Here is a 1,153,433-nt window from a genome sequence, read left to right as displayed (position 1 = left end):
CACTGTTCTCCTTTGGACAGAAATAAAAGGCACTTCCAAAGACCCAGGGAGCAGGAGGCAAGGAAAGCTGCAAAAGAAAATTACAATTTCCAACCTTGCTCCAAAAATTGCTTCAAAGTTCTTCCGTTGCCTATGTGGGCATGTGTAATCAGTGGCGGTGGAACAATTTTTAAGGTGGGGGTGCTGAGTTATGCCCCCCTTACACCTGTTTGGTGCTCTTACAATTGTTGCCAACTCTCCTGGACCAGAACAAGTGGGTGCCATTCACAGTAACAGCATCCCATCTGAACAGTCTGGGAGTGTTGGCAACCTTAGGTCTTCGCTGTCCACAGAGCAGCCGCAGCTGGGGTAACTATTAAGTCCTGGGCTGAGGTCAGGCGCAGAGCCCCCTGGTGGCACCTGCTCACACTCATCAGCCACTGCAGTGCAAAGTCAGTGCTGTTCAGAAATGGGATGGGGCAGGACCCTGCTGACCGAGACCTGGAATGCAGCAGGGGCCATGATGATGGACCAGCAGAGGGAGAAGACAGCTCTGTGTGCTGCAGCTCTACCAGATTTACACACCAACCTACATCACTGGCCACTGACCTCCTGCCCACACACACTCACCAACAGTGGGCCATGGCTAGCAAGCAGGGAGCTGGCCAGCAGCAAGACCCGCCAGTACTGTTGCAAGGGAGACAGAAAATAAGGGACAATTTGTCCACTGCTCAGAAAAAGCCAGGACACCTACAGGAAAGCTTAAATATGGGATTATCTCTTTAAAACAGGCCAGCCGGTAACTTATGGCTATAGTTACACTATGAGCCAGGGGTGTGATTTCTGGTTTGCATTCGCTTTTGCAAACTATGTTGTCAACAGGACATTGGGAGAGGGATGTTACCAGGATAACTACACCAGTAAAACAACAGAGAGGTAGCCTCATTAGGTTGTATTCTAACAAAACAGAACAGCAGAAATGTAGCACTTTAAAGACTAACAAAATAATTTATTTGGTGATGAGCTTTTGTAGGACAGACCCACTTCTTCAGATCAATAGCATTTCCAGTACAGACTCACATCTATATAGTAGAGAGCCCCCCAAAAAAATTTGCAATAAAAACTGACAAATCAATACATAGGACTGAAGAAGGTGGTTTGTGAGGGGGAGGGGAGTTAAGTGTCCTGCTTGAGCTGGGAAACATCAAGGATCCAGTAATTACAACATTATTTGATTGAAAATACACTTGAGGATAAGTATTAGAGGAATCATGAAAAACATCTGTGCGCATGTGTTCCCCGTGCCCTGGAACCCTCTGCTGCACTAGATATTGTGTGTCAAGAGGCAGGGGCTGGAGTAACTAGACATATGAAATGGTAAAAAAGAGAACGCAAAGGAGGAAAGCAGGTGGGGGTGCAGCGGGGGATGGGAAAGGACACAGCTGCCTGTGGAATTCTAATGAGGCGCTTCTTTGTGCTCTGGGTCAGCTGGGAGAACACGACCCATGTAAAGCTCCTTTACACCAGGCATAACCCTTTTATATCGGTAGTTCCTGAGCTGTTGGTTGCATGTATGACTTTGGGCTGGCCTCTGCCACACGCAGCGGCTCGACTCTGGGTCTAATAAGGGGTCTCAGAGGTCTGTGCTCGTCTGCAGCTTCACAAAACACAAGCAGTTCTGTAGCACCTTAAAGACTCACCATGTTTTAAATTAGGTTATGAGTTTTTGTTGGTAAGATCCACTTACTCAGCTAATCTTGTTAGTTTTTAAGGTGCTACCGGACTGTTTGTCCTAATAAATGGCTATTGATTTATACTATTGGCTATATATTGATTCTGAACAAACTATAATTGCCTCCTCTAGCCACTGGAGGTCAGTGTCTTTCCATCGAAATGGAGCTCCATCTGTCTGTTGTGTTTGCAGCTAAGGCTACTCCTCTCAGGCCAGGGCTCCTATTTCCTAGTAATGGAATTTTTTAAGGCTGCAACCTCTATGCAGTGAAGACTGCAGTCCTTAGAGATGGGCTCTGCTGCAGAGCAGGGACTGCAATGGGATGGATTCCAGCTGCAAACTTTTTCCTTCACACCTGTACTTGCAGCCTGGACTCCTCTCAGCAGTGTCATTCAACGTCACTCAGTACTCGCATGAGTAAGAGCTACAGAACTGAGCCCCACGTGGGTCGTATTCTTCCGGCTCACGCAGAGTGCAGAGAATCTCCTCATTAGAATTCTACAGGCTGCTGTGTCCTCCCCCATCCCCCCACTGCACCCCCACATGCTTTCCTCCTTTGACTCCTCTTTTTTACCATTTCAGATGTCTAGTTACTCCAACCCCTGCCTCTTGACACACAATATCTAGTGCAGCAGAGGGTTCCAGGGCACAAGGAACACGTACACAGATGTTTTTCATCATTCCTCTAATACTTATCCTCAAGCATATTTTCAGTCAAATAATGTTGTAATTACTGGATCTTTGATGTTTCCCAGCTCCAATCTAATTAATCCTGCTTGGCTCGTTTGCTAGGATTAGTTCCTGAGAAGCTGCCTGCTTAGGTGGCTACATAAGTTGCATACAACAGCTATTCTCTGCTGCTCCACTTCCAGAAACACACTGTGATATTACTGTTGTTTACTTGCTGAGCCCCAAAAGTGTGCTAAAAAACACATAACAGCAAGATCTGGGCCCCAAATGGTTTGCAGTTTAAAAGATACAGAACGTAAAGTAGAGGCAAAATAGCAGGTGGGGAACGAGGAACAGCAACCCAAGCGCAACCAACACAGTTACTCAGCAAGGCCAAGTAAGTGTGAATTATTTTAACTTACTACCAGACTCCACCATTACTGTTACAGAACTCATGCTTCATTCCAAGACAGCACTTTTCATCTGAAAATATCAGGTCACTGGGGATTTACAAATAGGGAAGCGGAGGCACAAATCACTGACATAATTTGCACAATCGCAATCGGTGGGTTAGCAGGAGACACTGAAACAGAAACCAGATCTCAGGCCAGTGCACCATCCACCGTACCATAGAATCATAGAACACTAGAACTGGAAGGGATCTCAGGAGGTCATTGAGTCCAGCTCCCTGCCATCTTGGCAGGACTACGCACTACCTGGACCATCCCTGATAGGTGTCTATCTAAGCTGCTCTTAATTATCTCCAGGGACAGAGATTCCACAACCACCCTAGGCAATTTATTTCAGTGGTTAACCACCCTGACAAGAAATTTTCCGACTATCCAACTTAAGCCTCCCTTGCTGAGTTTAAGCCCATTGCTTCTTCTCCTACCATCAGAGGCCAAGGAGAACAATTTTTCTCCTTCCTCCTTGTAACTCTCTGTAGGGAGTTGTAAATTGCTATCATGTCCCCTCTAAGTCTTCTCTTTTTAAAATTAAACAAGCCCAGTTCTTTCAGTCTTCCCTCATAGCTCATGTTCCCTAGACCTTTAATCATTGTTTTTGCTCTTCTCTGGACCTTCTCCAGTTTTTCCACATCTTTCTTGAAAGGTGGTGTCCAGAACTGGACATAATGTGCCAGTTGAGGCCTAATCAGTGCTGAGTAGAGCGGAAGAATGACTTCTTATGTCTTGCTCATGACACTACTATTAACATATCCCAGAATCATGATTTGCTTTTTGGGGTTTTTTTTGGCAACATCATCACACTGTTGACTCATACTTGGCTTTTCAAAGATGATAGATAATGGCTCAGCTACCTCCTCTATCAGCTCCTTGAGTATTCCAGGATGCATTTCGTCAGGCCCTGGTGACATGCAGACATCTAATTTTACTAAATAATTTTTAACTCCTTTTTTATCTTCTAAACATACCCACTTTCCACGAGCATTCACTACGTTAGTCATTCCTTCATCAGACGTCTTGGTGAAGCTTGAAACAAAGAAGTCATTAAGCACCACTGCCATTTCCAAGTTTCCTTATATTGTTTCTCGCTCCTCAATGAGCAGTGGGCCTACCCTGTCCTTGGTCTTCCTCTTGCTTTTAATATATTTATGGAATGTCGTCTTCTTGTCCTTTATGTCTCGAGCCAGTTTGGCCTTTCTAATCTTGCCCCTGCATACCTCTATTGTTTGTTTATATTCATCCTTTGTAATTTGTCCTAGTTTCCACTTTTTATATGGCCATTCCTTAGAATCACAAACTCTATGATTTCATGGCCACTTTCTCCCAGGCTGCTTTCCACTTCCAAATTCTCAACCAGTTCGTCCCTATTTTTAAAAAAGAATCTGTAAAACAGCTTCTCCCCCAGTAGCTTTTTCAGCCTTCAAAAATAAAAAAATTGTCTTCGATGCAGTCCAAACGTTTGCTTTTTTGACTGCTATAGTACATTGAGGGGATGTTTTCAGAAAACTATCCATGATGATGCCAAGATCTCCCCCTTGAGTGTTTATAATTAAATTAGTCCCCCTCATTTTGTATGTATAGTTGGGATTATCTTTTTCCAATATGCACTACTTTGCATTTATCAGCCACGTCTACACGTGCCGGCTACTTTGAAGTTGACATCGACGTAAGGTGGCGAGACGTCGAAGTCACTATCCTCATGAGGAGATGGGAATAGCGCCCTACTTCGACGTTGAACGTTGAAGTAGGGCATGTGTAGCCAATGCGCGTCCCACAACATCGAAATAGCGGGGTCTGCCATGGCGGCCATCAGCTGAGGGGTTGAGAGACGCTCTCTCCAGCCCCTGAGCTCGATGGTCGCCGTGTGCAGCGGCCCCTTAAAGGTCCCCGCCCCCTGCCTTCCTGTGCAGGAAGCTGAGAGCACGTACAGGCGGAAGCACAGCCATGCGGCCAGCCTGCACGCCCCTCTGCAGCCACAGTCCACCACCCCTGCAGCGATGGCCACCCACCAGCCCCCCAAGCAACCCCAGGGCACCCCCCCCAAGGGGAGCCAGGGCTCCCAGGCTGGCAGCCAGCTGGGGAAGAGGCAGTGGGGCCCCTCCTGGATGGAGGCCAAGCTCCGGGACCTGCTGGGGCTCTGGAGCGAGGAGGAGGTGCTCCAGGTAATGGGGAGCAAGAGGCAGAACGCGGATGAGTTTGCTCGGCTGGCCGAGGGCCTGGCTGCCCGGGGTCATCCTGCCCGCACTCCTGACCACATCAGGAGTAAGGTTAAGGAGCTGCGGCAGGGTTACACCCGGGCCCGGGATGCGGCCAGCCGATCTGGGGCCGCCCCTGTCACTTGCCCCTTTTACAGGGAGCTCAGGGAAATCCTGGGCCCCCGGCACACCTCCTCCCCGCTGGCCACTCTTGACAACTCGGCCGCCGAGCCCCAGCAGGCCCCAGAGGTGGAGTCCACCCCAGAGGCAAGCCCTGCACCCCAGGGGCCCCCCCAGGAGCCCACCCCTGGGACACCAGAGGAGGGGTGGGGGGGATCCTCCTCCAGCGATGGGGGACTCTGGATCGCCATCCCGTCCTGGAGCTCCAGCAGGGCGTCTGCCCACAGGGTGTCCCCCGACCATGGGAGCGGACCGTCAGGTATGTACCCCCCTGGTGCACACCCCCGGGGTTGAGGGGCGGGGGCAACAGACATGACCAGGGCCCTCCACATGCCCAGATGACCATGGCCCCAAGGACAGCAGTGGCATGTCCCTCAGAAGAGTGCATCAGCCCCTGCCCCCCGAGCAGGACAGTGCCATGCCCCATCCCTGGGGATGGGGGGAGCAGAACCTAGGGTCCCACGGGGGGAGGGAGGGGGACACCCATCAGCAGAAGCAGCATCTCCCGGGGACAGGGATGGGGAACCAGCAGCAGAGGGGTGGGGGGACAAGGGCCACAACTCGGGGCCCACGCTAACGGCCGTGTCCACTCTTCTTCCCCCCCCGTGTTTCGCAGCTGCAGCATCGGAGGGACCGGAGAGCGCCAGTGAGGTGTCAGTGGTCCCGGAGAGACCACTGGGGCCATCACTCCAGGCCAGGCCCTCGGCAGAGCACCGACCAGCCCCAGGGCGGGGACGACAGCAGACCCAGCACCACCCCTGGATGGTGACGGACCCCCAGCTGCTGGCGATCCTCCGGCGGCAACTGGAGGTCTCAGAGCAGCGCCTGCGGGTGGAGGAGCGGCGCCTCCATCTGCAGGAGCGGGCACTGGCCTGGTGCCGGGAGGCATGGGGGGCCTTTATGCTCACATTTGAGTGCATCGCAGACTACCTGGCCCCCCATGCCATGCCGGCCACCGCTCTGCCTGCCCTGCCTGCTCCACCCGCTGCCGCACTGCCATCCGCCACCGAGGTGACTTCTGCCGAGGGGGACCTGGGGCCTGCTGACACCCGCCGGCCATATCTGCCGGTCCACCCGGCCCCCAGCCAGCCCCGGCCAGGGCTGAGGCAGAGGCGTGGGTCGCGGCTGCCCACCCCCAGCGCTGGACATTAGGGGGTGCGGGGCCCAGGATGTGGCCCCCCTCTCCCCCTTTGTACATATCCCCTTTTACTTGTGTTGTATATAGTTTGTATTAGACCCCTGTTATTTTAGGATACCTGCCCCCCCATGTCAATAGTTCTCCCCTTCCTTGTGTTCTACTGTTTTTTGGTTATCATATAATATATAATATTTATATTTGTTGTAATAATATAATAATACGAATTCACCGTTTTGTGGTTTCACAAACAACAGGTCTATTTTTATTTGCAAGAAAAGTAGGGGGGGTGTGCTCTGTGGTGTAGGCGTAGGGGCAGAGAATGTTGTGGAGAATGCAGGGGGTGCAGTGGGGGTCTGCCAGCGTTCACCCTGCGGCCTCGTCGAAATGGGCCCGCAGGGCTTCCCGGACCCGGATCCCCTTGGGGTCCACCTGGCGACTGGGGGCAGCGGGTGGCTGCACATCAGCCCTGCCAGCCTCCACAGCCCAGCCCTGAAAGAATGCCTCCCCCTTGCTCTCCACCAGCTTGTGGAGGGCGCTGCACGCGCCCACAATCTGGGGGATGTTGGTGGGGCCCACATCAAGGCAGGTGAGGAGACACCTCCAGAGCCCTTTGAGGCAGCCAAATGTGCGCTCAACCACTTGGCGCACGTGGTTCAGGCTCATGTTGAAGCGCTCCTGGCTGGCTGACAGATGGCTCGTGTAAGGTTGCATGAGCCAGGGCCGGAGGGGGTACGCCACGTCTGCGACAACGCAGAGGGGCATCATGGTGTCCCCCACAGGGATCTCCCGCTGGGGGATGTAGGTCCCCACCTCCAGCCAGCGGCACAGGCCCGAATTTCTGAACACCCGGGCGTCATGGGTGCTGCCAGGCCAGCCAACATATATGTCCAGGAAGCGGCCCCAGCTGTCCACCAAGGCCTGGAGGACCACTGAATGGTAGCCCTTCCTGTTCAAGAAGCGTCCTCCACTGTGCTCTGGGGCACGAATGGGGATATGGGTCCCATCCAGAGCCCTGAAGCAATTTGGGAAGCCCAGAGTGGCAAACCCCACAATGGCAGCATCTGGGTCCCCAAGCCACACGAGCCTGTGGAGGAGCAGGGCGTTGATGGAGCGGACGACCTGCAGGGGAAGGACATGGGAGAGTACCAATGAGGGGTGTGCAGGGTGTGTCTGGCCCTCCCCTCCCCTCCCCTACCTCCCCTGCCAGGGCTCCCCTCCACCCCCAGGGCTGCCTCCCCCTCCCCGTGGGTCCTCTTACCTCCATGAGGACAGCCCCAACGGTGGCCTTGCCGACGCCAAACTGCTGGCCACGGATCGGTAGCTGTCTGGAGTGGCCAGCTTCCAGACAGCGATGCCAACCCATTTCTCCACGCTGAGGGCACGCCACATGGCAGTGTCCTGGTGCCTCAGTGCCAGGGTGAGCCACTGGCAGAGCTCCAGAAATGTCTGCCGGCTCATATGAAAGTTCTGGAGCCAGCAGTCGTCGTCCCACTCTCCGAGCACCAGCCGCTCCCACCAGTCGGTGCTCGTGGGGTAGCTCCACAGCCGGCGGTGTGTGCGGTGGGGGGGGGGGGCTGCAGGGTCTGGAGCTGCTTCCTCCTCCCCTGGGGGCAGCTCATCTTTTGTGACTAGAAGGTGATCAGCTGCCTCCTGCATGGCATTGAGCAGGGTGAGCACTGCTCCTGCAGGGGCGGCTGGGTGAACCTCTGGCTGCTGCTGCTGCTGCTGCTGCTGGGGGTCCATAACTGCTTCGCCGAGGTGTGGGTGCCTATGGCTCTGCAGACCGCGTGCTGTGCAGGCTGAGTGTGTCTGGGAGGAGCCCTTTAAGGGAGCGGCTTGCTGTTGCCCCGGAAGTGCTAGTCCACCCTGTGACCCTGTCTGCAGCTGTTCCTGGCACCCTTATTTCAATGTGTGCTACTTTGGTGTGTAGACGCTCCCCTGCAGTGCCTACTTCGATGTGGTGCTGCCCAATGTCGACGTTGAACGTCGACGGCACCAGCCCTGGAAGACGTGTAGACGTTATTCATCGAAATAGCTTATTTCGATGTCACTACATAAGCCATTTCGATGTAGCATACACGTGTAGACGTGGCCATCAACATTAATATTCATTTGCCATTTTGTTGCCTAATCACCTAGTTTTGTGAGATCCTTTTGAAGCTCTTCACAGTCTGCTTTGATCATAATTGTCCTCAGCAGTCTAGTACCATCTGCAAATTTTGCCACCTCACTGTTTACACCTTTCTCCAGATCATTGATAAATAGCTTGAATAGGATTGGTCCCACTATGGAACCTTCGGGGACACCGCTAGTTACCCCTCTCCATTCTGAAAACATCATTTATGCCTACCCTTTGTTTCCTGTCTTTTAACCAGTTCTCAGTCCATAAGAGGGCCTTCCCTCTTATCCCACGACAACTTATTTTACTTAACAGCCTTTGGTGAAGGACCTTGTCAAAGGCTTTCTAGAAAACTAGGTACACTATGTCAAATAGAACCCTTTTGTCCACTTGCTTACAAACCCTCTCAAAGAACTCTAGCGGATGGAGAAACCATGTTGACTTTTCCCCAACAAATTATGTTCATCCTTGTGTATGACCATTTTATTCTTTACTACAATACCCCCAAGCCTATTGGTGAGGCTTGAACTCTCTCCTGGGAGGCAGGAAACAGAGCTTTTCTGCCCTACCAGGTGGCTTTGCATGGGACTTACAGAGGTTTGCTTTTTTCATTAAAATAAACCTGCAATCATGGTGGAAAAGCTTTACCAAATAAGAGGTCCTTGCAGCATATTTTTATGCAACCAGATTTAAGATTAGTCCAGTCTCATTAGGTAGCTCATAGGACATACAATACTGAGTTAGATCCAAGGTCTATCTAGTCCAATAGCCTGTCTGCAACAGCAGCCAGCACTAGATGCTTCAGAGAATAATCCAAGTAGATAGCTCTAGCATAATCTGTCCCATGCATTAGGTCTGATCCTGGTCTGTAATAGAACATGAGGTTTAATATTCCTTCTACAATATTCGTTACCATGATTATGAAAAGCGGTCTATTCTTTGTATCCATATGCATGTCCAATACCTTTCTGAATCTTGTTAAGTTCTGCTCAATAACTTCATGTGGCAGGGAATTCCACTGTTTAATAACTCATAGCACTGTTGCCTGGTATACCTGGCCAAAAGGGAACCAGCCTAAAGGAATGACTGTCTACTCATTTCTGCCACTGGGGTGTGTCTTAGCTCCACCCTTTAAAGGAGATAAAACTAACTAAAATGTGGATGCTAAACAAACAGGGTATTTAACAGTTCAGCCAGGTGACTGAAAAGTAAACCAAGGAATACAAAACACAGAAATAACAAGGACACCCACAATTAAAGGTAAATAACAAAGGGAATGGAATACTGACCACATCTCAGGTGAATTCCCCCCACGGAAGGGACCCAGCTAAGACATGGAGGATTAAGAAACCATTACCACGCCCTGCAGCTGAGGACCCTAACAGCGATGAGGTAGTTCCATATCCTGTCTGCAGACAGCACGGGCAGGTAAGGAATGGGGAGATGGCGTTAGCTCCCCAGACAGGGACTGGTTTGCTCTCCCTCCCTGTGTTGCCATGAGTGGGTGTTTGTCCTCAGGAAGGAGGAACGGCATACTCCTTGTCTGCAGGTGTGCTCACCCTCCTGCAACCAGATCTTACCCGTGGGGCTGGTGTGCTCCTCTGAGAAGCTCCAAAACTCTGCTCCTCCGGAGGGCAGCCCCTTGCAATTTGTATGGCTGCCCTTAAATAGCTGTTACTCAGAACTCAGGTCATGCACCTGTCTCGTTTCCCATCAAAAGGGCAGGGAAATGCCCTCAGGAGAGGGCAGCCAGCTTGGATTCTAGGTTGTTGTTTGGACTTCCAAGATGGCATGCCCATATTGTCAAACCCTGGACTTAATTCTTCCCCTATCCTCAGGGTGAAACAATCCTTTTGCCAGTTTTTAATTCCCCACCTTTTAATGTTATCGATTGTGCCTTTATTCCTGTGTTTTCAGACAGGGAGGTGTTCCTGATCTACCTTCTCGAGAACATTTTTTTAAAAACGTTACTTTTACCACACTGCGTGCAGTGGGCAGAGAAGCCCAAGGCATCGATCTCATGATCTCTCCAAGTCATTTGTGGAGCCTTTTCTCTTCAGCTAAATGAATGTCAAAAGGTGAGAGAGGGGTGGAGAATCATAACAGAGCACAGGTACCAGCTTCCTCCTTGCCCCAGTGATGCTCAGCCCCCACTACTTCCCAGGCTCTGCCCCCATTCCTCCCTTCCCTCAGTCCCCCAACCCTGCCTCACCTTTTCCTGCCCAGTTCTACCACAGAGTGGGAGGGAGGGGGAGAGGCTGGCTGGTGGGGCCACCAGCAGGTGGGAGACACTGGGAAGGAAAGAGGAACTGGCTTCTAGCGGGTGCTAAGCATCCAGGTCCTGTGTATCACAATATAATAAAAAATAGGGTTGAACAAAATTTTAAATTTACACTAGTAAATACACTGAATTTTAATTTACACTAGTGCAACCCCATTGCCTTCACTAAGAGGGTGGCTTGTCCATATAGGTATTTTGACTACCAATAGCTTGGATGAAATTTTATTTGAAGAGTTCAGGAGAGGAAACTGAGACAGGTTGCCTGTAATGTGACCCTCGGCCATGAGGGGGCACATGGGAAGTGGTTGGCCAGAAGTCAACTTCACATCTATAAATTCTCCTCTCCAATGTCCACAATTTTTAATGCAGCCAAATTCTCTATGATATCGCGCACAAGAAGTTCCTTTTTGTCCAACATTGTTCCAGTTCTGAAGCCAAAAGAAGAGAAGTCTTTACTCTAAGTTGTTTGGGAGGTTTGGCCTGGCCGTCGTGCACTGCAGCATGACACAACCACAGCGAGCAGAAAGATCCAGTCTCCCATTCTCGGTGGCCGGGGGTCCAGCGTTCCAAGATGACTTTCTAAACTTGCTCTATTTTCTTAGCCTCCAGCACTAACCAATTCGTGTAGTTGGCAGTAACTTCAGTGTCTTGCCAAACAGAGGGCTCTGGGGTTAGTTTGCCTCACAGCTTCCCAATACATGCCGTCTTCTCTTTTACGTGGTAAAGTCTTTGAGGCAGTGAATATCATCTTTTTGTTCTGTATAAATAACCTGACAAATAAACAACAGCTGGAGCAGGACAAATAGCTCTCTCAGAAGATGAGGGGAAGGAGGCCAGAGTAAGGTTGGGAACTGCAGCAACAGGCATGAAACTCACCCTTTGGAGCTTTGGAAAAGAGCTTTCCTTTTTGAATTCAGAATTTCCCCCCTCTGTTCCTTAAATGACACACATTCACAGACGCCCACATGCTGGCTGGTTTTCCATGAGAGACTCTACCCAGATTACTCCTCTCTCCTCTTTAAAATTTATGACTTTAAAAAAATCAATGAGGTATTTCTTTTTAATGTCATCTTTAAGACCGCATGTCCCACCGGGGTAGGAAGGCCAGCAATTACCGCCAATGCTATCTGCCCTCTCATACATCACAGCTGATTGATGAGGGAAATAACAGCTGAAAGACGCAGATGGGTGCAGAGGGAGGGGAAAAAAATCATTAAGTACTGAAGCAAATCAAGCAGACAGAATAAAAAGGGGAAGGTGATCTTCAGGAATCAAACTTACCAAATTAAGGTTATCACTTAAAGGGCAGCGTTTTTCAGTGCATAATAAAATTTACTTAAAATTAAAAGGGAATGTACAAATATTCTGTTCATTGAGATTCTCCCTGGTCTTAGCATAGAATGAAACCTGGTATTTTTCTTATTCCCTGCCTCAGTCCTTTAGTCTCTGCCTAATATATTTTCCTCTCTCACACTTATTTACTAAGCCAACTATAGCCTACATAGCTCCTTTCATCAAATTGCTTGGCAAAGCTGGATAAGCGTTACTCTACCAATCTTCCAGATGAGGTAAGGGAAGCACTGAGCAGCTAAATGACTTGTCTAAAGCCACTGAATGAGTCAGAAGCAAAAAAAAAACAACAAAAACCCTATAGCCTGTTATATTGCGTCTCTGCTCATTCCAATACTGCACAGGTACCTGATTCTTCACTGTGTCCTATCTGCATCTGAAGCTCCTCAGGGCGAGAGATATTAGCCTATTTTTCTGCAAAGCACCAAGTCTGGTGTTGTATGAATAATTAATATGAATTCCAGAAGCGTAGGACAGAATTTGGAGAGACTAGAAGCACAAAGGAGATAACGTCCTTTGTTTCAAAAGCACACTGCCATGGAAGAAAAAATCAGTTTCTGAGACAGACTATTCAAGTAAACTGAAAAATGGAGAGTGACCAGCTGGCAAATGGATGGGCTGGAATAAAACTCAAACAGGAGTCTTTGAAGGGAATATGTACAGGCAAGAAATGCTATCACTCAAAATGGATTTGAAAAAGAAAGAAAAATCAGTACTAAGAATTTTCCTTACACAATCCAGTTAGAATAGATACGAAACAATTAGACTAATATAAAAAAAGAGTAAAAAATAAAAAGACAAGTGAGAACAGGAGATTTCAGCAACCGGATGAACCGGGCACTTACTGTGTCGACACTGACAAAGGACAAGAATTGATTCTATCAGTTCTCTTGGAAAATAAAGCTAAAAGATCCAAAGAGATCACCTGCTCCTCAGATAATGATGAAGTTCACAGTCTGGTTCATATTTGCTACCATAAGGGTGATGTATTCCCATACTCATTCCCCTGCACTGTCCATTTAGCACTAAAGCTGGCGAGAGTCTCTTCTTGGGTTTGATTGTTACCAAGCACTTTGTCACACCAGGCACTTGTTATCTCAGTAACCTGCCCAAGATCTCAGAAGTGATGGTTGTCCTCAGCTTCCAGTTTCAATTTTCCAGGTTACTTTTTGTTGGACCTCTGACTCCAGATCCAAGTACAGAAGTATCCCAACCCACACCGAATCAGGTAAGTATTTCTGCATTAACTAAACCAGAGAACTGATCTTTTCCGTATGGAACCAGAATCCTGTAAAGCTACTTGTTTACTAAACAAAAAATTCCAATACAATAGCAGCATGTGAGAATTCCCTGCATGTGTTTAGCATCACAATTGTGAGTATTAACAGGCATACACATTTCTCCACTTTTCTCCTATTATCACACAACTCCTGGGTTTTCCTCAATAAAGACAATAGAAATCCTTCACCTCCCATCCCAGGCAAGGTGAGAAAACATTTTAAATGTCTCTGGATGACCCTAGAGAGGCAAAGTGAGTGAGTCAGTAACGTCTGCTGGTCAGAGACAAGCTTGCATGTTTATACAGAGCTCTTCTTCAGGTGGCTGACCCTAGCATTGATTAATAATTTGTTTTAACATGATGCATGCTTTCATACCCTTAATCCATTCTGACACTGAGGGAAATTTCCTACATCCACCCATTTGTTATGCATGTTCTGCTCGTGCCAATACTTGTCCCATACATTTCTTTGATGCCTGTTTTGCAGGACTTCTCAATGATTGAGACTGCACACATCTGAATTAAATGAAATCCAAGAAACCTGTCTGGATCTGGATTTTCTTTTCTCCTGGTATTTTCTCTGGTGCCTCTCAAATTCTCTGGTGGTTCATTGTACAGGCGATGTTACTGCTTTCATGGCGAGGTACAGCCTCATTTTCTCAACAGGACACAAAATTGGTTACCTGAAATAGCTTCTTTTTGGGGAAATCTCTTTTTCAGAGACCAGCATAAGGGACCCTTCATGAGCAAATCTGTTCTTGACAACAGAAAAATCAGGACATCACACATCTTCACAGCACAATGCCACGGTGATGGGAGAGCTCTTGAAAAGCCATAGACTCTGCCTGAGGCTGTATTGAATTTCCCCTGGAGCTCTTGTGCGTTGTAGAATCCTCCCCCATTTTGAGGGATGGCTTGGGGCGGAGGGATTTTTAATATTATGGTGCTAATGGAGCCGCACTGGTAAAAGAGCTGGAGAGAGAAGCAGCCAGAGGTGAAAGTAAAGTCGTGCGCCCAGGCACACTGCTCTGGTAAGGAGGATTCAGCTGGTACTGGGGTGCTCTGCTGCAGGAGTAGCAGCAGCTCATGGGGTCCGTGGCAGAATCCCCAGCAAGCAGAGCCCACGTCCAGGACTCTGGTAGGTGGGGCATTTGGCAGCACAGTACCAGCCAGCCCCAGGAATCAGGCGGTTGGTGGTGTCCATGTTCCCAGTCCTGAGCTTCTCCCGATCCCCCCTTGCCCTGAGTCACTCCACCATCCTACACCTCCTAACTTTCCCCACACCCACCTGAACCCCCTGCTCCTCATCCCACTTACACTTCTGGCAGGTACTATCAGATCACAACGCCCTCCCCACCAACCCTTCCCAAGCCTCCCCTGCCCCCAGGAAGGTTGTACCTGCAAGAAATGGACATTGCTTTCACCCCTGGAAGCAGTGCAGCCCTGAGCAAAGCAGCGCTAGAGGGGGCCTCCTGGCCAACAACCCAGTGCTTTGGCCACACCCCTGAGACCCAAAGAAAAAGAAAATAATAGCTCAGGTTTTTCAGCCTGGTGTAATTAGTAACTCAGAGAGACTACACAAATAGAACTATTGGAGCACAACAAAAAAAGCAGTAAAGTAGCACTTTAAAGACTAACAGAGTAATTTATTAGGTGAGCTTTCGTGGGACAGACCCACTTCTTCAGATCATAGCCATTCCAGAACAGACTCAATATTTTAAGGCACAGAGAACCCAAAATAGTAATCAAGGTTGACAAATCAGAAAAAAAAATATTTTTTTAATTTTTTTTTCTGATTTGTCAACCTTGATTACTATTTTGGGTTCTAGATGCCTTAAATATTGAGTCTGTTCTGGTATGGTTATGGTCTGAAGAAGTGGGTCTGTTCCACAAAAGCTCATCACCTAATAAATTATTTTGTTAGTCTTTAAAGTGCTACTTGACTTTTTTGTTTTGATAGTATATAGACTAGCACAGCTTTCTCTCTGTTATTATTGGAGCAAAGTGCACCGGAACTCAAACAGCACACCAGGGTTTAAGGATATACACAAACCATGCTGGAAGGTGGCCTGAGGTAACGAGACATGGGACGGACCACTCTTGGTACATTCAACAAATCCAAGACAAATTGCCAGGACTGATTTCAGATGTAGCAATCTGTCCTCACTCTTCCCTCAATTTTTTCTCTCTACCCTTCTCCACTTCCCATCTTCCTTAATTCATTACCATGTTTCAGCTCTGTCCCCCTGCCTCACTTTGGGGGCTGTTCTTCTGCCCCAGACAACACTTCTCCTCCTCAGGTGGTCAGATTCTGTTTCTTCATTCATCCAATTCAGAGGAGACCTGCTGGCATCATTGGATGCTGGTTAAGACAGACATGTCAGCATATTCATGTTGAATTAGAGCCCCAAGTGTTCAAAAAATTAGAGGCTGACACTGAAAATGGAGGAAACAACATGGTACATGGATACGGGTATTCGAACTAATCAGCCATTCTAACTCCAAACCACAGCTGGCTTACAGTACATATTTCTGTAGGTGCTGAGAGGCCACCAGCCTGAATGCTACCCAAAGGCTGGTTTATTAGGTTAAGTTTGCATTTAGAATAGGTGTTTGTGTCCTAAATTATGTGAATTCAGTGTAAAAGGAGCCTGGAGAGGGTTAACCGAATAAAAGTAGAACCAGAGCCAGGCGCCAGAAGGTCAGGAATTGTCAGGGGAGCAGAACGGAGCAGAATTAATTTTTCCAACCCATTAAAGGACCTTGTCTACACAACATAAATAACCCTCTTTGGCACAGTTGGGGCACAATCAACTTCTCAGAAGCTGTTTTGAGATGGCATCTTCTTTCCAGAAAAAATAAAAAAAGCCTCATTACGATATCCAGGAAACTAGAGTTTATCCCAGGGCTTGGAGCACTGCCATGCTGCACAACCTTGCTTTTGCTAATGCAGCTAGGCATGCAGGGTTCAAGCTCTGGGAAGCTGATTCTGGCTGCCATTAACAGACGCACCCTTCCCTACAGAATAGGTTTTGCAGCTGGTAATTTCATCCTCTTTGCACAAATGTTGGCTGCAGGAAGATTTAAATATTAAGGAATCTTTTGCTGATAGAAAGGGCTCTGAAAAGAGCTGACAGAATGATTTGAGGATTTGCCTGGCAGTGGGAGACTCCAGTATGTCATTGATTTAATTTGCCCATCAGCAAGTTAAGAGCTGACACAAACAGACTGCAAGTACCTACCTGGGGAAGATTTCTGGTGATAGACTGGCCCGTAATCTCACAGAAAAGGTCACAGCAAGATGCAGTGCTTGAAGGCCGAAGCTAGACAAAAAATCAGATTATAATTCAGAAGCAACATTTTAACAGTGAAGGTAATTAAAGCATTGACTGGCTATGCCAGAATAATGACAGGAGGCTTTGGATATGGGTCAATAAGGCTGGAATTTTACTCCTGAACATCTGGAAGGAGTACCCTACAAATGGTACTGTACATTGCAGGTAATTCTATAATCATTTACACATATCCAGGGTAAGGCTCCTGCCAGTTTTCCCCCTTTACCCATCCTGGTCCCCAGCCAACCTGGGCTAAAATGGGGGTGGGGGAGATTGGCACCCTGCTGTACCAGTCAGAGAAGCCCTGAACCAGCAATTAGTTTGACTGGCTAACCACGACATCAAGCCAGCTTCTCAGACATCTATTAATGCCCTTTTTAATATTGGTCAAAAACGTGTCCCTTCCCTTATTTGACATCCTCTCTGAATAATCTACATGCAGATGAGAAATACCCAGCCCTGCCATGCCACCTATGAAATACCCAGCCCTGCCATGCCACCTGTGAATTTGGCCACTTCCCTATTCCTGTGTCTCCTACCTTTGTCAGCCTGAGGGAGCTTCACAGCTCCTTGCCACACCCTGACCTGTAGCATGTCTGACCAAATTTTTACTCCAGGCAAAAGTGCCAGAATCTGTTCCATCTCTCTCTTTGCTCTGATCATTAATTTCTCCCTTTTACAGGTTCCCAAACCAACCCCCCCCAACCCCAAATTCAAGCCATAATCATATCTGGTACCTGCTCATAGGCCACCACAGTGTCCAGAAGGAGCATCCACTGGTCCTGCAACATGCCCCTCCTCTTATGCCAGCTGAGGACTGCTTCACGACTAAGGGCCAGCTGCAGAACTCCAGACAAAGTGGAAGCCTGCCCATGTGCCCAGTAATACTGCACCTCCCTATCTCTACACTGTCTGCCCAGCCTGTCTGCCAGCATCTGTAATGCAAACTAACACTCGCTCACCACTGTAGTACTCCCGTGTGAGCGGTGCGCTCCAGAATGCCAACACCCGACTGCCTGACCCGCCCTCAGCCTCAGACCCAGCTGGGCCGCACCGGTTGCTCCACAGTCCGGAATAAGCAGGAAAGCAAATTCACATGCTGAAAGCCTCAGCCTCACCCGTCTCAGACTTCAGGTGGTAACAACCTGGTATGGTGTGTGGGGATCCACAGGGACCCATCCCTCTCTGGCCTTAATTGCCATGTATGACCTCACACAGCCCCCACAGGACAGTCCAGTAGACTAGTGGATTCACCCTGGCCTCCGATTGGGTTGGACCAGCTAAAAGTTAATGTCACGGTTACCTCCCCCAGAGTCTCTCTCAATTCCAAAGCCCATCCAGAAGAGTCCCTGCGGGACCCAGGTACTAGCTTCTCATCCTAGAAGTTCCAAAAAGCACTTCGAGAAACACTGCCCTGACCAAGGCCACTCTTGTTACAGTGACATACAAGTGCAGCGATCCAGACCACACCAGTCTATATACATTACTGGGATGTGTCTCCCTGCCCCCACCGTCATCCCAGGACTGGTGCTTAGAGACCAGCTAGCTAGAAACATGGCACTAAAACCCTGCAACATTCCCATATTATATGCTTGTCTGATTATAGCCATACATCCAAACCCTGCTGGGCTTCTCTCTGGATAAGGCTCCACTATAACATCTGCATAGTTCAGGAAGGTGGCTTCTCAGTTTTCCCATGTACTAGCCTCTCTGGCATCTCATTGCTCAGCTGACTCTACCCCAGCTTCCTCTCCCAGGGAAGAAATACTGTTCCATGAATTCACATTACCCATTAGCTGGTGAGTTGTAGCATGCTGATAAATCACACTCTCCTCTCATCCAGGGCTCCTGCCCCCAAATAAGGGGTCTGGCCTGTCTCCCAGATTTGACCCCATGTTGGATTTCTACTTCCAGACCCCAATGCCCCTGCAAGCTTCCAGCTACTGCAACAGCCGTGTAACGCCAATAGCTGTTCCAGGTATGGGTACCCCAGACTTCCCCGACACAGCCCTTGGGCACCAAGATCTCTCCACAGTCCATACGCTAGTTCTGCTGCTGTATCTAGTTCAATGTCTCCTCCTCTCCAGGAGGAGGGAAGGGTAAGTGACTGTCTTTCCCTACTCCACTTCAGTGCCCTGAGAGGCAAAGAGAGCACGTTTCCCCAAATCCCACCCATGGACTTCCCTACAAACCCAGATTGAAGCACTGGCTGAAAGGGACTTACTTTCATCTCCTTTCCCTCCATCTGGCACTGGTCACACTCACCCCACCCACCACGTTACCCTCCTTTTCTTCAACCTGTTTGCTTAAACGCTCCGACTGTGGGCCAACCACTACAATTTGTAAGCCATGTGGTGTGGAAACTTTTGGAAATAACTGGTTACCCTAAAAGTTGGGCAGTTTTGATTGGACATATTCCTGAAGGTTTCATCACATGGCAATCTAATTGCTGGAGATGCCAGGACATTTCTGGAGGGCTTGCAACCCTACCCAAGCTGCTTGAATCGATTTTATGTTGGTCCCTCCTCAAACCAAATGCAGCTTGGTCACCACTAGGAGACAAAGAAAGCAGTCCTGTAGCACTTAAAGGCTAACAATATTATTTACTAGGTGATAAGCTTTCATGGGACAGACCCACTTCTTCAGATCAAACCTCTAGGAAAGTGTGTTTCCCCAGGAGACAGGCTACTTCCCAGTGGGTGGGAATCCATTTGGAAGAGCAACAAACCACCCCAGGATCTGCCAGCCACAGTCCTGGGTTCAACCCCTTGTCTGAGTGTCCAGGATCCCGTCCTGTATCTCCCATGGCCCCTTAAGTCCTACTCCAAGCAGCCTGTGCTGAGTTTGCTGTTCCGACTCTTGTCTGCTCTCCTATGGCTGGCTGGAAGATGGAACGTCTCCTGCTCCTGTTCTGACTGACCTGCTACAGCTGCCACAGAAGGGCAAAGTTTCCTGTGCTGCTGGTCCTACTGCTCCACCAGGTGCTTGTAAAAGAGGGTTTTTCTTGCACAAGCTTGTCCTTAACCAGCTGTCCATCTGTCCCCACCCCTTTTCCAGTCATCTGCAGGGGGATGGGTCAGTGTACCCTATCTGCTCTGAAGTGGCCACTGCCAGTCACACTGGCTCTCTAGCCCTGAAAAGGACCACATACACCTCTATAAGCCAGACGGCCACCACCACTCAACATGTGGTGAGGCCACTGGATCAAGTCACCTCAGAATGTACTAGATTCTCCATTACTTGAAGTCTTTAAAACAAGACCGGGTATCTTTCTGAAAAGATGTGGTATAACTCAGACATTATGGGCTTGATGTACAACTTACTGGGTGAAGTTGTAGCAGTCTGCAGTTATGGAGAAAGTCAAAATAGATTATCATAATTCCTTAAAAGCCACATGAATCTATATTCTAAGCTGTAAGTTTAAATTTGGGCTATTGGAAGTTTGTTACATTTAACCATGCACAATGAACTCTGATAGGAAGTATTAATTTCCTACATAACAAAAATTTGGCTGACCTGTCCCAGAAGAGAATGTTTTGGTACATTAACTTACTTACCTTTCTATACATTACTTCTATGAAATATTTTGAAATTTCACTAAGAAGCATGACTTGTTTTTATGCTGCAATTTATCCAATAATGCATAATATATTTCTAAGATATGTATGTATTCAATAGCTCTACAAATGTGTCCAAATGTTTTAGCATCCACAAATCATTACATAAGGCAATGCAATATGGAAGGTATTTTCTCACGTGCAGCTTGAAGTCCAGATGCAGCTTGGTAGCAGGTGGCTCAAGGAAAGCACTATAAAGAAGGGATGGTCAAATTCAAACTCCCATTATTTGAAAGCAACGTTTTAATTCGTAGTGCAGCATATGGCTGCAAATCTACCTTTTTTTTTTAAAAAAACACAGCTCTCGCCCCATCTAGAAGCCCATCACACTACATTTACACTGCACCCTAAGCTCAAAATAAAATACGTAATTTGTGCTATGCAAATTGCGTATCCTATTTAGAGATTGGCTATTTCAGTATTTGGTGCGGTTCACACAGTGCCAAATATCGAAACACAGTGCTATTTTAAGGCATCCCTTACTCCTCTTGCAACAAGGGATGCCAAAATATTATGCTCGGTTTTTTAAAAAATGTTTCAAAATAATGGATGAATTTCATAGACGTGGAGTAGCTATTTCAGGCTACGTCAGTATCTCAAAATTGCTCTGCCATGCAGACATTGCCTCAGTGTGTCAGCATCACCAAAGTCAAGTTGCAGCATAAGCAGCCTTGTTGGGGTTGCAGCGGAGGGCATGACCAAGCTACATCCCACTTCTGCTGCACATGGGAAGGGCAGGTGTTGAATTATGTCATTTCAATAGAGGCAGGTCAAACCACAACCACTGCTTGAGATGCTGAGCCACCTGAAAGGTTCTTCAGTTCTGAAGGAAGCCCAAACCTTCACTGTCAAGATGGGAAGTGAGGCAGAAGTGCCACAAAGGTGACACTGGGTGGTGAGTAAACCAACAACTCACTCCTGCTTGAATCATAGCAGCAGAAGAAACAATTGCCCAAGAATCCCAACATGCTACCCCTCCCCCCGAAAAGCTAGGAGAAGCAGCTATCACAACAAGGCTATGTCGACACTAGCACCCCCCTTTCAAAAGGGGCATACTAATTGAGACACTTTAGGATATGCTAATGAAGTGCTGCAATGAATATGCAGCACCTCATTAGCATAATGGCAGCTGTGGCACTTCGAAAGTGCCACTTTCGATTGCACGTGGCTTGTCTACACGGGGTCCTTTTCGAAAGGACTCTGCACACTTTAAATTTCCCTTATCCCTATAACCAAATAGGAATTTTGAAGTGTGCAGGGTCCTTTCGAAGAGGACCCCATATAGACAATCCATGCACAACTGAAAGTGGCACTTCCAAAGTGCCACGGCCATGATTATGCTAATGATATGCTGTATGTTCATTGCACCACCTCATTAACATATCCCAAAGTTGTCTCACTAGCATTCCCCTTTCAAAAGGAGGGTGCTGGTGTAGACACGGCCCAAAAATCTGGTTTCAAAGGAGGAAAGGCAGCTAACTCTAAACCAACCCCTCCCAACCAGCAAGCCTGACTCCCAACAGCAGTGTCTTCTGGGCTGCAGAAGCAGCTTGTAGAACACTGTATCAATCACTCCCCTCACCCATATGATTAAAATTACAAGTCAAAACAATTCAGCACACTGACTACACCGTGTGTGGGAATGTAGAGAAGTAGCAGCAGCAGGAGTGGGGTTTGCATACAGAGTGCGAGAGCAATGCCCGCCCCTCGAGGTGGTGTGGGGGGCAGCCCACTCAACGCAGCCCTGCATCCCTCCATGCTGTGGTGGAGTGCAGCCAGCAGGCTCCTCTGCTCTCCCACCCAGCATGAGCTAGTCTCTATTGTCCAGGATATTCTAATATCTGCAAACTTCCCAGTCCTGTGGACACTGGCTATCAGAATTTACAGTAGTTCAAAATTACCAGGTTATCATTTAGATAGGGTGACCATCCGTCCTGTATTGGGCAGGACTCTCCCGCATCTGGGACACCAAAAAGGCGACCCAACTTATGTTTTAAAAGGGACTAACTGTCCTGTATTTGGGCCATCCCCCCTCACTTCCCTGAGCCTCAGGAAATCACGGGGAGCATGGGCAGCTGCAGTTTCCCCGAGGTTTTGGGGAAGGGCCGGCGGCTGCTGCCACCTTCCCACCTCCCCGGGGCTTGGAGGAGCTGTCCCTTCCTCTCATATCTCCCCATCCCATATTTGGGACAGGGAGATACAGTCACCCTACATTTAGACTTCTTAGCAAACAAAAAAATTAATCAAACTAAAAACATATTAGCAGCAAAATTCATTCAATGTGATCTAAGGAAAGAAACACAAAGGCGCAAAAGTGATACTTTATTCATATTTGTTATTTTTATATAACCCAGAGTAAGATATACAAACAGATAAAAATGACCTAAGACCAAGTTAGTTTACACCACTGAATTCAATTTAAATTTGTATTGATAAAATACTGAACAGAGATGACAAAATACTGCAAGTTTAAAAAAAACAGATTGGCTATTATGGCTGAAAAATTCCAGTTATCTTTAATTGACCAGAAATTATCACTTGTTCCATATCCATTGTTTAAAACTAACTGATGCATATTACAAAATTGCCATGGTTCTGTGTTCATAAAATATATTTTTGTCATATCAAATTTCATTACATTGGAAAGAATTGTGATGTCAGAATATTTAACCTCAACACCGTATCAAAAGAATATTGAAAGCAGCTCTCCCACCCATATAGTGACATTGGATAATACTGCAAATCAGTTGCACTTTTATCCATTTTATTTGCTCACCCGCACAGTCATTTTGGTGTGTTTTGCAAATCCATTGCACTCTTACGACCAACACTAAAAACGCCTGAAGTGTTAAGAAGGAACCCCCGTACCAGAATTTAGCCCTGAATTTTAAGGCAAAAATAATCCTAAACCATGTTGAATGCCCTCCGTTCCCACTGACTAATGGGAAGTGTGATTGCTCACCTTTGTTCAGCATCTTTACTGGCCCTTAATGGGCAGTAAAACACAAACATGAAGGCAAAGGCATTTTTGTCACTCTACTAAAAATTCAAGTGAAATCAGAAACTCACAGGCAGATTGAATAGCAATAAAGTAGTCTGTAATTTAGTATGGGAATATTGTGATGAGCAGAATATTACTTTCTTTGGACAAAATAAGAAGCGCTATGTGCGGGCATGGATGAACCGGTGCGGAAGTTCAGAATAGATGATAAAGGTGACATGCTTGTTTTTCCCTACCTGCTTAAGAACAGAAGGGTCCTGCAGAACAAAAGAGCTTTACTAAATATTTGACCTGGAATTATACAGATCTCTTCCATTACAAAGATTAAAATTGTAACCTGGTGAGTGAAAAAAAAAAAAACAAAAACAAAAACAACCCTTCCCCGCTCTCACAAACACACCATAAAAAGCTTTATCTGACAAGGAAGCAGTCTGAGGTGCAAAGAAAAAATATGCAAGTTTCAATACCATACTGAAAAAAGTATGAATTAGTTTAAAGGGAATGTATAGAGAGCAAAAACTGACTGTATTGCAGCCTTCTTTTCTGGTAGAAACTGAAAATATACACAGTATGATAACTAAACACCAATTAAGCCATTTTAATAGTCAGTGTTATATAAATGGGATATACTGAGCTAGAAATATATTCAAAAACCAAGGGACTTGAATGACCATGGTATAAGAAACTGAAATGACATTACATGACTACACACATACCATGTAAGCAAAAGCCTATCTATACATAATTATATCTACAGGAATAAAAAACTAAATTTAGTACTTGTGAAACATACCAGTTGTTAGCACTGAACTGAAGTTGTTTCATTCATCCAGAGACATAATATTAACAGTAGCAGAGTAAACTTCCCAGTCTGTACTGACAAGTGGCTCCACCCAGGTATTCACTCCTGAGTGTAACAGGGCATTTCTGATTTCAATTACAGCCAATCCATGTCCTGAGACTGGTAAAATTCTATAATATGAACATGTGTCTAATATATACTGAATTGAGACCACCTTATTATTTTATTATCAAACCAGCCAGCAAGTTCCAGTGACTGACCGAGTCATCCAGTCCTTGCTCAGAAATGACTAGTGAATCCTGTGAGTTCACTCTTCAAACTTACATTTCAGTTGTGGTTTTTCAATGGCCAGAATGTGTAAAGGACTTTAAAATAATAAGCAACTAAATCAATAAATTACTTAAAATTGCTGTAGTAAGATGATTTATAGCTGGTCTGTTATATTTGAAGGTTGAATGATTGATTTCTGAAAAAATGCTAAAAGATAACACTTAAGAAACTGAAGACATCGCCGAGCAACGCATCACTGACTCTCCTCATAATCCTACAGGACTAACAGCCAGAAAGTTTCACGAGTACCTAGTTTGCAAAATTATAAAGGATTAAGATGTAAAGCAAAAATATCCTCTATAAGTTCATGGTCAAGAAAGTAACACAAAATGCTGGTATCGTAACAGTGCAACAACTGCAGTCTACTTTGCGTGCAGCACAAGATTTGCTACATTTAGTGGCACTTATGTATTATGCAGTAAATACTGAAAATAAGACTGAATTTTTAGATCTGCACCAGCATAATCACATTATTATTACAATAGTTGCTAAGCTACACCATTCTGAACACCACCAATTCATTTTTAATACTTAGATTGCTAGTTTTAATACACTTCAACACTCTGCCTTCTGTCCTGCTAATGGTGTGGTTATTGGAGCAAAACATTTCATGAATTCCAAGCCTCAGTCTGACCAATCGTTTTCATCAAATTCCGAATCATCATCAGAATCACTATACTCCACAGCTATGCGCCTTGAAAGAATAGTTGCCACATCATTTCCAACAGGTTCTCGCTTTGCTTCTTGTTCACGTTGCTCTTGTACCTTCTTCAGCTGAATTCCTACAGACAGGTAGATAATTATGTTCAAAAACAGTTCTTTGCATCTAAAACTACACTTCCCCCTTGCAACCACAGTATGGTATGACCTGTCTTAAGGAAGCCATTTGATAACGAATTTGCTAAAAAAAACCAAAGATTGGAAAAAAAGCATCAATAAAGATGACCAAATAAACTGAAATATCTTGCTTTTATAACTGAATTAACATAGATTTTACAAAAAGCAGATAAAACATCTCTGAAAATGTTATGGGAACAGTTTACAGCTTATGATATCCTTCTTCTGTCATTTATTAAAGCTTTTGAGGAAAATCAAGGGTGCTCGTTTAAACATATTACGGTTTCCCGAAAGTTGCTGGTTGAAAGAAAGCTATGGACTAACTGGTAATCCAGTTTAAAAATCACATGCTGTAGATTCACTGGTTAAACTACAAATAACAACAGAAACAATTCAGTTCCCTGAAAACAAAAAGTGCTTTCTTGAAAGGGAGCCGACTTTCCAAAGCTTGCTTTGGTACGATGGTTCACAGGATAGGGTGGGGGTTGCAGCTGAGGGACCAGTTAACATGGTCACTTACAGAGCTTTCTGCCAGCCCCCAGAGACTGCTGCCCCACCAAAAACATAGCAAAGACCAAGCTCCCCAGGGGCCATCCAGACTCCCTGGCTTGTGTTGCCTATGAGGGGCCATCCAGCTCCTGAAAGGCTCCTGTTAGCATGGTGCAGACACCAGTACCAGACTTCCCCCGGGTGACAGCCAGCCCCTGAAAATCTTTGTTGCAGGGGCAGGGGAGGGAGACATCCCCCCACCCCGGTGAGAGCCACCCCCAGAAATCTTTGACACCTTTGGAGCCTTCACCAAACAGAGCCAGGACATGGTGCTGTCTGGAAGCATGGTCTGCAATGCACTGCAGGTACATGCTTTTATTGGGTTAGGGGCTAGCCATGTGATGTGGTTGGGTGGGGGAATGACCCCCGACTGCATGGCACCTGTGGGCTTGGGGGCTGCCCCTGTACAAATGTGAATGGCAGAAAAGAAGCTTCTCGGCCTCTCATATAAACACAGACTAGCTGCTGCATGGCTTGGTGGGCCAGGGCCTCATGCCAGTGCTGAACAAAATCTCAGCCTGTTCTGGTATATCCTGTGCAAGAAAGCAGCCATCACCCTGTACTGGAGCTATTTTTTCATGGCTAGATGCGAGCGCCGCACAAGAAATGAAGTCAAAATGGGCCCAGGTGCCCACTTCAATTTCCTTGGCTTCCTGGTGTGAATTCAAATTGACAGGCTTCCTGTTACCTACTTCCTATGCAGCTGGGGAGCAGTGGAGATGGAAACAGCCACAGTGGACAACCATGGGGCATTGCAGAACACATACGGGACACCTCTGGAGGCCAATAAAGTCGATTTAAATAAATGCCATTACCACACTAGCATTAATCCAACCTTTTAAATTCAAACTTGGCACTACACTGACTCACATGGTCAGTGTAATAATATCAGCTTTAGTGCTCTCTAAAATTGACCTAATGGTGTTCTCAGTGCAGACAGTGACATTGTAAAATTGAACTGACTACCTTAAAAATCGACTTTATCATGTAGCGTAGACATCGCTTCAGTAAATTAGAAAGACAAAATCGTGGCCTGTTGGTAACAGCAGCCATGAACACAAATCATAGTAGACACTGTAGTCTGATGGTGTAAAAGGAATAGGTCTGAAACTCTGTGTTCACTTACCCATTCGAATAGCAGCAAGAAGATCACTTCGAGCATCGCTGACCGGAGGCTGTGTGGGCTCATGTCGTTTTGCTTCAGGAACTGAAAAAGCATGCATCGGGGAGGACGTGAGAGACGAACCCGCAGCAGGAGGACCTGGTGGGGGAGGAGGTGGGCCAGGGGGAGGGGAAGCTGTGACAACAAGCCCAGAAGGAGGAGGCGGAGCCGCAGCAGCGGCAGCAGCAGCATAGGTAGGTCCGGTCACTAGGCCAGAATGGGAAGGCGCCACAGGAAGCTGAAGAGGACTAACAAAAGCAGTTTGGGCTGAAGGAATCATAGGGGGAAGGGGCGTGAGGGGAGGTCCAGTAGGGTTATAATAATCCACCATCTGAGCCGGGAGCATCCTAATATAAGAAAAGAACAAATATAACCTTAAAAAACTGAAATTTGTCAGTAAGAACAGTTCTTTCCTGAAATGAAGTAGTTACACTTAGCCTGGACACAGTGGTCACCCTTTAAAAAATACATGTATTTTGCCTCAGATACCATTAACTGACCCTTTGTGTCTTTTCCCAGCAAATTCCTTAGCTTTTCTTACATGGAATACTGCAAATACTGAAGGGCAACATTATAACGTTATCCAAGACAGCTGAAATTTTTAACAGCAAGCACTATATAGGGCTTTTCATACTCCAAGTTTTACAAACACTTTATGAATCTACCTTCGTTCTCAATAACCCTGTGAGGTAGAAATGGAAATATTTGTTTCTAAAGAAATCATTTTAACCTCTTGCATATGTGATGTGCGAAATAACACCATTATTATATGCATCTATTTCTATTCTTTTCTTACAGTTTTGAATATTCTTCAATGCTCTACTCTGTAGCTAGTATAAGAAGGTCGGCCGTGTTAGTCTGTATTCACAAAAACTATAAGTCCCATGGCACCTGATAGACTAATAGATTTTTTGAAGCATAAGCTTCCGTGGGCAAAGACCCACTTTGTCATATGCATCTGCCAGTTTATGAGGTGACACAGGTCTTTTCACTGTTCTTCCTGTACCTAGTGTTCCTCATACACAAGAAAATCTTGCAAATATCCATTTGATTGGCAATGCATTGATGGCTTTTCCCATTTTACAGCCATATTAAGGTAGCCATATTAAATATTGTTCAGTATTTCAAATTTTGACATTTCTCTCCCCAACCATTCACGGTTAAATATGCTTTGCAAATTAGGAAATTTCCTTTTATGTATCTCACTGAAGTGTTAAACTGGGTTGGTTATATTTGTACAATTTTCAACATGTAAACTGTCTCCCAAGTACTCTATTATGGTGATGAAAAATGCACATTGTGTTGGTTTTTCAAAGAACCCACCAATAAATCAGAAGGTTTACCCATAGTCTGATGGTACCAAAGGTACAGAGCTGTGTGTGCCATCTGAGACCTGGGGCGGAGGTGGAGGAGGTTGCTGAGGTCTGTTTAAGATCACATGACGCACCGTGATAGAAGATGGTCTATATTCATGCTCAAGGCCCTGGTTTACACCCATATACTGTGGTCCATCTCCTGTTCCATATGAAGATATCACTGGCTGCTGGTGAAGGGAATGATTCGGAGTAGCAGGATAAGAATAATCGGTAACATCGGATGCATGGGATCTAAAATTAAACAGGATGGGGTGGAATAGAGCACATGAGCATAGCAGCAAGCGGTCTCAAATGCTAAGCATTAAGGGTAATGACTGCATTGAGAATAACTTTTCTTGTGATGAGATTCCCTGTTTTCTTACCAAGTATTTGTCAGACTATGGAAACTACAACAGCAGCAATAAATTAAGGCAACAGCCAATCCCTATTCAGATTCATGTAACTGCAAAATGAATTACTCTGACACACCAGAGTACACAGCAACTTAATCTGCAGGGTCTGCATCATTTCAATACTTTGGCATATTAAATCTGACAGAATACTGTAGAATAAATCAAACTGAATACAAAAGCAAAGCCAATATAGTTTTTTTTTTCTCCCAGTTGCAAGACACAATTAATAACGGTGGGTAACCAGCTAGGTATTAACAATGAAAGCAAAAAGAGAAAGCAAGAATAGAAGCAGTCAGTTATATAGAAAACCATGTCTTAAAGCAGAGAGCTAATGTCAAAAGCTTAATATTTAAACTCCTTCTTGCTTTCTTTGTGTAAGTAGTTTGGCTGGAAAGGCTGAGAGATATTGAAAAATGCAAATATTAGTTGAGCAGAGAGTTCATAAAGATGCAAAATCTATGCTGCTTTGTCAAATAAGCCCAAGAGAGGGAGCAAAAGGATCCCATAACTGCACAAAGCTGTACTGCATTAGTAATGGTCATACAGCCTGTCACTTGGTTAAAACAGTCAGTAAAGTGATGCAGGTTGTCTCAGACTGGAAACAAGGCAAGCACCAAAAAGCCGGGGTTTGAAGTAAAATAAAATGACACACCCTTTGGGCATTTTGTCCTTTTTCATGCTTCCTGCCTGCTCCAGTTTCTTTGCGTCACTCATGAACTCAATGCCCATTTTCCTTCTTTCCCACTCTTCTTTTCTTGTTCTTACTTTTCTCACATTTATCTGCTGGTTTCTATTTGGATTCAGCTTGTGTCTCTCTCTCTGAAGTACAACAGGTATAACATAAACGAATTGTAATAGACAAAGTCTAGTAACTTGGATTTCAAACTTTATGGCTTTGATCGGGACAACATATTAACAAAAGCTTTTTAATTGCCGAAGCTCTGTAATAAACTATAAGATAGAATGAATATAACCACATCGCTGCAGTTTGTCAAAATCTACAAAGCTAAAAAGATCCATATTTCATGAGTTAGTTTATTTTATAGACGGTCTGTTAATAGCATTTCTATTTGCACTATTCACCATAAGAGTTTTGTGAGAACTGGACTCACTTCTCCTCTTACTTTTATAGCTTCAGCCCAACATTTGCAAGGCAGATGAAGGTTAAAAGGGTGCATTATACTACTTAAATATCTTATTCACCCTACCACAGTCCTTGAACTACCTCTCAGTGGAAGTGCAGATTCCTGCAATGCAGTACCATTGTAGCCATGTCAGTTCCAGGATACTAGAGAGTCAAGGTGGGTGAAGTAATATCTAGTATTGGGATAGCTTCTGTTGGTGAGAGCGCCAAGCTTTACACAAGATGAAACAGACACCATGGCTGTGTCTACACTAGCAAAAAACTTTGAAATTGCCATGCAAATGGCCATTTCGAAGTTTACTAATGAAGCGCTGAAATACATATTCAGCGCCTCATTAGCATGCGGGCGGCCACGGCACTTCGAAATTGATGCAGCTCGCCACTGCATGGCTCGCCCAGATGGGGCTCATTTTCAAAAGGACCCCGGCTACTTCAAAGTCCCCTTATTCCTATGAGTAGATAGGAATAAGGGGACTTCGAAGTAGCCGGGGTCCCTTCAAAAAGGAACCCCATCTGGACGAGCCACGCGGCGGTGAGCCGCGTCAATTTCAAACTGCAGCGGCTGTCCGCATGCTAGTGAGGCGCTGAATATGTATTTCAGCACTTCATTATAAAGTTCAAAATGGCCACTTGAATGGCCATTTCGAAGTTTTTGGCTGGTGTAGACGTAGCCCATATGCGCTAATGACTTATGTTAAGCTCTCTGTTTGGTCTTGTACTTAGCTATGATTCTCTTACTACTTACACCCCAGACCTAAAGAGGAACTCTGGCTACATCTATGCTATGAGATAAATTCAAATTTAAGGCAGTTAGCTCAATATTACCACATGACTGTCTTCACTATAAATACCATTAGCTCAAAGGGAGCACAAATACCGATACTACAATATCGTCATTACCTGATGGGGATAGCATCAAGCTTGAATTCAAAAGTTTGATTAAAGGCCAGAGTGCAAGTGCCACATCTTAAAATCAAATTTATTAGCCTCCAGAGGCGTCCCATATGTAACCTACAATCCCCCCCAGTGCTCCGCTGTGGCCGCTGCTCTCCAGGGCTGTGTCTACACGTGCCCCAAACTTCGAAATGGCCATGCAAATGGCCATTTCGAAGTTTACTAATGAAGCGCTGAAATGCATATTCAGCGCTTCATTAGCATGCGGGCGGCAGCGGTGCTTCGAAATTGACGAGCCTTGCCGCCGCGCGGCGCGTCCAGACGGGGCTCCTTTTCGAAAGGGCCCCGCCTACTTCGAAGTCCCCTTATTCCCATGAGCTCATGGGAATGAGGGGACTTTGAAGAAGGTGGCGTCCTTTCGAAAAGGAGCCCCGTCTGGACGCGCCGCGCGGCGGCAAGGCTCGTCAATTTCGAAGCGCCGCTGCCGCCCGCATGCTAATGAAGCGCTGAATATGCATTTCAGCGCTTCATTAGTAAACTTCGAAATGGCCATTTGCATGGCCATTTCGAAGTTTGGGGCACGTGTAGACACAGCCCAGGTGCACAGGAAATGGTTACAGGAACGCCATGAATTTCAAATTGGGACAAGGAAGCCTGTGGCTGTGGGCTCACATTTGCATGAGAGCCTGAGAAATGTCTTTCTTCCTTTGCTATTAGTGCTGTGAGCACACCTACCTATTACAAAGAGCCCCTGCACTGAGTTAATGGTTCTGTCCCTACACTTATTTTTTTCCTCCACTGCCTGGCATCAGCCACTGCCCCATGGCACCACACGGCAGCAAGGCTGTTGTGGGGGTTGTGCTTGCCTAAGAGGTTGAAAAACTTCTCAACAGTTTACATTTGTTTGTGCTCGAACCCCCCTACCTACCCCCACAGGTGGGGTCTTTCCTGTGCTCAGCCATATCAAGTGGGTAGTCCCTGACCCAATAAAAGGATGTGCCTGCCTTTTGGTGCTGACCATGCAGTCTCCCCCAGCAACTACAATATTCTGGGGCTTGCTGCCACTGCGGGTGGGGGTGGGGGTGGGGGAGAGTCTCCCTGGCAGCTAAAATAGTTGCGGGGGGGACTACTTCAACATTTCAACTGGCTCTGCAGCTGCAGACCACAGCCCCACCCCCCCACCAAAAATATTTTCGGTAGCTTGCTGCCCATTGCAGACACCTGCTGGTTTGATATTTCTGTTACAAAATCTTTTTCCTAACATTTCCTATCTGCCTTCATGCTTTGACCACCCAAAACACTGGGGGGGAGGGCCAGCTGAGACTCCTGTTTTAATTATAATTCAGAGTATGCGATTTCACTGCCATCCCCCATGTTGGCAATGTCTGTGTAGTGAAAAGGGAAGACAAAGACCTTTTCTCATAGTCTTTTCTATCCTCTTTGTTCTAACTTTGAGAATACAGTCAGGGTCCCTGTATTATTTTCAGGGATCAGATGCAATCACGGAAGGGGGGGACACTCAGCGTATGGCCAGTTGAGAATTCAGCTCCAGAAGAAAGAGATTTCTGTAAACTTTTTTGCCATCTTTGTGGACGCCCCTACTTTTCCTTCCCTCCAATGGGAAAAATGGATGTTTGCTTACCACAGGAGGGGAATGAGCAAAATGCAGTGTGGGAAGATGTCAAAGACCAACAAGCAAGTGCAGAATGCTATGGGGATGAGGGAACTGCGGAATAAGTTCCTACAGAGCACTACTGCCAACAGTCGACTTTTGCCAATTGCGTTTGGCAGCAATAAGTCAACTTTGTAAGGAGCATGTGGGGAGGTGAGGATAGTCAAAATCAAACTTATAAATTCCAGAATTACAAAATTTATTTTAGTAGATTTGAATTTCTCTCGTAGTGTAGATACAGCTTCAGTGTAGCTTCAAAACCTGTCTCTCTAACAAATAGAAGCTGGTCCAATTGAAAGATATTAACTCACTCGCTTTATCTCTAGACTTAGTAATATAGTCAGGTATTTGTGTCATGCAAAATTCATTGTTCACATTACTAAACACATTTTAAAATTTGTAGTAAGAAGAAGAGTATAATGTCATAATAAACATGACACTACTACTACTACTACTCCTCCTCCTCCTCCCACACCAAAATACTCCAGCTCCTAGTAGAGGGACTTTACAGTTCCTTCATAAGGAAAGCTACATAGTACAACTATTTCTCTGAGGTTGCTTTCTCCACATTATAAAAGTCTGCACACAAAGCAAAATGAACACGTTTTAACATTACATGGAAATAAAGGGCAAAAAGAAAGTAAATTAAGCATGATGCGATTAAAACAAGGTCCCTGGAACCAGGATGATAGACTAGATACAAAGTTGGGATGTGTGAAGGAAGAAAGCTCAGAGATGCAAAAAACCTACATTTTGAAGTTGAATCGAGAGAGTGTTGCTTCCATTCCATCAGTTCAATCAGACCTGGATTAACCAATGTGCACTTTATAAATATGCACAGTGTCCCTATCTCTGTGCACAGGGTCCCCCATTTCAGCCTCAACCCTAACCACTATGGGATGTGAAAAGAGACACAAACATAACTGCCAGTGCCAAAAAAGAATGGAGTGGGGCAGGGTAGAGCAAGGAGAGGACACTACCTGCATGCTGTGATGGCAGCCATAGGCCAGAGGGGGAGCTGGATCAGCCCCATGGGACAGGAGATGAAGCAGGGTGACCGAGACAAACCTCCCTGTCCCAGGGCTTCCCACACAGGAAGGTGGGGCGCCCACACCATTGTCATAGTACAGAAGGCACCAAGTTATTTTATATGGCACTAAATTTAAGCAAGATTCAGATCAACATTTTGAAAATGCAAACTTAAAAAAAAACTTGTAATAAAAAGAAAAATTAGTTAGCAGGACACATTTTTGGCACTAGAAATTACAGTAAACTAAAGAAAATGCCCATTAAAACATACACAAGTAGCGAGAAAGTATGAACACAAACTCTTGAAATTTAACACTGATAGCAGGAGAACAAAACAACAAAAACTCTGGCTGGTTTCCAAGAAGTCAACTTCATCTGGCAGAAGACTACGGCACACACAGACATTCATTACTGAAGAAACAAAGTTCTGAGCAGACTTCCCATCATTAATCACAACTATCCAGTGAAAACATCAATCCACTCCTGCTCAGCTGTTGCCCAATAGCCACAGCAAGTCAACATCCTAACCACTTACTGGAACTGTCAAATAGTTTGGTGTTTCACTAGATTCCAATTATTTTCTGTGTTTCTTCCTCCTAAGAATTAAATACACATAGAACAAATATTTAGGGAAAAAATTTCTACCTAGACCCACTTGATGTACAGACTCAGATGTCTCGCTCTTCCTTCGCATACAGATCTTTTGCTGAGCTCCAAGGGAGTTTCACACACATCGAGGGAGAAGAATACTGAAGATGAGCTCTGTTGTGTGAATCTGACAGGAGATTTTTGTTCAAAGTGGTTTGTTTTAAGCAATAAAATGCATGTGGTTTTGCCACTTGATTGCAAAAAAAAAAGCAGAATGACAAAGAATTGTTCCCAAATTATAGTATGCCACTAAAGGCAAAATTAAATACATACAAATTACTTAAAATATCTTTCACTTGCGCAGAAAAACAACTGAAAATCTCAGAGAGGACTAGATTCTGAGATTAAGTCATCTTGTACAGAAAAGCAACATGTACTGTCAGTACCTATAAAACATATCAATGTCAAAATGAAGGAAGACACACTGGAATTAACAAAACACACAACTTTCTTCGGTTATACCTGTTCAAAATACAAAAATAAAATATGTAGCAAACACTATCACACAATTTCAATACAATGAATAAAGTTCTGACAACAAAAATATATAGAATAGATGCACAGAAATTTGAAGTACTTAGTGTATATTTCTTAATTTTCACAAGCATTTTGAGAACAAGTTTAACAATGTTTTATTTTTAAACTAACTGCTACATTCTAAATCTAAGGCTACTCAGAATCGCCGAACATAGAACTGTGATATAGCAAAGGGCTTGTTGAAAACAGACCTAGTATCTGGGGACAGGGATCCCTCGGAAGATGCTCCATGGTACACACTTTGAGACAACCTGTTGTCAGGTCTAAGCTCTTTGTCATATGCCATCATATTCCACTCTTGGCGCCTGTTCCTGGCTTTTCTAACCTTTTTCACCTCACGGGTTGTGCCATCTATACGCTTTTGCTCCTAATGTGCAAAGGAGAGAAAGCAAGCATGCAAAAGAGAAAAGGGAAAGGAAAAGAGCAGGTTAAAATGCAGTTAGCGTTAGAAATAAGACTAGAACAACAGATAAAGCCAAGTCTACACAAAATTCCTCCGCAGTAACAATGACAACGAGAAGCGTTAAATACCTCCTTATTCTATAGACCTCACAGAAGGGGAAATTACTCACCTTGTGCAGTAATGATGGTTCTTCGAGATGTGTCCCCCCATGGGTGCTCCAGTTTGGGTGCTGGTGCACCCTTGCACCGGTGTTCGGAGTTTCTTCTATAGCCAGGGTTTCCTGTGCTGCCCATGCTCAGCAGCGCCTCCTTGTGCTATCTAGTGCACGCATGACATGGGCCCCTCCGTTCATCCTGTACCATAGCATACAGAGCAGGATACTCCAAAGCAGGGGAAGGAGGAAGGGAAGTGGAACACCCACGGGGACAGACACCTGAAAGAACCATCATAACTACACAAGCTTTCCTTCTTAGAATAGTATCTCCATGGGTGGGCCACTCTGGGTGACTATAAAGCAGTAGCTGCACTTTAGAGGTGGGTTTGGAGCCTAGCAATGATTACAGTCGACGGAACTGCTTGACCCACTTGAACGGAAGAAGCAATGGAAGATGAGCATGTGTAATGCTGTGCAAACATGTTGCTGGAAGACCATGTCACCACCTTGCAAATGTCTGTAAGGAGTATGTTCTTGAGAAAGATGACGGTGGAAGACACACCCCAGGTAGAATGGGCAGTGACAACACCTGGAAGCTCCCTTTGGTTAAATGTACAGTAAGTGTGGATACAGGTGGAGATCCACCTGGACAGCTGTTGAAATGAAACTGGCAGGCCCTTGGATCGCTCCACAAAGGATAGGGAGAGCCTAGGAGACTTGTGCTAAGGTTTTGTGTGACGGATGTAGTGTGACTGATGTAGAAGGACAACACCTGCATGCACAGGGTCAGAGGGAGGCTTGGGAAAAAAACAGGTAAATGGATATTGATGTGGATGTTGATGTGAAATGGAGAGGGAACCTTAAGGAGGAACTTAGGGTGAGAGCAAAGAGTGACCATCCTTGGTAAACACTGTATAAGGAGGTTCAGCCATGACAGCGGCAAGCTCCCCAACCCTCCTGGCTGATGTGGTGGCAACTAAAAACAAGACCTTCATCGACAGATGGAGCCAGGAAAATGTTGCCTGGGTTCAAAGGGTGGCATCAGGAGGGGTTGAGCACATGGTTAAGGTCCCAGATAGGGACCAGAGGACATTCTGATGGGAAGGTATTTTGCAGACTCATCAGAAAATGTTTGGTGATGAGATGGGTAGGGAGGGAGATTCTATCCACCGCTCGGTGGAATGCCACCAATACCGCAGCATGCACCCGGACAGTACTGAGGGCTAGGACTGATTCAAGCAGGTGCAGCAGGTATTCGAAAAGGACAGGAAGAGGCACAGTGTGAGGAGGCATAGGATGATTAGTGCCCAACCATTGAGAGAATCGCATCCACTTGTAGAGGTAGGATTTACATGTGGACTCCCAGCCGCTGTTGATGAGAACCCTTTCTACCTTCTCAAAGCATGTGATTTCAGCATTCTGGAACCACGAAGGAGCCATGCGTGGGGAGACAGCCTGAATGGACTGGGATGAAGGGTGCAGCTGAAGTCCTGAGACAGAAGGTTGTGGCAAGGAGGAAAGGGATACAGTCTCGTCACAGACAGCCAGTTCATATAAGGATACCAACTTTGTCTCGGCCACACCTGGGCTATCAGGTTGAGGCGAGCCCAATCCAGCCTGACCTTGACCAGAAGCCTGTGAATCAAGAGAAGAGGAGAAAAGTTGGAGAGAACTGGCATATCCCATTTAATGGAGATGGTGCCCCCGAGGGAGTCCCTCCCCAGACCCACTCTGGAGAAATACTGGTGACATTTTCTGTTCACTTGGGTTGTGAACAGGTCTATGCACGGTTGGCCCCAAAGCTGGAACACGTGATTGAGGGCCACTTTGTCAATTTCCCACTCCTAGTGATCATTGAACACTCACTGAGGGAGTCCACGGTCACGTTCAGTACCCCGGGGAGATATGTGGTCACCAGAGGGATGTGATGCTGAAGGTACCAAGTCCACATTTTTATGGCCTTTGCACACAGGGATGGGGACCAAACCCCACCCTGATGGTTGACAGAATACATGCAGATGGTGTTGTCCGTGAGGATGTTGACCAACCTGTGCAGGCTTAGCAGAGTGCTCTGAGTTCCAGAAGGTTTACATGGAGCATTTGCTCAGCGAAGAAACATTTGCCATGGACCATACAAGAATCCAGATGGAGTCCCCATCCCATAAGGGAGGTATCCATTGTCAGGGTAATAGACAGAGGTGGTTGGTGGAATGGCACCCTGGTTAGAACATTGTCCAGACATGTCCACCACTGAAGGGAGGCGAGAACGCGCAGCAGTATGGCCACAGGTTTGGACAACAGGTCCCTGGCCAGGGCATAGCATGTGACTGAAGACACCACATGTGAAGTCTGTCCAGTTTGACCAGTGGGAGACAGTTGCACCACCAAGATGAGATTGTGCAGGGCCTAGAATCTTTGAAGGGGGAGAGTGGCCCTAGCAGTGGTAATGTTTATGTGAGCCCCAATGAATTCTAGGGACAGCATGGGTTGAAGTGTGGACTACTGGCTCCAGGACCCACTTTTCCAAGGTACTGGTGGCCCAGTGGTAGAAAAAAAGGGTGAAGGTGGTGGTGGAATGGATGGCACCCATACCGCGTGATGGCAGGAGCAGAAAGATCTCTCAGGCTCCCGACCACATGCTCAAAACTGATGCTTAGGTTCTTGCGGGTGGGATGCTGCCAGCTATTCATCTGACCGCCAGTGATGTCTTCTCCACTGGGCTCCACGCCATTGGCGAGGTTTGAGGCATTGTGGTTGCTGCTGGAACTACTCCAGTGGGCTCTGATAGGGAGAGTACCAGGCCTGCTTGAACTGGGGGGGTGGGTGAGTGTACATCCCCAGCATAGTTCAAGAATCCTCCATAGAGCAAAAGACCTCATCCGTCTTCTCTATGAACAGAAACATGTTGTCGAAGGAAAGGTCCTCCACCGTCTGCTGCAGATCCCTGGGGACCCCTGAGGGCTGGAGCCATGACATGCACCCCATGACCACAGTGGAGGCCGTGACCCTAAATACCATATCCTCCACATTCGTTACGCACTGGAGTGCCGTGCAGGCAATGATGTGCCCTTCATAGATTACGTTCACAAGGGCTGGGAGTTGCTGTTCAGGCAAGGCGAGAACCAACTCCTGCAGTTTGGAGTAGTTCACATGGTCTTAATCAGCCAGCAAGGCCACACTATTCATCGCCCACAGGAGCAATGTGCTGGAAGAATAACCTTTGTATCCTGTGAAGTCCCACTTCCTACTCGTTATCTTGAGGAGCGAAATGAAAGGATGTGGTTTTATCGAAGACAGCATCCACCACTAACAAATTTGGCTGTGGATAGGTAAACAGAAACTCTGCATCCTTAGAGGCCACAAAGTATTGTTTGTTGGCTCTCGTTAGTGGAAGGAATGGATGCTGACGTCTGCCCAGCGATGCTGATAGGGTCCATAATGGTCTCACCCACGGGCATCACAATTCTGGAGGAAAAGAGTGGAGAAGTCTGTACTGTTTAACTGGCACCTCCTGCAGGTCATTTTCCTAGGCCTGAACCACATGCCAAAATAACTCCTTGGAAGGTAGAGAGTCGTCTGCAGGGGAAGGCAAAAATCAAAAGCACTGCGTCACCTGGTGAAAACAAAGAGTGGTGAAGTGGAGATTTATCCTCACCCTCTGAAAGGGAATCCTCAGCCCCAGAGTGCTACGATGGTGGATATGTCATCAATGTGGTGCACTGTGGTGACACAGGGTGGTCCCTGGACACCGTGGGACAGGGCTGGCAGAGCATGGGAGCAGGGCAACTGTGCCTTCCAAGGTAACCATTGAGGAAGTGGTTCTTGAGGGTATGGTAGTAGTGTGCAAACCACACAGTGTGGGGTGGCTGCGGATAAGCCACAGTAGGCAGTATGGTTTTCCCAATTAGAGTACATGAGGGTGGAGTGCTGTGAGGAGAAGACACTCCTGCAGTCAGAACTGTCACCTCTCTGTGTAGGTGGTTTGGCCCCCGAGCCACACGAAAAGCCCAAGCGGATAACAAACACGAGGATGTGGGCAGCGCCAGGAACATTTGGTGCTGCAAGCTGGGTGGTGCTGGGGCCAGTGCCATGAGTGTTCTTTGTGGTGATTCTTCATGACGCCGCTTAGATGCCGTGTTGCACTCCAGTGCTGGGGGCTTTGGTGAAGTGGTATCTCGGTGCCATTTCAGTCCTTTTTCCAGTGCCTTGCAAGAGTGGGGCAGTGCTGGGGTACAAAACCTGGTGCCTCATGCGATCAGTGCAGAGACTTGGAATGGTGCCACTTGAGCTCCAGGTCCGTCACCAAAGGTAGGTTCTTGGTTTTTGAAGACCTCTTATGCCCAGGGGTAGAGGCAGCCAATGCCAGTGATGCTGATGGGATCAGAGCCACCGAATGTTGGCAACTTGGTGTGAGTGCACCCACTTGAGTACTGCCAGCTGTGACGGTGTCAGGGATATTGCAGCAGTCTTTTCAACTGGCATGGCCCATGAGGACAGTGCTGGGGGCCAGGAACGTACCAGAGAAGGGCCCGTCTTTGTGGATGAGGTGCCGACCAAGGCAGAGGAACACACAGAGTTCCTACCCTTGGTCTTGGTGACAGTTTCTTGGCAGAGGGTTGCTCCAGGGCCAGTGGGTGGAGGGACTTTTCATGCAGGTAAGTCTTGAGCCTGTTGCCTCAGTCCCCCCTAGCCCTCACTGTGAGCCTGGAGCAATGGGTGCAGGACCGGGTTTGGTGGCCCTCTCCCAAACACCTTATGCAGGAGGCATGACTGTCAGAGGCCAGCACAGCTTCTCTGCATGTTGCACATTGCTTAAAGCCTGAGAAGCCCAGCACAGTTGTGATGCAGAAAACAATTTCTCAACTTTAACAATTTTTTTTTAAGTTAGAATGTCTAAAAGGATAAATAACTTGGACAAGGATAGAAGAACACTAAACTAACCCTTTTTGTCTTTCAGAGAAAGTAAAGCTCTGTCTGCAGCCAAGGAAAGTAAAGAAGGAACTGAGGGGATACGCCGGATCAGATAGCATGAGGAAGCACTGCTGCACATGCATGGCGCAGAAACCATGGCTATAGAAGAATCTCTGAGTGCCAGAGCAAGGACACACTGACACCCAGAGTGGAGCACCCACGGGGACACTACTTGAAGAAGAAGGTAATGTTATTCATCACACTATTACTGTGTCTGACTTACTTTTATAGAAAATTGTAATGTATGTCTAACCATCTTCTCCTATTTCCCATCTCCCAGTAAGCAGAGTAACTGTCACTATTAAGACACTTCTAATCCTTCTTCAAAATACATGGTAATGACATGTTCAGACAACTGTGATATATGTCTGAGGATACTTCTTAAACTTATAAACAACATATGTGTAAAACGTGTGTGGAATGAATTGCATACAAACACCAATTGTTTTGCATGCATAAAAGCACCTAGAATTTGAAAGAAATATGGAAAACTGATGACTCATCCCAGATGGTATCACATGCCAAGATTTGAGCTCTCTTTTTGTAACTTGATTGTCCTTTCATGTCTGAATACTACATAAGAAAAAGAACTAAATCCTTCCTGCTCTGTCCTCACTCTCATTTCACATATCTCATAGGAAATGACTCACAATCATATCTGCAACATGGCAGTATTCAGTTCAGTAAGCTATTTTATCAGGACATATCAGTCTGTTGCATATACTTCAGATTTTGGTCTCAAATTGCAAGTACTTTCAGTGAATTCTCTCTCCCCCTCTTCCAGGTATATAATTTAGTGCTTTCACAAAAATTCACAACCCCAAAGGTTGCTATTCTGCCCAATCAAGTTTTAAAATCTTAGAATTTGTTTTGAGAAAACAAATTTATTAAAGGAGTCCACTTTAGGTTGTACAGTTGTTCCAGATTATTTAAGATATGTACATTTATTGAATGAGCACTGGAAGCTACCCCTAGGGCTTGTCACACGTTTTGCGAGTAGGGGCACTTTGAAGTTGCGCAGATACTTCAAGGTGCCCGCAGCTACATGGCTTACTGGTGCTTCAAAGTTTGCAACTTCGAAGTTCCCGTGGCAAGAATTAAACTAATGAGGTACTGCATATGCAGTGTAGCACCTCATTGCTATTCTCCACTTGGGCTTGCTTATGTGCTCCCTTCAAAGGTGAGTGCTAGTGTAGACAGGCCCTTATATAACATTTACCCCAAACTCTTTTTGCTTTACTGGTTCACTTCAAAACTAGAAATTTCTCCAAAACATTTGATTTCTTTCAAAAGGATTGGGAAGGTTTGTTACAAAACAGAAATACATTTGCATACAGGATAGTTTTATTTCTGTCCTATACTAATCATGACATTTCTCTTTCTTAGCATACAAATGCTGGACAAATAATTTCATTGCAGCTCTGATGATAGGTATGTGAGATGATGAATGCAGAACTCTACTTTCAAAGAAAAAACTGTGATCGCAGTGGTGTCTATCTTTAAATAACATGCAGAGTTCTGCAAAGATATATTTGTATGTGCATCTGAGCCAGAATTAAGGTTGCCGTCCCTCTAGGATTGGCCTGGAGTCTCCCAGAAGTGTCACCATCACCTGGTGACTCCTGAAAGCAATCCTGGAGATTTTAATAGGATATTTTAAGAAAAAGACATTACACATAATGAGGGATGGGGAAAAAACCTCCTGGAATAGCATTAATCAGAGTTGCCAGCTCTATTCAGGATCCACAGAAATGGCCCATGTATATAAAGTAGATTTCTGTGCATTTGCACGGCTCTAAATATGTAGCAGAAACCACATGAACAAGTAGGTTGTATATATTAAAGACAGGGAAGGGGTGTCATCTAACTTTCTGTAAATGAATACTTAAATATGGCAAATATATTAGAGATCTTAGGGAAATAATTAACTTCAGCATAATATTTACATTAAAAAGGTTAGCAAAAATTATGTAAAAAAGCATCCGCAATGAAATCATGGGCATAAGGAAATAAATTCAGCAGGTATCTGCAGTACTGTGAAAAAATTTAAGAAATAACCCATAATGTATCAATTTGACTTCATCAATTTAGAGCATTATATATCAGGGATCACTGACTGACTTTTCTACAATTGTACAAAATAACTGCTTATAGTCTTAAAATTAGTTAAAATGTACATTATTCAATAAGGAGAAATATAGAGTAAAAACTGAAAAGCAGTGGGGAATGATAGCATAACTATTTCATAAAAAAAACTGTTAGTCACCACTATAATGCTCCCCAAAATTCTCGTAATTCAAATTTTTGACTGTAGGATTAAAAGCTGTAAAGCAAAACTTCAATTTCAAGTACACTAAAGTACACAGTGTACAAAATGTAACAGTCTCCTGGTCTGCCCTTATAGCAGTTTTTAAATGAATGGAGGATTTTAAAAAAATTACACTTTTGTTTAGAGAGACCATTATTTGCAAAAGCCATCACATTAAGTTTTCATATATGTCTCCAAGAGTTTCCTAACCATGCAAAAATATGGTAAGCAAAATATAAAAGACATCAAGAACATCCTACAGCTAATATCTCAATTGTTTAAGGTAACTGCCTCACAGATACTCTGAAAACCTTTTCTTGTGTGTTATGATCACCATTTATTCCTCACTGAGGGTGCATCTACACGTGGAACTAACGCGTTGCCTAAAGAGGTGGTGGATTCTCCATCCCTTGAGGTTTTTAAGTCCCGGCTGGACAAGGTCCTGGATGGGATGACTTAGTAGGGGTTGATCCTGCTTGAAGCAGGGGGCTGGACTAGATGGCCTCCTGAGGTCCCTTCCAGCCCTATGATTCTGTAGCCAGCAGAGTCTACACACATTTTCCGTTACTTAGAACTTAACTTCAAAGTTGGGTTCCCTACTTCAAAGTCCTTACTCCATTCTCAGGAATGGAGCAGCACCCTACTTCAAAGAACAACTTTGAAGTTATTTTTGTAGTGTAGACACAGCCTGAGTGCAATGGAGATTGAGATAAAGAATCTCACATGATCAGAGCCTAAATTAGCAGTCCATTCAGAAGTCTGGTTTTTAGCAGCCATCCAAACACACAGTTGTCATTTAGAAGACCTTCACAGATGATATTTTGGTAAGACACAAATCAGTTGCAGAAGCAGAATTTCAGCTATAAAAATGTAAACAAGTTAAAACTGATCCCCTTCCAAATGGTGGTTATTGCCACTTGGCTAAATACACTTAATACATTTAAAAAGTCGCCATTCTGAATCAGTTTAGTATTCTCATGCAGTTTATAAAAATCACAAGTACTATGTTAACAGTATGATTTGTGATAGAGACCTTAATATTCCCAAACTTCACTTTATTCAACATACATTATTTATGATAAAAATATATATTTAATCTGAATTTCAATTTTAATTTTGTATACACAGTCTACTTTTGATCAACAAGTTAAAGACGACAGCATTCTTAAAGTGCACTGAGAGAGATGGATAATTTGTCCTAAAAATGGGTAAAATACCGGGATCTGAAAGGAAATCATACAAGGATATAAGTAACAAACTTAAGAAATAGAATTTTTCAATTAACACAACATCATCTTGTCATCTTTTTTCCAACAACATTCTAAGGATCTAGGACAGGGTGGGCAAAGTATAGCTTGCCGGCCCAGCATGTCTATTCAGCCTGCCCAGCTGATCAATGTCCTGGCTATACAGTATGCATGCTCTGTCCTACAGCCAAGCCACTCAGGATCCTATTGCCAACCATTCAGGAGGTGCACTATGGTCAGCATGTCCCCCTGCCCCTGCACCCCACCTCCATAGAGCAGGAGACAGCAAGACAGACACAGAGCAGAGGTGCTGCTGTCTGAAGTGTGCATGGCAAGTAACTGAGATGCGAGCCTGTCGTAAGAGGTAGTGCACTCTGTCTAAGATTTCTGCAGCAGCCAGCTCCCTCTTTCCTCCAGACACACACCCATTTCTGCAGAGCAGGGGAGGGGAGAGGCTGGGGGGAGAGAACAAAGCAGGAGAGCTTTCCCTGTCTTAAAAGGGACATTGCATGGCATTTCAGACACTTACTCAGAAGAAGCCAACACACATGCACCCCCATACAGTCTGTCACATACCTAGTCTCTGTGTAGGGCAACCACATCTCCCTGTCCCAAATACAGGACAGGGAGACATTGGGGGGGGGGCAGGGGAGGGGCGGCTCCACCAAGCCCTGGGTAGCCAGGAAGGAGGCGGCAGCTGCCAGTACTCCACAGGAGCCCTGCGGAAGCAGCAACCACTGCGTGGCCCCCCCACCCCCAGGGAAGCTGCAGCCACCAACGCTCCTAAAGCCCTGGGAAAGCAGCAGCAGCAGCAGCAGCAACCACCACCACCCCTCCCCACCAGCCCCAGGGAAGCTGCAGCCACCGAGAGCCCACAGGAAGCCACAGCTGAGAGTTTCTGGAGAACTTCCACCAGCAGCTGTGCCCAGGAAAAGGTCAGCCAGGGGATGGCTCAAATATGGGACAATTAGTACCTTTTAAAAAATAAGTCCAGATGCCTTTTTGACATCCCAAATACGGGACTGTCCCAGACAATATAGGACAGATGGTCACCCTTGCTCTGTGTCGCACACCAAGTCTTTGCCACGCTTCCTCCATACCATACACGAAGTCACTGCCACTCAGTGTCACGCACAACTCTTCCAGTCTCTGTACCACCCTCAGTGTCCCCAAGTGTCACTCACACTTACACACTCTTTCTCTAGCTCCAAACCCTGTCCTTTCCGCCCAAGCCCTCCTCCTCGCCCACCCACTTTCCAGTGGCCTAGAGCTGGTTTGTGATGACTTACAATAATGCACGGAGTGGTGCCTTTAAAAATTATTGCCCACCATATTAAATCTTGGATTTAAAATGCATGTCTTCACACAGGCATCAGGAGAGCTATTGGAAAGCCATTTTTGTCAATCATCTGCCCTATTTCTCTCAGCAGTTTCTCATACAGGCTTTTTAAGTTTACTGTTTTACTCTTACCAGGAGTATGCCAGATCAAACCTTTGGTATTGTGGCTCTACTAAGAGTTAAAAATCTGTACACACAGGCACAAAATAAAATATAATGAATAAGTTAGGTGATCTAAAATGTGTCCCAGAAATGTGTGTTGTGAGAACTCTAATGTTTATAGAAGACTCTCTGTAGAATGAGTCAAAATTTTCCAAATGAAAGTTTTTTTCCCCCAAAGAATGACAGCCTTTAAATAAATATATGGAGATACACATCTCATAGAACTGAAAGGGACCTTGAGTCCAGTCCCCTGCCCTCTTGGCAGGACCAAGCACTGTCCCTGACACATTTTGTTTTCTTAAATCTATTTGCCCTAGACCCCTAAATGGCCTTTCAAGGATTGAACTCACAACCTTGGGTTGAGCAAGCAAATGCTCTAACCCCTGAGCTATCCCTCCCCACTGACACCAAAACATGACTCATTTGTGGAAAAAAAAAGTTTTAAATTATTTGTGACAAAACTGGAAAATGAAAAACTTCCTTATTTCTTCAGTAGGTAGATTTTCCTGCTCTTCTCTTTTTAAAAAGGAGAAATGAAAAAAGGAACAAAAGTAGAATACTAAACAAAAAGTGAAAATCAAAAGAGACGCAATACATAATTTCCTATAAAAACGTTAAGGAAAAAGGAGTTCCTTTGTAACAAGGAATGAAAATTTCTTCTAAGTTTGTCTGAAGCATTTTTTCATTTTTCAGTAAGCTCTAATTCTCTCTACTTGCCAAGCATTTTTTTTAAATCAGCAAGACATCCCCTTTCCCCCAAACATACACACCAAAGTACCTTCAAAAATGGTATTTGTACAACTATGTAACATGCTTCTTCACTTCAGATGATGTGGACCTTCCACAAATTCATGTAGCTTTCTTCTGTCATCATGGCACTTTTAATGAACTTGAACAGCACCTTTCACACAGAACTATCTGGGTCTAGACAGCTGCAATGAAGACCTGGGTTCTCTCCCATTGAATGGCAGAATTTCCTCCTGACTTTTACAACAATTCCTTGTGGCTAACAGTTTTCTGGTGACTTAGCCTACTGACCAACCCATCCAGTTCCATCTATTTTTATTCTTGGTAGTGATGCATTCTACCTCCCTTCTGATGGCACGATTAATTGTAAGCTTTCTGAGCCAAAAGCACAGAAATTCCACTTCAACTTAGAACACTCATGAGAATCCTATGGGATCAGAAGGAGTTAATTTCACTTTATGAATCTGGAAGAGTGAGGTTTCACTAGGGTGATGCTTCATTTTGATTTAGAGTAAAGTGGCATATGTGCATTCTAACTTTTAACATGCACCCCTTCAAATCAGAAGTTTCATGGTCCTTGCTTGGAACTCTCTTCTTCCAGAATCCTTTAGACCAGTTGGGGCCCTTTCCTGATATCCAGGTGGGCATCAAACTGGATAAAACACAGGCAGCTGCTGCTTCATCTATGTTTTCCTCTCTCTCAGGACTGCATGAAGAAACTGATGGTCCTTTCAGAGCTTTCTCAAACCAAATCAGCAGCAAAGCATCAACATAAATAAGCATCTACTCAACTCTTCATCCCATGCATGCTAAAAACAGATACTTTAAAAACTATATACATGTACATCCTCATGACAGATGACACACATGCCTCTGACCACTGCCAACTACCTGAACACACTAGTAAAAATTTGGAAGATCCTCCTTTATGAAGATCTTTAATTTTTTTGGCTTTGAGAGGCAGCAAGGATTGTAATTTCTAAACCACATCCACTCTAGTAACATAGAGAAAGCCGTGCTAGTCTATATACCATCAAAACAAAAAAAGCAGTCAAGTAGTTGTTGATCCCCAGGAAATATCTATACCACCTTACTCAGTAAGGCTGGGCCTACACTTGCCCCCAACTTCGAAGGGGGCATGGTAATCAGGGTGATGGGAATTAGTAATGAAGTGCTGCAGTGAATATGCAGCACTTCAAAGTTGCCGCGGGGGAGAATAAGCCTAATGAAGTGCTGCATGTTCACCACAGCACTTTGTTAGTAATCTCCCATCACCCTGATTACCATGCCCCCTTCCAAGTTGAGGGCAAGTGTAGACAAGGCCTAAGTCTGTCAATAGAAGGAGAAAGAGTCAGAATTAATGAATATAAAGGAACAACAGGGCAATTATCTGAAATTTGTGGTTTCCTGTGAGCATGGGGTAGCCGAGTAAAGAACCCCTAATAATTAATACAAAGACAAAAATGTAATGAAACATTAAAATTCAAATTTAATTTCTACCAATGCATATACCATCCCCACTGAGGCACAGCTGGCTGATTTCCTGTACACTGAAAGGCAAAGAATAGTAAAAATTTAAAGAAAATTATAGCTGTGCTTCATTCCATTTCCAAATTCCTTAGAATAAAAAGCATATACTGTAATCAAAATTCTAATGCTAAACCTACAATTTCAGTTATATTCAAGCAGCAAAGACTTTAGACAAACATAAGGTGAGTACAACTTAGCTAGGTCTGCCCGGACAAGAGCACATGCATAAATTCTGTACATATATTCTACAAATATTTATTATACTCTTGTTTACCTTTTGTCTCCTCTTCTCCTTTCGTTTGTCTTCCGTATCTTGTAACATTTTTTCTTTCCAAAGATCAAAAAAATAGGAAGGATCAGTATAGAACTTCAAACCATCTTTCTTATCATCTCTGTAAACACAACAGAAGAAAAGTTTAGCACACATATTATTTAAAATTCAAGTGGCTCAGCTTTTGGGCTTGCTGGTTTACACTTAGTCTCTTTCCATCATTAAATTGTAGTAAGCCAACTAAAACACACTGCATGCACCTAATTTTCATTCAATGTCTATGATCTCCAGAATAAGGTCATCTGTATAAATGAGCTACACTAAAATATATCTAACAGAATTAGAAGTCTGAATCACGATTTGAGGACTTCAGTAACTCAGATGGAACCAGGGAATGAAGTCCTGCTTACTACTAATTATTATAATTGCTTAAAAAAAAAGTCAAGTAATGAAAACAAAGAGCAGTAGCATCCAAAAGTCAAAATAAAATGGCATTTACTTATGTTCTTCCTTTACAATATTTATATACTCCGTGACAACCTCAATTTCCTGGCAACAACTTGGCTCATAAGTACATTATTCTAAAATGCAATGACTTGAACCAGAAGGTAGGAATGGAGTGGAATCACTCATCACACCCATATGGTAGCTTACAATTGTTTTACAGCATGAAAATCCAGTTGTCCATTTAGTACAAGCCAGAAAATACACCATACTGTACACCCACTAAAGTTACCCATCTCACTTTTCAGGTTATCTTATCTTTCAGATGTTAATTTTTTTTGAGACATTTCAGTGCAACATGAATTTAAAGTAGTTTTCAAATTAATGTAGTTAATAGGGAAAATAACCTTTTGCCATTTTTTCACATTGAGGGATACCAATTTACTGTAACATACTGTTCAACTGTAAAGCTGCTCCCTAGGAAACAGCAGTGCCCATTATGTTACTGCAATAATCCATGGAATTTCACTAGGGCTAGATCTATATTACCCCTCCCTTTAGGAAGGGGCATGTAAGTACAGCCAATAGGAAATGCTTTCAAAAGCACCCTTCTTCCTAATTTTTTGAAGGAACCCCATCTACACTGCCAGTTTGCACCTCAAAAGCAGCACTTTTGACATGGCAAACGGACGCCATTGTACAAATGAGACCCAAAATATGCAAATGAGCACCTCATTTGCATTTTTGATCAGCCTCATTTACATGTCCCTTTCAAAAGGGAGGAGTAGTGTAGACACAGCCTAGGAGTGTGGTGAAGCTCTAGAATGGGTTACCTAGGGAGATGGCAGCTGCTCTCTATCAAGGTATTTATGCCACATATATAGTTGAGTCATCTCGCACGGCAATAACCTGCAACACTGCATTGCACATGGATAAATTAAGATAGAGATTAAGCAACTTACATAAAACTAGTAAGAGTGAGGTTTAGAAACTGGGTGTGCCCTGTTCATGGAGAACCAAATTGTTACATTATATCCAATACTTCATTTTCTATTTTCATAGAAAACTGACCTATTAAACTAATATCATTAATTTTTCAAATATTAACACCTAGAAATTAATAAACTGTTACAATTCAATGTGACAGGGCCTTGAATTTTTTACTAGCAGGGCCCACCCCTTTGTGGTGGCTACAGCTGAATTACTCATCTGCACAAGAGCTGCTGGTGGCCCTGGGCAGGGAGTCCCAGTGGCCAGGGGCACAGAGCTGTTGCCAGCCCTGGGCAGGAAGCAATCTCTAGCCACAGGTGGAGAGCCCTGCTGGCCAAGAGTGCAGAATTGCTGCAGACCCTGGGCAGGGTACCACCACCAACTGGGGGAGGGGGCAGCAAAAACATTGTGGGAGATAAGTGCCCGACCTCCTTCACCCAGCCTGCTCCTGTCCCCTTGTACTGCCCAGACTGCCTAACTATTCTCCTACATCCCCTCCTGCCCACACCTCCCCTCACCCACCCTGCTCCTGCCCATACCTCCACACTCAGCCTGTTCCTACATCCTTCCTCCCACCCAGATCTCTCACCTCCAACCCCCACTCACTGCTGCCCCTTACCTCCCACACAAATCCCCAAACCCCAGCCCACTCCTGCACCCTCCCTCCCATATACACCACCCACCCTTAGCCCACTCCTGCACCCTCCCTCACACCCAGACCTCAAAACACCCACCCCCAGCTTGCTCTTGCACCCTCCCCCCTGGCCAGAATGCACACATCCATCCCCAGCCCAGGGGGAAAAGGGAGAAAAACCAACCTGCAGCAGATTCTGCAGGGCTCCATGAGAGGGGCTCAGTCCCCAGCCTCACACTGTGAATGGACTCCAGCCAGGGAGGTTCCAACCCCAGCCCCGTGATGGGGGCTTGTGCTGCAGTCTGCTGTGGTAGGGCTCTGACCTCAGCCCTGTGCTGCAGACAGGTCTTGAGGGTGGGGGAATCTAGCCCCAGCCCCAGCCCCACACTACAGCTCCCACCCTAGCTCCACACTGCAGTGGAGAGGCCGGGGCACTCCGGCCCCAACCCCCTGGCATGGAGGGAGTCCCAGGGACTCACAACCCAGCCTTGTTCTGCAGCTCCTGCCCCAGCCCTATGGGCTTGTGCTGCAGGGGCCACCATGGTAGGGCTCCAGCCCCAGCCTGAGCTGCAGAGGCGGGCTCTAGATGGGCTCCAGCCTCAGACCCACGCTGCCACTGGGACTTTTACAGCGGGGGCTCTGGCCACATGCCATTAAACAATGGGACTGACGGCTCTCCTTTGAAAATAGTATGTACAGATTCCGTTTGTTAACTTTGTATCATCTTGCAATTTTCAAAGTGTGACTCAAACCACTACCTCATAAAACGTGAGGGTACACCTGGAAACATCTGTACTTTAGTTACCTAGCCATGCTCCTCTATACTACTCCAAATATGTCTAGAATTAAAAGAGCTGAATAGCACAGTAACAGAACTTAGGAACTGAAAATATCCATACCTATAGGGTGTAAGAATATTCAATGGAGGTGGTTTGTCACTCTGATTGTAGATGTCAGCCACTGGATTAGGAATACTGTTCTTTGAAACCACTTGCTGGTCCTGTACTGTTGAACTTTTGAATGCTTTTTTCATGTTGATATCCTGTAATGATACTATTAGAAAGGAAAAAAAAATATTTAGCTGTGGATATTTTCTAATTACTAATGACCAAAAAATCAGATTTCGTTTTTACAACAACATTAAAGAGTTATTTCTTTGAAAGCACTTCAACCAACTATGCTGTAATTATACGTAGTGGAATACTATAGTAATATTTATATATTATACATTTATAATTCCTGGCAATGTATCATGAGAACACTTACCATACAGAATCGGACCAAAGATCAGTGTAGTACTATCTCCAATAGTGTCTGTCACCAGGTGCCTCAAAAGGACCCCACATTTGATATCAACCTGATCTCTAACAGTTAGAGACTGACTTGTCCTTGTGAATAAGACTGATGTTCCCGATCCACATGCTCTGTATCATTTAACATTCTTCAGTCATGTCTCTCCTTATTTGACTCTGTTAAAGTGAATAACCCCAGTCTTTTCACATTCTCCATATGAGTATTTTGCCATGCCCTTGACCATTCCAGGTGTCCTTCACCATGTCATTTTATAATGGGGAGACCAGTAGTGAACACAATATCGTAGATAAGGCTGCACTACTGATGTATATTAAGACGTTATTCATATTGCTCACCAAACCATTCTTCAAGCAACAGGACCAGAGTTCAACCACTAGCAGATTTTTATTCACTAGATGTGTCTATATTTTGAGTTGGGGATGTAATTTCCAGCTCAGAGAGATGTAGGGTACATTTATACTGCAAAAAGACCCAAGGAAGCAAATCTGAGAGACCAGGTAAACCAATTTGGGCTCATGTGACAGCTCTTTCAATCTCTGTGTTGACATCTGGGCTCAGGCTGGTACCAAGGCTCTGGACACCCACCTCTGTTATCAGGCTTCAAGCCTGAACAACTACACTGCAAATTTTAGCCCCATAGTGCAAGACGTGAGAGCAGCTTTTCCAAATCGTACAGTCTTGAGTTATTACATCCTACCTTAAGAGTAAACATTTTCAAGCACATAGGTGATTCAAGAGTCTACGCCCCACTGAAAGTCAACAGGCCTTAGGAGCTTTTGAAAATATTAACCTCAGCATTTAGCTATTTGCATTCACTGTGATGTTTCCAGCAATGACATTAGGATGAAGTACTACATAATCCTCCTAAAAACTTATTTTCACTAACACTACTCTGATTGGGAATCAAATGGTGTTTTAAAATTGTGTCTGACTGATAACTGATCTTCCTGGAGTGAATTTCTGGCAGTCATAAATATAGATTGACCTCTGGCATCAATGCTCTTTACTGCAAAATTCCAATTCTCAGAGCCAACGAATCAATGAAATTGCCTATTTAAATTAGAACACCAACATAGGTTGTATGAGATTTATTAATTGGAAAGGACATTAGCAATGTAGGAGTAACTAGGTAAAGTACTTTTGAGTGGAGTGTCCTGTGACCTCATATCGAGGCAGTCACAAACATTAAAACAAAACTGGTTCTAAATGTCTACCACTTCAGAAGCTAACCAGAAACTACCCACAATGGAATAACTGGGCTGATTTTTTAAAAAAAAAAAATACAACTATTTAAGTGAATTTAGTGTTCCTGAAATGAACCAGATTGAAAGACCTGAAAACAGAGGTATTCGAATTTATCAAAGAAAGGTCAACATGGACTTAAGCTGTGCTATTTTATTCACATTTTGCTATAGCAATGACTGCTGCCTCAAACCTAAGATGCAGGACCACTTGAAGACAGCTCAGTCTCTAAGATGACTTAGTTACTGACCTCTCTTGTGAAATGGCCAAAAAGTGTAAATATCAATTCTGGTATTTTACAAAATAGGTCTAGCAAACAGACTGCAATAAGCAACTCTCTCTACATACAGTAGGCAAAACAGCCATCCCATAAAAAAACTTCGAGTCACAGACTTCATACCTTTACAATTTCTTAAGCCATTTAAAAGTTTGTAAAATTATTTGCTAATTTTAGAGAACCTTAATTTTCAGGGAGATATCAATAGGGCATTCATATTACATTGCCATGCTCTTCCAGTAAAAGGAACATGCTCAGCAGCTGCTTAAAACTCTCATGCAGTCTGCCATTAAAACTAAGCAGATCCATTAACCATTCAGAAGCAGAGCTAATCAGAATTTAGACGAGATAAGGTATGTGGCCTGAATGAGGATTTGGCAATTTGCCCTGCCTGCTTGATTGGTTCCAACTGACTAGATTCAGTGCTGCCATTAGAGGCTAGCAATCAGGGTGATCGGTTAGTACCAAATTAACACAACTGGGAAGAGAGGGTCAAACTCTTGTTTTATTTTGATTGACTGTTAGGAAACAAAACACCGGGACTTGGCCCTGACTAAGCTGCCTCAGACACGGTCTGCCTGAGCAACACCCTCACCGAAGAGTTGCAAAAGCTTGATTTACATTTCACTCTGTATTCTTCTGGAAAAAATCCAATTGCAAGATCGAGATCCTGTCACATGTTAAGAAACTGTACAATTCCCCAAAGCAAGCACTTGATTGCAGTTGCATATTCTCAGACACAAGTGCCTTTAACTTGAAAGTATCCTTTGTACCAGAATGCTGTGCCTAGCATACAAGTGAAACGTATATTCTAAAATAGCCCTAATTGTTTTAATCATTAAATTCATCAAGTTCTTTAAAGATCCCCATTTTTGTACACACACAGTTGACATTCTGCTTCTAGGTAAGTGTGGCATCAAATGATATAGAATCTTTAAACAAAATGATTTAAAAAATAAATCATTTCCAACTTAGGAAATAGAACTTGCAAGCATGCTTGAACATTTCAGCTTTTTTTTTTTTTTTTTAAGGACATAGGACTATCTTTTTTAAATTATTTAATGCACTTTGTGCTTTCAAATAGAGTTGGGCCCTTATATAAGTTATGAATGTATATTATTAATATGGTCATTCATTTTGTAATTATATACATAAACAAGTGATGCTGTAACTAGTGTTGATCCAAGAAAGTCCAGTCTCTGATGACTGGAACTTTGTGATACATTATTTAGTTGATAATACATAAACCTCCACTTTCTTCAGTGAAAGAATGTGATAACAGCATAGACATAGTCAGTCATACTAGAGACACATTTTTAATGACTGTCTGGCCTAACTTGCAACACCCCCTCCCTTAAATTTTTTTACTTGTTTTATTAGTTAGAAAATTTTCACCAATGACCAGATAAAATGGCTACTGATTTATTAAGATGACATAGGTAAGAGCTATGCCTCGTGTCACAAAGCCCTCAAAAACTAACATTTTAAATCAAATATGAAGAGTTAAGAGGTTCAAAACCAAAGTCCTCCTAATACACATGATGAACTATCAGCTAGAAAAAGCACTGATTGTTGTGTAATTAATTACTGTGACCTTGTCAACATCACTTCTGGTTCAGCGCTTTTATGCAATTACCTACCCTCTTCCACTGTAGAATCCAGCTGGGTAACTTTGACAGCAAGGCGATCAATTCTGTCTTGAAGAGAATTTGCTCTGATGTAGAAGTTGTTGGCCTCATTAAACAACTCGCCAAATATATCTTCAGCATGTTTGCCTGTAGAGAAAAATAAAGTTATACACTAAAGACTTACAAAATACAGTAAACAATGCTTCAATGGCATGATATTACAGTTAAGCAATTGTAAGAGAATTACAGTAACCTGATGTACTACACACCTGAGCAATACAGTATTACAAACAGTTAAATACAGTGCAATTGGTTACACAGATCAAAAATAAACTCAAGCCATCTCCTTACATAGTTGAGCCACTAACAAAAACATGCAAGCCACTTCTGAACCTAAAGTTCCAATAGTAGCCAATGCTAGTGCTATTTTTTAGAATATTTCAAAGCCAATCCTGGAAATAGTAGTGAGACACAGTAAATCAGATGTAATTTAGTATATTTATTAATCATCTGAACAAGGAGTGAGCAGCAAGAAATGGCAGAATTATGTTAAAGTTTTAAGTGGTGCCTGACAGCCAGGCTTAAATGTACACATGGTTAATTGAGGACATTCCAAAAATGCCCTTCAGTGATGTGTATTGACTGCTGGGTTGTTCAGCAAAATCCTTTTGGCTGCTTTGAAACCTATTGCTGGGGAGTGAAAACTGTAATTGTGGGGGAGCCACCCTTTTACTTGGAAAAGACAGTGTATTAATTTTTCAGTGACAAGTAATGCTCACAGATTACGAGTGAGGAAAAATTTATAATATTCTGATTTTATTTGCTCACTTTTCTGAGTGGGGGAGATTTACAGCAGTAGAACTGCCACTAAACTAAGCGTTATGTCAAACTCTGTTGATATGATGAGCTAGATCCTGAGGCACACCCAAGCTCTGCTTACTACACCTAGTAGGGAAAGAGACATGGCCCACCTCTCTTTCTCTCTTGCTCTCTCTTACTCTCTCACACACACACACACGAGTGTCTTGGAAATAGCTATATATGGACAAGAGAAACAAACTTTCATAATTGCTCCTATTCATCTTAGAGTTTCAAAATTAAATTTCCATTAAAATTAATTATCTCATCATATCTTTCGATTCAAAAGCCAGCACTGAATCTGTTCATATTTACAAGATTATCTCTACAACCAGAAAACATAGGGAAAATATGTTAGAAGTCTGCATTTTGCAGATGCTGTTTGAGTAAGAGAAACTGCACCACTGCTCCTCCCCAGGCTTTACATTGGCTTTCACAGATCCCCTCTGATGTCTTGGCTAAGTCCAAAGCTAAAGTTTACAAAGTGCTTTAAAAGAGGAAAAACATTATATGATAAGTATCAGTTTGTCACTTAAAAGAGACTGAAGACAGTAGTAAACATCTTTAAGTGAACATATTATTTTTAACATTAAAAACATTTTCAACTGCTCTTAGTGCTCTAAAAATGACTCCTTAATGGAACACTAACTGTCTGTTGACAACAACAATCTGGTAAAACAAATTTCTAGAACAGTGTTTTTACAAGCAGAGGTGATTTGTTAATCCTCCTCCCTATCCCAAGTGGATAAACAAACATAAAATCCTCTCCACTTCACTTTTTAGTTACTGTGATATCAGGCACCAAAAAGCAGATCCTCCCTGTACTACCAAGTATCATCTCCATACTACTCTATATTAGATGCTTCTTGACAAAGTAGATTGCAAACTAAAAGTTAAGACTTTTGAAAAGATCACTACTATTTTTCATCAGATAATATATATCATATTTCTCTGCAACAAAATAATTTACGGGACATCTGTCTAAAGTTTTTATGAAACTGAAGTTCCTCTCTGGTAACAATCTTTGCAAAAATCAGTTGCAATTTTTAATTCCCTACAAAACCCAGTATTAACATATGCAGAAGTTATTTTCTGTAAGTAATGAAAATTATCAGTGATGATTACAAAAGAGAAACAAATCAGTGATACTGAGGAGCAAAACCCTATCTTACTAATGAAAATATCTGAGACCGAAAAAATAGCATCTCTTTCTTATGCCTGAAACCACTAACATGCTACTAGTATGTACGGTGACTTCAAAATAAGAGTGTTTCAATGCATTAATCTAACCACCCCACTTATGTAACTATGAAATCCTATATTAAGGATAGATAGTAAGCAATGGAGGGGGACGAGCAGCAAAAGAAATTCTGAAATATATATCTTTTTTAAAAAAATGATAAAGAAAAATAAATGTTGAAGAACTAGCAATTTAGCTTAGTACTTCCAATGCATCAAAGAATTGATAAACCAAATTCATCTTATGAAGTAACTAATGCATAGGGTAGCAAAAGCCTTTTTATAGTTACATTTCAGACAGTGCCCTCTTTGTAAAAAGAGACATGCCGCTCCCTGCCCCACTCCTCTCAGCCAACCCCATGGCTGGGGCAGCAGAGGTGCCAGCACTGAGTACCAGAGTGTGCTAGCAGAAACAAAAGCTCTTATTTCAGATATAAACAGCAGTGGACAGCAACTATTTTCCTTTATGTGTACAAATGTGGATATAATCAAAGAATAAATTAATCTACTTCCTGCAATGTATCTGGCATATGCAGCAGAAAAAAAATTATTATTGATATATTTAGGTTAATGCATTGAAACACTCTTATTCTGAAGTCACCGTACATACTAGTAGCATATTAGTGGTTTCAGGCATAAGAAAGAGATGCTATTTTTTCAGTCTCATATTTTCATTAGTAAGACAGGGTTTTGCTCCTCAGCAAATATATCAACATGCCTTATCAGCTTTGTTGTACAAGCAAGTGAAAAAAATTCCGTAAACAACCCCCATGACTTCTTGATTGTATCTTTCAGCACTAACTAAACTGTTTGCTCCACAGAAACATTTGCCAACTACACAGAAAGGCCATGAACATGAATTTAGCTAAAAGTTCTCTTCTGACATAGCCAAAACTACTGAGAGGCTGCCAAGACACCAATAAGGATGTAAAGGAAAATTTCTACTCTCAGCTAGAAACCATTTAATCAGAGACCCCTAAAGAAGGTAAGATCATTCTCCTGGGAAATTTCAGTGCACATGTTGGAGGAGACTCAGACCTGTGGAAAGGAACAACCAGGAAAGAAGCATTTGGCAAAAGTAACTCAAATGGAATTCTGCTCTTTAAGTTTGCTGAACATGAACTTATCACAAATAACCTTTTCTCACAAAAGGACAAGCTCAAAACATCTTGGAGACATCTGCAGTCAAAGCACTGGACTATGTCATAGTTTGTGCCTGAGATCACAGTGATGTACAGTAATTCCTTGAAATGCACAATTTCGAGTTGCACTAAACTCACATTAATGAGAGTTTACCACAACTCAAAATCCCGCTCCCCCTGGCCCAACCCACACAGCCCCAGTTCAATCCCCCCATGCAGCCCCGGTTCCACCTCCACCCTGGTTCAAACATTCCACAGCCCTGGTTCAAACACCCCCACACAGCTCCACTCAACTCCACCCTCCTGCCCCCCCCCGCAGCCGTAACCCACCCCAGACTTAACCCCTTGGCCCCCCTCCCACAGCCCCAACCCAGGGCCAGGCCTAACCCCGTCACCTGCTCCTCAACCCCAGGACTTATCTTTCAAAACGAGCTCCACATGCTCCTGCTGCTTCCCCAGCTGCAGAACATGCGTTCTGCAAAAGGAAAAAAGCCTCCCCCCGACCTACATGATATTTGAGTTACATGAGGGTACATGGGAACACAATCCTCACATAACTCAAGGGACTACTGGACTTCTTACAAGAGCAATGACAAGTGCCAATTATTGCTGGATTGAAAATATTGCCCCCAAATGCAGGTGACAAAAGAAGCAGGTTAGTAGCAAGCTAAAGGTTAAAGATCTAAAGGACCCCATTAAGTATGACCAGCTCCTAGCAGTTTTGGAAGAAAAGCTTCTTTCAGACTTTCCTGAAGAAACTGAGGAACACTGGAGCCACCATAAAGCAGTAATCGTTAATGCCTCTGAGGAAATGATAGACTACCAAACCAGAAAACATCAGGACTGGTTTGACAAGAATGATGCTCAGATCGAGCAACTCGATGAGAAGAGAATGGCATTTTCAGCTTGGCAGAATGACATAAATTGTAATACAGAGAAACCGATGCCATGTTGATGGTGGAAGTTCAACATAAAACCAGAAAACTCAACAATAAATGGTGGACTGAGAAAGCACAAACAACTCCAACATCTCTTGCACATCCATAACATGATTTTTTCAGTGCCGTGAAAGGCCATTTATGGGATGGCTTGTTATGGCATGAATCCCCTTTGCTCTAAGGATGGAACCACACTTTTGAAGGACAATGAAAACATCGAAAACACATTAAGATCTTTTTAACTGTAACTCTGTGATTGCAGATAAAGTTCTTAAACTAATCCCACAACAGCCTCCTATACATGAGCTTGGAGGGCCTCTCAATTTGCATGAGGTACACAATGCCATTAAGCAGCTGAAGAACAACAAGGGAGCAGGTCCAAATGGGATTCCCCACTGAAATAGTTAAAGATGGTGGACCAGAGCTAATTCAGCAGCTTTACCTGCTCATCCTTAAAATCTGGATGAAGGAGGAAATTCCCAGTGAAAAGAAGAATACCCTGAGTGTCATGCTGTGCAAGAAAGGGGATAAAGGCAACTGTGGAAGCTATCATGGTATCCTTCTCCTTGACACAACAGGCAAAGTTGTGGCACAGATCCTTGCAACTCATTGCCTTTGTCAGAAGAAATTTTACCAGATTAGTTTTCAATCATGTCACAGAACTGTGGATATGATCTTCACAGCACAGCAGCTGCAAGAGAAGTGTCAGGAGCAAAACCAACCACTGTACATGGTTTTCATTGATCTTACCAAAGCTTTTGACTCAGTGAACCGCTGTGCCCTCTGGATTGTACTTTTGCAGATGGGATGCCCTGATAAATATATGGGTGTAAGAAATGTATCAGAGGAGTAGTTGTGTTAGTCTGTATCTACAAAAACAACAAAAAGTCCTGTGGTACTTTATAGACTAATAGATTTATTGGAGTATAAGCTTTCCTGGGCAAAGTGTCCTAAAGTTGCTTCACAGCAACATGAAAGTTACGGTTCTGAGTAGCACTGGCCCCCAGAGTGAATCTTTCAAGCAAAAATGGAAGTCAAATAAGGCTGCATCATCACCCCAACCATGTTTGCAGTTTTTATTGGCATCATTCTTTACCTAATTGCCAGAAAGCTTCCAGCTGGCATTGAAATCTTTTTAAAATGAAAGGAAAGCTGAGCTTAGCAGGCTGAAAGCTAAGAGTAAGACCTCTACCATATCTATTGTGGAACTTCAGTATCCTGACAATAAGTGTTTGCCTATTCTGAGAAAGATCTTCAAACTATCTTGAACATGTTTGCTGATGCTTACACATGTCTTGATCTCACACTCTCAATAAATATCAAAAAGACCAAAGTGCTCCATCAGCCCTGTGCAAATGAGATATCACACCCTCCAGCTATTGAAATCAATGGAGAAGTAATGGAGAATGCCAACCATATTCTGTACGTTGGAAGTGGTGGCACTGAAGCCACTGCAGGCCCTACAGCAAGGTGGGAGAAGGGCCCACCTCCGAAGAGCCCAGCTCCACAGCCAGAGCAGAGCTGCTGCGGCTTTACAAAGGGGCACAGAGCTCTGGCTGCAGCTGCCAATGCTTAAAAGTAGCAGTGGTGGCAGATGAAACTCTGGATCCCTTTGAAACTCCAGCTCCAGGGGCCAACACCCACCTGCTCTCCCCCAACCCCAGTTGGCAAGCCTACTTCAAAGTAATCTCTCATCCAAGATACATATTGATGCAGAAATCCAACACTGTCTCAGCTATGCCAGTGTAGCCTTTGCTTGCTTACAGTACAGGGTTTTTGAAAAATCACAACATTCAAATGGACACCAATCTTCTTGTTTATCAAGCCATTATTCTTCCAACATTGTTGTTTGGGTCTGAAACCTGGACAACCTACAGACATCACATGAAAGTCCTTGAGAGGCATCACCAACACTGCCTCCACAAGATCTTGAAGATCAAAGGGGAAGATGGTTACACCTACATTAGCATTCTGGAAGAGGGAAAGATCACTAATATCAAGGCAATGATCATCCATCAGCAACTATGCTGAACTGATTATGTTGTCCAAATGCCAGGCCATCGCCTCCGAAAACAGCTGAAAGAAGAGTACTGTACTGTAGCAGGACAATGGAAGTATTATAAGGACTTGCTGAAGGGTAACTTAAAGTGCAATATTGACATTGACACTTGGAGACACTCACCCAGGATTGTTCAAAATGGAGAGAAGTACTACATGATGGCTCCCTGAATTCTAAACTTGCCTACTGGCTGTGGAGGACACGAGGTGCAGGCGGAAGAGAATGGCTTTTAGTCACAATCAAAAGCCTCTGGCAGTACTTGGAAACAATCAGTCCTCACTGTAATGGAATTTGTGGTACAAGGACTGGCCTTTTCAGTCTCCTGAGAACCCACAGCTCCCATGCAAAATGATCGTACTCAGAAACAAATGATTGCCTTTAATCAATCATGCCAACCTGAGGATATAACATGGGCACATCCACTGCCTCCCTCACTGTTTCTTCACACCACTGTCTATATAAACCTAGTGTTGAACATGTGATTGTTGTGAAATGTGCCTGGGTACAACACATCTCAAAGAACATTCTTTTCTCATATGATTGCATTCATATACTTTCCACTATAGGTGACATCAACAGTTCCCTTATGATTATACGAAAAGAGACTACTACTGACTGGCCAAAGCTGGCATAGTCTCATGAGGCTTGAGTGAGGGCATCTCTGGGGGAAAAAGTATGTTCAGATATACATGTTACTTAGCAGATATTCATGATAGGAATCTTACTCAAAAAGCTGATGGACTGAGCTCTGGTAGAGTGAGCTGCCATCCCTAGCAGAAGACAGACTTCAGCAAGGTTGCAGCATAGCCAGAATTGCAGTGTGAAACAGGCTGAGCTATTACAGGTTATGAAGATCTGAAGGACAATGTGCAGTCCAGGTAGAATGCCAAAACTCCAAATATTTAAGGTGTGCAATTTAAGGTGTGCAATTTTTCTTCATCATGGGAAGACGGGATGGTGGGAGCTGGAAGATGCATGATCTTAATAAGGTAGGAACTTCTGACAAACTTAAGTATAGACTTTATTCTTACAGAAGATAGTGAAAGGAGGGTCCACTATGAGAGCCTGACAACTGGAAAGTCTCCTTGAAAAAGTGATTGCAATTAAATATGCTGTCTGTCTTCAGACACAATAGTGGCAGAAAATTGGCACTTTGTCAGAAAAGGGGGAACACATTAATCTAGACAGGACTAGATTTAAATCCCATGGAAGTATCAATAGCTGATGTGGGAAAGTAGACATTTACTTGGCCCTTTAGAAATCTGGAAAGCAGAGGGCGGTTATACTGCTGAGACAGATGCCAAATGAATTCACTGAACTGAAAAGCCAGAAGACTACAAATTCCACAGGCATATGAACCCTTCTGCATATGCTGAAGGGATTTAACCCACAGGTGGCCAACATGTGGCCTGCGAGCCAGAATCCAGCCCGTGAAGCCAGCAGCACACCCTTTTGAAAGCCAACTGTTGGACGAGTGGTCGGCAACCTATGGCTCTTTAAGGAGATATCTGCAACTTCAGATGCTGCCACTGCTGACTCCTCCTACAGCTCCCTGCACTGGCATGCTGAAATAATGGAACTCAATTTAATTGGTTTAAACAGCCTGCAATTGGGATCCTGCAGCTAAATCAACTAAATTGAATTACGTTATTTCAGCATGGCAGGGCACGGAGCCACCCATGCTGTATCTGGGGGAAGGGATAGGAGGACTGGAGGAGCTGAGCAGCTTTGCTGAGGAGGCAGCAGCAGCGGGGCGAAGGTGCAGTGGGGGGGCGGCAGCAGCACTGCGTGGAGCTCCTGTGCAACATGGAGGGGGGTGGTTTGGGGCTGAGAGGGGTTAAGCCTGGAGGTGGGGGAGCAGTTCGAAATACTTGTTACTTTTTTTACAATATGAAGTATTAATTAAACAATGATGCTTGAAAAATGTGCATGTGTAGAACATTAGGTCCACGCATGTTATTGCAAAAAGTGACTCGTTTGATGTTTCATGCAGTTAAGCCTGGGGGCTGGGGAGCAGTTTGGGGCTGACAGGGATTAAGCCTGGGGGTGGGTTTGGAGCTCAAAGAGGTTAAACCTGGGGGTAGGAGGGCAGGAGTTGGAGACTATTTATTTGTGTTTGACCCACAAAACATATGAAAAAATTGCCATGTGGCCCCTGATCAGAAAAAGGCTGGCCAACCCTGCTCTGACCAAGAGACTGAAGTATTCTTTCAAATACACAGTCTTTTAAAGAACGTCTTCTGCTGATGTGAGAAATGCTTCTCAATTTTTACGTTTTCTTTTGCAATACACATTGAACCTCTCCCGTCTGGCACCAGACAAGGGAATTTGCTGGATGACGTGAGGTCAATATTTTCTAGCACATTACTAACACTTCCACTGCTGACTGGGCTCTTAGAAGACATTTAGGAGTAAATTACAGCTAAATAACTGCACAGAATTCTGAGAGCCAGGATTTGTGGCTGTAAACAAACTTTATGATACTATGGGAAACTGGGCCACACCTAGGATAAAATCTGTTAGTTTATAAGGTTTGATGTTTTTACTGTGAATTAGGACTACTGGCAAATCTGTCTTTTCTCTGACTCGACTTTTTGGGGTGGGAGGGTTTGAATTTATAATGAATACTAAATTAAGATGGCATGTACTGCTTTGTTGTGCTTATCTCAAGGAGCATAAAAATGATACTACAATATTTAAGTAGCTAAGGTTATTCTACACTAGGCAAAGTAAGTCGATTATAGATGCACAATTCTGGCTACGGCAATTGCATAGCTAGAATTGACATATCTACACATAATTAGCCATCCCTACTAAAGAAGGCTGACAAAAAAATTTAGTCTATAGCTAAGGTAAATGCTATAATTATCTGAACTTCTAAAATACACAAAAATTGAAGTGCTTTTTTTCTTTCTTCAAATCCTACACTTCCTAGGAAGTCTCTTAACTAAAGGCACCCTAACTTTACTTAGTTTGGATCCCACTGTATGAATGACAGTCTCTGATGTGTGTGTTTATTTCCCATTAGTATAACTTGTCATGTGCACATAAAGAAAAATGAATTCTGTAGAAAACACTACTTCCTTAAAACAAACTGAACCAGCTTCCGATGGCCATCTAATGCCAAGACGCTGAACAGTGTACTGAACTGACCAAGAGACTAGGAGCCAGGAATTTGTGATGCATGTTCTAACCTTGGCTTCTACATTGATTTATGTAATTTGGGTCAAGTTCACTTAGTCACCCAGCAGCACACTTCCTACCTCAAACATTTTGCTTGCACAGACCTTTAAAGATGAAAGCAGAAGTATTATCATACATTTTGCAAATCACAAAGTCAAACTGTATTTTGTCCATTAAAAACAAGCCAACTTTAAGCCTTTGTGCTACTCAATTTCTCATTGATAAATAACAGATAGACACTACAGAGACTTACTTAGACTGCTTAGTTGCCGTATAATAGCAGCAAGGGTACTGTTGGTTACACATTCCAGTTCACTAGTAATTCCCTCAGGTAGAGCTCCTCGACAGAGGTGCCTAGGTTCAATGTTCCTCTTTACTAAAGGCATGGCTCACGATCTGCAATTTACAAAAAAAGAAGTGTTATAGTTCAAGCAAAATGCAAACTTAGGATGTACACTGGACATTTACCTAATACACATTTATTTCTTCCTTCAGACTGCCCTCATGTGTTCTAGGGTCTGCTCAGAAAAAATAAGGATGACGAGCCTCAGTCCAGCAGAGTTTAAAGTCCAATTGGACTTAACGGATAAATTAAGAGCTGAGATCCTACAGGAATGCACTGTGGGAAAAGCCATATGTTGCAGAAATAAGATTGCTCAGTTAAGATCTGATTGAGTCATACAGCTGTTGGTTGTGCAGGTGTTATTGGATTTAATATTCTGTAACTGTGAATATATTTTTTGTGTAGGTGATGTTGCAAAATGTTTTTAGAAATTATCTGAATACGGTAATCTGGAAAAAGGGGTAAGCTGTGAGGTGGCAAAGTCCGCAGAGGATACTAAACTGCTCAAGATAGTTAAGATCAAAGCAGACTGTGAAGACCTTTGAAAGGATCTCATAATACTTAGTGATTGGGCAACAAAATGGCAAATGAAATTTAATGTGGATAAATGTAAAGTAATGCACATTGGAAAAACTAACCCCAACCATACATACAGCATGATGGGGGCTAATTTAGCTATAACTCATCAGGACCTTGGAGTCATTGTGGATAGTTCTCTGAAAACATCCATGCAGTGTGCAGTGGAAGTCCAAAAAGCAAAGAGGATGTTAGGAATCATTGAAAAAGGGATAGAGAATAAGACGGAGAATATCTTATTGCCCTCATATAAAATCATGATACACCCGCATCTTGAATTCTTCGTACAGATGTGGTCTCATCATCTTAAAAAAAGATATTTTGGCATTACAAAAGCTTCAAAAAGGGCAACTAAAGTGATGAGGGGTTTGGAAAGGGTCCCATATGAACGGAAATTAAAGAGACTAGGATTTTTGAGCTTACAAAAGAGGTAACTAAGGGGGGATATGATAGAGGTATATAACATTATGAGTGTGTGGAGAAAGTGAACAAAGGAAAAATTATTTACTTGTTCTCATAATATCAAAACTAGAAGACACCAAATGAAATTAATGAGCAGCAAGTTTAAGACAAATAAAAGGAAGTTCTTCTTCACAAAGTGTACAGTCAACCTGTGGAACTCCTTACCAGCGGAGACTGTGAAGGCCAGGACTATAACAGGTTTCAAAAAAGAATAGATAAATTAATGGAGGTTGGGTCCATTAATGGCTATTAGCCAGGATGAGTAAGGAATGGTGTCCCTAGCCAGTCTGTCAGATGCTGGAGACAGCAGGAGAGATTGCTTGATGGCTACCTGTTCAGTTCTCTCCCTTTATGGCACCTGGCACTGGCCACCGTCGGAAGACAGGATACTGGTCTGGATGGACCTTTGGTCTGACCCAGTATGGCAGTTCTTTTGTTATTATGTACTTGACCAAATAGCTTTTGGAAGATAGAAAAATTTAAGCATAAAAAGCAGTATGTAAATTGCAGAGACATTTGCTGGCAAAAACAAAATGGACATCAAGCCAGGTGATCCTGAAGGAGCAGAGGATGGAGAAAGGCAAACAAGGGGCAAAACAGTGCAGACTGACGGGAATATGAAAGGAAGCAATAAAATGACAACTGCATAATATTGCTCCACAAAAAAGTTAAAGACAAGAAGTCTGAACTTTGACCTGCAAATTTCAATGTGGATACAGCAAAGAGAATCAAAAGGTGGAAGAAGTTATTTTATATTAGAAAATAAAGTCTTCATAAATTCAGTCAAAGCAACTGACAGGCAAGAAAAAAAATGATTTTCAGATGAACATTCAGAAATGAACCAAGGGAGTGAGATAAAATTAGCATAAAGAAGATCAGAGAGAGGAAGAAGTTGCAATAGCCGAAGTAAATAAAGTTCAGAGTGCGAACCAATGATTTTGCCACAGAGATGGAAAGCTCATGAATCTTTTTAAAAAGTCCAATGACTACAGCCATGAATTAGTCAAGAATAAATACCTCTATGTTTAGATTTGTAGGATTATAGCTAATTTGAGGAAGGCATATTTTTGTACAGAAATCATGTCTCTGCCTTTGTTTTCCTAAGTGACAGAACTTGGAGGCAAATACTGAAATCTTCAATTTTGGTGCATTGGAACAGTAATGAACTGACCGTTAACCTTTAATTTACTCTTGTGGAAATTCTATGCCACCACACAATGAAAAAGTTACAGGGAAGGGGAGGTTACGTGCCTGTAACTAAAGGTTCTTCGGGATACGTGGGCTCTCTGTATTCCACAGAGGATGATGCACATGCATTGTGTGCCCAGAACTTTTTGAAGTAATAACGTGCATCAGTCCACACATGTGCCTTTGTACCACTTTATGGTTTCACTCAAGGCGATAAAAAGTGGGGTGGGCCAGATCAACTGTGGCTTCAGTTTTCTCTGCCACAAATCTACCAGACATTCAGCAGAGGGGAAAGAAGGCAGAATTGGGATATAGAAAGAGACCACATTTCTCAAAAACACCTACAGTTACAGGTAAGTAACCTTCCCTCCTTTGAAGGAAGGTCCCTATTGTATACCACTGAGGGTGATTAACAATTAGTACTTAGATAGGAGAAGAGTTCTAGGACAATGACAGCACCGTAGCAGAGACCACTGCACCAAATGAGGAATGCCTTGCAAAGACTTGTACCAAGGCCTAGTGAGAAGAAAAGGTGCATAACAACTCCAAGTTCTTATATCCATCCATAAGAGCAACTTATGGAGCACAGCTGTAGCTGATGCTTGTACTCTCACAGAATGCACTTGTATCCTACCTGGTGGGTATTGGCTCAACAACTAATAGTACAACCTACCGCACCCTGATACCCCTTTTCAGAATCTCTGTATGGTGATGGCCTGTCACAGAATTCTGTCCACTCAGGTAACAAGTAGTTTTAGACTCATGGAATGACCTCATCCTTTGTAAGTAAAAGACCAGAACCCTGTGTACATCAGGGGAGTGATGCCATCATTCCACCTTTCAGGTATGGGGTTTGGGAAAGGAAATGGGCAGATGTATAGGTCAGTTAAGGAGGAAGCGGTAAATGTTTTTTGGTAGAATTTGGGAGACAAGCTGTTTGAGACTTTGTTCTTATAGAAGATGATGAAAAATGAGGTTTTGGCATCATGGCCCCCAGTTCACCACCCTTTATTGCAGAGCTAACAGTGACAAGGAAAACCACCTTCACGGAGTAAACAGAAAGGAAGCAAGAGGCCAGCGGTTCAAAGGGTGAATTCATCAATGTCAAAATTACTAGACTGAGGTCCCACAGAGGCATGACAGGATGGACTGAAGGATATTTGCACACAAGGCTCTTCCATTCAAGGGGTGAGTGGAAAAAATTACTCCCTTCCACACAGGAGGCTAGAAATCACCGAGAGTTCCTATGTGTGCCTTGATAGAGCTGAGAGCATCTTTGTAGACAGAAAGTCTAGGAGCTTAGGGATGCCCATAGGCTTAAGGCAAGACCTTTCTGCTAGGCCCAGGAAGTGAAATGTGTCCATCTGGTTTGGTAGGATCACCTTGTGGAGTCCTTCCTGCAAATCAAGAGACTATCTTGCACTGCTGATGACCATTCCCATGCTAGTGGGCGTGTCCACCCAAAATCCAAGCCTGCAGGAAGAATCCACAGCTCAGGAAGCCTCTTGTGTTGTGTGCGCTATTCTGGGAGTGCCAAAGTGGGAACAGAAGATGCTTCAACAGGCAGAAGAACAGGTGCCTAACTGGGGAATACAATAGGGACAATCACTCAAAAAAGAATTTATGTCCAACACAGAATTCTATTTTTCTGCTGTATAATTTGTTATTTCCACCAAAGTGCTTCTTTTTAGTGGAAATCACAAATTTCAGCCCTGCACCTTGAGGACCCAGGTACCTGCACCAAGCAGAGCTGACAGCAGGAGCCCCAGCTAAGCAACATATCCTGATTTTTTTTTTTTTTTTTTTAAATCAGTATTGTTACAGACACACTCACTGATCGGTATTCTGAAATAAGTTACCAAACTCATTAAAAACAGTTTAATTATATTGTTTTGACAAGTAAAATATGCAGAATTTCACAGAATTTTTAATATTTGGTCCACAATTTCATTTTGGCTCAAAAGTCTCCTATGAATATATTAAAATTATATCGCTAAAACATAAAAAAAAACAGTATTTTTGCTTTTGAGACAAAAGTATACAATACTTTTCGTAACTGTGAAAGAAATTTTAGAATTCACACAGGATAAGCCAAAAAGAAAACATATTTTAAAGCAGTCCATTGGGTGTGAATGGGTAAACACACGTTATTCAAGAGGTTTTCAAAACAGGATCTTAACACATTATTTAAAAGCCACATAAATTTGAATAAAAAAGTAAGGACTAAGATATTAGAATTCAATACAAGATCCATATGAAGATTTTTGGTTTCTATTTGATGTATTTTGTGCTCCTCAGGGACTGGATTATTAGTTTTAAAGCACTATTTAACATTTAAGTTTATTCAGTTTAAAGAATTTAGCCTAACAAAATACTTCTGGAAGTTTAGACTTGCTAAAGTGTATAAAACACACATACATATCTCACAGAGCTGAAAGGGACTTTGAGAAGTCACCGGAGTCTAGTCCCCTGAACACACAGCAGGACCGATCACCATCCCCTCACAGATTTTTTTTTTTTTAAATCTAACCTGCCCTTTCAAGGATTGAACTCACAACCAATGCTCGAACTCCTTGCAGGGCTGACACACATCCCTCCCCACCAGCACACTTTGTACGGGTTACAGCATATTTGTGGAAGACAGGAAACTGCTTATGAGAAATTTAGCTGTGTAAGAAAGGCATAAACTGAAGTTAGAAGTAGTAAATTACTGGGCCATCATTGGTATGACTGGCCATAGTTCTCAGCCAATGGAAGCTGCAGTGGTGGTGCTTGAAGGGAGCATCGGCATGGAGCTCTCTGGCTGTCCCTTCACATAGGAGCTGGAGGAGGAGTCATGATGCCTCCAGAAGCTGCAGGGACCAAGGCAAGCCCACAACCCCACCCCTCAGCAGGAGCTCAAGGGCTGGACTAAAATGGCTGACAGATAAGATGCGGCTGGCTTTTCTCATGCTTGATTAATGCACAGTCCACAAAAACATTTCCTTAGACTCAATCGTGATTTGTAATTTAGCTTCTTCTACTTCAGAGTGAGTGTAATTTGTGTTCTCTATATAACTGTACAGTTTTTAGTTCTTTCAAGTCAGCTTTTCTAAATGTTCTGCAGCTCAGTGAGGATGATACATTAGTTCTAGCTATAAGTTATGATTTCAGGTGTATTTTCTTTACAGCTTATTTAATATTTACGTAATTATACTAAACTCATATCTGGCAACCCCAGTCCTTGGATGGCTGCTGGATATTCAAATATTCCGACTGAGAGAGAGCAGCTGTGGAGAGGCACAGGCAGTGGTCACTGGTCCCCGCATAAGAAAATTCAGCTTTTCCGACCTGCCCTGTGCCAGCTCCCACAAAACAGATGCCCCGTTACCTCGCTGGTGGGGATAGCAAGAACTGCTTGCGGGGCTTGCACATGGCTGTGTGGCATGGGAAGCCGCTTGCAGGGTTTGCAAATGGCGGCACAGTGTGGGGAGCTGTTTGCAGGGCTGCAGACACAGGGCGAGAGAGCAGAGGGGCCGACCGGCTGCACACATACATAGCATGGAGGGAGACAGGGTGGGTGCTGAGTAGGCCAGCCCCCAAAGGGTACATTCAGACTTTCCCAGCACAGTGCCGGCCAGGGTGCCCACACAGAGGTCACTGGTGGTGGCAGGACATTGCTATGGATCTTTTGGGGCCAACCCAGCACACGATCTCATCATGGTCACCCTGACAGACCTGGGCTATGACAAGGACACCTTCTCTGACACCACCAGCGTGAACTCACTGAATGAAAACATTGTGGAGATCCCAGCTGAGGGTGGCCTCTTTTTACCAGGGCTGCAGCTGGGCCAGGCAGAGGCGCTGGCACAGTCGGGCAGGTGCGAGGAGCTCCTGACTGATTTCCTGCAGCCACCCTGCTGCCTGGACACCATGGACCTGTGAGTGCCCCAGCTGGCACTGGGAAGAGCAGTCATGGCGCAACAGGACGCGCCTGGCAGGTCTGAGTGGAGAGCTCTCTCATGACTCTAACGGCCATATATCTCTCCCAATAAACTCAGCTTGGCGGGGGGGGGGGGCGGGGCTTGCGCAGCACTCCGGGACCGGCTGTGGTGAAAGCCACATCATGGCTCAGGGTCTGCCAGAGTTATGCCCGTTATCTGAGAGTTCTAGTTGTTCAAATACTGGATAAACAAATGTTTATTGTAGTTTCAATTGGAAGTTAAAATCCAGTATGGATGCTCAACATTAATCATTAAAATATGCACTATATTAAAAGCGCATTGTAATTTGTTTTATTTCTTTACACAGAGTTCTCATACACTGAAGATATTTTTCGTAAGCACTGAGAGAGAGAGATCAGAATACAGAAAAAGGTACAGACTTGAATGAATAATTTCCTCAAAAATTATGCGGCTTCATATCTGATTGAATCAAATAGATGCATACAATAGGGAGGCATGCAGACGAGAATTTTAAAATCATTTACAGGCTTTTATTAAAGTCAATACATAAGCATCAATGCTTATATCACACTTCATTCGGCTCTGATTAATAATCAGGACAGTTTTTAAAGGAACAATTTTCTGCTTGATCTGGCATCCATTCATAAAAACAGAGATTTTTGTCAAGTCTCATACTTTACTAATTATCATAGAACCAGCTAGCCCTACAAACTTTAGCATGCATCTAGTAATGTATCTATTCCTCTCCGTTTTATTCACTACTATGCATGTTCTAACAAATGTAACATGTAATCTTTTGTGAATATATAACCTATCATTTTCTTAGCACTACCCTGAATCCCACAATTTGAAGCCAAGTAAACAAGTTAGAGGAATCTAAGGAGCTCATGGCAACAAAGTGACTAAAATCTTTCAGTAGATGCTGGCAGCGTATAGGATCAGAAGACTGATTATGTCTCTACTAGGGCACAACTCAAACTGAGAAATAACATTCCTAGGTGCAGATTTTTTCATATTAGGTATTATTTCTATTTTATTATACAAAAATTCTCCTAATATAGTAATCATCTGCTATCTAAACTTAGCTACACTGTAAACATTTAATTATATAGAACATGAGTGATTAAATACAAATCAGTTATTTGTATTACACCGTTTATGAGTAAACAAAATTTTGCTTATAAAAATCCAAAGTGTTAAAGAAAAATTATTAAAATAAGAAAGCACAGAAGTAAGATTTAAGGGAGAAGGATAGATACCAGAGGGAAAGAAAGTGGGTGAAAAGAGTAAATTTAGGAGGGGCCATGCATTTAACAGGATATGCTTGTAAACTTGGCCATCACAGAAAAAAAAGTATACCACAATAAACACTCAATGTGCTGATAGTTTTCACAAAACAGAAATAGTGTTTCAAATGATCTTTTGACTAATTACATTCTCTAAAAAATGCTAAGTCCTTCTATAAATATCCTTTTAGCACAGAACCATGCTCATTCACAAAAGGAACAAGGGGAGGGGAGGTAAAGGCTCAAAAAGATGTAATTTTCAATAGCTCTATCATATTGGATGATCAGATGCTGCAAGATTGTATGGAAACTGAAGTTGGTTAATATTTTTACTATTTTATTGAAGCAAATCCTGAAATGAGACTAATATACTGGTGATTATTCCACTGTGATTACTGTTAGGGTTCATTAGAGAGGACAAGATACTGCAGGAGTTCTCAAACTTTACTCACCACAACCTCCTTCCAACACCACACATCACTACCGGACCTCAGGAGGAGGAACTGAAAACTGTGCCCCAATGCTCTGGGTTGAGGGTGGGGGAGAATTGAAGACTCCAATTTTGGCTTCAGCCACGGGTGGTGGGTTTTAGGCTGTGGACCTAGGAATTCAGCAAGTTGAACGTGAGCCCTAACAAACTCATTAAAATGGGGTTGTAATCCACTTTGAATTCCCGACTCACAGCTTGAGAACCACTAAGATACTGTATTTTCAAGAGAAATGAAAATGTATGGAGGCACTTTGTAAAAATAACTTTAGAAGTTACTTAAAAACAGGTTTCTTGGCCTGCGTTACTGCAGGAGGTCTGGGAAGACAACTATACAGGGTCCTTTCTCGCCTTTAAAAAACTATGAACGTCCATGTATTATCTTCATTTTTCCCTCTACATTGCTATTTCTGCTGTTGCCAGTTTACTCTGTGGCCCCAGAGAGTTGTTTTGCTAACACAAGTGAAATTGTGCAAAATGAAGCATACTGCATTCTGGCATAGAACGAAGCAAACTGCTTTGCCTGTTAATTACAATTTTTTAGCAAAAATTTTGGGACAAAAAAGGGAGGAGGATACTTTACTACAAATCAGACATTTTCCAGAAACAAACAGGAACATAGAGCAAGGCAAATAACAGATTTGTTTATAATTTTTTTTCAGATAACTAACAAGTTTGCCAAAGTATGGCCACCAGTTACATCAGCACTGACTTACATATCACACATTCTGCATGAACTTGGACTACAAATGACAAAGATGCAGGATACACAGAGTTCTGATAAAACAGGAAGGAGAGAAAGATTATTCAAGGTTCTCATTATATTGGCCTATTGGCTGTGTTCCATGAAAGCACGTTTATCACTAAAGACAAGATTAGTTGCACTGAAATCAACAGGTCTACTCACATGCTTGAAGTCTAGACTGTGCCCGAGTACACTGCTAGAACAGGGTCAAAATGCAGAGTGCTTTTCCAGCTTCAGCCCTTACAATTCAAACCTTAGTTCTCAGCACACTTAACAATGGTGCCCTACAATGACGACATCAGCAAGAGAGCAGTAAAAAAAAAAATCTTAATTATTTCTTGACATACCATTTAAAGGGTACTCTCAGAAACAGGGATTATTTTAAAGGAGTCTATTTTTTAAAAAATGCTACAGTCCCCCTTTAATGTAGCTTTAAAATGTGTACTGCAACTTATCTTAAATTACAATTCATTCACCAGATATTTTTTGTAGAAACAGAACAAGAGGTAACCGATCATTTTTACCCCAATGCTTTTCCAGCTGTTAAAGCACTGTGTTATTTCAACTCAGTTCAGAGCATTTCTTTACAGTGAGGTGGATAACTGCAAACTACAAGGCATAGTTACTGCATGCAAAAAGACTGCAATGGTGCCACAGCAAGTCAGACTTAAAATTCATCCATAAAGCAGATGCATCAGGCATGAACTATTCCAAACAAAAACGCTGAAGCTTCCAATTCTAAATATTTTGCAGGCCTTCGAACAACTGGAAAGAACTCAAATCTAACAGCTGTTACTAAACCAACATCCTGGTCTCTCCCACTGCTTCTAAGAATGACAATATATTTTACTTTAGACAACAAACAAATACAGCTGGAGTTTCAGGATTCTAGGACAGATATTGTTCTCATTAAAAATCAGATTTTTTTTCCATACATTCACAGATATAGGGAAAAAAAACTATTCAATTATCCAATTCATTTCTCCGCAAATGGACTGTTTCCTATGATACTTTATTTAGGCTATGTCCACACTACAGAGTTTACAGTGGCACTGCAGCTGCACCATTTTAAGATCTGTGTATTTGCCCTGTACTGAGATGAGAGCTGTCCCAGTGAACTAATTAAATCACTTCCAAAAAAGCTGCAACAGCTATATTACCAAGAAAAGATCTTCTATCGACAGTGCTGTTCACATCAGCTTTATGTCACTGTAGGTTACATCATGCAGGGGCATGCTTTCTTTCTCATGCCAGAGCAACATAAGTCCAAACAGCCTCTGTTTTTGGCAAGACCATTTTTAAAAAAAAAAAAAATCAAGAAGCAAGAGACTTTTCAAAATCCCTTGAGAAACAGTTACAAACAGCTGAACAAAATTTCTTGGAGCCTGTATTTTCCTTTGTTTCATCACTATTGAGTATTATACAGAGCTTTTCATCCCCTAGATCTCAAAGCATCTTACCCTAAAGAGTATGTCAAAATCCTCATTTTATGGCAAAAGAAATAAGACTGTATAGATTAAGTGACCTCTAAAAGCTTACACCATACTTCACTGGCAAAGCCAAGAAAATAATATAGGTCTCCTTACTTCTACTTCCATAACCTACCCACTAGTTCAGTATTTCCTCTAGTGATGCCTCTTCATCTTTGCTGTTTACGCCTTTTAGATAAATAGAGACCATTACGCAGGCACAGATTCCATAGGAAGCACCCAAGGGAAAAAAAAAGAGTGGGTGCTCAGCGCCAAACTGCACACCATGAATCAGTGCCTCCAGCTCCCACCAATACCTCCAGCCCACCCACCAGCAGCCTCCTTGATCAGGTCTTCTCCCTCCCTCCCTCCCTCCCTCCCTCCCTCTCCATGCCTCAGGCCCACCTGCGATCAACTATTTAGCAGTATGAAGGAGGGAGAGAGAAAGGAGGAAGACTGAGGGCAGGACACACAAAGAGGAAGGTCCAGAATCAGGCAGAGGCCTATGGAAAGGATGGAATGGAAACAAAAGCAGAGGTCAAGCCCGCTCCCCAAGCAGATAAGAAGTTGGAGTCTCTGGACAGTCACGTCTTTCCCATATCCATTCTTTGTCATCACTTAGCCAAGAGTCCTCAAATCAAGTCCTCTGATAATTCTTTTCCGTTTCTTGAATTGCATCCAATTCGTTAGCATGGGGTGGGGGGACCAGTCAGAATACAAATCAAGACCCCATCAATTTCTGTCCCTTTCATTCAATCTCCTTCTTTCCAAACCTAGTAAATCCTCTTTCCCCACACACTTCCTTGGTGTCCTTGTCCCACCTCTTCCCATGCTCTTCGCCTGCCAGCTCCTCTGTTGGAATTCCACCCACCTCAGTTTGGTTCTCATTTTCATACCACCAATCCTTACCCCAATATCCTTCCTTCTTGAACTTTTGAAAGGAACTGCCTACTCCTCTTCACCTTCTGAGAGCCAGAATCTCCACTTTCCACAGCAGGCTAGAGGAAGAAGGCATCTCTTCTCTAATCCTCCTCCTACTCCTGTGCAGGCAAACTAACTTCATCCATGCTGCTTAGCAGCAGCATCAGTCTTCCTCTTTTCTGTTCTGAGACGTCATGAGTAAGCCATGGACTTTCAGCCGTTTTATAAATGTGTTCTTAAGAGTCTAGAGAAGTCACGTATTCCCAACGTATATGCAAACTGTTGCAAAAAAAGCAAATATCATACTGAGACATATTCGTACAAGTGTTGGGAGCAAGACATCAGAAGTAATTTTTCTGCTCTACTCTGTCCTGATAAGACTTCTACTGGAATACTGTGTCCAGTTCTGGGCACTACATTTCAGGAAAGATGTGGATGAACTGGAAAAAATCCAAAGAAGAAGAAGAACAAAAAATGACTAAGGTCTGGAAAACATGAACTATTAGAGAAGGTTGAAAAAATTGGGACAATTTAATGTGAAGCAGAGCAGACAGAGGAAACATGAGGTAGGAAAAAAAATACCTCTGACCCAAAGGGCTGCCCTTCAAAGTGCAATTCATCTTGAACAGTGTCCCAGTTCATCCCTCTGGAACTCTACAACTTGTCCATCCTGAAGTGGAAGTGGTTTTCCTGCCACCTAACCTGATTTCCCTCACCCAGCCTTTCCACCAGGTTATGATTGCTACTTTTAGAGTCTATTACACCAGGCACAGGAAGGTGCAGGAAGGTGATGAAACGCCTGATATCAGACTGTGCTGGAAGGACTACAGCATTGCTCACTGCATCACTAACATCAAGGAGTCAACTGATGAAATAAAAACAACATCCATGCTTGGAGAAAGTTGTGGAAGGAAGCTGTCAACAATATGAGTGACACCCCACCTGTCCACGTAAAGATTACAAAGACTGTCAGAATGGCCCATGATGTGAGAGGAAGGGTTTTGAGCATATGCAGGAATTGGAGGCTGAAGAACTGATTGAGTCACAGTCCAACAAATTGACTGATGAGGACCTAGGAGCACTCATGACTAATATTAGCAAGGATGAAAAGGAAAGGGACAATGAAACAGCACATCCTGCCCCACCCATCTTGAGCCCTCACCAACTCTCTGCACTAAATCTGCAGAATTTAATCACACATAAGAGTTTAGATTAGCGCAAAGAAAGGGGAAGACAGACTAGTGAAAGCCAAGAAATCATACGGAGAGGAGATCTGATACAGGTAGGCTCCATTCACAAATTCTTTTGTATATATCCAGTAATTAAAAATAAAATTTACACCAATTAAATAAAATGACAATAATTAAGGACAATATAACAAGTATAAACAAGCCCCATAAACACCCTCAGAAGTGAATTATACACCTGACAGTGAACATGCTTAGTGCTTATTAGCAATCCAACTGAATCACTGAATACTGATGTGGGGGTGGGGGGAGGCAAACTGGATTTTTAAACAGAAATAGAAGGATACTCATGTATATCTTGCAGCAGGAACAGAAAGCTACAACAGAAGGATATGAAGTTGCAGGGGGAAAAATAAAACCAGGCTTCTTTAGAGATTTTTTTTTTTTAATATATAAAACAAATCAAAAGAAGTGCACAAAATATATAAAACGTTCCAGCCTGAAGTTGGGTGAAGTGGATCTCTTGTCAATTTCCCTTGCTTTCTCTAACTTGTCTGCCACAAACCTTCCTCCTTTCCAGTATCTGAAGCTCTGATTTCAAACACATGCAGCTCAACAGCTTAGTATATTTTAATGATCCCTATCTCAAAATCCAAAGAAAATATAAATGTAAGGCAAGCCAGGCATGGGTGAAGTACAACTGAAAGCAACATATGAACCAATGTGATGACAGTAAAACAAAAAAAGATTTATATGCCGCACTTTCCATTTTTTTAGTAACTGCATATACATTAACTCTCATTATGAGAGAAATAAGCCATTATAAACTCCAGAAAAAACTCAGATTTCGTAACTCAGTTGGGACTTTAGGAAAAGAGGTTTTTTCAGGGCTTGAAGGCTGAAAAGCTTTTCTCCATGAAACTAGATTTTGTGTCAATAGTTCTCCACTGAGCTAGCAGGACAGAATGTTCCAGAAAAACTTAGAAACAGACATACAGCAATACCTAATAATCACTTACTAATGAGAGGCTTGAGAAACTTTCTCCAGATAGAGTCATCAAATTTTTAGCTTAAGTTGCTGCAGATGCCAGAGATTGTCAAGGAGAACACTGGAGAAAGAAAAAAAAAAACAGGAAAAATATTAAGATCAACTTTCATTTTAACATTTAAAAATATCTAATTGTAACTTTTTTTGTAAACTTACATTTTTTAAAAAAAACACACTCAGAATCTGTTATTGTTTAAGAATAGTTTAACGCAGGAAAGAGCAGAGCTTTAAATTAGTGGAGCATCTGTGAATAGTGTGCTAGTTTACAGCTGACCCTGAAATTCTGCTCTGCTACAGTCAGTGCAAAATAAGCATGTCAACAGCATGGGGGAAGGCACAAATACGGGTGTTTTAGTTCCAATTGGCATTTCAGCCAATCAGTTGGACAGATGGAGTTACGGAAGAGATCGCATGCTGCTGTGAGCAACGGCTCTACATGGAGGGAGCATTTAAAAGATGCTGAAAGAACTACACTTTCACCTCTTTTCTCTACGCAAAGTGCATGCTGTTCCTCACCCACTGAACTACTCAGGAAAGATGCCAGCTATAGACTTCATTCTCCTCTAACCAGCAGCAATGCACCATGAAGAGCACGAGTGTATCAGTGAGGGAGAAGTCCATCTTGTCTGTTCTTGGTTATTTGGCCAGTATAAACCAACAAGCTATAAATAAATAAATAAATAAAGCCAAGCTTCCTTAGGGAAGGGCGTAGCAGCTTGGTAGACTGCTTATGTCAGCAAAGTTATAGTTATGATTGTCCATTCAGCCACTATATATTCTAGGTAACTTAAATGGCACCAGTTACCAGAGTACACAAGCATCTACACAAACAATTTCTTCTCAATACTTGGTGAAAGGAAAGCATTATCCTCATTTTACAAATGGGGAAAATGACAGATTAATTCAGTAATGACCACAGAGGAAGCCTGAAACAGAAACAGGAACTGAAGCTATGTCTCTCAAGTCTTGGCCCTAAGTACCTATGAGAAACACAACTAAATTGCTGCCTTAAAACCCATGCCACAGCAAGCTATGATTCACTACAAGTAGGCTCAAGTCTCTCTAGTGTGAAGAATTCCCAGGCAATCTACTGGTACCACTTAAGAATACTTAAAACTACATTTAATGCGTCCTCCTAGAACCTCAAAACACAGCCACCAGCTTCCTGACTAATACATATATTTGAAAGAGGTAAGGGTATGATTGTGCCAGGAATGTGGGATGTGCCTGGAATGGGACTGCTTCTCATAAAAGCACACAGAAAAGAGTCAGATTCAACAAGCAAGTGAAAGGGGTGCCTCTACCCCACCCCTGCATCTGGGACTGCCCCAAGCTTCCCACCCCATAAGTGCACTTCAGGGATGGTAGGGGAGGGCTGAGGCTCTCCCTTGTTCACTCCTGTGCAATTCGTGCACAGTTTGAAGCACTCCCCACTCTGGCAGAGGAGCACAGTGGGCAGACGAACCTGGATCTTCCCCATTCAGGGCACACACACCCCTCCCTCAGCTTTGCCTGTTGGAACTGCAGCAGCAGTTGGAGACATGCTTCTCACCTGACCCCAAACTGCTGCAGTGAGAAGGGGCTGGGATAGTCAACTCTTCTGATGTAACCTGCACACTTAAACCCCTTATACCCAGCCTCACCCCAGAGCAATGATTTAAATGATGCACAAACATTTTCATTTTATGTAAAAAATAAAAGGAGTTAAAGGCATCAGCAATGCCAGGTAGATCTTCTAGATTAATTAAAAAGCAATTCTTCTCTCTACCATCCTCCCCAAGCCTTCCACGCTGCAGGTGCTCCTCTGGAGGCTTAGGAATTCTCTGAACTATTTTCAGGAGTAGTAGCTGTAAAAGTGGCCCGGAAGAGCTCTTTTGATCTTCCTACACAGAGTAATTAATTTGGAGGGAAGACTAAAGGCATTACATGGGAATTAGAGGAAACTAGTCCCCCCCACTCAGCCAGCCTCTTAAAACAAACCAAAAACTTCCAATTTATTGTATACCAATGCATTTCAAAAGGTAAAATAACTAAGGTGGAACCAGAGATTAAATTTCTTAAATGTAGGGATGAAAAAATTAACCTTCATAGGGAGCCAAACTGGGTGAGACCTGAAGAAGAGCTCTATGTACACGCAAAAGCTTGCCCCTCTCGTCTGCTTTGTATTTGTAACTCCCCTGAGACCGATACAGCTACAACACTGCATACAACCTTCATAGGGAGAATAAAAACCATATTTGGAAAGAGGATGAATCCCACCAAAACCTCACAAATTCATACACATGCATTATGCATTAGTTCATACTCATGGAAGAAGAGGCAAGCTTCCAGGTCTAACCCACCCTTGGAACGTGGTGGGAAGTGGAGCTAACAAAAGCACAATCCAGAGTGGTGATCCTCTCAAAGTCTAGGCCCCCCCATTCAGCAAAATTTTAAACCCACTAGAAATCCCAGCCAAAGGCCCAAAAAAAACCCTACAAAAGTTCCATGAAACAAAAAATAAATTTCTTAAGCATATTATTACCTCATATAAACACACATTGTGCTTTGAGGTTGCATGATGTGTTACGTCTTTTGCAACAAATTTTTAAGTAGCAGTAGTATATAAATAGGTCAGGATGACTACACATTTGCTACTCTTTTCCATTTTATTTTCATTATCAGAAAAATGGCAAATACACCTTACTGTGAATTCTTCAAACACTACCTTTAAAAATTTGGCTTTAATAGGTCTCTTTTTAGTCACAGAATCAAATTAAGTAGAAAAACATTTCTTCATACCTGGATTCCTACAGCAACCATCAAGCCAATTCAACCAACAATCTTGCATGAAACATCAATGTTGATTCCATTAGTTTATATCTGGAAAAAATATATCCATGGCTAGGCATGTCAATCATTTCTATATAGTCCTCATGCTTGCTACACATTCAAGTCTTTAAATTTCAGTTTTCTTTGACACCTCTGGGGCATGAAAGAAACATCCAAGTGGAGGTAATGCTACAAAGCTGATGGGAGGCCTGGAACAGGGACTTAATTGAAATTTAGGCACTATTATTATTTATGACAACAGCATCCAATATTCAGTTGTTCTTCAACAGACTAAAACTAATTCAATTGCACACTTTGCCATGAAAAATCCATATTCTAAACTTTGAGATGACTATAAATCTGCTTACTTGATACTTAAGACAATGTTTACATTTCACATAATAGTGGTTTTAATTATTTCAATACATGTTACCTATTACTGGTTTAAATTGCAAACAGATTAAATTGGAGACATTCGTGTACTGATGTTAGTAAGCACCCACATAAAAGGGGCAGAACAACCTTCCCATTTACTACCGTTAGAAGGAGAGACCACCCATAAATTCCAAACACTTAAAATGAGTTACAGTTTTATTCAAAACTTTGAGATGTCCTACCTGCATTCCAAACGTTTCTCGAATATAGCAAACTAAGTCCCCACTAACATTTAAGAACTCTGCTCACTTCTTTCCAATATCTAGTGAGTTAACAGTCCTCCTTTCTGATCTGACTCCACATATTTCCCTTCCCTCCTAGTCTTTTCTCTATAAATTTTCTTACTGTATTCAAGAGCCAAAATGGCTGTAAGAACCTTGCTCTTTTCTTTTAATGAAAAAAGCAGATTAAGTCTGTAACTAGTATCAAAAAGTCTTTACACACACACACACACACACACACACACCCATCAATATCTACACTGTGTGCTCAGTTTGTTCAGATATGTGTTCTGTAGAATGACAAATTCAAAATCCAAAAAAACATTGAGATGAGATATTTGATTTTGAGTATTGGCAGGTGGAGGGAAGAGGAGGGAACAGGGAAAAGAGTGTTTGAATGAGTTCTTATTAAACAAACATAGTGCCTGCTATCCACCTGTTAAACCAGTGTTTCCCAAATGGTGTTCTGCAGAACCCTAGGATTCTGTGAAGTGAAAATAAGGGTTCCATGAGAAAATGCCATTACAATAGCTGACTCCTCTGTGGCTCCCTGCTCTGCCACCGCTGAAACAGTATAACTAAATTTAATTGGTTTAACAGCCAGCAGGGCAGTGGGAGAGGTCTGCCCATTAAACCAATTAAATTTAGTTCCAGTATTCCAGCAGCAGCAGGGAAGGGAGACACAGACAGCCCCCCACACAGCCCTCCAGTGGGCATGGGTCAGCTCATCCCCGCCAACGGAACAGTTCCACGCCCATCTTTCATCCTCCACGCACACGTGGCCTCCCAGTGTAGGCTCCCCAGCCAGTGCCATGGATGGGTTATAGTCCCAGGGGCCAGTCTGCAGCTGAGGCAGGTTAATCCTGGAGATGAGGGGAGTGGATATAGAGCTGAGAGGGATTAGGCCTGCGGATGAGGGGGGAGATGAGGGTCGGGGGCAGAGCCTGGGAATGGGGTTTGACAAAATTCTTTTGAGTTTAAACGGGTTCCTTGGTCAAATAAAATTGGGAAACTCTGCAGGAAACTATCCACAGGCTTCAGATTAAGCAACTACCTGGAAATGGTCTCAACTCAACATAAGCTCATCCCTCTGAGTTACAAACACTATTAGTAATAACAATACCTATTTAAGATCGCATGACAACTTTACTATTCAGACAAAGACTGCAGTTCGAACCAGCTAAATAGCAACTTTTGGATGAATACACCAAACAACAAAGTACTCAGGAAAAAAAAGGGGGCAGGTGGGAAATTCTGGCTTAAAACAGAAGTAGTCAGGTGGCTGGTACTGTGAATATTTTTACAATATATGTTTTAACTTCATACTTCTTTTAGTGCCTGCAATTTTAAAAGGGAACAGGAATACTAATCATTTGGATGTTACAAGCATTTTAATATCAGAAACTCAGCCAACAAAAGTACTTTTCGACTAATGTTATCTGAATTCGTCTTTTCCAGAACGATCCGTATTCTTTTATTGTATTCTTTTTCCCCAGACCAGCTCCACACCGCAAGGATGGGGAACCTACAGTCTGCAGGCCGGATCCAGTCCCTAACTTGCCTTGATCTAATCTGAGAGGTTTGGGGCTACCCCCTCTCCACCCTCCACCAGCACACCAACCCCACAGAAAGTCCATGAGTGCTGGTGCCCCCCGCATGGCTTCAGCGCAAGCACTAACTACCTGCTGTTGGGGGAAGCAACAGGGAGCCAGCAGTAAAGACCCTGCCTGGCTGGGGTGGGGCAAAGGAGCAGGAGGGAAGCTCTATACACTGCCATTTGCACTCCCCTGTGGCTGGCAGGGAACGGTAATGCAGGAAAACGTTTACCTGCACATTCCACTCCCTTCATAGTGATTTCATACACGATAGTTTTGCACAGAACTTGTCAATGAAAAAGCCATTCCATCAACATGAATGCATGGACAGTTGGATCTTTAGAAAACCAACTGTAAATTAATTCTGATACTGTGGTAACAATGAATGTGACAATTCTGCCCAAAAGAAAAACCAAAAAACTAGAGTAGCACCACAAGTCCTAGAATGTCTGCACAGTACATCAACACTACTATATTCAAAATATTTGGTCACAAATACTTTTGCATAAGATCACAGAACAGAACATACTTCATGTCAACCTGCTTCTCTAAAATTTGTTCACTTTTCCTTCCTGTTAAATATTCTGCCTAGAAAAACCTCTTAAAGGCTATGTCTACACTAGCACAAATCTTTGAAATGGCCATTTCGAAGATTACTAATGAGGTGCTGAAACGCATATTTATCACCTCATTAGCATGCTGCCAGCCGTGACTCTTCAAAATTGCCCCTTTTCACTGCCGCGTGGCTCGTCCAGACAGAGGTCCTTTTCGAAAGGACCCCAACAACTTCTGGTGATGGGAATAAGGGGATTTCAAAGTTGGCTCGAAAGGACCCCTGTCTGGACAAGCCGCACGGCAGCGAAAAGCGTCAATTTTGAAGAGCCACAGCCAGCAGCATGCTAATGAGGCGATGAATATGCATTTCAGAGCCTCATTAGTAATCTTCGAAACAGCTATTTGCATAGTCATTTCAAAGATTTGTGCTAGCGTAGACATGGCCAAAACGTTACAATTCCTTTTTAATAACTAAAAATTCTATTGCAAAAGCTACCACCAGTACCAATATTTTGCATTTTTGGCAGCTTAGAAAGATCATCAAGAGATCTTGGTTGGAAATGGGATATTTAGTCAGGCACCAGGCAGTTTGACCTCAAATTCACATATGTTCTAAGACTTGAAACGCCTGGCTCCCTTCCAGTTCCCCTACGGCCAAGAGCTCTGCAAATCCTACTTCACACTCCAGCTACTTTGGAGAGAGTCTCTCTCATAGGTGTCATCCTACTCTGATTCCTAGACCCTTCCACAACATCTGGCCTCCAGTGCCCCTCCACAGAGCTTCTGTTGGTCCTTGGTCACTTCTGAGTCAGACACATTTCTCCAACCCATGAGTCTCTGTTCTGGGTACATAACAAGGTACCTCCCTGTCCTGACTTGATGCTGTCCCTCTCTAGGGATGGTGTCCCTGGCATCAGTTTGCCAGAAGCTGTGAACGGATCACTTGATTACCTGCTTTCTTCTTTCCCTCTGGGGGATCTGACATTGGCCACTATCAAAAAACAGAATACTGGGCTACATGGACCTTTGGTCTGATGCAGCATACCGTTCTTAACTGTCTGCAGCTCTCTACACTTCAGGGGTGTCACCTACCTGATGGGTTTTACCACCTAAAAGCAGTAACTACTTAATTCCTGGCACTATAACCAAGCTAGTGAACCACACCTTCTGAATAAGAAGGGACCATATTCTCAACAGAGTATGGCTACCCTTAAAGGAAACAGACCAGTTTGTTATAGTGTACCACTTCCGACAAGTTCGTGTGCCCATTTAATTATCCCCCTACACTAGAGCTTACTCCCCTCTGAAGCCTGGAACAAAACCCAATATCTGAGTGTCACCCATTCCTTTTCCACCAAAAAGCAGTTATGAAACCTTCTAGCAAAAATAGGAGAGGGGGTTGGGACTAATACATAGATGACAACCTATTACTCTTACTAGTTACTCCATCAAACAGCAGAGGTCTGATAAGGTAGAGCAAAAGATTCAAACTCACCAACGAGCAATTAGGGTGTCAAGGAGGTTTCACATGGAATTTAGGTTTTGTTTTAAAATTTCTCCCATAAAATCTAGAAAATTCTATTTAAAATACTCAAAAGAAAATTAAGCTTGAAAAGTCACACGCTCTAAAGTTTGGCTCTGCCAGAATTAAGGTTGAACATGCTATAAATAACTAAAATAAATATATGGAGATATACCTCTCTCACTGAGCTGGAAGGGACCTTCAGGGGTCATCAAATCCAATTCCCTGCACTCACAGCAGGACCTACCACCATCCCTTAATTTGACCCCACGCACAATCTAGTACAGTCAAATTATACAATCATGTCTTATTTTTCCACTATTTTTGGAATATATATTCAATACACATCAATATCCAATTTCACAGAGACAGGGATTTTATTTGCATGATCAGGAGTTTAGATAACTGAGATGGCAGGAGGCATTTAACTATTCGGAAGTGTAGTGGCCTCTCCAGTAAAGGGAAAGATTTCTCCTCCCACCAGGCCTTGCACAGGGAGCCCTCTCCAGCTCTGCTGCTATGCCTCCACTCACTCCCATGCCAGAAGGGCTGCAGAGACCTCTTTGAATTGCCACAGAGCAGTGACACCTGATCCCTTCTGGTACAAGGGGAGGCTGCAGTCCTGGAAGATAGGACAGACCAGAGTCCAGACCTGGAGTCTCTGCACAGCCCCATCTGGACCTCAGTATCCCACCACGTACTTTGAACCATGCTGGGAAACAAGGAAGGGATTCCAATAATGAGATAACCTGGTTAATAGGGATTCAGATAAATGGAGTATTGCAAAACATAAAATGGAAATTAGAGCTATTAGCCAAACACATTCAAAATGAATACATTTTTTCTATCACTACCAAGAAGTCTGCCAAATGGAGAGGTAGAGAAAGTAGGAAAATGGGGATCTTGTAAAGAAAGGTAGAGTGAAAGAAGGAAGGGCAAAGAAAGTAACAAAAGCAGAGTGGAGCAGTTAAGTTTGCTATATTCATTAAACAAAGTTAATTAAGGAAGACATTTTCAGATACAGTACTCAAGTTTAACATTTACTCCTTGGAACTGCGTGGGTATGGTCTGAGAAAACAGTGTCCAGCATGTGGTGGTCATGTTTTTACGTAAAATCCAGACCAGTGGGCAGCTGTATAGGATGCTTTAAGATGCCTGCAGTGGTGGCTCTTTGATCTGGATGCTCCCAGCCATCACACAAGAATGCACTGTGCATATGATAAACAGCACCAGGTTCTGTAATTCTGACTTCAGCAACCTGCTTATTACACTACAACATACACACTCTGGTCTCCACTAGCCTTGGTTAGTACTAGTCAAGTGACTTCAACACACTCCAAAATCCCACCCCCCCAAAACAATCTGCCCTAAAGCATCCAGCTCTCTTCTGGACCACTCACACAAGTAACAAAAGGAAGCCCTGTGGCACCTTATAGACTAACAGATAATTTGGAGCATAAGCTTTTGAGGGCAAAGACCCACTTCATCAGATGCAAAAAAATACACTTGCTTCTTTAAAGTTATAAACACCCAACAATACATTAACAAGAGTTAATTACATCTGTTCAGACAACACTCCTCCTCCTCCATGGGCTGAGCACCCATTGGTGTCTGAACCCATTAGTAACCCATTAGTTACTTTCTTTCTCTCACGGATTTCCTTCCTTCTTTCCTCGTCCAGTGCGGAGTGCCTTAGTTTCTGTAGACTAGCTCCACACCAATCTACCCATTCTCTGAGAGGTCTGCCTTTCCTATTTAAACCATCCATTATGCCGAACACCAGGGTCTTGATTTTTCGTTTGTTATTCATTCTGCAAATATGCCCAAATAGCTGTAACTTGCGTTGTATAACCTTCTGCAATAGGTTCTCTTTTGGCTGCATCTTCCTACATAGTTCCTCGCAGGTGACCTTCTGAAACCCTCCTATTCTCAGGATCTTTCCATAACAACTTCTCTTGAACACCAATACTCTTCTCTTTGAATCTTTCATTATCACCCAAGTCTCACATCTGTACAACATGTTGCTGAATACACACATTTTCAAAAAAATGCTCAGCTTCATTTCTAAGCTAATCACTTTGCTTTTCCAGACCTTATCCATCGCTTTCAAACTTGCTCTTGCTTTTGCTATTCTAGTCGCTATTTCCTTTTTACAGTCTAGATCTTACGTCACGTTGTTCCCCAGATACGTGAACGTCTCTACATTCTCTAGCTCAATCCCATATACACTGATCTTCCTTCCTATTTCCTTATCTTCAAATACCATTGTTTTTAATCGATGTTCACAATCGGTCTGTACTGCTTCCCCTTCTCGTTTAGCACCTGCACCATTTTCACTACCTTCTCCTCACCTTCTTTAATGATAACTATATCATCTGCAGATCTCAAGTTAAGTCTCACCCTGTGCACAGATATCCCTTCTACCTCTCCCTTGATCTTGTCCATCGCTCTCTCTAGATGCATGAAGATACCCAGTGATATCGGACCTCCTTGTCTCATACCTCTATTTGTACCTCAACTTTCCAACTCTCTGCATGTTCTCATTGCTGCCTCTGCATTGACATAGGCATCCTTCAATAACTGTATCAGTCTGCTATCCACTCCATATGACTAACACAGCCCAAGTCACTTTCAGATCTATAATGTCAAAAGCCTTATGAAAAATAAACAAAGCACGTGCAGCTGTTCTTGTTCTTTTATCGAGCTTTCTCCGCTATCAATCCTAACGCCAATATCTGTTGTATGGTACTTCCATCTTTCCTGAACCACACTTGCTCGTCTGCTAAATGTTCTTCTATCAGTCAGTATCATCATCAGCACCTTGCCTAGGAGGCTCATTACAGCAAATGTAGTTTTTGCACTACAATGCACTTCCTTTTTTGTGCACTGTCACTAGCATGGATCTTGTCCATCCTTTAGGTGCCCTCCCTTCTTTCCAGCCTATATTACACAGACTGGGTACTTTCTGAATCATGCTTTCTCCACCATATTTAATCATCTCTCCCACGATCTTATTATTTCCAGGGTTCTTGTTTAGTTGTTTCACTGCTCTTTCTGCTTCCTTCAATGTATCTGTCTCACTTTCAATGCTCAGTGGAGATATATCTTTCAGTTCTTCGATCAGTCTCTCTGAGACACTGTTTTGTATAGATGGGTGCAATATCTTGTCCATCACTGCACAATCTTCTCCTTGTTCACGAGCACCTCTTCATTCCCGTCTTTGATTGCCATCTGGTTCAGCTGCAACTTCCTATTAATATTGCTAATCATTGTACACACCTCCCTGGATTTACATTCACCATAATACCTCTCACTGTCTTCACACTGCTCCTCTAACCATTTTGCCTTACACTTTGTCTGCTTTCCTTAGCTCATTGCACTTCACCCTCTATTGCTGTTCCACCCTCTCAGAAATATCCCTTCTGATCTTCAGCACTCTCCTCTCTTGGACCAACTTCAGTGCTTCCTGCATAATCCACTTCTTATTGATCTACTCTTCTTCCGGAACAGTCTGCTCAATTGCCTCCTCTATCACTGTGGCTACCCCTTCAACTCTCTTATTGAGGTCTGTCTCTGTGGCTGTATTCCTAATCTTCTCTTCCAGTGCTGTTCTGTACACATTCCCTACTTCTTCCTTGCCTAGCCTCATCACGTCTCTTCTTTTCTTAAACTGTGTCTTATGCTTTCTCTTGAGTTTTATCTTGATGGTTGCGATCACTAGACTGTGGTCCAAGTCTATAGCTGCTCCTTGGAAAGTCTGGCACTGCTGTACTGATGTTACCCACCCTCTTACCAAGATTATATCTATCATGTTCTTGGACTTCCCGTTGTTCGATCGCCATGTCCACTTCCTACAGTCCTTCTGTTGGCCTCTCGTGTTGCAGATCACCATCTCATGCACCATAGCAAACTCTCGTACTTTCCCACCTCATTCGTTTGTTCCTCCATATCCAAACCTTCTCATGACTCGCTCCCAACCTTCATTATCTAGTCTGACCTTCGCATTCCAATCTCTTTCGATGATCAACACACCTCTCTTCAGTATCTCCTCCAGCATCTTTGTCAAGTCTTTATAGAACAAGTCAATCTCTTCCTCTGTACTATCCGACAAGTGTGCATACACCTGAATGACTGAGATGTTGAACCCTTTTGCTTCAAATCTCACTACCATCATTTTTGCATTCACCAGTCTGTATACTAACACTGCTCCTCTAGCTCTTTTGCTAAGAAGGAATCAGACTCCTGCCTCATGCTTTGTTTCATTCCCTGACCAAATGACTTTGCAACCGCACATCTCTCCCAATGCCATCCAACCCATCTCTGCCAGTCCAAGTGTATCACATTGGTATCTCTCCATCTCCTTCCAAAGCAGCTCTAATTACCAGCCACCCATAGTGTTCAGACATTCCACATTCCTACTGACAGTATATGCGTTAGGTGTAATTTTCTTTTGGTAGCCAACTTATCAACCCAAACCCAATTACTGGATTGGTGTCACAGACCTTGGTTATCTGGACGACGTCCAAGCCAGCACCTTTTATCATTTAGTCATACTGGCATCAAATTTCGTTTGTATTGTTGGTTCATGGTTAGTGCATTGTCACTCATCTGACCAAACCTCCTCCTTCATCCAGGCTTGGGACTGGCATGGAAACCCTACAAGCTTCATGGTGGAGTTTCAGACAAAACTGAGTTGGTTTATATCAAAATAAAAAAAAAATTATCAACAGGACATACATGAAGTGATGTCAAGCACAAGAAATATATGAATGTTACAAGCAAATAAGTGAAAGCACACTGAAAAGTCAAACAGTATCTAGCAAGGGACAGGCTTCTGAGATGTTTCATTCACCAATTATTCTTGGTCCAGCATGACTGTCTCTCAGTCAGCACCTTTCCACAGAAATTCGAGGTACTGGTTTCGCCATCTTGTCTTAGGTGAAAGATAACTCAAATTCACTGCCCCCCTTTATAATCCAGAAAATAAATTTTTGGAAAGCATATATTTGAACGTGCATTGACACTGCTTCAAGAACCCAGAAGCTTCTTAAGGATGCTGTTTCCATCCCCCACTGATAGCTGAGTCATTACTTCCTTCCCTTATTATCTTGAAGGCTGTGTTATCTTTTAGTAAAGATAGCTTCATTCTTTCTATCTGAGAACAATCCTTGTTAGAAAAGCAAATACCAGCTTTTCTGATCCTGAAAGGTGGATTCCCTCAGCCCTTTGTGAACACTAATGGTTCTGATTACCACATATGTAAACTGCAATTCCACCAACACTAGTTGCCTTGCTTCATTTGTACTCAAGACTTTGTCAGATACTTTTCTGCCATTTTCAAATACCAACTTAAAAGAGATATCAGAGGACGTCTCTGACTCCACATGCACCACTGCCATATTTCACAGATATTACTGACCAGTGCAGTATCAGTTTTCAGATGATACCTCACAAGGCACAGTTCGTATAAATATCCTACTCACTGCTGCATTGATATGAATACAGGGGTGCTTAGACTCATACCAGATGTGGGGAACTTTTTTCAGGTCAGGGACCACTGACCTGTAGACAAATCAGTCTGAAGCCACAGAAGTAAGATGCCCAAAGGGAGGAAGGGGTACACTCACACCTCACTGATGTAGTACCCTACTATGGGTTCTGGGCACTGGGGGGGTCTGAGTGGGAGGAAGGGTGGCCGATCTGGGCAGGAGGTAGTTGTAGGTATAGGTGAGAAGAAGGGTGCAGGAGGATTTGGGGGATGGTGTCTGGAAGGGAGAGATTAAGGTATGGGCAAGGGGAAATCAGGATGGGAGAGTGTGGGGGCAGGAAGGCAGTGGGGAGTCAGCATCTGAAGGGTCCTGTGGCACCTTATAGACTAACAGAAAAGTTTTGAGCATGAGCTTTCGTGAGCACAGACGACTCACTTCATTAGATGCAGCATCTGATGAAGTGAGTCTGTGCTCACGAAAGCTCATGCTCAAAACTTTTCTGTTAGTCTATAAGGTGCCACAGGACCCTTCGTTGCTGTTACAGATCCAGACTAACATGGCTACCCCTCCGATACGTGACATCTGAAGGGGGCACTGGAGCTGTCTGGTGGCACAGTGTCTGGGCAACAGGGGTGCAGCTCACCTTTGCAGCACCCCAAAGGCACGTGGCTCTGTGTCCCCTCCCTCCCACTCCTAGGAACTTCCTCCTGCTGCTCTGATTGGCTGGAATTCTAGCCAATCAGAGCAGCAGTAGAAAGTCTCTGTGCAGGCTGCTGAGGCAACTGCTGCTTCCCCTCCCTGCTCCCAACTGGGAAAACAGCAGCGAAGCAAAGAGCCACTTCTTGCACCCCAGCCAAGCCCACAGTCTGCTTGCCCGATCTGGCCTGTAAGGTTCAGGGTTCCCCTTCACGGCATCCAGCCGTGAGGCTCAGGGCTCAAAACTCTCAATTCCATCACTGGCTGGATGCTATGGAGGGGAGCCCTGAGCCTCAGAGTCCAGATCCAGACAAGCCGCAGTTCAGAACTGGATCGTAGGTTGAGGGTTCCCCACTCTGGGGCTAAACCATTGCAAGTTGGTGAGAACCTTCCTTCCCAGACTGGATATTGGTTACAATATTTTCTATCTCCATGTCATATTCTTAGAACGTGATGCTGCAGCACAGTAGCTTAGAGTTACAATCCATTTGGCTTTGTGTAGCCGGACTAGTAAAGAATGATCAATTAGTACCATGAATTTCTTGTTTAAAAGACAGGGCTGTAACTACTTGACTGCGCTCACACTGGGGCATAAACAATTACTCTGTCATGTAAAAGGAATGTTATCAGTGGGGTCGGTTTCTTGCTTAAGAAAGCAATAGTGTGTTTTGTTACTTTACCCTGACAGATTAGGCACTGTTTTGATGCCATGTCTGACCTGAAAGTTCAAATACCATGGCAAAATCTGTGCTGGCCAGAATTCACTTTCAGAGAAGATTTTCTTTACCTTATCAAAACCCTCTTTGCAGGCAACTGTCCATGCAACTTTGTTTCACTTTGTCTTTTTACACAAAATCTGTGACTGTAGCTACCTCACTGAAACCATACTCAAATCAGTGGTAGTAATTAACCACACTTATGAAAGGCAGAAGCTACTTGTTGGTTTCAGTCCATTTCAGTGGCTTATGAAAAAATGACCACCCACTATTCAAAGACCCAAATATATATTTTCTGCTCCTATTTTACACTTGGAGGCTTTTAAAGTCAGCCATGTCTCTGAATTAGGACAATACAGTTCCAAAGTGTTCCCTGTGATCAGATGAAGAGATTTTAAACAGCACTATTCTCAACCATGCAAGTTTGCAAAGTCTCATAATCCCTTTAACACTTGATTGACCAGACTCTGAAAAGGGGCTCCTGCATTAATGAACTCCAATGGTAGCATTTCGAATTCATAAAGTCCACTATAAGTAATGAAAGCAGATTTCTGTGCTTCAAAATGCAAAGGAATCTGCCAATATCCTTATACAAAGTCAAATGTGCCACGATATCTTGCTTTGTTTAAAATATCAAGCAAGGAACATGAATACCAGGCATTGGATAAACATTCGGAACAGTGAATGAATTCAGTCTTCAAACAGTGACCATAAAAATCATACAGTTTTGTCTTTCTTGGGGATGAGCACAACGGGTGATGTCAAAGAGCTGTATCAGATTCTTTAACCACCACAAATTCAGCATGCTCTGTATAGCTATACAGATTTATTTTTACATCATGTCAATGGTATAAGCATCTTTGCTGGATGCAGGCTGAGGACTTCGGGTGTCAATTTTATGGCTGATCATGCATCTTCCTGGCCTGCTACAGAAAACTTATTTGTGGCTCTTCAGTATATCAAGTATCTCAGCCCTTTCTGTGTGTGTTTATTTACTGCATAACTCAGCGCCTTCAAGTCATCTTGCCATTCAGACATCAAATCAATGAAGTTGGAAGCTCAGTTTCCTCTTCAACACAACAAATTATGTCTACTATTGCTTTTCTGCTGTGATAAACTATAAGCCTGTTTATGAGACGTGGGCAGCACTACTGAGGTCTTTTGACAAATACACATTCAGTCACCTCCTTCATCACTTCAAAAGGTCACTCCCACAATTTTTGTATGTTTTGTATTTTTTCCACCAGGAAAAGCACTAACACAAATCCTCCAATTCAGAAGAGCATTAAAAAGGCATGACATAATCAACATGCTTGTGCAAGACAAACCATTCCTGAGATTAATCTGAACCACTTTCATTCAGTCATTTAATTCTCACCTGAATTCTTACTGTGCACATATTTGGTTACAGGCTCACCCTCTGTCTCAGGCGTTCCCTTCCAAGGAGTCTGATGAGATGTAAGAGTGCCCTCACTTTTTGTCTGTAGAAGATGAAATGGGCAAACCCTACTGATTCTTGAGGCACTTCCCTATACACAAATAGGATAACACTTCATCCTAATCTTGGCCCCACATCTTTTCTCTGCTGACCCAGCTGTCTCTGGGGAATGGGGACAGCCTTTTGCCATTTCATCCTACACAACTGCCATAACTCATTGATAACTGGAACATGAAAACCAACCAAAGGCAAAAGGAAGATGACTTCACACCTTACACCTGCAATACAGCCAGTATGGGGCAATATGGTAACTGGGCTGAGATTCACACAGGATATTAAAAAAAAAAAAAAAGTCACAAATGAAGTTCCCCGAAGGTTGGCTCTCTCACCAAAGAGACTGGTTTGATAAAAGATAAGATATTACTATAGACACATAGTGGTGAGGTATTTTCTTTTATGATTCTGAATTTCTTACCTTTTAATTTTTTCCATGTCCCTTCTCAATCTCCTTTCTAAGGAAAGAAGTCATTCTTTCCAATATCTCTTCGTACAAATATTTCCATGTTCATGGTCACGTCACTCCTCTCCAAACACCCTCTAGTATGGTAATTTTTTTTTTAAATATGAAGTGACCACTACCACACACAGGGAACAAGATAAGGCTGCACATCATTTTAAAGACAGGATCGTTAGCCATTCTATTCTTCACGCAACTTATTTAGTCCCCTCTTCTCTACTGCAGCAGCAAGCGGGCCAGAGGTTTTCTAGTGGCTTGCCTACAGTGATGCCAAGATCTCCTCCTTGAGCTGATACAGTTAATTTAGAACCCATGTAAAGGGTATAAGTAGTTCAGATTCCCGCCCCCCCCCAATACATTGTTTTACAGTAAAAGATTTAAAACTTCAAGTGGTCAACTGTGCTCGGTGTTTCCTTGTTGTAAATGCTTTACAGCCATTTAAGACAAGATTCCTACCACAGATCTTACAATCTAAATTAAAACTAATAAAGACAAAAACATCTGTAGGGAAGAAATATTGCATTGCAAACGTGACTGAACTGCATTTCACACTGAAAATACATCCTTGCAACTAACAAGATGTTATTTGTGCTCCTGTTTAGAAATTAAGTGATATATTGCAATATGCGTAGGATTAAAGGGAAACAGAGTCACATGACTGAAGGGGAAAATCCAGCCAGAAGCAGTGGGAGCTTCTTGAAGGACAAGCAGCTTACTTGTAGTACTAGATGAGAGATGCTGCCAATGTTGAGGCAGCAGGATGAAAGGAACAACAGAATAGCAAACAGAGAAGGCAATGAAGAGACCAAGGAAGCATAAGTAGCTAGCAAAGCACAGTACAAACACCCCTTTGTGCATTAAGCAGTAAGAATAATCACTGTAGTTCTTGGGTTGGAATCTACACTGATGTTGCAAAGGTGCACATACGCAAAACTGATTTTTTTCCAGCATTGCTGGTCAGGGCCATGCATGCACCCTCCTTGTGCTCTCATAGCCATTATATATTTTAGAGTCCGTCTGTTGTTTGTTCAAGAACTCCTACTACATGGCTAGAACTAAGACCACCAAATTCAGCGTACAGCTTCCTCTTAAAACTTAAGACAAGTTAAGAGCTTGGTTGTGCCTGGAAAAATGGGATGAGACTTGAATGGGATTACTTCTCACAAAATATTACAGATAAGAGACAGAGGGCAGGTGAAAGGGGCTACCTGCCCTCCACCTTGCTCCAGGGCTGCCCCTGCTCTGAGCCTCCCACCCTCTCAGGTGCCTTTAAGGGTGGGGAGTGGGGCTGAAGCTCCTCCCCCACCCCAACCCAAACAATTCATACAGGAACACTGCTGCCTGTTCCCCTTTGGTTAGGGAGCAAGTGGAAAGTTCACAGTTTGCTGCGTTCCTCGCTCTGACTGGAGAGTGTCGGGGACAGACAAACCTGCACCTGCCCCAATCTCCAGGCCCTGCACCCCTCTCCAATGGAGGCCATACCAGCAAAATAGAACAGTGTTTAGATCAGAGAGAGATGACCAAGAATCACAAGAAAATGGATGTCATTCTGTTAATAAATCAGTCTGGTTTCTGTAAGACTGTTCTGTGTGATAAAACGAAGCTCCAGGAAACCAACCTAGACTTAAGAGAACTTGTATTTTGAGGGAAGCTTCAAGAAACAAAGTCCTGCTTCTGAAGTATTTTTGGAATTAGATCACACAGTATTTAGATCTAAAATATAAATTAAAATCATACATAGGTAGAGGATTTAAAGCATTTTTAAGCAAAAAGGAAAAAATGGACTGCACTACCTTAGTTGTTTCTGTATCAAGCATAAAAATAACAGAAAGTTCTTTGAACAGAACAGCTAACCACCTTATGAAGAAAATATTTATGTCATTATAACAGTCCCTCCTGAAACAGGTAGTCTGTATTAATGCTGAATAGTTTTATGGCACAGTAATATGCCATTTTTTAACACTCAGGTCAATGCCAGAAATCAACTTATAGTGCTCTACTGCAAAGAGACACTTAAATATTGCACTCATTGATCAATTACCAGAAGCCACATCTACACTACACAGTTACTTTGGCATAAAGCAATCACTCAGGGATGTGAAATCACCCCTTGAGCAACGAAATTATACTGACCTTACACCACTGTGTAGACTGCATCATGTTGGCAGGAGAGCTTCTCCTGACAGAGGTAGAATGAGCTGACAGGATAACGACCTCCTTTCCTTCCCTTATTCCCTAGGTCAGCTTGAAGTCTCTTCAAAGTATCATCATCATCAATAACCATGGGCAACGCGCCTATTTGGGTCTGATGCCTCTCTCACTATTTCCTTCCGTCTTTCCCTATCCAGTGCAGAGTGGTTTAGTTTCTGTAGACTAGCTCTGCACCAATCTACTACATCATCTATCCGCTCTCTGTGGGGTCTGCCTCTCCTATTCGAACAGTCCCTTATGCCAAATACCAGGGTCTTGATTTTTCATTCATCGCTCATTCTGCAAATACGCCCAAATTGTTGTAGCTTCTTTTTTATAACCTTCTGCAGCAGGTTCTCTTTAGGCTTTATCTTTCTATATAATTCTTCATTGGCGACTTTCTGCATCCATCCTATTCTCAGAATCTTTCTATAATCGACTCCCTTGAAACACCAATATTCTTCTTTTCGAATCTTTCGTTATCACCCATGTCTCGCATCCGTACAACATGCTGCTGAATACACACATTTTCAACATGCTCAGCTTCATTCTTAAGCTAAATGCTTTGCTTTTCCATCGCCTCCAAACTCGCTTTGCTTCCGCTATTCTAGTCGCTGTTTCCCTCTTAGAGCCTAGATCATATGTTATGTTGCTCCGCAGATATGTGAATTTCTCTACATTTTCTAGTTCAATACCATCGACACTGATCTTCCTTCCTACTTCCTTATCTCCAAATACCATTGTTTTTGTATTATCAATGTTCATAATCAGTCCGTACCACTTCCCTTTTTCATTTAACACTTGCACCGTTTTCGCTAGCTTCTCCTCATGTTCCTCAATGATAACTATATCATCCGCGAACCTCAAGTTAATTCCTTGCCTGTGCAAAGATATCCCCTATACCTCTGCCTTGATCTTGTCCATCGCTTTCTCCAGATGTGCAATGAAGATACTTGGCAATATTGGATTTTGGATATTGGCATTGTCTCATTCCTCCACTTGTTTTAAGCCAACTTCCCAACTCCCTGCATTGTCTAACCGCTGCCTCTGCATTGTCACCGATATCCCTCAACAACCATATCACTCTGCTATCCATTCTGTACAACTCCAATACCAGCCAAGTCACTTTCTGATCTATACTGTCAAATGCCTTTTGAAAAAAAAAAAAAAAAACAAAGCAACTGTATACATTCTTGTTCTTTCATCGAGCTTTTCCCCACTATCAGTCTTAGTGCTAGTATCTGCTGTATGGTACTTCTATCTTTTCTGAACCCTGCTAGCTCGTCTGCTATATATTCTTCTATCTGCGATCTTAGTCTCTCAGTCAGTATCATCATCAGCACCTTGCCTAGATGACTCATTAGGGCAATTGTTCTGTCGTTCTTGCACTCCAGTGTACTTCCTTTCTTGGGTGTTGTCACTAGCACAGACCTCGTCCATTCCTTAGGCGCCTTCCCTTCTTTCCATGCTATATTACATAGCTGGTGTATGTCCTTAATCATGCTTTCTCCACTGTATTTGATCATCTTTTCCATGACCTTATTTCCAGGGCTCCTGTTGTTCTTTAGTCATTTTCTACTGCTTTTTCTACTACCTCCTTTGAAATATCAGTCTTGCTCTCAATGCTTGGTGGAGATCTCTCTTTCAGTTCTTCAGTCAGTCCCTTCAAGACACTGGGGTCCAACTATGCTTTATATAGATTGGTGCAATATCTCATCCATCGCCGCACAATCTTCTCCCTTTTCATGAGCACTTCTTCATTCTTATATTTGATCGCCATCTGCTTCGGTTGCCACTTCCTATTAATATTCTTAACTGTCTTATACACCTCCCTGGTCTTACATTCACCGTAATATCTCTCTATAGATTCACATTGCTCCTCTAACCATTCCTCCTTTTCCTTTCTGGCTGCTTTCCTTACCTCATTGCATTTCAGCCTATATTGCTGTTCTGCCATCTCAGAAACATCTCTTCTGATCTTCAACGCTCTCTTCTCTTGAGCGAACTTCAGCGCCTCCTGGGTAATCCACTTCTTATTGATCTTTTCTTCTTCTGGAACATTGTGCTCAATTGCCTCTTCTATAGTGATGGCTATTCCTGCAACTTTCTTATCTAGGTCTTTCTCTGTGGCAATATTCTTAATCTTCTCTTTGAGCACTGCTCTGTATGTATCCCGTTTCTTCCTCACATAGCCTCGCCACGTCTCTTCTTTTCTTAAACTGTCTTACGTTTTCTTCTGAGTTTTATCTTGACATTTGCGATCACTAGACTGTGGTCTGAGTCTATATCCGCTCCTTAGAAAGTTCGTCCCTGCTATACCGATGTTATCCATCTTCTTCTTATCAAAATCATATCTATCATGTTCTTGGACTTCCTGTCATTTGATCACCATGTGCACCTTCTACAGTCCTTTTGCTGGAATCTCGTTTTGCAAATCACCATCTCATGCTCTGTAGCAAACTAATAGTTTCTCACTTCTTTCATTCCTTTCCCCATATCCAAACCTTCCCATGACTCTCTCCCAACTTTCATTATCTGTTCCAATCTCCTCCAATGATCAACACAACTTTCTTCGGTATCTCCTCCACCGTCTTTGTCAAGTATTTATAGAATGGCCCAATCTCTTCCTCCGTACTGTCCAATGTGGGTGCATACATCTGAATTAAGGAGATGTTGAAGGATTTTGCTTCGAATCTCGCTACCATCATTCTTGCACTCAACCGTTTGTATCCTAATAATGTTCTTCTAGGAATTCAACTCCAGCTTCATATTTCGTTTAGTTTCCTGACCAAATGACTTCACAACCGCATCTTTCTCCTGATACCGTCCAATGCATCTCTGCCAGTCCAAGCATATTGCATCGGTATTTCTCCTTCTCCTTCCGAAACACCTCTAATTTTCCAGTTGCCCACAGTGTTCGCACTTTCCATGTTCCAATGGACAGGTGTAGCCAGACAGAATCCCCCTGCTTTATTCCATCTTGCCTCGCTTAGGTGCCTCAGAGCACAAAGGACAAAGAAGAAAACAGCACAGTCTTAGAATGCTTGAAAGCACAGATGGGCTTATCTCAAGCACAGTCTTTGATGCTTCAAGAACACAGGATGTGCTGCCCCAGTCATGACCCTGGAAAATGGAAGAACACAGATAAGAGGGCTAACAAGCCAGCTGATGACCACAGGACCTTAAATTGCCCTTGGCTGGTACTGCTAATTGATACACCTACACAGTTCTCCCAGGAGGGGAATCTTGCACCCCTACAAAAAGAATGTCCTGCCTTAATGATTTAGTTACCTTTATCTTACAAGTGTTAATTAAGTTGCAACTCCCTTGTAAGAACTGGCATCACAAAGGTCAACCAGCATAATTGGCATCTAACAGATAAGGAAGAGTGTGCGTGACCCAAAGGGTATAAAGATGGGCCCAGCAGCCCACTCTAACGGAGCTCCAATTACCTGTACCTGCCGGTCAGGTAAGGTCTTTGCCTCATGAGGTCCCTCCTTGCACCACTTCTTCCTGAGGGACTGAGTGGCAGACACTGGCTATGCCAGAGTCAAAGGACACGGGTGAGAATTATACCTGTAATGTACTTTGTGCACATTTAATAGTAAGAGCTCTGTAAACTGAGGCGCTTTGTCCTCAAATGTGTAACTTTCATTTGTAATCTAATTGGTATACCATATGTATCATCCTACCAGTAGTTAAGACAGAGCAATAACCTTGTAACCACTAAGATTCTTATTTCTGCCTTTTAATAAATAGTAACCATTTAAGCTTTCAGCCTGACTCCTTCCAGTTACTGTAACTCGGCCGAACACAGAACAGAGAACCTTAGCCATTTGGCTATATCAGCCTGGCCAGTGGTAAGGTGCAGTAAAAGCTGAGCGCTGAGTCATGTCACCTCCATGGGTCAGACTCCTAGGGCACCAGTCAGCCTCCCTGGCTGCCCTCTGCGAAGGGACAGTCTGTCCTAGCAATTAAAGACTCAGGTGAAATAAGCTCTCTACATCAACATTTGGGGCACCCGTCAGCCACACTGGCTGCCGGCTGAGAAGGGACTGCCTGTCCTAGCAGTTAATGACTTGGGTGACTCTCTGGGGCATCAGTCAGCCATTCTGGCTGCCCGCTGCAAAGGGACTGTCAGTCCTAGCAGTCAAAGACTTGGATGTAATTAGGCGCACAGACCACTCATCACCCAGCCATCAGCTAACAACAGGATGTGTGTTAGTTGTAATTTTCCTTCAGTAGCCAACTTATCCACCCAACCCTGATTGCTCAATTGGTATTGCGGACCTTGTTTATCTGGGCTACACCTGAGCCAAAATCTTTTATCATTTAATTGTACTGGCATCAGATTTCATTTGTATTGTTTGACGGTCAATGCATCGACACACATCTGACCAACCCTCCTCCTTCATCCAGACTTGGGACTGGCATGGAGCTCATAGAGGACTCATGGCAGAGTTTCTTCAAAGTACTAGAGCTGTAATGCACACCTGTCCTGAGCCTCTATTTAAAGCAAGATAGATTTAGTATAATGTCAAGGGCAGTGCTTGGCAACGTGTTAATTAGGAAAAAGATGAAAGAAGTCTAAGGCTCTTGATAAATGTGTAACTTAAATTTATCCTTCTGGCATATGCAGTTATGAGATATATCTTCAAGATAAGCCAATTAGCTATGAAGCCCAAATTCACCTCGATTTCTCAATATTTCTTCATATTACTATTTTAGCAGGATCAGCTGATAAATCCTGATTTTTTACTTCTTCAAGATAAGCCAGTTAAACTAAAGCCGTTTTTCATGGATCTCGGAAATCATAATATAAAATAAAGAGAGTTTAACAATTTATGTAGATGAAGCAAGACACACAAATTCAGAAGTCAAGCACAAAAAGTCCGTTTTTCTTTCACAAAAAGGCTCAGGTGGTATAAGCTCAAAAGTATGGGCTGTCACAAAGAAATATTTCCACAAAAAAAATAAATATTCTGTTTGAGTCGCGAAACCCAAATAGTATTGTACTAATTAATGAGAACAAAAATGAGAAGTCTAAACAGAATGTAACTGGTTATTTGGATAATCATATGTCAATCTCCAGCATCTGCTGTTACAATGACTTCAGTCTCACTCCTATTAGTTTTTTTCCCCCCTCCAATTGGCATGTAAATTTCCCTATTAGCGTCTATGCATTGAACGCTGTCACCATCACCCAGAGGTAGCCTTGTTAGTAGGTATATTCACAAAACAAAAAAAGCAGTCCTGTAACACTGAAACACTAATAAAATAATTTATTAGGTGATGACCTTTCATGGGACAGACTCATTTCTTCAGATCTGCAAAATTCTGTCACCATCACAGTTAAAGCCATCACCCGCTCTCTCAAATTCACATGGCTGACTGACAACATCTGAAGTTCATACAAAATATAAAGGGCAAAGCACCAATATCAAAATAAGGCTTCATCATGATGTTACCTGCCATCCCAGCTTGTCCTATTTTAGCAGGAGTAATTTTACTATAAAGTTTTCATCATCTTGTTTTTGCTACTTCAGTCAGCTTCCTTATTATATTACCAGTATTTTAACTGCTCAAAAGACCCATCCTATAGCAACTAAGTACTTCTAAATATAGCATTTAGCAAAGACGAAAAGAGAGGCAAGAACTGCCTCGTGCCCCACCTCCAGCTACCAACATCTGACCCTTTTGTGATAAGGTCTGTGGCTCCAGAATCAGTCCATTAGCCATCAATGGGCTCACAAATAGAAGGGTAACATGAAGATGTCCTACTCATTATCAAGTGACCGCAAAGAGATTTTTTAAGTGCTCAAAATACCTATCTTACAGCAAGAAACTAAACACTTCTAAATGTAGCATTTTACAATTTAATTTTCCAGACAATGACTACATAGGATTTCAATTTAAAAACATTTAGTCTGCTGGCAGAGTCTAATGTTTCTCAAGAAAAAAATCTTTACTTCCTTACTATACTGCAGGTAAGTTTTTACAGATCTTGGTTCCCACCATACCTCAACCACAGTCTCCTCGTTTCTCCAGGCGTGTATGTGCTATAACGCCCCCCTCAGAACCTCCTGGCTTCTGTGATAGAGCTATGTCTAGGGACAATTTCACTACAGGAAGATTGATGATGCAACAGTCAATCTTCTGCAGTCTGATTTAGGGCATCTGCTAAATCAAACTCGGACGATGCCCCCATCAATGTCAGTACTCCTACTCCTCACGAGGAGTAAGGGAAGTTGACCAGAGCATTTGGAGAGTCGGAGAAAGTTCAAATTAAGGTATGTCTACTCCAGCTATGTAATCGATGTAGCTAGAGCTGCATATCTTAATTCAACCCTCTTCTTTAGTGTAGGCCTGGCCTAGATTATTCTGACCCTCCCTCTGCTTTCAGACTGCAGCAAAAAGTTGTTAGCTACCTTCTCACTCAGCCTCCATTTTCAAGTCCTTTTCCTAATGCCTGCTTCCTTGTAATTCAGCCAAACAGACAGAAAGTAAAATAGAGTCTTTTTCAGGTTCAGTTCTACTCTTCGGCTTTTGAAAAGCATGACTGAACACTGACATACACTGACTAGTTTTCACTTTGCTGTTCTCAGGGGAAGCTGAGGCTCTGAAGCTACATACAGATTGACAATGACAGGAATTCATCAGTTCCAAATGTGAACTGAGTAACATTTTCTTTGCAAGAGGAGGAAATAGCGGGTTTTTTGTTGGGGGCTGTGCTTCCATTAAACAAAAGCTCTCACCCGTAAAAGCATATTGATCTCTCTGAACAATGAGATTATATACTTGTTTAAGGGATTTGAAATAGCAATCCTTTGACACCTTTGATGAAGAACAGGAAAAAAAACTGGATAGGCTCAACTCTCAGGGTTTGTCTACATAACTGAATCCTTGTAGCTGGCCCAGGTCAGCTGACTCCAGCATGCAGGCTCAAACTCAAGGTCTGTAAAACTGCTCTATTAGGCATCTGGGCTCAGGCTGAAGCCCAAGCTATAGAACCCAGCAGGAAAAAAGATCTTAGAACCTGGGTTCCAGCCCATGCCCAAATGTCTACACAACAATTTTTAGCCCTCAAGCCTGAGCACAAGTCTATTGACCTATTCCAGCTACACGTCTTTTATTCCCGTGTGAAATATCCTCAGAAAAGGAAACTTCAGGGCTTGCAGTGGGGAAAAAAAAAAAAAAAAAATTTAAATAAGCACATTTGAAACAACAATAGAAAAAAGAACAAAACACACAAACAAACATGAAAGCCCAAAAGTCAATTTTAAAGGACTTTGAACTAGGATTATGTTAGAATATAATCCATATAAATATGGCAAATATTTGGGTATCCTAACAGGGGCACAAGATATTAAATTATGTCATTTTAGCTTTACAATGACCAAATTATTTGAATTTCTACAGCACGGGTTTGTGGGGGCACAAGCACATACTGTTGCAACTGGAGTACTGCAATACAGGTGATGAATCTGAAGTTAACCTGTGATTCAGAATGGTCTAGTATGGGGAAAAACAAGCTTCAAATCATATTTTAAGACAATTGGGAATTCTGACAAGAAATGCTGAGGCATTTTTATCATTTGAAAAGCCTAAGCTACTTTGTACACCATTCATAGGCCAAGTTGGGCGTGTGTGTGTGTGTGTGTGTCACAGCAAATTTGACACAGTAAAAATGTGAACATGTAAAGCCCTGCTAAACTCAAAAAATATGTGCTTCAGCAGAATATATTCTATTTTTCAGTTGACATGACCTTTCCATTTAATATTGCTGTGCAGCTCTTGTATGTCAAGCATGCAGAAGTGGTATACAGAAGATTCACATTTATCTTTAAGACCTAAAGGGACCATTATGTCAGGGATCAGAGAGGTAGCCGTGTTAGTCTGTATCTCAAAAAAAAAACAAACCACACAACAAGAAGTCCTGTGGCACCTTATAGACTAACAGATATTTTGGAGCATAAGCTTTCGTGGACAAAGACCTGCTTCATCAGATGTGTGGGGGGGGGGTCCTCAGTAAAGGGGAAGGCCAGAGCTGACAAGGTCTAGGGGTGTCCAAGGGTGGCCAACCTTTTTTCACTGGGGCTCACCTGGCAATTTTTTTTTAAATGTTCCAGAGACTGAACACAATACACTGTTTGGGACAGTATTCTGTTTGAAATCAAAATATAATCACATCCTGATTGCTAGCTTTTAGGAAGCCACTAATTGGATAACAGCATTCAGCTCATCCTCCTTAAGGCATCAACCAGGTTGAAGTTCCACATGATAAATACAAATTTACTTTTTTGCATTACAGACTGATACTGAAGGAGCCATTTGTCCAGCTGTCCATTCTGATTTTAATGGCCTATGAGAGATCCTACTACCACCTGCTGTTCGCTTCGTCAGTTAGAATACTGATACATAAGATCCTGTGCTTCCTAGTTATTGATAGCTCTAATAGATGGTAGAATAGTGGGTAGCGGTCATTTGTTTGAAACCCATTAGCAACTCTATATTTGCTAAGTAAGATGGGATTTTTAAGAAGCATGGGTATTCACCCATCAGATTTCAGTAACACCAGCTACGTCAACTATTTTTCCTCCACATAAGAGCATGTCAAGTTCCTTCCATTTTTTAATTAAGGCTTTTGTGGTAGACTCATTTTAATCATGATGTTCCAAAATAAGAGATATGAAGGATGCAATATAAAGAAAGTGACAGTGGAAACTAGCAGCTCTAGATTACTCTTACTTCAGCTTTCTGTATTGTACATTCAGTGCAAGATTCTAAACCTAGTTAGCTAATTAAACAAGCCATAAGGATGAGCTATTTTTTCTAGCAATATGCAACACAGCAGACAGCTTAGAAATTTATTTGTCAAACCACACACACTTATACTAAAAGGCACAGAGACTCTTGAAGAATGATGCATTGCAGTGAATTATTTAAAGGTACTAATAAGTTGATCCACTCAGCCATATCCATATCTGTATCCACATCATTCTCTGAGAACAAGCAGTTTTCCTTATGATGTTTCATTCTTGCAACTAGACCGTACACCTCCTCTTATACTTGACATGTTTTTCTTATTTACTCAGGGAATTAATTTCTTCAAAATATTCCCACATAGGTTCTCTCTTATGCCCAGAAGCCATGACAGTTTTTCTGTGGCGAAAGTGTGGGGGAATATAGGAAGGTGTACATGTGCTGCACAATGTCCTCCCTTTCTTTCCATTCCACTCTACAGTTCTTTTCATGCTGCTTCTGCCCTTTCCTACATAGCCTTTGTCTTCAAGCTAATGTCTTAACTATCTCCTCTGCTGTACTTAGCCAAGGTCCACCACCATAAAGCACAGAACAAAAACAATCCTTTCCAGTTTCTCTCTCTCTTTGCACATGTTACTTTTCAGTCTGTTGAGAAACAGAAGTTGAAAGCCCAAAACTTTCAAGAAGCAAGGGCATGTAGAAGTTCTGGCCAGAGTACAGCCATTAATTCATTTTCATGAGACTGTAACTGTATGTGTAGCATATTTCTGATGATTTAACTATAACTTACTTTAAAAGAGAAATATAGTATTTTATTGATTTATTTGTTAAAATTAAAAAACATGTTTATTTTTCTACAAAATCATTGATTTTTATCCACCGTGCAAGCTTTCTGCCTCACTGGAATACCATTTTAGTATCAGCATGTTGGGCATCTCATATAAATTCCTCAAATTTGATACACTGCAGTAGCTATCATTTTCAGTTCTCCAGATAATTTTCAATGCATTTGACAATATCCATATTCAATTCAAACTGACTTCATTTTCCTGGATTTTTGAGTCATTACCCAATGCTTTACTAATGCACTTTATTCATCTATTGATTTAATAGACAAGAAAAATATTAACTGATCAACCAAAGCTACATTAACAATACCCAGTAATTCAGATTACAGGGTGCATGAATAATAGTGCACACCGAAGTGCCAACCTGTTTTTCCACTGGGTAAACTTGTCTTCAAAAACAGGACTATGTAACAAATGGGAACCTTTTAGTTTATGCCCTCATCATCCATACAGGGGAGCTACAATGCAGCACTTTGATGCACGCTGCTGTAGACACTGCCACTGCCTGAAGTGTGGGACAATGTAAACTAACCCTAAATTTACAGTGTACTTCAAAAGAAAAAAAAAAGTTTTTAATGCAGCATCACAATTTTGATAATCAGTTAGACAAGACAGACTTCATTTACAGACTCAAATTAAGTTTATCTTTGACAATTACCACAGGGTGATTGTTCTCTGGTCAGGCAGACAACTTCTGCCAGATACAGACCAGCATTTAGGAAAGTAGAAGGTAACGACTCTGCCATTTGAACCTAGACAACCAGCCATGATGACAGCATCAGGCTTAAGCTTCCAAAACATTTAACACTTGATTCTGCTGAAAACACAATTATGCTAGATGTTTTGAAAACACACCACTTTTTCCCCTTTTACAAGTATGTGGTTATACCATACAATATGCTTATTTTCAAAACAACAACTGTTAACAAGGAAGAAAGCTCTTTCTGAGGTTCTTGCCAAAAAACAGCATGCTATGATTTTACAGAATATGACAGCAGGCAGCTTACTAAAATCAAGAGTAATTGGGAGGATGATAGCTGCATCTGGCATAATGTTTTAGACTCCCTTTCCCTCATTTTTTAGATTCACACTGAACATCTTTTGGGATCAGCTGAGGGAGGACTGGGGAATGCATTTCATGCTGCTCACCAGTAAGCATTTCCTGCAGATGACAAATATCCACATGGTATCAAAAAGTCTAGAGGAAGTCACATAAAACAGAACGGTATCATGACGACTTTTTGCACAGCATGGGGGCCACAGGAAAGAAAGAAAGAATTAGGTTGAAAAGTGAAATAAATAAGAGTTCTGGAAACTGATATGGTTGAAGGATATCAATGACAATGCAGAGGCAGCAGTGAGTTGTGGAGAGTTGGGGAGTTGGTTTAGAATGAGTAGAGGTACGAGACACGGAGATCCAATATCACTGACTATCTCCAACACACGTCTAGAGAGAATGATCGACAAGACCAAGGAAGAGGTAGAAGGGATATCTGTGCACGGGATAAAAATTAAGAACTTGAGGTTTGTGGATGATATAGTTATCATTGAGGAAGATGAGGCGAAGCTAGCTAAAACAGTGCAAGTGCTAAAATGAGGAAGGGAAGCGGTACAGACTGATTATGAACATTGATAAAACAAAAACAATGGCATTTGGAGATAAGGAAATAGGAAGGAAGATCAGTGTAGATGAGATTGAACTAGAGAATGCAGAGAAGTTCATGTATCTGAGGAGCAAGATAACATATGATCTAGACTGTAAGAAGGAACTAGTGACTAAAAACACACACACACACACACACACACACACACACACACAAACACGAATAGTAACAGAGAGGGAGCCGTGCTAGTCTATACACTATCAAAACAAAAAGCAGTCAAGTAGCACTTTAAAGACTAGCAAAATAAACACATGAAGATACACATCTCATAGAGCTAGAAGTGACTTCTGGAGGTCATTGAGCCAGTCCCCTGCCCTCTTGGCAGGACCAAGCACCATCTCTGAATTTTTTTTTAAATCTATTTGCCCCAGACCCTTAAAGTGCCTGCTCAGGAACTGAACTCACAACCCTGGGTTTAGCAGGCCATTGCCCAAATCACTGAACTAACCCTCCCCTAAAAGCAAAGAGCACGTTTGAAGGCAATGGATAAGATCTGGAAAAGCAAAGTGATTAACTTAGGAATGAAGAGGAGAGTCTTGAAAACGTGTATTCAGCAAAATGTTGTATGAGTGAGAGACATGGGTGATAATGAAAGATTCAAAGAATATTGGCGTTCGAGAGGAGTTGTTATAGAAAGATCCTGAGAATATGAGTGATGCAGAAGGTCATCGATATGGAATTATACACGAAGATAAAGCTGAAAAAGAACCTCCTGCAGAAGGTTATACAATGTAAGTAAAAATTATTCTGTTAATTTGCAGAATTAACAACAAACAAAAACTCACGACCCTGATATATAGCATATTGGATGGTTTAAATAGGAGAGGCAGACCCCCACAGAGAATGGGTAGATGATATAGTAGTATAGCTGGTCAGCCATCAATGGACTCACAAATAGGATGGCGACATGAAGACATCCTACTCATTGAGTGACTGCCAAAAGAGAAATAGAGACTTTGTAATACAATCACAGACTACTATGACTGGAAGGGAACTCCACAGGCCATCGAGTCCAGCCCCCTGCCCCAAGGGCAGGACCAAGTACTGTCTAAACCATCCCTGATAGACATCTAACCTGTTATTAAATATCTCCAGCGATGGAGATTCCACAACCTCCCTTGGCAATTTATTCCACTGTTTGACCATCCTGACAATTAGGAACTTTTTCCTAATGTCCAACCTAAACCTCCCTTGAATAATAAAAGACAAACTAAATGGTTAATCTGAAGCTTCTCTGCATGAGCAGTGATACCATGAAACTTTATATTAGCCCAAATATGGATTTTTAGATAAGGTTTCTCTGTGCCATACAAGAAAACAGAATTCTATACCCATTATCCTATCAGCCACAAATCCCCTAAAGATTACAGGTCTTGATTTGGCAAGATTATTGAGAAGAAAGGTCAGACTACTGAGGAAGGACAACATGGCTCCATGAGCGTAGACTTGTCCAGGAGACAAAGACCCTAAGTTCACTTGATGAAGTTGTCAAGATAGTAATAACATTTTATTCTAAAATAATTCTGATTTTTATGGGTACTATTACAACATACAAAAGGTGTTAGATAAATTTTAAAAAATGAAAACCCTGCCCCCCCAAGATTTTTACAGTACTATCTCAGATGCAATACACCAAGAATAATACTGGATTCCCTAACAAACCATCAATTACGCTGCCAAATACGAAGTTTGGTTTTGTGCTATTTCTTGGCATACCTCTGATGGATGGGTGCTCCTGCACTTAGCTGCTTGTTTATGGTTTCCCAAGCTTTATTCCACATATGTGCAATGATGGAGCAGAACAGGATGACTGCTTCCTCACACACGTTTCTGTAATGTGTATGATGGGGTGAAAAAAATGCACGAGTGTGGGGGACTTCAATTTGACTGACAGATGCTAGATGTCTCAGCATACCAGTGCTAGAAGATCCTTGGAATTTCCATCCCACCAATTAACTGCAGCCGGGACCAGTCCACACAAGAGATCTACTTCCTGGACACTAAAGTACAAATAAGTGATGGGTCACATTAACACCACCCTATACCAGAAACCCATGGACCACTAGGCTTACCTACATGCCTCCAGCTTCCATCCAGGGAATACCATACAATCCGTTGTATACAGCTAAGCACTAAGGTACAACCACATTGTCTCTGTCTGAGGGATTAGAGCAAAACACCTACAAGACCTTTACCAAGCTTTCCTAAAACTACAATATCCTCCTGAGGAAACGAGGAAATAGATTGACAGAGCCAGATGCGTACCTAGAAGCCACCTGCTACAAGACAGGCCTGACAAGGAAGATACCAGAACACCAATAGCCATCACCTACAGCCTCCCAACTAAAACCTCTCCAGTGCATTAGTGATCTACAACTCATCCCGGACATTGATCCCTCGTTCTCACAGACCTTGGGAGGCAGGCCAGTCCTTGCTTACAGACAGCCCACCAACCTGAAACAAAATTCTCACCAGCAACTATGCACCACATAACTCAGGAACCAATCCCTGCAACAAACCTCGGTGAGAACTTTGCTCACTTATCTACACCACCAACACCATCACAGGACCTAATCACATCAACCACACCATCAGGGGCTCAGATACCTGCGTATCTACTAATAAAATATACACCATCGTGTGCCAGCAGTGTCCCTCTGTCATATACATTGGCCAAACTGGACAGTCTTTACGTAAAAGAATAATGGACACAAATCAGATGTCAGGAATGGTAACATACAAAGACCTCAAGGAGAACACTTCAATTTCCCTGGACGCTCTATACCAAATTTAAAAGTAGCCATCGTGCAACAAAAATACTTCAAAAATAAACTCCAAGGAGAAACTGCAGAGCTACCATGCATTTGCAAATTTGACACCATCAATTTAGGTCTGAACAGAGACTGGGTGTGGCTGGCCAAGTACAAAAGCAGTTTCTCCTCTTGATGTTCACACCGCTACATCCTCCTTGACTGAACTGACTTCATCAACTCTGGCCTTCCTCTTGATTGGTACTCCCTTCTTTTCATTAGCATGTATAATTAGACCTGCCTCTGGAATCTCCATTCCAATATATCTGACGAAGTAGGTCTTTGCCCACAAAGCTTATGCACCAAAAATTCTGTTAGTCTATAAGGCGCCAGAGGGTTTCTCACTGTTTTTGCAGATACAGACTAATGCAGCTACCCCTCTGATACTTAAAAATTTTATGTAAGCTAATGATAAAAAATGTACTTAGTATACAAGTAGAGAAAAAGTTTGCTGCATCTGGGGATCATACTTGGATTATCTACAAACAGTTTTGTTGAAGAGTCATATAATACAATAATATATAATCAGCAATATTTAGATGTGCAAGTTCATTAATACCGTTTGGATCTTAGCAATCAAGTACCTGAATATATCACTAATAGAAATTCTCAGGGAGAGTTGTTGGTGTAAAGCAAACATATTAAAGAGTGAAGACTCTCTCAGTAAATCAAAATTTCAGGGTGGGCTGTCCACTGGAAAATACAGTCTACCAGGGAAGTATGTGAATTTCTTTCCTGACTGTGCCTCTCATCAGTGGCTACTGCTGATCCCTTCTGATACTGTCCATATTCAGTAATGTGTTCTATGTAGATGCCCCTTGACCACCTTACTGCATCTGAAAGCATAAGTTGCCCCATCAGCCTAGCATTGTGTTGACTGATTCCATAGTCTCTCAGCACTTGCTCATTGTTAGGGTCCCATGTGCCCAAGGCTCTGAAGATCAGCACATTTCTCCAGCTCACAAGATGAGGTGCTATGGAAAGCTGGGCTCCTGTTCTCAAAGGGCATTGTAACATCCACCATGATGATTTTCTTCCTGTCCTCATTAGTGAAGTCAAGTTCTGGACACAATTGTCTATCTGTTCCAGGGATGGCAGGGTACACAGGTTGTGAAATGGCTTCCCTACAGGTGATCCTATATGGTGTTATGTTGCAGCTGATGAGCTCTGGAGTGGAGCATGCAGCTACACAGAACTTGGGGCAGTGTTTCATTGGCACAGTCACACTTCCTGCTTTGCTTGTCCCAATTCCTGTGATGGACAGCTTTGTTCAGTAGAACACAGTTGAGCCAGGCCTGGTGGGCGAACCTCCAGTCTGCAGATCAGGTGAAGCTGACCTGAGGTAGGAAGTGGTTGCTGGCATCCCACTTGCAGTTCAGCTCAAAGGCCTTGCTCTAGTCTAACTTCTGTTTCAGCTTTTCAACACAGTGGCAGCAGATAGGATCCTTCATGGTCCTCTCCACCTCGATTCTGGCTGTCAGAGATGATGATGATCATGCACTGTGTTCTTCAATTGTGGCACTAGGCCCACCAACTCCTGGCATTCCCTCACACCATATCCAGCAGCAATCAATATACTTTGTTAGGAATCATGTTGCATTGCCAGCACTAGTCCAGAGCAAAGCAAATTTGCCCCTTTCTACCAAATTCATCTTCCAGGAAGCTGCTCAGGTAAGTGGCAACAACTTGATTGGAGGGAATCCTGGAAATCCCCTTCCTGACAGCATCCCATATGGCAGACTCCGTGACTGTCCTCACTGTGATCGGGTACATGAGAAGGCAGTGGGTGTGTGTGAGACCACTGCAAAAGTCACCTGTTTGAGGGATGCTGGCATGACTGTGCCTGTGATAGATGTACACTAGGTCTTTGCTCCCTAGAGGGCCAGCAAACACCTTCAACAGCTGTCTGACTGCACTGTCCACCTTATTGAGGGGTACCTTCACCACAGAAGATGCCTTCAAGACAAACAAAATATGGGGGATCAAGGTGGTGTTCAGGATGTTGATCTTCTGCCAGAGTGCCAGCTAGGAGGAGTCGACACCATCCACATCTAAGACAATCTCTGATGGTGTCTTTTGGTGTCTAGCAGAGGCAGAAACCTGTGGATGTGCTGAGATGATGGTACACCTGCCTATCACAAAGAAAAACTATGGATACACCCTGGATCTACAACTGCATCACTTGGGTCAAGTCACTGATGCAGTCTACATACAGGGATGCACATCTCCTAGCACTAAAACAGAGATCCAGTTGGTAGCCTGGCTGATGACATCAAGTACTTGTTGGAGGTTCTCCGGGTTATCCATGATCTGAACCAGATCATGTGCACAGGTCAGGATGTTCACTTTGTTGCCATGGAGGTTGACACTGCCTAGACCGCTGGAGGTAGATAAGCAGCTCCATGGCTAATTTGAAAATTATGGGGTTGAGTGGACAGACTCGCTCCCTGATGCTCCAAAGAACTTGCCCAAACAAGGTGAAGTTGATTAATGGTAGCTGATTTGCTCACCTTGATAATAATTTTTCTGATTTGTCAACCTTGATTACTATTTTTGGTTCTCTGTTCCTTAAATATTGAGTCTGTTCCAGTATGGCTATGATCTGAAGAAGTGGGTCTGTCCCACAAAAGCTCATTACCTAATAAATTATTTTGTTAGTCTTTAAAGTGCTACTGGACTGCTTTTTTACCCTTGAGACAAAAGTTGCAACTTTTGTGTTGTTCTGACATCAAACATTTTTTTTAAAAAAATCCTTTATTTTTTAAGTCTTGTGTAGCAAATTTGTGTTACTATTTTACGGGCACATATGGACCAGGTGCTGGCTCATGAGTGCAACAGTCCAAAACCTCAAAAGGAAGGAAGAGGACATATGTGGGCACTCTGGCAGAAGATTCAGGCTTCTGAAAGATGTGCTGGAGCAGGAATGGCAATCCCAGGCTGAAGGTGAGTGAATGCTGCTGGAGACTGGAAGATGGTACAGTACAGTGCGTAAAACTTTAGTGTGCAACAGTAGGACTGTCAGCAAAAACGTGGTGTGTGCTAGCAGCCTGAATGCACACTGGGCATCATGGCCAGCAACTACTAAAATAGGCGTCAACAAGCCACAGCATGCAAACTGATATACAGCAGAATGCAGGGGGAGCTCCACCTCTCTTCCCCCCATGCAGTATTGGAGGGGGCAATACAGCGAAGACAAGTCATGCATCTCAATAAAAATCCAAACCATCCAGTCTCCTGTTCCTGATGGAGAGGAGCAGGACAAGAAACCTTGACTGATGCAGACAAGATATAAAAGCCAGCCTGCTCTAGCAAAGTGACTTATATCCTGATGAGAAAGAAGTGATCGGGGTGGGGGTGCAGAGAAGGGGGAGGGGGGGAAATCACTCCAGGTGGACCCAAGCAACATTTAGATCCTCCAGAAAATTCTGCTGCTCTACTCAAAAGAATAGAAACCTCGGCTGTGTTCCCAAAGGATTAAAGCAAGGGTGAAGAATCAAGTAAGTGATTCTATAGTTTACATTGGCTGGGTCTACACTTGCCCCCATCTTCAAAGAGGGCATGGTAATCAGGGCAATGGCAGATTACTAATGAAGTGCCACAGTGAATATGCAGCATTTCATTAGGCTAATTCACCCCCACGGCGACTTCAAAGTGTCAAACTTCAAAGCGCCAAACTTCAAAGCGCTGGCACACATGTAGGAGAAAGAGACATCGAAGTAGCTGTGGGGGAGAATTAGCCTAATGAAGTGCTGCATATTCACTGCAGCACTTCATTAGTAGTCACCCATCACCCTGATTAGCATGCCCCCTTCAAAGTTGGGGGCAAGTGCACACAAGCCCATTAAGACACTAACCTTCTTCAGATCCTCACTTCAGGAGGTAATGTCATGAAGAGAAACTTTAAGCTACTATCCAGTTAAATGGAAGTTCAATTTATGTTCATATACAAAACAACTAAACTAAATGCAAATGTCATTCTTCAGGCAACCTTTAGGAATTTTGTTGCACACTTGCACTGTGAAGAAATGCACATAAGTGATACTAAAACATTGTTAAGTATTAATAGAAGTTATGAGAGTTGGCGTAACACAAACTACTTTTCTTTTTAAATCAGCTATATGCCTCCAGAGTATAAACTCAGAACAGATGTCAATGATATGTACAGATGCAAAAAGTATGATCTTTCCCAACTACCAGCATTTGTTTCAGATGATGCATCATATTTAACAAGTTACGAAATCCCCAAATATCTGCAGTGAATATTAATCTAGAAGCTATTAAAAAACCTCTGTATGCTGCCCAATTCCAAAATAAAAACTAAGCTGATACTTAGCCAATTTCACCTAAAGTTCACGCAGAAGTATCAACATTTTGTTGACGTTCTTTCAGATAATTCTATGCAGAACTAAGATCCACACAAACACAAAAAGGCCGTGTCTACGCTAGCCCCAAACTTTACTAATTTTACTAATTAGTTTACTAATGAAGCGGTGAAATGCATATTCAGCCCTTCATTAGCATGCGGGCGGCCGCCGCGCTTCAAAATTGACACGGCTTACCCCAACTGAGCTCCTTTTCAAAAGGACCCCGCCTACTTCAAAGTCCCCTTATTCCCATCTGCTCAGGTAGCTGGTCACTTGGCTGCAGAGAAGCACAGTTCAAACTGTTGACCAAGGCAGATGATTGAAAATTGTGGGCCACTTCCTGGAGGCCAGAATCAGTGACAAAACATCCTGAGGAGTATATACTGCATGTTTGTCAACAACACAGCAGGAAAAAGAAAAATCCCTCATGGAGCTGGAAGATTTTGTGAATGAAAACGGCCATTTTTCTCAACAAATATGACATTGCACTTTTGTCACCAAAAACCAATTTTCCCCTCAACAAAATTTGCCAGTGTAAACAACGTCTTAGTCTCTTTCACCAATGTGTCTTTTTGTTTGGGGTAACAAAGGAAAAAACTGACACTAGCAACAACAAAGGAAATGTTCCTTTCTTATTCTCTTAGGCTGCTTCTACATCAGAGGCATTGTAATGAGGCAGTTCAAAGCAGGCTAATGAGGTGTTAGCATGCATATTAAGAATCTCATTAGCATAATGGCAGCTGTGCATATTTCAAAGTGCAGACTTTGAAGTGCAGATTGACAATGAAGATGGGGGCAGCTTCGAAATAAGTGCCCACTTCGACACTCCCTTACTCCTACAAAACTAGAGCAGAGTAAGGGAATGTCAAAGTGGGGCACTAATTTTGAAGCTGCCCCCATCCACACTGTCAGTCTGCAATTTGAAGTCTGCACTTTGAAATTCGCATGACCACCATTATGCTAACTGATGCTGAATATGCACATTAACGCCTCATTACAATACCACCTCCGCTGGGAGAGAAAGTGTAGAAGCAGCCCTTGAAATCAAATACCAATTTTTCTGTTAAAAAAGCTACAGGCTCCAACCTCTGAAATCCAGTACTCTCTCCTCCAGCAATATCCATGGTTCAGCAGGACCACAGATGCTCTAGGATGAGAGTGCATGACTGAGGCTTGGCAGGTGGGGTGGAGGGAAGCAGGAGACTGTTTCAGACAATATTTTCATTATTTTTTCCTCCAGCAATATCCATGGTTCAGCAGGACCACAGATGCTCTAGGATGAGAGTGCATGACTGAGGCTTGGCAGGTGGGGTGGAGGGAAGCAGAAGACTGTTTCAGACAATATTTTCATTATTTTTTCCAAGCATCCACTCAGTTTTCTAAGGTTTTCTAAGGTTAATAAATTGAAGGATGGCTAAAACACAGAACTAAGGGCTGTACATTAATTGGTCCAACACCCTGCTGATGCAAACTAAATGTTTCCTAGTGTGCTTTAGTTTACTACATTAAAAGGCAATAGGGATCCTTTGATGTGCATCAGCAGGATCTACTGAAGAAGTTAATGTGCAACATGGTGTGATTTTTCAAGCAGGCTCCCATTGCTACACCGTGCAGATAAGTGTAGATAAGCCCTAAGACTCAGTGCTAGGAATTGAACACAGATCACTGTCACTGCCCTGCGTGATGACAGGCACACTCTATGCCTCAGTTCGCTCTCTGTAAAATGGTGATAATATTCCATTTCTACCATTTTTTGTTCCTCTAACCCATTTAGATTTTAAAATCTTTGGGGGCAGGGCTGTCTCTTGCTCTGTGTTTGTCCACTTCCTCACATAATATGGCCTTCTATGTACCATGACAATACATTTAACAATAAACCAAAGCAAGTTGTCTGGAAAATGCACATTCATATATTGATCTTTCTGTACATACTACATGTATCCTGATCCCTAAATTTAAGACTACTACTATGCCAGAAATACCAGATAAAACAACAAATCCCAGATTTCTTGCTTCTCATGAAGGATATTCTGCTGGCATCGAGGTCAACAGAGAGCAAAATCCTTCATAGCAAAGCATGCTAAAGACCCAAAATGTATGATAGGCATAGGCGGTGTAACTCACCACTTAATAATAACTATCTTCACCTCGTGCACAGTAGTGGTGCTAGCATTTTCAACAACTTGAATGTCATCAAATTGTGAAATGGATTAATGTGGTCTGTTAAACAAGGAACAGTGCTATTTCTAGTAACACTGTAGTAACAGACACCAAAAGACACACGCCCACAAGAACACAGTACTGGCCAGTAGAGCGCAAAACCACTTTGTGTCCACCCCTTCTCACAAGCTGGAAAGGGAAATTTGGGATAATGTGGGAAGATTCAGAAGTAACACAGGCACTTCACTGCATACAGTGTTCTTTTTTAAAAAAGTATCAGAAAGGTAGCCATGTTAGTCTGTATCTTCAAAACAACAAGTACGTGTCACCTTATAGACTAACAGATATTTTGGAGCATAAGCCTTCCTGGGCAAAGACCCGCTTCGTCAGCCTACGAGAGCTTATGCTCCAAAATATCTGTTAGTCTATAAGGTGTCACAGGACTTCTTGTCCTTTTTTAAAAAGAAATCCCTATCAATAGCTCTAGGAATCAAGACACTATCATACACCCACTACCTTAAATTAGAACAAGATCAGCCTCTCAGAACAGAAGTCCCAAACTTAAAAGGGAAGATTTTCAAAGACAATAACAGTTAGGCACAGGTCACTGACTGTATTATTTAATATATGAACAATGCCTGTATATAACATGTGTGTATATTAGTTAAGACAAGGCTGAGCAAGAGAGCTTTGAGCATCAGATGCAGGAGGATTTCATTCTGCACTTCTGGAGCACATCACAGGAACACAGACACAAGCTGGATAAAAGTCACTGATTTAAAAAAAAAAAAATCAGATATTTTGAATGTAAATTGGATTTTTAAATCAACAAAATACTAAAATTTCTCATTTAAAACAAGTCACAATTAAGTCTAATCATAAATATGCTACACTGACACTTCCAGTCTCTTAAAAATGAATTAGCCACTCTAGACTGTCTGGCTTAACTACTAGCTCTCGCATCTTAAAAACTTTGAGCTTTCAATTTCTGTTTTTCAGCAGACTAAAAAGTAAAATGTGCACAGACAGACATTAGCTGGATAGTTTGTTTTTTGTTCTGGGCTTATGTGGTGGTGGACTGTGTCCAGCATGACCAAGGGGTTAGTTAAGACATTGTTGAAAGACAGAGAAACATATGCGAAAGGATGGAGGCAGCATAGAAAGGAACAGTGGAGCATGCTAAACTTTGTTCAGCACATGCGCGCACGCACCCCTTCCTATATTCCCCCTACACTTTGGCCACAGAAAAACTGTCATGGCTTCTGGACATAAGAGAAAACCTATCTGGAAATATTTTCAAGAAACTTGTTACCTGGGTAAAAAAGAGAAAATGTTTTAATGCAAGCCCTGCAAGAAGAGTATGCAGGACCTAGGTGTAAGAATTAAACATTGCAAGGAAAACTGCTTATTGCTAGAAAATTATGTAGATAACATGACTGAGTGGATCAACTTGAATAATTGCCTTTAGAGTGTATAATTCTTCAAGACTCTCATTATGCCTCTTACTATAAGTGTGATTTGACAAGTAAATTCCAAAACTGTTTCCTGTGTTGGAAGTTGCTAGAAAAAGCAGTTTAGCTTAGCTAAACTAATCCTTATGGCTTGTTTAATTAGTTAATTAGGTTTAGAATGTAAGCACTCAAGCAAACACCATAGAAGGCTGCAGTAAGAGACATTTAAAGTTGCCAGGGTCATTTTCTGCACTTGTTTTCTCAAAAAACAGAAGTGGGCACTTATTTCAATGTGGCTTACTCCAAAATTAAGTGCACTCTAAGCACAGTCAGCCTTAGCTTTTTTGGTAACTTGATTTAAATCAATCCACCCTGTGAACAGAAAAGTCTATCGTTAGAGTAGAAAATCCTACTGTGCCTCAGAAGCAGATTTGCTGACAGCAGCCCTTATCCACAGTGTTTTATGCATGTGCTTAAGAGCCTGCGGAATCACAAAATTGTTTAAAAAAAAAAAAAGGAATCAATGTAATAATAGGAAACCAACCTTGTGCAACACACGCACAAAAAAGTAATCAAAAGGCTATATTTTTCACTGCAGAACTTAAACACACAGCACTTCTACTCAGGAATCTTACAGCTATGTTGAACAGTATTTTAGTTAAATAGCATCCCCATTTCACAGATTAGGAAATGGAGACTCAGAAGATATGTCTATATTACAGAGGGATCAAGCTGCCAGATGCAGGTAAGGAAACTTTAATGAACAGGGCTTGAGATTCCAGGCTAAAAATAGCACTGTGGATATTGTGGCTCCAGTGGCAGCTTGGGCTCTCCAGCTCACCCACCCCAGAAGCCTACAATGTGGTGGCTAGTCCAACAGTAGGTCTATAGGCCACTGTAGCACACCTAGCTCTACTGACAGGACAGTGCTCTCTCATCAGCACAATAACCACACCTCTTTAAGACACAAACTACATTGGCAGGAGAGTATGTCCACAGGAGCTTAGCCACCAACTTAGGGATGGTGTGGACAGCAATTCAGTGTGCCTTGCATCACTAGGAGGCATCTCTTTCTCACAGAGGGGCAAGGTAAAATAGCTTTAACATCCACACTGCTAGTTTCAGAAACATTCAACTTAAAAAAACAAAATACATCTTCTGTGTAAGTCGTTAACTACTTTTGTTACAAGTAACAACAACAACAACAACTACTACTACTGTGGGGGGGAAAAAACAAAGGAAAAGTATTCCTCTTTTTTTAAGTTTATTTTGTGCGTTTAACAACACTGAGTTCACTGTTCACTATTCTCCAGTGTGGTCTATTCATCTCCCCCTTTTTAACAGATCTTTCACACAAGAAAGGAAAAGTATTCTGTTAAAGGGAAATGCAACTGCAAAACCGCAAAAGCTGACAGAAGGAATATTTTAAAAAAATTAAAATTAAAAAAAAAAAAACTGGCAGATTTCAAGACCTCAGTGCGCCTTTAATGGACAAATCAGATTCCTGTTAAGTATTGCTAGTAAGTTCAAAGGGACCTTAGTCACTAAGCCAAAGACGTAGAGGCTGGTGAGAGGGGGAAATCAGAACCCAAACTCATCATTTGTACTGAACCGCTAACCCACACTTCCTCCTGCCCAAAAAGAAACATTTCTGAACAGCTGCTCCGACAAAGCCACAGGTTACTTTGGAGAAGTCTCGAGACGTTCCTAAAGTGCCCCTCTGATGCGACTAGAGGCGGCGAATGCTATTTTAAGACTCAGCAATAAGGAGCGTGACTGGAGGCAGCGGGAAATGGGCAGCAACCCGGGGTGGGGGTGGGAGGGCAGACTCACGAGCCACGGCCGCAGCGAGGGCAGCCGGCGGGGCTGCGGGCTCCCTCCGCCCAACAGCAGCTGGGGAGGGGCTCGGCCCTTCGCTGCTCAGCGCGCGTCAACGGCCGGGATGGGGTCGCGGGGGCGGTGACACTATTAACCCCCCGCCACACACACACACACACACACACACACACACACACACTTCCCCGCGGGAGGCAGCGGCGGCCGAGGTGGCCACAGGGACGCCGGAACCGGGGCAGAGGAGAAACGTTTGGCCGGGGTCCCCTTCGCCCCAGCCGGAGCTCGGGATCCAGCCCCGCTCTCCCCACATCCCCGCTCCTCAGCGGCCGGGTCCCAGCAGCACAGGACTGGGCGGCGGAGGCGAGACCGCGCCCGGGGGCCGCATCCCGGCGCGCGTCCGGCTGGGCGACTGAGGGGATTAGCGACCGGGGAGGGGGCTGGGAGCGACCCCCGCCCGCCGTTGAGTTCCCCTCTGCGGCAGCTGGTCGCTCACTGAGGGCGGGCGGGGGCGCTCAGGACCACCCGCCGCGAAGGATGCACGTTCTAGGTCACCACCCCCCTTACCTCGCGCCGGGCCCCATTCCGCCTCGCGCCGGCGCTTCCACCCGCCTCCCTCGGCAGTCGCCGCGCGGACGACTTCTCTCGACGGCCCCCGCGTCCGAGACCCCCACCGATGACCCCGCCCCAAGCCACGCCCACTCACCCACAAGCCCAGAAGGCGGGGCAAGGTCCGCCAATGGGGACTCACGATTCGCTCGCTCATTAAATGATTGGCGTTGAAGATTGCCAATGGGAAAGCCGGAGGATGCGGCGGGCGAGCTGTCACTCAACCGGCCCCAGCGGGGAACTCTGAGAGAGGGATGTGTCTGGGGAGCGGACCCTGCGGGAAGGGGACGGAAGCAAACTCCTTTCCCCTCCCCTCTCCGTGGAGCCCAGCACAATCCCTCCTTCTCCTACCCACAGTTACCATAGCGCCCTCACTAGAGCACGCCGCAGCAGTCGCCGCTCCCCCAGTTGCCGGAGTCACCAGACACAGTTACCCCCGGCCCCCAGCTGCCAGAGCTGCTCCCAAACACAAAGTTACGAGCCCCCGACTCAGGTAACCAGAGACATTTGCCCACCTCACCCCACCACCAGTTGCTGGGGTGCCACTATACACACATAATAATAAATGGAGATATATATCTCATAGGGCTGGAGCAGACCTTGGGAGGTTATCAAGTCCCATCCCCTGGCACCAAGCACCATCCCTTTTTTTTTTATCTACTTGCCCCAGATCCCTAAATGGCTCTCAAGGACTGAGCTCACAACCTTGGCTTTAGCAGGCTAATGCTCAAGCCACTGAGCTGTCCCTCCCCTTCCACATACCACTGTAAGGGACAACCCCACCTAGTTTCAGGGATGCCCAGTTACCAGGGGCCCTGCCTCCTTTGCCAGGGGCCACCTGCAGTCACTGCCACACACAGTTCCTGTAGGGGCCCTTGCAACCAGTGTTCCGAGTGTTTGGGCTTTCACCCAGCTGATTATCCGAGCACCCACAGCCATCAACATGTGTTTGTATTGGTGGTGCACCTCTGACTATATGCCTTCATGCACATAAAATGTATTCTGCCCATGGACGGAAAAAAATAGAGGGACGTTTGCAAACTACCTCTATCCTTTAAATATCACAAGTTACTTGCATTCTGCTACATCCTGCTTCCCACGCACGCACACACCCGCCATATCTATAGCTCTATCACAATCCCTTCTACAGTTCACCCTTTACCAGCCCTCTCCCCTGGCCACCAGCCACCTCTCCATTTCCAGGGTCTCTCCCACAAACCCTGTCCTGGAATCCCCCATCCCAGTTATCACCTTCCTCCCACCCACATTACCAGAGTTCCACATACAGATAACCCTCCCCGCAATTCCCTTTCACAATCACTGGGAGTGCACATTATGGAACAGTTGGAGGAGAGGAATAGGACCCTGCAGCCCTTGCTCTGCCAGCAGGTTGCATTGTGAGAGCTGCAGCTGCTAGCACAGTATGAACAATGTGCCCTTTCCTTCTTCGCTGGGGTTTGTCCTTTGTAGTTTGTCCTGTAACTGGCCCTTTTGTTTCCCTGTGTAAAGGCCTTTATAAAAAAATTGTGTCAGACTCTATCATGTGAGTAAGATTTTGGAGAGGGGGAAAAACAACTGCAAAATGAACTTCAGTGGCTCAGGCACTTTATTAAATAATCACTACTGAAAATAGAGGATTAATGAAAGCCACCTTAAGTAAATGGATACCCAGTATGTTCAGACAACTACAAGTTTAATCCAAGCTGAACCCTCAGCTGTACCAGTTAGTGCCCACCAGCTCCCCATTCAGTTATACATACTTCACACCATAGGGGAACAGAGTTCAAAAGTGGGGTTTTGGAGCGCATCATTCTCCAACACAGAATAAAACATGCACATGTATGTGAGAAGCAGGCATCAGAAGGGCTGGACCTCATATAAACTGCAAAGTCCTAGAGTCTTCCATATTTGTTGCTATGCAAGTGCTTCGATTAATTTTGGAAGGACTACAGCACTTGGATATTAAGGTTCTACTTCAGCGATGGGCAACCTAGGCTAGTGAGTAGGCCTCTGGAGTGGCCCTCCTTCCTCTTAGCGGGTCTCCCAGGATAGGGTAGTTTTGCTAACTGTACTTGTATACCTAACATTTGCAGGGTGTGATTACTGAACCATAGCAGTGCTTTGATTGGCTGCAGAGGGAGTGCACAGTTCTAACAGTCTATGCATGCAATCAGCACACACCTCACTTCCTGGTATCATTCCTTTATACGCAAGTCACCTTAGTAACACCAGTAGGAGAAAAAAAATACATGGATGGAAATCAGCAGAATCTGGCAACCTTATGCACGGGCAACAGCAAACAAAATTCCTCACAGGCTGTATACGGAACCCTAATGGGCCACATGCAGCCTGCGGGCCACAGGTTGCCCTCCACTGTTCTACTCAATGTAAAGACAGTAGAATCCAGCCCGAAGTTATCGAAGTTGAACCTAGGGTCAGAAATGTTGAAAGTACCAATAGTCTTAGGAACCCACAATTGGGAACCATGAGCTAACTCTCCAAGGTTATGGGTCAAAAAACGATAAGCAGTAGTGCTTTTTACATATTTCAGTACAGATGAGGGCAGCTTCATAATCCCTGGAGAAAAACAGACAGAAGACTAGGGGTCATTAAGCAACATCACTTATATGGGGGAAGAAGGAGTGGCCTCATTCTAAATATCAGCATCCAATGGGGCACCATTTTTTAGAGAGAATGGTCTCAGAAGGTTTTGAGAAGAAATCTTTTGTTCCAAAGGTGATTATTTCCCATAACACATATTCAGCAAAAGAGAAAATTATTCAGAGACAGCATCACAAGACAGCTGGAAAATTCCTTGGTACTGTTAAAACACTAGTACATTAGCAATTGGTTCGGTAATATTTTTATAGTGGCACTGAGATTTTAGGGTTTAGGAAAAATTAACTTTAAATGGACCTATAACTATGATTGATCTATTTCTGCTACAGCAATAGAGACTGTGAGCATTCTCCATGAAACAAAAAATTAGTATGCATTTGTTCCATCCACCTTCCAGTTTCCTGAATTTCTTCTCAGCTCACATTTTTTAATGTTCATACTTTAGGGACATTGTTGCACCAAAACTTGTTTTTTACAATAATTTCTAAAGGTTTTGTAAAAATGGAAACCAGAAGCTGTTTTAACATTGCTATTTTGATCTGGTCTTAGAATTTGCTAATAATGCAAGCTGCGAAGCTACCTATACTTACTCTGTCCTACATTTATTTAACTTAACATTAAGGGACAAAAAAAATGTATAAATTATTTGCAGTGTATCAGACAGTTCTAGTTACAGGTATAGTTACTCCCATTGGCTTTCAGGGGCGCAAGATCAGGCCTCAATTGGAACTGAAAATGCAGGAATATTAGATGTTTGCAGAAGCATGCATAGGAAGCTGTTTGTACTGTAACTGACTCAGGTCAGCATTATGAGGCCCTCACTTTCTTGTACCATGTATTTCACACACAAATATAAGATTAAATAACATTTCTGAAATCTATTTGCTGCTATAGTTTACAAAGGTGGCATAAAACAGTTTTATAGACAATAGTTTTCAGTATCTTGGAAATATAATGTTGCTGACTAATGTTAAAATAAACATAAATGATACACTCCCCTGATAATCATTACAATGCCTGCATTTATTAAAAGAATGTTGGTATGTCTCGGAAGAGTTCAAAGTTGAATCAGCATTTGAAATACATTGTTTTTTTCTTCAGCTGCACCCTGTGAAAAGGCCTCTTATGTCTTGACTGAGGTAATTGATTTAGTACAACTACAGGATCCTTGCAATGCACAATAATAGACATTACTGCACTGGGAATTACTAACTATGCATAGAGGGATTTAGTTTTCAGGGCTGTTTGTCCTTAGCTTTCATAATATAATATAATATAATATAATATAATATAAAGAAAGAAAGGCCAAATTTTTTGAGATCACTAACTGTTCTGTAATTTTATTTGCAAATTTTCTTATTTGCTTCTCCATGTTAATGCACTCAAATTAGTGGAATGTGGAGAAATTATCAAATTCTATTAAGATGAAATTCAGATAGATCTTAATAGAAAAATATAAATGTATGCCATTTAATCTCATTTGTAACTGGTCCTGTGGAAAAAAAAAAGCAGAAAAGTAAGAACAAAAGGTAAGACCAACAATTTTTCAAGTAACTTGCTTTCATCAACTGCACAAGGTCTGTAATTACACCAGTAATGAGTTAGGTCCATTAAGTTTAAAGTCAAACGAAGTATTTACCATTTAAAGCTCTTACCTTATTTCTCTCGTGTGGCTCCTGGGGTCTCTATCAGTGTTCTGTTCAGGGTATCATAAGAAGTGGGAACCAGTGGTCTGTAGCAGGAACAAACACAGGGCTACAAAAACTATTAAGAACCTATCTGTTGAGCAGCCTCCCTTTCAAAAACTAAGCATGCAAAATCACCCAGCCAACTTCATAATCAGTTAGGAGCTCTTCAAGAACAAAAATAAATCCTGTGAAATACAGGAATCACCAAAGCATGAAACACATAGTCCAATTAGTCCCAGTACACATCTCGGATAGCAGAGAGTACCAGATGCTAGAGAGGAAGGTACAAGAAATCCCAGAGGATAAGTGTGGAGTGACTTACTTAAAAAAGCCTCTCCCTAACATCCATCCATTATTGGTTGGTTTATGCCCTGAAGAATGAGGTTTATATAACATATTTTAAATAGTTTTCCTGTCATTTTTCTACAGTTTGAACCTCTCATGGTGAGAAAAAGCCCTCTTTTGCATAGTAAGAAATTTTGTGGGAGGGCTTCGTTGACATTTTCTCCCAATACTCATCATGAAAACAAAGCAGGATCCAAAATGATCAGGAAGTATGATGGAAGCATGCACCGATTGGCAATCTCCAAGGTGCATAAAAATTAGATGAAAAAGAAAAAAGAATTGTCCATCCCCTACTAAAGCAAGGGGATAGTGTGTATATTGTATTTTCTAGTATTCTCTCCAGTCTAGTTCTCAACGTCCAGGATTCATGTCCCATGTCTTCCCTACCACTGCCTGATAAATCACACTGACTAGATCTTTAACCTATATTTTTCTTTTCTTGGTTTCATCCTATTAGTCCTAGTTACATCTCCTGTAACACAGCTGCCGCATCATTTGCCTTTTTAGTGCGTGAAGTTCTGCATATTCAGTACTTTTAATCTTTCCTTGTAAATCAATCCTCTAGTCCAATGATCACACTTGTACTTCTCTGAACACCAGTCACTTTGTCAATATATCTGTAGCAAAGTGCAAGAGGCTTTCAACAGCACAAATGGCAGATGCCTGCCTCTTATTGACTTGCAATGTGTCTTTAAAAATCTCCCCAGTTGAGCCTATAGAAGAGAAGAGGACATCCTTGGTGGGTGAAGAAAATACTAGTCATGGGAAGGATAACCCCCACCAAGCCAGTCTGTTACAGAAAGTGCACATTAATGGGGAACAACTGTTGGTATTAAGTACATAAAATTAGCCATACTGAGTCAGACCAAAGGTCCATCTAGCCCAGCATTCTGTCTTCTGACAGAGGCTAATACCAGGTGCCCCACAGGGAATGAACAGAACAGATAATTGTCGATGATCCATCCCATCTCCCATTCCCAGCCTCTGACAAACAGAGGCTAGGGACACCATTCCTACACATCCTGCCTAACAGGTGTTGATGGAACCTAGACTCCATGAATTTATCTAGCCCTTTTTTAACTTATATTCTTGACCTTCACAATGTCCTCTAGCAATGAGTTCTTCATGTTGATTGTATGTCGTATGAAGAAGTACTTTTTTTTGTACTAAACCTGCTACCTATTCACTTCATTTGGTGACCCCTAGTTCTTATGTTATGGGAAGGAGTAAATAATTCTTTTTTATTCACTTTCTCCACACCAGTAATGATTTTATAGACCTCTAGCACATCCCCCTTAGTTATCTCTTTTCCAAATTGAAAAATTCCGTTTCATTAATCTTTCCTCATATGGCCACCATGCCATAGCCCTAATCTTCTTGTTGTTCTTTTCTGTATATGTATTTTAGATGAGGTGACCACATCTGCACACAATATTCAAGATGTGGGCATACTATGGATTTATATGAGTCAATAAGATATTCTCTGTCTTATTCGCTCTTTCTTAATGATTCCCAACCTCCTGAGCATATGTTTTCTGAGAACTATCCACAATGACTCCAAGATCTCTCTTTTGAGTGGTAACAGCCAACAGCTAGTGGGATTATGTTTTCCAATATGCATTGCTTTCCATTTATCAACACTGAGTTTGATAAGATAAGAATGTAGGTCATTCAAGGGATAAAAAAGAAGATTGAGGCTGAGAACTGTACTTAGAACTACTGAAGGAAAAAGCTTGTCTAACTAGAAAACTAAGACAGATTTTGTAGCCTAGCTTAGCCACAATGCTTGTGTGAGGTTTTGGGCCAGAAAACACACTCTTTGGTTTAGGATCAAATAGTCAATCAAAAGATGATACTCCACTGTCATGGTGTCTTGCCCCAGGCCAGAACCTTAATGGTCTGTTTTAGTAGGTATGGAACTAATGAAGGAAAGCAAGTCTCAGAGATGCTGTTTCTCTGTTCACTCTCCAGGTAGCAGTTTCCAAGTGACACATATGCACAGTTATGTCCAAGTTTTCACAAGCTTCCACTGATTTTATAACATGCTGAAACCCATTACTGAAGATGCTAATCAAGTAGTTATGGCATTAAGTTGCTAGTCTTATGGGACAGCAGCCCCGCATCCTTTTTCATCAGAGAGCAGGAGAAAGTGGAAGAAACTGCAGTGGCTGCAAAAGCTGCAGGGGCGTAGAAACACAGCAGTTAAGAATTCCCTCAAGGGCCTGGTGTCAGATATTACAATTCACAATCTTGAAGTGTCATAGTAGGGTTCACACTCTTTGGAGTTTTAACTGCAGTCTGGGAAATAGGATTTGATTGAAAGAAAGGAGGTAACAATGGAGAGGGTACTGGGTACATTGAAGGCACTGAGATTTTTTTCTTTTATAAAAAATGTTATAGAGGGTGTAATTTAAAAAGTGCATAATGCAGAATAAAAATACATTAATAAGAATAAAAGTGAAAATACATAAAAATACAAGCAAAGGGAGGAAAAATTAAACAAAATATATCTCTTTTCCAGAAAACGTATCCACAGGCATAATTTTACTCACTAGAGAAGCTACGTGATTAATTTTAGCAACTGTAAGATTTAATTATTAGCATCTGTGGAATGACTCATATAAGTAAAGATATAGAATCAGAGGAATGAAGGAGTGGAAGGGATCTCAAGAGGTCATCTTTTAGTCCAATAATTCTCAATCTATTAACCATCGTGGGCCTAATCTGTAGCTCTCTCTGGTATGTGGACCATATTCACTCAATATATATATATATACACACTACCTCTCTGGCTTGGAGTATGTCATACAGGCAGCAGCATGTTGGTTAAGAATCATAGAATCATAGAACCAGAAGGGACCCCAGGAGGTCATCTAGTCCAGCCCCCCGCTTCAAGCAGGATCAACCCCAATTAAGTCATCCCAGCCAGGATATGGTCAAGCCAGGACTCAAAAACCTCTAGGGAAGGAGAATCCACCACCTCTCTAGGCAACGTATTCCAGTGCTACACACCCTCCTGGTGAAGGAGTTTTTCCTAATGTCCAGCCTACTCCTCTCCTTCTGTAACTTCAGACCATTGCTCCTTGTTCTGCCATCTGTCACCACTGAGAACAGTTTCCCTCCCTCTTCTTTAGAGCACCCTTTCAGGAAGTTGAAGACTGCTATTAAATCAGCCCTCAGTCTTCCCTTCTGTAAACTAAATAGGCCTAAATCCCTCAGCCTCTGCTCAGAGGTCTTGTGCTCCAGCCCATGAATCATTTTTGTTGCTCCCTGCTGAACCTGCTCCAGCACATCCACATCATTTTTATACTGGGGGGCCCAAAACTGGACACAATATTCCAGATGTGGCCTCACCAGTGCAGAATAGAGGGGAACAACAACTTCTCTAGAAATGCTCCTCCAAATGCATCCTAATATGCTGTTAGCCTTCTTGGCTACAAGGGCACACTGGTCACTCATATCTAGCCTTTCATCCACCATAACCCCTAGGTCCCTTTACTCCATACTGCTGCTTAGCCTGTCAGTCCCAAGCCTATAACAACATGCTTGGGATTCTTCCGTCCCAAGTGCAGGACTCTACGCTTCTCCTTGTTGAACTGAATCAGATTTCTTTTGGCCCAATTCTCCAATTTATCCAGGTCACTCTGGATCCTATCTCTACCCCACAACGTATCTGTCTCTCCCCCTCGCTCAGTATCATCTGCAAACTTGCTGAGGGTGCAATCCAGTCCCTCATCCAGGTCATTAATAAAGATGTTGAACAACACTGGCCCCAGAACGGAGCCTTGGGGCACTCTGCTTGAAACCCACTGCCATCCAGATATTGAGCCATTGACCACTACCCGTTGGGCCCGACCGTCATGCCAACTTTCAGACCACTGTTCCAGTCCATCTCTCCTTGCTGTGGCAACATCAAGTATATTAATGATCCTTGACAAACATCTGTCTGAATTGTTCATAAAAACCTCCAATGATGGGGATTCCACAACCTCCCTTGGAAACCTATTCCAGCACATAACTCTCTTTATGCTGTAGTTAGAAAGTTTCAAGATAAACAAAATAAGGTTCTTAACAGTGTTTTTCTTGAACTCTAACCTAAATCTTCTTTGCCGTTATTTCTTACCCTATATTCTGCAGACACAGAGACACTGGAACACTCCCCTCATATAATAGCCATGTTATGTCTCTTTTCAGTACTATTTATACACACTCATTTTTTTTCTTTTTCCTCTTACTCTTAAGTCTGTTTTTTAAAATCTTTTATCATTTTTGGTGCTCTCCTCTGGAGTGTGTTCAGTTTGTCTGCATGTTTCTTAATGTGAGATAGCCAAAACTGGATGCAATACTCCAGCTGAGGCCACGTCAGTGCTGCGTAGAGCAGGCCAATTACCTCATGTGCTTTACATCCCAGAATAATATTAGCATTGTTTGCAACTGCATCACATTGCTGTCTTATATTCAATTTGCAATCTACTACAACCTCACAGATGCTTTCCAGTAGCGTCCAAGCCAGTTATTCCCCATTTTGTAGTTATGCGTTTGATTTTTAATTCCCAAAGTTAAGAACCTTGCACTAGTCTTTCATGAATTTCATATTGTTGTTGATTTCAGACCTATTACCCCATTTTTCAAGATAATTTTGAATTCAAATCCTACAAAGTGTGCATAACCCCACCCAGCTTGGTAATATCCACAAATTTTGTAAGCATACTCTTCATTATCCAGGTCATTACAGAAAGCATTTAACAGTACCAAACCCCAGACCAGGCCCAATAGCAGTTTACTGGGTCTGCTCTCCCAGAGGGACAACAAAGTGTTGATAGCTACAAGTAGTGTCATTCAGGCCATTGAACTTCCACCTTATGGTGATTTCATCTAAGCCACATTTTCCTAGTTTGCTTCTGACATGCCTAAGCATTTACAGGACTATGATTTAAGATTGTAACTTTTTCAGGGCTGGCATAAGGCCTATCCATGGCTGTGGCCACACTTGGCCAAAACTTCGATATGGCCATGCTAATCGGAGGATACTGATGAGGCACTGAAATGAATATTCAGTGCCTCATTAGCAAGCTGCTGGCCACAGCACTTGGAAAGTTCCGCATTTCACTGACGCACGGCTCAGCTACATGGGGGACCTTTTCGAAAGGACCCCGCAGGTTTCAAAATCCCCTTATTCCTATCAGCTGATGGTCCTTTTGAAATTTTGGCCAAGTATGGCCACAGCCTGTTTGTACAAGATCCGCCATAACAGGGTCTGATCCTAATAGGCTCCCTTGATGCTTTCACCATATAAACTAACAATAATATAAATGCTAGATGAGAAGAGGTTTCTATAAAACATAAGATGAAAATTAACCATATGGTCAGTAGATATGCTTGTATTATTAATTTTTATATTCAATTTATTCAATTTTATACTGTCACATAAACTACGGCACATGCCTCTATGGCAGCATACAACTATTTGGTAGCATTGTTAGAGGCGTGTTGGAGGGTTTGACAAGGGGAAGGTGAAAGTGGGATTTTGGTACATAGGAGGCAGTTAAGATTTTTGGCACTCAGAAGGCAGTTGAGGTTTTGGACATTAAGCTGCGGGTACATTTATTCTTTCCCTCCTCCACATGACCAGGGCTGAATGTTACATTTTACAGGGAGACTTCAACCCCCGGACCATGTGTACACTAGCCCCCTTCTTTGAAGGGGACATGGAAATGAAACAGACCAGGGAATATCAATGAGGCACTACCATTTGTATGCATCACCTCATTAACATAATTGTGGTTGCACGAATTTTGAAGCTGCTAACTTCAAAGTACTGACAGGCAATCTAGATGCAGCCACTTCAAAATACGCACCCAACTTTGAAATTCCCTTACTCCCAATTTGTTTTGACATGTCCCCAGTGTCACACCCCAGCCCACCACCACCGTCGCCCAGTATCCACCAGTAATGTATGAGTACATTCATTCAAAATTTCAGTTAAAAATATCAGCAGTGCAACAGTTCACACTGATATTTTATAAGTTTGTAATAGGCCACAGACACCCAAATAGCCTGCTGCATTTCCCCTCTGAGCCAGCTCCACGCACATGGCTAAACTGGCTGAGTAATGCAGAGTTGAATTTAGGGCATAATTACTAGTGAAGGTTCATATTTTAGAAATTATAGTAATCACTTTTTGACCACAGTCACACCAGATTTTACTTTTTAAAAATAAACAGAAAATAATTCACATCTTTATGATAGTATAAAAATATTTTAAATACTCCTCAACTGGAAGGAACATCTTATTGAGAAAAGGAAGAATCCTTCCTCTTTTCTTTCTCTCTCTTGGCAGTCACTCAATGAGTAGACATCTTCATGTCGCCCTCCAATTCATGAGTCCATTGATGGCTGATCAGCCCGATTCTGGTGCTTCAGATCTTAGCACAGAAGAGGCAGGGGTTGGTAGCTGTTGGAGGGGAGCAGGCAGTTTTTGACATTCTTTTCTTCTTCTCCTGCACTGCACTGGGACTTCTTAAATTGTGCCACCCCCTCATGGATTACTGTTCTCCACTGGGGACCGTCTAGGCAAGGTTCTCCCAAATGTCTACACAGATGCTGCACTCTTTCATGTGTGCCTTCAGCATGTCCCAATATCACTTCTACTGGTTCCCAATGCTCCTCTGTCCTTCCTCCGGTTCGGAAAACAGAATCTACTTTGGGAGGCACTGATCAGCCATCCAAACCAAGTGACCAGTCCAACGAAGCTGTTGATGAATGATAATGGCTTCAATGCTCATCATGTTTGACTCTTCCAGGATGCTAGTGTTCATGCACCTATCCTCCCAAGAGATATTTAGGAAGAATAATCATCATATGGCAAGCTTGTTTGAAAAAGTGTAAAATTTAATTTATAATCATTGTGAAATTAAATTAACATTAAATTATAATTAATATGTCATTCCACACATGAATGGAAAAGATTAGAGGGAAGGAATATTGTCCCTCACCAACATTCCTGCATTGCTTCTCACTGTAAAATTAGCAAAGAGTGAGATGAAATTCACAGTTCATAGATTAAGAATACTTGTGGGAGGGGAGTGGAAATAGAAGTTTTTCACCTCTAAATATAGACATACATTTAAGTTGTAAAACCAGAATCTCTTTTTGTAATGCAGTTCGAGATTTTTGTTTTTAAATTTATTATGTTTTACACAAAAGCATTTAAGCATGCCAGTAATCCTATTGATGTTAGCAGGGATACTAGCCTAAGGCCAATTAAGCCAGGTCCTTGTCAGGAAGCACTGACCCTGCAAACTTAGGGGCTAAACAATGTGCTCTACCACATGAGCTAAAGTCCCACTGGTTTGCTTAGCTAAGGCTGTAAAGCAGACTTCACTCTCCCAAGTCAGTGGTCTCAGTGCCTCTGGGGTTATATACTTCCCTCAGCTGAGAACATAAGAACATAAGAATGGCCATACTGGGTCAGACCAAAGGTCCATCCAGCCCAGTATCCCGTCTGCCGACAGTGGCCAATGCCAGGTGCCCCAGAGAAGGAGAACAGAAGACAATGATCAAGTGATTTATCTCCTGCCATCCATCTCCTGCCCCTGTACTGAAGGCTAGGGCACCATACTTTACCCCTGGCTAATAGCCATTTATGGACCTAACCTGCAAAAATTTATCGAGCTGTTTTTTAAACCCTAATAGAGTCCTGGCCTTCACAGCCTCCTCCGGCAAGGAGTTCCACAGGTTGACTGTGCGCTGTGTGAAGAAAAATTTCCTTTTATTAGTTTTGAACCTACTACCCATCAATTTCATTTGGTGTCCCCTAGTTCTTGTATTATGGGAAAAGGTAAATAATTTTTCTGTATTCACTTTCATGATTTTATATACCTCTATCATATTGCCCTTCAATCGCCTCTTTTCCAGACTGAAAAGTCCCAGTCTCTCTAGCCTCTCCCCATATGGGACCTGTTCCAAACCCCTAATCATCTTAGTCGCCCTTTTCTGAACCTTTTCTAATGCCAATATATCTTTTTTGAGGTGAAGAGACCACATCTGCACTCAGTACTCAAGATGTGGGCGTACCATAGTTTTATATAGGGGAAGTATGATATCTTTTGTCTTATTATCTATCCCTTTTTTAATAATTCCTAACATCCTATTTGCTTTACTAACTGTCACTGCACACTGCGTGGATGTCTTCAGAGAACTATCCACTATAACTCCAAGATCCCTTTCCTGATCTGTCGTAGCTAAATTTGACCCCATCATGTAGTACGTGTAATTTGGGTTATTTTTTCCAATGTGCATTACCTTACACTTACCCCCATTAAATTTCATTTGCCATTTTGCTGCCCAATCACTCAGTTTGCTGAGATCTTTTTGTAGTTCTTCACAATCCCTTTTGGTTTTGACTGTCCTGAACAACTTGGTGTCATCTGCAAACTTTGCCACCTCACTGCTTACCTCATTTTCTAGATCATTGATGAACAAGTTGAACAGGATCGGTCCCAGGACTGACCCCTGGGGAACACTACTAGTTACCCCCCTCCATTGTGAAAATTTACCATTTATTCCAACCCTTTGTTTTCTGTCTTTTAACCAATTCCTGATCCATGAAAGGATCTTTCCTCCTATCCCATGACAGCCTAATTTACATAAAAGCCTTTGGTGTGGGACCGTGTCAAAGGCTTTCTGGAAATCTAGGTATATTATGTCCACTGGGTGCCCCTTGTCCGCATGTTTATTAACCCCTTCAAAGAATTCTAATAGATTAGTTAGACACGACTTCCCTCTGCAGAAACCATGCTGACTTTTGCCCAACAATTCGTGCTCTTCTACGTGCCTTGCAATTTTATTCTTTACTATTGTTTCTACTAATTTGCCTGGTACTGATGTTAGACTTATCGGTCTATAATTGCCAGGGTCTCCTCTAGAGCCTTTTTTCAATATTGGCGTTATATTGGCCGTCTTCCAGTCATTGGGTACCGAAGCGGATTTAAAGGATAGATTACAAACCACTGTTAATAGCTCCGCAATTTCACATTTCAGTTCTTTCAGAACCCTTGGGTGAATACCGTCTGGTCCTGGAGACTTGTTACTATTCAGCTTATCAAGCATGTCCTGAGGTTTTGATACCTTCCAGCTGCTCATCCCAGACAAGCCCCCACTTCTAAGGTCAACAGACCCAGGTTGTTGGCAGGAGAGAATGAACCCGCAAGCTTAGGGGCTAAAGCCATGTTCTATGGCACAAGCTAAAAGCCAGCTGCCTCTCAGCTGAGGCTGTAGAAGAGCAAAGGCTTCACTCTCCTTAATCTTCACTCTCCCTTGCCAGCCGTCTCAGTGACTCTGGCGTTACACCAGAGTGCAGGAAGTTAAGGTGTGTTCTGCTACATTGAATCAGAGTGTTTGGCACCTTGCAGGAATGAGCCCTGAATTAAATGAACATTTATGGCAGTGGTCCCCAAGCTGTGGAATATGCCCCATACAGGAACATTCAGGAGGGTGCGGCAGACAGCTCCGGTAGTGGGCAGGGAGGGAGTTGCACCCAGACTCACTCTGCATCAGCTCCACTTCAGCCCCAACTGAGCTTTACCCCCAGCCCCCGGCTCCTGGCCCCACTTGTTGGCAGCTCCAGCCCTACTCCTGACTGCGCCTTTGACTTACCCCTTGACTCTTGGCTCTGACTGTGCCCCCACTCCTGCCCTCAGCCACAGCTCTTCTCCCAGCCCAGCATGGGTTCTGGCTCCAGTTCTTGGCTGCAGCCCCTCTGGGGACTGCCAACAGATTCCCGAACAGCTGCGGGTAAGGCTGTATTCATCATTTTCAAATTCCTAGCTGCTCAAGTGAATCCAACAAGTGTGCATACCAAATGGACTATGTAAGAAGGGCTGTGCTCACATATCCAGGAATTATGTGTAATACCAAACACCATTGCAAAACTTGGAGAGGAGGTTGGTTGAGGAGGGGAACTGCTTCTGTGGAACCTCCTTTCACTCCTTGATCCATTCACACATCTCTGGGTGGCAACCTCTGTCTCTTTCATCTCCTTCAGGGACCTGTTGGTGCTGTCCGGGGCTCCCTACTCAGCATCTCCTTCTGGCTCCCTCATTTTGATCTTATGACTTCCACACCTGGCCCTATTCTCCTTTTTGGTTGCCCCCTGTAACTATTTGGGTTCCTGAGACCAGTGGATCCCCACCCTACCTCCTGCAGTGGGGGGGATCTTATTGCTGTGGTTGTGCCTGCCCACTTCTCAGTTCCCAACAGGCCCATTGCAAACCTTGCAAGAGCCTTTCAGACCTGCTGAAACATTGAGCCTATGTTGTATAGAAAAGGTTGTTTCTCCTCATTCCATTTCCATTATGGAAAAAAAGGTACAAATTCAATAAAGGAATGATTTAAACAAAGGTTAGGTAGCCGCAGATTAATAGCTGTAGGAAGACTTGTCATTTAGCTAATAAAATAATCATCAAAGTCAGGAAAGGAGTGAATGGACTGAGAGGTGTACCAAGACAGAGCAAAAAGTTGTAACAAGGGGGAAAAAAAAGAGAGAGAGAGAACCTACTAGAGGACCTGCAGAAAGGGAGACTGGAAATTTCTGTCAGAGAGAAAGAGACAGAAACAGAAAGACAGAGTAAGAGAGGGAAAAGAACTGGAATCTGAGCTAGATGATTTCCCTGCCATACATCAAACTGATTTGTGGGATTCAAGAAATGAGGCAATTCAATACAGGCTTTCTACTTTTATGATTTTGGTTTTGTTTTGGTTTCTCCTTTCAACTGATGACTCATGAGAAACAAACAAAATATTCTGTTTAGAAACAACTGTCATTACATCACATTTATGTATGTATTTATTTGTTTGTTTTAAAGCATTTTAAAAACAGACAAAAGATGATCTGTTGTAACTTCATCATCATCATCATAAATAACTGTGGGCTCAGAGCCCGTTGGTGTCTGATGCCTCTCACACTATTTTTCTTCCATCTTTCCCTGTCCAGTGTGGAGTGGCTTAGTTTCTGTAGACTAGCTTTGCACGAATCTGCTGTATCATCTACTCATTCTCTGTGGGGTCTGCCTCTCCTATTCTAACGGTCCATTATGCCGAATACCAAGGTCTTGATTTTTTGTTCATCGTTCATTCTGCAAATATGCCCAAATAGTTGTAGCTTCCATTTTATAACCTTCTGCACCAGGTTCTCTTTTGGCTGTATCTTCCTATATAATTTCTCATTGGTGACCTTCTGCATCCATCCTATTCTCAGAATCTTTCTAGAACTCCTTTTGAACACCAATATTCTTCTCTTCAAATCTTTCGTTATCACCCATGTCTCACATCTGTACAACATGCTGCTGAATACACGTTTTCAAGACGCTCAGCTTCATTCTTAAGCTAATTGCTTTGCTTTTCCAGATCTTATCCATCGCCTTCAAACTCGCTCTTGCTTTTGCTCTTCTAGTCGCTATTTCCTTCTTACTGTCTAGATCGTATGTTGTGTTGCTCCGCAGATATGTGAACCTCTCTACATTTTCTAGTTCAATACCATTGACGCCAATCTTCCTTCCTATTTCCTTATCTCCAAATACCATTGTTTTTGTTTTATCCATGTTCATAATCAGTCCGTACCACTTCCCCTCTTCATTTAACACCCACACTGTTTTCGCTAGCTTCTCCCCATCTTCCTCACTGATAACTATATCATCGGCAAACCTCAAGTTGTTAATTCTTTTCCTGTGCACAGATATCCCTTCTACCTCTTCCTTGATCTTGTCCATTGCTCTCTCCAGATGTGCGATGAAGATACTTGGTGATATTGGATCTCCTTGTCTCATACCTCTACTTGTTTTAAAACAACTTCCCAACTCCCTGCATTTTCTCACCAATGCCTCCACATTGTCACTGATATCCTTCAACAACTGCATCAGTCTGCTATCTACTCCGTATGACTCCAACACCACCGAAGTCACTTTCTGATCTATACCGTCAAATGCTTTTTGAAAATAGGCAAATCAAGCATATACGTTCTTGTTCTTTTGTCGAGTTTTTTTCCGCTATCAGTCTTAATGCCAATATCTGCTGTATGGTACTTCTGTCTTTTCTGAACCCTGCTTGCTCATCTGCTATATGTTCTTCTATCTGTGATCTTAGTCTCTCAGTCAGTATCATCATCAGCACTTGGCCTAGATGACTCGTTAGGACAATCATTCTGTAGTTCTTGCACTCCAATGGACTTCCTTTCTTGCGTATTGTCACTAGCACAGATCTTGTCCATTCCTTAGGTGCCTTCCCTTCTTTCCATGCTATATTACATAGTCGGTGTATTTCCTCAATCATGCTTTCTCCGCCATATTTGATCATCTTTCCCGTGATCTTATCATTTCCAGGGCTCTTATTGTTCTTTCATCATTTCACTGCTTTTTCTACTTCCTCCTTTGAAATATCAGCCTCGCTCTCAATGCTCAGTGGAGATATCTCTTTCAGTTCTTCAATCAGTCCCTCCAAGACACTCGGATCCAACTGTGCTTTGTATAGATCAGTGCAATATCTCGTCCATCACTGCACAATCTTCTCCCTTTTCATGAGCACTTCTTCATTTTTATCTTTGATCGCAATCTGCTTCTGTTGCCATTTCCTGTTAATATTCTTAATTGTCTTATACACCTCCCTGGTCTTACATTCGCCATAATATCTCTCTATATCTTCACATTGTTCCTCTAACAATTTCTCCTTATTCTTTCTGGATGCTTTCCTTACCTCATTGCATTTCAGCCTATATTGCTGTTCTGCCATCTCAGAAACATCTCTTCTGATCTTCAATGCTCTCTTCTCTTGAACCAACTTCAGTGTCTCCTGGGTAATCCACTTCTCATTGATCTTTTCTTCTTCTGGAATAGTCTGGTCAATTGCCTCTTCTATAGTGATGGCTATCCCGGCAACTCTCTTACCAATGTCTTTCTCTGTGGTGATATTCTTGAACGTTGCTCTGTATGTATTCCCTGTTTCTTGCTCACATAGCCTCACCATGTCTCTTCTTTTCTTAAACTGCGTCTTACATTTTCTTTTGAGTTTTATCTCGATGTTTGCAATCACTAGACTGTGATCTGAGTCTATATCCGCTCCTTGGAAAGTTCGGCTCTGCTGTACTGATGTTATCCATCTTCTTATCAAAATCATGGTTATCATATTCTTGGACTTCCCATCATTCGATTGCCATGTCCACTTCCTACAGTCGTTTTGTTGGAATCTTGTGTTGTAGATCACCAAGTTTCTCACCTCGGTCTTTTCTTTCTCTGTATCTTAACCGTCCCATGACTCTCTCCCAACTTTCATTATCTGTTCCAACCTTTGCATTCCAATCTCCTCTAATGATCAACACATCTTTCTTCGGTATCTCCTCCATCGTCTTTGTCAAGTATTTATAGAATAGCCCAATCACCTCCTCTGTACTGTCCAACGTGGGTGCATACACCTGAATGACTGAGATGTTGAACAGTTTTGCTTTGAATCTCGCTACCATCATTCCTGCACTCACTGGTTTGTATCCTAATAATGCTCTTCTAGCTGTTTTGCTAAGAAGGAGTCCAACTCCTGCTTCATGCTTTGTTTCGTTTCCTGACCAAATGACTTTGTAACCGCATATCTCTCCTGATGCCGTCCAACGCATCTCTGCCAGTCCAAGTATATTGCATCAGTATCTCTCCATCTCCTTGTGAAGCAGTTCTAATCTTCCAGTTGCCCAGAGTGTTAAGACATTCCATGTTCCAGTGCATAGCGTATGTGTTAGTTGCAAATTTCTTTTGGAAGCCAACTTATTGACCCAACCCTGATCACTCAATTGGTATCGCAGACCTTGTTTATCTGGGCAAAATCCGAGCCAGCATCTTTTATCATTTAGTTGTATTGGAATGAGATTTCATTTGTATTGTTGTTTGACAGACAGCTCATTGACACACATCAGACCAACCCTCCTCCTTCATCCAGGGTTGGGACTGGCATCGAGCTCATAGAGGCTTCATGGCAGAATTTGTTGTAACTTGGCTGCTTTTTTCTGTGTAGGTGAATCCAAATGTCTAAATTTTTAATTATAGGTCTCAATTAAATATTTATGCTCAACCAAATCTAGGTTTATTTTATTTTATTCATAACTTCTGCTTCAGTTTCTCCCCTTTTGGTATTTGATTCCATAAAGTCATTTTATAAAATAGTTCTGCCTGATTTCCTTGTTTACTTCTCATTGATCATCAATTATTTTTAGGATAGGGACCTGTCTTCTGAATAGCCTCCAGGACCCTGTTACTTTAAATATAGTAAAATAATAATATCTCTTTTTCTCTTTTGAATAGTTTACTGTGGTATTTGGATTTAAGTAACTGTTCTTATTTTGTTTCCAGTGTACTGGACCTTTAAATTTCTAGGAGACTGCTGGAAGGAGCAGCTGTGTTGCCTTCTGTTTGGTAGCAACCTATCACAGAAGAGACAAACACTGCTTTTTCTAATGGAGACTATGTTTGTCCCTTCTAGTTTTGTTGTTTCTCTCTTCTAAAACAAAAGTGATTTAGATCAAAAGGCATGGCTGTCATTTGTACGGAAAAGATAACACTAATATTGACATTTCTATCAACTTATTGGTCCTTACATATTGCACTACCAATATCATTAAGAGTAGCCAAAGTTTAAAAAAATCCAGTCTTAGATTTCCATGAGATTTCACATTAGCCATCAAGGCATGTTTATACAACAACATCCTTCTAGTAGGCACACAGAGTGTTTTCATCATCTTTCTCGTGGTTCAATAAATACATCTTGGAGCAGCCACAGACTCTCTAATTAATTCACAGTAGGGTGATGGTCATGAGGAAAGCGAAAGGTCAAAACTTTGCCTGTGCCTTTAAAATATTAGTGAAGGAACATCCATGTCTCTCCCAAATGTCACCACAAGCAAAAGGTACAAAATGGTCCTCTCTCAATGAGTCTCATGCTCCCCACTGATTAGTTTTTGTGGCTACTTTAAAGATTTAAAAAATGTAACCTTAAAATTAAAGAGAAGTAGTGTTTCAGTGTTTGTCATCTCTGTTGGGGACAAATAGGTATAGAGACAGAATACCTCAGAGAAAGTGACATAGGCACTGTAAATTTGTAGTGTCATTTTCTTATGAGGACACTGATTTAATTAATCTCATTTGATTCTTAGCACGACTAAAACAGGAAAATCCAGCTTGAAAAACATTTGCTGCACCATCGTTAGACTAGTAATTCAAGGTAAAGGATATAAAGTGACACAGACTATTAATCCAGCTTCTTTTTAAGGGAATTAAAACTCTCTCCATGACCAAAGTAAGAAAAGGGCTGTGCAAACGTCAAATGACAGAAGCTTGGTGACCTGTGAAGAATTGAAGAAGACACAGCACTAAGGTCAGTTAATTAAAGGATGCAGAGACTAGCTCAAGGAATTTTTTATAGCTGATTCTTTTATTATGGTTCTGTGTAATCCTTTATTAAACAGCCAATCATTCATTTCTTTGTTAACCTTTAGTCAGCACCCTGGACAGTTCAGGCCTCTACTATATACTGCAGTCCAAACTGAGATACAATTGGCAGCAGAAAACAGCCTTCTGATTTTGTTACATGTTTACATACTCATATGCATTAGCAGACAGCATGCACAACATGATATTGTTATGACAGGAACCCAGAGATGTTTAAGGAAAATGCAGCTGTTCTATTATTTACTTGCCTCACTTGTCGTATCACTTAGCATTATGGCTGGTGATATGAAAGATTGTTCCTGATGTTTCACCCTAATCTGAGACTCTTTGGTAACTAGTTAAAATAGTTAAAGGAGATTGAGACAGAGCAAATGTCTGGTGGGTTCAATTCACTCCCTGAGTTGCATTGTCAAAAGCTGGTGCAAGACAGGCCGCAGCCCTCCAACTGAGAGAAGTTCTTCAGGAGCATGGACACAGCTGGGTTGGGCTGAGCTGGGAGTCCCAGAGCCAGGCAGAGCTATCCTGCTGATGGGTAAGGTGACACTAGAAGAAGGTGGTACCATCTGGGCCAAGCAGCCCTGAATTAACCATCACTGACATGCAGCCTTACTGTGGAGGTCCTGTGAAACCATGGTCCGGCAGGGTCACAACCCTCCCTTATGGATGAATTCCCCATGTTACACAGGCTTGGAAACTACGTGCAAGGGGTGTCTCTCTCCCTGGGTGCTTATGTTTGGATGAAGACAGAGATACAGGATGGCACCATGGGATGTTTTCAGACCACAGTGGGAAGAGCAGAGTCACTATGCTGCAGTCAGCCTTTCCTAGATGTTCATCTGCATCACTGTCTGTTTTAAATACAGAGAAGCGTCTTTCTTTCCTTAAGTTCCCTCATCCCCATAGCTTTTAAACAAATAGAAATAATAATCCTTTGTTAACATGTATGCAAATCAATACTAAAAAGTAGTGACTCCCTAGAAGTTCTGCTGTTGGATTATTCATTTTCTTTTACGTCAATGCCTCCTCACACGCCCTGTACAGCACTTCTTTTATTTTCATGTATTCAGTTAGGACCCTTCTATTTGCACTAAGGACATATACAGGGAAAGCAATTACATGCCTTGCCAAATAAAACAGTGAACAAGGAAAACTTCTCCATCCAATTGATCCATCAATACTATGAATAAACCATCCCCTTAAAACCATGAGCATTTTGCTAAACCTCCCTTCTCACAAGCCTGGGGAAACAGCTAGGTCCTGTAGTGTGCTATGAAAGGCAGCAGACTTTATGGTTTGTATCTTTATTTACTGCATAAGATTTACAGACAGGGCCCCATTATATTTGCTGCAGCTGTCGTGCCATTTGAAAAGGGCATTGTGGAATGTTTTTTATCAGCTAGATATTTTGGAAGTTGGCAATTTTAAGGCAGCTATGATGACAGGCACCAGAATGAAACCAAATAATGCACACTTAGCCAAGCTCTCTGAAAAGAAAGCACATACCAACCAATTTGATGCATAAATTAAGGCTAACTCAGGGGGTCTAGTCATACAGACTCCTCTCCTCCTACCACTCAACTAATCAAAACCTCATTATCACTATACTGAGAGGTTCATCTCATATTCGTATCACCAGAAAGCTAAAAGCCAAATCCTGTTCTAAATTACACTGATGTAAATCCAGAGCAATTCTATTAATATCAATGGAGCTACTCTGGATTTATGAAAGCAGATTACGGCCTAGTGACATTACTGTTCTGTGATTTACATGTGAAGATAAAGCAGACTTGAACCACAAGTAACCCACCCTGATATTTCTGTACATGAGAAAGAAAATCAGTCTGTTTAAAATGGTGGAAATCAAGAAGAAAATATTGACTCATGTTAAACGATAATTGAGCATATGACTGTGACATCCTATTACTTAAATTTGCAAGAGCCACTGTCGGGGCCAGACAAACACAAGAGACAGCATTCAGGGACTACCAGACATGAAGATATCATTCAATTGTTTGCTATAGTTTTCACTCTGAACATTATTACCCTCTAAATCAGCCCAATGCCCTCACTTAGTTTCTTTGTTTCAAGTTCATTACACCTGTCTGGCATGCTCCTTTCTGCCTTCTCCTTGCTCCCTTCTTTTCTATGCCCTCTTTCTCTTCCTTTGTCTTTCAGTTCAGAAGTCCCCACCTAATTAAACTCCATCCAAAGAATCTAAAAAGAAAAAAAACTCAGTCTCCTCCCACACCCCATACACACCCATGGAACTGATAACCATAACATTGTTCACAGTGCTTGTACAATATAGTCCTTTCTCTAACCCTTTGTGTCTCGTCTACACAGAGTGTAAGGTCTTTGGAACAGAAACTGTCTACTGCTTTTTTTACACAGTACAATCTCAGTTGGCCCCAACATGCTATAAATACTATTCTTAATTCCTCTGTTTTTAAATTAAACTGGGATTGTATTAAAGATCTAAGTAGATGGGCTGTGCGATATAGTACTTATCATATGAATCATCATTTCACTGTTACATTTTACTCCTGACATTCAATTATATTCATCTGTTGTCTCATTTACCTACTGTTACTTCGCATAAACATCCTGTTTTCAGCCTGCTGATCTATTTACCTTCTTAATTGTACTTTGATTATAAATTCTTTGTGCAAAAGCTTTTCATTACATGCATGGACAATGGGGATCTGATCCCAGGCTGGGACCACTAGATAATACTGCAAGACAAGTAATAATGGATTTGCACCAGTTTGCTCCATACCCTATTAACTCCATCACTACACTAACTTCTAGCTATGTGGCAGTTCTCATGCTACCATTTAAAGTGACTTGAAAGGGACAAACCTTTACAATGCTGCTGTCCACTGATAGAAGTGCTGTCTTGTGGGCAAGACATGGAACTGGTAATTAATAACTCCATGGCAAATTTCTCCTTAGTAGAGGTATAAAGTCACTGATCCTAAATATTTGGGTAAATACATCCTGCCATCGTAAATTCCTCCTGAAATTTCAATGAGCTATAGTATTTTTCACTTCCAGTCCAAAGATGTGCCACTTTCCTGTGCTCATTTAAACAACAAATACATTCCTTTTCAGAGGTGACTGAATTTTAACTAGGTACATAAATGGCATTACACAATTTTGGAATACAGAAAACAGTGGGTTCCATTTTGGTATCTTAGAAAAGAGAAGGATCATTGATAGGCTGCTGTGTTGAGATCCTTGGCAGCAAAGCAACAATTAAAATAAACTATATGTTACCTGCTCCAGACAAATGGAATCTAAGTAAAGTAATAGCCAGGATTATACTCTGAGACCTCTTTCTACCTGGCTTCCTAAGAATTCAGTTTGACTCCAGAGTTGGTCTCTCACATATCCAGTGTTCTGCTGAGGTGATCAGAAACAATTGTACCCTGTGTCCATGGCCTACATCATAAATACATATAGTTACACATTCTACTACATTTATTATATACTGCATTACACATTTTGAGACTGACTTGATTACTTTGTAGGAATCAATCCCTGTAGAGCATGCTTTGTACGTGTACTGTCCATGTTTGACCTAGTCTTTACAGCATCTTTACACACTTGATGTATCTTGTCTGTTGTTTGCTTTTTTTTGTAAGTGGTTTCCTGGGTTTCTTCCTCTTACCTTAGCCAGTTCTTAACTAGCTGCCACTTCACTCACTGACCCATCTACCTGTCCTTACTTAGCACAAACATCCTATTTTCAGCCTGCTGATCTATTTACCTCCTTAATCCTGGCTTCCAAGAAATGAGGCCTCCTCAAGTTTAATTATCATGTCCATCATCTATGGTAGTCAGTAAAGTTTATAAAGCACTTTCAGCTCCACTACATGTATTTGTAGTACTTTTTATACAACACTTTTCTTACCCTGAAGAAAATACATTAATGACATTTAGCAACTGTATTCTTCTGGCAGCCTCTCTGTGGGGAATGGCTGTAGGGAGTGAAATGTAGGTGGCCTGGCATAGTAATGAAAGCTGAACTCAGGTCTAGTGCAGAGAGCAGGCTTCCAGGTTGGGGAATGAAGCCAAATGTCAGCAACAGAGTCAAATACCAGTTCCTGGAGTCAGGAATCAGGTCAAAGTCAGAGCCAGCAATCAAAGCACGGAGACAGAGACAAGAGTCAAACCAGAGCCCACGTCAGATGTCTGAGGCCAGAGCCAGGATGGGTTACTGAGGATTAGAAGTGAGGTGTAAGGGCAGGTAGCAAGGCAAGGATCAAACATGGAGCAGGAGTAAAGGCTGGAGTAAGTCAGGAACTGAGTTGGATGCAGGCACAAGCAGATCCAATAAAGCCACCACAGGAAATCATCTTGTTGCATTTACAAATTTCCTGTTTTTCCTCCTGGCTTAAGTAGCATATTTAGACTAATCAGTGAAGATGGGCAATGCTCCTGACAGAGCTCCCATGAGTGGCGTGTTGGCTTGGCATACAGCCCCAGTAGCTTCTCAGCCCACAAGGTATCCGAAGTTGCTAGGGGGAAGCCTGGACCTGGTAGCTGTGTGGTGCCCAAGTCTGAGTTCAAAACCTGGAACCCCTCAATATCTGCATTGTAATGTACCCCTGGGTGAGAGGGATTTGAGCGAGCTGAGCCATATTAAGGAACCCTGGGTTGAGCATCTACACTGTATTTAACACCTATGTTAAGACTTTTCTAATTCATGCTCAGACTTAGGACTCTGAGGTCACATGGCAATGCACAGCCCCAAGTGAAAATAACCATAACCCAGGGTCCTTAGTGCCCCCACCCCAGCATGTGGCCACTCTAGCCATACAGTCGTCATGCACTGTGGGAAAATTTCACTGCCCTCCTGGCATATTACAGGACATTTGAGCTGCCCAGAAGCAGAGCCTGCTGAGCAGTCTTTGGTCAGTGCACTCTGACAGCCAGCGACATGGAACTGGCTACTGACAGATTTCTCTCACAGGCATTCATGGATATGTCTGTTTCATGAAAGGCACCTGATGGACTTCCTGATGGGGAGGAGGAGGAGAACCCTCACATTACTGATTGATGCTGGCAGATGATACTGGGTATAACTAACATAGCTGTTGATGCTCCCTATGTAGATTGCTGTTTCTAGCACAGGGCCACAAGCACACCCTGGTAGGTCCCATCATCATGCAGACCTGAGATGGTCGACTGTGGGTCCAGAACTTGCACAGGGAGAAAAACCACATTTCTGGAGCTGTGTGAGCAGTTTGACCCTACCCTCATCTGAGGACTCCCTTGCCAGTCCAGCAGTGGGCTGCGCTAACCACCATGAAAATGGCTACCCCAGACTGCAGCAGGTCCATCGCTAACCGGTTTGGTATTGACAAGCCAACTGCGGGCAAAGAGGGGACTGAGGTGACTGACATAATCAGGCACATGGTTTACCCCAAGGTAACTGGCTTGCAAGAGATTCCAACAATAATTTGCAACCTTGGGGCTTCCTAACTTTCCTGGGACTATTGATGACACTCATGTCCCCTAGTTAGCCCTCCGCAAAAAGTACAAGTATATGCACTGGAAAGGACACTACTCCATTGTTAGCTAGGCACTAGTGGACTACAGAGGCAGATCTATGAAAGTCAACATAGGCTATACAGGAAAAATTAATGATGCCAGAGATTTTTTTTTCCATTTGGAAGTCTACATTCATGGACAGGCTGGGATGCTATTCCCACCCAATGACATTGGTATAAATGATGTTACAGTCCCCCCAACACCCTCACCCCCATTATTATAAGGACTCCCTTTTGCCTTAGCTTAGGAATCTATATCCTGACTTCAGAAGCCCTGGCAAAAAAAGGTTTAATTACCCTCACCACAGGTTACCTGGTGGTTACATGTGCTTTTGGAAGATTAAAATCATGGTGATGACATCTACAAACCTATATGGATACTAATATAATCAACACTATCTATATTACTGTGGCTATGTCTAGACAAGAGGGTTTTGTCAGCAAAGCGGCCATTTTGTCAACAAAACCGTAGGGTGTCCAGATTCCCAAGGCATTCTGTTGACAGTAAGTTGACAGAATGCAGCACTTCTATGGACAGCTCTGCCCTGCTCCCCACAAGACATAACACCTCTTTTGACAGACAGCTGTCCTCATAAAGCCAGTCTGGACGTTCCGGGGGCCTTCCGTTCGAATGACAGGGCTTCCAGGACACCAGGCAGCTCTGTCTGCTGCCATCTGCTTGGCAGTTCGGCCATGATCTGTCAACAGAAGTTTTGTTGGAAGATATCTTGTGCTCTTCATAATTTGGAGGCCAGAGGTGAGCCATTTCCCTCAGAATGGACCTTTGGCAGTGAAGGGATGCTGGAATGGCTAGTCTCACCCAGAAAGTGCAGCTAATGTTATGGGAGCTGGTTGTACCTGGACAACAAAAGTCAGACAAGCTTTGTGTGCACGCATGGAGTTGCCTGGTTCAATGGTAGAGAGGGAATAGCACCTATACAAATGTGCTGGGAGGGAGGGAAGACTGGTTCATTAATTTTCAGGGGGCCAGGCTTGGCATTGATGTAGACTTGACTGATACGCAATGTAAGCCCGCATGACATAATGAATAATGAATTTGTTTGGCAGGAGTGACTGTATGGATTTAATTTACTGAAATGTGAATTGCTGGACCAAGCTAACAAGAGGAATACTATTTGCTTAGTAATGCTTCATGGCTCCTGAATGTATTTTCAGCTTTATCATCTCAAATCATAATCGTATGATGTGATGCAGTGATAGCAATAAACTTTCTTGAAAATATAACATACTTCATTCGTAAACAGGTCTTTAAACTCACACAGCCTTGGGCAGGCCAGTTGCCATTCATACACCAAATTCCTCTCTCTTATATACACACATGAAGGAAATGGTTAATACCCTATAAAATTCACCTACCACTGCATGTCCTCTGACCCCACATTCTCCTTTCCATTTTTTACGTGTTTTTCCCCCCTTACTTAGTGGTGGGGATGGAAGGTGGAAGTTTCCACCAGACAGAGAAGGAAGACTGCACAATGCTAAAGCTGCTCTGCCCAGCTGCTCACTGCTCCTGGATTTGCAGGGTTCCCCAACATGGAATTGTTCAAGCTACTGCTGGGCTAAGGTTACTTTGCTGGTGCATTATGTTGTGCTGTGGGGGAGGCGGCAGGAGCCAGTGTCATTGCAGTCATTAAGGCAGAAGTTTCTCTGTGTAGCTAGTGCAGGCTCCTGGAAGGGTTTTTCCCCTTCTGGATCAGTGGGTAGCCACACCACCCCACTGCCCCAGGTACCCCAAAACCCCCCTAGTTAACAGTTCTGGGATTCCCACCTTGCCTCAGGTGGGTGACAGGGGACAGTGCAAAGCCCCTGCCTTACTTCAGGAGGGTGCTGAGGAAATGAGCTCAGGGTGACAGCAAGCCAACAGTCTCAACAAGCCCAGCCCTAGCTCAGGGCAGGTGATAAACATGCCGTCTCAGGCTCTAGCTCAGGATGGGGTCGCCAACATACAAGTCACCCAGTTCTAGAGGCGTGAAAGCCCTGGTGCAGGGCAGGACAACAACACAAACAGTGGCAGACAGCCCGGGCTCTAGCTCAGGGTGGATGGCAAACATGCAGTCTTAGGCGGCTTAGGCTCTAGCTCAGGATGGGGTCTCCAACTTACAAGTCACCCAGTTCCAGAGGTGCCCAAGCCCTGGTGCCGGGCAGGGCAACATCACAAACAGCGGCAGACAGCCCAGGCCTGAGCTCAGGGCAGGGTAGCAGACAAACAGTTCCCAGATGGCCCAGGCCCTAGCACAGGGTGTGGCAGCAATTAGTTCATAGTCAGCCCAGGCCCTGGTGCAGGGCAGGGCAGCAAAACAGTCTTAGAATGCCCAGGCCTTAGCGCAGGGCAGGGCAACAAACAGCCAAAAGGAGCCCAAGCCCTGGAGCAAGGTGGGGCAGGCCCAAGCCCTGGTGCAGGGAACGGCACTGAACGTGAACAGTTCACAGACTGCCCAGGCCCTAGCTCAGGCCAGGGCAGCACATAAACAGTTGCAGATTGTGTCCTCCCTCAGAAGAGTCCTGGCCCTAGCTCAGGGCAGGGCAGGGCAGCCAACCCAGTTCACAGTCCAAGGAAGGGCACAGACACCTCACCTGAGCTGGCCGGAGGGGAAACTGGCACCTGGCAGGTGCGGGGGAGGGGATGCAGGCCCACCCACTCCACCGCATCCCAGCCCATAGGCCCTGGTCACAGCTGCACAGTCTGCTGTGCAGGTCAGTGGGGAATCCAGACGGCAACATGCCGACCTGAGGGCCTTTAATGGTCCTCTTACCCCCTGAGCCACTCCTGGTCTCCCCCTGGCACATAACCATGTCCAGCATACTTCTCAGGGCTCACAGGGTTCCAGGTGTGGCTGGGGTCCAGGTGGCCCAATCCCAGCCTGCACAGCCTGTCAGTTCCACTGCCTCAGGCTGGTTCAGGGTGCCGGATGAGGCCAGTAGTCAGGGTCTAGCTGCTCTTCTTTGTCAAGCAGGTTCTGCTGGGGCCCACACAGTGTCAGGACCAGCAGGGGCCCAGGTGGCCCAAGCCAGGGCTCAGCCTCCCAGGCAGGGAGCCCAGAACCATCCTCTGGCTCCTCTGGAGGCTCAGCTCTGACTGAGTCCTCACCCTGGGCTTTTATAGCCCTGGCCCCGTCCCACCCCCAACTTCCAGTCAGGTGACTGGGAGGGTCCAGACTCACTACAAAATGGCTCCCAGAAGGGTTCCTCCCCTTCTGAGTAATGGTTCTATTTGCAGGGCTCTGTCCTCCTTCCTTAGCCAGCATTTCTGGTCCAGGAATTGCTGTACAAGTACCTGCTTTCTCACTGAAATACTCCCCTCCAGATGGGCAGCCTGACTCAACCTTTCTCCTGCCTGTCAGCCTGCCATTGTTCAAGTCTTTTGCCCTTCTTGTTCCTGAGTTCTTCGCAGAAATGCTTCCTTCTAAAAGGATCCTGAGCATACACTGGGCCAGGGATGGAGTCTGTGAAGAACATCAGATGAGGTCCCTGAAATATGACAGGAAATGGAGGGTTATTGTTTAAAGTAGCTCTGTGGGGCTTTGTCTACATGATGACTGCTATTGCAGGATACAAATGTATCCTGAAACAGCAACACCGCAGCTTTTCCCCACACTTGAAATAGTGCTGCTGTTTCAAGGGCAGTATTCCCGTTTCAGAACACCTCATTGTATGAGGAGTAAAGGAACTTTCGGAATAGCCACTTATTTTGAACTTCGGTTCCATTTGGATGGCACCAAGTTCAGGATAAGGAATTTCAAAATGATTTACAAAGCACAAATTGCGTAAATTATTTAAAAAACAACTTGCTGTGTAGACAAGGCCTGGAGGAGCACTGAATTAATAACCATGGAACATCAAGGACATAAAATGAAACATTTCTAAAGTGAACCTACAAATATAGTAATGGGGATATGCCGGTCCTCTGGCTACAGCCTTGTTACTCATGGTTACAGAAGTGCAGTGACAACTGTAAATTTAAAATTACAAACTTTATTCTGCTTCATAAAAATGTCAAAATCAATTGCCATGTCCCACGAGTGTATAGCACTCTCCCTGTAATAGGCTTTTTCTGTCAGGTCAGGCCTTTCATTTTTGGAAGACATAACTGTTTTTGTGGTGCCCTATTGGCAGAGGGGATTTGTTCCAAGCTGCTGGAGGGAAGCCTGTAGTGTATGCTGCTGACGTATTCAAACATATCACAATTGAACAGCACATTTGCGTGAGTGAAGTGCAAGAGCCAGCTACCCAGGAGACCTGGAAAATAAGCCTATTCCTGTAATGTGATTACCTATCTCGGGTTCCTGTTTCAGGAAAAGCTTGCAGTTATGGGTAACTAGGATGGGTCAGAATCCATGAGGGAATTAGCATGATGCTGGGTTAGCTCACACATGACTTACCCTGTGACTGCTGCATGCAAACATACTGAAATCTGCAGCTTCTCTCCACCCTGTGGCCAGCACAGTTCTGGGAAATAACTTGACGCCACCCTGTATTTTGGAGAAAAGATTTTGTGACTCACGCACTACGTGGACTACCTCTAACAGAAATTGACTAGATGTGGAAATAGAATACTGCCTCCCAAACACACTCACCGCATTTCACTGTTTACAGATGGCATCACAGACTCAGAAGGAGAGATTTACGGATTAGCAAATCTCATACTACAGAAAGGAACACAAGAATGGCCCTCGTAAACCTCTATATCTTACCAGTTAAAATAACCATTATAGCTGCTTGTGAATGTTTGAATTTCCAAGTCACCGTACAGTGTGAGAGGTGTGGGTGAATGGATACCTAAGCATTGTCATGCAATTTGTCACTAGTGTCCAAAGGCTGGTAGCTGGGGCTTATCATTTCTGCATTGTTTCTTATAGCAGAAATCCCTCCTATGACTGTAATAACAACATTTTAATGTGAGCCATACACTTACCAGACTCTGGGCCAGCTTCTGTCTCTACCGGGTTCTCTGGAGATTCAGCAGCAGGCTGTTCCTCAGCCAGGCAGGGGGATCAAACAATCCCTCCAAGCATGGACCCAGAATACATTGTTGATTCTTCTGCCTGGCTGCTCTGGGAAGGTTTCATTTGAAAAGAGTCACTTCCTGCTCCTCACAGGGAGCCTGCAGCTAGCTTCCATCTGTCCCTTTGCTGTATTCAGGGGCCAACACAACACCATCTCAGCTGACCAGGTCATCATGAAGCACAGCTGGCTTGGAGCTGGGCACAGAGCTCAGAACCTGGTCAAAGTCATCATAAAATTGGCAAGTCATTAGTGAGTTGCCTGATGTGCAGTTCTTGTTCCTGATTACCTGTTGGGGAAATCTGTAGGGCTGGTAGCTTTCTAGATACCTGCTCATAAGTGTGGCAATTCCTGGTGCTTTGTTGAAGTCCACAGTTTCACTGGCCTTGCACCAGAGGTTCACCAAACACTAGCTGTGCTCCCATGACCAGGAAGCAGCTTGCTTTGCAAAGGGCTTGAATGGTTTACTTTGCATTGCAAACCCAGGAGGCTTGGTGATAGCGTGCTTGCAAATTGGTGATCAGAAGACAAGGAGTTCCTGACGACCTTAGCTGTTGCCGTTCATCAAGGACAGGCTGACTTCCATTTTCAAAACACTAGATTGCAGATTGTTAGGAAGAAGAGGAACTAAGGTAGTCCCCCATGGATTTGAGGGACATTTCTGGATAGCTCCTGGGACCCAAGAGAAGGGGAGTTGTGTCTACACTGCAAAGCAATGGGGCTAGTACCCCAGGGTCCTGTCTTGTCTCAGCTTGGATCCTCAAATGCTGGATAGGCACAATTGCATTGTAGATGCATTGAGAGTTAACCTGAACCCTGGATCAAGCATGGGCTTATGTTACAGTGTATGCTTACCCTGAAACACAAATTGGAGAAGCATTGCCTTCGAAATTATATTTCTCCTATCAAATTATCAAAGCAACCAAAAAAAAAAAGCAAAGGGGATTAAAACCACAATATCTCTTGCTGAACAACTGCTTCAGAATAGTCTGTTCTTAGCAGAAGATTCATCAGCTCTGCTTTGTCTGGATGGTTTTGAATATAAGCAATTTATCAAGTAGATGGTATATATATTGTTTCTCTTGGCATACTTAACTGTCAGCAGCTTGAATTTTATTACAAATATATTAATTTGTTTACAGAAAGTTAATGATATAGGGTTATATAATCTTGCATTCCATCACAACACATTAAGGGAGTTTTACATTAGTAGTATAAGCAGCATTCCTTAGTAGAGAGCCAGGATTTTACATTAAAGCTTTCAAAGTTCTATGTTCAATGAAAAGGCATATTGGAACATCGCATGTTGTTACTGACTTACATTGTAGGCCATGGCTCTTCATTGTCCATTACTCCTCAATAGCCCTGCACTCCTTTAACCAGTGATCCCCAGACTCTGGGGTGCTCCACCTAGGAAGGTGTAGAGGAACATGAGTGGGCACAGTGGGGCTTGTGCTAGCTCTCAGGAAGGGTGGCAGGGAATGCCTCCTCCCCTAGTCTGGCTCTGCCTATGAGAAGCAGCCCCAGCTCCATTTCCAGCCTCCAGCCACAGCTCCTAGCTCCTGCTCCCAGCTGAGGCTTGGCCCCCATTCCTGGTTCCAGCCAGCTTGGCCCTCAGCTGTGCTTCTGGTTTTCTCCGAGCTGCAGTTTGTCCCCTGGCCCATGCCCCTGTCTTGGTCCCCAGCCACAGACCCCACATCCTGACCTGGATTCCCACTCCTGGCCTAGGCATGACTCCACTCCCAGCCAGGAGAAGTGTGAAGTGGGGAGAGTCCATTACTGGGCAAAGGGGGAGATGTAAGAGGAAAAGTTTGAGGATCACTATTTCAAACAAAATACAGAAAGGGGACAAATATTACACCATTTAAATCAGTCATAACTTTGATTTGTGTGTAAGGCCCAATGTTATCAGTTGTGTGGCTATTTTTGAAAGCTCTTGTGGTATAGAAGCAAACTAGAGCTAAGTAAACACATACTAGAATCGGCAGCGTTGCTTGGAAACAGGCAGCTTGGGAATGCAAACTCATATTAGCTTAAAGCAGACCTAAACTTTAACAGCATTTATGCAATTCAGGTGCAAACTCTGCTTCTCAAATTAAATTATATTGTAAATATATAATGATTGCAGAAGTTGCCTCGGAGGTGTGTATATAAATGCACAACAATGAATAATGACATACTAAACTATTATAGATTTATTTGGCATTTACGCTGATTCTCCAACCCTGGAACATTGGCCTCAAATTACACACAAGAAAGAAAGGACCAGAGAACTCATAGGACTGGTAAGGGAATATCAAAGCTCAAAATCTCTGATCTGGCCAAGCTGTGTTTGCACAAGACCAGAGGTGGAAACATAGTTTGCTCTAAGGCACAGTTATTTTCCCACTTATTCAGGGGTCAGCTCAGCCCTCAGCATATCAGAGCAGAGCCACTTTAATTTATATCCACCTGCCTATGGCTTAAGGTATTACTCTGGCACAATAAATTGTTAAGTTTAGATACAGCCTGGTCTCACACTCTGTCCCAAGGTACCTGCAGAACACTTGTGTAAGACATGCTACATAGGCCCTAAGGTGTCGGCAGAGCAATCGTCGTATGGCTGATTAAGCCAGATTTCCTGCAGCTTTCCTTTTTAAGTGTAAGGATCCTGCTTAGAAACTTTCATGTGCAGGACTCGGGAAACACATAAGTGCCCATTTAAAGCCATCTTTTTTTTCAAGATACCGTGTAAATGTAAGCTTGAGCCCCATTTGCTTTAATGGGGTGTAAATGAACTTTAAGATAAGCACCTACTTTTTTATGATTAATGTTTCATTAATTTTGACAAAGAAACAAATGATTTACAGCTTTCATACATTATCCTTGCATTTTTTGTTTAAAAAAAAAAAAGGAGCTGGTGCTCCTCTCCTCAGCCAATCTTGCTGCTGGGGCTGCCAAGGTGGCAGTACTCAATACCAGCAAGTAATGGCTTAAAAAAAAAGCACTGTACATTACCAGATATCACATGTCACAGGAAGAAGCAGAGAGGTCTGATGGAATGGAAGTCTGGCCCAAGTTCATTATTTTCGCTGTCTCAGCCTTCTTTATAAAAACATGACAAGTCATGAGGTCCAAACTCTTCCAAACTCGTGGTATTGCTCTCAACATCAATAGGCTATTCTGTTTTTCACTGCTAACTCAGACAGGTCTAGCCTGTGCTAGCCTGATCATAAACTTACTCCTCTATTTTCATAAAATCATGTGCTTGGTAATCACTGCAGCCCTCAAAATCAAATTCTTTGTACTAGAGTTAAGCCCCACCTAAACTATGTTTGTAAGTGCCATCAGGAGAGAGAGAACGGGGAAGTGAGTTTGGTGTAAAACAGAGCAGCCACTCGATTCACTGTAGGTCAATGGTTTCTAAACTTATTTCATCGAACTCCCATTTTTTGTGTCTATAGCAATTTACACTGTTCCTACCCCCATCCCAAGTACATGTACCACTACCTGGCTCTGAAGGCAGAGCAGTGGCTGCTGGCCAGGTGCTCAACTCTGAAGGTGGTCCCTCACCTGCAGCAGCACGAAGCAAAGGTGGCAGTTTTCAAAAGTGATATTTGTCAGTATCACGGTTCACAGCAGCATTTGTGTCCTGTTGCCACCCTTACCTCTGAGAGGCTGCTGACGGCTGAGCCCTGCCACCCTGGGCCTAGCACCAGGAGCTCGGCTGCCTCTGGGTGAGGGGATGGGGGGCAGGAAGAAAGCCTGACCCTGGGCAGCAGGAATCCAGCTGTCAGTCCTGAGGAGGTGGTGCTCTATCTGTTCCCTTTACCCCGACCTCCTGGGTATGCACAGCCCTTCTGCTCAAGTCTAAGGGTACAACTACACTTACTGGGAGACCAACCCCATTAGGGTCAGTCTTCCAGGATTTGATTTCGCACACCTAGTGGAGACATGCAAAATCAAACTATCGCGGTCAACAATCGACCCCTGGACTCCTCAGTCTTGCAACAAGTTTCTCCCATTGACCTCCCTCAGTGAGGACGGCCAGGTAAATCGATCATAGATAAGTCAATTACACCTACGTAATTGCCATATCTAGAACTGCATATCTACGGTTGATTTCAAGGTCTAGTATAGACCTGATCTCTGTCACTCAGGGCAAACAGCCAGAACTCTTAATTTAAAATAAACCCCATACAGCTGATGGGTCCTTCAGTGTATTGCACTACCTTCCTGGAGAAGGATGCCCCATAGTTTGAGAATCTCTGCTGCAAGCTATTTAAAAAAAAATCTTCTTCTTGCAGATTTTGGTACAGATGTTCTTCCTCACCAGCCTTGTCATGAAACTGAGTTGGAAATTTTAAAACAAATATCTACGCCCTGGGTAACATAAGTGCTGGAACTACGGTCTCAAGGGAAGGTGCCACGCCCTGGGGTTTCCATCATTTACAGCAGGGATGGGCAGTCAGACAGAGGCAGTTCACTAGAGTAAGTTCCTTCTAGGCCACCACAACTTTATCTACCTGCCTCTCTACAGCCTTGGATGTTTGCAGCCCCTGTTGGCCACGGATCACCATTCCTGGCCAATGGGAGCTGCGAGAAGTGGCGTGGACTGGGACACCGCTGTCCACTGCTCCATTTGGCTGGGAATGATGATCCATGGCCAATGGCAGCAGCAAGCCTCCTTATCTGCAGAGGTGTGGGTAGTTACAGCAGTGGCAGCCTGTTGGGGGCTAATCCTGGTGAACCGTGTCTCGCCCGTGGCCAGGTAATTGCCTTCCTCTGACATACAGCCAGAAAATCTGTCTGCTTAGTTTCTTTGACGTGAAGAGGGCAGATGTACCTCTGGCAAGCTGATGATTTCGAGGAAGGGAAACAGAATTGCCCACAGGACTCCAAATCACAACAGACTAGCTGATAATGAAATAAAGGGTTCCAACAAAAACCTCAGGGACTCCAGGTCAGACCTGCGCTTCTGCTGAACGCTGAAAATGGTAGCAAAGGAGAAGAGGAAAATCTGCTTGAAATACATCATTTAACAACTCATTGGGCCTTAACACTGGGAGGCAGTGAATGTTACACTCAGATTTGAGACAGGCAAATCTGGGGTCTAGTGTGTCATTTTTGGGGAAATCACTTGAGAGAGCCTGTTGCACTGATTAAAATGTATTGATTTACAACCTACCATTTCTTGTGGCTCAGTTGTCTTGCTTGGTCTCTCTTTTGCTTGGTGGCGGTTAAACTGGTCATATCTGGTGTCCTGGCTAAAAGAACAAGGTACATTTACTGAAAATGTGGAAGGTAACAAAGACATTAAAACCCTGGTGGAACAAGTGCAAGGCTCAGTCTCCAGCATTCAGCACTGCCAGACATGAGAGGTAGGCTTGGTCTCTGTTTCTTCAGATGGGGGAGCTAGCAGCACTGTCAGTCTCGGTGGGGTGAGTGAACCTTGCGTCCATCTGAAGTGAGCGCTGTGACTGACATGAGAGCTGTGCTGATGGGATCAACGGTGTGTCCCATCCAGTCCTTGACCCTGGGTGATGGAATTAATGGGGGGCCTTGAGAGAGTGGGGAGTTCTCTGTTGAGGACCAATAAGTACTGATGAGGAAAGGTAATTAGGCAGCTGAGCTGACAGGAATAATTTGGCTCTGTTTGGAGCTTGCTTGGAAAACTTTCAAAGGCTTTTAAAGCAATTCTTCTGAATCGTCCATCTGGCTGCGAGAATCCCTTTGGAACTCAGCTCCCACTTGCACTTTTATAAATATTAATTGCTTTGCTAATGGGAGTATTGACATCACGAAAGGCGCTGGCTTGACATCTCTGGTGAATGAAGTTTCTTTTTGGAACAGATGGGCCCCAGGCAGCCACAGTACCACTGGCTCCCCCTCACTGCCCTGCCTGGCTGCTCAGAGCCGGCTTGAGTGAACACAGCAAGGGATGAAAGGGGGCCCAAAACTGATGAAATACTTCAGGTGTGGCCTCACCAGTGCGAAATGGAGAGGAACAACAACTTCTCTAGATCTGCTTGAAATGCTCCTCCTAATGCACCCCAATATACCATTAGCCTTCTTGGCTACAAGGTCATACTGTTGACTCATATCCAGCCTTTCATCCACCGTAATCCCTAGATCCCTTTCTGCTGTACTGCTGCTTAGCCAGTCGGTCCCCATTCTAGAACAATGCTTGGGATTGTTCCACACCCAAGTGCAGGACTCTACACTTCTCCTTGTTGAACTGCATCAGATTTCTTTTGGCCCAGTCCTCCAATTTATCCAGGTCACTCTGGCATCTCTCTCTACCCTCCAACATATCTACCTCTTCCCCTAGCTTGCTGTCATCTGCAAACTTGCTGAGGATGAAATCCAGTCCCTCATCCAGGTCATTAATAAAGATGTTGAAAAACACCAGCCCCAGAACCAAGCCTTGGGGCACTCCGCTTGAAACTGACTGCCATCCAGATATTGAGCCACTGACCACTACCTGTTGGGCCCGACCATCAAACCAGCTTTCTATCCATCTTATAGTCCATGTATGCAATCCATACTCCTTAACTTATGGGCAAGAATGTTGTGGGAGATGGTATCAAAAGCTTAGCTGAAGTCAAGGTATATCACATCCACTGACTTCCTTCCCCATGTCCACAGAGCCCGTCACCTCAGAGAAGCTAATCAGATTAGTCAGGCACAACTTGCCCTTGGTAAATCCATGTTGACTACTTTGGATCACTGCCTCCATCTTCCAAGTGCTCCATTATTTTCCCAGGTTCTGAGGTAAGGCTGATAGGTGAGTAGCCACAATTTGATGGGAAAAGCTCTTTGTCAGTACTGCCTTGTTACATTGTTTAAAACATCTCTTTAGTGGTATCCACAATACTTTAAATATCACTGGTGTATTTCACAAGTATATGAATGGCCAGGCTGATACCTACTTTCGTCTGACATCTTTCAGTACAATATTTGTGGGTAAATATCATGAACCATAGTGTGGTAAGTGTAATTAGTTTGTCAGACCAGTTAGGAGTTGCTGACACAAAGGAGCAAACCCTTTTCCATCTGGCAGCAGTGGCCCCTGGGATACAATCAGTCTTTCAGATCCTAATTCAAGAAACACTCCTATTTAGGAGACCGTTTAGGTATGAACTTACCTGTCACTCCAGCCAGTGCTGTGCGAGATGGAAGAGAAAATCCCTTGAACTCCAGAGCCAACTGCTAATATCCACTTCCAGCAAGAATCCAGAGCCCTGACCAGACCCTTCCATTAAGGAGGAGGTACCCCATAATCTCTGAAATGTCAGCAGGCTAAGATTTGTCAGCTGGGAGCTTTACTCCCAAAGTAGCTGAAAACAAAGGAAAATGGAGGCATCCCATCCCACTCAGCAAAATGACTACTACAGAGAGCGCTGTGTCCATGACAGCCCTGCTGGAGAAAACTGCCACAGATACAGCTGGTATAAGGGCCAGAATACAACTGCCTGTTATCTCATTAACTCCTCTTGGGAAGCACTTTCATATGCTCGCCATACGGGAGAATATCATCAGTGGAATATCACATACGAGGGCTCTCTGCCCTGGGGCAGAGAAGACTTATTGGCTGCATCTACACTACACTGCAATTTCGAAGGGACCTCTTTTGAAATGCGCTTTTCGAACGAACAGCCACACACACAAAGCCATGATCCCTGATTTTGAAAGAGGAGCCCAGCAGTCCAAAAGGGAGCGTCTACACAGCTAAGGCCGCTATTTCGAAATAACAGGCCAGCAAATGCTGCAGACGGGGTCGCATGGCTGATGAGCCCTCCCAGGGCCTGCAGCCAGCCACTCCCTTAAAGGGCCCCTCCCAACCCTTGCACCCTGCACATGGTCTGGGCAGCAGACCCTGTGCCGGGATCTGAGCTCTAGCAGGGACACCACGCCTCCCCAGCCGCTCCCAGAGAGGGAGCTCATCCGGGCCGTGGCCAGCCTGCTGGCTGTGCTGCTTGCTGCACTCCTCCAGCAGCACAGGAGTGCAAGCAGCACAGGAGTGCCAATCACATGGGCACCCTCCTGCACTCCCCACCCCTCACTGCTTCCACACCACACACCCTCCCGCACCTCCCACCCCTCACCACTCCCCCAACACACATGACACGGGAATAGGGGCTGAACGTTTACTAAAGAAAACTCAACTGTATCAAAAATAAATGTTAGATTAGAAACTTCAAAATGTGTGCCGTCAACTATAGACAAGAGGGATCCAGGGGGTGACATTGGGGCGAGGGTCCAAACTTGGGGGAGGGCACTGGGGTGGGGGTCCCCCCCAGTCATCCACTGAGGTGGAGGGCCAGGAGCCGCGGTGGTCATGGTTGCCTCTATTGCCCCAGGGCCAGGGCCCCCTGCAGGGCTGGGACAGGGCCAAGACTATGGGGAGGTAGAGGCAAGGGGGAAGTGGGTGTTGCGGCCTCAGCCTCACCGGGATGTGCAGGGGAGATGGGGGCGGGGAGCCACAGGGGCTGGTGCTGGGGTCCTGCACTGGCCACCAGCCACCACACCAATTCCAGCCAGTCGGCTGGGGAGAGGTCCAGCGGGATCAAGGCAGCACCAGGGGGAGCGCTGGAGGGGTGGGGCTGTGGAATGGGTTGGCGAGGGAGGAGGAGGTTGGTTGAGATGGGTGGCCACAGCCTGCATGAGGGTTTCCAGGCAATTGGCCACGCGCACCCACAACTCCTGGTCTGTCGCCAGCCAGTCCCCGAGCACGGCTGTCAGGTCCAGCATGTTGGCCCAGTTCGCTGCTGCCTTCTCTTCCCCTCATCGGTGACGGCATCCGGCCCAGCAGCACTTCTGCACTGCCTCAGGATGGGGTGGGGTGCCGACCTCCTGTCCCTTAGCTGCTGGGGACAGCAGACCTGTGGAGACAGAAGCAGACAGGGGCCCATTAGCCCTGTGTCCTGACCATGGGGCCCAGGCCCTCCTTTCCAATGGCTTCCACCCTGTGCCCCGACTCCCTGATGGCATGGGGAGCCCCATGGGATATCAAATGTGCATGGGGTCCCACATGGTGGGGCTTGCCCTGGGGTCGAACACCCACCCCTTCCCTTCCCAGCCATGCAGAACATGGGGCTGGGGACGGGGGGGCGGAGGGCACTGAGTGTCATGCAGGTGAGTGGCTGCCTGCCAGCTGTGGTAGGGATGGGCCCCCCCTCCAGCCCCCGAGGCATCCTGAACATCCAATAGCTACCTGCTGCTCCCTCCAGGAGGCTGGAGATGCCCATCTGGAGGAGTCCTGGTTGGATGATCTGGAGGGGATTGCAATGCTGAAGGTCCCATTGCTGGAACCCTCATCATTGCTGCAGGCCTCTTGGTTCTGGTCCCTCAGGTGGGGGCTGGTGGCACCCGAGGATCCCAGCTCCTTCTCCACCTCCATGGCCACCTCAGTGTCCATCCCAGTGCCGGGGGGAGTGGGGGGGCAGCCGTGTCCAAGATGTGCTCAGGGCGTGGCACCTGCTTGGGCCCTAGGAGGCAGTCCAGCTCTTCACAGTGTGGGCACTGGGTGGGAGGTGCCCCCGAGCAGCTGGTGGCATCTCCGCTCCTGCAATGCACTTGTCTCAACTCTTTCACTTTGGACCGCACCTGATTCCCAGTGCAGCTGGGGTGCCCCTGGCACTGAGGCCCCTGGAGAGCCAGTGGAATGCATCTGCATTACAGTGACACACCCCTATCTGGAGGAGGACCCCCTCTTCCCCCCAGAGGCTAAGGAGGTCCTTGAGCTCCTCCTCAGACTAGGAGGGGCCTCTTCTGGCTCTGCACTGGCTTGGCTCCTGGGACCCCTGGGGAGCACAGGGCTCTTGGCTACCTGGAACGGTGAGGGTGGCGATCTCTGCCCTGTTGTCAGAGGGAGGCCATGCAGCTGAGAGCTCATGCTCTCCCTGGTGCTAGCACGTTCTCAGCTGCCTGCCACAGTTGCTGGGTGCAGATATCCTTAAATGTAGGCAGCAGTGACCACAGAGGGCCACCTGGGGTGACTAGAGCATCCTTACGCTCCAGTGGACTGCCGCCATGGCGGACCCACTATTTCGAAAGAGCAGAATGCACAGCATCTATACATGTCCTATTTCAAAGTTACAGTTTGGGGATCCAGGTTCCCATGGAGAAAAGAACGTAAGAGCTGGTTTTGCTTCCTAGACTTCATGTTACTGTTGAAATATTTTAATTTTTTATTTATGAATAAAATCTGTTTCAATGTTGGCTTAGTGATGAAACCCTTTGTGGAAGAAATGAATTAAATAGGAATTTGAACAAAGAGAGGACAGTCAATGGGCTCACAAGATAAAACCCACGCACGCATTCAACGTATGTGTGCCTACAGCTATAGGGCATGCATTCAACTTGCTTTTCCCATCTTTCTTGCTGCCCAGTAATTTACAGTTACACATTCAAACAGTAAACAATTCACAGCTGCAGAAAGGAAGTTGCAATCTATAATTTACTGTCAAGCATGCTTCTGAGGTCATTTGTAATTTGTGATAATGGTATTGTTACTCTGATTCCTTTCTTGTGCATCACCCTTTATTTAACACAATGCTCTACAAAGCTTTCCGTGTTTAGCAGCATTAGCCCCTCAAGCAAGAGACTACGATAAGAATAGTCAAAATGTTATTACTGTAGCTATTTTTTAAATCCCCAGATGCAGTGAATTCAAGGAACGAGTGGGTAAAGCCCAAAAAGATCATCTTTGCCTATATTAGGCCAAAAATAAAATACAAGGCTTCTAATGCAATCTATTAATAAAGAACATCACACAGTTGCTTAGTTTAGTCATTTGCTAGTTCAGTTGATTAGCAGTGATGGATATTTGCTGGGTACTATCTTTCAAATAAGCATGGGGAATGTTTGGGGGGGAGGGGTGACTGGTTAGCTCAAAAGAGACACCAGCAATTCACTGCCTTGGAACGGAACGTACTGTTCCTTTCCAGGTTTTACAGCACTGTGCAGATAACACCATGGGAAGAGAATTTGGATTACATGAGTGGTTTTGGCACAGAGCCGTTTAACACCTCAACTGCCAAGGTATAATCCATGTCACTACTAAATGAACCTGGACAATGTATCAGAGAGGTAGCCGTGTTAGTCTGTATCTTCGAGAACAGCAAGAAGTACTGTGGCACCTGATAGACTAACAGACCCAGTCTTTGCCCAAAATGCTCCCAAACATCTATCAGGTGCCACAGGACTCCTTTTTGTTCTGGACAATGTAGTCCCTCTTGTCACTGACCACATCAGATAAGGCATTAGCTCACTACAGGTTGAACCTCTCTGGTCTTGCACCCTCGGGACCTGACCGGTGCTGAACGAGAGAATTTGCCAGACCGTAGGAGGTCACTATTGTCTAGCACATTACCAGCACTTCCATTACTTACTGGGTTCTTAGAAGACATTTGGAGTACATTACAGCACTGAACGCTGAGTGGCCAGGCTATTGGCTACAAACAAACTTTATGGGACCATGGGAAACTACCCATGGTAAGTAGTCACCTGGGTAACTAAAAGCAGGCCAGATTAAGGATGTTGCTGAACAAGAGAGTTCCAGATTAGAGAGGCTCAATCTGTATTAACTAAAAATTCCTTCCTTATTGCTCTGTCGAGAACCTCACCTTTGCATACCCCCACAAGAGAGAGGATTGACCTGAACTGTGTCACAAACCTCTAGTGGAACAGCGTTTAAAGCAGGGTGCTCTGCTGCTCTGCTGCTTGTGTAGGACCAGAGGCTGAAGAGTGCACCTGTTTAATTACAGAGCTGGACAAATCCAGGGAAGATTTGGATTTGCTAGAGAGATCCAAGGCTCATTTGAATTGTGACTTGGGAAAAGGATCCCACACAATTTCCCAGCAGTGAGTTCTGTTACAAGAATTATTTTGAATTGCCAAGATCCCACTGGGAAAGAAGGAGCATGAAGTTATAATACGGTGCTACGAGATGCAGACCTCGGACCATTGCTCAGGATCTGTAAGACTCCACCTGACTCTTTGATTGCTCCTGGTACTTCAGGGTTGGTACCCACCTGCTAGCACATGATCTGGCATGTTACATAAATTGATTAAAACAACGAGGATTCCTGTGGCACCATATTTGGGCACGAGCTTTCTTAAATTGCTTGAGACCTTATTCCTGTTCCTCCAATCTTGCTCTGCTTCCACTTCAGCTTGTTTCCTCTTGGCCCCTCTTTCCTCTTCAGTAATAATTTTCAGACCCCTCAGAAACTCCTTATTGTACCATAGAAACACCCTAACATTTCGTTGCTGAAGAGCCAGGCCTTATGGCTTAGAAACACTCTTCACCATGGTGCTGATTCCCAAATGCCTTGCACCTTGTGCTGGTATTCTCGCCTGTGAAAATAGCATTCCTCACTCTGTTCTGTGTCTATGAACTGCAACGTCTTTTTCCACAGAGGGGCTCCTATTCTGGAAGAAACATCCAGTGCTTTCAGATATGAATCTGCTGACAGGATGGGGAATGAATCTCTCTACCAGTAACTTGTGGGAATTTTCTTTCAGTCCCTCCATGGGGATTGCTCAGGTGTGTGCTATGGCGTACGCTAAGTTGTTGACATATTTTTAGATGACGAGGCTGAGTTGAAGTGGAGAGCACCACTGTCTGGGCTGCTGGGCCAAATGCTCTTCAGTTTCCTGCAGGTGTTCAGCCACACTCCCCTGCCAGACCACAGATGTTGCCAGATCAGAGAATTCGGATTTCATACGTTCAACCTGTATCTCCTGATGAGCAGACTGTTGTCATGGTAAATCCTTTATGATGAACAGGAACTATGAACATGAATGAAGTAACAAAACATCCTACTACTCTATGTAGCTGCAATTTGAAATTGTCCAGTTCTGGGCTTCTTTTTTGCTTCCCCCAGCAGGAAGTGTGCCACAGGAAACCAAAGATTTCATCTACAGAGTACAGGAAGTGTGGCATCTCTATGCTTCCTGCAGGATTTACTCTACAACACATCTTCCCTTTTTTAGATCCCTTTCTAAATTTCCAGACTGAACTAAATGACTATTACATTAAACTAACAAACAATTAGAAATACAATAACTGACTTAATAATCCTTCAGGTCGCTTAAACACAATCCAAGTATGTCATGATCAGTCTCTTAAGGCAATCGTCTCAATCAAATGTACTGCAAACCCTCTCCAGGAAAGTCTTTGTAAGAGATTGATCAGTTTCATGGTCAATAACAGGGCTGTTGTATAGGTGTTGATCACAAAGGCCCAAAGATATTTAAAGGTGTTTAAAAGCTCATTCACGCTCCAACACAAATTAGTGATAGGTGGGCTCTGACAAAAGGCCTTGGTTTTGCTCAGTTACTTGGCAAATACCCAAAAGCATTCATTCAAATTAAAAGTTTATTAATTAAACACAAGAAACAATAAGAAATTAAAACAGGAATTTATACTGAAATTGTGCCTGAGTGATCATGAAAAACAAATGCAGTCGAAACCTTAAAAACCTTTCTCCATTTATAAGCAAAATATCAAAGTGTCTTATTTACCGAACAACCTTCAACAAGACAGACCACTGCACACGACAGGACACGTGAAGAATCCACCAGAAAAGGGTGCAACACCTGGAAAAGCAAATTTCCGGTGCAACCAGGAGGAGGAGGAGGCAGCCTTGCCAGTGACGATTATGCTCCATGACATTGGTCTGATATCTTCCAGAGAGAGAGCCAGGCTGGCCTTAATGTTATTAAAGGAAATTTGTGTTTACTCATGAATGCTGCAAGTTATCATATTATAACTTCCAGCCCTCAGTCCATCAGTGGGGCCATCTAACTGCCAATACAGAGGCATGTAAGGCTTTTACATGGTTCCCTTCTTTTCTTATATTACTTTCTGCCCTCATCCTTTCCTTCCCTTCTACCACTTTAACACCAGTTTTGGTCTACCACAATTTTGTTCCACATCTTCTGTTTTTACCGAGCATAATATCAACAGGTCTTGGATTATATCAGTGTGGCCTTTTTGGTTTATTCTAATCAAACTTTGTCTAGTTCTTTTTATGCTTTTTTACAGCATTCAACAATGTAAATAACTTGACATATTTTTCTTAGTTATTAGAATCATAGAACACTAGAACTGGAAAAGACCATGAGAGGTGATCGAGTCCAATCACCTACCCTCATGGCAGAACTAAGTACTATCTAGACCATCCCCGATAGATGTTTATCTAACCTGCTTTTAAATATCTCCATTGATGGAGATTCCACAACCTCCAATTTATTTCATAAAAGCAATTTATTTCAATGTTTAATCACCCTGACAGGAACTTTTTCCTAATGTCCAACTTAAATCTCTCTTGCTGCAGTTTAAGTCCATTACTTCTTGTCCTATCCTCAGAGGTAAAGAAGAATTTTTCTCCCTCCTTCTTCTAACCCTCTTTTAGTTACTATCATGTCCCCTCTCAGGCTTCTCTTGTCTAAACTAAACAAGCCCAATTCTTTCAGTCTTTCCTCATAGCTCTCACTCTCTAGTCCTTTAAGCATCCCAGAATCATGTTTGGTTTTTTTTGCAGCTGTGTCACACTGTTGATTTATATGGTCCACTGTGACCCCTAGATCCCTTTCTGCAGTACTCCTTGATAGACAGTCACTTCCCATTCTGTATGTGTGAATTGTGTGTATTGTCACATCTTATGAACTTTCACATACTTTTTACATTTGACCTCACAAGATGGGTACACTTTATGGGTCTAACAGTTACAACAGATCACAAATCATGAGTTGTTTTCAGCTGGTGCATCTGCTTTCACTTCACTTGTCTCAACCAAGTTGTCAGGTATCTTGAGCAAATGCTTATGCTTCCCTTGTAAGATCTTGTGTTCATCTGTGATCACTGAGTATGAGCTGGGATTAGGGATCTCAACCTTTTTCTTTCTGAGGCCCCTACAACATGCTATAAAAAACTCCACAGCCCATTTGAGCCACAATCACTGGTTTTCTGCATATAAAGGCCCAGGCTGGTATTAAGGGGAGAAATCTGGACAATTACCTAGGGACTCATGTCACAGGATCCCCACATAACTATGTTGCTCAAGATTCACCTCCAGGTGGCTTTTAATCTTTAGCAGTTTCTGTTTTCCGATCCATCCCATGTGCCTGGAGATACAGCAGATGACTCTTACGTTCATATGAATATTTCCAGATCATGTGGCTGTCAAGCTGTCTGCAGTGGCTCAAGAGCATGAGCATCATTCTCAGGGCAGACTATGAAAAAGTAGGGCACCAACCCCATATTGATTTACATTTCAAATTTAAATCACCAGCCAAGTAGGAACTCCCCAGGCACTGTTAACAGCCTAAGCATGAACTCAGAGCCAGTCCCCTCAGATATGCTGGTCTGTCTTACCATCTAGGCAAGCTTATCTTTGTGACAGATGGTCCCCTACTCCAAAAATCACATCAATATTCAGGTTACTCTCAGTCCTAAATGACCAGTCACTTACCTCAGGTAAATTGTACTTTCAATCTTTTGCCAGCAATGCTTGCAGCAAATCCTGTAATAAATGATGTAGAGATTCATTAACAAAGAAAAAGAAATGAGTTCTTTCAAAGGTTAAAGTGGGTAAACATACACACACAAATGAGTTATAGCCTTAGGTTCCAAAAAGTGGAAGAAGTGTCTGTAATAAATGAGCTCTATTTCTACCCCACAACACACGCTCAGGATCTTTTGCCCATGCTTAATCTTTGCCCCCCAGAGTCCAAATGCCATAAGGACAGTTTCTTCCTGTTAGGAATTTTTATTCCATTCCCCCAGAGTTCATGATGATGGGATGAATTCACATGCACACCTCCTCTGACTATGGTTCAAGTCAGCAGGGCCTGAGGCTATTCATCCCAAGATGCTGATAGGAATTAGAGGAAAATATCTTGGAGCCACTGGCAATAATATTTGCAAATGCATGAATGACAAGAGAGGTCCTGGAAGACTGGAGAAGAGCTAGTATAGAGTCCATCTTTACAAAAGGGGGAAAAGGTGAAGCTGGAAAGACCTTGATACGTGGGAAGCTACTAGAGCTCTAAAATATTCAGTTTACAAACCCCTAAAGAGCAGAGTTTGCCAAGTGGCAGGGGGGCAGGACCTCTGGAGGGGGGCATGAACTTTCATAAGGGGCGTACAGCACAATTGACCTTTGGGTGTCAGGCTCATGCATCTCATTAATACGTTGAAATCTGTTACTGTTTCTATGTCTGTGTATTCACATTTACATACCTATTAATAAAATTTTTACATTCCACATACTTCTTTTCTAACAAGTGATGAAAGAGGTTTTTTTTCATATGAACATAACCAAAATTTCCATTAGTTTGGATTACACCAGACAGACTGGGGTGGACCCTGCTAATGGCAGGGACGAAAAGTGGAGCCCAATGTAAACAGTTTGCTCACCCTACCCTAGAGGATGGAGGAATGATCACTAGTGGCCAGCATGCATTTACAAAAATAAATTATCCCAAACCAGCTTGAATTAGTACTTCGGCAAGGTAACTGGTTTAGTGGATGGGGCAATGTGACGGACATCATCTGGATGAAGCGGTGTGCAGAGCTTGGAGCTTTCACCGTCCACACGGATCTGCCAAAATCCTGCTGATGCATCTGATTTGCTGAAAAAACTGGCTCCTCCCATCTCACACAATAGTTCCTTCTTGTGGGCAAGTGAAAATGTTCTCTTTATAAGCATTTGTTCATCTCCGGAAGGGCCATGCACAGCTCTAGTCCTTCTCTTTTTCCCCTACAATCACTATGTGACCCCAGTCTGATGGTTCATCTATATTCTGAATGATACCACTTGCTGCCCTGGTAGTAGTAGTAGCATCCTTCAGTCTATGTAGACTATGGAGCGTGCCCTTCGTAGTTCTGTTTGGCATCCTCATTTGCAGCGTCGGCTGTGACTGTGAAGACCCACGCGACAGTGACAGTCCTTGCTGCATCTGTTGCATGTGTAATGGGTGTCTAGCAGGTCCTTGCTGTGCTTTCTGTGGGCTCGCTTCTCCTTTGCTAACTGTCTGATCCTCAACTCACCCTTCTGAAGGCCCTTGTATAGTTTCTGCCTCCATCTGCTGTGATTGTCTGCCAGCTCCTCCCCACTCTCTGGCTTGATGTCTACTTCCCTGAGGTCTCTCTTGCAAACATCTTTGTAGCGGGGCGTCTGGGAGGTCTTTTGCCAGAGGCTAGCTCGCCATACAGGATGTCTTTTGGGATCCTTCCATCATTCATCCTGTGGATGTGGCCAAGCCAGCAGAGCCGATGCTGCCTGAGGAGGGTGTGCATAGTTGGGATTCCAGTTTGCTCAAGGACGGTAGTGTTGGACACTCTGTCCTTCCACGATATATTCCAAGGATGCCCCTGAGGTAGCGCAAGTGGAAGACGTTCAGCCTCTTTTCCTGGCGGGCGTACAGGGTCCAAGTCTCGCTGCCGTAAAGGAGGGCGCTGAGGATGCAGGCTCTGTAGACTTGCATTTTGGTGTGAGTGTACAGCTTGTTGTTATTCCACACTCTCTTGCTGAGTCTGGACAGAGTTGTGGCTGCTTTACCGATCCTCCTATTTAGCTCAGTCTCAAAGGAAAGGGTGTCAGTAATGGTGGACCCAAGGTAAACGAACTCGTGAACAACCTCTAACGTATAGTTGTCAATCTGATTGATGGAGAATCAGCAACGTCCTGAGCAAGTACATTTGTCTTTTTTAGGCTGATGGAGAGCCCAAAGTCCTTGCATGCTTTGGAGAACCGATCCAGCAGCTTCTGAAGCTGGTCTTCTGTGTGTGACATGACAGCAGCGTCTTCTGCGAACAGCATGTCTCTGATGAGGACTTCCCACACCTTAGATTTAGCTTTCAGCCTTGCAAGATTAAACAGTTTCCCATCAGATCTTGTGTGCAAAAAGATGCCCTCTGTTGAAGATCCAAAGGCATGTTTAAGGAGGAGTACAAAGAAGATCCCGAAAATGTCGGAGCAAGGACACATCCTTGTTTGACGTCGCTCCTGATGCTGAAAGCATCCAATAACATGCAGCAGCGTGTGGCCAGGTGCAGAGAGGCCAGGAGAAGGGGGACCTGGGGGCAACGAGAACTGATAGGGGGTAGTGTGGTGCAGTCGGGAGCCTCTTCAGTTCCTCGTCGATGACAGCAGTCTTTCGGGTGTCGCTGATGTCCTGAAGATCTTCAGTCAGACCTGACAGCATGGTCCGCAGATTCCAGCAAGCAAGCTTAAAACTTTGATGGTTTCCTTTTCTTGTTGATTTTCTTATTGGTTTGCCTGGTGCTCAAATTTCAGTCACTTGTCAGGTTTGGGAACCTTAAGCCTCACACACCCAGTGAGGCAGGTGAACTGTGGTGGGACAGTACCCTATTGGCTGGGGGCTGCCCAGCTTGAGGCGGGCGGTGACTGTCCAGTGAGATGCGACGATCTCTCCCACCGTCGGAGGCAACCCCTGGTGCTCGTTCTCTACGCCAATCGAGCAAGAGTTTATAACCGGTATCTGTTACCTCCCGTGTTGGTTCAACGCTGTTAAGTGATGCTGGAGTACCTCTCCAGGCACGAGCTTGGGCGATTATTGGGACCCTGGGCTGCCCAGATGCCAGTGTTCCCCTCTCGGCTTTACTGATATAGTCCAAAGGAGAGGATAACCTCTACGTCTGGTACCAGCTCAGCTGCAGGAGTTGCCGGGTCAATGCCAGAAGTTGGCAGAGAACCGCCTTAGGGCTCCCCTCCGGATTTGCTGTCAGGGTTTACTCCCTTAGCCTTGCTCCTTTCCAGGATAACCCACAAGGCAGTGGGGCATGGAGAACGTGGGTACAGTCCTACTACCTCTTGCACCTCCCTGGTGCCACATGTCCCCAAAGCTCCCCGTGACGACCTCCTCGCCTCCCCAGGACCCTCCTCCCCACCCCTCTGCCTCTCATCGGCTACCATCACCCCCAGATCCTCCCTCCCTGTCCCCTTTTCCCCCATCCACTCCCATGTCTCCCAACTGTACCACACTGCCCCCATCAGTTCTCATTGCCCCCAGGTCCCCCTTCCCCTGGCCTCTCCGCACCTGGCCACACGCTGCTGCAGCCCCACGTCCTCCAGGAAGGTGCCGATCTTGCAGCCCAGCCGCACCCTGGGTCCCAGCCAAAGCTACCAACTCTTCATCTGGCTACGGCTGTCCCTGGAGCCCCACAGATCTGGTGCGGCACGTGCATGCAGAGAGCGCAGGACTGGGCCTGGAAGCCATGCAATCTGAGCCAGCACACCGCAAGCAGCCTCCGTGGGTGCTGCCATCCTCACAGCCATACCAGACACCCCCATACCACTTGCCCACCACTGACATCCCTCGATCTCGCCTCCCCAGCCATGCTGCAGCGGGTCCCTCAGCTCCAGCCAGCAGCTGGGGATGATGCTGCCCCTTACACCTGAAGAAGTAACTAGCTCCCTCTCAAAACTCCCTCCTGTTAGCAACCACCCTGGTTGCAAGCTCCCTGGTCGCTTGCCATCAGGGCTTTAGAACTCTGGCCTACCTGAGAGAGCCCCTCCCTCTGACTACCACTCAGCCAATCAGCACGCAGCCTGAGCACATGGCCAGCCTGAGCACATGGCCTTTCAAACAAACAAACAAACAGACAGCTCAGCACTCCAAACACCAAATAAACAGACAAACCGAGGCCCAGAACCCCCGAACCCAGGCACCCACACACTCCAGCGAGCCACTTACCCAAAGTGGCTGCATACCAGTGCTGTCCTGGTATGCAGTACTTTTTCAATCCTTTTTCTTCAGGTTTGTGGAATTTGTTCCATATACCATGGAGTCTGAATCCGCCCTTAACCGTATCTCATATGTTCCTGGAAGTCACCCATTTCCTGCCTTTCCATCTTCTTATGATGCTATAAATAATGCATATTTCTAGTTCTATGATTTCTTTCTGTCTCTGTACTCTGTTAATGAGAGCAAGCACCTAACAAGTATAGGCCCAGAACTCCTTGCCTGTGTATTACCACAAATTCTTGTGTTATTTTCCCTTTGTATTAGTGTCAATCATTGGAACTGTTCCTCCATTATTGTTTTTCAAGGGCACTTTTGATTCTCCCGCATCCATATGCACCTTCCTGTTACATTGGCTTGCCATTTGTACACATATTAGCCAATCTTTAGATTTTCTGCCTCCTTTATTACTTTGCAAAGCCTCCTCCATTACTGTGCTCAATTACTGTTCTTTCTCTTCTTTCGAAAAATCCTTTTCTGCACTTCATAGATTCTCTTTCCTGCTTTCTCTGCATATTTTAGCATTGTGGTTGGGTTTATTACAGTTTCCCATTTATGGCCTGAATGCTGGGGATTTCTTATGCTCAGTCTGTTTGTTGTAGGGGAGGCATTATTTCCTGCTTTGCATGTTTCTCTCCTTAGTCAATTTAATTTTTGTGACCTTTTCCTTTGCAAGTTTACCCATGGAACTCAGCATCACATGCTCTGTGACTTTCTATAGCGGGGGTGCGCAAAGTGGGGGGGCAGGCGCCCTCGGGGGCATGAAATATCATAAGGAGGGTGCAGCATGATCAGCTCCTCAGGGGACAATGATCCTCAGCCACTTTCATTTTTTTCTGCAAATCTGTCCTCTCTTCCCCCACTACCATCCCAATCTCAAGGGATATTTCTGCATACAGCTAGGGATTCTGTGCTTACCACTGCTAAATGCAGAACAATTTTTCATTCACCCTTCCAGTTATTTGCTCCTGTGGCTTTTATACACAATTGAAATGGCTGTTTGAAACTTTTCTAGGTATATGTGGCATTTCCTCTGATTCCCAGAGCAGGTGAGGGAGTTTTGTGCAGTTGCACAAGCTCTGGAGCAGCCACCAAGGTGTAACCTGGTTCATTGAGTCTGCCAGCATGCTTTGCCTCTTTTGAAAAACTGTAATCATTTTAGTTAGTCAAGTTATATAGCCTAACCAATGTTAGGGGAATGAATCTTATATATAGGCAGACAAAGATTATTGCTTTTGTATGTGCCTTTGCTAATATGGCATTCCAGAACTCAGCTGACAAACTAAACCATGTGTAAACCATGAAACCTAGTGTGCATAGATGTCTTATTTTGTAAACACAGGGGCTACGTCTACACGTGAAGCCTACATTGAAATAGCTTATTTCGATGTAGCAACATCGAAATAGGCTATTTAGATGAATAACGTCTACACGTCCTCCAGGGCTGGCAATGTCAATGTTCAACTTCGACGTTGCGCGGCACCACATCGAAATAGGCGCTGCGAGGGAACGTCTACACACCAAAGTAGCACACATCGAAATAAGGGTGCCAGGCACAGCTGCAGACAGGGTCACAGGGCGGACTCAACAGCAAGCCACTCCCTTAAAGGGCCCCTCCCAGACACAGTTGCACTATACAACACAAGATACACAGAGCCTACAACTGGTTGCAGACCCTGTGCCTGCAGCATGGATCCCCAGCTGCCGCAGCAGCAGCCAAAAGCCCTGGGCTAAGGGCTGCTGCCCACGGTGACCATAGAGCCCCGCAGGGGCTGGAGAGAGAGCATCTCTCAACCCCCCAGCTGATGGCCGCCATGGAGGACCCGGCAATTTCAACGTTGTGGGACGCGGATCATCTACACGGTCCCTACTTCGACGTTGAACGTCGAAGTAGGGCGCTATTCCGATCCCCTCATGAGGTTAGCGACTTCGACGTCTCGCCGCCTAATGTCGAAGTTAACTTCGAAATAGCGCCCGACGCGTGTAGCCGCGACGGGCGCTATTTCGAAGTTAGTGCCGCTACTTCGAAGTAGCGTGCACGTGTAGACACAGCTAGGGTGTGTAAATAGCAGGGAGATGAGGGAGATGTCAACTTCAGATGCCCCCCAAGACACACTAACTAGCAACCTCCAAGGTCATGAAAACAGATCAGTAAAATTAAAAAACAACTGGAAGAAGCCAGTGTCATTAACAGCAGAAAATAGATGATATACATAGAAAAATAAAAGCAAATTTTAGTAGGGAAGCAAAAACGTATCAACTTATGTTAGCGATTGTCATCTATGCATAAAAAGAGTTTAGACTAGAGAAGTACATGGAAGAGGTTATTTGGTAACAGAATATAAAAAGGTAGGTTAATGAGAACAGGAAAATGTAGGAAACACAACGAAAGGTCATAGCAGAGACCAGAGATTTGAAAAAAAAGTTGTGCTGTTTCCAAAAAACTTAACTTGATCCATTACTTTTCTTGTCTTATCTGTATCTGAATGTATATGCAAATCATAGGCGATGATTGCATTGTCTGAATGTACAAAGCAAAGACCCCATTAAGCTGTTTAAACCCAAATTGGAGTGAATCTTGTTTGACTCCCAACACTCTCCACTATGAGAACTACATAGTACCTTACTGAAAAACAGACAGGTGAAAGGATAAACCTTTCACTGCAAACAGGAATTATGGACAGCAATAAGGTAGCAAAACATCCTGCTGCTCTAAGCAGCTGCAGCCTCTCACTGCTTTGCTATGAGCTTCCTCATTTTTGCCTCAGGAGATCAACAACAGTATCTGTCTTGTGGGCATATTGGAGCAGAAGTTAAATGAGTCAACAGTGTGACACGGTTGCAAAAAAGAAAACATTGTGCTGGGATGTATTAACAGGAATGTTGTAAGCAAGATGTGACTAATTCTTCCATTCTGTTAGGCACTAATTAGGCCTAAACTGCAGTACCGTGTCCAGTTCTGGGCACACATTTCAGGAAACATATGGACAAATTGGAGAAGGTCCAGAGAAGAGCAACAAAAATGATTAAAGGTGTAGAAAATATAACCTATTACGGAAGATTGAAAGAACTGGTTTTGTTTGGCCACAGAAAAGACCAAGAGGGGACATGATAACAACTTTAAAGTACCTAAGAGGTTGTTACAAGGAAGAGAGAGAAAAAATCGTTCTCTTTAAACTCTGATGATCAGACAAGAAGCAATGAGCTTAAATTTCAGCAAGCGAGGGTTGGGTTGGACATTAGGAAAAACTTCCTAACTGTCAGGGTGGTTAAGCACTAGAATAAATTGCTTAGGGAGATTGTGGAAAGTCTATTATTAGCGATTGTTAAGAGCAGATTAGACATACACCTGACAGAGATGGTCTAGATCAGTGTTTCTCAATCAAAGGTACATGTACCCTTAAGGGTACACCAAGGTCTTACATAGGGAACATCAACTTGTCTAGATATTTGACTAGTTTTACAACACACTACATAAAAACACTAGTAAAATCGGTACAAACTAAAAGTTCATTCAGACAATGACTTGTTTCTACTGCTTCATATGCCCATACAAGATTTCTATTCCAATTCATTTATTTAATAATAAAATGGTAGAAATTCAGCAAGCTTTCAGTAGTAGTCTTCTGTGCTATTTTTACATGTTTTTTGTAAATATGTACTTTTTCAATGAGGTGTAACTTGGTGGTATGCAAAGCAAATCTGACTCCTGAAAAGGGTACAGTAATCTGGAAAGGTCAAATGGCACTTGTTTCAAGACCTCAGATTCCCTTAGGACCATGTTTCTCAACTGGTGGCATGTGGACCCTTTCGAGTACGTGAGAGAAGTCTGGGGGATACTTCATTAAAAAAAACGGTTGATCTAGATTGTGCTTGGTCCTGCCATGAGAGCACAGAACTGGATTCGATGACCTCTCAAGTTACCTTCCAGTTCTAGTATTCTATGATCCGTTGCATATAGGCAGTATGGCATCTCTACACTTCCTGCAGGACTTGCTCTAGAATACAGGTGATACCTCCATACTTTGCACAAGGAAAAGGAGTACTCCTCTTGCAAGTGTGGAGTTACTCTGTCTAGTGTCCTAGATGGTCTCGAGTTCCATTATCACCAAAGCTGGAGAGCTGTTGGAACAATAGCAGTATTAGAGACCCTCTATCATCACAGCATTTTTCACAGATCACTGGTGTTTCAGGCTGTGCAGTCACAAGATGACTCAGCACAGAGATTGTCTTCAGTGCTGAGATGGTTGGTACCAAAAGTCCACCACAAAAGTCAGTAATGGTGTCATCATCACTGAATGTGTTATCACTACCAAGAGGTCAGAACCAGGTGACGTGTTCTGAGTTCAGTCTCCCAAATGGTAACACATATGTTCTGTGACCAGACTTTGCCAAAGGTGACCCAATCTGGGCTGTGAACTGCCTTTTCACTGAGTAGCCTGAGGAAAGTTCTTCCTCATTTTACGAGGCTTTGGGAAGGATGAATCAGGCGAGTTTTTTGCTGGGGAAATTATGTTCTTTACTATCCTTCCTGATGCAAGACTGAAAGACTTAGCTATTTGGCTGGTCATTGGCACTGAAGGGTTCGTCTATGACTTCAGTGATAGAGGGGAGAGTACAAGTATAAAATTTGCAGATAACTCCCAGCTGGGATGGGTTGCAAATATTTTGTAGGACAGGATTAGAAGTAAAATATACTTAACTAATTGGAGAGTTGGTCAGAAATTAATAAGATGAAGTTCAATAAAGATAAATGCAAAGCATTGAATTCAGGAAGGAAATGTCAAATGCACAACAAAAATGGTGATTAACTGGCAAGAACTGGTGAAGAGAATTTGGGGATTACAGTGGCTCGCAAAATGAAATATGAGTTGTGAATGTGAGGCAGTTGCTTAAAAAAGCTGATGTTATTCTAGGGTATATTGAGAGGAGTTTTGTATGTAAGAGATTGTAGGCTCCTGTCCATTCTACTCAGTACTGGTCAGGCCTCAGATGAAGTACTGTATCAATATTCAGAGAGGTAGGCCTGTTAGTCTGTATCTTCAGAAACAACAAGAAGTCCTGTGGCACCTTATAGACTAACAGATATTTTGGAGGCATCTGATGAAGTGGGTCTTTGCCCACAAAGCTTATGCTCCAAAATATCTGTTAGTCTACAAAGTGCCACAGGACTTCTTGTTGTTTCTGTATCAATATTGTGTACCATACCTGTCCAAAGATGCAGGAAAACTGGAAAGCACAATAAAAATGATGAAAAAAAGATTTAGAAAACCTGATTCATGAGGAAAGGTTACAAAAAATCTGGACATGTTTAAGTCTTGAGAAAAGTCTGAGGGAAGAAATCTGATCACAGTCTTTAAATACATTAAGAGCATTTGTAAGATGCACTGATCAATTTTTCTCTGGGTCCACTGAAGGTGAAACAAGAACTAATGGGCTTAATTTGCAGCAAAGGAGAGTTAGGACACATCTATACTTACTGGGAGGTCAGCAATGCGGTAATCAATCCCTTGAAGACATATTTAGCAGTTCTAGTGAAGACCAGCTACGGCAACCACCGATTACACTATCATTGACTCCAGAAGTCCACTGGAGTGAGAAGCAAAAGGAAAATCAATGGAAGAGTTTCTCTTATTGACTGGCCACAATGGAAGTCCCGCAGCAAATGAACCTAAGGTAGATCAACTCCAACTATGGGATTCATGTAGCTGAAGTTGCATACCTAAGGTCGATATTGCCTCATAGTGTAGACCTGAGCTAAGATTAGATATTAGGAAAACCTTTCTATGATAGGTAAGCTCTGGAATAGATTTCGAAGAGACACTGCCCAAACACCTCTCAGAGATGGCCTAGGTTTACTTGGTCTTGCCTAAGTGCAGGAGCTGAAATTGATGACTTCTCATGGTCCCCTGCAGTTCTGTATTTCTATGATTCTTTGAAGAATGAGTTCACAGTTGAGCCACAGTCCACAGAAGCACTAGCTGAGAAAACTTAGACAGGCCTGGAAGTCCCTTTCTGATCTGGTTCTGAGGACACTCTCAGAAGGCTCCAGAAGAAAAAGGTTGGGCTGGGCCTCTCTCACCTTCTCAGTCCTCTTAGGGACAATGGAAGACATGGACCATATAGCAGGGATGTGCCCACTCCAAGTCAAAATAGCATCTTGTGTGCCCCTCAGTGAGTGGATTAAACGCACTGCAAGAGTGGCCAGTTTTGAACCCTGGGGAATCCATTTCATCCATAATAGCTAATTCCTGGCACCAAGGAAGTCCCTAATCCTCTTTTTTAAAAGTCAACAGGTACAAAAAAAGAGTGAAAACTACCCTAACTTTATTGTCCAAATGTGTGATTCCATCTCACTGCCGTGATTAGAAAGACAGAACTGAGGACCGTCTGGCCTGCTCCAACCTTTACTGCCTTTGGTCCCAGCCTAGGGCCCTGGCAGTAGTGGCAGTCAGCAACGATCCTCTTGAAACACGCTGACTGGTTCCGCAGTACACTTACCAGCAAACAGTCTAAGTCCCCTGGGCTTCTCCCATGGTGATGCTCCATGGTTCCCCCAGGCCTCTGGGTCCTAGGCAGGGTTCCCTGTAAGCTGAATGCTTGGGAGGCTGCTCAGGATTCAATGCTGCCCAGCTGATTACCAGAATACCCACAGTCACCCACAACAGGCAGCCTGTGTTTCTATTGTGTATTCTATACACAGATGCCTCAGTGCACATAAAATGAATTCCACACATGGATGAGAAAATTAGAAGGAACATTGATCCTACAGCAACACAGCTCCTGCTTGTATGGTTTCTTCCCTAACAGGCAGCCCGGAATCCATCTGGAACTCTGTATGCTGGTATGAGAGAGGTAGCTGTGTTAGTCTGTATCTTCGACGACAACAAGAAGTCCTGTGGCACCTTGTAGACAAACAGGTATTTTGGAGCATAAGCATTTTGGGTCTTTGCTCACGAAAGCTTATGCTCCAAAATACCTGTTTGTCTACAAGGTGCCACAGGACTTCTTGTTGTTCTCTATATGCTGGGGCTCTGTAGACGGAGCCAGTAACACAGTGATGGGCAACTGTGAATGGTGAGAGGGAGACATGAATGGCCCTCCTTCACCTCAGTAGGCCAGAGCAGTTCAAGGCCCACTGGGGTTCCCCCTGCAGTCCTGAGCCACCCTCTCATCCCACCATTTCCCATGTGCCACTCACACACCAGAATGCGGGAACCCTGCCTTTCCCGGCTCATCCCCTCCCTCCCAGCACTTTTGGAGTGCACGAGCTGCCTAAATTGTGCTCCATCCCTGCTCCTCTCCCACCTGCCCAGAGCTGAAACAGCTGCACACAGCTCATTTTGGCTCCAAAAGTAGGTTGCAGGGAAGGGGAGAAGCAAAGAAGTGCAGCGTCCTAGTGTGCAACAGTTGCATGAGGGAGGGACAGTCAGGGGGGTCTTGTAGGCTGCAGGTGGAGCTCCAGTGGGGGAAGGACAGCCAGGGGATCTGCAGGCGGAGCCCCAGTGAGGGGGAGGGGGGAGAACAGCCAGGGGATGCGCAGGCTGCAGGTGGAGACCCCAATGAGCTGCAGGTGGCCTGTGGGCCGCAGTTTGTCCACCACTGCAGCCGCAGCTCCACGGAGGGAGCCGGGAGCCTGGAGCCTGCATCCCTCCCCCTTGAGCAGCCTGCCAACGCTGAGTTCCTCGGCTTCCTTTAATCCTCTGCCTCCAGGCTGCGCATGCCCAGCAGAGCAGGAGAAGCCAGGAGTCCTAAGCCTGCACAGCACAGTTAACTCTTTCAGGACTGGTGCAGGGTGGGTACATTCCGCCACACAGAGCCATCACAAAAAGCTGGGGGGCCCGCTGAAAAGTGGGAAGCTGCGTAAAATGCAGTGAACAGCAAAAGTCAGCGCGGGAGGAATGCTGTGGCGATTGTGTCATGGCTTTTATCATCTCACTCAACAAAAATCTCAAGCAGGTTTTATATGCAGCTACATGAATTTCTATATATGTAGGTATGTGTTTGTTCCTCATCGCTGTAACAGCTGCGCCCTTCAGAAGAGCTTCCAGTTTTCTGTACATTTTAGCACTTTGGTGCTGTAGAAATACAGGGACCTTGCTGCAGAATACAGCTGCCACCAGCTTCAAAATACAGCTGTGCAGGTGAGTATGCTCATAACGATTGCCAGACAAATCTATGGCAGCACGCCCATTCTTTCAGGGGTCTTGTGAGCACAATGACCCAAACAGAATGAAGTGGTGCATGCAAGGTTTCTAAGAAAACTGAAAAAAATATAAGCTCCTATCAAGCACATGAGCTACATGTGCAACTCCAGTTGATTTCAGAGAAAGGTATATGGGCAGAATGAGATCATGACATGCCCCTATACATTTTTCCTGTGCAATATGATTCCCATAAATGCTGCTTCATCCATTGCCCAGGAAACAGCAAAAATCAGCTGGATTGGGAGCAGTGTTCACTCTATTTTTTTTCCACCTGTGGGTAGAATAAATTTTGTTATGTGCACCAAGGCATGTGCCGACATGCACCACCAATATAAATACGTGCTTCCCACTGTGGGTGGCTGTAGGCAATCTGCTAATCAGCAAGGTGACACCTTAATCTCTTCTAGGCAGCCACCCAAGCACTCAGTTTACAGGGAACACTGAGCTGAAGCAAGATATGATCCACAAGTGGCATAAACTGAACTGTGAATTAGGAAATCAAGAGTAGAGTGTAAGAAATAGACTATGCAGTCTCCTGTACTAGCTGAATGTCAGACCAGCCAGAGAAAAGCCATGGAGAGATGAGATGGGAAAGTGGTCCCCTTGACACAAAAGCTACTTATGTCAGTTTATTATTAATGTTTATTTCAGAACTTGATCCAAGAACAACTGAAGTCAACGAAGGTCTTTCTATTGACTATGTAGTAATGAGAATTGGTCCTGTCCCTTATTAAGCACAGTCTGGCACCATACAGCACAGTAATAAGGTTGTGCTCAGCCCAGTTAGTCTGGGAAAGCAATGCACATGCACACACAATTGTTTTTCCTCTAAATAGAGGCACCCCGTGCTTCAAGTGAATGATAATTTAAAACACTCATTATTTAAAAGCTTGATTTTCCTATGATGTTTTTCAATATTTTAAGGTCATAGTTATTTTCTCTGAAGGTTTATGCCTCAAGGAAAGATGTCACTGTATTTGTTATACTGTGAAATGTATTAGGAAGTACACAACTGGAACAGATCAGTAGCACTTTAAAGACTAGCAAAATAGTTTATTAGGTGAGCTTCCGAAGCTCACCTAATAAACTATTTTGCTAGTCTTTAAAGTGCTACTTGACTGCTTTTTGTTTTGATAGTGTATAGACTAGCACAGCTTCCTCTCTGTTACTATTCAACTGGAACAGATGTTTTTCTGTCTGATCTTTCTCACTCCTGGTCATTTGAGAGTTATCATACAGTTATTGTAAAACAAATTCAGTGGTTTTATGGCCCAGAAATTGAGAAAATCCTAACATTTAGGCCAGGTCTATACTACACACTTAGGCTGCATCTATACTAGAGATCCTGCGAAAGAAGCCCTTCTGGAATATCTCTTCTGAAAGAACTTCTTTCAAAAGAGTGCATCCACACACAAAAACGTGGATTAAAAGAGTGATCTGCTCTTTCAAAAGAGAGTGTCCACACAGCTCCTGCTCTTTTGAAAGAACTTGCTAATGTAGATGCAGCCTTACTGTGGAATAGAGAACGTTTGCAGCTCCGAGGCCAGGGAGCAGGACATATCAACAAAAGCACCATCAAGTCTTGTGGCAAGGGCCCACTTTTTGCGCCCCCCCCCCCCGCCCCAGGGAAAAAGGTCCTTTCACAAAGTACCTACACTATCCAGCAGAGCAGATACTACATCACTTAAAGGTGTGAAAAATCCATACCCCCATATAACAGAGTTATATTTTCCCTAACCCCTCTTGTACAGAGTGCTTAGTCAGCGGGAGGGCTTTTTCCCTTGAAAAGCCTCTCATTGAGGTAGAGTTATTAAGACAATGGGAAAGCTCTCTCCCAGGGGGTTAGCATATCTTTGCCAGAAATGTCCTGAGCCTAAAGAACATTCACAGAACATTTCATAGAACTCTTTGTGCTCTGGGTGATCATCTTGGGAACAGATATCTAAAATTTACTTACATACAGGATTAACTGTATTATTAGTTGTCATCATTTGCTTTTTCTTCCCCCCCCCCGGCTTTTTTTTAAGTGTCCTGAAAAGATCTCACTAGCTTCCACCAATGTATAACCAGTTTCTGCTAGCTGTAACACCCATCTGTTCTTTGTTAATTACATGTAGATTTCCAGACAAGGAATGAACAACCTTAAATGAACTTGGAAGACAGTAAAATAAATGTAAACAAGAATAATCAGGGGTGCTTATACAGATCTAGAACATGCTGTGCTTAAGCTTTTTATCTTGGATTGGCCTCGTTTTTGTCCAGGTATAATAAATTCCCTGGCCAACACATTCATAGTCCAAATGAGTGTAAATTCCCCTGATTGATTCATGTACAGAACAATTCTGAGAACTCCCATCTCTGAGGAAAAGAGATCTCAGGGAAGAGATCAGCTCTTAATTTTCTGAAGCTCTAGCAGTACATAACGCCATGCCTGTAGTTTCGTTACCTACCTTCTTAAGTTTTTCTTCTATGTCCTTATATTTCTCGCAACAGTCTCACTCCGACAATTCTGGAAACGAGGACTGAGAAGGATGTTCAGCTGCTCATTCTAACTGGCTCCCTGTTCTGCTCCTTCAAATTTCTTTCTCCAGTCCTCTTGCTGCGATGCTTCTGCCCTTCTTACTCCTTTGTATTGCACCAGAAAACCTCACATTCCCTTAAGCTTCAGTCACAAACTGTCCAACAGACCAGAGAATGAAGAACTAAAACCCACAGAACTATCAGTTAACACAAAAGCAGTTACGTACCTGCACCCTAACTGCTGTTCCTCAAGACATAGGTGCAGATATGTATCCACTCGGGTGCATCCACACAGCACGCCATAGACAAGAACTTTAATTAGCAGCGTCTAGATGTGTCTCCCCAACTTATTGTGGAGATATCAGTAATTTTAAGAACATAAGAACAGCCATACTGGGTCAGACCAAAGGTCCATCCAGCCCAGCAGCCTGTCTGCCGACAGTGGCCAGAGCCAGGTGCCCCAGAGGGGGTGGACCAAAGACATTGATCAAGCGATTTATTTCCTGCCATCCATCTCCAGCCTCTGGCAATCAGAGGCCAGTGACACCAGTCCTACCCTTGGCTAATAGCCTTTTATGGACCTAACCTCCATGAATTTATCTAGCTCTTTCTTAAATTCTGTTATAGTCCTAGCCTTCACAGTCTCCTCTGGCAGGGAGCTCCACAGGTTAACTATGCGCTGAGTAAAGAAGAGCTTTCTTTTATTAATTTTAAACCTGCTACCCATTAATTTCATTTGGTGTCCTCTAGTTCTAGTATTATGGGCTCAAGTAAATAACTTCTCCTTATTCACCTTCTCCACACCTGTCATAATTTTCAATACCTCTATCATGTCCCCCCTCAGTCTCCTCTTTTCAAAACTGAAAAGTCCCAATCTTTTTAGCCTCTCCTCATATGGGACCTGTTCCAAGCCCCTCATCATTTTAGTTGCCCTTTTCTGAACCTTTTCCAGTGCCAGGATATCTTTTTTTAGGTGAGGATACCACATCTGTACAAAGTACTCAAGATGTGGGTGTACCATAGATTTATATATGGGCGGTATGATACTCCTTGTCTTGTTTTCTATCCCTTTTTTAATAATACTTAACATCCTGTTTGCCTTTTCGACTGCCTCTGCACACTGTGTGGATGTTCTCAAGGAACTATCCACGATAACTCCAAGATCTCTTTCCTGATTAGTTTTAGCTAAATTAGCCCCCATCATATCGTTAAGGATGGTCGGGGTTATTTTTTCCAATGTGCATTTCCTTACGCTTATCCACATTAAATTTCATTTGCCATTTTGTTGCCCAGTCACTCAGTTTGATGAGATCTTTTTGAAGTTCTTCACAGTCTGCCTTTGCCTTGACTATCCTGAACAGTTTAGTGTCATCTGCAAACTTTGCCACCTCCCTGCTCACCCCCTTCTCCAGATCATTTATGAATAAATTGAACAGGATTGGTCCTAGGCCTGACCCTTGGGGGACACCACTAGTTACCCCTCTCTATTCGGAAAATTTGCCATTTATGCCGACCCTTTGTTTCCTGTCTTTTAACCAGTTCTCAGTCCATGAAAGGACCTTCTCTCTCATCCCATGACAACTGAATTTACATAAGACCCTTTGATGAGGTACCTTGTCAAAAGGTTTCTGGAAATCTAAGCACACTATACCCACTGGAACTCCCCTGTCTATATGTTTGTTAACCCCTTCAAAGAACTCCAACAGGTTAGTAAGACATGAATTCCCTCTGCAGAAACCATGTTAACTTTTGCCCATCAAATTATGTTCTTCTACGTGCCTGACAATTTTATTCTTTGCTATTGTTTCAACTAATTTGCCCAGGACCGCCATTAGATTTACCGGTCTGTAATTGCCAGGGTCACCTCTAAAGGCCTTTTTAAATATTGGTGTCACATTAGGTATCTTCCAGTCATTAGGTACAGAAGCTGATCCAAAGGACAGGTTACAAACTAGTGTTAATAGTTGTGCAATTTCCCATTTGAGTTCTTTCAGAACCCTTGGATGAATGCCATCCAGTCCCAGTGATTTGTTAACATCAAGTTTATCTATTTATTCCGAAGCCTCCTCTAATGACACTTCAATCTGGGACAGTTCCTCAGTTTCATTTCCCTCAAAAAAAGGTGCAGGTTTGCGAATCTCCCCAACATCCTCAGCCGTGAAGATTGAGCAAAGAAATCACTTAGTCTCTCTGCAATGGCTTTATCATCCTTGATTACTCCTTTTGTATTTGTATCATGTAGGGGACCCACTGGGTTTTTAGCAGGCTTCCTGCTTCTAATGTATTTAAAAAACATTTTGTTATTACTTTCTGAGCGTCTGGCTAGCTGTTCCTCAAAATCTTTTTTTGGCTTTCCTTATTACAGTTTTACACTTAATTTGGTAGTGTTTATGTTCCCTTCTATTTACCGCACTAGGATTAGCCTTCCACTTTTTGAAGGATGCCTTTTCTGCCCTCACTGCTTGTTTTACATGGGTGTTAACCCCTGATGGCTCTTTTTTCGGTCTCTTATTGTGTTTTTTTAATTTTTTAATTTAATTAAAATTTAATTTTAATTTTTAAATATACATTTAAGTTGAGCCTCTATTATAGTGTCTTTGAGAAGCTTCCATGCAGCTTGCAGGGTTTTTGTTCTAGTCACTCTGGCTTTTAATTTCTGTTTAACTAACCTCATCATTGTTGCATAATTCCCGTTTTTGAAATTAAATGCCAGAGTGTTGGACAGCTGAGGTGTTCTTCCCACCACAAGAATATTAAATGTTATTACCTTACGATCATTGTTCCCAAGCGGTCCTGTAATAGTGACCTCATGGACCAGATCCTGTGCTCCACTCAGTACTAAATCGAGAATTGCCTCTCCCCTTGTGGGTTCCCATAGTCTTGGTCAGTGATGGATGGGCCAAGGGACAACCCTTGCATACATTGATCTGATCTGTCCAACGCTGTTAATACCCCAGGATTACTGGTGGCACTAGATTTGTGAACAACTGACAATTCGGAAGAACAAACTAACTGAAACCAGCCTTGAAGAGGATAAAGGCATAATCTTTTATGCTGAACTACCTAAGTGCATGTGGCCATATGACCTAGCAACTTCAGGTACACAAGGGACTGCAGATGCAGCAGGGACAGATGGGAAGGACAGACATAGGCAATGAATTCTTTGAAATCACTTGTCTGACAAAAAAACGCAGTCAAATTCAGAGTCTACTAAGGATCCAATGAACTCATCTTTTGCTTTGGAATTAATATTGACTTTCCTTTATTCACAATCAGTCTGAGATAATTGAACATGTACCATGAACTGAATATGACAGAGGACTTTTTCTTCAGATTTGCTCTTTAGTAACAAATTATTCAGCTAAGGAAAGAGAGGAATTCCCTTCTTCCTGAAAATAGGCTATGTGACAATGCTCACATTTTTTTATGGAAATAGGTTCTTGAACATTGTCAAGGCTGATCCCCACTCTGACACGCCAAGAAAGGAAGAGACCTTAAAATACCTAGCCTCTATAGGCTTCTGCTTAAAAGCTTTGAGAACAGTGCAAGGGCTAAACGAAGAGGGAAAGCAGTATGGACTGATTATGAATATGGATAAAACAAAAACAATGGCATCTGGCGATAAGGAAATAGGAAGGAAGATCAGTGTTGATGGGATTGAACTAAAGAACATAGAGAAGTTCCATTATCTCAGAAGCAACATAACATACGATCTAGACTGTAAGAAGGAAATAGCAACTAGAAGAGCAAAAGCAAGAGCAAGTTAGAAGGTGATGGATAAGATCTGGAAAAACCAAGCGATTAGCTTAGGAACAAAGCTGAGCGTCTTGAAAACCCGTGTATTCAGCAGCACGTTGTATGGACGTGAGACGTGGGTGACAACGAAAGAGAAGAGAAGGATATTGGCATTTGAGAGTAATTGTTATAGAAAGACCCTGAGAACAGGATGGAAGCAGAAGATCATCAATGAGGAATTATATAGGAAGAAACAGCTGAAAGAGAACCTACTGCAGAAAGTTATACAACAGAAGTTACAGGTATTCAGGCATATCTGCAGAACGAACAATGAATGAAAATCCAAGACCCTGGGATTCGACATAATGGATGGTTCAAAGAGGAGAGGCAGACCCCACAGAGAATGGGTAGGTTGGTGCAGAACTAGTCTAACAGAAACTAAGCCACTCCGCACTAGACAGGGAAAGATGGAAGGAAATAGTGAGGGCAGCATCCGACACTCCTGGTTGTTAATGATGATAGTCACAGATTCCCTGACCCTGGGAGTCAGCTGCCACCACCTAAGTGAGAAAACCCCTCTTTAAAACCCAGGAAGACACACTTGCGATGGCTCCCTGTGGGGTAACCCCAACCTCTTAACCCTCCCTTAGGAGAGCTTGAAAACAAAGAGGAAGAAATCAAGCTGCAATCTGATAGCTGATCTTTTAGTCTTAGGCATGCATATATACAGACCCTTCTCTCGGACACAGAAATCAGATCATTGCCTTAAAAAAAGTGATTTATTAACAAAACAAAAGATTTATATAATAAAGCATATTGGTTGCTAGATGTTACTAAGCAACTAAAAAAATGGTAGGTTAAAGCACAGAGAATTACTTCAGTTTAAAGGTTACAGGGATTCAGTTTAAAAGTTACAGGTTACAGGGGGTACATCAGCCAGGCTAACAAGTCCCACACTAAACTCAAAAATAACCTGATCACATCTAACTAAACATTTCCTTTCTGCTTACACATCTGTATGCTCTGATCTCCTTGTGGCCTGGATATTATGGAATTCCTTAATCTTGTGCAGGATTAAACATCTTTGTGTCTCTCTCCTCCAGCCACACGAAACAAGACCCTCTCAGCAAGCAACTGCTTCAATTAAAAAATCTCAATCTCTCTTCCCATTGGCTTACCTCGCTGATTGAACCCTTTACAGGCATTCATTCATGAGAACTATGAATATGAATAACTCAAATATGCTTTATGTAAAATGAGACAATCTTTCAATAATTTGTAATCCCCTGAATGTGTATGGTTTATTTTTGTGTATGTATCTTTTTTATGTGAAGTTAGAAATATGAAGTGGCAACTTGATTATTAAGCTAGGTCTTCCAGTGAAAGGTATTAGCGGTATTTATGGATCTCAATGGCTTGGTGTTCAAAGCAATGCTCTGTGAATAGTCTTTTTTTTTTCTTTCCAGTAAGCCTGGACTGTGTTTGGTCCAAGAAAGACATCTAAACATGCCACCTGGTGCTGGAGTCTATCTTGAATTTTGGACTTTTCCACTGGAGATGGGAGAATGGACCAAAGACTTCCCACCCTGGGGAAATTCTATTTAAGGAATGGGAAACAGTGATTGTCTTCAGCTGGCTTCACAAACAGCTCCCTACCTCAGGAGAAGACAAAGAATCATAGAATCTTACAATACTAGAACTGGAAGGAGCTTAAAGAGGTCATCAAGCCCAGTTTTCTGCCCTCAAGACAGGACGAGGCACCACCTAGACCATCTCTGACAGGTGTTTGTGTAACCTGCTCTTAAAATTTATCTCCAATGATGGAGATTCCAAAACCTCCCTAGGCAATTCATTCCAGTGCTTTACCACCCTGACAGAAAGTTTTTTCCTAATGTACAACCTAAACCTCCCTTCTACAATTTAAGCCCATTTCTTCTTGTTCTATCGTCATCTGATAAAGAGTATATTTTCATCTCTCCTCCTTGTAACAACCTTTTAAGTACTTGAAAACAGCTATCATGTCCTCTCTCAGTCTTCTCTTTTAAAAACTAAACAAGCCCAGAAGCCCAGTTCCTTCAGTCTTCCTTCATAGCTTATGTTCTCTAGACCTTTACTCATTTTTGTTGCTCTTCTCTGGACCCCCTCCAATTTCTCCACATCTTGCCCACTAGACTCCTGTTAATGCATCCCAGAATCACATCTCCTTTTTTTTTTGCAATAGAATCACACTGTTGACTCATATTTAGCTTGTGGTCCACTATGACCCCTAAATTCTTTCTGCAGTATTCCTTGCTAGACAGTCACTTCCCATTCTGTATGTGTGAATCTGATTGTTCCTTCCTAGGTGGAGTACTTTGCATTTGTCCTTATTAAACGTCATCCTATTTACCTCAGACCTTTTCTCCAGTTTGTCCAGATTGTTCTGAATTGTGACCCTGTCCTCCAAAACTGTTGCAATCCCTCCCAGCTTGGTATCATCTGCAAGCTTACTAAGAGTACTCTCTATGTCAATATCTAAATTGTCGATGAAGATATTGTCCCAAAACAGATTCCTGTGGACCCCCAATTTTTATGCCCTTCCAGTGTGACTGTGAACCATTGATAACTACTCTCTGGGAATGGTTGTTCAAACAGTCATGTACCCACCTTATAATAGCCCCATATAGATTGTATTTCCCTTGTTTATAAGAAGGTCAAGTAAGGCTGTATCAAATGCTTTACTAAAGTCTTGGTGTTTCACAGCTACCACTTCCCCCTTCTCCACAAGGCTTGTTATCCTATCAAAAAAAGCTAACCGGTTGGTTTGATATGATTTGTTCTTTACAAAGCCATGCTGACATATCACCTTATTATTTTCCAGATAAAAGAACCTGGAAAGAAAATAACTCTAAGAGGGGAAAAGCTTAAGCTGTTAGATCCAGGTCATTAAAATGATCAGCTGTGGCCTGAAGATCTTTACCTGAATTAAGGACTAAGAATTAAGGATTCTAAGGGCTTTCTCTGTGTAAAACTTTTATACACAGTAAGATGGATTTATTTGGGGTCTTGGTCTCTTTGGAGATGTGCTCCTCCATGCTGTCAAGTCCCTGCGACTGAGCTGTCCCTGAGCTGAACTGCTTTTAGTGTCTGTGTTATTCTGTCATGGGCTGTTACCTCAACTCTGTACCTTTGCTGGGTGAGACGAGAGCTTCTGGCCCATGAGGACATTATGGTGGAGTGCGCCAGAGGACAGGTAGATGGGCTCAGTGGTATGATTAGCACACTGGATGACCATTTTAAGGAGATCTCTGCGATCCAGCTCCTCACAGGCTGCAACAACCATCTTCCATTTGGTAAACATGTGAGTATGATGGCAAGCCAGAAGGGAAGAACTGAGTATGGATAAAGTGTATCTGTCACTATGAATCTCGGACACTTTCTGCGACTTGCAAAAATAGCCACATGCAAGTAGGCAGCTGAAAACTGAGGGCAGCTAACATTTCATTGTGCTTTAATGCAGGGAGAGCTGAAGATAAATTACCATATGGAATTTCATGTATTTGATGTATTTGTTGAAAGCACAGAAGTCAAACAGGTCTCACCCCTCCCTTTGTCTTGGGTATCAGAAAATAACATGAGCAGAATCCGTGGCCCTGAAGCTGAAGGGAAACCTTGGCTATGGCTCCCAATTCCCAGAGAGACTGAATCTGCTGAAAAAGCTTTCAGGCTGATTGACCGGAATCAAGGGTGGGCTAACTCCAGAAGCCAACCGAAAAACAAGAAGCTACAAGCCACTGTAAATGTCCTGGAAGCCAAAAACAAAACAACCAGACAAACAAAAAAACTGGCAAACATGAAATCAAGAGCCAAATCAGCTTAAACCAAGTTGAAGTTCTGCCTATTTTTGGCTGAACTGGCATCCCTGGTTGGGACCACTTGGAGCACCACCCCAGAACAGGACCCCTGAATCAGCGGAGACTTTGGAACACAAAGGCAAAGTGAAACAATTGTTCCACAGTGCCAGTGGGATTTAAAAGTGTTGTCAGAGATGAACTCAATAGTCATATGGCAGATGGTTCCAGAATCAATAGTACTGTGACACTTTAACTTGACTTCTTCTGAAGCATGGGTGAATGGCCTTGCTCCATCCTGGGCACCCAAAGAAACAACAATCAATGTCCTACATGCCTCCTAGAAACAGAAGAAGAGTCTCTCTGAGCTGTGGAATGTCTTTGGCTGGTCTTCAAATTACCTTTCTTGGAGGACCAGAGGAAGTAAAACAGTCTCCTCTTTTCCATGGAGAAGAGTTTGAGCCCAATGGTCCATCAAAAGCCTGCATCAGTTCCAAGGACTGGAAGGCTGGGCAATCTGAAACAGCCTGAGGGCCAAAGCTGGCCTTGTGGCTTATTCTGTGGGGCATTCTGTGCAATGGGTGTCATCTTCTTCAAGGAGTGGCAAATGGAGCACAGGTCTTTAATATGCCTCTCTTTTACTCATAAGAAGCACCGAGCATGGGGGTTGTTATTCAGAACAGCTACTTCACATGAAGGCCGGTGTTTAAAATGGGGAGGGCATGGTAACAGGTAGGTACTAAGATGGATACCAGGGTACTACTAATTAAATGAACTATTTACCAGAACTCAGCCATGAGGCAAAACCTGCACAGGAAGGTCTGACTCAGGCTGGAGTCAGGGGCAGAAGGAAATGACAGCCAGTGGGACAGTGCCATTGGAGGAGCTGTGAGGGTACAAGCGCTACTAAGATCTGGATGAGAACTGCTATGCAAAGTTCTCTGGCTCTATTAGGCCCAGAGCACCAATGCCAGAGGGGACTATACCTCAGCCGCCACTCAAAGATGGGCTTGTGTTAACACAGAGAACTATCTTAATTGGGGACCAAAGGTCAGAGCTTCTCTAAACAGAAGAACAACCGCCTTGCTGGTCACAACACTTTGTGCTACCCAGTGTTGCTTACTAAGAAGACAGCTTCCAGAGTTCTCACAGGAAATCTGTGCAGTCTTATTGATGACAATTTTGTTGCTTCATGGAGCCCAGAGAGTGTGAGAGAACTTCACAGCTCATTTCTATTTGTTGTTTCTATGCTTACAAACACGCATTTGTAGCCTTCACCTAAATAAGGATTTAGTAGGATCCAGTCACTTCAGGTGGTCATGTAGACCAGGGCAAAGCAGACATCTCTACTACTGAATCAGAAGTGTAGCATTTCACACCCACTGTGCTGTAGGATGAATGACTTTAGAAGGTGCAGGTGAATGGAGCCCAGGCTGCCTAACTTTAGTCTTCTATGTTTAAAATTTCCTGGCACCAGAACGGTGTAGGCCTCTGGAGGAAAACCATGATGGGTGGGAGGGCTGGTGTGGAACACGTCTCACCACTGCAGCAGGTCTGGGCATGCAGGAGGTCACACTGCAACAGCCACTGGAATCCAGCATGCTAGAAACACAATGGAGGCGGCATGAAATGGAGCAGTGTCATCCAGCCGGGGGAAGGCCAAAATTCATTCATATTCACTACTTACCCATTTCTGGCAGGTTGTGCTGGATCTTCTGCTAGCCTAGGTCTGGTTGTTATCTAAAAGCAAAGGATGAGACAAGGGAGGAGCTGTTTGAAAACTGGATTTTACCAGACGAAAGGAAGCCCTTTACACTCTTCTAGCTCATGGGGATTTGGGTCCAAATTATTTGCAGTCCCTTTCCCTTAGAACACACAGAGCCTTTTTCCGGGTTTATCAGCCTTCCCAGTGTTGTGTGCAATAAATATCTCCACCTTCCTCCTGACACACATGCAGTTCCAGCTCTGGCCTCTGAGATTCAGGAAGGGAGAAGTGTTTAATTCCCTGAAGCCAATCAGGGTATACACAGTCCCGCTTGTTCTAGTTCCCAGCTTTTTAGCAGTCTCCTCAGCTCCCCGTCCTCTTTAGCATTCCTCTTACAGTTCTCATGCTCTCGGTCAGGCTGTGTCTTTGTAGTGGTCTCAAACAGAGGGAGGGAAGGGAACATGTGGGCACAAAAACAGGTCCTTGAAGAACAGAACTGGCCTGTAATACAGGAGGACTTAAACAGGTTACAATCCCTTGTCTTTACGCAGTAGTTCTTGGCTTCCTGTCTGCCCTGTGGTACTTCTCAAAGGGACCACTTCGTGTGCCTTTCTGGCAGGGCCATCCCAAGGGGAGGCAGGGCCCAGGGCAACCCCCCCTCCAGCACCCCCAAGTGTGGGGTCCCCGGGCATTCCACACAATGCCACAGGCCCTGCCCTGCCCCCACTCTCATCCCCTGCCGAGGATTACCTGGGGCAAGTGGCAGAGCAGAAGCTGCAGCTGATTGCCTCCTTCCCAGCCTCTCTCTCCCCACTGCACTCAGCACGTGGAGCTCAGCTGTGGCCTCCCAACCAGCTAGCCCTGCTTCTTGGTGGGAGGCTGGGAGCGGAGGCCTACGCTGCAGAGAAGCAGGCCTCAGCGGGCTAGGAGGGCATGGCTGACCACCATGTGGTGAGGGGAGAGGGAAGCTGGGGAGGAGGCAATCTGCTGCAGCTTCTGCACCACCGCCTGCCCTAGGTATTCCTGACCTTCCCATCTGTAGCATGAGGTGTGGCAGCTGCTGCAGGTCCCCTGAAAGCGTGGGGCCTGGCATGGCAGCCCCACTTCACCTTGTGGATGGGACGATTCTGCTGTCCGGCCCATTGGTGTCCCAGTGCTCATTCTGAATCCCTTCAGCACCATGAAAGTCAGGGACTTGTGAGACCTGTGTGAAAGGGGACCTGCCCATATACAGTTCTTACCTATCTGGTGATCAGAAGAAGGGCTTTCAAAAACTGGGGGGGGGTCCTTTCGGAAGGGCCCGTCTCCACGGGCAGCACGCGATTCGAAAAGCCGCACTTTTGAGTCGCTGTGGCCGCCGTTATGCTAATGAGGTGCTGCATATTCATTGCAGCGCCTCATTAGCATCTTTTGAACCCGCTCATTAACATGTCCTTTTCGAAAGGAAGGGGGACGTGTAGACACAGGGCTAGGGGTTACTTTTCACCCATCTCACATGGAAGTGGCTCAAGCCCCCACCCAGTAGCCTGAGAAATTCACACACCCCTGGGTGCCTCGGAGAGGCAATGCTTCCCCACTCACCAGCACAGAGTCTGCGTGTAGAAAAGAAACTTTTAATGAAAGACGCAAAAAGTTCTATGGCAAAAGCTGGGGAAAATACCACGCCCAGAGTTCCTAACCCATCAGATGGGGAGTGGGGCTAATTAGCCAGATATGGAAGGACCTGGCTGGAAAAGGGTAGCCACAGTCTTTGTTGACTTGTTTCCCCAGACATGTTTTGTCCCTCAAGTTCATGCTGACTGAAGCAATATTAGTACACATGGTTCCTCCTCTCTGATGTGCTCCCACACCCTGCAGGTGAGTTCTGGGGGAAATGAGCAACAAGGAAGCCTTGGTCACTGGGGTTTCTCTATACTAATTGTTTGTGGATGCGTAATGTACATTAGCGCTCTGGTGGGATCAGCTCCTACAGCACCAAGTTTTTCTAAGGTCTGCCGAGTCCTGTGGTGGTAAGCAGGTTTGCCATCCCCTACACATCGTCAGCACAAGATTTTATGTGTCTTCTAAACACAACTCTCACAACCAGAAATATTTCACTCTGTCGACAAGAGGGGTAATAGCTACCTCTATCCTGGCTGATCATCACACTGCTAAACTCTGTCCCCAGACCACTTACATTTAATCCCTGCTACGGAGCTCCAGGTGCAGAGCGTAGTCTCAGGGAACATACTTACTTAACAAAAGATTGCCCTGGTAAGATCTGACCTTCTGGGGTTCGATTTAACACGCCTAGTGGGGATGTGCTAAATCAAACCATCAGGGCTCAACAGTTGACCCTGGTACGCCTCATTCTCGCAAGAAGGGCGGTTGACGGGAGAGTTTCTTTTGCTGACTTCCCTCTGTGAGGATGGCCTGATAAATTGACCTTAGATACATTGATTCCAGCTATGCAGTTGTTGTAGTTGGAACTGCATCTCTACAATTGACTTTCAGGCTGAGAGTACACATGGCCTTAGTAATGTCATGGTACTGCCTAGGGCAGGGATTGGCAACCAAAATAGCAAAAAGAGCCATTTTTGCAATTTACTTAAAAATCACTAATTCAAGAGCCGCAATGCATGTGAATATGAGACAGTCCTTAATAAATAATGTCAGCATCTGATGAAGCGGGTCTTTGCCCACAAAAGCTTATGCTCCAAAATATCTGTTAGCCTATAAGGTACCACAAGACTTCTTGTTGTTCTTGAAGCTACAGACTAACATGGCTACCTCTCTGACACTTGAAACCATATGATGTGTAACCCCTATTTTAAGAACAGTGCACACACAGTGATTTGTAACAAGATACATTTTTACTATAGGACAGTCACAAACTTCTTACATATTCTATTTCCTCACACTTTAGGTGTGTCTTTGTACCTCTGTCTTCCTGACTTTCACTCCCAAACCTTCTCTCTCTCTGGAGGACACTAGGGGGAGTTATCCAATGTTTCAGGCTCACATATTGTTTGCAGTTTAGATAGGAGTTGTTCATTGCTGGGCCTTTTAGATGTTCACCGTTTATCGAAAATAATCAAGAGGATTTTTTTTTTTTAATTCGCCATTACAGTGTTGGGAGCCACAAAGAAGTCCTTAAAGTACGGCATGTGGCTCCAGAGCCACAGTTTACAGACCACTGGCCTAGATAGAGACAGCAACATTTATATTTCTCTGTACTGACATCTGGTGTCTGCTGATGGAACAACAGGTTAGCAAAATGAATCCTAGATGTTTAGGACTGGAAGAGACCCCTGGAGGATTTCTAGTCTCCTGAGCAGAAGGCAGGACTAAAAACTGTCCAGGCCAGTGATATTTGGATGGCAACTAGCAAGCCCTAAGTGCCTCCTTAATGCAGCTCTTGCAGCTCTTTGCAGAATGATATTAAAACGCCATGTGAATGAATTATTAACCAACCACGGTGCTTTTACTATGTTGCATTTCCATAGCTTGTTTATGAAGCTGGCAAAATAACCTTAGGGAGCCAGAGAGCCAGACTAAGCAACTTCTCTAGCTCCTGAGACTTGCTACTAACAGGACTGGCCAGGCTTTAGAGCCCAATGAACCCACATGTTACTGCTGGATTTAGAGACTAGTAAACCTTCTGTTGCTGGCGGAACATACCACTGCAAAGTGCCAGAACTTTGTGCTGAGGATGACTTTTTGAAGACACGCTGAGCCTGAAATCGTGCTGCTTCAACACTGGCCAACATTGGTCTTCTCCCTTTAGGTTATGCCTTCATCAATTTTTATGAGCTTGATAAAATGGCCATAAAATGAAGACTATGGGAAAAGGAAAGAAAAACACAACGCACACAAACGATTGGGCTGCTGCTTGGGCTAGGTACACGCATGCACATACATCATCCTGGGCTGCTCACATTTACTCACCTTCCACATGGCCTACATCCCTAGGGTGGTCTAGAGCACATGGTGGTCTATGTTCAGCTTATGAATGAGCTGATCCTAAGGTGCATTTTCTGCCATGTTCATTATAGTGTCAATTTTTACAGAGACTCCAGAGGCAGCCCGCGCAGTTACAGCCTGTTAAGCTTACCTTCAATAACAGGCAAAGTGATTGAAACTGTAGTAAAGAAAAAAATGACCAGATACACAGCTGAGCACAATATATTGGGGAAGAGTCAACACTGATTTTGTAAAGGGAAACACCTTGCGCATCTATTGCAGTTCAGCAAAGAGGGCGATGAGCACATGGGTACAGCTGATCCAATTAAAAGAGAAAGTCCTTGACAAGGTCTCACACCGAAAGTTCTTATTTTCATGAAAGTTACAGCCTATGACCTGTCCATGACTTATACTATAGGTACACCTGACCGGGGGCACTGCTCTGTGGGGTGGGAGGAGACGGTGAGGAGGAAAGGCTGCTGGGATGGGGAGAATTTAGGGAACTGCTGCTTGCTGGCGGGTACAGCCACCAAGCCAATTCCCACGGGTCACCAGGCCCACTGCTCAGGCAGTCCCTCGTGCCAGCTGTAAGACTCAGTGTCTATGAACAGGTTCGTACACTATTTGGTAATAATGGTAAATGGCTGGTTATTATGTTGGTTCCAATGTTTCTGGGTCAGATCCTGCTCTATCCCCACCCAGGGCCAATCAGGGTGAGGGGGCCAAAGGGGTTGGGGCAGAAGGGCCATTTGGCCTTGGCCTCAAGCTCAAAGGGACCCTCCAGTTTAGACCCCTGCTAATTTTTGGCATTTGATAAGTATCATAATTTATTTTTATGTATCTCCCTAACTAACCAAAATGTGACACTCTCTCTCTGCTTAGAGCTGCAAATTTAAGCAAATAAGAAATGCAACTTGGTAAGAGATATTTTTTAATTAACTAGTATAGACTTTGTCATATTAAAGAGTTTTAAATGTTCATAAATTCTGATGGCACAAGATTAGACTGTGATGAAGCTGTGCACTCAGATCAGCTGATTATATAAACAAACCACTACTACTGGGTAGTGCTGGCTCCAGTGTGTGTTGAAAGGTAGCAAATAGTTATGTTTTAGCACCTTTACTGTGGCTAGAAGCTTTCTAAAGCTGGAAGTGGCCTGGGCCTTTCTGTACCTCTGAGAGGATTTGCCCCAGTCCCCCTGTCCCAGGAGCACAGAAGGGAGTTAACACCTGTTCCTGGCCTGGCTAGCATAGGTGGTATGCTGGGGGTGTTTAAAAAGGATCATGGCTGCAGAGGGCTATTACAGTCAGGACAAATTAGATTAGCCCTTGGGCTGTTCTAACTTGTTCTGGAGGCCCTGGCAGACACCCAACATTGGGCCTTTCAAGAGAAGCCTGGGGAATCCTCATCTTGCTGCCCCCAACAAAGCTCTGTACATTACAGATTGTAAATTCCACGTTACCGTAGCTTCTGGTTTGATGCCCAGAATGCTAACGGGACTGCAGCAGGCCACTGTGTTACCAGTTCGAGCCTGTCAAAAATCATGAGCCAAGCCCTCAAAAAATTGTGAGATTTTAACAACATAATAAGTGTCAAGTCTTTCTTTCCTCAGCTTTCGAGCCCTGAGAGTCCACCACTCATCTTCAGTCTTGTCTCTGCAGCCAGAAGGGCTCCAACCTTTCTTTCTGGGGGAAAAAAAAAAAAAAAAAAGCAAGCTGAGATTCTCCCATAACCTCCTAGCCCCAGGAGCTGGACTTTCAAGACAGAACACAAGGGGTGCGTCTGCACGAGCGTTCCTCTTTCAAAAGAGGAAGTGTAGCAAGTGTAGACGCACCCAAAGTAGCCCAAAACCTGTGAGAAAATTACAAGAGTTGGCAACACTGAGCGACAGATCCTCCCTTTTGAAGGCTGAGTAGGCTCAGGAGCTGGAACAGTGGCCAGCCTCCTTCCCTTGAGCATACAGGCAAAAACCATAGAGAAAAGACTCAACTGAATTTCCACTGCAGTTCTGAGTACAGTGTTTTTACTGAACATCCCCATTCAGCACATTGAGGCAATAAGAGTCTGTGTTTTACAAATTCTGTGAGTACATGCAGATTATTGGGTACTCATATTCACACAACGCCTTGCTGCCAGTACCTTTAACTGCCTTATGTGTTTTCTTAGCTCAGCAGAAGTAGAATGCCAATTCTAATCCACTCTGCATCCTATCAGTGCTGATGCTGTGTGCTGGCCTGCAACAAGTAGTCCTGGATAAGTGGATCAAATGAAGAGCAGTTCAGGGGATTTGGTTGTTGTGAAGTATCATGTGCACCAACAAAAGAAGCCTATGTGGTGAAATTACAACTCACATTTGAACTGCTATGCTTTCCTTCAGATACATTGCATTAAATTTGTAACATCTTATTCTAAACTTGCCCTGGGAGATCGCTTTCTTCGTTTGGTTACTGTGTAACTGTAGCTAATTACAACAGTTCTACATCAATATGCAGATATGTTGAATGACTAAAGTCAGATATGATGTATAGCGTTCCCATGACCTGGACCTAAAATTCTTCATTGCCATTGATTTTTAAGTGAGATTTTAAGAAATTTTAGACAGTCAGAGTGGAAAATATGAGTTGGTACATATATCTGCAGCCTCTACAGATGTGGGTCTTTAGGTGCTTCTACAACACAAGTAATAAATAACTCTAATGAAAACCATTGTGTGCATTACTGACCACTCAAGTCAGTTCTGTTCAGAGTTCCCAAATGAGCTCTTACAACCACTTCATTTCCCCAAGTGAAATACTACCACCACAAAAATAGTAAGCTTTCATAAATATTAGTGTTTCAACTACTTACTCTTCTGTATTAAAATCAGAGTCATCGTCCTAAAACTTCCATTAGAAAAAGATAAAGAATGTTGAAACACACATTTTAAAACAAAAAAGCAGTCCAGTAGCACTTTAAAGACTATCAAAATAATGTATTAGGTGATGAGCTTTTGTGGGACAGACCCACTTCTTCAGACCATAGCCATACCAGAACAGACTCAATATTTAGTAGTAGTAGTAGTAGTAGGCATCCTTCAGTCTGCGTAGACTATGGATCGCGCCCTTTAAAGTTTCAGTTGAGGACTTCATTTACAGTGTTAAGGCACAGAGAACCAAAAATAGTAATCAAGGTTGACAAATCAGAAAAATACTATCAAGGTGAGCAAATCAAAGAGTAGAGGGGCAGAAGGAGGGGGTCAAGAATTAGATTAAGCCAAGTATGCAAAAGAGCCCCTATAATGACCTAAAAAATTCCCATCCTGGTTCAAACCACATGTTAATGTGTTGAATTTGAATATAAAAGGAGTTCAGCAGCCTCTCTTTCCAAAGTGTTGTGAAAATTCCTCTTCAGTAAGATGCAAAGTTTCAGGTCATTAACAGAATGGCCCACTCCATTAAAGTGGTGGCTGACTGGTTTGTGAATCAGGAGTGTTTTTATGTCTGGTTTATGCCCATTAATTCTTTGTCTAAGACAGTTTGAAGTCTGTCCAATATACAAAGCATGTGGGCATTGTTGTCACATGATGGCGTATATGATGTTAGTTGAGGAACATGAGAATGTGCCCATGATTCTGTGACTAACCTGGTTAGGTCCAGTGATGGTATCTCCAGAATAGATATTGCGGACAAAGTTGGCAACGGGCTTTGTTGCACGGAAAAGCTCCAGGACTGGTGTTCCTGCGGTATTGACTGTGGTCATAGGTGAGAATCCTCATAAGGTTGTGAGGTTGTCTGTAGGAGATAACAGGGCTGTCACCTAGGGCCTTCTGGTGCATGGCATCCTGATTAGGGATAGGTTGTAGGTCTTTAAGAATGCATTGCAGTGGTTTGAGTTGGGGGCTGTAGGTGATGACCAGTGGTGTTCTGTTCTTGACTTTTTTGGGCCTATCTTGGAGTAGCTGGTCTCTGGGTATTCATCTGGCCCTGTCGATTTGTGTTTTTATTTCTCCTGGTGGGTAATTCAGGTTTATGAATATTTGGTAAAGATCTTGTAGTTTTCGGTCTCTGTCGGTAGGATCAAGTACCTAAGGACTTGACTGTAAACAATGGATCTAGTTGTGTATGCAGGATGGAAGCTAGAAGCGTGTAGGTAAGTATAGCTATCAACTTATGCCTCAACTACTCCAAGCGAGAGATACATTTCCTGGACACTACCGTACAAATCAAGGATGGCGTGATTGGTACCACACTCTACCGGAAACCCACTGATAGCTGCTAGACTGCTTTTTTGCTTTGATAGTATATAGACTAGCACAGGTTTCTTTCTGTACTTATTTTAGTAACAGAGAGGGAGCCGTGCTAGTCTATATACTATCAAAACAAAAAGCAGTCAAATAGCACTTTAAAGACTAGCAAAATAATTTATTAGGTGAGCTTTTGTGGGACAGACCCACTTCTTCAGACCATAGCCATACTTGATTACTGTTTTTGGTTCTCTGTGCCTTAAATATTGAGTCTGTTCTGGTATGGCTATGGTCTGAAGAAGTGGGTCCGTCCCATGAAAGCTCATCACCTAATAAATTATTTTGCTAGTCTTTAAAGTGCTACTTGACTGCTTTTTGTTTTGATAGTACTTATTTCAGACTGTCTTACCATTCGCCCTCTAGTGGTTTCATAAGAAATTGCAGATGACTTGATAGATTTACCTTTGCAAAAAAGTTAACAGGACAATGGCATCCTTCTCTTGTATGTGAAATATCTGAGCACATAGACAAATTTGCTATGAAAAACGCAGTGGAGAAAAAATAAGATATTACTTTTCAAACTTGGAGTTCCTCATCTGTAAAGAAACCAATATACCTCTTCCGCCCCCTTTCCCTCTTAATGGGCAAGAAAGAATGTTGACAACTTTCTTGTTATGGGTCTATGTTGCAAAATCCAGATCCAAACTATCTCAAGTTGTGGGCCGTTTCAATTCTGGGGGTTGTTTCTGCAGTTCTTCATGTTCTTGCAAGCATTTTTATGTAACACATTTATTATCATACTAGTATTAATAATTGCTCTTGTAGCGCCAGAGGTTGCACTTTGCAAATGGAATTGAACATAATCCCTGCTTCAAGGAGTTTATAATCCCATTTGGAAAGATACAAAACAAAATTAAAGAAAGTGGTGTGATAGCTGAGCTGAGCCAAAAAAGATCAGCAATGGAAAGACACACGACAAACTGTTGATTGAGGAGGGATAAGGGAAACAATGCCCACAACATTCATGCACATTTGAAAGTGAATTTCAGGTTAAGAGTGGCAAAGATTGTTGTATGTTCCTTTCCAAAGACAAGTGAATTAATGATTAAATGTGGATTTTTGAATGTAACAATCCAACAGTAACTAGACAAAGGGTTCTAAGCATCAGAGGCGTGACATCTGGGAAAGCCCTTCCAGGGGCACAGTGGGGACAAAGAACCTAACTGGCTTGAAGGCCGAGTAGATGAAGTTTATGGAGGGTGTGGTATTATGTCTGCCTACTATGGCCAATGGCCCATTTGAGACTACTAGTGGGAAATACCTCCAGCAGTCAGCAATGGGACAAGGGCTCTGTGATTAATGAGATTTTTTGAGGGAATGTTTACAACCGGTTAATAGCCAAATTATATAGGGTAAGAAAGAAAATACCTAATTTATCCAGCACAGAGGTGGGTTGCAGCAGTAATAAGCACTGAACGTGGTTGAGAATTGTACATTGTAACCCTCCTTGCCCCAGGTACAAGTGGTGGGAAGATTACATTTGTCAATAAGTAGCCCCTGGGCAAATATCCATAAGGAAGATTCTTTGTCTGTCACCATAAGTAAATATCTTAACTGCAGGAATTTGCCCCTCTTGGGGATAAGTCTTAAGAGTTTAAAATAAAAATTAGCTCAGCCCAGTTTAACTCAGTCCATCAGGTCTAGTAGCCAATGCTCTCCTGACACAGTCCGTCCTCGTCTCCAGTCATGTCCCTCGGTGGGTGTCTCTTGTCCCTCAGTCTGGTTCTAATCAGGCCCCAATACCTCATTGTCCTCAGTCATGTCCCTCATTGGTTGTCCCACATCCTTCTGTCCAGCTATAGTCTATTGAAGTCCTGGGGATGGCCTCCTCTGTCACCTGAGAAGGAAACTAGGCCCCAGGGGAAGAGTGGTTGAAGCCCTGACCGTATCCCTCCTCAGTGAACATCCAAGTAAAAGTTTCATAAAAGCAGAGTCTAATAGTCTGTCAGAGAAAGCAATGGAGGTGCTCCCTGACCCTGTCCCTCTTTGGTCATCTGGCTTTATCATGGTTGCAGTCAGTCACTGTCCTGGTGGTGGTCTCCTCTGTTACTTGAGAGGGAAGCAAGGCCTCAGAGCCGGGACGGGGAAGGGGTTGAGTCCCCAGCCTTGAGCCTCCTCAGTGAGAGTCCAAGTGATGCTTTAGAAAAGCAGAGTCTGTCAGGGAGGTCACTGGTAGCGGTCGCTGAACATGTCTTTTGGTGGTTATCTGTCTTCAGTCATAGTCACAGTTGGTAGCTGTCCCTACAGAGCATTCTTTCCCAGGTATCTGTCTGGCAAGGCTTGCAGCTTGCCCGTATGCTTTCCTCTGCAGTGCAACACATGGATCACTTGCAGGTTTAAACTGAGGTAGGGTGTGGACTCACTGTAAGTTAATGTCTTAGATCATGATCTGAGGACTTCCATAATCAGACACAGGCTGTGGTCTAGAAACAGATGGGTAAGGTTCCGTGGCATGCAGGAGATCAGACTACATGAAATGACAATGGTCCCTTTTGGCCTTAAAGTCTCTGTGGTGCTTACAGAAGACTATGGGTTAAATATCTGAGGGCAAAATTTGAAGCTTAGAACTCCCGGGTTGTTAATTAGTTATATAAGTCACATGGCATCATTTCTGATCACTAATTGGATGACACATGTACAGAGGGGCTGACAACCTTGCAGGACCCCTGGGCAAAGTGGGCAGGGGCAGATCCATGTTCCCAGGAAGGGCGTGGCTTCAGGCCGAAGGGGCGGGGCTCAGGGTAGCCAGCTCCCAGCACTGCCCTGAGCATTCGGTGCTGTGCCCCCACCCCTGGCCACCCTCACAGCCATCTGGAGCTCTCCAGCTGTGACTTAAAGAGCACAGGGCTCCAGCCACCACTACTGCTGCAGTGGTGCTGGCGGTTGGTGTCTCAGGCCCTGTAGAATCACTGAGCCCCAGAGCAATTACCCTCTTTGCCCCTCCACCTCTCATCGGCTGGTCTGCACATGTAGTTAAGAACACAGAAAAACCTGCAACATTTCCATTGACTGTACAGTTTCAAATTCAGAGATTTTTAAGGCCTGAGTGGACGCTTATTATAATCTAATCGGATGGCTCTCAAACTTTCCAAATTATTGTACCCCTTTGGGGAGTCTGATTTCTCTGATGCACCCCCATGATTCACATCACTTAAAAATTACTTACTTACAAAATCAAACATTAAAAATAGAAAAGTGTCACAGCACACAATTCCTGGACCATTGGTGACGTTTTCATTTTACTCTATAATTGCATACAATTAAAATAGTGCATTTGCAGTTCAGGGTATAGTAAATAGTGCAGTATAAACAAGCCATTATCTGAATGATATTTTAGTTTTCACTGACTTCACTCGTGCTTTTTAGGTAGCCTGTTGTAAAACAAGGTAAATAATGAGATGGGATGATGCATCACCTAGGAGCACTCTGTTTACTCGCAGGGTACACATACTCCAGCTAAGAATAACTGATCTACCCTGGCCTCCTGTCTAACCAAGCCATAACATTTCACCAATAATTCCAGTACCGAAGCCAATAACTTTCAGCTACAGTGCAACAAATATTATTTACTGAAAATACTCACAAATAATAAATAGGAAAATCATTCCCAGCTATGGCAGCAAAATTTGCCAGGGGAAATAATGGTGAAATACATTGGGTAAAAAATTCTGTCTCAAATTATTAGCTTAGCTCTAACATAAAGGAGAGAAAGAGAGGATGCTTAACTGCAGGTGAAGGGTGCTATTTCTCGTGAAGGAAGGCACAAAGCAGAGAGCAGGGCCATGACCTTGGGTACCTTAAAACAGGACTGGACAAAGCACAGGGCATGATGGGAGCAACCCAGGAAATGAGTACTGACACAAGGCAAGGCCATGTTATGTAAAGTCTAAGGACAGGTCTATATTACAGTGGAAAGGTGAATTAAGGTATGTAATTCTAGCTATGTTAATTACATAGCTAGCGTCGATGTACCTTAATTCGGGCTTCGGCACCATCTCCTCTCAGGGAGGTCAACAGAGGTGTGTGCTCCCATTGATTTCCCTTAGTGGAGGGGCAGGTATAGTGGCACCGATGCAGGCACCAGGTGAGTTCGATTTAGTGCTTCCTTACAAGACGTGCTAAGTTGAACGCCATAAGATTGACCACAGCAGGGTTAACGTTCCCTGTAGTGAAGATGTACCCTAAGAGTGATATCCCACCCATGCTGAAGTCAATGGGCGTTTTATCAGTGGGGCTAAAATTGCACTTCGAGAGATGAAAATAAGGCACTTGAAACTGGAAGGTGAACCATAGCCAGGAGGCCAGGAGAGGCAGAGCAGAGACGAGGGGGAAGCGCTCCAGATTGTGCAGAAGAAGTGGGGGAGGGAGCTGATGTAATTAGCTAGAGCACTTTGAACCAATGGGCAAAGGGAGAGCAGGGAAGCTGGAGTAGAGGACGTTTATAGCAGTCAAGGCAGTAGAGGGGGACAGCACTAAAATGCTAAATTATGCTACCAAGTGAGTTGGTGGAGTTACTCCACATGCACACCAGTGTAACAGAGCAAATTCTGACCTCTGATTCCCATGGCAACCCTCTCTCACCCGCATTGTTCAGCTACACACGAGGGCCTAAGCCCCACAGCGTATTCAGTAATAACACCACATTCACACTGGGGAAACCGTAACTATTTAATCATGCTTCAGTAACAGTTTTATTACCCTTAATATTTATTGACAAGGGTTACTTTGCTCAGAGCTGAAGAGGGACTTGCCCTTTTCCTCACATTATTCATATTGCAGCGCGCTCAGTTTTGCGACTTCACAGGGTGCCTCAACACTGGTCAAGTCATCAGCACTCACATTCTGTCTTAAGCAGAAAAATGTATTCTGCACTGTGCCAAGCACCCGACCCTTTGTTCTGGGGGGAAATGTTGCTGCTATAAGTGTAAAATGTGCCCTGGTACGACAGCGATGGACATTTCAGTATCTAAAGAGACACCTGAAGAGGAATTTTCACACTACTTTGGAAAGAGAGGCTGCAGAACACACTTTTATATTCAAATTTGACACATTAACACGCGGTTTGAACCAGGATGCGAATTTTTTAGGTCATTATAGGGGCTCTTTTGCATACTTGGCTTAATCTAATGCTTGACCCCCCACCCCTACACACACCTTCTGCCCCTCTACTCTCTGATTTGCTCAACTTGATAATGTTTTTCTCAATTATCAACCTTGATTACTATTTTTGGTTCTCTGTGCCTTAAATACTGAGTCTGTTCTGGTATGGCTATGATCTGAAGAAGTGGGTCTGTCCCACAAAAGCTCATCACCTAATACATTGTTGTGTTAGTCTTTAAAATGTTACTGGACTGTTGTTGTTTTTTTGTTTTGTTTTATTGTGTATAGACTAGCACAGCTTGCTTTCTGTTACTACACAGAACTGAAGAGTGGGCAGGAGATATCAGCCCTGCAGTATTTCAACAGTTCATTTGCTGAGCTGTGCATTCCATAAAGCAATTCTTTGCTTCACTGTGGGATGGTGGAGCACATCTCAAGCACAGGCTCTGGATCGTTTGATTGCAGCCCATGCAATTCTTCTGCCTTAGACTAGAGCGCGTGTTTTCCAAGTCCCTGGGTGACTATAGTGATCACAGCTGCTGTTGGGCATGATTCGATTTCCCAGAATGTCAGTGGGAAGATGTCACTGAGAGTCAGATCAGGCCTTCTGAGAAGAAAAAACAAAGGACTATTTAAGGGAGGAGAGGGAAGGTAGTGACTCAACAGTGAAGGGTTAGATGGACACCCAATTGTCCCTGGTTTGAAAGGATGAGCAACCTTGGGAGCTTCACAGTGATTTTGGGTCCTCCCATGTGCTGCAGCAAACTGACCCAAACTAATCCAACTAAACTCTCCTATTTCTAGACTAAATCCTGGAGCCAGCCCTGTTCCAAAGCCTATTGAAGCCAGAAGGGGGGCTATGAAATGGTTTCTGTGTGCTTTGGATCAAGTCACTAGCAAACAGATCCATGCTATTTAAGCAGGAACTGTACCACCTGTGACCTGGAAAGCCCTGGCTGGCTGCGCTCTCCTGGCATGGAGCTAGTCCAAGGCTCACTCACTCATGTCTGAGGGATCTCCACGCCCTGATGAACCTGCTGGGGAGGAGGGAAGGGGCGGCAGGCTAGAAGTGTAGCAGCCTTTGCACTGCACTTTCAGGAAGTACCTCTACAGTCTTATTTCAACAGGCCCTGCTGCTGCACCTTTATTAATAGTCCTCTATCTTCTAATTGTAGTAGCCAGAGGCACTGAGACCTCATCTGGGGTGAGTGAAGTCTCTGCTTTACAGCCTCAGCTGAGAGCCAGCTGGTCTTTAACTCATGGTAGAGTGCAGGGCTTTAGACCCTATGCTCCTAGGTTCTATCCCTGGTGCCAGCAACCCAGGTTTGTCAACATTACATAATGAACAGACTTCAGCCTGGATCTGAAATACATTCTTAATGCTCATCCCACAGGGGACTGCTAATTTCCCTCATCCAATGGCACCATGATAAGCCATACAGGGTTTAAATTGGTGCAGTTCCCTGAGGCTCAATGGCACTGTCACCTAATAAAGGTCTGTACCAGACCTAGCACAGGGTTCTTCAAGACCCCCATCTCAAGGGCGAGGGTCTCCAGGCACTACCACAATGCAAATGTCAAGTAATAATATTTCAGCTTATACTGGCTGAAGACCTGAGCCCAATGCCTTTCCCCTGCATGTAAATCCACATTTTAACAAAGGAAATATGACAGAACTCTGCAAGCCATAGCCCAGAGGGCTGTGGTCACCCTATGGTAAGCTGCTATGTTTTGGACAAAGGGTGTCAAAAATGGAAGGATTTGCTTTGGTGTGTTTCATACATAAAGTAAAGAACTTCAGACATAAAGACATTTGGGGCCTGGGTTTGGAACACATTAAAAGCTGCAGTTGTGTGCCTAATTTATTGCAGCAGTTACTGGAATTTTGCAATCAAATCAGGTAACTGCAACGGCAACTGGCCAGTTGAATGTTTGCTGTAATTATAAATTTGCATGCACTGCTGATTGTGCAAAGTAGACAGGCGGTCTGCAAGTGCAATTTATGCCTCATGTATTTCCAAGTCAGGCATAGGGAAAAGCCACTCGATCTATCATGCCTAGTCATTCTGGCTGCTCTCAAACTAATCTTCCTGTTTGATTATTATGCTAGAATACTTTTCAGGAACAGACCCAAAGTGGAAGTTCACAACAACAGTGCTGCAGGCTTGAGAGAGAATAGCTCAGTGGTTCGAACATAGGTCTTGTAAACCCAGGCCTATGAACTCAGTCCTTGAGGGGACAGGTTGGACTTTAAAAAAAAGAAGAAAAAACAGTTGTCAGGGATGGTGATAATTCCTGCTCTGAGCGCAGAGGTCTGGACTCAGTGACCTCTTGAGGTCCCTTCCAGTTCTATGATAAGATGAAGCTCAAAGACAGCACTAATGTTTTTACTGGGAAATAATGCAGGGCATGGGGGGTATTAAATAAAAGAAATCTCACCATCCTTTCATGAAAATAAATCTGGGCATCTAACAAAGCTAGTCATATTCTATTTTAATGCCTGCCTATCACCCTCTGCAGGAAGAGGTTCTCTCCGACATTCCCATTCACTCAACATTGCCTCATTTTTAGCTTCTCTCCTCCAGTTTTTAGTCTTTCACTGGCAAAAATAGCTCATCTTTACTGAATAGTGTTAAAGGCAGCTCCTGGGATTACTGTGTTACAAGCACGATCTAACCAAAATGAGATAAATCACTAACACATTAGCCTCCCTCTGTTAAAGACAGTTCATCCTCAGGCATTTTTCCTTCTGTCAGATTCTCTGTATCGAGTGTTTGGCTAGCCAAGATGCCTTCTTACAGCTAGAAAACACTGCACAGCAGTGCAGCAACTGTTTCTGGAGTGCAATTGTCTAAAATATTTATTAGTCATGAGATTCTCTATGTGAGTTTTCTAAGTTAAAAGCCAAGACAGATTTTCAGATACATTTTTGCGTAGCAGCTTCTCTTCCACGCACTGCAATGTTACATAGCCAACTCGTACTGTGAATGGCGCTACAACACGTCATGACACTAGGGGTCCTTCTCTCATGCAAAAAATGCTTTTTATGTTTACTGATGGGAGCCAACATAACTGTCAGGGGAAAACAAACTGAAGTTTTAGTTGCTTCCAAGTTGTACAGGAAACTTCACATGGCTAATTGGCGTAGCTTAATTTCTCTTTGTTTGGACTTTTTGGAGCAGCAGCGGCTTGGGAACAAGGGAACCTGCATCTTTATGTCTCATGATATCAGGTGAGCACCTTACATCACAACTAAATCCTAATACAGATCCAACCTTTCTAGTGCGGTGCTCTCTGCTCCAGCAACATCCATAATCCAGTATGATTTTAGTGAGCTGGATGTCCATTTATCATGGGTGTGACCAAGTTTCCCATGTTCCCTTAAAGTTTGTTTACAACCACCCGTCCTGGCTCTCAGTGTCCTGTGCTGTTATTTAGCTGTAATTTACCCCTAAATGTCTTCTCAGAGCCTGGTAAGCAGTGGAAGTGTTGGTAATGTGCTAGACAATATTGACCTCCCTTGATTCAGCAAATTCTGTGGAATGGCACCAGTCAGCTCCCCAGAGAGCTGCACTGGAGAGGTTCAAGCTGTAGTGAGGTGCATAAGAATGACCTTTACTGACTGTATCAGTACAGCATATGCACAGTGGTGCTGGAACTACTTTTGGGTGGGGGAGCTGCACCCCCCTACCCTTTAGACCTGTTGAGATCGGGTTGCCAACTCCCCCAGAACAGACAGCCTGGGCTCCTTTGCTACAAATGGCCTCCAGTCCATCCAGTCCTGGAGAACGGGCAACTCCACCACCTTATGCCGAGGCCACAGCTGGAGATCCCTGGACCAGGAGGGGGACCCCAGGACTGGTGGGGCCAGAGGGCTGTAAAGCCCAAGGTAGAGCCAACGGGCAGCAGGACCTGAAAGCTAGCAGAGCCCGTGAGCCACTGGGTGACTGGCAGGCAGCAGGACCCCTGAGGTGGCCAAGTTTGCAGGGCTGGTAGGACCCCCGGGTGTAGGGGTCTACTGGATGCAGGAGCCCAGGTCTGGAAGAGCCAGGTGCAAGGCTAGCCCACAGGTGCAAGGAAGCCAGGTGCAAAAACTGGGAATGCTGCAGCATCCTCCTCACTTCTTCTGCCTGCACCGCTGCACATGCAGGCTGCCCGCCCGCCCGCAAGTCCTGTCCCTGCACACACTGAGCTCCACGGGGCAGTCTCGCCGCTTCTAGAGCTGCCCCAAAGCCTTGCTTAAGACTCAGCAGGGAACAGCCCAGGACATCACATTGAACATGTGGTGTTTGGCTTCAGCTGCCAGTTCTGGGGGACATGGGACTCTACAGGAGGCCATCATAGGCAACCATGTAAGGCATGTGGGGTGAAGTGTCTCCCCAGTAGATAGTTGCATGTGCTGCCAGGGTGGGATTCTCTCCTTCTGCTGTCTGCTCTCTGGTCCACTCAGCCCCGGCTCCTGGCAGCCAGGAGAAGGTTGGCAGTGGCAGAGGTAGGACCAACTGCTTCTCACACCAGCTGCTGCAGGTCACTGCTTGAGTCACTGCAGCAGCTGCCTGAGAGGCACCCTGGGTGGAATGGGGGCCCACCATGCCTAGCACTAGCTGTCTGGGACGCTGGCTGAGCAAGCCAGACATGTGCCAGAGGTAGAAGGGGCTCCGATGTGCTTTGTCCCTCTGTTTGGTATGTATAACTGGAATTTTTTCCCCAATGCGTATTACTTTGCCTTATCAGTGCTAAATTCTATCTGCCAGTTTGTTGCCCAGTTTTGTAACACCCCTTTGTGACTCTTTGCAACCAGCTTTTGACTGAACTATCTCGAATAATTTTGTATAGTCTCCAAACTTTGCCATCATGCTGTTTACCACATTTTCCAGATAATGTATGGATATGGTGAACAGCAATGGTCCTAGTGCAGATCCTTAGGGGACCCCCTGCTATTTACCTCTCTCGATTCTGAAATTTGACCATTTACTCCTCCCTTTTGTTTCTGCCTTTTAACCAGTTACTTAACCAGGGGAGTTCCCTCCTTTGCTTAACAGCCCATGGTGAAGGGCCCAGTTAAAAATCTCCTGACATTCCATGTACATTAAAGCCACTGGGTCACCCTTACCCACTTGTTCGTTCTCCCCCTCAAACAATTCAAGTAGACTGGTGTGACGTGATTTCCCTTTATAAAAAATGTGTTGACTCTTGCCCAGCATATCATGTTCTTCTGTGTGTTTGAATTTTATTTACTATAGGCTTCAACCAATTTGCCTGGCACTGAGTTAAAAACTTACTGGTCTGTAATTGCCAGGATCGCCTCTGCAGCTTTTTTTTAAAGTAATTGTTGTTACATTAGCTATCCACCAGTCATCTGGTAGGGAGAATGATTTAAGCAATAGGTTCCATTCCACAGTTAGTAGTTCTTCACTTTCATATTAGAGTTCTTTCTGAACTCTTGGGTGAATGCCAAGTGACTTCCGATTATCAGTTTGTCCCAAAGCTTCCTCTATTGACAGCTTAATCTGAAGTAGTTCCTCAAATGTGTCACCTAAAAAGAGTGGCTCAACCGTTCCCTCACATCCTCTGCAATGTAAGTGCAAACAGATGCAAAGAATTCAGTAGCCCGCACATAGAATGGCAATGCTTCTACCTCTAATGTACATTAAAAATTGCTCATAGTTGGTGTGTCTTTTGTCAAGTGCTCCTCTCTATTTTCATCAGTAGGATGTGACTGATCCAGTAGTTGGCGCAAGGATAGCAGATCATCATTGATGAGCCTTCAATTTGAGGATGATCTCTACCACAGATTTAGATGTGGGTCAAGGTGATTTAGGAACCCAGTCCTGGAACTTCACCACCACCTGCTGTGGTACAGACATTTTGTGGCAGGTCAGCTGCCTGCTGTAGGAAAGTTCTGTCTTTTTCCTTCCTTTTCTCTTTTGTCAGCTTTGAGGGCAAAATTCTTCTCCTTGAAGCTGGCCACTGCCTGATGGAAAACACAGCATAACTGGGGGTCAGTTGGTAGCTTGCTCCTCCCAGCTTTTGACAGTCACACCCATCTTCTTAAGATCTTCTCCAGCATGTCTTTGTAGTGTTTCCTCTGACCACCACAGGATCTCTGACCAGGGGTGAGCTGAAAGTACAGGATTTGTTGGACATGAGAGTCTGGCATCCACATACAATGTCGATCCTAGATACACACCAGGGCTGAAGGCTGAAGATGGTACAAGCAAAACAAAAATAATAGTGAGAAAGAGAGGGAAGAGAAATGAAAAGCAAGAGGTGACCATTAAAGTTCATGGATTATTCTCATAGTATTTATTGTTTCTTTATGTTGGTAACCTCTGAGGACACACGCAGACTCACAAACGTCTTACAACAGAAGTAGGCATACAGACAAATCAACTTAAAATAGAAATTTCCAGACACAAAAGCAGCTCCCCCTATTCACTCCAGCACAGCCTGAGGTGACTAGATAACATGCAATGTGCCTGGATGGCTGTATATTCCAGCCAAGCTGGAGCAGCTGGGGATGCAAATCCCAGAGTCTAGGGTTGTCTTACCCCCATTCTATCCGCCATGCCATTAAGGATGCCCTGTATTCAGTCCTCTACTGTTCAAACCATGGACCAATTAGCCAGAGTATCCCAGACAAACTCAACTGCCTGCTTCTTTCATCGAGAGAGGGTCTCTAAGATAGATGGGACCCAAACTACAAAAGGCTTCATTGAATGAAACACGCAACTTCAATTGCACTTAGGACCCTAGTAGCCCACCCAGGCACAATGCATTGGAAGCATGTGGAACACCACTGAGCAAGCAGGTCACTGGGTTCTGCATGGAATGATCTTTACAGGTAACCTGGACTACAGCACAGTACAGTGCAAAAGTAACAAAGGCATTAATAATGGTGGTAAGACGTCAATGAGCCTCATTAGCTTGAGGTGGGTGTTGCCTCCTAGTAGGGAAGAAAGAGTACACACAGTGTACTATGCATAGCTCCCTAAATCTAGCAGCATCACTTCAGTATGTGTTCAGGTGTCACTTAATACTGCTCTGAGCTACCCTGCACAAGTGTTGCCATGATAGAAGAGCAACAGATAAGAAAATTTAGGTGGCTTCCAGGACTCAAGGAGGGGGCGCTCCAAGCCACCTGAGCTCCCATCCATTAGTCACTTTTCTTTCCATCTTTTGCAGTATTCCTGTCTTACCCATGGACAAGGGGACAGCTTCTCTGCTGGGTTCAGTGGGATCCTGGCCCACTGGACACCAACAATGGAACGTAAGCTGCTAGAAATACCTGTTTCACATACTTCCAGACTTCAAACATAGGCTCAAAGTATCATAAAGGGACTCCTCTAACCACATGAAATGGAGTCACAACAGCAGCAGATCTGGTTCAAGACCATTTACAGTCCAGTGGTTTGTTTTTCTCCTTCTCTAGTTTCCGCTCCATTATTTCTCGGAACTCCTAACACAATTTTATCCCTACCATTTTCATCAGCTAGTTCAGCAATACCTGTTCACACATCAATGATTCCCTGACCATTTTTACTATAGTATCATTTTGCTCAAGAGTCTTTTTTTTATTTTGTTTATATGTTGGTAGCTTAATTCCAAAGAGCGTTTGATTCTGAATCACTGATATTATAAGCTCACCATAGTTGCATGACCGAGCTGTAAACCTAAGATCTGTCAGGTAAAGGCCTAATTGCTCTCCCTATGTGATTAACATGAGTCTCTTGTATGTGTTATTCTTTAAGGTAGAAAAAATGCACCAAACTTCTGTAAAAATCCATCAGTTTTGTGCATTTTTGTTGTCCTCTGATCATCATGTAACTGATGGTAAGTATCACTGTCCTGTGACCCTGACCCTGCAATGGTAAGAGAAGCAGTGCTAGCATAGCAGGAATTATCAGAGAGAGGAACTGAATATGTGCTCTTTCCTTACCATCCATCTTTTCCCACCACTGGCAGTGATACTAGGAGCTAACTGGGACTTACCTCTTTTTATCTTAAGGACTGCAACCTGAGCCCAGGTGCTGTCAAAAATATAAACACACTATTCCAGAAAGGGAGAAAACAACAGGTTAAGCAAAGAAAGAGTGCGAATGCTTTATCTTTACAATGGGAAGGAGATTCTTTTAGGGTAGCTTTTTACAGTATTATGACACATTGTTACTGGCACCTTTTCTGCCTAGGAACATCATCAGTAGATAGAATACGGATTTTCAAATGTGTTTTCAGAATACATGTTCTTGTTTTGTTTTGAAGAATGAACTTATGCTTCACAAACTATTAGGGTCATGTACTGAGCTCACACCAAATGGATATTATAGAGGGCATAAAGGCCAGACACAGTTCTGTGATCTATGGGCAAAGCTGTACCCCCATAAGGCATAAATAAACAATGGCATTAAGTCTAGCCAGTGGTTTGGAGTATATTCCACCATGTAATCTTCAAAGTGAATCCGATCAAGTGCCCGGGAACCCCCTTTCATTTCACTCTACTCTACACTTGTAGTGGTGTGCGCTTCGAAATCCCTTGGGCAAAAGCACAATAACCCCTGAGAGCCTAGAGGGTTGAGAACGTCTTCTCCATTCAGAAACTATTCGGAATGCACTATCAAAACAAAAAGCAGTCAAGCAGCACTTTAAAGACTAGCAAAATGGTTTATTAGGTGAGCTTTCGTGGGACAGATCCACTTCTTCAGACAGTGGGTCTGTCCCATGAAAGCTCACCTCATAAACCATTTTGCTAGTCTTTAAAGTGCTACTTGATTGCTTTTTGTTTTGATAGTGTATAGACTAGCACGGCTTCCTCTTTGTTACTATTCAGAATGCAGTGAGACAGACAGTTGTGTCCTATACCAGGCATACGTGCTACATACGCCTGGTTCCTTCTCTCATCTCAACTTACATCTGCTGCAGCTGCCCACCCTCCCGAGCGCTCTGCATCTTTTATTCTCTCCCTGTCCAGATTTTCAAAGAAGGATGGAAGAGGCTCCTTTGCAAATAGGTTTGTGTGATACTTCATTCATGCAGTGTTAGAAACTCTGCCAGTGCTACAGAAGCAGCCATGAGGCCACTACGCCGACTCACCTGGTTGGTGGATTAATAGCTCTTAATTTTAGGTGGTTTTCTTCTTCCTGTTAGCTGAGCTGATTGACAATTTGTATGCTGCTGTGTGAACTGGAAAAGCGCACGATTGTCAATTACAGCATCATCGCTCAAGCAGAATCACTGATGTGGCAGAGGCTTGCTGAGATGTGACGAAGAAAAGCAGTTGCTCATCAGCCACCAGGCTCTGACTGTAGAATGGCTTTATTCAGGGACACATGCTGCAGTTCAAGAAAAGAAATTCTGAAGTCCACAGTCCACGCCCTGAGGTTTTCAAACACACACATATCTAGTAAATGTTTATGACCAGGCTGGAATGATAAATGATGCAAAGGAGAGCCTGGCGGTGAAATCCTAACAGAAGACAAGTGGCTTTAGATCTTTTGTTTGTTCCATTTTGTTTAATCAGTTTCTATTGTGTTTACTAGATTAACCCTTTGTATATCGTGTTACATGGTTACAGTGTGCTCTTTCCTGCTACTCAGCCTTTCGCCACTCTAGCTTGCAGTGTACTTGTTCATGGGTGGCTGGTATATATCACACAAGCTGTACTGAATCAAGGTGTCCTTCTGTATAACTTGGCTTAATATTAAGACACACGTTTCCTTCATCTCTAAACTAGCCTCCTGTAGGTGTCCACCATCTGGCCCAGCTGTAAAGTGGCAGTGTTGCTGAGATGGTTCTAACACCTGGCTGAAAAGAAGTGTTTTCCCTCAAGAAACTGACTTAGAATTGCACCCTGTGATTCCCATGAGTAATTGTGGCTGTTTGATCCCATGTAAATTTGCTCAGTTTCAAGTGTCAGTTTACAAAACAAGACAGACAGCCCTGCAAACACACCTGAGGCTCTGAGAATCAATCTGGATTGTTTCCTTCTCACACACAATTACAGTCCTACCAGAAATGCACAATCCATTTTGGCCAATTTCACAGTCAGAGGATTTTAAAAAAAATATAAATTTCACGATTTCAGATATTTGTAATTGTAGGGTCCTTTCCCAAAAAGGAGTGGTGGGGAGCCATAAGATTACAGGACATAGAGGATGTTATAGTGCTGATGCCTTTACTTCTGCACAGTTGCTGGTGATGTTGATGCCTCAGAACTGGGCAGCAGCTGGAAAGCCAAAGCTGCTGGCCAGGAGCCCAGCTCTGAAAGTGGAGCTGCTGCCTGCAGCAGCACAGGAGGGACGGCGTGATATGATATGGGCACTCTTACATCTGCACTGGTATCTGCACAGCCGGGCCTTCATTCAGCAGCTGCCACTTTCCAGCTGCCCAGGTGGCTGGCATCGTATGAAACTGACACCCTTCCTCCCACACTACTGCTGGGAGGGCACTGCCTTCAGAGTCAGGCACCCAACCAGCTGCTGTAGTCTCCAGCCTCTCAACTGTGAGGGCAGCACAGAAGTAAGGGTGACAATATTGCACCACCACTACTTAGCCATTGTACTCTACATGGAGCATAGGTCATCTACAAGTCTCCTCCATGTCACTCGGTCTTGGGACAAAACTTCTAGCTGGCTCCAGGAGCACCTCAGTTAATGGACCATGAGATAGGACAATATTACAGCTCACCTAAAATAACCTCGTGATTGCCCAGCAACTCTCTTTTGGGACAGGACCCCCAGTTTGAGGAATGGTGGGCTCCCCCATGCAATCTGTACAGTACAGGGTAAGAGCACGCAAAAGACCAGTTTTCACACTCTGACACATTTTTCATGGCTGGAAATTCGGTATTGATAATCAACAAGAAATAAAGCTCTTGCAGGCCCACTCTCCTCAATTACCTACCACAGAGTGGGCAACCACCAGGGTTGTCCGTGGGGCCCACAAGACATTTTGTTTACTGTTGCCGACGCACAGCATTGACAGAGTCTACTGGTTTCTTTCCACATCATTTTTTTTCTACCAGTATTATGAAGTGAGGTGCATGCTGATTGCACATGATATTGAGTGGGAGAGCCATGTGCTTCCTCTGCATCCAATCAGAGAACAGCTACAGGGGGTGACTTCGACGTGAACTCTGATCTCCTGAAGGATAGGTTGTTGCTTTGGCACTAGACTAGTAAGTTATGTTGATTTTCATTTCCCAAATGATGAGAGAGAGCGAGCGTGTGTGTGTGTGTCTTTGGAGTCCACTCCTTCTTCTTATCACAGATTAGTTTCTCCATGTCCTTCATGCCGACAGGTTCTTTAAAAAGGGGCATGCTAGCTGCTCCTTGCCATGTGCCCTACATTCAGGCACAGCACAATCTCTACGATTTTGTCACCTTCCATAGGGTATGTATCCACTCTCCCTCAAGGTCACAGTGCAAACAACATATTTAAACTGGTGATCAGTGCTATAAGCTTATGGCCCATTTTCAGCATGACTTTAAAGCAGGAACAATTTCTAGAATAACATGACTAACCTAAAAGAAACCTCCATTAAGCCAGCTCTTAGGAATAAGCTCAAACTGGCCTAGATAATGGTCTGCTGCAAGGTAAACAGCGTTGAAATATTATGTCTAGTGCCAAAGCTCTATATTAGAAGGAAAAGGTATTTTGTGGGCATGCAATTTATTAAACTTATCTTCCAAATCAACACAATTTCTCTCAAACTGCATTCATAATATTGCTTGTGTTCTAGCCAGCATGTTTAAAACTATTTTCCTAAAATACATAACACATACCTAGCTGAAAAAGAAAGAGACAAGACTGATCCATTTACAGCTATTTATCGGGTTAGCTGCCTGAGGTATGTATAGAACATCTGGAAAATAATCTTGAAAAGGAAAAGGACACAAGTTCTTTCGGGATGGAAATGTGTCAAGGCAACTTATATGGCAAAACGCTGGTCCTAGGAAGCATGCATTACTCCACTGACTTCTGGGGTGTTACAAAGAGGTGAATTTGGATAGGAGCTTATGCTTCTTCACCACCTAAAATAAGGCTCAGTCTCTGGCAGAACCAGCTCCGAGAAGTGGGATAAGGAGCTGGCCATGTTATATTTGTATCTGGAACCAGAGCCTGCTGTTCAGCCATCCTTAACTGTAGTCCTCCCGCCAAATAAACCTTTCCGCTGTACAAGTCTAGGAGTTTGGCCTGTCTGTTTTTAGGGGATGGGCCTTGAAACCTCTGTCCTCCCCCTATGATTTGCCACATCGACAGCAAGGGAGTCAGGGGCAGGGTGGATGAACAAGTGCTCATTGCCCTGGGCAGGAACAAAGTCCCGACGCTCATTCCTTGGCCATGGGTAGGGCGGGGGGCTGGGGTCTGCCACGCTGTCTTTGCCATACCAGCAATTGTTTTAATAATTGGCAGTACTACTCTTGTGGGCCCCAATGCCGAGAAGATAACTGTCACCGGGTCTGTTTCAGCCCTGACTTCCTCAGCTTGTATGCCCAGGCCTTGGGCTACCCTGCACAGCAACTGCTGATATGACCTACCGTCCTCCATGACTGGGGATGCCGAGGACCCAGCCAAGGCCTTGTCTGGAGAGGACGAGGATGATGCACCTGCCCCTTCCATGCCTACAAGCAAGAGTGGTGAGCCTAAACCCTATTTAAGGTTCCGAGCACTGGAACCTGCGGCGCCATGCTTGACGCCAGCAGTAGAACGCCTGAGAATATGGCAGACTGCGTTAGGGGCATGTCAGGGTAGCTCAACACATGGGAGGGCACTGGGCCCGCCGACGCCGTTACCGACAGTGCTGTATGTGCTGGTGCCTGCACAGCAGTTGCCAGAGTTGGGTTGGTGCCATCTGTAATTGTGCCAACATTGGTGCCAAGCCCACCGAAGGGGCGTCCGACACAGCCAGCCCCCGTGACTGTTCTGGTGGAGGTGCCCTCAGTGATGCTGACAGCACTGCCCGCAGCACCAGGGCAGTGCCAGGCACCCTATGCAAGAGTCCCCTGGCCTGCCCCTGCATCTCACGGACTGCCTACGGGGTCCAAAAAGGCCACTGAGGTGCACCTTGCGAGGTTGCCTGCTAACCCTCATCCAGAGAGTGATGGCTCCGGTGCCTGCATCCACTGCAGTGCAACGTCTTCGTACTCCCACTTCTAGACGAACTGGAGTAATATGAGTCGGACTCAGATGCTGATTCTGATGCCAATTATCTGGGCCCGGCCATGGGACCCGGGGCTTGCGCAGACTCCTGTTGACCTTGCATAAGAACATAAGAATGGCCATACTGGGTCAGACCAAAGGTCCATCCAGCCCAGCATCCCATCTGCCGACGGTGGCCAATGCCAGGTGCCCCAGAGAAGGAGAACAGAAGACAATGATCAAGTGATTTATCTCCTGCCATCCATCTCCTGCCCTTGTTCTGAAGGCTAGGGCACCATACTTTATCCCTGGCTAATAGCCATTTATGGACCTAACCTGCAAAAATTTATCAAGCTCTTTTTTAAACCCTAATAGAGTCCTGGCCTTCACAGCCTCCTCGGGCAAGGAGTTGCACCGCATGGTAGGGCATGCTAAATGAGGTCATTGTACGTGGTCTGCCTTGTGGAAGCTGATCGGGTGCCAGGACCAGCCACAGTGTCATAAAAGATGATGCTTGCCCAGTGCTCTACTTTGGAACTAGTGTCTGTGATGGTCCCTCTGGTGTAGATGAGGACTCCTGGTGGGGTGTTGGCCCCAGCACCATGATCTATAACAGGGCCTGCACCTCACTGAATGCCTCCGGCATTGAGGGCAGCCTCAGAGAGCATACACTCCTGCCTTGTGCCAGCGTCGATGCCTACACTTCATGACCCAACTCATGGTGCGATCTGGCAGACGCCTTGGAGGCATCCCTTTACCCTCTCTGGGGACTGGTTCCTTATATGCCTCTTATTCTTGCGAGGCACCCAGGACTGACTTCTGTGTCATCTTGCAGTGCTAGGTGCCGATGACTGGTTCTGATGCCAGGAGCTTTCTGATGGCAGCAATAGTACTGCACTGAGGATGCACTGCTCTGAGCTCCTGCAGAGGAAATGTCCAGGCACGAGGCTGCTTCCATTAGTTGGATTTTTAAACGTTGTGCTCTTTTACAGTCCTTATGGATGGAGCAATGTTCATGAAGGTGTGCCTCACCAAGGCAACTTAAACAAGTCCTGTGCGGGTTATTCTTGGGAATTCATTTGCCACGTTTTGAACAGGTCTTGAAATCTGGAGAGCCAGGCATCCCCTGCTGCCGAAGGGCCAAGAGGGGTTAAAGTCCTGCCCCGGCTCTCTGACAACTAAGTGATAACTATTTACAGATGATAAAGACTATCTAAACTATTTACAACTATTTACACTCACAATTACTAACTAATTTAGAGGTAATGGCTGCCAGCCAAACTAAGAGAGAAGAGTAGAGAGAGAGCTCCAGCAACCAACAGCACGGCAAAGAGGAACTGAGCGGGGGATCGGTCGGGCGGTGCATACATTGGTTGCCATGCAGGCGCCACTCCAGGGGGCACCGCACTGACCCGATGGCTACTGGCTAGGGTAAAAAGCTTCCAGCAACTGTGCATGTGCCAGCGCACACCCAACTTGGAATGCACATGAGCAATCACTCGAATAAGAACCTTGCTGATCGTATTTGACGTTCACCTGCTTAAGCATCCAAGAACTTTATTAGACCCTTTGGCGACAGCTCTGCACTGAGACCTTAGCCTTCACAACCTCAAATCCTTACAGAACCACTGCTTTCTGAGACCAAGACCCCTCATCCCTTAAGTACACCTTCTTTCTTTATTCCAGCTGTGTACACTTAAACTGAGACATTAAAACGTGGTAAGTGATCTAGTTTTTTTTTTTTGTTTTTTTTTTTTTTAATACCATTCACCTGTTTTTGTGTTATCTGAAAACGTTTTCTTTCAGGTCATTGATAAAATGTTAATAGCATAAGGCCAAGGAGAAATACCCAAGAAATTATATCTTTTTAATAAGTCCCAGTTTACACTTACATTTTGAGATCTATCAGTTAACTAACTTTCAATCCATTTGATGTGTACCAAGTTGTTGATATATCGTTTTAGATTTTTCAATCAAAATGTCATTTAGTGCCAAGTCAAACACCTTCTTGCCTATCAACATTATTACCTTCATCAACCAAACTTTTAATTTAGTTTGACAGGATTTATTCCACTAAATTTATGGTGACTGGCATAAATTACATCACCTTCTTTTAATTTTAAGCCCCATATTAACCACCCCATTATCTTCTTTAGGATCAAAGTCAGACTGTCATACCTATAATTACCTGGTTCATTCAGTTTAACATTTTAAAATACTGGCACAATGTTAACTTTTTCCAATCTTCTGGAATTCCCCTAGTGCTCCAAGATTTATAGAAAAATGACATTAACATGAACACAAATATTTGGAAAGCGTCCATTTTCTCATTTACTGGTATACTTTATTCCAATTTAATATTTGGTCCACAGCTCACCTTACCTATAATTTATACCAGTGGTGTCCAAAAGCAAGACACTGGGTCGCCACATGCCATGCCCTGCCAGCCAGGCGCCATCTCCCCTCTGCCACCAAGTGCCCTATCCCCCCTCCCACCAGAGCCAAGCACCCTACCTCTTGCCCCTGGTGATTCACTGGTGCTGGGCAGCTGGAGCTGCCCAGCCCCAAGCCACGCAACCCTGAGAGCTGTGCGCCATGGCGTCCAAGCCAGCTGCTGCATTGTGCCCGCACTCCCAAGCCACCACTGCCATGTGGCACCCAAGGAGCCACTGCACCAGCCTGCCAAACCGCATTCACCACAATACACATCCCCTGTTCACTACATGCAGCAAATGGGGAGTGTATTGGGCACCACAGGCTTAAACTTCTCATCCCTACCACAAGGCATCTCAAAAAACACATTTTCATGTAATGTAATGGCATCATCACATTGTAATACTGAACACTTTCACATATAGAAAAAAATGTATACGTAGTTGGGGATGCTGGCCCCATGAGGTAGCATTGTGGGATTAGATACCAGCATGATAAAAGCTTTAGAAAACCTGTTACGTGGTTTTATAAATGCTAGTATGGCTAGATTCTGTATCTTAGGACCAGGTTCATCATCTATAAAATTTAATTAATATTTTGTAAGTCTGTACAGCATAGCTGATTATCTTTTAACATCGTGCAGATAATCAGAAAGAGGGTAACTGCAGTTATTGTGACACTTAAATAGATGACACAGCAGTTAGGCTAACCCTTTCTACTTGCAATAATTCAACCAATTTTTGAATTAAGAAACTGATCTATTCATACAGTGCCTGTGGGGATGCTTGGAATTAAAAAGTGTTTCATATCTGTTGATAAAAAGGAATACAAGCAAAGTTCATATGCAGACTTATGAAAAATAAATTTATTACATAACACCTTTTTAACAATGTTCAGTTTTTTATTCAGAATACTTGCGTCATTCATGTAAAATAGTTTGATACAGTACATTGTTATGTTAAAGTTTTTCCTCAAATTCTAAGGCTCTCCTAACACCTTATCCTTTTCTTTAACAGGGCATCCCTAATAACGTGCGAACATATTTTAAAAATAATTAGCTGAACAAAATTTAAAATCCACTACACCAATCCACCTCTCAGAAATCATGACGAAATATCTGAATGGATGCCACACCTTTTTTAGGAAATATCATTCATGCTTTTTTAATCGCAAAGCATGCTCACAACTCAGCAACACTAATAGGAAAAATAAAACACTGTCTATGACAATCATTTGAGTTTGTCTGCTGAACCAAACATGTTTATATCAATGACAACATACTTATTTTACTATCAAATAGCAGCTTTAATACCAGTCAAGTCATAGATTTAAAAACAAAACCAAACTTATACGCTAGAAATCAATCTTTGGGAGGCTTGTAATCTGCTGGAAAAATGCAAACATTTCCACTTTCTTAAAAAATCTTATTGTAGCAATTTTGTTGGTCATAAAACATTGATCAATGTGGAAAATGAATCAACCCACAAAAGTCACTAAAAATAAATGTATATCAAAATTATCCCAATTAGAGTCATGGTTATTTTGGTTTTTGTGGGTTTTTTTTTTTTGCCATGTTAACATATACTGTATGCTTCAAGTACCAGTTAAAGGATTTTATTTACTATTGGTCAGATAATGTTGTTACAACAAGAGAATTCACCACATACAATAAAAAAATGCTTGCCCCTAGCACATTTCACAGCTTCAACTGCTACAGACCGTCACGGAAAAAATGCATTGGTCAGTCTGAACCATGTCAAGTAAACTATGGAAGTAGCATATCCACAACACAAACTGTGCTAGCACTTTCTTTTCAAGTCTAACCCCAAAACAGGTATAATTTGGGAGCCACTACTCCATTCTGCGAAAAGTGGTAGAACTTGGCTATCAGACATTTTGAAGGTGTGGTAGTACAGTACATTCTTGTGGCCCAAGCCAGGCTCCAGGCAGACAGCTGCATAACCAGTCCTACAGCATTAGCAACAGTGCATTGATATTATTCAGGTGCAGCTCAGTACCGGTGTGTCTGATGGGAGTACTGTGGAGGCTGCTGGGAGGTAGTTGAATATCCCATGCTGCTCTGTGGCTGTGATGTGCTTGGTCCAGGGTTGGGGTATGCAGCATGGGGATTGGAACGCTGGAAATAATGGAGAAGAGAATTGATCCTACAGTAGATGCACAAATAATACACATTGATTTCCCCCACCCCTTCTTTTTATTTCAGACCTGTGTGCCGTCTGTGGCAATAATTAACACATACTACAGCTCAGTAGCTCAATAACTCGTATTTACAATGTTCTTATTCTGATTATAGTAGTCAAGGATATGAACACCAGGAATATTTGATTGAGTGTTACAAGCAATGTTGATTGCCCATCCCAAACTGTTCCTTCTGAATTCACATCTGTCACATCACCAACATCTATGTAACTATTAAGACACCTTATGCTTACCACCGTGGTATATCAGCATGTGAAAAAAGATAAAATTTACAGCCAAAAATATCCTAGGAAACCTCCACTGCTTTCTTCTGCATCCAAGAACACACATTTGGCAGCTTTGTTTGTATTTAATATCAATGATAATACAAGACAGTTTACCTGGGACACCTTTGCATATAGGATTCATTTTGGGCTACTGAAGCACTCATTATGAGATAGGTGTTTTCTAGCCAGTCAGTTCCTGACACAAACAGCTCACGAACAAGCCAAAATCCTACACCTGTTTAACTTGCCTAGGACCAAATAAATGTGGAACACAAAAATAAGACTATTGTTTAATTGTTACAGATGTAAAACGCTGTCACTGATGGGATTTATATCTGTAGCTTAAACACAAACTTTTCATAAATTTTCCTTTAGATCTGAAGTAAAGTTAGATTCAATAAATGTGTTGAGATCGTTACATACTGGGGAAATAAAAATGCCCATTATAAAACAAGGTAGGTAGATACTCTGCACGCATGAATTTAAGGAATTGAATCATTCCTTAAATTGCATGGTGGAGAAGGGAAAATAAATAGTTATAATAGTACTTCCCCCAGCAGGAATAAATTAGCATTGCTATAAGTCATAGCTCACATGATGCCTGAGCTGTTTTGACATTTATCTTCACTCTTGAGGGAGAGACTACTCACTTAAACAGAAGTGACAGATCAGCCATCATATGATCCAGTTCTGTATAATAAATAAAGAGTTTGTTTAACAGTGGAAAAATCTCTGGATGTACTTTTTGGCAAAATGTGTATCAACTATGCAGGAAATGGAAATAAGCTTCAAAGTTAATATTAACAATTAATGCTTTAGTTGTTCCCTCTCTCAAACTTTTATACATAAATGAAATGCACAGGCCCCACCTCCTGACTACTGAAAAATGTTGTTTTTTAATATGACCAATTGCAAGATGACTCAGTGCATTCATATTGCACAGATCAACAATGTCTTGTAAAAACAAAAGTAAAAATCCCAAACAACCCATCCCGCTCTACTTCCAAACAACACTAACCCTCTCAACGGAAGAAAAAAGCTTGTTAGATCCTCAGGGTAGCAGGACCACTCAATTCATATCAGTGTTGTCACATTAAATGTGCAAGCTGACACTTCTGAAACCAAGGGACACAGAAGTCTATATACCTGTAAAAATTCTTATCTAATTGCATTTATGCATATCAGAAAAAGTTGGCACGGGGGAGAACTGATAGGCCAGAAGGATTAAACAAAGGATTTAGCTACTGAGGGAATGTCTTGGTAAACCTCCTCAGAGGATGATTATTTCCATGGAAGGGCTCAAGTCTAACAGTACAAGAGAACCAAGGGACAGGTGTTTCGTCAAAACAATGGAGTATTTTAACATTTTCTCCTGCCTCCATGGGTTGAAGAATCTTAGGGGGAGATTCAGAGAGATGACATGTAATTGCTTTGGCCTCAGTGCTGTCAATCACATGTGGGTTCTGTCCATCTGCCTTATTAACTCTATATAAACTCAAGAGTGCAGTATCATCCCTGCCTTAAAAGTTTGGGGAAAAGAGACTGGATTTCTGAAAGTCAAATATAAAGCTTTCCAAAGGCACAGCACAAAGGCGAGCCATAAGGAGCCAAAGCACTTCCAAGAGTTGCTGAGACAGCGAAGGGGCAAGTTACCACGAAGGGGCAAGTTCCCTCAGCTGCTGTAGTATGTGACAGTATGTGAATAGTGTAAGCACACAGCCTACATCGGTTTTCCTTGGTGATGTCAGGAGAGATCAGCAGTTCTGCTGCACCTACCTTCTTCAGAGACTGGCAGAAAGGATGCCAAAACAATCTCTGGACTGCAACTGACTTAGCTGCCTGCAGGTTTAAGGAGGATCAACCCTTGTGTTGGAAAGTATTTTGAGAATGCACACTTCACCGAGGGTGAGAATATCTTAGTTACATTCTGAGGCAGCCCTTGCTGACAAGTCATTAAGATTGGATAGAGGTTTGTTTAGAACTGATTATTCACAGTGCTCTAAAATGCCCACGTACAGTAAACCTTCGACACGCATGGCTCCAAGCTGTGCATAACTCACTTTAGCATGAGTTAAGTACAACTTGACACTGCTCTGCAGCCCTTTTTCCCTGCCACACAGCTGTCAGGTTGACAGTCGCACGGCTGGGAAAAGGGGCTTTTAGGCTGACAGCCACACTGCCGGGGGAAGGCAAGGAGAAGCAGCCAGGAAACTGACTGGCCCTGTTCGGCTGGTCGGTTTCCTGGGTCTGTAAGCAGAGGGGAGCTGGGAACCAAGTGGCAGCCTGGATTCCATCTCCCTGCGACTTGCACGAATATTTGAGTTATGCTGGAGTTACAGAAACACTCCCCTCACATAACTCGAGGGTTTACTGTCTAGTGAAATGGACCTGAAAACTTTGATACACTAACTGACATCCTGGAGTTGAGTCCGTAAAGATAATTTGGCCATGGAACCCATGACCTGCCTTTATGTTCCTATGCCTTTGGGTGTGCAGAGCCAAGGTCAAAACTACTATATCACTGGGTTACTTGAGAGCATCAAGTCAACAATCCCAAGAATCATTTAAAAAAAATATTTCAAATGTACTGTACTTTCATTCTTGTTTTCTGAAGTAGAAAGGGGGGATATGGCAAGCTTCTAACTACGTCCTAACTTCTCTCTCTCCTCAAGTGTTTTTCTGAGTTCCACAATATGAACATGTTTTAATCCCTCAATTCGAAAAAACCCATCATTGACTACACTGGCCTCTCCAGCTAACCACCCATCTCCCTTTCCTTGTCTACCATCACTGTCTGGAGTTTCTCCCCACCTACTTCAATACATTTTCGGTCTCTTGCAATCCTCGTCATCCCCTACTTCTCTATTCACTCCTTCAGCATGTCTCTTGGAAAATCCTCTACTTCTTCCCTCTAACCTTCTGTAGTTGTTCCACGAATCCAAAAGGTTCTCTCCTTAGCTCCCTTCCTTTCTTCTTCTGGGAAATTTCATCCACAAACAAAGCCAACTGCCACCTCTGTGCTGGTGATTAAGATCTACTTCTCTACATCAGAGAGATCTACTTTTGTCCAAATTAAAAATTTCTCTTGGACTTCAGCTCAGTTCAACATTGCCAAATAACCGAGCTCTTAATCTTCTACCTCAAGCGATTCTAGATATAGGATAAATCACTCTAATCCAGAACTTATCATGGGTGAGGCTAAGTGTCCTCTGGTCCCAAGAAGTTTGTTTATAACCACTAGTCCTAGCTATCAGTGTTCTGTGCTGTTATGTAGCTTTAATTTACCCCTAAATGTCTCTGGGAAGCAGTGGAAGTGTTGATAACTTGCTAGAAAATGTCAGCCTCCTGTCACCTGGCAAATTCTCCTATCCAACACCAGTCAGGTCCCAAAGGTTCAACCTGTCCCTTGCTTCCCAATCACTGTGCACAATGTCACCATCCATCCTCTGACTTGGACCCACAATCATCTTTGACTATGACTTCTCCATGTCATCAACTATGTCTAAATCTAACCAACTTTCTCTGGACAGCTTTGCTACAGTTTGGCCTTTTTAAATCCACCTACACAGCTAAAACTCATGGTCCAGACACTTGTCTCAACTACTGCAATGTCCTTTTCACTAAAACACAATTTTGCCCAACTCATATCCATTCAAAATGTTGCTTCAAGGGTCATTTTCCTAGTCTGTCACTTTGACCACTGCATATCCCACCCCCTTTTCATCCATACAATGGCTCCTCTCGACAGCTCATCCCCATCCTACTTCCCTGTTCACAACTGAGATATCAACTCCTGCCCCCGGCCCACTTTTCAAATATCCAAACAAGCACTTGCATGCTTTCTCCCATGCTGCCCCACATTATCCTCCTTCAAAGTCTTCTTGAAACTGTGTTTCCAGCTTGACAAGAGTTAGGCCACTGGTGTCCTGAGACCACCCCCTATCATGTTGACCCATACTGTCTCATTATTTTATTACACTCCCTGATCTGTCTCTAGTGGTCTGTTGTCTTTTGTTTCATACTTCAATTACAGGCCCTCTGGACCACGGAACATCTTTCTGTTCTGTGTTTGCACCATTGTTACCACAATGGGGTCCTGCTCAGAGGCTATAACTCATAAGTATTAAGGTAATGCTAACAGATAATAATACTAATAATAATCACTGCATGGTATTCATTTGCCACTCCTAGCTTGACTCATCTCACAGACTGAAATTGCAGGACTGAAAAAAATTTCTAATTTTTCAACTGAGCACATTTGATCTGAAAGTAGCTGGCATAAAGTAAATGGAACCCTGCCATGCCATTATACTGAATCATTTTTAGAGCAGTACTGCACTGTAAGTAGTTTCTTCCAAGTTACTTAGTTAGCTTTTCTATATTGTAATATATGCAAAATCAAAAATGAGATACCTGATAGTCTGAGGTCATAATAAGTCCACCTGAGGTAGTGGTAGGAGGAACAACTCTCACTTTTTTCAATGGGGGTCCCTGTGTATGACTGTTGTCCTGGTTCCCTGGATGACCAGTTCCATTAGTATGGTTATTGCCCTGTTGCTGCTGCTGGTTCTTCTCAATTGGTTAAAAACAAAGGAAGATTTCAACTCAAAAGCAGTACAAGAGCAGCAAATGTGAAGTACTGTGCTCACGCTTAATGAGACAAGACAACAATGCGTATTAATACTTACTTTGTCTCCTTTATCATCGGGTTCTTCTTCCGTTAAAAATTCTCGTTTTGGATAGGGGATCTGACAACCTGCAAAAACACTGCAAAAACAAGTTAGCAGTCATGGTATATATGCCTATATGAATCAAAGAGCTCATTCATAAATCAAGAATAAGTATTTTGTCCATCTAGTTTCACATTTCCTCAGCCACAGCCTAATAAATCTCACTGTCAAGAAGTTTAAACCTTCTTCACGTCTTTCACTTAATGTAACAATTCATATGTATTTGTTTTAAGCTTTTGGTCATTTCTCTTATACTTCTCCAATGTGTCAGTATTTCTGGGTAATATAGCAACCGGACTGAAGTTGGAGACATGGAAGACTCCTGTTAGATAGCAGAATCAATTTCCCTAGAGGTGCACAATATAGTTCCTGTCACACAGTTACACAGAAATTCATAAAATGTTACAATTGTGGCTGGACGGTTAAAAACTCCATTACCGGATAAAAAATATTAACTGCAACAAGACCTGGAAGCTTTTGGAGTTATGAGGTCTCTCACCTTAGATTCATGGACATGCATAAATGAATTTGCTACTAGTATCCCATACTAAGACTTCGCCACATGTACAGTACTCATAAGGGTATACCTTTATTTCTAATGAGCCTCTGCACCTGTGAACACAGTGTTCATTTTGTATCACAACACTTCCATTTTAAGGTTGACAGAAAAGAATATTGACCTAAAACCAGTTTCTGCAAAACCAAACCACTCTCAAGACAGCACTAGAATACAAAGGCAGGTCAGGAGGCATCATAAATATTTCAACTAAGCTGTGCTTAATTAATTTCATTTTAATTAGCAGTTACAAATACACATAGCACATTTTATAAATTCTTCCCTTAATAATGACAAAAAGAATGCTATGCAGCATGTACTACTGGTCTTTCTAAAACAAGGCCACTTAAGTATTCTTTGGCTATCTGAAGGTACCCTATTATAGACCATTCACCCTTTTCATCTGTAAGCTTTCTTGTGTTTAGAAATCTCCCTGTGCAGTTGAAAAGAAAAAGCGTCTCTGGAAAATGGATTTAAGCTGTGAAGTATGAAAGAACAGAACAGTACTGTTTTCCCCCCCATCTCCCGAATTTACAACAAAAGATAGGATGGAAAAATGTAAACTAATTAGGAAATGTCATCTGGCATTCTAGTACAGAGAACTGAACCTGCAGGCACTTAGCAGTTGTCCACAAAGATCTGTAGCATGCATAATCAACCTGTCAGTGAATAACAGGATTATGACTAAGAGGATCAAAGTTTCATAAAGCAAGCAATTAATAGGAATGCTACTTAATTTTAAAAACCTCAAATAGCATTTCAGTTATTATGGCTTTTTCTTTGCTCGTCAGACAGTTACAATTTAATTCATTATTCAGACACAAAGGCATATATTTATAGTAAGCAGTAAACAACGAACATACTTAAAAAAATGAACATGCTAATGGATTAATAAAGTTACCACTTACTCAGAGGTGGGAAGTGGATCTTCTAAGAAATAAGGATCCTGCATAGCCTGTTCTGAGGTAATTCTCTTTATTGGATCCATCGTAAGCAACTTCTGAAGCTAGAGAGGAGTTTAGAAAAAGATCAGTAATAGGAAAACTAACGAAAATCTTCTTCCCACACTATCTGACAAAACAAACTGCCACTCATACAATCTAATGTTATACTTCTATCTAATCCCAATCACTAATGGAAAATAGGGACCGCATATTTCCCCCTAGTTTTAAATAGTAATTGAATTTGTTATTGAATAGCCACTTGTTTCTATCTATAAGACTTAAAATCTCATTCAAATAATTAACATTGCCATAAATGCTCCACCAAAATTCTCAAAATTTCCCCAGCCCAATTAATCATATATACTATTTTTACAGTGTCCATCCGTCTGTCCAAGCAAGGTTCTACTACGCTCCCCCCAACCCCTCCCCTCACTATGTTGGCCTCAGCTGCTCCGTGGCCAGCACAGAGCTTGGCCCAGCTCCATGATGTAGCCCCCCCTGCACTGTGGTGGCCCCTCTCTCACCTAGCGCAGGGCCCTGCCCCACCTACCAACAAAGCCCTCACCCTCCCAGAGCCAGTGGAGGGCCCAGCCAGCGCCCCCCAACGGAGCCCCCCCCCGGCACCTTGCCAGCCCCAGCCCCTTCCCTGGCCAGTGTGGGCCCCAGCCCAGCCCCCTCAGTGGAGACCTCACATGCTGTGCCAGCCCCAGCCCCTTCCCTGGCCAGCATGGGGCCCCATCCAGCCCACAATGGAGCTCCTCCTCTGGAAAGTGCAGGGCCTGGCCCACGCACTTGGGATGTGTATTATAATAAGTTTCTGTCTAGAACTTTCTTCCAGCCCAACTTCCAATTGCAAGCAGAGCTGCAACAGGCCCTCTAGTGTACTATACTTTTGCTGGTCGGCCCTTTCTTTGTGAAGAAGATTTTAATATTAATTCAAGTTCATTAACTGGGTTTTTATATCATATTGACAAGCACATTTACTTGGTGGGAATTAGCTCTCAAGTATTTCATTTCATTTGATTTACATACAACCAGTTTTTTGTGACAGTACTTACTGGTACTGAGTACCAGCACCTTGGCAGCCCTGGCTGCAGGAACCCCAGTGGGGGTGAGGTAGAAGGGAAGCCAGCTGAGTACCAGCCCCTCTTTTACTTTTTTCCCCTCTTTTACAAAGAAAAGAAAAACAAACACTGCATACAACCTCTGTGCTGACCAAGGCTTCCCAGTCACTACAGAGCTATTGACACTGATGGTATTTTAAAAACGTAACAAAGTTTTACCCTTAAAGGGCAGTTTCAACGAGTGGACCACGCAGTACTGAATACTCACCACAAAATGTGGCAATCACTTAATGTATGTCTAGAAGGCACAGGAAAGTTTAATGGGCCAAGTAATGCACATCATACTGTGATCCAATGTGTGTGTATTAATATGAGAATAGTAATCTTACTTTATTCTATATAGTATTCAAAAAAGGGTGTTGAGTATTTCCCTGCATTTTTTACAAGATGTGAGGGTGCAATGGAGTGATTTTGGATGGCAGGTGGGAACAGGAAGTGGAGAGACTTTCTGAGCAGTATAGTTGGAGAGCAACGAAGGGTCCTGTGGCACCTTACAGACTAACAGAAAAGTTCTGAGCATGAGGTTTCGTGAGCACAGACTCACTTCATCAGATGCTGATCTTGATAGTCTATAAGGTGCCACAGGACCCTTCGTTGCTGTTACAGATCCAGACTAACACGGCTACCTCTCCGATACTTGACTACAGTTGGAGAGGGGTCCCCCCTCAGTAAGCCCAAAGAAGTCAAGAAAAACAGTATCAGGGGAACTGTGCTCTACTCTCTTGTCAAGTAACAGTCATGGTAATGAATGTATTGGAACCAAGGGGATGAGTGTTAGTAGAGAATTAAAAAAGACCTTCACAGCTAAGTCTCCAGTGCATGAATTTTGAACATGCTAGGGACAGGGATGTTAAATGCCAAGTAGGTGGATGGAAGTTCCTAGCCCTTTCAGGAATTGAGTCAAAAAAGAAAAAAAATAATTTAAATGACCCAATGCAGTTATGTCACAACATAATATGGAGATACACATCTCAGAGAGCTGGAAGGGACCTTGGGGGTGGGGGGTCATTGAGTCAAGTCCAGTCCCCTGCCCTCTTGGTAGGATCAAGCACCATGCCCTACCTTTTCCTTATTTGCCCCAGATCCCTAAATAGCCCCTCAAGAACCAAGCTCACAACTCTGGGTTTAGCAGGCCATTGCCCAAACCACTGAGCTATCCCTCCCCTACAAAATTATACAGAACATAATATTTGCTGGCAGAGCTCTCCATTTGCAGCAATTTCATTCTGGCTGCTGGTTGAACTTTCTTCAATAGCAGTGTGTCCACATGGAGTTTTTTGTGCAGTTTCCAAAACTGCTGGTTCATGCCCTGACAAATCTCCTTCTTGTTGGACCCCATGGGAAATGTGGAATCCAGGTAGCTTTTGATGGGATTTTGGGTGACTGACATGCTGTGTTGGATATTTGCTGTTTGGTCTTTTGTGGAAAACTAATCAGGCACATAATTCTTGGGTTTAGTGGTGACATTCCTTGCAAAAATCATCAAGATCCTCAAGATATGGGCAGGTATTGGGAGCATTCCAGAGGTCCCTTGACCTTAGATACTTTTAACAGAGCTCCTTCATTTTGACTAGGAATTGGGACAGTTCCAGGAGTGCCCCCTCTCCTTTATTTGCTCTGATAGCATCTTGTAGATGTCTATATTCCAGTGACTCTTCTATAAATGACACTGAAGATGCAGCTCTTCCAAAGACAGCAACTAACTCCAGAACTTCTGAAATGGTCCATAGAGAATCACGGGGGAGGAGGATTATGGATGCTATAAAGGATATGGATACTCTGGTGTGTAAAATAATGACTATTGGATACTGGTACAGGAAAGGGATACTCCTGTCTGTCTGCCACTCCTTAAACAGTGAGGTAACATCCAGTCAAGATGATACCGGAAAAGCAGAGGGCACAGAGACAAGCTCGTCCAACTATAAAGCAGTGTAGTATGGGACAGTAGTTGGACAACTGCCAAAAAGCTAGGACTGCATCCAAACATTAAAGCAAACAAACCAAATGCAAAATAGAATTTCTTCTCTTCCAAGGACTACTAATTGCAACCTAAGGCTATGTATACACAGCAGCCCTATCTCAAAATAAGCTGAATATTCCAGAATAGCAATTCTGGAATAGGGCTGCTGCACGCAAAATGTATTGCAAAATAGCTAAGTGCTATTTTGAAATACATAGTCTACACACATGCTGCTTATTTTGAAATAGCACCTGTTTCAGAATAACTACTATGAAATAACTGGATCACAAACTGGCAGGAGAAAATGAAAAATAGAGCAGCAATTCAGAGATGAATGACTGTGCAATTATCATGCCAAGAAAGAGAAACTGTCGTTTTTGCTCTGCTCCTACAGTGCAGAAGTATCTGTTAGAAAGAGACTTTCCATCAAAAAACAAGAGCAAAAACCATTTAACCCTGGGAGACAGGAAGCAGAGTTGCTGGGTTCACTGTCTTATAACCATACACCCACAAGAGAAACTCAGAGAAAGAAGAAAAGAGAAACAGAATCCTCTGAGAATTTATCCCCTTTATGAAAATTTGAAAAAAAGTTTTGCTGGGATCATTTTAGAACCCAGATACACACTAGTGCCGAGAAGAAATTACTCACTTTCAGCAGTAACAAAGGCTTCTTGAGATGTGCCTCCCTATTGGTGAGCCATTGTAGGTGTACTTGGCTCCCGGCACTGCTGTTCCGAGACCTTTGGTAGCAGTGTGTTAGGTGTACACATGGGCTGTCTCTCCTCCTACTTCACAAGGTTAGTCAGTGAATGAAGGTTAAGCTCCCTTAGTTCCTTCTCTACCACAGAGCCATTGAGAAAAGCTCTGAAGTTGAGGGGAGGAAGGGGGGCTCTGAAGCACCCACATGCACACAATCTCAAAGAAACATTTTTACTGCACAAGATGAGTAACTGAATGTAGTGACCCAATAGGAGCTCCACTGCAGGTGGCTCCCACGGTGTACCTTCTGGAAGGCTGGGGCTTTGCAGTCAGGTCAGGTACAGACTCGTGGTATGGAGCCACACAGGGCATTGGGACATTCCTGAAGAAGAGAATGCACGAGGAGATCAACCTTGTGAAGTGTGTACCAATAATATGTACAGGCGTCATATTGAAAAGTTGGGTACATCTTCTCATACACGGTCTAATACAATTCGAGACCCCCTCAGAAGATCTTTGGGGTGATTCTGCTGAGCCCTTGGATCCTTCCACAATAAAGATGAAATCGTGAAGGAGTGTCTGAAGACCTTCATCCTGTAAAGGTAGAGGACTAGGGCTCTTCTGAAACCCAGGATATGTAATAAAGCCTTTCTATTGGCTCAGTGAGGCTTGGGATCGAATATTAGAAAACTGATTAACTGGTTCATGTGAAACATGGGGTTTATCTTACAAATAAGCTTTGGACATGCGCTGAATGTCAGAATGATGTGGGTCGGGGGGAGGGGAAGGCTGTGACATTGGAGCTGCTAATTTCTCCTATTCTTCTGGCCAAAGTAATCACAACCATGTGTCCCAAGAGTTGTAGGCAGTGTCTGGCTGATATTTGCAGACTTGTCTGAACGGTCTCTGAGTTTAGCCAGAAAGAAGAATCTGTTTTGAGGCAGGAGAGCTCTGGCGTCTAAAGAGTCAAAGGCCAGAGGCTACGAATTCCAGGTGCTGTGCTGGACCAAGGGATGATTTTTGGGCATTGATCTGTAGGTCCAGTTCTATAAACAGTTTTGGTGACTTGGTAAGCCTTTGAGAGGCTAAACTCTGAGGAAGCAATAAGCCAGATAAGGGTAGGTCATCACGACCCCCTGTAAGTGCGTGGCCAGCACTGAGAACACCTTGGAAACTATACTCATGCTGCTGATGGCTGGAAGGGGAGCACCCTGTCCTGGTAGAGGCCTTTTCTGAGAATGAATCAAAGTAATCAGCTGTGAATTGGTAAGGCTGACATATAAAAGTAGAAATCCTATCGGTCAAAGTCCAAAAACCAATCTTCCCCTTCCAATGCTAGAATGATAACTGTAGCCATGACCACCTTGAATTTTTCAGCTCTGACAAGTTTACAGCTGGTATCGTCCATCACCTGAACAAACAGTGAAATACTGTTGGGTCTAATTCCCGCTTATGATCATGAGGGAACCTGCAACTGAAAGTGTCTGCTATCCAGTTCTGGGTGCATGGGAGGCAGACTACAGATAGGGTGCTGTCACAACAGATACACCAATTCCATTGTCTCACAGCTTACATGCAGAGGAAGGGTGACCAAGCTGCTCCTTGTTTATGTAGAACAAACATGCAGCTTATATCACCTGTTATGACTCGTGTGATCCTTTGATCAGAAGGAGGAAGCAAGTGCAGGCATTACTGACTGCTCTTAGTTCAAAGAGGTTAATGTGAAGGGACACACCTCTGGTGGACATCATTTGCCTCAGGTCAAAAGGCTGTTTAGATGTGCACTCCACCTTCTGAACAATGTGTCAGTGGTGAGAAACAACAGAAGGGGTTTTTGCAAATGTTGCCTGGGTCTTTCTAACATTTGAGGGAAATTTTGACCCTTGAAGGCAGTGAAAGGGGTTTGTCTAGTCTGTCCCTGTTTGTTTTGTAAACTAAGCTGAAGCACACATGAAGACACCCCATGTGAAGCCTAGTGTGTGGTACTAGGAAAATTTCTTTGCCAATCTGCTTTAAGACATTTATATTACAGGTTGCAACCATATATGGACCTTACCTATGCTTTAGCTCATCACCATTTATGTAGGTGAAAGCTCCCAAACATATATGTACCAACTTTGCTGTCTGGGAGAAATGTCCCAGACACATGCATGCTAACTTTGCTTTAGCTCCACGTGCAAGTGACCCACAGACCTCATCCTGTATTACATCAAAACTATTTTATTATAAACCTATTATACGAAAAAAAATCAAAAATCATAAGAAAATAAGAAATTCACAAGATATATAGGTAAGCAAGCAGGCCAGCCCTATAAACTGTGTGCCTCTTCTCTGATGGATAGTAACAGAGAGGGAGATGTGCTAGTCTATATACTACCAAAACAAAAAGCAGTCAAGTAGCACTTAACCCTGTCACACAGGCACAGATGTAGATAGTCAGGTATTTGTTGGGCCAGTTTCAATGACATCTTCCATCTCAGGCTGGAGGAATGGTATCAAAGATGACACTTAACACATGGTTTAAATCGTGATGGGAACTTTCTGAGTCACTATAGGGGCTTGTCTGCATACTTGGCTCAATCTAATTCTTGACCTTTCCCCCCACCCCTCCACTCTCTGATTTGCTCACCTTGATTATCTTTTTCTGATTTGTCCTCCTTGCTTACTGTTTTTGGTTCTCTGTGCCTTAAATATTGAGTCTGTTCTGGTCTGGCTATGGTCTGAAGAAGTGGGTCTGTCCCACGAAAGCTCACCTAATAAACCATTTTGCTAGTCTTTAAAGTGCTACTTGACTGCTTTTTGTTTTGATAGTGTATAGACTAGCACAGCTTCCTCTTTATTACTCTGGACCCTGGTTATGTTTCTTGAATGGGTAGCATGGATTTATATACAGGCAATAGAACAGTTTGTCTTATTCTCAATCCCTTTTTGATGATTCCTAACAGTCTGTTTTCTTTTTTGACTGCTGCTGCACATTGAGTGGATGCTTTTAAGAGAACTACCCACAATGACTCCCAGATCTCTCTTCTTAAATAGCTATAGTCCCCATCATTTTGTATGTTGGGCTTATTCTTTCCAATCTGCATTACTTTGCATATATCAACATCTGTAGTGTAGATGTAGCCAGAGAGAAGAGGGTCTTGGAGAGTACTAGGGAGTTTGTTTAACAAAGGAGTGCATAATAAAGATGAATTTGAGTACATCTGGGAGGTAAACACGGCAGAGAGCAGAGGATTTTCATGGATCCCACAGTTTGATTTCATGGGTTTGCTGCCAACTCTATCGGGGAATAAATAGACTGCGTCTGCTAGTGTTGTGCTACGTTTCTCTCAACCCGATTAAATAATTTCCATTTACCTTTTGGAAGAGAAATTAAATTGAATGCACTTTGCTACCCAAAGAATTAGATTCCCTCACCACAAAGGTAGCAGAGGCACTGAGGGAAAGCCACTAGTGATGTCCAAGCCCATATGAAACAATAGGCAAAACAATTCCCTTTAAATTTCAAAAGAGTAAAATTAACATGAGCAAAAAAACAAAACCAAGATTCTTACTGGAATTAACCATAAATCTCACTGAACTCCTTTACAATCCACACTCCCTCAAAACATGAGATTGCAAAGAAGAGTATGGGTTGAACCTCTCTAATCTGGCAAACTCTATAATCCAGCATGATTTTAGTTAGCCAGCCAGCCAGCCACTTATCATGGGTGTGGCCAAGTTTCCTGTAGTCCCATAAAGTATGTTTACAGCCACCAGTCCTGGCTGTCAGTGTCCTGTGCTGTTATTTAACTGTAATTTACCTCTAAATGTCTTCTAAGAGCCCAGTAAGCAGTGGAAGTGTTGGTAAATGTGCTAGAAAATACTGATCCGCCCCTGTTGTCCAGTAAATTCTCTTGTCAGATACTGGTCTGGTCCCGAGGGTGTAGGGCAAGGAGAGAGGTTCAACCTGCAGTGGGTAAGGGGCTGAGATAGGTGGGATAAACCCCCGGCTTATAGAATGTGAGAACAGATGGAGGCTTCTCATTGGAACTAGCTGTTATTTTGAAACTAGATAGCAGGATTCACCCTCTTGTGATCAATCTGTACGAGTCTGACTGCAGAGGAAAGAGGGCTTGCCCCCAGAGCAAGCAGCAGGGGAGTAACCCCACTGTGAACCGCAAAAGATCAAGGTCAGTGGAAGGGGTACCAAAGATAGTTCTCTCTGAAAGGGAACCTCAGCTTAATGCAAACTGAAGAAGAACAAATGTGGAAGCCAGCAGCATTGCCTCTAGTTTTTAACATCCAAGTGCAGAATAAATTGTGTACCAATATGGAGGTGGGTCTGAGGAATTAGAAGAGTGGGAAAATGTTCAGAACTGAGCAGAGGATTGGAGTGTGGGAGGGTGAGCTCTGGGGTGGGGCCAGGGATAAAAAGTTTGGGTTGCAGGCTGCCCTGGGGAGAGAGGTCTCTCCCCATCCCTCTATCATGGCAGCAGCTCAAAGCCAGGGGAAGGGAGCCTTTCCCTGGATGTGGCTACTCGGTGAGTTTAGGGAGGGAGGTCCTCTTCCCAGTTGCAGCAGCTCCAGTGGGGCTGGGCTTGGGGGTGCCTTTCCCCAGCCATGCTAGATTGGGCTGGACTAGGGAAGGGATGCCTTTCCACAGCTGCAGAAGCTTGTGCTGGTTTGGCTTGCGCTGGACTAGGCCAGGCAGGGGTGCCTGTCCTTGGCCATGGAACTTCCAAGGATCTGGGCTGGGGCAGAGGTGCCTTTCCCTAGTCGCAGCCAATTTTGTGGGTTTCGGCTGGGGTCCTCTCCTCTGCCCTTCCCTTCCCACCACCCCCTCCCCACACAGGCCTCGACAGCCTGCTGTGTAGCCACACATCTTATAAACAATTCCACAAGAAGTCCAACTTCAAGAGAAAAAAATTTGCAATTTCTATGAACATCTTCATAGTCAATTACCCCGCACCCCGGACAGGGTTTGTCTCAAAAGCTCTAGTGGAATTAATATGTCTGATGTTGGATCTGATTTAAACTTTTCTTTTGGGGGTGGAAATCCCAAACACACACACAGTTAAAGTATCCAAAAAATTGCTGCTATCCACGTAGTGATACCATGGGGGTTGGAGGGATGAGGAAGGGGAGGAGTAGAGGGAAAGGACATTTTTATTCACATCCTATCGATGATTACTTTGTGACTGACTGTCCCCACTGAGCAGCAAACACAATTTCCAAACATTCAAGATTTGGAAAACAAAGATGTTTTCAGGTCAATTTGACCAGCGCATTCACACCTCTTTAATGAAGCTAATTTGCTTTGAACCAATGTGACCCCTTTCTCTTATTGTGGGTGGTACCAAAAAAAGCTTATCATCAAGAGCAGCATTACATGGCAAGCTGACCTATATTTTGTAGCAGACCCCTGGAGCAGGCTGGAAAGGCAGCAGCCTCAGATATATTAAGTAATAGAGGATACTGAATTAAATATGAAAATAATAGAATGACACAGTATTCCAAGTGATATTTAATTTTATATTAAATTTATGTTACACTGCTGCCTATATTTTTTAATCTTAATTTTCAGTGTGTTCCAAAATTGTGTATTGCAAATGCCTAACTACACTACAGAGCCTCTCAGGAAGAAACAAAGATTTTGGGAATTAGGCAGAGAAAAGTAGGGATTTTGGTCTCCATTTTGGCAAGAAATGAAAAGCAGCCTGGGGCTACTTCTGCACTCACCCCTCCTGTCGGAGGTGGCATGGTAATGAGGCAATTCAAAGCAGGCTAAGGAGGCATTAATGTGCACAGTCAGCACCTCATTAGCAAAATAGCAGCCGCGCGAATTTCAAAGTGCAGACTTCAAATTGCACATTGACAGTGAAGATGGGGGCAGCTTTGAAATAAGCTCCCATTCAACATTCCCTTACTCTGATCTAGTTTTGTGGATTTAGATCTTATTTCAAAGCTATCACCATCTTGCTGTCAATCTGCAATTCGAAGTCTACACTTCAAAATTCAGGCAGCTGTCATTATGCTAATGTGGCACTGAATATGCACCTTAGCACCTCAGTAGCCTACTTTGAACTGTCTCATTACCGTGCCACCTCCGACAGGAGGGGGCAAGTGTAGAAGCAGCCTGGGTTTATGAGACAAGAACATTAACTACTTCTGAAGTCGGAAGTAGGGCCCTACCAGATTCATAGCCCTGAAAAAAACAGTATCATGGACTGTGAATCTGCTCTTTTGTGTAATTTTAGCCACTCTTGCACAGATTTCATGGGGGGAGACAAATGTTTTCAAACTGGAGGTCCTGACCCAAAGGATCCAAGGGGGTGTTGTAGGATTTTAAGAGAGTCACAGTACTGCCACCCTTACTTCTCTGCTGCCTTCAGAACTGGATGACCAGGGAATGGCAGCTGCTGGCCAAAGGCTCAGCTCTGCAGGCAACAGTGTAGAAACGTGGCAATACCATATCATGCTATCCTTATTTGTGTTACTACTGGTGGTGGCACTGTCTTCAAAGCTGTGCTCCCTGCCAGCAGCCACTACTCTCCATCTGTCCAGCTCTGAAGGCGCTACCACTGCCAGCAGCAGTGTAGACGAGTAGCAGTACAACAACACGCCAGCAATAACTGTTCAACTTCCCCACAGCATACACACTTCTTTTTGGGTCAGAACCCCTACAATTACATCACTGTAAAGTTTGTGATTTGTGCTATTTAAATCTGGAAACTTGTAATTTTTATAATCCTATGATGGTGAAATTGACCACAACGGAAATGAATTTGATAGGGCCCTAGTGACCAGTGAAGAAAAAGTTACCAATATTGCCACAAATTTGAATTTTTCTATTAGATTTACTGATCTCTGAGAACTTGATATTTTGTAGGATTATGATAAAATGGTGTGTGGGGTGGGGTGGGATTTAGTAACTTTCTTTTAGTTACTCTTAAGAAGCAAGTGTGTGCTACTTTTACCTTTTTTATTGTTGTTTAGGCACTAGCAGTAAATTTAACCAACCATAGTGTGAAACACAGTAAAATCGCAGGCAAAAGGCAGAAAACATGGAAACAGTCCTGTAACACCTTAAAGATTAACAGTATTACTAGATGATAAGCTTTCGAGGGAAAGACCCACTTCTTCACATCTGGAGAATTACTGAGTGGCTGTGAATTTAGTCCCAATAAGAAAGGGGTGAGGGGTGGTGGAAGGAAAGAAAAAAACCTGAAGAATCAGGTAAATAGAGGGGTGTGGGGTGGTGGCGGGGGAGAGAGAGAGACAGAGAGAGAACCTCTGCAAGTCTCTCAAGTGGTACATCTGCCATTATTGTGAATATCAAAGCTGGGAAAATTGCCCTTGTAATACATAAGATAACAGATCTTTGTTCAGTCCACAACAATAGGTATCAAACTTGAAAATGAATTCCAATTCAGATGTCTCCCTTTGTAATCTGGTGTTAAAATCTCTTTGTTGTGTAACAGACCATTAAGTCATCAATACTGTGTCCTGCCAAGTTAAAACGCTCACCTACCCGTTTCTGTGTATTCAGATTCCTAATGTCTGACTCGTGTCCATTCATTCTTTGGCATACTGATTGTCCAGTTTATCTAATGTACATGGCAGTGGGGCACTGTTGGCACTTTAGTGGAAGTGCAAGATATGAGCCCATGATCATGTGACTGACTTGGTAAGGTCCAGTCATGGTGTCTCTAGTGTAAATATGTGGTCAGAGCAGGCAACAGGATTTGTTGCAAGCAAAGGTTCCAGGTTTAATACTTTTGTGGTATGGCATGTGCTTGCTAGTGAGAATTTTCTTGAGGTTGAGTGGCTGTCTGTAGGAAAGAACAAGCCCGTCACCTACGGCCTTAGAGAGTGAAGCATGTTCCAGTATAAGTTGTAGATTGTTAGTAATGTGCTGGAGGGGTTTAAATTGAGGGCTATAGCTGATGACAAGTGGTATTCTGTTATTAATCTTCCTGGGCCTATCTAGAAGTAGCTGGCTTCTGGGTATTCATCTGGCCCTGTCAATCTGTTTCTTTACTTCTCCTGGTGGGTAATTAAGTTTTATAAATGCCTGGAAGACATCAAGTTTTTTGTCTCTGTCAGTAGGATTGGAGCAGATGTGGTTGTATTTTAGGGATTGACTATAAATGATGGATCGTGTGATGTGTCCTGGATGGAAGCTGGAGGTATGTAGGTAAGAACAGAGGTCAGAGGGTTTCCAGTATAGAGTGGTATTGATTTGACCATCAGTGATTTGTACTGTGGTGTCCAGGAAATGGATCTTTCATGTGGTATGGTCAAAGCTGAGATTGATGGAGGGGTGCAAGTTGAAATCCCTGTGGAATTCTTCAAAAGTCCCTTTATGATGGGTCATAGAGGTAATAGGGGACAGGAGATGAGGAAACAATGTTCTAAGGAAGCCATAAAAATGTTATCTAACTGTGGGGCCATGCGGGTGACCACTGCAGTGCCACTGATCTGGAGGTATAAATTGTCCCAAAATCTGAAATTGTTGTGGGTGAGGATAAAGTTACATAGGTCAGCCACCACTGGGACCAAATTCACAGAGACACTCAGTTATGCTCCAGATCTGAAAAAGTGGGTCTTTCCCACAAAAGCCCGTCACCTGATGATAAAATATTGTTAGTCTTTAGTTTGCAACAAGACTGCTTTCTTTGTTTTGTGAAGATTCAAACTAACACAGCTATCTCTCTGAGGCAAAAGGCAGTATATCTGTTCAAAAGAAAAAGGTATTCAGAATTATCAGAAGTATCTGAGACCTCCAAATTTTACAAATTGTACTTTACCCACTTCATACCACAATACTCAGAGACAAATACAAAAGCAATGCTGGATTGTCTCTCACCATTTAAAACTTCATGTCCAACAGCACTTGTCAAAGGTACGTATTATTGCTGTATAGTATCACTTATTGGTATTATGTCCAGAAAAATTAGATTTTTTTAAAATAAAAATACTGGTTGAACCTCTCTCATCCAGCACTCTCAGGACCTGACTGGTGCTGGATGAGAGAAGTTGCTGGACCACGGGATGTCAACTGTGTCTAGCACAGGGACTTGCAACCAAAATAGCGAGAAGAGCCATTTTTCAAATTCAATTAAAAAAAAATATGTCAAGAGCTGGAATGCATGTGAATAGGAGACACTCCTCAATAAACAACATTAAACCATACTTTTTGTAACCCCTGTTTTAAGAATGGCACATACTATGATTTGTGCCAGTTAGAAAGTTTAAGGTCAAGTTACTTTCATGCCTTGATTGGAGAGCAAATGAGGACAAGAAAACTGCTTTGCTTGGGCATAGGCTCTAAAGCAAGAAGCAGCAAATGTTTGCATCACACACACACACGCACGCGCGCACACACACAGGCTCTACCCCCTTTGGCCCACAAACCTGCCCCCCCCCCGTCTTCAGGCTTTACCCACCTCAGCCCCCCAAATCTGCCCCCCTAACTCCAAAGATTTACCTTGTGCATCCCACTTCCCCCTGCCCCTATTCCCAGGCTTAACCCCCTCAACCCAAACCCGATTTACCTTGTGCATCCCACTTCCCCCTGCCCCTATTCCCAGGCTTAACCCCCTCAACCCAAACCCACTCTCCCCAACCCCAGGTTTAACCCCTCAGCCCCAATACCCTCATCCCCATAATTAACCCGCTTCAGCTGCTCAGTGGGCTACATGGCTCCAGCGGGGGCAGACTCGGCCACCCCTTCCCACAGCTCTCCTGTGGGCTAGGTGCTTCCCCCACCTGCAACACAGGTGGCTCCCTGCTCTGCTGCTGCTGAAATATTGGAATTAATATAATTGGCTTAACGGTCGGATCCCTCCTGCAGCCCTGGCAGCTGTTAAACCAGTTACATTTAGCTCCATTATCAACCACGGTGGGACAGGCAGCCGAAGGAGAAGTCAATGGTGGCAGCGCCCGGAGGTGCAACTGACTCCTGAAAGAGCTGCATGTGGCTCCAGAGCCACAGGCTGCCAACCCCTGGTCTACCACATTACCAACACTTCTACCTCTTACTGGGCTCTTAGACATCTAGGGGTAAATTAGAGCTAAATAACAGTGTAAAACTCAGAGCCAGGACTGGGGTTTGTAAACAAACTTTCGAGGACCAAAGGAAATCTGGCCACACTGATGACAAGTGGTCGTTCAGCTAACTAAAATCATACAGATGTTACTGGACCACAAAGTTCCAGATCAGAGAGGTTCAACCTGTGTAAAGTATTTTATTTACGTGCAATGCCAAATATGTATTTTATTTAACTAATGCATAGTTTCACAGCAGAACACTGTGTAAACCACCTATGAATACAAGAATCACCTTCTGTGAAGCTCTGCTCTCATTCTTGATGTGGTAACAATTGAGAATTTTATTATGACAAAGTGGGAAATGACTGGCTGTTTTGATTATGTACAAAGATTCCCTCGTGTTTTGCATAATGCTACTGACTATATATGCGTTGTGTACAAATGTCTGCGCTCTTCAAGGCACCTAGAGGTATGTTTGACTCATTTCTTCAAAAGTGGGTTTCCAGTTCATTGAGACTAAGACACAATAGTGAATTTCTTGTTCTCTGTAATAGTGCAGACCAGTCCTCTTGGAACTGTGAATAGTTACCCAGTATTATGCCAAGATATTCTCCTCCAGAATGTAGGATTATTTCACAGATAATTATGCATAATGACAGAGGTCTCAATGAAGTAGTTCTTTGCACTCTTATTAGATGTTTAATTTGCATAGCTCTGTATTTTAAATAACTAAATGTACTACAATTATGAACCTTTCTACTCAGATTGGCTACTATAATTCATCTGCTGCAATTAACTCCTGTTTATTTTCATACCATTTATCTATAATTAAAACACTGACTTGGATTCATTCAGCCTTTCGCTGAAGCATATAAATTCTGAAGTTTACATGAAAATAAAGAAATATTTAAGAGCAAAGAAAGCGGGGCTGTGAAACTGCCAAAAGCATGTGTTGGTTTAAAAACAAAAAAGATGTAAAAATGCCTGATTTTTCCATCAGTTGTAATACAATTCAATGGGAGTGGTGAGATTCTCAAGCCCCTCAACACATTATCTTTCCCCTCTTGTCCACCACTACTCTTCCTCTTTCCTCTCAGTTTAGGTAGCCTCTTCTTCCCACACAGATATCTTTACATTGGAAAAGATGCTGGAATTCTCCTAGTCAAACTGATAGACTTGTTTTCTTTAAACCTGCTTACAGAGGTCAGCAGTACTGTATATCTAGATTTTTAAATTTGCATAATTACTTTTTTAAAATAGGCAACGTGTCAACAATTTTACAATAAATCAGAGTGCAAGCACAACACAACAAATCTGTTCCCAATTCAGTAAGTTCTCATATTGCTTAAATAACTTACATCTTTTAAAAATGCAAAAGCCTTAGGAAGCAAGCCTCTTAAAATTTATAAACTAAACTTTCAAATTTCAATATATTTCCCAGAATACATATTTGATATGTTGAAGAAAATGTTCAGATAAATATGCATTCTCTAGAAATCATGACTTCTGTACTTATCAAAAATATATTTTAATTTGCTTTTTTAAAAATACACAAATGTAAAAGCAGTAAGATAAATTAAAAACAGAGATACATAACAAAAATAAAACCACAAATTTGCCATGATTATTAAAAACAGAAAACCTGTGCTGTATTGTATTCAAGTGCTAATTCAGTTTAATTCTTCACAGAATCATTTGATTTGTCAGGAGCAGCAAATGAGAAGTACTCTGCAGTGTTTCCAGTTTGGAGCACTACGAATAAATTCAGTTAAAGAGCACTTGACAGCAGCCCAGCCCCAATTTGACCTCTACTGACATATGTGACTATTCAACTGATAGTACTACCAGAAGCTTACCAAGTGGAATGCCTTACTATCTGGTTTAACCTTATGTTTTTCCATATATTTGATAAGGCTGCAGTTGGTATACCTGGAAAAAAAAAGTATGGTATATATCAGTATGCATACTGGGCACTTATGAAATATGCTGACAGACAGCCCTGGAGACAAAAGCTCCATTTTGGTTCACTGAACAGTTAAGGCACAAGCACCAGCTGTGAATGCTTCCTTAAAGGCCTTGTTGATACTAGAGAAATGTCCTCCCAGGATGCCTGAAAAACACACAAAGTGACCACATATACAAGTGTTCTGAATAATTTGTGTGTGTTCCAAGTACCATTTGGATTAGACTTCTTGCCAGCAAAATTAATCACAATTTTATCAGTCTGTACTGTTTTAATGCCAGCATGCATGGAGCTAAAATACTTTGTCAGGTACTGTCCTAACCATACATACACTGGTTGCCTTTCAGTCTTCCTAAATGCAGTGCTTTTAGGATAGGTGTCCAGAAGGCAATGCAACTGCTATTGTTTAAAACACAGAATCATTGTGTCAGTCTATGGTACTGAAGTCACAAGGATGAACTGCAACAGGTCACAACACAACTCTGCCTCGTTTGCATGGATGCATTAGGCCATTTTTAAATATTTATTTCTATCTGCATGTTCAAGTAGGAAAAGTTCAGTTCTCTACTGCAGCAAATGCCAAACTACTTTGTGAAAGCAAGCAGTCCTGCAGCACTTTAACTACTAACAATTTCATGTATTATGTAACGTGCTTTCGTGGGTAAGAGGTCTCACCCACAAAAGCTCATTACCACATAAAATTGTTGGTCTTTAAGGTGCTACAAAACAACTTCAAAACAAACAAGCAAGCAAGCAAGCAAACAAGCAAACAAACAAAGCAGCATGCTAACAAGGCTACCCCTCTGAAACTACTTGGTGAAAGTGACTAACTGAGTTCTACGAGACCCCATTTCCTTCACCCTCTCTTTAGCTTTGCCCCATCTACTGAGGGCTTGTCTTCACTACTGGCTAAATCAGCACTGCTGTTATAGAGCGATTCACTTAGCTCATCTAGGGAAGACTCAGTAAGCTGAGTGCTCTCCCATCAACTTTAGTACATCACCCTCATGGCAGGTGGAAAATGTTTTAGAGGGTGTGTCTCCCCTCAACACGGCATGGTGCAGACACCACTAAGACTATCAAACCTACTTTTGCTACATTTATGCAACTTAGTGTGGCTTTGATCAATTTATCTCATTAATGCAGACTAAGCCTGAGACTGCCAATTATGCTAACAGTTTGTGTGGAAATAGCCCGGCCATCATGTCTTTTCACGTATTTATCACAAAGGAACAATTTTCCATTACCATAGATTTGGTATAAACCTAGAGTGTTAACACCTAAGAAAGGCTGTGATTAGCAGCCTCAAGAATCACTCCTCTCACATACATCCATTTCACATCTGCCACTTTGCTTCTCTTTTTGCTATACAGCACTTTTTGAATAACTAGTATCTGGCTTCTTAAATTTTCTACACTTGAACAGCTACAGTTGTAGCAATGAGTTTTAAGCATCCTAGTATTTAAGACATTTCATATACATAATTAGATACCTCAACTAAGTCACAAAAATTTCATATTTATCTGTTGCAAGATGACTATAAAATGGTGCCTACTAAAGCACAGTATTTTTAGGATAATTATAATTAAGATAAAATAGACAACTAATCTCTCAAAAAAGTTCATCAAAACTTTAACTTACGTGTTTCTTCTGAAATCTTTCATTAATGTTGAATGTTCAGGCATCTTTTTTATGTCCTCCCAATCTTTATCTGCAAGATCAACATGCATTAGTACCTTCTCATATACTTTTCTTATAAAAGAAGAAAAGACATGATTCAAAATCTCCTTCTAAACTTACTTTTCCCTTCCAACATACCTAACCTGGCTTTGTCCTAGTCTCTACATTCCTTGAATGCACTCAATATCTCTTCACAGTGGACAAACTGTCCACAGTTGTAGCAATGTGCCAATCAACTCCTCAATTTAAAAACCCGAAATATCAACCCAAGTTCAATAATTGCTGAACTACACAGATTTTATATGCAACTAATATGTCAGCAGGAACTGCTCATGTTCCAATTTGCTTTTTTCCTGATTAAGTCTAAGTATTTAAGACTTTTTGGTGCCTGTATTGAGCACCAGCACCTCTGCAGCCCCAGGTATAAGCTTGCCTGAGGGAAGGGAGTGGGGAGCTGGCTGAGTATCAGTTCTTTTTTGAGAGAAAAAAAAAACAGCACTGTTTAAAGGGGATACTAACTTTAAGGTAATTGAAAAAGTAGTAATACAAGGAGTAAGCTGTGATAGTGTATAGACTATCAAAACAAAAAGCAGTCAAGTAGCACTTTAAAGACTTGCAAGATAGTTTATTAGGTGAGTTCTCGTGGGACAGACCCACTTCTTCAGACCATAGCCAGACCAGAACAGACTCAATATTTAAGACACGGAGAACCAAAAACAGTAAGCAAGGAGGACAAATCAGAAAAAGGTAATCAAGGCGAGCAAATCAGAGAGTGGAGGGGTGGGGGGGAAGGTCAAGAATTAGATTGAGCCAAGTATGCAGACGAGCCCCTATAGTGACTCAGAAAGTTCCCATCACGATTTAAACCATGTGTTAATGTACCGAATTTGAATTTAAGCTGACTTTTATATTCAAATTCGGCACATTAACACATGGTTTAAATCGTGATGGGAACTTTCTGAGTCACTGTAGGGGCTCGTCTGCATACTTGGCTCAATCTAATTCATGACCTTCCCCCCCACCCCTCCACTCTCTGATTTGCTCGCCTTGATTACCTTTTTCTGATTTGCCCTCCTTGCTTACTGTTTTTGGTTCTCCGTGACTTAAATATTGAGTCTGTTCTGGTCTGGCTATGGTCTGAAGAAGTGGGTCTGTCCCACGAGAACTCACCTAATAAACTATCTTGCTAGTCTTTAAAGTGCTACTTGACTGCTTTTTGCTTTGGTATTAATACAATATTTTGATTACTGTTCTTTCATTTTTTAATGAGTTCAAATCAGGATGACAATTTGACTCAAAAGGAAATCGTGGAGCTACAGTGACAAGACATCTTGAGTCAGGCTCAGCCCACACTCACTCAATTTGCTCACTCAAATGGATAATGAGGCACAAAGATGCTGTGAATCACTTGTCCAAGGTAGCTGTTCTAGGCAGAGCGGAGTGGAAAATACTGCAAGTCAAACCCACTAGGACCAACCACAATCATCACATCAAAAAATCCAAAAGGAGACTAGTGTAGTTATTTTCTCCACTCAGTCTTCTCCGTTCTGTCTGAAGTTCTTAACCGCTTATCGGTTCTGCATCATCCATTTGTCAAGTGGGTGCCTAGGATGGCAATACCCACAATTTGCAATAGCCATTAGAGCCGCACTCACCCAACAAATATTCAAGTTTTAGCTAAGTATGTATCAGACACATGCCGTAATGAAAGGGTATATATTAGTAAAGATTAAGGTAAGTCAAGCACAGACTATGGATAAAGAATCTATTCTTCAAATTATTTATATGTACAAGCAAAAATCATAAAAAGCATATAACCAAAAAAATTATTTTAATGTGACCCTGAAGTCTGTGATTTGTTTCATTTTGTAAGTAATTTTCAAGCACGTATTGAATCCCATAGCTACAAGTTGAAGAGAGAGAAGAATGGATTGCTTAAAAGAAATAGGCTTTAAAGAAATTTTTTGAAGGCGAAAAGAGAAGGCACACTAGGTAGATGGGGAAAGGGAAAAATGTTACAGAGTTGGGAATCGCATGACAGAAGGTATGAAGACAAGAATGGGATGTGGAAATTAAGTGTTCAGAAAAAAAGAAGAGAGACTGATGGTGTCAGGGTTGCCAATCCACAGAAATTTCATTTACAGACAGACAAATTTTTTTTAACAGACATAATTTCATACTATATTAAAACAACAAATGGCCCAAAGTGAAAAGTAATCATTGTCATTCATACATCACAAGAACAATACGCTGCTTAACTCAGTTTCATTTAGTCAGTCATGTTGCCAATATGCTGATGCTAACTTGGCAGGATAACTAGGTGATAACATCATGTGGATCACGTTATGTCACCTCAAACATTAAGCTAGGTAAACAACTAAAACCTTCAATTTCCACTGGTGAGCAGTAAAATGGCTGAAGCAGCACAGAAGAAATTTGATTTCTATAGAATAATTGCTTTTTTTGAAATTTTTTTGCACTTTTATGAAATTTAGACTCTTTTGTTAAACTGACTTTATGGACACATCCAATTTCAGCTAAGTTTTAGTGACTGCCCGTAAATTTACTGATTGTTGGAAACCCTAGATGGCAAACATGAAGGTGGGAAAGAGTTTGAACTTATGATGAGAGGCAGAAGGCCAATGAGATTGCAACAAGATGGTAAAAGAATAAGATTATTAGTTGAACGGATTCTGCATGATGTAGAGAATACAGGCAATGAAGAGAGATATATCAAATATGAAAATAGGGTCTTTGTCATTTTGGCAACACACCAGCAGCGGCATAAACACCAGAAGAAATCCCACTAACCCAGCTGGTGTTCAGGAACATCTAAACAAGATACTATCAAAGGCTGAGTGGAGGGCATAGAAAGAGTGTTTGGAATTTGGAATTTGATTTGGGTCTGGGCTAAGTAAAACACTTTTCCCCCAAATCATGACACAGTAGTATATTTTCTTCTATAACAGAACACAATGAAAATGCAAAATACTTTGGTTTGCAATAATTCAGCATTTGCAAAAGATATACCAGTGGACCCAATACTTTTTGCCAACATCTGTCAGTCTTCTGAAAAGTTTAAAGTATGTAACAAACATTGAATGGACATTCAGAAATAATGTTAATGTTTTTATTTCTCTGTAAGAAAATTCAATACTTTTAAATATGATAAATATTTAATATACATAAAGATGTTGCAAAGTCAGTTCTAGTAGCAGTAGCAGCACTGTGCTTAGACCCACTCATTCTTGCAAGTCATGAAACAAAGATCATATTTCAACAGCTTTTTGCTCTGATCAGCTGCAACCTTCATATGCAAAGACAGCCACAATTTCAAATACACATATCTTGGTTTGAACAGCAGAGATTTAAAACAATACGTACCTGCAGGAAATCCCATGACATTGAATATTCTGTCCAGCTGGTCATGGTGATAAGGATTACTAGTTTTGATGTCCTCTTGTCGACAATGAAATATTGGCTCTGATGTTAGCAGCTCTGCAAATATACACCCTATCGCCCAAATATCTTTGTAACAAAGGAGAAAAAGAAAAAACAGTCAAATGGATTTTTCCAAAAGAAAACAGATTATTGTCGGGCAAAAGCATAATTCTTAAATAACTTTCATATTCTAAGAAACAAGTCTCCTAAATGTCAAGTATTCAAGTGGAACTAGAATTTTTTTTTTATAAGACTGCAACACTTTCAAATTTTACCTTCTGGTCCCTATGATTTATACACAGCACAGTTAGTAATTAATTTTGTAAAATGCACAATAATTTTACATAGTGAGACCTTACAAAGCATGCAATAACTTAAAAGTTTGCAACTATTACTCACTGGGACTACAGATAGGAGCCTACTGGAGAACTGTCTTTAAATCTGAACTAAATAAACAAATCAAATTTTGATTTTATCACTCTTCATTTTGGCCACTCTATGTTATTTTCCCTTTCCCTGCCCTTGAACTTTCTCATGTCTCAAAGCTTCAGAGATCCCTAGGTAGTACTGGATAGTAAAAAACACCCAAAAAGTTATGCACTCAAACAAATTTTTATAAGGAAAAATTCTCTGGGTTTCTTCTTCACTTTCAAAATTTAATCTCTCAAACTTAAAAGAAAATCGTAAAAACAAGGAACAATTTCTAACCATTGTAAGAATGGTGTGTCACAATATGCCTTTCAAAGGCATTAAATTAAGAGCGTGAGTGTATGCATGCATGCATGCATGCATTATGCACTGTTTATATACATTTAAGAAACTTTCCAAAAATAAAGTACTGTTTAGGAAAAAAGTTTTAATCTTTGTGATGTGCTTTACTCTGTAAATTTAATTGATGTATTGCATTTACTGGAGCACATTTTCTATAGTGTGCATATATAAAAAAAAATCTAACTAAAGTAAACTTTCATATCCAGCAGCCCCAAGACAAGAAGTTGATGGATATTCAAATATTCTGCATAATAGAGAAGTATAACCTAGCAATTCATAACACTAAAGAAAAAAACAATATTAGATATTAAGAAACAAACAAAAAAGGGGGCAGAGTTTGCTGTTTACCAACAATAGTATTGCAAACTAAACTTATACTGTATTTGCTGTAATTATTTGTATTTACTTTCACTTTACTGTACTTACAGAAAATGCAACTAAAATTTACTTAAGGTTAAAATGCCAGTTATTTGAGAGTTCCAGATAATAAAATGACAGATATGAAAGAGTTTACTGTAATGCTCCATCGCGTTAAGCAATGTCTTGAATGAGCAATAAAAGGCATGAACAAGAATGGAACCAAATTACATACACAGCGTTGACATTTCACAAAAAGTTATCTACACTGGAAAAAAAAGAACTAAAAGCCCATGAGTTTTTCTGCAACTCCATCTGCTTGCTGTAGGCAGAAAAGAAATACCATAAGTTGCTGTAGGAGGAAGAAACAATAGGTTGACAAGGAAGAGTTGAGGAAGAGAGGTCGATCAGTAAATTAATGTATTCACCAGCGAGAATATTTTTGGTAAAAAAGGTGACTAATAGCGAGTGGAATTTTTTTAAATTGTTCAACTTAATGCCTGAAAAATCATTGAAATTTTCTATTGTAATTACACAATAGTGAGGCATAACAGAATGATTTACTGGAGCAATATTTTATGCACAAGTGTCATTAAAGTATCACAACCCTGCAATAAAACACCCCTGCCTAGCCTGGCACATGGGGCTTGGGCTGCAGTGTTACAAAATTGCACTGTATATGTTTTTCGGCTGAGACTGGACCCCCACAAGTGGGGAGGGTCAGGCTGGACCAGCAATGGGTAATTTATCACAATATAGGACAATATACATGTGCTGCACAGAATGATTAAAATGCATTAGCAAAAGAAGAGATGGTTACTCATCATGTGCAGTAACTATGGTTCTTTGAAATGTGTCCTCCGATAGGTGGTCCACTCTAGGTGCCGCCCTTGCATCCCACCTGCCTCAGACTGAACATTTTAGGTAGCAGTGTCTATCTGGCCATTCACGCTTTCCCTGAAGTCTTATCCCTGCACAAAACTATGTAAAGAACTCTGAAGCAGAGGAAGGCAAGTAGCAGAGCATCCATAGGGGTTACACCCCAAAGAAGCAGTTATTGCACCAAGTGAGTATTCTCCTCCTCTTCTTTGAGTAGTGTCCCTTTATGTACTCCACTCTAGGTGACTAAAGAGCAATACTGTTTATGGAGGAGTAAGCACTGAGTTAAAGACTGATGATAGAACAGTAGAACAAAATATGGGATGACAAAACAGGAATATGTAATTGCATGGGATTCAGCAAATGAATGAACCTTCAAGACACAGTTCTACATATTTATGAGACTGGAAACATGGTTAAGAAAGCTTGCAGAGAGCAATTCAAGGAATGAAATACTACTCTAGAAGCAAGTTGAGGATCATGTAATGCCACAAGTCTGCTGAACATCAATGTTCTGGTAAAATAAATGTAAAAAAAATTATATGTTAAGTCATACAATGTAGCATTGCTGCAACATTCTCCAAGTTTAAGAAAAGTAGGCCCCAACCAGTTTCTCAGGAACAAAGGACAGACCAACACCCAGTTCACTGTTAAAGGGCTATCACTTGCTTAAGCAGCCATTTTCCAGCAGAGGGAAACAAAAAATTTACATTGAAATAGTAGGCTTAAATGGTATTAAATAGGCTTAAATGGTATGTCCACAACAAGTTGAGTGTCACGATGATTCAGTAAGGATTAAATAATAAAAAGGGAACACTTGATTTCATTCATACTCCCATGTCTCTGCTTATGATTGCATTTAATACCTGAAGGACAAATGACGTAAGTCTGAAAGACGACTCAGCCTATGAAATTTACTGCAGTGTACGCTGAGGAAAACCTCCGCTTTGAATGTTGTTTGTTTAAAGCTAGCTATTGTGTTTCATCTTTTATTTCCGTTTGTAAGCAATCCAGACTTTCAAGCACCATCATCTGTAATCACTTATATTGTATCTTTCTGTTATTAATAAATATATCATTGTTTTATCATAACCAGTGTATTTGGATTAAAATATGTGGAAACCACATGTGGGATACCAAGATCAGAGCATGCTATTTTCCTTCAATGAAATGGACTTTAAGAGCTTGCACTGTTCAGCAGTGTGCTGGGAAGTACAAAATGCACATTTCTGGGGGAAGAGTGTAACTAGAAAGACTGAAGTTTATTTCATGAGTGGCTAGCTATCAGCACTCAATACTCAATCTTATGTGCTAGAGGCTATGCATGATCAAAAGTGGATGTTCTTACTGCAAAAAGTGTACGAAGCAACCCAGGCTGAAGCACTGAGAGGTGGCTTGTCTGTACTTACCAGGAGATTTACCCGTTCAGGGTCAATCTTTTGGAGTTCAATTTCATGCGTCTGGTAAAGATGTGCAAAATTGATCTTTCTAGGGTCGCAGTTGACCCCCAGTACTCCTCCACTCAAAGAGTAAGAGAGGTCGACAGGAGAAACACTCCTATCAAACTCCCTCAGTAAAGGCAGACCTAACAGTCAACTGCAGATGTGTCAATTCTAACTATGCAATAGCCGTTGCTAGACCTGCACATCTGCGGTTGACTGTAAGGTCTAGTGTAGACCAAGCCAAGGACACAGCTATTCAGCAGTCCAGACTGTACCAGTGCAAACTGTACCCTGAAGAATGCTCACAATTCTGACAGAAATGAGAAAAGTGGTCACCAAAGCAAAGGAGACAGGCAGATTGTTGCAGCTGATTATGTGGGTGGGGAACTAAGGACTTCAAAACAAATTTTGATGGGCTCGTTGAAGTTGTTGAAATCTGAAAAATAGCTGGTCTCCTTTTCTGGAAATTCTCTCCCCTATACTAGGGTATATAATGTTTCTGGGAGACAGGAAGCTGGGTGGGACAAGATCTCTTTGCTATCTGGGTCTTCTTGAACTTCATTTTTATGCATTGGTGTAAATTTCCAAAGAATGCAAAGTGGCGCTCGAGTCCTTTCAGGCAGTGCTTCTCACCCAGGGTTACGTGTACCCATGGGGATACACTGAGTTGTTCCAGAGGGGTAAATCAACTCATCTAGATATTTGCCTAGTTTTACAACTGGCTACCTAAAACACTCGTAAAGTCAGTACAATCAAACTGTTCATTCAGACAATGACAAAGGGTTGTTTCTACTGCTTCATATGCCTTACACTGAAATGTTAAGTATAATATTCTATTGCAATTCATTTATTTCATGAGTCAGCAAGTTTTCAGTAGTAGTCTTATGTGATATTTTTGCATGTTTTTGCAAGTAACTAGTTTTTGTGTGAGGTGTAACTTGGTGGTATACAAAACAAAATAAATCTGACTCCTGAAAGGGTAGAGTAATCTGGAAAGGTTGAATGACACTTGTTTCAAAGCCTCAGATTATCTTAGGACCATGTTTCTCAGCCAGTGGTATATGTACCTCCAGGGGTAGGCAAGAGAAGTCTAGGGGTACCTTTTCAAACAAAAAAGTGCTTAACAAAAATGGGGTTGAGAAATATTGTTTTAAAGTTCATAAGTTTTTTTTTTTTTTTCCAAACAACTAACAACCTTCAAACCAAGAGGAATCTAACACCATGAACTTAGAACAAGCAGCTGTCAGCAGCATCCAGAGATATTCCTGCAAGCAATTGGTCCTCTGCAGCGATCACCTGGAATTACTACTTCTGCTCTGTTGAAACATGCTCAATAAAGGCACTCAGTTATGAATACTTTGCCTGCCTGTACTTCTCTACGATGGCTTCATAACTAGTAATCCTAAACTGTAAGGTAGCCAATGAATATGACATAGGGACAAATAAAGACCCTATAGAGACTCAATGGCTGGGTCTACACAGGCACTCTGTCAACAGAGTAAGCCTTCTGTCAACAAATGTCATAGAGCATCCACATGGTTGAAGCACTCTGTCAAGATTTCTGTCAAGAAAACCTTGCCCTTTTGCTGGCAGTGTTATGCCTCTCCCCAAGCAGGCATAACAACTCTCGATGGTATTCTGTCCATAAAACTGCTATGTAAACGCGTGGGGCTCCTTCTGTTGACAGAATAAGTCCTCCAGGGCACCAGCCAGCCAGCGCCAAAAGGCACCCTTCCCTCCTGCCACAACTCTATTGCTCCTGCCTCTGGCTGCTCTTAAAGGGGCCAGCAGCCCCAGGCAGGAAGCTGGGGGTGTGGCAACAGGCTTGCTGTACGTGGCTGCACACACGCCCTAGGAGCCACACTGAGTGAGCTGACAACATGTCCCAGGCAGCTGGAGACAGTGCTGGGCCCTCCCGCAGCTCAGGGGAGGGATCCCAGGGCTCTGGAAGGGGCAGCAGGAGGCAGGCTCCAGCTTGGTCCAGCCTCAAAATAAAGGACTTGCTGGACCTCTGGTCTTGAAGAGGTGGTGGTCCTGGACCCCACTGCCAAACACAGGAATCCTCCAAGATATGTGCGAGTGGCCAAAGCCCTGGCAGAGTGCAGCAACCCTGCCCGCACCCTTGAGCAGGTGCGGGCAAAGGTGAAAGCTCCGCCAGGGCTACACGTGGGCACAGGATGTGCGCCAGCTGTTGGGGGGCAGGACCTGTCACCTGCCCCTATTACAGGGCATTGGACCACCTCTTACCTCCCTGTAGTCCCAGCCTGACTCAGCCCCGTGGTGGCAGGCAACCACAGGATACAAGGGGCTCACGCAGCTACCATGGGTCATGGCCCACAACCCCTGCCCCTGAGTGATCACCCTCCCCACTTTGGATGCCTCGCCCCCAGTTCAGGTGATCCCCTCCCCATTTGCAAATCAGGAGGGCTGTTTGTTAAAAGTTATATTTTTGCTCTTAAACTATATTTTTGGGATTAAAGGTTTCCCTTTCTCATACCCTTGTATTCCTCCTGGGGGGGTTGCTGGTGGGAAGATTCAGTGGGAGAAAGGTGTGCCAGGACGGTGACCCCCACGTGAGGTGGCCTGGAAACGATCACAGGATGCCACGGGCAAACACCTCCCGCATGGCCTCCCAAACACGCACACCTGCTGGTTGTGGGCTGCCCTGGGCTGCTCTTAATGGCCCCTTTCCTCAGGCACCCACCCCTGGAGGTACTCCTCCCCTGTCCCCTCCCCCAGGTTGTGCAGTCCACAACATGTGGCCACGACCACAGGGACGGCCTCATCCCCCATATCTAGATGCACGAGGAGGCACCAGAACCTCCCCTTCAGCTGGTCGAAGGCAAGCTCTACAGGGTTTCTCGCCTGGGTGAGGCGGGCATTGAACGCCTCTTGTGTGGTGTCAAGGTGACCCATGTAGGGCCTCATGAGCCATGGGAGGAGTGGATATGCAGCATCCCCCATGATGCAGAGGGGCATCCATGGACCTCCCACGGCCAGCTCCCAGTGAGGGATGCAGGCGCCCTCCTCCATTCTGCAGAACAGGCGGGAGTTCTGCAGCACCTGCACATCATGCTTCCGGCCCAACCATCCAATGTATATGTCCAGGAACTGGCCTTGGTGGTCCACTAGGGCCTGCATGACCACCGAGTGGTACCCATTGCGGTTGATGAAGCTGCCTGCGCTGTGTTCCGGGGCCCAGATGGTGATGTGTGTGCTATTCAACGCCACAAAACAACTGGGGAAGCCCAGGTGGTGGAAGCCGGCCACAAGAGTGTCCACATCATGGATCCAGCTGAGCCTCCATAGCAGGGTCTCATTGATGGCATGCACCAGGCAGAGGCGACAGGACACAACCGTGAATCACTAAGGGCTACGGCACACCTAGGACTCCAGGAAATCTATGGCCTCCTCTCCTCCCTTCCCCATCCCCCACTCCCTGCCCTCCCTGCCCCCAACCCCCTCCCCCACCCTTATACCCTCTGTCTCCCATCCCAACCCTTTTCCCCTGCCCCCCACCCCGCCCACTGCTCCCTGCTTCCCCTCTCCCCCCACACAGCCCAAGGCTGCCATACCTGCATCAGGACAGCTCCGACAGTGGACTTCCCGACCCCAAAATTGATGTCCCACAGAGCTGTAGCTGTCAGGTGTCACCAGCTTCCATACTACTATGGCCACCCTCTTCTTGAGGATGAGGGCGGGCCGCATGTTTGTGTCCTGTCTTCGCAGGATGGGGCGAGCATCTGGCACAGCTCGAGGAAGGTGGCCTTACATATCTGGACATTCCGAACCCAGTGGCAGTCATCCCATTGCCCCATCACTAGATGGTCCCACCAATCACTGCTAGTGGGATACTGCCACACTTGTCAGGGCCCCCGACGGGGGGGGGAGGGGCTGCTGGGGTACCGGGGCCATAGGGACGTGGTCTGTAGGGTCCTCCTTGGGATCATCCTCCCAGATCTTGTGGAAGACCCCCATGAGGACCAGGGGCAGTGGGGGCAGCAGCTACCCTAATCCCAGGCAGTGGGGGGAGGCTGCCCTGCCATGGTGCCACGTGTCACCGTCGGGCTCTGTGGGATCCGGCTGTAGTCCCTGTAAGCGCTTAGCTGCATCTAGCAGGGCTCTGCCACTCTCACCTTGTGCAGGGACTGTGGCAGGGCAGGAGCCCTTTAAGGACACATGGAGCCAGTCAACCTGGAAGGGCTTGCCCTCCATGCATGCCACACTTCTGGGGTTAATGGGCTCCCTCTGTCAACAGATCTGGCTGCCGTATAGATGCTTTCTGTCGACAGAGCAGGAGCCTGTTTAACGTGTGGCTGTTCTCTGTCCACAGATGTTTTGCTGAAGTAATACTGCCGACAGTACCATCTGTTGGCAAACGGTGCCTGTGTAGACATAGCCTATAGTATTAAGTATTGTACTATAGTTCTGCCTGCCACATTCACTTGCAGCAAGAATCAAAAGGGAGTTCGGTTAGAAAATAATTCAGGGTCCTCAGAGGAAATATATTTTTGGTCTGCTCTCTTATAAGAGGTGGTATTGTGGCTGGGGATATGTCATCTTTCCAGAACAGGAAAGGTGACAATAGGATCCCTTTTCACACTCCTGACAGTATGCTGAAAGGTTCTGTCAAGACACCATTGTGAACAACTTGGCATGTTGAGGGTTTGTATGCTGAACGGATCAGGTTAACAATTTTGGATGGGATGCCACAGTGTTGCAGCAGTTTCCACAAAGAATCCCTCAATGCTGCCAAAGGCTCTTTCAAAGTCCATGACAATCATGTACAGGGGGGAGTTCCACTCAAGAGGCTCTGAGAGTTGCTATTTGGTCAGTACAAGATCTCTCACTTTGGATGGTATCCTGTTCTCCCCTGTCAATTTCTGTCTTCATTCTCTCCAAGAGAATCCTATTGAACACTTTTCCCAGAATAGATAGTTATGTGGTGCCCCTCCCATTCTTGCATTCCTTCAGGGTGCCTTTCTTTGGAAGCTTGGGAAGGTAGCCATATTTCCAAGTCTTGTGAGATCTCCTCAGTGTCCCAAATTTTTCCGAACAGATTACATATGTTGACTGATGTCTCACTACCTGCCTTGATTGCTTCTGTGGGAATGCTGTCTGGACCAGGTGCTTTTTCGCTCTTCATATGGGTAATGGCTTTTCTGATTTCTTCTTTTGTAGGTCAGCTGCTGTTAATTTGCAGAGGTGTATTTGCAAGTGGGAACTCCACAGGCTCCATGTAGCTCTTCAAAGTATTCCTTGCATCTACTGAGCTGCTTGCTTGGGTTTGTTAGCACATACCCCTCTTTTTCCTGTACTGGCTCATCCACTGTATGCTCTGACCCAGCTAGCTTCTATGCAACGTCATACAGCTCTTGCAAGTTTCTCCATCCTGCACCTTGCTCTGCTTTTGCCAAGTTTTCCACAAAGTTCTTCTTGTCCCATTTTACAGACTTTTTAATTTCTCTGTTGGCTTCTGAATACAGTCTCTGACCTTCCACCTTGGCTGCTCTTGTTTAGCTGTTGCTATTGCAGCTTTTCTGTCCTTTCGTTCCTTCACTTTTTGCAGAGTTTCTGCTGTGATCCATTCTTTATGAAGTCTCATCCTCTTTCCCAATGTTTTATCACAGGTCTCCTTCCAGGCTATCTTGGGGTGTGCCCAAATTTGTTTCATGGAAACATTTCAGGATGAGTTTTGTCAAAAGTGCAAACCTGTTGGACAGCTCTACTTGGAGACTGGCTTGTATCTATATCCTTCAGCTGTTCCATGTTGAATCTCAATCCCATCTTGGTTGCTTTTGTGTTGTACCACTTGAATTTGAACTTGAGCTTTACCGTGACCAAATGGCGGTCTGAACCTACAATGACGGGACGAGGAATTAACAAGGGAAAGACGAGACAATAAGGATCAACCAGTCCAACAACACCACCATCATACTGAGAGGGGATGACCTGGAAGGATGAAGTGGAAAAGACTGGCAGATGACCTATGCTCCACCTAGAGTACAAAGGTTTAAGTCAAAGTAAGTCATATCCCATCTTGTTTTTGCTGTGTCTAGTCTAGCAAGGCTTCATTATCAATGCAGACAAATGATTAAGAGTGCAGAATGTCACGTAATTTATGCCACAACTCCTTAACTTCCCTCAATTAAATCTCAAGGACTCCACTATTCTTTTAGTGAAGTCCTGCAGTGATTTAAAATCACTGGTGCGGACACTGGAGGAAGCATGGCAACTACATCTGGGGATGAGGAAAGGAAGTTATTGACTTGTCAGAGAGCGCTGTATAAAGCATGGTGTCATACATTGGAGGGGTAGCCGTGTTAGTCTGGATCTGTAATAGCAACGAAGGGTCCTGAAGTGAGTCTGTGCTCACGAAAGCTCATGCTCAAAACTTTTCTGTTAGTCTATAAGGTGCCACAGGACCCTTCGTTGCTATGTATAAAGCATGGTTTCCCAAACTGGGGGGCATGAAGAAATTCCAGAGGGGCGCTAGGCAACCCAGCCCAAGAAAGAGCCAGCTCTTGCTTCCAGCTCTCAGCCCCTGCCATTTCACATGGGCGACCCAGCACAGCCACTATAAAAAGCAGGCAGACTGTGAAGGCCCACGTGGAGCAAGCTGCCTCCTGCAAAGGTGAGTGAGTGTGGGTTGTCAGTGGGAGGAGGAGGAGGCGGTGTTTAGATGAGGGCCTTTCAGTGCCTGCCTTTGGGGGGAGGGGAGAGGCTCAGGCTGGCAGCTGACAGGTGGCTGGCCCACAGTAGAAATAAAAGAGGTGGGGGGGGTGAAGGTTTCTCAAAAATCAAAAGGGGGACATGATGCCGAAAATTTTGGGAACCACTGGTGTAGAGGAATCCCTTGGTTAGAGTCAAAAGCTGGTCAGATCAAACTATCATGAAGCGACGTAGTTTAAATTCAGGTTCTTTCTGGCCCTTGATTTTAACTTCAGAAAGAAATTACCCTTTTTGGGAGCATGTGAAAACTCAAGGCACTGAACTCACTAGGAATGTCTGTCACTGAAGTACCCTCTAGGCATGAAAGGCAGAATTTAAACCAGGGAAAACCAGGCATAACCTCCCAGGGTTTAGGTTCCACAGAGAGGGGAAAACAGAAAAAGAGGTAAAGAAACAACAGTTCTCATCATTAAAGTAGAATTCTTTTTAAAAAAAGACAAATAAAAATCTGCAAAATTACTATGGTTAACACACTCAGAAATCTCTAAAAAACTAAATTACACTAAATTCTTTAATATCCGGCATTCTATCATCTGCAACTCTCAAATAACCAGCATTTTAATCTTAAGTAAATTTTAGTTACTTTTCCCATAAGTGCAGTATAGTTAAAATAAATACAAATAAATACGTTTGTTTACAGTGTACAACACTACTGATGTTGGTAAATAAAGTACTCTTCATACATTTGTTCATTTCTTAATACCTAATCTTGTTTTTAGTGTTATGCTTTGCTAGGTTATACCTCTCTATTATCCAGAATATTTGAATATCCTGCAACTTCCTGGTCACAGGGCTGCTGGATATGAAAGAGTTTACTGTAATAAGAACGAGAGAAAAATACAGTTGAGGTAAGCTCTCTCAGATACTGCTGAGACTCCATCGCAGGCAGAAGCAGCTGAGAAAGTCTTGAAGACTGTTTGCCCGTCCACTCTATATAGCCTCACTGCAGGACACCAGGCTGCAGGGGACACATCCTTGAACCTAACTGACATTATTACGTAAAATTTGAGACACATGGTGTGTAAATGCACTGCAAGTGGAACACCCACAGGGACACAACTTGAAGTTCTTTTCAAGAAGGCTACAATAACTCTGCCTAGCAAGACAAGTAGTCAAAACCAGCATGCAATGGAGAATTCCACCGTCTCCCCACACCTTTTCTTTTCTTCTGTACCTCTATCACTCTCAAAAACCTAATTAAAGCTCTAAGAAAATTTCATACTGCTGTCAAGTCTGGCCCATGATAAGTTTGTACAACCACCACAGACAGTTCCCACTCTCTTGTTCGGCACTTTTCACAGACTGACAGCAAGCGCTTACTGTGAGAACAGATTCAGCAGTGCCATGCTGGAGCTGTTTAAAGCAGATCAATACCAGTAGAAGGCACTTCCCCAGTCATTTAGGTGCTTCTTTCAGATAGCCTTAAAGAAAGGAAGAACCTATTTTTCTTCTGTTAAAAACTTATCTTGAATTAAAAATTCAGGGTGGCAACCCTCCCACGGAACAGTACAGGGGTAGGGAACCTGCAGCCTGCAGTCCAAATGTGGCCTGCTGCTTGCCTTGATCTGGCCAGTGAGGCTTAAGGCTCAGGACTCATGCTCTGTCCCAGACAGGCTCAGCTCCCTGGTACTGGGGAGATCCGAGCCCCATGAGCCCAATCAACATAAGCTGTGGGCTGGATCTGACCCACAGACTCTATCTACCACAGGGAGGAAGCACCTTTGTGTGCTGCAGGGAAGTGCTTCCTATAGGTATCACCTTTGTTGCTCCCATTGGCTGGGAACTGTGGCCAATGGGAGTGGTGGGGCCTGTACCTGGAAAGAGCACTTTCTTGCAGTGCACAGTGCCATGTGGCCCCACCTGTGCCCATTCCCACCAAGCTGTGCCAGGTATGCACCCCAATCCCCTGCTCCTTCCCACCTCTATCCCATCCTGCTCCTGCACCCTTCCTCCTGCTCATACCCGACGTCCCCATCCCAACCCATTCCTGACCCTTCCCTCCCTCCCAGATTCTGCATCCTGTCAACACACTCCTGCACACTCCACTCTGCTCAGATCCTGCGTACTCACCCGAGCCCAGTCCCACAGGCAGACTCCATGTGCTCACTCCCACAGCGTGCCTCCTACCTAGAAACCTCACTCCTATCTACAAGCCTGTTCCCTGGCAGCCCCCTCCCACACTCCAAACCCCTCAATTTTGGCTCGACCCCAAACCCCAGCACCCCCCCCCCCCAAAAAAATGTACCAGGCCCAGGTCACCAGAAATTAATCCAGCCTGGGGGATATGTAACCTCTCCAATGTCACCCCACACGCACCCACCATACAGCTGGAGCTTGAAGGGAGTGTCTGTCTTTTTTTTTTTTCTCTCACTTGCGTATGGCCTCCTGACTCATTTTTTCTGTGGGTCAGTGGCCACCCAAACCAAAAACAATTCCCCAACTCCTGGAATAGCAGTTTAATCTCATTTTTTTAAAAAAGCAGCAGTTTCTTTGGGGGAAAAGAAAACAAAGTAGTAAATGAAAAGGTGTGTCAGACACATCAAATCTTGACAGTTGCAGCGTAGTTTCAGTGCAGCTCAAACCTTCTCCACTCTATACATTTCACAATTTTCAATTTTGGTTTGTGCGCTCAATAAACTCTAAGCAGTAAAAACCCAATGTGATGCAGCTAAAGTACTCTGCTCCCTCCTACTATTTTCTGGATTTTTACAATTTTGAGGTGGTGTGGCAATATTTCATTGTATTTCAAGTAGAAATATGCTTTTTGAAAATTCTAAACGATAAGAACCTATAATAAAATTATACATAGAAACCTTAGAAAATTTACTATGTTACTACTCAAGAAACAGTTATAAGAATAGTATTTAAATTAAATAAAATGCCAGTGATTAATGTTCCCTCAAATAATTCAAAGGTGTACTATTCTGCCTCTGTTGTACCCTCCCATGTTTATCCTTACATGTCAAAGTTTCAGTAATTCAGGTATCGTTTGCCTAAGTAACACATTAATAAACTGATATTTAATTTTACTTACCAATAGCTTTGGTATAATGCCTTGCTCCAAGAAGTAATTCTGGAGCTCGATACCAGAATGTTACAACTACTGGATCCAAGTCTGCTAAAGGCTTCAGAGGTGAATTAAATAATCTGGCAAAGCCCATATCAGCTGCAAAATTAAAAAAAAAAAAAAAAAGAAAAAAGAAAAAAAGAAATGAACTTTCTTAAAAAGTGAAGAAAACTTCACATTGATCAAATGAAATATTTGAGCTCATTTGTTAGATCTACCAAAACTGTGCTAAAAGGCAAACATACTATAGTAAATATGAATCTGATAATCTAACTTAACCATTTCCTATAGTAATGTTGAAATTATTCAGCAGCATCACCTTTAAAGTATTTCATTATAAATCATTGCTAAAGCAAGCCTTTTAGAATCAAGAATTTACCACTGTTCTGAAAAAAGCATGCCAACTCATGTAGCTCTCAGAACATTGGGTAAGTCCCTATTGGCCAGCACAGGGATCAGTTTTCTGCCTGGTGGAATATTCCTTTATCACAGGGCTGTTCATTCAGGAGACATTAAAGGGGAAAAAAGTGGGTGAAATAGTAATTCTGCAAAGGTTAGAATGGTTTATAATACATACAATATGACAAAAACTACCTATGCAAAGCTGACTGCAGCTGAAGCACAGTTTCCTTCATGACCCAAACAAGAAGTGACTCCAACCATGAGGGTATCTTCTTCCTCCTTTCACTTTAAATTGGTCACAAAGTATCACCGGTACCAAGATGAAACCATTTAAGGTATGCTTTTAAAATTGCTTTCATTTTGGAAAAATTTCCCTTTACTAATAACACGTTCAGAAAAAATCTTCTGTCTAAACTGCTTGTTTTGATTTGTAATCTATAGCTTCCCATAGAGCTGTCTGAACTCACCAGAATTTAGATGGTACAGAACAAGATGGACAGAGGATAGAGATTGTGAGTGTTCCCACTAACCCTGGTTATTGAAGTCCCAAACACTAAATAATTTGGTATCATGGTGTGGGAGCCTATATATACTGAGTAGGACCAGGAAAGAGCATGGGGTCTACGACTCTTTTGAGAGTGAAGGGGTTAAACACATTCCACATGTAATAACTCAGTTATTGAGTAAAACTTGCAGAGTAAATACTCGCATCTAATTTTGCTCCACAATCTAAAGTAACTGTTTGCCTCTATGTATATCCCTACTTAAAAATTTATTGCATTTAAGAAACATTTTACAGTTTTCTACATTAAAAATCAAGATAATTCAAGGTATGAAGAATTCATAGATATCTTTAAAATGTGGGGACATACCCAGTAAAAAGTGGACTCAAAATAGCACAAAAAAAACTATAAAGCTTATTTTATGTTAAATATACCAGTTATGTGTTTTTTAAAAATGTATTAATACTGGAAGAGTGGAAGCCTTTAGTAGGGTGATTCTTTTCTTACTGTTGCAAAATCATGTTAAAATTACAAGTTTTTCAAACGGATAACATGCTTAGAAATAAAGGCTTTTCTATTGTTGGGACTGGATGGCTCAGAGGACTGGTGGTCGGATGCAGAATCTTTAACCTGTCCATCAGCAACATCTGACCAAATTTAGTAGCAATCTAAAGTTATTACCAAATGACTTAGCACATAACTACCACTTGTGAAATAAGTTGGTGGTCTGTGAGAAAATACTAATGGATAATAGTCTACATCACAAAAGCCACCACCGCAGCTGACACTGCATGTGTATGGAGACTGACCTCTCATTCTTGGCAGCGCATGCTCCACAAAGAATAAGGTAATGGGATAAAATGTTCACTTCTGCTGTCCATGCTGTACCTGTTTTGTAGATAGAAGACCTTGGTCTCTATCACTAATCTCTCTCTGGTGGGTGCTAAATTTTTAAAGGATGGCATTTGCTGAAGTGCTCAGAATTGACCTAATTCTACTCCTACTGAAGTCATTTCCCAAAGCTCTCAATAGCAGCAGAGTTAGGCCAGTGTCAAGCATGTCAGGAAAATCCCACCCTTGTTTAGCAAATTAGTGATTAACAGTTGGTGCTTCAGATTAACAAAACCACCACAAAATACAGAGCGATACTGAGGAAGAATCATTTCATTAAAGAAAAGGTCAGAGGGAAGTGAAAAACAAACCTTTAAAAAAAATCTGTCAAAATGGAGTGCCTGCCTATATTAGTATAACAGTATAGGCTGTGCATTAGAAGGCTGATGCTGTAACAATGCTGTACTAGTGCATGCTATGGTATGGCTCACTACTGTTAGACTATGGTTAGATTATTTTAGTTACTTTTTAAAACAGACTTTATTTAATTATTTGGAGATTCTGCAAAATGAAGGATAAAAGGGGAAAAGCTTCAGTTTCTTTCCCTCCCACCCTACTTTCCCCTCACCATTGTGAAGATATTTAGTGTTAGTTCTTAATAAACTGTCTCTCTCAAACAATTTTTCTGGACTTTTTAAGACTGTTAGCTTCCTGTGTTTTTCAGGAACCTGGCTATCCTTTCATGGGCAGTTTGTAATCCAACAGCCACTCTCGCTTTTATTATAAAATTTAATATTTGCAATAGTAAACAGTTTCCTGTTTAGTTTTTAAAATACGGAGCAAGTTACTGTCTTGGCACTTCGGTGGTAAAAGGAGGTAATTTAAAATCTCACTTATTCTCCTTCACTTTTCCAAGCTGCCTGTTATCTTTTTCCCATATGAATCCCCCTCCCAGCACAAACCCATATAACATAACAGCATAGGGATTTTTCTCTCTCTTTCATTGATAAGGCTGTAGCTGTGCACTCTTAGGAACTGGTGCGAAGATCTGATAACAAAGAGCCAGTCACTCAAAATGGCTTTTGGTAAAGTATCTAGCATATACTATTATTTTAAGTAACTATCTTAAGTGATTCAACTGCACCTTTAGAACATTCTAACTTAAATGCTACACTGGGACTTATCAAAGATATAACATACCAATTTTTACTCTTCCTCGCTCAGGACCTTCACCCATAACTAAAATATTAGCAGGTTTCTGTGGAAAAAAAATAAATATACAATACATATACCAAGATAATCCTAAACAACATTTGTCTCTGAAACAATAAATTAGCTTTGTTTCACCAGTTTTAAATCAAATGCAGCATGATAAAATCATAGGTCTTTACTTTGTGATAAAGCTGTGTAAGTATCCAAAACACAGGCTTTCCTTTGCTACCTCTGCCCCTTAGGTTTTCCCTCGCAGTGTCTTTTCCCCAGGGCTTTTTAAACTATGTCCCTCAGACTAAGTGTCATTGTGATGTCTTTCTTCCACCTGCAACAGCAAACATAAGCTTTCAAGAGTTCCAACATTGCCCTATGAACTGGTCAGCTCATCAGGATACGCATCTATTAGGTCACTGCCTCTTCTCCATCTCACTTAAAAAACACAACAGGAGTAAGGGGTTCTCTCTGCAACATAAGTTTTGCCAAGAGTTATTATGTACATCTTCAGACAGACATTTTACATGAACATGAAAAATCTCAAGATACAGGTTTAATACCAGTCACTATACAAAAATATACACTACAAAAAAAGCTACATAACCCATCATCTAAGTTTACTATCCCAGTTTGATATATCACACCAATTCAGCCAGCTTTAAAGACTTAAAATAAAAGCATATCCTTAAAACTATTGTCTAAAGGCTTCTCCCACTGATGTAGTGGTTATCAAATATTAAGAAGTAAGACTCTACACTAAGAAAGTGAGTTACAACTTTATGCTAGAAAATGGTAGAATCATTTGTAAACTTGGGCAAACTGAGTTTACCCATTTCTAAACTCGGAAATAAGTTTAGGTTAGTTTACCCACTTTTTTTTTAAAATAAACACAGCTGATAACATACTTAGAGGATACCTATACTGAGCACTTCTTATGGTGGCCTGTTGTGTACATACCCCACACACAGTCTGTGCATGAGTATAAGCAGCAGCTTAGATAGGAGGTACTACTAAGGTGAGTAAAGATGCTCCTGAACCCAGTGGCTATGAACCATATATGCCCAAACAACACTATCCGATCTCGATTGCTATTTTTAGCAGGCAGAGATTCCAGCAGTGGCAAGGCAAAGGAGAAGCCTCTGGCACTCCGAACCCTTTCCTGCCCAAGAAAGCTGACAGAGCCTTTCCCTGCTGCAGGGAAATACTCCATAAATGGGGAGAAAGCTGCAGCAGCTCTACACTGCTAAGCCCATTCCACAACCTCTCACTTACGTGAATAACTACACACTGCACTGCGAAGACTGACTGTTACTCACCATGGTGTGTAGTTAGACATAACTCTACATGCTGCCAGTAGTGGTGTGGAGCTAAATTACTCAAGGAAATCTGTGTTACTGTGCACTTGCAGAATTCATGTTCCCTGCCAATGTTTATCTGCAGAGCTGGACAAACTGCAGTTACATCTTTTGCCTACCAGCAGCTATTGTGGCACGGGGGCACAGGCATCCTGCACAGAAGCCGCATTCCTCACAGCGGGGCCAGATAAAGGCAGCTTAGGATGAACAAAGCAAGGTACAGGAGGCTGCTGAGGGGTCACACACGGGTGTGCAGGCTCAGGAGCTAGTGGGGTGACAACACTGGGCGCAGGGCTGAATAGAAGGGTGGGCTGCTGGGCCACATAGCAACAGGGGCAGGTGTGTGTGTGACTGAATGAGAGAGACGAGGCTCCCAAACTCCCATATAATCCCCCACTCTAAGAACCTGCTCCACACATCTCCCACTTTCTTCCATCCATAACCACCAGCTCTCCAGGTTCACACCGAATCTCCCTCCAAATAATTGTTTGCCTCTCTCTCAGCTCTTCCATTACCCCTGACTCCCCATGCCTTATGCTGCTTCTGAAAAGTATGGGAAGGGTTTCAATATATTGTAGTTTAACTATTACTAGGGCTAATAATCGCCATCAATACAAACAATTAACTCAAAACAAATCAACTTAATTTTTTAAGAAAATCATGCTTAAATCGCAATTTTACCACACTGTTAAAGAACAGAAAGCCAGTTTAAATTACAAATATTTTGATGCTTTCTATATTTTCAAACATACTGATTTCAATTACAAAACAAACTGTACAGTGCCCAGTTTATATTACAAACGTTTGCACTGTAAAGAGAACATAAGAAACGGTATTTTTCAATTCATCTGATACAAATACTGTACTGTTAGTGGGTTTTTTTTGGTTACATAACTGCACTCAAACACAAAACTTTAGCCCCTACCAATCCACTCATTCCTACTTCTCATTCAGCCAATCACTAGGCAAACAGGTTTGTTTACATTTACTGGAGATATTGCAAAGGAGAAACAGGCAGCATTATCACCTGAAAGTGAAAGCAGGTGTTCACAAAGTACATCTGTAGTTGGCATGGCAAATTATTTACGTGCCAGACTTGATAAATATTCATATCCCTGCACGTTCCAACCAGCACTCCAGAGGACATGCTTCTATGCTGATGATGGATTTTGTCTCCTGTTTCCTGCCATAATTTTGTCTGGTGTTCATATGAACAATGTGTTTTATAAATTAGTCTCTTGCAATCAGATATGCATAGATTCCTTGAATGCTAACACTTGTGTGTGAATCAAAGCTGCATTAAAATTAAAAACAGTTGACTTAAGAAAACACCAGAAAAATTAGACTTAATGAAGTCCCTAAACGGTTTGTGATTTTCTATAAGCACTTATACTGCAATAGCTAGCCAAACAGTGGTGCATTTAAGTTACAGCTCGTTTTGATTTTCCTGGTTTGAGACACTGCAAAGATTAGTTATTTTGCTATATCTCCCCCACACCCTTACCTATGCCCATAAGGAAATCTAAACGCATGTAAGAACTGACGTAATTGCTCCCGATAGCTCACAAACACACATTAAGGCAAGTTTTAAAATTTTTATTTTTGAGAATATTGTAGCCATCTGGCTATTGTGTCAAACATTTGACTTTTTTAAAAAAAAAAAAGAAATTGTAATAAATTAGGACATATAAAATAAGGCACATTAAAAACATAAGGGCTACGTCTACACGTGCACCCAACTTCGAAATAGCTTATTTCGATGTTGCGACATCGAAATAGTCTATTTCGATGAATAACGTCTACACGTCCTCCAGGGCTGGCAACGTCGATGTTCAACTTCGACGTTGCTCAGCCCAACATCGAAATAGGCACAGCGAAGGAACGTCTACACGCCAAAGTAGCACACATCGAAATAAGGGAGCCAGGCACAGCTGCACACAGGGTCACGGGGCGGACTCAACAGCAAGTCGCTCCCTTAAAGGGCCCCTCCCAGACACACTTTCATTAAACAGTGCAAGATACACAGAGCCAACAACTAGTTGCAGACCCTGTATATGCAGCACGGACCCCCAGCTGCAGCAGCAGCAGCCAGAAGCCCTGGGCTAAGGGCTGCTGCCCACGGTGACCACAGAGCCCCGCAAGGGCTGGAGAGAGAGTATCTCTCAACCCCCCAGCTGATGGCCGCCATGGAGGACCCCGCTATTTCGATGTTGCGGGACGCGGATCGTCTACACGTCCCTACTTCGATGTTGAACGTCGAAGTAGGGCGCTATTCCCATCCGCTCATGGGGTTAGCGACTTCGACGTCTCGCCGCCTAACGTCGATTTCAACTTCGAAATAGCGCCCAACACGTGTAGACATGACGGGCGCTATTTCGAAGTTATTGCCGCTACTTCGAAGTAGCGTGCACGTGTAGACGCAGCCAAGTACTGCAAGGTAATTTATTTGCAGGACTAATAATTATGTCCTGTGAAAGGCTCCATCAAGGCTTATTAGTATAATTGCATACTACACAGTAGTAGGCATCCTTCAGTCTGCATAGACTATGGATCGCGCCCTTTAAAGTTTCAATTGAGGACTTCATTTGCAGAGTCTATTGTGACTATAAAGACCCACACGAGTGACAGTCCTTGCTGCATCTCTTGCAGATGTAGTGGGTGTCTGGCAAGTCCTTATTGTGCTTTCTGTGTGCTCGCTTCTCCTCTGCTAGCTGTCTGATCTTCAACTTGCCCTTCTGAAGGCCCTTGTGTAACCCCTGCCTCCATCTGCTGCGGTCGTCTGCTAGTTCTTCCCAGTTGTCCAGCTCGATGTCTACCTCTCTGAGGTCTCTCTTGCAGACATCTTTGTAACGCAACTGGGGGCGTCCGGGAGGTCTTTTGCCAGAGGCTAGCTCACCATACAGGATATCTTTTGGAATCCTTCCATCGTTCATCCTGTGGACATGGCCAAGCCAGCGGAGTCGACGTTGCCTGAGGAGGGTGTGCATGGTTGGGATTCCAGCTTGCTCGAGGATGGCAGTGTTGGTAACTCTGTCCTTCCATGATATTCCAAGGATGCGCCTGAGGCAGCGCAAGTGGAAGACGTTCAGCCTCTTTTCCTGGCGGGCATACAGGGTCCAAGTCTCGCTGCCATAAAGGAGGGTGCTGAGGATGCAGGCTCTGTAGACTTGCATTTTGGTGTGAGTGTACAGCTTGTTGTTATTCCACACTCTCTTGCTGAGTCTGGACAGAGTTGTGGCCGCTTTTCCGATCCTCCTATTTAGCTCAGTGTCCAACGACAGGGTGTCAGTGATGGTGGACCTGAGGTAAACGAACTCGTGGACTACCTCTAACGTATAGTTGTCAATGCTGATTGATGGGGATTCAGCAACATCCTGACCGAGTACATTCGTCTTCTTTAGGCTGATGGTAAGCCCAAAGTCCGTGCACACTTTGGAGAACTGATCCAGCAGTTTTTGAAGCTGGTCTTCTGTGTGAGACACTACAGCAGCATGCATACAAAGTATGAGCCTACTGTAGCAATGAGTGAGGGGGTAGTAAGGACAGAGTGCAGATCAGGCAATTCACAACTTATCTGAAAGTTCCAGGAGGGCATGGGAAAAAGCAGTTAAGTGTGGGGTTCCAGTGACCTGGGATGTGAGAGGGGCGTAGGGAAGGGGGTTGCACAGAGGATGCAGGTGGAAACCCAGTAGGCTGTAGGCTGGTGCAGCCCACTGAAGTGAAAGAGGGCCATTGAGTGCAGCACACCCACTCTTCATGGTTGCCCATCCCTGAGCTTTCATATGCAGAAGGCTACTTTACTGGAGCTGTGTGCCAAGTTCACCCCAGCCATGCAGTGCACAGACACCAAGGCAACAGCTGCTTTTACAGTGGAGAAAAGGTGTAAATCACTGTCTGTAAGCTTGCAACCTAAATTATTCTCAGTTGGTGGACGGTCTGCTTGTCTGTTTATGGTAAGGGCCCTCCAATCAATCAAAACAAACCCACAAGACTGAATTCCAAGGATTAAGACCTCTGGGTCTTCATCTTCCACATTTACATTTGACCATACCTCCAGAATTTTAAAGAGTAACCAATCACAACTGAATGGTTAGCATTGAGTTCAATTTTCCATCAAAGTTAGAATTTGGCCACTTTGTTATGTATAAAGAATACAGCATCTACCCTTCCCACAGTGTTAACACTTCATGGAGTAAATGACTTCCTCCTTCCTCCACCCACACACAAACAATCACAGGTAAAGTATGTTATTTAAACAAAAACTGGCATCAAAGCTGAAACTTTGGTACAACAGGCAGTTTAATGTAATTTTTCGATGGTCAATTTTTCAATTTAACGATTAATTTTTTCAACAGTTCTTCACAAATGGAAGTTTCTCCTTGAGCAGGAGGTAATGACAGGCCTTCAGTGAAACGTGTAAGAAATGATCCTTTTTCAAAATGACTACCAGCTTTTATTATTCTTTGGAGAACTCATATCACACACTGCTTTCAGTAAAGATGGCCACTGCCTCCATTCAATAGCTGATCGTAATGTTCATCTTTGCCACCTGGCACACAAGGAAAATCTTCAAGGCAGTTTTGTTTTTCCCCTATTGGGAACAATGTGAAGTAGTTACTATCCTTCAGCCTGGTGCTTCAGTTCTAGTGAGAACAATGAGAGATGGACACTTTCATAAAGGACAGTTCTTTGTGGAGTTCTTTGAAGGAGAAGATTTTGTGAGCTATCTTGTGCTGAAACCAAAAATTTCAGTTAGGAAGAAGAGCAAAATGCCATCAATCCTAAATATTTATTTTCATAAACTCCCCACTGCACTTGGCCTACTGAACAGAGGGAAAGAAGAGGAGAACCTGTTCATAGACACGGGCAAAAGGGAGTGTGAAAGACTGACAAGATGAACTGTTTGTTGGCATGTGTAAGGTGATGTGGAGGAGGGGAAAGTTAGTGGATGTGTACACAAGGGAAAATAAATATGAATATTTTAATTATTCACAAACATTACATATCCAGGAAAATACACAACTACAGTTACATTTTAAAAGAAAACCACACACATCAGGTATGAAAATGTGCAATTAAGATACCCAAAAGAATTTCAGCTATGCCTTGAGTTCAGAAAAAAAGAAAATGAATGTCTCTCAAAATAAGTTTGATTTAAAAAAATCAGTTTGAGCCCACCAGCATTAACATGTGATCACAAATATATGGATATTGCATAACATGTCTCACATAGCTGATATAAGGTTGGTTTGGGTGGCATAACCGAGAATTCCCATGGGGGCACATTAAATTAAATTTAAAGGTTTTTTCCTCATAAGGAAGATACTTCATATTTATATACATACACATTTAAAAAATTACATGGCTCAAACTTTTATTTTTATTCTTATTTTTTATGTTAGAAGATAGGGAATGACATCTCTTATTTACTAATTTATGATTATTTTAGTAACCACATGCCAAACTGTATTCGAATGGAAATTGGAATTCAATTAATGTACAAAATCTTTTAAAAATGGTTTAAATAAAACTACCTTAAATATGCTGAATATATCAAATTTTCTTTACAAAATGGCCGTTTCTACATGCTAATAAACAGTCCGAAATATGCTAATGAGGCACGGATGCAAATTCCCCATGCCTCATTAGCATAAGGTCACATGATTTAGAGTCCAGAAGACATTTTTCCGGGCTCCAACATGCCGACTGGAAGCGTGGCTCCCTGCCTGTCTTCCGGAAGGAAGTCCTTTTTCCAGAGGCCCCTTCTTCCCAAAACTTTTCAGGAAGAAGGGGCCTCTGGAAGGACTTCCTTCTGGAAGACACCCCCCCGCACCCAGGAGCCGCGCTTCTAGATGGGGTTTTGAAGCCCAGAAGAACGTCTTCCAGACTCCAAATCATGTGACCTTATGCTAATGAGTTACAGGGAATTTGCATCAGTGCCTCATTAGCATATTTTGGGCCGTTTGTTAGCATGTAACAGGATGTAGAAACAGCCAATATATTTTGCATTTAACGATAATGAAACAAATGAAGCATCTCTGATTTGTGACTTGAACTGATTGTTTCTGATTACAGTAACCTTAAGCTCCCTTTCCTTTTTTATTAAAGTGATAGAAAGACACAATGCTTGCAAGAGGGAAAATACTGCCTCATAGGAAACAATTGGTGGTGCTTAGTTTTTCCAGTTTACTGAATAGGAGCCTAAGCTTGTTCTGCTTTATCCCCTCGATACTGAACATGGCCCTTGTTGCTGCTGACTCCGCCTAGCAAGCAGGTTATACACAGAGATGTTCAAAGTCAAATACAAACGATTTAGTATCCCAAAAAGTATTCTCCCAACCTCAAAAGATACAAGGTGAAGTCAGTCACAATAGGAGAAGATCATAACATAACTGAAGACAGTTGGTAGTTTTTCAACTAGATATTAAGGACACAAGAACAAACTCTTTCACTGAGAAGGAGAGATGGGAATTTCAGCAAGAGACCACCCTGGGTTAACCAGATCTTGTTCACGGAATCTTGAATGATCTAACCAACAGAAAGCAGTCTTACAAAAAGTAGAATATGAGGTCAAGTTACAAAGGATGAATGCAAAAAACCAAAAAGTATACAGGGGCAAAGTTAGAAACGCCAAAACACAAAATGAGCTCAAGTTACCTGGAGACAAAACCTCCTATAAAAATTAGAAGTAAGACAAAGACCATGAACAGGGTAACCCATCACTCAATGAAGAGGGAATAACAGAAAATGTGTAAAAGGCAGAAATGCATAATCATTTCTGTTTTAGTTTTCACCAAGAAGATTGCTGGTGATTGGATGCCTAAGATAGTGAATACCAGTGCAAATGAAATACTTAGGAAGCTAAAAGAGGAAAAGAAAAAGTTAAAATTACCTAGACAAGTTAGATGTTTCCCAGTCACCAGGACCTGATGAAAAGCATCCTAGAATACCCAAGATGACTGTAAACTGGGAAGGGTAGCAAGTTCTTTGGAGGAAAGGCTTACATTTCAAAATCATCTGGACAAACTGGAGAAACAGTGAGAAGTAAACAGGATGAAATTCAATAAGGAGAAATGCGAAGTACTCTACTTATAAAGTAACAGTCAGTGGCACACATATAAAATGGGGTAATAGTGGAGAACAAGCTATAAGTCAGTGGGCCACCATTGCAAAAAAGCAGACATCATCCTGGAATGTATTAACAGAAGTGTTGTATACAAGTAGTAATTCTTCCACTCTATTATTCACTCATTAGGCCTTCACTGGAGTACACAGTCAAGGAATATATGGGCATACTGGAGAGGCTCAAGAGAAAAGTAAGGAAAATGATTAAAGGTGTAAAAAAACATGACCAATGAGAGAAGACTGAAAGAACTGGGTTTGTTTAGTTTAGAAAAGTAAAGACAGAGGGGACATGATAACTCTCAAGTACCCAGAAAGCTGTCACAAGGAGGGAGAAAAAGTATTCTCCTTAACCTCTGATGGTAGACCAGGAAGCAATGGGCTTAACTTGCAGCAAAGGGGGTTTAAGCTGCACATAAAGGAAAACATCCAGTTATGATGGTTAACCACTGAAATAAACTGCCTAGGGAATTTCGTGAATCTCCCTCACTGTAGATTTTTAAGAGCAAGTTAGACAAATACCTGTCAGAGATGGTCTACATCAGTGTTTCTTAAACTATGCTCTGTGAACAACTCACAGATGTGCCATGAGCGTCTGACACTTTTCTGATATACACTGATGGTATATATTTTCTGTTATTAAAACCAAACACAATGTTATGTCTCCATTGCTATGATACCTGATTAAATTACTTCATTTTGTTTTGTTGTAGATGTTGCTGTTTTCTTGGCCTGACAACCTTTTTTTTTAAATTTTATAGGCATTCCACATAAAGATTATTGTTTGGTGTTCTATGGTCTCAAAAAGTTTAAGGAATGCTGTCTAGATCAGTGGTTCCCAAACTTTTCACTAGTGTGGACCCTCAATCACCCCCCCACCCCCAAACCACCTGTAGACCCCATCAAAGCCAATTCTAGCCATCACGTACATTTCATTAAATGAAAAAGGAAACTACAACATATATTTTCGGATTACAATTAACGCTACTGGAAAATAATTTAAAAATAATTGATTGTACCGTTGCAATTTATTTAAAACTTATTTTCTATGATCATTTTTATTTTATTTTATTTTTTGCATGGGCCCCCTGCAATACCCTCACAGACCCCAGAGGTGGGGAACCACTGGTCCAGATGCTACTTGGTGCGGCCATAAGTGCAGGGGACTAAACTTGATGACCTCAAAGTTCCTTCCAGTTCTGTAATTCTAACACACACTGATACATTTTTAGATCCAAAGACCCTTCACGTAAATATACATAAAATATATGGCCATGTCTACACTAGCCTAAAACTTCGAAATGGCCATGCAAATGGCTTGCCGCCTCATGGCTCATCCGGATGGGGCTCCTTTTCGAAAGGACTCCGGCAACTTCGAAATCCCCCTATTCCTAACAGCAGACAGGAATAAGAGGATTTTAAAGTTGCCAGGGTCCTTTCGAAAAGGAGCCCCGTCTGGATGAGCCGCACAGCAGCAAGTTGTGTCAATTTCGAAGTGCCACGGCTGCCAGCATTCTAATGAGGTGCTGAATATGTACTTCAGCACTTTATTAGTAAACTTCGAAATGGCCTTCTGCATGGCCACTTCGAAGTTTTGGGCTAGTGTAGACGTAGCCTAGATGTTTAAGACAGCCGGCCTCCAAACTATAGAGTCTATATGCATAGCTGTCCTACCACCTTCAAAAAGGTATCATAGGTTAAAGTGCATTGAAGAATAAGAATGTTCACTCTGAAACTTCATATTATACACACCCACCCACCCCCATCTATATCACCGATTTGTGGCCTGCCCTAAATATTTCAGCAAAAATATAGACTTTGCGAAATGTAGACTTATTATCCAAATCCTTTTGAGTAGGTCATTTTAAAATAACATAGTTTTGGATATATTTAATACCACCCCCCCCACCCCCAAAAAAAGGGATTTCAGCAAGAAAAAAAAGTATTGGCATCAAGCGATCATTCTGCAAATACCTCAATTTCCAAGAATGCTAGCCCAAGTTTTATTTTTTTTTTAAATCCCGTTGATAACCAGATACTAGTACTTTTCTGAATCAAGTTTCTCCTAACACACCACTGAAGATTTACCACATTACTTTCTAGGAACAATCTAATATTTGTCCCAAAATTATCCAGGCAATGTTCATAACTACATAACTGCCCAAATTCTACCTTTCCCATCTTTCTTATATACTCCCTTTAAAATGTGTGTATCAGAAGAACACGCCTTCATTGTAAGTTAGGGAAGAAATGTAATATCTGGAAAACCATGTTTGACCAGCTGGGCTCCAACACGTCTATAATCATATTAATATAGAAACTCTTAACTACAGAAGCTATTCAGTTTAATTTGTGCCATGATCCATATTTAAAATACCCTAAAATAGTGACCTTGCACTAAAGAGCAACACCATCCCAGCTTAAATATGATCTGCAAAAAATTTTTTTACTACAGCTTGTCTCGATTATTAATAAAAGTTCTAAAAGGCGCTTTTTTTAATCTTAGAAATGTTAGGAATGTAAAGCTGGTCTATTTGGAGTTTCTTTTGGAAGATCTTCAGAAGGTCCAAGACATTTGTGATCTTGTAGCACCTTCTATGAAGAGCAAAAATATGGAAACTATTTTAATAAAGGCTTCCTGTACCCAAAACAATAGCTCACTGAATTCAAATAGGCAGTATAAAGAAAGATTTTAAACAATGACTTTAAAAAGTTTCATTCAACTTTCCTTCTGTGATGTTACCATATCAATTATTCTCCAGTTATTACTGTAAAATCTTTCAGCCTATACAGGATCTGAATCTCTAATAGGGAAAAAAAAATCAGCAGAGTTTTAAAACATCTGAAGAAGTGGGTCTGTCCCACCAAAGTTCATCACCTAATAAATTATTTTGTTAGTCTTTAAAGTGCTACATGACTGCTTTTTTGTTCTGTTCCATTTTGTATTTAAGAGGTGTCTCTAGGTACCGCTGAGAGGATCAAACCAGGGCAAACTCCTTAAAATGGGGCTACTTACAGCTCAAGACTGGGGGGACCTCCACTACGGGCACACCAAACCAGTCACAAAGAGAACTTCTGTTGTCACTCTGGCCAGCAAGAAGACACACAAGCAATTACTTCAGACATTCCAGCTTCCCTTGTGCCACAACCAGTATTCCTCTTTACAGAGATCAGAAATTATGAAAACCAATCTCACCAAATCCACACAAGTTCTTCAAGTCTCAAAAGGACCAGACACATCCCCAGGGCAATGCATACCTCAAGATCTTACCCAAAAGAGCACACTTTGTTCTGGTCTGGCTATGGTCTGAAGAAGTGGGTCTGTCCCACGAAAGCTCACCTAATAAACCATTTTGCTAGTCTTTAAAGTGCGACTTGACTGCTTTTTGTTTTGATAGTGTATAGACTAGCACGGCTTCCTCTCTGTTACTAAAAGAGCACACTGTATCAGTCCTTTAGAATCTAAAATCTAAAGGTTTATTCATAAAAATTAAAAATAGTGAGTAAAATTGATGAAACATTCAAATTACACAGATCAAAGTTCTTGATGCAAGCTTGCAGCAGATGGAAGAGGCTGCTATCTTAAAAGTCTCTGGAGTACATCCTTTGCTTGGAAGGGTTAGCATCCTTCCTAGTTCAGCTAATAGGGCTCCTGAAGAGATAAACTAGATTGAAGACTTCCCCTTTATACCCTTGCCCATGTGGAAGGAAATCGGTGTTCTTCTCTGTAGGGGAGCATGTCCGAATTGGAGATTGTCACATGAGCAGGTTACCTGTCCACATTCTCTTTTGGGTATTCTGCCATTGCCAGTCTTCTGGGCTACATGCCCATAGCCAAATTTCTCAGATGTGGACTAGAATTAAGTACAGCTTTAGCTGGCTAGGAATCCTTTCACAGTAGGTTGGCATGTCTGCTATTGTGGTCTCCCAGAGACCACAATTTCAACTACAAGCACAGAGCCAATACTTACAACTTCACATATATAAATGATACAAACATATAAGCAGTATGAACAGATTAATTGATTCACCAGCTTTCATTAGACACCTAACTTGGTCCACTTGGCATACAATTTGGTGCAAACCTAGGACTGTGGTTGTAATAATGTTCTCATGTTCATTTAAAATCCAATAACATCACACACACTTTCTGGCTTTTTATCAAAGCCCCAAAAGTACAGGGCAAATTTGTTTCTTTTGCAGGTCATCTTTTAATATATCACTTGAGGTAATCAAAATTTCTGTAAAAGTTTGTTCTTTTAAAGATCAGCCTTTAACAGAAAACAAAATGTTTAGTTATCATTTGCACAGTTACTTCAGATAGGTTTCACTGTAGAGTGGTAAAAGTTAAAATGTTTTAAAGCTAAACCAGGCAAGCGACTTTAAGAATAAAGACAAAATACCATGGAAGCATACTTTAAGTTCCTGACTAGAAGACAACAGAGACTACCACCAGGAAAATAAAGCAAAACAAGGCTCCTTTGCAGCAGCATGTTTCTTAGACATATAAAAAGATTACACAGATGCAGCACAAATCGCCAGGAGAAAATACTCAACTGGATTGTTTCTTCTCTATTTCTTATTCTGCCAGCACTACAGTAAGTACATACAGAGGTGCTTGTCGCAAGGTGAAAATATTGTGCATTATATAAATCTCATTTTGAGAAGATAATTAATAATAAAGCAATACACAAAACACACTTCACTCAAAGCAGACCAAATGAGATTTGCAAGCCTCACATATAGTGGCACGAAAATGCAAGATCTAGCTACTTCATTTCACCTTCCACTCACAATAAACTGATCTCCCCAAAGTGACCTCCTAAATTTTTCGAAAGATTCTTGTCTTTCACTTTATAAGCCCATGAAAATTAGATTTACTTGGTTGCTGACAGCTTAGAAGCCTTCCCTCCTTATGCTTGTTACACAGTAATGAATGAACAGGAAGCTTGATTTTCTGACAGGCTACACTCTTGCTAAGTGAATTTGTAATGCTCTTTTGTCATCTAGATTGCACTGCTCTCATTCTTGCAGGGTTCAGGCAGAAACAGTAAAGCTATGTCTTGCAGTTTATCAAATAAATGTCTTTGAGAATGAAGGAACATTTGTCCTGAGGGCCGACATGTCAATGTAAAACAAGATACTAGGGCTTGCCAGACACTGTTCCTAGTTCAGAACCTCTTCAAGGATGTAACTCTTTTGCAACAACCCAGATTTATGGGAAAGAAATAGTAATGATGTCTGAGAAGTTAAGGGGTAAACTACTGATAGACTCAGGTTAAAAACTGGAAGTCAATTTATCATAGTAATGCTGATATTTCTGTTGCTTTCAGCAATTTCTTTAAAAGCTGATAAGTGCTCTGATTTGTTCTCCCCTAAAGCACTGGATAAAGCTAGAACCTGAAGCAAGTCTGAGTTGGAACAAAAGAGTCCATCCCGCTGAGACGTCAGTATAGAGATTATTCTAAGAAAGAGACTCAATTTACTTTACCCTCTGCAGCACTGCTTAAACTTGACACAGTTCAGGAGTGAGCTCTGTTGATTCAATCTTTCCTGCATGAGTCCTCCTCTTTTTCCTAACATCACCTATGCATGAAGGTCAACCAATTTTTAAACAGCATTGTATTATATAAAATTGTATTCATTGACCTGCTTCCATTTCTTTCCTAGAGCTGCAAAGTCCTTTATTCACTGCTTGTGGCCAAACAACCCTACTTGGTAGGCATGCTTGCCTCACTGAGTCAATGTGATACTGCGAATTTTTAGCCTGCTGTTCCCCATAGCCATCTATTTACTCCTTAAACCTGTGCTCTCCCCGCACCCCAATCCCTCACACTTACACTAAAATCTTTTATTTGGGTAGAGGGAGTATATCTTTAAAGTGATCAAATGTAAACCTTTAATCAAGATTTGTAACCATGGCCAACAAGACAATTTTTTCAAATATTTGTGTTCCTCTCGTTAGCTAACTAAGAACATAAGACAAGGTATAACAGGTCAGACCAATGGTACATCTAAACCCATTGTCCTATCTTCTGACAGTGGCCAGTATCAGATGCTTCAGAGCCAACAAACAGAACAGGACAATTCTGAGTGATCCACTCCCCGCACTACTCAGTCCCAATGGACAGCATTTGAAGATTTAGTGACACTTTTAAAAGATTAAATTAATCATTGTATCATTAGAAGGTTATGAAATAAAATCCCCCCTATAAAGTGCAACTATGTCTAGAGAAGTATATCAGGTCAATAATTTTAAATTTATCTTTTCACAGAGCTTGAGCCTGTTTACATTGAAATCACAACTAGAAGACACTACTACCCAGTATTATAGCTAATTAAATCGATTTACAAGGATGCTCAACAATCCTAATCCAATGTAGGTACAAAAATGTCAAAACGTAACATTTCAGGAACTAGGACTAGCCCATTTTCTATATTTGTAAACTCAGATGTATTTTCGTTCAGCTATACTGTAGTAATGGAAGTGCCCCATCTCCAACGGTGGGAAAAATACAGAGATGAGTAGTCAAAGAAAGACACGTTACAGACAGCTGGACAAAAACGTTGAGAGTTTAACTGCTCTGATGCCTGCTCTAAATACACTTGGTTTCCTAAATGGGATAAACCAGGGATTGTTTCCATATGCAGTTGGTAAGAACTCTGAACTCGAGCACTGCACTCATTGCTGTGAGCTAACATCTGCAGTTAAGTAAGGCAAGGCTGAGGGACAGTTAAATCGGAGATCTCAAAGGAACCCCTGACACTGCAAGAAGTAAAATTGATTTGGTAGGGGAATTCTTTTCTACTTACCCCACTTCATTTAATTGCCCTACTTCATAATCCAAAAGTAATTTATCTCACTTTATGATCACTTAGCTTCCTTGACAGTCTCTTGGGAAGCCCTTTCTTGAAGAATAGTCCTATGTGGAACAGAGAGGCAAAGAAGTTGTTTGTCTATCATCTTGGGCTGGATTACTAGTTTCTGAGAGACTCCTCTTAAAGTGATTGCTTCTTGGAAGAGAGGTTAAATTGTCAATTAACTTTCTCGGCCACTTAGCCTGTTCACATGCATCTAGCTGAAATCACCCATTATATATAAAAATGTTACCTCTGATATTTTTAAGCATTGCTTATCTGAAGCCTTGCAGTACTGAAATACAGTAGAGCCTTTATTTTTAAAGACAAAACTTACAATCAATGAGTTACAGAAACAATTTTTCCTGAGGAGGAGAAAAATTAAAAAAAAAAAAATCAAATAAGGAAGGGGTGTTCAATGAACAAGCTAACATACAACTGACATTATGATGAATTTAATGTATTGGAAATTGTTTTGTAGTGGTGTGAAGGACAAGAAGAAAGTGACGCAGTGAATCAAACTGCAAATTATAAACCACATCTCATGTAACTGAAGTTTGATTTTATTAACTCAATTCCCCATTTGTTTATAAAATAAGAGTTCTAATATAGTATGTTTATTAATTAAGGAGACTTTGTATTGACAAGCCCCCTCCCATACACCTTTGCTTCTATTTACATTACAGAGATCAATGACCTAGATCAAGGGTGTCCAATCCACAGCTTGTGGGCTGGAGCCTTGTTACCTGGCCTGCAGATGTGGCACCAGTGCCATTTTTAAAGGGCTCTTTAAGAAGCCATTTGCAGCTCCTGCCTCTGCTGCCTCCCATACAGCACGGCAGGGGCAGAGAGAAGTGGCAGGGGGTATGTGCGCAGAAACCTCATGTGGGTTTTGAGCAATAAAATGCTCAGAGCTGCGGGAGCACTGTACACCACACTGCACACACGTTCCACCCCAGCTCTTGGAGGGAGAAGTGTGTGGCAGCAGCGACAGTGGCAGCCGTGGCTCCAGTCGCTGCCATTGGATTATAACGGGGGTGGGGGGGCCTTGCTCTGGAGGAGGGGAGGGAGGGAATGGGTTAAAGCCAGGGGACTAGAGGTGCCTGGCTCTGGGGGGAGGGGTGGGGATTGTATTGGATTAATGTGGAGAGGTGGCAATTTTGTGTGTTTGAAAATTGTGGATACTGGAGGTACTTACTTTTTTTTTTTTTTTTTTTAAAGGGGTACTTTATAAAAAAAAGGTTGAGAAACATTGGTGCAGAACTAAATTTAATTGGTTTGACAGACAGCTGGAGGGATCTGGCCATTAAACCAATTAAATTCAGTCCTTTTCTTTCAGCACAACAGGCACTGGGAGCTGCCCTTGCCATGATGATCATGGGGGGAGTAAGAAGGCTGGGGGGAGCCATGCAGCTGTGGTGAAAAGGAGATGGCCCAGCGAAGGCACAGTGGGGGCAGCAGCATGTGGAGCTTATGAATAAGTTAATCCTGGGTTTGGTGAGGCAGTTGGGGGCTGCAAGGGGTTTAAGTCTGAGGATGGGTAGGGGGCAGGTGATTTGGGGCTATTTTGTGTTTGGATCCCATAACATGTAAAAAATTATCGTGTGGCCCCTGATGAAAAAAAGTTGGACACCCTGACCTAGATATTATTCTGTACCGGTAACACTATTACTCGACCTAACCACATCAGCCACACCGCAAGGGGCTCGAACACCTACACATCCACCTATGTGATATGTGCAGTCATGTGCCAGCAATGCCCCTTTGCCATGTACATTGGATACACTGGACCATCTCTGCACCGAAGGATGAATGGACATATATCTGGCATCAGGAATTGGAACACAAACCCATATGGAAATAATTTAACTTCCCTGGACATTCAATAATGGATTTGAAAGAAAAGAGATATCTCCACTAAGCATCAAGAGTAAGACCGATATTTGGAAGGAGGAAGTAGAAAAAGCAGTGAAACGAAACAAAAGCCCTGGAAATAAGATCATAGGAGAGAGAATTAAATACGGTGGAGAAACTATGATGCAGGAAATCCATAGACTATGTAATATACCATGGAAAGAAGGGAAGGCACCTAAGGAACGGACAAGATCTGTGCTAATGGCAATTACACAAGAAAGGAAGTGCACTGGAGCATGAGAACCACAGAATGATTGTCCTAACGATAATGATACTGATGGAGAGACTAAGATCACAGACAGAAGAACATCTGGCAGACAAGCAAGCTGGATTCAGGAAAGACAGAAGTACTATACAGCAGATACTGGCACTATGATAGCGGAGAAAGCTTGAAGAAAGAACAAGAACATCTATATTTGCTTTGTCGATTTTCAGAAGGCATTTGACAGTATAGATCAGAAAGTGACTTGAGCACTGTTGGAGTCATATGGAGTAGATAACAGAGTGATACAGTTGTTGAAGGATATCAATGACAACACAGATGCAGCGATGAGAACTTGGAGAATTGGGAAGCGGTTTAGAATGAGTAGAGGTACGAGACACGAAGATCCAATATTGCTGAGTATCTTCATCACACATCTAGAGAGTACGATGGACGAGATCAAGGAAGCAGAAGAGGTATCTGTGCATGGGATAAGAATTAACAACTTGAGGTTCGTAGATGATATAGTTATCATTGAGGAAGATGAAGAGAAGCTAGCAAAAACAGTGCAGATGCTAAACGAGGAAGGGAAACAGTACAGACTGATTATGAACATTAATAAAACAAGAACAATGATATGTGAAGATAAGGAAATAGGACGGAAGAGCAGTGTAGATGGGATTGAACTAGAGAATGTAGAGAAATTCACATATCTGGGGAGCAATATAAAGTATGATCTAGAAGGAAATAGCAACTAGAATAGCAAAAGCAAGAGCAAGTTTGAAGGCGATGAATAAGATCTGGAAAAACAAAGCGATTAGCTTAGAACTGAAGCTGAGCCTCTTGAAAAAGTATGTATTCAGCAGCATGTTGTACGGATTTGAGACATGGATGATAATGGAAGATTCGAAGAGAATATCAGCATTCGAGAGGAGTTGTTATAGAAAGATCCTGAAAACAGGATGAACGCAGAAGGTCACCAATGAGAAATTATATAGGAAGATACAGCCGAAAGAGAACCTACCGCAGAAGGTTATACAACACATGTTACAGCTCTTCAGGCATATTTGCAGAATGAATGATGGACCAAAAAAAAAAAAAAAAAAAGTCAAGATCCTGGTATTCAGCATAATGGACAGTTCAAATAGGAGAGGCGGACCCCCACAGAAAATGGGCAGATGATATAGTAGATTGTAGACCAGCGCTGCACCAGAAACTAAGCCACTCCACACTGAAAAGGGAAAGATGGAAAGAAACAGTGAGACAGGCTTCAAACACCAATGGGCACTGAGCTCATGGTTGTTGTTGATGATTCTCCAAAAGAATTTTATCACAAAATATTACAGAGGGAGACATCTGAACTGGAATTCATTTGCAAATCTAACATTTAAATTAGGCCTTAGCAGATATTTTAACTTTCTTATGCACTACAAGAGCAATTTTTCCCATCTTTGATACATACCCTACTTAATTTGCTTCATCTACTGGTCCTACTAGTGACAGAAAACCCTTTTTTCCCCTCCTTCCTCCCCAGCTGCACTCTACCCGAACATAAAACCTAGATTCTAACTAAAAACAACAAGAAGTCCTGTGGCACCTTATAAGACTAACAGATATTTTGGAGCGTATACTTCTGTGGGCAAAAACCCGCTTCACCCATTGCATCTGACAAAGTGGGTCTTTGCCTACAAAAGCTTATGCTCCAAAATATGTTAGTCTCTAAGGTGCCAAAAGACTTCTTGTTTTTGCAGCTACAGACTAGCATGACTACCCCTCTGATAGACTCTGTCTATTCCAGCATTTCTCAAACTGTGTCATGATTCCAAAACATGTTATTTTATTCTCTTCTGGACTGTCTCCAAATTGTCCAGATCTTAAAGTGTGGCATCAAAAACTGGACACAGTACTCCAGCTGTGACTTCATTAATTTCATGTAATACGGGCCAATATCCTCGTGTCTTACCTATAATTCTCCTGTTGTTATACCTCAGATTATTTTTTTCCATAACTATTTTTTTCACACTATTGGCTCATATGCCATTTATGAAAAATTATAACTCCCGTTTTGTTTTCTGCACTACTACTGCTTATCCTTCCTAACCATTGTACGTTGCACTTTTATGAATTTTGTATTATTTCAGACAAACGCTCCAATTTATCCAGGTTGTTTTAATCCTGTCCTCCAAAGCGCTAGCAACTCTTTCTGGCTTGTCCATATCCACAAATTTTACACTCTCCACTCTACTGTCCCACTCACTAATGACAATGCTGAATACTAGACCCAGAACTGAGCCCTGTACCACTGGCTGTATATATGAGCAGGTGAATCACAATTTTAGCTTGTGCAATAGAGGCAGCTTGTGATGAAGAGGTCGACCTGGGGAATTCACCACGTCTGAAACAGCATTGCAGCAACTTGTGGCTGGAGAGCTCACTCCTGTTGAGACCAGAACTGCCAGCTGTTGCTTGTCAAGAGATTCCCACTTCCTGGGAGGTGGCAGGCCTCCAGATTAATGTGGTTCTGGACGCTTAAGTCCCAGAGGTGGGTGGCGTCCAGACAGAGCGTTCCAATTTGATGGTCCACATAGGACATTGTGACTGTGCTGTCCATGAAGACCCAGACCACTTTGCCCACCAGATCAGGGAGAAAGAACTCACATGCCCTATGAACTGCCCATAGCTCTGACATTTTTGTGGAGAGGTGCCTCCATCACAGACCAGGTTCCTTGGGGTCCAGAGATCACCTATATAGGCGCTCCATCCAAAGTCTGAAGCATCCTTTACTAGCGCAACAAAGTAGGGAGGAGCCTGGAATAGCACTCCCACCAGAACATTCTTGCCACTAGTCTACCAAACAAGGAAGTTGAGGATTGAAGCCAGAATGGTGACAACGCTGTTGAAGAAGTGTCTGGGTAGTGCATGCAATGATGCCACCCAATGCTGAAGGGGTGCATCTGGAGTCTGACGTACTGGACCACATATGTGGATGCTGGCACATGCCCAAACAGCTGAAGGCATACTCTGGTCTGCAGTTTTGGAGTGCCATGCAGGGCTGAAGGAGTGCAAATGTTGGGGAATATCCATAAAGTAAGTATCTGGCAGTCTGAAAGATGTGTTGTCCTTGGGTACATCATTAAAAGGGGCACTTGGACGTAGCTCTGGAGTGGGCAGAGCCCAGCTGGAAGGAAGACTGAGGCTTCCTGTAACCTTTAAATTTGTCCTGCCGTGTGTCCTGATGGGATTGGGAGGAGTGCTGTGGTTTGAACTTCTTACATGCTGATTCTGGGACATAAAACCTGAGGATATGGAGGGTAGCATGGGAGTCTTTTAAGCTGTGCAGGTTAGTGTCTTTCTGCTTTACAAACAGGGCTGCACCATTGAAGGGGCAGCCCTGTATAGATTGTTGTGCCTTGGTGAAGAGCCCAGATAGTAGCAGCAAGGGCGCACTCTATGTGGATGCCACCAATGCCACAGTACAGGCTACAGCATCCACTGCCTCTGAAGCAGCTTGATGTGCTGTCCTAGCACCTTCCTCTGTCAGGATCCAAAATTTTCTTCAGGTCCTCCAGGAGAAAAAGCTTGAATATTGTTATAGCCTATCACGTGTTCACATCATAGCACCATATGGTGATCTGCCACACCAAGCTGAAGGCTACTGGATGAATACATTTTATGCAAGAATAAGTCAATTCTTTTTGAGTCTATTTTTCAGGGATGCCCTGGGCTGACCCTGCTTTTCACAGTGGTTGACTGCTGCCACCACCAGGGAACTAAGGGCAGGGTACTTGTACTTGAGCTCGACGTGCTTGGAGATACTGGTGGGTGGGGGCAGGGGGGAGAAGAAAGGGGCTTTGCCACAGGACACTGGCTATTTTGGCTACTCTGTTGTGAAAGGGTAAAGCTGCCCTGGTTGCGGCTGCCTACCCAAGTACCCCAAGGACTGTATCCTCAGCAGTGTTCCCTGTAAGCTGAGTGCTTGGGCAGCTGCTCAGGAGAGATTCCGGTGTTGCCCAGCTGATTAGCAGAGTGTTCACAGGCACCCACAGTGGGCAGCATGTGCTTCTATTGGTGGTAAACATCTGCACATGCTTTCGTGCACATAAAATTTATTCCCATGCATGGATGGAAGATGTTCAAAGGAACACTGATGCTCAGGTTCCTCCAGTTCCTCCGCCTGGAAATTCAGGTTGGGGGCCATTCTCTTAAGGAAGTCCTGGTGAGACTCTGCATCACCCTGGGGCACGACTGGAGAGGACACCACGATGACTTCAAGTGAGGAGGCGGCAGTGGCAGCAGTACCCTGTACCGGCAGTACCCCTTCATGATCCAGCAAGGCAGAAAGCTGTGCCTCTAACTCCTGTTCCACCTGTAGGATGGCAGCCTTTAAGACAGCTGGTGCTGGAGGGTGTTGAGTAGAGGACAACAATGGTGCCATCAACAAGCGAACTACTGAGTGTGGTACCTGGGACAACACAGGGAAACTCTCACAGGTTTCAAGGATACCACTGGGATAGCCAGACCTGTGGCCACTGAGAAGTCTAGGAACCCATCTGAGGTACTGACGGCACTGGGTGAGGTGCTTGAGCAGGAGGCACTGAGGCCTCATCCAAGGCCAGGCTGAAGGAGCATATGATGCCACAAGTCCAGGAAAGTGGACTGGTGTCTGTGACTACTGGCCAAGGAAGAGGACGCCTGGGACGTGGAAGAGCATTGTGAATGAATTACTGTGCCTTTGAAAACACCAACATGCAGTACAGACATTAGTGTCCTGCCAACCGGTGCCACTCTTGAACCTACTGTGAATTGGCTGAAGAGTGGTGCCCTGACCCCTGGGCTCCTCACAAACACATTCCAAGGAATCTGGAGTTGGAGAGTGATACCAGAATAGGGAGCAGTGCAAGGGTGCCAGCGACCTATCCCATGAATGATGTTCAGGCCATGGTGAGTACTGGCCCCAAGTATACTATCCGTATCGGGGAGTGTGACACTCTTGAGATCTGCACCTAAGTCCCAGACAGCCTCCTCTAAAGTCCTGGATTTTTCAGAGGACCAAATCAAGCTGCGGACTCCATGCTTACAACACGGAGCTAAGACCTTAGATGTCCCTCCCAAAAGGGGAGGGAAGTCTCCAGGGAGGCTGAGAAAGTGCCATGGCAGGCTTCCCCTTATGGTGCAGTCCTGTGACTACAGGTATGTGTGGCACCAGCTTTAACATGATATTCTGGGCCACCTGCAAGGCCTCCAGCATTGCTGGCACCCAGAGCTGTTCAATGCTACACAGAGGGAGCAGGAGACAGAGTATTGCTCTGAAGGCACCTGAGAGGTCAACTAGACTGCAACCAAAGGGTCAGAGGTGGCTGGCATTTTGGACTTATCCTTCTTAGGCCTGAGAGATCTGCCCTGGCCTTACATGTTCCTGGAGAACTGTCCTGGGAGACCAACAGCCCTTGCAGATGGCTGCACACAGACACACTGGTGATCAGTGAAGAGTCCAACTGGTCCCATACTGGAGCCAAGGAAGATTCTATTAGGAGAGCCTTGGGGTGAATGTCCCTCTCCTTTTCGGTGCAAGGTTTACAAAGATTTGCAAATGTGGCATTTATCACAAATGTGTGCATCTCCTAAGCACTGTAATCAGTCACACTGGCATTTGCTAACTGGTATGGGCCAACTGGAATTACAACACAACTTTAACACTGGGGACCAGGATGTGCCTCAACCCGAGGCATACAGTTCAACTAACTTGTAGCAGTGAAGTAACAATGAAAGCTATTTATTGGGGGAAAACAAAGTGCAATGAACTGCAAAAAGGAGCAACAGCTAATGCTGAGGCGAGCAAATTCTAAGCACCACCACTGGCAGCAAAAAGGAACTGAGGGAGAAGAGAGGAGGTGGGTAGCACCTTGCATAGCATGATGTCTGTGCACCACTCCATGGAGAGCCTGAACTGGCTCCCCTTGCAGGCACTAAAGAGAAATTTCCAGCACCACTGCATAAGGCAAGCACACACACCTCCACTTTAAATGGACAAGAGCAAGCACTCCTCCTTTCAGAAGATAAAACTAAAAAGACCATTCCCTCATCTCTGTACATCCCACTCTCCCCCTCCTCCCTTGTACTGCAGAAGAAGAAGAAGAAGAAGAAAGAAGAGACAATGGGGTTATGGTAAAAACGGGAAAAAGAAGGGACAGCTGAAAAAATGCCCAGAAAACAGTAAACATAAAGATAAAGAAAAGGGGAGAGATGGAGAATGGAATGAAGAGAAAGTATTAACCTGGGTAAAGATAACAAAGAAAATTGAGAAAGACGAAATCACAAAAGTGTTTGCGACAGAATAATGATAGTCAAAAATAAAACTAGAAGTATTCAAAGAATTTGATAACACAGACACTTGAATTTGAGTTTGACGCTATACTCATCAGGTAATAATGATATTGTACTATCAATATTAGTGCTCCCTAATCAAGCTAATGGTATTTACAGTGAAGACAGTCACATGGTAATATCGAGACATGGTAACTGTCTTATACAATATGTCCCCAGCTTACACAGGTCCGGGTTACATGGGTCTATAGATACATGAGTACAATCAACTAGTTCAACTGCAGCTCAATAGATGGCATTACTAGTATGCTGACACACAGCTGACAGCATCGCTTTTGCCATTTTGATTTGTTATCCCATGGCTGCAAGTTGTGTCTCATTACTGTACTGCTCTAGGTAAACACACTAAAAGCCTCATCATGTCTGAAAAACATGAGTGGTGAAAACTTTCAGAGTTTTAGTAAGAGGTGGCACACTAACTATGGAAACTAAAGTAGAAATTGTGACATGATATGAAAAAGGTGAAAAGTCTGTCCATATTACACATGCTTATGAAATGAATGAGTTGATGATCAGAACCGTTATAAGAGATAAAGATCTAATTATGCAGAATGTAAAAAGTACTGTGCCAATGCAGTCCACAACTACTTCCAAGAAAAGAGGCATAGTAATAGAAGAAATGGAAAAATTACTGAGTGCTTGGATTGAAGACCAAGAAAAACGATGAATGCCAATAAGCCTTATGCTCATACAAGAGGAAGACCTGAAAGATAAACGTGGTGCATGTTGCTGGTGCTACGTTCAATGCAAGTAATCTATGGTTTAATAGGCTTAAGGCTCATGCTAAACTGCGTAACATCAAAGTGACTGGTGAGGCTGCCAGTGCAGACAGAGTAGCAGCCAGAAAGTTCCCTAAGGCTTTGGCAGAAATCATAGAAAATGATGATTACCTACCACAACAAATTTTTAATGCTGCCGAAACTGTAGAAAAAAATGCCAGATACAGTGCTTAGATAAATGCTTAGATAGCAAAAGAAAAAAAAACATTGCCAGGATTCAAGGTATCAAAGGAGAGGCTGACACGCTTACTTAGTGGAAATGCTGCCGGGGACTGCAAAATAAGACCCCTGTTGGTTTACCATAGTGAAAACCCTGGGGCCTCAAAAACATTGCAAAGGTATGAAAATCCAATCCAAAAAGGCATGGGTGACAAGTAATTTTCCACTGTTATGTGCACGAGGTCAAAAAATATTGCAAGAAAATAAGCTACCATTTAAGATCATGCTGTTGGTTGACAATGCCCCAGGTCACCCAGCAGCTCTGAGTGATTATCAAGAAAACATCAAGGTGATGTACTTGCCTCCAAACACATCTTCTCTGATACAACCTATGGCTCAAGGCATCATACAAACTTTTAAATAATACTACCTGCAAAGAACATTCAGACAGCCAGTGATGGCTACTGAAAGGGAAAATGAAATACCACTGAGGCAGTTCTAGAAAGAATATGGTATTTATAAAGCTGTTAAGAACATCGATGCTACCTAGCATGAAATTACAATATCTAACATGAATGCTGTTTAGAAAAGCTTGCCCCCAGTTTGTTCAGGACTTCAGGGGATTTGAAGAGCAAGATATAATTAACAACCTCATGGAAATGGGCAGAAAATTAGAATTAAATCTTGAGGAAAATGATTTCAATGAATTGTTACAATATCATGCAAAGGAGTAGCGCAATGAAGATTTAATGGAGCTCAAAGACCATAGGAAGAAATACGAAGTTTCAGAGGAAGAGCAGAAGGATGACCCACCAAAAAGATTTGTGACTAAGCAGATGGAAGAATGCTTTGATACGATCGAGAAAGGACTGGCTGGTTTAGAGGCTCAGGAACCAAACACCAAAAGATTCACGGAAGTGTCTAGAGCAGTGCATGATGCTATTGCATGCTATAAAGAGATTTATAAGAAAAAAAGCTACAGTACAAACAGTACTGGATAAGTACATGTACTTAAGAAAACAGAGAAAAGATCCAATGCCATCAGCATGTGCAGAATTTGAGCCACAAAATTACTGAATAGTAAAAATTAGTTTTCTTAACATTATTTTTACATATGTGTTGCACTGAATACATTTCCATTTCCTTAACATTTTGGTTTTATAAAGCCCTACTTTTTTAGCTCTGACTACCCATTGAAATGAACATGTATGTCAAAAATACATCCTATTCAAGCAATATTGGACTTACACGGTTTTTCAACTTACACAGTGACCTTTGGAATGAATTAACAGTGTAAGTTGGAGATTTGCTGTATTCAAATTTATCACATAGTGTAGATGCAGCCTGAGCTGGAGAAAAATATTTTCCAGAAAGACTTTTTTTCTTTTTCTTGAAAGCATAATTTACCTGGCACACTACTTTAGACTTAGAAAATAGATTTCATCTAGGAAAAGGTTGGCTGACCTATCAAGGATAGCTCTAAACTAGGTTCAATGGGAGCAGGTAACAAAAGCCCACATGCATATTGACCTGAGAGAAGACTCATAATCCGGGAAGAGCATGGGCTCTTAAAGTAGGAAAAAAGGTGAAAAAAAGTGAACAGAGAGAAATCAAATTTGTATTTTAGATGTCTGTATATTAATGCAAGAAATATGGGAGAAATCAGAAAAGGTGAAATTCTAGTTAAGAAATAACTATGACAAAGTCATCATCACTTGTTGGGATAATGTGTATGACTGAAATCTTGGTACTGAAGCTTCTCTTCCTTTGATGCTCATAATTATCTCAGGCAAGACACTTAACATCCCCTACCCTGACCACCCTCCTTGAGTCCTGTGTACTAGATTTGTCAGATTTTATTGCAAACTTTTTCGGACCTCTGTACTTATGTCAGTCTGTACTGGAAATGTGATAGATCTGATGAAGTGGGTCTGTCCCACAAAAGCTCATCACTGAATAAATTTTGTTAGTTTTTAAAGTGCTACATTTGTGCTGTTTTATTTCATTAAAATACAGACTAACACGGCTACCTCTTTTTTGGTATTGAAGGGTACAGTTTGCTGAGGAAAGTCAGGCAGAGAAACAAGAGAGACACTGTTGCTTATATAATTAAAAATGTGCACTTGGACTAAGGTTGAGATAGAAATGGAAGACAGACTTGCTGCAATATTCTGGATAAGGAGAAAAGGGTAAGAACTAGAGAAATGTCATGGTAGTGGTCTACTACAAACCACCTAACCAAGAGGAAGAGAGATGACTTTTTTTAAACATTAACAAAATTATGCAAAGCAAAGGATGCGGGAATTCAATTTCCAAAAAATCTCTTGCGAAGATGACACAGCAGAGTGCAGATTTATCCAACAAATTCTTGGACGACATTGGAGACAATTTTTAGTTCAGAAAGGAAAGAGGATATTCTAGACTTGGACAAATAGCAAGTAACTGGATTGGAGTTTCCAAACGGAAGGCATCTTAGGTGAGAAGAATCGTGAAATGATGTGTTTGTGACTCTAAGGAATGGTAGGAGGGACAAGAGCATAATAAATATGATGGAATTCAAGCATGCAGACTCTAGCAAACACAGGGAGTTAGTTGGGAGGTAAGATCCCTTTGGAAACTATTTTAAGGGGAAAAACACTTCAAAAGATCAGTTTTTGGAGACATTATTAAGGGCACATGAACAAAGTATCCCACTGTAGAAGGAAGTATGGCAAGAGATCAACCTGGCTTAAATAGGAGATGTGCAATTATCTGAAACAACAAATAAATAAATCAAATATAAAAGTTCTACAAAAAGAAGCAACTTGGGTCAACTTACAAAGGATGAATATAAAGACACAATTACACAGAGACAAAATTAGAAAGGCTAAGCCACAAAACCACCTAGAGACATAAAGGTAACAAGAAAACATTCTACAACTGTATTAGAAGCAAGAGGAAGACCAAAGAGAGTAGGCCTGTTACTGAATGATTGGGGGGCAGGGAGAGAACAGAAAATGTGGAAATGGCAGAAGTGCTAAATGACTTTTTTGTTTCCACTTTCACTGAAAAGGTTAGTAGGGACTGGATATTTAACGCTATTGTAACCCTTCTGCCAGAAGGGGTCAGCAGCAACTAGAGCCGGGTTCAATATCTACGAGTTCCTTCTCATACATCTCACACAGAACCAGCTTGAACCCCAGCCCAGTAGCCTGGGAAATTCACACGCCCCTGGGCGCCTTGGAGAGGCAATGCTTCCCCACTCACAAGCACAGAGTCTGAGTGTAGGAAAGAAACTTGAAATGAAAGAGGCAGAAAATTCATATGGCATTAGCTTGGGAAAATACCACACCTAGAGTTCCTAACCAATCAGCACATAACTGCCCCAGCTCAAAATGGATTGAGCAGTGTCTTTTGCCTCTCAGGCTCATTAGTTCAATACTGCAAACAGCCAATCCACACACCCAAACTTTCCTCCTATCCCCCCTTTCAAATGCCCTGCTTACAACTCGGTCCCGTCTGTGCAGGCCCTGACACATCACCCTGATGCATTCCCTCACTGAACCTGAGGCAATGCCACCTTTATGCTGATCTGGCATTCGGCTTGCTCCCACTTACTCTGCCAGCTGCCCCACTGCCTGTCGTGCCTGCCGACCATCTACTATACCTCCTACCAGTTGTCTGCTAGTCGCACCTGCCGTCCATCCACTGTTCCTCCTTCCGGCCGTGCGACAGTTGCGCCTGCCTTCCATCCACTGTTCCTCCTACCAGACGGCCGACAGTCACTCACTGCAGTCTTGTGGGTTTTGCTATAGGCAAAGCCCTGTGATTCCAGCTCTCAGTGATTTCAGCTCATAGTGGCATTCAGCTCTGGGCCTAGCCACAGTATCTCAGTATCCACCAAGGTAGATTCTCACTGAAAAACTGTAGACCCATCTTTAGGTCTGCCTTTGAACAGTGTGTGCACGTGCACGTACACAGGAGGGTGGAGGGACATTAGTCAAACCAGTCTTACAGCTGTATAGCCAAAAGACTTCCAGCCAGCTGGTTCAACCACTATGCCTCCCCGCTTTCACTCTCACAATGCTTTGAGGGAGGGAGCCCTCTGTAATCCATATCTTACACAATAGTGATAACTGCCCTGTACCCCCACAAAACTTCAAGCATTGTTGAGACTCCACAATTCTTACACTGGGTGACATCATAAATTGTGACTTTACAACATGTTGTTTAAAACAGACAAGACTTCCTCGTTTTGCCTGCTCCCATCAGGCTTTGTTTACAAGGTATTTTATATGCACACCTTTGTATTTTCATGCAAATGATCTCTGCAGGACACATTCCCCAACTCCTTCAGCAGTATTGAGCTCCCGCTGGCACATTCCTTACAACTTCCCTGCAGCCAAGAAGTTGTCATCCCAGCAAATCACACTTCTGACTACACCATCCATGTGAATTTCTTTCTAAGGGTCTGAGAAAGCCCACTATGGTTTCCATAAGTCTGTGCGCCAGGTGTATTATATCCCCCCCAACCACTCCAGGTGCCTCATAGGCTTATTTACAGGCTTTATAACTCTGTCTTGCCTATTGAGTGTGGGCATAACAGGGGCTGTGGGAGCCTCTTGTGAGGACAAGAGCAAGGGGGGCCCTTATGAGGATTCCCTTTGTAGTGGCATAGGCCCTTGTATCTCTTGCTCACACAAAGGGATGTCCTGGGCATCAGCGACACCATCAACTTGCATATCATCTCCATCCACTAATTGAGGTGTATCTACACATGCTTGGTTCTCCTCCAGACTGTCTGTAAATGGGACAAATTCTTCACCCAAGTCTAGTCTTGTTGTGGGAGGAGGGTTTCCAATCGGAGGGCCTAAACACCTCTGCCCTAGGATTTAGCACTGAAGATGTTGAACTTTCCCCATGTTCACTTGATAGGATCTGGTAGGATCTGGTTCCCATTCTAAGATGCTCCATGGGAGCCCCATCCTCTTCAGATTCACTTTCTAAGGTGCTGGGTATGGGTAGATTAGCCCCACAGTGCCCACTGCCTGTGTTGGGTAGTGGATGTGGCCTTGGACTCTCTTTTCGCCCTGGTCCCCTGTCATACTCCCCCTCAGAAAGGACACCAACCCATTCTCCCACAGGCAGTAAGAGATTTCTATGTACTGTCTTCATTGGCCCTGATCCATCCTCAGGTTTAATCCTGTAGACAGGCAGGTCCCTAAGTCTTTCCACCACCAGGTAGGGTGTTGCCTTCCACCTATTAGCAATCTTGTGTTTGCCAGCAACACCTAGATTTCGCAGCAGATCTCTATCTCCAGGCTGGAGCTCCCACATGGCTAGATGCGATTGCCACACTGGCCAGAAGGAAAATTAATTCAAATCCCCAGACTTTGTTTCCTACCTTCCTGCTCACCTGAAGAGCAGCAGTGGTGAAAGTGGCCAGAACGGACATATTCGGGGCATTGGGGGATACGTCTGGAGACCAAAAAAGAAAATAGACATAAAGTAACGCTGCTTCCACAAAACCATTAATTCGACCTTTTAAATTCTAAATTGGTGTTACACTGCATCGGAGTGGTGGGGTGAGAAAGTTGACCTTAGCTGCCCTTAAAATTGACCTAGTGGTATTTGCAGTGAACACGGTCACATTGTAAAATTTAGTTATGTGACTAAAAATTGACTTTATGCTCTAGTGTAGGCATAGCCTAAGTAGGAGTATTGCAGGAAGAGATCTGGGGTAATTGTGGATCACAAACTAAATGAGAGTCAATAGCGTAACACTGAAGGAAAAAAACATCCTCCTGCGATGTAAGCAAGACATAAGTAGTATTATTCTACTCTACTCTGCGTTGAGTAAACTTCTTCTGTGCTCACTCTGGGGCAGCACATTTCACAAATGATGTGGACAAACTGGAAAAAGTCCAGATAAGTGCTACATAAATATTTAAGTATCGGAGGGGTAGCCGTGTTAGTCTGGATCTATAACAGCAACGAAGGGTCCTGTGGCACCTTATAGACTAACAGAAAAGTTTTGAGCATGAGCTTTCGTGAGCACAGACTCACTTCATCAGATGCTCCTGATGAAGTGAGTCTGTGCTCACGAAAGCTCATGCTCAAAACTTTTCTGTTAGTCTATAAGGTGCCACAGGACCCTTTGTTGCTGTTATAAATATTTAAGTTCTAGAAAACATGACCTACCAGAACAGTTGAAAAAACTGGGTTTGTTTAGTCTGGAAAAGAGAAGACTGAGTGGGAACAGAACAGTTTTCAAGTCCACAAAAGATTGTTGCAAGAAGGAAGGAGAAAAATTGTTCTGCTTAACCTCTGAGTGTAAGGCAAGAGTAAAGGGCTTGAATTATAGCAAGCATCCTTAAGAACAGACAAAGGAAAAGCTCTCTTTCAGGAAAGTTAAGCACTGAAATAAATTACCTATGGTGGTTGCAAAATCTCCATCAGTGGAGATCTTTATGAGCAAGTTAGACAAATGCCTAATCAGGGATGGTCTAGACAACATTTAGTCCTGCCTTGAGTGCAAGAAACTGAACTAAATAAACTTTTGATGTTCCTTCCAGTTCCATGAGTCTAGCCTTGGAATTCTTTTCTGTAATTTCGCCCACCTCTCCTAAGTCGTTTTAAAATGAAGATAAAACACATCATGCTATTGTTGCACACTACTGTATACATTACACATATCTACAGTTGAGATAAAGCATTTTGAGTTACAGTAACAATGGAGAGTGTTAAAAGGGACATAGTAGCAACATTTTACTTGGTTAACATTACATTGTTGTGGAGTTAAAAGACTGGCATTTTAGTTCTTCACAATCAGATACCCTGGCAAAATTTATAGGTTAAATTTGGATTCAATTTTCTACTCCCAAGTTAAGTATGAACTTGTTACCCTGCTTTTATAGCTAGAACCACAGGTTCACCAAAGTCCTGTTTTGCAATTCCATTTTGCTCTATTATAATACTCTCTTATTAAAACACCAGAAACATTCATTCAAAAAAAGAAACCAAGCACGTATTTTACAGATGATTTCCACAAAATACAGACAATTTTCCAGTGACCTGGAGTAACTGAAGAAAATATTTCTAATATACACACCGTCATCACCTGAACTATAATTGAAGCACATTTTAAATTAAGTGATTTTTCTCTCATGGTGAATGTTTTGCTTGGCAACCCAGAAACAGAAAGCGTGTGTGAACATATACAACATGAACAGATGCAGTACAAGCTTCAGCTAGAGAGGAGAGGGTAAAACGGAGTCCAACAACAGCTTCTCCTACCCATAATATCCTTCCAGACCAAAATTGAGCTGGTCTTTCAACTATGGCAGCACTTGCACCCAGGTGAAAATTCCCCTACCCACATCAAGGGAGCTTGGGAGAAAACAGCAGAAAGGCACCAGAGACAGACAGACATTGGGAACGAACATTCTGAGCAGAGGCTATTTGGTCCTTTCGACAGCTTAACAACTTTCTACAATTTTAACTGGACTTTGTGCCCTGGGCTGATCAGCTGTTTGCTCCAACTATTCTGCTGTTGCTCCCACTCCCTCACAGTCTCCTCACCTCAGCTTCACTCCACACCGTCTCCTTTTACCCATTTCTCCCCAACACTGTTCCCATCAATTGCATTTCCTTCTCCTTTTTCTTTTCTATATCTTATGCCCTCTGAAATAAATACATACACCCATGCACAGAGGCAAACACACAAACTGGCAGAAAATATCATATTAAGGGCCATCATGTTGTTCACTCTGCTTGTGTTTTGTTCCTTCCCCACCTGGTCTCTGTACTGTTTATATGGATTGTAAGCTCCCCAGGCGAGCACAATAGGACCTAAGGCTCATGTTTTAGGCACTACTATGACATACACATTAAATAGCTTTCTAGCAAACAAACCTCAGCAGTTTCTGTAGGGACTGCTACTTGGGATGAAAGGACAGCTCTGTCTCCATGTCCATCCTTGGTCCTTTTGCTCAAACTACTAAAAGGCAGCTGCCACTTGCAATGGTGGCTTTTGCAATCTGAAAACCTGCATGAGGGACTGAGATCACCAACTCATTTCACATAGGTGATCAAATAGCCATGATTTTGGCAATAACTTTTGGCAACTGCCTACTCAGATCATCATCAAACCACCGAGCTAGATGTGAAAGGCCCTATCAAACTACCCATCTCCCGAGCCATCCAGTTCACAACATATGATTAATTTTGCTTTCTAATTATATATCAAGCTTTTTAAAGGTGTTCATACTTTTTTTGAAACTGTAGAAAGTCAAACAAACATTTAACTTCTTGAGAGGACAGTTCTCTTTACTTTGCCACTAACAAATACAATGAAAGATAAAGGAGCAGGCATAGAGTTTAAAAAAAATAGTATATTTTGTTTGAAATAAGATGCTTCTAAACAATTAGAAGAATTATGTTCTATGTATTCCTTGCTTTTGAACTTTACTCTTCTAACTCATAAAAACTCATGGAAAAATATTAATCACAAATTTTACAAAGAAATCTTTTCCCCTTAGCATTAAAGCTTCTTTTTCACGTTCATACAACTGGCAGAAAATAAGCAATATCAACACAGTACAATTATTTACTTTCATGAACAAAGTTTCCTTACATTTTCAGTTCTCTCAAAATTCAATTTTACATAAAGGATAAATTACACAGTACCATTGGCACTATTTTAAACATTTTTTAGACATGAGCATAGATGATAAAACAACCAAAAATAACTACATTTCAGGGAGGATAATGAGAGCTAGATGAAAAAACCATGAAAACTCACTGCAGTAGCTAATATGGGCTTTCATGCATTAAGTATAAATCAACACTAGTACTGCAGACATACACATGAGAAGATAAGACTAGCTCTCCTACAGAAGCTATATATGTTATATCTGTGCTTTACTAAAATTTCAGTGATTAAGAGCAAAATTGTCATTTATAGCATTGTGTTCAGCGGTAGTCTGAAAAGAATGTGCTATTAATAACCTCATTATATTTACTGGCTTTTAGAAGAAAGGAATAAAAGCTACAGATAATTGTGCAGTAAGGAAGGACAATTTAGGATTTAACTCAGAAGATGGAACAGTCAGATAGACCATCTATTATTATTCTATGCAAAAAGTAATGAGGTTATGTTCCAGAGTCAACTAAATATATAGTAAATGGAAAAAAGTGTTTATCAGGTTTAGAGGCTGTTTTTTGCTTGGCTTGTTAATAAATGCAGTCAAAGTTTTGCTTGTAATGCATTTGTGGTAAACAAAGGCCTTCAAAGAAATCTACAGAGCAATAACATTGGTAATATTTTAATAACCTCATATTTTATATGCAATGTATTACATATATTAGTATCTCATTTTTAACAGATTTGTTTGCATGTCCTTTTACTAAAAAAAAAGTTGCTCACAGTCAAATATTTATCCCCTAATTACATACACATGCAACTGATAATGACAAAATAAAAATCAGAATGCCAGAATAAAAATGCCTCATTTTTATAAGAATGAAACCCACCCAATGCTTGTCAAATAATAGCGGGCTTTACACACCACACAAATCAATTCATTAAGGTTTAGTGGCGGGGGGGGGGAGAGAGAGAACAGATACGTATTTATAGACATAGCACATAAAGGTCTATCTGCTAATGACTAATGGTAAAGACAACAATCTTTGCTCTCATATCTTCTAGCCTGGACTAATCCCCACTGCAAATCAACTTACCAAATCCCTGTGTAACACCCAGTTAGCATGCAGGTAGTGAATACCATCTAGGATCTGATATAATAGTGACTTCACCATTCCCCGAGGTAACTGAACTGGTTTCTTGTTTGCTTTAGAAGCTCTGTGAAACTTGATTATGTGCTGGAAAAGAAAATACCAACAGTAACAGGAAAAAATATAATGTTTTGATCTATAACATTTTACAAAAAGGAGACACCTCCTATGATTCTTTATACAGGCTTGCCATTTGCTCTTTTGCTCTTTATTGTTATACATTCTTAAAACGTTATGTAAATGTTAATTATTACAATAACAACAGCATCTAAAGTATTGAGATACATAGTTATTTTCTGATCGGAATACAGTAGTCCCAAGTTATACGAGGGTTGCACTCCCACTCACTCTGGCATAACTGAAACTTCACATAAATTGGGTGAGTGGCTTTCCTCCCCTCGCATAACGCACATTCTGCAGCCAGGGAAGCAGCAGAAGCACCTGGAGCTCCTTTTCAAAGGCAAGTCCTGGGACTGGGGGGCAGTTAGCGGGGCTAAGCCTGGTGGTGGGTTGGGGCTGTGGGCAGGGAGGTTAAGCCTGGGTGGAATAGGGCTGCAGGGAGGGCGGGTGGGGTGGAGTTAAGCCAGGGCCATGTGCATGGGGGGGCTGAACCAGAGCCACATGGGGATGGTGAGCCAGAGCCATGCAGGGGGTTTAACCTGGGGACAGGGGTGGTGAGCTGGGCTGGGGAGGGGGGGCGTGCACTGAACCAGGGCTGCACCAGGAACGGAGGGAGCAGGATTTTGAGTTGCGATTAACTCGCATTAATGTGAGTTAAATGGAACTCGGTATCATGCAATTCGAGGGTTTACTGTAATATGGAATTTAAATGATAGGCATTATCCCAAACAAGTTTTTTTTACATAAATTACCTCAGTATTTAAGTAAGATATTACCAGTCTAAAAATCAGTTTTAAAAACCATTTCTTCAATCTCCCATTGCAATTTATCCTCTTTAGATGCTATTTATTTCTTGCACTTCAGCCAAATAATAAAACCAGTCAATAGTCCGTATCACTTTCAGGTTCTCTTGCATTAGTGCAATAAAATATTTGAGCTTTAATCATTGTGAATACAAGTTCAACCTCTTTAGTTTGGCACCCTTGAGACCTGACTGGTGCTGAACAAGAGAATATGCCAATTGACAGAAGGTCAATATTGTCCAACAGCATTACCTACAATTCCACTGCTTACATGGCTCTTAGAATACATTTAGGGGTAAATTACAGCTAAATAACAGCACAGAACACTGACAGCTAGGATTGGTGGTTATAAACAGACTTTATGGGACCATGGGAAACTTGGGCACACCCATGACAGGTGATCATCTGGCTAACTAAAAATCATGCCAGATTACATATGTTGCCGGACAAGAGAGTTCTTGACTAGAGACATTCGACTTGTACTTGCATCAAACTTTTTCCCGCAGAATTTTAAAAGCTCTCTTTTATAATAGTTTGACTGGAAATACACATGCATACATATACAGTTATTTGCTTCCACCCTGCTGAAAAAGCAACCCCCAAAATTAATACTTGTTGGGAGAAACCATGAACATTGGTATGTTCACAATCTGTCCATCCGAAGTTAGCAATACTTTCGTAAGTCACAGGTAGACTGTGACTGAGTACATATCCAGAACCAGAACTTCAGACCACCAAGCCTCACAGTCTAGATTTTACCACTTCCAACAGGAGAGGCTGTGTCATGGAATTAGCTACCTCTTGAAGTATTTTCTCCTTTCTACTAGAATTTTAGGGTTAGAGATTACCTCTGTTACATATTTGTACACTGCCTCTCACACCCATGCCTGGCTCAACTCTAGACACTACCATAACATAGCCCAGACTTGTTGTTCAGGTACCATCATGAAGAAGATAAAACTGTGAGGGAATCCAGATTTTTATATAAAATGCAAGAGACCTAAAGCTGGGTGTTGCTCATGTGATGCCAGCATTTGGGTAAACATTTCCTAGATATATCTATCCAACACAATGCTCTAAGGCAGGGTTTCCCAAACTTTATATAGTTGGGACCTGGTTTTTTTCAGTACCTCTTTTTGCGGCCCAAAAATATAAACACATATTAAAAAAAAAAAAAAAGGAATAGATTTTCACTGTTTATTATTTATTCGTAATAAAATAGTACAGTGATAATTAGTATATAGTAAACCCTCATTTTACACATCTTCACATTGCACGAAACTCACATTAACGTGAGTTTCGCACAATGTGAAGCTACTGGGCTCCCAGCCTGCCTAGCAGCCAGGCAAGTTAGGAGCCCCTTCCCCTGCCTTCCCAGAGCAATGTTAGGCACTACTCTAGGAAGGTAGGGGAAAGACTTTTAGCTTGCCTAGCTGCCTGCCACTACAGGCAATCAGGCACGCTAAAACCCACTTCCCAGAGCAGTGCGGCTAAACTCCCTGCTGGCTCACCACCCCCAACTCTTCTGTCCCATGGCCCCAGCTCACCTCCCCCAATGAGGGGCCCCAGCCACACGACTAGGGCTCCCCTCCAATCCCTGTGCCCCAACACCCCCCCATGCCTGGTCCCAGCTCACCCACCCACACACCCCAGTTCAACCCCTCCCTGCACCCAGCTCACCCCCGCCCCCCCCCGACCCAGCTCACCCCAAATATGCAGGACTCTGGTTTCCTGCCCCAGACACTCCTGTCCTGGAGTCCCAAGGAAGCAGCGGCTGCAGGCACCCCCTGCCCTCCCAGGGCCCCATCTTATGCAAAATTTAAGGTACGTGAGGGTTGCGTAAAATGGAACCCTCGCGTACCTTGAGAAATTACAGTATTTTCAAAGGACCGGTATTTTTTACCCCACCGCAAGAACTGGTAGTGGGCTGCGAACCGCACTTTGGGGAACACTGCTCTAAGGGAATTCAAAACTTTATGAGCCATTTTTTAAAAACTCACCTTCCAAGCTACCCCATTCAGCCAGTGCACTTCACCCGTTAGTTTGAGATACAGTGGTTTATATCAGAGACTTTCCTTACAGCCCAAAGGATGACCAACATATTTCAACAAAAACTACAGCAAACTAAAATACTGAAGCTCTTCATAAAAATCATGATTAGAAAGATATGTACTATATCTGAATAAATGTTACAGTAATTTTCTTGACATTTCAGAATGTAGGCCTAAATCCTATTCCAGAGAAGAAAATATTACATAGCATTTGCTGCATTATTAAAGCATAAAACATCTTTCGCCACACAATTGTTTGTCAGTTGTAGTACACTTATATTATCAGTTTGTGTTCCAAAACTCAAGCAATTCACCTTACCCAGAGGTCATGTTCAGCATAGTCAAAGAGAAGCCACACTTTCCTGTCAGCATGAGACAGAAATACCTTTTGCAAAGAAATGACGTTTGGATGCTTGAGCTCTCGAAGCAGCTGCAAAACAAAGAAAATCCATTGTAAAATACCTGTGCCACCAGAGACAGGAACAGGAGCAGAACTCACCAAATAACGTATCTGTAATTTAAAACCCTACAAAAGAGCCTATTTAAACACACACACACCTTCAAGATCCAGGGTGAATTGATTCAAAATCAAGGTGATTTAAACCATTAATTTAAATCAAGATTTAAATCACCACTTCATTTTGGAGTAAGCCCCACTGAACTCACTGGCACTTCTGTTTTTTGAGAAAACTAGTACACCTATCCCTCAATTTATGAATGTAATTCATTCCATGAAAACTGTAAGGAGAAAATTCATAAATTGAAAATGAAATTCCCATTAATTTCAATGTAAAAAATTCTGACAGGATCCCCAATCTCCCCTCACCCCCCACCAAAAAAAAACAAAAAAAAAAAAAAAAAAACCACTCAATTTTTCCCATATGTTACAATACGATACAATCATAAAACTAAGAACAGCACTACTTTGTTGCTTTGTGATATTTATTACCACTAGTCAGTTCTTAGATAGTGGTCAAGGTGGCAGCATTGACACAAGTTCCAAGGGATCATCTGCGTCATCATCTCAAACAGCTCCATAGTGACTCAGCCTCCTTAATTGGGGCTTTATCTTGAGCTTTTAAGATAGATGGTTGAGGATCACCTGACAGTGATGAGGGTTCAGGAGGAGATGATGAGGTTGAGGGTTGGGGGAAAAAAATACAGTATAAGTTTGTACTGCAGCCCTCTTTTTCCTGTTGTACAACTCCTGATAGCATCGAACAGCTTCATGAATTTGTCGCTTGCATGCTGAACTCTGTTCTAAGTTTGGGTCGTTGTCATTGAGAATTTGTGTAACTGCCTCCAATGCAACGAAGAATTCTGAGAGTGTTTTAGAGTCTAGCATGTTTTGTGGTTCACCCAATTCTTCCTCCTCCTTTTCTGATAACTTTTCAGAATCCAGCTGAATTAATTCTTCATTAGTCAATTCTTCACCGGGTGACAACAACAGGTCTTCATCATCATCATCTGCGTCTACCTCATTGAATCCTGTTTGAGTTGCACAACAGAATCTGAACGTCTGACGGTTTTCAGGTATCTAAAAGGGTGTCATAAGGAGGAGGGTGAAAACTTGTTCTTCTTGGCCTCTGAGGATAGAACAAGAGGCACTGGACTTAAACTGCAGCAAGGGAGGTTTAGGCTGGACATTTGGAAAAAGTTCCTAACTGAGGGAGATATTTAAGAACAGGTTAGATAGATGTCTATCAGGGATGGTTTCGACAGTACTTGGTCCTGCCATTGGGGCAGGGGGCTGGACTCGATGGCCTCTCGAGGTCCCTTCCAGTCCTAGTATTCTATGATTCTATAGCCATCTTGACAGTGCAATTCTTCCACAACTGCTTAGCTGTTGGTTTGATATGATATAATATAACTGGAGATACAAATCTCCTAGAGCTGGAAGTGACCTTGGAAGGTCATCTAGTCCAGTCCCCTGCCCTCTTGACAGGACCAAGCACCATCCCTGATGTCTATTTGCCCCAATGCCTAAACAGCCTCCTCAAGGATTGAACTCACAACTCCAGGTTTAACAGGTCAATACTCAAACCACTGAGCTATTCCTCCCATGTGCACTACCTCATCACCAGTTGCAGACAGTAAGCTTTAAATGTAGCAATGACCCTTTGATCCATTGGCTTAAGGATGGAAGTGGTATTTGGGTGCAAAAAAAACAAAAAAAAACAAAAAAAACACAAAAAAACACAAACAAACACACATTTGAATGTTATTGGCGCAGTCTTCATCATTGATAGGGTGACCAGGAGCATTATCAAGGATCACCAGACATTTTATCTTTAGCACAACATTTAGAGATAAATGATGAAAGGTAGCTTATATAATCAGCAAAAACCTGCTTTGTCACCCATGCTTTTCAATTAGAATGCCAGAATGCAGGTAATGATAGTTTGTTTAAGCCTTTAAGTGCCCTTAGAGTTTCTGAATGGCAGACAAGGAGAGGATTCAATTTTACACCTCCTTCCAAATTTCTACCAAGTAGTAATGTCAGTCTATCTTTCAAAGCCTTGAAACCTGTTGCTTTTGTTTTTTCCTTTGAAATAGAGGGCTGAGAATGCACTCTCTTCCAGAAAAGCCCCATTTGGTCAACACCGAAGATTTGTTTTGGAGAATATGCACCTTCATCAATTATTGGTTGCAATACAGCTGGGAAAATGTTAGCTGCCTGAATATCAGCAGATGCTGCTTCTCCAATATCAATGCATTTTAATGAAACCATGACTTGCTTTGGATGTTATTTTGGTGGCCCCAGCTTGCCTGTCTCCCTCAGCTTTCTTCTTCAGCTCCTCAAACAAAGAAAGGGCTTTCTCCCGATGAGGAAGAAGCTCAAAAGCATGTTGTATTCATTATGGCAGTTGATCCAATGTATTAAAAGTCTCTCAAGTTTACCCATTATTGCATCCCTGGCCTGTGTTCTTCAATGCAACATTTAGCACCACAAACATAAGTTTTTACTATTTCTTTTACCTTTTCTTTCTGCTTGAAGATTGTACATGCTGTCGAGGCTGCCAAGTTCACTACCAAACGTGTCTTTTGATTGCTGGCCCTCTTCAATTCTTTTAATAACTTTAAGTTTGGTAGCCACGGATATTACTTTCCTTGGTTTCTTGGCCTTAGTGACAGCTCCTGAACAAACTTTTTCATGTCTACGACTCCCAAATATCAGACATCTGAAGATAAATATCACTCTCGGTCAAGACAACACAAACACAACAAAATGCATGAACCAACTGGGAAGAGCTGGGTCGCTGAGGGAAATGAGTCAGTTTCACACTGCATAACACTGTATTCCTCTGCGTTTGTTACTTATGAAGCGGATGCTTGGATGAAGGTTGATTCTTTGTAGGAAAAAAGTGTGTTTGTAAATTGAAAAAGAGCTATAAATTTATGTTGTACTGAAAATTCGTAAATCAAAAGTTTGGAAATTGAGGGATAGGTGTACAAAATGAGGTTCCATTGAAAAAGCTGAATTACGCTGAAGTAAAATAGGGAATAGACTTATGGCATCACCTTTATGGTCTGTTGCCATGATGTTCCAAAATAAGGGGCATTTATTATGCAATAAGAAAATGACACTCAGTGGCAACTGGCAAGTCAAGGTTTGTCTTACTGCAGTTTTCTGTATTGCATATATGACTGATAGATTCTGAACACAGTTAACTAATTAAACAACTAAGCTAAACTTCTTTTCTAGCACATCCAATACAGGAAACATCTTGGAAATTTACATGTCAAATCACTTATACTGAAAGGAATATGGAGAGTTTTGAAGGAGAATAATGCATTGCAAACCAAATTAAGTTACTAACCAGTTGATTCATTCAGCCATATCAACATTATTTTCTCCCACCTGTCAACTCACTGGCCAAGGATGGACAGGATCATGGAATTTGTTTCAACAGAGCTGATTAGCGATAACTGTACTTTGTTAAGCTTTTCTATTCCAAGTTACTACAAATTATTCACAAGGTACACACTGGCAAGCAAAGAAGTACAGCAGAAATGTACGTGACTTGATGAGAAGCATTTTGGCAATGTCCCTTTTCTGCTGCAGGGAGTTCCAGTCACGGAGCACTTCATATCAGGGCCATAGCAGACATTGCTCCAGCTGAGGGGAACAGCCAAGGCAACCCTGAGGCACAGAGTTCCTGGTGAAACTTGGCTAGGGGTGGGACCTCAGTGATTTTATCCCTTTGCTGTTTACTGTGTGTGCACATACTGGCTCAACACCTCTTTTACCGATCTCATGGGGCTGAAGTCAAGGCTGCCCTGGTTACTGATTTCTCTAGTTTCCCATGTCTAAACACAGGTGCGAGGGCTGATATGGCTATCTTGTGTTTATGTTTACAGGGTCCAAGGCTGTAACACAGGGATGGGAACTTGGTGGTGCCACCAGAATGGAAGTTTCCACACTTGCTCACTGAGGCCAGTAAGCTGCTCTTTAAAGCTTTTAGGCCTGCAGACAAGTCTGTTAGCATGTTACATGACACTAACAAGCAGTTGTCCTTATGATATTTCATTCCTGCAACTAGGCCCTTCATCATCATCTTGCACTGTTTATACTTGACATTTTCCCTTTTCATCCAGGGAACAAAGCTATGACGGTTTTCTCTGTAGCAAAAGCATGGGGGAATGCAGGAAGTTTTGTGAGCTAGATGTCTTCCCTTTTTCTTTTGAGTCCACTCTACTATTTCCTTCTATGCTATGCTATCTCCATCCTTTCTTATTGTCTCTCTGTCTTAAGATGATGTCTTAACTAACTCCTCTACCAGGCTTGGTCAAGGTCCACCACCACATTAGCGCAGAACAAAAATAATCCTACACAGCTTGTGTCTTTCTTTTCACATGTTACTTGAAAGTCTGCTGAGAAACCAAAGTTGAAAGCCCAGAACTTTCAAATAGTAGCAGATGGGCTGAACAAACTAGAGCTATTAATTCATTTTTATGAGCCTGTAAGTGTATATAGGGGGGTTGTGATGAGATATAATGGTAATTTATTTCTAAATGAGAAATTTAGTATTTTATTGATTTTAAAAAGTTAAAAGATCAGACTTAAAAATGGATTTTATCCAGCCTGTTGAGGCCTTGAATCCACATACATACACACAAAAAAAGTTTAATTTTTTTTTAATTTTTTTTCCTACTAAAAGACTTAGTTATGAACTTGAAATCAGATTGAAGCTGGGTCACTTGTCTCTAGTAAAATAGGGCCACCTAAATCTAAGTATAATTTTTTGAGCACTTACCTCAATTAAATAGTAACAGACAGGAAGTCGCGCTAGTCTATACACTATCAAAACAAAAAGCAGTCAAGTAGCACTTTAAAGACTAGCAAAATAGTTTATTAGGTGAGCTTTCGTGGGACAGACCCACTTCTTCAGACCATAGCCAGACCAGACCAGACTCAATATTAAGACACAGAGAACCAAAGGAGGACAAATCAGAAAAAGATAATCAAGGTGAGCAAATCAGAGAGTGGAGGGGTGCGGGGGGGGGAAGGTTAAGAATTAGATTGAGCCAAGTATGCAGACAAGCCCCTATAGTGACTCAGAAAGTTACCATCACGATTTAAACCATGTGTTAATGTGCTGAATTTGAATATAAAAGCCAGCTCGGCTGCTTCCCTTTCCAGAACGGTGCGATCATTCTTCTTCAGTAACACACATACCTTTAGGTCATTGACAGAATGCCCCATTCCATTAAAATGTTGACTAACTGGTTTGTGGATCTGGAGAGTTTTGATGTCTGTTTTGTGCCCAATAACCCTTCGTCTAAGGGAGTTAGAAGTCTGTCCAATATACAAAGCATCTGGGCATTGTTGGCACATGATGGCATATATGATGTAGAGGAGCATGAGAAAGTGCCCGTGATTCTGTGAGTAACCTGGTTAGGTCCAGTGATGGTATTCCCAGAGAAGACATGTGGACAAAGCTGGCAGCGGGCTTTGTTGCAGGGAAAGGTTCCAGGACTGGTGTTCCTGGGGTATAGACTGTGGCTGCTAGTGAGGATCCTCATGAGGTTGGGAGGTTGTCTGTAGCAGAGAACAGGCATGTCACCCAGGGCCTTCTGGAGTGTAGCATCCTGATTAAGGATAGATTGTAGGTCTTCAATAATTGGTTGCAGTGGTCTGAGCTGGGGGCTGTAGGTGATCAGCGGTGTTCTGTTCTTGGCTTTTTTGGGCCGATCTTGGAGTAGCTGGTCTCTGGGTATTTGTCTAGCCCTGTCGATTTGTTTTTTACTTCTCCTGGTGGATAATTCAAGTTTATGAATATTTGGTAAAGTTCTTGTAGTTTTTGGTCTCTGTCAGTTGGATCAGAGCAAATGCGATTGTACCTAAGAGCTTGACTGTAAACAATGGATCTAGTCACGTGTCCAGGGTTTAAAGGGGGCTTTCATGAGCTGCACCAGCATCAAATTCAGGTCCCATGGAGAGACTGTTTCCTGGACTTTTCAAGAACTGGACAGTCATGTTATGAGCAAAGACCTACTTGCCCCGGAATGGAGGGTGAAAGATTGATATGGAGGGCAAATGGACCTTAACTGATGTAAGGGACAAGCTCTGGAACTTCAGATGCATAAGGTAGTTCAGGACTGACTGCATTAAGGCCTGCTCAGGCCTAGCTCATCAAGGCCATGGCCCAATATGTGAATCACTTCCATCTGGCCAGGTAATTTGCCCTAGTGGAGGGCTTTCTACTGTCCAGTAGGACCTGTTGGATGCAGGCTAAACACTCCTGCTCTTCAGCGATTAACCATACAGTAACCCACGTGTAAGGTGCAACACTGCTAGCTTCAGGTGCATGAGCCCAGTGAGAATCTGTGACAGGCAATCCAGCTAAAGTGATAGCTACATTAGAGTCATCACAAACAGGTTCAATCAACATGCCAAACCAGTGCTGGCAAGGCCAAGATGAAGCTATCAAAATAACCTTGGGCTTCTCATGCTTGAGCTTCCTGAGGATTCAGTGCAGTAACAGCACCAGTGGGAAAGCGCACAACAAAGCCCTCTGTGACAAAGTCCCTTGTCAGCCTCTGTGGGTCCCTGCGCTTCCTGGCGGATCTGTGCTACCTCAGAGACTCACGGAGGGCCCCCTTTTGCCCAGGCCCTTCCAAAAGGCAGGGGTCTCCACTTAGCGAGCCATCCTCATCGTAGGCAGGACCAGTACAGGGAGAATAATACCAGTCCCCTTGCAGGCCCGCGCCTGCTCCAGTACAGTGATCCCTCAGGGGAAGGGTGGGGGGAGTCCAGACCCACTCTCTATCCTGGACTCCGGCCCAGGGTCCCTATGAGAACAAGAGGCAACTGGCAGGACCTTTACCCCTGCCCCAAAGTAGTAGCCTCATCCTGGGCCACTTCGCCCACCACATCCCCGTGGTACCTTTTCGCTGTGCTCCTGCTCCTGCTCTCGCTCTGCTCCTCTGGTGCACCTCCTAAAACCTCCCTCCCGCCCCGCTACCAGATGGGGAGCCTTTTATAGGGAACACAGGGCCTATCTGACCAATGAAGGTCTGGGCCTAGACAGGGAACAGAAATGCACTGGCCCACCACCCAGTATACTGTCCTTCTAGAAGGCTCCGGAAGCTTCCAGGTAAAGGTCTACCACCGGGTTTACCACACCCCCAAACATAGGAGCATGAAGGCATCTTACAAAGAGCCCTTGTTGATTCCCCAAAACAGAACAGGTGACATTTCCCATTCTGGTGAGTTATGCATCCACCTGGGGAGATCTCCACCTACCACCTCAAGATGGAATGACCATTCTTGGAGAGAAAAGGCGGCTCTGATGACGTCAATTGCTAATATATTCCTTATTCCAGGGAGATGTGCTGCCATGACATTAATGGTAAGGTGCACGCAAGTCCCAGAGCCGGACAGCTCACTTGCAGAAGGCTTTGAGAAACATGTCTGGGTCATGCCTGTTGGGAACGCAGAACGATGTCAGCCACACCATCAGTGGCCAGAGGTGGAATCGGGCATGCTGGAACTTGTAAGTACAGGTAGCTTTCTGGCCAGAAACCGTAGGAAAGTGGAGATGGTGGCGAGCAGGTGCTCCCTTACACAGGAGATCATGTCCAACGTGGCTTAGAAACGGGCCTCCAGAAGAAAGACTCTGGCCTATGTGGAGTCAATGACTACCCCAATAAATTCTATTAATTGCGCTGGTACAAGCACTTCTGTTTCATTATTGACAGGCCGAGGTCATGAGAGCTGGACCACACCAGATTGAGACTGTCCTGCACTTGATGATCCAATCATCAAGACAAGGACAGACCTGTCCCTCCCCAATGCCTCAGACAAAAGTGTCTACCAGGACTATACATACCCTAAATATTCTGGGGGAGGCAAGGAGCAGCCATAGGAAAGCCCCATGAACTGGAAATATCAGCATCGTGCAAGTTGAGAGCAGCATACCAGTCTCCTGGACCCAAGGAAGGGATAATGGAGGCCTATGAAACCATGCAAAACTTTATCTTCTTGAGGCAATTATTGACTCATGGCAGGTCCAGAAAAGGTCTTGGACCCCTTTTTGCTTTTTGGGATCAGGAAGTGGCAGGAGTAGAAATCTTTCATCCTCACTTCCTTGAGGACCTCCTTAAATGCTTCCTATCATTAAAGGTGGTCTATCTATTCAATGAGGAGCTGCTCACAAAAATGGTCCCTGAAAAATGGGGAAGGTGGTGTGAGGTTGAAGGAGGGTGACCAAAAAAGGAGGGTATAGTCCCACAACAATTACTAGCACCCAGTGGTACATGGCAACCCATGACAAGGCTGCATAGCAGGGATGGAAATTGACGGAAAAATGGGGTGGATCCAGAGAGCTGATTGGGACATTGCTCTCAAGCACACCCTCAAAATGAACACTTCTAGACCACATGGTGTTTTGTCAAGCCAGGCTATGCAGGTGAACAGAAAGAGGAAGGGAACTAACACCAATGTGCTTTCCCTTTGTATATCCCTGCCTAAGACAGCCAAAACCTTGACAGCAAGACAGCCAGAACATCTTCCTCAGCAACGGAGGTGTATGCAGCCACAGGGAATGAAGGGTGGCCCTCAGACCATGCAGCATCGCATACATTTGTTCTCCCAACTCCATCAAATGGAAGATCTAATATCAAGGACTCTGTGTCCTTGACTAGCCCTGTGACCAGTAGCTAAAATTGTGCCTCATGAGCACCAGTGAGGCAACCACCATTCACCAAATCAGATGATCCAAGGCCATCCGGGAGGAAACAATGAGCCACTGTGGCATCCTCCTTTAACAAGAGCCCTGATCTCTTGGGCCACCCTCCAGGGTATGGAATTCTTAAAATTTATGGACAAAGTCCCAAAAGTTACTGTTACAGGTTGAACCTCTCTGGCCCAGCAATATCTGTGCCAGGCATGGTCAGGGATGTTACTGGACCAGAGAGCCCCAACAGTTGGGAGCATGGGCCAGCTGGGAGTCCTGTGGCCTGGAACCCTTCCAGGGGCCAAGATCATAGCCAGTCTGGAGGCCAGGAGCTGGTCCAGTGGCTGAGGGCAGTGAACTTGTAAAACCTGTGTATTGTTTATGTTGCACAGGGAAGGGGAGTACCAGACTTTATAAGCAAGCATACTTCATTCAGGGGCACTTCCTTAAAAGCAACAGACATGACTCATGTTACTGTCTGGTTATTCATAAAGCTGTTTTTCAAAACCTCCCTGATTAGCAGTGCCTTTTGTTGTGCTCTCCTGATTGCCCTGGTGTGTTATTGCTCATAATTACCAGCAAGGTGATCTGCTTCAGCCCTCCAGCATGGCATAACATTTTCAACTTTGCTCTCACAAAAATTATGGTGCATACAGCAGGCTGCCATCCCACAGGGAATGTTGCCTTTGCTGAGGTCTAACTGAGTCAGGAGACTTCTGAACTTGGCTTTTAAATGGCCAAAGGCACATTCTACTACCATTCTGCACTTGTTCAACCTGTAGTTGAAATGTTCTTATTGTGTCCAGGCTGTTGATATATGGCTTTAAGAGCTGAGGGAGCAAGGGGTAAGCTAGTGCACCCAGGATCACTGTTGGCATTTCCACATCTCCAAAGGTGATTTTCTCGTCTGGGAGGAAAGTTCCATTCTGCAGCTTTCTGAATAGCCCAGACTTCTTTAAGATGTGTGCGTCGTGCACCTTTCCTAGCCACCCTATGTTCATGTCAGTGAAACCACTCTTGTGAGGCACCAACTCCTGCAACACCATGGAGAAGTATCCCTCACAGGTTATGTGCTTTGTGGTAAGGTGGTCTAGTGACAGAAGAGGCATGTGCATTCCATTTACTGCCCTGCTGCAGTTATGGAACCCCATCACCACAAAACTGCCCAGTATGCACTGCACATTTCCCAGAGACATTGTCTTTCAGAGCAGAAGGGTATTGATTGCCTTGACTACCAGGATCACAGCAGCCCCAATGTAGATTTGTCCACAACTAATTGATTGCCCAGTAGCAGTCTGGCACTGCAAGCTTCCACAGAGCTATTACCACACATTTGTGAACTGTCAGAGTAGGTCTCATTTCAGTATTTCAGTGCTCCAGGGCAGGGGAAAGCAATTTCACTAAAGTTCCATGACTGTGGCCTTACACATGCGGAAGTTTTGTAGCCATTGTTGATCACTCTATACCTGCAGAACAGCAGGTATACCACCAGCAGGTATACCACCAGCAGGTATACCACCAGCCAGCTTGTTTCATGGCACCAGAACCAGCACACCGCTATGTACAAAGCACTGAGTGAAGCTAGCATCTACCCTTTTCTCTCTTTAGTGTTTCACATTCATATATGTCTGTGTCTTCTGTGGAGTCTTCATAGTTCTGATAGCTGCTTAGGCTCTGCACATACCTTCAACACAATGAGGGAGGTGCTCAAAATACTTGCCACAACAGTTTGAAGCTGTATGGATTCCATGTGAGCCTTGCAATGGCATCTGCCCAGATATGAAAAAGTGTGAAAACATTCTTTGCCATTGTTTTCCAAAGGCAGGTGAAGGAGACAAGTGTACTACGGGATACTGAAGACAAACACCCATAACCACTTGCAGCATTGTTTTGTCCTATCAGATACTGGGACAGAAACCCTTAATGCAAGGGGCACAGCAAGAACTGTAGGATAGATATCCATGGTGCATTGCTGACAAAGTCAAAGCTGATCACCCTAATGGGAAACCAGCCATATAACACTTTGAAGTGCTACATAACTGCTTTTTTGTTTTGTGAAGATACACAGTAACATGGCTGACTCTTTAGTCACTCTAGCAGCGACACACTCCATTCAACTGCATGTGCCAATTTGGACATGCAACCTCAACTTTAACCAAACTAGATCCGAGAAAAATCAACATTAATATTGTAGCGTAGACTTACCCATTCAGTGACCAGCATTCTCTCTGGGTTAGTCTCAATACAAGAGCATAGACTGGAAGCATGGTACCAACAATCTGTGGCGATAAGCCAGTGACCTGGACTGATGCTGCGACCAGGGTCAGAGCAACAAAGAATTCTGCGTCAACTCTGGAGACCAGCAGCACTCACTCACCTTCTAGAAGGCTTCATGGCTGGCTCGCCCTCACAGGGAGCCTTTGTTTGGTTCACTGTTGCACACGGTGCCAGGTGTGGTAGAAGAGTCCTTTGCTTTCCTGAAGCCAGGCAAGCATTGACTCAGCCATCAGCAAGTCCCTTACTGCTCTCTGGAGTCATTGGTGGATCCCTTGTGGCCAGGACAGGGGAGCAGGGGGAGAAAGATGGACCCTTCGGGACACATTCCCCTTCCACCTCCGGCATGGATGGGCAGCCCCAATGCAGTCTTTACCCAAATGCCCCTGGGTTTGTCTTGCTTGGCACCTGATCCCACTTAAGCACTGTGAAGAGGACTGGTTCTGGATAGAGCCTGGAGCTCTGGGGGCACAATGCAGCAAGGCCAACACACTGGGTGTTGTCTCCAGGCAGACTGGCTCCGAGGCTGGGCAGAGAACAACCTCCATGAGGACGGTCTGCAAATGAAGAGCACGTTCTTTTTATGTCCTAGGATGAAAGTTCTTAAGGGGCGATGCTTTTCTTTGATGTGAGCGTCTTCCAAACACATCAGACACCTGCCATGCAGGTCACTCACAGGCACAGGCCATCAGGGTAAGGCTTAAAATCTGTCAACCAGGATGTGCCCTGCCTGTGGCAGAGTGTCTGCTGGGATCCTGACTAGCTACAGTACTTAACATTACCTACTAACCAACCTATAATGAACACAACTATTTACATGGGGAACATGAAGTTGAAAAAGAAAAAACGATGCGCAGTTGTGGGGCAAGGGAAAGAGGCTGTCCAATCAACTGCCACAGGTGGTAAGAAGGAAGTGAAAGGGCATAGGATCAGCAGCATGTGATGGTGATGCATACACAGTGCATGCCATAGGGGACACCACAGCCAACCCTAGACATACAGTTAAAGAAAAAGATTCTAACTACTCTGCACAACTGCAAAAACTCCTAGAAGGGTATCAACAGGCACAAGCACTCAGAGTCTGTTCTCCCTCTCTCTCTCTCTCTCTTTTTTTTTTTTTTTTTAAAAAGAAGAAAGTTCTAGCCCTAATGATGGCAGGGGCAAAGAGGGGATATAAAACATTAAATCTAAACACTCAAAAAGAAAACTTCTGCAAAATTGAGTTTTTAAAATAAAAATATTCTCATAATTGTTAGGTTTCTTTAAAAAAAAATCCCACTTGAAGTTAGAAACTTACTTTGACAAACAACAAACAGAATACGATCTTACCAATGCAAAGACTTACTCTTCACCAACCACAGGAGTAGATGAGACCTGGGAGAGGGGAACTACAGCCACCCCCTTATCCCCCAAAACATGTAGTGTTTGCATTACTAAAGGAATCAGAGTTTGAACAAAAAAAATCTTTATTAGAAAGTAGAAAAAGATTCAGTCCTGACACAAGACTATTAATTTAAAAAACATTTTTAAATACAATTAAATGTATTACTAACAAAGTTGTCACGCTCCTAAACAACTAGTTATTCATTAAGTTAAGTCTTTGGCAACAACTGTAAGTGAGTTATGTTCTTGTGTACATGTAAAAATCACATGCCAGTTGAGACATGATTGTCCCATGATGAACTTAAACCATGTTTTGAAAGTGCTGAAACTGTATTCACATGCAGCACTGGTTGCCAATACCATCAAAAGCATTTATCAGCTTCACCGCTTTGGAAAGCAGATGACAGTGTGGCTGAGCAAACATGTAAGATGACTGTTTCCAATAGATAAGCTGTATAACAAAGCTGATCCTACTTGAAATCAGAACCAAAACAACCAAAGCATGTCTTGCACCTACATTTTTCTTGTTTGTAGTTGAGTGTTTCAAGGATGAATAATTTTGTTGTCTCTGTTCAAAGAGGGGTTGAAGTTGGACTCTGTAAAGTCAGTTTTAAACCAAATGTTCTTGAAAAAAAAAAAAAGGTGTATTTTGATAGCTGAGGTTACCTATCCCCGTTTTTATTTCCTTCAGAACTTCTCTTCCTTGGAAGCTCAAGCATGTCAATTACCTTTAAACTCTTCTCCCAGAATAAGTGGTGGCTCTCATCCAATTAGATGGACTGAAGTTAACATCACTTTCCTAAGAAATTCACTTTGCTGCTGAAATGTCTGACCTTGTAGAGGCTGGACAGATTGTCTCCCATATTTCAGCTTGAAGTTGAGAGTCTGCTTAATACTTTTCTCCTCAGCACCCACCTCACTTCAGTGTACAAGGAAACCCTTATGAAATGTAACCCTTTTATCACAGGAATTCAATCCATTTTAACTTTTTTCAACTGCATATAAATGTCAGCCATTTTATTAATATACCTCAACATTTTATCAGGTGATAAAAGAATAGTTTTAAGCTTATTTGTCTCTTCAAGGCTGAGCATGCTTGTAACCATAGCCAATGCAGCAGGGATTCTGAGACAGTCTCAGTTATTGAATGTGCGTTACATGTTTGGGCAATTTGAAGTGTCAAAATATGGAACTTCAAGAACATTCTTACTGACATTATTTGTATTTGACAGGAGTGTTTGCTGGCTATTCAAAATGTTCAATTAAACAACTAACTGTGAATGTTTAATTTCCAAATGCCAAAATAATTTTGAAGATTCCTTGCTTTCAGCACTTTTCATTTTAACACATTTATTTTCAGTCATTGTAAAACCACACATTAAATAGCTGCAGTTGTATTTTCTGCACTTACTTTTCATTCCTCCATTCTGTGAAGAACTTGATAGAGCACTTTTCAAAAATAAATCCATTGCACAAAACGACCTCACTGAAAAGTGTGACTAGGCTATTTGCTAGCTATGAAGACCACCACAGTTTAGAAAGGAAGCAACAGAGAAGTCATATTGTTGAGTGAAGCCCACTACTAGTACTGACAGCATATTTAGGGAGGAAGAAAAGAAATCTGTTAACAGAAAGGAATGTAAGAACTGGAATTCCTCAATATAATTGCAGAGGTTTGAAATGTTAGCTTATTAATAATGGTGGGCCAGTATTATTCCAAACATTTTTTCCACTCAGCATGGGGTAGGTCACAATTTTTTTTTTTTTTTAAAAGTCCAAAGTGGATCACCAGCACAAAGGTTCAGAAACACCGTCGCATTTGATACCAAGCCCACCATAACAGCAACACCTTCATGGCATTGTCTGCAACTGTAGATTCTCAGATTTATATGCAGTAATATGTCTGATATGATTTCTTCCACTGACTTACTGGCAATATTGTGCAATCAGTGAACTCTTCATGAACTTTCACATTATCGTCCACATATTGCACAAAAAACAAACACTTGCTCGTTGCTGGAGAAATCTGTTTCCTCAAGCGTAATTCACTTCCAGAAATTCAAGAAATACCTCTCATGATTTTAAGAGCTATAATTACAATTGCTTCATTTTGAATATCTGAATTCATGAGTTGGTTTTCACACTTTCAACCACCCTTAAATATCAACATTAGATTCTGCCTGCAAACAAAGCAACTGAATAAAGTTGCAGTCAACCTAACCACAACAGGACATGTGGGTTTATTTCTGTACAGATGTCTTGCAAATAAAAGTCTTTGTCTGACAAGGTAATGTATACTATTTAGTATTTTTATTTGCATCTTCTTGCTTTCTTTTTTCCTTCTAAAACATTGGTGACATGCTAAGTTCTTTGTGATCTTTTGAAAAATACAATTGCTTTGTGGTAAACATGTGTAACTTAAATTTTTCATCTTTTTCATATTAAGAAAATCCAAACTGCATGAATGCTTCATTAGCCAAAAGCAGTTTGTCCCAAAAAAAACTATGCTTTTCTTGGCAATTACTTGATAACAAGTAGGATATCTTCATCACCTTCCTATTTGTGAGTCCATTGATGTCTGATCAGCTTGATTCTCAAGCCCCAAATTTTAACAGAGAAGGAGCAGGTGTTGGTAGCTGTTGGAGGGATTCAGGGCAGTTTTCCTGCTCTTTTCTTCTGTCTCTCCTTGTCTGCACTGTGGCAGAAACTCTCAAATCGCACCACTCCCTCACAGATTACAGTTCGCCACCGGGGACAGTCTTGGGCCAGGTTCTCCCAAGTGTCAACACCAATGCTGCACTTTTTCATGTGCCTTCAGCAAGTCCTTATATTATTTCCATTGAACCCCCCAGTGCTCCTCTATCCTTCCTTCCAACTCAGAAAACAGGATGTTTTGGGAGGCGCTGATTAGACATCCAAACCACATGCCCAGCCCAACAAAGTTGTTGATGAATGATAATGGCTTCAATGCGAGTCATGTTTGACCCTTCCAGGACATTAGTGTTCATGCGCCTATCCTTCCAAGAGATATTTTGGATTCTCTTGAAGCAGCATTGATGATAGTGTTCAAGTGCCTTCAAATGACACTTGTACGTTATCCAGGTTTCACATGCATACAGTAGCACTGGAACAACCACCACATGATATAGAAAGGTTACTCACCATAGTAACGGTGGTTCTTCGAGATGTGTCCCCGTGGGTGCTCCACATTAGGTGTGGGGCTCGCCCGGCGCCGCAGATCGGATCTTCCAAGCAGTTTTTGCCGGCGCGCACATGCGCCGGCGCGCGCCACTCCCTTGCACGCTCCTGGCCACGTGCGCGATCCGGTCCCTGCCAGTTCCTTGACCAACTGCCTCGGATGCTCCTGCAAAACACTAAACAGAGATCCGAAGCGGGGAGGATGGGCGGGTAGTGGAGCACCCACGGGGACACATCTTGAAGAACCACCGTTACTACGGTGAGTAACCTTTCTTTCTTCTTCGAGTGTCCCCGTGGGTGCTCCACATTAGGTGATTACCCAGCAGTAACCCAAGATAGCAGGTGGGTAATAGGATTATGTGCAGCTTGTCCCCGAGAGGACCGCTGTCGAGAAACGGGTATTCTCTTCGAATACCCTGTGAAGGGCGTAATGTTTGGCGAAGGTGTCGTAGGATGACCAGGTCGCCGCTCTGCAAATGTCTTTTAGCACAACACCCTTGAAAAAGGCTGTTGATGCCGCCACCACCCTAGTGGAATGAGCCCTGGGCGTGGCCAGTAAAGGAGTCTTTTTGAGTTTATAGCACATTTTTATGCAGGATACGATGTGCTTCGAGATTCTCTGTGAAGAGAGACCTTCTCCTTTTGATTTGGAAGCGAGAGAGACTAGGAATCTATCCGTTTTCCGGAAGGACTTGGTCCTGTCTATATAGAAGGCTAGCGCCCTCCTCACGTCCAGGAGGTGTAGGCGCGCCTCTTTGTTAGAGTTATGAGGCTTCGGACAAAACGAGGGTAAAACAATAGGTTCGTTAATGTGAAACTCAGAAGAAACTTTAGGAACAAAGGCTGGATGCAGCCGTATGCTTACTGCCTCCTTGGAAAAAAACAGTGCAGGGAGGCATTGCCATAACTGCCACAAGCTCGCTCACCCTGCGAGCTGACGTGATTGCGAGAAGAAAGGTCGTCTTTATCGTAAGGAGGCGGAGGGAAACCGTGGCCAAAGGCTCGAACGGTGGTCCCGTTAGCGCATTAAGCACCAGGTCCAAGTTCCACGAAGGTGGAAGCGGTTTCCGAGGGGGGTATAGGTTTACCAACCCTTTGAGGAACCTGGTAACCATGGGATGGGCGAACACTGTGCGCCCTTCCTCTTCGTGTCTGAACGCCGAAATGGCGGCAAGGTGGACCTTTAATGAGGATAGTGAGAGTCCTTCTCTTGAGGTCCAGTAAATACTCTAATATTACAGGTATAGGCACCGAAAGGGGGGCTAGCTGTTTGGAAGAACACCATGCCGTGAAGCGAGTCCATTTCTGCTTGTAAGTCTTCCTGGTGGAAGTCCTCCTGCTACTTTCTAGGACTTGTTGCACTTCCTCCGTACATGTGCTCTCTAGGGAGCTGAGCCACGGATTAACCACGCTTGTAGTCGCAGGCCTTGGGGGTGCGGGTGCACTATGGACCCCTGGGCTTGCGTGAGCAGATCCGGTGCCACCGGAAGGGGCATCGGTGGATGGTCTGACATACGCAGGAGTAGGGGGAACCATTGCTGTCGATCCCACGTTGGAACTATCAGGATCATTCGGGCTCCTTCCCTCCTGGCTTTCTGCAGGACTTTGTGGATCAGCACTGTGGGAGGAAAAGCGTAAAGCAGGGGGCCCCTCCAAGAGATCACAAATGCGTCCCCCAGGGACCCCCGTCCCAGTCCTGCCCTGGAGCAGAATCGTGGGCACTTCTTGTTGTGTTGCAGGGCAAACAGGTCTATCTGGGGAAAACCCCATGCGTGAAAAATCAGTCGTAGCAGATCGGGACAGATCTGCCACTCGTGCGTGAGTGCGAAACGCCTGCTCAGCTGGTCTGCCTTCACATTGTGAGCGCCTGGTAAGTACGAGGCTTTCAAGATTATATTGTTAGCGATGCACCAGTTCCATAACCAGACTGCTTCCGCACATAAGGCATAGGACCGAGCTCCTCCTTGCCGATTTATATAAAACATGGTGGAGGTATTGTCTGTACTGATCCCAACTACTTTGCCTTGTATATGGTCTCGAAAGTGTCTGCAGGCGTTGAACACTGCTCTGAGCTCCAGTATATTTATGTGCAGTGACTGCTCCGTGGAGGACCACAGCCCTTGCGTCACCTCTTCGCTCATGTGTGCTCCCCACCCTATGAGGGAGGCATCTGTAGTAAGAAAAACTGATATTTGTGGTTGGTGGAAGGGTACCCCTGTAAGCAAGTTCTTGGGGTTTACCCACCATTGCAGGGATTTGCGCACCTCTGTTGTGGGCGACACCACCCTGTGAACGGTGTGTGCTGCCGGTTTGTATACGCTCGCCAGCCAGTGTTGCATGCTGCGCACGTGTAACCTGGCGTTCTGTACTACGAACGTCGCCGCTGCCATGTGGCCCAGCAGCTGTAAGCACGTCAGAACCGGCACCGTAGGGCTGAAGGTGATGACTTGCATGAGGGAGCCGATGGCCCGAAAGCGTGTCTCTGGTAGATACACTCTCGCTGTAATAGAATTTATGCGTGCCCCTATGAACTCTATGTCCTGTAAGGGGGTCTATCTTTGATTTTGCCAGATTGATAACCAGGCCGAGCGAAGAGAACGTGCCTGCTGTGACACGTATCATGCGTAGTACCTCCTCCTTCGAGGCCCCTTTGAGTAGGCAGTCGTCCAGATATGGGAATATAAATACCCCCTGTCTGTGCAGGTAGGCTGACACCAATGCCAAGGTCTTGGTGAAGACTCTGGGGGCCGAGGAGAGGCCAAACGGTAGGACTTTGTATTGAAAATGTTCTTTGCCTACCATGAACCGGAGGAATCGTCGGTGAGCCGGATGGATAGTTATGTGAAAATACGCGTCTTGTAAGTCGAGGGCTGCGAACCAATCTCCATCGTCTAGTGCCATAAGGATGGAGGCGATTGTGATCATCCGAAAGCGTTGCTTGCGCAGGTACCGGTTGAGGCCTCGAAGATCTAAGATGGGCCTCCAGCCTCCTGTCTTTTTCTCCGTGAGGAAGTACCTCGAGTAGAACCCTTTCCCTTGCAGTTCTTCGGCACTCTTTCCACTGCCCCTATGAGCATGAGATGGTCTACCTCCTGCTTGAGCCTCGCTACGTGGGAGGCCTCCTGGAGGTGGGGCCTGGGTGGAAGTCGTGGCGGTGGGAGCGACTGGAAGGGGATGGCGTACCCCGTGGCTATGATCTCCAGCCCCCATTTGTCTGTGGTGATCCTTTGCCACTGGTCGTAGAATGGTCGGAGGCGATGGTGGAATAACAGCTTCGGATGACCTTGTGCGATGGTAGTGATGGCGCAGCCCTGGATCTGTGTGTCAAACTTGTGGCCTTTGGCCCTGCCCTGAGGACGCACGGCTCTGTTGGGAACGTCGCCTGGGAGTTGTGTACTGCTGGTGCTGTTGATGTCGCCCTTGCTCGTAACCCCTGTGGTACTGGGGGCGCTGTTGCTGGTACTGGTACCATCTTTGTTGAGGGTAGTACTTTTTCTTTCTGTATGGAGAGGTGTAAATCCCCAGGGTCCTAAGGGTGGCTCTTGAATCTTTACTAGAATGAAGGACCAAGTCAGTTGATTCAGCAAACAGCTTCTGCAAGTCGAAGGGAAGATCGACGATCTTTGCCTGCAGATCCCTTGGTATACCTGAAGTCTGGAGCCAGGACTCCCTTCGCATCACCACTGCCGTAGCTGTGGAGCATGCTGCTGTGCCCGCAACATCCAGGGCGATCTGAACTCCCGTCCTCGAGGCCGCGTAGCCTTCTTGCACAACGGCCTTGAGCACCAGTTTCTTGTCCTCTGGAAGCGAGTCCATGAGGGAGGTTAGCCTAGTGTAGTTGTCGAAATTGTGGTTTGCTAGATGCGCTGCGTAATTTGCCATTCGCAACAGTAGTGTGGAGGAGGAGTAGACCTTTCTGCCGAACAGCTCTAGCTTCTTGGCATCTTTGTCTGTTCCCCCGACTTGAATTGAGATGTCTTTGATCTTTGTTGCGACGACTCTACCACCAAGGAATTTGGTTGTGGGTGGCTGAACAGGAACTCCATGCCCTTCGCCAGCACGAAGTATTTCTTGTCCGCTCTCTTGTGGACAGGCAGGATAGTCGCAGAGGTCTGCCATATCATAGTGGCAGACTCCAAGATTGCTTCGTCAAGCGGTATTGCTATTTTGGAGGAGGCCGGAGGTCTCAGATTTTTGAGGAGCTTATGGTGTTTTTCTTGCACCTCTGCTGTCTGGATGCCTTGCGTGAAGGCCACCCTTTTAAACAGCTCTTGAAACTGTTTGAGGTCGTCCGGAGGATGGACGTCCCTCGGGGCCATAGCCTCGTCCGGGGAGGAGAGCGAGGAACCACTAGGATACGCCTCTCTGGACCCTTCCGGTTCCTGTTGGGGATGGTACATCTGCTCGCTGGAAGCTGGCAAGGGAAAATCTCGGGGTTCCATAACCAGTTCCCCCTGAGATACTTGAGTCTCTGTCCCTGTTCGCGATTGCCCTTGGGGATACGGGACTGTCTGTGGGGATCTTTCCCTGGTAGACTGCCGGTGGTGTCTATGCCCCGCGTGATAGGGACGACCATGGCAGCATGGGCACTGTTCTTGGGAAGGTGACCTGGACCACTCCCTTCGCGCATAACCCCTGCGTCTGGGGGAGCGAGATCAGCAAGAGACCTGAGACACTGGAGAGAGCGATTTGTGATAGTACTCCAGCGGCTCAAACCCCAAGAAGGGTGAAGGTGGTCCCAGCCAGGGCGAGGCTGGTTGTAAAAATGGAGACGGGGGCTCCGGGTAGGCTAGGGGGGACCCCTGCCTTCTAGTTGGAGTCTGCAGCATGAGCGGAGGGCTGAGAGAAAACAACTCTGCAGCCCTGTCTGGAGAGGGGCTGCGGTGCCTTGTTTTCTGTGCAGCCTTCCCCCTCCCTTGAGGGGGTGGCTCCACCCCCTGACGTGCAGGGGATCTCGGCCCCGTCCGCGCCGCGCTCGGCATGCTCATGGGCGGTGCCGCATGGGCGGTGTCCTCCGGTGCCTGCAGGCTGCATGCCTGCACGCTCTGCACCGCCGGTTCCCCAGGGGTCGGTGCCGCTGCTTGCGGTGCCGCCGGTACCGGCCCTTGTTTAGCCGCCGCCCTGCCTGTGGTGCAGGGTGGCTGTTTGATCATCGGAGGCTGAGCCACCTCCACGTGGCTCTCCGTGCCACCACCGATCAGCTGTTGCTGCGGCTGGGGGCTGTGCGCTCCTCCCATCCCGCTCGCTGTTGCTGCCGACAGAGATCGAGTTGGGGAGACTTTCCTCCGTTTTTGTGCTGATGGGGTGAGGGAGGCAGCTTTCCTTTTATGGGCCCCAGAGGGTCCCTCCTACTGCGGCCGCTCCGGCACGTCTGGCTGGAGGGCCTTGTCAAACAGCAGCATTTTATAAGAACATAAGAACATAAGAATGGCCATACTGGGTCAGACCAAAGGTCCATCAAGCCCAGCATCCCATCTGCCGACGGTGGCCAATGCAGGTGCCCCAGAGAAGGAGAACAGAAGACAAGTGATTTATCTCCTGCCATCCATCTCCTGCCCTTGTTATGAAGGCTAGGGCACCATACTTTATCCCTGGCTAATAGCTATTTATGGACCTGACCTGCAAAAATTTATCAAGCTCTTTTTTAAACCCTAATAGAGTCCTGGCCTTCACAGCCTCCTCGGGCAAGGAGTTCCACAGGTTGACTGTGCGCTGTGTGAAGAAAAATTTCCTTTTATTAGTTTTGAACCTACTACCCATCAATTTCATTTGGTGTCCCCTAGTTCTTGTATTATGGGAAAAGGTAAATAATTTTTCTATATTCTATTTTCAGCTGCATTTCCCTGTCCTTCCTTGCTCTGGCTGTTAATTTTGCACAGAAGGAGCATTTCTGCGTGACATGGGACTCCCCAAGGCACCTTATACAGTGACTGTGCCAATCAGACGCTGGCATTGCCTCTCGGCAAGACTCACATTTCTTGAATCCTGAACAGGACATTGTTGGTGAGTCTTTTAGTTGTTAATGGGGTACTTAGCACCTTCTCTGTGCTGTTTTCCCCCTCTCCGATAGCCTGCCGCGGCAGGAGGGCTAATGGCCCTAGGCTCCCGGCCTCCGGTGCTCCGCTTGTTACTAGGACTGGACTGAATGCCGTCCCGCTTGTTGTTTCTTGTTTTTTGTTGTTTTTTTTTTTTGTTTTTTTGAAAATAACTGGCTAACTTAACAATAGCCTAAGAACTTGAAAACTTTTAAAGAAAACAACTAAAAACCATTGAATACGCTAACTTGGCCGTAGCCTAGTCGGATTCCGTCTGCAGCCGACGGCGGTTAAGAGGAACTGGCGGGGACCGGATCGTGCACGTGGCCAGGAGCGTGCAAGGGAGTGGCGCGCGCCGGCGCATGCGCGGTCCAGCAGAAACTGCTTGGAAGATCCGATCTGCGGCGCCGGGCGAGCCCGACACCTAATGTGGAGCACCCACGGGGACACTCGAAGAAGAAACAAGCAGCTTTGTCTTGAGATAGATGTCCCAGTTCTCAAAGACACCGTCTCAAGCGGGTGAAAGCAGAACTCACGTGGCTCAGACAATGCAGAATTTCTGCATCAATGTCAACTTTAGTGGAAAGCTGACTTCCAAAGTATGGGAAGTGTTCCACATTTTCCAACAGTTCTTCACTAATGTCAACAGAAGGTACCTAAGACTGTCCCGTCGGTGAGGACTGGTGGGGCTCCTGGGTCTTTTTGATGTTCAGTGTGAGGCTGAGGTTCTCATATGCTTCAACAAAGGCACTTAAGATGGTCTGAAGGACTGACAGAAAGAGTAGCAAACATCCAGTCATCCATGTGGTGGAGCTCCATGGTGGAGGTCTTGCCTTTAGCCCTCAGTCTCCTCAGACTGAAAAGCGTCTTGTTCATTCTATAGCAATGTTCACTCCACCCTCGACGCTTGACATCAAGGAGGTGAAGGGTCATGGGAATGAACATGCTGAACAGTGATGAGGCAATGCTATAGCACCATACAAACAGAATGTACACTGTCACTAGCTTCAGCATACAGCCACTGGAAATCATTAAAACTTGATAAGTGGAATAAACAGGTGGATTCCATAAAGATACATATAGGAAAAGACTTAAGTAATGGTTAATGAGGTGTCTCAGAAATGCTAACATGGTCAGGCAACTGACATTTAGTTCCCCTTGCACGTAATGGCAGAGGCAGCCCCATACTACAACCAGAAGAAGTTCATTCACTTGGCAGAAGTGTAGTTTCCACCTTTTTGAAGGAGCTATGATTTAAGTAATTTTATTTTAGCAGTACACCTGAATATATACTCTTTTGTGTACTTCAGTCACTATTCAGTTAAAAAAAAAAATACAGTTCCTGTAGCAAACCCTGGAAACATTTAGTTGACTTCTTGGTTTTACAAAGTCACTTAGTTCTTTGTAGAGTACTACTGTGGCAGGATGAAGGAAGGTAACATCTGATTGTTGATTACACTAGAAAATTGTTTTTATGAACTGCTTATGTATCCCACTTGGGTTCCTACTTCATCCAGAGACTCCAACGAGGAAAGATTAAAAACCACACTGCATCTGAAGTCAAGCATGTTCTTTTCTCCCTCCAACTCTAGTCCCCACCAATAAAAAATGTCATTGATGCCCATCCCTGTTTTGTGGTCCTTAAACATGACTGCTGTCACCAAATGTATGCTTGGTCACAAAGTGAAAATGAGCCAAATACTGCAGGTTTCTAAAAATATAGCTGTTTGAATCAACTCATTGTTATGAGGTAGGAGGAACCACCTATCCAGCTGCCTCCCAGGAACAACTGTAATGTAACTGGAGTGCTCTGAGCAGCACTGTGGCAGCTCCCCATACATGCAGAAGAAAATGAAGTAGTATATCTCCATTGCTTTTCTCTCCAAAAGTTTAAGGAAGACAGAAGGGAAAGCAGCACAGGAGCTTAGCTGGTTCTGCCTCAGCCTGAAAGACTATCTAACAAAGGACATCTCCCCTCCACCCAGGGCAGCTCAATAGAATGGAAAATGAGAAGCTAACCAGTTATGGCTCCCTGATTTCTTGTTCCAGCTCCTATACAGACAGAGCTGTCTTGCACACAGGTACTACGTGTAGTCCCTGAGGAACCACGCAGCACTGGAGATGACCAGCATTCAGCATGTTCCCAGCCACTTCCATCCTCATCCCATGTGAAGCTATGGGGAGGGATGCACAGGAGCTAGATACATCATCTCTTACTTGGATACTCCTGCTATATATATATGGTTTCTGCACCCCAAGTGCTGCTCAGGTGACTAAGGGAGCACAACAGGACAAAGAACAACTCTAAAGCAATACTTCTCAAGCTTTGTCATAGTGAGCCTCCCTAAGCTATGAAAAAGAAAATACTGCCCCATCTCAGTTCACTGAAACCCTGAAAAAAAAATCCTATATATTGCAAAAAAAATTGGAAATTTGATCAATTATAGATCAGAATGTTTCAGAAGTAATAATTTTAAGTGCAAAACTGTGCAAATGGAAGCAGATAAAATTTCAAAACATTTTAGAACCATGCTACCAAACGATATATTGATTCAAAATAACCATCTGTCTTATCCTATCAGTGGGATGGGTGTATTTATCACCTCATTGCACAAACTAGTAGAGTTTGGAGATGTAGCATAGAAAGGAAGAGATGTAAGCCATCTTCAACAGCAAGCTGGGGGCAATACTTGGTTTTGATTGTGGTTAGTGCTGAGAAGGCTGACTCATAGGTAGGTGGATGAAAAAGTAAAGACTTTAGAACCTGGTATGGGATAACCAAAAGTCTACAACTGGCATTTTTAAAAATTTGTGCTGAAGTTCCCTGTTGCTTGACAGGTCCATAAAAACTTTCCTCCTCATCTGAAGCCAGCATATTTGTGGAGTTCTTCTAAAAACCGAATGGGTTTCTGATCCACTGATTAGTTTTCTTGGCCCTCTTCAGGAAAGTATTCATAAAACTGCTCCTGCAGTCCCAATAAATGCTGAACAAGTATGTCCTAGATACCATCAACTGCACTGTTGCAAAACCTCCTCTAGTGTTGAAAACAGAGAAAGAGATCCCTGCTGCAGATGTGAAGACCACAATTCAACTGTTTTTAGTGAATGCTATCCAGTCATTAGCAATGAAAACATTTGCACTGCCTCCCTGAAGTGACCCATTTGGAGAATGCAGTCACCTACAGGGTTTTTTGTTTGTTTGTTTGTTTTTGTCTTGTTTTGTTTGTTTGTTTTTTTGTGGCAGTACGCACCAGTAAATGCATACCAACACCTCCTCAGTACCCTAGCCGGCTACCAGCTGTGGGGCTGCCACAGCACCCACCAACCCACAACAGTGTGGCAGGCAGGCAGCTGCCCTCAGGCAGGGACCAGGAAGCCCCACAGATCCCACAGCAATACGGGCACCGGGCTGCTGCTGTGGGATGGGACCTGGATACCCTGTGCCCTGTGGCAGAGTGGGGCTGGCAGCCAGAACCACTGTTTGCCCTGCGGCAGCAGGAGCTGGACCCCTCGCCGCTCCTCCAGCAGCCTCAGACATGGGAACCTGGGTGTGGGGGTGAGAAAAGGCGAGGAAAAAAGCACTGGTTACAAACATCTGCTGGATATGACAAGGATATTACCTGAGAGTCACTGAAATGCGGTATAAGTGGAGAGCTATCAGTAAGAAAAATACACACTTGCTCACATGGCTCATGTAGTGTTTTCAGCACCTTGCTCCAGAACAGTGAACTTCTGCATGTCATAACTGCATGAAGACTGCCCCCCTCTCTTCACATAAAGCAAAAAAATGATCAGACTCAAGAGGAAGTGTAAGACACCACTTAAGAAGAGTCACAGCAACGCTAGGCAAGGAAGAAATATGGAATGCATACAGAGCAGCACAGATCAGGAATGGAGGCACAGAGGAAAAGCTAGATAAGAGAGAGTTGAAGGGATAGCCACGGCAATTGAAGAGGCAATTGAGCACACGGTTCCAGAAGATCAATAAGTGGATTACACAGGAGACACTAAAGTTGGTCCTAAAAAATAGAGCACTGAAGACCAGACAGGATGTTTCTGAGGGTGGAACAGCAATATAAGAGTGAAATGCAATGAGGCAAGAAAGCAGCCAGAACGGATAAAGAAAAATGATTAGAGGAGCAGTGTGAAGACACAGAGGTATTACGGTGAGTTTAAGAGTAGGGAGGTGTATAGGATTATTAGGCATATTAACAGGAAGCAGCAGCCAAAGCAGATGGCGATCTAGGACAAGGAGCTCATGAACAAGAAGGTTATGCAGCAATGGATTTTTTTTGCACTGATCTGTACAAAGCACAGCTGAACCCAAGAGTTAAAAAGCGCTGATCGAAAAACTGCAATATCTTCGCCGAGCATCAAGAGTGAGACTGATATTTCAAAGAAGGAAGTAGAAAGAGCAGCGAAACTAAAGAACAAGAGCCCTGGAAAGAAGATCACAGGAGATCAAATACAGCAGAAGAAGTATGATTCAGAAAATACACCAACTATGTAATACAGTTTGAAAAAAAGGGAAGGCACACCAGGAATGGACAAGAACCATGCTAATGACAATACACAAAAAAGAAAGCACATTGGAGTGCAAGAAAAACAGCATGATTGCCCTAATGGATCATCTAGGCAAGGCGCTGAAAATGATACAGAGAGACTGAGACTTAGACGGTGTTGAAGTCATACGGAGTGGATAGTAGACTGATAGGTTGTTGAAAGACATGACAATGAAGAAGCAGCACCAAGAACATGCGGAGAGTTGGGAAGGTGGTTTAGAGTGAGTAGAGGTAAGAGACAAGGAGATCCAGTATAGCCGAGTATCATCACACACCAAAGAGAGCGATGGACAAGACCAAGGAAGAGACAGATGGGCTATCAGTGCACGGGAAGAGAACAAACAACTTGAGGTTCGCGGATGATGTAATCATCTAGGAAGATGAAGAGAAGCTCGCAAGAACAGTGCAGGTGCTGAACAAGGAAAGAAAGCGGTGCAGACCGATTATGAACATTGATAAAACAAAAACAATGGCATTCAGAGTTAAGGAAATAGGAAGATCAGTGTAGACAGGATTGAACTAGAGAACATACAGAAGTTCACATATATGGGGAGCAACATTAACACAAGATCTAGACTGTAAGAAGGAAATAAACTAGAATAGCAAAAACGAGCAAATTTCAAGGTGGTGGATAAGATCTGGAAAAGCAAAGCAATTAGCTTAGGAATGAAGCTGAGCATCTTGAAAATGCATGTATTCAGCAACATGTTGTATGGATGTGAGATATCAGTGATAACGAAAGATTCAGAGAGAAGGACATTGGCGTTTGAGAGGAGTTACAGAAAGATCCTGAGAACACGATGGACGCAAGGTCTCCAACGAGGAATTATATGGGAAGATACACCCAAAAGAGAACCTACTGCAGAAGGTTATACAATGGACATTACAGCCATTTGGGCATATCTGCAGAAGGAATGAGAAACGAAAAGTCAGGACCCCAGTATTTGGCATAATGGACAGTTCAAATTGGAGAGGCAGACCCCAAAAAGAAATGGTAGCTGACATAGTAGATTGGTGTGGAGCTAGTCTACAGAAACTAAGCCACTTCACACTGGGCAGAGAAAGACAGAAGGAAATAGTAAGGAAGGCATGAGATAACAATAGGCATTGAGCCCATGGTTGCTGTTGATGATGATTATAAAGTTTATAATTTTTACTGTTACTAAAAGACCATTGCTCCTCTGGCATCTTTGTGGTAGCCAATGCCTGTCTATGGAGCTTGCTATGATTCCAGGCTGCTGTAGGACCAACATCCTATATATCTTTCTCACAATCCCATTGACATTCAAGTCCTGTGTTTTGGACAAAATTATTCAGTAGTTTAAGCAGCCCCTCACCTGTTGCTTGTGTTGAAAGTGGCTGGCAAAACAGAAATTCCTCTTTTAATTCTGGTGCTGTAGCAAAACAAACACACGCCAGTACCTGTGAAGCATTTGTTATAAATTGGTATTTAGTTATGTGAATTTAATATGGGCTCTGATAAACACTTTAGAAGCTGCTCTTTCATGCTGTATTGCAGAGATGGACACAGATATGAAACTTTCATTAGAAAGTGGAATCACATCTATCTGTACCGCTGCTTCCTCTCCTTTCTAGCTGAAAGTAGTTTCTCCCACAAGCTGTGCAGTTTACCAGATTTGGCAATGTATTAAAGAAAGTAAGAAACCTCTGTATCCTTCATGTTAACAATGCAGTGCTGAATATTTCCATGTTTGTTGTCCTGTTAACTGCATTTCCGCTAAAAAAACTGCATAGGGCTTAAAGCAGTTATTTCAAGATGTTGGCGTAGTCTGTGGGCCCACATACTGTCATCACACACAACATATTGAGGACTTATAAATGTTCTCTTATAAAAATATTGGTTCCTTGTAGCATGCTGCTGATAATGTCAATTTGGGGGGCGGGGCAGGAACCTCATGCAATGGAAGTCTGACATGCCATAGTCGCTAAGTGAACCTTGTTGGAACTAGTCAAGAGCCTCGCAGAGCCCAGCAAGGCTGCTTCTTGCGCTGTAGAGAACAACGGGTTGTGGGTCCAGCAATCGGCCTGGGCACTCACTATCAGAATGGGGCAGGATGGGCTTTCAGCTCAGTCTCCTACCCTCAGAGAAAGATAAACCATAGCTCTGGCTCTCAGCCCAGGGTCTTGCTGTCACAGCAGGGTGGGCAATGGCTCTGCCTCTCAGCTTTGGGAGGCTGGGGCTCAAGCTGTCCCCCTTTATCCTCTAATTCAGGGTTTGCAAGCCTTTCTGCATGAGCCTCAGCTGCCCAAGGTTGACAGCCAGACTTTTTACCCCACCACCCAGCATGCACTTCTGTACAGGTTCTCTGGGTTGCAATCTGTGTTCCCTCTCTTACATTGTCACCCTGTGGCAAGCCGCAAACTTCTCCAGGTACTGCATTTACACAGCCATCCACAAGCAGTTCCTGTTCTTATCAGTGTAATACCTGGTACGCTCTCTCTGCGAGAACTGCATACTATGTGGATTTTTGAAAGTGGAAACTAATGTAGGAGCTTGCTCCAGCTGCTTCATGCATCAGCATGTTATTGCAGTTCATCCAGCTGAGTTACATACTTCTCTTAGCCACTTATGAACCAACCACAGGCATTCCAGCCAGTTCCTCAGCTCCTCAGAATAGACCTGGAATCAGCACCCTTTCCAAGCCACAGTGCCAAAATTTGACTTTTTGAACTCTGTGGTCCAAGTACTGCTGATACTTTTTAAAGTCGCTAATATTCTTACTCACAACAGTTTCATTAATAAACAAGGATGCAGAGCTTTACCATTTAGGTGATGGTTGGTAGCTTTAGCTGCTCTTGGCACCCCTGCTGGTGTTGCTGTACCCTGGCCTGACCTCAGGACTGTACTGTACTGTCCTGTCCTGCCCTGGTCAGAAGCCTGCCCAGTGTAAGTTTATTACCCAGTTTGCTGCTCCTGTGATGTGGAGAGGACATGCATCAGCTTTTATGCACGAAGCAGATTTCTCAACCACTCCAACCAAAACACTTTTTAAAGTAAAATATTTATCAGATTTTAAGCGATTGTATAAGTAACAAGCCTACAGATCAAAGTTTGTTACTTACACAAACCTGCGGTCTTAGTTCTATAATCTGGACAGAATTTAAATCAAGCAGTACCGCACCCTGCAGGCTGCTGCTGCTTAAACAAAGCCTACCATTAAAACAGGCTGGGCGCGGGGGGTGGGGAGGTTAAGCAGCAGTAGCCTCCAGAGCCACAAATGATGTCAACAGCAGGAGAGCGCCCCAGAAGAGGAAGCTAGCAGCTGCCCATACACTGCGTGAGGGGGCGGGGCGACAAGCCTCCCCTGCCAGAGCCATGATGGGGAAGAGGAGGAGGAAGAGGCTGGGCAGCTGGCGGCCAGCAGAGGGAGGGTGAGAGGGCTCTGCCTCCCAGTCATGAGGTAGCTGCTGTACAATGTAAAGGGCTGCTCAAACCTCCACCATGCTCAAACCAGCGCAAGTGGGGCTGACTGTGTGGCTTGCCATGGTTGTGTCAAGCCCAGGGTGTGCACCCGCCACTGACGTTCCTCTCACCTCAGGGCACTGCAGGGTGTCTGCCCCCTCACCCTGGGCTTTCAGCTTCTCCCACCTGAAAATCAGTTGCTCCCCTTTGAACAGCAATTAAAGCAAACACCCAGGTAGCAGGGGCAGCAGTGGGAGAGGCGGTCATCTCAGGCAGCTAAATCCTGGGGATAGGAGGGTGTAAGCCTGGTGTGGGGTGGTGTTTGTGGGTGATGGGATTAAGCCTGGGGATGGCGGGGCGGGTAAAGCTTGGAGATGGGGCAACAACTTTCTTAAAAGAGGGGTGATAAAAAGTGCAGTTTGACATTATTGTTTAAGGACTGTCTCATTTATGTGCATTGTGGTTCTTGAAGTATTGATCTTGTAAACGAATTTAAGAACAAACAGCTCTTCTCGCTATTTTGGTTGCAGATCCCTGATATCATTCTTTAATATACAAGTTGGGATTCTCCTTTGCAGCTTGGGACCACCTTCCCCATTCAAAATCCTGGGCCTCCAGATGTGCTTCCACGTGTCAAGTTAGGAGTAGGAGGAAAGAAATGGGGCCAAGCCATGTCATGCCCCCTCTAAAAAGGGAGGAAGCATTGTATTTTATTTAAAGGCTCAGCTATGCTGGGTTTTTCTGTTTGTTTTTTTGGTGAGGAAAACTTTTTCTGGGGGGAAAACCCCTTTGCAAATCTTATTATTCTAGATTAACCAGGCATTTAACTCAATAGTACACAACCAAAATAACTGACTTTTACTGGCCCCTCCCCCACCACCCTTCAATTTGGAAACTGACTCCAGCTACATCACTGACATACATTCGAATTTAAGTGAGCTCGATATTAAAACGTCACTGTCAATACCATTTGTTCGAATTAGGGAGCACTAATATAGATATGTCATCTATACTGGCTGGGCGTAGTGTCAATTTCTAATTTCAAATTTCAAATAAAGGCCAGTGTGGAAGCACCATATTTCCAAATCAAATTTATTAACCTCCAGAAGTGTCCTGTACGTATCCCACAAAGCTATGTGGTTGACCATGAGGTACAGCTCCTGTTCTCCAGGTGCGCAGGAAGGAGGTCACAGTAAGACTGAGAATTTGAATTCATGAGCACCCACTCCTTGAAATATAAACGGCTCCCATAACGAAAGTTTTCTTTTACCCATCATAACGCACTGCATCGGTAGCCATCTCTTCAATCATGAGCACTCAGGGTAGTGACCTTCCCAGCGCAAGAGACCTCGAGCATGAACTCTTCAGGAGATTCTGGATCTTCTTGCAATTTGGGGAGATGAATCAGTGGTGAGCAGATTTCGGGTGTCCAAGAGAATCGTGAATATATATGATGAAATCTTGCAGTTGACAACCACCAGAAGTTACTCCCAGGACTCTACACAGTGCTGGGTTAAGGTGAAAAGTCCAGCAGGCCTATCACAGAATCCGGGAAGCCAGACAGCACTCCAGGTCATCTCCACAGATTATGCTGCAATTATGAACAGCTGCACATGCTTCTTGGGTGGTGGTGGGGGGAGATGACCCACCACACAGCTCAGTATTCATTACAACACTTGTGGAGGCCCCAGTCTGAAGTCCGAGGTGACCTGAATGCAACTGGAGGGCCAGGAGGAAGAAGCCACTGGAGAGAAGTATAGGAGCAACCAGCAGAGGCCTAAGGAAGTTCCTTCTAACATTCTGGATCTCTCTGCCCTAGAGCTGGAACTGGTCCTTCTCACCCCATCCCACGCCAGTCCCCGACCCCTGGGGACCAAGCTGTTCTGTTGAGTATTTCTGTCTGAATGCTAAAAGTGGGTTGTGGGTGAATATAAGCATAGGCATGGATACAGGTTTTCTATGCATCTGTGCCCCTCAGTACAGCATGTTAATATATCTGGGGATGGAGCACTTATCCTTGTTGGAGAGTTCCTCAAAGGCCTCATCCAGGAACCCTGATTTAGTGAGGCTTCCACAATAGGACACCTTGCCATGCCAGGCAACCAGATCACGATGGCACCACACAGCATTTTGGCAAATTTTCCAAGCTTGTGGTCACATAGGATGACCAGCTCTGCTTTCTTGATATCTGTGAGTTTTAGGAAGGTGATGTCTTTTTTTGGCAACCTGAAGCAGCATGGGAATTTGGATTGCAATTTTTTTTTTTTTTTGCAATGATTCCTGCCCTTTTGTATTTCCCTGGAGTGCACTGCCACACTAGGTGGCTGGCATGAGGTCTGTCTTCCCACCTCTGCATAGGTGGCAGGCTCTCCGGGCCTTCTCCCCTCCCACTTCCCTTCCCCCCTGCATTTTTTTTTTCAAATTTACAGGGATCCCTCCGAACCCAGCCATCCATACCCCACCCTTCCCTCTCAACATGCAGCTGCCAGGCTCTGAGGACCCTACTACTGCAAGCCACCATGTGCAGCACACGTGGGTTTGCCCTCCCTTACACGGCCTTTCCTCCCTGATGAGGGTTGCTCTGCTGACTGCCAAGGAATGTTTTTACCCAGACCCAGCAGATGGCTGGGACACCCCACCCCCAGCTTTTTTTTTCCCTCCCCCAATTTACAGGGTTCCCTACACACCTAGCAGTCTATGCACCTGGAATCAAATCCTTCCCCACAATTCCCCCTCACTACACAGCTGACAGGCTTTGTGGTCCTCACTACTTGCAAAGGATTGCTCCAGAAACAGGCTGAAAAAAGTTTTTCCCCTGCTCCTGGACAAAAGACGACTTAGCCTTCTTCACTGCTCCTCCCTCCCCCCATAAAGTGGACAATAACTCATCATGTGCACAACGAATTGTTCTGGATAAATGAATGCCTTGAACACCATTCTTAAGCCTTAAGCAGCCTTGTACAAAAACTTCCCCAAAAGCAGAGACAGAGGCCCATTCATTCCATGGGTAAAAGGGCTTAGTGTGAATTGTAGCTCGATTGTGACCCTCACTTTCCAGCAGTCATTCCCAGCATGGGATTCAGGCTGAGGAAGCATAAAAGGTGCAAGCCCTTCTGATCCTATAGCACATGCAGTGGTTTGAAGCAGAGAACAGTGACATGAAAAGGGAGGCAGCACAGTGGCATCACAGTATAGTAGCGTGGTGGCAGAGTATGCTTGACTTCCAGAGGCAGCAAGCCGCAAAGCAGATGGAAAACATGGCAAAGCTCATAACAGCAGTGATCGACCAAATGGTGGTCCTGTGCTCCATGCTGGAGCTGCAGAGGGCCTCCCAACGCAGCAGCTGGGAGTGCCCTGAAGATAGGTCACCCATCCTCCATCATCATGGTCCCCAACTGTGGGGAGGGAGGGAAGGAGGGAAAGGACAGCCTGCTTCTACAGCCTCAAGGGCCACTGCAAAAGGCTATTCCAACAACTTCGACCATACTTTTCCCTGCTGCTTAAACCTCTCTTCCACCCCAAATAAACTCCTTCTTTTGAGCTTGTTGTGATTTTTTGACATGTACAAGTGGTAGGGTGCACAAATCATTGCTGGGAACAGGGTGGGAGTGCTGGGGGCTGATAGCTCTGCTGCCATGCCAAGGTCCACAGAGGATTTGCAGCAGAGGCACGTGGGTGGGGATGAAGAGAGCCAAGAGCACAGTTGCCGCCCCCCCCCTTTTTTTTTTTTTTTAAAAAAAGGGAAATAACCCTCCCTCCACATCCATTATTCTGCCTGCAACTTAACCCTCTCCCACCAAGTAAAAGCACTCATGTAAGACATGGTTTGATGAACTGGTTTGCATTTGGTAGGGAGTACAAGTGAGTTTAGCGAGTGGGAGTTGGTTATTATGACAGCAGAGAAATACATAGTCATCATATGCATGGCAGATCATTTATGAAGCTATTTTTAAGGCATCCCTGGTTGCTGCTGACTACACAAGGTTATTGGTGAAAGGCATGGCTCACTCACAGCTGTCTACATGGCCAATGGCCTCAGCCTCGATATTCCAGGCATTCAGGAAATTCTCCCACCTGGATTCACACGTTATTCAAAATAATGCATGCCGTAATCATGGTGGGGATATTAGTTTCATAAAGGTCCAAACAGGTCAATAGGCATCTGAACCTCACTTTTAAACAGCCTAAAGAGCATTTAACTGCCATTCTGCAACTTGCTGACTCTTTGACCGAAGTTTTCTTAGAGGTGGTCCAGGGCTCCTGTGTAGGGTTTCATAAGACAAGGGAACAGAAGACAAGCAGGGTCAACAAATATTACAATAGACATCTCCATGTTCCTCTCTGGGAAACAATTCCCATCCATGAGCCTTCCGTACAGCCCAGAATTTCAGAAGATGCGTGCATCATGAACCTTTCCCAACCATCCCACACTGACACTGGTGAAATGATCTTTGTGATCTACCAATGCCTGAAATACCAAGGAGAGGCACCCCTTTCTGTTTATATACTCAGAGGCTAGGTGGGCTGGGGCCATGATGGGGATTTGAGAGCCATCTATTGCCCCACCAAAGTTAGGAAACCCCTGGTCATCAAAGCCATCCACTATGGCTTGTACATCTCCCAGAGTCACAGTCTTCCTGAAGAGACACCAACAGATTGCATGGGCCATCTGCATCACCACAGATCCCACTGTAGATCTGCCCACACCAAATTGACTTGCCACTGACCAGTAACTGTTAGGCATTGCAAATATCCATAGAGCGATTGCCACTCACTTCTGAACTGTTAAAGCCAGCCTCATTCTTGTGTTGCTGCACTTCAGGGCAGACACCAGCACATCACAAAGTTCCATAAAAGTGGACTTGCAGATGTAAAACTTCTGCAGCCACTGCTTCTCATCCCAGGACTCCAAAATGATATGGCCCCACCAGCATGTGCTGCTTGCACGAGTCCAAAACTGCTGCTCCACTGTCAGCAATGCATTCAGCACAGCCAGCAATTGTGAATTCTTGGACAATAGAAAGATTTCCTCTTCAAAACCTTCATCATCATCATACTAGTCAACCACCATCTCACTTTGCAATCTACACAAAAATTGCTGGACTGTCCATGAAGTTGCTGTAACGGTGTGCAATGACTTGAAGCATTTGAGGTTCCATGATTGTGCTAGCACTGTCTCCTGTTTTTTTTCATGTGGTTACTGGGTGCTCTGAATTCTGGAACAGTACTTTGCATTCTGGGATAGTGAAATCAAACACCCTCAAGCAACCAGGACTAAGGCACTGTGGGACAGGTACCCACAATGCATTGCTCACACAGCTGAACTAGGATAAAGCAATGGGGACACAAACCTCAAAATGGAGAAGTAGAGGGTCAAATTTCCAGGAAGTCTGTGGACACAATGTTGATATTATGAATTCAAATTTAAGAAATTAAATTTATTAAAAGTTAAAGTTCTCATAGCGTAGACATAGCCTCAGTGTGTATTAAGCAGAGGTAATTATGGCTTAATTGGCCTCCAGGAAGACATCACATCATCACTGCTCTTATTTCCAAGTTGAGCTGTTTAGTGTGAATGCTCCACTTCAAAATGCTCTTGCAGTGTGATCAAAAATGATGTTTCAATATTAGAACTTTGAAATAAGTTATTCTGAAAAACCCTGCAGTTAGAGGAGTGGGAAGGTCAGGAGTTTTGGACTGATTTCCTATGTGATGTTAGCTGAGACACTTCACTTCTCTGTACCTCCGTTTCCCTATATGTATCTTACCCATCTTGCAGGACTGAGGAAAGGTTCAGTTTACATATCTATAATACATTGAGGCCTCAGAAGTTCTATGTAAATGCAAAATTAGAAATGATGTGCATGAAATCTTATGTAAACCAACAACTTTTTTTATGCTGCTTCTCTCTATCATGAAGTTATTTCATCAGTGAAAAATAAATGAAAAAGAAAAAGCAAGGTGGTATACATCACTAGATAATTTTAAACGATGTTCTACTAGAAGATCAATATAGCACAGGTTGAACCTCTCTCATCCGGCACCCTTAGGACCTGACCAGCGCTCAATGAGAGAATTTGCTGGACCACAGAGTTTAGTAGTGGTGTCTAGCAAATTACCAACACTTCTCCTGCTTACTGGGCTTTTAGAAGACTTTTAGGGGTAAATTAGAGCTAAACAATTGCACAGAACAGTGAGAACCAGGACTGGTGGCTGTAAACAAACTTTATGGAACAGTGGGAAACTTGGCCACACTCATAATAAGTGGTCATCTAGCTAACTAAAATCATGGCGAAGTACGGATCTTGCCAGGAGAGAGTTCCAGACTAGAGAGGTTCACCCTGCACAATATTTAGCCAAAATCATGTAAGAGGTACACATCACAATGTTTAGCATGTTGGATAAGCATAGGTGTGGCCATCAGGAAGAGGGGAAAGGAGAAAGGGAAAGGAAAAGAGAAAAATATTGCAATAATATAAATTTACTAGGGTCAGTATTTCAATTAACAATTTAACAGAATTCAGTTTTACATTAGTACTGAAACTGTTCTACCAAAATAAATGGGGAAGTTGGTGTGACTGAACAAGTCTGTTTTTGATCAAAATACTCAAATTCATTAAGTCCCATCCTTGAACCAAAAGCTCTATTACAGCGAGGACAGATGTTTCCAGGTATGGAAAGAGTCTGCTGACCATGACTGAAAGCCAGATCCGTCAACTACATGAAAAAACTTGCCCAGATCCAGACAGACATCATCTTTCTCTCCAAATGCAAGAAAATGGACATTGTACCCAAGGCACTGACAGTGAAAAACCCATTACAATCAACGTACTACACCGACTACAGCGAGCATCTATGCCACACGCTCTCTAAGAAATTGAGGAACCATTTGATCAAAATCCTTTACAATAAACAAAAGATGATTAAAAATGAACTCAACTTGAAATTCTCATCAACAAATCAGGCATCCACGCAAGACCCCACAGAATGAGACTTTACTTATACTAGACGACAAAAAAAAAAAAAAAAAAAAAAAAAAAAAAATCTATAAAACACACTTCCACTTTCTACAAAAGAAAAAAAGACAATAAATTTTCTAAGTTACTTCATACCTCAGGACACTACAACAACCATAGCTCAGCTAAACAATGTTGTTAACATTTCCAGCTACCAACTCAGCCCAGCAGAAGTCTCTCTCTTATGCCAGGGTCTTACTTTCTGCCCCACTTCCTCCGTGAACTTAACTCAATTCTGTGGTGACCCTAAAGCCGTCTTTCACCGCCTCCATCTAAAAGAACTCTTCCAACACACCTATGAACAACAGTCTGACTCTCTCAACCCCCCGCAACCAACACCAAAAGAAGAACTCTATGTGGGCTTCCTCTGACGGTCATAGTGAAAGTCTGGATTTCTACGTACAAAGCTTCCACAACCATGCTCAGACTGACATTATATGCAAACAATACTAAATGTGAGACAATCTCAACTATGCTGAATGCTATGCCGTCCAGAGTCTCAAAAATGACCCAGACATTATAATCAAACCAGCTGACAAAGGGGGTGCTGTTGTCATTATGAATGAGTCAAACTATGAACAGGAGGCAGCCAGACAACTCTCCAACACCAGTTTCACAAACCTCTCTCCTCTGATCCCACTTTGGAATTCCAGAAGAAATTACAATAGCTACTTAAGGAACTCCCTGCTGCTACTCGGAACCTTATTCACTCAGACACACCATCTGAGCCCCAACCTGGATTATTCTATTTACTTCCCAAAATCCACAAACCTGGAAACCCCAGACACCCTATCATTTTGGGTAATGGCACCCTTACCACCAGACTATCCAGTTATGTGGACTCCCTCCTCAAACCCTAAGCCACCAACACTCCCAGCTATCTCCGAGACACCACTGACTTCCTGAGTAAATTACAAAACATCGGAAAAGTTCCTGACAACACTATCCTTGCTACTATGGGTGCAGAGGCTCTGTACATTAATATTCCACACAAAGATGGATTACAAGTAATCAGGAATACTATCCCTGCTGTCACCACAGCCTATCTGGTATCCGACCTCTGTAACTTTGTTCTCACCCATAATTATTTCCAGTCTGGGGACAAATTTATACCTCCAAATCAGTGGCACTGCAATGGTCACCCGCATGGCCCCACAATATGCTAATATATTTATGGCTGACCTGGAACAACGATTCCTCAGCTCTTGTTCCCTGTACCCCTCCTTTACTTAGAATACATTTAATGACATCTTTATGATTTGGACCCATGGTATAGAGACTCTAGAAGAATTCCACAAAGACTAACAATCTGAACCCCACCATCAACTTATGCCTCAACTACTCCACGTGACAGATACCCTTCCTGGACACTACAGTACAAATCAAGGATGGCCTGATCGGTACCACACTCTACCGGAAACCCACCGATCGCTATACTTACCTACACGCTTCTAGCTTCCATCCTGCACACACAACTAGATCCATTGCTTACAGTCAAGCCCTTAGGCACAATCGCATTTGCTCTGATCCTACTGACAGAGACCAAAAACTACAAGATCTCTACCAAATATTCATAAACCTGAATTACCCACCAGAAGAAATAAAAACACAAATCGACAGGGCCAGACGAATACCCAGAGACCAGCTACTCCAAGATAGGCCCAAAAAAAGTCAAGAACAGAACACCACTGGTCATTACCTTCAGCCCCCAACTTAAACCACTGCAACGCTTTATTAAAGACCTACAACCTATCCTTAATCATGATGCCACACTCCAGAAGGCCCTAGGTGACAGCCCTGTTATCTCCTATAGACGACCTCCCAACCTTATGAGAATTCTCACCAACAACCACAGTCTATATTGCAAGAACACCAGTCCTGGTACTTTTCCTTGCAACAAGGCCCGTTGGCGACTTTGTCCACATATCTATTCTGGAGATACCATCACTGGACCTAACCAGGTTATTCACAGAATCATGGGCACATTCTCATGTTCCTCAACTAACATCATATATGCCATCGTGTGCCAACAATACCCACATGCTTTGTATATCAAACTGTCTTAGACAGAGAATTAATGGGCACAAAACTGACATAAGAACACTCCTGATTCACATACCTGTCAGCCAGCACTTTAATGGAGTGGGCCATTGTGTTAATGACCTCAAAGTCTGTGTTCTACTGAAAAGGAATTTTCACTACACTTTGGAAAGAGGCTGCTGAACTCTTATATTCAAATTCAACACATTAACACATAGTTTGAACCAACATGACAGTTTTCTAGCTCATTATAGAGGACCTTTTACATACTTAGCTTTACCTAATTCTTGACACACACACACACACACACACACACACACACATTCTGCCCCTCTGCTCTCTGATTTGCTCACCTTGATGATAACTTTTCTGATTTGTCAGCCTTGATTACTACTTTTGCTTCTCTGTGCCTTAAATATTGAGTCTGTTCTGGTATGGCTATGATCTGAAGAAGTGGGTCCGTCCCATGAAAGCTCATCACCTAATAAATTATTTTGCTAGTCTTTAAGGTGCTACTGGACTGCTTTTTTGTTTCTCTTTCCTCCTGAGCCTCTTCCCCTCCTCAGGTTGTTTCCCAAAACTGGAAGATGCCTGTCCAGGACTTCTTTAAAAGTCAGGAGACTGGTGCACAACAGTCACCATACTGTCCATGACAGAGAGCTTGAAACCAATGACATGGACACCATGACTAGAAATCATATATCAGCTGCATTCTCCTTCTCCTTCTTCACAGCTGCTTTAACATTACATAACCGTTCTGCCTCCTTTGTGCAGGTATCCTCTGTCTGCTTTGCAACTGAGGACTTCTTAGATCACACTTGGTTCAGTACCTTGTCCTTGACCATTCTGCAGTGGGTGACACTAATGGAGTACATGACTCCAGGCAGTAGCACTGTCATGGTCATAGAAAAACACAAGTATTTCCACCAACACAAGGTGTTTTTGTAGAGTTATCAAAACAGAGATGTTTGGTCCACAAATAATTAAGATATATTTCAAAATGTATTCTTTCCAGCTACCCAGATGGATGAAATACAGGAGTTTCAATTGCTGAGGAAAAGATGAGATTTTGAAATGCAAATTTATTATACATGTAAGTCAAGCTTCCCTACCTCCTTTGACTACTCCAGCACTTAAATGCATGTCATGAAACATTATACTCTTGAAGATCTTTTTAATTAACAAAACTGACATTTATTAATTTTGCATTAAGAATTCATTACATGATTATATCAAATGGTTTTATTAATTAGATGCACAGATGGCAGTTTACAATGTACCGTGACTGATTGGTGTAAGGCTGCTAGCATGAGTTTTCTTTGTATATACACATCTAAAACAGATACAAACAATATAAATGGACAAGACAGAGAGGAATCATAGATCCCACTCTTATCTAATATGTATTACAGCCCTTCTTTCATTCTATCACTCTTCTCTCTCCACTCCAATGTCAAATAATGCAATTTTTAATTACTCTTGCTTTTAAAACAAATAGGTTGATCCTCCCTGGTTCAGCACCTGACCGGTCCGAAAAAAGGGAATTTGCTGGGCCAAGGGAAGCCACACTTCTGGGATCTTTGGCCACAAGGGACCAGCTCTGCTCCTGGCCGCCCAACTCCCTGGGCTGCGCTGGAGCACCTCGGCTCCCAGCCACCAGCCATCTCCCAGACACGGATATCACCAGACCAGAGAATCCAGAAGAGAGAGAGGTACAACCTGTAACGCAGTTTTCAGAACAAGCCACAATACTATTTAAAAAAAATATACTACAATAACATAACATTTCAGGGTTGCAAGGTCAAGGGCTCCAAAGCTCAGAAATGCCAGATTTAAAGGCAGGAAGGCAGTAGTTTTGATCACATGTATTAGCACAGTCTTTAATTATATGGGCATGTAGTGTATTTCCCCTTCATGACCACATTCCAAATCAATACAAACAATGGTTGACACTGCAGGGATGAATCAGGGTTGTATATTAAAGGAAACTTGTCTACAGGACCCCGGCCACACTTGCTGCAAATCTTGGAAGTTATGTAGTCAACGAGAGATTGGACTGTCGGAAAGAATTCCTTACGGCAGCTAATTGCAATTCTCCATGTTAGCTCTCCCAGAACAGGTTTTTTTTCTCTTCTTTTGTTTTTTTCTTTAAGTAATCCCTCCCCCACCTCCATAAGTCAAACAAAAGCTCCATACTGTGGAACCAGATGACTGGGAACCTTTAGATCCACAGCTGGATAACGAACCAAAACATCAGTGCACTAAATGGAACAGATTGCCCTAAGCCAGAGAGCATGTGGGAGGGCAAAGGGAGAGCAGAAAGGAGCTCTGAAAGCAGCAGGAAGTGGTCTTCCTGGGTGTTTAGATAGCAGTGGCAACAATATGCCAGCAGCTAACAATCTTCTAATTCACTTGTCACTTGATTTAAATAGTTAGGGCTTGTCTGCCACATTATTATGCTGTACGTTTCTCAACTCAGGGGTCTGAGAAAACCACATACACTAAGCACAGCAAGTTACAGCACTGTACAGCATGACTTTAAAGGGGTTTCCAGCGCTGTTAGCTACTCCCCTTGTAGAGGTGGTTTACCTTGGGTGCTGGGAGAGCTCTCTATAGCCATTTCTACACAGGCAAGATCTTCCGGAAGAATGGTGCCTTCTTCTGGAATATCTGAGGAGCATCTACACATGCAAGACACTCTTTTGGATTTCTTCCGGAAGAAGGCATGCGTAGACATTCCCGGACTGCTTCTTCCGAAAGAAGCAGTCCTCCATGGCAGCAGCCTGCTGGAGAGCAGGGCTACTCTAGACACCCCCAGCGAGCCTCTATGGTCCCCAGGTCCTTGCAGCCTTTAAAAGTGCAAGCACCCGGAGACCCTGTGGCAGGAAGCAGAGCATGTGAGACAGACAGCACGTGCAGGGCTGCCTGCCACGCTCCCCCGAGGCCCCGCAGTGCCAGCCCCATCCAGGCCAGAGGACCATGCAGCCCACCAACTAGGCCCACACCAGCCCCCGCTGTGCGGTGGCCACAGGTGCACCGGACCCGACACAGCCGCCACAAGGAGGAGGTCGCAGCCCACACAGTGACCCTCTGCCAGCAGAACACCCTTGCCAAAAGACAGCTGGTCCTCGACGAGGCCGAGCTTCAGTGGAGGCAGGACACATGGGGGGAGGTGGTGGGGATGCTCTGCACTGTGTGCGGGGCCTTAGCGGGCCAGCCCCCAGCACCTCCAACTGCCCCCTGCAGTCCCCCCCCGCCGCCGTGCCCCCTGAGGCCCCGCTACTGCCCCCCCAGCTGCTCCTGTGTCCCCGGCCCATGACCCTGAGGCCCTGGCCGCCCTACTGCCCCTGGGCCTGCCCGATGCTGCACTGAGGGACCTCACAGCAGGATCCCGTGGAGGGTCATCCGAGCCACAACCCGCCCCTTCCGGCCTCTCCGCTGAGGCTGGGCCAGGTGCTTCCAGCCCCATCAGCGCCCTGCAGGAGACTGTGCACCTGGGGTGGGGTGCCCACAGGCACTGGGGCTCACGGCCTTCTACCCTGTCCCTTGATTAGGGTCCCCCACCATTCCTGCCCCAGTCCCCGTCCAGGTTTAAGTGCCCCTGCCTCCTTACCCCCATGTATATAGTTCACTCCCTTTCAGGTTGTGGCTGTTATTTTTATTATTCACCATTTACATTGCTCACAGTTGTTGAAGGTTGAGGGTTACATATATGTTAGCATTCAGCACCCCTCCTCCGGTGTCCCTGATTACTGTGAGGGAGGGTGGGGTGTTGGGGGGTGTGAGCATGGGGTGTGTGTAGGGGGGGCCTGTTGGGAGCAGTGTGGGGGTTAGTAGTCCCCTTGGCTGAATGCCTCCCGAAGCACCTCCTGGATCTGGAGCCCGTCACAGTCCAGCCGCCAGTCGGGGCCGCAGTGGGCTGCTGGTAGCAGGGGGCCAACTCCATCATCCAGCCCTGGGGCAGGGTCCCCTCACGTGCCTCGACGAGGGTGTGGAGCGCACAGCAGGTGGCCACAACCTGTAGGACATTCTCCACCCCCACACCGAGGCGCGTGAGGAGACACCTAAACCGTGTCTTCAGATGGCTGAAAGCACACTCGACGGGATACCAGGCCCATGTGAGCCGGGCGTTAAACAGCTCCTGGGACGATGTGGGGTGGCCCATGAATGGGCAAATCAAACAGGGCTGGAGTGGGTAGGCCGGGTTGTCCACGAGGCAAAAAGGCATCATGATGTCCCCAACAGCTTGCTGCAGCCGGGGCACAAACGTCCCAGCCTCCATCCTGCGGAACAGGACAGAATTCCACAGGATCCGTGTGTCATGTGCCCTGCCCGGCCTGCCAACATAAATGCCCGTGAACTTCCCACAGGCGTCCACCACCACCTAGAGCACGATGGAGTGGTACCCCTTGCGGTTGACGTATTGGCCACGACTGTGGTCTGGGCCCCTGATGGGGATATGTGTCCCGTCAATTGCACTGAAGCACTGGGGGGAACCCGAGCACGGTGAAGCCCTCAACAACTGTGTCCAGGTCCCCAGTGCTCACCAGTTGCTGCACCAGCACATGGTTGATGGTCCTCATGACCTACAGGGGAATGGGCGCACTCGTGTGCATATACAGAGGGGTCCCTGCCCCCTCCCCTTCCACCCCCTCCCTCCTTACCAGGCCTCCCCTGTTAAGGGACCTCTGCAGCAGCTGCCATGTGGTATCCCTTCTGGGCTAGGCCTGCCCACCCCCCAGGCCCTGCCCCCTCAGGATTGGCACCTGGGGTCCCCCAAGCCCACCAGCCCCTTCCCTCCCACCGGTGGGAAAGGGTCTGGGGCAGGGCTTATCTGGAGGATAACGGCCCTGACGGAGGATGTGCCCACCCCAAACTGCTGCCCAATGGATCGGCAGCTGTCCGGGGCGGCCAATTTCCATATGGCAATGGCCATGCACTTCTCCAGGGAGAGTGCTGGCCTCATTCAGGTATCCTGGCATTGTGGCATAGGGGTGAGCCAGCTGCAGATCTCGAGGAAGGTCTCTTCATCCACAGGTTCTGCAGCCAGTGGTCATTGTCCCACTCCCCTGTGATGACCCTGTCCCACCAGTCTGTGCTGGTGGCGTGGGTCCAGATGCACTGGACCGGTCGGAGGGGGCCCAGCACCCATGGGCCTGGGCCTCTGTCTCCACAAGAGGCTGAGGAGAGTTGTCAGGAGGATTGCTATTGTGCGGGTGAAGGCAAGCCCGCTGTCCTGTGGCTGCTGAGGGTCCATGCCTCCTGGTTGGCGGGCGCTGGACAGGGATCTGGGTCTGGCTTACTGTGCACAGACGTGGCTGGCCTCTGCAGCATTTGCAGGGAAGGGCTGTTTGGGTGGGGACCTTTAAGGGGCCACAAGGCCAGCGGCCTCGGAAGGGCTCCCTGGCTGTGCGACCCCATCCGTGCTGTTTCCTGCCCTGTTGTTCCAGAAGAGTGCCATTGCATGTATAGATGCGCTCTTCCAGAAGAAGGGGTGGCTCTTTTGAGGTCCTATTTGATGTGCAGATGCACTCTTACGGAAGAAGATCTTCCCGAAGATCATCTTCCGGAAAAGGTGCCATGTGTAGAAACGGCCCATCAGTGCTGCTGCCCTGACCACACTATCATTAAAGCACTGCCATAGCTTCACTTTACAACTCAAGCATAGACAAAGGGCTTGTGCTTGAGCTTGCTGTTATCCTCTGTGACAGAATCACTAGAAGGATGAGAAACTGTGCCAGTACATTTCATAACTATTTGCTGACATCGCAGAAACACAGCGACTGATAACTGAGATTCAAAGCCAAGTACTGTAAGGAAGAGGCCTAGGCCTTTCAACCTACTTACTCACAGCCTGCCTCCCTATGCCCCATCCATTTAGCTCTTGTTGCCTACCTCTTCTCCTTCTCCTGACCCATTGTCTCCAGCAATCCATTCACCCTCCTGCCCGCTCCTGTTCCTAACCCCCTTTGCTTCTTCCTTAATTCCTGGATTCAGTCTTTCATCTCTCAGTTCCAAACACCTGGCACTATTGCAGCCCCTTGTGTCCCAGAGCAGAAATTGCTGGAAAAATCCTGTTCAATATCTGCAGCCCCAAGAGACAGCAGTCTCAATACGCATGCAATCTTCAGAGAATTCGTTAGTCAAACACACCTCTACAGAGCATGTGCACATTGATATTTTCAGAGGCTCATAACTCACCTAAACTCAACCAAGTTTTCATAGGTACAGCACAGGGAATATTCCTAAAGCAAGGGTGACTCCCCCCACCAAATTTGAAGATCTCATTCCAAATTAGGGAGGCCCTATATCTTCCGTGCCCCCCACCCTCCCCCCCCAATAAAAAAGTTATGAGCATTAGTTAGCACTGGCAAAAAGTTACCTTTACCAACTCTTTTATTCTCCAAAACAATTTCAACCTGAGGCAGACACCCAATAGGAGACATTCCAGTCCAAATGGCTAGAGTTTGGCAAAGTTACAAGCAACTGACAGCCTTAGACTAGGCATATAAAAGTCACTAGAAAACACAAGCCAAGACTTTGAGACTTAACTAAAGTACATATCTAATCTTACTTTATTATGAAAGAAATGGATAGTAATTAATAAAATTACCAAAAAAAAAAAAATCAAAGCATCACCTCACGTTTTTCACTCATCAATTGTCATAAAAAAATCTAAGCATAAATTTCAGGAAGGTGTTTCTAGTAGAATGTTAATTATCTGCATCCACAAACAGAATATTTCTGTAGCATTAAGAAATCATTTGTAAACTAAGAATTCAAAGGATCCACACAAACATGATACATTAAAAGATCCATGAGTTTGCATTTTAAGAAGTGGCAACTCATTTTTAATCCAAGGGAAAAAATAATGTTCATTTAAGAACATTACAGAATCACCAAAATTTTAAAGTTTAAATAATTAAAGGCCTTAGTCACCAAGTGGATTTGGTGAACTGGCAAACCTAAAAATTAATAATTTATGTTACATACAAATAGTAAAATATAAAGGATGTATACTCTGTCTTAACTTCTATGTCAATTAAAATGTATGTCTCAGATTAGTCAGAAAACAGAATAAATATCATCTCTAAAAAGAACTATTCCACAGAACATCAACTAATCACAGGTATTAATTACTTGGAAGCCTGTTTTGAGTTCTTGCTTTACATTATCTTACTTCTAATGGTACAAGCTCTTTGAATGGGAAAGCAAATAAATAATAAACCAACATTAAACCATTTTACTGAAACATACTATAATGAACAGTGTTGAAAATATAAAGTTTAGATAGCCACTATCTTAATGAAGAAAAAAATAACTTATTTCCAGTACAAATCAATATGCATTCATAGTATGGATTATTATGACCTATTATGCTTACATATGTAATAAAATATAATTTAGGAATTGTAACGTTGTTCAACAAAAAAAACCTCATTCTTCAAAAAGGGTTGGTCTAAACAGCAGTTATTTCGAAAGAAGAGCTATTATTGTGAAATACTTAACATGACACAACCGCTAGTTCAAAAGATATTCAAAATATGGTAGACTTATTTCAAAATTGGTAAACCTCATTTCAAACGAATAGGGCCTTTTTCAATATAGCTATTTTGAAATAGATGTTCTTAAGATGGGGAAGAGCTCCTATTGTGAAATAAGCTATAGTATGTCTAATGACTATTTTGAAATATGTTGTCTAAACACACAGAGCCTATTTCGAAATAGCTAAGTGCTATTTCAAAATGCCCTTTTGTGTGAGTCAGAATTATTTCGAAATAAGCTATTTCAGAATGGCTATTCCAGAGTACATTTTGGAATAAGGCTGCTTTGTAGACATATCCAGAGAGAAGTAGGTTTTTAAAAAAAACCTAAATTTCAATACGTAGATAATTGATTACTACTAAAAACATTAACATAAGATGCATTCACCTCAAAAAATACTTTACTAAAAGTTCACTGATAATAAAGATGGTTACTTACTGCTATTTCTCTGCATGCAGACATAGAAATTCCAGTACCTTCTATTTGTTTTAAAGCGTAATCTTTATCATCTTTCCTGTGGGGAAAAAAATATGGTTTTGAAAACACTGCTTTGTGCATTCAGAACAAGTTTACGCACTATTTGGATAAACAATTTCTAGTCAGTTTACGATGAGCAACAGTCATGCAAGTGTCCTTCCCCCAATCAAATCAGGCAAGCTGAATGGGAGTCACTCTTGGGCATACGTTTGCCATGCTTGGAAGAAGTCTTAAAGCCTGGGGAGCCAGGCACTCCCTGGCACCGAGGGGCCCGAAAGACCTGCCTCGGCTATTAGTTAAGATGAAAAGGTTGACTAAACACTAAAACCATTTACAATTATTTAAGAACTATTTATGCTACAAACAGGCTACTAGCTAATAAGTTGAGAAGAGAAAATCAAGAGCTTCAATGACTAGCAGGATGGCAAGAAGGAACTGAGCAGGGGTAGGGGGGTGGTCAGGTGGTGCACATATCGGTTGCCATATTGGCGCCACTCCAGGGGATGCTGCATCAACCCTATGGCTACTAGCTAAGGCAAAAAGCTTCCAGTGACTGTGTACGCACCAATACACACCCAACTTGGAATGCACATGAGCAGTCACTCAAAGAACCACCACAATTACAAGTCGTCAATATATTAGACCTATTTTAAGGTAGTATTCAATACAACTTCAAGGATACACAATTTTATATTTATCACATATTAGAAGTTAGTATTTCAATGAAGAAGTCTTGGGTACAATTTTTTAGATTACAAAATTACAAAGTACATTAGCTTACACAAATAAAATGCATTACTCAGGAACCCTCACAGCACAGATTTTGAACGATCATGAATACTTTATCTCAAGAGGTAGTCCCTGGAAAAGTCAGCAGTATCCTCAAGGAATCCATTTTGAAGCACTTAGAAGAGAAGAAAGTGAACAGGAATAATCATCCTGGATTCACCAAGGGCAAGTCATGCCTGTCCAAGCTGATTGCCTTCTATCAGGAGGCAACCGACTGTGGATACGTGGAAGGCAGTGCACGTGGCTGATACCCTTGACTTAAGCAAAGCTTCTGATAGGGTCTCCCACAGTATTCCTGACAGCAACTTGAAGGTTGGATTGGATAAAGGGACTATAAGGCGCATAGAAAGCTAACTAGATCAGTGTTTTTCCACCCAGGGTTTTACAACAGGCTACCATAAATGCTAGTAAAATTTAAACGTTTATTCAGACAGTGACTTGTTTCTACGGCTTCATATGCCTTACACCAGGGTGTACAAAGCCAGGTGGAGGGTGTGCAAAATTTCAAAAGGGGCGGGGATGCAGCACAATCGGCTCCCCCTACCCACCCCCGTGCTTCCCCGCAGACTGTCAGCTCAGCTGCCCTGTCCAGCGCTGCCTGCCTCCCGGCCTCTGCAGTCTCTGCTGTCAGCAGAGGGCCAGGTTCATTTCAGATCCCCTCCCACCCCGCACAGGGATCTGAAGCCTCCTTGGGCCATGCAGACTTATGCTGCCATCTCACCTGCCCCCTAAGATTCCACCATCCCCTGGGAATGCTGGAATAATTTCCCATCTCCCAGCCTGAGCAAGCTGGGAGGCATCTGTGGCAGACGCAGCTGGAGTGGGGGGTAAGAGATGTGTGCTTTTACCAAGACAGCTCCTTTGTTCAGCTTCCCAAGAGAGCTCAGGCTTTTTTTTCTTTAAAGTGCAATTATGTTCATCTTTTGTTTTGTTCTACTTCGTCTGAGTGTGCTGGAGAAGGGCGCAGGAGGAGCGGGCTCTTTAAACAGCAGGGAGCTGTTGATTTTTTTATTTGTCATCCCCCTCCTTCCCCTCCCAAACCAGAGTGTGGGTGGGACAGGCTCTTGAAACAGTGAGACGGAGAGTGCATGAGAGAGTGAGTGTATATAAAGCACTCCCCAAATCATTGAAGAGTTTTTATATAAACATAAAGCACTCTCCCCCATTGAAAATTTGAAATGTTACTCTTTTTATGTATGTATATTTGCATCTATATGCTGATTAATAAAGTTTTAACATGCAACATATTTTCTGACATGCTGAAAGACTTCCCCCCACCACCCATATGAACACGGACTGAAATTTACACTGGTTTTGATTTTATTAGACAGACTAGGGGGACCAGCTATTTGCAGAGACGAAAAGTGGGTCCTGATGTAAAAAGTTTGCTCACCCCTGCCTTACACTGAAATGTAAGTACACTATTTCTGTTTCAATTTGTTTATTTGATGATAAGATGGTAGAAAGTCAACACATTTTCTGTAGTAAGTCTTCTGCTATAATTTTGCAAGTTTTTGTAAGTAGTTTTAAGCGAGGCATAACTTGGTGGTATGCAAAACAACTCTGACTCTGAAAAGGGTACATTAGTTCGGAAAGGTTGAATGGCATGTGCTTCAAGACCTCCGATTTCCTTGGACCATGTTTCTCAGCTGGTGGTTCACATATCCTGATGGGTACCTTTTGGTTTGGTTTGGTTTGGTTTTTAAAGGGGTACTTTATAAAGAAAAGGTTGAGAAATATTGGACTAGATCATTGGGCTCAATGGGTAGTGATCAACTGCTTCATCTCTGGCTGGTGGTCGATATCAAGTGGAGCGCCAAGTGTCAGCTCTAGGGCTGGTATTGTTCAAACACCTTTACTAATGACCTGAACAAGGGAGTAGACTGCACCCTCATGAAGTTCACTGATGACATTAAGCTAGGGGGAGAGGCAGAAATGCTGGAGAGTTGGGACACAGTCCAGAGTGACGTAGACAAATTGGACAATTGGGCCAAAAGAAACCTGATGAGGTTCGACAAGGACAAAAGATTTAAGTAGGCATAAGAGGAAAAGCCTGCTCAGTGACTATAACATGCCATGGAACCGATGGTAAGAGAATATCGTACTGAGGGCAGGATTTGACTAATATGCGACAAAGAGGTCCTGTGGTCATGAATTCAATTAAGAAATATTAAACTGCTACCCACTCTTTGAGCATTATGAATGCCATTCATTGAATGAGGTTAGAATTCTAAAGTAGGGTATGATCATGTAATTCAAGACTATCTTTATGCATATGCACAAGGATAGTAAGTTAACATTACCCAAGCTACCTTAATTTGCATAGTACACAATTTGATACCCCAAATTTGTAAATATTTTCTTATAAATGTAGTTTTTTATTCTTGTCTAAATATAAGAAATAATCATGGTCCTCTCCGGCTGCCACCATGTATTTCGGTATGTGTCTTCAAACTTTGATGTATGTTTTAAAGTACTAAGACAGATCCACAAAAAAGGAGTTTACCTCCATCTTCCAATGTCATCACACTTATTCTATAACCTCCTCCTCCTCCCCACCTTCACTTTTCGGACGTCTTTCCTTGGTCCCCAAAAAAAGTCTAAACTAGATTGTAAAATTCAAATACAGGTCCATACCTGACAAGAAAAGAGAGGACAACCATGTGAAAAATTACCAAGATTAGGTTAAGAACTGCACCCAACAGTGTTTTATTAATGGTAAGTTTTTAACCACGATGTATGAACCTTGCTGAAATATAGGCTTAAGTAGCTTATATATGAGCTTGCCCAGAGTTTGAGCAATCTGAAACAAAGTAAGAACAGCCTTTAGAGAGAGAGGAAAAGTATCAACCCTTTAAAAATACAAGCCTGTAGGAATAAAGCAGAAAAGCAATCTTTTATGGAAACAGTGCTATATAATAGATAAACAGTTGAAGTAATCTGAAATTAGTTTATAATTCACTTTTACAGCCAAGTACTGTATAAAAGAAACAGCACAACTGATTGCTTGGCAACTCATCTGTGGGTTCCTGGCTGGCCCACAAATGCTGTCAACCACATTTTCCCCTTGTAGTAATAGGGCTCTGAGATAGGTCAATTTTGCATAGCCAGGCAAGAAAGGGAAGGCAATTCTTTGCCACATCAATCTTCTACCCAGTAACAGAACTATCAATGGAGGTAATTTGTGGTCTAATTTTCATTGACTCTCACCTATATCTTTGTAATCTATAGATCACAAAATAAGCCATGTCGTCTTAAAGATTTCATAGGATTTGTATCTTCAACACAATTTAAGAAATGTTCTCGCTGGTAAGGAGAAATTGATAGCTCTGATAGGAATAATAGAAGTGCCCTTATCTTACTCTTGGGAGTATTCCGTATTTACAATGGTCATAATGGTATGAATTAAATAAGCTAGTCCTTTTTTCAAAATGTTTTTCCTCCTGTTTATTTTTACTTGCAATGAAACTACTACCATTACAGAGCAAGCAAGTCTACTTGCATAACCACTGTAACTAAATCAAACTCTAATTTTGCTCTCTTTATATCTTGATTCATTAAGGAATAAATCATAAAGCAACAATGGCAAATTTTAGATGGACTTATACATGACAATACTGCACAAATGTGTTTTGAAAATCAAAATTGATGAGATTCTAAATCAAACAGAAAATTGTGACTGGTGAAGCAGTTAAAGGAAATATCCTACGTGATTGAGAGCGCAACCATTTTTAATGTATTATGTATACGTTTCACTAAAGAGCATGAGCTATATTTATGAACTTTAGGTATGTATGAACTTACTCTTCAGCCTTTTCCAGTGTATTAACTACTTATTGCTGTTAGATAGGTAGCCCAAGAAAATAATTGAAGTTACTATTCACTTACCTATTTAAAAGCCTACAAAGCTGAAAGTCGTACATGCAGGTAATTTAAAACTGTGATTTCTACTAGTCCCCAAGGTGTTTTCACCTACACCCACATGTTCTTCTTATAGGGACGATCCTGCCTTATCATGTAGTGCAGAGTACCTACTTAGGATGGTGCTTTAGTATACCCCCACAATCTATTGTGATCAACACATCGGCAACAGGGTTCTAAGTACCTCTGGGAACCATTTAGAATTTTGTAGGATCTAGCCTTTGGCACATAAGCGTCCTTTGACTGGACTGGTTTTCTGTGTGTATGTGCAATGTCTAGCATATGAACTTCCATTCTTGACTAGGACCCTGTATTACCAGGTGACCTTTGTTCAAATTATGTGATCAATGTCAAATGAAGTAAAGTTATAAAACAGCAAGAGACACAAATATTAAGTTACAGTAAAAAATTCCCTTGGAATTTTAAATTTGTCACATTCTAAGGACAGCTCCTTGAAACAGAACCATGTGGTTTCAACTACTTACCTGAGAGAATTCTCTTATCTTAAACCCATCATAGGGAGTTTATTCTTTTCCCTCTGTCAGAAGTGTCTGCACTATAGTAACTCTAATGACGTGTTAAATTATCTAAGATGCTCTCTCCCCTAAAGAATATATAGATTGATAATTTGTGTTTAATAATTAATTGATAATAAATTTGATAAAGATAAACATTCCAATATACTCACTCTGTACATATACTATATATAAAAATTCTACTCTAGACACACCATTAACAATATTAGAATGAAAGCATTCTAAAGACCAAATACAATTATTAATGACAACATAGTTCAGTCTGAGCTGTATTAAGTTAAAATTTTCAATACATAGCTTCATTGTCAGCTGTTACTTGCATTTTATTCAACCCATTAAAATGAATCTCCGCTATAAGCTGTTTTATCTTTGTATTATTAACTCAGACTAGTACAATACTTCTCTTCCTACAAAAAAAAAAATATATATAAATCAATAGCAGTCACTTGTTATAAAAATGGCATATTAACACCAAGTACTACCTATAAATTAGCAATTATTATGAGGGATTTCAATTTTCAGATACTCTGGGAAAACAGATAAGGGAAAACCAACAACCAGGGGTGGGAAACTAAAGCCCATGGACCAGAGCACATGCAGAGCCCCAGCACTCCAAGTTGAACATGAGTAAGGTGTCTCTTCTTCTCGGTTAGGATCCCAGTCAGTGCAGTTTTTTGTTTTGGTTTTGCTTGCAGGGTATCAGTGAGGGGGTTGTTTGTTTGTTTTTGTGTTGTCTTCAATACAATGAGGGAGAAAATAATACAGAATTAAACTACAGCATACTTAGTGGTTTTCCCCAAAATAATGTATTTAAATAGAGCACCTACATTGCATTTTTGAGCACGTACGCTTAATGGTGAACAACCGGGGCAGGGGGAAGCATAAGGAAAGTGGCTGCAGATTTGGAAAAAAAATTTCCATAAATCAAACTGGAACCTGAAGTCAATTTTTGACTTCTATTTTTGTCATTACTATCCACAAGCCAGGACCAATAAATTTCATTATCTTTAAAACTAACCAAAACAGACTAGTCAGGCTTTTCAAAGTCTTAGCTTAGCATGCCATATGTGTAGACCAGGCACCTAAAGCAGACAACAGCACTTAAAGAGTACGAGGACTTATGCACAGAGAAATCCTTCCTGACTGAACAGCAAGTCTACAAAAACTTCCCCAGAGGGGAAGTCAGATCTTATGAATGCTATTATCTATAGGTTCTTCTGTCATGGACATCACTAATATCTATCTCACCACCAATCCAGTAGTGCATTAAGCAATATGACTAAGTGTCAGTGTTTGTTCACTCAATTTCTCTCCAAGGAGGAGAAATGTATGCAGTGAACTGTTTTGTTGGAGAGGAGGGGAATCTGGGGGAAACACACACAGGTGTATGTTTACATTAGAGAAGGCAACGTCAAAGAAACATGCCTCACATTTACAGTGGACGAATAAACTGCAAGTCAGCCTGAATGAAGATACACATTCCATTTTCAACTTTAAAATTAATTAACAAACAAAAAAAGATCCCTGAAGGACCCCCAAGAAATATTCCTGTCTTACGACTGACTAACAACTACATTTTGAGAGGCTGGGTAATTAAGCATTTAACATGTGCTGTGATGATTATGTGTACTGCTCACCTTTAAATACTAAGTCACGCAATACTAAATCAAGCATCTTAGAGAAGTCTGAATATGTTACCTTTATCTACCAATCTTGTGATCTCATGTACATGATGAAGTTCACTTCATAAAACCTATTTTTCCTGAAACCATGTTGTGTGTTATATTGCATTTTTTTTTTTTTTAAACCAGCCTCTCATTTTGCCTAGAATAGACATCAGGCTATCCACCATAAATTAGCTTTTGTCACAGATCTGGTGGGCCTCCAGCCAGAGATGCCAAACCAGATTGCTTAGCTACTGGATCCCTGGGTAGGGTCACCAGGTTTTAGGATCACAAAAAGAGGACACCACTGGAGAGAGAGGAGAGATGTCTGGAGCATGCCCAAGGGGGTTGTGTATGTACCAGAAAAGATACCTCAGGGCTCATTCTTGAGGTGGGATGCCAGTATTGCTCCCTGTCATGGTGTAAGAAGAGGTAGTGCAGACCAGCAAGACAGAGACAGTCATCCATCATCACCTAACTTGAGGGATTTTCTCCTCCTCCTCAGTGCAGGGAGCTAGGACCTGGGTGGGTGGAATCCAATCAGATGCCAGGAAAGGGCAGGGACCAACTGGGAGACAGGCCATTTAGGGATCTGAGCTTCAACATCTGCCCTGCAAAAAACCATTGACATTGCCTCTTATTTAAAAAATCCGCCCAGATTAAAAACTAGGCAATATCTGGGAAGACCTGATGTACGTAAAACTCTATTCCTCAGTGCTTTAAGGCCCCTGAAGCCAAGGAAGGAACTGTGTTGACTGAACCAGGGATCAAAGTTTGTTGCCACACAGCCAGAGATTTAGGTCAGCCCCTGGGGCCACTGCCTGCTGCTGCGTGGCCACAGCCCAGAACTGCCTGGCCAGAGCCAGGAGTCACCACCCACCACAGTATAGCTGGAGTCAGCACTTGCTGCTATTCAGCCACAGGTAAGCACCCGGCAGTAGCTTCTGCCACTCTTCTTCAAGTTTGAGAAAATAAGACTGTCTAAAGAGTTTACAGCTGCACCATTATAAGAGCTCATGTTGTCACTATGCAGATGGGCAAGAGAGCTCTCCTACTGATACAATTAAACCACCCTAAAGATCTGCTGAGACTGAAGGACAACAACCAGGATACTCCTGGAGTCAGCTAGAAGTTTTGTCCTGACCCAGAGTGAAGTGGAGGAGACTTGTAGATGACCTATGCTCCACTTGGAGTACAAGGGTTTAAGTTAAGTAAGTCAATGAGTAGCAGCATCTCTCCTGTCCTCACTGGTGTGTGTTAGGTTGTTAGGTTAGTGTAACTCATGTTGCTCAGAGACAGATTTTTTTCCCCCTACATTTCCGAGCAGCACAGGCTATGTCTACAGCAAAACTTAAGGCTTTGTCTACATTGCCAATTGAGCAATAAAACTTGTCATTAACAGGTGCTTAACTACTCTTCAGCCCAACCCTGGGGTTATGCCATAGCAACAAACAGCCTTTACCCTAAAGACTTTTAGAGCCATGTTACTAAAAATTCAAGGCATTTGCATAGCTAGACTTGATGTATCAGAATCAACTTACTTGTCTTGCGAAAAACTGAGCCTATAGTTTCATATCAATGTCCCTTACTCCACGACTGTCACCCCAGATTCCCTGAGAAGATGCCATGAGAGCACTACATAGAAGCAACCTGCTGGAAACCGATTCTAAAAATTCCCAGGGATTGCAGGGAGGTAGGGTGCATACCGATTACCTGGCTGCAGTGGAAATATGTTTGCAGATTTTGCATCTATTGTTCTGTCAGAATATGCAGATTTTGCATCTATTGTTCTGTCTGCTGCTTTAAGTCGGTTTCTTTGTCTGTGGACAGCTCATTTCTGATGATGAGCTTGGAGAGGTAGGGGATTGTCTGGAGTCCAGATGAGGGGGTTCAGGAAAAATTTTTCAGGATGAGGTCCCACTGAGTTTGGGTTGTAGTAATTTGAAGCTATCCCATATATACAGCCGTACAAGGTCATGGTCCACTTTGGTCAATTCCACAATCATAAGATTTGTTTAAAATCTTAAAATTTCATTATTTCAGCAATTTACAACACCATGAAATTTCAGATTTAATTATGTATCCTGACCCAAAAAGGAGAGTGGGAGTTTCAAGGTTACTATGGTGTTACTGGTAGCGGCACTGGCTAGAGAGCTCAGCAGCTGGAAAGTGGCAACCACTGGCCAGGAGCCCTGCTCTGAAGGCAGAGCCATAATTAGCATCAATGAAGAAGGAAGGATAGTGTAGCATGGTATTGCCACCCTTACCTCTGTGCTGGTACTTGCAGGGTGCTGCCTTAAGAGCTGGGTGCTATATGAAGAAAGATTAAAAAGCCTGGTATTTTTCATCTTAGAAAAAAATGAGACTAAGTGGGGATATGATAGAGGTATATCAAATCATGACTGGTATGGAGAAAGGGAATAAAGGAAGTTATTCACTTGTTTCCATAACAAAAGAATTAGGGGTCACCAAATGAAATCAGTGGGTAGCAGGCTTAAAACTAACCAAAGGAAGTTTTTTCTTCACATAGTGCACAGTAGGCCTATGGAACCCTCTGCCAGGGGAGGCTGTGAAGCCCAAGACTTGAACAGGGTTAAAAAAACCACTAGATAAATTGATGGAAGTTATCAATGGACATTAGCCAGGGCAGGCAAAAATGGTGTCCCTAGCCTCTGTTTGTCAGAGGTTGGAAATGGTGACAGGAGAGGGATCAATTTGGTGATTACCTGTTCTGTTCACTTCCTATAGAGCATCTGGAACTAACCTCTGTCAGAAGATAGGATAATAGGATAGATGGACCTTTGGTCTAACCCACTGTGGCCATGATTATGTGCCTAGCCAGTAGCAGCTACTCTCCAGGTACCCAGCAGCAAATGGTGGCAATACTCTGACCTTCCCGTCCCCCCTAAGAAAAACCTTGTGACACACCCCCCCCCAAACACCCCAAACTGTTTTTTTGGGTTAGGATCCACCATTAATGCTTGTTTCCCCTGTGAAATCTGTACAGTATAGGGTAAAAGCATGTTTCAGATTTCACAGGAGGAAGACCAGATTTCATAATCTGCGATGTGTTTTGTCACTGCTGTAAAATTGGAAGGGTTCTAATCATGAATGTTTTATTGAGAAAACTGTTTCCAAAAACAGACACAAAATCAGCATGTTTAAATAGCTGTTACCCACCTTTCCTTGCTTTATGGTTTGTTTCTGCCTCTGCTCACTCCCAGAAACACAGGATACATATGAATGTTGTTTTCCTAATGCAGGGGAGTAAAAACTGAAATATATGCATTGTAACAAAATACAAATTTTAAAATGTGAATTGGGCTTACATAAGGACTGGGGAGTAACTTATTATTTTAATTGCTTATGTGCCAAATGAAATATTCTTTACTGAACTAAAATCCTTAGAACAGCTGTCTTTTAAATAATCGATATTTTAGTTAGTTCATTTCTTCCTTAGCAGCAGTTTACTACAAGAGCAGCAGCAATTTGGATTTTACATTACATACAAAAAAGATGTATTAAAAGAATAAGATTGCAAAATCAAGTACTCAAGAGTAGAAATGCCAAAATTAGGGTTGCCTGGGCAACTTTAATTCAGCCCCCTTGTGCACCTGCGTTATGATTCAGTCTTATTACCGCCTGACACTCCCCGTCCCCAAAAAGGCTAGAGAGAGTGCACAGTGAGTAAGCATTTTTCAATATTTTGTTTTAGCTTCAATGTTCAAAGAGCGACCCCCCCCATGCCTTCATCTGCATATACTATCAAACTATGTTCTGAAGACGGAATTATTTAATTTCTGTGGCTTTTCTATGTGCATCACTATAGCACCTAAAAGTGCTTCACAAGCATGAACATTCAGCAACAGTTAATCCAGAAGTAGAAGAAAACATTGAAAGTAGTAAAAATACTTGTTTTTAATCACTTAGTATTATCTGACTAGTTGTTTTCCTTCAGTATTGGTGCAATTTTATTCTATCACTTAACATGTGCCAGTGGAAAAATTATCCTTCTATAGTTCACTACTGAAGGGAAGACCTAGTTCATGGGAGGTATAAAAATCTATGGTCCTCACTGATGCATGAGCAAATATAAAATTAGTATCTGTCACCAATTATGTACACTCATCAAAAACAATGTAAACGGCTATAAAGAGGCAGTCTAATGCAAACATCTTCAGTATTCATGTAACTTGCGGCTTGTCCTCACCTTCCCTTACCTATACGTGAAAATTTCTTCTGTTTACATTCTTCACTAACATAGCCATATCCTCCGAAATCGGTTGATTCAGACCTTCCATGCATCTTTCTGTACAGAAAAATGAACTTGTTCTTGCCTTACCATCTCCTATACTTTGCTGCAAATCTAGTTTTCAGAATTTCCTGTATATATTAGTGTTGTCATCTGTAGAAGTCTTAATTCATAACTCCATTTTCTGTGGTCCTTACCATTGCAACTTCCTCTTCCAAAGCTTCCAAATTGCAACGGTCTACATTCTAGTATGTACAGAATGCCACTGTTCACTCTCATGAGCACAAAAAGTGCTAGGTCTGCACATTCTCTTATTAATCACAGGCAGTCTTCAGTATTATACAGAACTCAAATATAGGGGTTTACAGATCAAGAGTGAGACTGAAGGTAGGATTCAGAGGAACTCTAGAGTGCAAAGAGAACAAAACAAACTATCATCAACTCAAACATTTCTCACAGGCACAGCAGAAGCAGAAAGTGTTAACAAACTGAGGAAAAAAAGGTAGTTTAGTGAATTGGGACAAAAGGCTGTATCATCTACGGGGCAGATGGAAAGAGGCAGGGAGACTGGAATGCAAGGCTCAAATGTGAGTTAGCTCAAAAAAAAAAAAAAAAGCCACAGCAGAATAATTTGATACAGTTCAGATATATGCTGGAGCCAAGCTTTACGTGCTGTCAAAGAATGAATAAGAAGTTTAAACATGCTGCTGAGAGTCAGTTATTCAAAAGACAGAGCAGAAGTGGGTTGGAAAGATATGATCATCAGCAATAGTCACAATCTACAATGGAACACAGCTTATTGAACAGGCTCACTGGTGAGTTAAAACAAGAAAAACACTGATGCAGTAGGTTCTGAATAACTTTAAACTATAATCTGTTATACTAAGTTGTTTATAAATGGAATTAATTTTAGTATCAGTTTACTTTAAACCAAAATTATGCACACAAAACAGCTTTACAACTAAATTGCAATATATGTATTGAAACTAAAAGCCAAAAATGACAGCTCAAAAGTCCAAAATTAAGATGGCAACATTACATCTTTTAGTAAACTTGATAGATACAACTGCAAAGTGGTGAGGGGAAGCAGCAGCCCTAAAGAGGTCATTAAATCCTTGGAAGAAAAATAAATGGAACACATTAAGCCGAAAGAAAATTGGAACAAATTGCTTTACTAATTTTAAAAAAGTTTTAACTGGAAAAAACAAGCAAGCAAGCAAACAAGCCAACCAAGCATGTCAGACACAGATCTCCTGTTTAGTAAGACAACTGTGTAGTCAAACACTGTACAAAAAGTAAAGTTTCCTGCTTTGGACCTTTTATAATCCAAGGCCCCAAATTTGGCTAAATCTGATCTGTCCAAGCAAAAATGTGTACCTGTAGAGCACCACTGAAGGGAGAGGTGCATTTATATGGATCAGTTTAAGATACAACTTTAAAAAAACAAAATTAACAGGGAAAGAGAGGTAGCCTGAAAAACCACCATGTGCGTTCTGGAAAATGGACTGCAAATTAGTAAAACAACAAAAGAGGAAGATCACCATGCTCTTGACTAACCTAAATGATATGGTAGACTGTTAGGAATTCCAGAGATACCCTTTTTTTATATATGTCACTCTCTCTCCCCGCCCCCCATTTTGGTGGTAACAGCAGCAATTTAAATTCAAGGTTTAGAAGTTCAAAGTAGTGAAAAATTTCAGCTACAGCTACATAGAGCTCTGCAAATCCACAGAGATCCACATCTCTCTCTCTCTCTATCTGTAAATGCAGATACCCTCAGCTCATTTTCACAGATACAGATGGGGCTACAAATTTTATATTTAGAACTCGGCAAAATTTGCTGATCTCCATGACTCATTTTTGCGGCTGCACGTGTGGGGTGCAGCTCACAAGGATCTGAATCAAGTGCATCAACTAAAGAAAAGGATTTTAGTATCATCAGAGACTGCTCAATTAAGAGCTCTGCTCATGCTGCAAGGAGTGGTCCATTTTGGTCCTTCCCCCAAACACATAATGTTAGGATGCATAAGGAATAGTATGGATAACAGACAATATGCCATTTGCAACAATGTGGCCTCATCTGAAATATACTGAGTACTGTTGCCTCCCCATCCCACATTCAAAGGATATTACAGAACTGCAGCTGAGTGCAGAGACAAGAGTGAAATAAGGACATAGGGAAAAGATTCACATGAAGAGTGACTGAAAAGACTAACTGTTCACTTTAGAAAACAAATAAGAAAGCATGTAATAAAAAGTACATAAAATAAAAAGTGGTATAGAAACTGTAAATTGGAAGCTCCTATTCCCCTACCCCATAATGGGAAAACAAGATGACATTCAGTGAAATTTGACATTGAGGCTGCATCTACACTAGCAAGTTCTTTTGAAAGTTTTTTTTCTTTTTCAAAAGAAGGGGGCTCTTTCAAAAGATCCCACAGTGTCTCTACACACCATGCAAAGTGCTCTTTCAAAAGTAAATCAAAAGAATGCAATGCTCCTTTTGAAAGCACTCTGCAACTCCTTTTTCAGAAAGGATGTCTTCTTTTGAAAGCTTCCTTTGAAAGAAAATGTGTAGACGCTCCATAGGACCCTTACTCCAAAAGAGCATTCCTCCTGGCACCTGATGTTTCAATGCCTGGCTGGTTCTTTCAGAAGAGTGGGGATTGTGTGGAAGCTCTCTTTCAAAAGAGCGGATCACGCTTTCAGAAGTTCTTTCAGAAGAGATCTTCTAGAAGGGCTTCTTTTGAATGATCTCTGCAGTGTAGATGTAGCCTCAGGATGTAGAAGGAAGTATTTTTTAGACCAAGAAACTAACAAGATTCAAAATGGCACTGGAAACAATATTTAGAAGTAGAATTAATAGTAAATTACTGGAGAAAAAAAACCTTCATGGCTTATGCCAGTATCAGAGAGCAAGACCATGTGCAGGATAGAGCCTCTCATCTACCTGCTGTGGGATTCTTATCCCTCCCTCTGAAGTAGTCTGTTGCCAGCCATTGTCAGAGACAAGATACTCAACTAGAGGGACATCACTCTGAATCAATATGGTGACACGTTCCACATGGATGTAGAGATTCAGCTACAGATAGATTCTAACTCATGTACTGCTAAAATAACACTTCATTCTAATATAAACAGAAATATTAAATGCATACTGCACATTTGAAAATCCTAACAAGTTAACACATCAGGCTAATAATACCTGACAGCTTTCTTATAGAACATGGAGATGCTACTGCAATTGAGTATCCAAGTTCGCTCCATCACCTGAACGCTACTCAGCGGAAAGCCAACGGAGTATCTTCTTTCTAGTGAAAATGTTGCACTTAATGACCTAATGTAAGTAAAATTCAGAAATAAATGTATTTGAGGGTTTTTTTTGCCTATACTTATATTTTAGATTTTCTGTCTGTCTGTCCTTGCTATGTTTGTTCTTAAACTCCTCTTACACCATACAAGCTATGACCACTAGGTTTGGTATACAGCTTCTTCTCACCTTAACTTAAACCAAGGTTGGAGTTTGATTGTGTCTGGAAAGTGGAAAATGCCTGAAATCCTAGAATTTAATTTCCCAGAACATGGAAAGCAAGGGGACAGAAGGGCACAATAGTGAGAGTGGCTACTGGGGGCATCTGCAACACCAAGAGAAGCCACAGTAGGGTGGGGGCTCTGCCATCTTGCCTGCCACAAAGACCTGGTAACAAGTGTCAGGGGGATAGCTGAGTTAGTCTGTATCTTCAAAAACAAGTAGTAGGCCTGTGGCACCTTTATAAACTAACAGATGTAGTGGAGCCTAAGCTTTTATGGGCAAAGACACACTTCATCTGTTGCATCTGACAAAGTGGGTCTTTGCCCACGAAAGCTTATACTCCGCTACGTCTGTTAGTTTATAAAGGTGCCACAGGACTACTACTAGTTTTTGAAGATGCAGACTAACTCAGCTACCCCTCTAATACTTGTCACCCTACAAGGTACTGTATTTAGCTGTGCTGAGTGGAAGTCCAACAACCTCATGAAAAAAAATGCCAAAGGATGGACATCACACCTAAAGGACGGAAGCTGAAAAACCCACTGAAAAATCAACACGCTACATCATTATGGTGAGATTGTGTGCAATACACTCTAAGAAACTGAGGAACCACCTGATCAGCATCCTGTACAGCAAACAGGAAAACCATCAAAAAAAAGACCTGGTAAGTAGCTCTCTTGCTCCAGTCCCAGAACTTGCCTCCTCCCACCCTATTGAGAGCCTGCAGGCTGCCAAGGGGGGTGCTACAGACCAGAGGCAGGCCCCAGACAGCCTGCAGAGGGGGTATGCTGCAGGCCGGGGGCAGTTCCTGGAACTTGTCCCTACCCAGACAGCCTGCAGACCTTGGGGGCAGCTGGAGTGGGCACAGCCCCCCAGATCGTGGTCCCCACTTAGACAGCCTTCAAACTGCGCGAGGCCATTGGAGGGGTGCAGCCACCCAGAGCTTGCTCCTGCCAAACAGCCTGCAGGCCACAAGGGGCAGCTGGAGGGGGCAGCCCCTGGAGCGTGGACTCTCCCCAAACAGCCTGCAGGGTGCACAGATGATGCTGGAGGGCAGGACCACCCCCTGGAGCCTAGCTCTTCATCTACACAGCTTGAAGGACAAAGAATGGCAGTGGAGGTGGTAGAGGCAGCCCCAGAGCCCGACTCCCCACCCAGGCAGCCTCCAGGCCCCAGGGGAACAGTTGGAGGGGAGGCTGCCCCCAGAGCCTGCCCACCCCCGAAAGCCTGCAGGCTGCTCTCAGAGCCTTGTCCCCACTTCAACAGCCTATAGACAGATGTGGTATACCTAGACTTTAGTAAAGCATTTGATATGGTCTCTCATGATATTCTTATAAAAAAACTAGGCAAATACAATTGAGATGAGGCTACTATAAGGTGGGTGCATAACTGGCTGGATAACCATGCTCAGAAAGTAGCTCTTAATGGTTCTCAATCCTGCTGGAAAAGTATAACAAGTGGGGTTCCGCAGGGGTCTGTGTTAGGACCGGTTCTGTTCAATATCTTCATTAACAATTTAGATATTGGCATAGAAAGTACGCTTATTAAGTTTGTGGATGATACCAAGCTAGGAGGGGTTGCAACTGCTTTGGAGGATACGGTCATAATTCAAAATGATCTGGATAAATTGGAGAAATGGTCTGAGGTCAACAGGATGAAGTTTAATAAGGACAAATGCAAAGTGCTTCACTTGGGAAGGAACAATCAGTTTCACACAAACAGAATGGGGAGAGACTGTCTAGGAATGACTGTCTAGGGGTTATAGTGGACCACAAGCTAAATATGAGTCAACAGTGTGATGCTGTTGCAAAAAAAGCAAACATGATTCTGGGATGCAGTAACAGGTGTGTTGTGAACAAGACAAGAGAAGTCATTCTTCTGCTCTACTCTGCGCGGGTTCGGCCTCAGCTGGAGTAGTGTGTCCAGTTCTGGGCACCGCATTTCAAGAAAGATGTGGAGAAATTAGAGAGGATCCAGAAAAGAGTGACAAGAATGATTAAAGGTCTAGAGAATGTGACCTATGAAGAAAGGCTCAAAGAACTGGACTTGTTTAGTCTGGAAAAGAGAAGATTGAGGCTCCCCTCAATCCCATGATAGCAGTTTTCAGGTATCTAAAAGGGTGTCATAAGAAGGAGGGAGAAAACTTGTTCTTCTTGGCCTCTGAGGATAAAACAAGAGGCAATGAGCTTAAACTGCAGCAAGGGAGGTTTAGGTTGGACATTAGGAAAAAGTTCCTAACTGTCAGGGTGGTCAAACAGTGGAATAAATTGCCAAGGGAGATTGTGGAATCTCCATCACTGGAGATATTTAAGAACAGGTTAGATAGATGTCTATCAGGGATAGTTTAGACCAGGCGTGTCTAACCTGCGGACCGCGGGCCGCATGCAGCCCTGGACAGCTAGTAATGCGGCCCCACAAGATCGTAAATTTTTAACATTATTATGTGATTTATATACATTAACTATATTATATATTTTGTACACAGCCTAAGACTATCTTCACTCAATGCAGCCCAGGCAAGCCAAAAGGTTGGACACCCATGGTTTAGACAGTACTTCGTCCTACCATTGAGGCAGGGGGCTGGACTCGATGGCCTCTCGAGGTCCCTTCCAGTCCTAGTGTTCTATGATTCTACGAGGTGGGGGGAGGGTAGACCCCAGAGCCTGGTCCCTCCCCAGACAGCCTTTAGGCCACAGGGGGCAGTGGAGGTAGGTTGCAGTCCCCGAACCTTGGCCAGCCCTTTAAGTGCACCAAACAGGCTGCAGGATGGAGGAGGCTGCGGATAGCCCTCAAAGCACTGCCGCCGCCCCCGCCCCCACTGACTAGTGCAGAATTGGAGGGGTGGCAGCTGGAGGCTGGGGTCAGCCTGCAGAGCACTGGCCCACTCCCAACAGGTTGCAGGATGGAGCTGCCACTACCCCCAGCATAGACCCTCTGGAGAATCTGCAAGCCCTGGGGGCAGAAGCAGGCTGCCCCTCACAGGCTGCAAGCCAGAGGTGGGTAGCTGGAAGCCAGGGCCAGCCCACAGAGCCCCAGCCCCCACCCAACAAGCACAGAGGCCTTGATCCCTCCCTTCCAGGAGGATTAACTGGACAGGGATCACAGTTCCAGGGCCCTAAGTAGGAGACATTGGCCTGGAAACGCTGCCCTGGCCCCCTGGGAGAAGCTGCCACCATAGCCTGAGACCCCTGCCTTGAGTCTCTCCAGCAACCCTCTGCCCTCTCTCCTCACCCCTGTAGCCTCAATCTAGCCTTCATTTTTTTGAAAAATGCTATCATTGACAAAAAAGCGTGTACATTTTTTCATTTATTTTCAAAAATGTACTGCAGTTAGAGCGCTGAGCAATGCCAGGTACATCTGCTAATTACAAAATTAAACTTTGGATTAATGGTCAATAAAACTAAACAAAGAAGAGTAGTAATGTACTACTGGTGGTTGATTAAGTATTGCAATGAGTTAAGAGACTTGGCTTGAGATTTTCAAAGCGTATTAGGAGGAATGAACCACACACCCTGAAGATGTCATGACTAAATTCCTTATACAGGTTGGACGTCTCTTCTGGCAACACCATTAGTCCAGCATCATTATCCACTTAAGGATGTGGCCAAGTTTCCTGTAGTCCCATACAGTTTGATTACAGCCACCAGTCCAGGCTCTCAGTGTACTGTGCTGTTTAGTTCTAATTTACCCTTAAATGTCAGGATGTATGGGGTGTCCAGGGAGGCGTAGTACCTCTGGTATGGGGACTTGCTGTCTCTCTTCGGGGCAGTTCATGCACCTTTGGTTCCCACCTGGCACCCAGCTCTCACCTGTGGCTCCAGGAAGCTAGAGCATGCAGTGGCATGGCCATCCACTGCAGCCTAGGAAGTCCCAGCCGTGACGACTTTTTGTACCACTGGAGCCAGGCTTCTGAGGTCGAGAGAGTGGAACTGCCCCTGTGCAATGGCTTTTCCACTTTAAAACAAACATTGTCTCTTTTTGATTTGCTTCTCTTTGCTTTGCACCCTTAAATGTCTTCTAAAAGCCCAGCAAGCAGCAGAAGTGTTGGTAATGGTGTTAGACAACACTGACCTCCTACAGTATGGCAAATTCTCTCTTTCAGCGCCGGTCAGGTCCCAAGAGTGTCGAATGAGAAAGGTTCAACCTGTACTACTTTGGACGTCTCAGCCATATTTCTCAAATTTGGCTGGAAAGAGGTCAATATTATGAGTATGCATTCCATTGCTGCATGTCCTGGTAACTAGTACTGCAATGTAAGAATAAATCCTGTCCTATTGTTTTCTCCTCATATAAATGCAAGAATTGTGCCTGTTACTAAGAAGGATGAATAGAGTAAGATGGTCCAATAAGAAGCCTAGACTAATAATGACAGAAAACGTGTCCATTCCAATCCATATTGCTTTAAGGGTGGAAAGAGAAGAGGAGGGAGAGTGATAAAAGCTGGTTATTTTAATTCAAATTTCTAGGTGTGCTGTTTTGCTAATCTAATTGTGTTTTAGATATGTGGTGCTATTGTTTTATGTTCTCTTAGTACACGTCTATAGATCACATTTTCCTGACAGACATTTTTGTTCTTAAAGTGTATGAGCTAATAAATCAACATCAGTGAAGGCATTCAAACTCGAGTCTGTCACTCTCCACGTTAAATATGTAGGACTAGAAGATTTATCCAGCATTACTTCAGTCCTTCACGGCTAGGGTGCAGGGAGAAGATGCAGAGGTCAGGGCAGGGGGCTGGGAGGTGGCAGACGGGTCAGGGGTGGGAGTGGGCATGCAGGAGTCGGGGGTGGGGGGGTGGCAGTGGCCGCTTCATGAGATTAGCCTTGGGAGGCGGGGGCCATGCTTCCCAGTCTCCTGGCATTGTTCCCTGGGGCTGGCCCAGGACAGAAGGGGGTGTGCTTGCTTGCTGTCCCACTGTGGTCAGTCTGGAATATAGCTGCCTTGATACCAGACACTTCTTTCCATTTGAAGAGACATGGTCGTATTCCAGGCACATCCCATTGTCCTGGCACAACCAAACTCTGACCTTGCTTTAAGTTATGACAAAAGGAAGCTGCATACCAAATTTGATGATCCTAACTCTTACTGTTTAAGAGGAGATTCTTGATCAGACAGACACACAAAGACACATAACACAAAAACTCTGTCAAATATATGGTAGATCAGACGTGTCCAACCCGCAGCCCTGGACAGCTAGTAATGCAGCCCCACAAGATCGTAAACTTTTAACATTATTATGTGATTTATATACATTAACTATATTATATATTTTATATGCGGCCCAAGACAATTCCTCTTCACTCAGTGCGGCCCAGGCAAGCCAAAAGTTTGGACACCCATGCAGTAGATCATCCAAGCTATTTAAGGCTGTGGCAATGTCCATAAGCAACAGAGTGAACTGAGGAGAAGGTGATATACTTAATGCTGAATTACCCTGTCTTTTATCAATTGAAATTAGATCTTTTAGATTACATTATGATTTTTATATTAAATATAGTTTGTTAAGACTTTTGAGAATTCATTTTCAATTAAAATGCCACAGAATGAAATACTCAACAGTTCCCATTCCAGTTGCAAGTGCTACATTTTTGAACTGATAAGGCAGGTACCAGCTTAAAAGTCTGAATAACAAATCAAAGCAGCATAAAAATCTGAAGACCCTAATTGGTAACTGTTACAAAATTGGCTTATTTCCATAAGGAAATGCAGAATCATCTACACTGTAGGAAAAAATATTACTCAGACTGCAATCAAATTTACCTCAAAGCAGACGAGGCACTGTAGCGAGGTGCTGTGGCCTCCCCCTGACTCAGAGGCAGAGGAGGCCGGTCAGAGATCCCGGTGGGCAGGCCCAGAGCCAGAACACCTGTGCCCCGCCTCTCAGAGGGCAGCGCCCAGAGCCAGAAGGGCCTGGGGCAGGGCTCGAGGACCATTAAAGGCCGGGCCTCCAAGCAGGGCGGAGGGCCCTCACCAGCCTCCTGGGCACCAGGAGCAGGGGACCTGCCGCCGACAAGGGTTGCCCCCCAGCTGCCCAGACCAGCCTTGGCAGCCACAGATACACCTGCCGTTGGGCTACTACCCCAACTTCCCGGATCTACTGGGGCCCTCACGCCAGTGGAGGGCTCCCTCCACTGAAGCCCTACCAGGACCAGAGAGACTGCCCAGGCCTAGTTACCCCAGGGTTCCCAAAGAACAAGGTCCCGGAGTCCTGCCTAACGCCCATCGCACTGAGGCCTCTGACTGTCTGGAGCCTTTGGTCCTGCCACCGGTGGACTATCCAAACAGAGATGTCCAACTGGTTGGTGCCACCGAGGGCGGTCTACCCGGACGAAACCTACCAGCCTGGACTGGCAGACCAAGATGACTGGGACCCCGTGCCGATGGAGGTCAAGGTAGGAAGATGCCCAGGGAATGCTCCCCCTGAGTCCATGGTGGTGTGTTGCGGTCTGGATCCCCACTGCCAAGCTCAGGTGTGAGCGATCCGTTGGGCCCCGGGCCAAGTCACAGTGGAGTGGGAGGGCCTGCAACCCCCTAGCCTCTCTGAAGCCACCCCCGCTTAGGGAATAGCAATGTGTCTGCTGCCCCACCTTTAATTGAGAGCTGGGGTCCCCAAAACTTGTTTGTTTGCCTGATGCTCCACCCTGAATGAGGGGCTGGGCTTCCAATCTGTCTGTTTGACTGCTGCCCCACCCTGAGCCAAGGGCTGGGCTTCCGCACCATTTGTGTGACTGCTGCCCCGCCCTGAACTGAGGGCTGGGGTCCCCAAACCGTTGACTTACCTGCAGCCCTGCCCTGAACCAAGGGCCAGACTTCCAAACTGTGTGTATGACTGCTGCCCTGCCCTGAACTGAGGGCTGGGATTCCAGACTGTCTGTTTGACTCCTGCCCCACCCTGAACTGCCAGCTGGGCTCCCCAGCTGCTCGCTTGTCTCCAGCTGGCCCTTAAGGGGAACAAAGCCCCAGGGTCAGCCAGACACAGAGGTGTGAGCTGTGTTGGCCCGGGCCATCCAGAGGGGGCACTGCCATGGGCCAAGGTCGCCACAGGAACACAGAAAATGTACTTTGGAAACAGTTTACTAACCCCAAACCCCATAACAATTGGAAACATGGAATGTGAAAGCAGATAATCAATGAATGTAGACAGCAAACACATTCGTTCCTGTAGCCAGACAAAATCTCCCCACTACAGACCAGCTTTTGCCTCCCCTCTAAGGTGCTTCAGAGCACACAGGGCACTGAACAGCAGTTAAACAGCACAGTCTTTGATGCCTTCCTAAAGGGGCCCAGATGTGCTGGCTCATCATGACCCTGAGAAACAGAAAACACAGATAGAGGGCTAGCAGGCTAACCGTTAATGAAGGGCCTCAGAGAACTGCCGTTGGCTGGCATTAATGGAGTGATGCACCCACACAGCTATCCCAGAAGAGAAATCTCCGCCCTTGTAAAAGAATGTCCTGTACTCCCAAATTCTTTACCGCCTGTCTTACAAGTGCAAATTAAAGAAAGAATTGCCCTTGTAAAAACTGGCGTCACAAAAGACAGACCAGTACGATCTGGCACCATAGATAAGAAAAAGAATATGTGACCCAGGGGGGTATAAAGATAGGCCCAGCAGCACTCTGACTCTGAGTGCATTCCCACCAACTACCTGCTGGTCGGGTCAGGTGATTGCCTCCCGAGGTCCGCAACTGGGGACGCCCAACCTCGTATTCGTCTTTCCGCAGAACTGAGTGACTGAACCTGGCTTGGCTACGCTGGTATCGAGAGACGCAAGGAGGGTAAGATGTACCCACATTAAGGTCTCCTTTTGGTGTACACAGTTAAAGAATTAGAGCTCTATAGATAGATGTTGTTGTATTAAGATGTCGTTGTATTGGATTGTAACGTAACCTGTTAACACCTGTACTCTGCTAGCATATAAGAAATAGACAATAGCCTTTTGTAACCACACGCTTATAACTGTAGCTTAATAAACTTGTAACTAGTTAAGATCTAAGCCTGACTGCTGTTGCTCTTTGTCACTGCAACAGAGCTGGCACAATCAAAAGAACTTTAACCGTTTGGTTTCCACAGCCTGGCCATAGGTGAGAGTGCTAGGAGCCCAGCGCTCTAGCAGTTAAAGACTCAGATGGTAACAAGGGCACAGTTGGTACCTCACCACACATTACCTGGCCACCGGCTAACAGTTCCTCAGGCAGGAAAACAAAATACCTGGATCACAACAGTGTGCTTGCTTATAAATCACTGCAATCTTTTATAGTGATACTTAAAAATAAAAAACTACCCATAGCAAATATGTTTAAAGCAGTGTCTCTTGAGGCATCTACTTCCCCTAATGTCTAAACATTAAAAATATAATCCTCAAGAGCCAGAAAAGAGCAGTTTGTGAAGTCCCATTTTAAAAAAAAAGATCAGAAAGAGTTAAGGTTGGAAATATGCAAGGCCAGCATGATAAAATGTTGACAGGATGTTGGGAGTGACACTCACAAGCAGATACAACTTAACTGCTTACTTACAAAGACTTAGAAAGCCCTCAAGCTATACCTACAATTTATGCACAGTTAGCCTAAGCATAGTGAAAAAATGTAATTCTAACCATATACTCAAAATTATGGGGTCTAAATTATCTGTTATCACTTGAGAAAGATCTTTGAGTCATTGTGGATAGTCCTCGGAAAACATCTGTTCAATGTACAAGAGCAATCTATCAAAGAAAAGCTAACAGTACTAGGAACCATTAGGAAAGGTTTCATACCATGAACATCGTATACAATTCTGGCTGCCCCATCTCAGAAAAAAGAGATATGTGAATCTGAAGTAGTACAGACAAAGGCAACATGTGATTAGCAGTACAGAGCAACTTTTATATGAAAAAAGATTAAAATGATGGGAATTATTCAACTTGGAAATGAGACGAGTTAAGGGGGTATGATAAGAGACCTATAAATTATAGTGTGGAGAAAGTGAACAAGGAAGTATTATGTGAAGTAGTAAATATTGAAAGGACCAGGCATCATCCAATAAATTAACAGACAGCAAAGTTCAAACTACAATAGACCCTTCAAGAGTAACCAACATGTTGGGGCTGGAGATTGTTCATAAATCCAAACGAAGTGTTATGGTTATTTCAGAAGTTTACAGCTGAACATTGACTTAATACAGCTTTGAAACTTCACTATGCAGAAGAAAAATGCTGCTTTTAGCCATCTTAATTTTAATAAGACAAGCATGGAAACGGTTTCCTCCCCCCTTCCCCGCACCCTGCAACTTTCCCCTTTAGTAATTTATGTTTGATGCAGAATTTTATTGGACAGTATTTGTTTTTGTCTCTGCTGCACAACCAAATGAGGTGTGGGTTTCTGCAATCAGGTTGTAACCCTAGTGGTTGCAAATCTGAGGTTCTATTGTAATGTAAGGAAGAACTTCTTCACACAATCAACCCGTAGAACTTGTTGCAGGGAATGCTGTAAAGGCCAAAAACGTAACCATGTTCAAAAAAGAATCAGTTCGTGGCAGATACCTCTACCAAAGTTTATTAACAAAGATGGCCAGGGACACAACCTCATGCTCTAGGTATCCCTAAACCTCTAAGTGTCCAAAGTTAGGACTGGACAACATATGGATTGCTTGATAAGTTGTTCTGTTCACTTAATTTCCTCTAATGCAACTGGCACCAACCACTATTAGAAGACAAGATACTGGGCTAGATGGACTACTAGTCTTACCCAGTATGGCACTTCTAATGTTACAATGTACTTATTTTACTATTATGCTGTCACCCACCCAGTAAATCTAGTTGAATTAAAATTCTAAGCTCTGTGAGGCAGAGACATTATGTCCATACTTCATTTATCACAATGGTGCTCCAAAATCTGTTGCGGTCCTCAAAGCTCTACTTTAAAATGCTATAGTACGGCTTTTTAAATCGGTGATAAATCTTTGAAGTGAATTACAGTAAATGTTTCCTTAGACATAATTAAATACATACATACAAATGGAGAGCAGTAAGTAGATTAGATGTGCTCATTCCAAAAACAATTCTTAGGCTTTTTTGGACCTTCACCCCTTTGAGGTGAAATAGTAAAATAGGTTGGCCATAGTGACACTTTGAGAGCTGTCAAGCACACAGCTATCCAACGACAAGCACTATGAGCTAAAAGAACTGCATAAATATAAGAAGCTAGTACAAGGAGTGGAAATGTGACAGGTTGGATTAAGCACAGAAGAGGCCAGAAGGAGGACACAACAGCAAGCACAATTTGTGGGTTATTGTAAAAGAAAATGCCTATAGGCTCTAGTTTCTTTAAAATCAAATTCATCTGAAGTTTCCAGAAGCATATGGGAGGAAGTTTTCATACTTTTAAAACTGTGTAAGCTTACATTCTCACCAAAATATGCCCTTTTGGTTACAGGCAGAGAAGACTAAGATCACAATATGATGCTGCAGCAGACCAAAAGGACAAATGAGATAGTCTAAACTGCCTCCACTGTGAACAAATGAATATATACCTGAGTTAGACAAGGCCAGTAGAGCCCAGCAATTCCACAGACATCCACTTTATAACCATCAATGTGGATGTGCATATCTGCAGCTCATTTTTGCAGACACAGATGTGGATACAAATTTTGTATCTGTGCAGGGCTCTATAGAAAAGTACCAGGAAATTAAGGCCAAGCTGACCCTAAGTATTAGGAAGCATGGAACTACAGAACTTTAAGATAAGAAGGAGCTTCAAGGCTGGGCTATAGAAGATTTTCAGCATTTCCCCACACCAGGACCCTTCAACGCATTTTACACTATGAGGAGAGAAAAAAAAAAAAAAAAAAAAAAAAAAAAAAAAAAAAAGATGGACCTGACCCTCAGCACATATCTGCCACACTCCTGTGGCTCACAAATCCCAGGCTGAGCACTCACAGCATAAGGCAAATCAGCTGCTGGAGATGTAGGACAGAGAAAACATTGGCAAGGAGTAGACGTGGAGGGCGCTCCCCCAAAATCTTTTACTACTCAAGGCAGAGCAGGCATTAAAACCTCATTCTCCATTACATGTGATCAAAGCAGCGGGTACCAGTCTCACCTGCCAGTGATGCAGACCATGAAAGAATTTCTTCATAGCTCTTTGTGGAGTAGCAACACTAACTTTGGCTTTGCCCCTTCATATGTACACATTACTGTGATGGGTTGCAGTCACAGAAGATCCCTTGAGATCCCACTCTGACACCTACCTTCTTGCTCCCTAGGACTCCCCACCACCTTGTCCTTCTGAGCTAGATCCTGAGCCAGTAAAGGCACACAGCTGGGGCTACTCCCTCCCCTGCAGAGCAATGCGGCCATTGATTAACCAAGGCTCTGAGAAGGTGGAGTTCTAGGGCACAGCACCGAGGAAAATCAATCCAGAAGGGATTAACCCCAAATAAATCCATCTTTCTCTGTGCAAAAGATTGGCACAGGGTGGGCTCATTAGATAATCCTCCTTTATCAATGAAAGGGAAATATGCACAGTGGTAGCCATCCCCAGGCAGTAGCAATTTACACGGGGCTTGATGATATATCAAAGAGCTTTTATTAAGCAAAACTGTAGGATTTAAGTGATAAGGAAACAGGCAGATTGAAGGGAGTTACCAAATTTAACAGGAAAAAAGTGCACAGCTAATTCTACTCCACTAAGAAATTACTTATAAATTCTTACCCTAAACAGCTGCCTTCATATCAGGTGACAGCATTGAGTCAGCAAGATCCTATTTTATCCTATTCTGAACTGTAAAGAACTTCTGCTTCTCCACAGGGTGTTTCAGGCAATTTTCAAGGCAGGCTAAAGACAATAATGGAGGAACTTCAGAGCCCTTTTTTACACACTTGCCCCTGTGGAGCAAATTTCACTGGATTTTGTTTGTGTGTGTTTGTAAAAGTATACTTAAAGATGGAGATTGTCACATGGAGTGAGATCACTGTCCCTGTCCTTTCTACGCAATTAGCCACGGCCTATTTGCTGGTCTGACTATAGGCAGCAAAGTTCTTTAGACATGGATTGGCACCCATTATTAGTTAAGCACAAGCCATACTCTCACAAAAGGGTATCCACACCTCCTGTTGAGGTTTTCACAAAGACAAATATGCAGACAATACTTGTAACTTCAACTAGAAAAATGATACACACACAAAAATAGTATTTATACATCCACCAGTTTATTCCATCGAAAACAATAGGTTACAAGGAGGCATGGACCAAAGTATTTCTGAGTTATTTATATTCATAACCCATTTTCCATAAAGCATAGGGAGGGGTCCCATCACAATTACAACAACCCAATTTTTTTAAACCAGGATTTCAGTCACAGAGCAGAAGCTGAATAGTAAATGAGGCTGAGTTGCCTAGTAAACAGATTTGTCCTACCTCATTTGCTATAATATATGGGGCACCAGGATTAAGCTAACATATGCTGAAACAGAAAAAGGGGTATTGTGCTTAAAGCACTGGACTGGTCCCAAGACAGCTAGGCTCCATTCCTCACCCTGCAGCAGAATTACTCTGCAAAACTGGGCAAGTTATTTAACATCTGTGCCTCAACTTTACATCTCTAAAATAAGATAGATAAGAGGAGAATAAGTTAACATAACTGAGATGTTCATGTTTACTGGTAAGCACCACAGAAAAATTTATGCAATTTTAATTTGTACTTAGTGCAGAGGTTGGAAACCAAACTAAATGAAGAATGTGCCCACACCCTGAACAGAAAAAAATTAAAAATATTGCTGCATTTACTGAGCATCAACTGCCTTGCACACTGACTGAGACAGGAGTCCTGCAGAAAAATAGTACCTGATCACGAAACTAAAGATTAAAACTTTTCAGAAGTGAATAGCAATTATAAGTGCCAGCTTTTGGCCTTCCAATTTGAGACATCTAATAGGGGCTCAGTTTTCAAAAAGAGTGCCAAATAAGCACTTCTGAACAAAGTGAGACCCTTTTAAGAGGTCTCTTATTGGACAGTTAGAAGCTTGATAACATGCGCCACACTCAGCATCTGTAGCCTGGGGAAACGTGCATTGAACTTCAAGTCAAAAAGTGCATGAATTCTAATCCCAGTTTGGACTTAACTTTCGTGCCTTTCAAAACCCTGATTAACAAAGGGCCCAATGCTCCTACCAAATGGAAGGCAACTACAGATCATTCATGTACTCTGCAGATAAAGTCAATAGATGCAGAAGATTACTGCAGGCAGAGATGAGATTAGAACCAAGATCTATCATATCTCAGATGCAAGTTGCACACGCTTTGCCTTAAAAAAAAAAAACTTGGTCTGCATTATGCAGTTGTCTAACTCATGCAGAAAGAACTGGAAGTGCTAATAAATAAAACTATGACATTGTTGGCATCACAGAAACTTGGTGGAATAATACACGATTGGAATGTTGGTATGGAAGGGTACAGCTTGCGCAGGAAGGATAGACAGGGAAAAAAAGGGAGATGGTGTTGCCTTCTATATTAAAAGTGTAAACACGTGGACTGAGGTGGAGATGGACATAAGAAACGGATGTGTTGACAGCCTCTGGATTAAGCTAAAAGGGGCAAAAACAAGGGTGATGTCCTGCTAGGAGTCTACTACAGGCTACCTACCCAGATGGAAGAGATGGATGAGGCTTTTTATAAACAACTAACAAAATCATCCACGGTCCCCAATTTGGTGGTGATGGGAGACTTCAACTATCCAGATATATGTTGGGAAACGAATACAGCAACACACAGACTATCTAGTAAGTTCTTGGACTGCATTGGAGACAACTTTTATTTCAGAAGGTTGAGAAACCTACGGGGGGAAGCTGTCCTATATTTGATTTTAAACAAATAGGAAGGAACTGATTGAGAATCTGAAAGTGGAAGGCAGCTTGGGTGAAAGTGATCATGAAATCATAGAGTTCACAATTTTAAGGAAGGGTAAAAGGGAGAACAGCAAAAGAGACAATGGACTTCAGGAAGGCGGATTTTGAGAGCTGGTAGGTAAGGTCCCACGGGAAGCAAGACTTAGGGGAAAAACAACGGAGGGGAGTTGGCAGTTTTTCAAAGGGACATTATTAAGGGCCCAAAAGCAAGCTATTCCCCTGCATAGGAAAGATAGAAAATATGGCAAGAGACTGCCTTGGCTTAAGAAATCTTAAGTGAGCTCAAAATAAAAAAGGAATCATATAAAAAAATGGAAACTAGGACAAATTACGAAAGGTGAATATAGGCAACCACCACAAAGGAATGCAGGGCAAGATTAGAAAGGCAAAGGCACAAAATTAGCTCAAATTAGCTATGGGCATAAATGGAAACAAGACAGCTTTTTATAAAATACATTAAAAGCAAGAGGAAGATCAAGGATAGGGTAGGCCCATTGCTCGATGAGGAGGGAGAAACGGTAATGGGAAACTTGGAAATGGCGGAGATGCTTATTGACTTCTTTGTTTCAGTCTTCACTGAGAAGCCTGAAGAAGGAATGCCTAATATAGTGAATGCTAGTGAGAAAGGGGTAGGTTTAGAAGATAAAATAAAAAAAGAACAAGTTAAAAATCATTTAGGAAAATTAGATGTCTGCAAGTCACCAGGGCCTGATGAAATGCATCCTAGAATACTCAAGGAGCTGCTGGAGGAGGTATTTGAGCCATTAGCTATCATCTTTGGAAAATCATGGGAGACAGGAGAGATTCCAGAAGACTGGAAAAAGGCATACATAGCGCTGATCTACAAAAAGGGGAATAAGAACCTGCAGGAAACTACAGACCCATCAGTTTAACTTCTGTGCCAGGAAAGATAATGGAACAAGTAATTAAGGAAATCATCTGCAAACACCTGGAAGGTGGTAAGCTGATAGGGAACAGCCAGCATGGATTTGCAAAGAACAAATCATGTCAAACCAATCTGATAGCTTTCTTTCATAGGATAATGAGCCTTGTGGGTAAGGGAGAAGCGGTGGATGTGGTATACTTAGATTTTAGGAAGGCATTTGATACAGTCTCGCATGATATTCTTTTCAATAAACTAGGCAAATACAACTTAGATGGGTCTACAATAAGGTGGGTGCAAAACTAGCTGGATAACCACACTCAGAGAAGTTCTTAATGGTTCTCAATCCTGGTGGACAGGTATAACAAGTGGGGTTCCGCAGAGGTCTGTATTGGGACCGGTTCTGTTCAATATTTTCATCAGCGATTTAGATATTGGCATAGACAGTCTGCTTATTAAGTTTGCACATGATAGCATTATCGGGTGCTTTCAGAATCAGGAGCGGCGTCAAACAAGGATGCGTGCTTGCTCCGACATTGTTTGGGATCTTCTTCGCACTCCTCCTGAAGCATGCCTTTGGATCTTCAACAGAGGGCATCTTGCTGCACACAAGATCTGATGGGGAAACTGTTTAACCTTGCAAGGCTGAAAGCTAAGTCTAAGGTGCGAGAAGTCCTCAGAGACATGCTGTTCGCAGACGATGCTGCTGTAGTGTCTCACACAGAAGACCAGCTTCAAAAACTGCTGGATCGGTTCTCCAAAGCATGCAAGGACTTTGGGCTTACCATCAGCCTAAAGACGACGAACGTACTCGGTCAGGATGTTGCTGAATCCCCATCAATCAGCATTGACAACTATACGTTAGAGGTCGTCCACGAGTTCGTTTACCTCGGGTCCACCATCACTGACACCCTGTCGTTGGACACTGAGCTAAATAGGAGGATCGGAAAAGCGGCCACAACTCTGTCCAGACTCAGCAAGAGAGTGTGGAATAACAACAAGCTGTACACTCACACCAAAATGCAAGTCTACAGAGCCTGCATCCTCAGCACCTTCCTTTATGGCAGCGAGACTTGGACCCTGTATGCCCACCAGGAAAAGAGGCTGAACGTCTTCCACTTGCGCTGCCTCAGGCGTATCCTTGGAATATCATGGAAGGACAGAGTGACCAACACAGCCGTCCTCGAGCAAGCTGGAATCCCAACCATGCACACCCTCCTCAGGCAGCGTCGGCTCCGCTGGCTTGGCCACATCCACAGGATGAACGATGGAAGGATTCCAAAAGATATCCTGTATAGTGAGCTAGCCTCTGGCAAAAGACCTCCCGGACGCCCCCAGTTGCGTTACAAAGATGTCTGCAAGAGAGACCTCAGAGAGGTAGACATCGAGCTGGACAACTGGGAAGAACTAGCAGACGACCGCAGCAGATGGAGGCACGGGTTACACAAGGGCCTTCAGAAGGGCGAGTTGAAGATCAGACAGCTAGCAGAGGAGAAGCGAGCGCACAGAAAGCACAATAAGGACTTGCCAGACACCCACTACATCTGCAAGAGATGCAGCAAGGACTCTCACTCTCATGTGGGTCTTTATAGTCACAATAGACGCTGTAAATGAAGTCCTCAATTGAAACTTTAAAGGGCGCGATCCATAGTCTATGCAGACCGAAGGATGCCTACTACTACTAGATGATACCAAGCTAGGAGGGGTTGCAACTGCTTTGGATGATCGGGTCATAATTCAAAATGATCTGGACAAATTGGAGAAATGGTCTGAAGTAAACAGGATGAAGTTTAATAAAGACAAATGCAAAGTGCTTCACTTAGGAAGGAACAATCAGTTTCACACATACAGAATGGGAAGCGACTGTCTAGGAAGGAGTATGGTAGAAAGGGATCTAGGGGTTATAGTGGACCACAAGCTAAATATGAGTCAACAGCGTGAGGCTGTGGCAAAAAAAAAAAGCAAACATGATTCTGAGATGCATTAACAGGTGTGCTGTGAGCAAGACACGAGAAGTCATTCTTCCACTCTACTCAGTTGGAGTATTGTGTCCAGTTCTGGGCACCGCATTTCAAGAAAGATGTGGAGAAATTGGAAAGGGTCCAGAAAAGAGTGAACAAGAGTGATCAAAGGTCTAGAGAACATGACCTGTGAAGAAAGGCTCAAAGAATTGGGCTTGTTTAGTTTGGGGAAAAAAGGAAGATTAAGGGGGGAAATGATAGGGGTTTTCAAGTATCTAAAAGGGTGTTATAAGGAGGAGGGAGAAAACTTGTTCTTCTTGGCCTCTGAGGTAGAGCAAGAAGCAATGGGCTTAAACTACAGCAAGGGAGGTTTAGGTTGGACATTAGGAAAAAGTTCCTAACTGTCAGGGTGGTCAAACACTGGAATAAATCGCCTAGGGAGGTTGCTGAATTTCCATCTCTAGAGATCTTTAAGAACAGATTAGATAAATGTCTATCAGGGATGGTCTAGACAGTACTTGGTCCTGCCATGAGGGCAGGGGGCTGGACTCGATGCCCTCTCAAGGTGCCTTCCAGTCCTAGCATTCTACGATAACAGAGTGGGTCTTTGCACTTATCTAGTGCTAGGTTGCTGAGGTCTTTTAATCTGTTATATTAATATGGATTGCCCCTTACCTTAGAAAGATTTGGCTACATACAGTTCTGTAACTCCTGTACCCTACTCTTTCCACAGTGAGGAACAGAATTCAGGAATTCTGGAGTTAATTCACAAACAGTTGTGTAACTTAATGATAGTGTCTCCCCCTTCATAGGCAGTAACACCATGCCTCTTCAATCAATTACTTCAACTGCTGAAGTGGTAGAACTCCATGCAGTGCAGCTCAAAGGTGAGAGTTCAAACCAGATGATCCATGTTGGGGATTAAAATATTTGCAGGTTAGTATGAGAACCCTAGAGCAACTGTTGAAATACTGAATCCATTTTAGGTCCTAAATTGTGATGATTTGAGGTATATTTGGATATTATGGTAATAGGTTTAATTATTGTATTTTTACTGTTATTTGATAAATGCGACCTGTCCCTTTAAAATATAATGGAGCACATTATACATTTTATTTCCAAGAGACACCAGAATGTGAAGAAAGCATTGCTTGTAAACACAAAGAACAGACCTTGGCTATGTAAACTCTCAAGGTTAGTACTTGAAAAAGAATATTATTTTCCACAAAAGAAGATTCACTGCCAGTGCAATATTAGCATTTTAGGAAACCAAATAGCTCAGAGCATTCTTAAAAAGCTTCCGTGTTTTTTTGCCTCTAGGTCTCCTGTATGGATGCAGCCTAACTCAGTATAGATTAAAAACTGTTTCCATCTAATAAATGTTTGGTGGTCACTAAAAGGAATGAGTTGGATGGGTGTGAGATCCCACTTTCCTATAACAAATCCATCAGTATGCTTTGTCTTAATGGGCAGACTCAGAAGAGAGGCAAAGAGCTTCATAGGCCATGGAGAAAGAACAAGCCCTGTTAACACCTGGATCAAAATTGTTGCCTGCTGGCACTGCATTGTGTGGGAAGCTTGCTCCTTTGTTGCCCTGTAGATTACTCCTAGGAGAATTCTGCATGACTGCACATGTGCACAACTCATGTCTCCCACAAATGCCTTGACATCACTGCAAGCCTGGAGGCCTGACCTCCCCTGGTCCAGCAAATTTCCTCATTCAGGACCACACAGGACACAAGGGTACAACCTGCACTTCAAGTTGTAATACAATAAAAATGAGTATACAATATCATTTAAATAGTCAACAGAACACAAGAATTCCAGATACACTGGTACAAAATTATAGTCTGTAACACACTGAAGAAACAATAAGTTTCCTGACTTCAGTGCTCTCAAATTATTAAAAAAAAAAAAATGGAGGTACACGTCTAGATCTGGAAAGTACTTGAAAAAGTCATCTAGTCCAGTCGCCTGCCCTCTTGGCAGGACCAAGCACCATCTCTGACATCTATTTTCCTTATTGGCCTCCTCAAGGATTGAAGTCACAACCCTGGATTCAGCAAGCCAATCCTCAATCCACTGTACTATCCTTCCCCCTTATAGCGTAAGAACTTTTCTTCAAACATGTTAACTAATAAGTGTGTGATAGGCTGGTCAGACTACAATTAAGACAAACCTGAAGTAGGAAGGCAATTGAGTCTTTCCACAGGAAATCTGAGATGTTAACTGGACAACAAGAACATAAGAACATAAGAATGGCCATACTGGGTCAGACCAAAGGTCCATCCAGCCCAGCATCCCATCTGCCGACGGTGGCCAATGCCAGGTGCCCCAGAGAAGGAGAACAGAAGACAATGATCAAGTGATTTATCTCCTGCCATCCATCTCTTCCCCTGTTCTGAAGGCTAGGGGCACCATACTTTATCCCTGGCTAATAGCCATTTATGGACCTAACCTGCAAAAATTTATCAAGCTCTTTTTTAAACCCTAATAGAGTCCTGGCCTTCACAGCCTCCTCGGGCAAGGAGTTCCACAGGTTGACTGTGCGCTGTGTGAAGAAAAATTTCCTTATATTAGTTTTGAACCTACTACCCATCAATTTCATTTGGTGTCCCCTAGTTCTTGTATTATGGGAAAAGGTAAATAATTTTTCTATATTCACTTTCTCCACACCATTCATGATTTTATATACCTCTATCATATCGCCCCTCAATCGCCTCTTTTCCAAACTGAAAAGTCCCAGTCTCTCTAGCCTCTCCCCATATGGGACCCATTCCAAGCCCCTAATCAACTGCATGATTTTAACAGGTAAACAAGAGGCATTGCACAGGATGAGCGGGTTGGTTTTTAAACCACTCTTTCCCTGCACAGGAAGTTACTAATGCACTCAAGATTAATGTTTCTTAAATAGAAAATATGAAACATCCTGGATAATATCAGCAGACTAGCTGTCCACACTTGTTCACCTAGTGAGAAACAAGGAGTGTATTATCAGCTCTGTCAGAAAAAGGAAACATGAATTCAATGAGCAACTGAAAAAAAGCTGGTTCTTGGCCCAGTCTCTGGCTGAGCATCTTACAAGAGATGCAAGTTTCTTTCAAATTTAAGAAAGACATCTCAAAAAACTCTGATCTGAAGATCAAAGTGTTCTTATGGAAAGACTACTCTTCCAATATGACTGAGATTTTAGATAAAAGATCAGTAAAAAAAAAATAATCTTTAATTTAAGAATTAAAGAATAACACATTCCCAGCTCAAACTACAAGTTTTTATTTCAAGTGGTCATCTCTTTAAATACCAGTAAACTGGTAATATGACTGATCAGAATAAAGTCTTAAACAAAACAAAGAAAACCAAGAGCAAGTTAAATTGTCAATTGAACCAAAATAAATTTAAGGCAAAGGACAAGAAATTCAAGTCCTTCCTAAATCAAGGTACTTTCAGGGCATTAAGACTGACATGCTAAAACAATTTAATTTTCTGCTTATTAGGTTGCAAGAGCTATACTAACCTGGAATATTTTCCTTCAACCCAAATAAATTACTGTTCCTCTCTGGCCAGAAAGAAAACACTGATACCTACAGCCCATGAGAAACAGGACAAACCAGTGAGCGTGTATGATACTTATCCCTTGTTGACAAATTCCAAGTAGAAACTGGAGTTTATTAGCCCTGGATTAGCAGCTGTAATTCCATGCATCAAGGACAACCACTTGCTCAGCTTTGATTCTCTTTTAGAGACAGGAAGGGGAAGGGAAAAAAAAAAAAAAAAACCACCCTCTGTGACAGAACGTACAAACCCCTTCCAACAGGAAAGAAAGTGTTAAGGTGCAACTGGTACCACACATTGCCCTCTGGCACATGAAAGAGGCATGCCAATCTTGAAGACTTAAAATGGGAGCTGCTCAGTGCAGAAGACCCAGCCAGGAAGGTGGACAGACCTCTTATCTCCTGCTCTCAAAAAGGAGCATAGCAGAGAATCAAAGTAGCTGGGCTTGGATGCAGCATTCCCCAGTTCCCACCAAACTGAGAATGAGTTTCCTGGGCAGAGAAGTAGTTGCATTTTAGGCAGCAAGAGGGATCTGACCAGACAGACCTTAACTGCCACAAAGGTCCTTGGGCTGGAAACCCAAGGAGAGGGAGGAACTGGACCCACCTTCATCCTCACCAGACGGACTAGTCAGAAGATCTCAAAGCCAAGGGCCAGCAGAATTATTGGGCCTGGAGCAGGACCATCAATCTGGGCCTGACACTATTTGTGAAAACAATGGTTTGCCATGAAATAAGTCTGAAACCTGGCGAGAGAGCTATGTTGTGTAGCAAAAAGGGGAACACTATCAGGCCTGGGCAGCAGATGAGAGAAACAAAGCATGAAATGCTGCCGCTAGCTACAAGGCAGTACATCAGTTGGTGAGACACTTTGCCACATAGTACCAACACAGTACATGTGAACAAGACACCTACCAGAGACAAACTGTTTCCTTCTACATTTCGGAGGAAAAATGCTGTACACTAGTCTGTCAGGACAACCCTACCAGATGCAGGGCATCCTGACCTCAGTCCACTCAAGGACTTATGCATATGCTTAAGCTCCACTGAAGCAATAGCACGGAAGCACATGCAACACCCGGGATGTAAAGAAACCCTTGATATCATACAAGCTCATTTTAAAGATCAGTTTTTAGATATCTGGTGAAACACTCAGAGGGTAAGCCAATTCTCAAGCTGACAGTTTTCTGCCGTTAGTATTATGGACCAGTCATGTAAATCAGAGGTAAAAAGCATCTCCTAGTTCATCACTGACTACATAGGTTGCGATGCTAGGAATGTTGAGCTGAAGTTCTGGAATAGTACAAAACATACCACATGTCTTCCTTGTAGCTGAATCAAGCTTATCAAGAGACAAGATGAGTGAGGTAATCTTTTACTGTCCCAGTTTATGGTGGTGAGACAGAAGCTTTTGAGCTTATGCACTGAACTTCTTCAGGTATCTTTTCACCCTCTGTATAAAAAAACAAGTAGTCCTCTAGCACCTTAAAGATTGACCAAGTTATTTATTAGGCAATACTACCTAAAATAAATTGGTTAGCCTTTAAGGTGCTACAGGACTGCTTGGGGGTTTCTGGTGAAGCTACAGACTAACACAGCTACCCCTCTGTATATATCATCTTAACTACCCATTGGCCAAAAGAGCTAGGCAATTTGAGTTCTGCTCCTGATTGACCAAGAGATGTTTCTGTTGATCAATATAAAATCTCAACATACATAGGAAGCATCTTAATGACGGATTGTTATGCTTGACCCTACTGGTTTTTGTAGTACATTACCAAAACAGATTCAGATAAACTTTTTAAACTGAAGTTAACATGAAAGTGAAGAATACAATCTGTAAAGAACACTTGTACATTTTATTTCAGTACAGTAGGGTCAACATTTGCGAGGGTTCCATGTTAAGAACCCTCACGAATGTTAAATTTCACGAGCACAGTACTGTATAGCAGCCACTCCTGCCTAGAGCCTGGCTGCCGGCTGTCCCTACGCAGGGCCCCCGGGGAAGCAGCAGCTGCTGGCACTTCCTGCCTGGGGCCCCAGGGGAAGGGGCAGCTGTCAGCACTCTCTGTCCCAGAGCATGGGTAAGCAGTGGCTGCTGGCACTCCATGCCCCAGAGCCCCGGGGAAATAGCCACTCGCAAATTCTTAAATTCGTGCACCTCAGGTTCGTGAACGTTGACACCCTACTGTATTAAAACCAATTTTTATGCAGTCCCTCAACTGTCAAATGTTTTTTTTTCCTCCCTGAATAGTGCCTAACAATTTACTGGACAGGTTAGGAAAGGGACAGCTGGAAGTCTTACCACACATATATGGCACAGTTTGATTTTTAGGACTCAGAAATATATGGAAGAAAATCTGAAGTTATGGGATAAGCATATTTGCTGAATGTTTCTGATAAAATGATTACACATGAAGCAGTCAGCAATGACATTTCAAATATCATAAGGCTCCACAATTAACTACTTGAGATTTTAAAAACACTGGGATAATGTCCTCAAAGTTATTGCTTCAAGTTTTATACAGACACAAATGGCTAATTTTAAATTTGGATTACCTTTACTAATGATTATTACAACAACATCCAATCAAGGAGAGACTCCCGTTGTGCCAGACACTATATTACTCAGAACAATTCCTGTGCCAAAAGGGCATGCAATCTAAAAAGACAAACATAAGCAACCAGTCCATTATTGTACAATTTCTGCATGCTTACCACCCTAATATCTACCCCCTCCTCCAGTCTGCTCTGACCCTCTATCAATCCACTTCATCTCTGATTCCTCTGCTCTACGCAACGTCCCCTGTAACTGCCCTGTTCATCCTACTGTAGATTTTTTAAAAGCCTGCTAGAATTATCCAAAGGCATGTGCCTGACCAGTCATCAACAGCAAGTCAGGGAACTTCCCTGCTGCTCCTAAGAACATGGGACCCACATGTTCTCTCCTCTCCTCCTCAAAAGGAATACAAAAGGTGTATTTGTGGGGATGAGTGCATGAAGTACATGCCAATATAAACAACAGTATACATTTGACCCTCCCCGTGGCATTGTCAGAACACTTAGCCCAGGGGTAAGCAATATTTTTGATCGGGCGGGGAACCACTCCAAAAATTTGAAAAGCGGTCAAGGACTACACTCTTTCAGTGGAGAAGGTGCAAGGTCTGGGATAGAGGTTGGGTGCAGAAGGGAGTTTGGTGTAAGGGACTGGGGTGCCAGAGGCAGGCTGTAGCTGGGAGATGCTTGCCTGGACACCTCCCAGCCAGCAGGTTCTTCAGCCAGGCTCCCAGCTGCTTAAAAAAGCCAGGTGCAGGGGGAACAGTTCACATACAGTGATTTGTAATGCAGTACACATTTACTGCAGGACTTTCAGAAGTTTTATACCTATCTCATAGAACTGGAAGGGACCTTCAGAGGTCATCAAATCCAGTCACCTACACTCACAGTGGGACCTATCATCACCCCTGACAGTTTTTTTTTTAAATCTATTTGCCCCAGATCCCTAAATCGCCCTCTTGAAGACTGAACTTACAAGCCAGGGTTAATCAAGCCAATGCTCAAATCACTTTTACACATATTCTATTTCCTTACAATTTACATGTGTGTGTTTATACCACTATCTTCTTGGTTTTCACTCCTGAACCTATTTTATTATATTAATTTTAGTTCAAGTTTAATTAAAGTTTTCTTTTTCAAAATGCGTGTTGCCCTTCACAGAAGGAATGCTGCAAGCTTCCTATTCAAAATCAAGACTTTATTAGCAACACGATCAAAAGACAGCCATAGTATCATATCCCATAATGCAGAGCACATATTAAAGGGGAAATTATCCAACATTTCGAAATCACGTATCATTTACTCTTTAGATATGAGTTGTTCATTGTTGGGCTTTTAGACATTCATCGATTCACAAATAATCAGGAGGTTTTTTTTGTTTTGTTTTTTTTTGCACTTCGTAATTATAGCATTGGGAGCCACAAAAACATCCACATTTGCAGACCCCTATACGAGATGAAGGGGAAACAAGAGGGAATGGATTACCTTGGAAACCGGCCAAAGGGAGCTTCAAGATTGCGCTGGAAGTGGAGGGCAACGTATGAAGCCTCTCCCCCGTCCCCCAGGCTTGTTAAGTTCACAACAGCACAAAAGTGGGGTCAGTGACTGGCTGAGGCTCCAACAGGCTGTATTTTGCCTGCCCCAGACTTAGCCCTTTGAAGTTTGTCTAAGATTTTGAAAAAAAAAAAAAAAAAGTTAATTTTTAGATGCTCTTACATGAATTAACACTTCATAACATGGAGAAGTTTTGAGAGCAGTGAGACAGAAAACCAAACCCAGGATACATCAGTTATTTAAAAAAGTCAACTATTTTTACAATGCTGGAACAGTTGTGTGGTTCATATTACCAAAAAACCCAAGGAGGAAAACAATGGCTCTCTTCCCTTAGTTCAGAGACAAAAACGGAGATTATATTAGGTGCAGGTATGGAAGAGATGACTGAAAAATTTCAGCATACTGAAGATCTTTCAAAATGAGCAAGGGGGAGGGGATAGAAGTTTGAGCTGCAGACGGGAAAAAAAAAAAGCAGCAAGTGTTTGCTAACATCCCAGCTATTTAAAAAAATTGTTGTCTGAAGTGGCAATTCCACTTGCCTCATACAATAGGAAATACCACCTTGTTGAGAACATCCCCTTCACAATAATAATAATACTGAATTCTGGGTGATTTCTTCCAATGCTTCTTTTCTCCAATTAATGAGCTATTGCGAGGCATTGTAGTTCTAGATAACCTGATGCAATATTCCTAGAGATAACATTATAGTGAGGAAAAATCATAATCTTCCTGACTTTTGGCATGTCTGCTAGCATTGCAGACATACTGTAAACTCAAAATTAAGCTTCCTTCCTACATATCACAAATACGTCCTGTCAACCAAATTCTATTCTCACATTCCTTGCAACTCGTGTCTTCAAATTTTGCACTCAGTAATAGCTCCACAATTTCATTGTCTTGAATAAGTTTGGGCAGATTTAACTAGTTGTAACTGGACATTTATAAACTGTGATACATAAGAAGGAACAGAATATGGCTCAGTCTCACTGTAGATATAGCACAGCTAACCGCAGTAAAAAAAAAAAAAATCTCACTTTATTCACTAATGTAAGCAGATATGGCCAGATAACGAGTAGATGGATCCTCTGTGCACAGATGATGCCATTTTTTTCAAGAGTACAACCACACCTTAAGACAACTCCCAAACTTTCAAAAACTGACCGACTTTTACAACACCAACATGTTCTTCTTGTCTACAGCAGTCGGAATATTAGGAATTGAAGGGACATCAAGAGGTCATCAAGTCCAGTCCCCTCCTTTTAAGGCAGGAATAGGCACCATCTAGACCCACAGTGTCCAATATGCTTTCTGTTCACCACATGTGGCAACTGGACATCTCCTCGTAACGAAATGTGGCTCTAAGGAGCCACACACGGAGTGCCCTCCAGCCACTGTGTGCATGTGTCCCACCACTTGGTGGGACAAGCACGGTGGCAGCAGCTACAGCTCGCATCCTGGCTCCAGCTGCAGGGTGACTTGTGCGGCACAGCTCCAGGAAGTTGCCAGCAGTTTGCACTGGCAGGGGGGCCCGCCTGTGGTGACAGTTAAATTGCTTTTGGACACTACCGGTCTAGATCATTCCTGGCAGATGTTTAACTAAACTGCTCTTAAATATTTCCAGTGATGGAGATTCCCCAACCTCACTAGGCAATTTATGCTAGTGCTTAACAATGCAGACTGTTAGGAAGGTTTTCCTAATGTTCAACTTAAACCTGCCCAGAGCTCAGGTTGGAGCCTGAATGCAGCAATTTTTAGCCGTGCAACCCTAAATCAACTGAACCAGGCCAGACAGTTCTTTTATTCCTGCGTGGACATATCCAAAGTCTGGAGTCGCAAAATACTTATTTTTAAGCAAGTAACATGGCAAAGCTGAGGGTTTAATATTTTAAAAGCCAAGAGTAAAAATAGGAGGGAAAATTTATATAAAAACCTCAGGATTAAATGCCTTCCCCAAAAGGCAAACTAAGTGGACAGAATATAGTTAAGAATATCCAATGCTGTGGATCAGACCACTTAATACGTTGGCATAAAATGATTTTACCATATTTTTTCCAGTAGTTTATATTTAATGACTAGCCCATAATGGCATCACCACTCAAACTCCAACATTTCTCAAGGGGAGCCAACTCATAGCTGTAGTGTTTTATCCAGAGCCATTTAAAACTGCAAATTAAATTGACCAAGATGGTAATATTTGGTCATTTTATTAGTGGCTGTGTATATAAAGACAAATCAGTGAATGCAAATTAGATATCTATAATATATGAAAAGAAAAAAAGGACTTTAATTTCCAGACAAGTCTGTTAAAACTACCATAAGATATCATGTTCAAAACTGAGTTATATTGGCAGTATAGTGCAATATTGCATGTAATACTTGCAACATGTGAACTCTGCAGAAGATTAACTTCCTCCTTTGCCTCTGTATGCCAAATTTTAGCTGAGATGCTCTAGATTCAGTGGTGGAAAAATCTGTGGCCCACAGGTTGCATGCAACCCACTCAGTTTCCACTTGCAGCCATGTACCCCGTCTATCCTCTACCACTTGCCTTTCACGCATTGGGCCTTGCACTTCCCACTCCTCCCCTTCCCAGCACTTTCAGAGCACCACAGAACTGCCGATATGTGCTCTCTCCACTCCCCTACCTGGATCCAACTCTTGCATTTCCTATCGTTGTCTGCCGCACCATCTAGCATGGCTTTCTACATATTACTCTAAGAAATCTATTGGTATGGAGGAGGTACGCTATGATTAGAGCTGATACGTATATAGTTAACCTTGACTTGCTAAAGACTGGGACTGTTAGCTGCAGTGGCTTTCCCTATACCATGCTACTCCCCTGTCCCCATTACGGGAGAAATAGTCTCAGTGGTATTGACCCATGTCTCTACATTCCTCTGCGAGATATGAAGAGGTTTAATCTGTAGTATTCTGTTACTGGAACTACCCTCACTCTCTGCCTGCCCCACTAATATTTGGGCAGTATTCAGGAAATCCACTACCCCATCTTAGTCTGGCAAACCAGCTGCTCTCCCCAAGTAGAATTTGCATGCCAAACTGTTGCCATGTCTGGGAAAAATCTGAGGAGGATGGCAAGACCTTCAACAACCAACCCTCATGTAAGAACACCAAAGCCCCCTGCAAAGGGAAATGTAAGCACCACAGCTATGGCAATACTCCTGAAGTTCTCTGAAAAATGACTGTTGTCACACCGCCGCCCCCAACCTAATAATGATTTCAGTGCAGATAGAGTCCCCAACCCTCCTCATTATTCCTGTCTCCTCACAGCTCTACAAAGAAAGGGAGGCTCAGCCAGGGAATCCAGCCACCCTGCCTCTTGAAAGCCTGCTCCAAAACACTCTGCCCAATGGGAATACTCCCCACAAGATCACTGTGAAGGAATCATTAGATCCCTTCTATGCCAATGATTTCAACCCTGAGAAGCCTATGCCTCTCCTCACATCAATTTATATGGCCTTTCATCACTGTAGCATCTGAGCATTCCAGCACCTCTAGATGAATAGCAGTTGTGCTTCTGCTGCTTCTTATGACTCAAAAGCAACAGCAAAATGGAATTACAAAACTACAGCCAGCATCAGTAATATTATTCAGAGCCCTGTAGGCAGCAGTGAAACTAACATGATTAACTTTATTCTGATGCTCCTTTAAGCCAACAGTAGAGGCAAGAAAGGGAATTATTCAAGGACTGGTGAAATCCACGTTACAAAGCTAAACCTGAGAAATGTGTTTTACTTAAGTACATGAAAAAAAAAAAAAAAGGAGAATTGCTTCACTCTTGAGAAGAAGGAAGCAACTGAAGCAAAAAATACACCACAAGAAAAGCACATTAGGCTAACATGGTAGAATGAAGACAACTAAGAAAAGTGGAAAGAACACAGGGAAAAATTACTTTTCAAGTTTTAATTACTTTAGTGTGGTTATTATAAAGGTTCATTTTCAAGTGAGCAATTAACTTTTTGTAGAGCCACTATTTTAGAAAGTCAGAATTAGAGTGACCACAACACAAGTAATTGTAAAATTTTCCACAGGCATCCACCATATTTTAATAGAAAGATTATCTCATGACATCTGCCTTCTCATTTGCAATAATGTTACTTTGTAACCCACAACTGCTTACAAGGAAGGCAATCTAGTGTAGTTTACACTTTTTAATAATACTGTATTATGCAGCTAGAAACAAAAGCAACTAATACCACATGATCAGCCACGTGTGCAGACCTTCCTTGGCAATCACTTGATACTTAATAAGAGCTCTGCAGAGCAGGGTTTGGAAAATACTTATATATCACCAAACCTCCCCCCCCACCCCCACACACAACTTCTCACCCAGTTCAGGTTCTGATCACAATTTTCCCAATATTCTCTTTCAAAGCATCTAATGATGCCAAAGTATTCTATTTAACTCCTTGTTAGCAAATTTTTCCTTTAAGTTTAACCTGACATTGCAATGTACTTTTGAGGAGACCACTACTTGCTAAGCAACCGCTGTGAAGGAGCTCTCCATTTTTTACCCTCAATTAAATATTTTAGCTGTGATGTCCTCTAAAGGATTTTCCCTAAAATAACTGCACCACACATGTGACATGAATTAATCAACAAACTATTTGACAGAGGATAGAGTTAAGAAACCACAGAATAGACTAGAATTTTCTCTACCCTATGAAAAACTGTGTTCCATAGAACCTGGCGTTTTACGCCATGTGAATAATTGTTCCACAGAAAAAATTTCAATGCTAGGAATATTTTTCCTTTTAAAATATTAAGTATGCAATCATGAGTGTATCAAAAGTATTAAGGTATTTGAATAGTGTTTAGGATGTAGGTATATTGATGTTTATAACATTCATACTAGTATAGCTGATATGCGACTCACGCTGAAACAATCGATTCCGATGGTTTCGGTAAGACTCATGCTCAGAATCCTCATGTGATGCTGCATCTGACACAAGAATACAACTCTCCAGAATCATTCTTAATATTAAAGTGGATGTGTGATCAAAAGATGCAAAAAATCTTTTCCCATTTAAAAAAAACTGTCAAATGATACTTATTCTTATTTTCCAGTTTTCTGTAAAAATATCAAATTTAAAATATTTATAAAAACATTTTAAATTTTTTTAAAAATATTTTGCCATACCTAATTTGTTTTGCATTTCTTTTCCATAACAAATTCAAGCTTTTAGGAATGACAGTCCTTTTTTGAAAAATGTTGTCCTTTCTATTTTGGTAAAAAGAACAACACTAGCTATCATTCTTTCAGCTGTTATATTGATGTTTTGTTTTGGGTCTGTAATTTTTAATTTGTATATTTAATTATAGGGTTGCTAACCATCTCTCATCAGAAGGAGATTAGTTATTCATTCAGATGATTCTCTCGTTATTTTTTTGTCTGTTGTGAAATAGGACATCTAAAAAACCTAACTGTTTTAAATCAACTTTTGAGCACTACATGCGGCAAGTTTGTGGTATGAAACCCTTCACCTCCCCACTCCCAACCAGCACGTATGTGTTGTCAATATATTCCAAGACCAAAAGTGTTTATGTGGCTAAATTAGCTTGGGAAACACTGGCTTGAGGCATTAGGACTTTGGCTATACAGATGCAATTCCCAGCTCTGCCAGAAACTTGGACCCTGGATATCTCTACTGTCGGCTCTTCAATTCTCACTCTCACTCTGTAAAATAGAATCATACCCCTAGGGAGTGACGGATAAATTCATTAACGTTTGAAGTATTCAAGTAATATGAAAATCATTTGCTGAAGCCTTATAAAATATCTGACAGCTATTGATTGTCTCAAAGTAAATTAAGACCATTTTGTCCAATCAGCATCAGCACTTTTCCCCCCCCGAAGGGAGAAACTACTGCTAAAAATATTACCAGCAATAGTTCCTTTTCTGAGTACACACATGGTTCATGTACATTTCAAGAAAATTACAAAGCAAACACCTGCTGCTAGTCAAACATTAGAAGAATACAAGATTACACAATGTAACATGGTCTGGAAATTTCTTGACTGGGATTCGTACAAGTGAGGTCTCATCTTTTTCTATTAACAGCATTTAAAGTTATTCTTTGTATTAACAATGTCATATTACTCCTCACCCAAGGACTGGCACATTAGCTTAATTCATATTTAACTTTGAAAAAACACCTAACAAGTTACTGATTCTTCAATATTTTCATTAGACTGGATACTCACGACCCTGATTTACAGTGCCCATCACAGTCTAATGTGGTACTCTGATTCAAGAATTTGGAAGCTAACTTTGTTTTACAAAGTACTATAAATACGTACTGTGCTTTTGATGCTACCAAATAGAAGGATAAGTGATGGCAAATCCTGAAGCTTGTTGGAGTTGTAGCTAGTCTCCTACCTAATTTTTGTACATTTGATCTTTTCAGAAGATTTTCTCTAACTGGACAAGTACCTTTGCATTTTGTACTGCATTGTAATAACTGAGCAACAGTCAATCCCAGCAGATTTCCTGGAGTCTATCATTTTACCCATTTTGTTCTGAGTTTTAAGATTTTGCATCACCCCAGAATAGCACAGTTGTTCCAGAAGTTCATAAATCAAAATTCCATCTTTAATAATAGCTGATGCTTGATTCATTAGTTGTTCTGACAACTAGCACCAAAGGCTTAAACTAGGGGTCTAAAATCTGACGTAATTAGTCAACTGGTTAAATGTAAGGTTTAACCAGTTAACTGAGTAAAGGGGTGTGCCCCACTGACAGCACACTGAGGACCCCAGGCTGCTTCAGCCAAGCTGGAGCATCCCTGCTCACAGTGCTCCTGCAGTTGAGGGGCATTCCAGCATGGCCAGAGCAATCCCTGTCCAGTGTTTCAGCCTTGGAGCATCCCTGCCAGTGTGCTCCAGCCCAGCCAGAACAGCCTCACCCAAGGCAGGGGACCATTACAACCCAGCTGGGTTGGAGCAGCCTTCCCAGCCCCACCTAGGCTCCTTCCCACTCTCCTCCCCACCCCACCCAAGGGGCTGCCGGTGACAGGGACTGCTCTAGCCTGGCTGAAGCACACCTACCCACAGTGTGCCTGGGCTGGAGTGCTGCAGACAGGGCCATTCTGGCCACACAGGAGCACCCCCGACCTGCATTTGCCCCATGGTTCCCAACTCCCTGTCACTGGCAGGAGCCAGGAAACTGACCAGAGTAGCAGCAGCACCGGTCAGTTTCCTGGCTCCTACCAGTGGCAGGGGGTGCAGACCAGTGAGGCGGCATTCTACTCCCTGGCTTCACCCCGCTGGGGGAGCCAGACCAGCAAGGTGGGGCAGCTACTCCCCAGCTGGGGGGCAGACAGTGCAGCAGTCCAGGGGCTGGAGCTGGCAGGTGGAGCACTGCACTGCCTGGCTGGCTGGCTCCACTTGCTGATTCCAACTCATATTAATCCAAGTTACATGTAAACTGAAATCACACAAATCGGGGTTTTACTGTAATGCGTAAATCTGTGTCCCCTCTCTTCCCCTCCCTTCTCCCTCTACCCTCCTCCATTTCAATGTTCTGAACAATCCTGGGATTTCAGGAACTTCCCACTCTTCAGGCACAACCAAACCCTGGCTTTGGATTAAGTAAGAGAAAGCTGCATACTAAACTTTGTAGCTATAGCTTGCATTGTTTAAGAGGAGTTCTTGGAACAAACGTAACACAGGCAGACACTAAACTAGATAGGGATTGCATAAGGAATTCTACAGAGCATCAGGAAGAAGTTTTATACTGGATTTTATTGTAAGGAGTGACAGGAAACAATTGTTGATATTTGCCAAAGTTTGTTATGCCTAGATGAGATTCTCTTCAACTTTGAATTAAAAATCACTAAGATGACACCTAATACACACTGAAGTTATAGCGGCTGAAACTTTATAGCAAATACACCACAAAACCACTACTGCTATGCTGTTTATTAAAAAACCAAAAGACACAAGGTGACACTGTAAGTCGTAAATTAGAACAATGATTAAGAAAATGCTAGGCTGCTTAACTCCACTCACCATACATATAACTCTTCCCCAAAGAGACAGAGGAATAAAGAAAGCAGTTAATAAAAACCACAAGATTTTGCTGTACTTCAATATTGCCTTCAACAATAAAATCCACTGTTATACTTAAACAGGTAATTACTACACGTTGCCTAATGGCTATACTTCATATTTTTCTACTCTCACCCTAATCATAAACAAATTCTCTCTCTGTAAATTGACTATTTAGAAACACTGTCATTAACTGCCATATAAACATAATTGTGCCTTGGCACACAAAAAAGGCTTTCAGAAATGTTCAGGGTACATACATATACTATAAGGGCCTAAAAATTGAGGCAAAGGAGAGGAAAACAGTTGAATTCAAGTAGGCAGAATTCCTGCAGCAGAGTGGAGGCTAACCAGTTTATTGCACTGAATACAGAAAGTATGATGAGAGTTTCCATACAAGTTCATTTGGATTTAGTAGCTCTCGATACTGAGCCTGAATACAGGCTCTCAAAAGCAAAGTGCTTGAACTGCAGGGGCTAAGGCAGTGGTATCCAAACTTTTTATGCCCAAAATCTTTATCTGAATATACGAGCAACTCAAGATCTACCCTGTCCCTTCCCTGATATCCCGTCCCTTCCCAGAAGTCCTGCCACACTCACTCCTTCAGTCTCTTTCACTAGGATGGGGCATGGGTCCTGGTTCTGAGAGGGGATTCAGAGCTGGGGCAGAAGGTTAGGTTCTATGAAGGCATTCAGAGACCTTGGGATTGGTGTGTGGCAGCCTGCCAGCTGACATTTAACACTGCTGGCTCCTGGTCAGTAGCCCAGCAAGGCTAAGGCAGGCTCCCTGCTTGCCAAAATGCATTCCTGTAGCAACAGATACATGGCTCCATGTGCTGCCCCTCACTGCCAACACCACTCCCTCAGCAGCCATTGCTCCCTTCTCCCAGCCTATACTGCTGTGTGGGGTGATGCTTGTAAGCAGCAGCAGCAGCATGCCAAGATTCCTGTCTCTCCACTCCCCCACAACCCCAAACACAGCTACTTCCAAGAATGGGCTGCCAGCATGGGGGCAAGCAACAACTCTTAGCAGCAGGTTCATTCCACCACCTCATATCAAACAACTGGGAGACTCCTCAGAATCAACCAATGTCAATCAATCAATCATGACTGAGCAGTGGTGACCACTGAGCTAAGGGAAGATAGAGGGGTACATAGATGGAATTCTTGTTGTACCCCCATAAACAGTTATTCAGATGATCTAAAATTAAGCAGGTTCAGTTTCTCTTAGTACTTGTGTAAGAAACCTGAATGGAATTAAATGCTGGTGATTCGGTAAGTAATACTTTTCTGACTAACTCAGTCCTGAACAAAAGCCATCACGTTATGCATAAGGCAAAGCACAGCTAGAGTTGCTGTCTCTGGGATACAGCATGAAAACCAACATGCCTTCATAAAATAACTGGAGAGACCATGACAGTTTTCAGAGAGTAGAGAAGTTCAGCAGTTGGTTATGACACCAAAGTTATTAAAATTCTGCCTACCTAAATATAGTCTCTCGTAAATCAAACGACATTTTTAAACAATTGCTTTGCTATGGTTGTGAAGTATTTCTGCTTTAACTGATTCAGCCACCTCTGGGGTGAAATGTAAATAGACAGTGAGAGAGACTGGTGAAGCACGTCACAGCATTCCAGAAGAACAGTACCCTAAAATATAACGGATTATTTTTGCTACTATTAGACAGGTGTTAAAAAAAAAAATCCAGAGTTTTCAAACTTACAGAAACATATGCTGTTTTATTAAAAGTCAGTTAACAATTACTTAGTTTTCTTAGTTCCAGAAAATGTCCAGTTAAACATACTGAGAGTCTAATAATTGCACATTTATGTCTCTGAAATAATGTTCCTTTTATTAAGGAAATATAACAAACAGTCATGTTTTATATTTAAATTACATCCCTGACTCTCCTGAATCCCCAGATGAGAACTGGTATTTTTTAAACTACATATTCAAGAAGAATACTGAGCATACATTAGTGTGAATATTTATAATTGTACCATTTGGTAGATAACCAAATCTAGTCAACTAGCCACTTCAAAGGCTTAAGAAAAGAGAGAGAGAAGGGAGGAAAGAAAAAAAATAAGGCAGCAACAGAAGAAGCCAAGAAATGCATAATGCCGCATGTCAAATGTCTTGATATTTGTTTTCAGAGAACTCAGAATTTTAAAATGTATGCACATATGAACAACTATAAAAAATCCCTATTTTAAAAGGCAAAGATTGCATAATATTAGCTAGATTTTTTTAAAATAAAAAATGCATTTTATTGTGAGTCATATTTCAGGACAAACCTAATTAGAAAAATTATATTACAGCCAGCTGTAACTTCAGACAGTAATCCCTTAATTGTCATCACACAGACTGATGTTTCTGCTCAATATATTTTTTTAAAAATCTACCATAAGTAGGAGTTTAAAAATTGATACTATCACCGCACAGCTCTAATATGGTTAATGACCACAAAAAACTCCAAAATGTTAATTACTTTTCAACATCTGATGAGCTGTTGAGAATGTAGGCTTTTGAAACTATCGAGCACATCAACTTGAGAAATGGTTTTGAAAAACCACAAATTCAACATTGGAACATCTTTGCATTGACCTTTGTTAAATACTTTTCATCTGTATTTCCACTGCAGCTGTCAAGATTTTACATTGTTTGTGGATTTGAATGATTCCAAATGACGTTCATAGTAAAATTTTCATCATGTATTCATAAATTCTAATGCTTAAATTTATTCAAGTAAAGTTACTCACTTTAAAGCAACACTAAACAAGAGCACAGAGGATTAATGATGGAGTCCAATCCTCCTGACACTTATTTCCAAAAATCCAGGAAGACTACCTACAAAAATAATCCTCTCTTATGGCATTAATATGCAGGTGCATGACCAAACTTTTTATTAAAAAAAATAAGCTTATTAGCTGGTCCTTACCAGAAAACCAAACCGATACTGTAATTATGTGAAAGGTCATTATAAAAATATTTTAAAATTCTCTCTAAAATTGAATATTAAAGTATGAGCAGTTTCCCATATGTAGAGTTCTCTACTAAATAATATCAGAATTTACATGGAGGATGCAAGTAAATAAAACCAAGTCTAATAAAGTCTTCACCCATAACTGGCAAGAAAGATTTTCAGTTTATGCACTACAGAAAAGAAACACTGCCACTTTAAATGGTTAAGATATACTATACTAACGTGCACAGGAAAATTATGAGTAACTGACAAAGTTATCCCAAGGGGTTGGAGGGAGGAAAAGAGAAAAATCAGACATGAGAACTAAGATATAGTGAAAAACCCAAACATATCTAAAATTTAGAAAAACTGACAACTGAGCTCTGCATTTCCCTTATCTCCTGTTTCCCACGTGCCACTGCTGTGCTATTGAAAAAGCAATTTTTTTAATGGATTAATATATCTAAATGACAGTTTGCCTTATATATTCTGAACAATTTTTACAGATAGCTATATGTTCCTGTACCTCCATCTCCCAAAAACTGTACTATTAATTGGCCATAAAATGAGATTATCTCAAAAATCCTTTAAAACCCTTTGAGGACTAAGATTTCAGACACAGAAGCAGCCGGCAAGAACCCTCAAAATGGTGACTAGCAATAATAAATCAGTCAGAAACCCACCATGAAAATTAAATCCAACCCTGCAAAATAGATTGTGGAGGCTGAGGCTTTTTTAACATACAACCATTTACCCAGAAATAAAAAACATCAAAGTTATGGAATTTTTTCAACCCAAGAAAATTTTCCACTCAAAATCTGCTACTGCCAATATGAGGTACCAGCTTTAAGGCTAAGAGAAAGTGTATTTTCATCTGTGACTGTTCCTAACAATGATAGGTGGAGACAAACAGACTAAGGGATAAGGAAATGGTTAAGGCTAAACAAACAAACAAACAAACAAAAAGATATAGCCACAAAGGGACAGAGCAAGTGGAAATAATATAAATGGGTGCAAGGCAGAGAAGAGGTCATCGGGATAAAGGAGTCCCAGTGAAATATCAGCATAAGAAATAATATGAGGATAATGAGGCAGCATGGGATGGAGGCAACAGAAGGGGTATAGAGGAGAAAGATCTGATAGAGGCAGTGTATGGAAGGGAGATGGACTGGGCTCCAAAGAAGTGGGGACAGAAAGGCAGCACAGGGCTGGGATAAGACAGAAACAAGTGGGTCCAATGAAGCAGGACACAGATGCTGCAGAAGTGACTGGGGGGAGAGGGATGAATAAGGTAGACAGTATAGGGACGAGGTGACAGGGGACAACGAAGCAAAAGGGACGGGAAGAGGGCAGGCACGCGGGAGGTGGCAAGGGACAGTACAGCAGCTAAAAAGGGGCAGGGCACAGCCAGCGGGTGTAACGTAGCAGCACATCCGAGACGGCCAGAGCGCAGAACGGGGTCGCGGGGCCGGGGGGGGGGGAGGGGGAATACAGCAGCAGGGCGAGGCGCTGGCATACGGCAAAAGGCCGGGGTCAGCGGAGCAGCAGGGACAAGAGCAAGGAGCGGCCAACACCAACACTCACCCGTCTTTCCTCTTGGCTTTGTAGACGTGCCCGTAGGTGCCTCTCCCCACCTTGCAGCCCTCGTACTCGAACAGGTCCTCCACCCGCTCCCTCTCCCCGGTCAGCTTCACCTTGAAGTCATAGTCCATCTTCAGCGCCCGCCGCCGGCCCCCACCGTCTCCGGCTGCCTCACAGCCCGCCGCGCCTCCGGACACCGCAGGGACCAGGGAGGAGGAGGCCCCGCACCAGCGACACGGACCATCCAGGGGGAAGCCGACGGGCGTAAGGGCTACTCCCTTCTCTCTCTCTCTCTGACCCCGTCTCCGACCGCTCCCGCCCCGCCTCAGCCAAGCAACGGCACAACAGCCGGTATTTCACCCGGAATACGGCAGCCCCGCTTCACTGCACTGTTGAAAAAGCGTCGCAAGCTGCTCTCACAGCGACACCTCCTCAGCAGCAGCGACTAGCGCACCACGTGGAATCTAGCCGGCTGAGAGCACCCAGTCCAGCTCTCGGCCCAGCATGCATTGCGCCACCGGAGGGCGGAGGAAGGGGGTTGCCTGCTGGGAGTCGTAGTACAGATTTCGTTAAGTGCCCCGCTTTGCAGGCTGGGAGTTGTAGTCTGGAGCGGGGGGGTGAAGGTGATGTCTTTGGAGTGGAGAAGAGCCAGGAAAGAGCATGGAATGGTCCTATTGCGATAACCGAGGGAGTCGCCCGCCCACAAATAAAAGGTCCCCCTTAAGAGGGGGATCCATTAAAATAACACGGTTCCCATGAGCACTGAATGGTGCTGAGGACTTAGTTTGGAGAGAGATCGGGATGCAGGCTGGGGTCATGGTAGGGAGCTGTAGTTTGGACAGGGTTTGTGAAGAACCTGTAGTTTACATGAGGGCCACAGTGAAGTGTGAGTGTATGCCGCAGGCTGTAGGTTAGAATGGGTCCCGAGTCATGCTGGGGCACTGCAGGCAGGGGTCTATAGTTTAAAAGGTGTTCACAATCAGGTGGGTGTGCCAGGGGCATTCGTTTGGAAGACCGGTAGCAATGAGGTGCTACACGCATAAGGCTGTAGACTAAGGACCATGCACAAAGTCTTGAACGTGTAGGCAGTCTGCTGAAGTTTTGAGAATGAAATCATATGTGGAGTGAGGGAGTCATGTTACTAACATCATGTTAAATTTGATTTTGTGGTCAGCTTAGGCAGAACAGAGCCATGCTATTTAACATTATGATATCTTAGTTATACAGTTAACTCAGAGAAAGTCTGTATCTTTGAGAACATTAAGAAGTCCTGTGGCACCTTATAGACTAACAGATATTTTGGAGCAGTCTTTACTCACAAAAGCTTATGCTCCAAAATACCTGTTAGTCTATAAGGTGCCACAGCACTTCTTGATTTTCATGGTTAACTCAATGGTTCAAGTAGCACGTACTTCACATGAGGAGAGAAGATATCAAACATGGCAGTTCCTGTCTGTTTTAACTGTAAAGTCACACTTAATATCATTTTCATTCATAGACTTCATCAAGGTTGTATTCTAACACAACCTAATTTTTTAGTGAAGATAAGCCCTATGTGTAAATGTATGCATACATTTGGGCCATGGACTCTGGTTGCAACCATGAAAGGCAACTGTATACTTCAGTAAATCTGCATTTTCACCTGATGACGAGCCACTTCCTGATTCCTTTAATCATCCTGAATAGTAATTTACTTCACAAACAATCACATTACAGAGAGTAGAATTGTTTGTGGTTGCTATGTAAGTTTAGTAATGATATCAGAATCTGGCAAATTAACACTACCACCGGTCCAGCCACTCTTTTAGCATTTCTACTGATCATGCATGTAATAGTGCCCTTTCCATCCATTTCAATTTTAGTATAGTGGTTTACTTATAATGCATTTTCAAGTACATAACTTACGAGTTCAAAAATTAGATAATGCCAGCATCTACCCTTTTTTTAAAAAGTCGCCAATTCTTCAGAAATCCCACATTTTTTTAAGTTATCCAACAACAAAAATGGATTTCTGAACATTAAAGAGCTGTAAAAGGAGACAAAACTTAAGGCAGCTCTATACTTAAAAAGCTGCAGCAGCAATGGTGTAGCAGGTTAGAGAAGAATCTAATACCTCAACAGGAGACCTCCCATCAGCAGTTAGTCTGCTACCTCATGAAGTGGTAGCTATGTCCCAGAGAGAAGCTGACAAAGCACTATCTACACCAGGGATTAGGTCAAAACAAAACAGCAGAAAGGTAGCACTTTAAAGAGTAACAAAATGATTTATTTGGTAATGAGTCTTTAAAGTGCTATGTTTATGCTGTTTTCTTTTGTTAGAATACAGACTAAGATGGCTACCTCTCTGTTACTATTCAACATGCAAGGGATTAGGTCAGTATAACTATGTTGCTCATGGACAGTGTGCCCTGTAAAATGACTGCTTGAGCAGCCACACAAGAGAGATTCAGATACCTAGCTGGTTGGGAGAGCATCCAGTCACTCACAGCTGACAGCCTGTGTTTCTGCAGGTGATGTGCAGCTGTACATGCCTTGTTGCACATAAGAAAATTTATTCAGCACATGGATGGCAAAAATTAGAGGGAACACTGCTCAAAGGCGTGGAGTTTTCATACCCTGGAGTGATGTAATTCTACTGATTTATGTTTATAGTGTCAACCGGGGCCTAAAAATGCTTATTACAAAAGGGTATAAGCACACACAAATATAGACTCAAGAATAGAGTTCTGGGGGACTCTGCACTACATTCTATTTACACTAAAGCTGGGAAGGTTTCATGATTAGACAAACACCATCTCAGGAGTTAAAGGAAGTCTATTTTTTCTTTTAAATTTTAATCATTTTTGTAAGAATGTTTAGAAGATTGTCTTACATCTTTCCACTCATTTCTCTTGCAGGAAGAAATATTTGTATCCAAATTGCCCTGTGAACATCACTGTAATCTTTGTGCTCTTTGCTGTGATTTCCATTCAAGATGTTCATAGAGGTCACACACAATGCATCAATACAAAGTTTAGTGAACAGCACACTGGACTGGGACTCTGAACACCAGTGTTCTGTTTTTAGGTTTGGTGGATGGCCATGGACAAGTTCCTTCATCTCGCTGTGCTTCAGTTTCCTATCTGTAAAATGGAACTAATGATACCTGTGAAGAGTGAAGTTAGAAAGAACATCTTAATTTTTTTAAACAACAACAAAAAATAGTGCTGGTATTTCAGGATCACCTTTCAATTTTATTTCAGTACATATATTTCATTGAAAAGGCATTTTCCCCCCGTGGTTTATTTCAGAAATCTGTCAAGTGCAACAGAGTTCTAACAGTGACCAAAACAAAAATATCCACTAGTTTTTGGCCCCATTTTTAAAGAGAAAGCTGACTACTCCTTCACCTTCCACTCCTGCAACTCAATGCCTAACAGTGTTTTCCTGGGGATACTGCTCCTCTTGACTGATAAGTTGTGTTTTTTATAGTAGGATAAAAGTTTTTGTTCTTTTTAATTTTCTCTCTATCACTTGTTTCCTTATTTCTTTCCTCCATGTTGTCATTCATACATGATTCATACATGATTGCAGATGACACCAAGTTGTTCAGGACAGTCAAAACCAAAAGGGATTGTGAAGAACTACAAAAAGATCTCAGCAAACTGAGTGATTGGGCAGCAAAATGGCAAATGAAATTTAATGTGGGGAAGTGTAAGGTAATGCACATTGGAAAAAATAACCCAAATTACACGTACAACATGATGGGGTCAAATTTAGCTATGACAGATCAGGAAAGGGATCTTGGAGTTACAGTGGATAGTTCTCTGAAGACATCCACGCAGTGTGCAGCGGCAGTTAATAAAGCAAATAGGATGTTAGGAATTTTTTAAAAAGGGATAGATAATAAGACAAAAGATATCATACTTCCCCTATATAAAACTATGGTACGCCCACATCTTGAGTACTGTGTGCAGATGTGGTCTCCTCACCTCAAAAAAGACATATTGGCATTAGAAAAGGTTCAGAAAAGGGCGACTAAGATGATTTGGGGTTTGGAACGGGTCCCATATGGGGAGAGGCTAGAGAGACTGGGACTTTTCAGTTTGGAAAAGAGGCGACTGAGGGGCGATATGATAGAGGTATATAAAGTCATGAATGGTGTGGAGAAAGTGAATATAGAAAAATTATTTACTTTTTCCCATAATACAAGAACTAGGGGACACCAAATGAAATTGATGGGTAGTAGGTTCAAAACTAATATAAGGAAATTTTTCTTCACACAGCGCACAGTCAACCTGTGGAACTCCTTGCCGGAGGAGGCTGTGAAGGCCAGGTCTCTATTAGGGTTTAAAAAAGAGCTCGATAAATTTTTGCAGGTTAGGTCCATAAATGACTATTAGCCAGGGGTAAAGTATGGTGCCCTAGCCTTCAGTACAAGGGCAGGAGATGGATGGCAGGAGATAAATCACTTGATCATTGTCTTCTGTTCTTCTCTGGGGCACCTGACATTGGCCACTGTCGGCAGACGGGACACTGGGCTGGATGGACCTTTGGTCTGACCCAGTATGGCCATTCTTATGTTCTTATTCAGCAAAGCATCAAATGCCATGCTTAATTGTCTTGCTCAATTTAAGGCTTCAGACCTTTTCTTCTCCTGCTCCCATACTTTTCATTCTTCATATGCTCCTTGCCATGATCTTTTTTACTCCAGGCTTGTGCTGTGTTTTTCATCCCCATACTATTTTTGCAAACCTCTTCCTTTTACCTTGCTTGAAATAAAGCCATAGTTATCAATTAGAAATGACTAATCTTAGCACTGATCTTGGAATTAAGTACATCAGTGGAGAAAGGTATCAAAATGAACAATTTCTGTTTTGATATCAGGAAATCATGGGACTGTCATCATTAACAGCTTCTGAATGTAAGGAATTATATTCACAAGCAAAAGTCCAGAGACATAGAAGGGAGCCTGGCTGAGCTTTAGCAGCCTGCAGATGCTAATTGTCTGAGTGGGGCATTAATAAAGAGGGATCTGAATTGTAGTAGTAACAAATATGCAATGTTTGAAAGAAAGTGTGTGCTTAAGTATAGAGCAAAAAATCATTGGACAGTCAACCATGCCCCAACCTTTAGTTATATATGAGAATTATTTATTTGGTCTTTTGCAGCCTTTATAGAATGAGAAAAACAGAGAGAAGGAACACAGTAGCAGACTGCTAAACTAGACACTTTCATCTTATATGTTTGCACTGTTGGAAGATAAAGTCAGTACATACTGAAACAGGAAGCAACTGCAATGCCATATGACATAGGATAAGGGAGGTACACCCTGTAACGCTGCATTTAAAAAAAAAGGCATTGCTTCTCATAAACCTTAAAGCCAGGGATGGCACAGAAAGGTTTCCCCATCTATATAGCTCTTTGGCTTGTGGAATACTTATCATGCTAATTATCTGGGTGCAAAGCAAATGAAGTCAAATGGCAAGCCAGTGGTAGGGGTGGAATATACTGTACTCCACATTTTCCACTATGCCTAAACCACAGAGCATCTTTCTTATCACTTTGAGCAATTTAAAAAAATAGTTAAATAAATTAAACACATTAACAGCTCAGTGTATCCTCTGCTATATCCAGTGTCTCTTCATGTACTTCCTGCTCTCTCTTCTGGAGTGTTATGTTGACTTTGTTGGGATAAATATACTGTATAAGGACTAGATTTGGAGGATTTGTCAAGGTCCAGATTTCTGGGTCAAAGTCCAGACTTCAGAGGAAATTTTTAGAAGACATTTGGGTGTGTTTGAAAGCCTTGGGCAGTCTGGATTTGATCCATCGTCTGCCTACAAGTTTCCCTGGACTGGAATGTGAGCTCCTTACATTGACAGGCAGCTACTCATACAAGTAGTCCTACTGAGCTCAAGGGGGCTGCTCCCGTGAGCAAATCTGGCTATAAATGATTACAAAGTGCTGCACATACTCAACTCCTACTGACATCAGGTGAAGTTGAGCTCTGTACATAGATCAATTCACTCTATTTTTGTTTGTGTGAATGGAAAAAAGATATTGTATTTCATAGCAAACTATGTGTATATCTTTCTAAAAATACTAGAATCGAATAGTAATTACATGCAATTACTTCAGTGACCAGACAAAGCTTTAGGTCCACATCCTGCAAGCCCATATACACATGCTTCACTTTACAGGCAAGTTGGCCCACTGAAGTTGATGGGATTATTGATGGTCTTTATCTTAGCACTCTCGGAGGACATCACGACAGCATGCATACTATAAAGCTGCAGATCCATAAAACCATGGTTACGAATCCAGTGAATAGCAATGAAACATAATTACAGGTAAAAACTTGAAGGTATCCGATTGATTTTTTTTATCCTTGTTGTCATCATCAGCTGCTCCACAACAAGGGGTAGGACGAGACCAGAAGTTACGCTGCTCAAACCTGAAACCAGCAGCTGCCTCCATCAACACCAGCTTGGTGTCAGTGGCTTTCTTCGCAGAGATATACAATTAGGATTCTAAAGAAGGAATGCTGCTTTTTGTCTGTTGATCATGTAATCTCCAAAAGCCTTGGTGGCATGATTCAGTCACCAGCGACTGATAAACAGTATATACAGCCGAACCTACTCAAACTAGGGCATTGAGGAACACCTGGATCAAGGTCACAACACTGTGGGATTGCCATGATAAGTCACAAAAATCAGTTCTAAAGTGTGCCTATGGCTCCATGACAATGTTGCTATGAAAACTGGCAGTTTAATGAGAAATTTATTTGGAAAAAAAGCTAAAAATAAATATTAACTTCATATTACCACTCAAATACAACATGTCTAAGTTGGGGGTGGAGGGACATACTCAGGGGCTGGGGGAGTCACACTTTGGCAGGGGGAAGTCAAACGCAAGGGCTGGGAGGAGTCACACTGAGAGCCTGCGGGAGTCACACGCACATTGTGGGGGGCTGGGAGGGTCACCCTCAGAGGCTGGAGGGGCTGGGGATCACATTCAGGGGCTAGAGGATTCACACTCAGGGTGTGGGGGAGTTGGAGGACTGTGGGAGTCACTCAGAGCTGGGTGAGTCACACTTGAGTTGTGGGGGCTGGGAAGATCACACTCAGAGGCTGGAGGGGTGAGGGTCATGCTCGGGCTGGGTGGTCACACTCAGAGTCTGGAGAGTTGGGGGCCTGGGGAAGTCACACTCAGGCTGGGGGACTGGGGGAATCACACTCAAGGGCTTTGGGGTCACAATCAGGTATTGGGGGCTGGGGGGTCACACTCAGAGGCTGCAGGGGCTGGAGGGTCACACTCAGGTTGCAGAGAGTCACACTCGGGCTGGGTGGGTCATATTCAAGGGCTGGGGATCACACTCGGGGCTGGGAGGACTCACTCAGGGGCTGGTTGGACTGGGAGGGTCACACTCAGAGGTGGAGGGTTGGGGGTCATACTCAGAGGCTGGTGGGGCTGGCTGAGTCACACTCAGTGGTTCAGGGGCTGGCTTGAGTCAGACTCAGGGGCTGTGGGTAGAGACAAACAAAGAATGAAAATGACAAATCAGCTACATAGAACAGAAGCAGGGCAAAAGGTGGGAGAAGGGGCAAAATTACTTACTGCAAGAGTCTACTAAGTGGCTTGCCTGGGATAGCTACGAATATCAAAGCTCTTTGTAATGTGTAATTGTTTCTTTATTGATAGAGAGAGCTGCTGGATGTTGCAGCATTAAGGAGCTGCAAATATCTTCTTTTAAGATCACATGCAGCTCTGAGCTGCTGGTGACCTTAAACAAATCTAATGGTGACCCATGTTTGGGTCCTGTCCCATAGGTTGGGAATCCCTGATCTAGTTATTATAGCAACTCCATAATTAGTTGAGTTTTGCTGCCCTCTATAGACTTATTTTTTCAAGTGCAGTAGAACCCCTATTTTACAAACCAAGTGGCAACTGAGAAGTTCATAACATTGAACATATAAGAATTACAATAGGTATTATATACAGACAGCAGTGATTTTCAATGCACAGTTGGTACCCGAATGCGAAGAGGATGTCTGTTTTACATCACATTTTCATTAGGTGACTTTTTCCATAAAAATCAAGGTTCTACTGTAAAGTCCGGTATTGCAGAAAATATCAGGGAAGAGAGATGTACTAGAGACACAAAGTCAGTCACTGAAAAAGCTCAGGAAGAGCTTGGAATGAGCCTGAAAGTTCTTTCTCATTAAAAAAAACTGGCCCAATAAAGGCCACTACCTCATCTACTTTGTCTCTCTAGTAGCCTGGGACCAGCACAGCTACAACAATTCTATTAACTAAAACAATAAATGCATCTGCATACTGAAAGAGAATACAGTGAATAATTTCTGTACTGTTGAAGAGATCAGTGATTATGGTAACTGCACTACCTGTTTCAGTAACTTTTTCTTCTGTGCTTCAGTGAATGTTTTGCATAAGGAGAAGCATGATAGATAGTGGAACAGTTTAGGCTTCCGAGCTGTACCCTCCTAACAAGCCACTGCCAGCATAATTATAAAGCAGGGAGGGGAAAAAGAAAGAAGTGAGAAAAAAAAGACAGAAAAGAAAAAAGGTGGGGGGCAGTCACCAATTATTAAGAGGACCTTCCCTGCTTTATAATTACCCTCTTTGTTCCAGAATCTGATGAAGTGGGTCTTACACACTAAAGCTAATTACCGAATAAATAAAATTGTTAAGTCTTTAAGGTGCTATAGAACTTCCTGTTTTTTATGGGAAAGGGAGAGACAGCATAGCATGTCAGCTCCCCTAGCTTAGGAGCATGGTAATTCAGGAGAGGGCCTTCTACATAGCTAAGGAAAGGTAGCAGCACAGTTTCTCACTAATGGATTTGACTTACAGCCAGGATTTCAACTCCTGCCAGACTGTTTCATGTAACAATGCTAGAAGGTCTTCCTATCCTAAAAGCTGGGTAGAGCTGTTATCTGAGAGACCTGTCCTGCTCATGAGCCCTGCTTTCAGTCTTTGGCAGTATCTTACCTCATCCACCTGGTCTCCCTGGAACTGACAGCTCTAAAACACTTCATATATCCAATGGATTATAGCAGTTCTTTTATTCTGAGGGGAAGGGGAAGTAAATGGTACCTGAGGAGCCAGGGAGAGGCATGCCGAGTGTGCAACAAACGTTGTAGGAGCAGCGGGTGCTGTCCAGGGTGCTTTGCTCCCGTCCCCTTCTAGTTCCCTCATTTTGGACCCATGACAGCCACACCCGCCCGTTTTCTTTTTAGTTGTCCCCTGGAATCATTTTGGGTCCGTAAATGTTAGTGGGTACCCCCCTTGTTGGGGGGGATGTTGCAGCTGTGGGGGGGGCTTGCACCCATCCACATTCCCAGTCCCCAATAGGCCCAAATGTTGCCATCTCACCCAGATATTCATCAAGAACACACGAGGCTTCTACAGATCTGAAGAAGTGCGTCTGTGCCACGAAAGCTCATCACCTCATAAATTATAGTGTTAGGCTTTAAAGTGCTGCAGGACTGCTGGTTTGTTCTTGTGAAGACACAAACTAACAGGGCTGCCTCGCTGTGACCTGAGCTGAGGATGTCCAACGGGAAAGCCGTCGGATGATGAGATCTTTAAATAAGGAGCGGGTCAGGGGGGACGGGGAGCGCTCGCCACCCATGGGACTTGCCAATGCTGCAAAGAGCAGACCACTAAACCGAGCACGCGCCGCCGCGAGCCCCAGCGCTGTCTCGCGCTACAGGGCTGGCACTGGAGCCGCCGCCGGATTCGGGGGAGGGATCGGCCTGTGCGCATGCGCTCGGAGACCCTGTCTGAGCGCGGAACTCTTTGCTCGCCGCCTAGTGTGGCCACCCGGAGATGAATCGCCGCTACGCTTCCAGCGCTCGGAGCTGAGGACTCGTCTTCCTTCCGGCGTTGGCGGCGGCTGCTCGTAGGTGAGTGGCACAGCTCCACGCAGGGCCCCGCGACCCCTTCGGCTTTGGTTTTCTCGGTGCCCTCGGCACATAGGGCGGCCCAGCTTTGCTTGGTTCGCCCCGGCCGGCGAGGCCCTGGTGCAGCGCGAGTCTGCACTGGGGTCGGGGAGTGTAGATAGGGCCCACCTCGCTCTGCCGCGATTGGTGTCTGTTCGCGGCTCGGCCAGGTGATTGGCGAGGAGCTGTGTCAGTTACACACCCAGCGAGGGCTCTGCTAGCTGGAGTGTCCCCGAGGCTGAGGGCTGGACGGGTCAGTGGGCCCTGTCCCGAGCCTCTGGGTTGGCTTCGTTGGGGCTGGTGTGGGGTCGGGCTGGCGGGCCCAGCCCTCGGCGTTGCCTGACGTTTTCTGTCCGCCTGTGTTACCTGGAGGATACATCCATTGCTTTCTGGTTTTCTTCAGAGCCTGGCGACCTCGCCTTGTCCGGAGGGTGAAACGTGACAGCAATGGCGTGTGCCTCCGTCCGGCAGGAAAGCCGCCTCCTCTAAGCTCAGCCCTCGCCCTCCTTGCGGCAGCGTGGGAAGGCCCGTGAGAAAATGATCACTTATTTGAATCCCGCTTCCAAATTAATGGCATGAGGCCAGGAAGAGAAATAAGCTAGATAGTACTTTGATTAGCGATCGTGAGTTATCTAATAGAAGAAGAGGTTATTGTGAAAGTTCAGAATTAGAAATTTCTAGAATGAAAGCAGATTGGTATGTGTAATTTCTAGTTCACATCAGTGTGGGAAAATTGCAAATGAAGAGAAATTCGGAATTATTCCTGGATTTTTTTGCCAGTTTTGTTCTATTTAGTAGTTAATAAACCCCTAATTAGGGCTTGTCAACATGTAATCACTATGGCTGTACCAAAACAAAAAGCAATCAAGTAGCACTTTAAAGACTAGCAAAATAGTTTATTAGGTGAGCTTTCGTGGGACAGACCCACTTCTTCAGACCATAGCCAGACCAGACCAGACTCAATATTTAAGGCACAGACAACCAAAAACAGTAAGCAAGGAGAACAAATCAGAAAAAGATAATCAAGGTGAGCAAATCAGAGAGTGGAGGGGTGGGGGGGAGGTCAAGAATTAGACTGAGCCAAGTATGCAGACAAGTCCCTGTAGTGACTCAGAAAGTTCCCATCATGATTTAAACCATGTGTTAATGTGCCGAATTTGAATATAAAAGCCAGCTCGGCTGCTTCCCTTTCCAGAACGGTGTGATAATTCTTCTTCAGTACCACACATACCTTTAGGTCATTGACAGAATGCCCCATTCCATTAAAATGTTGACTAACTGGTTTGTGGATCTGGAATGTTTTGATGTCTGTTTTGTGCCCATTGACCCTTTGTCTAAGGGAGTTAGAAGTCTGTCCAATATACAAAGCATCTGAGCATTGTTAGCACATGATGGCGTATATGATGTTAGTAGAGGAGCATGAGAAAGTGCCCCTGATTCTGAGAGTAACCTGGTTAGGTCCAGTGATGGTATTTCCAGAGAAGATATGTGGACAAAGCTGGCAGTGGGCTTTGTTGCAGGGAAAGGTTCCAGGACTGGTATTCCTGGGGTATAGACTGTGGCTGTTAGTGAGGATCCTCATGAGGTTGGGAGGTTGTCTGTAGGAGAGAACAGGCGTGTCACCCAGGGCCTTCTGGAGTGTGACATCCTGATTAAGGATAGGTTGTAAGTCTTTAAATAATTGGTTGCAGTGGTCCGAGTTGGGGGCTGTCGGTGATGACCAGTGGTGTTCTGTTCCTGGCTTTTTTGGGCCGATCTTGGAGTAGCTGGTCTCTGGGTATTCGTCTGGCCCTGTCGATTTGTTTTTTTACTTCTCCTGGTGGGTAATTCAGGTTAATGAATATTTGGTAAAGTTCTTGTACTTTTTGGTCTCTGTCAGTTGGATCAGAGCAAATGCGATTGTACCTAAGAGCTTGACTGTAAACAATGGATCTAGTCACGTGTGCAGGATGGAAACTAGAAGGGTGTAGATAAGTGTAGCGATCAGTAGGTTTTCGGTACAGTGTGGTACTGATCAGGCCATCCTTGATTAGTACTGTAGTGTTCAGGAAATATATCTCTTGCATGTTGTAATCGAGGCATAAGTTGATGGTGGGGTGTAGAGTGTTAAAGTCTCTGTGGAATTCTTCTAGAGCCTCTGTACCATGGGTCCAAATCATAAAGATGTCATCAATGTATCTTAAGTAGAGGAGTGGTAATAGGGGATGAGAGCTGAGGAATCGCTGTTCCAGGTCAGACATAAATATATTAGCATATTGTGGGGCCATGTGGGTGCCCATAGCAGTTCCACTAATCTGGAGGTATAAATTGTCCCCAAAACGGAAATGATTGTGTGTGAGAACAAAGTTACAGAGGTCAGACACCAGATTGGCTTTGGTGGCATCAGGGATGGTATTCCTGATTGCTTGTAATCCGTCTTTATGTGGAATATTAGTGTACAGAGCCTCTACATCCATTGTGGCAAGGATGGCGTTATCAGGAACTTTTCCGATGTTTTGTAATTTCTTCAGGAAGTCGGTGGTATCTCGGATATAGCTGGGAGCATTGGTGGCATAGGGTTTGAGGAGGGAGTCCATGTAGCTGGATAGTCCTGTGGTAAGGGTGCCAATATCTGAAATGATAGGGCGTCCAGGGTTTCCATTTGAAAAGTTCCTGATAACGCCTTTGCTTCAGTGGTTCCATCCGGAACTTGTAGCCAAACAAGGGGCTGTGTGGAGAAAGGACGTGATTTACATGGTAGTAAATAAAAAGAGGAATAAAATGCAACATGGGTTTTCCATGACAGGTTTTTCCAGGTTACCCCGATATCTTTCATAAGATAACTAATATGTTTTAACCAAGTGAAATGCAGGAGATTAATCTAAATTTGAGTTAAGCATTTGATTGAGTCCAACACATGAAATAATTTGTTAAAATGTAGACTGTGGGGATTAGTTAATTGGGTAAAGAACTGACTGATGGTGTGACAGTGCCACTGACCTTTGATGAGCACCTCCATCAGGTGGGTGCAGACTGGCTCTCTGATTGCAGTGCGCTCTGTTGGCAGTTAACCCAGTTAGATGGGGCTTCAGGGCTCACCATTGCATCTTCTAAACAGTGCATGGTCTGCATGTCTGAATGCAGAAAGACGATCCATCAGAGCTAGTCACAGCACCATTGGTATGTCTTTAGCCTTGTCTCAGGGCTCAGTTTTTTTCGCCTTCTGGCTAGCATAAACTCTATCCCTGCTATCTTAGGTTATATTCGCACAGCAATGCTATTTTGGGATATGGAGGTATCCCGAAATTGCTACTTTGTGTCTTTGAAACACGCCTGTTATTTTGAAACCATTTTCAAAATATGGGCACACTGTTTCGGCATATCTGTACTTCTTGGTGCAGGAGGAGAAAGGGACACTTTGAAATAGTGCGTTATTTGCACATTTATCAGAGAGGTAGCTGTGTTTGTATCAACGAGAACAAGAAGAAGTCCTGTGGCACCTTTATAGGCTAACAGATAATTTGGAGCATAAGCTTTCGTGGGCAAAGACCCTCTTCATTTGATAAAGCGGGTCTCTGCCCACGAAAGCTTATGCTCCAAAATATCTGTTAGTCTATAAGGTGCCACAGGACTATTTGGACATATGGTGCTGTTCAGACGAGAGCATAGTCATGATTGTTAGTGTGACATAACTATGTATCCCATTTTTAGAGACTTGCAAGAAAACCAAAAAGCACTATCAGAAGTAAAGCTATTCCACAGCATGGCATTATTGGGGCTTAGGCAGCTGGAAGTGGTATGATGTAAAACTGCAGTCATTATTGGTCATTAAAAATCCAGTGAACAGTACTTTTTTCTGTAGTAATAACTCTAGCTTATTAGAATTCTGTGCTTGGTAATTAAATTTGATTTATCAGAATTTCCCAGGCTGTTTCACTTTACTCTTAAACCATTGCTGTGATTCACTTCATAGTGGCTCCTTTGCGGTGAAAAGAAGGAATGAATTGTTGTTTATTTCTTTTATATTTTTAAAGTATTCTTGTAAAGATGAGAATAAAACCTTGTTTGATTTATTTTTAAGAAATTGACATACCAACATATGTCTTTTTACCAAGATGGTAACTTTCATTATTGTTTTAAACAGCCATGAAGCAATATAATCTGAGAGGGGTACCTGGATTAGGCTGTACATTAATAAAACAAAACAAGCAGTAGTTCAATTAAATTGTTAATGTGGGGAGGGATTAGCTCAGTGGTTTGCGAATTGGCTTTCTAAATCCAGGGTTATGAGCTCAATGCTTGAGGGAGTCATTTAGGGTTTTAGGGCAAACAGATTTAAAAAGAAATGTTAGGGCTGGTGCTAAGTCCTGCTGAGAGGGCAGGAGACTGGACTCAGTGACCCCTGAAGGTCCCTTACAGTTCTGTGAGAGAGGTCTATCTCCATATTTTAACAAAAAAAAAGGGTGCTACAGGACTGCTTGTTTTGTTTTATGAATCAAGATATTAGTCCCGTAAACTCTTAGGCTATGGTTAAACTATGGTGATTGTGCGACAGAAGTCGTTGTCAGAAGAGCTTTCCTGACAAAACTATTGTTGACCGAGTACAGCCACACACAAAAGCCAATCAGAAGACCGCTCCACTCTGTTGACAGTGTGGATGGACTCTTGGACCGCTTGGTCTACAAAACAGGTACCCAGAAACACAGCAGACAGGACTGCCCATTATCCTAGATGCCCTGTCTATCGAGAGAGGGCCCTCCAGAGCATCCACGCAGCTTTTTTTGTCTACAGAATCTGTTGACAAAAGGTGCTTTTCTTCATCTGGTAGAAGCAGAAGGTTGTCAGCAGAACTCCTGACTGCTGTTGACAAAACGCATTTTGTGTGGATGTTCCACCAGTTTTGTCAACAAAACTATGGCACAACTTCCTAGTGTAGCCATAGCCTTAGTGAATTGACCTGACAAATAAGAACATGCAACCTAGTTCAGGTTAAGCTAATATTAATTAGTAAACTAGTTTAAATGAAGAATTTAACAACTGATAACTTGCTATATTTCACTGCACTGATCTTTGGTTTTGTTCAGAACAGCCTGGTTATCTCAGCATGGATCGGTCTAGGTCTCATTTGTGGGGAGGTGATGAGCAAGCCTCTCCCCGAGGACGCAGTCACAGTGAAGATGAGAGACAATGGCAGCAGGAGCGCCTTAGCAGAGAGGAGGCCTATTATCAATTCATTAATGAACTCCGTGACGAAGACTACAGGTTAATGAGAGACCACAACCTTCTTGGCACTCCTGGTAAGACATGGATGGTTACAGCAGATGACAGTACACTACAGCTTGAACCTCTCTAGCCTGACACCTTAGGGACCTGACCAGTGCCAAGCCAAAGAATTTGCTGAACCACAGGAGCTTAATATTGTCTAGCAGCATTACCAACACACTGCTTTTACTGGGCTTAGAAGACATTTGGGGTAAATTAGAGCAAATTACCAGCACAGAACACTCAGAGCCCAGGCTGGTGGCTGTAAACAGACTTCATGGGACTGCAGGTAAACTTGGCCACGCCCAGGATGAGTGGACAACTGGCTAACTAAAATCATACCAGACCATGGATGTTGCTGGACTAGAGAGGTTCAACCTATACTATAAATCTGGAGTAGCATTATGCCAGTGTAACTGAAAGTACAATTTGGTCTGTGTGGCAGGAATGACTGAAAATTAAGACTTTTTGTTTTCTTTTTAAGTTGATGAAATCACTATTAACAATTGGTGATTTTAAACGGGGATTAAAGCTTATGAAATAAATTCACCCTCACAGCTTAATACAGGGGTTGGCAATTAGCAACCTATTTGCTGTATGCAGTTTGCTAGGGTTAGCTGCCTGCAAGCCTCCAGATGCTTTGTTTCCTTGAGTGTGCATAGGCATGGCTGCTTACAGTTCCTGTTGGCTGTGTTTAGCCGTTCGTGGCCAATGGGAGTTGTAGGAAGTGGCTCACACCGGGGCACTGCTTCCCACAGCTTCCATTGGCTAAGAAAAGTGAACCATGGTTAAAGGGAGCTGCAATTTGCTGTATCCATAGACACCCAAGTAAGGAAAATATCTGGTAGCTTGCCAGTGGATAACCCTGGTGACCTGCATCTGGCCTGAAGACCACTTACTTCTCACCCTGTCTTAATGTTTAGATTTTTAATATGCATCCAAGTTATAATCTCTGGGAACACATGCAGTAATTTCAAATATATTTCTTAAAATACACCTTTCATGGAATAGACTTTGTTCATATCTGAATTCTTAGATCATATTGATGTGAATAGGTTGGCAGGTTATAATGACGTCAAGCTATCGCTTAGCTACATTTAACCTCTTTGATTCTGGTGCCTACTTTTATTCCGTTGTCTGTACTATGTCTTATTGTTTTACTTTAGTTCTGAAAATTGTCAGTAACAAAAGAAATATGAGAAACAGTTTTATTGTTATGCTTCTATAAAGTAATATGCAAATGTTTTTGAGACAATCAAAATAGCTTACTGAAAGGCTGAGAACATAATTACCTAAATATGTGAACTATTTCAGGAGAAATAACTGCAGAAGAGCTACAGCAACGTTTAGAGGGCGCTAAAGAGCATCTAGCATCCCAAACTAATGTCGAAAATAGGGAAGGTGAAGGAGAAACAGCTGGAGGTAAGCTTTCTTCATTTTCTTCTATACATAAAACATTGGGGTTTGTGGGGGTTTTTTTGTTTGATTTGTTAAAATATTGGCCTATTCAAGTAATGTTCACACTAAGTCTGTCTCTTCTTTGTTCTGCGTAGCACTTTTTCTCCAAGCAGCAAAATGAACAGAATATATATCCTAATAATATGAAAGTAAATTACAGTACTTCACAGTGACTGATTTAGATTTGCAGCAGATTACTCACTCTGAACCTTGCCTTGCAAAAAGCAGTATTTGTGCAGAAAAAACTTGTTTCTGCCTCCCAAAAATGAGGACAGATTAAGCTATTTTCTTATATATGTATAAGCTGGCAAAACAGCAAACATTAGGAAAGAAGTGATATCCATCTGAAAATACTAAGTTTAAAAAAAAACAATCTTTCACTTTAAAAACTAAATTCTAAGTTGAAATTAATATTCTTTCCTTAGAGAGATATTTCAGTAAAAAAAATAAAGACTCAGTTTAATTCTCAAATTGAAGGCCCAAAATTTGATTGGTGTCTTTTCTTCACCATCTCTTTTATTTTTTTGAAAAACCCATCTAATTCTGAGCATTTCCTTCTGAAATAAGATCTTTGTAACCTCCTGTCTTTGCATGAATCTGACTGGTCCAAAATCTAACTCTATGTGATTGGGGTCAAAGGGTTTTTATTTTTGGAAGTAGAGATACTTTTCTTTTGTAAATCCTGCCAAAACATAACATCCTTCTCTGTGAGTGAGGAGGAAGTCTGTACATATAAATGGGTGTAATAAAAGAGTTGGACAGGGAAACAGACTTAATTTTTCAGAGGCAAAGGAATAATTCTTAGTACTAGGTAAAAATGTGGCAGTGTAAGGTTGTAATATCCTGTACTTTTCCTCATTAACCATTGAGAGAACACTGAATGATAAGCCAGTTTTTCTTCATCATCATCATCATCATCATCATGAATAACCGTGGATTCAGTGCCCGTTGGTGTCTGATTCCTCTCTCGCTATTTCCTTCCATCTTTCCCTATCCAGTGCTGAGTGGCTTAGTTTCTGTAGACTGGCTCTGCACCAATCTACTGCATCATCTATCCATTTTCTGTGGGGTCTGCCTCTCCTATTCGAATAGTCCGTTATGCCGAATACTAGGGTCTTGATTTTTCATTCATCGCTCATTCTGCAAATATGTCCAAATAGTTGTAGCTTCTGTTTTATAACCTTCTGCAGCAGGTTCTCTTTCAGCTGTATCTTTCTATATAATTCCTCATCGGTGACTTTCTGCATCCATCTTATTCTCAGAATCTTTCTAGAACAACTCCTTTCAAATGCCAATATTCTTGTTTTCAAATCTTTCATTATCAACCATGTATCACATCTGTACAACATGCTGCTGAATACACACGTTTTCAAGATGCCCGGCTTCGCTCTTCGGCTAGTTGCTTTGCTTTTCCAGATCTTATCCATCACCTTCAAACTCGCTCTTGCTTTTGCTGTTGTAGTCACTATTTCCTTCTCACAGTCTAGATCATATGTTATGTTGCTTCCCAGATATGTGAATTTCTCTACATTTTCTAGTGCAATACCATCGACGCTGATCTTCCTTCCTATTTCCTTATCTCCAAATACCATTGTTTTTGTTTTATCGATGTTTGTAATCAGTCCATACCGCTTTCTGTCTTCGTTTAACACCCGCACCATTTTTGCTAGCTTCTCCTCATCTTCCTCAATGATAAGTATATCATCTGCGAACCTCAAGTTGTTAATTGTTTTCCTGTGCACAGATATCCCTTCTGCCTCTTCCTTGATCTTGTCCATCACTCTCTCCAGATGTGTGATGAAGATACTTGGTGATATTGGATCTCCTTGTCTCATATCTCTACTTGTTTTACACAAATTTCCCAAGTCCCTGCATGTTCTCACCACTGCCTCTGCATTACCATTGGTATCTTTCAACAACTGCATCAGTCTGCTATCCGCTCTGCATGACTCCAACACTGCCCAAGTCACTTTCTGATCTATACTGTCAAATGCCTTTTGAAAATCGACAAAGCAAGTGTTTGTTTTTGTTCTTTCATCAAGCTTTCTCTGCTATCAGTCTCAGTGCCAATCTCTGCTATATGGTACTTCTATCTTTTCCGAACCCTGCTTGCTCGTCTGCTATATGTTCTTCTATCTGCGATCTTAATCTCTCAGTCAGTCTCATCATCAGCACCAAACCTAGATGACTTGTTAGGGCAATCGTTCTGTAGTTCTTGCACTCTAATGTACTTCCTTTCTTGGGTATTGTCACTAGCACAGATCTTGTCCATTCCGTTGGCGTCTTCCCTTCTTTCCATGCTGTATTACATAGTTGGTGTATTTTCTGAATCATGTTTTCTCCGCCGTATTTGATCATCTCTCCCGTCATCTTATCATTTCCAGGACTCTTGTTGTTCTTTAGTCGTTTCACTGCTTTTTCTACTTCTTCCTTCGAAATATCGGTCTTGCTCTTGATGCTCGGAGGGACATATATCTTTCAATTCTTCAATCAGTCTCTCTGAGACACTCAGGTCCAACTGTGCTTTGTATAGATCAGTGCAATATCTCATCCATTGCTGCACAATCTTTTCCCTGTTATGAGCACTTCTTCGTTCTCATCTTTGATCGCCATGTGCTTTGGTTGCCATTTCCTATGAATATTCCTAATTGTCTTATACACCTCCCTGGTCTTATATGTGCCATACTACATTTGGATATCTTCACATTGCTCCTCTAACCATTTCTCCTTATCCTGTCTGGCTGCTTTCTTTACCTCATTGCATTTCACCCTATATTGCTGTTCTGCCACTTCAGAAACATCTGTTCTGATCTTCAACGCTCTTTTCTCTTGAACCAACTTCAGTGTCTCTTGGGTAATCCACTTCTTATTGATCTTTTCTTCTTCTGGAACAATCTGCTCAATTGCCTCTTTTATAGTGATGGCTATCCCTGCGGCTCTCTTATCTAGGTCTTTCTCTGTGGCAATATTCTTAATCTTCTCTTCGAGTGCTGCTCTGTATGCATTTCCTGTTGTTTCCTCATGTAGCCTCGCCACGTCTCTTCTTTCCTTAAAGTGTTTCTTACATTTTCTTTTGAATTTTATCTTGATGTCTGCGATCTCTAGACTGTGGTCTGAGTCTATATCCTCTCCTTGGAAAGTTTGGCCCTGCTGTACTGATGTTATCCATCTTCTTCTTATCAAAATCATATCTATCATGTTCTTGGACTTCCCGTCATTTTATCGCCATGTCCACTTCCTACAGTCCTTTTGTTGGAATGTCACGTTGCAAATCACCATCTCGTGCTCTGTAGCAAACTCTAGTAGTTTCTCACCTCGTTTGATTCTTCATATCCAAACTTTCCCATGACTCTCTCCCAACCTTCGTTAACTGTTCCAACCTTCACATTCCAATCTCTGATGATCAACACACCTTTCTTCAGTATCTTCTCCTCCGTCTTTGTCAAATCTTTATAGAATAGCCCAATCTCTTCCTCCATATTGTCCGACGTGGGTGCATTCACCTGAATGACTGAGATGTTGAACAGTTTTGCTTCTAATCGTGCAACCATCACACTTGCATTCACTGGTTTGTATCCTAATAATGCTCTTCTAGCTGTTTTGCTAAGAAGGAATCCAACTCCTGCTTCATGCTTTGTTTCGTTTCTGACCAAATGACTTCACAACCGCATATCTCTCCTGATCCCGTCCAGCGCATATCTGCCAGTCCAAGTATATCACATCGGTATCTCTCCATTACCTTCTGAAGCAGCTCTAATTTTCCAGTTGCCCACAGTGTTCGGACATTCCGTGTTCCAATGGATAGCATATGAGTTAGGTGTAATTTTCTTTCGGTAGCCAACTTATTGACCCAACCTCGATTGCTCGATTGGTATCGTGGACCTTGTTTATCCGGGCGACATCTGAGCCAGCATCTTTTAACATTTAGTTGTACTGGCATCAGATTTCATTCATATTGTTGTTCGATGGTCAGCACGTCGACACACATCTGACCAAACTTCCTCCTTCATCCAGGCTTGGGACTGGCATGGAACTCTCAGTGGCTTCATGTAGTGGATCAGTAGTGCTAGTATTTCTAGCGCTGTAGCAGCCAGGAGCCCCAGTTGTGTTAGGTAATGTAAAAATGTATAATAAACCAATATATAATATAGAAATAAGATAGGAGAATGGATGTATACAGACAAGCGAGGGAAGCATAAAGAAAAAATGCGTGATAGTCATCTCATTATATCAGCTGCCAACCTGCTATAAAGTAAAATAAATTCACATAATTAGAAAACAAATACTAGTGTTTTTTCTATCATTACAGCATATGAAATCTTTCTAAACTAAAAATAAGTTTCCTTATTCTATCCCTGCTCGTAGGAGAAACACCTCGATTGAGCCATTGCATGTATCTGATTGGGAAAGCAAAGTCCAAGATGTTGTAGGGCATTAGTCTTTCATGTGTGCTTTCCATATGCTTGGAGCCATACTAAATTAGACCATTAGTCCTTGTAATCCAGAGTTTTGGGTTATCGGCCACGTCTACATGGTCTGGTTGTCAGCTCTCCTGCTGGCGGAGCTATGCTAAGCAGGTTTCTGGAAATTGCAAATGGTGTCCTATTTGCATATTTAAGCGGGCTAATTAGCATAGTCATGTGAGATTTTGCTCTTGGCAGCGGGGTCTGCCAGCAGGGAAGAGGCCATGTAGATGTGCCTTTGCCGGCTAAACCTGCCTTCAGGCATAAGTTCAATATTAAATCGTTTAAAACTTACACTGTGTATGTATATATCCTGTTTGCCCAAAAAAAAAAAAAAACCTCTCTCCCCTTTCCCCCCTGTTTACATTAATTCTAATGGGGAAATTGGATTCACTTAAAGTATTTTTTTTTCAGGAACATAACTGGATCATTAAGAGAGAAGTTACTGTATATGGATCTCATTTAAATCACTAGACGTTGTTGAAAACCATTGCCTCTTCATCATCTGAATGGAATAAGAATGCATTTTGTGACGGGGTGTTTGGGCTGTCCAGGGAGGGGTAGCACCTCTGGTGTGGGGACCTGTTGTGTCTCTTTGGGGCAGTTCATGCACCTTTGGTCCCCAGCTGGCACCCAGCTCTCACCTGTGGTTCCAAGAAGCTGTAGCATGCAGCAGCCACACCCCGATAAACTGCTTTGACAGGCAGGCTAAACCAGGTGAGGGTAGCTGGCAGGTCTGAGAGAGGGAACTGCTTATCCCAGCATGCAAAGTCGGCCCCCGCGGACTGGGTGGATGAGATCAACAGCAAGATCCAACGACCAGGAAGGCGTTTCTGCAACGCTCTGTGGAGAGCGAAGAGCATGACAAGGCACCAAAGACGGCATAGCCGTCCACTGCAGCCGAGGAAGTCCCAGCTGTGACGACCTTTCGTACCACTGGAACCAGGCTTCTGAGGTTGAGAGAGTGGAACTGTCCCTGTGCAACGGTTTTCCAGTTTAAACATTCTCCTGCACAGGTTCTTTGCTCAAAGTCCTGCGGCGATGGCAGAGGGGCAAAGCGACAGGTGGAGGTGACCACTGGCAGTCATAGCTCCAAACCTGCACATCGGCGGCTTGTGGACTTTGGTCATTCGACTCTGACCCCAGGACAACAGAGGAGTTCAGCAGCATCCAAAGTGACTGAGCAGGCCTTTTTAGAAACAGCACTGCTCACCCTCAAAATGAGGGAGGGGACTAGAAATAGTGTCCCAAAAATTGCTTGTCCCAACCAAAATGGCCAGCATGCTGCAGCTGGCAGTTTTACCTTCACAGCGGTCAAAAAAACAGTGAAAAGAAAGATGATATTTGCAGCATGGAACGTTCGCACCCTCTTGGACAGGGAGAATGCGATGAGGCCTGAGAGAAGAACGGTCCTCATAGCAAGAGAACTGGCACGTTATAACATTGATATAGCTGCCCTGAGCTAGACCAGACTGGCAGAAGAAGGATCCATCTGTGAACCAAAAGGAGGTTACACCTTCTTCTGGAAAGCAGCCCAGAAAATGAAGATAGAATCCACAGAGTGGGACTAGCCATCAAGACATCACTTCTGCACCAGCTTTCTGACCTACCAACTTATATCAGTGAGCATCTGATCAAGCTCTGCTTCTCCCTCAGCACCTCTCGCCACGATAGTCATCAGCGCTTACGACCCCACACTGACTAGCAGAGACGAAGCAAAAGAAAGTTTCTATGAGGACCTTGACCATCTTGTGAAAGCACCTCCCCCTAGTGACAAGCTTCTCCTGTTGGGTGACTTCAACGCCAAGGTCAGCAAGGACTGTAGGACCTGGAAAGGGGTTTTGGGGCATCGTGGTGTTGGTAACATGAATGCCAATGTCTGCCTTCTGCTGAGCTTGTGTGCAGAAAACGACCTGACAATTACCAACACTCTCTTTTCAGGAAAGCCGATAAATACAAGACCACATGGTTGCACCCAAGATCAGAACAGTGGCACCTGATTGACTATGTCATCAGTCGCAGGCGGGACATTCAAGATGTAGTCAGATCAGTCCTTATGCTGCACATCACACCACAGCACCACAAGAAGCTCAAGGTTGTCAGGCCCTCCTTCAACATTGGGAAGCTGCAACATAGTAGTCATCGTGAGAAATTCACAGCCTGCCTTGACGAAGTGCTGACATCCTATGGACCTGTGAGTGGAGACCCAGCACAAAAGTGGGATCAGTTCAAAACCCTGGTGACAGTCAGCTAAGTCAACAGTAGGAGTGAAAAAGAGAGTTCACCAAGACTGGTTTGATGAAAATGATGAAGCCATCATGAAGATCCTAGTGGAAAAACAGAACGCATTTCTGCTAGGGCAAAACAATCAGTCCTCAGTCTCCAAATGTGGTTGTTTCAAACACCTTCAGAGCCAGGCACAAACAGCACTTCGCAAAATGCAAGATGAGTGGCGGGAGAGTAAAGCTGATGAAGTCCAGTAACTCCAAGATGTTCTTCAATGCTATCAAAGCTACATATGGACCTTCAAAGCCAAGTACTACACCTCTCCTGTCTGCTGATGGCATGACCCTTCTGAGGGAGAAGAACAGCATCAACAATAAGTGGAGAGAGCAGTTCAGCAGCCTTCTCAACAGACCCTCCATTATCAACCCTGTGGCCCTAGACCAGATCCTTCAAAAACCCCCAGTAGACATTCTTGGCCTGCCCCCTACAGTGAATGAGGTCAAAAAGGCAATCAGCCAGACCAGCTCTGGCAAACCCCCTGGGATGAACGGTATCCCTGTTGAAATTTTCAAACCAGCAGGACCCGTGTCACTTGAAGCCTTTCACAATATCTTGATCAGCATCTGGGAAGAAGACGACCTACCCAAAGACTTTAAGGACACCACAATCATCTCACTCTTCAAGAACAAGTGCAACAAAGCTGACTGTGGAAATTACTGGAGCGTCTCCCTTCTCTGTACTACTGGGAAGATCTTGGCTCGAGTCATCCTCAACTGTCTGATCTCCAGCATCTCAGAGGAGAACCTACCAGAGGCACAGTGTGGTTTTCATCCAGGCTGCAGCGCCATTGACATGATATTTGCACTTTTCCTGGATCTGACGAACAGCATAGAGCAGAACTTGGATGTGTATGCTGTCTTTGTAGACCTAACCAAGGCTTTTGACACCATCAGCAGAGAAGATCTGTGGATTATCCCATCAAAACTTGGCTGCCCGAAAAGATTCGTTAACCTCATACGCCTGTTCCATGATGTCACGACTGGCTTTGTTCTTTCCAATGACGAGTCTTCAGATCCGTTTGAGATATCTAATGGTGTGAAGCAAGGGGGCGTGCTGGACCCAGTATTATTCAACCTGTTTTTCACGTGCATCCTCAGCCATGCAGTTAGGGACCTGGACCACGGAGTCTACATAAAATACAGACTTGATGGGTCACTTTTCGACCTTTGTCGTCTGAATGCTAAAACCAAGACGCTTCAGAGGCTCATCTTTTGAAGCCCTGTTTGCTGACGACTGTGCACTTATGGCACACAAGGAATCTGATCTCCAGCTCATCATCAAGAAGTTTGCTGATGCCACTCACCTCTTTGGTTTGACCATCAGTCTAGGAAGGACCAAGGTACTGTTTCAACCTGCTCCAGGATCTGCTGCTCTTCCCGCTTCAATCTTTATTGAAGGAACAGAGTTAAAAACAGTAGAGGAGTTCAAGTACCTTGGCAGTGTGATAGCCTGTATGGCTGTGAAACGTGAACCTTGTACAGAAAACACAAAACTGTTGGAGCGCTTCCACACACACAGCCTGAGGTCAATATTGCACATTTAATGGCAGGACAGAGTTACGAACCTGGAACTCGTGAACAGAGCAGGAACCACGAGCATCGAAGCCATGATTCTGAAAGCCCATTGCTCATGTTGGTTTAAAACCAGATCAGCTAGAGCAGCATGCAAAAGACCGAACAGGCTGGCGTGCTCTCATACGCGTATGCCTCTTTGACACGCGTATGACAACTTTGAAAAACAGTGATACGTACGCCTCTTTGATGCTCGTGAGAGGAAGAAAGCAACAGCAGCAGCTGCAGCAACAGAGCCAGGGCAATTCCCTTGCCCCCACTGTGAACGCCCATGCTGTTCAAAGCTTGGACTCCTCAGCCACATGCGAGTCCACAACCATCATCGGACACAGCAGACTACCTACTACACTTCTGGTCTCCTTTAATTATCTTTTTTTCAGCTTGGGTGTTGGGCAGGGTCATTGGAATGATTGAAGGATTAGAAAGCATGCCCTTAAAATATCTTTCTCATTGCTAAACAAATTGAGCTAAGGGATGACTGGATTACAGCCTATAAGTAACTACACATGGAAAAGATATTTCATAATGGACTTCTCAGTCTAGTAGAGAAAGATATACAGGAAGCCAATGGTTGGAAGTTGAAGCTGCATAAATTGAAACTGGAAATAAGACGTACATTTTTAACGGTGAAGATAATTAGCCATTGCTACAGTTTACAAAGGGCTGTGGTATATTCTTAATCACTGGCAGTTTTTAAATACAATGGATTTTCTATAAAATATATGCTCTAAAATTAATTTGTGGCAATTCTATGGCTTTTGTTAAACATAATGGTCCCTTCTGACCTTTGAATCTCTTACACTGCATAGTAAAGGTAAAAGTTTTTCAGCAAAACAGCAACAGTATACCCATATACCTCACATAATATTGAAATAATGTATATCAGGAAGAAAGCTTACAGGCAATACATGGTTTAGAATACAAAATGGCGTGCAAAATGTGTAGGCTTTTAAGCATTATAAAAATAGAGTTCTTTGATTGTTTCTTACAGATTCAGAGGTTCGGAGGGAAAATTCCAATGGTGACTCTCTGCTAGAATGGCTGAACACATTTCGTCGCACGGGCAATGCTACTCGCAGTGGACAAAGTGGGAACCAAACCTGGAGAGCTGTGAGTCGGTCGAATCCAAATAGTGGCGAATTCCGGTTTAGTCTTGAAATCAACATAAATCATGAACAAAATAGTTTTGAAACTTCTGGTGATGACTATTTGGGCATATCACACTTGGATAGTAGCCCCATGGAAATTGACAATGAATATCAAAGAGCAGTTAGTCCAGTAGCCACACGAACTAGGAGCAGGACTTCAAGAGATTCTCTTGGTGAAACGTCTAACACTGCAAGGACCAGAACTTTGAGAAATTCTTTGGTACAAACCACTGAAGGAACCTCTTCCCCTGTCTTAGGAAGACTCAGAAGCAGAACTAGGGAGTCAACAGGCCTTTACAGAACAAGAAACACTGCACGTAATATTTCTTCAGACACCAGTGAAAGGCAAATGGAAAGGCAAGAAAGAGTTACATCCACTGGGCTACAGAGAGGTAGAGCTAGAGCTAATGTTCAGATGAGTACAAGCCAAAGACTAGGAATTCTAAGATTAAGATCTACTTTGAGTAGTCGAAGTCGTTCACCATTGCAAAGTCAAGGTGACTCTTCTAATTCTGAGGCACCTAGCGGGAGGCAAAGTAGGAGTTTACATCATCCCCCCAGAAGGTCTGCTAGGAGACATACTGCTCAAACTCCCTCTGAGCCAAATGAACAAGCAGTTGGCAGCACTCAGCTGCCACAGTTTTTTAATTCAGCCCCAACATTGGGCATAACATTGGAAGAGGATGAATCTAGTAGACCAACATTTGGAGTTAGAAGACATCCAACTATTACACTAGATCTTCAGGTGAGAAGAATTCGACCTGGGGAAAATAGAGATCGAGATAGTATTGCTAGCAGAACGCGGTCTAGAGTGGGAATGGCAGAAAACACAGTTACATTTGAAAGTGATAGTGGTGGATTTCGCCGTACAATTTCCCGATCAGAACGTGCAGGTATACGAACCTATGTTAGCACTATACGAATACCTCTTCGTAGGATTTCAGAAACTGGGCTTGGGGACCCTTCATCAGTTGCTCTTCGGTCAATTCTAAGGCAAATTATGACTGGTTTTGGAGAACTGAGCACCTTAATTGAGACTGAATCAAATTCAGAAATTCAGAGGGGCAGTCAGTATTTATCGGATATACAATCAGAGCTGAATAACTCTCGTGCAGCAAATGATAATAGTGAACTAAATGAGGCTTCCATTAGACATGGATATGTTGAAGAAGATGTCAGTGAAACAAGTGGACAGAATGATGTGACTCATCATTATAGCCCCAATAATGAAAATCAGGAGAACAGGCAGTCTCAAGAAGCAAACAACTTGGTTGAAAATGGAACACTGCCCATTCTTCGTCTTGCACATTTCTTCTTGCTAAATGAAGATGATGAGGATGAGCACTTGAGAGGTTTAACCAAAGAGCAGATTGACAATCTGTATACCCGTAACTATGGGGATGACAACACAGAAAATGAAATAAGTAAAGCATGTAGTGTTTGTATCAATGAATATGTAACAGGGAACAAGCTAAGGCAGTTACCATGCATGCATGAATTTCATATTCATTGTATTGATCGCTGGCTTTCTGAAAATTCCACTTGCCCCATTTGTCGGCAGCCTGTATTAGCAACTAATGCAGCAGACAATGGCTAAAGCTATTTATATTATTTAGTATTCAAAGATTTACTTCTTGCCCTATTTATGGTGAGCCAAATAGGGTGAATCATAATTTAGATAACGATAAATTTGTGGAGATTCTTATTAGACTTGTTTAAAAAAAATAGGTTGCCTAAATTTAATGTAAATATTATGAATCTCCTTCCAGAGCGCAAACTTAGTGGTGTATGTAGAACCTAATGATCTTCATAAAATTTATATTTTTTTAGGTAATGTTTTTATGCTAAGCACTTTGGTAAATATAGAAATGGAAAAGTTAATCAGTCCTGCTAAATGTATGTATGTTTTTAACAGTGGACTATATTTAGATTACACATTGTTTCACACAGGCCTGCTACTGCGTTGAGAAATTGGGGTCTAAATAGCCATTTGTTTGGTTTTGTTCTAAGAACAATTTCTTTTACAGAAGGATATCTTGCTGGACATGTTTGCTAAAGATATTTAAGTTACTTGAAACGCTCAGTGTAATATACAACATATATTTTTATATTGAAATATCCTTTATGAAAACCTGCAAGTTCAATTCTATGTAAGCTTCTTTATAGCACTTTTGCATGTGGTTTTACACAGTGCTTAATGTTGACACTTTCCTGTTTGAAAGTAGACTGGATTATGTGACATTTTGAAATGTACCTAATTCAGTGTAGTGTCTTTTGACAGTCCCTGTCTTTTCAGTAGACAGTAGTCCGATCAGTCAAAATGACAGTTCTGAGAATGCCTGTCTCATTTGAACATAAAAGATTATTGGAAAAAAAAAAACATTTAAGAAGCTTTTCTGCAACTTGAAATTATTTATTCATAGTTCATTTCTTTTTAAGGTTGTAAGATGCCAGGGTTTCTGGGCACAGCTAGAGAAATCAAACCAGAGTATTGTTGCTTAAAGCTGAGCTACTGATAGCCCCAGGGTGGGATTTCCTTCTCACTAAGGCAGATCCAATCACCACAGAAGTACCTCTGCTAGCCCCACTGGCCAGCCAGAAGCCACACAAACAAACCCACAGACTTCCCAGCTGCTGTACCAGCTGAGACGAACAACCCCAAACAAAGGTGAGCAGTTCTTAAATCTGTTTCACCAACAGATTCTTCCAGGCCCCAGAGGGTCCAGCCACAGTCCCTGGTCAATATACACTTGGATCTGACCCAAATCACCACATTCAACAATCCTTCAGATCTAAACAGCTAAAGGTTTATTAACTAAAAAAGAACAGGGTTAGAGAGAGAAATCATTAAAACAATACTTTACATACATCAGTTACAGCTACTGATGCAGGCCAGTGATGATATTTGCTGATTCTTGAAAAATCTCTGAAACGTCATCCCATAATGGGTATAATTCAAGGTTACATAATTTTAATTACTGGAGAATAGTAGATCCGGCCATGTAGAGTCAGCATGTTGGAACATGGTCCCTTGGAAACAGGCACTGGTACCAAGAGACAAAAGTCCAGGGCGGCTGCTGCTAGCCCACCTCATGGTTCTCTCTTGTCATCCAGGACCAAGCCCTTTCTCCTTCCCATCGGGCACTTGAGGATCAAAGTCACCTGACTTGTGTGAGCTGCTGTGGCAAAATGCCATTGGTCACTGGTTTGGCCAGCATGCCCCAGTCATTTACATGGGAGGTGGAAATGGATGTCTGGGCATCTTGATTTCAGTTGCTTTGCTCAGCCCAGGTCACCTGCCTAGTAAGCTGCATTCCATTGACAAGTCCCACATTTCTGGGATGTGGATTTGGCTGTTTGTGCACGTAGTTTCCATCCTATTGTTTTAGCCCAAAATCCTGTATGGAGCTGAGTTCACACCACCTATTGTGAATCTTAGCACTGAAGCAGTTTCTAACACAGCTATATAGCTGACATCTATAACTTTGTCTACCAACATGATGCAGATATATAAGTAGCATACATAAATTCAAGACATCCTCAGCTTTCATTAGTCTTGGAAACAAAAGTCTGGACTCTGCATATGAAGCAAGCAGGATGATCTTCCCCCGCCCCCCACAAAATAAATATATATTTGGGGACAGTATATGCACTGGGTGCATAAAATGGCTTCCATATCCAATATAAAAGTCCAGTCACGTGACAGACATTTTAATTTGAAGACAGAAAGAATATCGTGAACATCATACTTTACGTAGCAGGCATGATTTTTAAATCCTACTTGAAAATAGGGATGTGTTGTGTTTTTAATAGAAACAAAGTTTTACAGTGTTAGTCCTCTTAAAGTTAACTCTGATAAACAAATGGCAAGACAATTAAGAGTTTCCAGTAAATGGGAGTTATAAGATTGTGCTGGGAGTGGAGGGCAGCATGCGGAGACCTCCTTTTTCCCAAATGGTACTTGCCACACAGAAGCATACAGGCTGTGTCTATACTTTCATTTATTTCTGTTTTTAAAAAAATTAGGAAGAAGGGTTCTTTTGAAAATGGGGTTTATGTTCAAAAGAGCCCTGTCTACACTACTTTTTGTCTTTTGAAATAATCTCTTCTGAAAAGATTATGCAAATGAAGTGTGAGATATGTAAATTGGTGCCTTATTTGCATTTCTGATTTCCCTGATTTGCATTCCTCTCTCAAAAGCGGAATGCAAGTGTAGATGCAGGCACTTTGAGTGGCCTGTGGAGGGGCATGGAAGACAGGGAGCCTGCTCCAAGGTGCTGCTAGGCCACCAGACATTGACAGCCCAGAATATCACAGCAGGACAGATCTGAAGGTTTGACAGACCAGATCCAGCCCACCAGCCATATTTTGTCCACCCCTCCTAATACCTCTCCCCTGTACAATAAGAACTTTTGTTTGAGTTTAAAATTGAGAGCAACCTCACTAGCAAGTTAGGTGGTTTATTTGGAAAAGAGATCTGTCCTGGCAAAGCCTACAAGTGCTTTGCTGGTAATTCGGATGTTTCCAAGTTTAATTCATAACTAACCTTTTTTCGCTATATAAGAGAACAGAACAGACCATAGGGAGTTTTCCACAGCCGTCCTGTCAGCACAGGGCAGAGAGATATGTGATTTGGGGAATTCAGAGACCACAGCAGCATGCTGTACTGGTCACCCTCATAGTCCCATTGGTTTTGCCAGAAGCAATGTATGTCTGGGTGGAGTAGGAAGAGCAGGTTGGATGAAAATCAATGTTTTTTTTAACAAAAAATGGACTTTTGTTATTTAAATTGAATTTTTTTAAATAATAAAATACTAAATTTCTAATTTAAAAATAACAATTACTTAGGCTGGATGGACTAGAGCTATTCATTTTTATGAAGCTAACTTGCTTCCTCAAAGTTCTGGGATTTCTGTTTCTCAGCTGATTAAAAAGTAACGTGTTTAAGAAAGACACAAGCTGGATAGGGCTTAGTTCTGTGCTTACGTGGTGGTGGATTACTTGGCAGAGGAGTTAGTCAAGACATTGTTGTAAAGACAAAGGCATTCCCCCACTCTTTTGCTGCAAAAAATTGTCATAGCTTCTGGGCGTAACAGAGACTCTGCCTAGGAATATGTTGAAGAATATTCATTCCCTGGGTAAAAAAAGGAAAACATGTCAAGAGTAAGCAGTGCAAGAAGATGCAGGACTTTGTTGCAAGAATGAAACTGTCATAAGGAACATTTCCTCGTTTGGAGAAAATGATGTGGAGGAAGATGTGACTATGTCTGAATGGGTCAGCTGGTTAGTAACTTAAATAATTCATTTGCAATCCATCATTCTTCAAGATTCTTGCTATGCCTTTTAGTATGTGTAATTTGACAAGTAAATTCCCAAGCTGTTTGCTTTGTTGGATGTCGGATGTTGCTAGGGAAAAAAAAATAGAAATTTAGGTTAGTTAATCCTTATAGCTTGTTGAATTAGATTCCAAAGTTGATTATCGCTCAAGTATACAATACTGAAAGCTGCCGTAAGAGAAATCTAGAGTTGCCAATCGCGACAGAGTGTGATTTTTCTTACTTTCTGTTCCATAATATATGCCACCTTATTTTGGCAACAGACCATAGTGGTGATACCAAAAGTGTATTCCCTATTTTACTTCAGCATAACCCAGCTTTTGCAAGTTGTCAGAGGGTTCAATGTGGCTTACTCCCTGTTTTCTGTTATTTAAATCCATGATTTAAATCAATCCACTTGCAGGAGGAGGGCTGGCTACCTGTTCCTTGGGTCATGGTGACGCTAGCAGTCGGGTTAGCTGTTCACGTACTCTGTCTAGACTAGAGAGCTTTGTCAACAAAACCTGTGGAGCATCCACGTTACCAAGGCATTCTGTCAACAGTAAATCAAAAGAACTTAGTTTTGTCAACAGTGGTTTGTTGTTTGCCATGAGGAAGAATGCCTCTCAACAGACATCTTTCACAGAAAGCCAGCCTGAACGTTCCAGGGGGCCTTCTGTTGACAGAAAGGGCCTCTCGAGTGCTGTGCAAGTGCCTCATGGGATACCCGGTCCACGGCAATCAGAGCTCTATGGTCCCTGCCTCCAGCTATTAAAGCTGCAGAGAGCCTGGGAAACCCTGTAGCAGGAAGTTGAGAGCATGGAAGGAGCAGCAGCACCCCCCTGCCCTCGCAGCCCTCCATTCCCCACAACCTGCCCAGGTGGCTGAACAGGCACCCTGAGATCCTCCTAGTGGGCTCTTGCAGGACCAACCTGAGGGGTCCCAGGACCCACCCTGGAGGTCCAAAAGGCAGACCTCCTCCAGGTCCAGGCCCTCCTCGACCCCAAGGCGGAGCGGTGCAACGCACCTGTGTACAGCCAGCTGGCCACCACACTCGCTGATCGGGGTCGCTCCCCCCGCACTGTGAAGCATGTTAGGTGTGGGCCAAAGTAAAAGAACTTTGACAAGTCTAAATATGGGCCTGCAATGCCGCCCAAAGATCCAGGGCAGGGTCAGTGAACTGCCCCTACTACGGGGAGCTGGACAAGCTCCTGAAGGAGATGACACATTCCCTCTGATCACCCCCATCAACATGGCACAGAAGACCCCACCCTCCCTCCAACCAGAGCCTGAGGAGGAGGAGCTGCAGCCCAGGACCCAACCCCCACTGGAGTTGGAGGTGGACATGGGGTCTAAAGGCAGCAGCAGCACACTGGTGATTGCGCTGGAGTCAGTCCCCATGAGCCAGGCCACCTCCAGAGTGTCCTCAAAGCTGGGTGAGGGTCACTCCGGTAAGTACCCCAGAGACCAAAGGGGTGTGCTGCAAGAGTCGCTCAGGTGGGACCTGGCGCTGTGGTCCCAGCACGTGGAACCATGTGCCAGGTAGTGTGTTCCACCCAGATCCATCAGGCAGTCCCAGGATACAGGCATCAGCATGTTGCTAGCCTCACAGGAGGCTGGACAAGTTCCACTCCCCATGGGGGGACTCTGCTAGCACCTGCCCTGTGCTGGCCTGATCTCAGACACACAGAGCAGTGCAGCTACCAGCAAGTGGGTATGCCCACAGGCAAGAGTCAGCACCTGCTCCTGCAGACAGCGCTGTTAATCGCATGGGTGTGGGGGGGCCTTGGGGAAGGCCAAGTTTTTCCCAGGTCACCTGACAACCATGTGGGGACCCTTCTGTGGTTGGACACCCTCCTCGGCCGCTAGCCCATCAACACGGGGAGGGAGGCTCACAGTGCAAGCCACATATGGCTCTGCTCATGGGACAGCCCTGTCCCTTGGCCCAGGGGGTATTGGTTGGTGCTCATGGTGGGGGGCAGGGCCCTAGGGACTGTGTTGCATGCATGACTCATTGTCTCTCCTCCTTTGTCTTCCTTACAGCCAGACAAGCACTATCTGAGGGTCAGGCCCCCCCCCACCCCAGCAGTGGAGTGAGCCAACCCGAGACCAGCACCACAGTGAGCCATCCCTGAACCACCAGTTGGGTGCCTGCAGCGAGAGGGACCATCACCAGGTGCAGGAAGACCTCCAGAGGAACCATTACACTGCCCTCTAGAGGATGAAGAAGCTGATGGAGCAGCAGGTGCAGGAGGATAGGGAGTGGCAGTCGCAGGCCTGGGACCAAATAATTTCCTGTTTCCATGCCACCACCAGCCTCCACCAACGTGATATATATCATCCCGTGCCAACAGCGCCCCTCTGCCATGTATATTGGACAAACTGTGCAATCACTTCGCTAAAGAATGAATGGATATAAATCAGACATTAGGAATCTGAATACACATAAACCGAGCAGTGACCATTTCAGTGGAGTACTCCATAGCATTAAAGACCTGAAAAACTGCATCCTAAAACAGAGACTTTAACACCAGATTACAAAGGGAGACATCTGAACTGGAGTTTCTTCTCAAGTCCGACAATTTGCGCCTTGGTCTCAATAGAGATAGCCATTATCTTACACAATACAAGGACAGTTTCCCCACCTTTGCTATTTGTAGTAACCTCAGGCAAGTCACTTAACAAAAGAGACAGTTGCAGTAAGTAGCTTGTTTCCCCCACTTCATCCCTTCTCCTTCTATCTTAAGTAGCTGATTTGTCAGTTTTCGTTTCATTCTTTCTAGCTGTGAAATTCTTGTCTTGCCGGTTTACTTTCATCAGAATTTCCAGATCTGAAGAATTGGGTCTGTCCTGTGAAAGTCCATCACCTAATAAATTATTCTGTTAGTCTTTGGAGTGCTACATGACTGCTTTTTCATTCTCCTTTGCAGTATCTATCAGCCCATTTATGAGTAGGAGTTGAAAGTCCGAAAGGAGTGTTTCCCATTGGTGAATAGTGCAAAAAGAGATCTGATTTATTTTCAGAGGTTCTTGTGTTGCTAAATACAGTCATAGATGTATAGGACTGAAAGGGACCTCACTGGGCCATTGAATCCAGTCTCTGTCATTGAGACATGACTACGTCTAAGTTTTGTTAAGGTTATTTTTAGTAAAACGTCGTTGACAATCACAGGCAATAAACAAAAATTCACAGGAGCCTGTGACCTGTGTGACTATCACTAATAGTAATGAGAGGGAAGACCTAAGCTGGGAGGAAGGAATGGCAGCCTGAGCCTCACAGCCTCGGGAGAGGGCAACTACAGCACTGGCCCCAGCTGCACTTGCAGGCTGAGGATGCAAAGCCACAGGGCAAGGCGGGGGATCACAGCCACATGGTGTGGGAAGTGAATGAACAGCTCCACCCATGGCAGTGACTAAATTGTATCCTTAGGCATGACTAGGTATTAGGCTGGTGGTTCCCAAACTTTAACAATCCATGAACCCCTGCCAGGAAAATGTCAAATCTTATGAACTCCATCCTAAAAATGAATATTTCCAGGGATTTTTCTCCCTTACCTGAGCATAAATAATGGAGGTGATCTTGCAAATGTAAAATTTATTTGATGACACGCTTATTATACACTGTAATATTCTTTATCACCATAGTATTAATTTTATTATACAGTAAATTCTTGTTTATCTGGTTTTTGATCAACTGTAACTCTCAGCTAACCGGCACAACACCAGCAAACCCTGAGCCATGATGAGGCTCCTCCCTGCTTCCCCCCCCCCCCCCCCCCCAGATAGCCCAGGATACTGCGCGAGTGTCTCCCCCTACCCTCCCACCAGCCTAAGCAGGTTTAGTGTCAGGAACGTGGCCATTAGAGAGGCAGCAGGTAGCTCTCTGCTCACGGCTACCAGGCAACCCCTGCTGTGCTGTGGCTGCTCCTCCCAGCAACAGCTGGGGCACTCAGGTCCCTGGTGTCCAGGCAAGGACTTGGGGGCAGGGCAGCAGTCAAGGGCTTCTCGTGCCCCATGGTGATTTGCAAGCCCCATGCCCTGCAGCGATCGGTGGGCCATGAACCCCAGGGCAATCAGCAAGCCATGAGCCCCACACACCAGGGCAATCAGCAAGCCATGAGCCCCACACACCAGGGCAATCAGCAAGCCGTGAGCCACGAGCCCTGTGGCAATCGGTGAGCCCCAAGCCCCGAGGCAATTGGCGATCCATGTGATGAACTGCGAGCTGTGCATGGCAATCAGCAATCCACGATCCGCAAACCCCACACAGCAATCCATGATCTGCGAGCTCCACATGGTGATCCGCAATCCATGAGCCCCACACCATGCAGTGATCCACGAGATGTGCACCACACAGCACGCCATGAGCCCCATGCCAAGCGGCCATGTGCCAGCCCTGCAAGTGGCTCCCTGTGTCCAACAGGTAAACAGGGCAACAATTGAGAGGGAGCTGGCACTGGGGGCAGAGGAGCTGAACTTTCTTATGCGGGTGGCCCCCCGACCCCTGCCTGTGCCTCCCCAACCAGCTACTCTTGATTAACCCTGATATTTGCATATCCTGCAAACTCAAGATCTTGGGGTGGCTGGATATGAAAGAGTTTACTGCATTGTGAAAATGGCAACATTCATCTAAGATTTCACTTTTGTACTTTGTATCATTTTGATTAAGACTCTTGTAAGACAAGGCTGCTATGTTTCATCAAGGAGTATTAGGTGTAAAACAGCATGAAGGTATTTAAGAAGCCAACTCAAATAAGGTGTTCTTTCTACACAGCCTTTTGGGACTTGACCAGCCCAGGCAAACAATGTACAACTACAACAAAGTTGAAACTTGTTCTTCATAATAATTTTCAAAACAAAACTAACAGCCTATTTAATTTTAAAAACAGCAAAAAATATCCGCCTCCCTTTTCATATCTCGTAAGGACTCTTGAAGTTTAAATTGCCCCAGAGTGATGGCCTTGCTTGCTTTGATCTGAATAGCTCTTTGAATCAGGACCACTGGAGAAAGATGAAATCCGAGGTCTGGTTCAGCGTTGAGTCTGCTTCTGTATTTGGTTTTCAGATGTGCATATGAAGAAAATGTTTTCTTGTATAAGTATGATGTTGAAAATGGCAACAAAATTGTAGTATTTTTTTCTGCCAGAAGGGGGTACTCATTTCTAAGTCAGCCATAATTTGATTGTTGACAGATTTTTAAAACTTCTTTTCATTTTGTAATCACAGGAGATCTCAATCAATGTTTCCTTTTCCTCAGTGTTCAGTATCTGTTGAAAAAGTGGTTCAGTCGCAGAGATCCCCTTGAGGCTGTCAGTCATAAGCTCAAATGCCACTGAGCCCACCTACCAGCCCTCTGCGGTGTCCCAACACATGGTCCTGCTGAGACTGACCCTCAGGTCTCCTTCAGCAATGGACCCAATTGGTGTCACAGCCCACAGGAGACACTGAGATCATCTCAGCTCTGGGAAGGCTCAGTTAAAGGGACTTGACACCACATCCAGGTGCACAGCCCCAGTGGGATCAGTACCGTAAATAAATCCATCTCACTGCACTTAAAGTTTTATGCAGAACAAGGTCAGAAGTCATTTCACGCCTTTATCAATGAGAGATATGTACAGCTATCTTCTCCCTCTATACCAAGTAACAATTATAATGGGTTTATTAATAAACAAAAGTGATTTAAGTAAAAACATAAGGATTTAAGTGGTTGCAAGTAATAGGAGACAGATCCAGTAAGTTACCAAACAAAATATAGTAAAACATTCTAGCTGAGACTAATACTCAAAGAAACATGCAACTTCTTACCCTAAGAGTAGTTCTAATCATCTTACAAGCTAAGAACGCTCCTTACTTGGGCCTGATCCTTCTTAATGTTCAGTTTCAAGTGGTTGCAGCAGACATCTTGGTAAACATGGGTATTGTAGCTGCCCCAAGTGTTTGGTTTCCTGCCTAGATACAGATCTTGTCCAAGGTGGGAATTCTTTGAATGCAGTTCAAACTTCTTTACCATGGATTCAATTTGGTATCACACATTGAAAACTGTTAAATTGAGGCCTTCAACAGAGAAATTTAGCTTATTAATCCTTGAGATGATATCTAAGCGAGGCTCTGGAGCCAGATGTGATTTTCCATAGAGCTGGCGATGTTGAAAGGGTGGCTGCTTCAAAAAAATTAGGATTTCCATTCTCAGCTCAAGAAGCACCCAAGGGTTTTGTCCTGTGAGAGCCATTTAAGTTTTGTATGGGTCAACATATAATTGTGTACACTACCCATTTCTTCACAAAGCATGTGAAATATTCTGGAAGCTGTTAGCCTTGATTTTATTAAATTGACTATTTCTGCTGCATTGTCCAGCATTTCCTTTAGGCATTCATTTTTCCGCAAGGCTTTGTCTATGTATACTGCAGTGAGTCAAAGTGATGTTTGATGTAACCTTTTGTGTTTGAGCTACAAATCTGGAATATTTCCTTGTTGTTGATGTGACATACATTCTTTCAAGGGTAGGTAAAACAAGTCTTCTTCAACCATATCTTCATTCACATAACACACAAACAGTAGTAAAATAATTAGGGACATTAGTTGATTCAGGCAACTGTATAGCATGATAGGGGCTATTTTTCACTCTATACAACTGTGGTCTCTGCATGATATGTCACTAATTGTTCACAGCAAAGTATTATTGGACAAAGGTATTACGTCAATCCTTTTTGCAGCTTATTCTGAGCATGCAATGAACTACATCTTTTATACATGAATCAATCAAGCTATCTGCTATGGTACGGGCTTCTGGTGCTTTTGCTACTCAGTAACACTCTCAGTACAACTCTTCAAGTGCATTTTCATTATCAAAGCTTGCTTTGAATACAAAACTGGTAATATCAGTTTTCCACTCATCTAATTTTCACATGCAGAAATCAACAGTCAAATTTATTCAAGTTGACTTTTTAACACTAGATTTTATAAACTGGAAGTTGTGTCCGCACCTGCTCACAAAGTCAACTTTAGTGTGTCCTCCCTAAATTGCCTAAGTTCAACTGCAGCTGCAGTGCATTGTGGTCACTAATCCCACAGTTCCTGCAGCCCTTTTGCATTTTGGGTTTCTGTGACAATGTCTGAGGGGGGCAGAGGAAAGTCGTCACAAGTGATTCTGGGTTTCTAGTGTCATCATCCCAGATGACATTTCCGTCACTTCCCACTGAAAAAAACAGCCAAGGGAATTTTTTGCACTGCTTTTACGTTGCCTACCACATGCCATTGCAAGTATAACATGGGTCTGGAGATGCTTCAGGGTTTGGCACAGTGTATTGTGCTGACTTACCGCTCTACAATGCAGTATATTCTGAACTTAATGCCCCTGGAGAATCAGTGGATTGAGGCACGGGGCATCAGTCATGTCAAGATCAGGAGAGGAGGAACATGGAGTTGGCAGCAGCACTGGATGCATTGTACACTGCAGAATGCAGATTCTGGACCCACAAAACCAGCTCATACTGGTGGGACTACATTATTTTGCAGGTGTGGGATGATCAGCAGTGGCTGCAAAACTTCTGCATGTGTAAAGCCAAATTCTTGGAACTTTGTGAAGCGCTGTCTCCCACCCTGAAGAGCAGCAATACCAGAATGAGACTTGCTTCAACAGTTCAGAAGTGTGTGGCAATTGATCTTTGGAAGTTTGCATGCCAGACAGCTACTAGTCAGTGGCAAATCAATTTGGAGTGAGCAAATCTACAGTGGGGGCTGTTGTCATCCAGATAGCCAGTGATTGCTAAGCTCCTGCAAAAGATGACAACTCTGGGGAATGTGTAGGCCATAGTGGTTGGTTTTGCTGTGATGGTGTTCCCTAACTGCAGCAGGGCAATAAATGGAATGCACATCCCGCCCTGCCACAGAATACATAAACCACAAAGGGTACTTCTCCAGGGTGTTGTAGGAGTTGGTGGCTTACAAGGGTGGTTTCACTGACATCGATGTGGGGTGGTCAGGAATGGTGCTTGACATGCAAATCTTTAGGAATTCTGGTCTGTTTAGAAGGCTCTGGCGTGGTACTTTTTTCCCAGACCAGAAAATCAACATTGAGGGCATGGAAATGTCCATAGTGATTCTTGGTGACCCTGCTTACCCCTTGCTCCCTTGACTGATGAAACCATACAGAGGCACCCTGGACCCCAGTAAGGAGCTCTTTAACTACAGGCTGGACAGGTGCAGAATGGTGGTAGAATGTGCCTTTGGACATTTAAAAGCCAGATTCAGGTGCCTTCTGCCCCACGTAGACCTCAGTGAAGAAAATGTTACCCTTGTTATTGGGACCTGCTGTATTCTTCATAACATTTGTGAGGTGTATGGGGAGAATTTCATGCCAGCGTGGAGGGCAGAGGCAGCTCTCATAGCTAGTAATTATCAGTAACCAGAAACATGGGCAATGAGGAGAGAACAACAAGATGCATTGAAAATCAGGGATGTCGTGAAAACCAAGTTTTTGAATGAGCATGAAGGATCCCGCATCTCCTGCTGTTAATTAGCATCCCCCCTCACCCCAAACCCATGCTGTTTCCTTGCCCTTTATGAAACTGCCTCCAGCTGCATGACACCCCTCAACACATCAAAAGCATGGACCCCCCCAAAGCATATTAACTAATAGATGAAACTTTCTTCTTCCAACCTACAATGTTTTATTTAGGGGCCCTGATGACAGAGTGGTGGGTATAGGGAAAACAAAAGGCTAATAAACTCATCATTGCTGGAATGTTAGCCTTCTTATGGGGGTTGAATCCCAGAGAGTGGACTGCAGGGATCTCCATGACCTCCCCATTATTCTGGGGCCCTAACAAGGGGAGTGGGTATGAAGGAGTGGCATGGATTGGATGGTGGATGCAGAGCCCTCACCAGGGAGGGGATTGAATATGTGGAGGGAGGTCTGAAACTGGGGGACCTGGATTGGATAGGGGATACAGAGCCCTGAGCTCCAATTGTTCTTTTCCTGCCACTTCAAAATAATGTGCCATGAGCTCCTGATGGCTCTTCTTCCTCCTCTGTGTCTGAGGTAATCTCATTTCAGTGGTAGGGGGACCATGAGTCACCTGAGTCCTGTTTGCAAGGTTGATTCCTGCTTAAAAAATGTTGAAATATTACGGGCATTTTCAACAGCAACGTTTTTTATCTTTACTTGGAACAATGATCATACTGACAGGATGAATGGCTGGTTGTCTCTATGGAAGAACATATGGCCATGGCAAGGTCACTCTGTGGACTCTTAAGGCTCACAAATGTATGAATCCAAGCAGAAAGATTCAAGCTCTTCTACAGCTGACATTTACCTTGAACATAATGGTAAACTGTCTTTGGTTCATGGGGAAAAAAATGTGGAATCACCCTTTCTGCCATTTGGATGGGGCATGCCATTGAGTGGGAGGTTTTAAAGCAGGATCATTGACAGTCACTGCAAGGGTATATGTGAAACAAGGCAGACGCTGATTGCCTACCAGCCCAGGGCAGGAGGGGTTTTCCACATGTCCAGTTGATTTAAAAGCGGGCTGTGCCAGGAGTTAAAAAATCATTAAAAGTTACTGCAGGCATGCAAATGAAATGGCAGGGTCAGATCACTAAAGAAGTTACTGAGTCCAGTCCGCTGGGGGTAGAGGTTGGGTCTATCCTCAGAATAACATGCAGTTCAACACAAGAGTAGCATTTCTGAGGAGATGCTCCAGACTGACAATTAGCTTCTTTGATCTTTCGGTTTTCTGCCTGAGCTCCTTGATTTTAACATAGCACTGCTGAGCGTCGCTGCTGTACCCTCTCTGAATTGTGCCTTGTGATATCGTCGCACGAATTTCGGCATTTCTTTTGCTGTTTTGAGCTGCATGAGGACAGAGTCATACTCCCACCCAGTCATGAGGTCCTCGATCGCCTGATGGTGCCATGCTGGGACTCTGCAACCCTGTGAACTCATGGCTAGTAGGTGTGCTGCTGACCTCTGCTCACCACGTTGGCCAGAGAGGAAAGGAAATTAATTCAAAATTCTTGGGCTGATGACCACTGCTTCCTGTCACCTACTTCCTGCTCACCTGGACAGCAGTGGAGGTGAAGCAATGACCAGAAAGAACACATCAAGGGGCATTGTGGGATAGATTTGGAGGCTAATGAAATCAATTTTAATAACACTGCCATCTGCTCTTGCATAAGTCAACACTGAGAAATTGATTTTCGTCATCATTTCCAGTGACATTGGAAATATAAAAGTTGACCTTACGAGCCCCTTAAAATCAACCTGCTGAGCACTGTGGTGACAACTATGGGTTTATACAATCAACTTACGATCCTTAAATTCAATTTTATCCCCTAGTGTAGACCAGGCCTAAGTGGTGCCAAAGTAGAGAAGGTTTGAGGTTGGTGTTTGGTAGAACATCACTACAAATTATGCACTGTCATTTTGGATACTGTTGATCACGAATGCATGTAAAGACATATTTTATATAATTATCATCATGTTTTCCTTTCTTTATAAGCAGTTTTCCAGGACCATAATCGCCATTTGAGTTAGATGTTCCACACTTTGAACTTGCTGAAATACTAGCTGAAGTCAAACATTTATTTTCTTTACACTTTGTTTACTATCACTTGTCCATTATTGGATGTGCAACTGTTCAGATAAAAAAAAAAAGAAGCTGATAACACAAACAAACTAGTAAATGAGACGATTCATTGATATCTCACTGGAGCAAAACAGCATTCCACAAAGAACAACTGAATACTGTCTGAGGGATCTTACTGCAGCTACATTGGCTACAATGACCTTGGTTCCAGGTGGTTTGGGTGCTTGGGGGGGATGTAAGGCAGGGGACAAATTAGCCTTGATGGCGCCCACTACTTCTCTGCCCCTCTTACTTCTGTGTCTGCCACAGATAGTGTTTTAGCTCCTACCTGTGTACCTTGATCATATCTGCTGTCCCACCCACCACAGGGCATGAGCTTGGAGTATATCAAATACCACTCAATCACCTGTTTTATCCCATGCAAGGGGAAGTTTCGGGACCAGTCCCTGGGTTTGAACTTTTTTGGGCAGGGAGGCTTTTAAAAATGTATCTGGACATATGTAGGTATGTTACTGGTTTTAATAAATGTGAGTGATTTTAAAGATGTCATTTACAGATGATGCCGTCAGTTCTAAGCAAAATTACTCAGCTTTAACTTGTACAAATGCTTGGCTACTGTGGCCATATTGTGATCCAATGCAAGCTCCTATGGGCTCTTCCATAAACACTAAATTACGGAGATTGCTAGGGCCCTTGTGAGGTTGAGACCACATCACTTAATCCTTGCTCATACAAACAGGACCTGTGGATTCAAAGTTTGCAGCACTCAACAGTCCCCTTAGTGAGGACAGCCGGCTGGGAAGAGTAATGCTTGATGCCTGTATCCAGAGAAGTCTTTTTGGCAGTTGCAGAAGTTGAAGTAGTGTACATCTAGACTTAGAGCAGGGGACTGGACTCAGTAACTTCTTGAAGTCCTTTCCAGTATTCTATGATTACACGTGGCAAGGGGGTGTGTTCGTTTTGAAGAGAGCAGAAGAGGTCTTGCATTGGCAGCCAAAGGGATGCTAAGCTAGTCAAGGTGATTCTACATAACATCAGTATAATTTGTGGAGAATTAATATATTTCTTATGAGAAATCCTGTGTATAATCAGCTAAACCTGTAACTATTTATGTATTCCCCCACTCCAATTTTTATTTGGGTTGTGTGGATATGACTACGGTGATTCAGATCCAGTTCTCTAAAACCAAAACTCAGTTACCAAGGTTTTGCAAACCTGCATGCAGCCTGCTTAACCCATCTCACTGTAAAAGTTAAAGCATGGCGAAGGTCCTACACAGAAATTTAATGAGTAAGGCTAAACCCTGGATTCATGCAGGGGTCTGCAACTTGCAGCACTGAAATTGTATGGGGCTCTTTAAGGACTTCTTTTTGGCTCCTGAGACTGTAATTGCAAAGTTTAAAAAAAACCCAAAAACCTCCTTTATTTTCAATAAACAGTGAATGTCTAAAAACCCAGCAATGAACAACTCATATCTAAATAGCAAACGATATGTGATCTCAAAGCTTCCCCTAGCATTCTCCAGTGATAGAGAAGGTTCAGGAGTGAAAGTCAGGAAGACAGTAGTACAAACACACATGTGAAATGTGGGAAAGTAGAATACGTAAAAAGTTTGTGAACATCCTTCAGTAAACATGCATCACATTACTAATCATTGTGTGTGCACTGTTCTTAAAATAGGGGTTATAAAAATATGGTTTGATGTTATTTATTAAGGACCACCTTGCATTCACATCCATTGTGGCTCTTCAATTACTGAGTTTTTAACTGAGTGGGAAAACTGGTTCTTCTTGCTATTTTGGTTGCTGACCCCTGCTTGTTGGGGATACAGTAAGGCAGAACGTCAACTAAGATGGCTGCCAATGATCTATGGGCAGTTGTATATGCTGCTTATGTCAAGCTGGTATAAAATAAGACTGACAAAGCAGTAGTAAGACCTAGAAATATCAGAATTCCACTGTTGCTAAAATGCCTGAAGTACATAAATAAGTAAATGGGCAGCTAAATATAACCACTCTTCCCTGAAGACTTATTGCTTTCATACTGTATGAAAATTAATTCTGGGAGTCTTTGGCAGCTCCATCACCAGCCCAGAATCCTAGAAATATAGGTCAGGAAAGGGCCTTGGGAGCATATCTACTCTATCCCCTTTGATAAAAGTTGTTTTAAAAGGAATAATGCACATGTAAAAGCTGTTACTTGACTCGTGTTGTTATGAGTGGTTCTGATGTTAAGAAGCAGTGACTGTGTGTTTAACAAAATTTAGTTGACAACCTATCACCCCAGGACTTCATCTTGGGCTTTGTTCTCCCTTCCACTCTGCCCTACCCCCTGCCCAGAGTATTCAGCACCTATTAGAGAACTGGAGCCTTCCAGATTTTTGCATGTTTGGTGAGAGTCCTGTTTACTTCAGATTCCCACCAATGAATCTTTAGAAGGCTGCAGGCAATGTCAACTGGCTGCTGTCCACCCCAGAGGCAGTGGGAGTGCAGGTTCTCTTCTAGTCATTGCAGGGGAGTGTCCATCAGTGCCTGTCAGAGAAGGAAAGAAGACGACTCACTCCAATCCATTCGCTACCAGTTGATTACCAGCTACTTACCTGTGACCATCCATCATCGGGACTTTTCTCTGTCATGTCTGACATTGAGAGACTCCTCAGTTGTCCTTTTTAAGAGCTTGAAAGAGCCTATAAGTTGGAAGTCCTAAGCATCTAACCTTCTCAGCGACAGCCACAATCAGTCATCAGATCAGCTCTTTGTACTGGGATTTTCTTACCCATTTTTCACTTATTAAGGTATCTTAGCTGGGATCTGGGCATCACGCCACTATGACATGTTACTGTATCACTGTTTTTCTTAGGAATATTCATTGTTGTGTTTTTGCTTTCTTGACAAAATACTGACAAGCTCTGAGTTAGTCTATATACGGCAGTGGTGAAAACACTAGTGGCAGGTTTACATTAGTACACTCTTGGAGTTGCCTTGGTGCATTGCATTAGAATGAGATTTCTCTAAAGCAGCCAGTGTGGACATGACCTGAGGGTATTACTGACAACTATTGTTAAAATTCATGACTAAGGGAGCAAATTACTGAAAATCTGGAGAATGCAAGTATTGTACCAATTTTCAAACAGGGAAATCAAAGCAGTGCTGGCAGTTATATAATGAATCTACGTTCTGTTGGTAATAAGATGAAAGAACAAGTACTGAGAGAAATTTAATATCTGATATTAAAACAAAAGGCAATAACTTCCATATTTTTGAAACTTAATAAAGGTTATGAAATGTAATTATTTAGCTATCTTGTAGTTTTACACCCGTTTCTATCATCATAGTATCTGACCATCTAAAGAATATAAGAACAGCCAGACAGTGTCAGACAAGTAGTCCATTTAGCCCAATATGATGTCTTTCAACAATGCGCAGCGCCAGAATTTTCAAAAGGAGTGAACAAAGCAGCACAATTATCAAATGATTATCAGCCAATCCCTGATCCTCTAAGAACTTTTCTAATTTTTTTTAACCTAGTTATGTTTTTGGACTTTATAATATTCTCTAGCAGTGAGTTCTACACATTACCTACGTGTTGTGCAAAGGAATACTTTTTTTTAAAAAACTTGCTGCCTCTGAATTTCATTAGGTGAGTAACAGTTTCCTATTCACTTTCTCTGCACCACTCATGTTTTCTAAGATGAACTGTTCTAGTCTTTTAAATCTCTCTTTATGTGGAAGTTGTTCCATATCCCTAATCATTTTTATTCCATTTTATTGCTGTACTTTGTCCATTTCTAAGGTATCTTTTTCCATGAGCTGGAACAACCAGAACTGCCTGCAGTATTCCAGATGTGAGCATATGATGGATTGATGTAGTGGCATTGTGATATAGCTTCTACCTAGACAACTAACTCAAATTGGCTTATGTTAAGTGTTAACCATAAAGCACAATTGCATGGATTAAAAATAGGCTAAATATAGGGCATAAGTTCAGCCAGAACTATCCAGAGCAGGGCTCTGGTAAATATTTTCAAACCTGCAGATCAGCAGCCCTGAGCCCTGGTATGCCCCATGGGGCAGAGGCCCTGAGCCCAGGCTCTCCGACAGAAGGGGAAAGGAGGGCGCCAGCCTTTCAAAGGGGCTTGAAGCTCCTGTCACTATCGCTGCTACTGAAGCAGTAGCAGCCAAAGCCCTGGGCCTCTTTGAAATGCCATAGGAGTGCCACTCCGCCACTGCAGGCAGTTCTGAGACTGTGCAAGGGGGGAGGACCCAGCACCATACTCTGGGCAGTGCTAAGGGCCAACTATCCTCAGCCCCACCCCTTCTACCCAAGGCTCTTCCCTTTCCAGGGGTTCAGAACTGCCCCCCAACCTTGCCCTCACGCTGCCAGGCACTGTCAATCCCACTGCCTGAGCCCCACCGCTCCAGAAAATATTCTGTGAGAAATTAAGCTCTGCTAAATAATAAATGTTAATGATAAATTGCAATGTATTATCAAAATGGAGATGGCATCTGATAGCATGGCACAGGGATTGATATTAATATCAGCCTTAACACATTCATGAGTGTTCTGGAAGAAGGAGTAAACAGCATGTTCACTGAATTTTCAGAAATGTTACCTTAAGGAGCTGTGAGCACTATTCAGCATAAATATGTAACATAAAAGAGCCTAGAGCTTAGAAGTGTGGGCAGAAAATAATAAAATGAGATTCCATTTGGAAAATGCAAGCCAAATCATCTGAGGAAAACTAATCCATACTAACAAGTTCAAAGAGAGGGAGAAATTTGGAAAGCCATAATGCTGAAACAGACCTAGAAAACTAGATTTTCAGAGCACTAGGAAATATATAGAACAATCTTGCACTCTCAGTGAGGTGAGCTGGATGATCTATTCTTAAGTCTTTTCCATCCCCAATGTCTGTCACTGACTTTTTAAGTGATTTATTTAGCCTATATTTCTCTCTAATGGTTTCTTGATGTCTTGCGTAACCCAGAAATAGATTCCTGCTATTAGATGTTAAGGCACATAACCACAATTTGAAGAGAAATCTTACAGCTTCTTTCTGTTCCATGGCCTCTTTGCTCTTCTTGTTTCTAGCCATTAAGTTTTATCCCTGCTACTGTTCTAAGCCTCATCATGTTTTAATAGCAACATTCACTCCTTCGTGCTAGAAGTACACTGTGTTCCAAAAAGTACCTTTCTCTGGCACTGCCAAAGAGCTTCAAGTGAAATTGCATCAGTTTGTGTTTATGAAGGGAAGAAGAGGTTTAGGGGAAGGAAGGTTGCCACTCTGACAAAGAGGCCCTGTGTGAGGACATGCAGTGATCTGAAACCTCTGAGGGCCTCCAGGTGGAAGACAGGTGACTCCTAGGAAGGTAGGAATTCATTTAGACTGTTTACTGTTTTTAAAATACATTTTCTATGGCATACTTTTGTTCTGGCTAAGAAATACTGTGCTCTATGAAGGCCAGCTACTCACCACTTAACCTGGTCATTGCCCCTGAGAGAATAGGATTCCTGCTGGTGCATTGAAGTCAGACTTGATGGAGTGATCACAATAAATTTCAGGAGTCTGAAGTCTAAAACCCTAGTCTGGAGGGCCATAAACCTAGGTGGGTGTGCTCTTATACAGGTCCTAAAGCAGTCAGAGGTGCAGTTACCTCAGGAATTATGACAGCTACTTATCCTGGTTTTCAGAGCTCAGTTCTAGGCTCAAGGGTTGTTATTCACTAAAAGTGACCCAAAATATCTTTTGGACCAATATAATGGCATAATGTTGTGTTATGCTGTGACAAGGCTGTGTTGTATCACAACACAATGATATTGTATTGTAACATAACAATATTTGTGTTGTGCTTTCTGCTTTGACTTTACGTGTATGTATATCTGTGGCAGGGAGAGATTAGAAGTCCGGGGCTTGATCCTGCAAGATGCTGAGCACCTTCAAATGTGAAGCGATTCAGTGGGCTCACAGGACACTTAGTGCCTCAGAAAGACTCAGCATCATCTACGTAATTTCTGCCTTAAGTCATAACCTCCTATTTCCCTTCTATTATACAAACTATTCTTCGAGCATAGTGTCCTTGGAAAGGGCTATTCACCCACAGAGGTCTCAGAAATCTCTGGAGTGACTGTGATCCAAGAAATACTATTTCTTTCAGACATCTGCCATTTCAGGGAGGAAATGAAGTCACTGGCATTGATGAGATTAGGTTCTGCCCAGAGGACTTATAGGATGGGAACATGGGTCTTATTTCCTTCCTGACAGCACCATAAGAACACCAGAGCTGTCCTATTGGCTTCAGTAGATTTACATGAGTGCAGGTTAAATAAGAGTATTTGAAACCATTACATTGAAAACATAACACTTCATTTCCTTAGTAAATCTTTTCCTCATACACCATTCTATTGTTCAGGCTTCAGTTTGCGTTCCGAGCTATTATAAGTGAACTGACACAGAGGGAAATGCATTGCATGATGGCTACCTTGCTGTGATCTCTCCCTGCAACTACTGAAACTCCTTCAGGCTGGTCTAATTTACGAAGAATTGATGCTGGCTGTAGGACCAGGGGAGCAAAAATTAAAACCACTTTTCCATTAGTCTTTCAGGTCTTGCACTGAGAACAACTCAGGTTTGATTCAAATCTCAGTTGATTTGGTTTTAAAAGTGTAATTCCATGGACTTCACTGGACTTAGTCCTGATTTAGATGAGACCAGAATGAGTCTCACTGGCTGTGTCTACACTAGCTCCCAACTTCAAAGGGAGCGTGGTAAGTAGGGTGTCAGGTGGTATAAAGGGACTTCGAAGTAGCCTGGGCACTTGGAAGTACCCACAGGTTAGCTGCGGCTACATGCAAGCAGGCACTTTGAAGTTTAACACTTCGAAGTTGTCGCGAGGGGAGAATTAGGTTAATGAAGTACTGCCTATGCACCACACTACTTCATTAATAATCTCCCAACACCCTACTTACCATGCTTCCTTCAAAGTTGTGAGCTAGTGTAGACACAGCCACTGCATTCCAAATCAGTGTAAGTAACACTGTTTTTCCTTTCTGAGTAGCTTACACCACTACTTCCTTTTGCACTGGATTTACCCCATAATGGCAAGTAGTTGAAAGGCAAGTATGAAGCATGTATACCATTTAAATAACAACTCCAGATCAATTTTCTTCTACATCGTTATCAACCAGGAGATGAATGAGATTAATCTGGCCTGTTATTTTTAAGTATATAGAATCCTGGTTTTTACAACAAGCAGACAGTGTTTTTTTGTTAGTAGAGTGAGATACAAAGGGTACGTTTATTACTACTACAGGGTCTACAAACAGTCATTAATCCTCCTTTCCCCGTTCTAGCCTGCTCCCCTACTCAAGTAAGCCTTTGTCTATGACAATCCTCAGTATAATATTTCTCTCCTTATGCAACATTAGTTCTACGTTGCTAATCACCCCCCAAAACACACTTTACACAGTCATTTGAAATATTTTTAAATTTAATCCAGCTTTGTGCTAGGTTAATGGTAGCTCATCCTTTTAGCCCTAGGCATGGATGGTCAGGAAAGTGTACTGGGCTGCTATTATCAATGTGGTAGTCTTGCTCTTAGCCTGACAAGTGCTCCACAGATAAGACAGCATGGTTGCACTTAAAAGAAAAGAAAGAAAACAAACAAAAATCCCCCACAAAACCAGTTTTGCTTGTGAGTTCCTGTGTTAAGGCTGCATATAGAAGCACTCAACAGACAGCAAATGCAAGCACAGCATTTGAGCAAACAGCTTTAATTTGTATGTTTTTACTATGGTACCGTCTTTAATTGCAGGATTTAATTGCATGAACTGAGTAGCTGATATTGCTGACAAATAGCATTTTATGACATTGAATTATGTGGGGAAAGATGATTACAAGAACTGTATCCTAGTGCAAGGACTAACAGTGCTTGTTCAACCTTAACTTTTGTAATTCTGGATTTGTATCCCTCACTGCACTACTTTTCTTTTGTATTATGTTAAAGGTCAGTCCTGATGTCATTTCTGAGGCAAAAAGGGGCCACAGCATTGCTGGGCCCCTATGCAAAGCGGATGGGCACTTCTGTGCTCTCAGAAGGAGTGGACCTGTGGGCAGCCAGCCCTCAACATTCCCGAAGTGTCATGCTTGCCCTCCTCACTCGCCTCCCGACCCCAGCCCTGAGGGCTGCCTGGAGTGCACTGAGTGGTGATCCAGCAGCAATTTAAAGGGCTCAGAGCTCCCAGCCACCTGGCTAGGAGCCCTGGGTCCTTTTGGGTAATAAGTCCCCAGGGCAGTTTTTCCCTTTGCCCCCTACCCCTTTCAGTGGGCCTGCTCAGGCAAACCTTTCACACAATGTAAATGGGCTAAATCCGACCAGGTGTTAAGGACTTGCTTCTCCAGTTAAATCAGTGGGCCAAAGCTGACATCTCTAGTAATCTTGTAACCCCATTATCAAGCAAATGCTTCTGTTGAAGCTTATGGGAGATTGCCTGAGTGAAAACTGAGTAAGATTTTCAGGGTTTAACCGACTGGGTTCTCTTCCCCTCCCCATTTCTTTATAGAAGTGAACATTAAATAATTCAACCAGAAAATTGAAGTATTCTGTAAGCTATACGCAGATTTTAAAGCAAATACAACTGGCCATATCTTTCTTTTTCACTCCCTTGCCCTTAACCTTTGTACTCTTCCTGCTAGACAATTATTGTATCAAATCTCAAAGTCCTGATTCAGATTTACCTATGCTTTACTTAGAAAGTATTCAGTTCAGGGATGTGTAATCAAGTCTGCAGAGGATGCAGTCCTTTGTGGAGGATGCAGAGGGAGGGAGTACGCAGGTGTATACATTGTGGAACTATCCATGGTGCTGCAGCTTCTCTTGGTTTTCATACAAGACATGTAGATGCCATATCGACTGTGCTTCTGTTTTCTACCACATCTATGCTATGGGTACTATATAGTACCATAGCCCTGTAGTAGGTACAGACCACAGTGATGGAGGCAATTTTTCTGTTGGTGTAAGAACAAGACCTCCCTGAGTGACACTTGCTAAGTCAATGGAGGCACTATTCAATTGACCTGTCAGTTTCTCTACAGGGGTTAGGCTGGCATAGCTTTGTCACTCAGGGTTAAGAGTAGAATCACCACCATGTTGACCTGAATTCAAAGTGTAGACTGGATCTTCATACAGGTGGACTTTATGAGCAAACACATTCTTCCTGATATGCTTCATAAATGCATTAGCGTTTACTAACTGGGTGCTTGGTCCTGCCGTGAGTACCAGGAACCAGTTCTAGTGTTCTATGATTCTGTGGAACACATGTAGCCCACGGGATATGACACTGGACTGGGAGTTGGGACAGCTGGGTTCTATTTTTCCACCTTGTCATTGGCCCTCTGGGCAACCCACTTTCTTTGTGCCATCTCCTCCCCCAAAACACTAATAGGAGGCAGTTCAATAAACTGGGCTGGGCACAATATGGGGAAGTAAAGCCTATCGGTTGCATTAAAATATTGTATTAGGCTAATCTACCATATATTTCAGAGAGTTCGTCAGTGTGTGTTTGAGTCTGTCTGTTTGTTCAAGAGCTCTTAAATTGTAAGAGCTAGGACTGCCAAATTTAGTATACAGCTTCCTTTTACCATAACTTAAAGCAATATAAGAGTTTAGCTGTATCAGGAAAATGGGATGTGCCTAGAATGGGATTGCTTCTCATAAAACCCTATAGGAGAGAAACAGACTCATCGAACTGGTGAACGGGAGTGGCTGAGTGTGCACCCCTCATCTGCTACTTCCTCAGTCCCAATTCTCTCACCTCTCAGGCACCATTTAGGGTGGGGAAAGGGGCTGAAGCTTCCACCCTTCAATTCATACAGGAACATTGCTGGCTGTTTCTCTTCCTCAGGGAGTGAGTGGACAGAGCACAATTTACTGCATTCCTGACTCTGGCTGGGGAGTGCAGGGGCAGATGAATCTGGGCCTCCCCCTGCTGAGGGACATACACCCCTTCCCATGCCATGCACACTAGAACTGCAGCAGCCAAGGAAAGGTGCTTCTCACCTCGCCCCAAGCTGCAGCGATGAGGGGGGGCAGCAGTAGTCATCTTTACCTGGACCAGCCTGCATATTGAACCCCTGAGCCCTAGCCCCACACCAGTTGAACAATTTACAAGAAGAAAAACAAAACTTAAATGGATTAAGGACATGAGCAATGCCAGGTAAATCTTCAAGGCTATGTCTACACTAGAGTGCTATGTTGAAGAAGCGTCTTTTGAAGTAGAGACATCAAAAGATGCTACTTCGACACATAGCATCTACACATGCACTGGGGTTGGTGCCATCGATATGCAGCATCGAAATAGCAAAACAGCATGTCGAAAGGGGCCATCCCAGAAGCAGAGAGGGAATGTCCACACATGCAGACAGCCCCTTTCGAAATAAGGGGCCAGGATAAGCAGTGGAGGGGATCACAGGGTGGACAAGCCCTTCCGGCGTTGCAGCAAGCCATGCCTTTAAAGGGTCCCTCCCAAACACACTTGGCCTGCACAACACAAGGCCTGCAGAGTTGCCACAAGCTCCGCAGACACAGTGCCCACAGGAACGAACATGGAGCAGCAGCAGCAAGCCCGATATCCCACTGGCCACCACGGGCGGAGCAGATGCTCTGCTAGCCACAGCACAGGCTGCCGTCCAGCAGCTCCTGACAGGGCAGCCCCCACTAGGGGCAGAAGGGGATGAGCCCTTCTGCCCCACCACTGAGCCCTCCTGCCCCAACTGGGTGCCCCACCGGCTCTGGAACCACCCCATCAGTTCCAAGTGGTGGAAGCGACTTGTCATGGAGGAGAGGGACAATAACCATTGGCTCTGGAATTTCCAGATGTGGCGGCGGACCTTCTTGGAGCTCTGCCAGTGGCTGACCCCTGCCCTGAGACACCAGGACACCCGGATGCAGCATGCCCTCCCCGTCAAGAAAAGGGTTGCGATAGCTGTCTGGAAGCTGGCCACTCTGGAAGCACTCAGACAGCTACTGCTCTGTGGGACACCAATTCGGTGTGGGCAAGGCCACAGTTGGGACAGTCATCATGGAAGTAAGAAGGCCCAGGCATGCACCCACTTGGGGTTGGGGGTCCTGGGAAGGGGGCCAGAGGAGGGGGCCGGGGAAGCGGCCCGGGGTGGGCTGGGCACATTCCACATGCCCTCACAGGTGCCTATGTCCCCTCCCTGTAGATGGTCCGCTCCCTGAATGCCCTGCTCCTGCAGAGGGTCATCTGCACTAGCAACCTGGATGCATCCATTGCGGGCATCACCCAACTGGGATTCCCAAAATGCTTTGGGGCCCTCGATGGGACCCACATCCTCATATGCACCCCGGAACACAGGAGGGGATAGTACATCAACCAGTAGGGCTACCATTTGGTGGTCCTGCAGGCCATGGTGGACAGCCGGGGCCGGTTCCAGAACATATATGTGGGCTGGCCTGGCTACATTCACAGCGGGTGGGTCTTCTGCAACTCAGGACTGTGCCGCCAGTTGCATGGAGATGGAGGCGGGGACCAATCTCCCCCAGCGGGATCTCTCGCTGGGGTACACCCCCAAGCCCCTCTGCCTGGTGGCCAACACAGCATACCCTCTCCAGCCCTGGCTCATGTGGCCCTACACAGGCCACTTCACTGCCAGCCAGGAGCGCTTCAACGGACAGCTCAATCATGCCTGCCAAATGGTTGAGTGCAGCTTTGGCCACCGGAAGGGGCAGTGACCCAGCCTCCTCACCCACCTGGACGTGGGCATCCTTAACATCCCGCAGATCGTGAGCACCTGCTGCATGCTCCACAACATTGTGGAGAGTAAGAGGGAGGACTTCATACAGGGGTGAGCGGTCAAGGCTGGCACAGGCTACCCCCAGCCTGCTGCCACCCCTAGCTGCCAGGCCAACCAGGCAGGGGTCCACATCTGGGAGGCCTGGCAGTGCCCCTCTCCTGAGAGGCTGACAGGTGGGGCCATGGTAGGAGGGGCAGCAGGAGGGGAAGCAGGAGAGAGCAGCTGGGTCACCAGCTCCCAGTACGAGGCCACCAGGTCATGGAAGGTGGCCATGAAGTCCCGCATGCTGCCTGATGTCAGGCGGCCTCCCCACCTCAAATTGGAGGTGCTGCTCTAACGGTTCCACCTGGTGCTGGATGGAGGCGGTGATGTGGGGGTCCTTGGGCCCGTCCTGGTGCTAGTGGTTCTTCCTGGTGGCCACCATCTGACACCGCTGGGGGGCTGTCTGGGACTATGGACACAGTGAGAGTCTCCTGGCCCTGGGATGGTGCAGCTGCAGAAACAGGAGGGTAGGGAGAAAAAGGCTGGGAGTACCAACCCCTGCCCCGTGGCCCAGACCCCCATCTCCCCGTGGGTGTCGGGTCCCTGTCTCCCCTGTCTGTGGGTTCGGTCACCCTGTGGGTGAGCCCTTTGCGTGGTCTGCCCACCGGCCCTCCCCTGCAAGGGCTGGGTGTGGCATTGTCCTCAGGAACAGGCGCTGATGGACACTGGCAACCATGTTGCCATCCCGGGGCCATAGTCCAGCTGGGCCCAGGTGGGCTGGAGTCTGCCGGGGATGAGGAGTCCCCCAGTCGTATGTGGTGCCCCTGCCCAATGACCTGGGGGTATGTGCCCTGCAGGGTACATACCTGAGGGTCCACTGCTGAGGTCAGGGGATGCCCGTTGTGTGGGTGCCTGGCTGGAGGTGCAGGAGAGGAGGTCGATGACCAGCTCCCCCTCCTCACTGGACTGCTCCACTGCCTCGGTGCCCAGCTCCAGCTCTGGCCCTGGGGCTGCGGGGCTGGCCTCCAGTCCTGGCTCCTGCTCTGCGACCTGCTGGGGCTCCTCGACCATAGTGTTTGCCTCTATTACCAGGATGGCCCACAGCTCCTGGTAATAGAGGCAAACATTGGGGGCAGCCCCAAACTAGCTGGCCAAGTCCAGAGCCCAGACTTAACCCTGCCGCAACTCCTTTACCTTACTTCTGACATGGTCAGGAGTGCAGGCAGGGTGACCCAGGGAGGTCAGGCCCTCAGCCAGCCGGGCAGATGCAGCCGCATTCCGCCGCTTGCTCCCCATTATGCAGAGCTCCTTCTCCTCACCCCAGCACACCAGCAGGCCATGGAGCTTGGCGTTGGTCCAGGAGGGGCTCCACTTCTTCACCGCCCCGGGTGAACCCCTGCAATCCCTGGGTGTGCTCAGAGGGGGAGCCCTGGGGCTCCTGACCTGCCCAGGTGCTGGCCATGCCGCTCTCAGCTGTGCATGGGTCGTGCTGAGGTGTTCAGGGGCAGTGCCTGTTGAGGCTGCTGCTTGCATGTTCTCGGCTTTCTGCCACAGGGTTTCCTGGTCCATGCGGCTTTAAGAGCTGCTGGACGCACAGACCATATTGTCCCACAGGGGCTGGACATCATGTCTCCACATCCCAGCTGATTGCTGCCATGGCAGACCCCGCTATTTCAAAGTAGCAGGATGCAGAGTATCTACATGTGTCCTTTTTTGATGTTAGATGTCAAAGTAGCGCACTATTCCCATTTTCTCATTGTGATAGCGATTTTGACGTTTCCACGCCTAATGTCGATTTCAACGTTGAAATAGTGTGTGGCGTGTTTAGATACAACGCGCGCTACTTCAACATTGTATCTACTACTTCAACGTAGCAGGCTAGTGTAGATGCGGCTCTAGTGTTTTACAAAATACTTTGCAATGAGCAAGCTTATGTGAAACACCACATTTTAAATTCTCCCATGTGCATGCATTTTTAAATTAATGGTAACTAATGGTTTTACTCTTAACTTACACTGACCTGTAGTGCCAACAACTTAGCAGGTCTGCATAATTCTGAAAATATAGTGAAAAAGAGCTATTTGTACTAGTGTATATGGTTTCTCTGAATGTGTCTTCATTCTAAAATTAGTCACTCACTAGAATAAGTTTCAACTATGTGATCATATAAAAATATGGTATAGTGACACTTGCATTTCTAGTATTACTTGTTTTATAGTTGTTATTAAGCATGTAATATGTGATGGGCCTAACTTTCCTCCATCTTATTTTTTGTATAGTCCTCTATAACAATACCTGACCGATGAGAGGGGTTGTGTTTTACACCTGCTTGGCAATCTCTTTGTATTAGTGTCAATGACAGCAACACATACAAGGCAGTCTCACATTTGTATTTCTTGCATTTCAACAGAGGTCTAAAAAAATTATGGGAAATGGTAAAAAACCCCTCTTATATACCATATTTATTTAACAAAATAGAACTGTGCTTTGAAACTTATTTTACTTAAATTCTACACTTATTTACCCACCCCCCTTCCTTTTACTTCAGACAATTATTAGTTTAGTGCTACTCAGTCCTTACCCTTTTCAAGATCTCAAGTTTATATCTCATACTACTTATAAAACAAATTTTAAAACAAACCATTAACATGACTTATTTTGAAATAGGCTCTATTCCCTGGCCATGTCTACATATCCCCCTCCCTTTCAGACAGGACATTTAAATGACTTGGATCAGAACTAGTTAATGAGGCACTGACATGAATATTTAGTGCCTCATTAGCATAATGGTGGCCAGTCATGCTTCAAAATTGCTGCTTTCAAAACGCAAATTGGCTGTGTAGACTCAGGCGCTTCAAAATAAACCCCAGACTTCAAAATTCCTTTATTCCCAATTAGTTTTGGGAATAAGGGAATTTGGAAGTCTGGGGTTTATTTCAAAGTGCCCTCGTCCACATGGCCAGTTTGTGTTTTGAAAGCAGCACTTTTGAGTCATGAGTGGCCCCCATTATGCTAATGAGGTGCTGAATATTCATATCTGATATTCAGTTCTGATCTGTGTCATTTAAATGCCCCTTCTGAAAGGGAGGGGCATATGTAGACTTGGCTCCTGTTTTAACAGCCCCTACTTTGAAATAGCTATTTCAGATTGGGCACTATTCCTCATGGAATGAGGTTTACCTATTTTGAAATAAACAACCACTATTTTGAAATTATTTCAAACATTATTTCAAAATAGTGTTAGCTTTGTGTAGACACTAGTAAAATTATTTTAAAATAATGGCTGATATTTCAAAATAACTTTGCTGTGTTAACATACCCATGTATAGCTCTCTGCCAAAGCATTTGTAGCTAATGTGGTTTAAATTCATCCCCCATCTTTCTCCAAATTAACTTTCTTGTGTAGACAGGCCCAGATAGAGTCACCACCACAGTATCTAAGGCTGACTCTGACTACACTAGAAAAAATAGTACCTTTTATTCAACAGTGGTTTGGTTGCAATGTTCTTTTAAGTGCTAGAGTACAAAGGGGTCAGAGTTTTGGTGGGGTTTTTCATTGTGTCATGAAAATTTGCAGTTCAACTGTTGTACAGTAATGTATTGTTAAGCATTTTCTTGCTTTTTATTTGTTTGAATGTTCACAGTTATGGAAAATTACAGGTTTTAAGCATTTGTTGCTATTTTTGTCAATTTAAATGTTCATATTTGCAGGAAAGTTTTGGGTGTGGGGACAATTGTATCATGACAGATGCTGACATTCAAAAATTAAACTTTATAACTGGTGCAACACAAATTGCCAACATCTCACATCCAAACATACATAACAGGTATGATTAAATCAAACTAAGTGTTGAAAAAGCACTTTTCTATTCTTTTTTCTTTAAATTACAACTATTATCAGTGGAAATATTTTTTCATCAGTTTAGTGTATGTGGTGAACTCAGCTTTTACAGACAACAACGTAACCCTTCTAAGGCTAATTATATATGGCTACGGATGTTCTTTATTGCTCTGCACTTTATAATCTAGCCGTTAAAAATAATTTTTGCAAAGCATTTCTTTCTTACTGCTGACATCAATAAAAAGGAATGCCTAGTGAGCCATTCATTACATTGATTTAGCTTTTTTACACGAGCAGACGTATTTTGAGGTTATTACATTTAAAGTTAACTCTTTTTTCTCATCATATTGAATAGTGTAAGGGAATGAGAGGAGGGCCGGGCAGTGCAAGGGCTAAACAAGGCCTTTTTGCCCAGTTAGCCCCACCCCGTTTCACCTGCAGCCAATGCCAGGACTTGAGGGAGAATAAAAGGAGGGAACCTAACTCAGTTAGGGGCTGACCAGCAAAGAGGCAGGAGCTGGTTCTGTCATCTGTAAGACCTGAGCCAGAGCTGTCTTTGGGGTCGGCTGCAGAAGGATGCACACCTCCAAACCCTCCCCTGAGCACAAAGAGGGAGAACTAGAAGGAAAAGCCCGCCAGAGGAGGGGAGAGTGGACTCGTGGGTCCACGCCCCCAAACCAAAGGAACTGACTTTGGTAAGTGGCTGAAAGTCCTGCAACCTGGGCTCTCAGTGGGACCTAACCACTAGGCTACCCTGCTGGCCGGGAGGACCTGTCCGCCAACAGACAAGTGATATAATTGTTTGTCACTTTGTCTGGAGTGATACATGACCATGAACACTGGCCTCAGGACAGACTGTAAAAAGCTAGGCACACACTCCAAATACATGGGTATATGTTCAGTAATTAGATTTCATCAACTCAGTAGCTAATGTGAATTCCTAAATCACTATGACACTCTTATCATACAGTCACAGACACCCCTCTGGGCATTCCTGTCTATCTTTCCACCCAGGCAAGCTGAACTTAATGATATCTGGTTGCTTTACACCAAAGATCATAAAAGACTCAGGTTGCTTCCAGTCACAAGGGACTAGTCACTTACTCCAGGTTAATTTCTTCTTCACATCTTCCATCAAAGACAACAGTTGTAGTCAATCCTTTAGCAAACTAACTAAGGATGTACTAACTAGGAAAAAGAAACAAAAATTATTTTCAAGACAAAGCAAGCAAACATGTACACATGCGTTACCATCCAAAAAGAGATAGAATTGCATCAATCTGTCAGTAATGAATGGATCTCTGCTTCTCTTTTGTAAATCCAGCCCTGTGAGACTCCAAATGGCAGAAGATGTGAAAAATGTTCTTGTCTCCATCTTTATTTCCTTCTTCCAGAATTCAAGCAGATGGGAAAAGCATTTTTTTCATATAGCCTCTGTATGGCGGTGTCTATACTAGCATGTTCTTTTGAAATATTTTTTGAAAGGAGGGGCTGTTTCAAAAGATCCCATGGAACATTTACACACAAAACACATTCTTTCAAAAGTACATCCAAAAGAATGTGGTGTTCCTTTTGGAGTCCTTCTTCCTTTCCCGTTTCAGGAAGAGCATCACCTTTTGAAAGCTTCTCTTGAAAGAAACGCCTAGATGCTCCGCAGGCCCTTTTTTTGAAAGACCAGTCCTCATGGTGCCTGATTTTTCAATCCCTAGCCCGTTCTTTCCAAAGAGTGGCTGTTGCGTGGACACTTTCTTTTGAAAGAGCAGATCACTCTTTTGATCCGCTTTTTTGGTGTGTGGACAAACTCTTTCGAAAATTCTTTAGGAAGGACTTCTTTTGAAAGATTGCTGTAGTGTAGACATAGTGTAGGGGTGTGTGTGTGTGTGGGGCGGGGAGAGGCAATTAGCAAAGTCTTAGTATACTAAATTTTTAGTTTAGTTTAGTAGTGTCCCACTATGGCCCATTTAGTTTTGATAAGCCTTCTTAGTGGTTAGATGATCCTGTCTGTCTAGGTTCACACATTTGCCGTGTCTACACAAGCCCCAAACTTCGAAATGGCCACGCAAATGGCCATTTCGAAGTTTACTAATGAAGCGCTGAAATGCATATTCAGCACTTCATTAGCATGCGGGCGGCCACAGCACTTCGAAATTGACGCGCCTCGCCGCCACGCATCTCGTCCAGACGGGGCTCCTTTTCAAAAAGACCCCGCCTACTTCGAAGTCCCCTTATTCCCATGAGCTGATGGGAATAAGGGGACTTCGAAGTAGCTGGGGTCCTTTCGAAAAGGAGGCCCGTCTGGACGAGCCGCACAGCAGCAAGCCGCGTCAATTTCAAAATGCTGCGGCCACCCACATGTTAATGAGGTGCTGAATATGTATTTCAGTGCTTCATTAGTAAACTTCAAAACGGCCATTTGCATGGCCATTGCGAAGTTTTTGGCTGGTGGAGACATAGCCTATGTGTGTAACTAATAACTTCCACCTATTAACATTAACCTTGTCCCTAAGCATTGTCCCTATTTTCTTTAGGTTTCCCAGACATAGATTCCTATTTCACTGCTTTACCTTTCTTATACTCAATGGGTGTGTCTACACAAGCCCCCTCCTTTCAGAAGGGGCATGTTAATGAGAGAGTTCGGAAGATGCTAATGAGGCACTGCCATGAATATGTCATGAATATGCAGCACCTCATTAGCGTCTTCCAAACTCCCTCATTAACATGCCCCTTCTGAAAAAAGGGGCTCATTGTAGACACACACAATGGCTGTGTCTACACGTGCCCCAAACTTCGAAATGGCCATGCAAATGGCCATTTCGAAGTTTACTAATGAAGCGCTGAAATGCATATTCAGCGCTTCATTAGCATGCGGGCGGCAGCCGCGCTTCGAAATTGACGCTCCTTGCCGCCGCGCGGCGCGTCCAGACGGGACTCCTTCTCGAAAGGATGCTGCCTACTTCGAAGTCCCCTTATTCCCATGAGCTCATGGGAATAAGGGGACTTCGAAGTAGGCGGCATCCTTTCGAAAAGGAGCCCCGTCTGGACGCGCCGCGCGGCGGCAAGGAGCGTCAATTTCGAAGCGCGGCTGCCGCCCGCATGCTAATGAAGCGCTGAATATGCATTTCAGCGCTTCATTAGTAAACTTCGAAATGGTCATTTGCATGGCTATTTCGAAGTTTGGGGCACGTGTAGACAGCCAATGTGTTTTTTCACCATGTTTATTCCTCATTATTCAAAAATTACCTGAAATATTTTGGTTTGGCTGCTGATTTAAGTTTTCTATCTGCATGACTATGAATCCTTTAAACAAGTTCAGCTGATTTCAATTTGGAGAGGTTCTATGCAAAGCATTAAAAAGACACCTAAGTTTCCAAACCTTTGCCTCTTTTTATCTCTTTTTAGTTCCAATGTGATGTTTTAATTTTTTCCATTTCCACTACAACTCACATACTACCATAGTAGCATACCAGCATTATTGCAAGGTTCAAAACAAGATCAGATTCACAGCTACACTGTGTCTACACAGCAAAGTTATCTTGAAATAACAGCAGGATGCTGACACTATTTCAAAATAAAATTGAAATACCGGGTGTATTAGTTCGATTCCGGTATGCTTCATTCTACGAGAAATATCACATTTTGAAATAAGTGCTATTAAGACAGGGAATAGCTCTGTATCAAAATAAGTCATAATGGTGCCAATGGCACTATTTTGCAATAGCACTACATGTCCGGAAGTGCTATTTTTAGCTTAAGTGAATTGCCCATAGGCACATGGAACATCTGAAATACTTCAAGCAGCCCGCAATGTACCCTGAGATCTCTCTTTGAGAGTATTCTGCTATAATATTAGAAATGTGAATACAGTGTAAAAAGAAACTACTTTCTTAATGTTTTTCTAATACATAATTCATATAAGGGAGACATTATGACAGGTCTGAGAGATTATTATTGTCCTGGCTCACAATTCCATTATACACAATATATTTTAGCACACATCAGCAGAATGACATAGACATGATACTGTATAAGAGAGTGATACATTGTTTTTATTTTCAGATAACCTGCTACCTATTTTATCACATTAAAAAGCAATGCAATGTGTTAGAACTCCCCTTCCCTTGCCAACGTAGTTCCTAACTAATGAACACAGGAGTGAGTCTTCAGAATCACAACACTCTGTAACTCATCTGAAATCCACCCCAAGTAGAGACCTATACATTTAACTTTCCATCCAACCTGTCACTGGTGCTCTTTGCATGGGCCTGAATTTCAATCAGCATACATACACGGTCATATTTGTCTCACCTCACTTACGTCATGTATGTCTTTCTTAGAAGGGATGTGAATGTTGCTTTTCCTTTCTGACCATGACTCCTCATTGACATGAATAGTCCAATGTAGAGGTCAGAGTTTTGGAAGCATTTCAGCAATACTGCAGTTGTGCTTTTGTTGTACAATTCCATGGTTTTTTAAAAAAACAAAACAAACAAAAAAAACCAGCAATGCAGAAACTATTGCATTATCGTGCCATAATCTCACATCTTCCAATGCTACAGTGTGGGGTTTTTTTTGTTAGAATTAGTTCACAGACACTTACAGGATTCGAGTCATACACAACAGACTAAAAAGGAGAGTACTAAAGTTAGCAGTTAATGAAGCAGAAAGCAGTTATGAAATATCTCCTTACTTCACTTAGTCTTGAAGAGGCAAGATGAAAGAGCTGGTTCACAACAGAATCTCAGAATTATGAACATCTCCAGAATGAAGATTGGTCGTATCTCTGAAACGTTCATAACTCTGAACAAAATGTTATGGCCATTCTTTTTAAAGTTTACAACTTAACACTGTATTATGAAGAAGAAAAATTCTGCTTTTCATTTGTTTTTTAGTAGTTTATGTTTAACACAGCACTGTAAAACAGCATTTGTTTTTGTTTGTTTGTGCTTCTCTCCGATTGTGTACTTCCTGTTTTAAATTAAATATGTGTTTGTTTAGTTAGTTTGTAACTTTGATATTTGGAACTCTGATGTTCTACTATCTATGTTCCTCTATGGGTGCTAGCAAAAAATTGCTCACTATGTTCAGATTAGTTACTCACTTGTGCAGATTAGCTAGAGGCCCTGGGATTGCACAGATGTTATTGAGGGCATGTTTGAAGACAATGGAGCTGTGCAGGTGATTCTGAAGGTACAATTTGAGCTGCAGAACCTTTCATCTTGCAATGGTACAGAAAAAGGAAATAACCCAACTTTACTCTCTGATTCTGGAATCATTTTTCAAGGCTAGTACTTTTAATTGTAAAGGTGGGATATTTTTAATTGACACAAAATAAATATGAAACTCACTGGTGCATTTTTACTGAATTGCTTTTCAAAGTACAATTGCAGTGGAAAGATCACAGTTTAGGGACTGGGAATGACAGACAAAACTTGTCATAACCCTCCCAGCTCAAATCCTAAATGACCAAATTTTAAATCTATTTCCTAGCTCTCGAGTGGCCAATCTGAAATAGTTTTGTGTCCTCAATACAGTTTCTAGTGGACGTAGAAAAGCCTGCCTCAAAGGAGAATAACTGACACCATCTGCAGAATGCCAAAAGAAACGTCAATGAGAATAAACTGCCCTTTTATACCTTCAAAACAGTTCCTTCAGGTCAGGGCTGAGGCCACTGGAGGAGGCTATGTGGGGAATCTTGCAAGGCCACCGCTTTTTCTTTACTTGTTCTGAGGATAATCACATGACTTCACTCTCCTGAGAGCTCAGCCTGTCAATTCTCAGGAGTTTTAAATTCAGAAAGTACAAGAAAAGACTCACAGGCTATGAATTTATATCAGATGTATTAGACTAAGACTTAGTTTCCCAAGATGGATTAAACCTGTGAAGCCAGCAGCACACATTTCACTTATATAGCACTTTGCATTTGAGGAGCTCAGAGTGTGTTACAAACATTAATTAATTTACTTATTAGTCATAGCCTGTTCATGTGAATGTCTCCATAGTACAGAAAATGAGGAAAACAGAGCTTTACTGTTTTAGTTTTCCAGCCAATCCAGAAAGAACCCAAACTCTCCGTCCTTTAACCACTGAGTAACACCTTCTCCATTGTGGTACATCAGCTGCTTAAAGGACACAATGACATTTAATTCTTCAGGAATGCTCAGGTGCTCAAATGAATCCTAATGCTTATGCAGGACTTCCTCCCCTCAAACATCATCTCTTCTTACCTAAAACAATTGTTTATTTTTTTTCAAAGCCAGAATTGGCAGTGTATATGAACCTTGTAAAAGCTCACCTACTAGGCAAAACTGGTTCTGTGAGGTAAATAGGGTTTCTGGAACAATTTTTATACTAGGCATGCTGAAAGCCATTGAACCAAACAGTAAATCCCATATACAATGCAAACCATTTCAGCACCCTTCTCACCCTAGTTCTAGCACCTGTGGATAACAGCCATTCCTAGCTTATGTTGATCAAAGCTCATCATCATCAATAACTGTGGGCTCAGCGCCCATTGGTGTCTGATGCTTCTCTCACTATATCCTTCCATCTTTTCCTGTCCAGTGCAGAGTGGCTTAGTTTCTGTAGACTAGCTCCGCACCAATCTACTATATCATCTACCCATTCTCTGTGGGGTCTGCCTCTCCTATTCTAACCGTTCATTATGCCAAACACCAGGGTCTCGATTTTTCGTTCGTTGTTCATGCTGCAAATATGCCCAAATAGTTGTAGCTTCCATTTTATACCTTCTGCAGCAGGTTCTCTTTCAGCTGTATCTTTCCTCACTGTTGACCTTCTGCATCCATTCTATTCTCAGAATCTTTCTATAACAACTCCTTTCGAATGCCAATATTCTTCTTTTCGAATCTTTCATTATCACCCATGTCTCACATCCATACAACATACTGCTGAACACACAAGTTTTCAAGACGCTCAGCTTCATTCCTAAGCTAATAGCTTTGCTTTTCCAGATCTTGTCCATCTCCTTCAAACTTGCTCTTGCTTTCGCTATTCTAGTTGCTATTTCCTTCTTACAGTCTAGATCATATGTTATGTTGCTCCCCAGATATGTGAACTTCTCTACATTTTGTAGTTCAATACCATCTACACTGATCTTCCTTCCTATTTCCTTATCTCCGAATACCATTGTTTTTGTTTTATCAATGTTCATAATCAGTCCGTACTGCTTTCCTTTTTCGTTTAGCACCTGCACTGTTTTTGCTAGCTTCTCCTCATCTTCTTCAATGATAACTATATCATCCGCAAACCTCAAGTTGTTAATTCTTTTCCCGTGCACAGATATCCCTTCTACCTTTTCCTTGATCTTGTCCATCGCTCTCTCCAGGTGTGTGATGAAGATATTGGGCAATATTGGATCTTTTTGTCTCGCACCCTACTTGTTTTAAACCAACTTCCCAACTCCCCGTATGTTCTCACTACTGCCTCCGCATTGGCATTGATATCCTTCAACAACCATATCAGTCTGCTATCCACTCCGTATGACTCCAACACTGCCCAATTCACTTTCTGATCTATACTGTCAAAAGCCTTTTGAAAAACGACAAAGCAAGTATATACGTTCTTGTTCTTTTGTTGAGCTTTCTCTGCTATCAGTCTTAGTGCCAGTATCTGCTGCATGGTATGGCTATCTTTTCTGAACCCCGCTTGCTCATCTGCTATATGTTCTGTGTGCGATCTTAGTCTCTCCATCAGTATCATCATCAGCACCTTGCCTAGATGATTCGTTAGGGCAATCATTCTGTAGTTCTTGCACTCCAGTGTATGTCCTTTCTTGGGTATTGTCACTAGCACAGATCTTGTCCATTCCTTAGGTGCCTTCCCTTCTTTCCATGCTATATTACACAGTCGGTGTATTTCCTGAATCATGCTCTCTATGCTGTATTTGATCATCTGTCCCGTGATCTTATCATTTCCAGGGCTCTTGTTATTCTTTAGTCATTTCACTACTTTTTCTACTTCCTCCTTCGAAATATCGGTGTCACTCTTGATGCTCGGTGGACATATCTTTTCAGTTCTTCAGTCAGTCTCTCTCCCTGTTCATGGGCACTTCTTCATTCTCATCTTTGATCACCATCTGCTTTGGTTGCCAATTCCTATTAATATTACTAATTGTCTTATTTACTTCCCTGGTCTTACATTCTCCATAATATCTCTCTATATCTTCACATTGCTGCTCTAACCATTTCTCTTTATCTTTTCTGGCTGCTTTCCTTACCTAATTGCAATTCACCCTATATTGCTGTTCTGCCATCTCAGGAACATCTCTTCTGATCATCAATGCTCTCTGCTCTTGAACCAACTTCAGTGTCTCCTGGGTAATCCACTTCTTATTGACCTTTTCTTCTTCTGGAACTGTCTGCTCAATTGCCTCTTCTATAGTGATAGCTATCTCTGCGACTCTCTTATCTAGGTCTTTCTCTGTGGCGATATTCTTAATCTTCTCTTCGAGCACTGCTCTGTATGCATTTCCTGTTTCTTCCCCACATAGCCTTGCCAAGTCTCTTCTTTCCTTAAACTGTGTCTTACATTTTGTTTTGAGTTTTGTCTTGATGTTTGGAATCACTAGACTGTGGTCTGAGTCTATATCTGCTCCTTGGAAAGTTCGGCCCTGCTGTACTGATGTTATCCATCTTCTTTTTATCAAAATCATATCTATCATGTTCTTGTACTTCCCGTCATTCGATCACCATGTCCACTTCCTACAGTCCTCTTGTTGGAATCTCATGTTACAGATCACCAATTCATGCTCTGTAGCAAGCTCTAGTAGTTTTCTCACCTCATTCATTTATTTCTCCATATCCAAACCTTCCCATGACTCTCTCACAACCTTCGTTATCTGTTCCAACCTTCACATTCCAATCTCCTCCTATGATCAACACATCTTTCTTTGGTATCTCCTCCACTGTCTTTTTCAGGTCTTTATAGAATAGCCCAATTGCTTCCTCCAAACTGTTCGACATGGGTGCGTACACCTGAATGACTGAGATGTTGAACGGTGTTGCTTTGAATCTTGCTACCATCATTCTTGCACTCACCGGTTTGTATTCTAATAATGCTCTTCTAGCTGTTTTGCTAAGAAGTAATCTGACTCATGCTTCATGCTTTGTTTCATTTCCTGACCAAATGACTTCGTAGCAGCATATCTCTCCTGATGCCATCCAACCCATCTCTGCCAGTCCAAGTATATCACATCAGTATCTCTCCATCTCCTTCTGAACCAGCTCTAATTTTCCAGTTGCCCACAGTGTTCGGACATTGCGTGTTCCAATGAATAGCATATGTGTTAGTTGTAATTTTCTTTCGGCAGCCAACTTATTGACCCAACCCTGATCACTCAATTGGTATCGCAGACCTTGTTTATCTGGGCGACATCCGATCCGGCATCTTTTATCATTTAGTTGTACTGGCATCAGATTTAATTCGTATTGTTGTTTGATAGGCAGTACATCGACACACATCTGACCAACCCTCCTCCTTCATCCAGTCTTGGGACTGGCATGGAGTTCGTAGAGGCTTCATGGCGGGGTTGATCGAAGCTAGCATGTGCAAAAATTGGTGTGCCTCTGGTTTATTGATGTTTTTCATTTTTCTTCTGGCAATGACTATCTTAGGTACCTCTGCATCATTCCTGTAAACATTCACACAGAATACTAAAGAAACAAAACTGACTGTATAAGGTAAGTAGTGTTATGATTAATATTTTCTTAATGTTTTATTTACTCCTGCTTTACTTGGTAGTTAATCTATGTAAGAACTGCATATTTTTGGGTTAATTGTTTATAAACTGGAAGGAGGTGTGCAACTTGCTGCTGAAGAGGGTGGTCTAATGATCAAAACAGACTTAAGAGTCAGGAAATTGGGGCCTGGCTTTGCTACAGACTTTTATGTACAATCTGGGGGTCAATCGCTTGTGTTGGAATGATTCTCCACTGAATTGAAGCCTGTGCAAATTAAGTTGTAAGCTGATATGATATTACAGCCATAGTGCTTTGTTGAAGCACAAATGGCAACATGAGGCAGAAGACAGTAGAGAATCAGAGTCAGATTCCTGGGCACTATCTGTAAAACAGGGCAATAATATGTACCTCTCTCCCTGTGTTGCTGTGAAGCATTAGTTTCTTCTGCCATTGTGATGAGAGTAGTAGCTAGATATTGTTTACAAAGCACCCATTGCTTTGCGTGACAGAAGCTATACATTATTTTCATTAATAACCATAACATGGGTTGTAAAGATTTGGCTCCATATTCTGCCTTCGATTTTTCCACAAAGCGCCTGTTGCCTTTGGCAGGATGTATCCCTAGCTGCGGCCCTTAGTGCCTGACCTTGATGAACAGTATGGTGTGAGCTGTGATACGGCAGTGCTTATAGTTCGAAACATCACCCTTTAAAAAAAGACAATTGGCTTTGTTGCATTAGCCCAGTAAGTCATGCTCAGCAGGGGCAGAGGTGCACCCAGGCACTTGCTAGGATGATCTGACAGCCAAGAACAGGCCGCAGCCCCAGGGGGCTGATCTCTCTCTGATAGCGCCTTCAGGGAGGTGCCAGCCACAGTGTGCGTGGACAAGGGCCTTGCACCCAAGTTGGGACTGGTCTTGTCCCCCATCCCCACCCCAAGCAGGATCGGGGCCCGTTGCCAAATGGCTGCCACTGGGGCCTCCAGGCCGGACTAGCGCCCCTGCCCCCCCCCGCTCGCCCTAGGCAGAAAGCACCCCCCAGCCGCCATGCACTGGGCAGCTCTGGTCGCGTGCTCGCGCCCCTCCTCCCGCCCTCAATCCCCGGCCCGACTTCCCCTCGTCCCCCCCTCCCCTCGCCCGCAGCGGGGGCCACCGCAGGCGGGAGCGGCAGCGCGGCACGCGCCTCGCCCTGGCCACTGCCTTCGCCCGAGCCTGCGCGGGCGCGCGCGCGCGCCTGTGCCCCGCGCTGCGCCCGCCCGGCCGCCGGCAGCATGCGGAGCCGGGCCCGCCTGGGCGCTGAGGATGTCTCTGCGGAGGAAGCCAAGGATCCATTCCGCGGCCGGTAAGGGGGCGGGGGCAGGGTGGTAACCCCCCCTCCCCCGGCGCGCCCGCTGGGGCTCCGGCAGCAGCTGCCTTGCCACCCCCGTTTGGCCCACGGGCTTGGCCCCCCGTTGGCACACGGCTGCTGCTTGACGTTAGCTGCCAAGCGGCCGTGCAGCGGCTGCGAAAGGAGGGGCACAGAGCCGCCGCGGGGAGCCTGGCCGGGCGCAGCCAACCCCCTCCTGGCAGCCCGCCCCCGCAGCTGCTGCGGGCACTCGCGGGACAGGGCCAGGGACAGGGCCAGCCTTCCCGCCTCGCCTGCGGAGCGGCGGGGAGACGCAACCCCGCCCCCAGCGGGAGCTGCGGCTTGGCGCCGCGCATGGGAGGGCGTCCCCCGCCGGCTGCTTTTGTTTGGGCTGCGGCTGTGATGTTGCGCGCGGGACTCGGGCGAGGGCTGGCTGCAGAGCTCCGGGCGGGCCACCGTGCAGCAGGTTCGTGGGGGGCGGGGGAGGCTAGTCGTCTCCCCGCTGTCCTGCACGTGGTGTGAACACCCCGCCCACGCCCCCCCCCCCCCCGGAGATCGGCACCGCGGAAGGCACTTGCGCACCCGCGGCCGGAAGGTGTCAGTTGTTACATGCGAGCACAAAAGTCACATAAAGGACACAGGAACAGAAAGAGGGAGCCGTGGTAGTCTCTATACTACCAAGCAAAAAAGCAGTCTAGAGGCACTTCAAAGGCTAACAAAATAATTGATTAGGTGATGAGCTTTCGGGGGACAGGCTTATGTCTTCAGATCATAGCCATAGCCTGTAGTCTGTCCTGTTCTGATCTGAAGAAGTGGGTCTGTCCCATGAATGCTCATCACCTAATGAATTATTTTGTTAGTCTTTAAAGTGCTACTGGACTGCTTTTTTGTTTTGATGAAGGACACAGTGACACCAGTGCATCTAGACAGAGCCACGCACACCCACTGCAAGCATAGAATGATAGGTTTCTAGGGCTGGAAGGGACCTCAGGAGGTCATCTAGTTCAGCCCCCTGCGTAAAGCAGGATGAATCCCAAGTGAGACATCCCAGCCAGGACTATGTCAAACCGGGACTGAAAAACCTGTAGGGATGGAGATTCCACCACATCTCTAGGTAACACATTCCAGTGCTTCACCACCCTACTGGTGAAGTAGTTTTTTCTAATATCCAACCTACTCCTCTCCCTCTGGAACTTAAAACCATTGCTCCTTCTTCTGCCATCTGTCACTATTGAGAACAGTCTCTCTTCATCCTCTTTAGAGCCCCCTTTCAGAAAGTTGAAGGCTGCTATCAAATCGCCCGACAGTCTTCTCTTCTGCAAACTAAATAAGCCTAAATCTCTCAGCCTCTCCTTGTAGGTCATATGCTCCAGACCCTAATCGTTTTCATTGCCCTCTGCTGACCCCCTCCAATGCCACTACATCCGTTCTCTACTTGGGGGGAGGGGGCCCAGAACTGGACGCAATGCTCCAGATGAGGCTTCACCAGAGCTGAGCAGGGGGGGAATAATAACTTCTCTAGATCAGCTGGAAATGCTTCTCCTAATGCAACCCAATATGCCATTAGCCTTCTTGGCTGCAAGGGCACACTGTTGATTCATATCCAGCTTCTCATCCACTGTAATCCCCAGGTCCTTTTCTACTGCACTGCTACTTAGCCAGTCCGTCCCCAGCCTGTAACAGTGCTTGGGATTCTTCTGTCCCAAGTGCAGGACTCTGTACTTGTCCTTGTTGAACCTCATCAAATTTCTTTTGGCCCAATCCTCCAGTTTGTCTAGGTCACTCTGGACCCTATCCTTACCTTCTAATGTATCTACCTGCCCCCCTACCTTCGTGTCATCTGCAAATCTGCTGAGGGTGCAATCCATCCCCTCATCCAGGTCATTAATAAAGATATTGAGCAGTACTGGCCCTTTAACTGATTCTTGGAGTATTCCACTTGAAACCGACCGCCAACCAGACACTGAGCCATTGATCAGGACCTGTTGGGCCTGTCTGTCAAGCCAGTTTTCTATCCATGCACATGACCTTTGGTAACCTGAATTGTCTTTCTTCATCGTCACCATCATCATCTAATATAATAATAATAACCCCTGTGTGTGCTTTGAAGCCTGAGGTAAGTGGTGAGTGTGGAGAATTTGGGGCTTAAAGAAAGTGTGCTGTCCTCTAGTTATCACATAGGTCAGGACATGTTTATGTTCAGAAGGTGTCTATCTATATCTGGGTCTACACTACAGAGTTCTGTCAACAGAAGGGGCCTTCTGTTTGATGTAACTCAGGGAGAATCTACACACATAAAGTGTTCTGTCGACAGTCTCAACAGAACTCTGCATTTGTCTCAACAGTGTTATCCCTTGAAAATTTAAGGCATAACAGTATGTTGACTGAGTTCTGTCGACAGAAGTGCAGTGCAATGCAGACTTCTTTCGACAGAGAGGGCTTCCGGTTCCCCGGCCAGCCCTGACTGCAGGGCTTCTGCCCAGCCATTCTGTCAACAGAGGGCAGGGCAATCTGGCTGCTCTCTGTTGACAGAGAGGATTGATCTGTCCATCTGCTTTTTGTATAGATGCACTCTGTTGGCAGAGTTTCTATTGACAGACATCACGGTTGACAGATGCTTCTAGTGTAGATGTAGCCACAGTTTAGAAGGTGTCTATCAATGCCTCCTACTTTTTCGGCAGAGGACTTTCCTTATGTTCCTGTAAATTTGTTGTATTTCCTGGGGTCTGGAGGAGCTGCAGGGGCAGGGTGGGAAGTGGGGAGGAGTTAGAATTCTCTTTACTGGAGATAAACCTGCAAGCACATTAATAAGTGAACGTGCTTGCATTAAAACTCTGATTATTACCTGCAAATATTTAAATGTTCCATAAAGCAACAGCAGTTCCTGGAACTTCATTTGTGCCTTAGCCTAGAAATTCTCTTGTATGCAATGGAAGCTAACTTTGTTTCAGTATGTCATTTTTATATGACAGTAGAATTGACTAGGGGTGGACTGTAAAATTTCCTTAAATATCCATGTAGGTGAATTCCTTTAATCTGCTTTTTGAGAAAGTAGAGGAAACTAAAATAATTGGGGGTAAAATCCTAATTCCACATAATCCAACAAAAAGCTTCCCATTCTGATCACATATGCTAGTTTACTGTATTATATGTATTTAGTTGCCTCACTAGGTGTGATGTTATTAAAACAGTTTTTGATTATGGACATAACGTGCATTGACAAAACTCTTTATGTGGACGAGGTTTTTGATGCTGTTTAGAAAAGCTACATAAAGGTTGCTTGCCAAAGAGGTACAAAGCATTACTGTCCCAATTGTTTGGTGAATGAGTCAATGATTTTTTATTTAGAATGTTTATCTGGAAGATGACAGAAAACTTTGACTAGCCAGACGCATCTCTTTTTCACTAAATAGATTGGACAGATTGCCTGGGAATTGTTAGTTATGGTGAATGGAACCAGTTATACATTTTCATAGTCAGGAGCTCTCTGAGGTTACACACACTCAAGATCAACTAAAAATTATGTTGGTTTTGTGATGGCATTGCAAAAACTCAGGGATTCTTTCAGGAGTGATGTTGTGTGTGTGCGTATTATTTTAACTATATGGTCTGGCTCTGGTAATCCTGTTTTAATCCAGTCACACTTTCCTTAGGTTAAACATTTCAGATGTTTTCCCTTTTACTGTCCAGATTTGATAACCGAATATTTCCATCTTAAAAAATACTGATTTTTATTTGCCTATTGGTAAAAATCTAGATCTGTTTATTTTTAAGGGAATTTTATTTATTTTAAGGAGTTAACTTTTTACCTAGAATATTCCTATTTTCGTTCTTACAGACTGTAAAGTATTTTCACTTTTCTTGAGTGTTTCATTGACTTCTTGTTAGACATTGTGAATCAAAACCAGTAAACCCTTGAAATATGCACAACCAAGTTGCGCGTGTCTTGGGTTAATGTGACTGCCACCCCTGACAGGAGTGCGAGTCAGGTGGCTGCCCCTTGGTCAGTTTCCTGGCTCCAGCCAGTGGAGGGGAGCCAGGAACCAGGGCAGCCTGGGTTGGGGCTGCCCTCTGCTTGCAGAGCCAGGAAACTGACCAGGACAACAAACCTGGTCAGTTCCTGGCTCCGGAGGGGAGCTGGGAGCCAGGCTTCCCCTGGTTGCTAGCTCCCCTCCATTGGCTGGAGCCAGGAAACTGATCAAGGCTGCTGCCCTGGTCAGTTTGGTGGATCTGAACAGGGAGGGAAGCCAGGAGCCAGGCTGCTGCCTGGTTCCCAGCTTCCTGCTGCTTGTGGGACCGGGGAAACTGACTGCTCTAGGAGGGGCTCCTGCAAGCCCAGGGGAACTGGGAACCAGGCTGCAGTCTGGATCCTGTCTCCCCTTGACTTTCACGAAAATTTGAGTTACGCGGGGTTTTCAGGACTGCAACCCCCGCATTACTCAAGGGTTTACTGTACATGTACTTTGAATTAACAGAAGGAACCCATACTTCACTAATTTGAAACAACTTGATCTTGCTTCTTTACTGCTTTGCATTTTGTCTTGTCATTTGCACCTGTGCTAAGTTGGTATAAAGCACAACCAATATACTTTGTAGGAAGAGTAGCAGAGATGTAAAAAACTACACAGAGTGCTAGAAAGTGGAAAGTCAGGCCCCATGAGTGCATAACCCCTCCTGCTACTCAAGCGATTAGTCCTGTTCGCCAGGCATATGCATTTCTTCATCGATTTTTTTACTTTTTTACTTTGCATATCTAAACCTTAATTGCAGTGATGCTGTACCAGTTAGATCAGATTGATTAGATTTAAATTATTCTCTTTCTGGAGCCACAGACATCAAAAGATGTACCTCTTCCTTTCCTTCCTGGTTCCTGAAGTTCACTAAAAATATGCCATTGTCGATAATGCAATAGATGGTTGCAAAACGGTATTTTGGATTTTTATTTTTAGGTCAGGAAAAATGTAGATATCAAATGTTAACACCATTCATATGGATTACAAATATATATCCTGTTATCATCCACTGTGGTTTATCCCCACAATCTTCACTGGCTATGACTGAAGTTGGAATACACGCTGACAGAGAAGTAATCAGTATCTGTTCTCAACACTTTTATAACTGCACTTAAAATCTTGTCACTACAGGACAAACCCATCATATTTACTGAAAATACTTCCCCCCCCACCCCTAGATTTCTTTCTAAATTATTTTATTTGTTCATGTGAAGGTCTTTCATAATACAGCGAATCTCTCCAAAAAACCTACATGCGGAAAGTGATTGTATTTAAATTATAATTTCTTTTGAGTCAATAACTGTCTTTTTGTTCTGTGTTTGTGAAGTGTTTAGCACATTGGGGTTCTGGTCTATGACTAAGGCTCCTACACACTGCCATAATACAAATAATTAATCCAAATTATGCACAAAGTTCTGCTAAATGCACAAAGTAAAAGTCTGAAGTAGAGACACTTTGTTCCTCTAGTTGCTTTCATTTATTGTCATCTTACGGGTTGCTCGTAATTCTTGTAAGTAAAATATTTTCAAAGAGGAGTTTGATCCTTAGGTTGACATTGTCCCTTTTAGGAAATGACCTCACTAGTTCTTTTTATGGTGAAGATCAGCTTCAGAAATAAGCGCAATGAAGTCTAAGGGCTTGTCTTTACTAAGCAGATCGACCTGGTCAGGGAATTCCATTTTGTGAGTCTGGTGAAGACATGGCAAAATGAATCTAGGGTTGGCAGTCGACCCCTGTATTCCACACTGCTAGAGGTCAATGCGAGCGTATAGAGGCCAGGCCTTCACTAGGGAAGTGAGTTGATTCCGATACTTCCATTCTAGCTATGCAAATGCCATAGCTAGAACCATGTATCTGAAATTGACTTAATCCCTTGTATAGATTTAGCCTTAGGCTGGGTTACTGAAGAAGTAACAAGCTATCTACACTCAGTTTTATTCTTGTCAAATCCACATTATCTTGAAGGAGAGCAGCCACATGGATTGTGTCTATACTGCTCAATTAATCCTGGGTTTGAAGGTGCTTTAAGCCTCATCTCATTTATCTAGTGGGAGATGTTGGTGAGCCCCAAATTCCACTATAATGTGTACTGGAAACCATCTACTTCACAGTGAGGACATAGATGAAGTTACCTGAGTGCTGATAGTCCTCTCATGTCCTTCCCAAAATTCCCCCTGAGGAAAGGACAAGTTCCCTTGCAATCGATACAAGATTCTTGGAGTCATTTGGCACAAAGAACTGGGGGATTATACTCCTAGCTGCCCGAGATGCTCAGGGGCAAGTGCAGAAGTGGTGAGGATACAGTAGTGTGTGCTGGACTTTGCTGTGGGAGCGCTCACACCTGGGCTAGATGAACCTTGGTGCCAATCACTCAGTTAGCTCTGCCGCATAAACACGTCCAGTGTGAAATAACAATCTAGCACCGTGGTTCTCAACCAGTGTACAGAGGTCTTGCAGGGGAACTCCACCTTGTCTTCCTATTTCCCTAGTTCACAATGTGCCGCATAACAATCACTAGCCAGGTTGTCAAAAATGAAAATTTTTATGTAGACAAGTTTTTTATACTGTTCTATGTACTGTACACTGAAATGTAAGTAAAATATTTAATTGATTAAGTTTATAATTATATGGTAAAAATGAGGACATATGCAACTTTTCAGCAATAGTGTGCTGTGACCAGTGTTGCCTGTAAGCTTTGTGCTTGTGCGGATGCTTGGGAGAGATTCAAATGCTGCCCAGCTGGTTAGCAGAGTGTCTTCAGCTAGGTTGTTTTGTTTCTACTGGTGGTGCACATTCTCATGTGCTTCAGTGCTCGTAAAATGTATTCTTTATATGGATAGGAAATATTAGAGGGGAAATTGTCTGTAACACTTGCATTTTTATGTCTGATTTTGTAAGCAAGTAGTTTTTAGGTAAGGTAAAACTTGGGGCTCTTAAGGCCAGAGTAACTCTTCTGTGAGACAAGGGCTACTGGATTTTGTGAGGCCCCTCTATAATTTAAAACAAAACGATGGCCTGTGGGTGTATGGGGAGACAGGGCTTGTACCTTCCCCTAGGTTCTAAGGAAGGCCCAAAAATGAGGGATTCAGAGTGTGGGAGGGAGAGGGCTTCAGGCTGGGGCAGAAGATCACAGAATCACAGGGCTGGAAGGGACCTCAGGAGGTCATCTAGTCCGGCCCCCTGCTTCAAGTAGGATCAACCCCACTAAGTCATCCCAGACAGGACCTTGTCCAGCTGGGACTTAAAAACCTCAAGGGATGGAGAATCCACCACCTCTCTAGGCAACGCATTCCAATGCTTCACCACCCGCCTGGTGAAGTAGTTTTGCCTAATATCTAACCTACACCTTTCCGTCTTCAACTTCTGACCATTACTCCTTGTTCTGCCATCTGACACCACTGAGAACAGTTTCTCACCCTACCTTTTTAGAGCTCCCCTTCAGGAAGTTGAAGGCTGTTATTAAATCACCTCTAAGTCTTCTCTTCTGTAAACTAAACAGGTCCAAATCCCTCAGCCTATCTCATAGGTCTTGTGCTCTAGACCCTTAATCATTTTTATTGCCCTCCACTGAACCTGCTCCAGCAAATCCACATCCTTTTTATACTGGGGGGCCCAAAACTGGACACAATATTCCAGATGTGGCCTCACCAGTGCCAAATAAAGAGGAATAACTACTTCTCTAGATCTGCTTGAAATGCTCCTTCTAATGCACCTAGTATGCCGTTAGCTTTCTTGGGTACAAGGGCACACTGTTTACTCATATCCAGACTTTCATCCACCATAACCCCTAGGTCCCTTTCCATTGTACTGCTGCTGAGCCAGTCGGTCCCCAGCCTGTAACAACGTTTGGGATTCTTCTGCCCCAGGTGCAGAACTCTACACTTCTCCTTATTGAACCGCATCAGATTTCTTTTGACCCAGTCCTCCAATTTATCCAGGTCACTCTGGATTCTCTCTCTACCCTCCAAAGTATCTACCTTTCCCCCCTAGTTTTGTGTCATCCGCAAACTTGCTGAGGGTGCAATCCAGTCCCTCATCCAGGTCATTAATAAAGATGTTGAATAGGGTTGGAGATGTTGAAGATGGGCATATGGGAGGGGTGAGGGCTCCCACTTGGGGTGGGCATGGGCTTTGGTATGCAGAATGGGGTTCCAAGCTGTGGCCAAGTGGTTTGGTGTGTAAGAGATTGGGGTGTGGGGGAGGGTCTGGGAAGGAGTTAGGGTACAGGAGGGGGTTCAGGGCTGGGGCAGGCGGTTGGGGTGTGGGGCACTTACCTTGGACTGTACCTGTTTGATGGTGCAGCAGGGCTGAGGTAGGCTCCCTGCCTGCCCTGGCCCCATGCTACTGCTGGCATGTCCCTGGCTGCATCCCTGGGTGGGGGAGAGCAAGTGGCTCCGTATGCTGCCATCACCTGCAGATGCCTCCACTGCAGCTTCCATTGTCCGCAATTCACAGCCAGTTGGAGTTGTGGGGGTAGCGCCTGCAGGTGAGGGCAGTGTGCAGACAGAGCATTGTAACTTCCTTTGATCACCATAGGGGTTCTAGCCCAGCGGGGGTGAGCAGGGAGAGAGAAAGGTAGCACAAGGCTACTTCTCCCCACCCTCTCCAGTCAGGGCCAGGTACCCGATTAACGCAGGGCCTTTATGGGCTGCAGCCCAGAGTTCTGGGCTAAGTGTGGCCCTGCAAAAAGATCGAGACTGGAGATCTTTCTGTGGGGCTCCCCTTCCCCTAGGGCTCTGGGCTGCAGTCTCTAAAGCCCCTGTGTTAATCTGGCCCTGGGTATGCAAGACAGATCAGACTCCTGAAAGGGGCACAGTAGTCTAAAAAGGTTGAGAGCCACAGCTGTAGCAACCTGGAGTTGCTATGTTAGCAGCTGACAGATTTATACTCTCTTTAGCTGCTGCCACGGGCGAGGCCAGCCAGATTGAGTGAAGTGCACCAGCGTGCTTGAAGTAAGGATTTGTGTGTGGATGGGACTCGGGTTCTGACTGGAATTAGCTGCAACATATGTGAATTTTTACAAAAGGGGTCTTCAGGAGAATGAAAGGGAGCGTGAACTTCACTGCTATTCAAATGAATTTCATGCATGGACCGATCGCAGAAACAGGCCTTTACGGTGGTTAGTGTATTGAACTCCTGTCCCGGGGGTCTGGAACTGAAATAGTGAGAGGAGCCTTTTTTTTCCAATTCAGTTACAAAATCAATCCTTCAAGAGCCACAATGCACGTGAATTTGAGACAGTCCTTCATAAATAATGTCAACCTGTACTTTTTGTCAACTGTCTTTTAAGAACAGCCTGCACACAATGATATGTACGAGTTAGAAAGTTAAATTACCCCCATCTACAGGCTATACCCTCCTCAGCCCCCAAATCTGCCCTCCTACTAAGCTTTACCCATCATCCTGAAAACTGCCCCCACAACCCCAGGTTTACCCCTATGTGGCCGAACCCCCCCACCCCCATTCCCATGATGTACCTGTTGAGATGACTGCCGCTCCCGTTGCTTTCCCCCTACTGCCTGGGTGTTTATTCTAAGGGCTCTTTGAAGGGAAGTGACTGATTTCAGCTGCGAGAAGCTGAAAGCCCAGGGTGGGGGGCAGACACCCGGGGCTCACGGCAAGCCACGCAGTCCAGCTCTGCTTTTGCTGGTTTGAGCCTGGTAGGAGGTTTGAGCAGCCCTTTGAGTTGGACAGCAGCACCTGTGTGACTGGAAGGCAGAGCCCTCTTGCCCTCTGTCAGCTGGCAGCTGCCCGGCCTCCCCCTCTTCTGCAGCATGGCTCTGGCAGGGTAGGCTCGACTGCCCCTTCCCCCAGCTCCTCTTCCCTTCTGTGCAGCGTGTGGGTGGCTGTTGGCTTCCTCTTCCGGGGCTACCGCTGCTTAAACTAAAAAACTAAATCCAGTTTTAACTGCAGGCTTTGTTTAATCATCAGCAGCCTCTGGAGCTGCATGTGGAGTCAGCCACGGCAGCTCTTGGAGCCGCAAGTGGCGCCTTAAAGAGATGCATGTGGCTCCAGAGCCACAGGTTGCCATCCCCTGTCCTAACCAAAGGCAAAGGCATTGCTTCAATTTGTCACTCAACATCAATAGCCAGTTTTTGTGACTGCTGGGTCCAAATTCAGAGGAGTGAGTTTTCATTTGCATTGATGAGAGTGACCGGTACCCATCCAGAGAAGAATTTGTTGTATCCATCTTGCTTACCTATCTCAGTGGTAGGATGAGTAGAAATAATTAGGGACAACAGATAATTTGGCAAGGAGATTCTAGATAAATAAAGCTCCCACATGAAAGTTACACACATACACACGAGCACACATACACTAAAGGTGTCTGGTGGCAATTATATAAGAGTTATTGAACTCTCCTGCTTCTTTTTATCCATGTTTGACTAGCATATTAGTTAATGTGGTAAGCAGCTTGTTCAACCTACATCAAAGGCCTGATCCCTTTTCCATAAAGATCAATGAGAGTCTTGCCTGCTTTCAGCAATAACTGACAGTAAATTAATATATGTTGTTCAGGCTGTTGTAATGATGCACACTAGTGTATTTTCATAATATCACAAAGGATAACACAATGAAATTCTTTGTCATGAAATGTGTAGTCTTACACAACTGTAAACTTAAAGAAGAAGAAGGTTGGTGTTGTGATTAGGGCACAGTTCCAACGCACTCTTTTTGCATGATCAAGGGATAGTTTTTCTGTGAGTCAGTTTCCAGTCTATAAAATGGAGATGGTAGTACTTTCATACCTCACACGGGTATTGTGAGGCTAAGTACATTAAAGACTCTTGAGGCCCCTCAGACACTGTGTTGATGGGGGCTATATAAATACCATAGATTGAGAAGCAGATATAATTTCCACATGACTCTGAGTCGAATATTCAGACATCTTATATAGTCCTTCCTCTGTTTTGGCTTTATTAATAACTCAGAAACAGACAGATGTACTATAGCCCAAGTTTTTTCCTTAAGACTTGCTGTTCCTAGGACTTGTTTTCCATATAGCAACTCTCTGTCCCAGTTCCTTATGTCAGACTTGATAATGCAATGCCTGTGTACTTTGGTTAGAGCTAGTGAGGCTTACTTGCTGCTAGTATGATTTAGGAGATTATTTTAGTGGAAGATTCAGGCACCTGGCGGTAGGATGATTCCAAGGAGCCCTGCATCTCTGCATAAATACCTAATATGTCAACCATTTAAAACTACCAAATAACAATACTTTTTCTGTCACGGGAAAACATTGTCTTTCCTAGAGAAAGATCTTAGGAGAATAGAAAACTATAGTAAGGAAATTTTCATTGTAGAATTGTTCTAAGCTTCTTTAGTTGTAAGCTGGTTTAAAAGAAGTTGTATGTACCCTAGCTGTCAATGGAGTCAGGATTTGATTTGTAAAAAAACAAAAGTTTCAAAAAAAGATAGTGCCTAACTTTTTTGAATGTCCACCTTATGTTTGCTGAGCTCCTGCAACTGCCACTGGCTTCATCTGGAGTTTTGGGTATGTACTACTTCTGCAGATTGACATCAAAGTGTGTCAAGTTGAGCATCCAGCAACTGCAGCACTCAGGATTAGTAATCATGTCTGAAATTTAGCTTTTGCACAAGACCTCTGCACTGTTGTGAAAATTTGCTGAGACTCTATGGTCCACTGCATCACCAAAGCAGCTATTTTCAGTCCACTGAAGATGAGAATCCTTCTTCTGTGCATCTGAGAAGTTGAATAACTTAGCTATAATTTCACTCTCTGCAGCCTATGCAGGTTTGCACTCTTAGCCCCATCTCTTCCAAATGGCACTCTCCTGTTAACTTAACCTTCTAAATTACAATCATGTCTTAACTGCTTAGGACAGCTACATTGTCGCAGAAAATTGTACTTGATCTTTGTTTTCTCTTGTGTTATGTTGCATTGAGGCACATTTGAATTAATTTGTAATTATATGTAGTAATGCAGATGTTGGAATACCAATGACTGACAGTATCTGCAGAACTTCAGCTGTAGTGTCTTACCTCTGTGTATGAATGGTTAATAACTGTCCTCAACAGCAATTTAAATGTTGCTGATTAAGTTGAGTGATTGATTTAACAAACACATTGAGAAGTCAGTTGGGCACTTCTGTAGCAGCTATATTTTCCTTCTCCTGGGTTAGTCATTTATTAGATATGACCTGTGCTTTTGATCAACATACATAAAGTGTCTTTCTCTCAGTTTACAGCTGCTGAATAATCTATTTCTTACCTGTCTGAGTCTTTCAGATAAATTGCAGATGATAATTTATGTGAGAGCATGAGACTGCTAAAAGCTTTAAATCTGTTGTTCTCAGCTAGAGCTGGTTGAAACTTTTTGATTTATTGATGATTTTATTTTTCTGTGAGAAATTGCGGATGTCAAATGTTTTGCCATTTTCCCATAATATAAGAAAAATCTTTGAAAACATCAAAATGGTTAATTTTTTTTTTTGCTCTTTTGTATACAAAATCTAGTGTTTCTGATAAAGGCTTAGATAAAATTGTAAAAAAAATTTTCACAGAAAAAATGAGAAAATATGTTTCAGCATTGAGTACTTCAATGTAAAAACAAGTTGAACATTTTTCTTTTTTTGGTAAAACTATTTTTGGAGTTTTCAGCCAGTCCTGTTCTCAGCCTTCTACATTTTGTGCCCCTAATGTCACAACAGATAAGTATTTCAGGACATAGCCCTTTACTCAACCGTAAACAAAGGAAGGATCCTCCCTTTCCCCTAGACTTTGGAGAAAACCCCCGTGTACTGACCTCTCAGTTTGAGCACCTATTCTAATCAGCAAATGTTGCTCTAGCAAGATTTTTATGTATCATGTGGCCTGGGATTGTAACAACAGTTGAAAGATAAAGCTGATCCACTGCACATTTTACTGTTGAGGAATTTAAATTACAATATATTACTGTTAATTTCTGAGGGATGAAGGAAACGATACATTTAGGTGTATCTATTTAAAATTCAGTGTACATATGTATGCTACTTAGATGAGGCTTGTGGCTCCTAGGAAGGGTAGTATTGCCTTGAGCAGTAACAACAGCTACAGCAAGGAGAAATGAGAAAAAGAAAGTAGAGGTAAATAGTGTTTCCATATATCCCATATTGGACTGTTTGGGCAGTTATTGAAAACATTCTGGATGCCATCAAATTATGGTTTGTTCAACAGCAAAAAATGTGTAGATTGTTTTTATATTTCTGTTCTTTCCCACCCACAAGCAGGTCTCCCGTCCTTCACATTCTGTTTTCAACAGATTTTGATTTTTTTTTAAGTCTAGTTATAAGAGCATAAAAAACATTGGATCAGGATGTCACTGGGAAATAGAGATGAATTGGACCTTATCTCCCGTAGCAGAGGAGGATTTATGTGTGATGTTCAAGACACTGGGTCAGATGCTTGGCTGCTTGGCTGGTGCTAATTGATCATAGCACCATTGATTACAATGATCCTATGATGATTTACACTAGCTGAGGGTCTGGCCCAGGAGATCTGGCTCTTATTTACACTTTTGTAAATCAGGATTAAGTCCATTGAAGTCAGTGTAAAGATGGTGTAAGGGAGAGAAGAATAAGCCCTGCAACGCTATAGAGAAAATTGACCTGTTTTTGAGTTTCTAATCTATTGAATACAGATTGTTTGAATAATGGCCTTACTCATTCACTGCCCCTGAAATTGTAGCAGTATTCAGGTTTTATCTCCTGCTAACCCAGTGTTCATCCACGTATTCACCTAAAATCCCCCAGAGGTACATAAATCTTATATAGCATGTGTCTGACCCCCTAATGATTCAGGCCTGTATCTTATTTACAAAGATAATTTGAAACAAAAGCTTTAGGGGTATTATATTTGTGTGTTTGTGTTCAAAATCTCTACCCAGAATCAGTGCCACCTTGTGCTAACTTTAAAATTCAAGCAGTTTACTATTGTTTTTAGGAGGTGTAATAAAAAACAGACAGAATGCCAAACACAACGACCATCAGAACTCTGATGGGCAGAGGTGGGCCATATGCATGATTACAGAGGCAAAAGATCAGGTCTTAGCCCAAAAGATGTAAGAAGATGAAGATTGTTGTGTTGTGTAATTACAGGCCCTGACTGGCATATGTCTTATAGAAGTGCCACACATTTTCTTCTAGAAGATTATGGAGGGCAACTATAATTTAGTGTATCTGCAGAGCTGGTTCAGGATGTCAGAGAATCATTTATACGTCCTCACCAGGTGTATTTCATTCAGTCCAACAGCAAAGGGGGAGTCCTCCTCTTTTCTGTTTTTGATAATGTTAGCATGTGCAGAAGGAAGCATAATAAGTTGCTGTCTGGAATGCTTTCTTTGACACCCAAGGTTCCCCTCATCTCCACTGGGCCCTGGAGTTGTCATAGCATGTTGAGGGGGACCTCAGCTAGAAATAGGTTGCTGTGGCTAATGCACTCAATAGCCATGTTAGAGGAGAGTCTCGGTATATAGATCCGCTCTGCCCTGCATGGAAGTGATGGTTCCAGTTACTTCTCTGGCACCATATTGTCTCCCTGGCACTCTAAAGACCAACAAGAGGGATTTTAATTTCAGGGCCTGCACAGGGAGTGTGAGAGTCTGAGTAGTAACCATGCACTGTACCTTCCACTTGCCCTACAAAGGAAAAGTTACTGGATTATTCTCCTCATAGACATCTCAATGCTATCAATTGCCTGCACCTGCTCCAGGCAGGTTACATCACTTCTCTGCCTCAGTATTTCCTCTGTAATAAGCAAAAGACAATACATACTTACCTACTTCACAAGTGTGCTATTAAGATTAGTTAGTTAATGCCTGAGCAGTTCTGTGGACATGGAAAGCCCTTAAGCCTAATTTTTCTTTCTATGACACTGCTGTAACTCTGTTGACTTCAGTGCAATTACTTCCAATTTGTATCAGCATGCAGTGTGAGGTGACTCAGGCCCATTGTGGGTATTCTGGAGTGGTGAGGTGTTAGCCAGTGGCCGGGTAATGTGCGGTGAGGTATTCCCCTGGGTCCTAAACAGCTCAGTTTTTTACTGCTGGAGCAGGGAGCTCCTAGCGCTCTCACAAATGGCCAGGCTGTGGTAACCAAACGGTTAAAGTTCTTTTTATTGTGCCGGCTGCGTTGCAGTGGCAAAGAGTAACAGCAGTCAGGCTTAGATCTTAACTAGTTACAAGTTTATTTAGGCTACAGTTATAAGCGTGCGGTTACAAAAGGCTATTGTCTACTTCCTATATGCTAGCAAAGTACAAGTGTTAACAAGTTACGTTACAATCCAATACAAAGATATCTGGTACCATCTAACACAATGATATCTTGATACAACGACATCTAGTTACAGAGCTCTAATTCTTTAACTGTACGCACCAAAAAGGAGACCTTAGCATGGGTATATCTTACCCTCCTTGCGTCTCTCGATACCAGCGTAGCCAAGCCGGATCGGTCACTCAATTCCGCGGAAAGATGGATACGAGGTTGGGCGTCCCCAGTTGCGGACCTCGGGAGGCAATCACCTGACCCGACCAGCAGGTAGTTGGTGGAGAGGCACTCAGAGTTAGAGTTCTGCTGGGCCCACCTTTATACCCGCTTAGGTTGAGTATTCTCTTTCTTATCTATGGTGCCAGATCATACTGGTCTGTCTTTTGTGACGCCAGTTTTTACAAGGGCAATTCTTACCTAATTTGCACTTGTAAGACAGGAGATAAGCAATTTGGGAGCACAGGACATTCTTTTGCAGGGGCGGAGATTTCCTGTTCTGGGATGGCTGTGTGGGCATCAAATCCATCAATGCCAGCTGGGGTGATTTCCTGAGGTTCCCCCCCCACCTTGTTGACAGTTTGGCCTGTTAGCCTTTTATCTGTACTTTCTGTTTCTCAGGGTCACGATGAGCTAGCACATCTGGGCCTCAATGAGAGACATCAAAGACTGTGCTGTCAGCAGCTGTTTCCGTGCCCTGTGTGCTTGTGAGGCACCTCAGTGGGGGGCGGGGGGGGGCAGCAAGCAAGCTGGCTTGTAAGGGGGGAGACTTTTGTCTGGCTACATGAGGTGAGCAGAAGTGACCTTTCTTCTCATCCTCAAATTTGCTAATAAATTAACTGCAAGGAGACTTCATTAAGAAGATTTGTGATGCTTCAGCCATGAGCCTGTAGTCAAAAATAGAACTGGATTAGTGGGGTGGAACAGAATACGGGAGGTAAATAATCAGGAGTAAGGTCAAATGAGAGGAAGAGGGAAGAACTTGGAAAGGTCTAATGGCGGGGCGGGGGGAGGAAGAAGAAGATAGGTGAAGATGTAGATTGAAAGAGTTTGTTTATAGTCTACCTGTGGAATGGAAAATAGAATGATACAGAGGAAGCTACAAGTGGATCAAAGAGTAAAACGCCAATTAAGGGATCCAGAACCAAGCTCTGAAATATGGGAAATAATTATGGGATGCTAGGCTGGCTAAGAGAGATACAAAGAAATGATTGGGTGGGGGAAGGGTAGGAAGGGGGAGCATGAGAGCAAAATACAATACTATAAGTAACAAATGAGAATAAGAGAAAATAAATAAAAGATGAGTGACCTATTTAAGAGAACACAAGAATCTGTGGAGCCGAACATGTCATGTTTCAAGTGTTTGGCAAAAGATGCATCTAGAAAAATGGGGATAGATCCTCTGCTGATTTAAGTTGTCATAGCTCCTCTGAAGTTGAGAGGCCAGCTGTGGATCAGCGATCTGGCTTATAGCCTGAGAAGAGGCCTTACAAGTATTATTGTAAAAGGAGATGAGGGAAGCAGGATTGGTTCTGAGGCATCACTCTTGTAAACCTTCTCAGACTGTACTGCACTTCAGCTCTGTGTGCTGGAGACTTTGAATTTCAGTGAGGCATATTATTTTAACTTCTTTATAATATCTTCCGTCTAATGATCTCCAAACATTTTACAAACGTGAGTGCCCTAAGCCTCACAAGAGTCCATCAAACAGGCATACTTAACTCTATTTTAAAGAGGAAGAAAGTGAGGCACAAAAAATGAAGCGACTCGTAGAAGGTCACTCAGGGGGTCTGTGGCAGATCCAAGAATAAATACCAGACATTCTGACCTCTTTTGCAGTATCTTATCCACAAGAACATTTGTCTATCTGTGAATGGAGACTTCCTAGAAAGATAGGGTGACCATCTGTCCTGTATTGGGTGGGATGGTCCCGTATTTGGGATGCCAAAAAGGTGTCCCAACTTATTTTTTTAAAGGGACTCACTGTCCCGTGTTCGGGCTTTCCCCCCTCCTCGCTGACATGTTCCACCATCAGCTGTGCAGGTGGATCTGTTGGTGGGAGTCACTTCCCTGAGCCTCGGGGAAGCAGGGGGAGCGTGGGTGGCTGCTGCTTCTCCAGGGCTCTGGAGGAGGGCTGACGGCTTGCACTTCCCCAGGGCTTGGGGAGTGCTGGGGGGCTGCTGCATTTCCCTGGGTGCGCAGGGAGTGCTGGCATCTGCGGCTTCCCTGGGGCTCTGGGAGGAGAGCCGGCAGCTGCTGCTTGCCTTGGGCTCCTGGGGCACACCAGCAGCTGCCCCCTCCTTCCCAGCTCCCCGGGTCTTGGTGCAGCTAGGAGGAGCCTCCCTTCTGCCCCATATTTCAGTGTCCAGTATTTGGGACTGGGAGATATGGTCACCCTAGAGTTTAACTTCCTGTTAATAAAGAAAAATCTAGAAGTGGTGCACAACTGGGTTATCACGTTGTCTTTGTAAGTAAGATGGGAATGGAATATTTATGTAGAAAGGAGGTGGAAAGGAGTAATTTAAATTCTCTGGTTTTGTAGGAGATGGAGAATTGAGGGCTAGAATTGTGTGTGTATGTGAAGAGATAATGTGAGAACTGGGAAATATTTGTTTTGTTTTTTTTTTTTAAATATCCGGTACCCCATAGGCTATCCTGTGATATTACCTGTCTGAACTCGTTGCTGGATTGAATGGGGTTGTTAAAAGAAACCAGGTTGGAAAAGTAAAATAATGGCCTCAGTCAGGAGCATACACTCAAGCATGATGGGTATGTAGCTGTGAAGAGGGACTGCTCAGCCCTAGTCTGAAGGGTGGGTGTTTGCTAAGGCTGAGGGCTGCAAGATCAGAAGTCCACAACCTACAGATAAGGGTGGGTGAAGGTGGTCAGCATGCTGTGTCGATCTAGCATCCAGGCAGTCTGAGGGTCATAGTCTTCAGCAAGCAAGCTGTAGCTTAGTTCTCAGGGGTTCCAAGGCTAGGTCATGTTACCTACAATCTATGGTACGTCTACACTGCAAGCAAGCAAACAAAAAAACAATGCAGTAATAAGTCTCAGGACCTGGATCAACTGCTCAGACTGTTGGAGTTTGCACTAATTTGCTATAAATAGCAGTGCAGATATTTCCACAAGGGTAAGATCTTGGTCTTTGAGGCCTTTGTGCATTGCTGGGTTTCAGAGTCTAAGTAGAAAACTGTTTCTTTCCTACCACACCTAGCTTGAGCCCCATGAGCTAAGTCTGTTGACCTGGGTTCTGCTGCAGGTTTTGTTTTTTTGCGGGATGTGGGGCCCACGGGGAGCACCAAGTGAGATTAAGATAGTATGTGTTTAGCTCTCTTTGGTATTTTAAATCCATTTCTCGAAGTGTGGTGTATCTTTTGGCAAAATAACTCCCTCTTTGTGTTGAAGAAGCTGCTTCTTTGTCACTGGAATCTTACTGTCCACTGGCTCCTGGAGGGAAACTTGGTGCCAAACCTTGCTCAGTAATACTATTGGCAACAATGGGGGGCTGTAACAGACCCAGTCAGAAAGTGGTTGGGTGCTTGATCCCATACAGACAGAAGTGGGGACGCAGAGCAGCCACTTGAAATGGGTGCACTTGGGAGACTGGAAAAGGGTCTCAGTGGGGTAGCCCACCCCGTAACTGTGACCGTAGGAAGGTATCATACTGAGAATAATAATAATAAAAGATAAAACAAAGGCCAGTGCTGGACTTCCAAGAGCATAGACTAGAGTTATTACTACAGGAAATCTTCTCATAAGCAATTACCCAAGAGCCCGTGTAGAACTGGTTGCCTAATATTTAGCCTGTACTTAAAGGCTGAAAAAAAATTGTGTTATAGTTTTTAAAATGGTTGCTTAAAATGACTGCTAGATAGTATCTTTAATAGAAGTTTTAAATGTTGGTGGATTCCTGCAAGCGTGCTCATGAATAAGGAAAACAAACATGTCTGTAGCCATTGAGACAGAGATAAAACCTGCAAAGGCAAATAAAGACACCAATAAGAATATTCCTGTCTTTATTGAATGAAGGGGTCTCATTTGGCACAGATGCTTGCCTCAAATTATATCTTTTTATCAAGGGCTGTGTGTTGCTATCCTTTCAAGAGAAGCAATACACATTTTGTTTGGAAGTGTGGCTATATCCAGTGGAGATTAACTCAGCTCAGCCCTTCTCCTGCTCCCCCATGCCTGATCGTTGCTGAAAATTGGGAAGGTTAAACTTTGCAGTCCAGACCTGTCTCCGGTGTTCAAGACAAAAAGATTGAAAATAGAACCAGATAGTTATTTCTACAAAATGGGTGAGCAGGAGGTCCTATATTTGAATGAACACATATGATATAATGGGACCAGAGCGTATGGGGTAGAAAGGTTGGACACTGTAATTTCAAGAAATAATTTCCCATTGTTCTGTGCTTGCTTGGACTGACTCCTGGGGCAGCAATGAAGTAGAAAAGTGGCATTTCTTCTAATCCTTTGTACTCTGTGCAGTGGGAGACAATGTATTAAAGAATCATGTTGTACCAGAATGAACTAAGGTCACATCTTCATTACCTGGAAGATTGACCTGGTCAGGGTCGATCTTCCAGGGTTTGATTTTGTGTGCCTAGTGGGGAAACGTGAACTCAAACTATCAAGGGTCAACAGTTGACCCCTGTACTCCTCATTCTCATGAGGAGTAAGGGAGGTTGATGGGAGAGTTTCTCTGTCAACTTCCCTCAGTGAGGGTGGCCTGATAAGTCAATTGCAGATATGTCAATTCTAGCTATGCAATTACTATAGCTGGAATTGCATATCCATGATGGACGCTAAGGTCTAGTGTAGACCTGGCCTTTGACTGGCAGCAGCTCCACTGGAGGAGTGTTGCTATTATGAAGGGGGTGGTGGTAATATGATTAAACTCAGACTGAGAAAGTGTGGCTGTACTTAAAGCTCAGAGATGGCAACTGAAGTATTTAAGATGACAAAATTTTAAAACAGAACAGTAGACACCATCCACGTGTGAAAAGAAGAGAAACATTGCATTACTGCTCACACTAGAGCTACAGGACCAAATCCCTAGCTGGTTCAAGTCAGTATAGCTCCATTAACTTCAGTGAAGTTTTGCCAGTTTACACTTGTTGAAAATGTAGTTTGTAGCTTTCAAGACCAAAAAGAGCTAGTTAGGGGATGTTTTAGGTCATAGTCTCAAAATGTTGATACCTACAGTTTTGCTCTCTGCTAAGGTAATTTTAGTAGGGAGAGAGAGCGAGCGAGTGAGAGAGAGAGAGAGAAAACATGTTTTAAAGAAAAGCATATTCAAATGGTGGTGCGTAGTTTTATATCTAGACAGCAGCTCCAGAACAAGGAAAAGATAAAACAGGAAAATTTCACTTTTCTGTAGAGAATCATCATTAAATATTTGAGCCCAAAAACTGCACTCACAAAATTTTACATGCATTTGAATACAGACGTTTTGAGACCCTCCACAACCTGTCAATGGCCTCACAAAATACTGAAGCCAAAATAAGTGCCATCTCTGAGTTAGTGAATAATAGTCAGAATTTCATCATTTAGCTTAATGCTACTACCTGAATTACACTCAGGGGGATAGTGTGTGAATGATCCTCTCCAAGGTGCATGTTTGAGTGGGCAGTCATGTTTGAATGGTCAGTCATGTTTGAGTGGAAACCCAAATCACATATATTAAAAATATAGATCTGCATCACACAAACTTTGGGAAAATCTGGATCTTTATCTGAAATGAATACTTGGCCTCTATCTCGATATTGAATAAAACCATACCCCTGGATCTATGCACCTATAAACTTTGAGAAAGTTCAGACCCAGATCTGAATTGTGTAGCTTGTCCCCACTAGTGAAATCCCTGCTTTGGTAAAGAAGGTGTTGCACTTTTTTTACACACCTACAACATGTGATTGCAACAGACCCAGTTGCCAGATGAAGGGATGTCACCCCAGGAGTTTCCATTTTAAAAATAACAAGGAGTCCTATGGCACTTACTAACACACTCGTTATGGCGTACAACAAGAAGTCCTCTGGCACCTTATAAACTAACAGATATTTTAGAGCAGTTTACGCATATCTGATGAGTTCCAATAAGAACGAAACTGGTCTTGTGCTAACGTGGTTTCATCGGAACCTTATTCTAATAAATATATTCAACCCTGCTTGGCGTGTGCTTATAGTTCGCTCGCTTGTGAATGTAGCACATATGGCCAACAGTTGTAGGTCTAATTATCTGGGAGGGCAATTAATCCAACTGATCTATACAGGATCCTGTGCATGACATTGATGGTGCTGTTCTGGCAGGCCCAAACTTCCTATCTTAATTGGAGGCACATTTCTGCATGGTTGAAAATTTCCCAGGGGTTTGACTCTGGTGAACTTAATCATCACGTCAGAAATGTCTCCATGTATTCCTATGGAAAGACTTTGGTATCTGGAAGCTTCGTTATAGCTTAGCAAAATGCCCAGGTTATTTTTGTTTCTGTCCTCAAAGATCAATAAGAAAACACTTCTTAGTACTCAGTAGTACTTTTCCTGAAATTTACAACCTCACTTCCAGGTCTGTCCTCCCTGAGACTGGGATCTATAAAGCACTGTGATCAGATAAGATGAGATGACACCAGGCCTAGTGTTATCCATCAGCCTAGTTTCCTCGTTGACGACTGTAGTAAGGTGAGGGCCTGAAACATAAGCCTATATAAGCCTGTTGTAAGGCGTAAGGCCTATCTGACAATGGTCAACACTTTAAAAAGTAATATAAGCTGTGCCACTGCTCACTGACCTTGGCATTAACTGGGCTGGTAATATAAAACACGAAGGCTATGTCTACACTAGCACACTACATCGAAGTAGCCTATTTCGAAGTAAGAACATCGAAATAGGCTACTTGGACGCGTATCATCTACACATCCTCCAGGGTGGGTGCCGTCGATGTTCAAGATCGAAGTAGCGACGGGGAACATCGAAAGGAGCCACCCCGGAAGGAAATGCGGAGTGTCCACACACACAGGTGCTCACCGTCAAAATAAGGGGCCAGGAAAGCCCGCGGACGGGGTCACAGGCTGGACTAGCCCTTCCGGGTCAACAGCAAGCCGCTCCTTTAAAGGGCCCCTCCCAGACACACCCGGCCTGCACAGCACGAGGTCTGCAGAGCAGTAGCCACTCTCTCGCAGACCAAGTCACAGCAGATATGGACACCCAGCAGCAGCAGCAGCAGCAGCAGCGGCAGCAGGAAGAGGAGGCCCTCCAGGTAGTCATCCAGGGGGAAGCATCCTGCTAGGTGCCGCCCGGGAGGCCGCCCAGTGGTTCCTGCCAGATGAGCCCTCCCCGGGGGCAGACGGGGATGCTCCTGACCACTGGGCTCCCCTTTTCCTCCTCCGCCAGCTGCTCCCCCGCCTCTGGAGCTACCCCACCAGCTCCAAGTGGTGGGAGCAGCTCGTCATGCGGGAGTGGGATGATGACATGTGGCTGCGGAACTTCCGCATGCGCCAGCAGAACTTCCTCAAGCTCTGCCAGTGGCTCACCCTCACACTGAGGCACAACGACACCCGGATGTGGCGCGCCCTCCCCATCGAGAGGATGGTCGCAATAGCCGTCTGGAAGCTGGCCACTCCAGACAGCTATCGCTCCGTGGGACACCAGTTTGGAGTGGGAAAGGCCATGGTCGGGGCTGTCATCATGGAGGTAAGGAGGCCCAGGCGCACACCCACTGGGAGGTGCGGGGGGCCGGGTATGGGGCTGGGGAGGGAGGGGCTGGGTGTTGGGCTGGGGAGGGAGGGGCTGTGCGGGGGGGGTACCCGGGGAGGTGCCTGGGGGAAGGACCCTGGGGCACCCTGGACACCCTCATGGGCGCCTGTGTTCCCTCCCCACAGGTGCGCTTAATGCCATGCTGCTCCAGAGGGTCGTCCGACTCTGGGGCCTGGACACAGCCGTCACCGGATTCGCCGCCATGGGGTTCCCGAAATGCTTCGGCGCCCTGGAAGGGACCCACATCCCCATCTGTGCCCCGGACCAAGCGGAGGAAGATACATAAACTGCAGGGGCTACCACTTCGTGGTCCTGAAGGCCATGGTGGACAGTCAAGGCCGTTTCCAGGACGTGTACGTGGGCTGGCCCGGCTGCACGCACGACACCTGTGTTTTTAGGAACTCGGGCCTGTGCTGCCGGCTGGAGGCGGGGACCTACATCCCTCTGAGGGAGATCCCTCTGGGGGACACCACTGTGCCCCTCTGCCTTGTGGCGGATGCGGCCTACCCTTCCAGCCCTGGCTCATGCGCCTGTACACTGGCCACCTCAACGCCAGCCAGGAGCAGTTCAACGCCCGCCTGAACCACGCCCGCCAGGTGGTGGAGAGGACATTCGGCCGTCTGAAGGCCGCTGGCGGTGCCTCCTTGCCCAACTGGACATCAGCCTCCAGAACATCCCCCAGGTTGTGGGCGCATGCTGCACACTCCACAACATTGTCGAGAGCAAGGGGGAGGCTTTTGTCCAGGGGTGGGCGGTCTACGCTGGCACAGGCTTCCCCCAGCCGGCCACTGCACCCAGCCGCCAGGCCCACCATGAGGGGGTACAGGTCCGTAAGGCCCTGCGGGCCCACTTCGATCAGGGAGACCCCTGAGCACCTCCCTTGTCTTCCCCAGAAGACCCCCCATACACAGCTTGCACTGCCCGTACACCTCCCCCAACACCCGCACGTCACCCTCCCAACAAGCACACGCCTCCAGTTTTTTTGAAAATAAAACCTTTTTTTTTTTCCCTGAAAACTGCTAACTTGTTTTGTGCACAACAGAAACTGCAGCCAATATATAAAAAGGGGAACAACTATATACATGGGGGACAACTAAAAACATGGGGGCCTGGTGGACGACTTGGCCCATCAGTCTGGGGTGGGGGTAGAGGGGTGCGACCCCCAGCAGGTACGACTTGTGACCCCCCCCACATGTCCGCGGTCCCCAGCGTGGCCGGCTGGGGGCTGGGAAGACCGGCAAGTACAGCCGGGATGCCTCCACTGGCCTGTCTTCAGCCCCAGTGGGCTCTGTGGAGCTTGTGGGTGGGGCAGCAGGCGGCACGGCAGTGGGGGCCTTGGGTGGAGCAGTTGGGAGGGTGGCCCTGGGGACAGTGGGGATTGGGAGCTGGGCGATGGCCTCCCGGATCGACCCGGCTATGTCCCAGAACACCCCCATGAAGTCCTCTCATGCCGCCCAGCGCCGGGTGGACTCCTCCCGGTCAAAGCAGAGTCTCTCCTCCGCCACCTCCGTCTGCCACCGGAGAGCTCCCAGGAGCTGGGGGTCCACAGGGGTCATCCCCAGGGTCCGGCAGTGTCGGGACCATCCTGCTGGCCTTGTGGGTATTGCTGGGTGCTGGTGGTGGCTGACCTCCGACGGGCTGTCGGGGACGATGGAGGGTGCCTGGCTGCCTGGGGCGTTGGATGGTGCAGCTGCAGAGAGGGAGAGAGGAAGGGGAAGGCTGTTAGTACAGTGCCGTGGCCCGTTCCCCCTGCCCCCTCTTGGGTGCTGGGTCTCCGTTCCTGTCGGTGGGTGTGATGTCCCTGTTGGCTGCCCCCATAGCATTGTCCCCCCACCCCACGGGGTTAAGGCACAGTGCTGTCTATGGGTGTGGGTGCTGATGGGCGCTGATGGCTGTGCTGCCGTCCTGGGACTATGCTGTGGCTGGGCAGTCACGGGTTGGGGTCTGCTGGGGGTGTGTGAGGCTCCCGGTTGTGTCTGGTGCCCAGGGCCCATGGGTGTGTGCTCTGTGAGGTACATACCTGACTGTCCATTGCCGCGATCGGGGGAAGCCCGGTGGGCAGACGCCTGGCTGGTGCTCTGGGAGGGGAGGTTGATGAGGAGCCCCGCCCCCCCTTGCTGCTGGACCCCTCCTCCGCTGTCCCGAGGGGGGCTCCTTGGGTGGGCCCCAGGGTGCGGGGCTGGCCTCTGGGCCGGACTCTGGCTCTGAGGCCTGCTGGGGCTCGTCAGCCATGGTGTCAAGGGTGGCTGGGGGTGGCGGGGAGGAGGTATCCCGGGGGCCCAGGATGGCCCTGAGCTCCCTGTACTAGGGGCAAGCAGTGGGGGTGGCCCCAGACCTTCTGGCCAAGTCCTGGGCCCGGGCGTACCCCTGCCACAACTCCTTCACCTTACTCCGGACGTGATCCGGAGTGCAGGTAGGGTGACCCCGGGTGGCCAGGCCCTCGGCCAGTCGGGCGAACGCTTCTGCGTTCCACCGCTTGCTTCCCATGACGCGGAGCACCTCCTGTTCACCCCAGAGCCCCAGCAGGTCTCGGAGCTTGACCTCCGACCTGGAGGGGCCTTCTTCTTTTTGGCCCCCCGCTTGGCTGCCAAGGGTGCCTGGGTCCCCACAGGAGGGGAGCCCTGGGGGCACTTGGGGGGCTGGCTTGATGCCATGGGTGGTGGGTGGATTGGTTGGGACCTGTAGAGGGTGTGCATGGCTAGCACATGTGTGTGCTGCTGCCTGCATGCTTTCAGCTTCCTGCCACAGGAAATCCAGGTCCGTGGTGCTTTAAAGGCTGCTGTGCACGGGGACCATAAAGCCCCTCAGGGGCTGGACAGAGTGTCTCAACCCCTCAGCTGATGGCCGCCATGGAGGACCCCGCTATTTGGAAGTAGCAGGACGCGGATCATCTACACACACCCTACTTCGACACTGAACGTTGAAGTAGGGCACTATTCCCATCTTCGGATGGGAATAGTGATTTTGATGTCTCGCTGCCTAACATTGATTTCAGCATCGAAATAGCACACGGTGCGTGTAGACGCGATGGGTGCTATTTCGACGTTGTGCTGTCTACTTCGAAGTAGCTGGCTAGTGTAGATGCACTCTAATTGGGAATAGGCCCAGGTGCAGAACTGTAATTGGAACTAGGCACCAGCAGTATTTGGTACTGGTCAAAAGTCAAAAGCACATTTTGAAAGAATGGTAACAACAGCTCATTAACAAGGACCTTGGTACCCACACTCCCCACAGATACTGACCCACATTCAAGAAAAGGTCTAAAATGACAGCATGATGGACAGAGATGGGTAGTGTCTAAGTAATGTTAGAGGGTGACACCCTGATACATCAGGAGTGATGTGTAACCTGTTTGTACTTGTATATAAGGTGGTGTCTTGGTGGGGAATGTCTTTGGCTTACCTAGGGAGCAGTGCAGGGGGGAGGGGTCCTCCGACTAATTGAGTCAGTCCATTGCAGGGAGTACATAAGTACTCTGGTTTGGTAGAGTCTGCCGACAACTATTAGTGTACTTTGTCTGACAATAAATAGGGTCTGGCACCTTCAACTCTTACCTGATTCTGTGGTCTTTGAGGGCTCTCTCAGAGTCTGCTGTGTTTACTACTTGTGTGGGCCAGCATGACACACAAGATTGAGCACACATGCAGGCATCAAAAGGGTATCGATCACTGGCAAAGTAGGAGAACTGTCAGGACAGCACCACACTGCTGTGACTCCAAACTGACTATGACTCAGACCAGCTCAATGCAAGAGATTTGTCCCAGATGGGCTGTGAATGGTGGAGGGCTTATTGACCTGTTGTTTGAAACAGACTCTTCCCTCCTAGGCTACGTCTACACGTGAAGCCTACATCGAAGTAGCCTATTTCGATGTGGTGACATCGAAATAGGCTATTTCGATGAATAACGTCTACACGTCCTCCAGGGCTGGCAACGTCGATGTTCAACATCGACGTTGCGCAGCACCACATCGAAATAGGTGCAGCGAGGGAACGTCTACACGCCACAGTAGCACACATCGAAATAAGGGTGCCAGGCACAGCTGCAGACAGGGTCACAGGGCGGACTCAACAGCCAGCCGCTCCCTTAAAGGGCCCCTCCCAGACACACTTGCACTAAACAGCACAAGATCCACAGAGCCGACAACGAGTTGCAGACCCTGTGCACGCAGCATGAATCCCCCGCTGCAGCAGCAGCAGCCAGAAGCCCTGGGCTAAGGGCTGCTGCACACGGTGACCATAGAGCCCCGCACAGGCTGGAGAGGCAGCGTCTCTCAACCCCCCAGCTGATGGCTGCCATGGAGGACCCCATAATTTCGACGTTGCGGGACGCGGATCGTCTACACGGTCCCTACTTCGATGTTGAACGTCGAAGTAGGGCGCTATTCCGATCCCCTCATGAGGTTAGCGACTTCGACGTCTCGCTGCCTAACGTCGAAGTTAACTTCGAAATAGCACCCGACGCGTGTAGCCGCGACGGGCGCTATTTCGAAGTTAGTGCCGCTACTTCGAAGTAGCGTGCATGTGTAGACACAGCTCTAATGTCACATACATGGTTATATTAGTTATTTTTAAAACTGTTACAGAGAGGTAGCTATATTAGTCTGTTTCACCAAAAACAATGCAGAGTCCTGTGGCACCCTAAAGACTAACACATTTATTAAGGAACAAGCTTTCATGGGCTGCAGCTCACTAACAAAGTGAGGTACAGCCCAAGAACACGTATGCCATAATAAGTATCAGAGAGGTAGCCGTGTTAGTCTGTGTCTTCGAGAACTACAAGATGTCCCGTGGCACCTTATAGACTAACAGATATTTTGGAGCATAAGCTTTCGCGGGCAAAGACCCGCTTCTCCCACAAATGCTTATGCTCCAAAATATCTGTTAGTCTATAAGGTGCCACAGGACTTCTTGTTGTATGCCATAATATGCAATTGTGTAAATCACCAGCCAGGAAAGAAACATCAACTAGTGGGAAGTGGTAGCACTCAAGAGAAGTGATTATGTTGTGCCCGACAAGGAAAGCTCATCAATGCCAGATCGAACGTTAAAGTGGAACATTAAAAGGGACCAATGACTTTGTTCTTCACTCTTTCCCTCTTCCCATTAGGATGGGAGTTGCAAATGAATACTTTCTTGTTTACTAGAGTGAAACATTAAAAGAGACAAAAGACTTCGTTGTTTCCTCTCTTTCCATATCCTCACCTCTACTGAAGAAGAAGAGACTTGTGAATGAAGTCATCTCATCAGATGAGTTTGTAACTTGAAGCAGAAAGGGAGAAAGGGAATATACATATGTGATCAGATACCTGGATGGGCCGTAAACAGAATGCCACACTCAGGTCAGACTGCAAAAAATAGGGCAGACAGTCCCCAGATTTGTGATTTATTCTATGATTAGAGTCCCCTAGCCAGTAACCAAAGACCTTTTATAGCACCACACTGGTTAACAAGAAACCAAACATGGTTCCCCTTAGACAGCCCAGCCCTTGACTTATTATCAGGCAAACAAGTCTAATATAGTGATAGGTCACTGAAAACCCTGTTCACTATACTTAAAGTTGTACCAACCCCAAAGGGTCAGATACTTATCCTCAGGTCAATATATAATTCAGATTTTACCCAAATATCACACTGTCGGCCAACCATTAGTAAACTAACTAAAGATTTATTAAGAAAAGAATTATTAAATAGCTATGGAGTCATATATGAGTGATTTTCATTGTTGATATAAAGAGACCTACGTGGCTAAAAAAAATTGTATCTTCAGCTGATCCGCAGTTGGTTGTGTATATAAAGCAGGTACCTGCAGACTTGCAGGACTCTATTTATAGATCAGGATCATATCAATCAAGTAATATCTGCTGGCTTGTAAAAATTTGTTTGAAATTATCCCAACAGGTCAGAATCTAATGGTAGCTTAGATAGAAAATGGGTTAGAGTCGTTGCATGCATTTTCCAGGGTATTCCAAATAACCGTTTGGAAGATCTCAGTCCCACAGATTTAACTTTCCCTGTTTAAAGTTCAGCAGACTAGAGCGTCAGGATCAGACCAGGTGTCACTTTTATAGTGGAAGCGGGCTGTCAGGTTGTTTGAGCATGGAATATAACTGAGGATTCTTCTTTGTATATATCCCATCCCATCATTTGAAGTTAACCTTTTTATTTCCTATGCATACACAGGTATTCTAGTTCCACTAGAAGACAACAGCGTTGCATGATTGTGACAGAGATAGTTAAGATGAAGACAAGGTAGACAGAGAAGTAGCTGTGTTAGTCTGTATTCTAACAAAACAAACCAGCAGTCGTGTAGCACTATAAGACTAACAAAATAATTTATTGGGCGATGAGCTTTTGTGGGGCAGATCTGAAGAAGTGGATTATGAATTATTTTGTAGTCTTAAAGTGCTACATGACTGCTGGTTTGTTTTCTCTGATCTTAAGGTTAACTGAATACTGCTACATGCATAATGTACAGGCAATTAACGCATGAAAGAGAGTTAGCATCTGCAGGGTAATTTGGGTACATTGTTAAACTTCTAACAGGACGCAGGTAAACAGCCTCTAATACAAAACAAAAAAGCAGTCTTGTAGCACTTTAAAGTGCTACATGATTGCTTTTTTGTTTTGTGACGACACACATTAACATGGCTACCTCTCTAGGATGCTGAGCCTCTTTGATGCTTATCAATACAGTAGACCCTCGAGTTCTGTGAGGATTGCATTCTCACACACTCTTGCATAGCTCGAATTTCACATAAGTCATGGGGCAGCTTTTTTCCTTGGTAGAAAATGGGGCATGAGCCAGAGCCGCATACACTGGGGAGGTGAGCCGGAGCTGGATGCAGGTGGTGGTGAGCCTGAGCCAGAGCCACACGAGGTGGGGGTGAACTGGGGCCAGCGGGTTTGAACCGGGGCTGTGCAGGGCGGGGTTGAGCCAGGGCTTGGGGGAGTGGGATTTTGAGTTGTGCTTAACTTGCGTTAATGCAAGTTAAGTGAGACTCAAAATCGCGCATTTGGAGGGCTTACTGTACAAAGTGAATGAGTTCAGGGTGGCTAGCTTAATTAACATTTCTTTGATACCCGTATGTAAGTGGATTGTCACTTGATTACAACTGCAATGCTTCTTGTTAAATTGGTATGGGTTATACGTTGGTTACCTGCTTTGCCAGCACTGGGCTCTTAGAATATGTCTACGCTATCATGCTTTGTCACCAAAAACTGCCTTTTGCTGACAAAACAATGAGAGAGTTCACACTGCAATACAACATCTGTCAGGAAAATCACCGTTTTGGCAACAAACCTTTCAACCCTATAAGAGACTTTTCTCTTTTCTCTTCCTTTTGTTGTTGCCAAAGAGCCAGTGGAGACTCTGCTGTTTGATTTGTGGACAGAACTGGCTTCTTCCAGCATCCCACAATGGCTGCCCTGATGTTTTGCTCAGTGTTTTGATCTCTGTTGCCCTGCAGGCATACACTCCTCTCCTTTCAAAGCTGTGGGAGATATCTGACAGCTGAGTGACCTACTCCATTTGTGGAACAAAGAAAGAACAAATCATTGGACAGCTCCTTTTCTTCCCTGCACTAGGAACACAGTGGCAGGCAGACTGCTGCTGCGGCGGGAGTGGGCGGCGGGTGGGGTAAGGGAGGCAAAGACGGTTTACTGTGCTGCTTTGACATTTCTCATCATGGAGAGCTCACAGGGAAGGGAAGGGGAATATTAGGCATAAGCAAAAGATCCTCAGTGCTTAGCCTGGGTTAGCCCCAAAAGACATATAGAGCTTGCTTGTCATAGAAGCACCTATTACTTTTTGAAACTAAAGATTGGAATTTTATTGTGTATATATGTTTGCTTATCTGCTTTACCTTGTAAATAACTCTTGTTTCCTTTTAATAACTCTTGTTTCCTTTTCCTATACAGTAAATCTCAAGATAGTTTATTATGTGATTGGATACAAGCATTGTCTCATATTTCTAAAGTGCGATTGACATGGGCCTTACTGATCTTTTGGGACTGTGAGTAATCTGAATATTTCTGTGATTCATGGCGTAAGGGACCATCTGTCTCAAAAAGCAGGTGGTGGCAAGACAGATTGGAGACCTAGAAGAACTGCCTGGGACTCCATGGTTAGACTATTTTAGTGCCTGAAGCATTTACACTTTGTAATTGGCTCCAGAAATCTAAGGGTAAAATCCACTCAGTCCTCTTTCTTGTACAGCCAAGTGCTCAGATAACCAAGTTTGTTTACGTTTGCAGGAGACAGTGCTGTCTGGTTCATGTTTACAGTGTTGCCTGAAAGAGAAAACAGGTGCTTACTTGGCACTTTTAAAGATGGTGTTGCAAGGTACTTAGGTGCCAGGTATTCTGAGGATTTGTATGTCCCTTCATGCTTTGACCACCATTTCAGAGGACATGCGACCCTGTTAGGTAACAATCCAAAGCAGCGTAGACTATTTTCATCATCAGATACCACCAGCAGAAGGTTGATTTTTCTTCTTGTTGGTTGAGGTTTCCTGGTTTCCGCATCAGATTGTTGTGCTTTTAAGATTTCTGAAGCATGGTTCACACATTCTCTTTCTCAGATTTTGGAAGGTGCTTCTGATTTTTATACCTTGGGTTGACCATTGTAGCTATCTTTAGAAATTTTACAGTGGTACCTTCTTTGTGGTTTTTCAGATCTGCAGGGAAAGTCTTCTTATAATGAACAACATGCACTCAGTCTGAGGCTGCACTAAAAATATGGCAGAATCTGAGTAAAATAGCAGGAACTATACAATTCTCCTCCAAGGATTTTAGTCATAAATTTAGTTAATATTTTATTTTTTTAATGAGCATCATCACGATGGAAACATGGCTTCTGGAATGGTGGCCAAAGCATGAAGAGGCATGTGAATGTTTAGCATATCTGGCATGTAAATACCTTGCAATGCCAGCTACAAAAGTGCCATGTGAACATCTATTCTCACTTCCAGGTGATATTGTAAATAAGAAGCAGGCAGTATTATCTCCTGTAAATGTAAACAAATATATTTTTCTTAGATTTGTTAGTAAAAACATGGTTTTCCCTCCAAGATTACCAACTGAACTAGTGGCTGCTATAGTTTGACCTTGTAACAAATTCAATGTAGTAGATAAATAGTAAGGCAGCCCAGTTTAGTAGGTTAACAGCATAATCCAGGGATGCCAGATAATAAAATGTGCTGGATAGTAGAGCTGGGGCCAGCAGCCAGCCCCTCTCTATCCCCCGACCATTGGCTGGGCAGTGGGCATCTGGCCCTGTGGCAGCTGACCCTGGCCAGGACATTGGGACCCCCAGGTCCTGCAGCAGCTGGCTCTGACACCAGCCCCATGGCAGCCAGCCTCAGTCAGGACACCGGTCCGTGGCCAGCAGCCCCAGCTGGGCATGCTGGTTAACTAAATCTGCCAGTTATCTGAATGCTGGACAACTGGGCTTTTATTGTGTTCGTTTTTCTTGCTGCGTTCAATCTTTCTCCATGTCCTCCTCTTGTCTGTTCAAATGTTCATTACATTGTGAATATGCGTGATAATGTCAGGCCCTGACAGAGTAAGGTGAGGTAGAGCAGGTGTGCTCTGTAAATAATTAACTAGCAGGGCATGTGTGTTTCTCATATGCCTAACTGGTGGCAGATTGCTTCTGCAGCTTAACTGAAATGTTGAAGGATGCATACAATCAGATTCTTATTCCTCTCAGATGAGAATCTGGAGTTCAGTCAAATTACTCCATATTTACACTGCTCTGACTGATGTTAGGGTCTGGTCAGGAGTCTGTGGGAAAACTGACAATTCATAATCACTACAATGCAGCTGTGGCAAATTTAATAGTGTCTACGATTTTTGCCCAGTTCATCTAGTTGTCTGTGAATCTGTCATATTTTTTGTGGGCCTGATACTGTATTTCTTGCTTAGACAAAACTGCATTTGAAATTAGGGATGCATGTGTACACACGGACTCTCCACACTTGGGAAGTCATGGAGAATATGTGGTCAGGTCTTATGTTTGTGTGCATGTGTGTTTTTCAAGAGTTATAGTATTTGTGAACTTTAGTTTAGTATGAAGACTTCAAAAGAATAGAAACATTGCCACAAAGCATTGTTAGGCAAGAGAACTGTTGCAAATAGTTATTCTATTTGTGGGGTTGTTCAGCATTAGTAGACAGGCTAGGCTAAAATTTCTTTCTCGCTTACTGGCTAAAAGTCTCGAATTGGCTAGCTAGTAGCCTGTTCCTGTTGGCCCTTGGAGACCAGTTAAGTGCTGGTGCCACTGGGTGTGGGTGCTGTGTTATATATTGTTCATGAGACAGCAAACTCACGTGGCATGTCATTGATCCTGTGTAGATCTTACCTTAAATGTTCATTTTCTTTACAGATCTTTGTCTTTGAAATGAAATAATCAGCCAAATCCACTTGAAAACATTAGCTTTATACTATTGCTGTCACTGTTAGACTAAGGAAATACATCAGTAAAAGCAACAAATGCTGTAATGGCCACAGACCACTTAAAATAACCCAACCAGAGGGATCTTAACTTTATTAATATGTATGAGTTGTCTACATTGTGTCATCTGTCCTTCCCTTTTTGTGTCTCGTGGAGTAAAGAGAATTTATTTATTGGTAATTTTTCATCTTTGTGGAGACGTCCTCTTTTAAAAGACTAATGTATTGATGTAGATGAAAATGAAAAGGCTTTTCCACATTAAAATAATAAATTTGATCATTTTGGAAGATGAAGGAATTGATAACTGAACTGCACCCAGAATTCCTACTAATAGGCCCAGTTCTCCTTTTTATTTTACCCCCACAATGCCTATGAACTCACTAGAGTTGCAGTGATGCAGCTGAAGATGAATGTTGGCGCCTAAGGTTGGTGTCTATCTGGTCCAGAAAACTAGAGCACAAATATACCCAATATTGCTATTCCCAGACATTCAAAAATCATGAGTCAGAGCCCTAAAATGATACTGGTTAAAAATAATGACATTTAAAATTTGGGGCTTTATTTGCCTCCAGATTTTGAAGTATTTAGAGTTCTCATTTTTCTTGTTCTCAGTGAGGGGTCATATTTGGAGTTTTAAATAAAACACTAAATACCTTGAGAATCACAATAAAGTCATAACTGCTGATGATGTACTGCTGTGTTTGGGTCCAAATTCCACTCTCCCTTGTACCCATGTCACCCCCAGGCAACATAGGGCTAAAGACCAAGTGTCTCTTGGACATAAGTGAGGCCCCAGGTGTTCTGAATTGTGCAGATGGGAGCCAGGTCAGTTGGGGATGAGGACAAGATATTCAGATGCCTTATGCAATAGTGGTTGTGTCCTACCAGTAGCTGAAACTCACTGTTAAAAATACTATGAGCCTTATTTTGCATTTCTTCAACAGACAAAACTCCAGTTGCAGGCTGCTCTGAGTATGTGGTATTCAGAATCGGGCTGATATGACTGACATGTTGCCAAGTATAGTAACAGAGAGATACCAGTGCTAGTTTATATACTATGAAAACAAAAGTGCTATTGGACTGCTTTTTTGTTGCCAAGTATGATTTTGTTACCAAGGATTGTGGGCATGATTTCTCTCTTCCGTAAGACAGAGCTTTAAAAAACACAAATCAAAGCCTCAAACCAGTGTTTTTAATATCAAATTAATTGTTGTAATTTTTGCTTCAGATTTCTTAATTATTAATTGTTATTAGTATTTATATTACTGTGGCTCCCAGTCACAGACCTCAGTGTGTTAGGTGCTGTGTGGACACAGAACAAAAAGAGGGTCCCTGCCCAAAGAACTTGCGACCTAAGCATACAACAGGAGAAAAGAGAATGCATTTTTTATCCTTCAGTAGCATAGAATGACTGGGCTACTGAATTGCTTCCATGTGAATAATGTGATCTATGGGGGAAAGCTCTTCATACCACGAGCCACCTCTTTTGTTGTCTTCTATATGTGTTCTTTTCTCATTTCCTGTGACCTCTAATGTCCTTTAGCTGTGGTGCTAGCTTCGAAAGCAAACTACTTCTGTCTCCACTCACCCCACTCAGGTATTTTCTCTGGAGTGTAACTGAGGCTCTACATACTTTGGCAAAAGCTGTCTTTGAATTTTAAGTATTTACCATTTTGTTTATATTTTTTATTGTCTCTCTTAGCTCAGCTACTTCTACTAGCGAGCAGAAGAAAAACTGTAATACCATGAAAATGTGTGTATCCTCTACCTAACTTAAACTGAGATGTATTGACAATGTCATGGCACAGTCTGTTCTCTCAAGATTTCCAGGATATAAAGAGGATAAATTCACAACGTCAGATTGGCGTCAAGTCTGAATGACAGTGAGGCTGCTCACTTGCTTGAAGCTAATCGCCTGCTTAAGTGCCTGGCTGGATTGGGGCCAGAGGACTCACTGAGCTCTGAAAACGTGGAAAGTTGTTTAAAGTGAAGTTCACTTTACTTTCCTATAGCCTGAATGATTGAACTTTAGCTGGGTAAAGCGTGTGTGCGCATGCCTGTGGGCTGGGGGAGCACAGTCTATCGCCTAAGTAGGGCCAAAGTCATGGGGCTGCCATTAGACCCCTAACACCCAGGACCATAGACCCAAGGGGCTTGGCCAGGATTTTTGGGCAACCGGGTTTCGTTGGAGCCCATAAGCGATCTTTTGAAACACTTCCAAACACTACCCTCCATGCCAGCCTATGCAGGGGATGATGCAGAGCCCTCCTGCATGCTGGAGACGTAGTGTAGAGAATCGGTTGCACAGCCTCTGCCTGTAATAACACTGGCAGCTCCACCACATTCTCTGCGGACCTCTGCACCACAGTGAGTTCCGCACACACGATAAGCAGCAGATTACTTCTGATATGACTTTTACATTAAAAGGTGGCCAGAGAGTCAGAATTCAAGGTCAGAAGGACCACCAGGTCATCAAGTTGGAGTTGCTTCCTGTATATTACAGACCACTAAATACCACCTAGCCACCTCCACACCAAGCCCAGCATTCAGCATTAGATCCAAGTATATTACAGCCCCAAGGAGACTGTTGTGTGCCATAGACAGAGAATGGGAGGAATTGAGATACACCAGTGCCTGAGGCCCCTACACTGGCAGGGAACTGTTTGAGTGAGATGTTCTCAGAGAATCCTTGCAAGTGACCTGTGCCTCATGCCTGGAAGAAGGTGAAAAACTGCCTGCTCCCTGCTAGTCTGACCCAGGGAATAATTCCTTCCCATATAACGCAGTAGTAGTAATGTTATGAATCTCAAATGAGATGGTATGTTTCCCAGACCTGAAGAAACTTGTCTCCCATCAATAGAGGCTAAGTCATTAAAATATATTACTTCACTCACCTTGTGTCTCTAATATCCTGGGACCAGCATGACTACAGCAACACTGCATACAACAATGGTAGGTGCAGCCTAATTCCCATCACATCACAAACCCCTTCCCTGTTGTCACTGTTTTCATAGGTTGAACCTATCTAGTCTGTCACCATCTCATCTGGTAACATTCGTAATCCAGCATGATTTTAGTTAGCTGGACGATCACTTTTCAATAGATGTGGCCAAGTTTCCCATGGTCCCATAAAGTTTGGTTACACACCAGTCCTGGCTTTCAGTGTTCTGTGCTGTTATTTAGCTCTAATTTACCCCTAAATGTCTTCTAAAAGTCCAGTTGTCAGTAGAAGTGTTGCTAGACAATATTGCTCCTAGACAATATTGACCTCTGTAGTCTGGCAAATTCTCTTGTTCAGCACTGGTCAGGTCTTGAGGGTGTCAGACTAGAGAGGTTCAACCTGTAATAATTTGGCATAGAGGACAAGAACTGACAGAACCTGGAGACTGAGCGCATCTAGAGGGTTTCCTACCAGGTCAGGTTTCTATCTTTATTGTGGTTTGAGCCTTATTGGCGTGACAGTGAGGAAAAGCTTGCACATTTGCTAAACAGATTCTACCTGTTTTTACAAACAATGTATTTACCTCCCTTCTCTAAGGTTGCTTGTGAAGCAGCTTTCACAAGTACTTAAATGCACACACACAAGCTTTACAAATGACGTAGACCATTGTGCATGATATAGTCCCAATTTAATCTCCCTGGAGTTATTGTGAGGATATATTAGAAAGATATATTTATATTTATATTTATATTTATTTACATTAGAGAGAGTTATTAGAGGATATATTTGTGGAGCAAATATATTGATGAAAGTAAGGAGGTTTAGAGTTTAGACTGAATGCTTCCCTTAATCCATTCTCTTTTGCCGAGGTATTGTAGGCACCTCTGAGCATCAAATGGCCTCATATATATTTGTTGGATCTTCTAGGCACAATAGGACAGATAAAAGATATAATTTCTGCCAGTTCTGAGTTCCATTGCTTTTATTGGTTTGTGTTAAGGATGGCTGGTTGTTTGAAAAGCTTTTGAAACAGCACAGTGTTTTATGGAGGTGTGTGTGTGTGGGAATACAAAGATGTCCCCGGTTGAAATAAGTATGCCTTATCATATTATTCAAAACAATATCATGTATCCCCCATGTGGGGTATTTCACTATGGGCATTGCTAAACCCACTTGTCCTGGTCTTGCAATCCATCAACATCAAAGGGGCTGCTCATGTGAGTCAAGATTGCAGGGCTGAACTGATAAGAGTGTGCCCTATTATGTGGAACTATGATGATTAATTGGATACATTTGAAGCCATGCATCAGTTACCTGGTAAATCTGAATAAGACATTTTCAGGGAAGTTGGTGTTGACCTGATAGCTGTGACCTCAGTCAAACCACCACAGAAGAGTTACCATACCTCCCCAATCTTTGTGTATTTCACGTGCTTATTTTGAGGTTTATAGTTTTGCAGAGAGGTTGCACTTCTGCTGGAAAATCAGGTTTGTGATGGTGTGTGAGTAGGCATGTGTAATATTGTATGCAATATATTATATTATATATATTAGTATGTTATAACTATAACAACACTGAGCTCTTATATAGTAGATCCATGCTCTGCCCACTTCATTGAGGCAGTAGGAGAGAGCTGATGGTTAACAGCTGAAGGAGTGATCAGGTCACATCTGAAGAAAGAAGATGAGTACTGCAGAAGAGAGGGAGGGAGATTAAACAGTAAGAGACAAAAACAAAGAGGAGAGCAAAGGAGGAAATGTGAAGAGCGGAGATGTGGGGAGTCAGACAAACACCCAGTCTCCCTCAGCAGCCTGCACATCTCAAAGTTCAAACTTGGCACAGTTGTAACACATCTCCTTTCCGAATCTTCATTTATCTAGCCTGTTAAATGCTAGTAATTAAAGGTGTGAGTGTATAGAATGGTCTAAGATTTAGAGGTCTCACTACAGGACATAACTGAAAAAGAGAAGAAATTTCTACAGCCACATGTGTTGTTTCCAAATAGCTAAACTTAGTGCAAGTAGGGTTAAATTAGAAGGTTGTAGAAAAGTACCTGCAGCAAATTCATTTCGTGTTCAAGATTACATCACTATTTGACTGGCTAAGTTCTAAGGTACGTGGTTTCATTTCTGAGTGCCGTTTTCTAGGCTGAACATTATGGTCCTGGTAGTGAAGGAAATCAATTCTCTAAGATAGGGAGGTAAGTGTTTAACTTGTGCATTGTTTCCTTTTCAGTAATTCTTCACAAGCACAGGTCCTGCTAATGATGTTCAGGGCTAGATGGCTTGATATTGACTCAGAAGCAAAGTTTGCCACGAGTGTTACTGACTGAACCACCAACATCCTTTTGAGAAGCACCTGGCTGTTCTTGGAAGGTCTCAGTGCTAGCAGTGACACAGCGTAACTTGCAAGATTTTATAATAGTTGCTGTAACTGAAGTCTTTTGTAGAGAAGATGCTGAGGGAAAATGAGGAATGAAAGTGTGAATGAAGGTAAAGCCTCCCTTATAAAAGATTCAGTATGTTCTGCGGATCTAAGAAACATATACTAATAGGTTCAGCAGCTGCTAAATCCTCTGTTCAATGTCATATGGCTTTGATGCACAACAGTTAATTACACATAATCTTTCCATAGAGAATCTTTGGTTGTTTTTAATTTTTATCTTCAACAAATAATCAAAACACAATAATATATTCTTCTAATTTAAAGCACATCATCAAGTAGCGTCCCAGAGTCAGGCTTAGTGAACATTGATGTTTTCCAAGTTATTAATATCAGTGAACTTTCATTATAAGTTTTTTTTGAGCAGGATATAAACAAGATTGTCAGGGCTCTTAATCAGGGTCCCTCCTGTAGATTCCATGGTTGGAGAATTCGCAGTAAATTTAACCCTGAATGCAGGTTTGTGCTTCATATTGTAAATTTATTTTATAGTCATCATGATTATGAAGATAATCCTGAAAAAGTACATGTAAGGTTAACTGATGCGCTTTTGCCTTCCTGAAGCTTCAAACCGTGAGAAACAATGTCTGTGAGAGACGTGAGGGGTTGAATTCATTGAAACAAATTGTTCACTCTGAAACCTAAAGACGGCATGCTGTCTCCCAACTGTTCGTATTTTCATGGTTTATCCTTTTAGCAGACGTGTCATGCCAGTCTGTTTATCTCATAATCTCAAACTACATCCTACTTCCCAGTTTCAGAAGTTTCCACCTAGCTGCTAAAATCTCTATTTTCTTCCTGACAACTTCTATGATGCACTTAAGCATTGTCAATGAAAAAGTCTGTGCTATACTGAAAACATAAAACTTGAGGACAGCATAAACTAAACTGAATTAAAATAAGTAATACAAGTACTATGCTAACAGCTGTATAATTCAAGAAATTGGCAAGGTTTAAAAAATGTATCGAGCATGAATATGAATAACGAGTACCCAGAGTTACCATAATGACCATGCAAATTCCGGAAGGTACACTGTACCCCATATATCTAAGCTTATGCCAATCTCTGCTAAAGAGCAGGATGAGACCAATATTGGGAGGCAGAGTATCCCCACATCTGCTGTGAGATTTACACATCTTCCTCTCACACAGGACACTGGACTAGCTGGTTCTTGAGGCTAATTGTCCCTGGCGCTTCCTATGTTCCCATTATTTATTTTTATTTTTAATTAACTGAAAAAACCCCCCAATTGTTTAATTTTTTTTGGAAATTTACACAGTCTCCAGAATCTGTACCAGAGCCTGCAAAACTCTGGGACTGCTCCAGAACAGAGCCCCAGCTTGCGGTGTGCTATATAGCCTCATTCTTTGTACGCAACTCTTGCTTTAATAAACTAGACCAGTTGGCATGCGGCCCATCCGATCTGGTGATCGGAAGAAGGGCTTTCAAAAACTGGGGGTGTCCTTTTGGAAGGTCCCGTCTCCATGGGCGGCGCGTGATTCGAAAAGCCGCACTTTCGAATCGCTGTGGCCGCCGTTATGCTAATGAGGTGCTGCATATTCATTGCAGCACCTCATTAGCATATTTCGAACCTGCTCATTAACATGCCCCTTTCAAAAGGAAGGGGCATGTGTAGACCCAGCCAGAAGAAAAAAGGAAAAAATATTGATAAAGGAGGGGAAAATAGGGCAGGGGAACAAAAAGCAAGCCAACACAGAACTGTAAATATACGCAGGTAGAGCAGACATTAGCAGGCAGATACATTTTTTGAAACTGCATTGTGATCCTTGTATTTGTATTTGTTTCTCCATGCCACTGCAGTAAGATATTTATAAACAGATAAACTTTATCTGAGGGATGATTCTGCTTCCATTTTAGGAAATGGTAAAACTCTCATTTGACTTCAACGTGCAGTCGCTTTTCTTTTTCTTAGGGGCAGTTTTTAATTGATTTCAGTAACTGCACATAGTGTGGTACAGGTTGAACCTCTCTAGTCCCTCAGGACCTGACTGGAGCCACACAAGAGAATGTGCCAGTCCACAGGAAATCAATATTGTTGAGAAGTATTACCAGCACTCCCACTGCTTACTGGGCTCTTAGAAGACGTTTAGGGGTAAATTAAACATAAATAACAGAACAGAACACTGAGTGTCAGGACTGGTGGCTGTAAACAAACTTTGTGGGACCATGGGAAACTTGGCCATTCCCATGCTAAGGAACTACAAAGGGGAACAACAAATGGAACTACGAAGGGCATGATCCATAGTCTACGTAGACTGAAGGATGCTACTTCCTACTTCCCATGCTAAATGGCCATCCAGCTAACTAAAATTATGCGGGATTATGGATGTTTTGAGAAGAGAGAGTGCCAGACTGGAGAGGTTCAGCTTATATTCATTTCTTCTCTAGGTCTTGATTTAATTTAAGAAGGCCACAAACTCTATCCTATATAGGGCAGGATTATTCCAAGGGACTGGCAGGTTTGGAATAGAGTTCCTTGTTTCTGCATAATATAACAATGTAGACTTATGCAATAATAAATGAATTCAGTAAAAAAGACAACTGATTGAGAAGACAGCAAAGCGGATCGAAAGAGCAATCCACTCTGTCAATAGCATGTGACTGGGCTGTCCAGCTGCTCTATTGGCAAAATGACCAACTGGAAGCACAGCAGACAGGGTTGCGCAGTGTCCCAGAAGCCCCTTACAGAAGGGCCTCTGGAATGTCCAGACCAGCTTTTTGTTGACAGCTGTCTGTTCACAGAGGTGATTTTCCTCATGGTGACTGGGGTACAGCTGTCAACAAAAGTGCTGCATTTTGTTGACTTACTGTCAACAACACCCTGGGGAATGTGGACACTTTGCGGGTTGTGTCCACAAAATCCGCTGTTTTGTTGACACAACCCTCTAGTCTAGACAGAGCCTTAGGGCTAGATCCTTTGTCTGAAGACATACCCCTATTCAGAGCGGTGAGAGTATCCATACTAAACAGGATCAGGCCTTGTTAGCAATTGTTGAGAGATCTGCTAGAAAAGCCTAGGTGATGTTGTTTGATTCAGTAGGTTACATTTCCCCTAAGTCAGTTCAGGTATATTGTCTCTGGCTAAGTTTATACTCCAGAAATAAGTCGATTTCAGATATGCAGTTCTAGCTATGGCATTTATGTGGCTAGAATCGACATAATGGTATCAACTATTTCCCCAGTGAAGACCTAGCTTATATACTCTCACGTCGACCTCCGTTATTACACACAATAACGTGGAGTACAAGGAGAGATCAATTTTTCTGTGTCTTTAACAGACGTGCAAAACTGAACTCTGGAAGATCGATCCTGGCCCTGATGGGGTGGATCTTCCATTTAGTATAGGCAAACCCACTGTGTGGTGATGGGGGTACTATCTTGTTAGAGGTGCATGTGGTTGTTGGATGAGAGTTAAACCAAGATTCTGAACACCTGTAATTGTCAGAGATCCTTGTGCATTTTTGCAAGAAAACAGTGCTGGGATATTGGCCAGTTTCCAATCTGTGTAATTATTTTCTGTTTGCTTAAGCTCCATTTATGGTTTAATATGTATTTATTATTCCTTATCACTTCCTGACCTGAACTGTCAAGCAGTTTTGTGTATGCTGCAAAATAATTGCCACCTGATACCTCAAAAGGAACTACACTGTAAAGAAGTGGGATTCTTACTCTGAAATCAGCTAAAAAAAGACACAAGGAGAAGTGTTTTTGATACATAGTACATTACTTGCTTTTCATAAATGGAAACCAAACCAAGGGCATACAGTAACCCACAAAGAACTTTTATTGTGGCTAAGAATGATTTTAAAGGGACTGTTGTTAAGTGACAGGGTGATTTTGATTTTCTGAAAGCTGACTTTTTAATGATTTAATATTTAATGATTTTTCAACATGTTCTTTCAGATGAGTCAATAGACTTTTTTTAGCACCAACTTGCTTATTTATTGCTCCAAATTTTGAGTCAGGATGATTCTACCTCACCTTTAATGTCTGCAAGCTCTTGTTTTTCAGTTACTTCAAAACCTTCCAGAAAGCATGTCTGTCCATCACATCTAATGGTTTCAAAGTCATTTTGACTCTTGATAATTTTTATGTCTGTGGTGCATTTGTTTGTATATTGTAGGATTTTGGGGATTTTGTATAACCTGGATAAAAAGTAAATGTTTGGTTATTTTATTATTTTTAACAGTAATTATTATTGACTGGACAATGATCCTCAGCTTTCACAGACCTGGGTAGGCAGGCCAGTCCTAGCCCACTGACAACCTGCCAACCTGAAGCAAATTCTCACCAGCAACTATACACCACACCACAGCAACTCTAACTTAGGAACCTACCCATGCAACAAATCTCGGCACCAGCTCTGCCCACATATCTACACCAGCAGCACCATCACAGGACCTAACCAGGTCAGTCACATCATCACAAGTTCATTCAGCTGCACATCTACCAATGTAATATATGCCATCGTGTGCCAGCAATGCCCCTCTGCTATATACATTGGACAGACTGGACAGTCCCTACAGAAAAGAATAAATGCACACAAGTCGGATATCAGAAATGGCAATGTACAAAAGCCTGTAGGAGAGCACTTCAATCTCCCAGGACACACAGTAACAGATTTAAAAGTAGCTATCCTACAGCAAAAAAATTTTAAAACCAGACTCCAAAGAGAAACTGCTGAGCTGCATTTCATCTGCAAATTTGACACCCTCATCTCAGGATTAAACAAAGACTGTGAATGGCTAGCTAAATACAAAAGCAGTTTCTCCTCTCTTGGTGTTCACACCTCCAGATCAACTGCTGGTAGTAGGCCTCACCCTCCCTGACTGAGTTAACCTCATTATCTACAGCTTTGCTCTGGCCTGCCTATTTTTACCTGCCTCTGCAAATTTCCACTACCTGCATCTGAAGAAGTGGGTCTTTGCCCATGAAAGCTTATGCTCATACATTTCTGTTAGTCTATAAGGTGCCACAGGACCCCTCGTTACTTTAACATCATGTATCCATCTTCAGGGAGATCCTGCTGAACTACTTGGGTAATAAGCTAATTCACACGAGTACACTTGGCGGAATGTGGCCTTGTGATATTTGTTACAATGGATTTGTAAATTGCTAGATGCTTTGCAGATGAGAATGACACAGGTTCCCTCCCTGGAAGATTAAAAAGTAGATAGTTTAAACACTTTGGAAGGGGAATGGGAAGCGACAAAAGTAGGTACTTGGCTCTTTCAGGATGTTATTTCGTTAACCTAGTTATGGGGCAGATTTGGGCACAAGGACACAGCCCATAGTAAGGGCTGCCACATTTTCGTGTCATCCAGGAGCATCCCAGGAAAGGAGAGTGCCAGAGGACACCACAGTTTCCTCCCTGCTCCCATCTTGCTCCAGGATGATGATAATGATGCTGAGGGGAGAGATAACTCAGTGATTAGAGCATTGGCCTTATACACCCAGGGTTGTGAGCTCAATCCTTGAATGCACCTTTCAAGGGTCTAGGACAAGTTAGATTAAAAAAAAATCTGTCAGGGATTGTGACAGGTCCTGCTGTGAGTGCAGGGGAATAGACTCAGTGACCTCTTGAGATCCTTCCTAGCTGTATGAAATATGTAATTCCCTATTCATTTATACCAGCAGCAAGTTCATATACCACTTTTGTACACCGAATGGGCTGGCTGTACATTGGAAATAACAATAATAATTAAAAAAATGGTTCTACCTGCCTTTGACTGGAGGAGAATTGTGGATTATACCATACACTGCATTTATCCATGCAAGCTTAAACATAAGCTTCATGATTTTTGTTTCTTCTTATCCCCCGTTGTAGGGGACAGTCCAGGTCATGATCCAGCTCTGTGACTTTTACAGCCCCAGAAAACGTGTGATTCAGTATGATCTTTACCTGTCTTGGTGCACAGGAATGTAGTATTTTGTATAAGTAATTTCCATTCTGATGTGTGAGCTGTCGTATCCCAGTTCTGAAAAATTGCATGAAATCAACAATATAAGATACATTTTATCTGTCGGAGATGGAATTACCACATGTACAGAAGACCCCTGACTCATGAGAGTAAAATTGAGTAAAATTGATTAATGAGTAAAATTTCCAGTGTGACTCAGGGGAGCCAGGAAACTGACCAGCTGAGGGAAGATGGGGAGAAGCCTCAGCGATGCAGCTGTCTGTCCACCCTGCTTCCCCCTACTGGGAGAAGCCGGGGTGAAGACAGCCAAGGTGGTGTGGCTGTCTGTCCACCCTGTTTCCTCCAGCAGGGGGAGCCGGGCAGGTAGACAACTGCAGAGCAGCTTCAATTTGTGCTTAACTCATGTTAACGCAAGTTAAACGCAACTTGAAATGGTGCATTTCAGGGGTTTACTGTACTCCTGAATATTGTTCCCAACCCTTTTCAGACATATACTGCAAACTGAGTTCACAACATGACTGGATAGAAGAAGCTAATGATTAGTTAGGTGGAAGAATGAATGCCGATGGAAACTTAACTCTGCTAAATTTATCTCTTTAATTTCAGTGAGCTCTCCTGTAGTGCTAATCATATGGACAGTAGTGAGATGAATTCTTCCTTCTGCACTCAGATTTGCAGCCTTTGCCTCCTGGTTTTTGACCGTTTACACAGTTGTAAATGAGGACAGAATTTGTCCCTTAATTTATATTCCAGATTTAATTTGCTCCACTGTGCTTAACACACATAGTTTATGTATAAAACAAACCAGCAGTTATGTAGCACTTTAAAGACTAACAAAATAATTTATTAGGGATGAGCTTTTGTGGGACAGACCCACCTCTTCAGATCCGATCAGGTTATATATAATTCGGCATGGCAGAATTTGATTTTTATTTTTATCATCACTGAATAAGATTGATGTTTATTTTGAGCATTTTTAAATTTTATCTTAATTTTCACAGTTGTTGGAAATTAAGGGGAATTCAGTAGTACAGAGAGTGAGAAAATTATTTAATGATAGCAGACGCTAAGATTCAAAAAGTTAGAGCTTTTTAATAGTTAAAACATGAATTGTCAACATTGCATATCAAATTATATGTCAACATCCTTATCCAAGTAGTCTTGTCCTTATTTTGCCTGTCTGTAAATTTAAGTTAGTGGTGGTGGAGATACTTTTTTCAACAATATGTTTGTGTCTACACTAGCTCCCTACTTCAAAGGGAACATGGTAAGTAGGGTGTCGGGAGATTACTAATAAAGTGCTGTCGTGCATATGCAGCAATTCATTAAGCTAATTCTCCCCCACGGCAACTTCGAAGTGTTAAACTTCGCAGTGCCAGCTTGCGTGTAGCCACGACTAACCTGCTGGTACTTCAAAGTGCCTGGGAAACTTTTGAGGAGTAAAGGGACTTTGAAGCTGCCCAGGCACTTTGAAGTACTGGTGGGTTAGCCGCAGCTACATGAGAGCTGGCACTTCGAAGTTTAACACTTCTGAGTTGCTGTGGGGGGGAATTAGCTTAATGAAGTGCTGTATAGTCACCTCAGCACTTTATTAATAATCTCCCGACACCCTACTTACCATGCTCCCTTTGAAGTAGGGGGCCCAGGCAGACACAGCCTTTGTGTGTGTATGCTAAAATCGATATTTGATAGTTGATATTTACAGACATTTATCAACAAAATTGTAATCCTTCAAAGCCTAAATATAATGTAACATCCCATATCGTTTTCACAGTGCTATTCGCTTGTAACACTGTTCACAGAATGGAGTTTTAACAAATAATTTTTAGAATCCTCTGTAAATGTTAACACTTTCATAATACCAACTGCACACTATCAGAGAATAAATGAAAAGCATGACCAAAATTCCATTGATTTTAATGGTGCAAAATCAGGACCTATTCCTAGGTAATACTTTGCAGGTAGAAGTCTCCAGAAAGTAATGAATTAGCATCACTTCTTTCTAGAAAGAACTTTCAATCTGCTTAAATGTGGAAAAGAATTTGGTTGGTACAAGGATCCAAAAGGTGAGGCAAATCAAACACAATTGATACTTAATATATAAGTGAAAATCTTCGGTTTTGTATTTGGCTTCTAGATTCTGCAGTCAGATTAGATTAAAAAGTCTTAATATAATTTGGGATTCTTTCCTCTATCAAAAACACAGTTTTTCTAATCACATTTGCAGGCGTTTATGATGTAAATGATATAAAGAGAGAGAATGGTCTTAGTATATGCGAAAGGAAGATGTGGAGGTTAATCTGAGTCTAAGATGAGAAACCTTGGAGAACATCCAATATCTTAATTTATACTAATTTTCATAGACAGAAAAATAAACTTTCCTATATAATTCTGCCCATTCCAACAAAGTCTGTCATGCACCAAGCAGGGATTGAGCAGCATTTTCCGTGTAATGATTCGTCCTCTGTAGGAAGGGCTTCTGTATTGCCACCGTTGTGCTCAGGTGGACCCTCATCTTTCTTTTCACTTGCTCCTGTTCTGGTGGTGCCAAACCAGTGTGCAGCTGCTGAGGAGGAGGATAGAGACAGAGAGAGACAATGGAAGGAGGAAAGGGAGGTCATAGACAGTCACCTCAGGGTCGTAAGGGCAGGGAGATAGAGGGAACAGGCTGGCTGGGGGAGAAATGGGGTAATAGGTGCTCAGGGGCCAGCAGGCCCTAGCAGCAGAGGGTCCCTCTCAGCCCGTGTTCTAGATTTCAGCCTCTTTATCCCCCAGGTGCCCTCTCCCTTGAGCTCTTGTTCCCCGGGGATACTCTCCGGTGTGAGTTCGGGGTGATCTTTCCACAAAGAGAGAGGAACTTTGTGTGCACAGAAACCAGCTCTCCCATCCCCTTGAAATGTGCCACAGCCAAGCCATTAAAATTGCATATGCATTTGTATTCCAGGGTTGCCTTAACAAGTAATAGCATCATTTATTAATTAATTTCTATTGTGGTAGATTTTAGAGCTCTGAGCCAGGGATCAAGGTCAGTGTGCTGGGTATAGTACACAGAAACCATAAAAAAGTTTTTGCCCCAAAGAGTTTATCTCTGTAGCTGAGGTGAGGCAACAGGTCAAGAAAAATAAATTGGTGGGAGGTGGTGAAGAGGGAGGGTGACAAGTTGTCAGTGAACTGATTTTGGTGTAATAATCACCACACCAACTACCTGCACTGTGCCCAGAGTCTTGCTGGCGTCAGGGCAGAGGTGTGTTTGGAAGAGAGATTTAAAAGAGGGTGATATAGAAGGCTTGTGGGTTTTTACAGAGAATTCTGCACAGGTTTGGAGAGTGCTGAGGAGGTCCTAGAGAGAAAATAGGACAAGTCAGCGATGAAAGCTGGTATCACGGACAGAAAAGAAGTGAGGGTTGATGGTTCAATGATTGAGTAAGATTTTGTTTCGGCTATTTTTAGTAAAAGTCATGGACAGATCATGGACAATAAGCAAAAATTCATGGATCCCGATATATCCATGACTACTATTATAAATTCCCCTGACTGAATCTTAGCTACTCCTGAGTTACCCCTGCTCTGGGGAGCACTGGAGGTGCCCCTATTCTAGAGGAGCCTGAGATGCCCACTGATCCCTGCTCTGACTACTTCTAACTGCCCACAGGGCTGCTGCTCTGGCAGCCTCCAAGGTGGCTCCCAGTACTGCTGCTGCTCTGGGGGACCTCAGAGCCCCCCGCCCCACCCCACCAACTGCTACACTGGCCAGTCCCTGGTGCCAGCTGCACTGGCTGCTGTTTAGGAGGTCCCCTGGGCCAGCTACCCAGGGTTGTCCGAGCAACAGCCAGTGCAGCTGGCCATGGAGCCACTTGGGAGGCTGGCCATGGGGCTGCTTGTGTGGCTGCCTCCAGGGCCACTCCAGCTATTTGGTCATCCCTGGGGTCAGCCACAATAGGTGCTCCAGCAGTGGAAGTCAAGGAGGTCCGAGAAAGTCATGGAATCTGTGACTTCTGCAACCTCTGTGACAGACTCGCACCGTTATGCATGGTGTATTAGACTTGAATGATAGAATATTTCCCCCTTGCAATGGTGGGCTATGAGCCTATGTCGCTTTGATGAAAGCGGAACTTAAAGCTGAATGTATGAGCGCCACCAAGGGAAGGTGCTCAAGCTAGGAGTCTCCTGAGCCTTTGCAATTTAAACAGAAGGAGGTAATAGTTATGTGGCTTTATTTAAGACACATACTTCATTCTGGAACCTATAGCCCTGCCTTGGCCTGACAGACTTCAGCTTCGTTAACCTTCAGGGAATGTTGCAAGAGGTGTCTATTTTCTCGAGCTTCCCTTAATGAGGGAGTCGGAGAAGGGGGAGAATCTGTTAGATGGGGAGACATTTTGTGGATATTTATTCAAGCTAAGTTTCCCGTATAGCCAGAATTCTGAACAGCGGCTTGCATTTAGATACATGTTTTTATTACGTTGAAGTAAATATACTGAAGCTAAATCCTGGCTTCAGAGCTACATTCCATACATAAAACCTACGTTACTTGACTAAGATATTGACAGCAACCTCTTCACATAGGGCCTGATCCAAAAGTCCATTGAAGACTCTGACTTTTGTTGTCTTTGGAATAACATTTTAAATTAATAATTCACTGATATTTTACCTTCTCTGAAATTCATAGCTCTCCAGATACTCCTCCTGCATTTGGTGACTCTCCCCCAAATTGGCAGGTTTAGCAAAGAAAGTAAGTCCTTCCAGTGCTTCTCTATTTCTTAATTAGTTTTCAGCCCTCTCATATTATCCTTACCTTTTGAAGAGCCTTACAATATTCAGGCAACAATAAACTGTCGGCTGTGTGGGTATTTAAACACCTTTCTTTAGTTTCAGGGATCTGTAGCACAAACCAAAACATCTATTACATAGTAATATGCATGTTTGTCTTTCCCTGAGGGGATTTACGGGAGGTGAGAGCAAGCTAACTTGTGTTATACTGAGCTCATCATACAGTTTTATTTTTGTCTTTAATCCGCTATTCTCTTTAATTCCTTCATTATTTTGTGCATAGTATATGCTGTGTCTTTGTATTCACTGTATATGTTCAAATGCCGTGCACACAAGAAAGTACATTCATTAGGAATACACTGGCAGAGACAAGCAAGTCTAAGCGAAGTCCTGTCTTGAACATGACAGCTGTGTTTACAGTGCAATACATGGGGATTTTCTTTTATATTGCGTCAAGTGCACTTTCAGCATGATAAACGGAGTCTGTGGAGAAGAGAAAAATGATCACAACATAAGACCAAGCTCAGAGATCCTGCTTGGTGGTACTCGGACTCTGTATATCCTTTGGTTTCACCCATACTTATCATTAATGTGGTCTAAAAAATTCTTCTCACCCACTTGTCCTAGGGCAACTTTTTGTTTTTGGAAGGTTAAGTAAATCATTTTTTGTTTTCATTATTGTCATTATAATGGTAAAGAATGGGCTAGTACAATTTGTGTACGGGCTCAAAAGTGTTGTTATATTTTTGCAAGTGTGCAATAGTAAGTAAATATGGCAGGAAGCATAGGAAAACAAGGGATCAAGAGAACATATGGTATATACCTGGGAGAAAGATACTTTACTTTTCCATTCTAGACCTTGCTGTGTTATGTGTGGAGCAGGATCTACGTAATCTGCATATTTATATCTTCTTGAAGTTTCCTCTTTCAGGCAATTAGCTTCTTGGCAGCTTTTTACAAAATGGAACACAGCTCACAGTAATTATTCCTCAGGGGAACATGGCATAAGGGTAGCTACCAAAAGGAATCAAGGCCAGGGAAAGGCCAATGATTTCTCTAATAAATTCTTGGATGCTTTCCCAGAACTTCGGTACTCTAGGTAAGGAGCCATAGAAATTAACTACAATGCTGTGTTGGTCATAGTTGGCCAAATTCTGATATGTTCAGTAATTCCCTAGTAAGTTGCATAAAAATATTTTAAAGTATTTGTGTGACAAAAAATCATCAAGGTGGGATATCATGATATCCACCTCTGTGAGTTTTTAAGATATGACAGAGAGGTACTGGAGTCTAGAGAATTAGAGGAAGGGATCTGGGTATCTGGAGGATATAAGTCGTGTTCCAAGCTAGGCCACTGAACTGCTATAACTTTGGACAAGTCACTTACGTCTATCTGTGCCTCTGATCTGCAAAATGCAGGATCTGCAAAATGAGGATAAGAATATATGTCTGTGAGGAGTGTTGTAGGCTTAATTCATTAAGGTTTGTGAATCAAGTGGCTCAAAATTCCCAGATAAAATAATAAATATGCATTTATTGGTCATGTTAATCAAACAATACATCAACAATAAGCAGATGTTGGTGCACTATGCATCCTTGATTCTCAGTATCCCAGCGCATAATTCCTTGTGATTGCCCGGATAGACAGGATTTTGTTGTTATGCCATTTGTGCAATATGCCAAATTTGCAAAACTGCTTGAGAGTTGCAACTTAATTTTTTGCATGTCTAAGCCATCAGCAGACTTCTGGCACTGTTCAGTCTTAATAAGACAGTTGAGAGACATAAAGCAAGAGAAGGAGGAGTGACAATCAGCTTTTTTCAGGACTTTGGCCCAGATCATTTGGCCACTGTGTCTGTGTCAGTCAGTGCTAACTGCAATCAGTGCACACCACAGCTAATTTAAATTCATATTTGACCAATGGAATGGAGATGTACCAGGAAGCAATTCCATAGACTGTGTGGCATAACTGCTGAGTTACGGAACTTAGAAATAGGAAAAGAGAACTCCTCATCCTTTTGGGTCTGCAGAATAGGTTTGTCCTCTCCCTACGTGCTAGGGTTGCCAAATTTATTTTTTCAGAAAGCCAAACACTCTTGCTCCACCCCCTTTTCTGCTTTACCACAAGGCCCCTTTCTGATTCTTCTCAGAAGCCACATGTCCTGCTTACTCCACTCTCTTTCCTCCATTGCTCACTCTCCCCTGCTCCTGCTCACTCTTTTTCATTGGGCTAGGGCAGGAGGTTGAGGTGTGGGAATAGGTGAAGGCTCTGGCTGGGATATGGGCTCTGGGATAGGGCCGAGGAGGAGGGGTTTGGGGTGTAGGAGTGGGCTCAGGGCTGGTATAGTGAATTGGAGTGTGGGAGAGGGTTCAGGTTATGGTCTATGAGTGGGAGTTCTGGGGTGGTCCCGAAATGAGGGGTTCTGGGCGCAGGCAGTGGCTCCACGCTGGGGTGAGTGTTTTGGAATGCAGGAGGGGGTTCAAGTCTGGGGCAGAGAATTGGTGTGCAGGGAGGAGATATAGGAGGGGTCTCAGGCCTGGGGTTAGGGTTGGGGTGCAGAAGGGGGACTCAGGATATGGGCTCCGAGGAGCGCTCATCTCAGGTGGCTCTCCTCTGGTTCCTGCTTATAGGGTGGTCAGGTGGCTCCACACACATCACTGCCTCTGCAGTTCCCATTGGATGCACTCACAGCCAATGGGAACTGTGCAGCTGGCATTTGGAGGCAGTGCTTGGAGCACCTGGCACCACCAGCATCCATTCAGGAATTGTGAGGGACATGTCACCACTTCCAGAAGCCACGAGGAGCCAAACAGAGAACATGGCAGACGTACTACATCACAATTGGACTTTTAATGGCCTGGTCAATGGTGAAAATTGGTATATGAATATAAGTATAAATATGCAATATATGAAGAGGCTTTAGACAAAGTACCTCATGTAACATATCAATTTAAATGTTGCAGTCTGCTGAATGTTTATATCCTATTTTTGTGCATGTATCATTCTTGTATGTGAAGTTAGAAATATGAAGTGTGAATCAGTTTGAATTCTAAATATGTTAATGAGGGCTATTATTGATGCCCTGAACCTGAATGACACAGGGTCAAGTCATCAGCCTGTAAATCCTATTGTAAGCCCAAACTGTTTGTCCTAGAATGAGATGAGACCATGCCCCTGGTACTGGAGTCAACCCTGAACCTTAATATTTTTTCCTGGGGATAGAGAGTTCTGAACAAAAGGGGAAATGCAGTTTAAGCAGTGGGAAGCCATCAGTCCTTTTGTCTTTAGCTGGTCTTTGCAATTGCCTGGCTCTCCTTTGAAGCCTACAAAGTGAAGAAGTGGTAGACTCAGGCCCAGAGGCAATGGCCGAGGGAGGCACTGGGGACCAAGTGGCCCCCAGCCCAGGGGAAGGGTCAGAACAGTCTCTTCTCTCCCAGACCTTGCCCCTGCCCTGATCCCTCCCTGCCACACCCTTGCTCCACCTCACTCAACCTCTTCCCTACCAACTGAGGTAGCCCAGGCAACTAGTGAGGCTGGAGGGCCAGCTCTGGCAGCAGGGGTCCATGTCCTCTTTCCTCACCCGCAGCTGGGAGGGAAGAAGTGCAGCTCTCTCTCTGTGCTCTGCTGCTTCCTACCAGGATCGGTGTGGCTGGAGGGTAGCACAAGCTGGGGCTGCCTTGCTGCGTGTTCCCTGCTGTTGTGAGTGAGTGTGGAGGGGGAATGGGGGCCCCCACTCCTGCTGCCGGCACTGGCCCTCTGGCCTCGCTAGTCCCCCTCCTGGCTAATGGCCAGGCCCTCCTACTTTGAGGAGTGTATGTGACCACTTCTGCCTCCTTCATCCCCCTCCTCAGTGTTACCCTTGGGGCAGAGTAAAGATCACCTCTGACTCAAAAGCTTTAGACCTGAGATAAGAACAGTTGTTTAGGGTAAGAATTTGCATGGAACAAGTTTTTTAGTGTATTAGCACTAGCTAAGCATTTTCCGTTCATTTTAATTTGGAAACTTACTTTGATCTGATTGTTTTCATTTGCAACCTCTTCAATCCTGCTTTTAATAATTAATAAAAGCACTTCTCTATATTATCAGGCCCACTATAAATAAATGTTACCTGGGGGCAGCAAGCACTGGATGGATAATGATTCTGAGAATTTGAGAATTCCTCAGGTTTGCACTAGGATCTCTCTTGTGTGTGATGCAGCAGAAATGTTTCTTGGTGGTGGATGCAGGTGAATTAAGGCTAAATGGGAACTGGTGCAATTAAACCTCAGGTTTCTTCCCTCCCAGGTACACCTTTTGCCTTCCTCCCCCAACAGGGTGTTCCTCCACACTCCCTTCCCCTCAACTCATATTTTCACTCTCGGATCTTTGATCTTACTTTCATGTGAGACAACCCTACTCACTCCACCATAGCAGTCAACCAATCTGTTGTACTTATTACTTTACCTTTGACTACTGCTCCATCCAGTCTCCCTTTGACCACGAGGGCTGGATCTCAAAGATCCTGCATTAATCCTACCTGCTAAAGGGAAAACCTGCAATCTGGAGGTTTAGTTTGGATAAGCATCTGAACGTTCATATGCTTGTTGAAACACCCGGGAGCTACTTCCCTCTCCCTCCGTCTGTAACCTCAGGGTGTAGAAGGGAAGGTCAGGAAAAGCAAGTGGATGAGTTGGTGTAATTTCAAGCAGTTCACAACCACTAGTTGTTTTTCTTGGTATCCACACTTGGGTTATAGATTCCCCACCATTATCTTCCCACCAGAGCTTAGTTTGTAGTGAATGAGGTGCCTGGGCTCAAGCAATGAAGTGCCTGGGCTCAGACAAATGGTTTACATTCATAACTGAGGCAGCAGATGTAAAGGTGCTGGGGTCATGAATTGCCAAGTAGTTCCAGGTCACAGCCCTGACAAGCCTTAGCACAAATTAAGAACTGCTTCCTGTAAAACAGTCCTGCAATTAATCTCCAACACTGAATATACTGTTGAGGCCTAGCTGCATTGCAGTCACTTCGTTGGGCCTGGTGACCATGGATTCCAAAGAGAATCCTTTGGAGAGTATGTACTGATAGGAAGGACAGTCCAGTGGTTAGTGTGGTAACCTGGGAGACAGAAGATATGAGTGGGAGCCATTAATCTTCTAGAGACTTTCTATGTGATCTTGGGCAGTCGGGGCAAGTTTCTTAACTATTCTTTCAGTTCCTGGTCTATGAAATGGGTATAATATGCTCTAGTGAGTGTGTCAGAGGAATAAGCATATTGGAAAAATTGTGAAGTGTTCATCTGTAATAATGGGGCCCACAATGGAGTAGGCAGCTATCAAAGGTCTTGTGGAGGAAGGAAAGAGTGGAAAGAAGGATTGAGGGTAGGAGTTTCTCCCATCTATTGTGAACCCAGAAAAAAAGATTTGGTTCAGTTCAAATGATTGGTCAATATTTCATGCAGTGTTGGAGCCATGTTGGTCTTGGGCAATGAGTGAGACAAAGTAGGTGAGGTCTTTTATTGCACCAGTTTCTGTCTCTCTTACTAAGAGAAGTTTATCCAATAATGAATATTCTTCTTCGAGTGTCCCCGTGGGTGCTCCACAATAGGTGACGGGCTTGCCCGGCGCCGCAGATCGGATCTTCCAAGCAGTTTCTGCCGGACCACGCATGCGCCGGCGCGCGCCGCTCCCTTACGCGCTCCTGGCCATGTGCGCGATCCGGTCCCCGCCAGTTCCTCTTAACCGCCGTCGGCTGCAGACGGAATCCGACTAGGCTAAGGCCAAATAGCGTATTCAACGACTTTATCTGTTTTTCTTTCAAAGTTTTTCAGATACTTAGGCTACTACGAGTTAGCCGGTTGTTATTTTTGCAAAAAAAAAAAAAAAAAAAGAACAAACAACAACAAACAAACTACGAGCGGGACAGCTTCAGCCAATCCCAGTAACAAGCGCCGGAGGCCAGGAGCTACGGCCATCAGCCCTCCTGCTGAGGCAGGCCATCGGACGGGGAAAACAGCACAAAGAAGCTGCGTCTACACGTGCACGCTACTTCGAAGTAGCGGCACCAACTTCGACGTTAGGCGGCAAGACGTCGAAGTCGCTAACCTCATGAGGAGATAGGAATAGCGCCCTACTTCGACGTTCAACGTCAAAGTAGGGACCGTGTAGACAATCCGCGTCCCCCAACATCGAAATTGCTGGGTCCTCCATGGCGGCCATCAGCTGGGGGGTTGAGAGATGCTCTCTCTCCAGCCCCTGCGGGGCTCTATGGTCACCGTGGGCAGCAGCCCTTAGCCCAGGGCTTCTGGCTGCTTCTGCAGCAGCTGGGGATCTATGCTGCAGGCACAGGGTCTGCAACCAGTTGTCAGCTCTGTGGATCTTGTGTTGTTTAGTGCAACTGTGTCTGGGAGGGGCCCTTTAAGGGAGCGGCTTGCTGTTGAGTCCGCCCTGTGACCCTGTCTGCAGCTGTGCCTGGCATCCCTATTTCGATGTGTGCTACTTTGACGTGTAGACGTTCCCTCGCTGCGCCTATTTCGATGTTGGGCTGAGCAACGTCGAAGTTGAACATCGACGTTGCCGGCCCTGGAGGACGTGTAGACGTTATTCATCGAAATAGACTATTTCGATGTTGGCTGCACATGTAGACGTAGCCAGAAGGTGCTAAGTACCCACTTAACAAAACTCAAAGACTCACCAACAATGTCCTCTTCAGGCTTTAAAAAATGTGAGTCCTGCCGAGAGGCGATGCCAGTGTCCGATGGGCACAGTCTATGCATAAGGTACCTGGGGGAGTCCCATGTGGCACAAAAATGCGCCTTCTGTCCTAAACTAACAACCAGAGCACGGAGAGACAGGGAGATGCGCATTAAAATGCTGCTTCTTGATAAGGCCCTCCAGCCAGACGTGCCGGAGCGGCCGCAGCAGGAGGGACCCTCTGGGGCCCTTAAAAGGAAAGCTGCCTCCCTCACTCCATCAGCGCAGAAACGGAGGAAAGTCTCTCCAGCCCGATCCCTGCCGGCAGCAACAGTGAGCGGGACGGGAGGAGCACGCAGCCCCCAGCCGCAGCAACAGCTGATCGGCGGCGGCACGGAGAGCCACGTGGAAACGGCTCAGCCTCCGATGATCAGCCAGCCGCCCCGCACCGCAGGCAGGGCGGCGGCTAAACAAGCGCCGGTACCGGCGGCACCGCAGGCAGCGGCACCGACCCCGACGGAACCGGCGGTGCAGAGCGCGCAGGCACGTAGCCTGCAGGCGCAGAAGGACACTGCACGTGCGGCACCGCCTTCGAGCATGCCTAGCACGGTGCCGACGGGGCCGGGATCCCCCGTGCGTCAGGGGGCGGAGTCACCTCCTCCAGGGAGGGGGAAGGCTGCACACAAGAGGAGGCATTGCAGCCCCTCTCCGGACAGGGCTGTGGAGCTGCTTTCTCACAGCCCTCCGCTTACGTTGCAGACTCTAACCAGAAGGCAGGGGTCCCCCCTAGCCTACCCGGAGCCCCCTTCTCCATTTTTACAACCAGCCTCGCCATGGCTGGCACCACCTTCACCCTTCCTCGGGTTTGAACCACTGGACTATTATGCGAAGTCGCTCTCTCCAGTGTCTCGACGATCTCCCTCCCCCAGACGCAGAGGGTACACACCAAGGGAGTGGTCTAGGTCACCCTCCCAAGAACAGTGCCTATACTGCCATGGTCGCCCCTACCACGCGGGGCATACACACCATCGGCAATCTACTAGGGACAGATCCCCACAAACTATCTCGTACCCCCGAGGGCAATCGCGACCGGGGACAGAGACGCAAGCATCTCAAGGGGGACTGGTCATGGAACCCCGAGATTTTCCCTCGCAAACCTCTAGCGAGAGGGTGTACCATCACCAGCAGGAACGGGAAGGGTCCAGAGAGATGTACCCCAGCGGTTCCTCACTCTCTTCCCCGGACGAGGCTACGGCCCTGGGGGACGTCCATCCTACGGACGATCTCAAACAGTTTCAGGAGCTGTTTAAGAGGGTGGCCTTCACGCAAGGCATCCAGACAGCAGAGGTGCAAGAGAAACACCATAAGCTCCTCAAAAATTTGAGACCTCCGGCCTCTTCCAGAGTAGCAATACCGCTTGATGAAGCGATCTTAGAGTCTGCCACTACGATATGGCAGACCCCTGCAACTATTCCGCCTGTCCAAAAGAGAGCGGATAAGAAATACTTCGTGCCGGCGAAGGGCATGGAGTTCCTGTTTAGCCACCTACAGCCAAACTCCCTGGTGGTGGAGTCCTCGCAACAAAGATCAAAAACATCTCAATTTAAAACAGGGGGAACGGACAAAGATGCCAAGAAGCTAGAGCTGTTCGGCAGAAAGGTCTACTCCTCCTCCACTTTAACGTTGCGAATGGCAAATTACGCAGCGCACTTGGCGAACCATAATTTTGACAACTATTCCAGGTTAACTTCCCTCATGGACTCGCTTCCAGAGGACAAAAAGCCGGTCCTCAAGGCCATAGTGCAAGAAGGCTACGCGGCTGCGACGATGGGAGTTCAGATTGCTTTGGACGTTGCGGACACAGCAGCACGTTCCACAGCAACCGCAGTGGTGATGCGAAGGGAGTCCTGGCTCCAGACCTCGGGTATACCGAGGGATCTGCAGGCGAAGATAGTTGACCTTCCCTTCGACTCACAGAAGCTGTTTGCTGAATCAACTGACTCGGTCCTTCATTCCAGTAAAGATTCAAGAGCCACACTCAGGACCCTGGGGATTTACACCCCTCCATACACAAAGAAAAGGTACTACCCTCAGCAAAGGCGGTACCAGTACCAGCAACAGCGCCCCCAGTGTCACAGGGGTTACGAGCAAGGGCGCCATCAACAGCACCAGCAGTACAGAACTCCCAGGCGACGCTCACAACAGAGCCGTGCGTCCTCGGGGCGGGGCCAAAGGCCACAAGTTTGACATACAGATCCAGGGCTGCGCCATCACTACCATCGCACAAGGTCATCCGAAGCAGCTGTTTCACCATCGCCTCCGACCATTCTACGACCAGTGGCAAAGGATCACCACAGACAAATGGGTGCTGGAGATCATAGCCACGGGGTACGCCATCCCCTTCCAGTCGCTCCCACCGTCACGACCTCCACCCAAGCCCCACCTCCAGGAGGCCTCCCAGGTAGCGAGGCTCAGGCAGGAGGTGGACCATCTCATGCTCATAGGGGCGGTGGAAAGAGTGCCGGAGCAACTGCACGGGAAAGGGTTCTACTCCAGGTATTTCCTCACGGAGAAAAAGACAGGAGGCTGGAGGCCCATCTTAGACCTTCGCGGCCTCAACAGGTACCTGCGCAAGCAACGTTTTCGGATGACCACGATCGCCTCCATCCTTACCGCTCTGGACGATGGAGACTGGCTCGCAGCCCTCGATTTACAAGACGCGTACTTCCACATAACCATCCATCCGGCTCACCGGCGATTCCTCCGGTTCATGGTAGGCAACGAACACTTCCAATACAAGGTCCTACCGTTTGGCCTCTCCTCGGCCCCCAGAGTCTTCACCAAGACCTTGGCAGTGGTGTCAGCCTACCTGCACAGACAGGGGGTATTTATTTTCCCGTATCTGGACGACTGCCTGCTCAAAGGGGCCTCGAAAGGAGAGGTTCTGCGCATGATACGCGTCACAGCAAACACGTTCTCCTCACTTGGCCTGGTTATCAATCTGGCAAAATCACAAATAGACCCCACACAGGACATAGAGTTCATAGGGGCTCGCATAAACTCGGTTGCAGCGAGAGTATACCTACCAGAGGCTCGCTTTTGAGCCATCGGTTCCCTCGTGCAAGTCATCACCTTCAGCCCTACGGTGCCAGTCTTGGCGTGCCTGCAGCTGCTGGGCCACATGGCAGCGGCGACGTTTGTAGTGCAGAACGCCAGGTTATACATGCGCAGCATGCAGCACTGGCTGGCAAGTGTATACAAACCGGCAGTACACACCGTTCACAGGGTGGTGTCGCCCAGAGCCGGGGTGCGCAAATCCCTGCAATGGTGGGTAAACCCCAGGAACTTACTAACAGGGGTACCCTTCCACCAGCCGCAAATATCGGTTTTTCTCACTACAGATGCCTCCCTCATAGGGTGGGGAGCGCACATGGGCGAAGAGGTGACTCAAGGACTGTGGTCACCCACGGAACAGTCACTACACATCAACGTACTGGAGCTCAGAGCAGTGTTCAACACTTTCGAGACCACATACAAGGCAAAGTCGTCGGGATCAGTACAGACAATACCTCCACCATGTTTTATATAAACAGGCAAGGAGGAGCTCGATCCCGTGCCTTATGCGCGGAAGCAATCCGCTTATGGAACTGGTGCATCGCCCATGATATAATCTTGAAAGCCTCATACTTGCCGGGTGCGCACAACGTGAAGGCAGACCAGCTGAGCAGGCGTTTTGCGCTCACACACGAGTGGCAGATCCGTCCCGATCTGCTACGGTCGATTTTCCACGCATGGGGTTTTCCCCAAATCGATCTGTTTGCCACTCAGCACAACAAGCAGTGCCCACGATTCTGCTCCAGGGCAGGACTGGGATGGGGGTCCTTGGGGGACGCGTTCGCGATCCCGTGGGGGGGCCCCCTGCTTTATGCGTTTCCTCCCACAGTGCTGATCCACAAAGTTTTGCAAAAAGCCAGGAGGGAAAGAGCCCGGATGATCCTGGTAGTCCCAACGTGGGATCGCCAACAATGGTTCCCCCTACTCCTGCGCATGTCGGACCGTCCACCGATGCCTCTTTCGGTGGCGCCGGATCTGCTCATGCAAGCCCAGGGGTCCATAGTGCATCCGCACCCCCACAGCCTGCGACTGCAAACGTGGTTAATCCATGGCTCAGCTCCCTAGAGAGCACATGCACAGTGGCAGTACAACATGTCCTAGAAAGTAGCAGGAGGACTTCCACTAGGAAGACCTACAAACAAAAATGGACTCGCTTCACGGCTTGGTGTTCTACCAAGCAGCTGGCCCCCCTTTCGGTGCCTATACCTACAATTCTAGAGTATTTACTGGACCTCAAGAGAGGAGGACTCTCGCTATCCTCATTAAAGGTCCACCTTGCCGCCATCTCGGCGTTCAGACATGAGGAGGAAGGGCACACGGTGTTCGCCCACCCTATGGTTACCAGGTTCCTCAAAGGGTTGATAAACCTCTACCCCCCTCGGAAACCGATTCCACCTTCGTGGAACTTGGACCTGGTGCTTACCACACTGATGGGACCACCGTTCGAGCCCTTGGCCACGGTTCCCCTCCGCCTCCTTACAATTAAGACGATCTTTCTTCTCGCAATTACGTCAGCTCGTAGGGTGAGCGAGCTCGTGGCAGTCATGGCAACGCCACGCTGCACTGTGTTTTCCAAGGAGGCGGTAACCATACGGCTGCATCCAGCCTTTGTCCCCAAAGTTTCTTCCGAGTTTCACATCAACGAACCTATTGTTCTACCCTCATTTTATCGAAAATCTCATAACTCCAACGAAGAGGCGCGCCTACACCTCCTGGACGTGAGGAGGGCGCTAGCCTTCTACGTAGACAGGACCAAGTCCTTCCGGAAAACGGATAGACTCCTAGTCTCCCTCGCTCCCAAATCGAAAGGAGAGGGTCTCTCCTCGCAGAGAATCTCAAAGCACATTGTATCCTGCATAAAAATGTGCTACGAGCTCAGAAAGACTCCTTTATCGGCCACTCCCAGGGCTCATTCCACCAGGGCGGTGGCGGCATCAACAGCCTTTTTCAAGGGCGTTGCGTTAAAAGACATTTGCAGAGCGGCGACCTGGTCATCCTACGACACCTTCGCCAAACATTACGCCCTTCACAGGGTATTCCAAGAGGATACCCGTCTCTCTGCAGCGGTCCTCTCGGGGACAAGCTGCACATAATCCGATTACCCACCTCCTATCCTGGGTTACTGCTGGGTAGTCACCTATTGTGGAGCACCCACGGGGACACTCGAAGAAGAAAGAGAAGTTACTCACCGTAGTAACGGTGGTTCTTCGAGATGTGTCCCCGTGGGTGCTCCACTACCCGCCCATCCTCCCCGCTTCGGATCTCTGTTAGTGTTTTGCAGGGGCACCCGAGGCGGTTGGTCGAGGAACTGGCAGGGACCGGATCGCGCACATGGCCAGGAGCGCGCAAGGGAGCGGCGCGTGCCGGCGCATGCGCGGTCCGGCAGAAACTGCTTGGAAGATCCGATCTGCGGCGCCGGGCAAGCCCGTCACCTATTGTGGAGCACCCACGGGGACACATCTCGAAGAACCACCGTTACTACGGTGAGTAACTTCTCTTTACCTCACTCACCTTGTCTCAGCTAAATGTTTTGGCTTTTCATTTGGTTGGTTTGCTTATTCACTCTCAAGATCCCGAACATATACTCTGCAATGTAATATCAATTAAACTTGCTCAAAACTGAAATGAGGACAAAATGTAGTTAAAAAAGAATAAAAGTGTGCTTAAAATCTCTATCCACTCTAATGTTACCACCTTTGAAAGCAAAAACAAACAACACCTCTCCCATCCCCGATATACCTCCTTCCCACAAAGCAAGTTCTCAGCAGACCCAACCACAGGGCAACTCCACAGTTCTTCACCCCTTCAATAGCTACTTTTAGTATCTAGAGAAATAATACATATCAATAACACGTAAAGATGAGATAACATGTAAATAATGTAGCAATTTTCTGTAAAAGTGAAAACACTGCAACATCTTTAGCAGAATACAGAATTTTTTAACATTAGACATCCTGGTGTACTGTGATAATTGTGCAAATCTTTAGACCCAAGAAAAAAAAGTGCAGATTAAATGTTTTTCTGGCAATTGGCAGATCCTTTGAAAAACCATCCCAGGCTGGTCAAATACCAGTCAGGTGGTAACCCTGTGCCCACCCTCAACTAAACAAATCAGAACTCCTAAAATATACAATTACATCCCTCTTTTGGGACAACAATGCCTAGAGATTGTTAAATACGTTGAAATGCTGTTTGGATTTATTTTGGTTCAAGAATTACGCTGCTTTAAAATGCTTTGGAGGGGGTAGCAGAAACGGGAGTAAACGGTCCCGGCTGTTGTTTTACAAATTGAAATGCATCACTGTGTCTGTAATGTTTTTTTAAATCCGAAACCTATCAGAATGTTCCAGTCAGAGCTACAACCCTCTCTTCATGTACACACATACTCTATACACTTTCCTTCTGTAAATCAAACACAGAACCATTTGGAAGTGCAAATTATATATCTCACAGATTTACCATAGGGATCATTTTAATCAGCTTTGAGCCCTACTAATGCTGTAGAAATCTTTCAAGCACTGCTGCTGTTTTCATCTTCATGCTGCTAGTGCAAAAGGCACACTGAGCACCATGCCTCTGATATTTCACCGTTGGAAGCGATTCGTCTCGATAGGTAATTGTACAGTTGTCAGCTGCTTTTGTGTTATGCATATATTTTAAGTGTCGGTGAGCACAGAAATAGTAAATTCAATGTTTATGAGCACAACGTCAGTTGGTATTCAGTAAATCTTTAATCCGGCGCTAGCTAGAAGCCATAGGATTGTAGGCCTGAGCCTTTGCTAGGCACCAGAATACAGATAGTTTTAAATTTAGGTTTGTAAAATGATAGTGTTGGTTTTTGTTTTTCATTTTCTGGTTGAAATGTTAGCTTTCTAGAAAGAAAATCATAGCTTCTCATACCTTAGTTTGATAAATAGGAGAGCTATTAATGAATTCTAGAGGAATGGATACGTTGGTGTAAGAAAAACATAGCAGTTGTGTGTTGGAATACTAATAGAGAGGTTCTAGGAGCCAAGGATATTTTTAGCCTCAGCCAATATTAATAAAGAGAAACAAGGCACAGAAAGAAACATTATTGCTCATCTCTTTTAAAGATTAGTTCTTTCTGGCAGTTGTTCTGGGGAAAAGTCTGATAAGTATGTTTTCAAATATTTCTATTTATTCAGCCCCTTAGATCTATTCTGCACATGTTATTTGTTAATTTTACTTCCCTGGCTCATAAATGACAGGAATAACTAACTAGCTAACTGTGAGAGCCATTATTTGGAATGTGTTATGATTTAGAGCCAGATTCTGATACCTTCACTAACTAGAACAGCACCTTATTTGAAATTGGTGGAACCACTTGGAGTAAGGAAATGCTTTTTATGAATAAGAATCCTGGCTCTTAGTGATTTGAAGTATGGAATTTTGATGATACAAGAGGGATGGATTTATTTTAGGTCTGTTGATACAGTCAGCTCAAGTCATTAACACAAGTTAACTATATTAAAAATAGTCATGATTAATCACAAGTTTAATCCACACGTAAATAATAATATACCAATTTAAACTTACTATAAATATTTTGGATGTTTTTCTACGTTTTCATGTATATTGATTTGAATTACAAGACAAAATACAAAGTGTATGGTGCTCATTTTTATTATTAGTCAAACCATAAAGGGCCATAATATTGTTAAGCACCTCTGGCATGTAAATAGCTTGCAACCCTGACTACAACAGTGCCATGTGAATGACTGTTCTCACATTCAGCTGACATTTTAAATAAAAAGTGGGCAGCAGCATCTCCCATAAAAATATACAAACTAGTTTGTCTTAGTGATTGGCTGAACAAGAAGTAGGACTGAGTGGATTTGCAGGGTCAGTTTTTACCGTGTTTTGTTTTTGAGTGCAGTTCTTGAAAAAAATCTATATGTGTGAGTTGTTCTTTCATTCTAAAGCAGTTGCACTCTAGTACTTGTATAAGGTTAATTAATTTTTTTCTTTTCATGGTGCACATATTTATAATAATATAAAGGGAGCACTGTATGCATTGAACACTGTGCTGTAATTGAAATTCATATATTTGGAAATACAGAAAACATCCAAAATATTTCTAATAAACTTAAATTAGTATTTTGTTATTCATTGGACAAAACCCACAACTGTTTGTGACTATTTTTTAATTTGAAAGTAATAGTGATTATTTTAATAGTGTGAGAGCCCTAATTTATTTAAATGTTTTTGATCGAATAAAATTCTGAAATTATAGCTAGTAATGGGGACGGAGTAAAGGCTTTAAAACATGGAGTTTGAAAAGAATACAGTTACTGTTACAAATTGATGAGCATACTGAGAAAGGGTAGATGCCTGAAGTGTAAAATTTAGAGCACAATGATATCCTATGGATAAAACCCATTACTATCTGGGATAAAGTTTTTGTGAATAGGAGGGATACACAGCTTTCTCTTTATTGTGCTTTAGCAATATAATCTTCAGCTGTCACCTGTTTAGCAAGCACATAGGTGCTCTATGTACATGTATGAAGATACGGAGGATCAGATATCTTTCCTTGAATTTCGATTTCAGAGAAATATTGAATGTTTGCTATATGCAACTTTATTCTACTGTTTGCGTAACATTACTTAAGTGTCAAACCTAAGATTGGCAGGCCAAAGGAATTAAAAAGTACATGAACCACATAACAAGCAAAATAAATTTAATATAGTTTAAAAGACTTTGGATAACATGTATTTTAGACAAAGGAATCCGCTATGTGGATGGAAAGTGGGAATGAGTTAGGTGAGAAGCAAAGGCAAGAAAAGTACTTATTCCAAAGAATTGTTAATGCTGTAGAAACTTTAGTTTCTGGTAAGGTGGAAACATACAATAATAGCAATGTTGTAAGATGCAGTTGAGCTACACTATGGTTACGCCTACATTAGAGAGTTTTGTAGACAAAACTGGGGTTTTGTCAACAAAAGTCATGGAGCATCTACACACACACAGTACGTTTTGTCAACAGAAATTGTCAACAAAAAAAGCCATGTAGTTGCTCTGAGGGACTCTTTGTTTGAAAAAGCAAGTCCAAAAATCGACCTACTTGTATGTATAGATGCAATCTGTGGACAGCAGTTTTGTCCAACATCTCTTCGGACAGTAACTTCTGTAGACAGATGCTTCTAGTGCAGCCGTAGCCTATGGAGGCCGTGTCTACACTAGCCCCAAACTTAAAAATGGCCAGGTAAATGGCCATTTTGAAGTTTACTAATGAAGTGCTGAAATACATATTCAGCGACTCATTAGCATGTGGGCGGTCGCAGCACTTCAAAATTGATGTGGCTTGCCGCTGCGCGGCTCATTCCGACGGGGCTCCTTTTTGAAAGGACCCCGCCTACTTCGAAGTCCCCTTATTCCTATGCACAGATGGTAGGCGGGGTCCCTGCCTGGGAAAGACTCCTTCAAGGATGAACACTGGAAAGTCAGCCCAACCCTATGGAACAATGTTTTTATTTTTATTTTTGGCTTGTTTTCATTTTTGTTTTTTTCTGTGCCAGTATGGTTGGTGGATCTATAGCCTTTCACCCAAGACATGTAGCAAAAAGACAAATTGCATTTAAGAAGGTATTTTTCTGTGCAGAGAAGGCTGCACAGGGCCTCATGTAAGAAGGACTAGCTGGAGAGAGAGCTTGTAGGAGAGATTCTTTCTAACTTGTTATGCTGACAAACTTCAGACTCCTAGAAGGGATGATATCAGACTAAGGACTTTTATTTTGAAAAGGTCTGTACAATTCTTCTGTTGCTTTTTAAGAGTGAAGTGACTACAGTTAAGAAAGTCCATACTAAGCCTGTGTTCCTTGTTTTTTCTGCCAAGTTGCATTGGAAGAAGTTAAGCTGGAAGCCAGTTTGTCTACAGGTGGGTGGAACTCTGAGGGAGCAATGGTAGCAAATAGGGGGCTTGGGAGGTCAGAGATGCTGGTTTCGGGAAATAGGGCAGCTGAATGTAGAGTGCCATGTCCCACAGAAGAGCTCAAACAACAGGTCTGAATTTGGAGGCATTCCAAAGAAATGCAAAGTTAGAAACAGTGACTAGACCCAAATTCAGGTGACCTGGAACCATGGCTGACCCAGTGCTTGAGTCTATTTACAACAGACTGGTGTCCATGAGCGACTGGGTCATGTTGTAACTGAGTCAGTACGGATTATTAAACGTAGAGGTCCAGAATGTTACTTCTCAGAATCCAACAAACTGTATCTTTTACCCATGAACACTTATTCCCAAATAAATCTGTTTGTCTTTAAAGTGTCACAGGACTCCTCATTGTTTTTGCAGGCATAGACTAACACTGTTACCCCTCTGAGACTATTCAGAATGTTACTGCACTGTAAATTCGGCCATTCTAGCTATGGAGATTCTTATATAGTGCCTATGATTGTAATCTAAGTTGATCATTGCTGCACTGATTCTTTCTAGGTGATCAGAGCAGTTTCTGAACATTGCTGAAGCATAGGTTGTATTTCAGAACGCTGTGAATGGAACACAGAGGGGAAGATTCTGGGTACTAGTCAGTTGATGTTTAGATCAACTCTGAATACACTCTGTTACAAAAATGCTTTTGTTTACATTTTGTGCATCTCTCCAGTTTCTCATATATTCTAGTAAAGTAGCTACTTTCTAAATTCTGTCATCCCTTTGCTAAGCAGCAGTAGACTTCAGGGCCTTGCAGGTTGGTTCCTTGTTGGAGGAGAAATCAGTGAGACAGAATTTGGGTATTTTCATACTGTAACTTGTCTTTCATACTGTAACTTATTTATTCACAATAGTGCAGCATCTCCCCCTCACGGTGCTCATTAACCTGAGTGGGACAATATGTTCCAGAAGAGGTCAGTTAACTGTATTAATCCCTGGAGGGAAGCCAGGGATTGATAAAGGCAGAGAAGCCCAGGCGGGGGAGAAACTGGGTAGGAGTGTAAAAGCCAGCAAGCGAGAGCAAACAGAGGCTGCAGGGACGAGGTCTGAAGTCGACCCTTAGAAGGAAAGAAAGCTATCCAGGGGAAAGGGGGTGATCTGGGGGGGAAGTGAGCATTGGGGTCATGTTCTGGACCAGGGAATTAGATAAGTGGCTGAGAAGGGTAAAGTAGCCATGGGGTATGGAGGAAGCTCCAGTGGGAAGTCCTGAGATAAGCAAGGGAGTAGTGGTGAGGGGTTGGAAGGAGCCCCGGGAAACAGTAACAGGGAATGACTCTGAGTAGAACTGGATTGCTAGTCATAGATCTCTGGGCTGGAACTTGGAGCTGGGCCTGAGTTCCCCTCCCAGCACTGGGAAAGTGGTTCAGGACCTGGAACTGGAACAGAAAACTGCCTGAAATGGCATACTGACAGCTTGTCTGGTGGGATTTTGTTACTTTGGAAGAGAGGACTCTGTAGTGACCTATCTGGAGGGGAAGTCACAGGGAAGAGAGAGAAGACTCACAGCATGAGCAACTAATGGAAGGGGGCACCAGGTGGGGTGAAAGCTAATTCCCAAACCGAGTAATGAGGACATGCACCTGTGGGGGAAGGAAGTCTTTCACATACACCAGTCCCATCAGCTCATGGGAATAAGGGGACTTCGAAGTAGGCAGGGTCCTTTCGAAAAGGAGCCCCATCTGGACGAGACGCGCGCCGGCAATCCGCGTCAATTTCGAAGTGCCGCTGCCGCCCGCGTGCTAATGAAGTGCTGAATATGCATTTCAGTGCTTCATTAGTTAACTTCGAAATGGCCATTTGTGTGGTCATTTCGAAGTTTGGGGCACGTGTAGACACGGCCTGGGTGGGATAAAGACTCAATTAGCCCTTTGACCCAAATCTGATAAAGAGTTACGGGCAGGAAGTGCTGGGGGCAGGTATAAGAAAGGAGGTGGGAAGAGAGCTGTCTGAGCTCAGTTAAACATTGGCCTCAGGAAACGAGGGCCTGACGAGAGGGACAGAATCACAGAAGATATCGTAAATAGACTGTTGCACAGGCATTGGAGTGGTATTGATGGAGGGAATGCAAAATAAATGGCAATGTGAATGCACAACTAGCGTAGTCTTCACAGTTTTTAGGGAGGAAGAAGCCTGAAGTGAAAACTTGCCCTTTACTACCATTCTTTCTGAAGTCTCCACACCTGTGACCAGTTCCCAAAAAGCAACTCCACAGCAAGCACTGTAGTTCAGGGGACAGAGGCAGAAGGCAAATGTTCCTGATGTTTGCAACAGCTCTTCCACAAGGAAGGGGAATCCCAGAATGAAGAAGAGTACACCTTTACTTCACTGGCAGTGGACTGCTCATATTCTAAGGAACTTTAATGGTAAACAATACAGTTTGGTGACTCCCACCATAACAGTAGTAAGGGCCTGTTCAGGCCTCCAGTCAGAGAGTGTTCACTCCACATGGATCTCTCTGTCCCATGAGGAGTGAGAGGATCATTCTCTTCCGCTGTATCATCCTCCCAAGTCTAGGCCCCATAGAGAGCCGCCTGCAGAGTCAAGGCCATTGCTGGGGAGGAGGAAGACTTGGGGATGGTGCATATTGGCTTCTCTGCTCAAGTCGTAAATAAGTTCCAGTAAAGAGTCAGGCGAGACTCACCCACACTAGCAGGCCCTTTCGAAATAATTTTCAAAAGAAGGGGGCTTGTTTGAAACAGCTCGCAGAGCATCTGCATGCAAAAAGTGTCCTTTCAAAATCAATTTAGACAGAACGCGGCACTCCTTTTGGAAGCGATCTTCCCCTCTTGTTCCAAGAAGAATGCTTTCTTTTGAAGACACTTTCGAAAGAAAATGTGTGTCAACGCTCCACAGGCCACTCTTTTGAAAGAGCAGTCCTCCATGGCACCGGCCGTCTGGAACGTGGAGACGCCCCTGCCAGCACCATCAGGGCTCTATGGTCCCTGCATCCGGCTGTATTTAAAGCCACAAGGACCCAGAAACCCAGTGGCAGGAAACTGAGAGTGTGCTAGCAGCACCACAGGCATGAACCCACAGCAGCATGCCATCTCAGCCATCCACCATCCATCCAACATCTCCAGACACCCACGGCCAGCAGCCAGGAGTCCTGCATCCCTCAGAGGTCCCCCCACTGAGCCGGTGGAGGGCTCCCAGGAGCCCAGCCAGGGCATGAAGAAGAGGGCCACGTCCTGGTCCGAGCCAGAGCTGCGGGACCTCCTTGGTCTGTGGTGGGGACAAGGAGGTCCTGCTGCAGATCACTGGTGGGCACCAGAACGCCATGGCATCCGGCCACCTGTCTGCTGGTCTGACCACCCAGGAGCACCACCTGCACCCTGAACCAAGTGCAGTCCAAAGTTAAAGAACTGCCGCAAGCATACTGCAGGGCCAGAGGTGCAGCTGGACAGTTAGGGGCAGCACCCACTGGCCGCCCCCACTATGAGGACCTCCACCACCTTTTTGGGCCCAAGGACTCAGCTCCGCTGTTCCCCTGTGACAGTGCTGACACTGCGGGGCCCGAGCTGGAGGACCTGCCAGAACCCTTGGGCTGGACCACTGCCCAAGAGCCAGAGTCGACATCTGATGATGACGGATTGATGGATGGAATGCTGGTAATTGCCTTCCCATATGGGTCATCGAGCCTTGCAACTTCCACCAGGGCCTCCCTTCCTCGAGGTACCCTCAGGTAGGTATGCATCTGACACACTGTGGCATGGGGAGGAGTTGCCTGCCCCTGCCACAGCTGGCAGTGGCACATGGCTGCTGGCCCCTGTCCAGATGCCGCCCCCCCGGGCCATGGAGACGGCTGCGCATGGCACTCAGCACCTGCTCCTGTGGACAGCACCACAAGCTGCATGCCTGTGGAAGTGGTGGGGGCGGACTGCACCCAGTGCATGCCTCACCCATGTGGGGACCCCTTAGTGCCTGGGATCCCCCAAGGTTGCCCAGACATTGGATGGAATAGGGGTCAGCCACTGGGGCAGGGGGTCATTGCCCTCGATATCAGGTTACAGGACTGATGGATCATCTCTGTCCCCTTCTGTCTCCACAGCTCCACTGTCCAAGGGCTGGATGACCCCATCCAGGGGCAGGGGAGCCCTGCAGCAGCTGCTGAGGGGCTGGGGCACCCCCATCTCCGGTGCCTGTGCAGCTCCATGGCAGGGGGCAATGTCTCCACTGCTGTGAACTGGAGGCTGCCACCCACATGGCTGCCTGGTGGGAGCAGAATGCCATCCTGCAGGAGTGACTGGTGATGGAGCAGGAGGCCTGGGGTGAGGTGGTGGTTGCCCTTTGCACCCTTACCCAGGCTGTGACTTTCTGCCTGCCCCAGCCTCCTGCTCCATTGCAAGTCCTTTCTGCAGCCTCTCCCCTGGTCCCCTGCAGCTCCTCCCACCACCCCTGCTCTCGTTGCCCTGCTCCCACCCGACCTCCACCTAGCTGCAGTGGCTTGAGGACAGCCCCTCTCCACTTTTTCCCCCACACCCCTCACCAAGGCTGAGATCTCTGTACCCCTCCCATGTCCCTACCTCCCCATAGTCCCATCTCTGTACCAGCCCAGTGGGGACCCCAGACCTGGTGCAATAGGGGCCCCAGCAGCTGATGCAGCTCACAGCTTCTCACCCCCGCAGACAACTAAGGCCTCCCATCCCCACCCCAGGACCCCATAATGTACATAGCTCCCCCCAGTTCCCCTTGCACATAGTTCAATTTATGTTTTTTGTTGTGAAAAAATTCCAATATTCAGTTAAAGAGTTTATTTTTTTACCACCCCTGGCTACGTCTACACGTGAAGCCTACATCGAAGTAGCCTATTTCGATGTGGCGACATCGAAATAGGCTATTTCGATGAATAACGTCTACACGTCCTCCAGGGCTGGCAACGTCGATGTTCAACATCGACGTTGGGCAGCACCACATCGAAATAGGCGCTGCGAGGGAACGTCTACACGCCACAGTAGCACACATCGAAATAAGGGTGCCAGGCACAACTGCAGACAGGGTCACAGGGCGGACTCAACAGCCAGCCGCTCCCTTAAAGGGCCCCTCCCAGACACACTTGCACTAAACAGCACAAGATCCACAGAGCCGACAACGAGTTGCAGACCCTGTGCATGCAGCATGAATCCCCCGCTGCAGCAGCAGCAGCCAGAAGCCCTGGGCTAAAGGCTGCTGCACACGGTGACCATAGAGCCCCGCACGGGCTGGAGAGACAGCGTCTCTCAACCCCCCAGCTGATGGCTGCCATGGAGGACCCCACAATTTCGACGTTGCGGGACGCGGATCGTCTACACGGTCCCTACTTCGACGTTGAACATCGAAGTAGGGCACTATTCCGATCCCCTCATGAGGTTAGCGACTTCGACGTCTCGCCGCCTAACGTCGAAGTTAACTTCGAAATAGCGCCCGACGCGTGTAGCCGCGACGGGTGCTATTTCGAAGTTAGTGCCGCTACTTCGAAGTAGCGTGCACGTGTAGACACAGCCCCTGTGTCCCTTGTGAATGGTGGGGGAGCGGCGAGAGCTGTGGGTGCGGGAGGGGGTCATGGTGTGGGAGGTACCAGGGGAAGGGTTATTGGGGCCCCTGAGCAAAGGCCTCCTAGAGGGCCTCCCTGACCCGCACCCCATCCCGATATGCCTTGCGATACAGGGCATGGGCCAGCTTCTCATAGCCGTGGCTGGCCTTGACAGCCCACCATGCACAAAGAGCTCTTACTTCCTCTCCGTGACATTGTGGAGAGTGCAGCATGCCCCCATCACGGTGGACACATTGTAAAGGCCAATGTCCAGCCATATCAGGAGGCACCTAGAGCAGCCCTTCAGACATCTGAATGCACATTCCATGGGGTTGTGGGCATGGTTGAGTAAGACATGGGCATCATGGACTTGGCCTGACCAGCTCACACACATGTCCATAAAACATCCTTTCATACACATGAGGACCTGGAGAATAACAGAGTGGTATCCCTTCCTGTCAGTAAAAGGGCCTGTGCTGTGGTGGGTAGTGATGTGGGTTCTGTCAAGTGCACCAATACAGTTGGGAAACCCCAGCACGGTGAATCCTGTGACAGCAGGGTGAAGGTCCCTGATGCAGATGAGCTTCCGCAGGAGGACTGTGGTGATTACCATGATGACACTGCTTGTGAGTGTGTGGTGGGATGCTCCAGGGCCCCCACCCCCAATCCCCAAGCGTTCCCCTCCCCATCCCCTCTAGGGCCCCGTCTCAGGTCTCCAAGGGTCCCCCTTGTCTGGGAGCCCCCTCCCCCGCTAAGGTGGGTGTTTGACTTGAGCTTGCCTTAGTTCCATGAGGACAGCCATGACAGTCATCTTGCCCACCCTGAACTGATGCCCCATTACCAGTGGCTGTGGGGGGTGGCCAGCTTCCATATTTCGACAGTGACTCACTTCTCCAGGGAGAGCATGCGCTGCATGTGGGTGTCCTGGTGCTGCAGGGCAGGGGTGAGCCAGTGGCAGTGCTCCAGAAATGTCCGCTTGGTCATGTATAAGTTCTGGAGCTAGCGGTCGTCATCCCACTCACCCATCATAAGCTGATCCCACCGGCATCTGGTCCCTGCACTGGGTCTGCTCTGCTGTCTGTGGCTAGGCAGCTCTCAGCATGTACAGGGCAAAGGTGTTGAGGGGGGATCTTTAAAGGAGCGGCTGGCTGCAGCCCCCAGAAGGTCTTGTCAGCTGTGTGTCCCCACCCATGGCATTTCCTGTTGTGTTTTTCAAAAGAGCGGCCAGGGCTGTGTGGACACTCTCTTTCAAAAGAGCAGGCTGGTCTTTTGAAAGAGTGTCTCAAAAGCTTGATCCACTTTAGGGCTACGTCTACACTAGCACACTACATTGAAGTAGCCTATTTCACTGTAAGAACATCAAAATAGGCTACTTCGACGCGTATCATCTACACATCCTCCAGGGCTGGTGCCATCGATGTTCAACGTTGAAGTAGTGACAGAGAACGTCGAAAGGAGCTGCCCTGGAAGGAAATGCAGAGTGTCCACACACACAAGCGCTTCCCCTCGAAATAAGGGGCCAGCAGAGCCTCAAGCCGCTCCCTTAAAGGGCCCCTCCCAGACACACTTGGCCTGCACAGCACGAGATCCACAGAGCTGACAACTAATTGCAGACCCTGTGCACACAGCATGGACCCCCAGCTGCAGCAGCAGCAGCAGCAGCCAGAAGCCTTGGGCTAAGGGCTTCTGCACACGGTGACCATAGAGCCCCGCAGGGGCTGGACAGAGCGTCTCTCAACCCCTCAGCTGATGGCTACCATGGAGGACCCCGCTATTTCAACATAGCGGGACGCGGATTGTCTACACAGGCGCTATTCCCATCTTCGGATAGGAATAGCAATTTCAATGTCTCACCGTCTAACGTCGATTTCAACATCGAAATAGCTCACGGCACGTGTAGACGTGATGCGTACTATTTCAACGTTGTGCCAGCTACTTCGAAGTAGTCGGCTAGTGTAGACACACCCCAGGTGTGTGGATGCAGTCTTTCGAAAGGTGATGTTCCGAAAGATAGCTTCCAGGAGATCACCTTTCGAAAGAATGCTGTAGTGTAGACATAGCCTAAATGACTCATTCACAGCCCTTTCCATTTCAAGGGAACACTGTTGATCTCTGAGGCTGGGAAAGGGAAGGGGAAGAAAAAAGTCCCATAAATGGCTGTGTAGCTCCAAAGACCCCTTTACCTTTTGTTCAACCTACGTAATAGTAATAACAGTCATTGGAGTTAGTGACTACTAATCCCTACCTGGGTGACTGGTATCTAAACTTATGTCTCCCTGATCATCTCATATAACTGGGAACAGGAAATAGCATTGAATCAGTTTTCAGCCCCGATGTGTATTTTATTAATGGTGTCAATGATTACAGCCCCTATATTTTTTGAAACTCAGTCACTTGCCCTTGCTTTTACCCGCTTCTGCCGTCTTTAATGTTCTGAGAGGGTAATCATGGTACCAACAGTGATTACAAAAATGACATTCGGATCCTGTATTTGTTCTCAGAATTTCATAAAATATTTGTTCAGTTTATAAATGTTGCCAGTGCTGCAAAACTCAACCTGGGATCTGAAAACCAGACATGTTCTTTCTATTTTAGACTTCATTACCAGGAATAAAGTTTCCATAGTATAAGTTGAACCTCTCTCGCCTGGCACCCTCAGGACCTGACCTAGAGGAGAGTTTGTTGGACCACCAATATCGTCTAGCACGTTACTAACACTTTCAGTGCTTAGTGGGTTCTTAGAAGACATTTTGGGGCAAATTACAGCTAAATAACAGAACAGAACACTGAGAGCCTGGACTGGTGGCGGTAAACAAACTTTATGGGACCGTGGGAAACTTGGACACACCCATGAGAAGTGGTTGTCCAGCTAACTAAAACCATGCTGGATTATGGATATTGCCAGACGAGAGAGTTCTGGATTATAGAGGTTCAACCTGTACTAATTTGGTGGATAGTTGTAATGAAACATGAAGCAGAATAGAATCCATCTGGCTCTCCCATAATTTTATTGGCTCAGCAGTCTTAGTGGAAATAATTTGTTGTCATTATGTGAACAGATACAATAGGAGCTGAAGATAGATAGGGAACAGCTATTTTAAGAAAGTATACTGTTCCATTAGTCATCTCCTCGCTGCTGTATACAGAGGCATTGAAGGTATATCTACGCTGCAATTAAACACCCATGGAGCTGGTCCACGCCAGCTGCTTTGGGCTTGCATGGCTAAGGGGCTATTGAATTGCAATGTGAGTGTTTGGGTTCCAGCTTGAGTATGGGCTCTAGGACCCTGTGAGGTGGGAGAGTGAGATTAATGACATTTTTTGCTATCAGCAGGGGATTATCAATTGGGCGTGACAGAGGACAAGAAAGGCATGGCTGTATTGGTTTATTGCAGGATGACTATGAGTTGCCTGATACATGAGGTGAGGTATTTCCAGCAGACATAGGGAAGTGATAATACCATAATATAAAACACTCGTGAAACCTCATCTGGAATACTGTGTGTGGTCTCCCATGTTTAAGAAGGATGAATTCAAACTGAAACAAGTTCATGGTAGGGCTGCTTGGATGGTCAGAGGAATGGAAAACCTATCTTATGAGAGGAGACTCAAAAAGCTTGGTTAGTTCTGCATAATCAAAAGAAAGCTCAGGGGAGATACGATTGCTGTTCATAAATATATCAGAGGGATAAATCTTAGGGAGGGAGAGGAGTTATTTAAATCAAGACCTAGTAATGAGGCAAGAACAAATGGATATAAACTGGCCATCACCAATGTTAGCCTTCTGTAACCATCAGAGAAGTGAAGTTCTACAACAGCCTTCTAAGGGAACACCTTATATCTGTCTTTATTACAGACTTGGCAAAGGCACGGTGTATGTTTTTTCCCCCATGTGAATAGCCTTGCTGTAGTTGACGTGCCTTAGTGAGCTTCTGCGGCCTCTCCGCTGTGGGGGATCAATGGGAGAAACTTGTCTAGTTGATTCCCTCTACTCTCCGTGCTCCTACAGAGTACCAGAGTTGAGAGGAGCACAATCAGTGGTCGATTTAGCAGGCCCTTACTAGACCTGCTAAATCAACCCCTGGGAGATCAAGCGCTGCATTGTTGATTTCATGGTAAATGGGGACACGGTCTCAGAGGGCTTCTTCCATTTAAGGATGAGGCAGGTGATTCTGAGCAAGTCTGGGAAAATTTGTGTGTATAGACTCTGCAATTGAGGGCAGGCCACTATAGTTAGTTCCTTTTTGCTCTACCTGACTTAAACCTTAGCAAAGGAAAGGTATTAGACTTTTTCCTACACAGCTCATATGTTGTATTCCCAGTGTTCTGTATCATCTGTATGGGTAGTGCTGCAAGCACATACTAGGATGGGATGCAGAAATCAACTGCTTATACATTAATGTTTGCTTCTTGGAGCAACTAGTCCTGGAACCCACAAGGGGAGAGACAAATCTTGATTTAGTTCTAAATGGTGCATAGTATCTGGTCCAAGAGGTGTATATAACTGAACTGCTCTTTAATAGCAATCATAATATAATTAAATATAACATCCTTGTAAGGGAATTAGGTGGGGGAATGCAAAAAAAATCACTACAGCAGCACTGAACTTTAAAAAGGGCAACTATGCAAAAATGAGGGAGCTAATTAAATGGAACAGCCATAATGGTGAAATGCCTACAAACTGCACAGAGATTATTTTAAAACACTATAATAGACTCTCACGGTAATGTATGTTTGAAATAAATTTAAAACACACACACACACTCACACACACACACACACACACAGAGGACCAAAAAATGCCACCATGGATAGAGAGCAGAATAAAAGAAATTGTTATAAGAGAGTTCAAAGAAGAGCTAGATAAATTCATGGAGGTTAGGTCCATAAAAGGCTATTAGCCAGTGGGTAGTAATGGTGTACCTGGCCTCTGTTTGTCAGAGGCTGGAGATGGATGGCAGGAAAATAGTTGTTGATCATTGTCTTCGGTCCACCCCCTCTGGGGCACCTGACACTGGCCACTATCGGCAGACGGGGTGCTGGGCTAGATGGACCTTTGGTCTGACCCGGTAATGGTCATTGTTATGTTCTTATGTTAGAGACAAAAAAATCCTTTCAACAGTGTAAGTCAAATCCTAGAAAGGAGCATAAATTCTGGCAGATTAAAACTAAAAGTATAAGGTTGGCCAAGAAAGAATTTAAAGAGCAACTACAAAAACTAACCGCAAAAAAAAAAGGTACAAACAGTCAGCAGGACTGCTAGATAATCAAGGTGCTAAAGGAGTGCTGAAGGAAATCTAAGGGTTGCTGAGAAGCAAAACATATTGTTTGCATTGTTTTTCACTGCAGATGACATGAGGGAGATCCCCACACCTGAGCCACTCTTTTAGATGACAAAGCCAGGTAACTATCCGAGACTGAGGTACTAGAAGAGGAGATTTTGGAAAGGTCAATGAGAGGTGGGGGGCCTGCTCTACTGTCATTGCCGGCCACTTTTCTCATTTTGCTGTATTAGTGGCATCAAGAGGAGCGAGCTCAGAGATCAATTTACTGTACCTTCAGTGGCAGGATAAATCGACGCCTGGTGGATTGATCCACCCTAACTGTATAGCTAAGTGATTTTGGCACTCATCTTCAACATGGGAGTGTCACATTCAAGTTGCTTCTCCAAGGAATACTTAAATTGTTTATATAAAGTGGAAGAATTTCTGCAGGCAAGGTTGAAAGACAATATCCGATAACTTGTTAGGGTATTCTCCTGAATAATGGGAGACCTGGGTTCAGGTCCCTTTTATAAATTATAAAAGGAACTTGAATCTGGGCCTACTACATCTCTAACCACCAGGCTGGTGGCTATAATTGTGTGGGGTGGTGGTGGAGGGGCTGTTGACTACAAGTATATGTGAGTGTGTGTAACTTAAGATGCAGACATGTACATCCTGTAGTTTTGCTATAAATTAGGTTTGAGGTGTGATAGAACAAGTAAATTAATTTTTGACATACATATATTTGTGTTACCTCAAATTAATGCACAGGGATTCACAAGAATTCTTTCAGAAATACAGGTATAGTAGGAAATGTTTATGTAATTACAGATCCAAATGCTAAAACCAAGTTGCAAAATTGTAAACTTAAGCACAGGTCTATCTATGATTGCTGTTTGTGAAACACAGAGAATAATGTGAGTGGTGGTTCATTTTTATTCTGAATGTGATTTGAGCTTGAATTATAGCCTTTTTCATATTCATCAGCCCAACTTACCGACTCTCAGTATTCAACACTTACTTTCATGTTTTGTGAATAGTCCCACTGGCAGCACAACCAGTGATTAGGAGTACTAACATATCTAAGGAAAAGCGTGGGGAAGGTTTTGCAGGATGGAGACATAAATGGGTCATTACCAAAATCCATTAAAGCTAGTGAGCACCTTTGCATTGACTTATATGACCTTAGATCAGACTCATGATGATGTGATGGATCATGTGATGGATAGGGCAGACTCTACATCAGAAAATCAGGATGTCCAACAAAAAAAAATTCTCACTGTCACATCTGACAAAGAATCTTCTATCTGGAAAGGCTGGTTTGATTGATGGAGCTACGTAGGTGAAGATGACATTGTGACCTGTATCTTACCTGTAATTTTTCTAACTGTGTGTTTGGAAACCTTTTTCTTTTATGACAGCCAAACTTGTTCTTATTGAAGTCAGTGACCTTGCCCATCATAGTTAAACTGTTAGTAGATAAAATTCACCTTTTGGAGAACCAGGTTGAATTGACACAGCTGTAATCAGAGAAATGAAAAAAAAAATCAGCGCAGTATGGACTGAGTTAAATTTGTAAAATGGGAATAATTTCCAGCTGTGTGAAAATGCTCTCAGACTGTGTGCTTCAGGCACCATAAAGATGAAGAGTTACTATTTCAGTGGTAAAATGTGATATAAAATACTTGGTAAGTCAATAGCACTTCCCAACACACATAGCCAACATTAAACCTCATAATCTTCCTGCCAGAGAGATAGATGTGGTGCAGGGGTGAAAGTAACTTAAAATTTCTTACAGGTACTGTCTATTGCAACCCTGGTCTCTGCCAGCTCTTTAAATAGCTCCCTGCTGGCTTTTGCTGCAGCTCAGCCAACTTTTGCTTGAGCTGCACACCAGGGCCCATCCACTCACTTTCATCTCTGGTGTGGTGACATTTTTTTTAAGAAAGGTGGAACTGAGGTATCCAGGGGGTCAGCTGATTTCTAACCTCAGAGGAAATGGGTGTCAAGAAGGAAGAATGGCCCCTGGGTATTCTGACACTCACTCCTCTGCTCCACCCCCACTGACTTCCCTTTCCCTTGTGTGTGTTCTCCCAGGCTGCAGCCACACAGCAAAGTTATTCTGAAATAGCGGCCATGATTTTGAAATAACTTTGTGGGCATTTACACTACGCACCTGCTATTTTGAAATAAATTTGAAATAGCTGGTGCGTTATTTTGAATTTTGTAAACCACATGGCAGGGGGTATAATGCCTATTTTGAAATAGCTATTTCAAAATAGGCACTGTTACGACATGGAATAGCGCTATTTTAAAATAAGCCATAATGGCATCCAGTGGCACTAATTCAAAATAGTCACTGTGGCTACATCTACACTACAGTGATCTTTCGAAGGAAGCCCTTCTGGAAGATCTCTTCTGAAATAACTTCTTTGGAAGGAGTGCATCCACATACAAAAAAGCCTATCAAAAGAGGGATCTGCTGTTTAGAAAGAGAGCATCCACACAGCCCCTGCTCTTTTGAAAGAACAGCCAGGGATTGAAAAATCACGTGCCACGAAGCCTGCTTTTTTGGGAAAAAAAAAAGAAAAGAAAAGAAAAAAGGCCCACGGAGCATCTACACACATTTTCTTTCAAAAGAAGCTTTTGAAAGAAGGTGCTCTTCCTGAAATGGGAGTGGAAGAATGCTTTCAGACCTTCTTTCGATTTAATTTTGCAAGAGTGCTTTTTGTGTGGATATTTCCAAAAAGCCCTTTCTTTTGAAAAATATTTCCAAAACTTGCTAGTGTAGATGCATGCTGTGTGTCCAGACATGCTATTTCAAAATGCATTCTTGGGTGTAGCTGTGCTATTTTAAAGTAAGCTATTTTGGAATAGTTATGCTGGAATGGATTATTTCGAGATAACACTGATGTGTAGCTGTAGCCCCTGAACTTGTGAAGCTGAAGGGCTCCACAGGAAGCTTATGCTTGGGAAGCCCTGGCCTCCCTCTGGTGAAACACTGCTTCAGCCTCTCCCCAGCCCATAGCCTTTGGCGATCCCCCTTTTCACTGGTGCTCATGAGAGCTTTTTCCACGGGCGCTTGCATAATTCATCACCAGCCAGTGCTTTAGCTAAGCACCAGGAGGAAACTCCTAAAGGCGAGATGGCTTCAGCCTATTCTCTCTCCCCGCTTCTGCGTTTACAATCCGCAGGGTGGTTTGTTTTATAGCCCTTCCCGTTGCCAGGGACAATCCCAGCCCCTTTGTTCTCACTCACCCCTTAAAACAATCCCACCCACCCCGTCCCCGCCAGCTCTGCCTGTGCAGCGGCCGGGGCCTGTCGGAGGCTGGTGGCCTGCGGCTGACAGGTGGGTGGGTGTAGCCGGCTGCGAGGGCAGGGCGGGAGGGGTGGCTCCTTTTGTTGCTGTGACTTTGTTTATGAGTAGCGGCCGCGGCGAGAGCAGGGCCAGGTCTGTGCCTGGCTCGGGCTGGCCGCCGCCGGCCTCTCTGCACGCGCGACGGGCGAGGGCAGCGCCCGGGCTGCGGCTGCTGCCACCCGGCTTCTCCGGGGCCGCTCGCAAGAGCCGGCGGTAGCCGGAGACAGCGGCGGGCGCCGGCGCTGCAGGCAGGCAGGGAGAGGCGGATGCACCAGGGGCGGGGGTGCACCGCGCCGCGTCTCCCTGCCGCTGCCCTGAGCCTCTCCCGCTCCGCTCGCTGACGGGCGCTCTCCCCTGCTGTGCCTCGCAGGGCCCGTCTGTTCCCCCGCGGGCTACAAGAAGGCGGATGATGAGATGTCCGGGGCCGCGTCCTCAGCGGATCAGGCGGAGGCGGCAGCCCGCACCATTCACCTGAACCAGCCCCAGCAGAGCAAGTTCCACGACAACCGGGTCAGGTAAGAGCGCGCGGGGCCAGGGCCGCCCGCCTCCCCTTCCCCCCCCCGCCCACCCCGCGCAGCGCAGCGCAGCGCAGCGCAGCGCAGCCCAGCCCAGCCCAGCCCGCCCTGGGACGGCCACTGCCGCCGCCCCTGGGGAGGGGGCTCGCTGTGCAGAGTGGGGCCCCTGCGGCGCTCCCGCGGCTCGCAGCTGGTGAAGTTCTGCCTGCCGGACACTCCCGGCGCGCGGCCCCAGTGGGGCTGCAGCAGCCCGGCCCCAGCGGGGGGTCAGAGGACGGGGGGAGAGAGGTCAATCGCCGGTCATGGACAATGCCTTCACTTGGCGGCGCCAAAATGAAAGTCGGTTACAGGGTAAAGGCAGGTTCCTCTAGTCCTGCGTTCGTGAGAAGGAGCTTTGGGGGGCACAGGTGCGAGCTAATAGCAAGGGAGGTGACCTCAGAGTGATGGAAAGTCATGCAAGTTCAGGCTGCCAAGCATACCAGTGCATAAACTGCAGCAGGGGAGGTTTAGGTTGGACATTAGGAAAAAGTTCCTGAGTGTCGGGGCGGTCAAACAGTGGAATAAATTGCCAAGGGAGGTTGTGGAATCTCCATCGCTGGAGATATTTAAGAACAGGTTAGATAGATGTCTGTCAGGGATGGTTTAGATAGTACTTGGTCCTGCCATTGGGGCAGGGGGCTGGACTCGATGGCCTCTTGAGGTCCCTTCCAGTCCTAGTATTCTATGATTCTATGTCCATGGGTGTGTGAGACATAAGCCGCTATCCTTTAAAAATCCTGGCCAATGAATTACTATCTCTGAAGGAGAGCAACAGGAATTTGTTGCAGTAGTTGCTTACAACACTTTCCAAATTTTATTCAGTGGAAGAGATTAAGACCTATCAGGCTATTGAGTCTGGTAACCTAAATACTACATATTGTGTAATTAGTAGTGCAGGTGGGCATTAGGAGACATGGGCTAGGTTCAGAGTGGTTACTTGGGTGGGTAGCAAGAATGGTGCTGAATGTCAGATATAGAGGCTGAATGGTTTAAGGAAGCTTCTTGTCTAGTGGGTTTTCTGCTGTTTTAGTCTGGAGGTTTTGATCCAGGGTCAGACCTTAGTTTGTTATGCAGTAATTATTAATGCCTTTGTGAAGAAAAAGGAAGTTCAAAGCATACCTAGAGTGGCACTTTCTATTTCCTGTCTGACTATGTCTGTTATATGTGTTAGTCGTTTTGAGAACTTTGATGTTCTGAATGGGGCAGCACTATGTGTGTATTAGACTTATCCACAGCTTGGATAGTATAACATAATATACTGAGAGAATCTGACCTGGGTTAAACAGCTTGGTTAACACTTTACAGTGCTTGAAATCTCTCTTTTTGGAATATTTTTAATGGATGATTTTTCCTGCAAGCTTTCTGACAAACTTGCGTAGAATGTTGCAGATCTTTAGCTTTTCTGTTACTTTCTCCGCTTCACTCTTTCCTTCCAACTAAATGCCTGTTTGTGGGCTGAGCAAACTTGTTTTTATCACTCAAGAGCACTCATGCTTCTTTCTATCTCTGTTAGTCTATTGCAGGATGAAGGGCAGCAAATGAATATTGATCAAAGTATGCAGGTTTCTAGGAGGCAGATTCTGTTGTTGTAGGCTGTCTTAAACTGCATGCAAAAAGGAAATACTGTTGTGGGAGAGAGGGTTGGTTAAAATAAGAAAAGGTCAACTCCTGTACTTGTGGAACTGTTGCACACTCATAACTACTTTTTCAGAGCTATCCACTAAACAGGTTGGTTGGGCACAATAGTACCAGGGGCAGATTTTTATTTAGCAGTTCTTCTTTTTGTTTGCTTCAGAAATGGAGAGTTTCTGGGCAGTAGGAACACTCTCCCACTAAGCATAGGTCAAAATGCTGGCTTCACAGCTCACGCTCTCTTTCCATGAGGTGTCTGCCACACATTGACTGGAATTCTGTTGTGCTAACTTGAGCCACCTGGGTTTCACCTTTTCTCTGTCTTTATTACAGACTTGGCAAAGGCACGGTGTATGTTTTTTCCCCCATTTAAGAGATATCTGCGTCTGCTGTTCATTAATCCTCTGCAAACACACCAGGTGTAGGCACATTCCTTGTTGCCTTTTGGGTTTGAAACTTCCTCCTTCAGTTGAAAAAGGAATTTGGGGGTAAGCATAAGGAGAAAATATGCCTCAGATTGTGGCTGGTCCTTGTACACAATCACAGTGAAAAGAATGGGCAGAGCTAGCAGAATACACATCCACAGGAACCCATTGTACCATCCTGAGGCATGGTGCACAAACCGACTTCATGTGGTCACCTACGATCTCCCTTTGAGGAAGGGCTATTCTGTATTACACCACAGCCCAACTGGGACGCACAGAGCAGTGGTTTTCAACCGGTGGTCCATGGACCTCATGGGAGCAATGGCTAAGATTTCCAAAGAGGTCCACGCCTCCATTTGAATTTTTTAGTAATCTGCAAGTGAAAAGAAGATTGAAAACCACTGTCCTAGAACTGGGGTTCTCAGCCTTTTTCTTTCTGAGCCTCTCCACCCCACAACATGCTATAACAACTCCATGGCCCAGCTGTGTCACAAGAACTGTTTTTTCTGCACAAAAAAGCCAGAGCCAGCAGCAGGGAGTAGCAAGACAGGCAAATGTCCAGGATCCTTTGCCGCAAGGGGCACTGCAGATCTAAGTTTCTCAAGCTTCGGCTTCAGCCCCAGGTGGAGGAGCTCCCTTCCTTGTGCCAGGTATCAGCTTTCTGTTGTGGGCCCTAGTGAGTCTAACTCCGGCCATGCTTGGCAGACCCCCTGAAGCCTGCTCGCAGCCCCCAGTGTAGTTCTTGACCCCTGGTTGAGAGCTGCTGTGCTTGGGGAGTCTGTATCTTCAAAAACAACAGTGGCACCTTATAGACTAACAGATATTTTGGAGCATAAGCTTTCATGGGCAAAGACCCGCTTCTTCACTAAGGAGTAAGTGAAATCTTAGGAAGGAAGGACATGCTCCTCCGTCATTACAAAACTAAAATCAAGCCACTTCGGCCGTTTTAAATGATTTATTTCAGTATTTCACCGGGGCAAACCCATAGAGAAGAAACGTGGGAGGAGCAAAAGGAAGACGTGTGCTATGTATCCTCTTCCTCTGAAGTGAGAACGAAGAAACGTAATAAGCAGTTATGCTGAATTCCTAATTCTTCAGATAATGCATTTTTAATATGTTGCAATTATCAGTACTTCTTGCAGAGATTGGGTAACAATGCCACGATGCACCCGGGTGACTAAGTAACAGCTGATCAAAGCCATATTTATGGATCTGATTGCAAATTTTAGTACTAAATTCTGATTACAACAGTTACTATAACTGATACTGTCTTTGTTTAAATAGATACTTACAAACAATAGGCCTGATCCTGCAACCTGGACACAGTCCCGTGATTTTGCCAGTATCAGGATTGCAGGTTCAGCCTCTGCATGTAGGCAAATAAAAAGTTATAATCAATAAGGGCAGAATTCTTATCACAGATACATATGGTAGATCTTAAGTCCAATATTTTGCTCATTAGGTCTTTAAAAATCTCCTGTCAACATCTCTGAGAGCAGAATTTTGGGCTTACAGTCTTGGAACATGAATCTTGTGGGAATTTTTGGTATCCCACAGATGAGATTTTGTTTATACGCTGTGATTAACTCTCATCTTTTTAACAGAGAGACGTTAAACCATCCCAGAAAGGAAGATAATAGGCCAGAGGCCTTCAGTTTTACCTTAAAAATGTACTTTGCGAACAATGGCTTAAGCCACAAGGAGCCCTGTGAGGTAGGGAAGTGTTATTCCCATTATATACACGTATGCATTGCTGTCCAGAGAGGTGAAGTGACTTTCACACAGGAAGGTTGTGGCACAGACATAGCCGGAGATCTTGTTACAAGTTCTGTGCTTCAGTCATAAGGCCCTCCATGTATCTTAGGGCAGGGGTCAGCAACTGTTCTGAGGCAGAATGCCAAAATTTGACCTTTTGACCTCTATGTATGGTCCGTGTACTGGGAATACTTTTTAAAGTCATTAATAGTCCTACTTACAACAGCTTTATTAATAAATTAAGATGCAGAGTTTTACCATTTAGGTGGTGGTTGGTAGCATTTGCTGGTCTTCTGTTTATCCATGGACAGCGTGGCTTTGAGCAAACTCCCAGATGTATGGGAGGGGAGGAATGGGGCTGAGCTCCCACCTTGTATGCTGATGAAAATTGGCTTGCATGCCCTGTGCCAGGGGTTGCTGACCCCGTCTTAAGGTGTGTCTGCTCTTGACAGTACATAACCGCTACCGCAATTGCTGCAGCGAGTATCGGTTTAGCAAGTCTGGTGAAGACATTCTAAATTAAGGGGAGAACACTCTCCCATTGAGTCGTGTCCTCCACCTCTCTGAGAAGCGTAAGGGAAGTTAATGGAAAACATTCTTCAATTGACACAGCGCAGTCTAGGCACCACAGTAAGTCGATGTCACATCTCTGACTTCAGTTATGCAACTTCAGTTAGGTGAATAACATAAGAGCAGTTTACTGTGGTTAGGGAGGTTCTCAGGCTCTTGTGTACAGAGCACTTGCTGGTGATGGAAAGAGAGTAGGTTGGTCACAGGGTGCTGACTGCCACCCCATTTTTCTGCACTAAAAAAATATGTTAAATATTTGTAGTATATTTTTGCTATGTAAACAAGAGCTGGAATTGCTACTGTGGTGTTATGCGCTCACAAATGGGAGGAGGTCTGTGTGATTGTGAATACATGAGAAGATGATCACTATGACAATCTGTGTATTAAAAAGTCATCCCATACTCTCCAAGTGTTTGAAAATCTCGAGTCTGTAGCTTTCTGTATTTTCCATGTTACTTGTACCAATGCTGATCTACCAGAGAGCTCTGGAGGTGTAGTTGGAAATGTGATTTGAAAAGTCAATGCATGCAATACTCCGTGTACTGTTTATCAATGCACCTCTTAGAGTGAAATGCTGCATCAGTAAACAGCTCTTTGCTTATATATGTGACTTTGGTTTTGAGCTTTCAATAAAAGAATATTCTAGGTCTCTGTTAGAAACAGTACCCACTTGTATTGTTTTTGTACTGCTGAGAACAGAAGAAAGTCAAGCAAGTATATGAAAACAGAGCACTTACAGGAATTTAGAACAACATTACGTTTTGAAATATTTCTGTGCTGCTTTTTCTTAAAGAGACTCCTGGGTTCGTAAAGGCACCTGTGATCAAAATTTAATACACTACAAAAAGCTATGCAGAGGTCTTTAATCTATTTCAGAGTGGTTTAGAGATACAGACATTTCATAAGGGTTTTTGTTTATGTATTACTATTGTTAACAGAGCTTTGCAACATTTCACTCAAGTGGTGGAAGCATATAAGTGGTGGGGGAAAAGTCACTCATTATGAATGAATTACATCAATAATGAATGAGAACCTGGAAAAAGCTGTACTACCTCACCCTAGCTCTTCACACACTTCTTAAGTAAGAGATAGTACCTTGCGCAGGACTTTTGCATTAGAGTCAATTTAATCTGACAGGTACCCTTCAGTTCATCTCCACATTCTGTATGAAGATTAAAGGCAGAGAAGTGGGTGTATGAGAAGCCTTCCTTCTCATTATTGACTCCTGGATAGAAACAGGACAACACTCCCCATGCTGCTATCTGTAGCAGCACAATCCATCCCAAAATGGGCAAGGAGGAGTTGGAAACATGGTGTTAAATTTCTCTGCACCAGTGTGCAGAGGTGGCCAGCCAGGAATGCCAGGTAAAGCAGTGAGAACTACTCATGCGTGCCAAGAACTCTCTGCAGTGATGGGACTTCACACTTCTGCCTACCCAAGAAATTGCGTTAATCATCCATTCTGCTCCCATTGGATGTTTTAGGATGAAAGGTGCTAAAATAATGGATATTATTATTATTACAGTTTTAAAGTAAAATGAGTGAATGACTGAGTGTGATTGGGACATTTCTCACTCCTTTAATTGTTCATATTTTATATTTTTATGTATAATTTTTATATTTTTCTTAAAAATAGATGAAGAGAATAACTATATTCTTAAGCTGAGCACTTTAAGTAAAATTAATCTGACTTATTTATAGAAGCATCTGTATGTAGGGCATGCAGTCTCTTTGGCGATGTCTACACTAGAGTGATCTGCTGACAGAAGTAGATATCTTCTGACAAAACTTCTGTCGACAGATTGTGGCAAGCTTGCAAAACAGATCAAAATGAGTGATCCACTCTGTCGACAGAGAGCGGCCAGACTGCCCAGCCACTCTCTCGACAAAATGGCCGACTGGAAGCACAGCAGACAAGGCTGCCTAGTGTACCACAAGCCCTGTCTGTTGACAGAAGGTCTCCCAGAATGTCCAGATCGGCTTTCTAGAGATGTTTTGCCTTGGGGGGAGCAGCAGAATGCTGTTGGCAAACATGACACATTTTGTCAATTTACTGTCGACGGAACGCCTTGGGAATGCTCTACAGGTTTTGCAGACAAAATGCCAGTTTTGTTGACAAACTCTATAGTGTAGACATAGCTTTTATGACGTTTCCCTTTTTAGGATAAAAGCCGTTGTTTTATTGAGTGAGTTGAAAGAAAACTGCACTTAATTATTTACCTGATATTTATGTTGCATTGGTGACTAGGTCCCTCAACCAACTCAGGGATCGATACCGTACAAACACATTATCCGGAGAGTCCTGCTCTGAGGAAACATTTTTGTCAATACAGATCAAAGTACTCCTGATCTCTGAATCAATAGGATGTATGCTACCACCAGAGTCTAGTTTTGGCTGAAGTTGCTGAACTAGGTAAGAAAGTACCTGCAAAATCTAACCCGGAGGTAAGGGGTGAAGATAAACAGGCCAGGTAGGAAGAGATCTAGGTGAGTAACAGCAACAAAATGAAGTAAGTGGTACGTGGTGTTTGTTTATAGGGTCTCTGGGTTGGAGCTTGAAGTCGTGAGCAGACCTGGGTTTCTCCACCGACCACAGGTGGAGTGATGTAACCCCAATAAGGGTGAGAAGGCTAGTTGGACGCCTGAGTGAAGGGCTAAAATTCTCTATAGCTAAGTCTACACTGGAGAATTTTGTCGACAAAACCAAGGTTTTGTTGAAAAAAACTCACGGTTCATTCACACTAAAAATGTGTTCTGTCAGCGTACTGTTGACAGAAGTTGGCACTTTTGTCGACAGCCTTCTGCCTCCCCCCCCCCACATGAGGGAGAACGCCTTTCTCGATGGAATCTGTCCACAAAAAAGCCATGTGGATGCTTCGGAGGACCCTCTGTCGAGAGACAGAGCTTCCAGGTCACTGGGCAGCCCTCTCTGCTGTGCTTCTGGTTGGCCATTCTGTTAAGAAAGCGGCCAGTCAGTTTGGCTGCTGTCTGTTGACAGAGCATATTGACAGAGCATTCCACTTTGTTGTGTGGCCGCAATCTGTTGGCAGAAATTTTGTCGAGAAGGTAACTTCTGTCAACAGATCGTGGTAGTGTAGATGTAGCCTAAGAGTCAGGGTGACGGAAGATAGATGGGATCTTTTTTTTTTTTCTTTTAAACTTTTGTTATCCTGGAATAGCTTCCTATTGATTGTGTGACTTGGTCGGCAAGCCGAGGGGATGAAGACCCATCCAATGAGGTTAATAAGCTACAGAGGGTGCCAGGAGAGGGCAAAGGATGGAAGTATCTCATGTAGCAGGAGCGGGTGCTGAAAGAGGTGATTATACCAATGTTCTGTTATATCCCCACATCAAAAACAAGCTCCTAAATTCATATTTACAGGACAAAGTTCCGGTGTTTTTGTCTGTCAACTCTCATACACTATCTGGAACCCTTGTACTGGATATTTCTCAGCACACTGATGCAAAGAAGTGATTTGTGGATAGATTGTCAGGCTAACTTTGATTTTGATAGTGACAGAGAGAAAGCCGTGTTAGTCTGTATTCTATCAAAACAAAAAAGCAGTCATGTAGCACTTTAAAGACTAACAAAATAATTTATTACGTGATGAGCTTTCATGAAGTAGGTCTGTCCCACGAAAGCTCATCAGCTAATAAATTGTTTTATTAGTCTTTAAAGTGCTACATGACTGCTTTTTTGTTTTGATTTTGATACTTTTGTGTCACAGCTTTAAAATGCATAACAACTAGATGTTGATAGCTGTGTAAAGCTGATGCATATGTAGGCCTTTATGGCCCATTAAGCTCCTCAGCAATCCAGGCGGAGTTGGGGGATGTCATGGAAGGGAGTCAGGGCTTTGTGGTACAGGCACATTCTCACCCACTCAGGCATTTCAGAGTTCCCTGCATCCCACGTTTGTAGTGATGAGATTCTGCTAGTGGGGAAAGGGTATGCTGGTAGGCATCACCACTGCACAGTATGCTCCTTTCCAGCTCTGCTTGGTACGTATTGTATTCCATGTAGCAGTCAAACTTACATGGTATGCCCCACAAGCAAACAGAGATGGCTTATTCACGGAGTGGTGGTGAGGGAAGCACAGCTCCAGAAGTGTCTGGTCTTCTGTGGAAGAAGCAGTCGTTGAGGGGAAGTCAGCCAGATGAAGCTTCCTTTCTTTGTGGATTTCTCTGGTCCGTGGAATTGGAGACCATATCCAGTACCTCCTTTCTGGCCATTATTCCTGTTCTCTCCAGCCTTTCTTGAGGATTGAGTTAAAGGGGAAACTTTGGCTATGTCTACACTACAAAATAATATAAATTTGAAGTCAGTTAGCCCAATTTTTCCAAGTGCTTGTCCTCACTGTACATTCCATTAGCTTGATTTATGGAACACTGAAATCGAAATTGACATAATGTAGAAATCCTAATATCCCAGTAACCTGGTGGTTATAGCCTTTAGTTCGAATTTAAAATTCCAAATGAAGGGTAGTGAGTATGTGCCACGTCTTTAAATTGAGTTCATTAGCCACCAGACATGTCTCACATGTGCCCCACCATACCCCGCAGTTCTCTGCTCAGGCTTCTTACATCTCGGCTGCTCTCAGGTGCACAGGAATTAAGCAACAGGAAGACTGTTTCAATTCAGTGCCTGGAAGCCTGTGGCTGTAGGGTCTTGAGAGGCTGAAAATCTTCTTTCTTTTTGATGGCTAGTACTGCAGCTTTCGGTCTGTGGTTCTGTGTATACACCTGCTAGCTGCCTTTTTTTTTCTGCGCTGCTTGGTGCCAGCCACTGCCCCCCCGCATACCATGTATCAGCTAGGCTGTGGGTGGGGGTTGTGCTTATAGGATGAGAAGCTTCTTTTCACACACTTACATTTCATCCTGATTCTCACATCCCATCCCTTCCTCCCCACCCCAGAAGCACCACATGGTCTGGAACTTTCCCACACCCAGCCACATCTTGTGGCTTGACCCCAAACCAATAAAACGATGTGCTGCACAAGATGCCAGGCAGCTTGCACAGGGAGAGGGTCATGATTTTGGGGGGCTGGCTGTAGCCAGGGATCTTTTAGCCATCTGGCAGATGTCTCCCTTGGTGGTCAAGATTTTTGGGGGCTGGCTGTAGTTGGGGGTCTTTTAGCCACTTGGGGGATGTCTCCCTTGGCAGTGATGACTTTTGGTCAATAGAAGAAAATACTTGGTCACTAGAGTGTCTGTCCTCTCAGACCAAGCTTTTTTGCATGGGCTTTGTCCAGAGGCCAAAGGGGCTGGCTTTATTCAGGGGTCTTTTAGCCACCCCGAGCCTTAATTGGTTAGATGATTCATTAGAGTTTCAGTGTAGCAACCGTATCTACTTAAACATATTCTTCTTCTAAGGGTCTTCTTTGGCAGAAGGCCTAAATTGAGATTCAGATCCACACATAATCAAAGGGTCTCTGTGGGCCGTCATGATTTTCAGGGCTGTGAAACGTCTGCTCTCTTTTAGTCACTCTGAGCCATAACTGATGATTCATTAGAGTTTCAGTGTAGCAACTGTGTCTACTTAGGGTCCGCTTTTCCAGGAGGCCTAAATCCATATCCAGGGCCAAAATTAATCAAAGCCTAGGCACGCTGCTCATAGGGACAGGTGGTGGGTCTCCCTTGGCGGTCACAGTTTTCGGAGCTGTCGAACATCAGCTGTCTTTTAGTCTCCCTGAGCCGTTACTATTTCAATGATTCATTCGAGTTTCAGTGTAGCACCTGGGTCAACTTAAACATTTTTAAGGGTCTTTTTTGCCAGGAGGTCTAAATCCAAATCCAAGCCTGCAAAGATCCAGTACTTTTGCATCCCATGTTCAAAGACCTGTCGGTTGGGGCAGGTTTACTACCTCTTCACACCCCTCAATGATAAAAAGCACATCTCTTATAAAGGCAGGCGAAACCCCCATCTGGAAAAAGGGATGTTTGTTTAACACAGCAGGGGAAAGAGGGGAATGAAATGCGGGATGCTGTCGTCAGATACCCATATCTACCTGCGGGACCAGAATGCTATGGGGCTCAGGGAACTGTGGGATGGGTTCCCAAAATACATTGCTGCAGCACTCGATTTAAGTTACTTGTGTGTGGCAGCAATAAGTCGATTTTGTGGGGAGCACGTGGGAAGGTGAAGATGCTCAAAATCGAACGGATGAAACCCAGTGTTGAGAAATCGATTTTAATAAAATTGGTTTTAGCTTGTAGTGTAGCCGCAGCCTTTGAGTGAACCTTGTATCGTTTCTACAGGCCGGGTTCCTACTTGGTATCTTTTATCAGAGGAGGGTGGAATGCGGCCATCAGCCTTTAAATTTTCCACCTCTGGTCAGTGCAGTAATATTTTTAGTGAATTCATAGGATAGAAAGAAGTGGTAAGAGGATGATATTAGCCCCTGGAGTCACTAGGGGCTAGGTGATGGCATTTGATTGTGTATAATAAATGTAATATTTCTTACTGGGAGGGAGGACTTTCTGCCTTAGAAGCCAATGATTAAGGAGTACATACTGGTTTCATAGAAAGCTGTTTTTTCCACTAATGCATGGAAAAATTATTGGCCCCTCTTCAGAAGTGTGTAGTTAATTTTGACTCAGTCCTTACATAAGCCTATACTGGGGTCTGGAACCACAATAGCAAGAAGAGCCATTTTTTTTAATCAGTAAAAAAAACTCAGTAATTCAAGAGCTGCAACACATGTGAAGACAAGGTAGTCCTTAATAAATAACGTCAAACCGTACTTTCCATAACCCCTATTTTAAGAACAGTGGAAACGCAATGATTTGTAATACAGTACATGTTTACTGTAGGACAGTCCCCATCTATTGAAAATAATTAGGAGTTCTTTTTTCTTTTTACTTTGCAATTATAGCAGCGGGAGCCATAAAGAAGTCCTTAAAGAGGCACAGTTTGCAGACCCCTGGCCTGTACTCCTTTGCTGATGTGGGGCGTCATAACTGAGCAAATCCATCAGCATTTGGCCCATATATTTTGTATGTACAATAGAGTTACTTTTTTCTGAAGTTTCCCCTCCAGTGTATCTTAACTAGCTATGGCAACTATGGGAGCAGTGCACTAATGTTTTAAGCACCACAGGTCAGAATTTCAGATGGTTTCAATTGATACTTGGCTCAGAGCAGATCCACACAAAACAGGGGTTAAAATTCTGGCTGTGATGCCTTTTGTACACTTCTTCCTCCACTCTTTCTAGTGGAAGTGACCCAATGGAAATGTTGGGAAAAATTCCTAGTGTGGACAAATCAGAGTTCTGTGAACTGAAATGTGGCATTATTTGCGTGATGTAGAAGGAGCTTGGGGCTGTTTTGTTTAGCCAGCCTTTTCACTGAACTGTGACTGTCTTTATACATTGCTTTGTAGTAACTCTTTGATAGTGTTTTCTAAAAATGGCTGATAAAGAAAGTTTGTTTTCTTCTCATTAGAGTGTGCACACGCACAGGTCTAATAGTAGGAAATTTAACTTTAGACAAATCAGAAGTTTGTTTCTAATCACTTTAAAGTGAAGGGCTATGTCTACACTTGCATTCCTCTTTCAAAAGAGAAATGTAAATGAGGGAAATAAAAATGCAAATCAAGCTTTGATTTACATATCTCATGCTTCATTTGCATAATCTCTTTTCGGAAGAGATTCTTTTGAAAGGAAAAAGCAGTGCAGATGGGGTTCTTTCGAAAATAAACCCCATCTTTGAAAGAACCCTTATTCCTAATTTTTTTTAGCAAGTAAAGTATGAGATGTGTAAATCAGTGCCTCATTTGCAATTTTTTTATTTCCCTCATTTGCATTCCTCTTTTGAAGGAGGAATGCAAGTGTAGACGTAGCCTTGATGTTGTGCTATATGAGTTTATTGTTAAAGGTGGAAAGCTCCCTGTATTTGTTGTTAGCTATCTTGCATCAATTAATTCTGATTTGGCTCCCTTACCTTTATTATAATAAGGGTCTGACACACAGTAGCATTGGCAAAAAATTGATAGTTCATTTCTTGAACACAAGTGAGCCAGGGGGTATACGCATTAATTTCAATTACCGCTACCCTTCCTTTGTTGGACAGTTAGTATTTCCAAGTACTACAACAAATAATATTTTATTTTCTCATTCAAACTTTCCAGCTGGTTGTAGGGTTAGGTACATAGTCACTACTTCTGTTGGACACAAAAACATGTTTGTGTTACTGTGGCAATGGCATTTTGCTGTGAAACATTGCTAACAAGGGGCTGTGTTATAAACTATACCATTTTTCTGTGCAGTTTGTGTAGCTTTTCCTGGTTGTTTTGGTTTGTAAATCATTTTAGCTGTCAATAATTCATGACTGAAAATAGTAATCAACCACGTCTGTTTTTGTACAGGGTTTGTGTAAATAAAGAGAACAAATAGCAAGGACTCTCCGGTTGTTTGAATGGCAGGATGTTTAACCAAATTCTCATAATGTTCAAAGTAAGGAGTAGAAAATATTGTTTCTTTCTCAAAGACCCAATACCCATGATGTCTAATCATACAGTATTCTTCCCTATATATTCAGTACAAACTGTTTTTATTTTTTTTAGCTCTCTTCTTAGACACCATCACAAAAAGCTTTGAAATTATTTTCATGAGACAGACTTATTTATTTATGTAGTAATGTTAGAGTCTCTTAATTATATAATTTATTCCTAAATATGGGCAAAGGCTTGACATTCATATTTTGGTAAAACTCCCACTGAAGTCAGTAGGAATTTGCCTGAAGTAAAGACTGCAGGATTAGGCCCTCTAGAAAGAGCCTTTATTTGTTTAAAGGATTAATTTCCCTGGTAATGTGTGGATTATTTATAGGATTAGAATTTGCTTTCAGTGGATCATAGCCCATATAAGCACATTTGTGTATTTTAGCAACTCTCAGATAACATTTGACAGTAGGAAAAGTTGATTAAATCATAACAATAAAAAGATGCAAGAACACTGAATTAATTTCTAGTGTAGCTCCATTGCCATGGGCATAAACCAAGCATGAATCTGGCCTACAAACTTTACAATGTCCTATTTATGAAATTAACATGATGTGTATTTATTTGACAAATAATATACTTCAGTAAATATTAAAAGACAATAAGCAAATTAGGTAGTAATTGCTCTTCATTTTCACAATCCAACCAGATTTTGTGCAGCTTGTATTAATATTTAATAGTTGCATTACTTTTGCAACATGCAGGAAATGATTTGTTTGATCTTAATATTAGTTTATCACACTCTACTTGAAATTTCTTTATGAATTGCTGTACTTAAGTGGGATAAACATTAACTTTTGTATGCATATATTACTCTTACACCTGCCCATTTATCTACTTTAAAATGTTAATTGAAAGAAAGTGTTACGTCTCATTTAAGAAAATCTCTACATTAGAATTTGTCATATAAAATCTCAACATACACAGATGTTACCATCCTGAGTCAGATTCAGCCTGAGCGTATTTCTCTTCTCTTTTGCTGCTAACACATGAATTATGCAATCAATCTTTTCCTCCCTAAATGAACACAGAAATGAGTGCTTTGAGTGCTGTGAAAATGGCATGTTCCACTTCTGGGGGTAGTAGAAGGATTAGCTTTGGGATATTCTACAACTATATCTGCTAACTTATTAGAATTAGGAAAAAAAAAAAGCAGTCAAGTAGCACTTTATAGACTGAAGTGCTTATATGGTCTGAAGAAGTGGGGCTGTCCCACGAAAGCTCACCTAATAAATTATTTTGTTAGTTTTTAAAGTGCTACTTGACTGCTTTTTTGTTTTGATAGTATATAGATGAGCACGGCTTTCTCTCTGTTCTTATTAGCATTAGGTTAACTTCCCATGAAGCTCAATTTGTTCCTGTCAGCATGACGACTATTGTTAAAAGCAGAGTATGGGGAGTAGGAAGGGACAAGTGTTACAATTCAGTGATGAAATCAGCAGAGTTTTATTACCCACTTACTACAGGCTATCTGAGAAGAAGGGTGCTGGAACTTCAAAACATAAACCTACACAACTGATTTTACTATGGCATAGCCTATTTTTCTTTTTGACTCTTAAATATACAAAACAAGAAGTTGGAGGTTTAGACCTATAGCCATTTTTGAGTTTGAGTATTAATTTTATTTTCAAAGCATATGGGAAAGTGTGATATTTTGCTTATTTGAATAACACAGAGGTAGCAGCATTAATTTTACTAATTTTTTACTTTTAAAAATAAACTTAATGATTGATACAAAAATATTATGCTACGTGATACAAGCAGAGCCTTTTCTTTGCTGTAAGTTTCCAGAATGATATGGCTCTGGGTAATTTGAATTTGTTGATGTAAGCAAGCTCTTTGTAGGCAAAAAGAAGAGCTTAAAAAAAAGTACAAAATATCATCTTTGTCACTTATGTAAAAGGAGTTACACGAGTTAGCTAATGACAAATCCAAGTTTTGCCCCTCTGCATACCTGCCTTGTAAGCTGATGCAGGGGTGAGAGCTGTGGGTTGGGGCTGAGGAAAAGGGGCTCACAAGATAGGTGAGAGGGGGCTAAGGACTGGGGCAGAGAGGGTTGGTGGCTGGGGCCAGAATTCTGCTTGTGCTGTGAGCTCTGGGGTGGGGCCAGGGGTAAGGAGTTTGAGGTGCAGGCAGGCTGCCCTGGGACTGGAGCCAGAGGAGGACTCCCTCTCTATCAGCAGCAAGCTACAGTGGAACACATCCCATCTCATCAGCCAAGCCTGCTGAGTGGGAGGAGGTGGGTAAAAGAGGCTTGGGCAATTTAAAAGGGCCTGGGGACCCTGGCTGCTGCTGGGGTAGCTCTGCCTGCTGTGAGGAAAAGCCTCTCTTGAATCAAAGATGCTTTTCATATGCCCCATGCAGGCTGTGGAGTGGCTGAGGCAGTACAGTAGCACATACCTCTGCCTTGGCTGCCCTGGAACCTGCATGGGACCATGAGAATGATATGCACTGGGCCTTTCAAAAATGTCTTTGAATCAAAAATTGCTGTGTTTCACCAGAGCAGGTTGGGACTGTACAGAGTGGATATAGCTGCCCTGGGGCTGCACTGGATAGGACAGTGTGGGTGAGAGGAGCTTCTCTGGGCAGTGTGGCTTGTGACCCTGGCCAAGAGAGGGTGATGCGGAGCAGCAGCCAGCCACTACCCCAGGGGACACACATGGGGTCTGTGGGTGGGACCAAGAAAGAGGCCAGGCCCTGAACTTTGGTGGAGCCAGGAGTACAGAACCATGGGCTCATGTAACTTGCCGCCTAAGGCTGTCTACATATAAATAAATATGAATGTCCAACTGCAAAAAATCTTGTTCTGTGCAAAATAATTTGTAGAGCTGAAGAAATGTAATCCTGGGATGTAGAACATTCCTGTTAGTCACTAGGCATTATTGTTAAAGGGGCACCTTCAGATCCTTTTCCCAGCACTTTAATACTTCTTGCTGCTTAAATGTAAGACCTGCTTAAATGTCATTTGAGAGATGCCTGCTGTGCCTCCCCACTGAAACAGTACTTATCCCTCAGTAGCTTAAGTTGGTGCTCACTCTACTCTCTGAGAACCCAGTCTTGAGCTGTTGAAGTCCAATGGGAGTTTTGATTTTGAAATAAATAGCATACGTCTGTGAGCCACAGCCTCAGTTCTGTATACGTTTAAATGTGAATAGTCTCATTGCAGTCAGTAACTTTACATAAATGTATAGCTGTTGCAAACTCAGGTCTAGATAAGTATGATCTGACCAGGCCTGTATTATACAACAGAGGCTAATGACTCTGATAAGTCTGGTTTTTATCCTCAAAGTCCTAATCTGCCCCCCCCCAACCACTTTCCAAAGAAACCCAAACCAAACCAAACCAAAAAAACCAGTCCCCGTGAAATTGCACATTTCCCATCAAGTGACAGGATGCAGCATTGTGTTCCTTTAGTCTTGCATAGAACTCCCTTCTGTCTTTGTTGCCTGTGGCAATGGCCTGGGCCACCCTTTCATGAGAGTATATTTGGTTGCACTCAGAGTAATGTTTAATACTGACCTGTTAATTGAATCCAAGCAAGAATTCGGGGTGGGTGGGTGAAGGGGGGTTGTGGGGATGAGGTGAGAAATGTGAAGGGAATGCACAGGTGGGCATGAGGCAGTGGGGAGTAAGCACAACTGGGACTAGGAGACCTGGTGGCCTGAAGCTGTGGAATACAGGAATCTTGGGAGGAACAGGTACATGGAGTAGGAGAACAGGAAGGGGATGCGGTGGGGAAATACATAGAATTGGGGACTGTCTGGAATGATGAGTGTACAGCATGGTGCAAGTAGGGGGCAGGAGAACAAAGTGGACATGAAAAAGCAGAAGCTATTATCTATGTTAAAGTTAATTAAAAGCAGTTGGTTTTCAATATAGATAAAAGGCTCCCTTTCCGTTCTTCCCCACAACCCCAGTATCCCACACAGGTATAACTCCCCTCCATCACACACACCTCCTGTGGAGCTGCTGAAGGAGGATAGGCTTGTTTTGATTAGCCTCTGATGACTTGTCAGAGCAGAGCTCCCCTCCTAGGAGACTTATATGCCAACCCTATTTACAATTGTTCTATCCTTTTTGTAAAACACAAATCTTATGAAATGGGTTGTTAAGAGTTCCAGAGGTTTCCCATTGACTTTTAGTCCTACATCCTTTTCTCATTCCACCTGATTTACTCAGGTTGAACATCACTGGTCCAGCAAATACAAGACCTGACTGGTCCCGAGCAAGGGAATTTGCTAAACTAGGTGAGATCAGTTCTGGCCTGATTGCTTTCAACTGTTGGTCTCAGGGGTACCTGTACCTCCTTTCCCAGGGGTGCCAGAGCTCCGCTCCCTGTCTCTAGCTCTCTGCTGCTGGCCACCAGGGCACTGTGGCTCAACTTTCAGCTCTCAGGACACTGGACTCTGTTGCCCCATGTTGCCAGGCTCCGCTCTTCCCAGGCCCTGAAACACTCCTGTCCCTAGCCTGCCGGTTTTTCCCAGTGGGTGCTCCAGTCCCAAAGAATCCACTCGATCATGGATGATGGTGGAGCAGGGAAATCCAGATTAGGGAGAGTCAACGTGTACTACCCAGCTACCCTTAAATTTCCCCTTGAAGTCTGACAAATGAACAAATAATAAATTACTGATTAATAAAATCCCATTTCTTACTCAGGCTTCCAGTTCCCAAATACAAGAATACTGGTCACCTACACAATATAACTCCCAAAATACTGATTGCTAAATAATAGTCAGAGTTAAATAACCAAACTTGTGAGATTTGTTTGTACTGACACTTGATTATAACACAACAGTCAACACACTTTTACTAAGAGAATGTAAGAAGAAAAGACTTAGTTTGTTCTGGGACTATATTATTTTTTAAATCTTTACTACATCTTTATATACAGACAATATATAATAAGCTATATATAAAATCAGTGGTGTATGTTCAAAAGCACATTTCCATTGAAGGACCAATGAAAGGAGACAAATGGTGCAAGCTGGTTGGGGGTAAGTTGTGAAAGTTAGCATATTCTAGCAGGGAAGTAGCAGGGTCTTTTGTCTGCTCACTTCAAACTTGTTTGTGTTTGTTTTGCTTTTTAAAGGTGTACAAGTTTTGTTAAAATGCAGTGTTGTTTTTAGATGGATTTGATTGAAACACACCTTTAATCTTAGCTCTCTACCATTGTTTTGTTGGAGACTAATGATGTTTTATTATAATCCCTTAAATGAATAGCACCATGCTCTGGGTCAGGGGTTAGCAACCCCTTGCACGGGTGCCAGGAGTGACACGTGAGACGATTTTCAGACGTATGTGAGGTGGGAGCTCAGCTTCGCCCTTCCTCTCTCGTACAGCTGTGGAATGCTGCTTCAGGATATTTGGGAGGGCACTCTTCAAAGTGATCTTACTCCATCACTGAGCTACTTAAAAAAATGTGAATTTAGCACATGCTGCAGTTGAAATATTGTTCTTGTGTGTCCTTAGAACAAGTCACCTAATAATACGCTCTTTACAGAAGAAAACCTCCAATGATTTCCATGGGACTTTTTCTTGTGTGAAGGAGTATGGGATTGGGCTCATAGGACCAATCCCTGAAAATTACAATACAGAGTCCTAATACAAGATATTGCAGATCAATCCTATAGATTCTCCACTGTATTTTCTTCTAACATCTCGTCAGCTACAGGTTAATTCTCCAATGAGTTCAGTAGGTTAACACTGGGAATGAAACTTGCTCAGACAATAGATAAGCAAATTAGGAGGGCTGAGCTGTGAAGAAAAATGCAAAGAATGAGAGGATCAGCTGTTGAAAGACAGCGGTGAAGTTTCTGTTCAGAGCTAGTGCTGCTTAGGAGAATGATTGTGAAGGATGTGCTGGTTTTAAGCGGCTGATGTTTGGGAAAGCTGAAATAGATCCCATCCCAGGACCCCAGATAATATCAGAGCTGCCTAGACGCATCTTTTTCAACATTTCTTGGAAGGGGAAGACTCCCTGAATCTTGGTAATACTTTCACCACAATGTTTTGCAAATCTGCTTCCTACCTGTTCCAATGGCAAAATTGCTCATCTGGCATGTACCTAAATAAATAAATAAATAAATAAATAAGTAAATAAAACACCCACGTTGAAGGACTAACCTTGCCTTACTATATCATCCTAATTCAGTCCACATCCATCTCCTTTCCTGACCAGAAGTCAGTCTAAGTTGTGGCTTTCAAATTGGTCCTTATCACCATAATACCAACTGACAGATTTGATGTGGGTGCGTATGTTTCAAACAAAGATGGAGTCCTGGAGTGCTTCTTGCTGCAATGTTTTTGTCCTTGCTACCTTTGCAAATCTATCAAATGCAAAACAACATGACAGGTGTAAAGAAAATGCAAAATAACCATTGCCACAAATAGTGATTTGAGTAATGCACATAAATAATCTCAAAAAGGAAGCCTTTCTCTCTGTTCCATTTAAGGATAAAACAGTAATACTTACTACCCTACTAACTATAAATTCTGTTTGAATGATCGCCCCTGCCCCTTCTCCCGCAAGTAGCTTTGTGTGCTCTTTAAAGCTCTCACTGTATATAGAGTGGAAGCATCATTTAGTAAAGTACCTTTGGAATACAGAGCCAGCATTTTAGGTTCATCACTCTTGTTACTTTATCCTTGCTATCATTAGTAAAATAAGAACTCATTTTTCTAATGATTCTGCAACCTTCATATTTCTCCTTCCTTAAAAAAATAGTTTGAATTCTAAAGCAGCCAGTAGGAGCAGTGAGATCCTGGTAATAGGCTGGGCTGAGGCTTTGTGATAGAGTTTTCGTCCATAGTTCCAAGGGATGATATGGAAAGAGTTGAGGGGTGCTGTTTCTTGCATGGCCTCATTATTCTCTTTGACATTGGGTTATATGAGGGCCTGATCTGACTTGCCTAGGTTCCAAATCAGGGAGGCAGTGCAGATCAGTGGATAGGGTATTTAACAGGAACTCAGAAGACCTGCATTCTATTTCCCTCTCTGCCATGGAGCTATTGTGTGATGTTGGGCAAGTCACTTCATCTCTTTGTGCCTTTTCCCACTCCCATATCACTCCTATATTGTCTGTTTACACTGAACGCTTGTACGTCTACGCTACCTGGTAGATCGACCCAATCAGGGTCAATCTTCCAGGGTTAGATTTTGCGCGCTCAGTGGTGGGGACGTGCAAAATCAAACAATCAGGGCTCAACAGGCGACCCCAGTACTCCTCAGTCTCGCAAAGAGTAAGGGAGGCCAATGAGAGAGTTTTTCCCATTGACCTCTTTCAGTGAGGATGGTCAGATAAGTTGATCGTTGATTCTAGCTATGCAATTGCCGTAGCAGAAATTGCATATCTACAATCGACTTTAAGATCTAGTGTAGACCTGGCATCTAACACAGCCAGGACCTGATCTGTTAGACCTGGTAGATCTTATTTCAAAATATGGGCTGTTGTGTAGACTTAGACCACTTGAGCAGAGTGGGTCAGTCTGTAGGGCTGCCCAGGCCTTACACAGTCTTCAGTGAACAAAGAACTTCTCCCAAATTTTGCTTTCAGAACAGAACCCTTAACAAGAGAGGAGGCCAAGCATTAAACACACCAGTGCTTTTGGCTGTGTGCTATGGTACAGGAGCTGTTCTTCTGACACTGGACTTCGGAAAGAAGGGGTTTGAGCCTGGAAATTAAAAGCCAGATGTCAAAATTTTGCCCTAGAGGGAAGTCAACATAAATCAAATCTAGATTTTTGAATGATGGTACTGAGCAGTGCCACTTCTGCAGCCCGGTTCTGACTTAATTTATGGGCACAATGTATTACATTTAAAATATAAAACATAGTATGTTCAAATACAAGAATGGACCTGAAATATCAAATAGACAGCAGTGGGGTGAATGTTTATGACAAGAGGTCTTAAATCATGGCTCATCAGCATGGGCTAGGTATAAATACAAGTGTCCCTCTTTGGCTTTCATGTAATTTTCTCTCAGTGCAGCCTGTAGGGGACAAATTTAAAGAACATCCAGGCTGAGAGCTCCCAAATTATCCATATTTTAAATAAAACTCCTCCAGCCAGTGAGGGTGGAAGATGGATCCCAGAGGTCTGTCCCTTGTAAATATGATTGTTTCAATTTAAAGCAGGAGTGGCCGGCCTTTTGATCATTGGAGGCCACATGTTAATTTTTTACATGTTCTGGGGATGGAACACAAAATAGCCCCAAGCCCAACCCCCCCATCCCCAAACTTAATCCCTCTCATCCCCGAACCTGCCCTCTCGTCCCCAGGCTTCACCCTGCTCAGCCCCAAACCACTTCCCTACCACCAGGCTTAACCCCTCACAGTCCCAACCCAGGATTAACTTACCTCACCCAGGAGCTCTGTGTGATGCTGCCCCCAAGCACATTCACTGGGCCACTCTCTCCTTCTCTGCACAACTGTGTGTCTTCCCCAAGCCCCCCCTTTTCCCTTCTCCCACCTGCAGCGCAGGTAGCTCTCTGCTCTACTGCACTGAAATAATGGAACTCAGTTCAATTGATTTAATGGCTAGATCCCTCTTGCCGGCCATTAAAACAATTAAACTGACTTCTACTCTTTCAGCACAGCAGGGCACGGAGCTGGAGGAGAAATGAGTGGACCTTGTCAAGCCAGGACTTGAAAACCTTGAGGGATGGAGAGTCCATCACCTCTCTAGGCAATGCATTCCAGTGCTTCACCACCCTCCTGGTGAAGTAGTTTTTCCTAATATCCAACCTACATCTCTCCCTCTTCAACTTCAGACCATTCCTCCTTGTTCTGTCATCTGACTCCACTGAGAACAGTTTCTCACTCTCCTCTTTAGAAGTCCCTTCAGGAAGTTGAAGGCTGCTATTAAATCATTCATAAATCTTCTCTTCTGTAAACTAAACAAGCCCAAATCCCTGAGCCTGTCCTCATAGGTCTTGTGCTCCAGCCCCTTAATCATTTGTATTGCCCTCCACTGAACCTGCTCCAGCAAATCCACATCCTTTTTATAGTGGGGGGCCCAAAACTGGACACAATATTCCAGATGTGGCCTCACCAGTGCGGACTAGAGGGGAGTAACTACTTCTCTAGATCTGCTTGAAATGCGCCTCCTAATGCACCCTCGTATGCCGTTAGCCTTCTTGGCTACAAGGGCACACTGTTTACTCATATCCAACCTTTCCTCCACCATAACCCCTAGGTCCCTTTCCATTGTACTGCTGCTGAGCCTGTTGGTCCCCAGCCTATAACAATGCTTGGGATTCTTCTGCTCCAGGTGCAGGACTCTGTACACTTCTCCTTGTTGAACTGTATCAGATTTCTTTTGGCCCAGTCCTCCAATTTATCCAGGTCCCTCTGGATTCTCTCTTTACCCTCCAACATATCTACCTCTCCCCCTAGTTTTGTGTCATCCGCAAACTTTCTGAGGGTGCAATCCAGTCCCACGTCCAGGTCATTAACAATGATGTTGCACTACACTGGCCCCAGAACCGAGCCTTGCAGCACTCTGCTTGAAATCAACCGCCATCCAGATATTGAGCCATTGATCACTATCTGTTGGGCCTGATTGTCAAGCCAGCTTTCTATCCATCTTATAGTGCAAGGATCCAATCCATATTTCCTTAACTTATGGACAAGAATGTTGTGGGAGACTGTATCAAAAGCTTTTCTGAAGTCAAGGTATATCACATCCACTGACTTCCCCTTGTCCACAGAGCCTGTTACCACATCATAGAAGCTAATCAGGTTGATCAGGCAGGACTTGCCCCTGGTGAATCCATGTTGGCTACTTTTGATCACTTTTTTCTCTTCCAAGTGCTCCAAAATGGATTCCTTGAAGATCCTTTCCATTATTTTCCCAGGGACTGAGGTAAGGCGGACCAATCTATAGTTCCCTGGATTCTCCTTCCTTCCTTTTTGACAGATGGGCACTATGTTTGCCTTTTTCCAGTCACCCGGTATCTCCCCCAGTCTCCAAGAGTCTTCAAAGATAATGGCCCAAAGGTTCAGCAATGACCTCTGCCAATTCCCTTAGTACCCTTGGGTGCATTAAATCCAGACCCAAGGATTTGTATACATCTAGTTTTTCTAGATAGCTGAGAACTTGTTCCTTCTCCACAGATGGCTGCTCTCCACCTTCCCATACTGCATTGTCTAGGACCGTCATGTAGAAGTTGACTTTGTGAAAACTGAGGCAAACAAAGCATTGAGTACTTCAGCTTTTCCTACATTATCTGTCACTAGGTTACGTATCTGGCCCCACACCTTCTCTGATAACCCCTTTATTGTTAACATGCCTATAGAAACCCTTCTTGTTATTCTCCACATCCCTTGCCAGCTGCAGTTCCAATTGTGCTTTCGCTTTCCTGATTACTCCCCAGCATTCTCCACCTGTATGTTTATACTCCTCTTTAGTCAACTGTCCATGTTTCCATTTCTTGTACTCATCCTTTCTGAGTTTAAGCTGCCTCAGGATTTCCCTGTTAAGCCAAGCTGGTTGCCTACCATATTTGCATTTCTTACTATGTGGTGGGATGGTGTGTTCCTGTGCCTTCAGCAAGACTTCTTTAAAATACTGCGAGTTCTATTGAACTGTTTTCCCCTTCATCTTCGTTTCCCAAAGGATCCTGCCCATCAGTTCTCTCAGGGAGTTGAAGTTTGCTCTTTTGGAATCAGTCTGCTCTTTTGAAATCAGAATCCAGCCAGCTTTCAAAATGGTCCCGCTGCCAGCTCCACGGGCCAGATGAAAAGACTATGCGGGCTCGATTCTGGCTTGTGGATCACATGTTGGGCACCCCTGGTTTAAAGGAACAAATTCCATTTATCTCCAGATCCACCTGTCTGAAATGCAAAGTGCAGTCTCTATGTACCTGCATTATTGTTGGGAACCTTTGTGGACACTGAAGGATAATTCAGTTTAGCTTAGTTTTGTAATATCTTGGCACAGGATATTTGTTTTGTGAGAAGGGAATAGATTGTTGGAAATATAAAAATAGAAATTTGTTTAATTGTATAAAAATATACTGTGACTGGAAAATGAAGAATCATTCTTGCATGCAAAAACACAGCTTTTGATGCTGGCTAGTATCTGTATGAATATTATCATAATGATGACTTGTCAGTAGTGCTTAGGAGTAGTATGGAACTGAATGAATGAAAGTAATTTCTTCAAATTATACATTAGCTGCTTTTAGAAAATTGTAGTGCATTATTGTGGAGATAGTGGGCCAGGCTCTGTTTTCAGCTGCACTGAAGTATTGTTAGCCGGTGGCTGGGTAACGTGTGGTGAGGTACTCCCCTGGGTCCTAAGCAACCCAGTTTGTTTACTGTTAGAGCAGGCAGCTCCTAGCACTCTCACCCACGGCCAGGCTGTAGTAACCAAATGGTCAAAGTTCTTTTTGTTGTGCCGGCTGTGTTGCAGTGACAAAAGGGTTAACAAAATGGTTAGGCTTGGATCTTAACTAGTTACAAGTTTATTTAAGCTACAGTTATAAGCGTGCGGTTACAAAAGACTATTGTTTACTTCTTATATGCTAGCAAAGTACAGGTGTTAACAAGTTACGTTACAATCCAATACAAAGATATCTGTTACCATCTAACACAATGATATCTTGATACTAGTTACAGAGCTCTAATTCTTTAGCTGTGCACAAAAAAAGTCAGAGACCTAGCATGGGTGTATCTTACCCTCTCTGTGCCTCTCGATACCAGCGTAGCCAAGCTGGATCGGTCACTCAATTCCGTGGAAAGACGAATACAAGGTTGGGCGTCCCCAGTTGTGGACCTCGGGAGGCAATCACCTGATCCGACCAGCAGGAAGTTGGTGGAGATGCACTCAAAGTTAGAGTTCTGCTGGGCCCATCTTTTATACCCCTTTTGGGTTACGTATTCTCTTTCTTATCTATGGTGCCAGATCATACTGGTCTGTCTTTGTGACGCCAGTTTGTTACAAGGGCATTTCTTACTTAGTTTGCACTTGTAAGACAAGAGATAAGCAATTTAGGAGTACAGGACATTCTTTTGTGCGGGCGGGGCACGTCCCCTTCTGGGTGATTGTGTGTGTGCATCATATTGATCAATGCCAGCTGGGGTGATTTCTGAGGGTCCCCCCCCCCTTGTTGACAGTCTGGCCTGTTAGCCTTCCATCTGTACTTTCTGCTTCTCAGGGTCACGATAAGCTAGCATATCTGGGCCTCAATGAGGGCATCAAAGACTGTGCTGTCAGCAGCCATTTCCGTGCCCTGTGTGCTCCTCGGTGGCGGGGGGGGCGGCAACGAGCAAGCTGGCTTGTAAGGGGGAGACTTTGTCTGGCTACAAGTATATCTAAAGTAGTTTCATTATGATCGGTGGACTTTCTCCAGATTTTCAGTGGTATAATTCAGAGCATAATTGGTTGTAAAATATGTAGCAGATGTTAAGGAGGCAGATCTTTTCCAGTGGAATATTTGAACACCTCTCTGTTTGGCTGCCATTGACCACTTATCCACACTGTTGTTTATCTTATAGCAGGTGCTGACTTGATGCTAGTATTTTCCAAAATCGTCTTTGATTTTTTCCTTTTGAACTGCAGAGCTTAGATTTCAATCTGATTTACCTGCCATGTCACTTCATTGGAGACTGTGAGATTGCACAGGATGAAGTCAGAGTAGAGCTTAGCCCTTGCGTGTTTATCTGAAGTATTTAAACAACTTGTCTATGGCAAAACCTGAACCACAAAATTCCTGCCTACTTTCTTGTGCTTTAGTGATACAATTTCAGCAGGTTTTCCCAGCAGCTATGTAAAACGCGTAAGATTCAGAGAACATCATTGGTGGGGGGGTGGAAAAAGAAAAAAGGCTTTTTTAGTGTTCTGTCAAAATGTCATGGGCCCATGCGGGGGTGGGGGAAGGAGGAGGAAGCTCAGGTGTGGTGGAGTTTTGGGTCCTGCTGTGGTGTGTCTCCTAACGGTGGAGATTGGTGAAACAGTTTAATCCCTTTGGATTAAAAGCGCTGCACAGGTTGGTTCCTTTGGAAAACAGCTAGTTAAAAATAATTATTTTGTCCCAGGTACTGTGTTGACTCATGCAGATATTGTGTTCTTAGTCTTCAGGGGATGGCTTCAAGGGGCTTCATTATGAATGCTGCTTGACTAGTACAGCTGTGGGCAGGCTGTCCCAAAGAATACTAGCATGCCTGGAAATAGTGGAAACTGTGCTTTTAGTGAGAGCTGCTAGCAAGCAAACACACACAAACACACTCACGCACACTTGGATTTTGTGGGATAGAAGGTAGGTTTTTTTTTTTAATTGTTGGACGTCAAGTAATTTTACATTCAGATTAATAGAAATAGTCCAGAAAATCAAAAAATGGTTGGACAGCTCTTACTCCTTATTGCTCTTACTGTCAAATCAGGGAAAAACAAAATCAAAAGATGGAATTGTTGGTACAGGCTATTCATGATACTATTTCTGGTGATGTGACACCTACTATGTTAATAACAAGGATTCTTGTTCGAGTCCTGGCTCAGGTCCATTTCATGTAGGCATGCGCTGTCGGAAATTTTTCCCTTAGCAATACCCCTCAGGCCAGCAGGGGAGCCTCCTGGAGTGGTGCTAGTACATCAGCCAATATATACCCCTGCCAACCCCTTACCCCTCAGTTCCTTCTTACTGCCTGTGATGGTTGTTGGAATGTGCTCTTGCTCTTGTTAGTAAGCACCCTTTTGTAGTCACTCCTTCTTTGTTCCAGTCTCAATAGCTACAGTTATCAGTTCTTAAGTTGCTGTTAAGTACTTGTTGAGTTCTGTTAGGATAGTTTTAAGGACACACTGCAGTCCTTGACCTGCACACCCAACACTTGCAGCAGAGCATGCATGGTCCTCAGGGCTTCAAACCCTGTAAGAGCTGCCAGAAGCCTATGCCCTGTGGTGACCCGCGTTCTGCTTGCCGCAGGTGTTTGTGTGAGGCTCACTTGTCTGAGGCCTGCAAGATCTGTAAGGCTTTCAAACCTCAGATCAAGCAGGAAAGAGAGTCATACCTCAAAATCATCTTGTTGGAGGCGGCATTCTGACTGGCACTGGTGTCAGACCCAGGCCCGGCAATGCAATGTCTCGACTTACGCTGCCACAACAGAAATGGCAGTGGGAGGAATGTTAGGTGTTGCCTCTGGTCAATCCAGGACCAGAACCAGGGTCCGCCCAGTAAATCGTCAGGGCCATGCTAGGGGCTTTGAGGGTACGCTCAAGGACAGTCTGCCAGACTTGAGACACAAAAGGGACGGGGCCTCTTCCCTTTCCCCCGGGCCTGGGAATCTTATCACCTCAGACCATTGGGTCCTAGAAATGGGGGAGGCAGGTATGTTATCCCCTCTCTTTCCCTCTCCTCTTTCCATTCATCTACCCTGTCCCTCTTCAGGGACCCCTCTCATGAGATTCTCCTGCAGGAGGAGGTGCTTCAGTTCCTGGCCCTGGGAACAGTAGAGATGGCTCCCTGGGAAGTGGTAGGTATGGGTTTTTATTCTCGATATTTCCTGGTTCCCAAGGTGAAGGGTGGGTTCTATCCCATCTTGGACCTTGTAACTAAGACCCAAGCAGCTCCTCTTGGGTGTTGCACTTTGTGGTGATTACAGTAATGCCTCAGAAGCTTGCTGGGTCCCTTTACTCTGATTCCTATTTTCCCCGAGGCCCAGGTCACAGCTCACTGAGCCATTCTCATCACTGGCACAGTCAATAGTTGGGGAGACCCCTCTTGTATGTTGAGTCTCCTCCTGCCCTTTTGGAGCTGACCCCAGGGTGTGTGGGGCAGTCTTGGGGGGAAGCCAGTCCGCTCCCACTCTTTCCAGATTCTGACCCCAGGGCTCTATGTAGCCTCTGCTGGAGGGGCCGACTCCCTTTGTGCAGCAGCTTTCTTCCTGGGCCACTTTCCCAGATGCTTCCCAAGTACCTTCTCCAGGTAGCTGGAGCAAGCCATTCTTCTTGCAAACTCTCCTTCACAGACCTTTTCTCCTCCCTGGTCCATCCCCTTTCTCCTTTTCTGCTCCTCACCTGAGGGAGAACTTTTAAAAAGGTTCAGCAGGCCCTAATTGGCTGCAGGAGCTTAATTCACAGCAGGTGTTAGATTAGCCTGCAGCTGCAGGATGATTCCTGATGAGTCTCAGTCAAGCTGGAGGGTCCAGGTGTTCCCATACCTTGACAACTGGCTACTGCGGGAACGCTCTGCCAGCCAGGTACAGACACACATCACCCTTGTACTGGTACTCTTTCAGGAAGTGGGCTTCCTTCTGCATGTGCCCAAATTGACTCTGGTGTCTACCCCAGTAATAGAGTTTGTGGGCGCCACTCTGGATTCCATGGTGGCCAAGACCTCCCCTCCCTCCCCAGGTAATCAGGTCAGCAGTCCGCGACATGCGGACGTTCCTGATAACTCGGCAAGGGCCTGCATGCGCCTTTTGGCCCTAACGGCTGCGTGCATCTATGTAATTCAGCACGCCAGGTTCCACATGTACCCATTTCAGATGTGGCTGGTGCAGACTCACAAACCATGCTTTCATGCATGTGAGAGTGGTGATGCATCCCCCTCACTGCTGATGCTCTCAGCTCCCTGGACTGTTGGACCCAGGAGGAGGAGGTTTGTGCTGGGGCCCCGTTCTCCAGGCTGCTACCAATCCTCCAGCATCAGACATTTGGGGAGCCCAGCTAAGAGACATGCAGACGCAAAGTATGTGGTCAAGGGGCGATCTTTCCCTGCACATCAATGTCAGGGAGGTGAGAGCAGCCTGCCTCACCTGTACGGCATTTCTTCCCCAGGTCAGGGGCAAGTCGGTCCTCATTCTGTTTGACAACAAGTTGGCAGTTTCATACATCAACAGGCAGGGTGACAAATTGCTTTAGATTGTTTAAAATACTTGCAAATATGCCATTCGGAATGATTTGCTGTTTCACAAGGTGAGAGTATTTCCAATTGCACATGTTTTCCCTAGACACTTCTGTTTGAAGTTTTGGGAGTAACTATGCAATTCAACTAGGATATATGTAGAATTATTTGTACGGATTTACTTTGAAGTTTTTCTTGGGGGAGTGAAAAAGCCCATTTTAAATCTCGATTCATTCTTTGATAATGCAACCCTACACTCATTTTCATAAATCAGATCTTTTCCTGTTTGTGTTTTGAGACAAGGATTACATTTGTACCAAACTGGTATTTGATGGAAAGGGAGGTGTCCTGGCTTGTTTGTCTCTGTGGTGACCGAAAGTAGAAGACTCTTGGAATTGCTCTCCTTAGCTAGACTATTTTCTATATTTGAAAAAACAAAAATATGGATATATGTGAAATATTCTTCTCTAAGTACCATGTATATTAGAGTATTGATAAACATACCTGAGTCTTCAGTAAAAGTGCAAGGAAGCTTAATTACACAACATTAAAATTGTGCAATAATATAATTTTTTCTCCCTCAATTTACTGCTTAAAAACAAAGGGCTGAATTCTCTCCTGCATTCAAGGTGTGCTTCCTATAAGGGAAAGAGGAGGTCATCAGGGAGCCAGTTACAGCTAGCTCCCTTATTCAGCACCAGTCTGGCCACAACATTCCTTCTCTAGTTTATGCCACTGGATACCATTTTCCAGGGGAGTGTAGTAGAGCTCTGCTGAGATATAGAGAAAGGGTGACTGGTATGGGAGCCAGCTCAGTCTATGTCAAAAGAGAAATCCGTTCTCTAAGGATAAATCTTCCCTCATCATTTATGTGCAGAACCCAATCAGTCTGCATTACTTGAGCAGCACGAAGTGAATGCGTCGTACTGCAGGAACTTCCCTAACATATTTCCAGTGTTTTTTTTTGTGGCAGTACATGCTGATACCGAGTACCAGCTCTTCGGCAGCCCCAGTTGTGGGATCCTGTTCAGGGGGAGGGCGGGGAGGGGCAGGGAGCCATCTAAGTATGAGCTCCTCTTTTCTGTGTATGCTTGCTCTGCTCACCTGTCAGTGTCAGCTGTGTTTAGTGTTGTCATGGCTCACTACAAAACTGAACAGTATAATGTCTGAAGCTTTACAGATTTTTCTCCTGAAGGTGACATGGTTTCACTTGTATCGCAACATCTATTGTTACTTGCCATGCAATATACAGCTAGCAGAGAAAACTACACCAGTTATCTGAGAAATGAGATTTCTTCATAATCTGTAGGTATGACTACATGTATATCACCTTTTGTGTTATTGTTCCAGTGGTACAGTTATTTTAAGATGTTGCTAGACAAAATAATCAGCAAGGATAATTCCAAAATTTTTATATATATAGCTATATATTAGTAGCTTAGTGATCACAATGAATGGCTTTGATTTCAGCATACTAGGTCAGCTCTTAGCCAAGAAGTGACTCAGAGTATATAAAAAAAGCAAATTGTAAATTGTTGAGTACATTTTCCTAATTACAATAGCTGTTAATTCTGTAGAAAATGGCATTGTGAAATTTCCAGGTTATAATAATCCCTTATTATCCCTTATATAGTTCTTGGTTAAGATACTAATCAGTGTAGTTTTAATTGGACTTAACCACGTGCTTAAAGATAAGCACATGCTCAAGTGGTTTTATGAATTAGGTTGCTAGTGAAATACAAATGTTTAAGTGTTGGAGAAAACTTCCTATAGTGTTAGAGGTTGGATAGATATTTTAAATAGGTAAACTTATTTTTGTGACTGTACCATCAGATGATATTTGTTATAATGATAAGAGTTCCTGCCTTTCTGCCAGCCTTCAGTTTCCAGTATATGCTCCCTCAGAAGGGAGAACTGCATTTCCTTAATGTTTATCCACAACTTCCTGTATTTATTTTGAACAGTGAACGTCATTGCTACCTCATAACACCTTTTTTGTAGAGTGACTTTGCCATAATTTTTCAACAGTGTTTTGGGAGCAGGGGTTTTGCTTATAAGTAAAGTATTGTGCTTTAACCCCGAAGTTTTGTTTTGTTTTAATTTGAACCTACAGTACAGCCAAGTACAGCGTGGTGACATTTCTACCTCGATTCCTATATGAGCAGATCAGAAAAGCGGCTAATGCTTTCTTCCTCTTCATTGCCTTACTGCAGGTATGATTTTATCGTTTTACCTTAGATTCAAAGAAATTCCAGTGTAATTACAAAGAAACTAGAAGACAAAAATTCAAGAGTCTCAAATATAGTAGAATAACTGGTAAAGAAATCACCATTATCACAATGTGATACACAAAACTTTAAACAGAAGAAATTATAGCGTAGATGGAATTTTTAAAAGCTGTTTGCAAAGTAAATTCCAATTTTACAGGAAGTTTTGTTGCTAATTTCTCCATAAATCACTATTAAATTAACCAAGAAGACTAAATAAAAAAGTTTCCTTTTTGCATATATGTGCTTTTAAAGCCAAGTTGTCTTAGTTATAGGGGCCAGATAATCATGAGGTGCAATAAAGAAAATGGAGTATGTTAATTTATATCACCTGAATGACTTCAACTGTGCAAGCTCGAGAGGGAGAGAGAAATTTATAAGTAGTATAGTTGTCAAAATTCTGAGGTGGCCTATGATAGTTTTCCTTTGCAAAATAATGTTATCATTAAAAGGCTGGTATCTCAGGGCCTTTCAGAACTGTAAGTAGGTCCTATATAAACCTTTGAGAAGCTGAGAATCTCTACTTTCAGTGTTTATAAAATTTTCATTTCTAGTCCTGAATCTTAAAGATTTCAGTGATCCGGGGCTAACTATAGCTCTTCCTGTATACGCTATACTTTACTAACCTGGCCTTCGACATGCCGCGATAGATCCTCTGGAGTTCAATTTTGCTGCATCTGTGAAGACACAGCAAAACTGATCTCTGTAGGCTCAGCTGGCAACCCTGGTACTCCACACTATCATGTGAATTAAAGGATGTTGGCACGAGCCCAAAGAGCCTCAGTCTTCACTAAGGAACAAAGTCAGTCCTGATATGTTGATTATAGCTATGCTAATGATGTAGCTAGAACTGCGTATATGGGATTGACTTTGTTCCCTAGTGTAGACCAGGCCTCAGGTGGTGAGGAAGAAGGAAACATATCTCTGACACAATGTTTTTAATTGGTTTGAAAATGGCGTCTGTTTGAATCATCTCAAAGTTTATTATATCAGAATAAGACCTGGCATACATGGGGCAGTGTATAGGTGGGTCGATGAGGGTTTCATCCCTTATGCATGCTGCTGTAGTCCCATACATAAAACTCTAAACTTTACCTTGTAGGAAACACATACTTGCTGCAAAAAACACTTATTTTTTTAATTCCTTTACAGCAAATTCCAGATGTATCTCCAACAGGAAGATATACCACCTTGGTGCCATTGCTATTTATTCTAACTGTTGCTGGCATCAAAGAGATTATAGAAGACTATGTGAGTATAATTTATTTAATTTGGGAAACAGGAAGGCTTCATACCAGTGAATCACATACAGTTTTAGCAAATGCACCTCTAATAAGAGTGCCACAGTAATCATTCTTGGTGGATCCAGTGCTGAGATTTTTGCTTAGTTGTTACTCAGTCCTTAGACAGGAAGTAGCCCATTGGCTTTAAGAAGAGTTTTCCTGAGACAGGACCTGAGGAGCTGCTGCATTATCATTATTTAATAGTACTTTATTAAACATATTTATGTCTCAATGAGTGTTCTGTCTGAATTGAATGGATTTGGGCCGGTCTGTTGATGTAAAAGCTTATCTATAGTAGGAAATGCAGATGAATGTTGAACTGGGTAACTCAAATGCAGTATTAAAACGATTGGAGCTGCATCTGCTTGGATCAGCAGAGAATCTGCCCCCAATTCATCAATAAAATATAGGTTGTTTTATTGAGTGCCTATGTTTGAAATATTAAAATAACAAATTTTGAAAAGACTATACATATATTAACTGGAAATATGAGAAACATATTGTTCTGTACTTGTAAGAATAATTATACACACTAACTGGCCAAGAAAATGAATCTTTAATTGTAAATAGTAGCAAGCAAGATGGGGTATTTTCTCCTGAAGTAGTCATGAGTTCGAGTTTGGCATCCAGAACAGCAGCTTAGGTCTGGTCTTTAAAACCCACAATGCTAGAGCCTTAAAGTGGGACATTTTAATAATCAAAGAGATTAAAATGCCTGATTTGTTCAGCAGTAGTGTAAAACTTGGATAAATATCAGAAGGAAGATAGTGAGGGCCGTTGGCACATGACAGAGATTGCTATGGAACTTTCCAAAGTTTGGATAAACTTTGTTTCTTCTTCGAGTGGTCTCCGTGGGTGCTCCACAGTAGGTGTCGGGCTCGCCCCGGCGCCGCAGCTCGGAAATTCTTCAGCAGTCTCCGTCGGGTCGCGCATGCGCCAATGCGCGTTGGCTCTTCGTGCGCTTACGGTCACGTGTGCGATCCGGTCCCCGCCAGTTCCTTCTCAACCGCCAATGGCTGCAGATGGAATCCTCTCCGGCTCCAACGCCCGAGACAGATAAATCCTATTTTTTCTCATGTTAATAGTTATAATATTAATAGTTAGCAGTTATATAGTTCTTATAGTTTAGTTTACCTTGTTACAGTTCGTTTTAAAAGTAAAGACTGTTTTAAGGACTGCAGCGGCCGCCTCCGGGCAGGCCCGCTAGTTTTTGTCAAGCCTCCAAAGCCAACGGTTGCTATTGTTTAACGAATAGACTGTTAAGTGTGCTGTTAGCACCTAAGGACTCACAGAGTTAAACTTGAACAATGTCATCCCCCCGGCTTTAAGAAGTGTGAATCTTGCCGGGAGGCCATGCCTGCTTCGGATGGCCATAGCAGATGTATCCGGTGCCTCGGGGAGACACACGTTCCCCAGAAGTGCTCCCATTGTTCCAAGCTGACGAATAGGGCTAGGAAAGATAGAGAAATGAGGCTGAAAATGCTGCTCTTCGACAAAGCTCTTCAACCTGCCTCATCAGAGACGCTGCATACAGAGGGCTCTTCAGGATTGCACAAGAGGAAGGCTGCCTCTTTGACCTCCTCTGTGCAGAAGAAGAGAAGAGCTTCTCCTGCTCGATCCCTGCCCATTACCTCTGGGAGTGGGACGAGTGAAACGAAGGGCCCGTGCACGCTGGCTTCTTCTGCTGGTAAAGCCGCGGCGCGTGTACCCGCCCAAGGGCCTACAGTTACTAAGGAGACAGCGCCGAGAGCCGTGCAGGCACTGGACAGACTGGCACCGGCTACTGCGGCACCAAGTGAAGCACTCCCAGCGGAACCGGAAATGACGGCACCAGCAACGATGGCATCGGGAGCAGCGGAAACTAGCACGGCCCCTGCTATGGTACCAAGTCCACCGGCACTGATAAGACCACCTGAAAGAGCAAAAGCTAAAACAAAGACCAGGCACCGCAGCCCCTTCCCTGAGGTAATTGCGCTGCCTTTATCACCACGATCACCACCGGAGATTCGACGAGCAGCAACACCTTCAGCCTGCCACAGACGTCCATCTCCTTTTCTTCAGAGTCCATCTCATGGAGCTGCATGCTTCTCTCCATCATCTAGCAGAGACCCCTATGAGTATTCTCACAGAGGCTCCCCCCCTACGTCGGTGTCATCTCGATGGTCACGGCATTTTCTGCATCACCCTTACATCTTTGGGTCATGGTCCAGGTCCCCATCACCGGGCCCCTGTCCCTGTTGCTATGACCGCCACCATTATACAGGGCATCAGCATAGGAGGTCGGCATCTCACCATGGATCTCCGTCAACTCCTCCTCAACACCACAGTGCACAGCCTCCACCTGGGGGAACACCGCAAGTTTCCCAATCAGAGGCTGGATCAAAAGATTTTGAACCCCACCTCGAAGCTTCAAAAGGACAATCATATCAATACAGCCAGGATCCCAAGGAATTGGAGGAGAGATACCACAGTGATGCTTCCTCATCCTTGCCAGACGAAGCGGTGGTTCCTGGGGACATTTCTCTCCCAGATGACCTTAAACAATTCCAGGAGCTGTTCAAAAGGGTAGCTCAATCTCAAGACATTCAGGTGGCGGAAGTGCAGGAGAAGCACCACAAGCTCCTTAAAAATCTCAGGACCCCGTCCTCTTCTAAAATAGCTATACCATTGGACGATGCAATCATGGAGGCAGCCACTAATATATGGGAAACTCCTGCCTCCGCTCCTCCTACCAACAAAAGGGCTGACAAAAAGTACTTCGTTCCTGCTAAAGGTATGGAATTTTTGTTTAGTCATCCACAGCCAAATTCGCTAGTGGTCGAATCTTCTCATCATAGGTCCAAATCGTCCCAGTATAAATCTGGGGGACTGGACAAGGATATAAAGAAGCTGGATCTCCTGGGCAGGAAAGCCTACTCCTCATCTACCTTGTTGCTCCGCATGGCTAACTATGCTGCTCATTTGTCGAACCACAACTTCGACAACTACTCCAAACTTACTGCCCTCATGGACTTCCTCCCGGAGGATAAGAGGCCGATCCTTAAGGCCATTGTACAAGAAGGCTATGTGGCTTCTCGAGCGGGCGTCCAGATTGCATTGGATGTGGCGGACACAGCGGCCCGCACTGTAGCCACTGCGGTTGTAATGCGGAGGGAGTCATGGCTTCACACCTCCGGCATTCCCAAGGAGCTACAAATGAAAATCGCAGACCTTCCCTTTGACAAAATAAAATTATTTGCCGAATCAACCGACTCAGTCTTACACTCGAGCAAAGACTCCAGAGCGACACTTCGGACTTTGGGGATATACACGCCACCATACAGAAGGAAAAAGTTTTATCCTCAACAGTGCCGTTATGGTTACCAACTGCAACGTACCCATTTTCAACGGGGGTATGATCAGGGACGTCATCAACAACCACATTACAAGGGCCCTAGACGTCAACCTCAACAAGGCAATGCCTCCTCAGGGCAAAATACAAGACAGTAGGTTTGACGGGTATGTCGAGGGTCGCGAAACTAAGACCGTATCTCAGTGCCAATCTCAGTACATGTTCCATCACCGACTCAAGCCGTTCTACCCACAATGGAAAAGCATCACTTCGGACAAGTGGGTATTGGAGATTGTAAACACGGGGTACACGATCCCCTTCCAATCATTACCTCCACCAAATCCTCCCACTGCACCCCTTCTCAGAGACCCCTCTCACCTACCGGAATTAAGGCGGGAGGTGGACCACCTCCTATTCATAGGGGCGGTGGAGAGAGTACCAGAGCAATTTCAAGGCAAAGGTTTCTACTCCAGGTACTTCGTGACAGAGAAGAAGACAGGAGGGTGGAGGCCCATTTTGGATCTACGGGCACTCAACCAATATCTACGCAAACAGCACTTCAAGATGACTACAATGGCTTCAATAATCACGGCACTAGACGATGGAGATTGGTTTGCAGCCCTCGACTTACAGGATGCATATTTTCATATCGCAATTCATTCAGCACACAGGCGCTTCCTCCGGTTTATTGTCGGCACAGATCATTTTCAGTACAGAGTCCTTCCATTTGGCCTCTCTTCAGCGCCCAGAGTCTTCACCAAGACCTTAGCGGTTGTGTCAGCATACCTACACAGACAGAGTGTTTTCATCTTCCTGTACCTGGACGATTGCCTGCTAAAGGGAGCTTCCCAGGCAGAAGTATTACAGATGATACACATCACCACAAACACATTTACGTCACTGGGCCTCATCATCAACTTCTCAAAGTCAAAGACTGACCCCACACAAAATATAGAGTTTATAGGGGCTCAGATAGACTCTGTCATGTCAAGGGTATATTTACCTGATGCCCGTTTTCACGCCATCGAGTCTCTCGTACAGCTAATAACATACAGCCCCACTGTCTCAGTCCTAACGTGCTTACAACTACTGGGGCATATGGCGATCACCACGTTTGTGGTGCAAAACGCCAGGCTGCACATGCGAGGATTGCAGCATTGGTTGGCAACCGTATACAAACCATCAATCCATACCATTCACAAGATGGTGTCACTTACAACAAAGGCACGAAGGTCACTAACATGGTGGGTAGACCCCAAGAATCTACTAACGGGGTGCCCTTCTGCCAACCACAAATTACTGTGTTCATTACAACAGATGCCTCCCATACGGGGTGGGGGGCACACATGGACAACAAAACCACTCAAGGTTTATGGTCCCCCGCAGAGAAGACACTGCACATAAACATATTAGAGCTCAGAGCAGTGTTCAATGCGTGCAGGCATTTTCAGAATTATCTGCGCGGAAAAATAGTCAGCGTAAATACAGACAACACCACCACCATGTTTTATATAAACCGGCGGCGGGGCGGGGGGGGGGGCAGGTCTCGTATACTCTGTGTGGAGGCGGTCCGACTGTGGAACTGGTGCATTGCCAACAATATAACCATAAAGGCTTCATACTTACCGGGTGTCCACAGCGTCAAGGCGGACCAGCTCAGCAGACACTTTGCACCCACACACGAGTGGCAGATCCGTTCAGACCTGCTTCACCAAGTGTTCCGCAGATGGGGTTTTCCCCAGATCGACTTGTTCGCCACTCACGACAACAAGAAATGTCCCCGATACTGCTCCAGAGCGGGCATGGGACAGGGGTCTTCGGGGGACGCCTTCATGATCCCATGGAAGGGCCCTCTACTTTATGCGTTCCCTCCCATGACACTCATACACAAGGTCTTGGAGAAGGCCAAAAGGGAGAGAGCACGCATGATACTCATAGTCCCAACCTGGGACCGGCAACAATGGTTCCCACTGCTTCTACGCATGGCACAGCATCGGCCGTTTCCCCTACCAACAGTACCGGACATTCTCACACAGGCTCGGGGCTCAATACTGCACCCGCACCTGCAAAGACTCCGGCTACAAGCATGGTTAATCCAGGGCTCGGCACCCTAGAGACTACATGCTCAGAGGGAGTACAACAAGTCCTTGAATGTAGTCGGAGGACTTCCACCAGAAAGACTTATCAACACAAATGGTTGCATTTTTCCGATTGGTGCTCTTCCAGGCAGCTGACACCCCGGGACGCCACCATACCTATGATTCTGGACTATCTGCTACAACTCAAACAAAAGGGACTCTCTCTATCTTCTATAAAGGTTCATCTGGCGGCTATATCAGCGTTTCGACATGAAGAGGATGGATCAACCATATTTGCCCATCCTGTCGTCTCGCGCTTCCTAAATCTGTATCCCCCTCGGAAACCAATACCGCCGTCATGGAGTTTAGACTTAGTTTTACACACCGTCTCGGGACCGCCCTTTGAACCATTGGCTACGGTCCCCCTTTGACTACTCACCATTAAAACGACTTTCCTCCTGGCAATCACGTCAGCTTGCAGAGTGAGCGAGCTTGTGGCCATAATGTCCACACCACCCTGCACAATATTCTCAAAAGAGGCGGTGGTCTTACGTTTGCACCCAGCCTTCGTTCCAAAGGTCTCTTCAGATTTTCATATTAACGAACCAATAGTGTTGCCCTCGTTCTATCCTAAGCCTCACAACTTGAGCGAAGAGGCACGGTTGCACTTACTGGATGTAAGAAGGGCACTGGCCTTCTACATCGATAGAACTAAACTTTTCCGGAAAACGGACAGACTCCTGGTGTCCATTGCATCCAGGTCAAAAGAAGCGCTATCTTCGCAGAGGATTTCAAATCACATCATGTCATGCATAAGACTGTGTTACGAGCTTCGCAAGACTCCTCTGCCAGTTCCGCCAAGGGCCCACTCCACTAGGGCGATGGCGGCGTCAACGGCCTTCTTCAAAGGAATTGCGCTGAGAGATATCTGCAGAGCGGTGACGTGGTCTTCCTATGACACCTTCGCCAAGCACTACGCCATGCACAGGATGCTTGATGAGGATACACGCGTGTTGACAGCAGTCCTTTCACGGGCAAGCTGCTCATAAATCGGGTACCCACCTCCTTTTTCGGGGGGGGTTACTGCTGGGTAGTCACCTAGTGTGGAGCACCCACGGGGACCACTTGAAGAAGAAAGAGAAGTTACTCACCTATGTAGTAACGATGGTTCTTCGAGATGTGTCCCCGTGGGTGCTCCACTACCCACCCGTTCCTCCCCACTTCGGAGCTCTGTTTGTGTGTTTTTCAGAGACGTCCGGAGCGGTTGATCAGGAGCTGGCGGGGACCGGATCGCGCACGTGACCGTAAGCGCGCGAAGAGCCGACGTGCATCGGCGCATGAGTGACCCAACTGAGACTGCTGAAGAATTTCCGAGCTGCGGCGCCAGGGCGAGCCCGACACCTACTGTGGAGCACCCATGAGGACACATCTCGAAGAACCATCATTACTACACAGGTGAGTAACTTCTCTTTACACATCCAAATTTTGGTATTTTCTTTGAACAGAATCTTTGAATCTTTTGAAACTGATCCCTTAGTGGAATTTAGATTCTTCTGTGGGAAAACAACATGTTTTAGGAAAATAGCAACCAGGATCAGATTCAATATCTACAGTTTTCCTTTCCATTGATACAACACAGAACTGGTTGAATCTTCAGTAATTGGGGAAAACTATAGTCCGCCACAGAGTCCCTCTGAGAGGCAGTACTTCCCCCCTCGCAAGCACAGTCTGAATGTAGGTAAGAAACTTTTATTGAAAGGAAGGACGTAGCTTGGCATTAATTTGGGAAAACACAGCAAACAGGTGTCATGAACATAAATTTTGAATAAAAGTTCTACCCCCAAGTAGGGTGAGCAGTGTCCTTTTCCCGTCAGGTTTTTAAGTTCAGCAACCCAGAAGTCCTGTTCACACACTCAACCCTTGTCTGCATCCCACTCACAGTTGATATCCTGGTCAGTGCAGAGCTCAAGTTCATAGGTGTATTTGCATAGTTCACCTCCCATCCTGAGGGATAGGTAAATAGGCACTTCACTCGTGCCACTGCTTGGGCACTTGCTCAGTGTCTCTTTCTTGCTGGACACTTGATATATGCTTCTGTGGACCACCTGCTCTCCACTCTTGCCACTCATTCCTCAGCCAACTATCAGTCATGGTCTACTGCCACTTGCCTCTCTGCTCCCATTGCAGCACATCAGGCTTTTAGTAATTTTTAACTCTCTGCAGGCAGTGCATATACAGTGTCACATCTCAAGTGATTTCAGCTCTCTGCAATTTTTAGCTCTTACCAGGCAGGGCAGAAACCTAATCCTAACACATCTGATTTCAGCTCAGATTGATTATTTTAAAAATAATAAATAGTTTCCTCATGAAGCCTATTTAATTCATTCTTCATGAAGCGTGTGTCTGTTGAGGGAGGACCTTAGGAGGAGCCTCACTGCTGGCTGGGATACCCATCCTCACCCCTCTTAACTTTCATAGGGCTCTGGTGTTCAAGATGCTGGGGTAGTTGGGTCCTTTCAGCTGAGGGTGACCCCCTTATTCTTGCTTCTCCATGTTCCAGTAATGTGAACAGCATTGGTAATAGCATTTCACTACCCCTGAATTCAGTAGTGAAGTGATTTATAACCCAACAACAGCCAAAGTTGATTATTTTGAGCAATACTGCTGCCTACTGCATATCTAACCAGAGTGGTTGGGTGCATGCAAATACAAAGATGAAATCATTTCTAACTTCTTTCCTCTCACCCAGTAATGCACAACAAATTTCTCCCACCAGCATAATCTGTCCCAGGAATGATCGTCTCATATCTGAGAACCCACCTAGTGTAGACATAGCCTCCGTCTTTCCTTTTCCTAGTTTCATATTAGCAGCTCTTTATAGACTCAGAAGTAGCCCAAGTCTCCTTTAATTAGCTAGATTGCTCTCCTGCTGCAGTCCAGGGGGAGCTACACTCAATCTATCCACAGGAACACAAGGTGGTAAAAAGAATTCAAAGCCCAACTAAAGATATGCCTCTCATTCTTGTCACTTAATAGTTGCTCTCACTGCACACCTGTATATTCTTATACTAGTCAGGCTTAGACAAAACAATACCATGTTTTTAATTGAGATTAAAAGCTGCTGATTCAACTAGAAGTCCTGCAGCCAACTGAGCTAAATTAGGGAAAGTTTCCATTTCAGACACATGGTGAACAAGGAAGGGATATGGAAAAAAATTAAAAATGGAGGCAAGAGTATTTTCTCACATTATTTCTGAAAATAGTGTTCCCTAGCATTCTGATCCCTGCTCCCTATCTAGAAAGGAACCCTCATTTACTTTCTGAGTTAGGTATAAATGTACTCAGCACTCAAAGATTATAAGGTAACTTTCGGACAAATTTTGATGCCTGGCAAGTGTAGAGGAAATATTAACAAAGCAGGGGAGAAAAATTCCTGCTGACGTGAGCAAGAAAGTAGGGTTATTGTTGTCAAAAGTATCAGAGAGGTAGCCGTCTTAGTCTGTATCTTCGAGAACAACAAGAAGTCCTGTGGCACCTTATAGACTAACAGATATTTTGGAACATAAGCTATTGTGGGCAAAGACCAAAAGGTCTGTCTCCAGTTAGTCCTTGAATTAATTATGGCAGGTTTTTTTTCACTGTATGTTAAGAAGCTTTGACACAGAATCCGTGTAGGCAACACCCTCCAACTCCATCATATAGAATTATTCACTTGTTCTCATTACATTTTTGGAGGCAGCTTTTAAGTTGCTTTGTTATCTGTTGCTATTGAGCAAACTGCATGGCACATTTTCAACATAGTGAATACCGCCTTCTAATTTAGATGCAAAAAGTCATGTCTGTCTTCTGTAATTCTAAGCAAGAACACACGCACATATGATCTGACTTAATTTCCAAAAGAGAGGTCTCTGTCTTGTCCTTTACTCATCCTGATTTAGCTGTGTTCATTCAGCATGTGGGTTAGTAATATGGACGCTTCCTGAGTGCAATTAAATGTTTTTGTTTGTTTCGTGACAGAAACGGCATAAGGCAGACAGTACAGTAAACAAAAAGAAAACAGTAGGTAAGATCCTAATGTAGTTTCCTTTTTCTTTAGCTGAATGTTGTGCAGTAAGAATGGTCAGATGCAAATGTATTGTGAAGATTAATCGGTGTTTTAAAACTAATAACACATGATCTTCTGATTCTGTAAACTCTATAGAACTAGCGGAAAATGTACATGCATGACTTTGAATGCTAGATGATAATTAATCATTTTTAATTTTTTGTTTTATTATAAATGATAATGTGAAGAACTTGGCAGGTTGAGGGGTGTGGAGCTCTGGGACATATAGACTTCTGCTTCTCTTGAACCCGAAGGCACTAGTCTTATTGCATAACTGCATGGAGGCAGTGGTATTTGTTAATGCAAGCCTTACTGTTGCTATATCAGTTCACCCATAACTTACTTTAAAAAATGAAAAAAAAACATGAGCAGTGCTTTGTCTGCACTTAGTGTGACAGGGTTAGGGCCAGAGGGCTGCTACAGAAGGGGGGAAAGCAGCCCAAAAGGGAGAGAAAGGCCAGCTCCCTTGCCAGTGGGAAGTGGATTGCTGCAGGGGCAGTCAGGAGTAACTGGCAGGGAAATTGCCCAGGCAGATGAGGACCAGGTGGCTCCACTCAGAGGCCTGTAGGAGGCCGGTGCTGGGCCTTTGAAAAGTTGCCCCAGTTAGGCCATTTCTACACAGGCCACTTGCTTCGGAAGTGGCATGTTAATACACAGAGCAAAATATGCTAATAAGGTGTGGATGTAAATTCCCTGTGCCTCATTATCATAACGTCATGTGATTTGGAGTCTGGAAGACCATTCTTCCGGACTCCAAAGTGCTGTGTAGAAGCGCAGCCCTTGCGGGGCCTTCCGGCAGGATGTGCTTCTTCTGGAGGCCCCTTCTTCCCAAAAATGTTCGGGAATAAGGGGCCTCTGGAAGAAAGACTTCCTTCTGCAAGTCCCGTCCCCAGGGGCCATGCTTCTACATGACATTTTGGAGTCTGGAAGAACAGTTTTCCGGACTCCAAATCACGTGATGTTATGCTAATAAGGCATGGGGAATTTGCATCCGCGCCTCATTAGCTTATTTTGCTCTGTGTATTAGCATGCCATTTCCGAAGGAAGTGGCCTGTGTAGAAACGGCCTTTTAGAGGGTGGCTGGGAAGAGAGCACACCTAGGAACACTAGCTGTACTAGCTGGAGGCCAACTAGCTGGAGGCCAACTGGAAATGGGAGCCCAGATGAAGTAGCTGGGCTCCTACCCCAGAAAATAATTACAAGCCTGACTCCTGATGAAGAGCTGAGAAGAGGGTCCTTTGCCACATTGGAATATTTCAACTGGAAGCAAAATCACTGTGTTATAATTTTATTACTCTTAAAAAAAATAGCTTAGCTTCCAGAACAAAAATCACTTTGGAGACCAAAGACCTACAAGTTGAACCTCTCTAGTCTGGCACCCTTGGGACCTGACCAATGCCGAATGAGAGAATTGCTGGACCATGGGAGGTCAATATTGTCTAGCAGCATTACCAATACTTCCACTGCTTACTGGGCTCTTAAAAGACATTAGCTACGTCTACACTTGAAGCCTACATCAAAGTAGCCTATTTCGATGTGGAGACATCGAAATAGGCTATTTTGATGAATAACGTCTACACGTCCTCCAGGGCTGGCAACATCAATGTTCAACATCAACGTTGCGCAGCACCACATCGAAATAGGTGCAGCGAGTGAACGTCTACACGCCACAGTAGCACACATCGAAATAAGGGTGCCAGGCACAGCTGCAGACAAGGTCACAGGGCGGACTCAACAGCAAGCCGCTCCCTTAAAGGGCCCCTCCCAGACACAGTTGCACTAAACAACACAAGATACACAGAGCCGACAACTGGTTGCAGACCCTGTGCCTGCAGCATGGATCCCCAGCTGCCGCAGCAGCAGCCAGAAGCCCTGGGCTAAGGGCTGCTGCCCATGGTGACCATAGAGCCCCGCATGGGCTGGAGAGAGAGCATCTCTCAACCCCCCAGCTGATGGCCGCCATGGAGGACCCAGCAATTTCGACGTTGCGGGACGCAGATCGTCTACACGGTCCCTACTTCGATGTTGAACGTCGAAGTAGGGCGCTATTCCGATCCCCTCATGAGGTTAGCGACTTCGACGTCTCGCTGCCTAACGTCGAAGTTAACTTCGAAATAGCGCCCGACGCGTGTAGCCGCAACGGGCGCTATTTCGAAGTTAGTGCCGCTACTTCGAAGTAGCGTGCACGTGTAGACACAGCTCATGTCTCCTAATGCATTGCCTAAATGGCATCACTTATCTTTGTATATCCTGTATAGACAACATCCTCATTTTCTTTTTTCATACAGTCACAGCTCTTTCTAAAACACAAATATCCTAAGAATGTTTTAATGAGATAAAGAATCTGTGCAAAGAAACTTAGAAACAACAAATATGGTTTAATGTCTAAACAGGTGTCATCCTCTTTGACGCTTTTGTGACGATTCTCTTTCCCTAGGAATTTCTTTAATTAACGCAAACATTTTAGTAAGCAATCAGATCAGTTTTTAATAAGCATGCAAATGATCATTCTTCACTCATCATGGCTGTATCTACACTAGTCCCTTTTTTGAAGGGGGCATGGTAATCAGCCTGACCAGAGAATAGTAATAGGCTGTGTCTACACGTGCCCCAAACTTCGAAATGGCCATGCAAATGGCCATTTCGAAGTTTACTAATGAAGCGCTGAAATGCATATTCAGCGCTTCATCAGCATGCGGGCGGCAGCAGCGCTTCGAAATTGACGTGCCTTGCCGCCGCGCGGCGCATCCAGACGGGGCTCCTTTTCGAAAGCACGCCACCTACTTCGAAGTCCCCTTATTCCCGTGAGCTCATGGGAATAAGGGGACTTTGAAGTAGGCGGGGCCCTTTCGAAAAGGAGCCCCGTCTGGATGTGCCGTGCGGCGGCAACGCGTGTCAATTTTGAAGCGTCGCTGCCGCCCGCATGCTAATGAAGCGCTGAATATGCATTTCAGCGCTTCATTAGTAAACTTCGAAATGGCCATTTGCATGGCCATTTCAAAGTTTGGGGCACGTGTAGACACAGCCATAAAGAGTAAAGGCACTTCAGAGTAGCGCGGGCACTTTGAAATGCCCACAGCTACATGGCATGCTGGCACTTCAGAGTTTGACACTTCTAAGTTGCCATGGGGAGAATTAGCCTAATGAAGTACTGCGTAATCATCACAGCACTTTATTAGTATTCTCTGCTCAGGCTGATTACCACGCCTCTTTCAAAGAAGGGAGCTAGTGTAGACACAGCCCAGTTGTGTGAAGGTAATGGAAGTATCTCCTTACTTCAGTAAAGGTAAAGGGCAAGTATGCAAAAACCTAAAACTGTATACAGATGTAATAAGATTATTAGTAACCACTTTTGCATCTCTGTTCATGTCTTCCTCAACATAATAGAACCCTCATCTTTATTTTTAAGATCACAAAGGACACACATGAAGTTACGTACTAGTGGGCTGCAGATAATCTGTATCTTCAAGACTACCACAGGTCTTCAGTTTTGTAGGAACTTAATATCCTCACTGAGAATTTAGGAATGCCATAGCAAGAAAGCCTGAAGCTAAGTTACCTAGTCCTGTGGGGTTTAGCTTCAGCCCTGTGGAACTCAAAACTTTGCATAAATTAACTACCATCTCTGTAGGGATCTGCAGGAGTGGACTTTTAGCTGGTGTAACCTCCAATGACAAAAGTGACTTCTGGTTAACCGCGTTTTTCAGCTACATCAATTTAGGAAACTGAAGGTTGTGCTTTATTGAAGGTTGTAGGGTAGAAGTGACATGAATTTTTATATTTTAAAACCTGTGAACACAGTGTGTGTATTTTAGACTGACTTCTTCTCTCCCCACCTCCCACCCCTCTGTGGAGATTATATCTTGTTTTTTATCTTGGCTTCCTCGATTTGGCAATTGCATAGCTTGACTCGATGTATCTGCAGTCGACTGTAAGGTCTCTTCTCACTGAGGGAGGTTGATCGGAGTGCTTCTTCCATCAATCTCCCTTACTCCTCCACTGTTCCCTCACAGGCCACTTCCTTCAGAAGTGGCATGCTAATACAGGGAGCAAAAGGTGCTAATGAGGCATGGTTGCAAATTCCCCGTGCCTCATTAGCATCAAGTCATGTGATTTGGGGTCTGGAAGACCGTTCTTCCGGACTCCAAAACGCTGTGTAGAAGCGCGACCCTGGAGGGGGGGTGCTTCTGGAAGGAAGTCCTTCTTCTGGAGGCCCCTTCTTCCCGAAAATTTTTGGGAAGAAGGGGCCTCCGGAAGGAGGACTTCCTTCCGGAAGCCCCCTTGGGGCCATGCTTCTACACAGCGTTTTGGAGTCCAGAAGAACAGTCTTCTGGACTCCAAATCACGTGACATTATGCTAATGAGGCGCGGGGAATTTGCAGCCGTGCCTCATTAGCATCTTTTGTTCCCTGTATTAGCATGCCATTTCCGAAGGAAGTGGCCTGTGTAGAAACAGCCCTCATGAAAGAAGGAGTACAGGGGGTCGACTGCAGACCCCAGAGAGATCGATTTCCTGTGTCTTTACCAGACGCTTGAAATTGAACTCTGGGAGATCGACCCTGAATCTGTCTACTACTTGGTAAGTGTAGACATACCCCTAGATACATTCTCTGTGATGAGTGAAATCCAAAAGACAAAAGAACAAAATTCTAGATAAATAATTTGGTGTGATGAAATCATTTGTAACTTCTTTCCTTGTACCCAGTAATGCACAACAAATTCCTTCCACCAGCATAGTGTGTTTCAGGAACTATCATTGTCATATCTCAAATAGGAGATATGACTGCTATAGTTTACGGAAATGGAAATTGAATGAAAGTGGGCCATCTACTGCTCTGTGTAACATGTCTGCAACTTCCAGGAGTATTTTTGGTTGTGTAATGAACATCAGAATGTTGGGGGGATTTCATAGAAATAATATATTCTGAGGGCCAGATGGATTCTGCCCTGGGATGTGTGTGCCTGGCTCCGATTTATGCGTGCACTTGCACATACCTGAGGATGAAATTTGATCTCAGCTTCTGAAAAGTATTGAGGATTGTTTCCTTGCATATTAATTTGGACCCTGGCATATAGGCTTCTTGTACTTTAAGCTGTTCATCTTTCATATGTATTCTAATAATGAAAAATAAATGTTGATGATTTTCATTTCAGTTTTAAGAAGTGGAATGTGGCAGACGATTATGTGGAAAGAGGTAAAAAAGCCAATTTTTTAAATGTTTCAAGAAGATGTATTTGTGATGGAATGATTCCAGAATGGTACAGAGCCAACAACTCTGGAGTTTTACACTGTCTAACAAATCCTATGTGATGGAGGAATCATTGACTGATGTTTAGGGCAGCTTTTTATGACTGCTTTGCACTGTGGTAGCAACACAGAGCTCTCAGATGTGGGCCCTAGCCAAGATTGTGTCCCTTTTATCTGTTTTTTGAATTGCAGTTGTCCATTTTGTTACTTTTATAATAGCAATTGCATATTATAGATTTTACCATAAAGACCAGAATCCTGTGCTGTTTGCTCCTCTCTATCACATGGCTTACATTCCAATAAAAGTTGTTAGTTTCACTGTAGTGGCATGGCTATATTAAAATTGTTTTTAACAACTTTGTATGTTCCCAGCAGATCTATGGGAATTATTTCTTAGAAGTCATAGATCCAGATCTTCAAAGGTATTTAGGTTCCTTTGGTGCCTAAATATCTATGAAGGTCTCGGTCTTAGTGAAATAGTTGTTAAACTTTGGTAGTCTCTTCAGCCCAATCAATGAGAACTTTGCCTATAAAGAGTTTAGATTTTTTGAGGCCAGGTTCTACAAACTCTCAGTCACCAGGATAATCTGTCCAGGTATAATGAACCACTGTGAAGAAAGCCAGCACAAGGCTTAGGTATGGCCACAGAAATGTTGCTTAAACTCAATTTTTTGTTTTAGGATTTAAATTGGAGTTCAGTGCTGCATAAGCCTGGTCTGTCCTCTTTGCACAATTGTGAATTTAACCCCCGGTGAATGCTCCAATTGTATTTAATGAGATTTCAGGTCAGGCCTATGGCTCTTAGAGAATTTATTATAAATCTATACTTACCAGAAAGTCCAAAATAGCTCTTTGAGCTTCATTCTGATAAGTGATAAATAATGCACATCCTTAGTAACTTTTTGAGAAAGGCTTTGAAAACCACATCAGGAAATTAAACCCATACAATGCTATTTAAAAACAGTGAGGCTGTGATGGAAGCCAGCGAAACCCAGGAAATGTAAAACTGAGGTTGAGATGTGCCACTGCGTCTTACTGTGAATTAGAGAGGACATGTAAGGCTGAACAGGGTATGTTTTCACATAGTGTTACAGTGTTCACAGTATTTAAACAAAGATTCTTGAATGCAAGTATTTCTTTTTGAGTCATGAGGATTCCAGTTTATTCTTTCTTTTGTCATAATTCCTTTACAGTATTTAGCATGTTTTCCTTTGAAAATATTGGAACTGATTTTGTTAGAAGTTACTAGACTTGATCTTTCTGTCATTGAGGTCCACGGGAATGTTGCTAGTGACTTCAATGGGAGAAGGGTCAGGCTCGTCTTCTCCAGTGAACTTTACTGTTCTAATAAAGAAACATGCCATCTACTTTTGGAAACAGCTTGACAATTCCTGATGCTTTCTGACATTAGGATTATGTCTTGATATTCACTACCAATCCAGCAGTTTGTAATTTGTATGAACAACAAGAGATGGTGTGCAGGCCCCTAAATGCTTCCACTATGCTCCAGCATGAGAACTGTTAAGCACCTGCAACACCCATTGAAAATAATGGGAGTAATGCAGCATCTCTAGGAACAGGCCTTGGAACATCTAATCAAATGATGTGTGAGAAGTTTGTGTGGCTATATACTAGAGCACCTGCTGATGTTTAATCCTACATCTGTGTAAGCATCTAATGGGAGATGATAAGCAAAGAGTTCGAGTGAGAAGCAAATAGCAAGTTGCTGAGTAGTGAGAAAACATGGAACCAAGGAAGAAAAGGAACAAGAATAGGTCAGAGGAAGAGTAAAACAGAAGAGACATACAGATGAGGTAGAGACAAAAGAAAATATGAGAGAACTTACTTTTATCAGCTATCAAGAAGTGCCACTGCCTACAGACCACCTAGTTCAGCCAGTAGAAGGAGTGATATCTAAAGTAAGGAAAAATGGAGACGGGAAACTTACTTCTGAAGTTATGATTTGTATTTTTGTCTGTGATGGACACAGTTTCCCTACATTAAATGTGTGAAATGAGCCCTAATGTTGAACTGTAATCTTCTTAATGATATAAAGCCAGACTCAATTTAAAGCATCAACATAGATGTTCTTTGTGAGCTACGGAACACTTCCTCTCTTTGTGAAGGGAATAGTTAACAAATTAATAATCCACATGAACAATATGTGTTCATTTTCTCTTCTTCCCTGCTGCTGCACTTCTGCCCCTGTGTCAATAGGTGGCAGTAGGAGACATTGTGAAGGTCACCAATGGGCAGCATCTTCCAGCAGACATGATCATTGTATCTTCCAGGTCAGATATTCTGAATGGGTGTGACATGTTGCTTCTGCTGAACTGAGGTTTTAAGGAAATGACTTTTATCCTTAGGACATGTGTACCTAAAGATAACTGCCAGTCCCCTGTCTTCCTGGCAGTGTGAACTGGGTAGCAGTATTTCTGTAACAAAAAGATATATTTGCCTTATCAAGGAAATAAATGATTTTATTCAGTGCCACTCTCATTTCATTTAAGCTATGAATAACTTCTCAAGAGCAGCCAGGGAAGACTGTGTTCAAATTGATGGTGTTTGAAAGTGAGCTCACTGTTGCATGTTGGGAAATTGGCTCTGTCAGACTTGTAGGGAGAGGAGTTAGCATGACAAAAGCTGAGTACAGACAAATTGCTCAATGGTTTTCAAAAGGGCTGTCACTTCTAAAGAGTTTCCATTGCTTAATGAAAAGGTGCCTTTTTTTTCCTAACTTCAGTGTAACTTGACAAGCATGAGCTACCTATACAAAAGGCTTCAGGCTTCCTGCCTACTCAGTGAAGAGCCAGCACTTTAGTTTTATCATGAGAGAAATTCACTCAGGTCAAGGAGAGTGTAGAGCTTGTCAGCGTATGACAGAAGTACAGGGTCATGTCCTCACTGTGGTTTTTTTAACCTCAGGACTGATCCTATATGTTATGCATCCCAAGGTAAAAACACACTCCTTTTAGTGGTGAAGACAAATCTTCAGAGGATTTTGCAACTGAGTGATCTTCATGGTTTTAGTTTTGTTTCCTTTTATTCAATTCAAAAAAATCATCAGGTTCCCCTCACACTTAACACCTGCCCCCCACTGTTTGTGTCTTTTTCCACTGCAGAGTTAACTTGATTCATGTATGCTCAAGTTACTTCTTTTAAGTTAACCTAGCTTGGAAGAGAGCAGTCACGCTGCAGAATAACATTTGAGTTACTGTGTCCGCCATGTGTCACTGAAGTAGACTGTACTCTACAAACTTATCCATAACCTTGAGCAACATAATTACTTCAGCCTTATTCTTGGTGTAGACCAGGGAGCAGGAATCTATCTGAGGTGGAGTGTGAAATATGACCTTTTGATCTCCATGAACAGTCAGAGTGCCAGTGATACTTTTTAAAATCACTAGTAGTCCTACTTACAACAGCTTCATTAATAAGAGGCAGAGCTTTACCGTTTAGGTGGTGGTTCGTAGCATCAGCTGGTCAATTGTTAATCCACAGGTGGCATGGCTTTGAGCAAGCTTCTGGTTGCACGGGGGAGGAGATGTGGGGCTGAGCTCCCACCTCGCATGCTAATGAAAATCAGCTGTCAGGCCACTCTTGGCATTTGTGCCAGGGGTTGCTGACCCCTGGTGAGCACAGAGGAGGGCTTCTCTTGTCAGTGTAACACCATTTCCCATCTACATAAATTGGAGAAACTCTTCTGTTGGTAAAAGTAGCATCTTCTCTAAGTGCTGCAGTGCTGTAAGTATAGACAAGCCGTGGGACTTCTGGGTCTTTGCACTGTAGTTATGTGAACTTCTCTGTAAATTGTTTTAATGAATTATGGGAGAACTTGCCTGTTCTCTTGGGGTGTATGGGAGGAAAGTGTGAGGAAGACAATGGACTGTATCAGAACTTGTGGGGAACTAGCCTGCAGCCACACTATAAAGTGGTTTTGCTGGCAGCTGCCAGGGTTCCAGTCTCTGAAGTTTTAGCCCATACCCCCTGATCGGACAACCAACTTGTGTTTAAAAGCACCACCACACTTTGGTTAAGAACAAAACTTGAGTTATAATTTGAGTTAGCTCTACAGTGAGGACCAGCCTTAAGACTGAAGGTCTTCTCTTCACCACTCAGATATCAGAAAAGGGATCTTGTGGGTATTCTTCTCTGCAGTTAGCAATAGCCACAGGTCATTCTGATCTCCAGGCCTTGAAATTCCATCCTGGAAGGGAAACAGATGACTAACCTTCTGAGTTTTTTTTTTCTGAGCTATTGGCCTACATTTCCTGCCCTGCCTTTACTTCCTGTCTCATTCTTGTGTCAGCAGGAGAAGCAATATCTCTCTGGTGGAGATATACAGCAAATGGTAAAAATGAAGATCTGAAATTTCAGAAGTGCCTAGAGATTTGGGTTGCTGCAGTTTTAGGGTACCAGGTGAAATTCCATAAGGCATCCTGAGGGTGTCCAGTAAGTCTGGAAAATATTGTCCATTTAATCATGGTTTGTTAATACATAATTAATTCTGACATTGTAAAAGTTTAAAAACAAGATTTATTTAAATGAAAGCCCCAAATTATTATTGATTACAAATAGCCAGGTCGTTCTCAAATATAAGTGCAGGTGGGAAATACAACCACATACTAATCATAATGATAATTTCCGGTTCTGCAGGATACTCATTCCACCTTTGGATTTCTCCTCCAACATTTTATATTTAAACTTTCTCTCCCACTTATCTGCTTCATTGAGATTTAAATCTTAAGCTACATAGGCCAAATTATTCGCTCAGTATCACCCAAAGAACTCCACTGATGTCAATGAGGTTACACTGTTGTAATTGAGGGTAGAATTTGGCCCTCTGTACACAGTGTCATTTATGAATTACCTTGCTTTTAATACTGTCCTTTTGTTGTGCTTTTGCTTTTACCATGGTTGCTTTATGTACATAATGTTTCTTTGAGATGATGATACTAAGGAAAGAGCCCTCAGTTCACCAGAAAGCGTTGCATGCTCTGCAAGGATGGATAGCTTGAGCTGTGTATGGTATGTAGTGTGTTACGTGCTTCTGTGTGCATGTGCATAGGTACATTGTTTTGACTGTTAAAAATAAATTAAGGAGTCGTTCTCATTATTTTGCTTGTTCACATAAAGATGACATTCAAGGGATCTTACAGACAGAGGAAATTCTTAAGGCAGAAAAAAAGACCAAAAGCAATTGAAGATCATAAATCTAATTTACATTGGGTACAAAGACATTTTTAGGGATATAGACAAATGTGAAGATCTGTGTATAAAATCTTTCTTGGCTTCTGATACAAGTGCCGCTTCTGATCTATCATCTAGATTACACAACCAAAATATGGACCTTTGTGGTTTGTGTACAAGAATCTGTAGTATCCATTGGATTTGATCCATTAGTTTGACCAGATATGGGAATCTGGGAACCTTTGTGCCAGCTCCTATTGTCTGAAATTTGAAAGAATTTTTTTTTTCCCCTCTGGAGAACACATATATCTCTCTGTGTATGTTTATTTGTTTATAGCTGCATCTCACCCATACTTAGCTCTCTCCCGCCTTTGGACAAACTGTTTCAGCCAGGAAGATGAGTAATTTCTGTAATCAAGGTTGTTTGAGGATATGGAAGGGCACACACTCTCTTGACTCTAAATCCAGTTTCAGAAAGCTTCTCTGTGGCTCCAGCCACAGGATGTCTGCAGGGTAGTCGGTGCAAGTTTGGGGAGCACTAGAATCAGAGGAGTGGAACATTGATACTCTCTGCTGTCCTTACAGCCATGGCTTTTTGGTGAATTACATGAGCAGCCCATAGCCAGCTTTGGCTCTTTGGGGAAAATATACAAAGGTATGGAGGAAGCTGGCGCTTAACTGTCCTTAGTATCTTTGAAAATCATTTTGTAATGTTGCTATTTTTTTCAACATTCTCACCAAACAAAACTGAGAGAAAAATTCTAGAAGGAGAACTTATCAAACGTGAAATTGCTGTTTTATTAAATAATGTAAAGAACCTCTGTTTCAATTCTTTAATGTTTTCTGGAAGTGATGTGTATTTATGTAAAACCTCCTTGTTTTTGCTGGATAATATGTACACTGATTGAGATAGAGGTGGATTTTTTTTAAGAAATCGCTCAGGACCTTTTGTAGGTGATTTAATTTTCAAAAGGATTTTTTTAAAAGCAGCATGCAGTGTTATATTTCCTCAGAACTGAACTTTTTGCCATATAGCGTACTGAGAATAGTTATAGTTGGGTACTTTTAAAGCACAAGTAAGGGACAATGTCATCTTTATAAAATGGTTAATCATGAAAATTTTGTTGTGCTTTCTGCAGTGAACCTCAGGCAATGTGCTATATTGAAACATCTAATCTTGATGGGGAGACTAATCTTAAAATACGACAGGTAAAATCACATTTATTTTGCTAGTGTATAATTTTAACCAGGAGGGCTCGGAAGTCCCATTTAGCAGTTGGGAAAGGGATTTGGGGGTGAGGAGATCTGGATTTTAAATGCAGTGGTATAACTCTCTTGACTAGTTATTTACATTCACTCTGTCAGTTTCTGGATCTGTTGCGTGGAAGTAATACTTGCTGTACAGGTATGTTGAAAAGATAAATTAGAAGTATCCAGTGGATCTAAACATGAGAATGGACATCAGGAAGATTCTGGCTATCAAGCTTATGCCTAGTGTGGCCTTCAGCAAATACTTATCTTCTTCTTCGAGTGGTCCCCGTGAGTGCTACACAATAGGTGTCGGGCTCGCCTGGCGCCGCAGATCGGAATTCTTTTAGCAGTTTCTATTGGATCGCGCATGCGCCGACGCGTGCCGCTCCCTTGCGCGCCCCCGGCCATGTGCGCAATCCGGTCCCCACCAGTTCCTTCTCAACCGCCATCGGCTGCAGACGGAATCCGCTCTGGCTAAAGCCAGAGACAGATAAGATAGTTGTTTTTTACGTGTAGTTCATTTGTTTGTCACTATTATGCAAAAAAAAAAAGAAAGAGAAGAGCATATTAGATAGCAGAGAGAAGAGGAACGAAGGAGGGGCAGACAAGAAGGCTGTTAAGCCGTCTGCTGCCTGAAGGCCGTGAATGTTATTTTGGGTTAGAAAGCACTGATTAGTGGCTAAGTACCCTATTAACAGTAAAGACTCACTGCGATGGCTTCCTCAGGGTTCAAGAAGTGTGAGTCATGCCGCGAGGCTATGCCGGCCTCAGATGGGCATAGTGAATGCATTCGCTGCCTGGGAGAGTCTCATGTTACCCAGAAGTGTTCCCACTGCGCTAAGCTTACAGCCAGGGCCAGGAAGGACAGAGAAATGAGGCTCAAAATGATCTTGTTTGATAAGGCTCTCCAGCCTGAACCGCCGGAGAAGCCTCACACAGAAGGGCCCTCTGGGTCGCATAAAAGGAAGGCAGCCTCTTTGACCCCCTCTGTGCAGAAGAGGAGGAAACTCTCCCCAGCTCGATCCTTGCCAGCGGTCCCAGCGACCAGGACGAGCAGAACGCAGAGCCCCCAGCCGCGAGCTGATAAAAGCGGCAGCGCAGCAGCGCACGTGGCAGAGGCCGAGCCTCCGATTATACAACAGGCAGCATGGAAGGCACTGCGAGCGCCAGCACAGCAAGCGCCGGAATCGACGGCGCCGACAGCGCAGGGGCACCCGGCAAGGAGCCGACCGGCGCCGGAGGAAGCTACCCGCACGGCACCGCTGTTGACGGTGCCAAGTGCGGTGCTGACAACAGGGCCAAGATCCCCGGCACGGGAGGGAGCGGCGCCCAGCCCGCAGGGGAGGGGCAAGGCCAGAGCTAAAACCCGGCACCTTAGTCCATCCCCAGGCAGGGCTGCGCTGCCCTTATCACCCAGCCCCACTCCCGAGATACACATGCTGCACCGCCGGGCTGCAACTCCACCGGCTTATTTCAGGCCTCCCTCTCCGTTCCTCCAACCAATTTCACCATGGCTCAGGCCACCTTCACCATTTTTGGGCATGGATCCCCTTGAGTACTATCACAAACTAGCTTCACCACTGTCAGTGTCGTCGTGGAGATCCTGTTCTCCCAGACATCATGGGTACATTCCCCGATCGTGGTCCAGGTCTCCATCACCGGGCCCTTGCCCATGTTGCTATGGTCGTCCTCATCATGTTGAACACAGACACCGCAGGTCTAGATCCAGGGGCAGGTCCTCTCCTACCACTCGTCACTACTCCCGTGTACACTCTTGCTCTGGGACAGGAATGCAGTTGTCCCAGGGGGAATTAGGTCCAGAATCCCGAGACTTCTCTTCACAGCCCACCAGGGAGCAAGTATACCACCGAACTCGAGAGGCAGAGGATTTGGGGGAGGTTTACCCCAGCGGTTCCTCCTCATCCTCCCCAGATGAGGCCATGGTCCCCGGGGATGTCTCCCCTCCAGATGACCTTAAACAATTCCAGGAGCTGTTCAAAAGAGTAGCATTCACGCAGGACATTCAAATAGCAGAGGTGCAGGAGAAGCACCATAAACTCCTGAAAAATTTGAGACCCCTGGCTTCATCTAAAATCGCTATCCCACTGGACGAAGCCATTATGGAGTCAGCCACTAACATATGGCAGACTCCGGCCTCTATTCCGCCTACGAACAAGAGAGCGGATAAGAAGTACTTCGTCCCAGCCAAGGGCATGGAGTTCCTCTTTAGTCACCCACAACCCAATTCTTTGGTGGTTTAATCGTCCCAGCAGAGGTCGAAAACGTCTCAGTACAAATCAGGGGCGTCAGATAAAGATGCTAAGAAACTAGAGCTGTTCGGCAGGAAGGTCTGCTTCTCCTCTACCCTATTATTGTGAATGGCAAATTACGCGGCACATCTATCAAACCATAACTTTGACAATTACTCTAGACTCACTCATCTCATGGATTCACTCCCAGAGAACAAGAAGCCAGTGTTAAAGGCGATTGTCCAAGAAGGCTACGCGGCGTCGTGGACGGGAGTCCAGATTGCCCTGGACGTGGCGGACACAGCAGCACGTTCAACAGCAGCAGCAGTGGTAATGTGTAGGGAATCCTGGCTCCAGACGTCCGGTATCCCCAGAGACCTACAGGTGAAGATCGTGGATATTCCCTTTGATAAGCAAAAGCTGTTTGCGGACTCAACCGACTTGGTCCTCCACTCCAGCAAAGACTTGAGGGCCATACTTAAGACCTTGGGTATTTATACTCCCCCATACAAGAAAAAGAAGTTCTATCCTCAGCAAAGACGCTATGCTTACCAACCACAGCGCGCTCAATATCAGCGAGGCTAGGACCAAGGGCGCCATCAACAGCAGCAGCAATACAGGGTCCCCAGACGACGCTCTCAACAAAGCCGTACACCCTTGGGACAAGCCCAGAGACAGCAAGTTTGACGGTTATGTCGAGGGCTGCACTGTCAACACCATTGCTCAATGCCATTCTCATCTCATGTTCTATCATCGCCTCAAACCGTTCCACTCCCAATGGCAAAAGATCACCACAGACAAATGGGTGCTAGAAATTATAGCCACGGGTTTCACGATCCCCTTCCAGTCACTTCCACCGACGAAACCTCCCACCCGGCCTCATCTCAGGGACGCTGCCCACGAGGTGAGGCTGAAGGAGGAGGTAGATCACCTCATGTTCATAGGGGCGGTGGAAAGAGTGCTGGAACAATTCCAAGGGAAAGGTTTTTACTCATGCTACTTCCTAACAGAGAAGAAAACAGGAGGCTGGAGGCCGACTTTGGATCTATGGGGCCTCAACCGTTACTTGCGCAAGCAACGCTTTCGGATGATCACAGTTGCCTCCATACTTACGGCACTGGACGATGGAGACTGGTTTGCAGCCCTCGACTTACAAGACGCTTACTTTCATATAACAATCCACCCGGCACACAGACGCTTCCTCCGCTTCACAGTTGGCGGGGAACATTTCCAGTACAGGGTTCTTCCGTTCGGCCTATCCTCGGTACCCAGAGTCTTTACCAAAACCCTGGCAGTGGTATCAGCCTACCTGCATAGACAGGGGGTGTTTATTTTTCCATATCTGGACGACTGCCTACTGAAAGGGGCCTCAAAGGCAGAGGTCCTACGCATGATACGCGTCACTGCGAACACATTTACTTCCCTGGGCCTAGTTATCAACCTCGCAAAGTCAAAGACCGAACCCACGCAAGATATAGAGTTCATAGGGGCGCGCATAAACTCTATCGCAGCAAGAGTATACCTGCCCGACGCCCGATTCCGCACCATCAACTCCCTGGTGCAAGTCATGACGTGCAGCCCCACGGTGCCGGTCCTAACGTGCCTGCAACTGTTGGGGCACATGGCAGCAGCGACGTTTGTGGTACAGAATGCCAGGTTACACATGTGAAGCCTGCAGCATTGGCTGGCAAGTGTTTACAAACCGGCATCCCACACTGTCCACAGGGTAGTGTCGCCCACGACGGAAGTGCACAGATCCCTAGCGTGGTGGGGAAATCCCAAGAATCTGCTCGTGGGGGTGCCTTTCCACCAACCACAAATTTCTATTTTTCTTACTACCGACGCCTCCCACACAGGATGGGGAGCGCACATTGGCAGCAAGGTGATGCAAGTGCTATGGTCCCCTGCGGAACAGACACTGCACATAAACATACTGGAGCTCAGAGCGGTGTTCAATGCATGCAGACATTTTCGGAAATACCTACACGGCAAAGTAGTCGGGATCAATACCGACAATACCTCCACTATGTTCTACATCAATCGACAAGGAGGGGCACGATCCCGTGCGTTATGCGCGGAAGCAGTCCGATTGTGGAACTGGTGCATCGCCAACAACGTAACGTTGAAAGCCTCGTACTTGCCTGGCGCCCACAACGTGAAGGCAGATCAGCTGAACAGGCGCTTCACACTCACGCACGAATGGCAGATCCTCTCCGACCTGCTGTGGCACATATTTCGTGCATGGGGGTTTCCCCAAGTCGATTTGTTTGCCACCCAGTACAACAAGAAGTGTCCCCAGTACTGCTCCAGAGCAGGAATAGGGCAGGGGTCCCTGGGGGATGCATTCATGATTTCATGGAAGGGCCCTCTATTCTACGCGTTCCCCCCCACAACGCTTATCCACAAGGTTCTGCAGAAAGCCAGAAGGGAGAGAGCTCTCATGATACTCATAGTTCCAGCTTGGGACCGACAACAATGGTTTCCCTTGCTTCTGCGCATGCCGGATCGTCCACCACTCCCCCTATCGGTGGCACCAGACTTACTCAACACAGGCTCAGGGGTCCATAGTGCACCTGCACCCTCAGGGACTATGCCTACAAGCATGGTTAATCCATGGCTCAGCGCCTTAGAGAGCACATGTACGGAGGGAGTACGACAAGTCTTGGAGTGTAGCCGAAGGGCCTCCACCAGGAGGACTTACGAACAGAAATGGACACGCTTTACAGCCTGGTGTTTCGCCAGACAGTTAGCTCCCCTTGACGTTCCCATAACCATAATACTAGAATACCTATTGGACCTCAAACGAGACGGGCTTTCTCTATCCTCAATAAAGGTCCACCTCGCTGCTATATCAGCTTTTCGGCATATAGAGGAAGGGCCCACCGTATTTGCCCACCCTATTGTCCCAAGGTTCTTGAAGGGGCTGGTAAACCTGTACCCCCCTCAAAAACCGCTACTGCCGTCGTGGAGGTTGGACTTGGTGCTCAGCACGCTATCGGGACCACCCTTCGAACCCTTAGCCACGGTACCCCTCCGACTCCTTACTATGAAAACAGCCTTCTTTCTTGAGATTACGTCAGCCTGCAGGGTGAGCGAGCTCGCAGCAGTGATGGCAACGCCGCCCTGCACAGTATTCTCAAAGGAGGCGGTAACCTTACGGTTACACCCAGCCTTCGTTCCAAAAGTTTCCTCGGAGTTCCATCTTAACGAACCAATAGTTTTCCCCTCGTTTTACCCAAAGCCTCACAGCTCCAGCAAGGAGGCGCGCCTACATCTCCTAGATGTGAGAAGGGCGTTGGCCTTTTGCATAGACAGAACTAAGTCCTTCCGCAAAATGGACAGGCTTCTGGTGTCTCTCGCTCCCAGGTCTAAAGGGGAAGGCCTCTCTTCCCAGAGAATTTTGAAGCACATTGTATCCTGTATAAAAATGTGCTACGAGCTTCGAAAGACCCCTTTGCTGGCTCCACCTAGGGCTCACTCCACCAGGGCGGTGGCGACATCAACAGCCTTCTTCAAGGGAATTGGGTTAAAAGACATCTGTAGAGTGGCGACTTGATCATCCTACGACACCTTTGCCAAGCATTACGCCCTGCATCGGGTATTCGAAGAGGATACCCGTCTGTCGACAGCAGTCCTCTCGGGGGCAAGCTGCACATAAATCGATTACCCACCTCCTTACTTGGGTTACTGCTGGGTAGTCACCTATTGTGGAGCACCCACGGGGACCACTCGAAGAAGAAAGAGAAGTTACTCACCTGTAGTAGTAACGATGGTTCTTCGAGATGTGTCCCCGTGGGTGCTCCACCACCCGCCCATCCTCCCCGCTTCGGATCTCTGTCTGGTGTTTTTCAGGAGCATCCGAGGCGTTTGGTCAAGGAACTGGCGGGGACCGGATCGCGCACATGGCGGGGGGCGCGCAAGGGAGTGGCGCGCGTCGGTGCATGTGCGATCCAATAGAAACTGCTAGAAGAATTCTGATCTGCGGCGCCGGGTGAGCCCGACACCTATTGTGGAGCACCCACGGGGACACATCTCGAAGAACCATCGTTGCTACAGGTGAGTAACTTTTCTTTCTCTGCCTCACTTTCCCTTTCCCTAATACCAGGAGTGTTACTTCCATGGCTGCTGTCATTACATGCTAGTTAAGTGTTTTAAATATCTTCTCTCTTTCAGTCTGACACGACTTGCATTTGTTGTCCTTCAGGTCATGTTGCAGTGTATATGGGCCTGATTCTCACTTACACAGAGGCCACTTTCTACTGCTGTGGCAGCATAAATAGACATTTATGCAGAGTAACTTGTGCATATCCACTTCATGACTCCTTTACACAGCTAATATAAAGGTGAATCAGAGCCTGTATATTTAGCCTTGGCTTTTCTCTGTCTCCTCAGTCTTTGGGCTAGGAGCAGCATGGAGTTCAGACTTATAATTTTGTGTGAGTAAAAAGAATTAAGTGAGATTCTCATGCACATCCCACTTAAGGGGATCCCCGTAATCACAGAGCCAGAGGCCACACTTCTACCATCTTCCTGCCCATTCCCAGCATCCCATTCAGTGGTTATCAGCGCTGATGCAGAACCCTTGGAGTCCCCTTACATGCCTTCTCCCTAGCCCATGCAGCACAAATGCAGTGACTGTTCTGTGCCAGGGGCCTCAAACATGCTGTGCCCCTGGTAAACTTCACCTACAAGGGCAAATTTTATTTGATGCCAATATATCTGTGAAATATCAGAGCCTGTTTAGAGGTGAGAAAATAAATTTGTATTTTAAATGTTTGGGAAATGTAATGCCATCTGGGAATGGGAGTTAGAGGTTCTCCTGTAACTTACCCCATTGTCAAATGGGAGTAACTCCATTTAATCAATGGAGCTGCTCAACTGTAAAACTCATGTGGGAGGAGAATCAGGGCGCTGAGCACCTTAAGAGGCAAATGCATGTGATTGCAGCATACTCGTGCAGTGTCTAAGCAGAAACCTGTGTGCATCACTGCCAGATGCGTAACCAATCAAAGAAACCATTATGATTTTCTAAAGAAGCTATCAGAGGTACGTTGAGTGCTGGGTTTCAAGTGCAATAAGCCGTAACAAGTGCATTTGAAATGCAGTGACTGGATTATTACACACTGTGCTTGTGATCAGAGCTGGAATTTAGCTGCCCAAAGTAGAGATCCACTTTTGTTGACACTGCTCTCCCTTTTTAAGAGGTTCAAGGATCATTCTTAAACACCTGGGCTCTTTGTTAATCTGCCCTTCCCTATGGCAGGCATCTGCTTAAGAACTTACCTTTTCAGATCTTGGAATGCCATGGTTTCTATTAAAATCTGTCTTGAATAGCACAGGTGCAGCTGGATGTTCAGAAAGAGTTTTGTTAAAGTACTTCTCTTTTCCCAAGACATAGAGTTAACAGAAACAGATCTGAATTCTAAAATGCAATTGTAACTTACAATTCATATTTGAAAACATTTACATTTTCCTGCATTTTAATTTTGTTTGAGAAAATGTGATGTATCTAAAGGTCTCATACCAATGATAGTAGTCTGGGGCAGAATCCTCTGCAGATTTTATTTATTTGTGGGTCACTGCATTTGAAAAACCTGGACTCAATTCTTCAACTGCCTTTCAGTGTGGATTCTCACTTGAGCAAATAGGCTAGAAAATGGCTATCTGACAGTGATTTACACTCACTTTTCACTCCTTTCACTCAAGGGTAACTTATGACACTAGGGCTGTGTCTACACTAGAGAGTTTTGTCGACAGAAAGGGCTTTCTGTCGACATAACTCAGGGAGTGTCTACACACTTCAAGCGTTCTGTGGACAGAGTCCTGACAGAACTCTGCATTTGCCTCAACAGTATTATCCCTCAAAAATTTGAGGCATAACAATTGACAGAACTGAAGCATAGACACATTTATGTCAACAGAGAGGACTTCTGGTTGCCAGGCAGCCCTCTTTGCAGAGCTGCCATTCTGCTCCCTGGCACCAGAGGGCAGTGCAGTCTGGCAGTTCTCTGTCGACAGAGCAAGTTGTGTGTAGATGCAAACTGTGGACAGAGGTTCTATCAAGATTTCCCTGTCGACAGTAACTTCTGTGGACACGTGCTTTTAGTGTAGACATAGCCTAAGTGAAAACAGTGACGTATGGTCTCTAAATTTTGGAAAATTGTGTGTTAGGCTATTTTTAATGATACCTGTGATAAATCTTACACTGCCCTCCCAATAAATTCATACACTGGAATAAATTCTTTACTGTGTGAGTAGCCTGCACTAGTGCAGTAGGCTGGGGGAACTGCAGAGGAGCTGGGTGCAGTTCTCTGATCTTGGGGGGCAAGAGTGGACCAGTTTGGCATCCAGCATAGTTTGTCAGGATTGGATATTTTCATACAAGTGATGCTCTAGTAATTATGTTGGGGGTGGGGATTATTAATCTGTGGGGAGTGTGTAATCATCTGTGAGCAAGGACAGTGCATGATTGCATTGTCCCAGGAAAGAGAGTAAGACTTAACGTGTTCGTGTCAATAAGTTACATTATCCTGTGGGGGTTAGGAGGTGGGGTGAGGTCAGAACCAAAGTTTCTCTCATTCCTTGTTTCTTCTCCGTCCTTCCTCCCCATTGCACCATGTGTGGGAGCATAGCAGCTCCCTGAAGCCTGTTTTCCATCTCATCCTATGAATGATTGTAGAAGCAACCTTAGGCCACTTTAGTATTTTGAACAACCATGGAAGCTAGAGCAAAATCTGTTCCTTATTGAGTAAAGAATTTCTGTGGGGCATACAGAGCCCCGGAATCCCACAGACAGCAGTACTAAGTCACCATACTAAGCTATGCCTCTGTCTCTCATTGTTAGGAAACATTGTAAAACAACATGGAAAATTAAATGAAGAAGAAAGGTTGGTTTGACACACATCTCCTCTGTCTTGTTCTCTTGCAGGGGTTGACTCAAACGGCTAGTCTGCAGTCAAGAGAAGACTTGATGAAAGTGACGGGGAAGATAGAATGTGAAGGACCCAACCGTCACCTGTATGACTTTACTGGAAATTTGCGCTTAGATGGCCAAAGGTATCAACTTTACTGCAAAACTCCAATTGTCATCTGTTAAGAAATAGTGTATGTGTATGTGTGCTCCTTGCCCTCTTTGGCAGCTTAGAAAGAACATCAAGGTGTTCCTCTGGATGACCACTAACTGGTGCATGGGCTGGATCATCAGCTATTGTGAAGTGGCGTAGCTTTATTGACTTCAGTGGACAGCCTTTGCCTTCACTGATAGAGGCCTGTGGGTTCTGGAACTAGAAGACTAGTATTCTAGTCTAATATTTGCAAATGATGGTTGTTTATTATGGGAGAAAGGACAGCCTCTTCATATGCAACTACAGTTCCTTTCTAAGGGTGACTTAGAGCCCTCTTGTAACTCTTAAAAGAAATGCATGTGGCAAAGCGGGTCTTTGCCCAAAAAAGCTTATGCTTCAATATATCTGTTAGTCTATAAGGTGCCACAGGACTTCTCGTATTTTCTTAAAAGAAAAATTTTCATGTTTCAAATGCATAAATTAAAGTCTTATAATCCATAGAAATTAAAGTGCTCCAAAAAGAAGGGGAAAGTGTTGTGTGCTAGTTTTATAAGTAGGGAGCCTAAGGCCTGGTTTGCACTAGAAAATAAAATCAGTTTATTTACATCACTCAGAAGTGATGTAAAAATCCACACACTGAGCAACTTTGTTAAGGTGACCTAAGCCCCAGTTCAGAAAGCGGTATGTTGATTGAAGAATTCTCCCATTGATCTAGCTACCCCTGCTCTGCCACTGTAGCATGTCAATGAAAGACACACCCTCAGGTGCAGAGCAGTGAAGTGCCTTGCCCCAAGTAACATAGCAGGCTAACAGCAGAGTTGAGAACAGCAACTGATTGTCCCTGACAGTCCCTTGGATTCTGCTGCTTTCTGAAAATACTGGTAACATTGACTAAGTACTTTTTGAGATTAATAGTCTTTATAGCAGCTTATTTTTGGAAAGTTTGCCAGATGTCTAGTGCACTTTATGTCCCTTCATTTGCTCAGCAGAAATCACACTATCTGGGTTGTTACTTAGAGCAGTCTTGAGGCTTTTCTGTACCATGCTGGGTGCCATACTGACCCAAGGCTGCCCTGAAGTTCAGGGAACTGTATTCAGTCCCTTTCCAGCTCCCCAACCTTGGTGCATGGTGCAGAAACTGGCATGCAGCTGAGCAGAAAGCTCAATATGTTCATTTATGGGATGATCAGCCACAGATTTTTGCTGAATGTCCTTTACCATTTCCAAGTGCTCGGTTTTGTAAATTATGTGAAAGGCAAGTAGCTGTGAAAAGTGTGTTCATTTAACAAAAAATCACTTTCTTGAATAATTGATCTTCAGAATCTCCTGAAGTATTTGCACTTATTTTTTTCCTTTGTTTTCGGCATCCAGTCCAGTTCCTATTGGGCCTGACCAGATTTTGCTGAGAGGTGCACAGCTTAGAAACACCCAGTGGGTCCTGGGAATCGTTGTATACACAGGACACGACACAAAACTCATGCAGGTAAAATGAGTTGGAAATGGTATCTTGTTTGTGTTTCGAGGAAATTGGAATTCTCTAGTTTTGTGTTCTGCCTGTCCTTAGCAGTTGATTATGCAAAATAAAGCGTGTATTTTTGGAGTAGCACCCAGAAGTGATACTGGGACTCTGCCCTCCTGGGTACATTCTATTCACTTAGTACCTGCCGGGAAGAGCTTACAACATACATTTTAGACATGATTAGGGTTAAGATGTTGTTATGGATATTTTTGTAAAAGTTCCAGACAGGTCATGGTCCATAAGCAATAATTTATGGGAGACCAAGCCCCACCACCTGGGACGAAGTGGGGCTGGCAGCCTGAACCCCACTACCTGAGATCCACTCTGCTGCACAGGGCTGACGCCACAGTCGCACCCCCGGGGGCTGAAATTGTGAAGTTCACTAGAAATCATGGTTTAAAGTGCATTTTCCCCTTTAGGCTCTTCCCTGAGCAGAAGCCAGGGAATATTGCAATCCCTGCATTTTCTTGAGGGCAGTAACTGGGAGCTAGACCCTGGGCTAGAGGCTGCAACATGGCCTTGGTTTTTATCTGTCTTGGCCGCCAGAGTGGGCTGAAGAGGATGGAGGGAATATGCTGAGGCTGCAGAAGAAATTGAGCCTAGTATAGTACCTGTTTCTAATTCACAAAGCTTGTGTGTGTGTGTGTGTGTGTGTGTGTGTGTGTGTGTGTGTGTGTGTGTGTGTGTGTGTGTGTGTGTGTGTGTGTGTGTGTGTAAATAGTACCTCCACAGTGTTTTGGACACTACTCATAAACTTGGCATAAGTAAAATATTAACTGACTGGAGGGGGAATTGGAGAACAAAATATCTAAATTCAGTTTTAAGACTCTGGAAATTAACTGTGCACAAAAGATCGAAAGAAAACAGTCCCCACCTTCAAAACAAAAAGCAGTCAAGCAGCACTTTAAAGACTAGCAAAATGGTTTATTAGGTGAGCTTTCGTGGGACAGACCCACTTCTTCAGACCATAGCCAGACCAGACCAGACTCAATATTTAAGGCACAGAGAACCAAAAACAGTAAGCAAGGAGGAGATTTGTCCTCCTTGCTTACTGTTTTTGGTTCTCCGTGTCTTAAATATTGAGTCTGTTCTGGTCTGGATATGGTCTGAAGAAGTGGGTCTGTGCCACGAAAGCTCACCTAATAAACCATTTTGCTAGTCTTTAAAGTGCTGCTTGATTGCTTTTTGTTTTGATAGTGTATAGACTAGCACGGCTTCCTCTTTGTTACTAGTCCCCACCTTGTGTAGATACGATAACAGCATTTAGCAGTATTGCTGATGTCTTACTTAAGCCTTTTCTAAAAGCTGCTTCTGCTTTTTTTCAGAATTCGACTAAAGCACCTTTGAAGAGATCAAATGTGGACAAGGTGACGAACATGCAGATTCTGGTTTTGTTCTGCATCCTTCTGGTCATGGCCCTTGTTAGTTCTGTGGGTGCCTTACTGTGGAACAGAACACACGGTGAAGTTGTCTGGTATCTTGGCTCAAATGGTGAGAGTTCGATTGCAGGTCATGTTTTGTCTATGTGTTAAAACAGTGAGCACTTACAGAGTCTGAGGATTCTACAGAGCATGCTAGGCTATCTGTCTTTGCCAAATAAATAGATAACGGAGGCTCATAAATAAAAATCGCAGCCAGAAGTTAACTTTATATGACAGTGTAGTCTAGAAACAAATGACTGAGGTAACTATGGAGTCCAGCTTGCCTGTGAGTGTGTGGTTGAGGGATGCAAGGTCTTCCCCCACTCCCCACAATGTCAGAGACTGCTGCCAGGCAGCTGACCAAAAATAAAGGGGGATGGATGTGAGATAGTAAAATGGCAAATCAAATGCCAGGTGCCCCACCCAGCAGTACAAAATGCCACTCAAAGATGATGGAAAGGCTCTTTATTTCAGTTACAAAAAAATTGTTTGAAGCAGTGTAATTTTCTTAATTGGGCACAGGATATGTGGTATCAACCTCTTCTTTGTCTGTCAACCCTTTGGACTACATACTTCAGTCATATTTTCTTTGCACCAGATCCCAAGCTGATGTAAAATGTCGTAACTTCACTGACTTGAATTTAATGCTGGCTTATGTCAGCTGAGGATCTGTCTCTTTGTATTTTACTTAGACCATCTATACATTGGAGATGATGATCTCCTCTACATGGGCATCTGAAGGTTAATGTTCACACACTAAGGCTACGTCTACATGTGAAGCCTACATCGAAGTAGCTTATTTCGATGTAGCAACATCAAAATAGGCTATTTCGATGAATAACGTCTACACGTCCTCCAGGGCTGGCAACGTCGATGTTCAACTTCGACGTTGCGCAGCACCACATCGAAATAGGCGCTGCGAGGGAACGTCTACATGCCAAAGTAGCACACATCGAAATAAGGGTGCCAGGCACAGCTGCAGACAGGGTCACAGGGCGGACTCAACAGCAAGCCGCTCCCTTAAAGGGCCCCTCCCAGACACACTTGCACTAAACAACACAAGATCCACAGAGCCGACAACTGGTTGCAGACCCTGTGCCTGCAGCATGGATCCCCAGCTGCAGCAGCAGCAGCCAGAAGCCCTGGGCTAAGGGCTGCTGCCCACGGTGACCATAGAGCCCCGCAGGGGCTGGAGAGAGAGCGTCTCTCAACCCCTCAGCTGATGGCCACCATGGCAGACCCCGCTATTTCGAAGTTGTGGGACGCGCAATGACTACACGTTCCCTACTTCGACGTTGAACGTTGAAGTAGGGCGCTATCCCCATCTCCTGATGAGGATAGCGACTTCGACGTCTCACCGCCTAACGTCGAAGTTAACTTCGAAATAGCGCCCGACGCGTGTAGCCGTGACGGGCGCTATTTCGAAGTTAGTGCCGCTACTTCGAAGTAGCGTGCACTTGTAGACACGGCTTAAGACTTTGTATTTGTTGGACTTGGGTGTTCTAGCTTACAATAGACAGGAGTAATTTTGCTATTGTAGTGTGCGTGTTTTATTTGAGGTCTCCATTTTACTTTCTTTTTTGCTACCTGTATTTATTTATGAGGTTAAATAGTAAAACATTCTGTCTTGAAGTGTTTTGACAATATCCAAATCTTCGTAAGTCATTCTGTAGGAGAGAGATTTTTGGCATTTCAATTTATATTACAATCAGCTACAAAATTGTCAAATGTTGGCTATTGTGTTACTGACATTATCTTGGGATGCAGAGCTGGGTAAGTAAATGTCACTGAAATTGTGTAAATCTTTCCTGATAATGGTAGAATTGCTGGCAATGGCTGAGCCATGATCTGTTTCAGATGAATTGCAGTTATGGTAATCTTACTGAAAAAGATTCATTCTTTGAAAAGTGGAGTAACGTTGCTAAGACGCTATATAGATCTCATGACACATTCTTCATTGAACCAACTTTGACTTAATGTTATGGCAATCGTGTTCTTCCTTTTTTTCTTAAATAAAGTGTTGCAGAATTTATAAAAATATGAAATCCAAGGTATGTGAATGACTGGAGAAAGCAGTGATGAAAAGGAACAAGTGGAGCATGGTTTGTAATGTAGAGTACTCAAGAGTTTCAGGATCTGATCTCACAAATTGAGTGTAATTGAGAATAATGTGGCTGAAATCAATGCAGTATCTGGAAAAATAGGAGTAACTGAAATCAAGATATGGCCCACAAGACTTGTCTCACTTACAGAAGAGGATTTTCAAAGCAATCTCATGAGTTATATGCACAGAACCCTTCATTTTCTCTTATTGTTAGGAAAAAAACAATCCTTATACATGAGTTTTATTGACCTAACAAAATTGTTTGACTGAGTCAGTTGTAGCACCCTGTGGACCATCCTCTCAAAGATTGCCTGTCCCAAAAAATTCATTAGCATCTTGAGGCTGCTTCATGACAACACGGCTGCCACAGTATTGGGCAAAAACGGATCCCGAAGTGACCCCTTTTGGGTCAAAATGGGAGTCAAACAATGGTGTGTCATTGCCTCTTCATTGTTCTGCATGTTTATCACCATGACCCTTTACCTCCTTGATGGCAAGCTTCCAGATGTGTGAAGATTGTCTGTAGAACAAACGGGAAGCTTTTCAATCTCAGGAGACTAAAGACTAAAAGCAAGACGCCCATGGCCTTAGTCATGGAGCTCCAATACAAAGATGACAACATGGTTGCTGGTCTTTCTTCCACAGCCCTTCAGACCATCTTAAGTGCCTTCGCTGAATCATATGAGAATCTTGGCCTCACACCAAACATGAAAAAACCGAGGTGCTCCACCAACCCTCACTGATGGGACAATCTCGTGGACCTTCTATTGAACTCAGTGGAGAACTGCTGAAAAATATGGAGCATTTCCCATACCTTTGAAGTCGTCTTTCCACTACAGTCAACATTGATGCAGAAATCCAGCATCTTCTGAGCTGTGAAAGCTCTGCTTTCGCCCGCCTGAGACAAAGGGTCTTTGAAAACCCAGACATGTGCCAAGACAAAGCTCTTAGTATACCATGAAGCAGTTATTCTAGCGCTACTGTACACATGTGAAACCTGGACAACATACAAGCATCGTCTGAAGGCTCTTGAACAATATCGTCAATGCAGCCTCAGGAGGACAGGCGCACCAACACTAGTGTCCTGCAAGAGTTGAACATGACCAGCACTGAAACCATTATCATTTATCAACAAATTTGTCAGACTGTTCATGCAGTTCGGATGTCTGATGAGCTTATCCCAAAACAGATTTTGTTTTCCGAATTGGAAGAAGGACAGAGGAGTGTTGGGAGCCAGCAGAAGTGATACAAGAGTGTGCTGAAGGCACACATGAAAGAGTGCAGCATCGGTGTCTACACTTGGGAGAACCTTTCCCTGGACAGTCTCAGTGGAGAGAGGTAGTCCATGAGGGGGTGGCACAATTTGAGAGGTCCCTCCACAGTGCTGATGAGGGGAGGCAGAGTAGAAAAGAGTGGCAAAAACTGCCCTGTGGCCCTCCAACATCTACCAACACCTGCCCCTTCTGTGATAAGACCTGTGGCTCCAGAATCTGGCTAATAGCTATCAATGGACTAACAAGTAGAAGGGTGACATGAAGACAGAGTTTGACAAAAAACCAAGACTGGTTTGACAAAAATGACAAGACCATCGTGAAGATCTTAGAGGAAAAACAGAATGCATTTCCGCTATGGCAAAATGATCGGTATGAAAGGTGTATACATAAAGGCTATGTCTACACTAGACACATCTGTCAAGATGTTACTGTCAACAGGGTAATCTCGGCAGAACCGCTGTCAGCAGATTGCATCTACATATTCAAAAATGATGAGACCATCGTGAAGATCTTAAAGGAAAAACAGAATACATTTCTGTTATGGCAAAATGATCAGTCCTCAATCTCCAAACATGACTGTTTCCAGCACCTTCACTGTCAGGCACAGACTGCACTTTGGAAAATGCAAGATGAATAGTGGGAAAGAAAAGTTGATGAAGTCCAATACTACACTGACACCAAGAACCCCAAGATGTTATTCAGTGCTATCAAAGCCAAGTACTACACCTCTCCTGTCTGGAGATGGCATGAACCTCCTGAGGGAGAAGAGCAGCATCAACTACAGGTGGAGAGAGCACTTCAGCAACCTTCTCAACAGGCCCTCCATTGTCGACCCTGTGGCCCTAGACCAGATCCCTCAGGAACCCACAATAGACGGTGTTGACCTGCCCCCTGCAATGGATGAGGTCAAAAAGGCAAGAAGCCAGACCAACTCTGGCAAAGCCCCTGGAATGGACGGTATCCCTGCTGAAATTTTCAAGGCAGCAGGACCAGGGTCACTTGAAGCCTTTCACAACATTTTGACTAGTATCTGGGAGGAAGACGTGTCCAAAGACTTTAGGGATGCCACAATTGTCTCACTCTTCAAGAACAAGGACAACAAAGCTGACTGTGGCAATTAATGGGTATATCCCTTCTCTCTACTGCTGGGAAGATCTTGGCTTGAGTCATCCTCAACCATCTGATCACCAGCATCTCAGAGGAGAACCTGCCAGAAGCACAGTGTGGTTCCGCCCAGGCTGCAGCACCATTGACATGATCTTTGCTGTTCATCAGATCCAGAAAAAGTGCATAGAGTAGAACTTGGATCTATACGCGGTCTTTGTAGACCTGACCAAGGCATTTGATACCGTCAACAGAGAAGTCCTGTGAATTATCCTGTCAAAATTCGACTGCCCGAGAAGATTCGTTAACCTCATATGCCTGTTCCACAATGACATGACTGGCTTTGTTCTTTTGAATGGTGAGTCCTCATATCCATTTGTGATATCCCATGGTGTGAAGCAAGGTTGCATGCTGGCCCCAGTGTTATTCAACCTCTTTTTCACGTGCATCCCCAGCCACGCAGTTAGGGACCTGGACCATGGAGTCTACATGAAGTACAGGCTTGATGGGTCACTTTTTGACCTTCGTCATTTGAATGCTAAAACTAAAACGCTTGAGAGGCTCATCCTTGAAGCCCTTTTTGCTGATGACTGTGCGCTTGTGGCACACAAGGAATCTGCTTTCCTGCTTATCATCAACAAGTTTGCTGAAGCCACTCGCCTCTTTGGTTTGACCATCAGCCTAGGAAAGACCAATGTATTGTTTCAACCTGCTCCAGGATCTGCTGCTCTCCTGCTTCAATCTCTATTGGAGGAACAGAATTAAAAACAATAGATGGGTTCAAGTACCTTGGGCAGTGTGATAGCCAATGATGGCTCTCTTGACAAAGAATTCAGTGCCAGGATCTTCAAAGCCAACCTGGCACTAGGACGTCTGAGAGTATGAATGTTGAATAGTACAATATCCGACAGTCCACTGAATTGAAAGTGTACAAGGCTGTAGTCCTGACCAGTCTCGTGTATGGCTGGGAAACCTGGACCTTGTGCAGAAAACATGTGAAACTGCTGGAGCACTTCCACACACTCAGCCTGAGGTCAATACTACGTATTCGATGGCAGGACAGAGTCACAAACCTGGAAGTCCTTGACAAAGCAGGAGCCACAAGCGTTGGAACCATGATTCTCAAAGCCCAGCTTTGCTAGACAGTGCATGTCGTGGGAATGGAGGAATCAAGAATCCCTAAACACCTCTTCTATGGTGAACTCTGTCTCCCAGGGCAAAAGGAGTCAAGATGGGTCTCACAAGAGGTATAGAGGCTGTGTGAAGGCCAACATTGCTCATGTTGGATTAAAGCCAAGCAACTAGAGCAGCATGCAGAAGACCGAACAGGCTGGCATGCTCTCATAGAACACGCGTATGACAACTTCGAAGAGCAGCGATGCATACGCCTGATTGATATTCATGAAAGGAGGAAAGCAACAGAAGTAGTCGCTCTGACAGAGCCGGGACAATTCCCTTGCCCCTACTGTGAATGCCTATGCTGTTCACGGCTTGGACTCCTCAGCCACATGTGAGTGCACAACTGATAAGCCTGTGCAAGCTCAAGATGTTGTCGGACACGATGGACTACTGAGAAGATTCATATAAAAATACCTTTACAAGCTCTAGGCACCCTACCACATAATAAATACTACAGAAAATACTACTGGAAAAATCATTCAACAAGGAACTTAGCCAGTCAGCCACCACTTTCACCTCTTTTGCTCTGGGAAGACTACCCTCAACCCATCCCCAGATGCTCTCAAACAGGTGTTCTGCAGTGTGCCTGGAAGGCCACCAGATTCCAGCTATTTTTGATCAAGTAGGGAGAGCAAATTCAGGAGGCCTCACAGCAGATGCCCTGCTAATAACCTCCTCGTGTATGAATATTTCATTATAATATTGAGAGTATTTCAAACCAGCTCTGATATTTTATTCATGTAGTGAGTAACATCTGTCCTATATTTAGTTATTTTAGACAAAAAATTCATTTGTTCATCATTATTAAAACCAAATCTTACTGGGTGAGATTTTCTCTATTCTATTCTATTCTGTTCAGGTTCTCAGAACAGCTGTTCTGGGAGGGGAACGAGGATAAAGAAGTTTTGTGCACCATGACAGCTCCTGTGTCTGAGGCAGTCATAGTAGGCTTAGCTCTGATGCGCATTGCACCATTTTCACATTGTTTTGCAGAGAGTTAATTGGAGTTTCTCATGAATGTGAACTGGTGTAGGGGAGATCAGGATGAGGACCCCGGCATCCAAAAATGTACACTAACAGCATCCTCTACAACCTTCAGCAGAATGACACATGCTGGCAGGAGTAGAATGGGGCCAGGCCATGACCTTGATTTGGTTTAGTTTAGTCAGAAAGCTAGCATAACTTTCTGCACTGGAACCTTGTGTGCTTGCAAAGCAAGGGGCAAATTTTGCTTGGTTTTTTTTGATCCTGAATGTCACGTCAGAGCTGGTTTGAAATGTTCCCAACATTGTAATGAAATATTCATCTTTAAGGGAGTTACTTGCAGGTCATCTGCTGTGAGGCCTTCTGAATTGCTCTTCCTATTTGATCCAAAACAGCAATAATCTAGCCCCTTTCAATAAATAGAAAAGGTTTGCATTGTGGAGACAATATACCTGTTCATCTGTGTATGACATTGGTTTAAAATGGGAACAGTCCACAGTAATAGCAGTGTAAAAATGCATGGATGATTGAATACAAACATATGCCTTATTCTTGACCTTATTCTGTGCATTTTGGTCCACAGAAGAGCTCTCTGTCAATTTTGGATACAATTTGCTGACATTTATCATCTTGTACAACAACCTCATTCCCATCAGTCTGCTTGTGACTTTGGAAGTCGTCAAATTTACTCAGGCTCTTTTTATAAACTGGGTAAGTAGCAAGAACAAAATGTCAGTTAGTAAATTGTGCTTTTTAGTGTTGCATTGATGTAAAAACCTTGCAATTAAATTTGTCACTTTTTTCTCAGTATCTCTCTTTAGTTGCTGCTTTTTGCAGGATCAACTAATAATTCTGTGAATCTGTTCCATAATAGTTTATTAGTCCATGCTACCAGGTCTTGAAAACACCACATGCCCGTAGAAAACTTTCCTGCATAAGTGCCATCCATTTCTGCAGTTTCTAAGCTTCCATTAGAAAAAATAGTTTTTAGTGCTTTTGCTTCTTGGGAAAGTCTTTGGAACACCAAAAGAGTGTGAACAACTGTCATCATCCTGAGCTTTTGGCAAACCGATGTAGCGACTCTTCTGCAACTCCTAGGTTTCCTACCATTCAGGAAAGTGGAAAATGACCAGTCTCTTGTCATATTTTTTTCCATTATCCAATTCAGAATCCTAGAGGCTACTGTGAAAGTAAAACATAGACTCATAGAATCATAGGGCTGGAAGGGACCTCAGGAGGTCACCTAGTCCAGCCCCCTGCTTCAAGCAGGATCAACCCCCACTAAGTCATCCCAGCCAGGAACTTGTCAAGCCGGGACTTGAAAACTTTGGGGGATGGAGGATCCACCACCTCTCTAGGCAATGCATTCCAGTGCTTCACCACCCAACTGGTTAATTAGTTTTTCCTAATATCTAACCTACACCTCTCCCTCTTCAACTTCAGACCATTACTCCTTGTTCTGCCATCTGACTCCACTGAGAACAGTTCCTCACCCTCCTCTTTAGAGCTCCTCTTGAGGAAGTTGGAGGCTGCTATTAAATCACCCCTAAGTCTTCTCTTCTGTAAACTAAACAAGCCCAAATCCCTCAGCCTATCCTCATAGGTCTTTTGCTCCAGCCCCTTAATAATTTTTGTTGCCCTCCACTGACCCTTCTCCAGTATATCCACATCCTTTTTATAGTGGGGGGCCCAAAACCGGACACAATATTCCAGATGTGGCCTCACCAGTGCGGACTAGAGGGGAGTAACTACTTCTCTAGATCTGCTCGAAATGCTCCTCCTAATGCACCCTCGTATGCTGTTAGCCTTCTTGGCTACAAGGGCACACTGTTTACTCATATCCAGCCTTTCATTCACCATAACCCCTAGGTCCCTTTCTATCGTACTGCTGCGGAGCCAGTCAGTCCCCAGCCTATAACAATGCTTGGGATTCTTCCGCCCCAGGTGCAGGACTCTACACTTCTCCTTATTGAACCACATCTGATTTATTTTGGCCCAGTCCTCCAATTTATCCAGGTCCCTCTGGATTCTCTCTTTACCCTCCAACATATCTACCTCTCCCCCTAGTTTTGTGTCATCTGCAAACTTGCTGAGACTGTAATCAGGTCCCTCATCCAGGTCATTAATAAAGATGTTGAACATCACTGGCCCCAGAACCGAGCCTTGCGGCACTCTGTTTGAAACCTACCACCATCCAGATATTGAGCCATTGACCACTACCCCTTGGGCCCAACCATCAAGCCAGCTTTCTATCCATCTTATAGTCCAAGGATCCAATCCATATTTCCTTAACTTATGAAGAAAAATGTTGTGGGAGTCCATACCAAAAGCTTTGCTGAAGTCAAGTATATCGCATCCACTGACTTCCCCATGTCCACAGAGCCTGTTACCTCATCATAGAAGCTAATTAGATTGGTTAGGCAGGACTTGCCCCTGGTGAATCCATGTTGTCTACTTTTGATCACTCTTCCCTCTTCCAGATGCTCCAAAATGGATTCCTTGAGTATCCCCTCCATTATTTTCCCAGGGACTGAGGTAAGGCTGACTGGTCTATAGTTCCCAGGATTGTCCTTCTTTCCTTTTTTAAAGATGGGCACTATATTTGCCTTTTTCTAGTCATCCAGTATCTCCCCCAATCTCCAAGAGTCTTCAAAGATAATGGTCAAAGGTTCAGCAATGACCTCTGCCAATTCCCTCAGTACCCTTGGGTGCATTAAATCCAAACCCATGGATTTGTGTACATCTAGCTTTTCTAGATAGCTGAGAACTTGTTCCTTCCTTACAGATGGCTGCCCTCCACCTTCCCATGCTGCATTGTCTAGGACCGTCATGTGGGAGTTGACTTTGTCCACGAAGAGTGAGACAAAAAAAAGCATTTTGTACTTCAGCTTTTCCTACATCATCTGTTGCTTGGTTACCTCTCTCATCCAGTAACGGCTCCACACCTTCTCCGATAACCCATTTATTGTTAACATGCCTATAGAAACCCTTCTTGTTACTCTTCACATCCCTTGCCAGCTGCAGTTCCATTTGTGCTTCTGCTTTCCTGATCACTCCCCAGCATTCTCCAGCCATATGTTTATACTTCACTTTAGTCAACTGTCGATGTTTCCATTTCTTGTACTCATCCGTTTTGAATTTAAGCTGCCTAAGGATTTCCCTGTTAAGCCAAGCTGGTTGCCTACCATGTTTGCATTTCTTACTATGTGGTGGGATGGTGTGTTCCTGTGCCTTCAGCAAGACTTCTTTAAAATACTGCCAGTTCTCTTGAACTCTTTTCCCTTTCATCTTCATTTCCCAAGGGATCCTGCTTATCAGTTCTCTCAGGGAGTCAAAGTCTGCTCTTTTGAAATCAAGGGTCTGTATGTTACTGCTCACCCTTCTTCCTTTTGTCCGGATCCTGAAATCTATGATCTCATGGTTGCTGGATCCCAGGTTTCCACCCACGTCTATTTCTCCTGCTAGTTCTTCCCTGTTTGTGAGCACCAGGTCAAGTTGCACAGGGCCCCTGGTTGGTTCCTTCAGCACTTGTAGCAAGAAGTTATTCACAACATTCTCCAAAAGCTTCCTGGATTGTCTGTGCGCTGCTGTATTGGTCTCCCAACAAATGTCCAGATGATTAAAGTCTCTCATGAGAACCAGAGCCTGTGATTTGGAAGCTTCACTTAGCTGCCTGAAGAAAGCCTCATCTATCTCATCTCCCTGATCTGGCAGTCTATAGCAGACACGAACTACAACATCACCTCTGTTACTTCCACCTCTAAGCTTAACCCAAAGACACTCAACTGTATTTTCTCCCTCTTTATACTGGAGCTCTGAGCAATCATACTTCTCCCTCACATAGAGCACAACTCCTCCTCCTTTTCTCCCCTGTCTGTCCTTCTAAACAGTTTATACCCTTCCAGGACTGTTCCAGCTATGCGAATCATCCCACCCAATCTCCGTTATTCCAACCATCTCATACTACTTTGACTGTGCCAGGGCCTCTAATTCTTCCTGTTTGTTCCCTAGGCTTCTGGCATTAGTGTACAAGCATCTTAGAGAAGTGACTGATTGGCCCACTTTCTCCTCTTCACCCAGGAAGCCTGCTTGATTGTTCCCTCCTCCTTCCCCACTTACCTCAGGGCTTGTGTCACCTTCCCCCAATGAACCTAGTTTAAAACCCTCCTCACTAGGTTTGCAAGCCTGCCCGCAAAGATGTTCCTTCCTCTCTTCATTAGGTGGATCCCATCTCTTCCCAGCAATTCCTGTTCACGAAAGAGAATCCCATGGTCAAAGAAACCAACTCCTTCCCTACTACCCGATCTACACAGCCATGCGTTTACCTTTGTGATTCGACGATCCCTATGCAGACCCCTTCCTTCCACAGGGGGAAACATGGTCCTGTCACTTTCCCACTGCTGATGCTTGAGCTAGAATGCCAGTCGTGGGCAATGTTCCCTGTAAGCTCAGCACTTGGGCTCCCACCCAGCAGAGATTCAGGTGCTGCCCAGCAGACAGTCAGAATGCTCACAGCCACCTACAGCTGGCAGCATGTGTTTGTTGCTGTTCGTGGGGCACATCCATGTATGCTTTGGTGAACATGTTTTTGTTTTTTTTTTTGCCCATGGATGTTAAAATATAGAAGCAATGCTGTTTGCAGGTGGCTCATGTCACTAAATAATGACTTCTGTGCTCATGTAAGGAACTGAACTGGTAGTTTTCATTTGGGTTTCCATCCAGTACTTTTGTCCATAGGGATGATGGCTGTGATGTTCCTGGAGGGTGTAAGGTTAGGGAAAATGTATCTTGTGCATCTGCTTGGGTGTGTGCATGTGTCCAGCCTCGGGGCTTTAACATGGCTGTTGAAGGCACTTGAAAAAGATAACTCCAGGTGGAGTTACATATATTTTGTCTGTGAGATTTTTATGTACATGAAACTGAATCATTTTCAAGCTGAGTCATCTGGAAAATTACTTTGTGGTTTACTGGCACATGCAGTAGTTATTTTTGCAATGCATTCCGATTAAATGCAATGGTATAACAGAACTGTCTGTAATGTAGGTGAGCAGTTTTTCTGTTCAGATGTGAGGATTGGACTACAGTAGTTTCATGACTTTTAAGTATTTGTCTTCTGGGCAGAATTATTCATGCCTGTTAAAAGAATTTTCTCTGTGTTAGGGCTCCTAACACTTTTTTGCTCATGGGGCTGAACATGCAGCAAAGGAAATGCCAGTGGCTTTTTAAATGTGTCCTTTACAATCTGTCTAACACAAAAACATAATTAAGAGACAAGTAACAGAGTAAGCCGTGCTAGTCTATACACTATCAAAACAAAAGGCAGTCAAGTAGCACTGTAAAGACTAGCAAAATAGTTTATTAGGTGAGCTTTCGTGGGACAGACCCACGAAATGGTCTGAAGAAGTGGGTCTGTCCCATGAAAGCTCACCTAATACACTATTTTGCTAGTCTTTAAAGTGCTACTTGACTGCCTTTTGTTTTAATTAAGAGACAAACTGTTGTTCTCTAAAGGACCATATTCTGCTTTTCCTCTGCAGCAGCACTCCCGCTGATGTGACTGAAAGTCATGTGAGCAGCAAATTCAGTATGTTGTCTGAAGAGACTTACACTGTTGAATAAACTGTATATCATAGGTCTGTTTTCACTTTTCTTTCAGGACATAGATATGTATTATCAAGAAACCGATACGCCTGCAATGGCCAGAACTTCGAACCTTAATGAGGAGCTTGGGCAGGTGAGAGAACCTCATTGGGAATGTCATAATTGTCATATAACTTAAAAGAAACACATGAACAGGTACTATCAAAGACAACTATTTTCTAACAATATTTATGGGCTTTTCTCTGATCAGCCTCAATGTAGTCATCTTTCCCACCTGAGGGGCCAAATTCTGCTCTGGAAAATGTATGTTTGTCATATTCTGGGTTGCATTCCATCTTGCTGAGGGGTTGTGTCACCACCTGCCCTACAGCCTTGGGTCCCTCCCTGTTCTTTGCTGCTGTAACTCCCACCCAGGGTCCTTTAAAAGAGTGAAGCATCATGCAGGTCACATTCTAAGTATCTCTGTATAGCTGCAGCCGGATATCGACACTCCAGTCAAACTCTGGCTCACACTAGCCTTGATTACTGCTTGCAGGATGACTCAAAAACACGTTGTCCTGAATAGTTCCAAAAACATGTGTTCTACACTGGCCAACCCTTTCCTGGAAGCAGTAAAGTCATAAATGGTTACAAGAGAAAAAAAGTTAAAATGTTTTCTAACATCTAAAACTTAACAAGATATTCTTGGTTCTAAGTAAAATCTGTATTGTGTTTCCAGTAACATTGTTTGCTAACTTTTCATGCTACTATCCTCCCTCGAAGTCAAAAGGCTAGTGCTTTTGTCATCCTAGGAGAAAGAAAGAAAGAAAGAGATCTCACAAGATGATACGTAGGGTGTTTTTGGCCCTCGCTTTTATAGTTCAGTCATTTTTCAAAATACACTTTCCTGAGGGTTATCTCTAAAACACTCTTTCCCATTAGGAGGATGGAGACATGGAATCTGATGGTGAAAGAAAGTCCATGTTTTTGTTTGTTAACATGCAGAGTGATCTGTCCCTACCTGCGTTTGTTGAAAAGAAAGGCCATTTGACTGGTGGCTAACTTTGATGACACCTGGTTAGTGGTGTCCATTTGTTGTATATTTTTGATAAACGGGCTTACCCCTGCGCCATTAACTTGTCTCGTAAACCCATTTCCATCATCATTTTAACTTATGTTCATAACGTTACATATATTGTTGCTACTTGCATTTCACCATGAGATTGACCCATGAGTTATTGGTTTTCAAATGATACCTATCTGTCAAATCATATTTTGTACAATTATTACAGTAGCTTGAAGAGTTTTAATACAGAGATGCATTCAGTCATGGTGTTCTTCCCATTAATTTCTTTGGAGCTGCTTCAGAGTATTTGAATGCACAGCTTGGTCTAAAGTTTTGCCTGAGTTTTTATTAAGGTCCATTTTAGAAAATCATAAACTCACTCTGAGTCTGCCAGGCTAGCACATGTGCCCTCATTGTCCCACAGCCACAGAGGATTGCATGAAGTCTGTTGAGATATGGGATATTGAAGACTAGAAAGTGTGGTTAACATCTCTCAGTTTTGGAAAGGGAGTTGGGAGCGGGGCTGTTTCTTATCTCATTGACCTCTGCACAGATTATTTGCCAGCAATGAGAAATTCATAGATTTAATGCCAGGAGGAACAATTTTGTTTATATTAGTCCCATCTCCTGTGTAACACAGATTATAGAATTCCGCCCAATCATTTCTTCATTAAGCACCATAACTTGCAGGTGAGCAACAGCATATCTTTTTAGAAAAATGGTGATGCTTTCTCTCAGGTTAGTAGATGCAAGATTTTATCCCAGAATGTTCATACTAATTCAGGATTTTGGATCACTGAGTAAATTGCTCATTCAGTTCTAACTGTACCTTCCAACTCTCTGTACCACCAACTGCAAATATCGTACTCTTCATTTTGCACAAGGAAAATAGAAACACATTAGTGAATCTCTCTTAGTCCAATCCAGTTATTGCTGAACTGGATGAAGAGCAAGTCACTGTCAAGATTGGCTCATGGGCAGCCAAACCTAACAGTAGGAGCCAAAGTCCACAGTTATGAGGTAGGAGTCAAGAGTCAGTTGGGTTGGGATACTGGGAGTTCAGAATTAGAAGACAAACTGGTAATCAAACAAGAGACAGGTAAGGTCAAGATACGAGTGGGTCAAAGGTCGGTAACAAACTGGAAGTCAGAAACCACAAGTTAGATGCCACCAGTCAAGGCAGGTCAGAATGCTGGGGAAGGAAGCAAGGGAAGCATGAGCAAACAGGTGGAGCTGATATCAGGAAGCACAAGGCCATAGTATAATCAGGGCAGAGCCTGCTTGTTCAGATGGCTTCCTGGAGGAATGATGGAGACTCTTATTGGGGCTGAGGTTCAAGGATCTCAGATAAGTTGTTGCCAGTAACTGCCATTTGAAGAGCTGGCATATAGCTGCTTCCATGAACCTTGCTGGCTAAGCTTGAAATTCATGGAGCCATTAGCTTGCATTGTTATTGCATGCCCTTGGGCATGGACCATCTTGTTTATTCTCTGTTTGTACTGGAGCTAGCTGACTTGGATACTGGTCTATGGCTGGGACTCCTCAGTGCTACAGTAAAGCAAATAATTAGAGTAACCCTTCAGTTAATGGAAGGTGACCATCAGAAGGACCAGGTTTAGTTCCTAGGGTACTCTGTCAATAATGGAACCAAATTGTCTCGACCCTCACTCAGTAGCCTAAGACAATCTCACTCAACCTGCTGGGTGCCTGTAAAGGCAGTTCTCCTCTCACAATCACAAAGTCTGAGATAGAAACAGCTTGTTTAATAACAGTAGCCCAACGTGAATTTACACAGTGACAGATGCAGTATTCCTAAGCATAGGAAATGAAAAGACCATTAAACAAGACAATGCCCCCAGAGTCTGCTGAGCCAAGTCCTTTGCTTAGAGCTCTTTATCCGTACATTCCCACTTATAAAGTGTGCCTCTGCCTCATCCCTCCACTCCCAGCACAGGCTGATCTATACTAACCCAGAGTTCACAGGTACATCAGCACAGAGTCTCTTGCCACACAGGGGCAGGATCACCTGCCGGCTGCTTGCCCATTGCACTTTGTTGGCCACTCCTGCTGGCTGCTTGCCTCCCATCCTGCCGGCTACCCTCCTGACCACTTGCCCACTGTACTCTGCTGGCTGCCCCTTCTGGGTGCTTGGCCACTGCGCTCTGCTGGCCACCCTGCTGTGCTCTGCCAGCCTCCCCACTGTGCTCTGCTGGCTGTCCCAATGGCTGCTTGTTCACGGTGCTCCACTCCTGCTGGCTGCTGCTCTGCCGCTTTGTGGGCTTGGCTCTAGGCAAAACCCTGTGATTTTAGCTCTCTGTGGCTTGAGCTGCCAGTGATTTCAGCTCTCAGTGCTTTCAGCTCTGGGTCTAGCCCCAAGATACTCAGTATCCACCAGGCTGGATTCTCACAGAATAACTACAGACCCCAGCATTGGTCTGGACTTTAGTTCTATCTTTGAATAGTGGATGTCAAATATAGTCAAACCAGAGTTATGGCTGTATGACCAAAAGGCTCCCAGCCAGCTGGTCCAACCAGTATGCCCTCCCTACTCCTACACCACAGTGCTCTGCTGAGGGGGGAGCCCTGTGTGAGCCTCATCTTACACAGCAGTGGTGACTGGCCTCTCTTCCCACAATAATTTCAAGCATTGTTGATATTCCACATTTCCTACACTGCGTAATAGCTTAATTTGTGACTTTATAACAAGAAGTTGTTTATAATAGATGAAACACCGCTGCTTTTTTCCTGCCGTCCAGCAGTTCTTGCAAACGAAACAGTTATTTACATATACGCACCTTGAAGTCTTCCTATTAACATGTAAATGATCTGTAAAGAACACATTCCTCAAATTCCTTCAACTGGTGCTGCCACATTCCTTATATTAGCAACATCTCATCCTGTTCTAGTTAAAGAATAAAATATGTAGTTGATTTTTTGTAAAATTCTCAATAACAAATAGAATATTTTTCAGAGTTAAGGAACTTTCCAATCAATTTTCCCAAAATAGAATTCCAGCAAATGTGGAGATTATCAGCCAGAATTTTTTTGATAATATTCAAAAATGTTCATTGCTTTTAGATATATTAATTATGTACTTTTAAAATGCCAAATCTTTACAGTGAAAATTTGTAATGGACCTTTTTTTATAAAGCACCTTCCCAGTAGTGTCCTCAGCTTGTGCCTATAAGCATAATTTTTAACAGTTCCTGGCACCATTTTTACTTCTTAGAAGATGATTGGTCTTTCTCCCAGGCCAAGAACTTGAGCCATGGAAATTCAGATTTTAATCTGAAATCCTTTGTATCCTCAGGGCTTTCATATCTCTTAATTAAACATACAGTGTAATTAGACTAGCATATATCTAATTTGCATACATCTTACTGTATCAATCAATCATTGATTTTTATTATTGTTTGCCTGAGGTAAATAGATAATCTGTCTTGATTTATTTTGCATTTTTAGCTTAAAAACTGGATTGCAAATGTTCAGTCTAAAATGATTATCAGTGCTGAATACATTAGGAAATCTCAAAGCCATCTTATAGTCTGTCATAAGATTGAAACTGCCATAATGAGGACAGTTTCATTTTTAAGACCCATTTTAGACAACCTCTCTGACATGGAATTTTGAGTGCCGCAGCTTTTGGCTAACCATGACAGGACGTGAATTTAAGATACCAGTTTGCAGAAATGATGCATGTCTTTTGTCTGAATTTTTAAGCACTCATTAGCTGACTCAAATTGGACAGTTAACGGTTGAGGCGCTAAAGTCACTAGTCATGTTTGAACATGTAGGCCTTCATGTTTTGCTGATTGAAGAGGTTAATTTTTGAGTTGAGCATCTTCAAAAATAATGAGGTTATGTAAATTGGTTGTCAAATTGCTGTCATTGGGGACTTTTAAGAACAGGTTAGACAGACAGTCTAGGGATATTTATTTCTGTCTCACTGTGCTAGGATAGAGTAGCTGATTTGTGGTTCCTTCCAGCCCTCCACTTATGAATTTTTTTCTTTTTAGGGACAAGTTATAATTTGTTTAACTCAACAGCTTGACTTATCTACAGATGGGTCTTTTGTATGTACTAGGACTCCTTACAAATGTGCATATCTGATTTCTGGTTTTTAATGTTTACTAAGTTGTTCAAAGTCAAAGAGAGTTGCATAAAGTACAAGTTGTGACTGCCGACCATATAACTAGGGCCAATTAGATAATATTTGTAGAATAATTTTCGTGCTTTTAATGACAATTCTAGAATAGGCAAGAAATTTAAATTACATTTAAATTAAATTTGAATAAATGTTATTAATATGATTAATATATTTTCTTCATTAGCCCAAATCTGTTCTGGAGGCCCCTTTTGAAGCCTTATGAAGATAAGTATAAAATGATTGGTACATTAAATAAATACATTTTACATAAACCTAAGCAAATCCTAGTACAAAAACACTACTAAAATAGATTTAAGGCTGAGAACAGATCTTCCTTAAAACAAGGTTCATAGGAAAATTAAAATAAGGAATTCTTAAAAAAAATCTGGATTTTCTGCATATGAAAGAAAGTTGTTTGCCTTATTGAATGACTTAGAGAGGTAGCTATGTTATTGTATCTTCACAGAACAAACAAGGAGTCCTGTAGCACTTCAAACACTAACAATATAATGTATTGGGTGATGAGCTTTCATGGGAGAGACCCACTTCTTCAGATCTGGAAAATCCTGATAAATGTTAACGTAAATGAAGAGAATTTATCAGAAAGATAGAAATAAATGAAATAAAAACTGACAAATCAGCTATAGAGGACAGAAGGCTTGGGGGAGGGAAGAAGAAAAATAGTTTCTGCAAGTGTCTATTAAGTGGGCTGCCAAGGATCACTATGAATATCAAAAGTGGGGAAACTGTCTTTGTAATAGTAACAGAGAGGAAGCCGTGCTAGTCTATACACTATCAAAACAAAAAGCAGTCAAGCCAGACCCTTAAATATTGAGTCTGTTCTGGTCTGGCTATGGTCTGAAGAAGTGGGTCTGTCCCACGAAAGCTCACCTAATAAACTATTTTGCTAGTCTTTAAAGTGCTACTTGACTGCCTTTTGTCTTTGTAATGCGTAAGTTAATTGTTATCTTTGTTGAGTCCAAGGTGAGAAATATCATTTGGGAGAATGAACTCCAATTCAGATGTCTTCCTTTGTACTCTGGTGTTAGTCTCTAGCTACGTCTACACTACAGCGCTCTTTTAAAAGACAAGCTTCTGGAAGATGTCCCCCGAAAGATCGTCTTTCAAAAGAGCATGTCTACACACAAAAAGCAGATCAGGCTTCCAATTTGCTCTTTTGAAAGACTACTCCATGCTTTCAAAAGAGAGTATCCATACGGCTGCAGGTGCTCTCTCAAAAGAACAAAGCATCTACACCCTGAGTGCCCCAGCACCTCTGGACTAACCCCAGCAACTCCAGCTGGTGGGAACAGCTTGTGATGGGGGAGTGGGACGATGCCGAATGGTTTCAGAATTTCAGGATGAGCAAGTGGACCTTTCTGGAGCTCTGCTGCTGGCTTGCCCCCGCCCTCAGACCCCAGGACACCTGGATGCGGCCTACTCTCCCCTTCAAGAAGTGGCTTGCCATCTCTGTCTGGAAGCTGGCCAACCTGGACAGCTACCAATCTGTAGGGCATCATTTTGGGGTGGGCAAGACCACCATCGGGGCTGTCCTCATGGAGGTTAGGCATGCTTGGGTCACAAACCTGCCACAGCAAGTGAAGGGACTCCTGGGCAAGGGGGACCCTTGGCAGCAGTGGGCATGGGGGAGGGAGTATGGGGCAGGGCACACCCCCTCATGCCCTGACGAGAGCGAATGCCCTCCCTCCAGTACAGGTAATCTGAACATAAGAACATAAGAATGGCCATACTGGGTCAGACCAAAGGTCCATCCAGCCCAGCATCCCATCTGCCGACGGTGGCCAATGCCAGGTGCCCCAGAGAAGGGGAACAGAAGACAATGATCAAGTGATTTATCTCCTGCCATCCATCTCCTGCCCTTGTTCTGAAGGCTAGAGCACCATACTTTATCCCTGGCTAATAGCCATTTATGGACCTAACCTGCAAAAATTTATCAAGCTCTTTTTTAAACCCTAATAGAGTCCTGGCCTTCACAGCCTCCTCAGGCAAGGAGTTCCACAGGTTGACTGTGCGCTGTGTGAAGAAAAATTTCCTTTTATTAGTTTTGAACCTACTACCCATCAATTTCATTTGGTGTCCCCTAGTTCTTGTATTAAGGGAAAAGGTAAATTAATTTTTCTATATTCACTTTCTCCACACCATTCATGATTTTATATACCTCTATCATATCGCCCCTCAATCGCCTCTTTTCCAAACTGAAAAGTCCCAGTCTCTCTAGCCTCTCCCCATATGGGACCCGTTCCAAGCCCCTAATCATCTTAGTCGCCCTTTTCTGAACCTTTTCTAATGCCAATATATCTTTTTTGAGGTGAGGAGACCACATCTGCATGCAGTACTCAAGATGTGGGCGTACCATAGTTTTATATAGGGGAAGTATGATATCTTTTGTCTTATTATCTATCCCTTTTTTAATAATTCCTAACATCCTATTTGCCTTACTAACTGCCGCTGCACACTGCGTGGATGTCTTCAGAGAACTATCCACTATAACTCCAAGATCCCTTTCCTGATCTGTCGTAGCTAAATTTGACCCCATCATGTAGTACGTGTAATTTGGGTTATTTTTTCCTACATGCATTACCTTACACTTACCCACATTAAATTTCATTTGCCATTTTGCTGCCCAATCACTCAGTTTGCTGAGATCTTTTTGTAGTTCTTCACAATCTGTTTTGGTTTTGACTGTCCTGAACAACTTGGTGTCATCTGCAAACTTTGCCACCTCACTGCTTACCTCATTTTCTAGATCATTGATGAACAAGTTGAACAGGATCAGTCCCAGGACTGACCCCTGGGGAACACCACTAGTTACCCTCCTCCATTGTGAAAATTTACCATTTATTCCCACCCTTTGTTTTCTGTCTTTTAACCAATTCCCAATCCATGAAAGGATCTTTCCTCCTATCCCATGACCACCTAATTTACATAAAAGCCTTTGGTGTGGGACCGTGTCAAAGGCTTTCTGGAAATCTAGGTATATTATGTCCACTGGGTGCCCCTTGTCCGCATGTTTATTAACCCCTTCAAAGAATTCTAATAGATTAGTTAGACACGACTTCCCTCAGCAGAAACCATGCTGACTTTTGCCCAACAATTCGTGCTCTTCTACGTGCCTTGCAATTTTATTCTTTACTAGTGTTTCTACTAATTTGCCTGGTACTGATGTTAAACTTATTGGTCTATAATTGCCAGGGTCTCCTCTAGAGCCTTTTTTAAATATTGGCGTTATATTGGCCGTCTTCCAGTCATTTGGTACCAAAGTGGATTTAAAGGATAGGTTACAAACCACTGTTAATAACTCCACAATTTCACATTTGAGTTCTTTCAGAACCCTTGGGTGAATACCATCCGGTCCTGGAGACTTGTTACTATTCAGCTTATCAATTAACTCCAAAACCTCCTCTAATGTCACTTCAATCTGAGTGAGTTCCTCTGCACCATCAACGCCATGCTGCTCCACAGGGTCATCCACGTTGGGGATCTGGACATGGCTGTTGCAGGATCCACCGCATTCAGATTCCAGAATTGCTTCAGTGCCCTCGACAGGACCCATATCCCCATCTGTGCCCAAGAACACAGCGCCAGCTGCTATATAAACCACGGAGGCTGCCACTTGGTGGTGCTCCAGGCACTGCTGGACTCAAAAGGCTGTTTCATGGACATCTATCTGGGCTGGGTGGGCCAGACACATGACACTTATGTGTTCCGTAACTCCAGCCTGTGCTGGTGCATGGAGGTCATGGCGTACATTCCCCAGCAGGAGCTCCTGGTCAGAGATATCACCATGCCGCTCTGCATGGTGGCAGATGTTGACTGCCTTCTGCAGCCCCGGCTAATGCAGCCATATACTGGCCACTTGGATCCCATCCAGGAGCTTTTTAACACCTGTCTCAACCAGGCTTACAATGTAGTCGAGCGAGCGTTCGGGTGCCTGAACGGCTGGTTCAGGTGCCTCCTCATGCACCTGGAGGTTGCACTGCAGAACGTGCCCCAGGTTGTGTGCATCTGCTCCGCCCCCCACAAGATTGTGGAGGGAAAGGTCGAGGCATTCATACAGGGGTGCGCAGCCGAGTCTGGCCTCTGCTATGAACAGCCGGCTGCTGCTCCGAGTTGCCAGGTGCACTGGGATGGGGTCCAGATTAGGGAGGCCCTCTATGAGAGGTTTGCTCACGGGCCCCAGTATTCCCCCCCCAGAACCCGCCCCCTGCCATCCACCCTTCACTGTCCCCCCACTATGAGCACAGGAGACAGGGATGGTGGAAAAATAAACTGTTTAATGAAAACTATTAACTCTGTGATTGTTACAAACAGTGCACAGAATTATTTACAGTGGGGAATAGGGGTAAACTATATACATCAGGGAGCTGGGGAAGCGTGGCAGCTCAACCTGGTGATGGAACTCAAACTGGAGAGTGGAAGGGAAGGGCGACTCAACCTGGAGGGTCATTAGTCTAGGGCAGTGTGGACGGCCATGAGCTCCATTGGCTCCGGGATCCCTTCCCAACCCTGGTTCAGCATCCTCCGTGGGGCTGGGATGGGGCGAGAAGCAGAGGGAGTTAGGGCCATGGGAGGGCTTTGGCAGGGGCAGGGTCAGGCTCAGCAGTGAGGGCATTAGGGGATGCAGCAGCAGGGGGGGAATAGGTGGGCTAGGTGCTCCCACAGGACTGTAGCTATGTCCCTGAGGTTAACCTTGAGGTCCTCCCAGGCTACTCTCTGCCAGGCCTGGTCTGCCTCCTCTATGCGGAGGCACCACTTGGCCACCTCCCCTGGTGGTGGATGGTGTTGTTGCCCCCCCGACTGCTGCTGTGCCCATCTGCTGTGGGCCTGTCATGTTGCTGGTGGTGAGGAGTGACTGGGCCCTCTTCTCTGCTTCTTTTGGGCTGTCCAGGACAATGGGTGGGACGGGGCTCTCCTAGCCCTCTTGAGGCATGGATGCCAGGATAGAGAGGAAGAGATGGACTGAGGGCTGTGCCCCCCACCTCCCTCAAGGCACCAGCCCCCCCCCACCCCTACGGGCACCACCTCCCCGGCCATGGGGTATCGCAAGCACTGAGGGAGTCCCCACCCACTGTCCACAGGGGTGGGTGCTGAGTGTTGCCAGCAGCTGTTAAGACGTGCTGGGAGCCATGGTCATCTGGTTTGTGTCCGGCCTGGGTCTGCTGGGTGTGCGGGTGGCCCACTGGCAGCTGTGGTCCCCTGCCCTGCGACCTGGGGGTGTACCCTGCCGGGTACTTACCGGAGGGTCCCTCATTGATGTCCAGTGATGCCCTGCTGGCTGTCACCTGGCTTGACAATTGAGATGGCAGGTTGATAACCAGGTCCCTGTCACTGGAGCCCTTGGAAGATGTCTCCACCTCCGTGTACAGCAGGGTGGTGCTGCTTTGACATCCCGGCTCCTTCTCGGCCTCGGGGTGTGGCTCATCTGCTGCAGTGTCCAGGACTGCAGGTGGTGGCGAGATGTCCTGGGGCCCCAGGAGGCTCTGGAACTCCTGGTAGTAAGGGCAGGTTGTGGGACCTGACCCTGATCGGCTGGCTTCATACTAGGCCTGGTCATAGCCCTGCTGGAGCTACTTAATTTGCTCCACACTTGCCTCTGTGCGGGCAGGGCATCTCTGGGTGGCTGGTCTGCTCACAAGGTGGGTGAAGGCAGCCGTATTACGCTGCTTGACACCAATCCCCTGGAGGACCACCTCCTCTTTCCACAGGCTGAGGAAGTCCCTGAGCTCTGGCTTGGTCCAGGAGGATGCCCTTTTTTTGGTGGCTGCCTGAGCTCCTCCAAGCTCTGTGAGGGCTTGTTTTGTGTGTGTGTGTGTGGAGGGGGGGACCCTGAGGCTCCTGTGGCAGCTGGCTGCTGGCCATGGCGCTCTTCTGCAGTTGAGGGGGTGGCCGTGAGGGCATGCTGCAAGCAGCTCATGTCTTTGCTGTCAACATGCTCTCACCCTCCTGCCAGGGGGTTTCTGGGTCCATGCAGCTTTAAACATGCAGGCAGCTGGCTGCAGGGACCTGGCCGGTGCAGTGGAATGCTTCTCTTTCAAAAGAGCGGCCTGTGGAGCATCTACATACTAGGGTGACCATATTTCCCTATGTGAAATATGGGACATCTGGTCAAATTGCGTGGAGTTCAGTGAGTTCAGTGGAGAGGCATTAGAACCATGCAGAATAAACATTCCAAATACCATTAAGTTGACTGAGCACCTATTTAAACAATATACTGCATTATTATAACAAAAATAGGTAAAAATTCCAAATATAGACCTACAATTAAGTGGTTATGGCCTAATAGAAGTGCCTGCCTTGTCCTCCTCTTGCTCTCCTCCAGAGTGTGGGCTGGTAGTGAGAGAGAGAGAGAGAGAGAGAGTGTTGCAGGAGCCAGAGCAGGGCTGGGATATGTGGGGGAGGGCTGGGGTATGTAAGTGAGCTGCTGGTAATCAGGGCTGGGTGTGTGTGCAGGAGGGCAGGAGTCAAGGATAGGAGGCAGGAGAATGGGAGCAGGGAGGACCTCAGGGGCTGGGCTGTGGAACAGTGTAAGCCATTTGATTTTTTTGCAGCAGTATAAAAAGAGAATGAAACCTAGTAGTACAACTTTAACTGTCCCCCTCCCCACATCCCATTTAAATTTCACTGGAGTCAGTGGATTTACAACAGATAACTTGTGGTGCCTGTTTGTTCCCTTGCTGTTGTCTGTGGGCTCCCTACACCTTCCTGGCCTAGCTACTTCCCTCATTTCCCAGGACAGGACCAGATTAAGGTAAGGGCTGCAGTCTAATAGTTCAAATACCCCTTCCCAAACAAATGTTGCAGCTTGATGGAAATCACTTATCTGGAAATCCAACTCTAATTGAAAAGTCAAACAAACAGGATCTATGGTAAAGTTCTTCCAGTTTTTATTTTACCATGTATCAATTAGTAAAGTAACACAGGATATTTTTAAAAAAAAATTTTGGTCAGTTTTTTTTTTTTCAGATAGTTACAAAACTCCAAAAGAATTATGTTGTAAAAAGAATGTTTTCCCTTCTAAACCACTAACACCTATGCAAACCAAGGCAGCCAAACTCCCTACCCCCACCCTGTTCCTCCCATTACCCCACCTTTTCTCCCCTCCTCTTGAAGGGTGAGGGGCTGTGGCTCTGGCCTTTGAGGAGGGGCACAGGCAGAAAGAATGCAGCAGGGGGTTAACCTTCCCAAAGGAGTTTCCACCTGCCACACCTGCCTGAGCAATTTAAAGGGTTGGGGCTCCCAGACCCTTTTAAATTGCCTGGGGTCCTGGGCGTTTGCCCCCTTTGCCCTCCACCCATCAGTAGGCCAGGCTGAGCGCCCCCCCACACTCCAAACCCTTGGAGCCCCCTCCTGCTACACCCCAAGCCCTTCAGAGGCTGTACCTCAGAACAGGCACTTCTAGCTGGAGCACCCACAACCCTTCTCAGACCCCAGCCTTCTGGACCAGCCTGGCGCACCCCCTCGCATATTCTGAACACATTGTTTTTGTGGTCATCCCAGATCTGAGTGGGCCCCACAAAGTCTACTAGCCCTGGCCTCCAGAAGAATTAATCCAGCCCTATCAGCCTTTCTCCATGATTCACCTTCCCTTGTCCCTGTCTTTGAATCTGTGTTCCTTCCTGAGCCCTGTCCCCCATTCTTCCTGGGACTCCTCCAAACCCATAATCCCCCATCTAACCCGTAGCCTGGGTCAAGCTGCCCTTTGCTCCACAGACTTGCCTGTTTGATGCTGACTGTGGGCTACCAAGCTAATCCCCCAGAAGAGGGGCATTGCTGGCACAAGATGGCATATATAACTTTGGTGAAAGTGCAGGAATATGAACCCCTGATCATGTAACTGATGTGGTTAGGTCCAGTGATGGTGTCTCCGGTGTAAATATGTGCACAGAGTTGGCAACAGTGTTTGTTGCTTGGAAGAGTTCAAGGATTCGTATTCCTATGGTGTGGCTAGATTATTCGTCAGTTTTCGTTTCATTTTTTTTCATTCTGTTAAATTTGCTACATCTCACTTATCATTTATCAGGATTTTTCAGATCTGAAGAAGTGGGTCTATCCCATGAAAGCTCATCACTTAAACTGTATTTTTAGTATTTAAAGTGCAACAGGACTGCTTTTTTGCCTTGTTGAATGTGTGAGTCACAACAGCACAAGACTTTTTTTGTACGAAAGTATGATCCTTTCAGGCTATATCTGATACACGTGTAGATGCCCGGCTTGCAACTGGAAGATACGGATGTTAACATACATTTGGAGGGTGGGTAGAATAGAGTGGTATGTCCAGGTAGTACTGAAAAAGTGGAGGCGTGTCAGTGGAGACTTTCTTAGCCAGGTGGCAAACAAGACTGGGGCAAATATCAATCAGATATTTGAAAAATGATCAATAGAATATTGTGTTTTCTGACTCATAGGAGGAATGTGAAGAGTATTGGTCTTCAGCCATAAGCATGCATAGGACAGTTCACAGGACCTCGTGCAGATTTTTTTTTTGTTTAAATTAAACTTGGTTGTGGAACCTTAACTGAAAATTTGCAGACTCTTTTTAGCATTTTGCTCATTTAAACTTCTAGCTCTATATTTTCAGCAGGTGTAGATCAACATAGCGCCTCTGATTATAGTGAAGCTCTGACAATTTATACTCACTGGTTCTTACTTGCTTTTAGAGGGAACATATTACCAACATTAACTTTTATTTGAAATTTTTTTTTCTTGAGAATGTGCCTGTAACTTTTACAAAATAGAACTAATCATCTCTGACAAACTGTAATAAGTCTGCACTGGCTGATACCATTTTCTAAACATGCATACTTTCTTGTGATTTTTTTTCTTTCTGATTTTATGTATATTTTCCTTTGGTTTATCCTGTGTTGCAATGCAAGTTAATCCTATGAATTTCCTACAGTTCTTTCATTTGTATTCTAGGTAAAATACCTGTTTTCTGATAAAACGGGCACTCTAACATGCAATATTATGAACTTCAAGAAATGTAGTATTGCTGGAGTGACATACGGGTAGGTAAGATTTCTATAAACCCCATAGTTTAAATGTGCTCGTGGGTTTCTTTGAATAAGGTGTTCTCTTCTTCTTACCTAAATGATCAGAATGAAACAAATGTTTCTTAATGAGGTTTAGGCCTTTCACCACAGAGTTTTCCTTTGGGGAACCCAGTTTTGGGTAAATAACTTATTCAACTAAACTCACTGATTTCATCTGAACTAGGACTTAGCCCATAGTAACTGGTTCTTCATTCTTTTTTCCATTAAAACTCCACCAAAAAGGGTAACCACTTCTCATTTTTATGCTGTTTGTTTTATTTTTTTTAAAATGTAATACAAAATATCAGTTTGGTTTTCAGCTCCTGGAAATCTGTGCAGGAATGGCTATTCCCCAGTACGGAATCTTTTGCGGCCAAGTTTTTACAACATACATTATATGTCTTGTATTTTGATTCTCCTAAAAATTGATTATATGGTCTGCCAGTTTGTAAAGCTCTTGTGAAAGTGTATGAGTTGCCGGTCTGGCCATTTGCACATGTTGTCATGGTAATTGCTTGTAAAATTAGACCCACTGTTTATTGGTATATTTTTGGGACTTGTCACTAACCTTCTGATTTCTTAAAAATCTGCTCTTTAATATCAGTAGAAAGAAGGAAGTGTCCTCAGTGTTTAAAGTCCTATCCAAAATACCCTTTCAGGATACATTAGATGGTATTTTCATGTAAATATTTAGAAGGAGGGAGGGTAAATCAATGCTACATATTGCAGAATATTTTCAAGGATATTGGTGATCATACCTGATTTTTTTTAACCACTTATCATACTAGCCAATAATTATGTATTTTTCCTTCTTGTAGTCACTTTCCAGAGTTGGAAAGAGAACGTTCATCAGAAGACTTCAGGTAATTATCACTGATGGGAGATGGTTTGCAGTATACAGAAGAAGAGAGTCAGCATATAGCTAACACATGGTCTGAAGAAGTGGGTCTGTCCCACAAAAGCTCACCTAATAAACTATTGTGCTAGTATAGTATAGACTAGCACAGTTTCCTCTGTGTTACAAATGAAAGATTGGTGTTTGTTCAAATTTTAGAGCTGTTGTTTGTTCAAATTTTAGAACAGAAGAGCCCAAGGCAGACAGTCATCATAGGTTGTCTGTCCCGTGTGGGTGATTTCCACTTACAATTAGGGTACAGAGGTGGAACTTAGTTTTTATCTGAGTCCTTTAAACCAGTCAGTATAGTCCCAAAAGGGGGAAGGACTAACCTGGGCGTGAGTTGCATCAAACTGAGTATGACATGGTAACTCAGTGCTACTCCTACATGGCATATGAAGCCATGGCCACAATTCGGTTGAAGGTTCCTAATAGTACATCTACCTCCATAGGTGCAGGAGTAGTGAAGGAAAGAAGAAATAATTCCTGTTTAGGGCTGTGTCTGCACAGCAGCATTATTTGAAATAAGTTGTTGTGGAATAGATTTTCCAGAATAGCTTATTTTGAAATAATGCTGCTACACACAAAATGCTTTTGAAATAGTGCTCAGCTAGTTCGAAGTAAACAATCTACACACAATAGAGTCTATTTCAAAATAGCGCCATTGGATGCATAATAGTTTATTTTGAAATAGACTCTATTCCCAGTTAACAGAGACCATATTTCAAAGTAGGTACTATTCCTCATGGAATGAGGTTTACCTACTTTGAAATAAGCCAACCTTTCTTCCGAAATAGTGGTTGAATTGCGTAGATGCTAGCAAAATTACTTTGAAATAATGGCGTGTGGTGCTACTGTTGGTGAGGTGGATTTTCAGTCTCTGCTTCTCCATTTTGGGTATGTCTACGTGAGAGGTTTCTTCTGTCAAAACTGGACTTTTGTCATGAAAAACCATGGAGCATCTACACCCAAAATATACTTTGTTGACAGTCTGTCTACCAAACTTGGCATATCCACCGGCAGTGTTATACCTCTCCGAGTTCAGGTATAATGCCTTTCTCAATAGTTTGCTGTTCACAAAACAGCTGTGTAGACACTCTGGGGCCCTTTTGTTGACAGACAGGGCTTCCAGTTCATAGGGCAGCCCTGTTTGCAGCAATTTCGGTCAGCTGCTCTGTCGAGAGAGGTCCGGGCACTCTGGCTGCTCTCCGTCGACAGAGTAGATTGCATTTTCAATCTGCTTTTATGTGTAGACACAGTCTATGGACAGAAGTTTTCCTGGAGAATCCCTTCCCACAGTCACTTCTGTTGGCAGATGCTTCTCGTGTAGATGTACCCTTTCTGTTCTTTCTTCCATTTCTACCTCTCTACACTTTTTGTCATCATTATTCCCTCCATCTTGCTGGTCTTCTTGCTCACTTCCTATTTCTGTCCTTGTTTCTTTCCGCCTCCCTCATGATTTCTATTTCTGCCTTCCTCTTGTGTCTTTTCCCCTTTGCGCTGCAAGTTTTTTCCCCTCCGCCCCCTTTTTGCTCTTCTTTTCTCCGCTCCCCCTTGCAGCTGATCCCTTCCATCTCTCTGATATACCCACTGTTAGTACTAACCTAGTAGAAGAGGTTGGCCCTTGACAACTTTCTAAACACAGTTATCTGCAAGAGAGGATGGAATGCTACATCGTGACTCAGTACAGTGCTTTGCAGCCTCTGATCTCTACAGTACCTTGTAGGGTTCTTTACCAAAAGTGTGCTGGAAAATGCTATACTATCTCTGTATCATTCAACTGCAGAAGCAAGAGCCTACAGGGTACCTTGAAAAGTTTAGGATGGTGTTACAGTAATCCCTCAAAAGGCACTACTGCAAGTTGCACTTAACTGGCATTAACATGAGTTAAGCACAACTCAGAATCTACTCCCACCAGCCCTGGCTCAACCCCCCATAGCCCTTGTAACACCAACAGACCCAGGTTGCCGGCACCAGGGATAGAACCTGTGAGCATAGGGTCTAAAGCCCTGCACACTGCCATGTTAGCTAAAGGCCAGCTGGCTCTCAGCTGAGGCTGTAGAGCATAGAATTCACTCGCCCCAGATGAGGTCTCAATGCCTCTGGGTACTATACCCTGGTTAAACTACCCTGCACGTGGCTCTGGCTCACCCCTATCCCCACCCCGGCACGCAGCTCCGGCTGACACGCCCTCACTCCTGTGATGGTTCTGGCTCAACTCTCCCTTTCTGTGCGTGACACTGGCTCACCGCCCCTGGGTGCAGCTCCATCTCACCCCTCCCCCCCACGACGCGCCACATGGCCCCAGCTCCCCCTCCCCCCCATAGAGCCGCATGGCCCCGATTCAACTCCAACCCCCTGCAGCCCTAAGCCACCCCAGGCTTAACTCCCCTGCCCTCCGCTCATGGGCTCAACCCGCTGCCAGGCTTAACCCTCCCCAACTGCCAGCCCCCCATGCCAGGACTCACCTTTCAAAAGGAGCTCCAGGTGCTCCTTTTGCTTCCCCAGCTGCAGAATGTGTGTTCCGCCTGGGGGAAAAAGCCACCCCTCCAACTTATGCAAAATTCAAGTTATGTGAGGATGTGTGGGAATGCTACCCTCACATAACTTGAGGGACAAATGTATCGATATGAAAGATCCCTGAAGAGACAGTTTGTAGGAAATATTATGAGGAGTAGAGATTGACGGTACCGAAATGCGTCGTTCCTCTCTCTGGAAGTCAAAACTTTTAAATAGAACAGAGCAACCCAAAACAAAGGAACACAATCACCTTGAAATCTAGTCTGTTTCACCCCCAATCTAGTAATCTCACATAAATTTTAAAATAGTATTTGATATTACTCGGACCCTGGGTCTCCTACCAATTTCCGTGGTTTTACAGCCGTTTTAAAATTTTTGTAAGAACATTTTTCTTTCTTCTGTTGATGTGTGAAAGACCCCAAGGTAGGGAGCACTGACTATATAGGAGAAAGAGTGAAAATGTTGATAGACAAATTGTTGTAAAATTAACAAAATAAACTGAAATTAAAAAAGAGTATTTTGCCCTGGTTCTCCTTTTCCTTGACAGTAATATTACGTGCCACTTATAACAATAGTAAATAATATGTTTTTAGATAGAATTATGATTTTAATTGATTCTGTGCCTCTGTTTCCTGAGATGCTCTATGTTAATAATCAAAAGGAAAACATTTGCATCGCAGTGTCAAATGTAATTATCCCTTTTCTTGATCCACAGCCAGTTACCTCCTTCCACCAGTGAATCGTGTGAATTTGATGACCCAAGGCTGCTGCAGAATATTGAAAATGACCATGTAAGGCTAGTTCTCAAGTATTATTGAACTTAGGTGTCTCAAAAATATGCTAGATCTTTCTGTCTGTTCTCTGTGGGGTGGAAGGTCCACTGGCAGATTTGCTCACCTGTTATTACTGGGGCATTCTACAGAGAATAGAAACACTCAAGAAAGGAAGTGGGAGAGACAAGCAGTTGAATAGATCTGAGAAGGGAGAAGAAATGGAGAACTGAAGGGGAAGACAAAAAGGGAGGTGGGAGTGATCCTTCTGATGCTGAACTCTGTTATGTTTTATATCAGTATCAGCTAGTTTCTGTTAAGAGATGTAGTTCTATAACTTGGGGTGGTAGGACTGCTAATCACCTGAGAGAGAGATTTTACAGGTTCAGTAATGTTAGATTTTTCAGAGACAGTCCGTAGACTTTGTGCTATCAGAAACAATTTAATTCCATTGAAAGAAGTGTTGATGCTTGTTGTAAAGCTGATGGACACTGGTAGTCAGCTGGAGTGATTGAAGCTGGGACCTTAGGGGCTAAAGCAGAAGTGAGCAAGATTTGGCCTACAGGCTGGATCCTGCCCACCAGGCTGCTGGATCTGACCCATAGATGGCCCCACTGGGACCCTCAGGCACGGAACAGCAAGAAATTTCAGAGCAACCTCATCCTACTTTAAGTGGCTTCCTGATTCTTAAATGCTCCAGATGCTGAGGGAAGGGGAGGCTTCACATGCTGCCCCTGCCACTAGCAAAATCTTTCAGCGCCCTTTGGCCTCTGGCACCCTAGCTCCTCCCTTCCCCTAACTCCCTGCCCCAGGACACCACCCAAACCCTCTGCACACCCCCATCAAAACTGCCTTCCAGATCCTGCACCCTCTCCTACACCCTTTCCCCAGGCCAGAATCCTCTCATGCACCCATACACCCTCCCAGCCCCTGCCTCCCAAGCAGCTGCCCCAGAGCACAACCCCCTCCTTCACCTAAACACCCTCTTGGACACACCCTCATCTCCTACTCCGAGCTCCCTTCTGCACCCATCCTCTCTCCCGGACCCCATGCCTTCATAGAAAAGTGTGGCCCTTCCTTGACCACAGGATCCTAGAGTGGCCCCCTTCAAAAATTATTGCCCACCCATGGGCTAAAGTCATGTGCCTGTACCAAATGAACTGAAAACCAACTGACCCTTAGTTAAGGTTGTAAAGCAGATTTCAACCTCCCTTTCTCAGTGCCTCTGGCTTACACTTGTAATACTGGTCCTTGGTATTTGCAACATGGTACTTTCTGCAGAAGGTCTGACTAAATATTGCAATATCCCAGAGGCAGACTCTGAAATTAACATATATGGACCCTGTGTGAGAGGAAGTTTAATAACAAAATGTTCTTGAGCAAAGACTTTTTTTAAAGTGATTAGTGATTTTAGATGGCCCAGATTTGGGTGCTTTATTCTAGGGCCGTGCCTACACTAGCAAGTTCTTTTGGAAAATCAGGCTCCTTTTTAAAGGAACACATGGAGCAGCCACACACAAAATGCTCTCTTTCGATCCAAAGTCAAAAGAACATGGCTGTTCTTCTGGAAGCCCTCTTCCACTTCCAGATCAGGAAGAGAGCCTCCTTTCAAAAGCTTTTGTCAACAAAAAGCCCCTATAAACACTCCATGGGCCCTTTTTTCTAAAGAACAGTCCTCATGACACTGGATTTTTCTGTCCCTGCCCATTCTTTTGAAAGAGTTGTGGGCTGTGTGGATGCTCTCTGTTGAAAGAGTGGATTGGTCTTTTGATCCGCTTTTTTGTGTGTGGACACGCTCTTTTGAAAAAAAGATCTCCTGGAAGAGATCTTCTAGAAGAACTTCTTTCAAAAGTTTGCTGTAGTGTAGAGGCAGCCGAGGTGTTTTAAAGGGGGCTTGTTTAGCTGGGGCAGGAGCTCAACACTTTCTGAAATTTAAAATTCCTCCTGTTTGAGCACCAAAAAACTAAGATACCCAAATGAACTTTTGAAAGTATTGGTGGCTGCCTTTTCTTTAGTATCTCAAAGACTGCCACCAGTCTTAACTCAGAGTTTGGCTTCGTAAACTAATGGGTGCCAAGTTTAAAATAAAAAACGGTCAGATTAGCGTTAGTAATTATATAATTACTGGTTTTGAAGTGCTATCTGAGGAGGAATCTTTTTATTAAAAGGAGCTCTACGGAGACATTCGGCACAATTATATGCTTTCTCTTCTCTTTTACACCTTCTAATGCTTCAGAACTATAATTATAACATAATATGAATGCCTGAAGGCTTACTGAATTAATGATAGTCTGAGGCATAATGTACTGCTCAAGGTCATGGAGTCTGCAGATGTTTGATGATTTCAGTTTCCATCTATTCATCGAAGAGGTAGTTCAGTCATCAGAGTGTATTTTATTCTTTTACTTAACCCTGCACTGTAGTAAACTGCATCAAGAAGTTATTGTCACAGTCTATTGATTTTTACTTGTTAAATCAGTGGTTTTCAGCCTTCAATCTGCGGTCCCCTGGAAGTTTACAGACTGTGTTTAAGGGATCCACGAAAGATGGCTATGAAAATAAAACTTCAGACCCCAGAAAACCATTATTTTTTTTGTCAATTAAAAGTCCATGACCATCCCAAAACTACAGGGGGTCAACAACCCAGAATTGTTGTTACCATAGAAGCCTACATTTTAGTACCCTTTTTCACAGTGTATCAAATGCCATGCTGAGTACATGCAAAATTTATAGCTGAATTCTGTTCCATCCATTTTCATGAGAAGATTTCTATGGTAGGGGTCTGGTTGAACTTCCAAATTACTGGCTTCCAGGAGTTGTCCCACAATGCCCCACAGTGACAGTATAATGGACACAAGTGATCCTGGTGAGGACATGCACAGATGGTGAAGGAGCAGCTATATACCTGGGGGGAGGGATAGCTCCATGGCCTGCCAAAGCCAGGGTTGTGAGCTCAATCCTCAAAGAGGCCATTTAGGGATTGAGGCAAATAGATGCCAGGGGTGGTGCTTGGTCCTGCCATGAGAGCAAGGGACTGGACTAGATGACCTCCAATCATATACAAGCACACCTGCATAATTATGGCAGCAGCCATATGCCAGTAGAAGTTAGATCAACTTAATTTTGTAGTATAGATGTGGCATAGGTAAGGAATGAGTGTAAGTTAAGATCTAATGGCAGCTCAATGGTCTGTGATAAATGTATTGTTCAGTAGATGCCACAATTTACATTAATTGCCACCTTATTTGTAGTCCCTGGGAAAAGGCCAGTTCAAATGGAATGGGGAGACTGAATTACTTTCTCAGCCCCAGAAGCTAAGGATTGAGGAACACAGGCAGAACCTTCTAGGGAAGTTTGTACTGTATGCTTGTGCTGTATGTGTTTTGTACATACACTGAGGGCCTGGGTCTCTACAGCAATCTGAGACTGCTTTTCACAAACACTAAATATACACATATGCGTATTCACTAGCATAGCACATGATTTCCCAGAGATTTCCCTTCCCAGCCCAAGGTTGCAAGTGTCTCTTTGGCATTGTGACATTTCAAAAATTAAATGTATCTAGCGTGTATTTTAGGATAACGTTCTGCATCTTCTGGAGGTATTGTTGTTCACCTGCGTTTTCTTGAAACTTCTTAGCTATTTTGTTAACTCTAAATATTGACTGGACAAATTCAATTTTGACCGTCAGCCAAAGAGACATTATTCTGCAGAAAGTTTTCTGGGAGAAATAATTCTCTGTAACTTGGCATAGATGGAGAGACCCTCATAATCTCTTCATCAGGTTTTCGGGGAAGAGAGAATGCTAATATTTGCCTTTCACAGCTGCTTCCATTGGATGTTTTTTACCACAACTTCAATGAGATTTCACAGGCTGTATCCTTAGGAAGAAAGCTCTAAATTCTTATTAAAATGTAATTAGCTGTCTTTTGAAGGGCTTACAAAAATGTTTGCTGAGTATGTTAAACTGTTTATAAACCATGTACAATTGATTGATGGAACTTCAAAGTTGTGCAGGCACAGTAAATACGCATGTCAGTCAGCTGAAAACAAGCCCCCTTGCCCTGCTTCTGTTCTGCTTTATCACCGACATAAAAATACTGCATCATTTTCTATGCTTCTGGATTTTCATCTCAGTAAAATACTCATGTGTGGATATGCTGCTGTTTCGGGGAGTCTGTCGGAGGCCTCAGGGGGTTGTGGCACTTTTCAGGAAATAACTGCTTCAGCCCAAACTTTACCCACTCCTCAGCACACAAACAATAAGAAATTGTCATAACTTGGGAGAAAAGAAAAGAACACTTTTCAAAAATGCTGGTTTTCTGCACACCTGCTTCACTTCCATTGCATTAGTATGTGCAATTGAAAATGGATATTTGGTAATGGCTGGCAATTTGTTAAACAAAGAAGCCAACTTTTCCCATGTTTGTGGGATCTTCAGACCCTGATAGAGGACAATGAATTTTGTCTGGATGTTGAGAGAGGTAGATATGTTCTTTCTTTGTGCTTTGTGAATGCTGAACACCTTCAGCTCCTACTGTTTCAGGATTGCCCAGCATTTCACAGTACTGAGCTTCAGAGAGGTTCAGTGGACATGAGAAGTGGTGCTTGTTTTTCTCAAGTTGCATTTAGAACAGTGCTTTTCAACATGTGGCCTGTGGACCCCCCATGTGTCTGCAGGCTAAGATTTCCAAAGTGGTCTGCACCTCCATTTGAAATTTTTAGAGGTCTGCAAATGAATAGAAGCTTGAAAACCACTGGATTTAAAATTGTTGAGCAGTTATGAGACCCAAGCCCACCTGGGGATAATATAGATAATTATTTTGCTTGCTGTGCTGGTGGCAGAAATATTAACTTGTAGTGGGTAAAAAATACAAGTCACGTGACCCTGCAAAATGTTTAGTAAGTTTTTATGAACAAACTGACTAAAAATTAAATCAATCCCCTTCCTTTCTGGAAGTGTTACAAACCATGGAGCTGATCTAATATTAAATGTCACTTCCAAAAAGTAGAGATGCATTTTAAAGTCATTTTTCTGTTAATATTTTTTGTCATTGGTACTGTTTGCAGATTCTTGTGGATAGGAACAGTAGTGCTGCTTCTTGCTGTGTGGCACATAGGTGGAGATTTCCAAATCCATGACAATTAAAGTATGTACTTGTGATTGTGCATTTTACCCACTCCACTGGTGGAAAGGACCCAGTATTAATCAAGCATGTGCCCCCTCTAGTGGCCAGACCACATAATGAGGTTTCGTTAGTCTCCCTCTGTCTTCTGATTTAATGGACCCCGTCCTTTATCTCATGCAGTAAAGGTTTCTGGTTTTAGATCACAGGGTGCTGTGTTCAGTTCCCCACAAATAAAACGATCAAGATCTCCTCATACTTGCAAATTTGGATTTTTGTGAGCATGTTTCTACATGTTTTTAAAAATCCAGACTTGCATGTGTAATAAAAATAATATAAATTGAGCACTGTACACTTTCTATTCTGTGTTGTAATTAAAATCAATATATTTTAAAATATAGAAAAATATCCAAAATATGTAATACATTACAGCGTGATTAAAGCTGTAATTAATCATGATTAATTTTTAAAATCACAATTCATTTTTTGAGTTAATCAATGAGTTAACTACAGTTAATGGAAAACCATAACTAATAAAGCAGGATCAGAAAGCCTGTGATCAGCGTGATGTCCATCAAATGGAAAATCAGAATTATAACCACAGACATTAATGAACAGGATGATTGTTTTGCACGTAATGCTTATGTAATATTGTGAACATTCTCCGTCAGTGCTGGAACAATATAGCAAGAAAACAAATGACAGCTGTGTGAAACAGCTGAAGCATATAGAATTGGGAGACTGCTGTGTAATCATGTGTTAACTGTAAAAACATAAAGACTGCAACAAATTAAATTATTGGCTTCATAGAAGACAAATAGAGGAGGGGTAGCATTTAAAACCTATGAGGCAGGGGAAGGCAGGTTCAGAGGGAAAGAAACTGTGAAAGTGCATAATAGGCTAGGTAATATATATATTACATGGACATCAAAGGCCGACAGCAACAGATGCTGAAATGAGAATCTAGCAGGCTGTATGTTTTGTGTCAATGGGGATATGTTTCACCGTTTTCATTAGAAATAACACAGCAACTGCAAATAACCTTCCTGACAATAAAATTTCCATTTCTCATATTTCTTTTTGATGATATACCATCTGTTCATGTCCTTAAATGTACTCTCTGCTCTCCGGTGTAATAATAAGTAAAATGATTATTTGCTCAGGATGTGTCTAAATTCTGCTCAGGATGCATTTATGCACTCCTATAGGGTCTAACTATGAGAGCCAAATTCCCTTCTTAACTGTGTACGAAATATTATAATATTCTCATGATAAAAGAGTTATACAAAATAAACTAATCATAAATGTCCTAGGTATGCTGTTTTCTTTTTCTGAAACACCTGCTTCCCAACAATTTTGAATAGGTATAATTAGTAAAGACACATGTGGCTTTTAAAATAAAAGCCGAAAATGACTGAGAACTTAAAAGTTGGACAATAACAGGCTGAGGATTGAACCTGGCCATATTCTAAACAAAAAGTGCTCACAGCCATGCTTGCTTGTAGCTCTCTCTATCACTACGTGCTGCCGCAAAGCAGCCTAGGATTCACACGTTTGTGGCGTTATGTGCGCCTGGCTATATTTCCAAGTGAACGGATGTGTGGATTTGTGTGTGGACTGGGTTGTGCTGGGAGACTGCATGGAGTTGTGCTGGTGAGGAATGAATGATGCATGCTGCCATCAGGGGCTTTGTGTATTTGGGGTTGTTGTGTATACTGGGCTTAGTCCTGTGTGGGTGGTTTTGAAGAACTGTGGCAGCTGAGCCATGTGTGCCACCATCTGTGTACTCTCCCTCATACAACCAATGCAGTCCTTGCATGCAAATTATCTGTAGAGTCAGGATGGTAAGTGGGGGAGTTATCTATTTGTAAAGCACTTTGTTTATGAAATACACCCTATAATGACAAGGGTTATCATCTCAATTTGATGTCTTCAGTATTTAAAAAGGAAAGTTTGGAACAAAATTATAAAATATTTTTCATGTGCAAGAAATGTTGTGGTAGCAGGGATTATGCAAGGAGAAATGGTCCATTTTTATTTGAAAAGGATCTGCTTCTATGTCTGTAGCCTTTATATTTTTGCTTTCAAAATGATTATAGTATATACACAGTAGATTATTTGATATTTGTTGACTACATGAGTAAAGAGAACATGAAAGTCCTGCGTAACCAGAATTACACAGATTAAGGTGAAATTTTACAATATGATGTGGGATTGCCTTTGTGGGTTTTTTTTAATGCAATCCTTATGAAGGCATAGTATAGTATTAGTGTGCTTTGAGCAGATTTTTCAGTGACTTCTTTTACAATCCTACTGACTTCACTGGGATTGGTGGGCTGTGTGTCAGGGCAGAATGTGTTCAAACACATACTTAATAATCTCTACTATGCAGGGAGGTAGAGTGGGATTGTCAGTGTTGCTTATGTGACTTAGAAGTACATGTGCCATTGAAAATCAGTGAATGAGGGAGACTTTCAATAAGACCTAAAGCCATTTGAATGCTCTTGGCCGTGTCTACACATGCCCCAAACTTTGAAATGGCCACGCAAATGGCCATTTCGAAGTTTACTAATGAAGCACTGAAATGCATATTCAGCGCTTCATTAGCATGCGGGCGGCAGCGGCGCTTTGAAATTGACGCTGCTTGCGGCTGCGCGGCTCGTCCAGCTGGGGCTCCTTTTTGAAAGGACCCCGCCTACTTTGAAGTCCCCTTATGCCCATCAGCATTTCAGCGCTTCATTAGTAAACTTCAAAATGGCCATTTGTGTGGCCATTTCGAAGTTTGGGGCACGTGTAGACGTAGCCCTTGACAGTCTTACTCTTCATCATTCAACTCACTTCTGAGGTGCTTATCTCCAGTACTGGTATGGTGATGGACTAATAGGGCTTTCCACCTTGAAATCTGAATCTGTGACTGTGACTAACGCCAAAAAGATTTTCTCCTTAACCACGTGTGGTGGCCTGTGGAGGACTTAAGTTGGAATGACATATGCTGAGGTCTCATGGTGCCAGTAATAAAGCATCCTTGGAATACCTAAATGTTACAGTTTCCTACTGTAAAAAGTGTTGCAGCCAATTCTATATTAGACCTCTTCCTAACAGATTCAGAGAGACTAATCATGGAATTAAAAGTGAATGGTAGTCTAGCAACGTGTGATCATGACTTGATTGCATTTATACAGTGCAAGCAGAATAAAGTCCAGACCAGTATGAGTTTGCATGATTTATCTATAGACTGTGTGCTGCACACAGGATGTGAGTACATTTGCACTGGCCCTTGATAATTCCAATATGCTAACATGGCTAGAGGTGAGGGAGGTAATACACTGAGTTAGAGAGGTGGGTATTGCAGAGTTAAATAATCTGTGAGTTCTGTTTTAAAATCCAGAATGTGTCTGTGCATTTAATATCCATGCAACGAAAGTACTAGACTAACTTGGTAATGTTCTTCGTAGCCCACAGCTGCTCATATACAGGAGTTCCTTACTCTGCTGGCTGTGTGTCACACTGTTGTTCCTGAGAGAGATGGAAATACGATAATTTACCAGGCCTCCTCACCAGGTTTGTCCTTTTCTCCTTTTCTGGTGTTGGAGAGGGGAGTAAAATGCTTTATAAAAGATAGTTTTAAATTAGCAAACATGTTTAAAAACTGAATAAAATCTCCTTTCCTGTATCGCTAATAATGGGTGTTATGGGGCCTTCATGACAGCAGCTTGGGTAGGGGGCATGCTCTCTCCCCGAGCTCCCCTTTGTACGGAGATCGCTTACCCAGTGCTGCTGCTTTTTTTCCCCCCTCTGAGGTCTGATTGTAGTTCTGATTAGTTGCCAATAAAGCAAAGCTCCTTGTATTTACAGATGAAGGGGCATTAGTGAAAGGAGCGAAAAAGCTTGGCTATGTCTTCACAGGAAGAACTCCACATTCAGTTATCATTGATGCAGTAAGTAGTGCACGTGCCGAGTACAATAGTTTTCAAGGATATGTGCATGACGTGCCTCTGCTGTCTGGTTCTAAGGGCAGTGGTGGGTAGAGCCAAGGCAAGTTCTGCCTCCAATGCATAGCTTGAGTATTGTATCTGGGCTGTGTGATGCTGCTTCTGTGGGGCTTGGGTGGGGAATCCTCCCTCCCCTAGACAAGCTCTCTGAGGCCATAGCACCATGAGGCCTTTAACCTCTGCTGTGCTACAGAACTGTTTTCAGATCCACGAATCCCTCTCTTCTCTTCCCTCATCCCCACCAGTCGCTTCATTGGCTCCCCCGGCACTTGCTTCCAAGTGCAGTGGAATCAAACAGGTTTCACTGAAACTGTGGAGGGTTGTGCTTGTGCAGAGGAGGGTTTTTGGTAGTAACTTGATTTGCTCCTAAATGCAGCAGTTTTTACTGGACAACGTGTTTCTTTTGCATATTGTTCCTACACATCACAATCTAATACACAAAATAAAAGAAGGTGCTTTTTGGGGAGTCCTGATTATTAGGCCTCTTCAGGTTTGCTACCACAGTAAGAATCCTGTTTCTGCTGTGCAAATGCTTATCCAGGAAGTGCAATTTTTTATCCATTATGTTTGTGACCATATTTGAATCCTTTTCTTATGTCAGTGGTGTTTATTTAGCAGGTTTAAACTTTTAGGCCGTGTCTGCACTTGGCCAAAATTTCAAAAGGGCCATGTTAATGGCCAAATCGGAGAATGCTAAAGAGGCACTGAAATGAATATTCAGCTCCTCATTACCATGCAGCTGGCTGTGGCACTTCGAAAGAGCTGTGTTTGATCGCGTGCGGCTCGTCTACATGGGACCCTTTTTGAAAGGGCCCTGCAAACGTTGAAATCGAAGTGCCGTGGCTGGCACCATGCTAATGAGGCACTGAATATTCATTTCAGCACCTCATTGGTATTCTCTGATTTGGGCATTAACATGGCCCTTTCAAAATTTTGGCCAAGTGTAGACACGGCCTAGTCTTTTTTAAAAGCATACTTATATGCTTGCGAAGATTGGGAGCTAGATTTTCTTCTGTTATTATAGGTGCAGCCCCACTACATCAGTGACTGTAGGCTCGCAAAGCAGGAGTGGGCAAAATTTTTATGTTGGGTCCCACTTTTCATCCCTGCAATTAGCAGGGCCCCTCAGACCTATCTAATGTAATCCAAACTGATGGAAATGAGATGGATGAGTCTGAGACCCAGCAGATCATGCTGTGCCCCCCTTACAAAATTTCACACACACCCTCTTGAAGGGGCTTACCCCCCGCTTGCACACCACTGTCATAAGGTAAGAGAATAATTGAAAGTCACTGGAATTGTACTAGTGCAAATGAGGACTGAATTTGCAACTTCAGTTAGTATGAAATAGGAAACTACACCTTTTTAACCAGAAGAGGGAGCTAGCATCACATCACATTTCCAAACATATGACAGCATGGGTATTTGAAGATCATGATGGTTCTATACAGATATGCATTATCTTAATTTTCTGTACAATGTATTTTTCTGCAGCTGGGGAAAGAGGAATCGTTTGAAATTCTTAATGTGTTGGAATTTTCTAGGTAAGTTACTTCAGATACTGAATAAACTCAAGCATCAGATAAGTGAAAATGCACAAGTAACAATAACCATCAGATTCAATGGACTTTAAAGAAATTGTAGTTGATTGGCTAGTTAAATCTTGCTTTTTCTTTTAGATTTGCCATTCCCTTCAATGTGGAGTGAATGAGTTGTTCCTTCTTCCAAATGGGAGTTAGAGGTCTCATGGTCAGATGTGGAAGTGGGAGTCATTAGATATCGTCTCTGGTTCTAGCTCTGTCAGATACTTGCAGTTTGCCTGTGTGGGCAGATCACTTCACTTCTCTGGACCTAAATTTCCTCACCTGTGAATTGGGGATAATGAAGCTCATCTTGTCTTCATAGAATGCTTTGAGATTGTAAAATGAAAAGCATGGTATACTTGCAAAATGTAATTCATACTTTCTACACAAGTGGGTGGAATCTCCTGCTTGAGGGAAATGTCATGCCCTTGTTGGGAGCAGTCTGATCACCCAAGTTACAGTCTCCCTTCTGCTTCCCATCAGGAGAGACTTCAGGCCTAATTCTCATTTACACTAGGCTCCTTTGCACTATTCTGGCTGTGTAAGAGAACCTGAGCATGACGTGGACAGGCCCCGAGACTCTCACTCTGCTGAGGAGAAGGAGATGGTTCTCCTTCAGAGAAGAGAAGAGAAGGTAACAAGGAAGAGGGACTTTATGCCTGGCTTTGGGCTGTACCAGTCAGATGGGTCACTTACTCTGCCTGCCCACCCCTCCTCCCCACTGTTCAGTGGACTAAGGCCAGATTTGACTCTGTTCTTCCTTGGGTTTTCTCTGTTGTCTAATTCTGTGGCAAGCTGACCTGGTCTGCTGAAGAGGATGAGGATGGTGAAGGGGAAGGTTTGGCTAGGTTGTGTTTCCTTCTTCCTTGCCTTCTCTGAATGTTCCTCAGATGAGCCCTCATTGCCCATTCTCAGTCCTGTGGATGTCTGGACTTGCTTTGCAACCTCCATAAAAGGAGAGGAGTTGTCATCCTGGGCTTAGAACAGTTTCTATTCACAATTATTCCCTGTATCTTTTGACTACTGGTTTGTTTGTGTGTTGTTTCTTTTCTGGCCCTTTGTGGATTCTCTTTGGGCCAACACATAGAAGTCTCCCTTGTTATCCTGTCCTTCCCTCATCCATAGTAGCTTCTTACTCCAGCAAAGAGGATGAGGCTGTTTACTCAATTTCAGGTCAATGCCCTGGCCCATTAGATTGCTGCTGAGCTTTTAGACTCTCTTTTTAATAAAACAGTGTCTTACATATACGCTATGAGTAGGAGACTCAGCAGTGCAGAGTCTGTCAGGAGAAAGTTCAGTCCAAGAGACAAGGAAAACAAATACTTTCCCATGTACTTTATCTTATCAGACTTCCAGGAGTCCTGCTTCATTCCATAAGATGATTAAAGGTGGACACAAAAGGAAGCAAAGTTCTACAAAAACAATTTTTTTTAAATTAAGGTTGCAAAGTACTGTAAAGGCAGGACATGCCATGGCTCAGATTGCTCAAAAACTCTTTACTCTGTCCACTTGTGCCTGTGTATTTTGTACAGTAGCACCCTAATTATCTGACTGTCGATTATCCAACATTCTGTTTTATCTGACATGCTCTGCCAGCCCCAAAGCAACTGACCCTGCTCTGCCAGTCCCACAGCAACCAGCTCCATGGCAGCTGGCCCCATATTATCTGACATATCCTTTATCCGACCATCATTCGGTCCCATTTAGGTTGGATAATTGTGGTTCTTCTGTATATACCTTAATTCCGTCATTGTATTCTGTTTTTTCCAAAATATCCTCAGAATTTCAACCAAACTGAGGCTCTGAACTAAGATCTGTATCTCATTCACAGGACCCAGTTCTAGGCTGTGGTTTAAATAAACCCGTCTAACTTGTTTGATTTTAATGGGGCTTGAAAACTAAAATTCTGTTAGAGTAGTGGAGACTCTGACTTGGTACTGAAGCAATGTCTACAGTAGCATTCCTCTTTTGAAAGAGTTATGCAAATGAGGGAGAAAATGCAAATGAGATTCAGATTTACATATCTGGCACCTCATTTACATATTCTCCTTTCAAAAGAGCTTTTGAAAGAAGAAAAGCCGTGTAGACGTGGCTTTTTCGAAAATAAGCCCCGTTTTTGAAGGAACCCTTATCCTTTTTTTAAGGAATACAGGTTCTTTCGAAAACGGGGTTTATTTTTGAAAGAGCCACATCTACACTGCTTTTCTTTTTTTGAAAGAAGTTCTTTTGAAATGTGAATATGCAAATGAGTGCCAGATATGTAAATATGTGCCTCATTTGCATTTTTATTTCCTTCATTTGCATGCCTCTTTCGAAATAGGAATGCTAGTGTAAACGTAGCCTAAGTGTGTGTGGACCAGGGCAGAGTTAAAGTTTCAGGGAAAGAGTTAAGTTTGTACTTTGACATTTCTTAACTTACATATGGTTGGCTTTGAAACGCTAGTATCCTTTTTACACAGAGTGCTTTGTTTTGGCTGTAAGCAGAAAGCTAATTATTTACTAGGAAAGATTGCCTGAATCTTCAGTACACAGATTGCTACTGGAAAGAGGCACAAAACTCCATCTGGTGGGATATTCTGCCTAGCATTACAGAATATCAGATGAACCAACCTGTTTTTTGGAAACTGGGGGAAAAATTCACAAAATTTAATTTACTGGTAAGGCAAAAATAATGTTTTTAAGAGGATTGTGAAAATCCCCATTGTTCAACCCTTTGTATATTTTGAAGAATCCTGTATTCATTTGTTGCATAATTTCTCCTAAAGCAGGCAGTATGTTTGCAGTTTACAGTGTGTTGATAGTCTTCATTTTTTATTGGCATTGTGCCAGGGTTTATGAACTCAGCCCTCTTGCTTTATCTATGGGCATAGTTCCTAAGTTTCTTAATAAAATGCGTAATACTTAGAAGTGAAAAACACCCATTCAGTCATCTAACTGATACCCTGCCAGCACAGAATTTTTATCTTACAGTATAATTTTGAGTCTCCGTTTAAAAATTATTCAGGTATTCACCACCATGTCCTATCAGGCTCTTCTGCCATCTTATATCCCAAATGTCAGTTTCCTAACATTAGTTTTGTTCCTTATGAAAGATTCAGATGAGTGGTAGTTTAACAGTATAACACCTAATGCCTAATTTGTGTGTGTAGTTACATTATTTGCATGATCCAATATCTGTGTATGTAGGTTACCAACCGCAGGAATACCAGATTAGTCTAGGCAGTCACAGTAATTGCCTGTGTACGTTAGGTGTGCAAATTCATGTGTAGCCTTGGTGTGGATCTGTATGCCGTGAACTACTATAAATCAGGCCATTTATGTTCACATTCATTAAAGACCAATAGTATCGGAAGGCAAAAATACTGTCTAGTCCATTTCCCTGCATCTGTAAGATTGCTGTGCATTGTACAATTAGTAGTGCTTTGTATGACCTGGTTTTAAATGTGCCGTGTGTATAGAAGAAAAATTGTGGATCAGACTGTGCTTTCACTCCTAGAGCCATATATCTGATCGGAAAACAATTTTACAGGACTTTGTTTGTTTTCTCTTAGTAACAGAAAGAGAATGTCCGTAATAGTTCGAACTCCAACTGGGCAACTACGTCTATACTGCAAAGGGGCTGTAAGTAATCCATTACTACCAACAGAGAATGGTGGAAATGCTGTGAGTTGTTGCAGCAGCAGTCACATTGTTCGTAAAAGATTGAAGTTTTGTCTCTTTTAATGAATGTCTGTTAGCAGCATGTACCAGCGGCCAAATGTTTCAAGGGGCCTTATTCTGTTTCTGAGGGCAGGTCTATGCTAGACCTGAAAATCAATGTTAGATACTCAGTTCCAGCTATGACAATTATGTAGCTGGAGTCAGCGTCCTGAAGATCCATTTATCAGGTCATCCACGCAGAGGGAGGCTGACGTCCTTTACTCCTCACGAGACTGAGGAGTACCAGGGCAGACTGTAGAGCCCTGATGGTTTGATTTAGTGCATCCCCATTAGGCACGCTAAACTGAACCCTGGAAGATTGACCTGAATGAGTAGATCTTCTGCTAAGTATAGACGCACCCTCAGTGCCTGAACTGCAGTCCTGCCTGCATTGAAGTCAAAGAGAGTTTTGCCAATGACTTCACTGCAGGCAGGATTTCTCCCCTGAGATACAGGTACAGTCAGAAAGTTAGACATCCTAAACACTGTGCTCTGAATTTTCAAAAGTGGAGTTTGTTCCTAAGCATTTAGCTCTGTCTGTCTCTTGATCTTTCCGTTTCTCCCATCTCTTTATCTGCTGCTACTAGTTTGTCCCTGCTCGTAAATGCTGTGCTTCTACTTTCACCAACAGGAGGGCTAGGGGGCCAAAATTCAATACGTATAAAAAATTGAGAAGCATCAGCAAACTACAGCAAGGGTGTGGCTTTAAATTCAATGGCTGATGATGGAATGGGGCTCAGTTTTATCATGTGAAATTAATCTCTGTTTATTTTAACAGTGCTACTTCTGTGACTCTTTCCATTAAAGCTCTGATTTACCACTGTGTGCATGAGTGCACTTTTTAAAATCATTTGAAAAACAGGTCTGGATAGCTCTCTAGTATAGCTTCACGCATTTCAGTGAAGTTATGCCAGCATGAAAGTTGCATCAAGTGAATCAAGCCCACTGTAATTACATATTACTTCAGACTTCTAAAAGTCACACACACAAATCTGGACCCATGAGAAACGACCATGTCTGACCTCTGCATTTCCTGTCTCATTGTTGTTCTTACCATTTCAGCTATCACACTGCTGTGCTCTTTCTTCCTCTCACTGTCAGATTTGTGTTAGAGAACTAGCATTGGGAAAAAGAAAGAGAAGAAGCATTGTGAGTCTGATCTTGCTCCACTGATATTAGTGGAAGTTTTTCCATTGACTTCAGTGGAGACAGGGTAGGCCCTCTCGCAGCCACAAATGGGCCATAACAATTGCAAGATCTGGGGCAGCAGGAATGATGCTAAAAATCAGCTTGTTTTGTTTTAAGTAAAGTAGTTGCCATAACTTTTTAAAAGTATGTTTGTATTTATTAGGCAGAATCCTGAATATATTCTTCCCTTGGTATGATAAAATAATGAAGGTGGTATTATAAATTATATATTTATATACTGTGATATCAGAAGTTCATCTAGATATTAAAAAAAAAAGATGTTCCTGTTCTTTTATGTCTTTTACACCTTTGTTGGTTCCTGAATTTTTCAGGCAAGACTTTCTCCTTCCAGCTGCCCTCTCTTTCTCCACCCCCACTTTAATTGGTCACAGAAATACCCACAGGCAGTAATCGCCAGTGCTTCTAACATAATTTCCAGCAATGGAACTCAGCTTATGTTGCATATTGTTATGACTACATGTCTTAATTAGGCAAAAGTGGGAGTTTTACAGGAGTCAGAATTGCAAGATAAGATTTTAAAAATGGGTTTCTGCAGGAACTGTGTGTTTTATTGTTCAGGACTTGTCTGTTCTGGGAAAATGCAGTCTTAGTTTAATAATTCAAAAAGGAGCATTCTATTTTTGCTGTACTTTTTTCTATATTTAAATAACAATGTAACACATTTGGGGTAACAGAAGAAATATCTAAAGAACCATGAGTGTGTGCAAAACAATTACTGTATTCTACCCTTTTTTGCTGCTGTTTTAGAGTATATAAATGATGATAAAAGAACTGGCATTCCATCTTTGGTTTTCTGTGTAGAGCTAGATTAATTTAATGGGTAAACCAAAATTCATTGCTGTATATATTTCCATGTACAAGTATTTTCATGTCCTCTTTAGGCACCTTACATAAGCTAGCTCTAGTGAGGTTGAACACTTATGCGATTATAGACAAGTGAATTTACTCTTTGGTTTTGATAGGATAATGTTATTTTTGAGAGACTCTCAAAAGATTCCCAGTATATGGAGCAAACACTGTTGCATCTTGAATACTTTGCCACAGAAGGTAAGCAAAACAGCATGCAAGTATGAATCAAATTTTCAAATTATTAATATTATTTTATGTATTAATTTTTAAATGGCAACAAATTGTTCAGTACTGAACAAGATAAAGACACGGAATGTAATTTATAGGTGATGTGCAGTGTAAGTAAGATAAACTCATGGATGTGTAATAAGCCTATAAAAAGAAGTCTATCTGCTGATAGTGCATCAAGGGTGAAGCCGATTTCAGTGGGAGCAGTACTCAGTCTTGTCTAAGAATAGGGGAGATGGGGATTTGATTCTGATCTCATGTTTTCCAACTGCAAATCAGGAGTAACTTAAGCTGAACTCAGTGGAATTACAGCAGTGTAAAATCAGAAGATTTGAGAATTAGGCCCTAAGAGTCTAAGCTGGTACAAACTGAGAGAGGTGGGGAAACAACGTGCATTGCAACTTCATTTGTGTGTAGATTCGTGTCTGAATCTGGCTCACTGGTGCTACGCCTCGGAGTTTGCTTTCTAAAATAAAATACGCCAACTTGGTATTTCACTGGTGACAAATTCATAACACATTCATTCACAAGGAAGTGCGATAAGGGTTATTGGCTTTGGCCCTTTTTATACCTCTTACTGCAAAAGCTTGAATTGATGGATATTTCTTCCTACGTCTGAAGTTATTTGTCAGACTTTAAATATGTTTTTCTAGTTTGTTCTGTGAACTCCCCTAACCACAGTAATAAAGCCTTTCTGTTTTATATGGCACGTCTTCTTTTTGCTAGCTGACCAATGCCAGAATAAAAATCACTGCTTACACCCAGTCCATGCTACACAGTTAAGTTAACGTAAGCTTTCTTGCATAGACCTAGCTGCGGAAGAGTCTTCACTTCACTTTAGCTCCTGCTGACCTAAGTGCCTCTCTCTACCAGCGTTTCTTAAACTATGTTCTGCAGAACACTGATGTTCTGTAACCAACTTTCAGGTGTGCTGTGAGCATTTAGAAAAACACATCGATGATATATAGGCTCTGTTAGTAAAACCAGATGATACCTGATTAAATGATTTCATGTTGATTTTGCTGGATAAGGTGCTGTTTGTTTGGGGTTTTTTGTTTGTTTTTTTTGTTTGACCAAAAATTTAAGAAAGTGTTGGTAGGTGTTCCGCATAAAAAGATATTATTATTTGGTGTTCCGTGGTCTCCAGAAGTGTGAGAAACATTTCTCTATACCAATTTAGTAGCACCACCTCCCTAAGCAGAGGTGACTGATGTGGGAATTGTAGAGGGGGTGCACTGGCCATAAGCCCCTGCCCTACCCACTCCCTGTCCCTGCTCCATCTCTATCCTTCTGCGCCCCTGCACCTCCTTGCCCCTTCTTCTCCTCCTGCCCCTGTTCCATCCATGCCCCACCCTCTCCCAGCCTGTGCTTTGCCCCACCTGCTTCTTCCTGTGGAAGTGTCATTTCACTTCTGGCGGGTGTGGGGGAGCCCCACTCCTCCCCCAGAGCAGTGCACCATAGGAGTAGCACGAGTTAGGAAGCTTGCACTGCTTCAGGCCATTCCACTCCGAAGGAAGGGACCACCCCTACACACATTGGAAATGGCACAATGCTCACAGTAAATGCAGGGAGAGGAGTGTCGCTGGGGGTGGCTCCCTGTGCGCCCCCCCACACGTTGCCTATGTCCCTGAGTAGCACGGAGTCCTATATACTGTAATTGTCTATGTTTACGCTGACTGCTGGATTCCCAAAGCTGTGCCACAATGCCTCACACTGATGGTACAACTGGCACAAGAACTCTTGCTGATATTGTGCATCACTGACACAAAAAGCTACAGGATGAACCTTTCCAATCTGGTACCCTCAGGACCTGACCACTGCTGGATGAGAAATTTTGCTGGACTATGGGAGGTCAATACTGTGTAGCAGTATTATCAACACTTCGACTGCTTAGTGGTTTCTTAGAAGACATTTAGGAGTAAATTACAGTCAAATAACAACACAGAGCACTGAGAGCCAGGACTGGTGGCGGTAATGGGACTGTGGGAAACTTGGCCACACTCATAATTTAGTGGTTGTCCAAGTGGCTAAAATCATGCTGGATTATGGATGTTGCCAGACAAGAGAGTTCTGGATTAGAGAGGTTCAACTTGGGCCTGTGTGCATACACAAGCAATTTAACAACACTAGGGTGTATATGCCTGTGTAAGTTAGGTTGACTTATTTTATAGTGTAGACGTGGTGTCATATATGTAAATAAAATGTCTGGTTCATGTTTGGTGGGGCCTCTTCTCCATTTATTCACATAGCTGTGAGCAATATGCATCCATGAAGGCGGAGAATACATCCTCTTCTCTGAAAGGAAGTGTTGGGGTGAGCAATAATGTGGGATGAGTATTTGCTGTTGAAATATAATAATGATAATATATAACTTCATTGGCATTGTGTGCCTTACAGTAATTAATATTTACATTGATGGCTTTAAGCCTCAAATGGAAAATTAGATGAGACATACATGTCTCATAAAACTGGAAGGGAGACCTCCAGAGGTCATTGCATCTAGTCCCCTGCACTCACAGCAGGACCTATCACTATCCCTGGTAGTTTTCTCTTTTTTAAAACCTGTCCCAGGCACTTGAAAGACCCCCTCAAGGATTGAACTCACAACCCCCGGTTTAATAGGCCAATGCTCTAACCCAGTGTTTTCCAATTTTCTTTGGCCACAGAACCCGTCAAAATTCAAAAGAATTTTGTGGAACCCCCTTCCCAGACTCTGTTCCCCCTTGACCCCCAAGCCTACACCCCTGTGCCCAAGCTTGCTCTGCAAACTTACTCCCCCATCCCCAGACTTAAACCTTCTCAGCCCCAAATGCGCCCTCAGGACTAATCCATTCATGGCACTGGCTGGGGAGCCTACTTGGGTGCTCTTGTGCTCCCAGAGAAGGAAAGCTGGTATGGAGGTATTCCACTGGAAGGGGTGAGCCAAGCCATACCCACCAGAGGAGTGTGGTCACTTAGGTTGTGGGATGAGTGAAGTGCTCTCTGTGGCTCCCTGCCCTGCTGCTGCTGAAATAATGGAACTAAATCCAGTTGATTTAATGGCTGGATCCCTCTGCTGGCCCTTAAACCAATTAAATTTAGTTTTACTGTTTCAGCGGCGGCAGGGCAGGGAGCCAAAGAGAAGTCAGCTATTGTAATAGAATTTTTTCACATCCTTTATTTTCACTTCGCAGAACCCTGGGATCCTGCAGACCACCATTTGGGAAACACTGTTCTAAACACTAAGCTATCCCTCCTCCCTGTTGTTGCTCCTGTATTACTAAACTGCAATACTGAAATGTAGGGAGAGATTTGTGATTGTTAAGCCAGCTATTGATCTTGGTTACACTCGTGTAAATCCAGTGTAGTCAGTGGACATGGTTAGAGTTATGCCAGAGTGAATTAATTCATAATCTGCCCCATTTAGGTTATGTTAGTGGAAAAATTCAAATATTTCCAAACTGTACTGGGAAGCTGTCTTGCCTTTCTATGGGTTGACTCTGCTTTCTTTATGAATGCAAAACTATCATTGACTCCAGTGAGCCGGCTGGGTGTTTAGCATCATCTGGTTCATTCAGTGGAAGGATTTGAATGCTCTGATCCTCCCTGTCATTAGGTTAATGTGTGCAACCTCTTCATTTTGTTTGTTAGGTTTGAGGACTCTGTGCATCGCATATGCAGACCTGTCAGAAGATTCTTATCAAGAGTGGCTAAATGTTTATAATGAAGCCAGCACAATTCTGAAAGACAGAACTCAAAAATTGGAGGAGTGCTATGAGATCATTGAAAAGGTAAAAACTGCAGACATTTGTGCTGCTGAGGACAAAATTCGGCTTACCTTATTCATGTGAATAGTTCCATAGACTTCAAACCTGATTATTTTGCTAAATGTTTCACATGTTGAATTAATAAATAAATCTACTGGAATATATGTATATATTACATACACATTTGCTCTCTCTCGCTCTCACTCACTCCCTCTCACTTTTCTCCTTTTGTATCCACTCTAGTTTTCAGATTTATTTTTCTAATTCTCAATCCACAAGACAATTTGGTCTGTCACAGAATTTTTTCCTGTACATTATCTGTAAAGTTACAAATGACTAAGTTAAATGATTATAAATGTATGAAAAATCCCCTCTCTTTTGGCTAATGAATTACTAAAATGCTTTTATGGTTAATACTAGTAAATAGACTGTGGCTTTATTTGGCAAAGTTTGCTGCTTTTACTTCTGCAGTATTTTGTCTGCCAGATTTTCTGTAACATGTCCAAACCCTTTCCTGAAGTGGTCCTAAAATTTCAGAAAAATATGCACAGGTTTGTAGCACTAACTAGTTGTATAGACAGTCTGTTTCTTTCCAGGAATATGGTATATGTAAATACAGTACAGATATTTGAGAATAGTAGAGAGAACTGCTTTGATGGCACATCCCTCCCTACACTGTATTCTCCCTAGGCAAGGTTACCCTTAGACTGCATCCAGAATTCATCCACAGTTGACCTCCCTGTCTCACATTAATCAGTTGATTCACCTTCCAGTCTTTTACCGCAAGCTTCACTAACACAAAAGGGGGGGGGGCATATTGCATGCCTGGATGTCAGGAGAGGCCTGCCTTCTATCTTGACAGGACTAGGGTTTTCAGGAAGTCCCCTAGGCTTTTCCCCTCTGATGAAGAAAAATACATTGGCTCAGCAATATCAGCCCAAAGGCTTTACAAGTGGGTCTCAACTTACATCGGATAGTGTTACCAAGTTTTCAGTATGACTGTGTGCTCTGGATTGTTCATACAGGCTCTAGGTTGACTTCCTCATCTATCACCTTCATTAAGAATGTCCTTGTCTTAGAGATCTGTAGAGTGGAGACACGGGTATCAATCCACACTTTCACAGAACATTATGTAATCACCAGGGACTCCATCGCCAACACCATCTTTGACTCCACAGCAATGTGGTTTGTATTAGACCCTGCTCTGACCCCCAGCCCGCCAGAAGGAGCAATGGAGCAGCCATAGGGACACTACTCAAAGAAGTTACTCGCTTGTGCAATAATGCTAGTTCTTCAAGCTGTGTGTCCCTGTGGGTACTCCAAAACCTACCCTTTTCCCCTCTGCTTCAGAGTTTTTGTCAATGACTCTGTAGCAGATATGAAACTGAGGGGGATTTGCCCCCACACACTGACTAGCTTTGGGTGCAGCAAGAGGAGAAACAGAACATGTGTGAGCTTAACGGACACTGCTACCAAAGTTCTCTGATCAGCAGTGCAGATACACTTACATAGGAATGCACATCTCCAAGACCCATTGTTACATCAGTAGATGAGTATATTCTTTGTGTCTTGTCAAAATACTGCATTAGTGATGAGGCACAGCACACAGTCATTAATGACCTTTTCTGAGTGTGTTTCAAGCCTAAAGAAAAAACCCCCTCAAATTCTTGTGTTTGTTTTAGGATTTATTGCTCCTTGGAGCTACAGCCATTGAGGACCGCCTTCAAGCCGGAGTTCCAGAAACTATAGCAACACTTTTGAAAGCAGAAATCAAGATATGGATCCTGACAGGGGACAAACAAGAAACAGCCCTCAACATAGGTAGTATTCTTCATGTTGTATTTTGCTTTGAATTCACTTGAGACAGAACTGTGAAGATATGTAGCAAATCTGTGCTCTAAGGTAACTGGTAATAGTCATGATTAAGAAGCCATTGTAACCTCCATTGATGAAAAAAATGCTTTCGTTTTTAAGATACAATCTAGTTTGTATATTTGAAAGTGAAAATAGCATTCCAGCAGTTGGGTGAAGTCAGCTTGTAAGAAAATATTCTCGAAGTTAATAGCTTAGGACTGTATCATGATTTCTCACAGCAAAAATCTCTCCGTTCTGCATGCAGTTCTGTGCAAAGAGAGGAAGAACAGATTATCTGAATTGATATCCATGGAACTTATCTAAGGAGAATTTGGCCTATTAGGTTATAGTGATGTATCAGCGCCACAATACTAAATATCGAGATAAAAGATTCCGCCCAGAGATACGAAAAATAAATTACAGAGAGAAGCACCATAGAATGGAACTATGGGAAATATAGGTATACTTTAACTTGCTTACTTGAAGAAAGAGGCATCTGCTGTAGGAAAAAAGCCATAGTTACATACCCTAAACCCTCTTCTAAACCATTTTTCTAATGTACATAAGCCTGCTTGGATGACAGATTCATAGAACTGTACAGTTATTTCCCAGTCCCATATGAAACCATGGTACAAAATTGTGACCTGTCTTTTCTTGACAGTAGGAAAATCTGTGAACTTTGCTGTCGTCATGGGCACATGTTAGAAATTGCACCACCCAAGCCAGGTATTCCTCTGAATACCTCCATCTCAGCAAGGGCTAGGTCCTTTTTAGCATCTTCGGTAATGACTGTGTAATAAGCCTAGTGAGTAGCACACCTTGTGCCACCTCCTGGTGAAAAGGCCTTTCAGTCCAGTCCCTCTCTTATCAGAGGGAGAGTGAAGTGGACATGAGATTTATGTACCACTTACACAAGAGACAGTTGTTAGGGGTGCATGGATCTTCCCCCTCCACCAGGCTCTGACCCTGGGCCCTAACAGGGCAACAATGGTGTCACTCTAGAGTCTGCCCTGAGTTACTCTCCCTAGGTCACTGCCTACCATTTGCTTCTCTCCCCCACCTTCAAGTCCGCTATAAGGTAAAAAGAAAAGCTAACTAAACATGCATGATACCAGGCTCAGAGGGGTTGCAAATGTTTTGATAGGATTATAATTCAAAATGTTCTGGACAAATTGGAGAAATGGTTTAAGTAAATGGGATGAATTCATTGAGGGCAAATGCAAAGCACTCAGGAAGGAAGAATCAGTTGCAGACATACAAAGTGGAAAATGACTGTCCAGGAAATAGTAATGAAAAAGAGGATTTAAGGGTCAAAGTGGACTACAAGCTAAATAAGAGTCCACAGTGTAGCACGGTTTCAGAAAAAGCAAACATCATTCTGGGATGCATTAGCCAGAAGTATTGCAAGCAAGACACAAGAAGTAGTTCTTCCGCTCTACTGTGTGCTGATTAGCCTCAGCTGGAGTATTGTGTCCAGTTCTGGGTGCCGCATTTCAGGAAAGATGTGGACAAAATTAGAAGTCCAGAAAAAAGCAACAAAAATGATTAAAGATCTGGAAAACATGACCTATGAGGGAGGGTTGAAAGAATTTGGTTTGTTTAGTCTGGGGAAGAGAAGACTAAGAGGGGATGTGGTAACAGTTTTCAAATACCTAAAAAGTTGTTACAAGGAGGAGGGAGTAAAAAATGTTCTTAATCCTGATGATGGGACAAAAAGTTATGGGCTTAAACTGTAGCCAGGAAGGTGTAAGTTGGACATGAGGAAGGCACTTTCTAACTGTCATTGTGATTAACTATCATAATAAATTGCCTAGGGAGGTTGTGAAATCTCCATTATTGTCTTATCCCTCTCTTAAAAATCTCCAAACACCTGTAAGGGATGGCCTAGATGGTGCTTTGTTCTGCCATGAGCTCAGGGGACTTGACTTGATGGCCTGTTAAGGTTCCTTTCCATTCCCGACTCCCCAGCTGTGTGTTCCTCATTTTCTAGGTGCCTGGCTAGACATCCTGGGGTCTGATTTTTCAGAAGCACTGTGTAGGAGTCCTGGGACGCCCAGCCCTTGGCCTAGGGGCGGGGCGGCAATCAAAAAAGGGTTATAACACCGTTGCAATACAACCCAGGCCCAGCCCTCAGTTCAGGGCAGGGCAGCAGTTCACCAGTGTAATACAATACAGGCCCAGCCCTCAGTCCAGGGCGGGGCAGCAGCACACCGATCTGAGCACAGGCCCAGCCCTCAGTTCGGGGTGGGGCAGCATCACACCCATCTGAGCACAGGCCCAGCCCTCAGTTCGGGGCGGGGCAGCAGCCCAAGGGTTTGAGCACAGGCCCAGCCCTCAGTTTGGGGCGGGGCAGCAGCCCAAGGGTTTGAGCACAGGCCCAGCATGGGCTGGCCCTGTCAAGGGAGGGGGTAGGGGGTCGCAGGCCCTCCCACTCCACTGCGACCCGGCCCGGGGCCCTGGGGTCGCTCACTCATGACCATGGCGGTGGGGATCCAGGCCGCAACACACTGCCATGGGTTCGGGAGCATTGTTCCCCGGGCCACTTCCTACCTCTACCTCCACCGGCGGAAGGTCCCAGTCCATCTGGTCAGGGCGTCCCGCAGGGTCGGTCTCCTCCAACTCGTCCACCTTCAGGGGCTCCGGCCAGTTGCTCATGTCGATGTCATTGGGGTAGTCTGGCGGCGGTAGTGTGGTGGGCTCGAGGCGATCCTGGGCCTGAGAGCTGCAGCGGTTCACTGGGACTCTGGGGCAGGCTGCTCCTGGGACCTCAGAGTCGCTCACCCTCGCCGATCTGGCCGCGTCTGGGGCTTCCTCCAAGGCGGGGGGTCTCTTCCGGCGTGAGGGTCCTGGCAGGTCTGGGTAGTCCCCCTGGGGCATCTGGATCCGTGGTTGTTCAGGGCTGCTGGGGGCTTGCTCCTCTGGCAGGGCTGGGCAGCAACAGGCCCTCTGCCCTTGGCGCCAGGAAGCTCGTGCAGGAGCCTCCTCCCTGCCCAGAGGCCCAGGCTTTAATGGGTCCCGAGCCCTGCCCTTGGGCTTTCTAGCCCTGGGCCCTGCCCTCTGAGGGGCGAGCCTCTGGTGTTCTGGCTCCGGACCTGCCCACCAGGGCCTCTGCGCAGGCTCCTCTGCCTCTGAGTCAGCAGGAGGCCTGCTGTGGGTGTTCCTGCAGGGCTGTTGCTGCCGTGGGACCCCCATCCCATGGCCGGAAGGCGAGCTACCGGGGGCTGGCCGGCCTTGGCTGCCTGAAGCCCCCGCAGGGCTGCCTTCCCCGCCGCCCCCGCTTCTGGGGTCAGCCTCCCTCCTGCCTCGGGCAGGCAGGCTCTATCTTTCTCCCCCCCACCCCCACCCAGTTCTTTTAGGAGCTGCTGGGTGGGTGGAGGGTGGGGGACTCTTGCCCCCTGCCCTACAGCAGGGCCCCCCCCCTTTTTCCATCTTCTGGGGGAGAAACTGGTGGCCCCCCATTTGGGCCCACCTTCCATCTAGCAGCTGCTGCATCCTCACCACCTGGAGAAGGTAGGGGGCTTCCTCAAAGCGGCGGTTGGGCTCCCTCCACACAGCCTCCTGTGGAGTGGCTTGGGGAGGGGTGAGTTTGGGCAGGGCCCCTCTCCACTGGGGCTCCGGGGGGGGGGCTGCATAGCCAGGGGTGGGGTGTTAGGGCGTGGTCCCTGCCCCACCCCTGCAGCCACCCCCTCCCCTACTGCCCCTCCCACACCCAGCTGCCGCTGGGGCCCCCTCCACCTGGGCCCCTCCAATCAGCTGCCCCTTCCTTCTCCCCCTGTCATCTCGAGGCTCTGCAGCAGCTGCTACGGGCCCACCCCTCAGGCGCACGTGGGCAACCCCTCCCCCCATTAACCCCGCCATCCCCCCTAAGTTGGCTGTGCCTCCTCCTTCGCCCCCCCACATGCCCACGCCCCTTCCCCCCCTTTTTTTGTTTATTTAAGCGCCTGAGCCGAGCCCCCCACCCACCCACACAAACTTTGATTCCCTCCACATCCCAGTGCAGAAACAGGAGCCATCTTACCATCTTGTGCTGGGAGTTGTGGCCTTTTTTGTGTCTCCCTTTCCCTGACCTCACTCCCCTTGCTCTGCCCTTCCCCCATCTGACTGGGTCCTCAGCCCGGCCAGTGGGGGAGGCGCAGCCACGCCTCACTCCTTCCTTCCCTTCCACTCTCCTCCCCCTCCCCCGCTCTTTCTTAAAGGCCCCCACCCCCAACAAACTTCCCCCATCTTAAAAACCCACCACCATGACCCCCACACCCACTGGAGGGTCATCTGGTGACCCCTCCCTCCCTCTCCCCTCCACTGTCACCCCTCCTATCCCTGAAACGGCGGCCCACTTGTCCAGGGCTGCCCAGAATTCTACCACCATGTTGGCTGAGGGTGCGGGCGCAGGCTCCGGGGCTCCTACTGCCTCCGCCGCAGCGCCCCCTGGCGACCCAGCCCCAAACCCTCCCCCCCAAAAGGGCAGGAAGGGCCAGGGGAAAAGAAAGGGCAAGAGCCCCGCCCGGAAGGCCAAACCTCCCGTGGCGGGGACTCTCCCCCAGGCTGCCCAAACACCTAGTGCAGCCTCCCCTTCTTCCCTTCCCCCTGCTCCCTCCACCGCTCCTGGGGGCCCCTACCTCTCGGCCCCCAGGTTGTACGCCCAGGCGGCGGCCGGTGCCCCGCACCCTACTCCTTCCGCCCCTGCCGGGACTACCATCCCCAACGGTCGCGGCCCCTTCCCTGCGCTCACCAGGAGGCACGGAGTCCGCTGCCTCCTGGTGGCTGCCTCGCCCCACGTGGAGACCTACGTGCGGGCGTTGGCACGGGTGGTGGGGCCCGCGGCCGTGGTGGCGGCCTCCCGGATGTTCGGGAAGATCGTCTTCTTCCTGGCTTCGGAGGCCGCCACCCAGGAGGCGGTGGAGGGGCCTGGCGGTTGGGGGCGTGCACGTGCACCTGGAGCCGCTGGAAGACCTGGGCGTGCGGGTGGTTTTTTCATCTGTTCCACCCTTCCTTCCCAACTCCGCCCTTCTGCCCTTCCTCACCGCCCTGGGCCGGCCTTTGACGGTCCTGAGTCCCCTCCCCCTAGGCTGTAAAGACCCCGCCCTACGGCACGTGCTCTCCTTCCGCCGGCAGGCCCGGGTCCAACTGCCGCCGGTGGCAGCACAGGGCGGGGTGGCCCAGGAGGGGACTATACTGGTGCCCTATCAAGGGGCCCAGTACCGGGTCTTCTATACCCTGGGGGAGGCCCGGTGCTTTATATGCCGGGCGGCACGGCACGTCCAGAGGGATTGCCCCCTGGCCCGGCATGAAGGGGAGCCCGGGACCTCCTCCGACCCAGGGGGCGTCAGCCACGAGATCGGCGGCACCCCGACCGCGACAGGCCCTGGGACCGACCCTCCTCCTCTCGTCCCGGACAGATCCATCGCCGCTTGGGCGTCGGAGGATGCCCGGCCGCATGGTGCCGGGCAAGAAGAAGCAGGCGCTGGCGCCCGAGCGGGCACAAGAGCCGGGCCTGCGGAGGAGAGGGAGGCGGGGCCAGCGGCAGGACCAGAAGAGGGCCTGTCCCGGGGCGGGTCGTCCCTCCTCCTCTACTGCCCAGCCCGCCTCCTCGGAGGGCTGGGTGCTGGTGGGGGGGAAACGAAAGAAAAAAAGTGCGCGCACCCGGCACCCCACCCTGTCGGAGGACAGGGTGGAGGCACCGCGCAAAGCACTAAAAAGAACTGCCAGCCCAGACCCACCTGCCGAACCCCCGGCTACTGATCATCTGCCGGGGGCGACGGGGGCTGCCGCGGTGGCGCCTAAGAAAGGTAACATCCCCTCTGCCCCGGAGCCAGAGCCTGAGGAGGCTGAGAAGGCCTTTTCTGCGCCCGTGCCCTCCCCCGACACCCCTCCAGCCGCCACCCAGACTGCCGCTGCGGAGCATCCGGAGGAGGTGAGCCCCGGCCTCGCCCTCCTCTCGCAGGAGGTCGAGGCCCTAGGCCTCACCCCAGTGGCCCTGGACGTGGACAGCCTCCTACTGGAGGCCTGTGGGCCGTCCATCCACTCACCCCCACCCCCTTCACTCTCCCCCTCCCCATCTACCAGCGACCCCTCAATTACCACCTCCCTCTGCCTTGGGACGTCCTAGGAGGCGACCCCCCCCTTAATTAGGGATGACCTCCCCGCGGGAGTCGGCCAGCCCCTGGGCACCCTGGGGGAAGCAGAGTTTCCCATGTCCCCCGCCTTCGGCCCCGAAACTAAAGACCCTGACACCCACCCCCTCGACCAGTTGGCACCTCCTGCCGAGCATGTCGGCACCTCGCCCCTCCCCCCCTCCCCCGCCCCCCATCTGAGGAAGCCCCTCCTCCCGAGACACCTTCTGTCCATATCCCCGCCCCTGCTCCCATCTTAGCCCCATCACCTGCCATCATCCCCGTACCTTCTCCCAGCTAACGCCCCGCCCCAGAACTTGCAATCCTACCCCCTCCAGACCCTCCTCTCCTTCCACTCCCTCCTTTTCCTCCTCCCCCTCCCCCACTACCCCCTCTCCCTCCCCCTCATGAACCTTCCCTTCCCCTGATGAGTCTCATCCCCCCTGCCCCCACCCCCACCCCTCCTCCTCCTACCCCTCCCTTTGATCCCTGCCCACTCATACCTGCCCCCGAGACCGTAATCCCTCGGGAGGCCCCCCCTACATCGCCCTCTCCCAGCACTTCCGGGGCTGCTCTCCCTCTGCCGCCCTCATCCCCCCCAAAACCAGACCCCAGTCCCCACCCCAATCTTTTCTGTGGCCGTGGGGCCCAAAGGAACACAAGGCCGACGGGTACTGGAGACCCCGAGGCCTCGGCACCCCATGCGCTGGTGGGAGAGATGCGCCGGTTCTTGGAGGACATTCGTGGCTCCAAGAACAAGGTTGCTCTCGCCCTCCAGCGCTGGGGGGACTTTCATACCATCTTGGAATCCGTGAGGGCCCTTCTCAAGGAGGGCAAGGGGACCGGGAGGAGGGACGCCACAGCTTACCAACGGGCCCGCAGCTTCCGTGACGCCTTCGTCACCTTCGGGGTTGGTCACGGTTTGCTGCGCGGCCCCACGGGAACCGTCGGTACTCCCTCTGGCGAGGATCCTCCCCAGCCCTCCAAATGGCGCCGATCATCTTTGCCAGGGGCTGCGGGTCAGGTCTCCGTAGGTGCCAAGTGCTCTCCTTCCTTCGGGAGTGGGGGTACTCGGTCACCTTCCTACAGGAGACCTACACTACCCCAGCTGCCGAAGCTAAGTGGCGGCTGGAGTGGGGAGACGGGGTCCACTTTAGTCACCTCTCGGCCCACTGGGCCGGGGTGGCGACCCTGTTCTCCCCAGACCTGCAGCCCGAGGTGCTGGGGAGCGTCGAGGTTGTGCCCGGCCGCCTGCTGTATCTCCGGGTGCGGGTGGAGGGGCTGCCTCTCCATCTCGTCAATGTCTATGCCCTGACACTTGGCCCGGAGAGAACACCCTTCTTCTGGCAGGCAGCAGCCTTCCTCGACACCATCGATCCTCGCGAGTGCCTGGTCCTCGGCGGGGATTTCAACTGCACCCTCAAGGAGCGGGACCGCACGGGGACCGAGCATTGCCAGGCCTCTGCGGGCGTCCTCAGGGAGCTTCTCATCCATCGCTCCCTGGTGGACGTCTGGCGCAGCCACCACCCGGACGAGGACACTGGTTTTACCTACGTCCGAGTGGTGGGCCATAAATCCGTACACTCCCGGTTGGACCGCATTTACATCTCGCGGCACCATCTCTCCCGGGCCCACGCCTCCAGCGTGCGACCGGCCCCCTTCTCGGACCACCACCTGGTGGCCGTGAAGGCTTCCCTCTCGCTGGGGAAGCGGGGGTCGGCCTACTGGCACTTCAATAACAGCCTGCTGGAGGACGTGGGCTTCGTGGCATCCTTCCGGGAGTTCTGGCTGGCCTGGCGTGAGCAACGGCGTGCCTTTCCCTTGGCACAGCGGTGGTGGGATCTGGGAAAGGTGCGCGCGCGGCTCTTCTGCCGTGACTATACTCGGGGGGCCAGCCGGCGGCGGGATGCGCTGATAGGGCAGCTGGAACGGGAGGTTCTTGAGCTGGAGAGGCGTTTAGCCGCCAGCCCCAGAGATCCATCCCTCTGCAGCATGTACCAGGAGAAGAGGGACGAGCTCAGGGCCCTCGACGCCCTCCGGCCACAGGGGGCCTTGGTGAGGTCGCGAATCCAACTCCTCCGGGAGATGGACCGCGGCTCCCGCTTCTTCTACGCCCTGGAGAAAAAGAGGGGTGCCAAAAAACACATCCTCTGCCTCCTTGCGGAGGATGGCACCCCTCTTACGGATCCGGTGGAGATGCGTGAGAGGGCTCGCGCCTTCTACGCCACCCTTTTCTCCCCGGATCCGACCGACGCTGATGCCTGCAGGGTGCTCTGGGACCAACTGCCGTCGGTCAGCACGGGCGACCGGGACCGGCTAGAGCTCCCTCTCACTCTGGCCGAGCTCTCGGAAGCCCTCCGCCTCATGCCCACCAATAAATCCCCGGGCATGGACGGGCTGACCGTGGAGTTTTACCGCGTGTTTTGGGACGTCCTCGGCCCAGACCTGCTCAGTGTCTGGGCCGAGGCCTTGCAAAGCGGGGTCCTCCCCCTGTCATGCAGGCGTGCCGTCCTCACCCTGCTGCCCAAGAAGGGGGACCCCCGCGACCTCAGGAACTGGCGTCCCATCTCGCTCCTCAGCACGGACTACAAGATCATTGCTAAAGCCATCTCCCGTCGCTTGGGGTCCGTGCTGCAGGACGTGGTCCACCCCGACCAGACCTACACTGTCCCGGGCCGCACCATCCTCCATAATCTGTCCTTGGTCCGGGATCTCCTAGAGTTTGGGTGTAGGGATGGCCTGTCGTTCGCCCTCCTGTCCTTGGATCAGGAGAAGGCGTTCGACAGGGTGGACCACGGGTATCTCCTGGGCACCCTGCAGGCCTTCGGGTTCGGACCCCGCTTCGTCGGGTTTCTCCGGGTGCTGTACGCTGCCTCGGAGTGCATGGTCAAGCTCAACTGGACCCTGACCGCTCCGGTCAGCTTCGGACGGGGAGTACGACAAGGCTGCCCGCTCTCAGGACAGCTCTACGCCCTGGCCATCGAGCCCTTCCTCTGTCTCCTTCGTCGAAGGTTGATGGGGTTGGTGCTTCCAGAGGCAGGGCTGTGGCTGGTCCTGTCGGCGTATGCCGACGACGTGCTTCTCGTGGTTCAGGACCCGGGAGACCTGGCGCGTCTGGAGGCTTGCCAAGCCATCTACTCGGCAGCCTCATCCGCCCGGGTCAGCTGGGTCAAGAGCTCTGGCCTGGTGGTCGGGACTGGATGGCAGACTAGCCGCCTCCCGCCCGCGCTTCAGGCCATCCGGTGGAGCGCGGGTCCGCTGCTCTATCTAGGCGTCTTTCTATCCGCCACGCATCCCTCTCCGCCGGAAAACTGGCAGGGTTTAGAGGGCAGGGTCGCTGAGCGGTTGCGGAGGTGGGCAGGGCTGCTCCAGTGTCTCTCCCTATGGGGGAGAGCACTGGTGCTGAACCAACTAGTCCTGTCCATGCTCTGGTACCGCCTCAGCACCCTGGTCCCACCCCCAAAGTTCCTGGACCAGCTCCAGAAGTTAATCCTGGAGTTTTTCTGGCCAGGACTGCACTGGGTCTCTGCAGGGGTACTCCACCTACCCCCGGAGGAGGAGGGACAGGGCCTGACTTGCATGCGCACTCAGGTCCATGTCTTCCGCCTCCGGGCCCTGCAGGGACTCCTCAACACCAACACCAACAGTGCAGATAGTCCAGCATGGAGTACGCTGGCGCACGCTTTCCTCCGCCGTTACCGAGGGCTCCGATATGACCGGCAGCTCTTTTATTTATCCTGGAGAGACCGTCCGCAAGGCCTCTCGGAGCTGCCGGCCTTCTACCAGGACCTCCTCCGCACTTGGCGGCTGCTCGCAGCCTCCAGGTCCTTAGGGGCCACCACGGGGGAAGACCTCCTCACGGAGCCCCTGCTACACAACCCCCACCTTCGTGTGCAGGCGGCGGAGTCTCCCGAGGTGCGCCGGAGGTTGGTCCTAGGTGGAATCACCAGGGTCGGAGACCTCCTGGACTACGACCGGGGAGACTGGATGGAGGCCCCGTCGCTCGCCCAGCGCATGGGGCTCTCCAACCTACGCTCCCCCCGTCGCGTACTCAAGGAGGTGAAGGCCGCCCTGCCGCCCACTGCTCACGTCTACCTCGGCCGGGTCCTGCGAGAGGGTGCACCCTGCCCCCCTCTCACTCCTAGCCCTCCGGACCTCTCCGTGGGCCCCCGGCTTCGCGATCCTGCCCGCCCCGCAGCCTCCACCACCTCAGCCAGCTGTATACCTTGCAGCCGGTCCCCTTCCGAACCGCGCCTAGACATCTTCTGTACGCGCTCGTGCTTCACACGCTCCACTTCCCCACCCTCGTGTCCCGCCCCGACCACAAGTGGCGGGACCTCTTGCCGCCATCGGAGGGTGGGGAGCCCCGGTGGGCCAGCCTCTATTCCACCCTGGTCCCGCGGCCCGCCGGGTCATCAGCTGGAGAATCCTCCATGGAGCGGTGAGCATGGGCGTGTACCTGGCGCGGTTCACCCCCATCCCAGACACCTGCACCTTCTGCGGCATGAGGGAGAACCTGGCGCACATCTATGTTGAGTGCGCCAGGCTGCAGCCCCTCTTCCGGCTCCTCCAGAACCTCCTCTTGAGGTTCTGGCTGCACTTTTCCCCGCACCTCCTTATCTTGTCACACCCCATCCGCGGCCCCACAAAGTCGTGGGACCTCCTCGTCTGCCTCCTCCTGGCCATGGCCAAAATGGCCATCTACAAAACCAGGGAGAGGAGGCTGGCAGAGGGGGCGACCTGCGACTGTGAGGCCTACTTCTGTTCCTCCCTTCGCTCACGAATCCGAACAGAGTTCCTCTGGGCGGCATCCACCAACTCCCTGGATACCTTCGAGGAGCGGTGGGCGCTGTCCGGGGTCCTCTGCTCGGTATCCCCTTCCGGCTCCCTCGTTCTAAACCTTTGACCCTCACTCCCGTCCCTGTTTTTTCCTTTGTTGTCCCCCGTATTCGTTTGGTGACTGGGTGTTTTTTAGTGGGCCCCCCCTCACTGTGAGAGGGGCCTTTTAGCCATGGGCAGGCCATGCCTGCCCACCCCACCCCCCAGTAACACCAATATGAGCAGGAGGCCATACTGACTCACTACACACTGATTACCCAAAGCTGCAAATGAAAGACAGCAGAAGCTGTGCTCGTGAATATAATGTGTTATCTGATGCTACATACTCTGAAAAATCAGATCCTAGGTATCACACTCAAAATTAGTGGATACGTTTGATCTGAATCTCTCTGTGCCTCAGTTCCCCATCTGTAATAAATACCTCTTTGTCTCAGAGGTGTTCTGAAAATAAATTGAAACACACGTATATTACAATGATAAGCACTATAAAAAAATCCTGGGAATGCGGGGAATTAATTTTCTTTCAGAAGAGCAGGGTTTGAATAGTTTGTAGTACCTAGGTCAGGGTTGGGTCAGGCCCCTTGACCCACAGAAAAATCAGCTGGGGGCCGCATGTGAATGAGAAGGAAAAAAAAAAACCTCACAGACATGGTCCCCAACTGATAAGCAGAAAAAAAAGAGACACTCATCTCATACATGCAGTTCAGGACCAGGATTCCCCTCACACTTCAGCCTTGATGAGGGCATGCCAAGGCTGAGGGCTCCCACCAGGGCTGGATTAAATATTCTGGGGGCCCAGGGCTAGTAGATTTTATGGTCCCCACAAGGCTTGGGGCTGAAAGGGCTGGGCAGGAGATGGGTGCAAGAGAGGGCTGGGGGCTGGGCAGGCAGAGAGTGTGGGAGGGAATAGGGGTTGGAGGCATGTATCTGGAGTGACAGGGGTGGAGTTTCCTTGTGCGGGAGTTCCCTGCACAGTGTCACTTCCTCCTTCCACCAGGCAGCACCTGAGGGCCAGATGTGGCCAGTGGCATGTCCCGATCTGGCTTGCAAGTCTCGGGTTTCCCTCCCTCAGCAGTGGGGAGCTACCACTGGCTCTCCAGCCACACAGGGAATGCCAAACCTCCGTGCCCCCTGCCCGCATGGCTGGAGCCCCTGCGCTGGTTTGTCCTGCTGTGGGGGAGGGAATGGGAAGCTAGAGTTTCAGGAGCCAGATCAAAGAAAGCCACTGGCTGTATCCAGTCCACAGGCTGTAGGTTCCCTAGCCTTGAACTAAGGAATAGGGCCATATACTGAATAATGAAGCAGGACCCTAACAAGGGTGAGGTGATGGAGGCACTCACCCGAGGTGCCACAGCTCAGGAGTGCAGTTAGCCATCTGGGCAGCTCCGACCAACCTGCATGTGTCTCATGAAGACCCATTTGCGGCTCGTTACACTGCTCCTTCCGGCTGATTCCTGCTCTGCCGCCTCCCCACCCGGCCTTGCCTTGCCGCACTGCCTGAAATGAAACTCAGTTTAATTGGTTTAACGTCTGACAGTTAAACCAATTAAACTGAGTTCCATTTCAGGCAGTGCGGCAAGGTGGGAACTGACCGTGCTGCAGTGGGAGCTGTGCAGAGGAGGAGGAGGAGGAGGAGGCAGCAGCAGCGGCAATGGGAACGCACTGCAGGTGGGGTGTAGGGGCGAGGAGAGGTGGCTTGGGGGAATGTGGGGTTTTAGACAGGGGGTGGGTCTGGGGACATAGCACTGGAGTGCGGGGTCCACGGTAATCGGTAGTGGGCATGGGGCTTGGAGTCGGTTCCTGGTCTCCTTCCCTTTCGCCTTGGCCACACTGCCTGCTGGCTGCATGTCTCCATTGCGCTGGGAGGCAGGGGACAGGGTTAGCACTGGGGCAGCAAACAGAGCAGAGGTGCAATCAGGAGAGGAGCAACTCCTGGCACCCATCCTCCTGCTTCCTGCCATGCAGCCTGCCCTGGTACCTGCAGCTGTCCCCCCCACCCCCTCCATGTGTGACCCCCCTCACCCCCTGTGTCACCCCACCTCACAGCCCCGTGTGTGACCCCCCGCCCCATGTTACTCTACCCCATCCTATGTGTGTGACCCTCTGACCCCTCTGTTACTCCACACCATCCTCTGTGTATGACTCCCCAGCCTCCATGTGTGACCTCTTCAAACCTTTATTACTCCACTTCATCCTCCATGTGTGACTCCCCAGCACCCATGTGTGACCCCCTCCAGCCTCTGAGGGTGTGGGGTTTAACTGCAGGTGGGGAGGGGGCGGTTTGGGGATGAGTGCCCTTCCCCACCACAATTCAGATTAACTATAATCATAAAATAATAATTAACTATAACGCATGATAATTGTCTTATTATTTTATTATTAATGTATTTTCCCTTTTCCTATGAAATAATGACTGTGAATATAAAAACATGAGGGGGTACAAGTTTATATTCTTGCCTCAGGTGCAAAATTAGCTAGTTATGGCACTGCAATGAGAAGGAAAATGGTTGATCATTAAGTAAGCACTGTCCATCTTAAGGCAGGGGCTCTTGTGATAAACTGGGATTTAATTGGAGGGTGCTTGATAATGTATATGAACAATTAAGGCTGAAATAAGGTTGCTCAGAGAGCCTTCATTTTGGCATTTCTTATCATCTGAATGCTTTGCTTTGCAACCTTAATGCTTTTTTATTGTATAGTAACAGAGAGATAGTCATCTTAGTCTATATTCTTTTTTTAATTGTAGTTTTTCCTGGGTAGCGTATATAAAAATACTATATTGATTTCTACTGAGGAAAGGTTGCTATATAATATATCATCCAGTCCAGTGTATCTTATTTCCAGAATGATACAGACAAACTGGAGAGAGTTCAGAGGAGACCAAAAAATAAAAAAGATTAAGTGTCTGAAGGATTGACATATGAGAAAAGATTAAAGGAACTATGAGTTAAATCCTGGTCCCACTGAAGTCAGTGGGAATTTTGCCATTGACTTCAGTGGAGCCAGGGTTTCACCCTAAATCTCTGAATCTTGGCTAAGTCATGACTACGTGGGACATAACTGCCTACAAATTTTAAGAGTGTGGGCTCTAAGGAGGAGGAGAATTTTTCAGACTGATACAAAGGGGAACTACTTGAAGTAATGATATGAAATTAGAGAAGGAGGAATGTACAATAAATATCAAGAGAAACGTTCTGCAGCGAGACATATTAGATGCTGGAGTAAATACTTCTGATTGTCTCTGTTTGCATTGCAAATGTGGATTTTATTTTGAAAATATTTTAGGTGCACATTTAGAGGTAACTTTGAAAACATAGTCTATGAGTCTGAAACAAATGGAAATCCAGCTCTCCAGATCTTTAATTATTTTCTTGATAATGCTGATGAAAAATGCGTGTACCTCAACCCTGATCCTGATCTACCAGACAGCTTTGGGAAGCTCAGTGAAAGACAGCAGAATTGGAACCAAGTTTCCTATTTTGGATATCTGTCCCTAGCAGATATCTGCTGTTCTGTGGAACTTGTGCCCACATTTACTTGTTTTAGGGGACACTGCTTGTCTCCCATGCTTATGGATGTGCTGCCATGACATACAAGGCAAGCAAGTGCAAAAGTGCCAATCTACTTAATCCTAAAGTCCTTTAGCCCTTCTTATGAGACAGTGAGAAGCAAAGATTCAGTCTCTCTGGCCTTGTGAATATCATGTACGTATATACTATACAGCTACGGTTGCACCGATGAGTTTTGCTGACAAAACTCATGGAACATCAACACGCAAAATGTGTTGTATTGACAGTTTGTCGACAAGACTCAGCACTTTTGCCAGCAGCATTCTGCCTCTCAGCCATGAGGCATAACGCTGCTGTTGGCAGATTCTGTCAACAAAAAAGCTGTGTGGATGCTCTGGGGGGCCCTTCTCTAAACAGACTGGGTGTCCACAACAATGTGCAGCCCTGTCTGCTGTGCTTCCGGATGTCTGTTTTGTCGAGAGAACAGCTGGGCAGAGTGGAGCACTCTTCCAATTGGCTTTTACATGTGGCCTCACTCTGTCGACGGAAGTTTTCTTGGGAACTTCCAACAGTGAGTTTTGCTGACAGTTCACTGTAGTGTAACTGTAGCCTACATACATAGTCCCAGTATTAGCTTCTGAAAATCTGCACCATCATCCTTACCGAAAAGTTATCAAAGAAAGCTACAGCTAGCCTGTATAAAGCATCACTTACACTTGACTTGCTTTCTTTTCAGGTTCACAAAGCTTCATCGACAGCCATTAGCTTTTTTTCCTTTAGGAAGTATCTGTCCTAATATCATGCTGCTTCCCCTGCCCCCTTTTTCTTTCTTTTTCTTTTGTAAGCATCCCCAAATTGGCTCTGACTTTAAGGCATTTAGGAGTTTGAACAAAAGTGGCCTATGAACCATACGGAACTGCAGGTAGTCTGAGTAAGTTTCCAAGTGGCCTCTTGCCAAAATTCTGGACCTCTGTGGCAGAGCTTGCATTACTTTAGCAAAGTTTCAGACACTCAGTAATTTTCATTATTTAGCTTTAAATTTGGCTTCAGTTAGTCTAAGTGAAATTTCAGATGAAGTCTGCATGACTCATATAGTTATTGTTTGCTTATTGGAAATGTATAAGATCTCAGAGTACCTGAACAGTTCAAAGGCAGCAAAATGGATTAAACAGAACTTTCTGAAATATTAGCATTTCTAGTAGAAATAAAGTGGGTGACTTAATATTTAAATATTGGTCAGGTTCCTTTACCACTGCATTTGGTGTGACTCTTCTGTAAGATCAGTTTGTTGATCTTAGCTTGTTTCTCAAAGAACAATACTCAATAACAACAAAAGCATTTTTTTTGCATAGCTAGTAAAATGAAACAATGGGTTTCACTATACACCTTTCAGAGTAGTGGCTATGCTCATTAGTGAGGTCAGATCATTTATATAGGCTTGTTTTGTGACTGACTGAACCATATCTGACCTGTAACAGAGAGAAAGCTGTGCTAGTATATATACTATGAAGACAAAAAAGTAGTCCAGTAGCACTTTAAAGACTAACAAAATAATTTATTAGGTGATGAGCTTTCATGGGACAGGCCCACTTCTATCTGACCTGAGTGAGAAGAGCATTGGTTTTTACTAATTCATATATTGTATGAAATTTGTACACATGCTCAAAATAAAGTATATATTGGGATACAGAGGGATACTTTTTAAAAACTGTGCCTATAAATGATCATTGTAGTTAATATTAAGCAATAACATTCTGCATACTGTTTGATTCATGTTTGCAAAAGTTTTTTTTAAAGTACATTATAAATTTTCCTTGTAAGTACAAAGGTTTACATTCACTATGCAGAACTTCTGGCATCCTTCTAGTTTTAATTTAATAGTTAATTTCAGGTAAATAAAAGTCCCAGAAGTGCCTGTCTCAGCCATTTTATGGATTTAGTTAAATTTTTGGATTAAGGATCTAAATACAATTTACAAGTGTGGATTGACATTTCAGACATAGCTTTGATCCAGAAGTTGATCTCATTTTACCAAACTGAAGTGTCTGAACTTTTAGTTTTAATGTGCCATATTAGCACTTGCCAGAAGTAATTATATTAACTATTTATATAGAAAATAGATATAAATTAAAATCTGAAGAAGTGGGTCTTACCCATGAAAGTTCATTATCTAATCAAATAAAATTGTTAGTCATTAAGGTGTACAGGACTGCTAGTTTTTTGTGGCACTACAGACGAGCGTGGCTACCCCCCAAGTTAATTTAGCAACTTTATTGCCAATTACTCTACTTTTAACACACTGTCATTGTATTTTAAGATGTTCAAGTGCTGAAATTATGCATAATATGCAATTATCTTATGAAACGGTGATAGATTTGTGTTTCACATCCTCTTTCCAAGCCCTGTCCTGTTCCTATTGAGATCACTTGTAGAAGTCCAGTTGACTTCACTAGTGGGATTGGGCCCTCTTGACTCCATAATTGCCAAGACATACTGCAGAAACTGCCTAACGTTTTCTCCAGAACTTCTTCATTCTGCTCCAGCTGTCAAATGGCGTCTTGCTTGATTTGAGAGATGTAAAATAAAACAGTGAGCAGCAGTTTCAAAATTACTGCTCACTGTTGCAGCTGTTGTTCCAATCAAAAACTACTAGAAGATCCTTTTGAATTAGTTATACTGAATTTGTAACAGTCTACTGCATAAAGCTGCAGCTATTCCCTGGGGAAAGAATAAGCCTGAAATGGAGGGAAATGATTAAAGTTGTAATGTCCCATTTTTTTAGTGAAAATAAAAAAATGTAGCTCTTGAATCTTGGGCTAATTTAAGAATTCCAATTTTTTTTCTCCCTTAAATTCAGCATATGGGTCTTTTTCCCCCCCGCCTTAATGGAAGTAGGAGGCTGGAATTACACTGGAGCCAAAAGAATCCTTATGTGTGTTTTCTTGTGAGGTCTGCTTTTTGTTTGTCATTACCTATTGAGAGATTTTAATTATGCTTTCTGATAGTGAGTCTCTTTTGGTGAAATAGCACAGAGAATTATGCCCTGTGTAGTTTTCATATTATAAACTCTCTTTTACGAGCTGTGCTTCATCATTGTCTTAAGAGATGCATGCAGCTCACCGCTGGCACCCTCCTCTCTTATTTGCAGAAAGTAATTCTTATCTGGTCAATGCAAATGTATTTGTTGCAAAATATTCCTCAACATTTTATTGCAAAGCTGTATGATTATGGACCATAATTATATTTAATGTATGTTATGAAGAGCATTAGGCAGAAACATTCTTGGCAATAATAATTGCAATTTTCAAAATTCTTCTTTACTTTCTGCCATCAGTGTTGCACAGTATAGCTATATGCTGCTTACCTGCTGGTATTTGCCACCCAAGGCAAGGCTGCATTTCAGGTGTCAGTTAAGGTGATTCATTCATATGACACCCTTCAATAACTCCTATAAAATGTACTAGCTCATACTTTAGACCTTAGAGATCCTGAAACGCAGGACGCTATATTACAAATTAAATTACAATGTTTGTAATCTTTATAAGGAACTCCTTGTTTTGTCTTCTACAGGGTATTCCTGCCGGCTTATTTCTCAGAATATGTCTCTTATCTTAGTGAATGAAGATTCGTTGGATGTAAGTAATTCTTTCCATGGAAATTCTTGGTTCAGTCCTTTTGTTACATTTGTTTCATTTTCTCATTCTGCTTCAAGAACAGTTTAAAACTGGAGCTCATTTTAGGCTACGGGAAGGAGGGCTGGAGTGTGCTAAGCTGTGTTTCTGTGGTCGTTTATCATAGATCTGTAGAATTATTTCACTAAAACACGGAGTTCTTGATCATTGGCTCATTATGCCCGTGGTTTTGCTTTTTCATTTGAAACTGACCATGTCCGTGCAATGTTCAGCAGAGCTGCAGGGCTTCAAATAACATTGGTTGTACACATCTCCATTCCACTAAGAGTAGCCTTCCTCCTGGGGGAAAAGCAAGTTAATTAAAATGTTTCTTGTTCTCTTAAAGCTGTACATGATGTTAGATGTTTTGGGCAACGTGGTTGGAAATAGGTGGGGCAAATACAGAGACATAAATTCACTGTGCACTGCGTACCATTTTGAGATGTAAGCAAGATTTGAACCATCAGCCCCAGCTGTGACTGTGGTAGATAGAGCTCTTGGCTCTGGCCGGAGTTCAGAACATTGGTTCCCCACTCTCCACCTACTGGTGCCCACAGTGGTGGAGCTCCAAGCCTGGAGCCCTTTCGCCTGTGGCTTTGATCCTGTTCCTCCTCCACTCCACCTCTTTCCCCCGAGGCCCTGCCCCCTCACTCATTTCCATCTATTTAGAAATAACCTGCTCCCATGGCAGCCCTGACACCAGAAAGGCTCTGTGGCCATGGTGGGGAGATTTTTCTGGAGGCCCCAAACTGGCCACAGCTCCCCGGTGGTATGAAGTTTGGGGAGGCTTCCCCACATCTCCATTACATGCTGTCTGTCTCCTACATGCCACCAGGATAGACAAAGCCAGACAGAAAGTCTCCTTCTCTCCTACACGTTCATTGATTTTAACTTTGGGAATGAGCAATTCATCCTGTCTGACTGCGTAGTAGAGAGGTAAAGCTTGCAAATACTTGTGCATACTGTGGCAGACCCCTACCTGGAAGCTTCAGGAACCTTCTAGAAGGACGGTATACTGGATGGTGGGCCAATGCTTTTTTGTTCCCTGACTAGGCCCAAGCCCTCATTGGTCAGCAGGGCCCTGCGCTCCCTATAAAAGGCTCCCCATTTGGTAGCAGGGGGGAAGGTTTTAGAAGGCGCACTGGAGGAGCAGAGCAGAGCAGAGCCGAGCCGAGCCGAGCCGAGTGAGTGAGTGAGCGAGCGAGAAGGTACCATGGGGAAGCGGTGGGCAAAGTGGCCCAGGGTGAGGTTGCTACTTTGGGGCAGGGGTGAAGGCCCTGCCAGTTGCCTCTTGTCCTTGTAGGGACTCTGGGCCGGATTCCAGGGTAGAGGGTGGGTCTGGCCTCCCCCCACCCTTCCCCACAGGGATTACTCCACTGGAGCAGGCACGGGCCTGCAAGGGGACTGGCTTTATTCTCCCTATTCTGGACTTGCCTATGATGAGGATGGCTCGCAAAGTGGAGACTGCTGCCTTTGGAAAGGCCTGGGCAGATAAGGAGCCCCCCTGAGTCTCTGAGGCAACAGAGAACCGCCAGGAAGCGCAGGGACCCACAGGGGCTGACAAGGGACTTTGTCATGATACCATAATCATGACTTGTTCTTCCAGTGGTCTTCCTGTGAGTGCTCCACTCTGGCTGCTAGCGCGTCCCTGCTCTGGAGATGGGAGATTTTTCACAGCAGTGCTCGGTCACGTCATGCATGCACAGTAGCCATCTTTTGGTGCCATTGGTGTCTAATGTAGCGTGCACAATGTGAACCGCTCAGTTCCATCTCTGCCATCCAAGGCTGAAGACAGAGCTCGCTGGCAGTGCTGCCTCTTCACCTTTCTGAAAGACAACAACAGTAGTTTTTTTGTTCACTCTCTAAATAACTTGGCTGTGTAGACACATCCTAAGAAATCTATTTTGGAATAACGGTGAGCATCTACACAATGCAGGCACTATTTGGAAATAATTTCGAAATAGCAGATGGCTTATGAAACCTCATTCTGTAAGGAATAGCACCTATTCTGAAATAGATATTTTGGAATAACAGCTGTGTAGACAGGGAATAGCGGCTATTTTGAAATAAGTTACAGGGCGTCCAAAGGCTCTAATCCAAAATAGGTTCTATTGTGTCTGGATGCTCTATTTTGAAATACCTGAGCACCATTACAATACACATTTTGTGTGTAGATGTGCTATTCTGAAATAAGCTATTCTGGAAAATCTCATCTGGAATCTTGGCAGTCACTTGATAATGAGTAGGATGTCTTCATGTCACCCTCCTATTTGTGATTTGTTGATTCTGAAGCTGTAGGTCTTGGTAGTTGTTGGAGGGAAGTGAGACAGTTTTTGCCACTCTTTTCTTCTTCTCCACCTCTCATTGTCTGTATTGCGGCAGGACCTCTCACATTGTGCCACCCCCTGCTGGCTTACCACGCTCCACTGGGGAAGGTCCTGGACAAGGTTCTCCCAAGTGTAGACACGGCTGCAACACTTTTTCATGTGTGCCTTTAGCACATCCTTACATCGCTTCCTCTGGCCCCCGATGCTCCTTCGTCCTTCCTTCAACTGTGAAAACAATCTATTGTGGAAGATGCTGATCAGACATCTGAACCATGTGACCCATCCAATGAAGTTGTTGATGAATGATAATGGCTTCACTGCTGATCATGTTTGACTCTCCCAGGACATTAGTGTTTGTGCACCTATCCTCTCAGGAGAAATTTAGGATTCTTCTGAGGCAGCATTGGTGAAATTGTTCAAGTGCCTTCATATGATGTTTGTATGCTTTTTCATGTTCCTCATGCATATAGTAGCGTTGGAATAACCACTGCGTGATATACAAGATTTGTCTTGGGATAGATGTCCCAGTTTTCAAAGACCCTTTGTCTCAGTGAGCAAAAGCAGAGTTGCACAGCTCAGATGACTCTGGATTTCTGTGTCAATGCTGATTTTTAGGTCAGTCTTTGTTCACCCAGCCATGAGGCACTTTATCATGGGTATCCAGAACATTTACCCATAAATCCATCAACCCACATGGCAATAGGTCCTTAACCACATATTCAGAAGTTTTACACAACCACCCTTTGAATCACTAGCCACATGCTCTCTATTACTTATATTGATGAAGGTTGCATTTTTGATAGCAATCATATTGGTTAGACAAGTTAGGAGCACTGCTGCCTGTACGCCTTACAAGTGTTCACTAATGACAAAATCATGCTGCAATCGAATCCCAACTTCTTGCCTAAGGTGGCCACATCTTTCCAGCCTGTATTGGTATTAACCAACCTGTACCCTTACCTGCATTCTATCCCAAACCGCATAAGGACTTACATGAGTTGATCCCACATGCACTTGCTGTCAGATGAGCTGTCACCTTATGCTTGGATGGGACCAAGCGAATCTGTAAGTGGGTAAAAACAGTTGGTTTCCAGAGCCAAGCGCTCCACTAGCTTGTTATTAGCAATGTATGGATTGCAACACTAAAGTTGACATGTTTTCATCATATCTTCTGGTTACATGATCTTTTCTGTAAATTATCTCTAGTGGAGAGCATTGAACCCTGTCTGACCATACATTATAAGGAGGTGTAATGTCTGAATCATCCTGTCTGTACATGAAAAAATAATTTACATTGGTTTGATTTTATTTCATTATTAAATGACTGAAATATGCCCATTCTAGAGTCTATGTGCATATATAATTCCATATTTATACAGAGACCAAAAGATTCAAATCAGCAGAGCGTCAGTGCTCTTTTTTCTTTGGAATTACATAGTGCACTATTCTGGCTTTGCCATTGACTAACTGAACATTAGAACTGAAGAGGGGTTGGTGGGCAGGGTTCAACCCAGAGAAGGGAAGGGGACACATCTGGAGGAAATAACAGCTGTATGCTCCTCTGATTTAAGGTGTTTACAACTTTATCAAATCTGGTTACAGTTTGGGTTTGTGAGAAAGTCTTTGACTTTTTTTTTTTTTTTTTTTTTTTTTGCATTTTGAAAAAATCTTCAATCCCGGTGAGCTAAATACGTTTTTCTTTTTCTTTTTAACTTATGTTACTCAAAAGTAGTTACTTGAACATTGCAGAAATATGGAAGTTGTTTATCTTTGAAACGTGAGTCCCTAATTTTAAGCCTGGGAGGGGTAGCTGTGTTAGTCTGGATCTGTAACAGCAACGAAGGGTCCTGTGGCACCTTACAGACTAACAGAAAAGTTTTGAGCATGAGCTTTCATGAGCACAGACTCACTTCATCAGATGCTGGTCTTGGAAATCTGCAGGGCCGAGTATAAATAAGCCAGAGCAAGGGTGGGGATAACAAGTTTAGCTCAGTCATCAAGGGTGAGTCTTACTACCAGCAGTTGATCTGGAGGTGTGAACACCAAGGGAGGGGAAGCTGCTTCTGTATTTAGCCAGCCATTCGCAGTCTTTGTTTAAGCCAGAGCTGAGGGCGTCGAATTTGCAGATGAATTGTAGCTCAGAAATTTCTCTTTGGAGTCTGGTCCTGAAATTTCTTTGCTGTCGGATAGCTACTTTTAAGTCTGCTACTGTGTGGCCTGGGAGACTGAAGTGCTCTCCTACAGGTTTTTGTATATTGCCATTTCTGATATCTGATTTGTGTGCATTTATTCTTTTATGTAGAGACTGTCCAGTTTGTCCGATGTATAGAGCAGAGGGGCATTGCTGGCACATGATGGCATAAATTATATTGGTAGGTGTGCAGCTGAATGAACCCACGATGGTGTGGCTGATCTGGTTAGGAATTTTAAGCCGTGAATGAAGTATTTTACATCTTCAAAGAAAAGTGATAAGGCCATTAAAGTTTTTGTCTTCCTTTTTGAAAATAGTAAGGACACTCACAGGTCTCTGTATGAGCCTGAAGGAGAAATGAGAGGAGTCACTGTAGACTAGAAAGAGAATCAGTTGACACTGGGTTTGAAGATGGGAGTGAGTGGAGTTCTCTAGCACCTTCAGACTTCTGGCTGGTAGACAGGTTATCTGATAATATGGTTCTTGATAAAATTGGCTAAGATCTCCTTCACTGTGTTGAGTTCAATAGATGGATTTTTCTCATTCCAACTGTTGTAAATCACAGCTACTAAGCATTTCTGTAGACAAAGGTGAATAAAATAGAAAGGCGGGAACTGTTTTTTTTGACAAATACGTGTAAATTTCTGAGATGAAATTCTGGCTCCATATGGAATCAGTAGGACTTCTGCCATGGAACTTCCGTAGAGCCAGAATTGCAACCCTGATGTGGGTATTCAGCAGTATTTGTTTAAAGCACACCAAAAAAGAGTCTCAACTAACAGTTGTAACACCAATTTTGGAAGCTGAAAGATATTTCTGAAAAAGGAAGATTGATATCCATCTTCTCACACCAATCAAGGGCATTTCTCAAAAAATTGTGACTCTGCATTTGTATCCCACAACCCCTAAAATGTTACAAGGAGGATTTCGATGAAAACATTGCACGCTTTTTACACAGAAACTCTTTTGGAAAGGGACTAAAATCACAAAAAAGCAGTTAAAGGAGATTTCAAAGGAATTAGACAGATGACACACTGATGTCACTGCTACAGCAGTCTCTTTGGAATGCTGGCGTGATGTAATTAGCAACATGAACTGGAACCACACAAGGACAAAATTAAGAAAAATATTCAAAAAGCCCTAGAACTTTCCTGCTACTTAACCATCATGACTAATGTGAGTTACAAAGATCACGAGTCTGATACATAGTAGAAAAAAATAGGTTGAAATCGAGCTGATTAAATGTGTTGAGCTCTCCTCCATCTCTTATACCACTTACAACTGACGTTCTGTCCCAAATCTGTGTTTTGCAAAGGAGATGTCAGTTTGTTGCTTTAAAATAGTAGTAAATTCTAGCATTAAAATTACAAACAAAGAAAACAAAATAAAACAACAAACAAAAAAACCTCTGAAACCCCAAGATAATTCAATTCAGAATTTGTTACAAGTCCTGCACTCCTTTTTAGCCAGGTCACTGACAGTAAGACATAACTGTAATGGTTTGAGTTGGGCAAAACTTCATAATACCCTTTATATCACAGACTAGTTGGAAAAAGCTATATTGCTGGTTAAGGGCAAAAACAAGCATTGTAGGCCTATCTGCTAAAATGACCAGGGACTTGATGATGGTGATCTTTTTTTACATACATAATTTGAAGCATTTCATTTGCAAGTGTGCCTTTCAGTGTTTGAGAAAGAAAAATACACTTACACATTTTTACACTTTTAGTTTATTTAAAAGAACCTTTGTGGGGTTTGTTTTACTGATGTGTGTTTTACCTCTGCCTCAGGGTAAAAAAGCAATTTTTCCTAATTTTATTCTTTTATAAATATCAATTGCTATAGATGTATCAATTCAAATATTAGGGCAATCTGGAGATCATTTTGAGGTCATATTTCTTCTGCTATTTTTTATCTCCACTGCAATTGGGCAATAGGTGCTGAAACTAGGATTGCTGCTGTACCTCCTGGCTTGAAGTGGTTTCTGCTATTTCTGGGATTTGCAGTTTGGTTTAGTAGCTCTGAGTACCTTTGCTGTACAAGTTGTTCCAACACCCCTGGAAAGAGATTGTCACCTGACAAAAGGTAGCAATCTCCTCCATGGTGTTCTTGCCTTTATCACCTTGAAATTGGGTTGTTATAATGCATGCTATATCTGAAAATGACCTGGAAACTCCATCTACCGCAGTTGAAGTTTAAATGGTATCGTTCTGAAGGATGGTCATCCCCTGCTTCCAGTGCTCTGTCATAACATGAGTGTGTTGACCATGTAGACAAGCTGTAGTGGCTCTTTTGCTTAAAGGTTATTGGGTATTTTTGCGGTGAAGATGTCTGGGGAGCTTTATTGTTTTGTAAATTGTCCTGAAATCTGGAAATAAAATTAAAGAGAAATTGAGTAAATGCTGAAATTTTTGGTTATCCTTTGGCTACTGTAGATCCTTTATTTTTATTTTGCTGGTCATTAATTTGTAATTAATTAAAATATTAGGCAATAAGAGAGAAAATATTGTAGAGTACACTGATGTTCCTCTAGCCCACCCAGTTATCTCAGGTGCCAAAGGACATTTGGATAGGTACAATGTCTGACCTCAGTCCACTGAAAGAAGGTGTGAGGTTTTGGCTCTTGATCATTGGTTTGCCTGCATGCAGTGATCTTGGTTAAGGACTTAAATCTTGCAAAATGTGGCATCACCTCCAATCCCATTGAATTTGAGGGCCCTCTGTATCTCACGTGATGTAAAAATTTGCAGAATCTATGTCTAGGTGATGAAGGCAAGGCAAAAAAAAATCTTTTGGCAGAGTTAAATTCATAGCAAGAGATGCCCATTTTTGTCATTCCATGGCAGGGCAGTGGAGGAATGATTTCAGAGCAGCTGCTTATCTTCTGCTAGTGTCAGACAGTTATGCTGGCTCGTACTGTCATGAGCCTTAAAATATATATATGGACAAAGAGACTGCTGTAGTTTTAAAGATGTGAAAGGTCAGTGCCTTCATCCTTGTGCTTTTCTTTCCCCCATCCCTGCTGCTTTAAAACAATTCTTCATAATTATAAATTTTCGTGGATGTGATTGACCTCTACCTTTTCCTGGCCTGTAACATTAGATAAATCAGACTTAGAAATAACAAACTAAATCTTCAATTGTAGATGTTTACTGTCCAGAGCCTAAGAATGGGATTGTAATAGCTCTTCAAGTGATTAAAGTTTGGAGGATGATAGTCATTTCTGTCAAACATTTACCATGATTAGTGAAGAATTTAGTTTGGAGACCCCACTTATTAATATTCTCAGAGTATTTAAGTGTTAAGTGCAAGTTTTATACTTCGAAGAAACCATCAAATGTACCTATTGTTGACACTTTTAAGTCAATGAATATTTCTCAATAACAATTTGTTTAATGAGAGCAAGTCTTTTCTACAAAAAGCCTTGAAATGGTCATCTAAATCTGTATGTAAATCTGTATGTAAATCTAACACTTAATATTATTCCTATTTTGTTTGCTTAGAATTTCTTGAAAATGCAGATGTTTTTGTAGAGACAGCATGCAGTGCTCTGCTATCCACTGTTGTCCTCAGATATTGCAAAAAATAATCAATTGTTTCATATTCAATTGATTTTTGTGTTTTGCTGAGTTTGGAAAGTTATGAAAAGCAGCTATGCAGTGACACATAGAGGGAAAAGACATCAGACATCTCTCATAAATAGCAGAACTAATGGGAACCCTGAAAACATTAAGCGCATGCAGAGAGATAAACTGAGAAAGAGCCATAGCTTGTCAGACAACTCAAGAACTTGTTGATTTATAGCTGCTAGCCTCCTGAGTGAAGAAAACTGGTGATTACATGGTATGTCATGAATATATAACATGAGAAATATCTAATGTCTTTGGTGGTTGTGATGCTTGAGCTCTGATAACGAGCTTCTCCACCATAAGCTAGTGAGTTTGTTGTTGCAGAGCTACTGAAGCAATATATCAAAGTAACTATCATTACATCAGATGCTTAAATCTGTTGAATTTCTTCATTGATAAGGTTTATTCGGTGGTCAGGTTTCCAAGGACAGCTATCTATGAGTTAGATTCATTACGTATAAAACTTTTCCAGTGACCTGGTTGTATTTTCAGTCAAGAAGGACTACTGAAATGCATCCAGTACAAACATTTAATGCACACTTGACTAATAATGAAGGGGAGGAGCTGGGGGCTGACTTCCCCAAAAATAGGGGCTCTGTTTTGCTCCTGTGCCCATTTAATTTAAAAGGGTCTAAACCTTCTGGGTACCACTACTGTGGCAGCAGTAGTGGCTGGGGTCCTCAGACCCTTTTAAATAACCCACTGGGTAGTTGCCCCTTTTCCACCCCCATCTATCTCTGCCTCCGTCAGTGAGCCTGTTCACATTCACATTTCACTTTCTTTCACACTCTCCCAATTGAGTTTTTCACCCCTGCATGTATTTGCTTCACCACCATAGACAGTGGGGGCATCCCAGGGCATATTCACTGATTCTTGAAAAACCCACCTTCCTTAATCATGGTGGGTTATGCTTGTTATGTAGCCAGGTACCTGTGTTACTCACCTTGTATTCCCCCACAACACAAACCTGACCCTGGATTCACAATGCCTTTATTTTTATCTTGTATCTTGTATAGCTATGTTTGAAATATTTGCTTCAATAACATCTTTCAGGCACTAGGCCCTTTGGGGTCTCTTTTAGATTCTGTATTTCCTGTATAATTAGAAAGTAAATTCATGGTAAAAAATAATCTTATTTTGGTGCTTTTGTCTGGAAAAACCTCCTTTATTAGTGTCTCCTTGCAGACAATGCATTGTGTGGGAGAGTAGGGGAAAAAATGAATAAGTCTATCATTTGACCAAAGTAAAGGCTCTGAAAAACCCATGATGTGGATACATGAGATTGTTGGGAAGAAATACAGCATAGTTTTCCACTGTTAAAAGCTGCAGAAGAGACAGCTGGAAATGACATCCATCAGTTCTTGGGTTAGGGAGTGTATAATTAGGTATGAGTGAAGTAATGTTTTCATTTATGGGTGTAAAGGTATTCCAGACCTAGTCTTGCACTCATTATTCAGGCAGAATTCACCTTGATTTCAATAGCTTTGCCTGTCTGAGGAGTATGGGACAGGAGATTATATGTTAATTTGAAGTACTATATTAAAACAGTTGAGCCATAAAGAAAGGAGAGAACACTGACTGGAGGAGCAAACTTGAAAAGCCCAATCCTGCAACCATTGCTCACATGAGTAGTCCTTTGTTATGCCATTAGTTCAAATAGCCTGAGAAGGACTACTAATTCAAGTAAAGATTATTCACAAGTATGACGTTTTCTTTGCTCACGTTGATATTTACATGTGAGTAAAGAGCAAGCCTCTTTAGGTTGGCCTGAGCGTAGTAAATGCTTATATTCTCACACAAGTGAGGGACCACAAGCACATGCTGTATATTTGTGGAAAACCTCAGTTTAATACTGATGAGTGAATCTTTCTCAGAAGATTGGCTGGTGTGCCTTGCTCAAATGCCCAGGATTTTCTTGTTTACCAGATCTGGGGTCTAAAAAGGAATTCTCCTCAAGGCTGGCAAGAATCTTGTTTTTTTGTTTGTTTGTTTGTTTTTTTTCACCTTCCTTCTCAGCATGGTACATGGATCATCTCATCTTGGTATATTCCATCTAATGCATTGATTATTGGTGGCATTTCAGTCTTTAGTCTTCACTGTCTGTGGCACACAACAGTTTAGTCGCAGAGGAGAAGTTGCACTAATATAAAGGTATCTGTGTAAAATTTGTCACAAGAAGTCTGGTTCGATAATCTAATAGCCCCTTCTGGTCTTAAACACTATGGCTGCTTCTACACATGCAGGATCTTCTGGAAGGAATCTGGAAGAGGGTGCCTCATCTTCTGGATTCTGTACTCTGCTGTGGAACCAGGAAGAGTGCCGTCTTCTGGAAGAATCTTAAATAGGGGTTTAAGTCTCTGATCCAGTTTTCCCATGGAAGTCACCTGGAGAAAACTAACATGCCTTTTTTGGATTGGAGCCTGTAGGGTGAAAATCCCAAATTCTTTGTTTCAAAACCTTTTATGCTAATGACTACTGGAGAAATTAGACTTTGTCTAAATTGGCAATTGAGCAACAAAACAGTGCTTTGCCAGCACAAAGCAATCTGCTGCTTGTAGAATGCAAGTCTACAATGTTTCTACTGCCAGAAGTGTAGTGACACGGCTGTGTCGACACAGTAGTGTTGCTAAAAGCTACGTGGCATAGACATAATCTTTGTGAAGGTGTCGAAAGGAGGAAAATGAACAAAAGAATCAATTTAAAAGCTAAGCAAATATTATTTCTTCTCAGTTGTTTTGAAATTATCTTCTGTGGAGTTCCTTTTTCAGAGGATATTGTTTGGAGAGTACAAAATTCTGTTTTAGGACCGGTTCTGTTCAATATCTTTAACGATTTAGATATTGACATAGAAAGTACACTTATTAAGTTTGCAGATGATACCAAGCTGGGAGGGGTTGCAACCTCTTTGGAGGATAGGGTCATAATTCAAAAGGATCTGGATAAACTGGAGAAATGAGCTGAGGTAAACAGGATGAAGTTTAATAAGGACAAATGCAAAGTGCTCCACTTAGGAAGGAACAATCAGTGTCACACATACAGAATGGGAAAGGACTGCCTAGGAATGAGTACAGCAGAAAGGGATCTAGGGGTTATAGTGGACCACAAGCTAAATATGAGTCAACAGTGTGATGCTGTTGCAAAAAAAGCAAACATGATTCTAGGATGCATCAACAGGTGTGTTGTGAACAAGACATGAGAAGTCATTCTCCCGCTCTATTCTGCGCTGGTTAGGCCTCAGCTGGAGTATTGTGTCCAGTTCTGGGCACCACAGTTCAGGAAGGATGTGGAGAAATTGGAGAGGGTCTAGAGGAGAGCAACGAGAATGATCAAAGGTCTAGAGAACAAGACCTATGAAGAAAGGCTGAAAGAGTTGGGCTTGTTTAGTTTGGAAAAGAGAAGATTGAGGGGGGACATGATAGCAGTTTTCAGGTATCTAAAAGGGTGTCATAAGGCAGAGGGAGGGAACTTGTTCTTCCTTGCCTCTGAGGATAGAACAAGAGGCAATGAACTTAAATTGCAGCAGGGGGGGTTCAGGTTGGACATTAGGAAAAAGTTCGTAACTGTCAGGGTGATCAAACACTGGAACGAATTGCCAAGGGAGGTGGTAGAATCTCTGTCACTGGAGATATTTAAGAGGAGGTTAGATAGATGGCTTTCAGGGATGGTCTAGAAAGTGCTTGGTCCTGCCGTGAGGGCAGGGGGCTGAACTCGATGGCCTCTCGAGGTCCCTTCCAGTCCTACTCTTCTATGATTCTATGATTCTATGAAAATTTGACTTATGAGCTACATACTTATCTGGTTAAGATTTCCAAAACATATATAGTCAATTTACTATAGGAATTTCTTTTGTACTCATCAGCCTAGTATTTCCTTGTCTTAGTTTCAATAAGCATTTCAAATACTGCACTATGTCTGTACGAGCTGCTGGGCATAATAGTGTTGAGTCCTGGGTAACATTAGGTGATTTGCTGCTGTTGGAAGAAAAAAAATGAGTCTTCCATCTTTTGCTGGCATCACTTCATAGACATGAGAAGTAGGTGGAAAGCACCTTCCAGTTTTTCATAAGCTAACCCCCCTGCACTGTCCAATATGAGTTAATAAACTGTGAACTGCTGGGGAGAAAAGGCAGGTGAGGCAATATGTTTTATTGGATGAATTTATGTTGGTGAAAGAGACAAGCTTTTGAGCTTATACAGAGCCCTTCATGCCTGGGAAATATATTCAGGGTATCACACCTAAGTAGAAGTTGGAACAGATTGTTTAGCATAAGTAGCTAATATGTCTTTCAAGAGACTGCTCAAGGGGAAGTGGCCTTTTAACACTTTTCCAGGCAAGGGGCGGTGCGGGGAGAATATAAGGGTGGATCGATTGGTTTATAGATTGTGGTAATAAACTATTAATGCAGCATCTCTATTCCATCTAGTCTTGAATCTGGTCTAGTTTAGTATCAGAGTTATGAATTCAAGTTCCCAGGCTCATCTTCTGAAGGTGTTGTGCAGGATTCCTTTAAGGGTCGGGACTCGGCGGTCAGGTACAGAACGATCACCCTGTGAAAAATGTTCACTGACAGGTGATGGGTTTTTTGTCCTTTTCTGTGTGAGTTCATTTGAAAGTGCAGTTGGGGATGATGTGTGGGTGTGCATCCTCCGGAACCTTCCTCCCACACTCACCTGCCCCGCCCTGGGAGCTGTGTGACCAAAGAGCAGCATGAGCTGGAGCAGCCTGAGCTCTGCTTTCAGGCTATGCGGCTGTGCGGGGAGCAGCAGGACTTCCCCAAACTCACTGGAAGAGGTAAATGGGAGTGGAGGAGGGGCAGGGCAGCAGCGGGACAAGGGGAGAGGGGGACTGGGACAGACAGGGGCCAAGGAGGCACCTGGCTGGTGCCCCCCACTCCCAGAGATGCCCCCACCAGTCTCCACTGAATGTGATGATTGTCTGGTTTCACCCACATAGTTGTCATTGGGGCATTGCTGGCTGAGGTACACAATGTGCTGAGATAGGCATCTGTGGGCCCCAGGGATGTCAAAAGGTATGTGATGGAGGGGACTGATCATCTGACCAGTAGAGATGTTTACAGGTTTGTTCTGACAAGCAGGGGCAATGTACGGGAGCGTGTGAGGGGTCCTATACACCTCCCCACAGGCAGGAGAAGTCGGCCAGCAGCTGTAAGTAGGAGGGGCCAGTGGGGCTGGAGAGCCAGTGCTGGCAGCGGGGGTCTGTGTCCCCACCCTGCACTCACCGGCGGCGGGGAGGGTGGAAGCGCAGCAGGGCGGCCCCAGCTAGTGCGGCTCTCCAGCCACACTGCGCCACTTCCGGGGAGCACATAGGGGGAGTGGTGTGGATCCCCAAAGGGCCAGCCAGCAGCCAAAGGGGCCACTAGTGAGGCCCGAGGTCAGTGCCAGCAGCTGGAGTCTGCGCCGCCCCACACTCAGCGGTAGAGGCAGGGAAAGTGCAGCAAAATGGCCCCAGCTTGTGCTGAGCTCAGGCCGTGCTGCTTTGAGGGAGGGGGGCAGGAATCACCCCAGCACTCCCTGGAGGTGGAGCCATTCACCTTGCTGTGCTTCTTGCTCCCTGTCCACTGCCGGTAAGTGCAGGAGAGGGGCATGGGTCCCTTCTGCTGGTGCTGCCTCTCCAGCCTCACTAGATCTCTGGGTGGCTTTGGCTAGGGGGAGAGGTAGGACGGGGCAGAGCACGGGTGGGGAAGGGTGGAGTGGGGTCAGGAAGAAGCAGGGTTTGAGGTGGAGGGTCCCTTCCCTGGGCTGGAGGGGGTATGTAGCCGGTGCCCCATCAGAACCTCTGTCACCAGCTGCTTCTGCCAACAAGCTTTGGTGTCACTTTGCGTTTGAGTGTCCTGGTCTATGTGGAGTTTGGTTCTGATCATTAGCTTGGTGGGCAAGGGGTTGTTGGAGAGGCCAGCAGAAGGGGATTGGGAAAGAGTTTTTTCAGGATATGGTCCCCACTGAGTCTGGGATGTGACTACTTCATGATATCTTTCATGGGTCCAAATGTGGGGTGGTAGGTGACAATGAGAGATGTGAAATTGTGTTGGGGGAGTTATTTCTGTATTGAAGTGGTTTCTATTGGGATATTTAGGCAGCCCATTCCATGATGCCGTCTGTTTCTCTGATATAGTGTCCTTGTTTGGTGAGGGCAATTTTGAGCATGTTAAGGGTGTACATCCTGGGTTTTCGCTTTGGAGCATATTCTGTGGTATTTCAGTCTTTGTTGTAGACGACAGATTTCTTGGTGTGTTCAGAGCGATTACTAGATTTGTGAAGGTAGGTGTTGTAATCCATGGGTTTCTTGTATATTGTTATCTATAGGGTTCTGTTGCTGAAGCTGATTGTGGTGACCACAAAGTTAATTTTAGTGTGAGAGTGTTCGAGAGAGACTTTAATGAAGGGTGATCATTGTTGCAGTTGTGATATGAAATCCATGTATCTCAGTTTTGTCATTGACTTTGAAGTCCGGTACATTTTTGTCCAGAAATTCTCTTCAAGGTTGCCCATACAGAGGTTGGTATTAAGTTGCCATTCTACTACCTATGAGTGCTCAGTGGTTTGGTGTGGAATGTAAAATTATAATGGGTGAAGATGCAATGAATGAGTTTGGTTGAGTGTTGGGGTTGATTTGTAAGGGTTTTCCATTATGTCATAAACATTGGAGGTATGCAGCCATTCCATCATTGTGAGGGACGTTTTGTGTCTATGGAGGCGACATCCTTTGCAGCAAGGATGGTGTTCAGAGAGATGTTGTTAATTTTGCAGAATTTCCAGAGAAAGTGGGATGTTTCCTGGTGGAAGTTGGCCCATTGTGTGGTGAGTGGTTTATAGTTGTTTTCTATGAATCTGCTATTCCTTCAATAAAAGTGTTCTGGCCAGTTATGATGGTTCCACCTAGTTTCTCTTGTTCATGTGTCCTGAAGCATATAAAAGGTTCCTGAGATGATTTTGTGGGGGGTGGACGTCTCATGGAGTTATTTGTGGAAGAATTTGTTGATATCCTTAAATTCCTGAGTAAATTTATGGTGTGGGCGTGTAGAGTCTTCTCTGAGTTCTTTACAGGAGGTGAAGTTGGAGGGGTGTCGGTCAGCCTCTTTAACGTAGTCATCACAGTTGAAGATTCTGACAGTTTTCCCTTTGTGTCTTGGTTTGATCATTTTGGTAGTTGGATTTCAGGGACTATATAGCTATTGTCTTGATGGTTGAGATACTGTGGTGGATGTGTTATTTGTTAAGGATTCTATAGTCAATTTTTGTCCTGAAGCACTGAAATCTAGTGGTAAAAGGTTTCATTTCTCTGCTGTGGGACAGCCATTCAGATGAATCTTTTTTTTTTTTTCTTATAACTGTTTGGTTGGGACATGCTATTTGTTTGGCAGGAGTGCCCTTATTTGTGAAAGAATTCTCTGAGGCGGAGTCATCAGAAGAATTCTTATCAGAGAGGTAGCTGAGTTTGTCTGTATCTTCCAAAACAACAAGAAGTCCTGTGGCACCATATCGACTAACAAATATTTTGGAGCATAAGCTTTTGTGGGCAAAGACCTGCTTTATCAGATGAATTCTTGTAGCTCACCCTGTTAATAAGACATTAGGTACTGAGGTGAGGCAAAAGTTGAATCCTTTGGAGAGGGCAGATTATTCAGCTCCACGCAGGTGTCTCTCTTCAAGGTGTTGGGTGTTGTGCTGTGGTTGTTTTTTTCCAACTTTCCTCCCTGTCACTGGAGAGTTGTTAATGGGCCATTGCACTTTAAGTGTCTCTCTGATATCCTGGGATCATCAGTACCACAACACTGCGTACAGCTTTGAACTATTGGTGTCAGTGGAGCTTTGAAGTCAAGCTGAAAAGGCACAGCAGTGGACTGGCAGGAGGAGGAAGAATTCTGTATTACTTTAATGCCCTGTAATTTTGTACAGAAAATGGGCCAGGAGAAATTCAGCCAGAAAGGATATATTCTTGCATTGATCACAACAAAGATGTTTATTTTAGCTGTATTCTCTGTCACCAAAATTTCTCTGCATTCAGTTGTATGCATTATTATGTTTATAAAATTAGTGTGAGGTTTACATATCTGTTGAGTGACTTCTGTCTCTTTAAGTTAGATTTGCCCTGGGCTAGTCTGGTTTATGCAGCTAACTTTTCAGAAAACATTAATTTGTTTTATTCATAAGCTGTGGTTTGTACAATTATGCTATTGGAGGTTTTTTCCCCTCCAGTTTTCTTTTGCTTTTCAGCTTTTCTAACCTCCGACGCTTAGCACCTTAGCAACTTACTATGTATCAGGTAATATGTTAGTGCTGATATCTTGTGCTTTGCATGTGGGAAAGAGGAGGCAGGACGCAAATGATGTCATTGTCCTCCCATCTTCCATAAGCTGCATACACAATTTAACGTACGACTCTGATTGGGATGATGGTGATATAAATACATGAGAAAAGTAGAGTATAGACTCAGCTTTTGAAAGCCTTCAACTCTTGAGGGAGGCAGCAAGACTGTTCTAGCAGTATCTTATGGCTGAGTTGTTATCTTAATAACCAGCCAGGCAGGAATTGAGATCCATTATTGCATGCAACAGTCGGAGTTAGCAAAGGAAACTAATTAGGAAAATTGGTGAGAAAGAATACATTTGGGGTCAAATCCACTGTCAGTATGCATTGCTCTAGGATTTTAGGTTTTCCAATCATAGGGCGACTCAGGAGACATCAGACTAATGAGTAGCTGCAAAAGAAGCTGTGTCCAATAATCAGATGAAATGTGAGATGTGTTTTTAAAGGGAGAGAAAAATCTTTTCCTTTGTTACTCTCTTTTTGTAGAACAGTTGTAGCTTTTAGTTAGCTATTCATTAATGTGTATAGGAAAATAATAGTGCAAATCTGGTATAAAATATACAGCTCTCTAATTGATAAAGTTTCTTTTCAGTCTGAAGCCATTGCCTAGCAGCTAATTGGGCCTCCAGGTTTAAATATACACTATAATGGATAATTTGCATATTTAAGTTGCCATTTCTTTGAGGAAATAATATCAGTAGATTTGAACTGTGAATTATGGATGTGAGTGAGTTTTGGTTTGGTTGCTTGTTTATCTTATTCATGCTTTTAATACATCAGTCTTCTTTAGCTACTGTACTTTTATTGCAAGATGACAATATAGATTTCAATATTTGTCTGAGTAGAGAAGGGAGTCAGTTGTCCTCTGAAAGCAAAGACTTCTAACACTTCAAAAGCTACTCTGCAAAGAAGTTAGAGTTCTGTTGCAGGAAAGAACAGCAAAATAAAAATTGTAACGTACCTGGAGATATAAAGAAATTATGACAGGTGGTTTTGTTGCCTTTATTGTTTTAGCTTTAATGTCAGTGATCAAATTTAGGAAAAGGCCATGCATCGACTGAAAGATTTTTTTTTAGGTTTATGCCATAGATTTCTATCTCATATTACTAAAACATCAGCAGGATGGATGCCATTTTCATCTTTCATCTTTTTGTATGACTGAATTGATCAAATCTAAGAAATGGAAGTGAATAGTTTGCATTGTTTAAATTCCATTTGAAATCTAGTGGTTTTTGTAACAAATTTGATGTGCAATAGCAGAATAATTCATTGATATTTTTGAGAAAACAAACATATAAGTGACACTTATGCACATGAATGCTTACCATTAATAGATTACCTTGGGTTTGGTTTACTTTAATTTACTTTGAGTAACTAACAAAAATAAAAAGGTCTCTAATTGGACAAAGAAGGTGCCTTTTTTGCTGACGACTGTGCACTTATGGCACACAAGGAATCTGATTTTCAGCTCATCGTCAACAAGTTTGCTGATGCCACTCGCCTCTTTGGTTTGACCATCAGCCTAGGAAAGACCAAGGTACTGTTTCAACCTGCTCCCAGGATCTGCTGTTCTCCCCGCTTCAATCTTTATGGAAGGAACAGAGTTAAAAATGGTAGAGGGGTTCAAATACCTTGGCAGTGTGATAGCCAATAATGGCTCCCTTGACAAAGAAATCAATAACAGAATCTGCTAGGCCAGCCGGGCACTAAGACGTCTGAGAGCATGAGTGTTGAATCAGCACAATATCCGACAGTCCACTAAACTGAAAGTGTACAAGGCTGTAGTCCTGACCAGTCTTCTGTATGGCTGTGAAACCTGGACCTTGTACAGAAAACATATAAAACTGCTGGAGCGCTTCCATGTGCACAGCCTGAGGTCTATCCTGCACATCCTATGGCAGGACGGAGTTACAAACCTGGAAGTCCTGGACAGAGCAGGAATCACAAGCATCTAAGCCATGATTCTGAAAGCCCGGCTTCGCTGGACAGGGCAAGTCATACGAATGGAGGAATCGGGAATCCCTAAGAAACTCCTCTGCGGTGAACTCTAACAGGGCAAAAGGAATCAAGGTAGGCCTTGCAAGAGGTGTAAAGACTATGTGAAGGCCAACATTGCTCATATTGGTTTAAAACCAGATCAGCTAGAGCAGCATGCAAAAGACCGAACAGGCTGGCGTGCTCTCATACGACACGCGTATGACAACTTTGAAGAGCAGAGACGCGTATGCCTCGTTGATGCTTGTGAGAGGAAGAAAGCAACAGCAGCAGCTGCACCAACAGATCCAGGACAATTCCCTTGCCCCCACTGTGAACGCCCATGCCGTTCAAAGCTTGGACTCCTCAGCCACATGCGAGTCCACAACCGATGAGCCTGTGCAAGCTCAAGACATCATTGTTGGATATGACGGACTACCTACAATTGGACAAAAAAGGTATCTTTTTTGTACTGATACCAAATGACAAACAAAGCAACAGTTTAGTTCATAGTAAGTACATGCAAAAGGTACTTGGGACATGTAATCAACTTAAAGTAGGTTTACCTTCATTAAGAATGGCTGGCACTACAAAAATTCATGCTCTTAAATGTTGCTATGTTTGGAAAAGTACATCTATTGAAACGTTACCAAGAGAATGTCAGTTTGTCTCTACTATCAGAATGTCAACTGAATTATGGGTACAGCACCTGTTGGTTGGAGCTGAATTGTTTTTACAGCTGATATGTAACAACTCAAATATTTGTTCTACAGGGAAGGGAAGAAACCTCAAATGCACTGGCTAATGACTTTTCATTGTATCAGGATAGCTTTATTCTGATACCGGATTCCGTTGCATACATTAGGTTTTTTTTTTTCTTTTTCTTCCGTATATTGTATGAAAGCCTGTTTGAGAATTGAGGTTTGCTGGCTTGAATTTCACAAGGTTCCCTAGATTCAGGCCTAGCAAGGCCAATCAGAAGCTAAGTTAGCATGGTTCATTTGCTCTGCTAGAGCGCTTTATTCAGCAGAAAACTGGTGTAACTTTGCAAGAAATGAGGTGGTTCCCATGACTGGAGAGGGCAAAAAGAACAGGATGGGCCTGGTCCTGCAAGATATCCTGCTCCCACAGTACTTCAGAGCTGGGCTTGAGATCTTGTGGGATTTGGCATGTGATTTGGGGCCACAAGGTCTTGCAGGTTTTCAGGCTGTCTGCGCCTTCAGAGAGACAAAACTAGAGATCTGCACATTTACACGTGCTCTCTCTTTCTGGCAGATCGGCCCTGTATTTTCCTCTTTGAAGAGGAAATTCTCAAATCTTAGAGTGGGGTCACCTTTCTGCATTAGCTAAAAGCTAATTACAGCTTCAAACCTCCTTGTTCCACCAGCCAGGAAGGAATTAATTTCTTTACACACAGGAATTTAGAACAAGCTGACATTTTAATTCTGTTTGTAGACCAGAAAATTTTCCTAGGTTTCAAGAGGCTTTTTAGCCTGTTAGGGGGTTGATGTTACTGTAAAACATGATTAAACAATACTTCAGTCTTCTAGAAAGAGGGCGCATTGTATAGACATACATAAGGCTTTAGTCATGTTTTTGAGCCACAACCTTGTTTCCGGAGTATCACAAGGAAACTCAGGGAGACCGAAGGCATCCTGAAGATTCCCCACAGTTCAGGGGAAATAAGTATTTGTGCTGTTGCACCCCTTGTCAAATACAGGTTGAACCTCTCTTGGCCAGCACCTTTGGGACCTGACCGGTGCTGGACAAGAGAATTTGTCGGACAACATTTTCTAGCACGTTACCAACACTTGCATTGCTTACTGAGCTCATAGAAGACAGTTAGCGGTAAATTAGAGCTAAATAACAGCACAGAACTCTGAGAGCCAGGACAGGTAGCTGTAAACAAACTTTATGGGACCATGGGAAACTTAGTCACACCCATTTTAAGTGGTTGTCCAGGTAACTAAAATCGTGCCTGTACTCTCTTTTTGTGCAGCTTGCTCACCAGCACATCAGAGTGAAGCCACCTACTTACCTTGTCTTTCCTTCATCTTCTTGGGGCTTCACACAAACACTACGTTAGCAGAGTAGTGAGGAAGCACCATCTGACCAGTATTAATACAGACATTTCTGTCCCCTCCCCCACCGGAGATTTGGGACAAGTGTAATGTGCTAAATTAGAGAGCCATGCCGTTATCCCCACTGCACCATTGCTAACCTCCCCTCCCAGAAGAGGGACTCTCCCAGGATTTCTGTGGCTCATGTGTCCTTGAATGTTCTTGACTACTTTTTCATCTTCCTTGCTTTTTTTTTTCATGAGGGAAGAATAGACTGTAAACTCCTATAACCATGCAATATTATGTACCTCACCGATGTGTACTACAAATAGGTTGATGTGAGGGAATCAGCATTTCATAATTTCCCTTCCAGTGAAGTGAAAGGCACATTATGAAATGGATTTTTGAACCTGACACAGTGCAGCTTCGGAAGCAGTCTTCAGTCATAAAGTTAGTGTGTCATGTTTCATACTTTTCACTTCACCTTGAGACACTCTGCGTGGTCCAGAAGGGTCAGCCTCTACTCCACATTTTGTATGGTCAATTTTCATTTATTTCTGTTCTCCTAATAATGGTGTTGTGTAGTAGTTAAATCAAGTGAAAAACTGTGCTCATGTATTTTGGTAACTTGTGATGAATTATCTTGGGATTACTTGTTATAAATAAAAACTGTTATTTGTGTTGTGTATTTTACAGCCATAGGTGGAAGACTACCCTTGTGGAAAACTGTAATCCATTCATTATTTTATGAAGATATAGTACTCTAAAAAAATAACACCAATCCGTGTGATGTCTGCAAGTTTTGGGTTTTGCATTTTAACCTCTGACTCTTTTTGAAAAAAGGGAAAAAATCACATGTAGGCAGACTGTTCCCTACTGAATATATTTTGGGGCAGCTCATGTAAGTTATTTATTTGAGCAAGTACAAGCTCTGTGAATGTGACCTAGGTGAGCTAGCTCAGACAGGATTAGGGAAATAATTGGGGTATAGGGCTAAAACTTTCAATTTTTAAACAACATCCACTCTCCCTTTTTTCATGCAAACAGCCATACAGCACATGTAGGCCATGCCACAATGGACCTTTTGGAGGGTAGCAGAATACCAATACAACTACTGTTTTGACTGGAGACTACTGGAGGCTTCTCAGACACATACAATGAGTATTATTGAAACACAGGAAATAATTACAGCTAAAGGTGAAATGCACCAGAGGATGATTCATCCAAGGTTATTCTTGGATTTCTGGAGAATGACTACTTAAAACTTCAGCATTATGTACACACTTAATGTTTCTTGTTGCTACATGGTACGAAAGTGTCTTTTTTAAAATGTATTGGTAAGGGAAAAAGAAAATAATTTCTTTAACTTATTTGTAAATATGATGCTTAATTAACTGATAACTGATTAACCTAATTAACTGATTATTTTTAAATGTGTGACAAGGTAAGGCTCGGACGGGGTAAGAACAAGAGGGAAAAGCGGGGCAGGCAAACAAGCAGAGTGTGAGCAGCTGGGGAGGAAGCTGCCCTGGGCCAGTTGGGGCCAGCTGGTCCCGCTTAAGCCTGCTTTTAAAAGAGCCCTTTGCCCAGTAGGCAGGGGGGAGAGAGGAGTTGAGTTGAGTTTTTCCTAGAGGCACCAGAGGAGGAGAGGAGTGCTCAGCGGCAAGGGGATAAGGCCCCTTCCCAGGAGGCCCTGAGATTTGGTGTAAGGCCAAGCAGGCTGATCACACAGGAGGAGCCAAACCAGGAGGGAGAACAGGCTGCTGTTGCTGCTGCCACTGCCACTACCTGGAGGGAGTACGGGGGGAGGAATCATCTGGGGAAGTGGCCCAGGGAAGAGCTGCGTTGTTCATGATGAGGGGAGCCTTTCCCCACCACTAGCAGCCACAGAGGGTTCCTGGACCAGACCCCGGAATGAGTGGGTGGGGCCAGGGTTCCCCCCAGACCAGCATCTCCCCCTCCCACCCCCATCTCAAGAAGGGCAACGGTGTCCTGGCTGTGGGGTTAGTAGACTAAACAGAGGCCTGGAGCCCAGGAGCGAGGCTAGCCCTGCCACATATGATATTTTGAAATATAAATTTGAGTATAGGCATAAGTAAATACTTTATTGTATACACCTCATAGCTTCGCTGTTTGACAGTTTTAGACAACTGATAGTAAACCGCAATAAGAACTGTCTACATAAAGTTAATTTTAAAAGTCTCTAAGAATAAGTTTTTTGCTGTTAACTTCAGTGGGTGCAGCACAGGGCTCATAAAACATGGAATGTGAATAATGTACAGTAAAATGGGCCAAAACCAACCATTTATGTAAGTTAGCATTAGGGGTTTCTTGTAAGAGATGTAGTTTCTTGAAAGATTTGGACAGCAGATATCAGCGAATTCCTTGACATCTGCAAATAGTCACTTATGACAGGTGGCCTCTCCTCAGAGTTGGTCTCTAAGCAGGTTCTAAGAACATAAGGGTATAAGGACAGCCATACTGGGTCAGACCAAAGGTCCATATAGCCCATTATCCTTTCTTCTCACAGTGGTGAATGCCAGGTGGCTCAGAGGAAATGAACAGAAAAAGTAATCATCGAGTGATCCATCCTCTCTTGCCCACTCCCAACGCCTGGCAGACAGAGGCTAAGGAGACAATCCCTGTCCATCCTGGTTAATAGTCACAGATAGACAGATCTTCTATTAACTTATTTGGCTCTTTTTGAATCTTGATATGGTCTTGGCCTTCACAACATCCTCTGTCAAGGAGTTCTATAGATCAATTGTGCATTGTGTGAAGAAATATTTCCTTTTGTTTTTTAAACCTGCTGTTTATTAGTTTCTTTTGATGACCCCTAGTTCTTGTGTAATGGTAAGGAGTAAATATCAGTCATGGTTTTCTAGACCTCTGTCACATCCCCAGTAGTCATCTCTTTTCTGAGCTGAAAAATCCCATTGTTATTAATCTCTCCTCATGTGGTAGCCATTCCATATCCCTAATAATTTTTGTTTTCTGTGTCTGAAACTTTTTCACATGATTTTAAGATAAGACAACCATGACTGCATGCAATATTCAAGATGTGGGCATAACATGGACTTATGTAGAGGCAATATGATATTTTTGGTCTTTTCTATCACTTTTTCTTGGCCCTATGCTGGTACTCTAGATTCTTGTGATCAATAAGTATTTGGACTTGTTGAAGGATCACTTCTAAGTAGTGTCACCATTCTTCAAAGGCAGTCTTGATAGTCAAGAGCTCTTTGTCTAAGATTTCATCATTTTGATCAGAAGGGTAAGATACCTCATTTATCAGAGGGGTAGCCGTGTTAGTCTGGATCTGTAGCAGCAACGAAGGGTCGTGTGGCACCTTATAGACTAACAGAAAAGTTTAGAGCATGAGCTTTCGTGAGTTAACTCACTTCTTCAGATGCTGAAGTGAGTTAACTCACGAAAGCTCATGCTCTAAACTTTTCTGTTAGTCTATAAGGTGCCACAGGATACCTCATTTAGTAGACCAGTCTTTCTCAACCAGGGTACATGTACCCTTGTAGGTACACTCAGGTCTTCCAGGGGGTTCATCAGCTCATCTAGATATTTGTCTAGTTTTACAACAGACTACATAAAAACATTAGTAAAGTTGGTACAGTCTAAAGATTCAGACTGATTTGTTTCTACTGCTTCATGTCTTATGCTGAAATGTAAGTAAGGTATTTCTATTCCTGCTCATTTATTTGATAATAAGATAGTAGAAAGTCAGCAAGTTTTCATTATTATTTTGTGCTATTTTTGCATGTTTTTGTAAGTAGTTTTTAAGTGAGATGTAACTTGGTGGTATGCAAAGCAAATCTGACTCTTGAGGGTACAGTAATCTGAAAAGGTTGAATGGCACTTATTTCAAGACCTCAGATTACCTTAGGACCATGTTTCTTAGCTGGTGGTATGTGTACCCTATGTGGTATGTGAGAGAAGTCTGGGGGTACTTATAATTTTTTTTTAAAAGGCATACTTCATAAAAAAAGGCTGAGAAACACTGTAGTAGACCATGTGCTGAGGTACTTGCTTCAGTTTGTTACCCTAAGAGAGGATTGCTTCCAGTCCTGAAGCACTGGGTGGACAGTATGACCCAAGCAACCCCAGTCCAGGACTGTCAAGTGGGCAAGAAAGCCTCAGTCACCCTGAGTCCCAATCACAGGCTGGCACATTCATCAGCCCCAGCTGCCTGGTATCCTAGCTGCAGTCCAGATCCAATCCAAACCAAGCTCCATCAGAAGCGTAGGAACTGGAAACAAACAGGAAGAGGCTTGGGGACAAAGCATGGGTGGAGCCATATGGAGCTATTTAGGAAGGCTCACTCTCCTGGCCCATGATACTCTCTGCCCATGTGGGCCAATACTGGAACAATAGTGAAGGCAAGCTTCAGATGTTCGCATGCATGTTGGGCCTCGGGCAACCCATGGAACTGTGAATTATTCTGGTGTAGGGCAGGGAGTGCTTGGGTTTATTTTGAAAAATTTTAGAAGAACCTCCTATTAAAAGTTTGCAAGGTTTAGAAAATATTGTAGGTTGTATATATTGTGCAGGGCTGCTCACTCACGATCAGCCTGGACCTTGCATGGGTCAATCGTGATTCTTTCTGGAGACAGGCTGAAACCCAAGAAAAAAGCTGAGGTTTGGTCTAGTGCACCCCTCTTACCCATTCAAATGCAGATGAGTTTGAAAGCTCCCCAGAGGCCCAGTTTATTGAATATGTGGATGGCCGTCTATGCTGTCCAATAATGTGAGGGACTAGGGTTAGTGGGCAGTGTTTGCAGATTATCCCTTGGTTTAAGTCTTGGTAATTTGATGCAGAGATGAAGGTTTCATTTTTATGAAGAGTGCTGGGGCACCGGCTGGTGAGCTGAATCTGCGGATGAAACTCTGGGCCAGATTCTCCTAAAGTTATTCCCACAACAATGCTAATCCAGGCTCTGAAATTGCCTAGATCCACCTTCACCTCTGGCTGGAGTTCTATGGGACAGTCATAGTTTTGATGTGGGTGGGACTCTCTGCATTCTTTTTCAAAGATGTCATCATAGTTGCAGTACTTGGGAAGAGAGAGATGCAGTTCAGTAGTCCCTTTGATGGGGATTTCAGTGTGGGTGATTAGATCTGCCTGGCCCTTCTTGAGCATTGGTGCAACCTTCACTGGTCCCTTGTAATGCCACTGGCAGGATTCTAGTGGGAAAAATGGTCTGTTCTTTCCAGTGAACACTGGAATTGTAAAAGCTAATCAGGAGATATTAAGGATCAGACAAAAAATGTAAGGAATGGATGAAACCGAGATGAATTATCTCTCTGTGTCCCTGAATAATGAACTCCAGGAGAGAAGTCTACTCCACTGCTGGACCTGAAGATAGTGAGGAGTCATCAGTCAGCTGCATAACGGGGCTGCAGAGTTTGATTATCCACTTGGAGGGAGAGAGCGGAGGTGGCAGTAGGGGTCAGTCCATCTTTCTCACAATGGGCTCATTCTCATAGGGTTATGAGATAGCAGGAGGTCAAAAGCAGGAGACAAACCGGAGATCAGACCACAAGTCAGAGGTCTGGGACCAAGCCAGATCAGGACACTGGGAAGTCGGGATGGGAGAGCAGGAGCCACAGGGTACACAGTCCAGAGCAGGATGGAGCAGAGGAAAAAGGTAGGAGGTGTTGTCTTATATATCAAAATACATACACTTGGACTGAGGATGAGATGGAAATACAGGCCCGTAAGTGGGGGTGTGTGTGTGTGAGAGGTGCAAACCCTTCCCCCACAATGGCCCACTCCTTCCCTGCTTGACTGTCCCCTCATTCCTGGCTCCTTTTACAACCAGCCTGGCCAGGGATTACTGGGGTAGGGGGTAGGGCAGGCAGTGGCAGCTACAGGGAATCCACCTCCCCATGGCTTCCCTCTCCCCCCACCCCGCACTCACTGCTTGGTGCTTTATTGCTGCCTCCCAGCCTTCTGTGCCCTGCTGGGAAGCTAGAAGCTTCTCAGCTGCCCCCAGAGAAGTGGGGCTCAGTGGCTGAGGAGTCTGAGGCAGAGCTCCATCTGGTAAGGGCTAGGGTAGGGGAAGAGGGGCTGTGGAGATATTAGGTCTGGAAGGGACCTGCTTCTGCCACCACCACCTGCCCTCTGTCCCAGGTAATCTTCCCCCTCAAGGGCCAAATGGGGGGTTGGGTGGAGCAGGGGTGGGATGGGGGGGGTCCTCAAACTGAGGTGAGGTGTTTGAGCAGAGTTGGGGAGCTGTGTTTGGTGAAGGAGATGTTGGAGCCTTGCAGTGGGGGGTGTTGAGGCAGAGCAGAGGTGAGGGGGGTTTAGGCTGAACAGGGGTGGGCTGGGATGTTTGGGCTGAGGAGGGGCTGTGTTTGGTATGTGGAGATGTTACTGTATTGTGTGTGGGAGTGTCTGTCTGAGGAGGGTTGGGGTGGGGGTCTTCGGGCCTAGGATGGGGTGGAAGGGATATTCAGGGAGTGGGGTGGGGTGGGTACAGATTATCCAATAAGTTCTTGAAATGTCCTGGGGACAATGTTGTGTTTCAGAAGGTGGAGAAAGCTGCTAAGATAGAAGCTGTTCTAGATTTTATTTTGACAGATAGCATCGTGAAATAGCAGGTCTGGAAGGGACCTTGAGAGGTCTTCTAGTCCAGTCCCCTGTACAGTAGGGTCACAACATTTGCGAGGGTTTGGTGTTGAGAACCCTTGCGAATGTTGAATTTCACAAATATTTACCTGGAGCACCAGTGAAGTGGCAGCTAATGCACTCCTGCCTGGGGCTCTGTGTTTGACTACCCTGACTGGAGTTTTTCCCAAAGTCCCACCTGCTTCAGCCTTCCTGAAATGTAAGTCTATTGCTTCCTTAGTGCTCTGAAAGACTAATGAGAACAATATACCTGTCTCTTCCTTGTAACAACCTTTTATGTGTTTGAAAAAGTTTATCATGTCCCCTCAGACTACTCCTCTCCAGACTAAACAAACCATTTTTTTTCAATCTTCCCTCATAGGGCATGTTTTCTAGAACTCTAATAATTTTTGTTGCTCTTTTCTAGACTTTCTCCAATTTGACCACATATTTTCTGAAAATGGAAGAATTACTTTTTGTATCTTGCTTACAACATTCCTACTAATACATCCCAGAATGTTTTGCCTTTTTTGCATGAGTTACACTGTTTACTTGTATTTACTTTGTAGTCTATTATGCCTCCAGCAATATTCCTTCATAGGCAATCATTTTACATTTTGTATATCTAAATAATCCTGCCTTAAGTGCAGCAGACAGGGCTAGAAGACCTCTTGAGATCTCTTCCAGTCCTATGTGTCAGCAATTTCAGTTTTTCAGACAGCATTCTGTTGCTATTGCTGGCCTACGTAGGGCCAGTGGGCAATCATCTGCTCTGAGATTGCCCATGGTATATTAGGGATGGTGCCTCAAACTGGAGCTGGACTTCATGATTCCTGGATGAGCTGTTGTGGAAGGCTATAGAATGGCTGCTCTTATTGTTTCAGTACTCCTGGGTTTGAGATTTGTGGATTGTGACAGTGTGTTGTGGAAGGTATTGTTCTTCTAGTATTTGTTTGCATTGATTCCATTTTAGCTGTATGCATGCCCACATGCTCATCTGCAGATTTCTGCGTTGGTGGTATCCATACGGCCAGATGTGGTACCCTCTGAAGCGATGCTCTCATGCAGTAGTATATTAGGTGCCACTGCCTCTACAGCCTCTCATTTCCTTCTCACCATTTGTGGTGGTTAGTCAGAGTACTTTTCAGTGTTATCTATGAAAGATGACCTTTTTAGTGTTATCTCAGCCACCACAATGGCAAAGATCATGCTATCCTTCCACCCAGGGGTGCTCAAATAGCTACGTCTGTGTGGCAACTCATATTACCCATTTTGCTTACCTCCAGAAAAAGCAGAAGAGAAATGCAATGTCCCTGCAAATGGTTTTGAGTATCCCTTTATTATCTCTCTGTGGAATATCTGGTCATGTCCATGGGTGAATGAAAGAACAGGCAGGGCCAACACAGCAATACCCAAGAACAGTGATACCAAGAGACCCAGATTATAAAAGAGAAAATTTTATGTGACAGACAGCCTACAGTTCAGAGTCCCAATCACCAGGCCCTACTGGGACATTATAAATTTAACTTGTGAGACTCCCATAATAAGTTCGCAGAAGTCTTCCTCCAAGGATTAGGCCCAACAGTTCACTGTGTTGGTGAGTGAAGGCATGGTGGTGTCCTGGGGAGGCTTACTGATGGCCTGATATGACAGGTTTGGCTGCCAGGATGCTCACATCAACCTTCCAGCCTTCCTGCATTTCCAAGATTTGGTGTTAATAAGTTTCTTTTACAATCAATGATTTGCTAAGGAAATAATGCTTGGGTGTCATTTTGCAAGACGTGATAATGTCTTAGAAAACCAATGTCAATAATTAGAAATGCTGGAAGGTGTCTGTTGTTGTGATGTATGTTTACCTAAGTAAACACTCAAGTCATTTCTGTGGTCCGTAATTGAGCAGAACTCCAATTTGAGTCACTGGGAATTTTGTAGGATTCAAGATGGCAGAATATGGCTCTTGTTGTCACTTCGGGTCTCAAAGTTGAAGTGTAGAGTTATTAAGCTTCACCGTGTGTAGAAACCCAAGTTATCCAATTTCACAAAAACATGAGGGGCTGTTCATATTACTGGCTGACTGAGACCAAAATTATTTGGTTTCAGCAATCTACCTGTCTCATTATAAGAAGGGGTCATCAGGGCATTTCATTTATTCTATGGAGATTGGTAGTTTCGTGGGAGCAAATATCTAGTCAGCGTAACTTTGGTGGATAAAAGAAAAAAAGAGTTTTTTTAAGTGAATGAAGTTTGTACTGTAATGAAAAATATTATGATGCAATGATTATTTCACAGATAAATTGGGACATATCCATTACTATAATAAGGAAGAGAGACTTGGGTCAAAGGAATAAGAGGTTGGCTTTGGAAAACTTTCACTGAGCTTTTAAAGTTATTAGAATTTAATTGCCAGGTTTATTAGATTTACTGTCCAAGAACTGTAATATTGTCAAGTTCCAAGGAGTTATGTGGTCATGCTGTGGGTGGAGAAATTATAATACTTCATAGTTCAGTGGATGGAGTTAATAGATTTAGTAAATATTAATAAAGAAAGCTATTGTAAATCTCTAGTCTTTAGGGAAATTACTTCAGTAGTTTAATTTTAAAATTAAATTTGATCTTGAGGGTTTTGTTTTTTCTTATTAAAAATTTATTGTCAGTAATTGATGTGGCTATCACATTCATTAGGTTAATTTTAATAAAAACATTCTAAGACAGACATTTAAGTAAATTAATGGTTTATCCCAGCTCCTGCAACATTCCAATTCCATCTTTGTAAACACACTTCTAATTCTTTTAATGTAAAATAATCAAGCCTAACTAAAGAACTATAGCTATGATTATTTCGTCCATTATTCTGTTGTTGGTATTGTATAACGGGAAGAGCCAGTAGGCTAGATTCACAAAGGGACTTATGTGCCTAACTGCAGCTGGAATTAATATGAAAATTAATATGAAATTAAATGTTTTTGCTTTATTTTACAACAAAAGACTTTCTAAAAGCTAGGGACCATGTCAAGTAATGCATTTATTTGACTAGAAAAGGGAAGATAGATTTTTTTCAGGATATACTGTTTTGAAATACTCCACAATTCATAGCCAGAAAGTACAGGAAATTGTCAGGATGGAAGAGGAACAAGTGAGTCCATCTCCTTCTATTAGCATGAATAGTAACAGTGTTTCTGTGACTAGATTGCTGTAAAACCCCAGTTTTATTTCTGAAAACCCAAAATAGTTGCCTAAATGGGTTTGTTGTCTATATAATGATTTAAAGTTGTCTGAATAGTTCTACTGTTTAAAAAAAAAAGTATTAACAGAGGCAAACATAGTCAACAAACAAATAAACCTATGGGTACAGAGCTATCAGTCCAAAGGGTCAACATTGCTTCCCTAGTACCTCAAGAATGTTAGGCTTAAATGCCAGCTTATATCTGCTACCTGGTCGCTCATGAAAGCCATTCTAAATTGTTAGGGTTAGCATAAACAAAAGGTTTATCCCAGCTCCTCCAACATTCCAGTTCCATCTTTGTAAACACAGTTCTAATTCTTTTAATGTAAAATAATCAAGCCTAACTAAAGAACTATAGCTATAATTATTTCCTCCATTATTCTGTTGTTGATATTGTATAAACTAGCTTGCTGTTATTGGCAGGTCATCAGTGAATGGCTCTAAACAACTTTTGTTAATCTTTGTACTTTTCTTTGTACAGTCCCTGTATCTAGGATTGATGGGGTGAACATATCTGTTGCAGGCAGAGGAGATGGAAGGTTAAAGGCATAGGCTACAGTTACACTAGAGCCATCTGTCAACAGAAGTCACTGTTCAAGAGATATCCCAACACAATGTCCATCAACAGAGCAGCCACACACAAGCCAATCGGGAGAATGCTCTGCTCTGTCAACAGAGCAGCTGGACTGCCCAGCCACTCTCTCAACAAAACAGGAACCTGGAAGCACAGCAGACAATGCCACCCATGGTTCTGGATGCCCTGTCTGTTGAGAGAAGGCCCCCTAAAGTGTCCACACAGCTTTTTTTTTTTTGACAGAATCTGTCGACAGCAGCATTATGCCTCATGGCTGAGAGGCAGAACGCTGCAGGCAAAAGTGCTGAGTTTTGTTGAGAATCTGTCAACAAAATGCATTTTTGGGTTTCATCAACAAAACTCACTAGTGTAACCATAGCCATAGAGACCTGGGGGAGTAGAATGTATGGAGTGGGAAAGAAAGGCTTGTGCAGAGCAGTGAGGAATGGAGAAAGGGAAGAGCCAGTAGGCTAGATTCACAAAGGGACTTATGTGCCTAACTGCAGCTGGAATTCACAAAACCTTGGCTAAGCTACCACCAAATCCTGTGGGTGCCTAAACTCACTCAGCACATAATTTTTTTTTTCCCTGAATTGCTCAGTGACTATGCTTCTGCCATTGGGCATGCATGCTACTGCTCCATGCCAGGTATTTGGAAGCCTAAGCTCCAGTGCAGTTCACAAACTAGGGAAGGATAGGAATACCAGTAGCCACACTCAGAGCTTACCTACCAGATCAGACCTCTGTTGATGCTCTTATACCAAATGACTGGTGAGATAAAGGAGACAGATTCTCATCTATTTTAGTCCAATGGTTGGGATACTCATCTAGAATGTAGGAGACAACCCGAGCACAACCCCCTCACCTACTTGCCTAATGGGAGAAGGGTTTTGTGCAGGCCTCTACTGCCTCTGAGGTGAGTGCCAGAATGATGAAGCTGCATCACCATCTGAGGCAGGACTGTTTCAAATTCTCCTGTTGAAACTGTTCCACTATGGATAAAATAATGGAAGAATCTTTGGGATAAAAAGGGAGAACCAAAATACAGACGAGTCTGCATAACTGAGGGCTAATTCTGGGGAAAACATTATGGGCCCTTGTCTTACAAGAATATGAGTAATTCAACTTTAAGTCAATAAAAATTATTTAGTGTTGTTTCAGAGATAGCTGAGCTGAGGGAAGGCAGAGTTGCTGTTGCTGTAACCAGTGCACCTTCATAGTGTGATGGGCTTACCAGGAGCAAAGGCTGCATCATGCAGAAGTTTTATTATTAGGTTCCTTAAAGCTCTTCATGTTGTAATACAAGTTTATGTTCATGGTGCTCACTTGTCAGGCATGCTAGTTATTTCACAGTTCAGCTGAAACTGGAATTAAAATTTTATTTCAGAAGAATCCCATATACCTTAATATTGAAATGTAAGGGATGACAAATATCAGCTGTGACATTTGTATAAACAATAATGCAATGGTGTAATTAGTTCATGATGTTTAGCTAACCAATGGACTTACAAGGGAGTGACTGTCTCTGAGTTTGTATGGAACCTAGCACAGAGGGGTCTAATATTAATTGGGCATTTAAATGCTTCTTTATTATTAGTAATAGTAATTTTATGAGTAACTTATGTCTCTTCTTGTATTACTGTAGCAGTTCAAATTAGGAGGAATTTTGGCATGGAAACTTGCATTTCAGAAGACCAGACTAAGGAAATAGACTGAAATAATCAAAGTTTCGCTGTCGTATCAAGTGTCTTAAACCTGGGGAAACAAAAAATGTTGCTGAAAAGCTGTCAGTGTGGTTTTAAGCTATCTACTGTCTAATAAATTCAGTAACCTCCTGCAATTTGGGTTCTCATGTACCAAGTACTGGCTGCAAGATTCTTCCCCATTAAACAGTTCTGGAACACATGATGTTTTATGAGCAAAGGTTAACTAGGGTCTGAAGGAAGCTCAGAGCAGAAAAGTATAGATGTAGTAACTGCAGAAATGAAGACCACTGGCCAAGCCACTGGTTATATGATTATTATACTTCATGTAAGTCCAGGAACTCTGCTACACAGCCCTGCCAGTTCAGGAACTCTAAAAGTCGATGTTCTGCAACAGTTAATTTCCATGTTCAGTGCATGGTTGCGTCCCTAACTCCCAGCTGATGGGATTTCGGTTCACGTAGTAAGAACAGGCAACCTATATGATTTAAAGATGAATAGTTTATTCCTGGACTTGTGATGCCTGGCTTTCTTTTACTGTGTATTTCTCAATACTGATGAGAGAAGAAGCAAATCTTTAGGGTGCTGCCTCTTAACACTGTGGATTCTTATAGATTTTAAAGCAGTAGATAATCTTCCAGTAGAATGGACAGATGATTAAGTAGTACTTAGTACAGCTGAGGGTGGAGAAAGTAGTGATATTACAGTCAGGCACCCCACGTGTGCAAAATTCTGCACACACAGCTACAAAACTCATCATTACATGTTTAAGATTTGGACATTATTATTTTGTATTTAAGACGACTGTTGAAGTCTATGTCAAAGCTGCTGTTGACTTCAGCAGTAGGCTCTTGATATTATCATTTTTTTATTTATGAAGTGTTGAATTTTTGAGATTGTTCATGTGTATTACAAATATGATTCTGTGCCAGATAAATTAAAATATATAACTGACATCTTTATTATAGGGAAAATAGCGTTTTTGTTTGTCATTTTAACCCCTTTCAGATGACGCTCTTTCTCCTACTTCTCATGGTGCACACTTAGTCCTTGTTCTACATCACAGCTTTCTTCCCACTTGCTTTCTTTTTTCTTTATTCTGTGTTTCTCACTTGTCTACTTATGTTGTTGTTTCACATCTTCCACCTATGTCTTCTCGTCGGCTTGTGCTGCTGCCCTTGTATCCCTGGCTCCCATTTTTCCCACAACCTAGTGGAAGCTGAGTATGCATGTGTTAAATGGCGATAAGCATCAGCAGAAAGGGGTGGTTGCAAGAGTGCTTAGCTCTCTGCCCAGGAGAAGTAGAGCAAGCAAGGGAGTCAGTAAACTAACTTGGAAGTGTGGTGCTAAGGTGCTTCAGGGCTGTTAGTTACTTTCACTCTGATGGTCCCCAGCAGTACACAGGTAGTTAGGCAACTTGCCTCTACCAGCCATTGGCATGAAGCAGTTTTGTGTCTGCATTCTGAAGCTCAGCTTCCTCAAACCAACAGCCTCTGCCATACAAGCACGGCTTTTCAGGTCTCCACAGGTCATGCTCTGTCTGTGCTGGCTAGTGGTAGGCACAAACCAGCATCCGAGTCCTTGGAGCACTCCCTGCACTCTCTAGCCCAGACTGGGTCACAGAAATTAACAAATAAGCTGTTTCCAAAGAAACAGTGTGCAAACCAGCTTGCTTGGCTCAGCTCCTAAATATAAGCACAGCCCTGAGATATGTTTATAATGAAAACAATCATTAAGTGTATTATCAAAAGCTGAGCATTAAGAGATGGTTAATAAGGATAATGGAAACAGACTGGTCACATATAAAAGAAAAAATATAAAATACAAATGGTCTACACTTTTTAATGGTTGTTATCTTTCCGATTTAATACACTAGATTTCTCCCCCAAGGGTTAAATCTTTTGCAGAGCTAGTTGGCGTTCAGTCAAATCAGGATCCAGTCATTCGTGAACACCCACCACAATTTAAGAGGTTTCCTCAGATAGAAGAATGCCTTACTTGTGCCCCAGGTACAGGTCAGGAAATCTTTGATATGTGCTCCCAGATAAGACCCTGTCCTCTTTGCTTATTTTTCATGTGTGCTCCTTTCCTGTTAACATTCTCTGTCACTGTTAACTTTGTGTGTGTCTGATTTGGTATGTGGATGGGTCTTCTGCTCTCTTACAGGGCGTAATGTACATTTGACAGATGGATAAATCTCTCTGGTCTGGCAGGAAAGCTGTTTGTCAGGTCTGCCCTGCTGCAGGCTTTAATGGCATATTTTCAGCACATAGACCCAGCTCTTTAAATATCATAGAATCATAGAACACTAGGACCGGAAGGGGCCTCGAGAGGCCATCGAGTCCAGTCCCCTGCCCTGACGGCAGGACCGACCACTATCTGCACCATCCCTGATAAACATCTATCTAATCTGTTCTTAAATATCTCCAGCGAGGGAGATTCCACAACCTCCCTTGGCAACTTATTCCAGTACTTGACCACCCTGACAGTTACGAACTTTTTCCTAATGTCCAACCTAAACTTCCCTTGCTGCAGCTTAAGTCCATTGCCTCTTGTTCTCTCCTCAGAGGCCAAGAAGAACAAGTTTTCTCCCTCCTCCTTATGACACCCTTTAAGATATCTGAAAATCTCTATCATGTCCCCCCTCAATCTTCTCTTTTCCAAGCTAAACAAGCCCAATTCTTTCAGCCTTTCTTCATAAGTCATGTTCTCCAGACCTTTTATCATTCTAGTTGCTCTTCTCTGGACCTTCTCTAATTTCTCCACATCTTTCTTGAATTGGGGTGCCCAGAACTGGACACAATATTCCAGCTGAGTCCTAACCAGCGCAGAGTAGAGCGGAAGAATGATTTCTCGTGTCTTGTTCACAACACACCTGCTGTCATCTGCACAATTAGCTCACAACAGTTATGAAGATCAGTATGACATAAGCCTGTCACACTTTGGATACATACTATGAAGCAACACGTTGGGTTTAGTGAGTTTGTCAGTCATTGCTGACAGAGATCTGAACTCTTTTCCCATTGTCAGCAGTAGGCTTCTGGGTAACATTCACATCTCTCCATCCAGCTGTGTAGAATGTATGTGGACAGATAGTACTGATGAGTTGTACTAGTAGGTGCCAGTTCATTCTGCTCCCAGCTCAGTGCCCACTCCTGCATAAGCTAAAGGCCGAAAGATTTTTTTCCTTTTCCCCATTTTCTTACCTATTACGTATTATTGAGCCACTTCAGGCTAAACTGTGGCACTTTGGCCAATGCCAGTAGGTTCAAAGGTTAATTGTCCCAGCAGGAACTCCTAGAGGCATTGTGCCTGATCTCTGACAGGAGTGACAGAGTCTTTCAGTCTGTCAACCTCATATGCCAAGGGTACTACACCAGAACGGAGTATGCCCAAGCAGTCTGAGTCAAGCAGAACTTTCCAGCTGCCACCCCCATAGGTCTGAGGACTCAGCAGGCTGGGTCAAACAGCTTTTCCAAGCCTCCTCCTTCATATGCCCCAGATTCAGCATATCCCTCTCCCCAGTCTCACATTACAGTTCTGGTACTTACGCATGATGAGCAAGACCCACAGGATTTTGGGGTGCTGCAGGCATCTTTTGCTTAGGTATGAGGAGTGTTGCTGCAGAGCAAATGGGGAAGCAAGAAACACCCACGAGGAGGGCACAGGAGATCCGGGGAAGCAACCTGCTTAACCATAAATGGTATTTATTGCCAGGTATTGTCAGACAATGGGAGCTGAACAAACAAAAGTTACAGTATTAAATCTAACTTAAATTTGATTACAAAATTGATTAGAAAACTATAGCTGGTTATGTAAGGCAGGGTTAGGAGGTTACTGGGTGAGGGGGTGGGTGGGTGTTAGTTCTCACCACTCTGTGAAGCTTGAATCAGTTGGGGCTCCCAGGTGGTGGTGATAGCTGAGACTCCAGAGTACTGGAGACAGGGAGACTCTCTAGCATGATTTGTCAGGAGAAGGTGAAGACCCAAAGAAACAGAGGCAGATACAGAAACCATCAGAGCACTTACTTGAGTAGGAGTAGGTGATTTTGTAGGGAAGAACAGTGGTTCAAAGGAGAGCACTAGATTTCTGTATGGATAAATTAATGGCTTAAGGGAGTACACCAAAGTTGTTTTGTCCAGGCTAAAGAGTACTGTTCCTTCAAGGATGTTCACAGTGCAATTAGGCAACTTCTGAATTTTAGATACCAATAAAGGATTTATTACTAGAGTTGATCTGGAACACATGACCTAAGAGGATAGGCTGAGCGATATGGGCTTATTTAGTCTGCAGAAGAGAAGACTGAGGGGTGATTTAATAGCAGCCTTCAACTTCCTGAAGGGTTGCTCTGAAAAGGATAGAGAGTGACTGTTCTCAATGGTGACAGGCAGCAGAACAAGGGGTAATGGTCTGAGTTACAGACGGAGGGGAGTAGGTTGGGTATTAGGAAAAACTACTTTACAAGGAGGGTGGTGAAACACTGGAATGTGTTGCCTAGGGAGGTGGTGGAATCTCCATCCATGGAGCTTTTTAAGTCTCGGCTTGACATAGTCATGACTAGGGTGACTTAGTTGGGGTTGATCCTGCTTCAGGCAGGGGGCTGGACTCGTTGGCCTCTTGAGGTCCCTTCTAGCTCTGTAATTCTATGAGTCTATGTTAACTACTGAGCTGAGGGTGTGCATGTATGGGTTCATTAACATCTGGAGCAGAGGGTCTCCCTCATGCAGTGCTTCCTTGCTTTTCTGGTGCCAATGTGCAATGCGGTTCTTGCCTTGGAATCTGTTCTCTGTTCTGTATGCTAATGGAGATGCCTTCCTGTCCCATCTTTGATGAAGATGAGGCTAGGGGAGATTCCTTAATCCTGTCACCCTTGTCTGGAGGGGTGTAAATGTGTCTTCCCACACATTTTCATTGCTTTTGGTAAGTCTTTCTTCTGATTGGCTTTGGTTCAAGCAGAAGCTTGGGAATGAGGCCATTTATGAGTCAGACGTACGACTGAGCCCGGGCTTCCCAAGAACACAGAGCTGATAGGTAACACAAGGTCAAGTGTTTGTGAACCCCTGACCCCAGGGTAAACCCTAGCAGCATGGAGTCTAAATTCACTGGCTTGTGCTACTTCCTTTGGGGTGTGGTCCCTTTAGCCCACCTAGTTGGGTAGTCTGCTTCCTGCAGGGTCCTTCTTGTGGGTCTTGTCATGATTGCAGGCTCCTACGGGAGGTGGCTGCAAGATGGAAAGCCTGAGCCCCACAGTGTCCCTGGGCTTCACCCTCTCAGTTGCCTCTGCAGCTGCAAGTTCCTAAGTCTCCTCCACTGTCTCTCTTGTGTAGGGAGCATGTACTTACACCCAGATGGCTGCCTTGCCAGGCCAGGTTAGTAATCCTTCCCCTCAAAAACAATGAGAAGTCCTGTGGCACCTTATGGTCCAAAAAATCTGTTCGTCTATAAGCTTTTGTGGGCAAAACCCCACTTCATCATTGTTTTTGTGTATGCAGATTACCATGGCTATCCCTCTGATACCTTCCCCTCATTTAGAGAGGCAGCCGGTTCCTTTCCTTTCACCAGTCGGGCCCAAACTGAGCCAGACCCTTACGTTTTCTCCATGTCCCAGACGTGGCTGTAGAGACGAGACAGGGCTAGATGTCGGCAGAAGTGCCAAGTTTTGTTGACAGACTGTCAACAAAACACATTTTGTGTTTAGATGCCCCATGAGTTTTGTCGACAAAACCCTCTAGTGTAGATGTAGCCTGGGACTCTCAGTCTCCCTTTGTCTCTGCTGATCCCAGCCTTTGTACTGCCTTCTGTCAGTGCTCTTACTGTTTTTTGTTGGGTTTGTTTTTCTTATTGGTCTCTCGGTTGTGGCTGTGTATCTCCACGATTGGCAGCTCTGTTGGGGTGTGATCAGCCTGATTGCCCATAAGCAGGGAAAACTGTCTCCCTCTTCTGCCTCTGATCTGTACAGTAAACCCTCAAGATATGCATAGTCAAGTTGCTTGTGTTTCGGGTTAACGCGACTGCCACCCCTGACAGGAGTGGGGAAACCTCTCCTGTCAGGGGCAGCAGCCTGCCTTATGCTGCCCCTGACAGGAGTGGTTTCCTGCTCATGTCAAGGGCGGCAGCTGTGAGTCAGACTGCTGCCCCTGACAGGAGTGGTTTCCTGGTCGCCAAAGTGGTGGGGAGCTGGGAACCAGGCGGCATCCTGGCTTCCAGCTCCTCTCCACTTACAGAGCTGGGAAACTGAGCAGGGCAGCAGCCCTGGTTAGTTTCCTGGCTCCAAGGAGTGGAGGGGAGATGGGAGCCAGGCTGCCCCTGGTTCCCTGCTCCCCTCCACTGGCTGGAGGCAGGAAACTGACCAAGGCTGCTACCCTGGTCAGTTTCCCCTCTCTGTAAGCAGAGGGGAGCCAGGAGCCAGGCTGCCCCCTGGTTCCTGGCCCCCACAAGCCCAGGGGAGCTGGGAACCAGGCAGCAGACAGGTTCCCATTTCCCTTCAACTTACACGAAAATTTGAGTTACGTGGGGGTTGCAGAAATGCAACCACTGCGTAACTCGAGGGTTTACTACTTAGGATTTAAAAACCCTATCACACTGTCCTCAATTATCCATTTCTTTGATTTTTGAGTGTCTAAGTTTTGCAAATGACTACACTGTTTTCACTTATCAACCTTAATGCTATTTTCCAAACAAGGTTTTCTGTTTTGAATTTCTAAAGTGCTCATTAGAGTACTGCTGCATGAGGAATCCATGTTGAAGCAGCCTTGTTGCTGCCTGGCATTAAACTAATCTGTACATGTTTCCCATATGCAGTTCTTTTATTTTCAGTAATGATGCATTTACTTATCTATACTGCAGGAATCACAGTGATTAGTGTTAACTTGTTATGCAGTTACTTTTTCAAGCTAAGGAAATGTATTTACCTGTTAGCACTGATTAACTCCTGCAAATATGCAGTTGCCTGCTCCTGCTCTCAAAGAAAACGCTTAAGTGTGTTGAATAGTAACAGAGAGGAAGCCGTGCTAGTCTATACACTATCAAAACAAAAAGCAGTCAAGTAGCACTTTAAAGACTAGCAAAATAGTTTATTAGGTGAGCTTTCGTGGGACAGACCCACTTCTTCAGACCATAGCCAGACCAGAACAGACTCAATATTTAAGGCACAGAGAACCAAAAACAGGAAGCAAGGAGGACAAATCAGAAAAAGATAATCAAGGTGAGCAAATCAGAGAGTGGAGGGGTGGGGGGGAAGGTCAAGAATTAGACTGAGCCAAGTATGCAGACGAACCCCTATAGTGACTCAGAAAGTTCCCATCACAATTTAAACCATGTGTTCATGTGCCGAATTTGAATATAAAAGCCAGCTCGGCTGTTTCCCTTTCCAGAACGGTGTGATAATTCTTCTTCAGTAACACACATACCTTTAGGTCATTGACAGAATGCCCTATTCCATTAAAATGTTGGCTAACTGGTTTGTGGATCTGGAGTGTTTTGATGTCTGTTTTGTGCCCATTGACCCTTTGTCTCAGGGAGTTAGAAGTCTGTCCAATATACAAAGCATCTGGGCATTGTTGGCACATGATGGCATATATGATGTTAGTAGAGGAGCATGAGAAAGTGCCAAATCTTTATGTGGAATATTAGTCCACGTAACTGGATAGTCCGGTGGTAAGGGTGCCAATACCTGAAATGATAGGGCGTCCAGTTACGTGGACTCCCTCCTCAAACCCTATGCCACCAACGCTCCCAGCTATATCCGAGATACCACCGACTTCCTGAGGAAATTACAAAACATCGGAAAAGTTCCTGATAACGCCATCCTTGCCACAATGGATGTAGAGGCTCTGTACACTAATATTCCACATAAAGACAGATTACAAGCAATCAGGAATACCATCCCTGATGCCACCACGGCCAATCTGGTGCCTGACCTCTGTAGCTTTGTTCTCACACACAATCATTTCCCTTTTGGGGACAATTTATACCTCCAGATTAGTGGAACTGCTATGGGCACCCGCATGGCCCCACAATATCCTAATATATTTATGGCTGACCTGGAACAGCGATTCCTCAGCTCTCATCCCCTATTACCACTCCTCTACTTAAGATACATTGATGACATCTTTATGATTTGGACCCATGGTACAGAGGCTCTAGAAGAATTCCACAGAGACTTTAACAATCTACACCCCACCATCAACTTATGCCTCGATTACAACATGCAAGAGATATATTTCCTGGACACTACAGTACTAATCAATGATGGCCTGATCAGTACCACACTGTACCGAAAACCTACTGATCGCTGTAGTTATCGACACCCTTCTAGTTTCCATCCTGCACACGTGACTAGATCCATTGTTTACAGTCAAGCTCTTAGGTACAATCCCATTTGCTCTGATCCAACTGACAGAGACCAAAAACTACAAGAACTTTACCAAATATTCATTAACCTGAATTACCCACCAGGAGAAGTAAAAAAACAAATCGACAGGGCCAGACAAATACCCAGAGACCAGCTACTCCAAGATCGGCCCAAAAAAGCCAAGAACAGAACACCACTGGTCATCACCTACAGCCCCCATCTCAGACCACTGCAACCAATTATTAAAGACCTACAACCTATCCTTAATCAGGATGCTACACTCCAGAAGACCCTGGGTGACATGCCTGTTCTCTCCTACAGACAACCTCCCAGCCTCATGAGGATCCTCACTAACAGCCACAGTCTATACCCCAGGAACACAAGTCCTGGAACCTTTCCCTGCAACAAAGCCTGCTGCCAGCTTTGTCCGCATATGTTCTCTGGAAATACCATCACTGGACCTAACCAGGTTACTCATGGAATCACGGGCACTTTCTCATGCTCCTCTACTAACATCATATATGCCATCATGTGCCAACAATGCCCAGATGCTTTGTATATTGGACAGACTTCTAACTCCCTGAGACAAAGGGTCAATGGGCACAAAACAGACATCAAAACACTCCAGATCCACAAACCAGTTAGTCAACATTTTAATGGAATGGGGCATTCTGTCAATGACCTAAAGGCATGTGTGGTACTGAAGAAGAATTATCTCACCGTTCTGGAAAGGGAAGCAGCCGAGCTGGCTTTTATATTCAAATTCGGCACATTAACACATGGTTTAAATTGTGATGGGAACTTTCTGAGTCACTATAGGGGCTCGTCTGCATACTTGGCTCAGTCTAATTCTTGACCTTCCCCCGCACCCCTCCATTCTCTGATTTGCTCACCTTGATTATCTTTTTCTGATTTGTCCTCCTTGCTTACTGTTTTTGGTTCTCTGTGCCTTAAATATTGAGTCTGTTCTGGTCTGGCTATGGTCTGAAGAAGTGGGTCTGTCCCATGAAAGCTCACCTAATAAACTATTTTGCTAGTCTTTAAAGTGCTACTTGACTGCTTTTTGTTTTACTTAAGTGTGTGATTAACTTCCACTAAAGTCAATGTGAGTTAAGTGTACACTTAAGGTAAAGCATGTAAGTGTTTTTCTCAAGCTGGTCAATTACTGGTCTCTGGGGGCCCTAACCAAGAACAGGATCCCAAAAGGATCATATAGATGCATAATAAGAGAAAATTCTTATTTCAGAGAACAAAGAATCAGAATAAACCAGTGTGTGACCACATGCAGAATTTCCTTCTTCCTGTCATCCAGATTACATGGCCATCTGCATGTGCTAAAATTTCCTAACTAGACAGATATGTTTGAGTAAATAAAATATTGATGAGCAGGAACCTAAATGTCCATGAACTGGAGCAATAAGGAGCCCTGATGGTATTTCTGGCTCCACACAGAAGTACTCTGCCAACATTCCAGTCAGATGGCTGAAGAAATGTTAGTTTTATCTTTAGTTGGAGAAATTAATTGGCAGAGATGTAAAATGACTATGGAGTTCTAAGCAATGATTTGTTCCCACTGCAGGCAGGCTGGTGTACCATGTCAATAATACAGTGTTAAATGAAGTCAAACTGACAGTACTGCAAATAAGTGAAAGACATTTTAAATGTTTCTTTCAGATAAAAACAAGGAAAAGTAAAAACCAATCCAAACCATATTTTATGTATATAATCAAATCTAAATATGTTGAGGCATTCCAGCTCATTAGCAAAACTAATGTGGATCATTTCCTCTTGGCTACAGTACCATTGCTTTCTATGATTACATTGACAGACATGTTCATGCTTCCAGAACCAGTGGGTTTTTTTTGAAATGCTCATTCCTTGGTAGATATTATAAAATATTTCATGGTATGCATCATAAACTTTTCTGTGGGCAAACTTCTAATGCACAAAGTTGCCAGGTTTGGTTTGGTAGTCTGGAGCCGTAAGCACTGAGGTTAGGCCCCATCTGAAGCACTACACTTTGTTGACCCGGGCGAAAGGTAGCAAGTTATGTTTGAGTTTTAAATTGAGTGATTGACTCCTGCCTTTTACTCTTTTCTTCTGTTTTTTTTAGTTCTTGTGAAACAGAGGCAAACTCAGACTAATTTTGAATCTGTACTTCATGCCCTATACCCTAAAGAGCCTTATCACGAGTGCACATCTTCCGGCACTTACATCACTGATAGGTTCAGTATTGTTAAACTGAATGCACATTGGCTAAAGAAAAATTGAACAAATTATCATTTCTAACTAAAGGAGGAGTGAAGCACCCCTTGCTTTGGAGGCAATCCTACGTTCTTTATGCTCCCAAACAGCCAGTAGACTACTTCAATGGGAGTTTTGCATGTGAAAGAAGTGCAGCATGGGGACCTTTACACGTATGTGGCAGACCTACTAGACTTCCTGAAAATAACCCTGACTCAGTTTTAAATAAGCCCTTAAACATATATCTTCTTCTTCGAATGATGTAGTCCACTGTGGTTATACATGCACATCATGCTTCTGGAGTGCATAGGTGAAGGGTTAACCCTAGACTTGGGGAGCCTAGTTGTTAACTTGTCCCTGCCCAACATCTGACTGAGCCCCCACCCCCTACTAGAAGCCAGAGGGCCTCCCTGTTGCTGTCAGGCTGTCAGCCACCCCCATCTATGGTCTTTTACACCTCAAGCCCAACCAGAAACCAGTTTGCTGCTGAGGCTCATAACAAATGTGCCAGATATTGCTCCAGGGGAGCCCTCACGTAGCCTTTCTGCCAGGTTGAGCTAGCAGCAACCAGGGCCAGGTTCAATACCTATGGGTTCCTTTTCAACAATGTAGCACAGAACCAGCTTGACCCCCATCCAGTAACCTGGGAAAATTACACACAACAACAGGGTGCCTTTGCCAAGCAATACAGTAAACGCTTGAAATGTGTGATTCTGAGGTGCGCTTTACTTGCATTAATGCAAGTTAAACACAATTCAGAATCTCGCTCCACCCCAGCCCTGGTTCAACTTCCCCAGCCCCGCTCACCACCCATGCACAGCTCTGGCTCACCCCCAATCCCTGCTTCTGGCTGTGGCTCCAGCTCACCACCTCATGCGTGACTCTGGCTCACCGCCCCCGCCCCCCAGCCCTGGTTCAACCCCCCTCCCCGTGGCTGCAGCTCATCACCCCCCAAGTGTGGCTCTGGTTCAACCCCCCACCGCCTGGCTTACCACCCCTGCACTCACAATTGCTGTCCCTGGTCAGGGCAGACACAGAGTTATACTCATGGTGGAATTCACACAGATGTATGTGGGGTAAAAGCCAGCAAGCACGCTCCCCTGTCTGGGTTTCTGCAAGCTGCTTGATCACCATGTCTACCACTTGTTCACCTCTCTCACTGGCTGCACCTATTAACCTCTTGCTCACCTGCCTCTCTGCTGTGACCTCAGCGAGTCAGACTCTGAGTAGTTTTCAGCACTTAGCAAGCTGGGCAGAAACACTCCTGCCGCAAGTGATTTTAGCTGGCTGATTTTTCAGTTCTTAGCAGGCTGGGCAGAAACATGGCCTCACCACAACTGATTTGAGCTCTGATTGGGTATTTAAAGTGACAAAGACGCCTACTGCAGCCCATTTAGTCCTTTTCTTTGAACAGTTGGGAGAAACAGGTTAAACCAGACCAGGGGCTTGTGGATGGGACACTTGTACATATCCCTTTTACTTTCGCAGGGCGCTAGCTTTTGAATCCCTAGCTTAACAAGGTCCTTTCAGCTGACATTGGTCTCCCCCTCCTTTAGGACAGGTTAAGCACAGTCCTATTTCCAAGTATTTATAAAATAATGACAACAACATTGGTAACCACATTTCATTACTCCTGCATCCAGCAATAAAGTGATTTGCAGCCCAACACCAGCCACAGTTGAGTATTTTGAGCAGTACTGCTCTGTCTGCTGGATATCTATGCAGGGTGTTCATGTCAATACAGTTTGCTCTTGAAAGAATTCTACCCCGCTCCCAGTTGCTAGCAGGGGAGAATTCATTCAATTTAGACCCTGCTTACACTCAGTTACGTCTCTTAGGTCAGTGATTTCCCCTCTTGGATGGATCAGCTTAACTATGCCTTCTCCCCCACTATTGCTCCTACCTTGAGAGTGCCATAAGATCTGTGAGATAAAATGATGGTCATCCTGATCACTCCCTTCTAGCCCAGACAGTTCTCATTTCCCAACCTAGAGCACGTCAGGCTGTCTACCGATTACTATCCCAAACTTCCCCAATCTTCTGACACACTTGCAATGGTGGTATCAAATATTCCAATCCACAACCACTCCACATCAAAGTGTGATATTTGGATGATCATCCTTCTTAAAATGGGCAGGTTCCTTGGCTATATAGGACAGTCTCTGACAGCAGGAGAGATTCCACTAAACCAGTGGTGTGTAACCTGTGGCTCTGGAGCCGCATGCAGCTCTCTAAGGACGTCTTTGTGGCTCCTGATGGTATAATTGCAAAGTTAAAAACACACAAAGAAACAAAACCCTACCACCTACCACATCATTTTCAATAAACAGTGAATGTCTAAAAGCCCAACAATGAACTGATATCTAAATAGCAAACCATATGTGATCTTGAAACATTGGATAACTTCCTCTAGCATCCTCCAGAGAGAGAAAGTTAGGAGTAAAAGTCAGGAAGACAGTGGTACAAACACTCTTGTGAAGCATGAGGAAATAGAATATGTAAAAACTTTGTGAACATCCTGCAGTAAACATGTATCACATTACAAATCATTGTGTAGGGGTTACAAAAAGTTCACTTTGACCTTCTTTATTCAGGACTATCTTGTGTTTACGTGCATTGTGGCTTTTGAACTATTGAGTTTTTTACTGAATTGGAAAAAATGTTTCTTCTTCCTATTTTGGTTGCCAGCCCTTGCACTAGGCAATGTTACCAGGCTTACAGGAAATGCCTTTTCTCTTGGGAACAACAAAAAGGTGCTATATTGGAAACTATGTAAAATTCCTGACTTTCTGGACTACCTTCTATTTTGAAGACATTAGGACTTGCCCTCTGCTCTTTGCAGATCCATCTACTAGCAATTAGCATGATTCATCCTTTATATTTATGCAACCATTAATCACCAGATTTTGGAAAGGCCTCCTAGGAACTTTCTCATTTCTCCAAAACACCTCTCCCACTGGAATCTGAATCTGCTACTCTCAGTATTAACAGCTCTACCTTCAAAATATTGGTGAACTGTTTCTATTCTTCCTCTCTGTGACGGGTGCCTTTCATGTAGCCAGCTCCTCAGTAAGAATGGTCAGTGAACTTGGTATTATGATGTCAGATCCACCATTTATGATATCCCTCAAGGCTAAGATTAGATTACACACACATATTTTACCGAAGATGGTCTCTTAGTTTTATCTCACCCAATCCATTCGTTTTCCTGTTTTCTTCTTGAAACCATATGCCTCTGCAGAAGAACATAGACTTCATTCTTTAGGTTTTTGACAAGCCAAGGCCTTTTACCTTCAGAGAACCAGAACAATCATGAAGTCCTTGAGACTCTTTATTATGGTAGCTGAGAGAGAGTCAGAGCATTCCACCTGGAGAATTTTCAGATGGATTCCTTGCTTCATCACACTGCCACGACCTGTCAAACCAACCTCCCCTCTTACACACACGCTGGAGTACAGGCTCTCTCTACTAGAGCATGAGCAACAACCCCAGTATATCTTCAAGATGTCTCTTCTAAGTGTATGTGGAGTGGGTAGAGTTTTGTCGATATGTTTGCAACACACTATGCTCTGGAGCAGGTCTTGGCACGGACACCTCCTTTAGCATGGAGGTTCTCTGCAAAACCCTTCAATTCTCATGCCTCGTACTCTTTTCCTATTTAGTCGCTCCCTGTCAATTACCCGTAGTGGAATACAACAGGGACCATCACTTGACAGAGAAGAGATTACTTACCTGTAACTGCAGGTTCCTTGAAAAGGGTGGTCCTTCAGTGTATTCCATTCTCTTTCCTCCTTTGGATCTCTCAGATTCAGAGTGGAGAAGGAATTGGACACAGCACGAGTCTTCCCCACACTTTATTGCCTCAGATGCAAGCACAAAATGAGTCAGGGTTAATCTATGGACCCACAGATGCTACTTCCAAATTCTTCAACTTCAGGTGCCTGGTGCACATCCATAACCCCAGTGTAATATCGTTAGGGGCCACACAACATGAAGAACCTACATTTAAAGGAAAGTAACCTCTTTTGGATTGAAATTTCAAGTATCAAAAGCAGTTCTTTATAGTGACTTTTTTGACTTTACAAACTATCTGCCAGAGATCAGTGTGGAGACCTTGACAGATATTTTTTCAGATGATAATTCAAACACTGTCTTAAAAGAAGATAAAACTTTCCACAGAATTGTATGTAATTTTATTGGAGGTGTTTGTTTTAGCCTGAAGTGGATTAGAACACAGGTGCAGATAATACATTGCATATAGGGCAGAGTTGCCTTGAGGGTATATTTTTCCTATCAGCAGAATATTATGACCTCTGCATAATGAGCTTATGTTTTAGGACTGATAAAGCATCCTTCAATAATTGTTCACAGCTCTCATTAAGTTTTTGATGGTCTGATTCATCTGGACTTTCAGCAGCCACTGCAGACATCAGGATAAAAATATGATCTATTTATCTAATTTTCCGAAGGCAAGATTTGGTCCATATGTGATAATCTGCATAGTATGTCTCAGATTAAGGAGTTTTCGCTGCACCTTGAGGTCTCTCATTACTTGGCTTTCTGTGAAAACATTTCAGGGTAGTTTCAGATTTAAAGCTATGAAAAGCCTACCTAATGTCCATATGTCCTGTTGTCATAATGTCTGTCTTTGAGAGCTGTGAAGTTGGATGCCTATTGGAATGCTGCCTACCATGGTTCTACCCAAGTGTCTGATTCATTGCCTGAAGCTAGTAAAAAATGTCACAGCTCGGATATTGTTAAGGATGGACAAAGGGGCAATACATTCCCATGCTGTGTACATTCCCTTCATTGGCTGCACCATTCCATTGGTGCATATGGAATGAATTTAACATATTGACTTTTATCTTGTAAGGCCCTCAACAGATAGGATTCTGAATGCCTTTCTGAGTATCTGTTTATGGGGGGTTCTCCCAGACCCAAAGTCTGTGGTTGGAGTGTGCAGGTTTCAGAGGCAAGGGAGCTCCTTGTAGCTTTTCTGTACTTTTGGAGCTGGAAAAAGTTCTGGTTTTTGTTTCTGTTTTTTTATGTTAGTCCCTTTTGGTTTAAGGATGACAACAGCACCAGCCATTTTAAAAATCAAGTTTTCAAAAACATTTTACTTCTCAAGAGCTGTGTCTACACGTGCATGCTATTTCGAAGTAGCGGCACTAACTTCGAAATAGCGCCCGTTGTGGCTACACGCGTCGAGCGCTATTTCGAAGTTAACTTTGACGTTAGGCGGCGAGACGTCGAAGTCGCTAACCTCATGAGGGGATCGGAATAGCGCCCTACTTCGACGTTCATCGTCGAAGTAGGGACCGTGTAGACGATCCGCGTCCCGCAACGTCGAAATTGGCGGGTCCTCCATGGCGGCCATCAGCTGGGGGGTTGAGAGATGCTCTCTCTCCAGCCCCTGCGGGGCTCTATGGTCACCGTGGGCAGCAGCCCTTAGCCCAGGGCTTCTGGCTGCTGCTGCGGCAGCTGGGGATCCATGCTGCAGGCACAGGGTCTGCAACCAGTTGTCGGCTCTGTGTATCTTGTGTTGTTTAGTGCAACTGTGTCTGGAAGGGGCCCTTTAAGGGAGCGGCTTGCTGTTGAGTCCGCCCTGTGACCTTGTCTGCAGCTGTGCCTGGCACCCTTATTTCGATGTGTGCTACTTTGGCGTGTAGACGTACCCTCGCAGCGCCTATCTCAATGTGGTGCCGCACAACGTCGAAGTTGAACATCGACGTTGCCAGCCCTGGAGGACGTGTAGACGTTATTCATCGAAATAATTTCGATGTTGCTACATCAAAATAAGCTATTTTGATGTTGGCTTCACGTGTAGACGTAGCCAAGGACTCTCCATCGTTTTGTTTGTGATCTGTGGTTAATTACTTTGTTCTTACAATTTTTTATTCATATAATTTCTATATCATTGTAAAATATATTGGATAGTTGAATAGATAGTTTATAAATAAAATCATTAGATGAGCAATTGAACATTAAACTACATTGGAACCGACCCCACTCAAAATGTATCCTTTCTGCAGATCTCAGAAGCCATATATTGAATATGAAATTCACTTATTTAAGACACTGATAAAGCCTCTTTCTGCATCCCAGGATCTCCCATAACTCTTGATTCCTTTTTGGGACCCCCTCTGCACTTGCTTGAAGCCACTTTTCTCTGCCTGAATGGCAAATGAGAACAATAATATGAAGGCTCCTGCCATCATCTGCCCAAGGGTTTTTTGCAGTTTTGGGGGTTAAAATTTTGGGCAAGTGGTAAGCACTCATCTCCCTCCCAGTCCTTCCTCCCCACAGGGTCAGCATTAGCTGGTTGTTGGACTCCCCAGAGCTTCAGCCACAGTGCCTCCTTGTTTGCACCTCTGCATCTTTCAGGTATGTCAAAACAGTCTAAAAAGTTCCTATATATGTTAAGTCCCAGGACTAGGAGTCGTATAGGTACATGGGATACTGTAGCAACCGGAACAGCTGGTACAATGAACCGAGAGTCTGGGGGAAGCAAACAAAGTCTTCAGGGACAAAGGGGATGTGAGTCAGCCAAGTCAGGGGCACGTGCTAAAGGGCCTCTGGAAAACAGAGGGCAGACTGGCTGGCAGGGCCTGGGGCACACACCCCCATCAATGCCCCAGGTGTGGGGCCACAGACAACCCCCTGTGCCGCAGGGCCACCCAACCTGCATTCCATCCCCACCTTGCCCCTTTGCCCCCTCCCTGACCAACCGGGTCAGGGATTACCTGGGGCAGGACAATAGCAGCACCATCAAGAGATCGCCTCCCTCCCCGCTCCCCGGCCTGCATTCACCATGCAGTATAAGTAGTAGACTGCTCCATCATGCCCTCCCAGCATGCTGAGCCCTGCTTCTCTGCAGGCAGTGGGGAGCAGAGTCTGCTTTCCACTGCCCCAGGGAAGTGGGGATCAGGGGCAGGAGTGTGTGGCATGGCAGAGTGAAGTGGAGAAGGCTGCTGCTGGTACCATGTGCTGAGTGCCGGAGTGGGGGAGAGGCGACCCCTGCTGCTGCCACCACCCTGCCTGAGGTAATCCTCTCTTGTCCCATGCACAGGATGCCTGGGGCAGCTGCCACAGGGTCCCCCAAAGCAGAGACTGGAGTGGGACACCCCACCTCATCCTATGGATGGGACAGCTCTGCTGGCTGGGTCCCAACCCCTTGTCCCCCAACCCCCTGTCCCCCAACCCCCTGTCCCCCAACCCCAAGTCCTAAAATGCATCCTGAGCACTTTGGGAAAAGAAACAGAGTTCATACACAGTCCCCCTGTCTTCTCAATTTGACAAGGAGGGTGCTGAAAGCATGTCCTCTCCCCAGTGCATGGGGAGATGGAACTCTGCAGGCAAGGACTCAGTCAGAGATCTTGTCAGAGGATTTCAGGCCCTCAGCATGTCTAGCTGTGAAAGCCTTTACCAGAGCTGCAATAGAGTTCATACACTCAAACAAGCAAATTATCTGCTCAAAAATCAAAGCAGAGAGAGGGAAGAAACAGCAAATAAAGTTGTAGGAGATCTGAGTCCTCTAACTTGTCTTCCTCCATGGAGGATGGTGAATTACTGGGCTCTGACTCTGGTTAGAACCAGAGAAAGATGTAGTAAAGATCTGAGTGATGTAACCAGGTGCAAATACGTTGTATCCACTATTTGGATTCCATCTGAACAGAACACTTAAAGGTAACCATTGAGCAATTATCTTCCTTCAAAATCCCACTCTGATTCTGTGATTTGTTTGCCCCACCCTACCCTCCTTCCAGGACATAATCAAGGATGAATGGAATGAACCAGACAAGGGCCAGCTCATTAACAGAAACAATCTTAAATTCCATCCAATGCAGGAAATAAAGATTATAATTACAGAGTTAACAAAGGTCAGTTGTGCTGTTCATTTCCCTGGCTCAAGATGTGGTTATTTCCTGAGACTCGAGAGTTCTATCCTAAGTACTGCACAAATGGAAAGATGGAAGCTGCTCTCAAAAAAGACTTTGAGACCTCCTCAGGCTCTGTAAGAGGGGCCTTTGTCTGTGTTCCAAGGCATCGCTCTCCTGGCTAGGAGATTTCAGAGCCCTCAAGAATAGAGATCATCCTGACTTGGGTTCTATTTTGAAGAAAATTTTCCTCAAAGTGGCATTCATTTCTGATACCTTAGTGGGTTTGATGGGCTTCTCAGCCAATGCCATTGCCTCCAGCTTAGTGACCAGCTGCTGTCTATGAGTCTGCCCCTGGAAGGTAGGTGGTCACTCAGAGCAGAAAGTGTAGTCTGTTAGATTTACACGAATCCTGCTTTTCAGAGAGGACCCAAATGTGGTAGTGGAGACAGTGCTATAAAATTTAAATAGTTCCTTCTGACACCACACCACGCCATGTCTTTAAAAGAGTGTATAGGATGGCCTATAGACAAAGGTGTTCCTTTTGGCCCTCAGCCTTGCAGCAATACTAGAGAAGGAACAACAGGTTCTCCATTAAAGTGCCATGTAACCATGGCTTGTGAGCAAAGTCCTGAGGGAATCCTGCCACTCACAGGCACTCTTTATGACAAAAACCACAAAAGTTTCTACCTGACGCTGAAGCTTTTGGGAAAGAATTTCCCATTTTCTGGAGGTACATCCTGCTTAAGCCACAGATTAGTGGGTCAGTGAGACAGTGAGTTCCGGATATTCCCTTGAGTTATTGGCCCCACGCCATTCATTTTTTTCATTCAGTCCCCTATCTGGAAATATCCTGTAAGACATTTTCTAATTCACAATAATATTTTTCATCACCTGGATAGGAGAGTGGTATAAATGTTCCCTCAGAAGAAAGATTCTTAGGGCTCTGCTCCATCTCTTTATCATTCAGAAGTGTACTGCAGGAATTGGAGCCTTTCCTAAATCTCCAAAGGCTCAGCAAATGGCTGAAGGAAATGATGTTCCAGATGGAGACCCTAACATCTGCGGCTTCATCCCTGTCCCAAGCTTATTTGCTGACTTCAGTGGAACTGGCAGATGGATTTCACCACATCCCAGTCACACTGTGCCATTGCACAGTCTACTTTGCATGCTAGTCTCTATGGGTATTCCACATGGGTGTGTGTGTGTGTGTGTGTGCCATGTTACTGAGTCTAGACATTCTAACAAGCAGTGATCATTGGCTCATGCACACACAGTGCTTCACTTCAGGCACCAGACCCACGTGCATAAGAGGCAGAGAAGGCCAGTTCCTCTCCTTTCTCACTGCCACAAGGCTTGGGCTGGAATACCAGTGTCCACAAATTTGTCCCACTCTTATCATTATGACACTTCAAACACATGTTTAAATATTTTGCTGTTCATATTAGCACAGTTAGTTGGGGTAATTGTTTTTTCCTCCCTGGATCAGCTGCAGGTCCATCTAGAAGAGCTGGACCTGATTCTTTCTTGGTATCATCCTGTACTTGCAAGGACCCAGCTTTCCTGGGATGTGTCCAATCAGTCAATCCTGACTGCCAGAATGCCTTGAACAGTGCAGCACAGAGACACTTATACTACACTGGAGGTTATTTTCTTCGTTACCCTCAGTCTCGTCTCCTTTCTGGCTTGGGCCTTCTGAGACATAACTACACTGGAGGACAAAACAGCATCTGTGTCACTAGAGCTTCAGCTATCTAAGCCTTGTGCAGGAGTATCCACCCTCTGGTACTTTTGCCCACTGCTCTACCCCCTGGAGTGATCGAGCAGTTCTCAGACTTGGGTGGATTAGGTGCTTTGACCAGTCTGTTGTCTCTACATAGAAAACTGAGCTCTGATAGATGGTCAAGGAGCTCAGAGTGATAGTTTCCCAGGCTTAGGTGGTGTGTAATGGAGGCTGGGGGAGGCTAAGCCTCCACGCTGCTGTTGCGGGGGAGGCTGTGGCACATTTGGGCCCCCTGGAAAAAATTCTACACCCACCCTCCCTGAGTTCCTGGTCTGGAGGAGTGCTTGCATCCCACCATGGACCTGGGGCCTCAGCGGGGGCACAGACCTTTTCCAGTCTCAGGGCGGTAGTGAGCAGGGTGTGGGTCAGCAGTGGAAAAGGTGGGAAGGGGCTGTGGTTGGAGTGGGGTGGGGCTGTGAGTGGAACAGGGGAGCTGCTCTGAGCTAAGAGCTCCAGGCAGGGCCTCCACTGCACTTCCAGCTGAGGTTGAGAGCTTGACTCCAGTCAGGGCTGTGGGGAGGGGGGCTGAACTTTCAACCTTCCATTGCCCTGATGGAGGCAAGGGGCTAGCAGCAGCAAGCAGGAATGTAGTCTCAGCCAGAGGAGGCAGGGCAGGGGGCTAGCCTTCCCAGGGGGTAGCTTCATCTGCTGCCCACACTTACTGGTATGACTTCCCCAAGGACCCTCTGGTGCCCTGTGACATGGGGTTCCTCCTGTCTGGCCAGTCCTTCCCTTTGTCCTTGTTCGATCCCCTGGAATTCCCATGCAAGTTGCCTTGGATCCATTGATGAATCTTACCACACCTCTTCTACTAGGCACTCAGTGGATCCAACAGAGTATGAGGAGGAGGACATAGGTCTGTATTGGCAGCTACCATCAGGTATCTCATCTTTACATCTGAAACTGTCACTCCATCCTCACCATCTACACTGGATAACTATAGGGAGTAGCAGGAGCTGCTTCAAGAACTGCCAGTGATCTCCAATACCAGTGGAGTTGGTGCTGGACTCCATATGTTGCCTCCTGGATATTCTCATAATAGCAAGGTCAGAAAGGAGCATCATGATCCTGTAGTTAGACCTCCTGCCACAGATTCTCACCTACCCATGGCTGAAATAAAACTTTAATGACCGGCTGAGTTACTGAAACCCACAAATCCTGGCTTAAGGATTTCAAGTTATGGAGAATTCCCCATTTACACTGGTTTGAACCTGCAAATGACCTGGGTCCCATGCTGCTGAGGAAGACGAGCCCCACCCAGTATCTCTACCAATGAAAAATTCCTTCCCAACCCCAAATATGCTGATCAGTTAGAGCAGGAGTGTGTGGAGAAGACTGACCAGGCAGATAACATGGGAAAAAATTCTCTGTAGTAACCCAGACACTCCCCATCTGGTGTTCTGTCTCCAGGTGTTGGGGTTTTCTTTCACTACTGGCAGTTGCCAATGGGGCACATGCCATTGTAGGCAGGCCCATCATACCATCCCCACCGTAATCTTATCATGCCAGTTAGATTTTTTTGCCCAGTTGCTCCCCGGGAAGGCTGTTCCAGAACGTTACTTTTCTGATTAGGAAGAAATCTAGAAACCTTCACCTAACTTCAAGCCTAAATTTGTTGATGGGCAGTCTATATCCATTTGTTCTGAAGGCCTCATTGGTATTTAAATAAATCCTCACCCTTCCTGATGTTTATCCCTCTGATGTATTTATAGAGTGCAATTATATCTCCCCTCAGCCTGCTTTTGGTTGGGCTAAACAAACCAGGCTCTTTGAGTCTCCTCTTGTACGATTGGTTTTCCAGTCCTGAGATCATGCTGGTAGCCCCTTCTCTGCAGCCATCTGGTGTGAGGAAGTGGGCACTCTCACTTAGAGAGGCCACTTCAGAGAGAGCCTAAGAGATCTGCAACACCTTTTCCTCATGCACCTCAACTTGCAAGGAGCTGAAGAAGAGATGCCTCGTACCCGCCAAAGAGGTGGCATAAAAATACTGAAGCTGCCTCCATGAAACTGCAGAGAGTCGTGAGCTGCCCAGAATTCTTGCTAGCAGGAGGGAAATCATCAGTTAGAAATTTTCTGTTCTCGCTCCCTTTCTCTTTCCTGCTCTCTCCTGCTAAAGAGTTTTGCAGTGTGTTTCACTGAGATTTCAAAGCTGACTCCAAATTCTTTTCATTCACCCATTTAAATTATCACAATATGAAAGTCCTGCTTGTGAAAGTCAAATCTGAATACTGATATCTTTTTTCAGTTTAAGGATCTCATGGGACTACCAACATCAATGGGTTATTCATCTCTCTGTACTCTCTAGTCAGCATAAATCTTCCCAGGGCTGAAGTACTGGTCTTTAAACTCTGTGGGGCAGGGAATGTCCTTTGTGTTGTGTTCATACGGAGTTGGAGGTGCGGGGGCGGGAGAGGCAAGAAACTGCTGGGCCCCAGGTGGGCGTGAGCTCAAATCCACATTCCAGGAAGGTGCAGGGTCTTGGGAAGAAGGGGCAGGGCTGGAGGCTTCTAGCCCTTAGCGCTGCCCAGACCATGGCCTCCCACTCCCAGCCAGGCAATAATGCCATCTGAAGTGCTGTGGCACTGCTGTTACTACAGTAGTGGAAGCAGCAGCAGCTGGGAGCCCTGGACCCTTTTGAATTGCCAGGCCCCAGGGCAGTTGCCCCCTTTGTCCCTCCGCTATCGTCAGGCCTGTAAAGAGCCCATCATAATGAGGCTTTGATCCCAGCTGGTGCTTCTGGATAGTTGTGTAATGCAATCATCATTGTAAATTATTGCTGTCTGATAATTAGTGTCGGGGTTTATGTAAACCCTGGATTCTTATTTCTGCTGCAGATCTGATGAAGTGAGCCTTAGCCATGAAAGCTCATTACCTAATAAATATGTTGTTAGTCTTTAAGATGCTACAGGACGCGTTGGTTTTTGTGACAATAGAGTTTAACAGAGCTACCCCTCTGAGATAATTAGTGTGTATCTTATATGGTTGGGAAAATTCCAGCTAACCTGAGGATGGAGGGGGAAAGAAATAAGTATTTCAACTGGCATTCAGGTACAGTGTGCTAGGTGCTGTGCAAACACAGAACAAAAAAAGAATTCCTGTCCTAGAGAGCTTGCACTCTAAGTGTTTAAGAATGAGAGTAAACAGATTCAGATGGGCTGACAACTGATTACAAACAAACAAGGGCTGCATCTACACGAGCTCCCTGCTTTTAGAAGAGGCAAGATAATAAGGCATTTCAGCAGTTTTGGTAAGAAGGGGCTTCTCGAAGGAAGACTTCCTTCCGGAAGACTCCCTGTGGGCCGTGCTTCTACACATTGTTTTGGAGTCCGGAAGAGCATCTTCCGGACTCCAAATCTGTGATCTTATGCTAATGAGGCACAGGGAATTTGCATCCATGCCTCATTAGCATATTTCAGGACTTTATTAGCATGTCACTTTTGGAGAAAACGGCATGTGTAGAAACGGCCTCTGTGAGAGATTATAAGAAAGGGGAGCAGAAAAGTATGGCTAATGGACCTTGTGGTCCTGTGGCCTGTGTTCAGGCATAAGGGAGAGGCCTATTCCAAGCATTACTCAGGCGTTGCAGAGATGTGAATTTCACCCTCTATTGGCCAAAATTTAAGACCACACTTTGGAAATTTGCCTACAATTTGGCTTTCACAAACATATGGTAATTGCCAAGCAGGAACTGTAGAACTTAAACAGCTAATGGTTTGATTACTTTTGTGAATCAAGTAGGGTCATTTTTATCTACAGTTAACTGTGCTTCAGTTTTATGGAGGTGTTATTTCTGGGCTCATATTGGCTACGTCTACACGTGAAGCCTACATCGAAGTAGCCTATTTCGATGTGGCGACATCGAAATAGGCTATTTCGATGAATAACGTCTACACGTCCTCCAAGGCTGGCAACGTCAATGTTCAACATCGACGTTGCGCAGCACCACATCGAAATAGGCGCAGCGAGGGAACGTCTACATGCCACAGTAGCACACATCGAAATAAGGGTGCCAGGCACAGCTGCAGACAGGGTCACAGGGCAGACTCAACAGCCAGCCGCTCCCTTAAAGGGCCCCTCCCAGACACAGTTGCACTAAACAGCACAAGATACACGGAGCCGACAACGAGTTGCAGACCCTGTGCATGCAGCATGAATCCCCCGCTGCAGCAGCAGCAGCCAGAAGCCCTGGGCTAAGGGCTGCTGCACACGGTGACCATAGAGCCCCACACGGGCTGGAGAGACAGCGTCTCTCAACCCCTCAGCTGATGGCTGCCATGGAGGACCCCACAATTTCGACATTGCGGGACGTTGAACGTCGAAGTAGGGCGCTATTCCGATCCCCTCATGAGGTTAGCAACTTCGATGTCTCGCCGCCTAACGTCGAAGTTAACTTCGAAATAGCGCCCGACGCGTGTAGCTGCGACGGGTGCTATTTCGAAGTTAGTGCGGCTACTTCGAAGTAGCGTGCACGTGTAGACACAGCTATTGAGACATGCTGTTTATTATAAGAAATACTTCCCCTTCATCCACAGTACAACAGGTGCTTCCCTGACTACTTATATTCTTTTTCAGTTAGTTTTGGTTTAAACATTATTCAGTCTTTCCTTTGTTATTTTCATGATCCCTTCCCTACTCTATACTCCATTATGCCAGATGTCTACAGGCCCCATGGGCTCAGGAGCTAGCTTCAGTTGAAATGCTCTTCACCAGACAGATGGTGAACCCTTTAAACCACGGTTAAGGTGCAATGGAAAGTGTTTCCAAATTGGCAGCAAAGTGTCTCTCAATATGGTTCTGTAGTTTAGTCCCCTGTTCTTCACAGCACTGTGTGCAAGACTCATTCCCCTTTAAAAAATTCACTTTTCCGATAAATTCAAATAACTGTATCTAATTTTAACTGTTCACACTGTCCAGATGTAGGAAGTAAACAGCAACTGCACTAAAAAATAAATCGATCATGCTGGTAAAATATATCCAGTTGGCAGTTTAGTATGTTTCAGAACAATGAGCTAGCAGATTCTGTGTGATTTGTATAATCTCACAAAAATTATAATGGTTCTGAGAGGAAATTATCTAATGATAGAAAAATTCATTAGAATTTAGAAACCATTTAATCTTCATATTACAACAACTGAACAATACTTCCAAGGCACATAATATATGTGGTATGTGAACAGGCAGTGTTACAAACAAGTAGTGATATTGTAGGAACTCAAGTTTAGTAACTATGATAGAGGTTCATCCTGGAAAATGAAGTCTACGTTAACTCTGTTGAAATAGAGAAAAGAATACGTGATAATGGTATCCAAAATATTAAAGCAGGAATGGCCAAAATGCAGTCTATACTTGCTTTCGTCTTTAGTAAGTAGGTGTGCCTGATGAGGGAGTCCTCAGATGGTGGCATTCAGTGTTTCTTTGTCTGTCTTAACTAGAAAAAGGATATTTGCTGTCTGATGCCCACCTTAACCAGTCTATTTCAACATGTCCTTTGTTATCCATATCTTTAGCTTTACCTGGGCAAAGCTGAGCTTCAAACTGCATGTGCAAACTGAATATAGTCTCTGAAGACAGAACCATGTTTTCTGTACTGTCATTTATGGTGAACAAAATGCTGATAAAAATTCCCATTCCACAAAGTCCTTGTCATTTCCTTTTTGAAACTTTTTTATCAGTTTTTCTAATTTTTCTGTTATTTGGTTTTCTAAAATTTGAGGTAATGAGCCAGCTTCAAATTTGGCATAATTTCATATCACTCCATTGAAATCAATGGCAGTGTGTCCACTTACATCAAGTCTGAATTTGGTCCATGGAGGAGTTTGTGTGAAATTTGTTATGGCATTCCTTTTGTGGTGAATTCCAAAATGGAATGCTGTTTTCTTTTTAATAATCTGTGTAGAACCTATGGGTTCTTAATGTGCCTGCTTTATCCTTAAGATACTGAGTCAGGCTGGTGTGGGAGTGTCATTCTGTGAGGCTTTAGATAGTGATAAAATACAAACAAGCTATTACAGGGTTTCGTACAGAATTACAGGATGTGGTCTAGAGCGAAGACCACACATGAACTCAGTTTTGGGATATTCTAATTGTCTGCCTGTCAATAAATTATACTATGCTGCTAAGATTTATAACAGTGCTCTAGTGTTCCTCAGCATATGGTGATCTGCAGAATGAAGCTGCATTTGCACAGGGTACAAAACTTGTGACGTTTCTTCTTGGTAAATAAAATATTAAAAGCAGCATTGGAACTAGATGGTCTACCAAGAGTTTTAGCAATCAATTTATTAAAATGGGGAATAGGAGTGGGGAAATTAAAATGTGTAAAAAATGTTTGCAGAATAGACTTGTTATGGAGGGGAATAATCCACAGGAGGAATTATGGAAATCATATACATAGACTCCCAAGAGTGAAACTAAAGTGTGAAACTTACATGTTGTTTCCGTCTGATTTATTTAGATGTTTAAATCATCTTTTCTATGTGCATAGCACCAATAGAAGCAGAATAAACAGTAAATAATTATAAAGAAGATTGCGCCACCAAAGTTAGCTTCCACTACTATATATGTATAACTTTTTTATGTGTGAGATTTGCAGGTGTTTAACAAAACAGTTAAGAATTTCCTTATGTACCACTGAAGTTAGGTTTGTTAAATCAGGAGCTTGTGGTGGAAGGGAACCCTTTCTTTTGTGTGCTGTCCCATCAACTTCATTAGGGCCACATCTACACTACCCCTCTCTTTTTGGAGGGGTATGTAAATATCACAGATTAGAAATGATAATAAGGCACTGATGTGAGTATTCAGTGCCTCATTTGCATAATAAGTCACCCGAGCATCAAAAGTGCTGCTTTTAAATTGAAGACTAGCCATGTAGACGGGGTTCCTTCAAAAGGAAACCCTGATTTCAAAAGCACCCTTCTTCCCAATTTGAAAGCATCACTTTGGATGCTCCAGGTGGCTGCCATTATGCGAATGAAGAGCTGAATATTCATATCAATGCCTCATTAGCATTTTTGATCTGTGGTATTTACATACCCCTTACGAAATGGGGGGAGTGTAGATGCAGACTAAGTGTCTATGGGCTTATCTGTATTTACAGCTAAATCAGCCCTCTTGCAATAGATGCAGTGGTGTAGATTTAGCAGGTCTTGTGAAGACAAGCAAAGTCAATGGCAGAGAAGTCTCCTGTCAATGTCTATACTCCACCTTCCTGAGAGGTGGACACTGCTATAAGTCAACCTAAATTACATCAACTTCAGTTATGTAATTTACATAACAAACTAGCATAACTTAGATCAGCATTAATGTAAACCAGCCCTTAGAATTAAATATTTCTACTGCACAAATTCTTTTTTTGTATCAGGGCCTTGATTTGAATGTTAGCTCTCATGCTCAATTCAGGGATGTTTTATTATAGCATTCCAACTTTATTGCAGCATTTCATCCTCTCTACTTAGGATAGGCTGCATGCTCTCAGCTTCCTGCCACAGGAAGTCTGGGTCTGTGGTGCTTTAAGGGTTGCTGCACATGGTGATCATAGAGCCCTGCAGGGGCTGGATGGCACATCTCAACCCATCAGTTTATTGCCACCAAGAGGACCCTGCTATTTCGAAGTAGCAGGACGCAGATAGTCTACAGACACCGTACTTCGACGTCCAGCGTCCAGATAGGGCTCTATTCTCATCATCTGATGGGGATAGCAATTTTGACATCTTGCTGCCTAACATCAGTTTTAACTTTTAAGTAGCGCATGGTATGTGTAGACTTGACACGTGCTACTTCAAAGTTGGGCTGAGTACTTTGAAATAGTCAGCTAGTGTAGACATGGCTTTTGAGTAAGGATGTCTGTCTACATGCCGTCACAGACTGTTCTTACCTATCTGTCTTAACAACCACCAAGAAGTTCATTCATAGCATAAGATCAAATTTTTCCTACTGTAATTTCACTGTCAGCACTAACTTTAGGACCGTTACAGCAGGGCCTTTGCGTTGTGAAATAGCATTCTCCCTCACTTTTCAAACTCAATTAAAGGTGTACACAAAAAGAAATATAAATGTGTTAATACTGCAATTACTGACTGCAGTTTTTATTAGGGCTCAGACTGCTTTAAGTTAAGCTTCAGAAATTGCTTGAGACAGATTTCTCTGTCCCTTGGTAAGACTGCCTCAGAAAATCAGCTGGTACCATTTGGTTAGTTTTCTGGAAATGTTTATGCTTCAGGTAATTTTTATTATATAAATTGTTGACTGACATTTAGGAGCTGTCTAAACAGACAGTTGGTGAACTTGAGATGACTCAATATATTGCCTTAATTTTCAGACAGAATTAATTCCTCACATGTCAAGCAACAGCAAGTAACATCTATGTCTCTCTTACTACTAAGTCTAGTGTAGTTGCTGTCTGTCTCCATGGAAGGTCATATTAAGGTCTCTCAGTGTTGTGAATGAAAATAATCAGTTGGTGAGAGTACAGAGCTTGAAACGTTGGTGTATTTTCTTCCTTCTAAAGGCCAATCTTATGTAAGATGAATGAACAAGTAATATTTTCTGTTCAAAGTGACAAATGCGTTCTTAAAGGACTTAGAAACCTTTGAACAAAAGGTGATGTAATGGAAACTGTTGATAATTTGTAAACATTTTAACTCAAAATAATGGACTGTAAATAGTAAACAGCTCCATAGAAAAATAAACACAATGCTCATTTTCCCCATTGCTCTTGCATATAATCTTCATAGTGTAAATATATATTAGAAGGGCTTAAACCCAGCATGGTACAGGCTTTAGCTATAAATTGTGCCAACGCCCCAAATATCCTGAAATTTAGTGTTTCGGTGTATTTATTGCAACAAAACAAAACAAACAAAAAAAAAAGATTATATTTTCACGAGTTAACATAGCATGCCTGTTTCTGTTTTAGATTACTGTGGAAATAACCTTTTTGTCCTGTTTAGTTAAACATGTGATTCCTATACTGGCCCCAAAAACCTGTGTTACAAGCATATTTGACCCCATGGCAAGATCTGTGAAATAAATAAAAAACATCTCCTTTTCACATCAAATTGTTCTAAAGTGCATTGCAGGCATTTCCCTCCTCCGTAGGATTGTTAGCAGTCTGGCACACTGTGTGGGAATGAGTGTGTTTGTGTAAATATAGAATGGCTTTCAGATGGAAAATGAAATCCCTATAGAAGGTGATTTATGTGATATTTCAAAATATTGAAGAAATTTACATTTTCAGTCTATTTGTCTAGTTGGGAACGTGAAGATCTCAACAATCTCATGGAAAATTGTAGTGGTTGCCAGTATATGTATACTGTATGATGCCTGTCTAGCGTATATTCTTTTTCACCTTTCATCCAAGAGGCTCTGTCTGCATTCTACAATAAATTTATGTATAAATTAAACACCTAAATCTCTCATTCATCTCTAAAAGATACCAGCCTTTAAGGTGAAGTTTATCAACTGTTTTCATAGGACACAGAAGCTTGGCAACAATGTGGGATAAGACATGAAGAATCCATAATACATTTAAAAAAAATCATCATACCTCTGTTATTGTTTTCTATGTATTTGGAGATGCATGAGAAAACATTGCAGTATGTACAACAGGAGTAGAAGATGCCGCCTCATGTGCTTGGATCCCTGACTCAGAGGATGTGTCTACACTATAGAGATCTTTCAAAGAAATCTTCCAGAAGATCATCTTTCAAAAGAGTGCGTCCACACACAGAAAAGTGGATCTAAAGATCGATCTGCTTTTTTGATAGAAAGTGTTCACATGGCCCATACTCTTATGAAAGAATGGGTCAGGGATTGAAAAATCTGGCACTGTGAGGACTGCTCTTTTGAAAGAAGGGCCTGCAGAGAGTCTACATGTGCTTTTTTTTTTTCAAAAGAAGCTTTCAAAAGGAGGCGCACTTCTGGATCTGGGAGTGGAAGAGAGCTTCTGGAAAAAGAGCCTCATTCTTTTGATTTCCGATTGAAGGAGCACATTTTGTGTGTGGCTGCATCGTGTGTTCTTTTGAAAAAGGGCTTGATTTTTCCGAAAGAACTTGCTACGGTAGACACGGCCAGTGTGTGTTTACACTGCAACCAGTGTAATTGTAGCATTTTGATTTAATTAGCTACTTTGAGCTACTAGTGATTTAATTAGCTTGGTGAATAATAATGGTGAAGTTGTGGCAGCAACTTGCATAGGCAGTAGGAGTTAATGCAAATCAGACCAGAACCTGGGTATGTACTCAACTGCCGATACTGATGCCCATGCTACTGGGGGACCTTTGCTGTTGTCCAGAGTTAGCTTGCATATATCTACATGTGCTAGAGTCACATGTCTGATTGCACCCTCAGTTATGTAGGTAGCATAGAAGGAGCCTTATTGATTTCCATTGTGGTAAATTGGTCTGCTGGTATGTCTCTTTCTTGCAAAAGGTCTGTATGTTCTGGTCTTCATATGTTTTGGTTAATACCGACTACAAAATCATATTATCCCGTAAGGTGAATGTATAGGGAAAATCCTGACTGTCTGTTAATACTGAATTTAACTGGAGTAATTTGTGTTCTTCAGTACCTGCAGATGTGTAGTCTGCAGGGAGTAATGTGGCTGCAGTATTTTTTTTCACATCTGTCTGTTAAATCAGAGATACAAACTGCAAATGCAGCACTCCGCAACAGCTTGTGGATTTGTAGCTCTCCCTAGAGAAATGTGGGTTCATAACACAATGAATGGATTACAATGAGACATAAATATAGTATTTTCATTTGACAGATATAATCCTGCTCCAGTATTATTTCATATTAGATAAAGTGAAATGGTGCCTGTTTCCTGTGGACCAGCATATAAAGAAAGAAAGGAAGCACATCTAATCACGAATACACCGAGACATATATTTGACACTTAAATTGGCACATAAGAGGAGTCAAAAAGGATACTTTGTTTTGCAGCCATGTGTACTGAAGATCATACCAGAATGGGCATTACTTACAGGAAACGTGATGGGTGCTAGAAATCCCCCCGGAGGAAATGGAGGCAGCCGTCCACAAGTAATGTCAGCCCCATTTTCAAAAATCCTGTGTCAGCCTCACCAAAGATAATGAGATTGGCTTTAAAATCATGAAATTATGTCCTGATAATAGATTTAATGTTCTTTTCATTTGCCATCATCTTTTTGAGCCTTTAGCGCAGAGGTGGGGAACCTTTGCCCAGGGGGCTGGGTCAGGGCCCTGGCTTAATTTGATCTGGCCCACAACAAATCTCCTCACTGTGGGCAGAAAGACCCAAGACATGGCACCTGTCCCCTCATGGGCCTAGAGCATAAGCACCAGTTCACTTCACTGAGGGAGGAAGCTGGTTTTTGGTTTTCTGACTTTTTTATTTTTTTTAATTCCCGCTGTAGAGGCATTGGGAGCAAGTGAGTAGTGAGGGGGTTTTATTATTTTTTTTTGCTTATGTGTTGCCCTTTTCTACCAGTCAGTGGCCCCTGACTGAACAAAAGTTCCTCACCTCTGCCTTAGAGTTCACTAGGATTACATTTGAAAGTTTTCTCTGCAGACACAAAAGCTAGAAAAGTACTTTTTATTTCACAATGACAGTGGAAATAATCACAAAGCCACTTGATTCCAGGAGCTGGGGCTTCAAGAAGAGCAATAGCTATCATGAAACAAGTGACAAAATCATGCGAGCTGGCAACTGCGAGTCTTTCCTTCCAGTTCACAGACTTCAAAGGAAGCCCCATCCTGTTCTCAAAAAAATCAACAACAGTGCTGCACACTGCAGCTCTCTGTTTTGCCATCTGTGTCCTTTAGAAGATCATCCTCTTAGCTGTGAACCTGGTTAGATCCAGTATGCTGTGAGCCATGTTCCTGGGAAGCAAGGTGGAAAACAGCTTTGCTTCTAAAGGAGACCCTAGTGGAGAAGTGAGTAGGCAAGCACCACTCCAGCAGATTGCCCCAGCCTCAGAAGAGTCATCCTCCTCCCTCTTCCCCATACACAGTTTTTCAAGATTCATGACCAGTTTTTATCCTTTTCCTTTGTGAACACGTCAGAAAAGTTTATCCCCCAAAACTTGAACAAACAAGAAGGGAATGTAGACACAATTTTGGAGAGCTTTTTTCTTAGGTTAAATGTGAAACAACAAACCCTGAGTTTCAATTCATAACACTGATTGTCAAAAAGAGAAAACAGAACAGAAGACAACTTTAAATCTGATAATAGATTAATAAGTGGTCAATTAATGAGCATTTTCTTGATCAAAATACCATGCTTGAGCAGGGGTTAATTAAAGTCTTTTTTACCCAATTTGGATGGCCTGAGAGCACGTAGACCAGGTGTGACTCAGCGAGGGCAATGTTTTTTTTTAAGCTCTGCATGTATTTCTGCAGTCGCAAAAGAACACACACAGTTTCCATGGGCGTGTTTGAAAATTTGGTCTCAAGACACTAACGTTTTCAAAAATATTCAGCACTGGCTTAGTTCTGTTTCCACCAAAGTCAATAATAAAACTCAGACTTCAGTGGGAAAAGAGAACTGCATAAGCACTTTTGCAACTCCTACCTTAAGATTTTGAGGAGAAGGTTGAGAGCTGAAGACTGAGTCATTTGGGGAGATGGTGAAACAATAATAACACATATCTCTTTTCAACAGTGGATCTCAAAACATTTTCTAAAAGGAAATTCTTCAGGAGTAGGCACTGAGAAGGAAGTTCAAAGAATCCTTAATGTTTTGAGGGGGAAGCAGTGTCAGGGATGCTAACTCTGATTTAGAGAGACAGTTAAAGTGCAGTGGAAAGAAACATTTCTTCTTTTTTTGTGCATGTTTGTACTTTAGGCAACAAGAGCAACTCTGACCCATCACTGTACAAACCTGGGAGATTCACTGGGCAAAGAAAATGATATTGCTTTCATTATTGATGGCCAGACTCTGAAGTATGCCCTCTCGTTTGAAGTCCGGAAGTCCTTCCTGGACCTAGCACTCTCCTGTAAGGCAGTCATCTGTTGCAGGTAAGAAAAGTCAGGATATTCTCTAGTGAGAAACTGGTGGGAGTTGGTGTAATTCTTCCTCTTTCCTTGCCATTTAGCCCTTTCAGGCTTGCAGCACATGCAAGACATGTAAAAAGAAGGAAACTTGCAGGTTAATATTTAAGAGGAGCTGATTTGTCTGCTGTTTGTCGATTATTTATTGAAGCACAGTTGTGAGTTTTCTGTTATGGGGCAATTGTTGGGAAGGAGGGCTGCATACTGGGAATATCTCACAAGGGCTGTGTGCAAGGAGTCTTTCCTCTCTAGTGGTTGCTTTGTTTACTACAGCTGCGGTAGCTATGCCTCTCTTCTCCCCATTGTGCAGAAGTGTGTGGGTGAGTGGCAGATCAGTGGACTTCTCTCTTTTTAGGGACTCTGCGTCTTGCATCCGTGCCAGCAATGGAACTATGCTGGGTCTCAAGAACCCTACTATGGCATTGAGCACACTATTAAAAGACAGAAAATGTCATAGCTACAGACAAACAGGCAGGAGTCTCCCCTGTTTAAAAATTGAAGTGTTTTTTAATTATGCAGCATTTTCCCCAAATTGAGCCTGATAGCTTTTTATAAAGTAATAGGAGATAATGAGGAAACAGGCTTCTCTGACCCCTTGACTATAGGAGACATTGAAGAACAAGAGTTGTGATGTTATACCTATGATCATGCTTAAGCAGTGGGAATTAAATAGCCAGAGATTGTCTCCACTTGATATGGCACTTCTTCATTAAGCTGACTTGTACAGAGAGGCAAAGAAAGAATATGACTTCTTCTGTCAGCAGGTATGGAAACCCAATAGTATAGATTGTAATTCATGGGTGTGGCCTTCCCTAGAGGGTAGTCATCTATGATATTCTGTTGCTGAGCTCACTCCTGTGATGGCTTGGAGCTCTGACATGGTTTAGTGTTCAGCATTTTCCTGTGTTATAATCACAGAACTCTTTGACAATGACACTGTTGAGTTCACATCTTTTTATGAAAATAGAAGAGTTGCGGAGATTATTGTACTACAAGGCTGCTTTCATTGGGTCTTTTTTGGGAGAAGAGGGGCACTCAGAAGACTGAGCAATGAAAGAATTTCCCACTTACTGTCTGGAAGATTAATACAAAGAATACTTCAGTTAATACCTTGTAGAAGTAGCAATGGTAATATTTGTTAACATTTTCATTGTAAGTAGGGGGCAGCGTCTGACTACTTGATAGGCATGCTGTACACACATAGGCCGTTTCTACACATGCCACTTTCTCCGAAAGTGGCATGCTAATAAATGTTCTGAAATATGCTAATGAGGCATGGATGTTAATTTACAGCACCTCATTAGTATAAGGTCACGTGATTTGGAGTCCAGAAAAAGCTCTTCTGGATTCCAAAACAGTGTATAGAAGTGCAGCCCCTGAGGGATCTTACAAAAGGAAGTCCTCCTTCCGGAGGCCCCTTCTTCCTGAAAATTTTTGGGAAGAAGGGTCCTCCAGGAGGAGGACTTCCTTCTGGAAGATCCCCCAGGGGCTGCTCTTCTACCTGCTGTTTTGGAGTCTGGAAGAGCTTCTTCCAGACTCCAAATCATGTGACCTTATGCTAATGAGGTGCCAGGAATTTACATCTGTGTCTCATTAGCATATTTCGGGCCATATATTAGCATGCCACTTTTGCCACTTTCGGAGAACATGGCAAATGTAGAAACGGCCATATATTCCAAGCAATCCACAAATATCAGCTAACTAATTCCCGCAATACTGTTAGCAACTAGGAAAGTACTTCCCTGTTTTATAGGTAGAAAAAAAAAAAAGCAAAATTGAATTGGTCTCTAATTTTGGGGTGCTTTTGTTTCCAAGTTGCTAACTTTTGACACACTGAACCAGATCCACGAAGGGTGTTAAGGGCCTATGTCTAAAATTTAAACCCTTGGAAACTCCTACTTGCTGCCTAGCCCTGTAGGCAACTTTTCCACTGATAAAATACTTCAGGCACCCAAATGTATTTGCTTGTGCCACTTACCGCCACTTAAATGCATACCACCTAAGAGCCAGTGTGATCCTCAACCTAGGCATTCTCCCACCTATCTTGCCTGCAGGATGCAATCTCATGACATTCCCAGAGGCCCTCTTAGATTATGCCTCCTAAACCAGGCTCTGCCCTGGGTGCGTCAAGAGGGATGTCTGTGATTACCCTCCATACAACACCTCTCCCAGGAGTTAGAGCACTCAGTTACAATGTGAGAGGCCCAGTTCCAAATACTTTTTCTGCCTGGGACTTTCTGAACTCTGTGCCTGTTGATGAACAAGCAAAGTTGACTTTTGTTCCAATTCAGAGAAGAGAATTTATTGGGGCAGTGCTTGGCTCAACCAAATCCAGAGCCTTGCATCTGGAGGCCCGATTCCAGACTTTGTCAGACTTGATATCCAAGGTCATGACCCTCCCAACTACGGCAGCCTGTGTTTGCCTTAAGCTACTGGGGTACATGGCCACATGCACTTATGTGGTTTGGCATGTAAGGCTGCATTTCAGGCCCCAGGGACTGCATTATTTTACTTCCTGAACAGAGACCACTTGGTTGTTTTTATTGGTGTACGTTGGCCTATGGAGGCAAGTGAGGGTGCAAAAAGATTGTGTTAGTTTCTGAGTGGAGAAGAAAATGTATTAGGATTCCAGGAGTGAGATTTGCTTGGTAAGAGAAATGAAAGCTACAAACATCAGAATAATATAAGTTAGTCTGTTGCTGCTTACATACTTGTTTAGAGGTATGAATGGATGGCAAAAGCAACAGCAGTGCCTTGCTTTGGAGGAAGATGACCTGTATGTCTTTTCCTTCTGCGGTTTGATTCTTATTCCAAAGTGTAGCTGCCCTCAGTATTGCAGAAAGCAGAATTTTCTCAGTTTTCCATCCAGACAGTATTCTCTTTGTGCTTCTTCCAAATGCTTCTCAATTGTAAAGCTTTCAGTCTTAAGCCATCCCTTGTGCATCCTATGATGTTTTTGTAATCCTTCTAAATGCTGAGCATGCTTTATTCATATGGCTCTAGGAGTTGTGGAAGGGGATAGGTTTTTTTGTAGGTGTTTTGCAACACAACAGGAAAACCTCTCAAATGTAATGCTCCTGCCTCCTAAAGACAAAAGACCAAATTCATCATGAAGCCAGTGGGATTACACAAGGGATGAATTAGACCTAAGGTCTCATATGCCCTCTGTATGTTTACAGTTTATCCATTCTGATGGCATGTTATTCCACCATAAATTCTCATCTCACTTAAGAATTAAACGTATGTGGGTTTACACATCAGAATTTATTTCAATAAAGTTTGATACTTGGCACAATGTTTTGAATACATGGATCCTGTAAACCCATAATTCAGCCCTGATTGCTCCACTCCTCTTTCCTCGCCCCTCTGGGTTTGGAGGGGTTGGAGAGCTAGACCAAAGACCTATAGACCCAAAACAATTCACATCAGCAAAACCTTAAATTACCCTAAGTCATATGACTTACTGTAAGTTGTCAGTCAGTTATCTTCCCCCATTGCCAAGACTAATTTAATATGAGTCATCTTCTCTCCCACTATCTCTGGTGGTCTAGCAGAACGGCAGTTTTAATTATTAGTGGGTTAAAAACTGAGCAACAATGTGGAAAAATACTGCAAAATGTCAAATCAAAGGAAGAAAGTGATGTAATTTCATAGGTTTAAAACAGGAAATAAAAATAAGTGGGTTTTGAATCCCCAGGGAAAATGAGGAATGCCTTTAATAGCCTTTAAGGCTTTACAGAAACGTTCCATTTACTTGCCAGGTGCTTGATACCAAAGAAAGAAAAACATTTTTATCCCGCTCTGGGCTGCTTTAATAGTACTGTGTGTGTCAAATAAGACAGTACACTTTAAAACTTCACAGGAAGAAGTTTAAAATGTAATTGGCACAGCTAGAGGAAATTTCAAATTAAATAGAGTTACAGCCTTCAAACAAAACATTAATTGGGAGGGAATCTGTTTTTTTGGTTTTCTTAACGGTATACTCTAGAAGGAATTACATTGCTGTTCTCAACTTTACATAGCATAAATTCATGGGACTTAATATAACGTAAATTCAGTATAAGCTTTTCATCCCTACTGGGGCATTTCAGATGCATTTCCCATTCAGTGACATTTTAAAACATATTTAAGATATACTGTAGGCTTTAGATGTAAACTGTAGTTGAACTTGGCTCTCGGGAGTAAACTTTTAAAATGAAACTACAATGAATTTGCCCTGGTTTTGTAGGAAGAAAGAGGAAGATGGTATCATCTGACAACTAAATTGTGCACTATTGGTGTTTCCAAGAAAAGGATTAGTTGTAAAATGCACCACTTCAGACTAGGTAAAACTTGCAAAACCAGAGAGTTAGCAACTCTAAACTTAAAGAGGAGGCTTGGCAAGAAATACCATTCTGCAGGCTTAAGATCAAAACCTGATACTCTCACTCAATACCGAACAGCACACTGCTCTCCAAGTAGCCCATTGAAGTAAATGGGGTTACTCATGGAGCAAAGTGCTATTTAATGAGGTAATATTTGTTCAAAAATGAGTTGCAGAGATGTTCAACAGAAATTCACCATTGAGTGGACTGTATTTCCAGGATGTTTATTTTATTTATTTTACTTTGTTATTTTAACCATAGTCCAGATTTTGCTAGAACATTTTATTTTGGGAGCGACATTTGCCAGAAGAAGTGAGTATTTAGAAGTACCTTCTCCTACAGGCCCACTTTTTGTCAGGATTTGTACTGTAAGACTTGGCTTACTGGTCTTGTGCTGTACCCACTGTTGCAAATTGATCTGTGGGAAAGGTGAACATGAGGCATGCTTTGATTCATGAAAATTGCACATGGAATGGTATAATGTGAAAGCCATTAAACACACTGCAGTGCCAACAAGTACCAAGGTATTTTATACAAACATCATGATGCATGGGCATCATATTTCATGGGTTTGAAATCAGACTTGTGCAATGCATGCAGTTCTTTGTTGTTTGTTTTGCAGAACTTCTGTTCAGGTTTATGTTGAAGTTGGTCCCCCTAGTCTTTGGGTTGTAGCATTTAGGGTAGAGAGAAGCTCAGCTGAAGAAAGCAACTTCTGTAGCACTTTTTAAGTAATTTTCTGAGTAACTGATTGCTGCTTTACCATAGGTGTCTGGGAGAAGGGACATTAGAGAACACAAAGAGCCCTTTCTGTGACCCTTCCCATGTACCTCTGGTTGGTAGATATCTAATTTGTGGATGTATATAGGCGCTGGCAGCACAAGTAACTCCGAAGAATAATGTCTTGGCATCTTGAACGTGGGGGCCAGGAGCCTCCCACACCCCTTGGATTCCTGCTGAGCTGCGCTGGGTGGAGAACTGACTATGCTTTTTGTGCAGATGTGGAAAACATCCCTGTCCAGTGCATTCTGGGAGCATAATAGGAGACAGCGGTGCTAGGAATATTAGGCAGTGTACCTATTTGCTCTAAACAGTACATTTTGGGGTGTGGACCCACAATCCTCTTATGCTTCAGAATTGGAAGATTTTGTATTTACTCTGCACTACTGTGAATGACAAATGACAGCACAGGACCTTAGTTAGAAAGGACATTGGTGATCTGGGGACCAAAGAACTGGCTTTTCAGCTTCAGAGCTACTAACAATTTAAGGCTACCCTGTGCTCTGCAATGAAAAGTTCCTGCCAGTATCAGGGAACAACCCACCTCATAAACCCACCACGTATGCCTGATGCAATGGCAATTTTGGGTTTTAGTAATATTTTCAAAGTGAGTCCACAAAACTGCTTTATGTTTTCCTACCGAAATTCTTTAGCTCTGTCACCTCAGTCATTAAGTGGCACACTAGTGCTTCCTTGAAAATTGAGAAACATTAAATTTAAAAGTAATAATGTTGTTGTTTCAGGTCATACAGACAGACTTCTTTCCCTTCCTTTTATTGCTATTTTGTTTGTATTCAGATAGCAAACAGAAAACATCCTTGTGGAGAGAAATACCAAAGAAATCCACCACAGTAGCATTTGTCTTCAAGTCACCAAGACCTGATGAAGGAGCTGAAAAAGGAGATGTCTGAGCCATTAGCTATTATCTTCAAAAAGTCTAAGGCTACATCTACACTATGAGATAAATTCAAATTTATAGCAGTAAGCTTGCTATTACAACACCAGTGTCTTCACTGTAAATACCATTAGCTCAGTTTAGGGAGCACTAATGTTGATATCATAACATCATCAAAACCAGCTGGGTGTAGCATCAAATTTGAATTTAAAAGTCCGAATGAAGGCCAGTGTGGAAATGCCACATCTTAAAACTGAATTCATTAGCCTCCAGAAGTGTCCCATATGTATCCCAAAATGCCCACACAGTACTCCACTCCGGCCATTTTGATCCCTGCTGCTCTCAAGGTGCACAGGAAATAGGTAACAGGAAACCCGTGAATTTGAATTCGGCACCAGGAAAACCGTGGCTGTGGGGTCCTGCTTGTATGAGAGGCTGAGAAACCTTTTTTGGTATCAGAACTGTGAGCACATCTACCCATTAAAAATAGCCCCAGCATGAAGGGCACAGTTCTATCTCTACCTCTGCAAGCTGAGCATTTAGATTTTTTTTTTCCAGTGCTGGCGCCAGCCCTTGCCCTGCTGCACCATGTGGCAGCTAGGCTGTTGGGGGGGAGGGGGGTCGTGCATGAAAGAGAGGCCAAGAAACTTCTTTTGTCTGCTTTACGCTTGTGCAGGGGCCCCACACACTCTCCCCCACGGGTGCCTTGCAGCTGGGGTCCTTCCCATGCCCAACCACATCTCGTGGCTAGCCACCAACCCAATAAAAGGACATGCCTGCTGTTCAGTGTGGACCATGCTGCCAAGCAGCACCTGTCCTGGCTTGCATGTGGTGAGGGCTCCAAGGATGGGAAAGATTTGTGGGTGCTTTCTGCCACCAGAGGGAGTACTTCAACTGGTTCCCTCACCCCCACCAAAATATTTTGGGGGCTTGCTACTATCCTGTGGACCATTTCAGTTGGCTCTGCAGCCACAGACCTCACATCTCCCCACTGAAAAATATTTTCGGGGGCTTGCAGCCACAGTGGGGACTGTTTCAACTGGCTCTGCAGCCATGGTCCCCACACTCACCCACACAAAAAAGACTTTCGGGGACCATGTCAACTGGCTCATCATCCTCTGATCCACCCAACCCTCCCCCATGGGATGAGGGGGTCCAGCACCCAGGCAGTCAGTCGGTGTTGCCCCCCCCCCCACCTGAGCACCACTGCTGGTTGAAATTTGCAAGCCTCATCCCCTGTGTTGGACACCTCTGTGTATGCAGCGGGAAGCCAAAAGTATCTTTCCTAACCTTTTCTATCTTCTTTCTTCAAACTTTGGCTCCCTTAACACAGGGAAGAGTGGGTGGAGGGCCAGCTGAGAAGACACAGGCTGCTGGGTGATCCCAGGGCATAGAGTCTGTGTAATGGACAGGGAAGCCAAAAACCCTGCTTCACAAAATCTCTTTTTTCAAAATCTTTACTACCTTACTCTCTCATCAAGCTTTGCATTGTTCCTGCATTATTTGCTGGGATCATATGTAATCAAGGGAGGGGGAACAGTGGCTGGAGAGCCAGTTGAGAAGACTCAAACACCTGCTCCTTTCTGTAAAATCTTTGATAATTCAGTTACAGCTACAGTCATAACGAACAATTCAGATATAGAAGCAAGAGATTTCAGTTAATGTGGCAACCTTTGTTGATGCCCTACTTTTCCTTCCTTCCTCCTTGAAAAATGGCTGTTTTGCTTTCCACAGGAGCGGAATGAGGGCAGTGCAATGTGGAAAGATGACATCACATACCCACAACCACTTGTGGGCCAATTTTTTTCCCATACTGAACCTGTGATAATATCCAAAATGCTATGGGGCTGAGGGAACTGTGGGATAGGTTCCCATAATGCACTGGTGCAGCAGTTGATGTTCAGCTATTTGAGTGTGGAAGCAATAAGTTGACTTTGGGGGGAACCTGTGAGGCGGTGACGATACTCCAATCTGAATTTATAAAACACAGTGTTGCAAAGTCGATTTTAATAAATTTGAATTTATCTCATAGCATAGATGTAGCCAGAAGATGGGAGATATTCCTGAACACTGGAAAAGTGGCAAAGATATACCCATCTATAAAAAAGGCCAATCGAAGAAATTACAGACCTGGCAACTTAACTTGTGTGAGCAAATAATTAAATAATCTATTTGCAAACACCTGGAAGATAATAAGGAGTTAAATAACAGACAACAGGAATTTGTAAAGTACAAATCATGTCAAACCAACCTGATAACTTTCTCTATAGGCTGGGTAACAAGGCTTGTGGATAAGGGGAAAGCGTAGGTGTGGCATACCTAGACTTGAGTAAAGCATTTGATATAGTCTTGCATGATCTTCTTATAAATAAACTAGGGAAATAAAACCTCAACAGGGCTACTACAAGGTTGGAGCACAAATGGTTGGATAACCATTCCCAGAAAGTAGTTATTGATGGTTCACCATCATGCTGGAAGGGCATAAGAAGTGAGGTTCTTCAGGGATCAGGGTTCTTCTTTGGGACTGGTTGTGTTGAGTATCTTCATCAATGATTTAGATAATGGAATAGAAAGTACACTTATAAAGTTTGTGAATGATACGAAGCTTTGAGGGTTTGCAGGTGTTTTGGAAGATATGATTATCATTCAAAATTATTTGGACAAACTGGAGAAAAGGTTTGAGGTAAATACGATGAAATTCAATAGGGAGAAATGTAAAGTACTCCACTTAAGAAGGAACCATCAATTTCACACATACAAAATGGGAAATGACTATCTAGGAAGGAGTACTTCAGAAAGCAATCTATGGCAATCTAGGGCTCAGAGAGGACAACAAGCTAAATGTGACTCAGTAGTGTGACTTGGCTGCAAAAAAAATCAAACATCATTCTGGGATGTAGTAACAGGAGTTTCTTAAGGTTTGTTGAGTTAGTGAAAGAGAAAGCTGAGAGGAAGCAAGATAATTTTCAAGTAGCTAAAAGGTTGAAATGAGGAGGTAGAAAAATATTTCTCTTAACTTCTGATGACAGCACAAGGAGCAATGGGCTTAAGTTACAATAAGGGAGGTTTAGTTTGGACATGACGAAAAACTTTGTAACTGCTAGGCCATGTCTACATTAGCCCCAAAATTCGAAATGGCCATTCAAATGGCCATTTCGAAGTTTACTGATGAAGTGCTGAAATGCATATTCAGCGCTTCATTAACATGCAGGCGGCTGTGGCGCTTCGAAATTGACGTGGCTCGCCACCGCGCGGCTCATCCCGACGGGGCTCCTTTTCGAAAGGACCCCGCCTACTTCGAAGTCCCCTTATTCCCATGAGCAGATGGGAATAAGGGGACTTTGAAGTAGGCGGGGTCCTCTTGAAAAGGAGCCCCATCTGGACGAGCCACGCGGTGGCGAGCCGCATCAATTTCGAAGTGCTGCAGCCGCCTGCATGCTAATGAAGCGCTGAATATGCATTTCAGTGCTTCATTAGGAAACTTCGAAATGGCCATTCAAATGGCCATTTCGAAGTTTGGAGCTAGTGTAGACATGGCCCTAGAGTGGTTAAGCATAGGAATAAATTGCTTTGGGAGGTTGTGGAATCTCCATCTCTGGAGATTTTTAAGAGCTGGTTAGACAGACATCTGTTTGGGATGGTCTAGATGGTGCTTTGCCCTGTCATGGGAACAGGAGACTGGACATGATGATCTCTTGAGTTTCCTTCCAGTTCTGCTATTCTGTGACTCAAAAATGGGAACTACATAAAATTAGGAGGGTAGTTAAATTGGAATTAAAAGGAAAAGCCTCAAGAATGTAATGCCTGCAAGCTGAATGGAAACGTTTTAAAAATATAAGAACAGTCATATTGGATGAAACCAAGTGCTTGTCTACACTTGTGGGAAGATGGACCTGGTCATGATTGATCTTCCGGAGTTTGATTTCATGCGTTTGATAAAGATTTGTGAAATCAGTCTCTCTGGGATCCACAGTCAATCCCCTGTACTCCTGGGCTACGTCTACACGTGCCCCAAACTTTGAAATGGCCATGCAAATGGCCATTTCGAAGTTTACTAATGAAGCGCTGAAATGCATATTCAGCGCTTCATTAGCATGCGGGCGGCAGCGGCGCTTCGAAATTGACGCGCCTTGCCGCTGTGCGGCGCGTCCCGACGGGGCTTCTTTTCGAAAGGACACCACCTACTTCGACGTCCCCTTATTCCCATGAGCTCATGGGAATAAGGGGACTTCGAAGTAGGCGGGGCCCTTTCGAAAAGGAGCCCCGTCGGGACGTGCCGCGCAGCGGCAAGGCGCGTCAATTTCGAAGCGCCGCTGCCGCCCGCATGCTAATGAAGCGCTGAATATGCATTTCAGCGCTTCATTAGTAAACTTCGAAATGGCCATTTGCATGGCCATTTCGAAGTTTGGGGCACGTGTAGACACGGCCCTGCTGTCACAAAGAGAAATGCTCCTGTCAACCTCCCTCAGTGAGGACAGACCTTACAGTCGACTGCAGATATATCAATTCTAGTTACAAAATTGCCGTAGCTAGAATTGTGAATCTTCAGTCAACTATGAGGTCTAGTGTAGACCAAGCCCACGTGTCCATCTAGCCTGTCATGCTGACTTCTGACAGTGGCCAAATGTATGAGGTAGTTGTCAAATGATCCATCACTCATTTCAAACCTCTGCCACACAAAGGCTAGGGACGATTCAGAACAAGGGTTTGTATCCCTGTCCATCCTGGCTAATAGGCATGAATTGACCAGTCTTCCATAAACTTACCTAGTTCTTTTTTGAACGCTTTTATACTCTTGGCATTCTCTGGCAAAGAGTTCCATGGGTTGAGTGTGTTGTGTGAAGAAATCCTTTTTTTATGGTTTGTTTTAAATATGCTGCCTATTAGTTTTTATTTTGTGACCCCCCCCAATCCTTCTGTTCTGAGAAGGAGTAAATAATACTAATTTATTTACTTACTCCTCACCAGTTATGATTTTATTGACCTTTATTGATCAGTCATCTCTTTTCCAAGCTGAAGAATCCCAGTCATTCATTTCTCCTCATATGGAATCTGTTCCACACCCCAATCATATTTGTTTCCCTTTTCTGTACCTTTTCTTCCAATATATCTTTTTTGGGATGGACAACCTGCAGGAATCAAGACGGAACATACCACGCTTTTATGTACAAACAATATGATATTTTTATCTGTCCCTTTTCTAACTATTCAGAACATTCTGTTAGATTTTTTGATTGCAGTTGCCTGCTGGATGTTTTCAGAGAGCTATCCACAGTGATTCTGCGATATCTTCCTTGAGTGGTAATGGCTAATTCAGAACCCAGCATTTTATATATATGTATTTGAGATTGTGTTTTCCAATGTGGATTTCTTTGCTTTTCTCAACACTGAATTTCATCTTCCATTTTGTTGTCCAGTCCCTCAATTTTGTGAAATCATAACTCTTTGTAGTCTGCTTTGTGCTTCAATATCTTAAGTACCTTTGTATCATCTGCAGATTTTGCCAACTCATTGTTTACCTTGTCTTCCAGATCATTTATGAATATGTTGAATAGGGCTGGTGCTCTTGGGAGACACCACTATTTAACTCTTCATACTGAAAATGGACAATTTATTACTACCCTTTTCCCCTATTTTTAAATCAGTTACAGATCCATGCAAAGCCTTTCCCTTTTATGCCATGATAGCTTACTTTGCTTAACAGTCTCTAGTGAAGAACCTTGTCAAAAATTTCTGAAAACCCAGATTACTGGGGGACCCTGCTGTCCAACATATTTATTAATGATCTTCAAAAATAGATAAACAGTGAGGCGGCAAGGTTTGTGGACTATATAAAATTACTCAAGGCAGGTAAGTCCAAAGTAGGCTGTCAAGAGTTATAAGGAATCTCACAAAACTGGATGACTAGGAAAGAAAATGTCAGGTGAAATTCAACATTGATCAGTGTAAAGTAATGCACACTGGAAAACATAATCCAAATACCAGGGCATCAAGTTTGTAGGAATTTTGATGGCGCCTAGAATGCCCAGCACCCCTGTTTTGCACCCAACCAAATTCCACTTCCTCCCTGCCTGCCTAGAACTTTTGGAGTTTGGGTGGGTTGAGGTTCTGGGGTACGGGCTCTGGGAGGGAGTTTGGGTGCTGGAAGCAGGCTTTGGGTGTAGGAAGTATCTAAACAGCAGCACTACAGTGACATAACTAGAGTGTTTTAGCTCTCTCACTGTCATGCCCAGAATGTAGACCTGCTATTTGAGCAAATGGAGCTGTGGTGATACATACTTGCAGAAGATTTGCCTCATAATCTTTTGTTTGTAAATTCATGAACTATCTCCATTGCAACCAGTTTCTTTATTTTGGTTTTGTTATATTAGTGCCACGATTGTTTCTAGTCTGTTTACGCAAAACAAAACACTTGTGATCAGTGGCTCTCAACCTTTCCAGAATACTCTGCCCTTCTCAGGAATCTGATTTGTGTTGCATACACCAAACTTTCACCTCACTGAAAAAACTAGATGGCTTACAAAATGAGACATAAAAATATAAAACAAAGCAAGCAGTCCTGTAGCACCTTAAAGACTAACAATATTATTTATTAGGTAATGAGTTTTTGTGGGAAAGGCTCACTTCTTCAGTTTCTGGAGCAGTACTGAGGGAGAAAAATGAGAGAAAACAGAGGAATCAGTTAAATATAAAAATTGAAAAGTAAGGAGGGGGAAGGAGAAAGGAGGAGAGAGAAAAATGTCTATGAAGTGTCAATTAAGTTAAGTGAGATATCTACCATCCCTGCAAATATCAAAGGTGGGGAAATTGTCTGTGTAATGCATAAGGTAATTGAGATCTTTGTTGAGTCTATGGTGATATGTGTCAAACTTGCAAATGAATTCCAATTCAGATGTCTCCCTTTGTAATCTGGTATTAAAATCTCTTTCGAGTAATACACAAACCCTAAAGTCATTAATTGAGTGTCCTGCCAAGTTAAGGTGCTCACTTACAGGTTTATGCGTATTCAGATTCCTAATGTCTGATTTGTGTCTATTCATCCTTTGGTGAAGGGATTGTCCAGTTTGTCCAATATATAGAGAAGAGGGTCACTGTTGGCCAATGATGGCATATATCAGATTACGAAAGTGCAGGAATATTAAGCCCCGATTGTGTGACTGATGTGGTTGGGTCCAGTGATGTGTCTGCAGTGTAGATATATGTACAGAGCTGGCAGTGGGGTTTGTTGCAAGGAAGTGTTCCAGGGTTAGAATTTCTGTGGCATGGTGTGTGGCTGCTAGTGAGAATTTCCTAGAGGTTGGTTGGCTGTCTGTAGGAAAGAATAGCCCTGTTAATACTGCTTCATAATCTGAAGAAGTGGGTCTTTTCCTTGAAAGTTCATTACCTAATAATAGTGTTAGTCTTTAAGGTGCTACAGGACTGCTAGATTTGTTTTTTGAAGATACAGACTAATACGGCTACCTCTCTGAGGCTAGAGTTACACTGCAGAGATCTGTCGACAGAAGTCCAAGTCAGAAGAGATTTCCAAGCAAAACTTCTGTTGACAGAGTGCGGCCACACACAAAAGTCAGTTGGAAGAAGGCTCCCCTCGGGACACAGTGGCTAGCCTGTCTGGCTGCCCTGTTGACAAAAGAGGCACCTGGAAGCACAGCAGACAGGGCTGCCCATTGTGGATGCCCTGTCTGCTGAGAGAAGACTGCCGCACCCCTTCCCCAGAGCATCCACACACCTTTTTTTTCGTTGGCAGACTCTAATGACAGCAGTGTTGTGCCTCATGGCTGAGAGGCAGAATGCTGCCGGCAAAAGTGCTGAGTTTTGTTGATAAACTGTCAACAAAACACATTTTGTTTGTGGACATTCACCAGTTTTGTCAACAACATCGGGGTTTTGTCGGCAAAACTCCCAAGTGTAACTGAATCCTGAGACTATAAAAATACAAAAGTGTCACAGCATATTATTGCTGAAAAATTGCTGACTTTCTCATATTGCAACATAAAATTATAAAACAAATCAGTTGATGTATAAATATTGTACTTATATTTTAGTATGTAATATAAACAGCAGTGCAAACAAGTTATTCTGTGAATTTCAGTTTGTATTGACTTTGCTAAAGCTTTTTATGTAGCCTGTTGTAAAACTAGGAAAATATCCAGATGAGTTGACACCCTGGAAGACTTCTGTGTATTCCCAAGGATATACGTACTCCGACTGAGAACCACTGCCATATAGCACACTTAACTGACTCTCTGCAGAAATAACGATGAAACTGTTTTCTCATTAACAGCTAAACCATCAACAAACCCACCATATCTCGATCCCATCAACCTGCTTGTTTTGCCAGAGGGCTGTAAAAATGTGGTCATTGCACACATTGCAAGATTAATAAGATTAACAATTCACAATCAGTCTGTTGTTCCCATTGGAACACCTATTCTGTTTTTATGTATAAATAGCTATTGTTGCTACTACCAGTGCCGCTCCACCAGTTGTACCAATGCTAAATGTGCTAATGTAGACCAGCTGTTACATCATACTCCATCATCTAATGCTGTTCAAAGAAGATCCAGATAACACAGCTATTAGAAAGTTGGTGTCTGCCCACAGCTGTTAACACCAGTGTTCATATCAATGTTTCATAGGGAAAGCAAAACATTTTAAGAAAAAAGTAAATCTAGTGTAGAAGTCCAGGGTGCTACACTACTCTGTGTTTTATATAGGTCTGTGTTGGGGGAGGGGTACATATTTTCCAGCAATTTTGGAGTTATTTGTGGTAGGTGGAGCTCTACCATATTCATGTCCTTGAAAAATGTGTTGTGCACTATGAAATTGGTCTCCCTTGTGAAAGCTGGTGTTTTGTGTGCTTTTGCCCTAGACTATACAGATTTCATAGAGGAGACCAGCAGTTCTTACATTGATGGTCCTGACCCACAAGGGTGCCACGGGGAATTAGTTGCAAGGTTATTGTAGGAGGATCTCATTATTACCATTCTTATTTCTGTGCTGCCTTCAGAGCTGGGTGGCTAGAGACCAGTGGCTATTGGCTGAGCACCCAGTACTGAAAGGAGCAATACAGAAGTAAGGGTGTCAATACCATACTATGCCATCCTTACTTCTGCACTGTTGTTGCTGGCAGCACTGTCTTCAGAGCTAGCTTCCTGCTGGCAGCTGTGAAGGTAGCACTGCCAATGGCAATGCAGAAGTAAGAGTGGAAATGCCATGAGCCCGCCATAATAGCCTTGTGACTCCCCCCAACTCCTTTTGGGTCAAGATCCTTATAGTTACAACACTATGAAATTTCAAATTTAAACAGCTGAAATCACGAAATGTCTGATTTTTAAAACCCTATGCCCATGCAATTGACCGAAATAGACCATAAATTTTATAGGACTTCATAATAGAATGATAAAAATGCCTAAATTATATTAACACCTTTCCTAGAAAACAGCTATTGAATGTTGCAATATGGACAAATACACAGGGTGGCGTGTTGCAGTATTGGAAGAAGAGTTTTAGCAATACCACTCTGCAGAAATTGCTTTTTTTCTCGTTTCCCTATTTCCTGCATTCTGCTGGTTAATCTGTAATACAGTTTTTCAGCTAAACAATGGAAATGTAGGTTGGAGGCAGGGGGCGGAAGAAGCCCAGAGTGCTAAGGTACAGGCCTACAGTCTTCCATCCCCACACAGAAGAAACATCAATAATGGAATTCAGAAAATGAACATCTGGAACAGATCTTAAATGTTTATGCCTTTAAGTCCCATATTGTTGCTGGAGTTAGTACTAGACAAAGTGATTATGTAGTGGTGTAGTTCAGAATGTATTTATTAAAACAAAAAAAAAAGTGTCCTGTTGACTCTCATTAGAAAAGATACCCGTTCCTGTGACAAGAAAATTACAACACATTTTTATTAAGAATATGCAAACCAGTTCTAACATTAATTGGTCCCAAAGAAAATTATGTATGTGCTCCATTTTCCTGTATATACATCTGACATTTTTCCTCATCTATCACCTACTGAATTATCAATGCATATTCTCTTGGTCTACCTCTGACAATTCATGACAGCTGAGCACTCATCATTTTGGCAGCTTTAATGTTCACAGATAATTGAAATGGGACGAATGTTTGGAGTTGCAGTGAGACTTGGAATATCTGTGTACTAAAGCTCATGTGCACATATACATGCATCATTGGAAATAGCCTTCCAGACAGATCAGTCCAAAATGAGTATAACAGAGTGAGTCTGTGTGTGAGTAACCATTCTAGCTATTTATATTTTACAATCTAGCCTTTAGGAGCTCTACTGACTGCATTTCAGAGAGATAGGTGAAGCTGAAAAACAGAAAATATTCTGTTTGACTCACATATAGCTAATCTTTAGGAAAAAAACTGGGTTTGTGTTTGAGTTTTATGATTGGTGATTTCTAAGCTTTATTATCCTTGTCATCTGCAAAGCTTTGTAGGGTCAACAGAGAGAGTGAGTTTCTGTTGAATGATCTGGCTTGTGTTCATTCTTGTTAATCAGCTTCCTGAACTATGACAGAGCACCAGAGCCTCACTGTCTCAAGTGGTTTAGCTCATTCTGCCACAATAGCTAGTGTTTAAAGAAAAAAATTACCATAAATTACAGTCACCTGTCTGGGTCATCTGAGAACCTTGTGAGTGAACATTTAGTTGCATAGTATGTGGTATTAATGGTTTTCAATGATGTTGCTGTATCATTTGGATGTGTTAACCAAGGAGGGCCAAGGTAAATATCCCACTTTTAGAATAATCCTCTTACAAAGAAATCCATATTTATCAAGTCAAAAACATCTGTGCTCCATTTAGTCACTCTTCTAGAATTTATTTTTACAGTTTTACTGGAAAAACCTTTGTTTAAAGACACTAATGGACATTTACACACAGTTGTTACACAATTGAATAACACAATGTTTTTAAGCAATGTATTTTATAACTGCTATCTTTGCGTCAAATAATAGCAGCACACACTTCTGGAGGTGTGTGTGTGTCTTGTAGTAAAACTATCGTGAATGATGCCTTTTTTCTCTTCTTTTAAATCTGGGCGTACAGCTTGACTACCTTACCAAATGGAGCTGAACTGTTCTTACGTATAAATTGAAGAGTCTGCAATGAGATGAGATGAGATGGCTATAAAAGTGAGGTTAGGACCCATAAAGTCATTGAAAATCGAGAAAAGTTGAATAGTGTTAATTCATTATCTCTTATGTGTTACAAAAAGTCACTATTTTCAAAGTCCTCGTCTGACCACAAAATGTCTGATTTGTAATAACCTGTGAACAGTGCTGTGCAACCGAACAATAGATCAGTAAACATGTTTTATATGCAGTATAACACAATCCACATATTCCTATGAGTTCAAAGAAATTAGAGAAAATACCTATTCCATGACAGTGTCCATCTCTCAGTGAAGTAATTGTTCGATACAGCATATTTTCAAGTGAGTTGTTTAGTTAGCAGAGAGGATTTAACTATTTCCTTCGGGTAACCATTCTGAAGTCTAATGTCTACACTAGAGAGCATATCATTGTGCAGCTGTACCCATGCAGCTACACCACTGTAAGATCCTGGGTGTAACCATTGCATGCTGCTGAAAGACAGCTTTTCCCATCAGCATCATTAATCCACTCCCAGCAAGTGGCAGTAGGTATGTTGTGGGGTGAAGTTTATGCCAGTGTCATGTATGTTTCATAGGTGGGGTAGTGGAATATTCACCCCCCGAAGTGACATAACTTTTGCAGACATGAGTTGTTGTTTAAATTTAGCCTTTTAAGCCACACATATGGCAAATATTTCCATTTGGTTAAATGTTTCCTTGGCTTAATTTCATCCAATTATTATAGCCATAAATATACTTTTTAAATAATTCTTCCTTTTCCTTGACCTTTATCTGAAAGCCAAATGAATAATTTGTAAAAAATTTTATGATGAATTCAGCCACTTTTCATATTCACAAAACTGCTTACAATTTGCAGAAGTTATATGCTTTTTGAAATTATTCAATATGTACTTTTGGTTAATAATACTGGAATATATTAACAAATCTGTAGTCTAATCACACATAATTTATTGCACACATTTGAAATTCACAATGTGTTGTTCAATCTTGATTGAATACACAGAATGCATTACATTGTTTCCTTACTGGATAAGTTAACTTTTAAAATATTTTTTCATGCAAATATGTGTGATTACATATTTATTTTCATCAAATATTTTGCAATATTAGTTTAAAATTCCCTGTTTCTGTGAACATTCTTGCCAGAAATAAGAATTTTTTAAATGGCGCTAACAGAGCTAAAACACACTACAAGTTGAACCTCTCTAATACAGAACACTCTCATCCAGCAACATCCTTAATCCAGCATGATTTTAGTTAGCTGGATGACCACTTAACATGAGTGTGGCCAAGTTTTCTATGGTCCCATAAAGTCTGTTTACAGCCGCCAGTCCTGGCTCTCAGTGTTCTGTGCTGTTATTTAGCTGTAATTTATTCCTATATGTCTAAGAGCCAGTAATCAGTGAAAATATTGGTAATGTGTTAGACAATATCGACCTCCCGTTGTCTGGCCAGTTCTCTCATCCAGCACCAGTCAGGTCCTGAGGGTGCAGCACAAGAGAGGTTCAACTTGTAATCTTTTAAAATTTGAAACATCATTGAAAGGAAAAATATTGAAGGTACGTACTTCAAATATCAGTTGATATTTATCACATTTCTACTTATGTAGATCTGGGCAAAAGATACTATTTTTAAAGCTTTCTTTTTAAGTCACTTCATCCAGCTACTTAGTAGTTTTGTTACTGTCCTTTGAATTCCCTCAATGTGTAATCTTTCTGGAACTGAGATGCTCCAAATCATGAGCCGTATTTTCGGTATGTTCTCACTCATAGGCACTGACTCCAGGGCAGAGGTGGAGCAGGAAGAGTGGTGGTGGGGATGTGGGAGATAGGGTGGAGCGGGGACAGGGCCTAGGACAGAGGGTAGGAGGGGTGGATCATCTCCCAGATAGAACAGAAGTCAGCACCTATATTCTCACTAGTGCTTTATAAAAAGGGTCTGTCACCTCATTGTCTTTTATGTGCTACCTGTGTGTGCAGTTTACAATGGTGTTCATTTTTTATTCTTCATATTTCACAACAGCTGGTGTATGCAGTCACTTCTGCCTGTTTTTTAGTGTCAATGCTTTGTTCTTCATTGAATATCTATCTTTAGGATACTTCCCAGATTGTATTTAAAGTAAAACTTCCATTGTCCTCTTAAATGTGAAATTAGGCATCCCACTGTTGAGAGTCCTGGATTTCAGAAGAGACATAAGAATGGCCATACTTGGTCAGACCAAAGGTCCATCCAGCCCAGTATCCTGTCTATCAACTGTAGCCAATGCCAGGTGCCCCAGAGGGAGTATTGAATAGGTAACAATCTCTCTCCTGTCATCCATCTCCAGCCTCTGACAGAGGGTAGGGACACCATTCTGATCCTGGCTAATAGCCATTAAAACTGTGAAGTGGAACCCCCTGTGATGACTGAAAACCCCATAGTGATGGGTGAGATAGTTCCACAAGAGGTGGTATGTTAATCTCAATGTGATGGCCAAACTGGTGTTTGGACAATTAGATTCTTCCCACTCAAATTTCCCTGACTTCTCAGTTGGATTTAGTATTCTTCTCTTCTTGCTTTAAACTGTTGTGGAGTGTCATCCTGGACTCGAACAGTTGTGAGGATTCAGCCCAATTCAGTAATAGGCTGCAAGCATTTCAGCAATGAACTCTCTTGAAAAGTTTCTGCCCACATTGCCAATACGTGTAACCTTGGTAAAATATGCTCCCATCCCTCAGATTGATAACAGGGTGCAGGGCCTCCCTGAATGGAGATATTACAGAATGGTGATTGCTTAAACTACAGCCAGCTCTGTCCCAGCTGCACTGGAAATGACAATGTGCACAAGCTGAGCCATCCTCAGCGTTATGGTGTAGGCCTCCGTGGTAGTGCTGAGACATGGATCGTGAGCCAGCACTCTGGCCACGATTAGCACTAATTAGCTTTCTCTGGGGACAGCCTAATTGGCCATGGGTGTACCTGATTGCCAAGTCAGACTAGGTTTAGGAATTAACGAGCTAATTAGATCATTAGGAGGCAACTCTTCTACAGTGAGCACAGCAAGGCTGTGCCTAGGACAGGCAGGCATGAGTGAATGAACGTTTGGCTCCTCTAAGGAGAGATGCCTCAGACCCTGCCCCCCTGAGAGATGGAGCCAGAAAGCTGGAAAAGAGCACAAAGGTGGGGATGGACAGGTGAGTAGTGCTGGAGAGGTTGAGAAATTGTAAATAAGATACATGCTGCTGTTTTAAATCCAGTTAATGTCAGGGAGCCACAGCTGAACCTAGATGCAGTTCCTTGCACTCGCCTAATGCATCTGATGAACCTGGCCCCTAATTCATCTATTGAACACTGGCTGAAGATTCCACCAGGGCTATTTTGAAAACATGCAGGAGATCTGCGTCTTTGGCTCCTCACTAGCTTTCCATGCTTATCTGTTCCTGGTCTCACTCCTGTGCTGTGCTCTGGCTCTGCTCCTGGCCGTTGGTTCTGGATTGCTCTCTGGACTTGGTATGTAGCTTCTGACTGACTGGAGCCTTTGCTTCTGCATACTGGGGCTGGCTCACTCCTTGGGCATTACAAAACAAAACAAAACATGAAAGCAGTCCTGTAGCACTTCAAAGACAAACAGTAATTTATTAGGTGTTTGAGCTTTTGTGGAACAGACCCACTTCTTCAGACCTGGAAAATTCGGATAAATATAAACCTCTCTGTGACTGTTCTCCTTGGGCATTAGTAGCTCAGCTCTTGACTGGGGCTCTGGCCACTATGCCTGGTCACTTCTGCCCTGGCCATGAGGCAAGTGTCCCACACTGACGTGTAGCCAAGATGATCCACAGCCTGATTCTTAGCAGCTCTTAGAGCAGTCTGTTTGTGGAAGAGGTGGATATGTTGTTGTCACAACCTTGGAACCTTGGAACCCTGTCACAACCTTGGAACCTTTCCCCTCCAGTGCTGATTTTCCTGTGCAACATATTCATTTGGGCTGTCTACACGAGCATTGCACTTTCGAAAGAGGCATGCAAATGAGGTGCAGATTTACATATCTGGTGCCTCGTTCATTCATTCTTCTTTCGAAAGAAGAAAAATAATGTAGATGTGGCTCTTTCGAAAGTAAATCCCATCTTTGAAAGAACCCTTCTTCCCATAAAAAAAGGGAAGAAGGGTTCTTTCGAAGATGGGGTTTACTTTTGAAGGTGCCACGTCTACACTGCTTTTCTTATTTTGAAAGAAGAATATGCAAATGTGGTGCCCAATGGTGGAGAGACAGCCTTCTTGCTCATCATTCCCACATCAGAATGAACTGACTTGGCTAAAGATTTGCATAGGATTATTATGCGGTTCTTTAGGACACCATCAGCTTAACTGACTTGTTTCACCCAAAGTGTGTTCGGGTATGTTTTTTTTTTTTTTTTAGGTATGACTTCCACACCAGCTGCAGAAATGAAGCCCAGCTGCTTGTTCCTATGAGCTTTACATTTTCAATTCAAGGTTATCATTGCAAGTAAAAAGGCTGGAAAAAGTTTATATATTAAATAAAAAATTCTCCTTCCCAGTGCCTAGAACTCATATATGTTATCAAGGGGTTTATATGAATCTTTTCCTGCTCATTAATGATGATTAATGATGAAGTTATTTTCTGGATACTGTATGACAGATCTGGCAATTTCTTGTTATAGCTGTGGAAGGTTTTGTGGTATTGGATTTAAGTATCATTGTGAGCAGGGATTGTATGTAATTCATGAGATAGCGTAAGCATAACTCCCAGGAAGTAACAGTGCTGGGCAAGGGGAAGAAGACAAGACATATTAATTCCGGTTGTAACTCCTCCAGAGAAATACCGCCACCTGGAGAAGCTTACATATGCAATACTAAACTGGCTGCTCCAGAGGCCAACAGGCAAAGAGAGGACTTCTGGATAAATAGCCTGAATTTAAAATGTCTCAGTGTCCCCTGTCTGGGCAAGACCTCTTGTCCATGGGGTACCCTAATCCTTTTAACAGGGATGAAGAACTTTGGCAGGTTGGGTCCTGTGGGTTCCAGAGACTGTTGAGTGACCTCTGGCAGCCTGTTTGCATATGTCAAGGGACACTTCTTAGTTCTCTTATGTTTTCTGTATAATGCTTTTATCTGAAGAATAATGCTTGTATACAACGACCACATATCTTGTAGCTGCTGCTAATTATGCTTTTTATAGCCCTCCGAGAGAGAGTAAATTAGAGGCACTGGCCACTTTAGGCAGTCTGGCTTGCAGTGGATATCTCATTGTAATCCAGGTAACACAGCCTTAATCTCTTCACATCAGGAGTGAGTGAGATGCAGGTCTCTCTGGCCAGCAAAGGTGATGGTTGAGCAGGAAGCCTTTAAGTGAGTGCCTGTGAGTGACCATGGATTGGAAAATACAGGTTCAGTTACCTCTCAATTTTGACACAATGTATCTTGTGCATCAGTAAAGTGCTTTGAGTTCCTTGAAGATGAATTGTGCTGTGTTTTTGCCCAGAAAAGCTTATGCTCCAAAAAATCTGTTAGCCTGTAATGTGCCACAGGAATTCTTGTTGTTTTTGCAGATACAGACTAACTTGGCTACCCCCTTTGATACTTGAGGCCAGTCTAGGTCTTTTTCTAAGTGGCAGCATGTCTGCTCTGTAGAAGCACTGGGCATTTCCTGTTATTTCCCTGACCAACAAAAAGAGGCACAAAAAGTTTCTGGGGAAACCCAAACATATGTTAACCGTGACATTGAAGCTAATGGGAGTACTATAGTTGACTTCAGTGGAAATACAGGCCCATTGTTAAGCACTTCAGAAATTCCGCCCTACATATTTCACAAGCTCTTGTTTTCATGTTTTCCCTATTGTTTATCTTTTTCAAATCATGGTCATTTAAAAATATATACAGTACCTGAAAGGAGCTAATGAACCACACTTCTGAGCAATATTCTTCCTGGATACTGAATAGGGCTACGGCGACATTATAGTAATATGTTGACAGAAGTTACTGTCGGAAGAGATCTGACAAAACTTCTGTGGGCAGATCACATCCATACACAAAAGCAGATTGGAAAAGCAATCCGCTCTGTCAACAGAGAGCAGCCAGACTGCCCAGCTGCTCCCTCTGCAGAACGGCCACCCAGAAGCTCAGCAATGAGGGCTGCCTGGTGAACAGAGCCTTCCCACCCCCAGTGTGTCCACGTGGCTTTTTCGTCAACAGATTCTGTCAACAAAGGCGTTCTGCCTTATGGGGAAGAGACAGAGGGCTGTCAACAAAAGTGCTGAGTTTTGTTGACCTTATGTCAACAATGCATTTTATGTGTGGATGCTCTGTGGGTTTTGTCGTGAAAACTCTCTAGTGTACATATAGCCTAGGACTTTGAGTTTATGTATGAGATGATGGGGAAGAAGGGCAGAAAGATGGAGGTGAAGCAGTGGCAGTTGAAGCTTAGTTAACCTCTGTTCAGGTGAGTAACAGATACAACTTCCTTACTATCAGGTTGTGCCAGTATTTGCTGACTGGGGCTTCAAAAAAATTGTAGAATTAGTTGGTGTAATCTGGGAAAATATTGTGATGGGGTGTAGTCACAGAAGACCCCTTGGGATGTTCCCTACTGTGTTGGTCAGGCCACTGGCACCTGACTTCTTGCTGTCTGGGGCTCTCCACTTCCCTGTCCTGCTGGGCCAGATCCTCTGGTCTCCCCCAGCCAAGGCACAGATGTAGGGTTCCTGCCCCCCTGCAGAGCAGTGCAGACAGTGATTAACCGCAGTTCTGGGGAACAGCACCCAGGAAATCAACCCCCAGAGGGAATAAAACCCCCAAATAAATCTCTTCCTATGCAAAAGATTTGCACAGGGAAGGCTCATTAGCTGAGACCCCTTTGTCAATGAAAGGGAAACATGCACAGTGGTAACTCTCCCCAGGTGGTAATGATTTACCCTGGGTTTGAATGTAAGCAAGAAAGTTTTATTAAGCAAAACAGTAGGATTTAAGTGATTATTAGGAAAACAGGCAGATGAAAATGAATTACCAAGTTAAAACAAGAGAAAATGCTTAGCTAATTCTTAAGAATCTAGTTACTTATGAGTTCTTACCCTAAACAGCTGCCTTTGTATGAGGTGAAAGCTTAAAGGCCTGTCTTCAGTGAACGTAAAGTACTTCTGTATCTCTTAGGGTGTGGCAGGCAATTTCCAAGCCAGGCTGAAACACAAAGGAGCTGAAAGATTTCTGTTGCTTAAATAGGCTTTCCCTGTTGGGGGCGAGGGGACAGGGAATCCTTTGTTTTACATTTCCCCCGGATGGAAAAAAAACTAAATTCCAAAATGGAGGCCTGTACCAGGTGGCATGGTCACATACCTTTCTAGATCAACCACCTCTCAGATCTAGAGGACAATTAAGTCATTTACAAACCATCAGGCTGATTGCCCAGTCCTTAGGGTGGACACCCCATTTCTTTGGGTTGTTTCAGGAGCACTAGTAATGGCTGTTGTTAGTAGCTTTAAAATTATAAACAGAAGTTCATTCCATATTTCCAGCTTCACATGGAAGAATATGTGCAAAAATGATACATGGATTTAGCAGGTTATAACAGTAAAAGTGACAGGTTACAAGACACATTTTGTTCAAAACATCTTAGAGTTATGTATATTTATATTCAGAACCCATTTTCGTTAAAGCGTGGGGGTGGGGGGGTCCATCGCACAGGTTTTCTAAGAAAATTACTCTAACCTGGAATAAACTTCTTAAAATCCAGGGGGTTGTAATGTTAATCCACTCCATCAGTGTTTGTAACCATTTCCCCTAATATAATTTAAGAAAAAGGTCTTCCACTTCCTTTTAATTTTTTTATCTATAACCTGTGCATGTGATAGGCAGAGATTGTGAGCTTTGCTGAGAATGTTTGCTGTATGGTATTTGTATGTTTGCATATAGTTGCAGTGCATGCTATTTCAACTGGCTTGTTTGCAGCACTCTAATATAAAATGCTATATGGGGTAAAAGGTTATTTTCATCTAGCCTGCTTCTAAGGTAACTGAGATTTAGTTATTTCTCACACACCATTCTTTTGCTGCTGTGTCCTGAATACTTTGAGGGCCATATATGAGAGAATGTGTTCTGCTTCCAACTCCCATGCTCTTAAATGGACAGAGGAAAACAGTGCATTAAGTGCCACCCTTTTTCAGATGTTTTGAAGCAGTAGTTGATGTTCTCTCCTCTTTCCCCAGGCTGTGTTTAGACTGCGTGTGCTCTTTGGGATACAGATGTATCCCAAAATGACAATGCCATGGCTTTTTCCACACACTCAAAATAGCAGATCTAGCAGCTATTTCGAGCACGGTATTCTGGTTCCACTGCCCTTCTTCACGAGAGGGATAATGGAGCCATTGAATTAGGCCCTTATTTTGAACTTCAGTGCCATTTCGACAGCACGGAGTTTGAAAGAAGGTATCTTAAAATAATTTACACAATTTGTGTTGAGCAAATTGTACGCATTATTTCGAGATGGAAATGCAATCTAGATGTAGCCCCACTGCTCAGCGGTCTCTCAAAGTCACTTATGTTTGGCTTTGCAGTACTTCGGGGCTAGTTAAAAGATTTTACTGAACTGTTCTTGGTTGTCAGTGGAGAGGTTCCTCCTTGAATGATTCGGGCTTGATCTATGATGCAGTTTTCTCAGCTATAAAATTTTTGTGCCTTGAAACTGAGATTAATCTTTTTCATATGCTAGTTTGGGTCTGTAAATTACATGGCTATAACTTCAACTGCATATTTATGGTTTGTGTGTTGAACACTTTTAAGTACCTGGCCAGACAATGGCTTCAAAGACTTACAATGTAAATAAGCAAGCCAATGTTGTATGCAAACAATCTAAATGTAACTCAAATAATTTGTGTAAAGCCTGTTTTCTGCTTATACAAACTTTTTGCTTATGGAAAGGTTATATATTGGCTTTTCAATCTTTTGTACATTCTGTATTTGTCAGAGCAGAACTAATCAATAGATGCATTCAGCTCAAATGTCCATTTTTTTTTTTTCAAATTTCCTTTCAGCATTTTACTACTTTTTACAAGGAAACTACAAAATATCTAGAAATAATGTCTAACAATTAAGTCACAGGCCTGGAAATAAGACACTCAAGGTTTACTCTTGATTCTGTTGTAGGATTGCTGTGTGACCTTGGCCACAGCACTTAAATTATCTTTGCCTTTGTTTAGAGGTAGTAAAGAGGCTCAAAGGGGCATTGTGAGGTGCAATTCATTGTATTTATAAAAGTGATTTGAGATCTTCCAGTGGAAGATGCTAGAGTAAGTTATTTTATTATAAACAGCAAGAAGTCCTGTGGCACCTTACAGATTAACAGATATTTTGGAGCGCAACCTTTTGTGGGCAAAGATCCACTTCATCAGATGCATCAGCTGGGGGAGTTTCAGAGGAGGATTTAAAGAGGGAGTCTCAGTAAAGGGGAGGGCCAGAGCTGACAAGGTCTATTCAGTCAGGGTGGATGTGGCCCATTATCAGCAGTTAATGCAGAGGTGTGGAGAATCAAGAGAGGAGAAATCAAGTCAGATCAGTAGGGGGATGTGGTGCATTGTTAGTTGCTAATGTGGAGGTGTGAACATCAAGGGCAGAGAAACTGCTTTTGTAATGGGCCAACCGCTCCCAGTCTCTGTTCAATCCTTGGTTGATGGAGTCAAATTGCAAATGAATTGCAGTTCTGAAATTTCTCTTTGCATTTTATATTTGAAAAATTTTTGTTTGTAGGACTGCTACTTTTAAATCTGTTACTCCGTGTCCAGGGAGATGGAAGTGTTCTCCTACAGGTTTTTGTATGTTACTGTTCCTGATGTCTGATTTATGTCCATTTATTCTGTTACTTAAAGACTGTCCAGTTTGGCCAATGTAAATTGCGGTTAGGCATTGCTGGCACATGATGGGATATATTATATTAGTAGATATGCAGGGGAAAGAGCCTCTGATGGTGTGGTTGGTGTTAAGTCCTGTGATGATAGCGCTGGTGTAGATATCTGAGTAGAGTTGCCAGGAAGGTTTGTTGCAGGGATTGGTTCCAAGTTTAGAGTTCCTGTGTTGTGATGTATAGTTGCTGCTGAGAATTTGTTTAAGGTTGGCGGGCTGTCTGTAGGTGAGGACTGGCCTGCCTCCCAAGGTCTGTGAGAGTGAAGGATTGTTGTCCGGGATGGGTTGTAGATCACTGATGATGTGCTGGAGAGGCTTTAGCTGCAGGGCTGTATGTTATGGCCAGTGGTGTTCTCTTGTTTTCCTTGTTGGGCCTGTCTTGTAGCAGGTGGCTTCTGGGTACCCGTCTGGCTCTGTCAATCTGTTTCCTCACTTCCTTAGGTGGGTATTGTCATTTCAGGGAAACTTGGTAAAGGTCTTGTAGATGTTTGTCTCTGTCTGAGGGATTGGAGCAAATGCAGTTGTACCTTAGTGCCTGGCTGTATGAAATGGATCGTGTAGTGTGCCTCAGATGGAAGCTGGAGGCATCTAAGTAAGCATAGCAGTCTATGAGTTTTCGGTATAGGGTGGTATTTATGTGACCATCACTTATTTGCACAGTAGAGTCTAGGAAGTGGATCTCTTATGTGGACTGGTCCAGGCTGAGGTTGATGGTGGGGTGGCAACTGTTGAAATCATGGTGGAACTCTTCAAGAGCCTCTTTCCCATGGATCCAAATGATAAAGATGTCATCAATGCAGCGCAAGTGGAGGAGGGGTGCTAGGAGACGAGAGCTGAGGAAGCCTTGTTCCAGGTCAGCCATAAAAATGTTAGCATACTGTGGGTCCATTCTTGTTTCCCTAGCAGTGTCACTGATTTGAAGGGATAAGTTGTCCTCAAATCTGAAATAGTTGTGCATGAGGACAAAGTCACAAAGCTCTGCCACCATTTGTGCCTTGGTCTCATCAGGGATAATGTTCCTAAGAGCTTGGAGTCCATCTTCATGTGGGATATAGGTATAAAGGGCCTGTACATCATTGTGGCCAGGATGGTGTTTTCAGGAAGGTCACCAATTAATTGTAGTTTCCTAAGGAAGTCAGTCGTATCTCGAGGAAAGCTGGGAGCGTAGGGTCTGAGTAGAGTCCACATATCAGTCAATCTTGTAGTGAAAGTGCCAATGCCTGAGATGATGGGATGTCCAGGATTCCCAGGTTTATGGATCTTAGGTGGTAGGTAGAATAAACCTGGTTGGGGTTCTAGGGGTGTGACTGTGTAGATTTGTTCCTGTGTTTTTATAGGGAGAGTCTTGAGCAGATGCGGTTGTTTCTTTGTGTACTTCTCAGTGGGATCCTGAGACAGTGGCTTGTAAAATGTGGTATTGGAGAGTTGTCTGGCAGTCTCCTTTTGGTCGCCTGTCCTATTCCTGATGACAACAGCACCTCCTTTGTCAGGTCTTGGATGAGAATGTCAGAGTTGTTTCTGAGGTTGTTGATGGTGTTGCATTCTTTATGGCTGAGGTTATGGGGTAAGTGATGCTGCTTTTCCACAGTTTCTGCCTGTGCACATCGACAGAAGCACTCTGTGTGTAGATCCAGTTTGTCATTTCGACCATCGGGGAGTCCATGAAGAATTCTTTTTCTTGTACTGTAGGGTGGGAGGGTACCTGTGGGTCAGTGTACTTGTTCAGTTTTGTGTTGGAAGTATTCCTTGCGTCGGAGATGGCAAAAATAGGCTTACAGATCCCCACAGAACTTTATCAAGTTTGTGGGGGTGGTAATCCTCCTCTGAAATGCCCCCTCCCCCACTCATGCATCTGATGAAGCGGGTCTTTGCCCACAAAAGCTTATGCTCCAAAATATCTGTTAGTCTATATGGTGCCACAGGACTTCTTGTTGTTTTTGAAGATACAGACTAGCTTGACTTCCTCTCTAATACTTATTTTATTACAGTAAATCCAACCAGGGTCAGGGCACCACTGCATAAAGAACTGTACCACAACAAGACTCAGTATGTGTTATATAAGAAATGATAGATGAAATAAAAAGCATGTCTCTAAAGGGTTAGCAGGAGCACCTGTGCTCATACAAAAGCAATCGATAGGTAGGTTTTTGCAGGTTTTGAGTTTTGGATACATAAAAATGCCCCAAAAAACTAAAATGAAGTCATGTACTGTAATGTGCATTATATATAATCATTGCAATAGCATAGACTATTGAGTAATGTCTTTGTAATATTGCCGAATGCTTTTTAACTTGGTGTTGTTTTGAAGTGCACTAGGGAATCTCTAGCATGTACCAGCATCGTCTGTACAGACCAGTTAGTACTCTCCATGTCCTTCTCCCTATAAACAAGCCCTCGTGTCTAATCACTTCCTGCGTTTTTATGGATAAGTATCTTCCATATGGGGAGTGATTAGTGATTAGTACCAAAAATCAGAATCCCTACCTACAGGTGATTATCTTCAGTTGAACCACAAGTCACTAAGCTACATGCAGGACTCACTGGGTGAAATTCTATAAACGGTGATAAAGTGGATGTTTATAATGGTCCTGTCCATTTTTAACATATATATATATTTAACCATGTCTTCTTGACTAGATAACTTAATATCTGAGGAAGTTTGGACACTAACATCCCACAGGGAGGAAAAATGGCTAGAGAAATTTGATTAATTTGTGGTTGCAGCATAGATCTGAGGATGGGACTTGGGGCCCAGTGTAGAGAAAGAGATTATGTTGATGGCTACTAGATACTTATGGAAGTGTAAGGTAGTTTGTGCTGATTTAGTGACTAGATAGTCTCAGATATGTGATGAGTTTAATATAAATATTCTGTATGTGCAAGCCTTTTAATTTTCAGTTTAAACCTGTTTTTACAGAAAAAATTCCAAGTTTTACAAAAAGTGACTTTTTTTCTGATTTTTGTACCCTAGTTTTGTATCCTTCAAATATATTTTAAACATTGTTTTATTAGAAAAATGCAATAGATTACATAAAGATATATGTATTACAATACCACATTAGTTGGCGTGTCTATGTAAAGCTGCCTCTTGAAGGCTACATGCTAGTCTAGAGGATACAGACAGACGTACTCATGCACGCATTGAAGTGTGTGCGCATCTGAATGGACTCATTAACCCCAAGCCCACCACAGACATATTTCAAGCTGTTAGCAGATAACGCTGAAAACAAAAATCTGTATCAGAATATGTTTCAGAACACAAGGAAGGATCTGAATGTTTTAATAAAGCCAAAAGAGGGAAGAGGGTGAAGTTAAATTTACACTTTGCAAAGAGCATGGCCCAATTATTAAATATAAATATTTATAGGTGGATACATGTTCCACTTCTGTGATCTGGACTTCTATAGTCCCAGCACTATCTGTGGTCTGGAATCTCTGTGGGTGCTCCCAGGCTAGAATGTTCCCAGGGAAGAGATGGCCCCATGGTCAGCAACTCTTTTGGTGCCCTCCCAGATCTTCTGGTGTGCTGCAAGCTCAAGGAGAGAGCGAGGGAGGAGGGAAGGGGAGAAGCGAGGATGGGGAAACACTTTCGGGAAGAAGCAGGGTGGCTGCATCACCCAAGACCACGGGCCAGGAGTACAGCCCTGCCACATCAGCGGGGGCTAGGATTGCAGCCCAGCTGCCACAGGACTTGGTGCATTCCCATGGTGCATCTGCATTTACCCTGCCTCTTCCTCCAAGTGTTCTCCGCGCCCACTCAGTCAATGGCAGCCCCTCTGGAGCTACCAGAGTGGAGCCTCCAGCCAGTGGCAGCAGTGGGGTTGACATTGACCAAGTGGAGATGGGGGTGGCTGTTCGATGGAAGAGACACATCCCTCCAGAGATGGTGATGTCCTCCATGCCCACAATGCAACACTTGCTGCGCCTGCTTCTAGGGCACATTGCTGTAGTCCTTGTGCAGCCACTATTCTCATGGTGACTACAGTTTACCATTTAGCCACTTGCCCAGTGATGAGGTATGGGGGGAACCTGGCCCTGCCCACTGATCTGGGTCTTGACCCAGGGACTTGGTAGCTAGCAGTCACTTGCTGTGTCCCCTCCAACCACTCATTCTATTTCTGTGGGAAACTCCCCCACAGACCTAGCTTCCTCCTCACCTTTACCTCAGAGCTTCAGCATGCCTGTTGCGGGAGCCAGCCCAGGGCTCACTCTTACTCCCCTGACCCTGCCCATCACTCTTTTGTCCTGGGTCTTAGCCTTCTTTCACTCACCAGGCAGCCAGTTCTCCCTCGTCAAGCTCTAGGGAACAACTGAAGCTTCTTTATTCTGCAGCCCTTCCTATATAGGCCAGGCCAGGCCTTACGGGCTGTTCCTTGCAGGTGCTCTCTAATTGGTTGACTCCTGTGCAGTCTCCCTCCTGTGCAGTCTCCCTAAGGCTCTATTTAAACCTGTAGGCTGTGTGTACAATAGATGCATCTGTCTACAGAAGTTACTCTCGGAAGAGATGTTCGTTTAAAACTTCTACACATAAAAGCTGATTGATCTTTTGATCTCCTTTGTCGACAAAAGGGCCCCCCCCCCCAGCATCTACACAGCATTTCTGTTAACAGTTTCTGTTGAGAAAACACACTTTGTGTGTAGAAGCACCACGAGTTTTGTTGGCAAAACCCCAGTTTTGACTACAAACCTCTCTAGCATAGACATAGCCTTAGTGTGGAGCACACACTCCATCACGGAACTCCATGTTGTTGGAGGAATATAGTGATAACAGCCACCATCTTTGTCCCAGAGTTTTAGTCATTCTTTTAGATACTCTGGGCCTAAACCATGAAATCTTGAGCTTGATTGAAAATTCAGTGGGAAGCCAGTGCAGAGAGTGGAGGATAGTCTCTGTGGCTTGAAAGACAAGCAAAAGCATTCTGAAATAGTTGCAGTCTCTGAAGCATTGAAGGCTTCATATCCAATGCACTGCCATAAGCAAGCTGAGATGTGATGAAGGCATGAATAACTGAGCTCAGATCTGTGTCTGCCAGAATCAGAATGAGTTTCCTAATCAAGCAGACATGATGGATAAAGCTCACTCAGATTCTCCTGAGCAGGAAGTTCAGAATCATTTGAAGAATCCAAGAGTACTCCTGGACTAAGGATGGAATTGACAAGCTCTGGGTGTGTATTTTCAACGAACAAACTGCATGGTGTCTGCACGTTCTTCAAAGTAATTTCCTCTGCCAACCAGCATCTCTTCTTCCTTGCTTGACTATAGCTGCTCTCCATCCAAGACCTGATCTTGTCCAAGCCTTGGGCTGTCTTGGTGGCAGTGGTGTGGTCGTAAGTGGTAAAAGGTAGATAAATGTGTAACATCTGCTGTTGGCTAGTACTTCAGTCCATGTTGTCTGATCAGCTCACCTAGTGGTTGCATATAGATGTTGAAAAGGACAGGAAAGAGAATTGATCCAATGGAGTTTCCCATCACTACTTTTTGGAAGGAAGGACTCGCAAACCATTTTAGCACATTCCCCTGGGCACCTACCACCTTTCTGAGGTGCAACATCAGAATCTTGCAATTAACAATGTTCCAACAAAATTGGTACTCTGTGATCTTTCTGGCAGACTTTTACAATGTGGCAGGAGCGTGGCAAAATCTAGTGATTTGCATTCCTTTTGTTAAATACAGCTTTTCGGACAGCTAATATGAAGCACTGTTGTGCTGCCACCACATTAATTTTTGGGGAAAGTTTTGGTTAGGATTATCAGGCGGGTAACTGTGTTAGTCTGTAGCTTCACAAAAAAAAAGTCAAACAAGAAAAACCCCAAGCAGACCTGTAGCGTCTTAAAGACTAACAATTTTATTTATTAGGTAATGAGCTTTCATGGGTAAGACCCACTTCTTCAAAATCTTTTCTACTTTTTCTACGCCAGAATCTGAAGAAGTGAGTCTTACCCATGAAAGCTCATTGCCTAATAAATAAAATTGTTAGTCTTAAGGTTGTTACCAGACTGCTTTTCTATTTTTGTAAATCGTTATCACTCATTCGTCAATTGTGTGATGTCAGCAGCATCAGCTAAGTGGTAACTCTGTTAGAAAATGGATTCCTTGTCTTAGCTGTCCTGTGTTTGTTGAGAGAGTGGGAGATTAACGTTCTTCACATGCAAGTAGGGTTCTGGGCTATCCACAGGCAAGCAACAGGTGACGGTACTGAACAGGCAATCTTACTCTCATGTACATGAGGAGTAACGCTCAGGCCTGCCACTGAAAAACATCCTTTTGCTGGTCATGCTGAGGCACTATTGCCCACAAAAACATAGCAGTCTTCTTTCTCCAGGAAATGCACATGGTAACAAATGTTTTTTGAAATGTCTGCCACATTAGGTTCAGAAGTGCACACTGGGATGCGTCGGAAGAGTTAGCTTGACTTAGAATGCACAGCACACACTGTCATTCAGCTGAAGACAGCCCATCTTTCTAAGGAAATATATCAGAAAACCATTAGGGTAAAAACAGTAAGAATTTATGAATTGGTGGCAGCTAGTTAGTTTCAGTATTGGCCTTAGGCTTTTCTGGCACCTTGTCTAAAATTTCAGTTTTAGCACCTCCCTCCTAGCAGTGGCATGGCTCAGAGAAGCTGATCTTATATTGTAACTTTTCACTGCCTGCATGCCTTAGGTTTTAGTACCAGTTTTAATTATGAGACTAATAGACTTTCTCGACTGCTGAAACATACAATAACCATGAGAGGATATTTGCAGCTATTAAGCAAAAAGACTTCAAGTATGTCACTGTCCTCTAATTTAAAGCCTTGCTAGAAATTCATTCCTTGTACAATACCTACATTAAATGATTCAATGTAGTCACTAATTTAGATTTTTTTTTTTTTTTTTTGCCGAAACCTGGTGATCTACCAACTTGTATATTACTCTACTGAATAACTTAGCACATGTAATGCTGCTGCCCTTGTCTTTCCTTGCTTTCCTTCTAGTGTTTCTTTTTCTCTCTTATTGGCTGTGTCAAGACTAACCCCAAACTTGGAAGGGGGCACAGTAATTAGGGTGTCAGGAGATTACTAATGAAGTGCTGCGGTGCATGTGCAGCACTTCATTAGTCAGAATCTCCCCCGCGGCAACTTCGAAGTGTGAAACTTTGAAGTGCTGGCTTGCGTGTAGCCATGGGTACTTCGAAGTGCGTGCGCTACTCCGAACACTTTGAAGTACCCACGGCTGACCCATGGCTACACACAAGCCTGCACTTCGAAGTTTCACACTTCGAAGTTGCTGCGGGGGAGATTTTGATTAATGAAGTGCTGCACATGCACCGCAGCACTTCATTAGTAATCTCCTGACACCCTAATTACCATGTCCCCTTCAAAGTTCGGGGCTAGTCTACCCACAGCCATTGTGTCATTTCCAACATTTAGATTGCAGGTGCTTCCATCTCACAGATCTCCTGAGAGGTGACTCACGTTATAAAATGTTGTGAATATGTATGCACAAGTATATTTATAATGTGCTATATATTAATTTACATACAATGTATACAGTTGCAAAAGTGCTTACTGGGAACTTTAGAAAAACCTCTTTTTAACCAGAACTAAAAATTCACCAGTTTTTCTGCATATACAGTTTTGCTAGAACAATCAACTATGGATACAGATAAAAGAAGGGGCTAAATAGCATTTAGGTCACTAACCACTTGTATGAAATTGAGGGATAAGTGCAAACTGAGTTTAGACTAGAGTAAGGCGCAATGAGTCCTGAATGCCATACAAGCTGATTGAAACCCATAGCCTCAGTCCCAGGGAAAGGTGCAATTTAATTCATGGTAAGTCTGTATACCATACTTCCCAACCTGTTGAGTACTTCCAGGACATTAAGTGATACGATCAACATCTGTCCTATGTTGTTAGTTTTCTTATCCTCTCCCCTAGAGGAAAGAGGCATGTGGAATAGAATGTATTGTGTTGGTAGCTTTTACGTAACATAGGTAGTTTTAGTATCTTAAAGAAAGAGGCATGGTCAAAGAAATTCATGAGACAATTGAAGCAGATGTGAGGTTTGTGATAGTCCTTCATTCCATTAAGAGCCCATTCCATAGTCTGGGGCAGGGCCTGAGGAAGTTGTCTACCACACGCTATGAATGCTACCCATCATTCATGTCTTTGAAACATCTTGGGGGCCCAGACAATTGCGTACCCTTGAAAATAAGGACTGAGAATTTGTATTTGTTTCAGTATTCTATGGGAAACCAGCTCAAAGAACGGAAAGCAGGGACAACGTGTTTGTTGTGGTCTGCATTGTTGAAGGGGAAAGCTGCAGAATTGGCATGTCTGAAGTTCTGAAGGCTTTGTGCTCAGATATGTTCCATTGCTCTAACCCAGCAAAAAGATGACAAAGGAAGGAATAACTGAGACCTGGCTATTGTTCACCAGGATGGGACAGAGTCTCCTAGTCAAGTGGAAATGATAGGAAGTGTTACTTGTGGATGCTGCTGGAATCTAGGAGCACTCCTAAACTATGGCCTGCACTGACCAGTTGTTGGGTATATGCAGTCACAGTGCAGTCTCCTTTGATCAGTGGTAAACTCTTCAAAATTCCACCACCACACTGCTCCCCTCAAGCATAATCTCCGTGTTGAAGGATCAGCTTCAACCATCTTTGTTCATGAGCTGATCTCATCCAAGCATTGAGCCACGTTGGCGGCAATGTCACAATTGTATATATTGATGGATAGGCAGAGCTATGAATTGTTTGCACTTGAGTCTGTCTCATCTGATCAGTTGATCTGAAGCTGGCATGTAGATGTTCAATGACACTGTAGAGATGGAACTGATTCTTGTGGGGTGCCACAAGCCAGGATTTAATAGTCAGGATGCATTTTCCCATCAAGACTTGTTGAATATGTCCCAACAGGAAAGATTCAAAGCATGTTATCTTATTCCCTAGTACATCTGCCACCACTCTCTCTGGCAGGACGGGAATAGATGATGGCTAACAGTGCTGAATGCTGCTGAGAGGCTCAGGAGAGTGAGAATGGTTGTCTGTCCTCTAGCCAATGACGGCAGAAGATCTTCTATCAGTGTCACAAAATTCACTTCAGTTTCATGGCCTGGACAGAATCCAGATTGTGCCAGGGCCAAAATGACTGAGTGTGTATCTTGTGTGTGTGAGACTGGCTGTGGTTAGCTAAAACTGATGTCCTGGATGTGTTTCTTCAGTGCTGGAGATGGAGAACTGAATTTTATCCTGGCTAAGTGTAAGAATTTTGTAAACATTTCAACAATTATTCCTGTCTTGGGGGGGATCTTTCAGTTTTCTTCTGGGATAGATGGATAGGTAGAGATATTGGGGTAGGGGAAGGGGATTATAAAAGGAAAATTAGATGCTACTTTAGCGCACGTAATGATGTCTCAGTTTGAGAAGGCAAAAACATCTTTAGAAGCCTGACTATCACACTTGTTCAGTTAGCATCCTGTTTAATTATTTTGCTAGAAGTCAAAAAGCTATGCTTATAAATGGCAGAGGGAACTATTAGTCAGTACCCTCATCTAACCACAGGCCTCTGAAGAATGCTTGCTTGTCTGGAAACCTGCTAACATCGTTTACAGAAGTACAACTACTAGATGCTGGTGCAGTACTTTGAGGGATAATGAGCAGCAACATGTTGCTGATACTGCACACTACAGAAGTTATAAAGCTTATTTTCAGAGGTGCTGCTATCCAGCCACATTAAGGATCTGATTTTCAGAAAGGCTTGGTGTGTAGTTGTACACATGTTTGTAGAATGGTATCGAAAGCTTCCTGTGCATTCTGGGGTGAATATTTTTTTATATTTGTGCTTAGTATATTTAATGTCTGTTTTAAAAAAGGGATATATTTGTCCAACTGACGCTAAACTACTCAAGCAAGTTAAGAACAAAGCGGACTGTGAAGAGCTTCAAAAGGATCTCACAAAACTAGGTAACTGCCACTGTGCAACAAAATGGCAAATGAATTTTAATGTTGATAAATGCCAAGTAATTCACATTAGAAAAAATAAGGAGGTAGAGAATAAGACAGAGAATATCTTATTGACTCTGTAAATCCATGGTATGCCTGCATCTTCAATACTGTATGCAAATGTGGTTGCTTCATCTCAAGAAAGATCTGTTGGCATTGGAAAAGGTTCAGAAAAGGGCAAACAAAATGAGTAGGGGTTTGGAATGTGTGCCATATGAGGAGAAATTGAAAAGACTGGGACTTTTCTTCTTAGAAAAGAGAAGGCTAAATTGAAATATGATAGATATAATATATGTCTATAAAATAATGACAGGTATGGATAAAATGAATAAGGAAAAAAATTCCCATAACATAAGAACTCGGGGTTGCCAAATGAATAGATAGCAAGTTTAAAACAAACAAAAGGAAGTTTTTCTTTGCACAATGCACGGACAACCTGTGGAACTCCTTGCCAGATGATGTAGTGAAGACCAGGACATTATCAGGGCTCAAAAGAGAACTAGATAAATTCATGTAGGTTAGGTCCATTGATACTTATTAGCTAGGATGAATAGAAATGGTGTCCTTAGCCTCTGTTTGTCAGAGGCTGGCAATGGACGATGGAAGAGGGCTCACTCAATGATTGCCTGTTTTGTTCACTCCCTCTAGGGCATCTGGCATTGATTGTTGTTGGAAGGAAGGTCGCTGGGTTAGATGATCCTTTAGTATGACCCAGCATGGCCATTCTTATTTTTTGATGTCATATTACATGCCTACCTACCTTAGTGACTGCAAACTGTGGGCTAATTATAATAATTCATTTGCATACAGTTACCTGATTTATATGCATGTTCACGTTAATTATGTTCCCAGTTATTTGTGCATTTTGCTTACCTGACATTTTCAAAGTTATCCCTAACTGTAATCTAAATATCAAAATATTTACCTATGATGAATGGGGGACTCATTTCCTCTGTTAAAAAAGATGCTCACCACACTTGAAAAGATGCCTGAGTGTAATGAAAGGGTACCAAAATTCAGAACTTACTGGTCTATCTCATTTCTTAATCCAAGAAAACACAGTTTTATTGGGTCACAGCACATTAGGTGGCATCTCCTGAACTCGTTTCCATCAGCCAGTCCTTTTTTTTTTCGAATATGTGTTGGTCTACTCAGAAAAGTAGAAAAGAGACTTCATACTCAAAATTCTACTTGGGACACTTTCTCCTGGAATAGAAAGTGATATTAAGCCGCAGAAAAGAGAGGCAAAGTTAAATGGCTTGAGTTGTGCAACTTGATTTGTGGGCCAGGAACCAGTGTTAGTGATCTGCTTTAAAACATAGGTTAGAAAAGTTTCCAGGTTCTCTTTGAACATTGTTTGGCCCTGTCCATGCTGAATGCCCCAACAAGATTGAAAACCTGTTCTGAAAATCATTCAGTGCTTATTCAAACTGTTAGATATGGTCTTTTTAGCCATAGCCTATAGTTAGAAGCAGTGTGGAGCATTTCTATCCCAGGATCCACATGCAAGAGGCACCACACTCTTAAAGGTTGTAGTGTGGTTCCCTCACTTCCCAGCCCAACACAACAAGCCCAGCTCTGTGCAAAGAAGAAGAGCCATCACTTTGCCTCTTTCTGCCCCCCTTTGAGCAAGTTGTTGTGAGGATACACATGAAACTGCAGTTTACTAGTAGTTTCTATGTTCCTTGAACTCAGCTGGCCATTAAGCAAGCCCCATAGGAGGAGGAAGAAGGCTTCTTCCTCCCTCCTCATGCACAGTGCGGCTACATAAGGGCCAGCCATAGTCTGCCTCTGAATGAACATTTGAGTGAGACCTTGTCAGCTCTGTCCCTCCCTGTTACTGGGACCCCACTCTTTAAATACCCCTCTGAAACCACCCCAACTCATGCATCTGATGAAGCGGGTCTTTGCCCACGAAAGCTTATGCTCCAAAATATCTGTTAGTCTATAAGGTGCCACAAGACTTCTTGTTGTTCTCAGAACTGAGTTTATAATATATCCACTCAACATCTCAGTTTCTTAGGTTCAACTTTTCACCCAGTCTCACCTGTGCCCCCCACCCCACCTTTGCTTTCAGATTTTACTACTGAACAATGAATCCAAGTATTTTCTGGAGTTAATGGAAGGTGCTTGAAAATGGCTTCATTCTAATCATATATTTGCAGTTACAGTTAAGCTGCAGTGGTGCAGATTTTTTCCATTTAGCACACAACAGAAATTATTTAAACCTTGGTTTGGCATAGCATGTGACATGGTAATGTTTTAGCATCAGCGGTGGTGGGGAGGAAGCAGGATTAGTGTGCGCCATTGCCACCGCATCTGTTAAATGAAGAACTGAGGAACAGTTTAAAGGAAAATTTAGTTAGACATCCTTTAAAAACACACCTTAGGTTTAAAACAGGGGGCTATAAAAGTCTGTTTCAAATTAGATGTAGTGAATGAATGTGTGTTAAACCACAAAATAACTGCATACTAAAAAGTTATGGGTCTGATTTATATGGGAAAAGCAAGGACATTTTGAGTTAAAGATGGGACTCTTTCACAACCCGTTTTTTTATTGTTGCTCTTATGACACACAAGGTTACTCACACTTTAGAAGTTCCTAGAATACCCAGCTGCAGTGTTGTGGTTTAAGGTCTCAGCTCTTTCATTTTCATTCCCTGTGCTTTTCCTCTCCCCTTGTATGACAGTATTTTAGGAAAAAGAGGAGAAGAACATGAATATGGGTGAGAGGGAGAGTCCTACGGAAGTGCCTGAAAGGCAGCAGAACAGATGATAACAGCTTTTTGGAGCATCTGCGATTTATTAAAACAATGTGTATTTAGGGGCCTTTTAAAAATGTGTGTTCTGGACCCAATACCATATCTTTGGATATCTGCAGCACTGTGCAGCTCTAGGAGTACAGTAACACGTTATATTTTTATACAGTTGGGGCCAGTTACAATGTCTGCAAAGGCCCACTGGTTTGGAACCAAATTATTAATGCACGTTCATGCTAACTGAAGCATGGCTGTCAAAGGGTCAGATTCTGGCTGCTGCGTCTTCGGAGGGAAAAAGGAAGAGCATTCAGGAAGCTCATCCTGACAAATTCCCCTCCGTGGGAAACAATCAGTATTAATTGCACTCCTTCAGTTCAAGGGGGTTAGTAATCCTAGACATCTTAATTGGGATGGGGCAAGAGCCTTGCCTTCTCTTTAATGACCAGCAATGTAGAAAAAGCAAATGCCTTTCAAAGCCCTTCCCTAACTGTTGACTTCATGTCCCTCCTCTCCCCCTCGCCCCCGATTTTGCCCCGTTTGCCCATCCCCAAATTGTCATTGGAGCCTGGGAAAAGGACCACAGTCAGGGCTGGGGTTGCAGCTGGCAGTGGGACTGTGGTCAGGGCTCGGATCCAAAGCTGAGGTCATTGCTCCTGGCCCTAGCCACAGTGGTGCCACAGTCTGGGCTGGCAGCCAGGGTCATGGCTGAGTTAAAAGCCAGGGACAAGGTCAGGATTGCAGATGGGGGCAGGGTCAGAAGTGGAGCTGCAGGCTGAGGTTGGACTGGAGAAAACCCAGAGCAGATCAGGGCTGGGTAACGCTTCCAGGCCCTGCCATGCCCCTACAAATGTTCCTTTGTGAGCTCCTAGTGAGGCTCTGTGTTTTGGGGAGCACTGTTGTAAAGAGTATAGTTATTGCTGCTACTTTGCACGCTTCTTGTATCTTTCACGCACCTAATGGTTCAAGCTACAGTTTCTACAATTGAGTGTCTCAGTATCCCTTGTTCACATGGCGGGAATTATCAAGCCATTCTGACCTGCAGCATGTGCTTGTAGACAGATGCTAATTTGATCAGTAGTGTGTGTTTTTATGGATTTCTGGTGGGAATCTTTGAGTAGCTGATGGACACTGGTACATATAGTAGCCCTCCTGCCCTTACCCGCTCTTGTCATGCCACACAACATGGTGTTTTTTTGTGGTTTTTTTTACAGTCAAAGGAATTTCTAAGAGTAAAAAGATCTCTACCTCTGAAGTGTGTGTTCTTTTCCCTTTTCACCACTGCAGATGAAAGAAGCATCAAATCAGCTTAAACCAGTGTTTTGTTTTGTTTTTTCTTGGGGGGGCAGAGGGGCAACAAAAATACACAGGGCGGAAGCCTTGTGTGCTCACCCCAGACTGGTGTGGCTGCATTATATGGACTTGGTAGCTTAATATTGTAGGGAAATGCTGGCGCAATAAGAAGCTTTGTAACAGCAATTTTAAAAAGCACAACAAACCCTGCTGGTAGATTCCCTTTCACAATCCCTATTTTACTCCTTGTCTCCATTCCCCATGGCCTCCTTCCCCTCATCGCTTGCATTTTCTGTTTTCACAAACCTCCTTTTTCCTGCTTCACTTCATTTTTGGATGCTAGTCTTGCACACCAGGCTGACAGCCTGATCTCTATTATGTTGTTGCCAATCTGCTGTGTCTAGGGACATATTGATTTTTTTTTTCCTAATGTGTGCTGTGGAAATCAATATTTTACCAGCTGGTAGAGAGCAGGAATGGTGGCAGCAGCCATAATTTAGCAGAAGCTGCCGCCAACTAAACAAATGTACGTGCTCAGCATTAACAGGCTGAGCCCAGAACGAGAGAAATTGTAAAGAATTTCTGGGGCCCAACAATACAATTAAAACACCAGCAAATTATTTTAAGGTACTGTTAAAAAAATGAATGGGAAGGAAGTGTAGAGTGTTTTTATATCGTGGTGACTGAATCATAAGACTTTCTGGTATTTTCAGTCCTGATTGGTGGCTGTCACTGATTAAAAAGGGAAAGGAGTCTCAGGTGGGAGTGAGGAGACATGAGAGACAAATGGGGAATCATATTGAATGGAGAGCAGCAAACAAAAGGTGACTACTGTACATTTTAGTGGTTAAAATAAATGAGATTTCTGACTTTCTTAGGATCACATAAACAGGGCTCAGATGAATTGATCCTTAACTACAGGCTTAGTTGAGATTAAAATCCCCCTGAATCCATCTTCATATCCAAGTATGAATCCAAAAATAAAATCTAGACTGTTTACTGGTGGGTAATTTTATCCTCCCTTCAACCATAAAAACAAACAAAAGTGGAAGAATATTCAAGTAAAAGGAGTTGACAAACAATCTGATTCATCTTACTCTTTGATCTCAGTTACACAAGCATAAATGCCATGGAATATCCTTGAAGTGAATGGAGTTACTCCATGTCAATGCTGATGTACATGAGATGAGAAATCTGGACAAAAGGCCTCAGATTTTACTGCATTTATAACAGCTGTGAACTCTGGTATTCACTGAGGCTTTTACCCTGCATGTTCTTTACTAAATTGGATCCTATATCACTTGAGACATTCTTGGGGCTCCAACAGTAGCAGCAGTAGTAGAGTCTTAATTTTATCAGGACCAGCCTCCATATTGTGGGTAAACACTAACTTTGCTGTAAATATCATCTCTGTGAACTCTCAGTTTGCAAGCTAGGCTTCTTACACACACACATTACATCTCATAGAACTGGAAGAGACCTCAGGAGGTCACTGAGTCCAATCCCCTACCCTCTTGGCAGGGCCAAGCACCATCCCTGGCAGATTAAAAAAAAATAATCTGTTTGCCCCAGATCCCTAAATGACTTCCTCAAGGATTGAACTCACAACCCTGGGTTTAGCAGGCCAATGTTCAAACCACTGAGTTCTTAAACTAGGCCCTTAAATCTTTTATTTTGATAATTAACTCTGCATGTAGACACAAAACAGAAATTTATATTTCTGATCACTAATGGGGGTGTCCATGTTGGGGGTTACATATTGCCCTCAGTTACACTAATCCAGTGCCGCCTTTTGTGTTTTGTTTTTTTAAAAAAGAGGAGCCAGTACTTAGCTGGATACCCACCCTCCTCCTCCACCCAATGCCATGGCTGAGGCTGCCATGATGCAAGCACAGGCACAAAAAAAGCACTGCACTAATATCAGTATAACTGTTGAAATCAGTAGAGTTACTGTTTGTATGAGTGAGACCATGACCTGTGCATAGTGTAGTTAGATACACAGGTTGAAATCCAGAAAATTTTATTGCTGCAATTGTCCAGGCCTCAGGTAATTAAAGCTGTTATCCTGAAAGGCCAGCAGTTTTGAGAACGTTTTTGGGCCGTTGAACTGTCATGCATTACAGGAGACTTTTCTGAGGGACGTCTAAAAGAAGGAAAGGAATGCTAAATGGAGACTCAGGAAATCTGGGTTCAGTTCCTGACTCTGATATAGACAATGCTTCATATTGAATGAAAGAAATATTGGGGCTCAAACAATTAGGTGCAGAGGGCTCAAGCATTTTTTTTTACTTTCATTACCAACATGACAAGCTCTGGGGTGCTGGTGTTCAGCCCTGACACAAATTAAGCAGTGGCTGTAGACTTCTCATGGAATCTTGGGATACTTGACGTCTCACTGTAAACTCAGTTCTCCATCTGTAAAATGGGGGTAATAGAGTAGCTATGGGAATAGATTCATTAGTGCTTTTCCAATATTCAGATACTACATTAAGAGAGGCCACATCAGCATTTAGATAGCTCAGCACAGTCTGAGGCTGGAAATCCATTTACTCTACAGTATGTATAATGGTGAACATTTCTTATAAAAATAAGATTACTTATGTCCTGGCATCATGAAGTGATTTAGTAGAATTTATAAAGCTACTTGAAGTTGTATCTCCCTCATCCGGCACCCTCAGCATCTCAAGGGTCCTGAACCAAAGAATTTGCCAGACCAGGGGAGGTCAGTGCTGGCCTGTCTGCTGCTGCTGGCTGTGGGGCTCTGCTCTGGTGGCAGCAGAGGAGGTGGCATTGACAGAGCAGGGATTTGTGCGGACAATTAAGAAAGAGGCAGGGTAGCTTCAGAGCCCACAGCTGGGGGCTGTGCTCCCAGCCCCAAGCCTCTCCCTCCACAGCCACCCTGCCTCCTCGCCTGAATGTCTCCCATCCCCACTTTCCCCACCCACCATCCCTGTGTCTGAGTGCCACGGAGGAGCTATTTGTGATGCTCCAGCCTGGAAGCACCCAAGGGGATGTTGTACCACAGATGTTACCAGACTATAGAAATCTGGATTACAGAGGTCAAACCCATAACAATTTTTTAAAAGTCATAGAAGAATGAGTAGTTAATGGACAGAAGTTTAAAATGAGGTACCAGTGGCAAGAAAAGGATAGTCGTGAAAGTTAGTGAACAGCAGTTCTGACTTTGTTTGTAATGTTAGAAAAAACATTGGTAATTATTTAGAAGATAATGGAGCCATAAGTAATAAACATGGGTTTGTAAAGGATAAATCGGGGAAAACCAGCTAAAGGTTGAATGTGTCTTGTCTGGCAACATCCGTAATCCAGCATGATTTTAGTTAGCTGGATGACCACTGGTGTGGCCAAGTTTTCCATTGTCCTATGAAGTTTGTTTGCAGCCACCAGTCCTGGCTCTTAGTATTCTGTGCTGTTATTTGGCTGTAACTTACCCCTAAATGTCTTCTAAGAGCCCAGTGAGCAGTGGGAATGTTAGTAAAGCTGCTAGACAATATTGACTTCCTGTGGTCTAGCAAATTCTCTCGTTCGGCATCAGTTAGGTCCTGCGAGAGTTTCACCCTCGATTTTTTCCTTTTTCTAATCAATTAACAGTGTTAGTAGACTAAGGGAATACTGTAAATACACTACAGTTAGATTGTAGAAAGCAATTCAAGAATTACGTGTGAAATTTTACCTGAAAAATCAATTTGTATTAGAGGTTACCTGGGGTGAAAAAGTTCTGACATACAGGTAAATGACAGTATCTTGACAGCAGCTGCAATGGGGAGGCAACAGTTAAGTGTTAGATGTGGTTTTCTATTACACATCTTCCTCATACAGGATAATACTTAGTCCTGCCTTGAGTGCTGGGGACCTGACTAGGAGATCTCGCAATGTCCCTTCTATAGTTCTGTGATAAATTACCTGAAAGAGAAGTCAAATGGACACCCAGTACTGTGCAATATTAATGGGAATGGTTTTGGAGCGAATCACTGCTGAATTTTTATTATTAATAAAAACCCACAGTAAGTATGTGGATTAGTACTGGCTGTTCCAGTAATAAGACTTCAGTCCCATGCAATTTTAAAACTGTATGCCTTCTGCCCTGCAAACAATATGTATAATTCTGTTAGCTCCTGAGGTATGTCAGCTCTCTGGGTATATGAGAAATGAGGGCACGCAGCACTTCAGAAGATCAGACCAAGTGTTTTTTTTAAAATGATCTCACATTAGAGATGTATAGCTATCACACAGCTTACAGGGCCTCAGCTATACTGTATCATAAGTGACTGTTAAGTGATAGGGATACAAATTACTGTCATGAAATGTTCAGTAGTAACTCAGTCAATGAGAACAACTTATCCAGTTCTGTAAGTAGACCACTCATTGAGAGAGCTCGAGACTTCAGTTTTATCCCTGCAACTGCTCCCAGGAAATCAGTGTTTTAATGTTGTGTGCTGCTGCCGTTGCTGCTGCCCATGACATCTTTCAGGAAGAAGCAAGTGGAAGGCCACCAGTTATTTTTAGATTAAAACATTTTTTTAGCCATGTAGGCAAGAAGTAGCTGACATCAACATCCTTTCTGCTGTAACACTGCTTTGAGTAAAGCTTGCAGGTATGATATTCTTTGAATAGATACATTATATTCTAAACTTAATTAGCTTGCAGGGAGTGGGGCAATTTTGGGTCTGAAAGTGCTATATTCAAAAGCACTGCCAAAAACTCATTTATTAGATGTTGCTGTAACTAGTGCTTGATATTATTACAATTTGGGGAAAACCTATTGTTTTACAAATTACATTAACAACATATGTTGTTATGAAGGTTTCTTACTTTAAGAAATTTTGAATACCAGTTTTGTGCATTGTAGAGGAAACTGATTACTCTGAAGTTTTCTAACGGAAAGTCTGAGACACAAAGGTTTATCCAAATTCCACACTGTTGTTTTTGGCTTGAACTTTTACATGCAGTATGTAGCAGAGATGTGCAAAAATATCCATTACTTTCCTCCTTCAAAGAGGCATTTAAGGGATTTTTTCAAACCTTCCAACTGTCACATTAAGTATCTAAGTTAATGTGTTTACTGTACTTTGCATTCCTGTCAAACTCTGTTAAAATGCACATCTGATGTGAGAGAGTTCTTAAGCTCCTTGTTCTTCGAGTGATCCCCGTGAGTGCTCCACAATAGGTGGCGGGCTCGCCCGGCGCCGCAGATCGGAAATCTTCCAGCAGTTTCTCCTGGATCGCGCATGCGCCGGCGCGCACCGCTCCCCTGCACGCCCCCGGCCACGTGCGCGATCCAGTCCCTGCCAGTTCCTTCTCAACTGCCATCGGCTGCAGATGGAATCCGCTCAGGCTAAGGCCAGAGTCAGATTAGATAGTGTTTTTCTACATGTAAATTGTTGGTTTTTTCGTTTACAAAAAAAAAAGAAAAAGAGAGAGACAAAGAGAATATTTAAAAAAAAAAAAAAAACAGAGAGAGGGGAGCGGAGAAGAGAAGAGTGGACGTGAAGGCCAGTTAGGCCGCCCGCTGCACCGCAGGCCGGTGACCGCGATTCGGGTAAAAAGGCACGGATTAAGTGATAAGTACTCTATTAACAGCAAAGGACTCACCGCGATGGCCTCTTCAGGTTTTAAAAAGTGTGAGTCCTGCCGTGAAGCTATGCCAGCCTCCGATGGGCATAGTGAATGCATCCGCTGCCTGGGGGAATCACGTTACCCAGAAGTGTTCTCACTGTGCTAAGCTCACAGCCAGGGCCAGGAAAGACAGAGAAATGAGGCTTAAAATGCTCTTGTTGATAAGGCTCTTCAGCCGGAGTTGCCGGAGAAGCCTCACCCAGAAGGGCCCTCTGGGTTGCATAAGAGGAAGGCAGCTTCTCTGACCCCTTCGGTGCAGAAACGGAGGAAACTCTCCCCAGCTCGATCCTTGCTGGCAGTTTCAATGAGCGGGACGAGTAGAGCACACAGCCCCCCAGCCGCATACTCAGACAAGCGGCAGCGCACGTGATAGAGGCTGAGCCTCCGGTTACACAACAGCCAGCATGCGTGGTACCTAGAGCATCAGCGAGGCAAGCGCCGGACCTGGCGGCACCGCCACAGGTGGCACCGGCCCCCATGGCACCAACGGTGCAGGGGCGCCAGGCACGGAGCCTGCAGGCACTGGAGGAAGTTACCTGCGCGGCACCGCAGCTGAGTGTGCCGAGCGCAGCGCCGACAGCGGGGCCGAGATCCCCGGCACGGGAGGGGGCGGTGCCAGCCCCGGAGGGAAGGGGGAAGGCAAAAGCCCGGCACCGCAGCCCATCTCTGGACAGGGCTGCGCTGCTCTTAGCAACAAGCCCTCCCCCTGTGCTACACACGCTGCACCGAAGGCCTGGGTCTCCACCAGCCTATCCAGAGCCTCCTTCTCCGTTCCTCCAACCAATGTCACCATGGCTTGGGCCACCTTCACCTTTTCTGGGATTGGATCCCCTGGAGTACTATCACAAACCAGTTTCACCTCTATCTGTGTCGTCGTGGAGGTCTCGCTCTCCCAGACATTGGGGGTACACACACCCGAGTGGTCTAGGTCTCCATCCCTGGACCCTTGCCCGTGCTGCCATGGTCGTCCTTATCATGCTGGACACAGATACTGCAGACCTACGCCCAGGGGCAGGTCCCCCCAGGCCGCTCAATACCCCCGTGGACACTCCCGATCGGGGATGGAAACACAGTTGTCTCAAGGGGAGTTATTTGTAGAACCCCGAGACTTTCCTTCACAATCCTCCAGCGGGCAAGTGTATCATCGACCGCAGGAGCCCGAGGGTTCCAGGGAGGTTTACCTTAGTGGTTCCTCCTCATCCTCCCCAGATGAGGCCATGGCCCCCGGGGATGTCTCTCCCCCGGATGACCTCAAACAGTTTCAGGAGCTGTTTAAAAGGGTGGCTTTCATGCAAGACATCCAAACGGCAGAGGTGCAGGAGAAACATCACAAACTCCTGAAAAATTTGAGACCCCCGGCTTCATCCAAAATTGCTATTCAGCTGGACGAAGCCATTATGGAGTCACCCACTACCATATGGCAGACTCCGGCCTCTGTTCCACCTACGAACAAGAGAGCGGATAAGAAGTACTTCATCCCGGCAAAGGGCATGGAGTTCCTATTCAGTCACTCACAACCAAATTCGTTGGTGGTCGAATCGTCCCAGCAGAGGTCAAAGGCTTCTCAGTACAAATTGGGGGGGATCGGACAAAGATGCTAAGAAGCTAGAGCTGTTTGGCAGGAAAGTATATTCCTCTTCTACCCTGCTAATGAGAGTGGCAAATTATGCGGCACACCTAGCAAACCATAATTTTGATAATTACTCCAGGCTTACTCCCCTCATGGATTCACTTCCGGAAGACAAAAAGCCGGTGTTAAAGGCGATTGTGCAAGAGGGCTATGCAGCGTCGCGGACGGGAGTCCAGATTGCCCTGGACGTGGCGGATACGGCAGCATGTTCAATGGCTACGGCAGTGGTCATGAGTAGAGAATCCTGGCTCCAGACATCGGGTATCCCGAGGGACCTACAGGCAAAGATCGTGGACCTTCCCTTTGATACACAAAACCTGTTTGCAGACTCAACCGACTCGGTCCTTCACTCCAGTAAGGACTCGAGAGCTACACTTAGAACCTTGGGTATTTACACTCCTCCGTACAGGAAGAAAAAATATTACCCTCAGCAAAGACGCTACCCGTACCAACCACAGTGTGCCCAGTATCAACGGGGCAACAACCAAGGGCGCCATCAACAGCAGCAACAGTACAGAACTCCCAGGCAACATTCTCAACAAAGCCGTACGCCATCAGGACAGGCCCAAAGGCAACAAGTTTGACGGGTATGTCGGGGGCTGCACTATCACTACCATCACTCAGTGCCACTCTCATCTCATGTTCCATCATCGCCTCAGACCGTTCCACTCCCAATGGCAAAAGATCACCACAGACAAATGGGTACTGGAGATCATAGCCACGGGTTACGCGATCCCCTTCCAGTCGCTCCCACCGACGAAGCCTCCCTCCAGGCCTCACCTCCGGGACGCTGCCCACGAGGCGAGGCTCAAGCAGGAGGTGGATCACCTTATGTTCATAGGGGCGGTGGAAAGAGTGCCGGAAAAATTCCAGAGGAAAGGTTTTTATTCACGCTACTTCCTAACAGAGAAGAAAACAGGAGGCTGGAGGCCCATCCTAGATCTTCGGGGCCTCAATCACTACTTGCGCAAGCAACGTTTTCGGATGATCACAGTCGCCTCAATACTCACGGCACTGGACGATGGAGATTGGTTTGCAGCCCTCGACTTACAAGATGCTTACTTTCACGTAACAATCCAGCCGGCACACAGATGCTTCCTCCGCTTCATGGTCGGCAAGGAACACTTCCAGTACAGGGTCCTTCCATTTGGCCTCTCCTCGGCCCCCAGAGTCTTTACCAAAACCCTGGCAGTGGTATCAGCCTACCTGCACAGACAGGGAGTGTTTATTTTCCCATATCTGGACGACTGCCTGCTGAAAGGGGCCTCGAAGGCAGAGGTCTTACGCATGATACGCGTCACAGCGGACACGTTTTCTTCGCTGGGCCTAGTCATCAACCTCGCAAAGTCAAAGAGCGACCCCACACAAGATATAGAGTTCATGGGGCGCGCATAAACTCTATCACAGCAAGGATGTACCTACCCGACGCCCGCTTCCACACCATCAGTTCGCTGGTGCAAGTCATCATATACAGCCCCACGGTGCCGGTCTTAACGTGCTTACAGCTGCTGGGCCACATGGCGGCAGTGACGTTTGTGGTACAGAATGCCAGATTGCACATGCGAAGCCTGCAGCATTGGCTGGCGAGTGTTTACAAACCGGTATCCCACACTGTCCACAGGGTGGTGTCACCCACGACAGAGGTGCGCAGATCACTGGCGTGGTGGGAAAACCCCAAGAATCTGCTAGTAGGGGTGCCCTTTCACCAACCACAAATTTCTATTTTTCTTACTACCGACGCCTCCCACATAGGATGGGGAGCGCACATCAGCGACAAGGTAATGCAAGGGCTATGGTCCCCTGCGGAACAGACACTGCACATGAACATACTGGAGCTCAGAGCAGTGTTCAACACCTGCAAACATTTTTGAGATTACCTACATGGCAAAGTAGTCGGGATCAATACCGACAATACCTCCACTATGTTTTACATCAATCGACAAGGAGGTGCACGATCCCGTGCCCTATGTGCGGAAGCAGTCCAATTGTGGAACTGGTGCATCGCCAACAACATAACGTTGAGAGCCTCGTACTTGCTGGGCACTCACAACGTGAAAGCAGATCAGCTGAGCAGGCGCTTCGCACTCACGCACGAATGGCAGATCCGATCCGATCTGCTACAGCGCATTTTTCGTACATGGGGGTTTTCCCCAGATCAATCTGTTTGCCACCCCGCACAACAAGAAGTGTCCCCAGTACTGCTCCAGGGCAGGAGTGAGGCGGGGGTCCCTGGGGGACGCATTCATGATCTCATGGAGGGGCCCCCTACTTTATGCGTTTTCCCCCACAGCGCTTATCCACAAGGTCTTGCAGAAAGCCAGAAGGGTGAGAGCTCGCATGATACTCATAGGCCCAATGTGGGATCGGCAGCAATGGTTTCCCTTGCTTCTGCGCATGTTGGACTGCCCACTGCTCCCTCTTCCGGTGGTGCCGGACTTACTCACTCAGGCTCAGGGTTCCATAGTGCACCCACACCCTCAGGGTCTCCGTCTACAAGCATGGCTAATCCATGGCTCAGCTCCTTAGAGAGCACGTGTACGGAGGGAGTACAACAGGTCCTGGAATGTAGCTGAAGGACCTCCACTAGGAAGACTTACAAGCAGAAATGGACTTGATTCACAGCATGGTGTTCCGCCAAGCAGTTAGCTCCCCTTGACGTTCCTATACCTGTAATAGTAGAATACTTATTGGACCTCAAGAGAGGCGGGCTTTCTCTATCCTCGCTAAAGGTCCACCTTGCCGCTATATCAGCCTTTTGGCATACAGAGGAAGGGCCCCCTGGTATTCGCCCATCCTATCGTTGCCAGGTTCTTGAAGGGGCTGGTAAACCTGTACCCCCCTTGGAAACCGCTTCCACCATCGTGGAATTTGGACTTGGTGCTCAGCACGCTAACGGGTCCACCTTTTGAACCATTAGCCACAGTTCCCCTACGTCTCCTTACGATAAAAACAACCTTCCTCCTTGCAATTACGTCAGCCCGCAGGGTGAGTGAGCTTGCAGCAGTGATGGCGATGCCGCTCTGCACAGTATTCTCAAAGGAGGCGGTAACCTTAAGGCTGCACCCAGCCTTTGTTCCAAAAGTTTCTTCAGAGTTCCATCTTAACGAACCAATAGTTTTACCCTCGTTTTACCCGAAGCCTCACAGCTCCAACAAGGAGGCACGCCTGCATCTCCTGGATGTGAGGAGGGCGTTGGCCTTCTACATAGACAGAACTAAGCTCTTCCGGAAAACGGACAGGCTTCTAGTCTCTCTCACTCCCAGGTCAAAAGGAGAAGGTCTCTCTCCACAGAGAATCTCAAAGCATATTGTGACCTTACCTTACCTTACCTTGGCAACACCCTAAATATGGGGAGTTTGGCCTGGGTGGGAGGTGAGTTTCAAGAAGGGGCAAATGGTGATACTTTCAGCGGTTCAGTGAAGGAAACTAGAGACAATATTGTAAATTTTACACCCCGCCCCTTTTCCATTGATGCAGGTCACTGAATCTGATATCTTGCACCCAAGGGTGAATCTACTGCATGTATGCAGTTTTAGACTTGATCCCTGTGCTGCTCACAGTGCTGCTTTGGGCCCTGCAGAAGTGATTGCTAAGCAGACCTACCATGCGGGAAGGAACAAATCAGCTCAGCCAAAGAATCTTTAGCAGAGGATTGACCAGTATCCAAGAAAGTTTCCTGGAGATCTCATTATGGTATTGCTGTGACATCTCAGTGTTCTGCCATGCTTCTACTAGGGAATGTGGAGCATGCTGAAACAAAGCTTGCACATTTCTATCCTTTCGCCCACTTCTCCAGTAAACAAAGTAAAGGACATCTTTAGTTCCTACTATTGAGCAGCACCAACTAAAAAGGTTCCTACTAGGGCTCTCCTCTACTGCCTCATGCATGCCAGAGATGGATGAGGTTAGATCCCTCCAGAATGGAAAAGGGGTCCCAATTTGCTGTGCCACCAAACAGCCCAGCTGCATTCTCCACATCAACCTACTTGGCCTCCTTGCCCCAACCTTGTCTTCTGTTATGACTTGCCTCAGTGCCTTTATTTCACTGCATTTTGTCCCATTTAAAGCCCTTAACACACAAACCATGAGAAATCTGCTTATAGGTATCAAAGTGCCTGTGGTTGAACCACAGCTGGGATGGGATAGTTCCCTCTTCCCATACACAGTAAACCCTCAAAATGCGTGAGTTAAGCACAACTCAAAATCCTGCTTCTACTCAGCTCGACCCCACATGGCCCCGATTCAGCCCCCCTAGCCCCACTCACACCCATGCATGGCTCCAGCTCAACCCCCACTTCCGTGCGCAGCTCCAGCTCACCGTGCCCTCCATCCCAGCTCAAACCCCCCCTCCAACGTGCAGCCCCAGTTCAAACCCTCCTCAGCCCCAGTTGAAGTCCCCCATGGCCTGGCTCACCAGCTGAGCACAGCTCTGGCTCACCACCCCCTCACGTGGCTCTAGCTCAGACCCCGCCCCACCGTGGTTCAACTGCACCCCTCCCCCCGTATGTGACTCTGGCTTAACTCCATCCCCTGCCCCCCTGCAGCCCTAACCCACCCCAAGCTTAGATCCCCTGCCCCCCTCCCATGGCCCCACCCCACCACCAGGCTTAACCCTCCCCAGCAGCACCCCCCCCAGCTCCAGGACTCACCTTTCAAAACAAGCTCCAGATGCTCCTGCTGCTTCCCCGGTTGCAGAACGTGCGTTCCTCTGGGGGAAAAGTTGTCCTCGACTTATGCTAAATTTGAGTTATGCGAGGATGCGTGGGAACAAGATACTTGCATAAATCGAGGCACTACTGTACTCAGCAGATACAACAACTTGGGTGAGCTCTGTGTGAGAGCACATTTGCTTCATGAAGTCCCCATGGTCATCTTGAAAGATGTGACATTGGCTCTCCAGTGGAATTTTAAAAACTCCCATTCCTTTAAAAGGGAATGGGAGGACTTCTGTGTACCTGGGTGTGGGGCAGCAGAGTTAGAACAGCCCATCAGACCAAATAGGACAGGCATCATGGATCATCTTGTGAAGGCCTTTGGCAGCAACAAAACCAAGCATTGTGTTTCTGCTGCCAGTTTGCTTGTCTAACTTTGCCACAAAAAGATCTATGCTTCTCATCAAGATGGTGTGGTATTGTTGGCAAAGGGAACTTTTGTAGGCAAAAGTCATGTATGTGCACCGCTGGCATTTTGTCATTGAAAGCTGACTTTTGTTGGCAAAACTTGGCAATGTAGACAAAATGTAAGGCACACAACCACTTAGTAGTTAACATCAAAACAAAAAAGCAGTCAAGTAGCACTTTAAAGACTAACAAAATAATTTATCACCTAAAGTAGTAGTAGTAGTAGTAGTATTAGGTGATAAATTATTTTGTTAGTCTTTAAAGTGCTACTTGACTACTTTTTTTGTTTTGATAGTATATAGACTAGCACAGCTCCCTCTCTGTAAGTAGTTAACAGATTTTTTAAAAAAATCTTTTAACTGGTATGTAGTGATTAATACACCAAACATATAGTCTTTCACTAAATGAAAGAATGAATCAGTTTTGCAATAAATTAACATTTTGATTAAGCATTTGCACTACTAGTTCTGCTCTGAAATGAATGGTTCAATTTTACTCTTGCATACCTTTATTCCTCCATACAAAAATGCGCTAAATTGATTCACCTCCAGGATTCTGTGTTTCCCTGTAGCTATAATCTAACTGATGTTATCTGTTTGTGTGAAATTTTGGTATCAGAATGCAAACGTCAAAGCTGTGTTAAACTTCTATAATGCACTTAATATAATTATCTGCCAGAAATGTACACAGGTGCGATGTCTGGCTAACAATTAATGACAAGCCCCCATCTAAGCCTAATGTGTTCAGTTCTACACTTACATCTTTTTATTGATGTTGCACAAAGCACCAATCCATATGGCATGGCCTCACGTGTCTGGTGAGTGAAGTTATACTGACTGGAGTATGTGCCTTTGTTCTACAAAATAGCGTATTCCATGTGCATTTGGAAGCTGGACAGAATCTGAAAGAGCTCCATTTTGGTTGAGCTGATGACTAACAGGCAAAAATGTTTTATTTATTTGTACAATAGTACTCCCTAGAGGTGCGAACCCACAATGAAGAAGACAGATCCATATATAATAAAGGTAGAGTCTTGCTGTGAGGAACTTACTAACCCTTAGGGGGAGTTGTGGATTTCCAGGACTTCTGAAAGTCAGGCCATGAATTTAAATATCTAATTTTAGTCACGCCCAATTTTTATAAATTGGCCAGCGATTGCACAGGTGCCAGACAAGACACTTCCTCAGTTACCTCAAAAGAAAAAGTTAATTGGGTTTGTATGTGTAATCAGTTCAGCCTCCCGGAAGGGTTCCTGCCCTTCTAGCTCAGTGGGAGGCCACTTTGCCCCACTGCCCTGGGTACAACAACCCCTAAGTCACTAGTTCTGGGCTTCCCACCTATTTTTTACTCTTAAATGCTTGGATCTTCAGACATAGATTTTTTTAAATAATTCCTTCAGAGGACAAGTTATGCATTTTAACTTTAATTACTATAGTACAAAGAACTTGCTTCCAAAGTCTTCCTGTCCTTTCTCCCCATTTCTGTAATCTTCCCTGTTCAGTCCCTGGTGAAGAGAGCTCCTAAAGGAACAACATCCCTTTTCTTCCAGACAGCTAGATAAATGAGTTTCCCTTTCTTTTACTTCTGTTTAACTGGTTTTAAGGGAACCCTTCAGCAAAATCAGTACCTTCATAAGATATACAATCCTTTGGATGAATAAAATATTTGGAAACATATTTTTAAAGTTGGTGAAATTTCATAAACATGTCTACTGTTATGGTAATAACACAAAGTGCCTTAGTGTTCCCTTTTTCTAAAAGCAAGCTCTTGGACATTGTTATGAGTATACTAAGGCTTTGCGACTGATTAATTTTAAATGTTTTTTGTTCCAGTGAGTTAAATATGTAGTAATCTGGAATGATTACTTTATGAAACGAGCACAAACAAAATATAAAATCAGCTTGGAAATACTGATTAAGAAAATGTAGAACAGAGAAGAGCTGCATGATGATTTACATAACATTTAATGTTGTGCTCAGAGTCCTGACCCATTCTAACTTTCTGATTTATCTCAGTAGAGTCGCATAAAACTAAACTTCAGTATTTTACCATGAGGTTGCATATTAAAATGCTGTAGTTTTAGGAATCTGAAAAGACTCCAGAGGAACTATTTGCTACATTAGAACAAAAAGCATTTTGCTTATTTGGGTGCACACATGCTTTTAAATATTTACCATGGGTAGTGGGCAGTTGGTGGCAGCTCTTACTCAGGGCTGGAGAATGCCTAGATTCTATGCCTCCTTGAAAGTATGTTGGAGGGCATATGGATGATGATCTGCTTGCGTACCTGGCTGTGTACGTGCTACTCATACCACAACTCCAGGAGCTCAGAGCAGCACATGGGCCTTGCACCAGAGGCTCTCTTACTGAGGCCAGTAAGGCATGGAGCATGCTAGCAAGCAGAGGTGTACGGCTGCAAAAATGAAAAATATGCTTTACGTCATAAGGAGTGATACAGATTAGTTACTGCTCCAACTCTGGGGCTGTTTGGTATTCCCACTGGGAAGCATGCAGATGGCAACAAAAATGATTAAAGGTCTGGAGCACAAGACCTATGAGGATAGGCTGAAGGATTTGGGCTCGTTTAGTTTACAGAAGAGAAGACTTAGAGGTGATTTAATAGCAGCCTTCAACTTCCTGAAGGGGAGCTCTAACAAGGAGGGTGAGAAACTGTTCTCAGTGGTGTCAGATAGCAGAATAAGGAGTAATGGTCTGAAGTTGAAGAGGGAGAGGTGTAGGTTAGATATTAGGAAAAACTACTTCACCAGGCGTGTGGTGAAGCATTGGAATGTGTTGCCTAGAGAGGTGGTGGATTCTCCATCCCCCGAGGTTTTTAAGTCGCGGCTGGACAAGGTCCTGGCTGGGATGACTTAGTGGGGGTTGATCCTGTTTGAAGCAGGGGGCTGGACTAGATGACCTCCTGAGGTCCCTTCCAGCCCTGTTATTCTGTGATTCTGGGTGATTCTGTGAAGACTATTGGATTAGCTACCTTGTTTGGGGCAATAATCTAGTCCCCAAGTAGATAAACTGTTGAGACCAAGCCTTAGTACATAATCAAAGCAAAGGAACTGGCCTAGTGTTGACATATAGCACAACTGCTTTCTATTGTCTTTATTCTATTTGAGGAGAACTTTGGAGACTCTTGTAAATTACTGAAAAAAGGCCTCATTCATATAACAACAAATGTTTGGTTGGCTGATACTATTGTATAAGCTCCAGTAATGGTAAGAGCCAAGTTGTGTGTTTCTATACTTTATTGCTACTCTTGTTGGGGTCACTGTGAGATACCCATGCACAACTAGAACACAGCTGGGCTGAAAGTGTGGTTTAACAAATAGGAAGGCATCTTAGTTAATGTGTGGATTTATTCTGCAAGGTGCTGGGGTAGCTGCTCCTAGATGCTAAGGGTTTAGCATCTTCTGAGATTAGGTTCTTAAGTGAAATTTACATGTGTGAATGTATAGGTTGCTGTGATGCCACCACTACTATATTAGCAATTCATAAAGTAGCACCTGTGCACTACTCTACATTTTTCAAATAAGTTGTTCACAAATTGAATTGGAATTAACTTATCAGGAAATCAGAATGGGTCTGAATAATCTGATTGGCTGAGAGACTTGGCTTTATAGTATGGTGTAGAATCAGAGCAAACGGATAGTGATCTTCTGAATAAAAGTCTGAGAAAATCCAAGGTTTGTATTAAAGCAGTAACAGTGAAAGAAATCCCATATGTGTGTTTAGAAAATGCCTGAGACATAGCTGACAGCATTCTAGTCTAGGGTCATTGGGCCTGATCATGCCTACTGGTAAGGAACCTTTGAAAGGAACGGAGCATGCTCAATAGCTACTGATTTCTGTAGGCAGTGAGTCTGCTCAGCACCTTGCAGGATTGGATCCGTTGTTTCTCAGAGTTGGTATTGCTGTTGTAGCTTTGTAAAACAGCATGACAGTTCCTCAATTCACCATTATCGAATATCTTCATTTTAATTGGCTTAAAGAATAGGCTTCCTGTTGTGATTCAGCTTAAACAAACACAACCAATTAGTAAAAGTATAGGGGTGTTTTACTTACTGCCCAAGTAAGTGTACAAGTAGAATAGGCATAGGCATTTCTGTGCATTTATAGTATGCCCTGGCAGGTATTTGTAAGAGATTAGGCCACAGGCCAAGTGACTGCAACCACCCAAGTGTGGTAATCTCCAGGAGAGGTGCTGGTTTCAATGTCTGACTGAGTTTATACATAAAAATAAAGAGACTGTCCCAATGTAGTTAGGAAATAAATGACATTGACAGAAAATGAGGAAATGTGAGTGGTGTAAACAGTTACAATTCTCAAAGCCTCATCAAAGAACTTGTCCCAGGCAGAAACACTCTTACGCAGTTCTTACGAAATAAAATATCATACAGCCTAACTTGGTTAGAACAAGGTTCTATGTGGTATATAGGAGAAAAGCTTGAGAGTCTAGGGGACATAAAAGAATTTCAGGTAAAGCTTGTTATAAAAGTTTAATTTACAGCCACAGCAGAACTGACTTTCCTTAACTTTCAACACACTGCAAAGGCTTCATTATTTATTTATTTAACATTTAAATTGTCTTAGCAGATAGAGAATGCTTCAGAGTTTCATTGTGGTCAACTCTGTAAAAACGTACATGATTGAAATATTCCCCATTATTTACCACAAAATTGTTTCATCCCAACATTATATGCATTGTTAATTCCCCAGATTTACTATTACAGTAATGAAATGGTGAAGTAATACCTACAAATTGAAGCAAACAAATCTAGTTAGTGGGTTTTGTGAATGGGCCTCTAATACTTGTGCTTTTCATCACTTTCCATAAATGTTCGTAAATTGTAGCCCAGAATGTGCTTGGCTTGACTGAGGGGGTGAGAGAAATGTTGTGCATAAGTGACTTGAGAACAATCACAGGCCCACTCAGTGAATTTGCTCTGCAGTTTTCAATAATGGATTGATCATTTTCACCTGTTGCTTTACTTTTTTACCAATAACAATGTTAACTGGTTATGAAACAATGTATTCACTAATGAGGTGGAGTGTGATACTGGTGGGTCATAATTCTTTCTTAGTAGTTGATTTATTCATTGTTGGAATTGGCTAAGTTGTACTACATCAAAGGACAAGAGTTCGTGGAGTGTTTTGTAATATACAGTAAATGGATCCTGCCTGGAGCACACATTTCTCAGGGATGGAGCAAATATATGCTGTCTTCTCTTTATATTAAGAAGAAGCTTAGGGTTCCTCAGTAAATTCATGTACTGTAGGCTTTTCAATTAGCACTTTGAATATCTGAGAAAAAGGTAGGTGAGATGGTATTTATCTGACCAATTTCCATTGATGCAAAAGACCACCTCTGAGCTTAACCAGAGCTCCCCACCCATGTCACTGCATACTGGGAATACTTCTCATTCTTCGAACATCTGGATTGTGTGGGAAGGAAGACACTGAATTCCATGCCTGTGCAGTAGGGACAGCTGAATGCTGTGCTCTCTAACTAAATGTAGAGCTCTCACTTGGATTTTCTTGCAACGGTGGCTTTGATGAAGGGAATACTTTTCTTTTTCAGGTGCAGTTTGGAGTGTACACCAGAATCTGACATTCCAGAGTTTTTTTTCTTTTAATTCAAAAAGCAATTAGTCCTGTAGCATGTTAAAGATGAACACTTTTATTTATTAGGTAATGAGCCTTTTGTGGGTAAGACCATGAAAGCTCATTACCTAATAAATAAAATTTGTTAATCTTTAAGGTGCTGCAGGATTGCTTGTTTTTTATGAATCTACAGGCTAACACGGCTACGTCTCTGAAGGCTTGTCCATAGTTACCGGAGAATCAGCCTGTTCAGGGTCGATCATCCAGAGTTCAATTTTGCACATCTGGTAAAGACGCATGAAATCCATCACTCTGGGGGTCGGCGGTCAACCCCCATAATTGTCACTATCACGAGGAGTAAGGGCGGTCTGCAAGAGAAATGCTCCTGTCAACCTCCTTCCATTAGGACAGACCTTACAGTCAACTGCAGGTACGCAACTGCTGTAGCCACAATTGCATATCTGCAGTCAACTGTAAGTTTTAGCGTAGACCAACCCTATGCCTTTTAATTCTTGAAAACAAACTTTGCAGTCTGCATTTATAACAGAACTGTAGTAGGCATCCTTCAGTCTGGATAGACTATGGATCACGCTCTTTAAAGTTTCAATTGAGGACTTCATTTACAGCGTCTATTGTGACTTTGAAGACCCAGACGAGAGTGACAGTCCTTGCTGCATCTCTTGCAGATGTAGTGGGTGTCTGGCAAGTCCATATTGTGCTTTCTGTGCACTCGCTTCTCCTCTGCTAGCTCTCTGATCTTCATCTCACCCTTCTGAAGGCCCTTGTGTAACCCCTGCCTCCATCTGCTGTGGTTATCTGCTAGTTCTTCCCAGTTGTCCAGCTCGATGTCTACCTCTCTGAGGTCTCTCTTGCAGACATCTTTGTAGCGCAACTGGGGGCGTCCGGGAGGTCTTTTGCCAGAGGCTAGCTCACCATACAGGATGTCTTTTGGAATCCTTCCATCATTCATCCTATGGACGTGGCCAAGCCAGCGGAGTCGACGCTGCCTGAGGAGGGTGTGCATGGTTGGGATTCCAGCTTGCTCAAGGACGGCGGTGTTGGTCACTCTGTCCTTCCATGATATTCCAAGGATGCTATGACGGCGCATTATCAGATGCTTTCAGAATCAGGAGCGGCGTCAAACAAGGATGCGTGCTTGCACCGACACTGTTCGGGATCTTCTTCGCACTCCTCCTGAAGCATGCCTTTGGATCTTCAACAGAGGGCATCTTGCTGCACACAAGATCTGATGGGAAACTGTTTAACCTTGCAAGGCTGAAAGCTAAGTCTAAGGTGCGAGAAGTCCTCATCAGAGACATGCTGTTCGCAGACGATGCTGCTGTAGTGTCTCACACAGAAGACCAGCTTCAAAAACTACTGGATCAGTTCTCCAAAGCGTGCAAGGACTTTGGGCTTACCATTAGCCTAAAGAAGACAAACGTACTCGGTCAGGATGTTGCTGAATCCCCGTCAATCAGCATTGACAACTGTACGTTAGAGGTTGTCCACGAGTTCGTTTACCTCGGGTCCACCATCACGGACACCCTGTCGTTGGACACTGAGCTAAACAGGAGGATCGGAAAAGCAGCCACAACTCTGTTCAGACTCAGCAAGAGAATGTGGAATAACAACAAGCTGTACACTCACACCAAAATGCAAGTGTACAGAGCCTGCATCCTCAGCACCCTCCTTTATGGCAGCGAGACTTGGACCCTGTATGCCCGCCAGGAAAAGAGGCTGAACGTCTTCCACTTGCGCTGCCTCAGGCGCATCCTTGGAACAGAACTGTATGTGTCTGTTTTTAGATGTGGTCCAGAGAGATTTAAACTACTATTGGAATGTGGAAGTTGTACTGCTCGCTTTTGGGAGATAACCCCCAACGGATTTTTAATTTGATTTTTACTTAGACAAAGTAACCTAAAATCTGTCTTCTGCCCTGGTTATGACCGTCACATTCTCAGACATGGGAGGTTCTGTCTAGGCTTTTTTCAGTTGGACGCTGGTGGAGAGATACCTAGCAGAGAGAAAGGAAGAGGTGCTCGGGGCCTTCAGCAAATTTTGAGAAATGTGAGAAGTGACACCTGTGGGAGACAATTATCTTCAGACCCGTTGACACACAGCAAGATTCTGTGGAATTTAGAAATGGGAATGTTATGGCGTAATAGTGGCTAGTGACAAATGTGGATAACAGTGTTTAAAAATCAAAAAACCCCACACGTAGGTCAACATAGTGCAAGGAGAGAAGGGGCAAAATGGATCTCTTCCAGCTCTGTTTATTTGCTAGGTCAGTTATGCCCCATTTCTAATTGATTGCATGAAAAGCTTAGAGGAAGTCTATGCTACACTGGTGCAGCAGCACCGATGTAATTGCCATTCTAGTGTGTCTGCCAGGACAATTGATGAGGGGGCACATGGGAGGCCACTAGCACATGTGTCCCCCTCCCGCACCCAGGAAAGGGCTGGGACGTCTCCTTCTCCACCCCTGCTCTTCCTCCCTCCCTGCCTTTTCCCCACCCTTGCTCTGTCCTCACCTGGCCTCTTTCCCCAAGCAATGTGGCTCAGGGGAGCAGCAGGGCTCGGGATTAGCACTGACAGCAGGGGTCCTCCTCTGCCCCCTGCTCACTAGCAGCAGCAGAGGAAGCAGAGCAATGTGGTCCCAGCTCCCTCTGCTCCCCAAGCCACGTTGCTCTGTGAAGTGGAGCTGCATTGCCTTTCCCTGCTACTGCTGGCGAGTGAGGGGGGAGCAGACCCCTATTGTGGGCCCCAGGCCCTGTGCCGCTAGTCCCCCTCCCCCTGCTGACTGCAGGCTGCCCCTTGCCCCTCCCACCCACAGCACTTGGGGTCATGTTCTCCCTTGTGTTCCCCCTGCCTACCCTGGTGGCTGGTAAAGATGTGCTATGTCAACAAGGAAGCATTCTACCATTGGTCTAAGTATTGCGTCTCAGCCAGAAGCTATGGAGGCAGGAAAGTGCCTCCTGCCAACAAGTGCCAGTGTGGACAGTGCAAAACTTGTGTTGCTCAGGGGGGCTGTTTCACACCCCAGTTAGATCGACTTAAACAACAGTGTAGACCTGCCCTTTAGTAGCACACTACCAAATTATAAAGTACAGTAGACCCCCCAACTTACGTGGGGGTTGCGTTCTCACAACCCCCACATAAGTCAAATTTCCCATGCAACTTGGGGGAGTCAGGAAACTGAAGAGGGAACCAGGCCTGGACAGTTTCCTGGCTCCAGCAAGTGGAGGAAAGCCAGAGACCAGGTGGCAGCTGAGGGATGCTGGTTGGGTAGACAGCCTCAGCGTCACGGCTTCTCCCAGCTGGGTGAAGCTGAGGAGAAGCCATACTGCCACAGCTGTCTGTCCCCTGGCTTCCTCCAGCTGTGGGAACTGGGGGGCTGGAGAGGAGAGCAGGCGGAGCGGCTGCTCTCCCCAGCCTCTGGGAACCCCATGATTTTGACTTGCGCTTAACTCACAACTCAATTAACTCAAGTTAAGTGCAATTTGAAATCACGCATATCAGGGGTTTACTGTATAAATTTTGCTCTAATTTTATAATAAACAACTGTTTCCACCCCTAATGCTCAAAGGCTTTAGAATAGCGTCACATATTTTTTCCTGGGGATGAAAAAAGCAAGGAAAAACAAGCTCTTGCTGTTCTGCAGTGTGTTATGATAATTAGAAAGAAATGTCAGTGGTCATGGCAGGGACACTACCAGCTACCATTCTGAGTTGTTGGAGGCATCTGAAATTGCTCTATAAATCTAGTTATCATACAATATTTGAATTTGCACTTACTTTGTATTCAGATCTTCAAGTCAGATTATTATTGAGCTGGTCTGTGTTATTCACTTGTCTTCTTTAAGTATGAATAACATCTTCAATTGAACAGAGTCTGGAATACTTTTTTGAAAGTAACACTTAATATTCTCGCCTAGAAAACTGATAAAAGTTTACATGATAATCAGGGACAGAGTTACTTTGCGTTCATGGAAATATGGATGAAGTCAAGGAATTAGGGCATGCAGGCAAATTTTGTTGAATTCTCGAGATACAAGCTTTCACTTTTTTAAAAAAAATAATAAAGGTTTCCTCTCCTTCTGCTTGCAAAGATAACTTTACCAATACAAATGGAAGCACAGTTGCCTTGTAGTGCTGGAAGTGTAAGATAGGAAACTGAATCACAATTTTTAGCCTTAATCAAGTCTTGCCTTTTATTTATACAATTTCAAGCAGAATTATTGTCATTTAAAGTGTCTGAACAGTTTTTTGTCACAGACCACAAAGAGGTAAGATGGAATAGGTAGGGGGCCCAAGTAACCGCATTTCCAGACACCAGAACGTTCTCTTGTACTTCATGATGATTGTCACTGCCTCTCGTCTGGTCTTTCTGTCTTGCTCTTTGTTTCTGTTTGTGCGTTCTCCAATTGGTCCTTGTCTACTTGGGTGTGTTTATACATTTCCTTATTGCATATTTTTAACTATTCTCCAACCAGCATTTAGCTCTATAAGAATCTGTTTTAGGTAACTGTCAGATGTTCATACCGAACCTTCAGTTTACACAATTCTTATTTAATTTTGTTTGTGTGAGCTTCCTCATGGGTTTTCCCAGAAAAGAGGTTTCTTGTCATGAGATGCTTATGTACTTTCTATCTAAAATCTTGCAGGACAACATTTTACCTTATTTGGGTCAGTAATAACATTATTTTCTTCTTTCAGTACTGTCCCTATGGGTGCTCCACTGTAGGTGTGCTTACATCCATTCACTGCTGATCAGAGAACTTCTTTAGCAGTGGCTTTCAGGCCTGCATATTCACCGTCTCTCCTAGTTCCTCATGACAAGGCTAGCCAGTGCAGGGTTGAACTCCCTTCTCAACCTACCCTGGCTAGAGATGAAACTATTAGCAATCTAGTTACACGCATCATCTTTGTTAACGTTTCTATAGTTCATTAATCACTCCAGTCTTAGTTGTAGTTCTTCTTACTTTCTTCCCAAGCAACCAAAAAACAACTTTCTTCTGCTCAACCCCCAGCTCCCCTTTTTCATTAGGAACCATACCCCCCAACAAGTATGCCAGGTTCACCCGGCTCCTAGAAGTGTCTCTCTCTTGCAAAGAGGCCATCCCTTTTGGCAGACGGGCACTCTCGCTGTACACGCTGCCATGGGGAATCCAACACTTCTGTGGAATGTGTCTCTGCCAGCAACTCAGACCACATCCTCTTCAGCCCTGGGATGCTCAACCTCCTGCCCTGCTCCAGTCCACCCCCACCTCTTCCCCCAAACCTCCGACCCCCTCTTCCTGCATCCTCCTCTGAGTGCAGCTCACCCTGTTCTTCTTCCTCCCATAACCAACACCCCCCCGCCCCCCCCCCGGCACCTTCTGCATGCCATGAAACAGCTGACCTTTGCATACAGGCAAGAGGCTCTGAGAGGAAGGAGGAGGAATTGATTGGCAGGTTGCCTACAGACAGAAGGCACTGATGAGGCAGGGGGAGAGCTGGATGCCAGTGGGTATAGTACCCCCCAGAGCCAGCGCCTGTGACTCAGACCCATGTTACATAAAGGCAGGTATTTGAGCCAGAAGATAATCTTCACAGAGGAATGCCTCTGACCCTCCTTGGAACTGGAACAAGAGTCTCTCCTGGCAGATCTGAGTCTTCCTCACTGCTTTCACCATCCAAGAATTGTGGGTCAAAGAAATGGGCCACAGACATAGGTCATCAGGCAGAGAGAGAAGAAAGTCCCCAGAGTGAGCCCTGAGCTAGCTGTAAAAGATCTCTAATGTGCTCAGTATCCTTGGTACCATTGCCACAAAGACAGTCCCAGCCTGGTACCCAGGGCTCAAGAAAATCTGGCTCAGCAGCTGCCATTGACATGCCTAAGAACCCAATGAGCATAGGCACAGAGTCAATGGTACCGAAGCACAAAGACAGGAGCCAGCACACCAGCGTGCCCACTGATTGTTTTGGCAGGTTTCCTGCTTCTGATGTTCTTTTTAAAAACATGCTGTTAGTTTTAGTGTCTCTGCCAGTTGCAGTTATTTTTGTGGCCCGCCTAATTATAGTTTGACACATTACTTGCCAGTGATTTTGCTCTTTTCTGTTTTCCTCAGTGGAATTGGACTTCCAGTTTTCACAGAGTGCCTTTTTGCCTATGCCTCACTCACCCTGCTCTTTAGCCACAGTGACATTTTTTGTCCCCTTGCAGCTGTTGTGCATTTTATTATGTAAATATTTGGGGTATGCATTTAGTCTCAGCCTCAGTTATGGTGTTTGCAATTAGACTCCCTGCTAAGGTGACTAGACATCTGCTTTTTAAAAGGACAGTCTCATTTTTAAGCACCCTCCTTCAACAGGTATCCCAAATTTTTCTTAAATATGGGCATATTGTCTCATATTTTCTGTCTCCCTCCCCATCAGTACCCTGCTGTGGTCAGTGGGGACTGTGGGGACTCCAGTGGCGAATGATGGGGGTGGGTGTGAAAGACTGGCAGCAGGCCAGCCACTCCCCCGCTGGTCCATCAGTGTGTGCCAGTTCTTGGCCAGAAGGATTTCCTCTCCAAGCCCTTTTCCAGCCAGCACTGGCTGTGGGCTGCAGTGGCTGGTGAGTACAGTCAGGTGGTGGCCAGTTACATAATATCTTTGCCCGCTCACTGGCCCTTTTAACACTCCCTTTCTCAACGTTGCCCCTTCACATCCTATCCCCACTGTTCCTCCATAGCCCGCCCAGCATTGTGCAGAGAGCCACCCCTGATCAGAGCATTCAGCTCACCAGTGGCTTGGATTCTTTCTGGTCTAGGGCAATGGCCAATGGGGCCAAGCCCTGCATGTTCCAAAGCCCCACAAAGTGCTGGCTCAGGGGAGCCTCTCTTCCCCTCAGCCATGTTCTAGAGAGGTGGTGGTAAGAATGATTTCCAGTCTGTTTGTGCCACAAACTGCAGGCTCTAAAGCCCTGGGGCAGGGACATAGCACCTTCTTCACCCACATGGGGTCTTGCCTCCAGGTAGCCTGGGGCTGCTCTGTCTCTTCGGCATCCTCCCCTGCCTCCAGGTGGCATGGGGCTGCTCTGTCCCCTAGCCATATGTATGATTCGGTTTACTGCAAACCCAGCTGTCAGGTTCCCTGGGCTCTAGCGCACAATGCATCTTTAGGACTTAAGGGGGGTGAGGGCCAAACACCTGCCATCTATAGAGGAAGTCAGCACCTGTGATAAATACACTGTAGTTGGCACGCATAGGGTATAGGTTTATCAGGCCCAGGTTCAAATCTGTGATAAATCCAGTGTCACAGTAATTCAATCGATGCCTCACATATTTGTTGTGAATCCAAATAAATAACTGATCGAGGAAAATTTCTACAATTGGGTACTGCTGCTAATTCAGCAGACTGAACTGACTTGGTTTCCACAGTGTACTGATCTGCTTGTTTCAAGTTGGGACTTGCAATAGTAAGCCCGTCTCTGGGAGAGCTTGTTTATAATACGCTGACCCATTTATGAAAACTATAGTACCTGGCTATGTTTCTGTCTGTCACATAATTGCTCTGAATGAAGACTTGTTGTATTGGGTAACTGGCAAAGGACATTCATACATTTTTCCTTCAAGGAACAGTCCCTGTGCCGTTAGCATCAGTCTAACTCAATCAACAATCCACATGCCAGGTGTCCATTTTACTCCATCATCTCTGTCTTGTAAGAATTATGGTTAGTGGGTTAATTGTGCCTTGGATATACTTCCTTCCCTTGTCATGATGATAACCTCACACAGCCTAATACAATTCTCATTGGTAATCACAGTTGACCAGCCCACAACATAATCAAAATGTTTAACATCCTGAACTGCAGCTGACACTTTTTTTTTTTTTCCACATCTAGAATATTTTTGTTCTACCAGAGTCAGTACCTGACATGCATAAGCAATTGATCTCAGTTTTGAATTTCTGTGATGACCTCAGGTGGCTGCTCAGGATATCACTGTATTCCCTAGTTGTAACACAATGGTTGTAAATAATCAGGTTGAACAAATACAGGAGCTGCTGAGGCTATTGTCTGTTTCAGTTAATGACTGCTTCAGTGAAGTGTGGGTTTCATTTCCAACTGTTTCCTTTATTTAGAAAAGTGCATGAGAAGAGCAGCTATTTCAGCATATTTAGGTACAAATGCCTGAGGAAAATGCTGGCATTTCCAGAAATTGCTCTGTCTGTTTCAATACAGTCTAAATTAATGATCTAGCAATCATTTTAGAAAATGTTCCTGTAAGGAAATCAATTTGCCAAATATTAATAATATTATGGTTTTAACACTAATGTGTATTTTTAGATTTTTGATGCCCATCACTTGGCAAGTGATGACATGTCTATATATAAACTCATATTATATTCATTTGAAGGATGAACCATCTGAACTTTTCCTGAGGGAAATCATATTACTTGCAAGAGGTTCCCTGTATTTGTTATTCTTCCTGAATATTTGACATTGAGATTACTAAAACTCTATCATGTTGATAAGTGCCAAAGCAAAGGAACCTATTAAATATATATAATATGATAACCTTGCAATTTGTAAACTTAATAAATGTCTTTACCTTAAACTGAAAATGTGTGAAATCACACACAAAATATTTGTACAGTTATGCACAAAATTAATTTTGTTGCAATAAAAATGAACCCGCAAGGAAAAGTTAAAAGGAAAATTAAAAAGCAAGAAGGTCACATGACATAGAATGTACAACATATAAAAGGAATAGGATAGACAAGAAGAATTAGTGTTCCTAAAGCACAAACAATGAATCATTTAACTTATTAAGCTGGGTGAGGAGGATAGAAAGGTTATTGGGGTTAATTGGTGGTGAAAAGGATATACAAGCTGATAGTAACCAACATTTGATTCCTAAAAGAAAAAAAAAACCCCAAGCTAATAACCGCACTTATAACTGAATTTCACCCAGGAGACAAAGACTTTTTTTCTGGAATGACTAACATTTTCTTCCTCAGCTGATAGTGTCTTGTCTTTGAGAATGCCCACCATAAGTGCTACTATTTGTCTTGCAGCAGCAGTCTCTTTCAGTTTATTCTCTGTGTCCTCATAGTTTGCCTTGAAGTCTTTGCATTCTACTTTTTAACTTTCTGGAGGAGTCTCTCTAATTCCTTTTAACCAATTCTGCAATCCCAGTATTATAAAATATAATCCTTCATCTACAACATCTTCTTATGTTTATGTCTTATTGTTAAAAATATTTTAAAAATCTTTTTGTACTGCTTTTCAGGGTATCCACTGATTAAGATTTTCCTATAAAAGCCTAATTCACCCATCAGAAATTATAAATTGTTTAACATATTGCTCTATTATTATTGAAAATTTACCTTCTCATCTGGAAGTACTGTGGCACCTAATAGACTAACAGATATTTTGGAGCATAAATTTTAGTGGGCAAAGACCTGCTTCATCAAGCCTCCAAAATGTCTGTTAGTCTATAAGGTGCCACAGGACGTCTTATTGTTTTAAGAGATGGACTAACCTGGCTACCTCTCTAATACCTTTCTTGACTTCTTATCTGGGTGTTTTCCAGTTTGATATCTAGGAGCTCCCTTTAATCACCTGGCTTTTATTAACACTAGAAGTCTTAGGTCATGATCCCAAAGACCTGAAAGTGACAATAAGATTTCTTGGACTCCTGCTAACACCAGGATGCCAGTGTGGGACGTGTCAGTGAGGAAACTGAGTCACGCATCCATCCAGGCCATAATCAGTCATTGCCTTTTGTTGTACAGTTTCTGACAATTGCCACTTGTAGTGTCCAGTAAGTATATGCTTTAATGATACACATATGAGATGGAAGAAGTAAGAGGCCCTGGTTACTGCACTTGAAAGTTCTACTGTACCTTATTAAAGCCTAATGCTGCCACTGACCTCTGGTCTAATATTGCGGTGTGTCCAGTATGTTCGCCACTTGCTACATGTGGCGAATAGGACATTGCCTTGTGGCAAATGCCGCTCTCAAGCCACATGTGACTCTTGGAGCCTTCACACGTGGCTCCTCCTGAGAGCCACCCGTGGGACGGAGTGCTGTGTGCCTGCTGTGCGTATGTGCCCCGCTGCTTGGCGGGAGAAGTGCATAGCAGCCCCGGCTGCGGATCCAGCGGCCAGTCTGGTGATTCGCCAGCCTTAAATTAGAATGGGGGGCTGGAGGACCCTGGCTCTGGGGGAAGGCATTCAGTTAGCATGGGGGGGGGATGCCAGGGTGCTTGGCTCCTGGGGGAGGGCTTTAATTTAGAATGGAGGCAGGGCTGGGAGTGCCTGGCTCTGGGGGATGGGGTGGGGGAGGGCATTTATTTAGAGCAGGGGTGGGGGCAAATGTGACAGATATGGAACGATGACAACCACAAGCGTGGCAATTTTTGAATTCCTGTTGGACACCACTGGGTTCTGTCCTTTTCTTTCAGTTTCTCGTCTGGTGTTTCTCCAATTTGTGCCTTGCCCATTTGGGTCTTTCTATGTATTTCCTCCTTTTATATTTCTTAATCTTTCTCCAGTCAGCAGCATTGAGCACATTAAGCATTCATTTCAGGCAGTGGATATGCTACTCACATGCAATCTTCAGTTTCCACAAAGTCTGCTGATTGTCATTTGGTTTTGTGTGATCTTGCTCCTGAATTTTCTCAGGAAAGGGGCTTCTTGTCCTTACACATTTGTGTACTTTTTTTCTAAAATCTTCTAGCACAACGTTACCTTCATCCTGTTTTTAGTAATATATGCAATATATTAGCAATTCAATCTTAAAGGAGAGTTGGCCAAAGCCAGGCAAAGTAGGCTAAGACTTAGCCTGTGTTAACCTCATCTTTATCATTTCCCTATCAATAATTGTACATTATTAAAGGATAACTAATAAAGCTGTTAATCTTGCATTTAGCCACTCTTCATCTTTATATTTCAGCACCATGTTCAATGTGTGTATTATGATACACACATAGGAGGAGGGCATGACCTCAGAATGTCAGTATTTTCTTAAGCTTCTTTAAACATGGGTTTTCAGAGACTCATTCAAAGCCCAATCTTTCATTTGCAAATCATTATAAAAAAAAACCCTTTGATTAGTAATTTTTCCTGTGTTGCATTTTGTGGGGTATCTCAAGTTTAGGGCTTTAATAAGAATTGTTCCCAGCAGTGGGGTTTGTAGACATATAGTCCCACATGCAGCACTTTGGCTTCTGGGACTCCAAGCAATGGAATGCTAACTCTGAAGTTTAGTTACCAAGAACAATGGTCATTCGATCTGTGGAGAAACACTATTATCCTTGAGGACCCAAAGGATGATTGAAGGTGTGCTGTGCCTCTTGAAAGCCACTCTGAACCTCTCAAATCAGGGGTTGTAGCCCTTTGTCTTTCCCTATCACTTAAGCCAGGGGTAAGCAAACTTTTTATATATGGCCCTACTTTTCATCCCTGCAACTAGTAGGGCAACCCCATCTGTCTAATGTAACTTATGCTGACCGAAACTTCTGAAATTTTAGTTATGCTCATATGAGAAAAAAAAAAAAACCAACCCGTTGGCACGTGTAAAAAAGTAAGTAAGTAGAATGTAAAAATGGTGTGAATTGGTATGTAAATACACGCACGCACGCACGCACACACACACACAGAGAAACATGTTTCAGCATCTTTAATGAGATGGAGGAACCTGACACCCAGCAGCCAATCATGCTGCACCCCCCTTACGGAAAGTCATGCCTGCCCCCCCGCTCGCCCCGAGGGGGTCCACCCTCCACTTTGCACACACCTGCCTCACTGGCTGTTGAGTTCCTACACCAAGCGGGTTACTAGGATCTCCAGGCTGTTTAACATCTGTTCTGCTCTCGAGCATGGAACAGCTTTGCCCACTGTGTTAGGATATCCATCTATGAAACAGGTAGATGCTGCTTCCTATCTACTGCTTCTTTGGCTGGAAACAGTGAAACCTGGCAGCATGAGGAGAAAGCTCTAACTCAGAGGAGCAGCCGAGTGAGGAGGAGGAGGACTTACTGTTTAGGAAAGTTTAGGAAAGACTTACTGCAATAGTCTCATCTTTTTGTCTCCTGGTGGCTGCAGACGTACGCTCCTTTCTAGTATCAGAGGGGTAACCATGTTAGTCTGGATCTGCAAAAGCAACGAGGGGTCCTGTGGCACCGTATAGACTAACAGAAAAGTATGAGCATAAGTGTTCGTGGGCAAAGATCCACTCCTTTCTAGTGCAGCAGCCCCCCTGTAGCCTTGTCAAAATTGTGGCAATTGACTGGTGGAGATTGGCAAGTTGGAGTTCTCAAAGCATTAGTGTGGAATTTCAGTTATACCAGATGAAACATGGAGCTTGCATTTCTGTTTAGGAGACCAAAACTGGCAACTGAGTCTAGATATGTAAATCAAATATTAAAACAGTAACATCAGAGAAATCCTGGAAAGTAATGTAACAAACTCCCGAAAACACGATATATATCCGTTAGCTTATGATATGGGCACTGCAGTGTTAAACACAGACCAAGGCCATTTCTCATTTTAAAATGAAGTTAAAGGATCAAATAGGAGCAATAGATGAAGATCTAAAATATCACAATATATATGCACATTACCATAAATCAGTCTCTTTTTCTTCCTATTTGATACTTTATCTTCATTTTAAAATGGGAAATAGCTTTGGCCTGTGTTTAAATACTTCAGTGCCTCATGACATGACCTTTCAGTATCTTGTGTGGCACAGCTCCTCCTCCGTCTTGGCAGATTGCTTGCCTCAGTTCAGGCATTTTCTCTAGGGCACTAGCTTGCTCTTTATTCAGCTACTCTCATCATTGGCCAGCATGGGGAAAAGAGGAGAAACCAAATTCTGAAATCTCTGTGGCCCCTCCAAGTCAAGAGGTATAAGGCAGGACAAGCCCCTTCACCACAACCAGTCCTTGTCCCATGTTTAAATGGGGAGATTGTGGTAGATGGAACCTGCCCTCCTGTCTGCATTAGAGCAGAGGGACCCTATGAAAGCAGCTGCTTGCAAATGTCTCCAGTGACATCTGTATGACAGCACGATTCCCTGGGCCTTTTCCCCACAGCCCTCCCAAGCATCTCTTTCACCCACAGGTTCTTTTTTCTCATACATGCTTGCACTTGCTTCCTCCAGATCCTCCACTGCACCTTCTTTCCTCAGCTCTTTGAGTGAACTAAGCTAACAGAAGAGAAGCCCTTCTTGACCAGTCTCAGCTGGTTCTTAGCTGGCCCAAGGTGTTCTGATTACCTGACTCACTTGACTCTGGAAACCTCCTACTTGGCTCCAGATGCTTTAATTGGCTTGATTGCCCTGACTGAGTCTGGCATATTTCTGCTATTTCTAGATTGGCCTCTATAGTTTGCCCTGGAAACAGAGACCTGTTTAATTTGGGCCTAATACATTTCCCTTCTACTACTGTCCCATAGCCCTCTGGCCTGACTCTGCCACACTTGTTACTTTTCTTTTTTCACAGATCCCTAAAGCTATGTCTACATGGTGGGCGCTATTTTGGAATACGGCAGTATCCCAAAACAGCTGCCTGCATGTAAGAAATGCACCCATTGTCTCAAAACAGTTTTTGAGATAACAGTCGTGCTATTCCGGCATCCCTGTACACCTCATCACCAAAGCACTATTTCACACCAAAGCACTATTTCGGCATGTGGCATCATTTAAACAGTGCCATGTGCCGTAATAGCCAATTTCACAATCTACTCTAAATAAATTGCTTAGCTTATTTCAAGGTTCATGCACCATGCAGACATAGCCTAAGTCTCTCATTCCTGTTTAGAAATAGTGAAGTTGTAGATGTCTGTTTCTGCTTGTAAGTATCTGCATGGGCTTGTATCTCTTCAGCCTTTCTCTTCACTCCTTTTCATGCCGAGTTTTATGTTCTGTCTCTGTGTAACTTTAATTTGCGTTCACTCAAGCCCAAGGGTAGGTGTTCATTAAGCTTAACTCTCTTGGGATAATGAACATTCTGATATTTGCTGTATAAATCACTGTGCCAGAAGACTGAGTTGAGCGGCAGCAGTGTATCGGAGGCTAATTCTGCTGTCCAAACATGCAGTCTTGGTGTCCACAGATACTGCACATTAGGAAATGGGAAACACATACGTCTTCTTTATGGAATTTTATTCAGAATCGTGTTGAATCTTTTCCAGACGGGCTATGCAGACACTTAGTTGCTGTCTTGGTTATTCAGTTGTTTCATCTGGAGTTCTGACAAAGAAGTAGTATCAGAAAACTATTAGTTTTAGCTGAGAAAAGACAAAAAAACACTTCATATAATTTAGCAAAACTTGGCATCTTTGGCAAGCTCTTTTCAATAGGAACCCAGGCCTGAACTAGCTAGGAATCAGTCTAACTTTCACATCCATTCAGAGCTGAGATTACTGTACTAGCAAGGCTGCTATCAGCATCACAAAATTATGATTCAGTGAAGAATATTGTTCATTGTGATTATCATCTATCAAATTAAAGATTATTCATCCATCAAATTAAAAATTAGTCCAAGTCGAGATTTCTAAATGTCTTTTTCTCCCTCCATGCAGGTATTTGCTAGTTCTTTGTGAAAAAACAAGTGAAAGTTCGGTAGAAGAATTAATGCCATCAGCTTAACTGCTTCTTGTTCCTTTTTTCTTGTCTACAAGATTTGTTTTCTTAGAGCTGATTCTCCTGAGTGCTGTCCTCAAGTTCAGTTTCCTGTTTAAAAATCTGCATATGGCAATGCAATATTCTTCTTTGGGAAAAGTTTTTATGGCATATCTAAATGAAATAAGATCAGACCCTTGCGGCATTTGACAGGATGCTGAGAAGGAAGCTGACTGTGTATTAACGTGCTTCCAGCTTAGGTCAATCTCGCCGAACCCTGCATCTTTGTGAGAGTCCACTGTCTAGTAGAGAAGGCTTCTCTTTCTTTCTCAGTGACCCATTGTAAACCTCTGTTTAATTCTTGAGGAATTTCAGTTACAGGTACAAACTCCAACACTTATACAGATATAGTTATAGTTTGTGAATTAAAGTGACACTTGTGTACAGTCAACAGAAATCTGGAGTTTAAATAGCCTATAGTGGAATAATCACCTCTTCTAAGAGTCATAGGGCTTAAGGCTAGATCAGCTAGTCTGACCTCCCATGTATTGCAGGCCACTAGCACCAACCAGCATCTATACACCAAAGCCAACAACTGAAATGATGCCAGTGTATTACAGCCCTCAGCAGAGAATAGGAGGGACTGAGATTCCCCAGTGCTTGAGGCTCCCACAATGACCTGGAAATGATTGCGGTATATACAGATAGTTGTAGAAAGTGAACGACATTCACATGCTCCCAAGGAAGGTGAAAAACCCAATCCAGCTGCAAGGAAAATTACTTCCCAGCCCCATCTGTAGTAGCTATTTAGTCCCACCTCAGAACTTGAGCAAGAACCAGCCAGCCAAGCATCTGAGAGAGAGAATGCTAAGTGCCATCTCCAAGCCCACTACCTTCCTCAGTGTCTCATCTCTAGCTGAGGAACAAAATTAAAAAAGAAATCCTCCCAGAAAACATTGGATGGTGACATCCCTTCTGGACCCCGGCCAGTGGCCAGCAGAAGCCCTGAATCTTGAGCTTTAGGAGCAAGGGAAATGCACCAACGATGAGCCGCAGGGATGTTGATCTCTGCCCCTACCATCACAAGCAATCCTGTCATGCACCTGCACTTACAAATTTGTTCGACTCTCTCTTAAAGCTGATTTGTCATTTGCCACCGTAATTCCTTTTGGGAGACTGCTCTGCATCCTGACCCATCTGATTATTAGAAACCATCTAATTTCCACACTGAATTTGTTTGTGACCACTTTATATGCACTTATTTTTTGCCAACATTGTCCATTAACTTAAACAAGTCTTCACCCTCCCTGATATTTACATGATCCTCCTTCTGCAACCTATTTATAGAAAGCAATTACATTTTTCCCCCAGCTTTCTTTTTGCTGTACTAAATGGGCCGAGCTTTTCCTATATCTTTTCCCAAAATAGATGCCTGCATTCTCCTGATCATCCTAGTAATCCCTCTCTGCTCATGTTCCAGTTTAGATTATTTTTCTTGAACAAGGGTAACGAGAATAGTACACAATGTTCCAAATGACACCTCACTGATGCCTTGCACCTATGGCATTTCTTTGCAATCTTTACTGGAAGTGCCTTGTCTGGTATATTCTAGGATCATGTTTATCTTTTTCACAGCCAAATCACATGGTGGCTCATAATCATCCTCTGATTAACCCACCCCACATTGCCTTCATCACATTCTGATGATGCCTCTCTCTTGCGGCCTCCCCAGTGACAATTTTGGACCCCATAGGCCTTCCACCAAGGTCAAGGAACCTTTCTCAAAAGAACCCCATCAGAACCATCGGAATCCCAAGCCCTGGAGATGGTGGTCATCTACCCTTTTTCAGGGCATCCCCATCTTCCCGATTATCAATAGCTACTCTAGAAGCTCTGGTGGCTCCGACCACAGATCCCCAGCAAGAGGACATACCAGACACTGATCTACCAGTAGCTGTCTCCTCCTCCTGGTCCCCTAATAAAGTGGGGGTGTGTGTGCAGGAGGACCCGATGGTGGACTTACTGGCATTGGAGGGTCTGTCTGGGTGATCGTTCTTGATAATCAAAACTTTCAGATCAATACCAAAACTATTTAGCAGACCCTGCCTCCATTTCCCCAATAGCCAACGGGGTAGAATGAAAATGTTTCATCCCTGAAAGGGCTTTGAGTATTTACTCACCTGCCCTTGCTTAGCAGTGGAGTCAGTGAATGAGAACATGAAGGAGGGTCACCAGGCTCCAGCACCCAAGTTGAGGGATGCTAATCATTCTGTTTTGGGCACAGGATGTACTCCATTGGAGGCTTACTGCTCCAGATGGCAAATCATCAGACCACCCTGTGTCACCACAGCTGCAACCCCTGGGCCTTTCTCTTGAAGTTAAAAAAAACTCTTCCAGTTGGAGTCTCGTGCTTTGGTGCAAGATGGCAAGTCAATTGCAGGACCTCCCTCCAGGTCTCCCTAGATGCAGCAGATTCCATGGCCCAAGTCCTCTCTTTGGGGATAGCCATGCATTGCAACACCTGACTCCAGCCCTTTTGGGTTGCCTCTGGAGGTACAATAAGCTATTCAGGACCTTCCATTCAGTGGTGTCAGCCTCTTTGTGGAGCAAAGCAACTCTGGGCTGCTGAGAACACCATGAAATCCCCAGGTATGCACACCCCATCTACCCGTTGGAAAACTTTCAAGCCACAGGCCATGCATCAGAGGTCATATTCCTCGAGGGCCAAACTTGGCTATGCTCATAGATGCCCACAATGTGCCCAGCACAGTCCTTTCAGCCACAGCCTGGGCAAAACCAGGGCCCACTAAAATCTCCTTCAGGGCCTAAACAATCCTTTAGAAGGTGCCCTTGAGGATAGATTACCAATCAACCCTCCAGATCTTTTCCTTCGATTCCTGAAACATCTGTCTCATTTCTACTATGCTTAGGCCCCAGTCACCTCGGATTGTTAAGTGTTGCACATAATATTCTGTTCGGTTCTGCTTCAACCCTGCTTCCCACCCACCCCCTTTTGTGAATCTCTCTCCAAGAACCCTTCTCCTACAGAAAACACAGGTGCTCCTAGCTTTGGGAGCATTGGAGGAGGTTCCTCGGGAACAAAGAGGCAAAGGTTTTTACATCCACTATTTCCTTATCCCAAAGAAAAAAGGGCAGCCTCAGACTCATCTTGGACCTCAGAGAACTCAACAAGTTTGTTTCCAATTGGGAGTTCCATATGGTCACCTTCAGCTCCATTATCTCCTCTAGATCAAGGAGATTGGTATGCCAATCTCATGAAGGACGCTTTCTTCAACAACGCTGTCCGACCAGCCCACAGGCAATATCTCCATTTTATAATGAATGATATGAAAGATCAATTTACAGTCCTCCCATTTTGGCTCTCCCTGGCTCCCCACATATTCACCAAATGCATGACAGTGGTGTTAGCCTTTCTTGGTTGCCATTGAATTCAGATCTGCCCCTACCTGGACAGCTGGTTACTCAGACACTAATCCTGCCAGTAGGAGAAATCTCAAATTCAAATGGTCCATACCATGTTAGCTCAGCTAATCCTACTGCTCAACACCGACAAGTCTGTCCTTGTTCCCCTTCAGTCATCACCTCTATGTCAGGAATCCGTGTAGCTGTGAGAACTATGTACAGCCCCCTCAATCCATCTCATATCTTTCAGAGGTTCAAAATGAGCAGGTGGACAACCTCAGCAGGCACTTCTTCACCCATGAGTGGTCAGTTTTCCCAGATATCATCCACACTCTCTCCTGGGCTGGCAATTTCCCATGGTTAACCTCTTTACCACTCTCAACAGCCAGAAAGGCCCCCAGTTGTGCTTCTTGAGGAACCACAGCCTGTGGTCATTGGCAGACACATTCCTGATCCAGTGTAGCAGATGCTTGCTGTATGCATTCCCAGTGTTCCCACTGTACACAGGATACTCCTCCAACATTTGCAGAGACAGAGCAGACATAATTCTGGTGGCCCCAGTCTGCCCCCCCCCCCCAGCCTTAGTATCCCACCCTATTAAACTTATCAGTCCAACCACCCGTACAGCTCTTCCTCCTGCCCCATATCATCATGCAGGATCATGGTCATTGTTGCCACCTGGAGCTGCAACCTCTCCAACTTACAGTCTGAGGCTTTGTGATAGTATGCAGCAGAGCATGGCAGCTCGGAGCAAGTCTGACATGTTCCCATCGGTAGCTGTAAGGCTTCCTATAGGGCCACATACCTAGCAAAATGAAATAGATTCACATGCTGGTGCTCCCAGCAACATAGAGACCCTACCAATGCCTCTATTCCAGGCATATTGGAGTACCTCATGTCACTCAAGCAACAGGAGATGGCAACCTTATCGTTCAACTTATACTTGGCAGCATTTCCACTTTCCACCTGGACAAAGCAGGCCAGTCAATGTTCACAAGCCCCTAGTTGGTTAGAGTTCTTGAAGGGCCTAAACCAGGAGTGAGCAAACTTTTTTACATCAGGCCCCACTTTTCATCCCTGCAATTAGCAGGGCCCGCCAGTCTGTCTAATGTCATCCACGCCAACAAATTTCAGTTATGTTCATATGAAAAAATCCCCTTCCAGCACGTGTAAGAAAATAAATATGTAGAATGTAAAAACTTTATTGGTGTATAAATGTGAATACACATATATAAAAAGAGTAACATATTTCAACATTTTGCTAAGAAGGATGAGCCTGACATCCAGGAGCTGATCATGCTTTGGCCCCTGTATGAAATTTTACGCCCCTCTTGGGGGCCTGCCCCCCACTTTGTGCACCCTTGGCCTAGACAGACTACACCCACTTATTAAGCATCTTGTACCCACATGGCCCTCTCTTTTGTCCTCATGATCCTTTCTTCACTCATGGGACCTCCCTTCAAACTCCCAGCAACCTGCTCCCTTCCATGCCTCTCGTGGCTATTACCTCAGCTTGCCATGTGTCAGAGCACTGGGCCCTAACTTCAGAACCACCCTATGTGATTTTTCATAAAGACAGCATTCAACTTAGGCTCCTCTCAGCCTTTCCATCTAATGTGGTTTCTCACTTCCATGCCAGTCAGGATATCTTTTTGCCAGTAGTCTATCCAAAGCCTCACAAAAGCCCACAAGAACAGAAGCTGTACTCTCTCAATGTTCGAACAGTGCTCGCCTTCTCCCCTGACTATATGAAACCCTTCAGAAAGTCAATGCAACTGTTTGTGACAGTAGTCTAACATATAAAAGGGTTACCAGTCTCCTTGCATCATATTACCTCCTGGATCACAGTGTTCATCCATACGTGCTCTGATCTGGCTGAGGTCCCTCCACCTACCATCACCGCACACTCCACGCAACAGCAGGGCTTCTCAGCTGCATTCCTAGTTCATGTCCTCATTCAGGAGATTTGCAGAGTAGCAACCTTGTCATCCATTCATACATTCACGTCACACTATATCATAGTGATCAGGCTAGAGAGGATGTTGGTTTTGGCATAGCAGTACTGCAGTCAGTGACTCATTAACTGCAGTTATTTCCACCTAGACATGGCTTAGGAGTTCCCTAAAAGGAATTGACATGAGCAAGCATTCGAAGAAGAAAAGATGGTTACTCCCCGTCTTGTAACTTGTTCTTCAAGATGTGTTACTCATATTGATTCCATACACATCTTCTTTCCTCTCTTCTGGAGTAGCTGGCGAGAAGGAACGGAGATGAGTTCAGATTGTCAGGGTCATACACAGAGAGCCACGCTGACACCACCCCAGGGTATTTTACAGCCGACCCAACAGTTGCTAGGGCAAAACTTTCTGACAGCTGTGCACATGGTGTGCACACACCTAACTGAAATAGACATGAGCAACACATCTCAAAGAACAACCGTTAAGAGAAGAGTAACCTCTTATCCTCCTCTGTATTTATGATGCCAACTTAGTAACATTAACAAAGTTCATTAGTGCACCTGCTGTTTGTGCCAAAATCATTAATAAGAACTTTGAGTAATATTTTCCCAACAAGAAATCTAAGACTTGATATGATCTTTGAGAAACGCTACAAATATCCTCCTCTAGTTGATAATTCATTTTTTGCACAATCCATTGCTTTCTTCCCTGTAGCCAATTCCTTATCCACTTTACAATGCTTGCATTAATCCTCATCTTCCCTAAATTAACTAATTTCCCATTTGATCCCATATCAAATGCTTTATTAAAAGCCAAACATATTAGATCTACTACCCACTTCCTTATCTAAAATTCAGTTATCTTCTCAAAAATGGAATTGATTTACTATTGGTAGACCCATGTAATATTACATCCCCTTTATTATTTCAATGAATGTCACTATTTTTTCTCTTATTCTAAAACCTTATATATTACTAAAGTAAGATTCACGGTTCAGTAACTGCCTGGATCACTTTTATTCCCTCTCCTAAAGATAGGTACAACATAAGCTTTTCTCCAGTTATACAGTACTACTTCCAAATGGATAAAATTGGAGTCAGGTAGCAAAGATTTTTTTTTATAACACTCCCATGCAGGTTCTGTCAGTAAGCTGGGGTGGAAGTTGTCTGGTTGCCCTTATTTGAGCACATTAAGCTCTTCCACTTCAGATTTGGTAACTTCCATTTTTAGACACTCATTTCCATCAGCCAGATTTCCTCCATTCATATGTTCCATATTATCTTTGTAAATGAAAACCAAGACAAAATTTTAATTTAGTTTTTGGACCATATCTAGATTATATTTAGTCTCCTTCCCATCCGCATTGCATAGGGCTCAACTAAATCCTTTATCCTCTTTTTATTTATATAATTTAAAAACTTCTATTTTTTAGTTTTCCTTGGTAAGAGCTTACTCATCTTTATCTTTAACCACTATAACTTTATTCCTACATTTTCTAACTTCCACAGTGCAGCTTTCTTTCCTGATCAACCGCTTTTCCCCATTCCTTATAGACTCTCTGTATTCCTCCCTAATAATAATACATCAATATGATATATGTCATCATGTTTTAGCAATGTCCTTCTGCTATGTATATTGGACAAACTGGACAGTCACTTTGCTAAAGAATGAATGGACACAATTCCGACATTAGGAATCTGAATACACATTAACCTGTCAGTGAGCATTTCAATCTAGCAGATCATAGCATTCAAAACTTAAATCTTCATTCTAAAACAAAGGGACTTTAACACCAGATTACAAAGGGAGACATCTGAATTGGAGTTCATTCTCAACTTTAATACTTTTCACCTCAGACTCAACAGAGATATCAATTATCTTACACATTACAAGGACAGTTTCCCCACCTTTGATATCCGTAGTGATCCCTGGCAGCCCACTTAACTTAACAGATACCAGCAGAAACTATTTTTCTTCTCCCTTCCCACTCCCTTCTGTCCTACATAGCTGATTCGTCAGTTTTTATTTCATGTTTTTCTATCTTTCTGTTAAATTCTCTTCATCTCCGTTATCATTAATTAGAATTTTTTCCAGCTCTGAAAAAATGGGTCTGTCCCACAAAAGTTCACCACCTAATAAATTATTTTGTTAGTCTTTAAAGTGCTACATGACTGCTTTTTTGTTTTGTGAAGATGCAGACTAAAATGGCTACCTCTGATTCTTTTCTTACATGTGCTGAAAGGGTTTTTTTTCTTTTTCCATATGAACATAACTGAAACCTCTGTCGGTCTGGATTACATTAGATAGTTTGGGGGAGAGGAGCTGTTAATTGCAGGGATGAAAAGTGGGGTCTGATGTAAAAAGTTTGCTCACCCCTGCCTTATGGTGTTCCATGCGATGTGAATAGGTATTCCATAAAAAATTTTGATGCTACCAATATTTTTCTTTCTAAAATATTAAATAAATAAGGTGTATCAAAAATACTAAGGTGTTTAACTAGTGTTTAGACTGTAGGTATATTAATATTCATAATGCTTCATGATAGTATAGTTTTTATACAACTCATGCCGAAACAGAGGTGCAAAAACACGCTTCGCAGTAAAAAAGGCAGATGTTACTTATTTTCCAGTAGTCTTCTGTAAAAATAACACATTTGGAAAAATACAAAATTTTAAAATATTTTTCCTTACCAAATTTTTTTTCATAAATGTTTTTTAAGCTTTAAGGAAGGACAGCCCTTTTTTGAACAATATTGTCCTTTATTTTTGTACCAAAGAATGACACTAACCATTCTTCTTTCAGCTATTATATTGATGTTTTGTTTGGGGTTTGTACTTAATTTTTATTTGTATATTTAATGACAGGGTTGCTAACCATCCTCCTATCAGAAGGACATTAGTTGTTTATTCATGTTGTTGTTTTTTGTTCTTTGTAAAATAAGACATCTAAAAACTATACCTCTTAAAATTAATTTTTGAGCATTAAGTCTGGCAATTTTTCAGTATGAACACCCCCTCCCCCCCCCCAACATACACTGCCACTTTCAGACCAGCATAGATGTGTTCCGTCAATATATTCCAAGCCCAAAAGCGTTCCATGGCCAAATTAGTTTGGGAAACACTGTATTAGAATTTGAAGACATCAGTGTAGGTAACCAAGTAGCCATGTGAGGGAGACATCAAGGGAAGGAAGTGAGAATTACAGAGCAAAATTCAAAGAGTTAATGGGCACAAAACAGACATAAAAACACTCCTGATCCACAAAATGGTCAGCCAGCATTTTAATGGAGCGGGCCATTCTGTTAATGACTTAAAAGTTTGCGTCATACTGAAGAGGAATTTTCACAACACTCTTGAAAGAGAGGCTGCTGAACTCTCTTTTTTATATTCAAACTCGACACATTAACACATGGTTTGAACCAGGATGGGAATTTTCCGGGTCATTATAAGGGCTCTTCTGCATACTTTGTTTAATCTAATTCTTGACTCCCCTTCCTCCCCCAGCCCTGTTCTACCCCTCTACCCTCTGATTTGCTCACCTTGATAATTTTTTTTCTGATTTGTCCACCTTAATTACTATTTTGGTTCTCTGTGCCTTAAATATTGAGTCTGTTCTGGTGTGGCTATGATCTGAAGAAGTGGGTCTGTCCCACGAAAGCTCATCACCTAATAAATTATTTTGTTAGTCTTTAAAGTGCTACTTGACTGCTTTTTTGTTTTGAGAGGAAAATTCAGAAGTGATGTCACTGCTTTTTTAGCAAATGGGAGCTGCCAAAGGGTAGAGTCAAGCAGGCCAGCATAGGATTACAGTAATAGTAGGGTCTGCATCAAGAATAAAGTTGAGTGACAACAAGTATGTTCAAGAGTTGATATGATCAGGATTTAGCATGTTGGAATATGTGGGTGGCAAAAAGAATCTCTAACCTAAGGTATTAACTTGAGAGAGAGAGAGAGTGTGTGTGTGTGTGTATTCAATGGTGAGAGATAAAAAATGATATCCTGTTCAAAGCACCTCTTGAACATCTTTCTCATTACTAAATTTTATTCTTGATGCAGATCCTGCAATAAAAGGATTTATTTGAGATAGCTGGCTCTCATCAAAGAAGGCAGTCAGGAATGTGTAAGAAAATGACAGAAAAACAGAAACATATCTGGTATTTTCAGTATGAATATGACATTGTGAACTGTGATCAAACACATTGCAAGAAGGCAAGTATAAACACAGAGGGGAATAGGGGATCAAAAATAGAGCACTGAAGAACTCAACAGCAGAGGATAATAGAGAAGGATCTGAGAGAGTCTGATCACTAGCCCAAGAAAATCATTCAGAGAGGTAGGAAGAGAATCAGAAACATGGCAGTATATGCCAAAGTTTAAGAGCTAAACTTGCATTGTTATATGAAGCTGATAAATCAGCAAGGGTAGCAGTAGAAGTGAGCCTTTGAAAGTAGTCATAAACACATAATTTATTTTGAGGGACTGTCTTATCCCAAAAAAGAATCTCTTGGAGGAATTCCAATTACTGAAACCTGTGTGAAATAAGAATATGCAACCATCAAGATAATCCAATGAGATATATCCCTCTGATTGCACAGTTTTAAAGCAAACAAATCTACTGTTAGAGAGCTCAGTGGTTTGAGCATTGGCCAGCTAAACCCAGGGTTATGAGCCCAATCCTTAAGGGGGCCATTTAGGGGTTTGGGGCAAATAGATTAAAATACACATACGGTGCTTGTTCTTGCCCTGGGACTGGACTCAGTAACCTCCTGAGGTCCTTTTCAGCTCTATGAGCTGTGTATCTCCATATATATTAAAATATTGCAGCATGTACTTTTTAAATTGTGAGCGGTAGATGACTACATTAAAAACACAATCGCTATATGCCACTGGAAATCAGAGTTAAAATGCATGTGATAATTTCATTCCTTCTCTGGTAGACTCTATCTGCATCATGAAGTGTCATAATTCAGGACAAGTGACAGTCTATGCTCAAGAGAATCCCATGAGTAGCACATCAAGAAAACTGCTCTCAGGCTTCAGATTCACTTGCAAAGATTTAGGAGGATGCTTACATAGCACTTGGCTGCACAATGTTCCATGATTCTGCAGTGCCACTGTGGAGACAACTGTAGATTTTACTGAGTTCTAGGGGATAAATACATGAACTGCACTTTAGCTTTTCCCTATTAGGCTATTGGGTATTGTAGTTTCGATAAAATATAATGTTTTTATATGTGGGCAAGATATCACCGGTAGGGGTCTTTGTTGTCCTCAAGTGACAGGTCCATGTAAGAGGTTTATTAGTCTGCTACAGCTAAAGATGTAGAGGTTATTGATCTGCACTAGACGGTCATTTACTTCATATGAATTCATGTAATGTTCCAGTACGGACTGAACCCTATTTCAGGAGATTGACTGACTGGAAAATTACCTAATTATGCTGTGTTTATTTTAAACTTTCATGGTTTTCCTGAAGCTCCTAGAAGTGCTTTCCTTTCATAAATCTTACGAGTTCATTCCTTCAGCAGTGAAATGACCTGTTTTCCCAAACTTTATAACTTGATGTGACAATTTAAGAAAATTGCAATTTTACCTGTATGCATTTAAAAATGTTTTCACTTTCAGATCTATGTAAGACATTAGTAGCTAGTTTGTTCATTTCCTTCCAGCTTTCATGCAGATATGTACCACGTTGAAGACTTAGCTTGTTTGTATAATAAGTGGTTTGATCTTTCAGTACTGTTGCATCAATCAAAAGAAGTTATTGCTCTGCTGGCTGTTAGCATGCATTTAGATATTCCTGCTTCAGGATCTGCTCAGAGGAAAATATTTTTAAGCTAAAATTAAAAGAGAGAGAGAGAGAGAGAGAGACAGAATAAAATGGTGCAGCTGCTTTGAGGTGGACTGTTACTTCTGACCCACTTACATTTGGGAATGAGCCTGTTTGTGTTAGCTGTTATTCTAATTTAAAGTATATGGTAAGTTTTTTCTCTTCTCTCCTTTTTATTTGAATCCTTTGCCTTCAGCATCTTTGGCAACCAAAGGAACAGTATAGATGGCGAGAGAGAAATTTTAGTAGCTTTCATGGTGATGATCAGTTACAAGTAAAACTAAAAGATGGAGTTTGACTTTTCCCTTTAAAAATGCTATAGTTCACTAGCGATCCTCAACTGCCACAATCAGCAAAGAATGTACTTGCTTCCTTAGTGAAACTTCCTGCCACTGGAAATTACCTGTAGCTGTGTTTGAGAATGGACTCTGCCAGACCACAACATTTTAAAAAAAAATAAAAAATAGTGCACTGCTTTCTCTATCTAGAAAGCCAATTAAAATACATTTATTGTAAGGTCCTAACTGGCTGCCAAGGAACTCGTGACTGTTAGCTTATGATTAATGAAGCTCCTTTGCTTCACAAGTATTCTCATGAACATACATTACTGAATATGGGTTACTTTGGTTTTTAGCTCTCAACTTCTCAACGATTTGGTTTTTAGCTCTCAACGATGCTTTCCCTATGCTACCTAAGATCTGTGAGTGCTCAAATTTCCCCTCTCTGCGTCAGGCTGGGCTAAATTTCTACTGTGGCATTGTCCTTCTGGCTATACTTACACTACAACGGTCCTTCGAAAGAAGTTCTTTTGGAAGATCTCTTCTGAAAAAAACTTTCTTCGAAAGATCGCTAGCACACACAAAAAAGTGGATCAAAAATCAATCCATTCTTTTGATAGAGAACGACCACATCCCAGCTGCTTTTTTGAAAGAATGGGCCAGTAAATGCCACAGATCAAAAATCTGGTGCCATGGAGGGCAGCTCTTTTGAAAAAAGGGCCTCCAGGACATTTATGTGTTTTCTTTTTTTTCGTTTGTTTGTTTTTTTCTGAAAGACTCTTTCAGAAAAAGGCTCTCTTCCTCATCCAGGAGCAGAAGAGGGCTGCCAGAAAGTAGGCATCCTACAGTCTGCACAGACTATGGATCGCGCCCTTTAAAGTTTCAATTTAAGACTTCATTTACAGCGTCTATTGTGACTATAAAGACCCAGACGAGAGTGACAGTCCTTGCTGCATCTCTTACAGATGTAGTGGGTGTCTGGCAAGTCCTTATTGTGCTTTCTGTGTGCTTGCTTCTCCTCTGCTAGCTGTCTGATCTTCAACTCGCCCTTCTGAAGGCCCTTGTGTAACCCCTGCCTCCATCTGCCGCGGTCGTCTGCTAGTTCTTCCCAGTTGTCCAGCTCGATGTCTACCTCTCTGAGGTCTCTCTTGCAGACATCTTTGTAGCGCAACTGGGGGCGTCCGGGGGGTCTTTTGCCAGAGGCTAGCTCACCATACAGGATGTCTTTTGGAATCCTTCCATCATTCATCCTGTGGACGTGGCCAAGCCAGCGGAGCCGACGCTGCCTGAGGAGGGTGTGCATGGTTGGGATTCCAGCTTGCTCGAGGACGGCTGTGTTGGTAACTCTGTCCTTCCATGATATTCCGAGGATGCGCCTGAGGCAGCGCAAGTGGAAGACGTTCAGCCTCTTCTCCTGGCGGGCATACAGGGTCCAAGTCTCGCTGCCATAAAGGAGGGTGCTGAGGATGCAGGCTCTGTAGACTTGCATTTTGGTGTGAGTGTACAGCTTGTTGTTGTTCCACACTCTCTTGCTGAGTCTGGACAGAGTTGTGGCCGCTTTTCCGATCCTCCTATTTAGCTCAGTGTCCAACGACAGGGTGTCGGTGATGGTGGACCCAAGGTAAACGAACTCGTGGACAACCTCTAACGTATAGTTGTCAATGCTGATTGATGGGGATTCAGCAACATCTTGACCAAGTACGTTTGTCTTCTTTAGGCTGATGGTAAGCCCAAAGTCCTTGCACGCTTTGGAGAACCGATCCAGCAGTTTTTGAAGCTGGTCTTCTGTGTGAGACACTACAGCAGCATCGTCTGCGAACAGCATGTCTCTGATGAGGACTTCTTGCACCTTAGTCTTAGCTCTCAGCATTGCAAGGTTAAACAGTTTCCCATCAGATCTCGTGTGCAGCAAGATGCCCTCTGTTGAAGATCCAAAGGCATGCTTCAGGAGGAGTGCGAAGAAGATCCCGAACAATGTTGGAGCAAGCACGCATCCTTGTTTGACGCCGCTCCTGATTCTGAAAGCATCCGATAATGCGCCGTCATATTGGATGGTTCCTCTCATGTCTTCGTGGAATGACTGGATCATCTTGAGTAACCGTGGAGGACAGCCTATCTTGTGGAGCAGTTTGAACAGACCATCCCTGCTGACCAAGTCAAAAGCCTTGGTCAAGTCGATGAAGGCTATGTAGAGTGGCTTTCTCTGCTCCCTGCACTTCTCCTGCAGCTGCCTTAGAGAGACGACCATGTCAACGGTAGACCTCTCTGCACGGAATCCGCACTGCAATTCAGGGTACACCCTCTCAGCAATCTTCTGGAGTCTGCCAAGGATGACGCAAGCGAACAGTTTACCAGTGACGCTTAGGAGGGAGATTCCACGATAGCTGTTGCAGTCGCTTCTGTCTCCTTTGTTCTTATACAACGTTACAGTGTTAGCGTCATGCATATCCTGTGGAACCTCACCCTCTTTCCAGCACAGGCACAGCAGCTCATGCAGGGGTTCCAGGAGTGTGTCCGTGGCACATTTGATTACCTCTGGTGGTATACCATCCTGACCAGGGGCCTTTCCTGCTGCAATGCTGTCGATGGCTCTCTTCAGTTCATCCACAGTCGGTTCTTGATCCAGTTTGTCCATTACTGGTAGGAGCTCAGCAGCATCAAGGGCTGCGTCAACCACAACATTCTCGCATGAGTACAGCTCGGAGTAGTGCTTGACCCAGCGCTCCATCTGTTTGGCTTTGTCAGCGATGACTTCATAGGGGAAGGTGGACCTGGGGGCACTGAGAGCAGCTGGGGGGAGAGGGGCCAGTGCAGTGAGGAGGGTAGACATGGGAGCAGATGGGGGTAGTGGGTTGGGGAGGGTCCTATGGTGATGGTAGCTGGGGGGAGGGGCAAAAGGTAGGGACAAGAGTCATGGCTCCACAGGGAGCTATGGTGACTCATGCTGACAGGGAGGTATGAAGTAGTATGTTCCTTAACCACATTCTCCACAACTCCACCCCCCACTGCCTTGTGGGTTATCCTGGGAAGGAGGAAGGCTAAGGGAGTAAACCCTGACAGAAAACCCAGAGTGGAATCCGAAGGCGGTTCAGTGTCAACTTCTGGCACTGTCCCGGCAACTCCTGCAGCTGAGCTGGTACCAGACGTGGAGGTTATCCTCTCCTTTGGACTATATCAGTAAAGCCAAGAGGGGGACACTGGTGTCTGGGCAGCCCAGAGTCTCCATAACAAATGCCCAGGCTCGTGCCCAGAGAGGTACTCTGGCATCGCTGAACAGCGTTGCATCAACACGGGAGGCAACAGTTACCGGTTATAAGCTCTTGCTGATTGGCGTAGAGAACGAGTGCCAGGGGTTGCCTTCGACGGTGGGAGGGATCCTCGCATCTCACTGGACAGTCACTGCCCGCCTCAAGCTGGGCAGCCCCCAGCCAATAGTGTACTGTCCCGCCACAGTTCACCTGCCTCGCTGGGTGCGTGAGGCTTAAGGTTCCTGAACCGGACAAGTGACTGAAATTTGGGCACCAGGCAAACCAATAAGAAAATCAACAAGAAATGAGGAACATCAACAATTCAAGCTTGCTTGCTGGAATGTGCGGACCATGCTGACCGGCTTGACTGAAGATCTTCAGGCCATCAGTGACACCCGCAAGACCGCTGTCATCAATGAGGAACTGAAAAGGCTCCGAGTTGATATCGCTGCACTGCAAGAGACGCGACTTGCAGATTCGGGATCTCTAAAGGAAAAGGACTACATCTTTTTCTGGCAGGGTAAAGCCCAAGAAGAACCCAGAGAGCATGGTGTTGGCTTCGCTGTCAGAAACACCCTTCTACAAATGGTTCATTTAGTCATGGGCGGATCAGAAAGACTTCTTCAGATCATGCTTCAAACGTGCGCCGGTCCTGTCCACCTGATCAGCGCTTATGCCCCAACCCTGTACGCCACACCAGAAGTAAAAGACAAGTTCTATGACGTGCTTAGTGCTGCTGTAGCGCAAATACCTGCTCATGAACAACTGTACATCTTGGGTGACTTCAATGCAAGAGTTGGAGCTGATTGGGCCTCATGGCCTTCCTGCTTAGGACTCTTCGGGTGGGAAAAATGAATGGAAATGGACAGTGTCTCCTTGAACTGTGCACGTACCACAATCATCTGCATCACAAACACATTCTTCCGAACGAAGCCACAGCACAGAGTGTCGTGGAGACACCCACGCTCGAAGCACTGGCATCAACTAGATGTGGTCATCACTAGGCGTAACAACCTCTAAAACGTCCTTCTGACATGCAGCTATCGTAGTGCTGACTGCGATACAGATCACTCGCTAGTTTGCTCCAAACTCAAGCTGAGACCCAAGAAGCTGTACCGCTGTAAACCTGCTGGAAGGCCCCGCATTGACGCCAGAAAGACGGCAAACTCGGAGAAAGCTGAAAAGTTCAGAGAGACCCTCCAGGAAAATCTGCTCAGCAGCCATGGGGGCGTCGATGCGACATCCAAATGGCAACATCTGAGGGATACAGTTTACAACACGGCCTTGTCGGTGTTTGGAAGAAGAGCTAGAAACACGAATGACTGGTTCGAAGCTAACTCTGATGAGATGATTCCAGTCATTGAAAAGAAGCATGCTGCACTCCTGGAGTACAAACGCTCACCGAGCCAGAGTACCCAGCAAGCACTTAGAGAGGCCAGAAGAACAGTACAGCAGACAGCCAGGCGCTGTGCCAACAACCACTGGCTCCAGTTGTGCAGCAGCATCCAGACATGTGCCAACTTTGGTAATCTCAGAGGAATGTACGAGGGTATGAAGAAGGCATTAGGACCCACCCAGAACAAGATGGCACCTCTGAAATCCAAATCTGGTGAAGTCATCGCTGCCAGAAAAACTGCCATGTTATCCCAGTTAATGTCAAAAGACATGCCATGGCGTTTTTTTTGAAAGAGCCCCCGCTTTTTCGAAAAAACTTGCTAGTTTAGACATAGCCTCTTTCTCCTTTAGTCCCTCTAGAAAATGCACAGTATCTGGAATTTGCTCCAAGAGAAGGGTTGGCTGCTGGATAAGCCATGGGATGGAGCAGCAGAACAGAGGTGATGCATGTCCGAGAGCTGTATTTTATCCATGGAGGTACCTACTTGAAGCAGACTGTAACTAGAAGAGTCCCCAGTAGGAAGTCTTCAGGCAAAAGAAGGAGGATGGTCCAGTGGTTAGACTATTAGCCTCAAAGCACAAAGAACTGAATTCAAGTACCTGCTTGATTTCCTGTGTGACCTTGGATGAGTCAATTTCAGCTTTTCTGGAAGTCCATTCCCTATCTGTAATGAAGGGATAAACGGTATTCCTTACTGTTTAGGGGTGCCCTGAGAATGAATACATGAAAAATTGTGAGATACTCTCATGCTATAATAAAGGACATAAAATGAGTACTTTAGTTAGGCAGGGACTGAGTGGAGTATGTTGGGGCCAGAGCTTCTAATTTTTTACCTTTCTTTCAATATTGGTCAAGATTAGATTTTTTCGAGTCAGTTTCATTTTTAGATTCTCCTGCTCTAACACAAAGCAGTAAAGTTTATGTTGTAGATGCTGCAGAGGGAAGTTTATTTGGTTAAAGAGACTGTATTAGAAAGTAAAATAATAGGAAAATGATAGAAGCATTTCTGTAGTTTTCAGCTTTGGTACTATACTAGTAAACTGTTACAAAGCTTACACTTTGGGCAAGAACTAATGTGCCTGTTCCCCTTTATGTGCCACTGAAACCTAAAGATTAAAAAAGTTAAACAGAGTTCTTTATAGATTTCACCTGAGTGAGCAGCACTTAGAATATTGCTTAAGAGACAAAAGACCATTTCCCCTTTTACCTTTTTCATTGATAGTTGAGGCAAGTATCTCATTACTCAGGCTTTTTGTTATCAAAAGGCTGCTATAGATTTGTTTCATTCATTGTCCAACACAAGTTGATTTGAGTTGATTTCTTTCTCAGCTGCCATGTCCTGTGCTGGGAAAAGTAATGCAGTGAGAAAGTTTTATGTTGCTGATTGCAAGTGTACAAAGTGTGCTTATATGACCTTCAGAAATGACTTGCCTTGGAAACTGTTTCTTACACATAATTAATCTATGGAACAGGAGTTCTTATTTGAATGCTTGTCATGTCCATTCACCTTGGTGGAGGGGAGGGGGTGCTTGCCACATGCCCTGATGCCAGAAGCTCTTTGCCCTCAGTGGTATCTGTATGGGTCTGACTCTGGCAATCTTCTGGAGTGGTGTGTACATGCTGCTGTGTATAGGGCACCGCCGCTGGCTCCCCACAACCTCCAGTTCCTTCTTACCACCAGTCCTGGAACTGTTGCTGCTTCAGCAAGCACGGTTGTTTCTTGTTCATTTGAATTCATTTAGCTTTTCTCTTATAGCAGGGATTCAAACTCAGTTTACCAGAGGGCCAATTCCAGTCCTCAAATCTGCTGACAGAGCCCTGGCAGCGCAGGGTCTCCATGCACTCCTCCTCGTGTATCCCTAGCCCCACCTGCTGCTCTGAGGGGAGAGTTAAACCTTCTCGGAGTTCCTCGCCACCACGAGCGCAGCAGGGCTAGAGCAGCTTTCTGTGGCCTGGGAGAGGTGTGTGCAGAGCCATCCTGTCCATAGGCTGGTTTGAGGCAGACACCATGAGCCTGGTGCTTTGGAGAGGCCATGCAGTAGCTGCCCCCAACAATACTATGGATACAATAGTCCCCCATACTCAGGTTACCAGTGGGGCCCTGGGCAACTAAGGACAGCAACAGGGTAGGCCTCTCACCCTCACTGCCGTGGCAGGAGCTGCAGTGAAGGGGAGCAACTGGGCTGGCCTGGGAGATCACTCTGCTTCCCTGCAGCTCCTGCCACCACTTATTTGTGTGGGAGAGCCTGACCCCTGCTGCTGCCCCACACTAGGCCCTCTAGTAATTCTCAAGGCCTCACTCATCAGGGGGATGGGGCTTGGAGGAAGGGGTCCAATGGGGGAGGGAGAGGGTGGAGCTAACACAGGAGGAGGCAGGGCAGGGGTGGAGCAGAAGCTGGGCTTGAGGGGAAGGGGACAGCCCCCCGCCCCCAGGAACTCACACGCCAGCAACTACACACAGACCAGACTGTGAAACTGGCTTGCGGGCCATGATTTTGAAACCCCTGTATTATGCTGTGTTAGTTTTCCTGTTAGTAGTATCCCCAGCAAATCAATAGAGATTTCATAGGTCCCGTATGGGACTCTGCCTCAGGACAGGATGTGCCTCAATCCCCAGGCATCAAGTCCTGTGATTGCTGTAAGAGGTCCATGCCCATTAGTGGTCCACACAATCACTATTTACAGTACTTGAACAAAGGCCACATTAATGATGAGTGCAAAATTTGCAAGTTCTTCAAGCCCAGTGTGAAAAAGGAGTGCGGCATTCACTTCAGAGCACCTCTTCCACAGTTGTCTTTCATCCTGGCACTGGTGTAGTGCTTTGTTGCAGCACTGACTCCTATGGCCTCGGTGTGCAGTGCCCCACTGGTATTGTCTGCTGCCTGGCACCAGTCCTCATCCATGGCTCTGGCCAAGAACCCTAGGAAGACAGTGCCAGGGCTTTCTCCATTGTCTGCATAAGGGAAAGCACAAAACTAGGAACAAGCAAGGCCCCAGGCCGGTGGCTCTTCACCTCCAGAGGGAACTTGGGCCCCAGCTCTAGCTGAGCAGTGTAGTTCCTGTTCAGAGGATAGAGTTCATTGGAGCAGTGGTTGACTCAACTGTTGCCATAGTGGTCCAGTAGATTCATCTGGGGGGTGGGGGGGGTCAGAAAGCCCTTGACTAGACAAGCTTATATGGCCAAGTGGATGAGGATCTCGCACCGGGCAGCTGAACAAGCGTCTCCCCTTTAGGTCCTTCAGTTGATTTTGGACTATCTGCTTCATCTGAAAAACCATGGCCTGGCATGCTCTTCTGTCAGAGTCCATCTGTCATCCGCCCATCCAGGGTCAGCCGTTGTTCTCACATGTCGTGATGGTCAGGTTCCTGGTGGTGTTGATGTCAGTGTGATGAGTTTCTAAGCTTCAAGCTTTAAACTTGAAGCCACTGTGCATAGTCTTCTATAAGGACAAGTTTCAGCTCCAGCCCTCTCCAACTTTCCTTCCTGAGGTGGTAGAAGGAAGTCTGCTTTCCGCATGAACCAAAGCATCTTCTGTCCCAAACTCCAGGGCTGTGTCTACATAAGCAAGTTTTTTTCAAAAGAAGGGGGCTCATTCGAAAGATTCCCTGGAGCATCTACACACGAAGTGTTCTTTCAAAAGTAAATTGAAAGAACACAGTGCTCCTTTCGTAATCACTCTTCCTTTCCTGTTTCAGGAAGAATGCCTTCTTTGGAAAGCTTCACATTAGACATTCCACAGGGCCCTTCTTTCGAAAGAGCACTCTTCATGGCACCTGATTTTTCAATCCCTGTCCCATTCTTTTTGAAAGAGCAGGGGCTGTGCGGACGCTCTCTTTCAAAAGAGCAGATCGCTCTTTTGATTTGCTTTTTTGTGTGTGGACGCATTCTTTCAAAAGAAGTTCTTTTGGAAGAGATCTTCTGGAAGGGCTTCTTTCGAAAGATCTCTGTAGTGTAGACATAGCTCAGGAGACTAGTGAAGAGAGATCCACTTGAGACTATCATTTCATGGGCTGATCAAACCACTGAGCCCACCAGCCTGCCCTCTGTAGTGCCCCACTTCCGTGTGCTGCAAAACCAGTAGCTCTGGGCTATTCCAGTAAAGACACAGAGCTGGGTTAACAGCCTCCCAGTAGAGTAACCCAGACACTGAGAATAACTCAGCTCTGGGAGGGCTCAGTTACAGGGCCTTGACTACACCCAGAAGCACAACCCCAATGGGACTAAAGCCCCAAATAAATCCATCTTACTCGGTATAAAAGTTTTATACAGAAAAAAAAATCATGTTTGTTTCCTTTACCAATGAAAGAGAACACAGCTGTTGTCCCCCGCCCCATTTCTGGTAACAGTTATTTACATAATAAACAAAAGTGTTTCTATTGAGTATCAAAAGTAGGATTTCAATGGTTACAAGCCAGATCAAAAGAAGTTACTAAGTGCAAAATATGTCCACTAGGTATAATGTACAAAGAGAAATTGTTACAAATCATAATTTCTCCCCCAGTCCTCATTTCAGATGAAGTTCTTTAGGCCACAGCTTATCTTTCTTCTGACCTGGGTCCAGCTGCTTCCCCCTCCATCCCTTGTTAGAGATCTTTTTTTCCCCTAAGTTTCTTCATGTCTCCTCTTGTGGTAAGGAGCAGTCTGTGAAGACAGCTGAAGACCATCATTGTTTGTATCCCAGCCCTTAAAAGGAATTTCCCCAGGGTGGGTAATGTTTGTTCCATTCCGTCACCCCTGTGCAAAAATACCAAATTCAGGATGGATTCCAGCAGTAGGTGGCATAGTCATATGTCTTTGTGGGACCAACCATAGTTCAAGCTTACAGGAAAAACAAAACAGATCCTTGTGTTGAGCATCAGAGCATTAACTTCCTCAAGTACCATTAATGGCTTTCACCAGAAGATCTAGATTAATAAACATGTTTACACTTCATATTTCTAACTGCACACACAAGAAGGATACGTACACACAAATAGAATGTACACATTCAGTTCTTGATTGATTGGAAGCTCTTGAATGATAGATTATTTGCCTCATTTTGCATAAAGTACATTTTAGTTATGCATATCTATATTCAAAAACATATTTCCATAAAATATATGGGCACAGTGTCACAATCACCTCTTGCTTTCAGGTATGTTGTAAGTTGATGAGAGTCCATCTGCTGCTGATTTGTCAGAGCCAATTTGATCAGAGCCCACTCATCTTTGATTGCCTTCCTGGTGTACATCCCAATCCAGGACATCTGTCAAGCAGCCACATGCTCTTTGGTACACAAATTCCTGGCCTGCTATGCCATCACTCAGAGGCCAGAGATGATTCTAAGTTCAGCAGACCTGTCTATATGCCTTGAACTCCTACCAATGTCCATTGTCACTGCTTGGGAGTTACCTAAGTTGCATGGATCTGAACAAGTACTCAAAGAAGAAGTTAGCTACCTTTTCCCATGTCTGGTGTTCTTCAGGATGTGTTGCTCATGCCTATTGCAAATCTGCCTTCCTTCCCCACCATCAGAATTTCCAGCGACAGGGAACTGAGGGTGTATTGGGGGGCAGTGGTGCCCTATATACCACAGCATTTGCACACCACTCCAGAGGGCACCAGAGCTGGTCCCCTATAGATATTGCTGAGGGAAATTCTTTTTGCACCAGTGCATAAGGTGAGCACACCCCCCCACCCCAAGTTGAATAGACACGTGCAACACCTCTTGAAGAGCACCAGTTACAGAAGAGGTACCTGTCTTTTTTTTCAACCTGTGGTCTGTGAAGATCTGGCTGGTCACAATGGCCTGATTCAAGCCCATTAGCGTATTCCCATTGAAATCAGTGGGCTCTGGTCAGTCATGTGATGATAGCTTTTTGTTTTTCAGCTGTTAAACTTCATTAAATGTACCTAATACCTCCCTAATACTACTTTTCCAAGTAAGACGTCACTGTTGATGCCACAAGGATGTTGCAAGATCATGAGTAGGAGGGGAGGTGTTCATAGAGCAACGTGGGTGTCAAGCTATAGTTCACATTATAGAATCCTGAGGATCCCTGCCCTAGAATTCAGTGATATTCTTCGTATTTATGATCACACATGCCTGAAAATTGCTTTACTTTCATTTATTATTAGTGCTTCATTGTCTCACGTTGATCAAGTCAGGCCATGGAATTAAGTTTTAAAAGATTCCAGTTTTGTGTGTGTGTGTGTGTGTGTGTGTGTGTGTGTGTGTCAGCAGCTGTGAAGTAGAAATGAGACTAATGATCAATTTCCTGAACCTGTTTTCTGCTGCTCCTGATGGATGTTCTGTAATTAGGAGAATTAGGTTTAGATTTCAATTTCCCATTCTCCAGCAGAGTTGAGGGAAGGAAGCTAAAAATGTGTTAACATGTTCAACAAATGTTGATTTCCTCTTGAATTAAGAAAAGATCTATTCAGACTTTATGCACTAGTGACAGGGCTAAAATATGCATTTTGATAGATTTGAAATGTTCTGTGGTAATTGTTAAAAGTGCTTTTTTAAACATAGATTAGACGTGCAGGTAGGACTGATTTTTCATTCTCTTTATAGTCAAATCTATTGTCTAGTGAGGAAGTTGAGCCTGTGTATGTACTGTAGGATCAGACCACTCTATTTCTGTTGAGCCTGCATTGGTTTTTTATTGCTTTCAGGTGGCATGCTAATCCAAGAGGGCTACACTTATAGTGGATTGGGAACAAATTTTACTTAATTTTTATCCCACAGCTGTTTAAAAAGGCAAAACAATAAAAAAGATAATTATTCCCACACACACGCACATTGTTAACTTATCATTAAAGTTACCAAGTGCAATTCCGTTCGAGATCCAGAATTACACACGTCGTTAAAATAAAAACAAGCGCACACACTAAAGACATGACAGGTGGAAGTTATGGGAAGCACTTCTGACACTGAGCAGGGATCATGAGTGAGGAGTGGGTTGACAAGACTCGAGGAAGGAATATCCTCAGCCGGTTTGCTGATCTGCCGTGGGTCCACTGGTCGTGCTGTGCCAAAGCATCACCCATGCACAGGGTTGTGATGATGGAAAGATGGATGCCAGAGAGGGGCGACCCAGACTAGTGAGTGGGTTGTGTGAGTGGCCCTCCTTCATCTCAGTGGGCCACAGATTGTCATAATCAAGACAGTCTCCCGGGATAGGGTAGATTTGCTATCTGTGCGTGAGTACCTAGATTTGCAGTGTGGGCCTGTTGAACCATAGCAGTGCTTTGATTGGATGCAGGGGATGCGCACAGCTCTCACAGTCCAATGTTATGAGCAATCAGCATGTGCCTCACTTCACATGTTCTTGCTCTGTGTGTGTGTGTCTCTCTAGTAATATCAGAAGGGGAAAAAATGCAGAAGGAAACCAACAGAATTTGGCAACCCTACATAAGGGCATCAGTAGACAAAATGTCTCATAGGCCACACATAGAACAACACATGGCACAGGTTGCCCACTATCGATCTATGCCTGGGCCTTTCTCGTCCAGCAGGCCAGTGTTCTGCCTCACTGTGTGGGGATAAAGGCTCCACACTAAGGAAGGCTCCATCAGATCCAGCCAGACCTTGCACAGGTGAACCATTGCTTGTTGAGGCCTAGTTTACGCTGTACGGTTTTGCCACCATAGGTACGTGTACCTCGACCAACCTAGTCATTGTTATCAAAGTGTACAGAGTAAATACAGTTGTGCTGCCAAACAGTGTGTCTGTCAACACAGTCAATAATGTTGGGAGACTGGGGTGGCTATGCCAGAAGGAGAACTGGCAGTTCACACTGCAGCCTCACTTGGGGAGGTTTCCCGACATAGCTGTGTCTCAAGATGGGCACCCTTGCAGAATCTAGATCAGCTGCTATAAGCGGAGATGAGATGACACCCTGTACATTTTTCTCCTCTAAGCTGTAGCCTTCTCGCTTGAAACTGGAGAGAATTTTGTCCTAGATTCATTAGGAATTCATCTGACTCCAAAAATAATTCTATAGGGTCTGATACTCTTGAGCACTAAAATGCCTTTACGTTGCTGTGGCATGTGTTCATATGAACTACGTCTACACTAGCACTTAAATTTCAAAAATTTGTCTCTCTTTCAAATGCGTGCATGGAGCGTCTACACGCATAACATGCTCTTTTGAAAGGAAATCGGAGGAACACGGAGCAGCTTTTGAATTCACTCCTCCGTTCCTGTATTAGGAAGAATGCCCCCTTTCAAAAGAGAGTGTGTGTAGACACTCCACTGTCCACTCTTTTAAAAGAGGAGTACTCCATGCTGACGGCTCAAGCATGAGCTCTAGCAGCGTGCCCCATGGATAGCCCCCCCCCCCCACAAAAGTATTGGCCAGCTGGCAGCCTCTACAGGAGCCCAAGCCTCCGTACCCCCCCACTTCTCAGGGCTCATAGGACTCAGACAGCCCCAGAGAAAAGGGTGCCTTCGTGGACGAGCCCGAGCTGAGATGCCTACTCGGGCTCTGGAAGATTTTGGAAGAGATGGAGGCAAGCAACAAAATGTGGCTGCGTTCGCCCATCTATCGAAAGAACTTGCCATCAGAGGCCACCCTGTCTGCATCCCTGACCAGGAGCATAGTAAAGTAAAAGCTATAGCAGGGGTATGCCAAGGCCAAGGAGGCACAGGTCCTGCGACCTGTCCCTATTATAGGTAGCTCCACTGCCTCCTGGGGCCCAGGGAAAGCTCCCCCACAACAGCCCTCCTGGACAGTGGGAGACAAGCCACACCCTGCTGAAGAGGAGGAGTCTGGACCAGACAGCTGCCTGATGGAACCTGGGACAGAACCAGCCACTGAGGACTCCAGTGACGAGGGGGACCTTATAATTGACATTCCGTCCTGATCCTCCAGCTGGGTGACTACCAGCTGGGCATCAGCAGACCATGCAGAGGGTCCCTCCGGTAAGTACTCAATGGGGCACACACCCAAGCGCATTGGGCAGTGACACCCCAGCAGCCAGCAGGCCACCCACATGCTCAGTGCACCCATCACCAACACAACACAGGTCCCCTTGGGACAATGCCACAAGCCACGTGTGCCAGGTGGTGGGTGTGGGGCTGGACCATGAACTGGGAATGGAACATGTGGCCAGGAACCCCTGTGAAACACGTCAGATGCCTTGGTGCTGGAGGAGGTCTGGTGTCCACAGGGGGATGGAGAGCACAGCCCTCATGCCACCAACAAGGGACTTACTGACTTCCTATCCATCCTTGCAGACACGCCAGAGGAGGGCTGGGAGACCCCCAACACCGTACTGCTCCGCATCCAGGAAGAGGAGGAGGGGGAACAGTCACCATCCCCAGCACCAAGAAGAGGGGCTCATGGCCAGAGGTCGAGAGGATGGGCTGATGCCACAGAAGCACCCCGTTGGCTCATGGAGGTTGCTGAGCAGTGCCTCCAAATGGACCATGGCCAGTACACCTGGCACAGGGAGGCATGGGCAGATCTGGTGGGGCACCTTAGGAATGTCACTGAGGTCCTGAAGAAGCACCCTGGGCTCCTCAGACAAATCCTGCCCCGCCTGATGCTTCCACTCCCACTCATGCCCCCCACGCTGCACACCCTCCTGAGCAGGCACCCTCCTCTCACCCTGACCATGCCCCTGACCATTCACCTGACCCTACCTCCCCATGCTGCCCACCCCTTCACAGCCCTGCCATGGGCTCCATACCAGAGGTGGGAGGGAAACACAGGGCTGATGGGGCTTTTGGCCATCCATCCCCACCCTGGAGTAGTGCCATCTCCCCTCTTCTGGTTAAGGTGCCCCCTCCCCTGCATAATATTCCCTTTACCCCCCTCCTAGTTAAGGTCCCAAATTCCCCCATCCCAGTTGAGGTCTCCCCCTCTACACTGCCGGTGAAGTCCCCCCAATCCAAGTTTTGATTCCCCACTTTGCAATCTGTCTTGAAGTCCCATCTCCTTTTCCACCGACCCCCTCCTGCACAGAACAACCGATATATAGTTTCCCCCCTGTTGTTTTATACAGAATGTTTTTACAATTTTAGATCAAACAGTTTATATTCAACCATACATCAATATTTTTGAACTATCCCATTGTCCCATAATGTTGATAGGGGAGTCAGTGGGGCGTGGATGTGGGTGTGTGGTGGGGTCATTGGGGGGGTGGCGAGAGTTGTAAGTGCAGGGGGGCCTGCATAGGCTGACTGTGGGTGACAATAACTGTGGCTCATGGGTGAATAGCTGCTGAAGAGCACCCCAAATCTGGACCCCATCCCATTGGACCTGTTGGCTTGGAGCGGGAACCAGCTGTTCAAGGCCAGGACTGTATTCTGCCACCCACCATGGGGGGAACACCTTTCCCTTTCCCTCCACAGTGTTGTGGAGGATGCAACAGGCACCCACCACCTAGGGGACATCCCATAGCCCCACTTCCAGGTGCATGAGGAATCGCCTCTGTTGGCCCTTCAGGTGCTCGAAGGCCCAGTCCACCACATTTTGGGCCCAGTTGAGGTGAGTGTTAAATGCCTCCTAGGAGGGGTCAGGGTGGCCCGTGTAGGGCCACATCAGCCAGGGCAGCAGAAGGTAGGCGGTATCCACCACTGTGCAGAGGGGCATGGTCACATCTTTGACCCTGAACTCCTGAGAGGGGACAAATGTCCTGGCCTCCAAGCAGTGGCAGAGCCCAGAATTATGGTACACATGGGCATGATGTGTCCATCCTGCCCATCCCACATAAATGTCCATGAAGTGGCCCTTGCTGCCCCCCAGCACCTGGAGCACTACCAAGTGGTAGCCTTTTCTATTGATGTGTGTTCTGGCGCTATATTCCGAGGTGCAGAAGGGGAAGTGCAAGGCACCAAAGCAGTTTGGGAAGCCGAGCACTGTGAATCCCGTGACAGCTGTGTCCGCATCCTGCACACAGTTGACCCTGTGCAGCAGCATTGCATTGATGGCACGCATGACCTGCATGGGAGAAAGGGCACTCAGTCTCATGAGGTCTTCAGGGGGCGTTCCTGTCCCCCGGCCCCCGTGCTCCTACCTCCTTGCCCCTTTCCTCAATGGTTCCCCCTTTCCAGTGATCCAACTCCATACTCCCTGTGGTGAGTGCATGACCTGAACATGCCTAACCTCCATGTTGACAGCCCCAATGGTGGCCTTGCCCACTCCAAACTGGTGACCCATGGACTGGTAGCTGTCCGGGGTGGTCAGCTTACAAATGTCCATTTCTACCCATTTTTCAAGGGGGAGGGTGGGCGTTATGCGAATGTCTTGGTGAGCCAAGCTGGGGGCAAGCCAGTGGCAGAGCTCCTGGAACATTTGCTTGCTCATTCTGAAATTCAGCAGCCATCAAGCATCGTCCCAGTCCCCCAAAACCAGTTGCTCCCACCAGTGGCAGCTGCTTCAGTGGCTCCAGTGCCACCGGAGCACTCGGGGAACGCTAGTGCCATCCCAGGTCAAACAGCTCCAGGCCCCCAGCATAGGGGATCGACCACAGGAGGAGTTGCAGGACAACAGTGACCACCATGGCTAGGTATTCAGCAAGGGTATGGAGGTTGTCTAGCTTCAACAGAAGGTGCTGCTGCTGGGGGTCCACCGGGCACAGGCTTCCAAGCACTAAGTGGTCTATGCAGAGGCTTTGTGGGGCTTGTAAAAGCTCTGTGAGCCTGAGCAAATGCAGGGTGGGGGAGTTTGGAAGGGGCCCTTTAAGGAAGCAGCTGGTTGTGAGCCCGGGAAGGGCTTGTCAGCCATGCCACTCTGTCCGTGGCGTTTCCCATTCAGCACTTCTGAAAGAGTGTCTGTAGCTATGTGGATGCTCCCTTTTAGAAGAGATGAGCAGTCTTTCAAAAAAGCGGATTGCAGGCTCGATCTGCTTTTTGTGTGTGGATGTGCTCTTTTGAAAGATGATCTTTTGAATGGGATCATTTGAATATTTGCCTTGATAATTTATTTTGGATGCCTTCAGCCTATCTTTCACAGAATTTTTGAGACTGCAGTATTTTTTAGCTTGCAATTTGATTATTAACAAAACTCCAAGGCTTTGTCTACACTTGCATTCCTCTTTTGCAAGAGATATGCAAATAAGGGAAATCAAAAATGCAAATGCGGTGCAGATTTTCATATCTGGCACCTCATTTGCATATTCTTATTTTGAAATAGCTTCTTTCAAAAGAAGAAAACCAGTGTAGACACGGCTCTTTTGAAAGTAAACCCCATCTTTGAGAGAATCCTTCTTCCCTTTTCTTATGGGAAGAAGGATTCTTTCAAAGATGAGGTTTGTTTTGAAAGAGCAGTGTCTACACTGGTTTTCTTCTTTTGAAAGCAGCTATTTTGAAATAAGAATATGCAAATCAGCACTTCATTTGCATGCCTCTTTTGAAAGAGAAATGCAAGTGTAGACACACCCTAAGTGTAAAACTATTATTTGCAGACTGTAATCTTGTTTTCAATGTACTGAGGGATAGTCTATACTAGAGAAATAAGGTGATTTCAGGTACCCGGTTCTAGCTAAGGTAAGTGCATAGGTAGAATCAACATATTGGAAATCGATTTACCTGACTGTCCTAAGGAAAGTTGACAGGAGTGTTTCTCTCATTGACTTCCCTTATGTACAGGGGTCGACTGCCAACCCCAGTGAGATCTATTTTTGTGCATCTTTACCAGATATGCAAAATCGTACTCCAAAAGATTGACCTTGACTGGGTCAATCTTCCCGGAAGTATAGCGTATACCTCCCAAAAGTATAGCCCTCAGGGAAGGGCTGCTCATATAGTTCCTTGTTTTTTGTGAAGTCAGTGTTTTGACTACTTTTTAGATTAAGGTTCCTAACGCTAGTGGAACTCTGCAGTGGTAAACACATTACTACATTTTCCACATCACTGCCAGTGCAATGTCTAGTATTTTTGAGCCTTCCTTATTAATACTGTTTGGAGAAATAATAAAATTCTACCAACAGGATTATAGGAAACTGTATGAGAGTGGTACATTAAGGCATTTACTTTAATTTCTTAAAGCCAATTCAGTGTTCTCTAAAGATGTCAGATTAACAGTATTGCAGACTGCCCAGATCTCTGGGTAGAATCTCCCTCATTGAATGAGCAGTGCTGGTTAGAGATCTGACTGTGAAACCATATATTCAGCAGGCATGACAAAGTTAATCAGTGCCTGAACCAGTCTGGCTTCTTGATGTACAGTTCCAATAACTGTTCTCTGAGACAGCTGACCCTGCTTGCTGCTGAGCAATCTTCTGGGCACTGCTTTCATTTTGCCTTGTAAATTAATTTTTACAGCCCCTCAAGAGAAGTACCGTCCATGTCACTTAGCATTGGGAACATTGCAACACACATCATTTCAAGGGATTTTCCAGAGCATGTTTTGCAACACATCATCCCAAGAAGTTTACTGTGTGCCTTGAAGGCAAAGAGGTGGAAATATTTGAAAGTGAGGCTCATATGTTTTATACCTCACTAACGATCTGTGCTTTGGGGGATAACCTGGGCTTAACGCACACTGACATTTCTCATTCAATTGGCTGGTTTGTAGAAAGCTGCATGTTGCTGCAATAGCTATTCAGTAACCTGGGAAGAGTAGATAGGTTGTGTAGACAGAAGTTTGTGCCCTGACTTTGTTTTTTATAAATGGCTACCCTCCCCCCAAAGAAATCAGCAACAATCTATTTGGCCATGTTCATATACCCTTGCACATGCTTAAGGTGCCTTGTCTAAAAGTCTAAAAGCTGCAAACATTGATCCTCCACTAAGTCAATGGGTAGTTCAAGAACTGGCAAGTCAAGCCTTTTCCTCACAGGGATATTACCTATAACCTTGTCCAAATCATGAAGGTTGAGTATTGAAGAATGAAGTAAAACTTTTGGCAACCCTTCTTTCATTTTCCTGAGTAACTATAAAAAGCTGCTTTATACAGTATAGCAGCTCTTTCACCTCTGTGTGCCAGTAGCCTAGACTGATAGGCCAGTCTAGGCCACCTCTGTGTGCCAGTAGCCTAGACTGATAGGTATTTTTAATTACCTTGGCATCAGCAAGGTGGGATGGCTAGTATTTTAGATACCTTTGTGCTAATAGTCTGGCCTGACTGAAATTTTAAACCACTGTGGTGCTAGCAGTCTGTACTGTGCGGTGCTTTAAATCACTGTGGCAGTAATAGGCTTGACTGTCTGATAGCATAAATCATCTTGGTATAAAAATGGACAAGGAGGACTCTTTTTTTTTTTTTTTTTTTTTTTTTTTTGCAGAAATAGGCTGGGGCTGACTGCTGCCTCTCTGCTGCCCAAGAGTTCAACCTTTGAAGATAACAAGTCAATAGAAATGGTCTCATTACCATGCTGCCTGCTTAAACTTTTCAAAGCCATTTTCTCTCCAGGACACAGGGTACTTCAGGCAATATCCTTCTGCCTGCCTTTAGGAAAAGGTTAACTTTTTAAAAATATACCCAACCATCTTTGTTCATGAAAATCCAACCACATAACTGAATTAGCACTGACATGATTTTAATTGGGCTGCAGCAATATTCTCAGAGGTCTACTAGATTCTGTGTTATCTTCACTTAAAAAAAAATTCTTTAGACAATGGTGAAAATTATGTGGCCTGATTGTTCATTGCCTGTGATCATCTGCAGTTATATACATCTGTGAAAAGCGCATTCAGAAAGTTACCAAATCAGCACTGCAATATTTTACTGACTCTTTGTAAACAATTACACAAAGGACAAGACAATGAAGAATCAGCTCCTAAATGTGGACATCCTAAGGCTCTCTACTGAGGTAGGATAATTATAGGTTCGCTTTTTGGGGAAATAATTAATTTTGCATCTTGCCTGCTTAAAAGCTCTGTTTCAATTAATTTCAATGGAGTGAAAAGGCGGTTTGGAGTTATCAAATGCTAGCAGGTTGATACGGTATGGTATGTCACATAAAACTGCAACATTTTTTCCCAATTTTAATTAATATTTTTGCTGACATGGTTATACTGATGTAACTCTCAGGATGGGTGTCAGAGTGCTTATTTTTCTTGTCCGGGAATGAGCTCAAAACGGAACTAGATCAGATGCTAATGAGATGCTTTCATGAACCTGTGTCCACAATGGGAGTGCGTGGGTGGGTTGGGGATTAAAGTGTATAATTTTTATGAGTAAACAAAGCCTAAACAGGGCAGGTGAGGATACTCAAATTTGAATTTATAAAACCCAGCGTTACAAAATTGAGTAGCCACTGCCTAGAAACTTAATCTGAGGCTACGTCTACGCTACAAGACAAATTCAAATTTATTAAATGCAATCTACCAGCCTTCCCCCTTTTTTCAAAGCATATTGTCAGGCAGCATTAATACTGCTATATGGGCACTAAAATAAAAAAGGTTACTTAGAAGTTGCCATGCTTGAGGTATGTTACCTCAGATGTAATAACTTACAAGGAAAGTGATAACTGAACATGATCTTGTTACTGTGACCTCTGCCTTTCTTCTCCATTCCTACTGGCTGTGTCTACACTTGCGTTCCTCTTTCGAAAGAGGCATGCGAGTGAGGGGAATTGAGCATGCAAATGAGATGCAGATTTACATATCTGGCACCTCATTTGCATATTCTTTTGAAAGAAGAAAAGCTGTGTAGACTGTTTCAAAAGTAAACCTCATCTTCAAAAGAACCCTTCTTCCCATAAAAAGGGAAGAAGGGTTCTTTCGAAGATGGGGTTTACTATTGAAAGAGCCGCATCTTTTCCTCTTTCGAAAGAAGCTCTTTCAAAAGAAGAATATGCAAATATGGCACCAGATATGTAAATCTGTATATCATTTGCATTTTCAATTTCCCTCATTTGCATGCCTCTTTCGAAAGAGGAATGCAAGTGTAGACATAACCAATTGGGCTGTGGCTACACTAGCCCCCACCTTTTGAAATAGGGATGCTAACGTACCACTTTGGAGATGCTAATGCTAATGAGGCGCTTCCATGAACATGCAGCTCCTCATTAGCATAATGTCAGCCTCATATGTTTCGAAAGTGCCACTTTCAAAATGCACGCTGCTTGTGTAGAGAGGGGCCTTTTGAAAGGACCCCTGGATTTCGAAAGTCCCTTCTTCCCATTTGGTTTTGGGAAGTGTTTTCGAAAGGCCCCTGTCTACATGAGCAGCGTGTGCTTCGAAAGCGGCACTTTCAAAACTCATGTGGCCGCAATTATGCTGAGGAGGCACTGTATATTCATGGCAAAGCCTTATTGTCATCTGCTGAAGTGGCTTATTAGCATCCCCCTTTCGAAAGCCAGGGGCTAGTGTAGCCATGGCCTTGGTGTCCATCTCATATGTAGTTTAGAATGCAAATGCTTCAGGGCTATCCATTTTTGTTCTATCATTTGTTCTCAGCATGCTGTAGGTGTTGATAGAATATGTGTTAAGTGGCAGGTTATTATTAATTGTATCATCAGTTTGGCATAAGTTACATAGTTTGGCCAATATTTTAGAAAATGTCTGCCTGAGGTCAGACTCCTAATTCCGTATTAAAACAACTGAGCATATGACCCAATTTTTTTAAAGTCTTAAGAGTCTCTTGACCTATGGAATCTTTTGCATGCATCAGATTTTGAAGTTCACTTCCTACGAAGATCCCAATATTAGGCACCCATTTAAAAACATTGGCTTTGAAGACATCTGCCTTTTTTTTTTTTTTTTTTTTTTTTTTTGGAGAACTGTTCTGGTTGCAAAAGGCATCTCTAAAATGCAATAGATTTTAATATCATATTTTGCCAATGACACATCTATTTAATCTACTCCAAAATGTTAAAATTCTTTTTTTTTTCTAAATCAGTCTCTCATTTCTGCCATGAGCAGTCAATATGACATCTTGGCAAATGGTACATGTGATGAGGTGTCGTCATGGAAACCCCTTTGGGATTGTTCCTAGGTGTGCTGATCATGCCTCTGACACCCACCTTCTTTCTCTCTGGGACTCCCCACCACCCTGTCCTGCTGGGCAAGTTTCTCTCATCGCCCCCACCCTGTTGCAGAGCAATGGAGACACCGACTCACTTCAGCTCTGGGAAAATGCCATAGGGCACAGCACTCAGAAAACCAACCCCAAAAAGGGATCAGTCCCCCACATAAATTGTTTGTCTCTGTGCAAAAGATTCCCCCCCATCAGAATCCTCTGGCTTGTATGAAAGAAAATGACTATGTGCAACATGCAGCTCATCAGTCAGAAGCCTGGGTATAGTCCTAATGGTTCATAATTGGCTGCCCCTGTGAGGGGATGTTGAAATGGAAACTTTTATTGTCATGCACTGGACAAAGAGGAGGCAGGAAGTAATTAACTTTATTATGTGTACCCCCTATTATAAAGATATCCTAGCCAGTAGTGTAGACACATCAAACTAGGCTATATATAGTGAGCTGAAGTTTTGCAGAGAAGTCAGAAAAAGCAGAACAGGTTGTCAGAGATTAGAGGGGTTAAATGAGGTCTTCATATTTATGCCTGAGAGGTAAAGTGAGGCCACTAATAAATGAAAAAGGAGATGAAACTAATGGTGAGTCTAAAATAGCTGAGAAATTGAACTCCTTTTTTAAAAATATCTGCTGTAGTTGAAGACTAGGAAACTTGTATTTTACGTAGTAGATAAGGGTGTGATATAGTGGAGGTATTCGTTGAGGGCAATATGGCGTGAGTGGTGGGCTGGAAAGATATGGACAAAGATAGGAAGTGTGGTAGGTGTTGGAATGCACAGAAAAGGAAAGGTTAAAATAGTCCAGATGGGAGACGGTGAAGGCCTGTGTAAGAGTTTTGCCTGTCTGGGTATAGAGAAGAGCCTGGCTCTTGAACACATTATGGAAGAAGATGCAGCAAGAACTGTGTATGGTTTGTACGCTATTCTAGACATAATTTGTAGCATTGTCCAGGACAGGACTGGAGAAAGTTTCACTCAGCACCCTCCATTGGAGAAGAGAGGAAGAAGTGGAGTTATTCTGCCAAAACTTGGCAAATCATTATTAATAAACAAAAATTTGTTAAGAAGGAAACCATTTTCTTATTCTCTGCTTTGTTTTTGTTTGCTTTGAAAATATTAGGGGCTGTTTTTTTTATTTGTCAAAAGAACACAGCACCCATTGAAGACATTCTCAGATCACCAAGAGATGATTCAGTGCTGATTGCAAAGTCTTTAAAGTAGTACAGCGGAGCCCAGTGAATATGTAGTTGTCATAAGATTAAATATAAAGAGACTTACTCCATAAAATACATTGGAGGGATACAATGCGCACTTTAGTTCAACAAGACATATCCATATTTTAGCCAATTACTCTTGTCAGTTAGTCTGCTGTGGGGGTCTTTGTTTTGCTATAGATCTGTGATAAGATGTCTCTTAGAACAGCCTTTGTATTGCTGAGTGAAATAACAGTCTAGCCCTTATTTTGAACTGGTAGTATGATGGCTAGTTGCTATGATTTCCAGGGCATGTATCAAGGGAGGCCTAAGTCAAATTAAAAAGCTGTTAAGTATGATGTTTTGGTAGCACCATTTGACAAGTTTTCGAGAATTAATTTCAGTGATATATTAGTTCATCTTGCCTGGTTCTCTAGGGGCCATAGCAAGCTCTTAAATGTCAATAACCTTAATATGGTTCAGCTTTCTTTCTGGGCTGTTTCCCATCCTACCTTTCCTGCAGATGAGGTCAGACATGGCATTTTGAAATACCAGCACACTTTGTGGTAGAACAGGGTAAATCTACATTAATTTCATGAAAGTTAGGCTCCTTAGAGACTCTTGCATGCATTAACAAAATATTTCAAAAACGGAGAATATCAAATTAATGTGTTTCATGTTAAAGACATTAATGTATTTAAATGTGTTATTTCGATCCCTGTTGACGTATGGAAACAAGGGTACAATATCACTTATTTAAAAGACAGCTTCCCCTCTTGCCGCCTTCTTTTCGCAGAGAATTTTTAAAGACTACACAGCATGAACGAAAATGCACTAACATAAGTAGATTTCAGTGAGGAGGGAAACTGCATAAATTGTAACAGAAATGCTTCTTTCTTCTTGAAATGACTTCAAATGTGCATGCACTGTTTGAGTCCCTGATGAGAGGTTTCTAGCTAACACTGCCCATTCGACCCACACAATCTCCATCATTGGCCCCACCTGGTATATTAGCATGTTCGCCCCTTAGAGTATTCTTGGCCTTTTCTCTTTAGCTTTTGTCTATCAGAGTTAGTTAGCTTCGCGAGCTGCTGGTGTTGGTATACCAAGAGGCAGGGGCTGGGACAGGCGGTAGCTCGCCTCGCAGCAGACTGCCAGCTGGATCACAAGATCCAACTATGAGCTTTTTAACTGCATCTGGTTTTAGGTGAGGGAGCTATGTTTTCTCTCTTTCCTGCCAGATTTGTCTTCTCTTGATTGTGTTTGCCTAGTTTGCCAAGCAACAAATGGTGCCTCTCTTGCTGGGAGGCTATACAGATGAGCGACAGACACTCCGAATGCATGGTTGCCTGAGGTAGTCCCACCTCTCCCCAAAGTGCTTGGTAAGCCTGCCCACCACCAGTGAGTTGTGGAGGAGTCCAGTAGCCAATAGTAGAGATGTGTGTGCAAGACGGGGGATGGGGCAAAGCTGCAGCACACCAGGGCAGGTGCTCTCCTTGTTGGTCCATCAGCACAATCCCTGCTGTGTGCAGGCTCTTGGCCAGCAGGGCCCTGCTCCATCCTGTTCCCAGCCAGCACTGGCTGAGTGCAGGCAAGTGTCAGATGGCAGCCAGTTACATGTTGCCTCTGCTGCCCACTTATCAGCCCTTCATATGCTCCCACTTTTGCTGTCCTCTTCCTGCTTTCCTCTATTCACCCCAGCCTGCTGCTCCTCCATATCTCCACTCCCTGGTGAGGTGCATCCCGTTCCCAAAGCTGTGCATGGAACCAGCCCCTGGTCAGAATGCTCAGCTTGCCAACAGCCTGGCCAGCAGGTTCCTTCCTCCCCTCACTGCCTCTGGCTGAGCTGGCACTGCAGAGAAATCAAAGACCCTCTGGCCTGGGGCAATGGCCAGGAGGAGCTATGCCCTACATGCCCTGGACAGACACGCGGAGAACCTTTATAGATGCACTCCAGTTTTGTCAATATGAGAGCACCTGAGCAGCAGTGTTCCCTGTAAGGTGTGTGCTTGGGTGTCTGCCCAGGAGAGGTTCAGATGCCGCCCAGGTGATCAGCAAAGCACCCCCAGTGCCCACAGCCAGGAGCCTGTGTTTCTATTCATGGTGCACATCTACACATGTCTCAGTGCATGTTACAAAATTTATTCTGCATAGGGAGGTTAAAAATTACAGGGACCATTGCTGAGCAGGTGGGTTTTGATGGTCCTGCCATTCTGTTCACCACTACTCCTCTTAATCTCAGGGCATAGTTTCCTTTCCAGTTTTGAGCTAAGCTAAGTAATGAAAGCAGACACATTTTGCCAGGTGGCAGTTATGGAGTTTTACACATCGTTGTGGAATTTTGTTCCAAAGCAATTGGTTCCTTTGCCAGTACACTTTGAACTGCTAATTTGTCCACAAATTTTTGAGAACGTGGAAAAGGGGCAGAAATGACCAAGATATCACCTGAACTTCAGATGATTTGAGTGATCTGTTCTGTAGTTGTCTGCTTATTCAGGTGGGTAGTTGCTTGAAAATGCAGAAATGAACCGTGGTTCTCCTAATTATAAGAGAATTAAAGCCACCAAGTACAGCACAATCCAGGAAGGTAGATTAGAAGGAATTAGAGGCAGTTTGGAAGCTGAGAAAAAAAGTTTATAATAAATACATAAAATTCCTCAGGAAATCAGTGACCATCTCAAGTTGTAACTTCTACAATTAATATACTGTATGCATCAAAATACTCTCTGGACCCAGAGAATGTACTTTTCAGGGGGAAAAAAGGTGTATGTTATAAAGCATACGTTTATTATTGACCCTAGTTTGAAATTGAGTGCCTCTGTTTTACAATAAAGAGAGCCACATTAAAGCCTTATTTGTTTGTTAAACTAGAATGCAGCTTAGTAGGGGGTGGGCAATAACTTTTGATGGGGAGCCGCATAAATAATTTAGTAAGTGGTCAAGGGCCACTCTCTTCTGTGATATTAATTGAGAAGTTTGAAGCCTGGGACGGAGGCTGGGTGCAGAAAGACACTCAAGACAGGGAATTCTGATGAAAGAGAGGGTGTGGGTATAGGGTCTGGGAGGGAGTTTGAATGAAGGAGGGGGTAGTGACCTGGGGCAGGCAATTGTGGTGGAGGTGGGGGTGTGGGATCCTAGAGGGGGCTAGGGTGCAGGAGTGGATTCTGGCATGGAGGAGGAATGGAGGAGGTGTGCAGGGTCTGGGAGGGCGTTGTGTCCAGAGGCAGACTTGCAGAAGGAGGGGCAAAGGGTTTGGATTGTGACCTGGAGCATGGGGCTGAGACCTGGAACAGAGGTCCAGGAGAGAGGTTGTAGGTTTGGATTCTGACCTGGGACAGGGTACAGGAGAGAGTTTAGGGTTTGGGTTGTGACCTGAGGCAGGGAGTTGGGGTGAGGGAGAGAGTGGGGTGTCAGGTGCAAGCTCTGTCTGGGAGGTGCTTACCCAAGATGCTTCCTGGGCAGCAGCCCTGTTAGACCCTTGGAGAAGCTCCCTGCCTGCTGCACCCCAGGATGTTGCTCAAACAAAGCCATTTTATAAGTAAGCAAAAAGAATGAGGGTGTGCAGTCGTGGAGAAAGAAATTACACCTCTTGTGTCCAAAGGTCTATGGCTTTGCATCTTGCCTCCATTGCATCTGAGGCATACAAGTGGTATTCTCTGCACACACACAGGCCGTGTCTACAGTAGCCCCAAACTTCGAAATGGCCACGCAAATGGCCATTTCGAAGTTTACTAATGAAGCGCTGAAATGCATATTCAGCGCTTCATTAGCATGCGGGCGGCCACGGCACTTCAAAATTGATGCGCCTTGCCGCCGCGCGGCTCATCCCGCTGGGCTCCTTTTCGAAAGGACCCCACCTACTTCGAAGTCACCTTATTCCCATCAGCTCATGGGAATAAGGGGACTTCGAAGTAGCCGGGGTCCTTTTAAAAGGAGCCCCGTTGGGATGAGCCGCGCGGCGGCGAGGCGCGCCAATTTCGAAGTGCCACGGCCGCCCGCATGCTAATGAAGTGCTGAAGATGCATTTCAGCGCTTCATTAGCAAACTTCAAAATGGCCATTTGCGTGGCCATTTCGAAGTTTGGGGCTAGTGTAGACGTAGCCAGAGAGAGACTCTCATATGAGATCAAGATAGAGCACGTTCTCGTTAGTATTTTACACCATGGACATACATAAAAGTTAGAATTTGACTCAAGATAGGGTCATAGATGGCTTATAATTAATCATAATCTAACATCTCAGTTGCAAGATAGATTAACAATATTGTCTGTTGGCAGTACAGTTGAGCCTCTGGAATGCTAAAGTTCAGTTGTACTTTGCTACACCATTGAGGGTTTAATAAATCTGTCCAATGAGAATTTCATGACAAAGTCATTGGGATTAAGTGTTTTTTATGGCTCAGTCAGCTTTTCTTTGCTTTCAGTTTTTTTGAAGCTCAACAGCTGCTAGCACTTCTAAATGTTTTGTTAATGTATGAAGATCAACCCTACTAACTTTAAAAAACAAAAACAAAAAAACCTTTCTTTCAAATGACTCTTTGGGCCTGATACTAGAAGGTGCTCAGCACTAGGTAGGATCAAGCTCTAAAAGTAAAAGACTCACCAAAAGCAATATGTTCTTTTTGCTTATCAGCTATAATCCAGCCAGATGTATAAAAGGGATAAATATAAATCACTTCCACAGGGTGCAGAGGTATGAAAAAAATAGTGTATAAAAATCCTTATGTTAATAGTAAAGCCTTTGGGTATCAATTATGTTTTGTTTGTGAGTGCCTATGCCTGCCTCAGCTGTGAAACAGCTTTGTCTAAAGCTTTAAGGAAGGCTACCTAGAGCAGATTGGTGAGTTCATTTGACTAAAATTGTTGTAGAAAGGAATTAAGTTTGTTTGTACAGATGGGCCTAGAATAAAATACTCCAACTAGCTAGTTGTGCATCTTATTAAAGTGTATTTTGGCAATCTGGGTTTTGATTTAAGTGTGTGATGACCCAATGTAATACATGTATGTTCTGGGTCTTCTTACTCCTGGTTGACATCAGTGTATTTCCATTGAATGTTATGGAGGTATGTCAAATTGAATGTGATGTAAATGAGAAGAATCAGGTTCAAAATATCTACGTAGAGGGAATAGCATAGCCAAAATGGCCTACTTGGGGGAGGCCCAGGTTTCATGTGGGTGGGCAAGAATGTGTTGGGGAGAATGGGACAGGAAGGAGGGTGGGTAATCCCCAGGCCCTGCTTGCCAGCCCAGAGCTCCCCGGCTGCAGCACTTGACAGGCTTGGGGGGCAGTGGTGGGCTGGATGTAAAGTTCTTGGGTCACTGCCCACTCATGCCCACCCATAGCTATGCTAGAATATAGATACGAGTGTGCATGAGGATGACTGTATAATGGAACCATAGTCACATGCGTGCAGCCCAACTCTACAGAAGTCATTGGAGTTAAACAAGTGTCAAACTGGAGTATGTGTCATTGGAGTAAAGCCTTTATTCAGCACTTCAGGTCAGATCCTTTAGCTGGCCCACATGAAGAATTCACATTGGTGTCCATGGCTGCTTGGCGGGCAGAGCGGCTGCAACCTTAGTCTTCATCCTGCACGGAGAAGATGCACATTGGTGCAGCAGTTAATCACGTGCTGTCAGATTAAGCTATTATGACAAGTTATGAGGTGATCTTAGTGTTGATGTACGTTAATGCATGTAAATAACCAGCATAAGATCATAGTAAGGTGGTGCAACTTACGAGCTGAAGAGGTAGAAAGTAGGGTTGCAACACAGGAAAAGCAACCCACAGCAGGGAGTAAGGTAAGTGAGAAGAAGGGGCTTTTCCTATTTTTTCTTGATAATTGCTTCTCTTCCTACAGCCCTGTACTTCCACATCAAAAACCACCACTATAGTTGGACTTCCTTGTTTGAAATCTCTGCAAAGAGGTGAAGTTTTGAAGGCATCATAGGACTGACTTATCCTCCCAAACTAATGGTGGCCTGTCCAGCTGCGGCTGTGAGGAGGCTTGCACAGCGAATGCACATGATGTAGCAGATAAAGAGAAGACTTCAGTCTCCAAGGCTTTAAATCTGACATGTCTCATGAGCATTAAATTCACACACACACACACACACACACACACACACACACACACACACACACACACACACAATCACTAAAATCAATATTATGATCTTGTTTATGATCTCTCTTTATTCACATTCATTTTACCTTAAAAAATGGAAAATATTTGCAAATGCATCTCTCTTTCTGAAAACGTATGGAACATGTTCTAAACTCTAAGTGTTGAATTAGGCAATTTTCCAGTAACCCCCTTCCAACACATCTAAATCTAGATTACAGCTGTCCCTTTGGAAACACAGACATAATTCAGTGTGTGGGAAACTGACATTTTCTCTTCTCCTTTTCAGAGTGTCTCCTCTGCAGAAGTCTGAAATAGTAGACATGGTAAAGAAACATGTAAATGCCATCACGCTAGCCATCGGAGATGGTGCCAACGATGTGGGAATGATCCAGACTGCGCACGTGGGAGTTGGGATCAGCGGGAATGAGGGCATGCAGGCGACTAACTCCTCTGATTACTCCATAGCACAGGTCAGAGGCACTAAAAAGCAGCTGCTATGTCCTGTTGAGAGAGGTATCAGCTGTGAAGTAGCATAAGCATTTCAATGCTGGCTTTCAAGCTGAAAGAAAATTTGTTTGTGCCCTCTTTGAGACTGCCATTTAAAATTGATACCTCAGATGTATTTGGGATCATTTTAGTTTTGATCTTGTTGTGCTCTTTGGGGCAATGATCTACATTTTCCTAATGGCTTGGGTTTCTTCTTAACCAGCTGTGGAACATTCAGACTGTTCAGTAATCAAGGAGAGGTGACATTTATGACAGTTACATTTAACTCCCTTCTAATTATAATTTATCTTCTGCAGTGTGCTCTTGTCAGTGATGCCTGTTGGTGAACTTTATTAATGCCCAGAAGAGTTAGAGGATGATGGGTCATTCTTTTTATTCTGAAGCCTCTTTAACCCTTTTTTTCTTAAACTGCTAAAGAATCAGTTTTTAAAAGGCAAACGAGTTGGTCCATATATTGAGATAATTCAGACAGCGATATGTTGACTAGGTTACATGCTAGGTTTCATCTCATCAAATTCAGCAGTGAATCTGTAGGGGGTAGTGGGAAGCAGTAATGCAAATTAGGCTGGCTCTTTGTCTAATTGAACAAATCAAATGGTAAATATCTTGAAAGCAGCACAAGAAAGAACAGAAATTTTTGCTGATGTGCTGTGCATGTTGCTTATTTACAGCTAAAGTATCATATGTTCACCTTATCACTAGTGAGATGAAAATCTTTAATATATGTGTGTCTCAGTAGTTTGATAACTGTATAAGCAGGTTAGATTCAAATCTGGAACAGAGTAATGACTAAAAGTCATTATAATCCATTGGCTCTTTGGTTGCCTGTAAGTTGGGATTTCATGCCACAGGCACATAGGCAGTTGTCAGATGAAGTCACCAGGAAGTCCTCCTTTACAACTGATCATAACTGGCACCCTGATTGGGAATTTCAGCATGGATTAGAAGGGCAGCAAGGCAGACTTCCCTGTTTCTCCTGAAGGTAGTTGGCCCATTGACAGCAATGAGGGAAACCGTCACTGCTGCTGCCAAGCTGTGTATGTTCCATGGTCTGGCAGAGGTCCTCCGTAGTCAAGGGTGATCATCTGAGGAACTTTCATGTGCGCTATATAGTGCTTTTAAAATTTCAGGTTAAAAGCCTCATCAAATATTAGTTCAGCAATAGACAGTAGTACAGTAAACCCTCAAAAAGCACTATTTCAAGTTGTGCTTAACTCGCATTAATGCGAGTTACGTGCAACTCAAAATTCCGCTCCCCTGGCACTGGTTCAACACCCCTGGCCCTGCGAAGCCCCGGTACAACCCTGCCCCAGCCCTGCTCACCACCTGCACACAGCGTTGCCTCCCTCCCCCTCCCCCGCACCCCTGCCCCCAGCTCTGGTTCTGCCTCATCACCCCTCATGCTCGGCTCTGGCTCAACTACCCCGGTCCCAGCTCAACCCCAGCCCCCTGCCAGACTACCACCCGAGCATGGCTCCAGCTGAACCCCTCCCACCCTGGTTCAAACCTCCCGCATGTAGCTCCAGCTCACCACCCCCATGTGCAGCCCTGGCTCAACTCCTCCTGATCCTGGCTCAACAACCCCCACCCCCCGCTACCCAGCTCACCACCTGAGCCTGGCTCTGGCTTGCCAGCCCTGCAGATGGCTCTAGCTCGACCCGCCACCAGCCCAGTTCAACTGCTCCCACATGCATCTCTGGCTCACCCCGCCCGCCACCTCACTGCAGCCCTAACCCACCCCAGGTTTAACCTTATGGCCCCAAGCCACCGCCAGGCTTAACCCTCCCCAGCTGCCCTCCCCACCAACCCCAGGACTTTCCTTTCAAAAGGAGCTCCAGGTGTTCCTGGCTGCAGAATGGCTCTACTGTATACTGTACCTGCAGGTAGACATACACAGTATGACACCAAAGAAGATACAGCAGGACAAACTTTTAACTGCCTTGATCACAGTCGTTACACTGTTCAGCATTATTAACGTTTATTCCCTCTAGTGCATATGACTTTTGAGGCTTCATTCATTCATATAAAAATGTGTCTCTACAGAAACTTCATAAGACTCAAATTTATTTATTAAAATGGCAGTGTAAAAGAATAAGTAATCAGAGTTTTGTGCATAGATGGTCTATCACATTTTACTAACATCTTCGTCATTTATTCTAATAACTTTAAATCAGATTAAGTCATTAGATATTCATGTGTCACTTCCTAGTAGTACTAGCTACTACCAAATAGGAGTAATGTATCTAATCTAATTCCTATATAAAAGAAGGAAAATTAAATAAATATTAGACCCATTCGCCTCTTATACTAACATTCTCTAACATCTTGTGGCAAGTCACTTAAGGGGACACACACACACATATCTATATACATTGTGACATATATATATATATACATATTTCAGATTCTGGAGCAGACCTGAGAGGAAAACTGTGGAAAAAAAGAGACACTGTCAGGGCTCCTGAGCGCTCTCAGCTCTGGAAGCGGAGACGAGTCTAGTGGGTTACAGCAGGAGGCAGATACATTTGGGCTCTATATAAAAATATATAATAGTGGGTCCGATCAATGGTCCGTCCAACACAGTGTCCTGTCTTTCAACAGTGTCCAATGCCAGGTGCTTCAGAAGTCACAAACAGAACAGGCAGTCATCAAATGTTCTATCCCCTCTCCCCAGGTCCCAGCTTCTGGTAAACAGATATTAGGGACACCATCCCTGCCCATCCTGGCCGCTATGCCATCCATGGACCCATCTTCCTTGAACTTACTTTGTTCTTATTGGAACCATTATATAGTTTGGGTCTTTCCACGATCTCATGGCAAAGAATTCCACAGGTTGACAGCGAAGTAGAAATTTCTTTTGTTTGTTTTAAATCTGCCTGTAAATTTCATTGGGTGAGTTTCATGTGTTATGTTAGCAAAGCAGTAAATAACATTTCCTTATTTTCTTTTCACACTAATCATGCTTTTCTAGACCTCTGATATAGCTCCCTTAATGTACCTTTTAATAGTTACTTTTCCAAGATGAAAAGTGTCAGTCTTGTTAATCTTTTATAGGGAAGCGGTTCCTTACCCCAATCATTTCTGCTGCCATTGTTGTACCTTTGCTGCCATTGCCGTTGCCACTTCTGGTGCCATTGCTGTGCCTTTTTCAAATCCTACATATATATATAAGTGGAAACTAATGCATAGTAGGAAAGAGTTATATATAATCTTCCTTTCCTAATGTGTCTTTTTAAATTGCTACTGCACAAAGAAGTTAAGTTCAGGGAACTTTCCACAATGATTCTAAGATCTCTTTCTTGAGTGGTAACAGCTATTTTAGACCCCATCATTTTTTGTTTGTGTATTTGGGATTATATTTTTCCATGTGTATTAATATGCATTTCTCAACACTGAATTCCATCTGCCCTTTTGTTGCCCAGTCACCTGGTTTTGTGAGATCACTTTGTAACTCTTTGCAGACAGCTTTGGACTCAACCATTTTAAGTAATTTTGCGGCATATGCAAATTTTGCAACCTCACTGTTTACCCTTTTCCAAAATCCATTTATGCATAACTGATTGGATAACTGTCCTTAGAGAGTAGTTATCAGTGTCATGCTGGAACGACATAACAAATGGAGTTCGGCAGGAAACAGTTTTGGGACCAGTTCTTTTCAGTATCTTTATGGACAATTTAAATAATGGCATAGAGAATATGCTTATAAAGTTTGAGGGTAAGACAGAGCAGGGAGGGGTTACAAGTGCTTTGGAGGTTAGGGTTATAATTCAAAATGATCTGTACAAACTGGAGAAATAGTATGATGTAAATGGGATGGAGTTCAATAAGGGCAAATGCAAAGTACTGCACTTTGGAAAGAACAATCAGTTTCACACATACAAAATGAGAAAAAAGTAGTCATGCAGCTCTTTAAAGACTAACAAAATAATTTATTAGGTGATGAGTTTTCGTGGGACAGACCCACTTCTTCAGATCATACCTTACCAGACCTCTGTGCTTTATGTATTGAGTCTATTCTGGTGAGGCTATCATATGAAGAAGTGGTTCTGTCCCACAAAAGCTCATCACCTAATAAATTATTTTGTTAGTCTTTAAAGTGCTACATGGCTGCTTGTTTTGTTATGGTGGAGTACAGACTAACATGGCTATCTCTCTGTCACTATACAAAATGATAAGTGATTGTCTAAGAAGGGATTTAGGGGTCATAGTGGACCACAAGCTTAAATGAGTCAATAATGTGATGATGTTGCAAAGAAAGGCAAATGTCATTCTGGGAGGAATTAAGGGGAGTGTCATAAGCAAGACATGAGAAGTAATTATTCCATTCCACTTTGCACTTATTAGGTTACTCAACTGGAGTATTGTGTTGGTTAGTCTTCAAAGCGCTACTTTTCTGCTTCTTTGTTTTGTTGGAGTATTGTGTAAATTCTGGGCACCAAATTTCAAGAAAGATGTGGAGAAACTGAAGAAGGTCCAAAGACGAGCAACAAAAATTATTAAAGGTCTAGAAAAAATTATATATGGGGGCAATTGAAAGAATTAGGTTTGTGTAGTTGGAAAAGAGAAGACTGAGAGGGGACATAACGGCTTTCAAATGCCTAAAAAGTTGTTAAAAGGGAAGGAAGAAAAATTATTCTTCTTAAACCCTGGTCAGTAGGACAAGAAGTAATGGGCTTACATTGCCTCAAGGGAGGTTTAGGTTGGACATTTGGAAAAAGTTCCTAACTCTTGGAGTGGTTAAACACTGAAATAAATTGCCTAGGGGGGTTGTGGAATCTCCATCACAGGAGATATTTAAGATCAGGGTAGATAAACATCTGTCAGAGATTATCTAGATGGCATGTGATCCTGCCGTGAGTGCAGGGGATTGGTCAGGATGACCTCTCTAGGTCCCTTCCAGCTCTTGTGTTCTTTGAAATGCAGACCTCTGGAGCATACCACTATTTAGTCCTATTATTTTTTTCCTGTATTTTAAGGTGAGTACCTGCTAAAGTTTTAATAATCATCTAACGATCCTTTGGTTATTTGAATTACAAGCCTTTTGTTGTCTTAATCACCCAGCCTCCCTTTGGTTATAAAGAAATTCCCTGCCCCAAAGGCAAAGCTGTAAACAGCACAACCTGTTGCAGTTAAGAGCTATATTTGGAGCCAGGGAATGTGCTTTAAGCAGACTTCAGATATGAGTTCCATGGGTTCCGTCTTTAGAGAGTCTATAGGCATTCTCATCCCAGCCCGAAACCCTCTCCAACTGGTGCTCTTGGTGGTAAGAACAGCATGCAGTTTTAATGTTGGAAACAAAATTTAAAATAACATAGAACTGTGTGTTTTGTGGGGAAAGGAGTGTTTTAATTACCTGAAAGATTACAGCATATTGCTATGTTGTGGTGAATCAGATTTGTGTTGTGCACTGTTTAGTAAAGTCAGATGGAGTTTCTTGCAATAGGAAACGTCTAGGCTAAAGAACCACTAAATAGTTTTCAAAAGGAAAACTTTGGCTTCATATGGTGTATTCTTCCTCAACGGAGACATATATGGTAACACGTTTAATGGAAATTATATGCACACATTAAAGGGTAAATATGTTCTTCTGAAAAATTTAAGTAGACTTCTTCAATGTAGTATCTGGTTCCCAAGTAATATTTCCAATCCAGTGACTCCAGAAATAGGCACACATGTAAAAATGAAGCTCTGTAAGAAGACCCATTAAAGACTCCATGAGGAATAATATCATACACTAAATAAATAAAAAGGAAGCTTACCTTTGACCCAGTGCCCCAAAGAATAACTTCCATCATTACAGAGAGCGTGTTTGAATCATCTATTTTAAAACGTTATTGTCCCAGTGATTCATTTTCAAATAATTCTTCAGCCAAAATACTGAGGTTCTAAAGTTTAGATGATTCTAACATGTAATAAAGCTTTTTATTGAGCAAAGGTAATTTTTACCCAGAGGAGGAATTGGGACTTTCTAGGAATCACTGCTTTTTTGAACCCTTTAAAGAGCAAAATTGCTCAGGGAAATTCTTCCTTTATAATAAATGTTGGATTCATGGTTCTGTTTTGTTCCTAGGAAAGCCTGGATTGTATTCTAGATGTTTTCTTCTTCCTAAATTTTACCAGTTGTATTACAGTAAACTCTTTCATAGCTAGCAGCCCCAGGACTGGGAGGTTGACGGATATTGAAATGTTCTGGAAAATACAGATGAATACCTAGCAATGCATAACACTGAAGAAAAACAAGATTAGTTATTAAGACCCAAACATAAATGTATTCAGAGTACTTTATTTACCAACAACAGTAATATTGTACACTGTAAATTTATAATGTGTTTCCCATATTTATTTTTATTTACTTTCACTGTACTGTACTTTTGGAAAACATAAAATTACTTATGGTAAAATGCCAGTTATTTGAGAGTTCTGGATAATAGAATCATGGTTATGAAAGAGTTTACTGTAAATAATGACTATTAGCACTCCAAAGTGTCTTCTTAGTTTATAGCACACCTCTGGTTTTTAGATCAAGACTGGATATCACATTATAGCCCAGATATATATATATATATGTGTGTGTGAATTTGAAGAGGTACAGAAAAGGGCAACAACAATTAGTAGGGGCATGGAATGAACACCATAGCCGTGTCTACACGTGCAGGCTACTTCGAAGTAGCGGCACTAACTTCGAAATAGCACCCGTCACGGCTACACGCGTCGGGCGCTATTTCGAAGTTAACTTCGATGTTAGGCGGCGAGACGTCGAAGCCGCTAACCCCATGAGGGGATAGGAATAGCGCCCTACTTCGACGTTCAACGTCGAAGTAGGGACTGTGTAGTCGTTGCGCGTCCCGCAACTTCGAAATAGCGGGGTCTGCCATGGCGGCCATCAGCTGAGGGGTTGAGAGACGCTCTCTCTCAAGCCCCTGCGGGGCTCTATGGTCACTGTGGGCAGCAGCCCTTAGCCCAGGGCTTCTGGCTGCTGCTGCGGCAGCTGGGGATCCATGCTGCAGGCACAGGGTCTGCAACCAGTTGTCGGCTCTGTGTATCTTGTGTTGTTTAGTGCAACTGTGTCTGGGAGGGGCCCTTTAAGGGAGCGGCTTGCTGTTGAGTCCGCCCTGTGACCCTGTCTGCAGCTGTGCCTGGCACCCTTATTTCGATGTGTGCTACTTTGGCGTGTAGACGTTCCCTCGCAGTGCCTATTTCGATGTTGTGCTGCGTAACGTCGAAGTTGAACATCGACGTTGCCAGCTCTGGAGGACGTGTAGACGTTATTCATCGAAATAGCCTATTTCGATGTAGGCTTCACGTGTAGACGTAGCCCATATGAGGAGAGATTAGTAAGACTCAGACTTTTCAATTTGGAAAAGAGATGTCTGGGTGGATGGAGTGAGGTGGCAATATGATAGAGATCTATAAAATCATGACTGGTGTAGAGAAAATAGATAAGGAAGTCCTTTTTACTCCTCATAACACAAGGATGACAGATCAACAAATTAAATTAATAGGCAGCAGGTTTAAAAAAATAAAAGGAAGTATTTCTTCACATAACACACAGTCAATCTGTAGAACTCCTTGACAGAGGATGTTGTAATGGCCAAGACTATAAGAGAGCTCCAAAAAGAGCTACATAAATTCATGAAGGATACGTCCATTAATGGCAATTAGTCAGTAAGGGCAGGGATGGTATCCCTAGCCTCTCTTTGTCAGAAACTGGAAATGAACAACAGCAGTTGGATCACTTGATGATTACCTGTTCTGTTCACAGCCTCTGGGGCAACTGGCACTGCCCACTGTCAGAAGACGTGATACTAGGCTAGATGGACCTTTAGTCTGACCTAGCATGGACGTTATTATGCTGTGATACACAAATTGCTGAAAGAAGTTTTATGGCCAGTGTTATGGAGGAGGTTAAAGCAGATGACCATAATGGTCCCTTTTGGTCTTACCACTTACAAATCAATCTCCTGGCACCCAAGTCTGCTCTGTATCTCACTTATTAGACGCTCCCAACTTTCCTGCAAACACATATTTGTATAAGTAACTCAGTGCATTTCATTGTCTCCACTGAGCTGACTTAAAATAAAATCTGGCTTTCTTTCATTTAATTCCTTGTCACAACTCAAGGGGACAACTCGTGTTTCAAAGATCAGAAACTTTTTTTTTGTCACGTGCATCATTTCCCTAGTTTTTTGAGGTAACACTTTTGAATTTTTCTTGAGAGATTACAAACCCAATGAGTAAAGCATTATTAAAATGGTATGAATGATGGCTACATCATTTGTGCAGTTTTTCCTTTTTGGATTATTCTCCAATATATCAGTTTACACTGTCTGCGGCAGTGTCAAAGGATGAATCTTGGGATGCATGAAAGTTGTGGCAAGACTGACGAGAGAGGGTGGATTGGTAGGTAGCTAATGGGTTAGTACATTTAGTAGCCATTCAATTTTGGTTATCCACTTTGCAATCCTGATTCAGACTGGATAGAGACTGAATGCAAAATGAACTACAATGTGGTTTTCTTTGTTTTCTATTATTTTGCTGAAACACCACCACCTATTCTTAGTGTGAAGGAACTAAGTGCTGCAGATCTTGGGAGAGATGCTATATATTGTGAAATTTCAAACTCATCTTCGGAGAGCCCAAAGTTTCAAATGGGCTTTGAATGAACAGTGAACTTGAACTCCAAACCTTTTGAGGTGACATTTCACTAGCCCAAGAGTGGAAATGAGTTGTCTGGCATCCTTTTAGTTCCACCGCCATGCAAAACAGTGAAATTCAGTCTCTGCTTATGGGAGGCCGGAGAGTGAACTAAAAAATATATTGGAAGTCACAAGGTGGTTCCTTGACAAAAATTGCATAGTTGCTGCCCACACTGAGCACTTGATCCTGCTCTTGTTGAAGACAATGTGAAAAATCCCACTGAATTAAATAGGGTTAGCATTGAATCATCTTAGTGGTTCAAGCTAGTATGATTAGGCATCAATTTCCATAAACATTAGATACATCCTCTAGTTGTGTTTAAGTGTGGTGGCAGGAGGAAGAGGAAGGGAAACACCTTTTAAAATGCTCATATTTTGACCAAATATATTATAATCTAGTGAACTGTAAATGTTAATCTAAATGTATTTGTTCCCATCTTCCTTCAAAAGCTGGTAATGTTCTTTCTTCCCCTCTTTTGAGCATTGTGCGTCCTGAGTTTCCATTTTTTCCCAGACCATTTCTAATTATCACATTCCTCCTTTTAAAACACAGAAAAGAGCCTTGTACCACACACTTAACTATTAAACCCTCAAACACAGTGATGTGCTCTTGCCATGCAATGAAGGGTTCGCATTTATATTTAATCAGCAGGCTCTATTATGATAACCTTGCTTCATTTTACTATCAAGATAATAATAATAATAATTGAAAGCTTGTTGTTCTTTAAACCAAATTAGGTCCAAGTTTATGGGATTATGTTTAAAAGACTTACTGCAACAAAAAGGACTGTTTCGCTGTGACTTTTTTAAAGATGTTTTATTTGTGGTAATCTGTCAAGAATACTTTTGGGGAAAGGGAGTTCTTAAAATGGATCTAATAGCTGACCTAATTGTTGTTGTAAAATGTGAGGCTATTTTACTTATGTCCATTTATCTTTTTCTAGTTTTCTTACTTGGAGAAACTATTATTAGTCCATGGAGCCTGGAGTTACAATCGTGTGACCAAGTGTATACTGTATTGCTTCTACAAGAACGTGGTCTTGTATATTATTGAGGTAAGAACAATCAAGAGGATGGGCTTTAGCTATTGGTAAATTGTTTTGACAGACTAACAGTTGTAATTAGTAAATTAAATTTAAATTAGTAACATTTAATTTTGAAACAAAAATAAATGCTCTCTTCACATGACATGTAGCCATTGTGTGAAGTTCACTGCTAGCAGATGTCACAAAGTGAAATGGGATTTTAAGAGGTTGGATCCATTTATGACTCAATAATTTGTGTAGTTATGGCTGTTGAGATGATAGGAGAAATCAAACGTCCTGTTTCAGGGTGCAAACTGAGTGTAGCAGTGTTCAGGAAGGAATGCACTTCATTGCACATTTGGCCATGTATATTACAAAGATACCAGATTTGAAAGACCAACCATCTGAATTACGTGGCAAATTCTGTGTTCCTGTACCATGACTCAAATGCTGTTCAAAAAAATCATTGAAGGTTTTTCTTCATTCTTTCCAATAAACAGGCGCTAAGTGGGAGGGATAATAAACAACAAATGAGAATCTCCTAATTAGCCAGCTACTTAGAGTAGATTATAAGAGACAGTCAGTCAGAAATGTTTTACTGTTCAATAAATCATACCATGTTTGGTGTGTATATCTGACTCCCCCAGGATCTAATAATCTTTTATGCATGTAAAATTCTCATGGAGAACAGGAGACTTGTTCTCTTTTTTCTTAAACGTATCTGAATGACCTCTACTTTCAGAGTTTATAATTTTCAACACAGTTCAAAGTCTATTTGCTACATGTGGACAACTGCCATGGTATTGAAGAGTCAAACTGTCATTTCCAACTGTGCCTATTGCAGTAGTTCTTTCAGCCTCCAGCACCAAAGCACTTTGTTTCATTGTGTGAGAGCAGCGCAGCTACGAGTGATACCCAGTCATTTCAGTTCTGCACAATAGTATGAAGGAGACCAGTTTCTCTTAGTTAAGATTATAGATTCTGCTTCATTATAAGCCAGATTCTGATTGTCCTCTGCCTTTTCCAACACTTGAGTCCATGTAACTGATATTTCACAGGCAGGGTCTTATTGCAGCGTAGAATTTTTCATAAACTTTTTGGACAAATTAAGACAAGATATTTGGGAAATTGGAGTGTTCCAACATGAGTTGTTCTTACTTCTTGAGTATTTTTCTAGCCAGTGTGTTTGTTCATAATTACAAAACAGTTTTCAATAAAAGACTGTAAATGTTGCTGGAGAAGAGAATAATTAGTGCTGAAGCAAAATATGTATAATTAAAAGGGCATTGCAAATTTTAGTAGGTTTTTTTTTCCTTCTCTCTTTATTTGGAATACCCATAACAGCTTCACAATTGCTTTTGTATCTAGTTTTACGCTCATCCCTCATTTAACGAGTACTCTACTTATGAGTACTCACTAAAATGAGGGATGCACATACTCACCACTGTTCACTATCCAAGTAAACTTCCCCGGCTCACACGAGCCGGCCGTGGGGTCCCTGGCCAGGGTGCCGGGAGATCCTCAGTCCCACCCAGCCTGATTCCAACACTCCCCCTGCCCCGCCCCGCCCGGTCCCAACATTCCCCCGGACCACAGCTACCTGCGCATCCCCCGCTCCAGCCCGGTCCCAACACCCAGCCCTTCCCCTTCCCAACGTTCCTGCCCGCTTCACCCTCCTCCCCTGTACCTCTGCTGCAGGCCAGAGGAAGAAGCCACCACCTTCTCCACCAGAGCTGCCTGCAGGTTTTAACCCTCCCTCCCACTCATGTCCCCAAACTGCCCCCAGCCTTTAACCCTCTCCAACCCCCACTCCAACCCAAGGTTCATTTACCTTTCCAAAGCAGTGCCACCTGCTGCCACTGAGTTTGGACTATTAGGAACCAATCAGACACTTTTACATGTATTTTAATGGTAATTTAATGTCCCTCTTATGAGTTTTCGCCTATGAGCAGAAAGTTGGGAACCAATTGTGCTCATATAAGCCGTGTCTACACGTGCCAGCTACTTCGAAGTAGCCGCGCCAACTTCGAAATAGCGCCCGCCACGTCTATACGTGGCGAGCACTATTTCGAAGTTGACATCGACATAAGGCGGCGAGACGTCGAAGTTGCTATGCCCATCAGGAGATGGGAATAGTGCCCTACTTTGACGTTGAATGTTGAAGTAGGGCACGTGTAGCCAATCCGCGACCCGCAACATCGAAATAGCAGGGTCCGCCATGGTGGCCATCAGCTGAGGGGTTGAGAGACGCTCTCTCCAGCCCCTGAGCTCTATGGTTGCCGCGTACAGCAGCCCCTTAAAGCTCCCCGCCCCCTGCCTTCCTGTGCAGGAAGCTGAGAGAGCGTGCAGGTGGCAGCAGTAACACGCGGCCAGCCTGCACGCCTCCCTGCAGCCCAAAGACACCCCCCCCCCGCTGTGATGGCCACCTGACAGCCCCCCAAGCGCCCCCAGGGCACCCCCCCCCAAGGGGAGCCAGGGCTCCCAGCCTGGCAGCCAGCCCTGGAAGAGGCAGCGGGGCCCCTCCTGGACAGAGGCTGAGATCCGGGACCTGCTGGAGCTCTGGAGCAAGGAGGAGGTGCTCCAGGTAATGGGGAGCAAGAGGCGGAACGCGGATGCATTTGCTCGGCTGGCCGAGGGCCTGGCCACCCGGGATCACCCTGCCCGCACTCCTGACCATGTCAGGAGTAAGGTCAAGGAGCTGCAGCAGGGTTACGCCCGGGCCTGGGATGCGCCCAGCCAATCTGGGGCCGCCCCCGCCACTTGCCCCTTTTACAGGGAGCTCAGGGAAATCCTGGGCCCCCAGCACACCTCCTCCCCGCCGGCCACTGTTGACACCTCGGCCAACAAGCCCCAGTAGGCCCCGGAGGTGGAGTCCGCCCCAGAGGCAAGCCCCGCACCCCAGGGGCCCCCCCCCAGGAGCCCACCCTGGGATGCCGGAGGAGGAGGAGGGGGAATCCTCCTCCAGCGATTGGGGGGCTCCACATCACACTGCCATCCCGGAGCTCCAGCAGGGCATCTGCCCAGCGGGTGCCCCCTGACCGTGGGAGCAGACTGTCAGGTATGTACCCCCCCAGTGCACACCCCGGGGTTGAGGGGCGGGGACAACAGACATGACATGGGCCCTCCATATGCCCAGATGACCATGGCCCCAAGGACAGCAGTGGCATGTCCCTCAGAAGAGTGCATCAGCCCTTGCCCCCCCCCCAGCAGGACAGTGCCATGCCCCATCCCTGGGGATGGGGGGAGCGGAACCTAGGGTACCCCGGGGGGAGGGGTGGGACACCCATCATCAGCAGCAGCATCTCCCGGGGACGGGGATGGGGAACCAGAAGCAGAGGGGTGGGGGGACAAGGGCCACGGCTCGGGGGCCACACTAACGGATGTCTCCACTCTTCTTCCCCCCTTGTGTTCCGCAGCTGCACCATCGGAGGGCCCGGAGAGCGCCAGCGAGGTGTCAGCGGTCCCGGAGAGCCCACCGGGGCCATCGCTGCAGGCCAGCCCCTCGGCGGAGCACCGACCAGCCCCAGGGCGGGGCCGACGGCGGACCCAGCACCACCACTGGACGGCGACGGACCCCCAGCTGCTGGCAACCTTCCGGTGACAGCTGGAGGTATTGGAGCAGCACCTGCGGGTGGACAAGCAGCACCTGCAATTGCAGGAGCGGGCGCTAGCCTGGCGCCAGGAGGCATGGGAGGCCTTTATGCGCACTTTTGAGCACATTGCAGACTACCTGGCCCTCCATGCCGCACCGGACGCCGCTCTGCCCACCCTGCCTGCTCCACCCACTGCTCCCACCACCGTCCGCCACCGAGGGGCCTTCCGCTGAGGGGGACCTGGGGCCTGCTGACACCCGCCGGCCGTATCTGCCAGTTCGCCCGGCCCCCAGCCAGCCTCGGCCAGGGCTGAGGCTGAGGCGAGGGTCACGCCCGCCAACCCAAAGCGCTGGACAGTAGGGGGTGCGGGGCCCAGGACGTGGCCCCCCCCCCCCCCCACTTTGTACATATCCCCATTATTTTGTATATAGTTTGTATTAGACCCCTGTTATTTTATGATACCTGCCCCCCCATGTAAATAGTTCTCCCCTTCCTTGTGTTCCACTATTTATCATATAATATATATATATTTGTAGTAATAATAAGAGAATTCACTGTTTTGTGGTTTCAAGAACAACAGGTCTATTTTTATTTGCAAGAAAAGTTGGGGGGTGTGCTCTTGGGTGCTCTGTGGTGTGGGCGTGGGGGCAGGGAGTGTTGTGGAGGATGGGGGGGGTGCAGTGGGGGGCCTGCCAGCGTTCACCCAGCAACCTGGTCAAAATGAGCCTGCAGGGCCTCCCGGACTCAGGTCCCCTTGGGGTTCACCTGGTGACTGGGGGCAGCAGGTGGCTGCACGTCAGCCCTGCCAGCCTCCACAGCCCAGCCCTGAAAGAATGCCTCCCCCTTGCTCTCCACCAGGTTGTGGAGTGCGCTGCACGTGCCCACAATCTGAGGGATGTTGGTGGGGCCCGCATCAAGGCGGGGGAGGAGACACCTCCAGCGCCCTTTGAGGCAGCCAAAAGTGCGCTCAACCACCTGTCGCGCGCGCATGGTTCAGGCGCGTGTTGAAGTGCTCCTGGCTGGCTGTGAGATGGCCCATGTAAGGGTGCATGAGCCAGGGCCGGATGGGGTATGCCGCGTCTGTGACGACGCAGAGGGGCATGGTGGTGTCCCCCACAGGGATCTCCCACTGGGGGATGTAGGTCCCTGCCTCCAGCCGGCGGCACAGGCCTGAATTCTTGAATACCCAGGCGTTGTGGGTGCTGCCAGGCCAGCCAACATAAATGTCCAGGAAACGGCCCCGGCTGTCCACCAAGGCCTGGAGGACCACCGAATGGTAGCCGTTCCTGTTCAGGAAGCGTCCTCCGCTGTGCTCTGGAGCTCGGATGGGGATATGGGTCCCATCCAGAGCCCCGAAGCAATTTGGGAAGCCCAGGGTGGCAAACCCCGCAATGGCGGCATCCAGGTCCCCAAGCCACACGAGCCTGTGGAGGAGCAGGGTGTTGATGGCACAGACGACCTGCAGGGGAAGGACATGGGAGAGCACCAATGAGGGGTGTGCATCATGTGTCTGGCCCTCCCTCCCCCAGGGCTCCCCTCCACCCCCAGGGCTGCCTCCCCCTCCCCGTGGGTCCTCTTACCTCCATGAGGACAGCCCCGATGGTGGCCTTGCCAACGCCAAACTGCTGGCCCACGGAACGGTAGCTGTCTGGAGCAGCCAGCTTCCAGACAGTGATGCCGACCTGTTTCTCCACGCTGAGGGCACGCCGCATGGTGGTGGCCTGGTGCCTCAGTGCGGGGATGAGCCACTGGCAGAGCTCCAGGAATGTCTGCTGGCTCATATGAAAGTTCTGGAGCCAGCGGTCGTCGTCTCACTCACCGAGCACCAGCCGCTCCCACCAGTCGGTGCTCGTGTGGTAGCTTCACAGCCAGCGGCGTGTGCGGCGGTGGGGGGAGAGTCGGAGGACAGCAGAGTCTGGGGTTGCTTCCTCCTCCCCTGGGGGCAGCTCCTGTTCCATGAATAAAAGGTGATCAGCTGCTTCCTGTATGGCATTGAGCGGGGTGAGCACTGCTCCTGCAGGGGTGGCTGGGTGGACCTCTGGCGGCTGCGGCTGCTGCTGCTGCTGCTGCTGGGGGTCCATAACTGCTTCGCCGAGGTGTGCGTGCCTATGGCTCTGCAGACCACGTGCTGTGCAGGCTGAGTGTGCCTGGGAGGGGCCCTTTAAGGGAGTGGCTAGCTGTTGCCCCGGAAGTGCTAGTCCGCCCTGTGACCCTGTCTGCAGCTGTTCCTGGCACCCTTATTTCGATGTGTGCCGCTTTGGCGTGTAGACGCTCCCCTGCAGCACCTACTTCGATGTGGTGCTGCCCAACGTCAACGTTGAACGTCGACGGCACCATCCCTGGGGGACGTGTAGACGCTATTCATTGAAATAGCTTATTTCGATGTCGCTACATCGAAATAAGCTATTTCAATGTAGCATTCATGTGTAGACATAGCTATAGCGAGGGATGAGTGTATTTCCATTTCATAGACCTTTTTTAAAAGTGCATTTCTTATAGTTTATTATATAACATGGCTCTGCTTCAATAGTTACTGGTTATAGCGTAATAAAATATTGTATAATAATATTATAGGGCTGAATAACTCCTCACATGTGAAAAGGCTGAAAAGCCCCTCATGGAAAGGCTGAAGACTGGTGAAAAATTTCGTGGCCTTAAGCCTGAGGTGTTTCCATTAAATCCTCTTGTTTTGGTGGAGGGGGTCTTCCTGACCATAAGACCCTAGAATCATAGATTAGGTTCTGAAGAGACATCAGGAGGTCATTTGGTACAAACCCCTGCTCGAATCTTCAGTTAGGACATGTAGGTAAAACAAACAACGAAGAAGTGTCTGAAGAGCTCATTGTCCTCTGCCCCTGGGTGCATGGATCATCACACAGCTCAAAACCAGTAGCAGATTTAAAAATTGGTCCTAAAAGTGCACCTAGTGACAGCACCAGAAAGAATCCAACAATCCTGTCTCACATGCTGTAACTTTCCACACCCTTTTGATTATTCCTCCAACTTCCGGAATTATTCCAGAACAAAATTCTGGATCTAGATATTCGGTGCACTCACCTTCTTTGCGTTGTGGGTGTAACATGGAAATGAACAGTTCAGAGTGACATCAAGACCTCAGTACGAAATGAGAAGATTTGGAGAAAAGGGTGGTTGATGGACAGGAAGGCAAGTGTGGTAGCCCAATCTGCAGAAAAGCGTAGACTGGAGTAATGTCTAAGATTACTTGTGCTAAGGCTTGCTGAGTTCACCCTGGTCACTTTAGGTTCAGTGGTTGTGTAATGGTATTTTTGTGAATAGGGTGATGGGGTTGTGTCAGCCGGTGGCCAGGTAATGTGCGGTGAGGTACTCCCCTGGGTCCTAAGCAACCCAGTTTTTTTACTGTTAGAGCAGGCAGCTCCTAGCACTCTCACCCACGGCCAGGCTGTAGTAACCAAACGGTTGAAGTTCTTTTTGTTGTGCCGGCTGTGTTTCAGTGACAAAAGGGTTAACAGCAGTCAGGCTCAGAGCTTAACTAGTTACAAGTTTATTAAGCTACAGTTATAAGCGTGCGGTTACAAAAGGCCATTGTTTACTTCTTATATGCTAGCAAAGTACAGGTGTTAACAAGTTACGTTACAATCCAATACAAAGATATCTGTTACCATCTAACACGATATCTTGATACAATGACATCTAGTTACAGAGCTCTAATTCTTTAGCTGTGCACAAAAAATTCGGAGACCTAGCATGGGTGTATCTTACCCTCTCTGCGTCTCTCGATACCAGCGTAGCCAAGCCGGATCGGTCACTCAATTCCGCGGAAAGACGAATACGAGGTTGGGCGTCCCCAGTTGTGGACCTCGGGAGGCAATCACCTGACCCGACCAGCAGGTAGTTGGTGGAATGCACTCAGAGTTAGAGTTCTGCTGGACCCATCTTTTATACCGCTTTTGGGTTACGTATTCTCTTTCTTATCTATGGTGCCAGATCATACTGGTCTGTCTTTGTGACGCCAGTTTGTTACAAGGGCATTTCTTACTTAATTTGCACTTGTAAGACAGGAGATAAGCAATTTGAGAGTACAGGACATTCTTTTTGTGTGGGCAGGGCACTTCCCCTTCTGGGATGGTTGTGTGTGTGCATCATATTGATCAATGCCAGCTGGGGTGATTTATTGAGGGTCCCCCCCCTCATGTTGACAGTTTGGCCTGTTAGCCTTCTATCTGTACTTTCTGCTTCTCAGGGTCACGATGAGCTAGCACATCTGGGCCTCAATGAGGGCATCAAAGACTGTGCTGTCAGCAGCCGTTTCCGTGCCCTGTGTGCTTCTCAGTGGCGGGGGAGCAGCGAGCAAGCTGGCTTGTAAGGGGGAGACTTTGTCTGGGTACAGGTTGTCTGAAGCTTTTTAAATACAAAAGCTTGCAGTTTAGCTGCTTTCATTGCTGCTGGAATGTATGCCCATATTGAGAGTGCCTCCTGTGACAAGAATGCTAAAATATGGAAAATGAAGCTCTGAGAGTAAAGGGAGTTCGGGAAAACATCAAGAAAAATTAAATCCTCATATTCTTCATACTTGGATTGGTGTCCTTTAATATGTGTGCATTTTGTTTTTAAATTAAATTAATTTTAATACTTATGACACTTCAAAGAATGAGACAGTCCTGGAAATTCAAGGTGTTAGGGCCTGATTCTCCATTTCCTTAAGACCCCTATGTGCCATTACAGCAGAATAAGGTGCAAAATTATGGTGGGTCGGAGCGGGAGGTACTCTTGACCCAGCTAAAAGAACCAATCCTGAGCAAATTGCTTAAAACGAGGCCACTTACAGCCCACGCTGTGACCTCCTTCTCAGTAAGGCAAACCAAGCAGCCACAAAAGTACCCCTGCCAGCCCCAGTGGCCAGCCAGAAGGTACACAATCAAACCCACAGATTCTCCAGCTGCTCCGAGTGCCCAGTTAGTAACCCTCCTTAACTCAAGTGAGCAGTTATTAAAACCTATTTCACCAAATCCACACAGATTCTTCCAGCCCCCAAAGGGACCAGCCACATTCCCAAGTCAGTATATACTTAGATGTTACCTAAAACAGCATGCTGTGCCAATCCTTTAGGCTCTAGAATCTAAAGGTTTATTAACAAAGAAAGAAAGAATAGGGAGAGAGAGAAAAATTGTTGAAGTGGTACCTTACATGCATCAGTTAAAGCTATTGATGCAGGATACAGATGATGCTATATGCTACTTTCTTGAGAGTCTCTGAAAATACATCCTTCTGTGGGATGGGCCCTCAGTACACATAGACTTAGTTCTTAAGAACTGAAGAACAGTGATGGTCATTGCCAGGGAGGCAAAAAGTCCTTTCTTCCATAGGCAGCAGAGGGTCACCTGATCAGATGGCCTGCTGTGGCACTCTGCCATTGGCTTCATCCCACATGACATGTCTCAAATTCCTGAGATGTGTATTTGACGTCTGAGTCTGTCCACCGTCCTTGCTGGGAGGAGACCACGCCTCCTGTTGTGAACTCTTAGCTCTAAAACCTTTCTAATTCAGAATTAGAGCCAATGTCTATAACTTTACAAACAAAAATGGCACAGATATATGAGTAGCATAACCAGATTCGGGGCATTTCCGTCTTTCATTAGACACCTCACTCAGCCCACTTGGCACAAGATTTGGTGTAATCTAGTACAATGATACCGAAATGGCTTCATAATTATTTTAAAAACCCAGTCGCATCACATACGGTTGCCTTAAAAAGATGTAAATATAATTTTCACTCACTAGTACAGTGCAAAGAAACCCTTCTGTAAATGAAAATAGGTCCTTTTTTTCCACAGAGCAGTGTAAGCTTCCCTGTTCTCCCTGAGCTGTGGACAGGTAACTCTGTTTGTAAAGTGTGTAAGGTGGTTTGAAGAGCTGAATCCAAATAAAATGCCTTTTTTGCTGGGTTCACTTGTAGACTCCTGTTGTCCGTCTGCAGGGTCGGACTACTTTAAATCTTCACTCTGCACTTCTCTTCTGCCCCAGAATCCCCTCTGAAACAGGAAGTCAGCAAACAGATTCATCAGACAAATAACTGGACATCATTTCAAGTCTCCATCTCATTAAGTTATTTCTTTACCTGGCTTTATACCAGCTGGTGAAATAAGAGATCTGTCCAATGGACATGAAACAGATATTTCACTACAGATATCAGGTATATCTGATATCAGAGATATGATTTCAAATGTTAAAGGACACAGTACTTCCACGTAATTCTTAGAGAAGTTGAAACATGGCAAGATCAAAGGAGATACCAGAAATGCCAGGGAAAAGTTCACACCATTTGGGAGTAATACCGTAATCAGTATATGGAGGGCAGTGGTCCAGTCAGGCAGGATTACACAGTGAAAGAGTGCTGGTTCTTTCATTGGAACAAATTAGTTAAGTTAGTTAACACAATAAAATTCAATGGCCCCAATTAAGGATCAAGGCTGTCCTGCAGTTGGCACTGTACAAACAAACAGAAACGACAGTGTTTGCATCATAATCTAGGACAGTGACAAAACTCACCAAGTGGAAGAAACTGAAAAAGGGGTACTTATGGAGTATGAGGTGTCAGTAAGAGAAATGAGTTATAAATAGCACTTTTCTCAGCTCACCATCTGCCTGGCCATTGTCAGATGCCAAGTTTTCGAGTTGTTATGACAGATATAAGTCTTAAGACAAGATTTGAAGGTGGTGCCTTCAAAGATTTTAATAAGGCTTTTTTCTTATATGTAAGGGCAGCATGGGAAAAAAGTCAGCAAAGGAGCCAAAGGAGAACAGGGCACTAAGCCATCAGCCTCATGGTTTTCCCATTTAGAACTCAGTTAAACCCAAAGAAAAGTCTAAATGTGTTATTTCCCACTTAGATAATTTTTTTAAATGTGTGAGATGTGAGAATCCCACAAGATTGAATTATGCCTGACCTCCTTGTGAACACCTTTTTGGACTTGTCCAATAGAAATGTGGGGCCTGAAGTCACTTTGGAAACAGTTAAAGTTTCATTTCATTTTTAAAATGCTGTTGTTGACATTAAAAACAGTTCTTTAAAAATCTTCCATTATATCGGAGGCAGCCATAATGATTTCATACTTGGAATCTAAAATGGTGAAGAGACTGTCTAGGACACTACCCAGTACCCAGGTCTGACACTTTCAAGTAGTAGTTGTTGTAACTGAAGTTGTTTTGTAACACAGTTTTCTAAATAATACAGCATTTTATCAGATATCCAAAATATAGATATACTTGGGCTATGCAATTATGGGACCAAACTTTCAAATTTTTAAAAAAAATCTAGAGCTACATACATAGGTATGCAGACAAATGGGTTCCTTATAATGAGTTGGCATAAAAATCAGTTATTTACCCATGCAAATAGTCAGTGAGGAAATTTAAGTTTGTACATGCAAATATCTAGTCTGTGTGTGTATTTGTAGAAGTACTTGTGCCTGCTAATTATGCATAATCATACACACGCATTTTTGTGTACCTCTTTCTGTTTCAGGTTTTTTAAATCTAGCGTTTAAATATCTTTTTAAAATATCTTTTAAAAAACTTGTTTTTTAAATATCTTCATGTCAATAAATGTCCATCTGTAGAAAATAGTCTGAGGGATAGCTGTGTTAATCTGTAGCTTCACAAACAGCAAATAGTCTGTAGCCCCTTAGTGAATAACAAATTTATAATGATTCTGAGGAAGTGGTTCTTATTCATGAAAGCTCATGACCTAATAAATTGGTCTCTAAGGTGCAACAGGACTGCTTGTTAATTATAGAAAATGTTATTTTCAATGAATAGTTGCACTGAACAATTCTGTGTCATGGATATATTAGTAATATCCAAATAATATGAGTCAAACTAATGAAAGCAGCGTATCCTCATAAGAAGCTCAGATACCATGGTGATGGATGCAGGATATTGATAGGAATCAGCCATTTATATTTTTATACTTTTTTTAAAGTCCTTATTTCAGAGTCTTACCTTTCTGTAAGGGCTCTCTTTTTATCAGCTTCATATGCAGGAGTAACGGAAAAGTTTTGGTGGAAGATCTAGGTCAGCATAAAATACAACTAAACAAATACCCAGAAAATATGTGCTAGTTCAGGAAAATTATTATTAATGATTATGGAGGCTATAAAGCATAAAATAGCATTCCAAGTTGTTGTTTCAAACAAAATGAGATATGATTTATGCATATCACATCACCCTAAGACAAAACTGTCTAGGGAGTGACTCTATAACCTTAGATTTTTTTTTCTTTTAAAAGCTATCCAAATTCCTCTTGAATCAGTTCACAACAGCTAGTCTCTATTGCTTCTGATAGTTTATCGCATGTTGCAAACCCCTGCTGTGTAAAGAAATTGGTTGAATTGCTGTTAGGCTAGTCTGTTCCTCAACTATAAGCCGTGACTGACTTCTTGGTTTTGGGTTCCAAATTTAGTATATTAATCCCATGAGTTTTGAAGGAGTCAGTCACAAAGATAAATCCATAGTATTTTTCCTTTCCTTACAGTAATGTGTGCTGCATGTGAATCAATAGGGGAGTGTCCATCTTTATTGAAAGATTTTGCTTTGAGTGCTAGATTGACAGAGGATAACATTTTTCACACATTCAGCCACAAATGACCAAGCACATACTTTTATTTGCTTTCTGGTTTGTTTGTTTCTGCTACATCCCTGGAATACCTCGTGCACATGGCATAGTTGTTAATTCTTCCACAGTCAAAGTACCATTATTTGAATACCAAATTAAGCTCAAAGTCTAGATCCCAAAATCTGTAAGTACCCAGTGCAACATCTGCAAGTACCAGTGTATACTTTAAAAGATTGTAGCACAGGAAACGATCTCTTTTGATACTTTATTTGTGGGAAATATGCCTGGAGCTAAGAGACCCCTTAGATTTTTAAACCTTAGTAGGATGTGGTGACTATGACAAAAACAAGAATAGGTTTCTGTGTGAAGTTTTTGCTTTATTCTATTTGAAATGCTCTAATCCTCACATGAAAGTTAAAAAGAGAAAAGAGTTGGTGGTCTTCTGTAAAACTGGTGTTATTGTGCATGAAATATATCGGTAATCAAGCTCTTCAGCTGGGGCTTTATCAAAGCAGGAATTCTATGTAATAAATACACACGCACATCTCCATCTCCAGTCTCTTATTAATTGTTATCAACAATAGAAATACATTTTTAACATTGAAAGGGAAGAATATGGAATCTAGGTAAGCTCTGATCGAGAATCAACATCCTGGAGTGATTAAGTGAAGTTCAGTGTAGAAATGGAGTGTTTTTGTAAAAAAAATTATACCTGAAATTGCAACCTTTGGATATGTGCGAAAAGAGGAGCAAAATCAGGTCTTGTGCATGCACTAAATTTTTTGTTTTTAATTTTAAGTCATGTATTTTAACCAACTCCTTTCCCAGATGAGGACAAGCATCTTTTCCCAAAAGATTCTTTCAGAAAAAAAAGTGTGTAGACACCCAGGATCCCCTTTTTCAAAAGAGCAGTCCTCATGGCACCAGATATTTTTGATCCCCAGCCTGTTCTTTTGAAAGAGCAGGGGGCTGCGTGGCTGCTCTTTATTGAAAGAGCAGATTGATTTTTTTTATCTGGTTTTTCATGTGTGGATGCGCTCTTTTGAAAGAAGGTTTTTTGGAAGAGATCTTCCAGAAGAACTTTTTTCCAAAGATTGCTGTATTGTAGACATAGCCTACTATAGGCTACCAAATTATAGGTAATTTGAAACTATTTTTGTTAGTTTAAAAATTTTTAAGACAATTCAGTAATTTTTGTTTGTCTTTTTGTTTCAGTAAAAACAAAAGGGCAGGTGACAGTCTGCTTTCCCTTACACCAGTGTCAGTTTAGTGGCCATAGTGGAATTAAAAAGGATTTTGAGAATCACGTACAGACTGTAAATTCATATCAGCATGAGAAAGTGTAAATAAGTCTTATCAGGGAGTAACCTGTACATCAGAGGTGGGCAATAAAAAAAAGCAGCAGCCCACCACTGCTATAGTTACCTGGGCTTCCACAGGTATGAAACAATCACATCTCTCTTTGGCCACGGATCGCTGTTCTTGGCCAATGGGAGTAGGAGGAAGTGGCACAGTCCAGGGCTGTGCTTCCCTACATTCCCCTTGGCTGCAAACAGCAATCTGTGACCTACACGAGTTGTGATGCCTTGTGGAGGTGCAGGTAAATATAGAGGTGGGGGGCTGTTACCTTAATTTACACTAGCGAGACGACCCCAGGGTTATGCTCAGATAGTTTTATTAAATGCCACTACAGGGTTATACTAAAGGGGATGGAGCTATCACTCTATCACATTCTTTTGGTCAACCAAACCCATTTTAACCATTTCCCCAATATATAATGATATTGGTATTTGATTTTGAAATTCACTTTTAAAGATTGTATTGGCCAGTGCTAAATCTTGTATCAAACATGGCTTTTTTGTAATTAACCATGTTTCAGTATGTTGAATACTTTTTCAGTGGTAAAGGAAATGTATCTCATACCAGCTCTTAAATAACACTAAGTTCCTGTATTATCCATTGTCTAGGGACAGTTGAAATTTTTCCATGATGAGTGAGAAGTCTAATCTCTGTCACCACCGAGTTAGTAAATTTTGTCATTTCAGTATGTAATAATGTTACTGCTTAAAATTGTAATGAAATGTAAAGATCAATAATGATGCCTCATACTCCTTAAAGACCTGATAAATGAAATGAAAATAGCATTGCGCAAGGCCTTACCTGTATGTGCAGAAGAGGTAATTGCCCCACGCACCAGCCTTCCTGTAACCACACTTCAGCTTCTCAGGGCATGGCCCTTAAAAAGGCATCTACAGTGGTTAGAGCTGAGCATGCCTCAGCTTGTCTTTTGAATTGGTGCACTTTACCATTCACAACAAAATGGCTGCCATAGCAGATATATTAGGTGGCCTCCAGTCAACTTCCAAATTCTTCTTCATTCAAACATTCTTAGTGCCAACTTTTACTTGCAGTTATGCCATTTATATCTGGAGTAACTTCCTTAAAGTGCGTCGTTTAAATTAAAACAGAATTCGGCGCTTTGTGCTGGTTCACTTTCCTTACCTTAGAAGAGTGTTAGTAACCTAGCCAAGCATTATTTCACAATAGTCTTCACAGCACTAATGATTACAATAACTCAGTTTGCATTCAGGGCAGTGGTATCACACATTGCAACTGAAGTTCTGGAGCCTTAAACTTCACCCTGAAACAATCACTTAGGCCTAAGAGGAGAGCCAAAATCTCTTCATCAGCTGATGGAATTGAGGCACTTGGGAGAATGATATTTAGGTCCCTACATCAGTTGTGTGTTGCAGTGCTGCACACAGCGAACCTGGGTGCCTGAAAAAAAAAGTGAGTATGAGAGTCCGTATGTTGAATAGATTATAGAGTAGGGCAGCATCTGTGAAATAGATAATGCTTAGTCAGCTTGATTTATTATGCTCTGTTTGCTTTTTACCGAGCCTAATTGGCTTGCAGTGATTATTAGCAGCCAATCAGGTTTCTGTCTAATAGTTTATACAGTGCTTTTTCATTTCAAAGAAAGAAAGGGGAAAAAAAAGAAAGGGAAAGAGGAGCTGGTACTAAGTCAGCTCCCCACCTTCCTCCCCGAGGCAATCTCACGGCTGAGGCTGCTGAGGTCCCGGTACTCAGGACCAGCAGGTACCAGCACAAAAAAGCACTGAGTTTATAGAAGACGAAATGAGACAGGTTCTGAAAGCTGCTGTTCATCTTTTGAGTTCAAAGATCGCCATGACATCCCTGGTGGGATAGGCAGGTCATGGTCTGGTTTCAGTGAATATGAGTGGCTGATCTGGCCAGTTTGAGCTTTGAATTGTCTGTGACACATGAAACAAGCAATGCTGTTATGGATACTTGATTGACAACAGACATGCTGCTGTGGTGAGATCTGTGCTGCTGGTGCTTCTGCTTGTAGACTCCAATATGAAGGAAGATGGGCCACAAGATCTTCCCAGAACTCTAGGTCAATGCTGAAATCCCTCAAAGAAAGACAGAGTCCCTGAAATGGCCTTCTTCTGACCTCCCTGACAGCCCTTTCCCTCCTTTAGCTCACCATAAAAACATCTTTGGCAGTCAGTCCCCTGACATAGTGGTGACAGGACCTGCCCATTCTGTGATTTCATCAACAGAGTATGGATGCTTGGAATACCTGGCCATGTGAGAGCCTCACACGCGGAACCAGGTCTTGCCATCTTTTCCACATCACTTTCCTCAGGCCACATGAAAGTAATTCATCTTCATAGGATGGCATCCTACACTGTCCCGATTTTGCATGCATCTGTAGGCCCCTCTGTATGTAGGAGCCTCTGACTGTTGCTGTGTGCTGCAATCTGGCTCTAGAGACAACAACTCCCAGGAGGCTTTGGGAAGGCGAGGGGGGCTTTTTGGCTAGGCTGGAAAAAGAAGATGGTGGTCTCCTGTTGTTGGAGAGTTAAGGCTGATGGAACAGACTGCTTCAGGGCAAGTGTGTAGTTTTCTACCAACCAGGAATTGCTTTGGTGAGCTGCAGACTGCTAATGAGAGACCCTGCAGGGAAGGAGCTTTATCTGTGTCTGTTAGAGTGCTGCAGAGGCCAGCTCCATGTCAGAGGGCCTGGTCTGTTCGCTGCTTTGCCAGGACTGAAACGCAGAACCCTGACCAAGCTGTCTGCAATCCAGTAAACAACAGGCGCATGCCAATGCATACAAGCAACTGGAACTTTGATAATTAAAGAGTGTGCACTCTGGGGTGGGAGAACTGAGGGCAGGACACAGGCCAGTTATGTTTCATTTATTTCTGTGTATATTGTTAATTGATTTCATTCATGTTTAGTCTGTACCCATCTCCTTAAGTTGTTAAGTAAAGGTGTGAGTTGATTCTTGTGTGGTCTATTAGACATATACTATTTAAAACTGCTGCTTGGGAGTTAAATCCAGATTATAACTGGAATAAGTTTCCTGGAGGTTTCCCAAGGCACACCATTAAGTGTGTACAGAGGCCAGCCAGGTAGAGGCACCACCATTTTACAGAACTTCAGAAATCAGGGATGGAAAGGGGATTCCCAATTATCCAGTATCACCACTGGGACACTCAGGATCTCCTTTAATATTGAACCCATCAGGCACACTGACACACAACTGAGTGCTCCCTGCTCCTGAGTAAGCCAGGGAGGAGAAAAAAGGGGTTACGCAGGCATCAGTGTTGGCAGCAAGATAGCTTTGTAGACCTTCAGTCTTGATTTTTGACTGATGCTTCTGTGCTCCCACACATTTGCATGTCATCTGTCACAGGTTGCTCTTGCTTTGGTAATTCTAATGTTAGTTCCATCATCAGTGTGAACTGTACATGACAGCATATTGCCGACATGGGCAAAGCAGGGGGGCTATGGAAGGAGAGGGCAGGGGCCGGCCAGCCCTTAGCACCACCCAGACTGAGACAGTCGTCAGCACTGCCTAGAGGGCAGCATGCTGCACTCCAGCCGTGATTTAAAAGGCCTCAGGTTCTGGCCACCACCACTGCTACAGCAGTGTTGGTGGCAGCCCAGCGCTCCGGGTTCATTTGTATTGCTGAGTCCTGGGACTATTGCCCCTTTGCTCCCCTCATCATCGGGCATATATAGTGGGCTCTGTGTGATCACGGCTGTCCTGGTGCAAGCTGCTTCACCACTTCTGTCTTCTTGTAATTAATGATGAGACCATATTGTCACAAAATGAAGAAAAATAGTCCACACTCCACTGCACGAGGGGGTCAGAATTAGCATTCAAGGAAAAGTTATCAGCAAACAGATGATCATGAACAGTCACTTCCTGTGTTTTTGTCATTGTGTGTAGTCACCTCAGATTGCTGTCAGTCCAGTAGCTGATGCCAGTCCTGGCGTGAGAGTCACTAAAAGCCTCTGTAAGCGTGACAGAAAAGATGCCAGGGGAGAGAGTTGTAGCCAACACCCTTGCCTCCACCAGTGACTGGGAATGGTTCAGATGACACAGAGTCATCCCTAACCCAGTCATCTAATTTTGCCGTGATCTTCCAAAGACCCTCCTGACTGTCAGCTTCTTTTGTCAGCTGAATGAAACTCATGTACAGGTTGGAGTACTGTTCCTGAAATTTCTCTTGAAGTTGAGAAGCTACTTTTTTACCAAGTCTAATGGGCTCACATTGACTTATTGTAGGCAGTCAGGCCCCTGTCTAGTTTATAGAAGACAAAATGAGGCAGATTAAGATATTTGTGATTGCAACTCCAGTTTTATTACAAACAGGTTATTCCTTTAGCTTCAGTAGTAGTAGTAGTAGCATCCTTCAGTCTACGTAGACTATGGAACGTGCCCTTCGTAGTTCCGTTTGGCATCCTCATTTGCAGCGTCGGCTGTGACGGTGAAGACCCACATGAGAGTGACAGTCCTTGCTGCATCTGTTGCATATGTAATGGGTGTCTGGCAGGTCCTTGCTGTGCTTTCTATGGGCTCGCTTCTCCTTTGCTAGCTGTCTGATTCTCAACTCACCCTTCTGAAGGCCCTTGTATAGTTCCTGCCTCCATCTGCTGCGATTGTCTGCCAGCTCCTCCCAGCTGTCTGGCTTGATGTCTACTTCCCTGAGGTCTCTCTTGCAAACATCTTTGTAGCGCAACTGGGGGCGTCCGGGAGGTCTTTTGCCAGCGGCTAGCTCGCCATACAGGATGGGATGTCTTTTGGGATCCTTCCATCATTCATCCTGTGGACATGGCCAAGCCAGCAGAGCTGCCGCTGCCTGAGGAGGGTGTGCATGGTTGGGATTCCAGCTTGCTCAAGGACGGCGGTGTTGGACACGCTGTCCTTCCATGATATTCCAAGGATGCGCCTGAGGCAGCGCAAGTGCAAGACGTTCAGCCTTTAGCTTCAATAGCAAGGCTTATAGGTAGGTAATAACATATTTTATCTTTCAGACAAATAAAATACCCTAAAAGACATCCTTGTTTTGCCAGCTTGTAGCATTAATGTGTAGAAAAGCTCTTTTTTTCCTCAGCATTTGCTTCCACTAGGGCTTGTCTAATTCTTGTATACACATAAAGCATCTCCTGAACAAAGAAAGAGTGATTGTGGAATGTGCTCTTTGTGTAAATACTGAAACAGAAAATTCTGCAATAGTCACATATACCTATAGTAGCTTGTATAGATCTTTTAAAACAAATTCAGATATGTATTATATATGCGTGTCCTTTGTATAGCCTGTTTGCATGCAGCAGTCTTCTATTTGTGACTAGAGACTTTCTCTGAACTTTATTATGTTTGTTTGCTTGACTAAAACAGCCTGGTTTTTTACTAGCTAATGCCCTCAAACGAAAATTGCCATGAAGTGATAAATTCAAAAAACACCTCCCCACCCAATTTTCTAAATACTACCCATTTGTACCCTTTACTGAGGCTGATAAGCTAGACCTCAAAAGCCTTCCAAATAAATAGCAGAATAGCAGAAAAAAGTTACAAGTCAAAAGGCTGTGCACAGTCAGAATGCTGTAATCATATCCCCTTATTATGATCCAGGAGTCACTTCCATACCCTGAGGTCTTTCTTGAGCTTAATGACAGAATTACAGAATGATGTGGTTTATTAATCTCAGCAGTGGTCCCCTGCCAACCATCTGCACAGGGCTGTGCCAGGAGATACTGTGAGTAAATTTAAATGACCTAACAATGCCTGCAGCTGATGCCATGAAAGCTGTTCAGTAGTAGTCAGTGCAGTGCATACTAACAGGTGTTCATACCCTGTCATTATAGGAACCAAGGAACTAGAGTCCACACAACTAACAAAATGAAACATGTTTGCTGTTGAATGCTGGTTTGTCCACGTTCTGCCTGTTTATTTGTGTTCATCTTCATTCTAACAGCTAGTGATAGAGCTTACAAGTAAAAACCTCCTCATGGGACCAGGTCTATTATGAGCTATGTGTTCCAGAGCCATCGGTTTATGTTGAAACTGATAGTGCCATCAAGGTGTCTCCCACTGACACATCCCTGCTTGCCGAGATAAAGTTACTGAGAGGACTAACTCTATAACTTGGAATCTTAAGTTATAAGCAAGTGCTGCTAATGCTACTACCACTCTTGAAGAAGTCTGTTTGTTAGGGTAAGATGCCCGCTAGCTGAATCTTTGACAGTTCTATTTACTACTCCCTCGGGAAGCTTTGGAGACCTAGACTTTGTACTCAACCCAGGAATCTCCAGCATGTCAAAAATTGTCAGTACTCTGCTCATGACAGCTGGAACAGCATGGAAACCTCAGGCTATGCCAACCATTGAAAATGTACAATACTGAAAATATGATCACTTTGCTCCAAAATTAAACTCCTGATACACAATTTACTACCCCTTTCTGTGTACATTTCACTGATATAACTGCTTTGATGGGGGATGAGCATTTTGTAAGTGCCTGGATAGTCACATTAGATAATTTTAATATATGGCATATATCAGCAGTGCAGGCTTGGGCAAGTAAGTTTGAAGAACCAGCTGACGACCAGCAGCAGATTCCCCCTCTCCACGCCACTGATGTAATCTAAGGGAAAAGCAAAAGCCAGTACAACTTGGCACCAATGTCGTCGCAGGAGCTGCCAGAGTGAGACTGAGCACAACCTCAAACTGCCTTAGGGGCTCCATCTCTCCGGATTTTTCCTTGGGGTTTACTCCCAAAGCCTTTCCCATGACTAGGTATCACCACAAGGCAGCGGAGGTTTTAAATCAGAGTTTCCTTCTCCTAGGTGGGCAGCCTTCCCAGGCTGACGAGCCCCATCTGCCCGAAGCAACTGGTTTTAAGGTGCCAGTCACCTGCCTTCGCCCCTTCTCCTGTCAGTGCAAACAGTTTTGCCGGGCTTAGAAACTAAGCCACATGTGAAGGCCAGGAGCTGGACTTTGGTTGTCGGAGGCTATTGGAGACGCACGCTATGGGAGCATTTTATAGATAGTGGGTGCTTATCCCCAGTTCCACCCCTGGCTATGACAACCTTTGATCTTCTGGCTAAGATCGGCTGTCCCTCAACTCTCCTCAACATTATTAGGGCCTTCCATGAAGGCATGAAGGGGACCGTCGTATACGACAGATCCACATCCGAACTCTTTGAGATTCTCAGCGGAGTGAAGCAGGGGTGTGTGCTGGCTCCAGCACTGTTTGGCATCTTCTTTGCAGTTTTGCTCAAATATGCCTTTGGAACTGCTACAGAGGGCATCTCTCTCCGCACGAGAACGGACAAGAACCTCTTCAAACTGTCGGGGCTTAGAGCGAAGACCAGGGCGCTTATGAAGCATCTAAGGGAGTTCCTTTTTGCTGACAATGCAGCTATTGCTGCTCACACTCAGCAGGAACTGCAGTCACTCATAACTCGCTTTGCGGATGCATGCATGGAATTTGGCCTCACAGTCAGCTTAAAGAAGACCCAGGTGATGGGCCAAAACGTGGGTAACAAGCCATCTATCAGTGTGCTAGACTACGAACTGGAAGTCATCCATGAGTTCGTGTACCTAGGCTCGACAATCTCGGACAACTTGTCGCTTGATAGCGAGATCAACAAGCTCATTGGAAAAGCCGCCACAACGTTCTCCAGGCTGACGAAGAGAGTATGGGCTAACAATAAGCTCACTGTACACACCAAGGTGCAGGTCTACACAGCCTGTGTTTTGAGCACACTGCTGTGCGCCAGTAAAACATGGACTTTGCGCACAAAACACGAGCAGCAGCTCAACACATTCCACATGCACTGCCTTAGGGCATACTCGGTATCTCATGGCAGGACAAGGTCCCCAATAGTGCAGTGCTTGAGACGGCAGGCACCGCCTCCATGTTCACCCTTCTCAAACAGAGGCGTATGCACTGGCTGGGCCAGGTCTCACGCATGACAGATGGCCAAATACCAAAGGACCTCCTCTTCGGGGAACTGGCGTCTGGAAAGAGGCCGAAAGGGCAACCTAAATTGCGCTACAAGGACACGCGCAAGCATGACCTCAGCGCGCTCTCTATCAGTGTGAACACCTGGCATTCACTCGCCTCAGACAGGCATGCCTGGAAAAAGGGAGTGAAGGAAGCTCTTCCTATGTATGAAACTACCTTGGTGAAGGAAGCGGAAGACAGGAGAGCCCTCAGGAAGATCTGTGCCTGTGATACCAGAGCAATATCTGCCTACTGCTGCTAACAGTGCAGAAAGGACTGCCACTCCCAGATTGGATTGCACAGCCACAGAAGACGCTGCTCGAATCAGTCCAACTGGGGCGCAAACCCGTGATCCCTCGGGATCGAAGGATGCCTACTACAATGACATATATCTGAAGAAACAGAGAGATTCCTTTCAGGTGAGAGAGAAATAGATCTGATCCATGAAATTGAGACTCAGACAAACTTTCTCCAGGGTGAAGGATGGCTAGGTACTTAAGCCCAGATTTTTAAATGTAACTTGTGGATTTATAGGTCTCCATTTTCAAATTTGCAGCTTGAGAACCTTCAAGGGACTTGATTTTCAGAAAATTCAGAGCATTCCTCTGAAAATCTGGCCTCTTTAAGGTGTCTTATGTTGATGATTCAAATTGAGGCATACAAAATTACTAGTTACTTTCAAAAATCTTGGCCCTATTTCTGGTTTGATGCCACTGTGGAGACGGTACAAAGTCCAGTGCTGCAGTTCTGAATTTCAGGAGTGCTCGGAAAAAGGTGGTTAATTTTCAAGCCATCTCTATTCTAGATATAAAATAACAAATGGTAATGGAAATGTTGCAAAACAGTCTCTAATGAAATATGGTGCATGCTCATGCTGGAAGGCAATATTTTTATTACTTTGTTTTGCTCTTGTGCCCGCAGTGTGGTAGATTCAATTCACATGCTGTAAGAGATAGTTGTCATTGTCTCAAAAAGCTCATAGTCTCTAGAAAATGTTGAGAACTTTTCTAGCTTTACCCCATTTCTAAATATTTGCTTTTAAATAAACTTCCTACACAAACAGTGCGAAACCTGATGCTTTTGAATATGAGATGTTTATCCTGCTGTATATGCCCATGCACAGAACATTTAGCCAGCTCCTTTCCAATACCATTCGAAAAGTGACAACTGTGGAGTGCCTGCAGGATGACAGATTGTCAGCAGAGTGACACAGGATGTGTTGTGTATGTATTTTTAGTTAGAACTGAGTCCCTTTTGAGCACAGGGTTCTTAAGAAATGTGGGAAATGTGAGACAAAACTGACATGATGGCTAAACCCTACAGGGAGGCAGGATTTTATCTCATTCTTGATAGTGGCAAACTCTTCTTGCTTTATTTGCTCTCCGAATCATGAGAATCTTTAGAAGGATGCAGTAGGGCATTTTACTGAAACTTGTGGCTTATTCCCCATTAATTATCACTGTATAGTAATCATGAGTGGTATAATTAGCAGCAGCAGAGCACGTCCATTCAAAATAATTCTCTACCCGTCTTGTCTTGGTGCTCTCCTGCTAAAGGAAGGACCACTTAGTGTGCATTTTTTCTTTAGTCACTCCTGGCAACCTGGCATGGAAGGAAGTTTTGTTGCCGTGTCAGTGTTTCACTGTCACCTTGTATGAATGACTCCTGGATCTGATCAGTCCCCATTTTTTCCTCCCTTAATCTAATGTATTTTGTTTTATGGCATTTATCACACTGTGGATGCACTAATAGTAAATAACTGTAATAGCTAAGCACTTTATACCACCTTACTCTTATTCAAGCATCTTTTTTTTTTCACTTTTGGCTGTCCCCACTTAATTATTGTACTATTGCAGGACAAAATTCAAGTCCAAGCTTTTTTTAAAGAAAAAGTGAACTGCTGCTTGGAACCGAAGGGCTTGTTGCTGCTTACCGTCTGATTATGGGAGCTATTGAGATCATGTGAGATTCAGACATTTTAAAAGGGAGAGAAAAAAAATTTAGAAGAACCCTTTTTAATACATTATTTTAAAGATAAGAGGTGGTAGGAATATAGTCTGAAACTTTTCTGTAGTTACTTCAATGCAGAAACTGCTAGACAGGTCTTTAAATACAGTCTAAACTAATTGTCTGTTGCTCATGGCATATGTATGTAAATAAGTATATATATTTCCTTTGTATGTGCCTACTTCTCAAATTACAGAACTTATTGCATTGTTTTCCTAAATAGCTTTTGTCTGTGGGGTATATACTTTACTATACAGACTCAAGTTTTGATTCATGCATGAATCACCTATATTCCTTTTAATCACATCTGAGTATTAAAATGGTTTGCAATAAGATGTAATCAGTCATAGTATATATGATATGCTGATACACGATTATAACCCATCCAGGCAAGTGTGCAAAGTGGATTGATAATCTGATGTGGAGAAACGCGTTTGGAGAAACCTGTAGCCATAGGGTACTGTGCTGTGGATGGTTAAATTGAGTGAAGCGCACCCATCACTAAAAATGTGAATGACTGTTTATTTCAGTTCTGTTAATTTTTTAAAAAAAGTTACAGTCTCTTAAGAAGTGCATTGAATGCTCAGGGGCATTTGAACATGTAACTGACTGGGCTGAAAATTAATGAAGTTCTTTTAGCTTGCTTTTTTTTTTTTTTTTTTTGGTAAGGCAAGTATGATAATTGTTTGAAGTATAGGTACTTAGAGGAGAGACTGGAAGGAAAAAGCTGATTTAATTCACCCCATGAAGCGCATTAGTAAAACAAAAGCAAATACAGTACCACTATCTTTTCAAAGTGATACCCACAGATATAGCTCCATGACGTCCATTAAAGTCAATTGGAGTCATGCAGCTAAAACCCCATACAGTGTTTTGAACAAGAAGGGAATAGAAATGGTAGTAATCCAGACATCTGGTCCTCTGTTAAGGTGTCTGGTGATAACCTACGATGCATGCAGTTAATACGTAATATAATTAATTGAATTAGAAAACTGAATCTCTTTGCAAAGTTCATAGTAATGCTTAGCACTTAGAATTTTCATCACTAGATTTCAAAGCACTTGATAATAATGAGTTAAGAATCACTGTCACCTATTTTACAGATGGGATAACGGAGATAAAGAGAAGTTGGGTGACTTGCCCAAAGTCCCATAATAATTCAGGAGAAGCCTTTACTGAGTCCCAGGCTTTGTCATCACTGCTAACAAAGGTGTATTTTTTAAAAAATATTGGGGTGACTAACATGCATGAGTAGCCTCAAGGTAAAAATACAGTGAAAACAAGGCACTTTATTTTCCTGTGAGGTAAACTAGCTGAGGTTACTGATACTCACCCCATCCCATCCCATCCCACTGTTGACTTTTATTTTGCAGTAGCACTTAGAGTACCTCATCTTTTTTGTATTCTTAACTTAGAACAGCTCAGGTGTGCTAGCTACTCTGATGTAAAAAAAAAAAAAATACACCATTTAACAGTGAAGACAAGGCCCCAGCCTCGTGTGCTATCCATTGTATCATGATGTCTGTTGTATTATGGTAACTTGGATGAAAGTTACAGAGATGAAACTTTTTGGATGAAAGTTGTGTTGGTGGTAACTTTAAATAAGTCAAATGATAGTTTTTGGCTATCGTAGATGGTAAAATATTTCTTAGGGCTTTCTAAGGTGAGTTAAATTTGTCTTCATATAGCTATGACAACCTTCTCAGTAGTACAATATATTTTAAGAATTCCAGAAATATAAGAAAAACAATTACCATTATACTATGTACTAAAGAAGGCATAAAATGAAATGTTACCACACACAATTTTTTTTCCAAAAATAAAATAAAATAAAATAGCTCAGGTATGTGAAGGATTCTTCTAAAAATACAAGTAAGGTCGCAAAAAAGAAGAATTCCTTGCTCCATTTTGGCAGTTGCTTTTTGTGGCTTCTTGAAATGTTAGGATGTACCTGATTTGGTTATAATATTTGTGGTTCTGACAAGCTGATTGCAAGGGTATACCAATCTAAATAAGGAATATTTCTGTAATGGGAAGTGGCAGGAAGACATGACAAGAAGATTGTCAGTAACAAAGAAACAGTTAGCAAGAAGCTTTCCACTGATGGACATACTTCTGCTGTTAAATTACCCACATTTTTAATAATTTTAGAGTCCAGCTTTGCTGAAAGGCATACAGGTAATCTTTGTAAAATAGTGAAATTATTTGCAGCTTCTCTTCATTTAGCACTCAATGTAGAAGCCATCATACTCCAGGGAAAATAACCTATAAATATATTTTCAAAATTTTGTGTTAAAAAGTCTGAATGGCCACAATAAGATAAATATAACATTTTTGTAGGCTTTATGTTACATTTTCAAAGTGCAATTGACCTTCTGTTTTAGTATGCAGATTAAAAGTACACTTAATAAAATTCTTCTTTTTCATGTTCTAGTAATTTTGGGACAGAGTTACTATTTTAACATAAAATAATGTTTGGTGTGACAGTTTGTTTTCAATGTGACCTACCTAAAGTATAGATTTGCTCATGAGAGTACTCACTACTTGATGTAAGATTTAATAAAATTAAGATACATATTTTACAATGATCTTCATCAATAAAATTCAGTTGTCTCATTTATATGCCGTGCTGTTAATCTATTGTGGAGATACTCAACATAGGGGAGTGATGGATGGGTGGGTGTGTGGATGGATGGGTTCCCTGCGTTATGAAAAGTATCACCAAAGAGTCATTTTGGAAACACCTCAGTTTCTGTAAGTGTGACCATCTACTGCAATTTACTAATAACACAAAGGACTTTTACAGAATGTCATAATGTTCCTTTTCTTTAGAGCATTTTGTCTACATCTTAGGTTTCTAAGTCTCGAAATATATAAACAGTTTGCACTTTGAGGAAAGAAGTATTTTAAATGTAACTTAACAACGTGCATGCTGTTTGCACTGACAAGATGCAGAATATTTTGACCACAATGGAGAGCTGACCATGAATATACCATACCTTGCTGTCAATGAAACAATTAGAATACAGCTACTACAACTTTAATTCTAGAAAATATTTCTTAAATTGTCAGAAAAGGGGTGATCTATATAATTCTTTTCTCCTATAAAATATTCATTAGCCCTCAAATTGGACATTGTAATATATGAACAAAAGGAACTTGTGGAATTTTGAAGCCTGTCATTAATAAGACAAATAAGGCAGAGAATAGTGTCATGGGAATGAACTGAAGGATCTGAGGATTCAGCTCTCTAGGGTCAGTTTCTTTCAGTGAACTTTCAGCCTACTGAAATCCTGAGATTAGCTATACCATATATATGGCAACTCAAAGGCAAGAGGTCACACTATGCATGTTATTTACATCAGTGGCAGAAGGAAAAACATTTGACTGACAAGATGACTAATGCGAATAAGCACTTGACATCTTTTTTAAATTATCAGAGTAGTTAGTACAGTGACAGCAAAAGTGAATTGGATAGCGCCTGTAGGGATTAGGAGAAGTTTAGTTAGACTGGAGCAAAAAAGAGAGATTAAGAGTGTTAATTGTATTTGATAGTTTAATTTTCCACAAACGTTTAGATGGAAATTACAAAGGATGAAATAACTCCCATGTGAAACGTCATTCAGTTTCATGGAAAGTAAGTTGTATCTGTCTCCAAGGTATTGTTGGAACATGCATGTTCAATGTTGTCCATTGTTTGTTTGTACTGAGGAGCTGGAGCAGAGACTAGGATGAAGACAATTTAAATACTTTATAATATTTTAAATGGAGTATATAATTAAAAGTAATATTGTTGTCTTTTGAGTTTGTGGTCTGAAATCTTGAAGTAGCTGAACAAAGGTGCCTTCTGACTTCTTTTTGCCTTCTGTATGGTCCAGAACAAATGTAAACAGATGTCTACTTGCCTGCCATGCTGGGTGCTTGTTTGCATGGGAAGGTTACAGTGATTTAACTTAAAAGAAGAATTTTAAACTGACTTAGTGAAATTCGTTCAAAAGACTCTCTGAACACTCCTACTACGGTTGAAAATAAGTGTGGTTTGCAGTAAACTCTTTCATATCCGTCAGCCCTTGGACCGGGAGGTTGCCGGATATTCAAATGTTCTGGATAATAGAGAGGTATATCTAGCAGTGTATGACACTAAAGAAAAACAAGATTAGATATTAAGGAACAAACAAAATGTGTGCAGAATACTTTATTTACAACCAACAGTAGTATTGTACACTGTAAACTTATAGGCTGCATCTCCACTAGCAAGTTCTTTCGAAAGATTTCTTGAAAGAAGGGAGCTCTTTCAAAAGATCCTGTGGAGCATCTACACACAAAAAGCATTCTTTCAAAAGTAAATGGAAAGAATGCAGTGCTCCTTTCAAAATCACTCTTCTTTTCCCATTTCAGGAAGAGCTCTCCCCTTTCGAAAGCTTCTTTTCAAAGAAAACGTATGTAGATGCGCCGCATGTCCCTTCTTTCAAAGGACCGGGTTATTTGAGAGTTCTTGATGATAGAACACTGGATAGGAAAGAGTTTGCTGTATATTGAAATAATAGTCCACACTGCCTTTCCCACTTACTTCTCTACATTAATGTAAAACTCCAATTTTGGATTTATACCCAGTTTTGTGCTGCAGTATCAAAGGCATCATCTATAAGATGAAAAACTTAAACCAGATTTACATGGAAGTGTAATGATTCCTTGGCATTCTTCGAAATGATTGCAGAAAATCCCTTCTGTGCTAGCTAATTGTCCATCTCACAGTAAAGAGATCCTTTATTTACTGTTTTTAAGTCCCCTTTCATCCTCTACATTCCATTATAGATCTTAACAGTGTTTCAGTTTTCTCCATTTTTTCCCTCATCCATGAGGATTAGTGAGTCATACTTGTTATTTGACTGATTCAATCCATCCCCTTATCTGTGCAGTTTATGTCCTAACTTCAGTTATCCCCAGGCTTCCATTGCCTCTTTTGAGAGATACTTCATAGTCTAAAAGCTCCAGTCACAGGAATTTTCCTGATGTTTAGTCTAAATTTTGTTTTCTAAATTTCTTCTAATATCTGCTAGCATATCTTTTTTTGTGCCACTCTATGTAATACTTCTTCCACCTTGCTTTTCATCAGGTATCATATGTAGCACCACCTTGACTGTCTTACGTTTGTTGCACCATCAGTGCTCTGATCTAAGTGCAACTAATGAAGCTCCTTTTGCAGTCCTATGCCACTACTGGTTACTCATCCAGAGGGGTCATTGCAGTGAGGATGTAAAGGACTCCCTCAGCATCTCCCTCGTGATTCATTAGATTCTGCATGATCATAGCTTTCCTTATTTCTGCCAACCCAGGTAATGAAAGACTGCAATGAGAATTTTACCACAAGAATAAATCAAGATCCAAACTCTGAAATTGTTTGTGCATGGCGGCAGTATTTTTCTATGGTGCATAAAAGCTGGTTTAAAAAGAGCAATCCAACCTGAACGAGGAGTAACATTTCTGGTTCCTCTCTTGATTAGGGAACTAGAATTTTGCTGGGCTTCTCCATCTACCACTGTGGTAGGGCATAATAGTTCAGTTCCATGTAGTATATTCTCATGCCTTCCCCCAGTGCAGTTCCTTTCTCTCTTGGTTGTTTTTTCACTTTCCCAAATTCTACTGGTAGGCTTAACTGTTTTTCCTTATTGTGTTTTCCCAAGTCTCTGACTATGCACTTCTTGTTCACACTGCACAGTGTCTTGCTTCTCTATTTGTTAGTAAAGGCCTGGGGGATTTTTATGGCTCTAACATTAAATTATTTCCCTGAAATGCTTTAGGTCAACAACATTTTAGTCTTTAGAAAAGTTAAGGCTATGCTGTTTCTATGCTGTTAGGGCTATGCAGAAAATGAAAGGGATCTTCAAGAATTAGTCAACATAGTTAATAGGGAAAGTGAGCTGAAGAGACTTAAGTTAAAACTTGCAAAACCAGAATCAATGGTAATAACTAAAAGCATAGTTATGCCAAGGTGCAACATAAGTGTGAAAAGAATAGGGGTGCATCTACACTAGCCAGCTACTGCGAAGTAGCTGGCACAACGTCGAAATAGCACGTGTTGCGTCTACATGTGCCATGTGCTATTTCGATGTTGAAATCGACGTTAGGTGGCTAGACATCGAAATCGCTATTCCCATCTGAAGATGGGAGTAGCGCCCTACTTCGATGTTCAACGTCGAAGTAGGGCATGTGTAGACAATCCGCGTCCCACGACTTCGAAATAGCGGGGTCCTCCATAGTGGCCGTCAGCTGAGAGGTTGAGAGATGCTCTGCCCAGCCCCTGTGGGGCTCCATGGTCACCGCAGGCAGCAGCCCTTAGCCCAGGGTTTCTGGCTGCTGCTGCAGCAGCTGGGGGTCCGTGCTGCGTGCACAGGGTCTGCAACTGGTTGTCAGCTCTGTGGATCTCGTGCTGTGCAGGGCAAAACAAAAAGCAGTCAAGTAGCACTTTAAAGACTAGCAAAATAGTTTATTAGGTGAGCTTTCGTGGGACAGACCCACTTCTTCAGACCATAGCCAGACCAGAACAGACTCAATAATTAAGGCACAGAGAACCAAAAACAGTAAGCAAGGAGGACAAATCAGAAAAAGATAATCAAGGTGAGCAAATCAGAGAGTGGAGGGGTGGGGGGGAAGGTCAAGAATTATATTGAGCCAAGTATGCAGACGAGCCCCTATAGTGACTCAGAAAGTTCCCATCACAATTTAAACCATGTGTTAATGTGCCAAATTTGAATATAAATGTCAGCTCGTCCACTTCTCTTTCTAAAACGGAGCGATAATTTCTCTTCAGTAACACACATACCTTTAGGTCATTGACAGAATGCCCCATTCCATTAAAATGTTGACTAACTGGTTTGTGGATCTGGAGTGTTTTGATGTCTGTTTTGTGCCCATTGACCCTTTGTCTCAGGGAGTTAGAAGTCTGTCCAATATACAAAGCATCTGGGCATTGTTGCCACATGATGGCATATATGATGTTAGTAGAGGAGCATGAGAAAGTGCCCGTGATTCTGTGAGTAACCTGGTTAGGTCCAGTGATGGTATTTCCAGAGAAGATATATGTGCAGGGCAAGTGTGTCTGGGAGGGGCCTTTAAGGGAGTGGCTTGGGGCTTTGCTGGCCCCTTATTTTGACGGGGAGCACTTGTGTGTGTGGACGCTCCACATTTCCTTCCAGGGCGGCTCCTTTCTATGTTCCTGATCGCTACTTCGACGTGGAACTTTGACGGCACCAGCCCTGGAGGACGTGTAGATGGTACACATGGAAGTAGCCTATTTCGATGTCCTTACTTTGAAATAGGCTACTCCGAGGTAGTGTGCTAGTGTAGACGTAGCCTAGATATACATCAGGTGACTAAATTTAAATACTTGGGGTGTTATATCACATCAGATGGTAGGTGTACAACAGAAGTTAAATGCAGAATTGCACAAGCGAAGTCTGCATTCCAGAGAATGAGGAGTATTCTCACTAACAAATCGTTATCATTAGAAGTGAGGAAAAGAGTTTTGCGATGTTATATTGAGCCAATATTATTATATGGGTCTGAAGTCTAGATAATGAGCAAGCAAGTTGAGAAGTCCATTGAAGCCACAGAAATGTGGTTTTTAAGGAGGATGTTACTTATTCCATGGACAGCTAAGAGGATGAATGAGTCTCTTTTGATTGAAGCAGTGTAGGAGATGGTTGCTAGTAAGACCAAGGACAAGACAAGCAAAATTTAAAGGACATGTAATGAAGAAATTAGGACTTGAACACCTAGTAACAACAGGGAAATTAGATGGTAAACGGGGTAGGGGTAGGCAGCGAAAGAAATTATGGGAGAGTGTTACTTCCTGGTTACGGTGCAGAAGCACTGTAAAAATGCTAGAAAGCACTCAGAATAGACAGAGGTGGAGTGCCATGGTCGTTGCCTGCGCTGGTTGGCATGGCATTAAGGAAGGAAGGACGCTCTTTTTACAGGCTAGTGCTGCCTGTGGTCCTGGCCAGCCTCAGAGGGAATGTTTCTGGCTGAGACTCAGGAGGTGCCACGGCCTTACTCTTCTGGTCTGCTGTAGGGAGCACTTGCTACAACATCTCTTTAAAAGTACAGTGAAAAGCATGTGTAACTTCCCTCTTCCCAGAACCCCCAACAGGCTTTCACAGTAGAATGGCTCCAAGCACATTCTTCAGCAGGGCACTCCTTCCCTACCCCTAATATTGCTCTGCCACAAGAAAGACATAATTGGGTCCATAAGGTCTCTCTGAGTTACTGCTCTTGCTCTTTCTCCTAGAGAAGTGGTCTTCTGACTGGGTATTCACATATTTCAGAAGCAATTTGGAAGCAAATTGATTTCCTGGGCTGCAACATCTTTTCTGAGACTGTCACAGGAATTGCTTAGTCTGGAGTCCCTGGACGTGAGATACTCTCTCTGCCTCCTCTGGGTCTCACTTTTTATGTGACTTCTCTTTGTCTTGTTCAGTTCTGGTATCCAGGAATCACAGCATTGTATGGCTGTTTGTAGTTTGCTTCTTCCTGGTAGCCTGTTCTTTTTCCATTTCAAGGCACCATGTCTCCCTGTATCTGAAGCACTGGGCAAGCCTGTGACATTACAGTATATAAATTCTTGCCTTGCAGCGCTCTTATTTATTGACTTTGATCGATGAAAACCATCTCAATCCAATCTGCACAAAGAGGAATGCAGCCAAACGTCAGTTACCTCTCCAGTCTGCTGGCAAGTAACATAAAGGGATGGAGTCCATTTGTTTAACCCTATAATTTATATTGTTTTTCAGACTTGATGCAGAACCTTTCATCTATCAGAGTTTTCTTAGTCATTGTTCAAATACATTTTGTGATATGTTGAGCAGTGTTCCATGTTACGTAAGGATGTGGGATGTCTCTGCTTAAGCCAGACCTTGGGTATGAAAGATCCTTTGTAAAAAGCATGTTCTGTTTTGTTCAGCACTTCACCTTCAGTCCAGGGAATAATCCAGTTATCTTGAAAATTGCCATCACTATCCATTCAAAATGCTTTCCATTGCCTTTTTTTATGCAAATTCTAATCTTGTCTGGATTTCCACACTAGTCCAGCACTTTCTCATCCAGCAATATTTGTAATCTGGCATGATTTTAGTTAGCCAGATGACCACTTCTCCTGGGTGTGAACAAGTTTCCTGTGATCTCATAAAGTTGGTTTACAGTCACCAGTCCTGGCTCTCAGTGTTCTGTGCTGTTATTTAGGGGTAATTTACCCCTAAATGTCTTCTAAGAGCCCAGTAAGCAGTGGAAATGTTGGTAATGCTACTAGACAAAATTGACCTTCTGTGGTCTGGCAAATTCTCTCATTCAGCAATGGTCTGGAAGGTGTCAGACTAGAGGGGTTGAAGCAGTACAATATATAGGATGGTGTGGAGCAGTGTTCCATGTTATGTAAGGGTGTGGGATGTACGTCTAGAAGCCAAGAGTCATCTGCATGTTGTAAAATGAGGCTCTGGCCTGGTGGTGGGAGCACAGACAGTAATGGCTGCAGCTTACAGCAAACACATGTTGCTATGCTATGCATCATGTAGAAAATATAAATGTGAAATACAATCTCTCAGTGCCTTGGTAAGAACAACGCAGTGATGTAACTGCAGAATATGAGCTAAGTTAAAAAGTGATGTGTACGGTGGTACAAATAATTGCTTTTGCTTACTACACTTCTTTCTTCTGAACACTTTTGTTAGTCTCGAAAGTGCCACAGAACTTCTTTCTATGGGTGAACTACATTCCGAAGTAGTGTAAAAATGAGTAAAAGCTGCAAATACTAAGGTTATGAATTTTGTGGTGTAGCATTTCAGGCATTACTGTAATACTGTCATTTGAATAAGTTCAGTTTCTGTGATAATCTGAATCTCCCTCTCCCTTTATCCTGCCCCAAAACTCAGCCCCCACACCTGTAAACCTGCATAAGTCTGAAGCTAGTAGGCAATAGCTGTCCATCTCCAAGGGCATAATTAATCCTTAAGGCCCCATCTACACAAATGGCTTTTTCCAACAAAACCAGAAAAAAACACGGAGCATCTACACAGTAAATGCACTTTGTCAGCAAAACCCAGCACATCTGCCAGCAGCATTATACAACTCCCATCCAGATATGAGGCCTTTCTTGACAGTGTTCTGGTGAGAAAACAGCCGTATAGACGCTCCAGGGCCCTTTAATCAACACACAGAGCTTCCGGTTCACCGGGCAGCCCTGTTTGCCGAGTTTCTGGTCAGCTGTTCTGTCAAGAGAGGGTCACGCAGGCTGGCTGCTCTGTCAACAGAGCACATTGCTCTTCTGATATGCTTTTATGTGTAGATGTGATCTGTCGACGGAAGTTTTGCCAGGAAATCCCTTCCAACAGTAACTTCTCTCCACAGATGCTTCCCCTGTAGACATGGCCTAAGAGAACATGAGTCAAAAGGAGTCTATATTGGTGTGAAAGGCTTGTTGAAGGAGGGTCCACAAGAAGGTGAAAAGTAAACCCACTAAAATATCACAAAACTAATTTAGGGCCAAATTCAGAGGTCAGTCTATATGTAATAAATCTTTCTCGTAAGCATAAACATAGTCCAAACAAAATTTTCTTATATTGTTGCTTTGTTTAAAGATATGACTGAAGTCTGATCTCTGAAATCCAGAGGGCCAATTTTGTCTCTCAAGAAATATCTTCAGCCTCAGTAATGCAATGTATGTCAGTTTGTAGACATACATATTGTGTAGCTTACACAATTTTAACTGGACAGAGCTGAAATAATATCTTTTATTGAACCAACTTCTGCTCAAGTCACAGAGAGCCTTCATTAAGAGCTATGCATGTCTTGAAAGCTTTTCTCTGTCACACCTACAGATGTTGGCTTAATGAAAGATATTACCTCCCCCACTTGGTCTGTCTAATACCCTGGTATTGTGGACATTTTAATTTTAAGAAAGCTTGAGTACAATACCAAAATATCAAATTGCACTTCAAAAATAATGAATTATTGGCTATGTTTACTTTACTAATAATTAGTTTGAGTATTCATTTGGAAGTAATGTGTGATTGTAAAGGTACATAATTTTAAGTTAGCTTTAATAATTTTATATTAAATCAAAAAGGCTTTTAACTTCAAGTTCAGGAAGGCCTTATTGAAGCCTTACAAGTACATTATTAAGTGTCTGGTATTTATAGAAGTTACAACTGTGTGTGTAGCATTGCCAAGGGAAATTTGAGTGTTTTTATTTCCAGATAAACATACTAATGATTAGTGTTATTGGGGTTGATACTGTGATGATTTCCACACAGACTGGACGTTTTTGAAGAGATCAAAGTATGCTTACATGTCAACAGCACATAGGATTTTGTAATGGTTTCCAAAGTAGATGTGCTGCAGAATGCTGGTAAAATAAACCATAGGTAGAAATATTCTCTATAAATCTTATTTCACTCTATTTGAATTGAAGCATGAATGAAAAATAATTTATTGTGATTATTTCTAGCAATGGTTAAATGCTAGAACTCAGTTGCACACCCCATCTGGGAACATGATGAGAATATAACATGAACATCAATATGAGGTACTGGAATGGGCTGCCTGGGGAAGGTAGATTCTCCATCCGTAGTGGTTTTTAAAGTGAGGCTTGACAAATCCCTGACTGGAATTATTTAGTTGGGGTTGGTCCAGCTTTGAGGAGACGGTTGGACTAGAAGACCTCCTGAGGTCTTTTCAAACCCTAATCTTTAATGATTCTGTGCTCTCCCTATTCCCTAGCATTAAAATAAAAACAGTATATGATATTTATTTTATCAATAGGGCTAAAATTTGTAGGAACATTTCAGGCTAGGTAATTCTTTTGAGAAGCAGGCTTCTTTGAGGGTGCTCTGGAGGCACACACAGAGCAATTCTTCAGAGAATAAAGTGTCTTGTAGTTCTCCCCCATGTCTCAAGTGAGTACAGTCTGCAATACCTTTTAAGAGATGTAGCATGTTTCCCATCCTGCATGTGACGAAGTGGGTCTTTGCCCATGAAAGCTTATGCTCCAAAATATCTGTTAGTCCATAAGGTGCCACAGGACTTCTTGTTTTTGAAGACACAGACTAACTTGGCTACCCCTCTGATGCTCATCTCCCCCTGGTCCTGCAGCACAGTCAAACAGTTCAGCTGGCTATCTGATAGGAAAACTGAGCTCTAGTTATCTACGCCACCTTGCATCCTTTGCAGGGGGCTGTTCTCTCCACAGGGGCCATCTCTAAACCAGCTCTGGTTTCCTCAGCTGCTGACGTGCAATTCTGGGAACATTTATACAGGCATCACACAGGGAAAGTGTGGGCTTAAGGCTGAGTATTCACTTCCCTTCACTGAGTACCTTACTAAGGGGTGGCTAAAATCTAGCCCTTAGTGCATCTTACAATATATATGTAAACACTATCCAGTGCATACACTCACCTTAGCACACAAATCTTTTATATGTTTTCTTGTTTAATATAGCCACAGGTGTTTAACACAGACATCTATCTAGTTCTATATGCATGTGCCAAAAATCAAATCAAATAAAAAATGAGCATCTGTCTGACTTTTGTTTTGTAGACTTGTGTTTATCAAGTGATATCCCTCAAAAAATACACATTAAATTCATCTCTGTTCTCAGTGATGGTAATTACTAAAACATGAGATTAGTAATAGCATGCCTTGAGTAGCCCATTCCTTGTAAATGTACTTAGATGCCTTCTCAGATTTACATTATGAATAAACACTAAGACTAACGTATTCCTACAGAACCTCATGAAAAGCAATGGAAACCAGAGGGCATATTTTTGACCTAAGTTCTAAGGCAATTTGCTGATTATTTGCTGTGAGGTATTTCTCCTTCTGAAGAGACAGAATATTTTGCACACAGAAGCAGAAATGCAGAGGCTGTTGCATATTTAAACTAAATATGGTAAAAACTTGTCAGAAATATGCTGTAAGACTTGAACAGTTGGGTATAGGAAACTGATGTTATGTCATTTTACAATTATTAATTAGCCCTGACTTTTCGATGGAATTTATTCATTTAGTAGTTCTAAACAGCACCTATGCAGTTTTATTTGCTTACAGAATATTATACTAAATAGTCTGCTCTCAAAGACACATACCAAAAGGCAGATTTGCACCAACAGTTCATGGAGTGTGTAAATGTGTTTATCGTGTATCTGAACTTCTAGCTTTCTTTTATTTGTCTGAGGCATTTTGTCTAATGCCTGTTTTTTGGATTTTTTTTAACTGATCTCCTTTGGAAACCACCACACACACAAAAAGGAATGTTCAGGCCACTAAGAATTTCTTTTTATATGTTGCACCAAAAGAAAACTATTCGTTTTCCAAAAACAAGTTCAAACAGATCATTTTTACAGTGAAAAGTATATTAATAAATATTTTGCTGGTGAAATGACTAGGTGGACTTTCAGTGTACTATGTATTTTGGCAAGAGATTTGTTTGGTGTCTGTCCTTTTAGGTTTTGCCAGTGCATACAAAAATACACATAGGTGTATTTTACCAGCATTGCATTGGAATGATTTTTGGGGGAAGAGTGTTGAAGAGAGGGGTGTTTCATTAATGCTGGCAGGGAGGAAATTCTTAAACAACTGTTGCAAAGGAGAGAGCTTTGCCTATACTATATTGCATTCCTGCTACAAAAAAAACTGTTGCACCGTATTCATAAATAAAACTACAGTACATAGTAGATTCAAAAAATTGCTAGTAAGCCTTTAAGTCAGATTGTATGTCTTCGAGACAGACTGTTGAGTTTCGGTGTTTATGATGTTAATAGAGCAATGGGTAATGAAAATTATAGGCTGTTCTTGAGATTACTACTGAAAGAGTTTATGATTATCAAGTGTGATAGAAAATCCTAGCTCCGGCTCACTTTGCTGATTTAGCTTATCTGTTGCTAATTTTGCTATTTTCACTGGTTCCAAGCTGTCAAATAACTTTATATAAACTTTCTGTGAAAGCTCCTAAATCCAAGGTCTTACACAAATAGAATTTTTCTTTATTTGACAAAAAAAAAAATAGCTGAGACTTTCAAGAGGAAACTGGAAGTTCACTTTGCCATAATACAGAATCCTGAGGGACAGCTGTTCCAGACCTAAAATGACCTTGCTCCTTTTGACTTAATTCAGCAGTGCTGCTGAAGGATTCCTTTCTGTGATGACAAGAATAGTGAATGCTATGAACTTGAGTATATAATAGTAACATGAGGGACATCTGCAAAAAAGCAAGTGAGAGAAATGGTTGCAAAGTTCTGTTTAAATGAGATGGGTGGCTGGATTACAGCAGTCAAGGACTCGGATTCCTCAGTTAGTTGTGGGAAATTAGGTCAATAATTTGTATCTGTTTATAAAGTTAAAAGGTACATAGCAGTCTCCATTAATATAATGTATTATCTAAATATAAAGTTATCCAAATATACCATAGTGTATCATCTTTGTTCATTTTTGTTCAAGGCATATTAAATCAGTATTCATTCTGCACTTATATACCCAGTATAATTTTTATTGCAAAGGATCCCAGAGCACTTTAGGATATATATAGGTATATACAAGTACATGCTTACATACTATGAGAAGAAATTCTCCTACCACCTAACTGCAACTAGATCTGAGTGCAGTTTCTCAGCTGAATGGTTCATTCACTGAAAATGTAGTTTGGTCTACCTGAAACTATTGGTGAATTTGATACTGATACTGACTACAAATATGAACAATTACGTTTTGCCACTATGCATGTCAATTAATAGTCATGGGGCTAAGGAAAGCATGATTGAATGATGTGGTGGCAATGGCCAGCCACCTAGCCCCCTTGTCTAGAGTCCCAAGTTCAAGTTTCTGCTGTGACTGTTCACTTATTTATGCACAGTGAAGTAGCTTCCATGGGCAATTGAGAGGAATCTGTATTGCAGCAGCCTATAACCCAATGGCTACGGTACTGTCATGTCATGTAGGAGATACAGGTTTAAACCCCTTTTCCACATCCATGACAGAGGCATTGAAACCAGTTCTTCTGCATTCAAGTGAGTGCCATAGGCACTATGCTGAAAATTACAAGGGAGTCCAGTGCCTCCCAGAAAAATCTGTTTTCTGACTGATTGATACAACCTGGAACTGATTTTTGGATTCAGTTCCTCCTGATCCAGTTTCTTCCAATTATTTTCAGAATTGCCAGCAAACTGAAAAATCAATTATTGGCCTCTCTCTTATTGCACCTACATCTACACTGGCTGGTAGCCACCAACTGGCACACTTCCCAACAGTCCAGGCAAGGAAAATTTTGCCAGTGACACTGGCCCATGTCTGTCATTTTACAAAACATGACTTATGGTCATCAACAGCCATTCAGAGCATGCAGGACCTACATTTTTAATATCTTATCTGACAGATGTTACCATGCACAGAGTAAGCGCCACAAAATTCCTCTTACCTGCTTCAGAAGGACAAAAGCCTCAATCATCCCACCTCATGACTTGGACGTGCAGAGTGCTTTGGTAGAAAAGTGGCTTTTTTCTTGTTACTATTTTTGTCTTACTCATCCACTAACTACTGCTTCTCCTTCGAGTGGTCCCCGTGGGTGCTCCACAATAGGTGTCAGGCTCGCCCGGTGCCACAGATTGGAATTCTTCTAGCAGTTTCTATTGGATCGCACATGCACCGACATGCGCCACTCCCTTGCATGCCCCGGCCATGTGCGCGATCTGGTCCCCGCCAGTTCCTTCTCAACCGCCATCGGCTGCAGACGGAATCCGCTCCGCCTAAAGCCAGAGATAGATAAGAGAGTTTGTTTTTACGTGTAGTTCATTTGTTTTGTCACTATTAAAAAAAAAAAAAAAAGAAGAGAAAGAGAGAGAATATTAGACAGCAGAGAGAAGAGGAACGAGGGAGAGAGGGGCGGGCAAGAAGGCTGTTAAGCCGCCCGCTGCCCTGAAGGCCGTGAATGTTATTTTGGGTTAGAAAGCACTGATTAGTGGCTAAGTACCCTATTAACAGTAAAGACTCACCGCGATGGCTTCTCTGGGGTTTAAGAAGTGTGAGTCATGCCGCGAGGCTATGCCGGCCTCTGATGGGCATAGTGAATGCATTCGCTGCCTGGGAGAGTCGCACGTTACCCAGAAGTGTTCCCACTGCGCTAAGCTTACAGCCAGGGCCAGGAAAGACAGAGAGATGAGGCTCAAAATGATCTTGTTTGATAAGGCTCTCCAGCTGGAACCGCCGGAGAAGCCTCACACAGAAGGGCCCTCTGGGTCGCATAAAAGGAAGGCAGCCTCTTTGACCTCCTCTGTGCAGAAGAGGAGGAAACTCTCCTCAGCTCAATCCTTGCTGGCGGGCCCAGCGAGCAGGACGAGCGGAACGCAGAGCCCCCAGCCGCAAGCTCATGAAAGTGGCAGCGCAGCAGCGCATGTGGCAGAGGCTGAGCCTCCGATTACACAACAGACAGCACGGAAGGCGCCATGAGCGCCAGCACGGCAAGCGCCGGAATCGGTGGCACCGACTCATGCCGCACCGGCTTCCGCGGCGCCGACGACGCAGGGGCACCCGGCACGGAGCCTATCGGCGCCGGAGGAAGCTACCTGCGCGGCACCGCCGCTGACGGTGCAATGCACGGCGCCGACAACAGGGCCGAGATCCCCGGCACGGGAGAGGGTGGCACCCACCCCACAGGGGAGGGGCAAGGCAAAAGCAAAAACTCAGCACCTTAGTCCATCTCCAGGCAGGGCCGCACTGCCCTTATCACCCAGCCCCCCCCCACCCCCCGAGATACACATGCCACACCGCTGGGCTGTAACTCCACCGGCTTATCTCGGGCCTCCTTCTCTGTTCCTCCAACCAATTTCGCTGTGGCTCGGGCCACCTTCACCATTTTTGGGCATGGATCCCCTTGAGTACTATCACAAACCGGCTTCACCACTATCTATGTCGTCCTTATCATGCTGAACACAGACACCGCAGGTCTAGATCCAGGGGCAGGTCCTCTCCTACTACTCGTCAATACTCCTGTGTACACTCTCGCTCTGGGATGGGAACACAGTTGTCCCAGGGGGAATTAGGTCCAGAATCCCAAGACTTCCCTTCACAGTCCTCCAGGGAGCAAGTATATCACCGAACTCAGGAGCCAGAGGATTTGGGGGAGGTTTACCCTAGCGGTTTCTCCTCATCCTCCCCAGATGAGGCCATGGCCCCCGGGGATGTCTCCCCTCCGGATGACCTTAAACAATTCCAGGAGCTGTTCAAAAGAGTAGCTTTCACGCAGGACATTCAAATAGCAGAGGTGCAGGAGAAGCACCATAAACTCCTGAAAAATTTGAGACCCCTGGCTTCATCTAAAATTGCTATCCCGCTGGACGAAGCCATGATGGAGTCAGCCACTAACATATGGCAGACTCTGGCCTCTATTCCGCCTATGAGCAAGAGTGGATCAGAAGTACTTCGTCCCAGCCAAGGGCATGGAGTTCCTCTTTAGTCACCCGCAACCCAATTCCGTGGTGGTCAAATTGTCCCAGCAGAGGTCAAAGACGTCTCAGTACAAATCGGGGGGGTCGGATAAAGATGCTAAGAAGCTAGAGCTGTTTGGCAGGAAGGTCTATTCCTCCTCTACCCTATTATTGAGAATGGCAAATTACGTGGCACATCTATCAAACCATAACTTTGACAATTACTCTAGACTCACTCCCTTCATGGATTCACTCCCGGAGGACAAGAAGCCAGTCTTAAAGGCGATTGTCCAAGAGGGCTATGTGGCATCGCGGATGGGAGTCCAGATTGCCCTGGACGTGGCAGACACAGTGGCACGTTCAACAGCCGCAGCAGTGGTAATGCGTAGGGAATCCTGGCTCCAGATGTCTCGTATCCCCAGAGACCTACAGGCGAAGATCGTGGATATTCCCTTTGATAAGCAAAAGCTGTTTGCGGACTCAACCGACTCGGTCCTCCACTCCAGCAAAGACTCGAGGGCCACACTTAGGACCTTGGGTATTTATACTCCCCATACAAGAAAAAGAAATTTTATCCTCAGCAAAGACGCTATGCTTACCAACCACAGCGCGCTCAATATCAGCGAGGCTACGACCAAGGGTGCCATCAACAGCAGCAGCAGGACAGGGCTCCCAGGCGACATTCTCAACAAAGCCGTACACCCTCGGGACAGGCCCAGAGACAGCAAGTTTGACAGGTATGTCGGGGGCTGCACTCTCAATACCATCGCTCAATGCCATTCTCATCTCATGTTCCATCATCGCCTCAAACCGTTCCACTCCCAATGGCAAAAGATCACCACAGACAAATGGGTGCTAGAAATTATAGCCACGGGTTACACGATCCCCTTCCAGTCACTTCCACCAACGAAGCCTCCTACCCGGCCTCATCTCAGGGACGCTGCCCACGAGGTGAGGCTGAAGCAGGAGGTAGATCACCTCATGTTCATAGGGGTGGTGAAAAGAGTGTCGGAACAATTCCAAGGGAAAGGTTTTTATTTACGCTACTTCCTAACAGAGAAGAAAACAGAAGGCTGGAGGCTGATTTTGGATCTACGGGGCCTCAACCGTTACTTGCGCAAGCAACACTTTCGGATGATCACAGTTGCCTCCATACTTAGGGCACTGGACGATGGAGACTGGTTTGCAGCCCTCAATTTACAAGATGCTTACTTTCATATAACAATCCACCCGGCACACAGGCGCTTCCTCCGCTTCACAGTCGGCGGGGAACATTTCCAGTACAGGGTTCTTCCGTTCGGCCTATCCTCGGCACCCACAGTCTTTACCAAGACCCTTGCAGTGGTATCAGCCTACCTGCACAGACAGGGGTGTTTATTTTCCCATATCTGGACGACTGTCTACTGAAAGGGGCCTCAAAGGCAGAGGTCCTACTCATGATACGCGTCACCATGAACACGTTTATTTCGCTGGGCCTAGTTATCAACCTCGCAAAGTCAAAGACCGAACCCACGCAAGATATAGAGTTCATAAGGGCACGTATAAACTCTATCACAGCAAGAGTGTACTTGCCCGACACCCGCTTCCGCACCATCAACTCCCTGGTGCAAGTCATGACATACAGCGCCACGGTGCCAGTCCTAACGTGTCTGCAACTGTTGGGGCACATGGCAGCAGCGACGTTTGTGGTACAGAATGCCAGGTTACACATGCGAAGCCTGCAGCATTGGCTGGCGAGTGTTTACAAACCAGCATCCCACACTGTCCACAGGGTAGTGTCACCCACGACAGAGGTGCGCAGATCCCTAGCGTGGTGGGAAAACCCCGAGAATCTGCTAGTGGGGGTGCCTTTCCACCAACCACAAATTTCTATTTTTCTTACTACCGACGCCTCCCACATAGGATGGGGGGCACACATTGGCAGCAAGGTGACGCAAGGGCTATGGTCCCCTGTGGAACAGACACTGCACATAAACATACTGGAGCTCAGAGCAGTGTTCAATGCATGCAGACATTTTCAAGAATACCTGCATGGCAAGGTAGTCGGGATCAATACCGACAATACCTCCACTATGTTCTACATCAATCGACAAGGAGGGGCACGATCCCATGCGTTATGCGCGGAAGCAGTCCGATTGTGGAACTGGTGCATCGCCAACAGCGTAACGTTGAAAGCCTCGTACTTGCCCGGCGCCCACAACGTGAAGGCAGATCAGCTGAGCAGGCGCTTCGCACTCACGCACGAATGGCAGATCCACTCTGACCTGCTACGGCGTATATTTCATACATGGGGGTTTCCCCAAGTCGATTTGTTTGCCACCCAGTACAACAAGAAGTGTCCCCAGTACTGCTCCAGAGCAGGAATAGGGTGGGGTCGCTGGGGGACGCATTCATGATTTCATGGAAGGGCCCTCTGCTCTACGCGTTTCCCCCCACAACACTTATCCACGAGGTTCTGCAAAAAGCCAGAAGGGAGCGAGCTCTCATGATACTCATAGTTCCAACTTGGGACCGGCAACAATGGTTCCCCTTGCTTCTACGCATGTCGAATCGTCCACCACTCCCCCTACCGGTGGCACCGGACTTACTCACGCGGGCTCAGGGGTCCATAGTGCACCCACAGCCTCAGGGACTGAGCCTACAAGCATGGTTAATCCATGGCTCAGCGCCTTAGAGAGCACGTGTACGGAGGGAGTACAACAAGTCTTGGAGTGTAGCTGAAGGACCTCCACCAGGAGGACTTGTGAACAGAAATGGACTCGATTTACAGACTGGTGTTCCACCAGTTAGCTCCCCTTGACGTTCCTATAACCGTAATACTAGAATACCTATTGGACCTCAAACAAGATGGGCTTTCTCTATCCTCGCTAAAGGTCCACCTCGCTGCTATATCAGCTTTTTGACATACAGAGGAAGGGCCCACTGTATTCGCCCAACCTATCATCCCAAGGTTCTTGAAGGGGCTGGTAAACCTGTACCCCCCTCGAAAACCGCTTCCGCCATCGTGGAGTTTGGACTTGGTGCTCAGCACGCTATCGGGACCACCCTTCGAACCATTAGCCACAGTACCCCTCCGACTCCTTATGATGAAAACAACCTTCCTCCTTGCGATTACGTCAGCCCGCAGGGTGAGCGAGCTCGTGGCAGTGATGGCAACGCCGCCCTGCAGAGTATTCTCAAAGGAGGCAGTAACCTGACGGTTACACCCAGCCTTCGTTCCAAAAGTTTCCTCGGAGTTCCATCTTAACGAGCCAATAGTTTTACCCTCGTTTTACACGAAGCCTCACAGCTCCAGCAAGGAGACGCGCCTACATCTCCTAGATGTGAGAAGGGCGTTGGCCTTTTACATAGACAGAACTAAGTCCTTCCGGAAAACGGACAGGCTTCTGGTGTCTCTCGCTCCCAGGTCAAAAGGGGAAGGCCTCTCTTCACAGAGAATTTCAAAGCACATTGTGTCCTGTATAAAAATGTGCTACGAGCTTCGAAAGACCCTTTTGCTGGCCCTGCCTAGGGCTCACTCCACCAGGGCGGTGGCAGCGTCAACAGCCTTCTTCAAGGGCATCGCGTTAAAAGACATCTGTAGAGCGGCGACCTGGTCATCCTACGACACATTGGCCAAGCATTATGCCCTGCATCAGGTATTCGAGGAGGATACCCGTCTGTCGACAGCAGTCCTTTCGGGGGCAAGCTGCACATAAATCGATTACCCACGTCCTTACTTGGGTTACTGCTGGGTAGTCAGCTATTGTGGAGCACCCACGGGGACCACTCGAAGAAGAAAGAGAAGTTACTCACCTGTAGTAACGATGGTTCTTCGAGATGTGTCCCCGTGGGTGCTCCACCACCCGCCCATCCTCCCCGCTTCAGATCTCTGTCTGGTGTTTTTCAGGAGCATCCAAGGCGGTTGGTCAAGGAACTGGTGGGGACCGGATCGCGCACATGGCCGGGGGCGCTCAAGGGAGCGGCACGCGTCGGCACATGCGCGATCCAATAGAAACTGCTAGAAGAATTCCGATCTGTGGCGCCGGGCGAGCCCGACACCTATTGTGAAGCACCCACGGGGACACATCTCGAAGAACCAAGTTACAAGTGAGTAACTTCTCTTTCTGGTCACTCATAGCTCTTCTTGAAGTAGATGCAGCCACGTATTCCACTTAAGTATGTGGGTGCCCAGCACAACAGAGCTGAAGAATTTTGTGTAGCAATACCCATAGGCTGTGTCTAGACTAGACCCGAACCTCAATTACTAATGAAGTGCTGCGGTGCATATGCAGCACTTTGTTAGTCAAAATCTCCCCCGTGGCAACTTCAAATTGTGAAAAGGGACTGCAATGTAGCGTGGGCACTTCGAAGTCCCTGCAGTTGACCCGTGGCTACACACAAGCTGGCATTGCAAAGTTTGACATTTCAAAGTTGCCGTGGGGGAGATTTAGCCTAATGAAGTCCTGCCTATGCACCACAGCACTTCATTAGTAATCTCCCAACATCCTAATTACCATGCCCCCCTTCAAAGTTGGGGGCTAGTTCAAACAAAGTCTATAGCTGGTAGAGCTACTTAGATTAATGTAAGTTGTGTATAGTTATGTACTCCCCAGTGATGCCCTGAGTGGGATTTAAACACTGTCCACCCTGTTCGGGAGTGATACTTTCTCACATAACGCATTACACAGCACTTACTTGACCCTCTGGGCCTCATTCCAAACACAGGAAAGTCAATGCTGGTCCTCATTCAAAAATACAGATCACTCTGAGTTTGAAAGTATTCCTGCCAGTCAGCTGATTCCTAACCATTTACCACCATTGTCTCGATCTGCATGGTCAACTTTCCATGACAGCTCAGGTATTTCTGAGGTCCCATGTTTACATGCACGCAGCTGCTTCAGTGCACGAGGTTGTGCCCTCACTCTGCAAAGGTGGCTGAGGACCAATGTTCTGCCTAATCATTTCTATCCATGTGCATATTTTTCCATCCATGTGCAGAATCAATTTTTATATGCACCAAGGCATGTGTGAATGTGCACCACCAGGAAACACCCCCTCCCCTGGGCACTATGCTAATCAGCTAGGCAGCATTGAAATCTGTCCCGAGTGGCTACACAAGCTCATGGCTTGTAGGGAACACTACTTAGGACTGTTTACTATCCAACTCTTCACCCCTTAGGTAGGGTAGTGTGCCTGTCTCCATCAATCCTGTACTCCTTGCAGATGTGGTTAGTTCAAGGAAATGTATGTCGAAGGCGTTCCCGTCATCCAGACATCATTAACCAGGGATGCTGTTGCTGATGCTTCACTGGGCAGTACATCTGCGGTTGCGGAAGGTTCAGGGCCTTTGATTGGAGTAGGAAACTTCACTGCATGTCAGTGTCTTGGCACTTCAGGCCATCTGTGATGCTTATCTCATGTTCCTAGACCACATCTAAGGTTCAGTAGTTCCCTTTCTTGCCAACAGTACCACTACAATGTGAACAGGTAAGAGGGGCGCTCTCCAGAGTGCTCCACCATGAGGTGATCGGGTTGTGGCAGTTCTGCATCGAGGACGATATCACTCCAACAGCTGACCACATCTCACATACCTTCTCATCAGGAATTTTTCCACTGAACCACAAGGGGTCGATAAAGCCCAGTGTTCTGCAAGTCAACTTTGCATCCCAGTGGCTGACCTGTTCGCTCCAAGGGGTGACAGGAAACGCCGGCTTTTCTGCCTTCCAGGCTGCCCAAGTCCAGGCTCCCTGACTGATGCAGCAGGCTCTCCAGTATGCTTTTTTCTCCAATCTCAGAAATTCCATTGGTCATCTTCAAGCTATAAGTGCAATGGGCCAAGCTCATCCTCATCTCCCCTGCATAGCCAAGGCAGTGCTGGTTTTCTGACCTCCTTGCTCTGTTGATTCAGCCTCCTGTATCCCTTCATCTCCATCTTGACCTGCTCACACAGAATCAAGATCTTACTCTGTATCCTGTATTTAGCTCTCTGAATCTCAATGTGTTGCTTTCCCATTGCCAAATAATGAGGAGGAAAAATGCTTGGTGACTGTTAATCAGGTCCTAATCATTAGCAGAAACCCCTCTACTTGGGTCGGGGGGCTAGTCAGCAAAGTGGAAGTATTTTTCAATGTGGTTATTGGCCCACAGAGTTCAGAAAACACTGGCTAGTATCCAAGACATCTTGGAGTACCTGCTGCATCTTTAGTTGGCCCATCTCAAAGTGATCTCAGCCTCCTTTCATCCACCTTTTGGTGGAAGATCAGTGTTTTTCAATGCCATGATGACAAGATTTTGCAAAGGAATCTTATGTCTCTGTCCGTTGGTGTGGGAACCCATTCCCTTCCAGGGCTTGAGCATTATCTTAGCAGCTTTTGTGGGTCATCTGTTCGAAACTCTGGCTTCCTGCCCTTTTTCTTTCTTGTGTATATAATTGCATTCCTCATGATGCTTCAGCTGCACCAAATTTTGTGTCTAAAGTGATCTCTCTTTCACTGAAACCAGGTGGTATATTTGCCTGTGTTTTTCCCAAGCTGCATTCATTGCTAGAGTAGCAACATCTTCACGTGTTGGATGCAGAAGATGTCTGGACTTTGGACTAGACCATTTCAGCTTTGCCTCATCTTTTGGTGTTGTATGTAGGCCATATGAAGCGACAAGTGATCTTCTCACAGACAAACTCTAAGTGGATGATTCACGGCATCCAGTCTGTATATGAAATGTCTACACCCCATCTGCAGGTGCAAGCAAATTCTAAGAGAACACAAGCTACATCCACAACATTGTTAAGTGACATCTCAGTGCTGGATCTTTGCAGGGCTGCCACATGCTTATCGATCCATACATTAACGAACCATTATGCTGCTACTGTGGCATTCTGAGCAACATGCAGACGCTGGGAAGGTGATCCTGCAGTGTTTGTGAAGATAGACTCCAAGCCCCTGTATGGATCATACTGGGCAAAATTATCCTGCTGCAATCCAAACGTAAGTAGAGTGCATCTTTCTCACTTCTCAAAGAAGCAGAAATATACTAAGTAATCCTGTTTTAGAGGAACACAGATGTAGAACTATAACACATTTTCCCCTGTTGTTACTTTCTTACTCCACTTAGCAATGCAACTCCTAAGCTGATATCATCACAGAAAAGCATTTTCCAGGGCTGCATCTACACTAGCAAGTTCTTTTGAAAGATTTTTCATAAGAAGGGGACTCTTTCAAAAGATCCCACAGAGCGTCTACACACAAAAAGCATTCTTTCAAAAGTAAATTGAAAGAATACGGAGCTCCTTTCAAAAGTGCTCTTCCACTCCCGTTTCAGGAAGAATGCCTTCTTTTGAAAGCTTCTTTCAAACGAAAATGTGCATTGATGCTCTGCAGGGCTCTTCTTTCGAAAGAGCAGACTTCAAAGGGCCTGATTTTTCGATGCCTAGCCCACTCTTTTGAAAGAATGGCAGCTGTATGGATGTTCTCTTTCAAAAGAGCAGATCACTCTTTTGATCTGCTTTTTTGTGTGTGTGGATGCACTCTTTCAAAAGATGTTCTTTCGGAAGAGATCTTCTGGAAGGGCTTCTGTCGAAAGACCTCTTTAGTGTAGACGTAGCCCAGCAGCACATATTCCAGATATCATTGTAACTTCATCAGTGCTGCCGCTACTGGACAAGATGCCTGACATCTGGACATAGAAGAAAAAAGCAAAATACATGCCATTGTTAATCTTGCTCATGTGGAACAAGGTCCTGTGAATGTCTGAGAAACCTCAACTCCCATTAGCATCAATGAAAGTTGAAGGTAGTCAGCACCTCACAAGTTGAGACATTAGGATACAGAGATTGGTGGAAGACAGGATTTATTGATTCTTATTCAGTTAGTTGTGGAATGTGAATAACTGCTGTCTAAATCTGACAATGAACTCTGTGGAGCTTGAAAGCTTGTTTTTCTCACCAACAGAAGCTGGTCCAATAAAAGTTACTGACTGACATACCTGGCTTTGTTTTTTTCACCATTGTCATCACATTGCCTCCAAATCTAACCCATGACCGCACTAAAGGGTGCTTATTGCTGGAATCAAAGAAGCTTTTATTACTTATGTTAACAAACAAGCCATTCCAAATCTCCACTCAAACCCATTCTGATGGTGTGAAATTTGTATATGAATTCCAGCTCCTCAGTTGCACATTGCAGTGTGTTTTTGAAGGTTTTTTTGCTTGAGGATGGTGACTTTTCAGGCTTCAACTGTGAGTTCAGGGAGGTCAAAATGCCCTCCTTCTGGTTTTTGTATGTTACCATTCTTTTTGTCTGATTTGTGTTCATTTATTTTGTTGAATAGAGACAGTCCAATTTGTCCAATGTATGTGGCAGAGGGACATTGCTGGCACGTGATGGTGTATATCACATTAGTAGACGTGCAGGTGAAAGAAGCTTTGGTGGCTTTTCTGATGTAGGTAGGTCCTGTGATGGTGTCACTAGGGTAGATGCATGGACAGAGGTAGCAATGGGGTTTGTTGAAGGGATAGGTTCCTGATTTAGTGTTTCCATTGTGGGGTATGTGGTTGGTGGTGAGTGTGGGTTTCAGGTTGGTGGGTGGGGTTGGTCTGTAAGCAAGAACTGGCCTACCTCCCAAAATTTGTCTTCTGTGGCTTAATCATCTCATTGTATGTGGCCCTTTGATTTCTGTGGGATTTTGGAGAGGTGGGGGGTGTGGGGCGTCTAGTAAACATTTTCCATGATGATATGGCCCCACATCTTTATGGTGTTCAGTGCTCATGTGTGGAAGAGAAGACATAAAAGCAATACATCTGGGGGGAAAATAATAGATTTCTGGATTTTCTGTGTAATTAAAAAATGATGAAAGACCAAAATGATGCATTTTTGTTATTGCAGTAAATTAAAATACCAACTATGGTCTTCAAATTAAGTCAGCAATAGAAGGAGTAACACATATTCAGGATTTCTTAAATGTATTATTGTTAAAATTTCAGGAACATCTGCTATTGAGATTTCTTCTAAAGTATTTTTCTGATTTGCTGTTGCTGTTTAATTCCTAGTCATTTAAAATTAAAAATCAGACTAAAAGGTGGAGTAACTGGGATATTGGCAGAAAAGGTTAGAGATGACTTTAAATGATAGCTGTTTAGGGTGGGTTGGGTTTGGAAAAAAATGTTTTTTTCCACTACTGAAAGAAACATAATTTCCTTACTCTTTTTAACAGTTAATAAGCAAATAAAAGGAGCAAGAAAACATTCCTTAGGAAGCCAAGTGACTTTCAGGAATCCATGCCCACTCTGTCAAATCTTATTAGAGAGACTCCTTAGCTATATTATAAAATTGGCACCATATATACTGTAATGAAGGGATTATATTAGGGCTGTGTGCGCTTGAGTAGGAATTAGAATCTTGCATTGAGGGATACATCTGGAACAAAGAAGATTTTAATCAGGATACATTATTAATGAATTGCATATGAGATACATAAACCTGCTTTATTAGGCAAACTGTAAATGAGCTTATTTGGTGACAGCAGGCAAAATTCATATGTTAAGAGGATACTTTGAGACTTTAACTCATCTCTGTATGATAACAGCATCCATCTGTAATTGGTGCCTGTGGCAGTTGTTGATACTCTGACCATATTAGCGTTCCGTGCCCTTTAGCAGGATTGGGAAAACATTTCTAGAACTTGTAAAGCAGACTATTATCAAGACATCATAAATATACACGTTTAGAATAGCTGATTTGCTATCACATTGCCTTAGAGCATTTAAATAAATTAGTTCCTACAATTCAAGCATTAATGTTAAAGTAATAATTATGCATAAGGCAATAAATTGCCATTAAAATTGCCTTCAGACTTACTGGAGTGAGAACATTTTTTTTCATAAAATAGACTCCTAAGTCAGGTGCATGGGCTGTGTGGCTCTTGCTATTGGTAATGGAATATTGAACATTTTCCGTTTAAATCACCAGCTTGCATTCAACTCAAATCACTACTGACAAAATTGTTACTACCTGTCAGCTATTCAGTGATCTTGTAGTGAGGTTCTTGTCTGATTCTGTAGTGAGCAAACGCCTACATAGAGTTGGCACTGAGTTTTCAGAAGTGGGGGTCATTACATCTGAAGAATGTAAGCGTGCCTTAAGGCTGAAAAGATGGACTGTGTCTCAGTTTTTAACAAGCTTCATTTCTTTCCAATGAACTCCATCTTTGATATTGGAGAAGACAATATGTAACATTACCTTGATCTCAGATCTCTGCAGTATTAGCCATAATAAGGTAAGCTAATAATAGTGGCCAGCCTGTATTTTCGCTCTCAGGTCTGAATTTCCTTGCATTAAAGTCAGACTTCTTATTTTCCCTGATGGTATTTTTTTAATAGCTGAATTATAAATAAAGTGTTCCAATTGCTTTGGCAGTCAAGCAATAGTTAAATTGAGAAGAATGTTTCTTTTCCAACCCTGAAAAGTTAATTTAATAATTTTCAGTTCATTTCCTCATAGCAGGACTATACTCAAGCCCCGAAAACCCCAAGAGCTTGGCAAGCCAGGCAGACTTGGCAAGTTTTTCAAGCAACTCACCAAGTTTGAGTCAAGTATGGATAGTTGTGGCTTGCACAACTTCAACTGTATTTAATTTTTCTTGTTAACAAGGACATTAGGACAGAGGATTTTTTTCCCATAACCTCAAAAACTAATGCATAATCTGTAAAAGCAAATAGTATTTAACAAACCGCACATGACAATTTATGGCTTATGTCAATTTCAGAATAAATATATTTGTATATTATTGTACAACGAGACTCCATGATTTGTATTCTTTAACATTAAGATATTAAGGAAATTGGCCATGAATTCTTTGTTGTTTTGATTGGCATTTGCTGGTGTCAAACCCTGCAAAAGATAAGCATAACCATTATTTTATAGTGCGTCATAACTGCAGAACTCTGTCTTATGTTCAGAAAGAGTGTAAAAGAAGTAAGTTTGTGTCAGCATTGAAAATACAGCATGTTCTCATTTTGCTGCAGTTTTACGTGTATGGTTCCTGGTAAAAGGAAAACTAAGTAAACTTTGGATTGGAAAGTACCAAAATGCTTTTTCAAAATGTGTTTTTGTTTGTTCTTACCCATTTAAAAAGTATTTCCCTGGAATCAAGTACATTTCATTATCTAATGTATGATTATTTCAATAAAAGATGCTTTTTTGAGTCTGAAATAGATTTCAGGGAATTTTAATTTTTCCCATAAAATAAAAGAAACTTAATAAAAAGGTTACAAATTTTATTTATATAGCAAAGTCAGACACAATCTTTTCAAGAAGATGATATTTGGAAGAATCAGAAACATCCCATCTCAATCTTCTATTAAATTGTCATCAGTGATACTATTGTGACAAGGTGTGGTTATAGATGACCCCTTGGGATGTTCCTTGGTGTGCTGATCATGCCACTGACACCCACCTTCTTGGTCCCTCGGGCTCCTCACTGTCTTATCCTTCTGAGCCAGAGATCCTCTGGTCTACCCCTCACTGAGGCACAGGGCCGGGGTTACTGCCCCCTGCATAGTAATCCAGACAACGTTTAACCACAGCTCTGGGAGGAAGCCTTAGGGCACAGCTTCCTGGAACTTAACCCCCACAGGGGATCAAACCCCCAAATAAATCCTTAACACTCTGTGCAAAAGATTTGTGTGGAGAGAACTAATCAGGTAAGCCTCCTTTGTTGATGAAAGGCAGATATGCACAGCCCTCCCCAGGTAATAAGTATTACACTGGACTTGATTATAAACAAAACAGTTTTGTTAGGCAATACAATAGTGTTTAAATGGTTATAAGTAAAACAGGCAGATCAAAGTGAATTACCGAATTAAAATAAAACTCATAGCTAGTTCTGCTCTACTAAGAATCCAGTTACATGTGAGTTCTTACCCTAAATATCTGTTCTTATGTCAGGTGAAAGCTTCAGGTGAAAAATAATTTTTTCCTGACTTGGGTCTCCAGTTCACTGTAAAACTCTTTCTCCCACTTATGGGGTATCAGGCAATTTCCAAGGCAGGCTGAAGACAAAGATGGAGTGCCCTCATGGTCCTCTTTATACCTTTCTCCTGTGGAAGAGATTCCAGTGTTCTCTTTTTGAAAAAGTGTACTCCAAGATGGAGATTCACATGAGCAAGTCACCTGTCCATGTATGATTCAGCCCCTTTTCAAGCTGCAAATATTGCCTACTGCTCATCTGAGATTTCACAGCAAAGTTCCTTACATGTGAATTGGCACCCATTAAGGACCTTTGCCAGTTAACTACTGCTATCCCCTCACAAGCCATCCTGTCCTCTCACAACAGAATAGCCACACCTGTTAAGGTTTTCACAGAAGCAAATATTTGGAATAAAACAATGCAAACGATCTCATAACTTCGAATACAAAAATGATACACGCATCAAAGTAAGATATATGAATCCAGTGGATTATAACATTAAAATGACAGGTTCCAAGTAGTATTTTGTCCAAAGCTTTTCAAAGTTATGCATATTTATATTCATAACCCATTTTCCATAAAGCATGGGGGGAGGGAATCTCTCACAACTACATAAAGCTTCCAGTGACGATTTTAAAAAGTCTTGCATGGACCAGAATTGATAGGTCAGAAGCATTTCGTAATAAAGGCAAGGCTCTGTTCTTCTGAAGGAAAAATCTGTTATTTTTAATTTGCATGTCTATACTTGTTGGCCCTCATGGTACTGTAGTATCTTGCAAGTTAAGTATTCCATGGGATTTTATGTTTTCCTTCCTCTCCTTTTTGGTAAGATTATTTTTGTTATGGGAAATCTAAATGAAAGAAACGAGCTATTGATTTTTTCCCCCACAAGAAGTGAGGGCCTTAGTCATGGGCCAGCTGCGGAGAAAGCCCGGTATCTCGTTTGCACAAGGAGCTGCTGACATTTCCATTTTTAAAAAGGACTCTTTATAGTCTCAGACAATGATAATTCCTAAAGTAGTCTGGGTCAATGTAATGGAGAGCTTTGTCGTACTACTAAAGCCTTGAAGTTGACTCTGTTTATTGGGGTTCCAGAGAACTGAGCAGACGACTGGGATGCTTGTGTCGCTGAGCAGACAGATGAATTGCTGTATTATGAACTGATTGTTTCTGAGATCACCATCTTCATTTGTAGTCATAGTGAACTGTAGAAAAGACGTCTGGGTCTCCATTGCCAAAAATCTGGGAATATGTTTGATTATATTAGCTGTATTTATTTCATCTCAAGAGAAGAATTTCTCAGCCTTTCTTGGCTAAGAAACCCAAACCAGCTAAGATTTCTTCTTGGAAATACAGTTTCAGTCCTTTTCAGTTCAACCCACAATCCTTTAGTCAAACGAGTAGTGGGTGAGTTCTGATGCTGGAATGCTCTTGGAGAGGCGTGTTTCTTCTGATTTTGTGCACATTGGGTTCTCAGGGTGAGGCCAGGAAACTACTAGCTTGTAGAAGTTCTGATAGCATGAAGGTGATGCTTATGGAAATTAGGAATTTTAATGCTTCGTCATCTGCCTTTTTTCCTTTCCCTTTACCCATGCTGTGGGATGTGTACTGAAACATGGGAAGAAGCTGACTGAGCAATGTGAGAAATAAGGTCAAGGAAGCTGGCTCCTCACCATCTTTCAAACAGAACTTGCAAGGCATCATAGCATTCTGGTTGCACTAGTTTCTAAAACTTTCCTAGAATTATAGAAGTGCTGCTTTTATACACATAGTGTCAAATGAGACATTGCAAACTTCAGAACATGTTTACTGTGAAATTTCTAACTCTTGCCAAGCTGTGATAGAAACCAAGTTAGCTTCTAACTTTTGACACGTCAACAATTTGTCAATAGTCTTTAGATAGATTTATGAATCGGGTGTGTGTGTGTATGTATTGTGTAATGGTGCAAATATTACAAATTGCTAACTTAAATAAGCAATTCTGCAGTGCTATTTAAAACACAGGACTTTAAAAGAAACAACTGTGTGACACTGCTGATAATTATTTTTAGAGCACATTAAGCAGCTGTCTCCAGATTGTGATCCACATTCCACACGGCTCCTCTTCAATATGTGGAAGTATTTGTTGCAATATTGATCTAAAGTTTTGTGTAAATTTCTTCTGTTTCAGCTTTGGTTTGCATTTGTTAATGGATTTTCTGGGCAGATTTTATTTGAGCGATGGTGCATCGGCCTATACAATGTGGTAAGTGTTCCATGTCTGGACTTGATAGCATGCAGAACCTCAGTGACATTCCTTTGTTGTTTATGTCTGTACACTAATCTCAGCCAACCATCTGCGTACATATCACGAAGTGCAAATACATTTTTAGGGTGTTTGCTGATCTGCCCTAGACTGTGGATTCAAAACATCAGGGTGGTTATTTTTAATCACAGCAAATGTATTTGGATAGTCCCTTGAAAATATTAGCACATACATCTTAATAATATGCTTTTATTAAATCTGTATGTGTTTCTGCAATTCAGATTGCTCATTGTTCCCTTCTCAGAAAGTATTTCAGACTATTTTTGTATTTATTTTTCTGATTTTTTTCCTAGTCAACCTAAACATAAACAGGGCAGTTTGATCTAATGCTAAAGCTATTGTTTCATGTCCATATATTCAGAGTCACTAAAGACCGAATCCTGCAGGGTTCTGGAGGCACTCAGTAACGGACAGGTAGTAGGCTATAGGAGAGCGCTGTCGGGCCCAGTTCTGCCTCAGTTACCAGTGTTGGGTATTCCTTTACTTCATAAGTAGATGAGCATGCTGGAACAATTTATATAGTGAGGAAGCTGAGGGCCATGGAACAAAACTGTAAACCTGCATATAATGGAAACCACAATAAGATGGGAAGTGCACCAGCATCTTCAGCTCACCTAGTTCCAGTACGTATGTATGTAGTCCCATTGCACTGCGGGTAAGGTTGGTAGGACCAGAATTCTGGCCTTGCACAGGTTCACCTTGGACCACGTGGACTAAAAGATCTTTTTTTTTTAAATAAAAACGTAAACACGGCAAAAAATGAGAAATACCAAAAATCCCTGGAGCCATCCTGAATCCATCCTGTGCTGTGGAATGTTTACGGAGCACATTAGACTAGTGGCCTTAGCTTTAGCTCTCATATCCCATATGAGAGTGCTGCCATTGTGAACATCTGGCAATTTGCTTTATGACTAATTTGAAAGATTACATCATTTATGTTAAAAATGTGCTTGCAATTACTGATCCCTGCAGAACTCCAGCCCTGTTTGAAGCTGAATCTTCACCTGTACTCTCCAGACAGAATATGCATTGCTGGCAGGAACTATACTCCAACATGCAAACAAAAAATTTTGTAAAGATAATAAATAAAACATCATCTAATCAGAGCTTTCTCGCAGGATCAGAGTTAAACTGTAGAAAATTGGATTAGAAATTAATTTCCCAGCATGAAACTGTCAAGTGTAGAAGATGGGTGAAGATGAGGGAGTGAGAGTTATAGTTCTAGGCTACATGATGTTAATATTTTGATCTGATCTCCATCCAAGGTTTTCACTCTTTTATCAAATGGATTAAATCTCAGAGGACCCCTGAAAATTAGGTATGATTGTTGCAATGGTACTGATGAGGAGGCTGAGGGACAGGGAGATTAGGGGCCCGGTTGTGTAACATTTATCCCCATTGAATAACCATTTTCATTGTCCATCTTTATCTAAAGAACTGGGTTTTACTCATGAAAGTTCATGGCCTACTAAATTTGTTTGTCTGTAAGGTACTGCTTGTTATCACTGAATGGCAGATACTCGTGGAAGTAATCTTTTTGACTTGGGTAGAACTACTCAAATGCCTGAATACATTTCATTGGGAATAAGAGTTGCCAGAATAAAGCTCAAAGCAATTTGCCCAAGGTGCTTCAGAGTTTCCCTCCTCGCCCTCTGACAGAGGCCAGGGTCTGAAGGCATATGGCCCTAGCAATCCCTCTCCCATCTCAGGAGCACAATGTGGGTTTGACCTCTGCACAGTTTTTCTGGAGGTAAGTGTTCCTTCGAGAAGATGGCAGCCTCCTTCAGAAAGGAATGGCCCATCTGCATAGCCCACAACCATCACTGTCATTAGTACTTGCAAACCTAGTGAGGAGGGGTTTAAACTAGTTTTGCTGGGGGAGAAAGTGACACAAGCCCTGAGATAAGTGGCAAAGGAAGAAGGAACAACAAAGGAGGACCCCTGATTCAAAAGGAGAATGTAGGCCAGTCAGCTAACTATCTAAGGTGTTTGTACATAAATGCAAGATGCTTGGGAAACAAATAGGAAGAATTAGAGGCCCTGGCACAGTCAAAGGAGTATTAGGTGACTGGAATAGCAGAGACTTAGTGGGATGAATCATATAACTGGAACACTGTCATGGAATGGTATAAACTGTTCAGAAAGGACAGGCAGGGGGGAAAAGGAGGAGTGGTGCTGTATATGAGAGAACAGTATGATTGCTCAGAGCTCCAGTATATGGAGGTCATAAAGTCAGTTGGGAATCTTTGGGTTAAGCTTAGAGGCAGTGGCAACAGAGGTGATGTTGTGGTTGGTGTCTGCTATAGACCACCTGATCAGGTAGATGAGGATTTCTTCAGACAACTAAAAGAAGCTTCCAAATCACAGGCTCTGGTTCTCATGGGAGACCAATACAGCAGCACACAGACAATCCAGGAAGTTTCTGGAGAATGTTGGGGATAACTTCTTGGTACAAGCGCTGAAGGAACCAACCAGGGGCAGTGTGCAGCTTGACCTGCTGCTCACAAACCAGGAAGAACTAGTAGCAGAAATAGCACAGGGTGGCAACTTGGGCTGCAGTGACCATGAGATGGTAGATTTTAGGATCCTGACAAAAGGAAGAAAAGAGAGCAGTCAAACACAGATCTTTGATTTCAGAAGAGCAGACTTTGACTCTCTGAGAGAACTGATGGGCATGATCCCTTGGGAAATTGATATGGAGGGAGAAGGAGTTAGGAGAATTGGCAGTATTTTAAGAGGTCTTATTGAAGGCACAGGAACAAAGTATCCTGAGGCGCAGTAAGAAAAGCAAACACAGTAGGCAACCAGCTTGGCTTAACAGGGAAATCCTTGGCGAGCTCAAGCTCAAACTCAAAAGAGGTGCATATAAGAAGTAGAAACTTGGACAGATGACTAAGGAGTATAAGTATATTGCTGGAGAATGCTGGGGAGTAATCAGAAAAGCGAAAGCACAACTGGAGTTGCAGCTAACAAGAAATGTGAAGGGTAACGACTGGTTTGTACAGGCACGTTAACAATAAGAGGATGATCAGGGAGGGTGTGGGGCTGTTACTGGATGAGGGAGGTAACCTAGTGACAGATGATGCAGGAAAAACTGAAGTACTTGATAATTTTTTTTCTTCACTCTTCATGGCCAAGATCAGTTCCCAACCTACGGCACCAGGCGATGCAGTATGGGAAGGAGGTGGGCAGCCCTCGGTGGGGAAAGAACAGGTTAAGAGCTACTTAGAAAAGCTAGTGGTACACAAATCCATGGGTCCGGATTTAATACATCAAAGGTTGCTGAGGGAATTGGCAGATGTTATTGCAGAGCCTTTAGCCATTATGTTTTGAAAACTTGTGGAGATCAGGAGAGATCCCAGATAGCCAGAAAAAGGCAAATGAAGTGCCCATCTTTAAAAAAGAAAAGAAGGACACTCCAGGGAATTGTGGACCAGTCAGCCTTACCTCAGTCCCCTGAAAAATCATGGAGGGGATCCTCAAGCAATCCATTCTGGAGCACTTGGAAGAGGGGAAAGTGATCAAGAATATCCAACATGGATTCACCAAGGGCAAGTTGTGCCTAACCAATCTGATTAGCTTCTATGATGAGGTAACTGGCTCTGTGGACATGGGGAAGTCAATGGATGTTGGCTTTGACTACTGTTGGCAGACAGGATACTGGGCTAGATGGATCTTTGGTCTGACCCAGTATGACTGTTCTTATATTCTTATGTTCTTATACTTCAATTTAGGATGACACTCTTGCCCATAAGTTAAGAAGTATGAATTGGATACATGGACTGTAAATCTCAGAAGACAGGCTTGACAGAAGGGCCCAACATGTAGTGATCAATGGCTTAGTGTCTGGTTGGTGGTCGGTTTCAACTGGAGTGGATGAAGATTTCTTCAGACAACTAAAAGAAGCTTCCAAATCACAGGCTCTGGTTCTCATGGGAGACCAATACAGCATCACACAGACAATCCAGGAAGTTTCTGGAGAATGTGGGGGATAACTTCCTGGTACAAGTGCTGAAGTCACCCAAAAGGTACCTTTTGGGTGACTTCAGTGCAAGAGTTGGAGCCGATCGTGACTCATGGCCCTCTCGGCTAGGTCACTTGGGTGTGGGAAAAATGAATGACAACAGACAGCGTCTCCTCGAACTTTGCATGTATCACAATCTGTGCATCACAAACACATTTTTCCAAACCAAGCCACAGCACAGAGTGTCATGGAGACATCCACGCTCGAAACACTGGCACCAATTAGACTTGGTTATCACCAGATGCGACAACCTCAGAAACATCCTCCTGACATGCAGCTACCATAGTGCCAACTGCGATACAGATCATTCGCTAGTCTGCTCCAAGCTCAAGCTGAGACCCAAGAAGCTGCACCATTCTAAACCAACTGGAAGGCCCCACATTGATGCCAGAAAAACGGCAAACTCAGAAAAAGCTGAAATGTTCAGAGAGACCCTTGAGGAGAATCTGCGCAGCAGCCCTGGGGGTGCTGATGCAACATCCAGATGGCAGCATCTGAGGGACACAATCTACAATACTGCCTTGTCAGTGTTTGGAAGAAGAGCTGGAAACACAAATGACGGGTTCGAAGCTAACTCTGATGAGATGATTTTAGTCATCAAAAAGAAGTGTGCTGCACTTCTGGAGTATAAATGCTCACCAGGTCAGAGTACCCAGCAAGCACTCAAAGTAGTCAGAAAAATAGTACAGCAGACAGCCAGGTTCTGTGCCAACAACTACAGGCTTAAGCTATGCAGCAGTATCCAGACCTGTGCTGACTCTGGTAATCTCAGGGAAATAGACGAGGGCATAAAGAAGGCAATGGGAACCATGCAGAATAAGATAGCACCTCTGAAATCCAAATCTGGCGAAGTCATCACTGACAAAGCCAAACAGATGGAGCGCTGGGTCGAGCACTGCTCTGAGCTGTACTCATGCAAGAACATTGTGGTGGATACAGCCCTCAATGCCGTCGACCTCCTGTCAGTCATGGACGAGCTGGATCAGGAACCAACTGTGGCGAATTGAAGAAGGCTATTGACAGCACTGCAGTAGGAAAGGCCCCAGGCCAGGATGGTATACCACCAGAGGTAATCAAGTGTGCCTTGGACATAGTCCTGGAACCCCTACATGAGCTGCAGTGCCTGTGCTGGAAAGAGGGTGACGTTCCACAGGGTATGCGGGACGCCCACATAGTAACCTTGTATAAGAACAAAGGAGACAGAAGCGACTGCAGCAATTACCGTGGAATCTCCCTCCTAAGTATCACTGGTAAATTGTTCGCTCGTGTCATCCTCGGCAGACTCCAGAAGCTCGCTGAGAGGGTGTACCCTGAATCCCAGTGTGGATTCTGCGCTGAGAGATCTACCATTGCCATGATCTTCTCCCTGAGGCAGCTGCAGGAGAAATGCAGGGAGTAGAGGAAGCCACTCTATATTGCCTTCATCGACCTGACCAAAGCTTTCAGCTTGATCAGTGGGGATGGACTGTTTAAATTGCTCCACAAGATAGGCTGTCCACCATAGCTACTCAAGATGATCCACTCTTTGCACGAAGACATGAGAGGAACCATCCAATATGACAGCACATCATCAGATGCTTTTAGCATCAGGAGTGGCGTTAAACAAGGATGCGTGCTTGCTCCGACATTGTTCGGGATCTTCTTCACACTCCTCCTGAAGCATGTCTTTGGATCCTCTACAGAGGGCATCTTTTTGCACACAAGATCTGACAGGAAACTGTTTAATCTTGCAAGGCTGAGGGCTAAGTCTAAGGTGCAGTAAGTGCTCATTAGAGACATGCTGTTCGCAGACGACACTGCTATAGTGACACACGTAGAAGGCCAGCTTCAAAAACTGCTGGATCAGTTCTCCAAAGCATGCAAGGACTTCGGGCTTACCATTGGCCTAGAGAAGACAAACATACTTGGTCAGGATGTTGCTGAACCTCCATCAATCAGCATTGACAATTACACGCTAGAGGTCATCCACGAATTTACTTACCTCGGGTCCACCAATACTGACACCCTGTCACTGGAGACTGAGCTAAATAGGAGGATCAGAAAAGCAGCCATAACTCTGTTCAGACTTAGCAAGAGAGTGTGGAATAACAACAAGCTGTACACTAACACCAAAATGCAAGTCTACAGAGCCTGCATCCTCAGCACCCTCCTCTATGACAGTGAGTCTTGGACCTTGTACGCCTGCCAGGAAAAGAGGCTGAATGTCTTCCACTTGTGCTGCCTCAGGCGCATTCTTGGGATATCATGGAAGGACAGAGTGCCCAACAACACCGTCCTTGAGCAAGCTGGAATTCCAACCTCCTCAGGCAGCGGTGGCTCCGCTGGCTTGGCCACATCCACCAGATGAATGATGGAAGGATCCCAAAAGAAATCCTGTACGGCGAGCTAGCTTCTGGCAAAAGACCTCCCGGATGCCCCCCGTTGCACTACAAGGACATTTGTAAGAGGGACCTCAAAGAGGTAGACATCGACCCAGATAGTTGGGAAGAACTGGCAGACAACCGCAGCAGCTGGAAGCAGGAACTACACAAAGGTCTTCAGAAGGGCGAGATAAAGATCAGACAGCTAGCAGAGGAGAAGCGAGCCTGTAGAAAGGACAACAAGGACCTGCCAGACACCCACTACATATGCAGCAGATGTAGCAAGGACTGTTATTCTCATGTGGGCCTCCACAGTCACAGTAAATGCTGCAAATGACGATCTTAAATGGAGTTACGAAGGGCGTGATCCAGAGTCTACACAGACTGAAGGATGCCGAGAGAGAACAAGTTCTGAAGGAACCAACCAGGGGCCATGCGCAGCTTGACCTGCTGCTCACAAACAGGGAAGAACTAGTAGCAGAAATAGCAGTGGGTGGAAACTTGGGCTGCAGTGACCATGAGATGGTAGATTTCAGGATCCTGACAAAAGGAAGAAAAGTGAGCAGTCAAATACAGATCTTTGATTTCAGAAGAGCAGACTTTGACTCTGAGGCCGTGTCTACGCTAGCCAAAAACTTTGAAATGGCCATGCAAATGGGCATTTTGAAGTTTACTAATGAAGTGCTGAAATACATATTCAGCGCCTTATTAACATGCGGGCGGCCACGGCACTTTGAAATTGACATGGCTTGCCGCCACACGTCTCATCCAGACGGGGATCCTTTTCGAAAGGCCTATGAACAGATGGGAATAAGGGGACTTTGAAGTAGCCAGGGGCCTTTCGAAAAGGAGCCCCGTCTGGACGAGCCGCGCGGCGGCCAGCCATGTCAATTTCGAAGTACCGCGGCCGCCCGCATGCTAATGAGGCACTGAATATGTATTTCAGCGCCTCATTAGTAAACTTCGAAATGGCCATTTGTTTGGCCATTTCGAAGTTTTTGGCTAGCGTAGACGTAGCCTGAGAGAACTGGTGGGCGGGATCCCTTGGGAAACTGATATGAAGGGAGAAGGTGTTAGGAGAACTCAAGTGTCCCAAGGATCAGTTCTCGGACCAGTAATGTTCAGCATCTTTATTAATGACCTGGGTGAGGGGGTGGATTGCACCCTCATCAGATATGCAGATGACACTAAGCTAGGGGGTCAGGTAGATACATTGGAGGGTAGAGATAGGGTCCAGAGTGACCTAGACAAATTGGAGGATTGGGCCAAAAGAAATTTTGATGAGGTTCAATATGGACAAGTGCAGAGTCCTGCACTTGGGATGGAAGAAACCCAAGCATTTTTACAGGCTGGGGACCGACTGGCTAAGTAGTAGTGCAGCAGAAAAGGACCTCGGGATAACAGTGGATGAGAGGCTGGATATGGGTGAACGGTGTGTCCTTGTAGCCAAAAAAGCTAATGGCATATTGGGGTGCATTAGAAGTATTTCCAGCAGATCTAGAAAAGTTATTATTCCACTCTACTCGGCACTGGGGAGCCCACATCTGGACTATTGTGTCCAGTTCTGGGCCTCTGAGTACAGAAAGCATGTGGATGCATTGGATCGGATTCAGCAAAGAGCACCAAAAATTGTTAAGGGCTGGAGCACATGACCTATGAGAAGAGGCTGAGAGGTTCAGCTTGCAGAAGAGAAGACTGATGGGTGATTTGATAGCCGCCTTCAACTTCCTGAAAGGGGGCTCTAAAGAGGATGAAGAGAGACTGTTCTCAGTCGTGACAGATGACAGAAGAAGGAGCAATGGTCTGAAGTTACTGAGGAGAGGTGTAGGGAGGATATGAGGAAAAACTATTTCACCAGGAGGGTGGTGGAGCATGGAATGCGTTTCCAAGAGATGTGGTGGAATCTCCATCCCTAAAGGTTTTTACGTCCTGGTTTGACATAGTCATGACTGGGATGATTTAGTTGGGGTTGATCCTGCTTTAGTCAGGTGGCTGGCCTTGAAGGCCTCCTGAGCTCCCTTCCAGCCCAAGGATTGTGTGAGTCTACGGTTCTAGCACAAGGAATTGGAGAGGGGAGCTAGCTGAGCCCATCTTGTTCCCATCCCCACAAAGTCAAAACTTTTCAGTGCACATGCCCCCAGAAACCCACTCCTCTCAGCAGCATCAGGAACACCATCCTGTCAGCAATTCTGGACTCTCAGCTGTGGTGTACTCCTGCATGGACCCATCCCTGCCCCTGGATGCATCAGGGAGAATAGGATAACCCTTGAGGCTTAGTGGTCTTTGAGCCCACATGTCCTCAAATTTATGTGATGTTTGTATGGGTATTTAAAAGGTGTCTACAGCTTTTCTTCAGGAGTTTTTAAGTAATTTCTAGAAATTGAGAGAACTGAAAAATGTAAGGATAAAGGGGTTGTTATGCTAAGGAGAGTAGGAAAGAGTTTGCAGTTTTTCAAAAGCACTAATGATGCTAGGTAAACAGGTAGTTGGGGTAGACAACATGAAGCCCTTCAAAATGAACAGTAGACAAAATCTGGGTCTACCAGGGTGGTGGCAGAAGCAAATATTAAGGGAGCTGCACAAAGGGTTTTGAATTAATAGGATTTTTTTAAATGAATAATTTAAAAAAACAATACTTTAAATGCTTCAGAAGAATCAGGCAATGCACAATATTAACATAGGGAACTGTGTGACCATGTAATTGTGACATTCATGCCCACTCCCAGATTATTGCCTCCTCTCACTAGAGTCTTGCCTTTACTTAGATTGTAGACCCTTTGATATATAAGAAACTATCTGTATATATGTTCTCCAGCATCATAGTTTCTGAAGCACCTCACAGTTCTTAGTATATTTTTCCTCACAACACCTTAGTGAGGTACTGTTTTTTTAAAAAACAAGATGCAGAGGATCAGACCTTGGGACTGAAGCAGTGATAATCTGGCATAGCACTTGCTGTGATGGCATCTGGCCAGAATCCAAAGTCTGAGGTCACACGTGAAGTGAGGAGCATGTTTGGAACAAAGCAACGGTTGGGGTAACAGCTAGGCTGGAGCAAGCTGAGGCTTGTGAATTGACTTCGTCATCACTGTCGGGCAAAGGAAAGTTCCAAGAATTAATTTAGCCTCTCTCTGCAATTACAGCCTTGTCTTCTTTGAGTTCCTTTTTAGAACTTCAGTCATCCAGTGGCCCCACTGGATGTTTGATAGGCTTCCTCTTTCTGATATAATTGAACATATTAGTTAGTTTTAGTGTCTATTGTTAGTTGCTCTTCAAATTCCTTTTTGGCCCACTTAATTACACTTTTACACTTTTGACTTGCCAGAGTTTGTTTCCTTCTGTTTTCCTTGCTAGAATTAAATGTCAAAGCATGTCCTTTTTGTTTCTAACCACCTCTTTTACTTTATTTATTCAGGATGGCATTTTATTCTGTCCTATACATATCCACCCCATCCTGCCGAAAGAAATAAATGTACCACTTTAGTCTCTGTTTTTGTTGTTTTTTTTAAGTTCCTATGCAGCTTGCAGATATTTCACTCTTGTGACTTCTTTTTTTTGGGTTTTTTTGTTTGTTTTTTTTACTTTACACTCAACTACCCTCCTTATATTTGTGTGGTTCCCCTTTTTTAAGTTAAATTCTGTAGTGGTGGGTTTCTCTAGTATTTTCCTCTGCCAGCATGTCAAATTTAATTTATATGATAGTCCCCATTACTGAACGCTTCAGTTGCATTCACCTTTTGGCCCAGATCCTATGCTCTGTTTAGGACTAAATCAAGAGTTGCCTGCACCTTTGTAGCTTCAGGATTAGCTGCTCCAAGAAATAGATATTAACGGTGTCTAGAAATTTTATCTGCATCCCATCCTGATAATAGAAATCCTCCAGTTATTATTGTATTTTTTTTTGGTTTTGTACCTACTCTACTCTTTTTTGGTTTTGCACCTATTTGGTTTTGAAATACTCCCTGAGCATTTCCTGCTCTCGACTCTCATTATTCTATCATAGAATTACTGGCCATGCAGATTCTGTGATACTGTTTGAGATGTTGTAAGATTTTTTCTGTATTTTAACTATTTTTTTCACATAATGCCACTCCCCCAACAGTGCAGCCTTCTTTGTCATTTGTTTATATTTCATATCCTGCTATGTCTCAGTGATTATCATTGTTCCACCAAGTTTCCGTTATGCTTTTACTATCAGTGTCCTCATTTTGTATCAGACACTCAGGTTCTCCATCTTGGTATTTAGACTTCTTGCATTTGTATGCAAACACTTGTCTGGCTGAGCCATGTTCTCCTCTGCACATATCAGCAGAGATGACCTGATGTAGGGATTTTGGTGGCAGGGAGAGGACGTACCACTAGCTATTTGCCCCTTGCCCACCCCCTCCCTGCTCGTGCCCTGCCCATGCCACTCTCTGTCCTGCCCCTGCTCTACCTATGTCCCGTTCTTACCCCACTCTCCACCTGCCTCTTCTTGCAGAAGTGCCACACCTCTGGTGTGTGCAAGGCAGTTCCCCGCTCCCTTGGAGCGGCGTGGCCTGGAAGTAGCACTGCTCTGGGGGAGTGGCAGGACTGCCCCCTCATCCATCAGAGGTGGCATGGCGCTGAGGGTGAGTGTGGGAAGTGTGCGTGTGATCCTGTGTGCACCCCCCGCATGCGTTGCCTATGCTTTTCAGTTTTTCAGCTTTTCCTCCACCTTAATCTGTCACTTTTTAATTTTGCACGCCCACAATCTGGTTCCATTTTGGTTTAGGTGGAGCTCATCCTTGACTTGAACTTCATAGCTGATAGGCAATTCACCCAGTCATTACAAGCCAACTATCTGCGTGCCTAATAATCAGATCCCCTATTACTATTGCTTGTCTCTGACTAATAAGAGGGAGTCCCCTCCCCAAGACAGTACCCTCACTGTGAGGTGATACACAAATATGATCTTAAAGAAGATTCCCAACTGTGGGATTGTTTCCCATCATTCCAGTGTGATGCTTTCCCTCCATGAGACTTTCATCCTCCTCAACAGCACCGTTGGTCATTTGGTTTGCTCAGTCAGGTACATCGCCAAACGCTACAAAAACAATGGATAACATTGAGAAACTCCTGAAGCTTCCAGCAGTTCCCATCAGCTCTCTCTGCTAGTAAGTCTTCGGGCTTAGGTTTTAGGCAGTTATGGATTAGGATGCAGAAGGTCCCAGCACTGCTGTGACCTGGGAGTGCAGGAAGGTGTTTTCCCATTGTAACTTGGCCACTTGGTTCTGATGGTGTGAACTAGCTTTGCCACCTCAGTAGCAGGAGTGCCTGGAAATTCCATTTTAACTTTAGAGGGAACTTGTGGGTGTAAAAAATCCATGTGGCCACTGGGCCTGACAGTTCAGTCTACAGCCCAAACTCAGAGTGCATGAAATGCTTCATTGTGGCTGCATGTGCAGCTGTTTGAACCAAATTACCTCAAATCTTTTCAATAATGTACCGGGGTGTGGCCAGAAGGGGACACTTGAATGGGTCCTGACTTCAGGTAGGTGTGCAATGATGAGGGGCATGGGGAGGGGACAGGAGGGATGGGGCTGCCTACCCCCCAGATGGCCTGGTGAGGAATGGACATGCTGTCCAGGGGACCCAGGGATGCACCCAGAGAACAGGGTCTGCGCACAGGGTTTTGCCGTGTTCTGCCCACCTTCCCAGTGAGTCAGCCTGGAAGCAGCATCCCCAAACCGGTTCTAGCCCTGTTCCCTGAACCTGCTCTCCAGCTAGAGCACCAGGCAGTATGAGCTAAGCCCCTGTTTCCAGACCCCACTCCTTAGCTGGAACACCAGCTGGATCAGGGTAAGCCCCAACCCTGCTCCCCAGCTGCAGAGCTGGACGCAGCAGGACCAGCTCTCCTTCCTTCTCCTGGGCTGGAGCACTTGACACTCCAGTCCTGCTCCCTGGCTGGAGTGCTGGGTGGGCTGGTGGAGTGGCGCAAGCCCTGGGGCATGAGGAGAGCCATTGGGGACTGGTTCTGGATCCAAAGTGGGTGACCCATTCAGGCCCATCTGTGCCTGTGGCCCACCTTCTCTTTTTCAGGCTTTAGATACATTTTAATTTAGCTGGATTAGTTGGCTAATAGCGTTATATGAAATATCTATGCTCAGCTTGTTTCTCTTAAGCTTGTTAGTTAACAGCAAGAGTAAGATTTACCCTTTGTGGCTTCTTTTTATGTGTGGGTTAAATACAATCAGTCATAAGAATTATGAATAACTGAATTTCAGGTTTGGCTTGACTGCGCATTACCTCAAATTGCATTGTGGGGATGAGGTTTTGTCCTGACTGAACTCAGTGTGAGATATGCCATTGACTTCAGTGGTTCTGGGCTTTAGCCTAGATCTCACATGTTATCTTGATTGAACCTACTTGCAAAATTTATAGATGTTTTTTACTGGTGTATAATAGTGTTCATTTTCTTTGTAGATTTTCACGGCATTACCACCCTTCACACTAGGAATCTTTGAACGATCATGCACTCAAGATAGCATGCTTAGATATCCCCAACTCTACAAAATTACGCAAAATGCAGATGGGTTCAACACAAGGGTAATAAGAAACATTTTAATTGTAAAAAAAGTTAAAGAAAAATGCTAGCATATTCTAAGTCCTTTTTTCTGTCTTAAAGGCCTCATTCAGTTTTTCTACAGAATTTTGCCAATATGACTCCTTTGAAATCATGGCTGTCCTAGCTTCTTAGAATGCTGTTCTTTTCAGAATAATTTTCTGTCTCTGAGTACAGACCAGAAGAAAGATGTGATCTAGAATAATAGTCCTGAAGTCTATCAAAATTTTGGAGAAGTTAAGATTAAAGTCCATATCTGAATACAATATCTGCAACTCAGGCTACCTTTACACTACAAGATAAATTCAAATTTATTAAAAATTGATTTTGTGATGCCAGGGTTTTTAAATTTGATTTTGAATATCCTCACTTCCCACAGGCTCCCACCAAATTCGACATATTGCTTCCACACTGCAATCACCAAACATCGAATGTTGCAGCAGTGCATTATGGGAACTGAATCCACAGTTCCCTCAGCCCCTCATTCTGAGCTGGGAGGTAGGTGCAGCAGTGCTGTCAGTTTCCTGGGTCCCTGCAGCTTGGGGGACATGGGAAACTGACAGAGCACCAGCCCTGGTCAGTTTCCCAGCTCCGCCCCCCCCAGCCTGTGGGACCTGGGAAACTGACAGCGCAGCAGCCCTGACCAGTTTCCCAGCTCCCTCAGGTAGCAGGGAGCTGGGAGCCAGGTGCAGTGCATAGCTTTGTGGGATACATACAGGATACTTATGTGCGCTAATAAATTTGAATGAATGAAATGGCATTTCCACACAAGCCTTTATTTGACATTTTAAACTCGAGAGTTACTCTATACCCATCCGTTCATATCAACATTTTATTATCGATATTAGAGCAGACTAAATTGAGCTAATGACATTTACAGTGAAGGCACTGACATTTTAGTGTCGTACTAACTCCTTTAAATTCGATTTTATCTTTTGGTGTAGACACAGCCTCAAACTCACCCTACCAATAGATATGTTGTCTGCGGCTTTCAGAGAATCTGGATGAGCTGTTTTTGAGTCTTGTATTGAAATGCTGCCATAATCCTATCTGCAGATTTGCTAAGTACCTTTAAAAGTTTTTCTTAAGTTAGGATGATTTTTCTTGCTGTATTTTCTTTTCGTATGTTGGAGACTATCACGCACTTTCTGTTTCATTGATTTACAGACCTCTTTGTGCTAAGAAATGTCAGTATTTATTTCAGCATTTAAAGATTGTGATTTTTTTTTTCATGAATAATTAAATCAACTCTTGGAACAAAGCAAATTCCTAGGTTTTTTTGTCAGAGAGATTCTAAGATTTCAAAGAACAAAACTGCAATATATGCAAACCTTTGACATAAGAGAAACATAAGACTCTTAAGTCAAGCATTATGGTGGATAAAAATAATTTTCTCAATTAAAAGAAAATAAAGTAAGTAGTAAAAGTAATAGTAAGTCCTGTCTATCACCATGATAATTTGAGCGATAATGCAAAGGTGAATCCACCTGCTGTACATATTCTGATGAAGCTTTTGGAAGGTAATAAGTAATTACCTGGTATAATCTGACATACTGGCTACGTCTACACTAGCCAAAAACTTCAAAATTGCCATGCCAATGTCCATTTCGAAGTTTATTAATGAAGCGTTGAAACACATATTCAGCGCCTCATTAGCATGCGGGCGGCTGTGGCACTTTGAAATTGACATGGCTTGCCGTTGCACTGCTCGTCCAGACAGGGCTACCTTTCAAAAGGACCCTGGCTACTTCGAAGTCCCCTTATTCCTATGAGCAGATGGGGATAAGGGGACTTTGAAGTAGGCAAGGTCCTTTCGAAAAGGAGCCCCGTCTGGACGAGCCGTGCAGCGGTGAGCCGCGTCAATTTCGAAGTGCTGCGACCACCCGCATGCTAATGAGGCACTGAATATGTATTTCAGCGCTTCCTTAGTAAACTTCGAAATGGCCATTGCATGGCCATTTCAAAGTTTGGGGCTAGTGTAGACACGGCCACTATATTTTAAAAATCCTTCAACTGAAGTAGAATTGTCCACTAGTTGCACAGAAATTACATAAAAAGTGGATGAGGAAACATATTTTAGAAAAGCCCAAATATTGTAGCTGAGGGGAAGCCTTACTTTCTGCCAGTAAACTTCACAATGAAGCATTTGTTGAGCGTTAGAGAGAGATCAAGAATTTTGGCAGATTCCTGACTTCATTGGTTTGTTTTTCCGCAGGTTTTCTGGGGTCACTGCATCAACGCCTTGATCCACTCCATCATTCTTTTCTGGTTTCCACTGAAAGTGCTGGAACATGGTAACTGCTTCATTATTTCAAATGTCAGCAAGTAGCATTCAGTCTTCCCAGTGCCTATCTGTTTGCAGAGCTGGAGGTCACAACATGTTCCAAGAAAACTAATGATGGCAGACAGTCAGGCCAGCTACAGCTTCTAGGCTTGACCATTTCTCGATGCTGACCTTTGGAAGCCACTCTTCTTGCATTTGACATGGATATCTTCCACATAGTGACTTCCAGACCTGGTTTTTAGAAATCCTTTTTCAGTCATATACTTCTCTCTTCTGAATTTTCTGAAATAATATCTAGGTTTGAACACGCACAAGAAAATCCTTCAGGTGTCTTTCAATTTCTAATATTTTCATTCATTAGGTCTTGTACTTTGTGCAGATCATGAGTTTTATATCCTTCCAACAGGGAAAACTTTTGCTGTGGTATTTTGTTTAAAAATCTACATTTTTAAAGAGACTCTTCCCAAACTACCTACAACTTGCAGGGTAATACCCCAAGTGTTCCAACCAACTTCAAGTGAAGTTGGTGGAAGGGTTTCCGGACACTTCAATGAGAGCTGGATTGGATACAAAGTTAGAAAAATTAGGAGAACAGGATTTGCCCTATCAAATGTCACATGATATCCTGAAGTCTGGTATGGCATCTGCAGGGTACTTTACAGAAAGATAAGAAATCTCAGCCTGTAGCCATGCAGTTGTAGTTGAGCAAATCCTTGAAGCCTATCAACTTATTACCTTACTCACAAGATAGGATTGCTGATATGATAAGAAGCATAAGAACCAGTGCTAATACTGGGCTAAACTAAACAGCTCCTCTCTCAATAATGTTTTAGGATGATCTGTCCCAGAGTTGGGGTGGGCATTAATTTTTGATGCAGGACACTCCAAGAATTTGGTAAACAGTCAAGGGCTGTACTCTTCCATGATATTGACGGAGGAGGTGTGACGTCTGGGTTGGAGATGGGGTGCAGAAAGCAGCTTGGAGTAAGGGATGGGGGTGCAGGGGGGAGTGTGGGATCTGGAAGGGAGTCTGGATGAAGGAGGGGATTGTGACCTGGAGCAAGGGATTGGGATGCAGGAGTGGGTGCAGGGTCTAGAAGTGGATATGGGTGCAGGAGAGGATCCTGACCTAGAGGAGGGATATAGGAGGGGGTTCCGGGTCTGTAGCACAAGTGCAGGAGAAGACACAGGGATCTGGGTTGTGACCGGGAGTAGGGAATTGGGGCACAGGATCTGGGAGGCGGTTGTGTCTTTGAAGAAGGTTGTAGGACAGGATACAGTGTCAGTGAGGGGACTGTGACCTGTGGAAGTGGTGTACAGTCTGAGAAGGGGTAGGGTTGGAGCAGGGGAAAGGCTTGGAGGAGAGAGGGGCTAGGGTCCCAGATGCAAGCTCTGTCCAGGAGGCAATTACCGGGCATCTCTCAGCCAGGAGCCCAACAGATTCCTCAGCCGGGCTCCATGCCTGCCGCACTCCAGCACGCTGCTCAGAACAGCCAGCTCTGGGTGGCATGTGCTTCTATGAATACTGCAAGTCTGGAGCAAGGAAAGGGGATACCAGCCAATAGGAGCTGCAAGATTGTGCTGGGGGTGGTTGCAATGCACAGAGCCTCTCCTCTCCCTCCCTCTCCTCACAGGCTCACAACACTCACAGAAGCACATGCCCCCACTGCCAGCTTCTGTGAGCAGTGTGCAGGTGTGGGACAGGCAGGGAGCCTGGCTGAGGCTTCCTCCAGGCTGTGTGCCAGATCCAGTGGCTTGAAGGACCGGATCTGGCCCATGGGCTGTATTTTACCCACCCTGGTCCAGAGGTTACAATTAAGGAACTTTGGTTTGTGTATATTTTTCGTGAACTTCTTGATATGTCCCTAACAATTATCTAAAATACAAATATTGTCTTAAAGTGCCCTTTTAGGTGTCAATAAATAAAATAGATGAGGATGCTCATTCTTCTACACTATTAATAATTTCATTTCTGAAAAATTACGCTATGTGTGAGTACAGACCTTTGGGATGAATATAAAATTTCCAACTCTCATTTTGTTTGAATAAGAAAAGTGTCTTTAAAGGTTCAAACAAAAATGTTTCATTCACACTGACGTTTTTTACCGTCTTGAGTTGCTTCGGACAAAGACTGCGTATATTCAGTGAATAGAGATTTGTATAACTCTAAAGACAGATGTTTTCTGCACATCTTCAGATTTTTTTTCTATTAACAGTAAAGACGTTCTTTGAAGGGCCTCCGGATTCCCTAAGAGTGAGATCATAGGGAAAGAAATGCAGTATAATGTTAGAATATTTTTACAAATCTAGCAATTACATTAAAATTACTTAGACATTTTATCTGAAGTATTTCCCATGACACTGTACTCAATATAATCAGAATAACTGGGCTAGATTTTACTGGATCCATGACAACCAATATGGCCACACATAGGCAAACCTTTGCTACCAGCCTATACAACAGATACCAAAGTGAGCCTCTCTTGGCATCAGCAACATGCATTGGAGATCATAGGCCTGATTCTCCATAGCTTTTCCCTTTTGTTTTCATTAACACCAGAGCAGAGATAGAGCAACATGCAGTTAGAGTCCTCCCATTCTGATTTAGTAACATTTTACGCCAAGCTTGCTCTAGTGTCAAAGACTACGCAGGATGAAAGGCAGTGGAAAGCAGGACCACTGTGTTCAGTAAGAAGAGATAAGGTGACTACAGATTCCAGTGACAAGAAATCAAACAAGCTCCCATCCACACTGGCTAGTAAATAGTTTTAAATCACTGAATGCATTTAGTAAATACCTTTTATGTCTCGCAGCCGCCAGGAAAGCTAAACTGGCAAGACTGAGGTTAAAGGATTCAGAGGGGAGAAAGGGTGTGACAATTCTGACACCTGTCTTGTGTCCAGTACCACTACCATGCAAAGATTAAACAGCAAATCCAAAAAGAGTAGTCGGTATAATGACACTGGTTGGACAAGAGGTGATTGCAAGTGTCCTTTTACCTACGAAGGTCTAAGTTCAAATGCTGTTTAACTCAGAAGTGAAAACAGGCCTTTAATGGACATTTGTCCACCTAACTACAATTTGGAATATTTAAAGTAGACACAATTGACATCTCCTAGTCGGGAGAGGGTTAAGGGTTTAAAAATGGGATTGAAGAGAAGGATAGAGCTGCATTGGCAGAACTCTGTAAGGAAACTGGAAAGAGCCACTGTGTCTGCTTGAATGATGATCCAAGATCAATGTAAACCCACGTATACATTACTGCAAATAGCCAACCTCAGTTACACTCCTGCAGCTACATGAATAATGTAGCTGGAATTGACGTACCTTAGGTCAAGCTGCTGTGGGGTCTACACCATGAGGGGAGGTGTTGATGGGAGAAACTCCCCATCTACATACCTTACCCTTCCAGGGCAGAGTTAAAGGGTCAACTGGAGAGCAATCTGCAGTCGATTTGGTAGGGCTTCACTAGACCCACTAAATGATTGACAGTGAATTGACGTCAGAGCAGTGATCTCTGCTGTAGTGTTTCTTTATCCTAAGACTACAAGCCACATTGGTAGGTGATTCTTTCATAGGCCTCTATTTTAAGTTGGCAAGTGTTATGAATGACTGAAGGGACATGTGAAATATTGCCAAACTTGGCAATTTCAGATGATAGATCAATATATACTCACCCTTCTGGACACTTTCTGCCAGGAGAAAGGGTGTGTCTAAGACTGAATGCTAGACAGTTGGTACATTAACAGCCATTAATATGTTTTAGGCGTTACATGTGTCCACTACACATCTTTCTTTTTAAAACCAACGTCATCTGGCTACAAATCACTTCATGTTTTAAAACTGTTACTTCTAAGGAATATCAAATTTAAAAAAAAGATTGAAGCATCAGTATGCAGTAGAGTGACATGGAAAATTCCTTGACTGTTCTAGACAAATTGTTAGTGCCTGGCAAACATTCATTATCTCACTAAAATAGATTTTAACAACCGAGGTTGTGATTGTGCTATTGCTGAGCATATAAAGGCAGAGATCTTGGCTAACACAACACTGCATTACTAGTTTCTAACATATTGGTTTTCTAAAGTGCTTTGAGAATCTTAGGGTATGAAAGACACTCTACAAAGGCAAATTCTGGAGAGATTTTTTCCAAGCATGTTACTGAAAATCTTTGCCTTTGAAAACCTCCCCTTTGATTCCATTTTGTTGATACACTGATTATCAAATATGAGGATAACCTTTGATATCTCTCTTTCAGATGCAGTGTTCACAAATGGCCAAGGACCAGACTATTTATTTGTTGGAAACATCGTTTATACAGTATGTTCTTTGCATTTATAACTTGGCAATTTTGCTGAATGCTAGAGTTGCTTCCAGTCAGACACTGATAAAAATCAATATGTGTTTGAGTAAAATCAAAACTTTGTGTGTGTGTGTGTGTGTGTAATTATTTTGTCTTTTCATTCCCTTCATCAAAAATTTCCTAAAAATAATGTCTAAAATTATGCTTTAAATGATGTTTTAGGTGCCGAGAGGCCTTTAGGGATGGGCAGCATATAAATAAAAATAGTTATTTTAGAAAGGGGAAAGTTAAACAGCTTGGAGTGGGGTTGATGGGCTGAATATAATGTATTTCCTCTGTTTGTTTCTTTTCACAGTATGTTGTGGTTACTGTTTGTTTGAAAGCTGGTTTAGAAACCACAGCATGGACTAAAGTAAGTGGTCCTCATTGTGTGTTATGTTTTAATATGGAAACTAACAATTGTTTTTATGTAGGTGTGAGGTGGAGGTACTGGAGATGTATTTTCATTTGGGTTAGAATTATCTCTCATCTGGAATTACATCAGTGTTTTCCTTGCTTTTTAGTTCATAGAGTATGTTTGTAGTAGGGGATAACTGCAGATGATAGAGCATAATATAATGACATGGATATGGCTTCAAAACTTGTATAAACCTGGCTCATGTAAATAGTCTCATTTAATTTATTGGATATGGCCATCATTGGAGTAACTCTATCAAAGTCTGTGAATTTGGCTTGTAATCCACATCTTTTCCATTACCAGTTTCACTACATAGCCACTTTGGAAGTAATGCATGAAGTACCAAGCAAAAGTTGTCTAACAACTGATGGGCAATTAGGCCCTGGCCTCCACTGACTGACTTTAGTTGGCTTTTTGGCCTACTGTTCTCAGCACAAACATGGGATCTAGGGATTCTGGTGTTGATATCCCTTCAGGACTCACTGACTCCCTCAGTGGACTTGGGCAAGTCCTTTGATTTCACTTCCTCCACTCCTCCAGCCTTAAAATGTGATAATACTTACTACATACCTCACAAAGGAGTCATGAGTGTTAGTTAATGTTTACATAGTATTTTGAAGATGAAAAAGTGGATCATGTCATTTTATTTTGATCTGAATGTGGTGCTTCAGTCCCTGATTTGAAAAATATAAAAGAACCTACGTGCTATTTTTGTTGCTGTTTGTTCTTAATTTTTTATGATGTACAGCTTGGTGCCATTTTAAAATGTAAAAAGCATTTATTAAAACAAAGGAACTCCCCTGGTCTCTGAGTGGACGCATCCAAATCTGCTCCTTAGACATACAGGGCCTCTTCAAATCATGTTGCAGTAAGAATAATTTGATGTTTCTTATCCCTCTTTCCGGAATAACTATCCCCATGTCACTAAAAAGATACCAATTGTTGACCATCCTTTTTCTGAATTTAGCCAAAAAGGCACTTACACTGGTCAATAAATCACTATGCATTTTGGTACTAGAATTTTGTGAATAAAATGTCAGCATGTGCCAAAAATCTTCCCTGTCAGCAGCACAAGTTTTTTTCCCTCTCATATATTTATTAATCACATGAATTCGTCTGACGTGAAAATAATAGGAGGAATTTTTCTTTATAACTCCACACTCACAGGCTTGGACCCTTGTGGTGATGTGCTTCTCCGTGGGGGCCTGGTGATGATAACACTCATTGTTTCAGTTACGAGTGAATCAATGCACAGAGAACATTCGTATTACTTAAACAATATTGAGCGTGTGCCTGTCAGCCTCTTCTCCATCATTGAGTGGGCTGGTTACAAGGAGATTTATTGTCAAGAGTGAGAGAGATGCTTGGCCCCATGAGAGAATGTAATAGGTAAAACTGAAAGATTTAAATATAGAACTGACACAGATACACAGCGATGCTTATTCTCTCTTACCCAGTCACCAGGGTGGAGAGCATGGTCTGACAAGGGGAGTTCCATGATGTACAGCTAAATCTTTAGAGTGACACACAGTTCAGAATGACGTACTCTTGGATATAGTTACATGCAGCACTGCAACAGGCTATTGACAAAATGCATGCAGCAGCTCAGCTTCCTGCTTCAGAAGCACTTACAGTTTAAGTTGGACAGGATATACAGAGCAACATGAGAAAACTGGAGACACTGTGGGCCTGATTTTCCTTTGACTTGCATCAATTCTAAACCTTCCACGGCTACTTCTGGTTTAAACCTACTGTGGGAGATCACAGCCCACAGCATATTGTATTAACCTTATGGAGGGCAAGTAAGTGGGCAGTTGGGTCAGTGCCTTTATGTTTCCTGGGGACTGAGGCTCATCCAGGATCAGCCTGCAGCAGCAGGCTAATCCGGCACCTGGGGCTAATCAACCACCTGCAACCCATTAAGGCCCATGGAACCTTCAAAAGGTTTCCCGCAGGTAAGGAGGGGGAGCAAGAAAGGGGACAGACCAGGAAGGAGGAAAGAACTGCAGAGGAGAGCCTGCAAGAGGAAAGTACAGCAGCCAGTAGAAGGTACTGGGGAAGTAGCCCTGGGAAGGGAGCTGGTGCACTTTGGGCTGAGGGAGACAGCCCCTCCAGCAGCAGCTATGTGGGGTCCCTGGGCCGGAACCTGGATTGAGTGGGAGGGGACCAGCTTCCCCCCAAACTGCCCCACACCCTCTGGGGCAGCGCAGGAGGGGCAGGAGGAGACCCAAAATCCATGGGGGACCTCCCCCATTTATGACTGTGCCGATGAAGAAAAGGGCTCAGTAGGCTGTGCCCCACCCCTGGGAAAACTGGGAGGTAGAGCAAAAGGGACACGGCGAACCTCTGAGGCATCTCTTTAACTGCCACAAAGCGCAGGACCCACAAAGAGCAGCTCAGAACTTTGTTACACTACACACATCAGAATAATTAGATGGTTCGTATTAGTGTGAACTCAACAGAAGACAGTAACCCAGATGAAGTGTTTGAGGAGGAATGACAAGCCAGAAAGGGTGGACACATAGTGTATATGAAGTAGGAGATTGTTCAAAGCAGAGGAATTACGAAAGAAGGCACAAAGTTGAAAGCTGGAAAAAGGACACATACGGGCTACGTCTACACGGCGTGCTGCAGCCGCCAGGGTTATGTGAATGAGGTGCTTATTTACAAATCGCATGCCTCATTTACATACCCTTGCATGATCGCTCTCCCGGCAGAGGCTTTGGTCACCACAAAACAAGCAGTGTAGACAGGGTTCTGTCAACCAAAACCCACCTGATCGACAGCCCCTTATTCCTCATTTTTGTCATCCCTCTCTCAGCTTGTAGCAGATCTTTAGCCTGAGCAGTGCCAAGTCTGCTGGCTTTTTGCTTGAAATTCCTGCCATAATCTGCTTTGAAAATAAGAATTTTACAGGGTGTTTTCCTCGTGAAATTCTCTTTAAAAAAAAAAAAATCCTGTAGCAGCTCCACAAGGGCCAAATGCTGTGAGGTGTTCAGCATCCTCAGCTACCATGGAAGACTCTCATTCAAGAGAGCTCTGCTGTATGTGCTTAAGTCCATCCCTGCTTAGTAAAGGGCGGAGGCAAGTGTTTTAATTGCCTTTCTCAATCAAAACTAAATCAGTGGGAGATAAGGACACTAACACCTTTTAAAATTTAGTCCATAGTGAGCTGTGGGTGGCTCCCTCACAACTCTGGCAGGAACAAGCTGCCTTTGTATTATTTATATTAATTTAAAATGAAATAAATATTGAATACCATGAGTAAAAAAATTAAGTAGCAAATAAGTTGAGTTATTTACAAGCACTTTCTATAGAAGGCAGTGTGGTCTCAGCCAGTGGTTCCCAACCTCTTCAGTAACACAGCACACTTCAATGAGACAAAACAGTTCCATCTTTTTCCAGATTGCTCATAAATGCAGCGCCACTGCAGGGGGGAGGGGAAATTGGTGACCCTGCACCAGCTGGGAGCTCAGACAGCAAGGCTGCCTGAGTCCGAGCTGCCACAGGGTCATCGATTTTCCTCCATCTGCTTTACAAATCCTCTGTGAGGGGAAACTCACCAACCCCACACCAGCTGGGAATTAGGCAGCCTTGCTGTGCTTGAGCTCCCAGCTGATGGGGGGGTCGTCTAAGGGTGCTTCTACACTCGCCCCCTCCCTTCAGAGGTGACATGGTAATGAGGCAATTTGAACCAAGCTAATGAGTAAACGTGCACTAAACAAGTACCACATTACAAAGCATTGCATGTGCACTGTTCTTAAAATAGGGGTTACAAAAAGTATGGTTTGACATTATTCATTAAGGACCATCTCTTACTCACATGAATTGTGGCTCTTGAATTACAGAGTTTTTTACCAAATTGGAAAAAACGGCTCTTCTTGCTATTTTGGTTGCCAACTCCTGCCCTTGGCTCTACAGAGAGCTGGGGAAAGGCGGCATCGATGGAATTTCCACGGCATGCTTAGTTCTCACGGCACACCAGTTAATTAGCAGTGTTAATTAACAATATTGATATGGACATTGTTAAGTACAAAGATAGCTGTACTGTGTTCCGTTTTGTCACCACTGCAGTTTAGCCACCTGGCTGTTTGGGGAAGCATGCTGCTCTGGTTGGTGTTCTTTGGAGTCTACTCTGCCATCTGGCCCACCATTCCCATCGCACCAGATATGCTTGGGCAGGTTAGTTTCCATGTTTGATATGGGGAAGAATGGCAAAGGTGCTTTCTGCTTGCAGCCTTTTGTCTTCAGTGCTTTAGGAAAGTAATATTATCAGCAGCACAATGCAGCAGCAGGATGATGTCTGAAAAGGAAATGCCTTCAGTGACTGCTCCTGAGTGTTCGTTAAAATATCCCTCCAAATGGGAAAATTTAATATAGTAATTAAAACCTATGAGCTTGGTTCTCTGTTACTGCACATGCTGTACATACTCTGTGGACTCTGGTGGGACTGGGACTGGGCTCTTCATTAATCCTGTCTTTGGGAGAGTTTCTGGATATTAAAGGTTTGACAAATACCAGACAAAAATATGATATATTTTTAAAATGTGAGTTGAGTATTTCCGCTGTTCACATACTCTATTTCTACTATTCCTTTTTCCTAACTTGTTAATAAGTTAAAAATGAACGTAACTGAAAACAGTTGAGGGAAAGGTCAGAAATAGAAGGGAAGCTTCTATTGTTATAGGTCCCCTGACAATGTTAGCAGAGTTCTGGATTTGTTCCTTCAATGTTAGTTGTTGTAAGTGGTGCAATTCAACCTTCAGTGTCATTATTTCAACCTGTGGTGAACATAGAGCATAATGAGCCTGATAAAACCTCCTCAGTGAAAGTAGTTAGAAACAGGAGACTTTGGAAATGAGTGCTTAATAAAAATACTGTAATATACTCCAAACAAATTCCAATGCCATCCGAGTAAGTTACTGAAAAAGATGATCATACAGCAAGTTTGCAATTACCTTTACACTTGTAAAAAGTCCACTGTTTATAGAGAAGGGAAAGGCAAAATGTAAATGGTTATAATATTGGAGCTAAGAATATTAATTTTTATGAAGTCATTTTTGCACATCAGAAAATGAAACGTGAAGCACCAGTGAACTTAATTAATGATTTGTAAGATTGTTTATCATATAACTTCATATAGTAAACAAAAGTAATTCTGGCATTGTGCTTTAGCATGGTTCTGGTTTAATAAATATTTTATTATATTGTGGTACAATACCAAGGATACTGGATCTTACAGTCAGTTGTCTTGGACAGCTTTTTAAAGCAGTGACAGTTGACAGGAAGGGATAAGCCATCATATGACTGACCAGGACAACAGCAGATTCATATGATATTTCATAATGTCCTCAGTGTGTTACACATTTACATCAGCTACTCTAATTCACATTTCCATAAATCAGGCTGAAATTTGATTGAGTTTTATACCCAGCCATGAATCATTTTTGCAGTGTGTCTGTATATTTAATGCACAAGTGTCAAAGTCAACTGTCCTGCATATTAGCAGGTTTGGAGTGTAGAGTTTGATTCCAGAATTCAGTGTATTCTAGAACTTTTTCTGTTGAAATAACAAAACAAAACAAAACAAAAAAAGACCGTGATTGGCATGTATGTTAGTCACATTATAAACCAGAGGTCCCAGAGTAAAGTAACTGATGTTAAATCACGTTTTATTTTTGGTTGAATATTTTCTAGGAGATGGTTTTCTCTACTTGAGCCATGTTACTTTATATTCTTTGGTTTTCTGGAACAAACAATGGCTTGAGATAAGACATTAATACCTTGCTGAGGGTAAAGCAATACTTTGCGGAGAGCACAACATTTACTTTGTGAGTGATTGAGAGAGCTTATTGATGTAGTCTGATACTTGCATAGCTGGTACTGGATCAGTAATCAGCTATCAAAGACATTGTAGAATTGTTCATCATTTTAGCAAGAATACAAGAGTTTTTTTGGGGAAAGGGAGTCCATATGTAAAATAATGTATGGTTTCATCATAAAACTTAGTTTAAACAGCACCACTATGCTGTAGTACAGGTTGAACCTCTCTAGTCTGGCACCCTCAGGACCTGACTGGTGCTGAATGAATGAATTTGCCAAACTATGGGAGGTCAGTATCGTCTAGCAGCATTACCAAGACTTTTGCTGCTAACTGTGCTCTTAGGAGACATTTAGAGATAAAGTACAGCTAAATAACAGCACAGAACTCTGAGAACCAGGGCTGGTAGCTGTAAACAAACTTTATGGGACCACAGGAAACTTGGCCACAACCACAATATGTGGACATTTGGCTAACTCAAATCATGCTGGATGATGGGGGATTACAGAGTGCTGGATTAGAGAGGTTCAACATGTATTATCATAGTTTTATTCTCTAGTTTGTATACTTTGAGAAGAGGAGAGGTGAAAGAGTGGGGTTTTTTCTACCTCTGGAAAATGATGAAAGACCCCCCAAGACAGAGGAAACTTCTGTACAACTTGTGTTAACTTGCACAGAGACTTGCAAGAAATAATTTTCTGCATAACACCAAACCATGCTGAAATAAGACGGGACCATACTAGGATACAGTCTGTAAAATAAATTGCCTCTTTTCTTCCAGGCTGTTTAAAATATTCCTTTGTTCCACCTCTTTTCCATTTTTACAGTGTAAATAGTCAAGAAGTGTTAAAAGCAAAGCAGGACAGTGAAGTTTAAAGTTTGTTTTTTAAGTCTTCTCCATCATTTGAACGTTTCTAATTGTTTAAGTAATTTTCAAAATTTAATACTTCTACACAAAACACCAAAATACTTAAAAGCAGACTAGTTCCTTGTTATTATAGTGCTTAGTTAGTGTCTATAACAAGCAGTGCATCCCACCACAAGTCAAATATGCTGTGCAACACATTTTATTCCATCTATTCACCAAATGTCTGCATGGAGTCTCAGACATTTAAGCATCTGAAAAGATGTATTGTTTCGGCTGGGGTTTCTTAAACTATTGACTAAGTATTTCTTTCTCTTGTTTTGAGTATTCTTACATGGGAAAAAATGCAGATTTTCCCTTGAGGGCAAAGGGAAGTAACTACTGGAATTAATGAGTTATTCACTGCTGTCAGCGACAATGTATTTCTTTTGTTTCATTTAATGCATTTCATAATACAATAAATGAAACAGTAATAATAAGACAAAGCAGTGATAAAATCCCAGTGGAACTTAATGGAAATTTTCCAATAATAAAAGACATTTGACACTTTGGAAATTAAGTAGAAATTCTTTGGTGGTTTTTTGGGTGATCTTTTTTTTTTAAACCCAGGCATTCTTTCCCGAAGCAGTAGTGGAAGTCTACCTCTCCAAAGGCCATTAATATTCTTTATAACAGGAGTGTTCTTACCCTGGTCCCCTTTTTTTCTACAGACTCATTAGGTTTTTAACTTGTTTTTTGCACAGGGAGGTAGTACGGAGGAAAGAAAGTGATCTCTAATTCTTGTCTCTGCATGGTCCAAGTAGTGCACATATGCCAGTTTAGACTGGCTGGTTTTTTTGGTAATGAAAGCTTCTGCAAAAAGAGCATACTGCCAACCTTATAGGAGAACTAGGGGGTTGTCTATGGTTCCAGGCTTTAATGGGTGCCAAATTACATTGACGTGAATATTTTTTCCTCTATTTAAAAAGATGAGTTTATCTGTTACAAACAAAAGTATCAGCTATTGTACTTGTAATACAGAGCTTCATTACCATGTCAGAAGTTGAGTTCTCTTATTTATCTCACATTTTATAGCACGGCTATGTATGTAAATACAGTTAAAACGTGTCCTGACATAGCTTCAGAAGAGCGCTACCAAGGTTTTCTATCCTGGCCTAGGGTCTGGCAGTTCACTCATTCTCAGTAGCCTAGTGTTGGCTGGTCATATAATTGAGTCTGTTGTTCACTGCTCAGTGAAGGCTGGTCAGTGACCCGCAACAATTGTCCTGCTGTTTTACAAGCTGTGATCCCAAAGACGTTGTGCACACAATGAATTTGTATTGGGTCAAACTTGACAAATTCGGTAAGAGGTTTTATTAAGATTGTAAAAAGAGAATCACAAGTACTTGTTAGATTAAGATTGTATATTTTTTGTAGATTATTACTGTTAAAGTTATAGTAAAGCCCTGTTATTCAGTATCAAGGAATAAAGATTTTCATAGATTCCAAAAAATCAGTTCCCTTGAAAGGAAGACAGTTGTAGCTTGAAATGCAGCTGTTTATGGTGCTGACCAGAAACACTGTGTACAACTTAAAATGCCTGAAGTGTCAACTGACTGGCAGTTTGCCCTATACAATATAATTGCATAAGGTTTAACGAAAAGCAGAAAAATCAAATACGATATTATTTTTAATTATACTTGCCATTTTGAATGCCAAGGATATAAAGGTAAAATTTCATTCTAGACTTCTAATTTGTTCTCTGTGTTGAGTAGAAGGGGCACCAAAGTCATAGTTTGCAGAGAGCACCAAAAACCCTTAGGCCAGCCCGGCATACTACAAACACTGAGTACCAATCACATCCCTTCTTCCTGTTAGTATCCTGTTAGGAACTCACTGCCTCCAGATATTTTTGAAGCCAGTCATTTTTCACATAAATACATAAATGTGCCATTACAAAGGTCTGTCACAGAGCCCTGGGAAAGGCTGCTCTTCTGCTACTGAACTTCTTTTTGAGCAGCAGCTAATCACCTTGGCTACATCTACACTAGAAGCATCTGTCAACAGAGTTGTCTCGACAAAACCTCTATCGACAGATTGCATCCACACACAAAAGCAGATCGACAGAGCAGATTGCTCTGTCGACACAGAGCAGCCAGCCTGCCCTGTCCTCCCTCTACAGAACAGCTGACCAGAAGCTCTGCAAACAAGGCTGCCCAGTGAACCAGAAGCCCTCTTGGTTGACAGAAGTGTCTTCACTGCACTTTTGTTGACAGAAGCGTTATTGCTCAAATCTACGTCTCAACTAGCATTCCTCTTTTGAAAGAGGCATACAAATAGGGGAAATTGAAAATGCAAATGAGGCACAGATTTACATATCTGGCACCTCATTTGCATATTCCTTTGAATGAAGAAAAGTGGCTTAGATATGTCTCTTTTGAAAATAAACTCTGTTTTTGAAAGAACCCTTATTCCTAAAAAAAATTAAGAATAAGGGTTTCTTTGAAAATGGGGTTTATTTTCAAGAGACTTGTGTCTACACTGCTTTTCTTTTTTTGAAAGAATATGCAAATGAGATGTCTATTTAAATCTGCGCCTCATTTGCATTTTTTATTTCCCTCATTTGCATGCCTGTTTCGAAAGAGGAATGCTAGTGTTGATGTAGCTCAAATTTTGAGGGATAACACTGTCGAGACAAATGAAGAGTTCTGTCGAGATTCTGTTGACAGAACGCTTTACGTGTGTAGGCACTCCCTGAGTTATGTCGACAGAAGGCCCCTTCTGTCAACAAAACTGTCTAGTGTAGGCACAGTCATGAAGGCCTCTTCTGTCGACAGAACTCTGTAGTGTAGACGCAGCCCTTCTGTGTAGCCAACCAGCTCTGTTGGCCAGTGCATCAGGGTGCAGATCCATAGCCTTACCTGCTTTCAGCCACTTTAGGGGTACACGTTAACATAAAAGGAATAGGACTAGGCTACAATTCTGCTTGTCCCTTAGCTGGACCACACAAATGAGTTTGTGGGGTGAGGAGACTGTTTTTGATCTTTCTGTTCATTGAGTGCCAGACATTGTCAAGGCAGGCTTTAGCCATATGTAAATAAGAATAAATAAGAACATATAAAAATATATTGAGCCACGAGTCCGAATCTGAGTACCAGCTGGGCTCAGGGAGAATCCTCCTGCCCTCTCTTCCCACATTGTAGTCTTGCATTATTAAATGCTTTATGGGTGGTTCATGCTTTTCTCTGAAACATCTGGAATTAGAGACAGGATGCCACTGATCAGTTCTGGTTTGGTAGTTCCTGTGTCCCCCCCTCTATATAAGCACCTTATGTTGGTCTTTGCCTCAATAATTTTGTTCTGAAGGCGCAAAGGCAATTTGTGTCGGAGACAAACCCCATTGTCCACTTTTTTCTTTTCCTTAAAGAAAATGAAATAAAAAATTCCTGTGCTGTGGTTAGTCTGGAGTGTTAAACATTTATATGGGTTGGAGGGATGTTAGTGGGTTTTTGGTTTTTTTGCTGGGTGACATGTTGTATGCAGTCATGTCTAAGACTTATGATTTAACTATTGTTTTGACTTAGACCACAATATTTAGATGACGGATTAGCATTACTAATGTCTTCCACACTTGAGGCTTTTTTGCCCTCCCAGTAGTTGGAAGAGTCATAGTTGGCACTGAACTTAAGATTCAAGTTATTTTTGTACAGATCAGTTTCTAATACTTCTTGCCTCTTCCTAGCTTTTAATACATTTTCTTTTGCCAAGATGAGACTCACTAATATTTTAACCAAAGTAATTTTTGTACCATCTGCCCTACGTTCAGTTAATCAAAAAAGCAGAGGATCAGGGCCTGTCCACTGAATTTGCTGCATGAATTGTGAGATGATTTCTAGCACTTATGGCCGATGCCCAGTTTTATTTCTCTTTCCTGAAGCTGTCCTCTCCCTGAGGTAAAAGGGGTTGGCTTAGAGTTAACAATTCTATCCATGAAACACCAAAAGTTACAGAAACATCTACAAAGAAACCTACAACTACACAAGTCTTGGGAAGAGTTGGCAATCTGCACAGGTTGAGTATGAAGTGTGATAGAGAAAGCCAAAAGAGAGCTGCCCCGTAGGTGGCCCTTCTCTCACCTAGGACATCCACCCAGTTTTGTAAGTGGAGTGTTCGGTGACTGTGTCAAGTGGGGAAGACAGCACAAATTGCAGTGGAGATGAAACAGCGCAAGCCTGCAGTTTTGTGCTTGTGTGAGACAAGACGGACACAGTCTGAGCAGCTATGCCTGGCAACAGGTGAAACATTCATCTGCTCGGGATATGAAGAAGAGGGCACACCACACACAGAAGGCATGGACTTCATGTTATCAAGACAGGCATCTGGTGCTTTAATGGTGTGAACAGCAGAATCACCACATCACATCAGCATCTTCACAGCCAGATTCTACACCAAAGTGCAGAAGGTGCTAATTGTGCAGTGGTATGCACCAACCAACGAAGCAGCTGAGGAATGTAAAACAGACTTCAGTGAGAAACTACAAAGTGTTGTGAACCACAAAGTAAAAAAAGACATCTTGATTTTGATGGGCGAGCTCAGTGTGAAAATTGGAAGCATAAATACAGGCAGAGAACAGACCATGGGAAAAGAAGGCCTAGGCAACATGAATGAAAACAAAGCACTTCAGTGACTTTTGTTCCTTCAACGGATTGGTGATAGGTGGTAGTGTTTTTCCACACAAAAAGATCCCTGTTGTCACTTGGGTTTCACCAGACCATCAGTCAGAAAACGTGATTGATCACATCTGTATCAGCAGTTTTCAGAAGATCCAAGCAGGGCATCAGTGTTAGAAGAGGAGCAGAAGTAGGTTCAAACCAGGTCCCCTCTGAATCTAGTGACCTCAAGAATCTGGTGGTCAGGAAAGTGCACCATACACAGTCCTCTACTGCCCCATGCTTGGACAGCTGGACAGGCATGGTTCCCCACCACCCTGGTGCGTGGGCGGCTGGGCAAGGATAGTGGCCACGCTCTGAGCATCTCCCCACCCCAATCCCCTGCCCTCAGCCTCACCTCACCCCACAACCCCCTGGCCTGACTCCTTCACCCGTGGCTTATGGTAGAGATGGCGTTAGAAGCCACTGGGGCTTCCCTTGCCTTGCCTGCCTGCCCAGTGCTGCTACCAGGCAATGGGGTTGGTGTGCAGAGGCCTCCCCACCCTGCTCTACCTGGGAGCCGGGGCTCTGGGCTTTGGCTTCCCAGTAGAGGTTTTCTTTTTTTTTTCAGATACCCCCAGTTAGCTGGGCCCCTGTCAGCCCAGTGGCTAATCTGCCACTACCTAGAAATCCAGGAGGCTGGCAATGGATGGGGCTGCTGCTGGAAAACAGTCATCATTCCCTGGGAAGAGGGAGGAGGGTTTGGAGCTGGTATCCCCAGGGAAGGAGGGATGCTACCAGAAGATTAGGAAGCAGCCCAGGGAAGGGGTAGAAGAGCTAGAAGAGTAAAGCCCAGAAGTGCTGGCTCAAGGGTTGATGGACTGGAACCCAGAGTAGAGGCCAGGCCTGGGTTCCTCTGCCAGCCGCTGGAGGAGGGGCACCTGAGGCAGTGAACAGGAAGATTGTCTGGAAGGGGGAAGCACATCGAGACCTGGCGAGAGAGCTGAGTCATGAAGAGGCAGCTGTGGTTCTGAGTGAGGAGACACAGTGCAAACCAAAGAGAGACAGATTGATGACATGTAACCACAGGAAAGGGTATTGATCTGATGAGCTAGTCCCCAGAATGGCCAGGAGGAGGCACCATACAGCCATCTGACAGAAATTCTTGACGTAGGGACCGGGGTGGAAGTAACTTGAATTTCTCACAGGTACTGTCCGATCACAACCCTTCATGGGTGGGGAGCACTCCAGGCTGGGGGTGGAGGAACTGTGATATGACTTGTATGAAATGTAAGCGAGACGGGGAGTGCTGAGTGCTCAGGGCAGAGGGCTGGGGTGTGAAGGAATGCAGGAGTCAGATCAGAAGGTTGTGAGTCCAGAGAGATGCAGGAGTCTGTGCAGGAGGCTTAGGGTGCAGGAGTCAGGGCAAGAGGCTGGGGTGTCAGAGGGAGGTGCAGGAGTCCTAGCAGGGGACTGGGAGTCATGGCAAGAGGTTGGGAGGTGTCAGAGTTTCAGGGTGGTGACTGCAAGAATTAAGGCCTGGGGAATGATAGTGCTTACGGCAGGGGAGTGGAGACTGGATGTCTAATGTGGTGAATGGTAGTAGAAATTGGGTAGGTCAAGAAGTTAAAATAGGGAAAGAAAAAGTTAAATTGCTTAGAAAAGTTAGATGTCTTCACGTCACCGGGACCTGATGAAATGCATGCTAGAATACTCCAGGAGCTGGTAGAGGAGGTATCTGAGCCACAAGCTGTGATCTGTGAAAAGTCATGGAAGTCGGGAGAGATTCCAGAAAACTGGAAAAGGGCAAATATAGTGCCCATCTATAAAAAGAGAAACAAGGACAACCCTGGAAGTTATAGACCAGTCAATTTAATTTTAGTGCCAGGGAACATAATGGATCAAATAATTAAGGAATCTACCTGCAAACATCTGGAAAGTGACAAAGAACAGTCAGCATGGATTTGTCAGAAACAAATCATGTCAGACCAACCTGATAGCTTTTTATTTTTAATGGGATAAGGCAAGCCTTGTGAATGAAGGGGGAGTGGTGGATGTGGTATATCTAGATCTTAATAAAGCTTTTGATGTAGTATCACATGACCTTCTGATCAGTAAACTAGGGAAATGCAACCTAGATGTGGTTACTGCCAGGTGGGTTTGTAACTGGCTAGATAATCATTCACAGAGATTTTGGAGCATAGGCATTCATGGGCAAAGACCCACTTCATGATGCATGCATCTGAAAAACTGGGTCTTTGCCCACAAAAGCTTATGCTCCAATATATCTCTTCGTTTATAAGGTGCCACCGGACTTCTTATTGTTTTTGAAGATACAGACTAACTCAGCTACCCCTCTCATACTTTCACAGAGAGTTATTAATGGTTCACAGTCATGCTAGAAGAGAATAACAAGTGGGGTTCCACAGGGGACAGTTTTGGGGCCAGGACTGTTCAATATCTTCATCAGTGATTTAGAAAATGGAATAAAGAGTCCACTTATCAAGTTTGCAGATCATACCAAGTTGGGAGGGGCTGTAAGTGCTTTGGAGGATAGGGTGAGAATTCAAAATGATCTGGACAACCTGGAGAAATGGTCTGAGGTAAATAGGATGAAGTTCAGTAAAGACGAAGTACTGCACTTAGGGAGAAACAATCAGTTTCACACATACAAAATGGGAAGGGACTCCCTAGGAAGGAGTACTGCAGAAAGGGATCTAGAGGTCATAGTGGACCACAAGCTGAGTATGAGTTAACAGTGTGTGATGCTTTTTCAAAAAAAGCAAACATGTTTCTGGGATGCATTAACAGGAGTGTTGTGAGCAAGACACAAGATGTAATTCTTCTACTCCACCCTTCACTGATTAGCCTTCAATTGGAGTAGTGTGGCCCCACATTTTAGGAATAAGATAGAGAAATTGGAGGGGATCCAGAGAAGAGCAACTAAAATGATTAAAGTTCTAGAAAATATGACATATGGGAGAGGATGAAAAAGAATTGGGTTTGTTTAGTTTGGAAAGGAGAAGGCTGAGGGGTCATGATAGCAGCTTTCAAGCACCTAAAAGGGGTTACAAGAAGGAGAGAGAAAAATTATTCTCCACAGCCTATGAAAATAGGACAAGAAATAATGAGTTTAAATTGCTGCAAGGAAGCTTGAGACTGGACATTAGTAAAAAATAAAATTCCTAACTGTCATGGTGGTTAATAGCTGGAATAAATTCCTGGGGCTTGGAAAAGCTGGGGCCTTGCACCCCTTGTCCTCCCCTCACATGAAGCTGGGACCACCAACTGAGGGAGGGGTGGCCTGCCCTACAGTCAGAGGGAGATGGGGAGGGAGGAACACTTGGATTCCATGAGGTCCTGGGTGAATGAGTGGGACTGGGGCCTTGCATCCTCTGGTCCTAGGTTCACCCAGTGCCTGTATGATTCACAAATTACATTGTGGGGTGGTGTCAGTGTTTCAGTCTGTGAAAACTCTTCCTTCAGATGTTAGTCAGAATTCAAACTTCAGTCTGAAGACTGAAGTCCACATGGCTGCTGATCTTACTGGTTTTTATAATTATTATGTGCAAGGGTCTGTATTACACTTGATGTGGTTTTGGAACTTATTTCTTTTCTGGAGCTATGGCCAGTGCTTTGAGCAGATAAATTAAAGAAAGGAAATGAAGCATGCATCCCTCTTTTAAACGTCTGTTTAGGAAATGGTTTGGTCATTTTTTTGATCCCTGCATGATATTTATAAGCAAATCTGCCAATGTAGGTCTCAGATGTTGTCATGCTGTAGGACATGTCAAAATCAAAACAATACAAGATCAATAAAATGAAACAGCAATATATTTTTGTAAGGGCATACTGTGAATGTGAAATTATCTGAATAAACGTGTGCACCATGAAAAGGCCTCCTCTAAATAAGAACATCTCTTTGCCCATTGGCAGCTCATCAGCAAACCTCTCCTGAGTATTTTTTTAAAGTCATATAAATTGGTTGCTCTTATGAATTTAATCCTTATGGAGACCTTAAAGCATTTATGCAGCTGTACCTTAGGTTATGTCAGGTTTTCTCATATGAACCCATTTTCATGGGGTTTGAACCTTTTCTATAAAAATTCACCTTGATCTCAGAATTGGCAACATACAGTCAAATAGTAACAGAAAGGAAGCCGTGCTAGTCTATACACTATCAAAACAAAAAGCAGTCAAGTAGCACTTTAAAGACTAGCAAAATAGTTTATTAGGTGAGCTTTCGTGGGACAGACCCACTTCTTCAGACCATAGCCAGACCAGAACAGACTCAATATTTAAGACACAGAGAACCAAAAACAGTAAGCAAGGAGGATAAATCAGAAAAAGATAATCAAGGTGAGCAAATCAGAGAGTGGAGGGGTGGGGGGGAAGATCAAGAATTATATTGAGCCAAGTATGCAGACTAGCCCCTTTCGTGACTCAGAAAGTTCCCATCACGATTTAAACCATGTGTTAATGTGCCGAATTTGAATATAAATGTCAGCTCGTCCACTTCTCTTTCTAAAACGGAGCGATAATTTCTCTTCAGTAACACACATACCTTGAGGTCATTGACAGAATGGCGCATTCCATTAAAATGTTGACTAACTGGTTTGTGGATCTGGAGTGTTTTGATGTCTGTTTTGTGCCCATTGACCCTTTGTCTAAGGGAGTTAGAAGTCTGTCCAATATACAAAGCATCTGGGCATTGTTGGCACATGATGGCATATATGATGTTAGTAGAGGAGCATGAGAAAGTGCCCGTGATTCTGTGAGTAACCTGGCTAGGTCCAGTGATGGTATTTCCAGAGAAGATATGTGGACAAAGCTGGCAGCGGGCTTTGTTGCAGGGAAAGGTTCCAGGACTGGTGTTCTTGGGGTATAGACTGTGGCTGTTAGTAAGGATCCTCATGAGGTTGGGAGGTTGTCTGTAGGAGAGAACAGGCATGTCACCAGTCCTGGAACCTTTCCCTGCAACAAAGCCCACTGCCAGCTTTGTCCACATATCTTCTCTGGAAATACCATCACTGGACCTAACCAGGTTACTCACAGAATCACGGGCACTTTCTCATGCTCCTCTACTAACATCATATATGGCATCATGTGCCAACAATGCCCAGATGCTTTGTATATTGGACAGACTTCTAACTCCCTTAGACAAAGGGTCAACGGGCACAAAACAGGCATCAAAACACTCCAGATCCACAAACCAGTTAGTCAACATTTTAATGGAATGGGCCATTCTGTCAATGACCTCAAGGTATGTGTGTTACTGAAGAGAAATTATCGCTCCGTTTTAGAAAGAGAAGTGGACAAGCTGACATTTATATTCAAATTCGGCACATGAACACATGGTTTAAATTGTGATGGGAACTTTCTGAGTCATGAAAGGGGCTAGTCTGCATACTTGGCTCAATATAATTCTTGATCTTCCCCCCCACCCCTCCACTCTCTGATTTTCTCACCTTGATTATCTTTTTCTGATTTGTCCTCCTTGCTTACTGTTTTTGGTTCTCTGTGCCTTAAATATTGAGTCTGTTCTGGTCTGGCTATGGTCTGAAGAAGTGGGTCTGTCCCACGAAAGCTCACCTAATAAACTATTTTGCTAGTCTTTAAAGTGCCACTTGGCTGCTTTTTGTTTTGATACAGTCAAATAGTAAGCCAGCCTTCACCTAACTTGAAATTTTGCTTGTGCAAAATCTAAGGCCACTTTTTGAAAATGCGGCTGACCTGATCAAGCAAGAGCAATTTTTCTTTATATAAAATTTGAAAAAGGTCAGCAGATTAGGCTTTTTATTTTTGTTTTTTAATGTAAGCATGGGCAGGGGGTCACATAGGTTGCCCCCCCCGTGTTCCTTTCTGCCCCACCCAGGCCTCCCCTCCACACTTGGACAGTTCCATCAAGAACTTGGGGGAGGGGGGTTTCAGGGATCTAGGAGGGGGTGGAAGGGATGGGGTTTCTGTTGGAAGGGTCAGGGCTGGTGCTAGCCTTCTGGGGCCAACAGTTCACCTGCCACCCCTGAATATAAGGTTGCAAATGTTAGTATCTCGACAGAGGGACCTTAGAAAAAGATCATGAAGGGAAGATTTCAGACCAATTATATAATGAATAAGTTGCTAATATACAAGGAAGATAGTGTGCTTCTCCTATTTTGATATGTTTAAGGTTATTAGAATATTTGATAGAAGTGGCTAATTGGATCTATGAAAAATTATGTGGAACAAAGGAAGTGAGTAGCCTTAGTTGGGGCTGTGTAGCTCATTTGCAAGAACTCTAGCTATGGGCTTAGCATATTAAACATTCATGGTACTATTGAAAGGTAACTTGTTTGCGGGTTTGTAACAGTGTTCCAATATGGACTGTCCCCGTCTAGTGTTTTGTCAAAACATGGGTAGAAACCAGATACTGTACCTATAACTTAATTTAAAAAAGCAGCGTATATAAAGGTCCTTTACACCTATAGATATTTGGCAGAATATCCAGATTTGTTGTCTTCAAAATAACATTCTCTGCTCATGAAAACAGAGGAAATTAGCCTTTCTCTCTAAAATAAATTATAGTCCTATGGTAATGGGTTAGGCTCAAAAATCATGTCATTATTCACTGTTTGGAATATGCAGTTACTTAAGATCCTTTTTAGATTTCTCCAAATAAATTATTCTTGTATTTAGATATTTCTCTTGATGGGCAGGAAAGCTTTTTGTTCTTGCAGAGTTGGTTTGAAGGTGTCCTATTACATGTATTCTTAATTAAAACCAACTGACTTTTTAAACTTAGACAAGGAGCTCCTAAATTGTACCGTACTGAAGGCAATGTGCACTGACACTAGTAATGCATCCTAGAATACTCGAAGAGCTGACTCAGGAGCTATCTGAGCCATTAGCTATTATCCTCAAAAAGTCAGGGAAGATGGGAGAGATTCCAGAGAGCTGAAAGATGGCAAATATAGTGCCAATCTATAAAAAGTGAAATGAGAACAACCCAGGGAATTATGGACCAGTCAGTTTGACTTCATTACTCAGAAAGATAATGGAGCAAATAATTAAACTATCTGTGTGCAAACACCTAGAAGATAATAAGGTAGTTAGTAACAATCAGCATGGATTTGCCAGAAACAAATCAAGTCACACCAAACTAGTAGTTTTTTTTTATAGGTACCACGCCTTTAGGATAGGGAAGAAGCAGTAGGCGTGATACGCCTTAATTTTAATAAAGCTTCTGATACAATCTCATGTGATGTCCTCATAAAAAACTAGGGAAATACTACCTAGATAGAGCTGCCATCAGTTGGAAACTGATTAGAAAACCATTCCCAGAGAGTAGTTATCAGTGATTCCCAATCAAGCTGGAAGGGTATAACGAGTGAGGTCCTGTAGGAATCAATTCTAGGTCAGGTTCTGTTCAATATCATCAATTATTTAGATAATGGCATAGAGAGTACGCTTACAAAGTTTCAGGGTGATACCAAGCTAGAAGGGGTTGCAAGTGCTTTGGAGGACAATTACATAAAGGTAGGGACAAAAAGGAGGGAGAAAATTTGTTCTCCTTAAGCTTTCATGATAGAACAAGAAGCAATGGTGGTTTGGGTTGGACATTAGAAAAAGGTTCCTAACTTTCGGGGTGGTTAACCACTGGAATAAATTGCTTAGCGGGGTTATGGACTCTCCATCACGGGAGAATTTTAAGAGAAGGTTAGGCAAATGGCTGTCAGGGATGGTCTGCATAATATTTAGTCTTGCCACAAGTGCAGGGGGCTGAACTAGATGAGCACTCTAGGACCCTTCTAGTTCTACGATTCTGTGAAAATCTGGCAGCATTGGGAGCCATAGTGACAGGAAAGGAACCTAGGAGTATTAACAATTGCCCAGGAATTGTTCAGCTATGTTAGTACCCTGTGGGAGAGAATGGGCAAACCCAAGTGCTTCAAAAGAAGATGCAAACACCCCTGCGGTAGGCAGCTCAGTAATAACTTGTGACCAGGGAAATTTCCACCTAACTCCACAATGATCACTGAGTGGTTTCTGTCCTGAAACGAGTAGTTGAACAGCCATTCCAAAACTCTTGTTTGTTTAATATTTAATACTATAACTCTGATTATCACCTATCCAGTTTTTATAAATACTGCTAAGCTCAATGTCACCTTACAGTAATAGGTTCCATGGATTAATGTGGTGTTTGTGAAAAATTGTGCCTTGTGAGAAAGACCCTTTTGTGAGTGTTGAATTTGCCAGTTCTCGTTTTCTTGGGATTTGTCCTGAGGAGCTGTTTTGATTTATCTTAGTCAATCTGAGAGTAAGAAGGAACCTAAACAAATAAATAATAGCCACTGTTTGCTAGTGGGGGGAAGACTGCGCTAGAGCACTGGTTTTCAGTCTTCTTTTTTCATTAAACATTGTTGAATGGAGGCACAAACTCATCTGGAAACCTTCCGTGCACTGTTTGGAAACCACTATGCTAACGACAACCTTTTGTGGACTCCTTAGACATAGTCTGTGAATCCCAGAGCTTAATAGACCTTACGTTGAAAATCAGCGCACTAGAGGATCTACAGTCAGAAAAGATTTAATGCCTTTCACCGCCATTGATTTTGCAGTGTGAGCCCCATTACTAATGTTATGTTTACTGTGATAGTGCTTGGGTCCCATCAGATATAATACAAACATACATTAGTAGATGATCCCTACCCAGAGGAGCATCCTGTCTAAACCAACAAAGGACAGGGGGAAAGGATATAACAGGGTGATCAGTGAGGTGGGGGCAAACATCATGTTAGTTCCGTGAGTTCTGAGGGTGGGGTATTATAGGGTAAGTCCTTGTGTGGGGAGATTTTCAAAGGTGTGTCTGAGGCCCAGAACAGGATGTTGTGGTCAAGCTGGAAACTGGAAACACTTTTATAGCAGAGGCTGGGCAGCAGATGGCATCCTCTGACTTCTGCAATCTGCATTTAAATGGTAACTTGTTTCAGGTCACACCTGAGTCCTCCTCAGGCCCTCCTAGGAAAGTAGCTAAACAGGAGAGGGTAGTTAGGAGATGCTGCTAAGTTTTTGTTTAGATGCCTGTTCTTATTCATTCCTGTGGTTAGGAGCTGACAGGGAGAAGGGAACAGGATGCTACCATATGTTTGTGTGTGTGTGAGATTGGCATGGGCAGTGGGGATCAGAGGAAGGAGGAGACTAAGGCTGTGTCTACACTCTGAGATAAATTCGAATTTAAGGCAGTTAGCACAATATTACCATGTGACTGTCTTCACTGTAAATACCATTAGCTCAATTTTGGGAGCACTAATATCGAAATTACAACATCGCAGTTATCTGACGGGTACAGCATCAAGTTGGGGTGTATGGGGTGTCCAGGGAGGGCTAACACCTCTGGTGTGGGGACTTGTCATGTTTCTTTGGGGCAGTTTGTGCACCTTTGGTCCCCACCTGGCACCCAGCTCTCACCTGTGGCTCTAAGAAGCTGTAGCATGCAGTGGGCACACCCCGATAAACCACTTAGACAGGTGGGCTAAGCCAGGTGAGGGTAGCTGGCAGGTCTGAAACCTGCAGTGAGATAGGGAATTGCTTATCCCAACATGCAGAGTTGGCCCCAGCGAACTGGGTGGATGAGATCAACAGCAAGATCCAAAGACCAGGAAGGTGGTTTTGCAACACTCTGTGGTGAGTGAAGGGCATGACCAGGCACCAAAGACGGCATGGCCATCCACTGCAGCCTAGGAAGTTCCAGGTCCAGGAAAAGTGCATAGAGCAGAACTTGAATCTGTACGCTGTCTTTATAGACCGGAAGTACTTTTCGTACCACGGGAACCAGGCTTCTGAGTTCGAGAGAGTGGAACTGCTCCTGTGCAACGGCTTTTCCACTTTAAACATTCTCTCGCACAGGGTCTTTGCACATTCTCATCACTTCTGTCTACCTCAAAGCCTATGGCGATGGCGGAGAGGTGAAGAAACAGGTGGAGGTGACCACTGGGAGTCGTAGCTCCAAACCTGCATGTAGGCAGCCTGTGGACTTTGGTTGCTCAACTCTGACTCTGGAACAACAGAGGAGTTTGGCAGCATCCCAGGTGACTGAGCAGGCCTTTTTATGAACAGCACTGCTCACCCTCAAAATGAGGGAGGGGACTAGAAAAGGTGTCCCAAAAATTGCTTGTCCCAACCAAAATGACCAGCATGCCACAGCTGGGGGTTTTACCCTCACAGCGGTCGAAAAACAGTGAAAAGAGAGATGATATTTGCAGCATGGAACTTTTGCACCCTCTTGGACAGGGAGAATGCTATGAGGCCTAAGAGAAGAACGTCCCTCATAGCAAGAGAACTGGCACGTTATAACATTCACATAGCCACCCTGAGTGAGACCAGACTGGCAGAGGAAGGATCCATCTGCGAACCAAAAGGAGGTTACACCTTCTTGTGGAAAGGCAGGCCAGAAAATGAAGACAGAATCCACAGAGTGGGACTTGCCATCAAGACATCACTTCTGCACCAGCTTCCTGACCTACCAACTTGCATCAGTGGGTGTCTGATCAAGCTCCGCTTCCTCCTCAACACCTCTCGCCATGTTACAGTCATCAGCGCTTACATCCCCACACTGACTAGCAGCGACGAAGCAAAAGAAGGTTTCTGTGAGGACCTTGACCATCTTGTGAAAGCAACTCCTCATAGTGACAAGCTTCTCCTGTTGGGTGACTTCAACGCCAGGGTAGGCAAGGACTGTAGGACCTGGAAAGGGGTTCTGGGGCATCATGGTGTTGGTAACATGAATTCCCATGGCCACCTTCTGCTGCGCTTGTGCGTAGAAAATGACCTAACAATTACCAACACTCCTTCAGGCAAGCTGATAAATACACGACCACATGGATGCACCCGAGATCAAAACAGTGGCGCCTGATTGACTATGTCATCAGTCACAGGCGGGACATTCGAGATGTTAAGATCACCAGGTACATGCATGGAGCTGAGTGCTGGACTGATCATAGACTCATCAGATCAGTCCTTATGCTGCACATCACAGCACTGCACCGCAAGAAGCTCAAGGTTGTTAGACCCTCCTTCGACATCGGGAAGCTGCAACGTACTGGTCATCGTAAGAAATTCGCAGCCTGCCTTGACAAAATGCTGATGTCCCATGGACCTCTGAATGGAGACCCAACACAAAAGTGGGATCAGTTCAAAACCCTGGTGACAGAGTCAGCCAAGTCAACAGTAGGACTGAAAAAGAGAGCTCGTCAAGACTGGTTTGATGAAAATGACGAAGCCATCATGAAGATCTTAGTGGAAAAACAGAACGCATTTCTGCTATGGCGAAACGATCAGTCCTCAGTCTCCAAATGTGATTGTTTCAAACACCTTCAGAGCCAGGCTCAAACAGCACTTGGCAAAATGCAAGATGAGTGGTGGGAGAGTAAAGCTGATGAACTCCAATACTATGCTGACACCAGGAACTCCAATATGTTCTTTAGCGCTATCAAAGCTATATATGGACCTTCAAAGCCAAGAACTACACCTCTCCTGTCTGCAGATGGCATGACCCTTCTGAGGGAGAAGAACAGCATCAACAATAGGTGGAGAGAGCACTTCAGCAACCTTCTCAACAGACCTTCCATTGTCAACCCTGTGGCTCTAGACCAGATCCCTCAGAAACTCACAATAGACAGTCTTGACCTGCCCCTTACAATGGATGAGGTCAAAAAGGCAATAAGCCAGACCAGCTCTGGCAAAGCCCCTGGGATGGACGGTATCCCTGCTGAAATTTTCAAAGTGGGAGGTCCAGTGTCACTTGAAGCCTTTCACAACATCTTGATCAGCATCTTGGAAGTAGAGACCTGCCCAAAGACTTTAAGGATGCCACAATCCTCTCACTCTTCAAGAACAAGGGCAACAAAGCTGATGGTGGAAATTACCGGGGCATCTGCCATCTCTGTACTGCTGGGAAGATCTTGGCTCGAGTCATCCTCAACCGTCTGATCACCAGAATCTCAGAGGAGAACCTACCAGAGGCACAGTGTGGTTTTCGCCCAGGCTGCAGCACCATTGACATGATCTTTGCTGTTCATCAGGTCCAGGAAAAGTGCAGAGAGCGGAACTTGGATCTGTATGCTGTCTTTATAGACCTGACCAAGGCATTTGACGCTGTCAACAGAAAAGCCCTGTGGATTATCCTGTCAAAACTTGGCTGCCCGAGAAGATTCGTTGACATCATATGCCTGTTCCACGATGACATGACTGGCTTTGTTCTTTCCAATGGCAAGTCCTTAGATCCACTTGAGATATCCAATGGTGTGAAGCAAGGGTGTGTGCTGGCCCCAGTGTTGTTCAACCTTTTTTTCACGTGCATCCTCAGCCACGCAGTTAGGGACCTGGATCATGGAGTCTACATAAAATACAGATTTGATGGGTCACTTTTCGACCTTCAATGTCTTAATAGTAAAGCCAAGATGCTTGAGAGGCTCATCCGTGAAGCCGTTTTTGCTGATGACTGCACTTATGGCACACGAGAAATCTGATCTCCGGCTCATCGTCAGCCAGTTTGCTGATGCCACTCGCCTCTTTGATTTGACCATCAGCCTCGGAAGGACCGAGGTACTGTTTCAGCCTGCTCCAGGATCTGCTGTTCTCCCCGCTTCAATCTTTATTGAAGGAACAGAGTTAAAAACAGTAGAGGAGTTCAAGTACTTTGGCAGTGTGATAGCCAATGATGGCTCCCTTGACAAAGAAATCAATGCCAGAATCTGCCAGGCCAGCCGGGCACTAGGCTGTCTGAGAGCACGAGTGTTGAATCAGCACAATATCCAACAGTCCACTAAACTGAAAGTGTACAAGGCTGTAGTCCTGCCCAGTCTCCTGTATGGCTGTGAAACCTGGACCTTGTACAAAAAACATATAAAACTGCTGGAGCACTTCCACACACGCAGCCTGAGGTCGATACTGCACATGCGATGGCAGGACAGAGTTACGAACTTGGAAGTCCTGTGCAGAGCAGGAACCATGAGCATTGAAGCCATGATTCTGAAAGCCCAGCTTCACTGGACAGGGGCACGTCATATGAACAGAGGAGTCAAGAATCTCTACGCAACTCCTCTACGGTGAACTCTCCCAGGGCAAAAGGAATCAAGGTAGGCCTTGCAAGAGGTATAAGGACTGCATGAAGGCCAACATTGCTCATACTGGTTTAAAACCAGATCAGCTGGAGCAGCATGCAAAAGACTGAACAGGCTGGCATGCTCTCGTACGACACGCATATGACAACTTTGAAGAGCAGCGGTGCATATACCTCATTGGTGCTTGTGAGAGGAAGAAAGCAACAGCAGCAGCTGCACCAACAGAGCCAGGACAATTCCCTTGCCCCCACTGTGAACACCCATGCCATTCAAAGCTTGGACTCCTCAGCCACATGTGAGTCCACAACCGATGAGCCTGTGCAAGCTCAAGACGTCATCGTTGGACATGACGGACTACCTACACAGCATCAAGCTCAATTTCAGAAGTTCAATTAAAGGCCAGTGTGTAAGCACCACATCTTAAAATCAAATTTATTAGCTTTCAGAGGTGTCCCGTATGTACCCCACAATGCCCATCAGCACTCAGCTCTGGCCGTTGCTGTCTAGGTGCACAGGAATTAGGTAACAGGAAGACTGTGAATTTTAAAGCGGGAACAGCAACCCTGTGGCTGTGGGCTTATGTTTGTATGAGAGCCTAAGAAATGTCTCTTTATCTTTGCAATTAGCATTGTGAGCACATCTACCCATTACAAATACCCCTGCAAGGAGTTCATAATTCTGTCTCTATACTTGTTCATTTTTCCTGTACTGCCTGGCACTAGCCACTGTCCCATGGCACCACCTGGCAGCAAGGCTGTTGTGGGGATCGTGCTTGCATAAGACACCGAGAAACTTCTTCTCAGTGGTTTACATTTGTGTGTGAATCCCCCTCTCTCCCCCACAGGTGCCATGAAGTCAGGGTCTTTCGTGCACTCAGCCACATCATGTGGATAGCCCCTGACCCAATAAAAGGACGTGCCTGCCATTCGGTGTTTATCATGCTGCCAGGCAGCACCATGTCCTAGCTTGCACTCATTTAGGGGCCACTCTGCTTCAGGACCAAAAAGGCCTGGGGCTTTGCCCAGCAGCTCAGTGCTTTGGGGCTGGGAAGGCAGGGACTGCACTGCTCAACCCACTGGTGCTCTGGGGGGATAGCCTGGGATAAGGAGCAGCAGCCACAATTGGAAGGGAGCTGGGATGTGGGGCAGGGTTAACAATTACACTGGGGGCTGGACTGTGGCGGGCATGGGAGGGGTGGGAACGGAGGGAGAGGAGAGGCGCCTTCCCAAGCCATGGGTCCACCCACCACTCCTGGGGGTAGGGTATTTGTTTATTAAATTTGTCCTCTGATTTCTTGTTTTTTGACTATGGTTAATCATTCCTCCCACAATATTGTGTTTTGCATCTCTGTGGACAGGCAGGTCCAGTCCTTTGAGTTGGAAAAAATCTTTCCAAATTGATTTCAAATGCCTGCCTTTAAAGACGTATATTCCTTCCACATTTAGTTTGCAAACACCTGCACTTGAAGGCAGAATTTGACCCAAAGGCCCCAAGGAGTGGAAATACTCTCCATAATGATGAGATGGAGTTGAGATGGATGAATGTCCTTCAGAAGCAGAGAGCCTGGCAGCCAAGTAAGTCCTCCAGAGCCATGTTCCCTGTAAGGACGGCCAGGTACATTGATTGCAGATACGTTGCCAAATCTAGAACTGCATATCTACAATCGACTTACTTTCCCTAGTGTAGACATGGCCTAAGAGAATAGTGTAGCTGAAGTCAATATATTTACGTCGCCTTACCCTGCTGTCTTCACAGCTGTGTATGGGTGGGAGGCACTCATCTGTTGACTCCCCTAGTGCTTCTTGTTGAGGGGGAGTACCAGAATCGACAGGAAAGCAAGCAGTGGTTGATTCACCATGTCTAAACTAAACACAATAAATTAACCACTGCTGGATCAATTGCTGCCCCATCAATCCAGCCTCTAGTGTAGACCAGCTCTAGGAGTAAAGCACATGGCTTAGAAATGCCTTCACAAAGACTCTGTGTTACTTGCTTTAAACTGACACAGAGTTCCCAAATGGCTAATCTATAAGCTGCAGTGCCCATGCAGGTGGAGCTCTGGAGGGGATGTACTTGGAAGAATTGCAGAGGTCAGCATTGATCTTGGGGGCCTAGGTCCCAGCTGGACATCCCAAGAAGAGGTGCCAGAGCTGGAGTCTGCATCCTGAGAATGTACCTGAAAGGCCAGACGAAGGCTTGTCTACACTGGCATTTTACTACACTGCAACTCTCTACCTCGGGGGTGTGGGAAAAACACCCCTCTGAGTGCAGCAAATTACTGCACTATAAAGCACCTTATGAACCGGCTTCCAGCACTGGAAGCTAAACCTCCTGCAAGTGCTCTACACAGAGCACTGGGAGAGCCATGGTCATACTTTCAGCTTAAAATGCTGCCACAATAGCGTTTAATGTTTTAAAACAAAAAAGCAGTCCAGTAGCACTTTAAAGACTAACAAAATAGTTTATTAGGTGATGAGCTTTCGTGGGACAGACCCACTTCTTCAGACCATAGTCATACCAGAACAGACTCAGTATTTAAGGCACAGAGAACCAAAAATAGTAATCAAGGTTGACAAATCAGAAAAACATTATCAAGGTGAGCAACTCAGAGACTAGAGGGGCAGAAGGCGGGGGGAGTCAAAAATTAGATTAAGCCAAGTATACAAAAGAGCCCCTATAATTACCTAAAAAATTCCCATCCCAGTTCAAACCACGTGTTAATGTGTTGAATGTGAATATAAAAGAGAGTTCAGAGGCCTCTCTTTCCAAAGTGTTGTGAAAATTCCTCTTCAGTAAGATGCAAACTTTCAGGTCATTAACAGAATGGCCCACTCCATTAAAGTGGTGGCTAACCAGTTTGTGGATCAGGAGTGTTTTTATGTCTGTTTTATGCCCATTAATTCTTTGTCTAAGACAGTTTGAAGTCTGTCCAATATACAAAGCATCTGGGCATTGTTGGCACATGATGACATATATAATGTTAGCGGAGGAGCATGAGAATGTGCCCATGATTCTGTGAATAACCTCGTTAGGTCCAGTGATGGTCTCTCCAGAATACATATGTGGACAAAGTTGGCAATGGGCTTTGTTGCAAGGAAAAGTTCCAGGACTGGTGTTCCTGCAGTGTAGACTGTGGTTGTAGGTGAGAATCCTCATAAGATTGGGAGGTTGTCTGTAGGAGAGAACAGGCCTGTCACCTAGGGCCTTCTGGAGTGTGGCATCCTGAGTAAGGATAGGTTGTAGGTCTTTAACAATGCGTTGCAGTGGTTTGAGTTGGGGGCTGTAGATAATGACCAGTGGTGTTCTGTTCTTGGCTTTTTGGGCCTATCTTGGATTATCTGGTCTCTAGGTATTTGTCTGGCCCTGTCGATTTGAAGCATAAGGGTCAGGAGACTCATTGAACTTCAGGCTTGTCTCTTTGTATGTGTGTGTGAGGGAGAAACAACACATAAGGCCACAGGAAAGGCAGCAGAAAGTTAAGGCAGAGAAGGACTTGTAGTGTGACCATGAGAAAACAGAGCCTTTCAAGAGTGCCCCAAAGATTTGCTCACAGGCCCTTGACTCTGCAACCTGTACTTATGGCAAGCTGCCCCTGCTCAAACAGGCAGCGCTATTGACTTCACTGGAACCACATGTGTGGGCAAGTAGTATGTGTGTGCATTAGAGTTGCAGACTCCGTCCCTGCGTGTTTGACTGGAGATCTCTATGAAATATGGGGGAAGCGAAAGCCTCTGCCTGATTCAATATGATTGCACCTGTTTGGCATTCTCTTCTCAGGAGGCTCAGCAGTCATGTGCTGAGTGGTCTGCCTCTTTCTGGATCTAAGATTTCAGAGTGTTACTGGAGCATTCTCACCTGTGGTGAGTACAGAATCCCTCAAGATACACACATGCGAAATGCAGATATCTTACGTTTACACAAGAGGCGATGTGGGGGGAGGAGTGCCAGGGGTGGGCGGAGAGACCCCACAGCCCCACGGCTGGAAACTGGCAGAGACAGCTGTGTGGCCCCTAGCTGGGGGGTGGGGAGACCCTCAGCCCTGTGGCTGGAAGATGGCAGAGCCAGCCGCAGGGTCCCCAGCTTGGAGAGTGAGTGGAAAGACCCCACCACCCCGCAGCTAGGAAATGGTTGGGCTCCCAGCCCAGCCCCCCAGTGGCAACCACAGATGAAGCTGCTGCTTGGTTTCCCCGTCCTCACTGCTTGTGGGACCTGGGAAACTGACCAGCCATGATCTGGTCAGTTTCCCAGTCCTGCAAGAGGTAGGGAAACTGGAACTGGGCTTCTCCCGGTTCCTGGCTCCCCACCACTCTGGGAACCTGGTTCCCATCTCTCCTCAACTTGCATGAAAATTTGAGTTATGCAGGGTTGCTGGAATACAATCTCCACGTAATTCAAGGGTTTACGGTATAGCCAGTAAAATGTTGACATCAGTACATTGCTCTTCATAAGAACAGTTTCTATTTTCTCATTTTTTTCTTCCTCCCTCTTCCATCTTTGGTAGAAGATACTAATTTTGTTCCAAGGTTTGAACCAAAAATGTACAATGTGATAATACACAGGAAACCTGTTGATTTCATTGTAAAGAATTCAAAGAAATGGTCTTGCACTCTGCCTTTGACATCATATGCAGGAAATTCCTAATTGGTTTGTTCAAGGCAGTAAACCCCTGTCCTCATTCACAGAACCAAATCCTTGCTGAATCCTTTGGTTTGTTCATGCAATGTTGAGTCATGGAACTCTGGGGCTATGGTTTCTCTGGAGTTTATTTTGAGACTGGAAATGGACTGAGAGTTGCACCTGGAGAGGATTTATCAAGTGCATCAAAAGCATATGTAATAGGTATGTTGTGTGGACCAGGATGCCTTGCAAGATGGCAGGAGTTGATATTTTATATTTTAATTGATTAGCCTGATTGATATTAATCATTAAGCCAAGAAACACTGATCAGATAGGGCAGATAAATTCTAGTTAGCCTTCTGGGTATTCATTAAGGTGCTTCTAGACATTTCATAAAACGTGCCTTTAGCAGAGCTGTATAAATTTACTTAATGTGACCCTAGTGGGCACTGCAGTTCATTTGTAATCACAGTATATTACACTAGGGTCACCTCAGACTCCTCCTTAAGACTGCAGGAGCAGGAGAGAGAGAGAAATGTCAAGTGGGCAAAGGGAAACAAGAACAGGGGAGGGCATTGCCTGAGTTAAATTATGCTCATTAATTCAATTTGAGGGAGGAATGTGTGTAAATAAACCCTGGCAGCTGCAGCAGCTCTCATTTCTGCTGGGCTTTGGCAGGAATGCAGGGGCCAATGGACACGTAGACCGTTGCAGGCAGGCAGTTCTGCAGCCAGGAGAAGCAGCAATCATGGTGATATTTACTGAAAAGATGTAATCATTTTAAGGAGATTTGAGAACTGCCCCATAGCAGACATATAGAACTGGATGCAAAATTAGCATGGGCTAGAATTAAATTATTGAAAAATACTCGGCTTACCTGATTTCCCCTGTATGGCAAGCATTTGAGTTCCAACTATCTATATGGTACATCAAGTATAATCCTTTTAATAATGTCCTAGAGCAATATCTGTTCAGGACCATTGTAGTTATCAGTCAGTATTCTCTGAGAAGTCCCTGTTTTTAGAGCTGTGAACCGTTATTATAGCTTACATTACAGCAATGTGTGGGGGGTTGTTTTATAGATAAACAAGAGAATAATATCCCCTGCTTAAAGAATTTACAGTCACTTGTCCTGAAACTGGATCCAACCAGGGGACCTATGCACCCATGGGAGCCCTTGGTTGCTTTGCCTGGGCACAGGGTCCACAAACAATTCTTTGATTGCAGGACAGAGCCCTAATGGACAATAGAAATGTGAAAAGGGGAATTTGGCTGCAACAAAAAACCAAGTGGGATGTACCCTATGATTTACTGTTCCATGATCTTTGTACGAATGCTTTTTTCTACCAGCACGTTGTTTTGTTGTAATTGTTGTGCGCCTGAGCCTGGCCTATAAGTTCTCAACCTGAGTTTAATAAAACAAAGCAAGCCTTTGTTTTGGCTAGCATTAAACTATTGCAACTATAAATAAAATATTTCTGATGCTCTTGCTTTTTTACAACTAAAACTAAGAATGCATTTTAAAGGGGGTGTCATGAGTCATTGTTAATATTTATAATTTATGCAGCACCTGAAACACAGGAAGCAGTTATATATATATTTATAAAATTCCCTCCTCTGAAGAACCTAAAGCATAAGGCTCCCATGCTGCTAACAATCAAGTATTTAACTTTAAGCATGGGTCTAGTGCTATTGACTTCAGTGAGGATATTTACGTGCTTACAGTTAAGCATGTGTGTAGGTATTTTCAAGATGAGGCCTAAACAAATATGCGGCATCACAGCAAAGCCAAAAATGTAGAAGTGGATAGTGAGTAGTAGAAACAGTGAGCTTATCATGGGTCGTATTTATAAATATGTACAGGTTGAACCTCTGTCATTCAGCCTTCAGGACCTGGCCAATGCTGAATGAGAGAATTTGCCAGACCACAGGAGATCAATATTGTCTAGCAGCATTACCAACACTTCTGCTCTTACTGGGCTCTTAAAAGACATTTTTTGGGGAAACAGCACAGAACACTGAAAGCCAAGACTAGTGGCTGTAAACAAACATGATGGGACCATGGGAAATTTGGCCACACCTGTGATAAGTGGTCATCCAGTTAACTAAAATCAAGCCGGATGTTGCCGAACGAGAAAGTTCTAGATTAAAGAGGTTCAATCTATGCTAGTATTTGGATCTTTAGTACATATGTGTTTTGGTGGTCTCTACTGTATTCATATATAAAAAGCTATGTACAGTGTACCTGTGTTATTTACTTATTTTAAAATGAATGTGCCAGACTGTACCAAAAATATAACATACAATTTAGTGCAGATACTTTAAAAAATTAAAGTAGGCCTCCTAACTTACACTTGGAAACATTCACACAGTAGAGGTTTTCAATAACATTTCTTGTTGAGTTTCATACGAAGCCCCTATGGACAAAGTAACTATAAAGTCATGAACAGCAGTTCCATGAATTCCACAGGGCTTCAGGGCTTCTATTTCAGAACAGAAGAGTAAAGCTGTTTTCCCTACCACCCTATGCATCAGTAGCAGCATTCACTGTTGGAGAGGTGGCTTGAGTTTGTGAACAGAACAAAGATTTTGCTTTGTTGAAGTGGGAGCACCAAAGAGTGCATGGAGGTGCAAGCCACTAAAACTGAGAGCTGAGGAAATAGGCCCAACCTGTTACATAGGTGTATTTTGAAACATACACAAAACCAAAAATAACGTTGTTGAAAGTGAAATGAATGTGTCAGGACGGTACAAAAGAGAGAACTTACTAGTCCTTGAGAAACTTTAATGACAAACTTGTCATATGTTTCTTTTTTCCTAGAATGGAAGAGTCTGAAATCTGGCTGAGTGGGGTAAAACTCGGCGCAAGCTGTCTAGAGTTCTCATATTTCATTTCTCATTCTCCTTTTTTAAGCTGTTGTGTATATCCACTTTCTTTTCTTCTCTGAGCCCAGCTCCTCTTCAACACTACTTGCTTGTAGCAGTCTCTAATGGGAGATTTAGCAATAGAATAATTGCAAGGTCTGTGCACACCTGCTGTCTTTCAATAGCTACCTCTGGGTCAGTAGCCTCTGGCTGCTTTTACCAATCTAGGAGAACTTGAATTTTAATAATTCTTTTTTCCTGTTCTCCACTAGCTAGAGAGTTCCTTCCTCTGAGCAAATACAAGTGCTCTGGCTTTTAGGATTGCTATAAGCCTTACCTGCAGAAAAAGTTAGTTAGTTTAGTTTTAATTCTGGCTTATGTTAGTTTCACTCCAGTACATGGCATAGAAAAGAGATTTCCCCATTATAAAATCTGTATTACAGGGTGAACCTTTCTGATCCGGAACGCTTTTGTCTGGCAAACTCTGCAATCAATTGTGATTTTAGTTAGCTGGGCAACCACTTATCATGGGTGTGGCCAAGTTTCCTGTGGTACCATAAAATTGTTTATGGCCACCAGTTCTGGCTCACAATGTTCTGTGCTGTTATTTAGCTGTAATTCACCCCTAAATGTCTTAGGAGCCCAGTTAGCAATGGAAGTGTTGGTAATGTGCTAGAAAATATTGACTTCCCATCATCCAGCAAATTCTCTCATCTGGCACCAGTCAGGTTCCAAGGGAACCAGATAAAAGAGATTTGCCCTGTACAATCACCATCCACTCCCACACATCCCTCCCCTGTCTCTTGCAATTCTCCCTCTCCTCCTGACTCATCAGGTGTTCACCGGGGAGCCTTTTCCTCCTCTCACAGACCGTGGGCATTCACCGTTCTCCTTCCTTCCTTTAACGCACATCTTTGGGGTTCTTCATCCTCTTTGTCTCTCCTTTGCTATCTCCACACCACTGGGGCCCCTTTCCTTCTCACAGTCAGTGGAATTCACCCCACTTTCTACCTCACATACACCTTTTGGGGTTATCCATCACCTGGAGTAAGAGAGGCAGAGTGAGGAGCATCTTATGTGGCTCCTTTCCTCTCGTATGGTCTCCTGGCAGGGCCAAATGCTGCAGGAGTGGTGGTTATGCCTGGCTTCCTTCCCGCTCTTTTGGCAAGCCCCAGCTTTTTGTTTAACAACCTAGTCTTTTCCCCAGAAAGCAGCCTCCTTGCTCCAACTCTGTAGCACTCCTTTCAGCAGGGCTTCAAAAGATTAGCAGGAATGTGGGGATAAAACCTGTAATTTTGTGAACAGGCCAGCAGCCCCAGCAGACAATTGAAGGGCAATTTCCAAAGCGACCTTAATTAATGAGTGTCTGTGCAGCTAACGAGTATTACTGTAGCCTGGATGCTATTTTGACCTGGAGCCACTATGACAGAGAATACCCTAAACAGTCGGTTTCAGCCAATTCTTTACATTGTGCTTCATTCCTTCCTTTTTCCACCAAAGAAAAACAACTAGGACAAGAGTCACAAACTCTCTGAAAAGAATCTGATCGTAATAGAATCCATAATGGATCCAGACATGTCTTGTCGTGTTTCATGGCTGTTGTCCTTTTGTGTGTTCTGTTACACATTTTTAAATTTTCAGTCCTTTTCTCCAGTGCTTGGAAATGTAGCATTGAGAGATTTTAGTTTTTTACATTAAAAAAAGTCTTCTTTAAATTCTCATATGCATCTGTATTGATATGATGTGTGTGTGATGATAATTGTTAGAATTTACAAAGCTATTTAATAAATTGCATTTAGGGTGAACCTTTGGCCATCACACTTTTCCCTCTGCCTTTCAATTTATCCCTGCCAGGACTTTTTGTGACCTTCCAAATCTCTGACCTGCTTCCAAAAGCCATTTTGTAGAATCAACCAACTAGAGAAGAATTTCCTCCCCATTGCCCCCAACATCCCCAAATGTGAAATTTTCTCCCCCCGAGTTACACTGGCCAGAGTCCCAGAACAGGCATTGTTCAGTTGTGGGCCAGTGGCAGGTATGAGATCTGATAACTTTTGACTATAGAGCTAGAAGCAGGACTTTATAGCAGTGGAGAATGGGGAGTTTCTCTGCAGCTGATCTCACATTTATGTTGATACAACCTTTAATCATTCCACATCATCAGATAGTCTGTATGTGTTACATGTGGTACAGGAGATATTAGAAAATTTGTAAAGAAACATTTTTAGTAGGCCTGGACTTTGTATCTCTCTGCCCGTAAAGACAAGGCTCTTTTTTACCAGGAGTCCAACTTTGCAGGACTCAGAGGGAGATGAAGGTGGTGAATATATTTCACAAACCGCTAAAATGAGCAAAAATATAGTGACATGGTTTTAAGGTGTAATATCTTCAACCCTTTCAAAGTTGTGTATCCTGTTTGAAGAATGATGCCCTTCCCACTACAGCCGCCCATTCTAATAGTTTAAGTCTCCTATTTGTAGCTCTGCATGGTTCAGATATCCCAAATGAACACAATGCGATCCCCACAGCTCCCACGCTCAGCCAATGCATGGGGGCATTAAATCTGTTCTTGGTGCAAGACTGAATATTACCCATCCTATGTCTTAGTATAAGTTTGCATACACAGCCTTAACTCTGCCTCTGTATTCATGCTTTATGATATAATCTGTAACTTAATCACATACTACTTCTCAAATAATATATTGTAATGTTATACAATTTCTTCTACAATCAACCTAACATGCATTGTAATATCTTAGATATACACTTCATAGTGCTATTTATAGCATTATATGCAAGACAAGGAATACTTTGACATCTTGTATGTGAAAAATACAGAGTAATAGTAATATAAAATATACCACAGATTAAATATGACAATATAGAAGGGTAGTGAAAAATTGCTGTCATTTTAAGGCCGTCTAGATTTGCAGCTGAATTAGCTTCGTAGTCAACTGCATCATCCCATGAATTTAAAGAAATTATGTGGTACAGAGGTGCTGCCTAAATTATTGATATGCATACCTTAGAGATAAGAGAATATGTTATGTAAGTCTAACTCAATAAAGATATACTGGCTCATTCTGATAATGAGATTAGAATAAATAGAGAAGAACGAAAAATCAAAAGAGGCCATGTGTGAATCTGAAGTTGTAGAAGACTGCATGATATGGTGTATCATCTGAAAAATGGTACATGATCACATAATGAAGCATGGCATGGAAATCCAGACAGCAGACAGATTCCTCCATGACAGATTCAGGGCCTGATCCTGCATCACTGCCCACACTGCAAAAATCAGAGCTAGCATAGTCTCTTCTCTCTCATCTTCACCAAGAAGGCTGATGCAGAAATGCCTAACATAATGCATGCTAGTGGGAAGGGGGTAGGTTTAGAAATAAAATACAAAAAGAACAAGTTAAAAATTACTTAGAAAAATTAGATGTCTGCAAGTCACCATGACCTGATGAAATTCAGCCTAGAATACTTAAGGAGCCTTTAGCTATCATCTTTGAACAGTCCTGAAAGTGGGATTGATCCTAGAGACTGGAAAAGGACAAACATAGTGCCCATCTATAAAAAGGGAAAAAAGAACACCCCAGGAAACTATAGACCAGTCAGTTTAACTTCTGTACCAGGAAAGGTAATGGAGCAAATAAGCAAGGAATTCATCTGCAAACATCAGGAAGAAAATAAGGTGATAGGTAACAGCCAGCATGGATTTGTAAAGAGCAAATTATGCCAGACCAATCTGATAGCTTTTTTTGACAGGATAACAAGCCTTGTGGACAAGGGAGACGTGGTGGACATGACATACCTAGACTTCAGTGAGGCATTTGACACGGTCTCTCATGATCTTCTTATCAATAAACTAAGCAAATACAACTTAGATGGGCCATGATAAGGTGGGTGCATAACTAACTGGATGGACATTCTCAGAGAGTAGTTATTAATGGTTCACAGTGATGCTGGAAGGGTATAACAAGTGGGGTTCCGCAAGGATCTGTTTGGGGACCGATTCTATTCAGTATCTTCATCAACTATTTAGATATTGGCATAGAGAGTATGGTTATTAAATTTGCAGATGATACCAAGCTGGAAGGGGTTGCAACTGTTTTGAAGGACAGGCTCATAAATCAAACTAGAGAAATGGTTTGAGATAAACAGGATGAAGCTTAATAAGGACAAATGCAAAGTACTCCACTTAGGAAAGAACAATCAGCTTCATACATATAGATTGGGAAGCAACTATCTAGGAAGGAGTACTGCAGAAAGGGATTTAGGAGTCATAGTGGACCACAAAGTAAGTATGAATCAACAATGTGATGGTGTTGCAAGAAAAGCAAACATGATTCTGGGATGCATAACAGGAGTGTTGAGAGCAAGACATGAGAAGTCATTCTTCCACTCTACTTTGCGCTCATTAGGCCTCAATTGGAGTATTGTGTCCAGTTCTGGGTACCACATTTCAAGAACAATGTGGAGAGATTGGAGAAGGTCCAGAGAAGAGCAATAGGAATGATTAAAGGTCTAAAGAACATGAGCTGTGAGGCAAAACTGAAAAAACTGGGCATGTTTAGGTTAGAAAAGAGAAGACTTAGAGATGATATGACAGCAATTTTCGAGTCCATGAAAGAGGGTTACAAGAAGGAGGGAAAAAATTGTTCTCCTTAGCCTCTGAAGATAGGACAAGGAGCAATGGGCTTAAACTGAAGCAAGGGAGGTTTAGATTAGAGATTAGAAAAAACTTCCTAACTGTCAGGGTGGTTAAACACTGGGATAAGTTACCTAGGGAGGTTGTGGAGTCTCCATTGCTGGAGATATTTAAGAGCAGGTTAGAGAGACACCTATCGGGGATGATCTAGATGCTGTTTGATCCTGCCAAGAGGGCAGGAAACTGGACTCGATGACTTCTTGAGGTCCCTTCCAGTTCTAATGTTCTATGATTCTGCCATGTTCCTGGACAACCAGCACTACTTTTCCATCCTCCTTGACACCCCTGCCCACAAACTCAATCATTGCTCTGCCACCTTTGACTCCCACATGATTACAATACAATGCAAGTTTTTACCAACTTTCCATGACACAAATGACAGGATCTAATGCTCCCTCCCTCCCTCATTCATACTTTCTATTACCTGTTTTCTGTCAACAACACTGAGATGTCTCACCTACTCTCCCCTAGAACCCTCTTCCAGAAGACTTTACTGCCTCCAAACCTTCCTTGCTACCAGTCTCATCCACTCTGTGGCTCTCCTCCTAAGCCCATCACTTTCCTCTGACTCCTTCCCCTCATCACTGTTCTCTCCCTACTCTGCAGAGACTTTCTCCTGGTCAAATTTAAGTGCCACCATTCCATCCATCTTGATTTCTGTGCCATTTTTGACTCTGAAAATCATACACTCCTTGAAATCACAGCACACTTTGGCTTTTATTACTCCATCCTCTCTTGGTGGTCCTCTTCTCTCCAACTGCTCCTTCAGTAATTTTTGTCAGGTCCCACTCTTCTTCCTCTCCCATTGCCATTCCTCTACAGTGGGTTTTCAAAACCACTTGTTTGGCTCTTCCTTTTCATACTTCACACCATCTCCATGCATATTCTCTTCCACTCACATGGTTTCAGTTGTCATCTTCATTCGAATGACTCGACAGATCAGCCACTCCATTCCTGACATGTCACTATTCTTGAGTCCCACCTAAGGGCCTGTCTCTCTGAGGCTTCCTATTATAGATATCGCTGTCAGGTTAAACTCAGTATGACCCAAACTGAACTCACAACGTTTGCTCCTGAGCTATCCCCTCTCTGGACTATTATATGTCACTGCTGGGAACACCACTATCTTCTGGGTCATTAGGCTCATGACTAGGAGCACATCATTGACTCTTTCCTTGCCTTTGCTCTGTATGTTGTGTATGTCAAAATGTTGCCATTTTCCGTCCTAATGTCTGTAAATTCTGTTTTCTCCCCACATACACAGTCACAATCTTCATTAGCTCCTACTGTGAATGTGGCATCTATCCTGCTTAGTTTCCTTGACGCTCAGGCCTTCTCTCCTTCTAGTTATTAAAAGGGCAGCTGGTAATTTCACCCCGTCCCTTTGAATCCACCTACTGTATCTCCATTTTCAGCTCTGTTGAGTTTAAGGCGCTTCACAAAGCTGCCGTTCCCCATTCATCTACTCTTGTTTCATACCATCCCTCTTCGCTTTGCAAGTGATGCCAGTCTCAGTTACCTTTACCATTTATATTACACTTGGTTCTGGGGACCAATGTTCCCTGTGAGATGGGGTAGGGAACCTTTTTCATGTTAGGGGCCACTGACTTGTAGACAAATCAATTGGGCCACATAGATGAGAAACAAAAAAACCCTCTCACTTATGTGGTCCTTGACTATAGGCTATGGGGTCTGGGTGGGAAGGAGGATGCAGGAGTGGGCTTGGGCTAGGTGATCTGGGCTGGAGTGGGGTTGTAGGAGACGGGTGGAGGTCTGGGCAGAAGGGTTGCAAGAACAGGCTGAGGGTGTGGGTCTAGGTGGGAGGAAGACTCAAGGAAGGTTTGGGGCATGGGGTCTGGAAGAGAGGAGTCAGGGTGGGGCCGTGGGAGCTGGGAGGGCGTGCATGTGGGCAGATGGAGTGGGAGTGAGGGTGCAGGAAGGGGGTCAGATGGGGGTCTGGATGGGTGAAGGAGCTGTCTGGGACATGGGATCTGGGCAATGGTGGTTCCCCACTCCTGTTAAGCTGAGCATTTGGGCAGCCACCCGGGAGAGAGTCAGTTGCCACCAAACTGATTAGCAGAGTACCCACAGCCATCAGTATATGGTGCTATGGTGATGCACATCCGCACATGCCTTGGTGCACATGACCATATTTATTCCTCCATGGATGGAAAAGATTACAGAGAACACTGCTGGGGACCCCAGCTAAGCATAGGACCCCAGCATGTTAGTGACACAGCTCACACCGAGAAACGTAGTCCCTGCCTTGAGGAGCTCCCAGTCTGATCAGACAATTTGGAAACAGACACTGAATGTGCAATAGAATGTGTTAGAGAGAACCTAACCATATGGTGTGTCTTTGGGGGAACTTACTGTGTGAAATGTACATATCGTTGTGGGTCAGTGATCAAGGGGAGAATTACTAGGGTTCCTTTGGGAACTAAAACAGTGGAGGTTGACCATCATGCATCACTGACTGTGTGCACACCTCCGGAGAGGCCTCCTCCCAGACGAGACCTGTGTACGCACATTCAAACTTGACAGCTAGAGACTAGGAAAACAAAGAACATGCTTGCAGCTTAGGAAGAGTGTTAACAGTTTCTGGGCCATTTGTCAGCAAATGGACAGGACTTTCTGTCCAATCTTAATGGAAGAATGGGAAAGATTTTGGCTTTCTAAAGCCCCATGAGACTGACAAGTGACTCTTCTTGTATTTAATATGTGTTTAAATCTGTTTTGGGGGATATTGTATGTTTTCTCTTAAATGTTTTTGTCTTAAGGCTGAATATACTTGCGTAGGCAGAGGTGTGTGTTGTAGATCTGGTAATACACTGTCCATGGCCCACACAGAGAAAGCAAAGCGCAGGGAGTGGCCTTTAGATTAACTGGTTTGCTGAAATATCTTACTGTAAGGCTGTGCAATCTTAAAACCCCAGGCAGGAGGAAGAGACATGGATTTCTTCACAAGAGAAATGACAGCTGGGATCCAAAAACCTTATGTGAGTGCTCTCACAGGACTACAGAGGGGCATGCAGGTGCAGGTATCCTAAAACTCTGACAGCTAGTTTAAGTCATGTGTTGAAGGCCCGAGGAAGGACAGAAGAAGAACAGGAAAAGAACCGAGGTCTTCTGATTCCCAGTCCAGTGCTCTGTTCATTTGACAATATGGCCTCTCAGTCCACTGGCTGTCTGTTTAGATTATGAGCTGTTTGGGGGCAGGAGCTATCTTAGTATGTTTCGAAAGCACATATCATGTAAGTGCTACTGTAGTACTGTAGCTGTAATAACAGTAATGCATATCCGCTAGAGGCAAGAGTTGGATATGTAACCTTAATGTCGTCATTTCCTGAAACTGAGTGCTTAACAGTGGAAGCTTTTAGTTTATTTCTAGTAGTAAATGTAAATACAAATTTCATATATGTATATGATACATAGTTAGGCATTTGGTACAAATATTTGATTTGCGCACATGATGACAAAGACATGATGACTGCAGTTACATATATACAATGGGCATGTGATTCCTGGTGTCTCACTTTTTAACAGTCGCCTGCATATGTGTGGATTGGGATGTCCATCGACGGGTCTTGTCTTCTAGGACGCCCTTGGTGAATGACTAAAACAATTTTTGATCTTCAGAGCCAATTACAGACGCCATATAAAAATCTGCCAACTGCAGGTGTTGTACCTTCTTTTTGAATCCTACTGTTTTCCATTAGTGCCTGGATATGTTGACTCTCAAAGCATTTGAAAAGCTGTACAATGGTTTGCCTCCAGGACAATCTGTCCTCAGTTAGACTTTCCAGATCACTGGGAGATAAGCCGCATGACTTCACATTGGCCTTTAAGATGTCTTTATAGCACATATACTTACCGCCAATAGAGCACTTCCCATGAGCAAACCACTGTCAAAGACCATCTTTGGTATCTGTGTATCATCCATTGTCATAACATGATCAATCCAGCAAAACTTTTTGTCCGTAAGCATTGCCTCCATGCCCATGACACCACACAGCTGAAGAATCTCTGCTTTAGGAATTTTGTCCCACCAATTCACATTGGCAGTTCTCCTCAGACAGCACATATGGAACTGATTGCGTTTCCAAACATGGCAGCATGATTCTGAGCCATGGAACAGGATGTTCAGGACAACAGCCTGATAAACTGCTACCTTGGTATGGAGTTTAACACCATGATCATTCCGTAGGCATTTGGTCAATTTTCCAAAGGCAGCACTGACTTTGGCTAATCGAGCAAATACATCTCCTCTGCATAGTTTAGTATCAACTTGTATTTTTTGTTTAGTGTTATCTATCTACCTATCTATCTATCTAGCAGAGAGAAAAGTATGTCAAAAGGGAATGCATAAAAGATTATGGATCAAATTCTTGGAAAAAAAGAAGGGGGAAATCAATGCTGAGAGCTTGCTTGGAACTGAGGGCTGCGAGCTGCTGTTTGCTAATCCCATCAATTTAAAGCAATGCGCAGTATGGATGAGACTGTTGTCTCTGCAAGTTCAATGTGAAATGAGCTACCTTTGAAACTGGCAGGTGGCATTCTGTCATCCTGCTGAGCAGGGGGACTGTAGTGTGCATCCCTGCACATCTGTAACCACTCAGGAATGCCCAGGAAGTGTTTCCAAATGATGATTAACCACATGAGCAAAAAAGTCCAAAAGAAAAGTTACCACTCTGGATTTACGTACTGAATCAGCTTCCAGCCCAGAAGTGAGCTTTTGAGGAGAGCATTTTGCTCTGACTGAGCATTTTGGGATTTATTTTTAATCTCTCTTGGTACCATTTCATTGGCTACTCGTCTGCATGGCTTCTTTCCACTGCATGTCTGGGATCGTGCCTTTTCATGGACTGGGCGTGAAGGTCAGCACTGTAGCAGGACAAGCAGCACACGGTACCCATGGTGCATCCATAGGAATGCCCTGTTACAAAATGTGCAGCAGACACTACTATGGATAGTAAAAGCACAAAAAATAAGATGTGAAAGTCAATATACCTTTGAGGTTTAGGATAATGAGTTGGGATCCAGATCCAGGGGAGAGCAACTACCTGTTGGTAGCCGTTCAGTGGCTACTGTGAAATACATTGATGGGCATATATACGCATTAATATTACCTCACATATCTCTGGCACCCTCTACTTATGGACCTCAGTGGATTTTACAGACCTTAATTAATCATACCCATCAGGAGGCCTTCAATAGCAGTTGTGCTACTGTGTCCTACAGTGTATCAACCACATACCATGGCGGTGGATTCATTAACACAGGCCCCCAGGCCATTTAAAAATCAAGCTAGCTGTCACCTGCAGGGCTGTTCTAATATGCAAGTGTGCAGTTGAGTATGTGTTTTGGGTCACTTACGTTACAGTCATAGCAATTGTTGGGTTTTTAGTCTCTGGGGCAGGGACCGTCCGTTATGTCTCTTGTACTGTGCCAGCACACTGTCCGTGTTTAGTGGCAGTAGAAGGATAAGCTTTCCAAAGTAGGGATTGGCCATAACTTGCCCTCTTAGGCCCAGTGATTTGTTGTGATATTGGGCGAATTCAGGGGCTCAGCATTCTGCAGCTTCCAAACTCCACGCAGCTCTTTGGCTGCACCCTTTCCCGGTCACTGAAGAGCACCAGCAGTGGGGTGGGGCTGGTGCTAAGCAGCACGGCCTTGTCCAGGCAGAGGGGTCTCTGCACATGACTCCTGCCAAGCATCATCCCAACATCTGCCCTTGGCCAGAAGCAGGGAACTGCAGGCAGTGGGAGCTGAAGGTGCAGTGCCAGCAAGGAGAGGCAGTGTGTGGAGCCCTGTGCCTCCCTCCCTGCCCTCAGGGCTACAGGAGCATGTTAGCCCCTTTCAGGAGCAGCCTAGATCCAGGGCAAGCAGGAAGCCTATCTTAACCCTGCCGCCTCACCAACCAGGAGCTGCCCACAGTAAGTGATCAGGAATAGTCAACATGGATTTACCGAGGGCAAGTCATAACTGACCAATCTGACAGCCTTCTGTGATGAGGTAACTGGCTCTATGGATATGGGGGAAGGCAGTGGACATAATATACCTTGAGTTTAGCAAAGCTTTTGATATTGTCTCCCACAGTATTCTTGCCAGCAAGTTAAAGAATTGTGAGTTGGATAAATGGAGTGTAACATGGATAGAAAGCTGGTTAGATCATTGGGCTCAATGGCTCTGCGTGGATGGTGGTTGGTATCAAGTGGAGTACCCCAAGCATTGGTTCTGGGGCTGGTTTTGTTAACATCTTTACTACTGTCTTAACTTGGCGGTCACTCAATAACAAGTAGGACATCTTCATGTCATCCTCCTATTAGTGAATCTGTTGATGGCCGATCAGCCTGATTCTGGAGCTGCAGATCTTATCATAGAAGGAGCACGTGTTTGTAGCTGTTGGAGGGGCACAGGGGAGTTTTTGCTGCTCTTTTCTTTTTTTCCACCTTTCTTCATCTGCACTGTGGCAGGACCTCTCAAATTGTGCCACCCCCTCACAGATTACTGTTCTCCACTGGGGACAGTCTTGGGCAAGGTTCTCCCAAGTGTCAACACCGATGCTGCACTTTTTCATGCGTGCCTTCAGCATGTCCTCATATCACTTCTGCTGGCCCCCGATGCTCCTCTGTCCTTCCTCCAATTCGGAAAACGGAATCTGTTTTGGAAGGTGCTGATCAGACATCTGAACTGAGTGAACAGTCCATTGAAGATGTTGATGAATGATAATGGCTTCAATGCCAGTCATGTTCGACTCTTCCAGGACACTAGTACTCGTGTGCCTATCCTCCCAAGAGGTATTTAGGCTTCCGCCCATTCCGCGGAACAGCAGACATGATCTTCATTGCCCAGCAACTGCAAGAAAAAAGTTGTGAACAAAACCAAAAAAATACATATATCTTTAAAAAAAGGAAGGGAGAAAATCAAGACTGGCTAACGCTATGAACTGGCTTGGAACTGAGTGCTGCCAGCTGCTGTGTGCTAATCCCATCAATTTAAAACAGTGTGCAGTGGGGATGAGATATAAATTTCATTAACCTGATCAAAGCATTCAACTCAGTCAGTTGTAGCGCCCTGTGGACCTTCCTCTCAAAGATCGGCTGCCCTAAAAAATGTATTAGAATATTGACGCTGCTTCATGACAACATGACTGACACAGCATTGAGCAACAATGGATCCCAAAGTGATCCCTTTGAGGTCAAAATGGGAGTCAAGCAAGGCTGCGTCATTGCCCCATCACTGTTTTGCATCTTCATCCCCATGACCCTTCACCTTATTGATGGCAAGCTTCCAGATGGTGTGAAGATTGTCTGTCTGTAGAATGAATGGGAAGCTTTTCAATCTCAGGAGACTGAAGGCTAAAAGCAAGAGCTCCACAACATTGCATTAACAGGTGTGTTGTGAACAAGACACGAGAAGTCATTCTCCTGCTCTACTCTGCGCTGGTTAGGCCTTAGCTGGAGTATTGTGTCCAGTTCTGGGCACCGCAGTTCGGAAAGGATGTGGAGAAATTGGAGAGGGTCCAGAGGAGAGCAACGAGAATGATCAAAGGTCTAGAGAACACGACCTATGAAGAAAGGCTGAATGAACTGGGCTTGTTTAGTTTGGAAAAGAGAAGATTGAGGGGGGACATGATAGCAGTTTTCAGGTATCTAAAAGGGTGTCATAAGGCAGAGGGAGGGAACTTGTTCTTCCTTGCCTCTGAGGATAGAACAAGAGGCAATGGACTTAAATTGCAGCAGGGGAGGTTCAGGTTGGACATTAGGAAAAAGTTCGTAACTGTCAGGGTGATCAAACCCTGGAACGAATTGCCAAGGGAGGTGGTAGAATCTCCATCACTGGAGATATTTAAGAAGAGGTTAGATAGATGGCTTTCAGGGATGGTCTAGAAAGTGCTTGGTCCTGCCATGGGGGCAGAGGGCTGGACGGGATGGCCTCTTGAGGTCCCTTCCAGTCCTACTCTTCTATGATTCTATGATAACCTCGATCATGGAGCTCCAGTATGTGGATGACAACATGGTTGCTGCGCTTTCTCCCACAGTCCTTCAGACCATCTTAAGTGCCATTTCTGAATCATACAAGAATGTTGGCCTCATACTGAACATCAAAGAGACCAAAGTGCTCCACCAACCCTTGCCGACAGGACAATATCATGTACGTTCTACTGGTCTCGAGTTGTGGTGGAGGAGGTCTAGGTCGGATATTAGGAAAAACTGTTCCACTGACAGAGTGGTGATGCTCTGGAATAGGTTACCTAGGGAGATAGTGGAATCTCCTTCCCTAGAGATCTTTAAGTTCCATCCTGACGAAGTACTGTCTGGAATGGTTTAGCTGGGATTGGCCCTGCTTTGAGCTGAGGGTTGGACTTGATGACATAATAGTAACACCATACAGTGAAATCATAAATTTACATACAATGTTGCCACACATATTTTACGTCTCCCCCACCAAAAAAAAGCAGACCTGCAGCACCTTAAAGAGTAACAATGTAATTTATTAGATGATGAGTTTTCGTGGTATTATATTCTCCAGATCTGAAGAAGTGGGTCTGTCCCATGAAAGCTCATCACCTAATAAATACTATTGTTAGTCTTTAAGGTACTACAAGACTGCTTGCTTTGTTTTGTGAAAATAAAGACTAACACAGCTACCTCTGAAGACATTTTAACCAGAAAGTAATGACCAACACATTCTGAGTTTTCAAATGAAACCTCACAAGGCATAAATTTTACAAAAATTCTTACAATACTGTACAGGAAGTGAAGACAGTCCATCCCACCAAATTAAACTGACTTTCAAAGGGACCTAACTACGTTTAGGAATCTAGCCAGTAATCCTATGTCAGGGAAAAATATTTTTTATTTGACCCAGCAGTTGCTACTTTAATGCTCGTTCTCTGTTCAGCATTGGCCGGTTAATTACTCCAACCTCCTCCTCACTGGTGTCCTTAATTTTCAAATCATTCTCCCTCAGGCTTCCCAAGAGGAAGCAGCTGAAATGATCTTTCCAGCCTATTGATGAAACACCCCACTTGTCAGAGCACTCCATGGGCGGCTTCTAGTGCACTCCATCCCATTTGATCCCCACTTCCACCAAATTTATTGAAAGGAATGTGAATTTGATCTCCACTGCTGGAGCTCTTGTGAAATTGCAATTAACTCTGGCCTTCTCATGATTTAGGAAAACGGAGAGCCTCCCCCACAGATTGCCCTGCAGCATGAGCAAAATCATACTGAGCTGTAGGTCAAAACCCTGTCAGTTGTAGCCTCTGTCTCCTCCACTGGCTTCTGCTAGTAACAGAGAGTAAGCCGTGCTAGTCTATACACTATCAAAACAAAAAACAGTCAAGTAGCACTTTAAAGACTAGAAAAATAGTTTATTAGGTGAGCTTTCGTGGGACAGACCCACTTCTTCAGACCATAGCCAGACCAGAACAGACTCAATATTTAAGACACAGAGAACCAAAAACAGTAAGCAAGGAGGACAAATCAGAAAAAGATAATCAAGGTGAGCAAATCAGAGAGTGGAGGGGTGGGGGGGAAGATCAAGAATTAGATTGAGTTAAGTATGCAGACGAACCCCTGTAGTGACTCAGAAAGTTCACATCCCAATATTACCATGTGTTAATGTTCCGAATTTGAATATAAATGTCAATTCGTCCGCTTCCCCTTCTACAAAAGAGCGATAATTTCTTTTCAGTAACACACATACCTTGAGGTCATTGACAGAATGGCCCATTCCATTAAAATGTTGACTAACTGGTTTGTGGATCTGGAGTGTTTTAATGTCTGTTTTGTGCCCGTTGACCCTTTGTCTAAGGGAGTTAGAAGTCTGTCCAATATACAAAGCATCTGGGCATTGTTGACACATGATGGCATATATGATGTTAGTAGAGGAGCATGAGAAAGTGCCCGTGATTCTGTGAGTAACCTGGTTAGGTCCAGTGATGGTATTTCCAGAGAAGATATGTGGACAAAGCTGGCAGCGGGCTTTGTTGCAGGGAAAGGTTCCAGGACTGGTGTTCCTGGGGTATACACTGTGGCTGTTAGTAAGGATCCTCATGAGGTTGGGAGGTTGTCTGTAGGAGAGAACAGGCATGTCACCCAGGGCCTTCTGGGGTGTAGCATCCTGATTAAGAATAGGTTGTAGGTCTTTAATAATTCGTTGCAGTGGTCTGAGTTGGGGGCTGTAAGTGATGACCAGTGGTGTTCTGTTCTTGGCTTTTTTGGGCTGATCTTGGAGTATCTGGTTTCTGGGTATGCATCTGGCCCTGTCGATTTGTTTTTTTACTTCTCCTGGTGGGTAATTCAGGTTTATGAATATTTGGTAAAGTTCTTGTAGTTTTTGGTCTCTGTCAGTTGGATCAGAGCAAATGCGATTATACCTAAGAGCTTGACTGTAAACAATGGATCTAGTCACGTGTGCAGGATGGAAACTAGAAGGGTGTAGATAAGTATAGCGATCAGTAGGTTTTCGGTACAGTGTGGTACTGATCAGGCCATCCTTGATTAGTACTGTAGTATCCAGGAAATGTATCTCTTGCATGTTGTAATCGAGGCATAAGTTGATGGTGGGGTGTAGATTGTTAAAGTCTCTGTGGAATTCTTCTAGAGCCTCTGTACCATGGGTCCAAATCATAAAGATGTCATCAATGTATCTTAAGTAGAGGAGTGGTAATAGGGGACGAGAGCTGAGGAATCGTTGTTCCAGGTCAGCCATAAATATATTAGCATATTGTGAGGCCATGCGGGTGCCCATAGCAGTTCCACTAATCTGGAGGTATAAATTGTCCCCAAAATGGAAATGATTGTGTGTGAGAACAAAGTAACAGAGGTCAGACACCAGATTGGCTGTGGTGGCATCAGGGATGGTGTTCCTGATTGCTTGTAATCACGGGCACTTTCTCATGCTCCTCTACTAACATCATATATGCCATCATGTGTCAACAATGCCCAGATGCTTTGTATATTGGACAGACTTCTAACTCCCTTAGACAAAGGGTCAACGGGCACAAAACAGACATTAAAACACTCTAGATCCACAAACCAGTTAGTCAACATTTTAATGGAATGGGCCATTCTGTCAATGACCTCAAGGTATGTGTGTTACTGAAAAGAAATTATCGCTCTTTTGTAGAAAGGGAAGCGGACGAATTGACATTTATATTCAAATTTGGAACATTAACACATGGTTTAAATCGGGATGTGAACTTCCTGAGTCACTATAGGGGTTCGTCTGCATACTTAACTCAATCTAATTCTTGATCTTCCCCCCCGACCCCTCCACTCTCTGATTTGCTCACCTTGATTATCTTTTTCTGATTTGTCCTCCTTGCTTACTGTTTTTGGTTCTCTGTGTCTTAAATATTGAGTCTGTTCTGGTCTGGCTATGGTCTGAAGAAGTGGGTCTGTCCCATGAAAGCTCACCTAATAAACTATCTTGCTAGTCTTTAAAGTGCTAATTGACTGCTTTTTGTTTTGGCTTCTGCTAGTATTTCTGTGCTTTTCTCAGCACTGCTACATAGGAGAGTTAACACATTTTACACATGATGACTTCTAGCAATGCTGGGAATGGAAACTACATTTCTAATAAGACAATCCCAAGTTTCAGCACCAGTGTTCCCTCTATTTTTTTCTGTTTGTGTGCAGAATAAATGTTATGTGCACCAAGGCATGTGCAGATTTGGACCACCAATATAAACACATGTTGCTGGCTGTGGACAGCTGTGGACTGTTTTCTAATCAGTTGGGTGGCACCTGAATCTCTCCTAGGCAGCCGCCCAAGCACTCCGTTTACAGGGAACAGTGTTCAACACTTTGTTATGCTGCCTTTCAGAAGGAGTAAGCCGAATTATGGTCTTGTGTGAGCCACACTAACACATACAGATCTGTGTCAGCCTCTAGTGGTTAAGACAATACTTGTGCATCCACTCTAACATGTGTAACCCTTCTGTTAACGCCAGATGCCTGCCAGAAGGGCCGGGTTCAACTCTTGTGGGGTTTTCCTATCAAGGATACAATCAACCGGCTCGAGCCCCGACCCAGTGGCCTGGGACAATTTCACCCCCATGCTGGGTGCCTGTAAGGCGGTTCTCCCCACCCCTCGCAAACACAGAGTCTGAGATAGAAATGGCTTGTTTAATGACCGTAACCTACCCCAATGTTACAGCGACAGATGCAGTATATCTCAGCACAGAAGAGACAAAACCCCTTTTACCCAGATACCATCCCCATATGCAGTAGAACCCAGTCTCTTGCTGGGGCTCTTGGCCCTTTTCCACACACACACAGTTACAGGGTGTACCCTCTGCGGTGCAGTCCCAAACTCAAAGCCCACAGATACATCACCAGGGCAATACTAGCTGTCCACTTGTCTGTAGCCTCCCCTTGCTGTCACCAGCCGTCAGCCGGTCGCCGTCGTCTACCGCCGCCGCCGCCGCTCCTACCGGCCGCCTGCTGGTCGCCGTCATCTACCGCTGCCGCTCCTACCGGCCGGCCGCCGGTCGCCGTCGTCTACCGCCGCCGCTCCTACTGGCCGCCTGCCGGTCGCCGTCGTCTACTGCCGCCGCTCCTACCGGCCGCCTGCTGGTCCTGCTGTTGTCTGCCAGTCCTAACCCCACTGCTTGGGACTGCCCTAAGGCAGAACCCAGTGATTTCAGCTCTGTGTGGCCTCAGCTGCCACTCTGTGATTTCAGCTCTTGGTATCTCTAGTGTGGGGTTTCACAAACACCCTAGTATCCAGCTCTATCTTTTAACAGGTGGGGAGGGTTAGTTAAGCCAGGCTTATAGCTATATGGCCAAGGCATAGGCAGGGCCAAGGCACTCAGCAAGCTGGCTCAACCCATACCCCTCCCCTTCTCTCTCACAATGCTTTAAACCAGGGAGCCCTGTGTAATCAATGTCTTACGCAGCTAAGGCGACTGCCCTGTCCCCCCACAACAACCCGGCGCATTGGTGAGATCTCACAACTCCCACCTTAAGTGTCAGCTTAAATTGTGATTTTACAACTACATGTTTACAATAGACCAAATCTCATGGCTTACTTGCTACCCATTAGGCTTTGCCTGAAAAGGCATCACACATGCACACCTTTTGCATTCTCATGCAGATGACCTCTGGGAGACTCATTCCTCCCAGCCTTCAGCAGCACTGCATTCCTTCTGCCACATTCCCTACACATGCTTTAAACTCAGGTCATTGAGAGTTTGCTTTTTCCTGGTACTGGTAAAAATTTAGAAGTTTTTGAAGATGGGGTAGTCACAATCATAGAATCATAGGACTGGAAGGAACCTCCAGGGTCATCAAAGTCATCAAGTTCAGTCCCCTGCAGTCATGGCAAGAATAAGCACCATGTAGACTATCCTTGACAGGCTTTTATCTGACCTGCTCTTCACAATCTCCAAAAAACAGAGATTCTGCAGCATCCCTAGATAATTTATGCCAATGCTCAACCACCATGACATTTAGGAAGATTTTCCTGATGCCCATCCGAAATCTCCCTGGTTGCAGTTTAAGCCCACTGCTTCTTGTCCTAACCTCAGAGGTGAAGGAGAATAATTTTTCTCCCTCCCCCTTCTAACAGTCGTCTGTACTTGAAAACTTATCATAGCTCCTCTCAGTCGTCTATTTTCCAGACTAAACAACACCAGTTCTTTCAGTCTTCCCTCATAGCTCATGTTTTCTAAACCTTTAAACATTTATGTTGTTCTTCTCTGAACATTCTCCAGTTTGTCCACCTCTTTCCTGACAGGTGGTGCCCAGAACTGGACACAATACGCCAGTTGAAGCTTAATCAGTGCAGAGTGGAGTGGAAGAATGACTTCTTGTATTTTGTTTCCAACACTCCTGCGAACACATCCCAGAAAGATGTTAGCTTTTTCCACAACAGTATGACACTGTTGTGGTCAATGTTTCCTCTAATTTTTTCCACCCCTGTGTGGAATAAATTTTGTTATGTGCACCGAGGCATGTGTGGATGTGCATTGCCATTAGAAATTCTTGCTGCGAGCATTGGGTGCTGTGGGCACTCTACTAGTCAGATTATAAACTGTATTATTATCCTGTCCTCTAAAGCACTTGCAACCCCGCCCAGTTTGGTATCATCTGTAAGCTTTTTAAGTGTACTGTCTATGCCAGTATCTAAATCATTGATGAAGATGCTGAACAGAATCACACCCAGAACTGATCGCTGCAGAACCTCACTTGATAAGCTCTTTCAGCATGAGTAAGAACCATTGATTACTACTCTCTGGGAAAGATTATCCAGCCAGTTATGCACCCACTTTATAGTAGCCCCATCTAGGTTGTATTTCTCTAGTTTGTTAATGAGCAGGCCATGAGAGACATATACGACATCTATCACTTCCCCTTTATCCACAAGTCTTGTTACCCTATCCAAGAAAGTTATCAGGTTGGTTTGAAATGATTCGTTGTTGACAAATATATGCTATTACTCATCACCTTATTATCTTCCAGATGTTTGCAAATGGATTCCTGAATTTTTGCTCCATCATCTTTCTTGGTACAGAAATTAAACTGACTGGTCTGTTATTCCCCTTGTCTTTTTTTATGGATGGGCACTATGTTTGCCCTTTTCCAGTCTTCTGGAATCTCTTCTATTTTCCATGACTTTTCAAAGATAACAACTAATGGCTCAGATATCTCTTTAGTCAAACACCTGAATATTTTAGGATGCATTTTGTCAGGCCTTGATGACTTGGAGACATCTAAATTTCCTAAGTAATTTCCAATTTGTTCTTTCCCTGTTTTAATTTCTGAACCTGCCCTGTTTTCACTGGTATTAAGTGTCCCATTTCCACCAACGTTCTTGGTCCACAAAGACGTCATAAAGCACCTCTGTTCTGTTGTCTGTCTGTAGTACCCAGAGGCACTGAGACCTCATCTGGGGTGAGTAAAGTCTCTGCTCTACAGCTTCAGCTGAGCGCCAGCTGGCCTTATAGCTCATGTGGTAGAGTGCAGGGCTTTAGACACTAGAAAAGTAGTAGTAGTGCTCACAGGTTCTATCCTTTGGGCCAGCAACCCGGGTTTGTCAGTGTTACATGTTGTTGGGTTTTTTTCCCCTCTTGACTGAGTAATGGGCTTACCCTGTCCTTGGTCTTCCTCTTGTTGCTATTGTAAAATGTTTTCTTGTTACCGGGAGAGAAAGTAACTTTATTTCTTGCAGATACTGCTGTATCGCACCTCCTCCTGGGGGAGGTCATGGTAGAGGTTTGCATGGGAAAGCGGTAGGACAGTACTTGTAAAAAATTTAAGCATGGGATGTTGCGGGGGGACTGTGTATTGGGCTGGGTGTATGGGTGTGGAGGAGCTTAGGGGTGCTGGGTTGCAGGAGTCAGGGCAAGACGTTGGGAGGTGTGGGGGGCTCATGGTGGGGGTGCAGGAGCCAAGGCAGGAGTGGAATGGGGGCTCAGGACATGGGTGTTGGGGTGTGGGAGTCAGGGAAGGAGATTGTGGGGTGGAGGGGCTCAGAACAGGGGACTGGAGTATGGGTGGGCTCAGGGCAGGAGATGAGGGTAGTGTGGGGGAAGCTCAGGGCTTAAAGTGCAGCCACTGTACTTGCCCAACCATTGGATTCCTGGGGTGGTAGGAGCCACACTTGCATGAGCACTGGTGGTGGCTAGGGGTGGCCGGGACCATGCTGACTTGCCACCTAAGTACCGGGGTGGTGGGGATCACCTTGTCTGGCCACCGGAGCACTGGTGTGGCCTAGGATTACCTTGCCCAGCCACTTGTGTGACAGGACAGTAGCCTGGGTGCGTGGTGGCCAGGCTGCTGGCAGCATCCAGAGCCCTGCCCCCAGCTGGCCAGTCTCTTAGTGTGGTGTGCCCCACCAAGACATACTTGCTTACTTTCACCTTCACTTGTTACCCTTTATGTCTCCGGCTAGTTTGAGCTCATTTTGCACCTTGGCCTTTCTAATTCTGCACCTACACATATCTGCTATTTTTATATTCATCCTGTCATTTGATCTAGTTCCCACTTTTTCTCTGACTCTCTTTTGATCTGTGTTTTATATGGCTCAAGAAATTGATACAGGAACATTGCATCCCCTCTGGTGTTCACATTTTTAAAAGCATTTTAAAAGAGGACAAAACAGAGAGGGTGCAGGAAAGAACCACAAAAGAAATTGGATGGCTAAATGCTTTACAGTGAGAGTCCTAAAGAGCTCAATCAGTGTATCTTCTCAGGAAGATGAGTGATGTGTGACTTGATTGCACTGAGTGAGTACCTTCAAGGGGAGAAAATACTGGGAACTAAAGGGCTCCTTGGCTGCAAAAGGCAGAACAAGAACCAATGTCTGAAAGGTGTAAAGCCAGAGAGATTTCAGTTAGAAATATAACTCATCTTTAATGGTAACAGAGAGAAAGCCGTGCTAGTCTATATACTATCAAAACAAAAAAGCAGTCAAGTAGCACTTTAAAGACTAAGAAAATAATTTATTAGGTGAGCTTTCGTGGGACAGACCCACTTCTTCAGACCATAGCCAGACCAGAACAGACTCAATATTTAAGGCACAGAGAACCAAAAAAGTAATCAAGGTTGACAAATCAGAAAAAAAAATGATCAAGATGAGCAAATCAGAGAGTAGAGGGGCAGAAAGTGGGGGGGGGAGTCAAGAATTAGATCAAGCCAAGTTTGCAAAACAGCCCCTATAATGACATCTTTAATGGTGAGGGTGATTAACAAGCCGTCAGAAAGTGGTGTTTTCTCTTGATGGCTTCAGGTCCTGAAAGACATACTTTAGCCAGTACAAGTTACTGTACTCAGTACAGTGGTAACTGGGTAAAATTTGGGCAGGGGGCTGGACTAGATGACCTTCTGAGGTCTCTTCCTGCCCTAGAAGTCTGTGATTCTGTGAAAATGCTATTTCTGTAGTTAGGCGATAAATAAAGTTTAACAAACCCAGGGAGGATCACCTCACCATCGAGGTGATGCTATAGTGACGCACAATTCATATGACTCATACTTCATGCATCTTCCCTGCTCCTGGCATTGCAGCAGGGGGGCAGCGGAGAAGGGAGTGTGATCTTGATGCCCCCTACATCATGCTGACCCTCAAAGGCATTCTCCATCCTCTTTCACCACTGGTGACACATGAGGGATCCGAGGGGCCATATGCCTCCCCAGCGCCACGGGTGGGAGGGGCAGGGACCATAGCTTCTGGGTGACCCAGGAACTATTGAGGGGTGGGGGGGCTGGCACCCACAACAGGGGACAGACGCCCCTGCATTCAACAGCAGCGATGAGGGGGAAGCGGAGCAATGCAGCTCTGCTCCCCAGCTGCTGGCCAAATGCTTGGGGGAGAGGCAAGACCCCTTCTCCCTGTGGCTGCAAGTGAGTGCAGTGCCATTGAATGTTTGCTGCGGCCGCCAGGCTCCCCTCCCACAGTTCTCCCAGGCCACCTCACTGCAGCAGGGGGCTTGGAGAGAGAGGTGGGAACAGGGCAAGGGTAGGGCAGGGGGTGAGAAGAGGCAGGGTCTGAGGTAGGTGGGGGGAATCATGTGGGACAGATCACATGGCTACTGCCCCCTACCCCTGCATCCTTCTTCACCAGTCACTCCCTTTCTGTCACTGTTTAAAGGCAAAAGTAAATTGGAGCAAGGTGGGTGGGGGAGTCATTCACGCAAGCATGCATAGGTTGGGAGAGGAGATTTAACCATGCACAGAGCTCCACAAGCATTAGAACAGTGCAAAGCAATGTGTTCACTCACGTTGTTGCACACACACCCAATTTGCATATTGGGCATTTTGGTCAGACCAAGGGCCCAATCCCTAGACCTGTGATTTAGTAAATGGAAAAAGAAACCTCCCATAGGCATCTTTTTAACTGAGTACAGTCATAATGTTTTAAAATAGGAATGTTTGACAAGGCATGTAAACAGGTATCTATGCAGAGTGCTGCGTGCCTCTGCAATTCTCCTGATATAACACTGGCCTGTCTCGTGGCACCTCTGGTGTTATCCATCTTTGGCCTCGTCCAAGCAGGCACTGTCAGTTTTGCTATGTGGTCACATCTCCAGTCAGGACCTGCATGGTGCAGGTGGAACTCACTTGCAAGCTAAACAATTTTGAATGTAAGCTGCAAATCCAGGGGTAAATTAATTCACCTCTTTGACCTCATTAAGTGCTGCCTGTGGTTAAGTTACAGCTTAACTTGATGAAAGTTTAGGTGACACAGTGAGAGTGGTCTAGCACTCATTAATTATTTGAAATGTTAGCACTGTGCAGTCCACGTTTCTGGTGAATGGCCTGTATGATTTCATTCCAGAACAGATGTTTTTGGATTCTCTGGAAACCAAAGGTCCTGCACTCTGTACCATGTAAAACCTGCATAGCAGATGGTTTAAAAATTGTTTTTTAAAATTCCTCCCAGGTTAAATGTTTGTTTGCCAATTCATAGCCAAAGACCAGGCAGATGTAATGGCAAAGAGGATGAGGGCAGGGGGCAGCGAGCTGATTTGTATTGGCACATGAGGTGAGAGCTCAGCCCCGCCCTTCCTTCACTCCCATGCAGCTGAGAGCTTGCTCAAAGCCATGTCTCCTGTGGATTAACAAAAGACCAGTTAATGCTACCAACCACCAGCAAAACAGTAAAGCTCTGCATCTTAATTTACTAATGAAGCTGTTTTAAGTAGGACTGTTAGTGATTTTAAAAAGTATCACTGGCACTCAGCCCATACATAGAGTCAAAAGGACAAATTTTGGCAGTCTGCCTCAGAAAGGTTGCTGATCCCCTAGACTAGGTTCTCCGCCTTGTGGGATGGGCAGAAAAGTCTCTCTCTAATGGAGGCTCCTATACAGGTCATTTTAGGTTATCTTCTCCAACTGAAACAAGAGGGCTTGGCATATGCTTCCATCTGGGTTCACCTGGCAGGGAGACTGGCTTTCCATCCACCAATACAAGACCCACGGTCTCAGCGTTCCACATAGAAGACATTTTTCTTCCAGTCTTCTTCCAGTCTTCTCCCAAACCCTCATGCTAACAAGGAAAGGTGGCTTCAGGCCCTGGATGTTAAGAGGGCTCTCACTTTTTACCTCAGCAGAACAAACCTGTTTTGTAGCTCCCCCTAGCTCTCCCTCACGTATGCTGAAAGGATGAAAGGGCTCTCAGTGTCCACATAGGGGATCTTGAATTGGGTACCATGGGCATCTGGATGAGCAACCAGACATCTGGTGCTCAGACACCCCACCTGGTCAGGGCACATTTGACCATATTACAAGCCTGTTCCACAGCCTTCCTTGACTATGTTCCCATTCAGGATTTCTGCAAGGCTGCAGTGTGGACCTTGATGCATACATTTACCGCATGCTGTGCCATTAAAAAACAAGCCTGAGAGGATGCTGCCTTCGGGAGACCTGTGTTGCAGCCAGTATGTCCTTAAACTTCTCTCACCGCTGGAGATGCTACTTGTAGTCAGCTACATTGCATGGACATGAGCAAGCACTCAGTGAAGAAATGACATTTACCTGTTTCTGTAAGTGGTGTTCTTTGTGATGTGTTGCTCACGTCCATTCAACGTCCTGCCCTCCTTCCCCACTGATAGAAGTTCTGGAAAAAAAAGAAACTGAGGATGGTGGGGGCCCAGCACTGCTGTGTATAGCACAGCATATGTGCAGAGCCAGACCCAGTCCTCCCCTCTGGACGCTGCCCAGGAAAAGTCTTACAGCACAAGTGGAAGTGGCAAGCTCGCACACATACCTTGCATGGATGTAAGCAACACATCTCGAAGAACATCTTTATGGAAACTTGTCTTTTTTCAAAGGTGCCTGAGGGAATTAGGCACTCAACTACTTTTGAATGTCCCAGACTTATTGATGATTTTCAAGAGGATCTGAGTGATTTAGGAACACAAGTCTTATTGACTTTCTGTGGGATTTGTACTCCTACATCGTGTGGACACTTTTGATAATTCCACCTGGTATTCATATCGAGCAGAGCCTTATCTCCTTTGAAAGTATGGTATGCTAGCAAGCAGGATAGCCAGGTCCCCTCTGAGGACCCAGTTGAGAGTCATATTAGGAATCAGGGTAATGTGCTGTGGGGAAGAGGTGCCCCACTTTTCCTCATTAGCACACTCATTTAGCAAGGAGCTGCATCTGACACTTTGCATATTTTAAAACATATGTACATTACTTTGAATAATTATCTTGCTGCTGATTTAAAATGTAGTGACTTTCTCAATAAGGACTTGTAAAAATGGCTTCATGAGGGCCCCCAGTTTATTGTTTCTCTGTGATTCCATATCAGGAGTGCTTTATTCACAAGTAAAAATGTTTTGTCTAAGTGTTTGTTCTGCAACTTCAATCTTAGACTTTCAGTCTGTGACGAAGTGGGCTGAGTGGTGATTTTACTCCCCTGGTTAGCTGGGATGCACTTCCTGAGGCCCTGTAGTTCTCTGAAGTTTCTCTACATTTCACTAGACAGCATCAATGCACAGAGGTAATATGAACTCACAGGTGTCACCTTTGTTCACTGGGAAACAGGACAAAGGGGGTAGGTGGAGCTTGGCAGTTTGAATTGGAACTGAGATTTGGAAGGCAGTTAGTCTGGGTGTAGGGAGAGAGACAAATGGGGGGCCAAGGCCCTGGCTTGGGGGCTGCCCTTGAGGCCTCCTCTCCCCGGAATGGATTGGACTGACTATTTCTAGTTTCTGTACTGTATCAGAGAGGTAGCCATGTAAGTCTGTATCTTCGAGATCAATAAGAAGTCCTGTGGCACCTTACAGACTAATAGATATTTTGGAGCATAAGCTTTCATGGGCAAAGACCCACTTCATTAGATGCATGAGTGGGGGGACGCAGGATATGTGGACTCTCTATATTACCAGCACTCCCAGCTTTCTTCGAGATACCACCGACTTCCTCAGGAAACTACAATCCATGGGTGACCTTCCTGAAAACACCATCCTGGCTACCATGGATGTAGAGGCTCTTTACACCAATGTCCCACATGAAGATGGACTCCAAGCTCTTAGGAACATTATCCCAGATGAGAATGAGGCACAGATGGTAGCAGAACTTTGTGACTTTGTCCTCACCCACAACTATTTCAGTTTTGAGAACAAATTATACCTTCAAATCAGTGGTACTGCTGTGGGCACCTGCATGGCCCCACAGTATGCCAATACTTTTATGGCTGACATGGAACAACACTTTCTCAGTTCTTGTCCCCCAGCACCCCTCCTCTACTTGCTCTACATTGATGACATCTTCATCATCTGGACCCATGGGAAGGAGGCTCTTGAAGAGTTCCACCGTGATTTCGACAGTTTCCACCCCACCATCAAACTTAGCTTGGACCAGTCCACACAAGAGATCCACTTCCTGGACACTACTGTGCAGATAAACGATGGTCACATAAATACCACCCTATACTGAAAACCCACAGACCACTATGCTCATCTACACGCCTCCAGCTTCCATCCAGGGCACACTACACGATCCATTATATACAGCCAGGCACTGAGGTACAACCACATTTGCTCTGATCCATCAGACAGAGACAAACAACTACATGACCTTTACCAAGCTTTCCTCAAACTGCAATACCCACCTAAGGAAGTGAGGAAACAGACTGATAGAGCCAGATGGGTACCCAGAGGCCACCTGCTACAAGACAGGCCTCACAAGGAAAACAATAGAACACCACTGGCCATCACATGCAGTCCCTACCTAAGGCCACTCCAGTGCATCATCAGTGATCTGCAACCCATCCTGGACAGTGGTCCTTCACTCTCACAGACCTTAGGAGGCAGGCCTGTTCTCGCCTACAGACAGCCCGCCAACCTTAAACAAACTCTCAGCAGCAACTATATATCACAACACAGGAACTCTAAACCTGGAACCAATCTCCGCAACAAACCTCGCTGCCAACTCTGCTTACATACCTGCACCAGTGATATCATCACAGGACCTAACATCAACCATACCATCAGGGGCTCCTTTACCTGCACATCAACTAATATATTATATGCCATCATATGCCAGCAATGCCCCACTGCAATTCACATTGGCCAAACTGGAGACTCTCTATGTAAAAGAATAAATGGACATAAATCAGACATCAGGAATGGTAATGTACAGAAACCTGTGGGAGAACACTTCAATCTCCCTGGACACTCAGTAACAGATTTAAAAGTAACAGTCTTAAAACAAAAAAATTTCAAAAATCAAATTGAGAGAGAAATCTCTGAACTGCAATTTACTTGCAAATCTGACTCCATCAACCAAGGATTAAACAGAGACTGGGAGTGGCTCACCCCTTACAAAAGCAGCTTCTCAGCCCTGGGTGTTAATATCTCCCCATTAGACTCTGACAATGGGCCTGTCTGATCTGACTTGTTTATTCCTCTTTTGATAAATACTACTGTTAATGAGCCATTTCCACCTGGCTGAATAGACCTTGTCAGCTCTGGCCCTCCCTTTTACTGGGACCCCAGTCTTTAAATACCCCTCTGGAATGCCCCCTCCTCCCCCACTCATGCATCTGATGAAGCAGGTCTTTGCCCACGAAAGCTTATGCTCCAAAATATGTTAGTCAAAAGGTGCCATAGGACTTCTTATTGTTCTAGTTTCTGTACTAACATTGCTGCACCTTGCTGCATCCCTATCACCTAATAAGCCTTCTGTGCCACCTGCTGACTGAGAGTCACTTCTGGCTGCAGATGGGGTACAGTACTTGGGGCCCCCTGAACCCTGTCACACAGTCATCCTGGATTCTTTTTGTCTCTCACATCATCTCCTGTAGCCCTCACCTCAGGTATATGATAGGTATAACCGAGGTTCATTTGTGCAGTTCACTTCTCTCACCTTCAGATGTGGATTCTGCAGCAAGGTTTCAATAACCCTGATGATGATGTATGCATTAGAACTGAATCCCATTTACCCTCGGCTGGTAGTGCTATTAGGGGCAAAGAATGTAATCACATTTGCATTTAGGGCATTTCTCCTGAACCAATGAAGTCTAGTGGAGGGTTGCCATAAACTTCAATGGACATGGTATCAAATCCTTAAGAATGTGCATTCTATCCAATAATGCTTGTGTAGGATGTTACACCATATTGCTACTTTTGTTAAGTTTTTTTTTTTACTCATAAAATTTTAACTCTTACATTGTGATCAGTTATGATTAAATGTATATTTTTCATCTGCAATTATCAGACATAATCTTATCTTCCTCCAGGGGCTTTTGCTTTGGCCAGGGGTGACACAGGCTGGGTGCGCAAGAGGCCATACGCACCCGCCCAAGGCAGGAGGGGCCAGCTATCAGCCGGGGGGGAATGAGCAGGGCCAAAGGGCTGGCACAGCAGTAGGCATCTGCGCTGCCTGGACCTCCACCCTCACTGGCAGCAGGGACGGGGGAAGCACGGCAAGACGGCTCCAACTCATGCTGCTCTCTGGTTGCACCGTTCCACTTCCTGCTGGGAAGTGCTGGGGCAGCCCTGCCCTTCTTCTAGAGTGGCATGGCCAGAGACACTTGGCTACATCTTCCCTGCCACCGCCAGTGACTGCAGGGGAGGAGGATGTGGAATCCTGCTGCCAAGCCCAGCCTTGCAGTCCTGCTAGTCCGACAGGCCACTTTGGCTGGGGGAAGAGGCAGGGCAGGGAGGGCAGAGCAAGGGTGGGGAGAGGTGGGGCCTGGGACAGAAGGGAGTTGTCCTGGCCCATCCCATGCTGGGCAGACGGCCACTTGATTGGTGCTCCCCCTCCATCACCAGTCACCTCTGGCTCTGGCTACAACTATATTTTTTTGCTGCTTTTAACTCTGAAAATATTCTACATCAGGATGGATAAAAATCAACGATCTTGCTTTTAAAAAAATTTTAAAAAAGAATTTTTAAATTTAAATCCAATTTAAATTTACATTTTTATTTTAATTTGCTCTTTATTTAAATTAGAGGTATATATAGATCTATTTTAAATGAAAACTGAAATTAATAACTGCTGTTGAAATACCTAACCTAATTATAAACCACTAAAATATTTAAATTATATGCAAAATAACACTAAGCCGCTCATGTTTGCTGCTAAGTTTTTTTGTAAAAAGTCAGACCTCACATGCATGGAAATCACAGCTGAGCACCTGGAACCAGAGTGTGTTGGAGTGCTAAGCCAGCTACTGACAGCAGTAGCCTCTTCTGCAGATTCAGAGAGAATATTTTCTTCACTTCAGATAATTTGGTTCAATGACTAGGGTAATATGATGGGGTTTCTGAGTGCAGCTATAGAAATCAAGACAAGATATTTTTGCTCAAAGCTGGGCCACTTACAGCCCCAGGCTGGGATTTCCTTCTCACTAAGGCAAATCCAATCAGCCACAAAAGTACTACTGCCAGCCCCACTGGCCAGCAAGAAGCCCCCAAAGCAAACCCACAGACTTGGCAGCTGCTATACCAGACCAGACTAACAACCCCCAAACTCAGGTGAGAGGTTATTAAACCTATTTCACACAATCCACAAAGATTCTTCTGGGACCCAAAGGGTCCAGCCACAGTCCTCAGCTAATAAATACTTGGATCTTACCCAAATCACCACGCTTGCTCAAATCCTTCATAGGTAAGTATCTAAAAGTTTATTAACAGAAAAAGGAAGAACAGGGTTAGAGAGAAAAATGTTGATACTTTACATGCATCAGTTACAGTTATTGATTCTTGAAAGGCTTTAAAAGTCCATCCCATAAGGGGCAAAGTTACATAACTTTAGTTACTGGAGATCAGCATGCTGGAACATGGAACCTCGGAGCAGGAGCAAAAGACAGAAGACAAAAGACTCCCCTTTGCCCTCCCCCCCCCAACATGGACACTGCTGTGCCCACTCCATAGTTTTTTCTTGTGTCTGGACAAAGCCCTTTCTCCATCCCATAGGTCCTTGAGGGTCATTTTCTTCTGACCCAGGTGAGCCTCTGTGGCAAAGTGCCATTGGTCACTGGTTTTGCTAACAGACCCCAGTCATTTACATGGTGGGTGGAATGGATATCTGGGCATCTGATGTCAATTCCATTGTTTAGCCCAAAGTAACCTGATCTAGTTGAGCTACTGTAGCCCAAAGCCATTGGATGCCTTCCAGGAGAAAAGCTCCACATTCTTGAACATATGTATTTGGCTGTCTGAGCCTTTGTTTATAGTCCATTCATCCCGGCTGGGGTGGAGAGCCACCTCTCCATCAAATGGAGAGAGAAATCTCTGAGCTGCAATTTATTTGCAAATTTGACTTCATCAACCAAAGATTAAACAGAGACTGGGAGTGGCTCGCCCCTTACAAAAGCAGCTTCTCTGCTTTGGGTGTTTACACCTCCACATTAGATTCTGACAGTGGGCCCCATCCCCCCTGACTTACCTGACTTGTTTTTTCCTCTTTTGCTACATACTACTGATAATGGGCCTTTTCCACCCTGACTGAATAGACCTTGTCAGCTCCGGCCCTCTCTTTTACTGGAACCCCACTTTTTAAATACTCCTCTGAACCACCCCCCGACTCATGCAACTGATGAAATGGGTCTTTGCCCATGAAAGCTTATGCTTCAAAATATCTATTAGTCTATAAGGTGCCACAGGACTTCTTGTTAACCTCCCATTGTGAATCTTAGCACTGAAACATTTCTAATGCACCTACACACAATCCATAACTTTACATACAAACATGGCATAGACATACAAGTGGCATACATAGATTCAGGGTATCATCAGCTTTCATTAGACACGTCACAGAGCTCCCCTGGCACACTGTTTGGGGCCAATAGATACAATGGACACATAAAATGGCTTCCATGCCCAATATAAAAATCCAGTCACATGACGACTAGTTAATTCAAAGTTGTGACACCAATTATTGAAACAGGCAAAAAGACCCATTTTCTTCCTCCTTCGCTCTATGAGTAAAAAATAGGCATGAGAGGGTGAGATCTACAAGTTCTAAAATATTGAAGGAAATGATAAGTCAGAAGCAATCAGTTACATTCCTTAATTACACGAGACTTCCATTTTAATAAACCAGTTAGTTTTATTGTTTTAATAACTTTATCAGCTTTTTTCTCATGTATCCAGTACTTGAAAGGAAGTTCATTTAATTTTTTTAAATGCTATGCTTGTGCAATTTTAATTCAATTTGAATTTCTGGCCAAATAGTGCTTTATCACAAAACACAAATAAGCAATTGTGTTCAATGTTGGCGTAGCTGTTTTGGTCTCAGGATATTAAAGAGGCAAGGTGCATGAGGTCATTCATGTCTTTTATTGGACCAACTTCTATTGGTGAAACAAAAAAGAAGTCCTGTAGCACCTTAAAGACTAACTGTGTAATTTATTAGGTAATGAGTTTTCGTGCGACAACTCTATTTTTCTTTTTTTTTTGGGTGAAGACACAGTCTAACATGGCTACCACCCTGAGACTACTCTGTTGGTTAGAGAGACAAGCCTTCTTTCTACACAGAGTTCTTCCTCCTGTCTGTGAAAGGTACTCAGAGCATCACAGCTAAACACAAAACAAACAGGTGAGCAGCAGAAATGTAGCACTTTTAAGGCTAACAAAATGATTTATTTGGTGATGAGCTTTCGGGGGACAGACCCACTTCTTCATCACCAAATAAACCATTTTGTTAGTCTTTAAAGTGCTACATTTCCTCTGCTTTGTTTGGTTGGAGTACAGACTAACACGACTACCTCTCTGTTACTATTAAAAAAGACATGGTCAGTGGGTTACAGATTGTTGTGATAATCCAAACTGGCACCATCATAATCCTCAGTGGTGATGACTACATTAACAAGGCCAACAGCCATCTCTCTACCATCAACCACCATAAAGAACTCAAAGCTGACTCCACAGCACAGTTTACCAAGGGAGTTTAGGCTATCCGACTAATCCCCCATAATTCCACCCCAAGGACCTTGTACATACATACATACAAGATGCACAAAGAAGATGACTTATCATATCTCGCTATGGAATGTTCAGGGTATGTCTACACAGCTGCCTCTTTCCAAAATTAGCTATTCCAGAATAGTTTATTTTGAAATAATGCTGCCACACAGAAACATGCATTTCGAAATAGCACTCAGATATTTTGAAATGCAGCATCTACAAACATAGAGCCTGTTTCAAAATAGAGTCATTAGATGCACTAGGGCTCATTTCAAAATAGGCACTATTCCCAGGCTGCATCTAAGCTACAGCAATCCTTCGAAAGAAGTTCTTCCAGAAGATCTCTTCTGAAAAAACTTTCTTTCGAAAGTGAGCATCCACACACAAAAAAGTAGATCGAAAAAATCAATCCACACTTTCGATGGGAAGCATCCACACAGCCCTCACTCTCTTGAAAGAGTGGGCCAGGGATCGAAAAATCAGGTACCATGAGGACTGCTGTTTTGAAAAAAGGGCCCCTGGGGCATCTACACATGTTTTGTCTGTGCCTCTGATTTCACTTCCATTGTTTAGCCCAAAGTCATCTGATCCAATTGGGCAAGTGTAGCCCATTGCCATTGGATGCCTTCCAGGAGAGAAGCTCCACATGCCTGAAATGTGTATTCGGCTGTCTGAGCCTTTGTTCGTAGTCTGTCCTTCCTGGCTGAGGTAGAGAGCCACTTCCCATTGTGAATCTTAGCACTGAAACACTTCTAATACAGCCACATACATAGCTACAACCTATAACTTTACATACAAACATGGCACAATCTGTGACACCATGATCAGCTTGCACAACTCTTCAGGACAGAAATAATCCCCCCACCCCCAACTACACATCCTTAGTTGTCACCTAATATTCCTTTCTGGAACCCATAGGGGGTGTCCTAAAACAACTGCAACCCATACTCTGGGGGGATGGGGTGGAATCACCCCAAAAGAAATCTTTCCTAAACCCTCTCCTCTGTCCTTCAGAGCATCCCCAATCTCTCAAGCTCCCCACTGACCAGGACCACACCAACTCTAAGTGGCATCAGACTCAGAACAACAGATGCAAACCTACCAGTATGTCTCCCCAGCTACAATGACCAACACCCCCCACAACACACCTGTTGACATTCATGGGTCCTACATATGTCTATAACATGGTTTCCCAAACTGGGGGGCGTGGCCCCCTGGGGAGGTGTAAAGAAATTCCAGGGGGGGCGTGAGGTGACCTAGCGCCCCCCCCACCCCAATCATTCCTCCCACAGCTGAAGAAGGATCTGGCCTTTGCTTCCGGCTGTCAGCCCCTGACATTTTACATGGGTGAACCAGTGCAGCCACTATAAAAAGCAGGCAGCCAGCAAAGACCCATGTGGAGCTGACTGCCTTCTGCAAATGAGAGTGAGTGTGGGTTGAGTGGGAGGAGGAGGAGGCTGGGGGTTCCCGGCTTTGTAGGAGAGCAGGGGAGAAGCTTGCGTGGCCAGTCAGCTTGCAGGACACATGGGGCTCAGGCAGCTGGCCTTGGCAGAGCAGGGCTTGGGCGGCTGGCTCCAGCAGCATGGGGCTTGGGTGGCTCGGAATGGTGGGTGGGTGGCTGGCCCTGGCAGCGTGGCGCTTGGGCGGGCAGCTCAGGCAGCTGGCCCGCAGCTGGGGTGGATGGCTGGTGGGTGGGCAGCTGATCCTGGCAGCACAGGACTTTGGGCACCAGTGGGCTGGTGGACGGCTGGCCCTGGTGGATGGTAGGCAAGCGGGTGGCAGGCCCCAGTGGCGTGGGGCTCGGGTGGGTGGCTCTGGCAGAACCGATCTCAGGTGGGTCGGCAGCTGGCGGAGGCAGCTCTGGAGGCTGGTACGGGGCTCAGGCAGTTGGCCAGCTGGGGCTGCACCAGGCAACCACAAAGGGCCAAGAAAAATTATTTGTGCTTATTTTTAATTTTAAACAACATTTTTACATCAAGCTTTTGTGTTTATTTTAAATCATGAATTGAAATTTTTGTTAAAGGACGGTTGGATGATGGTAAAGAAGAGGTGGGGAGGTTTGAGGGTTTCTCAGAAATGAAAAAGGGGGTGTGATGCTGAAAAGTTTGGGAACCATTGGTCCATAACAATATTTGGTGTATCTCAGCCAGTGTGCTTTGAGTATGTCTACACAACAGTTAGGTACCCTCAGCTGGCTCATGCCATCTGATCCAGGTTCACAGAACTCAGGCTCAGGAACTCTTTCATTGCTTTGTAGAATTCCAGGCTTGGGCTGCAGCCTGAGCTGTGGAACCCTCCCATCTTGTCAGATTCTACAGCCTGAGCTCCAAACCAAGCTAGAAATCTACACAGCAATAAAACAGCCCCAGAGCCTGAGCCCTGTGAGCCTGGATTGGCTGGCACAGTCCTGGGCATCTAACTGTTCTGTAGATATATTCTAAATTCCACAATAACAGTTATGTGGGTGACATCAGAGAGTGACTGTGCTCTCAAATCAACTCACACCAGAAGATAAGGTATAAAAATACCATATCACTTGTGGGTGAACATTTTTCACAAAGCGATCCCTCTTTTTTCTGACCTATTGGTCCTCAGCCTCAAAGGAAACCTGCCCAGCACTTTCCTGTGACTATGGCTGTGACTACACAAGCAAGTTCTTTCAAAAGATTTTTTGAAAGAAGGCAGCTCTTTCAAGAGATCCCATGGAGCATCTGCGCATTAAAAGTGTTCTTTTGAAAGTAAATTGAAAGAACATGACACTCGTTTTGAAAACGCTCTTCTACTCCCGTTATAGGAGGAGCACCCCCTTTTGAAAGAAAATGCGTGTAGACACTCCGCAGGGCCCTTCTTTTGAAAGAGCAGTCCTCATGGCACCTGGTTTTTCAGTCCCTGGCCCGTCCTTTTGAAAGAGTGGTGGATGTGTGGACGCTCTCTTTCGCGAAAGCAGATCACTCTTTTGATCTGTCTTTTTGTGTGAGTACACGCTCTTTCGAAAGAAGTTCTTTCGGAAGAGATCTTCCAGAAGGGCTTCTTTCAAAAGATCTCTGTAATGTAGACATAGCCTAAGAGGGTGAGTTTACTTTGTGATAACTTATGCTGAACTGTCCATTGCATATTGTATTTAGCTGTGCACTCTGAGTACCGTTCCCAGACTTGTGTAGCTTGAAAGCAGTCTCTCTCATCAACAGAAGCTGGTTTAATAAAAATGCTACCATACTCACCTTGTCCCATTAAGTAAAAAATTTGTCATTTAGTACATAAGAAATGCATCACTCATCATTTCAAGCATAATAAAAATGCAAAAATTATGAATAAATATATTTTAAGCTATGAAAGTGTTTAAATAAATGGGTGTAGATATAGCTTATTCTCCTGACTAGCCCAAAGAAGCGCCACATTTAGTATAAAGGCTATATTTAATTGCAAATCAAAATGTTTTCATAATAAGAATCAACCTTCCTTTAGGAAAATAACTGAAAAGCTCAAAGGCAGAACATGATTAAATCACTTTCACCCTGGTCTACATTAACTTTGTGTTACTCTTTTCACAAGAATCTTCTCAGAAAAACATCATATGCTTAGTTTTATCATTTTTCTTTGAAAAACCTGAGAATAGATTCAAATATACCTAGAAAATGATCATGCTTCTAGTCAAAAAAATTATCCCAGAACCTTATTTCTGCCTGATGCTACTTCAGGCAAAATATAATTAAAGTCATCTGAAGACTCTTGTTATAACTATCATCTGTATAAAAGCAAAGAACTGACAATAAAATGATTTAACTGGTATATTTTAAAAACATACAGGCCTATTGATTGCTTAGCAGCTAACCCAGTTAGCGCCATGCCAAGATCTATTATTTAACTTTCCAGAAACTTCTGTATTGTTAAGTGCACACCTTTTTTCCAAAACAGGGGGAAACCTCAAAACAAATGGCAAGGCAAAACAATCCCCACACTAAAAAAATAAAATAAGGTCAGGGAATAGCTGAGAGTCTCTGCCACTGCAAGGAAACGTCTGTGTGAGTATTTTACTGAATCATCCATAATCAGGGAAAGGTAGCAAGTTTGTCTTAGAAGTAAAACATGAATTGAAACCAGTTTACAGCAAGCTTAGATACTATTCCTCTCTTTCTACATTAGCATGGTAGGAGGGTGGGACTTTGTTAACTCTTGAGGTCTCTTCCAGTCCTACATTTCTTTGATTCTATGAATCTGTTAATTGTCAGAGTTATGACAAACTTCTTATTGTGCATTAAGGACAAATAATCAGGCCTTGCCTAAGTGAGGTGAGGTGAACTGGGAAAATTAAATCTGCTCTTCAACCCATACTTTGTCTAATTGTGTGACCTCACTGCAGTAGACTCATAGGCTACGTCTACACGTGCAGCCAACATCGAAATAGTTTATTTCGATGAATAACGTCTACACGTCCTCCAGGGCCGGCAACGTCGATGTTCAACTTCGACGTTGCTCAGCCCAACATCGAAATAGGCGCAGCGAGGGAACGTCTACACGTCAAAGTAGCACACATCGAAATAGGGATGCCAGGCACAGCTGCAGACAGGGTCACAGGGCGGACTCAACAGCAAGCCGCTCCCTTAAAGGGCCCCTCCCAGACACAGTTGCGCTAAACAACACAAGATCCACAGAGCTGACAACTGGTTGCAGACCCTGTGCCTGCAGCATAGATCCCCAGCTGCCGCAGAAGCAGCCAGAAGCCCTGGGCTAAGGGCTGCTGCCCACGGTGACCATAGAGCCCCGCAGGGGCTGGAGAGAGAGCATCTCTCAACCCCCCAGCTGATGGCCGCCATGGAGGACCCAGCAATTTCGACGTTGCGGGACGCGGATCGTCTACACGGTCCCTACTTCGACGTTGAACGTTGAAGTAGAGTGCTATTCCTATCTCCTCATGAGGTTAGCGACTTCGACGTCTCACCGCCTAACGTCGAAGTTGGTGCCGCTACTTCGAAGTAGCGTGCACGTGTAGACGCAGCTATAGGGTTAGAAAGGACCACAAGAGCCATCTAATCTAACCCCTGCCAAAGGGAAGGACTGTTCCGTCTGAAGTGGCTAGGGCTCCAGTACAGACATCTTCTCTACCTCCTCCCCTCCCTCCCCACCATCACTACTTTTAGTCTTTGGGCTGTAATGGCAGCCAGACTTCCCATACATGATAGCCTCAATCCTAAAAGTCAGTGGGAGTTGAGCAGGCTCAACACCCTGAAGACTGAGGCCCCTTTGTTGCAGGGTTGGCCGTGTACTGAAAGGAGCTGAGCAACTCCTGTGTGGTGCAATGACAGTTCAGAGCATGCAGCACTTTGCTGGATCAGGTGCGTGCTATTAGGGTCTTGGATTTAGCTAAGCAGGGATACTGTGGCTTTAACCCCATTGTTACCCTCTGCACTGGGCTATGCAGGTCTATTGCAGAGACCTATAAAAAAGCAGGGATGCAAAGACCCTGAATGTACATGTGTAACACTAGCACTGCACACCTCTGTGTGAGCCCTCTGCAACTGGATGAATTTCTCCCATAAATAAATTTATTCTGGGTGAAAGAATTGAGTCCACTTTAAGTGATTCCATTCTGGGGTGTTTTGAATGGATTTTAATAACAATACTTAGCACATCTAATGCACTTTCCAGCTGCAATTTTAAAGCCCTTTATGTCCTGTTTGGCCCCAGGCAAAATAGAAAACACCAGATCTCCATTTCCCGGGACCTCTATTCTTGGACTGTCTGTGTCACTGTTTTTGACAGTGAAAGTGTTAACTAGTAAAAACCTCAGGGGGAAAAACTGCCTCAATATTTTCAAAAACTACAAGAAATTATTATTGGGATGCTGAGTAAAATAACTTCTTACTTGTGGAAAAAAAGGGCTTCTAATAGAAATAATTGAATCCCATGGCAAATTTGAAGTGTGCAGTCAAGTTTGTTTCATTTTGATCTTTAAAACCATTTCCCTTCCTACCCCTCAACTGTCTGAAAAGAAACCAGAAATGACTTTGAAGGAAAAAAGAAAGTGACTTTAAAAAAAAAAAAAAAAAAGGACAAGTGAGACAAATATGGACAAGAACTAATTATTTAAATGTCAGTATCTTTCTTTTTTTAAATAGCCTTGAAGGGCAGCCATTTGTAAGTATTCTCTTTTATTGCTGTTTCAGTCAGGGATGAAAAAAACAAAGACTTGTTAGTAGAAAATTAGGAAAACAAATATATTTTGCATGTTATGCCTTTACAACTGGAATTTGGGATTTCCAGATGCCACATGCTAGCTTTTTATTTTCTATATAATGGAGTAATTTTAGGGGATATGTGACTAGCATTATTTTCAGTTAAACTGCTGATAAGGTTTCACAAACAAGCTTATGGGCTAAGACAAAGAGTGATGGTAAAGAGAGTGAAGAATGCTGGTTGGTTTGAAAAATAGTTCAAAATGGGATGCAGCAAGTAACTGCATATGATCTTTTCTTTTGCTGCAAATAGATTACCACTGGTGTACTCTAAGGAAACAGGCTTTAATAATACATGTAACAATAATTTGAATGAGACTATCAGATATAAGATCAAATTCATTGTTCCCTGATGATACCAAGGCTGCAAGGACAGAAGGGAAATACTTTATAATTTTGCCATCAGATTCAGAAGGATTTGGGGAGTTTTAAGTGATTAGGTCATTATGTGGTTAATGCACTTTCATGCAAACAGATATGAGACAATAAGTTTTGCGGCAACCACAAAAAAATAGAGAGTACATTAATGAATCATTCTTGAAGTCCACTGACCAGGAATAAGATTGAGGGTTACTGTATGTATTTGAAACCATCAGTACAGCTTTTCAGTTAAAAATAAATAAATAATACTATGAATCATCAACAGAGAGATACAATCCAATACTAATCAAAGGAAGCATTATTATTATTGAACAATCTAGATCATAGAACTGGTCGTGGTTCCCAGGAACAGATTCCAATATGATTAAGAAACAACAAATTCCAGCTTGTGAGTGGGGACGAACCAAAAAGGGGAGCTGTCTCTAGGATTCACTGTCATGAGAGAAGCGTAGTCCTTCATTTTTAATATGTTGAGGCTGAATGAGCAGCTGGGGATTTGTCAGGCATTTTTGCTAATAAGGGAATGGAACTGAGACAGTTATAAAGGCTTGTGACTGAGCAAACTGTGAGCCATGGAGGAGTCCTCCAGAGACCCCTGAGAGTTAGGGTCTGAAGTTCATGGACACCAACAGAGACTTTCTCAAAGTAATAACACAATTGAATTCTTACATGAATCTGGAAGAAACCAAGGTATTGAAGATGTGAGATATTGCTTTCCCTGGCCAGTGCATTGTGGGCAGGCACATACTCAGGGCAGCGACCCCTTCCCACCACTTGCACACCCAGAGTTGCACTATTTTTAGTGCAGACTAGCTTGGCTATCTTTACTGCACATATGTCTCCTTGACCTGGAATTTATACCTCTATCTCAAAGTGTGGCCAAACCCTCACATTCTCTCATGCACACATACACATGCACTTTCTCTAAATAATTGTAAACTAGTTAAGCTACATCTCCGACATCTATGAAGGAAGAAAGTGTTAATTAGAGAGAGGTTATTTTTTTATCTCTTTGTAGACACTCAGGGCCTATCTAGACTTACTGGAAGATTGACACACTGGCGGTCAATCTTCAGGAGTTCAGTTCTTCACATCTGGTGAAGACTCAGAAAATGAGTCTCTCTGGGGTCAGCAATTGACCCTTGTACTCCACACTCTTGACATGAGACTATAAAGGCCAGGTCTTCACTAGGGAAATAAGTCGATTCCAGCTATGCAAATGCCGTTTGCTCAGATGCTACAGTAAACACCTTACGCTCAGATACTATAGTACCTAGATAGATACAAAGTGAGGTCTGTGTTGTGTCACATCACCTCTCATAGAGCTGGAAGGGACCTCAGGAGGTCATCTAGTCCAGCCCCCTGCCCTCTTAGCAGGACCAAGCACCATTCCCCCCCACCCTTTTTTTAAAAAAAAAAATTATTTTGGCCTAGATCCTCAATGGCCCCCTCAAGGATTGAGCTCATAACCCTGGGTTCAGCAGGCTAATGCTGAAACCACTGCACTATTCCTCCTTTGAAGCCTTGCACAGTTGTGCAAGGTGAAGGAGAGTCCAAGTAGCTTTCCCCAGTCTTGCCTACCTATGCAAGGAAAAGCCACAGGCTGTACCTTTGCACATCCAGCATAAACAGAGAGGTAAGACATAAAGATCATCAGCATAGCTAGACTTTACCAGCTGTTGGTCTGAAGCGGAGAGTACCCTTTCAAAGGGTGCAGAGGCTGCTCTTCTGCACTCCCCCAGCAAGTCTGGTGGAGACGTTCTGTCTACCTCAGGATTGATGCAACTGGAATACATCCAGAGGGTGCATTTGGTGTAAAGTCCCATCCAACTGATCACTGGGGCCCTGGCTTTGTAAACAACAATGAACAGGCAGGCTGTAGAGGGAATTTCAGTATTTACTCTTGTCAGCATATCACTCTGGAGCAGTTTGAAGATTGCACCAGTAGGGCCCACCTCTTTGCAATACGTACAGTGGTGTTTATGCAACTTCGTTTTTATGTTCTCATCTGATCCAGTAGCAACAAATGCTGGTATGTCCACTTAAGAGCATTTTCCACATGCTGTCTGTGTTTGTGTGCATCTAAAGCTGCCAGGCTTCCTGAACGTACTTATATTTGTGCCTTCTGGGAGAATATGAGCAGCTGTTCTCAACACTGTGAACACACAATAGAGCAGCAGCAGCGCATGGGACAGTGCATGCTGGTAGGAGAATCAACCACCCAGTTAGTTACTCAGCAATGATTAGGTGGTCTCATCCACATACCAAAATAGCAGTGCTATGACTTGTTTAAAAGGAGACACCTAGATGCCAGGCCAAGTCGTTGGACAAAGTAGTACAGAGATCAGCTACCTTGGTTTTAAAGTGAGTATTTGCATACAAAAACCCTTTGGAGTGAGCCATGTCACTAACTGGTTAAATCTGTACTATAGAAAGGCTGGGAAGAGGACTTGCTAGGACAACAAGACATTTAGGGTACTAATTTTAGTCCAGTTTAGGCACTGGCTGTCAGGCATTTAGAGTATAATTAATCTTATTTATGCCCACAATTCAATTGCAGGCGCAAATTTTGTGGCTACGCAATGTGCTTGCAAATAGGAGATTCCTCTTCTGACAATATGTCTATTAGGGTTTTGATGTTAGCTCTTGATCTTGCACCCACTGAAATCAGTAGGAAATTTGCCACTGTTTCTAGTGGGAGAAAGCTCAGACCATTATGCCACTGGTCACTTCTCCTCTTTTGTTTAGCTAATAAGAATTACACAGATGTAATTGTGAGCTTTCTGGCAGCTATGTTCCTCTGTGAGCTATTTACTGCATTGCTGTTGTTTTCTGTGGGATCCTGCTCACTTCTTACATGGAAGCAGTCTTTTTGTAGGCGGTAGGACTGACAGTGAGTGAGAGAAGCGGGAGTAGGCCCAAAGAGCATGGTTCTGTTGCAGCAGTTACAGGGGCTTGTTGGAACAAAGCAGGCTGTTTGCAGGCCTCTGTGTGTAAAATGGGTTTACTGATGTGTTACACTAAATAACTTATTAAAGACAATTAAATCCATTCAGAAATCTTCCAGAGTTACTGGCACCAAAAGAAATGTTACTTATTTCCACTTCACTAAGCCAAGTACGCTGGGACAGTGTATTTTGTAACTTTACACCTGGGGATGGGAGCAGTGTTGCAGCAAATGCTTTTCATATCAAGTTGTAGATAAGGGTGTTACTGGAGCCTTATGCCCCTATAGTTGTCTTGTAACGGCCTTTCACAACAGCTGTTCCATTTTAAGGATGAGTGCACTCAACAAATTCCAGACATCCCATGGCTGATGCAGTTGCTGAATGGTTAGTTTAGCCTTCGCTAGGTACAGGCCTCGAGGGCTGAGCTGGAGGTGTCATGGCTTATTGTTCAAGTTACTAGCTAAATAAAGCAAACATTTCAAATACCCATCAACACTATTGTTTAGCTAACAGGAAATAAACATTCTGAGAGTGAGTTTTTAAATTAATTTTCTCACTATTCATTTTGCTTTTAAATTTCAAATAACCGTCTTAGTGAAATCTTGTGCTTAAAAACAGGAAAAATGCATTGTTTTTGAGATCTCTTACCACCTTATTGACTAAACCAAAGAACTCTTGATTGGACAGATGCTTCATGAATATTCATTAATAGTTAGGAATATACTGAAATTAACACCTTATTGGTACATTTGAAATATAGTTACTAAAGTCATATGAGCCTGACTCTACTCTGTGGTTACTGTTAGAAAATAAAGTAAACTCAATGTTTTTTTCCAAAGAATGCTTTCAATAAGTTAAAGTGTTCATATTAGTAATTCATATGTTTACTACTGTAATTCATTTTAAATGAAATATGGATCACTGTTTAAAAGTAACTCATTGTAAAACAGACTTTAAGTGTATTTTATTTTGTACTAAATCTCTCCTAAAATTCAGATAGGTTAATATGACTTTCAGAAACTAGAGTGACACCTACTAAAACATTTTCTCATGATAATATTTTACTGCTTTATTTGTTTATAGAAATTCTTGTCTTCCTGATTCATCTAAAGCTGTTGTAGGATTTTTTTTTAAATAAATAAAATTTTCTAGGGCCAAAACAAAAGCTTTCCAAACATTACCCAAAAAAACAAAAAGAAAGCATCGGAATGTCTGGAATGACTATCACATATTCTGGTGGAGTCATGGAGAAAAACACTACTAATAGTATTGTATATGTCAGAACAATTACAGACCTATTTGCAGCACATAACTATGATTGAGAAAAATCTAAGTAACATGACAAAACCTCACCCCCTGCTTGAACCATAGCGTTGTTTTAGGAAGTTAATATGTGATTCCCGCCCCCCACCTCCCGCCCATATGGACAACTTTTTCAGGGAGTTGTGCCCCCGACTGCTTTCCAATCATAAATCTTCATGATACAGGCAGCTGCTTTAGAAGTGCATCCAAAATGTGTTCCCATATGACCAAATGGTAGTGTGGCCCTCCCAAGAGAAAGAACACATTGTTTTTGCAGTTTTAAATAGCACGAAAGGGTTAGTTGTAACTAGACCAGCTATTAAGTTACTGCCCAAGTGTATTAAGAAATTTACTGGATGGTGGAGGTGTAGTGGGAGTCAGTACTTAGAAAAAAAAATTAGGGCTAAGTGAAGCTATTTCCAAATAGCAGTGCCAAATTACAGTGTAATAGAAACAATCAGAACCAAACTTCATGGGATACTGTTAATTATATAATAAAACGTCTGTGTGTGTGTTTGTGTGTGTGTGCGCGCAAACTTTATAAATACATGCAGGATATATTTATTTATATAGTGGTGATTATCACTGTAATGTCTGAGCACCTCCCAAGAGAATATAAGCACGCTCACAGTAGACCAGTGCTTTGATTGTCTAATTTTCCTCCCTTCCTGAGGCAGTTTAGGGATATCATTGTTTTAATTAGGGTTGCCAGATTTTGGGGGAGGGTTTGTGGGACAGGCAGCCCTGAATGCAGGATCCCCAGCTGGGGATAGGAGGTGAAGGAAAACCAGCAGCCCTGCAGCTGGGAGGCTGCCGCAGCTGGGAAGCTAACGCCCGGCCGGGACACCCCACACCCCAGCCAGCTCGTAGCCACAGGGCTGCCGGGGTTCCCCCACCGCTGGGGTGCCTGTGGCTCTGGCTGCTGGCAGGGCTCTGCATCCCAGCCACAGGGCTGCCAAGACCTCCCACCCCCTCCACCAGAGTTCCCATGTCTGGGAGCCAGCTGGGGCTCAGAGCCCCCACCCCAGCAATCCCAACCACGCAATACCTGGATGGGGCCAGGAATTTCTGTGACAACTCCTGCATTTACACGTAAATGTGGGACGTGGGACTTTTAATGGAAATTTGGGTCTCTCCCACACATTGCAGGACATCTGGCAACCCTGATTTTAATGATAATTTACTTTCTTCTCCTTTTATTCCTATACCCCCCGCCCCGCCCCATCCCGCCCCTTTAAATGTGCTCCTTTTTTCTTCCCTTTTCCTATATTGTTTTAGTTGCATCTGTGGAAACTGTAATCTGAAGAAGTTAATTTTAAGCTTTCCTCTGAAAGAGATGAGATTTGTAATAATTCTAATTTTCCTAAGCAATGAGTTTCAAAGATTTGGTCCTTTGGACAAGGAAGCCCCTGGTCTTTTATCCTTAAGACCTTCTCCCTTGAACTCAACAGCTGCATTGTTCCTGAGAAAGGGATTGAAGCAAACAAAGAAGTATGCCTGTCCTGGTCATCATATCAGTAGGGTGACCATCCATCCCATTTTTGGTGGGATGGTCCTGTATTTTGGACAACAAAAAGGCATCCCTACTTATTTTGGAAAAGGAACCAATTTTCCTGTATTTTCCACTGAGGCTCGGGGAAGCGGGGAGAGCGGGAGTGCCGTGGCTGCCCTGTCCCTGCAGCTTCCTCGGGGCTCAGGGAAGGCAGAGGGAAGCACCGCAGCTTCTCCGTCCTTGCCACTTCCTTGGAGCTAATTGGAGCGCTGGGGGCTGGTGCGGCCCAGGGCTCAGGGAGGGCAAGTGGCTGCTTTCTCCTTCCTGGCTCCCTGGGACTTGGAGGAGCTGCCCCTCCCCCCATGGCATTGTATTTGGGACAGGGAGATATGATTGCCCTACATATCAGACACTCCTGATAGATCCCAGAGGATATACATTAAAGTCCTACCTGTTTATGAACAAGAAAAAGTTATCTATCTAAGTTAGCCGTGCTGACTCTGTTCCTTGACCTAACCTGAAAGCTATCTTGGAGGAATCTCAGATAGGCTGCGTCTCCATGAAGAGCCTCTGTCAACAGAAGTGACTGTCAGAAGTGATTTCCCGGCAAAACTTCTGTCGACAGATTGTGTGTACACATAAAAGCAGATCAAAAGAGAAATCCGCTCTGTCAACAGAGAGCAGCCAGACTGCCCGGCCCTCTCTCAACAGAACGGCTGATTGGAAGCTCTGCAAACGGGCTGCCCGGTGAACCAGAAGCCCTGTCTGTCAACAAGCGCCCTGGAGCATCTGCACAGCGGTTTTGTCGCCATAACATTGTCGAGAGAGGTGTTATACCTGAATGGGGAGAGGCATAATGCTGCTGGTGGGTGTGCTGGGTTTTATCAACAAATGGTCAACAAAGCTCATTTGGCATGTAGATGCTCTGCGTTTTTTTTCCGGCAAAAGCCCAGTTTTGCCAAGAGAAGCCGTTTGTGTAGATGTGGCCATATTCGCAGTGGACAGGTGTGTGCAGTTTGTCAAGGAACTTGCTCAAAAGAGGGAGGTTTGATACTAGGCAGTTGTCTGAAAGCTCTGCTAGATCCTGAGGTGATTTCTTGGCGGAATTGTATAGTACTTGAGAGAGAGACAGTAGGTTCTCTTTCACACAGGTTAAATTGACACTCTGTAGCTGTGTCTACACGTGCACGCTACTTCGAAGTAGTGGCACTAACTTCGAAATAGCGCCCGTCGCGGCTACACGCATCGGGCGCTATTTCGAAGTTAACTTCGACGTTAGGCGGCGAGACGTCGAAGTCGCTAACCTCATGAGGGGATCGGAATAGCGCCCTACTTCGACGTTCAACGTCGAAGTAGGGACCGTGTAGACGATCCGCGTCCCGCAACGTCGAAATTGCCGGGTCCTCCATGGCGGCCATCAGCTGGGGGGTTGAGAGATGCTCTCTCTCCAGCCCCTGCAGGGCTCTATGGTCACCGTGGGCAGCAGCCCTTAGCCCAGGGCTTCTGGCTGCTGCTGCTGCAGCTGGGGATCCATGCTGCAGGCACAGGGTCTGCAACCAGTTGTAGGCTCTGTGTATCTTGTGTTGTTTAGTGCAACTGTGTCTGGGAGGGGCCCTTTAAGGGAGCGGCTTGCTGTTGAGTCCGCCCTGTGACCCTGTCTGCAGCTGTGCCTGGCACCCTTATTTCGATGTGTGCTACTTTGGCATGTAGACGTTCCCTCGCAGCGCCTATTTCGATGTGGTGCCGCGCAACATCGAAGTTGAACATCGACATTGCCAGCCCTGGAGGACGTGTAGACGTTATTCATTGAAATAGCCTATTTCGATGGTGCTACATCGAAATAAGCTATTTCGATGTAGGCTTCACGTGTAGACGTAGCCTGTGTCAGCAGGGGTCCTTGTTGCTCTGAGTCATCTCTCCTTATCCAGAAAGGACAAGAGTTCGAATCACAGATGGTGATGAATTTTTTTCAGAACATTCAGTGTCTTTCCCCACTCATATGCCAATTCTGTGAGGTGGGAAGGTGTGCTCCCTCACAGGCTTAGTGTAAACTGCTGCCCTACGGAGTATCAGTATCTACCAACTCATGTTGTATTAATGTACTATATATACGATATTATACTACAGTACATTAATACAGAGTGAGTTGGTAGATGCTGATACAGATACACTCCTCAGAGGTGTTCTCTTTCTTTGAAAATTCAAATATGGTAATTCTAGACTTCCCATATGTGGATAAGCTTCTCTCAGAAATATGATACTTCTTCCCTCACGTGGTAAAGACTTGGATTCTTGAGTGATGAGGAATTTGGTTTAAAAAATCAATGTATGATCCAGAAAAATTATGTAAAATGGGAATTAAGTGTTCTGTCAGATATTGAGAAGAAGGATCTCTTAGCATTTAATGCAGCTTCAGAGTAACATTTAAGGAAATATTTGTTTATCTGCATCTGTTTGTATTTTTTGCCAATGATGCTGCAGTTTCTTCCCATTTCATCTTTGGCAGGAGGCAGTGGGTGACCAGTGATTTGCAGGACTGATGTATGGAGAGGGAAGAGGGGAAAAACACATTTAGGACCTAGAGTGTCAGTAATAACGTCCAGATGTGTGGTTGTAATTTTTCACCAGAACTACTTCTCCCTGCCCTGTGGGTTGGTTAACATTTATACAAAGAATGCATTGGGATTCATCTGTGTCCTTGTGAAGCTGTTCTGCTATCATCTTGCAGGGGGAAGTAAACTGAATTACATCCACTTCTGTGCCAAGGATCCTGTCAGGATGTTACCAGCTACCAGGGCGACCTGCAGATCTCTTTTGCAGGACCCATTGTGGATAGGAGATTTGATGTCAAAGTTGTTATCTGCATAGATGTTGAAGTTTGTCAGAGTTCAGACTTTGGGGAACCCAGCACCATGGCAGTGAACATGCGTAGCAGCTCTTCTGGGAAGCATTTGCTGTCTGGAGGACTGCTGGGTAGTAGTAATTAGCAGATAGGATGGATACATGTGATTTTGCTTTTCCCAGGGAACCATTTTTTTGTCTCCAATTGGGTGGGGAGTTAACATGGCTCCTCCATCCTAAGTTCTGTGCATTTGAGGCGGTGATATGTATGTAACATACCTAGCAATAAAAGGCAGGCTAGTGTTGAACTTGTGATTTCTTGAATTTGCTTGTGGACCAGAAATCTAGTATTGAACAGCAGGTTGCCATGTGAGGGGTGGTTATGGGCTGAGCACGTTGAGTGGATGCAGGTATCTTGTGGTTTTCTCTGTGGGTGTACGATGATATTTGTGAATTTCATTCTTCTTGTTAGTGCACTGGGATTTAGAGTGTCTGATACTGAGGGGGGTCTGTTTAATATGAACTGTATCATGGTGCTGAATATCCAGGGAGCAGCATAATTGCCTGCTGCCTGTAGACTCTTTATACAAAGTCTGGGGAAAGGCACAGCTGGTGGAGGTCAGCTTTTCAGTATTGAAATGGGATGGTGGAAAGCAGGTGGTGTTCCCTCCCCTGGCCCCTACCCCCATTTCTTCTTCCCTCACTCCCTTTTCTTCTCCCTCTTTTTAATTCTTCTTGCTTATTTGTATGGCAGGAGTGCCTACAAGTCCCAAGTGGGATCAGGACCCCATTGTGATAGGTACTGTTCAAACATAGTTAGAGGCGGTCCCTGCCTCAGAGTCTAAATAGACAATACACACAAATTGTGGATGGGGAAACAGAAGCCCAGAGAGGTGAAGAGACTTGTCCAAGGTGACCCAATACATCAGTGGCACAATTCAGAAGAGAATTTTGCCCTCCTGACTCTGTACCTCTCAGACTTCTTGACAGTTCCCAGACCTGAATGAGGAGAGATCTATTTTTTTAATCTCTCTCACTTCCCTTGCAACAGTGGGAGGTGCTTTGCTGTTGCCTGCACCAGCGGTAGGATCCTGGTAGCAGACTGGGGGTGGGGGTTGGGAGTTCTAGCCTGTTACACCCTGGACTCCTGAAGGGTAGCATCAGGGAAGGGGCTAGGGAGATGTGTGGGTCTATGTATAGATAGATAGATAGAATATAATGTAAGCAATTATATTATTGTTTATACAGAGCTTACCATGCATGGCATAGCTGTACTGCTGTAAGCCACTCTGCACGGGAGAGAGGCTTCCTATCAGCATGGTTAGACCACCCCCTACAAGAGATGATAACTATATTGGTGGGAGAGTGCCCTCAACAACACAATGATCTCCAGACCAGTGCTTCTGTCCGTGTAACTTATGGCGGGGAGGGAGGGCTGGGTTATACACGCCCAACCAGTGACTATTTTACTGACAAATGTTCAAGTGTAGACATAGCCTGAGACTGATCCCGCACTCGCTCATAAGAGTAATTTTGTTGGACAAATCCTGAAAGGTGCTAAGCTCCCATAAGTCCCCTAGGAAATATAGATGCCCAACAGCACTCCAAATGGAGCCCATTGACTTCAGTGGGATGATGTGCATACTGTGGATGACAAAGGTCTCTACAGAATCAGGCCCCGAGTGTGTTAATGAAGCTGATGCCAATAACACAGACACTTCATTTTTGAAAACTGGCTGTTCACATTTTTGTATAAAAGCAGTATTAAAGTGATGGGCTTGCTTCAATGTTGATATCCCCAAATACTAATACATTAGCATTAACTGAGTATATAATAATAATGAAAAACGTTTTTGAATCATGACCTTTAGAATCATTTGAACCGTCTGCTTTATGTCAAATTTTGCCATTTAGAAAGTGCTAATTCATGTTAAGTCCGCATGAGAGGCTTGTTTAATGAGCAGATTAAGTAGATGATTATATGTCCCTTAAAAATGGTTTTGTGGAAGGGCTTCGTGATGCCACTCTCCTATTTGGCACAGCAACACAGAGCCATCTTTTTTAATTACCCCTGCAGGGTCACTGGGACCCAAGCTGTTTGCTTCATTAAACCCTGATGGTGCCTTTGGAGCAGCTCCCTCTAAACTGTGCTGTCACAATTGTATCTAAATTAGCATCTGAGTGACCCTCTTTTCACTCTTCCCAAACCCCAGCTGACAGGGATTGGCAAAAGATGCTAATTGGTCGGGCCTGGCTAGCAACAATGGACTTGCCAAGATAACAAAAGGACTAATGTTTCTTTCAATATGCATCCAGACTCACATAAGTACCTCTTTTAATTACCAAGAATTATTGTAATGCCCAGTCAATGGAATAATTGACCCTCAACAGCAAAAGCTTATTATGTAATAAATAATGGCACAGACCTTGTCAGAGTAGCAGGTACTGAGGTGATTTACTGGGCTGAAAAGAGATTTTCTCAGTGAGGGTTCTGTGATGTACCAAGGCATCCCAGTAGGAGTCCAGTCGAGGGGACTAATTTGAGTTTAACTGGAAGGAAATGCGCTGAAAGCTTTTAGACTTATCCACAGAATGACAAAGCAGGAAATAAAAGGGATTGAGTTAGTAGTTTGGCAGCTCACAAAGAGAGCTGCTGTCATTCGTACAGCAGACAGTGTTGTTAGTTTAGCTGTAGTGGGGATTTTTTTTTCTCTTTTTTTAAAGATGTTGCAAGTGAAAATGTGTGTGTGGAGGGATGGGGAATGTTTCTGATAACATTCTTCGCTGTACATGCGTTTATCTCTTCCCTGTGCTGACCTCTTGATAGCTCATGTTTTGTTATTATAAATTACTAATCTTAGGAATACTGAGTCATTGGCATAAATAAAATTTCCACAAACCTCAATTTAAAGAAACTGATCCCAAACCATTTTATCATCTACACTTCTAACATTTACGTTTTCAGTTGACTTATGTTTCCCAAGAGAGGTTGCAAGCAGGAGAGGTGAATTCTGTTCTGTTACACTGCTGTCCAAATGGTGTTAGTTACTTGGTTAATGTCAGCAGAGTTTCTTGGAGACCAAGTTTGGCGCATAACCTGCACATTTTACTCAATATCTATAACGAAAATAAGAGCATACAGAATAGTTATACCGAAACTCAGGTTAGGGTCTGGGAATAGTCCACAAGCTATTGGCAGATATACCTGGAAAACATACAGGCATGGAAAATCCCTCCCCCACCCCCTCCTGATCATGCAGACAAACTATGCATACATTATGGCCCCTGGGGAAATGCGTTTGCAGTTTCATTTATAATGGAGCTCTCATCCCTGTAGGTCAGGCTCCCGCAGGTTTGGCTTGAGGTACGTTGGCAGAGCTGTGAGGAGAAGCCTGTGCAGTGCCTGCCAAACTGTTCTTGGATCTAATCAGTACTTTTTAGTCCCTCACTTTCAGAATAACTAAAGTCAGCCTGCAAAAAAATGCATGCTGAAAAAAAAATTGATGTGCATTAGGAGATACAAGAATAACATTACTTTCTCTCTTGTTTATAAGGTCAACAGAAAAACCTGAAGGAATTGCTTTCTTGCACTGAATTTCATTCCATTCCATCCCTTATCCTCTGTCGAAAGAGGGTATTAATTGCATAGATACCATATATCATTGTGCTGTAAAAATGTTCACATTATTATTTTTGCTCAGGTTTTTGAACAAAAATATACTTGTCCTTGTTCGTAAGGGAGCAGCACATTGACACATATTTCTAAGATGGTATTTTCTATTTTGCAAGACCTATTGCCATCCAACAGAGATTTAGAATAGCAGGGGAAATACTTGAGTAATTGACTGATAAGCTAGGCATGAATGGAGAAAAAATGTTATAGGTTAATTTCACATAAATCATCGTAAACTCTTTCCATTTAAATTTCCTCTGTTCCCATCTGCCAATCTTAGAAATATTCTGAATTTGGTCAGGTTTCCAGAGAGCAAGAGCTCAGCGTGTCTGAAGAGGAATTCTCTGTAACTAGCCCAAGCCTTTTCTTTTTTAGTTTTCTTTGTCTCCCTCTGAGGAGCCATTCATAGGAAGAAAGGCTTTCACCACAGCAGCACACATGGTATGGGGAACTGATTGCACTTTTTGTCACATGATCACCAGTGTGGTTATTTTCTTACCTATGAATCAAGTTTCAGACCTGCTTTTAAGATGTCACCAGGCCCCAGTGAAGCCCTGCAGATTTGTGCAATGTGACCCACGTTTCTGACCTAATACCGTATGTACCTTAGAAGTTTTCAGAGAGGCCTTGTGGGACACATCATGGTTGGGGATCTAGACATGACCAAGTATCCCAGAGGGAGTCAGGGGGCAAAACCTCTATAAGCTCTTGCATGTTAAGCACTTAATAGGCGCTAGGAAGTGGAAATGTTCTTACATTTTTGCAGTTAGGTAGTTTCGCCTGCATGAACAATGGTGTCTCTGTTTCTCCTCTCTCCTTTTATGGCAGCCTTGTCACTTTCTTTCTCTCTTTTTCTCCACTGTCTGCACTTCACCTCCTTGTCACCCTGCTCATTCATCCCTGATCCGAATCCTCCTGACTGCATTACACTCACTTTTTCTCCTTGTTCCTTGATTTTTCATGATTCTCCCTTGCCCACCTCATTTATTCCTATCTCTTCTTGACTCTGACTCTGCTGACTTAGAGCTGAGGTTGGGAGTGGGCAGGGGAGGCATGATGGTACACGTAAGCCTTGCCCATAAATCAAAACCCACTCAAGTAATGCCAAATGAGGTCTCATTCACAAGGCGTAACGGAGAGCTACATTATGAAGTGTATCTTCTTTGCGGGTTCTGTAGGCAGTGGCATCATTAGATCATGGTGTTTCTTTCATGTATGACTGTAAAGGAGAGCCCTCAACCATCAAGGGATGAGGGAAGGTAAAGAATATGATGAGATGGAAAAGCTATGAATTTTTTACATCTATTTTTTTCACAAAAGATAATGGGCAAATTATTATTCTAAGGGCGTTTTTCATGAAAATTAGTGTGTGACCTTAACAAACCTTGAAATGTCTAAGAAATAAGTCAAAAGACCCTTATGAAGTTCAAGTTTAGTAAATCACCAGCACATTTAAATTGTGGATATACTTACAAGGTGGTATATAATATGATAGTGATTTTAAAAATTTACTATCCAGTGGCTTCAATGGGAGTAGAATTAGACAAATGTATAGAAACATTTGAAAATTACACCCTACGCTTTTTAAAACAGAAAATGTTCTTGAGACGTTTAGTCATTAACGTGATGCCCATAATTACAAAAGGACCCAGGTACAGCCCAAGAATTAGACACCAGTGAGTCTAACCTCAGATATTAGGAGAACAGGTTGAAGGCCAAATTCTGCTGTTAGCTACACCTATGGAAATTCAGAAAAACTCCATTGGCTTTTATGAAATATTCCAGATACAGGTTGGCATAACTGGGACAAAAGTTTGACGCTCAAGATGTAAGTATGGGTAGAATGGGTGGGCAATTAACTAAGTCCATTATAAGTCCAACCAGCATGGCTTTGGCAAGGGAAACTAGTTCTCTATAAACTCCTGAGTTCTTGAAAAAATTAATAGAAGGTAAAGGCAGGCCTGCCAGTGCGGGGATGGGGTCATACGGAACAACTGCCCCAGAGTCCGACCAGTCAAAAGGGTCCAGGGCTTGCACCCTTTAAACTGCCATCAGAGCTCCAGGCAGCATGCTGCAGGTGGTGGTAAGGGCTGGTGGGCAGCATGTGTTGAGGGCTGACTGTCCCCGGATCCTTCCTTCTGGGAGCCTGGAGTAACTCACTGCCCCTGTGCAAGGACCTGGCAGTTCCGTTGGCCTCCTGGTAAAGATGAACCAGCGCTGGCCCAAATTCCTTGGATATTCCTAAAGCTTTTGCGAAGGACCTTCAAAAAAGGGCATGAAGAAAAATAAACAATCATGTGAGGCACTACAGAGTCCTAGTATGGATTACAAACCAGCCAATCAATTGGAAACAAAGAGGCAGGGTGATGTGAGATGTGGAAGCGGGCCTAAGCATAACTTGGGAGAGATCTTGGGATGAAGGATGAAAATGTGGAAGAAAAGGGCTGAGGGGAGTCAGGGGGGGATTAAGAAACAGGAGTGTTGGAAAGGAGGCTGAAATAGTGAGAATTTCCCAGAATATGGAGAAGAGGAGCATCAGATGGGGAAAGATGGGTTTTGCGAATGGTATCAAAAGAAAACAGCCAGAGTGCGTTTACATGAAGGAGAGAGCGGAGGTAAAGGTAACAACTTGTTTATGAAGCTGTGTGACAGAAAGGATGATGGTGATGTCAGGAGTGGTAGAGCTGTGTGGGAGAGAAGAGCTGAAAAGGAGACCTCCAAGGTGAGATAGTGGTCGGACGGGCAGAGACGTGAGATTGGTCAGAAGCGGGCCGGTCCAAGGTGGAGAAGTAGAATTGAGATTTGTATCCTAAAGTGATAGCTGGATCTGGGTCATTGGAGGATTGGTTTGGAGTTAAAGATGATTTAACCTGGAATGGAGAGTTAAAGGGGTCATGAAACGTTTCAGAATGTTGAACAGCACAGGCAAGACTGACCAGTGCTATCTCCATATCCTGTCCCATGCTGTAAGAACAAGGGGTCACTTGGTGAAGTGACTGGGTTGTATGTTAGATCTAATAAAATAACTTGTTTTCTTTAGTGTGTAATCATCCTAAATGAATATTATCTGCAGCAGGAAGCCATCAAGGCAAATTGATTGGATGACAAGTCTGAGCGCAGAGTAAATACGCTGTATAACCACTAAATATGTGTACCTGTATAACCGCTAAATATTTGTAGCTGTGCAAACTAAGCTGATGATAAGAGAAATCAAATATCATGGTTTAGGGCATAAAGTGCCTTCAGAGGCCATGTTCATAAGCACCCATTTCTACAAGAGGCTCTTGCATCATTTACTGTGAGGCCTGTTTGTGGATTGGCTTCCCTTGCATGACAGGATCGCTGTTGACTAGATAATTTATTAGGTGGTGAGCTTTCGTGGGATAGACCCACATCTTCAGACCATAGCCATACCAGAACAGACTCACTATTTAAGGCACAGAGAACAAAAATAGTAACCAAGGTTAACAAATCAGAAAAATTGTAATCAAGGTAGGCAAATCAGAAGAGCAGAGGGGCAGTAGGAGGTGGGGAGTCAAGAGTCGGATAAAACAAAGTATGTAAAAGAGTCCATATAATGACCCAGGTAATCGGCATCCTGGTTCAAACCATGTGTTAATGTGTCGAATGTAATACATTATTTTGTTAGTCTTTAAAGTGCTACTGGACTGCTTTTTTGTTTTGATAGTACATAAACTATCACGGCCATCTCTCCATTACTGTTGACTAGAGTGGGGTTAACAATCGATTTTTCAGTCTATTGGCATTCCCAAAAACTGAAAAAAATGGTTCGGGTCTAATTGAATCGGAACCTTTTTGGAATTTTCATCCAAACGTTGATAGAATGTCCGTTTTGAGTCTAAATTAACATTTCTTTCTACTAGAAATGTTTTGTTCCCAGACATTTTTAAAGGGCAAGATTCACACAATTGCTGTAGCAGGAGAAACCATACCCACCTTACACCATGGCCAAGTCATCTAGAAACATGCATTTGATACAAGGTCATTCCTGTCGTAGATAATGCCCTCGCTGCTCCACTGCTTCCACCTGTTGGGTATACTTCAGTCTCTGCTTTTGCAGCTGCTTTACTTTGCATAAAACACTTGGGCTGCATCTACACTCAAGATAATATCCATTTTAAGTCAGTTAGCCTGATTTTTCCAAGTGCCTGTCCTCATTGTGAATTGCATTAGCTTGATTTCTGGAGCGCTAAAATCGACATAATACTGAAATCTTAAAATCGTAGTAACCTGACGGGTGTAGCATTCAGTTCGAATTTAAAATTCCAAATGCAGGGTAGTGAGAATGTGCCATGTTTTTAAATCAAATTCATTAGTCTCCAGACATGTCTTATATGTGCCCCGCAATGCCCCCCAGTTTTCTGCTCTGGCCTCTTAACATCTCCACTGCTCTCAGGTGCACAGGAATTAGGCAACAGGAAAACTGTTACAATTCAGCACCTGGAAGCCCGGGGCTGTAGGGTCATGAGAGGCTGAAAAATCTTCTTTTTCTTTGCTAGAAGCATGGCTGTGGAATCTCTGGTTCTGTGTACACCCCTGCTAGCTGCCTTTTTTTCTGTGCTGCCTGGCACCAGCTGCTGCCCCACCGTACCATCTGGCAGCTAGGCTGTGGGTGGGGATTGTGCTTGTCTGGTAGGACGAGGAACTTCTTTTCAGCCATTTACATGTTGTCCTGACCCCCACATCCCCTCCCTTCCCTCTCCCTGGAGACGCCACACGGTCTGGAACATTCACGCCCTCAGCCACATCCTATGGCTTGACCCCAAACCAATAAAAGGACATGCTGTGCAAGGTGCCAGGCAGCTTGTGTGCGGTGAGGGTCACAGTTTTCGGGGGCTGGCTATAGCCATTGTCTTTTAGCTTCCTGGGTGATGTCTCCTTGGAGGACATGATTTTCGGGGTCTGCCTGAAGTCTTTTAACCATCCAGGGGATGTCTCCCTCAGCAGACATGATTTTTGGTCAATGGAAAAAAATATTTTTCCACTAGTGTGGCTGTCCTCTTGGATGAAATTTTTTATATGGGCTTTATCCAAGGCCAAAGGGGCTGGCTTTATTTAGGTGTCTTTTATCCGCCCCTAGCCATAACTGTTTCAATGATTCATTCAAGTTTCAGTGTAGCAACCGTGTCTACTTAGAGTCATCTTTTCCAGGAGGCCTAAATCCATATCCAAGGCCAAAGTAAAGCCTAGGCATGCTGCTCATAGGGGGCGGTGGTGGGTCTCCGTGGGCAGACACAGGTTTTGGGGCTGTCAGCTGTGTACTGTCTTTTAGCTGCCCCAACCCATTACTGAGGATGCATTCAAGTTTCAGTGTGACACCCGTGTCTACATAGGGTCCTCCTTTCCAGGAGGCCTAAGTCCAAATCCAAGGCCAAAATAAAGCCTGGGCAGGTGGCGGGTCTCCCTGGACAGTCACGGATTTCAGGGCTGTCAAATGTCACAATTTTTGGTGCTGGCTGTAGTAGGGGGTCTTTTAGCTTTCCCGAGCCATACATGTTTCAATGAAGGCAATGTAGTAGCTATACAACTACCACACTTTTTGAAGTAAGGCTTTCAGCAGGTAATATTCTTGTTCTGATGGTCTTTTTTAGCAGGTCCAAACCTAGCTATAGTTAGCCGCCCTGAGCCACAACTGTCAATGAGTCATTCAAGTTGCAGTGTAGCACCCATGTCTACTTAAACATACTTAACGTAGCAGGGAAAAGAGAGGAATGAAATGTGAGAAGATGTTGTCATATACCCACATCTACTTGTGGGGCCAGAATGCAATGGGCCTCAGGCAACTGTGGGATAGGTTCCCACAATACACTGCTGCAGCACTCAATTTAAGCTATTTGTGTGTGGCAGCAATAAATCGATTTGTGGGGAGCGTGTGGGAAGGTGAAGATTCTCGAAATCGAATTGATAAAACCCAGTAATAAGAAATCGATTGTAGCTTGTAGTGTAGACGCAGCCTCGGATAGTCATTGGGCAAGAGGCAGTGTGTTTGAAGGAAATCTAGAGCCTGGTGATTAAGGTACACATCAAAGATATGGGAAACACAGGTTCAAGTCCATACTCCAATGACTACAAGAAGTCCTGTGTCACCTTATAGACTGACAGATATTTTGGAGCATAAGCTTTCATGGGCAAAGACCCGCTTGGTCAAATGAAGCCCATGAAAGCTCATGCTCCAAAATATCTGTTAGTCTATAGGGTACCACAGGACTTCTTGTTGTTTTTGAAGATACAGACTAACTTGGCTACCTCTCTGATACTCCAATGACTGTTTCAAAGGGAAAGTTTTGGCCTTTGAGGCACCCACCCCAGAAGAGACTTGTGTTCACTCTCTGTTACTTAACTGAGAGGAGCAAAAGTCCTAAAACAGTGCTGGGCTTTGAAGCTGGACTCCAACATCATAGGTGAGTGTTCCAGCCAAGGGACTAAAGTTTGTAAGTTTGGAGAGAAAGGGTACATTTCTTCCTGAAAGTTGTGTGTCCCCCATATGACTCTATCCTGGAAAAAAAAAATCGCTTAGCTCTATTTGATTCGACTGAAACAAAAATTTACCTAGCTCTAATTCAGATTTAACCTCTATAATGCAGCACCTTTGGGAACTGACTGGTGCCAAACGAGAGAGTTTGCTGGCCAACGGGAGGTCAGTATTGTCCAGCAGCATTACCAATACTTTCACTGCTTACTGGGCTCTTAGAAGATATGGGCCGTGTCTATACAAGCCCCAAACTTCGAAATGGCCACGCAAATGGCCATTTCAAAGTTTACTAATGAAGCGCTGAAATGCAGATTCAGTGCTTCATTAGCATGCGGGCGGCCGTGGCGCTTCGAAATTGACGCGGCTCGCCACCGCGCGGCTTGTTCAGACAGGGCTCCTTTTTGAAAGGACCCCGCCTAATTCGAAGTCCCCTTATTCCCATGAGCAGATGGGAATAAGGGGACTTCGAAGTAGGCAGGGTCCTTTCGAAAAGGAGCCCCGTCGGGATGAGCCGTGCGGTGGCGAGCCGCATCAATTTCGAAGCGCCGCGGCTGCCCGCATGCTAATGAAGCACTGAATATGCATTTCAGCGCTTCATTAGTAAACTTCAAAATGACCATTTGCGTGGCCATTTCGAAATTTGGGGCTAGTATAGACGTAACCATTTAGAGGTAAATTACAGCTAAACAGCACAGAACACTGAGAGCCAGGACTGGTGGCTGTAAACAAATTTTATGGGACTATGGAAAATTTAGCCACATCCACAATAAGTGGTCATCTAGCTAACTAAAATCATGCTGAATTATGGATTTTGCCAGACAAGAGAGTGCCGAACTAGAGAGGGTACACCTGTATTGACCACTGTGAGAAGCAAGATGCTAGGAGGTGTGGCCCTAAGGTCTAATGAAGTTCCTAAAATGAAAAGTACTTTCATTAAAGAATTGTTCAGCAGATCTTTTGCCTCCTTTGTTTTACTTTTCAGTACAGACAATACTCAAAAACTCTACAATTGTCATTATTTCTCCTCTGGGGAAACATTTTCCTCATTGCTTTCTGGGGAGTGGATCATGAGAATTTAATAATGCTGCCTTGCAGTTTCCAATAAAATTGAGACTATCGTAGCAAAACTGGGGCATTTGTTAACTCTGGCTGAGGCAGCTTCTCAGGCTGTGAATTCCAGATAGGTTTGGTAATTTCTCTGCCCTGAAAGGCTGCAGAAATAAATTTCATTACCCGAGGTAAATGAATAACCCCTTTGTCCAGCTATTACTTTATGGTGTTACTTTCCATTTAGGCTGTGTCTACACTGCCCCCTTCTTCAAAGGGGACGTGGTAATCAGTCTGAGCAGAAGATACTAATGAAGTGCCGCGATGACTATGCAGTACCTCATTAGGCTAATTCTCCCCGTGGCAACCTTGAAGTTGCAAACTTCGAAGAGCTGGCATGCCGTGTAGCCGCAGGAACTTTGAGTACCTGCGCAACTTCAAAGTGCCCTTACTCCCAAAATTTTGAGGAGTAAGGGCACTTCGAAATTGTGCAGGTACTTCAAAATTCCTGTGGCTACATGGCATGCCAGCTCTTCAAAGTTTGCAACTTCAGAGTTGCCATGGGGAGAATTAGCCTAATGAGGTGCTTCATGTACATTGCAGCACTTCATTAGTATTCTCCGCTCAGGCTGATTACCATGCCCCCTTCAAAGAACGGGGCTAGTGTAGTCACAGCCTTAAGGTTTACAGCACTCAAGTGTTCCTGTCTTTTGACTGTACTTAACCACCTGGGACACAGGAACTACCCTGCCCTAGGACACCCTCTCTCCTGGTCAATTTTCAAACAATGGTAAAGTCAACCTTTTTTTTTTCTCTCTCTTTTTTTGCCAATTCACATAAATAATCTAGTTCTCACTGAGGACAATGCCCTTGCCAAATTTTAAACTTCAGCTGCTTTTGTAAGCACTACTTTCAAAGTAGTGTAGTTCCAAGATTATTTATATATGTTTTTCAGTTAGCAATCTTTTTCACACCCCTGTAAATCAAGGTCTGAAGGTATTTTGCTTGATCTTTCTAAAAGTTGTAAATCTTACAGCAGACAGAAAATTTTAGCATTCAATATGAACATTTCGTAAAGTTAAGAATATGATTTAAAAAAAGGGGGGGGAATTAGAATTGAAACTGTTTTGCAATCGTTACTATAATAGTTGCTGCTGGCACCCATTATAACACACACCTGATTTTTCCCCCTGAACTAAATATTAATTGATAAGCTTTCTTTACTTCTGTTACATTTTAATGACAACCTACAAAGGAAAAAGAAGTGGATTCATGCTGAATCTGAAAGATTTTCTTCATTAAAAACAGGTTGTTTGCTTTTATATTATAAATGCACATCTTGTGTACCCTAGTAGATTCTGGGATGACTAGAAAACTAATGAAATGGTGGCAAAACAAGGAAAAGAAAACTGAAAAAACGGGAGTAGAAAGGATTTTTTGTTTGTTTTTTGTTTTCATTAATCCCTATTTAACTCCACAGTCCAATGAACACTTTGGAAAAAGGATATCTTTGTTAAAGATTCGCTACAATCATCAGCTTTTAGACACCCAAGTATCTGTTAAAATGAGGAAAGGCCAGACAATGATGTTGCTGAAGTAAGAAGTGGATTTTAAATTCAGTCTTTCTTTATACAGTGCCAAACCAATTTTAAAAGTTATTTTACAAGTCAGCCTTTATACTACTAACTCAGCTCACCAACCTCCGTGGGCTGCCCCAGCTATCAGTCTTCACAGAATAGTGCATACAGATGAAAAGGAGGAAGTAGTATTTCTCATGTCTGTCATTCCTTTAGAGGCAGAATGACATTCTAGTTATTTTGTTATGCTGTAGATATTGGTTATTTTAAAAAAAATAGTTTAAACAAATTTTATGTGTACAAGAGCAGTATAAACTGAAAGGAAAGTAAACTGTCTGTCTGCAAAATTTATTTAATTTGCTTACTTGCCCACAAGCCAAGCAGTACCATGAAAAGCTTAGCTGCAGAGACTGACTTGCAGTACTGTTGATTGATTATGTGAGGTACCTCTGAGCATGAGAAATATGTACTATATTTACAGTGTGAAAAATATTTATTTCAGAGATTATTTAGTCAGATGTCAGCAAGTGTAAAAAGTATATTAATACATGGAAACACATAACTTTAAATCAAACATGACCACAGTTTGGTAACATCTCCAGCACAGCCTAAATTCCCACTAAAAGCAATGCAGTGCTTTTTCCTTCTCTGTGTCCTTCACAACCCTGTAAAGCAGGGATGGAGAACCTACAACCCCTGGGCAGATCCAGCCCCCAGCTCACTTTGATCCAGCTCATAGCTGGCTAAGATGGCACTGGTTCTCCAGCCCCGCCACAAGTCTCCGAGTCTTGGAGGGCCACCCTCCCCCAGTGGAGCTGGGGTATGAGTGGCAGCCCCCTGTTGCTTGGGGAGGCAGGAAGCTTAAAGCCCCGTGTGGCTTTTTGTGCATGATTGTGCCCCACATTGCCTCCCTGCCCCCCAAGGTGTCTGAAGACAGTTATCAGCCAGGGGCATTACCTCCTTTGCACGCTGATGTTTCCCTTCCCCACTCTGGCTGGGGGAACAGCAGCGCAGAGCAGTTGTGTCCCTGTGTTCCCCTTCAGGCTCCATCCCCATTGCTCCCATTGGCCAGGGAATCATGGCCAATGGGAGCAGCAGGTGGTGGTGCCTGCAAGCGCGGGGGGTAATGGAGCCATTTATGTCCATTGTTCCATGTAAGCTGAGTGCTTGACTAGTACCAGATGCGTCAGAGAAGTATTCAGGAAACACTGTATCAGACATTTATGTAATAATGTGAACACAAAGGAAAATTCTTCCTAAGCCCTGTCAGTTAGAAATTGGCTCATGCCAAGGGTGTGCAAAGTGGGGGACAGGCCCCCTCGAAGGGGTGTGGTGAATTTCCTAAGGGGGGGTACAGCAGGAGTGGCTGCTGGGGCTCATGCTCATCCAGCTGATTTAAAATGTTAAAATATTTTACTGCTTCTATGTACATATATTCACATTTTTATACTGATTAATAAAGCTTTTGCGTTCTACATACTTACTTTCTGACATGTGCCTAAAGGGTTTTTTGTTTTGTTTTGTTTTGTTTTGTTTTGTTTCACATATGAACATAACCAAAATTCCCGTCAGTTTGTACCACATTAGACAGGTTGGAGTCCCTACTTTTTTCAGGGATGAAAAGCGGGGCCCAGTGTAAAAAGTGTGCTCACCCCTGGCTTATGCCCTGGAATGTGAGGGCTTCTATCCTGGAAAAAAAATCTCCCTCCTCTTCATTTCACTGATCCCGAACTACGCTTGCTGGAGTATTTGCTGGTGGCTTCTTGTTTTCATCTTCTAAATTGCAATAAATGCAGCTGAAACACATCAAATACTTCCCTAATATAATATTGCCTTCAAAGCTACTGCATAGCTGTGCAGGATTATTATGAGAGTGAAAATGGAGACATCCAGGAAACAGTTGACCCTCTAAAATGTGTTCTTCCCTATTAAGGAATTTGACAAACCCTATTCTTTCTTTCCAGTGTACCCAGGGCTGTTCTAATGATCTATAATGAATATTACTTAAAAATTCCTGCTAAATTTTCAGCCTCTGTAATATCTTGTGACAATGAGCTTCACAGGTTAATTATTCTCTATAAGTGTTTCAAAGCAGGGCTCATAGCCAGGGTGGGCAGCCACCTTGGGTGCAGAGCTGTGGGGAAGTGTGGAAACATGGGGCACAGCAAGTGTCAGTGGGGCCAGCCCTGCTTGGAGACTGGGTGTGGGGGAGGTTGTGCAGGGGTAGTGGTCTCTCAAACTATATCAATATACTGATCCTGGTGCTTCAGAGCCTGTCACAGTCACTTTCCCCTTGGCAACGGCTTGCACAGCATCTGCCTGCCCCATCCAGTTTCCTGTGTGTATGGCAGGAGGAAAGGTCATCTGAGTCTTCAGGGGCTGCCTCTCCCAAACAGGTGTTCTCACTCTCCTGTATCACCAAGTGCCACTTGAGGTGCAGACAGGCAAACTCCTGGGGACTCTGGGGGCATCTGGAGCAACAAAAGTTGGGTAAAACTTCCCCATTAGGGCCAAGTGGCCAGAGCCTTTCTCTAGGCAGGACTCTAAGGGCCCACAGGGGAGCAGCTGTTGCAGCCTGGGATCAGGAGTGAGGAGGATGCTCAGCACCAGGCTGCCACAGGGAGGGATCCAGCCCCCGGGGCAGGCACCGTACTGCTGCCTGGAGCAGAGAGAACAGTGTCCAGAAGGTGGAGGTAAAGCCCCTGGCTGACAAGCTGTCTCCGGACACCTTGGGGGACAGGGAGACGATGTGGGGGCGTGATCAAGTGTTGGGAGAACAGACCTGCTGGAGGCCCACAAGGTCCATCCCACAATCTCTGTGGGCCTCTTGGCTTTTTGTCTCTAAAATGATATTGGCTATGTCTACACTAGCCCCAAACTTCGAAATGGCCAAGCAAATGGCCATTTCGAAGTTTACTAATGAAGCACTGAAATACATATTCAGCGCCTCATTAGCATGCGGGCGGCCGCGGCACTTCGAAATTGACATGGCTCGCCGCTGCGCAGCTCATTCAGACAGGGCTCCTTTTCGAAAGGACCCCGCCTACTTCGAAGTCCCCTTATTCCCATAGGAAGTCCCATAGGAATAAGGGGACTTTGAAGTAGGCGGGGTCCTTTCAAAAAGGAGCCCCGTCTGGACGAGCTGTGCGGCATCAAGCCGCATCAATTTTGAAGTGCCGCGGCCGCCCGCATGCTAATGAGGCGCTGAATATGTATTTCAGCGCTTCATTAGTAAACTTCGAAATGGCCATTTGCATGGCCATTTCGAAGTTTGGGGCTAGTGTAGACACGGCCATTATGTTTCAAAATAGCTAGATTTAACAAATAGCAAAAAAACAAAATAATGAAAAAAAAAATACCCACCCCCAAATACAGAAGTCAGACTCTGACTGGAGACAGCCCTGCTTGGAGAGGCTCAGGGAAGGAAGTGCCACCTCCACCCCAGCTCTTGTGTGCTCTTTCCTCTTCACTACCCTGCTTCCTGTTTGTCACCTTTGGCAGGTGATATGCCTACTTACAGCTCTGTTACATACCAATTTTAAATGTGTCGCTCTTAAAAAATATTCCTGTCACATTTTCCTGGTATTATGAGAAAGGGTTCATAGCAAGGCTATTTTGCCTTCTCTTTACCATTCATTGTTTTGTTTCTTTCTAACAAGTGCCATCCTGTCCATTTCTCCTGTGAACAGTTCCAACTGTCAGATTCTCTTCAGATGAAAATTTATCAGGCTTCCAGTCATTCTCATCTCTTGCCCCATTCTCCAATTGCTGCTACATCCTTTCTGAGATGGAGTAACCAGTAATGAACACAGTGGCTATGTCTACACTAGCCTCAGAACTTCAAAAGGGGCGTGATAATGAACCGACTCAAAAGATGCTGGTGAGGCACTGCCATGAATATGCAGCACCTCATTACCTTAATGGCAGCTGTGGCACTTCAAAAGTGCCCCTTTTGATCACGCGCAGTTCATCTATGTGGGGTCCTTTTCGAAAGGACTCTACACACTTCAAAATCTCCTTATTCCTATTTGGTTATAGGAATAAGAGGATTTCCAAATAAGTTTAAGGGGATTTTGAAGCACGCAGGGTCCTTTTGAAAAGGACCCTGTGTAGACAAGCCATGTGTGATGGAAAGCAGCACTTTTGAAGTGCCGCAGCTGCCATTATGCTAATGAGGTGCTGCATATTCATGGAAGCGCCTCATTAGCATCTTTCGATTAGGTCCATTATCATGCCCCTTTCGAAGTTCTGGGCCTAGTATAGACATAGTCAGTGTGTTGGGGAATAAGTATCAGTGGGGGAGATGTGCATCTGACGAGGTCTTTAAAGCACCACAGGACTTCTCATTGTTATCTCAGAGAAATGTGTCTGAATTACATTGTTCTTTGCCGTGTTGTTGTAGCTGTACTAGTCCCAGTGGTTGAGGTAATATCTCTTTCACCAAATTGGTTCAATAAAATAACATGTTACCCGCTAGTCAATCACAAATGGTTCTCTTGTTTATAACAGTCTCTTGAGATCTCATGACTGAAATTCCTTACCCAAATTGTTTTTGCTCCTTTGAAAGGGCAATTGTTTTGTGATTATGGTGTAGCTCAGGAGTGTGAGATTGCTAATGTATGGCATTCTGAGAGGAAAAGCCACATATGAAGGATGATATTGTCTTTGAGCACTTATATGAGGAATGAGACGCAAACCTGAGACCTACCCAGTTTGATGGTATCCATTCAAACTATGTGGTAAACTCCAAGCATTTGGGATAATGATTTATTTATTTTATATTTTTCAGTTGACAGAAAATAACATAACTTGTAACACTAACCACGTTTACATTAAGTGAAATGTTACAGGTAACCAGCCACTCTCATCCAGCCAACCCCAGAAAGTTGCAAGTTGCAATCAGAGCTATAAACTTCCTTTGCTTACTGCCATAGAGCACTGCTCTCTCCATACCCCTGTCCTTTCCAAATGTCTGCAGAAACAGGTGGGCTTTCAGCATGCCACGAACACCAACAAGTTGAGCCTATTTAAAGTCTCAGCAAAAGTAGCACAAAGTTAACAGCAGTATCTTATTATGGGAATGCAGCCTTTTGGAAAGCTGTTAGACAGCAGCATGTGTTTCCATTCACTGTAGCCATGCATTTTGTTTTCTTGTTAACCAGCTGCCTGCTCTGCTAAAAGATAGAACCTATGCTCTAAGCATTAAGCAAGGACTTTAACGGCTGTAAGTCATATTTAAATGTTTTATTATGTAATCATTAACACACATTAATTTTCCGTACACATATTAGCAACTTTTATTGCTAACCTGTACTTGCTCCCTTTAAAGGTGCTTGGTCATCCACTAGATATGCATTATGAAAACTATTTGATCCTAATGAAAAGTTATCCAGCACTTTGTCCATTGAAAGCAATTCCCATACTTTATTTTTCCAGGCCATGCATGTTGTACAAGCTAACCTGACTCCAGTGATCTTGAATATGCTATTTATTTTCCTCCAAAATACCATTATCTTAGGGCATTACCATCGTATATAAAGAAAGGCTCCCTGTTTCTCCATGTCCTCTCCAATATTTATTATTCCTTTTCCATATGAGAGAGAGAAGGTGGGTAAAGGTGGCCTTTTATTACAATCATCTTCCGGTGGTCAGAGATACAAGCTTTCCCTCAGTCTGCTTTCTCACCAACAGAATTTGGTCCAATGAGAGACCAAATGTTACCTCTTTTGCCTCTCTAATATCGTGGGACTGCTACGGCTACAGCTATGCTCCGTTTTTATGTTTTTCTTCAATTAGAGTGAAGTACCATTGATAAAGTATTTAATAATAAATTACATGAGGTTTTGGGCTTCCTACAGGTATTGTCACATTGGGCAAAGGGATACCTGTTTTTAGGTTGTTTTCCAATCTTTTCCTTACGTGTACTCGCAGCTTCTAGATCTGTCAGAAACAATACATTACACCACATGGTGATCAATCATACCCTGGCTTTTCTCATAACTAGTTCTTTTAACCTCATAGATGGTGTCTAGAACCTTGGTATTGCTGCATGGAGCTGGACAGAATCTTATTATTATTTTTTTTTCCTTCAAATAAGCCAATTTATGTATATGAATATTCCTTATGTGTTTTCTGATATTGTTAGTTTGCAGGGCTGGATTAATTGTACTGGGGACCTGGAGCTAGTAGATTTTGTGGGACCCTCTATGCTCTGGAGTGAGACAAAAATTAGGGGGTTCAGTGTAAGAGGAGCTAGGTATGGGTGGGAGGTAGGGTGCATGAGCAGCTGAGGTTGTGGGGTCTGGGAGGAAAGTAGGGTGCAGGAGCAGGCTGGGGGAACTGGGTCTGGGTGGCAGGTAGGGTTCAGGAGTAGTCAGGGTTTCTGGGTGGGAGGTAGGGTGCAGGAGTGGGCAAGGGGTGATGGGTGCGGGGTCATAGAGGAAGGGAAGGAGCGGGAGATTGGGATCGGGACACTTCTCTGGTGCACTCCTGGGGGAAAATACGTGGGTACACATAGCTCTGTGCTTGCAGGCATTCCTCCCGCCCTCCCCACCACTCTCTTTGACCATGATACCCAGGGACCTGGGATGCATCCCCTAATGCCCCTTTTCATAACCTGGCCCTGTTAGTTTCCATAGTGTTATCATTAGCGAATACCTACCCAATGGTTGTATACCATTCCTCTCCAATGTATCATATATTGGATTGGAAAATCCTCGTTGTAACTTTGTAATGACAGGTGTAAGATGTTGTTGTTTCCCCTTTTTTTTGTTGGTCTCAGTCTTTTGGGTTTAGGTTAATGCATCAAATTTATATTTAAAATCCTGTTGTTCAAGTACCACCAAGTGTTTACTGGGGTAACCATGATACCAAGTTGATAGTGATCTTATCTGACCTGACCAATAATAATTCAGTACATTTGGTACTGCCAATCCCTCTTCTGTAGAGAGTTTTCATATTTGTTCTTGGGAAATTATTGGTCCATTCAAATTTAATAATTCTTGTTTGAATTTCTTCCTGAGCTCTTTTTTTATATCTGTATTTGATAGGTCCTGAAATAGGAAATTAATTTTTGGCGGCCAGTTCATTTTTGCCCCTACTATACAACTAAGCCAAGACAAATGTAGCCTTTTTCCAACCCAGCAAATCATTTTTCAGTTTTGAAATAATAAGCAGAAAATTAATTTTATATAGCCAAAAAAATGGAAGCAATATAGACTCTCAGTATTTTGTTTAGACCATACACTCAAATGTACCTTGCAGCTGGTTAGTCAGAGATTCCTCTAGCCCTATGTTGAATATTTCAGATTTAGTATAATTAACTTTAAGCCTGATACACTGCTGAATTCATTAATTTCCTTCTGAATGTATGTCATACTTTATACTGGATTCATTAGTGTTAGTATCACATTGAGTATACACTGCACGGTTTTATGTTCTATTTTATTAATTGTAACTCCTCGTATTCTAACATAACAAACCAGCAGTCATGTAGCACTTTAAAGACAAGCAAAATAATTGATTAGGTGGTGAGCTTTCATGGGGCAGACCCACTTCTTGAGAGGGTGGATTAAACAAGTTTCATGTTTATACCCTATATCTACCATCTGAGGAAGTGGGTCTGCCCCACAAAAGCTCATCACCTAATAAGTTATTTTGTTAGTCTTTAAAGTGCCACATGATTGGTGGTTTGTTTTGTTAGAATACAGACTAACACAGCTACCTGTCTGTTATTATTCTGATGTGTGCAGGGGTGTGTGTGTGTGTGTGTGCACGCGCACACACGCACACGCATGTGTGTGCATGCTGGGGTTAGATGGTGAAGAACAAGAGGGATAAATGACAACCATGTAACCGCATCTGATTCCTTTTTGGAGTTGACATTCTCTGAAGTGTACCCATTAATTTTTATCCTAGCCGAGAGACAGTCACATAATTACATCTATCCAAGTGTTCGCATTGCCTCCAAATCCCATCCCTAATAGCAGTGTTTTTAGAAAAAGTCATGCTAATTTAGCAAAGGCATTCTTGGCATCCAAGGGTCTCTAAAGATCATCTAAAGATCTAAGCATCTTAGTATTTATTTATCTTTCATATTATAAATTATACTTACAACATATCTAATGTTATCAGTAAGTTATATATTGAACATGAAACCTGTTTAATCAATGTGTGTTAACTGCAGAAGGACTGCTTCTATTCATCTGGCAAGAGTCTCTGAAAATATTTTGATATCTACATTATAAGTAAAATTATCCTCTGTAGCAGTTTGTCCTTTTGTGTCCTCAGTATTTATGACTACAGCCACCGTGGGATAAAACCTCATGAATTCTTCAGCAATCTTAAATTTTACTTCTGTTTTTGCATTTAATTACCTGTGCTGGATTCCCTTCCTTCTCTTTCCTTATTCTGTAGCTGAGTAGTTTATTAGCTCATCCCCTACCTCCAATAGGGCTGTTTCAGCCAGCTGAGGGCTTTTTCAGTTTTCTCTGTAAATGCAGCATTTAGTTGTTCTCTGAAAAAGCAAGAACATTTAAATATACTTCTAGACTTTTATGCAATGCTTGCAATTTTCCAGTCACCCTGTGTTAATTTTGCTTATTCTGTTCCTCTTTTGTTTTTTCCCTCTGAGCTACTAGGCTAATAAATTTTCCTCTCATTACAATTGTGTATGCATCTCAGGCAATGTTTTTAGATGTTTGCCCTATACCATTAGTATCAGAATAGAACTTTGTTTCTATTTTGATAGTATACAATTAATTGAATACTTTATTAGGAAGTTATTTAGCCTCCCTTTATTTAGCTTTAGGATCATCATCATTCTTGATTTTACATAGGGTTGCAACCAGTGCATGGTCTAATGTCTGCTACCAAAGATGATGAGACCAAGATATAATCAACTCTGCCTACATCTGCAGATTTGGGAGGGAAATCCCATAAACTACAATATTAAATTAACTGTAAATATATACCCATTAAGTGTACTGTGTCCATATGATGTTATGTGGGTGCTATAAACTCCAGCTTCCATTTCATTATATTCCTTTATCACTGTACCACCACAGAAATAGGTCTTTACTTAGTATAATGTCTTAACCTGTACACTGATCTTGGTCTTCTGTTTCTGAACTACTACAGTACTTCTGCTCTCAGGTTTGTCCTGTTGTCTTAGTGGTTCACCTTTTTGGATTGTTCTCTGTCTCTTTGCGGGAGAGGCAGCACTGATTGATACCTTTCTTCGCATTCAGTTTGTTGTTCCTGATCTAGCACTGTGTAAGGTGCTATTATTTATGCAGGGAAATAAATTCTTCTTTAAAAAATATGATGTTTCAGATTCATCACACTAGTATTTTAAATCTGTGATGGATTTGTTCATTATACTTAATTTCACATTATCTGTTGAAGGCCCTGAAAACAATATAATAAAACCTTTCACATAGCATTAGTCAAGACAGTCTCTTTCCCTGTTAATTTTTTTTTTAGCAAAACCCTTTTTCTTAGGGAAAGTATTTGTTTACAGGGATTTTTTTTTTTGTATGTGAGAAGGAAATGGTTCAATGAGAAATAACTTTATAAATTAACTGACTGCCACCATTAATACCCAATGATAGCATTCTGGTGCCAGCAATGCCACATGAGAAATCCCACATTGTCACTGTGGCAAAGGTGAGGACAAAATGAGAAATGTTATTCCTGTCACTCAAAAGATTTAAAATTTTAAATATTTATAGGGCCTTAGCTAAACTATGATTGGCTATTAGTTACTATAATTAAGGCAGGGATGTGTAAACCCCTAGAGCTTTAGGATCATATCCAATCTGAATGAATCTTAACCTTTAATAGAGAATTGGTGCATGAAATCTTCCTTGAGTTATTCCCTTCTCTTCCATACTGCAGTGTCCACAGATAACATTTTTTTCTTTCTTTCTTAGGTGGTTTCATACAACATAGAATGTAATGAAAACAAAAGATAAAGTGTGGAATCGTCTATGCTTGATCTGTTTGTTTTGATTCAGAGTCATGGTTATGTCATTTGCCGTTTCTCTGCTTCATCAATAACTTTTGCCCTGATGTGCACTCCTATTGGCATAGTAGCAGAATGACTGCCTTCATTGGGTGTTAGCTTGTTGCTATACACTTTTTATCAATCTTCTTCTCACCTTAACAAAACTTCCTAAAAAGTTAATAATTTTATATCTTTTTATATTAACATTCTGCATTCTTTTTTCCTGGTGAAGCTGTAGCCCTTCTGAAGATTGGAGGGCACTAGAGGATGAATTGGTTAGTATTGTAAATCCACGTTTTTTTTCTGTCAGTTGTAAAATAGCTCCCATTTGACAGCTGTAATGAAACCTTTGATAATGCTGTGGCTGCCTGTGGCAAACGACCTTATTGTGTGATCCAGAAGTCTTTAAAAAAAAATGATGTGGGAGATGAGGAGGAAACAGGATATGACAACATACAGCTAAAAAAACTTCCCCAACTCTTACCTCAGTTAATTTTGAATGTTTTAAAAGAATCCCTTAAGTGTGTGAGGGAGACTTAATATATTTGCTAATTACTTTTTTACTTGTTGAAATATTGTAATCATTTCCCCTGGTTTGTTTTAATTCTGTGTTGCTTATAAGCTTGGGGGTAAACACTAAAAAAGGATAAAGCTTAGAACAAACTTTAGGGATAAACCAGATGGGAAAACTCACTCGGGCTAACAGCTACTTTATTTAAAAAAAAAAAATGTTTCCCAAATTCTACAGGCTTATGAGCCTAGGGCAACTCTAAGTAAAGTTAAGGGAGAGCAAAAATTAGAATATAAAATTTGGTTCTCATAAAACCTAAATAAGTCAAAATCTGGATTCGTCACTTATTTTTGGTTGTGGATTTGTTTTGTGAGCAGTCTCCTACTTGCACCAGTTCTCTCCTATCCCTCCTCTGAAGAAGGAAAGGAAAGGGTTTTAGATTTTGTTTCTCAGGCATGGTTCACACTCCTCCTTTGACGTGTCCTTAACATGAAAAAGCACGCTCACAAGAAAGTGGAGGTGCACTCACATCCTTCTGACTATTACCACAAGGTAGTGGTTACCAATCTGGGGTCCTCAGATGCCTGGGGGCCTGCAAGGGTATTGCAGGGGATCCATGAAAAAAATAAAAGATACATAAAAATGATTGTAGAAAATAAGTTTTAAATAAATTGCAAAGTTACAATCAATTATTATTTTTAAATTAAATGTCTTCCAATAACATTATTGGTTGCTCTCCAGAAATCTATGTTGTGGTTTCCTTTTTCATTTAATGAAGTGTACGTAGTGGCTAGAATCAGCTGTGATGGAGGTCTGCGAATGGCTTGGGGGAGTGATTTAGGCGTCTGCAATGGTGAAAAGATTGGGAACCACTGCTGTAAGGGTGTAGCTCTGCAGCTCCACTGGCTTCTGTGCTTTGAAAATGAAATTAGCTCACTGAATTTTTTTTAAAGCTTCACTTCTCCTAATGGGAGCATTCAGCCTGGGCCATAACATGTGAGTCTGTGAGCAGAAAGATGGTGAGTTTTGAGGGAGTTTCACCCTGAAGTTTGACACTCTGGCATTTACTTTCCTGTTGTGAAATGTTCTTTGAACAACAGTATAGTTAGTGCCCAAATTAAGATCTAGATACTCTCCCTTTTAGCTTGTGATGGAAATGGATTTTGCCTCGCTATCAATTTTGTTTAGTTAAGTTGTCTATTAAGCAAAACTGAAAGTTTTGAAGATCTCCCCCTGTTGACTGAAGTGTCGTTGAGATAGGCAGCTGCCTACATGTGATGAAAAATGAGTTAAAGTCAAATTCCTGTTCAGTTAGTTTACTGTAAATTTTCTTGAAAAATAGTTATTGTTGGTAAGACTGATGATTGAGAACTACTTTTTGACTACAGGCACTTGATTAACTGCTCTGTACATTAACTTCTTCATCTGTAAAATGGACCTAATACCTGCCTACCTCACAGACTTGGTGCAGTATACAATTTAATGAATGGTGGAACAATGCTGTGAGAGCCTCAGTTGGAAAGTGCTGTAGAAATACCAACTTTTATTAATATTTTAATTACTGTTTTCTAATTGAAAATCAGTGGGACTTGTTCTCCTAAATCACCTAACCCCATTTGAAAATCCACCTAACTGTTCTATGCTGTGTCATTAGCAACTGATCTTCAGTTTGAGCTTTTAAGAGAAGTGAATAGAAAAGCAAGATATGGTCCTTTACATCTCCAGAAATCTTGAAAGGGATAATATTTTTAACATGCAAAGGTTAAGAGTGGGATTTTCAAAAGTACCAAGGCCCAAATCCTCATAGGTATTTAAGCACTCAGCTGCTATTGAAGCCAATAAGTCTTAGGTACTTAAATACCATTAAAGGTCTGGCCTATAATAACTTAGGTGCACAAATCCCCTTGAAAGTCAAAGGGACTTGTGCACCTAAGTCATTTAAAAAGATTTTAATGTCCCACCCCTTTTAACCTTTGTTTATTTAAAAGAAGTTCTCATGGGTCATCTTTGTAAATAATTCTGAAATATTCTTTGCTTGTATTGCTCCCAACACCTTTCAAACTTGAAACAGAATTCCTTCATTGTGCACTTTTTTGCCAATGCTGCTATTTGAAAATTGTTCTCAGAGGCTGGACTGTTGACATTAATTACTTTGAAGAGCAATAGCTCTGAAGCATTTGTGTTGAAGTTAAAAACCTACAGCTGCATAGAGAACATTACATGGCTATTGCATACAGTTAAGAGGGCAGAGGGAATGCTAGGTCAAATTTGGGTTTGCAAGCATTTGAGTGTCCCTTTAAATGAAAGATGAGAAATGAAGTAGCAACTGTTATTACTGGGATAGAAGATACTTTCCTTTGTGTTACTTAAACCACAGAGTTTGGAATAGTGCTTTGACTTCTACTGTTGTATTTTGAACTGCAGCTGTCAATCACAAGCATGGCAAATTTTAAGACTCATGGCAAATTTATTTTGGATAGTTTCTTAACAGGTGTTTCCTTTGCATTACAAATGGTTTAAATGGGAAACTTGCTTTTTGTCCTGTGTTTTCAGCTGAAATCACATGGCAGTCTGACACAAGCGCTTGTATGTTTACTCATCTGTGCTAATGCTGACAGCAGATATTTGCAGATTCCCACAGTTGGCTGGGATTGGATATAGAACAGATGTTGAGGATTATGGAGAAGGATTGAGAGAGGTTTTAGGCCTGTGTGTTTGCGGAAGTAATTCATTGTGGAGACACTGACAGGGCCGGCTGAACCTTCACGGAAGAGTTCTGTGAAATAGGCCTCAGTGGAGTTCCATAACAGAAAGTAGAAGAAATGTTTTCCTGGTAGCTTTAATTAAATGGAAAGCATAAATCAGTGCAGCAAAATAAAGCTAAGTGCAGTAAAATCTTATCAAACTTCTGGAACATTTTTCCTTACAAAGTCCTGCAAATACTTATTACTTAGAGCCACAATAGCTTTCAATCTCCAGAAACATAGGCTTCTTGGTGGACTCTCTAGGAATAAGGATGGATTTTTAAGAGAGCAAAGAACATTTCCAGGCAGTGGTATTGGACATCTAGGAGAGTTTCTTTAAGCTGGAGAAGGGCTACTAATCTTTTATATGTCTGTACCTTAATAGCCTTATGATTAGCAGATCAGCTCCTTGGGCATCTCTGTGCTCTATGGGCACTGACTCCATGGGTGCTAAGCTTTCCCCAGCCACAATTATTCAGCAGTGCTGCAGCTGATCAGTTGTTTGGTGGAGCCCATGATCAGCTGGTTGTGAATCCTGTCAAACATTCGTTCGGCAACTTGGCACATCAGAGAGAGGTTTGGCGAGGAAGCAGGAAGCAACAAATGGAGGGCAGGGGAGGGAGTGGAGTAGGAAGAGGTAAAGTGTGATTAAAAAATAGGACAATATAAAATTGATATGGCACACATTAATTAGATTAAAAACTGGCTAATTATGCAAAAGTAGGAGGAGTGGTAGACAATGAAGTGGGTATGTCACTGATTCAGAGCAATTGGGATCTCTTAGTAAACTCAGCACAAGCAAACAATATGCATTTTAATATATCTAAATGTAAATGTATTTCTAGAATGCAAAGAATGTAAGCAATGCTCAGTTGTAAATTTTTGAAAGAACAGCCAGAATATTTTGTTCAGAGTTACAAACAGCCCCCACTCCTGCGGATTTTGTAACTATGAGGTTACCCTGTGCATTTAAAAGTAGAGGTGATACAAAGGTACAGTGAGTGCAAAAAGACTTTGAAGGACAGAGGAAAAATGAAAATGGACTTACAGATATTAGAGAAAACAGTAGAATATCAAAAAATACTTTTAGGAAACTGGGGAAATGATATTTTAGCACTGATTTAGCAAATTGAATTTTCAAAGCACCATGCGAATATTAGCCAAGTTCATCTTCACAACACTTTTGTGTAAGACTAATAAGTATTTATCTCCACCACTCAGAGAGGAAGAGATGTAGAGGCAAAAAATTAAGTAGTATGCCCAGAGCCAAAGAGAGTGACTCAGTGGAAGACCCAGGACTATAATTGGTTCCTGGCTAAAATCCATATGCTCTTCCCAGTAAATCATATTGTCACTCAGTAACATAGCCTAACTCATTTAGTGGTGTGGACGGATTGGGGAGAGACAACAGCCTGAAACACAGATTTACTCTGCGCAGTGTGTGTGTGTGTGTGTGTAGCCCTGGAAATGGTGAGATCACAGGAGAGATGATCAAATACGGTGGAGAACATATGATTCAGGAAATACACAGACTATGTAATATAAAACAGAAAGAAGGGAACGCACTTAAGGAATGAACAAGATCCGTGCTAGTGAGAATACACAAAAAAGGAAGTGCAAGAACTACAGAATGATTGCCCTAACAAGTCATCTAGGCAAGGTGCTGAGGATGATACTGATGGATACTAAGATCGCAGATAGAAGAACCTCTAGCAGACAAGCAAGTGGGATTCAGGTATTGGCACTAAAATTGATAATGGAGAAAGGTCAATGAAAGCACAAGAACATCTACAATTCCTTCATCAATTTTCAGAAGGCATTTGACAATATAGATCAGAAAGTGACTTGGGCATTATTAGAGTCGTATGGAGTGAATAACAGACTGATATGGTTGTTGAAAGATAACAACAATGCAGAGGCAGCAGTGAGAATGTGCGGAGATTTGGGAAGTTGGTTTAGAACAAGTAGAGGTATGAGACAAGGAGATCCAATATCGCTGAGTATCTTCATCACACAAGATCAAGGAAGAGGTAGAAGGGATATCTGTGGATGGGATGAGAATCAACAACTTGAGATTTGTGATTGATATAGTTATCATTCAAGAAGATGAAGAGAAACTAGCAAAAATGGTGCAGGTGCTAAACGAGGAAGGGAAGAGGTACAGACTGATTATGAACATTGATAAAACAAAAACAATGGTATTTGGAGATAAAAAAATAGGAAGGAAGGTCAGTGTAGACAGGATCAAACTAGAGAACCTAGAGAAGTTTATGTATCTGGGGAGCAACATGATGAAAGATCTAGACCAGGGGTTGGCAACCTGCAGCTCTGGAGCTGCATGCAGCTCTTTAAGGAGCCAATTGCGGCTCTGAGTGCTGACGCCGCTGACTCCTCTTGCAGCTCCAGAGGCTGCCACTGCTTAAACAAAAGAGCTAAATTCAGTTGCCTGCCATTAAAACAACTGAATTTAGTTCTTTGTTAAAGCAGTGGCAGCCTCTGGAGCTGCTGAGCAACAGGCACTGAGCCCATGGTCGTTGATGATGATGAGGGATACAATTGAAAATATAAGTTTGTAACTGTGAGTCAGCCCAATTGTGCATATGTAGTGTTTTGTATTGCTGTAGCATGAATTTTGTTGGGAAGCAATGGTTTCTGCTGAACATAATTACTCCCTCTGAGCCTTTAATTCAAAGATGGGTTCTGTAAAATTTAACTTTTTTCCTGCAGCTTACATAAGTCCCAGCTATTAAACAAGTGCAGCTATTATGTAAGAGTGGCTAAGATTAAAAACTGCATACAAAAAGTATTAATGCCAAACAAGAACAGTTACTAACTGAAGATGGCTTGTAACAAAAGATGCACAGTGTATGGTGTAACTGTCATACATAATGTGGTAGTTCACATCAAAGTGTGAAGAAGACAAATATCTCTGCTTCAGTGTCATCTGTATTCTGCTTTGCAAAATGTTCTTTCTGTTTTAGTCTGCATTATTATAATTTTTGTATTGTTAAGAAAAGTGGGAAAGGACTGAAAAATTGGAAAGTTTTCAGAAAAGAGCTTCAAGAGCAAGTAAAGGTATGGAAACTCTGTCTGTGTAGTTTATCCAGGAGACAGTTAAGAGGCAACTTGATCATGGTCTGCAAGTACTTACATCAGGAAGAAATTTCTAGTAATAGATGGGTTGTTTAGTCTTGCTGCAAAAGGCATAATGAGATACAACTGTTAGAAGCCGAAGCTATACAAATATGGATGAGAAATAAGTTGCCAATTTTTAACATTGAGGTTGGGCCAACTTATCTCGGAACATGGCAGATTCTCATCCACGGTAGAAAGAAGGGTCTCTTGTAATGCAGTCAAGAGATGCGTGCTGCAATGAAATTGCTGAAGGATGTCAGTGGTGCTAGTTTATGTGGAATGTGATTGAACTCTAGGAGTAGGTGTAGCAGTGTGCCCCAATGGAGCATGTTCTGACTCTGGCCTCTGGAGAGCTGGGTTTTAGTCCTGTGTTTGGCAGCGTGACCTTTGACAAGTAACTTGATCTCAGTGTGCCTTGACTGGGTTGGCAGGTAGCCTACCTAGAGGAAGGCAAACTCTGATTTCAAGCCAAGAATGTCATACTGGGAAAGTTGTGGGTAATGAAATAGGTTGCAATTGCTTTTTTTCTTTTGTTCTATCAGTGTCTTCTAAATTACTTTGTTAATGAATTGTTTTGTTTCTACATTGTATTCTCTGCCTCAAATTACATTGTAAATGCACACTGTCAATGAACCATGAAATCAAATTAAAACACAATCTGATTAACATTCTTAACACTATACCATTTGAGTAATAGTAGGAAAGTAACAAAAAGACCCAAAAATAACACTTTTTTTAATACATCAGAAGCAAGAAGTCTTCCAAATAATCTGTGGGGCCACTGCACAAATGAGAAGCTAAAAGAGCACTGCCGGATGACAAGACCATTGTGGAAAAGCTAAATGCCTTTTTTGGCAGTTAAAACTCACATCACAAGGTCCTGGACATTTTGCAGTCAGCAACACCCATGGAAATTGCATGAACTACTAAGGAAGTACTCCTGGCTCTAGCAAACACTGTGTGGCAAACTCCTGTCATGATACTGCCAACTTGTAAAAGGGCAGATAAGCAATATTATATTCCTCCCAGGAACTCAGGATCTTTGTTTTTCCACACACATTCCTCAACTTTGTTCCCTTGTGGTTGTCCCTAAGGATGGACAGACAGACAAAGGAGAACACTAACAGGTGATGTGTATACAAGTCAACTTGATTCTCTATAAACAGTGTGGCAGAAATGGGTACTTAAAGGAGTGTCCACACTGCAATAAAAAGACCCATGAGCCTGAGACAGCTGACCCATGCCTGTGAGAGTCATGCTGTGGGTCTTTGATTACAGGGTACATACACCCCAGAGACACAAATGTGGAAAAGGAAAGGCCCTTTTGCAAACAGGTTCATAGAAGTTGTACCAAGCAGAAGCAACTTTGTGACATGCAGGCCATTGAGTGAGGGGCTTACAGGTAGGTGTGCAGACAAGTAGGATTGAGGGGGCTGAGGGACTGAATAAATCAATTGCCATTGTGCATTTTATTTATTCACAATGACTAAATAACATGCAATATCAGAAGCAAAAGGATAACAGAGAGATAGGTGTGTTAGTCTGTATTCTATCAAAACAAAACAGTAGTCATGTAGCACTTTGAAGACTAACAGAATAGTCTATTAGGTGATGAGCTTTCGTGGGGCAGCCCCACTTCTTCAGATCTAAACTAATGCAAAAAGTATTTAGTTTGAAATTCTTTGGAACACTCAGAGAATTCACCTTAATTTAACTTGGGGTTCTCAAACTTCACTGCACTATGACCTCCTTCTGGCAACAAAAATTACTATATGACCCCACAATGGGGGATTGAAGCTTGAGCCCACCTGAGCCCTACTGCCCTGTGGGGAGAGGGGCCAGTTGAAGCCCAAGGGCTTCAGCCCTGAGAAGGGATCAGTAACCTAAGCCCTGCTGGCCAGGGCGGAAACCCTTGGGCTTTGTATTCAGGCCTATACCCCAGCAAGTCAAAGCCAGCTCTGGCGATCCCAATAAAAATAGGGTTGTGACACACTTTGGGGTCTCAGACCAGAATTTGAGAAATGCCGGTTTAACTTAAGGTTGATGACTGAATCCTACCCCATGTCGGGTGGTGGGTGGGCCCTCCTTCAGAGAGGCTAGCTCCTCAGCCCTTTCCCTTCCTCAGTCCTTCCCCCACTCTCTTCTCCCAGAGGAGCCCCAGGCCAGTTGGAACCTTACATCCCCCAGCACCAGCACCTACTTGAAGCGCCAACCATGGCGGTACACCTCCCCTGTGGAGACCCCAGCTGCTCAGCAGAAAAATGCAGAGCTTGTTATATGCACCGTGCAGATTCCAGAGCAGCCTAGGAGGTGGTATCTCCCACTCATTTTCCCGGGTTTATCAGTAATCTCCTTAGAGTCTCGGGAGATTACTAACGAACCCAGGCAAATGAATAGCAGATACCACCTCCTCTGCTGGCCCGGAACCTGCATAACACATAATAGCCTTCCCTGACCTATTACACCTGCTGCTGATGATAAGCATTAATTAAATTGACAAGACTGTAAAATAACAGTATTACATTTCTATTTAATTTGTTCTCAAGACTGTTCTGTATGTTAAGCGTACTTCACCAAAGCTCAGTTCAACACAGAAGGCAAAAGACACAGCAAAAAATATCAATAGCACACGTAACAGAGAGGTAGCCATGTTAGTCTATATACTATCAAAACAAAATAGCAGTCCAATAGCACTTTTTTGTGGGTCTATCCCACGAAAGCTCATGACCTAATAAATTATTTTGTTAGTCTTTAAAGTGCTACTGGACTGCTTTTTCGTTTCAATAGCACACATGTTAAGCAAAGTCTATGAGTCTTCATCCTGCAATGCTTGCATAAGTCCTTACTTTAGTGAGTAGTCCACTTGAGGTCATGTAAGAATTATTGCTACGTGCAAGGATTCCAGGATCATGCAAGGGCTGCAGGAGCAAACCCAAGGCAAAGTAAAAAGGTAATTAGGAGGCATTTTGCCAATGTTTTGTGGTTGTTCATGGTACATTTCCACTTTGGGGTTTATAATATGGCTACAGAGATTTGCCCATCTTAGATAAGCATCACATATCAAACTGACCATATGGTGCTGGCATTTCTAATTCAAAAGCAGGCATGAGAGATCAGAAATAACTTAGAACTGATTCAGAGGCTGGAATTTGTTTACTTCCTGTTGTAATGGGTAGTAGAGTATCCATAAAACCTAGAAGTATTTTAACACTCAGTATATTTTAATCTCCTTTGCAGTGAACGATTTATCACTAATCTGTCACTCCAGAAATAGTATAGAGGAGTTAACATCCAACAAGTGATGAATGAACTCAGGAATGCCAATCCAAAACCAATGCTAATAAGGGACAAGTTGTTGCTAACTATGGGCGCACCATGATATTTCCACCTATGAACAAATCAAATAATAGATCCAGGAGAATTCCAAGCACTGCAGGTAGATATAGTAGCAATTGGATGTGTGGCTGTTTTCCCTCCAGAGTCAATACTGGTTTCAAAAAATAACTAGATCATTTCATTCAGGCTGTTACCCAGGATGGGTAGGGGTGGAGTCCCTGCCTTCTGTCTGCCAGAAGTTGGGAATGGGCGATAGGGATGGATCACTTGATGACTACCTATGCTGCCCATTCCCTCTGAAGCACCTGCTTTGGCCGCTGTTGGAAAACAATACTGGGTGAGAAGGACCATTGGTCTAGCTCAGTTTGGCTGTTTTTAGGTTCTCGATACTGAACCAGTGCTTCTGCATGGTGAGGACTGTTTCTCTACTGAAGTTTAAAATAAAGGTCCTGAGCACCAATGCCGTGGCTACACTAGTCCCCCACTTTCGAAAGGGGGATGCTAATGAGTCATTTCGGCAGATGCTAATGAGGTGCTGCACATTCATAGGGTTTCCCTTTTAGATACCTGAAAACCACCATCATGTCTCCCCTCAATCTTCTCTTTTCCAAACTAAACAAGCCCAATTCTTTCAACCTTTTTTCATAGGTCACATTGTCTAGACCTTTAATCATTCTTGTTGCTCTTTTCTGGACCCTCTCCAGTTTCTCCACATCTTTTTTTAACTGCAGTGCCCAGAACTGGACACAGTACTCCAGCTGAGGCCTAACCAGTGCAGAGTAGAGCGGAAGAATGACTTCTCGTGTCTTGTTAACAACACACCTGTTAATGCATCCCAGAATCATGTTTGCTTTTTTTGCAACAGCATCACACTGTTGACTCATATTTAGCTTGTGGTCCACTATAATCCCTAAATCCCTTTCTGCTGTAGTCGTTCCTAGACAATCTCTCCCCATTCTTTATGTGTGAAACTGATTGTTCCTTCCTAAGTGGAGCACTTTGCAGTTTGTCCTTATTAAACTTCATCCTGTTTACCTCAGACCATTTCTCCAATTTATCCAGATCATTTTGAATTATCACCCTATCCTCCAAAGTAGTCGCAACCCCTCCCAACTTGGTATGATCTGCAAACTTAATAAGTGTACTTCCTATGCCAATATCTAAATAATTGATGAAGACATTGAACAGAACCGGTCCTAACACAGACCCCTGCGGAACCCCACTTGTTTTACTTTTCCAGCAGGATTGAGAACCATTAAGAACTACTCTCTGGGTATGGTTATCCAGCCAGTTATGCACCCACCTTATAGTAAAAACACATCCTCATAAGTGCCTCATAAGTGCCAGTGGATGCCCTAGGGTACGTCTACACTAGGAACTAACTTCAAAGTTAACTTTGAAGTTAGGCACTACTTCGAAGTAGCCAGCAGAGAATCTACACACATTTTTTTCCCTTACTTCGAAGTTAACTTTGAAGTATGGAGCCCAAACTTTGAAGTCCTTACTCCATTCCTGGGAATGCCCTACTTCGAAGTTTAACTAAGAGTTTAACTTCAAAGTTTAACTAAAATTTTGAGGAGTAAAGGGACTTCTAAGTTGCCCTCGCACTCCGAAGTACCGGCGGGTGAGCTGCAGCTAGACACAAGCCGGTACTTCGAAGTTTAAACCTTCAAAGTTGCTACAGGGGGTTGGGAGGGTGGAATTTGCTTAATGAAGTGCTGAATATGCACCTCAGCACTTCATTAATAAACTCCCAACACCCTAATTACCATCCTTCCTTGGAAGGAGGGTAGTAGTGTAGACACAGCCTATAAGTTGAAATGTGGAATGCGAACTTCGTTCACAAATACTGAGAGAATAAATGATTTACAGTGCTCATCCTAAAGAGCCATGAATAAAGCCCTCACTATCACATATTTGATATATGTCACATGTATAGAAAAACATGCTTACATATTTCATAGGAACTGGTCTTGTATCCTTACCCCTGTAGTGAGGTCTCCTAGGCTACATGTACATGACAGCCCTATTTCTAAATAAGATATGGATATTTCAAAATAGCTTATTTTGAAATAATGCAACCACACGCAAAATGCACTTGGAAATAGCACCCAGCTATTTTGAAATAACATTTCCACATCTATTGCCCTATTTTGAAATAGTGCCATTGGTGCCCATCATGGCCTATTTCAAAATAGGCATTATTCCTCAGGGAATGAGATTTACCATAATCGAAATAATGCACCTCCTATTTCTAATATATTTCTAATATATTTTGAAATAGCATGTGTATCATTTAGACAGTGCCAAAGTTATTTCGAAATAACTGCTGTTATGTGTAGACCACTAGTCTACGTATATGAGGTTGAGAGCAGGAAACATAAAAAACCCTCCAAAAACTGCCCAAAATAGATTGTCAATAAATAGCACTGCATGAATTCAAGTAAATGTATCTTTGGACCTTCCAGAGCTAGATGTGAGTGCTGAGCATCACGGGAATTATGAAAATAACTCTGTCCAAATTATAATGCTTTTGTTGCTAAGCCTGCAAAAATGTGAGATATTCAGAGTTATGGAAAACTTACTGGGGAAAAGCTTTGAATCTGGCCCACACTGGGTCTCAGTTAGGAGACGTTATTGGAGAAAATCCCACGTTTAAGTGGGAGAGAGCTGAAACATTTCTGTGGCCAGCTGATGAATTTTTGAAATGGAAGGTATTTGAAGCTGCTCAGAGGTCTGGAATGTTCAAATGGATCCTGTAGGCAGATGGTAAGAATGAAGGTCAATGCTACTTGCTAAATTTATACATCCCATGTCTCTATGTATGTGGGTATACCTGTGTGCACATGTGGGTTCACAGATTTACATTAGCAGTGGGCTTATCGATAAATTATGATTTGTGTGTGTGCTTCTAAAACATTCAGGCATGAAAAGAAAGGGATGATAACAATGTAAAGTATCATTACTATGTATTTATTACAGGTCTGATTCAAATCCCAGTAAACTGATTGAAATTATTTTCACTGACTTCAGTAGAGTTTGGATCAGGCCCCGAATGCCTATTAATAATGTTGTCACTTACCTATTCTTTTCAAACAGCCACCTGTTCACTATGATATGAAGCTGATCCATCCCTTAATTATTTCTGTTTCTTTATAGGCAGGAATGGTGCTGAGATGTGGATACTTCTGGCTTGGTTTATTTCTGGTGCCCACTGTGTGCCTTGTTAAAGATGTGGCATGGAGAGCGTAAGTTTAAAGGATACAACAGTAATTATATTTGTTGTATAAATCATTCTTCATCTATTCTGCATTCTTCATTCAGTTCAGTTTCTTTCAATTACACAACTACAAATATTTAATTTGAATGCTAAATTATAGAGACATTTCTGCAAAGGTATTTATACAGGTTGAAACTCTCTAATCCAGCACTCTCTCGTCTACCAACATCCATAATCTGGCCTCATTGTAGTTAGCTGGACAACCACTTATCATGACTGTGGCCAATTTTCCCTTGGTTCCGTAAAGTTTATTTACAGCCACCAGTCCTGGCTCTCAGTGTTCTGTGCTGGTATTTAGCTCTTATTTACCCCTAAATGTCTTCTAAGAGTCCAATAAGCAGTGAAAGTGTTAGTAATGTGCTAGAAATTTTTGACTTCCAGTTGTCCGGAAAATTCTCTTGTCCAGCACTGGTCAGGTCCTGACTATACTAGATAAGAGAGACTCAATCTGTAGAATCAACTCAGAGCAATGTGAGTTCATCATCTGTAATAATACGTGTAATATGAGTGGATTATAAAGATATCCATGAAGTATTTTCCAAGGATACATGCTTCATTGTGGTCAGTAAAGTTCTTTCTTGTGATTATTTGCTCGGTATATTTTGAACTCAGGGCCAGTTGCTTCAGGCCCCAAAGATAATCCTGTCTGCATTAAGAAGGGCCAAAACTTTATTCATTTTGGCTAGCCATCCACAAAGTGGAATGTAAGAATATGTTAATTTGTAGGCCGAGAAACAGTGTCTCTTTGTATATGTAATTATTTTGTATTTTGCCTGGCTGTTTCATTTTAAATCTGTTTGCCCTACAAACATGGAGTGGCTTGTCTGCTGCTCTTAGGCCTTTCTTTCAATAGCAAGGGTTCCTGGGCATACTTGGGATAGAGGACAATAGTTCTGAGACTACACTGTCAGAGAAAAGTCCTAATGACTCCTTCCTTTTCCTTCCCTGGAAAGATCAAGTGTAACTGAGCCGGAAACACTCAGGAAAAGGAAAGTAACAGAGTTAACATATGGAGAGACAGGTTTTATCATCTACTCCTTTTCCTTCCAAAGCACAGATATTCTTTATTGTAGAATTACTGTTGGTTTTGTCTAGTCTAGTTTTAAAAGTCTCATGCGATAAGGTTTCCACCCCTTCCCTGGGAAAACGTCATATTCCTGACTGTTAAGATCTGTAAGTCTTTTTTCCTTGAGATTCAGCCTAAATTAAGTGATTCTCCTGGCCTCAGAATAGAGATAGTGTTCCGTGTCATTATATTAGCAGCACCTTTCTGCTTCAAGAAGAAGGATGATCTGAAGAAAGCATTTCCATTATGTTCCTTATTAAAGGTACTGCCGTGTTTCATTACATTCTACAAAGGAAGGCCCAGAGTACTTTCAAGCTTGGGGCTAGTACTGCATCTGGCCTCACTGGAGTGGAACAGTAAGACAGAAAGGTTAATAAGTGATTTGTCACCAAGCCATAATGTGAAAACCTTGTAAACTGTAATCTATGTGCCCTGGTTCAAGCTCTCTTTAGGAGGAAGAACAGAAGATAAAGAAGGAGTCAAGCAAATACAGTAAAAAGTAAGGCAGCCTTCTCAACAATGCATATGCATCTCAAATGTCAATATAAAAGGCTAAATTAGGCTACCTGTATTGATACTCGAAAGTGCTTTTCTGTGGGCTCAGCAGTAATGCAAAATTAAATTGTTGTACTTGCCTTCCAAAAACCAGTAAAAATTTGGAAGAAAAATATTTTCCTTGCCTCCATTAAAGTTAATTGGATTAATTTTCATGAGCAGATTTGCCATCGCTAGCATTAATGTCTGTAACATAACATTTACATTGGAGCCTGATAGGATTTAATATGGGCACTGTATTGCAGGGTTTTGTTGAATTCCATGACACTTCTCAGTTGAAAATGATAAAGTCCAACAATTACTGAGACCAAAAAGTCAAACTTGAGTACCTAAAATAAGGCAAGTAAGCAGCCTGATTTTCACCTTTGAATACCTGGTCACTTTATTAGTGTGAATAAGGACCCAGTCTTGTACAGTTACACATTGTTTAATTTTACCACTTGGAACTCAGTGGGACTAGTCTCATGATTAAAGGTACATAGGTATGTAACTGTTTGCAGGAACAGGGCTTAAGTATGGATTTAGGTGTGTAATGTTAGCCACCTGATTTTGAAAATGTTTGTCTAGACAGTTCAGTTAAACTCGTTTCTTCAAGCTGCGTTCCCTTCTTATCAGTCCTAAATAGCAATGACTGAAGAATTATAAAATCTGTTAAAGAGCCAATCTTCAGAAACTATTGGTCATTGAGGCTACTTCTACACTATGAGATAAATTCAAATTTAAGGCAGTTAGCTCAGTTGTACCAACTGACTGTTTTCACTGTGAATACCATTAGCTCGATTTAGGGAGCACTAATATTGATAGCAGGTGCAGCAGCCCTGGTCAGTTTCCCAGCTCCTTCAAGTGGCAGGGAGCTGGGAAACTGAGGGCGCTGCTGAACCTGGCTCCTGGCTCCCTGCCACTCACGGGATCTGGGAAACTGACCACCACAGCAGCTCTGGTCAGTTTCCCAGCTCCTGCAAGTGGTGGGGAGCTGGTAAACTCACGGCACTGCTGCACCTGGCTCCTGGATCCCCGCCATTCGTGGGAGCCAGGAAACTGACCAGAGCAGCACCTGGCTTCTTGATGCACCTGTCTTCCGGCTCCCACAAGCTAGGCACAGCAGTGTTGGTCAGTTTCCCGGCTTCCCCAAGTTGCGAGGACCCAGGAACCGGGCAGGAGGGTGGGTGCTGCGAGCGGTGGAGGTGCTATGGGATAGGTTCCCACAATGCACTGTTGCAGCAGTTGGTGTATGGCCACTCTAGTGTGGCAGCACTAACTCGACTTTGTGTGGACTTAGTGGGAAGTGAGGATACTCAAAATTTAATTTATAAAACCCAGAGTTATAAAATTGAATTTATCAGGTAATGTAGACATAGCCTAAGACTGAGGCTACACTATGGTTTCTATTCCAGGATACATTTGTACCCTGAAATAGAAACTGCGTGGCCAAATGCCGAAGGGCTATTTTGAATGCCGTATTTCATTCCCAGTAACCTTTGTTGTATGAGAGTCACCAGGAAGTTCGAAATGGCAATTTAATTCAAACCCCAGTGCAGTGTAGCCTGCTCCGGGTTCAAAGTAAGGGAGCTCGAAATAACTTGTGCAATTTGTGGGGCGCAAATTGCATAAGTTATTTTGAGCTAGGGCTACAGTGTCTATTCCTGACTCAACCTAAATAATTCTTCTTTGTATATTTTAAGTGAGATTTCAGCAACAGTGTCTTTTCACTTGTTCAGACCAGGAATATGCATAGATTGTGAAGCTCACTAGACAAATATAGATTGATTTACTGGGTAATGTCTACCAGATTTTGGAAGCTCCCACCAATGTTCAGCAAGTAATCTATTCTTCCAAACAAGATTTTTAAGACATAATTATAAAATTAACACTATTAACATTTAAACTCAGATAAATTAAATGAAATATCTATCTGTACTACCATATGAAAGGAGTAGAGAGAGGTCTGTTTCTTTTCCAAGAGGCTTGCCATGCAGAACTTGAGCTAAGTCCAAAGCCCCTGGAAATTAGAGGGACTAGACAGCTTTTTTTCTGCAGCAGTGGCTACATGCTGCTGTCTGTAATTCAGAAGAATCAATTGTCAGGCATAAAATTCCAGGACCTCTCACTTTTTCATGGTCATGGACTTCACCTCTTTCAGTTCCTTTTGGACGTGAAGCATATGTCCACGGAAAGGGCATTCCTGTGACTCAAAACACATATGCTAAATTTTAGTATGGAATGCTGCCAGAACCGAGTAAGTGCAAAGTACAGTTTACATCTGGTAGAATACTGAAAGGGACCAGAACGAGTATATTTCCAGACCCAGGCAAATCGTTTTATTTCTAAACTGGGACACTGTCTCCCATTCTAGAAATGTGTCAAGTTTCAACTAGTTTTATATTTCCTTTGTTATGTAGGCTACAGTTGTCAACAGATCTCTTATCTCCCATGGTTCCTGCAGCTCTGTGCCTGAAACCGCTTTACTGAATCAAGAAAATGTGGAAAAATGTCTTTTCTTTTCAGAAAGAGGAGGAAGTTCACTATTAAGTGCTTGGCTCTAATACCACATAGTTCACTTTGGCCCCAGTTTCTTAATTTCAACTTTGGGAAGTATACAAGGGTTCTTTCTTTCTTATAAAAGTCCAGATTCTGCAACTCTTATTCCTAGAGGAATTCTGCACCAGAAAATTAAAAATTCTGTGTTCAATATTTTAAAATTCTGCATATTTGTCAAAATAGCACAATATAATCATGCCAGTGTTGATTATTTTGGTCATTTATTTCAAAATGCCTGTCAGCAAGCATGTCTGTAACAATACAGGCCAGAATGATCAGGAAATGGTTTTTGACGCATATGTTCCTTACTAAGCATATTAATACAGAACTTGAAGTAATTATTTTGACTATAACACAAAAGCTTAATTCCTGTGTGCACACACCCACACACCGAAGCAGTGAAAAAAAAAGGCTTGGGGGAGTCAGGGGTAATGGAGGAGCTGAGGGAAGGAGCCTGGAAACACACCCAGAGCGTAGCTGGGTGTTCATGGGAGAAGAATGGGACGGTGGGTTTTCGAGGGGAAGAAGCTGTTAGGGAGTTGGAGAGCCTGCCCATGCTGGTCCCTTATCTCTCCAATTCAGGCAGGCACATTTGCACTACCTACCCCATGTGCCCCTGCAGCTTCCCTACCTCACTTGTTTCCTACAGCCCCCTTCCCATTCAGCCCCAACTCAATGCTGTCGTCCTGCTAGCTCCTGATCCTATACCCCAACCCGTCCCCCCACCGGCCCCTCTGAACCCCCTTCGATGGGGATACACCCCTCCAGCAGCCCTGTGCATCCCAGTCTGTCTGTCCAGTGTCTTCTCAGTGAGTCTCACTGTAAGGACTGCAGACTCTCTGGCTGGCCGCCCTCTCTTCTGGAACTACAACAGCCCTTCATGGGCCAGAGGCATAAGTGCAGCATCTCACCACCAAACTCTGTACTCTACTGAGAAAAAAATCAGGGGGTGAAGGAGAGGGGGTGCGTAGATTCTGTGCATGCGCAGTGGTGCAGAATTCCCCTGGGAGTAAATTCTTCAAATTAAGAAGCAATTCCCAACCTGAGTAAGCCCTGGATTACTTCTCTGAGTAATTTCTACTCAGCACCAGTAATGGTTGAAGATTCAGGCTTATAAGGATACATGGACAGCATCATATGAAACAGTTTGTTGTAGTGAATTGGGACAAAGGACAAAAGTGATTAATGTTGCTTTTGAACCATTATTGATTAGTGATGTCAGAATTTCCAGGAGTCACCCAATAATTAATAAATTTTGAAATGGGTAAAAGTTCTAGTTCTTCTTAAAACCAGATTAAACCTGTCTGCTTTGCCAATGGAGAAGAGGAAGAGAGAATGTAAAGAGCCCCTTGGCATCCTCTTCCTTCCTTCCCTACAATCCTCTGCATAAGCAGCTGGGCACAGATAAAATCAATGGAGCACAGCAAATGCTCCATCTATATGCCCCTGGGGCACAAAACACTTCAGAGGGGGAGAAGGTGTAATCATGGCCACTAAGCTGTCGTGGTGTTCAGGAAGGGACTGTTCAACACCTGCCACTGGGATGCATCTGCAGATACATGCCTACAGAATTCCTCCAGCTCTTTCTCTATGGTAGCCATTCTGAACATGGGTGTGTCTCTAACATGAGCAGCTAAGCCCTGAATGCTTTTCCCTTTTACCATCTTAGTGTTCTTGAAGAAACAGTCTTTCCACAGCACTCTCACAATGCCTGCTAATCAATAATATGACGAGTAGTGATCACAGAGCTAAGATGTTTTGTGAAATACAGGGCACAGCCAGGACCTGTCCTTTCTTTTCTGGTTTCAAAGGTTAGTTTCTGTCATTCTGGAAAAAGCTATCTGGCAAAGTGCCTCTCCCTGCCCCAACTGAAGTCCATGGGAAATTTACCATTGAATTTGGTATGGGAGAAGAGTAAGGCCCTGAGGAATAAGAGTTTCATTTTGTAGCAGCTATTTTTTAGAAACACAATGATGGATTATATTTAGCCTTTTACATGCTTACTTACCTAATGTTGCAGTCTGTTTTAATGAGGTCCTCACTCCTAGAAATTATCCAACAATGCCACAATGACATGGCTTCATATCAGTACTTTCTAGCCATCCAGCCAGGCTAGAATGCCCACATACACCATCATTTTGTATGACTTAAAAACAACTCTGATGTACTTAGACTTTAAGGCAAGAATATTTTGTGCCTATGGTAAATTTTTTCAATCCATTGCATGCTTTTACTGTACTTTTCTAACTGGACTCTCTGTTGCCAAGGTCCCATTATGTTCATATTCTGGATTCCATAATCACTCTGGGGAGGGAAAAGAAAAGCATCTATCTAATCTCTTACGCTGAATGGAAATTCGAAGATGAACATGGAGTCATTGAAGAGATTGGATAGTTTGTACTTTTCCAGAAGTCTCTCTATATGAAAGTAAATGTGAAGAGTATTTAAAGTTCCAAACTTATTCAGACTTTAAAACTCCTCAAGTCTACAGTACTCAATATTGTCTCTTTGAAAGGCAGGAGATAAGGTCAAGGTCAGTGTTTTAACCTACTTAGTCAAATTAAGAGGAATGTGGAAGCAAAGTCAATTGGAAAGATTATAAAAGTTAATAGAGTGAAGCTTAAAGCAGGCTTTATCTCCTAAAAATTGTCTAAAGTTTCAGTTCTCAAAGAGAAGGATGAGTCTAATTATTAATCTAAGTAGCCACACTAACATGAATCTAATTAATGTTTGTGCGGTTCTAAGTAATATAACATTTTTTAAACTATGCACATTTTAAAATGCCCCTGATCCTCCATTTGCATTCCCTACCAGTATGCATAATGTGGTGTCATTGAAGTTTTACCTCTCTCTTCTCCTGGGTGTATTTCTTTCCATTTCCAAGTGTACTGCTGATGTATGTTGGTGGTAGAACTGTATTCTTTAATACTTCGTGAATCTGCTTTTCCTTGCAGCCACTCATATTCATCCTCTCTAACCCTTCGTTCTCTAGCCGCCTTTTCTTTAATGTTCAAGTGCATGGTTATGCACACGTTAGCATAAGAGACCATTCATTGTGGGAGCCTCCACTTTGGACACTTGGGACCGGATCCTGCAACAAGCATGTTAGAGTTGTGGGTGCTTCAGCAAGCCGTGGATGTCTAAAATTGGATATGCAGAATTAGAGGTCACTTTTGAAATTGCTGGTCTTAAAAATAAGTACATAAATAGGTAGCAGTGCCCATATTAGCAAGGACTTTGTGTCTGAAGTAGTGAGAGTTTTCAGGAGGAGAAATAATGAAAATCATTCAATTAATAATGTGAATGTATCTTGGTTACATTTTAATGATGTCCACATCAATGAGTACCTCCCCATAATGGAGACAGATTTTTGTCTGTGTTCTGGATTATTGGGTGTAAATTACATCTGACTGTCTGCCTACAGTGTCTTTACCATCTTTGGAATTGAAACATATCTTTTTAATAGAGAGGCAAATACTTCACCTTTTCAAGTCTACACTGGTCTCTCAGGCAACTTGAGTCCATTTTGTTTCAAAGTGTATTTTCCAGTCACATGTAAATCAATATTATCTCCTGAGATACTCTTCCTCAGTTAAATAGTAACAGAGAGGAAGCCGTGCTTGTCTACACACTATCAAAACAAAAAGCAGTCAAGTAGCACTTTAAAGACTAGCAAAATAGTTTATTAGGTGAGCTTTCGTGGGACAGACCCACTTCTTCAGACCATAGCCAGACCAGAAGAGATATTAAATATTGAGTCTGTTCTGGTCTGGCTATGGTCTGAAGAAGTGGGTCTGTCCAACGAAAGCTCACCTAATAAACTATTTTGCTAGTCTTTAAAGTGCTACTTGACTGCTTTTTCCTCAGTTAAGTGACATAAAAGAGGAGGCTGAAACTGTCCACTGGAGACAGATGTTCCTGGATTTACAAAAAAAAAAAAAAAAAAATGGTGACTATGAAGATAGAGGTCTAGATTCTCCCCTCTCTTCCCCAAGTATAATTCAGGAGTGATGCCAGTAATCATGACGTAAGTGAGATCTGAAACAAGGCCCTAGTCTCTCTACTCCAGAGACACAAGCATGTATAAATCCTAGTTATGCCTGGGGTACAAAAATCTTTCTTTGAATGCCAAAACCAAGAAAACAGGACACAGCAGCCCTGTTGCTTTCTTTTTGGAAGCTGATCAGGGTGGGAAGCATCTTTACAAGTCTAGCAACATTGGAAATAGCTGTAAATGAAAATTAGCAGGTTTGAATGGCAATGATTATCTGAGGCCGCAGTCGGGTTGGCAGTGCACCGCAATGTGTAGCTCACTGGACAAAATGGAATCATGTTGCACTTCGACAAATATTCAGTGAAACCCGGCTCTTTTGTTTGAATAACCAGGTCTTGAGCAACACTATGGCAGTGGGTGTCAGGTCTCTGGAGTCCAGCAGTTCTGCACAGTTTAACACAGACAGTGTGTTCTGTTCAAGTAGACGAACTGCACTAAGTTTATGTGGTCTTTCTGCTCTACCCTTTTGATGTAACATTAGCCAGATACTATGAATCTGGACTAATTGCCATGCTTGTACACTTTTGCATTGACCTGTTTCCCAAATCAAAGATGCTGTGCCTTTTTTGTCTGAGAAGGAAATTTGGTCTTTTACAGCCATGTGAATGTTTATATGTTTTTTTTGTTTTGTTTTGTTTTTTTGTCTTTCCTTGTGATACAGGGCCAAGCATACCTACCATAAAACTTTGCTGGAGCAGGTTCAGGAGCTGGAAACTAAATCCAAAGAGCTGGGAAAAGCTATGCTTCGTGATAGTAACGGAAAAAGGTGGGGAGAATTCCATCCTAATATAAAGAGCAGACATGTCTCCTCCCTCATATACCCCGATTTTGTTTTTTCATTCATACCAAATTCTAGGTGAGATCCTAAGTACCCCCCTTAATTTTGTCCACACTTCTTTTATTTTTTTATCTATCTTTTGCACTTCATTTCTTCTTTATTACAGCTGCATGAGGCCAAATCTGAGACAACAACTCAGAGGTTCTTCATGATATTTACCACTTGGCTTCTGGGGCAGATAAAACTAAGTTTGTTGTATATTGGCTGACAGCAGGAGTTTTGATCCAATGTTCAGATGAGAAAAAAGGTTGCCTATGACTCTGGGCATGAAAAGTTTTAGGCCACCATTGAAAGGAGGAATGGAAAACAGAAAATAAGGTGCTCATTGGTATTTGGCTCAGTGAGTCTCACCTCACAGCCTTTACGTCTCACTTTTCATCTGTAATTTACAGGGCTGTGAGTACCGCTTTCTCAGCATGGTAATTTGTACATCTCCCTTCCAGCCATGCCATATGGACTGAACGTATTGGCGTTATTAAATGCTTGATTGTAAGGGAGCGTACATGTTGTGTGGGAACTTTTGTCTGGTGTGAAAGAAGCTAAAGAAAATCATAGTGAGGCTTTTGCTTCAGACAGTTTCTTTTGCCTCTTTAGAAAGTGGCTCTGCCTCAGTGAATCAGACTGCTCCCTGAGTTCAAAAAGGATTTCTAACTAATTCTTGTGTTCCTGAAACAATATGGCACCACATGACCTGCTAAGGAACTACATGATCATTAAACTGGATCTTAGCAAACCTTATAAACTGGCAAACTGAGTGGAATGGGGCTTTTAAAAAGATTTCATTCTTCCAGGGCAAGGTCATCCTTTGAGTCTTTGATGTCTATTCTAAGGTAAACTAATTGCCATATTGTAGCTGCTGCTGAGGCAAGGAGGATAATAAATTTTCAGCTTAATTTCTCTACAGCTAGTGCAAGTCACAGGCTGCCCAGAAGTGAATTTGCCTAATGCAATGAGAAGCTTTAGCGATTCCCTAGCAGGACTATGTTTGTATGATGTGCCCTTAGTGCCTAGATCTCAGTTGCAAGGATCAAGATCCAAGTTCAAAATAGTACAAAAGAAAAAGAAAAATCCCAAAATATGTGGGGATCATTTTAATTAACAGTGAGTCACTTTCTGCCTTACTACTTTTGAATACTACAAATGTATGGTTTTATTTGTAAAATGCACATACATGCAAAGAGGCTCGAGTTCACCTAGAAATGTTTAAAATTAATCAGAATCTTCAGTGAGCAAAATCAACAAAAGTAAATGGCTCAGGCCAAAATTTTGAATCTAGAGGATCTAAAATTAGAGACCTAAATATAAATGGTCTAATTTTTAGTGGTGCTAAGCAGCCACCTCAAAATCCAGGATAGCTGAAGGTACTTAGCAGCATTGAAAATCAGGCAAAAGCTTGTTTAAAAAGAAGTGGTTTGTACCTTGAACAAATAGTCAGCAATCTCAAATTCTGTTGGACCAGTGGGAACAAATTGGATCCAAACTACTTCTCCGAGAATAAGCTGTCCTCAGACCCAGGCATCCAGTTCTGTTAACCTGTGAGAGAATCTGCTCTGGGGATGGTTCCTGTATTTGTACCAAACACACGATTGTATTTCTGTGTGATGTTTGCATTTCACTGATAATATGGACTGTCTCTTATTGACACCACTAGAGGGCGGGAAGTAAAACTGTTGTATGATGTATGCTTCTCTGGGCTGTGAGACCAGGAGGAAATCCCATTAATAGCCATCAAAAGGCAGTTGTAGTTTAAGCTGTTTATGTGCATACGTGTGTCTTCTAGAACTTGATTGTTTTCCCCGCTTAGGTTTGCATGTTGTTGTGGCTTTCTCTAAATTTAACATCTGTGTTGTAATTCATTCAGATGCTGCATGTTTTCATAGCCTTTTATTTTATTGCATTCTCACGGCAAACACTTTCATCTACATTCCTCCTCCCTATAGATTCGCTTCATTCTCGAAACGCTTGCATGGAGATGATGTAAGGAATCCTCCTGGCCTTCCTTCCCATCCCCCCCCCCCCCCCCCGTACATTTTTTCTTGTTCCTAATTGCTCCCAGATTTTCTGGGTGGTCCATCTGTGAAGTAGATAATGGTGGAGTGCCTCAGCCTGCTATAGAGGTTGGTGTGTCATGCCTATGATGTGGCCTCCTGAGTGCTCCCTGGAATTATGTCTTTTATCTCCTTTGTTTGTCTGCTGGCTCTTTCACACCTGCTTGAAATCATGTGCTGGTCCTTTGGGAAGGGAGGGAGTTGGGGAAGTGGCATACTGGGAATTTCCCGGCACTGCAGTCTAGCTCATTTGACTACATAATTTGGTTTGTTTGTTTTTTTTTAAATTTCCTGAGTGTTGCTGGGAACCGGGAGTGCTATGATGTGTGCTCCTTTGCTTGCTCCTGCTGGGTGCCCCCACTGATGGCTATGATATCTCTGTTTCCCCTGAAACTACTCAGGAAGGGAAATGTGCTAACTAGAATCCACGTGTTTCTAGTGGGGTGAGTATATAGTGAAACTGCACCAAACAGCCAGTGCCCTCTGAGTAAATGTTAGCATTTGTTGGAAGTATTTCTGAACAACACAGCCACTAGACATGTGCTTTTTGCAGACCCTGCTGGGAGATAAGCTGGCTGTCATCAGGATCTCCTTTCCTGTCTCGTGTGGCATACACTATTTTTGTGTAGTATCTTTCACAGAAAAGTATCACAGAATACTTCACACCCTATTAAAGATAAGAGAGGGACTTGTGAACATTTATGCAAGAATGAGGTGCAAGTTCTGGAGGTTAGAAACTTTTCAGCTTAAAAGCCAATGATTCATAAACCCCAGGAAACTAAGGAGGGCACAAGGCATTATGGAGCGGGGTGCATGTTATCTTCTGAGTTACAACTGGGTTTGTTTGTAAATGCTGGATGGGATAGCACCATGGACTGCCCTTTGGCCTGCCAAGGAGCATTAGGCTCTTTGTCACTGGGGGAGCCATGCATATATATCTAAAATCAGGCTGTGTGTATCCTCAGTCACTCCATTTGGTATGACACAGACTCACAGTTGTAGTTTTTGAGATGAGTAAAAAAGAAAAGCTCCCCATCACTGAGTAAATTAAACTCTTCTTAATCTTCATCCATCTGACTGGTTTCTAGAACCTAACTAATTTTTATTCATGACCTAAATATGAAGGAAGAAATTCTCCTGATACTCACCAGTGTTGTGAACAGCCAGCAAGATGAGAAAGCAGAATGCAGGTACCTTGCTATGTACAATGAAGTAAATTGCTCAGGGGAAGGTGGACAACATACTTAGCATCTTAAACCCTCACAGCCCTCTATGCCGGTGTAACTGCTGACTGGCAGACTCAGACCTGGGACCTCTGGAGCTTAGTGCAGAAGCCTTTACGGTTTGGGATAAAAGCCAGCTGCTCTCAGCTAATGCTGTAGAGAAGACTCCCTCTTTCTCTGTGTAAGTGATCAAGGTACCACTGCATGGAACAGTGAACCCACACATAGGTGTGTAGTATCAGAGAGGTAGCAGTGTTAGTCTGTAGCTTCAAGAACAACAAGAAGTCCTGTGGCACCTTATAAACTAACAGATATTTTGGAGCATAAGCTTTCGTGGGCAAAGACCCGCTTCATCAGATGCATGAGTAGGGGGCGTGGTTTCAAAGGGGTATTTAAAGAGTGGGGTCCCAGTAAGAGGGAGGGCCAGAAGTGACAAGGTCTATTCAGCAAGGTGGAAATGGCCCAGTATCAACAGCACTTATCAAAAGAGGAAAAAACAAGTCAGATCAGACAGGGGGATGTGAGCCTTTGTCAGAGTCCCCATTAGACCCCATTAGACTCTGACAACGGCTCACATTCCCCTGTCTGATCTGACTTGTTTTTTCCTCTTTTGATAAGTGCTGTTGATACTGGGCCATTTCCACCTTGCTGAATAGACCTTGTCACTTCTGGCCCTCCCTCTTACTGGGACCCCACTCTCTAAATACCCCTTTGAAACCACGCCCCCACTCATGCATCTGATGAAGCGGGTCTTTGCCCACGAAAGCTTATGCTCCAAAATATCTGTTAGTCTATAGGTGCCACAAGACTTCTTGTTGTTCACATAGGTGTGTAGTTACACAGGCGGGGGGAGGGGTGCTTTGCCATTCTCCCAAGTCAGCAAGCTACCTGTGGGTGGATCTGCAGGCTCATTACTAGCTCCTTAATTAGACATTCAAGAGACTGCTGGGTTGGAATCCAGTGCAGCTGCAGGCTGAATGAGCTTTGGTTTGGGAAGGAAATAGTCTCTGTGACACTCATATGTAACAAAGGGCAGGATTTAGCACTAAATTTACATGAACTTGGAGAGATGAGGGGACAATTTACATGCCAAAGCAAACACGGACACCTAAGGAAAGGATCTCTGTGAGATTTCCATGATGGAAACAAACACAGTTCCTATGGATCCACGTATTGTAAGTTGCTCTGAAAATAACCAGGGAGAAATGCTTTATACCCAGGTCATGGCTCATAAAGGGTCAATTGTAGAGGGTCTTATTTAGTTTTTTCTCCATCTAACCCAGCAGTGTCCAATAGGAACTCAAAGATCGTTACATTTGTGGTTGTCGTCTTTCCTATTGGCCACATCCGCCCAAACCCCCTCTAAATAAATGCCCTTCCCCAGAGCCAGACACCCCAGCCTCACCTCCCAACTGAATGCCCTTCCCCTGAGCCAGGTGCCCCCTCTTCCCCCGCATTCTAATTCAAGGCTGGTGATTCACCAGAGCCACCACTGGTGCCGCTGTTATGCACTTCTCCCACCAAGCGGTGGGGCGTGTGCACAGAGCAAGCAGACGGCACTCCTTGCACGCGGTTCCCAGGGGAAGCTGCATTTAAAGACTCCAAGAGCCGCATGTGGTTCGAGAGCCATATTCGTCACAATGCGGTATCCTATTTGCCACATGTGGTGAGTGGTGAATGTATTGGACACCCCTGGTCTAACCACTCATTGAAATCAGTGGGCATTTAGTCTGAGGAAAAGGGGCCAGAATGATTTTTAGCTTGAAAATTAATGACCATGTATTATCACCATGTCCACCCAATAATCCATGAATAAAGCAGTACAGTATTTTGCTTTGTGAAGGTGAGTTTTGCTAGTTAAGAGGGTTTCTGTGGTTCAGAATTGCATAAAGAACTCCCTGCTTGTTTTATTCATGGTGCGTGTGGATGGGGTGATATTTATTTCATATGGAATAGCATTGCTGCTTTAACAGTTTACTCCTAGAAACCGCAGGACTTGGCGAAGTTGTAACTGCAAAGTGTCCCTGTCATTTAGAAGACGGAAAGAATTTCTCCAGATCATATGGAACTGTGCTTTGTAAAGCAGTTTTGCCCATGCCACAGGAATAAACAAAATCAGGTTTCTGTAGGCCTGTTTTTTGAGTTGTACTTTTAGGCAGGGTCTTCCATTACACTTTGTTTCTTTGGCTCTTATGGTGTAAACTCTTTCTAAAGTCACATTAAAAAAAACTGTTCTTTTTATCATCAGGTAAGAAAAACCAACACCGTTTTTCAGTGTAGTGTAAAGAACGGATTCTCACCATTTCAGTAGTATCTCTGCCCAACAAGCAGCTGCATTATGGTTGAGATTCTCTTTCATTTAAGTGCTTTTTGCTAAGTACATGTTACTCTGTTACTTTGGTAAAAGGAGCTGCATGACTAGCCTTTTCTACTTAGAACCAGCTATCTTGTTAATCGTCTCTTCTGCTTTACTTAGTCCATGAATGCAGATGCCTATCTAGTCATTTCGATAGCTGTAGGACCCAGGAGTGCTCAGCCAGCAGACACAGGAACTTAGAAAGGATTGCTCACTCAATAGGCCCCTTGAGAGAGGAAAGAATAGAGTCAGGGAAATCTGACACAGCCTCCTAACTGTGTATTGTAGCCTCATGTTGTCAACCCTCCAGTCTCAGAAAGGCAAAAATAGAATTGCTAAAACATATTTTAAAACAAGCCTCTGCATAAATGAAGGGCCTGCTCCTGCTGCCATTGAAGTCAACGGGAATTTTTCTTTTCACATCAAGGTTTCGGTTTGTTATATTTCTGAGTACTAGATTTTTTTGTCATTTTGTATGGATGCATTTCAGTCAACATACAATTGAGAGAGGGAGACCATTTCAATAAAGCTCTTTACACCAGCAGGTAAAACAGAGAGTTGCAAACTGCATTATACTCACAGTGCTAAATTCTGATCTCAATTATATGTTGATTTCAGTGGATTTACTCAAGCTTTACGCAACTCATAGAGTGGAATCTGGCCCACCTTGTGCAGCTGTGCATAAAATTGGGTAGCAACTGAGAGGTACATTTTCTTTTTGAGGTTTAGGTTTTCCTAGCAAATTTTCCAGATGTTCTTCACACCATTTCAGGAAAGGAAATATTTCCATCTCTCCATTAACACACACAACAAAGTGACTGTCCTTTGTGCTTTTTCTCCCGGCTTTTTACTTAAAAAGATACTAGACTCTTTTTACTAGGGAAATGCAAATAAAATGATATCACTGCTCCCTCTATCTCTCTCCCCCTCTGATATAAATGTATATTCTTTTTTATTCCAGTTCATGGAAAATGCTTCTTTTTTTATTTATCCCGTTTTATCTAGATGAAGGTAAAGAGAAATGGCAAGTTTATTCACATTTAGTATGCACTGTTCATTTCTGGCACTTCATCCCTTTGGCATGAGGCATTTAAAATCACACAGCTTGATCCGGCTCTCATTTAGGAAGCAGCTCTTCAAATCAGCTCAAGCCGTGGCAAAGATAAACACGATTGATTTTTTTTTCCAAGTGACAATTTCACAGATCAAAGAAACCGACTTGTACTTGCTCCCTCTACAGTACAGTAGGCTCACCTCACATACTGGTATTTCCTATCAAATAATTATCCTTAAAAAACTAGCAAATACCATTTTAAAAAGGATCCAGAGTGAGGCTTAAAGCTGTACTTCAGAGCTGAAACAGACACAAGCATGCAGGACCAAATTAAGCTGCAAATTGAAATGGAAAGGTGGGGCATAAAAGAAATCAGAATTAATACTGATTAAGAAACTAGTCTTCTCCTCAGCACTTAATCCTGAGGTATTGGGGTGGGCTGGAGAGATCTCCACGCGAGGAGGGGGAAAGAATCTTCCCTCCAGGGTTCACAGCAGGACATCGGCTCCATGACAACAGCTCCAGACTAATGGCTTGAGCAGGCTCTTTGACCTGAGTTCCTCCTCTGCCCACTCGCAGGGAAGAGGGAAGAGGATTTGCATACTCTATGTTTTATTATGATATACCTTAGCAGCAAAGAGCATATATTAAGGGTTGCATTTAACAAGGGAAGACTAAAGAGAAAATACTACATACCCTGTACCAAGACAAGGTGTCTACCAAGGTATCATTTATTGGAATAACTTCTGTATGGCCTAACAAATCGAGCCTCTAAGGTGCTATAGGACTCCTCATTGTTTCAGAGACACAGACTAACATGACTACCCCTCTGGGACTTTCATTGGTGATAGAGACAAGCTTTCAGTCCACCCTGTCTCTCTCATATCTTCAGCTCCACATGGCTACAGCTGTAGTGTGTATGTACCCAATAGTCTGTTACCAAACACTCGTAGGACTCAGTCAAACCAGATTGTTTTTCAAACCAAGCAAATCCCCCAGCCTACACTGAGAACTATGCCCAGGCAGTTTAACAATTCAGCCATATTTGCAATGGCCTAGCCTTTAAAAAAAAATCTGGTAAAAGAGGTTGTTGGGGACAGGGTTTAGGGGTAGGAATTAGTTAACACAAGACAAGTATATTTCCTATCCTTGCCAAAGTTAAAAATGACTGAATGGATCTTGTTCATACTTTCCAATAACAAATCACCTTTCGGCAGAGACCAAGCATGGAAAATTTCAACCTCAAAGGTGACTGTGTCCGAAACATATGAGTGTGTAGGAAAAGAATGTTATAATTGGAACTGTATTGCAACCTTATCTATAGAGGATACTACCAGCACCCACTATAGTATGTGCAAAGTGATGCACTTAGAGAGTAGAAATAAACAGCACTGATACTAAAGTGGGAATGGTTGAAAAGCAATAAATCACTCTTCATTTCCTGGTATTCAAAGGCATAAGTTTAGCTGAAGCAGCACAGAGCAATCTTAACTCTGTGTTAGTGATGTTTTGGGACAGTTAATAGTTTTATAGTAGTTCACATGTGGACACCTACACACAAACACAGATCTTTGAAGCACTTTGGAGTGAAAGTTGATATGATGGTCTCACACTTACCATAATTTTGTAGCTGTGCTGTCTGTCTAAGCAGGTAATTTACATTTAATGACAGCAGGCACCTTATAGTACTCTGTAGAGTTATGATTACAATACACAGGGCACATCATATGAATGGAGGAGTCGAGAATCCCTAAGCAACTCCTCTATGGTGAACTCTCCCAGGGCAAAAGGAATCAAGGTAGGCCTCTCAGGGGATATAAAGACTGCGTGAAGGCCAACATTGCTCATGCTGGTTTAAAACCAGATCAGCTAGAGCAGCATGCAAAAGACCGAACAGGCTGGCGTGCTCTCATATGACGCGCGTATGACAACTTTAAAGAGCAGAGACGCGTACGCCTCATTGATGCTCGTGAGAGGAAGAAAGCAACAGCAGCAGCTGCACCAACAGAGCCAGGACATTTCCCTTGCCCCCACTGTGAACGCCCATGCTGTTCAAAGCTTGGACTCCTCAGCCACATGCGAGTCCACAGCCGATGATCCTGTGCAAGCTCAAGATGTCATCGTTGGACACAATGAACTACCTACACCATATACACACACAATCCCAGTTATAACAACCTGCTAAACAAAGGTCAGAATACATGGTCCAAGTAAAGCCATGAATGGGACAGTATTATCTTCATCAAAACATAATTTAAAACAAAAACCAAAAAAAAAGACACTTGTCCTAAGAAAACAAAAAAGCAGTCCAGTAGCACTTTAAAGACTAACAAAATAATTCATTAGGTGATGAGTTTTCGTGGGACAGAAAATAAGTTACACCCATGCAGTCTTGCTGACTTTCCTGAGGGTACATCCACACTGACCCTAAGATCGACTCAATCTTCGGGGGTTCAATTTAGCATGCCTAGTGAGGCTGTGCTAAATCGAATGATCAGGGCTCCACCAACAACTCTGGTGCTCCTTACAGTCACCAGGAGTAAGGGAAGTCAACAGGAGAGCTTATCACATTGACTTCCCGCTGTGGGGACAGCAGGAAAAATGATTTAAGTTACATCGACCCCAGCTATGCAATTGCATTTCAGCTGCAGTTATGTATTGTTAATCAATATTTTACCTGTAGTGTAGACCTGGCCCAATTGTCATTACTTGGGTAGAAAATAGAGAATAATTTGGTCCGAGAGTTCCATATAATAGAGTTTCCGTGTGAACTGTTATATATAATGTAAAAAGAACTGTCAAGCATTTGAAATACAGTAAAATGAAGGCCTCCTGCTACCAAGCTCTTTCATAAACTATAACAATCGCATTACTACTGCAACTCCATTATGTAAGTTGTGTGATAGTCTGAACAGGATGAGGATAAACAGATGTTAAAGCAATATGTGAGTTGCGCTGACCCAGGCATCATATGTTTAACATCTAGGAACTTAACTGCTACAGTGTCATCTTTCTGGGGTACATAGAAAGAGAGAGAGGATGGAAATACAGTCAGTCTGTTAAACTCAGACTCTCTTGCTACTGATAAGCATTTGCTTTCTATCTGAAATAACTAGATGTTTGATTCCTAGAGAATTTTGAAAAGTCTAGTAGAATTGTAAAAACAAAAAAATGCCCAGCTTCTGAATCACTCACTTACTGCTCTTGGGCGAGACTCTGCACTCTCTGCGTTCCTCCACTGCACTTTATACCCAGCCATGATCTCATGCTTTATGTTTGTTGATGGTTCGTTGCATATTTACAGGAAGATACAGAAACCACTTGGTTATTTTTTATTCAGTCTCCCTACTTGAGTGATATATTGAATATGTGCCTAGATGCTGACTTTGCAAAGAAAAGGCTGAAGATTTCATATTATACACATCAACTGTTAGTATTTAACACCCCTGCCATAGAGAACTTCCTCAAGAAGCTTCTAAGAGATCTCTGCTGATTATAGAGACTTCATTATCAGTAAAGTCTGTTTTCTTTTAGAAGTAAAAAGACCTCCTAGTCAGACTGATCTCACAGAGTAAAACATTCCATCAGCCTGATGCCAGATAACCAAAAATAACACCACCTCTTCATGAACCACAACCAAGACACAACCAGCACAAACCCCAGCTATTACTGCCTCACATCATGATGTGAGGATCATTGTTTTTTCTTCACACACCAAAAACCCAAATGATCAGTACTCAGGTAGCCACTCACCTGTCCACAGAGAGTGACATTCAAATCTGCACGAGGCTCTCTCATAAATGGACACAGTTTACCGCTCCCCTTCAGAGCTGTGTTTATGGGGTAAAGTGGTACTTAAGTAATGCACAGGGTCTTGGTGAGGCCTTAGTACCAAGCTAAATGTCACCTTACAATAATTACATAGGATTTGCTTAATCTAACTCAGTCAAGGTTCAGCAAACCCCAGCACATGTGCCAAGAGTAGCATGCGAGCCAGTTTTCTTCAGCATGCGGGGCAGGAGCTCAGCCCCACCCCTCTTCCCCCATGCAGCTGGGAGATTGCTCAAAGCTGTGCAACCTGTGGATTAACAAAATACCAACTAATGCTACCAACCACCACCTAAATGGTAAAGCTCTGCATCTTTATTTATTTACTAATGAAGCTGTTGTAAGTAGGACTGTTTGTGCCCTTTAAAAATATCACTGATGCTTAGACCATACGTCGAGGTCCAAAGGTCAAATTCAGCCCTCTGACTCAGAAAGGTTCCTGACCCCTGAGCTAGGTTCTCCATCCACGAGACCCTTACTTTCCATTCCATTCATTCTGAAGCCACCTCATGCCCCTCTTCTTCAGCCTACTCTTGCTATTGCCAAGCTCCATCTTAGCTGTTCCCCTTCAGTGAACTCCAGTAATGCAGTTATTTAATTCTGTGTTAAAAGGAAAACAAATTAACATTTGTGGTACAGGGCTAGTGCAGAGAGAGTGCACTCAGATGTCGAGGATATATGTGGGGAGGGGTCATCCCGGGAATCAGTCTCCTATGGCCAAGCTGGTGACAGAAACTGGCTGGGAGATGTGATCCAGCAGTGACTGGCACACCTAGATATTATGCTGGGTGTGGGATGACTTAGGAAAACCTTACTTTACCATCTTACCTAGGTGGGGGGGGAGGGGGAGTATGATGAAGACGTGAAAGAACCCTCCAGAATAATTGGTACATTTCTAATGGTCAGGTGGGCTATTAACCAGCTTCCTGGGTCAGTGTCATTCTTCTGTAAAATTCACTCTGTATAATCTTCTGATTAACATAGAAATGACTGTTAGGAAAGGGGACTGATTCAGGGGACCGAGAGGACCCAGGAAAAAGTGATGTAGTGTAAGTGATGTAGTGATTGATAGAGGTAACGAAAGCTGGAGAAGAAACCTAAGTCTCCAGGGTGAAGCTTTGTTCTTTTCTCCCTTGCTTAACAACATACTGAACTGTTATTTCCAGCAACAGAACTGATGTACACATAGAAACAAGAAAATCCTGGCTAAATTATTGGTTGGAAGGGGCAGATGAAACCCATAAATAGGTTTAATTCATCTCTCCCAAAAGCATGAAACCCATAACAAAAGTGATTAGCAACCAAAATGTCTAGATATTTTTAATGTTATGTATGAACTTTTGAAAAGGTGCAAAGGAAGACTATAGGGGTCACAACGAAGTCTTCAGGTAGATGGAGTTAAGGAAATCTGATTCTCCTCTCACACCAGCTTGGCACTGTTGTACCACCACTCACCTCACAGAAGTATTTTGGCATAAGAAGGATCAGAGCTGAGGAAGAGACCTCAGACAAGAGGATATGTAGCAGGATGTGTAACCGTAGAACGCAACATACCAAATCAGGGCTCCCTTACTAGGCCATTTAAAGAGAGTGCAGACTTCCAGCTTGGACTATGAGGCTTTTCTGATTTATACCACAGCCATACTATGATTTAAATATTGCTACTGCACTGAATAGAAGAAATTGTGATATTTCACGTGCACATAGAAGGGCACTGGGATTCATAGTTATCCAGGTAACAGGAAAAAATAGCTGGGTATTTTCCTGTCCTATTGGCTCAGGGTTGTGTGTGTAACTCACTATATTTTGTATTTAGGAGTCTGTGGGTCATACCTCAGCTTTGTATTTGCTACATATTCATAGGGTTAGGGGATAGCTGCCAGAATACACACACATTTTTTAATTTTTACAATGTGTGTGCAAATTTCATGGCTCCGTCAGGCTTTTATGGCCAATAATAAATTTCTTCCTGCAGGATACTGCAGGGACTGCAAAAAAGCAAATCATCTCATATAGTTGTGTTTATATTGGTCTAAAAATTTTAAATAATCCTAGCATATTAAGGTAAGAAAAATCCTAACTAATCTTGTCCTTTATAAATAACCTGCCTTTATCCTGCCACTCTGCTAGCTACGAGTCAGATTCTAAGATCCAATTCTGAAGGAAAATAATAAAGAGAAAGAAAAAACTGGTGCATGTATTTTCCATGGAGACTCAGTTTTAAGTAAGACATCTGCAGCCACTTTAACCTTCACTTCTTTGTGAGCCCTGCTTTTGCCACCAGCCAATTAGTGAACTCTGGAGGACTTTCTGGGTCAAGCTATATCAAGTACCTCAAATCCTCATTAACACTAATTAGTGCTCAGTAGGTTAATTGGTGGTGAAGCTCATCTTTTTTTAATTACTCACACAAATGAGCCAGCAGGACATTGTGGTCAGATGTAAATTATTCTGTTTGTTTTGATGCTCCTCATTTGAATGCATAAAGCCAGATGTTTGTTGCCCAAACTTAGGGCCTGTTTGCTTTGGTTGTAGGGAAAAAAAGAACAAAACTTTTTAGTATAGTTAATAAGCATCTTAGCTGACACCTTAGAACAATTAAGACCCGGGATGCAAGAATGATTTTGTGCATGGGATAGAAAAAGCCTAATTTGAAACGGTAACATATCACCTTACGATGATCCTTCAATCCCTTATCAGACAACAAAAAAATGCAATTTTATTGATATAGTCCAAGAAGAATCATACAAATTGGAAAAGGTAAAGACTCAATAGGTTGCTTGACCATCAGAGGCAGCCATTGCAAGAAAGTTCACTTAACAATATCAACAAGAAGTCCTGTGTTAGTCCTTATAGACTAACAGATACTTTGGAGCATAAGCTTTTGTGGGCAAAGACCCACTTTGTCAGATGCATGAGTCAGTATATATGCAATATATTCTCTACCATTAATTCAGGGAATTGAACACCAGAAGGGACCACTATGACTGACTTCCTGGCTTATGCACCTCCCCAAAATAATTGCCGCTTGAACTAGAGCAGGGCTTGTAGAAAAACATTCCATCTTGATTTAAAAGCTGCCAGTGATAGAAAATCCACAGCAGCCTTTGGTGAGTTGCTTCAATGGCAACTTATTGTCTCTTAAATAGATAGGTCTACACAGCTAAGTTATTTCTAAAGAGCAGCTATTATTTCAAAATAACTTTGCTAGTGTCTACACAACGCAATTGCTGTTTCAAAATAATTTCAGAATAGAAGTTGGCTTATTTTGAAATAGGTAAAACTCATTCCGCAAGGAATGGCACCTCTTTTGAAATAGATATTTCGAAATAAGGGCTGTGTAGGCAGGGAATAGAGCTTATTTCAAAATAAGCCATAGCATGTCCTATTTCAAAATAGGCTCTAGTGTGTGTAGATGCTCTATTTTGTGTGCAGCAGCATTGTTTCAAAATAAGCTATTCCAGAATATCTCTTCCGGAATAGCTTAATTTGAAATAACACTGCTATGTAGACATAGCCAAAATGTGCACCTTATTTCCAGTCTGAATTTGTCTTGCTTGAGATTCCAGCCAAGGGATCCCAGTATACCTTTGTCTGCTAGGCTGAAGAATCTGTTAACAAATGTATGTTCTCCTAGTAGGTGCTTGCAGATTGTGATCTTAAACTTAGTCTTTCTTAAAGTAAATAGTTGGAGCGCCTTTTCTGTCACTTTAAGGCAGGTTTTCTAACACTTCAGTCATTCTCGTGGCTTTTCTCTGAACCCGCTCCAGTTTATTAACATCACTCCTGAACTGTGGACAATAGAACTAGACATAGTATTTCAACAGCAGCCACATCAGTGCAAAATATAGTGGTAAAATAACCTCTCTACTCCTACTACTCAACATTCCCTTGTTTACTCGTCCAAGGATTCCATTAGCCCTTTTAAAGACAGCATTGACCTGGAAGCTGATGTTCTGCTCATTATCTCCCTATCCCTCCAAATCTGTCCAGGGCTGAGCCCCCATCCTGTTAGTATGGCCGATGTTCTTTGTTCTTAGGTGTACAAATTTGCATTTAGCCATATTAAAACCACGTATTGTTTGCCTGTGTTCAGCATACCAAACAATCCAGCTCACTCAGTATGAGTGGCCTATGTTCTTCCTTATTTATCACTCCCCCAATTTTTGTGTCATCTGCAAACTTTGTTAGGGATGATTTCAAGTTTTCTTCTGGGTAATTGATAAATACATTAAATAGAATAAGGCCAAAAACCAAATTGCAAGGGAGCCCCTGTATTAAATAACTCAAATGATGAGTTTTTTGCACCACTTCCTCAACAAGACTGTTCCATAGGCTTCATCTTCGTTCTAGGGACATTGTCTTTAATATTCATCCTAAAGTGTCATTGATTTGGCTTTACTTGAGAACTCCTCTGAACCACTTTAAGCAGCTTCTCTACAGCTTTTATACCCTCACCCTTCACCTGGTTGAAAACAGTTATTGTATCTCTTCCCCCTAAACTCTCACAAGGTTGTTTTTTAAACGAGCAACAAACATATTGACCTTGTGGTCCCTTCTAGCCCTGTGATTCTATGTTTCATTCTTGTAACTCTTTCTCCTAAAGCTTCTGAGATGAACTCTAATGTCAAGGGTTTCATACAGCCAGGCCTGCCAACAGGAGGGAGAGGTAGAGAGAGCAGTTACCCCAAAGCCTGGTGATTCAAAATCATCTTCCAGAAGGGGACAATGAAGTGGGAGCTACTTGGCTCACTTTTTCTACAGAGGCTGAGCATCCTGCCTCTGTAGCATTCTCCATCCCTTCCCCCTCAGTGAAATGAAACTGCGATAAAGACTAAGGTTTGGTCTATACTAGGCAGGTAAGTCGATTGCAGATAGGCAATTCGAGCTACAGCAATTGCATAGAGTAGCTAGAATTGACTTACTTAGTTGCCTACACAGAAGGAAGTCGACGAGAGAAACTCCACAATATCAACTGTCAACCCCAGCTAGTTTGTTTTCGCACATCTTTACCACACACGTGAAATCAAACTCTGGAAGGGTCAGGGTCAGGGTCAATCTTCCCTGTAGTGTCGACATACCCTAAAAGTCATAATTGCCACGTAGCTTTGTGTTCTTGAAGACAAATCTTGCCGCCTCTGTGATGGAGTTGGGGATAGTGTGTACATGTGTATCTCACAGAGGGTGTGGGGCTCCTGCTGAGGGTAACCTTGGCGACCAGGTGACACCTTTGTATTGCAGACAAAGGAGGAGGTGGAGCCTGAGGAGTTTGAATTGAAACTGGGAGTTGGAAAGCAGTTAGTCTGGGCTGGGAGAGAGAGAGAGACAAAGGAGGGGGCCAGGCCCCGGCTCCGGGGGCCCCTCAGGGCTTCCTCTCCCCAGCATGGATTGGACTGTCTGTCTCTGCCGGCTGTACTGACTCCTCTGTACGATGCTGTGCCCTGTTGGCTAATAAACCTGCTGTTCTGCTGAGTGAGAGTCACTCCCGCCTGCAGACGGGGTGCAGAGCTTGGGGGACCCCGAACCCCATCACAGCCTCCTTTGTGGATTCAGGGGATTGCCTTATAATGCATCATGTAGAGTTTCACTGCAGGAGGGAGGAGTCTGAAGTCCTATGCAAGGGGTGTGAGCCCTCTTTGCACTGTAAGAATTCAGGAAGGGATCCACTCTCTGTTTGTTCCCCACTTCATGTGACTGACACAATGGCCACAAAGTGACTTGAGGTGATTATTCACTTTCTCCTCCCTAGAAGTCCCCACTCTTCAGTCTGCTGAGAGAGAATTTGACCTTTGAGACCTTTGAGATGAATCTAATGACATTCTAGGTGGTGCAGTGGCCCCAAAAGGTGCTTTGCACATTATAGACGTTTCAGAAATTCTGGCTGGCCTCTTCTTTAAAGCAGTTCACCGTTTCTTCACAAATAGGGGCCTTTTACAACTGTAGTTGCCTTGTCAACTGCAGTAGCAGCAGTGCCCCATGGAGTCCAGATTTCATATGCTTTATCCATGCCAAATTCTAATAGTCAGCAAGAAAATATAGCTAAGTCCTCACTCCAGAGATGTTTGCACAGTTATTAGTATTTGTGGCCTGATTCTGATTTGGGTGTAACCAGGGTCAGTCCCTGAAGACAATGGCTACGTCTACACGTGAAGCCTACATCGAAATAGCTTATTTCGATGTAGCAACATCGAAATAGGCTATTTCGATGAATAACGTCTACACGTCCTCCAGGGCTGGCAATGTCGATGTTCAACTTCGACGTTGTGCGGCACCACATCGAAATAGGCGCTGCGAGGGAACATCTACATGCCAAAGTAGCACACATCGAAATAAGGGTGCCAGGCACAGCTGCAAACAGGGTCACAGGGCGGACTCAACAGCAAGCCGCTCCCTTAAAGGGCCCCTCCCAGACACAGTTGCACTAAACAACACAAGATACACAGAGCCTACAACTGGTTGCAGACCCTGTGCCTGCAGCATGGATCCCCAGCTGCCGCAGCAGCAGCCAGAAGCCAGAAGCCCTGGACTAAGGGCTGCTGCCCACGGTGACCATAGAGCCCCGCAGGGGCTGGAGAGAGAGCATCTCTCAACCCCCCAGCTGATGGCCACCATGGAGGACCCGGCAATTTCGACGTTGCGGGACGCGGATCATCTACACGGTCCCTACTTCGACGTTGAACGTTGAAGTAGGGCGCTATTCCAATCCCCTCATGAGGTTAGCGACTTCGACGTCTCGCCGCCTAACGTCGAAGTTAACTTCGAAATATCGCCCGACGTGTGTAGCCGCGATGGGCGCTATTTCGAAGTTAGTGCCGCTACTTTGAAGTAGCGTGCACGTGTAGACACAGCTAATGAGTGTTGTGAAAAAAGGGTTCAAAGCGGAAAATCAGGAGCAGAATTCTGAAAATGGAATTATGCCAGCAGAAAGCAGGCATGAATGAGACTGCCCCAGCAGAGTCCTGTTAACAGAAATGAGTCTGATTCTCTGCTCATTGGCACCAGTGTAAGTGAGGAATGACTTTCCAAACAGGAGAAACTGGACAATTACATGAATGTAAAAGAAAACACAGGACCCCTGTCATTTCCATTACAAGAGATCATGCTAGTATCTTTCATAATAAGATATCTATTTAGTAATGTACAGGTCTATCGTTAAGGTCCCAGACTGCACGTAGTCGTGCATAATACACATAATCATGCATAATATCAATTTTATATGAAATCCTACTGATGTCAGTGAGACTACTCGTGTGCTTGGAAAAGTCAGAGGAGTAGTCATGTTAGTCCGTAGCTTCACAAATAACATACAGTCCTGTAGCACCTTAAAGACTAATAAATCTGTGTGTTAGGTAATGAGCTTCCGTGGGTAAAGCTCATTACCTAATAAATAGATTGTTAGTCTTTAAGATGCTACGGGACTATTTGTTACATATGGTTAAAGTAATATACATGCTTAAGTTCTCTGCTGGGTCAGGGCCAGAGTCAGTATTCTTTTGTGCTGTGCACAAAGCTTACACTGAAAGAATTATGTTGTGCAAATATCTCTGGTAAACAGTAGCTATTAATCCCTTGTAGAGCTTTCTGGAGATTCTATATAGCTATTCCCATGTCTCTGCCTCTTTTAGTGGTCAGCATGTTTGCTTTTCTCCTCTGGTTTGTACCTGCATGTGGTAAGAATTGAATAGCTTTTAAAAGCTAGTTTTAGATGCACATAGGACTAGAAATTGAGCTGTGGAAACTGAAGATTCTTTTGTTGTTTTTCTTTTTTTTTATCAAAAACTGAAGATAATTTGTACTTTCCACTGGGAAAAAAATTGAGCTGTATTCATGAAAGAGTTATGGATGGGTTTCTTCTGTGGTTGTTTCAAGCCATGGTGCAGGTGTGATAGAAGCCTTTACCAGATGCTAAGTAAAAACACATTGCTCCTTCTCTCTGAGGCAGTTGTGGGGAATCTAGAATTGGGCATGACCTACAAAGGAAATTTTTATTATATATTCGATTAAGATGGGAAGCCAAGTTCAGTACAGTTATGTCCAAAGCCAAGATACCAGGCACCCAGTTACCACAATGATGATCCTCTCCAAGATAGACAGAGTAGGTATACGCAGTGCCTTAAAAAGAAGGAGTTTTGTGATCATAGAACCTGGAGGGTGGTGTCCATTGTAAGGAAAGTTAGAAGAATTTTTCCCCCCTACCCTGTACTTGTTTTATATAAAATCAGAGGTACTTAGTTAAATATTCTCAAGATGCTGTGAAATTATCTGGGACTCACTATGTTTGTTTGTTTTTCCAGCCTGAACGAACGTGATCATTTGTTAAAAAGGCTTGGCAGGAAAACTCCGCCAAGCCTTTTCCGAGCTCATTCAGTCCAGCAAGGTGTATCACGTAAGTAACAGATCAGATGTCTGTCTCTCAGCATTCAGTCCCAGATGAATGAAGGGGAAGATAATTATTTTTAAATTAAATTGTAGGTAAAGATAATCTCATACAGAAGCTGAGCTGCCAACCAGCAGTCACACATTTGGAAGGGGAATGAGTGTATTTGGCCCCAGGCTTGTAGAGCTTGTATGTAGATAATTCCCTAGGACCCAATCAAGAGGCTCAAAGACAAATGCCCAATGTGGTATTCTCAAGATCTTGTAAAATTTGACAGGACTAAAAATACATTGAAATAGAGCTCGTCTTTAAAGTGGTAACTGTGTTTTTGAATGATAGCTATTAACCAGGGTTTGAAAATACAGAAGTAGCTCAGTGGTGCCATGTGAGGAAAGTTCTACATGTTTTTAATAAGCTGATGGAGGTCCTCAGGGCTGCCATTCGTGTACTCCTCTTCTTAGCCACTTCTAAGGCAAAGTTAAAGGCAATCCCAGGGCTTCTCCTATTGCTAAAGAAAAGGAACAGCATCTCTCACTGCATCAGACATCATCAGTTTGACCTATAGCATAGGGCCCTGTGTCTCTGGTATCTCAATATCAGGGCACCCCCAGCATTAGTAAGATTGTGAGAACTCCACGGACCAGAACCCCCATGGAGCCAAGAGCCAATAAGAGTAAAGACCAATTTTGTTTGACTTGCTACTGGGTTGGATTGTCTTTTGCAGTCAGGTTGTGTGTTACATGCTCACCTTACTAAGGGAAATAGTTCTGTCAGCTGCAATGGTGCTGGTTGCAGGGTAGCATTAAGACAAAGGGATTTGACTCCATATTATCCATTGTTCCTGATGAGGGTTTTTGAAGGTGAGATCTGGATCGTGTCAGCATTTCAGCAGGCTGGGTACAGCCAAACTCCATTACTTCAGCAAATCTTTAAGTGCTCAGAAGGCCCTGACCCAGAAACACAGGTGTGTCTCTGCTGCAGAAATAGAGTAGGGTTTGCTAATTCCTTGCATGGAGTGTGGGGATCCCCTGAAGATCCTCAGGAGGAATTCAGGGAAGGACAGGAACAAGGCTGGTGGATTTGTTACTGTTCACATCCACTGGATCATTCTGCTCCACAGAGGGGATAGTGCACTGATGGCAGGGGCTAGAGCAGCCTTGAAGTAGCAGTAACTGCTGCAGATCAGCTCCACTGCCATTGCGAGTTCTGGAAAGGAGGGATCCGCTTTCTCCATCACTCCCACAGAGAAGCTCAGCTTGCCTGTGCTCTGCTTGCAGGATTTATTCCTTTGTGTCCAGAGGTAACAGGTGCTCTACCTCTCTTTCACGCACCAGTGGAGACACTTTGAAGCTGTTCCAGAGGAGATGACTAGCAGAATAAACCCATTAAAAAAGAATATGGGAAACCTGCTAGAGAAACCTATGAGCTAACTTGCAGACAGTGCAGAAAACCAGCGCCCTTGTGTTACTCATGAGATCCAAGCTACACACTAACCATTTGTAGAATGCATCTTAGTGTTTTCATCTGCTCATAAGATAAAATATCAAAATAGACTTTGATTAATTTAACTGGGTCCCCTTAACTGCAAATGATTCAGTGCAAAATCAGTCAGTCCAGTCAGGGTAAGTTCCAATCATATGCCTGTTTTTCACATGAATGTAAATTTTCATTGTTAAGACTAAAGAGGTTTTCATGGCAGATCCATCATTTTCTAAAATTTCTGTCATCCCTTGTCAAGCATTGTTTTCAAACACTGCATAGCTGCTTTTATGGGCAGGGCCATATGAACTGGTGCTGCTTTCACCAACCTAAATTGAGCAAATGTTGCATAAATAGTGAAAATTGTCAAAGCAAGCAGCTAGTGTCTGAAGCAGAAGTTTTGTCATAGTAGATATGTATTTTGGATCAAACCCTATGGACTTCCTAGAGTTGTACACAGGATTCCACTGGGCTTTCAAGTTCCCACCCAAAAAGTTCAGCTTCTTGCAAAACTTAACTGTGTGACTTAAATTCAGGCTGGGGCACTTATATTTATCAAAGCTAAGATTGTTAATTTTGCTGTGGTTGACAAGGCTGAGACAAGCCAATTGCGCTGTTAATGGGAGGAGAGAGTTAGGGTAGTCTCCTGTCAGAAGTTGTAAAGTAACCCCTGAATCGATGTTGTGACGTGTGTGTGTGCGTGCGTGCATGCGTGCGTGTGTGTGTGGCCAACAACTGCTCCAAAGTTTGCTGCTACAAAACTTCATTAGAAACCCTTGATCTCAAAGCACATAGGAATGACATTAGTTCTAAGACAACACACACAATACGAATGCATTTTGGACTACTTCTCATGGCCTCAGGGACGCAGCTCCAGGGGAGAAGCTTGGAAGTTTTAGCCCCTAATGGCCATATTTCTTCATTTATGGCCTTGCTTTTGTGTTCATGAATTGGAAGTCTCAGATGAAATGCCAAAGATGTCCTATAGTTCAACTCTGCTTTCCAGGTTCACATCATTCTTTTCTGACTGATGCACCTTTCTGAAAAAAATTATTAAAATGAGCAAAGATTTTTTTCCCTCTGAGTTTCAGATTTTGATGTCAATGCCAGTTAGGATTTCATTAGTCTGTTGCTTTTAGTAGAAGAGCTTTATGCCTTTTGTCAAGCTTTTGTGCTGAACATTTCTGCAGCCCAAAAGGTTTTAGTGGAAATGAATAGATGGTATAGTGATTATGGCGTTAGCTTCTAGGAGCTGGTGCCGTTCTTGTGTGAGACACCTGTGTGAAATCAGGGCTGGTGAACTCAGTATAACGTCTGCAGATGGATTTCCCATTACCATCTGCTTTCTGAAATCCCAGCAACAGGAAAAGCATCAAGTCTCCCTAATTAAGAGGGGAGATTGGCCTACAAGTGGGAATAGCTTTGGGAGAGAGCAGGAAATGCTGCAAGTTTCCCCTCACAGATGTTGCTTATCATCATTGCCTGAGTGTGTGCAGGGGGATTTGACTTCCCAGGAAAGGAGAAGTAGTTTGGCTCTGAAAACTCAGGGATATCAGGGAATTTCTGGTAACAGAGCTATGGGGCTCCTGAACCTCCGTCCTCTCTGGTCCATGCCTCTGCTGGCCCTCTTCTGACCAGCTCCATGACAGCACAGCTCTCTTCTGGCTCTGACAGCAGGGGGAAGGACTTCTCTCTTTCCTGGCCAAGAACTTACAGAGGCCTCACAGCTGCAAAAATCTTCCCTCCTTCTCAATTCCAAGCCACTCCCCTCCCCAGCCTGGAGCCCCAGCTACCTCAGAATCCCAACTAAAGGATTTCTAGAGACAAAAGGGAAAGCCATGTTACAGAGGTAGCACTTTCCACATGCTCTGGGAATCCACTGACTGTCCCTGGACACCACCTAGATCATTCCATGTAATCCCCTAAATATAGCAGCTGACATAACTCAAAACGCTCCTCATCTGCCTCCTGCCAGCATTGGCCTGTCATTTGACCTAGCACGTACTTAAAAACAGCGGGCTGAATCCTGTGCTCCTTAAGCCTTCCCTTCACAGACTCCTGTTGAAATCCAGAGGAGCTGTGCCTGATGAGGGATGATAGAATTTGGCCCAGATTTCCTATGCTGGCAGAGGAAAATGGCCCTTCCTTTAATAGCGTAAGGTAACTGCACCAAGTAAGTCTTAACACAGGGAATACATTTTACACCTTATTAATCAATAGAAATGCCACCTGTCATCTCAAGTTCGTTTTTTAGCATGTAGTTTGGAGGATAATAAATAACAATAAAATGTTCATGCTGAAGGCATAATAATATTGCCATATGTTGTGCCCTAAAAGAGGCTGCCTTCTTCTTGCTTTCCTTTTGGTGCACATTTGTCTGAAAAAGTAAGGTGACTTCATGGGATATATTTATTTATTTATATCCATTGCCTTCTTTCTTTGGGTATCTAGGCTTCAACACTTTTTGTGGCCAAATTCCATGCAGCAAATATCATTGTAGTTGTATTTGTTGAATATGAAGATGTTGTGACTTTTAACATTAACTTAAAAAGAAAAGGAATAGCACGAGGAAGATTGGCTTAAATGATGTTATATCTGGTCCCAGGATTCCTGAATGTCAATGGTGTGGTTTCTAGAGAAATCAAACAGAAACCTAATGTTCATCATATTTTTTCTTCTGGGGTCCTTGTTGAATATCCTTTATTGGCATTGGGAAAACGAGTGGTCTTTTAGTATATGTTTGCTTGTTAACATGATTTAAAACACTATTCATTTTCCCAATCTGGACAAACTAAGGAATTCAGAAACCCAACAAATTTTGTGAAGTTTATCTTTTGACAAGACATTGCAGCTGCAGCTGCACAGCCCCTCCCTTTTGGAAGAGGCATGCAAATGTGGCAGGTTGGAAATGCAAATGAGGTGCAGAATTAAATATCTCACACCTCATTTGCATATTCCTGCACGATCTGGCATCCGGAGGAGCCATTTTCAGAAGCCAAAGCAGCCATATAGATGGGGTTCCTTCAAAAGGAAACCCCCCTTTCAAAAGCACCCTCCTTCCTGAAAAAAGTAGGAAGAAGGGTGCTTTCAAAAGGGTGTTTCCTTTCAAAGGAACCCCATCCATAAGGCTGCTTTGGCTTCTGAAAATGGCTCTTCCAGAAGCCAGAGCATGCCAGAATATGCAAATGAGGCATGAGATACTTAAATCCATGCCTCATTTGCATTTCTGATTGGACGCATTTGTATGCCCCTTCTGAAAAGGAGGGGCCGTGTAGGTACATCTAGATTCATAGTGATTGGAGATAGACTTTGCAACACTCTTCGAAGATCTGCAATATTGGGATATGTTGGACCAAAGCAGGGAAGCAAGTTCCAGAGCTGACAAGCTTCCACTGAGAGCTGCTTTGCCCCGGCAATCAACCACACTAATCCATGAACTCAGAGCAAACATCCTTTCCCAACTGGCCTGAGCTCAGCTGTCAAATAAGAGCATGAGGAGAGATGGTCACTAAAGTAAATCTCTTAAACACATAACAATGCATGAACTTCCGTAACAGATTCCCTGAAATAAACAAATTGCTCAGGGCTTCCTCTGTCTCTGGCTCTGCAAGCGGCCACATGGGTGGACCCCTATGTCCAGGTTTGCAGGTTTGGGGCCTACAGGGGGACGACAGTTCTTTAATACCACATTGTACAGAACAAATAATCAGCTGAGTATGTGGCAAGTGGTACTGTTGAACTAGAAACCGTGTAACCAGAGACCAGATTTTGATCTCCTCGCAGCAGAACATGAAAGCTAACAAACAAGATGCTTTTAAAATTCAGTAGGTAGCCTGATAATAACCGGAATCTGTGAAACCTTATATTTGATTCGAATGCACCCCGCTCTTCCTGCCAAATGAACCAAGCCATCAGATAGTTTCAAATGCTCCTGACTAAAAGTCTCAAATAATTGCCAGGCTCAGCACGTGGAAGAAGATGGGTCTTACTTCTGAAACACTAGAGACAAGAGTCTTGTGCTAAACATTCCAAATAAGCTCTCTCTATGCTAGTGCTGCTGGAAATGACGTGAACAATGAGAGTCTTGTTCCCAGCCCAGAATGAGAGGTGCGGGTTTAAAAGCCAGGGCTGGGGAGAAGCTCAGACTTTCGAAAGATCCCATTGTAACTGGGCCGTAGAAACTTTCATTGTTTGGAGTGGGGTCCGAAAATAGTGGCAAGATCCAGCTAGCGAGGCATAGGAGAAGCGACAGCGTTTAATCACCTTCTGATTCTGTAAGAGGTATAATTGGCTGCCTGGACAGCTTTAACCAATTGATCAGAGACCTGCATAATGTGAAATGACTGTCTTTTATTAAGATCAACAGTAAAAGTAAAAGGCTAAATAGAGAGAAGAGGCACATCGTCCTTGCATGCTTCTTTCAGTGGCGTACCTATCTATGTGAGCCACCCCCCCCTCGCCCCCTGACTCCTTGCACAGGTATAAATTGCAGTGCAGGTAGTGGGGTATGGCTTAGGTCAGTAAAGACACACCGGAAGGGTGCCCATGTGTACGCACCTTCAGGGCTCTCCATTCACCCAAGCCAGGCCTCCTAGAGGGTATACATTGCAATTGCATACCTGCGGCTGGCCCATGTCAGCTGACTCAGGTCACATCTACACAAGACCCAAAAGTCGATTTTGGACACGCAATTCCAGCTACAACATTACATCGCTGTAAGATCAATTTACGTATCACAGAGCAATTTATCAGGCTGTCTACACAGAAGGAGGTCAATGGGAGAAACTCTCCTATGAAACTCCCTTACTCCGCACAACAGTGAGGAGTATCCGAGCCGACTGTCGAACCCCGGAAGATCGACCCTGAACAAGTCGATCTTGTGGTAAGTATAGATGTACCCAGTGCTTTGTTCGTTTAATAAAAAAGAAAGAGGAGCCAGTATTCAGATGGTTCTCCAGCCCCACCCTGCCCCAGCCATCCCTTTGGAACTCATTAGGTACGGGCACCAAAAAAATCACTTGGACGTGCCCCTCAGGTTCATGAGACTCAGGTTTTAACTGCAGTGTAACAAGTATCAGAGAGGTAGCCAGGTTAGTCTGTAGCTTCGAGAATAACAGGAAGTCTTGTGGCACCTTATAGACTAACAAATATTTCGGAGTATAAGCTTTCCTGGGCAAAGACCTGCTTCATCATGCATCTGACGAAGCAGGTCTTTGCCCAGGAAAGCTTATGCTCCAAAATATTTGTTAGTCTATAAGGTGCCACAAGACTTCTTGCTGTTCTCCAAACCACATTGTAGATGTTCAGGCTCAGGATGCAGCTCAGGCTCTGGGACCCTGCCCAGCCTTTCCCCTCTGCCTCCTGCTGCCAGAGTCTTTCACCGACTGGTAGCTACACACCACGATCTGAATGAAGCCTACGTCTCACTGCTGCAGCCAGCTACATGAATCAAAACTGTCATGTAGACAAAAGTAATCTAGATGTCACCAATATGTTTCTATGAGCAACACTGGGGGCCAGGCTCTGCCCATGATCTGAACACAGAAAGGACATGCGAGGAGTGTTCCATGTGTGGCTCAAGGGCCCTAAGACGGCTACAACTGGTTCCCTTACAGTTAAACACAGCAAAAGTGTTTCCCAAGGCTAGGCTTGTCCCACACGCATTAATCTGGCATGAAACAGTTTGAGCAGGCATCTCTTCTGTTGCACATTGTCTGGTTTTGCAGCAGAATAGAACATTTTTGCCATTGGTTCCAGTATGAATACGTGTCTCAAAAAGTCAGGTATTGAAAAGTAACTCAAAGCCCTGTTCAATATCATTTAATAGTCTGAGGGTATGGACAAATAATTGTCTGTGAGTAATTGCCTGGGGTGTGAAGGGGCTTGGCAGTAGCGATGGCAACTGGATACTATCTGAGGACCCTACGAAATGGGAAATGGGTTAATTCTGTCATCTATGAAGACAGCTCCAGGGTGCATTGCAAGACTGCCTTCATTTGGGGCAGGATATGGGCCATTGTCTTCAGTTATTTAAGGCCAATTATCCAAGCTGACTTTCCCTGAGATTGTTGCCTACAGATTGCAGGATTCTGGCCATTAGAATAGAATAAGCCCACTAAAGCAGCTGTTTGCAGGTGAGAATCCAGCCTTGTTAAGCATGGTTTGTGAATTCTCTGTCATTAACTCATGTCCACTGTGAATGGTCTTTGCTAAAAGATGTCTTGAACTTTTCCTGTGCTGCTTGAGTTACAGAGAGAAATCTTCCCTCTATTTCTGTACACCATGTATTTGGCATGTAACTGTGCTTATAAGACGATGAGCCATTTTTTCATACTGGCTCTCAGCTTCATAGGATCCTGGAAGTACCCCATTGGGAAGAGATTCATTCTCAAGCATAATGTAAATAAAAAAACAACTTCTGGAATAAATATTTCCACTAGCTTCTAGTCACCCCAGTCAAAAAAGGATACAGTGGAAATGGGAAAAGTTTAAAGAAGGCAACAAAAATAATTAAGGGTAAGGAACAGCTTCTGTGTGAGGAGACAGTTAAAAAAATCAGACTGTTCATCTTAGAAAAGAGAAAACAAAGGTGTGATATGACAGTGGTCCATAAAATCATGAATGGTGGGAAGAAAATGAACAAGGAAGTGTTATTTACACCTTCACATAGAAAATAGGGAGCATCTGATGAAATTGATAGTCAGCAAGTTTAAAACTAACTCAAGGAAGTACTTATTTCATACACTGCACAGTAGACCTGTGGAGCTTGTTGTCGTGAGACAATGTGAAGACCAAAAGATAAAAGAGTTTTTTAAAAAGCATTATATAGGGCCATGGAAGATAGGTCCATCAATGGCTGTTAGCCAAGATTTCAGGGTGTATCTGCACAGGCCATCCCAAAACTCCAGCTGTCAGAAACTGAGACTAAATGATGGGGGGGATCACTCAGAATTGCCTTCCATTCCTTTTCTCAGAAGTATCTAGCATAGGTTGTTCTCAGAGAACGTCTACAGGGCTAGTTGGACCACTGATCTGTCCCAGCCTGGCTATTGCTAGGAAATGAGTCTCCAGTCTCATCCCTGAACATAGTTGATTGCTTTCAGCAGTGGGAGAAAGGGGCTTGAACTCAGTGACCTCCTGAGGTCTCTTCCAACCCTGTGATTCTGTTAATTATGATTTGCGGTCTTAAAGAGGGTAATTCAGGGGATGAGCTTTTCTTCCTCATGCCAAACTCCACTATTTCCACTAGCTTCCATCTCCTGCTTCTAAGCACATCATAACGGCAAGAAGCTCTCCAGAGAGCCACTGAATCGAGCTCTTAAGACTCTTTGCAATGAAATGAATTTTCTCCATGGCATCTGGTCATTTAACAAGGGCCATTGTATACTGTGCTCCAGCCACATTTCACTTCAGTGCCTGGTTTAGGAACAGGATGACCACAGGAGCCTTCTCAAGTCCACACATCCATCAACTTTCAGTTCATATTAAAGTATTTGGAACTCCTCCCATTGATCTTTAGAGTATGACTATTAAGTTCTTCTTTAACTGATGGTCCCTGTGTGTATTCCACATGTGTGCCTGTGTGCCATACACCTGGGTGCAGAAATTCTTCAGAGACATATCCATTGACCCACTTGTGCACAGTGTGCTCCTGACTGAGGGTATAAGAGGCAGTGTGGGTTGATGCCTCTCCAGTTGCATCTTACTGCGGTATGACTTGTGTCAGAGTCCTGTCCTCCTTCACTCTATGCATTCCCTGTAAAATAAAATCTTTGTACATAGTTGAATATTATATTATATTATAATTAGCATAGTACATAGTATAAAACCATCCATCCATCCTCCCTCCCACCCACCCACCCTTGGAGTCAAGGGAAGTCTTCCCTGACTGAAGGACTGTGCCCAGAGTCCAAGGGTTCAAGAATTGTGTCTCCTACCCTGGCTTCTTCCCCAGCAGAAAGAAGCATCAATGGTCCCTGCACTGTCTGGGTGAGGTACATCTCTCTGCATAGTGTAGTATCTGATGAGCCTGGCTTCCCAAAACTAGAGAGCCCTGAAAGCTCTAACTAAAAAGGTTCCTGATGGAGGAGGCTATGTGCTGGTGTCAGCAGTGCCAACAGGAGCTGTGGTCCCAGGGACAAGGTGGGAGGAGGGGGCCCAGCTCTCATGAGAATCTGAGATTTAAAAAAGAAAAAAAAAAAAAAAAAGTTAAAGATGTGTTACTCAGAAGGACGCCCAGGCCGTGCTAACCAGGAGGATATGCATCTGGGTGACTTACCTCCAGAACATTAAAGCTTTTGCAACTCAGGATGTGTTAACCTTTTGACTGAATAAAATCAATAAGGTTTGCCAGGTTGTCACCACTATGTGTACATAGTCTCCCAGTTGTTCTCTGGAGTCGAGGAAGGAGCATTATCAGGTGTTGCAGCTGGCTATAATGTCGTGGGTGCAGTTCTCTGGAAATGCTCATTTTAGTTAATGCTAAGATTGTGTCACATATTTTTAGTAAAACTCATGGGCAAGTCACAGGCAAAAAAGAAAATTCATGGAAGCCCGTGACCTATTTGTGACTTCTAGCAAAAATAGCTATGACAAAATGGGAAGCTCAGCTGTGGGGTCCCCACATTCCCTGCAGGGGTTGGGCAGCTGGGGCGTGGTGCTCTAAGCTCTGGGGACTTCCCCGCATGCAGCTGCTCAGAGCTCCAGCAGACGGGGTACCCCACACCTCCTGGTCTCTCACATGGGTGGCAGAGTGACTCTGCAGCTCCCAGCAGCTGGGACTGAAGTCACAGAGGTCACTGGAAGTCATGGATTCTGTGACTTCTGCAACCTCTGTGAAAAAAACCACAGCCTTAATCATAACCTTGTCTCAGAGTCAGCATCTCGCGTAGTCTGTGTTTCTCAAATTCTAGTCATTATGACATTACAAACAATCTGAGACCTGAGCAGAAAAGCAAATTTGTATTTACTAGGAAATTTTGTTTCTTTGACACCTTTACAGATTCTCCACCAAGAAACCGATTCATTATCTTGTTTTCAATTGTAATCAATATCTAGCACTGACATAATGCTTGTCATACAAAAGATGTCAGTACCATTTGCCCCATTTTAGAGATGTGAATTCTTAGGTTGTCCTAGAAAGAGAGTTATCACGTGAACTGCTCTGGACAGAAGAGTGACAAAAACTTAGCAACTTCTTCTAATCACATTGGTAACACTGTCCATGTTCCGAAAGAGGGACGTCAAATCGCAGAAATCTGATTGGCTGGTAAAACCAAATGTGCTCCTCCCCCACAGTGCCAGTAGGGTAATGTAGTAATGTCTAACTGGGATGAAAAAAATGATTATGATCACTAATCAATTGCATGGTGCCTTTGTTCTCCCTCTTTCAGATGGGTATGCATTTTCACAAGAAGAACACGGTGTTGTTTCTCAGTCTCAAGTTGTTCGCTCCTACGACACTACCAAACAGAGAGCTGGAGTAGAATAACATAATTCCTCCCTTGACTGGTGGCAAGAGTAATGAGATCTGGATGAATGCATCCACTGTTAACACATCCTTGACTAAGGCTGGCAGCGGCAGCCCAAAGCACCGGAACACTCCTGTCTGTGGCCTTCGCCAACACCTTTGTTATGTATTCCCCCGGCAGACCTTGAGCACACATTGTGGGGACCATGTTGTTTTAAGTCAGTCCCCGTGCTCTGCCTAACTTTTTGTTTATGTTGTTATGAAGCATTTGACTGTGCTATGTGAGGTGTGAAATTAAAAACATTATGTTTTACCACGATTTAAAGCAGCTGTAGAAGTTGTTCTGGGAAAAAAGTAAAGAATTCATGTTCCATGAGAAATTGTCCTTTGCTTAATTGGAATGGGGCACTGCCATTTCCTGTTTTGTTACTCAAAGATTAAGTACATGGGGCTGCATGTAAGCCTTCCGCTACCACATTCACTGTTTACGTTACTTGATTGAACTTTTGAATGGACAAATTTGGCATAACCTTTTTGATTGAACAAACAAAATGGTAGATGGTAGATGGGAAAAGCTAAGGGCTTATTTTGCCTACCTCGTCCTGACAAACTAAAACAGTGTGGCAATTAGGTATATAAAATAGTTCGCAGCTATTATTACAGAATTCTTTATGACTTATCTTAGCTTAAAAAAAATATGTTCACAGTGTCAGTTTCTCCGGGTCCCTCAGCCTGCATTCTGTCCAGGGAACATCCAAATAATCTACAGTTCCTTTCTGACAGCTTTGGACATTGTATTTGAATGAGTACTTCAAATCTGAGCCTGAGACATCCCCCTTTTTAAACTATAATATAACAAAACATCAAGAACTGATATGCTCAGAGTATTTTCCATATTACCTGCAGCAAGGACGCAACCTCCAGCAAAGAGCTGGGGGATGCAAAGTGACTACTGGGACTTGTAGGAAGTGGGCAGAGACAGAAACTGCTCCAAAATTGCTTCCCAGTGCTGATGTTTGTATGCTCCTAACGTCTGAAAATTTGGTACCGTTGCATCCTCAGCTGATGGATTCTATGTGAGCTCCTGGGACAAGAATACATCTCGGATTGTCAAGTGCCAATATGTGCATGATGTCTGTACAAGACGGGAATTGCTGCGGAAGAAACCAGTGCGTATTACCAAATCCTCTGCGGCCATAGAGCAGGGGTGGGGAACCTTTTTTGTGTTGGACAATGTTCCCTCTATTTTTTTCCATCCATGGGCAGAATAAATTTTATGTCCACAGAGGCATGTCTGGATGTTCACCACCAACAGAAACACATGCTGCCCACTGAAGGTGGCTGTGGGCGCTCTGCGGATCAGCTGGGCTTCACCTGAATCTCTTCTGGGTGGCTGCCCAAGCCCTCAACTGGTGTTGGGCAGCCACTGACTCACAGAAAATCAAGCAGGGGCCACACAAGTGAGAAGGAAAAAAAAACGAAACAAACCTCACTGATGTGATCCCCGACTGAAAAACAAAACACAAAGAGGAGTACCCTCACACACCAGCCCCAGAGCCTAGGGGAGGCCAGGGCTAGGAGATTTTGTGGGCCCCTCTATGTTTTGGGATGGGACCAAAAATGAGGGATTCAGCATGGGAGGGGGCTACCGGGAAGGAGTCTTAGGGTGTGGAGTCTGTGTGGGAGGGAGGGTGCAGCAGTCAGCTAGGCGGGTCTGGTAGGGTGGTAAGCTGTGGAAGCAGGTTTGCAGTAGGACGTCTTGGTAGGAGGAGGTGCAGGAGTGGGCTGGGGTGGAAGTCTGGGTGGGATAGGGCCTGCAAGAGGGCGATGGGGGTGGAGAGTCTGGGCAGTGGGGAGGTGCAGGAGTGGGCTGGGGGTAGGAAGTCTGTTAGCCCAAAACATTTATATCTTTAAAAACTAAAAAGCAGTCAAGTAGAACTTTTTAAAGATGAACAAAATAATTTATTAGGTGATGAGCTTTCGTGGGACAGACCCACTTCTTCAGATCATAGCCATACCAGAACAGACTCAATATTTAAGGCAAAAAGAACCAAAAATAGTAATCAAGGTGGACAAATCAGAAAAAAAATGATCAAGGTGAGCAAATCAGAGAGTAGAGGGGCAGAAGTAGGGGGAGAGTCAAGAATTAGATTAAGCTAAGTATACAAATGAGCCCCTATAATGACCCAGAAAATTCCCATCTCAGTTCAAACCACATGTCAAATTTGAATATAAAAGAGAGTCCAGCAGCCTCTCTTTCAAGAGTGTTGTGAAAATTCCTCTTCAGTAAGATGCAAACTCTTAAGTCATTAACAGAATGGCCCACTCCATCTATATCTTTAGTTTTACTTGTCAGAAGATTGACTGTCTGCAGGATTCTGCCACCTCCACGTCTATCAGCTGTGTTTCGTTACAATGCAGACAGGCTGGATGAAACAAGATCTTTATTAGATAACACAAACAAACAAACTAGGACTCCCTGCCACGTGGCAATAATGGCTTGGATAAGGACTACACCTTGTCCTGTACCATTAAAGCTGGGCAGGTAGTGCTCTTAGCCCAGGACCATAGTACTCACCCCTCCCTATTAGAGCCATGCTACTATCCGGTCAGCTATACTCAGCTGTCACTGAGCGCTGAAGAACCTGGACCCAAGTGGGCAACTGAGAGACTAGAAGTCTCACGTCCATATCCGGATGGAACTGCTGCATCCGAATTGAGTGCCCAGATGTATGGAGAGTCTGGATGGCTGCCAGCAATAAACAAAACATCTCAGCTACATCTTCGCTACAACGCTCTTTCGAAAGAAGCCCTTCCGGAAGATCTCTTCTGAAAGAACTTCTTTCGAAAGCTTCCGTCCACACACAGAAACGCCGATCAAAAGAGTGATCTGCTCTTTCGAAAGAGAGCGTCCGCACAGGGCCCAGGCGGACTGCTCTTTCAAAAAAAAAACAGCCCTGTGGAGGGGAAGGTGATATCTGTAGTGCCCAGTAACCAACAGAGAGATAAGCAATGGTTCAGGGTAAAGCAAACCCACACAGCCCTGCCATGAAGTCAGGACCTATGCTCCTGAGTGGGCCCAAGCAGTTGCAAAATCCATGGGCCTCTTAAATCGGGGTGCAGCTTGATGTGAGCTGCAAGTGATTATGCCCTGCCTGGTATAGGCAGAGAGGACATGGCTGCTATTGCCAGAGGCAATAGGAGTGACAAGTCTAGGGAGGCACTGGCCACATTCCCCTGCCCTGCCCCTGCTTGCCCATATCCATTCCTTGCCCATACCCACCCCTGCATACCCCTACCTGCCTCTTCCCATGGAAGCACCACACCACTTCCGGCTGGTGCAGGTACAGCTCCCCCTCCCCTGAACTGGCCCAGTATCGGAATAGTACAAGCTAGGACACTTCCGCTTTCAGGCCATGCTGACCCGGGGTGGCGGTGGGCACCCCCATACTCATCAGAAGCAGCATAGTACTCCCGGTGATGCAGGGGTTAGCGATGCTGGAAGTGCATGTGGCCCTCTGTTCATCCCCCCATGTGTCGCCTGTGGCTATTGTCATTGACTGAATGGCCAGTGAAGAGTTCGGGCTCTGCCCATTGACAGTCAGATATCTGCCACTGTCTTGGAAACTCAAACAAGATAGTGAAGAAATGCCTCTTTCTGCCCATTGCTTAGGAAAAATTGTTGGAGGCCATTTCCTCCATTTGAAAAATCTGACCCCAGAGCACTGCCACAGCTGCTTTAGAGGAAGCCAGAGATGACTGCCCCCGCTTATGTGATCACAAAAAAGCCTTGCTAGACATGATAGGAAGAGGAGAAGATGATGCTGTTTGTGGATTCAGCTGGTCCACTTCCATTCCTAGATCTGATCCAACTGAATACACTGCAGATTTCTTCAGATCCATTCTGAATCCAGTGAACTGTAAGGAATGCTTGTTTCACTGACTTCCCTTCTGAGGGGGCCAGGTCTGCTATTGCCTAGGTTGGAACAGCGTGCAAAAAAGCTGAACAAAGTGGGGCTGAATAGAAGCCTTAGAAAGCTAACACCGTATTCCAGGTGAGGGCTATTAATTTTAGTCACCAACCCATGTTTTTTGAATAAGCATAAAGTAAATATTGCTGTGCAGTTTGTTCAGCCAACTTTCTCAGTTATTGTATGTCCTAAACCTGTGCACTTAAAAAGCCGACACTGTTTTTGCCCTCCTGACCATCACCCAGAACATTTATTGATTTAAGGCTACCTGAAAGAAACTCGGATATGAATATTTATGCTCGGCAAGCAAAAGCAAAACATTAGTCTGGCTCCCTGACTGAGGGCACTCGAGTGAGCGCCAGTGCGTGAACACAACTCCTGTGCCACCTCTAAGGCTTGCAGTTCTCCCATATTGAACAGGAAGTGTTCTGATCCTGGCAGGACTGGTCTTGGATTGGGGTGATGATTTGGAGGGGAAAGGCATCACCTTCTATTTGCAGTGCGAAGGAGAGAATTATGCAAGGAGGGAAACTTGCAGGTAATTTGCCACAGACATGAACATCAAGGGGCTGTGTGTGTGAGAATGAGAGAGAGGGATGCCGTATAAAGGAGAGAGTATACGGTCAGCAGGCGTCCCTGAACCTTTTTGTGCCAATCCAAACATTAAACAGTTTCTTTTATTCAGACACTTGTCCTGCTTAAGAATCACATGAGATAGACCTGTACTTGGACAAAGCTGCTGTTTCTGCCGAGCAAAAGTAACTTAGTTCAGGGACAAAAATGAGATCATTTAAGCCTTTGTACACTAAACCACACCACAAATGTTAGTGCTTTCAGAGGCTTTGTTTTAAAATGCATATGAAAAAAAAACCTCAAAAATCTTCCAACCAATATTTCAAGTTAGGCCTGCACTTTGAGGGGAACATAGAAAGACCTTGGTTTTCTCTTGAGTTACTTGTTTGGTGCAACAAACTTTTGTGCAGAAAAATGAAGGGTTCTGTGCAGGAGCAGCTGTCAGCTGCTCTGATTTATTTTACTAGCACAGACTATGGGCTGTATCATTTCGCCCTAACTCTAAATGGAGGTCAGGGGAGTGTCACACACAAACCCTCCCCCCAACTCAATAGTGGAGTGAATTGAGATAGGTTGGTGGATGTCAGCTCAATAGAAACTACACATGGGCCTGATCATACAGCTATATAGTATGTGACAGGGGGACTGGAAGGTCAAATGTTATCATCAGTGTAGGACCGTAATGTGGCTCTAGGTTAATCCGGGAGCACCCAGCATTCTTGTCCTTTGGTATCATCAGAAGCACTAAGCACTATGTAGTCAGCTGTATCCTGGTAGTGTTAGGGATATTCCAGCGTGTATTAGCAAAAAAGAGAAGGGCAGTAGCTCCGTATCAACACAGTTCCATGGTCAGTCACCCAAAGCTGCATATAGAAATGGCAGCAGCCTTTGAAACAACACAGTGTGTATGTTAGCAGCCGGACAGAGTAGACGAAATTAAAGATTTCGGCTTGACAGGCTGTATTAACACTTCAGTGCTGAACAGGAAACGGCCTCATTGGCAGATCTCTGCATTGACCAAGCTGCCAGTTCTGGGGAATAGTGTGTGTGTCTCTGTCTGGTCTCCTTCCTAAAAGCAGGCGTGATTTGTCCCTTTGGATCAGTGCAATGTAGAGTCTGGAAAGGGGCATTGCAAATTCTCTTTCTTTAACAAAATGCCTAGAAAATTCAAACCAGCGAACTAGGATTTGAGCTGAGTGCTGCTGAGAACTCAGGTGACATTTTTCTTTTGCCTTAAAGAGCTTCAAGTCTTGCTATAGGCAGCAAGCAGGAGAAGTCAGTAGTAACTTGTCAAGGAGGAACAGGGAATAGCGCATAAAAGTATATGCCTCAAACTAAGTTGCTAGTGTGTGTAAAAATGTCCCTACCCGGGCTGTCAATTAAGGTAACAGGCAAACTTCAGTGAGCTGCAATTCACTGGACCACACACTGCCCAATGTTGTGCATTCTCTCCCCACCACTCAGCTGACCATTACTACAGGTAGAACGTCTTTAGTCCTACAGCCTCGGGGCCTGATGGGCCAAACCAGAGAACTTGCCAGACCACGGGAGGTCAGTATTGTCTAGTAGCATCACCACTTCCACTGCTTACTCAGCTCAGCCATTTAGGGCGTAAATTACAGCACAGAACACTGAGAGCCAGGACTGGTGGCTGTAAACAGACTTTGTGGGACTGCAAGAAACGTGGTCACACCCACGATAAGTGGGCATCCAGCTAACCAACATCATGCTGGACCTCGGATGCTGCTGGGCTAGACAGGTTCACTTGGTAGTAGGTGCTGTAGTGAAGTCTCCTATTACTAAGATTATAAAATTTTTACAGCACATACAACAAATTGTTTGAGAACAGAAGATCAATTGTCATCAATAATATCTAAGCTACAGTGAGCAAAATAAGTGCAACGTTCCTGTTCTGCTCCCGGTGCTGGGCTTGTGCACTTGGGGGTGGGGGGTGGAATTTATTCCTGTACGGAGGGCCAGCACAAGACTTAAGTGGGGCATATGCCAGGCGTCAGCCCTATTCACAGAGGTTAATTTTATTCTTACTGGCTAAGTCACAAAAATGCAGTAATTCACGCTGGTTCTCCCAAACTTCAGCACAAATCAGTGACATTCTCTGGTCTAGTCTGCAAGCAGCTATGGCTTTATAACTAGGATAGAGATCAAGGGAAAAACTTCTTAATGTAATGTTTACACTAGTCAGGGGCGTGTGCTCTTACGCTTATGCTTACCACTTGAGGGGTTAAACTGGAAATCAGAAAGATTCGTGCCATGATGCCAGGTAACACATCATGCCCAAGTGAGGTTACATCTTCCACGGCTAACAGATCCCAGCCTTGGTGGCTCTCAGACCAGGCCATGTGTGTTCAAGATGGCTACCTGGAGAGGCCAATGGGTTACAATGTTTCCAAACTACCCCCACCAACACACACCTATCTGCTCTTTCCCACAAGAACAGGGGGCTGGCTCAGGATGGGTAATGTGTGGAGCTGGATTTAGTGCCTCATCAACGAGTGCTGCTCCAAAGCTGAGCACTTTGCAGATGAGCCAGAAAATGGAAGAGGCCTGCCATGTGGGAGCCCCACCTGCAGCCTCTCTGCAGCAGTATCGTCAATCTGCTGCCCTCCCCACCACACAACCGCTTCCCCGTGTGTCTACCTGTCAGCTAAACCCCACAAGTCGCTGGGGCAGGGTAGGCCACAAAATAATTTCTTGCCCAGTGTTTGCATGGTGGAGCCCAAAAGGTTGAAAACACCCAAGTTAGGTCATGGCAAAGACACGGCCATGGCCATACCCAAAAAAGTTCACTGGCAGGTTTGGGGTGGGGTGGGGGGGTTGCTTCCAACCTCAGTTTAATGGCCCATATAGTGGCTACAGCCTGAGTGTTGTTTCCACTAGGGCTGATCGTCAGTGTGGCCTCAGGCTAAACCTGGCCAAGCGCATCTCCCAATGCCTGCCCATCATTTCCTCCCTGCCTGGGGCTAGGCGGCCAAACAACATGCTCTCACAATTCTCTGGGAAAGGTTTCTGATGCAGCTCAGTTTATGACTCTGCATGGGCTGGGCACTGAGAAGGCCTCACACCTCATGTCAGAAAGTGTGTGACCTCAGTCCAACCATTCGCTCACATTAACGCATCAATGAAGTCATACACCCAGGAGCGACACTGTCCGCTTACCTGAGCCATGCCGGGGGGGGGGGGGGGGGGGGGCTGGAGGACACAACCTTGTGTCTGGGCTGTGGGGTTGGGGCGGGGCGGGGGGACACTTGTGCCAGAGACAGAAAATAACACCAGCAAAGAGGTGTTTTTTTTTATGACTGGACCTAAAAGGCAGAAAAGCGACAGCTGCCATATGGCCAGGTCTGACTATGGAGATGCATGGGGCGGGGGGGGAACAGTGACCAAAATTAGATTGCCAGACTGGCTTAAGTACACCTCTGCTTTACCCCCACCATCAGCAAACGTGCAACTATAAAGTGGGGAAGCAAAAGGCAATGAAGCCACCATGAACACTGGGCTGCGAGTGTTTTCCAGCCTCATTACCTTGCTGGGTGGTTTCAGCGAGAAGCTGTTCCAGCCATCATTTTGGCATTAACGAAGCAATTCCCAAACAGCTGCAGGGATGTTTAGAAAAGAGCATTCAACAGCTGTTGTGTGCAGGTCTGCTGGTCTGTCTGTTCGGTCAGGAACTGAGCATGAATGCTTGCCGCTTTCAGCAGCAGTAAGTGGGATACCGCAAAAAGCTGCTCAGCATTGTCCTTGCCCCGCCCCCCCCTTTTGATTTTTGAGAACCCCTCATGCCCCCGCACCTCTTCTTCACCATCATCCAACCCCCGCTTTCAACAAAAACTTCAATTTGTGATTTAAAATAAATACAAAAATGTGATATAAAATGTTATTTAAAATTAGAAATGAGCACAAATAGGTTTTCTCGACTCTTTGGGCGTGCCTGGTACAGCCCCAGCTGGCCAGCTGCCAGAGCCCCATGCCAGCCGCCAGAGCGTCCCACGCCAGCCACCCGGCCGCCTGACACCTGTGCTGCCAGAGCTGCCCATCTGAGTCCTGTGACACCGGGGCCAGTCACCCTCCCACTCCCCAGCCACCAGGGCCAGGCGCCAGCCCACCTACCCGCCCACTGACCACCCGAGTCCTGTGCTTCCAGGACCAACTGCCTGTCCACCAGCTGCTTGCTCCAGCTGTGGGCCAGCCTCCTAAGCTGTCTGCCCAAGCCCCAAGCTGCCAGGGCCAGCCACCTGCCTGCCTTCCCAAGCCACCTGAGCCTGACGCTGCCAGGGCCAGCGGCCCGAGCCACATATGGCTGGGGCCAGCTGCCCCCCTGCCAGCACGAGCCTTGCACTGCGGGGGCCTGCCAGCCTGAGCAACTCAAGCCCTAGGCTGCCAGGGCCAGCCACCTGCCCACCAGTCTGAGCCACCCAAGGCCTGTGTTGCTGGGGCCAGCCACCTGAGCCCCATGCTTCAGAGGCCAGTCACAGCCACCTGAGCCCTGCAAGCCAGCCAGCTGCTTGAGCCCCACAAGCTGCCTGCCAGAGATCCTCCCCTCCCACAAAGGCAGGCACCACCAGCCCCCTGCTTTTACCCCATCCCCCTCATTGGAGCCAATCACCCTCAGCCCCCGCCTTCTAACCCCATCGTCCTTCTCCTGCCTGCCAACCCACGCTCACTCACCTTTGCAGAAGGCAGCTGGCTCCATGTATGTCTTTGCCAGCTGCCTGCTTTTTATAACAGCTGCACTGGGTCACCCACGTAAAATGGCAGGGGCTGAGAGCTGGAAGCGAAGGCCGGCTCTTTCTTGTGGTGGGGAAAATGATGAGGGGGGCTGGGTTGTCTCACCCCCCCACCCCCGAATTTCTTCATGTTCCCCCCCAGCAGGGCACACACCTCCCCCCACTTTGGGAAACCATGTTCTAGAACAAGCAAGCATGAGACGTGGACAGGGTGTTTACATGAGTGCCTCGTGGGATAGAGTGAACACCAGTCAGCTTAACTTCTTTGCCAGGAAAGATAATGGAGCAAATCATTAAGGAAACGATCAGCAATCATCTGGAAAATAATAAGGTGAGAGTTAACAGTCAACATGGATTTGTCAAGAACAACTCATGTCATACCAACCTGATCGCTTCCTTTGATAGGCTAACAGGCCTTGTGCATAAAGGGCAAGCAATGACAGTGGTATCCCCAGACTTTAAAGCATTTGATACAGTGTCACATGATCTTCTCATAAGTAAGCTAGAGCACTGCAACCTAGTTGGGGGTTGCCATCAGACAGGTGTGTAACTGGTTGGATAACTGTTCACAGAGAGTAGTTATTAATGGTTTGCAATCATACTGGGAGGGACTAACAAGTGGGGTTCCACAGGGCTCAGTTTTGGGGCCACTTCTGTTCAATATCTTCATCAATGATTTACATACTGGGATCAAGCATACACTTATCAAGTTTGCAGATGGTACCAAGTTTGGAGGGACTGTAAGTGCTTTGGAAGCTGAGGTCAGAATTCAAAATGAGCTGAACAAACTGGAGAAATGGTCTGAGGCAAATAGGATGAAGTTTCATAAGGACAAATGCAAAGTACTCCATTTAGGGAGAAACACTCAGTTTCATGCACACAAAATGGGAAGTGACTTCCGAGGAAGCAGTACTGCAGAAAGGATCTAGGTGTCATTGTGGAGCACAAGCTATGAGTCAACAGTGTGATACCGTTGCAAAAAAAAAAAAGCAAACATGAGTCTGGGATGTATTAACAGACACAAGAAGTAATTCTTTCACTTTACTCTGTGCTGTTAAGGCCTCATTTAGAGTATTGTGTCCAGTTCTGGGTACTGCATGTCAGGACAGATAGGGAGAAATTGGAGAGGCTCCGGAGAAGCTCAACTAAAATGATTAAAGGTCTAGAAAATATGAGTTAAGATTAAAAGAATTGGGTCTGCTTAGTCTGGAAAAGAGAAGACTGAAAGGAGACAAGATCTCACCTTTCAAGTACCTGAAAGACAGTTACAAGGAGGAGGGAGAAAAAATTATTCTCTTTAGCCTCTGAAAGTAGGACAAGAAGCACTGGGTTTAATTTGGAGCCAGGGAGGTTTAGTTTGGACATAAGGAAAAATTTCCTGTCAGGGTGGTTAAGCACCAGAATAAATGACCTAGGAAGGTTGTAGAATCTCCATCTTTTGATATATTTAAGAAGAGGTTAGATAAAGATCTAGCAGGGATGATGTAGATCATGGGTGTCCAACCTTGTGGCTTGCCTGGGCTGCATTGGGTGAAGAGGAATTGTCTTGGGCCGCATATAAAATATATAATATAGTTAATGTATATAAATCACATCATAATGTTAAAAGTTTATGATCTTGTGGGGCCACATTACTAGCTGTCCAGGGCCGCATGCGGCCCGTGGGCCACAGGTTGGACACGCCTGATATAGATGGTGCTTGGTCCTGCCTTGAGGGCAGGGGACTGGACTTGATGACCTCACGAGGTCCCTTCCAGTTCTAGGCATCTATGATTCTATGTGTGAAAGCATGCAAGAAGCGGGGGGCTCTTCCATTTTGTTTGAAACCTACATCCTGTCTCTCTACAGCCAGAGTGTAACCCATTATTCCTGGAGGTCACATATTCAGCCATTTGACTGACAGGATCCTTAACAGCATCTTTTTCATCAGTGAGCAAAGTCACCTGCCCTCTTGTCTGTCATATCTGTGTGCCAATTGCTTAAATATTGGTTCAGATGGGCAGGTTTTAATCTGGGTATGCAGAGTGGAGCAATGCTGTGGGGGAATATTTAATTGGCTCCCAGCAGAGAAACAGGAGCTGCGCTGGTGTGTGGGTTTTTTCCTTCTAGAAGTGTTACCGTTTTCACATTCTATTAATGTCCTCTGGCCAGTTCCACACAACGGTGTATTATGGTGGAGTTGGTTTCCTTCCCACAGTAAATACAAATGAAGGTCATTTACTTGTACATTAGACTAGTACATGGGTCGTTTTGCATGATATTGTTGATTGGTGTACAGCTGCAAACATTTCTAATACAACTTTTATTACTGGGTGGTGGGGATATTTTTATTTTGTATTTCTTCACCACCCTGAGTGTTCCAGCAAAGAGATTCAACATTAAGTCCAGTCAAGTGTTATCCTGCAAGTTCACTGTCTTGTCTCATTAATTACTTACTGAGTGATTTTTAAGGGCCGCTCCTGCCTCCATTGCTATCAGTCATTGTTTCAGTGAGAACGGATCAGCCCCCAAAGTCAGGATTAGCTGTCTGGCTATGGTCTGAAGAAGTGGGTCTGTCCCACAAAAGCTCACCTAATAAACTATTTTGCTAGTCTTTAAAGTGCTACTTGACTGCTTTTTGTTTTGACAGTGTATAGACTAGCACGGCTTCCTCTCTGTTACTAATTACACTAAGAATAGCACTGGCTGGCTTTACAGCTTGCACCTATTATTCAAATGGCCTCTGACTGTAGCCAGAGGGCAAACCTGCCTTTTTTTTGTTACACAAAACTAGGTAGAGGCTTAATGTTCTTTCATACCACTACATTTGGTTTCATTGACTAAAGGACCTGGCTGTGACCACAGGAGGTCTAGTGAACCATCAGCATCTTCAAACCCACATGACAAAGATGGACTGACTATCATGCACTAGCCAGGGAAAAAGTAAAGCCCAATAATCCTGCCTGCATTTCCAGCTCACCTAAGGAAGCACCAAGAGGTTTTGAACACTGGCTTAGGCCTTTGCTTTTTTGTCACGTGGAAGTGTTCCCTGCAAGTTGAGTGCTTGGGTAGCCACACAGGGGAAATTCAGGTGCTGGCCAGCTGATAGCAGAGTGTCTGCACCATTCACAGAGAGCAGTGTGTGTGTCTACTGGGTGCGCACAGCTGCACATGCCTTGGTGCACAAAACAAAATTTATTCTGCCTATGGAGGGGAAAAATAGAGAAAACACTGAGGTGATACAGGGCAGAAAAGGTCTGTGGGTTTTTTTACAATCAAGAAAACTAAGATGGCTCTTCCCTGGGCATGTCTTCAGTGAAGTGTCAGCTCAAACTGTCTACATGCAGGCTGTGTCCACACTACGAGATGAATTTGAATTTAAGGCCGTTCACTCGCTAGTACCTTGTCTTGACATTGTCTTAACTGTAACGACCATTAGCTTGATTTAGGGGGCACTAACCATGAGATTACAAAAAATCACAGTTACCTGATGGGTACAGTGTCAAGCTCGAATTCAGAAATTCGATTAAAGGCCCATGTGGAAGTGCCATGTCTTGAAATTGGATTTATCATCTTCCAGAGGTATCCCGTATGTAGCCCACAGTGCCCCTTACTGCTCCACTCTGGCTGCTGCTCTCCAGTAACAGGAAGACTGTGAATTTCCAAGCGGGTACAGCAAGCCTTTGGCTGGGGTTCATGTTTGTATGACAGCCTGAGAAACAGCTCTCTGTCTTTGGTATTAGCGCTATGAGCACATCTACCCATTCCAAATAGCCCCCGCAGGGAGCCTGTGGTTCTGTCTTTACACTTCTTATTTTCTGCACTGTCTGGTGCCAGCCGTTGCCTCATGGCACCACGTGGCAACAAGGCTGTGCTGGGGGGGGGGTCATGCTTGCATAAGACCCTGAGAAACTCCTCCTCAGCCCTTTACATTTGTTTGCAAGCCTCCTATCCCCCTCAGGCACCAGGCAGTCTGGGTCTTTCCTGCGCTCAGCCACATCACATGGGTAGCCCCCACCCTGGCTGCGTCTACACGTGCACGCTACTTCGAAGTAGCGGCAGTAACTTCGAAATAGCGCCCGTCACGTCTACACGTGTTGGGCGCTATTTCGAAGTTGAAATCGACGTTAGGCGGCGAGACGTCGAAGTCGCTAATCCCATGAGGGGATGGGAATAGCGCCCTACTTCGACGTTCAACATCGAAGTAGGGACGTGTAGACGATCCGCGTCCCGCAACATCGAAATAGCGGGGTCCTCCATGGCGGCCATCAGCTGGGGGGTTGAGAGATACTCTCTCTCCAGCCCTTGCGGGGCTCTGTGGTCACCGTGGGCAGCAGCCCTTAGCCCAGGGCTTCTGGCTGCTGCTGCTGCAGCTGGGGGTCCCTGCTGCATATACAGGGTCTGCAACTAGTTGTTGGCTCTGTGTATCTTGCACAGTTTAATGAAAGTGTGTCTGGGAGGGGCCCTTTAAGGGAGCGACTTGCTTTTGAGTCCGCCCCGTGACCCTGTCTGCAGCTGTGCCTGGCTCCCTTATTTCGATGTGTGCTACTTTGGCGTGTAGACGTTCCCTCGCTGTGCCTATTTTGATGTTGGGCTGAGCAACGTCGAAGTTGAACATCGACGTTGCCAGCCCTGGAGGACGTGTAGACGTTATTCATCGAAATAGCCTATTTCGATGTCGCAACATCGAAATAAGCTATTTCGAAGTTGGGTGCACGTGTAGACGTAGCCCCTGATAAAAGGATGTGCCTGATGTTCGATGCTGCCAGGCAGCACCATGCTGGATTACTGGATGAAGCAACAGCCCTTGGCTCAGCGGTCTGGGAGGCAGGGTGGGTGGGGGCAGAACCAGCTAACAGGTCTCTCCAGCTCCTGCTGCTGCCCTGTGCCAGGCCTCACCATGTAATCCCTCAAGCCACTCTGGTCCCCGTTGGTCATGTCCATAGGACGATTGAGGTGAGCACCGCAGGGCCTCCCAATGCATAGACTGTCCTATGCATGGGACAGTTCTGTCAATGGCACTAGCAGGCACCACCAGCAGCGTGGCTGTGCTATTGACAGACAAGGTGTGCTAACAAGCTTTGGCCTGTATACTTCTCCCCCAGCCCCACCCCACCCCGACTTCCCTCCTCCCCACAGTGAGCCAGCTAGCTGGCGTTAAAAGCCCCACCACGCTTCAGTGGAGGGTTTGTGTGGGTGGATGGGATCTGGGTTAGAGACAAATAGTTAACTTTGCAGTAAAGATCGGCCTTCCCAAATTTTAATGACGCGCTCCTGGGAGAGCTCCATGAGTGTGTATTGTGAGCATTCAGACCTCCCAAGAAAGGTGCTCATGTCTGATTTTTTTTAACAAGCCGTACTGTCTCCCCAGCATAAGCTGCTAGCACAGTGAAAATAGGTATTAACCCAAACAACAACACCCCCCACCACCACAATTTTTAACAGAGGCTGACTAAAATCCCCTGCCCCGCTGAGCTGCTGTGTGTTCAGCCGCATTTGATGTCATGATTTGACTCATGTGCTAGTTACTACAGATTTCTCCACAGTGGGCACAGCCTGATTTTTTTTTTTAAATTTAAAAATATTTTTTTAAAAAGCCCCTCCCCCCACTCCCTCACAAACAGTCTCTCTCAGGCTTGCTCCTTAGTAACCCCCCCCCACCACCACCAGTCCTTGCACTGCGTAGCTCACATGGCCTATTAACCCAGACGTGCTGCTTTTAAGAAACCAAAGGAGCACTTCTGTAAGTTGCAATGGTACATAAACATTGAAACGTGATGTAAATAGCACTGCCACCAAATGAGTCTCTCCCGCTCTCTGCACACATCCAAGTCCTTCAGGCCTCACACAACTTCCCTTGCAAGTCTGTCAATCTCATCCAGGAGCCAAATATTTGCTGGAGCAGCTGTTAAGGCTGCTGCTGGTGTCAATGCCGCATACCAGACCAAAATGGCCTCCAAGTTGCACCATCAGTGTCAGGCTCAGGCTCAACATGAGCCTGAAAAAAGTACAGCTTAGCAAGGTCCCCTTTCAAATGGCTAAGGAAGAAGATTTCAGCAACAAAATGCCTGTTCCCTGACATGAATTGCTCTTGTGGTTTACCATCCTACAGTCATGTCTTCTCAGACCTGTTAGCCTGCTACTGTCTTCTCCCTTAGCGCCTCTTTGCGCTAAAAATGGGTATACTGAATGAAAACCCAGTGACGCTGGGTTCTACACTGCTGCACGGGTGACAGAAAGAGCAGTATTACAGCCCGATGTAATAGCAACGTAAGGTGCAATTTCCCCAGGGGCCCTGTGTAATACAAAACCTGAGGTATGTCTTGACTGCGGTCACCTTGTCTGCACATGGCCACCCTGGGCTCCTCTTGCAGCCAGACCAGCCTCCTCAGCAGAGATGAGGAGTGGGGAGGGATGGGGGTGTTCTGACTGAGGGGTGGGCTATTCAGGCCACCTGTGTTTGGGTAGAGTAGGGCTCTATGATTTGGGGCCCTGCCGGGGGGGGGGGGGGGGTGGTGGTGGGGGGAGGTGGGATGGGGCAGCGGTTTAGGCTGATCAGGGGAGTGTGTTTGAACCATGTGTGGGGAGGGGGGCAGGCTGAGTGGGCGGGGGGGTTGTTTGAGCAGCGCAGGGGTGTGTGTTCAGGCCAAGCAGGGTGGGGGTGGTGGGGGGGTGTGTGTGCGTGCGCACAGGAGGAGTTATGATCCACAACTACAAACAAGTGCACACCCAAAATGCCTGCAGACAGGCCAGTATTAAGCCCTGGGCACTGCCTATTGAGGCCTGCACCAGGCTCATGGAAGCAGCAGGGAGAGATGCTGCTCCCCAAACCCCACAGCTACTGCGGCTAGGGCAGCAGTGCCTCTGCCTGCCAGGCCCCACGCTGGAGCTTGCATAACCAGGCAGAGGTGCTTCTCTCCACTGATTCCTGCATGGAGCTGCCCCTCAGCTTCCATGGTGGGGGGGGTGTCCCTGCCCCCACCCCACTTGGCCCAGACCCACCCCAGCTGGGAGACAGGTGCCAGCTCTGCTGGAGCTGTGGAGGAGAGGTGATTCTCACCTGGCCCCAACCTGCTGTGGTATGAGAGGGCGGGGTGTGTGTGTGTGTGTGTGTGTGTGTGTGTGTGTGTGTGTGTGTGTGTGTGTGTGTGTGTGTGTGTGTGTGTGTGTGTGTCAGTCAGGGCTCTCTCTTTGGGGCAGCCGTGTGTGTGTGTGTGTGTCAGGGCTCTCTCTTTGGGGCAGCCGTGTGTGTGTGTGTGTGTGTGTGTGTGTGTGTGTGTGTGAGGGCTCTCTCTTTGGGGCAGCCAGCACCCCAGACATTTCATCCCAAAGCTCCACTCCCACAGCACACACCTCCTGTCAGAGCCCTCACCCTGCCCCCCAACCTTCTGGACCAGCCCAGAGACCCTCCTGTGCTCCAAACCCCCCCATCCCCGGCCCTGCCCCACACTGTATACTTTCAGCTAGAGCCTTTGCCTCCCACACCCCAAGCCCTGGGACCCACCCCGACACACAGTCCATGTGCAGAATGACTTTTGTTATGTCATACCTTAGCAACATACTGGCACATAAAACAAAGTCACGCTGCATATGGACGTAAAGCTTTAGAGTGAACACTGGCACCTTGCTTCAGCCTCCTCCACTTTACTTTTGGGACTCCAGGAGCAGGTTCCATGCTTCAATTCCCTCCCCCCCCACCAGCCAGCTTCAGATGCGGGGGGTCTGAGCTTTAGCCCCTTCAGGTTCCAGCTCTGGGCTTCAGTACAGAGCAACGAGGCTTCTGCGATGCTAGCTTTACCCAGCACCTTGGTCAAGAAGCAAGGAAAGGGCAAGCCTGCAGTTCAAGGTCCCAGAAGGGCAATTGGAGGACGCAGCAGCGCTCAGAGGGCACTGGGATGGCTAAGGAAGGCAGCAGGGGCCCCAAAAGATTTTAGTTTGATTACTGAGTCTAGAAAAAACAAACACCTACATAAATAAATGGCAAAGGTTTGGACACGTATACGTGCATAGATAGCTGTCTTGCCTAAAGTTAATTAAATATTTTAGAAACCACTGAAGTGCCACACAGCACACCCCAGGCAGCTCTGAGGGTTGACAGCAGGGCACTTCTGGGGGCCCACAGGGCTGGCTGCCCTGCCCCTCGTGTCTGAGGCCCTGCACCTCTGGCAGCATGGAGCTAAGGCCTTCCCCGGAGACCCAGCAAGTCTATCAGCCCTGATGCCTGCCTGTTACCATAGCTACTGTCTCTTGCAAATGGGTTAACAACACTGATGGGAGAAGCTCCTGTTGGGTTGTAGCACCTTGCCTAAAGTGCTATATCGCAATGCAGCTCTGTCACTGTACATGAAGAAAACTGCTAGTAACTTTGGACACAGGGTGTGTAGTACTTGAATGACCAGCCCCCTGAAGCTGTTTGTTCTGTGGCTTCTGTTGGGGTTGTTTTCCTGGGTATTACTGACCTGCAGTACAATTGACCAGGATTTTATAATGCAGACAGATTACCTCGGAGGTCAAGCAGTTTTCCTCCCCCACGTTCCAAAATTTGATTTCTGCACAATAGGCTGTTTATCGGATTAAAATTCTTTTGCAACTGCCAACACACACAGCATGTAGTGCTACTTGCTGGCAAACTGCATCCTGAGAGCTGCAGGGATTGATCTGCAAATGGGGCTTTAATGATGAGTGTGGCTTCTCAGGGTCAGTTGAATGCTAGCAGTTCATTGGAGAAAACTCTTTCATATCCAGCATTCTATCATCTGGAACTCTCAGATAACCGGCATAGTAAATTTTAGTTACATTACCATAAGTACAGTATAGTGAAAGTAAATACAATTAAATACCATGAATACAGAATAAGTTTACACTGCACAACACTACTGTTGTTGGTAAAGGGAACTCTGCATACATTTTTGTTTGTTTATTAAGATCTAATCTTGTTTCTCTTCAGTGTTATGCGTTGTTAGGTACACCTCTCTATTACCCAGTCTATTTGACTATGCAGCAACCTGGGGCTGCCAGATATGAAAGAGTTTACTATAGTTGCCAAGAAAGTTGTTGAGTTAAATATTCTTCTCCTTGGCCGTGTCTACACTAGCCCCAAACTTTGAAATGGCCATGTAAATGGCCATTTCGAAGTTTACTAATGAAGCGCTGAACTACATATTCAGCGCCTCATTAGCATGTGGGCGGCCACGTCACTTTGAAATTGATGCGGCTCGCCGCCGCACAGTTCGTCCCGATGGGGCTCCTTTTCGAAAGGACCCCGCCTACTTCGAAGTCCCCTTATTCCCATCTGCTCACAGGAATAAGGGGACTTCGAAGTAGGCGGGGTCCTTTCGAAAAGGAGCCCCGTCAGGACAAGCCACGCGGCAGTGAGCTGTGTCAGTTTTGAAGTGATGCAGCCGCCCGCCTGCTAATGAGGTGCTGAATATGTAGTTCAGCGTTTCATTAATAAACTTCGAAATGGCCATTTACATGGCCATTTCAAAGTTTGGGGCTAGTGTAGACACGGCCTGGAATGTGAAAAATCCATGCTTCTGAATGGTGTAGTTAAGCCGACCTAACCCCAGTGTGGACAGTACGAGGTTGATGGAAAAATTCTATCACCATAGCTACCTGGGGGGAGGTGGATTAACTACACCAACCAGAGAGCCTCTTCCATTAGCATTAGTAGCGTCTATGCTGATGTACCACAGTGGCCCAGCTACAGTGCTGCAGCAGCATTTCAAGTGTAGAAAAGCCTTTGGCATGGCTAAAAGCAGCCATTTGCAAATCTTTTATGGCATGAGGGAGACTAGAGGAAAAGGAATTTTTTTTAAAAAATATATTGGATTTATAATTGGGCTAACAGAAGAAACCCTTGCTAATCTTGAAAAGAAGCTACCTCCAAGCAAATTACAGTACTTTAGTATTTTAGCCAGAAAAAAATTAATGTGAGCCTACTATTCAATTAATTTAGATGCAAAACCCAGTATCTGAATGCAGCTGATAGGACTAGCTGAAGGACAGCTTGATGCCTAACTGCACCACCATTGCAGGTCATTATGCCTGATTCCTAATCGCTTTGCATATCTTGTGCATGTCATTAAAAATCATGTGTAATATATATATATATAAGTTCTGATTTAACTTTAAAATTGAGAGCGTAATTCTGACATTGCATTTATACCTTTAACCCTTCATTAATTTTGACAGAGTCATTTCTGAACTGCACGGGTGTAAGTGAAAGAAGAATCAGGCTATTATCATCTATAACCAAATGTGCAGAACAATATACAAACTGTCTAGCGTCTTGAATCAATGAGTCATTCTCTAAGAGTAAACACTGAGGGAATTAGCAGCTGCTTAAGACAATATTTACCTTTAGGTAATAAATCTTACTAGTGACTACAAAATAAATCAGCATCCTCAATTACATCCTTTAAATTATTGGCTAGATTCAACCCAGGTGTAAATGGGCACAATTCCATTTATGTCAGTGGAGTTTGTTGCCCAGCTGAATTTGGCTCAATGTCTTACACTCTCAAACAGTTCACTAGCTCCTTTCCTTGGATCTCAAGGCACTTGACAAATGTTAATGAATTAAGCCTTCTAACGCATCTTGGGAGACAGATAAGCATTTTCATCTCTGTGTAATGGATGGGAAAGAATAGGTCCATGGAGGTGAAGTGATTTGCCTAAAGTGACAGAACCAAGCAGGGAAGACATATTTCCTTTTTTCCATTGCAATGGTTTGAAGGTGACCAGCAAAGGAAAAATAATTGGGGTTGTGCTCCTGCATGTTTCCTTATTAACTGTATGGTAGGGCCTGAAAGTTTGGTTGATTCGTTTTTTTTAATTTATTTTTCTACTGGGTTTTTACCTTAGAGATATCAAGTCTTTAATTCCTTAGGTTTGCTGACGATTTCCTTGGAGCCCATCAAAAAGGAATACGTTTTCTCAGCCCCTAATTGAAGAGGTATTCTCTTTCACAAAGAAGCCTTTTATTCTCCTTCTTTGCTGGGTGTCCGGCTTAAACAGTAATTAAAAAACCAAACACAGAGTTTTAAGTCTGAATAAAAGAAACCATTTTCCTTAACCAAGCTTCACTTTCTTTGCCTTCTGATGCCATAATCCTACTACAATTCCAGGCACCAATGAAAAATGAGGTTAAAAATACTGACATATAAATTAGATTTTTATATAATCAAACAGCTGTCCTTAAGAGCCTTCCTTCACTACAAAGTACAAAGACGCAAAAAGGGCATGAGCCCCATCTTCCCCATTCACCTACAGAACACCTTTTCCTTTTGGAGATCACCTTTAACTATTGTACCATGTAAAGAACTTTAGAAAGCAAGAACCTAAAAGTTGCTGTTAGCGATGTTAATGTAATCAAGATGTCCCCAGGGCAATAGCTAATATTAAAAGTAAATAAAATTAACCAATGCCCCTGGCTACTCCAGCACAATCTGCCAGCACTTTGTCTTTTGGCTATTTGCCAGCTGTGTGCTAGTACAGCCAGGAATTTAAAAAAAAAAAAAAAAGGAAGAAAAAAAGGGAGTAGCAGGAGATTCAGCCTGTGACACACCTAGTAAGCTTTCTGTCATTGAAAGTGAAACATTTGCTTTCTTGCTGTTAGTTTTTGGCAAGTAATATTTGGACATGTTTGACAGTGTGAGGTATGATGTTAATGTATTGACTGGTTGTGTGTACTTTCACAATGCAGTGAAGCCTGTACAGGGGACCACCCTTTTTAGGCGGCTTCATCATGCCCCAAGCCAGGGCATATTCCAGCTGTCATAAGGCCATATCTAGCAAGCTATAAGCTTTTGTCAGTGCGTTGAGCAGCTGCTTAGGATGGGGTTCATTGTATATTATTAACCTCCTGAATAAAACATTACCAAGCAATGCCTCTGCCCCATTTGTTTATTTTAGGGTTAATTAACGGAGCAGCCCCATGTAGTGGACGCATAAGGCAGCAGATCCCCTTGGCTGAGCTGCAGTGCTACAGCTCTAACCCCCTTGCTTACTAAAGAGAGCGAGCTGGGAAGTTTTACATAATGCAAAACAGACAACTATCCAGAGGGCCCTGTGGGAGCAAGTGGTTTGTTAACACAGGCAAGCAAGAGCCAAAGGAGGAAATACATGGTGACTAGTGTGACAGAGGAGGACGAGAAGAACATGCAGTGCAATAGAAAGCACTAACAAGCAGCATGAAAAGAAGCTCCAGACCAGTGTGTGGGAGATTTTCCGGATATAAAGAACAAATTGAGCCAGACAAATGATAGCTTGTTTGTGATCAAATTACAGGATCTGTGAGTACCAGAAAGGCAGTGGATGCACATTAACACCTCACTGATCCATGCCGTGGTAAACCTGAGCTGGAAGCAGATTTCCAGGCATCCACTTTCCTTTAACACAATACATCAACAGAGGGCTAAGGCTGGCGTAGCAGGGTTAGCCCTAGCATGGACAGTTCACACGTCTCCATGCTCTCCAAAGGCCAGCTGGAGCATGGCCTATCACCCCAACCCTGTGCTGGCATGGGTGGAAGAGCTGAGGTTATTCATGTTACTGCTGTTGCTGAGCTGCAGGGATCAGACTTTTTATAGGAATAGAAAAGTAGCTGGTAGAGACATGTCAGCAAGGCCATCTCTGCTGCCTCACTTGTTTTCTTAAGGGCTGATGCTTTGGAGATAGCCATAGCCTTTCTCTGCCATTCAGGCCAGCCATGGAGAGTTTATAATATTAATTAATTAACTTCTTCCTTTGAAGCATCAGGGACAGCTACAGCTGGAGAGGGTACACTGCACAGATTTCTAAAGTGACGTTGACCTACCTCTCATGTGGCTGGCTGGTTCTGGCTCACTTGGTCAGGGTCACTAATCACCACACATGAGGGGCAGGAAATAATTCCTCTCCTACCCCTGGTCCCCTCCCCGCCAGATTGGCAGTGGCCTTGGGAGGAGAGGAAGGGGGACAGGAGAGGGATTCCTGTCATTGCATTGTCTAAGGTTGTGTCACATAGCTGGGTATCTGGGTATTTCTCAGTCATTTCCCTGCCTTTGCAGGGGCCTCTGGCATTGGTGCCCCAGACCCTCCAGATGTCTAGATTCCTGTGGGCTGTAATACTTCAGTCTCATTTCAGTTGTTGGGTTTGATGTGTGAGTGTTGGTGGTCTGTGCTGCATAGGTCACATTTAGAGGATCTGGTGGTCCCTTCTGGCCTTCATGTTAGAAGACTACTTGAAAGATGGCTGCCACCTCTTGCTTGAGGGGAAGGAACTTAACTCATTTGTGCCACCTCTTCTTCCCTTCTTCATAAAGTTTAGGAGGGCTCGGGGCTACGTATGTCTCTTTTTTGCTGTTTGGAGGAAGTAAGGGCCAGTTCTTTCTCATTCCCACATTTTCCCTGAATGCCCTGGGGATCCCAGATGCTGGTGGCTCCTTTAAGAGCTGCTGCTGAAGAGGAGGGACAGTAGGAGGCTGCCTTTCTAATGGCCTCTTTCACTCCTAATAGCCTTACAGCGGCTGCTGGATTCCACCGAAGTGTCAGTGAGAAGCTGCTCCCTCTCCCCTCACCGTCAAAATGCTAAAGGAAAAGCACAGCAAGTTGTCTGGGTCAGGGCTACAACCATTCCTGGGATCAGGGATGAAATGGTGATGGCATTCCCCCAAATGGCATTACCTCCACTGCCTTGAGCCAAATCACAGACCTCACTAACCTGCAGTGGGCTCCCCTACGTATACATTAATGAAGCCCTTCTGTAATGTATTTGATACACTGCCTCACACTACTGTATTTGAACAATTATTTTAATTTGCCATGGGCAGAGGCACTGTCACATGGGTTGAAAACAGACTGAAGGATGGCAAGCAGCAGTCACTGAGCAGCCACACCACATGAAATTGGGTGAGAGTGGGCACAGTTTGCAGAGTGACAGGTGGTACATGCCTGGTTTTATTAGGCACAGTACAGTAGTGATTTAACAGAGGGGTTAAACAGCACATTCGTTCAATTGGCAAGTGATATTACACAGGGATGTTTTGCAATTCCCATTGAGGACAGAAATAGTACAAAAGGACCTACAAAGAAGTGAGAAATCTGAGCCAGAAGTAATGAGATTCAGCCTGGAAAAACACAAGCGAATACCTATGGGAAGTCATAGTGGATAACAAATATTCAGTGGGAGGAAGATACTTGGAAAGCAGAAATACTGGAAAAGACCTAGACCGGTCTGTACTTAAAACTTAGGTCAACATAGCTATAGCATAAAAAGTCACACCCTGAGTCACATAACTATGCCAACCTAACCCTAGCATAGCACAGATAGTTGACAAAGGTTTCCATGAACATAGCTACCATCACTCAGGGAGGGTCTTACAGCAACAGAAAAACCCCTTCCATCAGGGCTGGCTCTGTCTACACTATGTGGCTGTGCTAGCATAGCTACAGTGCTGCAGCTATAGTCTCCATAATTAAGACATGTCCACTGAGAGTGAACAGCAAATTGGCTATTTTGAGAGGTACAGTGGTGCTGTTGTTAAAGTACATGCCTGGGAGTCTAGACCTGGTTTATTCCTAAATAACCTACCTAATCTCTTTGAGCCGCAGTTTCCCCTAAAACATGTAGATGCCTGGTAAAAACTCCATACTTGTATTACTATATAGACTTAAAATGGGGCATAAATTGTTATTCTCCAAGAATAAGTAGCTAATCAATGTGAAACTTCACACAGTTTTAGCTTTTATGTCTTTGCAATTTTCTCTGTAGTTTCTTTGATTTCTCAGGAAGCATTTTGAATAACTAGTCTGCACTGGGCTCTGGTTGAAATTTGTTCTTAGCAGGCCTACTTTTCACAGTTGTCTGTCTCTCTTAAAAAGCATTCTGTCTGCATAAAATTTAGACAGGTAACCAGATTTGGTCCAAGGACAGAATATCTTTTATATTAGATTTTAGAGTAATTTTTAGGTGTTATTTACATGTAATTGAAAGTTCATATGTTCTACATCTGATTAATTGAGACAGTTTGCTTGCAAGCCTGATTGGTTAACTGGTGGCAGCAGGGGTACTGGGCACAGGCCTGCCCAAGTGATGTGTGAAGAGCTATATTCTTCTGTCAGATTTTATTCCGGTAAGGTAGGGTTTATGTGTGGCTGCTGATGGATAAAATCATTCCTAGCACTACCCCCACCTCTAGTGAAAACGTCGCCAATAATTAATCTTTAAAATGTTTAGGAAGTTAACACACATGTAGACACAAACCCTTTGTTGTGAAACAGATAGTCTTGGTGCACGCGTGCGCGCGCACACACACACACCTGACCCATGTCCTAAAAGCAAAGAAATTAAAAGTTGAGCCACCTAACAAAACATACATTCTACTCCTCCATCCATACCTGACAATGCCACAACCGTCATACACCAGAGGCCACACACCACAACCGTAAGTCAGCATTCTGAGGTCTCTTTAGCTGTCCTACACACATTCATTACCAAACTACCCACTCTCAACACAATCACTACACCAAATGGCCACACCTACTAGGGCTGGCAAACAATCTAATGAGGCAGTTATGTGCAAGGCAGCGAAAGGACCAAGTTAAGATTGTGGTGTGTGTCTGTGGTGTACAATAGTTGTGATATGGTCAAGTGTGGGAGTGGAGAATGCATGATCGTCGGTGGAATCATTTGTGGTTTCTTTAGGTTTCTACCTTTGTGTCAGTTGCATGTGCAGAAACACAGACTATGTCACCATGAAGCTTTGGGTGTATCAATAGCTTTTACAGATACTATTGGATATTACAGGATCACTTCATTAATGCTCACAAAATATTTCAAAATCTTTCCAAGGACTATGCCTACATATTACTGGGGACTTGCGATGGTATATAGCAATTCAAAAAGCCAAATGATTCTAGACTGCATATAAAAAATGCATCACCCCATGGAACAAGTGACAGTCCCCTCCCATGTATCACTGGTGTGGCCACATCTAGAGTAGAGATTACACTATCCAGCATCCACCAGAAAAAGACCATGTCATAGAGAATTTCATAGAACAGCAATATAAATAAGCAAGCATCTACTTACAAAGAAAGGATTAAAAGAATTAAGTTGGTGTAGTTCTGATAACTCTGACCTAAGCGAGGACATAAATCTAAAGAGTGTAAATATAAAGAGGAATTATATAGGGTGGTCTGAGAAGGTGAAACTGAGTAATGAGATCAAACAAAAATGCAGGCTGCCTTTCAGAGAACATTTCCTGAATGGTGAGTCACTTAAAACTAGACCAAACCAAATGTTTCAGAATACGCTGTAGGGAGTAATCCTGCTCTGGCAGGAAGAGGGACAAGATGCCCTAATGGCTTTTACAACATATGAGTCTGTGTGGCTGCTTATGTAACATGCTATAGAGTTGGTCTAGACAGAATAATATGTGTTTAAAACCTATTAATTTATCCTTTCTCAACACAAAAAAAGAAAAGCTAGATCTCATCCTGCAACCTTTGAAACTGAGGACTGGTATTTCAGCCTTAACTCCAGGCATTGGGCCATTTCATCTTTACTATGGGCCTAAGTCAGCCCAACAGAAGTCTTTCTATTGATTTCAGTGGGAATTTAACTGGGGCTCTCTAGCAGGTCAATCAAAACGCCAGATGGCTTAGTGGGCAATGACCACTAAATGACTCACCAGTCGAGCTCCAGTGTTCTCTTCAGTCACTTCTGGGGGTGGTGGCCCTGATGAATAATGGCAGGCCTCTGTCCCTCCTATGTGTCCCTTCACCAGGAAGCAGGACCTGACCCACACCTCTGAAAGGTTGTTAACCCTGACCCACTTGTTGGGTCACCTTAATTTACATTCCCTCAGTTCACTGCCTACCAGTCCACTGCTCCTCCATTTGTCACATGGCTATCATATTAGAGATAACAGTTTAGTCAGTCAGGAGACAATGGCCCATTGGCCTATTATTCAGGGCCTCTTAAGGACTCCCAGCTGCAATAGGTCCAGAGGGGGTAGGGACCACTGCTTCTGAAGGGGCCTTAGTACTGTTGCAATCACTTATCTGGCAGCTCCAAGCCTCACTTCTTGATGCAGCCTGTATAGCCTTCATCTGTGCTCCCAGAGCCCTTTTAAACTGTCCCTCCAGATGGAGCATGCCTTGCAGCCCTCAAGGTGCAGGGCCTCAGCTAGCTCAGAAATGTTCAATTACCTTGCTCTGATAGTGTGGAGTCTGTCAACCCTATTGCAGGCCTACAAGAGGAACAGACAGAGGGTTAGTCCCTATGAGTTTTGTCAGTAGTTAATATTGTATGTAATGTTGGCTTCTTAGCTGTAAAGGGAGCAACATGGCTAAAACAACAAAGCATAGTTATTTTACCCCTTTTTGATATTTAAGGCTGGGGTCCTAGCAAAATACAGTACTTGACTTAAATCCTTGTACTCCCAGTGGAGCATAGGTCATCTACAAGTCTCTTCCACTTCATTTTGTCTTGGGACAAAACTAGCTGACTCCAGGAGTATCCCAGTTGTCATCCTTCAGTCTCTATCGATCTTGTCCACATTGTCCAAGGTTTTCCTCTTATGCATTTTTCTTGCAGGTTCCATTTGAGAGCTTGCTGGACTATGCTGGATGATGGTTTTATGAGAGCATGGCCTACACATCCTCACTTCCTTCTCTTGATTTGAACATCAAGTGGTTCTTGTTCTGCTCTGTTAGAAGCTCCTCATCTGAGACAAAGTCTTTCCATTTGACACGAACGATGCAACTCAGGAATCTGTTTATGAATGTCTGTAGCTTGTTACTTGAAAACATTTTAGTACATCAGGTCTGGCATCCACACAAGAGCACACTCTTCACATTTATGTTGAAGATCTGCAGTTTCGTCTTCGTAGATATTATTTGTGAACTCCACATGGGACGAAGAGCTTTGAATGCAGCTGTTGGTTTCCCTATCCTGGCATTGATATCCTTATCTGTTCTTCTGTCTCCGCTCATAATACTGCTCCACAAGTTCTAGGTCATCCCCTCCCAGTGTGATGGTGGTGTTGTTGGACTGGTGGATCTTCATTGTCTTAGACTTTCTGTTGTTAATGCTCAGTCGAGTAATTGAAGCAGTTTTGTCTAGGGTTGCAACCTTTTCCTCCATGCTTCATGCCAGTTTCAAAGGGGGGCAACACTGTCAGCAAAATCAATGCCCTCTAGCTGTCTGAAAAGTGTACAGTATTGTCTGTGAAAATATACACACACTCTCTCCTGGACAATTGTCACATGAATATCTGACATATTATAATCCTCTAAATTCTTTCAAGTTACAGTGTGGTAAATAGGGGTCTTCTTTCTCAGCCGTACTAAAGCACTCCACAAATTCTATATAAATATCTAATGCTCTCTAATTAAGTAAACAAACCCATCTTGGCAATAAAGAACATTTGCCTCCCTTACCTGTCCAACTTCAGTAAAAAGTATAATTTGTGCCCCCACTCCTCATTCTGAAAGCAATTTACATCTGCTCTGCTATCAAATCTTGATTAACTGGAAGAAAAGATCCAATTTACGCCTATGTAAAATTATTTAATTATTGATTACTCTGTACATCGTTCTGGCTAGCATACAAAATAAGGGTTTTTTGTTGTTGTTTCCATGAGAAAAACATGAAAAATGCCTAAAATTTACACAAAACATTTTGATTTTTTTGAGCTGCAATATAAATAATCCCAAAAAATTTGTGGCCACAAACTGAAATATTTTGGTTTTTTTAATGAATTAAAGTTTTCCACAGAAAGCAGGTATTTCATGACATTTTGTATAATCAAAAGCTGAATTTTCCACTGAAAAGATCATGAAAAAATTTCACTCAGCCTTATTTATGGGCACCCATCCAGCTAGCATAAGCTCTACAAATCATGAAACACTCCCACTTCTGCTAGCTTTTCACAGCATGTTAAGCAGGATTCGTTAAATTCTCTATAATCTCTAAATTCTGAATGATTTTATATTTCAGATACATACTGAACCTTCTCAGCCAAAGCTGTATACATTTCCCCAAATTGTTCTTTCCCACTTTACAGTCAATAGTATTCTTAAGAGACAGGGTACAATTTCCTATTAATTTTTTTTCCTCCTTTTGCTTCTAGCAGAACACCTGTCCTGTTTCTCCTCACAAATGTCAATAATCTTTATGCCAGTCTAATCAACATCTGGAAAGGTAATGAAGTAGTAAGTACCAAACAGAATTCAAAATCCTACTTCTAGTCACAGACATTGGAGTGCCATTGCACTGAAATGTGCCACTTTACCACAATGAAGGTTTTGTTTTTATTCAGGAAAAAATATTTTAATTGGCAAAGGATTGCTCACGTGAGTGAAAAGCATTATCTCATGTTTAGGACAGAAGGGTATAAAATTTTACCATGATATATTAAAAATAAATGCTTAGCTGATAAATAAAATTTTTTAAAAAGTTTCTCTGTTTAAAAAAAAAAGTCTACAGTAAAAACCCAAAGTTAAAGATTTTTCATCTAATTTTTGATAACTTTTGACCATCATGAAACAGGTAGCTCTGTAATTTCACCCTTTAGCTCTGAGGAGCTGGTAAGTTATTTACAGAACTGAAAGCAACTGTAGACACTTTTGGACAGTTTGCGCAGGATTTAACTGTCATTTTAAAGCAAATATGAAGATTTTATTAATCTCAGAGCAATGGTTTCCCAATATTATAGAGATTAATATCACCCGCAACAGCTATTGTTTCTTCATCACTAATTGGGCATGCAAACTAGAAGTTAAGAATTTGTCAAAACTGAAGATAAAACAAAAAAGCAGTCCTGTAGCACTTTGAAGACTAACAAAATAATTTATGAGGTGATGAGCTTTCGTGGGACAGACCCACTTCTTCAGATCTGGAAAATTCTGAACTGAAAATTAAACAGGGGGTATCACTTTATGACACTTTTCCCCTATTAAGAGGAAAGCACTGACTCTGTTTCTGTCACAAATATAGCTAATGGCAAAGTGCCCTGTTAATTTAATAAAGACAGGACTGGTCCAGCGTGTGATATTGCCAGGTGTAGATTATACCATGAAAGATTTGAAATGAACTGGATGCAGTTGAGAGATGGCATACAGTACCTTCCATGACAGTCAGTTTAAACCCTCAGAATTTTCCAGCTGTGAAAAAGTGGGTCTGTTCCACAAAAGCTCAAAACCAAATAAATTATATTGTTAGTCTTTAAGGTGCTACAGGACTGTTTTTTGATTAGTTTAGACCCTAGTCAACAAGGCACTTAAGCGAGTGCTTAAATTAAAGTACCTGAGCAGAATATACTGAAACCAATGGGGACTACTCACATGCTGAAGGTCCATGGTGAATTAATGCCTTTGAAAGGGAGCACTTTTCAAATTAATCCATGGTATAAAATCTATCCTTTAATTTATAGTTTACACACACCACCTGCAGCTGGTGGTTCTTTTATACAGATTTAAAGCACATATTATGGACCAGATTCTGCCATATGAATTCAGACACGATTTGGGTTTAAGGTGTGAGCATGAGGAAGAATGGCATTTTCTAGCAATATCACTTTTTTATTCTTTTAAATCAAATTTAAAATGATCAAACCTTACTCTTTGCTAAAATATGCAGCATTTGGCTATTCATTATTGAGCTATAGAGTTGTGCTTAGTTCAGAAAACTGAGTCAACAAATGAAGAATATGGTATTTGTTTGATAGCAATAAAAAAAAAATCACACCATAAAATATTTATTAAGAAGCAGAGGTTTTTTTCTTCACTTGTATGAAACACTTGATATCAAGTGCCCTGTAAGAGATTTAAAAACTTTACCAAAAGTTAACATTGATTGTACATTATTATACACAAGATATAAAACACCATGTCTCATAAGCTCTCTTTTATTACAACTCAGGGGTGTTTTTATCCCCACCAGTTGTCAATTATTTCTACATATTAAATTTAACTTAATATTTTAAAACAAGTAAACAATGTACAAAGAGATTCACCTGAATTTCATAAATCAGAGCAGGTGTCCTTAAATAGGGCATGTGCAATGAATACAGTGCATTCTGGGAGAGTAATGAAGAGCTAACTTTATTCACAGTTGAAAAAGCTAGTATCAGATTGACCAGTCTTCAGGAAAAGAAAATATGGGCCTGATCCTGAGATGCTGAGCTCCTTTAACTCCTCTGGAAGCCAGTAATTGAAGACATTTAAGCCTAAATCCTTAAAAGGTATTGATACAGTGCTCTGCTCAGTACTGAAAGGCCTAGGCAATGCCTAGTTCCTCAAAAGTATTTAGGTGCCTTTTGTCCAGGGGAATTGGGTGTGAAGGTATTTCTGAAATCGCACTAGTTGCCTCATCTCCTTAAGACTTAAAATGCTGAGCTGAGCAACATCTGAATACTGTTAAAAATCTAGGGTTCAATGTTTTGTGGGAGATACCCAGCACTTCAAAAATCAGACGTAGTTTTTTCTAGTCAAAAGGAAAAGAGTGGCCACAAGGAAGCCTCTCACTTAGAAAGTATATATGCTGTATTGTAGTTATGGTATCAGCTAACAGTAACAGACATGGTGTTGTCTACTCCTACTCCTTTTATTATTTCAGCGGTAAAGAACAGCTCTTCCTTTTGCTGTGTGTGTGTGTGTGTGTGTGTGTGTGTGTGTGTGTGTGTGCGTGCGTGCGTGCGTGCGTGCGTGCGTGCGTGCGTGCGTGCGTGCGTGCGTGCGTGCGTGCGCACATGCATCCCTGTGTGTTGTGGAGTTATAAATAAACAATTTGACCTGGCCCATGTAATAGAATTGTAGGATCAGATTCATTGCAACATAAGGTATCAGTATCAGATAACAAGAAAACATTTAATTAGTTCTAGTCTAGTTAAAGCAATTTAACGTTTTCAGTGTGCCTTCAATACTTTACTGTTATTCCAAACATGAATAATTGACTGAAATGCACAGATTAATTTAAAAATGATGAAAGCAGCCTTAAAGAAAGCATTGGGTTTGTTTTAAAGCATGAAAAGTCATGTTACTATTAACACAAATGGATTATTCCTTGTATGTTGTTCGTTTCTTTAAAATCAGGACATTTATGTACTTATCACACATGGAATCAAAAGTTTTAGTGCAAAGTCACCCTCTGCAACATGCCATCTGCTTGAAGGTTTTAAGATTTCTACGTTGTGCAGAAAATACTTAATTTTAACTGCAATTACACAACATAAAAAGCTATTAGAACTTGATTGTTTTGGTTGTTCTTTTATTTTCAATGCAAATAAAAAAACAGTATTTCCAAAAACTGACTCCTATTCTAGCTGTGCAAATCTTCCAAGTTCAATTTGGATTAGCAGTATTTTAGCATCAGAACTGGTCACTAGGCCCTGGAGTTCAAAGGTTTGGATTAGAATGAATCCCATTTTCCCACAGATGAAGTACATTACAAACCCCTGGGTAAGATCTCAGTTTGACATGTTGGTGGTCATTCACACAGGTTTATATTTCGCGAAGTGGGAGTAGTAGCCATACTTGAAGATACAACATGACCTTTCTCTGCAAGCACATTTCAAACTTGAAATTCACAGAATAGTAGTATCAAAGATTTTGATCAAAGAAAGAACCGCATATCTGCTTTTACTTAAGTTCACTGTGATAAAGATTGCGCAAACCCCATTAGTTCCTGAACATGAGTCAAACTCAAAAAAGAATAATGATTCCAAGTGCACAGGAAGTTAGAGCTGAATATGTTGCACCCTTCTAATTCCTACATAAATATAAAGGGACAAAGAAAATAATCTTGTGAAAAACTAATAATAAACACATCAGTCCACCCTGAAACTAAGGTGGGTAAGAACTCACAGGACTTGGTAGCAGGTTTTGAACTTACAATGATTGCACAGTTTATTCTTCCATAGACAGTGTGATTGTCTGTAAAGCAATATGAAATACCATAAAGAGTTTGAAGAGAGAAGAGAGGTTTTTTTAAATACTGCAGTCTTGTACAGTATAACAAAACTCTATGAAATAGCCAAATGATTTGACTGTGCCCTACCTGAAGGGCTCTGAATGGCTCAGGCATTTATCTCACACACATAGTTGTATGAAATGCACATGCATCTTCCACATAATCCTTTGCATTGTTAGCCATGAACTGGAATGGAAGCATATCTGGAAATGGCAATTCAAAGATTTCACAGTTTTTGGCAACTGAATCCTATGTAAAGAAATGGTTTATAAACCCTGTCTGACATGCATGAGACTTCTAAAGTTATTTACAAATGAGGTTCTACAAACTTCGTCCTTTGCTTGGTGTAGGTGCTGAAATATGCAGGAGGAGGGGTTTAAGTTACACAGTCACTGCTGGGTACATCTTCTGTTCACTACCGGCATGGGGATAGGGAGACTGAATCTGCCTGTATCCACTTTGCAGACCATCCAGGAAAGGTGGCACCGGGGTCATAGGCATAGAGTCATGTTGGACAGCATAACCTACAAACTGCGGGTGCAGATACTGCCCTTGGTGAGGCACAATCTGGGTAGCTTGCTGGCAGTTCAATACTGAGAAATTAGTAGGCATGTTAACATAGACATTATTCATAGTTCCTTCTGGCAAACAACAGTTGGTCTGTGACCTAGTAGGAGGGGCTCTGGCCCCTGAATTGGCACTGGAACTGGAGCTGGTTGCAGTACTTGATTGGCGAGAGGAGGAACCACGTGAGGTACTAGCACTTGGAATCATGGGAATAGTCTCCATCAGTCGATTACCTGCAGGCGCTCGGCTCTGCTGTGGCTCCTGCTTGGGTCGCAAGCATCTGCAGCAACAAGCTGCTACTAGAGATCCCAAGATGATAAAGGCAATAAAAACAGATCCAACTATAAGGAATGGCACATAAATGGGCACTACAAAAAGAAACAGAACCACTGTTATTAGGAGTTGCTGCAAAGGCCAAACCTAAAAAACAAAGTAAGGCAAAGAGAACAAGAAGATTCACAGATTATTTTTTGTAGTCATGCAGTGTTAATGCAGTAGAGTCCTCCAAGCAGAAAGGACTCTGGAAACTGAACTTTCCACTTGCTACTTTTAATAGAGGAGGAAAATATACTTGCTTCAAAAACTAAGGGTTGGGATTTTCAAATATCTTAAATTGAAGCTCTGCCCATAGAGAAAGGATGTCCCAGTAGGCAGGCTGGAACTTACAAGACCACGTTCAATTCTTTGTTCTATCACTGACTTCCTATGTGATCTGAGGAAATTTGCTTAGTGTCTCTGTGCCCCACTTTGCTACTCCTCCTCCCCTAAGGTTATCTTAGACTGTGAGATGCTACAAAAAAGGGGAGATGGCACATCTCCCTTGCACTTTTTAAGAGCCCAGCCAACATGGCTAGAACTCATCTTTTTCATTTAAGATTGTCACCCCCAAAACTTACATAGTACTAGCCCCTGAGCTAGCATTACATGACCACTTCTGCTGGAACTATTACTATTGAGATGTGCAGGACGCAAGGCAAGAGGACATGGCTCTACTTTTTGAAGGTTAACCAGTTGCACTCACAAAGGTTAGTGACAGCTATCAGAAAGTAGTAAGCAGCAAATAAATGTAAAAAGTGATTTTTAGAAACAATGCCTTGTTTGTAACGTGTAAATGGAGCCACATCACCACTGAAATGGGAATAGCTAATATTAGTCACATATATGCATAACTACAATAAAGGCTGTTTAGCTTCCCTTTTTTTTGTAATCTTAACACACTTTTAACAGTTTGTAATTGTTTATTTCTGCACTGGCCAAGTCCTGCAGCTCTTTAGCAAGTGCCTGCACTTGCCATAGTCTGCAACAACATACAAGTTTTCCAAGGCTGTCCTAATTATAACACCACTTCAGGCTAGTTCTCTGTGTTCAGTAGTGGTGTAAGGCAAGTAAATGTGCTTGAGAGCCACTGAGGTTTTTCCCAAACAGCCAAAGACAGACTCCAGTTCATCCTTGACATAAATACATTCATTAAAAAGTGCTATCCACGTTTGAAGACTATGTACAATTTGACTACAGTGAGTGGTTAGAAGTCACTTGGAAATCCAGTATAACATGTTACTTCTGAAACCATTGTTCCCTTTCAAAGTCCCCCCCTTCCTTTTTTTTCACTTGGAAGTGCAAGGGAAGCAAAAGGAATGATTAAATATACTGTACTGTTGCTATTCATGTCTGACACAACTTTTTCAAGACATTCTGGAGACAATTGGTGCTGTCCAAAACACTTAAATGCAGCGCTTAAACAAACCAAACAAAACTGTCAAAGGTTTCGTCATCTTTAAACTATCCAAACTCCTTGACAGTAACTTAACTCTTTCCCTGTTTCTGATTTAACAGTTGCAAAGGATGGATTACTTGACCAGTTTCTTATTTGGTACCCAAACATTTGACGTTTGTATTTGCCCTTCTTTTATCCTCCACTTGCTGTCAGACATGATGTGTGTGTAGGTCTTTCTGTTGTTATAGGCAGAATCACTTCGTCTCTATTCAACTGATCCTGCTGCTTGAAGTATTAGTAATAAAAATGCCTATAAACCTGTGAAACCAAGAGGAATTACCCATTTTACCTAGAGGTGGATTTACCATTACTAGCCCAAATCCTGGGCCCTCTGAAGTCAGTGGCCGAACTCCCTACCAGTGTATCAACAAGATCCCAGGTAGCAGTTGACTTTAGAGGCTCAGCCGCCACAGGCAGGGCTGAGAGAGCGGTTGCAGAGAAGTAGGCATGTTTGCCACTGTCTCGGCCCCTGCTCCCCATTAGTCTGGCCCCTCGGGGCTCCTACCCAGCTCTAGCCGAGGGGCGGACACCGGGCCAGGCAGACGGGCTGGGTGCCCTAGCTCAGCTTAGCCCAATGCCCGCGGGGGCTCCTTCAGACTGGCTGGGGCACGCTGGGCAGGCAGTGCCAGCGGCTAAGCCTGGCTGTGCCCTACAGGAAGGCAGAGCCGCCCGCCCCCCGAGAGGGGGCCGCGCTGGGCCACGCGTGGAAAGCGGGAGGGGGAGCCGCGTACCTGCGGCGCCATCCGGGCCGTCTTTGTCCGTCCGGCCGTGCTCGTCCGCCCCCTGCTGCCGGTCGTTGTCGCACACCCCCTGGTCCAGCCGGGCCTCGGCGCTGGAGCAGCAGTAGCGCAAGGCGCAGCTGCCGCAGCAGATGGTGGCGTCCCCGCCGTCGAAGCGCTCCGGGCACTGGAAGCCGTCCCGCCAGGCGCCCTGCGCGTCCAGCCAGCCGTGGCAGTACTCGCCGCTGGCCCCGGCCCCAGCCGGCAGCAGCCAGCCCAGCGCCGCCAGCAGCAGCCAGCAGCGCCCGCTCCACATGGCACCGCTCCGCGGCGGCGCGCCCGACAGGGGGTGGGGGTGCTCTGCTAGCACCCACCCGCGTTGGGGGGGGCACCCGGGGCCCCGCGCGGAAGAGGGGCTGGGAGGGAGGCTCGGCGCTCGGGCTCCGGCGCTGTTAACTCGCAGGAGGCGGCGGCGGGAGGTGCAGTCCGCGCGGCTGGCGCCGGCCCCTCGGCAGCACCCAGCGAGCGGCCGCCCCCGGGTTGCCGGGGCAGCGGGTCTGGCGAAGCGCTTCACAGAGCCGGGACTCCCCTCCCCATCGCGACCAGCTCGGCGGCGCCTCCCCGCGCCGCGGCGACAGGGCAGCAATGGGAGCTGGCGGGGGCGGGAGCCGCCACCCTCAGCCCGGGGCGCCGAGCCCGCCCCGCAGATCCACACGCCGGCGGGGGCAGAGAAGCGGCAGGAAACTCCGGGAGCATCCGAGGCGGGACGGTCCCAGCGCCCGGCCGAGTTCAACCTCCGCCCGGGATCCCGGGGCCGAAGCCGGGCCCCGCGGGGGCAGCCCCACGGCGCGGGTGGCTGCACTCACTCCGCCGGCTCGGCGCGCACATCCCGCTCAAACTTTCCTTGCATGGCTGGTCCTGCGGCGCTGCTCAGCGGGGATAGCGCTGTGCCCACGGGTCCTTCACCTAGGCGCGGCCGCCGGTCCGGCACTGCCAGGCTGCATCCTCCGGGCGGGGCGGGAGCGCGGAGCCGGCGGGTGAGCGGGGCTGCGCGTCCGGCGCCTGAGCTGTGTCGCTCTCTGCTGGCGAGACAAGAGCCGCTGGCCGGGACTCAGGCGCCCGGCACTCACTTCCCCAGTGCTATTATAGGCACCCAACGCCCGCGGGCACGCATGCGTCTGAGCCAGCACCCTCCCTCGCCCCCCGCGCTTTCGCCGCCCGCCAGGGGGCAGGGGCGGCGGCCTTTGAGTTTCCTAGTCCCGCTCCGCCCGCCGGGCGTGCTCAAGCTGAAGGGGGGAAGCGGGCGGCCGGCGGGACCGAGCGGCTCGTGTCAGGCCGCCCGAGAGCGAGCGGGAGTCAGGCTAAAATAGGAGCCCGCGAGAGCTGCCGTGGGCGCTGCGCAGCCCCGCTGGGCAAGGAGTTAGAGGGAAGGGTCGAGGCCTTTCTCCTTGGTAGTGCCTTAGCGCTGGTGTATTGTACATCGGGCCTGGCACGAGCTGGCCGAGCTCTTCGCCCATCTTCCTTCCTTCTGCGGTGACAGGGATCTCCCCCCACCCAGAGGCCGGTGGGAGGAGGACGGTCCTTCTTCAAATGCTTTGCAGACTTTCCTGCGTAAAACCCAGCCCCTTCCCTGAGGCAACAGCAACTGTTGGCAAGTGTAAGACTGCGTAAAATACAGGCAGTACCAGGCCGACCCAGCAAGGGAATTTGAGTAGGCAGAAGGGACTTGGGCTAGGGAGCTGGGACGGACACTCCTTGGCTTGCAAAAAGTGCCATGGAATTTCTGATGAACAAAGGTAGCTGGGGGCCGGTATTACCTTTTCTCTGTTTACACATGAGCAGCACATAACAGAGGCAAGGGAAGGTGTTGCCTTCTTAAAAAGACAAGGGTGGCCCCATCTACCATACTCTGGCTGGCTGAGAGCACGGGGAGCCCTAGCTCTGCCCTGGTCTTCCGGCTGTTCTGCTGACCAGTGTTCTGGTCCCCTGGGAAGACTGGGGCTACCCTGAAGCTGCCTGACTGCTCTCAGGGCCAGAGCTGGGGTGGGAGCCAGGATCACATGGCTGCCCAGCTGCCCCTGGGTCCAGAACCAGGGTTGACAAGCTGCTCCTGGCTTGGGTCAGGGCTCTGCGGTTGCTCCCAGGGTTGGGACTGGGCTGCTTCCAGGAGCAGCATGGGCAGGGAGTGGAAAGGTTAGGGCTCCCCAGCACTCTGGGAGACAGAAAGGGAGGGAACTGGGGTGCCTGGCTGCCCATGCTGGGGAGAAGGAGGAGATGTGATAGCCTTGGGTGCAGGGAAGACCCCGTAATGGATGGGAGTGTAGGTGCAGGACCAGGGCTAACAGCTACAGTGGGGGCTGGGCTCTGGAGTGCATGGAAAGAGTGGGGCTGGGGCTTGCCTCCCCAAGCCCAGCTTTCACCCACTGCCCATGCCAGTGGAATATCCCATAATGCTATGCAAGAACATTGGTCTAGTGCTGATTCAGGAGATATGCCACCCATCAAACCACTTACACTAGTATTTTTCTAGGCATCTTTGTCTTTTTTCTTTAAATCTTCCACCCACCCCCACCCTATGTACAACCTTGCACAAACTGAACAGATGACAACTTGATATGCAGTATACCTAGACAAGCTTTAAAGCATATCTACACTTAGTTCAGAAGCTCTCTCAGTTCACAAACAATTGCTACATCCATATTTATTGTAGGTAAAAGCCTGATTTTTCTCAATCATACAAAACACATGACATTGATGATTTCCCTCATTCAGTACTTTCTATGCTTGATAACTTAACACTCAGTTATAAAGACATACTTGTTCTTCTGGTAAGTCTAAAACAAGTTTCTCCTGAGAGGAATCTTTGGTTCTCTGTGCCTCTAATATTGAGTCTGTTTTGGTATGGCTATGATCTGAAGAAGTGGGTCTGTCCCACGAAAGCTCATCACCTAATACATTATTTTGTTAGTCTTTAAAGTGCTACTTGACTGCTTTTTTGTTTTTATATGTGGGTATGACTGTATAATGTTTTCCCCTTTTTCTTTATATTATCACAGTCCCCGCAAAATACACTTGTCTACATTTTCTGTATGTTATTTATCCTTTTGGTTTTTAAGTCTCAATGAATACATGACAAAAAGTAATGAGTAATGTCTGAAAAACAGGAACTGTGATGAAGACGGCATTAGGCCCCAGTGCTGCCAGATGCTCAGCATGTGGTAAAGCATCCATCCCTGCCCATCAGTTTCCATGACTGTAGCTTTAGTGGAGAATGCTCAATTATCAGCTTTTAAACAAAATGAAATGGATGCAAATAATATAATTACACATTTACCTTTCAGCTGTGAAATTACAGAAAATTGTTCATGGCTCTGTGTGAGTGACAGACAAAACTATTACAGGTTTAAACAAGAGTCAGCTGCAGTCAGACACAGTCCAGAGATTGGCCACTAGGATCAAGTAGTACATAATACATCAGGAAACGCAACACTCTGTGAAATTAATTTTTTTAAAGAAAATTGGGATGCTATGACCAGTTATGAGATGACCTTAGTTTACTAGAAGCAACAGCGAAAATGTCCATTTTCTGAACTCTACCTGCCTGCAATAAATTTGATTCCAAAATTTTATAAATGTCTGAGCTTTTTCAACTCTGCTTTAAGTACTTTTGAAGGTAAGTTACCATCTTTGTCTAACTACCAAGCAAGCACTCTACTAGCAGGAGATGCTCCATTTTCAACCCCTTTATTCTTCAGTTCTCTCACTCTCTTTCAGTGGTTCTTCACCATGTTCCTGGACATGTGTTAATCCTAATGTTCTAGTCAGATTCCAACTCAGGTAATTACTTCCTGTCTACCCACATTACTTCTGAGGTTTCAGTAGGCTACATTGTTCTTCCTTACTTACTACCTGCAGGTTAGTAGTGCTGAGTTCTATAAAAAAAAGCAATGCTCCCTTCCAGAAGTTGCTGGACTGCAGTGACAGGTGAGGGAATGATCTTTAATCCTGAAATACCACACTGGGGTGTTATGACTCATAGTGAACATTTGCAAAAGGTTGTTAATTATTTGGCAGTATTGCCGTGCCTCCAGGACAGATGCTGTGGTCATCCATAGAAACTAAGCTACATTATACATGTACAGCTGAAAGAAGAAATTGATGTGGATTTCAGTTATGAAGGTAGAGAACAACAAGAAGTCTTGTGGCACCTTATAGACTAACAGATATTTTGGAGCATAAGCTTTCGTGGGCAAAGACCTGCTTCATCAGATGAATGAGTGGGGGAGTGGTGATTTCAGAGTGGTATTTAAAGAATGGGGTTCCAGAAAAAGGGAGGGCCAGAGCTGACAGGTCTATGCAGCAAGGTGGAAATGGCCCATTATCAATAGTAGGTATCAAAAGAGTTAAAAACAAGTCAGATCAGACAGGGGGTATGAGCCATTGTCAGAGTCTAATGGGGAGATATTAACACTCAGGGCAGAGAAGATGCTTCTGTAAGCTGCGAGCCACTCCCAGTCTCTGCTTAATCCTTAGTTAATGGAGTCAAATTTGCAAATAAATTGCAGCTCAGAGATTTCTCTCTCCATTTGATTTTTGAAATTTCTTTGTTTCACAACTGCCACCCTTAAATCTGCTACTGAGTGTCCAGGGAGATTGAAGTTTCCCCCCACAGGCTTCTGTACATTACCATTCCTGATGTCTGATTTATGTCCATTTATTCTTCTACGTAGAGACTGTCCAATTTGGCCAACGTAAATTGCAGTGGGGCATTGCTGGCACATGAGGGCATATATTATATTCGTAGATGTGCAGGTAAAGAAGCCCCTGATGGTATGATTGATGTTAGGTCCTGTGATGATGTTACTGGTGTAGATATGTGAGCAGAGTTGGCAGCGAGGACCATTGCAGGGGCTGGTTCCAGGCCTAGAGCCACTGGTTTGTGATCTGTAGTGGCTGGTGAGGATTTGTTTAAGGTTGGCAGGCTGTCTGTAGGCAAGGACAGGCCTGCCTCCCAAGGTCTGTGAGACCTTGCCAGACACTACAAATCACAAACCAGTGGCTCTAGGCCTGGAACCAGCCCCTGCAATGGTCCTCACTGACATTTCTACCTTGCTGACTAGACCTTGTCAGCTCTGGCCCTCCCTTTTTCTGGGACCCCATTCTTTAAATACCCCTCTGAAACCACTATCCCACTCATGCATCTGATGAAATGGGTCTTTGCCCACAAATGCTTATGCTCCAAAATATCTGTTAGTCTATAAGATGCCACAAGACTTCTTGTTGTTCTCGAAGCTACAGACTAACATGACAGTTATGAAGGTAGTGTGTTCTGTCTCAAAGACTCATCAGCCTAACCCTGCATATCTTAATAAAGTCTTTAACATTTGCAATCTCTTGTGAAAGACTCTACTTTCTCTTTAAACCAAAAAAAGCAGTCATGTAGTACTTTAAAGACTAACAAAATAATATATTAGGTGATGAGCTTTTGTGGGACAAACCCACTTCTTCACATCTATAGCCTTACCAGAACTGACTCAATATATAAAGCACAGAGGTGCAAAAATTGTTATCAAGGTTGACAGAAAAGAGTAACAACCGTCTAGAGAGAGTATGTTTGGAACTAACATTCATATTCAAATTTGACACATTAACACGTGGTTTGAACAGGGACAGCAATTACCTGACCCATTATAAGGACTCTTTTACATACTTTGATATTTGACCAAACACTTAACTTCTCCCACCCTCACCCCCATCTTTCTGCTCTTCTGATTTGCCAGCTTTGATAACAATTTTTCTGATTTGTCAACCTTGATAATTTTTGGACCTCTGTGCTTTATATACTGAGTCTGTTCTGGTATGGCTATGATCTGAAGAAGTGGGTCTGTCCCACAAAAGCTCATCACCTAATAAATTATTTTGTTAGTCCTTAAAGTCTACTGGACTGCTTTTTTGTTTTGATAGAATACAGACTAAGATGGCTATCTCTCTATTACTACTTTCTCTTTAGATAAGCAGTCCACATCAGTCACAGAGAATTACCCAAGCCAACTGTGTGTGAAAACCTAAGGTGGCGCTAATGCAGGGTAACTAGCCTTGAGGCATGGCGAGGGGAAGTGAATAGTCTAGAGACAAGACTTCAGACCTCGGGGCTTATATCAGTAATTGGTGGCAATGTCATCCTGACAGCTGGGAGTGAGTGAGTAGTATCTGTCAGGCCCCTGAATTAATTTAACTTCTTCCTATATGCCCACTGTCTTTTATCCAAGTTGAAATTATAGTCTCTTCTCCAGAATAGCAACACCTTTAGTCTCCCATTTTAGAGCATAAAATATTTCTACAGTTCATCCTATAACTAGTTTGTCACGTTGATTGCCACTTTATGCATCTGTTTAAATAGCAGTAAGGTAAAGCACAAGATTCTACTTCTTTTTTTATCAGGGAATGAAGCCCCTGTATGTGTGTGGTGAAAATGTTTTGTCATATCAAAACAGTAAATACCTTCAAGGTCCAAATCATCTGTGGAGGCGGGTCTAGTAGTCCAAAAACATAACTAAGTACTAGAAGCTCCTGAGTTCTAATATTGATGGTTCTACTGATCCTGCCCTTTAAATCACTTCCAGTTTGATTTCATTAGGTGCTCACCACTTTGCAGGATCAAGCCTAAACTAGCTTTCTCTCTAGAAAGGGGAACAATACTTCCCTTTCATTTGATTAGGCATCACAGCCCTCCTCCATGCTTTATGAAAAATGGCTTATGAATATGAATATGCATAACTCAAAGAGGCTTTAAGCAAAATACATCATGTAACATATCAATTTGAACACTGCAGTCTCCTGAATCTGTATATCTTATTTTTGGGCATGTACCATTCTTGTACATGAAGTTAGAAATATAAAGTGTGGATCTGCTTATAATGTGCTAATGAGGGCAATTACTGATGCCCCAGAACTTGATTGGCTTGGTGATCAAGTTACTGATCCATGAATAACCTTGTTTGTCCTGTAAATACAAACTGTGGTTGGTCCCAGGCTAGGCCACCTGATGCTGAAACCCATTTTGAATCAGGTGCAATTCCACTTGAGGTAATTAAAATTTGAATTGAGCACAAGGAATTCCTGCCTTGGCAAAAGGGATACAAGGGCACAGGTAAGACAAACAATAGTGGCAGTCATCAGGTGCCAGGAGACCTCCCCTCCCCTTATCACCTAAGATGACTACTGGAAATATCTAAGACTGAACACAGGGAAGGATTAGGCCCAAGCTAGGAGGCTGCTTAGCATGTGAAACAGATGCTTTGATCAGTGTTTCCCAAATGGTGTTCTTCAGAAACCTGGGGTTCCACAAAGTGAAAATAAGGGTTCTGTGAGAAAATGCCATTACAATAGCTGATTCATCTTCAGCTCTCTGCCCTGGTGCCACTGAAACAGTAGAACTAAATTTACTTGTTTTAACAGCTGGCAGGGCAGCAGGAGGGATCCAGCCATTAAACCAACTGAATTTAGTTGCATTATTTCAGTGACGGCAGGACAGGGAGCTGCAGAAAGCCCCTCACTCACCCTGCTACCAGAGTGGCCACACCCCTCTGGTGTGTGTGGCTCAGCTCACTCCTACCAAGAGAACACCTCCATGCCAGCCTGCCTTGGGCTTGGTGCATGTAGCTGCCCGGCATAGGCTCCCCAGCCAGCGCCATGGATGACTTAGTCCCAGTAGCCAGTATGGATCTAAGGAAGGTTAAGCCTGGGTTTGTGGGGGGGCAGGTTTGCAGTATGGGGGTAAAGCTTGGGGACAGGGAGGCGTATTTGGGGGCTGAGGGCTGAGGTGGGTAAAGACTGGAGATGGGGGGTGGGTTTGCAGGCCGAGGGGGATACAGCCTGGGAATGGGGTTCTGCAAAATTCTTTAGAGTTTAAAGGGTTCTGTGGCCAAATAAAATTGGAAAACACTGGTTTAGATCAATTGCTTAAGGTAAGAATTTGCATGTAACAAGTTTCTTAGCATATTAGAATTAGCTGGCGTTTTTAATTTAGCATCTTATTTTGATTTGACTGTTTTCACTTGCAAACACTTAAATCCTAATTCTTATATTTAATTCACCCACACAGAAATGAGATCCTGGCTCTTCTGATGGCTCCACACTGAGGCTCTTTTGCGATCCTGCAAAATCATGGCTAGATGCAATTGCCACACTAGCCAGAAAGAAAATGAATTTAAATTGCCAGCCTTCCTGTTTCCTATTTCGTGCTCACCTGGAGAGCAGTGGAGGTGAAAGTGGCCAGAATGGACACATTTGGGGCATTGTGGGATACCTCTGAAGGGCAATAAAATCAATTTAAAGTAAAACTGTTTCTACACTAGCATTAGTCTGACCAGGTAAATTTAAACTTGGCGTTACACCCCATTGGAAGGACGGGGCGAGAAATGCAGCCGTAGTGCCCCTTAAAATCGACCTAATGCTGTTTGCAGTGAAGACATTGTAAAATTGAGTTAAGTGCCTTAAATTTGACTTTATGCTCTAGTGTAGACATAGCCTTACTAAGTTAGGAGAATAGACTCCTTTTAAACATTGGCGGTGTTTGTACTCAAGCAGCTAAGGCTCTTCTAAAAATCTCATCCCAAATCCAATCCTGTTTCTTCATATGACAAAACATGATAAACACACGAAGAGGAGAGAAAATAGGAAAATGTCACTAATACCTGCCATTTATTTCCTGGAAATCCAAGAGCACATCACACAGCATTGCTTTTAGCTTGCTAAACTGGTCACAAGGAAGTATCACCAAAAATATAATTTTGCTCATTGGGTAAGACAGGCTTTTTAATTAGACAAGACAGGCAGAAAAACTCAGAAAGATAGGATGAATAAAACGAGGCTGGAACTTGCTAATAAGGGAACAACAGAAACTTTTTGGGTATGTCTTACAAGTTGCTCAGGCTCTGGCCTTGCAGATGATAATGTCATCTGGTTCTACGGTATCAGCTGGTCTGATCAAAATATATTTTGGGATCAGGAAAAGGAAAGCCCAATGGCAAGATCCCTAGCATGGGCGGGGGTGTGGATCATTGCATTTTTGCTGTGAATGATGCCCTGCTCTCTCTCCTGCACTTAAAGCTCACCTCTGAGTAAGTTTCCAAGTGCTTCATAGATATGCCAAAATCAGTTGAAGCCTCATACTCATCAAATTTGACCTATTCAAGATGAATTCCCTATAGTCCATACATGCCTCTTTGTCTCCTCTACATCGTATATTCTGTTCTTAAAACAAATTGGTAATCCTATCAGAAGTCTTGAAAATGTTTTAATACATAGAATAATTAGCATAATTCCCTGCCTTTTTCTTTTTTCAATGCCATTTTTCAGAATACATTCATAGGTTAATACAACCGTGCGAAACTTTTCACCAACTATTAGGTATACAAGACAGAGTCGTTATCAATCGACATATTTTTATGTGGACCATTTACAACCAAACTCAGGGCCAGGTTTAACACAACAGCTGGATTCTATTCCAGTTTGGACAATATCAACACAAGGAGGGAGTGGAGAGTGAAGGAAGAAGGGGGAGACAAAAAAGAGGGGTGATATCTGTCACTTTGTGTCAGTGACAGGTAACACACCCCATTTTTTTTAAATTTCCCCTCCTTCCCTGTGTCCCTGCTTTATAAACCCTGGATTCTAAGGCTATGTCTATACAGCAGCATTATTTCAGAATATGCCATTCTGGAAGACATTTTCTGGAATAGCTTATTTCAAAATAGCATGTCTATACACAAAATGTGTATCAAAAGAGTGCTCAGCTATTTCAAAATAGAGCGTCCGCATGCATTAGAGCCTAGTTTGGATTAATGCTGCTGGACGCACTATACCTTATTTCGAAATAGCCCCTATCTCCTGTCTATACAGCCCCTATTCTGAAATATCTATTTCAGAATAGGCACTATTCTTGTTAGATGAGGTTTACAGAATTCAAAATAAGCCGTCTGTTATTTTGAAAGTATTTGAAAATAGAAGTTTTGCTGTGTAGATGCTCACAAAATTATTTCAGAATAGCAGCCGTGTTTCCGAAATAACTTTGCTGTGTAGACACACCCTAAGTGTCTACTTCAGTCATCTGGGGAAGTGGGTCTTACTTATGAAAGCTCATGACCTAATAAATTCGTTGGTCTTTAAGGTGGTACAGGACCGCTTGTTATTCATTTTGCAGTCACTTTTCAAAATAGAACTGTACTGTAGAACACTCAGCTCATGAGGAGTTGCTGCCCCCTGTGTGAAGTTTGTAGGAAGAGTTTGTTTGTTAAGGACTGGCATAGAGTTTTCATATAACGCTTTCAGGTAAGGCTGTCATTTTTACCTAAACAGTTTTACCAATACAATCCCTGTTGTTGACACAGTTATACCAGGATGAAGATGTTTTATGATGCTGTAGATTACACTCCTTCCTAATTATACAGTACTATTATCAAAAGCCTTATTAGTGACTGCTGCATTTTTGCTAGCGTGTTGTGCTGCTTTCAATATACCAGTATATTTAAAGTGGGACAACTGGTGCATGTAGATGGGCCCTAACTGCTGCTGCGGGGTTCATATCAGGTGTTAGAGCAGCATTCTCATAAGCAGAGCACAGTGTCTCTCTCTGCTTGAGGTATATTTTCAACATATATAACTTTTGTTTCACAGCTGAATTTTGTCTTGCACTGGGGAGTGGGCACTTTAGCCGCGTCTACATGAGCCGGCTACTTCGAAGTAGCCGCGCCAACTTCGAAATAGCGCCCACCACGTCTACACGTGGCGAGCACTATTTCGAAGTTGAAATCGATGTAAGGCGGCGAGACGTCAAAGTCGTTATCCCCATCAGGAGATGCGAATAGCGCCCTACGTCAACGTTGAACGTTGAAGTAGGGCATGTGTAGACGATGCACACCCCGCAACATCGAAATAGCGGGGTCTGCCATGGTGGCCATCAGCTGAGGGGTTGAGAGACGCTCTCTCCAGCCCCTGAGCTCTATGGTCGCCGAAGTGCAGCAGCCCCTTTAAGCTCCCCGCCCCCTGCGTTCCTGTGCAGGCAGCTGAGAGTGCGTGCAGGCAGCAGCATTGCCACACAGCCAGCCTGCACGCCTCCCTGCAGCCCCAACCGACCACGCTGCACTGATGGCCACTAGGCAGCCC

At 43.8% G+C, this 1,153,433-nt stretch overlaps 5 protein-coding genes and 1 non-coding gene across 26 annotated transcripts; 3 read left to right on the top strand and 3 right to left on the bottom strand.

The window, feature by feature from the left end:
* Positions 1-22,649: 22,649 nt before the first annotated feature.
* Positions 22,650-120,183, bottom strand: WASF3 (WASP family member 3). Of its 10 annotated transcripts, XM_074985779.1 has the most exons (12): positions 120,093-120,152; positions 80,229-80,309; positions 77,419-77,508; positions 67,743-67,943; positions 64,045-64,187; positions 54,385-54,519; positions 50,811-50,964; positions 47,847-47,964; positions 34,903-35,078; positions 28,363-28,626; positions 26,984-27,366; positions 22,650-25,253 (listed from the first exon to the last, which is right to left on the bottom strand). In XM_074985779.1, the coding sequence occupies exons 5-12, from the start codon at positions 64,175-64,177 to the stop codon at positions 25,096-25,098; spliced, it is 1,521 nt and encodes a 506-aa protein (XP_074841880.1). In that variant the 5' UTR covers positions 64,178-64,187; positions 67,743-67,943; positions 77,419-77,508; positions 80,229-80,309; positions 120,093-120,152; the 3' UTR covers positions 22,650-25,095. The 10 variants fall into 10 exon arrangements, with proteins under 10 accessions (XP_074841880.1, XP_074841871.1, XP_074841847.1 ...); XM_074985770.1 differs by lacking the exon at positions 80,229-80,309 and having other exon boundaries at positions 120,093-120,183; XM_074985746.1 differs by lacking the exon at positions 67,743-67,943.
* Positions 120,184-220,376: 100,193 nt separating this feature from the next.
* Positions 220,377-402,019, bottom strand: CDK8 (cyclin dependent kinase 8). Of its 6 annotated transcripts, XM_074985706.1 has the most exons (14): positions 401,653-402,019; positions 349,921-349,996; positions 303,143-303,253; positions 299,796-299,936; positions 265,297-265,354; positions 262,328-262,459; positions 249,056-249,199; positions 245,633-245,702; positions 243,885-243,957; positions 228,175-228,272; positions 226,669-226,747; positions 226,394-226,552; positions 222,631-222,670; positions 221,505-221,631 (listed from the first exon to the last, which is right to left on the bottom strand). In XM_074985706.1, exons 1-13 carry the CDS (start codon positions 401,778-401,780, stop codon positions 222,656-222,658), a joined length of 1,284 nt encoding a protein of 427 aa, XP_074841807.1. In that variant the 5' UTR covers positions 401,781-402,019; the 3' UTR covers positions 221,505-221,631; positions 222,631-222,655. The 6 variants fall into 6 exon arrangements, with proteins under 6 accessions (XP_074841793.1, XP_074841801.1, XP_074841813.1 ...); XM_074985692.1 differs by lacking the exon at positions 222,631-222,670 and having other exon boundaries at positions 220,377-221,631; XM_074985700.1 differs by lacking the exon at positions 222,631-222,670 and having other exon boundaries at positions 220,377-221,631; positions 226,394-226,549.
* On the top strand, positions 331,852-332,035 carry LOC142007700 (U2 spliceosomal RNA). Its single transcript, XR_012643979.1, has one exon. It is a non-coding gene; the product is annotated as a U2 spliceosomal RNA (small nuclear RNA).
* Positions 402,020-411,469: 9,450 nt separating the features above from the next.
* RNF6 (ring finger protein 6) lies at positions 411,470-436,548 on the top strand. Of its 6 annotated transcripts, none has more exons than XM_074985672.1 (5): positions 411,470-411,560; positions 412,000-412,125; positions 416,660-416,872; positions 418,152-418,259; positions 427,607-436,548. In XM_074985672.1, exons 3-5 carry the CDS (start codon positions 416,680-416,682, stop codon positions 429,358-429,360), a joined length of 2,055 nt encoding a protein of 684 aa, XP_074841773.1. In that variant the 5' UTR covers positions 411,470-411,560; positions 412,000-412,125; positions 416,660-416,679; the 3' UTR covers positions 429,361-436,548. The 6 variants fall into 6 exon arrangements, with proteins under 6 accessions (XP_074841773.1, XP_074841768.1, XP_074841760.1 ...); XM_074985667.1 differs by having other exon boundaries at positions 412,000-412,219; XM_074985659.1 differs by having other exon boundaries at positions 412,000-412,623; positions 416,665-416,872.
* Positions 436,549-551,166: 114,618 nt separating this feature from the next.
* On the top strand, positions 551,167-1,107,339 carry ATP8A2 (ATPase phospholipid transporting 8A2). Of its 2 annotated transcripts, XM_074985625.1 has the most exons (36): positions 551,167-551,303; positions 582,180-582,279; positions 583,486-583,584; positions 593,043-593,088; positions 598,285-598,325; positions 600,596-600,669; positions 604,708-604,777; positions 613,997-614,124; positions 615,504-615,615; positions 616,977-617,142; positions 624,301-624,428; positions 629,374-629,451; positions 643,448-643,536; positions 644,379-644,423; positions 647,691-647,766; positions 656,327-656,432; positions 656,727-656,809; positions 658,358-658,407; positions 661,998-662,067; positions 664,317-664,401; positions 668,062-668,201; positions 669,860-669,998; positions 688,060-688,124; positions 753,871-754,043; positions 868,420-868,603; positions 878,281-878,391; positions 933,462-933,536; positions 946,425-946,547; positions 948,779-948,857; positions 953,106-953,167; positions 953,506-953,562; positions 957,682-957,789; positions 1,067,974-1,068,062; positions 1,076,969-1,077,073; positions 1,095,949-1,096,040; positions 1,106,903-1,107,339. In XM_074985625.1, exons 1-36 carry the CDS (start codon positions 551,203-551,205, stop codon positions 1,106,998-1,107,000), a joined length of 3,447 nt encoding a protein of 1,148 aa, XP_074841726.1. In that variant the 5' UTR covers positions 551,167-551,202; the 3' UTR covers positions 1,107,001-1,107,339. The 2 variants fall into 2 exon arrangements, 1 of the variants encoding a protein (XP_074841726.1); XR_012644144.1 differs by lacking the exons at positions 551,167-551,303; positions 582,180-582,279; positions 583,486-583,584; positions 593,043-593,088; positions 598,285-598,325 and adding an exon at positions 1,079,086-1,079,122 and having other exon boundaries at positions 600,620-600,669; positions 1,106,903-1,106,959.
* Positions 1,107,340-1,134,574: 27,235 nt separating this feature from the next.
* SHISA2 (shisa family member 2) lies at positions 1,134,575-1,143,608 on the bottom strand. The gene is made up of 2 exons (XM_074985634.1): positions 1,142,280-1,143,608; positions 1,134,575-1,140,142 (listed from the first exon to the last, which is right to left on the bottom strand). Exons 1-2 carry the CDS (start codon positions 1,142,581-1,142,583, stop codon positions 1,139,589-1,139,591), a joined length of 858 nt encoding a protein of 285 aa, XP_074841735.1. The 5' UTR covers positions 1,142,584-1,143,608; the 3' UTR covers positions 1,134,575-1,139,588.
* Between the last annotated feature and the right edge of the window lie 9,825 nt (positions 1,143,609-1,153,433).

The sequence above is a fragment of the Carettochelys insculpta genome, chromosome 1 (genome assembly GCF_033958435.1).
Source record: "Carettochelys insculpta isolate YL-2023 chromosome 1, ASM3395843v1, whole genome shotgun sequence".
NCBI classification, from domain to species: domain Eukaryota; kingdom Metazoa; phylum Chordata; order Testudines; family Carettochelyidae; genus Carettochelys; species Carettochelys insculpta.
Note: the sequence above shows the minus strand (reverse complement) of the source record. Positions and strands in the feature narration are given on the sequence as shown.

What these genes read in the sequence shown, in the direction of transcription:
- SHISA2 (XM_074985634.1), bottom strand. Translation starts at nt 1,142,583, where the DNA reads ATGTGGAGCGGGCGCTGCTGGCTGCTGCTGGCGGCGCTGGGCTGGCTG. An exon ending in CGGCCCGGATGGCGCCGCAG is followed by an intron (nt 1,140,143 to 1,142,279) that starts GTACGCGGCTCC and finishes TTCTTTTTGTAG; the next exon opens with TGCCCATTTATGTGCCATTC.
- RNF6 (XM_074985645.1), top strand. Translation starts at nt 416,233, where the DNA reads ATGGACTCTTGGACCGCTTGGTCTACAAAACAG. An exon ending in CAACCTTCTTGGCACTCCTG is followed by an intron (nt 416,873 to 418,151) that starts GTAAGACATGGA and finishes GAACTATTTCAG; the next exon opens with GAGAAATAACTGCAGAAGAG. An exon ending in TGAAGGAGAAACAGCTGGAG is followed by an intron (nt 418,260 to 427,606) that starts GTAAGCTTTCTT and finishes TGTTTCTTACAG; the next exon opens with ATTCAGAGGTTCGGAGGGAA.
- WASF3 (XM_074985770.1), bottom strand. Translation starts at nt 64,177, where the DNA reads ATGCCTTTAGTAAAGAGGAACATTGAACCTAGGCACCTCTGTCGAGGA. An exon ending in GGATTCTACAGTGGAAGAGG is followed by an intron (nt 50,965 to 54,384) that starts GTAGGTAATTGC and finishes CCTTTCTAATAG; the next exon opens with TATCATTACAGGATATCAAC. An exon ending in AATATTCTTACACCCTATAG is followed by an intron (nt 47,965 to 50,810) that starts GTATGGATATTT and finishes TTGTGTTTACAG; the next exon opens with AGATGATAAGAAAGATGGTT.
- ATP8A2 (XM_074985625.1), top strand. Translation starts at nt 551,203, where the DNA reads ATGTCCGGGGCCGCGTCCTCAGCGGATCAGGCGGAGGCGGCAGCCCGC. An exon ending in TGAATGAAGATTCGTTGGAT is followed by an intron (nt 688,125 to 753,870) that starts GTAAGTAATTCT and finishes TTTGTACTTTAG; the next exon opens with GCAACAAGAGCAACTCTGAC. An exon ending in AAAGATGTGGCATGGAGAGC is followed by an intron (nt 1,068,063 to 1,076,968) that starts GTAAGTTTAAAG and finishes CTTGTGATACAG; the next exon opens with GGCCAAGCATACCTACCATA.
- CDK8 (XM_074985692.1), bottom strand. Translation starts at nt 401,780, where the DNA reads ATGGACTATGACTTCAAGGTGAAGCTGACCGGGGAGAGGGAGCGGGTG. An exon ending in ATGCTGAACATGACCTCTGG is followed by an intron (nt 299,937 to 303,142) that starts GTAAGGTGAATT and finishes TTTCTTTTCCAG; the next exon opens with CACATAATCAAGTTTCACAG. An exon ending in GCGAGGAAGAGTAAAAATTG is followed by an intron (nt 262,460 to 265,296) that starts GTATGTTATATC and finishes TTAATTTTGCAG; the next exon opens with CTGATATGGGCTTTGCCAGA.